The sequence below is a fragment of the Lemur catta genome, chromosome 8 (genome assembly GCF_020740605.2).
Source record: "Lemur catta isolate mLemCat1 chromosome 8, mLemCat1.pri, whole genome shotgun sequence".
Classification (NCBI taxonomy): domain Eukaryota; kingdom Metazoa; phylum Chordata; class Mammalia; order Primates; family Lemuridae; genus Lemur; species Lemur catta.
In genome coordinates, this window is record NC_059135.1 from 61,361,346 (window position 1) to 62,426,739 (window position 1,065,394).

General features: G+C 35.9%; 6 protein-coding genes, 1 long non-coding RNA gene, 1 other non-coding gene and 2 pseudogenes across 11 annotated transcripts; 6 read left to right on the forward strand and 4 right to left on the reverse strand.

The window, feature by feature from the left end:
• Nucleotides 1–8,639: 8,639 nt before the first annotated feature.
• On the reverse strand, nt 8,640–27,496 carry LOC123644129 (annotated as a pseudogene).
• A 10,126-nt stretch (nt 27,497–37,622) lies between these two features.
• On the reverse strand, nt 37,623–37,761 carry LOC123644296. Its single transcript, XR_006737103.1, has one exon. It is a non-coding gene; the product is annotated as a U4 spliceosomal RNA (small nuclear RNA).
• Nucleotides 37,762–246,981: 209,220 nt separating this feature from the next.
• On the forward strand, nt 246,982–698,478 carry KCNH7 (potassium voltage-gated channel subfamily H member 7). The gene is made up of 16 exons (XM_045560346.1): nt 246,982–247,305; nt 249,014–249,244; nt 545,022–545,177; nt 568,971–569,399; nt 573,910–573,930; nt 581,946–582,160; nt 622,460–622,885; nt 632,701–633,100; nt 645,658–645,857; nt 665,952–666,204; nt 669,290–669,495; nt 671,418–671,517; nt 681,019–681,270; nt 686,026–686,194; nt 694,966–695,158; nt 697,790–698,478. Exons 1-16 carry the CDS (start codon nt 247,230–247,232, stop codon nt 698,054–698,056), a joined length of 3,594 nt encoding a protein of 1,197 aa, XP_045416302.1. The 5' UTR covers nt 246,982–247,229; the 3' UTR covers nt 698,057–698,478.
• Nucleotides 698,479–708,288: 9,810 nt separating this feature from the next.
• Nucleotides 708,289–734,379, reverse strand: GCA (grancalcin). 2 transcript variants are annotated; one of them, XM_045558613.1, is made up of 8 exons: nt 734,196–734,379; nt 728,993–729,166; nt 716,861–716,930; nt 713,815–713,858; nt 713,398–713,545; nt 710,758–710,871; nt 710,365–710,423; nt 708,289–709,693 (listed from the first exon to the last, which is right to left on the reverse strand). In XM_045558613.1, exons 1-8 carry the CDS (start codon nt 734,220–734,222, stop codon nt 709,676–709,678), a joined length of 654 nt encoding a protein of 217 aa, XP_045414569.1. In that variant the 5' UTR covers nt 734,223–734,379; the 3' UTR covers nt 708,289–709,675. The 2 variants fall into 2 exon arrangements, with proteins under 2 accessions (XP_045414569.1, XP_045414568.1); XM_045558612.1 differs by having other exon boundaries at nt 708,289–709,702; nt 734,196–734,378.
• Nucleotides 734,380–746,923: 12,544 nt separating this feature from the next.
• On the forward strand, nt 746,924–796,315 carry IFIH1 (interferon induced with helicase C domain 1). Of its 2 annotated transcripts, none has more exons than XM_045558610.1 (16): nt 746,924–747,691; nt 754,879–755,047; nt 758,618–758,764; nt 771,240–771,344; nt 776,577–776,797; nt 782,631–782,841; nt 783,689–783,906; nt 785,094–785,210; nt 786,830–786,953; nt 787,467–787,745; nt 788,251–788,510; nt 790,099–790,248; nt 791,635–791,796; nt 794,913–795,103; nt 795,622–795,712; nt 795,813–796,315. In XM_045558610.1, exons 1-16 carry the CDS (start codon nt 747,239–747,241, stop codon nt 795,990–795,992), a joined length of 3,078 nt encoding a protein of 1,025 aa, XP_045414566.1. In that variant the 5' UTR covers nt 746,924–747,238; the 3' UTR covers nt 795,993–796,315. The 2 variants fall into 2 exon arrangements, with proteins under 2 accessions (XP_045414566.1, XP_045414567.1); XM_045558611.1 differs by lacking the exon at nt 746,924–747,691 and adding an exon at nt 749,287–749,327.
• A 27,125-nt stretch (nt 796,316–823,440) lies between these two features.
• Nucleotides 823,441–891,392, forward strand: LOC123643399 (fibroblast activation protein alpha). The gene is made up of 25 exons (XM_045558913.1): nt 823,441–823,534; nt 823,864–823,948; nt 839,808–839,902; nt 840,834–840,908; nt 841,719–841,771; nt 844,781–844,853; nt 845,532–845,652; nt 846,550–846,704; nt 848,736–848,839; nt 850,665–850,800; nt 854,372–854,416; nt 859,676–859,780; nt 859,879–859,949; nt 862,167–862,220; nt 863,884–864,008; nt 867,974–868,021; nt 872,919–873,017; nt 873,488–873,557; nt 874,289–874,483; nt 879,231–879,285; nt 887,095–887,194; nt 888,260–888,324; nt 888,831–888,903; nt 889,166–889,239; nt 890,993–891,392. Exons 1-25 carry the CDS (start codon nt 823,529–823,531, stop codon nt 891,092–891,094), a joined length of 2,184 nt encoding a protein of 727 aa, XP_045414869.1. The 5' UTR covers nt 823,441–823,528; the 3' UTR covers nt 891,095–891,392.
• Nucleotides 891,393–912,320: 20,928 nt separating this feature from the next.
• On the forward strand, nt 912,321–918,931 carry GCG (glucagon). The gene is made up of 5 exons (XM_045559042.1): nt 912,321–912,423; nt 914,316–914,477; nt 916,135–916,272; nt 917,630–917,773; nt 918,446–918,931. The coding sequence occupies exons 1-5, from the start codon at nt 912,332–912,334 to the stop codon at nt 918,450–918,452; spliced, it is 543 nt and encodes a 180-aa protein (XP_045414998.1). The 5' UTR covers nt 912,321–912,331; the 3' UTR covers nt 918,453–918,931.
• A 16,080-nt stretch (nt 918,932–935,011) lies between these two features.
• LOC123643484 lies at nt 935,012–944,479 on the reverse strand. Of its 2 annotated transcripts, none has more exons than XR_006736807.1 (3): nt 944,391–944,479; nt 938,467–940,641; nt 935,012–935,895 (listed from the first exon to the last, which is right to left on the reverse strand). It is a non-coding gene; the product is annotated as an uncharacterized LOC123643484 (long non-coding RNA). The 2 variants fall into 2 exon arrangements; XR_006736806.1 differs by lacking the exon at nt 935,012–935,895 and having other exon boundaries at nt 936,836–939,168; nt 940,021–940,641.
• A 12,858-nt stretch (nt 944,480–957,337) lies between these two features.
• On the forward strand, nt 957,338–957,766 carry LOC123643487 (annotated as a pseudogene).
• Nucleotides 957,767–980,715: 22,949 nt separating this feature from the next.
• On the forward strand, nt 980,716–1,061,305 carry DPP4 (dipeptidyl peptidase 4). Its single transcript, XM_045560163.1, has 26 exons — nt 980,716–980,956; nt 981,422–981,509; nt 1,006,288–1,006,383; nt 1,006,795–1,006,886; nt 1,008,197–1,008,277; nt 1,014,698–1,014,750; nt 1,014,862–1,014,934; nt 1,015,702–1,015,822; nt 1,018,808–1,018,968; nt 1,020,510–1,020,622; nt 1,028,324–1,028,459; nt 1,030,519–1,030,563; nt 1,032,659–1,032,766; nt 1,033,046–1,033,113; nt 1,034,080–1,034,133; nt 1,034,499–1,034,620; nt 1,036,205–1,036,252; nt 1,036,494–1,036,592; nt 1,038,875–1,038,944; nt 1,041,420–1,041,614; nt 1,044,063–1,044,117; nt 1,044,712–1,044,811; nt 1,047,529–1,047,593; nt 1,057,824–1,057,896; nt 1,058,162–1,058,235; nt 1,060,188–1,061,305. Exons 1-26 carry the CDS (start codon nt 980,951–980,953, stop codon nt 1,060,287–1,060,289), a joined length of 2,298 nt encoding a protein of 765 aa, XP_045416119.1. The 5' UTR covers nt 980,716–980,950; the 3' UTR covers nt 1,060,290–1,061,305.
• Nucleotides 1,061,306–1,065,394: the final 4,089 nt, after the last annotated feature.

A 1,065,394-nucleotide genomic window follows, 5' to 3' on the forward strand; every position in this document is an offset into this window, starting at 1 on the left:
TCTGAGTAGCTTCTGTTCTCTGTGTAGCACCTGCTCTGCTATCGGTTTCTAAAAACTATGTCCGCATATATGTGGCGGAAACTTTCCTCTTTGGGGTGTCTCATATCTGTATTGGAGGTGGGATTTAGTTCCGGAAACCTGGGTGCCAGTATTTCCTAACCAGTCACATCCCCCAATATGGTTCTCAGATAGACAGCTCAGCACTCAGCCCTGTTTCTGCCTTCATGACTGTCCCCAATACCTCAGTCATCACCTACTCATGCTGCCAGGATTTATGTTGGGGCATCTGGTAGGGACAATCTGTACTCCCTAACTCTTCTCCCATTCTATACTTTGCACGTCAGGGCTACTTCAGTTAGAAAAAGTATGCTCTATGTCCCTAAAAGTGCCTCCTTCGGAGACCACTCTGGAAATGTTTGATTCGTATGCAAATCTGTCACTCCCTCCCTCTCTGAAGTCGATTCATTCTCTCTCTCTCTTTCTCTCTCTGTCTCTCTCTTTCCCCAGCTTAGGTGTCTGCACAGTCCCACACAAGCCAAACCAGGCTCGCAGGGTCAAGTTGTCCTTTCATAGTGGGAAAAAGCTGATGAAAATCCTTCAAACAGAGGTGTTAAGAGCTTAATGATGAACCCTCCCTTGAGTATCTTCATTTTGAAAGAGATTGCCTAGAGAGGTTATTGATTTACACAGAGAAATGGATTTCTAATCCTGGAATTTCATCAGAAGAAGGAAAAGAAATTTACTTGGGTGGGGATAGAGTTTTTTTGTTTTGTTTTTGTGTTTTAGTAACTTTAGAAATTAAACAGAAGCAGCCATCTAATTGGTCCTCTGATGAAGTGGCCCAGATTATGGCAGTGCATTTAACTCAGATGTAGTGATAACCTTTGATAGAGAAAAGGAAGGAGAAGAGAAAGGGGAGAGGGAGAAGGAAAACTAGAGATGGACAGTGAGTATCACTTATGGCAACATAAAGGGAACAGAGAATTCCACAATGCCTACCTTTGTGAGGAACTGTGATTCTAGGCAATATTTGGATTAAATCAGCATAGTTCTTTAACTGTGGGGTTTGGTAACTGAACTAGATTAAAATTAATACACGTTAGTGGCACAAAATAAAAATAAAAAAGAAGTTATCTAAACTGCAGAATTAATCTACTCAACTATAGCATCCTTCCCTCGAATGTATTAGTACTTCCGTGGATCTTGAGATTTTTAAACATTCCATCTGCTAGAGATTATGACTCAAAACAAAACAAAACAAAAACCAGAACAGACGAGGGCAAGATGAAATCACTGTAATAGGATATCAAAGACGACTTTAAAAAATAGCCACCTCATATGCAGATGAGCAAGTACAAGATGAATAAACTAGCAATAATATCAATGATATTTATCTAAAATAATGATAGGGATGATCACACAGCACTACTCTAAATTCTCACCTCATTTTATAAGATAGATCAATTAACATTTTAGAGAAGAGAAAAAGGAAGCATAGAAAGTTGATGGACCTACTCAGGGCTCTACAATTAGCAAGTGGCAAAGCCAGAAATAAGCAAAGCAGTTCTGTGGATTTCCTTTAGTGTGCTCTGAGGCTGCATATTAGCATTTCAATGGAAAGGAGCTTTCCCTGAGTTTTTGAATTGTCTTTAATCCAGTCCCTTTGTTTTAGTGCTGGGGTAGTTCCTGCTGATGTAGCCCCAACAATAGCCTATCCTCACAATATTGGCAAATCCTGCAAAACAATACTTCAAAGGGACTAAGGAACAGTTGCTTTGGGGAGTCAAACTAAAGAAAGCTGATTACTTAAACAAACAAATAAATTTTATTTTTGAATTTTGGAAGAGACACTAATGATAAGTTTGCCTCTCACTCTCACTTTACAGATGAGGAAACTACGGCCCAAAGGCATTAGCTAATTTGTTCAAGGTAACACGGTAGTATGAAAAGGGACAATTTTTTGAAAAGTAGCTTTAAGTGGTGGTAACAGTTGTGTGATTCAGTGATTTGTGGTATAGTAAACTAAATCTGGTAACTGAGATGGCTCATTTAAAACAGACATTTTGCCACTTTTTTATTTTTTGTTAACTTTCACCGTTTTGATCAACTTTAGCTTCTTGCCTAGTGGCTCCAGAATCATCATTTTCCTTAGATGAGAATAAACACTGGACTTTTAGGTAGCTGTTCCCTCTTTCCCCGTACTCTTTCCTGTCTTCACTGTGATCCTTCACTGAAGAATAGATGCCTTTTACAAGTTTGTTGTGTAGGGATAAATTGTTATTCTCTTCTTTATTTTGTTTTTCAAAGGTGTTTCATTTCTAAGACCAAAAAAGAAATTATAGATTGAAATACTTAGTTAATAAATTTTGACTTCCTTTCCTACAATCAAGCCCAAAGTTCAAGAATTATTTACTGAGTTTTACTCATTATTTTTATATGACATTATGTATATATAAAAGATATAGAGACATATAATTGACAGACTTGTATGCCTGCAAATGTGTATGTATTTGCATACATATATGTGTGTGTGTGTGTGTATATACACACACACACACACATATATAAATATATATAATTTTCCCCTTCCTCCTGGTATCTCGCCGAGGCCTAATGCTATCTGCTAAGCATTAAAAAGTCTAGATTTTGAATTCAAACGTTTGCTCCAACTAACTTTGTACAATTTATTTGTCCTTTTGACTCTCTTATTTTTTCTTATGTATATTAGTAATACTAGTATTTATTTTTTCAGAATTCTTTAAAGGATAACAGATATATGTGATTATGTAAAGAGTCATAATATCTGGCATACAGTAAATGATCCATAAAGAGTATTTCTATAATTTTTGCCTGGCCTATAGTAGGTGGTTAATAAATACTTTTACTAGTGTTATTAGTTATTATCTACATCTCAGACTGGTCCCAATGTCTCTCACTACCATAGCAACAATGCTTTATAATCACCACTATACCACTCCATTTTTAAAATACAAAAATAGGCAACTTGTAATATACTTGTGAGGATTATGCAAGATGAGCCGTATATAACTGTCACATAAGGTGCTCAATAAATGCTAGATATTGTTATGGTTTGGGTTGTCAATACAATTGTTGTACAAGGCTTGCTCTGAATATATTTTCCCCAGATGCTTTAGCTTCTTAATTAAGCTAATCAGCTTAGTTCTTCATTTCTAAAAAAGAAAAATATAAAACCACTAATGATATGGAAATCTTAGTCCTGTCTATACTGTTCTTGTGGGTTTTGCCAGGTCATTTACCATCTATAAGACTCAGTTTCTCACTCATAGACTGAAATGTCTAAATGAGATCTCGAATGTACCTTTCATCAACTTTATGCAGAAGTCATTTTCTCAAATCCCTTGTGTGACTGAAAGCCATAGGACAATCACTATTTGCCACAAAAGCATGTGACCACTGCTTTCATTTCAGTCTAGTGTGAAATAATTCAATCAGGTTTCTTGTAAAAGAGTCACATCCCACTTGAAAGCCAAAGACTAAATATCTCTACTTTAAATACAGTTTTTTTTAACTTACTATATTTTCTCTATTTCCTAATTTGGCCTCCTGGCACAACATCAAGATAAAGGGCAGCGCATATATTACTAAGACAGTGACGATCTCAGTGTAAGTCATTTGTTTTGTTAATGTCATTGCAAATTTTTTACAGTGTCAACCTAGACCTTAGGATATGTGAAACCACAGAGAATCATAGTCGTAATCTGATGAGGCTTAATGAAATATATTATAGTTTTGTCAGAAAAATCTATTTGTTGAGTAAAAGCCATGGTCAAGTGCTTGTTTTAATACATGGTGTATAGTGACATCTATAGGAGAGTGTGTGTAATGAATGAAATTCAGTTAAAATCAGGATTCTATGGGTGTGGTAAGCTTTTAGTGTGAGGAAAATATACTAGAAACAAGAAAATATGAATTCAGTCTTAACACTTAAGGTGGGCAGGGTCTCCTTTAAGAATTAAAGATACCCAGAATATAGACATAAAATAAATAGCTTCAAATGGTTGAGAAAATTGAAGAGGAAATAGAGCAATTTCCATGGTAACAATATAATGGGAATTTATTTTAAAAGGAAGAGAAAGGTGAAAAACAGAAATACAAAGAGGTTGCCCAAAAAGGAAAATACCCTTGCCAAGAAAATAATAGGGTAGAAACGGCTCTTTAGTTGAAATATCTGAGAAAAATATTGTTTCATTCTCTAAAACAACAACAATAATAAAACGATTGTGGTTATAATTACAGTTATGTTTTGTGCTATGCCACAGAATTTATATTCCCCAACTAAAAGCATTATGTCACAGATATATCTGAAAAAATAGTGCCATATAGCATGGAAAGAAGAGCTCTGGACTGCTGGTCAGGAGTGTGATTCCAGATCCCAGGGCTGCTGTACCCTCTCTGGACTGTAGTTATTCTATCCACAAAATGAGAAGGGATAACAAGGCAATTTCAAAGGCCAAATCTAGCTCTAAATTTTCCAAATATAACTTTAAAGTAGTAATGATTTTTCCTTTTTAATGATTCTATGATTAGTGGTTAACTTGATGTGCAACCTTGTAAATGCACTTAACCTCTCTGTGCCATGGTTTCCTCACTTGTAATTGCAAGTGTGTGGACTAAATGACCTCTAAATTGTCATCTCTAAAACATGATTATTCACAAACACTGTACCATATTCCCATGCCTAGTTTGGGCCCTAAATAAATTAAAATTCTACCTTTAGGTAGAATTAAGAGAATCAGTGAAATACCAAGCACATAAATAAAAGGACCACTTATATTAAATATGGATATACATCTGTGGGGATGAGAGGAAACTTCCCCGTCACTCTGGAATGTTTGCTGAAAAGGTCAACTCACAATAAAGCAGATTAATAAGAGAAAGAGGTTTATTTACTGTGCACATGGGGAGAATGACACAGTGAGTACCCAATATTGCAGTGGGGTCCAGAAATTTATACACTCTCATTTTAGAGGGGAGGGGGAGATGAGGAATATAGGTAATTCTGTTTAGGGGCAATAAATGATTACTGTGGAGGATGAATGGATGGGGGAAACAGATTGACTTGTAAATGATTCTCTTTGCAAATTAAATTAACCTGAGAGACAGGTATTATATTTAAAATGATTTAGGCCAGTTCTGGTTGGATTCTTGGTCTTCTTTCCTATAATATACTGAGATAACAGGGAAGAGAAGGGAAGTCAATCATTCTTTTGATGGGTCTGTTTGGTTTTATGGGGATAGATGGAAAGCCCCTTCCAAGGCCAGTTGATCTCTAAGGGCTTTTAATTCAAAACATTCTTTATAACAAGGAGTCATATTTTGGGGGGAAATTTCCTGAGGTCCTTCATCTCCAAACATTTATATGAGCTTCAAGAGAATATATGAATTCTTAAAAATCTATGCACGCAAACCACCTCTCCTGTTGTTTGGTTGGTAATTGAGGCCAGCAACAGAAAATGTGGTATGCTTCCCAATGGCTTATCCCCTACCCAACCTCACTCCTTTGGCATTAAATAGAAAGGGTAAATAAGCACCACATGTACTCACCAGCAAATTGGTTTCCCTGATCATCACCTAAGTGCACATTTGGGAATAACACCAATTGGGTATCAGACAGAGGTGGGGGTGGGGGGAGGGGATGGGTGTATACCTACATGATGAGTGCGATGTGCAGTGTGGAGAATGGACATGCTTGAAGCTCAGACTCGGGGGGGATGGGGGGGCATGGGCAATATATATATATAACCTGAACTTTTGTACCCCAATAATAAGCTGAAATTAAAAAAAAATAAGTAAAGAAAGAAAGGGTAATGTAAAATTTTTAGTTAAATTCCCTATTTTGATTAAAGGGATTAAGGAATTGCCTAAGATTCTGAAACATGATTAAATACTTATACTTTTTCTGAAAAGAGACTCTTTAGTATAGCAAATATATACTAGCAAGTATATATGTGCCAAAAATAATGTCAAAATTTCAGACACAGTGTCTCATTTAATCTTTATAACCCAATGAAAGTTTTATAACCTTTTTATAAATTAAGAAAATAAAGCCACGAATGCTTAACATATTAAGCTTAAAACTGAATTAAAGTGTCATAAACCCATATTCATTCAGTTTCTCATTTTATGTATATGTGTGTGTGTATGTATGAGTATATATGCCACTCACATATATGCACACAAACAGGTCAACTTTAATTGATTCCTATCATAATTGTTAAAGGTTTAGTCTTTCTTCCCTTATTTGTATTATGAGCTAATAGTCAATGACATGTTCACAATTTCTATGTAAGAAGGGTGTAGTTAAGTTTAGGGTTAACTAATATTTCATTTTCTATTTCACTCATGTTATTTCAAAGCAAATTCTTACCATCACATCATTTCATCTGTACTTATTTCAGAATGTGTCACTAAAATATAAGGAATTTTGTACAATGTTATAACAATACATTTATCACACATATCCCAAAATAATAATTTCATATCAAATATTCAGTCATGGTATTTTGAAATGGAATTGAAATTAGAAAATATTTTGAAGTAAATTAAATTAAGAATATGACATGTCAAAACTTCTAAGAGGCAGCTAAAATAGCCATTAGGGGTAAAGTCAATGCATTTCAACATATTATCAAAATAAAGGGGAAAAATTATATGAGCATCTCCACAGATGCAGAGAATATTTAGTAATATTTGACACCTATTTACAATAAAAGTTTTTAGCAGGCAAGCAATGCAAAGAAATTTCTTAATCTGATAAAAAGTTTTTTTAAAAAGCTAGAGCTTTTAAAAGTATTATAATTAACAATTAAAATTATAATTAAAATATTATAATTAATGATGAATTATTAAAAATTTTTCCCTAGAGATCTAGAATAAGAGGATACATGCTATCACTGCTTACAAAATCATTGTGCTAGAATCTGAGCAATTAAAGAAGTCAAAAAAAAAAGAAAAGAAAAGAAATCAAGAACAAAAACATTAATTTGCAAACCAAGAAATAAAGTTGTCAGTTTTGCAGATGGCATGATTATATATGTAGAAAATCCAGACTCCATGGCAATGTAGGTAGATGTAGCAAAGTATCTGGATATAAGATAAATATACAAAAATTAATTGCATTTCTAAATACCAGCAATAAACAGATGGAAATGAAAATGTTTAGATAATATCAAAAAAACCAAAATAATGAAAAATTTAAAGTGTTAAATTTAATTAAAGCAAGACATGTATATCAAAAACTACAAATATTATTGAGAGAAATTAAAGAAGTTCTATATAAATGGAGAGATATATGATGCTCATGGATAGAACTCTCAATATCATCAATATGTCAATTCTTGATCCATGAATTAAAAGTATTTTCAATTAAAAACACAGAATTATGTGTCTCTGTGTGTGTAAAATTGACAAGCTGCTTCTACATTTATATGAAAATTCAAAAGGCAATTAGAAAATAAAGAGCTGAAGAGCATATCCTATCAGATATTGACGTAAGCCTTCTTTATAAAAGTATAATAGTTAAAACATTGTAAAATTGGTGCAAAGATTGATAAATGATCAATAGAAAAATAGAGTAGAGAGGCCAGGAGCAGTGGCTCACGCCTGTAATCCTAGCACTCTGGGAGGCCGAGGCGGGTGGATCGCTCGAGGTCAGGAGTTCGAGACCAGCCTGAGCAACAGCAAGACCCTGTCTGAAATTATCTGGTCAACTAAAATATATATAGAAAAAAAATTAGCTGGGCATGGTGGTGCGTGCCTGTAGACCCAGCTACTCGGGAGGCTGAGGCAGGAGGATCACTTAAGCCCAGGAGTTTGAGGTTGCTGTGAGCTAGGCTGACACTATGGCACTCACTCTAGCCAGGGCAACAAAGTGACACTGTCTAAAAAAAAAAAAAAAAGAAAAGAAAAACAGAGTAGAGAAACACATTTATGATTTTAAAAAAGGAATTTGCAGAGCAGTGGAGTGAAAGGAATAAAAATATTTTACCCAAAAATATATTTCGTTGACATAGTTAACGAAATGAGATGCTATCAGATGGCCAGCAAACAGAAATGACCCTGTTAATCTGCCTTTTGTGGGGGAAATTTGCATCTATAGAGAATTTGTATTAATACAGCCAGGCTTTCCCTTGTAAAGATTAACTGAGTCTGACACCTACAAGATCTGAAAGAAACATTTACCATCTATATTCTCTCTGAGGGTTGCTACCTGTGAGATTTCATCTACATCAGAAGACCACATTTGCTAGCCAGGCCTCCTGGTCTCCCACTCAGTCACCAACATGAATGAATATCCTGTCTTGCCACCAAAACCTGATTTACCACCATAAACTGTTTTTGGCCATGTTCTGAGCTTGAATTTTTTCAGTAACCTGAAGATGGTATATAAGTTTCTGTACTCAAATGGAGGAGGAGGTTGAGTTTTCAATCTGAAGGTTCCTGTGTATACGCATTACATAAATTTATTTGCCTTTTCTCCTATTGATCAATCTGCCTAATGTCAGTGATTTTCAGTGAAACTTCAAAAAAACCTTTTTTTTTTTTTTTTTTTTTTTGAGGCAAAACTCTGTAAATTTATTTCGGCGGGGCAAGCACTATCAGGACCCTTCATTACCAGAGTCGTCCTTGTCATCCCCAATTCAGCTGTCTGCCTCCTCCCCATCGCCATCCTTGTAGTAGTCATTGTAGAAGAGGTCCGAACCCTCATCAGGCCCGGGCACCTTGGTCTTCACGCAGTACTTGGCCAGCGTGGTGGGCAGCTTTCCACCATGGCGCTCCGTGTCCACCTCGGTCCTCAGGACCTGCTTCCGGATGAGGTCTGCGTACTTCCGGTCCTTCCCTTTGCTCCTTTCCACTTCCTGTACATCACCTAGGCGTCCTCATTGACAGGCGAGAGGGCGTTGGGCTTGTTCAGGAGGGAGATCCCACTCTGGAGGTCACCGACCGGGGTATGGAGGATGGAGATGCACATGAACCCTGTCTCGTAGATATTAGGGTGCCACATCTTGGTCAGGAACCAAAAGACTGGCAGGGAGTAAGGGTAGTCGATGGGGAACTTGAGGCGTGCCTTGAAGTAGCCGCCCTCCTAGTAGGTGTCGGGGACCCGAAGATGACCACCTCCCAGTTGTACAGGTCGCCCTCGTCCGCCAGCGTCACCCGGAAGCCCTCACCTGCTCCTCCTGCAGCCCCTTGAGCTCGAGCAGCAGCACCTTCTGCGAGCTTTGGCCCCTACAGAGGAGTAGTCTTTTCAAAATAAATTGTGCTGGGAAATTGAATATTCATTAAGAAAGAAAAGTAAATGTCGGCAACTACCTTGAAATGTACTGTATGGACCCAGACCCTTGGACCCCTAAAGCTTCCCTGAAAAATCATTGACATGAGGAGATAAATAATGATTTTTATCATCTGCTCAACCAGATTGTACAGAGTAAGAGGCCAGAAGCCTGGCTGGTAAGAAATTCTTACCATTTTCTAGCAGATCAGGTTCTTTAGTTCTCTTCGCTGCCTCTTTTTTTTTTTCAGCTTGTTATGGGGATACAAAAGTTTAGGTTATGTATATTGCCCATGCCCTTCCATAGAGCAAAGTGGATTTGTCAACCCTGCCAACTATGCCAAACTGCAGTGAACAAGGACCTTTACCCTCTAAAGGTTCACTGAAAAATCATTGTCAAGAGACAGATCGATTGATAGGAGAAAAGGATATATAAATTTATTTAATATGTATACACAGGAGCCTTCAGAATGAAGAGTCAACCTCTCAGGAAGGTACAGAAGTTTATTAAAAATGGTGGCTTGGATTGTAGCAAAACAGGTTTTAGTGATGAGACAGGTTATGGGAGGGACAAAGAAAAAGGCTTGGTTAGCAAAGGTGATCTTGTTACATAGATGAAACCTCATAGATAACAACCCTCAGAGAGAATAGATGACAATTTTTTCTTTTCAGACCTTTAAATGTGTTAGTATCTCAGTTAATCTTTCCTAAATCAGACAAGGAAAGGCCTGGCTGTATCAATGCAAAGTCTCTACAGATGCAAATCTCCCCCAACAAAAGACAGTTTTGCAGTGTTACTTCTGTCTGCTGGACCTGTGGTAGCCATCTCAAAATATGTAAAAGAAATATATTTTGGAGTAGAATATTCTGAATTCCTTCATAGGGACCAAGGTCGCTTGGCCCCTAAAGTACATGCACACACACAAATTCCAGATGAATAATAGATCTAATTTTGAAGGGTGAGAAATATAAAGCTTTTTGAAGAACCCAGGTTTACATATAACAGAAATGTTTACATATGTCCACTAAAAGAAAAGCACATTTGTACCAGTCCAATAAATAATAGCTTAAACCAGGAAGAAATCTAGTTGTCCATTCATGGTAAAATGCATAAATATATTGTGGCATATGTATAAAATGAAATACTCTACTGCAATGAGAATGACCAAACCAAAACTATAATCAACAATATGAATGAATATCATAAATATAAAGTTCAGCAAAGAATGCATGTTGTGTGGTTCCACGTATGTAAAGTTCACAAGTAGACAAAACTTACCTGCAGTGTTAGAAGTTAGGATAGTGGCTACTTTTGGGGGTATAATGATTAGAAGGAGTTGCAAAGGGATTTTGGTGTGCTGATAATGCACTATTTCTTCATCTGGATTCTGGGTACATAGGTATGTTGACTTTCTTAAAGTCTATAAAGCTATAAAACTGTGACTTTTATACTTTTCTGTCTGTATTTTTCTCCAGTAAGATTATATTAAAAGTCTAGGAAGAAAATTGTAAGAGAAATATTACAATATCCCACAACTAAAGGATATGTGTTTCTGAGATAAATGGGACCACAAATGATCCAGGTCAATGAAGAAAAATAGAAGCACATTAAGGCATATCACCACAAAATTTAGAACAAAAGAGAACAAAAATCAAAATCTATCTAGAAAAAAAGATTACATAAAACAATCATAAAACATGTGGCATAGAACATCTCAAGAGCAGCACAGAAAATCTATGAAATAATAGACCAATGTCTTTAAAATATTAAGGGTTAATGATCCTGAGCTTACCCTTTTGTACCTAGCCAAATTATCAAATCAACATTAGGATAAATTCTGAGATAAAGTGAGATCAGGAAAACCCTCAAAATTTTTCCTTTTGATATGCCTTTACTTAGAAGTTACTAGAGCCTATGATCTATAAAATTAAGGAAATAAACTATATATTGCAAATTTTAAATTTTAAATTGCAAAGCAGGTCACAATAATGTCTTCCATCTCACATACTCTCTGCAATGTGAATTTACCACACCTTCACCAAGAGTCACAGTCTATTTCTATGCCCACTTCAATTTGGCAAGCTCTGTGACTGGTTTGACTAACAGAATATTGTACAAGGGAAGCATGCCAGCTCCATGAATAACCCTTAACGGGTAAGGCAGCTGCCACGTCAGAAACCAGCTGTCATGTAAGAAGCACTGACACTACTATGCCATGAGGAGACTGAAACATAGGGAAAGACAGGGAAGAATAGGAAACTTTGTGAAATGTAGAAAAGGCCAAGAATAATAATATATGTGAGTGAACAATCCATTTTGAAAGTAGAACCTTAAGCCCAAGCCATTCCAGATGTCCCTGGGTGCATCACAGACAAATCCCTTAGCCAAGCCCTTCACTAATTCCTGATCTTCAAAAAATAGAATATTTGTTTTAAGCTACTGTTTTAGGAATGGTTTCTTGTAGAGCAATAGATAATCAGATCACTAAGAAAATAAAATGGAAATCTGAAACCCAGTGCAAAAGAAAGGAGAGTGGAAAGGTCACTTTCCAGGAAGATGGTAAAGAGGGGACTTGGAAGAAAGCTGTTCAAAGGGCATCTAACTCTAGAGAGGAAGACTCCAAAAAGAAAATAAAACTAATAGAAAAATGACTATATTTGTATGCATTCAGATGAGACTTTCTGTGCTTTCTGAGAGAATTTCAGGAACATAGAAAAATAAACACAAAAACAAACAAATGTTGAATATAGAATAAATACAGTGTGAAAAAGGGAATGTAACAACAGGTAGCTTCATCCATTAGACATCAATTATGTCATTATTAAAAGGTAGATGATACTATATAATGCAAATTGGAAATTTTAGGAGACAACATAGAAATTTAGGAAGGAAATTTATGTGTTTATATGTTTGGTGGGGGATAGGTCTTAGAGTTTTTGTAGGAGAGCTAAATTCTCATATTCCTATAAGGAGTACCAAAATAAGATGGTTATATAGAATTCTGAGGGTAAATACCAGGAGAAATAGCTGACATAGTTCAAACTTTTTGCCTCATGATAGTGGAAGTTAGAGATGAAGAGGAATCAGGAAAGAAATTAATCTTTTTTTATTAAAGATTAAGTTCATTAAACAAGTACATGTATACCTTTGATAAATTTGCTTATTCTGAAATTAAGGAAAAGATGTGTCAAGCAAATAACCACCAAAAGAAAACAACATTCTGATAAGGAACAAAGAAGCATATTATGTCAGTACAAGAAAAAAAATAAGTGAACAACATATAAAAATTATGAATATAGGTATAAATAATATCTTACCCTCAAAATATATAAAGCAAAATCTGATAGAACATCTGGCAGAAACACAGAAATCAACAAATACAATAGGGGATTTTAATATGCTCCATCTCATGCTAAGGTTGATGAAATAGAAAAAAAAGCAAAGGTATGGAAGACATGAAAAGCACTTGAGCATAATAAGTTTAAGTTAACATCTGTAGAAAATCATTACATCAGACTATATATATATATATATATATACACATATATATATTTGGATCATACACAAAATATTGAAAAAAATGAATTTTATCCTAAACATTAAATTTGAAAGGATATCATGGAGGCTCACAAAACAAGACAAGGGAAGGCCTGACAATTTCAACTGGGAAAGATACAAAGAGCCACTTTTAGATTTAGAGAGTTTATTACTTACATAGATAATAAAAAAGAAGAATAAGCCACAGGTGCCAGCTTCTTTGGTCCCTGTTCAACACACTAAAAAGGATGATACTGAAACAAAAGGGGATGAATGACTCCAATGTGAGTATGGCATATCATTTTGCTAAGGAGCCAAATCTAGACTGCAGGTAATTAGTTTTATATTCTGTTGTTCTGTGCTGAAGGAGATGGGCAGAGAGCATCATAACCCATCAGACCCAGGAGATGATGAGCAACTGTCTCACAATAGCCTTTCAGGGCAGATAAAGAACTAAGTGGAAGGTGGCCTTATAGCTGCTCCTTCAAGGCCTCCTACACTCCCATATCCTGAGACAGCATAAGGTGTGCTGCCAGGACTCAGATAAACTGCATTTCAAGCTCTGCATTTCAAATGAATACATTCAAAGTCACCAGGTGGTATGGATGAACCATACTCTGACAGCTATGTTCTCTGTGAAATACAGCTAGAGTCAAAAGCAATACAAAATATCACATATTTGGAAACTTAAAAAATATATCCTTAGAATGAGAAATAAGTCATGAGGGAAATAATGACTTAGAGCTCAGTGCCAAATATCTGGATTGTATGTAAAGCAGTATTTTTAAACAGCAAAGATAAAGCCTCAAATATATCAGAAAACAAGAAAGAATAAAAATATAAATAAATGTTTAACTCTGAAAGATGAAAAAGGAGGAAGAAAAATCCAAAGAAATAAAAAAGAAAAAAATATTTCTATACATAACCATTTGTATCTACATTGTTAAACTGATGTCTCCAAAATGAACCCATTACTAGATAATCCACTTGTGCTAATCTGTAAACAATGAGAAATCTGGTTCCCACCATTTACTACCTATTCACTAAATTGTTCAATTTCAGTATCCTTATATAGCAGTATCAGAATTATTAACCTGTACCCCCATGGGAAACACTTTTACAACTAGAGTGTAGTACTAATGTGCAGTACCTTTTGCTTTTAGTCTTATAGACTCCAATCATGTCTGCATATCTATGTTTATAAATATGTATATATGTATAGGTTGGTACACAGACATATAATTCTTTGCTCTGTCAGCTGAGATGGCCTAGAAGAAATGACACCCCAGTAGCAACAGACACACCTAGAGCCCAAATCTTGTTTTTTATCATAATACCATTCTCCAATAAAAGAAACTAAAGCTCCTTGGGGAAATGGTTGAATATAGGACAAGGGTGGAACATACATAAGATGATCCTGGAGCATCTTATAGTATCAGAAAGTTTAAAAAGTGCTAAAAACAAAAATAAACAACAACAACAACAAACTTTCACATTGACGAGGGTATGTCAAATAGGCACAGGAGCCAACCGGAAAAAAAATTGTCCAATGGGTAAAGCTAAAATAATTTTGGACAACAAAATAAGTAAAATAGATTATGACCCAAAGTGTAAAATAAATATTCATGATTCAATATTGATATAAATAAATGATTGAATAAATAAATAAATAAATAAGGCAGACAAGACAGATGTCCTATAAAGAATAATTCCAAATAAATTGTGTAACTACTTCACACTAAAGGAAGTGGAACATAAATCCTTACTTCCTAAGTTGGTCTGCATATCATGACTTCCTTTCAAAGAGTCCATGGCAAATGGGAAAGAGTTACTTTACTGTAAAGAAACCTGACAAACAGTAGTTCAGCCAGGTGATCAAGCTCAATATCAATAGTCGTTGATCATGTTGAAAGTATGTATGTGCTCTTGATATAATGTGATAAAAGTGGCACTTAACTTCTATGATCTTCTTCTCTAAAGCTCATATTCCAGTTTAATCAAGAGAAAAAATAAAATTCTAGTAGAGAATATTCTGTGATATACCCTTCAAGATTATCATAAACAAGGAAATCCTGAGAAACTGTCATAGCCAAAAGGAAACTCAGACATGACAAATAAATATAATGTGGTATCCCAGAAAAGAAATAGGACATTAGGTATAAACTAAGGACCTCAATAAACTATAGACTTTAGTTAATATAAAAAAAGAAAGGCTATGACAAGAAAAGAAAATTAGACCCACAGAAAAGAAGACTAATGTGATTAATTTGTGCCCATCTAATAGTCCAGGACAGTCCCTCCATCTCAAAGTCCTTATACTTAATCACATCTACAAATTACGTTTTGTCATATAATGGAACAAATTCACAGGTTCCAGGGATTAGTATAGGAGCATCTTTGGGTGAGGGGAGTTATTCTTTCTACAACAAAGATAAAAAGAAAATTTCAATACATAAAAATACCTTATATTTATGAGTGGAACATTTTAATATTTCCCCTGAATTAATCTATATAAATGGAAGGCAATCTCAATAAAAGTTTTGTTGGATTTTGTAAGAACTCAATAAACTGATTCTAAGATACATATAGAAATATAAATGACTAAGAGTAGCTAAAAGAATTTTGAAAAAGAAGAGTGAAATGAAAGTAATTGTACTTCATAGTGAATGAATATAAAGCTTATATAAATAAATGCAATGTTGCTCTTGGGGAAAAGCTGAAAAATGACCAATGGAATAGAAAAGAAATTTCATGAGTAGACCCATATAGATGACAAAAAATGCCATACGAGAGATATGGCATCACAAACAACTGAAGCAAGGATATTAATAGATTTTCTTATGCATAATGATAGAAAATTTTCTTACTACGTGGAGAAAAGTAGTTTGGAATGCCTAATTTACACCATTGAAAAAACTCCAAATTTGTTAAGATTTAAATTTAGAAGGTAAACTCTAAAACTATTAAAATCATATTTGGAATAATCTTCTAATTATGTAGAAGATTAGGATGTCTCAAATAATACCTGAAAATAGAAAACAGAATGGGAAGAGTTATGGATTTGACTACATTAAAAATAATCATGTTTTTTAAATACAAACACACAGAGATTTAGAGATGTTTGAAATACTCCAAATCAGCAGAGTATTAATATTTGGCATATGTAAACAAATTGTCAGATCAACTAGAAAATTACGGGGTTCTCAGAAAAAATTAAGCAAGAGAGAGAAATAGTAATTTGCAGAAGTGAAGCCTGGGTGGTTAACAGATATTTGAAGAGATGCTTAGGCTCATTATTAATCCAAGAAAACAAGAATACTACTTTCTTTTTGGAAAAAAATCAGAATATAAGCACCATGAGGATAGCAATCAGATCTTGGCACATACTATGTATCTATTAGTAATATATGTTAGTTAATTTGTGAGAGAGAGAGAGAAAGAGACAAATTAACTAACATATATTACTAATAGATACATAGTATGTGCCAAGATCTGATTGCTATCCTCATGGTGCTTATATTCTGTTAGGAATACCTAGACCTATAAGATCATGGAATAAACATATTAGAGTGGAGGGTGGGATAGGGATTAAAGGAAAAAGTTAATCAAATTAAATAAAACATAGGTTTGCATGGACATAAATGATAGTGTACCATAAACTATCCCTCTAACAAATAGGATGAATCCTACCATTGTGAGTCTGGGTTTGCAATTTATAATGCATCATGAGACTTAAACACAATTTTAGATATCAGGAAATAAGGGCAACCCAGAAACATTTTTTTCAGTCACTACACTGAGGCAACATCCATTAAAAGCAGAAAAATAAAACAAAATCTGGTTGCTGCCAAGTAACAGAAATTTAGAAGGTGTCTGCCAGCTCTGATTTTTCTTAACAGCACAGGAATCCCAGGAGAAGCTACTCAAGACAACATCTCTGACACATTTATAGCCAAAAGATTCCCCTCAATGAAATCAAATGCCTTCTAAATTTATATAGAAAAATTCCAAGTTTTGTCAGCAGAGATATGTTTTTGCCCCCCAAATCAAACATTTCCTATGCTTGATATGCAGAAAAATATAAATATTGTCAATAGCTCAAAGTGTCCTACTCCTCCCAGGATGCACACACAAAGAACACTGGAGATAAGACCCCTCCCACTCAGCAGAATCTGAAGTAGTCAGATTTGCAGACCAAGGAATTCAGTTTTGTTCAAGACAGTGACTAAATAAATGGATGCACCTGAAAATTTGCTGGTCCTATCAGATGCCTTAAAATTCTTGTATTCTAGTATGTAATTTATGTTCTAATCTCCTTACTGATGTGAATTTCTTTTCTAGAGGCCCCTGTCTTTATTCTCATTTTGTAAACAGTAATTTTATTACAGTTTTTTGTATTGGAATGATGAACTGTTAATTAAGAGTTTAACAATAATACCTTTTAGTATATCCAGTCAAGAAAACACAGAAGAAGAATAGATGTAACCTGGAGATTACAGATTCTGGGAAATGTTACTCCTTCATTTGTCAAGTCTTTGGGTTGTGTCTTTGACTTGAATACCTTTGAAGCTGTTTAAGTAGTCAGAGTTGTAAGCTGTTTAGGTAGAAACATACTTGGAATATTGTAAATGTAGGTAAGTGAGTATGTATGCCAGGGCAAAGAAAAAAAAAGGATATAATATATTAGAAATTCCAAACATATCTCCCACCAATCACCCATGGGTAGAAATTGGGTGTTAGTATTCAGAGTGGCCTCCCTAAAACTGAGTGTGAGAAATTTTCTTTGCAAAGGTGATGTGCACATAAGATAACATGATTGGCAGGTAATCTGATTGGCCTAGGTTAGTTCCAATACCAATTCTAATCCAATAAACTGAATCAATAAGGTTTTCTTTGTGTTTTTTGTTTTTTTTTTAAGAAATGTAACATGTTGTGATTTAATCAATTGGTTATAAGATCTGAACTGTTTATTTTCTGAACCCTTTATTTTAGCTAACTTTGGTGGTTTTTAATTTCTTATAATCAAATAAACACTTATTTAAGAAAATCAGGACTGGAAAATGTGTCACTGAGTACTATTGTCAGAATCTCCTTACTTGCTTCCTGTCAAGTTCAAGGTGCTATAAAGACTTTTGTTGGCCGGGCGCGGTGGCTCACGCCTGTAATCCTAGCCCTGGGAGGCGGAGGTGGGTGGATCGCTCAAGGTCAGGAGTTCGAGACCAGCCTGAGTGAGACCCCGTCTCTACTAAAAATAGAAATAAAAATTATCTGGACAACTAAAAAAATATATATGAAAAAAAAAAAAATTAGCCGGGCATGGTGGCACATGCCTGTAGTCCCAGCTACTCGGGAGGCTGAGGCAGTAGGATCACTTAAGCCCAGGAGTTTGAGGTTGCTGTGAGCTAGGCTGATGCCACGGCACTCACTCTAGCCTGGGCAACAGAGTGAGACTCTGTCTCAAAAAAAAGACTTTTGTTGTTGTTGTTAGCTAACTACCCCTCTTATTCCTCAAACCATTGGCAATGCTATTTATTATACTGTGTTATACCTTACATTTTTACAAATACTGAAAGTACAAAGATTATACATTCTGGCAAATGTTTAAAAGAAACCCAGCTTAAATAATTTTATTCTTTTTAGTAAAGGCAGTTAATAAAATGAATAATTAATGACCACTAAATACATATTCCCTTGAGAAAATGTTCACTTACATCAATTCACATATTAGAAAACTATCTTTTTCAAACCACATGAGATATTTTTGAACAAATAAAATATGAAGATGAGTGTTCCTTTGAAATACTTCAGTGAAACATTTCAAAATAGTTACAGAATTTATCAGATAAAAATAGGTTGTTGATTAAAACAGTGGTGAATAAACATTAGAATTTGAGTTGTGGAGTGAGGAACTGGGAGGGAAACATATACAGTCACAAGTTGCATAAAGACATTTTGTTCAGTGATGGACCCCATGTGTGATGGTGGCCCCACAAGATTATCATGGAGCTGGAAAATTCCTATCATTTAGTGAGGTTGCCCTCGCAATGTTGTAACACAATACATTACTTACTGGTTTGTGTTGATGCTGGTGTAAATAAATCTACTGTGTTGCCTGCCAGTTGTGTAAAAGTATAGCACATGCAATTATGTACAGTACATATGACATGATAATGATAATAAACAATTTTGTTACCCACTTATGTATATACTACACATATTTTTATGGTTATTTTAGCATGTAGTTCTTGAATTTATAAACAAAAAAAAAAGTTAGCTGTAAAACAGCCTCAGGCAGGCTTTTCAGGAGGTATTCCAGAAAAAGGCATTGTTATCACAGGAGGTAACAGCTTCATGTGTGTTATTGGCCCTGTAGACCTTCGAGTGGAACAAGATGGAGAGGTGGAAGACAGCGCTATTAATGTTCTTGACCCTGTGTAGGCCTAAGCTAATGTATGTGTTTGTGTCTCACTTAAAATAAAAAAGTTTAAAAAGTAAAAAAAAAAAAATAAGACATTTAAAAAATAGAAAAAATGTATGAAATGAAGATATAAAGAAAGAAAATATTTTTGTACAGATGTACAATGTTGTTTGTGTTTTAAGCTAAGAGTTACTATGGAAGTTTAAAAAGTTAAAAAGCTTATAAAGTTAAAAAGTTACAGTAGACTAAGTTTATTATTAAAGAAAGAAAAAAATTAATAAATTTAGTGTAGCCTAAATGTACAGTGTATAAAACTTCTACAGTAGTGTAGAGTAATGCTTTAGGCCTTCATATTTAGTCACCACTCACTCACTGGCTCACTCAGAGTAGCTTCCAGTCCTGCAAACTCCATTCATAAGTGCCCTTTATAGGTGTACCATTTTTTTTTTACCTTTTATTTTTACTGTACCTTTTCCATGTTTAGATATGTTTAGATACACAAATACTTGCCATTGTGTTACTATTGTCTATTGTATTCAGTATGGTAGTGTGCTGTACAGATTTGTAGCCTAGGAAAAATAGGCTACATACCATATAGCCTATGTGTGTAGTAAGCTCTACCATTTCGGTTTGTGAAATACACTCTGTGATGTTCTCACAATGATGAAATCACCTAAGTATGAGTTTCCCAGGCTGTAGTCATGTTGCTATACAATGCATAATTGCAGTTGCTTCAAATATTTCTTCTACTCCTTTCTCTTTTTCTTCTCTTTCTGGTATTTCAATACGTGCATTTCTAACACTTTCTTTTTAGTTGTCCCCCAGTTCTTGTATATCCTGTTCCAATTTTTTTCATTATTTTTTTCTTTTTGTTTTTTAGTTTTGGAAGTTCTATTATCATATCTTCGAGCTCAGAGATTCTCTTTTCAGCCTTGTCCAGTCTACTGATGATCCCGTCAAAAGCATTCTTCATTTCTGTTACAGTGTTTTTGATCTCTAGTATTTATTTTTGATTCTTTCTTAGAATTTTGATCTCTCTGCTTATGTTACTCATCCGTTCTTGCAGGCTGTCTACTTATTCCATCATAGCCTTTAGCATATTAGTCATAATTGCTTTAAATTCACAGTATGATAATTCCAACATCCCTGCCCTATATGGGCCTGGTTCTGTTGCTTGCTCTACTTCTTCAAACTGTGTTTTTTTGTCTTTAAGTATGCCTTGTGATTTTTTGTCAAAAGGCAGATATGCTGTGTTCGGTAAAAGGAACCGTGGTACAAAGACCTTTAGTGATGTAGTGGTCAGTTGTGGGAGGAGGGGAAGCATTCCATAGTCCTGTGGTTCAGTCTCAGTCTTTTAGTGAGCCTGTGCCCCTTGGCTATGAATTTCACAAGCGCTCTACCCCCAGTAGGTAGTACAGAATGGCTGCTGGGGGCTGGATCTGGGTATTTGTCCTTCCCTATGTTGCTTAGGTTCTGGCAAAGCCCCAGTAGGCCAGGCTCTGGTAAAATAGTCTCACCTGAGGGCAGGCCTTATCAAGAAGAACAGAATGCTCTGAAGTATTTCAAAGTGGTTGATTTCCCCCTCCTCCTCCTAGAAGCCCAAGGGGATTTTTCTCTAATCTTCACAGTGAGACCCTGGTAGAGATCCCGGAGTTAAAACTCAGAAAAGTACACTCTCCCCTTCCTCCCCTGATGGGGTCCTTCTGGAGCTTTTATCTCTCAGGCTTTCCACATTAGGTCTCCGGGCAACTTATCAATTACAGTTTAGGTTTTTCTAGCCCAGTACTTGTTCCAACAGAGGTTTCTGTTTGTGGCCGTTATGTTGTGATTCTCTGTATGTGCCTGTCTTTCTCTCCAAGGAGGCAGTGGTTTGCTCCATGATCAGATTTTTTCTGATGGATTTAAAAAGTGTTGTTGATTTTTTCTTTTTTCTTTTTTTTTCGTTTGTTCAGCTTTTTACTTATTAGGATGGAGTGGTGACTTGTAGGCTTTTGACATGCCAGAATGGAACCTGGAAGTCCTAAATCTATAAGCTTGTTTTTTAGACTTAATTTTGTAATAGGATTTTACTAGTCTTATAAAATTAGTTGGAAATTCTAGCATCTTTTTTCACCTTCTTTTTGCTGGAACAAGTCTATAAGGAGTAATAACTAGTAATTATTCATTCTTTAAATGTTTAGTAAAGAGTACTTGTAAACTAGTCTGAACCTGGGGGTTATATGCTTAATGTAAATATTGCTGCAGGTTATATTTCCACATTAATTAAATTATTTGAGTTTTTTAGTTTTCTGTATTAAGCCATAATAAATCTTTTTCAGTACCTCTCTGTGCCTCTCTCTGTCTCTGTTTCTGTCTCTCTTTCTCTCTCTCACACACACACACAAATGCAGCATAACCTCTGGGGTTTTGTGCATGCTGTTTCTCCTTTTGGAATACTCTTCTCTCCATCTGTTTGCCAGTGAACTTACTATCCTTTAGTTTTCTTTGGTAACTTTTGTCTGCAGTCAACGACTTCCACCAGGTGGCGGTAGTCATATGTTATAGAGAACCATGCCTTCCAGAAAGCCTTCCTTGACCTAAGTCAGATCAGATTTGTATGTTACATGAGTACATAAAATCCTCTATCTCTTCTCTCATGGCTCTTGTCACACCATATTTTCATTTCCTGTAGACTCATCAGTATGTTTCACTAGTGTTCATAATCTCCTTGAAGGCGAGAATTTTATCACTTCTTGATTCCTCACAGATCGACATACATTAAGTACTTAAAATATTTGTTAAATAAAATATTCTACGGCACAAGGTTATGATGTTAAACAACAAGTGGTTAGTTTTTCCACATCTTTGCTTGATACTGACATTTGTTAAATTTTATTGTTCGATATACACTTTAAAGCAGATAACCACTACCATCTGGTGGCAATTACATGAATTACAATCAACAGCTTCAGACAAAGTGAATGTGTTCTTTTAAACCAGTAGTTCTCAGTTTAGGGAATGGGAAACCAAACTAGCGGGGAGGTGGATAGCAAGTAATATACTTGTCAAATACTTAAAAAGTCAAATTAACACACTATTTTAAAAACATGAGTGAATTCAGTGGTAAATGAATAATCACATATTTTACTTGCAATCTAATAATTCAAATATTCTTTGAAGATATTTTAATAGGTGACAAATACATTTATTATTGCTATATTTTCCTACTGAATTGATTTTTATCATTATTAAATGCCCCGTTTTATCTCTAGTAATTCTCCTTGCCTTAAGTTATACTTTGATTATAATTAATATAGTTACACTACTTCCTTTTGATTATTATTTACATGGTATATCCTTTTCTATCCTTTCAATCTCAGGATAAAGATCTGTATCCTTATATTTAAAATTGTGACTATCATGCTACTTGCTCCCCTGGCTCTGTACTATGTGTCAGGCGGTCCTCTTGAACTGGTCACACTTATCTTCTCTGAGGGCATTCAAGACTATTACTTTGTAATGTCAATGGGCCCACAAAGGTGTCTTTTGCCTTCATCGATGGGTGATATCATGTCTTCTGGTTTAATCTTAAGCTCTGACAGTCAAGGGTGGGTATTCATTGTGCAAACAGAATATCCTTTTTGTTCTGCATATGGACTCTTTCCGATTTTCCCTGCTTGTGGCCATGTGGGAAGGCAACAGTGTGGCCAGCACTGAGAGACGACATATTCTAGGAGTGCAGTGCTTGTAGCCTACTGTGTTATAGAGAAGATGTACTGGAAGATGTATAGTTTATGCAATAGAGTCCCAAAAGGAAATTTAACATGACCAGAAAATAAATTATTAATCATATTTTCCTGAATATCTTAGAAAATTGTCAATGATGTTCAGTTACATTTTTAGAAAGCCATTGAAAACTAGTATACATGTGCAGCATAATGAGTGATGCAGTTTTATAAGTAACAATGTAACCAGCATTAAGTCAATAATATTAAGATTGCAGAGGCAAGATATTGTTTCAGTACAAACAGGTTCCCCAAAGCCACAACATTGTGATTAACAATAAGATTGCCCACTTTCTTTTCTGAAAGTAGGAAATATGTATTTAGCCTAGAACAGTCATTTGATAATATATAGTACACTCCCAAAAATTATTCATGAACCTAAACAGAGGGAGATGGTGCTTGAACATTACAAAGAATCCTTGTGTGTACTGGCTGGACCATAAATAAATAGATAAGTGCCTCATTTCTGTACACTATTAAAAATAACCTTTGTAATAAATCACTGTACCTTTCATAAAACCATAAATATTATAATACATTTTTAAATCATATAGCAGACATAAAAAGGGCCCTGCATAAAATATTTGCCTGCTGCCCTGCTCAACTTAGAAGAGGCCCTGTTTGTAAGCATCTCTAATTAGACAGTAGGGGACTTGTTCAGGACACGGATCATACAGGGAAAATATCTCTAACTGATCAAGATATAATTAAATAGAACAAATTGTAAATTTCTCTGAGAGTGATGGCAGTGATGAATACACACCCTGATGATGCCCATAAATTAATGGAAAGTACAACTTAGAATTTCAGCAAAAGGATACCTTGAGCACAGACCTCTGATTTGTACACCCTCTGAGGTTTTTTCTAGAGTAATGCAATATGACATTCTAGAAAAGGAGAAACTATGGGGATGAAAAATGATTCAGAAATTATAGTGCCAATCTACTCTATTGGAAGAAGATATTCAGGTGATTACTATAATTAAATGACAATTGAAACAGAACAAAGATTTCAAAGTAGGTGGTAACCAATAGGAGAGAAAAATAATAAGAAACAGAATAACTATGAAAAGCAGCAATATATACCATAAAAGCCTAGCAATTCTGTGGTTTGGGTGTGGGGACCAAATGTTCATCCCAACAACCTAACAGTTCATAAAGGGATTACTGGGTTCCAACTGGAACATGGTTGGTAGTGACAGACATGCCCGGGGACACTGAGAAAGCAATGCAACCTAAACGTCTTTCCCTTTGTATTTTAGTGAAGTCACTCCATAACCGTATACAGTAAAAGGGTGGAAGTAGTGAGATGAGGATTAAGAAAGACAAGACTGATTTGAATTTATATATGTGTGTATATATAAAATTATAGTCATTAGATATAATGCCTTCTTTTAACAAAGCATTTACCATCCTTACAATGAAAAAAGGATCAATTAACTAGCAACCACGTCTAAGTCTTGAGAATAACTTCTCTTTATGAGCCTATTTTCGTCCGTCTCTCCCTGTTTCGCCAGGGCAGCACTGAAGGCTTAGGGGTGAGGAACCTGCGTCCTCAAGGCCACATGTGGCCCTCCAGATCCCCAAGTGTGGCCCCTTGACAGAATCCAAATTTCACAGAACAAATCCTTCTAATAAAGGGATTGGTCAAAAGCCTGCACTCAAGGATCCAGAAGGCCACATGTGGCCCTGAGGCTGTAGGAACACAAGCACATATTTTGGCACTTAGTAATCCAAACTTTAATTTTAAAATTTATTGTTAGAGAATACTGTGTTTCCCAATAGTAGCAGACAGATGATATGTTAGCTCTTCAAATAGCATAACTATTGAAATATGATTACCAACTTTGTGCTTTAAAATGGCATGATCTTTTCTACAGCCCAAAACTACATAGTTAAAAATATTTTCTTTCCCTAAGGCATTATTGTAAGTTACATTGTATGATTGATATATATAAAATATGTACATGTAATATACTGTCATATTGTAAAATGCTTGCAAATGGGTAAAATATGACTAACTCCCCCTTCCCTTTATTTTACTATTTGATCATTATCTAGTGGTCTCAGGGCCTCATTGGGTTAAAATTATACAAGAATTTGAACTTTATTTTTCTGCTCTCAGAGTCACATGATTAATAAGCATGAATCTTATTTATCATTTCAGATATTTTCCCTAATAAATTGTTCTCCTCTTGACATTTCATCGAAAGCTACTATTTCTATCTCTTCTATCATCCTATTATTTTCCTATATGCCATCTTCTTCATTTAAAAAAGAGGTAAGATTTATTTGGAATTATTAAAAAAGTCAATCATGATTATGGAAAACCGGTGAGGTCATAAATGAAAATTTCTCCAAGAAACATATGTTTGACCTAGTTCGAAAGTTTGCTCTATAAAGAAATGTGCACACATTCTTGTGCTCTGTTAACTTTGCATTGCTATAAAAAGTTAAACTAACGAAATCCCAGCAGAATATGTACATTGTGGCAGTTGCTAACGTAGCCCCTTTAAAAACCTCTAAATAGAAGGAAAAAAAGGTTAAAAATATATTTTTTGAGGGCAGATAAGTTAGGGCCCTCCCAAGGCTTTCTAAAAGTATTTTTGTGGCAGCAATAGATGACTGTAAGGAACATATCTTGGATCTAAACCAAGACTGATTCGTAGGTAAATAATTAATTGACCAGTATAAATGAAATTAAAACAACACAGAATAAGCTCTTCTGAAGTTCTTGTTAGGTGTCCATAAAGAAGAGTAGCCTCAAGGAGAACTAAAAATGAGGAAATTAAACTATATTGTCATATTCATCCCTTAGGGTGAATTCACTGTTGAGACAGAAAGAGGCTGGGAATAATTTGCTCACTATACAATTTTTCTTTTCTTTTGTTTTTTTTGAGACAGAGTCTCACTCTGTTGCCTGGGCTAGAGTGCCATGGCGTCAGCCTAGCTCACAGCAACCTCAGACTCCTGGGCTTAAGCGATCCTCCTGCCTCAGCCTCCCCAGTAGCTGGGACTACAGGCATGTGCCACCATGCCCAGCTAATTTTTTTTCTATATATATTTTTAGTTGGCCAGATAATTTCTATTTTTCAGTAGAGATGGGATCTCACTATTGCTCAGGCTGGTCTCGAACTCCTGACCTCGAGCGATCCACCCGTCTCGGCCTCCCAGAGTGCTAAGATTACAGGCATGAGCCACCGCGCCCGGCCTACAATTTTTCTTACTCAAACTTTATCTTTCCTCTGGTGTGACCTTTGAAGCTATAGATTTGTTATAGAATAGCCTGAAATGCACAGAGGACAAATTTCAGAACAAGATTAAATTGCTCTTTATTTGAGAAGTATAAAGTATCTCAATATATATTAATTTAAAGAGGCAGCCACTGGATGTCATTGTAATGCCACGGAAATAAGTTTCATAAATAAAACATTTATTCTATAAATTTGATAGCATTAAGAACAGTTCAGTCTTTATTATCTGAAACATTATCAAACATATGCTTTCAAGATTTGTTTTGTTTAGTGGTGACAGTGATGACATATTCACTAAAGAATTTAAATACCTTATTATTATTATTATTTGAGACAAGGTCTTGCTCTGTTGCCTGGGCTAGAGTTCAGTGGTGTCATCATAGCTCACGGCAACCACAAACTCCTGGGCTTAGGCAATCCTCCTGTCTCAGCCTCCTGAGTAGCTGAGACTGTAGGCATGTGCCACCACACCCAGATAATTTTTCTATAATATTTTTTGTAGAGTTGCGTTCTCGCCATGTTGCTCAAGCTGGTCTCGAACTCCTGGCCTCAAGCGATCCTCCCACTCAGCCTCTTGGTCTCCCAAAGTGCTGGGATTATAGGCTTAGGGGTGGGGCATGAGCCACTATGCCTGGTCTAAATATCTTATTTAATTTGCACTGTTTCTATTTTATTAATCAACTAAGTAGAGTGAAAAATATTTTATGACCTTTCCATTACTATAATTAGGTTATTTAAGTAAAGTTAGTTTGTTTCACTAACTAGTAAGTAAGCATTTTATTAACTAAGACAGTAGTTCTCAGTAAAACCAGAGAAATAATGAGGATCTGGAGTCCAGCCCATGGGATACTTTCACTTTTCTTGGGGCTACTGGAGATAAACGATTGATGAGGACTGCAGGCATGCTGGACACTCATCGAGGCATTGAGATACTGTATCTGCTAATGAAGTTTATTCCTTATACTCCTGTAGAGCCCCTCGTTTAGAGTAGCAGTTGCTCAGAAAAGCTTCCTGTGAGTTTCCACAGTTTGGGCACAAATTTAACAAATCAAATGGAATTCGTCTCTTTTCTATCCAGTTCAAAATTTTGTCTCTGACAAAAGCACCAATGAAAGGAAGGTTTGGGTGAGGTCATCTTTGTTCTATTTGAGGTCAGACCAGAAAGCTTAGGTATTTAGGAAGGTGACTTACCTCTGTCTCTGGCATCCATATCTCCTTTTTGGAACCCATAATAAATCTATTATTTATTTATCCAAACAAATTTACAAAAATAAATTCAATGAAACCAATGTTCTGCCAAGATTCTCTGTAAACGAATGGGCTCCATGGTCAAAATTTAAAAATCAAGCATATTACTTGAAGCTTTTGGGACTTTACAATGAGCTTCATAATATCAAAGTCTCTGAGAAGTCCTGCTGTAAAGTACACTATCTGTATATGTTCAATATCCATTTGTTGCATTTTATTTTCTATTGTAATTCATCAGTTCTAACATATCATCTATTATGACATATCTTTATTACTAGATTTTCTAGAAAAAACACTATATTAAATATATACCCACAATTATTAACCACCATAATATTTAATTATTTCTAGACTTAAATAGCACTTTCTTCTTCAGTAGAAATATCAAAGTTATAGTCTAGACCTTCACATTCTGACATAAAGATGCTTTTGAATCACTCAGGGTGGGGGAGTTGTAAGGTTTTTTTTCCTGCAACATGATGTCCTTTTATCATGTTCAATTTTGATGTACCTTTTCAAAGACTGATTTTTGAGGGGGTCATTTTGGGTATTTTCTTTCTACCAAGCTGAATTCTGCAAGCTTTGGTGAATGCTTGTTATTTTAATCTTAGCATAAAGCACCAGAAAAAAATACAAATCACTATAGACTTCATACTTTTTCCTTAGATAACTGGTTCTCAAATTTTAGCATGGATCAGATACACCTGGAGGCCTTGTCAAAATACAGAGTGATGGGCTTCATCGTCAGAGTTTCTGATTCAGAAAGTCTGGGATGTATCTCACGACTGTGTATTTCTGTCAAGTTCTCAGGTGATGCTAATGCTGTGTTTTAGGGACCATGCTTTGAGAACCACTGCCTTACATCTTCTCTAAATGATTTGTTCAACCACTGCCTTAGATAGTCTCCAAATGATTTGTTCAAGCATCTGAAAGTGGTTAGCTGTACAATCAGGAATAATAACCATGTCATAGCACTTTCTGCTTAGTTTATTTTCGGCTGATCAAATAAATTAATGGTCCATAGAACCCATTAACAATGTATGGATTTGTTGTAACTAGAAATCTTTTGCATGAATATTTGAGAAAAATTTTACTGTCCAAAAGTCTTATATTCACTTTTGCTGCAAGCATAATTACATATTTGGAAAAGATATTACATACATTCTTAAGGGACTTGTGTTTTAAAATGATACAAGATGACAAGGCAGCAGGAGTATTAATAAATGGGATCCAGTGAAGCACCTCATTTCAGGACTGGTACTTTGAAATTAAATATCTTTAATAGCTTTAGAATTGGTGGTTTAATTTTGGGGTATATTTGAGACAATATTTCCCTATTTCTTATTTGGTTAAATTTGAAGTTTATTTTTTTCTTCATTGAATGTCTTCATTGAATCACTGAAAGTCATGCAACATCTCCTGAAAGTCAAACTTTGAAAGATGAAAATTTGCTACCTGATTGATATTCCTTTGTGATGCACAGCATAGATCATGATTTCTTTTAGCTTTGAGAATTCCATTATCTACTTTATAGAAATTTGGCAATGTCTACTGTCTTTAATTGCATTGCCTAGTACGTGACAAGCAAATATTTTGGATATGTCTCAATGAGAAAATGAAACACATTTTTATCCATAAGTATCTTGAATCTTGAAGTTCTGAAAATCTCTTGGTTGTTTCTTCAGAGGGAAAATGTAGAAATATAGTCTTTTTGTCCGGGGATGAGTGTTTAAATCCATAACTGCACTTCAATGTTATTTTTGTTTTATAACTTAATTATAATGAAAACTTTAAAAGGACATTTTAAGTGACTTTTAGGCATATGAATATTAATGTAAACTTCATGTGATTTTACCAGTGCTAATAGCTCAGATTAGGTGGCAATCTCTTCTGATTCCTTTTATGCACATCTGACACTACAGGCACAGGAATGGCAAAACACTCTCATCTGTCAAGAGACTGGCTGAGAAGATGTGAGAACATGTACATACATGTATCAGAAATACGGAAAATGTGGTGTTTAAAAAACAGAAATAGTGATCAAATTGATGTAAGTCATTCTTAAAATTTCAGTAATTGTTAAGTAGGTGTTTGTATACTCTGTTGCTTTTTTGCTTTGTCTTCAGAGAACAGAGATTACAGTACAGTTTTGACTGTTGCCAGAACTGTTTAGTGGAGAGCTTCTGTGTAAGTGTAAAGTATTTTCATATCTTTACCTAATCTGAGTTTAAAATTATCCATGGAAATTTGTTTTAAGAAATAAAAATGATAGTAAAACAATTCAGAGCCTAGGTAACATGTCATATTACATACACAATGTAATGCATTTATAATCATTAATTTTTATACAGACAAATAAATGATATAAAGGTTGTACTTAAGGACAAGAAAAAACTTTAGAATCATTGCATAGAATATACAATAAATTGAACAAAGAGATATAAATAAACTTGAAGCTTAGTAACAGAAGGAACTGTTGAGATCATCTGGTCTAAACTATTCTGCAAAAGAGAAATGTCAGATCCAGAGAGATTACCTAATTTTTCCAAAAGATGGTTAAGTGGTCATGGATCATAAAGATCGTACAGATGGTGACAAAATAGGACTAGAACAAAAGACTTTGATATGGTAAGGCCAACAACATTTTCTTCTCGTAGTTGCCCACAGATTCCAAATATTATATATTCTTTCCCCAAGGCCTTTTCTCCATAGCCCCCTTTTCTTCTGTTCTCTTCTGCATAATACCCCTTCCATGAATTATCTCCTTTTTTCCCCTTCACACTTCATGTTCCTCAAGGAGGGGAGACAATTCCATGGGCAAGGCGTGGTAAGGTGGGAAGCGGTAATGCTTACGAAATGAGTGAGGAAGAAGATAGTGCTCTTGGGGAGTGACACTGGGAGGGGAATCGTGGGAATGTAATTTGACGATGCTGGACTGATGTGTTCACACTTCTCTGTAAAGAGTCAGAAGTCATCCAGTTCCTCAAGGAAGTATCTCAAACGACTTCGCACTTTCACATCTTATTCATCTCGTGTGTGCGTGTGTGTGTGTGTATGCATGTGTGTGTAGGGGTGCTTTGTTCTTCCCTCAACCTGCAATACCCTAAATTCCTTAGAGTTGTGGAAGAACCTGGGGTCACAGAGCATGGCATGGAACATAGAGCAGGGATTCTATAAATTACCTGTTGATTGGTTGATTTATAATTTTACGTATGTATATTCTCAGATTTGGAGTACAGGTTCATACTAATTAATTGTCTTAAAGAAAAAAGGATTCCACTCATTATTTCACTTATTCAGCAAACATTGAGTGCTTCTTATGTGCCAGGCCGTACTGTGCTGGCCTCTGAAGTTGCAAAGATTTTACTGCCTCTACTACATCCTCCATCACCACCACTGATGAAGATATTGCTGCTGCTCCTGATGATAATAATAAGGATGAAGATGATGATTGCTAGCATTTATTTAGTGCTTACTTTCTCAGGTATTGCACTAAGTGCTTTACTCACATGATCCTTAAACAAATATAGGAAGTAGGCTCCTATTATAATCTTCATTTCATAATTGAGGAAACTAAAGCATATTGTCCAGTGTCACACTGCTAATAGCTGATGAAGATAGGGTTAGGTGACACAGTTGGGTTTAAGTGAGTCATCCAGGGTCTGGATCCCAAGCAATTGAGCTCTAGAGCACTTATGCCAGAGCCCTTATCTAGAAAGAGCACCTCTGCCCTCCGAGAGCTCACAATCTAGAGGAGAAGCAGGATACATGATTGAATCTGGTAAGCGCCCGTCGCGATTTGCAAACTAAGTTCAATGAATGCGTAGAGCTGTCCCTGGAAAAGTTACGGAGGCATCACAGGCAGGTGAAGTTTGATGTCTACCAGGAGTTCTTAGCATATTTTTCATTCAATCTCCTTGGTAGTCTGACAGCCATTTTACAGAGAACATTTTTAAATTCATAAAATGAAATATATAGAAATACAATCTGTAGGGAAATATAGTCATCTAAAAAATAAATAAAATTTTCATCTACAAATATATGTGTTTCTTCATTAATGCATTAAGTAACAAGATCTAGTGGTGGCTCTAATAATTATCCTAACTCAAAGAAGTAAACAACCTAAATGTTTTTGAGGTATCTGTAAAAATTGAAACCCGTTATAAAAATATCTGTGATTTCTGTTGGTGTTGAACTTAGAGGTTCTGTTAATGATACCTACAAGGTTCGCAGCCTACACTGAATTTTAAAAGATATGTTAAATTTCAGTTAAGGGATAGTAAAAGTAAAGATATAACTTTACTCTCACTCACACTCACAATACATTGAATTCTATTCATGGTCTATCTAAGGTCCATGGAACTCAAGTTAAGACTCCCTGGAATAACGAAGGGCCATTTATCATAGGAACAAAGAAGGCATAACCTGCTATGCTGATTTGGAAAATGCTATATTAAGAGTTATAGTGAATTTACTTACAGTCAAAAGTCCTTCCCCAAAGCATAAGCAACAGATTATTATTTTCACACCATGGGCTGTAAGAATGGCCTTCTGAGAGGCACCATTAATTAAGACTCTGAACAGTAGGCAGATTTGCTGTCTAAAACTTTGTTCCTCTTTCACTGCAGCCAGCTTAGAATTCACATGCTCTTTTCAGCACTATCCTGCAAATTTCAGTGTCTTAGTAGTTTTATTTTTAAGGCAAACATTCGATCCCCATGAAACATAGTTTCTACTTAAGTAGCATCTGCAACATGGGAAAGAAGACACGCTATGTGCTAATAAAAGTAATCCCCAATCACACTGGGACCAGCTTTCTGACCGCAGACTGAGTGAAGGGATTGAGTGAATGTCAATTTGGGACTTAGGAGGCATCTTGGAAGGGCTGATAGAAGACAAAACAGAGGAGTGGGGGTCCTTGGTCACTCTTTAATGGCAAGGTGGCCACTGGAATGTCCCGGACATCACTGAACCTGAATGTGCACATACTCGCTTTCCATCCTCCTCCTGCTGCCAGGTTTTGGTGTTTGCTGGGATGTTTCCCACAGCACACCCAAAGGCTCCACGTAGTTCATTAAAGCTTCTCACCTCTTCCTTGCTCACCCTCATCTTTGGAGGTGTAAATTAGAGAGGCAGATGTACAATCTGGGAAGTTTTCCAGCTATGTATTTAGAACGTGAAGTGTTCAGCACTGTGGGCGTTGAGCAGAGTTTTTCAGTCTGTCACACAGCCAGACTCAACGCGAAGGAAACCCCCCAAATGGCCCCTGAATGCTTGGTTCTAGAAGAAAATAGCAACCCTCATCAGGACAGGCCATGGTTTGTATATTATTTTTATTGTATAATGAATGACTTTAGAACACAGTGGGAGAAAAAGAGGATTCTTATTGAAATCTGAGAAGCCCTGAATTATCTGGCTAAATTATATCTATCAGGAGAAGGATTTAAAGGGTTCCTTTATTGTACAACAAGGAAAATATTAGACACCAGAAGGCTGAAATGGCATAAGAGCATACTTACTTGTATTTGAAAAGTACTTTCCAGTTTGAAAAGTGCTTTCATATATTTTTTTTCTCATATTCTTACAAAATCTTACACTGTGGATTTGAGGTTTCCACAGTTTCATAGAAAACCAGAAAACCAGACTCAGGTTAAATAGTTCAGCTAATGACATGAAGATATGTTATGGAAGAATTCTGTCTCAATGTCTTCATTCATGAAACTATTAAAAAACCACCATTTGTTAGGAGAACAAGAAGGGAAATAATATAGAACTCTGCGATCACCTACTTTTCTCCACAATTTCCTAAATACCTAGTGTGGAAAGGAGTCATATGAGAAACAAAAATAGTCAAATATGAGTGGAGGTTGAGGGCAGCCTCAGCAAGACCCTGGAGGGCTGGGAAAAATGCTCCTATGAGTGGTTTTAGTGCATAGAGATCTGTTTCCATCTGACACTTTTTCTGTGTAATTCAGTTGCTCTAGTCTAAATTTATCTGGTCTTCTTTTACACTAAATTGTAAAGGTTCAGCCTCCATTGATGGGGAAAAATGCTCTCTCTCTCTTTTTTGTCCTTCAGGTGGGCAATTCTGGGATGAATTCTGCATTACTTTCCAGAGGCTCCCAATAGTACTGATGGCCAGTTGCCTACTGTAGTGACCATCTCAAGAAAGTACCCTTTTGATGACATTCCCTTCTTCCTTTTTCATTTTTTCTCACCTCTTCCTTTTTCTCCCTGGGGTCACTTCCAAAGTAAATCAGGTGGGTGTATACAGGCTCTTGTTTCAAGCTCTGCTTTCTATTTTTGTTTTTACTTTTCTCTTCTTTTAGCTACTTATCAGTCAACTTGATCAAGCTCTGCCTTCTAGGAGAAGCCAAGGTTAAAACACAGGGAACTATAGTATAGCCTTTGGTTTTAAGTAACCTAAATTTCTCTATCAGTTCTATGTTAGAAAAGAATTCTCTTACTGTGTACTATAAACTCCAAACACTAATGGTTGAACCAAAACACCTACGAAAGAAAGTGAATACCATATGCTTCCAACTTTGAAGAAAGCCAGAATCAATGGAGCTGGTTTCAACTGTTCACAAAGTTTCAAGATCGTATTCAAGTGTTATGTTCTTTCCATTTCCCATAATTAGAGCTCTGAGCAGGGAAAAAAAAAAAAAATGGAAACACCTTCTGCCCTGCAACTTTTCCCAGCACAGATTCAGCCTTAAGGCAGATTCCCTTTCAATTTTTTAGGCCCCCAACTGAGGACTCTACTAATGTGCTCTGTTCTATTTTTATCATAAAATTCAGCTTGCCTTTCTTAGCATGATGCATTCCAAGTGAATGTAGTTGGAATTCCCAGTCTCCTTTGACTTTTCTCAGGCAGCAGAACACATGCAGCATTGTTCCCAACAGCCACATTACCACCATTCTGCATTAGTCAAAAAGCAATGCCTTTTGCCTGCTCTGCTGGCACGTTGTGTACTGGATTTGGGAATGATGGCCACAGTGCTTCCTATGAACTGAACAATTCTGACTTATGTTAATTTAAGAAAAATATAAATTCCCAAAGTCCTCATTCTGTATTTAAATAACTAGCACTTATTTTCCCCCAAATATAGAAATGAGTCATATGATCACCTTGCATTATGATATTACTCACAAAAATTTGGAAAGCCGATCATTTAGCTGCTGTCTTCACTCATGTGCTCCAGAGGAAATCACTGGGGCAAAATTTTGGTTTTAAACAAGATCCTGATCTGTGGAAACAGAATAAAAGGTCTGGCTGTTGTATTTTTTTGTCCATTGTTATAATATAAAGATGCTTTATTTAAATTTTTTTAACTCAGCATGAAGACATTTCATTTTAATGCCACAGTTGGACTCGGGAACAAAAATAAACATCTGACAAAAATGGTGTGCTACTGCAAAGTCACAGTATTTCATACCTTTTAAAAATCAGACGAGAATTAAATAATTATTTTTAGGTGATGGTAACATGTCAGAAGTAAACAAAACCACTCCTCATCTTATTTTTTAACATGTGGAATGACAGCTTTTGTGGGTTACATTTAGGTCAAGTATAATCATAAATACTATTTCCCTTTAAACAAAAATGTTTTTGAAAAAAATTTTGCTATTTTTGAAAGCAACCACTAGATGGTATACAAATACTCTTTCTTCAATTCTGGCTCTACTGTTTTTAGATTTTTAGAATATGAGGTGTAACTTGTGTGTGGATGTTCTGATTTGACATTATTCTTGTCTTTGCAATGAGGGATAGGAAGAAGGAATGTTGCTTACATTAGGTATTTTTAATTAATTATCATCAGCTCTGCAGGACCAGTTTTATTCCCCTACATATGATGATGATATGTTGACCTTTTAAACTCTAATTTTTTCATACTATCTCCCTAGTATACTCAAGAATCAATTTGTAAACAATGAGATTTAAAGATTGGATGCAATTAGCAAATGTACTTCATACCTAGGAGTTCTTTGGACTTAAATAACTAAATATATTCTACATTAAAGATTTTTTAAAAATTACTTAGAGGTTTAGAAAATGACATAATTACCAAACATAAATACCACTCTTGGTCTGCACAAAGAAAAAATAAATGCTTTTTATATAAATTATCTAATATTTTAATAGCTAAAAATAATTCCCAATTTAGCCTATCAAAATATCTTTCAAAATATGTGAAAATGCTCTAACTGAAATTTTAATTTATTTTCCCCTAACTCATGAATGAACTTAATGAGCCAAGTTTTAATCAATTTTTATACTGCTACAACAGAATACCAGAGACTGAGTAATTTACAATGAGCAGAAATGTATTTGGCTCACAATTACAGATGATGGGAAGTGCAAGTTTGAGGGGCTGGCATCTGGTGAGGGCCTTGTTGCAAGGACATAACATGGCAGAAGGCATCACATAAGCAAGAGGGAGCATGGGAGAGAGGCCTCAACTCACTTTTATAACAAATCCACTCTTATAATAGCAAACTCACTCCCTCAATAACGACACTAATTCATTCATGAGAGCAGAGCCCTCATGACTTAATCATCTCTTAAAAGTGCTACCTCTCAACACTGCTGCCTTAGGGATTAAATTTGCAACATATGAGCTTTGGGGGACACATTTAAACCATGGCAAGCTACTATTCCCCATGAGGTGATGCCGTCCATCATTGCACAGTAGTTTCCCTTTATCCACGGGGAATGTGTTCCAAGATCCCCAGTGGGAAGCTGAAAGCATGGATAGTACTAAATCTTATAGATTCTATTTGTTTAATCTGATAACTGAGATGGCTAATAAGTGACTAACAGGTTGGTGGTGTATACAGTGAAGATGTGCCAGATATGCCGGACAAAGGGAGGATTCATGTCCTGGATCGGATGGAGCAGGATGGTGCGAAATTTCATCACACTACTTAAAATGGTGTGTAATTTAAAACTTATGAATTGTTCACTTCTAGAATTTTCCATTCATTATTTTCAGACCTCAGTTGACTGCAGGTAACTGAAAGGGTGGAAAACAAAACTGCAGATAACGGGGGACTAGTACATAACAAATCTATGGTGAAGTCTTTCCAAAACCAGCTACCATCTGAAGTATCACTCCTCTATCTCCCAGTATTAGATAGCACATTCACCATCCCTGCTTCATTATTCTTGCTGTAAAGCAGGAAATGTTCTGGGCAGAAGTCACCTACCAGTGGTCCCAGTCCCTGGCCTCCAGGTGGTAGCAGTGGTGCTCCTGCCATTCTTCTGGATGAAGGATTAATGAAAGATCAACAGATTAGAGAGGAAAGTGAAAATAAGGTGTATGGCTGTAAGAATCCCTGACTCTCAAGTGTTTATACTTAAAACTAACAATCTCCTTGAATATGCAGCAGTCCTGTGCATTAGTACAATTTCGGAGATAAAAAACCACTGTATATAGTTACATTATTTAGCTGTTTATGTAGTCACATATGCCTACACATCTACACTCAACTATAACTATATACAAAACTATATGCATATAACTATATATATATATGCACACTATATATGTAAAAAGTCACTTACATGCATAATCACATAAATAGTAAGGAACTGCCTTATATTTCATATTATCTGAATTTTCTTGATTGCCCATTCTCAGGTAATTGAGACTTCATCATCAGCCTGAACTTCATGTTCATGTATTTGATTCATCTTTTTACCATATTTTTTCTAAATCCTTAGCCTTCCAATCTCATACTCGCTTTCTCTATTCGTGTTCTGGGCTACAAATAATCTCAGAGGGAGATAGCCCTACAGATCTCTCACAGTACCGAGACCAAGTCAGTACTCCTACTTGCTCATTTATTCCTGAAGCCCTGAAACTAATTCTATCCTTAATCTAATCTCCAGGTTTACTTATTCCACACACACACCATTTGTGGAAGAGCTCACCTTGGGTTTCATTGGAAGGATGTAGTTTCTTGGGTCTAGTCTCCTTAACTGCCTTAATTTCTTATTTTCTAAAAAATAATTGCAAGGGAAGGTGCACTGATTTTTGTAATCCATGATCAAGTTACCTTTTATTATTATTATTATTATTCAGTCTCCATAGAGTGTCAAAAATTGCCAGTGCTGACTGTATTGCAAGTTATCAGGGTCGGGTACTGGGAAAAGTTTTCAATTAGCAATAATCACACTTCAGATAAACCTCATTGGCAATGACACTGCCACAGGACAAAGTTACGCTACCTTTGATCCTGTCATTTCCTGATACCTGAGGACTTTGCTTCTGTACCCAACTCTAAGCTGTTTATCTTGAGTCACTCCTTCTTCTACTTTAATACATCATATTTTTTTTCTTGTCTTAAAAAACAAACAAAAAACAACCTCTAATGAATCCTTTCTTTGCTGCTTCACAGCAAAAGTTATCAACTTGTATCTTTTATTTCATGGAAAACATGTTAATAGTCCAGCTTTTTCATTCTACTCTTCGTCAACTGTAACCTCTGCAATTTTACATCTGACTCCACTCTTCTGAAAAACGCTTGTTTAAAATTTCCAACATTCCATTTATTGCCACCTCTGATAACACTTTTTATTTGCCTGGACCTGTGAACTATATTTTGGTTTGTTGATGAAACTTGCCTTTGTGAACCCCTTTTATGGTGTGGACCCTGTGGATCACTTCCTTGATGCTCCTCCAATCATTCTGATATCATATCCGTTTATTTTAGATCTCTTGTGCTTTCTCTTGCTTCCTAATTATAAAGATTTCTCAGGTCTCATTGCATTCCTGATCCTTTGCTCTTCTATTTACTCTCTACTTATTTACTTATTCATTCACCCATTCCTTTTTACAGCTATCGTATCAGTCTATCTATATCGAAATATGCCATATCTTCTTGGCTTTACAAGGAAAAGATCACTATAGAAGAGCTGATTGACAAATGTGGAAAGAATGCTAAGGTTAGGAAATCATCATTTTGCAACCATATAATCACAGTAAAGGTTAGTTCAGGCAAGAATGATCAACAGACACTAAATCTAGAAGGAAATTTTGACAAGGTACAATACATTTGCACATATTGGCTAACAGTTGCAAAGGAAATTACAGAAACTGTTGAGTAGAGAAATTAAACATCACTTTGAATGAGTGCTAAAATTAACAACAAAAAATGAGAAACAGGTGGACATTGCCTGCCTCCAGATATTATGCCCTGATACAATACCACTTAAGTATTTGTGCTTCAGCTGCCTAATCAATGAATTGAAAATGTGTCTTGTGAATTCAAGGACACAGCTCTATACATGAATCATAGAGAGTGTTCAATAAATGTTAATTTCTCCTTTCAAAGTATTCTCCAATTTGTTTTCATACAACATTTCTTACCTTTTATCCCCTTGTTTTTCAGTATGCTTTCTTCAACTAAGTCACGTGTTTGTTTCCTTTCCTTAACTAGATTGGCAGCTAGCATTTAGTGTTGTGTCCTACACAGAGTAGATGCTGATGTATATTTGTTGTTGCTATTGGTTTTGATTATCGTACAGAATGTTTCTTCTGACCAATTAGAGGAGAAAGGACTCTTCTAACTTATACTGTCTGTTGCTATAGATACCACATTTTCCTCTAGGTTTTCATTTCCTTATTTCTCTCTATGCCAGCAGATTATTTTCATCATATCTCTTTTTAACTTGATTTAGCAAATTACACAAATAACAGGCAAAAAATATAATAATATAATATAAAAACAATCTAAATTCAAAGCTTATAAATAATTACTTTTATAATAAAGTTTACTTTCCAAAACTAGTATTGTAAGATTACATTTTAAAGTAAAGCTCTTATCCAATTGTAGCTAAAGAAACAAATTAAGACTGTGTATGTGATGCAATGTAATTAAATAGTTTAAAACTTCATCTATTACATTAAAATTGTACTGATAAGTTATGTTTATTGATTACACTGAGAAATATAAGGTAATTATGTATTTTAAACTAAAATTATTTTCCAATTGGGTATAAGAAATAATTAAGTTATTAAGATCGAGTGCATGATTCATTTTAATTACGCTTCCTCGGAACTTCATCCTTTGAATTAAAATTCATTTGTTGAATTTAGATTTTTAATTCAGGGACCAACAAAAAATATGGATTTCATTTTTGTTATTAACTATATTTAACATAGAATTTAGGCTCATTAGAGCATATTATAATTGGTCTATATTACAGCATGAAATGAGGAAAATGAATATTGACTCAATACAAATAAAGTGGATGAGTCAGACTCAATTTAATATTTTGAGTAATTTTCACAATCATTGCCTAGTAGTTTAGCAATCTTTTTTATAGTTATTTAATTTTGTAGCTCAGATTAAAATATTTTTAAGCTTTTGTTTTAGACAAACTTAGAGAACATACTAGGTAACAAATGTTTTATAAATAAACTACTTATTCTTTAATTTTAAAATCAAATGCTTGTAATAGAACCTTAATTCTTTGCATATACAAAATCAAAGCAATCACCTCATTTGGAATAAAAAAATTAGCAAAGAAATAAGCTTTCTCACATTATAATCTATAACACTTTTGTAGCTTGTTTCTAAACACAAGGTAGTGTTGAATTCTTGAGATAAAAAGCATTGAATAACCAATAGAACAATTTTATTTTTTCTTTCTTTGATAATATTTAATGACACAATGAGGTAAGAGAACAATTCGGGAAATGATATAACATTATTCTTTGTCTAACTTATTTGTAGGTAATTTTCAATACCTATCAAATAATGATTCAAAAGAAGTGAAACGTATATAAATAGTACATTCACCAAGACTGGAGAATAAAGATAGTATTTTGTTCTAAAATCTCAATCAATAATATTAATAACCTCTATTTATCAAATTTTAGTATATGAACAGCACCTTATGTACATTAATTTTCACCTTAATTGTATTAACTCTATTTGAAAAATATTTAATAAGAAAAATAGACCTGTACTACCTTGTTACAAGAAAATCTTTAGACAAATTAAATATAGCAGAGTTCATTTGAACACAATATGATTTATGAATTGGACATCACTTAGAACAAGGAGAGGTTCAGAAAGCTCTACCCAGCAATGTGGTCAGACAATATTTAGAGACAGAAAAAGCAAGTGACGTGCAGAAACAGCTTGATTGGTTACAGCTCTGCATTTGCCATAAATGGTCACGGTCTGATCAGTTGGCAACCTGTGATTGGTTGAAGCTCAGCTGCTGTGATTGGCTGATACTTAGCTACTTGTTACAAGAATATATTCTTAAATTAGCTTGTAGTTTGTTTACATATTAAGTTAGGTTGCATTTACTATGAGAGAATTCAAAGTATGAAGGGAGCTTTAGTCAAAATTTAATTTAATCTAACAACCTCTACTTGACAAGTAAGAAAATACAGACTTCCAGAGGGTAAGTAATGTGGCTAAGGTTATAATGCAAGTACAGGAGGAATTAGAATTCAAGAATAGGTCAGTCTAGGTTTAGAGTCTGCACTTTTCGACACAATACATACTGTCCTCATGGGCATGCTTATATTTTAAGCATGAAGATTTATCAAGTTTTAGTTTCTACTGTTTTTGTTTGATCATGGCTATACTCTACTTTCATCTTACTGGAAAACTGATCAAAAAATGTGACTTTTCACATCATGTATCATCTTATAACTTTCATTGCATAGAAAAAAACTATTTGGATGCCAAGCTCTAAAATGCCTGCCATCACTTCATTTTGATCTTCATTCTTCTAGTTTTAAAGTGGGGACAGTAATGTCTACCATCAAAGAATTGTAAAGAGTTTAATGGCATAAGGCACTATAAGAGTTACGTGTAAGAAATTACAATGTGTGTTCTATAAATGTAAGCATTACTTTTACCTTTCTCTATGTGTTTTATGAGTGTTCACTGTAATGACATAGTTATGATTTGAAAAAGGAGCTTCAATTTTTGGCTAACTAATGCCACAAATAAGTTCATAGGTATGGTGGACTAAAAACTATATTTTCCTTAAAGTGCGGGGTAGATATGAGTAATTAAAGGAATTTCAACCGGTGTTCTGATATACTAGCTGGTTTAGGTATTCTGGAGAAACCTAATATTGTATAAAATATTTGAGTAGAATCTATGCATGTGTGTGTGTATGTCTTTTATTTTGAAAGTTAAAAATACACATATAAAACACATGTGTGTACATGTATATTAAATGAACTGACTGTGTGCCCATTTGTCATAATAAATAAAAACCTGAGAGGTAATTCAACCATATAAACTTTTTTCTTGATGTGTGTGTGTTTGTGTTTGTGTGTGTGTAGCCACTCTGTCCACATAGAAATGGCCTTTTTAGATAAGAATACAACTCATACTTTAACATTCTTTCAACAGAGTACCAATTCTACTATCTGCACATCTGGCATCTAAAGCATACATCTCTCTCTCTCTAATTACATGGAATAATGGCATTTCAGACATTTGTACAGAATTCAATCCTGGATTGATTGTAATTTAATACTTGCCAAATGTTCACTTGAGATAGCTAATATTTAAGAGGTGATACAGAGATTCATTAAGTATCCATTCTTCTGAATTCCCTAACATCCTCAGTTTCTCTATCCTGAGACCATAAAAGGAAATAATACTGGGTTTTCTTAACTTCTCATGAAAGACTTTCAAAGTCAGGAAATAGGGCCACACCTCATATACAGCCACTTTCAGATGATCTTTCCTCTTCTTTCGTTAAAAACAATTTTCCACTCTGACCTGTAAAGAGCATAATAGTCATCCCTCCTGTGCTCATAACAACAACAAAGAAAAAAAGCTGAAAAATTGAAAATAAATAGCTCTTCTTAGATCTCTCAGAGAATTGAGATTACCAGGCAAATCGCTACCTACAAATGGGAGAGACAGGTGTACACAGAAAATCACAGTTTACCAGAAAGCAGAAGTTGCTGGAGCCAGTGATTGGTAGGAATACTTAAACAGTAGTTGGCAAAATGCTAGAGGCTGATGTGGACTAGCTTCAGGGTTAAAACTCCTGGGGGCCCATAAGGAGGCCCCCATATTTTCATTGTTTTTATTTCCAGGAACACCACCAGGTTTTCATGGTGAAGATCTGGTGGGGGGGGACTGTTCCCCCAACCTCCCAAAATAGAGATTTAGTTATAAGATTCTAGAATGCTTTCCTTCCCCACTACCTCACACACTGTCTGGGCTCTACTATAATAGCAGTGGATTACATCTGAAAGAGTTTAAGACACAGACTCTTTTTAAGAAGGAGTTTATAGGGAAACCAAATTATAGCAACATAAACAAAAAATAAGGACACTAGAAGAAATTGAAACCTCTGACACCTACAGCCACACAAACATAAAACAGTCCAGATAAACATAAAACTACTCACTAAAAGTCTATTCATCTCAGTTCCTATTACCCGATATATTTATCCAGCATTTAATAAAAAATTACCAGGCATGTCAATGGGTGAGGAAAAGCACAATCTTAAGAAATAAAGCAATATCAGACCCAGACTGAGACATGGCAGAGATTTTTGTCATTATCAGAATAGAAATTTAAAGTTACTATGATTAATATGCTAAGGGCTTTAATGGAAAAATGACATACATGCAAAATTGTCACACTTCTGGTCTCTACCTGCAACAGAAGGCTTAGCATTGCCCAGAAATCTTTTCGTGATTCCCTACTTTGCTACCTTTTTCCACTCTTCAGATATGCCATTTTACTGTCTTCAAATATCAGGCACTGTATCTTTCCCTCATTTTCAGAATTAACACTAGGACTTCACTAAAAAAACAAAATAAAACAAAACAAAACAAAACAAAAAAACAAAAACAAAAAACACAGAAGCCATCACACAATCACTTGACTTCCTATCAGGAAACTCTTCAGAATATGGACCCTAGAGTCAGACCTACATTCAAATCTCAGCTCTACTATTTAGTATATGATCTTAAACAGGGAAATTAACCTTTCAGAATGAGTCTTAGCTTTTACATGACGATAAAAATAAAAATTTTTCTTAATTGAATTGTGAGGATTAAATGAAATAATGCATTTTAAGTATTCAGAATAATGCCAGGTTCATAGTAGGTGCTCATTAAATAATATAAACTAAAATTGTTGTGATTATTACTGTTGTTTCTGCCACCCATTTTTACAAACTCAACTTTTTCAGTATTATTCATTCTTTCCCTTTAAATTGGAAAAGGCATCCTTCTTGTCCATTGTGGAAAGCTCATTCTGTCACTTACATTCTGGATTCTATCCCCTCCTGCATTTCAGGTGCTCTTTTGTAGTTTCAGTTGCTTTTCAATCCCACTGTCCTGTATCTTTCTTACTTATTTCTTCTTATCTCTTTCTCATCATCATTTTAAATGTACTTAATTCTATCCTGTCTTAAAGACAAAGGAAATTAATTCCATTTTCACTAATGGCTTATCTCAGACTAACTCGCCTAGGGACAACAATTATAATTTTTGGAAACATACAAAAAATAACTGTGTGATATGGCCCTGAAAAATGAAAAAAATATCAGGGAGAACTGGAAAGCATGCAATCCTCAAAAGAAGAAAAGCACACTGAACGAGACCCACATTTATAGGGCTTTTCTTTTGAAGGCACTCCATGAGTGGCTAGGACGGAAATAGAAATCTGAAGTCATGTGCTTAAGAAGTGAAAGGTTAGAGGGCAGTGCTGCAAAGGTGGTTGAAAATTAAGAGTGGAAATTTTCAAAAGGAAGGAGCCACAAAATGGGAAGCCCCAATATGTGCGTAAGCTCCTTTGAGAAATGGATTATTTTAGAACTGCACAAAGCTCAAGTGAAAAAAATATAAAAACAAAACAGGTAGGAGATAAAAAGAGCCATATAGAGAGTTCACCTGTTGCCCATTTCAGGGAAGAAAGAATTGAAAGCCTGACAAGGCAGAGTCACTTGACAAACACCTCAGACTTGAAATTCCGGAAAAGTCACTGTTTAGGAGCAGCGGTTACATTTCTGGACTAATATATTCTCCCTAGGACAGAAGACAAAAACAAAATAGATCTGCTCCTGCAAAGCTTAAAATCAAGCCTGCAAGTTCCCTGTCTGGTGACTGCTGAGTAGCTTCTATTGAATCAACTCTTTTGAAGATAACAATAAAGTCTACATAAAAAGCCAAAAACAGAAAACCAAACAAACAAAAAACCTACCTGACAGCACTGAGTTATTAACAGCAGACAGAACAGTGGTGGGAAGATTTCCTGTTTTTCACAGCTTTACTCCTGAATAAAGGTTAGACTTGACACCCCAGGGGCAGCTGAACATGGATAAAAAAATCTTTAGTCTTACAGGTGGAAAGAAATAGAAGGGAAAGATAAGGACAATCAGAACAACTGAGGTGAGACAGTGGCAGCCCCAAGTTATATCTGACCTCTGATCAGATCTCTGCCTGGTCACTGAATGACACTGATAGGCGAGACTGCAAATAGCTCAGCTATAACAAAAGGAACTGCATGTGGGTTTCAGTTGTCACCCATGTTAGAGAAGACAGAGCTGGGAATTTTAGCCCAGCCAAATTCTACTAACAATTTCTGGTATATGGAAAAAATAAGAACGTGAACAGATTAAAACCAGTTCTGTCCTTGCATAAATAAGATATAGATTCTCCTACAGCAGTAAGTGCTACCTAGTTAAGAATAAGCAGTTTATGCTAACTTATTACAAGCCAAGTTATTATTAAAATTAATTATTAAATTAAAAAATCAATATTGTGAAGAGAATAGAGAAGTATCCAGAATCTCTACAATATATAGTTTTCTGTGCCCAGGATATAATCCAGAATTACTAGCCATGCTGGTAAGTATAGAAATGTGACCCATACTCAAGAGAAAAGCAATACATGGAGACCAAACTCAAGATGACTTAGCTGTTAAAATTATCAGATAAGGATTTTAAATTGCTTACTATAAGTAACCTAAAAGAAATAAATCATGCTTGTAAAAGATAAATAGGAACTATCACCAGAGATATGAAAATTATAAAAAATTACAACTCAATAATATAAGAAATATTTCAGTAAAAAATAGCAAAAGCTTTAAATAGTAAGTTTATGCAAGAAGATGTAGAAATGGCAAATAATCATACTAAAGGATGCTCAATATTATTAGCTATGCTTAATGCAATTTTAAACTACATTGATAATTAATTCACACCCACTGTAACGGCTAAAATAAAGCCAAATATTGAAGAGGATTTGAAACAAGTAGAACATCCATATACAGTAAAATGTTACATTTTAAAAAAAATTTAGCATTATCTTATAAATATATCTCTAACCTTTGACCTAGTAACTACTCTTGTTGATATTTCTCTTACCCAAGAGAAAAGATTGGTACAAGAATGTTTATATAGCAAGTTTTTTCACCATAGTGAACAAATATTGAAGTCAATCTAAGTATCTAGCAATAAGAGAATGGATAAAAAAATGTGATGAGTAAAATACCATCCACAATGAAAAAGCACAAAGTACTAATAAACTCAATAATCTGGGCAATTCTGAAAAGAATTTTGCTAAGTGAAAGTAGCCAAATGTAAAGGCCTACATAATATATAATTCTATTTATGTGAAGTCAAGGACAAACAAAACTAAACCATGGTGAAATCAGAAGAGCAGTTACCTTTGAGACATAGGGTTTGTCTAGAAATGGGCATGAAGAAACTTAATGGGGTGATGAAAAAATTCTATCTCAGTTGTCGTGGTGGTTACGTGGGTATGTAACTTTGTCATATCTCTTCAAACTCTACACTTAAAATTTATTCTTAAAATTTGCATCAGAATTATACCATAATTTAAACAAATAAAAAAATCTTCATCCTCACATGAATAATGGCTAGCATGCTGTCTGCAATCTTTTCTCTATCATTGTCACAGTCAATGTACAACTTATGGAAATCACCCTGTTCTCTTTGCCTGCACTGCCACCACATATATCCAAGCTATAATTTTCTCTCACATAGCTTATTGAATTATCTTTTAATTAAGATCTCTGCCTGCAATTTAACTGAGGTGATCTTTTAAAAATGCAAAACTGATTACATCACATTAGAGCTTAAAATTCTCCAGTGGATATTGATTGATCTTAAGATAAATCTCAAACCCCTTTCTGTTTTTTTACAAGGGGCTCTGTGGCCTGGGCTCTGCATACTACTTTAGTCTCATCTTTCACAATGTGTTTACCAGAATATTTGGTCCCAGACATTAGAAATGCTTTTAGTTTAATTTCAAACCTTTTTTTTTTTAACTTCTAGTTCTTCATATATTCTTATCCTTTGACATGAAACAATTCTATTTTCCTCTTACTTGACTAATTTCTATTCAATCATCTGGTCTCAATTTAATTAACCTTTTGTTCTAGGAAGCTGTTCCTAACAAAGTATTCTGTTAAGGACATAAATGTTCCCGTAATACCTGCTTTTCTAATACTGTATTTAATTATTTGCTTATTTATCCATATTTCTTACTAGACTCTAAACATCTAATTTGGAGGATCATGCCTGTCATATTATAATTACATTCACAGCACCAACAATAATTTCTGGCCCATAGAAGAACTTCAATAAATATATGACTATTACTCAGCGATTGACTAATTGAATGAATAAATGAAGGATGAATGAAATAAAGAATCAGAGAATGCAATATTTTTGGCCTTTTAGAAAAAGAGGTGCTATAAAAAATAGACAGTTAGAGAACAGTTGGATAGTGCCAGGCGCACTGTCTGGAGAATGGACATGCTTGAGGCTCTGACTCAGGGGGATGGGTGGGACATGGACAATGTATATAACCTGAGCTTTTGTACCCCCATGAAGAGCTGAAATAAAAAAAAAAACTGTATTAAGCCTTAGTTTTTCACATAATATTGTTCTTCTAACAGTTCATGTTATGATAAAATGAAGAATAAACTTCAACTTTGATGAAGTTGAAAAAAAAATTGTAGTCAAAAGATTCATCCATAAAAATCTCAGTGCTGCTTGAGTTTGCCACCATTTGTGTCAGTTGTTTTTAAAAATCTCTGACTGCTATAAAACAAGATGGTCTTAACAATTTCTACCAACAATTTTTGGTATATTGAACAAATGAGATTCGGGCAGGTTAGAACTAGTTCTGTTCTTGCATAAATAGGATATAGATTCTCCCATAACAATAACTACTAAGTAGTTAGGAATAAAAATAAACAGTTAATAAGTCAACTTCGCGAGGGAAACTCCAAGGAACCAACATAGTTAAAATCCTCTCATAAATCATGTCAATTTCAAATTAGAACAAAATTTCCAGTAAGAAATGTGGGATGTATTCCATATCAGCTCTCAGGTATCACAAGAAATCACAAAAATCTAATGATGATAATGTAAATTATATCTACTAATTTTAGTGCTCTAATCTCTCTATTTGTTCAATCCTCAGTCTTTCCTCAGTTAATGCCTCATAAACCTATCAGATATAAAAACATTTGAGTGATAAATAAAACTTTTAAATAATAAAATAATGATTTTTTTTCCATCTGAAATGTTTTTAGTTTATTTTCTTTATTTTTTATATCTCTGGCTTCATTTTTTAATTTAATTTTAATTTTTATTATTTCAAAATATCCTGGGGATATGAATGTTTTTGATTACATGGATCATTTTTGTTATGCTTGAGTCAGGGTTATAAGCATTCCCATCAGCCATATAGTGTTTGTTGTACCTGTTAGGTAGGTTTTCATCCATATGCTCCTTCCTTTCCCTCCCTGTTTGATTTCCACTGAGTTTTACTTTCCTCTGTGTACATATATACTCATTGGTTAGTTCCAATTTAATAGCAAGTGTATGTGGTGTTTGTTTTCCCATTCTTTAGATATTTCACTTAGGCTAATGGTATCCAGTTCCATCCAAATTGTTACAAAAGGACTTAATTCATCCTTTTTAATGACTGAGTAGTATTCCATAGTACACGTATTCCACATTTTGTTAATCCACTCATGAATTGATGGGCACTTTTGTTGATTCCATATCTTTGCAATTGTGAATTGTACTGCAATAAACATTTAAGTTCAGGTATCTTTTTGATAAAATGAATTTTTTTCCTTTGGGTAGACACCCAGTAGTGGGATTGCTGGATTGAATGGTAGGTCTACTTTTAGTTCTTTAAGGAATCTCCATACTGTTTTCCATAGAGGTTTCACTAATTTGCAGTTCTACCAAAAAGTTTGTAAGTGTTTATTTCTCTCTGCATCAATGCCAGCATCTATTGTTTTTGGGCTTTTTAATAAAAGCCATTCTAACTGGGGTGAAGCATCATCCCATTATGGTATTTATTTGCATTTCCCTGATGATTAGTGATGCTGAGCATTTTTTCATATGTTTCTTGGCCATTTGTCTATCTTCTTTTGAAAAGCTGCTGTTGATGTCTTTTACCCATTTTTTAATGGAGTTGTTTGTTTTTTCTTGCTAATTTGCTTGAGTTTTTTGTAGATTCCAGTTATTAGCCCTTTATTAGAAGTATAGCTTGCAAATATTTTCTTCCATTCTATAGATTGTCTATTTGCTCTGTTAATTATTTCTTTAGCTGTGCAGAAGCTTTTTAATTTAATCAAGTCTCATTTATTTATTTTTGTTGTTGCTGTGTTGCCATTGTGGTCTTCTTCATAAACTCTTTGCCTAGGCCAGTATCTAGAAGAGTTTTTCCAACATTTTCTTTCTAACTCCAGGAGCATGAAAAATCAGAGCAAAGGGACATCCCAAATAGGGAACACCAGCTCTCTGGCAATAAATACCACCCAAAATGAAAATATTGAAATGACAAATAAAGAATTCCAAATATGGATTGCAAGGAAGTTCAGTGAAATTCAAGAAGAAATGGAAAACTAACTCAAAGAAAGCAGAAAAACATTTGAGGAAATGGATGAAAAATTCATTAAGAGATGTCCAATATATTAAAGAAACCAAGTAGGTCTTCTGGAAATAAAAAAATAATTTAAGGAAATATAAAACACAGTGGAAAGTTTTAAGAATAGACTAGACCAGGCAGAAGAAAGAATCTCAGAGCTTGAAGACAACTCTATCAAATTAAATGAGTCAGTCAAAAATAAAGAACAGAGAATTAAGAGGAATGAACAAAGCCTACAAGAAATATGGGATTATGTAAAATAGCTAAATATAAGAATCACAGACATCCTTGAGAGTGAAGAAGAAAATGTACAAGTGCTGGAAAACCTACTCGAAGGAAACTTCTCCAGTCTTGCCAGAGACTTAGACATCCAGGTATAAGAAACTCAAAAAACACCTGGGAGATTCATTGCAAAGAGGCAATCACCAAGACACATAGTCATCAGACTGGCCAAAGCCAATCAGAAGTAGGAACTCCTGTGAACCATGAAGTGAAAACATCAAGTAACTTACAAAGGAAAACCCATCAGATTAACTACAGACTTGTTAACAGAGACCTAACAAGCCAGAAGGGATTGTGGCCCCATCTTCAGTCTTCTTAAACAGAACAACTGCCAGCCTAGAAATCTAGACCCTGCAAAACTAAGTTTCATATATGAAAAAGAAATGAATATTTTTCCAGATGAGCAAACACTGAGGGAATTTGTCAAGACCAAACATGAGCTGCAAGAAATACTCAGAACTGCATTATACATGGACCAACACAATAGACACCCACCAGTGTAAAACCATCCAAAAGCTAAAGCTAAGAGCTCATATAAAACAATAGTACAAGAGGTAAAATAACGTAATAAGGTACTACCCAACAGGATGAACCAAACAGCATCCCCCATGTCAATTCTATCAATCAATGTGAATGGTCTGAATGCCCCACTCAGGAGACATAGGTTGGCAGAATGGAGAAAAAAATACAACCCAAATGTCTGCTGTCATCAGGAAATACATCTAACCCACAAGGAATCATGTAGACTCAAGGTGAAGGGATAGAAAAAAATAAATGTTCCATGCAAATGGAGACTAAAATAAAGCAGGTATAGCCATTCTCATATCAGATAAAATTGACTTTAAATCAACAGTAGAAAGAAAGATGGTCATTATATAAAGGTAAAGGGAGCAATTCAACAAGAAGACATAATAATACTAAATATTTAGGTACCTAGCAAATGCATGTCCAGATTCATAAAGCAAACCATACTAGAGCTAAACAAAGAGATAAACATCAGCGTCTTAATTTCTTGGGACTTCAGTGCTCCACTGGACGATAATCCAAGAAGAAAAGAAATAAACACTGGACTTATATTGGACTCTAGAACAAATGGGCCTAACAGACATTTTATCTATAAAGTACTTAATATACATTCTATTCATCAGCACACAGAACATTCTCCAAGATTGATCATGTCTTAGGTCACAAAACATGTCTCAACAAATTCAAAAAAATTGACATCATACCATGTACCTTTTCAGACCACAGTGGAATAACACTAGAAATCAACCCCAAGAAAACACTCAGTTGTACACAGAATCATGGAAATTAAACAACCTGTGACCAAACAATTATTGGGTCAATAATGAAATTAAGATGGAAATCAAGGGATTCTTCAAACTGAATGACAAACGGGACACAAGCTGTCAAAAACTATGGGATCCAGCAAAAGCAGTCCTAATGGTAAAATTCATAGCCTTAAATGCCTACATCAAAAAGACAGAAAGATCACATATCAACAATCTAATGACATGTCTCAAGGAACTAGAAAAGGAAGAACAAACCAAACCCAAAGCTAGCAAAAGAAAACAAATAACAAAGATCAGAACAGAACTAAATGAAATGGGAAATAAGCAACAACAACAAAAAATACAAAGGTTCAATGAAACAAAAGTTGGTTCTTTGAAAAGATAAACAAAATTGATAGAGCTCTTGCTTAGATTAACCAGGAATAGAAGAAAAAGGACCCAAATAATCTCAATCAGAAATTAAAAAGAAGATATTATAATTGATACCACAGAAATACAAAATATCATCTGCGAACACTATGAAAATCTCTATGGACTTAACCTTGAAAATGTAGAGAAAATAGACAAATTTCTGGAAACACACAACCTCTCAAAACTCAATTGGGAAGAATAGAACTCCTGAACAGAACAATAATGAGCAATAAGATTGAAGCAGTAATAAAAAAACCTTCCAACAAAAAAATACCCCATACCTGATTAATTCACAGCCTAATTTTACCAGACCTACAAAGAACTGGTACCCATACTATAGAAATTATTCTATAACATCAAGAAGGATGGAATACTCCCCAACTCATTCTATGAAGCCAATATCACCCTTGATATCAAAGCTAGGAAAGGACACAAGAAGAAAAAAAACTACAGACCAATATCCCTTATGAATAAAGATGCAAAAATCCTTGGTAAAATACTAGCAAACAGAATTCATCAGCACATCAAAAAAATAAGCCACCATGACCAATCGGCTTTGTCCTGGGGATGCAAGTGTGGTTTCATATATGAAAATCTATAAATGTGATTCACCACATAAACAGAGGCAAAAACAAAGACCATATGATCATATCAATAGATTTAGAAAAAGCCTTCAACAAAACTCAGAACCTTTTCCTGATAAAAAGCTCTCAATAAAGTGGACACAGAAGGAACATACCTCAAAATAATAAAAGCTATGTATGACAAACCTATAGCCCATGCCATACTGAATGGGAAAAAGTTGAAAGCACTCCCACTAAGAACTAGAACTTAAGACAAGGGTGCCCACTGTCATCACTTCTATTAAACATAGTGCTAGAAGTTCTAGCCATAGCACAGGCAAAAGAAAGAAATAAAAAGGAGGTGAAACTATCACTTGCTGCTTATGATATTATCTTATATCTAGAAAACCCCAATGACTCCACCAAGAGACTCCTGGAATTGGTAAATAAATTCAACAGTCTCAGGTTATAAAATCAATGTACAAAAATCAGTAGCATTCCTATACACCAATAACAGGCAAGCTGAGAGTCAAATCAAACACTCAACACCATTCACAATAGCGGCAAAGACAATAAAATACTTAGGAATATACTTAACCAAAGAGTTGAAAGATCTCTACAAAGAGAAGTATGAAACACTGAGGAAAGCAATCACAGATGACACAAATAAATCATACTCATGGAGTGGTAGAATCAAAATTGTTAAAATGTCCAGACTACCCACGGTGATTTGCAGATTCAATGAAATCCCTATCAAAATATGTACGTCATATTCCACAGATCTAGAAAAAATAATCCTACTCTTCGTTTGGAACTAGAAAAGAGCCAGAATAGGCAAAGCAATCTTAAGCAAAAAGAACAAATCTGGAGGCATCATATTACCAGACTTGAAACTATACTATAGGCAATAGTAACCAAAACAGCATGGTATTTGCACAAAAATAGAGACATAGACCAATGGAACAGAACAAAGAACCCAGATATAAAGCCATCCACACACAGCCACCTAATCTTTGATAAAGCAGACAACAATGTACACTGGGAAAAAGAAGCCCTATTTAATAAGTGGTGCGGGAAGAATTGTATAGCCACATGCAGAAGAAAAAATGGGAGATGGGTATCACTCAGTCTTTTATTTGCAAGTCCCATTTATATAACACCACTTTGAAATAAACTATTCTTTTTAAACATCTATCTCTGAAAATATGACATTAGCCTTTCAAATGCTAAAAAATGTGAAGCATTTTATTTATTACTATTAATAATAAATAAAATTATTGATTATTATGGCAGTGTCCTTCCATGTGACTTTTTTGAGTTGACTGAGTCCTAAGGAAATTTGCTGCTTGAGTGTCTATTTGGCTTCTTCCTCTTTTATACTACAATGGCAACATTACTTTGATTCTTAGATGTCCTGTGCAGAAACTGAAGCCGTTTCTGAAGAGCTCTTGCCTTGTTAATAAAGCTGAAGGAATATTATTGTAGAGAGAGCTCCTTGAAAAACTTATATGTGATTCTTGTTACTAGGAAACTATATTCCTAGATTTAAAATCTCTTTTATACTGCCACAGCTCAATATAGATACAGATATGTTATATATACATATGTATGTGCATATCCAAAACTTTGCACATACATAAAACCAAGTTAAAATAGAAAATAGCTTCACAGAGATACAATTTCTACAAATCCAGTTGTACTGAAAAGCAGGTCACTTTTGATATGTCATACAAGCATATCATTAATCTCAGGTCTTTTATTACTCATCTTAGAGATATACAGAATGGAGACTTAAAATATAAAACAAGCTAAAATTGAAATTTTCCCAGTTTCAAGCTTTTCTGTATTGAAAATATGTGTGGGGGGTAGTGAAGGGAGGCATATGGTTAAATTGTCAGGGCTGAATTTAGACATATTACAGGATTTATAAATATACTTTCTCTTAAGAGAGTAAGAAAGACATATGTATATCAATGTAGTTAGTTTCTTTGGACTTAAAGAGCATTAGAGACCATCTAGTTAAATTATTTTTCTGTTACTACATTTTTTTCATAAAATTATAAAAAGCTGCCCTTTGCAAATTGGTGTAGTAAAAAAAGTACATTTACTTAAGCACTATTGTTCAAAAATGTGTACTGGTGGGCCTTTCTCAAAGATTAAGGCTGAGAATACAGTAATATCAAAAGGATGATCATTTTGACCCAGTGGCCAGAATGACCACTAAACTTCTTGGGACAGAAGGAAAGCTCCACTAATGGGAGCAATCTTACAGAGCAGAATGACTACTGGCTCCACTGCATTTGAAAGAAGTATCCTAGACTGGAGCCAATGTTCAATCTCTGAAGATTTAGTATGTCAGACTGAACATACTCTCTCCGCCCTGAAGGTGATTGAGAGACTTTATCATAGCAGCTTTTTAAGTCATGAGGGTTCCACAGGCTATTCTATACTTCTCTGTTCCTTCCACCCTGCCAACATACACGTTCTTAACCAGAAATCACAAAACTTGGGTAGCTGACCTAGAAAAGTTAGTTCTACAAAAGTCAATATGTTTGAATGTTTTCGTCCCTCCAAAATTCATGTTGAAATCCTAATTCCAAGGTAATGGTATTAGGAGGTGAGGCCCTTTGAGAGGTGATTAGGTCATGAAGACAAAGCCTTCATGGATAGGATTAGTGCTTTTATAAAAGTGGCCCCAGAGAGCTGCCTTGCTCATTTCACCATGTAAGGAAACAGTAAGAAGTCACCATCTATGACAAAGTAGGGCCTCACTAGACATGGAACCTGATGGTGCCATGATCTTAGACTTCCCAACTTCCAGAAGTCTAAGAAATAAATTTCCGTTCTTGAGAAGCTACCCAGTGTATAGTACTTTGGTATAGCACCTCAAATGGACTAAAACAGTAGTTGACACAGGCTGGTAAGCAAAATATAACCTGCTGTGGAATGCAGAAATTTGTGTCCATTGTCAAAGTATTTCTGTGGCCTTGTAATGGAGTCAAAGGAAAAAAGTTTTAGTGAAGAAGAGAACTGAAATTATGAAATCAGGAAGTATGGGTAGTTGAGGGAGGTCAGATAGTATAAAGAAAAGAAGCGTAAGGAGCAAAGCTGCTTGAGGGATGGCCAGAAATCACAGAATCGTGACTTTTCCAATTTGGAAAATATTTAATTAATTACAGCTCTCAGATTTCACAGATGTGTACATTGTAGATCAAAGATTGATTACTTAAGTTCCTAAGACGTAATTAATGGCAGAACCACAATAGTGTTTTTAACTCTCTTGATTTCTATTCCAGGTTTTTTCCCATTATGTCGCACTGTATTCATAAATGTGTTCCTGCAGGCCCTTACACAATTGCATTATTATTTCTACCATTACTGGGATGAAAAATAACCCTCTTTGATTGAGGTTCTAGGCATTTACAGATAGAAGCACTTAGATCCAGAGATAAAGGCCTTTCCTTAAGATTATGCAGGGACTTGGAGGGATCCTAACAGAAACTCTGGCCATAAAATTATGGAGTTAAACATACATGAAAAAATATATAATTTTGGTTAAAAATAATAATGACAAGCTAAGTAATTTAACACTTGAAAAACATTAAATCATTTAATATAATTCACTTGCTCATTTTTCTTTTCAGGTTTAAGAAGTAAATTAAAGGAATTGAGACATTGACAAAATGACAAGAGCAAATTTAAATCAACTTCCAAAACTTAGACATTTTTAAGGTATTTCTTGAAACTTTTTAAACATTAGTCATTTGATTGGACTAAATATTCCAAAACCAACTGCAATGATAAACCTATATGGGACATTTATATCTAAATCTATATTTATATTTTTATACATATCCAGGACTCCATATTCCAGGACTCCTGTAGATACCAAAATCCATGAATGCTTAAGTTCCATATATAAAATACTGTGGTATTTGCCTATAACCTACACACATCCTCCCATATACTTTAAATCATCTCTAGATTACTTATAATACTTAATACAATGTAAATGTGAGGTAAATAGTTGTACTGTATTTTTTATTTGTATTCCTTTTTATTGGTGTATTGTTATTTTTTATTGTTTTTTGAATACTTTTTCTCCATGTTTGGTTGAATCCACAGATGCAGAACCCGAGAATATGGAGAGCCAACTGTATAGTCTCTTGATTTTAAAATAAATCTCTATTTCCATCTATCTACCATTATATGTATTTCTTAATAATGTCCACTGACAGGACCCAGAATTCCAGTTGCTGTAGAGTGCTCATATCTTTTATTTTTTTTAGTATTAAACCTCACTAAAAATAACTAGGGCTTCCCAGAGAAATGACTAGAGGGGGAACAAGGAAAGTACAAGTTAAGAACACGCCGGACAGAAGGTAAAACAGTACTCCAAAACAGACAAAGATATCAAAAGACCCAGGAGCCAGCTTAAAAGGGTGGTCACCGGCCAAATTTGGTACAATTTGAGTATCAAAATGAATAATAACATGTACGAGTTTATAACCTATTGAATAAAAAAGAATCCATTTTATATAGATACATTTTTAAAAGTTAAGGAGGTAGAAAAGAGAAAGTTTTTTTTTAGAATATCAATCTGTAAATATATAATAGGACTGATAGAATTACAACATCATCATCATAGTAATAATTGATTCAAGCAATAATCACCAATGGATGGTGAAACTATTGCATGAAATATTGTTGTGGAACAAGATTTCACACAGTCTCAAACTGTTGCTCCACAGATTACTTACGAATTTCAAAGAGGAAAACATACTTTAAGAATGATGAAATCTGGCAGATGCCACATTGATCAAGGAATACAGTTTGGCATCGCCAAAAGTTGGACACACTGACTTCTGAGCCTCCCAATGTGATATACTAAAGAGGAGGCAATATCACTTGTCCAGTTTTGCTGCCAAAAATGTTAACCTGAATCTAATCAGAAGAAAATAATCAGACAATTAAAATCAAAACACATTTTGCAAAACAATTAATTGCCACAGGATGTTAAAAATGCCAACTTTATGAAAGATTACAAAAATGGGTGGATAAATGGTCTAGATTATACGCAACCACAAAGCTATAACAACTAAATGCCATTTGTGATCCTTAATTGGATCACAGATTCAAAAAAAAAAAAAGGTATTATTAGAAAAATAGGGATAATTTAAATATGGAGTTCTTTTCAACTTCAGCCAAATGAAATTTCTATAAATTGAAATTAATTTAAATGAACTATTTAAGAACTTAAATAACTCAGGAAAAGGGGTCTACTTTGGCATTATTGACAGAGCACATTTTATGTGAAATGCATGAAAACATTATTAGTGATTTTGCTGAAATGAAAATATAAAATAGAATGTATATATGATAACTTATAATGATAATAAAACACCCACTTTGGAAAGCACAAAGAATACAGAGAATAAAATGAAAACTACCATAAATCTCTTTCTCATGAAAACTATTCTTAATATTATTTCAGTGTATATTGTTTCAATCTTTTTACTATGTTTACTCCCTTAACACAATGCCATTTCACAATATTCTTGAATATTGTGCTATAAACTTGCTTTTGCAGGTACAGTAGTGTCCTATGATATGGATCTAAATCTGTATGGTTTTAATTATACAGATTATATAGATTGTTTGACAGCAATGTTCTAAGCTTAAATTCACTTTTGCAGGAGATACAATGTTTTTTCCAGGTTTTGGTGCATGTGTTTATAAATGAAAGGGAGCTGTAGTTAGGGAAAATAACTTAAAAGCTAAGAAATGTCTATTTATGAAATAAATCCAATAGCCATATCACACTAACAATTTTGCATTTGACTTGCTTGGTTTTCTGTGTGCAATATTAAGAGGCTGGTGCTCATTAGCTAAAGAGATCCAGCATCAAGTGGAAATGCTGCTTGACATGATAATGTCCATGCTGGGCTTTGCTTCTATCTGTGCTTCTTATATTAAAAGAAATGGGGAAAGTTCTTAATCTAGATGGTTGGAGACAGCTTAGGGACTGCGCAAGAACAGGGTTAACTGGCAAAGACAAGGTCTCAGGCTCAGGTTTCGGCTGGACTCCTGCACAAAACATCCCCCTCACCCCTGAGCTGGCTCTGACAGGTCCCTCTCTCATCTCTGGTATCTTTCCACCACAGCATGTTTCCTAGCTTCTGAAATGAGGTTCTATCTCCTTATACCTCATTTACAGAGTGCTCATGCACTCCCCACTCCTCATGCTGAACTACTTCATACTGTAGATGATTTTTTATTTCCCCAGAGACTAGATAAGCAGCATTTCTTTGATATCATGTATGCAAACTTATGCACTAATCAATCCCACTCCAGATCTATAATTCCTCCTAAAAAGACCAAAAAACAACCTCTTCAAAATACTCAATAGGTACTTTAAAGTAAGAGTTTACCTCCAATATACACTCAACACATTTACTTCAAAAATATTTTGACATTAAACCCATCTCTTTCTGTATATGTGTGTAAACAACATACTCTTCTAGCATATTACAGGAAACTCAAAGCAGGGATCTATTTTTGTTCAAGAAGCCTGAGCAAGGCAGAATTCAAGCATTAATATATATATATTTTTAAATTTTAATTTAATTAACTGTGAGAGAAGCATAAAGTAACTCTATTGTCCCTGTATTTTCCTCAGGCATATGCACCATGCCCCTCTAGCATAAGGAAAATCAGTTGTGTCCAATAAGTTGGCTGCATTATTACTGCATCACCTTTGGCTGCTACAAGAGGTCCACTGCAGTGATGGCGGGCTGTCTGCCAAAGGGCAGTCTCTCCTTTTCCTTAGCTTTTCTCATTCCCTCATTATCTGCTTGTGAAATTGTCACATATATTTTTATAAGAAGACTTTCTTCATGAGAACCTAATTCATTCAATATTATATCTAGCCTGAAATTCTGCACATCACATGCTTCTGTGTATTTCAAGAAACTTTATTTTTAGCTTGTCCTTTTTTGTACCCCGTCAGCATTTATGGTTTTTCCTTCCTCTGTAGCAAGGAGGTTAGAAAAGGCTAATGGATAAAAAGGAAGAGCCGTTTAGACAGAAGAGTCTCATGAATTTTGGGGATGACTGTTTCTTCTGCTATGGCAAATATTTATATAGCAGACCGTAAACAAGCATGGTTCAGTTGGTGTTATTTCCATTGGCACCAAAGGTCAACACTTCCTTTAATAGATTCTGTTTAAATATATGTCTATGCTCATGATGCTCTGATGCTAACTGCTGTCTCTTCATGATCCAAATGATCCAACATCAAAGTAGTTTTGATAATCTGAAAAATGTCCTGCCAGACTCTAATCATAATTCAGTCCATGAAATTGGCAGACTGTCCTGATTTTTGACTCTCCAATTTTTGTTTTTGTCTACCACTCTCACTCCTTGAAAACAGTTTGTCATATTGATCTACATACCCCAGGAATATGAATTACTTCTAAAACTTTTTAGAGTGGGATGATGAAAAATAGCATTGTCACAACTTTTTGAAATTGATTTGATTTGAACCTATTTTTTAAGTTTAGGAAGAAGCCAATTCCTCACATTCCATTTTTTTTTCTCATTTCTTCCTTAGTGTAAAGGACAAACCCTGAAGTCACAGATTACTAACTTTGGGATGAGAATATTTGAGATATTCACTACCACTGCTATTTGATGAAAAATCATTAAGAGGAAATGGGCAGCTATGCTCATTGGTTTCGCAACTCCAGCCAACCACAAATCATAGCAAGGAACCAAATGTTTACGTCTAAAAATAATTTTCTTCTCACAACCTGAATTATTACACCAAGAAAATCAAAAGTAGCTAAACACCCTCTACCTTTGTTGTCTACAGCTATACTATTCATGTAGTAGAATTTTCCACCAAAATAAATGCTGTGGAATTCTGAGAACCAGTGAGTTCCAAGCATGGAATAATCTTTCCTCTTTAGTAGTTGTTGAAACCGCCAATAGGGAAAGCTCTGGAGCTACAGCCAATGAAAACCAAAGCAGATTATTTCCTTCAGCACACAGGACAGAGTCAAAATGCTGATCTCACCAAGCCAACATAAAAGCTATCAATAAAGAGATAGTGAATCTCCTACTGTGGGTGAGCTCCTTTCTCTTATGCTCTCTCTTTCCAGTCATCTCTGATAAAATTGTGTATTTCTTCCATTATTTTGGTGTTTACCCTTAGCGTTTTAACAGGTACATTGAATTAAGTTTAAAGTTAATTATTATTTCTACCCTACTCACTCAACAACACAAGAAACATAGAATTATTTAATCTGAACATTCTTTTCTGTCTTAATATAGTACTTTTTTTCTGGTATTTAAGTTTATTTTTTTCCTCCCTCTATTTTTAACACCACAAATAAATCATTGTTATTTTTATAGAGTCAATTACAATAGATTTACCCATGTTTACTAATATTTTTATGCACTCTTCTGTCTTGCATCTCAAACTTCCCTTCTCAATGTATTTCTCAATATATTTTTTCTTTTTCTTAAAGTATGTCTTTTACACATTTTCTTTAGCATGGTTCTATTGAAGATAAACTTTTAATTTTATCTAATGATGTCTTTATTTTATTCTCCTTTTAAATTTAAGTTCAGGTAGGTTCACAGTGCTAAGTTACAGTTATTTTCTTTTAGAAAATTGAAGAGGTTGTTCCACTGTTGTGTGGCTTGTATTATTGTTGTTGAGAATTTGTCTGTTAAGTCTAAAGGCTGATTGTTTGCAGGCAATTTGTCTCTTTTCTCTTTGATAACTTTTAAAATATTCTCGTTGTCCTTGGAGTGATAAAATTTCACCATAAATTGTCCAGTTTCATTCTGCATATGACCATCCAATTTTCCCAATACCATTTATTGAAGAGGGTGTGCTTTCCCCAATGTATGTTCTTATTGGCTATATCAAAGATCAGTTGGCTGTAAATATGTGGCTTTATAGCCGGGTTCTGTATTTTGTTCCATTGATCTATGTGTCTATTTTTATACCAGTACCATGCTATTTGGTTACTATTACCTTGTAATATTATTTGAAATCAGGTAATGTGATTCCTCCAGCTTTGTTCTTTTTGCACAGGGTTGCTTTGGCTATTTAGGCTTTTTTGGTTTCCTAATTAATCTTATGATTGGTTTTTAAAATTCTGTGAAAAATGACATTGATATTTTGATAGGAATTGCATTGGGTCTATAGATTGCTTTGGGCTCTATGGTCATTTTAACAATATTGATTCTTCCAACCTATGAGCATCGGATGTTTTTCTATTTGTTTGTTTCATCTGCAATTTCTTTGACAGTGTTTTGTAGTTGTCCTTGTAGAGATATTTCACCTCCTTAGTTAAATGTATTAATAGGGTTTATTTATGGTTAGCTGTTATAAATGAGATTGTCTTATTGATTTGGTTCTCAGCTAGATTGTTATCGATGTATAAAAATGCTACTGATTTTGTGGATTGGTTTTGTATCATGTAACTTTACTGAATTCATTTATCAAATCTAAGAGTTTTTTAGTGGAATCTACATTTTTCTAGATATAAGATAAAATCATCAGCAAACATGGATAATTTGATTTTCTCTTTTCCAATTTAGATGCCTTTTATATTTTTCTATTGTTTGATTGCTTTGGCTAGGACTTCCAATACCATGTTGTATAGGAATAGTGAAAGTGGGCATCCTTGTCTTATGCCAGTTCTTGGAGGAAAAACTCAATTTTTCATCATTAAGTATAATGTAGATGTGGGTTTATCATGTACAGCTTTTATGGTTTTGAGATATGTTCCTTTTATGCCTAGTTTGTTTAGGGTTTTATCTTAAAAGGATGCTGAATTTTATCAAATGCATTTTCTGCATGTATTGAAATGATCATACAGTTTTTGTCCTTCATTCTGTTTATGTGATGTATCACATTTATTGATTTGCATATGTTGAACCATCCCTGTATGCCTGGTATAAAGCCCATTTGATCATAGTATATTATCTTTTTGACATGAAATATTCTATTCTTTTTCTTGTTTAATATTATTAAAACATTATATGGTAATAGAATTATTTGATCTTGCTACCCTTGTCATGTTACTCTCTATATATTGACTAAAGACCAACATTTATAAATTCTGAATGTCTCTGCTAAGATTTCTTTGCAAAATTTGAGCCATACAGAATATTTCTAGTCATTATCATCATTTAAATAAAAGATCTACTAAAAATAGTTTTCAAAATGATTGGAAGAGTGGAATGAAAATAACTTGTCATTAATAAGAGCAGGAAATCTCCGTGGTGATAATGTCTATAAAAAGTTTAATATGTTGACAAAGATATAAGAATATAAATCATATGAAACCTATAGTTCTCTAAGGAAACCTACCTAAAACCATCCTCTGGTGTTTTCCAAAGGCAAGTTATCTCATATTTCCCTATTATTAGCGGCTCATTATGGTCATGCCACATACAACTAAGTTATTCTATCTGGGCCTCAGTTTCAATATCTATAAAATAAATAAAATGAAGATAATATTTATATGTTGTTATAAATATTGTATATCATAATGGATGTACAGTTCTTGGTACTGATTCATAGTGAGAAATATCTCACTTTTTGAAGATGACTTTACACTGCAAACAAATCTAAGCTTTGATATAAAATTATTTTAGCACTAGTGAAAACACGTTATTTCATCGTGCTCAGAAATGGTATTTTAAATTTCAAAACTATAAGAAAAGAAAGTTGTTTTTTCTTGTTTGGAAATGACAAAATTCTTATCATCTACTAAGATTCTTATATCTTATTTGGTTTGTTTTAAGCAGTGATCTGAGGATATGTTAGTAAAATATAGCCAAATTTTTACCATGCTAATATTTTGAGATAACATTGTAAGATCTGTAAAATTCCCTTGTAAGGTATTACATGAGCTTAGTTTATGTTGACTGTTCCATACTACTATTTTTCAAATTGGTTATTTTACATTAAGAGCATCACATATAAAAGGAACAGTCCCTACAAATATAAATAAAGGAAAATGTGATAAATTTGAAATGAAAATATGTTGAGACGGCATTGAAAAGAGATGAGATGACTAATGAATAAAATAGTACATATCATCTGGTGACAGGGGATATCATAAATGTACACGTGGCAATTCATGCTTGTTTCAGATTTGTCAAATGCCATGAATTCATCTTAAAATGTTAAAATACTTATCAACACTTATAAATTGCTTTTAGATTTTGCAAATGTTAATCTTCTTATATATCATTTGCTTTAAACTTCTTTTCAAGATACCATTAAGTGTTCCTGAGATAATTTTAAAGAATCCATCGAAAATTTCCAAGAATTGGTTCTTTTAAACCAATTAAAAGAAAACACATGCACACACCACCACCGCCATCACCACCACCAGCACCACCAACAACAAAACAACAAATTTGAATATTATCCTTTGCTAATGTCAGGAATTTGTTTGGGAACCCTGTAGTCATCATATTGCAAAGACCCTAAACTGTGAGAAAAAGGTTTTTTATTACTAACTCTTATGTTATTTCTGGTCCTCAGTTACTTCCAAATACTCTTGAACAAATATTGCTAAGGAGACAGGGAAACTAAAGCATATCCAATATTATTGGGTTGTATTTTCAAACTGACAGGGATGAGAATATTTGCACATAATCATAGGAACAAAAAATTTTCCAGGGAATGCTGTTGGCAGTAGAGTCTGGGATTAAATATTTAACACATTGGAGGCAGCCAAGTCCATGTATTTTGTCCTGTCTGCAGAAACAAAGTAGACGTGTACATAAGAACATAGGATCCATGAGCAGAAAATCAGAGTTTTCCTGCTTTATTAATGTGCAAGAGAATTGGATGGAAATTTTGAATACATTGTCTTTGACAGCTACTAAGAAATCATGTACAACATGAAGGAAGGAACAGCTTGCCAAGTCTATGTTGTTGGCCTAGACTTGAGATCAGGGAATTATTATTCATTACGGCTGTGAAACCTATGAGATCTAGGGATGAAGAGGACCTGAAACAACATCAGCCTTACCATGGAATCCCAGAACCAGGGAAAATTAGTCCAAGATGCCATGGATCACTTGCACTCTCTCATCATAAAATGTGTGTGTGTGTATATGTGTGTGTGTGTGTGTATGTGTGTGTGTAAGATATATATATACACACATAATATGTTTTTAAAACACAGCTTACATACAAAAAGTAGAAGGCTATTCAGAATCAAAATAATTTTAAAGGAGAATAGGATAGGGGAATTGCTCAGAAATTAGGTTGGTTGCCTATGAAAAGAAAATTGCAACTTTATTACTAGTGCTTTCTACATCTACTAAAAGAAGGAGAACACACCATTACATAATGTTTAATCTCATGATTAGAAGCCTTGTACTTGATTTAATGCTTTCATCTAACTCATCTCGCAGAAGATAGAAAATGAAGACAGAAAGGATAAATTAAACATTTGAATTCCCATCTACTCAAGTAGACCTCATGGTGTCACAACCTATGCATATATTCCAGAGTTGCATGTACTTTCAGGACTCTTTTGATTATAAAATGGGGTATAATAGAGTCACTTCACCACAAATTAGTCATATGAACACTTCTGGAGATTTTTTTTAAACCTTTTCCTTTATGAGAAGCAATGAAGACCTAGATCTTACATAATTATTAATAACATGAAAAGTTAACCTTACTACCATAGATTTCTTTGTTCCTTATTTGTTAACATGCATTTTGTTCTTGGGTGCTGCAGGGCAAATAAAAAAACTGATGATTATTTGTGGTGCAGTAAAACTATTAATAGAAGAGCAACAGAATCTAGAAATTTTTTGAAAAGGCTGAGTGCAACAATAACTGTATCTTTAATGCCCTACCTGCAGGCCTAAACTCCGAAAATAAATCTTTGGTGGTGTTCTCAGACTATACTTTAATCTATTTCTTTTTAATCAGATTAAGGAGGATCTACAATCTTGCCTTCGTGTTTCAGATTTATTGGAAAAAAATTTAAAAATATATAAAAGAACAGCTTTTAGTTAAATTCTGCCAAATCTGAGTTGTTTTAACTGTCAAAAGGCAGAATTACTACAAATTTAGTTATAGATCTATTTGGCTTTTATTTATAATTTATGAATCAGGGAAGCCTCCATTCTACAAAACAGATCGAGAGCTTCCACTGTGCAATAGCAGAACAGTGGGTTTTATAAGGTGGGAGCAAGAAAACAGAAAAATAGAAAAAAAAAACCTGATTAGTTAACATCAGGTTACGTCGTTATAAGGGTTGAAGCTGAGGGGACTGTCCTTTTTATGCTGACTCAAGTAGATGAAAATCTCCTGTTTCCAAGAAAAAGTGGTCCGTTTGGGGGTCTACTTTCTTTCCTAAAGTATTAATTTGATTATATAGCCTTTAGCAAGAGTAATTCCATTTTGGATTGGACTGGATTGTTGGGGCCTTATGCAGGAAATTGGTCAAAACAATGGCCTCCTATAATTTTTGTTTAACAATTTCCCCCTTTTGGTCAGGCTTTCACCGAAGTGAGAAAGTGACCAAAACTTAGGACATTAGCACTATTCTCAGTTACCATAATTTTGGGTTTCTGACCTCAACATGTTATTCATAGCTTATGGTGTCTTCATGATCATGCATCTGTTTGAGTTTTTATTATTCCAGCTGAAGAGAGACTATTTGACATTTGATGGATGTCTTCATGGAAACATTTAAAACTTTTGAGAAAAATGTAGCATATTAGGGAAACTACTACTACGATTATCAGTAGGATACTACCAAGAATTTGAAGTATGTTCCTTAGTCAGTGTTTCCAGGAACCAAACCAATTGAAATTAAATAGATCAAAGAATAAGCTAGATTAAGACTCTACCTGTTTTAACCCAGTAGCTTGTTTGTTAATTTTTGTACTTGAATTTCTATAATACTTGAAATACATGCACTGTATTCATGTGCAGCATTGACACTGCTCAGACTCCTTCCTGTTCACCTAGTAGGCAGCAATTCTATTATCCAGCATCCCATGGTTGCGTTAAATTAAAACAAGAAGAGAAAAGAAGTGAGTCTAAAAGTTTAACTCTATAAAAGGGGACAACTAGTCTAATTTGAACAGTCTTTAGATATGTTGCTAAAGTTAAACACTAGGTGGACTAAAGGATCCCTTAGGTCACATAAAGATCCAACACTGTCAAGTTACCTGCAGAGGCTACTGATTGTGAAATTCTAATTACAACATTATTCTGCCAAGCAAAAGAGGTAGGCATAAGCAAGGAAAAATATAGAGGAGTAAGAGTCTCATTTTGATGCGGAGTCCTGTTCTGACATCTTGGGAAAAGTTTCCCATGGCATGAAATCATCAACTTCTCGTCAACTTCTGGTTTGCAGCTTGAATGCCTCTGGTAATGGCATTTGGCATTTTGGTGAACTCTCTAAGTAGCCTATATAGTAGGCATGAGGCTTGTCTCTTGAAATTTACATTGAGCTGTCTAGCTCCAGCTTATAAGGCTTCAGGAACAGAAAAATTTTTGTTGTAGGAAATTGGATTTGAGAAACCTAAAAGAGTTCAGGGTCCAATCTAGTCTATAGGTAGATTTTTAAAGCTCAAAAACAATGAATAGGCAACAATCTATTAACAGGTGTACTATTGTTTTTCTTTTGAAATCTAATTTTTCTCTCTACAATCACTCTCATTTCTTCCAAAGATAATCAAAGTAAGACTAATTTGTTTGCAAAGTAAGTTTCGTCTCATCAAACTCGGCCTGATTATATAAGTGCAGCAAGAATAGCAAATGATGAGTCTCTTCTAAAGTTTGCTTTGCTGGAACTTTCAATAAGGAATCTCAGATTAGACTTTTAAAATCTCCCAAGACTAGAAAGCCAAAACAAGGTAGGCTTCGGACTTTGGCTGCAGTACCTGTAGATGCATTCTATGCACATTCTCAAATATGACATCCCAATCAAAGCCTTGCTAATATAACCAATATTTCCAATTCTATTCTGTTATAAAGAGAGCAGATTCTTATTGAACTTAGGCAAATAACTATATTACCATTAAAATTAGAATACTCATGAATAGTTTGTAAATTCTGGAGGGATCAGGTCACAAAAAAAGTAAATGTTTCAATTTTTCTTTGCAAAAGTGAAGATGTGAATATCCTATTTACATTCAGTTAATTTACTAGTTCTCAAAACTTATGTTTGAACTACTCATGGAAAGCAAGGATAGCCATCATCTTAAAATTATTTTTTGACAAATAAGGCAAGTATCAAAAATATTACAGAAGCAAAGTTTAACTTAACTAAAAAGTTAAACACAAGGTTTCTCTCTTGTTTTTACTTCCATAACTGACATATATCAAACATTTTATGTATTTTATTGTGAATTCTGCTCTTAGGTTGGGTTTACAGTGTTAGGTTCTTATATATCTAGGTGATAACAAGCTTGTTCACCTAGTAAATCTAGGTTTAAAAAAATATGTTTCTATTATAATTAATGCTGATAATTATGATGTTTCTCTTTGGATTTTACCAACAATTTTTAAACTAGCTTTATTTATCCAAGATTATCTCAGATCATATGAAGTAAAAGGCATTTAAGTTAGTTTCTATTTGTCTGAGAAAATACTTGATTTATTTAAGCACTATTTTCCCTTCTAAGCTGATTGAATAGAGTTCTTTATAAAGTTTGGCAACATAATCTGAGGTAGAAAAATATCACATACATAACATGCAGACATATTTAGATATACATAAATATACAGACAAGAGCAGATCTTACTCTCATTAAGATTTCCTATTTGCTAATTTTCAAGTAGATTCTCTCCCCCTTTCAGATTATTAATCTTTCAATTATCTGTACCATTGTCTTAAGCAATTGTTAGCTAGGCAACCCTAAGTTTGTACTCCCAAAGGGATGACTCTTAGGTGAAAAATTTACATCTCAAAGTCACGGAAAAAGAATGTCAATTTTTTTCTAAGAAAGAGCTTATGTCTAGAGTCCCCAATCCCTGAGCCATGGAGTGGGTCCAGGCCTATTAAAAACAGGACCTCACAGCAGAGGTGAGTGGCTGATGAGGGAGTGAAGCTTTATCTGTATTTACAGCTGCTCTCCATTGCTTGAATCACCACATAAACTCTGCCTCCTGTAAGATCAGCCCCTGCATTAGATTCTCATAGGAGCGAGAACCCTACTATAAACTGTGCATGCGAGGGATCTAGATTGTGCTCCTTATGGGAATCTAATGCCCAGTGATCTGAGGTAGAGCTGAGGTGGTGATACTAGAGTGGCTGCAAATACAGATTCTTATTAGTAGAGAGATTTGACTGCACAATAAATGAATGAATCATCCTGAAACCATCCCCCCACCCCCGTTTATGGGAAAATTGCCCTCCATGAAACCGGTCTCTGCTGCCAAAAAAGTTGGGGACCACCAGCTTAGGTCATATTGCATATCATTAGAAGTAAAGTTTATAGAAGCTGTGGACTAAATATTAATTATGAATGTCTCCAAAGCTCATCTAGGTGGACAGAACATTAATTTCTGCTAAAAATGGATTCGATGAATTTTTCCCTAATTTGTTCTTGGGGTTTCTGACTGGAGAGTGGCTATAAACTCTAGCCCTGTCCTGATGGGCCTATACTATCTCAGAGATCTCTGACCAGCAAGAAAATTAGGTTCAGCTGTGTCCAGTGAGACACAAAGGAGGTTTCAAAATGGATGCCAACGCAATAAAAAAATCATAGGAATTCACTGCAGGAGGATTTTATAAGGAAGTACACAGATGAGCCAAAAGACAATTCAGAAGTCTTTTCGAAATAACCAGTTGCATACCACAAAGTCATATTTTGGAGGCAAAGTTAGCTAAATAGGTGACTCTTCAACTTAGTCTTGTTTCTTATCTGGATTATTGAGTTCAGGGAGGAGCCCGTTAACAAATAGAGCTGACAAAGCATTTTCTGTGCCTGGACTCAGCAGGGATAGCTCTGAAAAAGAAGCAAATCTGCTTGACCCGAGGGCCTAAATTTTAAAAACACTTTATCTAGATTTCTTTTTACCTTTAGGGCAAATAGTAACTAAGTGAAAAAGTTAGTGATTTAATTTTTTTAATCAGTCAGTGACTTAAGCGCTACATGTTTCTTTTGTACAGAGTCTTTTATAAGAAGCAACACAATTTTGGGAGAAACCTTTTTAGAAGCTTCTGTACATCAGTAGGCACTTCTGGGTGGGTCTAATTTGGGAGTCCTCATTTTTAAATGCACTTCTTGAAGTGTAGTGTTGTTCATCTGGAATGTTCCACATGATTGCCATTGTCATTCTAAATTATCTTTAGTAAGATTTCACCATTTTTGTAAGTATTTGCAGCTTTCAGGGCCTAATATTTATACACGTAAAAGGCAAAGTGGACACACCCAGAGAAGATGGAGTACCCAGTTCTTTTATGTTGAATCTTGGGGCCCTCAGACACCAGATAAAAACCTAAGAGGGAAACACCACAGGGCTGGGTCATGTAATACTGTCAAATGTACCTGCTTGCCTGGACATTTCTTGAGGCTGGTGGGCACTACCCTGTTCTGTGTCTAGATTGTCCTTTCACGGTCATGCTATTTTTTAATGGTGGGTTGTTCTAATAGCTCTAAAATGCCCAAACTGCATTCAACAGTCAAATTGTGCCTTTGGCTCTGCGATCTCCTTGATCAACTTAGCCAATGATTTCCCCCTAACTAAGCATGAAAGAACAGAGAGGATAAATCTCAAATTCCCTCAAATTCTGAAGGCATGAACGCCCCCTGCAGTAATATCCACTGACTGTAACCACTGTCAGTTACCTTTAAAACTGCAGCTCTTGCTAGTGACTTGTCATCCACTACAAACCAAAAGGTCATATGCTCTCTCCTAGCACAAACTAACCCTCGGTACCTATTCTAAGGTCATTGATATGTCATAATAATTTCTAATCCTAATGTCTCAAAAATGGGTCATTTATGTCAAGGCACACCAAGCCCACAGTGAAGTTGTTAGCCTTCCTCCTCAAAGCAATAAACATACATGTAATGGACTGAGGTGATAAGGTAACACCTGCTGTGTCCTGGTGCCACCTGAGACCTGAAATGCACTGATGGAAAGTAAAAGGTGGCTCAGATGATGAGAATAGACCCATCTGTGGAGGATCATAAAAGCAGAAAGGACCCAGTCTTGTTCAAGATGCCTTTGGAAGCTCTGCCTGCCAGAACTCTGAGGCATTCTCCTGTCTTGGCAACCTGAGCCTCTGCCCTTCAGAGGCAGCGACCTCCCACCCAGGCCTGTTTGACTCATCTGTCCGTGCATTGGGCTCCCAAGCCATTGCTGTGGTTCATTACACACTCCTCCCCCTTTTTTACTGTCTGTGAGTTGAATATTAATTGCATGATTGGTGGTGTGTGAAGGACTTTCAATAAACCATGAATCTGACCACATATAATTGGCTATTGAGTCATTGTGAAACCTCAGGGCTTAGATCAGTTAGCACACCTAGGTGCACCAAATTAATATATTGATTTGCCTAGCCAGGAACATTGATGTGCTGTCTCAGAGCTCAAACTAACCCTGGATTTCAAAGCCAAGACACTGATCTGGGGGCTCAATGCAAAAAGAGCAGATTCCCAAGAGCAGTTCCCAAGAGGAACTTACAACCCTCAGGGCTCTGTGAGGAAGCCAGGGGACCTCTACTGCGTTCTTCATGGGGTCTTGGGAATTGTCAGCAGTGTCCTTGTGTAGATCACCAGAATCTGTCAAAAGACAACATATAACAAATTTATTTATACATCTAATTGGCTTTTATTCATGATTCATGAATCAGGGAAGCCTCCATTCCACAAAATAGAATGAGACCTCCTACGGGGCAATAGCAGAACAATGGAGTTAACTGAAAACAAAAAAATAACAAGGTTAATAATTTGGAAAGGAAAATTTTATTTCTCACAAAAGATTTGTACCCCGTGGTGGCCATTCTGGGAGGCTGGAAAGCAAGACTCCTGGCCATAATCCAGGAACGTGTGCTTCGAGGGAAGGACAAAGGGGACAGGATTTTATACTGAGTGGGTGGCTAAATATACATATTTAACAAGCTATAGGTGAAGTCATGAATATTTATGGAAAGAGAACTGTGTGCCTGCTCAGTGGGGCTTTCTGTCCTTTTACGGGGTCCATGTTTAAAAATGGCAGTCCTCTATGTCTAAAAGGTGAAGTAAGGAAATGAAAACCCTCTCTGCACATGTTTTGTGGACTGTTAAAACCACTTCATGGTTGGTATCTCTTATGGAGAAAGAATGCTGGTCTGGATCTTAGGAAATAAAGCTTGATGGCTGTTAGCTAGGGAGGAGTAAAATGATGCATGTTTGATCTCCTATCCCCTCATGGCTGGGAACTCAGTTTTAAGGTTTATCTGGGGTCCCCTTGGCTGAGAGGGGTCTGTTCAGTCAGTGGAGGGCTTAGGATATTATTTTTAGTTCACAGTGGTTTTATAAGGTGGGAACAAATAATCCAGAACAATAGCAAAAAACCTGATTGGTTAGCATCAGGTTACTTTCTCAGAAATAGTAAAGCATGGAAGACTTCTTTATGCTGACTCAAGTAGACTGGAATCTCCTGTTTTCAAGAAAAACTAGTCTGTTTTGGGATCTATCTGCTTCCATAAAGTTTCAGTTTGCTTATGTGGCATTTAGCACTAGTATCTCCATCTTGGTTTGGTCTGGTCTACTGGGCCTAGTGCAGGAGTTTAGCCCAAAGCAATGGCCGTCCATTGTGTAACACAACATTAACACTTTTTGAATTGTATAAATATATATTTTAAGTTAGTTGAGCACTAGTGAATAAAATGAGGCAGAAAGTTCTTATATTTTACCTCCAACACTCTTTAAAGGAAACTGTGGTTTAAGAACCTTCTCCCAGTTATTTTTATTCCTCACATGTGCTGTACCTTTCAAAGAACAGACAATATTCAAGCTAACTGGTAGACATTTGCAGACTAGTTGCTCTGCTGATTAAGGGTCTTTAAAGCCTCCCAATAATGTGAACCAATACCAAAGAATGAAACTGGAGGACCAGAGAAAAGGGACATGAGTTTATTCAGGAAACTTACATGCCAGGGCTTTGGTAGCAACAGGCTGGGCAATTCTCTGCCCCACACCCAGAAACAGCAAGTAATTATGTGGGCAAGCACAAACAAAGAAACATTAACTTGGGGATATGGTGTGCATCACCAGGTATGGTAGGGCAGTCTTCCATAAAGGTTGGCATGGTCTCAGTGGAGCTCCAGCAGGGGTGGGGGTGACCAGTCCCCTGCAGCTTTCTTTGTTTTAACTCTTTTGGCCTCCCTGAGTGGTATTTGGGCCAGGATCTCCAATTACTCCACACTGCTTGAAGAAAGATTTACACCAATGAGTCAAGTCAAGGTAATTAAAAAATATATGCAATCAGTGCTAGCTCATGTAATATACATGCAAGATGGAGGAAAAGAAAAAGATTTTTGTAGTTTAGAAAAGGAGAGAGGTGAGCTCCATTATGATGGCACATATGAAATGTTAATTCAAGGATAGATGGGAAAAGGAGTTACAGTCAGGGAAATAGAGATAACCAGACATTTGGTAGATATTAATATTTACTAGGAGACCAGCTTCATTTGGTTGATACTAGTATCCTTATTTAAAGGTTGAGAAAATGGAGGCACAGAGAATTTAAGGAATTTGCCTAAAATTGCATATCTAATAAGTGGTATTGCCTGAATTTCAAATGCTGTCACATGCTGCTTTGCCAGCGAAGACCCAGAGGTTTGCTTTGGGGAGGATACGGATAAATGTGGACAGGAGGGTCAGGGCCTCTTTCCAAAGCTCAAGCCTCCAACTCATTCCTGTTTCTCAGTAGGCTTTCCTTCTGGCTTCCTTTATTTCCATTTTTCAATATTTTTTCCTTTCTATTTATTTTTCATTCTAGAGTTTTCCAAAAATAAGATTCTCATCCTTAACTTGATTTCAGAGTTCTCTGGCCACTTCCTGGGAAACACAGAAATATAATTTTTTCCACTACTGAGCTTTTTGTATCTATCTTTATTCAAAGATTTTTCTCTGAGAATCACCACAAAGAGCAACTAAAGAGCTGCAGACAAAGCTTGACTGGCTAATTAGCATTTCAAAGGAATCTGATGGGAGGTTTTTTCCCAAGTTCATGGCTCACCTGTTTTCAGTTTGTAACCATAGCAGTTCATACACATTTGAGAAGGATAGAAATGCTCACTTTCCATAGGCCCCCACATCATTCAGTCTCACTCTAGCTCTTCCCTTGAAGCACCTCTCCCTTACTTTCCTACTCTTTAAAATTTCAGGCTGTCTCTTTCAATCCCTCTTGATATACATCTCTTGCCTTTTTACATTTTATCCTATTTCTCCCTCCACCCTGAAAAAAAATGTAATGGCTATAGATATTTTTAGTGTTATTAAAAATACTTATTCCATTCGTTGAAAAAATATTAAATGATCTCTATTTTAAAATTTTAAACATGGTTTTGTTTACTCTTTTCCCTCTCAAAAGGTATCATTCACCTAGGTGGATTTACTCTGGAACTCCATTTGTTCAGTCTCATTTCCTTTATTTTCAATATTTCAATTCCCTACAAAGAAAAAAAATCTTGCTTGCCTCTCTCCCTTCTTTATGAGCTATATTTGGGAATTTTTGTACAAATAAATGCATGAGTGCAAAAAAAGTAAAACCTTTAGGGGGAAGGGTACTACTTTGTTGATTCTGAACTTCTACTCCTATTTCAAAAGTTTAGAAAACACTATTTTGTCTACATATTTTCTATCAAATAATTATTTGTCCTTCAGTTTTCCCCATGTATAAGTCAATGATTCCATGTCACACTGTACACACACTAAAAATGTGGTCACATAATTTGTGATGTAATCACGAGTAATAGGTAAAGAAAGAACATAATTAATTCATTGTAAGACTTCTCAGAGCCTTTAATCTAGTAATATGCATTGTGAATTCTCTTTTTATTTCTTTTTCTTTTTCTCATAGCATCTCATGATGGAATTACTGTTTCACAAACATACTTTGGGAAATATGACTGTATTTTCATACATTTGTGTGTATGTGACATAAACATACCTTTGTGTATATGCGATATAAAAATATTTATCTTTATAAACTGTAGTTATTGTTTTCTTTGACTGTATAATAAAAAGATTCAATTAAAGCTCCGTCAGAAAAAAAATACTAAATTCAAACAAAGAAGTGCATTATTGATATTCTGGTGTGACCTAGAAGTACCTTGGAGAATTTATTCTAGGTTTCATGCTCCCTTGGTTCCCATGTTAAGAGTTAAAATATAGATTTGAGTTATAAACAGAGCTGACACACTAACAAAAATAGAACCTAAAATGGTTCATACCTATTTTTCCAAGACACCTTGAAAGGAAATTTTACTTGGTAAAGATATCAAGTCTTCAGTGTAGAAATTAAAAGCAGAAACATTGATCTATTAATAATTTGTACATTTGACTCTCAAAGTTTGGTAGTTATGTTTAAGCCACCTGATGTCTTTTTCCCAAAATGGAATTAAAATCTGACAACCATGTGTTCTCAGTTTAAACACAGATATACAAAGGCATACAAAAGATTATAACAAGATTGCTTTCCTGCCTTCTGCTAAGTCTGCCTCAATAGGAAACTAAATTTTTTGAATCTGGAAAAGTAAATTGAAAAGCCAGAAAAAATATGTTGAAAATAATATTTTTTTAATCCATAACTTCCTGATGACAAAATAGTATGTACTTTTAGGCATTTTGTTTGGGTAGATAATTAGTTTTACTCATGCTTTAAAGGAAATTATGGTTCCCAGCTAGACTCAGGTTGGGTATTTGCTGAGGGTTAAATAGATTTTGAATAAATGTGTCATATTCAAAATTGGTCATCTTTCAAATCAATGTAAGCTTCCCCTTGATAGGGGGTTCATTGTTGTGCAGCTTCGAATTGTCAGTCTACATTAAAAGCGACCCTTGCCAAAACTGATTAAGGTATCTTAATCTTCAGAAAGAAACATTAAGCATAGTAGATGTTAGGATGCTGACCTAATTGTTTGAAACCTCAACACCACCAGTGACAGAGATGGTAATCAAAATTCCACTGGAACTTGTTTCAATCTTTTCTTGAAGACCTGTGAATGAAAAGTTGAATGTTTGGCATATAATTTGAAAACTAAGTCAGAGTTACAGTGACTATCTTAGAGCTAGAGCAAAGGGTAGGGAAGTTCCTTAACATTGTTTTATCATTCGATACTAATACTTTGAATTTTTATTTTATTTTCATGTTATATTTTATTTTATTTTTTTAGAGACAAGGTCTCGCTCTGTTGCCCAGACTGGAGTGTAGTGGTGTGATCATAGCTCACTGCAGCCTCAAACTCCTCTCGAGTAGCTGGGACTAGAGGTACATGCCACCATGTCCAGTTAATTTTTCTTATTTTTTTTTTTAGGGACGTGGTCTCACTATATTGCCTTGGGCTGGTCTGGAACTCCTGGCCTCAAGTGATCCTTCCACCTCAGCCTCCCAAAGTGCTGGGATTAAAGGTGTAAATCACCATGCCTGGCTCCCCTAACACTTTGGGTTTACATCACAGTTCTATGTCTATAGACTCCAATGTGTTTCAAATGCTTTATTTTCTTTCCTCCCTCTTCTTCACGAAGTCATTTCAATACATGCATTATTACTTCTATTGCAATAGGAGTCAATTGCACCAGGCAGGTTAGAGAGAAGCTGGCTCTGTGCCAGTCTAAATTCAGCAAGAAGATCCTCCTGTGCACAGACATTTGGTCTACATAATTGCCAGAGAGTCTCTGGCTTTGTTATAGAAGCTTGTGAAAACAAGTGTCACCCTCCACCACAGTAATGGTCAAGACCCTAGAGCATCTCTAGATTTTGTGTTTAACTGAAGCTCTTCCCAGCAAAGCACCTGCTCTTTTGACATGCAAAATTCCAGCTATATCCATGCACAGTAATCAGGCTTCAGTGGAGAGACAGAGGCAGCGTGAGTTTGGTACAGAACCTAAAAAGTGGTGCAGAATATAAAGCCTGGTATTCCTACTGGAACCAGAAATAAGGGATTCCTTTGACAATAGTAACTCAGAATAGCTGCTTAACTATGTCTTGAACACGTGCTTTAAGTTTGCCTTCAAGTGGAAGAAATACATGATACTAAGTATCAAATGATAATGAGACAGTATTTTATAGAGAATAATATGAGGAATATACCATAAGAGTCTGATTTAGAGATTATGAATCAGGAGACTGCAAAATGAAATCCCACAAATAGAATTACTTATTCAGCCAGCTTGTCTTGTTTTAATTTGAGTGAGCTTCTAACATTTAAAAAATAGGAGTGTTTCACTCAAAGATCCACTTCCTGCCATCTCTTAAAAATCAGAAGACCTGGAAATAGTAGGCCCACATTCCTTAATGTCAAAAACAAGCTGAAGCTTACATCAGTGTAATCTCTACACCTTTTTGCATGTCACTTGGACATCTGAGTTTGCAAGTCCCACTCTAAGGGATACTTAAGATATAAAAACTACCCTGGTGTCACTTGGAGATTCTCCAAGGGGTTTATAACAACTTCTAGGAGCTGGCATCTAGACACATCAGTTTTTAGATCATTGTAACTTATCACTTTGTGTTTCATGAGCCCACAAATAGGTGCCAAAAGAAAACTAACCTAACATCAGCACATAAGTATTTCAAAGCGCATACACAGGAATGACAGAGCCCTTGTGAATCCCGCCCTCCTTACCATAATACTTAATTGCCATATACATTCATCTGATCAGACTTTCTGAAAAGCCTCAAATTTCAAGGAAGGCATCTGAGTTTATTGTACAGTGTAATGATCTGTATTACAGTTTGTCTCCTCAAACAGACAAGAATTTTTTTTTTGCTAAGATCTTAAATCATAAAGAATTTAAACCAATAACTACTTTCAATGCCATAGGAGCACTTAATATGTAGCAATTATACCTAATCAATTTATATAACACTTTACATTTAACACACTCTCCAATGTATTAACTCCTTCATTCCCTATAACATCTCTGAAAAGTAGGTAAAGCAGATATTGTTCTTTTTAATAGTTTCTGAAAATAAAAATGACTTTTCTCTAAGAACAAATAATTTGAGAAGCCATGAGAACCCTGGTATTTTTCCACAAATAACAACATTTTGGAGTATGTTCTTGAATCTAGGTTATAACAATTGAGTAAATGTTATAAAGAGGTACAGTTGTTAACAATGTAAGTTCTGAAATGAACATATCTGAATTGTTGCTTAATAGCTCTGAGGCCATGGGAAATCTAATAATTTTTTAATTTTTTTCTCATTTTTTAAAACAGACATAATTATAGTCACCTTATAGTATTTCTATGAAAATAAATGAGATGCCTGTTAAGCACTTTTAACAGTGGCTGGCACAGAATAGAAATACAATAACTAATACTTAATAGAATTACATTAAGATTCATAGGAAAAGAGGTATTTGAATTTACTTACCTGGCTAAAAGAGTTATTTGGCCTATTTTAATGTACTTTCCTCTTTATGAATTTAATAGTTTATAAGGAAAAAATGGACAATGCAGAATTTAAGTTGATAAATTAGATAATTGAATGTATTTGTGAAGAGACTCCCAAAAGATGCCAGAATGATACTTGAAAAAATTGCTGTGGGTTCTATTCTACTTTTGTGATGAAAATTTTTTTAAAAAGCATTTTATTTTATGGTTATTTATTGACAGGATATTTTTAATAGTTGAAATGCTCTCAAGCACAGCAGTTCATTTCACGTTTCACATTTGCATTGACAACTGGAAACATTCTAAACTGATGCTTTCTCCATTACAATTGTGAATTATTTTGCAAGCTGTTGGACAGTTGCAATCTTCCTTCTAGTTTGTGGCAAAGTTGATTTTTCTCCCCCCATTCTTCAGAGTTGCTATGATTCTCTTACTGGGTAATGAGAAACAGGTGTACATGAGTTAAATCTCATTAAAATGAAAAGCAACCAAGGCTCATATTTCTCTGTATACCATGTAGCAGATGTAGTGCTCTCACATTCAAATAAGTATGAATGCTTAATTTGTTGCCTGATGATTGTTAATTAGAAATAAAACCTAACAACAACAAATTATAATACTACTGATTTTTATTCTATGAACTATACCCTTACAAGCACAACTAAACTGTATATCCTTCATATTGCATCATTCACACAGTTCCCACGTTACAATGGTAGCAATGCAGGTGCCTGTAAATCACTTTTCATAGTGCTCGTTGAATATTTTTTTTACTATTTTTAACATTCTAGGATTTCATGCAAAATTCTGTTTCATATTCAATTATTCAAAACATCTGGATCAAATTGATAGTAACTTTGAGTCTTGGCTTAATTAAAGTATGGAGGGTTTAGGTAATCCCATCTAGTTTGGAAGGTTTTTATTTGTTGGTTTGCTTACAGTATATTTGTGTGGTTCTTTCTCAAAAAAATTTTAAAATATTTCAGAACTTTATAAATTTTAGGAATTATTTATATAGGTGAAGCCAAAATATTCTTTTTTCTTTAAAAGGCTTGCCTTAGGGAAGAAATGGAATTTTATTTGAACCTGTAGACTCTTTTGAATTTGGAGAATATAATTACACAGCAAAAGGAAAGGAAAACTATGATATTCTCCTCCAGTGACAGTACTAATATTTTTAATTGCCCTTTTAACTTAGCTTAATACTTTATTCTTCATTGCATCTTGCTTTTCATATGGCAAAATTTTATATAAAATTATAATTGCTATATTTATAAATTTTATTGACTCTATCAAATTGTTTTGCAGTTACTAATGACATATGAAAATTAGTTGCATAAATACATACTTTGGTCTCATGGATGTATAATATGTGTTGCAATATTGTTAATATTTTGTACTAAATGTAAGTCCCTTAGTCAATATATTTTTCTATAAAAATATTTTCCATATTAAGCAAGTTCTCAAAATCTTTAATCTTACTCAAGCAATTTTATGTCATTTTTCATAAGTCACAAGGCATTCATGCATATGACAAAAATATGTATACTTTTATAAAAGTATTTATGTAATGATTCACCATTAAATTATTACCTATTATGATGTACTTCGGGTTTGTTTATAGACATATTTTTTTTTACTACAAAGATAGTAAAAAAGAGAATTAAAAAACTAAAGGTAGTATAGAGAAATACTAGTAGACAGAAATGAAAATTAGCCAGAAATGAAAGAAATACATAATAGATCCTTATTAATTAACTCCCTATATGAAAGCATAATGTAAGTTGCTGAAGGAAAAAACAAACCTTTTCAAATATTAGGTTCACACAAATTTTATTTAGAAATATGCTTCATTAACTATATTACTTACAGTAGTACCTCATTATTTATAAAATAAAGTACAAGTAAAAACTATTGAAATACAAATAACTGAACTATTATAAGCTGACACATATTTTTTTGGTCAGCTATTTTTTTGGTCATTTGGTTTTTTAGAAGTTGCATATAATTAATGATCCTAATATTCACTTAAAATCTATTTTTAAAAGAAATAGTGTACAGTTCTTCACTCAAATGGTAAGAAATTTACCTGTGCTCACTATGGACAAAGAGAACCCACAAAGTGTTTAGCATTTCTTTTTCAGAAGGTCTGTAGAGTAAACTATTAAATTGTTTCTCTTAAAAATACACTTTTTTTCTAATCCCCAAATTTAAGTCTGTTAACTGTTACATGTAGAATCTAAGAGGAAAGCATAGCAATATATAAATTCTTATCCTATCTCAAAACCTTAGGCTGTGCAGACACTTATTTCTCTCTGGTAACTCATTATTGCCTATGCCTTTTACAGTCCTTACTTAAAAGAAGAAAATGTATTTTGTTGAATAAGTCAGATAGTCATACATCTTCCTTGAATTTAATGAAATAATTTGAACCATAGAAATTCACTATTGTGATGTCTTAAATTATACTGGTAAAGTTAAATTGATTATTTATATTTATGTGCTGCAACAAGCTAACTACTTCACACAAATGTGTAATCATTATTACTATCATCATGATTGCTAATAATTATAAAGCATTTTCTATGTGTCAACCATTGTGCCTTACATACATTATCTCATTTAATCCTCAATCACTATCATATTTCATCAAATTCATGATGCCATCAATTGTAAGATGCACCATCACATTTTGTGCCACTAAAAGAAATGCTTCCGATTAAACTATATTCCAATGCTGTAATGCCAAAATTTCATAGGCTATAAAATACATCTTGATTTTAGTGATATTGAATTGTGAAAAAAATGTGCATTTAACAATCAATCTGATACAACTACTCCACAAAACCAAAGATGCCTTCATAATTATTTCATAAGTTTTAATTGTCTAGTGTGGGAGGATGGAAATTGCTAAATGCATACACACATATGCATACACTGCAGGGCATTTATGAAATGACTTGCCGTACTTTGGTCTAGTTACATTTCCAGTTAGCTGGTAAATTGATTATTTTGTTTATCATGACATTATAGGCATCTGTTATTTTACCACTCGTTATATATTCTTTTTTCTTCTATTAACAGCACCCTTATTTTGCTTTGGAAGATCCAAGCTGGGGTCATTGGATACACTCACCTTGGAATTGGGAGGATGAACAATGACAGAAAGACCTTTCATTGCCCCAGGAGAGATTGTCAGTTCCTTCCTCCCAGATCTTGAGAGCTGCCTTGGACCAGGCAGTTCCAAGCTCAATGATTCAGTGATTTGATTTCTTCTTAAATTCTGTGAGCCACCTTACTCCCATCCAAACAATTGCCTGCTTCACTTACTTGCAGCTAATGGTCCCTGAATGACACCTACCATGACAGCCAAATGACCTTTGATATAACGTGATTCAGTGGTCATTTAGACAGTACAGCACTAGGGAAAGCATTCAGATGAAAATAGCACATCTAGTTTACCTGGATATTTGTAAACATGAATCTATCAGTTTGTTTTAATTTTCAATTAATTTTGTTAACCAATTAAAATTAAAATTTTTATATTTTTGAATATTTTGTTGATAGTTTTGAGAAGCTTTTAGCAGCAAATACATCATTTGGGAGCTTGTCAGAAATGATGGCTTTACCTCAGATCTACTGGCTCAGAATCTGCATTTTTAAAAGGTCCCCATTTTCAAACATTAGAACTTGAGAAGCACTGCTTTAAGCCTCATTCTGAATTGAATACATAAAACAGAACTCTGATAACACAAATAGAGGCCTTTCTCAAGGCTATTACAACCATTACAGTGAGAGATATCCATGATTATTGTAAAGTGTACTTGGAAAACCTACAACTTTTGAAAGTGGCTAATAAATATTCAATTAAAAATGTCTTATCTGAACACTATTCTTTAATCATAAAATCCACTTACTCTTAAACTCATGAATAATGTATATTATATAATTATAAATTTGAAAATTTGACTATTTTTAATTAGTTTCTTTTAAAATTCCGACATGAATATTTATTCTCATTGTAAAATCCTCCAATGATAAAAATAAATGTAGCAAAAAGCTGTAGATCCTTTACACACTGCCTACCCCAATGATTCCTTATTCCTCCTTAGAGTTAATTTGTTATATACCCTTTCAGATATTTTTCTCTGTGTGTGTGTTTGTATGTAGTTATAGATGTGGATAGATTAATGTTCTAAATATAAATTCAGACATAGAGATAGGAACAAATATAAACAATATATATTAATCTTTGAAATGGGTCACCTACTGTGTTGTGGAGACAAAAATGTCTTCTCTACTTTTTCATTCCTGAACTTCTCATATATACTTATTTTTCCCAATAATAGAAAGCTTATTTTCACAAATTCAAGGCAAACTCAGTCTATTCAGTCATTTCTCAGTTGACTCAGAGATACTTTTAAGTTCCAAGGGCTTTCATAAACATCCTGACATCAGCAGGAGGACTTTGGTCCTTAGTCATCACCTCTGCATATAAAATCTGCTAAGACAATCCTGGTCCCAGTAAGTATCATGTCATACTCAGGGCTTCTGGCTTTCATTGTTATTTGCAATCAATCCACTCTCAGCCACATGGGAACATGATTGTTCACTCCTGTTTCTCCATTGGGATCCATGGGAACTCAGTTTGCGACAGGTCCTTTTGCTTAGGCACCCCCAGGTAGCCTACTCTCCTGTGCCATGGGAATGTGGAGAACTTGGAGGATACTTGCTTCCCATCAGGTCCCTAGGCATGAAGTGGGACATAGGCCTTCCTGCTGCCATGTCTCTAAATTTATCTAGGAGTTCCATTGATCACCTCTGCTTCAGCACAAGGGGCAAGCATAGAGTCCTTTCTTACCAGATCTTATCAGTTTTTAACATTCTGAATACTTTCTTCATTGTGGCAAATCTTATCTTTTTTTTTAGTTGTTTCATCTATAGTTGTTTCATCTCAGTCCCAATAATCATCTACCTTTTTTTTCTTATGATAATATACAGTTTTGCTTCCACTATTTAGTATATGGGCCTCTCTAGTTTTCTGTAAGATAGCACTTTATCAATATAAGAAAGTTTCTTTCTAGTTCTGACTTTCCATCCTTTAAAAACATCTCAAATTCCTTATGCTGATTTTCTACTTGGAAAAATTTAATTATTTACAGTTTCCCTAACATTGAGTTATCTTTGCATTCTTAGGATAAATCTTACTTGGCTATAACACAATCTGTTGGATTCAGTTTATAATATTTTATCTAAGATCTTTACATTCATGTTTATAAGCAAAATTCATGGTTATAAGTAATTTTCATTCTTTTTTATTATTTACATTTTAATTTTAGCTCGATGTTATTATCAATATCCTTTATATTAATATAAGAATATGTGTCACTACTAAAGGACTAATGCACAGTTGTTTTATGGGGTATTTTAATTAACCAAATAATTTGTCATGTAATACAATGTATTAATCTTCTTTCTGGGGGCCTTTCAAGCTACCAAATTCTTGTGGTTCTCCTTTGCTTTGCTTTTCACTACAATCAGGTTATCTTAGCATATTTTCACCTTATACTTGAACTCTACATTGTTTTACTAACAGATATCCCACCAATGTCACTAATTTCTAAAACATTTTACATATGATTATTCAAGCAAGCTTCCCAAATCTCATCACTGCCACATTTTCTTTCCTTTTCAAAACCTCCATACCAATACTCATTTGTGAATATTGTGTCTTAATCAGGTAGACATTGAGTAAATTTATTTTCTGATGTTGATAATTATAATGAAATATTCTAAAACCAATCATGATTTAGACATACTTTAATCTTTAATTCTGAATATACTTTAGAATATGTTAGAACAATGTAAGAATCTTTACTAAATAATTCATCTTTATACGGTTACTGTAAAAATGGGGTGGGAGGAATTTTGTGGTTTGAGATTTTAGATAAAATAAAGATTTATCTCAGAGTTTCAGAAAAAATTGACTATCATATATAAAGCAACAATATGTTTTTCACTCTACATGAACATATGCAGTATTTGCATTAAAGAGTTTTAAAAAGCAAATATTGTCAGTTGTAATTTATAAAAGAGAATGTGTATGTTTGTCATTCATCAAAAATTTGGAGTGTTTTACTTTATATGTCATCCTGAGAAAAATGAATCTTGGCTAAATATAGAGCTGAAGTTACTTTGATTCTTCTGAGTCTCTTCTGTCTTTTCAGAATGCACAGCTTTCATTCATCTTGGGAAAAGATACTTGTGATCACACACACATACACACACAGAAATGATAATATGTGTAGTCACATAAATTAATAAATATACATATAAATTAATATATGTGTACATGTGCATTAATATGACAGGGAATTAAATGTATTAAGTTAAAGTCAAATAACAGAAACCATGCAAATGCAAAAAGTGATGGAACCACAAGGGCAAGTCAAATTTCCAAAATATATATTGGACAATGCAACTTGAAGTATAAAATGGCACTCATTTCCTGTATCAGAAAAATACACACGAAGCTCCATGGTTGGATCTTTTTTGGTTTATAGACTACATTTTTATTTATATACTCAAATTAGCTAAGTTTAGTAATTTTTCTCTATCACCAGCTGTAAACCAACACTCTTAAAATAAAAATAAGCTTTTCACTGTAAACTGTTTAATATTCATTTTTAAGTTTAGTTTTATCATATTATTCATATTTAAGTTGATTGCTTATAGGCCATAACTATATACCCAATCCCACTCTCTCCTTTTTGCCCTTGATCTGTGTATTAATTTCAAGAATTGGCATACAATCCCAGGTTGTGGATGAACTGCTAAAGTTAGAATTCTATACAGATTGTTAGAATAGGTGCTTGAAATAAAAATTAGGTGGTATTATAGAAATAAAATATAGTCCCCACAGACATGCATCTGTAGAATGAAATTCATACCCTATATAATCATACAATTTGTTGCTGTATTGAAAAGGAAAATACAAAAGAAAGAACATTCCAGGCAAGAAGAGCAGTGTAAGGAAAGGCAAAGAGATTGAATTTATTATGTTCATATTTTGCCCAGAGACTGGCATGACCCCTGATATGAAGTAACTGCAAAATAAATATTTATTACATGTGCCAAATTAGAGCTGACACCCATAGGTGATCTTGCTTTTCTGTATAACAAGCCTGTATCACCAAGTCCAGTGTACGTAAAAACACTCAGGAGACCCAACTGTTGAATTTCCAAATATTTTTTCATAAATTCCCACTGGTATTTCCTGCCCTAGACTTAAAATATAAAAGTTTCAAATGAACTAGTTTGCAGTCCCACCAACATTGTATACTAGTACAACCTCTGTGTAAAGTAATATGGAGATACCTCAAACAGATACAAGTAAAACTACCATTTGATCCAGCAAATCCATTACTGGGAGTCTACCCAAAGGAACAAAAGACATTCTATAAAAAAGACATCTGCACTAGAATGTTTATAGCAGCACAATTCACAATTGCAAAGATGTGGAAACAACCCAAGTGCCCATCAATACATGAATGGATTAAGAAAATGTGGTACATGTATACCATAGACTTCTACTCAGCCACAAAAAATAATGGTGATCTAGCACCTCTTATATCATCCTCAATAGAGCTGGAGCCCGTTCTACTAAGTGAAGTATCACAAGAATGGAAAAACAAGCACCACATGTACTCACTATCAAATTGATATTAACTGATCAACACTTAAGTGCACATATAGTAATAACATTCATTGGGTGTCGGGCAGATGTGGGGAGAAGAGGGATGGATATATACACACCTAATGGGTGAGGTGTGCACCATCTGGGGGATGGACACACTTGAAGCTCTGCCTTGGGTGGGACAAAGGCAATATATCTAACCCAAACATTTGTACCCCCATAATATGCTAAACTAAAAAATTAATTAATTAATTAATTAAATTTTAAAAAAGTTTCAAATGAAATTCTTTTCTTTTATTTAACGTGACCCGAATTAATTGTCATTTCTGACTCTTCCTACATCCCTTTATTTATAGCATATTATACTTCTAATATCTTGGTTGAGTTATATCTGAAACCTCTGGACTCTTTTAATCCAACTGTGCCTCTATATCCATAGTCATCTATCAAGAACAGGCCTTTTATTAGCTTGTAGTCACATAATTATGGTTCCATTCAGCAGATTTTCTTGTTCTCAGGCTCTTTCCCATCTGGTACATCTACAGTATTTCTGCTGTACTGTGCACATAGTTCTCCAGAACATTGTTAATAACTTAAATCTAGTCAAGATTTAATAGATAGATTTAACATTGTATACTCTCCAATATCTTATACTTCCTATAATATTATTTTAGTTTAAAAAATTTCTAGGCTGGGCGCGGTGGCTCATGCCTGTAATCCTAGCACTCTGTGAGGCTGAGGCGGGAGGATCCCTCGAGGTCAGGAGTTCGAGACCAGCCTGAGCAAGAGCGAGACCCCGTCTCTACTAAAAATAGAAAGAAATTATCTGGACAACAAAAAATATATATAGAAAAAAAATTAGCCAGGCATGGTGGCACATGCCTGTAGTCCCAGCTACTCGGGAGGCTGAGGAAGAAGGATTGCTTAAGCGCAGGAGTTTGAGGTTGCTGTGAGCTAGGCTGACACCATGGCACTCTAGACCGGGCAACAGAGTGAGACTCTGTCTCAAAAAAAAAAAAAAAAAAATTCTAACCCCAAAATATTCAATAGTTATAAATCTAGAAAAAATATATGAGTAGGATTATTTGAGCAAAACTACAAAACTCTAATAAAAGAAATCAAAGAAGAACTAAATAAATGGAGAAATATTCCCTGATCATGAATAGGAAGACAACATTGTCAGTTCTTTCCAATTTGATCTATAGATTCAAAGAAATGCCAAACAAAATCCCAGCAAGTTATTTTGTGGACATAGATAAGCTGATTTTAAATTATTTGGAGAGTAAAAAGAGCCAGAATAGCTAACACAATATTAAAGGACAAGAACAAAGTTGGAGGACTAACACTACCTGTCTTTAAGACTTATAAAACTACAATATTAAAGTCACTGTGGTATCAGCAAAAGAATAAACTAATAGATTAGTGGAACAAAATAGAGATCCCACAAACAGATCCACATAAATAGAGTTAATTGATCTTTTACAAAGAAGCAAATCAAGACAATAGAGAAAAGATACTCTTCAAATGGTGTTGGAACTACTAGACATTCATATGCAAAAATGGAACCTAGACATAGAATTAACTTACATCTTTCACAAAAATTTACTCAGAGTGGATTACAGACAAAAATGTAAAACACAAAACTAAAAAACACCTAAAAGGTAACATAGGAGAAAATCTAAATAACCTTTTAGATATAACACCAAAAACATGCTCCACGAAGAAAAAATTGATAAACTAGACTTTATTAGCATTAAAAATTTCTGCTCTGCTAAAATCAATGTCAAGAAAATAGAAAGGCAAGCCAGAGACTGAGTGGAATATTTGCAAAAAATGTATTTGACAAAGGACTTTATCCAAAATATTTAAAGAACTCTTAAAAGTCAATAACAAGAACACAAACAATGCAATTTAAAAATGGGCTGAAGACCTTAACAGGCACTTCACCAAAAAAGATATACAGATGGCAAATAAGCATATAAAAAGATGCTCCACATTGTATGTCATCAGGCAATGCAAATTAAAATACAATGAGATACCACTACACATCTGTTAAAATGGCCAAAATTCAGCACTGACTACTCCAAATGCCTGTGAGGATGTGGAGCAACAGGAGTCTCATTTGTTGCTGGTGGGAATCCAAAACAGGATAGCCACTTTGGAAGACAGTTTGTCAGTTTCTCATAAAACTAAACATGCTGTTACCATATGATCCAGCAATCATGCTCCTTGTTATCTACCCAGAGGAGCTGAAAACTTATGTTCACACAAAAAGCTGCACATGAATATTTATAGCAACTTTATCCATAAATGTCAAAACTTGATAATAACCAGGACATTCTTTAGTAGGTGAATAGATAAAAAACTGGGGTATATCTGGACAATGGACTATTATTCAATGCTAAAAAGCAATAAGTTATCAATCCATAAAAAGACATGAAGGAATCTTAAATGCATATTACTGAATGAAGCCAATGTGAAAAGGCTATATACTCTGTGATTCGAACTATGTGACATTCTGGAAAAGGCAAAACTATGGCGACAGTAGAAAGAGCAATGTTTGTCAGACGACGAATAGGTGGAGCACAGAGGAATTTTAGGGCAGTGAATCTATTCAGTGTGCTACTATAATTGTGGATATATGTCATTATAAATTTATTCAAACCCATATAATGTATACGAAGAGTGGACCCTAAGGTAAACTTTGCACTCTGGGTGATAATGATGATAATGTGCCAATGTAGGTTCATCAGTTGTAATAAATGTGCTACTCTGGTGGGGGATGTTGATAATTGGAAAGGTTATGCATACGTAGGAGCAGGGGATAAATGGGAAATCTCTTTACCTTTCACTTAATTTTGCTGTGAACCTAAGACTGCTCTATATAATAAAGTCTGCTTAAAAAAAGATAAGAACTAATTACATATTTTCTATTATTATTATTCAAAGAAAATATGAAAAGTGTCATTGAAAAATGTTTCTAGCTGAAATATGTGCTTTTCTCTATTTTTTACACTTAGCACATATTGAACACTACCTCTTTGCCTTTATAAAAATATATATTGGGATTTTTCTTTCTATATTTGAGCTTTACCCACCTTTTAAAAAGTTATTATTAATAGTTTGTATTAGTGACTGAAATCTAGTTAGCTCTATGGCCTCATAATAATCTTGTAAAAGCAAATAGCCTTTTTCAGCACATGATTATGTGTCCTAATTAATTAACTCAGTAATTATTTTTATGGTAGTCAGGATAACTTTGACCTCTACATTTCACTTCTTATTACTATGGCTTTCAAAAATATAGTAGATACATTTTTAATTCTTATGACATTATGGTAAGGAAATATACCAGGTATCACTTCCATCTTAAATGAAGAAAAGCAAAGTTGGGCAATTTATCAAAAGCCATTTAATTAATGCCATATTCAAAAAGAATATATAGTTTACTCTGAACATTTGTTGGCCAAACTTCTGTTTCTCAACTACAACAATATCACACCACATGAATAGAAAATTAATCATAAATTCAGACTATAGAGGATTTAAATCTTAAAATAACCCAAGTGGAATTCTAAGTAGCATCTGTTCCCACCCACCTCCTCTTCTGGTTTTCTTTCCCCAAAGTGCAAGGAAGTGGTGATTGAGGACATTCAGCAATGTTCTAAACCTCTAAACTCAAGGTTTAAATTGAATTTGTGATCTGAACTACATTGACTATAGGGAATCAACTGTATAAAAATTCCTTAAATAAAAATAGATCTCATGCTAAGTTTTAAAATGTGGAATACAAAAGGCAGCAATAATTTCTTAAACGGCAACCTTTGTAATAAGGTTTTACTGAACATGCCTTTGTATATTTTTATTTTAGTCACAAATATGGTTGGTTTGCCACATGATCTGCTTGCTTTTGTTTTCCATTGCAGGGGCTTTTTAAATTTGCGTATTGCACAGGATAATGATCTGAACTCATCCATATTTAGCACCGCATCACCTACAAAATGGTAACTACCAAAGCCTTCAGCTGATAATATAACATACAATTTCCACTTCCTTTTGATATTTATCACCATTTTTCACTAGTGATCAAGGTCTCTCATAGATGTTAGAAAGTACCTACAAACGTGGGAACCATGGGCAGTGCTGCAACCGATGAAAACTGGTCTCCATGCTCAGTCCACTGTGCTCAGCTCTCCCCAGAACAGCTCCCTGGCAAGCAAAGGAAGCAGGTTTCATGGATGAGTTTATTAGGGTTTAACAGATGTAGAAAGTGGAAGGTGATGTTCTTTTTATTTCTTCCTTGGTAAGAACAAACTTACAAGGTCTATGCTTCAATGCCACAGATAACATTCTTAGTCCTTGGTAATTCCTCAGGGGTTTATAAATATGTTCATGTAAACTAAAGAGAGGGATGTTGCCTTCTGTGGCCAGCATCGTGTTCTGCTAGACAGGAATATAGACTGGGGTCCAAATCTAGACTGTTGACCGTAGAACCATTTCCCTTGCTTATCTTTCTCCCACTTATTCCTTGTTTCCACCACTATTTCTATTATCATTTTCCCAGAAGTTTTAAAAAGCAACAGGATCCTTCCCAGTAGGAGCTAATATGATGGGCATTTCTCTAGTTGGGGCATATTGAAATTAAACTTGGCACTTGGCACGAAGGGTTTTCATCTTAGACATAGCTTCTGGGTTGCCTCAAGAGCTGAAAGTTTCTAATTCTTTCTGCTCATTTTATCTCTAATTGCAATTGTTTCTACTCTACTCAACACCTTTTAACAGATACTTCAGGTCATTTATTTTTTGGCTTACTAGGCAGAAAGCGTCCAAGCTTTTCTCCTACTTTATCATATTCTTCTATGAGAAACATAACAGAATCATGAGTCAGTTCTAATAAACACCTTATAGTGCAAGATTCAGATTATTTATTGCACTTCCCCCCTACAAAACTGTGTGTATGCATGTGTGTGTGTGTGTGTGTGTGTGTGTGTGTGTATTCCACGCAGGATGTTTTAACCAAAAACTAAAACTTGACAAGGTATGATGGCAAATATCCAGGATGAAGCCATTAGAAGTGAACATGTACTACAACATGTAACTACTAATTCCAGTGTCCTGAGGGAACGTGTTCGTCTTCATGGTTACACAACAGTAGAAAAAGAATCAAAATTAATTCATTGGGTTAAGAAATAGACCACTAAGAAATTGGAGTAAAAATTATTATAAAAAGACGTCAGATTTAGAAGCATTTTTCACGTTCATCTATTGTACTTACTTAATACTTACACTATTCTTTTGTCATGATCCATATTCATAACAGCAGTCCTTGTTTTTTAAAAAAGCATGAATGCTTCAGGAAAATTCTCTCAGCTTTAAACTTTAGATTCTAAAAATGGAAAAGTTTCTCAAGATATTTTTGGTGTTATTGACCACAGTCAGATGGAAATGACCTACAAAAATACTCTTTTTTTTTCCATTTCTTCCATTAGCTGTATCTAAAAGAAGAACTGTGCAAACAAAATAAAAGTTAGTACAGCTTATGTCCCAACCACAGCTAATATTTATTGAGTAATTACAATGTATTAGACACTATTCCAAGAATTTTATGCTTATTAATTTCATAATCCCCACAATAACTCTAGTAGGTTATTTCAATTCTCCAAATTATTTACATTGGTCACAGATCATATAAACCCTTGTTCAACCCAAACCAATTCACTTTTCCAGTAGCAAAAGTCCTCTATGCCTTAAGTCTTAAAGTGTTATAATAATTAAATTATAAACAAAATTTAAAGCAAGTCAGTTAATGACATTAAATGAATTAGATAAACACCAAAAACATTTATGTTAAAATGGGAATATCAAGTGAAAATTTGGCATAGTAAATTGAGATGATAATATTATGACATTACAAATTGTTTTCAGTAGTGCTTCTTTTAGAATTTCCCTGAAGATCAGTAACCAATGGAATCTTTATTGCTCACCGGTATGAGGATATCTTAATCCATAAACTGATTATTTTGTTATTTAGTCCAATAACAGTGCTTTTAAATAGAGACCAAACTTACTTAAGAAATTGACAATTAGACTTTATTACTTTGGGCACAATTTGAATCCATCCTTACTTTATGATTCTACTGCTACTTTCTCACTGTGAGTCACTTTATCAACCTGAACAATTATTGGTGCATCTCTCATTCCACTCTTTTAATCCAACAGTAGAGCTTCCATTCATCTTGTATAACTGCCATTTTCTTGCTTTAAATCTTCCCTGAGCAATTGTCTATGTGTGGAGGATAATGGCGGTCACCTGAATCTGAATCTGTCCACACAACCTTCTAAAAAACTACAATATCAACCATGACTATAAATAAAATTACAATTGGCCATGCTGTAGGCATTATTAGAGGACAAAGAATGCCATGAACTTCTAACTACTTGTAAGTAAAGAGATAAAAAACAAATTCCAAAAAAGCTCTCACTCTCATGGCTGGTAAAAGAATTCACACCTAACAGGTACAATGCACACTATCTGGAGGATGGGCACTTACAACTTTGACTCAAATGGTACAAAAAAAATTTATGTAGCCAAAATGTCTGTACCCTGTAATATTCTGGAAAAAAAAAAAAAAAAGAACTATCCCTGGAGCCAGGGTTAACTCCAGCTCTATCTCATAACTGTGGACAAGTCATTTAATCTGTTTATGCTTCAGTTTTCTCATCTATAAACAGAGATAATAGTAAAAAAAAAAAGTCTCTAGGCCTGCAGGGTAAGTGAGGGGAAACTGAAAAGCTTCTGTGAAACTGAAGACTGGAATATAATATGTATATAAAAGACAAAATCACTTTAAGAAAAAGAAATTACAATAGGGAGTACCAACATACTAAACAGAATTCAACGAAACAGTAGTTCTGAGGATCAACTGCTAGAATGGGGCTTGAAAGTAAGCAGACCTAGAGGTATGAGCCTTTGGGAAGCATTGCTTCTGGAGGGAGAACTTGATATGTAGATTATCAAATAGAGATGAGGTAGCAGTGAAAAGAAAAAAGGAAAAGGAAGAATTAAAACTGAAGGATCCCACAGAAACAAAAGACAAACATGACACACCATCTCTCCTTTCCTCCTACCACCATCACTGCCATCGCCAACATAGTCAACTTTTAAAGATGCATTTATTATACTGATAGAAGTGGGCAGAATTCTTGAGCTCAGAAAATTCTCATCAAAAGGCTAAGGATAAAAAAAAAACTATTCAACACAAAAGTACTTCACAACATAAATGTAAGAAATGTAATAAGAGTCTATCAAATTCAGAAAACAAGTTGAAGAAAAAGTCAAAATCCATTAGGAAATAAAGAAATTAGAAGATGGTTTAGAAAGCATAGATTAGAATAAAACTATAATAATGGACATTGAGGAAAACTAGGAAAACAAGAAAGAGTAAATTTGGGATTTTTTAAAAAGAATATAATTTTTAGGAAGAAAGTGGATGAAATGAAAGACAGGAAAAAAATCTGCTCTTTCTGTAATTAGAGTTTCAAGAAAAGAAAATCAAACAGAATAGAAATAATACTCAAAAGTGTAAGCCAAGAAAACTATCTGGAAATAAAAGATGACTTACATCTACATTCTAAGAGGGCCTAACTTTTACCTGAGAAAATGACCCATAAGAAATGACTGAGAAATATTTTAGTAAAACCATATATTTTCAGGGAAAAAACCACCAGTTTCTCTAAACAAGACAATCAAATTACCTATAAAGGGAAGAATATTAGTCTTATATTAGCCTTCTTAAGAACAACATACAATACAAAGTAACAGTAGAACAGCACTTTCAAAATATTTAACAAATGAAAAGTTAGTCATGGTTTTTATATTCAGAGAAGCTGTCTTTAAAGCGTCAAGACTATAGAAAAATAGTTTCAACTGTGCAAGAACCTCTGGAATATTGTATACATGAGTCATTCATGAGGAATCTACTAGAAGAGGAGATTAAGCAACCAAGACATATTGAGGAATCCAAGGTAAGTGGATTGTGATTATTTAATATATTTAATTGTAAATCAGAGACTAAAACAAGGGTAGGAAAATGTGTAAGAGAATAGTGTATAAATGTTATATGTCTTGAAAATGTAGAAATAATTTAATTAAAAATGGGAGGAGAAGACAGTGAGAAGGGGAAATTTGAAAAAGGTAATTATTGTATATGTTAGTGTACATGCACACCATTTGAAACTGACACACTAAATAGCACAAGGTTATTTAAGAAAAAGGAAAATTAAGGCCACTATAACAGGCATAAATAAAAAGGTAATTACTAGAACAAAGTAGAATCCTGAAAACCCAATGAAATAACAAAAAATACATTTATTATAAATAGAATGTGATACACATATCAATTATAGCATGAAATATGTCAGAGCTTAAACTAAATACAACTTATAATATTAAAATTAAATGATCAAGGATGTCCTCTTTCACCAGTCTTATACCACATATACTGGAAGTCTTCGCTAGTACAACAAGACAAGAAAAAAGAAACAAAGGGCATACAGAATGGATGGAAGAAAATAAAACTGCTTTTATTTGCAGACATAATGATTATCTACATAGAAATTACCAATGAATGTTTTTTTTTAAAAAAACCTACTGCAGCCAATAAATGAGTATAGTGGGTAGCAAGATACAGGTCATATGTAAAAGTCAATAGCTTTCCTATGAGCCATTAATGAAGAATTGGAATTAAAAAAGAATACCATTTACAATACCATCACAAAATCAAACACTGAAGCATAAATCTAACAAAATATGTTCAGAATTTATATAGGAAAACTGTAAAACACTGCTGAAAGGAATTAAAGATAATATAGATGAATGGAGAGATATTGCATGTTCACCAATTAGAAGATGAAATATAGTAGAGATGTCAGTTCTTCCCAACTTAATCTATAGATTCAATGCAATCCCAATCTAAATTCCAGCAAGTTGTTTTGTCAATAGTGATAAACTTGATTCTAAAGTTTATATGGAAAGGCAAAAATCATGCAGTCCTATTTGACATAACATGCTTTGTTTATCACTTACCGTGCTTCCTTTATAAAGATTATTTTTATTCTAAATTCCAGACTTTTATACTGGGGAAAAATGTGTCATTAACATCTGCAAAAGTTGAATGGTTATTGAAAACTTACCTTGGAAATCAAGCTCAAGTATATGCCCATGGGATGTATTTCTGCCACTCTTAAGGAGATTAGCAGTTAGTTGTTTATTTGGGTTGCTCCAGGATTCTATTTTAAACTTTTTACCATTGTGTACCCTGAAGGATTACACATGCCTGGTAGCAAGCATGCTGAGTGTGTACAATTTGATTCACTTCATTGCTCAGATGTTAATACACATCATGGGAATATACAAATTGAAAAGCACAATTCTCTTCTTGTTGAATGTAAGGGATTTTTCAATATTGATGATTCTTTTCACTCAGGATTCTGTTCCTGCTGCAATCTTTGAGACAGCTGATCAGTGGCTGAGTGCCATTTGAAAATAATGATCCCCAAGGAAGGTACACCACTGTGTTTTCTTTTCATAGCACAGGAAACATCTGAAAAGCCTGCATCTACTCCATTTGACTAATTGTATCAGGAACGGCCTATTTAGAAAATACAGACTACAAATTTAGAGAGAAAAAAGGCAGGCTTCCTATATTATAGATGTTTCCAAAGTCATAATAGATCTCTATAAAACAAAATTGGAAAGTTAAATACCATGATGGGACTGAATGATTAAATGAGAGTTTGTTAGAACAAAACCAAAACTCAAGCAATTCACTGGCTTAGTCTGGTAACACAGTCTGCAAAATCAGAGGATTGAAATTCTGTCCTTACCCAATCTTGCACATGTGTCCATTGACCAGAATTTAGTGACCCTATAACCAATCTTTATAGATCCTAGCAGAGAGGATCTTAAGTTTTGATTTATGGTAGATCATAATCACCTGCAGAACTTGTTAAATTCATAGTTGCCCAAACAACTTACTATACTGGGATTTCCAGGGATTGGTCACATATTTTTAACTGGCTCCTCAGGTAATTGTGATGCCCACCAATATCATGAACCACTGTCTTACCATAGTAGACTCCCTAATAAGGAGCATGGAAGAAACTTGCTATTGATTATTCATTATCAGTGTCCAATATGTAAAGGACCTTATTTCCTTGCTGCAACTATGCATCTCTGCTATCATTTTCTTGGTATTTCACTTCACATTAGTATATCTATTCTGTAGTGGTAAGAGGGTGGAAAGAGAGATAAAAATTTGTCAGTTTTACTTCTCAAAGGTTTTGGTAAAAGATTCAGTAAAAAAAAAAAGATGAACATAAATTTTAAGATTCTGTTTCAGTTTCTGATTTCATTAGATCCTCCACTTTATAAGTGTGAATGCAGAATCTGGAGCTGGACTGTCCATGATGAATTGCAGCCCCTGTGCAATTGAGTGACAAGAGATGCAAGCCCTGTATTAGAGCAGCAACCTCATAGCCCACAATGAAAAAGCCCAAGCTCATCAATGTGGAATTTACAACCAGGAGAGTTCAACTCCGTCACAGGATCCATCATAGTAGAGAGAGAAGAAAACATCCTGCATTTGTTTTAACAAGAGCTTCACAAAATTCAGTGTGTAAGCTTCATTGGGGGAACTTGTAAACTCAGATTCCATGCAATTGATTCTGTAGATGTAAGGACCTGCTCAGGAATCTACAGTTTAACTAGTGCCCCGTGATTTTAGTGTAGTTAGCCTTTCCAAATCCTGCACTGTGTTAGCTATAGCAGAAAGGTTTTTGTTAGTTACATGAAAAAAGCCATGACACTTAAATAAATAAAAATAATTTTAAATATGGTTAGCTTCTGTGGAATTCATCAAATAATGTAAGAATCATATTTAGTTCTTATTTTATACAAGGTAGAGGTATATTACGAAGTGGTTCAGACAATGAACTCTGAATTCTTTCTGTGCCATTGGATAACTGAGCATATTTTGGAAAGGTATTTAAATGTTTTACATCTCAATTTCCTCCTTTTTTTTTAAGAATGAGAATAATCAAAGTAGTTGTAGAGCAGCTGTAAGGATAAAACGATATAATGCATATTAAGTGTTTAGTATTATGTCCTGCTTTTAGGGAAAGTTAAAGATTAGCGATTGTGATGATCATTTAACTTAAAATTTTGAAGAACAGACAATTGGACAAAAAATAACCATAATAAAAAGGGGATAGAAAAAAGGCAAAACATTTATAGATATCTATGTTATGACAATAATAATGTTTTGAGCAAGGTATAAAATGCCAATTTCATAGCACAAGTAGAGATGAAGTTCTGTGGCACTTCAGAGACAGAAATACCATCTGCTGTTGTGGGGTAGAGCTCTGGGAAGGCACTGTGGATGAAGTGATATTTGATTTGGCTCTTGAAGGATCAGTAAACTATGAACATACGGACAAGGGCATTCCTGAAAAAGGAAACCTTGAACAAGGGTTTGGAAGCATCAAAGCACAGAGTGTGTATGAGTGAGAGAGTTGTGTTTTGCTTTATCAGGGGAGTAGTAAGAAATAAAATTGAAATGTTACATGAGTCTGAAAAAGCTAGCAAATGAAGGCTTTTGCTTATTTGGTGACATTTTCCACACAGGTGCATCTAACACGAACAGAGCAGCAGACACTTTTATTTCTAGCTTGAGAAGCAGTCCCAGAGGTGGTAACTGGGATGTCAATATCACTACCTTTTCAAAACTCAGTGAGTCAATTGGGGTTGAGAAAAGAGGTCTCTGTTAGTCACAGATAAATATTCAACTGAGCCTATCACATGAACCTGACAAGAGGGGAGGCGCCTGCAGTATTGAACAGATGCAGCCTTTTCACAGTAGTTAGAACCGAAGAGAACGAACACAACAGCCTTCTGTAGTAAGTGTCACAGTGTCAGTAAGAGTACCTGAGTCCCATCGTGGCTCTAGTATTAACTCCTTCTCTGTTTGGGGGTAGATTCTAAAGCACCAAGGCAACTTTCCTTCAGGCTTGTGACTCCCGACTAAATTGAGAGAAAAGTCATTAGACTGAATATAGCTCAAATCCTCACATTAGGACAGCAATTAAGAGGTACTGCTATTAGCAAAGAAATATTAAATTAATACTATGTATTTAGATTTAAAGTAAAAAATATGTTACATACCGTCTTAAATCCAGAAGTGCTGAAGAAATTGAAACTGAGTTTTTTGAACTTTGCAAAGAAGTGATAATATATGAAACCCGTGGAATATCAAGTTTCTAAGTACTTAGAATAAATATTTTCTTATTACATAATGTGCTTGTTATTTTTTTCTTCAAGGAAATTATGTAATAAAAAGATCATAGAGCAGAGTTCAGATGTCATATAAATATCCCAGAGACTGTTGGCTATATTCTTTTCTACATTAAAAACTCATATACTTGGGGAGGTAGACAAGATGGCGGACCAGAGACACCAGCTGCCTGATCATCTCAGAAAGAAGGAAAAGTTTTAGATGAAAAAGAAAAAAAAAAAAAAACAAATAAACAAACATAGATTGAGTGTAATTCTGAGGGAAAAGTGCCAGAACCTACCAGAGATTCCATGGGAAGAAGTTGTGGAGCAGAACAAGAAAAAGCAAGATAATAGCAGAGATCAAACCCTATAGGCTTGGAGTCCAGGGGAAAGGGTAGGTGGAGTAGTTTTTTCCTCCTTCCCTCACACCTCTGGCAGTCAGCAGACTCCCAAGCTGCTGGAGAGCCTTTCTACCCTCATGAACCCAAAAGCTGCTGCAGGAGCTTCCTGAGAACAAAGCACCAGACTGCCAGCCCCTTTGGGGGTTGCTTCCTGTCACCATAGACCCCAGCTGAGATGGCAGGCACTGTCCTGCTTCCCCACCCGCATGCACCTTTGACTTCTCAATGGGACTTCAGCTTCTCAGTTTTCATCTTGCTCATTTCCACACAAACATTTCCCAACTCCGGACCAGACTGCAGGAGCCACAGAAGTTGGGTGGGTCCAGGGGGATGTATTAAGTAGCTGGGAGGCTTAAATACTTCGAAATGCTTTGTAATGCTTTGAAAATTATTATTTATTTTCTAGAATATTAATGAATATATACTTCTTTATTTGAAAACATTTTATATACCAAAGTGATTCCAAATTTTCTTATCTTGATAAATAAATCTGCCTGTAGAAATGTGCACCTCTTTAAAATAAGCTTTGGAAAATCCCAACCTCTTTTTTTTAAAGTAATATCTACTGCTAGTCTGAGAGTAAAACATCATAAATTTGTCTTGCTTAAAAATTTACATGCTTTGGGACTCTGACTGAACAAACTGATATTATTATTATTCTTTATTCCTCTCAGAACTCAATCCTCAGAATTTGTCGGCAGAGCCTGTAGGTTAATTAGTAATCATGTACCACCTTTTGCCATATCATTGTTTTACTCTGTATCTATACATGCTCCATTTATCAAAAAATATTTAGATTGTCCATGAAAATAATTTATCAGGTATAGATCAGTTCAGTTCAACAAAGATTTAGTAAATACTGTGTGTCAAAAATGTTTACTTGAATTTTTGTTAATAGGTAGCATTCAAGAGTTTTAAGAAGAAAAATTTATATGTATGCTGTGTGGGAGATGAATTTGAGGCACTGATCCTCATTTGGGAGGCGATGCCATGGTTCAAGTTGGAAATGTCCAGTATTCACTTAGGCTGTGAGAGAGGTGAAAAATCAAGTAGAAAAGAATTCAAGAAATAGTAAACATTACATTGCCTCTCTCTGATGATTACTTGCATGTACGGGATGAAGAAAAACAAGGGAAAGAAGAGAGTTGAGAGGGTAATTCTCAGGTTTTTAGCCTGAGATTGGAATGGTTAATGCCATTACCAGATAAGATACAAAATACAGGAGAAATTAGGGATTGGAGGCAGAGGAATAGGATGAGTTAAGCTTTGGGAATGTTAATTTGAAGGTTCTTCAAGGCATGCAGTTAGAGGCAGCTACGTAGCAGAGATATGAAAGTCTGAAGCTCAAAGAAATTTCTGGGCTGGACATAGAAATTTAGTCAGGATTGACAAATGTAGTAGAGTGGATGAAATCACATTAGGAAAGAATCAAGAAGAAGAAGAAAAGTAGTTTGAGGGAAAAACCATGGAAAGAATATTAATGAATAGAATTAAAAAGTATTAAAAAGGAAACTGAATGGGGAAGGTCAGCAAGGTAGAAGAAGGACCAAAAATGTGATTTTTACCTAAACTGAAGCTAAGGAATTTTATGAATAACCAACCTAAGTGTTCACCTACAATGTCAATTCCACGAGAGCAAGGTGCTTGCCTGACTTGTTCACTGCTATCCTCAGCACTGGAAGCAATGTCTGGACCTTAATGGACACTGAATAAACTTTCAATGCACAAATCAAATAGTGATGTGAAATGCACCATGGAGTTTTATTCAAATAAACACTAAAAATAATAGCATTTATGACATAAGCGAGGACACTGGCAAAAGCAATTTCAATGAAATGGTGGGAGCAGAAGTCAAACTGTAAGGGAAAGTTAAGTATTATTAACACAAACAGTGACAGTGACAGATGACTTTTTAAACATTTGTATTTAAAGGAAAGGTAAGAGGATGGCAGTTCTTAAGGTGAGAAAAACAAAGCCCCGGGAGACATAAGGTTATCAAAAGGGAAAAAATCCTCTAAATCTCAGCACCCAAAGGATTGGAACCAAGTCATCCTAAGGTGGAGTACAGCAAGAAGAGTTCCGTCACCAGATTGTAATTTCTTGATAACAAAGAGAACGTCTCATCCTCTTGTCTTCTTACTATAGGTCCTCACATAAAGTAGGTGCTCCAATTGTGTGTGCTTGCTGAATCAATTACATCTAAACTAACTTTCCTTCAAAGTGAAACCTGTTCTGTCCTTCCCCTCCCATTTGTCCCCTTTGGGGCTGGGCCCACACTCAAAGGAAGAACGACTGGAAATAGTCAGAAAGTGTGTTAATGTCATGGGCAGATAGGGGATCAATTATTCTCTAGTCCTGGGATCTCTGAGGAAATAGTGTGAAACCATTGCTCCCAATTAAGAGATTAATTTTCACTCATCTAGAGATCAGATTTGTTATACAGCACTTGAACTTTTTATCAGATTCAAAGGGTTTGACTCTGATAATAAAACTTTGATATTGGCAAATACATATTTTAGAGCTGAAGTATTTGTTAGCCCCAATAAAAGTTTGTTCCTGTGGATACAATAAAATGACTTGCATATGCTTGCCTGTATACTGAAAAATGCTAATATTATTTTACACCTAGAATGTTTTGTTTGTTTCCTTTCTCCTTCCTTCCTTCCTTTGCTCTGTCCTTCTTTCTCTTATTAATAGAATAGATATATGTGGAAGCAGGATGCATTTGATTTAGGTGATGATGTTCCTATTTTGTTTCATGTTTCCCTTTTACCTTTACACAGCTAGTTTACAGTGTTTGGATACATTCTTCAGTATCTGTAGTGCTTTGCCAAAAACCTAGTTGTAGGTAGACTGTTATATAAGTTATTGCTGCGATGCAGACTGTGAGCATTTGGAGCTCTGTCATTGACAGTTGCAGATATTGGGAGCTGTTTTATCTAGATTTACAGGATGTCTCAGAGGATCTTTAATCTGATGTAATTGTGCCAAAATAACCTGGTGCCATGCATGTACAATATGCCTGTGCTAAAAATTTCCACAAAAAATTTGGATGAGTAACCTCACAGGCTAAGTAACTGGAATCTGTTATTTTAAAAACAGAACTAATGTGATGGTGTTTGTTGTTTTCAAATAGCAAAGAGTATATTATCACTAAATATGCTCAATTGCTCAACGTGCCCTGCATAATCACATATTATGCTAGGTGTCCTATAGAAAATATCAATTTAACATATAACTTAGTGTGCTTGATTATTTTTCTCTATGGTCATTAGAGACCCTATTGCCTATTTGAAAGTTCATTTGTGATGGGAAACGACTTGAACTGTCTCCTAAGACTATTTTATGATACAATCAGCTTTACTTTTTTTCCCTTTTAAAAAAAATTTCTAATTACTATGGGTACATAATCAGTGTATGTATTTTGGAGGTATTTGTGATATTTTGATACAGGCATGTAATGTACAATGATCTATCAGGGTAATTGGGGTATCCAGCACCTCAAGCATTTATCATTTCTTTGTGTTAGGAATATTCTAATTCCATTCCGTTAGCTATTTTAAATGATGACAATAAATTATTATTGACTATAGTTATGCTGTTGTGTCATCAAATATTAGATCTTGTTCATTCTATCTAACTGTATTTTTCCACTCATTAACCATCCAAATTTCCCCCCCACACCCAATTCCCTGCTAGCCTTCCCTGCATCTGGTAACCATCATTTTACTCTCTATCTGGATGTATTCAATTGTTTTAATTTTTAGCTCTCACATATGAGTGAGTACATGTGAAATTTGTCTTTCTGTGCTTTTAGAATTGGCTATAAAGACCAAATAATTAGCTAGAAAAGGGTGAAAAAGGATAAGACCTAACTTGTATTAATGTTTCTCAAGAACTTTCATGTGCCTAAAAGACACCTGGGAGGCATAATAAAATTGCAGTTTTGTGGCCTCTGTCTCAGACCTACTGAAAAAGAATCTCTGGGTGTGGAGGCCTAACTAGGGAATTTTAATACTGATGCTTGATGAATTTTAGGCCAGTCATTCTAGACCATATGTCTGTACATACTGTATCTAGATAAAATTTTAGAAATTTCTTGGGTTCAATATCAGATTGAAAAAAAAAAAACCTCTTAGTTGGTTTTCAGATTTTCTTTCAGCTTCTTCATATTAGAAGGTGTGGCTGTGAATAGATAATCATGGTTCTGGAAACCTAGGGAGAGGGAAGGTCAAGAGAAGAGAAAGTGCCAAGACCCCTTTGCTCTTTGCGTAGGACATGGTGATACAGCCCTACTCATCAAGCAAAGCACCCATCTGAGGCAACTGACCAGTGAATTAAGGGGAATTAGGTCATTCCCTGAGCAGGTGAATTTGCTATCTGAATTATCTGGGGAACTGACCTGATTTTCTGCTTTGTCTTGTCAATAGAGACTTGGCCTAAATTTAACCACCCTGCATGTAAACTAAGCATGATTAGTGGTCAGACAAACCCAAATGGTCTAGGGTGCTCTTACAACATTTGCATTACTCTTTCAATAGCCTCAACACCATATTAAATTGAATTTTGATTATTATTTAGATATTATGAAGTTTTTTTATATAGGTTATATCATTTGAGCCTCTAAAATGGACAGGATTTTAGTCCCATCTTACAGCTAAGAAAACTGAAAACCCAGAAAAATCTAACAGCTTGTTGTTTTGGAAAATCCAGGTTCCCTGATGTATTGTTAAGAGTTTTATCCTTGATTGTGCTTTGATTTCACTTTTTATTTAAAATATTAATAAATAATTGTCATTGTTTTTTAATATGAATCCTGAACCTTAGGATATTTTTAGTTGCAAGGTCATAAAAAGCACCTCAATCTAAACTAAACAGTAAAGGCAATTTATTGGCTGTTGCTCATATAGCTAGCTAGTAGTATAATTAGCAATGCTGGTATAACTAGTGTTGTAAGCAAATGCTGCTGTAACTAGTATTGCTTCAAGTGAGGATTGATCTTGGCACTCAAGAAAGGACCCGGTATTTTCCTCCCTATTTCTTTACCTAACTTAGCATTGTTGACTCCATTCTCCATTTCCTTCTAGTCCTGCAGGAAAGAGAAAGATTTTTGCTCTTCTCCCTGCCAATAACTGGATTAAAACCTCATTAGCCTGATTTGAATCATATGCACAGTTCTAAGGGCAGAATTGATGCTGTGATAATTGGTTTAAGTCAAGCAGGGTTCACACTTGAAGGTGAGGTACTAAAAAACCCAGTGTCAAGGAAAAAGAAGCTTCATGGGGATCAGAATAATTTGGCTTGTCAGAATTCTGATTTCAAAGTCCCAATATTCTTTACTATTGATTGGAAAACTATTTGCCTGGTCAGTAGAAGTTTTGTGATAATGAAGCCAAATAATTGGGTACCAAACTAGTCAGACTAGCTTTAAAGGGGAAAAAAATCTCAGTGCCGTTGTACTCCTAATTCTAGCCAGCATTCTGGAAAAGCTTTATTTTTGATAATGAAGCGTACTTGGACAGACAGCATACATGATTTAGTACAATCTGCTTTTCCATTTCTATATGAAATAGCCTAGAGTCCATGCTGTATTAGTAAATCTTAAGGCAGTGATCCTTTGAGGATATGGGGGCCCCTTCTGTGGCTTTATTTCAGCCCTGCCCTCCAAAGCTTTACTGGGATGAAGAAAGCCTCTGAAATAGCATTGGCACTGATTACTATCAGTAGAAGAAAAATATGGAAGAAGAAGACAAATTAGGAGAGGAATTTTACAGTTCTCTCTTAGAAATCTATACCAAAAGAACTCTCTAAAGTTTAGCAAGATTAGGTTATCTTGAGAGAAACCTTTCCAATTTTAGGAACAGCATGACTTTATACAGAAAAAGTAAGCATTAAAACACTGTCATTCAATGAACAAGTATGTCTTAAACAACTCCTCTGTGCAAAAGATTTAGTTAAGCATCTTGTTCTATCTCTGTAGAGGATAGATTTTGTTTGTCGGTTTTCTGTTTTGTTTGTTATATTTGAGGATTGACTAGATGCTAATCCCCAACTTTTCTCGTAAGGATATTGATTCACCTTCTGAAAATCACAGCTGTCTAACTCAGTTCATGTGATTGGGCCATATTGACCATACTGCAATTCTAAGGAGGAGCATATTATCACTGCTTGGCCAAGAATAGAATTCTTTTCCCCGTCCGCAGTAATTGGTTCATAGATTTACCCAAGCTAGATCCATGGCAGTTGCTTCAGGAAATTTTGCTGAAACTATTAAGAAAGAGAACTGTTACTAATTTTTACATGAACTACTGAGATATTGGAATCAAATTTCTGTGGGCTACTGGTGGGTAGAGTACCTGCTCACAAATAAAACCAGAATGGAAGAGAGCAGAGTTGGGAGTTGCAGATGGAGATCTAGCCTTGGTTATAATATTTAAGTACCTCCTATCATCAATGTCTGAAACTATACTGTATACTTTTCAGTTAGATGAGTCAATATATTCTCTTTGTTGCTTAAACCAGTTTGATTCGTGTTTCTTATACAACTAAAAGTAGGAATTAACATAGTTGCCAATGCTAACATGTTTATAAAGGTAAACCTTTATTTTAAACTGTCAAATAATTAAAAAATTAGAAATATATATAATGTAAAGATAATGTACACTAGACAATGTGTTGAATAGGAACAGTTTGTATAAGTAATTGAAATTTGTTAAGGGGCAAACCCAATTTATATGCAAAGTTTGCACAGTAGGTACCATAGTGGTCTGACAGTTCAGCCTTTTAAGAGAAAGAGTAACGCACAAAGAACATCTCTGCAAATTTATGTTGTTTTTACATAAAATGTGCCTAGTTCTCAAAAGAGCCTAATCTGGGGTCAGGAAATCTTAGAAAGAAATGACCTCAGGCATACTGAGAATTTAATTTTACCCTAAGGGAATAAATAGGGAATTTGGAAGTTGTAGATTTTTGGTCTAGCATGTTCGTTAGGTGACTTTCTGTTCGTAACATTTGGAAAGTGCAAACCACAGAACAACGGGATGTTTTAATAACTCCTGAAATAAATGACATGGTATGAAACCATAAGAAGGTGCCAAATCGTGCACTCTTAGTGTGGGTCCAAATAGGACAAATGAGTCCTTCTTTCTTATGGAAGTAAAATTTACATAACATAAACATTTTTTAATTCCCTCATGTACCTTTTGATGAGTCATGATAAATGTATACCTTATAGTAACCACCACATCAATAAACATATAGACAATTCCATCACCTGGAAAATACTCTGGTATAAGATTCTAGTCAACCAACATCTCCTATAGACAACCTCCATCTGATTTTTTTTTTATGACTGCAGATTATTTGCCTTTTCTTGAACATCGTATGAATGGAATCATAGAGTGTTTATTCTCTTGTGCCTGGTTTCATTTGCTCAACATAGCATTTAAGAGATATATCTGTGTTGTGGTATGTATTACTCATTCACTTATAAATTTTTTAAACTTTTATATTTTATTGGGACATAATTTATGTAAAAAATATTTAATAATTTTGTGCATAATTCAATGAGTTTTAACAAATGTATACTGTCATGTAACTACCCCCAAAACTATGATATAGGAAACTGTATTTTCATCACTTCAAACATTTTCCACATGCCTCTTGTGGTTAACACCTCTTCCTATTCCTCTCCCCAACCCGTCCCTATCAACATTGATCTGCTTTCTGTCACTATAGCTTTGTCTGTTCTATGATATTATACAAATGGAGTCACAGATTGTGTGGTGTTTGTGGCTAGCTTCTTTTATTTACTATAATGCTTTTACAAATCATTCATTTTGAAATGGAGTAGTTTGTTTTTCATTGTTGAGTATTATTCATTGTATTTCAGTATATAGCTATACCATGATTTATTTATCCATGGGCCAATTAATGGCTATTTTAGGTTTCTTCTGGTTTAGGACTATTAGTAAGGTTCTACTATTACTATAGGAAGGTTCTATAAACACTTAAGTACAAGTCTTTTATGGATATTTTCATTATTCTACTTACAAAATTAGGTAGGAATTGTTTTGCTGAACTGTATGGTAAGTGTGTATTTAGTTTTACAAGGAAATACCAAGATGTTTTCCAATATAGCTGTACCATTTTTGTATTGCCACCGGCAATATATGAGTTCCAGTTGCTCTGTATTGTCACTAGTACCTGCAACTGTCAGTTGTGTTTATGTATGTGTGTGTGTGTGTGTGTGTGTGTGTGTTTTATTTGTTTGGTCCATTTGTTTGTTTTCTTTTAGCTATTAATAACTATGATGTTCTATCTCATGTTTTTAATTTGTGTTTCCCTATTGACCTGTTGTTGAACATCTTTTCATCTGATTACTACCTGTTCGGTAAAGTATCTGTTAAAAGTTTTGCCTATTCATATGTTTTAGGTTAATTTATCTTCTTCGTATATTATAAATACAAGTCATTTATGAGATATATGTTTTGCAAATATTTTCTCCAAGTCTGTGGATTGCTGTTTCATTTTCTTAACAATATATTTTGAAGAACAAAATATTTTAATTTTGATGAAGCCAAATTTATCATTTTTTATGGTTTATGATTTTATACCCTATGTAAGAAATATATGCCTAACCCAATTTTCTTCTATGCTTATATTTTTCTAAAAGTATTATTTTTTAACTCTTACATTTAGGTTTATTATTCATTTTTATTCAAAATTTATGATGTAGAGTAAGATATGAGGGTTTTTTTTTTTACATATAGTTACTCAATTGTTCTAGGATCATTTGTTGAAAAGACTACTGTATTAGTTTCTTTTTGTTGCTGCAAAAAAATTACCAGAAATTTAGTACTTATAATAATACAAATTTATTATCTTACAGTTCAGGAAGTTAGAAGTCTAAAATGAGTGTCACTGAACTACAGTCAAGATGTTGGCAAGGCTTGTTCTTTCTGGAGTTTCTAGGAGAGAATCATTTCCTTGCCTTTTCTAGCTTCTAGAAGTCGCCTGCATTCCTTGGCTCATGACCTCTTCCTCTATCTTTAAATCCAGCAGAATAATATTGTCACTAATCCTTCACTGACGGAGTCCATCATCACATTGCCTTCTCCTATTGTGAACCTCCTGCCTCCCTCTTATAAGGACCCTTGTCATTACATTGGACCCACCTAGATAATAACATTGGGCCTACCCATTAAATCAAGTTCCTTACTTTAATAATGTCAACACAGTCCCTTTTGCATATAAGGTAACTTCTTCACAGGTTTAGAGGATTAGGATATGGATATTTTTGGTGGGGGCAGGGAGGATATGGATTATTCAGCCTACCACAATAGTAGTTTCACCTATTGAGTTACTTTTTTTTTTAAATCATTTGACCATATATGTATGGGTTTGTTTCTGAATTCTCTATTCTGAGCCATTGACCTATATTCCAGTCTTAAACCAATACCACACTGTCTTGATTACTGAATCCACGAAGTGTGAGTCCTCCAACTTAGTTCTACTTTTTCAAACATGTTTTGGCTATTTTAGATCCTCTGCAATCACATAAAATTTTTAAAGAAGATTTACAATATCTACATCAAAACCTGCATGTCAATTTGAGGAGAATTAATAGCTTAGCAATAGTAGATTTTTTGATTAATGAAAATGGTATATAAATCTTTTATTTAGGATGTCTATATATTGTTTATTCATACATTTCTTAGAATTTTCTATATAGACTGTCCTTGAATAAAGAAAGTTTAACTTCTTTTTTTCTAATCTGGATCCCTTTTATCATATTCTTTGACTTATTGCACTGGCTAGACTTTCTAGAATTATGTTCAATAAGGATGGTGATATACTTTCCTTTCCAATCTTAAGAGATTTTATTGTAAAGTACCATGCTAAATACAGGTTATACATAAATTTCTTTATCAAGTTTAAGAAGTTCCTTTCTCTTGTTTGTTTGCTGAGAGTTTTTATCATGAACACATATTGAATTTTTATATGACTTTTCTGCATCTACTAATATGATCACGTCTTTCTTTGTCTGCTGAGGTAAAATACATTGATTGGTTCTCAGATTTAAAATTCATTTTGCACTTCTAGAATTAACTCTACTAGGTCATGTTGTATTATCTCTTTTATATATTGATGTAATCAATGTTCTAACATTTTGTGAAAATATTTCAAGTTTATGCTTAAAAGGTACATTGGGTTGTAGTTTTATTTTCTTGTAATATCTTTGTCCAATTTTGAAATTAGGGTAATGATGGTCCTATAAAATGAGCTGGGAAATATTCTTTTCTATTTTCTGAAATAGCTAGTATAAAATTGGTGTTATTTATTCTTTAAAAGATTGATAAAATTTATTATCTGGGCCTGGAGATTTCTTTCTTGAAAGTTTATAATTATGAATTAAATTTCATTTAAAGATAAAAGGCTACTCAAGGTTTCTATTTCTTTTTTATTTTGTTGTGGCAATTTATACCTTTCAAAGAGTTTGTGCACTTTATGTGTATAATCAAACTTATTGGCATAACATTGTGCATAAAATCCTTTATTATCATATAATGTCTGTGGTGATGTCCCTAATTTCATATTGATAATTTATAGTTCCTTTCTTATAATGAGCCCAGCCAGATGTTTATCAATTTATTGATCACTTCAAAGAACCAGCTTTTGAATTTAACGATTTTTCTTGATTTTTTTGGCTTCTACCTCATTTTATATTTCATTACTTTCTATTTATATAATTATTTCCTTTCTTTTACTTACTTTGTATTTAGCTTTTTCACCCCTAATTCCTTAAGTTGAAAGTTTAAATCACTGCTTTGTGACTTTTCTTCTTTCCTAAAGTGATCATTTAACTTAATGCTATAAAATTCTCTGCAAGCAATGCTTTAACTGTGCATCTCAAATTTTGACACGTGATATTTTCCTTTTCATTCACTTCAAAACACTTTATAATTTTCCTTGGGATTTATTTTTCAACTATGGGTTTTTTCAAAGTGTATTGTTTAATTTCCAAATATTTGGGAATTTTCTACCTAGATGTCTTTCTTTTATTTTTATTTATTTTTTTTTTATTTCAGCTCATCATGGGGGTACATAAGTTCAGGTCATATACATTGTCCATGTCCCACCCATCCTCCCGAGTCAGAGTCCCAAGCGCTTCCGTTCTCATTCTCCAGACAGTGCACCTGGCATTCATCATGTAGTCCTACCTCCATCCCCTCTCCCCCCCCACCTCCCCGGGTCTGCACCTTCAAGCATGACCATTCCCCAGAGGGTGTGCAACGCACTCGTCATGTAGGCATACACACATCCCCTCCCCCCACCCCCCCATCCCAGTCTGATATCCAATTGGTATCCTTCCCTGATGTACATTTAGGTGATGATCAGGGAAACTAGTTTTCTGGTGGGTACATGTGATGCTTGTTTTTCCATTCTTTGGATACTTCACTTAATATGATGGGTTCCAGCTCTCTCCAGGAGAACCAAAGAGATGTTGTATCATTGTTATTTCTTATAGCTGAGTAGTACTCCATGGTATACATATACCACAGTTTACTAATCCATTCATGGATTGATGGGCACTTGGGTTGTTTCCACATCTTTGCGATTGTGAATTGTGCTGCTATAAACATTTGGGTACAGGTGTCTTTGTTAAAGAATGACTTTTGTTCTTCTGGGTATATGCCCAATAATGGGATTGCTGGATCAAATGGTAGGTCTACTTGAATCTGTTTAAGGTATCTCCATATTGCTTTCCATAGAGGTTGCACTAGTTTGCATTCCCACCAGCAGTGTATGAGTGTTCCTGTCTCTCCACATCCATGCCAACATGTGTTGTTTTGGGATTTTTTGATAAAGGCCATTCTCACCGGAGTTAAGTGGTATCTCATTGTGGTTTTGATTTGCATTTCCCTGATGATTAGGGATGTTGAACATTTTTTGATACATTTTTTGGCCATTCTTATTTCTTCTTTTGAAAAATTTCTATTCATGTCCTTTGCCCATTTTTTGATAGGATTGTTTGATTTTTTCTTGCTGATTTTCCTGAGTTCTAAATAGATTCTTGTTATCAGTCTTTTATCCGATGTGTAGTATGCGAAAATTTTTTCCCATTCTGTAGGCTGTCTGTTTATTTTCATGACTGTTTCTTTGGCTGTGCAGAAGCTTTTTAATTTAATCAGGTCCCATTCGTTTATTTTTGTTGTTGCTGCGATTGCCTTAGGGGTTTTCTTCATAAATTCTTTGCCTAGACCAATGTCTGTAAGAGTCTTTCCTACATTTTCTTCTAGAATTCTAATCATTTCCCATTTAAGGTTTAAATCTGTTATCCACCATGATTTGATTTTTGTGAGAGGTGAAATCTGTGGGTCCTGTTTCAGTCTTCTACATGTGGCTATCCAGTTTTCCCAGCACCATTTATTGAATAGGGACTCTTGTCCCCAGAGTATTTTTTTGTCTATTTTGTCAAAGATTAGATGGTTATATGAGGATGGTTTTATATTTGGGTTTTCTGTTCTGTTCCACTGGTCTGTGTCCCTGCCCTTGTGCCAATACCAAGCAGTTTTAAGAACCACAGCTTTGTAGTATAGTTTGAAGTCTGGCAAATCAATACCTCCCATTTTGTTTTTATTGCTTAAGATTGCTTTTGCTATACGGGGTCTTCTCTGATTCCATACAAAGTGTATAATATTTTTTCTAAATCTGTGAAAAATGATGTTGGTAATTTAATAGGAATTGCATTGAATCTATAGATTACTTTGGGTAGTATAGACATTTTAACGATGTTAATTCTTCCAATCCATGAGCATGGTATGGATTTCCACTTATTTACATGTTCTGCAATTTCCTTCCTTAGCGTTTCATAGTTCTCTTTATAGAGGTCCTTTACCTCTTTAGTTAAATATATTCCTAGATATTTTATTTTCTTTGTTGCTATTTTGAAAGGTATTGAGTCCTTAATTTGGTTCTCCGATTGAATGGTATTGGCATATATGAATGCCTCTGATTTGTGTGTATTGACTTTGTAACCTGAGACATTACTGAATTCGTTAATTAATTCCAGGAGTCTCTTGGTTGAGTCCTTGGGGTTTTCCAGATACAACATCATGTCATCAGCGAAGAGTGAGAGTTTGATCTCTTCTGTCCCTATTTGGACACCTTTGATTCTGCTCTCTTGTCTGATAGCTCTCGCAAGGACTTCCAATACTATGTTGAAAAGTAATGGGGACAGTGGGCAGCCTTGTCTGGTTCCAGTTCTGAGTGGGAATGCTTTCAATTTTTCCCCATTCAGTATGATGTTGGCTGTGGGTTTGTCATATATGGCTTGTATTATTTTTAGGTAGGTTCCATTTATGCCTATGTTGTTAAGTGTTTTTATCATAAAAAGGTGTTGAATTTTGTCAAATGCTTTTTCTGCATCTATTGAGAGGATCATATGTTCTTTATTTTTGCTTCTATTTACATGGTTAATTACATTTATAGATTTTCATATGTTGAACCACCCCTGCATCTCTGGGATGAAGCCTACTTGGTCGTGATGAATTATTTTTTTAATCAGCACTTGGATACGATTTGCTAGGATTTTATTGAGAATTTTTGCATCCACGTTCATGAGAGAAATTGGTCTGTAGTTTTCTTTTTTTGTTGCATCCTTTCCTGGTTTTGGTATCAATGTTATATTGGCTTGGTAGAATGTGTTGGGGAGAATTCCATCCTTCTCAATATTGAAGAATAGTTTATGTAGGATGGGCACCAGTTCATCTTTGTATGTATGGTAAAATTCAGGTGTGAACCCATCTGGACCAGGGCTTTTCTTTTGGGGAAGGTTTTTTTATTGCTGTTTCAATTTCAGTTCTTGATATTGGTCTATTCAGGAATTCTATTTCTTCCTGATTGAGCTTGGGAAGGCTGTGTGTTTCTAAAAATTTGTCCATTTCCTCCTCATTTTCCAATTTGTGTGCATAAAGATTTTTGTAATATTCATAGATAATGTCATGTATCTCTGTGGCTTCGGTTGTGATTTCTCCTTTCATGTTCCTGATGGAAGTTATTAAAGATTTTTCTTTTCTGCTCTTGGTTAGTCTAGCCAGTAGTGTGTCTATTTTATTTATCTTTTCAAAGAACCAACTTTTTGTTTTATTAATTTCCCTTATAGTATTTTTGTTGTCTTTTTCATTTAATTCTGATTTGATCTTAATAATTTCTTGCCTTCTGCTGGGTTTGGGGTCAGTCTGTTCTTCTTTCTCCAGCTCTTTGAGTCTATTCATTAAGTTGTCTATTTGTAAGTTGTCTGTCTTTTTGAAATAGGCATTTATGGAAATGAATTTTCCTCTCAGGACTGCTTTAGCTGCATCCCATAGATTTTGATAAGTTGTGTCACCTTTGTCATTTAATTCAAAGAATGTTTTGATTTCTGACTTAATTTCTTCCTTTACAAAATTGTTATTCAGGAGAAGGTTGTTTAGCTTCCATGACTTTGAGTAGGAATGAGAGTTCCTGTTAGAGTTCATTATTATTTTTATTCCATTGTGATCTGAGAAGATGCAGGGTATGATTTCTATTTTTTTAATTTTTTTAAGACTTGCTTTATGACCTAGGATATGGTCAATCTTAGAGAATGTCCCGTGAGCTGATGAGAAGAATGTATATTCAGTGGATTTCAGGTAGAATGTCCTGTAGATGTCAGTCAGGCCCATTTGTTCTAGCATTCTGTTTAAGTCTGCTATGTCTTTGCTTATTTTCTGCTTGGAGGATGTGTCCTGTGCTGTCAGTGGGGTGTTAAAGTCTCCAACTATTAAAGTGTTGTTGTCTACCATTTGGTTTAGATCGAGTAGGGTTTGCTTTATGAATCTGGGTGCACCTAGATTGGGTGCATATATATTAAGTATGGTTATGTCTTCTTGTTGAATTGTGCCTTTCACCAGTATGTAGTAACCGTCTTTGTCTTTTATTACTTTTCTTGGTTTAAAGACTAAGTTATTGGAAATTAAAACTGCCACACCAGCTTTCTTTTGTCTACCATTTGCTTGAAATATCAATTTCCATCCTTTTATTTTCAGTCTAAATGCATCTTTTCCGGTTAAGTGAGTTTTCTGAAGGCAGCAGATACTTGGTTTGTGTTTTTTTATCCATTGGCCCAGTCTATGTCTCTTGAGTGGGGAATTCAGGCCATTGACATTTAGTGAGAGAACTGATAATTGGGACAGATTTCTGCTTATCTTATTGGGTAGAACTTCATTGCTATGTTTTCTCTCTTGAGCCATTGTGGTGGCTAGAATTTGATCTTTAGCTCTTGGGTGGTTTTACATTCATGGGTCTTTGTTGTGATGATCCGTGTGTAACTCTCTTTTGAGTACTTCTTGGAGGGGTGGTCTTGTCTTGGTGAATTCCCTCAGTCCTTGTTTATCTGAGAATGTCTTAATTTCTCCTTCATATAGAAAGCTTAGCTTAGCTGGGTACAAGATTCTAGGCTGGGCATTATTCTGTTTCAGAAGAGTGAGAATGGGGCCCCAACTTCTTCTTGCTTGTAAAGTTTCAGTTGAGAAATCTGGCGTAATTCTAATGGGTCTCCCTTTGTATGTTACTCGTTTTTTTCTCCTTACAGCTCGAAGAAGTGTCTCTTTAGTGGATATTTTGGTCAGTCTGATGACTACGTGGCGTGGTGTTTTCCCATTTGCTATGAATCTACCAGGGGTTCTTTGAGCTTCTTGAACCTGTATATCTAAAGTTTTAGCAAGGCCTGGGAAATTTTCTTCTATTATGTCTTCAAATAGTTTATCCAGCCCTTGCTTATTATCTTCTTCACCTTCAGGGATGCCTATAACTCTCACATTAGGTTTCTTCACATAATCCCACATTTCTTGAAGACTCTGTTCTTTTTTCTTATTTCTTTGCTCTATCTCTGTGACTGTCTTATTTAATTGGAAAGAGTTATCTTCAATCTCTGAGATTCTGTCTTCTATTTGATCTACCCTGTTCTTGAGACTTTCCACTGTGTTTTGTAGCTCCCTGAATAAATCCCTCATTTCTAGGAGTTCAGTTTGGTTTTTCTTCAATATTTCTATTTCTTTAGTGAATTTTTCTTCCAAATCCTGGAATTTTTTTGTGGTTTCTTTGCGTTGGATATCAATTTTTTCTTGTATATCATTCAGCTTATTTATAACCCAAGACTGAAATTCTTCTGGTAACATGTTGGTATTCTGAAACTGGCTTGTGCCAATTGGAGGAGAGTTGGTATTTCTCTTTGGGGGTGAGGTTTTCGTTTGGTTTTTTGTGCTCCCCATATTTTTCCGCTGAGCCCTTCCCATCTGGCTCTATCGTTAGATCTTTTCTCACAGCTTTAGTCTAGTTAACAGCACGTCTTGTACTCTGTTCTTAGGCTGTGAAACAGTCTAGGTATGTTGCTTCCTTTGTCTAGAGGGGGAGACTGTTGTGTGTTGTTTAGAGTTTTTTTCTATCTCAGTTGGGGGACTGCTTCTGATGGGTCCACCCCCAGAGGGTTGGCTTGACCTAAGACCAGTTTGGCAAGTTAAATCATTGTGTTGTGGACTTTCAGTTAGTAGGCAGGATTCACACTATTTGCAGGCAGAAAGCTTCTTCTCTCTCTCTTTTTCTTTTTTTTTTCCCCCTGTCTTTTGGTTCTTCCTCTGGATGTGTGGTTTCTGTCTCTTTCCGCAGGAAAGACACTGGCTAGGCCGAGGAGGCAGTGCCCTCACTCCCTCAGTGCCCCAGCTGCTGCAGCTCCCACGGGCAAAGGTCTACATTGTCCCAGTGTTCCCAAGGTCCGGGCTCCACACTCTTGCGTCTGGGGAAGCACTCAGTGTTCACACCTGGGAAGGGGACCTGGAGAGGGTCTAGGGATCAGGGGATGGAGCCTCCTGGGGAGCCGCCTGGCACCCTATGGCTCTGCAGCAGTTAGACCTTGGCCCGCACAATTGCTGCTGCCCACCCGCAGATCACTGGCACTGGGGGGCAATTTTCAGGGTCCGATAGGAATCAGAGCTGGGGGTCTGGAGTGCTCAGGAGTATACAGTAGCTCCTGGGCTGGAGGGCCACTGAAAAGGAGAAAAGAAAAAGAAAGGAAAAAAAAAAAAAGAGAAACAATATGAATAACAAGAAGAAGAAAGAGAAAACAAGAAAGAAAAGAGAAAGAAAGAAAGAAAGAAAGAAAGAAAGAAAGAAAGAAAGAAAGAAAGAAAGAAAGAAAGAAAGAAAGAGAGAGATTAAAAAAAAAAATCCCGCTTTAATATTTCACGCTCGCGGCCCCTTGCCTCGGTGCAGGTCCGCGTCTGTCCCTTTAAGAGATAGGGCACCGCAGAGACCCGCCACAGACCAAGGTCCTTTCCGCTTAGCTGTGGGAACCGAGATGGCGACCGCGCTCTGGGGAGAGTGTTCAGAGCTCGGCAGGCACCAGGGCCCACAGCGGCTCCCCGGCCGGAAAGCCGCCGTAGGGGAAGAAAAGAGCAAAAAAGTCCCGCTTTAATATTTCACTCTCGCGGCCCCTCGCCTCGGTGCAGGTCCGCGTCTGTCCCTTTAAGAGATAGGTCACCAAGGAGACCCGCCCGAGTCCAAGCTCTCTCCCGCCTATGTCACCTGTCCTCGGAGCTCCACGTCCCCCGCGGTGATTCTGCACCAATTTCAGTCAGATCCCTGACCGAGTGGATGTGGAGGTCAGTGGGGAGATCAAGCCGCTCTGCTGTGGGGCTGCACCCGCCCCACTCGCCGGTGAGGCAGGTACGGCCGTCCCGCACTCCGCTGTCTGTTCTCCGTCCCGCACTCTCCAAATTATCTCGGTCTGACTTCCCACTCGCCTCTGTTTTTTCTTGTTCCCTGTGTCCCACGGTGATTCTCCGTGGGTTCACCCCACCATTCCTGTGGAGGAGCAATCCTCTAGCGTTGTGGCAGGTCGAGATCCATGCCTTCCTTTCCGGGAGCACAAATCCAGGAGGTCACCTCCACTCCGCCATCTTGCCCCTCCTAGATGTCTTTCTTTTATTTAATTTCTTTTTGTTTTGAAAAATGTAGCTGTTTTTTAATAAGAAAATGTTATTAATTTATTTATTTTATTTCAGAATATTATGGGGGTACAAATGTTTTGGTTACATGAATTGTTTTCGTACAGCTTAAGTCACAGTTTTAAGTTTGCCTATCACCCAGATAGTGTACATTGTACCCATTAGGTATGATTTCACCCATCCCTTCTTCCCCACTCCCACCTGCTTGATTACCATTGAGTTTTACTGCCATCTGTGCACGTGAGTGCTGATCAGTTTAATAGTGAGTACATGTGGTGTTTCTTTTTCCATTCTTGCAATACTTCACTTAGGAAAATGGTCTCCAGTTCCATCCAGCTTGTTACAAAAGGTAACAAAGTTTACTAATCTACTCATGAATTGATGGGCACTTGGGTTGATTCCACATCTTTGTGATTGTCAATTATGCTACAATAAACATTTGAGTGCAAGTGTCTTTTTGATAAAATGGTTTTTTTTTCCTTTGGGTAAATACCCAGTAGTGGGACTGCTGGATCAAATAAATGGTAGTTCTACCTTTAGTTCTTTGGGGAATCTCCATACTATTTACCATAGGGGTTGTACTAGTTTCCAGTCCCACTAACAGTGTATAAGTGTTCCTTTCTCTCTTCATCCAGGCCAGTATCTGTTGTTTTGGGACTTTTTGATAAAAGCCATTCTCACTGGAATTAGGTGAGATCTCATTGTGGTTTTGATTTGCATTCCCTGATAATTAGAGACTGAGCATTTTTTTCATATGTTTATTGTCCATCAGTCTATCTTCTTTTGAAAGCTTCTGTTCATGTCTTTTGCCTACTTTTTAATTAGGCTTATTTCATTTTATTCTTGCTAATTTGCCTGAGTCCTTTGTAGGTTCTAGTTATTAGCCCTTTATTGGATATATAGCATGCAAATATTTTCTCCCATTCTGTAGGTTGTCTATTCACTTTATTGTTTGTTTAATTGCCTGTGTAGAAGCTTTCTGTTTTGTTCAGATAACACACTTTGTATGCATTCAACCTTCTTAAATTTGTTTTTATTTGGTATGGCTCAGAACATAGTCTACCTTGATGAATGTTATATACACAGTTTAAAAGAATGCTTATTCACCTATCATGGAATAAAGTGTTCTAAAATGTCAATTTGGCAATGTTGATAGTGTTGTTTAATTCATCTTTTATTTGTTCTTTCAGTAATTGAAAAAATGATATTGAAATCTCCAACTGTGTTAATTATACAGTAATCAATTTGTTGTTCAACTGTTACAAGGGCTTACACATCTCAAACAGTTTATAATTCAAAAGATAACTTTGTTATTGACGGTGTGAAACCATTCATTACCAGCCTGCCTAAAAGCAAATAACCTAAGTACCAGTAATCTCAAAGTTTCTTCATAGTGAGGGTCTTTTAGAGTATGCTGGTTTTGCAGGCATATTCTAGCTATTTGATCATTGTTACTCCCATTTACAGAAACCAGGTGCAAATTATGAATCAAATTATTATTTCTCAACAGTGCTGTCAGGCTATTAATCTTGGTCTGAAACAATTCACAGACAGAACCATGGTTGCATAATGTCATTTATCTTTGACTAATAGATTCCACGGTAATGACCAATGGTCTATAGCTCCCAAGATGAGCATAAGTTCAATCCAGACCAGCTGAAATGAACCTAAAGTTTGTGTACCACCCATGTAACCTTTGATCAAAGCCCTCTAACAATGAATCATTCCTCCTTTGGATGGTACAGATGGTACAGTTACATCTGTACTGTTAAAACAGTGATATCGTATACAAATTGATAGGCAAATATTTATATGAAACATTTCTAATTACCAGTGAGGTTAAGGCATTGATTGAAAAAGACAACTACACTAGCACATAATCCTTGTGAAAATTTTATCAGGTTTTTGTACCAACTTAACAATTGTTTTACAAAATTTGCCTACTCTAATTCAACTGTAAGTGTATTTATTATAATAAATAATTAACTCATTATTAATGAAATCTAAGTTCTCTTTTGGCCCATAATTTCTCATTGAGATTACCTCCTAAGGAATTTTTTTTTTTAATAGAGTATTGCTCTGTTACCCTGACTAAATTTCAGTGGCATCATTGTAGCTCACTGCAACCTTAAACTCCTGGGCTCAAGCAATCCTCCTGCGTGAGCCCCCTGAGTGGCTGGGACTATAGGCGCCCACCACCACACTTGGCTGATTTTTCTATTTTTTTTTTGTAGAGAGAAGATCATGCTCTTTCCCAGGCTGGTCTCAAACTCCCTCTTCAGCCTCCCAGAGTGCTAGGATTACAGGCATGAGCCACCACACCTGACTCTCTTAAACAAATTGTAAGTCAGTTTCCCAGTATGTTTGATCAACTTTGTCTGCATTATCATCTCATTTCCATTTATCAAATTGACTTTACCAATGATCCCAATATTGTATCAAATTGCAGTATTATTATGAATATTAAAAATATAATTATAAAATAAATTAGAAATTTCAGATCTTGGTGGTTATTAGTCCTACCAATTTTTGTTTGTCTGAACATGTCAATATTTCACTTTTGATTCTGAAAGACAGTTTTACACTTGATCTTAGCCAAAAGACCGAGAAGCAATGAAAGACAGTTTTATTGGATATAGAAATGTAGAAATCTGGGCTGACAGTTTGTGTTGTTATTGTTTTAATTAACATTTATTTTGAGATAATTGTACATATAAATGTAGTCATAAGGAATAAGATCCTGTATACACTTTACCCACTTTTCCTCAAAGTTAAAATTTTGAAAACTTATCTATAGTACAAAATCACAACCAAGATACTAACACAGATACAGTCAGAAACAGAACATATTCATCACCACAGGAATCCCTCCCTCATGTTGCCATTTTATAGCCAAATTTCTGTAAATCTGTCACTTCGCGAATGTTATAAAATGGAATCATACAGTATGCACCTTTTGAGATTCTTTTCTTCACTCAGCATAATTCTCTGGGGTTTCACCCAGGTTGTTTTATGTATCAATACAAGTTGAATATCCCTTCTGTGAAATGCTTGGGACCAGAAATGTTTTGGATTCAGATTTTTTTCAGATTCTGGAATATTTGCAAATACATAATGAGATATCTCGGGGATGGTACCCAAGCTTAAACATGAAATTCACTCACATTCCATATACACCTTATAAATATAGACTGAAAGTAATTTTATACAGTATTTTTAATAATTTTGTGCATTAAACAAAGTTTTGACTGTGTTTTGACCGTGACCAATCACATGATATCAGGTGTAGAATTTTCTACTTGTGGCATCATGTGGGTGCTCAAAAGTTTTGAAATTTGGAGCATTTCAGAGTTTGAATTGTTAGATTAGGGATGCTCAACCTGTAGTTTGTTCATTTTTATTGTTGAGTAGTATTCCATGCTATGGATATACTGTTTCCTGTTTTTGGCTATTATGAATAAAGCTGTTATAAACATTCATATACATGAGATTCCATTCCTTATTCATGGGATATTCCTGGGATAAATTCCCAGAACTATAATTGCTGCATCTATAATAGTTGCATGTTTAGTTTTTTAAAAAAACTATCAAACTATTTTCCAGAATGGCTGTACAATTTTCCATTCCCCATAGCAATGTACAAATGACCCAGTATCTCCTCTTCCTTGCCCACATTTGGTAATTATTTTAGCCATTCTGATAGGGGTACAGGTATATTTCATGGTTTCATTTCTTTAATAGTTAATAATGTTGAACACATTTCAATTTGCTTATTTGCCATCTGTACATCTCCTTTTATTGAAATGTCTCCTAATTGTCTTTTACTCAGGTTTTAAATGGATGGTTGAGGTTTTTTAAAATTGTTTTTATTTCTTTTCTTTTTCTTACTTTTGAATTTTGAGTGCTCATTGTATATTCCAGATACCAGTCCATTGTTCGGATATCATGTTTCTAAATTCTTAAACTTCCATTTGTTTATATTTTTATATTACCCATTTCTCTGCTGATATCCTTCATAAAGCCATTCGTTTTGATAATATTTTTCTTTGACCCTTGAATATGTCTTTTAGTAGATGCTACAAAGTGCTTATCTGGAAATTCCCATAACTGGTTGTCTTAGAATCTTTTTTTAATTATTCGTTTTTCTCTTAAGTATGAATCCCTTTTGCCTCAATTTCTTCTTATATTTAGTAACTTTTATTGTGCGCTGGACAAGGTGGATGACACATTGTAGAAATTCTGGATTCCAGTCACTTCCTCTGAGGAGTATTGATTTTTGATTTTCAGACAGTTAAATTATTGGTTGTTAACTTTGGTCTATGGGAGCTTGGTTTTACAGTTTATTAGGAGAGATCTGATCTGCTCAGCTAATTCAGTCTTCTGCTTGATGTTTTAGGCTATTATCATTAGAGTCTTCTCCACGCACAGCACAGTTTAGGGAACAGCCAATGATTCGAGGGTGATTTCACACAGATTTTGGGGTTATCCCTTCTGCATCCTCTTACTTTGCAGGATTTTTGCCCTCAATTTTCAGTAACTCTGACTGAGACACCAGCCTTTTGCTTGAGTTACAGTCATCCCATACTATGTAGACCTGAGTGTGATTTAGTAGAAATGTAAAACTCACTTTTAAGATTTAATGCCTCTTAATTTTATGCCTGTATTTATTTGGCCTTGCAGGCCTTCGAATAGCTACTTTTAAAAATATTTTGTTCAAATTTATCATTGTTATCCAGGGGAGGGTTATGTTATACCAATAAACACTACTCTGCCATACCCAAACCACAATTCTCTTAATATATATTTGTGATCAAGGGAAAATTACCAATTAAACAGAGATAAGAAGACAGAAGCAAACATATATGATAGTTATTTGCTGATCTCTTAGATGGTATATGTAAAGTGCCTTCCAATAGGTTTTGGAATTTCAGCAATCTGGTTTTGTTTTTACTTGAATAAATGTTAGAAATATCAAATAGTTCAAATCAAATATAAAATAAATTGATAAACAACAGAAGTCAAAGAAATATAGAGTTTTGTTTTATAATATCATGCTAAAAATTAATTGCTAGACTAAGTCTCACATAAAGTTTGCAAATTCTACTACTATATGGAGTCATTTGAGTTACTGTGTCTAAGATTTCAAAGGAGTAATAAATAATAGAAAACTTAAATGTTTTTTATCAGATCCTGTGAAAAATATGATTTTTCTCCTTATGACTGATAGAATTATTAAATCAATAATAAAATGTCTGTCAGTGATCACTGGGTGCAGATGCATTGCAAGCTATATGAGAATGTGTTTGGGGATATTCATGAGAAACTATTGGTACTGACAGATGTCATTTTCTGTGCTTTTTAAAAATTATCCTTAAACTACGCATAGTTCTTGCAAATAGCTTTAACTGTCAGAGAGTAGAGTAATCAGCAGTTCACCTTGACTAAGGAGGCTCAATTTCCTAAATCCAAATTTGTACTCATAGGATTTCAGGGCAATTTTCTGTTACTTCAATATATGATTTTAGAAACCAAAATTAAGTCCTCCTTATAGATATCCCTATAATTTTTTTTCTAAAGAAATGAATTAAATAGAAATACATTTATGTTCAAAGAATGAAATAATGATCATTTCAGACTAAACGTTGAATATTCTAACTAGGTCCACATTGTGGCCTCTCTTTTCTATTTCCTAAGCTTAGGACTTTCTTCTTAAGCTGTCCCTTTCTTATTGTGCTTATAAATGAATGGAAAGGCTGCCTCTGGAAGGATTAAATAAGAATTTTCTGGGAAAATAATTTTATACAATTAAGCACTTCTTTTATAGATAAACATTAAGCATTTTGTGTACAATGATAGTTTTTAAGCTTTTAGATCATATTAGGTAAATTTGCATTCATATTTTATTTTTTCAACCTTATCTTGTTTACCAAATAGACCACAAATATGCAATTCAAGTTTGAAGTGCATACGATCTAAAAGAAAAAAAATCAAAGTTATTTATTGGTTGTACATTAAGTTTTATATTTTTCCCTTTTTCTTTTATATGTATTTTTATAGCAGTTTTCAATTTTTTAGATTCTTATCTGAAGTATTTAGATACTATTTAAAAGTCATCCTTGCAGATTCTAACCACTGGCCTAAACATAATACATTTAAAATACTAACAACTACCTCAAAATGGTACTGGATAAGAGCTTTTCAGCATTGCCCAATTTGATCAGAGATTTGCACATTATCTCTCTACATGGCTCATTATGCCATTTCTCCTTGTGAAGATGAGAATGAGTGCTGATTAATATTTATTTTACATATAATGTACATACATGTGTGCATATTTTTCTTATGTATTTATCATATGTTCCTGACCTTTCTCTTTTTTCCCTCTCTTTCTCTCTTACTGTCTCCTCTTTCTCCTTCTCCTCTCTTTCTCCCTCTCCTCTCCTCCCCTCCAATCTCTCAGCCTATTATTTCAATTTCACAAATATTTATTTTGTTAATGGTTTTCTTTTTAATTTATCACACTCTCTGGGTAGGTTTTCAGCATTTTCCTTCTGTTGATAGGTATAAGTTTTATTTTCTAATCCTGTTCAGTGAAATATTTCTCCCTGTTTGTCAATCAGGTAGAATATATTGCACTTTCTGGTATTCTTTTACACTTATTGGTGTGAGAAACAGAGAGAGAACACATGCATCGAGTAAATAAAAGTGTATATAATCCAATGATGGGCTCTTTTTGGGGAATTGTTATGTTATCTCTTATCTTTCTTAATATTTATTCTGCTCACTGCTGCTTCTTCTAAAATATATTTACAATTCATAATTTGGATCCTGTTGAATTCTTGTTGTATGTTGAAGTCGGTATTGTTATGTTTTGGTTCTTATATTCTGCTATGAATGTGAGTGACTCAGTAATTCTGTTTCTTTATTTTGGAATAGTTTAGCACATGAACTATATTTTATCTAAGACAACTAAAAATAATTGTGCTAAAATAGAAATTACGTTAATAAAACTAAGGAACAGCAAAATTTGATTGAATATGTCTTAAATATATTACCTATTCCTGTTGCCTGTCTCATAGCAGTCGCTTTGCAACATGAGAAATTTTAATCTATGGCTTCCTTGGATTTAGGATGGTGAAGTTTATTCACTTCATAGTTATTGAGCACAGACAGGTGCATGCTATTTACTGTAATCTACTTGCCAAAGTGCGGCTTGCCAGAGTCAGAGCCACATCCATTATCTTGTCCAAATCCTCTAAATTTGTTGAAACATTCAAGAGGCTATATGTTAGAGGAAATGTCAACAATGGTTCATTTTTTCAAAATGCACTAGATGTTTGGCATGGTGGTGTATACTCTTACAATTAGATTTCAGCTCTTGATTACAGGCCAAATTGACTCTGTTGGCATTGCTTCCTGACTGTGCTACATTGAATAGGATGTCAAGGGTCTATTCCCTCTCAAGAAGAGAGATGGATTAGTGGTCAAGGAACTAGGAATGACAGCACTTTTCCTGTACATTTTCCAACATTATTGTAGACCAAAGCACTATTGATTTACACAATATGTTTGCTTTTCTTACAGTATGAGGCTGTGAGCCCATGATTGTAGTTACACCTTCAAATAAATTATTCTTGGGTGGTATATGGCCATCTTATAAAGAAGAGACTGGAACAATGAGGTAAAAGATATAAAACAGTCTTAAATAAAGTAAAAGTTCTTAGTGTGTAAGGCAAAGGCTGACCTGGCAGGTACATTAATAAAGGGTATTCCATAGCTGGAAGTTATCAAAAGAAAATAATTTTGAAATGTATTTTCTTGACAGATGTTAAAAATGATTGTTATTTAGTATTGCTAAATAATGATTAAGGAAGAAATGCTGAAATACTTATAAATTCAAATTTAAAAAATAGGAAAGACAGAAAGAGATCAAGGTGTCTGTCAAACATTGACTTGGAAATTATTGTCAACCCTACCAAATGATCATTCATTCAGCTTCTGTTTGGCTGCCTGCAAGGACAAGAAACTCATTATCTCATGAGCAAGTCTATACTTCTATACTCTTGTTACATAATTTTAATTGTCATTTAAAAAAAATTAACTAATACACTTTTCTATGAAATTTCAACATGTCAGTAGACTTAGGAGAATTAAATGCAAAGGACAGGCTAAAAATTATATAAGTCAAGGGTCTATTCCCTTTCATAAGAGATATTTTAGTATCTGCTTTTGTTGAATTTTAAAATTCTTCTCTGTATCTAGCTGCATGAAGACATCTATATGAAAAAAATGAAAAAGAAAATAAACAATTTAAGACTGAATTTCCTATTTCATTCAGGTTGGACTTAGTTTAAATTTAGGTAAAGATATACATGTTCCTTTTATTTTAATATTACTTACTGCTGAAAATTTTCATAATTTCCCATTCCTTTACTAAGTATAAGTATACTATCAATGTTCTTGCTAATCAATAGCTCTTAATTATATTATCAATCTTAAAATCTACATTGAGGCCTTATTTTTTAGGATGTTTGTACAGCTAATCTAACTTAGCTTAGCTATTAAACACTCTCTGCTGACTGGTCCAAGTTTTTCTACCTTTCTTGACGGATAACGAAATGACTTTGTGATGGTGGGTCAAGTGGTATGCAGGGGTAGATTAGACTGTGCTGCCCCCTTTCCTCATCACCTGCTTCCGTCCACCATTCCCTAGTACTTGTTTTTCCGCAGAACATTCCAGAGGTATTCTTTTTCTTTAATTTTTAAATTGGCAAATAATAATTGTACATATTCATGGGGTAAATAGTGGATGTTTTCGTACATTTAATGTATAGAGATAAGATCAGGGTAATTAGTATATCCGTCATCTAAAATATTTATCATTTCTTTCATCAAGAACATTCAGTATCCTCCTTCTAGCTCTTCGAAGTTACATATGACTGTCAACAATAGTCATCCTACAGTGGTATAGAACACTAGAACTTTTTTTCCCCATCTAGCTTCTTGTTTGGATTTCCAAATGTCTTCTATAAATAGCACTATTTTTTCCTGCCCAATTCTGAAAAATTAAATGCTAAAATCGAAGAACGATAACATAGGAACAAAAGTATTGCCTTTGATACTGGTAATGAACAGATGACTGCATGGTGTTAGGTTTGTTCACTTGGCAGATTGATATGGTCACCTCTCCTACCCTGCAGGTTGCTGGTGACCCTAGATCATCAGGCCAGGCCACCATCCCAAGAGGCAACACGCCTGGAGTGGTCATGAAATAAGTGTCTCTGCAGCAGACAGCTTGCTCTCAAGAGAAGGAAGGCAGAGGTGAGGTGAGTACGCCTGGTTAATTACCCCAAGTTTGCCAATCAGAAAAATCATCTCAACTTTCCAATGACCAAGATGGGTGAACAGTATGCTGAGAAAAAAACTTCTCCTCACGGAAGCCAGGAATAGGGAAATAAAAGTACCCTCCACTAACATGGTCTATGAAAACAAATGGGGAACAGGGAACAGGGGGTCTCTCCCTACTGTTCACAGAAGCTACAGAATGCTGTTTACTTCTAAAAGGCTACTTTTCCAAAGGGACATAAGATAAGCTTAGGAAATATTAGTTGATAATATTTTTTACTCTATTTTCACTAGTTTCTTCTCCAATTTGTAAATTTTGTCTTTTAGGGGCAGGCTTAAACACCCAAAACTCCTCAGTAAGGACCTGGCATGGCCAGCTGTGTTCTAACACCTAAGCCTCTACAGTTGTTTATTAACAGTTAATTCCTCTTTTTATTATTTCATAGTAAGCCCACATTTTAAAATATCTAGTTATTTCTAATGAGGTAATTCATATAATGGCCACCTTAGAATCATAGAAACTTAGAGTAAGACAGGTTCTTACTAAATATCTAATCCTGTGCTCACATTTTTAACATAAAGAAACTGAAGTTAAGAGACACAGACTCATATGAGGTCACAAAATTAAGGCAAAATGCTTTTTAAAAGAAAACAACCATTTCCTGATTATAAAATGCATTAAGTGACTAGAGTATACATACTTCAGATATGTATCTCTGTATGTACATATATGTATATCTCAATTAATATCTCAATTAAGATTTACAGCTCTTTGTGGTATAATTTTATTTATAAGGAACTGAGGTTCAAAGGAATTATGAACCTTGCCCAAGATTCAAACTTAAAAATTAGCATATTTCTAACTTGAATTTATCTGACCCCAGAGATCTACGTTCTTTATAGAAAACTTGGAAAATATGAAACTGAAAAAAAGACCGTGAGATAGTACAAAATTCCAAGACCTAGAAATATCTATCACCAACAATTTGGAATGTTATCACAATAATTTTTTTGTATTTTACATGTTGATGTATATAATTTACATAATTGAAATTAGTATTTTAGTATAATTTTTTTGCTTTTTTATTAAGACAAAATTCACTCTTTTAAAATATAAAATTTAGTGGGTTTTGGTATATTTACAAAGTTGTGTAACCACCACCATTGCCTAACTCCATCCACAACATTTTCATCATCCAAAAGGAAACTGTATAACCATTAGTAGTCACTCTCCATTCTCCCTTTCCACCAGCTCCTAACAACAACTAATTTATTTTCTGTCTCTGGGTTTGCCTATTCATTAATATAAATGGAATCATGTGATATGTAGCCTTTTGTGTCTGGCTTCTTTCACTTAGTGTAGTGTTTTCAAGAATCATCCATATGGTAAGTTGTATTAGTGCTTCTATTTTATGGCTGAGTGATACTTCATTGTATGGCTATATCACATTTGCTTATCCATTCATCAGTTGATGGGCATTTGGGTTGTTCCCACTTTTTGGTTGTTAAGAGTAATGCTATTAACATTCATGAAGAAGTTTTTGTGTAGCTGTATGTCTTCAATTCTGCTTTATATACCTGAAAGTGGAATTGTGGGGTCACATGGTAAATTTATGACTTTTTGAAGAACTTCCAAACTGTTCTGAATTAGTTGTAACATTTCTCATCCATTAACAATGCAAAAGGCTTTCAATTTCTCTATATCCTTGTCAATACTTATTGTCTTTTTTATATTAAAATATATTTTTATGTCTTATTTTTTACATATTAAATTCTGTCTTTAAATACCTTATAAACAGATTACCTTATAATTATAAAATTTTTTATATTCCTTTACTGCAATGTTTTTAAACATTTGTTCACTAACACTTAGATTTTTGCCATTTTGAGCTAGTCAGTGTAATACTTCAGGAAGCATATTTTACATAAAATGTCTGTATTTTTAATTATCTCATGGATGGATCCTTAGAAATTAGACTGATTTAAGAGTATGAACATTGTACATATTCTTTATAAATGTTCCAAAATAGTTCTGAAATTTTTAAAAATATGGACAGCAGTGTGTAAGAATGAATGTCTTCCAAATTTCTGACCAACTCTGAATAGTAAGTTTTATTGAAATGATGAGAAGTACATTTTTATTACTATTGAAGTTGAACATTTTCCCTACCATCTACTGGCCATTCACATTTTCTTTTCTGTAATTTTTTTTGCTTACACATATTGCCTTTCTTCTCTGATTATTTGCTTACTACACGTAGGTTTTATTTCGATGTGCGGTATGTATTCAAATCTGTTTGAAATCTTTAACACTCTTTCTTCAAAAGTGAGGCAATGAGCCCTTTATAATATGACCTGGCTTTATTTCATTCCCCTTAGGACTTGTTAACACCAGTAACATCTTGTTGGCTTCAGATCAAGTTTTTGTTTCCTGATTTACCTCATTAATATCTGACTGTTAATTGGGCCTGTTTCTTTGGTTCCTAAATGCAAAATTTATCTTTAAAATCTTCCTAGTTTACCTTCTGTGCCATATACTCAATTGCAAGTCAGCCCTGGCCCAGTACAGTTTATTCCTTTGATTGAATTCTTTTTCCAAATACCCAATTACCTAAATATTACTTTTTCCCATTTTATAAGTGCCTCTGTGTTTGTGTGTTTGTGTGTGTGGGGAGGGGGTTGGACCATACATGTTGTTTTGCTATATGTTTTCCAATGATTAACTGATATATCACAGTCATGATTACTATAACTTTTTACTGTGCTTTTAACAAATCTAGGTGAGTGCTCCTTCATTACATTACATTAGAAACATTTCTCAGCTATTCATAATAGCTTACTTTTCTTCAATATTTTAATTTTTTGTACATAATATAAAAATTAAAATAGCTTTACAAGGTACCTAAGAGAAAAAACAGTTTTTACCACCAGGTCCATCCTCATTCCTTCTACCAAAAAGAATCCATCTTCAATTCCTTTAGTATTTTTATGTATTTATTTTCACATCTTTAACTGTGCTTACACTGCAGCTTCTTGACATTTTGGTTTTGGCATTATTTACAGTGTATTCACTATATAAATAAGGTTCCTTTGTCCCCTCCCTAATAAACACATTCTCCTTCCCCTTCTTATTCTCACATTCCCTTAAGACAATGAAGCCATAATTATTAGTTAGAACAATATTTAGAAGCTATATTATGTGAACATTCTTCATGGCTGAGCCTTCATATTTCTTTTTCTGTATAAGTGTTTTCCCTTAAATTTACCACTCTGTTTTCACTTGTTTAAATTGATTTTTCACTTAGTTAAAATACTCTCACCATTTTCAAATATATCTTATTTTTATTTCAATTTTGTGCTCTTGGAGATACCTCTCTGGAGCCTCCTGCCCTGCTCCAGTATGCACTGGATGCTCTTTAAGTCTACCTTGCAGCTGTCTGCTTAGGATCTGCCTGCCTCACCACCCTTCTGCTGCCCTTAATCTCTTTCCTGTGTGGGATTTTCTGTTTCTTGGTTCTGATCTCTTCCACCTTCTAAATGTTTCAAAAAGATGAAGCACCTCTTACAACCAGAATAAGAGCACAGAAACTAAATTTTGTGCCTCTTGCATGTCAAAAATATGTTTATTGTCTCCCCACACTTAAATAACACATTTACCAGGTGAAGGATTCTGGAATCAAATTTTTTCTAAAAATTTTGAACATATGTATACATTAAACTCTTCTACATTCTGCTGTTAAGAAGTCTGGCGTCATTCTAATCCTGATACCTCATATTTAATTTTTCCCCCTTCTCATTCAGAAGCTTTTTAGGATCTTTCATTTCACAGATTAGTTCTTTATCAGATGTGTAGTTTGCAAATATTTTCCTTCTTCCTTCTCTATTGTGTTTTATAAACACACCAGAGATGGCCCTTTCCTACATTTATATTGCTTAGTAGTCCACTTCCTTTTGGTGTTATGTTGGTGGCCTTAGGATTGAACGTTCACGGGTTGTTGCCAAGTCATTAAGTTCCTTTACATCAATACAATCTGCTAAAAAAACTTAGCAGTTTTCTATAATATTTATTTACTGGGTTAATAACTACCACCAAGATCTTGACTACACTGAATTCCATGTTCTTACCACCCCTAACATTTTGTTTAATGGACTCTGCCTTGAATCCAGTAAATAACAGCCATTAATCAGATTTTCTTCTTAATCTAATTTGTTCATTCTCTTTGGTGGAGAATACCTAATGAGAGAACCCTATAATAGGCTTGAGTCTCACTTTCAACAATTATATCTTCTACAAAATCATTTACTTCCTAATTCTCTGAAGGCACTAACTGCAACTGGAGGATAGAGAAATAGGTTTTATAAGCCCTGAGAAGCACAACACGAAGGGACTCTCTAATTAGGAGGCCTGTTACAGACAAAGCTTCTTTCTCAAGACTGTAATTTTTCTTTTCTCCTTTCAGATCAACCTTCTTTAGGTCAAATTTCTCTCTCTTATATAGTCCCTTGCAAAAAGCCACATGATAAAATCAACTGAAATAAACATTTTGAGATATTCATATTACCTTTTCTAATTCTAGTTTTTTTTTTTTTTTTTTTGAGACAGAGTCTCGCTGTGTTGCCCAGGCTAGAGTGAGTGCCGTGGCATCAGCCTACCTCACAGTAACCTCAAACTCCTGGGCTTAAGCCATCCTACTGCCTCAGCCTCCCCAGTAGCTGGGACTACAGGTATGCGCCACCATGCCCGGCTAATGTTTTTCTGTATATATATTTTAGTTGGCCAGATAATTTCTTTCTACTTTTTAATAGAGACAGGGTCTCACTCTTGCTGAGGCTGGTCTTGAACTCCTGACCTCGAGTGATCCACCCCCCTTGGCCTCCCAGAGTACTAGGATTACAGGCGTGAGCCACCTTGCCCAGCCGTTCTTTTCCTAATTCTATATCTCTCTGGTAGGAGACCTGTTATGCCGGGAGTAAATCAGAAGTGGCAGTGGGTGGGGATAGGCAATGACTGTTGATTAACCAGACAGCAAAGTCTACTCCATACAGGGCTTAATAAAAGTTTATTGCATTACTTTGCTTGGGTTCATAGTTGCTTCTGACAGCTTTTAACACAAAAAAAATTTTTTATTATTTTGGAAATCTTTCTTTACATGTGTTTTTCTCCCTGATGCTAAATACCCCTGCATTTGTCTACCTAGATTACCATACCATATACCACACACAGGGTGACGGAAACAACAGAAGTTTATTTTCTCACAGTTCAGGAGGCTAGAGTCCAAGATCAAGGTACCAGCAGGGTTGGTTTCTGGTGAAACAGACCACCTGCTGACGACCTGGCTTCTTGCTGTGTCCCTACTAGCTTGCAGGTGGCTGTCTTCTTGCGATGTCCTCACATGACATTTTCTCTATGTGCACAGAGAGAGAGATAGAGAGGGAGAGAAATATCTCCGGTGTCTTTTCCTTCCTCTTCTTCTAAGGACACTAGTCTTGTTTGATTGGTGCCTCAACCTTATGAACTCATGTAATGTTATCTACCTTCTTTAAGGCCCTGTCTCAAAATATAGTCACATTGGGGGGTTAAGACTTTGACATATATATTTTGGGGGACACAGTTCAGCCCATAATATTCTGCCTTCTGGCCCTCTAAAATTTATGTCCTTCTCACATGCAAAATGCATTCACTGCATCCCAACAGCCCCCAAAGTCTTAACCCATTCCAGTATCAATCCTAAGTCCAAAGTCTCATCTAAATACCATCATGAACCTGTGAAACCAAACAAGATGTGTGCTTCCAAAATACAATGGTAGGACAGGCATAGTATAAGCATCCCTGTTCCAAAAGGGAGAAATCAGAAGGCAAGAAGAGGTGATGGGTACAAAGGAAGTCCAAAACCCAGCAAGAAAAAAATGTTTTACATCTGAAGGCTTGAGAATAATCCTCTGTGGTTGAATGCTCTGCCCTCTGGGCCTACTGGGTGGCAATATCACCCCCACAGCCCTAGAGGGCAGCCCACTCACCCTTTAGCTCGGTGGGTCAGCCCTAGCCCTGAAGCACTGGGTGGCAGCATCGGGGCCCATTGAAACCCAGGAGGAAGCAACCTTGCCCTCTGTGCCTATGCTGGGAGGGGCAGGCCTGACAGCTCCGGATCATTCTTCTCTTCTCTTGAAGAATTATGTTGGATAGTTCTATTGTCTATTTCTTTTTACTTAACAATTCCTTCAATTTATCTCTCTCCTCTTATATTTTACTATAAGCAGTAAGAGAAACCAGGCCACCACCTCAACATTTTGCTTAGAAATCTCCTCTGATAAATATCCAATGTCATCGCTCATAGGTTCTACCTTCCAGAAAGCCCTAGGACATTATTCAGTGAAGATTTTTACCACTATATAAGACAAATCACCCTTCCTCCAGTTTCCAATAACAACTTCTGAGACCGTACTGAAAGCACCTTTAATATTCATATTTCTACCAGCATTCTACTTGTGATAATATATGATAAGACTGCAGTCCCCAACCTCCAGGCCTTGGACCGGTATTGGTCTGTGGCCTGTTAGGAACCAGGCCACATAGCAGGAGGTGAGAGGGAGGTGAGCAAGCGAAGCTTCATCTGTATTGACAGCTGCCTCCCATCACTCACATCACCGCCTGAGCTCCGCCTCCTCTCCGACCAGCATGGGCATTAGATTCTGCATTATGGTGAGTTGTATAATTAGTTCAGTGTATATTATGATGTAATAATAACAGAAAAAACAGTGCACAATAAATTGTAACGCACTTGAATCATCCCCAAACCATCCCCCTGACTAGTTTGTGGAAAAACTGTCTTCCATGAAACCAGTCCCTGGTGCCAAAAGGCTGGGCACCGCTGCTCTAAGATGATCGAAGCTTTCTCTACAGCTCTCCTCTTTTCTTCCTGAGCCTTCACCAGAACCCCCTTTAACATCTGTAATTCTACCAACTGTCCCTTCAAGGCAATCTAGGCTTTTTCTAGTGTACGGCTAGAAACTCTTTCAGGCTATACCCATCACCCAATTAGTTCCAAAGCCACTTCCACATTTTGAGGTATTTGTTACAGCAACATTCCATTTCTTGTACGAAAATCTGTATTCATCCACTTAGGCTTCCATGACAAAATACTGCAGACTGCGTGGCTTAAACAACAGAAATTTATCTTTTAACAGCTCTGGAGGCTAGAAGTCAAAATCAAGGTACCAGTAGTGTTGGTTCTTGGTGATGTTTCCTTTCCTGTCTCATAGACAGCCACCTTCTCTGTATCCTCACATGGCCTTTCCTCTATGTATGCAGTATGCATGGGGTGGGGAGAGAGAGAAAGAGGAAGAGAGATAAAGAGAGAGAGAGAAATCAAGATCTGGTGTCTTTTCATGTTCTTATAAGGAGACTGACCAGTCCTATTGGATTAGGGCCCCACTCTTATGACTACATTTAACTTTACCTCCTTAAGGGCCCTATCTCCAAATAAAGTCACACTGGGGGATGGGGGAACAGGGTTTTAAAATATGAATTTTGAAGGGACACAATTCCATCTATAACAAAACCTTTTAAGCAAAATTCTAGTAGTAACCATATTCCTTTTTTTTTTTTGAAGTATCAGCTGCTCTCATTGTGAAAGGTACATTACCACCTACAGGTCAATGCCATTGCTCACTAGTATTGATTAAATGGGAAATCCTTTATGTTGAAGCAGAAAAATTTATTAGGTTAAGTAAAATGAATATAGACTATATTTCGTTAGAGGGCTAGAAATGTATTATCACATGATTATTGCACTTGAATCTGTACATTGGGTTTTCGAAGTAGAATATGCTAAATTGGTAGACTGAGAAAAAAGGGTAAAAAGAGGTCTTAATAAAATATAGGAAAACATGAGAGAGTTGAAGACACTGAAAATTCTGCATTATTGTAACCATGAAAATGAAGTATTCTAGGGAATATTACTAAGTCTGACCAACTGAGGCAGAGGTCTCGATTACAAATGGACCAGTCTGGCCCATCCCTGGTTGCTTCAGTGAGTGGACATCTTTGTCAAGGTAAGTCATATGTATGAAGTGTGTAATGCATTCCAGGCACTAAGGATGCGGCAGTGAATATGACAAACAAGTGGTGCAGATGTAGGTGATGCCATACCCCATATAACCTCAGCCTCTGGCCCTGGAAGACAATTTTTATGCAGGCCGACAGCTTTCTACTTAAGTATTTTTGCTTCTCTGTCTAAATTTTAGGCCTTCTCTATGACTCAGGAAATTGTTCATCTCACAGAATAGGCAGCCAGAAGTGCTGGAAATTTAGCATTCTCAGGAGGGATCCCTTCAACGGGAAAATTCTGAGATACAGCCAGTTCTGCTATAATGCTTGTTTTGAAAATCTGAATTAGTTTCAACATACCAGATATGTTGAGAAAATTTGAGTATAACCTGAATTTTGTGTTTGCTCATGCATGATTTCTTCCATAAGAAACATTAAATAAGGGATTAGAAAACTGTGGCTCACTGACTTGTAAATAAGGTTTTACTGGCGCACAGACATTTCCATTTTTTACCTCTTTTCTGTGACTGTGACAGAGTCTTATGTCTTGCAATACTGAAAATAATTACTATTAGATCTTTTAAAGAAAAGTGTGATAATCCCTGATCTAGATTAATAAAGAAAATAGCCTATAACTGAATAAAGCCACATGAAATACAAAAAAAAAAAAACCAAACCCTGCACATGTGTACACATCTCCAAACATCTACTAGTGACCTCAGGGCACTGTGCATGTTCTGAGCCACACTCAGCTAAACCCGGTGTTAGAACTGTCTATCAGCTTTCACCTGACTCTTCTTCCACTGCTTTGCAATAACTCACAAAGCATAACCCTTCCATCATGCCCTTCCACAAGAAAATGGCACACTTTCTTCCAGGTAAAGCACCATATTTACTGTAGATTTTATGTATTTCTAAACCATTTATCATACATGAAATAGTGCTATCATTTCTAAGGATTCTATCTTTTTTATGTGTGACTCATATTGCTTTTGAGTGTGTTCTGCCCCAACTCCATTTTTTCCCATAAGCCCTGTGGGTTTTAACTGAATGATTTTGTATAGCAGTGATTTTTTTTTTTTGGAACATATATACCATGCTATAGCAGAACTGACTGTGTTTTCTATACTCCACTTCTCAGACATTCCCCAGAGGAATTGAGCCCCACTTGGCCAATCAATAACTTCCTTATTAACAGACCGGTTCCTAGAATCATCTCTCACATAAACTACTTACTTCCCATTCCTTGTCTCAGGTTCTTATTTTGGGGGGAAACTGAGACAATACATTTCTGTCCTCATGGGGCATACGTCTTAATTTAGGAGAAAAATCACGGTCAACTAAATTAATGAGCAAGCATAACAAACAAGTAAGATAAATACAGATTGTGATAAGTTTTATGTAGGAAACAACCAGGGAGATGAGAGGAAGTAAAATTGGGGGAGACCACTTTAGAAAGAATTCAGAAAAGGCCTTTGTAGGGAGTGACATTTGAATTGAGAAATAGAGGCTGACAGTGAGGCAGCTGGGGAAAATTGCTAATGATGCTTTAATAAGAAAAGTAGAATCAAGTCATTGGGTGGAAAAGGCCCAGAGTGGTAAATAATGGTGTTATAGCAATACCTGAGGATGGCTGGGCACTGTAAGGCATAATTTCTCCCACTGGTATGGCAGCAATCAGTATAAATACACTAAGGCTTAATATAGCCATATTGTACTCACTACATGGAAGGGACCACAGTCTGGAAGACTGAAGTTGATTCTTAGCATCTGTGAGTTGGCATAGGTGGGTAGAGATGGCAGCAACTACTATAATAGTGGGATTTTTAGAAAAGGATAAGAAATAACAAGTAGGATAAGAGATCAACAAACATGGCATAAAAATATAATACATGATACAGGTAAAGCATCTAAAATGACCCTGGGAATCTTTAAGTCCCGAGTAGTAGGCCCTCAAGGATTAGTGGTGGTGATGACTTTGACATTGACATGGCAGTCACAGCAGAGAACGGTGATAATCATGGCACTGAGTGATTATCAATCCTCAGTGAAGAAACAATGAAATATAATCTCAACCATTAGGATTCTGGCCAATTTAGAAGTGACACACAATCTTAACATTCTTCATAGGACTGGCTTCTAAAACTTAAGCTAACATAGAGGGAAGAAAAGAACAGCGGGAAGAAGGGAGAGGTGGAGAAAAATGGCATTGCTGAGGGTCCACATACCATCACTCATAGGCACCTTTTATAGGTCATCTTACTTACCCCCACAGTAACCATATGGAATAGTTACTGTTTCCTGAATTTATGGGCAAGGTAACTGAATCTTGGAAAGTTTCTACAATTCTCCCCAGTTCATACAGCTCATTCAAACCAAAGCCTCTCTGGTTTCATGCTAACAGAGAAAAAAATAAGTTACTATTATAGGCTGAGCGGGACAATTTTAAAGAGAAGAAAAAAGTGGAAAAAATGAGTGCCTTGAGATTAAGACTTCATTTAGAAAAGGTTGGAAATGAGAAAAGACAGGAAAGGCTGAAGTGAGACATGAGGTCTCCTCACTCTGTTGTGTTGTCTTTCACAATGGGTTCATTTTGGTGGATCGTGTCACCTCTACTAAGATACACAGTCCTGGGCTTACTGTCAGTAATTAAACATTTGTGCTGGCTTTGAAGAATTTTATGAACACAGAAGGGAAGCCAAACTAATTTAATTGTTTTGCTAATTGCTCATTAGCCTCAATATAATAGCAGGTGTTTCCATTTGTGAAATTAGGAGGAGGGCCAGTATATCATTTGTAAGAAATCCTGCACTAAAAATTTGAGAAGTGACAACTATGTCAGTTGATGAAGTGTCTATACAATAAAGCAGCTGTTTTGAAATTCTTTTAAGTTTCAAAAGAGCATTATGCAATGCCATTATCTTCCTTTTCATTCTTCAGGAGAGTACACTGATATATATTCTTTTTTTTTTTTTGCTTTTTGCACATTTAAGAATGAGGCTGCTAATGGTCTAATGGGGATTACTTAATATAAAAGAGTATGGAACTAAATAACAGAAAACTCATCACTAGCAGTGGACTTCTCCCCCATGCTCCACCTTTATTTCTTCTTTTTAACTTTTCTTTAATTATTTTTCCTTGAATTTGAGTCTCCATTCTCTTTTACATTCTTGTTTTTATTTATATTATACTATACTCTTTTAGTATACTTTTAGCTTAGTCTTAAAGTTAAATTTTCTGTGACAATAGGGACCGTCTGTATCAAAAATGCCATTTAAAATTTTTATGTTCTGCTTGAAAGACAAAGTCCTGTTACTGACAGAATGTCCTATTGGTTGAGCAGTTTAATCAAGATTTCAAGAACTTGGCCGGGCGTGGTGGCTCACGCCTGTAATCCTAGCACTCTGGGAGCCCGAGGTGGGTGGATCGTTTGAGGTCAGGAGTTCGAGACCAGCCTGAGCAAGACCCCGTCTCTACTAAAAATAGAAATATATTATCTGGACAACTAAAAATATATATAGAAAAAATTAGCCGGGCATGGTGGCGCATGCCTGTAGTCCCAGCTACTTGGGAGGCTGAGGCAGTAGGATCACTTAAGCCCAGGAGTTTGAGGTTGCTGTGAGCGAGGCTGACGCCATGGCACTCACTCTAGCCCAGACAACAAAGTGAGACTCTGTCTCAAAAAAAAAAAAAAAAAAAAAAAAAAGATTTCAAGAACTTTAGGGAAAATACTATAAATATACACTGTGTTATAATATTATTTTTTGCCCATATCCTGGTTGTCAGTATGAAGGAAGTGACAATGTTAATCTTTATCTGAACCATGTGCTCCTAAAAGACAGTTAAGAAATCCACCTACCATTTTGGTTTCTGAAATACCCTCACCATTTTGTGTTTCAAGAAATAGCTAACATAACCACAAAGGACCTTCTTGCTCTTTCATATTCCAAAAAAAGACTCTCTTTCACCCCCACCCTTCCTCAATGACTCAGATCTGACTCATCTCTGCCCTTCATGACTCCCACAAGACTTGATGGTGATTTTCTTATTTACCTGACTCTGTATAACCATTCTTTATTAACGAACATTTTCCCTATTGCAATAGCCTGAATAAAATCATCTCCTTAATTGCCCAGTGACTTTTTTGTTTCACAGGGGATTGAATGACTTGGAAGAGATACTTGAATTTATACTTGACAAAGGCTTTCATCACACTTATATTACTTCGTCCTTCAGGTAGGCAGGTGGCTGAAGAACACAGCACATACCAACTAACTGGTTTCACAGACAAGCTTGGCACAAGTGTGCCTACCTAGAGCAGAGAAGACTATGTTGAAATTCATCACCACTAAGTGTTATGAGTTGAATATAACAAGATGATCTAACTTCAAAATATCTTATCCCTTCCTTACTGTTATACACTCACAAACCCATCATAAAACTTCCAAAGGTTTTAGTTCAGTGCTACACGGTGAATGCTCTATAAATGTTAGTGATTTTTACCGTGGGTGTTAACCAAGTGCTCAGGATTATTCCAGTAAATTAAACATTCATTTCTCTGGATAGTGGCCTTCCACATCTGAGATGTTCAGTAGTAAATACAAGTCCTTTTGAAATGGGTGACATTTGAACCTACTATTGGAAAAGTTGTAGATTAGTATGAATTACATTAACCAGAGAAGCCAAAGCATTCTCTTTTGTAATGAGTGGCCAAGAGAGGAGAAAGCCAAATAAACAATTTATCTATTAATAATTTGGCCTTATACTGCTCACTCAAGGTCATTGCCAAATCCTAGAGTTTCATTTTATTATTGACAAGATCACAATTTTATATTTTATGCTCAGATGTGCCAAGAAAAACGTCTTACTTTTTTCCCATAATTTATTTTACCTTCCTTAAAAGCATCCACCACTACATTCTATCTATTATTTTGAAACTAATTCAACACTTCCATCCATTCCAGAAATAAATAAGTCTAGATAAATATAGTTCAGTCTGGGAAACTCAATCCAATATGATCTTTCATTCAGGTCAAAACAAATTTTGAAGATAAGCCCCCCCCTTCCCCTTCCTACTCCTTTCCTAGATAGATTCTAGATAAAATAAAAGCTAGGGCTTATATGACTTACATCTGAGGGAAGTGAAGGAAGGCAGACCCTTTGACTCATGTAGTGACTTTGGATGCTCTGTGGCCAATGCTGTGGTGTGGTTAGTTTGGGCTACTCTCTAGCCTGGTGATTGCTCAGGTGAGATTGGCCCCATTCAGCCATTAAACTCTTGTAAGGGACTCTAGTCCTTCATCAGAAAGTGCTCTTACTTGGTGGCTACTTTGTCTTGATCCAGGCCTCTGCAGATTCACCAGCTTTCTCAGTTTCTCTGTGGCTTATCAAGCAAGGCACATAGAAACACCTGGATCCCCAGTGCTTTCTACAGGGCTTGGGAACAAGAAGCATTTCAAAATATGTTTCTAGGCACCTTCTTTTGTCATGTTATGCAATACTGCCACATCTTGAGAGATGTGACTATACCTAGAGCTATATGTAGAGGTTTGTGGCATTCATAGGAAAACATGCCACCTGTGTCAATGCACTGTGGTCCTGCATCCATTGAGGGTGTTTTTCCAGCTCTGTTCTTCACATCTTTCATTTCCTACCTTGACAGACCGAAAGTAAGGGGCATGTGTGCCCCATTTTCCTACACTCTCCACATGTCTGTCTGCTTTATTGTCACCATACGCTAGGGCCACCACAGGTGAAATTTCTTTGTTATTTACCATCCCATTCAAGGCAGAGACCACCTAACATCCACCTTCATATCCCACTTTCCACCAGAACGGTGCATCCTAAGGACTTCAAGAGACCCTGCTGGCCAGAAAAAATGGGTATCTCCATGGTAACCAGCATGAGCAAAAAACCAGTGGGGCTGCCCCAAATGCACTGTATATACAAGACTCCTGGTATTTTATATGGCTCTCTGGAATAGAAAAAACACCAAAAATAAATGAGCTCTTGTTACCCAGCAGGACAACTGAGTGAGGGCTCTTCATTAACCCGCACTGAATTTAATTAGATTAAAAGAAAGTAAAGAAGTAAGACATGTCTCACAAACTTTAATTTGTGGACACCTCACATCTGCTACATAATGTTTTTCTTTTCTCAGCATAAGTTCAAAATTTCTGATGATTTGTTTAACATTCACAAGCACTAATGGTATGAATTTAGAAATTGATAGTTTTCATCTAAAACAGATCTTTTCCTTTTCAAAGTGCAATTTGAATAGATTTAAACCTTGCATGCCTTACATGGATTGTAATAGCTATTTTATTCCTCTGAAGGAAATTGAATTTTTGCAGTTTATTATACTCAAAATACCTTTGAGTTTCCCCGTCATCCCGTGGTATGACAAATATAGCATATTTGCTGTACCTATATTTTTAACAGCTGTGGCTTTTAAGAATGTGAGTATTTTAGAGATAAGATATACTCATCCCACACATTAATGCTTTATGCTGTGCAAATATCTAAATCAATAAACATTTTAGAAGAAACAAATCAATACTGCCCAAACTCTAAGCAAGCAGAAAATGTCCTTGTACTTCAGATAAGTGCTGAAGATCTGTGAGGTGACCCATAACTGGACCGATCTTATTTTTGGCTTTCTGATACTGCTCGATTGACCATGGTATTTGGCCAGAATCCCCCTTGGTAGTAACCCATGCATCCAGGATTAGAATCCATTTTCAATAGTGTGTTTACTGTGTGATGCCTAAGGGACATCTGGGGTTATCTGCTTAGGGTTATGAGAAAACGACCATAAAGATAAAATGTTAAGGGTAATTTGTAGATTGATGATTCATTATTTTATTTACCAGGGCCATTCTCAAAAGAAAAGATGAGATTTAACCTAACCCTGGAAACAAAAGGAAACCTCCAAAATAATTGGGTTCGAATTTCTCAGCAGCAGACCAGATGAGGGTCCACCCCTTGGACATTAACTGAACTCAATTCTATTAAAAGAAAATAAGTGAATGAAACATTTATCGCAAACCTATTCAAAATGCTAAAGTAACTATGCTATAACTGGATAGGTAAAGCAGTAGAGATTTATTCTTATTAAGTATGACCCCCAATTATATTTCATCAAATATTAATCCTAATTTTTAGATTTTTCTCTACTTTAGAATCAACTGTTTGTTTTTAAAGTTAGCCATCCCTAGCTTCCCAAGCCAGTGTTGCTGCTTGTGTCCTTTTCAGTTATAATTAGGATCAGCTGGGTTTCACATGTATTCTTCCTCATGATCTGGTATGAATTGAATTATCCACCCTTCCTCCCAAATTCTATGTTGAAGCCATACCGCCAATGTGACTGTATTTGGAGATAGGGCTTCTAGGAGGTAATTAAGATTAAATGAGGTCATAAGGGTAAGATCCTAGACCAACAGGACTGGTGGCCTTATAAGAGAGGAGGAGAAAAAGATCTTGAACCCAGGAGAGGCTATGTGAGCACACAGTGAGAAGGTGGCCATCAGCAAGCCAGGAAGAGGTCCCTACCAGAACTCAAACATTTGGGCACACTGATCTTGGGCTTCTTAGCCTAAAGAACTGTGAGAAAACAAATAAGTAAATTTCCGTTTTTTAAGCCACCCAGTCTATGATATTTTATTACAGCAGCCCAAGCTGAGGAAGATACTGCCATTATGCAAACAGCTCTATCTTTTACTAGTTGTGGCTAATTACTCCTGGAAAATATGAAAATGACTATTCTGCTGACCACTGGTCACAAGGAATCCAAAGAGTCATGGTGGCAGCTATAGCTTATAGTTTAATGTATCCTCTGCTGTGTGCCAAGAGTACTCCGTTTTTAGAGACTGTGTTTTCTAACCTTGCAAACCAAAGTTGCAGGGATAAAAAGCACAATTTCCAAACTAGATGTTTGGGAGTAATGGTAAGAGGGTCCACTCCTGCTATCACTCCTCAGTTATCACATCAAAGTATTTGTCCTTTTGGGAACACAGCATTACACAGAGGTCTCTGATTTAGTGCATATACTGAAACCCGAATGATGACACCACATCCTTGCAGAGTATTGCTTCTAATCAGGCATTTTAGCTCTGTCTTTAGTAGGTCACCCCAATATTATAGGAGACCAGCTGCTTCTGGGTGTTGCAGATGTGATATAACTAGTGGATCATCTTGTTATGGGCCCACTCTTGCATATTCTTTGCTGTGACGTGGATCCTTCAGTTGGATGTTACATTGTGTAGAATTTAATGCCTATGGATCAGGTATTCTCTAAGCTCATGGATAGCTACAATAGCTAAGGTTCTGTAGCTAGGAAAGGCAAATCCATATCTGGATGAGGATAAAGCATTGATACTTCCAGAACAGAAGGGGACCAGTTAACTTTACACCAAAGGGCCAGTTGGTCATTTTGAGGAATAGTGTCATATTGGTGCATCATTGTTGGTCTTTTCTGCTGATATGTTGGACATTCAGGTGCAGCAGCAGCTAGATTGGCTTTGGCAAGCAGAGCCATGAGTAAACTATACCTATGCCACAATGGCTAGTCTGTTCATTTGTGTATTATGCCAACTGGGGAATGATCAATGATGAACCCCAGCTAATTTTGACTAGTCAAGTCATTTTGTCTTCAAGATAGTTCAGTGTCTCTTATTTGGTAGATGTTGCTGGTGTATGTTACTGTATGATACAAAAATATTCACATTTTTTTCCCCACTCTCAATTGCCCACCCACATACCTCTACTGCAGTACAGACCTCTTTGTCTGAGATCTTCCAGTTTTATTTCTTCCAAGATCCTGACTTGATGGCAAGGGCACTGGGCACACAATATCTTGGGTGACTTCTTCTTCCATTCGAAATGGATAATCAATTAGATTCCTCTCAGCTACACCCTTTAGAAAGATTTTCCCTCTCCAGTGCTTTTCAAAGCCATTCTTAAAAGTGGCTGTAACTGCACCACTGTTCATTTCAAGCTTCCACCATATGCCATGCTGAATCATTAGGAAACTAAGCATGACCTCTTTCCTACTCTTTCAGCCTACATTTGAGAGGCCTCCCCCTGTCCCCATAAGACCATAGGAGTGAGCTGGGGGGTGGATTCTTGTGCACCTGGGTGGGCGATATGGGTGGTTGGGCTATCTGCTCCTGCAGCTTACTTGTGCACTCTGGTCCTCCTCAAGTTCAATACCAGATGTTCCATTATCATCTGATTGACTGTTACTGGGCCTACCTTTATGAGTTGATGAGTCCAATAGAATCCATCTCATAAGAGGCAGTTCTAGGCACACAGTCATTTGGCACACAGTCAATGGTCAAGCATTTCCTTTCTTAACAGGGTACAGTAACATGCCAGGAACTTTTTCTTTAAAAATGCACTATTTTCCACTATGCATGGCATGGCTTTGCCCCAGAGTGTCAAAAGTCTGCATTGTGAGTAACTTGGGGTTGTCATAGACTCCATACTGAATCTTTTCGCACTGCTTTTAGGGTCTGCCAGATATTATGGCCCAAATGATAATCTGTACTTTCTGTGGTGCCATTTCCTACTTGGGAACCCATCAAGGTTAGCCATCTTCAGTATCACACAGTATGTAGGCTAGAGCAGTAGTCCCAGGGTTGAAACACATTGACTCTGGACTTGGAGAGATCTAGCAGGTTCTATACTTCCTTATCTGTAATAAAGGATGTAAAATGCAGCAATTTGTCTTTTACTTTCAAATAAATAACTTGACAGTCTCTTGATCATGTATCTTCTAACATTTTTACTCACATGGAAAGTCTATGAATCTCTCAGTCTTTATAGAGCTTAATCCCTACTCATTCAGTACACGCATCTTACCAAGCCCTCCAATGTGCTAATCTCTGCATGTTCATTCTGCCTCAATCACCATGATGTCAACAATGAAATGACCATGTCAGTGATTATCAATAATATATCATGTTCTGAAGAATGTCTGAAAGGTACAGATCTTTTCAGACTATACTATGAAAGATAGCCAGAGAGTTCATGTAACCCAGGGGCAAAACTGTAAAATGAATATTTTTGTCCATTACATGGAAATTCAAACTATTTCTTGTCCTATTTTCTGACTGCAGGTTTGACATATATGAAAGGAGAGAAAGAATATTAGACAAATGGATTGGGAGAGCTTCAGACTGCAGTGCAATTGAAAATCTAGGCTAAGATAATGTGGAGTCTTCAGAAAAGGTTTTTCTGGTGGAGTTCCATGTCAGGCAGAAATGGCCTGGCTCTGATACTTTTGTCATCACTCATTGCTGTAAGCAGCCTCAGGGAAGGATAGCCATGGTGTGGCTGTCATAGAGGATCAAAAGTGCATTGGAAACTCAGTTAACTATGCCCTCTGCAGCAAATTTTGTTGAAGAGAAATTCAAATAGTGCAAACCCATAATCACCACAAACAGGGAAAAATAGTGTCTGTAATCTCTGTTCTCTCTATAAAGATTGTTAATTTTAAATTGGTTTCACTCACTGCATCAGACTATCCCCTCAAATGGAAAAACAAACAAACTACTTCTGAAAGATGCTTATCCTGATCTCACTAAATAAATGTTGACCAAATACATAAAAATATCAATTGAAAGGGATATAAAATTATTATTCTTCCCTGGGTATTTGCAATATAACCTGTGAATATTTATCTTCTATCACACCCTCTCCCTCTTCAGTCTCTCCCTATCACATCTTGCTTTTGTGCTCATGTATCTTGGTTGTTGGGTATATGATATTTAAGTTACTGCATGCAGGGTTTAAATCATTTTCTTTTTTCAATTACTGATACATCTTTCACCCATTAGGTATAAGTTGTGGGCTTGTATCTGATTTCCAATCATTTATAAATATACCTTTTTAGCATGCAGGCTGACAAAATAGCTACCAAACTGGAGATGTGCCATCCTAAAAAGATTCATCGTTTTGGCAGACTTATAAAGATTTTGTGCTCCAAAGCAAAAAATGTCACCAACTGCCTGGATGTGCTTTGGCACCTTAATGTATATATTTCCCCACATCAAAAATATTTGTAATAGTATACGATATTATTCTTGGAAGGTTTATGAGAACAAGACATATTTTGTTCTGTTTGCTTTTTCAATTTGAATGCATTCTGTGCTAATGGCCTATTAGATACAGGATGCAAATCCTTCTTAAATATGTGGTTGTTTGCTTTGATGGAGCAGAGTCTGTATAGTTATTGTTTTGATCAAGCATTTTTTGTCTGTGTTCAAACTATCTCTCACATCTATTGGCTTTACTCTAATTTAAGCATCTGTCTACAGGGTTCTTCACTGTTTATTGTTTCCTCCGTATATAGTTTCACCCATCTGTGAAAATCCTAATTTTTCTTTTGCTGCTTTTTCCCTAAGATAAATTTTCTCTTTCTTGTGTAATATTGTAAAAATGATCTAAATAGATACTTTGTTTAAGATATATAGGTGATAAGGTATATCAAGCTTTCTTTGTTATTATACAAATTGAATTAGCAATACTAACATGTATACATATTATGATTTATTATTTACAACATATTTTGTATGTAATATAGTATTTTAATATAACTTACTCTGAATATCTATTGAGTAATATAAAATGTTTTGTTTGGCAATGAATGATACTCTCTTAAGAACCACTTAGACTCCTTAAGAAATCTAGAAGTACTGTTGAATTTAAATTGAAGTACCATGGCTGGAAACTATTTCCTGTATTATGTGTGGGAGGGAAAGATTTGTCCTATTTAAAACGAAGAGCAAATATATTGCCTGAGGAAAGAGTTGTCTATAGATAAAATGTCCACTCTTTTCTCTCACATTTACTCTTCATCACAATCCATTCTGGGTTTTTCCTCTACTATTCAAATTAATTGCCTTTGTCAAAATCACAGATGTTTCCAACATCTAATGGACATTTAGTAGGTCTTATTTCACTCATTGGACTTAGGTTGCCACAGTTGAACACTCCTCTTTTGTGAATCACTTTTCTATCTTGGCTTCTGTGATATTACATTTAATTGTTGTTTTTTCTTTCTTATTTCCCTAGCCACTGTACATTCTGGTTCATCAGGACATGCTGCAATTTTCTGTGATGCCTAATTTGGTCTTGCCTACTTTGGCAACTATATTGGCCAGCTATTTCTGTGTAATAAACAACTACAAAATCACAGTGGCATCCAATAATAATCATTTGTTTCTTACACGTCTGTGGGTTGGCTGGAGTTGCTCTGCTGATCTTGGCTGAGCTTGTTCATGTATCCATGGACTAGGATTTGGTTGAACCCCAGCAGACTCAGCTGCGCAGCTTTGCTTCAAACTGAAGGTCTGCCAGTCAGCCATGTGGCTGTGTTTCATGAGTCTCTCATCCTTCCTGGACTAGTAGGTTAGGCACAGCTTGTCCTTTTTGTCCCATTGCCCATCTGCCATCACCATGAGGAGATCAGAGGAGCCACTCCAGCCAACCCATAGATATGTAAGAAACAAATGCTTATTATTATATACCACTGAGATTTTGCAGTTGTTTAGTTCCACAAACAGACTTTTTCCCCATATCATAATCTTTGTGCATAATATTCCCTCCTTTTGGAATAGTCTTCCTTCTGATATTTGCCTAACTGACGCTTATGCAACATTCATTTCTTCAGAAATATATTTTCCAACCAGTATAGAAAAATTTGACATCTCATTTCATGCAACCCATCACAGTATCCTATTGTTTTCTCACAGCAATGTATGGTATTCTATATATTATTTTATTTGTTGGATGTTTCTCCCTTCAGAATGCAAGCTTTGTGAGAGCAGACAGTATGTTTGCTATGTTCACCATTACATTCGCAGCACCTAGCATGAGGTCTTGCATATGGTATTTAATCAACAACTATTTGTTGAATGAATAACATGAAAAAAAAGAGTAAGCTATTTGTTTTTCATTTAAAAATTATAGGAAATAAGTAGAGTCAAAAGCATTATATTGATGTCATTATGCCCTAGAAATTTATTTGTTGTGATTGAAAGGGGGAGACCAGGACAATAGTTTTTAAAAATAGTGAAGTATCATTGTTTTTTTTCTTTTCATTTAATGCAGTTTTGATTTTAATTCAGACAGCCTGTTATTGTTAGAAAAAGTTCATCTCTAACCTACAGTGCAGTAGCATAGCATCAAGACAGTAAAAAGACCAGTTAGAACATTATTGCAATGGTGCAAATGAGATGGTGACTTGAGTATAACAGAAAAACAGAAACAGAAGATTTGGGAGTTCCATCTTCTGAAATATTTCAGTGGAGATATCTAGTAGGCCATTAGAAATTTAGGCTAGAGAAAGTAATTTGTTAAAATGCTAACAATAGTAATTATAGCCATGGGAACGGGTAATATTATCTCTAAGGAATAAGTAAGGAATCAGAATCAAAGAAGTCCTAGAACTTTGCCCTGAAGAGCTCCAACATTAAAGCTTGGCTAAAGGAGATGAAGCCAGACGAAAATGAGAAGGGACAATTAGAGATATGTGAGACGAATGCCATGCCATCACAAATCACAGTGGAATAAAATGTTTTCTGCAGAAGAAAAGAGTAAACTCTGCTGATTGCTGTTGAAAGGTTAAACAAGATGTAAGAGCTATAGTATCCATTGCAGATGGACATATAGGAGACCTATTTTACATTATCAAGAGCAATTCAGAGGGATTCTAGGGGTGGAAGCAAGATTGGGGTAGACTATAGATTAAATAAAGGCAAGGAATAAAGTCAGCAGATGTAGATTACTCTCAGAAATTTTTCTAGGAAGAGGAAGAAGTATAAATATGAAAATATTATGCCACATAAGTCTTATCTTTCTCCTGGAATATAATTTTTTTCTTTTATTGCATGAGATAGTCAAACATCTAATTACGAAATAGCTAGCCCTTGGGCTTGAATCTTAGCTCCACAAATTACTAATTATTTTATTTAACCTCTAAGCCTCATTTTCTCACATGTAAAAATTGGGATAATATTATATTATCTAATTTACTGGTGTCCATTGTGTCAAAAAAATGATTCATGAGAATACGACTGGCATAGAGGAGATGCTTAGTAAGTATTTGATTCTGAAAGGGTAAGCATTAGAAATATTTTAGAAACAAAACACACTTTGTCAAACTGAGGTTCTTTTAAGATACTCTGAAAACTAATTCCTTCTTTTGTCTCTAACTTTGGTGCTTAGCTTTTACACATTTTTTTCTCTTTTCTGATAGTATCTTCATTTTCTACTCTTTTTTCCTCCCTCAATTACTGTTCATGCTATCAGGGTCTGGAAACACTGTATGCTCTTTGTTCTCCTTTTAACTTTCTGATTGCCTGAATTTTTTCCCCTGGTCCACCTCAGCACGCCATTCTTGACAAATAACATCTTTATTCTTAGTTGCAATTATACGATGATGTGGATGACTTCTTAAACTACAGTTCCTCCCATGGCACCTCAATCTCTCTGGCAGGTATTTACTTTTGTCCTTGGTACTCTACTTCCTGGGGGCCTGTTAATGTAAACAACTGAACAAAATTGTTTAGTAGCTTACTTTTACAGAGCACTTAACTCTATACTAGATAAATGGTGAAACCACTATTCTCTGCAGGTCCATAGATCTTTGGTGCAATTCTAAAATGCAAAAGTTCTAAAAACCAAACATTTTTGTATCCCATTTTCTATCAATAGAAACTCGACCCTAACATGATTTACTCCAGGAGCTTAAGATGGTGGTGATATCAAAGGAAAACTTTTGTTTGGACAGGGAGACTCAAGCATGTTTGTGGACCGCAGGGAAGGTGCTCCTAGAGAAAAAGAAAATATGTTATTTTGACACATATTTATTTAACGATATTTTTTCTACTGGCACTGTGTTAGCCTCTGAGTATACAACAATAAACTCAACACAGTCCCTCACCTCATGGAACCTATGCTATGTGGAGGAATGACACTTTTATAGAACAAGATTTTAGAGGAAGCCAGAGGAGATAGTATCCAAACAGTGAGATGCAAAGTGGGGTCCACATGTATTGGAATGCTCATTATCTGGTTCATTTGCATGGTAACACTGGGGAATCACTGATCTAGAGTGCACACAGAGGGATCAGCTTTGCTGGGTAGGAAGAAACAAATGGGAAAAAAACATTACAGTTCTGAGGTATAGTGAAATGAAGACAAGGTAGGTTACAAGCAGGAGAATTTAACTTTTCATTAAAATGGGAGTGAGATTACCTGCTGAGCATACAACACATGCTTTGGATCCCTTTGCAGTTATGTCTCTTACTATGTCCCTGCACAATGTGTAGCCAGTGTCTCCCAAACATAACAAACACCTTCCTGTCTCCTAGCCTTTTTCATTTATCTGAAGTGTCTTCCCACTTCTCTAAAGGTATCAAAGTCTCCCCTTCCTACAAGCCCACCTAGAGTCAGTGTAGACTATTCCTAGAATTGCCTTTCCCGTGAATTTCTGTTGCAGCCTATAGCAGTACAGGCATAACATACTCCTAACAACACAGACTCTGGAGCCTGATGCCTGGGCTTATACCAGCTCTACAACTTAATATGTGATTTTTGGAAAAATTACTTAGGCTTTTTGAACTTCAGTTTTTTCAGTGTAAATTGAAGATGCTAGTAGTATCTACCTCATCGGTACACCTGGCACATGGCAAGCATTCTTTAAATGTTAGCATTTATTTTTTTCATTACCTACTTCACGCTTGCACTCTGCATCTGCTACCTATATAGTTATTTTTTATATCTATATCTATGTATACACACATATAGATATGTATACCTGTATACATACATTATGCATATATGCACACACTAGTTCTCTTGGCACTTAGCAAAAGCTGAATCTTAATCTTTCAACTCTGTTTATCCCCAGACTGAGCTGGGGACTTAAAAAATGTATTGTATAAATGCTGATGCAATGGTTTTACATTTTATACTTTCTGTTTTGAATACTGGGCCAAGCCACCTCTATTAATATATCTTACACAATATCTCAAAAACTATGCTCCACATTATTGCTTTGATGGGTTCATTATTAGCCTCAGAGAAAATCGTGGTGTGATAAGGAGAAAACCGACCCTGACTTTGAATACCTCTATTTCAGGGTTTGTCAAGCTCAGTACTACACACATTTTGAGCTGGAAAAGTATTTCTTTGGGGGGTTTTCCTGTATATTGCAGGATATTTAGTAGTAACCCTGATTTCTACATACCAAAGGCCAGTAGTATCCATTTCCCAGTTGTGAAAATCAAAAATGTCTCTCCTGGACATTATCAAATACTCTCTGGAAGGCAGAATTATCCCTCGTTGAAACCACTGATGTAACTACTGATTCATTTATAATCAAGCTTTGTCCTCTTTTAGCTACATTCCACCTTGGGTAGGTAACTTCACTCCTCTAAGCCTCAGATACCTCATTTATAACATGTGTATAATAATAGCTACCACACAGGAATGTTATGAAGTCTAAATGAGATATTGTATTACAATGTCTGGCACAGAATAAATCAATGATACAATTTGTTAATCTAAATTTCAGAAGTCTCTATTGCTTATCCGGTCAGAACAAGAGAAAGTGTTAAAATGCACCCAAAGGATGGAAAAAGATCATGCCCATTTCTAGCTCTCTTACTTCTCTCCTACCCTAGCATCAGTTTCCACTTGATTTGACCCATGTTTGCTGCAGAGCTAAAATTGGCACTGTTTTAAGTAACCTTCATGCACCACCTGTCTCTTCTGGCAACCCAAATTTAAAGAGCGACAAGTCAGAATTGGAAGGGAAAACAAAACACAACCACCAAAACACACCAGCAGCTGGTAGTAGGATGAGATTTTGTAGTTAAAGAGAAGTGAATTATTTGTCTCTACAGAATACAACATATTCCTTTAAAATCACTGGGGGTCTAAGTGAAGTCATAAATCTCTGAGCTGACACTAAAATATTTGTCTATTTACTGCAGTTAGCCTTAAACTCCCAAAGATTTCTTGTAAAATGTACAATATACTGCTTTTTAACATTTCTTACCTCTCTCCTTTCCTTCCTCCCTCTTTTCCTCTCTCCCTCCCTCCCAGCTTTCTGCTTGGCTGACTTTCTGACTTCCTTCCTTCGTTCCTTCCTTCCATCCTCTCCAGAGTCAGCAAATATATATTGATTACATTAAGTCGTTCCAGATGGTAAACTTGATCAACATGGATAAACAGTGTGTTACCACAGGCCTACCCAACTCTAGGAGGCAATTTATCTCACCAGTAAATAATGACCTTCACACTAAATGTGTTATGGACACGTTGTTACAGACATAAAATGTGTGTTTTATAGTTACCTCATAACTAGTTATTATTATCATTCACTTTAGAATTGGTACTCAATCATAAACTGACATATAAAATAATCTGAATCTATTTTGTTTTGCTTTGTGTCCCCTACACCTGCTATTCTTCTTTTTTTTTTTTTTTTTTTTTGAGACAGAGTCTCGCTTTGTTGCCCGGGCTAGAGTGCCATGGCATCAGCCTAGCTCACAGCAACCTCAAACTCCTGGGCTTAAGCGATCCTACTGCCTCAGCCTTTCGAGTAGCTGGGACTACAGGCATGTGCCACCATGCCCGGCTAATTTTTTGTAAATGTATTTTTAGTTGGCCAGATAATTTCTTTCTATTTTTAGTAGAGATGGGGTCTCGCTCTTGCTCAGGCTGGTCTCGAACTCCTGACCTCGAGCGATCCACCCGCCTTGGCCTCCCAGAGTGCTAGGATTACAGGCGTGAGCCACCGCGCCCGGCCTTCACCTGCTATTCTTGACTTGAAAAGAATTCAGAGGGGAGAAAGAGATTGATTTCCTTATTGTTCATAGATTGTCACCAGGACCCTACCCTTACACATATGCACATATATACACAAACACACACAAACAAACATACATAATCCCCCCACCTCACCCAGACACTAGAGTGCCAGATAAAGATTTGTAAAAACTGGCTTTTAATTTTTTTTGCTATTTGTTAAAATAGGTTTTTATTGCTTTGATGGAAAAACCTTACTTACCTGAAAAAGCACAGTGTGTGTGTGTGTGTGTGTGTGTGACTCAAAAAGAGTGATCTAATTACTTGTAATAATTGTTCTTTCTTCTAACTACTGACTTTTATTTAACAGTAACCTTATAAATGCTTCCCTGATATTGCTCTGAAATTTGAATTTCTTTGACCTTTTATGTGAGCAACAAAAGATGAACTATTTTGCTTGATTTTCCTCCCTTATCTCTATTTGTATGAAATTAAAATGAAAACTTGCTCAGAATGTTTATCATAGACTTAATAATAAAAAAATAGGAATGCATTTATCCTTTCCTATGACTGTTCCATAGTGAAAATATATCAATCTATACCCTCATTTAATTACGATTATTGAAACTACTTCAAGACCTAAGTATACTTCAATTATCTTATACACGCAAACACACACACAAAACATGATGAAAACTCTAACTTAATGAATTATACATTCTTTGCATTCTGTATCTATATCTGTATATATTTGTATTTGCAATTTGTAATTTTTACATTTTGTATATTTTTAAAGTAGTTTTCACATGATTTGAATCTCAAAACATTTTTGCACTGCTCAATAAAGACAAAACCTAAACACAGTTTGGTTAAATAACTTATCTGAGGTCACATAATTAGGCAGTGTCCAATCTGTAACTAGACTCTGAGGCTTCTGATTTCTAACCTGGCGAGCTTTCCACTACATCTATCGCTGAGTGGGGTGCTGTGATTCTCCTGAAGGAAGGACTCATGAGGTTGGCTTGATTAAACCCAGTTAGGTCTATTACAAATAACTGATAATATAACCCTGACATAGAACACTAGTAACTTAAATTTCATTTTATGCATAACTTTTCTATATCTTTTCAAGCAACACAGACAAGCAAATTTTCCTTTACTATCTGAATACTATTTGGGGGATTTTAAATGTTTTGCCTCTCTATTCACTTCACCATGCCAACCCCCACCTCTTCCACACACATTCTTCCCTCCACAGCTACTTGACTTTTTCTAGGAAGCTTTCCCAGTTTAGAGTGTGTGTATGTGTGTATGTGTGTGCACTCACAGCTGTCTGCATGCACATGTGGTTTTTTTTTTGTTTGTTTATCATTATGTACTCCATCCCAGATTCTGTTTTGAGTGGAGTACTTCATAAATTGTTATTGTTAATGTTCTCATTATAGCTCTTTACAAATAAAATGTGGCATCCAAGGATGACTGCCACAAAACAGGTAGACACGGTGGCTAATTATTCATCTTTGCATTTCTAATCTTCCTCAAGGAAAAGTGAAAAAGGTGTGTGAGTTTAGAAAACATAGACAAGGTGAACACGAAACGCTTGCTATTCTGAGACAGATGTCAGTGCCTCAACTCAACTCAGGAATAGCTATAAAATATTCAAAAACCTATTGTGCTGGGAGAGTAGAACTAACATGCCTATGCATAACAGCTTGCACAAAGGTGCTCCATATACAAATCGACTATTGTTTCTTTACAGTAGATATAAGCTTGTGTAATTGGAAACAGGAGCCAGAAATCCAGACTTGGTCTTGAAAACTGAAAGGAGAAAAAACCTAAAAATTAAGATTACAAAATATTTTCCTTCTACTTCACTTAGATCAAACTATAGAATTTTCATAACATTGAACAAACTCTAAACTCAATAGAAAATATCGCTTAGCATTTCTAACTGTTGAAAACAAAGCTGCATTATTTGTGTTCTTGGGCTGCTCCTTCACCCCTTTGTTCCTAGTTGGTTTTGGTTATAGAGGCCACACATCACTGGAGTTCAGAGAAGAATGATTGGCATCCAAATTTCTTTGAATCATATTATTTCAGATCAGTGTTTTTTAACTGTGATATAAACTTGCCAGGGATTTTAGTTTTAGTAAGTCATCACAAATTACATTTAGTTTTAGTGACATGGCTAATATTTTAATAAAAGTAACATCCTGTAAAATTCCTGGAGAACTTGTTGGCTATATGAAGGAAATATATTAAATTTATTTCTTGGTCCGTAATGTGGTAAGTATGACAGTAGTGAGCTGCAAAATCTTTCCTAATCTTTCAGTAAAACACAAATACTCTGTAAATAATGCTATTGGACAACCCCAACTGGGAATATCTAGTGTCCATAAAAGCTTTCCAAGATAGTTCTTTGGTGATTTGTTTTTTGCTTTTATCTGATTTACTTGTTAATGACTTGAATTCAAGGAAGAAAATGAAAAATTGGCCAAAGACATCACAACTTACTCTTTGTAAACAAAACCAGTATGTCACCTAATTTCAAGCAATATAAAGTAGCACTTCTATTTAAAGCATAGCAAGTATGAGCAAGGTAATGATCTGATCTTTTAGCTAAAGTCTTGGAATGGACTATGTGAAGCAAAGGAGAAATAGGGAAATTATACTATATTGCAATAAAATACCTTATTTTTTATTTTTAAGTTTCCTGCTTCCTATAAGAGTTAAAATAGCATCAAGGATTGTCGTAATCATAGGAGACGAGTAGATCAGCCTGCTCCCCAACAATGCCCCAAGTGATGAACAACCTAAACTGATGAGTCAAATCAACAAATACGTAGGGAACATCTAATTTGTGCTAGTCTCTTGGTGGGATCTCACAGCCAGAGTGGCTGTTGGCTCAAGGACATTATAAGATGTAAAAGATGCGTGAAGCACAGGAAGGAATTGCCTTAAATGTAGTAGGGAAAATTTTGAGTATTGACATTGTCTTCACCCAGCCTGGATTACTGAAAGCAGTAAGCTATAAACTCTTCTGATCTACATAAGCTATACTGACTACAAAACTCATGAAGCATCCTTGTAAAGTATCTTTTTAAGGAACTAGGGAATTCCTAGTTCTTGTTGGGGAGTTATATCTGCTTGGTCATTTGCATCTTTATTTCATATGTTAATTGCACTATTTGTTTGTACTCTGGTAGCAAACCAAAGTGGAAGAAATTAGCTGGGTAAAGTGGCTCAAGCCTGTAATCTTAGTACTTTGGAAGGCCACAACAAGAGAATGGCTTAAGCTCTGGAGTTGGAGACCAGCCTGGACAACATAGTGAGACCCCATCTCTAAAAAAGAAAAAAATTAGCTGGGCACAGTGGTGTGTGCCTGTAGTCCCAGCTATTAGGGAGGCTGAGGTGGAAGGATTGCTTGAGCACAGGAGTTTGAGGTTGCCATGAGCTATGATCAGGGCACTGCACTGTAACCTGGGCAATAGAGAGAAATCCTGTTTCAAAAACGAACCAACCAACAAACAAAAACACCCCACAAGGTGGAAGAAATTTACGCCAAGTAAGATTCCTCCTTTTAACAGATATTCTGAATGGAATAGATTTTGTGTGAAACTTGACTTTGGCTCACCTTTTGCTAGGTGCTCCTGAATATTCAAGAACATGGATATTCTAAGTGTGAATAACTTAATATTTTATATTTGCTATTCAATTTAAATTCAAAGAGTTTATTTCAGTCAATTAAAAGAATCAGTGAATTTTTTCCCATTGAATTAACTGACTCCAATTGACTGTGCAATTAATTACATGTGAATGTCAAATATAGGAGCCCTATATATACACAGGTTGAGCATCCCTAATCTGACAATCCAAAATCTGAAATCTTCCAAAGTCCTAAACTTTTTGAGCACCAGCATGGCACAAGTAGAAAATTCCACACCTGATCTAACATAAGGGGTTGGAGTCAAAACTTTGTTTCATGTACAAAATTATAAAAAATACTGTATACTCTATAAAAAATACTGTATAGGCTATGTCTACAAGGTATATATGAAAAATAAATGAGTTTTGTTTCCAGATTTGGGTCCCATCCCCAGGATATCTCTTTATGTATAAGCAAATACTCCAAAACCTAAAAAATCTGAAATCCAAAATACTCTGGTCCCTAGCATTCTAGATAAGGGATACGCAACCTGCATAGATTCCTCAGCTTTCCCTTTAAATTCTATATGATTTCTTCTTTAAGATCACCTAGAATCAAAATGCCATAGAAAATGAAGCTCTTCTGGTCCATACTTTTTTCTATTTTAAATGGTATACTGTGTAAATAGAAGCTTTTTATATGGACATGATTTTTTTTAACTCTAGTTGTTGTATATTTGATCTTTACATACAAATTATATTTTTAAAAAAGAAAGTGAATATACTACATGCATAGCTGTTAAGGGAGGTAATCACCAACACCTCATCTGTTGCCATCTAATCTGGCATGGAATAGTCAAATTATTTGCCCAAGATAACAAAGAGGCCATTAATCAAGGTTAGATTGCAACCAAAAATTCTCTCAAAGTATTCTTCTCTGCCTATATATTCCTTCAGTTAAGTAGTAAGAATACAATACATTCACCATCATATATGAAAAAATTTTGAAACCCAAAAATTGAAACCTAAACTTGACAAAGACAGAGAATGCCACAGCTGAAACATAGTCACGGCCAAGGCTAATAACATACCTTTCATCAAGATAAATTATAGTATACAGAGATATATTTATTAATTAAAATAAGTATTTATATCTGGTTAGGTAAGGTACTTCCTACGCATTCAAGATAGGGAAATGCCAAAAAGAGTCAAATTTAGTCTTAGCCACTGTAAAGAGTTCCCAAGAAAATTTAAAATCCTAAAAAGAAATTCAGAAATTTAGAAAGTCTATAATATTGTTTGAATACTTAAAGGAATATTTACAGCTGACTTTCCATCAAATCTATCCCCAAAGTTCTGGAGATATACTGGGGGCAACTGTTTTATGTAAGCAGGTATCTTGTTTGTTAAATATCTACCTTCAATTCACCTGAGGCCACTGTTAACCTATCTGGTATATTTGTGCAGATATATCTGGGCAATCAGTTAGGAAAAGGCTTCCCTTTTGGCAGATACACTCCCATGGGCATGAATCTCAGTAAGGAGAACACTGGCTGGATTTGAGTCCTTACTCAGAACCCCAGCTGGCATTTTGTGCAGTGTCCAGTCAGCGTGATAGCCCCGAGTTCACCCGCTGTGATTATTGTCTACATTCTCTCTGTTTAATAAAACCTCTTCTTCAGTTTAGTAATTTTACCCTCTCGTAAGATACCTGTTGACCAATGGATGCTTTAGCCATAAGATTTAAAATTTTGCAGCCAAGATTCTTGCTTTAAATATCTTGGATTCATCAAGAAAACAAAGTAGCAAAAAGATAAGACTAAACTCCATAAGAGATAACTTTACAAAATGTGCAAATTTTAAAGAGAAGAAAAAGGCAGAAATCATAAGACCAAACAATTGAGACTGTTAAGTGTTTTAGATTAAATTCCTCCCCATGAGGGCACTATGAAATATTTATACTTTAATGTCCCAAAGTAGTTTCATCTAATCTGCCGAGTCACAGCTACAGCATAATAATATGTCCCAGGGTCAGGTAGTGTACTGAAATCAGCAGGATAGACCCAGTTTCCATTGCTAATCTATGTTTTACAGGCTGTAATGGGAAGATTGTAACTTAAGAAACTCCCTCAACTTTCAGCCACAGAATTTCTTTAGAAATGTTGAAGAATTTTCTGTTTAGATTTCTGAAAATTTCTTAATTGATATTATAAGAGCCAATACTTGCAGAATTGTTACACACACAGACCAAAGTATTAAGCAATTATTAACAATTTTGAAGAATTATTAACAGTTAAAGCTATAATTGCTTTAAAAATTTACATATGATTAATACCTAGTGATGGAACAGTTTCTTAAGATGGAGAGATGGTAGAGTAAATTAATCTTAATTGGTTTATCTGTTACTCAGAATAACACCATGATAAATAATTATCACCTAAACCCAATTGGTTGTACCATTTTCTTTCAAGTGATATTTGTGACATATTATCAGCGTATACAACTTAAAAGCTTACATATGTTTTTCCCATCCATGTAATCTAATCAAAGGTGTAAACGCTGGATCTATGCCAGTACAAATCTTCCTTGTTACATGGTCGCAGCCACATGGTCCATCTGGAGTTGCTGGTCTGCTTGATATCACATGACAGATCCTACCGGTATGGAAGATGAAAGGATGTTCAGGACACGTGTCTGGGGATGACAGTTTTCTTTGTGATGAACCACAGAGTCACAGCTTGTTAAATAAGCCTGTGACAGTGATAAAAGACAAAGCCATCAGTTTGTAGCAGAATATGGCCTATCGGCCCATGACAAACCAGGCTATCTCTTCTCACACATGCTGACATCTCATAAAGCACTACCACAAGTGGTGGCCAGAAATAGTGTCTGAAGACGGCCCCACAAGAGTGTAATAGCTTGCTGCTTATCTTTGAGCAAATGAATGGAAAAAACCTGGAGTGCACAATGCAGTTCTCTCAGCCTCATAGATAAAAGTGACTTCCTACTTCGGACATTTTATACGATGGGCCTATTCCACATAAAATTAAAATCCTGAGCACTGACATAAAGATGACTATGAGGTCCTTGCTTTCAAAGGTATGCCAATTTAGCACTCCTCGTATTGTTTCATAAGTCCATTGTTCTACTTTACAAGGCTGCTTCTGTTTATTCAGAGACAATATGTCTATGAACCAAATAATATGAAAGCAGTAATAACAACTATCACTTAATCAATGCTTACAGTGTGACCAGCATAGTGCCAATTACATAATATATGTTATCTAAATTAATCCTCATAACACATATATCATCAAACATAACTAGATGTATCATTTCCTTTCAAGCAGTGGCATTACTATACTCATTTTGCAGATGTGGAAGCTAAGACCCAGAGAAATAATTTGCCCAAGCCACTCAATAGATGAATTGAAGGTTGGGATATGACTCCTAATTTGCCACCTCTATTCTTTCACGATAGTAACAAATATAGTGGGGAATAGTATAAAAATGGATGGATGAAAAACATCTATGATCTTGGACACCTATTTTGAGATCACACCTAAATTTATCAATGACTTAAACCAGGGCTGAAATTAAAATTGTTAGGTCCAGTTATATTAGTATGTCAGTACACGATATTCTTCCAGATGTTTTGCTGATGTGAGGTTATTCACGGAAGAGAAGTACATGGTTTTTTTATAACACTTTTTTCCTTTGCTTTTTTTCCCCTCCCGTTTTCTTAATTGCTCTCTGGCCATCTTACTTTCCAAGACCCCGTCTCTTTTCATATGATTTACTCATACCTTAGACTGTCCGTAGTTCCTTTGAATTTTGGTGCCTTTTCTTCTGGATGAGTCATTTTATATACACATGCACACTCATTCTAGCCTTAGGTTCTATTTAATCACAACATGTTTTCTCATAGTTCCATAATTGCTTTGTGAATGTAAATGTTGGCTCTCTATTCTTCCCAACAAATTTCTTGAGAATGTAAATGGGTCAAACACTTCTCTGTATTTATATCAGACTTTGTAAAATCCTGGACAACTAGAAGAAGCTCAGTGAATGCTTATCCAATTGAAGTGCTTTTTTTCTGCTAATGGTTTCAAAGACCAAAAAGGGACTAAGGGACTAACCTCCTAATGTTAAGGAACAATAATACCTGCCAAATCCAAATTCTGAATAAGCTTCTCAGTAGCAATAGAATCTTTCTTTGAAAAAAAAAAAAAGTGACTTTTTCTAGTTCACCAAAATTGAAAAAAAAAAAATCCTTTCAATCCAGTGGTTTTCCTTGTCCTAAAGGGACTGGCTAAACTGTATCGCTATTTTGGTTTTAATGGCCACCTTAATTTTAAGTGCTAATGATAGGCTTTAATAGAATTTATGGACATATTAGAGTACAAAGATTAGTACTAACAGATATTTTTAATTAAAAATTATAAAATAAGATTTGAAACTGAAATTGAACTTCAATGTCATAATTAACTTCACTGGCTCACAATTCTGACTTCACATTTGAATCCACTGAGATACACACACACACACACACACACACACACACACACACACAGGTGCCATCTGCAAGAATTCTTAAGGTGAAATTTAATATACTAAGGCATCAAACATTATTCTCAGATGATTCTGATGTGCATCCAGGACAAGGCAGTGATCTAGTTTAATCACTGATTGGTTCTAGAATCCCTTCTTTAATATCTCTTCCCAGAATCATGCAACCTATTTCTTTAATACCTTCAAAGACAGAGCAGCCTCAGTGTCCTTAATGACGCTAATGAACTGAGACACCTGAAGTCACTTGCAAAATGCATTATTTAAAATCAGGAAGAGCAACTCACTTCTGATGATAACATACAAGGTTATTGAATTCCGAAATTAGTGTACTTTACAATTCAAAATTATAAAACATATACCATAAAATCTGACTTTTAAACTAATGTCTTTCCCATTAAAGGCTTTGTGTTGTTGGTGAGAAAAGTGGGGAAATCAAGTGGAAAATAGTTGAGAAGAGGCAGGAGATTCTCAAGCAGAAAGTAACAGAAAAAGGAAAATGAGAGATTAAAACAAAAGGATAATCAATAATTACCTAGAACAGTATTCAGGAAGTATGGCCATAACCTTTGCTTAATTTTCAGACATCAGCTTCAAATCACAATAATGGAGATTGGATTATACATGTATAGATGCTTGTGTTGTTATCATTCAAGGAGATTGGCAAGCTTCATAGGAGAATATCAAAACCCACTAGCAGATGAAATCAAATAATATTTATGGAACCTCTATTATATGAAAGACATTATAAAAATAAGGGCTTGAAAAAAGACAGCAAAACTAGCCAGTACATGGAAGACCTGACAAAATCAGTCAGTTTTGAAAGAGGCCAGAAGCAGCCAGTAGATGGAGAGAGAGGTAGAAAACTATAAATGTCCAAGGAGAATGATGAGAGCAATGAACTATGGTTCTCAGTGGGATATAAGCTTGGCTTCCTACAATAGCAGAAGAACACAGTTATTAGAAAAAAATTGCACTATTAGGAAGACATCTTTCTAAATGAATTGATAATATTGAACTAATGATGGTGGCTTCTATCTTTTCCCAGACTTAGAACCATATCATTACCCCTCAAGTTGAAGTTTAAAGAAAGGATGGGGTGGATGATAATGCAAGTAAGATATATGAATTTCAGAGATTTTGAAGTTTAAAAGGACATAAGGCCAAGAAGATCATTGCAGACACTGTGCTAGATAGAAGATGTTAAGGTATTTCATTCCATATAAGAAACATATAAGGATAAGAAATAAAATAAATTTCAAATATAATAGTAGAAGAGGTGTCATGAGATTCTAGAAGATCAATTAAACAGTGATGAGTTGTTTGGATAATAATGGCTTTAAGAGTCCCAAGAAAGGACAGATCCCTTCAATCTGAAGAGCTAGGGAAATCTGAAGGACAAGAACCTTGTGAATGGGTGTAAGTAGAAGGTAACATTCCAGGGGAGCAACATTCTGTCATTAAATGCTTAATGGCAGGATAGTAAGATAGTTTCAATTAATAATTTGTTTTTTAAGAGTAGAATTTTGGCAAGGATAGGTGGTTTAAGTATTTGAACACACTCCTAGTAATTTGGGTTTCATTTTATGAATAAAGGGGACCCATTGAAGGTTTTTACAGAGGGTAGTTATTTGTGATCAAAACAGCATTTGAAAGAAAATTGACTTATAGTTCAATTGGAAAGGAGAGAAATTGAAGGCCTGAAGACTCGTTGTTAAGTCAACACAGCAGAGCAGACAAAAGGATAAGGTCTGAATATGAGTTATGGCAGGGGAGACAGAAAGAAAAGGTCTGATGCAATAGTTTTTCTAAAGAAAGAACTGAGAAAATGTGGCGACTACTTATTAACTTTAGCACTTCAATCATTCAAGTGTAATCAGAAGTCTCAGATGAGCTGATTTGGTGAAACATTAGCTCAGTTGAAATGTGTGACAATTTACTACTTAAAGGGTCACAAAAGTTAAACCCAAAAAGCTTCTTATTTGGATAAAATTATTCAAACACCATTTGGAAACAGCATTTCACTCTTATACTGCCTACCAAAGTTTAGCCAGTCCCCTCAATTAGGCCTTTTCATCTGTGGAATTCATCCAAGCCAACAATGTTCCTTGGCCTCTGATGTCCTTTTCAAATCACATCTGACAGGGAAAGAACCCTCTGTCCAAACTGAAGACAGAAAATAACATTAAACTCTATAGCAATGCAGATTCATTATCATTTAAAAGGATTTTGGAAACACAGAGGTTATGAATTTGACTATATAAAAGCTCCATTTAGCTCGTTGGTGCTTGAGGTGATGGTGCACAGAGAGATCAGCTTTAAAGGTGGCAAAAACAATAACAACAAAAAACTTCAATAACAACAAGAAATTTCAGAAGTTCTTAAAACATTATGAAAATCTAAAGAACAAAACGATTATACATCTGGATTTTCCATATAACTGAATATTTTCTATGTAAATTCTGTATATAGATAATACTTGAATAATCCAACTTTATCACCTAAAGTGCATGAAATTTGGAGGGGTCTATTTCTTAAGTAAGTCCTGAAATTCTACTGTCACATAATGTTGCAGAGCCTTTATTTTTGTCTTTCTCATTCTACATTCTTTGAAAAGCCCCATGTATACAAGGTAATGCACTTAACTCTCTTATTTTTTGTCAGTGATACACTCTGTAATTTGTTCTATGCAAAACATTATAGGATTATAGAGGCATATCCAGCACATCCTGAGAGGATAATACTTCACAGAATTATGACATCTTAAATTTGGAAAAGACTTCAGAAATTACATAGCCACCCTCCCACTCAAGATAGAAATATCTTCTCTGACAAGGATATCCCTGACATAAATTATCACCCAGACTCTGTTTGAATGCTTTGCAAGTATTTCATTCTATAGCTTCTACTACAAAAAAAAATCTTCTATGTACTTCTCCAAGGCATTTGTAAAATTATTGATCAAAACAAAGCCAAATGCTAACTCTGCAGCACTAGAGTCCTATTAAAAACATCACTATTCCATGTTTTTTATATTTAACCTCATCTCACCATCTTGTCCAAAATGATATAAGAAATTATAAGACTTAAGTCATTAGATACTTTAGAAGCAAACTCATTTCCAAAGAAAAGTCTAGGCATTCCATCTAGGGCATTCTCATCTAGCAGAGGAAATCCAATTAAAAGGGCATGACTTGCTCTTTGTGACTCCATGGTGCCTTCTGATCATCAACACTTTATTTTCAAAGTGCTTACAAATGATCTATTCAATAATTTATTCTGGAATTCTTTCAGGGCTTAATGTGAAATTCACCAAAATGTTTATTTATAATACACTGTATTGATTTATCCAGTTTGACAAATACTCATTAAGTAACTACTGTATACCAGGATGGGCCTACATTGTAGTGCTTTGATGGTACATATGTTCTTTACATTCCAGGAGCTTAATACTCTAGTGGGGAAAAGAAAAAGAAGACAATTTAAATACACTGTTGTAACAGAGAAGAAAGGGGAAATAGGGGGACGTTGGCAGCACCTTGGAGAGGCGTTTAGTGAAGTTAAGCTTTCTAGAAGATTTCAGATTTCAGCTGAGACATGATCAATAGGTAGAAGTTAAGTGAAAGCAGGGATAATTAATGTGAAGGAATCAGTACGTCTGGAGGTCCCCATGATGCACCTTTATTCAGTAAATAAGATCAAAATATATAAAGGAGAATATATAAATCTAGACTAATTATAGAAAAAAGAAAAAAATTATAAACATGGAGAGTCAGAAGAGAATAAGATCAAGATCAAATGGAGAAATTCACCATAAACAACCGAAGAGATACCACTTTTATTTTAAAAGGAAAAAAGAAGGGAAAGATGAGTGTATATGCAGGGAAGTCTGTAAGTTTGGTGGTAGCTATAGGAAATGACAATGCTTATCTGATCTCTTCTACTACCTCTATCAGGCCATCAGCTGAGATGGAGACAAATATTTAAATCAAATGTTTGAAAGAATCAAATCCTTGCGATGGGGAGGGATGGAGGCTGGAATATCTTACTTTCCAATTTATTGGAAATGTTGAGAAATATTAAATTATTGACAAATGATAAAAGTATTATCTAGTGGCATGGAGGACTCATTTGGAGATGGTAATTCTAAAGATATAATTTGTGCTGTTTTGTGAAATTTATTGATAAAAATATTCAAGATACATTGGCTAAAATGGACAGAAGGTGAGGGTTATTGGAGTCGAGTTAAAAATATTAAGAGGCTAAGCAATTAGATGAGTGGTCTTTATGGAGGCAGATATCCTCAAGGATGACAGAAGGATTGGAGTGAAAAAGAAGACAGCCAGGCACTAAAATCTCCAGTGAATGAGGACAACCTACACAACAGGGCTGTGCATGACAGCAATGAGGAAGACTGGAGGCTGAAATGGCTTGATATTATTTACCTCAAAAATCAATTGTTACATGGAAATAGGAAAATAGGACTGGAATCATCACTGAAGATCCTAGGAGGAGGAGATCTTGAGATCCATTAGACAGGGGAGAAATAGCAGCCTCCTCTAGAAGTGTCTGCAGACGGGCAGAGGTGGCTGATTGCATTTTATCCTATTTCAAAAACTAGAACAGTTGCAACTCCAATCTATGGTACCTCTGTGATTGAACAAAGATGAATGACAAGGAATTTTCAAGGTGGCTAAGATGTTCAGGATCCACATAACTGTGATTGCTAAACCATTATAGTGACTGCCTAACTGCCACTGGTAGGTTTTGTTCCATGTCAGATTAAAGAATGTTCCTCTTCTCATAAAGTACAAGTCAGACTAGAAAAGTATAATACTCACTGAGAAATCATTTTCTCCTCACTACTGGTTCCAACACAACAACCCCCTGTACAGTCACCAAGTCTCTGTCATGTACCTTCAGGCCTCTTAAAAATAATAGTCACTTTCATTCATTGAGTGTTTACTATGTATAGCCACTTGATATTCATCCACCCTGTGATGTGGAAAGTAAGTTCCTACACAGCAAAGGAGATACCAACAGGGTAAATAGATAACCTACAGAATGAGATAAAATATTCTCAAACTATATATCTGCTAAAAGACTAATATCCACAATCTACAAAGAACTCAAAAAATCAACAAGAAGAAAACAAACCACCCCATTAAAAAGTGGGCAAAAGACATGAATGGAAGTTTTCCAAAAGAAGATAGACAAATAGATTTTGTTTACTGTTATTAAAATGTTATCATGAAAGCAGAACTTAGAGAAAGTAGGCAAGCTGGCCAGGTTCACAGAGCTGTCTGGCTCCAAAGCTCATCCACTTCTGTGACCATAAGCATTTCCACTTGTGTGTCATTTCCACAATTACCACTTATTTCCTGCCCAGTAACATTTTCCCTTGCTGTAGATATCAGCATCATATGATCAAATGTACAATATACTCGTGGAATCACCCCCCTTGGATCTTAAACTTAATGCTCTGTATATTCAATCTGTCTTTTCTCTATATAGATTTGGTTATCATTTCCCATATGCCTATATCTTAAATGTCCACTGATTCATTGTCTCCTATATTTCTCTACATGTGACTTCTGGCTTTTATCGTTTCCTTCGTTACCCTAGATGTAACATTTGTGGAGTTCTCTAGACCTTTTCCTTAGGCACTATACTAAGTGAAATAATATAGAGCAGAAATATATCTTCACCACTCCCCAAAAAAACTAGAAGCCTAGCAGAAGGTCAAACAGGTCTTCTCAAAGGTACTCTGATCTGGAGTCTTATAAGACAGCTGGACTTTTTATAAATTGTATGGGATGGGAAAATGAGCCAACTGCCATTTAAATGTCTTTAAATACTAAAACTCTATGATTCTGTGATCTAAACTCAGGGAAAACACAGTTTTGTTCATCAAGTTGCTCCAGATTATTGTGAGATTCTTGAATTGTAATCTCTAAGATATACTTTAGAATGCAGACATTTGGATTTATAGTGTCAGAGAATTTACAATCACTTGAGGCTAATTGTATTTTGCAAGACTGCAGAGAGTCATAGAAAAGTTACTGCAGATGGAAAGTAAAAGAAAATTTTCTTTGGACATTAAGTAAAACATTTACATGCTCACAAAAGAAGAAAATTTTCTGCAACCCAAAGGGACAACATACCTAAATTTTTTCTTTCTTTCTTTCTTTCATCTTGTAATTATTTTTACATGATTACCATTGACAAGGAAGTTAGTAAAGTACAAAAAAGAATCACGGAAGAATGCAGCTATAAAGATTTTTTCCCCCATAGGAAAGAAAAGATGCATATGTGAATAATTATGATTTGTTAAAAATATTATAAAAGCCTTAGGAAGCTCAGCTTAAATTAAGCTACAATATCTAATGCTGTCTACGGGGATTATAATTACTATTCTCAATTTTTCTTATACTGGTGGATAAGGGAAACTGGTAGCAATTCTTCTGAGATAGGCTGGTTGTGAACAGTTAGAAGAAGGGAAGTAGAAGAATGTGTACCAAACTTTCTGGGGATGGGAGACATGTACAATTTTTAAAAGCTTCCACGAGATTAGAATGTATTAGCCCCTACTCATGCTACTCATGCACAAATGTGCATTTTTCGGGGATTTCTTGACTAAATAAACAAAAGCTATACTGATATACTTTGCGGTTTGGAAAGAATATCTGGTAGTTAAGAGATCATTGTTGGGTTTAGTGGTTCAATAAGATTTAGAGTTTACTGAATATTATTTCTTTACTGAATCTTCAAACTAGAAAACACATTTAATTAATAATACTTTAATGATTATTTTTAGAACAAAAAATTTTGTTCCAATTTACTATTGTTGCAAATATTTCTAAAGTTCAGGTTTGATTCTGAGTAGAACAAGAAAAGTGATTTGAATTTCATATTAAAAATGTGCAATGAGTTCATATACATGTAAACTAAAGAAATCGCTAACAGAAAATAACTAAACCTAACCAGGTGATTATTTTGAGCTTCATGAAAAAACAACAAAAATCTTAGTTCCAAAGTGCTGAGGCCATAGATTTAAAAGAGGAAAAGTATATCTACCACATATACTACCATATAACCTTATCAATGTATTTTAATCAAATTGAAGAATAGAACGCTAATGAAATGTTTGACTTGAGTTAGGGGTGAACTGTCCAATAAAAATACTGTTGTAGCAGAAGCAGGAGGGTATGGCACAGACGAGGTTTAGCATTGGAGTTCCAAATATCAAGTATATAACAGAAGGGTCCTGTGTTCTAAAATGGTGCTATGCTGCAAATACAAATATTTAGGGTTAGATGGCCAAGAATTTCTATACTTGGTGTGACTGAATGTAAATATAAAGAAATATGCAGATAGATTCTCAGTGTCCATTCCCCTCAAGGTGACAAGACAAGGCAAATTCACAATTTCCAATGTAGTTATCAACTAACAAAAATGACACTGCTTGCTTACGTATTTTTTTCCATTTTGTCTTTTTCCTTCTTTCTTTTGCTTTCTTTTATCCCTTAGTCCAATACTGTCAATCATATTTAGTTTGTACCATATAGTTTTGACAAAAAGACAAGAACAAAAGAAACATTAAATCCATAAAAATATATAAATATATACATATGAAAAAGAAAATGTCAGAAATAAATTCAGATGATGAATTATGAAATGAAAAATATCATACTTAGAAAGTATAATGATATGTATTCCATTTACAAAACCAGTTTTAATAAAATATAATTCATAATGGAATAAACATATTAACACTATAGATTTATAGTAAAATAAAACGTAAAATACGACAAATTTTACTAAGGCACATAAAATAAAACTTGAATACATTGAGGTTATTGAATTGGAAATTTTATAATTATAAAAATGTTAATAACCCACAAATTAAAAGTGGAATAAATTATTGAATTTCAATTAAAATATTAGTTATGATATTTTGCATATGTAAAAGGACAAATTTTCCCTCTGTTCTTTTTTCTTTTTCAAAATACTCTTGGGTATTCTTGTTTGAACATTTTATTAAATTATTTTTAGAATTATTTCATCAAATAAGCAAATGCCAATTTATTTGGTACAAAATTACACAAAGGTCATATAGAATGTGAATAAAAATAAAAATGGCCAATGGATGGATGTATGAAAAGTATGGAACTACTGTAATAAAAATGCAAATAAAAATATCTTTTTCCTCTTCACATTAGCATTTTAAAAAGTTATGATGTCCTTTGTTAGTGAGGCTATGAGGAAATTGATACAATTCCACTGATACAAACATATGGTTATAAATAACCAAACCTAATTAGAAGAATAAGTTCTGTTGTTTTACTGCATAGTAAGGAGACTATAATCAACAATAAGATATTATATATCTCAAAATAGCTAGAAGAGAGGATTTTGAATGCTTCCACCACAAAGAAATGATAAATATTTGAGATGAATATGCTAATTACCCTGCTTTGATCATTACATATGTATACATGTGATCAAAACATCATATGTAACCAATAAGTGTGTGTACAATTATGTGTCAATTAAAAATAGTAAATAAATAAATAGCAAAATTCTTAATCTTTAATATAGTGACTACCTACTTCTTTCTTTATACCATTAATTCTACTTACAGGAATTTATCTGAAAGAAATAATTAAACCTAACCTAAAGGTATATTTATAAACATATTGTTTGGAGGGAGGGTAGCATTTCACACAGAATAGCCCATCAATAAACATTTTAATTGACTAATAAATGTTCATGACAAATTGGATTGTTACAGGTAACTAATTATGATATAGCCTTAGAAGGGAATACACTACGGCTTCACTTATTGGTGTAGAGAGAGGGTCCTAATATATTGATAAATGAAATAAGATAAGGAAGAGTAAAAGAAAGCAGCCATCAGTATTTAACATTTATGACCACTAGTGCAATGGAGAGAGGGCACTGAGGAGGCAATATAGTATGGTGGAGTCAGCCACGCCTGAGTCCAATGGCAGTTCTGCCATCCCAGGCTGTGTGATCCAGTGCAAGTTACTTAACCCACCAGTGTCTGTTTTCTCACCCTTGAAATGGTATTAAAATGCATACCACTCAAAATTGTCATGAGACCAACCGTGATGATGTATGTAATGAAGGTAACTTATTATGTACATAGAAATTAGTAATTAATAAGGGTAGTTATAAGAAAAAAGTATATAAACATATTATGCATATATGAAAATTAGGCATTTCTGTATGTATGTGCCTTTAGACTGTCTCAACAGAATATAGTTTTTTTAATTTTTTATTCAAATACATTTTTTAAAATTGCAACTTGTTTATTATTTTCTATAAATAAGACTGGTGGAAATGACCCTGTGTTCTAGGTACATTTATCTTGTATCATGTAGGTAGAAACCTTAATGAATAATAGTCTGGTAAACAACAAAATTCTTAAATATTTAATTTTCTCTGCAGCCTCCCCAAGCACCCTTTCCCTATGGGCACGCACATGGCCACACACAAGCATACAGTGTTGGGAGACCCAATTATATTTAGCCTTGTGTTCCACAATTATTTACTTTTTCATAAGCAGTTCCTCCAAATTATCAAACATACCCTCACAATTGCATTCATTCCTAACACATCAAATTCACGAACTTCTTTGGAGCTGAAAAAATGTGGAATATAACTCAAGACTGACTGCCTCAGGACAGGTGTATTGTTGTCGGCTCTTCTATTGCATTTCTTTGTGTTCTTGGCAGAGCTGCCTGCCTAATATAGTAGCCTGGGGACTGTTAGGTTATTTCAACACAAACCTCATTTTAGTATCTTACAAACTACACTAATACCAAAGTCACACACAGCAGTGACACAAGTTAATTATACTGTTCTCAAGAGTGTCAAACGTAGGGTAATGTGGGAGGAAGGCTACTTGAAGGAGAACTCTATTTAAACTCTCAAAAAGCAGCCAAAAGTAGGTTGAATACCCTTGTTCTCACTACCCAAAGAAGGTATCAACTTATCTATGAACTCTACTATTTTAAAGTCTTCCTGCAGCTTGCTGTATTTTAATCTAGAAATGATACAATCCAGGTGTGAGTACTATATCTCCTTGACAATTGCCTCAAATAAAGAATACGGGTATAATTTTTTTAAGATACAAATAGAAAAAAAAAAGCAAAAGTGATTTTGAGTTTTCACAAAATGTTCTCTGATTTCTTAATAGTCAACCTAGGCTATTTCTTAGAAAATTTAGTAGATGTAAAATTTGTAAGTCTGGACCTTCAAGCCACATTATTTGGGCTGAGTAAGTCTTTCCTAATTACTTTACTCTTTTCTAGACTGAAATGTAGGCATTGCGCTGCTCTATTTCCAGTGCAAGGGTGGAGTTCCTTTGGGTTTTGGTTTTTTTAGTTGGAAAGTCAGCAACATGGCCGAGGCATTCTTGCCCTGGCTTTTGCATTGTCCCAGTGACATTGAAAACCCTCTTAGCTCTTGAAACTCCAGAATACAAGACTAATGACCTGTGGAATTGAACGGGATTGGTGAGAAAAACCACAGCAAGATATGCCAGGATGTATAGTATACTTTTGTAACCCTGTGTCATGTGAAGTGGTAAGAAATAAAGGTCATTTTGCATTTTAATGTAACTTCTCTTGAAGAGAGTGCATGCTGTCCCAGCTTTAAACACCAGAGTTAGAAGTCTTCAGTGACCCTGGGAAGAGTAAATGTCTCACTTAGAGACATAAAATAAAATATTAGAATGGCATTATTTTCACATTTCATGTTTGGAAAATGACTTGTCATGCTTTATATGAGATGTTTCTCATTGTAATTGTGGGGTATATTCATTTCTTACAGATTTGTGAGTGACAGACAAAATCCCACTATAAAAAGGGCTACAGTAAAGCTAGGATCCTCTGCATTCTAAACTGAGGTTATACGATAACTGAGGCATAATAACAAGCAGCAACTTGTTTATGTACAAACATTCATACTTAAAATTAGAGGTAGGCTGTTCCCTGAATTGCAGTAGATATGGATCTGCTTCGAAGATATTGATGACCTAGAGTTACTCTTCCAGTTTCATCTCACCCTTATAATTGAAAAGTGATTTTAAAAGACTTTAATAGCATAGGTTGCATAGATCAAAAGCTAATAATGTTTGAAAGTAGTAGCTCTTTGACTACTTGGGAAAATATATTTTATAGATCTCCCCGGTGCTTTCCTATCTGTGCAAATTGAGGATACAATGAAAAAAGAAAAACGTAAGTCAGTTGCCTCTGATAGCAACATCACATTTATCTCACTGAATCTGACTGTTAAGTTGTTCAGCTGAGTATTCTGCTTCTGGCTATACTTAAAATCCCTCAAGCTTCTGGGTTGAGTGAAAAAACTCACTATACTACTAATCAATTTTATCTTTTCAGTTTAGGTTACAATATCTTTCTGGGCCCCAAAGACAATTAGCTAGTCCCCTAAAGATCACAACTGAAATACACAGTTACTAATGTTAATAAAATGATGACTCTTATTTTGAAAAATAGCTTATAAATAGTATTGATGATATTCTAGCAATGGTATTTGAAAATCTAGCCACAATGCCTTGATATTAAATTCTGTATATTCAGTAGTGTACATTTATCAATACACCACCACATGATTTATTCATACCACTCACTCAGTGTCCTCCAGCATTGATCTCAAGGCTGTTTTTTAGCTCTGTAATGAAAACTCTAGAGCTTAAAATCCTGATCAAATGTCATCACTACACAGAATCAGAAATATGGCCCATGAGTGTTATAACAGGCAGGAGAAACTTTTTTTGGCTTGCATCATAAAATCTTGCCCAGAGCTAATATTAAGAAAAGGATAAAAATGACTCAGTGAGACAGGAGCTTTGCTGTCATTCTCCCCTCATTGGTACAGATTAGAATTATCTATCTGAACCATGTGCTCCAAATGTGAAATAAAAATGCCTTTAACCTAATGACAGGCTATTTAACCAGGATATGACTTTTGGAAATACACTTATGATGAAAAGTGGTTTTTTTTTTAAAAAAAAAAAATCCTGTTTAAAATAACGTTAATTTAAGATCAGAAATAGATTTGGGACAACAGAAGTGAAACTTCCTTCAAATGTTCTGTTACCCATTAGTAAGTCCTTAGAAAAGAGTTAGCTCTAGATTGGATAAGTAATGTTGCCACTTCTAACATGCTAAGCTTTGAGGCATGACTGTGATAGTTTCATAAACTAAAATGAAAAAAAAGTCTTACAAGGACATCCCTGAAGTATTTCTGTTTAAACTTTTTTGGAGAATATCTTATGAACACAACTCATCTTCTCAGGCTTCTGGCTATATGGTGGAATTGGCTGGGGACAGGGGAATCCCATACTTTGCTTTTGAAAGATGGAAAAATACCTAGTTTCCTATTTTCCTTGACTTGAATAAAAATTTCCATCATATATTTTAAAGTGCTAAAGGTTGCCGATAAACTCAGTCATCTCGTTACTATTAATTTACACATTTGTATTTATAATATACACACTTTTATATGAGCATCTAAAGTATCAAGCATGAGAACAAGTAAAATTCTACAGGCTGAAAAGAAATTATTGAAGTTGACCCAAGAAAAATGGACTATAGATATATAATAAATATTCACAAAACTGAAAGGATACCTTCTAGCAATGAAATGTAGTCTCTGAGTTTAATTAATTTCTAAGGTGTTACAATCTGTTCATTGAGGATAGTAAACACAGTTTGGTAATCTTGAACTCTATTTCGTTGGTTAACATGATGTTTGGAACCAGAACCCAGGTAATGGTATCAGCCAAGGTTAAACCAGGGAAGCAAAATCAGTAGAAGATATAAATTAAGAAATTTATTGCAAGCAACTGGCTTACAGCATTTTACGGACTGGCTAAGAATGTTGGAAGTTTGTAGGGTAGGGCATCAGGAAGGGCAGGCTGGGACTCCCAAGCACAGGGTGAAGCTGCTGCCCACAGAGAGTCTCCTTCTTTAGTGAAGATTCAGCTCTGCTTTTAACCTCATAACTGAGTGAGTTGAGCTCACCTGGATTGTCTAAAATAATCTCCATTTTTAGACATCATCTGTAGAGGAGGCCGCATGTATTTATTTCCAGCAAAAGCTCACAGTACCACCCCCACCCCATCCATCTGTTTCTTGCAGTAGCATCTTTGCCTCCTTCCCCAACTTCTCACCCCTGAACCAATAGCCAGTCCCACTACAGAAGGGGATGGGGGAAGTCTGGAGGTATGGCTGCAAGGAGCAAGGAGTGTTAGAAACTATGGTTGTTTTTTTTCCACCCCTTGCTCTCCCCCATGACCCCTGCCCTCACCCACAACCCCTGCCACTCTTCCTTAGTTCCTGCCTGCTCAGTCTCTGTACTTTACTTATTAAGATCTAGATTTTGGAACTTCCAGCCTTTCCCTGTGGCTTGCCTCTTCCCACATTGTCTAACTTCCAATTGTCTTTTAAAGCTTAATTCAAGTGCTACCTCCTCTGGGAAGGCCTCCTGCCACCCTAGGCTGTGTTAAAACCCTCTTGTCTCGGCCAAGCATGGTAGCTCATGCCTGTAATTTGAGCACTCTGGGAGGCTGAGGCTGGAGGATCATTTGAGTTCAGGAGTTCGAGACTAGCCTGAGCAAGAGCAAGATCCCCATCTCTACTAAAAAAATAGAAAGAAATTAGCTGGACAACTAAAAATATATACGTATATATATAAAATTAGCCGGGCATGGTGGCACACACCTGTAGTCCCAGCTACTCAGGAGGCTGAGGCAGGAGGATTGCTTGAGCCCAGGAGTTTCAAGTTGCTGTTAGCGAGGCTGATGCCACGGCACTGTAGCCCGGGCAATAGAGTGAGACTCTGTCTCAAAAAAAAAAAGTCTCTCATCTCATTCTTATAGTGGTTAGTACTTCCATCTTTCGAAGGGCTTATGTTATTTAGTCAGTGTCTGTTTTTATGGTAATCTTTCCTCACCATTTGCTAAGGGTAGAAATAAAATCTGTGATTTCTGTATATTTTAGGCCTTTTAGTTTTTTTTTCCCCCTTTTTATTTTGGGTGGAGAATAAACAAGCTGCTGAACATCCTACACTGTGAAGGACAGTCCCCCACAACAAAGAATTATCTGGCCCAAAATGTCAATAAGGCCCTGGGGTAGACCATGCAGGGAAAACATATGTTCTCTTTCCCCTACTGTTAAAAGCTGGTACCTCTGGTTATTTGCATCAGTGAAGGCTCACAATTGCTTGCCTTTCTTAGGATATCATAGCTGGGAAGAACTCCGGAAACCACTAGCCTAACCCCATCACCAAAAAATGATGGGAAACCGTGAGGCTCAGACAATAAAGTGACTTTCCTGAAGTCATACAAGTTAGCAGACTAGAACTGGGTTCTGGATCCCTGCTATAGACTGAGTGTTTGTATTCCCACCAAATTCATGTGTTGAAACCTAATCTCCAAATGTGGTGGTATGTGGAGGTGGGAGCTTTGGAAGGTGATTAAGTCATGAAGCCAGTCATGAAGGATCGTAAGGGCTAGTACCTTATAATAAAGGAGGCCCGAGGGAGCTCATTCCACCCTGTGATGAGACAGCAAGAAGGCATTATGAAATAGCGAGTCCTCAGCATACACTTAATCTGCTAGCATCTTGGTCTCGGACTTTCCATCCTCCAGACGAGTGAGAAATAAATTTCTGTTGTTGATGAGCCACCTAGTCTATAGTGTTCTGTTATAGCAGCCAGAAAAGAGTAAGACAACCCCCAAGCCCACTACACCACACCATGTCTCTCTGCTATACCACATCCTTCAAAAACAACCCTATTTTCAGCCAAAGAAATTGCTTGTGCTACAAGTTACAAAATAAAGCTTCTATTGGAAAATAAAATAAAATAATCTCCATTACTTCAAGTCAACTGATTATGGATTTTAATTACATTTACAAAATATCTTCACACCAACAACATGATTAGTGTTTTATTGAATAGCTGGGCACTACAGCCTAAAATTGACACATTGAAAAGACCATTGCAGTAACATATATATGTTGTGAATTTAAGTATTGTTTGATTTCCCCAAATCCCAAAGAACACTGAAGATTACTCAATTGAAATTCGAGTGCTGCTCTCTTGAAAAAGCAGAGAATCAAATTAAGTTAGAGAAAGTTCAAATCTTTCTTGCTACAAATTTTTCTTTCAAGTTTTATAAATACATAAAATTGTGAAAAGAAAGTATTTCTGCCTAAAATATTTTCTATAACACAATGCCATAGAACATGCATTTTCACTGTTCCTTTTACAACAAAAATTTAAAATTAGAAAGGCTAATTTTATAGACACACTAAATGTACTTGTCAATGGTGAACAGCATTAACATTGATATATTGGAATGTATTGATACATTAATAGAGATTTAGAGAAAAATCTTTCATCAGTATTGTGAAAATATTGAGCTATGGAAAGAAAGAAGATTGCAGTTATAGAAGATACACCATGGGATATTTACAATAGTTTAGGACAAATGGTAAAATTTTAATTATTGTTTTTTTTGGCTTTGTGACTGGCATTGTTTAAAATTATGTGGTTTGTTCTAGCTGACAGCATAACAAGAAAGACAAAGTTCATGATAAAAATTTTTTAATTTTGTTTTTAAATTTATATAAGTAAAATTAAACTTATTTTCTTCCAAAATTATGACATTTAACACATATATAGATTCATGTAATCACTACTGCAATCAGAATATACACTTCTACTCCTCAAAAAGCTCTCGTGGACTGCGTATTTGTAATTAAACCCTCTCTTTATGCGTAATCTATGCAACTATAGATTTGTTCTCCATCCCTATAATTTTGTGAGGTTCTTTTAAGAATTTCATATTATTGGAAACTTTTGAGACTGTCTTTTTTCATTCAGCATGATGTTTTTAACATAAACTCACATTAGTGTGTCAACAGTTCCTTTTTATTGCTGAGAGTATTTAATTACATCAATGCACAATGGTTTGCTTATCCATTTGCCAAGGAAGGACATTTAGATTGCTTAGAGGTTCTGGCAATTATAAATTGAGATGCTATAAACATTTATGTGCATACATTTGTATGAAATTTGAAATATTAAATTTGTTTAAATTTCTGTATGATGAATGCCTAGAAGGAAGATTGCTGGGTCAAATGTTAAAGGTACATTTAACTTTGCAAGAACCTGCCAAACTATTGTACAGAGTGATATGATCATTTTGCATTTCTGTGGGCAATGCATGAGAGTTCCGGTTGCTCCACATCCTGGCCAACCATTGGTTTTGTTAGGTTTTCTTTGTGCTGTTACTGTCATTGTCTATTTTAGCCATTCTTAGAGCTTTGTAAAGTCTTACAAAGCTCTGTGGCTTTGATTTGCGTTCCTCAAATGGCTAATGATGTTAAGTGCATTTTTGTATGTTTATTTGCCACCTGTGTATCTTCTCTGGTGACTTTTTTGTTCAAATATCTTGCCTATTTTTAGTTGGGTTAGTTGTTTCATTATTGCTAAATTTTAAGAGTTCTTATGATTTGCAATATCTTCTCCCAGTCTGTGATTTCTCTTATTTTACTAATAGTTTCTTTCACATGACAAAAGGGATTTTAAAAATATTTATGACATCCAAATTTGCCAGTGTTTTCTTGTATCAGTCATGTTTTTGATGCCATATCTCAGAACTTTTTCCCTAAAACATAGTCATGAAGATTTTCTTCAATATTTTCTTCTAGACACTTTATAGTTTTTATATTTATATTTAGTTCTACATCCATTTTCAATTAATTTTTTTATAAAGTGTGAGGCTGAGATTTTTTTTTAAAAAATGGATATCCAACTGTTTCAACACTTTGTTTATAAAATTATTCTTGCTCTATTGAGTTATCTGTGTGTCTTTGTCAAAATTAATTCATCATATTTTGTGAGTCTATTTCTGGAAATTCTATTAAGTTTCTTTAATCTGTATCTATTCATTTGCCCATACAACAGTGTCCTGATTACTATTAAACCAGTATGATTTCTGCAAATATATTTTTCCCCAAAATTGTTTGGCTATTTAGCTATTTTGATATTTTAGATAAATTTTGGAACCTTTTTTTCTCTGTAAAAAAAAATCTGGTTTGATTTTTGTGGTGATACAGATGAATTTGGAGAGAGTTGACATCTTCAATATATTGAGTCTTCCAATCTGTCTGCATTATATATATTGTCTTTAAATTCTTTAAACTCTTCCATCAGTATTTTGTAATTTTCAGCATACAGATCCTGTTTTAAAAGATGGATACTGACTTAATGTTTTTTGGAGTTATAAATTTTTTTAAGTTAGTTTCTAATTGTTTATTACTAGTAAATAGAAATATGATTGAGTTTTGTATGCTAACCTTGTATTCTATAACTTACTGAGGTCATTTATTAGTTCTAGTAGTCCTTTTTTTTTGTAAATTCCTATTCTACACAGATGATCCTTCTCTGCAAATAGAAACAATTTGATTCTTTCTTGCCAGTGAACTGTTTTTATTTACTTTTTCTTGCCCTTCCTACAATGTCTAGAATATCCAGTACAATGCTGTGTAGGAGTGGTTAGAGCGTATGTCCTTGCCTTGTTCTTGATCTTATGGGGAAAGTATTCAATCTCCCTGATACTCCCTTTGTGGGGTTTGTATAAATAATTGTTATAAGTTAAAAGATGTTCATTGCTATTCTTAGTTGGCTGAGAGTTTGATCCTGAATGGAGGCTGAATTTTGTCAAAAATTTTTGCATCAATTGATAATATCGTCTGCTTTTTATTCTTTGATTTTTAATTCATGTTTGAATATTAAACCAGCCCTGCATTCCTAGGATAACTTCACTCGATGTGGTTTATTATTCTTTCTCTTTAAAACCCCTGTGACACTTTGACCTCATAGTATCCCTGCTTCCCAACACCCTCTTTAGAAAGCCAGGGTTTTATTTTGCTCACTCTTTTGCACATTTGCAATGACTGTGACTACCTTTGAGAGCAAGTCATGAGAGGATGGAGAGAAGGAAAAAAAAATGAAGATTTCTTTCCACACTCTTGGTACCAAAGTTCGTCTGCATAGAGAGATGGGTTCACCTCCCTTAGAGTTTTAGGTGCCATTCCAGCTGTTGATGCCAGTGCTGCCCTCACTGCTGTGTTAATACCTGTGTCTGGAACAAGAGAGAATAGATAAAACAATAATAAAAAGTATTTCTTTATCTCTCTCTAATGCATCAGGACTTTCTTTCCCACTCGTCAGATGAGAAACAGAGGCTCTCCTGTAGTGCTTTTTCTGTCTGCACCTACTGAGCAGTTAGGGTCTCAAACTTCTTTTGAGAGCAGCCTGGGAACTACCAGAAGAAAAATAAAATTGATGGTACAACAAATTTTGGCTTTCTTCCCCAATCCACCTGCTCCCATTTATTTTCTAGAGTCCTCAGAGATCCTCTCCATGCCTTCTACCCAGATTTTAGGTATATTCAATGGGCATATGCTTCCTCCATCTTACCCAAAACTGGAATTGAAACAGGTTTTTTAGGTAAACATAATAAATGAAATACCCTTCATGTCTTGGATAGAATGTACTTACTGCCAATGTTTTAACTTAAAATACATTTGATCTTACATAGTTAAGATGGTAATTCATTTGTATAGTTGAACTATATATTTTTTTAATTTTTAAACTTCAGTCTTCAGAAATTAGAGTAGAAAAAAAGCATATCATAAATTTTTAAATAAAAATTCAGAGCCCCCATAGATTAGATTACAGATATAACAAAAGGCTGACTACTTTGTGGTTTAAGAGTTTGAAAATAATGGCATTTTCTGAATTATCATTAATAAGACATTTATTATTGGGAACAGCTTTTTGAGTCTGTCATTAGATGAATCATGTATCCTCGCATCACTATTATCCACATTTGGTTAACATGACTTCTTCTTAGAAGGGTTGGAGCTTTTGCACTGTCATCATCCAAGTGCTGTATGAGGAGTAGTGGGTGATTGTAGGAAAAAAAGCAGTATGTTTGGTGTGTGAGCAAACACACAGACTTGAATTTTCAACTTGAAAGGAGTTATTGCTCAAGTGGCACCTTTTAGCTAAAACTATTAGATGCTTGTTTTGACTATTACCTCTGTGTAATAGTCAAACTCTGAGTAAAGAAAAAAGAAAAGTTAGTTATCTGTAAATTTGAGGATTTCCAGGTTTATGGAAACTAAAGACCACCTAAAGAATTATTTGTTATGCTTTTGCCTAAGTTGTCCAGAATCTACAAAATGCCTTGTCAGGATTTCCTGGAGGTCGGTCAGCACAAAGAGCTTGGGATAGAAAAGCCTGAGCACTTGGGTTCTAGAACTAGTTTTCCCTAAAGCAATGCCTTACCTTGATATAGTGGGTCAGTTTTCTAACACTTGAACCCCATTGTCTCATTTGAGCTGCCCTACCCTGCTGTTTTATTTTCCAGGTTTTAGGAATAAGAAACAAAGACTCAAACAGTTAAGATCCTCTACTCTGTTCATCTAAGATTCTTTTCACTTGAATGCCACTAGTCTGCTGTGTTGCCAGGAGACCCAGTTTCTTGATCTGTAAAATTAAAGATTTTTTGCTCAATTTTTTCCAAGGTCTTTTCAAATATGATTGAGTCACATTTATACATTTTAGACACCTATCAACCATAAGTTATGTTATATGCGATTTTTCTGGAAAATATATTATTTTTTATAGTCCTTTAATCTACAACTGTTTTGGCTTGTATAACCGAAATATGTATCATTTCTCACTCTACCATGTAAGTACTGGCTGTGGATAATAGCAGCATGTATCTTAGTATAGTTAATAGCATGTGATTTCTCATTGTGTTTACAGAAATATTAACTTAATTGTGATCTATTTTAAAGGCTATTAATTTTTGTGGATTCTAACAATTCACCCACCTTCTCTCAATCTAATTTGTCACACTGATATAAACATCCAATAGAAAAGCAAATGACATGAATAGACAATTCATTCAAGAGGAAATGCAATTAGATAAGATAGATTATAGAGAGATAGCCTCACTAGTAGCCAAGTAAATGGCAATATAAATGTTGAGATCCCATTTTGCACACATCAGACTGGAGACATTATAAGATTAATAACATATAATGGTGGTAAATAGGAAACTTCATATATGGGACTACATAAGTGGAGATTTATTAAGCCCTTTATAAAGTGTCTGGCATATAGTAAGAACTTAGAAATGCTTGTTAAAAATCAAACAATTAATTAAACTGCTAGCACAAGTGTGAATTGATTCAAATCTTATAGAAACTTGTATGGAAATATCTTTAACATTAAAATGCACTTAACTTTTGAATAAGCGTTACTACTTTTGGCTAATATCTTACAGAAACAAAAGCGCCAATATTTAAGAACATATGTAGAAGAATATTTATTGCAGTGAAAATACTAAAAATAAACTGAACACTGAATAATTTTATCAGTCAGAGTCCCAAGGAAACAGGCAAGTCATGATAGCTTGAAGAAGGTTTATCCACAAAGAGAGTACTTCAAAAGTATGGTCAGTATGTACAGAAACCACAAGAACTATTTGAATAACCAAATTTTAGTAGCAATAGAGTTGTTACCCTCTTTAGGTCCAAAGAGCAGAATCTGTGACCAAAGCTCAGAAGGTGAAAGGAAAGCAAAGGAGACCTCCTTAAGAGGAAAAGGGGCCTTCAGTTGAGGGACGCAGTCAAGGTAGCAGAAAAAATGTTTACATTGCTGCCTTGATTGAAATTTCCCCAGAAAAGGCAAGGCAGGGCAGGGTGAACAGTTTAGGATTAACTAATTTGAATAATTTTGGTGGGCTTTGACCATGGGGTGGTCTCAAGTTGCTTGGTACCTGGCCCTGAATAATTAAGGTAGAGAAATATTGTGTCCTGAGGTGTACGGACCAGAGAGTAGTTATTACTCTAAATGGCCAGTTTGTATGTCAAAGACATGCTCCTGGCTGGGATCTTTGTTATCTTTAAAAGTTGGCTAGCCCCTGTGGGAGTTTCTCCCCAGCCAGAAAGGTTTTTTAAGACTTCAAAGCATCATAATATGCAGAAAATAAATATTTATAGTACAAAAAATACACATATATGTATTAATATATAGCATTTCTACAAAAATGATATTAAGAAGTGTAGTTTCCACATGAAACTGAAAACACTGGCTATGTGAGGTTGGTATATATGGTGTGGAGAATGGAAGGTATAGGGTTAGAGAACAGAGGAGGTTGTACATTAATCCATGTACATCTGCATTGCTGAATTTGTACTGAGCACATTTACTTGCTATGTAAGAATCCAACAGAGTTTAAATGTCATGAGAAAAACAGAAGAAAAAAGAAACTTTAATACATCAATTGAGTCTATGGGCTAAAATATAATAAAAGTATTCTTCAGGTCTCCCAGCATCTCTTCTTTCCGACGAGCACAGAGAAAGACCCAATGCCCTTCATGAAAAATTGGGTGGCTTTTGGTGAGTGAAAGGTGATTTTTCTAGAGTTTTTTGTCTGCCTAGTTTTTTCTGAAGTGCTTCATGAATACCACTCTACCTTGGGGAAAAGAATGTAATAAATGTTCAGGAGACATCCTAAGCACTGCTTCTTAGGTGAGTGATTCTAGAGAATCTAAATTGATTAAAACACACACACACACACACACACACACACATACACACACACACACACACACACACACATACTGTTTCACTTCCCCACATAATCTGCTCCTGAGATCATCTCAAATTTCCATAAGTCATTAACCATTCTAGAAAATGTTGACTGTTATGTGACAAACATTGCAATTTTCATGAAACAAAAAGATTGTTGAAAGATAAGTAAATGAATGGAAGATAATAGCTGCAACATATTATAATAACTTTTAAAACACTTTAAAGTAACTAATTTGATTAAACCATTAAGATTGAAGTAAAGTTTAGAGTATTTTCATATGCTCTCAGCAGAGTTTAACTGTTATCTTATAAAGATGAATTTTCCATGTAGACAGAAATTCCTGAGGACTTCAATATTTGGAGACTAATTTTTCCCTTTAGGTCACCAACTCAGAATATGCGGTCAATAGTTTTTCAAAACTCATCTTGAAATACTAGAGTACCTAGACATACTAGGAATTCACTTGTGTTGCTTCCATTTTAATGAGAAATATTGAGAAAGTGTTTGTAACACTAAAGAAGTAATGGATTGAAAACCAAACTTCTCCTTAAGGATTTCAAGGTTCAACTATAATTTAAAGTGAAAAGGGGAAAGAAGGGAAAGATGACCTTTGTTTACCTGTCCTTGAATAGCTTCCCAATTCTCAACCACATGCATTCATTACAGTCATGTGTCGCTTAATGACAGGGATATGTTCTAAGATATACAACATTAGGTGAATTCCTTGTTGTGTGATCAGAGTGTACTTACATAAACCTACATGGTATAGCTACTGCATACCTAGGTTATATGGTGTAGCCTATTGCTCCTGGGCTACAAACCTGTACGGCATGTTATTGTACTGAGTACCACAGGCAATTATAACACAATGGCAAGTATTTGTGTAATTAAAAAGTACAGTAAAAATATGGTACAAAAAAAATGGTGTAGGTGATAGGAACTTTTTAGCCATTATAATCTTATGGGATCATCACCATATATATGGCCTATCATTGACCAAAACATCATTATGCAGTGCATGACTGTAGTTGCTTACTCTCTGTGTAGTCCTACTTCTGGATAAACATTAATAATAGTAAATACATTCCCTTTCATCCATAGTGCCCAAGTTTCCACCTAGATTGCATTAATATTCAATGTCTAAGTGATTCTTGCGAGTAAACCATTGAGAAGATATGGATTTTATTTCTTTTCTTACATAAATAACATTTGTAGTTTGAAGATCAAACAAATTGTATTTGTTTTGAAGGGCTTACAGCTAATTTTAAACTGCCAGGTATGTGAAAAAGAGTGTTTTTTTTTTTTTAATTTTAGTGCTTCTGCATAGTCCTTTGTAATACTTTAGAATGGTAACATATAAAGATTTTGATAGTGTTAAATGCACTTTGCATGTTCATGGTAGGTGATTGGTAACATAGATTTACTGGCTGAGATGGCTGCAATATAAAGACAGTTGTTCATAATTCACATAAACTAACTTTGTTTTGGAATATGAGTGGGGAAAAAAAAGAGTGTGCAGATGAATGAAACTGCAGAAAAAGAAGATGCCACTTCTATGTTTTTCTCACAGCTGGAATTTAAATGCAGCAAAGCATACTGGGATCTGACCTACTTTTGAGATAGGGAAACATAATAATCATTTGTAGGCAACTCCGACCTGAGAGAATACAATGAGGCCCTTAGCTCAGCAGAAACTTATCTCAAAGCCAAAAAGTTACCTTTAAGTCTGGAACATTACTTAAATGTTAATCTTGTAACATTTCCAATTTCCTCTGTTCAATTGGGATTCCCTAAATATTTGGGAATTTTTTATTGTTGAGTTTGTATAACTCTTCTCCCATTTTTAATAGATGTTTGTGTTTATAACACATTTTCCATTTTTAAAGTATTTCCAAAAGTCACTGACATTCAGATATTACTTTTCACAAAGCAACTTGTAGATCTTGTTTGAAAAATACATGCCAGACTTGGACTTGCTACAGATAACACACCACGCTTTTCACAGCTGTTTCATCAGCCTTACCTAGGATCACTTTCAAAATTTCAGGGCAAGACAGGAGTTCCACAACTAAATGCCTGGCACACAGCCAGTCTCACACCACTGAGTCAATATGCCACACAGACAGTGAGTCAAAGCTGCATTTTGTTCTTGGGTCTATAAGACACCAAACAATGGTGTTCTCTTGGTTCTCTCTCTCCCCACTGCCTGTCTTTTTCTCTATTTCTCACTCACTTTAAAATAAATACGGATGCTTTTTAACTTTATGAGCACAGGGTTTATTGGGTAGAATACTAAGAGAGCCAAGCCTTGTGTGTGAGCTGTGTAAGGAGGAATGTCAGTCACACTTGGATCTTTTAGGCATGGCTACAAATGTGGAAAACATCGACCATCATTAGTGTCAACTTCAGATGTGAAAGGTGGCAATTATATATCTGCTTTTAAAAAGGAAAAACTCATGTGTGGCAAGAAATTTGCAAAAGGATATTAAAATATGACTTTCGTTTTAATGGAATTGGGAGTTTAAGACATGTTATTAGTACCTAAACAGTAGACTTATGTGTGTTAGCCTGAGGAGCAATTGCATTGGGTTTAAATTATCATCTAAAATGAATGATCTACCAGGTGGAAATTACATCTTTGACATTGAAGAATTATAACTCGAACTAAATAGCTCATTATTAGTGAAATCTAAATGGTGTTTTAAATTGTAAATTAAACATAGCAAGCTAAACATCAGTAATATTGAAATAACTAATCTAATAATTGCTTACTCTGTTTTAATCCATCCTTATAATTCTGAGTAGCTGAAAGTGTTAGTATAGGAGGATATTTCTAAAAGTATATGGAAGTTTTCACAACAAAGAACAAACGGGTGATTATTTCTGAAAAACCTATATAAAGCGAGTCAAAATTTGAGAATTGTAATATCTCCCTATATCTCCAATCACCAATATTTGAGCACTAGGAGGCTCCCATTCTAGTAGGAAACAGAGCAAAAGGTAAAAACAGAACAACAGAGAGCTAAGTGCATAAGTAACCAGTGAAGAAAAGCAAAAGCTATTTTGTGATGCCGGGGAAGGCAGAACAAATCGCCACCAAATATGACAAAAAGACTTACTGGTTAATACCACAGGTAGGATGCTAACAAAAGAGTCTTTACCTGAATAAGAATTTTTCAGCTGGTTTCTAAGTACCTCTTGCTCTCAGTCTATTTTCTTCTTTATTCCTACAGTGTTTCTAGCAAAGAGGCTATACCAGGCAACAATTTTAACAGTGTCATGTCACACAGCATGGTTTCAGGTTGGAACCTACTGAAAATACTTATTGACTAATGCTAAATTTTTACTGGCAGCCCATGACTTAATAATGACCTATTTATAAAAATGTCTGTTCTTGTCCCTGCTGCCTCTCAACATCGCTGATTTTCCCTCAATGTCACCAGCTGTCCTCCACTTCTCCCATGCTGTGTTAGCTATTGAAGAAAAACAAAATTTTCTACCCATTAGGGAGCCTATGGATTCAAAAATGAAGAAATACACAAATAGGTGAAAGAATATATTTATATAAATATATATATATATAATATATTTTAGGGAAAATAAAGTTCCATACTCTTAGACTGGGCTGATATACCCACGCAGTGATCACTGCCAAAGCTAACTTCTTCATGTGCTTGCTGGCTGAATTTTTCACTTAGCTTCACATTGGGTCAAGAGGTCAAAGGCCTCTTGTTGGGTTTTAAGAATTAGCAGAAGTATATAGTATCTGTTGAGTGACTGTTAAGTAACAAGCATTTTAATAGACATTTATTCTCACAACTACCCTGTGAGCTATAATATTAATAATCAAATTTTAGATATGAGGGAGCAAAAGCTCAGGAAAAGGTTAAGTAATTTACTAAGACCAGAGTGAGGGAGCCAAAACTCAGACAGGAGCTGAGCCCCAGAGAGTGTCTCCACTGTTGCTTCTTCCATTCCACATTGCCTTCTGCACTGTCGGCAGTGTGTCATATCGTAATGTGCTTTAACTCAATGTAGAGCCATTCATTCATGCAAAATTCACAAACAGTTGTGGAGCACTGTGCGGGGTACTGTGGTACATCCTGAATCCCTGCTGAGATCTGGTGCACTGAGGAATTGGAGTTGGATAGGGGGGTGGGTCAAGGAGCTGCCTGTTGACTGTTTAATATAAGCATGGATGGGCAATACCCAGGGAGGATCCCCCTGGGCAGCTTTATACACTCCATGTGTTCAACTACCTATTAAAAGCTACTATAAGTTAGAAACTACCACTCATTATAGGTAGACCAAATTTCTCTTCCAAGCTTCAAGCCTATGTATTTAATTGCTTACTGAACATGACCACTTAGGTATACTACACAAAAACTGATAACTTTTCTAAACACCTATCAAATCCATTCAGTTTTCTCCATATTCATAGCCACTATTCCATCCCAAGCCACTCATCCTCCAAGAGACGGTCATTATTAACCAAATAATGTATCTTGTAAGACATACACAATGTATACATTTGCTATATATGCATTATATTTATTTGCAACACGTACTTTGTATATATTTACACATGTGAGATCATGTTATGCTTACTTTTCTGAAGCTTGCTTTTTCACTTAATACCTTGTAAACAGTCTTTTTAACTATTACAAAGTATTATGCATTGTGCATGTGCCATTATTTATTTAAATTATTGAAGTAAGAGACATGTGTGGTCAAAAATGCATGTAGAAATCTATGAAATATTGAGTAAAATCTACCTTTCTCCATCATCTCCTTTCCATTCTTCTGTTGCAATCACTGCTAAAAGTTCATTATATTAGTCACATTGAATTTAACATAACAACTTTAAATCCTGTGCTATAGCTCTCTTTTTTGATTTGTCAACATTAAACAGTAACTATTTACTTCCTCCAATAAAGTTTAAAAATTAACTGTAGTTAGACTATCTTCCATTCCCCTGCCACAAATTAGATATTTCCTTACTGATTTACCTTTAGGTTTTCATGCAGTAATTTTAACTTTAAACTATATTTTTAAGCTTTTATTTCTTATTTTATCAACTTTTAACAGTATCTACTGATTCTCCCCTTTGAAAGATGAGGTACTGATTAACCCACTGAACATTTCCTTCATCTTATTTTATCCCCAGTTCATGGTCTCAACTTCTGTCATCTATGTCATGATTGTTGCATCATCAAGATTAATAATATTGACCAGTACATTCAGTTCCATTGCTATATTCAAGTATACTATCCTTTATTTCTTGGTTTCTTCTCAAAGCTGAGAACCAATAGACAACATTTCTTATATCCACATTTAAATACTCTTATTTAGTGTAGAACCAAATAAAATATGTGGACCATAAAAAGAGCAGCAATTAAATCCTATGTAACTGAAGCTTCTAAATGGCAAAGGCTAATGACTTTTCTGTTATTTAATTTCCAATGTCCTTCATTTCTTCTGGGACATTTTCAAATATCTGTTTGTTTGTTTGTTTGTTTAATATCGTATGTAATGCATTCATGGATCACCTGGAAATCTGCAGCTGAAGAAGTTGGGATTTTTACTTGTTGCAGGGGGGAACTGTGGCACAGCATCTTAGTAAAAGGGTTCTAGAATTAACCGACTATAGGATTTGGGATTGTGTTACTTTTGGGGAAGTTTAAGTAAATAGGGATTTGCTTTGGATTGTATGCTCTTGGAAAGTGAAGTGATCCTATGATTGAGTGTCTTAGTAAATCTTATCTAGAAGGAGAGAACATTAGATGGAGATTAAAGCTATAATTGATCAGGAAGGAGCAGTCACTCTTTTTAGGCAGGATGGAAGAGAGAGGTCATTTTTGTGTTTTGAAAAATATTCATGATTTGTTTGTGCTCAGACATGATTACATAGTGGTTTTGATTTATCATGTTTCATCATAGTCACAGAGTGGCCTTGTCTGATGCTGATGTTCTGTGAAATTGTTTGTGTTCAACAAGAAAAATGAAGGCCTATCTGTGAGTGCCAGGACAGCTGGTAGTACCACCAAGACTTAACTAATACCAGGCCACTAGTTCCAGAATGTCAGAGGCTACTGTCTACCTATCATCTATCAGTCATCTGTCTATATATTCAGTTGACCCTTAGACAATAGGGGTTTGAACTGTGTGTATCCACTTATGTGTGGATTTTCTTCCACTTCTGCCACCCCTGAGACAGGAAGACCAACCCTTCCCCTTCTTCCTTTTCCTCAGCCTACTAAACATGAAGACGAGGAGGATGAAGACCCTGATGATAGTGCACTTCCATTTAATGAACAGTAAATAAATTTTCTCTTCCTTATGATTTTCTTAATAACATTTTCTTTTCTATAGCTTACTTTATTATAAGAATATAGTATATAATACGTATATAGTATATAATACATATATAGTATATGTGTTATTCGACCATTTACGTTATCAGTGAGGGTTCCAGTCAACAGTAGGTTATTAGTAGTTAAGTTTTGGGAGTCAAAGCTGTATGTGGATTTTCAACTGCATGGGGGGTTGGTGCCCCTAACCCCTGTGTTGTTCAAGGTTCAACTGTATACACATTAAACTGTATAGTTAATGTGTATAAAATATTACATATGTACACATATAAGTATGTAGATACATATATAATCTTACATATCCATATTATTCTTACACATATACATATATGTGTATATGCATAGTTTTTGTAATATGTGTGTGCATATATATGTATACTAATATACATACATATACATATATATATAAAAATACTAGTAGATTCTAACTGGGGGTGATTTTAACTCGCCTCCCACACCAAATAGGGATAGTGCTAAATATCCTATAATGCACTTGATAAATCTTCACAACAAAAAATTATCTGGCTCAAAATATCAATAGTGCCCAAACTGAAAAACTCTAATACATACATGTGTATGTGTGCATGTCCATATCAAATCATATTCTTGCATATATTTTTACATATATACATATATATGTATATGTGCATACATTATTAATGGTATACCAGTAGTGGTATACCCAAAGGAAAAGAAGTGATTATATCAAAAATACACCTGTACCCAAATGTTTTTTGCAGTACAATTCATAATTGCAAAGATATGGAATCAGCCTAAGTCCCCATCAATTGATGAGTGGATAAAGAAAATATGGTGTGTGTGTGTGTGTATATATATATGTACACACATACACACATGCACACACACACACACAACATGGAGTATTACTCAGCCATAAAAAGGAATAGAATAATGTCATGTGCAGCAACTTGGATGGAACTGGAGAAGATTATCCTAAATGAAATATCTCAGGAATAGAAAAACAAATATCACATAGTCTCACTAATAAATGGGAGCCAAGCAATGGGTACATATGGTTATAAAGTGATGTAAAGGACATTGGAAACTAAGGGGGTCAAAGGGTAGGAGGGGAGTGAGGGATAAAAACTTACGCATTGGGTACAATGTACACTATTTTGATGATGGGCACTCTAAAAGCCCTGACTTTAGCATTATACAATTCATCCATGTAACAAGAACACTTGTACCCTTAGTATTTTGCAATAAAATTTATAAATTATAAAAAAGTATTGTAGGTTTAGAATTGGAAAATATTACTCCATTATCTTCTATTATTCAGTGTTGCTGATGTAAAGTCTAAGGTAAACATGATTTTTATTTCTTGATATATAAGGTTTTTTTTTTTTTTACTTTCCCTCTTTCTCTCTCTGGAATCTTTGAGGATTTATCTAGGTGTGTGTCTTTTTGTAATTTTTTCCATTAATTCCATGGGCCCTTTCAACATAAACGTTTACACTATTCTTCAGTTTAGAAAATTTTCTATTAATTCTCAAATGTTTCTCTTCTCCATTAATCCTCTTCTCTATGTGTTCTAAGTTTATCCTCCACATATTGTTACTTTTCTCATAGACTTTCTTCCACTTTATCTTTTTATTGTATAGTCTAGGAAACTTCTTTTATTCCAGAACATACATTTGGTCTTCAGCCATGTTTATGTTATCAATCAGAAAATTCATTATTTTTGTTCTCAAAATTTGTATTTCAATTTTCAAGAACTTTTTATTGTTCTTTAATTTCTTTTATTATGACAGCTTGTTTTATTTTAAAATGCAATATCATTTGAAAATCTCTGAAGATATTACTTATATATTTTAATTGCCTTTTTTTCTTCTAATTATTTGTTTCTTCAGCAGTTTTATTCTTGCCATCACCCTTGATCCTGATTGTCCTCAACTCTCTGATTAATCTTGATTGCCCATTCATGATTAATTGATTGATTAAATTGATTAATATAGGCAGGCAGCCTGGAGACACACAAAGTTGCCAAAATAAGAATGACACTCTGGAGATGAAGTGGAGTAAGTTATTTCCCTCAGGGGCAGATTGGACTTTCTACTTTCCCCAACTTATCTCTCCAAAGCCCCAGTGTGCTTCTCTCCTAGGACCTCCCTAGACAGATCAGAAATTTTAATTTGTTCCAGCGTTTTATCCTGAGGGCAAAATCTTTTTGCATCAGTCACTCTGTTTTGCTGAGGAAGAAAGGAAGAATTTACTCTCTCAGCTATTTTGTCTCAATTATTTAATGACTTTTTCTGATGGCCCCAAGGCCCACTTCTGTTCTTTGAATTTATTGGCTTTTATTTGGCACTCCTTTACGAATCATTTGTGCAAAGCACTCACAAGTGTATCTTGGGCTGCTGTCTCAAGGGCCTCTCTGGATATTTGAGCAGGTTAAACACTGCACAAGTCTGTGCAAATTGAGCCCCCTAGAGTTGTTCAGTGCACAGCTTGAAAAGTACGGCTCTGGTATTTCATCTGCTCTGACTTCCCTGCCAGTCTCTATCTAGCTTGTAAAGTATCTATAAATTTTTGATTTTGTGGTTTCTCAATTATCTCATTGTTTCATTCTCTTACAAATATTATATTAAGTATTTCAGTATGACATTGGAAGCAAAAATAAAACCAAGTATTAGTAGCCCTATGACTTGAACTAGAAACCACGTACCATATTTAGTTATTTTATTTCTCCTGGATACTATCTAACATTAGATTATATCCCATACATATTATCATTCCAAAATCCATAGAAGGGAAGAAATAATCAAGTTTATCATAAAGGGTATCCATAATTTTTTCAATAGTATTTTGGAAAACTATGACTTACTCAGAGTAACACAGAAATCACTGAGAAATTTCTTGGAGACCATGTCTTTATCAATCTCTGATACTTCAGACATAGAGACATTTTAAATAAAGGTGTATGTATATCAGTCAGAGTCATGAGAATGGAAATTATTTTTTAAACAAGTAATATTTATGAATATGTTTACAAATTTCAGGTAAGATAAGACATTTGATGCAATGATTAGAAAATGATTAGTCTTGAAATTTCTAGTACAAGAAGAAATTTCTAATATAAGAAGAAAGATACTTATGCTATATAAGTACCTAGTATAAGATAGAAAGGAAGGAATAAAAGACTTATTATTGACTGTCTCTTCCTTTCCTATTAATCAATTTATATTAATCAATTTAATCAATCAATTAATCATGAATGGGCAATCAAGATTAACCAGGGAGTTGAGGACAATCAGGATCAAGGGTGATGGCAAGAATAAAACTGCTGAAGAAACAAATAATTAGAAGAAAAAAAGGCAATTAAAATATATAAGTAATATCTTCAGAGATTTTCAAATGATATTGCATTTTAAAATAAAACAAGCTGTCATAATAAAAGAAATTAAAGAACAATAAAAAGTTCTTGAAAATTAAAATACAAATTTTGAGAACAAAAATAATGAATTTTCTGATTTTCCATTGGTTGGAATAGGAAATGGGAAGTTGTGACTTTACCTTAATCTGTGTCAACCAAGGAAGGATAAGCAATGTGTCACACGAACAATACAATATTCTGTGAGATGTCCAGACTGCCTGGATTTCTTCAAACTGTGTTATGACAGAGCTCACAATAGCTACCAGAGCCCTCAAGCAAAACCATAAATATATTCTGCTGTCTGTTCCTTTTTTCTGATAAAGATACAAAGGAAAACATTCACCAGATCAAATCAATGGCCACTTACCAAGTTCCTGAGGCCATGTTAATCTATTCTAGCAAATACACCACATCTGGCACCACAGCAATAATTGGGGCTACTGTTTTCTTGAGTTTACAATAATCTACTTTATTCTCCAATATTTTTCTGTTCTGTTTTATTTTGTTTTGTTTATCTGGGAAAAGACTTGTGTATTAAACAGAGATATTATATCACTAGTCCCACATCTTTTAGGTTTTTAAGGGTGATGGTAATTTCTGTCACTCCCTAGAAATGAAATACTGTCTTTCATATACTCTCTTGGCTAGGGGTGTAGATAGAGAAGTTTCAGAGATTTCCACTTGGCTTTAATAGCCCCTACACCATAGGCCAAGAACCCACTGTATGGGATGGTGCCAACTGGCAAATATAACCATTATACATTTGGGGACTCTAGAAATGACTTCTGGGCAATTCTGTAAATCTGGTGGACCTGCTGTGAACTATGTCTGGGCCAGAATTCCATTTATTATTAATATAGATTCTCATATAATTCCACCATAATGGGGGAGCATAATATTCTTCAGGCTTCAGGGTATCCTATCATCTCAGCTTTGTGCCCAACACCCCTTGAAATATTTGGCTCTTCCTCTTTCCCTACCCTAGTTTCCTTGGTAAATGCCTGAAGGTCTCCTAGGGAAAGGATTTAGTAGTTAATCATAGCCATGTACAATTGCTGTGGCTTTGTAGGGCCCTTTCTCCTGGTGACCCAGACTCTTCTTCAGTCAATGGATTTGAGGTTAAAAATCTGGCTCTGAGATGAAAGCAAAGGCATCTAGGCTTTCTATCAGTATATGTGCCCTAACTCTCAGCCCTCTAATATTTATTCTTGATTTTATAGATTGAGTAATATACTTTATAGTTACCTATCTATTATTGCACTTGGGATGCTATATTCTAGTAACCATCTCCCTAGCTCCTATTGGGCTTCCTTGATCTCTTGACTTGACTCCAGCCTTAATGTTCACTATGGAGAATGCAACCATCTGCCTTCTGACAGTTAAGTGAAATGTTGCTGTCTGTCCTCTATCACGTTGGGTCTTGTTATCCCCATTGCGGTTAGTGATCTTAGTTCTGTGTTGGTATTTCTCACTCACTTGGCCTGGAGATGAGAGCAACAGATAAACTTCTCAGTGATACCAGGTCCAGTCTTGCCAGCATATTAATTATTGTTTTAGTAAATCCTATATCCCACTACCCTCTCCTGGAACAAAATAATCTAATGGGTTTTATGACCTTATATAATATATCCCATTTAAGATACCCATAATTCTGAGACTTTCATCTCTTCTTCCACCTTCTGCTATGGCAATTCCAATGTTGCCACCTCACTCATAATAAGTGGCACGCTGTTAGGTTCCATGCTAGCTGTGTGTTCACATCACCTTCCAGGGTTCTTACCAGAGTGATTAATCCTGTATCCTTGAAGAGTACTATCCAAATTTATGTTCCATTTTCCTCCTTAGGCCAGCATCCTCAGAAACCAGTCCCAGGCATACTCTCCCACCCCATACTAATACATGTTTGTAAGGTCCTAGTGTTCCTTTGCAGTATAATACCTTTTATTCCTAAGTAGGCCTAGCACATGCCCACCTGGGTTGTACATTTTTTCCTAAATTATTTTCCTGGTATCCAGGACATGGGGAAGGGGACTGTGTCAAAACTGAAGGAGGAATATCAGTTATCTTTTAGGAAAGAGGCCTTTACATTTTGTTTAGACAAGGTATTGCTAACGCTTAGTAAGATTAATTTGGCCGCTTCTACAAGCTGAGATGGTTCAAGGGGATTTGGTGATTCAAGACTTTTAGATGTATTATCCCAGATATCCCCATTGTAGGTGTCAGTGTCTCTTTCTTTCCCAACAAAGACTATACCTTGGCATGGCACATCAGTCTTGGTTGGGAATTTAATCTTATTTTGGAGCTTGGCTGTTCTTATAATTCATTTCTAGGTCTTGTCCTTAGCTTTCTTTGCCCTCCTGCTGTAGAAGATGAGAGCCTCTTTATATGCTACCAAGGGGGATCCCTGGCTTTCATACTTAGCTTTTATTGATGATTAATCACTCTTAGCTTATAATCTTTTACCAGAAAGTTGACAGAACTTAGCAATAGCAGCCCAATTCCAAAGTCCTTGAGGTCACTGTTTCCCCCATAATTCTCAAATGGCTAATGCATTGTACCATGCATTTTACAGTATGCCATTCCATTTCGCTATTGATACACATTTTAATAATTGTGTAGCTACAATATGATCCAAGGCCATCTGTGCTCACCTACTACGAATTATGAGATCCTCAATTCCATCTCCAGCCATGGGTAGGTGATCCAACTTCAAAACCTCATTCCGTGTCTGGTTTCTCTGACCCTGCCAGTGAAGCAGGTAGTTATCCTTGGGAAGCAAACTCTGAAGTAGAGATTAGAGTATTGGAGGAACTTTATTAAGAAATGCCCTTGGGATCAACACTTGCAGAGGGAGAGACAGGAAAGGTAACATAATTAGGCACAGGGAGACCTTGACCTGGGATAAAGTCTCAACAAATGCCTAAGCTGGTACCAGGGGAAGTCCTGGAAATGTAATGGTCCACCAGAGTTGTATCAAGTTGGGACAAAGGAATCTTTTTACCCCCTTGTTGATATGCAAGTCTTTATATGCAAGCTCCTCCTAGAAGGAAGCTTGAAGTTGAATGAAGCAATATTCTTCAGCCAAGGCAACTCTCAAAAAGAACTGACATCTGAAGGCATAACCCAACAGCTGAGGAATAAATCCTTCTTTCTGAAGGATGATCTGAATGACACATCATAGTACCCACCATATGATGTGATAAATTTCAGCTGAAGAGACATCATTTAAACTGAGGATGGAAACAAAAAAAAAGTGATAAAATAATGTAAATAGTTCTTATCATTGTTTTTAAAATGTGACTGGAAGAGGAAAATCATTTAAATAAGAAAGACACTCATCTGTTATTCACCCATTTCTTGAAATACAACTTATTGAGCAAAAATCTTATATTTTAGGTACTGTTGGGATTTAAATATGAATAAGATAAAGTCCTACTTTCATGAAGATTATATTTTATAGGAAGGAACAGATATTAAACATATAAACAAATAAATGTATAAAGTAATTTCAAATAATTTAGTAATAAACCTATTTCATTTGGATAATTTAATATATTTTATTGAGAACCAGTTCTATGCATATATTAAGGACCGTATAAAACACAGAAAATAGTACATTTGTCCTTATCCTCAATTAATTTACAATCTTAATGGAGCAATCAAAAAGGTAAATAGGAAATATCCAAACTGCAAATGAGTGTGGGATTAAGATTCAAGTAAATAAACCAAATCATAACTGCTATGTGTTGTCTGTAAAAGTGCAATCACAGATCCACTTGTGGACCACCTGTGGTTCTTGTTAAAAATGCAAATTCTGTGGGCTCACTTCTGATTTACTGAATGAGAATATCTAGAATGGAGCCTGGAAATGTGCATTTTACAAGCATAACAGGTAATTTTGATATAATGTTATGTTTGAGAAGCATGTGTGAAAATGGGAAATCAGAGGGGATTAAAGTAATTATTGATTGGCAGAATGCAAGAGAGATCCAAGGAGCCATAAGCATTGAGAAAAACTATGAAGGTTGATGGAATTTAGATCAGTGAAGAGGGCAAAATGTGTTTCAGATGTGGGAATTGAATCCTAGGGATGAATAAATGAGCAAGGGATATTTAAGAGATATTGAATAGATCAGATAGACTATAATGATATACAAATTAAAGAACAGTAGGAAATGAAGTTATAAATGGAGTTTGTATTAGATAGTAGAGAACTTTGAATTCCAGACTTAGGAATTTTTTACTTTATTCTGAAAGCAATGGGAAGTTATTTATTTACACCAAGGGAATGTGTTGATACAAGCAAAGTACTGAGAACCTGGTTAATGATATCTCATTGTGTTGTGTAGGATAACTTGAAATGAAGAGATATCATAAACAGGAATTTCAGTAAAGAGACCATTGAGATAATCCAAGTATGATATGCATAGCCTACATTTAATTTGAAAGTAGAAGAGGTAGATGGATGTAATTAAGGTTACAGAAACAATACTTCATACATGTTTTCATTTGCTTTTTTAAAAAAATGAAAGTTGATATTTACTAATATTTGTTATTCTGAAGTGTGCACTGAAGCTTAGATAAGATGAACAACTCATTTGACAAATGATAAATGGTAATACATATCATGTGCCTTGTTTAGTCACTGATGTGGGACCCATGTTCAATGAATGCCGGTCCCAATACCAACTATTCTCATATGACACAAATCTGTGCTGTCTTTTTTAAAATTTTATTTCAAAATATTAAGGGGCACAAATGTTTTTGTTACACGGATTCCTTTTGTAATGCTTAGGTTTGGGCTTTTAGACGCCCATCACCCAAATAGTGTTCATTCTACCCAATAGGTATGTTTTTACACCTCTCCTCCTACCCCTCCCCACTTCTTGATTTCCTATGATCTTTACATCTCTCTGTGCCTGTGTGTGCCCATCGATTAGCTCCCAATTATTAGAGAGTATATGGGATGTTTGTTTTTCCATTTGTGAAATACTTCATTTAGGATAATGGTCTCCCATTCCATCCAAGTTGCTGAGGAAGACGTGATTTCATTCCTTATTATGGCTAAGTAGTACTCCATGGTATACACATACCATATTTTTGTAATCTACTCATGAGTTGATGGCCATGTAGGCTGATTCCACATCTTTGCAATTGTGAATTGTGCTGCAATAAATATTCAAGTTCAGGTGTCTTTTTGATTAAGTGGCTTCTTTTCCTTTTGGTAGATACCCAGTAGTGGGATTGCTGGGTCAAATGGTAAGCCTACACTTATTTTTTTGAGGAATCTCTGTACTGTTTTCCACAGAGGTTGTACTAATTTACAGTCCCACCGATGGTGTATAGGTTTCCTTTCTCTCTGTATCCATGCCAGCATCCTTTGTCTTTTGACTTTTTAATAATGGCCATTCTGAGTAGAATAAGGTGGTATCTCATTGTGGCTTTCATTTGCATTTCCCTGATTATTAGTGATGTTGACCATTTCTTCATATGATTTTTGGCCATTTGTCTATGTTCTTTTGAAAGACTTCTGTTCATGTCTTTTGCCCACTTTTTAATGGGGTTGTTCATTCTTTTCTTGCTGACAAATCTGTGCTGCCTTGAAAAGTTAATTGACTAGAGTTAGTAGTTCTGTGTTTATGTACTGGCAAGATTTTGAAGTTAGTTGACTAGAGTCAGGAGTTCTGTTCTCAAGTGCTGGCAAAAATTTGCTCTTTCCTAGGCTTTTGCTGTTTCATCTGGAGTATACAGAGAGTTATACAAGCTGTCTCTATGGTCTTTCTTCAGTTCTGAAACACTGTGACTCTAAGAAATGATAAGTTACTAGGCATTAGAATAGATATCCTATATATGGATATGTACTATATGCCATAAAAGTATTACTAGTAGCAATTTTTGAGTCTCTTCTAGGCAGAGATAGAAATCTCTATCTTGAGTCTCTTCTTGTCACATAAAGTATTTTTTTAAAATTAACTTATTTGTACTATTTTCAATATACAATATGCACTTGCATTTAAAGGAAAGATTCTTATTTAAAATTTAAATGAGAACCAAGTCTCAGTGTTCTATGAAAGAAAATAAACAGTATGGTATAACACAGATTAGAACTGGGCATCTGCCTACACTTATAGAAATACTTGTGGAAATCATATTTAAAATCCTGTTTCTAAGAATAAAAGACAAAAGTATGAAAATGAACCTACATGGCAGAGAAACTGTAGATCACCCATCTTTTCATATTGAGTTTAAAGAACAAGAAACATGATTGTGAAATGTCTTTTTTGTTATCTGTAAACTGGCTTGGGTCAGACGTACCTTATTAGAAATTGTACACTGCAAAGACATGAACAAGTGTTTTTAAGTTTGGAAAAAATTACTTTCCTCATCTTTAATTTAAAATAAAGACAACTTGCTTTCTGTGAATAAATATTTCCAGAGAGAAAAAAGATGGGGAGGTCTGGGGAGAATGCATGCCTGGTGATTTATCTTTAAGCAATCATTTCTAATCAAGCACATTTTTTTAACTAGTGTTTGTAGACAGTAACAAAAGAGTAACTTAAAAATAAGTCTTGTTTATTAATAGCACCCATGATAACTATGAAAAGTTTTGATGTCAACAAGGATTTATTTAAAAATAGATTTGTTTTTTACTTACAGATATGCTGGTTTATGTACAATTTTAATAGATTAAATTTTAATAGATTAAAATTGTAATTCATATTTTTAAAAAGTGATTATTATTTTTATGGAAATAGTCACCTAAGGATAATTTTAATAGCAAATTTCTCAGGTATATTACAATGAGATTCAGTTTCCCACAATGTGTTTTTTATTTATTTTTAAGGTGTACATTTGTTGAATTATATATGTGGATATATTGATTCCTTTGTGTTGAATCTTGAGTATTTTAATTGGCTGCCTGGAATTTATGAAAGTTGATTAGGCCTGATCTTGTGTACCACTGTGTGATATAAGCCCTACCAGAATAAAAAATGTGCGTATGGCTTTTTTTAATTTACCATTTTTATGTTATAACACAATTTGTCTTATTTCAGATCTGTTTTAAGATTTTTAGAATAAATGTTTGTTATTTTCACGTTTTTTTCCAAAATGTCTTTTGCATCTTGAAGTGCTTAAATAATATCATAACCTTAAGATGTAATCAATATGAAAAAAGAAAAAGCATATAGGATATGTAATGTTGTAGTCAGATCTGTCTTTCAAACTCTCTCTCACAGAACTAATTGGCAGAGACAGTGATGAGGGAAGGGCCAGGTCTGCCATGTTGTCACACGTGGGCATTGGCTGGGAGGCACCAACGGGGGTTAGAGAACTGCAAAGAGATGACAGAGCCATTCCAGGGCATCCAGGGGGAGCCAAAAGAAGCATCCAGGCTTAGGAAGCAGGATTTAGGTGAGGAGGCCTTCAGTTCCCCCTGGGATATCTTAAAGATATCATCATAAAGCCCTCATCCCTGGGAGATTTAGATTTTTCAGACCTTGAAATTTATAGGTTTCCCACACTTTTCCCTCCAAATCGGCTTAGGAAGAATTGCTCTCCATCGACATCACTTTTGAAAAGAGAAAAGGAAAAATTTTCCAAGAGGGATTTTAATAACAAGTGAACCAGGTTTTGAGTTTAAAAGGCATATGACAGAATTAAATATTCCCATTAACTTCATAACTATGAAAAGCAATTCTGTAACAAAGAGTGCAAGATGTCAGAGGATTTGTGGAATAATTTCAAATTTTCAGACCATGCTTGCTTATTTTTTTTAAGTAATGTTCATTTCCAAATGAATATTAAAGACGATGGGGGAAGGGGAGCAGAAAGCTGTCTCTATTCTGTACTTGTCTTTATCAGTTCAAGCCAAGAAACCATGGAAAGTGACAGGAAACAGCAGGAAATCTGGGTCAGACATAAATGCATGATGATAAATACCTGAACATGTTTGAATAGTGACATTCAGCATACATATTGGGGAAAAGTTGCTGAATTATCAACTTGCTTTTGTGGAAGCTTTAATTGGTCTCCATTTGAGAGCCTAATTTTATAAATGCTATGCTGCAAATTCAAAGGGTTATTTTACTGTATTGACTCCATTGAGAAATAAGCCCAATGATAGGCAAAATGAATAGAAAAACAGATATTCACAGCCACTTATTAATATAACTTTGGTTAATTCTGTTTTCTTTCTTCAGTTTCCAGCCCAGGGTTGTTCACTGTAACTTGAATTTCACATTTCTTGGTTATATTTTGTTGAGTTTTACCTATGTTCAATTCAGAAGTTCTCCCAGCTTAGCAAGTAAGTGTTATGTAAATATGTACAGCCTCTAACAGAGACCCTTGAGGCATGACTGGCAGATTGGCTTAAAACCCGTAAAGTGAAACTGGAATTCCATGTTCTAATTGCTGAGGCAGGTAAAACAAAGTATATTTCGTTTGTGGATACAAAATCCATTGGTTTCAGCCTCCTGTTTCTGATGAAACAACCAGGTTGTGTTGCATGTAAGACAGTCAACAAATTGCCACTCCTTAATTAGACTGAGGGTTAACTAGGCTGGCTGCTCCCTGGCCAGCCCGTAACTCCACTGACCCCAACCAATCTCCACAAACCTGGAAGGAGAGGAAGGATGCAGCTGTGCAATATGTCATCACTGCTAGAAAAACCAGTCAAAGCACAGGACCAGCTGATGGTGGCCTGGCAGTGACACCTTTTCATTTGCAGTGTCGTATATTTATCCATTACAATGATTTGTATGACTTCTTGGATCTTGTATTTGAATGTTAAACTGAGTCTGCAAATACAACAAAGAAAGAACGGCAGTAGGCCAACTAATCAAAATGTATGATTCTCTAAATCTGGCTTTTAAGAAAAAGGCATATTATCAATTTTGATGTTTTTGGTTTTTGGTTTTTGGTTTTTTAGTTTTTTAGATAAAACCCTTCTGGATAGGGATCATGTGTTAGGTTTAATAAATCATTTACATTAGTCTCACAATTATCCTACCAGCACGAGAAAGGCAAAGTCAGATTTTGGGTATAATTTTGAAAGAGCTAAATTTACCTCCTGGACTTTCTCTTCCCTATCAGCTTCCCTCCTACATCATCTGGAATACAGTCCTCAGATTCTAGTTGCTGAATCCTGGAGACCCACATGAGCCATTCATTGAAGTTTAAGCCTTTGTAGCATCCTGTTTTTGTTCTCCTTCCCACCCCTTCCTAACTATGCCCTTTAACTGGGATCCTCATCAAAATATAATTTCCAGGAGAGGAGGGACCTCATATGTCTTGCTTACAATTTTATTTTCTTTCTGGAATCTGTAAGTAGATCAATATATCTTTTGGATAAATAACTGATCCATTCATTGCAACTAACATGAGCTAGTCATTAGAATAAACACTCCTGATTCAGATCATTTCAAGCAACATCTCAAATTTGACTACAAAAAGGATTGCATTATCTTGAACTGTCTCTGGACAAAAGTCAGCTGAGGCATTGCCTGAAACCTGAAGTGGGAATTGAAGTAGCATTTCCAGGTTTGCTTGACATTTTTTGTCAAACAACATATTTTGATGTCATTTACTACAAGACACTGGAACCTAGCTTTGAGTTTTCATCTTTCTCATTTATCCAGAACTATTAATATTTATTTATATACTTCCATGGGTAGCCTATTTTATTATATTATTAAGCTTTTCAAACAGTAGGACTAAGATATATAAAGTACATACACTTCCTTTAACACTTAAGGCATTTCACTCACAACTAAAGGTCTGTAATTTGGGATCTGAAACAGTTTTCAAGAAATTAGTAATTTCTGCTTCCTGCCTGTGGACTATTAAATGCCTAACCCAACCAGCATGAATGATTTGAAAAATAGTTTCAAAATATTACCATGATACAGTCGCTCCCCTGTATGTACTTAAACACTGGTAAAAATGGGGGAGAGATATTTATAAATAATCAAGGGTTTTACTACTGTGAAATATCTCCAATTTCTTCCTTTTCACTTTGATTATTTATAAAATGCATTTTTTGTCATTGTGTGGCAGATAGTAGATCTAATGGCTTGAAAATTAGTTTGTAATTAATAGGAATATCAGAAAAGTCCTTCGTGATGTGTTTTTACAGTGAAATAAATGCATGCTTCATGAGATTTGGTGATCAATTAAATGTAGGAGAGAGAAGCTGTGGAATGGGAGAGTATATTTGTTTCCTAGGCCTGCTGTAATGAAATTCCACAAACTGGAGGCCTTAAAACAATAGAAGTTTATTCTCTGACGGTTTTGGTGGGTACAAGCCTGAAATCAAGCTGTCAGCAGGGCCATCCTCCCTCTCTCCTGTGCGACCGGATAGAAGCCTTCTTTGCCTCTTCGTGGCTTCTGGTGGTGGCCATTAATTCCTGGCATTCCTTGTCTTGCAGCTGTAGCTCTGCTGTCTCTGTCTCTGACATTACACAGCATTTTCCCTGTGTCTCTGTCTAAATTTCCCTCTTCTTATGAGGACATCAGTCATATTGGATTAGAGCCCATTCTGATGACTTCATCTTAATTTGATTACATCTGCAAAGACTCTATTTCCAAATAAGATCATATTTTGAGGTACTGGGAGTTAGGATTTCAACATATCTTTTGGGGGAACATAATTCAACCCTAACAAGGGGTTCAAGATAGCTTTAAAATATCCATCTTGGACTGACTATTGGCATGCTGGTTAGGCCACTAATGAATACTGAGACTGGAGGAAGAAGACGGATGAGAGAAAGTTTGGGAAAAAAAATAGTTTATGGGTGCTATTCTCAGCTATATTAATTGTGCTTGCCCAAGGAAACCACATAGAACAAAAGAGGCTGTCAGTACCTTGTGGGCCAACAACATTTTAATGAGCAAGAGGAGATAGAAAAAGAAGCCAAGCAAGAAAGGGCAGGATCTTGGAAGAATAATTAGGGACAGGTGTAACAAATTAAAGGAGAATAGAATTTCAAAAAGAAGAGTAATCAATAGTGCTGCGTTGTTTTTTTCTACCTGGAAGGAAATCTTAATACTCAAAACAGTTTTGTTCCTTACATATAATAGAGCAGAAATTGATATGCATTTCAATTAAAAGAAAACAAACAATGAAAAACACTTCATATATGCTGAAGCCACAGGTGACATTAATTCAACATTGAGCTGAGTAAATTCCTAATTTTACCATCACCATACTTGTTCCCTTGATAGTTCCATGGAAGGTGGTCAGAACACAAATAATGAAGCCAGGTGTGTTTGTGATTGTGGGAGCTGCTGAGTGATGGCTCAGAAACAACCTGGTCAAGCCTGGACATGGACAAATTAGCCCTCGGCCAGAGCCCACGCGGTGGCCCTCACCTGCCATGATGAGTGTTTGCAGATCAGATTAGAAGAACAGAGACCAGATAATTATATTCATGAGACGAGTTGGTCCTGTAATCGTTAAGGAAGTTGCTAACAAGTCCTAAGATTGTAATTACAATCTAGAAATTTCTGGGTTTTGATCCTTTAATGAGTTACATTTAGAAGGCCAAAGTCATTACTTTGTTAAGAACAAAGGCCATTCAGTAATGCTCCCACTACTCCTGCCACTTTACAAATTAAATCTGGACTGTTTTTGCTTTTTGTCTTAAATTATTAATAGGCAAGGCTTTGTAACTCACCATGTGGTTTCCATTTGAATTGAGGCAGTGGAGTATGGTGCAAAACATGCTGGACTGGGAGCTGAAATTCCTGGGTTACAGTTCTGACTTTGCTAGTAACTTCCTACATAAATGTAAGTGGCTTGGAGTATACTTTTAAATAAAAAATTAAATGATTGTATTAGTCTGCTTGGACTGCCATAACAAAATACCACAGACTGGGTGGATTAAACAACAGAAATTTATTTTCTCACAGTTTGAGGCTAGAAGTAGAGATCCGGGTGCCAATAGGGTCTGTTTTTGGAGAGAGCTTTCTTCCTGGCTTGTAAGTAGCTGCCTTCTCACTGTGTCCTTACATAGTGGAGAGAGGAGTGAGCAAGCTTTCTGGTGTCTCTTCTTACAAGAGCACTAATCCCATTATGAGGGCCCCACTCTCATGACCTCTTCTAAACCTAGTGACCTTCCAAAGACCCCATCTCCAAATACCATCACATCAGGGTTTAGGGTTTCAACATACAAATTTTGGGGGACACAATTCAGTCCACAGCAAGGATATAAACCTGTAAGAAGAAGAATTACTCTTATGCTGAGATAGAACATATTTTCAAACTATTAAGGGAAATAATGTCAACCTTTCTGCCTAACAGGGACTGATTATTTGCAGACAGATGTGATATACTTTTACATTTACATGAGCTATTATAGCAATTTTGAGACTACTTCTAGACAAAGAAGTGAAAGATAATATTTTGCATTGACTTAGTGACTTTTAAATCTAAGAACCTGAAATCATTTTAGAAACTTAATGGGAAGTTATGGCCAGCAGAGCAAGTTTTAAATGGTTTGTTAAGAAAGGCATTATACCTTACTCACTTGTCACAGTAAGCAAAATGAAAACATAAAATTTCCCAGTTCCGTTTTGGTAGTAGGAGTAAAAAAAAAAAAAAAAAGAAATTCAAAAATCTTGTCAATTAATAAATTAATGCAGACTCAGTTGTACAAGCTAGAAGGAACAAAATATTTATTTGAATCAAAAAGAAAATAAATTTAGTAGTAAATTTAATATTATACCCAATCAAGAGTTAATATCAAGAGGTTGTTTCCACCAAAGCAATCATGGAGTTTTAAACAATGCTAATTAAAATAATTCATTTATTCAATTCAAAATGATTTATTGATATCTTCTATAGGTCAAGTTCTGTTCTGGGTGCTGGGCATAAGAAAGTGAATAAGCAAAATACGTCTCTGCTCTCATAAACATCATTACATTGAGTGAGATACGATATGAATAAATGACATGTACAAATAAGTGATACCACATATTTCAGAGAATTACATATACTTTGAAAGAAACATACTACAGCAATGTAGTAAAGAATGATTGGTGATGTGGGTGAAATGGTTTCATCACAGGTGTAACACTTCTGCAGAAATCCAAATTCTGATAATGAACCAAGGTAGTAGGAAAAACTATGTTCCCCCCCAAAAGATGTCTGTGGACTAATCCCTGAAACCTGTAAATATGTTACCATACATGGCAAAAGGGACTTTGCCAATGTGATAAAAATGAAAAATGTTGTATCATTTATTTGCTGGAATGTAATTTTTATGAGAGCAGAGATCCTGAATATTTGGATGGGCCCAATATAATCAGATGAATTCTTAAAAGTGGAAGAGGAAGGCTAAGAGTGGGTCAAAGAAATGAGACATGACCAAGAATCAACCTGTCGTTCATGACTTTGAAAATGCAAGATCAGGAGCTGAGCAATGCAGTAGTCCCTCAGTGCTGAGAATTTCCCTCAGCTCACAGCCAGCAAGGAGATAGGCCCTCAGCTGAACAGCTGAATTTTGTCAATAACCCTGCCAATGCCTTGATTTTAGTCAGGTGAGACCTATACCAGACTTCTGACCTAAGAACTATAAGATAACAAGTTCATGTTGTTTTAAGTCACTATGTCCATGATGATTTGTTATGGCAATGATAAAAAAATTAAATTAGATGGAAGAATATTCTGGAATACTCTGCTTGGGCAGAGGGACAGCAAATAAAGAGGCTCCAGAGTAGGAATGAGTTTACTGTACTTGACAATGAGAGACACAAACAAAGTGAAGTATAACTGATGTATGCTGAGTGAGGGCAAGTGTGATGAGAGAAGAAATTGAGGAGGTAGGTGGAACAGGATTCAAGGGCTTCATTCTCTCTGGTAGAGTGCTTGATTTGTTCTAAATGAAATTCAAAGACAACAGAAGGCTTTAAATCAGAGTATGACATAATTTAATTTTTTAAAATATTACTCTGGCTGCTTTGTAGTAAATGGAGTGTAGGAAGCAAGAGAGGAAGTACAAAGGATCAGTAGGCATCGATGCATTAATCTACGTAAGACACGATGGCGTATTGGGTGTAATAGACATAGAAAACACAGATGGATTTAGGATATATTTGGAGGTAGTCAGCAACATGAGCTAGTGGTTTGGAGGCAGGAAGTCAGTGAAGGAAAAAAATCAAGAATAACTCATGATTTTGCTTTAAGGAATTTGCTGGTTGGTAGAGCTATTTCTTTATATGGAGGAATTTAGGGAAGAAAATATAATCCCCACTGACAATTGATAGTAATCAGTCAAGAAGGTGGAATCTCAGGCATAAATTTACCAAAGGTAATCTGGGAATATTTTCATTTTTTATTTGTTCCTCAGGGAATATGGGAGTCTCTCCTATCACTCTCTCCAGCACCTTGGTGAAGCTTTAGAAGAACATTTATTCAAGTGTGAGCTCCATATCACTCAACTTAATCCCTTCAGGCATCCCTGACAATATGGCAACAAGAGCCCATATGTAGCCCATATGCTGTGAGTACTTTTTGCCCCTCGCAGCTGTGGAATTTGTTTTCCTCAGAGATGTGGTATACCAGTAGGTTTTCTTTCCCGGGATCTTAACTTTAGACATCCTATTGTTAGGATGAAAACCAAACTGTCCTAGGTTTATTTCCCTAATATAAAAAGTAATAAAAATAGAGAATATTTCTTCAAAAAGTATGACTTAGCATGTATTTTATGCAGGCACTCTTGTGAAAACTTGAACAAAATCTTTGAAAAAATTTAATTACCGAAACTTTTGCTTCTCACCATGATGAAGAAATTGGTACCAGACTTACCCTCCTGCCCAATACAAACCTGAACAAAATATGAGTCCACTGTTTGAGGCACTGAATATCAATGAGTGCAGTACTATGAGCCTTCAGAGAGGGGAAACATACAAATTGGGGCCCAAGTTCTTCTCACTTTCTTCCTGGAAGAACTTTCTGAACCACAGCACAGAGAAGATGAGCCCAAGAAGAACACAGAGGTCCTAGTACATTGAGGAGCAAAAGATCTGAGTTTGAACTCACTAAAGTATCTAGAATTTGTGGAATGGGACAATGGAAAGGAAGGAGCAGTGCAGGATGGGTGCAGAAGCCTGCTGATGGTTCTCCTGTGATCCTAGATGAGAGCTGGCTTGTGCATGAGCAGAACAAAACTCCATTCAGCTTAACAGAGAGCAGATGGTGTGCAAATGAAATCTGAATGTAACTATCAGAGAACACACAGGGCTGAGACTGCTGAAATTCTGGCTCAGTCAAAGTGAAGAGACCTCACTGAATACCTTGGGCATTCTAGCAGAAAGGCTAGACTTTAGGAGTAAGGACCCCATCATAGAGGAAAGGTAATAGCCCAGGACTAAGAACAAAACTGAAATAGCCCTAAAACAAAAAGAAAAGGAAATGTGACGGTTTCAAGAGAACTTCCCATAAGTTATTTATATGCCAGAGCAAAACACCACAACTTCTCTAGGAAAACAATACAACAAAAGGCAGTGTAGCAACACTATTCAAACTACCTACAATATACAACATACAATCTCAAGTATTAAATTTTTTTAAATACTAGACATGGAAAGAAAGAGGAAAATGTGACAATTAAGGGAAAAAAAGATCAATAAAAACTAGGAGATGACATACACACACATACATATTAAACTTCAGACAAGAACTTCATAGTGTGTTCAAGGACTTAAAGAAAAAAGCTAAATCAAGAGAAAAAATAAATACTCTTAGCAGATAAGTGGAAATTATAGGGAAAAAAGAGGAAATTCTATAAGTGAAAACTATAATATTGGAAAAGAAAAATCCAGCGGATGGACTAACAAGCATATTGAATAGTGTAGGGAAAAAAAAAGGGTGAACTTGAAGACAAACCATTATTTAAAATGAAGAACAGACAGAAAGACGATTTCACCTCTGAAACGGCAGCCGTGAGCTCCATGGACTCACTGTCCACCTGAACAACCTTAACAGGGGAAAATTATTTTTTAAAAAAGTCATTTTTTTAAAGTCTCTGAAAATTGTCATAAGGGCATATGGAAAATGAAGACATATTTATTCAAGAAAATCTACTAAGTCTTGGGAAAACAGTGCGTCTTCAGAATTTGAGCCACAACTTGCATCCTCTCTAACCCCACCTTAGTGTGACAGAAGTTCCATTATGTGCAAGTGTTGCCAAGAAGGTGGGGTGAGGTCTCCCCCTTCTCCCAGCTTCTAAATAGGGGATAACTTATCTCTCCAGGAGGGACACCCCATTTCTCATCCCTTGCCTCCAGCTTTGTGTTGCAGAGGCTAAATTCCTAAGTGTGGACAGGAAGCTGGGATTCTCTTCCTCCAAACAGCCTCCTGTCATGAGGTGGTGTGACAGGCTAAGGATCCTGGCACCCAGTCACCCTCACCTGGCTTGCTCACAGGGTGGGGGTCCCATGTTGGGAGAGGCAAGCCAGGTAAACCAGAGGCTCTCACCCCAGCCTGGTATCCTCCTTATAAACCAGGGCTGTCATTTCTGGAGAAGTGGACCAGAATCCCCACACCCACTACAGAGATTTTGCCTGGAGGAAGAGACAGGCCATAAAAACAGGGTACTCAACAGCTCTCCCCAAAGAAACTGAATTTATTTGAAACAGCATGTGGAAAATTTCAAACCCAAGGACACCCTTGAAGATAATGGAGATTTTAGTAGTAAGCAATTAAAAGGAGGCTAGTAGCTCCATAACAGCTCATCTATAGGCTAGCTAGTATACCAGGAAAAGGGACAGTCAAGAAGAGCCCTACTAGGGTAAGAAAAAATCCTCAATGACTGGCTTCAAAAACTATTCCTGCCAGCTTGGTGGCTCACACCTGTAATCCTAGCACTCTGAGAAGCCAAAGTGGGAGGATCACTTGAAATCATGAGTTCCAGACAAGCCTGAGCAAGAGCGAGACCCTGTCTCTACAGAAAATAGAAAAAATTAGCCAGGCCTGGTGGCAAGTGCCTGTGGTCCCAGCGCCTCAGAAGCCTGAGGCAGGAGGATTGCTTGAGCTCAGGAATTTGAGGTTGCTGTGAGCTATGATGACACCACTGCACTCTACCCAGGGTGACAGAGTGAGACCCTGTCTCAAAAAAAAAATAAAATAAAATAAAACCAAAAAACCAAAAGCAAAAAACTACTGCAAAGGGACCTGGATTTAATTGGATCAGACTGTGGAGCAGTTTGTGCCCACAGGCATTATTTAAAACAGTAGAACAATCACCTGACAATTAGTGGAGCCTAATAGCTAGCATAACACCAACAGAGGTAGACAGCTTAACAGAAAAATTAGGAAAAGAGAGCTGTAAAACCACTGTCAGCCCAGGATAACTATACAGTAAAAATGTGTGCTGATTGTCCTTTATTGTCTAACCAAATTTTAAAACCAATTGTACAAAGCAAGACGTGTATAATTGAATTCTTGGGCCTAAAACATTTAGAAATATAATATCTTTGACAATAAATGCACAGGGTGGAGATGGGGAGCAAATGAAAAGACATCAGAAAGTAACTTGAATCCACAGGAACAAACTAGGAGAATCAGAAATGTTAAATAAGAATATAAAATATAACAAACTCTATGATGTATACCTGATCTCCTTTTATATCTCATCTTCTTTAAAAGATATATAATTACATAAAGTACCAATTATAATGATGCATTGTAGTGGTTGTAACATATATAGATAGTATGTATGACAATAATAGCACCAAATGAAGAAGAGGGAATAGAGCTATACAGGAGTAACAGTTCTATATCTCACTGGAAATAAGTTATTATAAATCTGAAGTAAATTCTAATAAGTTATAATATATATGGTAAGCCCTAAGAAAATAATGTTTTAAATAGAGTATAAAAGTAATTAAAGGAATTAAAATGTTACACTAGGAAATATTCACTTAATGCAAAAGAAAATAGTAAAATAAGAACAGAAGAACAAAGAGACATGAGACATCTAGAAATCAAAATTAAAATGGCAGATATAAATCCAACTATATGAATAATAATTTTAAATGTGAAGGGAATAAATCCTTTCAAAATGCAAAGATTGACAGACTAGACTAATAAAAAATATCATACTATATAGTACCAAAGCAATCACATTTTAGATTAAAAGATATAAATATATGGAAAGTAAAAGAATACAAAAAGTTATATCATGCAAACAGCAACCATAAGATAGCTGAAATGACTATACTAATATCAGACAAAATAGACTTTAAAATAAAGAATGTTACTAGGTAAAAGGAGAATAAAGATAAAGGGTCAGTCCATTAGAAATATATAACAATTATAAATATATATGCTCCCCATAACTGAGCTTCAAAATACATAAAGCAAAAACTGACAGAATTAAAGGGAAAAATTGACATTTTAACACTACATTTTTAATAATGGATAGAACAACTAAGCAGAAGATAAATAGGGAAATATAAGACTTTATTTTTGTGCTCTTTAACTAAAAGTAAAGAAAATGTTAACTGAATAATCCGTATCTTGAATCAAATTATTCAAGTTTCAAAGTTAATAAAGCCTGGATAAATGTGGGTTTTTTGCAGGTGGTTCTAAAACTAAGGTACTTTTCTTCCTCTCGTAGTTGCATTTTACAGTTTAAAGGCTTTTTTAATGGCCATAAAATATTTCAATTGCCTTGATGTTTGAAGAAATGTATGCTTTTGCCTGTATTGTCCTTGACCTTTAAAAAATAACAATAACAACAGAATGAGTTGTACAGCCATATACTGACCACACAAATAATTGATATTACTTTGAGGCAGTTTAATTAAATGAAGACTATGGTAATTTTCTCCCCTAATTATAATTCTATTATATGTTTCTATAGCATAGCTGTTTAGGAATGTAGTGAAAAGTATATACTCTTTTAGTAAAAATAAAATACACACACATATATACACACAAACACAAAATCCTCATATAATTTCTGAGTGAGCAACAAAGCACTGAAGCCTAGCTTTTGACTTCAGGTTAAAAATCTAAAAGCTAACACCACATGAAAATGAAACAGCTCTTGTGCATGATGTGAATTTCTCTGCATACGAGGTCAGCTTTATAACTGAAGCCAAGTGCTTCCAGTTTTTAGAAATTATAAATAATAGGTGACTTTTAAAGACAGATTTGGTTTTCTTTCAAAATGATATCTTTATCTTTACAAAGAAATTTGGCAAAATTTCATTAAGTAGAAATAAAGGGGGAATTGAAGTTTTTCACCTTGACCTGTCAAGGCCAGTTACTACTAATCAGACACATTTGTTGCAAAAATAAAATAAAATAAAATAAACCTTCTTGTTAAAAAAATTGTTATAATTTGTTCCCAGTTATTGGAGATACACACACACACACACACACACACACACACACACACACACACAAATATACATAAAACCATGCAGTTGGGTAGAGGAATAAATGCTGATCAAAACTAGAATGATTTTCAAACATGTAGAGTTTGAAACATATTAACAGCAATAGGGATTGAAGAAGCATGAGGAGAGCCTAAAATGGGGAGATTTGGCCTCATCTGACAAGACATAAAAGTCTTTCTTTTACAAAGAAAAGTAGTGATTGAGCTGAGATATGAAGAACAAACAGAAGTTACATAGGTGAATGGGAAGAAAAAACATATTCCACAAGAATATGTTTAAATTCTCATATGAACGTGTTCCATGGCTAGAATTATGGAATTGAAATATTTTCTACATTCTCTCTCTCTCTCTCTCTCTTCACACACACATACACATACACACACGCATCAGGAGGCATAAATAAACCTTATTTTATTTCTGTATCTGTAGGTTTATCATTATTCCTGTTTGTTCAGGACAGTCCTGGTGACAGTCAGGCTATGCTATGAATTAGTGCCCTCACATTCTCAAAAGTGTCCATGTTTAGACAATAAATGGCATGAATTGCCTATATGTCTTTCTGAGTATCTGGGGATGTTTCCAAGTCTGCATCTTTGATCTTTAAAGTTCTTTTTAGCTATGAGTACCATTGCAATAGTTTTGATAGTCATGAATATCTGGCTATTTCTGTTTTAATTTCAATAACGGTCTATTCCTTTGAACACTGTATATGCTACCATTGCAAATATGTTCAAACATGTTCATTGATAATGATTTTACTGTCTAACTAGAAGTAATGTATCCTGTCATGCTTTTGTATGTGTTCATACATGTATTTCTGCACATTATTATATATACAATGTATCAATTGGTATTTTCTGTATTATCTGAGCATCCTCATATTAACAATCTAGTCCTTGATGATTAATTCAGTAATATACTCAGTCTTTTTTTTTTTTCTTTTTGCCATTTCATACTAAAATGTGAGAAATTACATGGTAACCTTATGTGTTGTCCCACTGCCACCTGGTGGCAAAAGTATAGAAAAGGCAGCAAAGCAAAGGGATGACTGATCAGGTGAAAGTCATTTCCCATAGCATAAAAATCACATCTTCTCAAACTTTTTTCAAAGACCCCTAATAGGAGCATTTTCCACACCTAAGACTTGGCTCTTTCAACAAATCGCACAGGAATCCACAAGAAACTGTCAGGAATAAAATTGTCAATGATTAATCAATATGTCTTTTTTAAAGAAAATATGAAAATAGCAAGATGCTAAAAAGACCACTTTAATTATTGAAGTATAACTTTGGAACACTTTAAGTAATTTTAAAATTTCAGGTAGAAACTTTCTCAAAAGCTTTTATTTTTGTGTGACTTTACTCTTTTCAGTTACAGGAAATCAAGTATCCTAATATTTTAAAACATACTGTAATAAATAGATTTTTGAAATCAAGTAGATATGGTTCATGACCTCCTTTGTGATTTAAGTTATTTCAAACTAAAATCCCCAAGACTAAAATCTCTATTTTTAGCTTATGTGTCTGGTCTTTATTTCTAGCTGCTCTATTTATATTATTCTTTACCTCATGATATAAAAAGATAGGTATTGCCTGGTATTTTTCAAAGTCTAGAAATTTCATTGTATCCTCCAAAACAATATGATTTAAGAAAATGATAATACTGAATATCACTTTGGCTCTTGCTGTCCAAATTTTCCTTATTCATTATGCATTTAGTGAATGAATCTCACGGAGTAACAGTGTTGACTTCTGTCGTCTACTTTTTCTATTTGAGGAAGTTCTCATTTCAGGCTTCTGCGTATGTCAAAGTTGTGCGTATGTATCTCTATAACATAGATATCCTATTCAAGTTATTCATATATACTATAATGTATTTCTATCTTGGAATTAATTGAGTCTATGTGCATATATTTAGTATTAAATTTGTACTTTACATTTTTACTAAGTTTCTTCATATGTTCTACTGCATCTGGCTGTCACATCTATTGTGAGAGAAAGGGGGAGGAAAATAGGGCAAATTATCCCTATTTCAAGAATAAGAAAATAAAAACATAAATTGGCTGAAGGAGTAACTGAACCTAGGAATTCTGATTCCAACACCAGAGCTTGTTTTACTGTATCACAAAAAAATGATGGAACAATTCTTCCTTGCTTTTTGAGAGTCCACTAAAATCTAACACCCTGAGAGGAATTTGGTGTGCTTCTGAACAGACGCCCCCAAGGAAATGTGATAGAGCCAAGGAGCTTCACCTTGGGTTTTACTAGATGTGTGGCATGACTTCTGCTGAAAAATTAGAATTATAACACACTCCTCTTCAGTTTCATAAGAAGATTAGAGTTAATTTATGCAAAGCTCCTAACATGATTCCTGGTATATAGTATATATAAAAATAGCTATTAGCATTAAGAAGAAAATATGAAGCTAACAAGATTCTTAGGGATCATTAGACTTAGGCTGAAGACATGTCCTTGCTGATAAACTGAACTGACAATGTATTACCTGAAAGGTACTGCCAGATATCACTACCCCATAGTTCTGTTTGGTGCCTAGCAATGACAATTGTGCTGCCATATTCACACCTAATGGGAAGAATGTATAAATGTTGTCAATGTTTGCAAATCTAGTTCACTTATTTAGAGGAACATATAATTACAGTTAGTTTGGTCCCATCTAGCCCGTCCATAAGGACCTATCTTATTCCTAGCACTGTTCAAGAGAGGTTTATTAAGCAAACAAGCAAATAAAACCCATAACTGTACCAAACTGAATATATCCAGCTAATACAGAGAGAAGAAATTATACAACAAATAAAAATTCAGCCTTATGTGACCATTCCTGGATGTGGGGTGTATGTATTTTAATAAAATGAAGCATAAATGCCATGATCACATAAACAAAATCAAACTATGTAACTTATATCTCTGTAGGCAAGTAAAGCGAGTGGGTTTTGGCCAGGACTCAGAAGTGAGAAGACACTGCTAAGTGCCAAGAGATTCTGACCACTTCAGTATCTAAGAAAAGAATGTTAGAGAGGATAATAAACAGCCTAGAGAGAAACAGTAAGCGTCACCTAGTAACCATTTTACAGTAGCACAATGAGGTCAAAGTCTCCTCAAGATAGCAGTGCCTTATGCAAAAATATGGAAAAGAGTCCTATGGAAGAAAAGACAGCTATGCTGGGGGTCCAATGTTTTAGAAGGAGGGTTTCAGAGTGAAAAGGGAACATTTACACCATAGATGTAAGATAATCTGATAAAAATAAGTAAAATTACTTTTGAAAATCTAGACGAGGTCAGGCATTGCGGCTCTTGCCTGTAATCCTAGCACTCTGGGAGGCCGGGAGGACTGCTTGAGCTCAGGAGTTTGACACCAGCCTGAGCAAGATCGAGACCCTGTCTCTACTAAAAATAGAAAAATTAGCTAGGCATGCTGGTGCACCCCTGAAGTCCCAGCTACTCAGGAGGCTGAGGCAGGAGGATCACTTGATCCCAGGAGTTAGAGGTTGCAGTGGGCTATGATGATGTCACTGCACTCTACCCAGGGAAATAGAGCAAGACTCTGTCTCAAAAAAAAAAAAAAAAAAAATCCAGAAAAGGATTAATGTAATGAAAATAAACTTTATATATTTTTCACATTGAGAGCAGTAAACCAGTACACTTTGTATTTCTATGCAAATACTAAAATGTTACATATTTTGTTCAGTATATTTATAACTCTCATAAACAGATACAACTATCTTTAAGCAAATAAGTTGTATAATAGAATTTAACAAAACACAGATTTGGAGATAATTGTTTTCTTCTTAAAATAAATCACTGAGTATTTCCTTTACAAAGTTCCACTTATGCATTTAAGTTATGAAATAGTTTTCAAAAGATGTTGATTAACAAACCACTGGGGTTATGGCATACAGTGAAAGGTCTACACTAGTCTCAGGCATGAAAGGTATAATAAAATAAAACTGCACTCTCATATCGTGGTCATAAGTATCACAGAAATTCAAGCATTGTGTTGGATGGTCTACAAGTTAGAGAACGAAATCGACTTTCTAAAAAAGCATATAATGTATCTCCAGGCTAATAGAAAAATGAATAAAGTGAAAAGATCCATTGTTTAGGAATCTGAGTCATTAAATGCTGCATTGTCAAACTATGACTCTTCCATGATTCCATAATACAGAGATGTGAGTACTCAATTCTTACTCAAAATTGATCTTCAGAAAAACTGAACCACCAGAAGATTGAATAGAGATCTCTATAGCCCAGTGGGAGTGAACAAAACACTCAGACAGAAAATGAACAAATCTGCAAGAGAAGAGGGGACCTAATTGTAGCACCTCAGAAATACATGGAGAATGACACGATATACAACTAAAAATTAACTCATAAAATATTTATGTTTTCAATGAATAGTTAATATTTTTAGGAAAAAAAGTGTATGTGTGTGTTTCTCTTACAACTGTGATTTTCTGCCTAGGGTTCACATTATAATCACCTGGATCATCTGAGAAGCTTTTTAAAAAGCAAGATACTTGTGCCTCACTTTAAAAACAATTAATTTGAATCTTTGGAGGTAGAACCTGGACTGTTTTTTAAAGTTCTCCAGATGATAAGATGGTACAGCCACAAGTAACAAGATAGATATCCACAATAATTGACACTAATTCAGTCCATATGTGCCAGGAACTATTTAAATGATTGACTCATATTCTCACATTTAATCCTCATAACAATGCCATGGGGGTGGTACGGTTTATTCTCATTTACAAATGAACAAACCGATACTTTAGTTAAGTAACTTGCTAAAGTTATGGGACTGAAAAGGAGAAAAGAAAAGAAATTATCTGATTTTAGGAACTTCTTTTATTACTGAATCCACCAATTCATTCAATTATTCCAAGTTCATAATCCATGTATTGAGTGCTTATATGTAATAGAATTTTGAAATATAGATAAATAGGATATGGCCCATGTCCTCTGGGAGTTCACTCTTAGAATATTCCTAGTTTTATGACCAGAAAAGTAGCTGTGATTACCAGTGTCCCTATGCCTCTCTTGTATATTTTTCCCGTCTGTATTTAGCAGCTATTCAGATTGGAATTTTACAGCAGCTGTACAAAGGAATTTTAAACTGATACATGTATCACATTCTCTACTTGGACCTTGTAATTCTAAAACTCTGGTAAGCTATTGGCTGGCTAATAGTTAATACAAAGTTGGGTTTTAATGAATTAAATTGCCCTTTCAAAAAGGTATATTTGGCATCTGTCTCAGTTGGATATATTTGCTAACATTCAGATTCACCGTACCTAGTGCAATTACTATCTATCACATAATAGATAATGAATAACTTTATTTAATTGAAGTAAACTAAATTGAATTGGAATTATACCTCACTATATCAATCTGAGTTATTGAAAGTATTCATAGTTTTTAGATTTATTTTTCTTTCACAGGTTTAAACATTTCCCTTTCAGACTTCTGCTGACGGTGCTAGACTACTAGACCAAGGCATTCTGATGGGAGAAGGCTTTGTTTAGATAAATGACATATTTCTTTAGTGTCTTCTGCTACGATCTATTTACTCTCCTAATTTGATCCATATTTGTGTGTTCACTGGGATTGGAGGCTTATAAGAGTGCCATGTACCCTACTGAGTCACTCATTAAATATTAAGCAGATATTAATGGAATTAAACATTAAACTGATTCCAGAAAATTAAAATAAGCAAAGTCATCATTCGGTGGTCTAGGTTTTGTACTTTAAAGTTTATATATACAATTACGGGAAAGACTGTGGGCAATAGAAGCTTTTAACTTCGGGAGAGAAAAAGTTGTAGTCAAGTCTCTGATGTGAGAGTACAGACATTTCCCCACAGAAATGTACACTAACTCTTGGGATTCAAATGCCAAATTTTGAGTTCTGTCGAGAACTATCACTGAAGCCTTCCCTCCAACCAGACAAAAACTGAAAGAGAATAATATCCCTTTCATAAACCAGTACTTTTCATGTTCTCTTCCCTAGAATCCAGGGGAGAAAAGGAGGCTGAAAATGAAACCTAACCTTTTATATTGGCATAAAAATGACTGCTTCAGTTTTTACATAGCAAGGTGTGAGTGAAGGGTAAAAAAAAAAGTTAATCTAATCCATTCTTACTTGTAGAGACTTTATTTGAGCAGCTAGCATCATCGTTGAAAAGCTGTCAGAACTCTCAGATCTGATAGCAAAGGCTGGCCACAAGCCTTATCGGGCAATAAACCGACCAGCACCTTCCATTTTAATTAAGTCACCATGCCAGGAAAGAAGGCTCCGGGGGAAAGCAGGCTTTAGAGGTGCCATGTGTTCATGGAGTTGCTTTATATTCACAGAACCATTTGAAATAATTGCAGCTGGGGTGGACATTTAACTGATCAATTAAAAGAGTTTTATCACTTGACTCCTGCCAAACATTTGACACAACTACAAAATGATCTTTGAATTATGCAGACCTTTATGGCTGCTCATTCTCCTGGGAGATAAGACTTTCTTCCAGAATTGCTACCTCTCCTGAATTGAGGCCAGCTCTTCCTCTTTTGGTTTCCTGTCACAAGTAATAAATGAAAAATAAACCATTCCATTCTTTTTGCGAAAACACCAAGGACTCAGAGGTAATGCTTTTACCCTAACTCCAAAGAGGCCGAGGGAGGCCAATCACAGCTGTTGAAGGCAAGCTGGACTGTGTCGCTGCAGGGAATAAGATCTGCCTGAAACTCACCATCTGCACCTTCATAGCACCAGTTGCTATCAAATTACATTTCCCATAAAGAAATTAAAGAAAAATCAAATCACACACCATATGTAGATCCATCTCCCCTGGTATTATTTACATTTGCCTTTGACATTGTGACTATTATGAGAAAGGACACCTGTGACCTGCTTTACTAAGTTATGGGGAGATGAGGAGCCCTATGCCAGTAATGCTACCTTACATATTATGTTAATATCTTACTAGTTACCTGAGGAATAGGGGACCGTGGGTTCATTGAGCCATTTCTCCTCATTCTGGAGTGCAGAAGAAGGTTTGTTTTAAAAAAAGAAAGAAAACAGAAAAGAAAGAAAAACACACACACAAATTTGAAGTCTTATCACAAATATTCTCTTCTGATCCAAAAGTTGGTTCTATGGATAAAGGACAAAACGGGGAAGTAATAGCTGTTATTAATAGTATGCCCCTGAAAGCGTTCAGAAAATGTCTTTCTTAGCTACAAGGCTGTGGTTTATAGCACAATAAGGAGAGGTGGGAGAGGAAAGGGTATAAATGGAGAGAATGCTTAAAATCAGAACTAATCTCTTCAATGTTTCTCTGTGCATCTGGCTTATAGATATTTAATCTCCCTCAGCACATTGGCTCTTTCCCCTAGGTATATTTACATGCTATAATTCCTTCCATCTTACAAAAAACTATCAGGTCACCTCAGTCCTCTGCTCAGCTATTGTATTATATCTTTCTCTTCCCTTCATCATTACGGCTTTGAAAATCTCCACTTCCTTATTTTCCATTAGTGCTTCAGTTCACTGCAACCTTCCTCTTTTATCTTCTTATTGCATTAAACTGGGACATCCCTAATTCAACACACACACTTTAGTCATAATGCTCTAACTCCCTGACCCACTAACATTTTACTACTCCTTTCTTGTATAGATTCTAGCCATACTCATTACCCCTTTATTATTCTTTCCTGTTTTCTTTCAACCTCTGTGGTCTCCTCATCTCACTGCCTCAAATCTGTCCTCTTTTCTCATCCCCACTGTAGCAACCCCAGTGCAGGACCTTCTATTACTTTGAAATTCTCCTTATTAGTATCCTTTTACTGGTTTGCTGAACTTCCTGTCCTTTCTTCTTGTTCCCTCTCCTCTAGTTGTGTAACAACACTCATTTCTTCTCCCTTACCTCACCCAAATCTAGCAATGGTCATTAGGATAAAACTCAAAATTCTTATCAGATCCTGCTTGTGTGCTGGCACTGAACTCCCAGCTTTCCCTGGCACTCATCCACAGGTAAGAAGCCATACAAATCGATCACTATTTACCTGACTGCTTCATTCTCCTGATCATGTCTTAAATATTCTAGTGCATGTTTTCATAAAGCCTTTTTTCCACTTTTCACCTGGCTAACTCCTACTCACATTTCATGAAATGTTTGACATCTTATCCTTCTGGAAAATCAACCCAAACACCATATGCAGATATCCTAATTCCCCTCTTCATTGTTGTCATTGTACCCTGTACATGCCTCTGTAGTTACCTGTCATACTCTTTCAATTATCTTGTCACTAGATTCATCTCCCTCTAGTAATGGACTATGTTTTTTATTGATATATTTTCCAGTATTGAGAACACTGCCAGATATTTATTCATTCCATAAATAGTTATAAGAATGCAAGGAAAGAAGGGAGAAAGAAAAGAAAGTAAAAAGGAAGACAGGAAGGCAGGCAGGAAGGAAGGAAGGAAGGAAGGAAGGAAAAGAGATATGTGTTACTATACCAGATCAGCATCCATCCGTCCATCTACCCATCCATCCATCTGTCCATCCATCCATCCTTATAATAGTAGTTTTCTTAGAAACTATCCTCTCCCATTCAGTCCATGTGATTCAGGTGAAGTTAATTTCACACTTGGCTTCAAGGAGGCCATATGGATTTTGAAAATATAAGTATTAACTTTGCCTGCCAATTCTGAATGTGGAAACTTTGAAAGCTCAAATATTTTAGAGATAGAAAATATTTTATGTATGTTTTCCAAAAATATATCAGATTAGAAGTTAAATTCACCTTTATTGTACACATTAACAATGCTACGATGTCTACTAACTATCCAGCAGATGTTATATCTCAGAAGTCTAACCTATGAATGAAGGCATTAATTAATTTCAATGATGTATAAACTCATTTACCCATGCAAATGAGTCCTTGGATTCAACTTTACATACTGCTTGTAAAAACTTGAACTTTTGTCTAGAACATCTTTATGCACATCCTGTATGTTGATATTCTTTTGTTGCTTATGGCACAGTAGCTACTTTTGACTCATCACTTTTCTTTTCCTTTCAATCAGTCATAAAATCCTTCCTCTGAGATGTCTATTAGATATGAAATCTGAATGTCTATTGGCATTGCCAATGGCATTTTAAAACTTATAGATGCTTCAGTACCACTCCCTAAGACTCTGATTTAATTATTATGTGGTACAGCCTGAACACTGGCAATTTTTAGAGCTTCTCAGTTGATTAAAATTCACAGCAGAGTTTGAGAATCACTTCTTTAAACAGTAGTAAAGACAGACACTTTTCCTGCTGTTTGCCACAAACCAGGGAGCTGGCATCTGGAAGGCGTGAGCAAACTGTAGCTCACCAGGTGGCCTGGGCACTAACCAAAATGATTAGGTTATTCATCTTCTTCTCTTTTGATATTCTCTCTCAGTCATTCATTGGCCATTCTGAAATAGAAGATGGATTTACTATTTAATTTAAAAAAAAAAAACTGTGTATGAACCCTTGAGCTAACAGTTGATAAAAGGAGATTATCAGAATGACCTGGCATCAGAATGCATTCCTCTGGCACTTGTAGCTGCCTTGACTCTCAACCCATTGACTGTCTTACCTTTAGCATTGACCTTTGTCACCACCACCACAATTTTTTTTTCTGACTGCACTGAAGGCAGATAGGAAAACAAATTTTCAAAATTACTATCTTTATGTACTTTAGAAATTGACTTTTAACAAGTTATAGTATGAAATAAAGCCAAAAAGAACAAGAGAAAAATACTCTCTTTTTAAAGGCACTAGATATTCTTAATATCTGTTTTCCATGAGAAAATCAGTTATCAAACCACTGCTTCATATTTTTTAAAACTCAACTTGCTAAAAAAATGCACAGCTTGTAATAATTAAAAATGCAATTTTTATGCCCAGAAGTTGGTTTTAAAATATGGATGATCCCCAGTTTAAGATAGTCCAACTTATAATTTTTCAGCTTTACAATGGAGCAAAAGCAATATGCATTCAGTAGAAATCCGACTTTGAATACCCACACAACCATTCTGTTTTTCAGTACAGAATTCAATAAATTACATCAGATATTCAGCACCTTATTATAAAATAAGCTTTCTGTTAGATGATTTTGCCCAATTGCAGGCTAATATAAGTGTCCTGAGCACATTTAAGGTTGGCTAGTCTAAGCTATAATGTTTAGTAAGTTAAGTATATTTAAATGCATTTTTGACTTATGATCTTTTCAGTATATGATGACTTTATCAGGATGTAATGTCATTGTAAGTCAAAGGGCTTCTATACAAAGAAAGTATGTTATTGTTTGCCCCAAGTGTATATCGTGATCTAGAATTTAAAATTGCATATACCCAATTGCTGATGTCAAACAGGTTTTGAAGTGGTTCAGCCTTAATAATAGAAAGTGGAATTTGAAAATTGAAAACAAGCATTTTTATTTGAAAAGGTCAGGAGTGGCATCCCTTTAACTTAGTTGTAAACATGTACTTATCTTTTTTTATTGAGAAATCCTTATAGAACATGCATTAAATGATTTTGTATAGTCCCATGATTTATAATAAGGAAACATCAACATCCATGTTCATACCATCACAGGTCAAAAAAGTAGAACATTGTCAGAACCCAGAGCCACCTCCTGTCACTTCTCATCCCTTCCCATCTCTCCTGCAAAAGGTATACACCATGCCGAATTTTATCTTATAGTAAATATTCATTTACTTTCTCTTATAGAATAACTAATTAATTATGTATTCATAAATGCCAGAATTGATTCTGTATGACTCATTATATACACATATATATTTATAATTTATATAAAAATATGAAAAATTTTTATAAATAAAACTATAAAATATGTGTTTTGGGGGGTCTAGTCTCTTTCAATCCACATTATGTTTGTGAGATTCATTCATATGATTTCCTATAGTTCTAGTTCATTTACTATTGATAATACATATTATCTCATTTTGTTAACATGCCAGAATTTATTTAACTATTTTGCCCTTAATATATATTTGGAGTGTTTTAATTTGAGAATATGATGCACAAGACTCCTATAAACATTCTTGTACATGTCTTTTAGAGCAAGCAATGCAAGTTGGTGTGATGGTTGAGGGAACTAATGTGGAGGAGGCTACAGAGATGACCAATGGTGAGATAGCTAACAAGAGTGAATGTGAGTGTACTTCCATGCAAATAAATTCCACCACTGCAGAATACTCCAGCTCTCAGCAAACTTCCATCTTAGTTTAGTCCCGTGCATTATCTCTTTAAAGAACATGATTTTTAGGGGGCTGGCAAAATTAAGTATTCTATCATTCGACTTTAATGCTCAACATAGTCACTTTAGGTATTTCCATGATAGACCAAAGGCTCTAACAGAGATTATAAAGTTTGTAAAGTTTTTCAAATGTTAAATATGAGAATTGCATTAATTTAGTTTCCATTTCAAAGTACTAATCTTTGGTGTTATAATGAGTATCTGTGAGCTCCCTTTATCAAACCCAATTAACTCTCCATTTCCCTTTAAGTTTCCCAAAACCGTGTTCCTCAAGATATCCAAGGTCAGTAGATACTTATTATTCAAAATGTTCAACATTCAGAATTAAAAGATACCTAAGGACTTAGAATGAATCTTAATGGACAGGATCATAGACACGGACACTCATTATCTTTTAATTTCAGACAGTCACCCTATTATCGTACATCAACTATGTATACAACACTATGTCAGGGACTGTGGCAGGGGGAGAAATATAGGAAATAGAAAATGTCCTTAAGAAGTTTCTAATCCAATTCTAAAAGAAATATGGGTAAAAGAGAACTGTAACTCAAAGCAAAATGAAATTCTGAGACACCTACACATTGGAATTTAGGAAGATACCAATTGTATATAAACAAGAAATGCTTCAGGGGAAGTAACAAATATTTGAGGTGATCCCTGCAAAATGAGGTTTTGTTTGTTTTTATTTCTTTTTCTAAGATGAGAGAGGATAACATTTCAGGAAGAGAAATAGGACAACAGAAGAGCAGATATTAGAAAGTACAAAAGCCTTTGGTCACTCAAGTTTTTTGTGTGGACAAATAAACCTTTGGTTTTGCCCATTAGTAAGAGACTGTGAGGAAGATTTCCAAGACCACTTTCTCTCTAATACACCTGAAGATATTTATATCATTTGCAATCAGAATAATTACATTTGGTTGCATTTCTCAAAAGCAGATCATAGGTTAAAAGATCAGTGATTTGAAATAACTAAGTGTAATTGATAAAAGGGTCTGAAGAATTATGAAACAGCATCTATTTAACAAATTATAAAATCTTTGCCCCTCTCTACTGATCAAAATTCTATTAATTCTTCAAGTACTTACTTCCTTATCCTTAGCCTACAACTTCTCTCTTCTTATTTTGTTTTTCTACAGTCATTTGTATGTGTTTCTGGGACAAATAACCATGTAATGTATTAATTTTTAAATTTAACACCCCCCAAGTATCAGTTTCTCTTGAAATAGTAAATTATGTATCAAACAATAAAAATTACATTACAAATTGCATTTGCCTTTTCCCCTTAAATGCCCAAAAGCATAAAGTGAATTTAATGATCCTATATAGTAACTGTGTTAAGCTAAATAAAGTCTATTTGTTTCTCCTTTCATTTAGATGTATGCTTGTAAACTGTAAAGATGTTAAGATATGTACTTACATGTAGCATATATTTAACACAATTAGTCTAATGGAGTCTTCAAATGTTTCAGAAACTATAAATAACAAATTGCTTAAAATTTCATTTATATTTTGAAATATACTGCTGCATGTCAAATGACCTAATGTAAGAATGTCCCCATGAATAATCTGTGCACATTTATGAACTATTCTTTTCCAAATAATGTAGTTAAGAGTTTTGACTCCACTAAATAAATTATAAAAACAAAGAGGTAGAAGCACAGAAAACTATTTGTTAGAACACACAGCTTTATAAAAATTGTAACTTAAACTAAAATTATAGTGATACGCAACCCAGTTATTCTCTTCCAACAACCTGCCATAGGGATATGAAAATGTTTTATAACTTTAATTGGATCTTTATTCACTGAAAAAAGTAATGGCTCTTAAAGCTACACAGCTTAACAACAAAACGGGTTTATGTACAATTACAGATGGTCAAAACATTTGCACCGGTAGCTATGTTGTATTCTTCTTTTCCCAAATTATAGTTATGTTTTCTGAATAAAGAATCATGAACTATATACAATCATGTTCAGTTCATGGAATGATTGAAAAAGCAGCAAAAATATTGTTCATATCAACTGAGCCACCATGTGGTGGACTCTTGGCTGATTAACTTTTGACATTAAGTTTGGGTGAGAATAATAGTAGGAAATCATTATGCTACCCTGGTGTGACATAGAAAGAATGAAAGACAGTGAAACTATTTGGAGATCATAATCTAGGTGAGAGGTAGTCTTGTTTGTGTGGGAGGGGGGATGGGTAACATGACTGGAGGGACCTGGGAAAGGTAGAATTTCTTCTAAATGATTTCCTACTATATCCCTCAAATTTTGCTATTAGCAATTATGTTTTTGATTTAAATATTGAAAATTTAGTAGTTCGAATATTAGGTCACTAAACATCTTACACAAGTGTTTCTGTCAAAGTTTTTTGGGGAGAATTACATGAGAAAGAGTATAGCATGAGGATTTTTCACAGCCTGAGTGGATATATATTTTCTTGAGACTTTTGCATTTGACAGAAAGGAAAAAGACTGTGTGGTAGGATTTCATATATCAAATAAAACTTGCCAAAGTATCTCTGTAGTCTCTTTCCAGCTGAGGGTGGCCCTGATGCATAGTTCTCATCAAGGAGTCAGAAGGGAATGTTTCCTGAGAATATGAAGATTTTCCTGACTTAAAAACAGGAGATAGATTCAGTTGGTATATCCATTTCTGCACTTTTGTCTCTTTCTGTTATCGTCTTAACTCATTTTGCCCAGAATACTGATTAGAAGCCTGACGGTGCAGTGGCTATTTTGCAGCTAGGATGAAATAAACATGAGAAAAATAGTAAACGAGAAGATGGAACAACTCTGCATCTCTAATAGCATATGCTTGAGCTGTCCTGCCCAGGACTGAGAGAGACGTTTTTATGGCATAAGACTGACAGACTTCTGAGTCAAGCATGTTAGTATAGAGTTTTCTGTTGCTTGCAGCCAAGTACAATCCTAACAGATACACTTCCAGTCACACCATGGAAGGAACTGCCTCCTCCACCACTTACTAATCTTGTTTTAATGCCAAAGCCAACGAGATAAACTGATTTTCCACAGAATGCCAATGTTACGTTGCTTAATACAGACGCTGATGTTGAAAGTCCTTGTTAAAGGTGCCAGATTCTAGAAGTATCCTGAGTGATTATTACAGAAACTCAACATAGAAAATGCCACACATGAAAAAAATAACGTCCAAGGTGGTTTCTTTCATGGACTATTTGAACAATTGTTTACAGCAAAGGATTCCTATCTGTATACTGTCTCCTTTCTCCTGGTCTTATTTTTGGCATGTTTCATAATGTAGTGTCCGCCAGGATTAGGTAGAAGAAATCCTGTTTTGGCCCATAATGGTGCATGACAAAATATCATGAAACAAAAATGAAAAGAATTGAAAGAGGAATTTCTGACCTGAATTCATTTTTTAGATTATACTTGATAGCAAAATGAAAAATGACAGTAAAAAATGATCTGCCAGGGAAAATGATCCAGTATTATTTGCTGCTATGTGACATGCCATGAAATAGTAATTCAGATAAAAAATGGTAAGAAATTAAATCTTCAAAAATGTAGTAGGAAGAATCTATGTAGTTGATGAGAATTATTTCCAATGCTTAATTCTATCCTGTGCTAACAATGTTAATGACTAATTCAATGGAGGGAAGACACCACAGTTTTGTTATTTAGATTAACTCTCTTTATAAAATACATTAACAGTATTCAACAAAAGAATTTAATGCACAAGGCTTGAAATAAAATATTACTGTGATACAGTTTCATAATCATATTTTGTCCAAGAAGAGACAGAATATTCAGTTAGGACAAATTAGAGAAAGAGAAATGGAAATTTATCTTTGAAAAGATTAAATATGTCCACATTGAGCAAAAGCATCTCAAAGAATTTCAAGATCCGAAGTGCTGTAAACCATTGCTAAAATGTGCTTGAATATGCAGTATGGCTTAGATATGCAGTGTTGGTTAAAAAGAAACATTCAAATTAGTTATCAAATTTAGAAATTTAACAGATTTGGAAGAGGGAGTATGTTTTAGCAGTTAGGAAGGGCATGAGATTCATGTATTAGTTACAAGGCTGGAAAATGAACTGAACTGAACTCATTTTGTGACCTAAAGCAAATCTCCTCTCAATCTCAATTTTCTTAGCTATAAAACTGAGCTGAGAGAGACAACAGTCCTTGTTCCTCCACCTGTCTCACTCCCTAAGCAGGAAGTGCCCTTTAAAGTCAGTGCAGAGAAGGTTGAAAAGGAAAAGCCACTAAAAACAAATATTGATGCATAGTCAGTTTCATGCTTAAGTCCTGGGTTTTGCTTTTACCATAAATAACCACCACTTGTAAGTATGATTATCTTTGATTTACGGTCAAGCACAAGCTATTTAATTGCAAATATATATTTCCATTTAGCAATTTCAAGATGGAATTGATTTTATATTGCCAATAAGCATGTTACTTCATATGCATATTTGTACTTCCTTATAATGTCATTAAAGTGGATATCTGTTAGTCATATATTATGTCTAGACACCTTTATAGTACCAAGCATATGCTATGATTATAATCAACCTGAATGAAACATGTCTATGTTTATTTAGAAATAGACTTTTAATGGTACTTGAAAATTAGATAGTTCTTTCATGTTATGTGGGATGGGAGTGTTGGTGTGGATTTTGAGTGGTGCTGTTTTAAGTGGGTATTGGATTGTGTAGAGCAGGGATGGTCATGTTCCAGAAAGGCTGTGGTGGGCTCATGGTTGTTATAATTCCTTCCTTCCTTTCACTTTCCTTCTTTTCCTCTTTCCTTCTTTCCAATATCCCTTCTTTTCTGTCCTTCTTTTACTCTTTCTTTACCTTTTCTTTCTTCTTCTCTCACTCCATTTCTCCCCACCTCTGTTCCTCCTTCCCTTCCTTCTTTCTTCCCTTGATTTCTTTACCCCTTCTTTTCTTTTTCTTTTTTTCTCATCTTTTCATCTTCTCTCTCTTCCATCCCCATTTTCTCCTGTCTTTCCTACTCTCCCCTCATCTGTCCTGATTCCCTTCCAATCATCCATTGTGCTTATTTTTCTTTCTTCCTTTCATCCACCTTGCCTCCCTTCCATCCATTCATTCATATGAATGGGTATGCTTTCCTGTAAGCTTTCCTTCTTTCTTATAAGGAAAGCTGGTTGGACACCACTATATGCCAGATGGTAAGCCTAATATTAGAAATATTGGAATAAATAGTGCTTGGTCTCCAAGGAACTGGATGTGTATCTAAAAGGAAGAAAGAGAAACCTAAAACCTGTGAGAAAAATCATACAGAGGACTATGGATAAAGAGGTATGAATTGGAATAATGAGGCTTGTGCACAATTTCCATTTCTGTCCTCTATCCTAACTTTCTGAGATCATTTCAGGTATCTAGGGCTGCCAATAAGCCTCTCTCCCTCTGTGATACACTGTGCTAGATTATATCACAACTAAGAATTGCTCTGTCTCTCTGCAGATCTCAATTTTTTCTTTCAAGAATAGTCCATGACATTGTCATAAGAATATTCATCCTGAAGAGACCTTGGATTGGTCGAGAACCAGAGATTACCTGCCTGGGTTTTTCAAATCCTACGCTTTCTCAAGAAAAGCCAGTCTTCAGGACTGGCCCTTGACTTGGCTCCTGTGAATTGATCTCTGAGTCTTTGAAACATCTTGCCTGACAGGAGTGTTCTTGTGTGCCTGAGGCTGTGAGCAATGCTGGATCAGATTGACATCTGGGGTGCTGGAGCCTGAGTAGCTGAGGTCAGTCACACTGGCACTGCATACTTCCCTTATTGATCCCCAATAAAAACCTTAGTCACCAAGTCTTGGGTAAGATTCCCTGGTTGGCAACACTTCACAGATGTTATCATATATCATTTCTGGGAAAATTAAACCTGTCTCCTGTTCCTTCATAGGAGACCACATCTAGCTTGCACTTGGTTCACCCATGTGCCTTTTCCCTTGGCTTATTTTAATCTGTATTCTTTCACTATAATAAACTGTAACAATGAGTATAATAACATAATGAGTCCTGTAAATCCTTCTGGTGATCAACAAGCCTGCGGGTGATCTTGGGGACCCCTAGCACACCAAGAGATACCTGTCCTTTTTACTGTACTTTCTACAGACCACACATTGTACTATAGTTATGAACGTAGTATCATTGGGAGAAACTGGGTGAAGGTCTGAGATCACTATGCATTGTTTCTCACAACTGCATGTGGACCTACAATGATGCTGTTTAGAAATAAAGTGTTTTTAAACAGCTCTTTTGATTGTATCTTTAAAATGGATACATTTTGCTTTCCATCAATTATACTTCAAAAAAGTTGATTTTAAATTTTATGGGTTTCAGAACAAATCTCCTAAGGCAGAACTATGAAAATATGTTACTATTTTTAGTAAGAAGCAAAATTCTAAGTTGCATTACTGTAAGACCCTAGTCCTTGACTTTCATATAGTAGCCCAAAGCATTTATGTATCCCTTAATGATAAAAAGTTTTATTACTAAATAAACTTTTTATGCTTTTACACTTAGGTTGAATGTTTTCCCAAAAGACTCTTCAATCTCTCTCACAATAGACTTTCATAAGTCAGCCCCATAATTTTGTCAGAAGTACTCAAACATGCTGTAAAACCAGTTGGATAGAAACTATTATAGAATGCCTTCTTCAAAATAAAAGGCACATTTCATAACCCTTACTCAACCAACTCAAAACATATTTGTTAAGTGTTTATTTAATGCTAACATTATGCTAGGAATTGCTGAAATTATCAAATTATTATAAAACAAGGTCCATACTTTTATGTACCTTATCATAGCTCTGCTACAAGCTAGCTATGTTATGTCGGTTAAGTTTCTTAACATTTTAAACTTTATTCTTTGCATCTGTAAAATATTAATACAAAAAATAAAACTACATACCTCATAAGTTGTAAAAATTAAATGAGTTTCAAAGTATTATATAGCAATGCAAATAAAGTGCCCTAATGGATGGCAAAGAGTAAATACACCTAGGGATTCATGAGTGGCTGAGTTAAACAATGACTAGAGTAGCCTGGGAAGTATAAACATGGTGGGATTTGAGTTACATGTGGAGAAATGAGGTGGAAGTAGAGGATATATAACAAGGGAAGATGTTTGGCTTTGGACCACAAATGACAGTGAAACTGAAGGGTTGTAGTGGGAGATGAAGATGGATAGATGAGGGTACAATTGTAGAGACTTTGAATACTAAATAGAAATTAGATTTTTATTCAAGAAGTAATAAAAACTATTAAAAGTTTCCAATATGAGCACAATTAAAATGTGATGTTTTTAAGAGTATGAATGTGTTAGGACATGGACATCGTAGGGGAAAAAAAGAATGTGAATGTGATATTACTCAGTAAGATGGTTTAGAGTGATAATATTCAGAGAACAGGGAAAGAATTTAGGAGACTACTTTGATGATCCAGAAATGAGATGATAAAAGTCTGAAACCTTAAAATTTGGACCCAAGAAGTAGAATGAAGATAAACTAAATATACTATTTTAGTATAATAATTTAACCTATGGCAACATTATGATGTGCGTGCTTTTTTCTTTAATAAAGAGAATGTATATTGATTTAATGGTTAATTAGTAAGCTATAACTCTTGTACATGTTGTTATTTCCCTTTAACTTTTAGTGTTTTCTTTTCAGGAGGTGAGTAACTCATTATTAGTGACAATATACCAAATACCAATATACGAATATACCAAACTATTAATTTTTTACTAAATTTGTTACACAATTATCTTCAGACTACTCATTAACTCATCCAACAAAAAATTGAATCTATACACTACATACTGTATTAGGTTTCGTAAATACACAAACTTTTATTTATAAGATGAAATTTATGAATTTTAACTCTTCAGTATAGCTCCTGTTTTCAGTTTCATTTCTACAACTGTACAAACATAACCACCACAATTCTGACATAAAACACTTCCATCGTCCCCCAAATTTCCCTCTGTCCTCTCTGCATTAAGGGTTGGAGAGCCTGTGGTCTCAAGGCCACATGTGGCCCTCCAGATCCCCAAGTGTGGCCCCTCAACTGAATCCAAACTTCACAGAACATATCTCTTTATTAAAAGGATTCCTTGCCAAGGAATCTTATTTAAATGAAATCACACAGTTGAACTCTTTTGTGACTAACTTCTTTCATTTAGCATAATGACTTTAGAGATTCACACATATTGTCAAATGTATCAGTATAGTTTGTTCCATTTCATTCCTGTGTAGTATTCAATTGTGTGAATAAACCACAATTCTTTTATTCATTCACTAGTTGTTGAACATTTAGGCAATTTCCAATTTGGGGCTATTATGAATAAAGCTTCTATAAATGTTAAAATACAAGTCTTTGTGTAGATATATACTGGGTCATATGATAAAATATTTAATATAAGCTTAACTTTACAAGTGTTTATAAGAAACTTTATAATTTTTCAGTAGTGGCTATACCATTTTTATAGCTACCAGCAATGTATGAGAATTTTAGTTGTTCCACATCCCCATCAATACTTGGTATTGTCAAACATAGTTTTAAAAATTTTAGCCATTCTTTTGGGGGTGAAATGATAATGATTTGTGGTTTTGATTTGTGCTTTGTTAATGGCTAAAAATGTTGACCATATTTTCAAGTACTTATTGCCATCCTTATATATTCTTCGTTATTCGGCTTTATTGAGATAAAGGAATTGTATATATTTAAGGAACTGTATATATTTAAGGTGTACAACTTCATGCTTTGATATATATACATATTATAAAATGATCACCATAATCAAACTAGTTGACATAGCCATCACTTCACATAGTTCCTTCCTTCCTTCCTTCCTTCCTTCCTTCCTTCCTTCCTTCCTTTTTCTTCTTTCCTTCCTTCCTTCCTTCTTTCCTTTCCCTTCCCTTCCCTTCCTTCCTTCTTTCCTTTCCCTTCCCTTCCCTTCTTTTCCCCTTCCTTTCTCTTTCTTTTTCTTTCTCTCTCTTTCTCTTTTTCTTTATTTCTTTCTTCTTTCCTTGCTTCCTTCCTGCCTGACTTCTTTCTCTCTTTCTCTCTCTCTTTCTTTCTTCTTTTTATGAGAACTCTGAAGATATACTCTTATAGTAAATCTTCTTTAATATAGTGTCCATTCAAATATATTGCCCATTTTAATTAATTTTTGTTGTCTCATTACTGACTTTTAAGAAGGCTTTATATTCTGGATATATAAAGGTTCTTTGCTGAATATATAATTTACAAATAGTTTTCCCCAATATTTGGCAATTGTTTTGGTTATTTTAGCTTTTATGAGTTTCATATAAATTTTAAGATTGGCTTAATAAATCTGTTTGGATTTTTACTGTGATTACATTGAACACATAGATTAATTTAAGGACAGCTTAACGTTACAAAAACACTAAGTCTTTTTATCTATAAGTATTGTATATCTTGCCATTTATTTGTGTCTTTAATTTATTTTCTGCACTGTTTAGTAATATTTGGTGTATATATTTTATTTATAATTTTTAAATGTATCCCTATGCATTCTATAATTTTAAGGTATTTTAAATTGTGTTGTATTTAAAATTATATTTCCAAATATTCATTGCTAGCATATAAAAATGCAATTTATTTTTAAAATTCTTCTTATATATTGTAAACTTGATAAACTCAATTATTAGTTATAAAGTGTTTTTGTGAATTCATTAGGAGTTTATGTCAAAAAATTATTTAGTCTGTTAATAAGGATAGCTGTACTTCTTAATTTTCAATCTGTAACCCCTTTATTTACTTTCCTACCTTATTGCACTACCCACAACCTCCAATGGAATGTTAAATAAAAGTTGTGTGTGAAGATTTTTGCCTTGTTCCTGATCTTAGAGGGGAAACAATTCAGTTTTTTACTCTGAAATATGATTTCAAAAGAGGGTTTTCATAGGTGCCCTTTGTCATATTGAGGAAATTCCCTTATATTCCTAGCTTAACTAACTAAAAGTTTTTTAAATGATGAATTAATATTCGAATTAATATTCAATATTATCATTTTCCTATAACTATTAAGATTATATATATTATATAAGAAGATTATATATATATGAGATTATATATGTATAGATAGGTAGATAGATATTTTTCTGTCAGTATGGTGAATTATGTTGATTTTTAAATGTTAAACCATCTTTACACTCCTGAGACAAACTCCATTCAGTTTTCTAAATGTTTTAGGGAGGGTGGGAAATGCATATATGTTCATAAAAATATTGGTTGCAGTATCTAATTGCTGTTCTTGTGATTTGGGTATTTTCCTCTTCTTCTTTCTGTAAAAAAATATTTGGAATTGGTAATATTTGATACTTAAATGTTTGGTAAAATTCACCAGTGGAGCCTTCTGTAACTGGGATTTATTTTAAGGAAAGTTTTAACTACAAATTTTATTTTTTAGATAATTACAGGGCTATTCAAATCACGTATTTCTTCTTGAGTGAACTTTCTTAATTTACATTTTTCATGGATGTGTGTACTTCATCTAATTTGGCAAATTTATTGGCAGAAAGCTTTTTCATAAATTTTAAAGTTATTTTTTAAATGACTATAGAATATGAAACATTGATGCCTTTTTTATTCCTGATATTAGTAATTTGTTTCCCCTCTTTTCCCCACTGATCCATCTGACTAGAGGTTTATAAATTGTGTTGATCTTTTCAACAAGAAAGTCACAGTTTTTATTGATTTTCTCTATAGATTTTTGTTGTCTATTTTATTAGGTTATTAAGTATGAAATGTCTTATTTCCTAAAGTACTAAATTTGAAAGTTGATATTTCTGACATTTCACTCTGACACCTGTTTTATTTTTACGGTGAAGGTATATCCTCAGTATTTCAAATGCACATTTTGGCTTGTGATTATCTTTCAAATTTTTTTTAGAACAATTTTTGTGAAACCATGGATAAGTAAAAACGTGTTATTTTCGAATATGAGTTCCCTTGTAGAACCAATGCAGTACAGACATCTTGAAATATCAATGAAATATTTGGGAAGGCTGTGGCTAATGAACACACAGTACATCAATCATTTGAGAAATTCCGTTCTGGTGAGTTTAATCTTGAAAATGAGCCCCATGGGTAACCTGAGACCAAGGTGGATAATGAAGAGCTGAAAGCTGTAGTGGAAACAAATCCATCTCAACCTAAGTGTGAATTAGCAGCAAGGTTTGACGTTACTATTCCACCAATACTGGACAATTTGAAACAAATAGGCAAAGTAAAGAAGCTGGATAGATGGGTTCCTCATGAATTAAATGAGCATCACAAGAGAAATCATCTCTAAGTTTGCCTTTCTTTGCTGTCACAAGATAAAGGCAAACCATTTCTACACCATATCATTATGTGTGATGAAAAATGGATTCTTTTTGACAATCACTAGCATGGGGCACAATGGTTGGACAAAGATAAAGTGCCAAACCACAGTCCAAAACTGAATAGTCATCCAAAAAAGCTAATGGTGTCTGGTGGTCTAGCACTGGTATTATCCACTACAGCTTCATGAAACCTGGTCAGTCGATTACAGCAGATGTCTACTGCAACCAACTGGATGAAATTATCAGGATGTTTGTGATTAAGCTGCTGAAATTGGTAAATAGAGACAGGCCAATCCTCTTGCAAGACCACATGTCACAAAAACACTGTTGCTCAAACTACAGAGTCTGGACTTGGAAATTCTCTGTCATTTACCATGTTCACCAGACATTGCACCAGCTGACTACCGCTTCTTCCAGGCTTTGGACCACTTCTTGCAAGGAAAAATTTTCAGTTCTCAACAAGGTGTGGAAAAATGCCTTTCTCAATTTCATTGCAACTTGTTCTCCAGACTCTCTTCACTGCTGGCATAAACTAGCTACCATTAAGATGGCAAAACTGTGTCAATAATTTAGGGGCATACTTTGATTGATTGTATTGCTTCTTGTTTGAGATATAATAAACTAAACTTTTGATTCAAAATCGGACATTTTTTAAAAAATAAGCTTTTAAATCTATAAATTTCCCTTTTTGCCCTGCTTTATTTCCATCTCACAAATTCTGATATGTCAGATTTTTCTTTCCCATTGTTTTAAGTACTTTCTAATTTAGCTTGTAATTTCCACCAGAAATATATGTGTGTGTACATATACAGAGATAAATTTATTTATAAAAACATATAAAAATCGATTGCAAGTAGAGAAATTGGCTTACATGATTGTGATGGCTGGCTAAGTAATTTCTACATTGCATAGCATGCAGTCAAGAAGAACAGGCTGTAATCCTTGGGTGCAAGCTGAAGCTGTAGTTCATGGACTAAATTTATTAATGTTTATTTTTTCTGGGAAGCCTAATTTTGCTTTTAGAGACTTTCAACTGATTGAATCAGGTTCATTCTTATTATATAGTATGATCTTCCTTATTTCAAGCAAACTGACTGTAGACTTTAATTACATCTACAAATATCTTCACAGCAACACCTCAATTAGTGTTGTATTAAATAACTTGAAACTATAGCCTAGCCAATATGATACATAAACTGGCTGCCTTAGTTCATTTGTGCTACTATAACACAATACCATCTGCAAGGGGCTAGCTATTTAATAGTTCCCTCCAGCCCTTTTATCAGGTTCTAATCAAATCCATATGGGCATCGCCCTCTTGGTTTAATCATCCTGAAAGGCACCTCTTAATACTATTGCATTGGGAATTTAGTTTCAACATGAATTTTGGAGGAGACACAAGCATTCAAACCATAGCACTAACCATTACCTCAACCCAGTGGTTATACAGAAGTATGTTCTTAAATTTCTCAATATTTGGGGATTTTTATATATCTTCCTTTTTGCTTTCTAATTTAATTCAATTTAGCCACAGAATATGCTTTGTACGATTTAAATATTTTTACATTTATACAGCCTATCTTGTTGATCACTTATCTTGGTAATTGTTCCATGAACACTTAAAACAAATGTGATTTCTGTTATTCTGATATCTGGTGGAGTGTTCTATAAATGTCAAATAGCTTTAATTTGATGTTCAAGTTACTATATCTTTAGCAAAATTTGGTTTATTTGTTCTATTTTTATTGGCACAGAAGTGTTAACTTTTCTAACTACAATGATGGATTTGTCTATTTCTCCTTGCCCTTATAAAATTTTTCTTTAAACATTTTTAAATGATATTTTTAGTAAGGTATAATGTACATAACCATAAAATTTATTAAAGTTGTTCAGTTCAGCGGGTTTTATAAGTATAGTCATGTGTCACTTAAAAATGGGGATACATTCTGAAATATGCATCATTAGGTGATTTTGTCATTCTGTAGACATCCTAGAATGTACTTACACAAACCTTAGGTGGTAACTACACACCCACGCTATATGGTATAGCCTATTTCTCCTAGGCTACAAATTTGTACATCATACAGGTTCTTACATTTACCATCACAGTCTCAATGTTGATTCTCCTTGTAGTATATATTGGTATCCCATTTTTATGGTCTAATAATATTCATCATATGTATATATAACTTCTATTAGTTGTTGATTCATGTGTTAAAACTCCATTATAAGTTAATACACATTTAAGGTTGTTATGTACTCTTACAGGATTAATGTTTCTGTTATTATGAAATGTCCCTCATTATTTTTGATAATTGTTCTTTTTCTGAAATCCACTCTGTTTAATATTAATATGGTACCTCCAGTTTTTTTTTCATATAGAATTTTCATGTTATAATTTTTTACATCATTTCATTTTAAGCCTATTTATTTCTTTTTAATTTAAGTGGACGTCTTGTAGACAGCATATAGTGGGTCTTGATTTTAGGCTGACATACTCAAACTTTTAAATGGGATATTTAGATTAGTTACATTTAATATGCTGATTCTCTTTCAATATAATTAGGATTGGATTAAATCTATTACATACCTATCTTTGTCCCATCTGTTCTTGATTCCTTTTCACTTCTTTTGCATTTTTTTTTGGATTTTTTATGGTACTATTTTATCTCCACTATTGGCCCATTAGTTTTATATCTTTATTGGTTTTACAGTGATTTCCCTAGGTTTACAAAATATATCTTTAGCTTGTTACAATGTAAGTTCAAATAGTATACTGTTTCACATGTATTATAAGAAATTTACAAGAGCATATTTTCATTTCCTTCTCTATATTGCTGTAAACCTCATAATTTATTGTTATCAGTTTTATCTTAAACATTCATATATCTTTTAAAGTACCTTTTAAAATTTAGGGAGAATTTTTTTGTTTTGCCTACAGTTTACCAATTCTTGTGATCTTCATTAGTTTGTGTCAATCCAATTTTCCTTTTGATATGGTTTTCTTTTTTCTAGAAGGTATTACTTTAACACTAATTTTATCACAGGTCTGCTGGTATTGAATTCTCTTGGCTCTCTTTTGTCTCAAAAAGTCTTTATTTTACCTTAATTTATAAAATATAATTTTGGCTGTTTAGTGAATTCTAGATTGACAGCTGACAGCTGTTTGTTTTGTTTTTGTTTTGTATTAAGTATTTCATGAGTGTGCTGAACTGTATTGTTACTAGGATGGATTCTAATGAAAATTCTCCATTGTATGGAACGTGTCTCTTTTTTTTTCTCATTGATTTCAAGATTTTTTATGTTGGACTACTGGGGGAAAATGGCAGATCAGTGGTGACCTCCTGGCTCTCTGCTCCCAGAGTAGGAGGTGAAGAACACTGCCAGCTACACACCAGTGGATTGCTCTCACACAAGGACAGCATTGTGAATCTACAGAGAAGCAGCCTGGGACAAGCAGCACTGGAATAAAAAAGAGGTGAGTTGGAGAATCAATCACAAAGTCTGGAGAGTGCGGGATATACCATGGGGAATAGAGTGTTGGGGCAGCCATGCCTGTTGGCTGGCCAGGGCAGTGTGATCTGACCCACAGGTGGACAACTCTTCCTCCACGGACCTCCACATCCACTCAGGCAGGGAAGCACCTGAAGTCAGTGCAAAGTTGTGGCACGGGGTGACAGGCTGTGTGGAGAAGAGACAATAGCGGGAAACATTTTGAACTTCCCGGTGCTTTGTCCATACTGGGCGGGGGGAGGGACTTGTCTGAGTGGACACTTCCTAGGTCCTTAGGAGGGAGCTTGGAGACAAGCGCCTCGCCTCTGGCAGTCAGCCAGCAGGACCAGAACATAGGAGGTGAACGCTGAAAGGGAGGTTGTGCCCCTGGAAACCACCAAAGATTATGCTGGCTCATTGTCCTAGAAGACATACTAGGCCACAAGTCAGATCTCAACAAATTCAAAAAAATAGAAATTACACTATGTATCTTCTCAGATCACCATGGTATAAAATTAGAGTTCACTTCCAACAGAAATATTCACCACTTCACAAAGTCACAGAAATTAAACAATCTATTGTTGAATAACTATTGGGTAAAGGAGAAAATACAGAGGGAAATCAAAAGATTTTTCAAACTAAATGATAACAGGGATACAAGTTATCAATACGGCAAAAACATTCCTGAGAGGAAAACTGATAGTATTAAATGGTCACATCCAAAAAACAGAAAGCTCAAAAATCAACAAACTAATAAACAGTCTCAAGGAACTGGAAAAGGAAGATCAAATCAATTTCAAACCTAGCTGAAGAAAAGAAATATCTAAGATCATTGCTGAACTAAGTGAAATTGAGAATAAAAAAACTATACAGAAAATCAACAAAACCAAAAGCCGGCTTTTTGAAAAGATAAACAAAATTGACAGCACTTTTGCTAGATTGACAAGAACTCAAAGGGAAAGGACCCTAATAAACTCAATTAGAAATGAAAAAGGAGAGGTCACAACAGACACCATGGAAATACAAAATATTATCTTTGAATACTATACAAACCTATATGCCCAAAAACTACATAATGTGGAGGAAATGGACAAATTCCTGGAAACATTACAACCTCCCTAAGTTCAACTAGGAGGAAATAGAATTCCTGAACAGACCAATATCAAGCACAGAAATTGGAGCAGCAATTAAAACCCTTTCAAAAAGGAAAAGTCCCAGATCAGATGGGTTTACTCCCGAGTTTTACCAAACATACAAAGAAGAACTCATACCTATACTACAGAAATTATTCCACAGCATCCTATGAAGCCAATATCACCTTGATACCAAAGCCAGGAAAGGACACAACAAAAAAAGAAAACTACAGACCAATATACTTCATGAATATAGATATAAAAATCCTCAACAACATTTTAGCAAATCGAATCCAATAGCATATCAAAAAAATAATTCACTGTGACCAGGTGGGCTTTATCCCAGAGATGCAAGACTGGTTCAACATATGCAAATCTATAAATGCAATACACCACATAAATAAAAGCAAGAACAAAGACCATATGATTCTCTCAATAGATGCAGAGAAAGCATTTGACAAAGTCCAGCACATCTTTATGATAAAAAACTCTTAACAAAATAGGCATAGATGGGACATACCTTAAAATTATTAAGGCTATATATGATAAACCCACAGCCAATATCATACTGAATGGGAAAAAATTGAAACCATTCCCACTTAGAACTAGAATCAGACAAAGTTGCCCACTATCTCCATTTCTATTCAACATAGTGCTGGAAGTCCTTGCAATAGAAATAAGACAAGAGAGGGGAATTAAGGGCATTCAAATGTGGGCAGAAGAGATCAAACTCTCACTCTTTGCTGATGATATGATATTATATCTAGAAATCCCCAAGGATTCAACCAAGAGACTCCTGGAATTGATAAATGAGTTAAGTCTCGGGATAAAAAATCAATGCACAAAAATCAGAGGCATTGATATACACCAATGACAGTCAAGCTGAAAATCAAATAAAAAACTCAGCACCTTTTACAGTAGCCTCAAAGAAAATTAAATATCTAGGAACATATTTAATGAAAGAAGTCAGAGACATATACAGGAAGCACTATGAAACACTAAGAAAAGAAATTGTAGAAGATGTAAACAGATGGAAAAATTTGCTCATGGATTGGAAGAATGAACATTATTAAAATGTCCACACTACCCAAAGTGATCTACACAATTAATGCAATCCCTATGAAAGTACCATCATCATTCTTTACAGATTTGGAAAAAATAATTCTATGCTTTGTATGAAACTAGAGAAGACCTTGTATAGCCAAAGCAATCTTAAGCAAAAGGAATAAATTGGGAGGTATCAGTCTACCAGACTTCAAGCTTTGCTACAAGGCTATAGTCACTAAAACAGCATGGTACTGGCACAAGAACAGAGATATAGACATTTAGAATAGGACTGAGAACCCAGAGATGAAACCATCCACATATTGTCATCTAATCTTTGACAAAGCAGACAGAAGTATACACTGGGGAAAAGAATCTCTTTTCAATAAATGGTGCTGGGAAAACTGTATAACTACATGCAGAAGATTGAAACAGGATCCCCACCTCTCACCTCTTACAAAAATCAATTCATGATGGATAACAGACAAATCTAAGGCATGAAACCTTAAGAATCCTAGAAGAAAATGTAGGGAAGACTCTTTCAGACATTGGCCTAAGCAAAGAACTTATGAGGAAGACTCCCAAAGCAATCACAGCAGCAACAAAAATAAATAAATGGGACCTGATCAAATTAAAAAGCTTCTGCACAGCCAAGGAAACTATCATTAGAGTGAATAGACAGCCTACAGAATGGGAGAAAATATTTGCTTTCTACATATTCGTTAAAGGGCTCATAACAAGAATCTACGTAAAACTCAAAAAAATCAACAAGAAAAAATCAACAAACCCCATCAATGGGGCAAAGGACATGAACAGAAACTTTTCAAAAGAAGACAGAATAATGGCCAGCAAACATATAAAAAATGCTTAACATCTTTAATCATTAGGAAAATGCAATTCAAAACCACAATGAGATATCACCTAACCCCAGTGAGAATAGCCTTTATGAAAAAATCCCAAAACAACAAATGGTGGTGATGATGTGGAGAGACAGGAACACTCTTACTTTACTGGTGGGACTGCAAATTAGTACAACCTCTGTGGAAAAGAATTTGGAGATACCTCAAATAGCTAAAAATAGAAACACCATTTGATCCACCAATAGCACTATTAGATATCTACCCAAAGGAATAAAAGACATTCTGTAATAAAGACATCTGCACTCAAATGTTTATGGCAGCACAATTCACTATTGCAAGGATGTGGAAACAACCCAAGTGCCTGTCAATCCATGAGTGGATTAATAAAATATGGTATGTGTATACAAGGGAATACCACTCAATTACAAAAAAACAATGGTGATCTAGAACCTCTTGTATTTTCCTGGATAGAGCTTGAGCCCATCTTCCGAAGTTAGGTATCACAAGAATGGAAGAATAAGCACCACAAGTACTCGCCATCAAATTGGCACTAACTGATCAACACTAAGGTGCTCACAGGGTAGTAATATTCACTGGGAATTGGGGGGATGGAGTGGGTAAACTCACAACTAATGGATGTGGTGAGCATTGTATAGGGGAAAGGGCATGCCTCTAATCCTGGCTTGGGTGAGGCAAAGTCATAGCATGTAACCAAAATGTTTGTACCCCCATATTATCCTGAAATTAAAAAAAAGATTTTTATATTGATTATAAGTTATCATTAATTGGATTATGATGTGTCTTGGTGTATTTTTCTTTATTTTTCTTCTGTTTGGGCTTTCTTCAACTTGGTGGAGCTCTGAATTCAAATATTTTATTATATTTAGAAAATATTTAGGATTATTTCCTTTTTTTCCCTTGAAAACCCAGTTATATGTTTGTTAGACCACTTGATATTGTCCTACAGGTCAAAAATGCTATTCTTCTTTTATTGACCAGTCTTGTGGTTTGTTTTGAAGAATTTCTATTGCTATGTCCCCAATTTTACTGATTGATTTTGGTAGTGTCTCATGACCCTTAATCTCATCCAGTGTATTTTTTTTTCTTTCTGGATTTTATATTTATAATATCTGCATGTTTTATTTGGATTTTCTTAATCTTCTATTTTTTTCTTCATCACATTTATGTTTTCCTCTACCTTTTTGTACATATGCAGTATATTCATAGTAACTTTGTAATGCCTCTGTCTGCTAGTTCTAAATAATCTATGTCCTTTGAGGCCTATTTCTATGGATTGATTTTTCTTATGGTTATGGATTGTGCTTTCCTGCCTTTTTGTATGCCTGATAGTGTTTGGTTGAATGCTGAAAATTGTTAATTATGTGTCATGTAGTACTTGATTTGTGGCATTTCTTTATATATTGTTGGCCTTTTTCTGCCACAAAATTAGCATATCAGCATAATGCTTTCGAGATTTGCTTCTAAGCTTGGTAGAGCAGCCTGTACTTAAGGTATGATTTCACCCTTTTATTAATGCAATGTGTTTCTGAAGACCCTAACCAGTGCTCTATGTATTAGTAGGTTTTTCACTCTAGGGGGTGGGAATAGGAACTATTTCCAGTTTTGTGTGAGCTTTGCTAATTGTTCTGGCAAATCTTTTCCTTAGTTTCTTCTCCTGGTCTTGGGTGATTTCTTCACACACTTGCTCAAATCAATAGTGAGACAGACTTGAGCTGACCCCTGTGAAGATACCTGGACCCCTCTTTCTGTGCAGGTTCCTCTTCTTCAGGATTTTATCTCCTTAATGCAGTCCATTGTGCTCTGTTTGGTTTCTCACTCAATGCACTGTGGTTTAAAAGTTCTTTTTTAGCCAGTAATCTGGGGTGATCCTAGGGTACATCTTGTTTTTACCCATTTTTCAGGAAATAGTATGCTGCTACTCTAGTAATCTATGTTAGTAACAATATAATTTGGCAACACTCATGAAATAATTACAAAAAAAGGCAATTCAGTGTCTTAGCACCATTGTTTTCTATATTTTGTCCAATCACACAGTTGTTAAAAATGAGAAGTTAAACCTTGATCACATTACTTTCTTATGAACATATGTGGAAGCCCAAATTTTGTCTTTCATATTATTTAAGTTTGGGTAAAAGCTGATTCCTTGTTTATAGATTTGCTTAAAAACTAAATATAGACTTCCTATAATAGAATAAAACCTGTCATCAAGTAGAAATAATTTAATGATCACATTTTTAAAAATTACTAAAGTAACGCCAGAAATGAAAAATATATATATGTATATATATATATATAAAATACAAATATATATATATACACACACATATATACATCTACAAAGTGTGAATATCAACAAAGTTGATGTAACAACAAAGTTGTATTTAATGAATACAACAAATTAATAAATTTGAATAATTACAAGTAGATATGCCAACTAAAACAAGTTTAAGATGTACTGATACTAAAGAAGTTCCATATATTCTCTTAACTTTCAAAAAAGCTATATTTAACCATTTGTTTATTTTGACCAATGTGCTAAATGACTTACTAAATTTAGTAAATAAATCACCTTGTGAAATACTCTTACCAATGCATTCTATCAGTTTTTTACCTAGAATATCTGTATAATTTTTTATTTTAACAAACTTAAATTTATAGGTGTATTTTTCATAAATTAGGATAATTTAGGTTAGTTAGGTCACTAGCTATCTCATATGTCAATAATTAATGAATATATTAACAATACACATATGAACAGATTATTTTCTACAGGAATAGGCATATTTTAGGGAAGGGACTGCCAATACCTAATTTCTCACAGAGAAGACTTTATTCTTTTAGTAAGATTCACATATTATCACTAATATGAACTAAATATTAACTACTTGGACAAAAATTTACATGTGCAGTATGTTATCACCAAGGTATCTGAGGTGGAGTGAATAATAATCATTGTATTAAAACTGACATATCAAGTATATTATCAGAAAGGTGTCTAAATTTTCTGAATGAATATTTAATTTTCTAATGAGATATAGTTATGTTAATATATTAGAAGCAGCCACTGGTATTATTACAAATCACTTGGTTTAGCATGATTCACCTATTCCATTCTATACCTTACTTTTCATGCCACACACACACACACACACACACACTCATACACCATTAGCATAACATTAATTTAAATTAGTTAAATCATAGATGTTGATGTTGATATTATTAATTTACTGATTTTTAAAATTTAGAGTACGTATGTTATAAGACAGGTGTTATTTAAATAGCATATATAAGATTTTGTGCTAAGCACTATGTATTCATTTTCCTACTTATTCTTCACACAAAACCTAAAGTTGGGGATTGTTATATTTATTTTGGAAATAAAGCTATGAACAACATAGCTTAACTATTTTCATTATTTTCTTCTACAGATGGAAATTTCAGGTTAGAACACAGTTTCTTCCCTACACTTTCCACTATTCCATGCTGCACAGAAATACTGTTGTTTTAATAGATGACCTCAAAATTTCTGCCTCTTGTGAGATTCTAGAGCTACATATGATAATACAAGCCAGAATTTGCCTAACTTGTAACTGTATAGTCAGATGTTCCTTCAGTTAAATGTGACCCAGTTAGTAGGATAATACCCAGGATCCCCATAGAAGACTACATTAAAATAGCCATTAAAATGCTGCATTGTGGTCATCAGATCATTAAGCTAGTTTTGCTTAATTGAGAAAAACCTTACATTAATTTTATTGATATATATTCCACATTATTTAAAAAATGTGAAACAACACACATTATTTTATCTTCAAAAGTCTCTATATGAATGCCACTTAAATATCCCATAATGATGTTTACTACTGTTTTCTTAAAGATTCTAACAATAATATATGATGCTTGAATGATTTCTAATGTGGGTTTCTTAAGCAGAGTTCCATTAATTCTGTGAGCTTGTATGCAGCATTATATGTGTGTAAAATAATTCATTGGCTATTTATTATGTGGTAGATATTGTTTAAAATATTTTACATATGTAAATACTAAATAACTTAATTTCAGGTAATATGTATAATTGGGTAATTTTAAGAATATATTAATCTATTCTGTATTCTTGCCCATAAGTAGATTGTATTGAGTATTAAGCTAAACACTTGATACGATTTCAACAGTTGAACTTATGGGCTTCATCAATATTTGGACTTCCCAAAAATTTCTAAAATACTAACAACTTATAAAACTTGGTCTTGACACAAAAGATGAAGTTAGCTTTTGTAGAGGGTGGGGATAGGGAGAAGCATAATTTTCCAGCCAGAAAGCAGCCATCATTACAATCCTCTGGTTTGATTCTATTATTGGCTGAATATAGATTAATATACTTGTCTCCACTGTTCCAATGTATAATGCATGAACACGATTACTGGGGTAATTTAGAAACAGGATGCCTTTAATCTTCTGCTCAGATCAATCAATTACAATACATAGGTTATAAAATGTTCTGTGATTTTACACTGAATCCTTAATAGAACTAATCTTAGAGCTAAATGAAGTTGGAAAAAATGTGAAGCCCACAGAGCTTACTCATATGTAACACAGACAATGGAATTTTAGCCATCATATGTTTAATTAACCAACCCAAACAAACAGAGACCACTCTGAAAGTTGTAGAGAAAGAAAGAATACTTCAGGGAGCAAGAAGCCACTTTTCCTCTTGAAGAAGGAAAGTGGAATTCAAGGGTTTCCAGACTCAATAGTGTGTGAAAGTTGGTATCAGACTCATAGAGACATTAGGCACAGTTCCCTTCTGCATATCAATACATCTTGTCATAAGACAGATAAACTTTGTGTTTCAAGCTGTATTCAGAAATGCCTATTACCTTAAGGCAATATTCATTCACTGTTTATATGTGATTTTTTAAGAAGTATTAGCAATATGACCCTGCCATAACTTACTGTTGTATTATTATGCTGTGAAATCTTAATTACAATGAAACTTTATACATGAAACCTTAATTAAAACCCACATAATATGCAGTTTGTTCAGTTTTCTCTGGAGTTTTTGATGCACTTGGGAAGAAAGGTGAACTTGAGTTTCGTTTAGAAGAAAAGTGGTTTGGAAATGGGGTGCAAGTAGCACTCTGTGTTTCTGTATGTATTCTGTGCAGAAGAGTCGTGTATGTGGACATATTAGGACCATTTGTCTGAGTTTGCAGTTCTATTGTCTGTGGTTGGTTACAGGCAGAGAGCAGTTGCTAACGGCAGTCTGAGTCAGAACCATGGATAGCTCCACACGTTCAGCACCTGGGAGAGGAACTCTGTCGTCTTGCAAGCCAAGCTGCAGCTAGCGAATAGAATGACAGAATGATCTACTTATAAAGAAAAAAAAAAAAGGAGAAAATTAAGCCGTACATTGGAGAATTGTGCCTTTTTATATTCTGACAGAGGCAACAGTACAGATTCAGGGAAGCTCAAGCTGCCGTAACTGCCTAGACGTTGTCATAGGTTGCTTCTTTTTAAAGTAAAGCTAATTGACTGTAAAATTCAACATTCCTAGGCAACGTCTTCCTTTTGATTCATTTTCATTACTCTGATATCAAAGAGTAAGAATTGCTTAGGTTCTTGTTTGGATTTTTGGGTTTGTTTGTTTGCAGTTTTTGGAACAGAAAATAAAAGTTGTATGTTTATTTCCTTATTATTTATTATAATCCACCTGATTTACCTTCCTAAACTAATCAATCCTGCTTCTCAGCCTTTCTCAGTTCCATCCTCATTATTTCACTCCATATTTGAGACTGTAACTGAGAAAATATGAACCCTGCTGACTCAAGGCACAAGCGAAGCAGGATACAGGGCTGCAAGAACCCCCAAACTATATCAAGCAATGACATGTTTTGATAGGGGTTTCTGGACCTTTATTGCCAGCTGGAAAGGAGAGATTTGTTCCTGCTCTACTTTTGTAAGTTGAAGTGGTGGCAAATTCCATTTAGAGAAAGAGGCGTGGAGAGGGGCTATTAGGTAAAAAGGGGAGAAGACATAAAGGAAAGGAAGCAAGAAAAACCAGAAAAACAACTTTGAAAACACGCTTTCCTGGCACGGCTTGTCATTTGTTTTCCTAAGTCTCCAGGAAGACTATTTGGACAGAAGTCTGTGTATACCCTGGGATTCCCACGTTGGCAGCCTCTGAGAAACAAAAAAGAGGACCCTTGAACCCTTCCCTACCCTAAACAAGATGATTTGCTATAAATGGTAAAGGAGAGCAGAATGATGTGGCCGGTGCGTTCAGGAATGAGTGGCATGGGAGGTCACACCAAGGCTGGTAACTCTTAGCTCCACCCACCTTTTGTTCCTTCCCCCTGGCGCCCGGCCTCGCCCATTTCAAACTCTTTCCTTGTTTTGTACCAGTCACTCGCACAGTCCTTGGCCTTCTCATCTTTGGCTTTCTCATTTTTTTCTCGCAGCCTCCAGCACCTGGAGACCCCATCACCCCCCAACACTGCAACCCCCCCAGGGGCTCGAGCAGTGGATCTGGGCATGCTCGGCGGCGCGGGCAGCTTCGCTCGCCCAGGCGCGCCTCGGCGCTGGGCAGGGACCCGCGTGCCAGTTCAGCTCGGGCTTCAGCGCCCACCCTCGCCGAGCCCCGGGATCCAGGCTGCGCTCTGAGGCTAAACCTACCCCCTCTTAAGTGGCTCGTCCTCGACCTTCGACCTCTTGAGCGCCAACAGGGCTTACAAATATTCCTTATGGAAGGGAGTGTTTCCCACCTGTCTTTTCTTTGCAGCTGAGGGTGCTTTAGCTACTGCGGCATGAGGAGCTCGGGGATGGAGCCCTGTGGCCGGTGGCCATGGAGATCATTTTCCCAGAGTAGCTGTTTGTCACTGAGTTTTGGAGATTTCTTGGCTGGCTTCCGCTAAAGCACGCTTGAGTAATCCGAGCTGTGGCGGCGCCCAAGCTCTCGGGATAAAGGGAGTGTGTGTGTGTGTGTGTGTGTGTGTGTGTGTGTGTGTGTGTGTAGGGGGATAGGGCGGGGATAGAAACGTCAACCCCCCCCCCCCCCCAGCCTCCTTTTCTTTCTCCCCTTCCTGCAAAAGCCGCAGAAGTCTTCCATCCCCCCTCAGCCGTCCTCCCGGTTCTGGGCAACCGCCAGGTTAAGCCCATTTGCGCTGGGAAGTCGGCGCTGTGTGGGAGAAGAGAAACAGATCGATTGCCCTTGTGACTCCCCGCCCCCTCCCCACCCCACCCCTCCGCTCCCTCCCTCCCCCGCCACCGCCCCTCACCCCGCCTCCTTCCCGCTCCCCACCCCCAAACCCTTGCACACGCGGCAGTCCGGTGCGAGGCCCCCTCCGGAAGGTGAGGGGAACGGACTGGACTCCGGTGGGGAAAGCGGGTGTCTAGAAGTGGCGCTAATGGGAGGAGGATTCTGGTTTCCAGAGAGGATGCTCTGCCACCGAGGGCGGCCCGCGCGCCGGCCTGGGCTCTAGCGGCGGAGAGATCCCGGGAGAACTCCGGCGCTCGGGGGAGCGCTCCTCAGAAGACCGGGGTCACCATGCCTGTGCGCCGGGGGCATGTGGCACCACAGAATACATTTTTGGGGACCATCATACGGAAATTTGAAGGGCAGAGTAAGTTCATTTGTGCTTTTCTCTCTCCCTCGCTTTCGGCTTTGACTGAGCACTTGGCGTCCGCCGCGTACGAGCTGAGGAGACCGGCAACTCCGGGCTCCGCCAAGTTAAGGCGCGGGGAAACCGAGCCGGGGGTTCCAGCGGCCGCGGGAGTGTTCTCCCGCTGATATTAATTTTGATTTACATTTTAGATTACGGTCTCCATTATAGGAGGCAATTTGATCCTCCTCTCCTACTGCTCCATTATCTGCCTTGCTACTTAATTGTCCTACTATTCTACTATCTTAAAGGGAACGTGCTAGTATAACACGGGTTTGTATTTTGAGGCTGTTTGACTGTAGACTTTTTGAAAGTCGGGAGCAGAGCAGACCATACTATTCGAACAAGAGAATGTAAATGGTAGTAGCGATGTAAATGGCTATGCAAACTATACTTTACCATGTTTATATTGCAGGGCTGTGGTATGACAGAGATGCTTGCTCGCTGTTAGTTTATAGAAGCCAAACTTTGTATTGAATCAACGCAAATATATCCCAGGCAGGATAATTTGGGAATGGAGGTATCTCATCTGTGCTGGTTCCCAATGCAAATCGCTCATTATTCAAAGGAATATTTCTGTCCCTTTATTATCCCTTAAATTTTCCATCTAGAAATTTAAAAATTGAAGTGTAATAAGTAAATCCCACAAACACTGAATGCAGAGAAATTTAATGGTCTAATGTGGACTAACTACGGGGAATGAATTGTTGTTAAATAAATATATTAATTTAAAATCATATACTTGGTAATTAATATTTTACCTTTTCCTAAAAGTGTGTTAACACATTTATGTCATATATTTTGCCGTTACTTCAGCACTGCATTGAGTGATGTGAGGATCTGGTACCTTGTGTACAAAATAAACTTGTATACCCTGCTTCATATTCTATCTGGAAGGAGTAAATATGGTCTGTGATCAAAATTAATAAGCTCTTTGTATTAAAATTCCTACTCCTATACAAAAATTTAAGGTTCTCCCACAGTAAAAATGAAAAGGTGTTAACATGATATTTACTGTGTGTGAATGTGTAACAATTTTTTTCTTTTGGAAAATATATATTATGAAAAGGTGAACCTTTGCATTGTTGATCTCCCAATAAATGTGAAGCAGTTTCATTGCTAAAGCTAGTTGCCTTTTTTTTTTAACAGGATGTGTGTAATATGCCTTAGAGGGATAGAAAACAGCCTAAGAATAATAACTACTTTGAGAAAGTTGTGTTCTAAGGGCCAAGGTTGAAGTGAGAAATCTGACAACTACAGGATGTTTCACTGTTTCGTTTTGAAATTATTTACCTTACAATTAAGTAGCATTCTGGAAATATCAGTGGGCCAGCTGCTTATCTGAGTGTCCGCTAGGACCCCTGGGAGTTGCAGGGATTGAGAACTAGACTATTTGGGAAATTATATTCTTGCAATTTGAAGAGCGGTTCCTCAATACTTTTTCATTAAAATTACTGAGGATCGTTAAGCTCACATTTAAAGTTTGTGGGTGTGAGGGTGTGTGTGTGTGTGTGTGTGTGTGGTTTTTTTTTTTCTTGTAAAAGCCACAGCAATTAGTAATTTGGGGAAGCACCTACATTTCATACTTCTTATGCAACAAATTGCTTCAGAGTTAGTGAGAATATTGTGGAAGCTTTTTAAAAGATGCTTTACTATCTTCTTATTACAGATAAAAAATTTATCATTGCAAATGCCAGAGTGCAGAACTGTGCCATCATCTATTGCAATGATGGGTTCTGTGAGATGACTGGTTTCTCCAGGCCAGATGTCATGCAGAAGCCATGCACCTGCGACTTTCTCCATGGGCCTGAGACCAAGAGACATGATATTGCCCAAATCGCCCAGGCATTGCTGGGGTCAGAGGAGAGAAAAGTGGAGGTCACCTACTACCACAAAAATGGTAAAGTTTATCTATTTTAGGATTCCTTATATTTGATTCCATTGAAAAGAAATTTTGATTATTAAAAGTTCATATGCAGAGAAGCCCCAAATATTCAATTTTAGAAATATGCTTTGCTTTTAGTTTTTCAGTACCCAAGAAATATGGACATCTTATTTGTGTTGTAGTAGAAGCAATTTCTTCTTTGAATAAGGGCACTCTTTTTGAACTCTTCAAAAGTGCTGTAACTCAATGCCACAGAGGACAAAATGCTACAAGTCAGTCTTACACACTCTCCTCTCTAAGGAATAATATAAAGACTAATAATTTACTACTTGTGTTGATTGTTAGGAGAGAAATACAGAGTTTCATTTGCTTGAAATTGAAAACACAAAGCAAAGTCTTGTTGAAAACTTTATATCGGAAACTAAAACTATTATGGGTGTTTCTTGGCTCCTTAGTTTTATTTGACAGGTGACACCTCTTGTTTCATTTGCCCATTTTTATACAAGATTAAGGGTAATAAATAGGAACTTTTAAATTTTGTCCAGTTAAACTATGTATGTTCAGATAACAACGATTGTTCATGTGTTCAAGATTTGTCCTAAAATAAGAAACGTAGAAAAGGAACAATGATACTGTGGAGTTATTAGTATTCATTTTTACAGCTGTAACAAAACTGGCATCTTAAATGTAAGGTCATACCTCAACTTCAAGGGCACACCTTCTTCTTTTAAGCTTGTTAGGATAATAGACTTATGATAATTATGTAAAAAATATACATTTAATGGACATGCATGCCTTAAATATACGACCTATATGTATATGAATCCATGTGTACAAATTCTCAGATATGCCCATTTTAAGGTGTATACATTCTCACACGTGCGTACTTAATATTTGACAATTTAGTGCATAAAGATAAAATTATTTTTAAAATATGCATATTATAATTAATTTTGTTGATATTACATCAGCATGTATTTCTTTTTATTCCATTAACAGAAATTAGTGAGGCAGAGAGGTACCTGTTCAGAATTTTAGAAAACTCTTAAGTTTTTGGTAAAATGTATGATGTGTTACAGCCTATATAATATAATGACTCATCATTTGGTAAACTACAGAGGAAAAAAACAGCAGAGAAAAGGTTTAACTCTTACTCTTATTGTCTTATAATTAAATGTTTCATGATAAAAATGTACAATTCATAATTACTGGATTTTCCTTAACATGGAACTTGAGTGAGTGTGCACAACAAAGCATTGCTGGAGAAACAGGTTTGTATAATTTAGTATTAATCTGGAATGAAAGAAATTGTATGATTATCAAACAGCACACGGATTGTTTTTAAAGTTCTTCCTATTTTTCCCTTACTTTCCAATCAGTAGTGTTGGCATACTAGAAATAGCCTAATTGCTCTGCTGTCTTGAAAACATTTATTGGACTGAGGCTCTCGATACCAAAATGCAGCTTATCTCTTTTGTGTATCTGATGCCAACAATCTGGACTTTTGGAACAATTTGAATGTCTGACATTTTTTCTTATCTGAATATTTATTATAATGTCAACACAGTCTATATTATGGTTACTTCAGGAAATGTTGGTCCGTCTTTGTTCATTATGTTTTCTAGAACATTTCAGATTATTTTCAACTTACAGAATTTAAGTATAAATTTAATTTGGACTGCCTAAATTACTTAGATACTAAGTATATTTTTCAGAGTGTTTTCAAATAGAAGTTGTTATCTATTACACTGCAAGTAGAGTGGTGATGTTTTGAAACTTGTACAATATGAGTGTGTAAAATGATCATAAAACACCTTAAAAAAGCGATTTAATATGGAATCACAAATGTGATTGTTAAACTTTCTGTAGCGAAGATAGGTGTTGCACATTGACTAATGCAAATCTTTCTATCTGAGTGATATGCTTGCTGATATGAATCAAAAGTCCACTGTTTTCAGAAAAAAAATCTTTATTTGCAAGCTTGTTTAGGTATAGAAATATTAACCTTTGGTGGCAATATTGTTTCTGCTAACTTCATTTTCAGATGTGATTTCAGTGTTCAAAGACTTAGGTATCTTTAGAGTTAACAACAAATTCTGCCTATTTTGCTTTAATTTACATGGGGAATATGAGGTGATGGGCCAAGCTTTTTTTTTTTTTTTTTCCCAAAGGAAAAAAAATAAGTTTGAATGACCTTTTTAGATTGTAAAGACACAGTCATACTTGTTTGCTTTGACAGTAATAAACTTTGTTTTTGCTGCTAGTTCAGATACCTTCAATGGAATCTTCAGAGGGCCTTGGTTTTATTCATATGGCAACTGCAAATCCATCAGAGCTTATGAAGTTCAAAAGCTTTGATAGTCTTGCCTCTTAAAGACCTACCAGCCGTCTACATGTATAAAAGCAGGAAGGGTGAAAAATCACAACATTTTTATAGGTTTACTTCTCAAAGTTTCCTTAATTCTTTATTACTGAGCTCGAATTTCTTGATTTCTTAATTGGATACAGTAAGTGCCTCCTTTACTTATTCTTTTTTTTGACATTTCACAGGAATATGAAGAGTGATCTAATAAGCACAAGGAGCAAATTTACAAAAAGTTGAGATATTCTGTTTCCATTTTTTCCATTTGCTTATACTGGAGTAGCAAATATGTTATCAAGGCATTATTTCTGAAAGCTTGTTCTCCAGAGTGGCCCAGGGGCTATGTAAGCGATCTTAGCCCATGGTCTGTGCAATGAGTTCACAATGATGCAGTGAATGGTGAGCTGCACGGTCACCCCTAGGAAGCAACACTTCCTACCATGCTCTTTTATGTGATTGTGCTAGGTGCAACTAGACTTGCTGTTTACCAGAATATTAATTTTTAAAAAACTAGTTATTTGCAGTAGGAATATTTGACAGCCCTTCCTTTGAGAATTCTATTTTACAGTTTAAGTCATTATTGCATAAATCATTCTTGGCAGCTGTGAAATATTGCTTGAGGTGATAAAGCTGTAAATCTTTTGACATAAAACTCTAATTATACAAAACTATAATTATGCTGAGGCTTATATAAGGATGGGCATATATTTGATAGCATAATACATTCACTTTAAAAACACCTTTTTAGCAATTTATTGAGACATAGCAAAACCAATTTGGTTATTAACTGGCTCATAGTTTTTCGATGGTGGAAATAGAAAGAAAACAGAAAAAAAAACAAAAAACAGTTTAGTTGGCCTTCCCTAAGTTTGTTGTTCATCTGGTTTGGAGTATGTCATGGAATGGAGCTAGCTAGTTGAAGTGTTAAACCCTTTCAGGCATATTTAGATATATGAATTTGACCTTAAATTATCAAACAACTTTAAAGATTTGGAAAATCAAAGTAAATTTCTCCAAGAGAAATAAAGGTCTTTTTTTAGTAGGAAAGCAGGACTTAAAATATATTATTTTTAGAGGTCAGAGCATTCCTGTATTTTTGCCATCATGCTTTCAGACTCAGTACAATGGCAGTTTTGTTAACAAATTAGAAATGTTTAGGGCTATTTTTCTTATCTTCCTGTTGCTTTTAAAGAAATGAAGAATGAGAGGGGGCTGAGGGAAGTCCTTACCTAATCCAGACAGTGCAAAGTTTCAGAAGCAGTGTTTGATTCAACTAAATCAAAAGAGGCCTTGGTCTGATAACAGTGAGTCTACCATGTCTGAGAATTATGCAGTAAGACCTTCTAGAAATGGCTGTGTTTTGGGAGTAAAGGTGAAGATGCATATTGAATGCCACCTCTCTCTAATGTGATGTATTAGGCACTAGAAAAACAATAGGAAGAGATGCAAAGGAGGATACAACCTGATTGCTGCTTTCAGGACATTTGTACAATAGTGTGACTAATGTTCATGTCTATCTTCTAAACCTCAGATGTTTTCATAAAATTGTTTTTAAAAGAAAAAGAATATATGGACTATGAAAAGAAGAAGCTTTTACATATATAGGGAACCTATAAAATTTAGTGTTAATTACTCCTACTCCTCTATTCTCCAACCTTAAAATAAACTTGCTTATGTGTATTTCCTGTCACCTGTTGTCATGTATACACAATAATAACTTGTTAAAGAAGCAATGCTGTTTGGTTAAAATTTTAATAGTAAAAACATAAGTCTCATAATAGCTTTATATGTTATATGACATGTAAAATATTCAGCGTTCCTAATTCTTGGATTATGTAGTAGAGAGGTACAGATGGTAGTTTTTTAGACAAGGACAGAAATATATTTTATGTGTATGTAATTCAAGCAATAAGAAAGATTTCCAGGGAGTATCTTGTCTAGAATTTGCTTGGGTGTTCATTTTATCTTTCTGTTTATACATTTTTATGTTCTGTTCGGTAGGATATTGTATTAAGAACAACAGTAATCTGAAAATTCATTTTTTTCCACATACCTAAGTTTTATAACATCTCATGGACTTTGGATATTATATAGAATTCAAATTTGATCAATTCTAATTGAAAATAAGCATTCTCAAGAAACACTCCTCCCCACAATTTAAAAACTTTATTTCGATATTGTTTGAAGTAAACCCAAAATGTCCTAAAACTGTGGATGAGCTCTATTTATCAGGTTTTTTTTTTCACTACCCACCAACACCATACCTCCATGAACCCCTGGTGCTGACAAGAAGCCATGTTGTCGGCCAGCTTGAGAGATGACTTCCCAATTATTTTCACATCCAAGGGGCTTGAGAACAGGTCAGTTTAGGACTATAATCATAGGATAGGCTTAGTGGGAGGAATTTGCTTCTGCTGGCATCCTTCTGGTATCTACTTGGAGAATAACATCCACTTTGTTTGGTATTTGGGGTTTTATTTTTGTTTTTGTTTGTTTGTTTGCTATAATAGTCACTGAATCCATTGCAGGCAGCCAGCCTGACAGGAGAGTACTGAGATAGTTGAGTCACAGGGAAGTAGCAGTTGGAGTATGAAGTACTGAGGCATCAGCATTTACGTGGCCACCTAAACTAGAAAGTTTGGTGTCATTTTCTATTTTTCTCTCTTCCTCTCTTCCCTAAACTCAATTGGTCACCAAATCCTTTCAATCTTTACATCTGAAATATTTCTCAATCCTACCCCCACTTCTGCACCCCCTTTGAAGTGCTCTGATTAAAGTCTGCCAGATCCTTTTTTCTGAAATATTGAAGTCTCCAGTTTCAACTTCTTCTCCAGTCCATTTTCCACGGTGCTATCAGAGAGCTATTTCTGAAACATGAATCTCTTACATTGCTGACTTAGTAGAGCCAAGAATCATTGTATAATAAGTACCTTTTATGTATTAAAATGAGTACAATAATTTCATAAAACATACATTCTTATTATCCCCATTTTATGAAAAGAAAACTGAGACCAGAGAGACTGAGTAATTTGCCAGATCTCACGTAGCTTATACATGGAATCTGAGCCTAACAACTTTACCTTACAGATGCTTAATGTACCTATGTCATACCTCAGCTCAAAACCTATTGTCACTTGTAAAGCTGTCAGGATAAAATTTTGGACTCTTCTGTAGGATATTGGGTGGCCTTCTGAATTGAATTGACTTGGTTTGCCAGTAGGGTATTATCTTAGTCTCTTCCTGCTGCTATAATAAAATACCTTAGACTGAGTAATTTATAAACAATAGGAATTTATTTCCCACCATTCTGGAGGCTGGGAAGTCCAAGATCAAGGCGCTAGCAGATTCAGTGTCTGGGGAAGGCTTGCTTTCTGCTTTCAGGATGGCACCTTGTTGTGTCCTCCTGTGGAGGAGCAGGAGGGCAAAAAGGGGTAGGCAGTACTCTGAAACCTCTTTTATAAGGGTATTTATCCCATTCATGAGAGCGGAGCATTCATGACTCAATCACTTCCCAAAAGGACTCACTTTTTAGTACTATCACCTTGGAATTTAGTTCCAAAATATGAATTTTGAGGGGGGGGGACATATATTCAAATTATAGCAGGTATGTTTAGAGGAACCAAGCTGGAATCCCAGATATGACAATGGCTGGATGAGCTTGCCCAGATTTACACCTTCTTGATGTTTCAATTTCCTTTTATGATATCTATTTGGAGAATAACATATACTTTGTTAGGCTGATTGAATGTGTTACGTATCATTGTGTCTCATATGGTTACCTGCCTATAATGTATTCAAAAAAATCAGTTAGTTGAATTGCTAACGCCATTTCTCCTACAAATCTTATGTTCCAGTCATACTTGAGTGCTCAGAGTTTCTCAAAGAAGCCATGCATTTTTATTCTACTAAGGCTTTGTTTATACTTTAAAAGTTTTCCTTTGCCTATAATAAATAGTACAAAGACTGTGTGAATGGAATGCCCTTCCCTCAGCTTCTCACCCCAAAGAAACCATCATCATCCTTCCAAAGATGGATCAAAAACTTGTCTATGAAGTCCTTCCTGATGTCCCACTGTCTGCACCTCTCTGTCCCTACAGCACTTGGTTCTGGACTACAAGGTAGCATCTGGAGTGCACTACATATTATTACATGTTTTGTAGTTAATTTTATCTATTTTTAGCTAGTGCAAAGAAAATACCAAGTCTCATTAATTTCTGTGTCCACAATACATGGAAGAGTGCCAAATGGGTGCATAATTAGTATTCACTTAAGGAATGAAGAGAAGATGAGAAATGGTACCATAGATTTGAGGAAACCAGAAACATATTAAGATTATGAGATCTGGGGAAAAGTGAGTAATAGCAAAATAGTGACGTTTTGTTTTTTTGAATTTTGTTAAGAACACTCCTAAAATATTCTTAATAACAATTTTTACCTTAATTTTATAAATGGCCATATTTCTTTGTTTAATAATCTAAGATATTAAATCACCATAATAACCTATAACTGTACAAATATCTAGAAAAATACTTAATGAAGAATTACAGAGAAGCTACTAACAAGGAATTATTAACCAGTTACTCAAGTGTCACTCACTGATCGCCCCATAAATGACTCACCAGTGTCTCCAATAATTTGTAATGGCCAAAAGCAAAATTCTCTTGTGTTCTTTTCTAACTCGATTTTATTGCTGTGTTTGACACAGTTACTCTACTGACTGCATAAGTTACATGGTGTTGGAATTTGTTATCTGATGCATCGTATTGTCTTTTAGTGTTTTCTTGAAAATTCTTAATCAACATTGAAGCTTGATCTCAGGGTTACACAATAATGGCAGTGTAAAATCTAAAATCATAAAGTTAATTTATTCATAATAATAAAAATAGTAATTATTAATTATTATAATTTTCAAGCAAATGTTTCCTCTCTCTTTTCTATGAGGTCTGCATTTAGCAATAGTACTGAGCTACCAAGAAGCAATAGAATCAGGCAGCCTTCAGACATTAATTACATTAGTGAGGGAATGTGTCCTATTACTGAATAATTAAAAATGTTAAATTCCCACTTGTCGCAGGTGGGTTATTAGAAAACAAGGGTGCCAGGATCCTATTGCTTGGACTGAACATTCCATAAGATGCTCCCCTTCCTCCTTTATGTGAAATATCTGATTAAGAGAAGCAAAGTACTCTTTTTGTGACAGCTCAAATCCTGGCTGAGGCAGCCCCTTGGCCCTGTGACCTTTTCCCAGTTCAAGCAGGTCTGCTTGTTTGCAAACTCACCCTTTATATGGTTCCCACTGTTTTGTAGAATGTCTCACACTACTTTTTACGCAGAAAATGGGTAAAAACAGCTGTGACTGGTGTTTGGTGGGCAGGGATTCAAGGGAGGAGTGAGACAGGACTGTGGGTATGTTTCTGCCCTTAGTTGGCTCAGTTTGTAAAAGGATCTCAAATTAGACTGCGCCAAGTGGGACGTGCTAGGCTCCCTGAGCCACCAGGTTTTTACCTGCATTTTCTCTCTGGGAGGATGACCATTTAGAATACTTTGTTACAGCAGGTGGACTCTCACTACTGCAAGTTTTGTTTCCTTTCTCTGTTTCTGTTTGTTTCCTTCTTCCCTTAGGATCATTAGGAGTATTTTTATTTCTCATTCTTTGTTTTGATAGGACATTAATTCTTCCCCATTGTTTGAAATATTGGTTTTGAGAAACATATGATAGCTGTACAGGTTCAAGATAACTTAGAATGTCTGTTGCCCATCATGCAGCCCATTGTCCTCAAGCCTCAAAACCCTTCTTAATTTTAGTCAGTGAAATCTGTATCAGTGACCAAAGATGATGGATGTAATGACAAAAATTAAAGTACATAAAATTAGTGGTGGTTTCATAACAAGCAACAAAGAACAAATAACATGCAAAATCTAGGACAAACTAAATAAGGTATTGATACACAAATAAAAACTTACGTGTGTTAGAAAGATCACCTATTTAAATCACAATCTTAAGGTATTTGCATGCTAATAAGATCATATCAATCTGACATAATTAATGTTAGAGCTATACAACATTGTATGTTATATGAATATTTTTTAAGTTTCTGTGTCACTTTTAGCTAAATTAGTTAAAATTTCTTTTGGTTTTGCTAAAACATCCTATAAATATCATATGTTTTCTTTAATAATATCAGTCAGTTGATTTTTAACTATACATTTATTCAGATGTTTATACTCAGTGAATGTGCTCGTCAGATTTTAATTCTCTTGGTTGTAGTCCATGGACAATAACCCTCTACCCAATATAGATCGTCTCCCAAAGGAATAATGTTGAATTCCAATTTAGTGACTGGTTCTTTATGTAAATTGCTTTATCTGATTTTCATGTCAGCTTTGGTAGCAGATATTATCCCATTTTACAGATTAGTTAAATTGAGGTTCTGAGAAGTTATATAAAGTACTAATGATCACAGAGTAAGGTGGAATTGAGGTTTAAATCTATATTTGTGAATATTTACCCACTCTACTATGTTGCCTCCAAATGATACACCTTTTAAATCTTACCTTCTCCATATATATGTGCTAATTCTAGTTCTTAATTGTAGATTCTATTAATTTTACAAGGTCTAAGTCTGATTATTTTAATTCACATCAAAAGGTGAATGTAGCAAGGTTTACCCTACATATTTTGAATTTTAGACAATACTTTATCAATCAAAATGAATATCAAGCAAGGTGTTAGATTTTAGTAGAGTGAGAATAGTTAGTATATGCCTGTAATCTATATAATTATTAGTGATACTCTCTTTCACTCTTTAAAGTGTCCCAGTTTTGTACTATAAATTTTATGGTTAAGTTAGATTTAGGGGACATTTTTTGTTAAGGGCTCCTCAGCTACTAATTGTTTAGTCTTTACCCAGGAAGTAAGGAAGAAAATGTATACAGTAGTGTGACTCACTAGTGGGGAGTTGTATAGTGTCCTCTTCCTCTCTCCTTCCCACAACAAAGTTTTATTTTCTGGAAAGATTATGTGATTCATAAAATTCACCACTAGTATTTAAAAGAGATATAATAAATTTCCTTGTGTGGAGAGTCTCTGGTTTGTTTAAAACATCTCCAATTTTATCTTGGGCCCAAGTCAGACTCAGTTCCTGCTACATGCCTTCTGTCTTGTGTCTCTGAGATCCTCCCAAAGGCCCCCATTCTCAGGACTCTTCCCTTTGTCCACTGGGTTCCTTCTTCCTGGGACAGCCTTTGTGTCCCCTCCCTGCACCCTTCATCTATATTCTTACACTTTTAAGCAAATTTCTGTAAAGCTTCAATCTCAGCTCCTTTTCAAGGCCTACCCTAAATCCCTTAAATAACCTTTTCCACACTTCCTAACATTTTCTTCCTTGTCTTTATTGGAACATTTATGAAATTGTGTTATAGCAATTTGTTTCTATGTCTGTCTCTTCCACTCAACATTCAATATTTGAAGGAACACATTAAAGCACTTGTTAAAAAATTAGAAGGAATGGCAGAAGAGCAAAAAAAAACCAGTAATATGCTGATTTACAGATGAAAATGTCTGGCAGGTGGCAGGGTCTAGAAAAGTGTCATTCATTCATTCATTCAAAATCTTGTGCCAGTCATTTTGCTAGCTAGGAGAGTGATAAAAACTAACAACTTACATTGTTTATTAACTGAGAAAAAATAGCTCGCTGCCATACGGTTTATATATTATAAAGCAGTTTATTCTAATAGTAACCTGTAACTCTTTCTAAAAAGACATGAGCACTAATCATTCTTTTTAGTTAGCCTGGAAGGAGAAAAGTGAATGGTCAGAAGAGTCCAGATAGATCCCTGATGCCTCTACAGTCAGTTGATTCTGATAGGGTGTGCACAGGTTTAATAATGGAAGAATTTGTCTATGTGTTCTTTTAATATTATAATGCATGCAAGTTTGCAAACCATCCCAGTCCTCCCAGGATCTCTTTAGTCAGTTACATATAATAAAATACATATGATACACATGATATGATAAAATAGTTATAAAACCATGCAATTATTCTGATATTTTTTTCTGCTGTCTTCCTCCACACATACTTACACTGGTTTCCCAACACACTTAATTCATTTTCCCAAACCATGGGTTGTGGATTTCCCAAACCCTGGCCTGTACAGTATCAGAAGACACTTCATCAGTCACATGCTGATACAGGATTTCACCACGTCAGCAAGGACTTCATATCTCTACTTTCCCTCTGTCTCTGTCAAAGATATTCAACCCCACTATTGAAAATTAGAAAATACAGAAAGGAGATAGAAAAGAAAATACCTATAATCTTAAAACTAAGAGATATCCACTGTTCAAATGATGGCGTGCATTCCATCTATAATTTTTCTACACAATCACACTCATGTGTGCATGCATGCAAGAATGCAGACTTTTTTTTTTAATAAGACCAGGCCAGTACTATATATACCAAACTGTAGCTTATTTTCCTCACTTAGAAATTTATCCTGAACAAGCATATGTTTTAATGACTACATGATATTTTTACATGGACAGAACATAACTTATATTAATATCTATAGAATATAACCAATAATATCTTCTTATTGAACACTCTACTGTTTCCAACTTTTAACAACTCTAAAAACACACCAAGAATCTGTCCATCCAGCTTGACCACTTGTACTATTTTTTTCCTTAGTATATACTCCTAGAAGTATAGTTACTGGATAAAATAGTATGTGTATCTTAAAAAGCTTTTGATACCTCAAGTCAAATTATACTCCAAAAGACAATGTACTTACTTGCACACTTCAAATGTATAATAAAATTTGGCATTCTTTTAAATGTTTATTGACCCAATAAGAATAGTATCTTATTTTCTGATCACTAAATTTAACCCAAAATCTTTATTAAAAGCACAGGTAGAAAATATTTGAGGCAATTTATTTTACTAATTACAAAAACTAATGCTGAGTATTTCAAAACCTAGGGGATGATGAGAATCTTGAATAGCTGATGGTCTTGGCAGGACACCTCACCAAGGTCACTCTTCCAAAAACTGCTGTTCACATTCACATTTTCATTTTAGTAATTTGGTGGCAGTTTTCCAAGCCCACAGTGAAGAAATTGGTAAAAATTACTTATTATTTAAATAACTCACTATTCAAAAGCATTCTTTGAACTTTTTCTCCTTTTTGTATGGAATAAGTTGGATTTTAAATTATTTTTAATATTTCTTATTACATATATAAACTATGATGAAAATCATGATTAGTGATGTTTTTATTCATTAGTTTTCATCTGAATGTATAAATTTTAATGGTTTTGCTCAGTTGCAAAGTGATGACCATGAAAGGTAGCAAAATTATTATAAATAAACGTTCTGCTAAGATGTCATGTAACAGAAGTGAAATTCACCTACACAATATAAATAGGATCAAATGCTCAATATTACATATGAGGAAATATATAAACAAAGGAAAAGTAACACAGTATTAGCTAAACTGCTAACTTTATCCCAATATAATACTATTGAAACAACTGCAGGGAAAAGATCATTCTCTTCCCAGGCTGCCTTACTTAACCAAGACATGCAGAGCTCAGGTAATCTGATCTTTCTAGCTGTGACTCAATTCTCCGGTTTTCCCTCCAGGTGTTCTTTATAATGAATGTCACTGAACCAAAGCTCAGTAGGATTTATGGATTCCCAGATTGCTGTTCTCAGAATTTGTTCACAAATGAAGGACTACACAAAAATACCACTAATGATACACAACCTCAACTGTCTTATTAGCCAGCATCTATTCACTTCTCATTCTAAAATTGCAGGACTTGTTTCTTTGCAGTTCATGTTTCTAGAGTGAACAGAAGGTGTCCTACTGAAATTTCATACCCAGCAGCACTCATTATTTTAAATATATTCACAGCAATGTGTGCATAGTGTGAGTTACACAACATTTTGTCATAATTACTGGTTCCTTTAAGGATGCCAATAACTTCATGATGAATTTCCTTCTGAAGAATAATTCATTTCAAAGAGTTGTTATTACTTTTGGTTATCAATCTACTTTTTTTTGGAAATGTGAGGAATGCATAAGAGTTTTATGGTATCATTCTTGATTTTTCTTCAATATTAGAAAATTACATGTTTGTAGCGCTACAACAATCTCAAATATAGAAAAACAGACAAAAGTATTTTCATAGGTACTTCTTATATGGCAATTGAAAAATCGCTGGTAACATTTAAACATTTTTTCCAGAAGAAAAGACTTAGAGATTTTAGTTAGATTTTATAATTTTAATTGTTTTCCTTATTTTTATTTCAGCATCTTATGGAGGTACAAATGTTTAAGTTACATATATTGCTTTTGAGCCACCCGAGTCAGAGCTTCAAACATGCATCCACCAGACAGTGTGCACCACACCCATTAGGTGTGGATATATCCATCCTCTCCCCACCAACTGCCCGACACCCATGAATATTACTACTATATGTGCACATAAGTGTTGATCAGTTAATATCAATTTGATGGTGAGTACGTGTGGTGCTTGTTTTTCCATTCTTGTGGTGCTTCACTTAGTAGAATGGGCTCCAGCTCTATCCAGGATAATACAAGAGGTGCTAGATCACCCTTGTTTTTTGTGGCTGGGTAGAATTTTTAAATTAAAGCATAAAGAATGAAGATGAAGTCCGTTCTCCTAACTGCTTTAGTTACATGATGGAATACCTGGAAAAGACAGACAAAAGAAATCGCAGACATTTTATTTACATTCCAATAGAAATTTTGTATGCTCACTTCTGTTAAAGATTCCAAGAAACATGGACCATATAAAAGACCAGAAACTTTTTTTAGGTACTGACTTTATTATACTATAAAGTAAAATGACGACCACATTGTACTATAACAATGCACAACATTATAGCCCTGCCTGCTCCCAATCCCATTGTTCCAGAAATGGAATGAATAATCACCCTATCCCCACACTCAGGTTAACCATAACTCAGTTGAAAAATAAGATCCTGGAGTTTTGTTATTTTTGTCGATTTTAGTTTTTTTATGTATATTTATGCACACTAGCATCTTGCTAATGAGTCCAAAGATTAAGCTAGCTAAATTATGTCTCTGTGGCAACTTACATGCAATTCTATAATTGGGAATGATTAAATAATAGAGCCCATCTGAGCACTTTAAATAATATTAGTAATAACTGTCACTTATTGAGTACTTACAATGTGCCTGTATGCTTCCGAAATCTTCATTTTTTTCAATTCTTACAACATCTGAAGAAATAGACATTTCATTGTTCCCATTTTATAGATTGAAAAGATGAAGTTCAGTGACTTCCTCAAGGATACACAAGTAGTATGTTAACAGCTACCACCTAAGCACAGATTGTCTTCTTTCAGAGCCTCTGAGCTCAGAATCTACTGTACCACCCACCTCAGCCCACTCCCGTTCATGAAGGTACCCTAACATACTCAGTACACACGCATGTGGAGTCAAGTCCCATCTGGATGGAAAAGTGTGAATTGTTTCTGGATTTTAGGCATTTCAATGTTTTAAATTTGGAGGCTTCTAATTTTCTTTCCTTAAATGCAACTAGACAAACAACTACTTCCTGTTGTACAGTACAGGGGGTTTGTGCCTTTAACACCTCCATCCTGTTTTCCTTTGGAGGTAACAGGTATTAAGAACCCTGTGTTTTGCATGCACACTAAGGTTTGAGACCTACTGCTATATGAGGATCTGATCACATGTGGCCCCTGAAGGATTTTAGAAATAATTTAAATTCACCTGTTTCCCACAATGCCTTACATAGAGTAGCTGCTCAACAAATCGTTTCTTTAAATAAATGAGTGAATTAAAACATTAGGCTAACTCTCTTAACTAAGCTAGCGTTTGATCTGTCAGTTATTTCTTTGGTAAAGTGGAAGTAGTTTCCTGCCTATTTGAAAGAGATCCTAAGGGGGTTTAGACTGTGGATGCTGGAGTCAGGTTGCCCAGGGCCAAATCCCAAACGCCACACTGTGTGATCTTCCAAAGTTACCTTACTGCCCTGTCCTCAGTTTCTTCTTCAGTGAAATGGCAACTATGATTATAATAGAACCTATCTTATAGGGTTTTGAAATAACTAAATGTGTTTATATTTATAAAAGCACTTACAACAGCTCTTGGTACCTAGAAAGCATAATATAAGTTTTAAACAAAGTAATATGAAAAGAAAAAAATATGGGAAAAGGAATTGTATTAAAAATACATATTAAGTTGATGTGACCACTGAGTATTGTGCTCTAATGGAAATTTGCAACAACATGTGTGGCTGAATAAAACTTGTGAAACAAATTTTGACCTCAGTAAGTAGAAGGAGAAATCAGCAGCAGTTCTTGAAAATTAAAATGTAAAATTCCAGGGACTTTATCTTGGAGATTATGACCTCAATCAAATTCTCAACAATTTAATTTATTTTTAGTTTTGAATGCTGAATTTTAGGTGTGGTTACCCTGAAAATGTCAGCAGTTTGGGAAACTTGGACTCTTACAATTTCTCTGGACACAGCTGTCTTTCAGCTATATTACAACCAATTCTGGTAATGATATTCCAGACACCAGATTGTTTGAAAACAAAAGTTCCTCAGTTCACACAGTGAACATGTAAGCTCAGTCCATCTCTCCTCCTCCCAGGATTTAGTGAGAATCAAGATAAATTTTATTGAAAGCAAAGTTGTGGAAATAATTGAAACCTATCTACTTGAAGAAAATATGTATATGGAAATATCCAAATATAGGCACCATAGCTAAGATGACCATATCATTTAACATCCATAGTAGGATTCTTTTTATTTTATTTTATTTTTTTGAGTTTTAAGAGTTCTTTGTATTATACAAATGTTTTCTCCCAGTCAAGAGCTTGTTTTTTCATACTCTTAGCAATGTCTTTCCTGGGGTGGAGGTTTTTAATTTTAATGAATTTCAATTAATTTTTTTCATGGCTCATGGTTTTGGCATTGTATCTAAAAACTCATCACCAAACCAATGATTACTTACATTTTCTTCTATACCCAAACTTATGATGGTTCAACTTACAATTTTTCTGACTTTCTGATGGTGTGAAAACAATACACATTCAGTAGAAACCATACTTTGAGTACCTATACGACTATTCTGGTTTTCATTTTTAGTGTAGTTCTCAGGAAATTACATGATATATTCAACACTTTGTTATAAAATAGGCTTTGTGTTAGATAATTTAGTGCAACTGTAGGCTAATATAAGTGTTCTAAATACATTTAAGGTAGGCTAGGCTAAACTATGATATTCAGTAGAATAGGTGTGTTACATGCATTTTTGACTTGCGATATTTTTAACTTATAATGGGCTTACAGGAACACAATCCCATTGTACTTCAAGGAATATCTGTATTTTCTTTCAGAAATTTTATAATTTTGTGTTTTACATTTAGTTCTAAGATCTATTTTGATGTAATTTTTAAAGCATAAGGTCTGTAAAACTTTTCAACAAATGGTGCTGTAACAAGTAGACATCCACATGCCCAAAATAAATTTTGATACAAAGTAGAATTCTTTTTAAAGTGAATGGAGGAAGTTATTCAAGATTGTCCCAGGCGAACTGGATGTATGGACACTCTAAATACAACCTATATCTGGCATTGTGTATCAGATTTTTCAAAATGTATATCATTTTATAGTACAGACTTTTCATGAATACTTTTTAGACTTTCCAAACTGGTAAGTTTAAAAATGTAGCCACTCATTCTTGTCATGCCTAAAATGCTTACTGTGTAGTCAAAGACAATATCTTGCAATCTGGAGAAATGAGTCAGAATTCCTCTAAAGAATACTTTGCACCTGCTGACCTCTTTGAAATAAGACTGCAAATGAATTCCTCTGTAAATACCATGTTGAAGGTTCTTAGTAAAAGGAATTAACCTTAACCATTTTGTGAGTCTTGAGAACAGCAATGGACTAAAGGTAAAATGATTGAGTTCATTGTTGAATGCTAACAATCCTTTACAGGATATCTTTGACTTTCAAAAGGATCTTTATCTTGGAATCCATTAAAGTATGGATGTGCATAGGGTATGTGAACAGCCTTTTTTTGCCTGTGGCTTCTCCATCAGGCCTTAGTTGAATGTGTTGGTCTGTTTGTAATCCTGTGATAAAATTAGCCTTGCATTGTGTATAAAATTTGTTATCTAAAAGATGAATATTAAGTAGAGGAACAGCCCAGAAAAGTTGGGATCAATAGCATTAAAGCAAAGAGTTATCAATATTCTAATAAAAGTAATAAAAATTAATTTAGATTTGCCATATAAAGTAAATTTATTAGTTCTCATGAGTTTAGAGATTGATCTCTTCAAATTTCAAGAAGAATGTGCAGATATCAAAAAATCAAAATGAAGAAATAAGAAATTATGTTTTAGAGGAAAGTTAAATGAAAGTGGTACAGCTGGTATTCTCATATTGTTTGTATTTTTGCAGATCCAATATAAATATAAAGGAAATCATTTTTGTCTGTGAAAACTGGGTTTGTTAACAAAATTAACTTTTGCAATGTTACAATCCAAAAAGGAAAAAAAAAAAAAAACCTTAGAACTACAGTAATTATAAGTCTCCTCCATCCCTTCCAGATTCAGCTAATTTTCTTTTGTATTACCCTTGCTTGTTGAGGTCATTATACATGATGAAATATTACCAGAAGAATGTTTGCAAAATAAATGGAGGTATAAGAAATTATACCCTCCCCACTTACCTGCCTGTTTTCCTGTTGATTTATAGTGTTGCTTTCATTTTGTATTTCCTAAGTAAAAGTATATAGAATAAAGATATACCTGAATAAACACACGGAAGAATTTATAGGATGTGTGGGGATGCAAATTGCATTACTGGGGGCAGTCATATTTTCAGATGAAAAATGTTTGTTTCTTTTTAATGAACTAAGATAAGGGAGAAAAAAACCCAAAAAGCAACAAAAAGGCTTCCAGTTGGCATTATTTTAATTTAGTCTTTGTGAAAAGTTAGTCATAAAAAAAGAGCAGCTCATGAAAGTCTTAGTTTAGGGTCCATTGTTTCTTGTCCACCCAAATATCCCAAAGAAAAAATCCTGCATTTTCCCTCAACTCCTTATTCCAGGGAAACATTGTCCTGCCTTCAAACAAAGCATAACAAGCCAGAGATCGTAGAAATCCCTGGCAACTCAAAAGCAACATTTACTACTGTCTTTCAAGTGGCAAACAAGTTAGCATGATTCTTGCTAAATTACAGGAAAGAATGATCCATATACCTAACTTTGCTATTATTACTTTAATTAAAATTATTATTAATTAATTAATAATAGTAATAAATTACTATCTATTAATAGAAAAATAGACATATAGAAGAGTTGCAAATATCTTACAATAAAGGCTCCTACAACCTTCACATACATTCAGCTATTGTTCACAGGTGGCTGCATTGGCTTTATCTCTTTTAACATTTGTCCATATAATATATATATATATGCATTGTTATTTTGTATGTACTTATTTATTTTGCTGAGATGTTTGAATTAATTTGTAGAGATGGTGACCCTCTATCCTTAACTACTTCAATATTTTATCTCCTAATAATAAGGAAATTCTTTTATGTCACTACAGCTTAATTATCAAATTCAGGAAATTTTACATAGATATAATACTATTATCTAATTTATTCTAACTTCAAATTTTGCCAGTTGTCTTTATATTGTCCTTTAGATCATTTGTTTTTAGCAATTTAGGATTTAAAGCAGTATCATGCGTTGCAGTTTGTTGTTATATCTCTTCAGTCTCCTTTAATCTGGATCACTTCAATCTTTCTTGTTTTTTGTGACATTAATATTCTTTAAGATTACAGGCTCATTGTTTTGTAGAATGATCAATTTGGATTTGTTTTATGAATCTTCATGATTTGATTTAAGTTGTAGATTTTTGTAATGTTTACTATGTAAGTGATGTTTGTCCTACTTCAAGCATTACTAGAAGCACCTGATGTCAGTTTGTCCTATAATTGGTGATGCTAACTTTGGTCACTTGTCATGCCATTTTTTATGTGTTTTGACAAAAAAATTGGAAAATGGATTCTAAAAATATCCTTTAAATAGCACCAATAGAATAAATTTAACAAAAATGTGAAATACTTCTATAATAAAATAATCATAAATATGGCTAAGAGAAGTTAAAGAGCAAACAAGCAATAAGAGAGATATTCCATACTCATGAATCAGAAGTCTCAGTATTTTAAAGATGTCTAGTCTTTTCAAATTGATCTGCATCATAACCAAAATTACAGCAGACTTAAATTACCAAGGTGATCAAAAAATTTGAATGAAAATGCAAAGAATTAGAATAGGCCAATGATGGAAAAGAACAAAGTTTGATGACCCAAACCACATGATTTTAAGAATTAGTATAAAACCACAGTAATCATGACATTGTGGTATCAGCATCAGTATAGATAAATAGATCAATGGAAAAGAATAGTGCATAAATAGGTCCTCACATATACAGTTAATTGCTTTTTGATAACAGCACCAAGGAAATTCAATAGAGAAAAGCAAGCTTTTCTAGCAAATGGGCTAGATTAACCAGGAAAATATATGGAAAAAAATGAATCTTAACCCCTACATTATACTATGTATAAAATTAATTTGATTTTGGTTATAAACCTAAACATAAAAGCTAAAATTATAAACTTTCTAGAAGTAAACAGAAAAATACCTTTATAACTGTGAGTGGGTAAAGATTTCTAAGAAAGAATACAAAGGGCGCTAACCATAAGAATAAAAAATAATGAATTGGACATCATCAAACTTAAAAACTTATGCACTTCAAAAGATATGATTAGGAAATGAAAACTGACACAGACTGAGAGAAAACATTCAAAACATTTACTTGACAAAAGAAGTGTATTCTATGCATGTGTGCATATATATATATATATAAAATATAGCTATATACTTATATATAGATATATATTTATATATGTGTGTCTGTCCACAATCAGTAATGAAAAGATAAACATCCCAAATAAAAAACATGTGAGAGACTTGTATAGACACTTCACACAAGAAAGATACACAATGGCCAATAAGCACAAGAAAATGGAAATGTAATTTAAAACCAAAATAAGATGCCATCAACACTCACTGGAATAGATATAATTGAAAGAGCTGAGAACACTAAATGCTGGTAGGGATGTGGAGCAACTGAACTCTCATACATTGCCAGTGGGATTACAACATAGTATAGACACTTGAAAAACTGTTTAGTGTTTCATTATAAAGTTGAATGTGCACATACCTTATGATCCAGCAATTCCTCTTTTAGGTCTTTACCTAAGAAAAAAGAAAATATATGTCCACAAAATGATTTGTATGAAATATTTATAGCAGTTTTATTTATAATAGCCCAAATCTGGAAATAACCCAAAAGTCTATAAATAGGGGACTATATAAATAAATTGTGATATAGCCATAACAATGGTAAACCCAATCATCAATAGACAATAATAAACTGATTCCCAAAAACATGTTGAGCAAAAAAAGCTGAAAAAAAGAATACGCATTGCATAGCTCCAATTATATATAGCTCAAGATTAGGAAAAACCAAACTATGGTGATAGAAATCAACCAGTGGTTGCCTATAGTACACGGGAATTAAGAATTGACTGGAAAGGGAACACACTATAATTTTAAGGAGTGCTGGGCATATTCTTTATATTTATTGGGATGTTGATTATTTCAATCTGTGCATTGGTCCAAACTCAACAAATTGAAAAAATTTTCATTTCACTGTACATAAATTTCCCTCAATTTAATAAAGTCACTGTTTACTTTCAGAGTCAGACTATGTCTTCTATGACCACACAGTCATGACACAGACTTCAGTAAGACTTAAATAAATGCATTGAGGGAAATATATTTTTAAAATTCTAGGCAATTACTTTCATGTACAGGGAAATTAGCTTATATTTATATTCTTTTAGTTGAATATTTATTACAGCAGTAAAAGTCACAGTTCATAACTCATTTTATATCTGTATTTAACTTTTCAAATTTGAAAGACTCTAGAAATATCCCAATATATCAATCAGGATTTATTTTCATGATATAGGAAATCGGAGTTACACATATTGATTAGCAACTAGTTTTTTTATTTTCTCTAGTACCCTTCCAGATTTAATGATGGCTCAAAGAAACTAAATCTATTATTTTAATATGTGCCGGCCTATTTACTTTCCACTCTTACTCGTTGTAAGAGTGGTGAATCATAATTTTTAATCCAATATTTCAAACCCTTAAAACTATATCTAAACCAATTGCATTTAATTCTTTCCTACATTAGTAAATGATATCTTGGTTTTGTTTGAGGGCATTATTTTTATTAAGTGGCAAATGAATCTTCAGTAATCTGTGAGCACTTCAGGGTAGGGTACTTTCTATTGATTTCTGCTTGTAGTTTTCAAGATTATATTATGAGAAACGGCAGAAATGACCATTTTAATGAAAGTCAATTTTTCTTTAATGCAGATCTAAAGAGTTCTACTAAACCAAAATGTGGTTTATGGAAAAAGGAAACCAGAATGTTAGGAATGTAGGAAAGATTTCTCAGTAAGTTTTTTTTTTAATCTGGAGAATAATGTTGTGAGGAAATCTAATTGTATAATCCAAACAATACATGTGTGCTACTCATGCAGTCAGATCCATCTCCTCTTCACCACAATCCTGAAATCTAGAATGGCAGAACTTTCTTTGAAGACTGATAAGAAAACATGTTTAAATGTATAAATTGGTATTAATATGGCTGTCTCCAAGAGCCGTTATTGGTTGGCTTTATAAATACATTGTAAAAGAAAAGTTGATCTGTGGCTGCTAGAGTTGAGGCAAGTATATCTGAGATGCAAACGACATTTTATTGACTTCTGACATAAAGGGCACCAGCCCTTGGTGCCTGCTTTGCTTTCCAGTATGCATAACCCATCAGGACATATTGACTCAAGTTTTGTGCTTCTCATTTTCTTTTATTCTTCTGTGTGATTAATAGCTTCAGAATCAATCCAAACCACATCTAAAATCTAGTGCACATATATTTGCATTACTTCATAACATTTTTTAAATGATAGAATGTCTGCTAACACTTACCATAATGAAAGCTGGAACTGCATCTTAATTATTTTATTATGTGATAAAGCTATTGAACACATTTATATCTTTCATGGGAAAAATCATGTGTTTCGTTTTTTAATATTATCATTCTGATGACTTCTGTCCATTTGGAATCTTTAAAGCTTTACTAGTTTCAACAGAAAGCTTAATTTTGATAATTCTCTTCCTGTTTATAAACCGAACCAGAATGTTTGGTTAGAATAAGTTGGAGGGTAGGATATATTTTCTTCTTGAATTGTAGTGAACATTGGATTAGAGTCCACGGTCTTTGAATTTGAAATATTTGAAGAGGTTATTTATTCTGTAAAAAAATGTGGCTTTCATAGTATAAAGACAAAATTCAAATTTGCTGCTCAATTATTAGAGGAGGCAAAACACAGAAGCAGAAATGCAGAGGCAGAAAAAGAAAAGGAGAGAAGATTCAAATATAAGAAAAGAAGACTGTGAAGTGCAAAGAAGTAGATATCTGGGCCTGTAGTGGAGACGGAGTAGGTAGGAAAACTACTTCAAGGCTTGAGGGGAATAATAGAAAGAAGAAAATATAAAACAATAATAATAATAATAATACTGGTGCTTCATCCCTTCAAAAGAAAACATGCCAATGAAATTTCTGGCAAACATAAGTTCAAGAGGGTTATCTGAGACAAGACATCCTGATCCTAGAAGGATGAATTCTTCAGTGTGAAGAATATTTATTCCTCAGATCTGTTTACTGTTCTATTTGGAGCTGAGGCGAGAGTGATGAATAATGGATAGCAGGGCACTCTAATAGCCTGTTACAAAGGCAGAAGCACTGGAATTCATTACATCTTATTGTGGGAGAACCATATATTGACAGTTGCACAGATGAAAGAGCTCCCACTCTATAGATAACAGGTCTTTGTTCCAAACAACAGATTTACTTTTCCATGAGTAGAAGCTAATACTTGAAGCCAATTTTGCCTTCCACACCTTGTCTCTTTGATGAAGTAACTAGATTAAGCCTCATGGAAAACAAGATAATAATGATAATGGCATTTCCACCCTTGAGTCAATTTAAAACAATATTATCTAGAGATGAAATGCTACAGAATCACAAAATTTTAAGACGATAAGCGACTGGGATCATCTTTTATGCTTTCTGGGATGTGTGCCAATGGTTTCTGGCCCAGAGTAGCTGCCCCTCTAATGCTACCTAACTAGCCAACTTCCTGCCTGCCTGCCTCTTTTTCTTCCCTCCCTAACTCTTTTCCTTCCTTCTTTCCTTCTATAGCCTTTATTTTATAAATGTAGAAACTGAGGCCAAGTAATTGCCCAAGGTCACTTGGAATCAGAACCAGAACCCACATCTTCTAGGTTTTTGTGTTTCAAATTCTACTTTTTTAAAATCAAGAATGTATTCATGGAATGATTCACAATTTTTTTTTTTTTTTTTTTACTATAGCCAAATTGTTACAGATCACTAAGTTTGTCTCAGTGTTGGCTATTCAAAGGAAAGAGGTTGGGCATTTTTGTGAACCATTGTATCGTGTCTGCTTAGAGTTTTCTTAATAAGTGAGGTTCAGAAATTAGTGAGCAGTCTTGAAAGAGAGTGATGATATTACTAATAAGACAATTCACTAAAACTCTGATTTCTTCCAGTTCTAAATGATGCTAGGGTGTGGTTTATTAAATATTTCTGTCATATTGGGTGTGTAAAAAAATGTAAAAGTGAATACAAATATTAAAATCAAATTTTCCTCATGACAGACTGAAGAGAAATCAAAGTGAATTGCTAAATTCTTAAAGCTGTGAGCAGTGGTTGATGGTGGATAGGAAATAATTAAATCCTTCAGTGCTTTCGTAGCTTTTCCCACCAACAATTGGGAGAGAATGAATGATGGACGTTAAGTGCTGATCTAAAGGTTTTAGAAGTTTCACCAAGTTTTAATGAGCCTCACCAATCACCGCTGATAGCAGCCTGATATTTTACAGCCCCTCTAATAAAATTTTCTTTCCTAGTGTTCAGTGACATGGCCATTGTGTACATAAAAGCGGAGCAATGCACCTGATTGAGGAAGACTGTTCTGGCAGAGCAGAAGAGTGCAAACTTGGCTTTAATTTTTATCTATGATTGTCTTTCTTTCAATTGAAGGTTAGCATGGGTCAATTATTCCTGGGCCTGCTTGGGTTCTAGAAACAAAGGCAATCTAATGTTAAATACATGCACCATCATATTTCCTGACTTACCCTGTCACCTTCAGCGTTTCAATCCTGTGTCCATAGTCTTTGTCCTGTCTGAATGTGCAAAGAAATTTTCTAAATTTCAGAGGAAGGATAAAGAGGAGACCTATTATCTTCTCACTGGTTACTCTCTGATTTCTCTTTTGTCTTCTCCATATAAAAATTCTTAGGCAGTTTCTTCCTATATTTTCTCTGCATTTCTTTACCACTCTCTCCATCCTCAAGTCCCAGAGATCTTTGAATTCTGGCCATCCTAGCAAAACTGCATGCTCAAAGGTTACCCAAGGATGTCTTTCCCACAAAGTCATCCAGCCCTTCCTCAAAATATATTCTGGTCAACTCCCCCTTCTTGGCTTTCTCAATATTGCAATGTTCTTCCCCTCCGATTGCTTTTTTGATACTCATCTCCTACTGTCTTTGGATCTTAATTTTTTTTATTATTATTGATTTCTCACCTGTAGTTTGACTTCTCAAACCTTACCTGCAGAACTGTTTCTTCAACCCTACTCAAGTACCACATTTCATAATACCTAATGGTTATTTCAACTTCACTGCAAGATTAAATTGGCCAAAGCCCTATTTATCTTCTCCTTAAGGTAATCTTCACCTTAAACTGATCTCTGAAAAGCACCATTCCCTTGGTATACAGGATCATGATCATCATGTTCTTTCTGATCTGTTCCTTGCTTTTTTTTTTTATTTAGTCAACAGTCATCCTGAAAGTTTGTGCTCTGAAATGCCCGTCTCTCCTTTCCCATTCCTTCCATCCACAGCCCTAGGTCTTGATTCCCATCACTTCATTACGTTACTGCAGCAGGCTAGATTACTGCACTAGATTACTAGATCCCCAGATTACTGCAACAGGCTCCTTGTTGGCCTTGCTCAAACAGTCTCTTCATCCCTCCAATCATCCTGTATTTCACTGCCAGTCTAATCTCACTTTGGCCTTGTTTTCACTGTGTCCCTTTTTCTCAAAATATTTAAGAGCCTCCTATTTCTTTCTGTCTCCTGTCTCCGTGAAGTTTCCAGATCTCCCACAAACTATCTCCATCATGCATCCTGATATTTCTCAAATGTTTTAAACTATGACCAGAAAAAAAAATTTTATATTGTAGTTTAGCACGTGTGTGCATCCACACACACACTGTGCATACACTCGCATAATTGAAACAAGTTTTCTAAAACAATATTTACACATACTATCTGCAATTTACTGTCATTTTTCTATTCTATCATATTATATTCCCCTTAAAAGAAGAGATTCATGAGGCCCCAAATTGACTTTCTGTTATGATCCCATAGTTTGAAGTGGCCCAGCTTATCTGATTTTTCATCTCTTTATATGTGCCACCCCCTCCATTCTGTCCAGAAGAGTCTATCTCTTGTATTTATATCAGCACGCATATGCCGTTCTGCGAATTTTCAGTCATGTGTTCCTAGTTCAAGTCTCTTCTAGTCATGAAGGATTCCCTGCCAGCTTTAGCTCTTAAAAATCCCCAATCCCTCCAATAAGACATTTCTAAATTGTCCCACACAAGATGACTCATAATCCTCTGCTGACTTTGTAGTGGTTTTATGATAGTAAATTTTATCTTTTTTATCTAGTTTCTCATTAAGAATAGCACTATGTTGCCTATAGCACTTGAAATGGTCAAAACAAAGATACTATGTTCTTTTTAATTAATAGAGTAATAAGATTGTAATTAATTCATTTTTTAAACTGGTGAATTTATGTGATGATATGAAAAGAGCTTAGTTTTTGAGGCCTACATACAAACCCTAACTTACTATTTGCTAGTCATATGATTGTGGGCAAAATCCTTAACATCTCTTCTTTAGTGGCAAAATAGGAACCCTAGAACCTGCATCAGAAAATTGCTAAAAGGATCAAACCAGATGGCTTATAAAATACCCCGGTATCTATTAGGTTATTAAATATGAAATGTCTGATTTCCTTAAGTACTAAGTTTGACAGTTGCTATCTCTTACATTTCACTCTGACACTTCTTGTTTTATTTTTATTGTGAAAGTATGTCCTCATTTTTTCAAATGCGTGGTTTGGCTTGTGATTTATCTCTCAAAAAAAATTTTAGAGCAATTTTTGTGAAACCATGGATAAATAAAAAATTTGTATTATTTTCAAATATGAGTTCCATTGTGGAACTGACACAGCACAGACAGCTAGAAATACCAGCAAAGTGTTAAGGAAGGATCTGGCTAATAAACGCAGAGTACATTGATGGTTTGAAAAGTTCTGTTCTAGTGATTTTAATCTTGAAAATGAGCCCTGTGGGTGACCTGAGACCAAGGTGGATAATGATGAACTGAAAGCTAGAATGGAAGCAAATCTATCTCAACCTCTGAGTGAATTAGCAGCAAGGTTTGACGTTACTATTCCAAGAATGTTGGACCATTTGAAACAAATGGGCAAGGTAAAGAAGCTGGATGGTTGGGTACCACATGAATTAAACAAAGGTCAGAAGAAAAACTGCCTCAAAGCTTGCCTTTCTTTGCTGTCACGACATAAAGGTGAACAATTTCTACGCCATATAGTTATGTGTGATGAAAAATGGATTCATTTTGACAATCACAAGTATTCAGTGCAATGGTTGGATAAAGATGAAGTGCTGAAACATAGTCCAAAACTGAATATGTATTAAAAAAAAGAAAAAAACTAATGATGTCAGTTTGGTGGTCCAGCGCTGGTACACAGCTTCATGAAACCTGGTCAACCGACTACAGTGGATGTCTACTGCAACCAGTTGGATGAAATGATGAGGATGCTTGTGATTAAGCCATGGAGATTGTTCAGGGCAATCCTTCTGCAAGACAGTACTCAACCATATGTTGCATAAACAATGCTGCTCAAACTATAGAGGCTGGACTTGGAAACTCTCTGTCATCCACTGTATTCACCAGACTTTGCACCAACTGATGACCACTTCTTCCAGGTTTTGGATCACTTCTTGCAAGGAAAAATATTCAATTCTCAACAAGCTGTGGAAAATGACTTTTGTGATTTCATTGCCACTCGCTCTCCAGGCTTCTTTGCTGTTGGCATAAACAAGCTACCATTAAGATGGCAAAACTGTGTTGATAGTTTAGGTGCATACTTTGATTAATTGGATCGCTTCTTGTTTGGGATATAATAAACTACACTTTTCATTCAAAATTGGACATTTCATATTTAATGACCTTAATCTTTGACACCCGATGAATGTTTGTTAAATATGTTGTCCCTGGCACATAAACTTTTTATAATTTTGTTTGGTTTTCTATTTGTTCATAGTATTTTCAAATACAATCCTTTCCCCAGTCCTCATTACATTTTTCAGATGATGCCAATTACCTGCTAGACACATTTTTGAAAAAATTATGTTTGAAATAAAGTCTAATGAAGAATAAATGGGAACGCATGCATACTTTTGGGTTCCTGCCTCCTTTTGTAGTACTCAGTATCAGATTCCAATATTCTAGAGAGCAAAGAGATAAAAAACATCATAGTCATTATCTGTATTATATTTGGTTTGTAGAAGAGTCATTCATCATAAGATTTGCTGCCACCAAGTCTGAAGGTTCATTATACCAAATTAAGTTGGTTACAAAATATGTTACTTAAAAGTACAGAAAATTTTCTGAAATAAAAAAGGAAATGTTTTGAACTAACTCCTCATAGAGGGGATGGGGTTGGCCCTTATCAAACTAGTTTTTTTTTCTTACAAATTATAATGTGCTATTTTTTTTTAATTTGTGAAGAGAAGGTTTTGTATTTTAAGATAAACTAGGACACTAAGTTTTAGAAGCACATATTGCATCAGATTTTAGACTAAATTTAAATTCATTTTCAATGTTCTTCGCTGTGATATATGCAGATTAAAAGGAAAGTGACACACATAAAATCATGTCTGTTAAGCATTTTAAATTTAAAAACTAGTTTTTTACTCACCAAATTTCCGAAGAGGGATACTTTCTGGCATAAATTATCTAGCATCAGTTAGATGGCATAAGGTAATGGGGACAGAGAAGAGCAAACATGAACATAAATATGACTTTCCTGTTAATATTAGCTGACCTCTACCCTCAAGCCAAATGCACTAGAAAATGTTTCTCATTCCTATTTCCTTTGGCTTCTTATATATGTGGTGCATATAATGATGTGATGACAAATTGCTGACATGCTTTGTGATGACACCCGGCCCATATCTTCATTTACTTACCCACTCTTCTCTCCACTTCAGAGGTGTGTCCCCAGCATAATCAACTTACTTTGTATGTCAAAAACATAACCTCTGTTGGTATCAATTTATTTCATTAAAAAATTAATACCATATTATAGATGGATTATATATGCTATTGGATTATAAATGTATGTTATATTAAGAATGGGTGAGAATGTAGATCTACAAAAGAATTCTGTAATCTATATCAATCAAAAATTAGAAAAAAAATTATAGAGTCAAATAAATGAGTTAATGTTATTCTTAGTTTCAGAATACATCTGCTCCCCTTATTAATAGGGGAAATTTGAAAAATTATATTTTCTTTACATATTTACTACCCTCAGATTATCTAAAAATGTTTATATGACATGAAAATTTAGAACTGGACCATCCTTATCCTTAACAAAAATACTTTTATAAAGCTTTAAGTCTTACAAGATTCAATGGTCTATTATGCCCCCCAAAATATTTCTAGCAAAATTTATATCTGATATACAAGTCTGACATTTGTTTCTTCTTAAAATGAACAATGATAGTTAATATGTGCATCAAAAGTACTGAACAAAGCTTTACCTCTGTGAGGTTAAGTTACATATCAATAAAACTTTGATCTTGTTCTAGGAAGAGGCAGAACAAGAATTTCTAAAATGTCATTCCAATATTTCTTAGTGTTGCAAGTCAAAGGAAAAGCATCTTCTGAAAAATCTAATTGTTAATAAATTTATATCACAAGAAACAAGAAGCTAAAGAATGTTAACAGATTTGTGACTTAAGCTGACATAAAGTTTTAAATTCTTTATTCAGATTGCCTCAAGAAAAAGGTAGAGGCAGTTGCTAGGTAAATTTTTTTTCTTTAACTTTCTCTCTTCTATAATGTATGATTTTATAATGATTTAATTTCATGTCACTATATGTATTTAATTTTATGTAGTCAATGACAATAATCATCTTAAATTAAACCACCTCTCGGTTGATGGATTTTGAAAATGACTACCTAAATCTTGACTCAGTATTATTCTGTACGTAGAATTCAATTGTCAATAGGTTAGAAAAATCTATCAGTAGTTACTGGCTGATCACTAGTGTGTACAGAGCATTCCTTACCCTCCAAGGGCTGAGCCTTGCAGAGCAGCACTGGACTGTCCAAGTTAGGGCTAACATCATGACTTATCCCAGCCAAAATTCAGCTGCCAGCTGCCTTTGTTTCACCACCTGGAACACTGTTGTTTTCTATTGTGTAGCTGCTTATCCTTAGGGAGGGAAAAACTAATTCCAAAATTTCTTTATGAAAAATACAATTAGGATTTTAAAAATTTTATGTGTATGTGTCTATGTATGTTTATATAATATATACACACACATATAAGTATACACATGCATATGTGCATGTATGTGTATGCATGTGTGTGTATAAGGGAGCATTCCAAAATGGAAGTTAGCTGGAAACATAGAATATCAGAACAGTGAGTCACATTTTCAAAATCTGTTAAAATTTGTACCTCATTGTTAGATTTCTTCTTGACCCAGTCTTAACATGTGACTGACAGTTTCTAAATTGAAAGATTAAAAAAAAATTAATAAAAAGTAAAACAAAATTCAAGGAGATTATATAGTATATTGTAAAAAATAAGAATCTTTCCTATGTCCCTTTGAAAGCCAGTTCTACACCCCAGCAATTAACTCCTTTTGACCAACTCCTGGTGAATTCCCTCCATGCTAAAAGCTCCGTGGGGTACAGTCTGTCATCATAGATTCAGAGCCTCACACAGTGCCTGGCAATATATAGTCAGTCCTTTGTGTCCCCAGGTTCTCCATCCATAGATTCAACCAACACGGATTGAAAATATTAAAAAATTAAATAAGATAAAAATTAGTACAAATAAAATATACTGTATAACAGCTATTTACATAGCATTTACATTGTAGTCGGTTTTACAAGTAATCTAGAGATTATTCAAAGTATACAGGGAAATATGCACAGATAACATGCAAACACCATGCCATTTTATAGAAGGAACTTGATTATCCATGGATTTCAGTATCTGCAGAGGTCCTGGAACTAGTCCTTGCGCTAGGCATTCACTGAATATTTATTGAAAATAAAAAAATAACAGATGAATGGATGAAAAGAATATAAATAGTACAAAGTTTCAAGGTTCATAGTATATACACTATTGAAAAATCACCTTTCTACTTCATGTCTTGTTTATTTTTAAGCTTGCAGAGGGATGTTAGACTTTAAGCTTTTCAAATACAAATAAGCTACAAACTTGTTTCAGAATCTCCACTTCCTATTAAAATTAACCCTAGAGGTAAATATTTTTAGAGGTATCTTGTTTTGTTGAACATTTTTTTCTTTTTGCATGAGAGCCGTCTGGTATTCATCCACTGCATTTCTATATTGTAGTTTCTATTTCTATTACTATAGTTCCTATTTTAATGGTTTCCTACATATTTAAAATACATAGATTATGTAGTAATCTATATAATAGTCAATACCAGCTAGTTTATGTTGTACTTTTAGTTTAAGAGTTAATCTAATTTCTAATTATCATTTTTAAATTCCCTGTTTGGACCTTGTTTCTTTAAAAAAAATGCCCCTTATTCGCACAACTTCAGTTTTACTAAAACCACAAATTCCATTCATACTTCCTGTACTGCTAGTGGTGTGAATGCCTTGTAGAATACCGAGTTATCATTGCTTGATTAGGACACCTTTTATCGTCTCAGACTACTAATATTTCTTCCACTGCTGACTGTGGAAGAGAATACCCTAAAGCACAATGCAATTGTAACACTGATTTGCAGAACTTGAGGGCTAGAAGGCCAAATCATTTCCTTTTTATTAACTGTAATGAAGGCTAGTGGTAATTTCCTGCTCTCTACCCATGAATTACAAAGATAAGAAAAATCTATGAACTGTAGTAACAATTTGTGTCAGCTACGATTCAAAGCATTTACTGTTTTCTTGTACCACAGAACAGAGCACATAGTAAACACTCAATAAATTGTGTTTTACAAACGGCATTTTATTATCTTTATCCAAAAGCCCCCTTATTCAGGATTATATATGTAGAGACAGCAGTTATTCCCAAAATTGATTTAACTAAACTTAAAGTTAGTTTAGAATGATTTTTTTTATATCTGTATAGTTCTTTGAGGCAGTGAATTAGAAAATTTTATGTTTGTGAATTTAGGTATACTTAACTTTCTGCTTATTGACTACCCATTCTTACATTCATAGAAATAGTACAATTCTAATTTTACTAATGGTGTCAGATATACTTTTAATTTCAAAATGATGTTAAATTACTTTGATTTTAAAATATTTTGGAGGAAAATACCTTGATGTTTTTTGAGATAATTGGAAACACCTAGGCATGTCATGTTGATCAGAGTTAGGGTATAGAAAGTGTCGTTGTCCATGGGTCCTGCAAGTGAAAAATGCAAACTCAAGAAAGGGAGCACCAGTGATCTCAAGTGAAGTTTCAACCAAACTCTAAGCTTCAGGAAATTCCCCTGTTCCTTTATTACTCTAAATATTGTACTCTGAGTTATATAGCAAAGTAAAAACTTCTTTGCAGTCACTGAGATTTCAAAGTGGTTCTCTGATTAGAACAAAATATATGCCAGTAATTTTGGCTGCCAGATTGTTGCCCTATGAATAATGGTCTTTGCAAAGTGAAATATTATCTCATAGTACAGTAGAAAGAGTTTAGGCTTCTCCACAGGCAAAAATGGATCATTTATGAGCTGTGTGATCTTGGAGAGATTACAAGAATGTCACTCTGCTCATATGTAAAACAGTGATCTCCTCTATGAATGGAGAATTAAATCCCATAGTACCATATAATTAAGATATTTCACAGAAGCAGATTGGTAAAAATGCCTGTAAGTTTATTGTAAACACTGTTAGTGTGTCAATGGCAGCTAATCCAGAATTATTTTTAAATTCATAACTTTTCTTTTTGTCTATTTCTAAAATTAGTTTAATTAAGGTAAATTTCTCATTTATAGAAATTGGCCTAAACTGCAATGCATTTTAAATAATTCAAATATTCCTTCTGAAGGAGTCTATAGAGAAGTTTAGAATATATATTTATATTTGTAAATAAATTGGCTACCTTACTAATAATGTTTGAATAGTAAGAATTATTCATATTAGAGTTAGGATAGCATTTAGTTCTCAAAATAGAAATCTTTGGCAAATTAATAAATATAATGAAATAGTAATTTCTATGGGATCATTAAATTTTCTACTTTCAGCTGTGCTTTGTTATTTGAACAAAAGACATTTTCAGTGAGGATGAAGTCTTTCCTCTTCTGTCTTGGTGACATCGCTAAGTTTTGCTTCTCTTTAAACTGTCTAGTTCTTCCTCTGATGCATTCAGTGGAACTTGAGATATTTTGGAGGCTTAAGAATTTCCCTGATATAATCACCTGTGCCTAGGCCTTGCTAGGTCTCCTACCAAAGGAAAAAGATTCTTGCTATGGTTAAAGGCATAAAATTGGGCTGTCCTATATGGTGGCCCATATGTAGCCATGAGACACTTGAAATGAATATCAGAATAGTGTGACTGAAAGAATAAATTTTTTATTTTCTGTTATCCTAATTACAATAAATTTAAATTAAAAACATGAAGCAGTGTAAAATATTTTCTGTTAAACTATTGTTTTTGTTAGACACTTTAAACTGCTAAAAATTAGGCTTCTGAATTAAGATGCACTTTAGGTATACAATGGACACTATATTTCAAAGATTTAGTACGAAACTGTATAATACTTCATTAACAATTTTTTGTATTGTTACATGTTGCAATCCTATTCTTTTGGATATATTGGATTAAATAAAATATATTGTTACAATTTATTTCATCTGTTTTTATTTTTTTGCCATAGCTTCCAGAAAATTAAATTTACACTTGTGGGATACATTTCCATTTTAATGGATAATGCTCATATAGAGAGATGGCTGAGGGAAAATTATTCAGCTCTGAGTTAAGATACTCCACTGAGTATTAATTGTAAGCTTCCAGATAAGTCAAGTCAGCCTTACAATATGACCTAGGAGAGCAAGAGTAGTTTGTGGCAGAAGGGAACAAAAGTTGTCTGCTCTTAAAGATTCTAATACAAAAACTGCTATGGAGTTTAATCCTAGAAACTAGTGTATAAAACTGTCTTTCAGCTAGAGTGCTACCAACAGCTTTACCTAATCAATGATAGCTTAGGTTTTCCCAATCTACTTGAGTATTGGGAAACTTTGATGATATTTTCTCTTTCATTCTTTGGAAAAGAAATGAGAAAGTTATTAAAATAATAGAGTAGTTCTCAAAGTAGTCCAGAACCAACAGCATTAGCATCACATGCCAAACTTAATACAAATGCGAATTCTCTAATCCCATACCAGATAAACTGAATCAAAAATTCTGAGGACAGTATTCAGACAGAAATCAGTGGTTTAAGACCCCCAGGTGATTCTGAAGCACACTAAAGTTTATGAACCACTGTACTGGAGAATATAACATTCTTGCTAAATGATGAATAAAATTTGCTGTAATTAATAGGCTGAGATTTCAGTAAGTTAGCAGGTATTTGGTGAATAACTAACTATAGGGCCATAATGAATTACTGAGGCTGTAAGGAACTCGTTAATGCACAAGCAGGTCTCCCTCTTCCAACAACATCCTGTATTAAATCATTAGTTCAGGAAGAAATCCAGATAAGGATTTTCCTTGTTTGGGATTTAATTATTATTAATTGACTTCTTAATGGAGTTTATTGCTTAGCATTCTCAAACAACTTCTGTTTTATTGTGATACAAGAAAGTCTAATCTGCCACTGTGCTTTTACTGTTCAGAATGTGCACGGAAGAATTGCTGAATGGGATAATGTATTAGCTTAAAGGCATCCCACTATGCTTCCTCCATTTGTGATGAAAAATGATTGTGTTGCCTTTTGAGAAATGTCAAATGATTATGTAACATTTTATGGTGCTGAATTATTTTGGATATGACATTCTTGGTAAGGAAAAGAAGTGGTGCTTCAAGAAATTACTTCAGAATCCCACTGATTTTTTTTATTCCAGATTTTGCTTGTGTAAATTAAAAATGAAAATAGAATTGCATTGTTGAGAATTGCTATTCCTGCTGTTAATTTCAGCAGCCTAAATATTTGTTTAAATATTTAAGGTAAGAAGGGAAATATTTAAGTTAAAAAATTTTTCATATTTTAAATTCCCACTGATAACCTTTTCTCCTTTATTATTTATTTTTGTAGAATGGTTTTATTCTACTTTATAAGATATGCGCTTGTTTTCTAAACATTTCTACCCCCTTTGACTTAGTTCCAAATACGTCAAAATAATTTTTTTCTTCTCTTAGAATGGATAACCCTTTTCTCTATCCTTACATAAATGTAAACATGGATTTAAAAGAAATAAAACATGAATTTTCCATTAAAATGTGAAATAAAAAGTCAATATATGCATGTAGAATTTGAGTAGATTTTCCCTTTTTTACAAGGAGAGAAAAGCTAGCAAGACATCTCTGTGAAGTGCTGTCACCTTGAAGTCTATCTTTCCAAACACTACTTCTTAACACACAACAAAAAAATTAAAATAAACAGGGCAAGCCTATAGGAACACAGGATTACTTTTGGTACTTTAAAGGTAGGATTTCTCAAAGAGTTTTCAACATCATAAGGGCATCAAATGCCTAGCACAGTGGCATTTACCATTCATGTCAATATTGAAGATTATTGTATTTTATAATCTAAAGCACAAGGAATAATAAAAGCCATAGAGTATTTTCTCTTCATTAGTGTTAACAAATGGTATTCTTGTTCGTGTGCATAACTGATGCCTTCTTGAAACTTAGCAATTTATGTGGTAATTTGAGCGAATAATGCACTGTTCTATTATGATTGGGTGGTAAAGAAATAATATTCTTTACTATGACAAATGCGCTAAACACTTCAAAGGGACTTAATGGAGTATTTGGAATTAGCACTTAAGGCATGCTGAGGTTAAACTCTTTTAATCAAAGTTTTTAAGGTGGAGATGATGAGTGAAAAAACAAACAAATAAGTGGTAAGTATGCTCAATAAAAATTTAAAAATACTGATGTTGTACATCACTTTCAGTAAAATGACTTGGCAAAAAGCTCTTGAAAAGCTATTTACTTTCATTTTCTACATTGCTGCACCCAGTCATTTTTCTAAACTGGTTTAAGTGCTCTCACCATCAGTCCTTCTCTCTGTTTTGGAAGGCTCAGTTGATGCCCTCAGGATCTGCCAGTGGGATAGCCATTGTTTGTTGTGGTGGCAAGTTGATAAGAAATCTATTTTTCTTATAAAATATAAAGTATGTATATTTATATTTTCTTGTATTCATAGGCTTTGAATTGTCCCCCTGCATCCATTCTGAGTAGCTATTCATTGTGTGTGTGTGTGTGTGTGTGTATGAAACAACATACTTTATAGGGCAAAGCCCCCTCTCTCACACATGCATAATTGGTGATGCCTTGGACTTTCTAAGGCTTTGAAATAAGAACCAGGCACGCAAATTGTTTCACCAAAAATGAAAATGTCCTTTTGCATGACAGCAGTTTGTCCCAGTGGCACCTGTGTTTTGCTATGATTCGCAAATTGGTTGAAATTTGGCCCTTGGTGTCCTTTTAGCCTAAAATGTCCTAGGGTTAAAAAAAAGGGAGGTTGATCACTTATATCTTCTTAAATCTGATTTTCAATAAATTCTAATTTTGAGTCTATTTTTTGAACAAAACAATTTGATAAAATAAGGAGGATTACTTATAACTACAATGACACACGAAACAGTCTTCTAAAAACTTAAAGTCTGACTTATAATGATTGATAATATCAATGTTTACCTCACCTTTAAAGAACATTAATTTATTAATTGTTACCTATGCTCCATGTTATTCTGTGATGAATATATAACTGCTTTAGCAAAGATACATGTAATTCAACAGTAAAATATTTTTCCAAAAACTTAAACAGGAAGAAGTATAAATTAAATAGAAAATTCAGGGAGAAAAAAATTAAACACAATATATAGACCATTCAGACCCCACAATTGCTATATTTAAATATTGAATTTGGCTCTGAATTTCTTGACAGCTTAAGGAAAATGTAGAAAGAGCCAGTTAAAGAGGAGAAAACGTCTGTTTCTAAGAGGAAGCAAAGCTTTCCCTAGTACTTGAAAAACAAAAGATATTTCTCAAGTGTGACTTCACACAGAGGGTTTTTGGTGATAGAATTATAACTGACTCTGTTCAAACAGCAGCCCTGGCAAGTGGGGTCATTTCGTACAGAATCCATCAATGAAAACCAACAACAAAGCATTAAAAGTCAACTCACTGTTATATTTTGAAGATGAAACTGAGAATTTTTAGCAAGAACATCTTTCCAAATATCTTCTCCTATTCCCATTTCTTTTGGTTGTATTTTTACTGAATTGGAGAGAGTTGATTCTTTTTATTTTCATTTTATTTTTTTTATTTTGGCATATTATGGGGGGACAAATGATTAGGTTACATATGTTGCCTTTGCCCTGCCCAAGTCAGAGCGTCAATATTTTTTATCTATCCAGTTTGAGATACAGAAATCCTCCGCTGATGATTAGGGACCAGGTATTTTTTTTTCAAAGCAAACCAAAAATATATCAGTATTAATCCCAAATGACCATTCAGAGTTTGTCTAGGAGTGTTGCACAGTAAGCAATAGATCCGAAATATGTGCTGTGTTAAATGAAACAGGATATCTGGTCTATCACAATTTTATAATTACTATTTATTTTGTGTCTTCCTTCTTGAATTAGGAACTCCTTACAGGTGGGACCACTCTTCCTTCATAGTGTAGTACCTAGTATATATCACACAATTGATAAAGAAAAAAAAATAATGTCAAAATTTTGTTATAGCTCTTCTATTAACACATTCTATGGAACATTTTTCTATTTCTGAATCTTAAAGAGGACATAATTTTATTTTTGAGACAGGGTCTCACTCTCTCATCCAGGCTGGAATGCAGTGGCATCATCACAGCTCACTGCAACCTCAAACTCCTGGGCTCAAGCTATCCTCCTGTCTCAGCCTCCTGAGCAGCTGGTATTACAGGCTCACACCACCATACCTTGCTAATTTTTAAAATTTTTGTTTGTAAAGACAGGGTCTAGCTATGTTTCCCAGGCTGATTTCAAACTCCTGGCCTCAACTGATCCCCCAGCCTTGGCCTGCCAAAGTACTGGGTTTACAGGCCTGAGCCACTGTCCCTGGCCCAAAAGGACATACCTTTAATGCAATGTTTTAAAAACATTTTGAAAGATTGATTTATTTATACCGCTTATTTCTTTTTACAGAAGTGACAGAATTAAACACAGATATAAGACATTCAATATATATTGCTGGCCATTATTTATATATATTTTGGTTTGAGCCAAAATGTCATCAATAATGCATTTGAACTAGGTTTGTCACCAATATTCCTGGACTAGGAAAACATCAAAATTCTTAGAAAATGATTCCTAGAAGTTTGTTCAAGATTCTATCATACAATATGGTAAAATGTGTAATGAAGATTTTGAAATATCTGTGTATAATTTTCTAAAATTCATGTGTGTCTCTTAAGAATGCTACCATATCATAATGCAGACCAGGGCTTTGGAAAAAAATTTGTTTGAATTTTTTTAGAAATTATTAGCTCCAGCAATTTTCTAGGACAGCAAATTCACAAGGAAAAAAATTTTAAGTTTTAAAAAGCCTTAGGACCAATTACTTTTATTTTCTTTCTAAAATACTCTGTTTCTAGGAAGGAGATTTCCACTAATGAAAATGGGAAAGTGCTATAAACTATCTATACCTATACATAGTATATATGGGACACAGGAGGACATACCTTTTAACCTTTGTTTTTCATTTACTGAAAGCAGATATATTTATATTTCTTTAAAGATGGCCTGAACTCACATTACAAATACTATTATTGTTCTTGTCATTATCTACACTTTTCTTAATTTTATCAAGTGTGAAAGAAAGATCAGAAATAGTCTTTCTTTTAATTTAGAAATGGGCCACTATAAACAGCAAATGCAACAATTCAAAATTCGAGTTTCTTAATGTTATGCATTTGATTAATTTGCATGATCAGTGCTATATTCCTCTAAACTTTGCTGAATCTTCAGAAACGTGACTTGGCCTATACCTGCATTTATGAGCCTTGGTGTAGTCAGGCCTGCCTAGGGCAGAATGGAGAACTTGGCTTCTGGTGCTCAGAGCTCTCCTAAGGGCAGCCAGCAGATTAGTGCTGCCCACCATGCTATAGATGGCGTTTGAAGATCTACATAGACAACCTCATTTCTATACCTTTAGCATTTATGTCACAGAGTAGGGGTTTGCAAACCATGGCTCATGAGCCAAAAATAGTACAACAATTCCTTTATTGTGGTTATACGTTGTTTTTAGAATGTTAAAATTTGCGTTCTCCCATAGCCGTAGGTCCAACTAGTCCTAATTTTCACATCTAGACCATTATACTCATTTATAATAACAACTTGGCCCCTGAATATATGTGAGTTTTTCAACTCTATGACAACTCTTGTTTTCTACCAAGTAATGTTAGATTTCTCTGTTCAAATAAGTAATGTTGATGTCTTAATAGCTACTAATGAACAGATCAATTCTCTTAGGTAATGTGTCTTTCAGCAAGAAACACAAATTAATCCTGAGATACTGAATAGATTACTGTTTTTGATCAAACATTGTTAGCTTGAAAGAACATCGTGTTGAGAAGATTTCTGATATCATACCCATGTTTGGAGCAAAGGATTGCAGTCATTGCTGGCCACAGGCTATGAGAGATTAGAGTTTGTCAAACTTCTGCAGTCCCAATAGCTGAGGATTTTGATATTATGCCTTATAACAGACTGAGTTATGTACTTGTCACATTGCCCTACCATCCTTCAACTAGATTGTAGTCCTAGGTGGACCTGTATCTTAAATATCTGTGTATCCTCGTGACACTTATCTCAGAGCTTTATGTGACTACCTACATAATTGGAATGAAGTTAAATCCAGTCAAAAGAGGAGATTTTTCTCAGCCCTTCTGTCCTGTTGCAACATTACACACGAAAGGATTCAGAATTTAAAATTAAAGCAAGATTGAATAAAAACAGGTTATTTTTAAAAGACCCAAGTAATGGCTATCAAACAAACATGAACACAGCATGTTTTGTTGAAGCTACAGCTCTCTTACATATATCCTGTAGTTGCTAGTGCATAGGAGCTGTGATTTATTAAATGTTTACATATGCACCACGCTAAGCATAATACAGATGATGTTATGCAAAGCTGCTGTTGCTAAGGAACCACAGATAGTACCTGTCCTCTGAAATATTTTCCTGATAAGAACTGTATAATAATATAATATATTCTGCATTATCTAAGACAAAGTGGGTAGTGCATGACCTCAGAACAATTATATCATCTGGATTACATGAGCAGAGAATCTCTAAACTTGCTATTGTTAATTAAATACTTGAGCCCACTAAGCTTACCTGAGGTAGACAGTTCAGCATCTAACTGGATAGAATCTTACAGTCCTCATAGACATTGACTCCTTCAGTTTCAATGGGAAGTTCTCCTTATAAACAGTGTTGGCTTGCAGTCCTTTAGGTGCTGGGTTTTGCCACATTTAATCCTGTCAAGAAACCCTTCAGGTTCAGATTGTTACGCACATTTCACAGATAAGAAAAATAAGGTTTAGAAAAATGAAGTAAATTTCCTAATGCCATGCAGCTGTTCAATGGTAGATATGAGATTCAGACCCGGGCCTCTCCAATCCCAGTGCCCTTGCTCTTTTTTGGGGAGTCATTCATGGTATATAAAAATGATGTTTCATTTAAGCATGACATAGATATTATTGGTATGAAACAAATTTATTCTAGAATTTCAACCTCCTTGTTTATTTGTTCCTTGGGCCTGATTTTACTTGTCTTCAGATTTATATTTTAAGGTGGCATCTTTCTCTGTGCTCTTCTTTGTTCACTTTTTCTACTCTTCTTCCCTTCACTTCATAAGAGTAGAATACATCTGCCTGTGATTCTGTGTCCAGAGAAAGTCCATGATCCTGTGTTCTTACATTTGCTCATAGGAAGGACACACGATACTTTCCTCTCTGACTGTAGGAATGGGACCAGTCAGAGCAAGGTGTTGACAATTATCTTAAATTATTTATGGAATCCTACATATGTACACTGCTATGTTGGGTGTAGCTCAAGATAAGATGAAGAGAGATGGTCTCTGATTTCCAGAGAAGGTTTCATGATGCATTCTCAGTATGACCAGAGGAACCCTCAGTGTCAGAATCTGAACGTAGGCAAGGACCTCCTTCACAGCTTCCTTGACATTTTTCTCATTTGCTAGACTTGGAATTTTAGATTTTCAGAACTAATGGTCAGTGAATATCAAAGTGTGGGTCCTGAGTATGGTACTGAAGAGCTGCTAGGAGCCAAAAGGAGGAACCCTCAGGACAGACTTTGTCCTACTACAACCAGAGTAGCTCTATCCAAATTGGATGTCCCTTTAAAACGGGGTATCACTAAAATGAAAAAGAAATTGGAACACCATCAGTGTAGTCTAGATTCCTCATTTGTTGCTGCCCTCTCCTTCCTTACCCTTCTTTCTACCCTTTCACCATCAAACTCTTCTGAAAGTATAGTTTTAAATAATTTTATTCCAGTTTATCTACTGAATTTCGTAATGATAAAAAAGATTTTAACAGCAAGAAATTGCATTTGCTAATTACTGAATCATATAACAATAACATTAAATTATTGAAAATATGCAAGGCAAACCTTAATATATAACTAATTAATGAGTCCCTTTGTATCTATGAAATGAGTTCACTAAGAATATAGATTTTGCAGTGACTTATTCATTTTAATGATATAAAAACTAAAGCAGGTTCTTAATTACTGACCAACTGGCAAGATAGTTAAGTGTGCAATGAATAGCTAAAAAGAAAGAAATATATAGTGTAATTTCACTAGCTCTGATATGTATTTTACTCAATGTCATATATCAGAACTTTTAAAATTATTAAAATTGAAGGATGTCAAGAAATAAAATTAATGTTTCTATACATATTAATAAGGTCATTTTTCTATGTTAAATTCTTCTAGGACCTAAACCATATTATAGGATGAAGTTTGCCCTTTTTGGGAGACATTATCATATATTAATAATAGGAACACATAAATGATACAATAAAAATTGGTTTAGTAAGCCTAATTAGTGTATAGAAATGCAACTGATTTGGGTATGTTGATTTTTTTTTATTCTGAAATTTTGCTAAATTTGTTTATTAGTTTTAACTGATTTTTTATGGAATTTTTTAGGATGTTCTTTACATAAGATTGTGTCATCTACAAATAGAGATGATTGAACTTCTTCCCTTTTGATTTGAATGTGTCTTATTTCTTTTTCTTGCCTAATATTTCTGGCTAAGACTTCCAGGACTAATGCTGAATAGAATGGGTGAGAGTGGACATCTTTGTCTTGTTCCTGGTTTTAGAGAAAAAGCTTTCAGCATTTCATCAATGAATATGATGTCAGGTGTGTATTTGTCAAATATGGCCTTTGTTATGTTATCAATCTTTCTATACTTAATTTGTTGAGAATTCTTATCATGAAAGGATGTTGAATTGTGTCAAATGCTTTTTATCCATTATTGAAATGATAGTATGATTCTTACCCTTTATTTTGTTAATATGGTGTATCGTATTTTTTGATTTATATATTTTGAGCCATCCTTGCATCTCAGGGATAAATCTCACTTGTCTATGATGTATGATCCTCTTAATGTGCTGCTCAACTCAGTTTGCTGGTATTTTGTTGAGAATTTTTGCATCTGTGTTCATCAGAGATATTGGCTTATAATTTTCTTTATTAATATGTATAGTGTCCTTGTATGGCTTTAACATCAAGGTAGTGGTGACCTTGTAAAATGACTTTGGAAATATTCCCTTTACTTTACCTTTTTTGAAAGAGTTTGAAAGGATTTGTATTAATTCTCCAAGTGTTTTATAGAATTCACCAGTGAAGCTGTTAATTCCTGGGTTTTTCTCTGATGGAAGATTTTGGTTTACCACTTCAATCTCCTTCCTTTGTTATTGGTCTGTTTAGATTTTCTATTTTTTCATGATTCAATCTTGTTTGATGTATCTTTCTAGGAATTTATTGATTTCTTCTATGTTATACAAGTTGTTGGTATGTAATTACGTATAATAATCTCCTATGATCCTTTGTATTGTTGTGATATCAGTAGTAATGCCTCCTCTTTCTTTTCTCATTTTATTTATTTGAGTCTTCTCTCTTTTTTAAAAAAGTTAATCTAGTTAACTGTTCTTTTAGCCAATTTTAAGTACATAATATAGTGTTAACAATTGTACCATGCTGTACATTAGATATAGATTATATTAAATCTATATGGTTTGTGAATTTTGTTTATCTTTTTGAAAAACCAACCGCTAGTTCATTGATCTTTTTTATTGCCTTTATAGTCTCTATTTCATTTATTTCTGCTCTAACATTTTTTTATTTCATTTCTTCTGTTAATATTGGGCTTATTTTGTTCTTTTTCTAGTTCCTTGAGGTGTAAAGTTAGGTTGTTTATTTGAGATATTTCTCTTTTCTTAATGTAGGTGTTCATCACTATAAACTTCCCTCGTAGAACTGGTTTTGCTACATCTCATAAATTTTGGAATGTTGTATTTCCATATTTGTTTCTTTCAAGATTTTTTAAATTTATCTTGTGATTTCTTCTTTGACCCTTTGGCTGTTCAGGAATGTGTTGTTTAATTTTCACATATTTGTGAATTTTCCAATTTTCTTCTGGTTAATTGATTTCTAATTTCATACCATTCTGGTGTGGAAAGAAACTTGATATGATTTCAATCTTTTTTAATTTGTTAAGACTTGTTTTATGCCCTAATAATATAATATGTCCTGGAGAATGTTCCATGTGTGCTTGAGAAGAATTTGTCTTCTGGTGTGGTTGGATGGAATGTTCCATATATGACTGTTAGGTCTATTTGGTCTATAGAGTAGTTCAAGTCTAATGCTTCCTTATTATTATTATTTTTTTTTGTCTGGATGGTCTGTCCATTGTTGAAAGTATGCTATTGAAGTTTTCTGCTATCATTGTATTGTCTATTTTTCCCTTTGGTTCTGTTAATATTTGCTTTATATACTTAGGTGCTCCAATGTTGAGTTCGTATATATTTACATTATTACATCCCCTTGATGAATTGACCCCTTTATCATTATATCATTACCGTCTTCGTCTCTTATGAGAGTTTAGACTAAAGTATATATATGTATATTTTTTTTGAGACAGAGTCTCGCTCTGTTGCCCGGGCTAGAGTGAGTGCCGTGGCGTCAGCCTAGCTCACAGCAACCTCAAACTCCTGGGCTTAAGCAATCCTTCTGCCTCAGCCTCCCGAGTAGCTGGGACTACAGGCATGTGCCACCATGCCCGTCTAATTTTTTCTATATATATTTTTAGTTGTCCAGATAATTTATTTCTATTTTTTTAGTAGAGACGGGGTCTCGCTCAGGCTGGTCTCGAACTCCTGACCTCCAGCGATCCACTCGCCTCGGCCTCCCATAGGGCTAGGATTACAGGCGTGAGCCACAGCGCCCGGCTAGACTAAAGTGTATTTTGTCTAAGTATAGCCACCCCTGTCCTCTTTTTGGTCAGTATTTGCATAGAGTATTCTTTTCCATCTCTTTACTTTCAACCTATACGTGTCCTTAAAACAAAAGTGAGTCTATTATAGGCAGCAAATAGTCGAGTCTTTTTTTTTTTCCCAATCCGTACAGCCACTCTATGTCTTTTGATTGGAAAGTTTAATTCATTTACATTTAAAGTAATTATCGATAGGTAGGAATTTATTATTGCCATTTTGTTAGTTATATTTTGACTGTGTTATAGTTCCTTTGTTCCTTCCTATCTCTTGTGCTGTCTTCCTTTGTGATTTGTTGATTTTGTTTGTAATGGTATGCTTTTATTCTTTTCACTTTAGCTTTTGTTAATCTACTGCAGGTTTTTTTCTTTATGGTTATCATGAATCTTACATAAAACATCTTATAGTTATAATAGTCTATATTAAGCTGATGTCAACTTAACTTTAATCACATATATAAACCCTACACTTTAACTTCTCCTTCCCTCACATTTTATGTTATGATGTCACAATTTACATTGTTTTATAATGTGTATCCATTAAAAATAACTATGGTGGGCATAGTTATTTTTAATACTCTTATCCTTTAACTTTTATAGTAGAGTTAAAAGTAATCTACGTAACACCATTACAGTATTAGAGTATGCTGAATTTGACTATATTCTTACCATTACAGTGAATTGAATACTTTAATATGTTTTCATATTGTTAGCCTGCTTTTATTTCAACTTGAAGAACTCCCTTTAGCATTTCTTGTAAGGCAATTCTCATGGTGATGAACTACCTCAGCTTTTTTATGTTTGGGAAAGTATTCCTCTTTCATTTCTGAGGGACACTTTTGCAGTACTGGTTGCAGTTTGGAGAATGTCCTTGGTTGGCAATTTTCTTATTTCAGCATCTGACTATACTTTCCTTTTCTGTCCTGCAGTTTTCTGCTGTGAAATCTGCTGATAGTCTTATTAAGACTTGTATTTGATAGGTTGCTTTTCTCTTGCTACTTTAAAAATTCTCTCTTTATCTTTGATTTTTGGGAATTTGATTTTAATATGTCTTGTTGAAGATCTCTTTATGTTTGATCTATTTGGATTTTTTGAAATTCAAAATGTGAATGTTCATCTCCCTCTCCAGATCTGGAAAATTTTCTGTCATTATTTCTTTAAGTAAGCAATTCTACCTGCACCCTCCCCCCGCTACCCCCAACTGCCCTTTCTCTTTCTCTGCTCCTTCTTGGACTTACATAATGCATAAATTGGTTCACTTGATGATATCCCATTTCTTCTCTCTTTTTTCTTTCTTTTTTTTTTTTTTATTTCTTTTCCTCAGATGAGGTCATTTCAAATGACCTGGCTTTGCCTTGCTAATTCTTTCTTCTGCTTGATCAAGTATGATTTTGAAGCTCTCTGTGGAATTTGTCAGCCAACTATTGTGTTTTTCAGCTCCAGAATTTCTGTTTGGTTCTTTTATATGGTTTCTATCTCTTTGATAAACTTCTAATTTTGTTCATGTATTTTTTAATGACTTTTTTTTAGTTGGCAGTGTTCTGTTGTAGCTTATTGATCTTCTTTAAGATAATTATAGATACTTCTCAACTTATGATGGGGTTATGTCCCAATAAATATATCATAAATTAAAAATATCTTAAAGTTGCAAATGTATTTAATATCCTGATATATCCATTATAAAGCCAAAAAATCATAAATTGAACCATCATAAGTCTAGACATGCCTCAACTTACTATGTGGTTACCTCCTCATAAACCCATCATAACATTGAAAAATCATAAGTCAAACAATCATAAGTCAAGGACCATTTATATTTTGAATTTTTTATCATGCAGTTTGTAGATCTCCATTTTTTCAGGATATATTACCAGTGCTTTAATTTGTTTCTTTGGTGGTATCTTTATTTCCTGATTATAAGTGTCCCTTTTGTTTTTGCCTTAGTATCCGAGCATTTGAAGATTTAGGCACTGCTTCCAGTCTTTACAGATTGTCTTCAGCAGAGAAAGCCCTTCAATAGTCAGACTTTCTAGAGATTCTGGGTAGGCCAGCTATATGGTCTGCAAGTGAGCTTCTGGTGGAGTCCTTGGGTGGGCTGACCTGGTGCCTGAGTCAGTGGGAAAGTGGGCCTGGAGTCTTGGTCCACTGGAATAGTCCTGGAGCTTAGGTCCTTATGAGTGGACCTGGAGCCTGGGTCTGTGGATGCCAGCCTGACACTAGGATCCACTAAGGTGGGCCTGGCAACTGGGTCCACAACATCTGACTTGATGTTGGCTGGGCCTTGAGTCTGAATCTGTGGGGGTTAGGCTGGTGCTGGGGTGGGCCTAGTACATGGATCCATGTGATAATCTTGGTCCTGAGTCTGTGAGTGCCAACCTAGCACTGCAGTTTGCTGTAGTAGTCTTGGTAGCTAAACCCAGAGGAATGGGCCCAGTATCCATAATCATGGGTTGGGACCCAGGTCCAGAATCCATGAGTACCAACCTGGAGCCTAAATCCATAAATGTGTGCCTGGTGCCTGGGACCACAGGGGCCATCTGCCCCGGGGGTGGGCCTGGATCTCGGAGCTACAGGGGCCAGCCTAGAGCCTGGGGCCACTGTGACTGGCTTTGCATTGAGGTGCGCCTAGAGCCTGAGTCCCTGGTGCCAACCTAGAGCCTGGGGCCATAAGATCTGGCTTGGCACCAAGTTGGCCCTGAAGCATGAGTCTGAGAGGAAGGCCTGGGTCCTGGGTCTGTGGGAACTGGCCTGGAGTCTGAGTCCATGGATGCCAGTCAACATCCTGGGGCCATACAAGCCAGCTTGGCATTAAGACAGTCTTGGTGCCTAGGTCCACAATGCCCAGCCTGACATCAGGGTTCACTGGGGTGGGCCTGGTGCTTGGGTGCAATGTGAAGTCATTGCTCACTTCATTGTCCATTCTCCAGGAAGAGGGTATCTCTCTCCATGTTGGACTGTTCGGGTTTGGTGGGGGATTCATGCAGGTAATATAAAACTGTCCTTCCTATCCTCTTCAATGAATCTTTTCTTATTACTTTGCTTCACTGAAGTGCTGTAATCCTTCATTTAGATTTCTTAGATTTTATAAAGTTACTTTCACAAATAACTTCAAAAAGTCCTATATGATTGTTCAAATTGATATTTTTGTGAAGGGTAACTCCTATTCTGACATCTTGCTAATGGCATGCCGCTTCTTATTTATTTATTTATTTTTAAATCATGCAGCTTAAAATGTTGAGCATCTGGATATTTCCCAAAATTAATATATGTCATGTTTGATAAATTTAAGTGTGCTTATCCTGGACAGTAGCTTATATTTTAGGCTGTTTTCTTAAATTGGAAACATAATTCAAAAAAACTTTCTTTTAAATACACTTAAACTTCTCAAAACATTTACAAAGATATTATACCAACATTTATTGAAACATGATCTATACCATCATGTGAATTTTTAAATTTGTTTTGGTTTTTAATAGAAGCACAAGTTCTAAAAGCCACACTTTCAGGTCCTGTTTCTGGCTTTGTGACTTATTCATTGTGTGGCCTTGGACAAGTGACTTACCTCTGTGCCTGTTGTCTTGTCTATAGAATGGCGGTAACAGTGCCTCCATAATGGAGTTGTAGAAAGGAGAAGTTGATATTTGTCAAGCTCATAGAATCATGCCTGGCACATAATAAGTGTTCCATGAATGTTGGCTCATATTACTAGTTTTACCCCAGGTTGTCAGAACCATGAAAAGAGGACTTTATTAAATAATTGAAAAAATAATAGTCCAATATGAGTGGTGTAGCCACAACTTAGTGCCCATCCTCAGAAGGTTCTAAGTAACACTGGTCTGAGGCTATTTCTCAAGAAAATTATCCCCAAGAAATCTAAAACAACCCAAAACAGCCAATAAGCAAAAGCAATAAAACAAAAATCCACCCTACACACACACACACACAGACACACACACACACAAATCCACATGTACCCTGAATAAGGAGTAGTAATGGTAACCAGAGGAAAATAAAATCTAAAACACCTCAGAAAGCCTTCTTTTGTAATTCATTTACTTGAATATTTAAAGCAAGTTAGATTTGAGTGACTACAAAAAAAAGTCTAATGAACTAAGTCAGGACATCTAAATAATAGTAAATTATTATAAATCAGTAAAGTCAGTGAAATGTTGAAAAACTTCTAATGTAAAATAAATGGTCATGATATACTAAACACCCACATGCTATGCAAGAGCTATAATGATGGAATAGAAAGAAGTGAATAGAAAAGTAAGTACTTTATTAAAGGGTTATATTTAAGACCATCAATCCTAAGAACAGACATTGCTAACTGATGTGTTTAGCTAGATGTGATTCATAGCAGTCAAAAAGACTGATGTCTCTTGATTTATCCTCTTTCATGATAAGCTAATATTTTCTTTCAAAAGTGAAATCTATGTATACATAACAGCATTTTAAGTAGATTTAAAAATTAGAAAATAGTACAGACCTATCTTTGAATAGCAGGGCCCGTCTTTACTGGGCCCATACCAACTGTTACTGGTAGATTGAGGGTTCCAGTTGTCAGAGGTTTAAGAAATTATGGGTCTCTCCAAGTAACTTCACCACCTCTCCCCTTCCCTCATCCCCTACCCCAACCCTTCATGGGCTGGACATAATTGTTGTGGAGATTAACTAGTAGTTAAAAGTTATTATTACTCTCACTTGTCCAGACCTAACTCTATCCTAAATATTATTAAAAACTTCTGAAATATTACTGTGGCTAACATGGAATAATTTTGTCAAAGATTCCTTTTACCTTTAAATATTTGCTGAAATTATCCAAAATGACAGTGTATCCAAAGTAGCACTCCCTTCTGAGATCTTTAGACAGGAAGGGAATCTAACACTTATTTGATATCTTACTGCATTTGATCTTTACTGGAATCTTACAGGTAAAATAAATCTTGCTATATTTGTGCAGGAGGACAATGAAACTCAGAGTAATTTGCCCAAATTTGCCAAGTTTGCAAGTGGTGGAGCTCAAATCTGGAGTTCTCTGGCTTAAGCCCTTTCCACTACTTCATGAAATTAGGAAGACAATTTAAATAAAATTTAACATGAAGCCACTTAATACGGAGTTGATTCTTTAGTGCTCATGTCAGTGGCTATATAATTGGCGATAGGTGATTCAGAATATTTCTGGTAAGGGTTAAGTGAGAATTAAATAAAATATTGGGGTCAGTATTATTATTTCCATACCTAACATTTCAGAAGTTAAAGGAAGGAACACTAGCTGGTAGTCAATATGCCAAGGTCAACACTGTACCTCTGCTATTCACTGGCTCCAAGGAGGTGGGAAAATTGTTTAAACTTTTGGAGACTCCATCTTCTATAAAACCAGCCCACAGGATGGTCAGGAGGATTAAATAAAACAATGTAACAGGGAATCACTAACATATATGAGCTCAATAAATCATTGCTGACTTTGGAAGAATAGTATTGAGTAATATAAGTCTTTTTGTTGATAATCTTTATTTTGCTGAAGACTTCCACCACTCTTCTATAGATACTGTGTATTTCACAAAATCCAAATTCTAGATTATAAAAAATACTGTAAATCCAGATTAGAAGGGAGTTTTCCTTAAATAAAAATCACATGAATTCCTCACAACTTGTTTTATTCAAAGAGTATTGAAATATCTTTTATTCGGCCCTACCAGTTATTAGCTCTCTGAACTGCAAATAGAATGCCCTCAATATATTTAGAAAGGGGAAACCCCGAAGTCAGGAATTACGGATAAATAAAGCAAGCATTTATTTACATTTCAAGTTAAAACATGCATAAATATTATCTTTAATGTGGGTTTATTTGTTCAAAGCTGGGATAATCAAGTATGGAGACCATGCAGAGTTTTAATGGCAACATCCTTTCATATTCATCATCTTAGAGATGTCATCTTTAGAAGATACTGCTAAAAGAACTGACAAAATAAATTTATGAAAGAATATTGATTCAGTCTAGTCTCACATTGTCTTTCCTTCAGAGAGTATTCACTGAGGCATCAGATGGGCAAATATATCTCTGTCAACATCTGCTCTCATTTTCCAAATTGACAGCATTCGAAAGCAGAAATTGGGATTAAACGTTATTCTTAAATCTTGGATCAAGCTATGAAACCACATTCCGTCTGCTACAGAACAGCCTTCCTGAAAACATCTCAAAACATTGTTGGCCTGAGCCAAATAGGTCCTACAAAGGACTGTAGTTTTGTTTTCTAATTTTCCAAATTTGCAAATATTTGCCAAGTTTATCAAATGTTGAAGCAACTGAATGTTTTTTTCTACAAATGGACTGTTTCAGGCAGGGCCAGGCAGGGCAGAGTCACTAATGAGTGTCATGGGATAAGGAATTTATTATAGAAATTAGATCTTACACAATTATGGAAGGAGCCATGAAAGTGAAGTTTGGAAATAATAGTTGAATTATCAGAGAAGCAATCTAAGAAATCAAGCATTTCCGATTACCAGGCGTGTCTGCCAAGGAAAGCTCACATGGAGTCTATAGGAAACCATTGCTTCTGATATGTTATTACCTTTGTGGCTCCACAGTGAAGCACTTGGTGGTACGGAAACTTTGCTGAGTTTTAATGGCAACATCCTTTTGTATTCATCATCTTAGAGATGTCATCTTTAGAAGACACTGCTAAAAGGATTGGCAAAATAATTTTATGAAGGACTATTGATTCAGTCTAGTCTCACGTTGTCTTTCCTTCAGAGAGTGTTTGCTGAGGCACCAGATGGACAAATATATCCTGTCCACTGCTGGATAATAGGAGGATGCTGGATGCATAGCAGAGAACAGTTAGGAAAAGCTAGAACCCACCGACTATCTCTGAACCTGTCCTTCACAGCGTCTGACTGTGATGACCCTTAGAGACTAATGCCTACTTAACTGCCCCACTTTTACCACCAAAATTTCACATATGCTCCTCTTTTGGCCAACTTTTTCTGACAAAAATATGAGGAAGGAGATTTGGGGAAACATAATTCCAGCTTAACCAGATACACAGTGCAGATGACCACACACTCCATTCATTATACATACTATCGATGCCCGTTCCATTGATGGCCTTGGTGAGGGTCTGTCTGTCTCCTTTCAAAGCCATTTAACTTTATCCTATTGTCAGAATGATGCAATGGAGACATACTCAGAATAATTGCTTTTCTTGCTACATGGATGTTTTCTCTCCTTCATTAAATCTCTTCAGGTGGCCCTGTTTTTTACCCTCATTGCAAAGCCAAAGTCCTTAGAATGATCTAAGATGTTTTGAAGATCAGACCCTTTATTTTGTCTCTGGTCTTTTCTGCCAGGCTTCCCTCTCTCCCTCTTTCAGCTCCAACCACACTGGCTCCCTCATTTTTCCTTGGAAATGTCAGACATGCTCTGCCTTAGTGCCTGTTCACTTGCTGTTCCTGGAATGCCTTCCTACAAAACAGGCACATGACTCATTCCATCATCTCTTTCTGGTCTTTCTTCAAATGTCAACTTCTCAGAAAACCCTTTCATGACTATTTTACTTAAAACTGTGCCCCTGACTCCCTTTTCACCTTCCTGATTTATTTTTTCTCCATTGTCCATCTTGTTATCTACTTATTATGTATCCCACATATACATATGTTGTGTGCTGTCTTTTCTAACACATTAGAAGGTAAGCCCAGTAAGGGCAGAAAGTTTCATATGTTTTGTTGATTGCTGTGCCTGACACATGATGGGTAGGCCTGCTGATGGTAATCTCACAAGTATTTGTTGAATATATTCAATGAATTGGTGTCACAAACTGTTTGGTCTATCCATAAGGACTGTGCGTGGACTTTGCATTATAAGTACAAGGACTAATTTTAAATGCCATTTTTCAAAATTAATAATACTAGAAAAACCTAAATTCCAGTCAGTTTTTCACTCTGATTTTCATCTCACTGATGATGAGACCAGCAATGTGAGGAATATTTGCTGAATTTATCTAGTTATATAATTTCTATCTTTCAGGGTATTGAAACAGTCAGTCACAAAAAGGAAATTTTCACAGCCATATTAAGAAATTTGTTCTTCTTGTGAAGCTTGGCATAGGTTACTTTCCTTACTGATCCTCCTGAAATCTTAAGACATGAGTTTAGACATTTAGGAGAAGGATAATCCAAAACCAATATCTAGATTTCTTACATTTCACTGTGTAGACCCTAATCTTTATGGACTCCATGCTCAGAAAGTACTTTAGAAAAATACAAATAATGAAATCTTGAAACATCTTTACTTATTTATTATACCACTGCTCTCTTCCCTTATATTCCTACTTTCATTTTTCTCCCACTTTCAATGTAATTTTTATCTTCTTCATTTTCTTCCACCAAGTTGAATTGTTCCTATTTTCCTAGGACATTAAAATATGCATAAATAATATGGAGAGCTAATAAACAGGGATTTAGCTAATAAACATAGGTATTTAATAAACATGAATTAATATTAATAACCAAAATTCTGTCTCTGGCCTTATCACTTATGGCAGCCTGACATAGCAAAATATTTTTATTTCTCCTAGCCTCATATATTAATCTAAATAATGATAATTAGTAATAATAAATTCTGTCAAATAAGGCTTTCTGAAGATTAGATGATCTAATACACATAAAATATTTAGCACAATGCTGAAGACCTCATGCATATTAAATCCACGTTATTATATTATCAATATCATTATTTAGAAAGGTAAATATATACCTTGTATATAATACCTCATTTCTCTAGTTCTCAGTTTCCTCAAGAATATAATGAGACATTTAAACTATATATCTTTAATCTCTATTTCAGCTATAAAATTCTGAGTCTATAGATTGTGTGTGTAGACGGCCATGTTTGGATATATGAATATATGATATAATCTCCATTGAGTTATCCCTTATATTAATTAATCAGTGACACTAATTGAATATAGGACATCATCTTACCAGTTTATTACAGTCGTCATACAGCTATTCCAACCTTAAAAGGAAACAAATCATGTTATTTCTAAGCAGTGAACTTTTCAAATTTGAGTATTTGTAAGATTTTTCATTTAATAACTAATTGAAATAATATCTACTGTAAGAAATCCCATATTTACAAATACATTCTATCCCAAATGTTTCAAGTTAATTAATTGTATGAAACTCTAAAACCTTTTACACATAGGTAACTTTACATAAGGTTAGAAATGGGGTCTATGTTTCTCCATGCTTGATTAAAAAATTTTAGTTTAATTAAGAAACATAAGAAGGTAAATAAAAGTGGTTTTGCAGAGTCTGAAAGTTATGTTTGGACATCGTCACAAAACTTAGGGCACTGATTTGTTATCTTTATTTCACCTCAAAATGTTAATATTTTCTGTCCTAGATAATGATTCTGCAACTACCCTAGCACTGACACAGTGTTATTCTGTGCATCTCTTTTTTTATGATAGCAAAAGATTAGGAAATAGAAAGCCTAAAAATCCTGCATTACAGAACTTGTTGCATATATGACATCACACCCATACAGTGAAATACAGTGAAGTATCTAAAATGAATGAGGCAGCTATTTGTGTACTTATCTGAAAACATTACTAAGATATATTATCAAGAAAATGAAACAAGATGCAGAAAGATCTGAATAATAAGCTACAATTTTTTTAAGGAAAATAATATTTCTATCATAGGTCTGTGGATTACTACTAACTATTGTTAACTTTAAGGAAGGCCATTAGTTTTCTGGAAACAAGAAAGGGAGACAGAGAGAATTAGTTTTGCTGTTTCATAGCAAACAAACTCATAATAAAATCATTTAACGTTATGTTTTCCACCTCTTTGGATACAGTTGTACCATTAGCGCTCTTTATGTACCAATTGATCATGCATCAGAAGGTTTTTATTTAAACTCAAAATTTCAACAGAATGAAGGAGAAAAATGGATGTGTACCTTGAGGAAATCAAGGCAATTGAGAAAGGAGAAGAAGAAGATTTACAAGAATATCTGAGTACATGTGAGAAAGAGAATATTGAAAGCAAGATTAAGGAAAACAAAATTTCTCTGAGAAGGAAGGGACCCTAAGAGAGCATCATTGGCTGAGACTGTCTACCACCAGGTGGCATTATCAACGCAAGACAGTTCGGATGCTATTAGAAGTGGGTTAGTGGAGGGTGGGTAAAAATAAAATGGCTTTTGGATTAAGAAGTAGAAAGCAGTGTGTGAGCAACTATTCAGAATTTATTATACCAAGAAGTACACATTACAGCTCAGTCTTACATCGATAGTGTTGGGGGAAAAATTACCATATTCTGTGTGTGTGTATATGACTTTTTGAAGGCTTGCTTAAATACTGTTGTTTTCCTTAACGTTGAAATTCACTTTATGACTCTTTAAAAAAATATTTTTATCCATAAATTTTGTCAGCAAAATAAAACAAAGTAAGTTGCATATTTAAAAAGTTGATATAAGTAATGAAGATGACAATAGTTTTCGAGTTTCACTACAATTTGGTGTGAATGACTTACGAAACTGAACCGCCCCCCCCCCAAGAAAGAGAAAAAATAATCAGGTTCTCTCCACTAAAGTGTGCAGGCTCAATGAGTCAAAACTAAACCAAACAGTAAATGCACATAACCCCATGGATAAATTTACTATAGTAGACATGGGTCAGTTCTATCTCAGAATATCATGTTAGGTAGTGATGTCTGATAGAGCATAGACTAATTTGAAATGTGAATATCTAAAAAAGTTTTACAATGAGGTGTATGTGAATTGTGTCCATTTACTCTCTATAAACTCCTTTTACGTGATTTAGTAATTTTGAAAGAAATATTTTAAATCATGTTATAAAATATATATTTTGATATTTATTGCATGTAGGGAAGAATCTTATGAAATTATTTATTCAATAATATTTCCTGGTTTCTGCCCTGTTCCAGCTTCTGTATGTGCACTGATAATAATAGGATGAAGAAATATACACAGCCCTGTCCCTCATAGTGTAGAATGATGAAAGAGTAAAGGATTTGGATTTAGAACTGACTGCTAACCCAAGATGCTGCTTGTTGCTTGTGTTACTCCACAATTTAATTAAATTTTAAATTCTCCATTTACTCAAAAAATATTTCTGGAGTATCTCCTGTGCGTCCACTACAGTTTAAGATCCTGGACAAACAGGAGTGAATCAAACAGGTAAAAATCCTTGACCTTAAGAAACTTAAATATCAGTTTCTTTATCAGACAAATAACATAATGCCAATTTTGTTGCAATAAAGACTGAATGAACAATTGTACATATAGAGTACTGAGATCAGTTCTAGAAAACAAATTGGACCCCAATAAAGAGAAATTCCCATTTCCTTTGATTTAAGGCTCTTTAGATAAATTTTTCTTCAAAGCCTCCCTTTATGGGAAGGGGAGAATCTGTCTTTACCCTCTTTGTATTCCAAATAGGAACTCAATCAGAGTTTATTGAAGTATTATTTGGAGAAGTGGTAAGAAATAAAACTGGAAAGTTAGACAAGGGACAGACTTGTCCAACAAGCTAAAGGGTCTGAATTCTGTTCTGTAAGCAGTGAGGAACCACTGAAGGCTTTTAATCCAAATGTGACAAATTCTGATTTACAATTTAGTAAAACAAGTATGGCAGCAGTTAAAATTGAGGAAGAAAACAGGGAGTCAAAGAAGTTAGGCTTCTGAGGTGGCAGGGAAAGACCAACTCATGAATGGAATAATTTATGTATCTGAAGTTCTGGGTGTAGATGATTTTGCTCAGGGAGATCTTGTATGGTGAGAAGAGTTGTAAGCTCATGGTAGAACCCTAGGGAATATCAAAATGTTGATACAATTCAATTACATAAATATTTATTGAGCTCCTTCTGTGTGCCACATACTGTTCTAAGTGTTGGAGAAATAGTGGTGAATGGTTGGTTGAAGTTCACATTCTAATAGAGGGATATAATAAAGATAGAAACATAAAAACCATAAAAAAATCAGTTAGTTACAAGTCTTATGCAGAAAGTTAAAATAGGTTGATATGACAAAGATTAATTGTAGGGCACACTTTGATTAGGTGATCACAGAAGCCTCTCAGGGAGGTGATGGGCGAGATCTATATGACAAGAAGGAGCTAGGCCTTAGAAAATCAAGATAAAGCCCACCTTGGGCAGAAGGATATATAGGAGTAAGCAGAGCAAAGAGTACTGGCCAAAGGCACTGAGAAAGAGCAGTCAGAGTGATAGAAGGTAAAAGAGAAAGTATCACTGTCCAAGAGGAGAGAGGAAAGAGTTCAAAGAAAGAGTGTTCGCCATTGTCAAATCAGAAAAATCAAAAGAAAAAAAAAAGCCCGTAAACTACCAATTAGATTTGTTAATTGATGGGTATTTAGTAAGAGGAAAGGGGGAGCTAACATTTATTATCACCAGCAAATATTTGTTGCTGTGTTCTTTTACATTTTATGCAATTGCTCATTTCAATATTCACAATAGCAGTAATATTGCTATACTCATTTTACAGAGGAAGAGACCTAGAATCAGAAATGTTGATGCAGAGGCCAAGGTCAGCCGGTATATGAACCCAGTTCTATCTAACTGCAAAATTCTGTGACTACAACATGAATGGTGGCAAAACAAATAAGATAGCAGAGTGTGGTTTGTAAGAGTGTAGATAAGGACAGAGAGAAAACAAACATTTTGTGTACACAATTCTTTCAAGAAATTTGACCATGAAAGAAAAGCTATGGCATAGGGGCAGTAGGCTTTTTGATTTGCTGGATTAAATTCATTTTCAAGTAATGCAGAGAGAGAAAAAGTAAGCTATTGAGGTCCTTGAGGAACAAGTGAAAGTTTTATTTTTAGTTTACCCTATACTGGGAGTTGACAAACTGTAGCCTGCAGGCCAAATCCATCCCACTTCCTATTTTTCTAAGTTTTATTGAAACATAACCACAGTCATTCATTGACATGTTGCCTATGCTGTTTTTGCACTACATTAATGGACTTGAGTAGTTGCAACAGAGACTGTAGGGCCTACACAACCTAAGATATTTCCTTTCTGGCCCTTTACAGAGAAAATTTGTCTACGCCTATCTTACAGGAAAAAAATAGAGTTGCTGAACGTTGTTAGTTAGCAAAACGAAATGGATTATGTAGGGCATATAAAATGGCATGTGTATAAACAAGATCAATGTGGTTGTGCATGCAGGATGAATTTATAGCAAAATATGCTACTATTCCAGGAAAGAAGCAATGGGAATCTTGCCAAGGTCAGAACAGCCAGGAAAGTCTAGATATGGAATTAGGGACTGAGGGGATGTGGGAACATCAAAGACTGGTCCAGGGAGCCTGGGTGAACAAGTGCAGAAATACGGAAGTCAGGACAGGAAGGTGGTTTAGGGGAAGATGGAGAATTTTATTTTAGAAATGTGTAATGCATTAAATGTGGCATAGTGGAAAGAATGTTGACTTCAGATTTAAGAGACCCGGTTTGAGTTCCCACTCCCCTATTTGTACACAAACGCTACTGGGAAAATGAAAACATTTTCCAGCCTCTGTTTTCTTATCTGTAAAATAGGATAATGATATTTGCCCTTGAAGGTTTTGATAAGGTCAAAATCACAGGCGATGTGCGTTGTGCTTGGGACATATTAGTTGTAATAATTATAAGCTATTGTTATTGTCCATTAAGTTGTTATATATCAAAATGCTGTAGAAATTAGGCCATCATTACAAGTATTACATTACAAGTATATTCAATTTTCATTTGGATCAAAAGTGAACCTTTAGCTTGACTTTGGCCTATTTCTTATTATTCAATAACCTTTTTTTATACTTCCTTAATAGACAATTTGTCATGCACATGCCCAAGTAGGAAACTTTCTAGCATAACATCAATTTCCTTGGCACTGAAGAATAAATTAAAATGATTCATTAGCATTACAGAATTATTTGTTGTAGTTAGCATAATTTTAATGGAACTATAGGATGTGATCAGATTATTCTCTTCTGAAAAATTAATATTCCAACTTCACATTTATTTTTATTCTTAATAAATACTTCTACTTTACCATTTGTCTTTCTAGAGCTATCCCTGGGCATAATTAGATTGGCAAAGCTACCTATCTAGTCACTGAAGAATTCCTTGAGACAATTTTTTCCTCTCTCTGCTATTCTAATCCTTGGTGATGATTCTACATGATTTTTGCACATTGCTCACAAATAAAATGCCAAAATCAAAATTAAATAAAACAAAACAACTCTTTTTTAATGTAGATGTCAATAAAGAGGTCTTATGTATACACAAATAGCCATAATGTACAGTTTAAAGACTTTTTAGATTTTACACACAAACACACACACACACACACACACACACACACACATACCCCCAACCCATGTAGTTAATCTTAGCTGTTGAACTTTTAGGAGGTCAAAAAAATGCCTTTTCTTTTCTACCTGATTTGGGTACTAATTGAGAATTAGATGCAGTGGTCAGATAGCTGGGTCGATTTTAATAAAATCTCGGTTTAGCCTGTTTGCCTTAGATGCAAGTAAGTGGGCCTTATAATACTTCTCACTAAATTGAACCTCAAGCATGCCACTTAGGAGGAATGAAAGGCTAAGAGTGCTAGTCTAGCAAAAGTCCACATGGAAATCTTAAAAGTAGGGAGTGAATGTTTTCCATAACATCAGTTCATTCTTAAAAATCATTCTTATAGCTGAACATATGTGTGTAGAATTTCAGTAGGCTAAATGCCCCCAGGCTATTCTGAAGCAAAGGAATGAATCTTTATCCCAATCCATTTTGATATCAAGTTTTCCTCAAAATATTATTTTTTAGCCTTCCTTTATGGTTTCTACTTTGACATATATCTCCTTATGCTTCAGGTTCTTTCAATTGTCTTGAATTCTTATGTTTTACCACATCACCAGCATTGGTATTTATTTTATTGCTAATCTTTTATTCCTCATGCAAACATGATTCAGCTTATAACATGATTTCACCTTGACGGGTACTCTGGTGGTTCACTGAGCATTCGTAGTCTTGCAGTGTATGTACATTGCTGTCATTAATATATTTTGATTTATCTTTTTAAGAAATTGGCAGTGGGTTTAAGCTTACTGCTGAATTTTTTGTTAATTTAACATCTTTCTTAGTACACACATCAGGTTTATATTTAATAATTCATTTACATAACATATGCCCCAAAGGGTCACTATGTAGGCCAAAGTTAGTCTTTTTTTAAAACAAATAATGATAGCTAGTCTTAGAAATAATGTAAAATCTGCTTCAACTTAATATTACATTCAATATGATAATGCAATCTCTCTTAATTCATATCATTAGTCTACCTTGTTTGACACAAGGGACCAAATAAAGTAACTAATACTCTCTTCCCTATGGCACCTTGTCATAAATTTGAGCAAACATGTATTTTAACTCCAGTTGAAATCTTGGCTGTTACTGGCTATCAGACCATTGGTAAGTTGTGTCACTTTTCTGTCTATCCATTTTTTTCTTTATAAAGTGAAGATGATACAAATCTTACAAGGTTGTTAGGAGAATAAAATGAGATACTGTAATCCAGTTAATTTATGTAAAGTGTTTAGCATAGGGCTTAGCTTATATAAGAATATGCTCTACATGTATCAGTCTCCTCACCTTCAATATTTTCTCTCACATTTTTACTGCCACTGAGTACAGTAGGTTCTCTGTATCCATGTTTTCTGCATCCATGGATTTAACCAATCACAAATAGAAAGTACTGAAAAAACAGGATGGTTGTGTCTGTACTGAACATGTACACACCTTTTTTTCTTGTCATTCCCTAAACAATACAGTATAACAACTATTTACATAACATTTGCATTATGTTAGGTATTATAAGTAATCTAAAGATGATTTAAAGCAGCTGTCCTGAAACCTTTAGGTACCAAGGACCAGATTCATGGAAGACAATTTTTCCACGGAAGGGGTCGGGGGTGATATGTGGAGCTCGGGCGGTGATGGGAGTGACAAGGAGTGGCTGTAAATACAGATGAAGCTTCCCTAGCTCCCCTCCTGCTGTGTGCCCCACCCCCTTTCCTAAGTTTCCTGGAAGACACCTCTTCCGCAGACAGGGGGCTGGTGGAGCTCTGCTGCCCAGTTCGCATTCCAGGGGTTGGAGGCTGCAGATTTAAAGTATACAGGAGGTTATGTGTAGGTTACATACACATACTACGCCACTTTTTATAAGGGACTTGAGTTTCTGTGGATTTTGGTATATAAGGGGTCCTGCAACAAATTCCCTACAGATACCAAGGGACAACTATACTATATTGGTGATACTTGTTAAGTAAACACCGGAATGATCCTAAAGATTCCAGGAAACCCTTTTAGGAGTTTTGGAACACTCCTCTGGGAGTTTCTCTTGATGATAAATCACTCAGCCTGTATGTAGTGGTCTGAGATGGTAAGTGGGCACTTAAATCCAAGTAATAACTCCAGCAACAGAGGATTGAGAACAGGGAAAGAGAAAAGAGGGAATAATAGTCATTAGAGAGTTTATATAAAACTTTTTGTAGACTAGCTGGTCCCATGACTAATCTCTTCCCAAGCCAGGAAGTTACTTCATGTTCATCTGCTCTGTATTGCTTTGGTTAAAGCTCTTTGGGGAATGAGAAATAGAAATACACCTTAGTATATCAGGTTAAAATGGGAGTGGGAGGATAGCAGATATTATAAAGGTATGAGAGTAAATCCCATTGGCATCCAAGATTATGAAATGAAGCACAGTCAGACCCCAATGAAAGGGAAATTAGGAAGTGCTGGACTGAGCTACTCTGTATTTCAGAGGCTGTATGTTCTCAAGTTCCTTCTCTTTTTTCTTGTTCCTTCTCTTTCTTTCCTTTCACTCACCTTCCTCTTTCTCTCTCTTCTGCCCCTCCTTCCCCTTTCTCTCTGTCTCCACCAGCATTTTCTGTCTTGTACTTGGCCCAAAATGCAGTCTTTGAATCAATATATCATTTCAGCTCAACACCCAAGGATAACCAGCTTGGTCCTGCACTATTTTAATTTCACTTCCCAGAGAGAGACAGATTTGGCCCAGATCATTTGTATTAGCCAATGGATTTGCCTCCCTGGACTTGGAGAGGAGTACATGGGTTTGTGTGCACGTAAGACCTATATGAAGCCTCCCTTCCAGGGGCTACAGGTAGAACAGGTTCCTAGGAGGGGATCAGTTATATTCCCACCACCTTGCACAGGATCTGGAATGTAATATGTGCTCAAGAAATATCTGCTAAATAAATGAGATAACATTAAATTCATAGCTTAATTTAGTAAATTTATAGTTTATTTACAGCTTTACTAGCTTTACTAATAATTGAAAATCAATATGTGTTAAGTGTTTATCATGAGCTAAAAATCGTTTGATGTACATTCCACGTGTTTCATTATGTAATCCTCATAATAGTCTTGTAAGACAATCAGGCACAGAAAGGATAAATAATTTGTCCAAGTTTACAGAGCTAGTAAAGAGCAGAGCCAAGATGTGTCCCTAGAGACACTAGGACTCTAGCATCCACATTCCTGACTCCCATGCTAAATCCTCTCTCATCGTGCACTTTATTTCAGACAATATAAAGCAAGTCTGTATTCACTTATACCACTACTGGTATTTTAGCACTTTGCAGTAGTTATTAAAAAAATAAGAGAATTGAGTTTTATAGCAGCAACTTGATGGACACTAAGGAATTAGAGTTCCCTGGCACACAATGCAAATGGATGCCTAAAGAGTATCATCACCTTGGTCCTAAAAATCTATTTTCCTTCTCCCTTTTCTTTCCTCTCTCTGGTTATATATCTCTACATTCTTTCCTTGTTTTTTTTTATCTTAGCTATCTTTTACTTTGACTACCAATTTTATCCATATCCATTTGACTCTTAAATGTGATGACTACTTTTTACAGGAGCCCTTTATACTAATTTCTATTCTATAGTCTCAAACCACAAGCTATCAATTCCTCCTAAAGGATAACAAAGGGAAGCATGGTAGACCATAAGATAAAAGCCTTTTGTGCAGCTAAGTCTCAGTGGCAATATAATTTCCCAAACTCAACCATGTATGCAAAATACAAAGACAATAAAATGAAATGAAATGAAAAATATAACATAGTTCAAATTAATATTAGACTCACTATTAATAAAAAAGAGTAATACAGTCATATATTTTTTAATAAATCAGTAAATTTGTTAAAAAATGATAATACTCCCTGAGAGATGAAGTAAGAGAGTAGTGTATTTCTAGCAGACAATATGGTAATATACATTAAAGGCTTTAAAATGTTCATTCAGTCCTCTTTCAAAAATTATATTCTCAGAAAATTATTTCAAAAGCTGGTGTAGATTTATGGACAATGCTGCTCATCACTGTTCTACTTATACTAATTAAAGTCTTGTAATCATTTAAATGCTCAACAATGAAGAAAGATTGAATTATAAATTGGACATATAAAATATTATACTACTATTAAAATGTTTACAGAAAATTAATATCATTGTTAAATGCCCTTGAAGCAATGCTTATGAATTTATTCAAAGATATAGAGAAGTATAGACATACACACATTCATAAACAAGAGGAGACTCAAAAGGAATACACCAAAATACAGGTAGTCATTATTTCAGGGTGGTAAAATTATCCATGACTTTTTACTTTTTTATTTATACTTTTTCTTTTATATATATTTTGGCATTGACAATTTTCTATGACGAAAAGTTTGTTTTGAGGGCAATATTCTTCCATTGAGTTTATAGTTAAAGGAGTTTCCTTACTGCCCTACTTTTCACCACATGCATGCCAACTCATGTTGGGAACAGGCCTGCTCTTGGTACGTTTGGCCCCAAATCTTATGGCTATACATTAAAAGAAACCTGAGGTTACCCACCCTACATATAGGATAAAAGTTGTAAAAGAGTAGCAAGTACAACCATTCTGATAATCTCTCTCCCAGAATGAAATTGTCTGGGTAGGCAGCTCTAAGATTAATGGTTCTATCCAATTCCAATTCCTTCTCTCTGTCCCTTCCTTATGGAGGATATAAGATCTCTCCACTTCTGCTCTGTATTTTGCTGGTCATTATAAAAGCAAGTGATAAAATCAGTGAGATAATAAAAAGAGAAGACAAGTTTAAATAATACATATTTAAAAGATACAAGGTTAAAAGGAAAATGAATGTAAAATAAGAAAATATTTTAAATAATGATTTAAAATGAAGAAATTGAAACAAGTATAAAAGGTTTCTCTTCTTTATCTGAAAGGCTATACATTAATTTTTCTTAGATTTATATTTCACGATGTATTCCTTGAACTGACTCTCAAAAAAAGGAAATCTGTAAACCATGACATAGGAGCTATGAAGTTCCATTAAAATAGCACTTCAAATTACTTTTTTTTAAAAAAGATTTTATAATGAGAAAAAAGTGCTTAAAATCTTAAAGTTTGAGTGTTGACAATAAATTATCAGTTTGTGAAAGCAGTGATAAAAATATTTTTGTGTTTGCATTTTTAAAAGAAAGTTAATCACTTTTATTATATCTTTTTATTATTATTAAAAACAGAATTGATAATAATAAGGTTGTAAACATTAATGAAGTACTGATACTCCTCAGAATTGGTTTATCCTAAATATTGTTTTGTGATAACACTGGTTAGGGTAAACTAAAGTTTAATTCTAGCTACAAAATGAAAGGTTTTTTCATAGGTATAAAAAAGTTGATTTCTATGATTTTTTTTTACTTTAGTAGGTTTTTATTTGTTTTTGTTTCTTGGTGTGCTTTTTGTTTCATTTTGTTTGTGAGTCATAAGATAACATGATTCTTATTTCCTTTTCCTTCATTGTCATTTACCAACACCTTTACTTCAAGTTGGTAAGATATAAGTTCCTTAAAACATTATTACTCCATATAAAGATATATTGGAATTATTTAGGATGATACTTTTTTGTGACTACAATACCCAAAGGGCTTTTAGTTTGATGTTGATTGAACTATATCTAGTCTGTAATCTTCTTTATTATATATGTTAGTATTTTGACAACTAGAAATTGTCAAGCAGATAAAACTTGCCCTTGTCAGTTACTTCCAACAAGGCCCAAAGAAAACAGTACCAACAGTGTCCACCCAAAGTTTATTTAGAAATCTTAATATGAGAGGAATTATTGTTCACCAAGTTTATGCATTTCTAGAAGCCTAAAAACTCTTTGTCTTTACATCCATATGCCTATTGTTAATGAATGCATATTGAATTAATAAAATTCCCAGAAAACATCTATGAATTTTTATCATTTTTTTGTTCTTTTAGTTCCACTGTTTAGAATTTTTTTTTTACCCTTGTAGATATCTTTATTATGAATACAGTTGGAAACTGGGTTGATATGGGCAGCTATTTGTGTACTCTACATTTTCAAATGCTTTCTATTTTAAAATTATTTATTTATTTATTTATTTTTGAATTTCAGAATATTACAGGGGTACAAACACTTTGGTTACAGATACTGCCTTTGTACTGCCCAAGTCAGGACTACAAGCATGCCCATCCCCTAGACAGTGCACACTGCACTCATTAGGTGTGAATTTTTCCAACCCCTCCAGCCCTCTCCCACCTGCCCGACATCTGATGAGTGTTACTTCCATATGTGCATGTTAAGTATTGGTCAATTAGTACCAATTTAGTGATGAGTACACGTACACGTGGTGCTTGTTTTTCCAGTCTTGTGATATTTTACTACAAAGAATGGGCTCCAGCTCCATCCAGGATAATACAAGAGGTATTAATTCTCTTGGCATTTATAAATGAATTCAGCTAAGTCTCAGGATACAAAATCAGTGCACACAAATCAGTAGCTTTCAAATATGCCAATAACAGTCAAGCTGAGAATCAAATCAAAGATACAACACCTTTCATTATAGCATCAAAGAAAATTAAATATTTAGGAATAAATTTAACAAAGGAAGTGAGAGACCTATACAGGGAGAACTATAAAACACTGAGAAAAGAAATTGCAGAGGATGTAATCAGATGGAAAACTCTACCATGCTCATGGATTGGCAGAATCAATATTTTTAAAATGTCTATACTACCTAAAGTGATCTACAGATTCAAGGCAATCCCCATTAAAATACCAACATCATTCTTCGCAGATCTAGAAAAATAATTCTACACTTCGTATGGAACTCTGTATAGTCAAAACAATCTTAAGCAAAGAGAACAAATTGGGAGGCATCAATCTTCCAGACTTCAGGCTATGCTACAAGGCTATAATAACTAAAACAGCATAGTACTGGCACAAGAACAGAGACATAGACCAATGGAACAGGACTGAGAACCCAGATATAAAACCATCCTCATATTGTCATCTGATCTTTGCCAAAGCAGACAAAAACATACACTAGGGAAAAGAATCCATATTCACTAAATGGTGCTAGGAAAATTGTGTAGCCACACGTTTAGAAATTAATTTCATAAATTTGTGAGTATTTTAATCTCAGAAATTCCTAGTTTAGGAAATGAAAAATATTGATTTTAGACACATTTTTATTTATAGCAAAACCTATTTTCTCCTTTCAAGGACTCTCTTCCTTTGATATTGGATAACAGAGTGTGTCTATCATTTGACTGTTGCAAATTATCAACTAGTTTAGGGAAATATAGCCATGCTTTGCTCTAGGAAGAATTCTGATATGGTAGGAAAATTAAACAAGTATGATTATGTAAAATGTATATAAAAGGTCACTGTAATGATGGGGATGAAATAATCCAACTGAAGTGAAGCTTCATAACAGTTGGTTATATAAGAAAAGACAGGTGAAAAGCTTCAGGGGGAGGGGTTAGGTTAGCCATATGTAGGGATCAACGTTTCCTGTTTACAGGAGAAGTAGAAACTGGTGCTTTTTGCTTTTCTTCTCTGAGTTATATCTGTCTCTTTCCTCTACTGTATAAGCTTCTCAAAGACAGAGATGATATATTACTCACATTGGTACACACTAAATGAATATTTAATGCAATGAATTAGTTGAAGTGGAGGAGACAGAGGAGGCAGAATGCCTGAGATACAAAAGCTAAAGTTATATTTAGTTTACTTATAGTCCTAATTGACCTCCACTATTGATTCCATGTGATCAAATGGGGCTTTCAGCATCTTACGTTTAAAATCAATCAATGTGTCCCTACTAAATCTGAGCTGGCTGCTCAGATTGACTTTAACACTTGTGTCCAGTGGAAAGGGAGAGAAAATGGAAACATAATAAATACTCCAAGAGGAGAAAATACACAATACTTAATGAGTTGGCGCAAAAAAGGATAAAGGATTAGAAAAATATTTTATTTTTATGAAGCCAAAGAGGTGCGATAATTGATGTTAATGGATAAGTTGGAAATAAAAAGCTATAACAAGGCAGTGAAGTGAATACAAGGGGAAGGACATAGTGTGTTGTACAAGAACAGCATCTTAGTCAGAAAATCTGAGTTTAAGTTCAGACTTCCCTCAGGTTACTAGCTAAGAGACCTTTGCAACCCTCAGTTTTCTCATATCTAGTTTTCTCATTTCTAAAATGAAGAAAATATTAATATTTAACTTATAGAGTTATTGCCATGGGGTTTGAATGTCATAATATATGTTGTCCTTTTTACTGATTGTTTAGATAAAATAATCTGAAATCCATTTACTAACTCAAATAAAATAGGGATATATTTAAAGGCTACAGGGAAATTCCTTAATGACTAATAAAAAGAATATAGCCTACCTCATAAAATATTGGAAAGTCACCATTACTCTATTCCCTTTAACTCCCTCTCTCTGTCCCTGGGAGCTCACAGTCCGTCATCAACTCATTTCTCTGAATGACTGTGCCATTCTTACGATGTTTTTAGCCTAAAGTAACTGAAAGCCTGATTACAAGAGGCCTATACAACAAGGGATTCATCATCTTATATAACAAATATTTGGAGGTAGAACGGATCCAGGGGTGGTAATTCAACAGCTCAAGTATGACATGATGGTCCCAGGTTCTTCTTATCTTTATGCTTTTCTACCTTAGCCTGTAGGCTTACCTATTAAGCCGGCCACTTCAACAGCCCTCAGATAAAATACCTCAGTCTCAGGCATCTGCTGTCTTCAGGAAGAAAAAGGGGTGATGTTTTTTCTTGCACATTTCTTTTAAAGAGCAAAGACTACTAATTTGGTATACCCAGCAATAATTTTCTTTGTGAACTATATAGCATTATACCAGTAATTTAAAGCTATTGATGAAATACTCAAATAGAGGTATTCTGAAGATACAAAAGTATGAGATCAGATGAAATGTTAGAAAAAATCGAGTTTCACCTGAGACTTACTTTATTGATATATCAGAAGTTATAGGCAATCACCTATACATTGTTTACATTTGTAGAAATTCTATTCATTTAAAATGCTTTACATATTAAAGTTTATTATACTAGTTGCCATCATAAATACTAAGTTGAATAAGTAATATATTCAAAAATCTAGTAAAGGCAATCAGAAATATACAAAAACAACAATGATACAAAGCCATGTAAATTCCAGAGGAAAGACGAACAAGATCTACCTCAATACAGAGGGAGAGAATTGAGGAAAATTTCATAAAGGAAGTGGCATTTGATCTCTTGAAGTTGGATTGAGGAAGGCAACACCAGGAAGGGAAACAGTAAGCATTAACTCACTTGTTTATACATGTATATACATGAATAATGTAGTCAACTTGTATAAACATGAATAATAGGGAATCATAAGAAATTTCATTTTATAACAGCAATGAAAATAACAATAACGTGTAGACTGGATTTTGATCATAAAATGCCCTGAGGGTCAGGCTAAGAAGTTTTAACAGTTCAGTTGAAAGACAGAAACCACCAAATATTTGAGGAAGCCAGTAATGTACTATAGGAAAAAGAACTGGTGTGCAGAATGTTGGGGAAATTGGAGATTGGGAGACTTTGCAATAGTGTGAGTAAGAATTCATAATTTCCACTATAGTTGAATGGGAATGGAAATGAGAATTCAAATCTATGAGACTGTCCCAAGTTGTAAAGGTATAAAGCTTAACAGTCACCTGGATGTGAGGAAAAGGTAACTCTGAGATTGTCGGACCTTGGTAACTGGAAGATAGGTAATGCCTTTATCACAAATGACAGTGAGGAGAAATTTGTTTGAAAGATGTGATAAATTGTTCAGATTTGGATCCAATGCATTTGAGATAAGAAATAGGACTTCAGTTGCAAATATTGGAAAATTTAGGTTTGGAGCTTGTAAAAAAATGCAAGACTATATTTAAGGATATAGATGTCATAACCATATTAATAATACACAAGAACATAAGAGGAGGAGAAGAGGTGAAATACGATTCATTAGGCAAAAAATAAAAGTGATTACTTTTCCATAATTTATATATATTATTATAACAGAATCATATGATATTTGCAGTTTCAGCATGAATTTCTTATCTTAATCGATTCTCTCAAAACTATATCCAAAAGATGTTGGTATCATTGTCTTATAGTTTGTGTAACCGATGCTCACATTTGCCCTGAAACATGCAGTCAGAAAGCAGAAAAATTGAAACACTTAGACTCTAAATTTCACCTTTTGTAATTTATAATTAACTGACATTAGTACAAAACCTTTTGACTTGAAAACATCATCATTTAAATAAATAGAATAAATATGAATAAATATGAAATTCAAATGTAATGTTTAGAAACTCTATATTTTATTAAATAATCTAAACATTTTTACCATTTTTGAATCAATCAAAATTTTTCATTCAGAGTTTAGGAATTAAAGGCATAAGTGGATTGTTGTGAGAATTCTCAGGCAAATACTATTTTATATATAACCAAATTGCCATGAACTGAGTCTTAAGATGTAGCACCTGTGAATAGCTGTAGTTGCCAAATTAAACCAACAAATTGTTTCAGGGATTATGAAAAAGTCAAAGATTAAAAAGCCCTGGTTGAAAAATAATGAATAAATTTTGATTTAAAAATGAAAGCATCACTTCACTTTCATATTGCACTTTTTCTAAATCCCAAAGGGTTAAAGACATGATAACAAACCTATGTTCAATATTAATTTGTTTATAAGGAAAGTTGTGCCTTCTGCTTTGCTTATTTGCATCCTCAGTTTGTATATTTACAAAATTTGACTATTTAGCCTGCAGATGCCATTTTTAATGCTTTACTTAAATATTTTTAACCCCTAAAGTTTCTATTTTATTCCATGTTACTTACATTAATATAGAGATGCACATATATGCATAAACATTTATACATGTATTTTATTACATAAAGTACATATATGTGCATATTATATATATATATATATATATACACACACACACACGCATAAGCTACAGTATATGAAATATAATTGGTAGGGCATCTGTTCCTTAAAATAGAATTATATTTTTCTCTGCCTTTTCCTTGGAGATGGCTTTTCTTTAGTAAGGTCTATAGAAGGCTGTAATATGCTGGTTGCAATAGCAGTATGTAGGCAACAGGACTGTTAACTCAGTGAATATTATTAATTGATGAATATTCATTAAACTTGTTTGTATGGAGCAATTCAACTTGGTAATGGTTGCAGCCAGAAAAAGCTCTAATTAGAGGAATTAATTAGCACTTGGAAAGGTATATAGAGATTTGTGGGCATTTAGAAGGGCATTTTTCTTGTTGTGAAAAATACCTTCTAGGGAGCTTGCAATACAGTTTGCATTCATACCAGGTAGAAATAAAATGGAGTGTTTCAAGTCTTAAGGGCACAAGAGAGTCAAGGTCTGCTGTTGAAGTTTGCACATGATATCATGCAGATCACAACACACCCAGGTCTTTTCTTGTTGGAATTCACCACCATTTAAAAGCTCTTGTTACCCACCAACATTCAAAAGCCAGATAATATAAAGCTAGTATAAAGTTAAATCCAGTTAAACAAGAAAAATCTGATTATGGAAACTATTTTTCATGGCCAGAGTGGTGCTTCTTTCCCTCAGTTACTTCCATAATATCCCTGCCACCAGAAACCAAAAGGAAGCAGCTGTTCTGAATATGTACAAACAAAAGAAGCTGTTACTATGGCAACCATAGAACCCTGTGGAAAAGCTCTCCCTTTAACACTAGCCAACCTCTCCTCTTTACCCCTCCCTCTTATTCTTTTGTGTGCCAGCACAGACTGCCCTTGGACAAAAATGATACTTGGAGATTTGATTACACATGGGGAACCAGAGTGAACTCTGCAACCTACATTCCCACTTTGCAAGAGCTGGAAGAGTTGCTTCTGGCCAAAGCTTATGAAAAGGCTGCAGAACCTGACTACACTTACTGAGCACCTGTTACTTGATTCCCTAAATTTTTTTATCCTCCTTTAAAAAATACTACCGGCTTCTCTCATTCCTTACTTGATGAAGTAATGATGTCTCTTACACCTCTGCCTTTCTTTTGATTTTTCCTCTCTAGCCCATATCCATTTCCATGAGCCAAACGTGGCATAGCTGAATGAAGTCTGTAGGCTTTGCGGATTGCAGAGTTGTTGAATTGGATGAAAGGGCAGTTTTGACTTCAGAGGTAAATGGGTGATGCTTAGATGCTGAGTGCTCTCGGGTTTTTTCTCCATATGGTAGAACATGCAGGCATAGTTTATCAAAATTAAACCCAGCTTTAGAAAACTTGTCCCAAATGATTCAAATTTCAGTTGTTTTATTTCTATTTTAGTCTCCCTCCACAGTTGGGCTTTGATTAATCTATCAACAATGTATTTCATTTACTTTTATATGTCTTTTAGTAGTTAACCTTCAGTTTACTAATGCTTGTACTCCCATGTTAGTCTTTAAATGAATAATTTAGGTACTTAAATTAGTTTTTAAGTCAATAATTTAAAACTTGGAACATATTTTGATGTAACCGAAAACCTGATTACCAAGCGTGCCAGACAGACTTGAAATGTTAACAAAAAGGGTTCCATTTCCATGTATTAGACCTTCCTTTTACTCATAACCAGGTCTTTCACAAATTCACAAGCCCTTGCCCTTGCTTGTATTTGGATTTTTGTTTTGTTTACTTTTACTTAAACTTTTCTTCCATGACAAAGTACATGTGCAAAGTGGACTTTCCCTATCAATAAGGGGCACGGGTAATTTCAGGCTTTCTAATCTTTTATGTCATAAACACACACACCTCCATAGAAATACTTTTAAAATAAAAAAAAAGATGCAGGAAAGCAAACAAATATTAAATTTTTTTAATAGTCAAAGTGGAAAAAGGGAGAAAAGAATATGAAAAGCAGAACATTTGATATAAAAGAAAAAATGGACAACTTTGTTATCAGGGTGAAGTAAGACTCATTCATTTATTCTATTTTTCATTACATATTCATTTTTATTATGTATTGAACCAGCTCCATGAAAAAGAGTGATATGACCACTTCACATTAGTGGTCATAGCCTCTATAGAATTCAGTAAATATTTTAGATACCTTTACAAATACCTATTGTTAGGAGAAGAGTGTGATTATCAACAAAGTAGAATATATGTGCCTCTAGTCGCTATGAAGATAACCCTCGAGCACATAGAGCAAAGGAGCTAGCATATATTAAAAACCCCACAGACTTGAAAGAATTGAAATTTATCAAGAAGAACTGTGGTAGACAGCACAATTCAAAGTGTGCACACTCATCTTTGTCAATCAGAGTCCTCACTCGTCAGCATAATATCAGAAGTAAGCTGATGGTTATTTAACATTTAGTTAAGAAGTCACATCAGTATGTATTTTTTTTTTTGAACTTGTACATACATATACCAGGCTTTAAGCAAGTATCATCTATTAATGCAGTTTTCACATTTGTATCTTAATGTTATTTTCCTTTTCCTATACCCTGAATTTAGGTTTGTTCAGGCTTTCAAAATTCTCTTCTTCCACTTTGTGCTCTGAAAAGTAAATTTATTGTTGAATGTTGGCATTAGTAGCAGCCAGAACTTTTATTTTGTGTGCTCCTGTATTCTTTTCCTCCTTCCTTACCATTTTCCTAGTTATATCCAATAAAATAAAGTCAGCATAAATATTCATGTCAGAGTTGTGACATTTTAATATTTTTTGAATTTGTTTTTATAGCTCTGGTGTTTATATGGTTATATATGTCTAACAATTTAAAAATATAACAGCTTTAAAAATTATGTTAGCTAACCAAAATATGTTGGCTGAGCTCTCTTTGCCTATTTAAAGTAAATTTATTTTGGCTAGAGTAAACTTATGTATAACGCTTCATAACACGCTAACATATCATGAATTTGGGAAAATAAATTTAAAGCTGAAACTGCATCTGCTTAAAGATATTTATGTTTGCATTGGCTATTTTTACAAATTTCTTTAGTTTTTAAAAAAATAACTCATGAATTGATTTTTTAGTCATCTATATCTAAGCCTACATTGCTTATTCCCTGTTAGTTTTGATCTGGCTTTTGTATTTGTACTAATCTGTGGGAATGGTTATTTATGCTTGCACATATGGTCTACTGGAAAAATAAGTCTATTCTGTACATTGTTTTAAAAAGCATTTATGTATCATTTTGCATTTCAAGAAATTTCTAATAATATCTTAGAATAATCTTGCTGATTTATACTAGATTTGATCAATTTTACCATTTATATAATGGGGAAAATATAACATACTGTCTAATTATAAAATATTATAAGGAGGCTATATGGAGAAGGAAAGTTTCCTTGGAAATGATTTCCTTCTGAATATTTATATAAAATACTGCTACCTTGTGCTTTGAATTTTTGTGATCATATGAGCCATAAAATCAAAGCATCACTGGTTTTTGTAGCTGTTCATATTTTTCTTTTGTAAAATGAAACTTTCAGAGACATCACACTGATTATTGATTTTCCTGTTCCTAACTCACAGCACTCTGACTTGAAAACTTAAGGAATCTTACAATTATAGTAATTATTATTGGAAAATATCCATTTCTTATGTGAAAAATATAAGCAAGGGAAAAGCTAAGTATTTGGAAAGAAAGAAATTCTAGAGAAAAAGTTTACAAATACTGTCTACTAGTGTAAAATCTTTTCTTCAGGCAGAGAAAAAAAAAAAATCTCACAAACATTCCACACACGTAACACACATACATACCCCTATAGCATCTTTATTAAATTCCTCTCATTGTTCCATTATAATCCTTGTCACATTGTTTATACAGAGGCAAAAAAGCTAGATTTTTATCTCCAGAGACTACTCTAGTAGTTGACACACAGTAGGCACCAAATAAATATATAATGAATGAATGAACCAGTAAGTACAAGTAGTATAAAAACACTCCTACTGCAAATGCTTTCCTTCCAGGTTAATTTTCCACCAGGTGCTCTGTGTAAGGTAAAATTACTAGCCCTCTGACTGCCCCTGCTCATTTATCTTTGTTAATCTAATTCCTAATACCTCATTTCTCTCCCCTCTAATTCAGTTGAATATTTACTGTCTGCTGATGCATCAAGCTCTGATCATGCTATTTTACACCAATTTTGGAACTTTTCTTATCCTTTTAAGTTTCAACATAGTGATGAAAAACAGAAAGAGGCACACTGTGTAACTTTCAATGAATCATTTGCAGTTTTAGACATTAAAAGTCAAGAGTATATGCGTGCTATTTGCAATTAAATTATATCTACTGAGTGTATCAGAAGTGGGAAGCAAAATGGCATAATAGTACTTTATATAAGAACAGATAGAATGCAGGACTTTTTGGTTCAAAAACGTCATAAATTGAATGATTTAAAAATGATTCAGAAGTAATATTTTTAGTGTTTGTTGAATACTCAGAATGGTGCTCAGCGAACCATGGTTCCTCACTAAAAGGAGCATGCATTCTTTTATGAAAGTCAATTTGAACAATTCAGGCAAAGTTATAGAAATTTAAAGAAATGAGTCAGTTGGATGGAATCTTGGGACATGGTTGCTAAACTACTCATGGAAAGGTGGATAAAAATTGAAAAGAAGAAAGAATCATAGTAGCAGTGATGGATCTCATCATCTCTATTCCATCCATCATGTAACAAAATGCCTTCAAGAAGTCATGGTGAACCTGTTATTTTAGTTGCTGAATGTCCTTCTTTCCTCTCAGTCAAGTTAAAAAAAACTGCTGAAATAATGGTTTCTTAAATACATAGAATATATCAATTGCTTATTTTGGACAAAACACAGGATAACATTCATACTTCCTATGTTTACCTATACCTTTACAGTTTTCTAAGCACATTCATATTACTCATAATATTATGTCTCACAACATTTTTATAGGGTGGACAGACCAGGAGATAATACAATCATTGTATAACAATCAACATAAGGCATAGTGATGCTATGACTAAAATTCAACTCTCGTGACTTCAGAAAGCTTTCTTTAGACTTTTCCTTAACGGCACTCAAATTTTCAAAACACTAACACCTGAGACATTTAGAACAGGTTCTAAATAAGTGATGTGTGCAATACTGCTAGTGTTGAAAGGAGTCCCCCCCACCACCAATTTATACTATAGGGTGGTCTTTCTCAGTTCCTCATCTGGTGATTAGATCAGGGTGGGTTTAAAAACCATTCCCTTTCTCCCCACTCCTCCTAAAAGCATAACTTCTCTCCACACCTCCTTCATCCACCCTACTCCTTCCCCTCCAAAAATATCTTCATTAGCTAAAGGTATTTGCCACTCAGATATTTTAACAAGGACCCATTTATGTATGTAAGTTATTTCTGGATCCATTTGGAAGGAATTGTACATTGTATAGAAAAATAAACAAAAAACATCCATGGAAAAGAGAAAAGAAAAGCTCTAGCCAGGGAAAATAAAATGAGTAGTTGGAGAAAAGCAATGGAGAGAAAGATAGGGCCTAGAGAAGACAGAGGGAAGCAGAAAGAAAGGGAGCCTTTCTGCCCTTGAGAGGCAGAGAGAGAAACACTGAATTTTGGCTTCTCAATTCCTCTGCCTCTACGTGAGAGACTCACTTTACTATCTTTCCCTTCCTTGGACCTTCAGCAACTCAACTCAGTAAGTTTATGGGAGGAAAAAAAAAGGTGAGACTTATTGGGAGAATGGGAGATGCTGTCAGAATTAAAGAAATGTTTGAACAATCAAACTCTAGGAAAGGCACAGGTATAGACATAACTTAAAAGGAACTTGATCCAGACTGAAATGCCACCATCCACTCTCGTCCCGTCCCTCATCTGTATTTCTCCTTGTGCAATGCCCCTCACATTCTCAGGCATGTTTCCTCCCACTGTTAGAAATTAGTGGTTAAACATTTCCAGATTGAAATCAGACTGCCTGACTTCAGGTAACAGTTCTATCATTTATTTGTACTAACACTGGGGCAATGACTCTAACCTGTAGTTTCTTTACCTGTAACATGCGGAGAAAAATGATAGTTATTGTAAAATGTTTAAAGTGCTTAGTAGAATGTCTGAACCCAGCAAATGTGTTGTTATTTTTTGAAACAACTTGAGAAAGCCTCCAATTATCCAATCATTGTGTTCAGACTGCAAGGAAACAGGGACTTTGGAACTGTAAGTTTGAAGTCAGAGAGAGAAGGACATTTCCAGGGGAAGAGGTGGAAAGGTTGCTGAGCAGACCGAGCAATAGATGCCCACCACAGAGATCCATGATATCTATCTATGCCCACAATTGAACCCTTCACTTAAGCTCACTTGAGTAGGTTTCTAGTCAAATCCTTGATATAGATATTGGGATAACTGTAGGTATAAATGTATCTGAAGAAAAAAATGCAGACATTCAACAAATATCATAGGGTCAAAAGATAATTGTATTGTCCATTTTTACAGAATAATAAAAACAAGCTTAGTTTTGCTGTACTGTATCAATCTGATTCTTATGTAGAAAACTTTTACTAGGCATTCATAAACTTAGAAAATTCTACATGTAAATAATGTACTGTTCATAAGAGAAAGAATAATGCTCTGTGCTGATCTTTCTAATGAAGTTTTGTTAGAATGCATATCTACAGACATTTGAAATGTGCTGTTCAAAAGACTGTATTTAGGTATTCAATAAAGCATATATTTAAAAAGGAAAATCCTTGTTGAGCAGATGCTACAACGAAATAAAATATTGAAGCTGAGCTTAATTGTATGCATACCAGACACTAAACATTTCTGGTGTAATTAGGTTTTAAAAACAAAAGATTCACTATTTTTGATCACATTAAGACTACCACTATATGACTCAGAAGATACTATTAATATTTGGAAGAGTAATGAGGAGGGGATCATTAATGTCACTTTACCTCAAATCAAAATTTGTAATAATTTGCACTTTTAAAGATAACTAAATGATTATACTTTTCAAACCTATGAGTCACAGACCTTAAGGCGATGCAGAATTATTGCCCCGTTCCCATAAATCTGTCGGGTAGGCAATCTTGTTCTAGGTTCTGAGTGTCCTCTTGGCGGAAGAGTGACCAGACACACTGAAAGCAAGGTAAGCACGAAAATGAGGTTTATTGAGAAAGAGTAAGATAGGTTTATAGAGGAAGAGCAAAATATGTTCCCCACAGAGTACAAACATGCCCCATGGTAAGGAGAGGCTGTGGTTATGGTGTGGGGTCTTGTTTTACACTGTCTGGATTGGGCCCTCCTCTCAGTTCAAACAGTCCCATTGAACTACTTTGATGGACAGTTAAGGACATGATAATTAACCTTAGGTTACTCTAGGTCACTTTCCAGGTCCTATTGTGCCTGGGCCACCTAGCCAGGGGCTGGGGAATTCCCTGCATTCTTTTGCAGGTTAGTAGCTGGGTTTGCCTAATTGCTCACGGCAGGATCAAAGTGGGGTGGCACCAAGGCAGGGCACCCACCTTTGTCCCTAGAAAGATAAAGTCGTTCACTATCTACTTAACAAATCCACAAGAGAAATAAACATTTATCTGAAGATTGAATAAATAACATGTCTTGCACACATACTGAATTTCTTCAAATATAAGAAGTTGAGTTTGATAAAAATCTGAATTAATTAAAAATATTTACTGAATAACACTTTGGGGTAACTAATTTCTTTTTTAACCAATGTATAGCAGAACAAAGTATTATGTGTGAACTTGAGAATTTTTTTTTTTAATTATGCAAGGTGGTTCTTAAACTGGAAAATGTTTGAAGCCTCGGCTTTAGATTGCCTCTGGTGTGTCATGTTTCTAAACTATATCAGAGTGTTGTTGAAGATAAGTCAATACTCTATCTAGCTATCATAAACTATACTAATTTTAGCATTAACAAATTATCTGCTACATACTGCACAATTGGTTAACATAGTGAAAATACTAAGGCATTTTCCACTTAAGCTACTTTATTATCTCTCATTTTCAGTAAACATACAATTATACATACAAAGTTACCACATATGATTCTTTAAGACTTTGCATTTTGAATGTTGTAATAGGTGGGACTCCGAAGTCTAGTTTGGCAATACTAGTAGCAAAATTGAGAATGATTAGTGGAAACAAATACCTATTATCATCTAGAAAGTAATTACTGATAAATTTGTAACAACTTTAAATTGTTTCCAAATTCTCTAGTTTTAAAAATTCTAAAATCTTTACTTCTCTGCCCCTTTTCTTGTCTTTCCTTGCATCTTCCTTTCTTTTTCCCTTTCCTCCCCCTCTCTCCCTCCCTTCATTTTAGTCCTTAATCCAATCAAACCTGGCTTGCAACTTCATTCCAACCACTGTCAGTGATAAATCCAAGAGCAGTCATTTTAACATGCCTTTACTCTTCTTGAGCTTTAGCAGGCCCACAACTTATATAGTTCAAGAAATTGGGCTGAGAAGCCTTGATTGGTTAATCCGTTGTGGTCGCCACTGAAAATCTACCTTGACTTGTCCTGGGGGTCTACTTGAAAGATGATCTTTTTCTATCAAGTTCGTTCCCTCAGTGCCAGGCTGGGCTGTTCTCCTCAGACTCCAATGGAGTGGGACTCCAATGTAGCTCCAATGCAGCTCCCCCTCCTCAGGGGATGTGCCATTTCCTAGGTCCCGTGTGTGAGACAAGGGTGTATGTCTCCACCATTAACAGAAAGGACAATCCAGTTTACTTCTCTGGCTATGGCCACTTATCTTCAAATCCATGAATTCCAAAGTCTTTATTCTTATTATGTAGAATACAGTTTAATATACCCTTCAGGGATCTAAATTTTCAAAAACAAAGAACTGTTACTCCTAAAGGGAAAAAGAAGTCTAGACCCAATCCCTAGCTACCCTATCTGGGAAGGAGTGGAAAGTACCTTTCCTTTCTTGAGGAGGCAAAAATTCCTCAGGTCATTTTTTAACAAGGAATTTTTAATGGACAACCTAATATTTGAAAATTCTTTGTTTCCTCCAATAATTATTCATTTTTCCTTCAGATTCCCTTGGCCTTAAAATGCATTTGTAATGGTACCCTTAAATTCCCTCCTGTGCATAGCAAATCATGAGAGTTCAATGCTTAGCTGAAAGGCAATAGAGTTTTATTGCTATTTGCTTTCAATTTTTATGGAAACTTTTGTTAATTGACTCACATTTGAAGTATGCAAGGTAAACATATAAGGAGTTAATGGTAAAGCCTTTGGTATAGGAAATAATTCCTGCTAAATTTAATGCTTTATCAGAATTGCTTGATTACATATTGGTTTCTAAAGCATTAACACAACTATGGATATATATTTTTAAAAAAGCAAGTAAAATAAAGTTACTTTTTAAAGCTGTAGAGTTTCTCCAACATTTTTGACCTTCTGTTTATATCAGAAACAAATGATTTTCCCCTTTGACTAAATAATACATCCTCCAATGACTATAACCTGGCTGCTTATACTGGATCTTGCCCAAACATTATGTCTATGCAGGACCTCAGGGAACTGTCACCCCCTCTAGGGAACTTTCTCTGACTTTCCTCTTAGTTCAAGGCCTATGTCCTATGTTTCCTAGAACAAACTCATTAAACATCCATTTTTTTCATTCAAAAAATATTTATTAAGTTCTTACTATGTTTCAGGCAAATAGATCCTGTTGTGATAGGTTATTTTTCCCGTTCTCCTGGTGTTAGACCAGATCTGCGTTTAAAATCTCCAGTTTTACTCATTGTACTGACTGTCTTTGGTTCTGCCCAAATACAGTGAGCATACTGAGAAAAAGGAGTATTACAGTAGTCGTGCATGGCAGGCCCTCGTGTGGATGGAATGGCTGCTCACATGAAAGTGTGGCACTCAATGGTAGGGTGTCTGATAAGCATTAAATTATTGGAGAAACTCAATAACTGGGCCATAATTGTCTCAAGAAGCAGGATTTTCAGCTTTTATTTACTTGTTCTAGATATGCATGCCTGGTTACTACCTTGTGATAAATCTAGGGTCTGATATCATGTGCTCCCGGGATGCAGGGGGGAAAATCCTTTCTCACCATTCTCTATAGCATGATTGTGAGCCCTGAAGAAATAACTATGTCTGCACTGAATTTCCTTTATTTTGCTTATAAATTTTGGTAATTGAGATATCTTATGGTCAGAAATTTCTAAGGATATACATTTTTTGTGGGGGTGGGGTGTGTGGGGAGAAGTGGCTAACTCTATAATCATTTTAGGGAGATTTTATTTTGTTTAGTATTTCTCACCAGATTTAAATGTTAGCAATAAAGCTACATCATTTCATTGGGAGTCTGATTAAGACTGTACTTTTGAAAAGGGAAAAATGCATTAAATAGACTAATTGAGGAACCTGAAGGGTAGTCATTAAAATCAGCTGCCTTTTCAATACATGTTGAGAGATTTGTCTGGGAGCTTTTCTTTCAAATGATACTATTTCAATCATGCCTAACATTTAAATCTCTAAACACTGATATTCCCATTTTAATTTTAGCTGGCACCAGAAGGCAATGGTAAAACAGCAGATGATTACCTCAATAATTTATTCCACATTTTCTAACAGCTTTACAGATTCAAATAAAAAATAATAATCTAAAAATGAAAAATACACACTAAAATTAAACATAGAAAAAATATTCTTAAACCAAGAGATTTTTTTTTTTCCCTTATAACTTCCCAAATGGTGGAAAGTAAATTCCACAGTGAAATGTAAACAGGACCTAATTTTACCACTGGTTATGTTTGATGACTACTAACATGGGCTTTAAAAAAATAGATGTTGATTTAGGCCCTATTAATTTAAATTTTGTGATTATTTAGCTAAAAGATTAGTTGATGTTTGTCTTTGAATTTACATTATCTAAAAGCAAATCTTTAGAAGTACCCTGTGTGTGAGTTAAACTGTTCTTTAAAGCAGGTCTTCTAAACATCTCAATTTATTAGTTTAGTAAACAGTTCAACTGAAAGCAACAAAGATGAAATTTTCCTCAACTGTAATAGAAAGGAGACTGAATTGGGAGAAATGTCACTTCAACAGCAAGCATTAATTGAGAGGCTAATATATGTCAGGATTTTTCCTAGTTCTGAGCATAGCACCAAACAAAAGGGCAAGGCCATTGCATTTATGGAATTTACATTCAAACCTATGACATTAACTATAACTGAAATTTTGGTAAATCATTCAGCCTCTTTTAGTTGTTTCTATAAGTAAGATTGACCTCCTATTTAGTTCATACTGTTGAAATACTGATTTACTTTGAAAGAAATACATAAAATTTTGTCAGTCTCTTGAAGCTTCCTGAATAATAAAGCTAATGCTTCTTTTCATGTTTATTTTATAACTCATTTATGGTAGTTAACTTATGAAAACTCAAAATAGAATTCCTTATTTTGGTCAACATAATTAGAATAGAACAATATCCCTTAAAATAAAATGTGAAACATTGAAGTAACAAATATTACTTGCTTGTTTTTATTTCTCTTCACTTAGTATTTTGATAATACTAAGATTTCAGTTTACCTAATTCAACCACAATAAAGCAGATAAAATAAGACTACTGCTCTGGTTATATCATAGATCACTTCTAGATTTCTTCCACATTTTAATTTAGATGTATCAAAGATATGCCAATGATTTTCATTTTTCAAAATACATATTGACTACAGCTTATGGTTAGAATTTTCCATGTCATAACATACATAGTATAGCTAAATGTTTTCATAAGTCAATAATGAAATGATAATATCTGTCTCAATATGTCCGTATTGGATTGAAATTTTTGTCATTATGTCTTAAGGTAGGCAGACTGTATTTCCTCCTATTTGTGTTTTGCTGGGAACTATTCAATGTGACCATTATCATTTTTTATTTTTTTTACTTTTTTTATTTCAAAATATTAAGGGGACACAAGTGTTTTTGTTACATGGACGAATTGAGTAATGCTTAAGTCAGGACTTTTAGTGTGCCTGTCTCCAGAGTAGTGTACACTGAGCCTGATAGGTAAGTTTTTACCCCTTACCTAAGAAGGGGGATGGAAGCATCCTCCCCCTTCTTAGTTTTCAGTGTCCTTCATACCACTGTATGACAGTGTATACCCATCGTTTATCTCCCATTTATTACTGAGAACATGTGGTGTTTTTCCATTCTTGGGATACTTCACTTAGGATAATGTTCTCTAGTTCCATCCAAGTTGCTGCAAAAGGCATTTTATTCCTTTTTATGGCCAAGTAGTACTTCATGGCATGTATTAGATATACCACATTTTCTTTATCCACTCATCTATTCATGGGCACTGAGGTTGATTCCATATGTTTGCAATTGTGAATTGTGCTGCAATACACATTCAGGCACAGGTGTCTTTTTGATATAATGACATATTTTCCTTTGGGTAGATACCTAGTAGTGGGATTCATGATCAAATGGTAGGTCTACCTTTAGTTCTTTGAGGAATCTCCATGCTGTTTTCCATAGACGTTGTACCAATTTAAAGTCCTACCAACGGCATATGAGCATTCCTTTTTCACTGTATCCATGCCAACAGCTATTATGCTTTGATTTGTTAATAATGGCCATTCTGATAGGGTTAGGATGATATCTTATTGTGATTTTATTGCATTTCTCTGATGATTAGTGATGTTGAGCATTTTTTTCATGTGTTTGTTGGCCATTTGTCTAACTTCTTTTGAAAAGACTCTGTTCATGCCTTTTGCTCACTTTTTAATGGGATTTTTTTCTTGCTGATTTGTTTTTTCTTGATGAGTTCTTTGTAGATTCTGGATATTAGTCCTTTATTGGATGTATGGGTTACAAATATTTTCTCTCCCCTTCTGTAGGTTGTCTATTTACTCTGTTGATTATTTCCCTTTCCATGCAGAAAGGGAAATAATCCTTTTTCCCTTTTTAACTTAATTAAGTCTCATTCGTTTATTTTAGTTGCTGCTGTATTTGCCATTTGGTTCTTAGTTACAAATTCTTTGCCTAAGCCAATGTCTAGAAGAGTTTTTCCTACATTTTCTTTTAGAATTTTTATGGTTTCAGGTCTTACATTTAAGTCTTAAATTCATCTTGAGTTAATTTTTGTATATGGCAAGAGATAGGGAACCTGTTTTATTCTTCTGCATGCAGCTATCCAGTTTTCCCAGCACCATTTATTGTATAGAGCATCCTTTCCCCAGTGTATGTTTTTGTGTGCTTTGTCGAAAATCAGTTGCTCATAGCTATATAGTTTTATTTCTGAGTTCTGTATTCTGTTTTAAATTAAAATCTAATTCATAGTGTTACACAAGGTTCTAACTAAATCTTCCTGAGAGAAATTGGATAACTCAAAAAGCTACAATAAATAAAGCAAATTAGTAAACTTTTGGGTTTTGTTTGTTGTATTATGTAATAAATATATATTTTGACATCAACTGTATAGGAAATATCCTCTGGTCAAAAGAAAAAATACAGATTCTTTTGGGAAAATTGTTAATTTTTGTTTCTATTTTTCTATAGAAAAATTGTTAGAGAACATTAAACATAAATAAACAGGAAGAATTCTATAAAAAGTAAGAGAAATTGCATTTCTGAAAAGACAGTTATTGTGGCAGTTATTGAATATGGAGCACAGTAGTAAATTTCCAGCCCTATAAAGATCTAGTGACCAGGCAACTCATATGTTTATTTTGGGCTATAATTAATCCCTTACAAAATGATCTACCAAAACTGCTTTCCAAACAATGTCCAAAAGTTTGCTAAGTGCTGAATTCAATGGCTTCCTCTTTCATAGCCTCATTTTTTCTTTGCATTTTATTCCTTTGGATTTGAAGACATTAATTTCTTTTTATTTGCTATTCTAAATATCTCTTCTTAGTCATCTTTTCTAGCTGTCTTTACTGTATCCATCCCTCCAATCTCATAATCTCTTAAATGTCAATATAAATTCCCCAAGCTTCTGTCCCTGGACTTGCTCCTGTGGTGGCGTTTCAACAGTTGCATTTGTTTCTGTAATTTATAAGTTATAGACCCAGCCCTGTCTTTTACCTGTTACCTAGACATCTCCACATGGAAATTCTAATAGTTTTTAAATCTCTCTTCATGTTGAAAAGTGCACTAAATATTTTAACTATTTTCCCTCAAGCCTTTTATTTGCTCATCCATTAATTTCATTTTTGCTAGAAATCTTAACTTTTTAAATAATTTCTGTACCTTCCCCATCCCCTATGAAATCAGTTTCCAAAATTATTGATTCATTCATTCTCTGTGATGTCTTTCTTTTTCCTTCCCTTTCTGTTTTCCTGTTCTCATTTCTACTACTCTTGTATAGCCTAGGACTGCTATCTTTTGGTCTACTGCAACAATCTCCTTTCTCCCTTCTCTATTTTCAGTTACTTCCTTCTCAAATTCTTTATTTATTTTTATGACGTCATTATGCTAGTTTGGTATTATGCACTCTGGGAAATGAAAGGCTATTTCTAAGGATATTATAATGGAAATGAAAAACATCATTGTCATTTAATAAACTATCATTATCATTCTCTTATATTTGGATAGTGTTTTATCCTATTCAAAATGCTTTTATATTCATCACTAAAATGACAACTATATGAGTTTGTTAAGCTTTTAAGAGGAAGAGAAACTGAAAAGAGAAGGTAAACAGGAAGGAGCAATAATTGTTGAACCCAAAATCATTCATCTAGGAAATCTTACTAGCAAAGAAGTGTGAGAAGCTTGTTCCAAACTAATTTAAAAATGATAAAATGAAATAGTCCCATCTGTAGTGGTTCCTCTAGGAAGCCAGCTGAGATAGCATAGAATTAGTGTTCTCAGTTTCAACAGAACTGACTCCAACTAACATAAATGAGAAGAAAGTTGAAAGAATATTAGACATTCACCAACTCAACTTGGGGTTGGATTCAGTTTAGCATCACTGTTTGGGTAGAATAGAACACCCAATGTTTTAAATCTCTTTGCTGTCTGCTCATAATCTCTGCTCATGATTCAGATTCTAGGGAGGAGGCATCTGAATGGCCTGGTTTAAGTGATAATTCCTAATCTTCATGAACTTCTGTGAAATTACAAGGTATATTTCAAATACAGAAAATAACTATGACAGAAAACTGTTGAAAGAAATTGAAATTGTATGTGAGCATTTTTCATATCTAACCAGGCCAAATTAAACAAACAAACAAACAAAAAGTAGTATTAGGAACATTTGGGATGACACAGGAGAATAGATTTTAGAACATCCCCAACAAATATTATCCATTCTCACAATGAGCAAAGAAAAAAGAGAGAAACAAAGATCAGAACCAAATTATAAGCACTGAAAATTTAGGGGTACCCCTTAATGGCTAAATGTATTCTTGATGAAGTGCAAAAGTTTTCTTTAGAAATCATACTGTGATGGACCATTATTAGTCAGGGATTCTTAATCTTCTCTTTTGCCATGTGCCTCTTTGACATTCTGGTGAAGGCTTTAAAGCCCAACTTGGAATAATTTTTCAAATTCAGAATATAAAATTCATAGGAAATGAATGTTTTTTAAATAGTTTTTAAAAAAGAAATTAAATTTGTGATATATAAATGTGTGCTTCTTCAATAGCACATCAGATAAGAAGACCTAAAGTAATGATTTCAAAGAAGTGACAAGGGTAAATAATGTTTGGGGCATCTACAACATTGTAGTTGATATGAAACTATCTTTATTTTCTACCAGCAATAAAGTGGTAGAAATTTTAATACCACCATGATGATAATTTTCCCCTCTGAGTTAATAGACTTCCTGAACTGCAGTTAAAAATCTCTGACCTAGGATAATTTCAAAGTATGATTCTGCCTAAACTCAGAAAAGTTATTTAGGTAATTTTTGCTTATTTATTTGAACCTTATGTTTTCACCTGAAAAGTCACTTTTATTTAAAATTAATAAGCAGAAATCATTAGACAAAATAGGGAGGACATTAGCTGACTTGTTTTTTAAAAGATGCAAGCTACATACTAGAAAGCAAGTACATACTTGAAAAAAACAAACAAATTCTATTTTCTTCTTAAAAATGCTTCTCTGTGTTTTCCGTGATCCTGGATAAATATTGATTGGTTGGTTCTTAGAGAGATTTGGCATTTTATTTTAGCATTAAATAATGTTGTTTCTTTCTGCTGAAAATTCAGTGGATTATAGAGGTACTTTCTTTTCAACATTTTGAGGTGATATTTTATATAATAAATTATTTGCTCAATCAGCCTTCCTCTTAAGTAAATATAACCATCAGTTAAGTAGAACAGTAAGATTTACTGAGTTATAGAAAATATAAATTATGGCATAAAAGAAACTAAAAGAGAAAAGCTAGAGTGGAATTTAATATAAATAGAACAATGTAAATTATTGATAGTAAATTAGTTCTCTATTTTGTTTTACTTCTTTTATACAATATTCTTCTGGTAGAACAATATATAATAGTATGATACTATGGTGGAAAGTAACTCTGCTATATAAAGCACAGCATGAATTTCCATTTTTATTTTAATTCATTCTTTGGAAACTATGAATGCCTTTCTCTTAAGAGAAAGTTTAAATATATTCCATGGGATAAGAAACCTGAGACATCCAGAAATCTGATGGGCCTGAGTATTATATTAATGGACTATTCCCAGATCATACTATTCTTGTAGAAGAGTGTTGGGGGTAGAATCATAGGCTCAGGTTATTGTTGTCTTTGTTTTTAACTTGGCCTAGAAGTTGAATATAGGGAAACTAAGTCTTAGCAAGTTCAGAGAAAAAACAAACTAAGCCAGTTAAATTTAAAAAACGAACAATTGAGAATACATATTTATTATAACATGAGAAAAAGAGGTATCGATTTTCAGTGAGATTTTTTTCATATTTAGCATGTTTTCCGTATAAATATTGAGAGGCATAATTTTTTTCCCTCTTATTCCCATGTGTGAGAACTTGAACAAAAATAATTGCAAGGTGACACATTCTTCCCTATACCACAAAAATCTGAGTCAAACAAAACTTAAATACTGATGAACATTACATAAATCAAACTGTCTTACGGTGTTAAATATATCTATTAACCTGCCCTTTAACTTTTATAAATGGCTTAATGTATTTCTTGTACACCTCTAAATTATCTCTCATAGAGGTATATCATGTAAGTTCATTCATTAAATATAACCTTAACTTGGGAAATGTTTTATGAATTATATTAATTTTCTTTATGGGTTATGTTAATTATCTGAATTCTATAATCATTGTATTCATTGTAACATGAAGCTTATCCAAACTTAATAATATTTTTTTAAGTCTATCCAGACTTTCTAAGTCTTATATTTCTTTTATTATACTGTAATGCTAAAATTTATCCGATATATTTTTTTCTCACATTGTTTTTTTACTCTGTGAGATTCAAAGTTAAGTCCCAGGACATTCTCTGCGCTTTCTGTATTTGCATCCAGAATGCAGCAAAGCTGTTGTTCTCTCTCCTTGTGTTCCAGCCATTGCCACCCTCTTGATGTTGCACCACCTTAAAGCTTATTCCCCTGCGTGTTCTGTTGACTCTTGGGCTTTGCAAAGGCTGATCTTCTGTTATTAATGATTTTAAAGTTTTTATCCTTATCTCCTCCATGTTAATGGGTTGAATCCAGAGTTGTCATTCCTTTTAATTAATCTTATTAACCTTCCTAGGCTCACATAAATCCCCAGTGTAAGTTTCATATTTGAAATTAGAGAAGCCCTATTTTGAAGGTCTTTCCAGGTCATTGGTAGAAAAAATTAAGTTTACTCATTAAAAAGATTTACTCATTCCTATGACAGAATTTATTTCTTTGTACCTTTCATGCTTTATCCAACTCTAAGCAGGAATGTTCTACTCCCTTCATTCAATCCTTATTATCATCTTTAAATGCTAATCGCTTCTATGCTCTGCATTCTTTTAGCACCCACTACATTCTAGTAATTTGCCTTTTGAGATATATTGCTTTTTGGTATTTTCTGACATGTTTGGTCTATATGTGTACTTCCTGTCCAACTATAATTCAAGTGTCTTGGAGATTGGCTAACCTAACAATTGGCTAACTCCTTCAAGCTCAAATGTCAGCTTCTTAACCGGGCTTACTATATAAAATTACTATTTGCTACTCCCACACATACTTGGCATCCCCGCATTCCTGGACCTTTTAGTCTGCTGAATGTTTTACATATTACTTCTACAACATATATTATATAATTTACTTTTATATCATTTTTATTTTATTGTTTGTAGTTTATGTTGCTTACTAAAATGTAAACCCCACGAGACAGAGATTTTTGTTTATTTCTGTCACTAATATATACTATGAACCTAGAATAGTACCTAATATACAGTGTGTGCTCCAGAAATAGTTGTTGAATGAATAATACCTGTCTTCTGCTTTGTGTCACATTCTCATGCTCCTTAACACTTAGTGCAGTGCATTTCAGAAAAGATGATCAACAATCCTAATTAGGTAGATCTCCAGTCAAAAGAGAATGAAAGAAAAGAAATGAAGGAGGGAAAGAAGGAAGGAAGGAAGGGAGGAAGGGAGGAAGGGAGGAAAGGGAGGGAAGGGAAAGATTAAGGAGATGTCTGTGTTAGGTTTGGCTTTGTTAAGTATTGCTTTGTTAGTGTCTCTCCTTTGGTCATGGTCATATCCCCACTATCTTTAGGAGTCATTTAAAAGGTAGGCAGAAGAAAACAGCCATTATAAACTAATATCAGAAGATTTATTATACTTTGTCTGGCAAACTTAAATTTTGGAAGAAAAACATAGAACTATGAGGAAGGAAGAGAATGTCTGTTTAGCCAGCTGGATCAGCTGAATCAATGAGACTACTACATTTAAATAATCTTTATGCATGAAGAGTCTTCTATTTTCATTTCATCTTTAGTGCCTTGGCATAAGTATTTAATATTCCACATATGCATAAAAAAGTTCATTAAACAGCTTGACTAGGCACTGAAAAATGAAGAATTAAATAAATCTGTGGAAGGGCATAAAAACCTAGGATGTCTCCTCTCAGAGAAAGGACTATTGTACTAGCTGAAAAATGTGTGAAACATGAAATGTTCAACCTGGATATCACTGGGTAGCATATAAAATTTAGAAACTACAGTGATGACACTTAAGACACATTTTATAGAAGCTATAGCAAAACCCTGTGGTATGAAGCATCTTCCATTGAATTCTGAGCATCTTGTAGGATTTCCCTGAAGGCTATGAAATAAAGGCATTTACATTTCTCTTGTGCAAGTCTACACAGGCCATGTTTAGTGTCTTATAAAGACTTTGCAAAGTAAAATGTTTTTTTATTGATCTCCAAAGATTATCATTTCAAGGTTCACTCGTTGCCTAGACTTTGACTCTGAGGCAACCACTTGAATCGCACTTTCTCTAAATTGTAGAGGGGCTGTCAAGAAAGGTAAGAAAAAAAAGCAGCATGAGTATTTGTTCTTAGTGAAGGTAGACACACTATATAAATTACTCCATCTTTTTTCTGGGCCACTGTAGGCAGTACTGTAAGTAGTTTTTATGAGACATTAGGTCATGATACAAAGCTTTGCTCCTTTCAAAGATGAGTTATACAAATATTGAGTCCATATGAATATCAAGACTCCCTTTCTACAACTGAAGTCATAAACCTCAAACTACCTGGTTGATTTTGGTAGCTTTCCATCATCCTAGTGTGCTCCATTTTCTGAAAAGCCTTTAAATTCAGTTTAACTGGTAGAGTGATTTCAATTAGCAACCCAGTCTACCTTTTTGAACTAGTCTATCAGGTAGGATATTGAGTTCAATTCTGCCCACACATTTGCTGTCACTCCACAAAATCCCAGCTGTTCAACTTACACCCAACTAGAATCTACAAACAACACTTTTAAAACACATCAACAAGAAGCAATAAAAACATATCCAGTTTGTTCTCAGTCCCAAAAGTATAGAATATGTACTTACCGTTCAAAACTCTTGGGACTAATACCCAGGAACTAAGATACCGGCCTTTGTCCTTCTCAGTGCTGATGCATCAAATTCTTGATGGTTTCTTTTATTATTTTTAACTCTCACTGTTGTTAAACCCTCAAAGTCTAACCCCCATTTAGATACAGTTTCTTTTTAAGATTCACAGTTTTCTTACTCGTTTAATTGCTGTTTATACCAGATGGCTTTTTTTTTTTTGCTATCATATTTTTAAGACTTTTTTCTTATCACATTATCCAATTCTTCCTCCATTCAATGTAATACTCAGTCCGTTGCAATCTGGAGTTAAAGATTAAATCTCTAAAAACAAATGCATTAAGTTTATTTTTATAGGCAGCTTTTGTATTTTTATCTAACAAAGTGATTAAGAATTTTTGTACTTTTTTTCTTCTTTGCTATTAATACATTGGCTCCATTCTCACTTCCACCTGGGCAAAAAAACCTAGATTTTTAATTATCTGTAGTTGATGACAGGATTATTTAAAACTTCATGGTAATCCAAGAGAGATGAAAAAAATCTTTGCTTTTTTTTCTCCTTTTTTATTTTATCCTAACTATGTTGAGGGGCTTCATTGACAATTTAAGTTTTAAATGTTGAAAATGTTGTCATTTAAATTTCCTCTGCTAATTACCTATGATATCTCCATAAATTGTCTTTGCAGAAATAAAAATGAGCAAATATGATTTACTATTAATAATAGTTTGATCCATTTTTACTGTATGTATATATTGGCATTTTATCTGATTTTGATTTCCATACCTGCTTAGGTTTATAGCAAGTTCCATTAAAGTTTCAGGATCTTGGTGATTTCATGAAATTAGAGTTTTGAACAAATCTGGGATGAATTTCAAGTTTAATTTATTATTTCAGGCAAAAACCATATAAAGTTTGGCAGTGTGAGATGAGTTTTGAGCTTGAATTTTCTGTTTCATTTAAGTCCAGATCTCAAAGAAAACCTCCAGGGATAAAAACCCACAGGAACTAACACTGAATTCACTATAAATATTTTAAAGATAAAAATACCTTCTGACCTCTAACTCAAATTCTTTTTTATATATTAACATTTATAACATTACTGTCCAAATAAGTCATCTTTTTATAGGATAAGATGACAAATTACTATTTGAAGATCATAAATTTTGTGTAGCATTATTAAGAATGATTCTACAGAAATGCACAGTGAGTTTTGCAATTATTAAACCCATTTTCCAGCAGTGTTAGTTTCTGTATTTATATTGAAGTTCCAGCTTAAAAATAAAACCAACATACCAAAAGAAAAGGAAGTTAAAGGAAAATAATTGTTATGTACTTGCTTTTTAAAGATAATCAGATATAGGAACTAGAACAATAACATTTTACCTTAGATTTATAATACAGTAAGTTTATGAGATTCATTTTGCAAATTCTTTGTACCCCAGAATAATAATCTTTATAAAGTTACATTCCAAGTATTAATGTGTTAGCTGAGATGGGAAATAGCAGACTTTGGCTTCTTAAAAAAACACACACACAACACACTTAAATACTCCTTAAAGACTTTTTTTTCCTATACATATACTTGAAAAAAGCAGAAATTATTTTTTCAAGAGGAAAAAATCTGATAGAGAATCATAGAGCTGTTTTCCCTAATACATGCTTAGAATAAAAATATGTACTGCCTATTTTTTTTAGTTTTAGTAGTCTTGAATTATGATTAAACAAAAACACTTCAGAAGTAGGAAATGGTATACTTCCATATAGTTTTTATGCTACTATATTTAATATCAAGTTAGTCCTCTTAGAAAATATCTTCTGTGGAGAATATCAATTTCTCAAGGAATATTCGCTTAAAGAAAAGCATTAGATGTCATGCTGACTATTTCTTGTTTAGAGAAAGTTTTTATTGAAATTACCTGGTAGGAATTTTATTTTCAAACTAAAGGAAAATCTAGATCAGAAAGCTTAACCTATATTACTTCCTAGATACCCACCTGAAGTTCTCAGTCACTTATTTACTCTAAATTATGAGTTCTTTAGTTAAAAAAAAAGCCTTTAAGTAGAGACATGCTCATTTTGTCAAGCTGCAGTTATTAAAGGTAGATCAAATACAGTGGATGAGTCCAGAGAAGTAAGCCTCTTTAAGGTAAATGAAGCTTAAAGCAAAATATTGTTTCATATTTCATGACTGTTGACAAGAGCTCTCTGTATGCTATCTCTGTCTATAATGGCCTGAAGCTCTGCTAGTCAAATTCACATAAAGTCAAGAAGGCATACAAGGATATTCTCAAATTTTAGTTTTAATGCCTTCCAGGGACAAAGCATTGTTGAGAATTTTGGCTACCTGAATGTCCAAAAGTAGATAGGTAAAAACCAATGGGCAGCAGCTCTAATTACTCTTGCAAAGTGTCTGGTTGCTTGTGTGTGGGAACCAGCCAGACAGGTAAGCAGGGTCTGAATATCAGTAGAACTGACACACCAATCTTGTTTGTGGAATCACAGGTTAGAGTGGTGGTTAAAAGTTCTGTAAGTTAGAATAAAAGTATATGTGTAGAACTAAATAGTCAGGACAGAGCTAATGAGATATGTGGTAATGAGAGCTAAGAGGAATTGGGAATATCTACCTGGTAGGGAACCTTGTTTGCCTGGGGAGAACTTAATTACAATAAATATAAGGGGAAAAAAAAAACAAAACATAACCAGAACCATGAAGGAGAAAAAAGACTACTGTTTAATCTTAAAAGGTTTTATTGGCAGCAGTTATAGAGCTTGGAGAAACTATCAAAAATTTACATTTGCTTAATACAATAAAAATGCTATCAAGGTTTCCTTGACAATTAGTATTTGGAGACTATTTATAATGCATTTACCAAGGTAGACCTTTATGGCCTTTTAAATCCTCTGTGATTTGGGATATAAGTAGTCAGGCATGTTTATCAGATTTTCTGCAATCTGACAAATAGATATGTTTATAAGGATGACTTCTTTCCTCTTTCTTTCTTAATTACTCTACCTCCCTAATGATTTCTGGGTCATCAACCTTTTCAGGGTATGGTGAATCCAAGCATTATATGGAATTGAAAGTAGAAAATGGGTTCTCCCTCTTACATCTGTAAAATATCTTGAAATACATTCATTTCACCAGAACTTAAATTAATGTGAATTTTAGTACATAATTTTGTGAAGGTGGATCTTCCTTTTTACCTACTAGTACAATATATGAAGAAATATTATAAAATGTTATTTCTCTTTAGATGAATTTCTTGATAATGTGTCATAATTCTTGTCCTGTGATTAAAGTTTTTATTAATGACCCAGGAACTGGCATTCTAGAGTGGCATAATTTAAATTCTAAGAACTTTTTTACAGTCAGCCTTTCCTATTTTTATTTTTGTTGTCATTTTTGAGAGTTTGCTCTAGACTACTGAAATTCTGGCTTCCAGTAATACACATTGATTTACAGGGCCACTGCATTAACACCTTGTACATACCTCTAATTTTTAATAACAGAAATAAGATGGATCCAATATTCCACATTTTGCAAGCCTGTATGCTAATTCTAGTTCTTAACCAAGTTTTTATTTATGTTAGTAAGTTAGTGTTCTGTCATTTTCTCATTTTTCCTGTGATAACATTCCATGCTATTCGATATCAATATGAATTTGAAAATAGCCTCTGGTTTGCCTTCCTTTTTAAATCTTAAATGCTTTTTTTTAACTTTTTTCCATTTATTTCCTCTTTTTCCTTAATGATGTTATCCCTTAGAAGTTGCTCTCTCCAGAACTTCTATTAAATTAATAATTTATTAATTTTTTTTTTAAATACATGCACAAGGTACAAAATTCAAAATGCTAAAAATGGTATACAAAAAGGCTTTCACCTCTGGCCATCCAATTTCACTTGTCAGAAGTTACCATGGTAACCAGTTACAGCAAGAGATGCAGATGGTAGCCTCTATCATATAGAGTTATGTAGCAACTAACAGGGAGGGGAGTAGGTTGAGAGGGGCAGTCAACGAAATAGGAAGAAGCAGTAACTAGCAAGACCATCACAGAAGGAAAGCTGGGCCCCAAATATGGCAGACAACTAGGGTATCTGCTGGATCCCCAGAGTTTGTCAGATTACCTAAGGCAAAGAATAACATTCCAATTCATGTAACACTTGAAAGTATTACTTCTGAGACATTTCTTATTCTCTTGTACTTTGTAACCTGATAAAAAGAACTCCCACTACCTGAGGTAATTGGAGCATGTCTCTAATTTGTGTTGCAAGAGCCATTAACATATGTCACAAACGAGATATGTGTCTTTGCTAAACTTCAATCGTGTCATCAATCGTAGAGAAGTCTCTTCATCTCTCTGTTCTTCTCTTCTGGTAGTAGCAAGAGAATACAAGAATGCAGAGTAAAAGGAATAAAGCCTAAAATGAAAACATCTGTACTGTTTTAATCATGTACTTAGTTGAATTGGAGATAATTTGCCTAAAATGTTATGTTTTCTCTGAATAAATATTTTTAAAACTTTTAGTTCTCAAGAGAAAAAAGGAAAGAAGAAAAAGTAAAGCATTCCATTTTTATCAAGGAATGAAATATGAAAAGTATAATGTGCAAAACAGCAGATTGAAATCAGAATGGATTAAATATGCCAAATATAATTTTTTCAACAATAGATTCAAGTTAACATTTAACTTCTAAAAACAAGAAAACTTAGGCTGGGCATGGCGGCTCATGCCTGTAATCCCAGCAGTTTGGGAGGCCAAGACGGGAAGATTGCTTGAGACCAACAGTTTGAGACCAGCCTGGGCAATGCTTCTACCAAAAAAAAAAAAAGCTGGCCGTTGTAGCAGGCACCTGTAGTCCTAGCTACTCGGGAGCTCGAGGCAGGAGGATCGCTTGAGCCCAGGAGTTGGAAGCTGCAGTGGAGCTATGATCATGTTACTGTACTGCAGCCTGGGAGACAGAGAGAGATCCTATCTCAAAAATAAATAAATAAATAAATAAGATTAATTTTCCATTTTATAGTTAATAAACAAAAGGAAAAATATAGAAATGAAGTGAGGGAAGCCCATTTTATAACCACTTCATTAACAAATACAGAATCAAAGAAAAAATATATAAATGAATTAAAAGATAAATTAAACAAATTCCTACTGTTATTCTTTCCACATTCCTTGCTCTGGATCATTTTCAAATCACCTGGATGTCAACTATCCATGCCATGCCTAGTTCTGTGTTCTTTCATTCCTTTAAACTGTGTCTCTGGTAGAATCAACAAGACAAATATCTGGAGAGGTGGCTTTCAGACTCAGAACTTTTAATGTCTAATTTGGACTTAAAACCATCTCCTGTTCTTAAAGACAGCATTTAGAATTCTCCGTGCAATCTTTTAAACACTGATTATCCCATATCAAGTGATAAAATAAATATATTTTCAAAACAAAGCATGAAGATAAATCCAGCCATTCTTTGCATTCATAAATCTATTCACAAGCAACATGACTGCTTCCAAGAAAATAAATTGTATTATCTGCAAGAAAATAAGACTTTTTAACATTTAAAAAGTTTTAGCATCTTATACATATCTCACATCGCTCCATAGAAATGAAAGGATACTTTGTAAAGGGTTCTAATAATGTACGAAAGTGTCTTGAGATATAAAAAGTGTTTTATAAAGCTCTACATAAGTGTAAAATATCATTATTTTTGTGTTTTAAACTGCATTACTCATATTTCTTAAAAGGAACACATTAGATATCATAAAAGTTGAGATTTTCATACTTAATACTTGAAACTTAAAACCTGAAATCAATTACCAGACTGTTGACTAAAGTGGAATTACAAAAACTATGGGCATGTTAAAAAAACAGTGTTGCTAGACGGATAAAATGTATAATATATAGCACAGTATATAACATATAACATCTAATATACAATAAAGTATTTGGTGTGTAACATTGTAAAATATAATATAAATATATGATAATTTTATTTAATATATAATATAAAATATACATAACTAATACAAAAATGTTTTTGCTTTTTTTTATTTTTAACTTGATATGAGAATAATATATGTCAATATGTATAATCTACATATCACTATGCCATGGTATAAAACTAAACACCCCTTTCCATATTTGCTTGAATTTTAACTTGAGAAGACCAGGTTAACTTATATCTGGATATGCATAACCAATTAGTCAGTCATCATATATTTCTGAATGTAGAGTGAAATTCATGTGCAAGATTTTGAATTAAGATTCACAGAGAACTCCAAAAGAATAATAAGAAAAAATCCAAGTCCTGGGTGATGACAAAACCCCACATATAGAAAATACCAAATTTAGAAAGTCCAGAAAAGTGCTTTACAAGTACAGGCCGACCATTAGAGCTATAGCATTTCTGCTGACTTGACAGAACATGAAAAAATAACAGGAAGAGGAAGAGAGGTTGCAGATGAGGGACTAGAGCAAAGTCATGAAGGCAGAGACAGCAGAAAGTTTGAGAGGCTGCATTAGAGGGCATCCCCTAATGTAGAGCCAGAAGGTCACTGCTGAAGATCTGGCTGGGAATTGTAATAATTAAAAAGATTGGGAACTGCCATGAGATTGAAAGGCTAAAGACACCAGTCTTAGGATTAAAATTTGATCTCTGTTGAGGCATCATCAAAGTTGTTGAGCAAGATATGAATGTAATAAGGCTTTCTGCATTGTGTGCCTTCCTCTTTAATTGCATATACTCATGAAGCTCACTTGCAGACCCAAACTCACTTCCCTCCAGTCGCAGAGGCAGGTCAGCCTAACCAACTGCTCCATCAGGTGTTGGTTGGAGGCAGAGGAGCTATCAAGCTTTTCAGTGCTTGTTGTGCCTGGGAGAAGCCCATGGCTAACTTTGGCTTTACACTCACCATGCTTTCTAACTCCTATACAGTATCTGCTTATTAGCTGTCTAATGCCTCAGGTTCCCCTAAGATGGGGACATTGCTCCAAGTCTAGTTGTATTAAGTCTTTGCCCGCTTTGAGCATTTGGATCTTACTTTCTCTTCACTACTCCCCACTCCCAACACATACATACTTGCTATTCAACTCCTGGCTAGGGTCCTGACACAGAGGATAGATTTTCCTGAGCAACGATGACTTGACATTCTCATCCTTCATTGAATCATCACTGCTTTCATGCACCACCCACTGAACTGGAACCACTCCAGGTACTGACATGCCCCAACTTGTTTGGCACTCCTGGCATAGTGGCCCCTTGGGACTCTGGTCTTTGAACTATTTTGCTTTCCTGGATTAGTTTTTGCAATCCAGTTAATTTTCCTCATGTGTGCAGTGCTTTAATGAAGAAGCACCTCTTGGACATACTCAACATCCAGGTGTACTCATCCATGCACTGCCACCCTAATATCCATATTTCATAGCTGTGTTTTTTCTCATTAGGTCTGAATGATCATATCTTTCAATGTGGCTATTGACTTCATATTCCTCATAGTAGGATCAGATAGGAGGAATAGCCTGGGACCTGGGACTCTGACCACTCCTTGGAGCCAGACCAAGCTACATGGAAAAATTTGGGGAAGGCTCTCCCAATGGTCGGGCTTTACATGGGACCATGGCCATGCCTAGGGTGCCCTCACTGCTAGTCCCAGCCTCTGAAGGAGACTTAGAAAATTCTTAGGGTGTTCACCTGATGACTGTGCCCTATGTGGGACAGTGGGGTAACATATCCCAATGGCCAGCAACAGCCCAGGATGGCTCCCACTGGGGCAGCTCTAGAACCAGTTAACAGAGATTTAAACTAGCAGGTAGAAAAAACATGGTGCCCCAAGTGACAAGACAAAAACAGAGAGCATTTAGGTGGAGTGGCAGGGGTGGATGGCAATGAATTAGTTCAAGACAATATTAAGGTGATAAAGTATCTAAGGATCCATGGGGAAAACATTCAGAAATGGCAACAGACAATTAGCATTTGTGTGTTGTGTGTACTCATGTAAACACACATGTATACACACATATCAGCAGAGTGTGATCAATAGCTTGGCTACTAGCCTTTAAGTTTAAAATTTTAAAAAGAAACTTATCATAAAAAGATTCTATCTCTCATTGTAGCAAGAAAGAAGTAGAACTTCCCTTTCTTTATAACTATTTTCAAAAGCCAAGCCATATCTTCCTGTCCTCAACCCGCTCTACCTCACAACAAGAGAGTACGGTTCTGGTGGAGGAAGCAAAATGTTTTTGGACCCAGTAAAGTTGCAGGGTGTGTTTGTGCTTTATTTTGAGTATAATTATTTTGGTGGCCCCAAACTAATTCCATGTTTTCCAAAAGACTACATTTTTCATGTAAAAAACTTTAAGGCAATTTTCTTCTAAAAAAAATGATTTCAAAGTTCCACCTCCCTGGGCATTCTACTTTTCTATAAATCTATAGAAAAGTAGAAATGGGTTTCATGCTTCACTGGGAAGTTGTACACATGGTCCTCTTAAAGGCAAGTAAAAGATCAAATTCTAGGTCTTCTCTGAGCCTCTTTTTCCTCAAGTTAGAGTTTGGTGTGTCTTCTTTTCAGAACTATAGTAATTTTGTTTGGTTGGTTTTGTTTTTTTTAGATGTCTGGATCAATTAATATAACTGGGTCATGAAAAGGATATACCTCCTCAGCAAAGCTACTTTAGTTTCTGAATCCTCAAAAGAAAAGCATGAGTCTTTTTTTTTAATGTATTTAATTGATAGTCATTTTGAGGAACCATAATAAAGATAATTAAGGCATGGGGAAATAAAAGAACTCCTACAAAGTCTTATAGGCATGGCCCTTACCCTAGGCTCATTTTCTTTATGAAGCCCCAACACCTCTGGCTGTCATTCTTTAAATTTTGAATGTACTTCCTGAAGCTCCCCACCTTCCTCTGGTTAACCATGACTGTCCAACACCTGTTTCTCCTTCTATGACTTTGGCTACCTCAAAAATTATAGCAATTTCTATTATTGGAGAACATTACATCACATATGATGGATGAGCTGTGTAGATGTCCACTGGCCACCAACGAATCACTTACCTTCTGGGTAACTTCTAATCAGCAACATCATTCTTAATCTATAACCTCTCACCTTTGCTCCATAAGGGCAAGTCACAGTCATGTTGATTCATTTCTTCTTTTTTTTTTTTTTTAGGGATTTTGCAAATATATTTAAAATCCCAAGTCAGATGGTTCTTTTTTTTTAATTTCAGCATATTATGGGGGTACAAAAGTTTAGGTTATGTATATTGCCCATGCCCTCCCATCTCCCCCTCTCGAGTCAGAGCTTCAAGCGTGTCCATTCCCCAGAAGGTCCGCATCACACTCATTATGTAGGTATACACCCATCCCTTCCCCCCCCCACATCTGCCCAACACCCAATGATTCATTTCTTATACAGAGTACTCTTCCTTAAAAGCCTCTAATTTGATGTAAATCATACCTGGTAGGGATCACAAAGAAAGAGGCATCAAAATCCATAACTTCTCAGATTTTCAGAGTTCACCTGTAATGGACAAAAAGCTTAGAGTTCTTAAAATTAATACATGTAAAAACATAACTTGAATTTCAGTTATTTTTCTATAACTGGAATTAATTTTGAATGTGGGATTACATTCTACTCAGAAAGCAACTCATTGCATTCAAGGTTTTCATGGTCCAGCCAGGATTTTTGGTCAATGTGGGGTTCTTTCCTTTCTTTTTAGGGCTGTGCCAATGGACTCAGGGAGGAAAACCTGTCCTGAGTCTTCACTCCCTGCCCAGGCTGGCATTAGCTAACAGGTAGAGTTTGCACTAGTTTATGTATTGGTTTATTTATTATATTATTATTATTGTTATTATTATTTGTCATCAACATCAATTCCAACACTCATTACCCAAAATGTCCTTTCTTTCCATGGTCAAGTCATTGGCCCATGCAAGTCACTCAGCATCCGCTTATCCTGACCATGAGGCCCTTCAGGTCCACTGGCCTTCTTTAGGCTGACAGAGTCCTTCTTAAGGATGATACTGTAGGCTATGAAATGACTGGCGGGTGCTCTATCAGACATATCATAGCCATTTCTTGCTATTTCACACCACGTGAAACTTACTATCAGGCTTGTCATCTCAATCCTGCAATCCCAGGGATTGAGGCACAGGTTCTGTTGGCTTTTAGGTCCCCAAATACTAGGCTTAGATGCAAGGCAATGTAAGGAACAGGGTCCAAAGTCCTTTTTAGAGACTGCCATCAACACCTAAATAAATCTGTGACTTTGTGACTCCTTTAACACCACTCCCTCCAGTCTGTATTTTTATTTAACAGTTTTAAAAGGATTGGTAAGGAAAATCAGTTAATCATATGTTTTTCTATGACTGTGCATTGTGATATAAATGTTATGCGTTGAGTCCTACTGAGCTCTGGCTTTTGATATTTAAAGTTATGGTTTTTAAATTTAACAAGAAAATTGCTCTTAAATGATCTATGCCATGAGTTTGTGAAGTCCATTCTGAATCACAAAACACTCAATTTCTGTTGAAACAATCTGCCCTGGAGGCAAGGAGTGCCACATATCAAGCTTTCACCAGGGGAAGAGTTTTCATGTTTTTTCCTAGGGGAAAAAAACAACACATGTTTGTTTATTTGTCTTAAAATGCATCCCATCATACATGGGCAGGAACATTTGCAATAATAAGAAAAAGTGAGGATGAATTCCATGTTGCCTTAATGATTCCAGATAAAAACATTACATAGAATCAACATCTATGATCACCATTATTTCTCATTTTGTTGTAAAAATTTAAAAAGGTCATAATCTAAAAATAAAGAACAGGCTTTTAAATTATTAAACTTTCTTTAGGGATAATATGGAGCATTATTTTAAAAAAAAAGAGCAATCATATTTTTCTATTCTTCTCATTTCTCTATGTCCTGGGAGGGAAAGAAATTAAATTTTATCATAGAATGTCACAGATTCATAAAGGAATTGCTGTCTCTATTAAAAAATGTTGCCATATTATTACATAGAGCCTTTGAATAAGACTTTCTAGAATCCACACTTTAACAATGACATGAGTTTAGTAAGAAAAAGAGTATAATCTTTGGACTAAAATACATGTGTGTGTGCCTGTGGGCATGTGTGTGTGTGTGTGTGTGTGTGTATGTATATATATATTTGAATACAGGCACTGCCAATTATCTAAATTTCCACACCTCAATTTACTTATTTGAAAACTGGGAAGAGCAGTAACTCTACATTTAAGTAATGCTGAATGTTTTAAATGAGATAAAATGTGAAAAAAGCCTGGCACATGATGGGACTTCAATTGCTATTAATTTACATCCATTTCACTCTATATGGTAAAACTAAGGAGGAAGTATTTATGCCATTTTACATAACAACTGGATATTTCTAACTTGCTTTATGCACTCCCCTTTCTAAAAAAAGAAAAAAGAAAATCAGATTTAGATCACTGGATCAAATGCCCCTTCTTTTTAGGCAGGCAGAAGATTGCTGGTGATGTTTGGCAAAATAAAATGGCTAGAAGAAATAAAAGGGTAGCTTAGGCTAAGTTCTGCTGTGATGGGGAATGACATCAACGTTTCAGAGGCTCAGGAAAAATCATGTTCCTGCTACAATCATGCTCCTGCTACACACACGTCATGTGTTTGTTTTGGCTCTGTTCCATATCATCTTCATTCTGGGAGGAGACTACAGAATGAGCCCCCATGTGGGGAAATCCTGATCTCTTGGCTGAGGGAAGACTACAGAAGGCAAAGCCACATGATGGCATTTAAACCTTCTGCTTGGCAGTGGTGTATGTCCCAATTCATTGGCCAAAGCAAGTTCTGTGGCCAAGCCTGATGTCAATGGGTTGGGGAGAAATAATCCTGCAATAGGGAGGCGTAACAAATATTTTGAACAATAATGTTGTCTAAGTGGGCATAAGTAATGAGTTTACAGAAGACAATATATAGACAATAGAGAAGGTGAGAATGACTGGCAGCTAACTACTCAGCTCTAGTTTATTTGCTTCCATACAGGATTGGTTGGAAAATCTGTTGCCAAATCTGTTTTTTCTAAAGAAGCTAGGGTCCGATGACTATGTTGGTTCATAGCTCCCATAGCCAAGCCTGGCCCCTGGATAGGACCTGCTCTCCAGAGCTCTAATACCATATGTAGTGTAAAAATATACCAGGCCTGAAAGGAATGGACTCCCACTGTTGCTAAATATGCCAAATTTCCAAGACAAACTGAGGGGCTGGAACTTTATATAAAATATTTGTATTTCCCAATATCATCAATGAATTCAAGTATTTTAAAGCAGAGTACCCAACTAAAAAAGTTTTGGGGCAAAATCTGGCTCACTGACTACAGTTTCTGAATCATGATGTTGGTGTGGATAGATTTCTGCACTTTCCTGAATCAGCAGCTTCTGAGGAGTAATCCCTGACTGTCGTGGGCATAATAAAGGTATCAGATACCTCTACAGACTTCTTTCCCATATCTCATCAAGCCTTACAGTAATCCCTTGAGGTGGATATTAACAATTATAATTTTACTGTTACAAATGAGAATATTGAGTTTCAAAGAAGCAAAGTGACTTGTTGAGGGAAATACACCTTACCATCAGAAATGTGGACTGTCAGATTCCCAATTGTATTTTCCTTCCATGGTCCCTTGCATTCAGCTTAGTTCTATCTACCAGATCCCTAATAGATGACTTTAAAAGCATTCACTTTTTATCTTTAACCAGTAACTGAATAAATGTGAAGCACTCCTTACCCACATGAACACGTTAACTCTAAGGGAATATACCCTTTGAAGAAAGATATAAAAAGAATAGAATATGTGTTTATATTGGGCACCTGCTTAACTCACTTTGTTTCCTTTTTTCTGTATAAAACCTTTGATTTCAAAGGTCCTAGATCACTGGTGGCATCCCCTGCTACAGCCTGCATCAGAGGCTGTCACATCATCAGTCCACTGTCCCTTTCACTTCTACTATCAGCTCAGGAGAACGGCTTGCTGCAGAAAAGGGAGAAGAAAATCTCCATCCTCCTCACACCTAGTCCCTATATATGGCCCTGGAATATGCCGATTCCCGGTGCATCTTGCTCCCAACACCACTGCAGCAGCAGCGGTGTCCCCAGGGCTGCAGAGGACAGCGAGCCATGCCCAGCCAGCCCTCTTCGCATCTGCCTGCTTTCTGCAGCTGCTTACCTTTAGCTTCCTTGTCATTTAGCAGAAAACGCAAGTGCCTTAACTCTGCCAACTTTATCTGCCAGCTGTCAGCAGTTAACCACACAGGCTTCTTCTTTTTATATTTATATTCTTGAAATCATTAAATATTTCAAACAAAGACAGTAAGACAATTGAAATCCCTGTACCCACCATCCAGCTTTACTAAATTTAACTTTTTTTGCACCTTATTTGAGAAGTCCTTTTTGTTCTGAGGAAATAAAGTTTTTTCTCTTACACTTTATTATAAGTTCTTTTTATTTTAGTTTATTTGTAATTATTATGGGTACATAAGAGTTATATATATTTATAGGGCACATGTGATGTTTTGATACAGGCATACAATGTGAATTAATCAAATCAGGGTAATTGGGGTATCCATCACCTCAGGCATTTATCATTGCTTTGTGTTAGGAATATTCCAATTCTACTCATTTAGTTATTTTAAAGTATGCCCTAACTTATTACTGATTATAGTCACTTTGCTATGCTATCAAATACTGTTCATCTAACTATCTAACTATATTTTTGCAACTCTGTGGAAAGTAATTTGGAGATACCTCAAAGAGCTCCAAGTAGAACTACCATTTGATCCAGCAATCCCATTACTGGGCATCTACCCAAAGGAAAAAAAAAAGACATTGTATAAAAAAGACATCTGCTCTAGAATGTTTATAGCAACACAATTTATAATTGCAAAGATGTGGAAAAAACCCAGGTGCCCATCAATACATGAGTGGATTAATAAAATATGGTACATATGTATACCATGGAATACTACTCAGCCACAAAAAAAAACAGTGGTAATCTAGCATCTCTTACATTATCCTGGATAGAGCTGGAGCCCATCCTACTAAGTGAAGTATCACAAGAATGGAAAAACAAGCACCACACGTACTCACCATCAAATTGGTATTAACTGATCAACACTTATGGGCACATATAGTAGTAACATTCATCAGATGTCGGGCAGGTAGGAGGGGGGAGGAGAAGATGGGTATATACACACCTAATGGGTGTGGTGTGCACCGTCTGGGGGATGGACACTCCTGAAGCTCTGACTTGGGTGGGACAAAGGCAATATATGTAACCTAAATATTTGTACCCCCGTATATGCTGAAATTAAAAAAATAAAACTTGTTGCTACTGTTCAACATAACCAACTCATTATTTTGAAAACTGGCAAATATAAGGAAATACTCCAACATTTGACTTATTTGGTATTATGAATATATGATTAACAAAACCCAAACTGTAGAAAACTCTACAGAAAAAAATGGCCCAGTTTTTTTTAAAAAAGTACAAAAAGAAAGAAAAATGGAGGCCAAGTGTATACATTAAAATTAATGATTAAAAGGTATAGATTAAAACCTATAGATCAAGAGAGACAAGACAGATATGTATCTACTAAATGCAATGAGTGGAATAATGTCCCAATGAAAACAAATTTTTTAAAAATCTGGGAAATTAGTATATTCATTGGACATTTAATGATATTAAGAAATATTACTAATTTTTAAAAGCATGATAATAGCATTGGTTATGTTTGTTTTGAAAGAACATATTCTTTTAGAATTGCACGCTAAAATATAAGCAGATGAAATGATATGTTATCTGAAATTTGCTACACAATAATCTGATGCTTGGGGGATGTGGATAAGGGTGTAAATCAAACATTACTCATGAGTTGATAATTATGTAAGCTGAGTGTTAGGCACATGAGGTATTTTTACTCTATTATCTCTAATTATGAATCTATTAGAAATTTTCTATGATTAAAAAAGTTTTAAAATGTCCCTCTGGGCAGAAATCACTTGTGCTTTATATACACAGTGTGAAAGAAAACACACAAGACCTAACGGTGATTAAAGAAACAAAACAAAACAAAAAAGCTCACTTTAATCCTTTTGGTGGTCTTGTTCATGAATAACTTCGTGCTTTTGTTATTCCAGCATAGTGAGATGAGATGAAGTAGGACAAGGTAATTAAACATCAGATGATATAGGGTAGCTTTTGTAGGAAAGACTGCATGAAAGGTGTATAAACATATTCTGAATGTATGTTCCAGAATGTTTATGGTTGCCCAAGGATTAAGGGCTTTTGATTATAATCATGTATTTTAAAAGAGAAATAATGCCCTAAAGAATATTCATTATAAAAATTCAAACAAAGACGATAATAAATGTTTCTTCTCTAAATTTAAACGCAATTTTTAAAAAAGGTTTAGGAAGACTTTTATATCAGTGTGGCTTAATATTTACTGTTTATTAAACTATTGAAAAAGGAAGCTATAATCAATGTTAATGTATAGAAGCAAATATTACTAATAACAAACTTGTTTGCATTATTTAAGTTCAAAGTTGTAACTAAAGATTATCATATTATCAAAAACATTTGAAATAATCTTCTTCTAATCTAAATACAATTGAATTGAGAAAACAACAGTTACAGCTAAAATTAGGTTTATGAGCTCTTTTTTTCAAATTACAGAAATGTTCGTCAGCAAGCTGTTGGCTGATGTGACCTTAGCTTTTCAGAAGACATTCCAAAAATAAAACACGCTTTCAGTGAGTCATGAAAAAAAAAGTATTTTTCAGGAGTATTTCATGGGATTTAAGAAAGTAACCCTTTCCTTTGATGCAGTTAGTTGCTACAATATCTATTTGACTAAAAAGTAGAGCTCCCTTATCTGTGGTTTTGCTTTCAATGGTTTCAGTTACACATGGTTAACTGTAGTCTGAAAATAGATGAGTACGTTACAATACAATATTTTGAGAGAAAGAGAGATTGTATTCACATATTTTATTACAGTATATTGTTACAGTTGTTCTATTTATTATAATTGTCATTAATCTCTTGCTGTGCCTAATTTATAAAGTAAACTTTGTCACAGGTATATATGCATAGGGAGAAACATTGTACATATAGAGTTTAGTGCATCCATGGTTTCAGGTATCTGCTAGAGGTCTGAAAATATATCCCCCATGGATAAGAGGGGACTATTGTGTTTATTTTTAATGTTATAATGTTTTAATGGCACATGAATACACACAAAGTAGATTTAATTATTTTAACAGGTCTAGAAAATTAACTATTTTTCTTGACTAGAAAAATATTAGACAGGATGAATTTATCATGCTTCATTATTACCTAATACTCCAAAGTTGTTGATTTGCTCTAACTCATTTCCCAAGTCCATCACTTAGATATTAGAAAAGTTTTTCAACCAAATCATTACCAAATATATCTTCCTAGGAAAACATGACAAGAACATATATTTGAAATTGTGTGAATTGTTTATGATTATAGCTTTCATGGTTCTAACCCCAGAAGTAACGTATTAAGGTACTTTTATGTGCTCTATACCATTTTTAAGGACTCCTTCACCACCAGTGGGTCACAAGACAGTCTCTGACATTATCTTTTCATATCTATACTTTTACTGTAACTATACTAGTATATCTATCTTTTAAATATATAGAGAGTTCACTCCTGGATTTGAAGGGAAGAAAAGAAATGAAGATATAATTTTTTTGAAAAGGTGATTAAAATTAGTATGATTATGTAGAAAAAGCAATATAATTAACAATCAGAATTTGTATAATAGATTAGAAAAGCTGCTAAAGTTAAATTTAACAAAAATAACATAATAACCCCCCATCCAAGAGGGACACATTCCAAGGTTCATCCATTTTGTGACATATGGCAAGAATTTCTTCTTTTTCTGGCTGAATAATATTTCTTTGTATTTATATACCATATTTTCTTTATTCATTCATCTGTCAACGTGCATCCCTCCAATTGGCAATTTACATGCACAACTCCAGAGAAGAAGCATGCACAGAGAAAGTTTGAGAGGCCCCAGAATTTCTGGCTGATCTGCCTAGTGAGGGGTTTCCCTGTAAGAGACCATACAGATTGGAAGAGGTCGGTGTTTTTTCTAACATGTAACAACATAAAGAGTTAAGGAAAATGAAGAAACAGGGAAATTATGGTCCAAACAGAGAAACAAGATAAATCTCTAAAAACTAACCCTAATGAAATGGAGATATATGATTTACCTGGCTGAGAATTCAAAATAACTGTTATAAAGATGCTCAATGGGGTTAGCAGAGCGCTGAGATTAGCAAGAACAAAGTGAGAATTTTCACAGCAGTGGAATATATAAAAATACACCAAAGAGAATTTTTGGATCTGAAAAATAAAATAATTGAACTGGAAAGTTCACTACAGGGATTCAATAGCAGACTAGATCAAACAGAGGAAGTCAGAAAATCTGAAGACAGAACTTCCTAAATCTGAAGAAAGAAATAGACATCCAGATCCAGGAAGTTCAGTGGATCCCATATAAGATAAACCCCAAAAAAGTCCACACTGAGACACATTATTATTAAATTGTTAAAAGACAAAGGGGTTAATTTTGAAAGCTGCAATAGAAAAAATGACTTGTCACATACAAAGAAATCCTCATAAGACCAATATGGGTTTCTCAGCAGTATCTCTTACCTTTTCTTTTAAATCTACTATTTCTTCATTATTTCTTCTTCTGCCTTCTATTGTAATATAGCGATTTGATCTTCCTGTTTAGTAATTTATTATTTGGCTTTATCCATCCTTCACTTTTCAGCTACTATGCATTAATATGCATTTTCATTCATTACATTTTTTATACCTTAAGTTATTGTTAGATCTTTTTAATGACATTGTTCCACTTTATCATTGTATCTTTATTAAACTATTGGACTATGTTGAATATGCTTACTTTAATGTCTTCGATACTCTTTTCCAGTAATTCTGCTCTATTTAGTAAATGGTGTTTATGTACTTATTTTGGTCTACGTGCTCATGTTCCCTTTTTGGTATCAGCTATTACACTGACAATATGAACTGCTGAAAGGTTGAATGCTGACCTTCATCATAAAAAAGAATGGTATGAGTGGAAGAAATTTATAAACAGCAAAAATTAAAGAAAGTGTTCACTATTAACCATTTACCTTTTACTGTAAAGATTTTAATGTGATTACATTTACTTTTTCTTATATTTTAATTATAAATAATTACTTTGTAGGATATAAAATTATTCTGCCAGCAATTTTATTTCATTGAGACATCAAACATTGCTATGAATTTCTTTTTTAAATAATGAGATAATTATTTGAAAATTCTTAATTCTTCCTCTTTATAATAATTGAATTTTTTTAACTTCTACAAATGAGACCCTTAGGCCTTCAAGTGTTTTTAAATTTAGTGTAAAAAAATTCTTTTCAGAACATTTGAAGCACAAAATAGTGAAAGCGTATTATTACATATTATTGTATTTAACCAGTAAGATAAAATGGCTAAGGCAACCAAAAAGGTAATCCAAGAATAACCATGCGTGATTCATGCTATTTTTTCTCACCTTCCCTATAGTGCTTTGACATCAAGTATTAAGTTATTAAGTATGAAATGTCTGATTTCCTTAAGTACTAAGTTTGACAGTTGATATCTCTGACATTTTACTTTGACATTTCTTGTTTTATTTTTATTGTGAAGGTACATCCTCAGTTTTGCAAACACACATTTTGGCTTGTGATTATCTTCCAAAAAAATTTTTATAGCACTTTTTATGAAACCATGGGTAAGTCAAAAATTTGTGTTACTTTCGAATATGAGTTCTGTCGTGGAGCCAATGCAGCACAGACAGCTTGAAATATCAACGAAGTGTTTGGGAAGGATGTGGCTAATGAATGCACAATACATTGATGGTTTGAGAAGTCCCATTCTGGTAATTTCAATCTTGAAAATAGTATAGGATAACTGAGGAGAGGGAGTGACCTGAGGGAGAAGAAAAACTGTAATATGACTGGGAAAAAAAAAATCTTAGCGTCTGTATTTTTTAGTGTGTTGAATTTATGCAAACATCGGGGTAAATAGGAAAAGGTAGTGTCTTCTTTTCTGATTTCAGATACCTTTCCCCACATGTAGTGGTGTGCTGGCACCAGCTTGACTGATTTATAAGAACTTTTAAATCTTTAGGATTTTTGTGAGTCAGTTGTTAAAAATCATTTAAAACTATTGTTAAAATGAAAGGCATTTTAAATGCCAGCCAGTGTTAAAAATTAACTTACATAAACTTATAATTATATTAAAAGCAAAGTTAATAAATCCTCAAAACTCATCACTTCCTAATTAGCTTACTTCATCTTACAATTATCTATGTTCTTGAGGTTGTTTGCATCTATTGTCTGAGTGGGGAAATCCCGCATCATGGTGTGCTACTGGGCTTCTCATCCCAATAAATTCTGCAGCACCCTGCTGGTAGCTTGACACAGGTCACGGTATGAGTATTTACACCTCAGAAATAAGCAAGGACTACAACTTAGGACTCGATTTACTATGTTTGGTAGGTTGTCTAAATTTAAGAAAATGGTAGAGAAAATGTTAATAATGCAGATTATACACAAAATGTACAGAGCCTGTACCGATTATGTTGAAATAAGCACAAAAATTGAGGAAGTAGTCTTCTAGTATTCACAAACTATTACCCGATTCCATAAAGGAGTCACTCATGTCAAAGACAAACAAGTGAAGCTCCTACACATATCACAGTTGCTTCACTTTCCCTTACTCAGTAACTTAAATGAAAATATCAACCAACATTTCTGTGAGAACTATACTCATTTATCAGTTGCAACCATGTGTAGGCTGTGGATACCAGGATTCAGGATAATTCAACTAAAGCGTTCTGTGAGAATTAATTGACTGTGTGCAAATACTTTACAGCAAAGTATTGTATACTTTGTTATTATTTTTAAATTATGTACTATATGGCCTTTATATCAGTAAAAATCATAGTAAACTTATATAGATACAGGTACCTTTTAATACAGGTGGTTGTTATGAGTGGTGTGCTCTGAGCACACATTATGATTACCCACATGGATTCAATCTCAGATAACTCCAAACACTTAGCTTCTCACACTATGGTTTATCCTTTGGTTCATCCTTTCTTTCTTCTTTCTTTTTTTTCTCTCTTTTTAAAAATTGAACATTACAGTATTTTTAAGTACAGGAAAGAAGGCGTGTAAAGAATTTGTGATTTTAGTTGGTCCCTTGTACTTGACAGAAAAAGAAGTCTGCAACTCAAACTTTCTTCCATGGGGCTATATAAAGACTGCCATTTCAGCAAACAATTGCTGAAGAAATGCAAATCCAATTGGACCCAGTGTGAAATGTGCAAGTGAAAATACTTGATTCCTGAACTTTCCGATAAAACATGTCTCAAGGTAGCAATGCAGGCCATATATTTGTGACCATTCTCTCAACGTTTGTAACAGAAACTTTGATTGAAATTGGGGACTTTATTATTTTCTTGGCCATAACTAACAGCTCCCAGTATTTTAAACATGGTTAAGCGTATCCTCAAATGAAGAATGTATTATAAGTAAACTTTCTGGGAGCCACTCAAAGAAAGATTGTTAACACAAGGGAGGGGGTATGGTAAGGCTGCATGGCAAATTCAGGTAGATCTTTCCTGGTTTGGGAGTTTTCTGTTTGTTTGTTTTTTCCTGAACCTAAAGATGTTGATAGAAAATAGCTAACAATTTGAACTAGTGAGTAAGGTTGAAGTCGTGGTTTTTTTTTAATTTAGTATCTAGCCCACATATTCCTATTTAAAAACGAGGTTGTAAAAATTAGGGTTTTCACTCCATCTGTTTAAACTGGCATTTGCCTAGTCAGTGAGTTCTTTTTTAATACCATAAAATATTCCTGCTAACACATGACAAAACCTTTATTCCTAAAAAATTAGAGCTTTTGGAGGAAGATTTGAAAAGAAAGAATACATCGGTTCACCTCAGAACAAATCATCACGTAGTTTCTTTTTGGTACTTAGCAGTTTGACATTTCTACCTTTTAGAATACTAGTTAGGATTTATAATATCTTATTCATTAAGGAGAAACAAACAACCCTGAAGCTTACACATTCAACATGTATGGAATGAGATTAAACTATGCTAATCTTACCATGTTTTATGCAGATTTATCACATTTTCCTAAAAAGAATGGAGCAAGTATATTTACTTTATAATAAGGCTCTTTGAAGTAGCAAGTTCCTACTAATGCGCTGAATAAAAGCATAGCTAGGATAGAAGGGATTATAGTAATTAGTCCTGTATTTACATTGACACAAATATAAACTGAGCTGTAGAATAATCAGGTATCTTGTCTTGAGTTCTATAGCTAGCATATACCCATTTGGGGACAAGAATTTGTGTCTCCTAACTACCTTTCTCTCGGAGGGTAAAATGATCACTGGATTGGAAGATAGGTAGGAGATCTTGGTTCTAAATTATTTTTTGCATTTAATGTTTTATAACTCTCTGACTCTTAAAATTGGGTTGCTATACAACATAGCAAAAATATATTCACTGAGAAAATTGAAGTTTATTCACCTACCTAGTTAATACAAGTTTATAAACTAAAAAGATATCCATATGCAGAATCAGAGATGTATTTGACCATAAAGGATACGTGAAGACTGGAGAGAAAATGTTTTATTCTAGATCAAGTCTGTATATGTTAACTGTAAAAATGGATTGATAAGTTTTTAAACATAAGTAAAATATATCATAATATAAACATCAAAATGAATGTTGTGACATTTAATATCATGGTTCCTGTTATACTATGACACTCAAAATGAGTCTCACAGCCCATTTTAAAAACTTCTTCCAGAGACACTTTATTAGCACTCAGTGAAAAGGAGAGTCTCATTATGTTTCAGCCCCATGCCTTTTTTGATGAAAAATTTATAACGTCTGCTTTGTTCCTCCCATGTTCCCCACAGTGGGCTTTAAATGACTTCTGGCTATTGCCAAAACCAAGTGCACTGTCAAATAGATAAAACATATCCATTATTGAATATATATTAATGTTAAATTTGTACATGCTCTGAAGATAATTATAAAGAGTGTTGCAAGAAACATGTTTGGACAGTGATGGTCATTGAAGTTAGTGCACTGACTGCCAATAGGTTAATTTTGAGATGGAAACACTACTTGGAAGTTACAGCCTGATATGTTAAAAAGTCACATTGCTTCGTAGGCACACTATAAACTTAGTTAAATGTGGCATGGGATTTTAAAATCAAATATCAGCATCCAGAGTTTCTAGAGCTTCTCCTAGATGTCAGCTAAGGGATTTCATTCTTTAGGGATCATTTTTATAATTGTTGTCCTTTCCAGATACTGAATTCTTTTCTGTAAGCAGCTAGTATCTTATTCATCCATTCATTCAAGTGTTAGGAATGCAGCCAGGAACAAAACAGCTGCTCACTTTCCAGTGGAGGAAACTGACAATAAACACCTGGATGAATAATATAAGGTCAGGTAGTGAGAAGAGCTATGAGGAAAAATTAAGTAAGATATGGATGTGTTGGGGAATGCCAATTTAATCAGTGTCATGAGAAATTCCTCTTTGAAAAGCTGACAAATGATTGTGTATCAAATTCCTATAGTGGAAATGTTTTCCTACCAGGGAGAACAATGCAAAGATCTTGAGGACTTTGTGGAACAACAAGTTGCCAGTGAGGCTGAAGAGAAAGGAGCAGGGCTGGTGGTAAGAGAGGTGGACTCTTCCTCGTAATGGTGTATAGGAAAGTAATTAATGGCACAGTCTCTGGAGTCAGATTATCTGGTTCTACATAGTAACTTCATCCATTATTATTTGTGTGCAATTTACCTAACCTCTCTATGTCTTGGATCCCCAACTGCCAAATGGGGATAACAGTAGCACCGTCTCATCCCTGTGGCAATGAAATAACATAACATGTACAGCACTTTCTAGTGCTATCAGTGGTGAAATACTAGCTGAAGAAAGAGAATGGAGACATGAAGTTGTATTTAAAAAAAAAATTAGGTATCTTTACACATATTAAAAGGGGAAAGCTTGACAAAATTTAACCTCTTTGCTCTATCTAATTGTTAGAGGTTTCCATACAGTTATTTCTTTCAACACCTTTCTGCAGTGGTTGCCATTTACTGACATTCAAGTTTAGCTGCTCTCCATTAAAGCAGCATTTTTTTCTTCCCAAGATCATAAAAACACAACCTTGATAACTTTTTTATGCATATTTTTCAGAATCACAAAAGTGCCATGTGTTTGTTAAAGAAATTCTTTAAAAAAATCAGAAATAGGCCGGGCATGGTGGCTCACGCCTGTAATCCTAGCCCTCTGGGAGGCTGAGGCGGGTGGATCGCTCAAGGTCAGGAGTTCGAGACCAGCCTGAGCGAGACCCCGTCTCTACTAAAAATAGGAATAAATTATCTGGACAACTAAAAATATATATAGAAAAAATTAGCCAGGCATGGTGGCTCATGCCTGTAGTCCCAGCTACTCGGGAGGCTGAGGCAGTAGGATCGCTTAAGCCCAGGAGTTTGAGGTTGCTGTGAGCTAGGCTGACGCCACGGCACTCACTCTAGCCCGGGCAACAAAGTGAGACTCTGTCTCAAAAAAAAAAAAAAAAAAAAAAACAGAAACATAAATATAAGAAAATAATATACATTGTGGTGGTAATGGTGGTAATCATAGAATCTCTTTCCAGGTCATTACATATTAGTTAATTGAACCATTTCCAGTGATTCAATATTGTGGGAAACGTTTGATCATATTTTATGACTTATTTTTATATTGAATTTTCTAGTTCATCTGAATTTTATTTTGCTGCATGGTAAAATGGGAATCTAACTTTGATTTTTCCTGCAAAGGCAAACATTATCATATCACTAAACTGAAGTATAATCTCCCACAAAAGCTAAACATATAAAAAGTGCTTGGATCTGTTTTTGTACTTTTATTCTGTTTTGTTGAACTATCTTTCCTTGAGCCAGCAGGGCATTATTTTCATACTTTCACATTAAAATTAAATATGTTGCATATATAATAATGATACTATAAACATTAAATATCTTGTAGAGAAATTTACTATGCATTGCTGCTTCTTAACACAATTTTCTTATTTATTCTTACTCTATTATTCTTCCAGGTACAGCTTATATAATTTTATCAAGCTACAAAAAGTATTTTGGGGGATAGTTATTGGAGTGTGTTAAATTTGTAGATACATTTGAGGAAACATCTTTACTTTATAAATCTTCTCATCTGGGAATATGTCATGCCTCTCTCTGTGAGTGTGTGTGTGTGTGTGTGTGTGTGTGTGTGTGTGTGTTCTTTACCAAAAACTTAGTCATTTATAAAACTAATTTAAAGGGATTTCATTATTCTTAACCTTTCTTCCTCCACTTTAACATCATTAACTGTTAAGGAAATGAAAATTAAAACCAAAATGAAATATCATAAAACACATATCAAAATGACCAAATTTTGTTCAAAAAAAGTAATATCACCAAATGTCGACAAGGATGCACAGTAGCTTTATTGTTCATACATTCCTGGTGTGACTGTAAATGGTGCAGCCACTCTGGTACACACTTTACCAGTTTCTTTAAAAAACCAAACATGCAACTGCCACATAACTCAGCAACTGTACTACTGGGCATTTATTCCAAAGAAATAAAGACTTAATCTTCATACAAAACCCAGCTAGGAATTTCATAACAGCTTTATTCAATAGCCAAAAACTGAAAACAACCCATAATGTCCTTCAACAGATCCATAAACAAATTGTGGTACATTCATGATATAAAATACTACTCAAGAACAAAAAGGATGAAACTATTCTTTTGCAAGTTGGTTGAAGGTCTAGAAAACTATGTTGAGTTAAAAAAAAAACAAACAAAACTCAATCCCAAAAGGTTACACACCATATGAATTCATTTGTATAACATTCTTGAAATGACAAAACTATAGAAATGGAGAACAAATTAGTGTTTTCCAGGTATTAAGAAAGTGGGTGCGGGTAGGAGAGAAGCAAGTGTGGCTGTAGAGAATAGCATACAAGAATCTGTGGTGATGGCAATGTTCTCTGTCTTGATGTATCAATGTCAATATCCTGGGTGTGATATTGTACTTTAGTTTCACAAGTTGTTGCCTTTGGGGGAAATTGGGTAAAGGTACACAAAGTCTCCGTATTATTTCTTACAACTTCATGTGAAACTGTTAATACAATGATCTCAAGTATAAAGTTTAATTAAAAATAAAAATAAGTGGAAATTGTAAAAAGTATTTTTAGGGCCAGGAGCAGTGGCTCATGCCTGTAATCCTAGCACTCTGGGAGTCCAAGGCAGGAGGATTGCTTGAGGCCAGGAGTTCAAGACCAGCCTGAACAAGAGCAAGACCCCATCTCTACAAAAAATAGAAAAATTAGCTAGATGTGATGGTTCATGCCTGTAGTCACAACTACTCTGGAGACTGAGGCAGGACAATCCCTTGAGTCCAGGAGTTGGAGGTTACAGTGAGCTCTGATGATGCCACTGCACTCTAGCCTGGGCGACAGAGCAAGACCCTATCTCAAAAAAAAAAAAAAAAAAAGAGTTTTTTAGAATTAATTTTGATTAAATGATGTCAAATTTATAGATTAATTTGGAGTGACTGACATTTTTGCAGTATAAATCTTTTCTTCTGGGAGCATATCTTCTGCATGTGTGCGTATGCATGTATGTGTGATTGGGGGGTTTCTTTAATAAATTTTTTAAAGAAATTTCATTAATCCTCACTTTTCTTCTGCTATACTTCTTATCCCAAAAGTTTCAAAGTAGAATAACCACTTAGATAAGATAGGTCTAAAATAGTGGATTTCCATATTTTCAGTCCTTTTCTATGATATTATCTCATCTACTATGAAAATAAATCTCCTCAAAGTTCTGATTGGCCACAGCCCTTATTGATGCAAAGCTCTGATAGTTCATGGTTTCTGGTCAGCACACAAAGCAAATCCCAGCCAAAAATTAATGGCCTAATTTATTTGAAGTCCACTCAAGTGATTGATATTTATTCTATAAAAATATGTTTTCTCAAAAATAAAAAAAAGCAATGAGTTAGGTTTGGTATTTTAAAAACTTTACTCTTTGTATTCTGTGACTTTCAAACAGATGACATCTTCTTTGAGTCTTAGTAATCTTCTCTATAAAATGGAGGATAATTTCTATGTGTTCTTTCATCTCTAAACTTCCTAGATTGCTGAGTGTTTTACATTTCTATAATATGATGTTAAAACTCTAACTAGCCAATATAGTACAGTAATTACATGCTACAGTAAAGTATTTTATATTATTATTTATTTGGGGCTTCTCAATAAATGAAGAAATCCTAAGTTTACATAGAAGAAAGAGCACAAGTTTTGCAGCAGGCTAGTATTCAAATTGTAGCTCCACCATTTGCTGGTAGGTACCACTCTTTAAAAGTCACTGGACCTTTCTAACCCTCAGGTTTCTCATCCAAAAATGGGAATTCTGGGGTTATAGATATGTCTTTATGTGTGGAACATGCCAGATTTTCATTAACTGTTAATTAGTATTTGATAATGATGATGTTTATTCTTCAGAATAAACTAGTTACTATTCCAAAAGAAAAGGCAAGTCATGTGTAGTTTATTTGTAATCCCTAAATTACCTTATAAAATGTATGCCCTGGGACTTTCTAAAGCACCTATGTGATCTCACATAGAATTATAAAACTATTTCCGACTTCAGATCCCAAATGAGACCACATTAGCACTTGATATGTATTATTTTCACATAGAAGTAATCTGAGTCATTTCAGATAACTTTCTATACCCTATAGTCCATGTAAAAGATATTACTAATCCTTTGGTGAGAGGCAGTTCTCAGTCTAAAAAGATATGTGTGTACTTGTTCAATGCTACTTGGAGACTTTAATTCCTTCTACAATGCAATTTATAGGAAGTGTTTGCCTAAAATAATACTTAAGATAGAATTTTGTAACATACTACTTTCGAGCAGAAAAGATATAACAAGATTTATGATAAAACTTAAATCTCTGCAATCTAAGTAGAACTTATTTCAAAGGCCACAAAGCTTGAACAAAATCTGATCTCACAATATTTAAAATTCATTCATGACTCTGCTAACACAATCCCATTGACTCCTTAGGAAAAGAATTGAATTAGACTGTTATCTATTATTTTAAAACATTTATAGATAAATAAGTCTATATAATGTGCTTTTAAAAATATTTATTAACCCATTAAATGTATGCATGGATTGCTGTCTCTGTAAAGGAAATATTCTTAGACCTCCTTAGATTGCTTCTTTGTACATTCTTCTAAATAGCATGCTTGCCTCTTATATCTTCTTAGTTTCTGTGTTTTTTTGAATTTAGGTTAGCAACTAGAGAACTTAAACTCTGGTCCTAGCTATGCCAAGTGCTACTTGTATGGCTTAGGAAAATTCACAAATTTAGGTTCTAAAAGAATTATTTTCAGAAATTCTTCTTAACTTCAGAATTTTAAAATTTTTCACAAATTCTTTTCAGAATGTAGCTAAGTATGATTCTTTGTAAAACAAAGACAAAAATACTTACACTATTATATCATGTATTTATTACAATAATAATGTTACATAATAAACAGCCACAAAGTTACATACATTTATGTAAGTTACATACATTTATAATTATTTATATAGCTCACCAACATGCAAGAGTCAGCTGACCTTGAAAGAGCTTACTCATATATCTGAGATCAGCTGTGGATTGGCAGAGTGGTTCTGATCTGGGCTGAGCTTCCTCACATGCCTATGGTTGCTTGACTGTTGACGGACCTATTACAGCTTTGGGTGGAGTTTTTGAGGTTCTCAGCTCTCTTCTATGTTTTCTATCCTTCAGCAGGCCACCTCCAGCATGTTCTCCCGGTAACAGTAAGAAATAAGCACGAAGTGGAAACATTCAATTGTTTTTCAAGTCTCTACTATGTCACAACTACTGACATACCATTGACCAAAGCAAATCACATGGCTTGACTCAGAATAGGGGGCAGGAGAATTTCATCCAACCTCTTGCTCAAAGGAGCAGCAACATCTTGGCAAAGGGAATAGATATAGAGAAATCTGAAGAACTGGGGCCATTATGTGATCAATCTCCCATACCAGCTTATTACATAGGGTTGTTGTGAAGGTGAAATATTAATAATATACTTGAAAGCCCTCAATGTATTATAATATGCTTTACAAATTTGGCTATTGTAGACATTCTCATTGTCATCATGACACTTTATATCATGTGAAAATGATATGAAATCCAAGTTTCAATGTTCATAAAGAAAGTTTTATTGGAACACAGCCATCCTCAGCTTAACATTGTCTAGAGTTGCTTTTGTACTAGTGGCAGAGTTGAGTAGATACAACAGAAATCAAGTGGATTGAGATGCCTAAAATATATACCATCTGGCTGTTCACAGAAAAGGTTTTCTGACCCCTTGTTTTAGAATATTTACATGGATCTTCTTAGGTTTTAAAAAGACATTTCTCTCCAGGTGTGGAGGCTCACACCTGCAATCCTAGCACTCTGGGAGGTGCAGGTGGGAGGATGGCTTGAGCTCAGGAGTTTGAGACTAGCCTGATCAAGAGTGAGACCCCATCTCTACGAAAAATAGAAAAATTAGCTGGACATCATGATGTGCCTGTGACATGCACCTGTCATCCCAGCTACTCAGGAGGCTGAGGCAGGAGGATCCCTTGAGCCCAGGAGCTTGAGGCTGCAGTGGGCTATGACAATGCCATTGTACTCTACCCAGGATGAAAGAGTGAGACTCTGCCGAGAAGAAGGAAGGAAGGAAGGAAGAAAGTAGGGAAGGAAGGAAGGAAGGAAAAAAAAAGACATTTCTCAAAAGGTCTAGCCTGGTTATTGGGTCACTTCTCTCAGATCCTTTGTGAATATTTGAAAGCATGAGGAATGATATTATATATGACTTTTGACTATAAGTACTATTAATGTACCTGCTTTGTCAGCTTAATTCCCATCTCATTCTTCTCCCTCACTTCTCTTTGGCTTTATTTAGTCTTTGAAACTCACACTAGCTGGCTATCTTTCTACAGTGTCCTTATATATAGCTCAGGTTTGGACAGATAACTGACACAAGGTTCAGTGACTAGTTGTTCTCTGCAAAGTTCCGCTAGAGGAAAAGTCCAGTTCTGCAAACTTCTGTCAATCCTCCCACCTATCAGAGATAAGAACTGTAACCCCCAAACTGGACACTGCTGGCCCTGTGCTAACTCTTTAGGTTCAAACCAGACCTAAACCCAGGGCAATAAGTGGATAACTAGTAAAAGGAGTAGCCTGACATGGAACGCAGATATTCTGACTGTAAATATTAGAATAATGCTATATTATACCATGGATATGGCTCATTAGGTTAGATTAGCTCACATTGGCAATGTCATCCTTAAGAAATTAAATATATAATTTTTCATTAAAATAAATATGTCAATTAAAACCCTGCATTCAAGTATAACATTATGCCTGAATATACTGCCTTTCAGTTTTTAACTGCTCTCAGTTATCATGTATTTGATTTTATGAATAGTCATTAAACTAGCGTGAGCGATTTTATATCATTCTGCTTTTATCCTCACACTTGATTATAAAGTTCCTTTTTAACTCACTCCCATTTATTATCTTAGAATTAGCTCTTTCACAATGCTAACATACAGTTCTTTATATTCAGTGCAGTTTGGGATCAAAATACTATCAATTTTGATCACAGCTACCAGCCACAAGACACATGCTCTGCCTATCAGGGATTTTCTGGCTCAGACGGCAGTTTTCTTAGCACTTCCTTGTCTCAGAGTTTGCCTTCCAGATCACTCTCTCTTTCTGTCTCAATAGGTGAAACAAGAAATTTCTACTCCTTTCTTCTCTCTCTCCTTTTTCTTAACAAGTCAATCCATTTTTTTTAATTTCAAAATATTAAGGGGGTACACATGAAGGAGGTACAAATGTTTTTGTTACATGGATACCTTGTGTAAGCTTTCCTTCCTTCTCTTGCACAGAATACCTTATCTATGGCTACTTTCTCCTATCATAAGGAATTGTCATTCTAATATCCTGAATCAGTTCTTTGAATTCTATACAAATCTTTTCTTCCACATGACTGAAAAAGAGCATGAGTACAACCAGGCAGTCATATCTTCCAACAGGAGCATTCAACTGGCATTTCACAATCAAATGTAAATTATTTTCCCCCTTTGCTTTAAATAAAATACCTTCCTACCTACCTATGCCTAGTAAAGTTCAGTGAACTGCTCTGACAAGTGATGCTTAAAAAGTGAAAGCTGAAATTACCTTCTATACTTTTAAGATGGTCATCTAAATCATTTGTGCTGAAAACTGATAGCAAACAAGTTGCTAGAATGGCAGTATTTAAGGCATTTGTGCACTATGAAATGGCAATATGTATATTCTAGAAAGTATAAATCAACTTATTTCAAGAACATTTTGAGAAAGTTTTGTTTATTTAATCTTCACTCTCCTTTGTTTTAAAATCACTCTGAGAGCTGTCTATTTCAAACTCATTATTTTAAGCCATTCTCAGTTTAGATGAGTAACTGTCTCAGTCACTGTCCCCTCATGTGGCAGGAAGGCAGTTTCTTATTCAGGAAAAGCTACAGGGAGAGTAGTAAGTGGAGGGGGCTGAAGAGTAGGACCCCTGTAGAGTCCTCTGCCAGGTCCAGAGAACTCCTTTGTCCATTGGGGTGAAGATGGGCTTTGGAGACTGATAATGAAGTAAAACAGAGATATCCTCACAAAGAACACCAGCAGGTGCACTAAGAACTGCAGAGAAGAGTGTGCAGCCCAGGAGCATTTTTCTGTGATTCTCAAAAATCTGCTTTTGTTCGGCTGACATTAAAATTCTTTGCTTTGTTTTTTAATTCTAAAGATGCCAAGAATTCACTGGCTAAAAAATATGATGGGAACAGCCACACTGCAGTCAAAAATTTAGACCCTTTAAGTGCCCTGTAAAGAGTCTTGTACATGAAGGCAAAGCATACTTTGATCAAAGCACTCAGGTCCCATTGTGGAGCTTTGAAGAGAAAATGCAACATCCTAAATGCACGACAATGAAAAAGAGACAAAGACAGATGCAAAGACAGGGTTAGGAAAACACCTTCATTTTGTAGTCTCCTCTTTCTTTACCTTTTCATATTACCATCTTTAGCAATTTTTTGTTTGTCCATTTCCTTTCTTTCCTTTTTTCTTTCTTTTACCTATTCTGAATGTAATAGCTATTGTAAACCTGCTTCAGTGCAGGAACTGAGGTTTTTGCTGCATCCTCCTCCTTTTATAGGAACAAGAAAACATTTACCATGTGAAGAATTCAGAAGTTACTCTGGCTGTCTGACTTCTAAGCGCAGAACACATTTTACCGTTTCCAACTTCTGAGTTATGTTAACTGTTGAAGAGAGTCATGGCTTTTGGGCATTAGAAAAAGGTCCTGCGAGGTTGCATAGGCACACAATAGCTCAGAAGTTATTCTTATAATGAAAAGAATATGAACTAAATTCCCTTTGAAATCTGTTACTTAAAAGGCAGGATGTAGGTGGAGGTGGGGCACTGTTTTGTGACTTGTGTTGAGCAACACATGTTGCAAAAACCTTTTAAATGTATAACCTGTTTCCCAAAGGACCAGCTGTTTCTCCCATTTATACTTCATCAAGGTGTTGCTACTCAGAAACTATTTTCAAGTGCCTTCCTGGCAAAGCCAGAGACTAATAGATTAATGGTGGCAATAGCAGTCTCCATGAAAGAGTTCTAAAAATATAGTACCTTTCAAAATCTCTGCTGATGCAGAAGACCTGGCGGTGACATCTGGATTATTGCTCTAGGAATATTTTCAGCCCAGAGGGCATGCACTGAATAAAACAGGGGCAAGAATATCATGTAATCTACATTTCCCCTTAATAACTCCTGTCTTTGCCTCATGGTTTTCACATATCATTTCAAAGCCTTCCCTGTTATTTATAGATAAGGATTTTTTTCAGCCACGTGAAAATATATTACAAAAAGTATAATGGTTATTTTTAACATCTTACATGTAAGTTTTTTCTGTGGTTATTGAACTGAAGTAACACTAAAGAGGGTCATCATATGAATCCAAAGCAAAAATTGGAAAATGGTGATTTGAAGGCCATGAGAGATGTGTTCTGTTTGACCTATAATATTTTAGAAGCATTTGAACCAACTTTTAAAATCTATAAATTTCACATGAAGATGTCAGGGTGTCCAGCTTCTGAAAACCTGGAAGATCTGATTATACTAGGCTTACATTCACAAATAACAAAAATCAGCCAAAGCTAAGTAACAGCAGTTCCTGAAAGGCAGCTCTGGCCAATGTTTGTCAGCATCCCTGACCCCCATGGTGTCCTTACAGAGTGCATGCGTTAGGTGCCTGCTCTCTTCCCACTGCACTCATGCATGCCACCTGCCTTGAAGGCTTTTGCACCTTTGATCCTTGTTCCAACAAAACACTAAAATTGAAATGTCTTCTCAGAAATATTAAAGGGTAATATAGATAACTTGATTGCACTTTCTGAGAGAGAGAGAGAGAGAGTGTGTGTGTGTGTGTAAACATTGGTTTATGATAACTCGTTTTGCAATTTTACTGCATAGCACACTCAGCTTCTCCATAGGACCAGTACCAAGGAACTAACAATAGGCTTGAGGCATCAGCAAATCAGTGGAAACAAAAATAGAACATTCTGAATTTATCCAGAATCTTGGTCAAAAACATCTAGAAATAAGCTCGCCTAATTTTATCATACATGCATGTTTTGTAGTTTACAGCTTAGTATTGTTTTTGTTTCAAATTACTGTGGCCGTCCACATACTCATTTTATTGCTTCAGAATCTATAAGGGACTTATCTGGCTAATTCTGAGCAACTGGCTTTCAAAGGCCCTCTTGAGTCTTGGAGATAATTTGGAGTGTCAAATTTATTTCACATGACTACAGAGCAAAGCTATTTTAACATTTGACCATCTCGGCTCACATGATTGGCAAATTCTTGGCTGTCATCCTGGAAACTAATGTGTTTCCACATGTTCTTTCCTTTCTTTTTTTCTCATTATCTTGCTTAATGATCATGCATGTGCACAAGGGTGAGTTCCCTTCAATAAACACTCTCACCCCTTTGCTATCCACTGTGGAATGATCAAGCTGCATGCTTTCATAATTTCAGTAGCAATGCACATTTTAGGGCACATAGTACATACAAGGCAGTCTGCAATGCTACAGACAAACATTCAGAGAGGAAAGTTATCTCTAAGAGTTGGGGAAGACAGAGAAGCATTCAGGAAAGGCTTGAGTAGGGCACTAGCAGAGGAATGATGGAGAGCAGGACAGGAGAAAGGTATTATCTGAACTCATACAATAAGCAAAACAAAGGCTTAAACAAAGGATGTGTCTTGGGCTTTTGGGAGAAGTATGAACAGATCTGTCAGGCTGGAGTAAAGTTTTTCAAGAGAAGCTGGAGACAGAATGTGGTAGATAAGAAATAGCTATGGAAGGCTCAGGCCGCCTTCTACAAGAGCAGTTCATAACCTCTGCCTTAGTGAACCCTGCTACAAATGGTCACCCATCTTATTTCTCAGTTGTTTTTAGGGGATGGAGAAAATACTAATGCCCACTGGATTGATAGGTTTGGTTTTCAGTGTTTTTCTTAGACAATCATCAACGACAAGGAATCTGTATCCGCTTCTGGATCCAGAGATTCTCAATATTTCACCATCACCTTCTTCTTTTTCTTCTCCTCCTTCTTCCTCCTCCTCCTCCTCCTCCTTTCCCTTCTTCTTCAAGCCAACACTTGTATAGTGCTTACTCTGAGCTAAACACTATTTTTGATACTTTATCTTTTATTTATGTCAGTTTTTAATCACTTTTCAAATATTTTTCCTCCAGGACTAGAATGAACTTCATTTAATCATCACAATAAACCTATGAGACATGTGCTAATACCATCCCTATTTTACATATGATAAATCTTTAATAACAAGCTTCACCATACTGCTGCTCCACTACTCTCTATCACATCATCTAACCTTGATTCTTCGTCTGCATGACTCTGTAAATATTAGCAACAACCAACTAAGAGCAACCATTTATTGAGTGCCTACGATGTGCTTCCATACTATGTGTTGAAACCAATATTAGATGATTCCAAAGATACAGTCACTTTTTCTACTTCATAGCTGTCCCACCTGCCACTCTGATATTCTCTGTCCCTAGACCTAGGTGACACCCACAGTGTTCTTTCTCTGGTCTTTTGCAAGGATGACAGGGAGTGTATATAAGGTGGATTCCTCTATAGGTGCATACTACATACTTACAGTTAAATTCTCACTACCCATAACCATTCTATTCATCTCCGGCAGTTCTCTTGGGCACTCTATTGAATAACTATTCCAATCCTTTATTCTCCCAGAAGCCCCCAGTTCCTCCCCCTAGCTCCCTGAATTCTTGGATCCCAAGTCTAGTAAATGGACTTGGACAAGATGAGCTTCCTCAGCTTCACTCTTCTCACAGTTCAAAGTTTCTCTTTATTCTAACTTATCTCTCTTCCTCCTTTGATCCTGTCTTGAAGGATGACACGTTCCCCTAGAAAGGAAGCTAATTGCTATACTTATGCCTCTAGGCCTGTGTTCTTTAGTTCTTTCAAGACTTTGATCCTCAGTGCTTTCATTTTTCTTCATTGTTTTTCCTTTCTCTAGGCCCTATCTCATATTCCCTGGCCTACAAATATGTTTAAACCTATCTAACTTTAAGTACACCATGACTTTCTCTGGATGCTGTTAATATAATACCTTAGCTACTAACTCAAGTTTTTAATTCCTTTGTCCTAAGATCCCTCACCTTAACCTAGTCAATACTTCATATATTTATTCAACAATATGTTGCTGAGTGCCTACTATGTGCTAAGAACTATTCCAAGCTCTGGTAAATCAGTAGTAAACAAAATAAAAATCTTTGCCCCTGGGGGTCTTGCATGGTGGGAGAGAGACAAATAATATATTAAATAAATAGGATATTATACTATGTTTGAAAGTTAATAAGAGTTAAGAAGAAAAATAAGGCAGGCAAGGGAAATGAGAAGTGGTTGGGGAGATTGTAATTTTAAAGAGGGCAAAGAGGAAAGGTATCACTGAGAAATAACATTTGAAGAAAGTTTAGATGAAAATGAAGGAGTGAGTCTCATGGATATTTGGGCAGAGAAGAAATCAAAGGCAAAGACATTGAGACTAAAGAGAACCTAGTTGTTCAAGAAACCACCAGGAGCTCAGTCTGGCCAGAGCAGAGTAAATGGGGGAGAGTAGTAGTAGCAGATGGTGTCAGATGTGTTAGATCACGTCCCTTTTCTGCTTCCACTGTATCCAGCCCTACCCTTACCTCTTTTGAGTACTCATTACACATTTCCTTATGTCACAGCTATTCATACACATGCACTACATACATCCTTTCCTTGAATATCATCTTCTTTACAGTAGGGTTTAAGCTTTTTTGTGGTTGTATCACTCGCCAACACCACCTTTCTTCTTTTGACAACAAATACTTGTGCTTGATCAATGTCTTTTTAATGAAATTAAATGACATAAATGATGACATTAAAAATGAAGCATTCCTTTTATAACATATTTAAAATTATTTCAGTTAATTTTTTGTCAGATGACAGTTAATTGCTGGCTACATAGTTTATGATAAAGACTATCTACATTATATCTTCCAGTTTTAAGTAGAATGATATCTAAATTTGATCATTACCAACTGATGCCAATGCTTTTTCCCTTAAAGTTTAATGATCATAGGTTTTTTTTCCTACACTTTTTAAAAAAAATTTGTGAATTCTGTTTGCTTGCTGAAATCTAAAGGAGTATCAAATGTTCCTGAATAGAACCTCAAATTCATAGACAATATTTAAGCAAAAACCTAAACAAAAATGGAATCAGTTAGATGTTTTATAATCACATAAATTTATATTGTCTTCCTTTGATTTCCAAATGCAAGGAGAAGAAATGACATTTTTTGAATGTGAAACCTCTTGGGGGAAAAAATAGACTGTCAAAAGTGTGTTAATAAGTTGTGTCCTTGGGCTTCAGCGAATGCATATTCTAGCGTGCTGTTAGGGAACACCATGAAACTGGAGATGTCTCTTGGCATTCAGAAATAGAAAGCTACCCACTCCAACTGTGCTCATTAAAGGTCTCAGTAACACACATTGTAAGAAATAAAGTGTTGGTTTAAATGACCAGACCAACCTCTAACTGTGGCTATTGCCTTTTTAAGTATGAAAGGCAATTTTAAGCAGTTTTTATTTCCTATGTGGACAAGCATTATTCCAAGCCTTTTCCCTCCTATAGGCAGCTGCGTTTCAGAGGTGGGTGACATGATTTCCCTGGGGGTGAAGGCAATTAAAGGCAAATTGTTTATCAAAAGCTCTGTAAGGTTCTGACAGAAAAACATGTTACAGATATACCAGAGAGTACACTTTGGAGGGAGAGTTTGAATACTCTTGACTATGTCATACGGTAGGATGATTAAGGGTAATAACATTATATAGTAAGGCATATCTGACTTCCTACAGAGCTCTTCCATATAGTAGGTGTGACCTTCTCAGGTTACCTAACACCTGTGAACTTCAGTCTTTTTGTCTGTAAAATAGGGATAACAGGAGTGCCTACCAAAGGGTTTTTATGACAATAAATTAATGCACATAAAGTACATAGCAGACATGGCATACATGAAAACTGTCCTTGTCATCATCAGCAACATCATCATCATTCATACCATCATCATGATCATCTAGTCAATGATTACAGCCATTTTTATGGAGATTATAGTTTTATCCTAGTTTTTATTTCTGGAAATTTTCTTAATTTCTTAAGGTTTCTGTAGGTTAAAAAGGGGAACGTTCAATGTGTTTCCAAGGTTTGCTAGGTTGGCTAAGCCATCCTAAGTACAACAAAGCACCATGGTCTCCTGCAAGGCTCCCTAAGTCCTCCTGTCTTTGTGTAATGGAGCACAAAAGATTTTACATTTAGCAGAGCACTCTTCTGTGACTCAAAAGTGTACCTCTGTGGGCATGCACAGCAGAAGCTCATCTGAAATATCAGGAACTTTGAAATGTGAAGTCTGACTTTTAAATCAAGTACATTTGTGTAGAGTGTGTTTTCTTTCCAACATTCTAATTTTATTGCATCATGAATACTCCAGCTGGGAGCTCTGGCTGACAGTTGGTTCAGAGTGTTTTAACTTAATTTTTAATGCATTTTAAGGTCTTTTCCCATTTGGTTCCCAAAATTCATTGATAAGAAAAATATTTTGCAGACTTAATTACTAAATATCAACTTTTTGCTGGATCCTCTCAGCAAGGTTTTAAGTGGGCAATGGCTAATTTAAAATCGAAAACTACTAGAGTTGGGCCATGCCAGTCATTCACAACATGGCATAGTCCATTTCATCAGCCCAAAGATAACAATGGGTGTCATTAATTAGACACATCCATGAAGACCAGTTTAGCACATTTTCACAATTTACACTGTGACAAACTTACATCAGAGGAGACACAAAAGAGCTATGTCCAGACATAATTTTCTAATGAAACAGAAGGCTTGAAGCCACGTTACAATTTCAATACTCTGAAAAAGTAAATGTTATGTAATGCTATGGTTTTCCTGTAAGCTCAAGATCTGTAAATCATGTATGTTTGAGCACGACATGATAATAAAATTGCCATTACACCTTACAGTTGAACAAGTTTGCTACTTTTTAAATATGCCATTACACACCTAATTTCACTTAACCAAAAAGTATCTCTAGTTTCTAGATTAAGAAATAAGCTAAAGAATGTGCCGATGGTTCCCATACAACCTTGTGACAGAATATGCAATGTGTCTGCAGGAAAATTCTATAACACGTACATCATTCTTTAGCTATTAGATTAATTTGGGATAATTTTTCTGATTGTTATGAAATAGTTTTTATTAATATTTTTCTACTAGTATGAGTCAATGATTTTCATATAGCTGGAGTTTTTAAAAAGAATGCCTAAGATTATAGAAATAAATTATGATTTACAAAAGTGTCCCCAATCCATAATGACAAACTCTTTAAAAGCACTAAGAAATTTAACTCATTTATTTTATGTTTTAGCCATCTTAATTTTATCAAAACGTACAGTTCAAACATATGAGACTCTTTCTTGAAATTCTCCTGAATTTCTTCTTCCTTATCTCCAACTCTATTTCAGATCAGAATTTGATGAAGAGGGTAAAGGAAAAAATATTCATGTAAGTTTCTGATATCTTTGCATACTCTGCCTGGCCATAAAGCCCTTTGCCTTTAATTGCTAGGGATTCCAAGTGGGGGTCAGGATTTTGAAGACAGCTGGCTAACACTCAAGCTCCACTCTGCAGGGAATCTGGGAAAGGAGATTGAAAGAAATTGGCTCTCCCATTGCCCAGTAGGGCCCTTTTCCTGTCTTCTGGAGCTGAAAAAAGATCCTCTAACTGGATAAGGCTGTGAATTTTTGAATCACATATTTTAAAATAATAACATTTTGAAAAGACAAAAGCTTCTGAAATGTTGACCCTTGATTTTACCTTGAACCAAAGCATACAACTCATAAAATACAGGCTATAATTTCTTCACAACCAAATGTTGCATTTCAAGTCAGTTTAAACTCATGGGAGAAAAAATAACATCCATAATGTGTTTTCCTGAGATTTCAATAATTGAATTGCTTCTCTAATTGACTTTTGTTGTTGTTAAACATATTAAAATAAGAATAATGTTTTGCCATTATTTTGCATCTTATAATTTTCAAATCTATCAACATCTGCCCACCTTGGAAACAGGTACATTTCTCCAGGGAAACTAAAATATAGGGAATATTTTGTATTTAGTCAAGGCCAAACATAATTTCAGTGGCTGGGGAGGCATAACAGGATATCTAAACCTGCATTTCTACTCTGGGAAATATTACCCCAACCTTTTATGAAAAGCTCACGTATAGTTATTTGCTAATATTGTAGTTTTCACTGTAATCCTTTAAAATATATTTGAATAGCAGAAATCGCAGTATTACTGTAAACTAACATTTTGTACCTTTATATTTCCCATGTTAATAAAACACTTTCTATTATTCTTCTCCTACTCTTTTCTAAGAAACCCACATACAATTTTGAACAGTTGGCAGGTAGATTGCTTGATCAAAGAAATTTCTACTGTTTCTGTCATTTTGTTAAGGTCATATATGGTGTGTTAGAAGTGCTAGAAGATCTAGCTGTAAGATAATTGAGTCAGTACTTTAGGGGGCTTCTGTTATTCTTCTGGTATCATGATGACTATGGTGACTGGTAATGCCTGTCTAGAAAAAGTCAATCTTAGGTTCTAGGCCAGATCGTGAAGTACTTAAATTTAAGTTTTATACTTCTCTATTTCTTTAATCAGTTTTAAAATACCTTCTCCTGAAAAGGAGATTAGCTATCATGTAGATATTTTATATAATGTTTAACAATCTCAGTGTTGAAATACAGATGTCATTTGAAATTGGCATTATATTGCCCTTCAAGCATTTATTATTAAATAATGATAGTGATATTATACCTTCATCAAACCATTTCTTCCTCTGACATTTCATATTTCTGACAATTGTATTATCTAAAGTATAGTTGCTAAAATCCGTGGACTGATATGACTCTATCCCTTTGAGGAAGTAATATGAAAAGGTTAAGAGTTCAGACATTGGCATTATTATGCTGGTTGAATTTGAATCCTAGGTCTAGTTCTTATGGTTCACTGCTTATTTGACCTTGGATATATTACTTAAGATCACTATAATTTAGGTGTGTCAAATATAAAGTAGATATATTAATGGTAGGCACTTCATGGGTTATTGGGGGGATCAAATGAGATATTTTAGAATGCATAGTGTATCTATTATTAACTATTATTATTATTTACCTCAAACTACTATATACAGTTAAATATCAAAACTGCCCATTTTTCTAATGTATGTCACAGTCAGCATTAAAAAAATTATTCACACAACCCTGATGATAATCTAGGTCCTTACTACCTTACTGAACTACTACTATACTACCATTCTTTATACAAGCATTTATTGAGTTCCTACCAAGATCTAGTGCATTTGGAGAGTCCTATATTTCCAAAGATAAATCAAACACTCTCCCTCAATAAATTTTCAGCCTGATTAGAAAGAGAAAAAATATACAGAGATTTATAATTACTATGACCACAGAGGATTAAAAAAGAGTACCTGGAGGAGGTAAATTCAAAGTGAGAGTTTAGAGGACAAATAGAAACTAACCTGATTATGTTCTGTAAATGACCTGACATCATAAAAATTCTAGAAGAAAACTTAGGAAAATCTCTATGGACATTGGCCTAAGCAAATAATTTATGACTAAAACCCCCAAAAGCAAATATACCAAAAACAAAAATAAATAAATGGAGCTTAATTAAACCAAATTAAATTTTTGCACAGCAAAAGAAATAACCAGCAGAGTGGATAGACAACCTACAAAATGAGAGAAAATATTTGCAAGCTATACATCTGACAAAGGACTAATATACAGATTCTACAAGAAACACAAATCAGCAAGAAAAAAACAAATAACCTCATTAAAAACTGGGCAGAAGATATGAACAGACATTTTTCAAAGAAGATACACAAATGGCCAACAATCATATGAAAAAATGCCCAACAGCACTAACCATCAGGGAAATGCAAATTAAAACCATAATGAGATATTACCTTACCTCTGTCAGATTGGCCATTTTTAAAAAGTCAAAAAGCACTGTTGGCACAGATGCAGTGGAAAGCAAACACTTATGCACTATTGGTGGGAATGAAAATTAGTACAACCTCTATGGAAAACAGTATGGAGATTCCCCAAAGAATTAAAAATAGACCTATCATTCAATTCAGCAATCCCACTACTTGGTATCTACCCAAAAGAAAAGAAGTCATTATATCAAAAAGACACATGCACTCGTATGTTTATAGCAGTATAATTCACGATTGTAAAGATATGGAATTAACCTAAACACCCGTCAACTGATGAGTGGATAATAAAATGTGGGGTGTGTGTATGTATGTATATGCCATGGAATACTACTCAGCCATAAAAAGGAATGGAATAATGCCTTTCTCAGCAACTTGAATGGAACTAGAAGCCATAATCCTAAGTGAAGGATCTCAGAAACAGAAAAACAAATACTGCATGTACTCACTTATAAGTGGGAGCTAAATAATGGGTATGCATGGTCATGCAGAGTGGTAAAATGGACTTTGGAGACTCAGAGGAAGGAGGGTAGAATGGGGTTGAGGGATCAAAAATTATCTGTCGGATACAATGTATACTATGTGGATGACAGGTACTCTACAAGCCCTGACTTCACCACTATACAATTCATCCATGATTCAAAAAACCACGTGTACCCCCTAAATCTATAGCGATAAAGAAAAAAATTTAAGTAAATAAATAAAAAAGAAACTAACCTGATAAAAACAAGAGTTAGTATTTTAATCAGGTACTCCAGGCATAGAGATCAGCTTGTGCCAAGGACCAGTACTAAGAGAGAGAGGAGAATTAGACACACATTCTTTTAAATGCATGCATAATTATTTTACTGTGAATTTGACTTCTTTTCCTTAAAATATTGGAACACATGTCTTGAGTTCTTTCCTGTCATATCTACAGTGCACTATTTGACAGATCATCATGGGATAATTGTTGCAATTATTTTAAAAATATTTTTAAGCAATTTAAGCAAATGATGAGTAATATCATTTGAGGCACAGTATTTCATTGATTGTATTAAAGTGATAAAGCATTATATTCCAGATGGGAACCGGATGTCTCTACCTGACGGTGTGTCATTTATTTGACAGAACAAATTGATATTATGCAACTTATTTTACCACTGTGGCTAATCTATGCATAATATGAGGTAATAGAGACATATTTTCAATATTCTGGCACAAAGGAAGGAGATATTGAAAAGAGATCTAACTTTGATTTATAAAGAGAATATTGTGCTCATCACAATCAGTAATAACAATGACAATATAGTGAATATTGTTTATGATTCAAGTTGACTGATATTTCTCACTATTCTTGCTTTACTTTACAAATGACCTAACTTTTTGAAAATAATATTTTTATCCAGCAATGTCCTGTAGAAAATTGAAATTGGTTGAACTATACAATGCTGATAAGCACCGAGACATAATTTTTAATTTTATTTCAAATGTTTATGAAGTTAAACTCTAACCCTTAAGCCTCATTTTAAATTGTCTAGTTCCTGGCTTTTCGAGATGTTTTGAGGGGTTATGAGATTATTATTTTGAAGACAATGTGTTACATGCCCTGAAATAACCATTTCTAGGGAATCTAGCACAAGCTGGTCTCTTCTGTCAACTCCATTACTTTCTGGACACTTGGGGCTGAAAATAGTAAGTAAAATTATTTTAAAAAGATGAAAATACTGTATAAATGGATTTGAGCTGGAGTAAAGTTTTGGAAATGGTCTGTAAGCATTTAATGAGGATTTCTAAGATATAAAATAGACTTATAAATTATAAATATATTTTTTAAATATCATAATTCTCCAGGTAACTCCAATGATACACTACTAGCAAAATTTTTATTATGCATGTTCTACAGTAAAAAAAACATTTCATTGATTTACACTAGATAAACTATAAATAAAAACTGAACCACAGGAAAGAGAATGTCCTAATTATTTATATCTGACAATATCCAAAATAACTTTCTTTTTCTTCTCCCCAGTGGCTTCTTTAAAACCATTATGTTTGACAGTGTTCTTAGTAACAATCCATTGACTGTACTATAATAGTTCTGAAGAGGCTAGGAGTACAATATGATTGTCATTCCTTATTAACTGAGCATCTGATTATGTGAAAAGCCATTTGTCCAGTTAGTTATGAAACCAGTGCCCTGGCACACAGGGCAAACACAAGAATGATTCCATTTCTAAAGAACAACACCAAAACCTTAAAGAGAGCAACCAATATTTAACTATTTTAATAAGCCAAAACTCTGATTTTAAAGACACCAAAACAGATTTGTTGTATCGTGTTCATCCAGCAAAAAAAAAATCTAACTGAATGAGCAACAATCTTCCAATTTGTTAAAAGCTTTTGACAGACTCAAAAAGGAAACAGATTCTTAAATGTTAAGAAAAAAACTGAGAGCAACAGTTTTTAAACCTCTGACACAATCACTAAGAAACAGATTCTGTTAGCTTCAAAGAAGTTGGAAATGATCTTTATTTTTCAAATATGCTGACAGTCATAAAGTAATGGATTTTTTAAAAGAAGAGAATTCTCACAAACATTTACATTTTTACATGTAGAATTCTGGAGTGGTTGTCTAGTAGAGCAAGGGATGGCAGTCCCGTCATATTTAATTCAGCCCTTTTTCTTTTCCCATGCCCATCAAAAAGATGTATTTCAAATCATGATCCTTACAAAGTGGAAACGTTCCCACTAAAAATAAAATAATTTTTTTTTTTAAAAAAAAAAAAAGAAGGAAAAGCAGAGAAGCTGGCCCAGGGAATCGCTCTGACTTTCTACTCATGAGTTGGGTCAGCTTGCAGCATGAGCAAGGATTCAGAATAGCATTTCATGGTTCCACAGCAAAATTGTAAATGAATGAAAAGTGTTTGCTTTGGATCTTTTCCTACAGTGATATTCAAAATGTCTCGTCTTCCCTTCCCCTTGGCTGGAGCTCCAGAAGATGGGGTGCACGTTGTGCCTCTGTCCCTCCACACTCACAGCCTCTGACCTCACAGCACTCACTCCAGCTACAGGACAGTCAGTCTCAGCTTCTGATACAGCTCTTATTTTTTGCATGGATTTGTATATTAATTCGAAACTCTCAAAAATGTTTTTGAAAAGGAAAGAAAAATGTGGAGATTTATCGAATTTGGGTTTCTTTCCATTGCTCCTGGAATCATACTACAGAGGTCGGTGCCAACTTGAAAGACTGGTCATAGTGATAAGGTATCACAGTTGCTTTTAATGAAAAAAAAACATATATTGTTTCTCTTTTCTTGATTTTCTAGGTCATGTTGTTTGCTTTCCTTTCTTTCCCCTATTACTTATTTACTTCAGAAAATGGGCAGTGTGGAGGTTAGGAGGGCATAGTCTTAAAGATGAATGTACCCTTTCTGTGCTGTTCAAAGGATAATCTCTTATTTTCTTGAGAACATTATGAGAAAAGAAGTTGTGTTCACCAGGAGCAGGAAAGGCTGTCTCTTAAGTTGTTAGAGGTGATTATTGACTATTCATTTATCAGTTAGCCTTTACTAAGTTAAAAGCAAATAAAAGATGCTATCAAATTTCAAGCAGATGACAAATGTAGCAAGTTTTTAAAAATATAAATGTTTCAAAAGAGTTTGAATCTGTAATAAAGAAAAGAACTCATTACTTAGGGATGTAGGTTATAAATTACGCATATCTAATACATTTCTACTGTATCTTTTTTGAGCAAAATAAATTTATTGAGGCATGAGGCTAGGAAGATGTTTAAAACTGCAAACATACACAATAGAATACCATTCAGCCATTAAAAGAAGAAAATCCTGTCATTTGTGACGACATGAATGAAACCGAAGATTATGTTAAGTGAAATAAACCAGGCACAGGAAGTCAAATACCACATGATCTCATTTATATGTGGAATCTAAAAGAGTTGAACTCATAAAAGCAGAGAGTAGAATGGTGATTACCAGGGGCTGAGGAGGGGGGACTGACTGGGGAGATGTTGGTCAAAGGATACAAAATTTCAGTTAGGAGGAACAAGTTCAAGAGATCTGTTGTACAACATGGTGACAGAGTTAATAATAATGTATTGTATTCTTGAAAACTGCTGAGAGAATAAATTTGAAGTTTTCTCACCACAAAAAACAGCAACCATGTGAAGTAATAAATATGCTAATGAATTATATTTTGCCATTCCACAATGTATAGTATGTATACATATTTCCAAATATCATGTTCATGATAAATATATACAATTTTTGTCAATTTAAAAAAACTGCAAATATGCCTGACCAAAGAGAATATTTTCCTATATAATAATTATTTCAGAATTAAATATACTCTGACATAAAATATAACTTGATAATATAATACTTAACAGGTAATTGAGGGTAATTATCACTTAGGAAGTATCTAAAATGTACCAAATATTTCAGATGCATTTCCTCATTTAACCTCCATGGCAGTAATGTGATGTTTATCTTATAGTGTCCATTTTATAGATGAAGAAATTGAGGCTCATGGGGATAAAGTAATTTTTTCTCTAAGTAAATGCAGAGCCTAGAAATGAATTACAGACCTGTCTGGCTTGAGGCTAGTACACTAATATTCAATTCTCTGAGTTTTGCTCAAACACAGTTGATTCTTAGCTGTCTCTAATTTGTAGCTACTATCAAAGGAATGGGAGTCATGTGAAGTACAGAAGTTTTTTTTTGTTTTTTGAAAATATGGCATAGTAATAAGCCTGAGAAAAATTTATGCAATGAAAGTAAAAAAAAAAAAAAAAGAGGTAGATTATGGTTATCTTACAAAACAAAAAGTTATATCCACTGACACAGAGAAAAGAGTCCCAGGCAGAAGGGATAATTGAAAAGGAGATCTAGTGCTTACAAGTTGTCATGGCTTTCAATCCATAATCTTATGTGCTAGGGTGCGTATCATTTCCAGCCAGAGGCATTAATTTAACACTCTCTCGTTGGCATCTGTAGTATTCCACTAATATGTATGAATGTTATCTTCTTGCAGAAATTAAATGTTTTATGGACCTAATGTAAAAACAGGATTGTAGGCACAGGGGTTGAGGGGAGGGAATTAGAGAAGATAGGAGCTAGTGTCTGCAAATTTTAGTTCACCAGGACCAAGTATATGAGCTCTGAATCTCATTTGTATGCACTCTAAAAACTATGAGAGTAATGGATGGCATTAATTTTAGGAATCCTGAAATCTCATAAACTCTTTGCAATCTACCTTGGGAAACTTAATATTCTTATTTCTCAGAAATTGAGACAAATAATATGAAGTTATTTTCCTCAGATTGGAAAGTCAGAGACAAGAGATTAAAACTGGAAACTATAGGAATATGAGATGAGGCAATTTAGATAAACTAAAATAAGTTGTTGACTCATTAAATCATTTCAGCAATAGAGAAATGGCTACTATTATTTTTATTTTGTAACATTTTATTATGAAATAAAGCATATTTATAGAAAATTACACAAAACAAATGTATAGCATTATGAGTTATTAGAAGACATATTCTATTTCTAGACCTAGGTTAGGAAATACAACTTTATCACCTGCCCCAGGTGCTCTTTCCATATGCTTGTACCAATATCAACCCCCTCCCTTCCCTGACCTCATTGTAATCATTACCATGACTTTAATATCACAAATTACCATAATTTATTTTTAGATTTATCATCCAACTGTGTATACTTAGACGCCATAGTTTATTTATTCTTGCTCATTCTTTTCAACTTAAAGTGTGTTTAAATCTCTTTCAATCTGTAGGTTCTTTCTCAATCCTTGATTTTTCTTATAGTTTATTTGTACAAGTACTCAGGACATTTGACCTATAGAGTTCCCACAATCTACATTTCGCTGACTGCACCTCTGGGGTCAATGCAACATGATTCTTTGTCCTCTGTATTTCCTGCAAGTTGGCCAATAAATTCGTAGACTGAATCGGCTTCATCCTTTGGCAAGATTTTGTTTCTTTCCTCAGGAGGTACATATGTCTAGTTGCCTCTCTTTTGTGACATTAACATTCATTTATGCTCAATACTTAGATCCATTAATTTATTGGTCATTAATTCCAGCATTTCTTTTTCATTTATTAATTGAAATAGTTTTATAAAGAGACTCCCCCCATACAGTTAGCCAGTTAGCCAGTGATACAGTTCATATAGAAAAGTTTAAATAAATTGAAAGAATCAAAACTAAATGCTTATTTCTTTCTACTTATTTACCAGTTTTCATGATAAAATGAATTGGTTTCCTATCATCCTTCAAAGACAAATTGGATTTTTAAAATATAATAATGAGCTCATAAATTTAAACATGAGAAGGGCTTCAATCATTTGCAATTATTCTCTTTGCAGCTCAAGTAGTCCCATTTTGGCACAGGAAACATCTTTACTTTGGCTCCGGAGTCCTTTTAACATAATCTAACTAGTTGTTGCTAGCTTCTTCAATATCTGATATGACAAGATTTCCCAGGCTCATTTATACTATCCCTGCCCCAGACCTGGAATCAGTCTTTTCTTGAAGAAGCCTTAGTTTCTTTTCATGGGAAAGGGTATTTTAAGGCCACAACTTCAGTGCAAGGGACACTCATTGCCAGTGCATTGGTCATTGTCTCCGGACTTCTTCAACAAACAGCACTAAGAAACACGTCTGTAAAAATGAAATCTTCATGCATTTCTACTGATACTTCCAATTCATATTAGGACTCCAGGATTTACCATCATTATTATTATTATTATTTAAGCTCTTCTTTATCTTCCACAGCAAAAATTCTAGCCCTGAAGGACCCAGAGGATGATAGAATTACAATCTGCAATTATTTATTTACTTTATACCACATTACACATGTATCAGACTCAGAATAACAACTCCTTATTCTACTTATAATATAATTGCTAGAAATGTTTATAAAACATTTTTCAGATATGATCTCTCTAGTCCCCCCAGTTTTCAGGAATAGCATATCTCCTTTATCTAAGCGTATTGCCTTTGTTGTCCTTTCTAACTTTCATTTAGTCTTAGTTCTGTAAGTAAGCATATGTTTAATGATCACCACTGCACTTAACTCGACACCTTCTCTAGTCATTTGACTTGTTTGCTAGATTCCTTAAGAAGAGCTTATGTGAACAATATTCCTTTAAATGAAGTTAGCCCTTCTGAATTCTTAGGAAGAGGTAGGGTTTGGGGTACCTTTTCGAACTACTTAAGCTCTTTTTTGTTGTTTTCTTAGGGAATCCAAAATATAAGGTGGCTTGCTTTCCAGGATTTCATGAAATTGTTCCCTTACTCCACTTTTATGCAGACCTCCTCTCTCCTTAATCTCTGTTGTCAATATCCAGTTGGATTTGACTCTCTTTCAATAGTTTTTCCTTAGTGCAGAGCCCTGACATGTCAGTTTTAAAAGCTATTCAGCCTAGACCGCTGCTGCCTCTTGTGCTCTGAAAACATACTTGTCTTGGATCTTCCGGACTACTGATTATTATACTTGTCAACACACTCCCAGTTTCAGCAGCTGTTCTCAAGCTGGTCCACTGTGCCCCCCTAGTGAAAAGCTCTGGACTATTTTGAGAGTCTCAGGACCATCAGATGCCCCGTGACTTCCCTCTGCTTTCTCCTAAAGAGACTGAAATAACCCTGACAGTGGTTTGTGCTCAGAATCTTGCATTTTGGGGTTCATGGAACTATCTTGTTACCTACATTTGCTGCAAATGTTGTCCATAGGTTTTTGATTTTGCTGTCTTATTAATCTGGCTATTTTCATGGGATTCAGAGACATTTGAAAACTATGCTGCATCCATTGCCATCCTTCCCAAATCCAATAACTGGTTATTATTGACTAGAGAAATAACAATACTCCAGTTAATAGCAAAAAGAAAATCAGTAGACTTACATAGATAACCCAGCCGAAGGATGCCCAAATTTCTTCCCTAGGAAAAACATGAGATTTTACTCCTTCAAATATCTTTAGTATCCAAAAAGACTGGAAAGTAAAGATAGCAAGATTTAGTAAAACTCTTCTCCACTAATTAAGAAAATAATGACTTTAATAATTACAAGTTTCTTTTAACTCTGAATTAGCTGAGAGTTGTGGTCCAGGAAATTTCCTGGCCGGTAGGAATGCTTCCGTGTCCTATCTCCTCTTAATAATTTTGCCAAAGCGTGTCCTCCATTCCTGGGGAAACAGATTCCTGAAAAGAGCATGAACCAATGATAGAGATTTGTCTCTAGTTATTCTCAGAGAGTATAACATCACACCATATTCCTGAATGAGGGGCTTAAAGAAACATAAGAGGCCAGACTCTCATGTGAGGATCACACACACATACACATGGACTCACACCCACACATACACACTCCTCCTCAGTGGGTTCTCTGGGTGTTTAATAAAACTGCAAAGGTATGTGAATGCCTACTGCCTCTCTGCCAGAGTAAAATAACCCTATTTAAAACTGAGCTCTTATGGTAGAGGAACAAATCTGAGTTCTGAGTTAATGTATTAATGATCTATTGTAGCTATCTTTCTCAATGATATCAGATGCCTTTTCTCTATTAGTTGTAAAATCCCAGCCTCCAAACTACAGAAAGAAGTTCATTATTTCCCAAGTTCTGAAGTGCTAATGAGAGTTCTTCATAATACTTATACTCTGTAAATTACTGAATGATAAGAGAGTTAAAACTGTGGTGATTAATTATAGTTCTTCAAGTATGTTTTCAGAATGAGAATATATATTATTAAAATATGCAGATACTTGCTAATAGCTAGACTTTAGACTTATATAACACTTTTCTGTAAAGGACTTTTAGAACACTATCTTATTAGTCCTTATAGGCTTTATTTCATTAAATTATAAAATCATTGAACCATTCAAAATTATAACAACAACAATAGAATACTGTTTCTTCTACCCATAATATCTTAATTAACTCCTTATTATCTGTCATCTCCTCTGAGATAGCAGTCAGTCTTCCTTTTTTCTATACTTGTTAAGATGGGAAAGGTATAAAATTTGTATTCAGCTTATATTGCCATGTATTTTTCAGAGAAGTGGAAATTGTCCCCATTCTTTCCAGTCATGAAATAAGATATGCTGTCTTCTTTTGTAAGGTTTTTGTGTCATATTTTATCACCCACATGTTCACTGGCTCATGTGCCTTGGCCAACTTTCTTCCTAAGAGATCTACTGCCAGTACATCCTGAAAAGTACAGTCATCCACCACCTCCATCCGTGGTTTCGCTCTTCAACTATTCTGATTTGCAGCTGGATGTACGTGCTCATGCTGTAACACACTGCACATTGAAAACGACCTTCCACTGATAGGATGCTGTTTGAATATGGACTAATTCTTCCATGTTAACTTACTTGTCTTTAATACTTCCTGAATGTATGACATTCTTCTTTTTTTTTCTTTTATTTATTCAGGATATTATGAGGGTACAAACATTTTGGTTACATGTAATGCGTTTGACCCTCCCAAACCAGGGCTACCAGCATGTCCCGCCCCAATACAGTGAATTCTGCTTCCATTAATTGTGGGTTTACTCCCCCCAGACCCTCCAGCTGGCACCCAATGAGTGTTACTACCATGTGAACAACTTAGTGTTGATCGGTTAGTACCGATTTGATGGCGAGTACATGTGGTGCATGTTTTTCCATCCTTGTGATACTTCACTTCAAAGGATGGGCTCAATCTCTATCCAGGATAATATAAGAGGTGCTAGATCACCATTGTTTTTTGTAGTTGAGTAGTATTCCATGGCATACATATACCATCTTTTATTAACTCACTCATGTATTGACGGGCACTTGGGTTGTTTCCACATCTTTGTGATTATGACATTCTTCTGATGTGTGATAAAAACTAGTCTGGAGAAAACACAAATCTCATGCTATGGGTGAAAACTATTGAATTAACCTTATTCACTGTATTCATCTTGAAAATTTAGCCACTTTCTTTTTTTAAAAATACTTATTATCTTCCAGGCCATTTCTAGGTACATGGGTGTGGGCTGTGGTCGTTTGTGTGTGTGTACGTGTGTGTGTGTGTGTGTGTGTGTGTGTGTGTGTGTGTGACTGTGAGTGTGTGGTCAAGTTACACAAGAGCTCCTTTAAAATGAAGAATCAGTTTTAAGACAATGAACTCAATGAAGTGTTTTTCAATGAGCCATTTTAACAAGTAAAAGGCCCCTGTCAAACAAGTTCGTAGAGATAAACTATATAGAGAATCCATTCCTCCAAAAATATCCTTTGCCCATTTATTTATTCAGCATACTTATGTGGACTATTCAGCATTCTTATCTATGTAGATATAATCCAAATCTGATCATTTACCTTTTGACAAGCTAAATAATTGACCATGCAGTTTTTCCTTCATTTACTTATTTAGTTCTTTCTTCTGGATTATTTAAAAGTTTTCATTGAAATGCCAGCACTCTCTTCTTCATGTCTGTCTTTCTCTTTCACACTTTCTCTTGCTGAATAACTCACAGTATACTGGCCATCTTATGGTGTTTACTTTTATTGGATTACATTTACTTTAAAGTGGCTTCTAAGGTCTCCCACATGGCCACCCAATTCTATCTTTTTTTTTAATTTATTTCAGCATATTATGCAGGTACAAATGTTTAGGTTACGTATATTGCCTTTGCCCCACCTGAGTCAGAGCTTCAAGTGTGTCCATCCCTGAGACGGTGCATACCACACCCACTAGGTGTGTATATGCCCATCCCCTTCTCCCCCCTCCCATCTGCCTGACACCTGATGAATGTTATTACTCTATGTGCACTCAAGTGTTGATCAGTTAATACCAATTTGATGGTGAGTACATGTGGTGCTTGTTTTTCCATTCTTGGGATACTTCACTTAGTAGAATGAGCTCCAGCTCTATCCAGAATAATGCAAGAGGTGCTAGATCACCATCGTTTTTTGTGGCTGAGCAGAACTCCATGGTATACATATACCATATTTTCTTAATCCACACATGTATTGATGGGCACTTGGGTTGTTTCCACATCTTTGCAATTGTGAATTGTGCTGCTATAAACATTCTAGTGCAGATGTCTATTTTATAGAATGTCTTTTTTTTCCTTTGGGTAGATGCCCAGTAATGGCATTGCTGGATCAAATGGTAGTTCTACTTGTAGCTCTTTGAGGTGTCTCCATATTACTTTCACAGAGGTTGCACTAGTTTGCAGTCCCACCAGCAGTGTATTTGTGTGTTCCTATCTCTCTGCATCCACGCCAACATTTATTGTTTTGCTATTTTTTGATAAAAGCCATTCTCACTGGAGATAAGTGATATCTTATTGTGGTTTTAATTTGCATTTTCCTGATGATTAGAGATGTTGAGCATTTTTTCATACGTGTGTTATCCATTAAGCCCCCCAATTCTTGAACACCAATATTTGTTTTCTTTTCCAATGATTGAAAATAAAGCACAAATGTGAACTTTTCTCAACCTTATCAGCTCACTTTAAGCACTGCTTTTGTGCTGTGCAGTATTGTGCCAGCATATACTACAAATATCAATAAAGGAAAAAATCAGATTGTCTAGACTCCCTTGTACCTACTGGATTTGTCAGTAGAAAAATATAACACAGACTTGCTGTCACACAGACTTTTCAAATTTAGTATACTATCTTTTTATTAAAGTACTCAAACACTTTAACTGACATTTCAGACACAGAAATGTGTATGTGTGTGTATGTGCACATGTGAATGTGTGTTTATACCACAAGATTTTGTTTAGAGAAGTCTGACATGGATTCTCAGATCTACAATTCATTGATTAAGAAATCTAATGTTGTTTGCATAAACATGAATTTCCCTTAGACAATACCAGTATCATGGTCTTAATTATAAGTAGATGCAGACTATCATATTTGCAGAACTAAACACAATTGATCCTGTCATGGTTCCAATAGGTCAGCAGCCATAGAAATCATAGGGAAAAAAATGTGAGTTTTTTCTTCAAGCTATCAAGTCTATTATCAGATCTTAGCCTCAGGGATATTGGTATTTGATGTCTTCCTCAAAGTCCAGATTGTTTCACAATCTTTCAGATGACTGGTAGCCTCATTTTAAAATTAATTTGTAGAAAAAGTAATAGAATGACCATATTTGACTTGAAAAAATCTGATATTATCCACCAAATTAATAGGTATTTTTGGAGGCACTTATCAAATTATACAGGTAGTCTTGGTTTGCTATTCAGTTTAGGAGTAGGTTAAAGAAATGTAGGATCAAGGAATAGTTTTTAGCCTTATTGCAATGGAATTTTAAAATGTGCCTCAAACATATATTGAAAATACACCCTCCAAGCCTGTTGTTTGCATGTGTAGCTATGACCTAACTAATCATATTACTTATGAACTTACAATAATGGACTGACTACAGTTATAAAAGAGTTATATAAAATATTTATTTTCCCATAATTCATAATTTTTAAGAGTTTGCTACTGTAAACATTTCCATGAAAGAATGGAGTTTGTGGGAATCACTCTTAGCCCACCTGCTAAACAATGTCTCTTTGATCAGTTCTCATATTGAATTTATAGGTAAAACTTCACTTAAATAAAGTTCTCCACAGGTTAGAAAAAAAGTTTAACTATTGGCCTAGAGCAATAACAAACAACATATAAAACTTAAAAAAAAAATAAGATGGAGGCTAGGAAGTTAAATTATAACAATGGTCCTAGAAAAATAAAATCATTCAAAACAATCCAGAGGAAACCGCCACTCTACCTTCTCTATAAATTTGACATATCAGCATGCTTTCTATTATAGATAAGATGTATTCATTTAATCCCAAATTTAATCTTTAGAGAGATTTAATATCTGTTTGGTGGTGGTGGTGGTGAATTTAATAGTCCATCTCTATTATTCATGGGTAGAAATAACCCTACTGAGTGAAATCTGTGGCCAGAAAGTGGGAAAATCCCCCTGTATCTTTGTTAGCAATGAGAAATAGGAGAAAAGATAATTGGAATTGACCTGTTGTCTACCTAACAGAAATGCAAACAACCAACTAGGAAATTCTAGCAAATGAGACAGTGCTGAAGAGGAAATATGCAATAGGCTTCCTCTACAGAAATCAAAAGTGTACTTCTTGTGTAAGTTTTCTCTCTCTAAATAATGGTGTGGTTAGCATGCCAATTCTTTGAGAAGATAATATTTACCAAGTTCTATTGTATAACATTGCTTTCCTTCCACCTCTTCCTCCTCGTTGAATTCCTAAGATGCTTATAGAAGTCAAAGTTCCTTCATAGAGCCATTACTCATGAATAAGGTAGCAACATTAGCTTCCTTATACTCCTTATCTTCCCCATCCTCCTCAGGTATTTTTTATCTAAAAGCCATGCTGAAATATTTATGCATTTCCTCTATAAAACAGGAGTTCTAGAAATCATTTAGTTTTAGATTAAATAGTGCATCTACAATCCTAGAAAAATACATGATGGATAAAACCAGTGTTTCCTTTACTTGAATCAATAAGGCCCTAAAATACACTGAATACATTTTAACAGGAAACCATCTAAGCAGATTTAACTGACCCTTGCATGTCATGGTTCTTGAATTGAATTTACTTATACTAAGCATTATGTTTGTTTATTCAGTAGAAAATATGTTTTTAACATTCCTGTGCTACTAAGAGAAAAGCACAAATAACCATAATAATTAAATTTAATACAACAATTAAGTATTTTCTTCAGTGTTTAGTATTGCAAGAATATAATAATAGATACTATTTATTGAAAATGAACTTTGTGCCAGACACTGACTTGGGTAACTGGGGAACATTACTGTCTTTCTGTAATACTAAGATTTATAACTCTGGCAAGATAGGAGGAAATATGCTCCTTTGGTAAGTAAGAATACGAGGCTCAAAAAATACCCAACTAATAAGAAACAGAAAAGTGATTCAATCCACATGATTCTTACCTCATATGTTGGCTCTTTGAACTGTAACAGTTTATAAAACTTTAGGAGATAAGACACATACGCACCCACCTGTTCAATGACAGTGAACCATAACATTTCATTAAAAAGCAGTGTACTATAAATAATTTGCAGTCCCACTAATAGTGTATAAACATTCCTTTCTCTCTGTGTCCACACCAGCATCTATTGATTTTTGACTTTTTAATGATGACCATTCTGACAGGAGTAAGGTGTTATCTCATTGTGGTTCTAATTTGCATTTCCTTGATGATTAGTGATGTTGAGTATTTCTTTATTTGTTTGTTGGCCATTTGTTTATCTTCTTTTAGAAACTTGTTTATGGTTTTTGTCCACTTTTTAGTGGGGTTGTTTGTTTTATTCTTGCTGATTTATTTGAGTTCTTTGTAGATTCTGGATATTAGCCTTTTGTGAGATATACAGTTTGTGAATATTTTTCCCATTCTGTAGGTTGTCTATTTATTCTGTTGATTATTTCCTTTGCTGTGCAGAAGGTTTTTAATTTGATCAAGTCACAGTTATTTACTGTTGTTGTTGATATATTTGCCTTTGGGTTCTTAATCATAAAGTCTTTGCCTAGGCCAATGTCTAAAAAGTTTTTCCTACATTTTCTTCTAGCATTTTCATGGTTTCATGCTTGAGACATAAGTCTTTTATCCATCTTTAATTAATTTTTGTATATGGTGAGAGATAGGGGTCCTGTTCCATTCTTCTGCATGTGGCTATCCAGTTTCCCAGCACCATTTATTGAACAGAGTTTTCTTCCCCCAGTGTATGCTGTGGTCTGCTTTGTCAAATATCAGCTGGTTGTAGGTAGATGGTTTTCTGTCTGGGTTCTCTATTCTGTTCCATTGATCTATGTCTCTACTTTTGTACCACTACCATGCTGTTTTGGTTACCCTAGCCTTGTAATATAATTTAAAGTCTGGTAATGTGATGGCTTCAGGTTTGTTCTTTTTGCTTGAGATTGCTTTGGCTATTCAGGCTCTTTTTTGGTTCCAAATGAAGCATAGAATTGTTTTTTATAGATCTGTGAAATATGACATTGGTCTTTTGATGGGGATCACATTGAATCTGTAGATCACTTTGGACAGTATGAACATTTTAACAATGTTGATTCTACCCATCCATGAGCATGTGGTATATTTCCATTTGCTTGTGTCATCTGTGATTTCTTTCCTCAGTGTTCCATAGTTCTCCTTGTAGAGATCTTTCTCCTCCTTGGTTAAGTATATTCCTAAATATTTTATTTTCTTTGTAGCTGTCGTGACTGGTATTGAGTCTTTGATTTGACTCTCAGCTTATTATTAGTATATAGAAGTGTTATTGATTTGTGTACATTGATTTTGTAACATGAGACCTTGCTGAATTTATTTATCAATTCCAGGAGTTTTTTGGTGGCGTTGTTGCGGTTTTCTAGATACAGAATCATATCATCAGCAAAAAGTGATGGTTTGACCTCTTCTTTCATGATTTGCGTACACTTTCTTTCTTTCTTTTGCCTAATTGCTCTGGCTAGGACTTTCAGTACTATGTTGAATAGAAGTGATGATAGTGGAGACCCTTGTCTTGTTCCAGTTCTTAGGGGGAATGGTTTCAACTTTTCCCCATGATGTTGGCTGCAGGTTTGTCATTTATGGATTTTATAATTTTACAGTATTCCTTCTATGCCTAGTTTGTTGATGGTTTTTATCATGAAAGGGTGCTGGATTCTTTTGGATGTTTTTTTCTGCATCTATTGAGATGATCATATGGTCTTTGTTTTTCCCCCTGTTTATGTGGTGAGTCACGTTTAGTACAACCTCTATAGAAAACAGTGTGGAGATTGCTTAAAGAAATAGCTGTAGACTTACCATTGAACCCAACAATTGCACTATACTGAGTATCTATCCAAAGGAAAATAAGTCATTTTGTGAAAAGGACACTTGCACTTGAATGTTTATTGCAGCACAATTCACAACTGCAAAGATGTGTCAACCTAAGTGCTGATCAATTCATGCGTGGGTTAAGAAAATGTGATACAAACACACACACACACACACACACACACACACACACACACACACACACACACACCATAGAGTACTACTTACCCATGAAAAGAAATGAAAAAAATGTTTTTTACAGCAACTTGGATGAAACTGGAGACAATTATCCTAAGTGAAGTATCTTAGGAATGGAAAAACAAATACCACATGTACTACCTAATAATTTGAAATTAATTGATAGGCACAGGGAGATGTAAAAGTCATTAGAATTCAAGAAGTGGGAAGGAGTAAAAACCTACCTATTGGGTACGAACACTACTGGGTGATGGGCACACTAAAAGCACTGGCTTAAGCATTTTAAAAGATATCCTTGTAACAAAAACATTTGTACCCACTTAATAGTCTGAATTTTTTTAAAAAAGCAGTGTACACAGCAGAGATCAAAAAAAGAAAAAGGGTGGAGAGAAGAGAGATTAGTACTTCAAGCAATAATGACATAGAAGCAGAAAATTATATTAAAAATACCTATACCATAACGATTTCTATGCAGACTTGAGTGTAGGAGTCATTGAGCGGTTTGAATCTGGGATAAAGTTCAGTGTGAAGTCCAGGTGCATAGAATTATAAACACACCTTGGCAGCAGATTTCAAAATTATGATTTCTGATTAGACAAAAAGAGACTATTGTATTCTCATGTACCAGCCATATGATTGTAAATCTTAGACTTTTATGTTCCCTATTTTTTGAAGGTATGAATCTCTATATGCAGCCTCCAGTACCCAACTGGGAGTGACACAGGAGCATTCTAGACCTGATGCACAACTGTGTAATTTGGAGGAAATGTCAGTAGAACTTTATTAGTGAAAAACTGGCATCCATGAATCTGTCTCCCAAACCCAAGTTTGACAAAAGCAAATGAACATATGTTCAGGAATAAATATAACAGGAAACAGTTCGTGTTTACTCCTCAGGTGACTCCATCCACATGTTTGAAATTCTTAATAGCAAAAGGATTAATTAAACTGGATTATTTGATATATCACAAATCCATTAGAAAAAATGTGAATTGACTTTAAATGGAATGTCTTAAATAGAGTTAGCCCGATATTCTTATGTATGTAATGAAAATAGCTTGATTGGAACTGTAATCTTCCTAATTGCTTAGCTTTTATTTCATTCTCAAAACTTTAATAGTGGTCTTATATATTATAAATTATCACTGGTAAATTTGCTTTTTAATTGTTCCCTCATGCAGTGAAATATGCTTTAATTAAAGATTTTTTTGATGAAATGCTTGCTAAAAGTAACTTGGGATTGTGCATACACATAGTTTTTATTTATGAGAAAGGCTCCTGGGCCATTTTACTAGAAACTCATCTTTTGAATGTTCTCTTGTAAGACAAAATTAGTCTAGTGATGTTCACACAGGAAAAAGCTATAACTTAAAATATTCTTTATCTTGACCCATGGCTTACCTCTCAAAATAGTCTTTACTAGTGGTGTGCTGGTAAATATTTGGTAAGCAGTTTCCTAGTGGGTAGGGGGATCTCAGATTTGCAGCATTTGCCAATTTTTGTGGTATAAATATTAATATTTTCAACATAGCTGATCTCAAGCTACCAATGTCACATTGAGTGAAAAGCTGGGAAAAAATGCACAGTCATACATCTTATTTTCTGTTAAGGTATTTTTATAGTACAGGTTCAGTAGGCAAAAATAACCTGAAGAGCATACCTAAAAAAAAAAGTGTCATAAAATAATCAGGAAGTGTATATTTTGCATATTTGCTACCTTTGTTTTTAATATAATCTATTTAATCATAAATGTCTATAATTTAATTATCATTAATAATTATGTTTAACCACTATCTCACCAAAGTCTTGAAAATTCATTCTTCATAGCTGGTATGAACTAGTGTAAACTAGTATAGGCCAGGTCCACCAGACCATTGGTACAGAGCACACTTCCTCCACTACTGCATGATAATGCAAAACATCAACATTTTGGAAATGAGAGAGTGGGGCATGAACATGATACTCTCTAGAATATGATCCAAGTTGATCAGTCAGGGTCAATTTCAAGGACAAGGTTGTTACCAACCATATTCTTCTTAATGGACATTTTCATTGAGGAAAGATAGCCAGACACTAGCTTTTTGGTTTCTTGCTGCTCATGATGCTCTTGATAAATCTAGAGAGGGAACCTGAAGAAAGATAGCAGCCACAACTACTCTTTGATAGAAATACTCTCTTCTAAAAATAACACTATGCCATACTGAACATGGGCTTTACTGGGGATCCAGAGTGTTTAGATGAATAGAATATTGTTCATCTCCAATGAAGCAGTTGTTGAAATCTCATCTGGAGCAGCTTGCATGCCAGGCAGACTGGTGACCCTCAGTAATTTTTTGGCTTATGTAGGTTTGTCTGTGAAACTAGTTCAGGCTCAAAAGGCATAGGCACATTTAAAAAATGGAATAATATAGAACATAAGGAATTGCAGAAGTTATTAAGAAAACATTTCAAAGAAGACAAGTAGAGAACACTTCTCTTAAAGCATGCAACTTTGTTCAGATATTTAGGTGAGCCCCTGCCAGACCTAAGGTCTCCGTAAAGCCTGGACTTATTTGCATCTTTTGTGGACTGAGATTTTTCAAAACATGTTTCACGTTTTCTCACTGGGTTCCTCTCATGACCAAACCATGACACGCATTTATAGCATTACTAGCCAAGGTTGGTAATATTATCTCTGGCAATAAATAGAATATACTTTGCACTCACTAACCTTGGCTAATAAAAATTATTTTTCTTGGTTTAGGATATGATATTAGCAAAAACTCAGGATTAAAAATGAATTGGTATACTCACCTCTGCTCGGCAGAAAAGTTAACCACTTTGGATATTTATCTTTTTAACACTTATCTAAAGAAGAAAGCTTTTGAAATTAGGAGATTGCTGTTAAGGAATTAGTGTTTAAATCCTCTGCTATAAGAGAGGAGTATATAGGGTGATAGTAAAATCCTATAAGATAACTTCTATGCCCATCAGATGCTAAAGCCATTGCCTTACCATACACTAAAACTTTTCCCCGTAGCAGATAAATGCACTTTCCTGCTTTATGTCTCACCCAGTCTCCTTGACCTGGGTGACTTATTCCATTAAAACTATTAAATAGCTTATGGTCTGGACAGTAACATTAAAGAACAACTGTTAACCTAAAGTTGTTTTGTTCAGCTGTGGTTAGATTATCATTTATATGATTAGGAAAGAAAAGGACCAAGATTAGTTGAGCTGACTTCTCATTTTAGCATGAGACATTTATTTTATTGCTTTGTTCTGCTTTGTTCTGTCTTCCCCCAGTGGATGAGTGACAATCAATCACTACTAGGGATTGGGCAAATTGATTTTTTTCATGTCCTGTCTAATTTCCCTTTTCACTGGTTTTGAGTTTTGTTCCTTTCTTTCTGTTCCGTGGGCCAGGCCCTGGCACAGTCCTTCCTGAATAACTCTGTTGGCTTCTCACATGCATCCCTTACTTCCTGCTATGGCCTCATTTACTTTTGCTAATACATCTGAAATATCCTCTCATAACAGGCCTATCTATCACTGCCCTCAAACATAAAATTTCCATTCAATGTTTATTTCTTTGCTTCCATTTTCTTGCTAATATACGTTTCCACCTAGAAAAATCTATCTAGCCCCAGCGCGGTGGCTCACGCCTGTAATCCTAGCACTCTGGGAGGCTGAGATGGGTGGATCCTTTGAGCTCAGGAGTTTCAGACCAGCCTGAGAAAGAGTGAGACCCCATCTCGACTAAAAATGGGAAGAAATTATATGGACAACTAAAAATATATATATAAAAATTAGCCGGGCATGGTGGTGCATGCTTGTAGTTCCAGCTACTTGGGAAGCTGGGGCAGGAGAATAGCTTGATCCCAGGAGTTTGAGGTTGCTGTGAGCTAGGCTGACTCCACAGCACTCTAGCCCAGGGAAACAGAGTGAGACTCTGTTTTTCCCAAAAAAAAAAAAAAAAAAAAAAATCTATCTACTAGTCTCCTAGTACCACCTCAGTTCCAACTTCATCACAGAGCCATTCCCAATAATCCTAGTATTTCTGTCTGAGCACCCATAACAAGTCATCTTCTTGTTATAATATTTATCACTAGAACATATCCAATTGGGCTTTTGTTGCATAACATCTTACACTATGCCAATTTTCTAATTGTACTGTTTCCTAAGTAAGATGCTAAGTTCCCTGAAGATATAGTCTAATAATATATTTTTATGTTGATTTCACTGACTAACAATTTTCTAAGCACCCAGCTGGTACAAAAAAATTATCCGTTGACACTGGGAAAAGCTATGATTGAATTAGAGAAATATAATGTCTAAATTAATTTAGACATGTAGGAAAACTCTTTCTATTTTAGGGAATTAGACAGTTTCCTAATGTAACCCCATGTCTTTTATTAGAAATGTCTGCTCTTTGTCTCACATTTGTGAATTCAGAGTAGTTTTCTTAAAAGCTTCAGTTGCTCTCAATGAGAACCTTGAGGACAAATTATGACGTTAGAATATGTAATTTTAAAATGAAATAAAATCAGAGAAGTATTTGCAAAGAGCAAGTTGTTGAAATAGTATTTTTGAAGAGATTGGTTGAATGTTTAAGAATCAGCAGAAAGATACTAGACTGGAAACTGGAGAACAAAATTCAAAAGTGGATTCTGCCATTTGCTATTTAGATGACTTTGGATGAACCAGCTAATTTCTCTATCTCAATGTCTGCATCTCAAAAATAAGGCAATTGTGTGTGATGAATCCAAAGGTTATTTTCATCTCTAAAATACCATGATTTCTATGTAAGAAATTTTTCTAAATGAGGAATTTTTGACTTAGAGGTCTAAAGATTTAAGTTAATTTCAAGAATATCTGCACTCTCTGAATACTAAATGAGAGACGTACATTTAATAAACTTGATGTTCTGATTTTCTACACAAAGAGAGATATCAATCTCAGCATACTAAAATATAATGTCTCTCAGTAAATAAATAGACATCATCACCTTGTCATGCCCTGCAATAGAGAGTTCTGGTTCATTTAGCAGGAAAACCACTTCTGCATTATGCTTTCTGCTACCAACAGTACTTAAAGTTTTAACTGAGTGCTTCAACAATTTCTATTGCAGCATCATCTTCTGTGCCTAATTTTTGATACATGCCCTTGAGAAGAAATACAAAGAAATCTATACTTTCATATATTTAGCAATCCAAATTCAGGGTGAGATGCTATGTAAGAAAGTCTTCCTTAAGTTGTATTGATTGAGAAATCATTTATTGTCTGAGTTTTTCCTGAATGTACATTCAGGAAATGATAGTTCTCTGTGGTTATATTTAAATGTTGTGATATTGATCATCACAGATACAGACAGGTCTGTATCTAATTTTTAAACTTAGTTTCAAGGTCTGTAGTTTACAATTTACTGTTTTCCCTCTGATTACAAAAGCAATTAATGTCTCTTTATTTAAAATTATAAGGTATAGAAAGTATAAAGAAGAAAGTAAAATTATGTATAACCCTGCCACATGGAATAACCATGAATAACATTTTGTTAGACATTTCTTTCAGTATTTTACATTATAATTCCTGTGTCTTTTGAAAAACAAATAAATGTCACTTTACCAACACACGGCTGTTGCCACAAGTTCGAAATATAGATTATCTAAACCATTACCATGTTATACTAAATGTAAGTGCTACTTTGTTGCAAAGTTTCCCAAATTTTTATAGCATCTCTCTCTCTCTCTCTCTCTCTCTCTCTCTCTCTCTCTGTTTCTCTCTCTCTCTCTCTCTCTCTCTCTCTCTCTCTCCCTCTCTCTGTCAACAGCTAGACTTATTAATAAATCAGTTCTTATAATTGACAAGCAGTGGATAATAACAGCAAGGCTTTACAATCCTGGCTTTGAATGATAGGTTTCCACTGGCTATGCATACCACATGAGTATATTATCATTCCTGACTCTTGTTGCTTAGAATAGTACCTGGCACCTATGAGTGTTCATATAAAATTTTTTTCAATGAATGGAAACATACTGAATTTGAAGGAAGGGAGGTCTAGCTATTTCATTCTGGCTTCATGAAATCCCTGTGCACTATTGTAGGTACTGTATTCTAATATCTGACCCATCATCCAGCAGGGTCACAATAGTTTTATGACTTTACCTTTGTGAACAAATCATGTGGCAAATTCATTACAACCAATCCCTAAAAGCAGAAAATTACTTTTGAAAAAATACGGAAAAAAATTAATTTCCTGTAACAGTAAGCAAATGATAAGTGCAAAACAGCTAAGATTTTCAGAATTTTCTTTACCTCTTGTGCCTTTTGTTTTTTAATTCACTATCTCTCAAATGCACTAAAGCAAGTTATTACAAATAGTGCAAGAACTCCTTTTAAAGTAAAAAAAAAAAAGATCACAAACCCCATCTTGACTTGAACTATCTTGATGTTATTCCAACGTGTATATGCTTAAAATTAGTTGCAAGCTATTACGATTTTGGCACACATATAATTATAAAATCTTAATTTACATCTACACCAAACAAACCATAAAACCAGTAACATTTCAACTAGCAACACTAATGGGGTGAGGTGAGGTGATTTTTTTTTTTGGTCCAAATTCAACCAATATGAAGAGCATAAATACGGTGTCAAATGCTAAGGCATGAGTTTTCAGGTAGGATTGAAGGGGAAGTCTGCACCTTGCATCTTTTCTCTTAAATTATTTGTTGAAATACATGTAAATTACACAAGTCATAAGTATATGGATTTCTGAATTATCTCAAAATGAACACCCCACACAATGATTACTCAGATCAAAAAATATAATATCACCATAAACCTTACATCTCCCTTGTGCCCCATTGTAGACACTACCTCCATGCTCCCATCTAAACGTCACCTAGAAATAGTGTGGGTTCATAGTACTCCATCACCCATCACTACTCAGCTTCTACTTCTTTTTGAACTACGATGAAACCTTTGTTTTAATAGCACCCTATGACATCATTTGGCTATTTATTAATATTTTGACATCAATTTATTATGTATTGCTAAGCCCGCATTTTTCCCACCAATTATGGTAGCTAACATTCATTTTGTGCCTCCTATGTGCTAGACACTGTTCTAAGTGCTTAACATGGAATAAAATTATTTAATCTTCAAAATAAACCTACAAAGCAGACATTCTTATTATTCACTTTTTGCACATTGGGAAACTACAGCATGGAGAGGTTATGCCATCTGCCCAAGTCATACAGCATGTAAATTGTGGTTCCAGGATTCAAATCCAAATGGATAGGCTCCAGTGTCTATGCCCTTAATTACCTACACTGCTATACATTGTATTATCCTGGATAGAGCTGGAACCCATTCTACTAAGTGAAATATCACAAGAATGGAAAAACAAGCACCACAGGTACTTACCATCAAATTTGTTTTAACTGATCAACACTTAAGTGCACGTATAGTAATAACATTCACTGGGTGTTAGGCAGATGGGAGGTATGGGGGTATTATAGTCATTTAAAAGTAAGTAAATGAAGGCTTAGAAAGTTTAATAACCAAGAGCCAAACAGCTAATAAGTGAACCAAACCCAGGACTCTGATTCCATAGCTCAGGCTCTTAACCACTATTCCACACCGTTTTTCCTGGATACCCATACCAGATTTGAGATCCGGGCATTCAGAACTTTACCTTCATAGAAGGATCATGATCTTAGTGACAGTTATTTGTATATCTGTTGGTATCATGGCAGTCTCCCACTACATTGTAAGCTTCCTGAGGCTAGAACACAGACGTGTCTTACTCACTGTTGTAATCCCCAGTTACTGGAGCTCAATAAATATCTAATGAATGGATCATGAGATAGACTCGGGACTGGTTATTTATATATTTACAAATTTCATAGGCATCCATTGGGTGCTATGGGAAAAAAAAAAAACATACAAAGACTTTAGCTTCTCTTAGATATTATATATATGTAAATATAAATCCTTTCATTTCTCCCCAAGTCCTACTCACTCACTCCTGCCCAGCAACTGTCTTCTCTTTCTGCTTTCTCACATCTCAGACTGTGTTGCTCCTCCTCATGTCCTCCCTGCTTTCTCTTCCTCCTCAAGGCTTCCAGACTGCTTTGACTTGAATGGGAATATTATTAAAGGGAAGGGTGGCCCACTATGTGTTCATCACCCAGCCTTACACTTTTCTCTGGGAGTAATTATGGTGCAATTCTACTGAAACTTCCCTCCTTTTCCATTTTGATAGAAGTGAATCAGCACAAAATATTTAGACTGTAATATTTAATACCATAGCCATTAAAATTGTATACTGCCAATTAGCTACCTGTTGCCTTTCTTTATCTAGGAAGATGCTATATTCTTTATTGACTTCGTTGCTAAAGTAAGTTTAAATTTGGCATATTTTCTACTTTTGTCAAACAAAACTAATTTTCTATAGTCTTAAATTACATAAATTCCAATGAAATCACAAACTTTAAATGTTCTCCAATTAGTTTTGAAAAGGTTTTTTCCAAAGCAAATTAAATCAAATTCATAAAGATATTTCAGAAGGCCAAATAAAACTGAGAAATGTGGAGCATAGAAATAAATTAGGCATAATACTTTAGTTGACACAAACCTGAACCCGGCCTTGGTTTTCACTCTGAAAAAAACATAATTAAAAACAACACTGTGAAGTATTTTTTACATGACTTTTGGAGTACTGAATGGATAAGAAATAATGATATAAAGGAAAATTAGAATGTGAGACTCATAACATAAAAGCAAGAAAATGCATAGTTTGATGTTGTTATGCTGTATTTAACTCTCTAAATTGTGCCTATATTTCAAATGACTGCTCAGAGTGCTTCAGTAATTAGCACATCAGGGATGCATTAATACAGAATGATGTTCTTAACTCTAGGTGTCTTTTAAGCTTTAATAATCTCCCTTCCCCAAAGCATAACATGAAAATAATTTGAATTAAAACAATATATCTCAATCATCTACCAAAGCACTGTAATATATTAATATTAAATATGCACAAGCATATTAGCCTGCACATGCAGATATGAAAATAGCAGAATTTTATTAACAATTGTTGAACAGTTTACTGGGATGAGTGAAGGTATGACTACATGATAACGATTTTTTCTACTCTGAGAACTATACAAGCAAGACTGCTATTTTGGGAAAGTGTTGTTTGCCAATCCTGTTGCACAGAGCTCTTCTTTTCCCTTTATATCTAAAGGGCTTATTAACAACTTAGCTAAAAAGAGTCACTCTTTTTCTGAAATCTTGCACTCCAGTATAATATATATGCTGCTGTTTCCAATTTCACACCCGTGACCTGTTATTTCAAATTTTGCCTCAGCATATGTTCACATGTCCATGTTGGAATACAAAACTCCTGGACTCAAATATCCTGCAAAGACATCTAGTGACTATTGTATCCACTTCAAATTCTTTGGTCAATTTTAATGTGAATGTGTAACTACCATGTTCATTAAATATCAAGGTTATAGACTTTTCTCACTCTACATTTGGATAAATATTTTATGTAAGAAAATATTACTCCCATTCCCTAAATATGCTTAATACCTGCTAGGAAAATACAACCCATCACAAGAACTTTGAAAGAGTTCCTTGGCTATGACCAATAGGAAATTAGGTCACCCAACTTGTTTAGACACCAATTTTGGAGATATGTCTCCAAAATCTGTTAACCTTAAGGGTTAAAAAAGTTTCTTACTCTCAGAGGCTCTAAAACAAAATTCGCACAGACAAAGCTCCACAGATACTCATTTAAGTTTGATATATTATGTAATATTGCCAACAAAGCCATGATCCTCAGGCTGCCAGGCTTCCCAGATCATTCTGAGGTTATTGGTAAACTTCATACATCGCTCCTTCTCCCCAATGTGTGTGGAATTGCCATAGGAGATTTTCATTAGACCCAGGAGATTTTAATTTTGATGAAATATTTTTATTTGTTGACAAAAATCTTTGACTATCATTTGTTCCTTTGGTTGGTTGGATTTTGAGCTCCATCTTGTTCAGGGATATCATCTCCTGAGTGATGTTCTCAATACTTCAAACTCTAGTCAACTAAATATAATTGAAATAAGAGTAGCTATCATTTATTGAGCTGCTACAACATGCCATATTGTCTCCTGGGGATTTTATGTACATAGTCTCTTACTTTCACAAAAGGAAATTTGTTAAGAAAATGCTATAGAAAACTCACAGCCTTCATTTGATCTAGCAAACTGGAGTCTTCCAAAATGTTATATACATATATATATATATATATATATATATATATATATATATACACACATACACATAAATACATATACATATATATACACACAATATATATACATGTATATAATATAATATAATATGTGTATCATATTAATTAATTAATAATAAAATGCTTTACCCCATTTAACACTTGCAAATTTACAAAGATCCTTTCATTTACAGTGTCTTATTTTATCCTCATAATAACTTGATAAGAATCCAATAGAAAAAATGGGCAGGAAAACTTAAACAGAAACTTTAAAGGAAGAATATCCAAATGGTCAATAAATGATGAGATACTTATCAGGAAAAAGCAAATTAAAACCATAAAGTGATACTACTACACACCTACCAGAATAGCTAAAATACCAAACATTAGTGGGAATGTGAAGCAACTAGAACTCCCACAAACTACTGATATGCCTATAAATTGATAAAGCTAGGTTGGAAAGATGTTTAACAGAATCTACTAAGCTAATAACATTTGTACCCTATGACTCAGTAATCCCACTGAAATATATTTGCCAAAAGAAATGTACAAGTACATTTACACAAACATTATTCATAATGACCCTGAGTTGGAAACTGCACATAAGCTCAAGAAGAGTAGAATGAATTAACATGTTGTGGTATACTGTGGAATATTACACAGCAATAAGAATAAACAAATCGGCCGGGCATGGTGACTCACTCCTGTAATCCCAGCACTCTGGGAGGCCGAGGTGGGAGGATCGCTTGAGGTCAGGAGTTTGAGACCAGCCTGAGCAATAGCCAGACTCCGTCTCTACTAAAAATACAAAGAAATGATGTGAACAGCTAAAAATATATATATAAAAAAAATTAGCCGGTCATGATGGCACATGCCTGTAGTCCTAGCTACTCAGGAGGCTGAGGCAGAAGGATTGCTTGAGCCCAGGAGTTTGAGGTTGCTGTGAGCTAGGCTGATGCCAGGGCACTCTAGCCCGGGCAATAGAGTGAGACTCTGTCTCAAAAAAAATAAAATAAAATAAAAATAAAAAAATAAACAAATCACAACTCCATGTAGCAACATGAATGGCTCTCAAATACAATGTTGAAGGAAAGAAGTAGGCACAAAAGAGTATCTGGGTGGGAGCTGTCTTGAAAGGGGTATGAAGGATGCTTCTGTAGTGTTGGTGATATCCTGTTTCTTAACTTGGGTGGTGGTAAAATGGATATGTTCATTTTGTAAAAATTCATCAGGTTGTGCACTGTAGTTTGCTGCCCCTTCTGTGTGATATCCTTTAACAAAATGTTAAAAAAAAAAGTAATGTGATAATCTTGGATAAATGACTATGAATTAATGAACTAATTGACCAAACAATTAAACAAATATTTTCAGGGTATGCATTCCCAGTTTTCTATATTTTCTGCTGGTTAATCTGTGAAAAGTCACTAGCAGCATGAATTTGCAATGATTTTAGTTATTTAAACTAATATTTTTACATTCAGTCAGCCAAGTTGCTTGACACAATTAAACAAATTAAGGGATTATTGATATTAATCAAGATAAAATTATTATTATTTTGTGCTGCAGAGTAATATTTTAGAAAATTTTCTACATTTAGATAAGGATAAATTCCCTATCCTCAAGCAATGTTGGTAATTTTCTTTTCATAAATGATATCCTTGCAAACTCCCTAGGCATGAGAAATGTTTCCCAGGAAGAATTAAGCCCATAAAACAAGAAAGTGAGTATGATTCTCTCACAAAAATGTAGCTTTATGTAGTAGTACAGAATTGGGAAAGGTTTTCTGTGAGGCTATATTGGGAGATGTCATTTTTATTTCAAATTTTAAACCCATGATAGTAGTAACCACTGGAGCTCTCCAAGGTACTCTATTTGCACCATTTATTAAGAGTTCTAAATATTTTTAAAAATTACCTCAAGATCTCCAGAGTGTGTTAGGTGTGGCAGTTGTGTATCTCCTCAACATAGAAATAAAAATTGCAAGTGCCTTGCTTGCTAGTGAAAGTTCAATTGGTTCTTTCTTTTTTCTTTTTTATCTTTCTATTTTGTTCCTCTTCATATACTGTTGATTCAACTATGTCAACGTAAGCAGAGGAACTAAAGTATTTGGCATTTCTGTTGGCTTGCTTCCTAAGTCCTGAGCCCCAAATTCTCAGAAATTTATAATCATTTCAGATAAGAACAAAAAATATACCTATTTTATTGTAACACTGCTGTCTATTTAAACCCAACAGAGATTCGGAGTTTCCCTAATAGTTTATGATATCTACTATTGTTATCTCCAAAACCTTAAGAATCTTTTCTAGATATTAACATGCTTTCCTGCAAGTGGAGTTGAGCCTTGGAGGTAAATCTTCCTGCCCGAATGGAAGACAGCCCTTTAGCAGAATTACTACAGTAAGATTCTCAGGCAGAGACTTTGTTTGCTTTTAAGCATACAAGCTAACTTACAATTTGAAGAGGGCAAGTTTAGAAAAGGACATGAGAGTTAAATGCAAAATTAAGCATTGCTTTCTTATGTGTCCATCTTTGTCCATTCAGTCTTTCATATTTCTCATTTTGAAGTTCTATTATCCATATATTTAATATAGATTCAATAATAATTGAATCCTGGTAGTAAAAATACATAAGACAACTTCATATAATATTAATTAATATATACTATTAATTTTAAGACTTTACATACCACCTTCATGTTTTTTGCCATATAAAACTTTGTTTATTTTTTATTATTTTAATAAAATAATTAACAGATGTAAAATAATATTTTAACTTCTGAATTACGGATCATAATAAAATAAACACCCAGGTATCCACTACTCATCTTCAGAAGTAGAACATTTGAAGTCCACTTAAGAGTATCCTCTCTTTCTTACCAGTAGTGTGTCTGTGTTTATCATTCTTTTCATTTTCTTTAAAATTATAAGATACCAGTAAACCATATATTGTTATATTTTAAATGTTTTTGAATTTCATATCAGTGGAAATATACTGCATCTTACTTTTTACCTGCTTATTTTTCACTCAAATTACGATTGTTAGATTTATCTTATATTGATGCATGTATGAATAGTACATTCATTTTTAAGTGAAATATCTTTGTATGAATATACTACCATTTATTTATCCAACATTCTCTTAAATATAAATTTATTTTTCTGTTTTAATTTTGCTGTTGCAAATAATTATGAATGTTTTAATTTTATTAGAAAATTAACTAATGACCAAGAAATATATGAAAAAATGCTCAACATCTCTAATCATCAGGTAAATGCAAATCAAAACCACAATGAAATATCACTTATCTCCAGTGAGAATGGCCTTTAACAAAAAGTTGCAAACCAATAAATGTTGGCATGGATATGGAGAGATAGGAATACTCATACCCTGTTAGTGGGATTGCAAACTAGTACAACCTCTGTGGAAAGTAATTTGGAGATACCTCAAAGAGCTACAAGTAGAACTACCATTTAATCCAGAAATCCCATTACTGGGCATCTACCCAAAGGAACAAAAGACATTGTATAAAAAAGACATCTGCACTAGAATGTTTATAGCAGCACAATTCACAATTGCAAAGATGTGGAAGCAACTCAGGTGCCCATAAATATGTGAGTGGATTAATACGTTGTGGTATGTGTATACCATGGAGTCCTACACAGCCACAAAAATCAATGGTGATCTAGCACCTCTTGTATTATCGTGCATAGAGCTGGAACCCATTCTACTAAGTGAAGTATACCAAGAATGGGAAAACAAGCACCACATGTACTCACCAACAAATTGGTATCAACTTATCGACACTTAAGTGCATATAGAGTAATAACATTCATCAGGTGTCAGGCAGGTGGGGAGCAGGGAAGGGGAGATGGGTATATTTACACCTAATGGGTGTGGTGTGCACCATCTGGGGGATGGACACGCTTGAAGCTCTGACTCGGGGGGGGCAAAGGCAATATATGTAATCTAAATGTTTGTACCCCCATAATATGCTGAAAATCAAAAAAAACTTAAAAAAGAAAATTAAAAATTACTTTTCCAAGTACTCATATCAATTTACTTTCTTCAGGAGTCTGTAGGCTTCCTGTAGATTCATATATTATCAATTCTTGGGGCTGACTTCTTAATTTTTGATCTACTTAATGAATGTAAAAAACTAACTCATCTGTAGCTTTGATTTGCACTTCATCAATTACTAATCGCATTGGACATCTCTTAATATTTTAATATATCTTATATATATTATATATTATAACAACATACTGAGTATCCTGTTCTATGAAATATTTGCTCATTTTTACCTATTTTTACTAGGCTGTTTATTGCAGTCTTATTTATTTGAAGGAGTCCGTTATATATTCTACAGTCTGATACTTTGTTAATTATTTGTTGGAAATATCTCTTCCCAATTTGTAGCTTGTCTTTTTAATTTTTTTTATTTCACCTTTTGATGAACAGGAGGCCTGTGTTATGATGTAATCATGTTGATCAATATTTTCTTTTATGATCAATGCCTTGGAATACTTAGTTAATAAATCTTTCCTTATCGCAAGGTCCATAAAGATATTTTTCAAATTATCTTCTAAAAGTTTTATAGCTTACCTTTCATATGTGACTTTAATCTACCTAAAATTGATTTTTGAGTATACTTTGCAATATATATATATACACGTATTATGCACTGATCTGTTGAGCCTTCTCTGTTCTTTAGGAATTTTTTTTAGATATGGAAACATTTCTGTAATTTCTATTTTGTTGAATTGTTCTATTTGTTTATATCCCTGCCTGTCATATAGTGTTTAAATAAATAGTGATATCTATTGGATAGATCCCCCAGATTTATTCTTTTTTTCCATCAGTGTTCAAGCCATTCTTAGGCTTTTGCATTTCTATAAAAATTTAGAATCAGCTTTTTAAATTACATAAAGAATCCTTATGATTTTCACGGCACTTACATGGATTCTGTGTTTAAATTTAGGGGAGAAGTAGCAACCTGAAGATATTGACTTTCGCTATCCAAGAACATGTATGTTTTTCTATCTATTTAGGTTCCTAAATGCCTTTCATAAAAGTTTAAAAATTTTCTCCATAAAGGTTACACATATCCCTTATTAGATTATATCTTAATAGTTTTGTCATTGTTAGTTTTGCTACGTTTCCTAACATCTTTTTTCTGATGTATATAAATGCAGTTGATTTTTATACTAGTTTGTATTCAGCAAACCTGCTAAACTCTTATTAATTATAAAAATGTATCAGAATATTCTTTGGATTTTCTTTGGACACAAGTCTGTCATTTGCAAATTCTTCCTTTCCAATTCTTTTATGTTTATTTTTTTTTCTTTGCTTTATCGTGTAGGCTAGGTAATGTTTTCTAGAACTAGTGATTGTGGACATGATTTACTTGTTTCCAGTTTTTAAGATAAAATTTGCAATATTTTATCACTTAAACAATGTGTTAAGAATTTCAGGTAAGGATTTTTTGTTGCTTTGGTTTGGTATTTTTGCAGATAACATTAAGGAATTTTCTTCATTTTCTAAGTTGCCAAGACCTTTTTTAAAAAATTATAGGTAGATGTTGAATTTTACTGTATTTTTTCCTGTATTGGAGATTATCACAGGGTTTTACTTCTTTAATCTGTTTTGCTGCAGTAACCAAGAATCCCAATGTCTTGGTGGCTTACAACAAAAACACTAATTTATTCCTCATGTTACATGACTGCTGTGTGTCAAATATATATTGATTGAGTTCCAAATTTCTTCGCTTTCCAGGGGCCATAGTGAATGAGCAACCCCTCACCGGAACATGCTATTCTCATGGCAGACAGCAAAATGTACAAGGGAGAAAACCAAATCATATAATTGGACACAGTGTGTCATATGTCTTCACATTCTATCAGCCAAATCAAATCATATGGCTAAATCTCAGACCCTGAGATGAGACATCATCACAGGGTAGGGAAGGAACAAATTATTGAGAATAGACAATATAATCTATTACATGGTGGATTATATTAATTGATTTCTTAATCTTAAACTAACATTTCATTTCTGGGATAAATCTAACTGATAATGTTGCTTCATTTTTTCATGCATAGGTAGATTTGATTTGCTATATTTCATATAAAATCATTATATATATAGCCATGAATGATATTGATCTCTAATTTTCCTTTTGACTACTGTCTTTGTCTCATTTTGGCATCATTATTGTGGCCAGAAAAACAAGTTTTGGGGTAATCCTTTTGTAAAATACTGTGATAAAATTTGTCAAATATTGCAATTATCATTTCTTTTATATTTTGGTAGAATTGTTTGTAAAACATTTTGATTACATCTGGAAATATTATAAAGTATTGATACAACCTTTTAATTATTATAATCCTGTCTTTTCTCCACTTATGGTTAAGTCAATATGGGTAAACTGTATTTTGCTAGGACTTAATTCAACGTATCTAAATTTGAATTTTAGTCTCAAAATGTTGTTTGTTTTATCTCTTATTATTTAGACTATCACATCAGTCAGATTTTGTCCTGTTTTTCATTCTTACTTTTTTTATTGGTGTGTTCTTTTATTCTTGAAACATCTTACTAGAATTTGTCAATTTTATTATATTGTTTTAAAGAATCTTTGGGTTTGCTGTTTCTAAGTATCATATCTTTATATTCTATTTAATAATTCATCACATGAATGGTAAGGGAAATTTAAAGATAATAAAAATAAAAGACTTAGATTTAGAACCATGTCCAATACACAGTAATCACTATGTGAGTGTCCGTTAATGCTATTATTTCTATTTTTCCTTTCTTTTCATTTCATTGGCGTCTGTCATGATTTCATAAATTCTTATGTTGGATGCTGAGTTTATTCATCTTTTTTTAAAATAAAAGTACTTAGATTATTATTCTCCCTCTAAATACTACTTTAGCTGTATCTCACACACTTTTAATTATTTTTGTTATTGACCATTTCCAAGTATTTTTTAAGTTCCATTATTTTTTCTTCTTTGAGACATGAATTACATTTACAAACATGTTTCTAAAATTTTCAAATATATGATCATCTTCAAGTTATTTCTTTACTAGTGATTGTTAAGGGAAGCATATTGTGATCAGAAAATATGTGCAAAATCTCAACTTTTTGAATTTTCCAAGACTCCTTTTATGCCTAATATTTAGTCACTTTTTGTAAATATTTTACATGTGCTTGAAAGGAATATGGGCAATGTTTTATATATTTCATTAAATCAAGCTTATTTGTATTGGCCAAATGTTTTTTCTCAGTATTTTTGTCTACTTAATGTATTAATATTGTGCATTAAAATATCTCACAGTGATAAGAATTGATCAAATTTTTTCTTGTAGTTTTGTCAATCTTTGCTTTATGTTTATTGAAATATATGTTAGCTATATGTGATTGGTTACATATAATTTTTTTTCTTATAGTTTAGTAAATTTGTTTTATGTTCGGCATGTCATTGTTTATTATACATGTATGTTTATAATTGTCTAGTGAATTAAAATTTTAATTATGTTGTTTGAACTTTTTTATCTTTAACATTTCTAATATCTTTAGATATGGTTTTGTGTCTTAAGCCTATATTGTTTGCAATAATATAGCTATATCAGCTTTATTTTGGTGGGATCTACTTGGTCTATCCTTTTTTATCCTTGTAATATCATTTGTACTTTCATTTGTATGTCAGTCTGACAATCTTTGTCTTTAGGCTAAGTTTATCACAATTACTGTTATATTTAATTTATTTCTTTCACCCTATTTTGTGCTTTTGATTTTTTTCCACCTTTTTGGAGGTTTTTCCCCTCTTTGCTTGTGTTTTTAAAATTAGTTCTTTTTTTATCTTAGATCAATTTTTTTACATTAATGTTTAGATTGTCAGAACTAATCATTTATGGGTTATTCCAGAAAATGTAACATGTACCTTTATTTGACAAAATATGAATGTAATCACTGTATCTGCTACTTCCTAAGCAGTAATAAGGTATTGGAAAGGTAATTACCTCCCAATTTATCTGCTATCCTTTTCCAGTCATTTAGTTCTATTATTTACCCCTGAATTATTGTTTATGCAGTCAATGTTTATGACTGTATACTTTTCCTAATCATTCTTTCTTGCAATGTAGTCATTCTTTCTGGGGTCAATTACCTTCTTTCTTAAGCACATACTTTAGACATTATTTTAGTAAAGGATTTCTCAACCTCAGCACTATCAACATTTGGAACCAGACAATTCTTTGTGACAGGGGTTATCCTGTACAATATAGAATGTTTAGCAGCATCCCTGATCCCTACCCACTAGCAAATAACACCTTCCAGTTATTATGATCAGAAATGTTCCAGACTTTACCAAATATTCTTATATTCTCCAGGTAAGGAGTATCAATAAGAGTACCAAAATTACTCTTGTTTGAGACCTACTTCTTTAAAAGTATCTTTTCTGTTTAACTCTAAGATTTTATTTTTCTGAAAGTATTTTGCCTTTGCTGTTTAAAGAACCAATTTCTTGCATATTTGCTAGGTATACAATCCTAGGCTGAGAGTTGTTTTCTCTCAGTAATTTGAAGATTCATCCAACTGATTTTGGGCTTCTATTGTTGCTTTTGAAATTATTGTCATTCCTCTGAAGATAATATTTCTTGGCTGTCTTGCCTTTCGTATCCTCCAGTTTGTCAATGATGCGTCTAAGTGTGGGTTTCTTTTTATTTGCCCTACATTAGATTCATTTTGATTTTTGAGTTTAAATAGTCATGTCTTTCAATGCTTCCAAGAAATAGCCAGCATTTTATTTATTTTCTACTCATTTTTCTCTATTATCTACTGGATATCTAACTGAACATATATCACAGGTTCTCACTCTATCCTCTATAATTCTTAACCTCTTTTTCAGACTTTAAATCTCTCTATCTGGGCTGCTTTTAAGTTACGTTTTTTATGCCTACCTTTTACTTTTAAAAATTTTTCTTTAGCTGCCTTAGCTGCTATTTAACACATCTAGTAAGTTTTTAATTTCAAGTATTACATTTTTAATTTCCATAAGACTGATTTTTTTCCCAAATTTGTCAGCCATTTTTAACATTTCTGGATCTTTATATATACTTTTGATGCTTTCTTTCATTTTTAAGGAAACTATTTATACTTGTTTTATAGTTTTTGTCATATAATTTCAATATCTAATACATTTGTTTTCTTTTTTCTTTCTTTTTTTTTTTTTAGACAAAGTCTCACTCTGTTGCCTGGGCTCTAGTGCCGTAGCATCAGCCTAGCTCACAGCAACCTCAAACTCCTGGGCTCAAGCTATCCTCCTGCCTCAGCCTTCCGAGTAGCTGGGACTACAGGCATGCGCCACCATGCCCAGCTAATTTTTCTATATACATTTTTAGCTGTCCAAATAATTTCTTTCTATTTTTAGTAGAGACGGGGTCTTGCTCTTGCTCAGGCTGGTCTCGAACTCCTGACCTTGGGCTATCCACCCGCCTCGGCCTCCCAGAGTGCTAGTGTTACAGGCGTGAGCCACCACGCCTAGCCAATATCTAATACATTTGAAATTGTAAACCTTCTGATTTTTTTTTTCCCTACTGCCTCTCAATCATGATGCCTTATGTTTGTGTGTGTTTGTTTTCTGATTTCATTGTGTGCTTATAGGCAATGGAACTTTATCTGGGAAAGCATTATGGGACCCTGGTGGAAGATGTGTTTTCTTTTCCAAAGAGAAGTAGCTCCTGCATCAAGTCCTGGAGAAAGCTACAAGCTGTAGGTCACTTTAGTTCTGTACTTGTGGTTTTGCAGATGACTCAGATAACTATTAATTCAGGCCACAACCCTGTATCAAGGATGGCTTATCATGTTTAATCCTCAAAGAAAGTCTTCCCTCCCCCTCACCTTGTAAAAAGCTTACAGAAAAAATATTTACTGTATACTTTTGTTGAGTGGGATTTTCTAGGATTATAGTCTTTTGAGGTTCTACATTCCATCTTGTCATATTTTCAAAGTTTAGTAAGCCCTAGAATTTGTCTCTTATTAATCACACACTGAGCAAATGTTAAAACTTACGCCCACCATGACCATGGATTGGTAGATGCCCTCAGGACAGCTGTCAACTTCACATAATAGTTAACCTCCTGAAATTTTGCTTTCCTTTATTTTGGCCTCCTGGTATTTTTCCTACTTTCTTGACAGCTTGGCAATAAAATTAAACATTTTTAAAATAATTTAATAAAGAGTTTTAGTTGTTTTGAATAGCAAACATTAATCAGAGCATTTTTCTGACAGACTGCTGAAAATGGAAAACAATTTGATTTGCCTTTGAAATACTAGTTTATAAATAAGCTGTTTCTATAAATAAACTCGAGCCTAAGATTTCTACTTTAATCATGCAATACATATTTATTCAACATCTATAATATTCTACTCACTGTTTGAAGAACTCAAGGTGTAATGTGACGGGACAGAATCCATGCCTTCAATGAACTTAGTAAATTCTAGTGGGAGGAAAAAGGCAATAAACATAAATACATAAAAAGCATAATTATGGACATCAGTGAGTGCTATAAGGGAAATAAAGTAGGATGATGTGGTAGCATTATTTGTGACAAGGGGTCTGATTTATCCAGGAATTGGGACCAGTAAACCTGAAGAAGTAAAATGTTAATTGAGGACTGAATGATGAGAACTAGATACTCACTCAAAGGAGAAGGGTGTTTAAATCAGAATAGCAATTACAAAAGTTCTAAGATCCAAATTAGTTTGAATGTTTGAGTAAAAAAAGATAGTCAGCATAACTAATTTTAGAAGATGAAGAGAGTAGAGAAATACACATTCAGAGATGAAAGCACAGGACATATAATAAAACATATAGGTCATAGTGAAGGATTTGTGTGAATGAACGAAACTGGTTTCATTTGCCCATGCCCAACAGAAAGCCAAACATGAAAACACTGTTTTTTTTTTTTTTTTTGCAGCAATAAAGATTTATTGTCAGTGGCCAAAACAAGGAGACAGGAGTGGGTCTCAAACTATCTCCCTGAGCTGGGGTTGGGGCATGTTCTACAGTCAGATAGTAATGAGGCATGATCTGATAGGATCTTATGATGGGGTGATACCAGGAAGTATACTCGAACTGGGTCCTGCCATGGGCTGATGCCAGGGCTCAATCTGCTTAGATCTTGGATTCCACCATGCAGTGTCTGTTTCTTATTTCAGTCCCCACTCCTTGGTCCAAACACTTAGGTTCCACCCATGACTGAATGCTTCATGATCAGGTTATGTGACTTCAACCTGGTGGTCCAGGCAAATGAGAAAACAACTTAGAACTTTGTTACATAACAGTTAAACCAGATTGTTCTGATGTAGTTACATTTAGATATTTTACGAAGTGAAATGTAGAACCAGTAGAGAGCTTTATACATGAAAATGATATGATTTGAATTACACTTCTGAAAGATCCACCTGACTGAGGCATAAAGAATGAACTATAGGATGCAAGAACAGAGATAGATTGGTAAGAATATTGTTTTTGTCATCCACTCAAGTCACAAAAAAGCTTGCATTAGGATTGGAGAAGAGGTGGTAGTAAGAAGGGTTGGCTTACAAGATAAATGTGGAAGTATAATTGATAGATTAAATATATAGAAAAGGAGGAACATAGGCTGCCTCCAAGGATAGTATTTACTGAAATAAGAAAAGTTTATAGCTAAGCATATATTGTTTTAGAACACAAGCTAATTTGTTAATGTTTTAATTTTGGACTGCCTATTGGATATCCCATTAGATATTTATTAAAAATAAAAGATGTTTATTAAAAAATAAAATTAAATAAAGAGGTAGTTGCATAGTCTGGAACTAGGGGAAAGTCTAAAATGGAGATAAAATTTGAGAGTCATCAAAGTTTTATATGTTTCAAGCCATTGAAATGAATGAAATTTCTTACAGAGAATGAGCATAGGGAGGGAAAGAGAACTAAGGACAAAAAGCAGGAGGAACTCAGTAATTATGGATCTGGTAGAGAACATACTAGCAAAAGAAAACGAAGAAAGCCAGATGGGAATGGTATTTTTAATATAAGTGTTCATAAAGTTACAGTATGTCCAGTCAATTTACTTGTCTAATTGCTCTAGCAGCTTTTAGCTGTGGTGGTGTAGGTGTAGAGTAAGCTGGTTATTGGATTAATCAGAGTTCAGGTTTTATCAGGTAAGTTTGGCATGGATAGAAAGGTGTTAGGTAGTCATGATATTTGCAGAGGAGTGATTATAGTACTAGATCATGGATGGAATTAAGTCGAGATAAGGAAGCAATTGAAGGAAGTAAGGTTACTGATTGGGAGACTTACTGTGCTGAGAGAATTATTGGATTGGATGTGCTAGAGAAAAAGAGCTGGAATGAGATGAGATGATTGTCAGTGAGGGAATATCAAAGCTCATATAGTAAAGGAGGCACAGCTATTGCAGTGATGACAAGATCTAGGGTATAGTTCTAAAAATAAGAATGGAGTAGCTAAGGTTTGGGAAGCAAATAGAGAAGTAAGAAATGATAATATTCAACAAAAAGTCAGAGGACATGGTTGGCAATAACTGAAGATCAAAGTTGAAAAAAATGTCATTGTTGTTAAGAACTAAAGGAACTAAAAGGCCAGATTTAGGATGGACAGTAGAAATCTCCAAGAACACTGGAGAAGAAGTCAGGGCCTAGTGGCTGACATCATCAGTAAATTATACAAAGTGATCAGAAAGTTTGTAGATGGGAGAAAAAGAGAAGATGGTAAAGCTTTATAATGTGCTTTAAAGGAGTTGAGGTTTCTGAAGGAGACAGGAGTAGAGAAAGAAAAGAGCAATAACGAGCAAAGAGGATGCCTATTAAAGTTCCAGGCCCTAAAAGCACATGAGGTATGGGAGGAAAAGAAAAAAGTAAACAGGGTTCTATTTGAACATAGCAGGGAAGAAATATTCCTACGGGAGAGAAAGAGTAAGGACTTAAAGGAAATGATAGAAGAGTTTGAAAATGAAGGGATGTGTCCTTCAGATGCAATGAGAATTCTCAAAGGTATCGTGGAATGGTTTATGGAACAGTAATGGAGAGAAGGGTGAGGAATGGGGTTTATTAGGAATTCTACAGAGCATTTGGAAGATTTGGAAGATGATTATATCTAAGATGTGAGAGAATCTGAGGAGGTTGACCTTCTAATGCTACTGGAGGTGAATGGAAGTATAAGGCTAAAAATCAGAGCATACAGAAGTGATTGAAAACCAAGGGACAACTGGCTTTCACATTTGGCTTAAGTCCAGTTGCCTCCTAGAGCACAAGGTAGTAGAAGATCTCAACTCCTAAACTCTTCCTAAGCAATAATTTCCATTAAAGAAAATGTTTGATGTGGCAATTCTAGTTATTTCTTTAATCTACGCTAAAATTAAAAATAAAAATGTTTTTATACACCTTCGATATACCATTAGTGTTATATGTGTACCATGCTGTGAGAAATACTGATTTCAATATACTCTGTCACATTCATGAAAACTTTGAGGTAGCAAATTTGATGAGATTAAGAGAGAATAAAGAAGCTAGTTAGAGTTGATGAGAAAAAAAATGCAAAGAAGTAAGAGGACTGCCTGCATATTATACTTGAATTGAATTGAATTAGAATTTTAAAAATCAATCAGGAGAGAGGATCCAAGTAGCAAATCACTTGATTCTTAAATCATTGTGGGGGAGGGAGGGAATGGGTGTATACATACATAATGAGTGCGATGCACACCATCTAGGGGATGAACACTCTTGAAGCTCTGATTCAGAGGGGGAGGAGGGGCAAGGGCAATATACGTAATGTAAACTTTTGTTCCCCCATACTATGCTGAAATTAAAAAAAAAATTTAAAAAGATCTTTTTAGTAACAACCCAAAAATGAGTTGCTTGGATAAGACAGCAGGTTAAAGACAGGCTCCCTTTTCCTAGTTTGCAGCAGTTTCAATGAGCGTTTAAAATATTTTTCTTTTCTTTCATCAATGTTATAGAGAGATATTAGAAAAAAGACTCCATTTTAAAAAATAAAAAATTCAGTTTTTCCAATGATTTCATTTTTTTGGTGCCAAACATAACTCTTTTATCAAAAGGCATGAATAATAAAATATAAGTGGGCTGTATTCAATATTTTATGTTCTTCTTGTTATAGCCTAAGTAGGTTTAAAAATTCACAATTATAGTTCTTTGAGGAATTTCCATACTGTTTTTCATAGAGGTTGTACTAATTTGTGGTCCCACCAACAGTGTATAAGCATTCCTTTCTCTCTGCATCCATGCCAGCATCTACTGCTTTTTGGACTTTTTAGTAAAAGCCATTCTGACTTGGGTAAGGTGATATCTCATTGTGGTTTTGATTTGCATTTCTCTGATGATTAGTGACATTGAGCATTTTTTCATATGTTTATTGGTCATTTATCTATCTTTTTTTGAAAAGCTTCTGTTCATAGTGTCTGCCCACTTTTTAATGTGATTGTTTGATTTTTTTGTTGCTGATTTGCTTGAGTTCTTTTAGACTTTGGTTATTAGTCCTTTTTCAGATATATTGCTTGTGAATATTTTCTCCCATTCTGTAGGCTATCAATTTGCTCTGTTAATTATTTGCTTGACTGTGCAGAAGCTTTTTTAATTTAATAAAGTCCCATTTATATATTTTTGTTGTTGCCATGATTCTCATTGGGGGAAATGCCCATCAATTCACCAGTGGATTAACAAAATGTGATTTATGTATACCATGGAATACTACTCAGCCATGAAGAAGGATGACTTAATGCCTTTTGCAACAATTTGGATGGAACCAGAGACCTTTATCCTAAGTGAAGTACCTAGAGAATGGAAAAACAAATACCACATGTACTCGCTATTAAATTTGAACTAACTGATGAGCACATGTACATAAAAGGAAGTAAAACTCAAGTGAAATCAGGTAGAGGGTAGGACAGAGGAGGGGATTGTGAAAACCTACCTAATGGATACAATGAACAGTATCTGGGTGACAGGCATGCTTTTAACCCTGACTCGAGCACTACAAAAGCAATCCATATAACCAAAAGCATTTGTACTTAATACTTTGAAATAAATTTTTTAAAGTTCTCAACTGTAGATAAACTATTATTTGTAGATAATCAAAAATACTTGTAACTTTGGATTTATTCAATATATCTATAATAGAAATGAGGATTTTGTTTGATTTTTACATTGAATAGTGATAAGAAAATGAAAGAACACAAATTATAATTTAGCATGACTTGAGTAATGTAAGAGTTTTTTCAAGGCTCTTTCAAATCAGTTACTACATAATTTATGGAAAGAAATAAAGAATTTAGGAGATTGGAATACATATAAAAATTGGGAGCAAAACCCAAAGGCCTTTTCCATTGTTCAGAATGCTTTTTCAGAAATAGAAGTACTTTTGAAGGTAATCATGGCTGATAAAAAATGTGAGTTGAGAATGACCTGAAAAAAAAGAAGTGGAAAAGCGTCAGGAGGATTAATTGGGCAACTTATTTATTTTCTGTCTATAACCAAGAGAGATATTCAAAATATTTCACACCTGCAAATCTTAACTAGTCATAGCTGGAGCCTTGATGTGACTGATATGCTTTAACCTCACAATTATGCATGTCCTTTGGGAGGTGACGGGAAGCCATAAGAAGAACATTGGGGGAACTTATTTCTGAACATTTTCTGACTGATGAATTCTGTTTTCAATATTTAACCACCAGCTTATGTATTCTACTGCATACTGGCTGGAAAACAATATTGCTTATCGCTACCTAAGGATGCTGTATACTGTATGTGGAATAGCTAATAGCCTACACAAACTCCAATTTATTACCTGTAGTCTCTGATATTTCAATTGTTCTGTGTGTCCTTTTTCTCACAAAGCATCATGAGGTAGTGTACTGCATTGAGAACAGGGCGCATTTAGAATTAGATTTGAAATCAGATTCCAATTTCATGATAAACTAATTATATATCTTTTGGCAAGTTATTTAACTTCCTTACCATTCAATTTCATCTTCTGTGAAATGCAGCTTGTGAGTTTTACAGATGAAGAAGAGAATATATCCAGCATAGTATCTGGTATATGACAGTTATCCAATAAACCCAGTAACTGTTGCTACTGCTTTGAGAATTGGAAGGAGACTGCTAAAACAGGCGTTCTTCACCTGGAATTTTATCATGTCCAAGAATCCCCTAAAATTGCAAGTAAAGCAGGTTATATGTGCACATAGCACTCCTCTAGAGAAAAATTCAATAGCATTTGTAAGATTTTTAAGGGGTTTTTTGAATTTAAAACAGGAAGAAAAAGTAAAGAAAAGTTGGCAGAGAGGAGGGGGACTGACAGGGAAAGAGAAAAATGAAGAACTAAGAGAAAAGATGACAACTAAATGGGGACTCATGACTTTAAACAAAGGAACCAATGTGGACAATCTGTAGAGACAGGAAGCCATAGTATTAACACAGTCTTGAAAAGAAGGTAGAGTTGGCAGAAATGAGTAGCTGAGGTCAGATAGAATTAATAATGCTGAATAGAGAATATTGCAGATTTGTAATGGGGTCATCAGCAGGGCGGTGATTCTTAACAATTCTTTGAAAGCTATTATGTTTTAAATTGCTCTGTTTTATCTTTCCTTTGTATTCAAAACCATTTACATAGCTCAATTTAATGTAATATATGTTTTACATTGATATTTCTATCCAATTTTAAGACTTCCAAGCCATCTCATCACTTTATATTATCATATTGTCTGATAGTACTTATTCTCAATAGCTGATATTAGAGTTTGATGAAGCTTATTCAGAAAGCGCTTCCCTACACAGGTTAAATGTTTAGATTTGCATTTCAATTTCTACTTGCTCTGACAGCTGATCATTTGATTCTCTTGAACATTTTCAGAGGGGACAAAAAGTTAATGATGGTTTTCTGGAAGAGCAAACTAATCAGCTCTCTATTAAAAAGGAGAATTTAGTGATAATAAAAATTATGTGTTACTCTGAGAGGAAAGTGAAAAAAGAGAAATTCAACTTGAATTTATTGTCATTAGCAAATCACGAAGAATTATCATCAAAACATATCCTAGAACAAGACTAAATGTGAAAAGGAAACTGAAATGTTGTTGAAACTATAACAAGAAAAACTTCTGCAAATGTAAATTTTTTCTCAAACATATAAAATGAAAATATATGAATCTTGGAATCAGTATTAGAGAGATGTTTTCTGAAAATGCATATTCAGCAAACAGTTGCTGTGTGTCTATTCTATGCCAAGCACAGAATCTATAGAAATCATATTTTGGTCTCACAATAGCTCATTTGTTAATTTTACAGGTGAGTAAATGGTAGCTCCAAAGGTTATGACTTCCCCAAGACTGTACAACCATAATAACTATTATTTACTGAGTGCCTATAATGTGCTCACGCTTTTCATCCACTGTCTTTCATCCTAATAACCACTATGTAAGAGAAGTCTTACTGTTATATCCTTATTTACAAGTGGAAACTAAGGCCAAGACAAGTTGAATAACTTCCTTATATAGATATAAAGTATCAGGGAACTAAGAAAAACCCATGTCTGTTGACCGCAAATTCAATGCTTTTTACACTGTGTCACATTTATTCATTTACTTGTTCTCAGAACAAATATTTTTTGTGTACCTAACACTTGCCAGGCATTTTGTTAAAATCCTGGTGAACAAAACATTCATTGTCTTCGTTTTAATGGAGCTTATGGACTTTTAGGGGAAACAGACTTGAAACAAGCAAGCAAACAAGAGGTATAAAGAAAAGAGGACATTTTATTCAGAGTAAGGAAAGGAGGATGGTCAGAGAGGACCTCTGAAGGAACTAGCTGTGAAGAGAGAAAGTATGCTGCAGTCAGAAGAAGATGTGAAAAGGCTCTGAGATAGGAAAGAGACTAGATTTGTTAACTCCAAATGAACAAAATAATCAAAGACTTTTTTTTGCACATAGCATAAAAATGTGCTTTATTTACATAGAGATCCTATAAATTGATTGACTTGTGGTTCAGGTTGTCTTCATTGTGCTTTGCCTTAAACAAGTTTGCTTGAATATATGTATATATTCCACAATAGTGTGTGTAGGAGGGTGTTCAATGAATATATTTTTCTCAGTTATTAATAATTACATGAAAAATCAGAACTTTAATGCAGTGTAATGTTCTTTAAAAATGAAAAAGGTATCATACAACAATAATATAAAAGTTTGAAATTGCTACTTTCCTAGAAACAAAATCATTTAGCATCAGGACCTGCTATAAATCTGCAGACACCAAAAGAGAGATGATGCAATCGTTCTTTGAAAACATCTGTCAGTGTCATTGGATCGCTCTTGCTTCTCATTTCCTTTCTAAATCTGGAGTATCTCCTTCTTAGTATTATACAACCTCTATTCCATAAATTTTATGAGATTTTCATTACTCAAAATAGCTTCTTACAGAGACATTTTGAGCTATTACAATTCACAGCTCCCTCACTATACCACAGAGATTGAGCCTCCAAGATATCCACAGTTGACAACTCCTAGCTTACACAGAAATTCATTATTTAGATGTATGGACATGTTTAGACTCTTGGATAAACAATCTTCTATTATATACAGTGACTTTTTATGTTCATAAATATAAATAACATTGTTAGAAAAAATTAAAGATTCCCAACCATATTTGTTTCTTGTTAAAGATATCATACCCAGTTTCTATTTAACATCTGTTTTGTCTTTTATAAACAGACATTTTGGACATTGAAAGGTCATATGAACACTCTATGCCCACAAATTTTATAACCTACATTAAATAGACCAATTTTTTTGAAAGACATAGTATGTCCAAACTCATACAAGATGATATATTTATATCTATTAAATAAATTTTTATCAATAATTAATAACCTTCCAAAGTAGAAAAACTGGTCTAGATGAATTCACTTGTGAATTCTACCAAAAATTTAAGGAAGAAATTATATCAATTCTGTACCATCTTTTTCAGAAGATAGTAGTAGAGGGACTACTTTCTATCTCATTCTATGAAGCCAGCATGATCAAAATACTAAAACCAGACAAAGACAGTACAAGAAAAGAAAACTACAGGCCAATATCTTTCATAAACATAGATGCAAAATAACTCAACAAAATATTATTAAATTAAATCCAACAATGCAATGCATACAAAGAATTATATACTACTAATAAGTGGGCTCTATTCCAGTATGCAAGGATAGTTCAACACTTGAAAATCAATTAATGAAATCCATCATATCAACAACCTAAAGAAGAAAAACTATAGGATCAAATCAATAGATACAGAGAAAGCATTTGTAAAACTCCAACACCTATTTATGATAAAATAACTCTCATCAAACTAGGAACAGAGGCTAACATTCACAACTTGATGAAGATCATCTATAAAAAATCTACAGCTAACATAATATTTAATTGTAAGAAACTAGTAGATTTCCCCTCTAAAATCAGAAACAAGGCAAGGATCTCTCCTCTCACCATTCCTTTTGAACACCTCTCATCATTCCTTTTCAACTTGTAATGGTAATCCTAGCTAATACGACGAGACAAGAAAAGGAAATTAAAGCTATAAACCTGGGAAAGAAGAAATAAAACTGTCTTTGCAGATGACATGATTGTCTGTGTATAGCATTCAAAAGAATTGACTAAAAAAAACCTCCTGAATCTAATAAACAATTATAGCAAGGTTGTAAAATACAAGGTTAATATACAAAAGTTAATCACTCTCGTATATACCAGGAATAAACAACTGGAATTTTAAATTCAAAACACAACCCTGTTTACATTAGCACCTCCCAAAATGAAATACTTGATTACAAATCTAATAAAATATGTACAAGATCTATATAAGGAAAACTGCCAAACTCTAATGAACGAAATCAAAGAAGAGCTACATAAATGGAGAGATAGCCCATATTCATAGAGAGAAAGGCTTTACAACTTGATGTGTAGAAACAATACAATCCCAATCCAAATCCTAGAAAGTTATTTTGTAGTTATTAACAAACTGATTCTAAAGTTTATGTGAAGAGGTGAAAGACTGAGAATATCCAGCATAATATTCATGGAGAAGAACAAATTTGGAAGACTGACACAACCCAACTTTAAGACTTACTATAAAGCTACAGTAATCAAGACAATGTGGCATTGGCAAAAGAATAAACAAACAGATCAATGGAACAAAATAGAGAGCCTAGAATTAGAGCTGTGCAAATATAGTCAACTATTCTTTGACAAAGGAGCAAAGGCAATACAATGGAGAAAAGATTGTCTTTTCAACAAATGGCGCTGGAACAACTGGACATCCACATCCAAAAGTCTGAATCTGTGCCAGTAGGGTGAGTGTCTGGTGAGGGCCTTCATCCTGGTTTATGGTTGGCCATTTTGCTGTGTGTTCACATGGTAGAAGGAGTGAGCGACCTCTCCAGGGTCTTTTTTCTAAGGGACACTGATCTCATTCATGAGGGTTCCACCCTTTTTACCTCATTACCTAGCATTTGGCCCCACCCCCAAATGCTATAGCATTACAGGTTAGGATTTCAGCATATGAATTTTTGTAGGGGGCAGGAGGCACAAACTTTCAGTCTATAGTTCCAGGAACATTTAGATTTTCTCCTATGTTGTCTTCTATGAGTTTTATAGCTTTGCATTTTACATTTAGGTTTATGATCAGCTTGGAGTTAACTTTTATGAAGATCATAGATCTAAATGAGAATGAAAAATAGTACAACTACTTTGGAAGACAGTTTGGCACTTTTTTATATACTCTTACATACAATCCAGCAATCATACTTTTTGGTATTTACCCAAATGAGTTAAAAACTTATGTTCACACACAAACCTGCACACAGATGTTTATAGCAGCTCTATTCATAATTGTCAAAACTTGAAGCAAGCAAGATATTTTTCGGTAGGTAAATGAAGAAACTTAGGTACCTCCATGCAATGCAATATTATTCAGCACTAAAAAGAAATGAGCTTTCAAACCATGAAAAGATATCGTTTAAGAGGAAACTTAAACACACATTGCTAAGTGAAAAAGCTAGTCTGAAAAGGCTACATACTATAAAATTCAAACTATATGACATTCTGGAAAAGGAAAAACTATGCAGACAGTAAAAGATCAGTTGTTGCAATGGCTCAGGGGGAGAGGGAAGATAAATGGGCAGAGGATATAAGATGTTTAGCACAATGAAATTATTCTGTGTGAAACTATACTAGTGGACAAATGTCATTATATATATTTTCAAAACCCATAGAGTGTACAAAACTAATAATGAATCCTAATAGTAAACTTTGGATGATAATGATGTATCAATGTAGGTTCATCAGTTGTAATTATTGTGACACTCTGGTGTGGGATGTTGATAGTGAGGGAGGCTTTGTGTGAGGGAAGGGAGTATATGGGAACTCTGTAAATTCTGCTCAATTTTGTTATGAATCTAAAACTGCTCTAAATAATAAAGTCTGTTAAAAATGGCAGTTTCACATAATCCAATTTTCTGGCAGCAATCTGCTAGAGCTGCTTCGTACCTTTAGAGAGGACACATGCTCTCCAAATTGTCATGGTCCTTACCTAGCTCATTTCTCATTCCTTAACTGTAGTCATCTGAATTTGAAACCCTTAAGTTTGATGATTAATCATCTCTAATATTCAGTATTTCTTCTAAACTAAATCTAGCCAAACCAATCACTACATTTTTCCTTTGTATTTTTTTACTCTATCTTTTGATGCTCCAAAATAAATATCCCACAAACTTCATCAGTGATGCAGTATGTTCACTTACTAGTTTTCTACTATATCATCAAATATATTGACCAAAATGTAGTATCTCAGTAACAGGCCCTGGACACAGTCTTGCAGAAATCGACAGAATAGGTGATTTGTTGCTCTTATGCTTATCTTTCCTTCCTCATTATTATCACTAAAGGGAAGTATTGCCTTTTCACCCTTCCATGTATTCCCTATATTCTTTCAGTTTATGATTTCTTTTCTCACAAAAATGATGGATAAGAAGGGAAGAGGAATCCAAGCAGGAAGAGCAACAGAGAACTTAATTCAAGAGACACAGCTCTAGACCTTCACCCCTCATATATCGAGTATGTCAGATACACACACACACATACGCACATGATTTTATGGGTCTGTATAGACCATTTTATGGTCTATATAGATTTTTTATAGAATGTCTATTAAAATATTGACACTAAGGTTGCACAGAAATAAGTCAGTGGATTTATTGTTTGTGTTTCTGCTTCTCTAGAGGAATTTGTTAGAAACCAAACAAGTATCATTTTAGACTTCGTAGGCTGTATTTACAAAAGGCTAAATGATCCACACAGATCTTTCAAACTTCAAAAAATAACATTTAATACATTTGACATTCATATTTTATAAAATTGGTATACAATATAATAGATGACTCTCTGAAGAGCTTGCCACAGAGGGTTATCATTTTAAGTGATTGTAGATGTACATAGTTGTATCTTTTACTATTTATTATATTGTTATTTATGCCAGATAGCTGATGAGGGAGTTGTTCCTATGAGAGATGTATATTAGAGGTGCTATTGAGTTTACATAGAATATCTAAAAAAATAATCACAATAACCCTACGAACTAGATATCGTCATCTTCATTTTGCAGATAAAGCTTTAGATTTTCTAAGGTTTCACAGCAAATAAATGGCAGAGCTATGATTATAACCTCAGTCTGTATAACTTTAAATCTTGGTGCTTTAAAATACTAAAATTCTATCATTATCTCTGAAAATATTTATTTCTTCATTATTTTGAAAAGACCAATAATAAACTTTATTTAATCAATTTATTATCTTAATTGACAAATAATTGTGTACATTTATTATATACAAAATATTTGGAAATATGTATACGTTGTTGAATGGCTAACTAAAGCTAATTAACATATGCATTCCCTCATATACTTATCACATTTTCTGGTGAGAACACTTAGAATCTACTCTCTTAGCAATTTTCAAGAGTATAATAACTTTGTTATTAACTGTAGCCATCATTTTGTACAATATATCTCTTGAATTTATTCCTCCTGTCTTGCTGGAATTTTGTATCCTTTGACCAACATCTAATCCTCCCCATCATTTCTCCCTAACCCCTTGTAACCACCATTCTACTCTCTTCTTCTATGAGTTCAACTTTCTTATAGTCCACATAAGTAAGATCATGCAGTATTTGTTTCTCTGTGCCTGGCTTATTTTATTTAACATAATGTCTTCCAGCTTTATCCATTTGTGGCAAATGACAGGATTTCTTTCCTTTTAAGGCGGAACAGTATTCCATTGTGTATATATACCATATTTTCTTTATCCATTCATCTGTTGATTCTCTTCCTTGGCTATTGTAAATAGTGCTCAGTAAACAAGAGAGTGCAGATATCTCTTTGACATACTGATTTTATTTCCTTTGGATGTATACCTAGTAGTGGAATTGCTAGATCATATGTTAATTCTGTTTGTAATTTTTTGAGGAGCCCCCATACTGTTTTTCATAATCATTGTACTAATTTACATTCCTAACTGTGTACAAATGTTCCCTTTTCTCCACATCCCCATCAATGCTCATTACCTTTCATCTTTTTGATAATAGCTGTTTTAACACATATGAAGTGATATCTCATTGTGGCTTTAATTTGCATTTTCCAATAATGTTGAGCATTTTTTCATATACCTGTTGGCCATTTGTATGTCTTCTTTTGAGTAATTTGTAGTCAGATTCTTTGCCCATTTTTTAATCAGGTTATTTGTTTTCTTGCTATTGAATTGAATTCCTTATATATTTTTAATAGTAAACCCTTATCAGATATATGGTTTGCAAATATTTTCTCCCATTCTATAGATTGTCTCTTCACTCTATTAATTTTTTCCTTTTCTGTATGTAAGCTTTTTAGTTTGACATAATCCCATTTCTCTTTTTTTTTTGCTTTTGTTGTCTGTGTTTTTGAGGTCATTTCCAAAAAATCATCCCTCAATCCAGGGTGATGGAGCTTTTCCCCTATGTTTTTTTCCAGTAGTTTTACAGTCAAGTGTTACATTTAGGTCTCTAATTCATTTTCAATTGATTTTTATATGGTATGAGATAAGGGTTTAATTTCATTCTTCTGCATGTGGATAGCCAGTTGTGCCAAACCATTTATTAAGGAGACTGTTCTTTCACCATTGTGTATTCTTTGTCAAAAATCAATTGACCATATACGTGTGGATTTATTTATGAGCTCTCTATTTTGTTCCATTGGTCTATGTATCTGTTTTTATGTTAGTGCCATGCTGTTTTGATTACTATAGCTTTGTAGTATATTTTAAAGTCAGGTAATGTGATGCTTCCAGCTTTGTTCTTTTTACTCAACATTGCTTTGGCTATTTGGAGTCTTTGTGGTTCCATACAAATTTTAGGATTATTTCTTCCACTTGTGAAAAATGTAATCGGAATTTTGAGAGGAATTACATTAACTCGGTAGGTTTCTTTGGGTAGCATGAACATTTTAACATTAATTTTTCCAGTTAATGAGCATGGGACATCTTCCCATTTATTTGCATCATCTTTATTTCATCAATATTTTATGTACTTCAAGATACAGATCTTTTATATCCTTGGTTAAATTTATTCCTAAGTATTTTATATTTTTGTAGCTATTATAAATGAGATTGTTTTCTTGATTTCTTGTGTGGGTATTTGGCTGTTAATGAATAGAATTGCTATTGATTTTTGTATACAGATTTTTGTATCGTACAACTTTACTGAATTCATTTATTAGTTCTACCAGTTTTTTTGGTGGACTTTTAGGGTTTTCTATATATAAGATCCTGTCATCTAAAAACAAGACAATTTAATTTCTTTCTTTCCAAGTTGGATTTCTTTCATTTCTTTCTCTTGCCTAAATGCTCTGGCTAGGATTTCTAATACTATATTGAATAGGAGTGTCCATCAGTATAATATATACATAAATATAATAAACAACAGGCATATGTAGTTAGGTTACATAGTTTTTCTAGGTTCAACATCCTGCTTTCTAAACCAAGAGCTCTCGACATTGCACTTGCTTGAATTCTGCTAAAACAAAGTTAAAATATGTGAAGGTCAGGCTTGTCTTTTAAGCCTCAGTTTCTCTAAGTGAAATGGAATCATAACAATTCATTTTGTGAAGATTAGACAAGAAAACATAAAGTCTTTGGTGTAAAGGAATCACTCAGTAGTATCTGCAGCTATATTAATTTCAAAAACACAATGAATGGTGCTACCTAGATCCAGATTCCTTGACATCTATCTTTCTTCAAACAGTCTATATATTTTATGAGACTTTGCAAACATTTAAAAACAACTTTTGAGAAATACTTATTGTTATGAAAGTATTGAAATTGGAACTAGTATTTATAAAGTACCTAACATGCACTAGATCCTTTATAATGTATTTTATTCAAAATATTTCATGTAATCTTCACAGCAATCTTGCTGAATGATCTTATTATGATTTCCATTTTCAGGATGGGAAGTTAAAGGATTAGATAGTTTAGATTTTCCCAAGAATACTTTGCTGGTGTATTTTGAACCCACCAATATATGTTATATCTCAGCTCTTTCTACCATACCACAAGGTTAGATTTTACTGCTTTTGAGTTTTCCTAATAAAAATAGGATATAACTATAAAGTGCTTAGGAAACAAAACATTGTCTTTTGCTTAAGATTTTGTTTTTAAAAACCCATGCACTAAGATATTTCTCTCTTACATTTCATATGTATTCATATTTCAGAATTGATTTGGGCATACAGAAAAAGACTTCTTAGTAGTTTAAAAAATGATCAATATGCATTCAGACAATGCTATTCCTACAAGAAAGTTTCGAAAACTTAGCAGTACTTCTTCACTATGAAAGCATGCATTTCCTTCAATACAATAATTATTTATATTTTAAAATATGCAATCTCTGAATGCTATTCATGGTATGGATCTTCTCAGAATTTGGGGGATAGAGCATGGCTTTAGTTATTCCTACTTGTATAACTGTACCTATTTGCTAACTGACAGAGTCTCAGTGAGTCCAAAGGCTTCTCTGTTTATCTATTCAGTCATTAGTTGAATACTGATGGAGTGCCTCCTACGTACCGGGTATTCTGCTGGGAGAATGAGTACAATAGCATACATGGCCCTTGCTCTGGTGGAGATAAATATATAGTACAGGAGACAGACGTCACATAAATAGTCACACTGATAAGATGAAAATTGGCATCTGAGATAGGTTTCATGAAGGAGAATTACTCAGTGCTGTGAGAGTACCTGACAGGAGAATTTAATCCTGTCAGAAAGGTCAAAAATGGCTTCACTGAAGAGATGACATTTGAACCTAGGTTTGAAGAATGAATAGGAGTTGACCAAATGAAGAGGAAGAAAAAATTCTCCTCATAGTAGTAGGATATGCCAAAGCTACTTATTAGCTTCTTTCATACTGAATAGATATCATATATTTTGAAACATAGCCCTCAAAAATATTCCAGAACAACTGGATTCTGAATTGTGAAAAAGATCCACTAGAGAATTCTAAATGAACTTCTAAAATTATATTTTACAAAGCTTTTGTATCCTCACACACAAAGAAAAGATTTTCTGACCTTATGATCCTAGAAACAATTATGAAGCATTTCCATTGACATATCAGGTAACTATACTGCATTATTTTTGATTGTGGAGAAATGTGCATGAGATTCAGCCATGTGGAATTCTCTAAACATCTCACAAATTACTACCATGTGATAGGAATTGTGCTAGGCTTTAGAGACCAAAGAAATCTAAGATAACACCCTTGTGCTCTGAGAACCCACAAGGAAACTAAAGACCTACAATAGCAAATGAGCTAAATATCAAATAATATGCCAAAGGTCAAACTCTTTAGCTTAAGTGCAGTAAAAACATGAAGGTGGGAGCGATTATTTTTTTCTTTACTCTTTACTGCATTGTTTGGCTTTACCTAAAGGCCCAATATATTAGGAATATATTAACTATCTTTAAACGTGCTGTCAAATAACCCAGTGTCATTTCAATAAATAAATATTGATGTTTAATTGTATATATGAATGCAAAGGTAGCTCTGTTTAATTATGTTCTGTTGCTGACCTAACAAAGAAAGATAGCAGAATTCCTTTTAACTTAAAGTAAATGTTCTGAGTTAAAAATAACCTCTGAAAATTCCACCTTCTCTCTCCCTCTCTCTCTTTTCTCTCTCTCTCTCTGTCTCTTCTGGTACAAGTATATGATGGCAACAGATCATCACAGAAGGCTTTCAGTGCAGAAATGTAAGGTCAAGAACCATTTTTTTCAGGATCTGTTCTCAGGTTCTGCCATTGTCTTATTGAGTTCTCATAAGAAATCTCTAAGACTCAGTACCCGAAACAGGAAAATGCAAGCTGTACTATTATGCACCAGCAATGTGACTTCTCAGGAGACAGTTAATATTTAAATGACTTCAAAATAATAAGTGAATATAAAAAATTCATTGAAAGCAAAATAGTACTAGACAATTGTTATTACAAAACTAAAAGTAAAAATCATTTTCAAATTTTCTGGCATAGTTTTACTCTCTAATAATTTCCCATTGTATAGATTTGAGCTTTTCTCAAAACAAAAAGCCTGTGACATAATTATTCAGATACAATCTTTAGGAAATCTTCAACATACAAAAAAAGGCTTGGTGCTTGTTATTTCAAAATCCACTCATGCATAACAAAGAACATGCTTTTCCTCTGAGAAGGCTTTGTCTTGAATAGGTTAAGGGAAGAAAATACCCAGGTGAATTTATTTAATAATTGATGGTGGAAATAGAGTCTTAATGAAATTTCCACCTTCTAAAACTTGAACTCTGTATTTATTACTTTTATTATTACCTAATACTGATGTGTGCTGTTACCTGATATAACCTAAGTCTTAATAACAATATAAAGTATCCGCTATGAAAAATGCTGTTAAGCACTATTCTCTGTCCATTAATCTCAAATAAAACCATATAAGCAGTAATGAAAAGAAAATTCTCATAATAAAATCATGTATTCTTGCTCAACACATTTTAATTTAAATGTGTATTTGTTTTCAGCTTCAGAGACTGGACGCCGTTAATACTGATAGTATTTCATTGAAAGAGTGGCTTTTGTAGATGTTTTATAGTTATCTAAATTCAAAACTATTACCTTGAAAGTGGTTAAATGTGTACTTTCATTAAATCACATTCACAAAATAATCAACACAGAATCATAACATTTAGAAAGGATTCACAAATATTAGGGCCACTCCCCTTCCAACTCTTTTTTATTTTACAGATTTGAAGATACTCAAGCCCAAGAAGTGGAATTCAATTACCCAATGTTCTATTAATAGAACCACTAAATCAGAGGCTATAAAAAATTATTAATGTCTTTAGCAGCCCATCATCCCAACGAAGTAGCAACTTAACACAGATGATAGGTGGTCATCTGGCATCTGCTGGAACCCTACCGATGACAGGGAGCCCAAATGGCCTTCAAATTGTCCATTTCATTTCTAGACAAAGCTATTTGTAACTTCACTTTTGGTCTTTATTCTGCCCTCTAGAATTGCACTAATTCTTTTCTCTTTTCCATAACTCTCTTTTGACTCCGATTACAGCTTTCATGGTCCCTTGAGAATTTTCTCTACTGAATTCTTGATTCTTTCATCCTTTCTCTCATATGAACTTCCCTCAAACTTTAAATCTCATTGCTTCTTGCTTTGCAGATTCTATTTCATCACTTTTCTTTCCAAAATGCTATATCAAGAATGGAAGACTATAATAATCTGACTTTGATCACATCAGCTACTACAGAACCCAGAGGTCCTATGACCATTATTTGGCCACAAAATTTCTGGAAATGCAGAATAAAACTGTGCTATCTTCCTTTAGCATTATCATTGTAGCTTGTCTTAAACAGAGGTACTCTAAAGAGTGATTATTAATAATATCCACATTACAAACACATTTTGTAAAATTCATTTATTGCTAGAAAGGATACATTTTGGAAAAATAAACAATTAACTACTTTAAGCATTGTAGTATTATAATACAATTGAAAACATTCTATAGCAATGTCTAAAATAGTAATTATATAATTTCCTCAGTTCAGGAAACATAGTCTTTCTAAGGGCCAGATTATTGGAGATCTCTTTCTAATAAGGAGGTCAGCTAATGCTGGAGGCATCTCAAAGGCTGTTAAGCATTCACTAACATTGTGTGAAACTAGGGCCACTAGAAGGAAACCATACATTTCTAAATAAAATGCCAATATTTGTTAGCAGATTATTTAGAATGAGTACTCTTTTCTCATTAGGGAACTTTTGGTTAATACTAATAGGTAAAATTAATTGAGTGCTTACTTTATACAAGCACCATGCTAAGTCCTCTGTAGTATTGCATCTTCTATTTTTTATAAAGTTTTGAATTATATACTATTATTATACCCATTTTACAGATAAGGAGAACAAAGTTTATACAGAATATTTTGTCGAAAGTCACACTTCTAATTATTGACAAAGAGAGGACTTGAACTAGGCTATGTCTGATACCTAAGTTCTTGACTACTTTGCCATCCATCCTTCCATTACTTAGTTATTTAATTAATAAAAATAAACTTGGTACTAGTGTTGACAAGGCTCAAAGATATTAATATGGCTATCAAATGCTGGGTCTTAAATAATATTCAATGACTGAATTTCTTTTGACATTGCCATGAAAAAGAGACATTGGAGTTGTAAGCTACAGGTCACATTTAGCTCTATTTGGGCTACATATTTCAGAATTGCAGAGAAACCAGCATATAGTTTGGTCTCTCTGTATCTCTTCTCCTTAAGTTAAAGTATCTCAAACTTTCTTACAGAAATACTCCTAATGGCAAAGGAGAGTGAAATGTATCCTTGCAATGTAATAAAAATTTTCTTGCACAATCTATACCTTTCTTGGGAGTTTTGTTTATTAACTTTAAAATTAACTAAAATTTTGTACCTTACTTCATAATACATAATTATTTTTTTTCTTCGGTGTTTTTTCCCAAAACTTTTTAAAAACAAAAATGAAGCTTTGGACAGAAACACTATGTCATTTTTTTAATGCCCTGGTTGCCTTCATGTACCCGTGGGGCACACACACCACATTTGAGAATAAGAGTGATAAGAAGTTCATTCAAAATTCATTAAATAATTTTTCATTCTTTCATTCATTTAAAACATACTTAAGTATGTATTTTATACAAAGATGGTATAGATAGGCTACATAGACAAATAATACGTAACATCTGCCCATGAAAACCTAAAAAATCATAGTAGGGGAGTCAGCCTAGCAAATAACTCTAATACTTATTGACCCTCTTGTAGTAAATACTTTTGCAGCAAGTCTTAACAGTTATTAAGAAAATAGTAAAACAGTTTATCTGGCTTTGTATTTGAAGCCCATATGGCTTATCTCCCAGAAGTGAATCAATATTGGTGACACCAATGCAAATGCCCATTTCTCAATTACTTTCTTATTTAGATTCTCTTCTATTTTTGCTTTGATCATATCTCCTATAAGCAACTTTATAGGAGAGTAAATTTCACAAACAGCAGGTCAGGTAAAACCTGTCTGTCATTACGGCATTGCATGTATTTATTTGAAGTGTTTGACTCTAATCTTCAACATGTTTTAGTTGTAATATTATTTTCCATATTACAGCCTTCTTTCCTGATAACAATGTATTGATTGTTGATATCCACTACTTTTATTTAATCAATATTAAAGAGTTTCACTCTTCTCATACTCAACCAGCCTACTCCTTTTTCAGTGTTCTCATCATCTTCACCATCCCAACAGAGAATTTTAGTATTATTGTCTATATGGATTCCTTTTAATATATTGTTAGCATTTCTTCTGTGGTTTCTCAGAATTCCTTTACATAGGTCAGCTATTTTTACACTTTTAGTGCTTTTAAATATAGGATTTACATATTCCCAAAAGTACACAAAATCATTAAACATTCATGAATGCAGATATTTTATACACTATTAAATGCCAAATATATAAAACATATTAATAGTTTGTGCTGAAATTCTAGGCCTAGTTTGAACAAAACTGAGTAATTAAAAGTCAGATATGCATATAGATTTTATGAACACTCACTACCTGTCATCTACAAATATTAACATAAATAAACTAATAGTTATGGTATTCATGTAGTTCCTATATGTTTAATTATTCATTGTCAAGAATGACACGTGGAAACAATGTTCAACCAAAACTTAGAGAAGCACATTTGAGCATTTTGTATGTAGACCTAAGTAAAGTGAAGTGAGTGCTTAAAAAGATTATAAGCAATCTACTGAAGACTTAAAAGAAGATTCCTTTTTTCCTCCCCTGGAAGAATTTAGGAAGGCTTTATGGAGGAGGTGGTATTTAAAATGGACTTAAAGCAAGGGTGAGCAAATTTATTTTTGTGAGAGGCCAGATAGTAAATATTTAAGGATCTATGGGCTAAGAGGCAAAATTAAGAATATTATGTAGGCACTTATACTATATGACCATTTAAAATGCAAATATTTAAAACCATAAAAGCCTTCCTTAGCTTCTGAGCTAGACAAAAAAAAAAAAAACAGCCCAAATGCTGGATTTAGCTGTAGGCTGGTTTGTTGACCTCTGACTTAAAGTAAGACATGGGGAAAAAGAATGTTCTGATAGGAGAAAAAGGACGAGCAAAAGCACAGAGCTGCATCTCCATGGAGTGTGAATAGGCGTGGGAGGAAGTAGACAGCGATAAAACTAGAAACATGTTATAGGGTAGATCACAGAGGCTTAATGTGATGTGGCAAAGTTTAGTTAATGGAAAACACGGCAGGTTTATAATAGGTAATTTATTAGTTTCATGTATTGATCACTTAGTATGAACCAAGATTATGCTGTCTTAGCCTTCACTTCCTGCTTGCAGGGAATCTAAAATCAACCCAAAATGAAAGCTTAGGGTCTTCTCCGGCCTTCTCTGAGCGTGTGTCCAGCCCTGGGAATATCATGGCCTTCATAATTCCCTGCTGTGCACAGGAGCTTTTCCCAGCCTTTACTCCCGCATGTATCTCCTTCCCCAGCCTCTTCCTTCCCAGAATTTCCCATCTCTGCTTGTCCTGACTTTTATCCCTTGCCACAGGTGGCTGCAGCTAGTATATTTGCTTTGAGATGCTTCTGACAAACACAGGCTGAGGAAGCCACTTCAGTAAGGAGAAACAAAGGCCAGCCTATCTGTGAGTCTGTGTTTTCACCTGTCTGGTGGTGAGGTGAAAACACAGAATCACAATTAAACACACCATTAAACAGACAATCACAATGAATTCAAGTAATTAGTTGAGTATCAATTAATTCACAATTAATTCTTTGTTTTTTTTTAATTTTTTGTTTATTTCAGCATATTACGGGGCTACAAATTTTTAGGTTATGCATATTGCCTTTGCCCCACCCAAGTCAGAGCTTCAAGCATGTCCATCCCCCAGACAGTGTGCACTGCACCCATTAGCTGTATATATACCCATCCTCTCCTCCCCCCTCCCATCTGCCTGACACCAATGAATGTTATTACCATATGTGCTCTTAAGTGTTGATCAGTTAATACCAACTTGATGGTGAGTACATGTGGAGCTTATTTTTCCATTCTTGGGATACTTCACATAGTCGAATGGGTTCCAGTTCTATACAGGATAATACAAGAGGTGCTAGATCACCATTGTTTCTTATAGATGAATAGTATTCCATGGCATACATATATCACATTTTATTAATCCACTCATGTATTGATGGGCACTTGGGTTGTTTCCACATCTTTGCAATTGTGAATTGTGCTGCTATAAACATTCGAGTGTAGATGTCCTTTTTATAGAATGTCTTTTGTTCCTTTGGGTAGATGCCCAGTAATGGGATTTCTGGATCAAATGGTAGTTCTACTTGTAGCTCTTTGAAGTATATTACTTTCCACAGCAGTTGTACTAGTTTGCAGTCCCACCAGCAATGTACGAGTGTTCCTATCTCTCCACATACACGCCAACATTTATTGTTTGGGAACTTTCTGATAAAGGCCATTCTCGCTGGAGATAAGTGACATCTCATTGTGGTTTTGATTTGCATTTCCCTGATGATTAGAGATGTTGAGTGTTTTTCCATAGGTTTGTTGGCCATTAGTCTGTCTTCTTTTGAAAAGTTTCTGTTCATGTCCTTCGGCCACTTTTTGATAGGGTTGTTTGATTTTTTTCTTGCTGATTTTCCTGAGTTCTATAGAAATTCTAGTTATCAGCCCTTTACTGGATGTGTAACATGCTAATATTTTCTCCCATTCTGTAGGTTGTCCATTTGCTCTCGTGATAGTTTCCTTGGCTGTGCAGAAGCTTTTCAATCTAATCAGGTCCCATTTATTTATTTTTGTTGTTGCTGTGATTGCCTTTGGGGTCTTCTTCATAATTTTTTTCCGTAGGCCAATGTCTATAAGAGCTTTTCCAACATTTTCTTCTAGAATTCAGATAGTTTCACACCTTAGGTTTAAGTCTGTTAACCACTGTGAGCTGATTTTTGTGAGAGGTGAAAAGTGCAGATCCTGTTTCAGTCTTCTCCATGTGGCTATCCAATTTTCCCAGCACCATTTATTAAATAAGAATTCTTTTCCCTGGTGTATGTGTTTGTCTGCTTTGTCAAAGATTAGATGGCTAATGAGGATGGTTTTCTATCTGGGTTCTCAGTTCTGTTCCATTGGTCTCCATTCTTGTGCCAGTACCATGATGTTTTAGTTGCTATAGTCTTGTAGTATAACTTGAGGTCTGGAATGTGATGCCTCCAGATTTGTTCTTTTTGCTTAAGATTGATTTGGCTATTTGGGTTCCTTTCTGGTTCCACATGATGCATAGAATTATTTTTTCTAGATCTGTGAAATATGACATTGGTATTTTGATGGGAATTGCATTGAATCTGTAAATTACTTTGAGCAGTATGAACATTTTAACATTATTGATTCTTCCATTCCATAAGTGTGAGATGTTTTCCCATTTGTTTGTGTCATCGGTAATTTCTCTCATCAGTGTTTTATAGTTTTCCTTGTAGAGATCTTTCACCTCTTTGGTTAAGTGTATTTCTAGGTATGTTTTGCTTTTTGTTTTTTGTTTTTTTTTTTACAGTTGTTATAAATGGGTATTGAGTTTTTGATTTGATTCTCAGGTTGGCTGTTATGAGTTTATAGAAATGCCACTGATTTGTGTATATTAATTTTATAACCTGAAACTTTATTAAATTTATGTAAACATCAGTTCTAGGAGTCTTTGGGAGAGGTCTTTAGAGTTTTCTAGACATAAGATCTTATAGTCAGCAAACAGAAATATTTTCACCTTCTCTGTTCCAATTTGGATGCCCTTTATTTCTTTCTCTTGACTGATTGCTCTGGATAGGCTCATGTCATTAGACTAAGACCATTGAATAAACTCCTTTTCTTGAGATAAACTGTTCCATAAAACATAACATAATCACAGGAGGTATATGTCATCATATTCTAGGTCTTGGAAATGAGAGCAAACATTATTCAGAGGAGTGGCCATTCTATAGTGTGGAGAAGGGACAAACGGAGAATAGAAATAGCAAAGCAGTAAAAGCATAGGAAAAGATGTGGGAGAGAGAAAAACATAGGTTACTTTGTTAAGGCTCTATGAAATGCGTTATATTCTAAATAAATTCATCCTTCTCTGTGATAATGTGAAGCAGATACAATTTTGTTGAATTTTAATAAGACCTTTTATTCTTTCCTAAATAGACATTCTCATTTCCATCTATAAGGATATAACATGAATAAGTATGTTTCCAAATATGGAGAGCTTGTTGGAACTCTCCTCTTATTTTTTATGGCTCAAAACTCCAAAACATGGCATGTTTAGCTGTAAGCATTGAGCTGACAAAACTAATTCTCGTCTACTTTGAGCACATAGAATGAATATTTTTTTATTAAGCCCCTAAAGGTTTTATGATGTTTAGAAGCCACTCTTTTATGTCTTTCTAGTTTTAGATGGGCAAATAACTGTCACTGGCTTATCAACCTCGGTAAAAAAATGATGATGATTCATATAGGCTGAGAGGTATGTCGCACAAGGAGTTCAAATTCTCTCACTGAGCAGCAGTGTAAGTGTAAAAACTTTCCAGGAAAACATACACTCTCTAAGTGTTACCAGAAACTCTCTATGTGACTTCATTTGGGAGAGAAGACAGAGAATTGGAAGAAATTGATACTGTTGTACATTCTGCTTATGCTCAATGCATAATGAAAAATAATGAATCATCTTATCCTCTTTTGCAAGGGAAGTCAATCTCTAGGAAAGTAGGTGATAAACGTACATGGTGTACAGCCTCAGAATATATAGATATAGTTTTCCAGGATTTCACAAATCTGAAAAGAACAATGTCCTCTTTAGTTTTAACAGTTATAGAGATGATATAGAGATGAGAGACTTCAACACAGATTAAATTTGTAAATGACCTGAGAACAGAGTTGTAACTCTGTTCCATGGTAACTTTTTCCTTAAAAATTACATATTATAGTAATGCTTCAATCAACATAAACTCAATCAAGCAGAAGCAAAAGGAAATAATGTCACAGGGATCTTTTTAAATATAAATTTTCTCAAACATACATTAATTTTTGCTAAAACACAGTAAAAAAGTTTTGTTAACTGTAGAGCAACACTAGTTAAATATAAGTAAGCAAAATGGTAATGATTTTTAAAAATTTACACACACACATGTGTGTGTGTGTGTATATATATATTTATATCAACTAAGTTGTATTTATAGAATCGCTATTTTCTAGGGTCAAATAACCCAGGTCAAATAGACATTCTGTATATTTAGCACTATTTGAGATTTACTCAAGCAATACATTGAGTGTAGTCTTCATTTGTTATAAGGATGTTTAAAGGTTTTCAGAGAAGATAAATTAAAATCATGAAAGAAAAATAGGACCTAAGAGGAAAGCAATTAATGTCATTTTGTTTGGAAAAGAAAAGGCAAAGAACTTCCTTCCTCCTAGGTATCTGATACATTAGTACAAAAAAAGTGCTTATTCTAAATTGTAACTGCTTAAGTATAACTAAGAGGTTATTAAAATGAATGGTTATTATCTTTTATTACAGGGATATTGGCAGGTTAAATTTTACATTTGTGCTTTGGATAAATGCTAACATTGGTCAGAATTCAAATCATTGAAGTACCTTTTTGGTTATATTCTGCATAGGCTGGCTTTGCTCACCATATTGATCAGAAGGAATTCTAGACATATTGTGACAGAAACCAGGGGAACTTTTTAGCTGATAAAAAAATGAATAGATTCAATTTATAAAGCCACTGGGTCTTGTTCTGGAATCATTAATCACTGTTAACTATTTTATTTATGTGTATAACTTTACTGAACAAAAAACTTTAATGTACTAAAAGGACACATCACTACCAATTTCCTCTCATTTAAATGACTTCTTACTTGCTAATTTCCTTTCAGAGCAAAAGGCTGTTTGTTGATACTGAGTGAGTCATTGTAAATAGCACAAATGCTGTGCAGTCCTTTTCTCAAGTTTATTTTTCCCAAAGTTGTCAAAAAGGACTTCCTTGATCCCTGGACAGATGATGGGGGAGAAAGATAATCAGACAAGAAAGAAAACATAGAATATATAGTAAGTAGAAAAAAAGTGGTATGGTGGTGACTACAAGTCCATAAACTGAGGAACCATACTATCTGCCAGCTGAAGAGCTAGCTAGAACTTTCCATTATAATGTTCCTTTAATCCTCTGAGAGTCAGAGTCACTATTTTTAAAGGTCTATACAAATCTCACCTAGTAATATATAATCTGCTTTCTTAATGATTTTTCGTTCAATAATTAAATCTATTTCACTTTTTCCATAATGTAAATATAATTTCATTCCAACTATAAAATTTCACATATACTTTCCCTGGTATTTATACCTTAATCTAATATGTAATTAGGATAAAACAGTATATTCTGGGAGGTTTTTTTTTTTTGCAAATAAACTCTGATAAATTGCTCAGCATGCCATCTAAACCAAAATCAATAGTCTGAATGATCATCAATTAGGGATAGTTTGAGCTAGCCTGCAGCTCTGATTGATTCAACAAGTTTGAAAGGTGAGCTGGCTTAGCATTATTTGATAAAAATAACCATAAAACACTGGAAGGCAGTTCTTAGAGTCATTAAAATATTTCAAAGGAAGAAATTCTAGTAAATCAGAGTTTCTGTAAGTAATAGCTTGGGCTGTGTACGGTTTCAAGTTTTAATTGCATAAATATTTCTATTTTATCTCCATTGCACTCCATAAAGTAATTTCAAAATTTTCAACCCATATGCATTCTTTCATCTTACACTTCCCCAAATGCCCATAATTTGACCAATATGTTTTGCCTTGTCAAACTGCTTCATTGTAAAAGTAAACACAGATTGAAATCTCTGGTATATTACTTAGTGCTTTTCTGGTTACTTAGTGCTATCTCCAGCCTCCTGGTTATCTACCCTCCATTCTAAAAGAATAGCAAGAACACAGCTGCATGCTGATGTGGATTTTAAGTCAGGCAAGTGTCACTGCAGCCCTAAAGCACATCTGTGGCTTTCAGCAGATGTGTACAGGTGTTTCTGCTGCCAGGTGCAATCTTGTTCCTAGGAGTCACCACAGTGTGACACAAATAAAAGAAGCATTATAGCAGCAAAAATGGTCCTGCATAAATCATTCAAATATTAACAACAGTAGATTCCTTTATGGGCCTATAATGTATGCTATGCTTTTTCCTGAGAAAGTACTGTAAATAACTAAATTGAGAATTTCTCAAATAAGTAACTTAGAAATACGTGCTGTATGCCTACTGCACATAAGACATTGTGATAGGGTCATGAAGGATACACAGACAAGATTCAGAGACAAGAATTAACCTTAAGGACTATATAATTTATTTGTTAAGTTTTTTAAAAAATCATGTGCTAATGAAAATTAAGTAGAATAAAAATTAAATGACAAGACGATAATGTAAAAGGTACTGTGTTTTAGCTCAGTGCTTTACAAACAGGGAATAATCAATACATATTATTGCAATGATTACTATTCTAGCTGAGTTGTACATGAAAATAAGTACCTTAAGAGTCCAGACAGGAGCCATCACTGTGAAGTATCCAAGAAGCCTGCATAGAATTGTTGTGGTAAGAAAAAAAGTAAGGATTGAGATAGTAAATTTAACCAAGGCAAAAACTCCGATACTCTATACATATCTATTTGGAATTTATTGGGTTGAGGAATCTTGGGTTGAGAGATGTCCTCTGAGTGGCCACCTCACTATTCTTCTTTATGAACAAATAAGAGAAAATAACCATTTGGGCTTCACTGAAACTGTAAAATGGTTAAGAAAGGCTTTCTAATTATTAAACTTACCTAAATGCCCCAGACTTTCTGATATTTTTCTGTCACATTTTAAATTAAGCTTTTTATTCTGAGATAACTGTAAGAAATAATATAGAGAGATTCCATGTACCCTTTACCGAGTTTCCCCCAATGGTAACATTTTGCAAAACTATGGTACAGGATAGCAGCAAGGATATTTTCATTGATACAGTCAAGATAAAAAATATTTCCATTACAAATAGGTTGCCCTTATAATCACTGGCCAACCCTTTCCTTAATTCCTGACCTCTAACCTCTCCACTTCTATAATTTTGTCACTTCAAGAATGTTATATAAAAGGAATCATACAGTATGAAATCTTTTGGTATTGGCTTTTTTCACTCAGCATAACTCCCTGGACATTTATCCAGGTGTTTGCATGTACCAACAGTTAGTTTTATTGTTGAGTAGTATTCCACAGTATAGATGTACCACAGTTTGTTTAACCATTCATCTGTTGAAGGGTATCTCTGTTATTCGTGGGTTTTGGTTATTATAAATAAAACTGCTATAAACATTCATGTATAGGTTTTATGTGAACATATGTTCCAGGAGTGTAATTGCTGAGTCATATGATGGTTGTATGTTTTAAGAAACTGCCAAACTGCTTTCCACAGTGGCTGTCTCATTTTACATTCCCACTAGCAATGTGGGGATTTAGTTTCTCTAAATCCTCACCAGCATTTGGTTTTGTCAATATTTTTTATTTTAGCCATTTTGATAGATATCTTATTGTGGTTTTAATTTGCATTTCCCTAATGGCTATTGAGGTCAAACATCTTTTCATGTGATTATTTGCCATCTTTATATTCTCTTCAGTGGAACATCTATTTTTATCTATTGTCCAACTGGGTTGTTTGTTTCTTTCTTCTACTGGTGAGCTTTGTATGTATTCTAGATACTAGTTCTTTGTCAGATGTGTCATTGCAAATATTTTTCTCTCGCACTGTATCTTGTCTTTTTTGTCTTCTTAACATAATTGTTTATAGAACAAATATTTTTTATTTTGATGAAGTTCAAATTATCAGTTTTGTTATTTTATGTATCATGCTTTTGGTGTCAAGTTTAAGAACTATTGCCTACTCTAGATCCTGAAGATTTTCTCTTATGTTTTTTTCTAAGTGTTTTGTAGATTTACATTTTGCCTTTAAGCCTGTGATATATTTTGAGTTAATTTTTGCATAACGTTTGAGACTTGGGTCAAGTTTTTTTTTTTTTTTTTTTTGCCTATGGATAGGATGCCCAATTGCTCCAGCTCCATTCTTGAAAATATTAACTTTCCTCCACTGAATTTCTTTTGTACACTTGTAAAAAATCAGTCGAGCATGTTTATGGAGATTTCTTTCTGGGTTCTCTGTTCTGTTCCATTGATCTATGCATCTATGCTTCCACTAGTACCACACCATCTTGATCACTGTATCTATGTAATAAGTCTTGAAATCATATAGGCTGATTCTTTCTATTTTATTCTTCTTTTCAAAATTGTTCTAAAACTATTCTACTTCTTTTTCCTTTCTATATAAATTTTCAAATAATCTTATCTATATCTATGTGAAAAAAGATCTTGCTGGGATCTTGATAAGAATTTTATTAAACCTATATACCAATTTGAGGAGAATTGAAATGTTTACTATAGAGTCTTCCAATCCGTGAACATGGTATGTCTCTTCATTTATTTAAATCTTTTGTTTCTTTCATCAACATTGTATAGTTTCCAGTAAAATGTTTTATATAGGTTTGTTAGATTTATACCTAAGTATTTCATTTTGGGGGGTGATTAGAAATGGAATTGCATTTTTAATTTTGGTTCATTGTTAGTATATAGAAATATAATTGATTTTTGTATATTTATCTTAATCCAGTGAGGTTACTGAACTCACTTATTAGTTTAGGACCTTTTTTATCAGATTCCTTAAGATTTTCTATGTAGTCAATCCTATGTTCTACAAATAGGGACAGTTTTACTTTGTCTTTTCTAATCTGGATGCTTGTATGTCCTTTTCTTGCCATATTATACTAGCTAGAATTTCTAGCAATGTGTGGAATAAGAGTTATGAGAATGGAATCTTTGACTTGTTCTTGATCTTGGGGGGAAAGCATTTAGTCCTTCAGACTCTCTGATATTTAAATTTAGCATTATGATTATCTATTACATCACTTTTTGATATATTATTTTTCCATGACAAGTCAAGACTATACTGAAAGACCTTGTAATGTAATGGTTGCATGCATGGGCTTTGGAGTTAGTCGGAACTAGATGTAATTTTTCACTCTATCCGTTCCTAGCAGTGTTATTAATACCTTGGGCAAGTTTCTTAACCCCTCTAAACCACAGTTTCTTTATCTGCAAAATGGTACAATATATTCATTCACTTAATGAATTTAAATTCAATATTTTTAAAGAATTGGTAATAAAAGTGCCACTTATAGAACTGTGAGAATTGTACAAAATGCAAGCAAAATAATTAGCACATGATAAGAATTTAAATTTTAGCTATTATCACTATTACTGTAAGTAGATGAGATAGTGTCAAACAAAAGATTCTCCTGCAAGAATGCATTTAGATCAGTTGTTCTCATTGGAAGTGAGAATGATCTTGCCTCAACCCCAAGGGACATTTGGCAACATCTAGAGACATTTTTGTCTACCACCACTAGTGGTGGAGGGAGTTGTGCTGTTGGTGTCTGGTAGGTAGAGGCCAAGGATGCTGCTAGGCATCTTACAATGCACAGGATAGCCTCATTTATAACAAGGAATTATTAATAATGCCCAAATGTTATGTGTCAAGTTTGAAAAAAAACTGATTTATTAGTAGATGGACAGATGTCTGTTTGTGAATATGTTAAAAATAGCTCATAGTTTACCAGTGAATTTCCATCTTCCTTTTAACTTTTGGCTTTAACCTACCTTCCCCATGATCTCTTCTTTGATTAGTCTGGCCAAATTTAGAACTGCCCATAGTTTGGCATCCTTTCAATTATATGTTAATTTATATTTATAAATCTGAATTGGGTTGCCAGCAAGAGAATAAACATTTGCACACAAAAACTACGTATTCTTTGGGAATAACTTCATTTTGCTAGTACACATTGCTGATAGTCATCAAATACATTTATTCAGTCTTCTTCTGACTTTGAATTTTTTTGGTCTTAGGTGCTGATTACTTTTAAAATTCATGCTTTTTGTTATGACTATTTTAGCAACTTCTCAGAGTTAATGATGTGACACCTGATTTATCAATAATATTTGATAGGAATGCTAGAAAATTGCTCTTTTGCTTTCAAAATACAGAAACCTATTTTGTTATAAGCTTAAGCCATTAATATTTTCTGTTAAAAGTACCTACCCCAAACAAAATGCATATAAAGTGATCTCATCTTGATATTCAAATCAACATTTGAAAAATGGACTTAAAGTCAGTAGAGAAAAGTCAACTGATGATTAAGTATCAATTCTTTCCCAAAGGTACCAACTTAATGCAGAATCTGAATTTATGTACTTCCAGTGACTGTTTTGGCTTCCTGTGAGGTTTGTCTCTGACTATAGGCACTTTTATAGCAAAATCCCTGGTATTTGAAGGTAAAGCTAGAAACGTTCAAGAGCTACATCCAGATCACGTTGGACCTATCACCTCATTACCTCAATATCAGTAACAAACTATGGAGGACTGTATCTTCAAGTATCATACCTATAGCTAGAGAATGCTTCTTTTTGAATAATAAAACTTGAGTGATGCATCGTATTCAAAAATTGCTCCTCTGCAGGCTTGCTATTGGGTCTGCATTGCTTTCCATCATAGTAATCCCTTTGAGTTAAAATGCTGAGTTTATCACATGGTGCTATCAAAAGATAATGCACATATGAACACTAAGAGAGGTAACACACTAGAACTTTTCATTAACTCACGTGTAAACCAGCATATTATTGTCTGGGTCTAAAGGGCCCAATAAATCATAACCATCTCTTCTCTGCCTCCTCAAGATCAAACAGAGATTAACACATTGATTTTACTTTTTGTTTTATTTTTGAAAAGTAATAATTGTATATATTTATGATGGATGTACAATATGATGTTTTGATATATATATAAATCATGGAATGACTAAATCAAGCTAATTACCATATGTATTACCTCACATACTTATATTTTTTTATGGTAAGAATACTTAAAAATCTACTCTCAGCATTTTCAAATATGCAATATCTTGTTACTAACTATAACTATAGTGACCATGATGTAAAATAGGTCTTTTAAACTTATTCCATCTTTATAGTTAAAATTTTGTATCCTTTGACCAACATGCCAGTTGATAACACATCAGCTTTCTAACTAGTGAAATGGATTAGAGAACAAGGTTTGGATGTTTGGCCACTTAGAAATACTGGAGTTGTTTCTTCCACTAATGCAAGATGATTCAAGGGATAATTTGCCAAGTGGACACCTACCTAGCAAGCTGCAAGGGAAATCACTGCCTCATTCCACAGGCCTTGCCCAAGGAGAGATGAGAACCAGATCACATAAGGAAGAATTAAGTGGCAAAGAGAGAGGCTAGAAATGTGGGCAGTCTGCGCATGAAAACAAGAGGATGGAATCCCTGTAACTATTAACATGAAAAATGGCACTATCAACTTTCAGAGAGAAGAACAGGAGGTGTAAGGAAGGTGCATTTTGATGTAGGAGAAGTTATGGGGTCTTCTGAGGAGTAAAGAAGGAAGAAAATCCCAATGTTAAGTCTTCTTGATTGAGTCCCTAATGAATTCTCTAAAAAGAGACCCTTCCTGTAAGATTCCATGGTTAAAACAAACAGAAGGGGTATGGAGGATAAGCAGCCAGATGGTCCTAGGTTGGGTGGAGAAGAAGATTGAAGAAAGCTGAAGGGCTGAGAGTAAAATTGCAGATGACAAAACAAGCTCTGTTACTCAGTAATATGTATCAGGCTGACCTTTCAAAGCAAAATTTAAGACTTGAGCCATTGGAGGAAAATAGAATGAATAGCTTTGTTTTCTACCCTCAAGGAAATTATAGGCTAATCCACCAAGATTAGTTGTTTCCATCTATGTCAATGGAATATACTGCTCCCATTTGTGTGAAAAAAAAAAAAAAAACTTAAACAGCAACTATGGCCAGTTTATTAAAAAATGGACTTGTGATATGACATGTAATATGTGATGACCACGTCATGTCAATGAACTTTCATGTTCAGTCTTTTGTTTGGAATTAAAATGCTGGTGCTTTGAATCATTCAGGCCTGGAAACAAAAGAGAAAATTTTTATCTAGACAGTGAAAAAAAAAAAGAGAGCATGAGAAACTAGCCAAGGCTGATTTTGCATGGATTAGGAAACACAATGAGGGTCCAACAACTAGCAGGAAGTGATAATCAACATGGCATTGGCTGTCTGGCTGACAGCACTTGGCAGCAGCTGCAATGAGTGTCTTACAGACAGAATGATCCAGGTAAAAGCTGGACAACATTCAGTGACAAATCTTTTCTTAGAAGAAGATGAATGTTTTAGATACACTTATTTTTTTTTCAGTTTCTATTTTTCACTGAGATTCTAATTTGCCCCTTACTTGATAGTGCTAATTTTAGTCTATCTTCATGAAATAATGCCACCACATAAAATCCTCTTGTTGCCAAATAGAAAAAAAATATGCTGAATAAATACTACTGAACATCAACTTGAGAAGGAGACACTTTATGCATGGATTCTAAAATACCTGAAACCAACTAGGTGCAAAAAAGGAAGCTCTAATGGACATGGCTCTTCCAGGAAAGGTGAAGTGAGTTTTTGTTGTATTTTGTAAAGTGAGAAATGGAATTATTCTTATTAGCTGCTGGTAAAGAGAGAGGCCACATAGGGAGAATATTTGATAGCTTTTTCTGTCAGCAAGATGTTTCCAAAAACCCCTCTAGCTTGTGCATGAAAATTCATAGGGAATTGAGCTCTCTTATATGAAAAACCAACAGCGTTTTCCAGTAGCTTCTCTTAAGTAAGAAATTTCAAATGCTTAATAGCAAAGAACTGGACTGTTTTATTAGTAGTTTTGTCAGTGGTCATTTTGTGCAAGATAAATTGGGGAAAATTCTAGGTCAAGATTTCCTTTTTCCATTAGGTAACAAACACAAAGAAGAGGTGAATAGATCACTCCAGACATAGTTACTTTCCAAAAAGAATTAGCAAAAATTATGATTCAGATATGTGCTATTAAAGCAGCAGTTCTGAGCATGTTTGGGTGATTGTAAAATCAGCACTAAGATTTGCAAAACTTTAAAGGTAAAAGTCAGGACTAAACTCATAGATTCTTGGGTTAGTAAATAATTCAGAGCACCTCAGATCAATCTGAAATAAGTAATGATTATATAATCTGGAATAGGCAATAATTATGCAGGGAAAGACACCAGAAAAAGTACAGTAATTTCTTGGGGACCTATGAGTATCATTATTATTATTATTGTTATTTGTCTGCCACTGGATTTTTAAAATCGTAAGGAAAGAAACTGTCTTACCTATTTTTGTGTCCCAGCATCTATCTCATATCCTAGTATACATTAAATATTTGCTGAAGAAATGAAATTACAAAGTAACTTCAGAATATGACCTCTGCGTCTGGTGTGCTAAATCAGTACTGTTCAACAGAGATTTCTGTGACAATAGAACTTTTTTGCACTGTCCAATATGGTAGAGTTATTAAGCAGTTGCAATATGACTGGTACAACTGAGGAACTACATTATTAATTAGAGTTAATTTTAATTAATTTGAACATGAAATTAAGTAGCCACATGTTAGATAGTGTGGTGCTATATTTTACAATAGTAAAGGGAACAGAAGGTGCTGGTTTTCTAATCATCTATTTTACTACTATTTGACTATTGATTATTGTCTATCTCCCCTCCCAATTTATCATCTTTCATTGAGTAAGAAACCCAAAGAAAAGATTCTTATATTACAATTTAGTGAAAAGTGACTGGTTTTTTCCTTAGTGACGACTTTCAATGACTTTCCTTGTTGACTTATGCATCTCATAGTTAATTGATTCTGTGTCTATAGCTGAGCAAAATTGAGGACTACTAAGCACACAGACCTGTAGGAATCCTGAGTCTGTCAAGCACCTGTGCAGCAACTGTGGGGACATTCCTTATGCCTCCTGAGCCTCAGTCCTATCATCAGCAAAAGGGGGACTATAATATCACCAAGAGGTTGGTGGGAAGATTAATGGAATTATTCTTAAATCTTATTGTAAGGCCAAGTACATAAAAGATAGTAAATTGTAGCTGTTACTACTGTAGTTGTTGTTAAAGGTAAGATAATGTGCCATAAATATATTGAAAGATGTAGTAGTTACCAATAATTTTTCTGTCCCTTGTCCATATGTCCCTTGTCAATATGTCATGCTAGCTCCTAATATAAAGATGTCGTGCCCTTTTACCAAACCCTGCATGCTTTTGAGGTCCCTGTCTTACATACACAGGGTAAGAAATGTGTCTTACCTATATTTTCATACTCCTAGCATAGAACTTAGTAGTTAATAGTGCTTTAAAATGATTATTGAATTTGAATGATATGAAAACACAGTCTTTACTGGTGCTGCTAAAGGAAAACAATACTCTTCTAGTACACAGCAACCTGCAATAACTACAAATAGAAGATATGATAAATAGAAAACATCCCGTCAACTGTAGTAGCATTCATCTCCCACACAACTCAGTTATCACACACATAGATAAATAATAAATAATCTAGGAAAATATTTTACAATAAATTGGAAGGATCTATGCAAACAAATTGTCAAATTTATATAAACCTATATACATTATCAAATATATACAAAGAAGATTTGAGTTATTGCAATGCCTTATTGCTGGATGAAAAGATTAAATGTTAGAAGTAAAATCCTTTTCAAAATCAATGATTTGTGGAGAATTTCCAAGAATATTTTGAAAAAATTAGAATAATTAGATTACCCTATCACCTATTGAAACAAAGTACAGAGCTTCCAAAAGTAAACCAACATAATATAGATATAAGAATAGACACATAATAAATGAAATCAAATGAACGCATTCAAAATGGCCCCTAGTAAAACTAAGAGTTTAACATAGAATAAAAAGGGTCACCTGCATGAAAAAAAAAATCAGTTGGGCATCTCAACTCATATTGTATATCAAAAATGAATTCTAGATGGATTAAAGGATTATATGAACTGACACCAAGAAACAAGATGAAAATATTGCTCATTTGGTATACAGAATACATAGTAAATATTGAGGAAAGTAAATTGCATAGCTAACAACTAATAGTTATAAGTCTATAGAATTTTTCAACTTTTTATCATCATAAATATAGGAATAAAATTATAAACCATAAACTGTGAAAAACATTCCAAAAGCACAATCACATTCATAGTACACTGCAATTAGGAATTCTTCACCTAAAAACCTTGGTTTAAATGCTGCATGGGGCACATATAACTATGCAAACTTAGGCTGATTATTTCAACCAAATTCATTTTTCTTATATTTAAAATGAAAATTTGAAATAATGTATACCTCACAGGGTTACATGACAAATTTGAAAATGTTTAAAACATAAGTGCATTACCTAAATATAGTAAAATGCTCAATAAATAGTAGCTTAAAAATAAAAAGGGGATAATATTCTTACTATACTTCTATAGATTATAAATATTAATCTTAATTTCTTTCTGACATGAAATTTGCAAATATTTTTCCAACATAGTTACTCTGACTTTTATTTCTCCTATCTTTTGTAAGATAGAAGTGTTGTTTTTTTTTTATTTAGCCAAATCCACCAGATTTTTCCTCTATGATTTCTGGGTTTTCCATTGTATTTAGAAAGTCTTTCCCTCCTTTTCAATTTCCTCCCTCTGATGATAAATATTCTCCTGTATTCCTGTATTTTTAACTACTATTTGGATTTTAATCCATATAAAACTTATTTGCTAGCATAGGGCATTAGATGATCTATTTTTATTCGATTTTAAATGGTTAGCTGATTATTGCAAACACTGTTATTGAATAGTCCCTTTCTGCAGATTTTTAAATGCCATTTAAGATATATTAATATTTATTCATAGGTCTTTTGCCGGAATCTGTTGTTTTTCTTTGATCTGTTACGGATGACTCAGCCAGTCTCCCTGTTTTAATTACTATACATTTATATTTTTATCTTTCCTGGGACATTGTTCTTTATTGACAGTTTACTTCTATTGTTGAATATTTTCTTTCCCATATGAATTTTAGAATCAACTTATCATTTTCTATAAAAGTAATATTGTGACTTTGATAATCATTTTTTAATTTTATAGATTAATTTGAAGAAAATTAACATCCTAAAAAAATGAGGTACTTAAATCCTGGAATTTGATAGACTTCTCATTATTAAGTTATTTTTAGCACACACATTCAATAAACTTGTAGTTTTCTTCCTATGTACAGGCATCACATATTCCATTCTAAATCAATTCTGAAGTATTTTATGCTGTGTTGTTGGTATTACAAATGATATTCTTTTCCCATTAAGTTTTCTAATTGGATATTCCTGCTTTGTAGAAAAGCTATTGAGTTTGGTGAATTTACCATCTTGCTGAGTAATTTTATTATTGTTAATAGTTTTCAGTTGATTCATATGGATTTGTCTATTAGATCATCTTATCATCTTCAAATATGAATTCCTTTGTTCTTTCCTCTCTAATATTTATACTTTCATTTACTTATTTTGCTTTTTTTTTAAATGGATAAGGCCTACATATGATGTTGAATAGTAGTTTTGTCCCTCATATTTATTGTGAGAATGTTTCCAGTATTTAACCATTAAGCATGATTTTCGTTTTTTAATTTTTGTATGGGTTTCTGCTAGATAATCTTCATCAGATTTTTGGAGTTTTTTCCTCCCCTCTTCCAAACTCCACACCCTGGAGCCATTCAACTGGATAAAAGGACATTAGAATTTTTGCCTGGGAGACAGATGCCTAAAAAATGGATGGAGCAGGGTAGTAGAAAATAGAGAGAAAAACTCTGTTCAGTGTTTTATCAAAAAAGGACAACAAAACTTAACTCTTAATTTGTTATTTTAATTAATTAATGACATTTTAAAGCAGAATTCCTCACTATGCCTTAATTTCATTTTTATCTTGTCAAACTACATTTACATTCTTCTTAATCCTCTGTTAGTTTTTCTACTCTCTCTGCCTTCAAATTATTTCTTCTCAATGAGATATTAATTCTATTCTTTCTGTGATTCATTGTGATGTAGTGTTATTTCTTACAGCTACTTTTGAAAATTTTTTTCCCTAATCTTTCAGATAGTTTTTAGGTATTATAGCTACATTCACCAACTCATAAAACTGAAATGAACTCATGTGATTCTATGATTTTAAAAATAACCTTTTTTTCTTTACAGATTTTTCTGTAAAGAATTCAATATGATTTTTAAAAATCTTATAAATTAAAATTAAGAAATAATATTTTATGAATTTATTTCACCTTTACACTTAAGTGTTAGAAAAAGTCTATCCATTGATAAGAAACGGTTCAGACACAGTTTTTTCTCCAAATTTTTATGAAAAGCATTTGGGGGGCATTTGTAGACCACACCATATCTTAATTACATCTGTTACACACAATCATCACAGAGAGACATTGTTCGACAGAAAGATGCTTAGAGACAGGGAAAAATGCAAGTTTCCTCAATATACAGAAATAAAAATGTAATATAAATGCAGAGTCAATAATACAGTGTCACTTACAATAAGGATAGAGGGCAAGCTTCTCATCCTACAAGTCCCCACTAGGTGAAAGGGCAGTAGAAACCTGTCACAGCATAGTAAGTGGCAGCTTGCAAAGTTCAATTGCCTACAATGCAGTTGTGGTAGATAAATGAAATACCAGGACAAACCTGCTCAGCTTGCCAGCCTGGTGTTCTTGAAATCCAGCTATGAAACCTCACTTTGTCCAGGTCCAGCAGCAGTTGTCACTACCTGGTAGTGGTCATTCATTCTGGAGGGATGGGAATGGTTCTAGGTCCTGTGGCAGACAGGGATCTTCAGAACCACAGCAGCCATGCCAAGATGCTCCCAGCTACCTGGAACCTGATCTGGGAGATTAAGCTGGCAGAATACCAAGACAGAGTTGCTTATAGGCTCCCCACCTAACTTTTATCATCTCCCTTCAAGAATAGTAAAACTTTAATCCCACCTCCACTCATGATGGGAGACCTTATTTTTGAAAGGTCATTTTCCCATGGGTGCTATATTCCCTGGCTGACCCAACCCTTAAACCTGCTTAGGGTCTATTAACTACACTAATACTGCCAATCTATGTTTAATCATTCCTTTTACTTTGACAATATCTATCAATCTTCTCAAAAAAGGATAGTATGCATTGAGTATTTTTGTCTAATTTTCTTAATCCATTGCCTAAAATCCTAATTGCTAAAAATCCTACTTGCTAAAGCCAGTATGTTTACCTTTAGTTATGAAGACATTGAATTTTCTTCATTTTTCTTGCATTTTTGTTTTTTCATACCTCTTTTTAATGTCTTTTGCGATTCTTCTTCCTCCCTCATCTTGTAGTTGTAGATAATCCTGAAGGTTAAGTACTTAGCATAGTTCTGTCCTCTAACTACATATATATTCCTAGATAATCTTATCTAACTCCACGCCTTCACCTGTCATAACAGTGAAAGTAATTCCCACAATTGCATCTTGAACCTTTCTGCTCCCCTAAGCTCTAGATGCACAAATCCTATGGATATTGCTTACCTACTCCATAGAGATTTCAATTAAGTGTTTGCAAAACTTAATTCAGTTTTACACATATCTGAATTGTTAAGGTCATTTTGAATTATTTTCATGTCACATGATGATCTTTCCAGGCCCTGAGTCTTATAGTTTCTTGAATGCCTTAGTTCCATTGACCTTCATATTCACTTCATTTGGTAATTCACTCCATGTTCAAAGCTTAGATGTTGTCAGCACTTGGACATTTTCTGTCTTTAGAAACTGAAAAGACAATGTATTTTACTTCAGTCAGTAAGATCTGTCCAATTCAAAATTCTTCATTCACTTCCAAGTTATAAGTTATCCTTTCTTGGGTAAATTCAGATTCCAGTATTGTTATCTTTGTCATTGTTCATAATTCAATGTCCTGTCTCTAAGGATTCACTCCAAAGCGTGGTGTGCTGGTAAATGTTTAATAACCAGCTCTGTGGAAAATACAATCCCTGATATGTGACATTTGCTGATTTCTGTGATGTAAATACTCCCTCCATGACCAATGTCAAGCTACTGGCATGACATCACTGAATGTGGTGTTGGGAATATCTGTGCGCAATCAGCTCACAAGAGATTGTGTGAGCCAAGGTGACTCCAGCACCCCACTCATTGCTTCTAAGCATCCTTTCCCTCTTCCTCCTGGCTCATGACAGATTCTAAACCCCATCAGGCCCTCCATATACATTTCATCTGACAGCAAGGCCAGGGGGAGGAAATGGAGTCCACTGGTAAGTGGAGCACAGAAACTGCAAGTTGGTTACTTCTCTGCCAGTGTCCTCAGCCAGTGACTTCCAGCCACTCGCTCTGTTATGTTATTCTCTGCATTTCCACCAAAACATGTCACTCACAGTCTCTTGCATCAGCAATTCAGTGGAAGCATCACTACTTGAGAACAGTCTCCAGACCCCCTGCATGAGGGTGTTTTTCTTATTTAGCAGCCCACCAGTGAGACGGGCAAGTCAGCCTTGGCCTAGCATTACCTTCTGTAGGCCCATGGGGGAAACATCACCATACCACCACACAGTTCTCAGCTTTACCCCTGTGTGTGTGGGGGGGGGGTGGCATTTATTGACTCTTGCCTTGCCCCAGTCCTCCATGCTGAACTGCCATATTCCTGCAGCCTTCATCCCTTGCCTCAAGAGTGATGGTAATCCTATACTTTCTGCTATTCAGAAGACTTGAAGTCCAAAGCATGTATCCCTGTGTTCAGAAATACCTACAAACTGTTGTGAGGGAGGATTCTCTCTAGGAATAAAAATTCCTCATAAGGAGAGAAGCACATTCTTCATCCCACATAGAGGAAGGAGAGTGTATGGAAAGGATGGGACACAGCACCAGAAACTAAAGAATCACAAAAACTCTCTGGCCCCGAAGACCCTCTCCTAGTGTCTGGTTGATACTAATCTCTTCCTAGAGTAAGGGAAGGGTGAAAAACTTACTCTTCCGTGGCATCACTAATCTAATTTCCTTGTTCCATGTAATCCTGGTAGGGCATATTTCAAAACAGGAGAATAATTTTCTTTCTTTACTATCATGCTATTTCAAAAACCTTTATTTTACAATGCATTGTATGCCAATTGAAAGAAAACAATGTATTTTCTCTTAATACCAATACTCTCAGGAAAAGATGATAGATAGACACATATATACACATTCCTCTATAACAATTCAAAATTTTCTTGATTTTATGGCTATAACTCATTATTCTTTATTTTATACAATTTGATACTTTATGTAGGAACAGCAAAGACAGTATACAAACACAGTATGTAAATTCCTTAAATTGTATAGTCAATAAATCAGTCATTCTTTTGACTAACAATTTCTAAGTGCCTGTTCAGTACAAGTCACTGCTACGCTATGAGGCTAAAGAGGAAATAAAGATATACTTCCTGCTGTTAAGGCTCTTACTCACCAGGAAAATGTAAATGTTGACTATGTCAATCACTCAATTAGGCAAGTCTGTCCTGGCAATCCAGGTAGTGACAGATGTCATGGCCAGATTACTCCAGAATCCAGGTCAACCACTGAGCCACCACAAGTTTCTAGTGGTCAAAAGTCAAATATGTTAAAATTTCATTATGTAAATGATGGGATATGAAAATCAGTGGTAGTCTCATTTCCTTTAGTTTTTACTTCATTCAAAAATATTTGGCTCTGAATTTTAAATAATTCCTATTGATTATGAACTATATGCTGTCTTAGTATTTATTATTCATAATCCAATTAAAGTTTTTTCAGTGATCTCAAATATTTTGCTTGATTATGTGTTTAGGAACACAGTTTATTTAAGGAAATACATATTAATTTTGCCTCAGTGCGCATGGATTCAACTTTTTCATATATTTAATTATGATATTTAAGTTAAATGTTCACCTAAGTCAGACATGCTATTTTATTCACAGTCTTACTCTCTTTGTTATACCAATTTATAATATAGAGAGATGGAGAAATCAGTGGCCAATCACAGACCTCTACAGTAACTGCAGCTAGCCCTGGGTAAATCTAGCATGCAGTGCACTCTCAATGTTCTTAGATGCTAGAGACATGAAATCCTTCATGCTGAGTGCCTCTGGAAGAATGTATGAGGATAGACTGCAGTTCCCCCATAGGTGTAATCCATACGGCTGAGAAGCTGCTCTCAAGACTATAAGGGAATTCACTCACTAATTAACAAATATTTTTATTTGAGTGCATTCTATAAGCAAGATCTTTCAAATTGCCACCATGTAGGAACTCAGGGACAACGTATTTTTAAAATTCTTGTCTCTGATTGGTACCACATAGAGTAAGGAAGACAACTCGCTCCTGGGGTTTTGGAGAAATAATCCAGCATAACCACTGAAGTTCCATTCATTTATATCCCCTCTATTTCCTGTGTTGATAATTATCATTTCAACTAATTACCTTTAATATTTACACCCCTCACTGTTATACAGGCTGGGTTATTCTCATAGTTTTAAAAAATCCTGCATTACAGAAATCTTTATTAATGTTCCCAAAATTTGTGTAGTTGAACTTGTCCATGCAGCGATAGCACCTATTCCTAATCAGAGTGCTGCTGGCTTACAATTCAGGTAAATTGGCTCAAATACTATGACTGAATGATGTCACAGCATCCATTGCTCATCAAACTTTACTTAGATTACTCTATATCAGACATGTCACTCACTTATTTTTGCAGATAAAAGAAACTCTGTGTCCTCAATTACAGGAAATAAGGCAGTTTACTTCTTGACATTCAGAATTCCAGTTTTCTTCCATCGTGTTAGATACTCCTTTTTCTACAAAACAGTGGCATCTCCATTTTCAAAAATTTGTTTTATGATTATTAGTAGTATTATAATTATTTTATAAAACTTTAGACATGTGTTACATGGGCTATAAAATGTTATGTTTACATAAGGCCTTCATCTAAACATGCCAAAAGTTTCTGTGGGTACCCTGTGTCTCTAAATATTTATTAACCTAATTAACAAATGGCCTGTTTGCTGACATTTTTGCTCAATCATTTTTCCCACAGTTAGCCCTTTGTATTGGAGTGCAATTAAAACTGCACACCATAAAAATAGTATATACTTATTCAAAATTGAGCTAAATAATCACATATTAATATAAACAAAATTTCCCCACAACCACAATACTCCACAGTTAACAACAATGATACCCAAAGTTGAAGTACAATATAACTAGGTTGCCTCTGAGTCCTCTCTCTGTGGCAGGATCACATTCAAATGAATTCGACTTGATCAGCAAGATTGTATATATATGATTGTATATAGATTTTAATTTCAAATATGTACTGGGATTCCCACAGCAAGATTTCTTACAAGTTTCTTTCCCCCAGGTGACCAAAGACACTCATCTTCTCTCACCTTACACACAACTCGGTCTGTGTCTTTTTGTTTCAGCTCCTCCCCTACTTTTCTGGATTATTTCTATAATTTTATTATAGTTTTTTCTCTTTCTAATATAAATTATCCAATGTAATCCCCACCCCTGCAACTCTTTCTACCTATTATCCTAAATGCACAACAGAATACTAAAAAGCTAGTAACATCGAGACCAGCCTGAGCAAGAGTGAGACCCTGTCTCTACTAAAAAAATAGAAAGAAATTAGCTGGACAACTAAAAATATATAGAAAAAATTAGCCGGGCATGGTGGTGCATGCCTGTAGTCCCAGCTACTCAGGAGGCTGAGGCAGGAGGATTACTTGAGCCCAGGAGTTTGAGGTTGCTGTGAGCTAGGCTGATGCCATAGCACTCTAGCCCAGGCAAGAGTGAGACTCTGTCTCAGGAAAAAAAAAAAAAAAAAAAAGGCTGATAACAAAACCCTATAAGGGGGTGGTGGGGTTGTGAAGATCCTTACCTTAATCTTTTTCATTTTGGTTACTCAATTTTACTTTTTCAATCCTGTAATAACAATAAAGGATCTTTTGCTTTAAAAGGGGATTTTGCCGCCTGAATCTCGATTCTGCCTAAGGCAGCTGTACCTCTAAAATTCATCTCCCACTGCTGCTTTCACCCCTGCTAGCTCCTGCTTACCTAAAGTGAAGAAATAATAATAGAATAATGGGCAACATTTGTTGGAGACTTATCACATGCTGGGTAAAGTTCTAAGTGCTTTATCTGCATTAACTCATTTAATCTTCACACAACTCTGTGAGGCGAGTACTTTTTTTTTCCACTTCTTTCATAGATGAAAAATCAAAGGTCCCAAGGGTCCAAACCTATTACCCCAAGTCATGAGACTAGTAGCAGAACCATGATTTGAATCCCAGGAGTTAGAGTTAAGTCTACATATTTAACCACCATGCTACTTAAAACTATCTGAAACTTCCTTTGATGGGATGATAGAAATTATTACACAACTGACAATGGAATTAGAAATTAGGAGAAAACTTTAGAAACTGGTAAAACATGCAATTTTAACCTTATGAATTGGTTATTTCTGATATTTTCCACTTAATTTTTTTTTTACCAAGGTTAACCAAGGCTAAGAACAAGGAAAGAGAAACCACAGATAAGAGAGGACTACTATACTGCATCTCAAAGATTCCTCAATTTATTAGGTCAAAAGATAATGAATGATACTGGCTAACACATTGTGTAAGCTAGGTGAATTCACTGTTCAAATAATTTTATAAACATTAACTCATTTAATATTTATCTTAATCCCACAAGGCAGTATTGTCCACATTTTATAGGAAACTGAGATATAGAGAGGTTGTATAACTTGTGCAAGGTGAAATGAGTAATTCACAGAGCTGGGATTTGAACTCAAGTAGTCTAGCTCTGGAATCCATGTTCTTAATCTTTGCACTAACCCACATTAAGAGGAACTTGAATTACATCATTGTTTTTCAATGTGTGTCCACAATATTAGCAGGTCACATATGAAAAGCAATTCTACAGTCAAACCAGTTTTTTTTGTTGAATTATAAGATTCTTTAATAAGGAAATATGTAATATAAATCTTACTCAGGTATGAATTAATACCATTAGGTTAAGCCATATGAAATTGCTAATATTCAAACATTTTAGATTTAAAACAAAGGACAACAAAAGACAGGTTATAATATATAGTATCTCTAGGCAAATGGTTCAGTGAAATGCAAACATTTCAGAAAATTCTTAATAAAGTAAAACTGTGAGTAATTGACAAATATTTGCTTCTCAGAAAACTTAGAAGTATGGGAAGACATCTTCAGCTTTTCTAGGTTAATGTTATGGAAAACCACCATGCCCTACTGGAATCACCACGTATGAAAACCAGAATACAGAGCTAGATAATCTATGAAATTTTTAAAAACCACCTTGTGACTTATAATGTGAAAGATGTTTTTGAGCACAAAAACTCTATCAAAACATATTGTTTTCTAACCATCTCAGCCACAAATAATGCAGGAATTTTTCTGAAGTCAAAATTAACTTACTCTTTTTCATCTTTGGACTAATTGGGATCATAGAATAAGAATATGAATTATTCCCCTAGTGCCTTGTTGTTTTAAAGAATAGAAATCTATAGAACAACAGCAACAAAAGTCCGTGAAACAAAACATCTAAAAGGCAAAGCCAGGACTCAAAGGACAAATTCTATACCAGTATTCCTTATTTATTTCCTAGTCAAATCCCCTAATAGCTTTTGATTCTCTGGACATCTATAATCAGGACTTTTTATTCTTAGGAGATTTACTACCAGGTTTTATGACCAGTTATAACTGGCCTCTCAGTGGCACATACATACATATAAATTAGAAAATTTAGCATTGCATTCCAGGAGTCTAGGCATTAAGAGACAAAATTTTGGAACTAGGAAAAAACTCAGAGCTCAATTCCTTCTTTCATCCTATCCCGTAAAAAGGACACAATTGAAACCAAGGGAGGCACTAAGTTTTCTTTGGTACATAGCTCTTTAACTAAAACTATTGTGTTAAAAGGAAACTAATTTAAGTTCATTTGACATCTGCCAGCCTTGAAGGACCTGTTTAATGACACTTGCTGTTTGTTTCCAATAAAAGAGTGAACAAAATAGTTACATTAGACACAAAGAAACTAATCTCTTCCACATATCCCATTGTGATCAGGTGGCTAATATGCTTTCCCTTTCCCCTCACTGGCTCCCACAAGCAAAGCCTGAATATCATCAGATGAAGGGGTGGTACTGACCCAGTTTTGATACTCCCTCCCATGATGTTTTATATGAATGCAGAGCTGATCACACTTATTAGCAAGGCACAACTCCTAAGAGCAGCCAACACAGGAGTACTGTATATTTGATAACTATCCATGAGAATGGCAGTTAATTTTTAGGAGTTTAATTTAAGCCTTTCTGCAGTTTCTAAAAGTAAGTGAGAGAATGAATAGAACAGAATGTTCTTATTTTGCAAAAATAGAATAGCAAACGCTGTATCAAGAGAGAAATTAGACTGAATAGTCTTTAAAAAGACACACATGTGAAGTGGCAAAAGGAAAATTTCCCTTAATAGCAATTTTTTTTTTTTTTGGTATTTTGGTTACTTTTCTCATAGGAGAAATATTTGCATGATGTATGTAACTAATAATGATACAGAGAATAAGGCAAATTGATTCTTTAACAAATGTAACTAAATAAACGACTTCAATTTTGCTAAAACAAAAGTCAATGGCTACTTTGTATACTGAACCACCTCTGATGTAAAACAAAGTTTAACATAAAATTTCAGCCTCTGGAGCAATTTAACCAGCTAATAATATTTAATCTTTTTGCTTTTCCATACCTATACACACTGACACAGCATAAGTGCTAAATACATACTTATTGAGTTTATTTGAAGACTGTGACTAAAATATATATGTAGATAATAATCTTGTGTATTTTTTATCCAGCCACAGAGCAAATTAGTATATAATCAATTGTCAAGAAAAATGTATCAAGGATAAATTATTTACAAAACCCAGGAGAAATATATGTAGTCTGACATCTGTTAAAAGGTTCCAGCACTCTTCCTCATCCCCATGTTGGAATACAAAGTGTGTGAAGTTGTTCAGTGTGGCAGAGCAAAGGAGAATTCTCAGTTGAGAAGCCTGGCAGTGTGTTCGTGCTCTTCACTAGGCTAGAAGATTTTTGCCAGCAGTGGCACACCTTTAGTATCCCCCATGCTGTGGATCATTCTTACATATTCTCTGATTTTAAAGATGATTATACCCAGGTTTTGAAACAGAGGAAAAACAAGAAATCACAAAATTGAATTATAGAATTGCCTCTATACAAGCCACAAGGTTCAAAACTAGCAATGTCCTTTGGAGGCAACGAAAGTTGCTTAACCAAAAGAATATATACACACACTTTTTAAAAAGGTGCGAAATGGAGGAAAACATGGGAGAGGGTAATTTGGTGGAGGCATTTGTAAGTGAGGGAAAGAGTTTTGGGACATTTATATTTGAAGTAACCATAAGTCCCCATTTACTGGGGTAGTCCCAGCTTATGCCTTTTGTCCCTAGCAGCATAATAATAACAGAATTTCTGTTTCTCAAATATGTCCCAGTTAGGATAATCCGTCATGCTTATGCTGGGTATTAGAGATTTCCTGTATTATTTAGCCAAGGAATTATGTGACAGAGGGTCTGCAGTAGGAAGATTATTCTATGATTTCTTGGTACCTGAAAAAGAGGATGCAAGAGAAACCATTAAGGAAGCTTTACCATTTGTATAGACCTGAATTGACTGTGACTCAGTGATTAGAAGACAAATAATGAGAAGAATCCATAAGGCCTCATAAAGGAATAATGAATTTTTAAATGATTTAAAATAAAGTATGAGGGATAAAGGATCTCAAAAGCGGATATTAGTTTTAAATTTGGGGGACTTTGTCCAGGCACAGTGGATCACATGCCTATAATCCCAGCACTTTGGGAGACTGAGGTGGGAGGATCACTTGAGGCCAACAGTTTGAGACCAGCCTGGGCAATATAGCAAGACTCCTTTTCTAAAAAAAAAAAAAATTAGCCAGGTGGTGTGCGACTGTAGTTTCAGCTACTGGGGAGGCTGAGGTGGGAGAATCACTTGAACTCAGGAGTTTGAGGTTATAGTGAGCTATGATCATGCCACCACACTCTAGCCTGGGCAACAGAGTGAGAAACTGTCTCTAAAATTAATTAATTGATTAATTAATTTGCAGGACTTTGGAAATGGCATTGTCAGTAACAGGGATGAAATATTGGAAGAAAAATATTTTTTTTAAAAATGAGAAGTCCACCATCTAAAATATTGTCAGGCAAGCCAAAGAAGTTATGAGATGCTCTAATGCTCAACAAGTAAAGGTCTAATGAAACAGGAAATCCACAGTTGAAATCACAGCATGTAGGTGATTTTGCATGGATCTTAAAATTTCTAGACCAAATTGACTTTTAATTTCAGATCTTTAAGATCATGACATTCAATATCTTCACTGCAGAATTAAAGATATACATATTCTCTCTCTCTCTCGTACATATGTGTTTGTGTGTGTGTTTGTGTGTGTGTGTGTGTGTGTGTGTGTGTGTGTGTGTGTGTAGCCATGCATCTCCTAGTCCCATATTTTGGACTTAGTTCTCTGTTATAATTCAGCAGTTTCCTTAGAACAAATGTGATAAAATCCCAAAAGTTTAAAGTTTACTAAGTGTTATACATAATCTAGATATTTATGCAAATTCCTTATACCCTTTAAAAATAAGGGATAAAAATAAATAAAAGTTAAATAATAAGTAATAACAAATTAGATTTCCAAGATTTATGCTCTGGAACAATGTCTGTGGGACAAGATCACTTTGATTACTGTGAAGCAATTTCCAGGATCCGGAGATTAATTTGCAATCATCAACAAAATATTTGTCAGCAAATACTTAAGGCAATGGAGAAGGATTTCACCAATGATAGGGATACATATTGGCTTATCTATAAAAAGGATCCGTTTGTGAGAAGGTTATAATTGCCTTCTGTTTTGTTTCCAGGTTGTCTTGTCACAGAAGAAATGATTAATAGATCAGCTGTCATGTGACATTGATTTTGGAAGGTTTTCTAGAGGGAGACCAAGGAAAAGGAATTGGTTTTTTGGAAGAATTGAGCCTTGGACTAAGGGCTAATTCTGCCTGTTCCATCTTAGGGAAAATTATTTAAAAAAAAAAAAAGATAACTACTTCTCAATGAACTTTCCAATATTACCTTTGGTCTTTTGTCCTGACTTCCCATGGGATATACCCAGTTAATGAAATTTTGATATTTTCTAACCTTGTACTCACTCTCTTAATAATATTTTTTCAGGCCTTTTTTATTTCTTTGGTACATATCTTAAAGTGAAGTATATCATATTTCTTAAAATGGGTAACTTTTTCTTAATTAATAACTTTATACTTTCCATGGTTAGTGACTGAATAGCCTAGCACAGCTCTGATACACAATAATTGATGAAGAGTAATTGAATGAATGAATAAATGAATGGATAGACAGATGAGTTGAACATTCAACAGAAGCTATCCAAGATAATTTCCTTAAGGACAGCAACTTTTTGCTTTTCATGTCTTTGTCCCTAACAGAGCCTAGAAGAGTGATTTACCCATGCCAGAATTTTAACAAATGTTTCCTGAAAGAATGAATTAAACATTCATGAATAAATACATTACTAAGCCATGGCAACACTGCTTGGTCTAATATCTTCTAATCTAGATAATCTACCCTTTTGCATCCCCATTTAATTACCAGTATGATACTGTGTCTTAAAATTGGTTTGTTGTGTTGGATAGTTTTCCACACCTCTAGTGCCTATGGAAGAGAATCAGAGACATTTATTAAGCTAATTTAGTTAGTTTGAGGAAGGAGTCACGTGCTCCATCAATCCATTAACATCCGCAATCATAAACCTATAAATTTGTACAGACCACAGGTAACAAAACACAAGATACAAAAGAATTTTTAAACCAAATATGGCAGTTTAAAAAGATTAGAATTTAAAAATTAAGATAGATTATTTCATTTTGCCAAAATAAAATTAGATGTAGTTTTATTTTCAAAGCAGTACTTAATGTTTTTTTAAACTAGTGATTCCTTTGTAAACATTTAAATTAAAATCTATGTAAGCATGTTTGTGTAATGTACAACACTACAGACATAGATGGGATTATAGAACTACTGAACTTTTCTCTTTAGAATGAATCTCTATAGTTTTAAGCAGAGAAGTAAATGGCAGTTTGAGGGGGAAAATCAGGGTACTTTTCTAAGTAGAAATAAATTTTTCATTGTAATATAAACTCTACAAAGGCTTTCTATCATTATGCATTTTCCCTATGTTAAAGAGAAATCCCAGGACAGAGGTAAACTCTAATGACTTTTATAGAATTCACAATTCTAACCTACTTTTTTATACTGCTGCCCAACTCAAGTTTCAAACTGGTGTAAAGAGGGTGAGGATGAGGCCAATGACAAATCCTATATAAGGACAAAGAGTCTAAGACAGTTGATGTAAGAAAACTACAAGGAAATTTAAACATCATGCTGACCTACTCATTTTACAGATGAGGAAACCAAGACACAAGGAAGTTAAAAGTGTTACTTGGCCAAAGCCATATAACTAGTTAGTGACACATTAAGAAAAAAATGCAACTTTTCTAAAGTCCAGCTTGTCTACAATACCAGCTATGACATGTTAGTTGTTTGATCTATTTTTTACTTAAAATATTTAGTATTCCCAAGTCTTATCTCTCCCCAAAGCCAAGTGTCTACATGAGAAAGACGATGTCATCCACTGCATTTTCAACCTTTATAAAAACTAGCATAGAAGGAACATAATGTTCAATATATATGAGTTGGATGGAATTGAACTTCACTATTTTATCCCATGAGTTAGAAATTGAACTTTGGAAATAGAGATCAGACTAATGTGGAAAAATGCAGTGATAGGACATGCCTGTCATAACCTATACATAATCAGAATCTTTGGCATTTTCAAAGAAATATACCTGATTTCCACTCCAGCAAAACTTAAGATTGGAAGGCAGTTTAGAAAACCATAGTATTAGAAACTCATCTCAGCAATTTTCCTATCTCCAATTTAGTCACTTCTAGTTTAGTGTGAAATATAACATCATTTTGTTAATTACTTGAAAACTAACTTATAAGCAATCCAGGAGAAAAGTTGTACTTTGCTTGCCAGTGTATTTAAAGTATGGGTCACTAGTACATTTTTGCATGTGTATTCGTAATTATAATTACATTCATAAACACTCTCCCAGAGCTAGGACTTTTTGCTGATCACAATCTTAAAAAGAAAAAAATATACAGTAGAGCAATCGGAGAGGTTAATAACCTTATTGTTTTACTATCTTAACAATAAATAAAATGACTCTAAATTACTCTGCATTGAGAGAGTGTTGCATAAATGATAAGTAATTATAATTAAAAGTATAATAGATACTACTTTCTCTGTGTGTAGAGTGTAATATGATTCTTAAGGTAGGACTTTGCATTGGTACCTAGAATTTGAGAACCTTAATAAATTTTTTAAACCTCAGGAGAATCTAACAAAGAATGCACAAGTCACTCTGACCACTGAGGCAAATCCTAGCTAGATTTAAATTGTTAATTAAATCCCTTGAGTGATATATTCTTAACGTCTTTTCCTTCAGGTAAATAGTCAGTAGAGTACAGAAATGGCTTGTTTGTTTACAATTATTAATAATATATTTGTAGACAATGTTTGAAATGCTGAATAAGAAAATTAAAAGCACATAGTAGTTAATCTTGGTTCACAATGTGGAAGGCACAGCCATTTTCCATGATTATTAGAATCCATGTGTGAAATCTCCTCTGATTGTCTATAAGCTCCCTGAATACTAGTGCCTAGAAAAGACTTGCTTCATACAGAGGAGGACTCAGGGAGAGGAGCCTGAGTGAACAAAAACCACAGGTGGTGGTATACTTATGCTAGCTTGAGATATTAACAACACACAATCTGAAGTTCAATAAAGAGTGTAAAATAAAATTCAACTGTGTTAGAAAATGGCAGATATGAATGCTATAATTCTAAACTTTCAAATATTTTGTGAATTTACCTTTTTTTCCTTTTAAATTATGAAATGTTTTAAATGTACAAAAAAAAAGATAATGAACTTAATGAACACACTTGAACCTGCTACTCAGTTAAAGAAGTGTAACAATGCAAATACAGTTCAAGAGCCCTATCCAATAGAATTTTCTACTCTTCCCACAACTTAGAAGTAGTAACTATCCTAAATTTGGTGCTTATTACTCTTATTTTGTTTTATACTTCAAATATGTGTATTCCTTTAAAAAAAAGCATCATTTTGTGTTATTAAATACTATCATATGGCATGTATTTTTCTGAAAATTGCTTTTTCTGCTCAATATTATGTTTTTAATATTTATCAGCTTTGATGTATGTAGTTTTAGTTCATTCATTCATATCACTAAATATTATCAGATGTATGAATATTCCACAATTTATTTAGCCATCCATCAGTTGAGAGGCTTTTAGCTAGTTTGTTGTTTTGTTTGCTATTATAAACAGTGCTATTATGATTATTCTGGCATCTTCTTGTGCATATGTTTAAGACTTTCTATAGAGCAATGCCACTCAAAGTGTGGTTCATAGACCAATGTCAATCCATGAATTGTTAGTTATCTATGTTGAAGTAAGTATAATTACCAAGATTAAGCATAAAACTTTTCTAGCAATTTGACATTGCTGCAACATCCATACATGTGATATTTATTTTGCGAAATTATGGTTTTGGAGTGGATTAGACATTTTGAAAGTTTTTGAAACCATAGATCGCTTAAGAAGCACTGCTCTAGCCTATATACCTTGGAAAAGAATTGTTTTATCATGAGGTATGGACAACTTAATATTTAAGAGGTTGCCAATTATTCTGCAAAATGGTGGTGCAGATTTAGATTCCCACTAGAAATAGATGAGTGTAGGTTTCTTTGTATTCTATTTACTTGGCTTTATCTATGCTTATTTTTTAAAAAACAAACAAATTTTCTCATGGAGGAAGTTTCTGTTTCACTTTCCCTGTACAATAGAATTAAATACTCCATTTCTGTTCTGTTATCAGTCCTTCAAAAGTTTTGCATGCATCCTTATCTAAATCACCCTCTCCCCTCTTATATGTTGTTATCCAGTAGATTTGTTCTATCTCATTTTTTGTCCTTAAAATTTATAGTTATTATTGTTTTATACAAGGCATGATTTTTTTTTTTTGACAGAATCTTGCTCTGCTACCCAGGCTGGAGTGCAGTGGAATCATCATAGCTCACAGCAACCTCACACTCCTAGGCTCAAGCGATCCTCCTGCCTCAGCCTCTTGAGTGGCTGGGACCACAGGCATGCATCACCTAAATTTTAACCAGTTTGTTGTTTCAATACCTTTGGAGCAGTACCTTCAGAGAAAATCTAGGTTGATGCTGGACATGGTGGCTTATGCCTATAATCCTAGCTACCTGGGGTGTGGGAGGATCACTTGCTGCCAGGAGTTTGAAACCAACCTGGGCAACATAGGGAGACCTTGTCTTGGGAAAAAAAAAAATAGGTTGAAACATAGAACAGTTTATTTTTGAAAGACAGTCATAATTTTAAACAGGACTTATAGAAAGAAAAATGACAAAATTTAAAATCCAGTGGAAAGCTTAAATAATAGGTCACAACAACAGGCTTCTGGAATAATTTTGTTCTTAGTAACTAAAAAGTTTTATGTACTTTAGAGGATTTTCATTCACTGAGGGTTTGTTAAGGCAAATTCTTAGTGTTGTTGTGATTAAAATATATATTCTTCCCTTGAATAAAATTCTATGTGACCGTATTTTCTTTTCACATATTGAAGAATTATTCTATAGTCTTCGAATTTCTATTGATGCTATTGAGATGTCTACAGTCACTCTAATCATAGTCCTTTGGAAAAAAGCTTCCTTTCTCTATGACTGCTTTTGAAATATTCTTTTTGTACTTAGTGTTCTGCAGTCTCACTATGACATGATATGTCTGGCTGTGGATTCCTTTTTTATTTAACTGATTGAGTTTTATTAGCCTCCCTTAATATGAGCATCCATGCTTCTGAATTCTGGAAAATATCTGGGGTTATTTCCTTTCTTACCTTTTTCTCATTATATAGAATCGTTTTCACTGGAAGCTTAATCAGATACATGTTAAATCTCAGTCTGTCCTTCAAGTCCCTTAAACTCTGTTGTATGTTTCATTTTGTGCCCCTGTACTAAATTCAGGGTAATTATTTAAACACATATTATTTATTAGTTATTCCTTCATCTGGAGTTTGGTGCAGCCTGTTATTTAAGATTACCATTGGATTTTCAATTTTAATTGTTATTACTTTTTATTTCTACACATGCTTTTTACAATTATGACATTTCAAAACATATTTTTTTTTCATATTTCAACCTACTTGTCTCTAAACATCTCAAATGTATGTATATACATTATATATTCAGTAACTAAATTATTTGGTATTCTTGTGGATCTAATTTTAATTAAGCACTTTGTTGATTCCTCTTTATGTATTTTATAATTGTGGGCTTTGAATTCTTGTTTGGCAGGGCTTTCTCTCTGGGAATCCTGAGAAGTGTCCTTTCCTTTTGCCAGATGTTCCTGTACAATATCAATTACTTGTGATAATTTACTATTTGGGGCCTCCTAGACCACCTAGAGAGGGCAAATTTAAGTTTTAAACTCATGTGAGTATAGGCTAATGGTTATAAATTTCTAGAGGAGACATTTTGCCTGCTTAAGCCCAGGTCAAGATAGCTGAGTTTGCTAGTTTGTTCAAGTTTGCCTTTCACCAAGGATCTAATCTTTTATAGATCCTGACTTTATATGGTGCCTTCTGATGTAAACTTGTATAATCATTAATAATCAACCCTATTAGTTACAAAGATTGGCAAACCTATGCAAAGCATCCCTGATGTCTACATCACCTTGGGCTGTGTAACTTTTTAATTTGATTCCTGCTTATTTTTCATGCATTTTTAGAAGCTCATTTCTGAGTCTAAAAGGAATATCTGCTATATTTTATCCAATGTTTCTAGGTCTTTTGTATTCATATGGTTTTTCAAATTATTTGATATGCCATAATGCTGAAAATAGAAGTAAAATGCTATCCTTTGTATTAGTCATACTTTGTGTGATCCTGACTCCACAACTCTGTTTCAAACATCCACCCTTCCTGCAATGACGTTCTCTATTTTCCTAAGCCCTATCCATAAATTAAGATTCAATTCAATTTCTGCCTCTTTCATGAAGCATCCCCTGACTATCCCACCCCAATGAACTGCACACTTGGGATCAGAGTCAGACATCAGTTCAGCAGTAATATCATCTAGATTTCTACTGGGGTGTAAGTGTCTCAGGAGGAAATGGTGCTACTTTTCCTCAATATATCTGGTACATTGCCATGAGGCAAAGTTGCAGGTTTAACTTACAGTGTGCTCAAATGTACACAAGAAACCTAAAACAAAACAAAACAATAAAACCCTCTTTTCCCCCATTGCTAAAGCTGTCTTCCCCCTAGCCTCACGAGCTTCTTAGTCTTAGAACAGTAATTTAATGCCTAATGCATTCAATGCTTTTTTAGATCTGCTGCCTTAATTAGTCCCTTTAAATAATGTTCACTCTGTTCAGGAAAACATCTCTTAATATTTCATATTTCTTAGCTCATTATCCCTCTCTCAGTTCATCCTTGGAATGTCATCTGAGTATCAGAGAGCAGAGTGTGTCTCACACAAACTTGTATCAGAGGGCAAAAGTCAAAGTCACAAAGCGTGATGCTATCTGGCTACTTATGTCACGGAATAAGATCTCTTGTTTACTTCATTGTAGCTTGTCCTGCTAGAACTCTTAGATAATGAATAAGGCCTGCGTAACTCAAGATCTTGTCTCTTTTAACTCTGGTTAGGGAACACTGTGTCATTGCTATAATCGCCATTTGCCCCTCTGCCTCGCAGTCTATCCCAACAACACCCCAGCAGGCCCCATGGTGGGCCCCCTGCCTCTCAAATTTGTAACCATGCCAAGTGTGACTGAAAATGGCTTAGAAAAGTTAAACCTCGTGGTCTTCCTCTGCCTGATTTTTTTCAGTGCCTACAAGTTCAGTCTCATATGCTGCACCTTCAATTGGTGAGGGATAGTGTGGTTTCTTCTCAGTGTCCCTCCAGGGAGCAGGATATGGAGTCCTCCTTGCCTCATTTAACTGACACATCTTCCCATTTTGGCCAATAATTGTGTCTTCACTGAGCCTGGTTTTCAAACCTATTGTCTCACAAAATGGTTCTTTTTGGGGTGTCATTTAATATGTTCTTTAATAAGTCCTGACTTTCACCACATTCTTCTCTTCCCACCTTGGGGAAAGCAGGGTAAATGTTCCCATACTCAGAAAGGCAAGAGAGAGAACAAATTACTAATTTTCAGAATATTAACCCCATTATGATTTCAGTACCTTATCAAAGGCAAGATAAATGAAGATAAAAATAGCTAAGTCATCAGTCCTATGGCTATCCTCCTATTAAGGAGATTATAACTTTGCTTACATAATGTAGGCAGAAAACTAGGGCTAGGAAATTGGAAGATATTGTAATAAATTATGGGTCACGTATAAGTTAATAAAATTACAGAATCTTTGTTCCGGTAATACATGTATAAAAACAATTCTCTAACAACTTTTGTCTTTTATCTTCTGGCTCAGTGGCAGAACAGCACAATAGCATGTAGTGAATTAGGATGATCTCCCTGAGTCCTAGGCTTTGGGAGAACAGGACTCCACAGAGGCAAACTTTCTTGCAGATGGTGTGGAGAGCCAGACCTAGGTGGAGAAAAGAACTCATTTAGCTGTTCCCTAAAGGAACTGTGGTATATAACATAAAATCGTAAGTGCCTCTCCAGGCAATCAGTGGAGGCTTGCTTGCCTGGGCTCTCAGGTTATGTTCCTATAATGTACTTTTCAAACAGTTAAGAATAATGCCCCAGTATGACATTGAACAAATATGCCACCGTCTCTTGACCTTATTTCCAACTTTTGGATGATGCGTGACTGTTTCCCTTTTCCAGCTCATTCTGAGGTTTAGTTTAACCCATCTTTGTGAGAGAAAGAGACACACAGTAAGTATATCTTCCCTGAGCTCCCCATTCGCCCAACAAGTGCTTAAAGTCTAAACCCTCCTAGGGATGGCCCACTTTTGGCCTGAATTAGACTGAGATAGATCTGGATTCAGACTCTTCCAAGCCATAAATTCCTGGCAGGTTTGTCCCAGGCCCAGAGCAGCCCCCTTAGTCTCACAGCACTGGAAGACCCTTCCCCTCCTCTTATTCGAATTCTTGACTCTTCCAGAGTTACCGTTAGTGTCAGAATCTCTTTGGGGGGCCTGTCCAATCCCTAGTTACCCCTCCCTTTCTTCTACTTGCTGCCAAATCTCAGGAGGAAAAGCAGCAAGAAGTTTGCCTTAACTTCATTTGTGCATTCTTAGCACTTTCTCCCTTAACTAACTCATCTTGCCTCTGGGCCAAAATACCTAAAATACCTTCACAGAAAATCCGGGGGAAATATCAATGAAAAGATTGGACTAAGTGATCTCTAAGGACCCTTCCAGAGATGAGTTCTGTGACTTCATATGAGGACAACAATGTAAAGGAAAAATCCAATATAGTCCATAAAAAAAATCCTATAAGTATTGAAAATCCTTAATGCATGAAATGCTGAATAGTGGCAGGCTCAAAAAAATGAAAGATGTGCTCCCTAGCCTCAATGACCCTATCACCTCATTATTAAGTATAGAAGACCTACATGCAGGAAAAGTTACATAGTATTTGAGAAAGCCATTCATTTCTTCATTCATTCATTTATTCACAAATGATAAAGGAGCCTCATGGGGCTTTACTTACAGATGAAGTAAACAATGACAAGGGGCCATATGGGGAAGTAGAGGATGCTTTGGGTTTATGCAGGAAGAGTACCTAACCACCTTCCACAGGGGAAGGCAGAAATGTCTTTGTGGAAAACACAATGTCTCATCTGACTCTTAAAAATTGTTTGTTCATATGTGTGTGGGTTGTGTATGTTTGGTAGAGCCATGATCAAATTGAGTGAGAAGAGGATAATGGTCTGAGCAAATGGAATAGCACTTGTAAAAGTCCAGAAGTTAGAGTAAGGGCACCTCCTTCTCAAGCTACTAGTCGTATTTCAGTCTGGCTGGAGAACATCTAAATAACAATATAAAACAACACAGTCACGTACAGTTCAGGAGATGCCATAGAAAATACTAAATGAATTGCCAGTGGTTTGAGGTAAATAAAATGCTATGGCTTCAGAGGTTGAATAGCAGGAGTTACTTGAAATTAGCTACCCTAACACATGCAGAGAGGATACCATAAGTTATTCCTAGCACAGCTAACAGCATGATCAAAGGAAGAGTCAGAAGAATGCATGGAATTTTCAGTGGGCTATAGGTGGGCTCATTTGACAAAAGTCAGGATCTGAATAGAGAGTCACTGGACAAAATTTTTCACCTTCAAATATACTTTTCTCCTATTGCTTAATAAAAAGAAGAATTTTGGTAGCTCACAAAATGACCCCCACTTGCCCACTAGGAGGAAGGGGAAAATTGCACTAAATTAGAAAATCAGAGAAACAATTTCTGAGTGCAGAACTGTGCCCACACATACCCAGCTATGGTTCAGACTAGAGGTGCCTGGATGACAACTCAGAGTTTGGCGTTGTCTGTGCTGGTGGTATAAACTAACACTACTGAAAACAAATTTTGTTTGGAGTTGAAAGTACCGGATTATGTTGCTGTTTGTCTCTCTTCACATAATCATCCTATCAACCCCTCACGCAGAATCTCTCCCTGGTCAAACAGCCTTTCACTGGATGAACTATGTGTTGTGGTGCCCCGTGTGTAGATATGGTCAACACATGGAAGTCAATTTCCATATTCAGAAGATGACTCCTTTGTAAATATCCTAGTCCAAACTCCACATACTAGATATGGGACCTGACATAATGTAATGATGCTGTCTAGGAACTATAATAAAATTATGGAATGTTTGTTAGGTTTAGAAATATCTAAAAGAATAAGTCAGATTTAGTAAATTAAGAAATCTTATAAGGTAGCAGTGTTCATATTGTTGTAACTCTGTAACTATATTCATCTTCAAATTGGCTGAATCAGTTAGATTAAGAAAAGCCCAAAGTGTTATTTTTTGTAAAATCTAGTACTTTAAAATTGTATATTTTTATTCAAAGATACCTAAAGGTAGAATATTAACTATTATATGTTCAGAAAGTAATTCGTGTAAACTATAATGTTTTTAGAATGTTCGTTCAACTTAAGTATCTGATTAATGGTATTGAAATATTGTCAATGAAGATAATTATTTTACATAGCTTAAATTATTATTCATTAATTTCTTTGTGATACAAATGAAACATTAGGTAATAACTCATAATTTCTTATTTTCCCAAACATGTTTTTAATCTCTGAAAATTTAGCAACGATGCAGTCAATAAGCCATTTTTCAATTAAATTTCAAAAACATTTATTTTCATAATTATAAAATGAGTGTGTGTTCATTGGCATCTAAAGACATGAAGAAAACAAAATTCTTAATCTTACCACCAACAAATAATCACTGTTCATAGTTTGATACACTAATTTCTAGTCTTATTTTTAATCCTTCTGTATTTTAAAAGTTGATGTCACTATATATACTTGTTCTATCATCCTTTTTTATACCTTATCCTTTTTTTTAAACATAATTTCAGGTCAATATGTACTCTTGAAAAACAATTTTAGTAGTAATGTGACACTTCAAACTATGAATATATCAAAATTTATTTAGTCACTCTAATCACTATAAATTTTAGGCTATTTCCAGCTTTTATCCTATTAAAAATAGCATTTTGATGGATATTTTTGTTTAAGGTTCTGATTATTTTATTAAAATAGATTTCTAGGAGAATTATCAAAATGTATAACTTTTAAAATGATCTTACCACATTTCTTCGCAGGATGATTTTTTCATTTGTTTGCTTTTGAACCAAGTTAGGCTAAGACGTATGAGCCAGAAATCCTCAGCCACATTATGTATTTATCTTTCTTATCATGGTAGGCAGAAATGATCATCTGCTCAAATTCGCATTGATATGATTAATAGTGAAGTGGAGAATTTTTCACCTATATAAGCTGTGTAGCTTCTATTAACTGTTCTTATCCTTATTTTAGTCTCTTTCCAATTCATTGAATAGAATTTAGGATTTAAAGCACTCATTTAAAAAGATGAATTGAATAAAATAATTTTTAAAATGATAATAGTAAATGTCACCTTGTAACTGAATGAATACTTAAAAATTAATCAACTGTTCATTTACTGTTAGTTAACTCAATGAGAATTTTAATTTACACAATAATTTTTAACTCAATTCAGCTTTTTTTGTTGGTTGGTTTCTTTGTTTTAAGCTTGAGTTTTAATTTTGAGTTCCTAAGTCAGGCTTCTCACTGAAGATATGTACATTTTCACAGTTCTCTTTCCTTATTCATACTCTTTCTCTCTCCCAGGCTACATGCTCAAACATATAACTTAGCAGTAGCTAAAAAAATGTGGAAAAAGAAATTGTAGACCAGAGAATTTAATCTTTACTAATAGACTTTAAAGGGAGATTTATTTATACATAAAAGGATCTTCTTCAACTAAGTTGCCAGCCATTGTTTATAAAATCTTTCCAGAACAAATATAATCTTTCTAGTACAACTAAAATGAAGCAAATACATGTATTACTTATATATATGTATGTGTGTATTTTATATATAATATACTATGTATAAGTAATTTATTATGTACATAATAAATAACATATATATGTGCACATGGACTTTACTAAGAAGGCATGCAATATATCCACCCAATATGCTAACAAAGAAGTACAAAAAGTCTTGGTAAATTAGAGTAAACTTTAAATAATTATCTTGAATCCTAGTTTGTCTAAGCCGTAAATGGAAACTCAGATTTTGTGACTTAAGAAGTTGTGGAAATTTTTTTGCTGACTTCATCAGGGGTCTATTTCAATACCAAGGAAAGGAAATTATCAAGCTTGGTAATAGAGATGGTGCAGGCTTTCAAGGGGAAAGGGTCAACACTGAAAAATGAAACTTTAAGCAGGCAGAATGTCTTCTTATATTTAGAATATTTTCCATCAGAGAAATGATAGTTTTGAAATCCACATTAAAGCAGAATTTTAGCGCTCACATCTATCACCTTCCAGGCATCTCAGAATCAAAACAAGAAAAATCCTTCAGAAGAGTGGAGGCTTTACTCTTTCCTGACAATTTGAAAAATAAAAATGCATTCTGCATTCCTTTCCCAAAGTTTTTAGTTGTAACTCTCTAAGTGTCTGTTTACTACTGGCCACTGGACCATTATAAGTCTGATAGCTGCTAAAACAAGAATCCTAATCAGATTTAACAAATCTTCTCGGAAATGATTTGTCTTGTCATAGCTACAGAGAAAGCTAAATTGAAAAGCAAAATTAATCTGCCTCTTTAAAGGTGAACTCTAGCCTAGAATGTAGTCTCTGACAGTAATTAATGCTGTTTTAGCTTTCTTTTCCATGCTCAGCTCAAGGTACCTAGCAGGAATTTAGGTATGTAGAAAACCTGTGTTGAGCTTCATTCGTTTCAGCCACACAAGATGAGGAAAGATTGGCATGTTTGCACACTTTCAATCTCTCCCATAAAAGCTTCTGATAGGCATTTCCACTTCACAATTCTTATTTAAGTTTTATGTAAGAGCAGATATTTTTCTATTTTCCATTGTGAACAAAAAGAATTGATCATGAATAACCTCTATATTTTATAATCTCATTGATGAGATTTTTAAGACCCATTTATGAAAGAATTCATAAGTACTTGAATTAATTTCCCCTTTGTACTACTATTTTTGAATACAGATAGACAAAAGGAAATATTTAGCTGTTCAACAGTACTCAATTCTGTATACTACTCCTGAAGCTCAATTCTTAATATCAAAATTAGCAAGAGGATTTTCTTTCTTCTTTTGGACATAGATTTTTCTTGTTTTGCAGGTCAATGTGGTTGTTCTTTCCCTTTTTTCTAAGATAAGAAAATCTCAGATAAGACCTTCGCATAAAAACAAAGGAGCAGGGGATGGATATGAGAGGTTTACAGAAAGTGAAATCAAAAGGTCAAAAAGATTTGAGGTGAGGTGAAAGTGAGGGAGAGGAATGCCTACAGATTAGCTCCCCTATTTCTTGCTTTAGTCACTGGGTAGCTAAGGACATTTCCATCAAGATAGGAAAAACAGAAAGTGTAAGAGATTTAGAGGGGAAAACAAAGAGCTCAGTTTTGGATATACTGTTTGTGAACTAGGTATGGAATAGGCATTCTGATATGCGAGTGGAAATTTGAGAAAGAAATCAGATCTTAAGAAATTGACTTGGGAATCCTTAATACCTAAGAGGTCATTGAAAGCATAGGATTCAGTGAGATCAGCTAATAGAATGGCAATGATCTATTAATCTATGCCCACTCTCCAAATGGAAAACTATTACATTTTTCTTTGTTTTAGGACCACTGAACAATCCACTACTGAACCAAAGAGTAGATTTTTCTAGAATATACATACTACTCCTTATGATCTTTTTCATCACAGAAACAACATAACCATGTGTAAGCAACATAAATTTATTAAATTCTTAAAGAACTAATAAGGCCAACAGCCACACCTAAAGCTAGTGTGTGTTTTCTTCCTGAAACAATCCAGTTTAGAAAAGAATCCCTAATATAAAGTAGAACTTTCTCTAGCTAATTTAGTAAACCCTCCCTTTTTTAATGTGTTTGCTACTAACATATTTTCATGTCAGTAAAAGAAGAATTAAGACATCAAGTTTCCTTGATCATTTAAATTGCAGAACTTTATAGATTGAGATTTTATTTTTAAGGTGTGCATTTAAACATTATTAGATGTTTGATTACCTCCCATCTATGAGAAATGAAAGCAATAATGCAAATATTCTTATGTATTTTTAAAATACATAACCAGTATAGATTATTAAAGAGATAATAAGTGTGCCTATGAATTTTGGTACCAAATCTTTCCATTCTAGGATGAGAATAGACTGAGGAAAGAATTCAAGTGCATATCACGTAGATAGTAGGAAACAAGTGATCTACAGTAGATAGAATATATTCTAAAGGTGATAGTTTACTTTTTTCTCAAATGGAAGTGTGTGTAAAAATACCTCTGGATTTTTAAACATCTTGATTCTGTTATCTTTCTTGAAGATAACAAGAATAGTGTTTTCACAACTACTTTTTGTACCTTTCATTAAAACTTGGAAAATATACAACAGAAAGAAACACTTGACCATACAATAAAAGTACAATATTTACATAGAAATAAAAAATAAACTTTAAAAAATAAAGGTATAAGAACAAAATGAGAATTTGGGAGCATAATCTATGCCCCCACAGAAAATAGATTTTTTAAAATAAGAAGAAATAATAATGGGAGGCTGAGGCAGGAGGATCACTTGAAGTCAGGAGTTCGAAACCAGCCTGAGAAAGTGTGAAACACCCATCTCTACTAAAATTAGAAAAAATTAGCTGGGCATGGGAGGGTGCACCTGTCTTCCCAGCTACTCAGGAGGCTGAGGCAGTAGTATCACTAGAGCCCAGGAGTCTGAGGATGCAGGGAGCTATGATGATGCCACTCCACTCTAGCTACGGCAACAGAGCAAGACTTTGTCTCCAAAAAAGAAAAAGAAATAGTAAAAACCACCATGTTCTATTTTATTACATCATAATTTACCTTCTCGCAATCTGTATAGCCCAAGGTCATACTATAATTTGACCATGTCTATCTTCCAATTTATTTGTGTTCTTGAGTACTAGAACTCAGCACAAATGAAAAATAGCAAGACACTTCACTGCAAAACTCACACAGTTGACACCAAAACTCAATCTCAAACTCTACTTGTTTGGTTCTTAGAATATCTCCTGAGAAGGATGATACACTAGTCCAACCCTGCAGGGTCCCTAATATGGTTCCAAACTAAACTCAGTGCTATTCTGCAGGAACACTACAAAAAAGAAGACCCAGCTTCTTCTTCTCCTTGCCTTTCAATGTTTTAATTCTGACAAGATGACTTAAGATCTTCATTTTATGACATTTCATTGAGCTTTTGATACTTTCAGCTTTTACCTTCCTTGTTTATTTACCCTTTTCTGTCCTTCTTACTCATTCATTGATATAAAGTAATAATATAATGTGAAATGGTCATAGGAGTTATAAAGAAAACAATTCAGAATAATGGGTTAATTCATATTGGAATATTTTAGATGAAGTGGTCAGGGAGGCTCTTTTTTTGAAAAACGAAATGTGAACAGAGATGTGAATAAAGTGAAGAAGCGATTCCAGGAAAGATCGAGGCAGAGGAAATAGAGAACAAAGGCCCGACGATGGCAGCAGTGTGGTTGACATGTTTAGGAACAGAGGAGGCTGCGCTTCAGTGAGTGAGGAGGAGAATAGAAAATAAAGTTTAAAAAGTACCCAGAGGTCAGGTCATTTAGGGTTTTGTAGGCTGTGAGAACTTGATATTTAGCACTTTCCTCAGATCTGTAACCCTGGTGCAATTTCAAACAAGGATTGGGTTTTCCCACCAGTTACCTTGCCTCGGGCTTCCTTGGGTCAATGTGTTAAACAGCCTTCAAATTCGTCAGGGCTGTGGAGCTCTTGCCTTCTCTTCTGTCAGGGTTTGGCTCTCCCTCAGGAGATTCCTGTTGCAGTTTCTTTCTAAGCCTCTTCGGTATTATCTCTAACTAAATGTACTGAGCCTTGTTCCTCACACCCCTGGAAAGAGGCAGTAAAACAATGAAATTGTGTTTTTTTCAAAAATATTGTGATAGATCCTCCCATGTGTGCCCTCCCCCACCCTCACTCCACCCTTTCCTCTGCTACAACCCTCACGTCCACAGGGACACCTCTGAGTCTCATGCCAGCGAGACTCAGGAGCAGTAAACATTTTTATGTCTGGTTTATAATATTTTGCAATTAAATGTTTTTTTAACTCACAACTCAACTATTCTCACTTTTCTTTTTAAAATTGACATTAATCCATTTGTCAGAGAACATGAATTTAACAATAGCTACAAGTTGTTCATTCCTTATAAAGGCTAATGAGGTGCATGTCATGAAAAGGTTATTAGGAAAAATAAAGTGTAGTCCATGTTTAACACATGAAAGGGAGCATCCAAACCCAAGTGTTTATAATATTTAATGTAACTACATAAGATAAAGTTATAAAATTTTTAACTTTGAGCACCTATGGCTGAGTACATCATTTCATACACAGATAATTGTATGAATTATTAACCTTCAAAAAAGACAAGTTAGAATTAACTTTACCATTGATGGTCCAAGCAAAATGTTAGAGATTAAGTTTATAATTTGTTAAGGAACGTGACATTTAAGCACAAATAGAATACTGGCAAGATGATTAAAGGTCATTTGTACCCTGATTTAGAAATTATATCTGAGAAATGTTAAAAACACCAAAGTAAGCAAAAAAAGAGAAAGATTAAAAAAAAACAATTGGGGACTCAGAACAGATGCAATATACTCAAATGATTATTTGGCAAAAGAAATTAGAGGTGGATGCCCAGAATCTCAAAGGATGAATTCAAAGCCTCATCTTAAATAAAGGAATCTCCAATCAACTGATAGCATTTGCCCTGTTATCTGTAAACCACTGGCTACCAGCAGGTCATAGATTTTTACTAGAACATGTTGAGCAAAAGTATTCTTCTCCAACTAGCTAGTGGAACAGAACTCCAACTAGATACCGTTATCCCAGGAGTATCGATATTAATGAGTGGCCCTTTTTTTCCATTTCCATTCAGCTAAGTTCTTATTGAATCTTAGAGCAAAAGAGGACTTTTAAAATAATCTAGTTCAGGGATAATAAATTGTATATGCATTTCCCTCTTTTCTCCCCATGGAAGAGATGCTTACTCCATGGAATGTTCTTTTCTATGAAGCATAGAATCCATCTCATAATTTTCAATAGAGTATTTGAGGCAACCACTTTCATTCAGTTGGTACTGCAAACACAAATCATGTGTCATACCTAGTCTAGTCCAGATTTTCATTTAATGGTAAAGGAAAAAGGGACCCAGAACTATTTGCAACTAGATTAAAGATTCCATCTAGAATCTTGAAATGGAGCACTTCTTTACTGGAAATGTTTAATCTTCTTTGCCCCATATTCCAAGTTCCTGAACCCAAACATGGAAATAGAGCTGTTCAGTACAGAGCTGACTTTGAAAGGCTCACTTCTTTAGCATTTTTACTATACATAAAAGTATCAGAGCATCTACATGCTTGTCACTGAAACCTATTCTTTTCATGTGGACAAAGTAGTTTTCTGGCAATGCCAAGCAACTTGCTTCTGTCTTGAAAATCACAAGTACAGTAAAACTGTGGCAGAGGAAAAATCGTCCACCCCCAAATTATCTGGTTTGCTCATGAGTGAAAGTCAAGGTAGCGTGCCATAATTTGTAAAGTGCCCTAAGGGAAGATACCAGCTCTAGCTGTGATCACCTTCCTAGATCTGTTTGGTCTTATTTAACTCAGGGAGCTTTCTATTTATCTTTCTCTAAGTCCGAGTGTGAAGAATGAGGCAATCACCAGAATTTAAAAATAACAATGTAGAACCATTGCCCCTAAGCTCCTAACAGGTGATGTTCTGCAGAGATCAGTCCTGGGTGCATTTAACATCTCTGTATGTGATTGATTACGAGCTGAAGAGAGTGGGCATTAAGTTTGCCAAGTACATCACATCATCAGGATGGGTGAGCACCTTGGAAGACAGGATTAGAATTAAAAATGACCTTGACTGTTTGAAAAATGATTACAAGCAAATGAAATTGAGTTCCCTACAATCAACTGTGCAGCAACATACTAAAGAAATCTGCAACTGCACAAATTCAAGTTTGAAATAGATGAGTTGCACAGCATACTTGTTGCTACCTTATGAGTCATAAGCTATACTTTGGTCGACGTGGTTTTATTTATTAGAAAGTTAGCATAATTCTATATTATACACTTAAAAGTAGAGCAATGTATATTTCATAAACTGTATAATGTAATAGTTTATTAAATATAGTATATAATTTTGTTAATGAACAAATGAAAAACTAGATTAATCATCAAGTAGTATTTCCAATTTATTTATGAGAATAGATGAATAAGAAAGGCTTGGAAAGACAGGAAAAAATTAGAAACCCAGAATAGATGGAAATAATAAATAATTACAAAGGTAGAAAGTAGAAAAAGTTAGTAAATGTTAATAAAAGTATTTGGAAAATTTGGAAGTATGAAGCTGTTCATTGTCCAAAGAAGAATGAAGAGGCCGGGTGCGGTGGCTCACGCCTGTAATCCTAGCACTCTGGGAGGCCGAGGCAGGTGGATCGCTGGAGGTCAGGAGTTCGAGACCAGTCTGAGCAAGAGCGAGACCCCATCTCTATTAAAAATAGAAAGAAATTATTTGGACAGCTAAAAATCTATATAGAAAAATTGGGTATGGTGGTGCATGCCTGTAGTCCCAGCTACTCGGTAGGCTGAGGCAGGAGGATCAGTTGAGACCAGAAGTTGGAGGCTGCAGTGATCTGTGATCGCACCACTGCACTCCAGCCTAGACAATAGAGGAGACCCTGTCTAAAAAAAAAATAAAGAAAGAAAAAAGAATAGTATTACTACCAGAAGAGAGACGGTCATAGACGGCAGAAGACTCCCTGCACAAAATAATGCTACCAAAGCAATGTCATATTCCTACCTTCATCCTTCATAAATAGGATTAGCCAGCCAACTGCAAGACAGGAAAGATAACACTAGAATGAAGATCTGTAACATCTGATGGAAGTGGGTAATATCTGAGTGCTTATCAATGGATCTATTGAGTTAATAAATTTATAAATTGTTCTGTTTTTGACAGTAATTTGATTCAGCTATCTTTTCTTAGTTATAAGATTGAATCTTTGATATATAATATTATAGACTGAGTAGCCATTGTTTGAAATGCCTAGGATATGAAATTCAGATTTTTTTAAATTTTGGAATATTTGCATCATATACTTAACAGTTGAACATCCCTAATCTGAAAATTGGAAATCCAAAATCCTCCAATGAGCATTTTCTTTGAGTATCATGTCAGTGCTCAAAAAGTTTTGAATTTCAGATTTTGGATTTTTGGATTAGGGATACTCAACCTGTAGAAACAAAAACAAAAAGAGAAATCTTCATTTTTATTTAGAAATGAACTTTCAAAATACAAAATGTCAATAGGCACATAACAACTATTATTGTTATTAGTTATCAAGGCTAAAGATTTGGCCTGAAAGCAGGAAATGAGAGATGGAAAACCATGTCATCATTTATAAGAAGTAGTAATTCATATCCCTGCCCAAACTATTCCAACTTAACCACAGAACAATACTGAAGATGACATTTCATAATTATATATGATAGCTTTTCTGGAAGCAAAAAAAAATTTTGCTTCCTACCAGTGTTGAATTGCATCACATTCTTCCTAAGATTAGACTAGGACTAGACTAAGATTGACTATGCTTACTGTGAACATTTGTAAATGTTTAATATCCCTACTGTCCAAGTGAGCCATCCCTTTTACAATACAGAACGCCTGTCAATTCTGTCGGCCTACATTATTATCCCCATTATGCAGATGAGGAAAAGTAGAGCTATTTGATTGAAGCAAAGCAAATTCTTAAATAGAATTTTTATTACTTATGCCAGAGATCAGGAAATTAAGGCCCATGGGCCATATTTAGCCTGAAGGCCTGCAGAGCTGGGACTAAGAATGTTATTAACATTTTTGAAGCATTGCCAAAATTTAAAAAAAATTATTATGGAGTGACAGAGACCTTGTGTGGCCCACAAGACCTAAAACATTTACTCCTTGTCCCTTTACAAGGATTTTAGTGGTATAGTTCCTTTAAAATGTAACTTAGGTGGTTAATTATTAGTAAATTAAATGATTTGGATAAAAATGGATAGTATCTATCTATCTTAACCTAGAAAATAGAAATAGGATGCAGACATTCTTACTCCATTTATGAAGCACTGTGTTATGCTTCTGATGTAGATTAGTTGATAAATGTCAAAAATACACCAATATTTTGATATCAAGGAGAAAGAAACATTTCTATTTGTAAACATGGCCAGCTCAACAGAAACTAAGTAAATTGACAGGGAAAACCTTTGCCAGTATGATCAATAAACAGGAGTCATAAAATAAAAACGTTATATATTTATTTTAACATCATTATAGTAACACAGATATGCAAATAAAGTAACATTAAACTATCCAGTAAGTAAGCAAAGGTTTTGAGGGCCACTGCAGGGAGAGATTGTAAATATTAGTTCCAGACAAGTTTTGCTGTTTTCATCTGATTCCTTTGTGCCAGATCACCTAAGTCCTGACACCTGCTCATGCTGCTACATTTCTAAGCCTGCCCATTGCCTATAGCCAAGAGTCCATTTTCTCAAAGCTCTCCAGATTTTGTGGTAAGAATAGTAGTATGGAAGTCCTGATAAAACACATGCTCATTGTTTTTTCTTCCTCCCCCACACACGTCTGGGAACTATATTTACTAGCCTGGACCCTCCAGTACTTAACAATGTCCTCCCTGGCTCTGATGACCTCCACCCCTTTCCTTGAGATGTACTTACAATCGCATCAGCCTCTTTGCCTTAATATAACTCTAGTGCTGACTGCAGATTGTGGGTGAAACCTTTGTCTATCAGGAGACTAGGAATAGATCAGGAAACTCAGCACAACTCTGAATTAAGTAACCTTTCAGCTGTGGGAGACTTGAATCACCCCACAAACCTAGCAAACTATTCTTAACTGTTCCTTTGTCAGTATTTTTGTTAAATGGAAAAAAGATTGCCTCCCCACCCCTTCCTTTTTTTTTTTTTTTTGTCAATTTAGTAGGAGGAAAAATTAAAAGTGGATTGAAATTCCATTGATTTTGCATGAGACTTTCACCATTACTTCAATATTCACAAGTCTTAAAACAAGTTTCTTAGAAAGTTATTAATATTAACTGGCTGCCTTAAGACACTGGAAGTGTAATCTATGAGAGGAAGAAAAAGGAGTGCTAACAAGAACAGGTGGCTTGACTTTTAATTGAGTAGAAAAAAGCTATCAACAATATGGGTTAAGTTTCAAAAACAAAAATAAAAATTCCTTGCTACTTATAAAATGTGAAGAAAATGTTCCAATTGTAATTTTAATTTTAATGGTAAAAAAATATTCTATAGACTTTTTGTGGCAGTCAAATACCTACAGCTACACATTTCTGAGGTAGTGACATGATGAAACTATGTGACCTAAGTCACCTGATGACTCACCGAGAGTTAGTTGCTCAGCCCCTAATAGCAGCTGCACTTTAGTTGCACCACTGTGAGATAACATGCTATTTCTTTTTGTGCCTTGCATGGTGTTTTTGTTTTCTTTTTGTGTCTTCCACAAAATATGTAGCTATTTAATTCTGGGGAAAAAAATTACTTTTATAAAGCTGGAATTCTGAAACAGGAACAGTTAGAAGGGACTAGAAGATAGTAATTTTTAAAAAGTAAATAATTATTGAGCTCTTGTATGCTTGTAATATGCTGGGCACAGTTAGAGACAAATGTGAAGGAAGATGCCTGCCCTGCTGAAATTACATTTTAATGTGAAAAGGCAGACAAAAATAAAGAAAAATTAAAAATAGTGAAAGAATGCATAATTTCAGATAATGTGGTATAGACAATAAATTAGGTGGTATATAAAGAAAATAACCTAGTTGAGACAGGTGAACTTGTTGGTCAAGGAAGATCTAAGAAGATGATGTTTAGCTGAACCCTGAAAGTAGAGAGAAAGACAGCTAATGAAGAACTGGGGAAATGCCGTCATAAAAAAGGGACTGGCAAGTGCCCAAGGGCAGGAGTTGGGGTTGGGCACATTCCAGGAACAGAAAATTTATTGTGGCTGAAACAGTGAGTGGTATGAGATGATATCAAATGGTAGGCAAGGACCAGACCATGGCGCATACAGGTTATGATCAGGAGTTTGAATTTTATTCTTCTTTTATTGTGAAGTCATTGGAGGGCTTTAATGGTGTGCTCTGATTTACGTATTTAAAAATTACTCTATCAGATGTGCATGGAAATAGATTAAAAGAAGAGAAGAATACATGTGGGGACTATTACAGTCATCCAGGCTACAGATGATAGTCACTGGGGTAATGGAGCAGAAATGGAGATCAATGGAATTTGGTATCTGTTTTAAAGCTCTAACCTTGAAGAACTGCTGCTGATAGATTGAACAGGGTACTTTGTGCTGATAATTTAGGAAAAGAATAACATATAATTCTAAAGTATTTGTCTTGAGCACAAGGAAGACTAGAGAACATGGTCTTACATTTGTTTTCCTTTGCTACTATCCTGTATCTAGGTCCCCTGTGATATGCTGTTGTGTCACCTTCCAGTCCAGGTCAAGTTAGGCACAATTCAACATGATCCCCATCACTCTAGTCTCTCTCCTTTGTTAGAGCTGAAATGGCTCTAACAAACGAGTGAATCTCAATGGCTTTTTCTGTTTTTGTCTCCACTTTGAGTTTTTAAAATATTTGCTCTAGCTCTTTCCCATTTGCAGAGATAGCACTTGCCAGAACTTCAGGAGGGGTGGCTCTCCTCCCACTCAAATGCACTAGGATAAACGCCTTAGTACAATATGTCTTCTTTCCTGCCATACTGTGGTTGGGAACTTTCTAAACCTCTTTGATTTAGGTGAGACAAAACTATCCTCAAATATATTTCTACATAAAGACTCCAAAAGCCATTTTTTCCAAGTTGCTTCTATTTCTATAATTGAGTATCTTCTTTCCCTCCTCTGCTCCCAACTTCCACCCAGAGCTGCTCACGTAATGCCTATCTAAGGATTTGTCATTTAACAAATGCCTTCTGCATTGAATGAAACTAATCTAGCTTTCCACATCACATACATGGTTTTCTTTGTTTGGGATTTTATTTTCCTCCATTCATTCCTCAGTGTGTTGGTTCTTATCTTCATACACAAAGACTTTAACAAGAACATACTACCTGTTTAAGAGAACATGTGTGCCCATGAATATACCAGAGCTAAATAATAGAGGTGGTAGCAATAATGGCACTTTTAAAATCATCATTACTTGTCACCTTTTGTATTAAAAGCTGCCAAATATAAAATATGAAAATTTTGTCTTCTTATATTTCACCCATAGTTTTGTTTTAAAACATATTTTATCAGTGGAATCCTTCCTCAGACAGAATCCAAGGTGGAATCCCAATCCCCAATATATAAAACACATAAGGGAAGAGCTGCTCTGATGGGGAAGGGGGAGAGCTACGCTTTCAACCCCTCTGTGCACCTGATATTATGCATGAGATATTTATTCATATGAAATATTGTGCCCAACAAAATGCACTTTGAAAATCTGAGTTAAAAAATTCTTCCAGGTCTGTTTCTTTAAAACACCAGGTTTGGGAGTTTTCTATTTGTTCTATTTATTATGCTATAATTTACTAATCTTGATAATGAATCTGTCTCTTTCTCACACACACACACACACACACACACACACACACACACACACCTCTTAATCCTACAATCATAATAATGTATCTAAGCTACCAAGAAAAATGTTTCATTCTCTGCCTCTTGTTAAACATTGAAGCAATCATCTTCTTCAGAAGTAGAGTTTCGTTCAATAAATAGCGAGGCCAGCTCTCTGGACCTTTCACACTACTCTCCTGACTCACGCAGTTTATGAACACCACTGGGAGTTGTTTGACCCAGAAAGCTCCAGGGTGCCACGACCACATTGCCGTTCTCTCCTCAGAATTCTTATTACATTTTTTCTACATCAGCCTTACAGGGTAAGCAGGAATGAAATCTGTCGTACAGATTTAAAAGTGAAGAATTAAGACTAAATTTAGGGAGCCAAATTAACTGTCCAGATTATCTACTCATGAAAATGTGATTGGGGTGAGGCAGAGTGAAAAAGCAAATGGCCCATCTCATGACTCCTGGTTAGCCAAACTCTACCCTTGATGATAGCAGTCCAGATGTAGAGTTATAGCAGCCATTGATCACATGGAGGGAGAAGTAGGAGGGTAGACAGGTTAGCTGACAATCAGCATTATTAGAGAAATGAATCTAGAATACACCAAATAAATACTGGATTAACAGAGCCAACTTTAATTAATTTCAACAAGAAATTTATAAACTTATTATACACATCTTAATCTGACAAACACTCAACTTTTGTTTTTGAGGGGTATATAAGAAAAGGCCATAAGAATAGTAATATATTAGTCAACTAATTAATAGTAACAAATTAATAAGCATGTAGATCTTCTTTACATTAAATCTGATAATAAAGCTGCTAGGATCTATATCAAATCAAGATAATTTATTAGACAAAGATAGCATCAAAATTTGAGGTGTTTCTTAATCTTTTTCTTAACTTTTCTTCCAAGTTTCATAATGTGGGCAATATTCAGAGGTGGGAATGTCAGGAATTGAGTTGTCAATGTCCTTGACTCTTTTCGTATGGTACATATGCAAAATTGTTTTAGTTGTCTACATCCCATGGTTTTTTAACAACTAGTTCAGTGCAAGAGCAGTAGGAGGAAGAAGGCATGGACTGCCAGTGTCACCATTGTTGCTATTCAATAGTGTGACTGACTTTCTTTTCTTGGCAGCAATTATAAATGTAAAGCTGTTTCCTGGGAAATGCCCTTTTTGGTATATGCAGTAGAACTTGTATCTATCTCAGTTCTGTTATCCTATATTCTTATATATACTGACTCATTATGTGTTCTTAGGGTGTGAGAAAACATAAAGACAGAGCTAAATAAGTTTGGTATCTTCTGGATACAAAGGCAAAGCAAATGAAAGATGACATACATTGTGGTAAGAAGTAAATGTTTGACTACTCCATAGATAGAATCACTCACTACAGTGCAAAAAGGGATATATATGCCTTTTTATTTGCTACCTATTATTGCACATGCTACTGTCTTTTCTTGACAAAAGTGGGAAAAGGAAACTACATAAGCTAAAATAGACTCATAAGAACACAGAATTTGGATGACATGGGGTGTGTGTATGTAACTAAACATAAAAGTATTTTTGCTGCTGCTTCTACTATCTCATATTTTTTAAAAATTTTAAATGCTATGAGGACAAAGGCTTCACAATGACATTTATATTAAAAACAATTTCAGCAATTTCTGTAATATGGACTCTGTATTAATTCCTCCACAGTAATTTTGTGAAAGATCTAGGAAGTTATTGTGAGTGCACGTCACGGAGCCTAGAGGAGGGAAATACATATTGTAAAGGAAACCTTATTACACTGTATTCTAAAAGTTTTGTTTGGGTCCAACATCCCCATGAAAATTTCTCAGAAAAATATCTGGACCTTAAACTATCTACCCAACTAAAAGGTGTAGCCAAAGTGTTTGATGATGCCTATACAAATTTTCCAAATGGGATTGGCAGATCACTCATAAATATGAAGTAAACAACATAATAAACAAGCAGAAAATTAAATGCATAAATTATAGGGAAAAATTGCCGTGACAGGATTTGTGTATGTGAATTCTTTTAATACTAAGTGAGAGCTTTGCTTACAAGTTAACATTTAAGTGGTAGAATTAGAGATGGAAGGACAAGAAGCTATTCATTCTGTGGTGAAAAATATATGTGTGCAGTTTATGAATCAGGGCTTAAATTGGACATAGAGTCTTGACTAAATTTTGATGATGATGATGGAAGTATGCAAAAAGACATATAGCACAGATAACTTTGCATGTAAAGTTGATGTAAATGTTTCTTATTTTCATTTTAAAATTTCAAAAGATTTTTATGACATGATGAAAATTATTTGTGCTAAGAAATCCATATATATTATACCATTTATAATTTCATATTAAACTTACAGCTTTTGTTATGTATTGATTCCAAAGCCTAGCATTCTATTTCTAGGAGAAAAATGGAAACAGAAAAGAAACCATTATCATTACATCAGTTATTTTACTGCATCCGTTCGTTATTTAGGCATTTTGAACTATCTTCAATTTAGTGGCTTAAAGGAAAAATGACTTATTTGCTCATGATTCTGCATTTTGAGCTTAAGCTCCACTGGGTAACGCTTTGGGCTGGACTCTGCTGGCATCACTCATAGGGCTGCATTCATCAGATACATTGACCTGAAATGGGATGCCTAAGATGGCCTCACTAACAGGTCCGAGGGCTCAGTTGGGATGGCTGAAAGGGCCAAGCAAACCAGCCCATCCTCTCCACGTGGTCCATTATCCTAGGCTTCTTCAGAGTCTGCTGCTCTCAAAGTTTTCGTCTTTTTGTTCAAAAAGGACAAAATAGAAGCTATAAACATTTTGTCTTATCTCAAAAGTTGCACAGTGTAAATTCCAAGGGTAGCCCAGATTTAAGGGGAATGGGGTGGAAAAGAGACTCCACTCCTTGAAGGGCAGAGCAGTGATGGCACATTGCAAAGGGGTGAGCATATAAGGACAGGAGGAATTTATGGTCATATTTTGTAATCTACCATAATCATCAAATTAAAAGAGGATTACTATTTTGATGAATTAATAGTAATCCAATCATAAATATGTAGCAATAAAATCTGAAATTTCAATTTTTTTTAAAAAAGAAAGCTTTTAGTATGTGAAAATCCATTTTAGGTTTTGATAAACGTTTTAAAATACTGTGAGATTCTAGACGAATCATTTTGTGGCTTTATGAATTCACACATTTGTTGTATTTCTCTATAATATATAGAATTATTTATTTTAAATAAGTGTAGGTAAGATTTGTCAACATCATCAACTCCAACATAATTCTAATTTGCCTTAATACTACTCTAACAGTGTTGATAAAAATTCTTGCTGTAAGTTTGAGTCAATGAAATATAGTACAGAAAACTGGGCATTATTTAATCCTTTATCTGTCTTTTATAAATTTAATCATTTATCAAATTGTGTCTGCTTATATTAGACAGAAATTATCACTTAGTTATATAGTAAAAGAGATTGTAGAAATGCTTTATCAATCATTAGCAAAAGACTAATCTAAATTTTATTTCCTTCCAAAATCTCTTTATTATTAAAATAAAAATCTATACACAATTAGATGTATCCCAGTTTGGAAAAAATGGGTCTTTAGATATACTACATTTTAAAAAGTTGTAGATATTTTTATTTTATTATATTTTATTCAACAGGGACAGTTACTCAACTATTGCTTTATGAAAAGAAATTTGCTAATTGTGAGACAGGAGGAGGAAGACTGTGAGGGATAAAAAGATGAATAAACTGAGATTACCACTACCAGTGGAAAGGTACAAGAACACAAAAAGCACAAAGATGTTAAGAAAATAGAGTGAGACTCTGTCTCAAAAAAAAAAAAAAAAAAAGAAAGAAAAAAGAAAGAAAATAGAAAACAAGAAACATATAGGCTTCAAAGTGGTCATATTTATGTTTGTAAATTGTTCATTTTTAAATCACCTGGTTGGGGAGAGCAAGGTATGGAGGAGAAAGAGCAAGGGGAGAGCCCACACCTAGCAGTTCCAGCCACATCATCTGGTGACCCAGAGCACAGGCTAGCTGGAAAACCAGTTCTCTGCTCTTGCCCAGCAGTGTGGTGGTTGATTAGTATTCAGATGCATTCTGACAGCACATTTCTTTACAGAGCACTTTCATAAGCATTCATATTCTCAGTAAGTTCTACAAAATTTGGTAAGATAGGTAGATCTCTTGCTTTACAGATAAAACAACTGGAGATGAATTAGGAAAAGTGACTTGCCCAGAGCTAAACAAAAAATTAAAATAAGACAAAATTAGGGCAAAACCTAGGTCTCATGCTCATCCCATGACTTCTTTCTTTCTACATGGAGCAAGTTAGAAGTATAATTAAGGTAAAAGCTTAATGTTGCAAGAGCAGTGACTCTGAGCTGTAATATTGTATAACCGTGAGATCCAGATTCCCTATTTATAATAGGTTTTCAGTGAGGTAATTTATGTAAAGACCAAAAGATGTGTTAGCTTGAGGTAGCTTCTCAAATACCTTCACCCCACCTTCCATAGCTTTAGGATTTAGATCTCAAGGCCAATATCCACTGCTTTGTAACAAAGTCCTTTCAGTATTTCAAGAGCTAAACCACTTTAGACATTATCTGGGATCCACTTTCTTGGCTTGTAAGTGTATTAGATATTGGTTCATTTCTCAAACTAGGGTCTAAGGCTCCTGGAAGTTCAAAGACATATTCTTGGGGATTAGAGAATGCTTTACAAGAGCCATTTTAACCATAGTGAGACTGCTAATAGAAAATACAATGGAAATGGACATAACACACATATGGTGTTTCCATCCATGAAAATCAAAAGATTTCACATTTAGCTATGTGAAAGGATATTTTATAGAATGTATTATAAAATTAAATCATCTCACACCATATGGCAATAGAGGCCTATTGACCTGTATCCACAATCTAAATGTAGTAAATATTTTCTAAATGCAGTAAGCATTTAAGTAAGCACAATTATAATTGCAGTATGTGAATCTGGCCAAGATGGCAGACTAGAAGCAAACTATGCTTGCCACTGTCAAGGAGAGGATTGAAAGTTGCAAGTAAATGCCCACTTACAGATAGACTTTCTTGAAGAGAGCATTGTAAATCATCAGAGAAGTGAGGGAGACAAAGTGAAGGATATGGGGTGATCTACTTGGCAAGATCACAAGTTTCCTGGGGGAGACGTCCATACATGAGGAAGGGTCAGAAGAAAGAACTCTGGGGCTCTGTGCTCCTCCTGCAGACACTGTGACCCAAGATATGAAGGGGATCCCATCACCACCACCTCAGGCATCCATACTGATCAAGGAGTTGCTTGGAGACTGTGCTGTAACATTGCACCAGAGAGCAGGCATAGCAGGGACACATGGCTTCTGCTTCCAGGCCACTACAACTAATACCATTCTGAGCTCTTTAGTCCAGAATGTCCAGTCTACACAAGAATCAGCTTTGCTGCAACCACCTCCACATCACCCCTGCCAGACCAGAGAAGGAGCAGCAAGAGCAGATACTTTCATGCTCCCCGAGACTAGGAGCTGAGTTCCCCCCGCTCCCGGGGAGTATTCGAACAGAGCCAGCCTAAGTGGGACCTGCATGGGGAGAGAGACTCAGCTGCCCAGCAGCCCAGCCCCAGGATCTTGCATGCCACCTAGCAGTCCTACTCCCATATCCCTGCTCTCTGCCCAGCACTATGTCCATGGTCCAGTGCTCCACCATGGACCTACTAGCCACAGCTTCACCCCTCCATATGCTGCCATTGCACCTAGACCTGAATGGAGTGAATGACTGAACCCCTGACATCTGTGGTCACAACCTAGTTAGCCCTGCACAGGTGCCACTGCCACCACTGTAGGGAGACACAGGCAGAGCAATCTCTCACAATGCCCACCTCTGTGGAGAAGAATTCACCCAGTTCCCTCCTGAGCTTCCAGCAGCAGACTGGGAACCAACCCACCACTCTGCATGAAGATCCCCCAGCACTGGCTTGAACTGTGATAACCACATTGGAATGGGACAACACAGAACAGCTGCATTGCAGGCTCTCAGTGCATCTGCCCTTCTCCTTCTGGGTCAATCTTCTAGTGTAAGATGCCATCTGGGGACCTCTCCTTATCAAGTAGGAGAGTTCCGAGCAAAGGATAACAGGTGTATCACAAACCTATCTGTCTGAGCTGAAAGAATAGATTTCAGATGAGAAGAAACCAGCAAAGGAACTCTGGCAACATTTAAAAATAAGCTGGTTTGACACTCCCAAAGGAATACAAAAGATCCACAGCAATGGACCCCAATCAAATGGAAATTGTTGAAATGTCAAAAATTTAGAAAATGGAATTCAGAATGTAGATGGCAAATAAAATGAATGGAATTGATGATTAAGTTTAAAACCAACACAAAGAAGCAAAAAAATATTTCAGGACATAATTTGAAAAAATGAAAAAGTCACAAAAGAGTTAGACAACAAAGAAAAGATATAACAGAACTTAAAGAAATGAAAGAGTCATTTAGGAAATTTCAAAATATAGCAGAAAGCTTCGACAACAGACTACATAAATCAGAGAAAAAAGTTTCAGAGTTTGAATACCAGGCATTTAAACTAACCCAGTCAGTCAAAGATGCAGAAAAAAGAATAAAGAAGAATGAATAATCACTCAGAGAAATATTGGACTATGTAAAATGAGACAATATAGGAATTATAGGTATCCCTGAGGGAGAAGAAAAATCAAAAAGCATGGAAAACCTACTTGAGGGAATTATCGAGGAAAACTTACCTCGTATTACCAGAGATTCAAATATCCAGATACAAGATGGTCATTGAGCACTAGGAAGACTCATAGCAAGTAGGACATCTCTAAGACACATAGTCATCAACCTGGCCAAAGTCAAAGTGAAGGAGAAAATTCTACAAGCTGCAAGGTGAAAGCAACAACTAACCTACAAAGCAAAATCCAGTAGGCTAACAGCAGACTTTTGAGCACAGACCTTACAAGCCAGAAGGGACTAGGGCCCCATCTTAAGTCTTTTTAAAGAGAACAGCCAACCAAGAATTTGGAATCTTGCAAAATTAAGTTTCACAAATTATGGAAAAATAAAGGCTTTCCCAAACAAGCAAACACTAAAGGAATTTGTCACTACTAGACCTGCCCTACAGGAAATGCTCAAAAATGCACTATACATGAAATAGAACAATATATACCAACCAGTGTAAAAACACATGAAAGTTAAAGCTCACAGCTCTTATAAAACAGTAGCAAAAGAGGGAAAACAAAATAACAAGGTATCAACATGATGAATAGAACAGTATCCCACATATCAATAATAACACTAAATGTGAATGGTCTTAATGCTTCAATTAAGACACGGGCTGGCTGAATGGAGGAAAAAACACAACTCAATTATATGATGTCTCCAAGAAACCCACCTAACTCACAAGGACTTGCACAGACTTAATGTAAAGAAATGGGAAAAAATACTGCCTGCAAATGAAAACCAAAAGTGAGCAGGTGTAGCCATTTTCATTATCAGATGAAACAGAATTTAAATCAATAATGGTAAAAAAAAAAAAGACAAAAGTGGTCATTATGTAACAATAAATGGAGAAAATCAGCAAGAAAACATAATAATCCTAAATATATATGTACCTGACACAGTTCCCAGATTCATAAAACAAATTGTACCTGATCTCAACAAAGAAATAAATAGAAGCATCACAATTGCCAGAGACAACAAACACCCCACTAACAAATCAGGACAGCTCATCAAAGCAGAAGATCAACAAAGAAACACTGGGATTAAATGGGACTCTAGAATAAATGAACCTAACAGACATTTACAAAACATTCTATGCAAAAATTACAGAATATACATTTTTCTCATCAGCACATGAGACATTTTCCAAGATTCATCATACCTTAGGCCACAAAGAAAAGTCTCAGCAAATTTAGAAAAAACAAAATTATATCATGTATCTTCTTAGACCATAATGGGATAAAACCAGAAGTCAGTTCCAAGAGAAACTCTCAAATCTACACAAAGTTATGGAAATTAAACAGCCTGCTATAGGATGATATTTTAGTCAATGATGAAATTAAGATGGAAATCAAAAGATTCCTTGAAGTGAATGACAAAATGGACACAAGCTTTCAAAATCTATGGGGTACAGGAAAAGCAGTGCTAAAGGTAAAATTCGTAGCTTTAAATGCTTACATCAAAAAGACAGAAAGATCACAAATTAACAACCGAATGTCACATCTCAAAGAAGCAGAAAAAGAATACCAAACCAAACTTAAACCCAGTAGAAGAAAATAAATAAAAAAGGTCAGAAAAGAACTAAATGAAATGGAAACAAACAAACAAAAAAACAAAACAAAGGATCAATGAAACAAAAAGTTGGTTCTTTGAATATATAAACAAAATCAATAGTCCACTAGTCAGATTAACCAGAAATAGAAGAGGAAGAACCCAAACTAAATGAGAAATAAAAAAGGGAAAAGTAAAACTGATAATACAGAAATACAAAATATCATCTGTGAATACTATGAAAACCTCTGTGCATACAAACTAGAAAACCTAGAGGAAATGGATAAATTTCTGCAAAAACACAGACTCCCAAGCCTGAATCAGGAAGACATAGAAATCCTGAACAGACCAATAACAAGCAGGGAGATCAAAGCAGTAATATGAAATTCTCAACATAAAAAAGCCCTGGACCAGAAAGATTCACAGCCAAATTCTACCAGACCTACAAAGTAGAACTGGCACTTATCTTACAGAAATTATTCCATAATATCAAGAAGGAGGGAATCCTCCTTAACTCATTTTACAAAGCCAGCATCACCTTGATACTGCAGCCAGAAAAGGACACAACAAACAAAGAAAACCACAGACCAATATCCCTTATGAACATAGATGCAAAAATCCTCAACAAAATACTAGCAAGCCAAATTTAACAGTACATCAAAAATAAATAATTCACCATGATGAAATGGGTTTCATCCCAGGGTTGAAAGGATGGCTCAACATGCACAAATCAATTAATGTGATTCACCACATAAACAGAAAGGAAAAACAAAGACCTTCTATGATCATCTCAATTGATGCAGGAAAAACATTCAATAAAATCCAACACCCTTTCATAACAACCCTCAACAAATGAGGTATAGAAGAAACATACCTCAAAATTATAAAAGGCATATATGACAAACCCACAGCCAACAGCATACTGAATGAGGAAAAGTTGAAAGTATTCCCCCTAAGACTGGAACAATACAAGGTCACCACTTCTATTTGTCATAGTACTCGAAGTCCTAGCCAGGCAAGAGAAAGAAATAAAGGGTATCTAAGTCAGGCAAGAGGAGGTCAAACTATCCCTGTTGGCCAAAAATACAATCTTATGTCTAGAAAACACTAAAGATGCCACCAAAAGACTCCTAGAATTGATAAATAAATTCAGTAAAGTCTCAGGTTGTAAAATCTATGTACACAAATCAGTGGCATTTCTATATACTAATAACAATCAAGCTGAGAGTCAAATCAAGAAATCAATACCATTTCCAGTATCTACAAACAAAATAAAATGCTTGGTAATATACTCAACCAAAGAGGTGAAAGATCTCTACATGAGAACTACAGAACACTGATGAAAGAAATCATAGGTGACAAAAACAGATGGAAAAACATCACATGCTCATTGGTTGGTAGAATCAACATTGTTTAAATGTTCTTACTGCCCAAAGTGATTTACAGATTGAATGCAATTCCCATCAAAATACTAAAGTCATGTTTCACAGATCTAGAATAAAAATAATCCTAAGCTTCATTTATAACCACAAAAGAGCCCAAATAGCCAAAGCAATCTTAAGCAAACAAACATAAAACAAATCTGGAGGCATCACATTACCTGGATTTCAAATTATACTACAAGTTAATAGTAACTAAAACAACATGGTACTGGAATAAATATAGAGACATAGACCAAAGCAACAGAATAGAGAACCCAGAAATAAAACCATCTACCTACAACCAACTGATCTTTGACAAAGCAGACAACAACATACACTTGGGAAGGAAAGCCCTATTAAATAAATGGTGCTCAGAAAATTGGACATAGAATAATGAAACAGGATCCTTCTCTCTCACCATATACAAAAGTTAATTCAAGATGTATTAAAGGCTTAAATGTAAGGCATGAAACCATAAAAATTCTAGAAGAAATCATAGGAAAAACTCTTCTAGACATAAGCCAAAGCAAAGAATTTATGACTGAGACCCCAAAGACAAATACAACAAAAACAAAATTAATGAGACTTAATTAAATTAAAAGCCTTCTGCACAGCAAAGGAAATATCAATAGAATAAATATGCAATGTACAGAATCAGAAAAAATATTTGCAAACTATACCTCTGACAAAGGACTAATATCCAGGATCTACAAAAACTCAAATAAATCCATGGGGTGGGGGAGAAACAACCCCATTAAAATTTGACAAAAAACATGAAAAGAATTTTTTCAAAAGAAGATAGACAAATGGCCAACAAACAGATTTAAAAAATGTTCAACATCACTAATCATCAGGGAAATGCAAATTAAAACCACAGTGAGAAACTACCATACCCCTGTTAGAATGGCCATTACTAAAAAGTCAAAAAACAGTAGATGCTGCCATGGATGCAGAGAAAAAGGAACACTTATACACTGTTGTTGGGACTGCATATTAGTACAACCTCTATAGGAGATGGTATGGAGATTCCTCAAAGAAATAATGGTAGACCTACCATTTGATCCAGCAATCCTACTGCTGGCTATCTACCCAAAGGAAAAGACATCATTTTATCAAAAAAAACCACCTACACCCAAATGTTTACCACAGCACAATTCACAATTGCAAAGATGTGCAATCAACCTATGTGCCCATCAATTCATAAGTAGATAAGGAAAATGTGACACACACACACACACACACACACACACTATAGAGTACTACTTAGTGCTACTAAAAAGGAATGAAATAATGTCTTTTGCAGCAACTTGGATGGAACTGGAGACCATTATCCTAAGTGAGGTATTTCAGGAATCAAAAAACAAACACCACATGTTGTCACTAATAAGTGAAAGCTAAACAGTGGGTATTCACAGGCACAAAGGGATGTAAAGGACATTGGAAATCAAGAGGGGAGGTGGTTGGCAAGGGAGTGAGTGCTAACAATTTTCCTATCAGGTACAGTGAACACTATTCTGATGACTGGCACACTAAAAGCATTATACATTGCTGACTTCAGCATTATAAAATGTATCCATGTAATAAAAACATTTGTATCCTCTTAATATTTTTAAATAAAAAAGAAATTATAAATGCAGTAATTCTAAATGCAAAACTTGACCTTTATAGATATGACTATTTATAGTTTTTATTTATCTTTTATTGTGAAATTTATATATTCATATATTTTCATACAAAAATATTAATGTATTTGATTATTAGATACTTCCCTTTCTAAAATCTGAAAGACTTTGAATCCTGCAATAGATCTTGCACCAGTGGTTTTAGATGGGTTAGTGACCCAAATGGGTGTCATTACTGCAAAAGAATCTGCATCAGTGGTCAGTGTGCTATGCTTTGTTCTTTTGATGACAGCTTTATGAAGACATCAGTGTCCTATTCTTATCCCTGAAGTTTATTTCAGCTAGACAACACCAATCATCATATTAAATTACTGTTATTCATTTTAATTGTGTTGTTTTTGTTGTATTAAATTTGTAAATGCATTTGGATTATAAATGTGTAACAACTGTGCATGTTTGAAATTAATTTTGGATTTTATGTGTTCCTATATTTTACATACTACTACAGTAGGAATATTTTAGGTCAACAGTGGAAGGTTCATGAGCTTTTTTTCTTTGCTTGTTTAAAAATAGTTGCATTACTCATAGTTGGGAAAGTTTGTTTAACACGATGCTGAATAACTAGAACAAGGTAACAAGGTGATAGTTTAGAGTGACTTTCAATCTCTGGAAGCTTTGTTACACTGACAAAAGTACTCTGTGGAAAATGTAGTTGTGACTTAAAATATGACTGTGTTATTCTGCAGGAAGCACAATTTTTACTACTTGTACATGCTCGTGAATATATGTCTAAATTTTCCACATGATTCACAGAAATCATGATGAAAATCTCTGTCTCTTACTATAGGAAATATGTATCTTCTTTTTGTAACAAATGTCCAGCCTCTTTGCTACTAACCATCTGGTCACCTACCTGAAGCATCTGTAGATTCTGGTAAATAAAAATTTCCCTAAATATATTGTAACCAGTTACAAACAGTTTACAGCTATTAGTCAAGCAGCCTTGTTTAAATAGTTGGGGTGTTTTAAAACTTTAAAAATACAACCAGGGATGCAGTTTTGAAATTTAGCATTTACCATAGAAGGTGTCTCCATTGTTTAGGCTAAAAATAGATTTGAAATGTCTCACTCTTACTAAGCCACTAAAATATAACATTTGAAATGCTACTCAGTATGGGAAGATTTATGAGCAAGAAATTATATCAAACTCTCACTGGGTTGTTACTGATTTTACTTTCTAGATACAGGTGTCACCTAATAGCCAAGTCAATGATCATAGAACAATCTCATTCAATGCCTTTGAGATCTAAGGAAGAAAGTGAGGTTTGAGAATGTTCCTAGGTTGTAGAAGATCACACAGCTAATTAGGGTCAGAGTCAAGTCTCTTCCTTCCAGTCCAATTGTTAAGAACAGATTTGTTATCTTGAAATACTGTACTCTAAACCTAGGAGGAAGTGACCTTATCTGCCTCAAAGTTTGCAAATCAATTATCTCACAGTGCCAAGGCAGCAGACAAGCCCAGGAATAAACCGCGTGACTCAGCCAGACCCCCTTCAGCAGGGCTGGCTTCAAAGCTGAGTCACGAAAAATTATATTGCAGAGTAAAGGTGCTATGTGTTCCTGGCCTTTGTCCCACAAGTAAAAGGGCAGAAAGTCTCAACCAAGTTATAAAATAGAGGTGTTTCTCTAAGGAAACTTTTTGCCAGTTCTACAGTGGTTGTTTTGTGTTTTATCTTTGCTACTCCTTGCTACCAAAGGATTAAATGTTAGATAAGAGTATCACACCTTATAAGAGAAAATGGGATAATGCCTCCTGGATTTATTTATATTTTAATAAAGGACTCCAGAAGACCTTCATCAATCCTAAGAAAGAATGGCAGGTTGTGGCTAACGTTTTGGGGCAGCAAATCTCAGCCTAACATCCCCCCAAACCAAACCATGTGGACAGCTAAATCAAAATAGAGTCTTATATCTTATTCCAGAAGGGATAATCTTGACCTCTTATAATTACCTTTCTTCAAATCTCCAACTGCAAAGGGAAGTATTGTGCAGCCATGCTTATCCAGCCCTTTCTAAACTGCCCTTCAGTTTATCCAGCCCATTTTGCTTTGCACACTGGCTCGTAGTTGGAGATCTCCCCAGTGCTTCCTGCAGACACTACTTATCATCTTCAAATGAGGAGCCTGAGGGGGAGTGAGAGAGATTCCAGCTCAGCACTTTATCCTTTGACCATGAATATCTCATCACTGTTTTTCATTTCTTTGAGTGGGTGGGTCCCTTTGTAGCAAAAGGGTTTGAGGCATCTCTGGATTACTGAAGTTTTCTTAGTTGTAAATCAAAGTTCCAATTGATTAAGATATATGATATTACATTGTTATTTTGCTCCTGGCATTTGGTATTATATTTTTCCCAGTAAGTATAAATATTACTTAACAAAATAAATATTAATTTTCAGTCTGGTGACCTAACAATATAATATTATTTAAAATAAAGTTTTTATCTTGGGAAAACATCTGCATTTAAAGACACTTTTTGAGAACACCCTAAAAGAGGTGCAGTCAAACAAGAAAATTTTCCATAGTTAGAAAGGACGAGCAGGGAATATGACCTGCAATGCCTCTTCTTGTAATAAGGGAAAAAATAAGCTCTCACTTACAAAAGAATGTGCCCCAAATACTTCAGTAATGGATATAAGAAAACAATGACTCTATTTTTGCTCAGCTGTTATAGTAGTGATTGTTGTATTGTTCAGTCATTCATATTATTTCATGCAGTTCTGAAAATAGTTATCCATTATTGTTTGATTTATTAAATTCTCTTCTATCACTTATAAATACAAAAGTGCAATCATTAGCAAAGTAAGTTGTGCAGTATGCTAATTTGAATAAAATAACCCAGTTTTTAAAGTTTGAGTTCATTTGCCTATTGACTTGAATCTGTCACGAATAAAGACAGAAACCACAATTATGTGAAATCAAAATGGAAATTCTTATGCTTGGAAATCAGGAAGATATCCAGGGATTGATCAAATTTCACTTGCCTGAAGCCTGCCACCATTAGCCAACATGGCCACCACCATTCTTTAAAACTTGGGAAAATCATGTTGCTGTATATACTTTCTCTCCCTGAGTTTTAATTACAGTGAAGCAATATCAATAAACACTCCATGACTCTCATTGTATATAGGTAATATAAAAAAAATCCACCATTTTTTAAAATGCTGTGTTCATTTCACTCTCTCCTTTCTCTGTAAGAATATCACCCAGACCTCTTGAGACCATTTCTATACAGGAATCTTGGAAGTTTCTGCCTACATGCTTCTCTGTTCCCACAGAAATGCTCTGCTGAGGCTGTGCCCTCTGCTTTCTACCCCAAACCCAACAATCGTCTCAGTCTCCCTGGTTCTGCTCTGCTAAAACAGGTTCTCCAATGGCATCTCTTATGGTGGGATTGCTGGATTTCTTCCACTACCTAGTCCTCTTTCTCTTAACCTAAGTCATTCATTGCTTTTGCAGGATATTCATGATATTCAGAGAGAACCTCCTTTCTACAGAAATATATGAAAATCTTGTAATTTTAAAATGTTGAGTTGCATCAAATAAAACTGAAGTAAATTAAATTAAACTGAATGCAATAGAATGGACTGGACTGTGATAAGATGAAATGGAATAGGGTAACTTAGCACTGAACCCCTTTTCTTTGAAGCCTCCCTTGTTCATACTCTTATAGTGAGCCCAAGTTTCACTTTTGGGGTGATAGTTTCTTCTACATTTTGGCTTTTATTTACACTCATTTTTATTTAAAGAATCAATCAGAAATATATCTTCCTGAAAGACAGGAAGTGGATCTTACTCATTCCTTGTCACTTTGTAGGCACTCAGTAAATGTTTTTTTGTCTGAGAACCAATTTATGCCATTTCTAAGTGATGGACGTTGACTGGGAACCATAAATAACATAAACAAGTTAGCACTGCCAGAGGTTAAGAGAAAGACCTTCCTGACTTTGAGCTATGATGCCTATGGCACAAGCTGGGAAAGGTCATAGAGTTGCATTCTATGGATATTTGCAAGAGAAGGTGGAGAACTACTATAGGAAGTGGCAACAGTTCTTCAGAGAGTCTTATTATTTCAATCCAAGAAAACAAGTTTTACTTTTCCACTAAGAGCCATCTTAAAATCATTATCAGAATATTTCACAAATAAGAAATCATTGTTTTTACTTATATCTTTTTTTCCCACAGTTCCAGTTGCCAGCCTTTCTGAAGAAAAGTGATTTATATTTTTGATTACTCTATTCTCTGTATGCCTGTCTTGGCTAGGGTTCTTCATTAAACTGACTACTTCTGTTGCCATTGTAAGATATACAGACTTTCAGGAAGGCTTGTTACATTTCAGATGTGCCCACCCTGTTGGATAAATGTTACTTTCATCTCTCCCCCTTTGTCACTACTGCAAGGGCAGTTTATCTGCTAACAACCCCAAGCTTGCTCCCCAACTGTTTCACTGCACCAAGGACAAGAAACCCTGTAGGCTTCTGTGCTGTCACTAGTATGTCAGATACTAGGGAGATTAGAGAGTCTCCAAGTTGCTCACTGAAAATGGAGAAAAGAGAAGTTTCATGTTGACATAGCAGAGGGTTAGGAAGGACATTACCTCCTTGGAAATATGATTGCAGTAGTTCTTTCCATAAACTTCCGTCAGCCAAGAAATGCTGCATCTCCCTCTATAGGAACTAAAGTTAAATAAACCTGCATTTAAACCAATGCTCCTTTTCTATTTCCCAGGAGGAGCTCAAGCCTACAAGGGAGCCAAGGAACCAGTTTAAAGTAATCTTGATTCTGGGGAGAGATGAGCTTCATGTTCAAAAGCAGTGAAGTCTGCCAGCCTCATTCCCTCCTCAGTCAGCACAAATAAGAAATTCCTTGCCTTGCCGTTCAAATTATTTATATGACTCTTAAGGATTCACAAAGCCCTCATAAACATCTTAAATGAGAAAAAAAAAAACCTGAAATATATTTTTATTCATTCTCAGCCTGGATTTCTCTAATAAATAGAATTATTTTATTACCCAATCAATCCAAGTGTAGGTGTTTCAGTAGACAGATAGATATTACCTTGCCATATATAAAAACCTCATAAACCTAAATGAAAACTAATTTTTTGTTTTTAGTAGAACTGAAAATAATAATAATAATGGTAATAATAATAATTTGATAGGATTTTCCTCATAGGAAGCCCATTTGTTTTCACAATGATAATAAAGGATGCTTATCAAGGGAAATAGGTCCCATTTCCACACTCAGGAATTACTTTTTTCTATCTGTCAATGAATAAAGCCCAACCTTCAGTTCCCACGCCATGAACTAGCATGATCTCTCCGGTGCCACCTTCAGGTCAGCCCTAGGCAAAACACTGAAGTAGGCAAGGTATCCCAATTTCTTTTTTCACTGTCATCTAACTTTCAGCTTTAGCTTCCTAAGGTCCTAGGTGCAGGGCACTATCCTTGTTTGCCCTACTTGGGCACTGACCGTTAGTGGGGGGCACTAACCCCAACCCCTGACAACAGTGGGCTCAAACCTGGAGATCAGAAGCACTGACTCTGTCACCAACTGGTTTGTCATACATTAGATGTGTCATTGACCTCTCTCTATGAAGCCGGAACAAGAATATCTACTTTACTGGGACATGGTAAGGGCTGGCAATATATATGTGGCAATTCTTTTGAAAGCTTAAAGCACAAAAGAAATATAGATATTTAAAAACCCTGAATTAATTTATGTTAAATGCCTGGCTCAATAGATATCCATTTGCTAAAAAAAAAAAAAAGTGTTTTTTTTTTTTTTTAATAAGTGATACTTTCCCCTTCCCCCTTTGCTATTGCCTCAGTGTTGAAGGACCCCCTGCCCTGCCTTCCAAAAATCTCAGATGCACACACACAACACACACGTACAAACACAAACTCCCTAGACTTGCAAAATCAGTATCTTCTCATACCTTTCTATCATAATATTCATTGCCTTTTACTTGTAATTACTTGTTTATTGCCTTCCTTACTTGATGTTAAGCTCTATGAGGTCAAGAACTGTGTCTATTTTGCTTACTTTTGTCTTGCCAGGACCTGACATTTTGAAGACACTCACTGAATGAGTGAATCAATAAATGAATGAACACACACAGGCACACACACATCACTCCAAAGCCCTCTCCCACATCCTTCATTCATGAAATTCTTCTATCTAGAGACAAATTATTTCACTCTGATTTGCAGATAATGAATATTCCCAGGGCATGTTTGCTTAACAACTGAATTTCACAGTAAGATTTAAACAATTAAAATCAGATGCCTTATGAGAATCAATTCTAATAAGGAGAGATCAAAAGAGGGAAAAGGCCTGGGAGAAAAAGGGTACAAACTGAGCCCTGGGCAAGACAATAAAAACCATGCTCATCTTGACAATTTGGCTTAAGTCTACCCTACCCCCATTTTAAGTGTCTGCCTTTTGTTCTAGTCTGCTACCTGTCTTGATTCCACTCAGTGTTGGTGGAGAATCTAAGTCAGCACCAAATAAATAAGCGAAAGGAACTAGAGAAGAGACTATCCAAAGAGTGCCATGCCTTGCAGATGCAGTAGAATCATTTTGTGTGGAAAATATCCCAAATCACTACTGGCATATTTGACTCATGTATGCATTGTAGCACTGGGGCTGTCTCAATAGTCCTTGGGACCTAAGCCTAGCGGATTTTGGAATTAGGCAGACTTGGAATCACATCTCAGCTTGGCCACTTAGGAGCTCTTTGACCTTGGGCAGGTAACTTAATCGCGTTAAGCTCTATTTCTTCAACTGTAAAATGGAAATAGCAATGCCTATGTGGAAAGTGTCTGACATGGGTAAATATAAGTATATACATTTTTTTTCATTTATTTAATGTGAAACTTGTGGAAAATTATAGCAAACAACAGTCTTTTAAATAAAAGTGCTCTAAATCAATGAGGATTAGACAAGTCCACTCTATGGAGAAAAAATAAAGTTACTTTATGTTGACATAGAATTTTGCACTTCATAAATTACTTTCTCTTGAATCTTCTTCATCTAACTTGGTGTGACTCTGTAAGGAAAGGAACAGGTTGTATTCTCTCAGTTATACAGAAGTAATTGAAATGAGGTTATGTGCCTTGGCTAAAGTTGCAGGAAAAATCACAAGATGGGGAAGCTGAGTCCAGAGCCCAGAACCCAGAATTCAAGGCTTTTGATTCAAGACTCCCATGGTTTTCCCCATTCTAGGCCAGACTCAAGAATAAGAGTTTCTAGAGTAGCAGACTGTGAAACCTCTTCATGTTCCTCAATATATGACTCCCCTGCTTTCTTCCCTTCCCTATGAAAAAATAAAAAGATGTTAATGCTTTGATGTGTCCTTAAGTGAGGGAAAGTGAGAACAGAAAGTGCAGGAAGAGTTTATAATAAATTATTCCAGTTGAAAGAGATTCTGTTCTTCCTAGTTCTACCAGATCCAATTAAAAACTTACCTTTCCTTTCTCTTTTCACCTCTTATCTCTTCAACTCTTTCTCTTATCTTTCTCTTATTTACTATACACTTTTGGTCATCATTATAGTCCCTGCTAGCTCTAAAAATCTATTTTTCACCACTTTTGTTCTTTGTACCCTCTTGTAAACAAGAAAAAACAAACAAAAATCAAAAACAAAACTCAAAATAGAAATATTGTGGTTGTGGTAGACTTTTGGGGGAAGGAGGGGTGGGGAGGCACATTATTGAGGAAAAATAGATTTAAGTGAGAGAAAATGTTAAGACTAGATAAAAGGAAGAAGTGGCTGATTTCATTAATTATCCCAGGTTTTCCGCCTTTAAAGAAAAATTTCCATTAAAGAATATGTTCCATTCCAAGTATTTCTCTGACTTCTTAAAACTTGGCTTGTTAGAATTGGAAGACGTTTCATCTCCTTTCTTCTCACTATCCCCAAACACCGATTTTTACAGATGAGAAAATGAAAGCTGGAAAGTCTATATGACAGGCAATGTTGCAAAGAAGTCAAGGGAGCAGCAATTATTCTTGTCTTTTGCATCAAGAATTCCTAATCCTTAGCCTTCCATGGTGTTAGAGAAAAAAGTTTAACAGACCAAATGTTAGTAGTCACAGGGAAAATTCCATGAGAGAATTTGAATTCTTCGCATCAATTAAAATAAATACCAGTTACTTGGTGTGCAGCCATGATCTCTCTTTATGGAAAGAATGGATGTTGCTATTAAAAAAATGCACTTTTGCCAAATTCAGACTCCTTTCAAAACTCATGGGTTCAATTTTAAATCAAACTGAAACTATATGGTTCCCAAAGTTGTTTATGCATGGCAAAACCCCATTTCCTTCAAGTGAGTCAGCTATCTGAAAGATCATTCATGTTTCAAGCACTGCAAAATAATTGGTTTAAATTAATTTTACAGTTATATGATGAACATAGAAATTAAATTGCAAAATATCTCTGTGAGCTAATCTTGAATTTTTTTTTAACTAAAGCACTGAATTGGTTTGTTTAAGGGTGTTTTTAAAATTTGTATGAGTATAGTTATTTCTTATGTTTCAACTAACATAAACATAATCTCCTTAGTTCCAAGGTGAAATATAGTACTTCCAGTTAATCCACAAATAGATGCTCTTGATTAAAAAAGGCATACAAAATATTTGGAAGTACCACTGGGATATAGCCAGGCAATGCAGTTACATGCAGAAGAATTGAGCAAATAATAGTGGCCAGAATCTGAAATTTTATTTATTCCTTAAGAAAGTCAGTCTCTATGGTATAAAAAGCAGCTGTTGGTGCTGGTAGAAATATAACATGGTAGAATACAACATATAGGTACGTGATGGTAGGCAAAAATCTGCTGTCCAGGACAGCATTTGGAACCAGGAGCTCCAGCAGAGATTAAGAAGGTGACTCAACTGGCAGCAAAGCACAGTGTCAAGAATTCTTGGCAGGCAGGTGGACAATGAGCCTCGGGCAAATCTGTGTACAAGTAACACATTAGGTAGAGTCAGATTGAATTCCCTCGTGGGGGACTATCCTAAAGGAGCAAAGACTAAAGCAAGTTACAAGGCTGGGCTTCAGACAAGAAAGCAGAAGTAGGGAAAATATAGGAAAGGAACCAGAATTGAGGAATGACGCAGAAGGCCAGTTATTCTGCTTGACCTACAAGGTCAAGGGCAAACTAGCAGCAGATGTGATTTGATCCTGTGTCCCCAAATAGAAGGCTTTAGACGCTCTAAACCCTCCCATGTGGGGTCGGATTCCCAGTTCTGGATCCTGGCTCGGCAGGCCTGCCAAGTGACTTAACTAGAGCCTTTGGGGGGGGGGGTGGCTATGCAGAGGCAAAGCCTGGTAAGAGCTCTGTAATTTTTCCACAATTACTAAAACATTGAGGGAATAAAAGCCTCAAATACCCAACACTGTCACTAGTATTTGATACTATACGCCAAGGATGGCTCAGAGGATATTTACCATTCTCATCTACCTGAGCATTTAGTATTCTACCTGAGATTTATGTGATCATGAGAAAAAACAGTTAATGTTTTGCTTTTGTAAACCCAACCTGATAATACTATGTGAAGGAAAGAATGTGGAACTGAGTCTCCAAAGGCAGCCTTTTAGTCGTGGAGCTGCTGTGACTGGCTTTGGCTTTTCTGCCACCACCTCCAAGCTTTGCTCTTGCCAGGTGCACGTGGCAGGATGAGCTCACAGGTTCCTTAGAGCCACGGCTTTCTCCATTTCTCCATTTCTATCCAAAACTCCAAGGGATAAAGACTACTGAAGTATCTAAGGATTGTTCTTATAGAAAGTTCATATGGCATTCATAGCATTGCATGCTTAAATGAAATCCAAAAAGAGCACTTTGCTGTAAGTGACTTCAGAACGTCATTAGCATCTATTAAGTAAATAGCTTACATTTCAAGTACATTTATACAACTGTATTAAGAAATCATTATAAAGGAACTATTACAGTTCTATTGAGCACACTCTCTAACAGGTATATGACTGAGGTTTTGTTCCTTAAATTTTTTTTACAAAGAAGAAGAAATTAAGACTTTTTAATCAAGCTAAGTTAAAAAGAGACCATTAAAGCCTAAAATAATGAGTTGAGACAGGCTCTGTCAACCTGAAGAATGGCTAATGAAAAGTCAAAATATACAGCTCAGGCTCTCTCAAGCAGTCACATTTGCATTCTGTTAAACATCCATGTTTATTAACCTTTAGGGTACACTGTATGCCTTGTACTGTCCAATGAAAAATACAAATATCCATGTCATAGAGATGCAAAATACACCTATGTTGTCCAGATTTGTTCAATGGCTATTCAGTGAATTCTGTGATTTAAGTTAATTAAATACCAATATTTAATACAAATTTCAAAGTCTTAAAAAATTTACTAAGAGTAAAAGATTTGATGATAATTTGGATAAGTAAAAAAATTACGGTTCACAAATGGCTTATTCTGCTCTTTTTATAACATATTCATGATTTGTATAGCAACCTGTCTTCAGAGGCATTTTTTCCTAGTGACTCTATATCTCAATTATACACTTGCATATGTATTAAACTATGATCCAAATATTTCTTTGCATTTTCCAGAAAAGTTGAATATTAGAAGCTCCCTGCCAATTAAATGTATAACAATATTTCCATAAAACAAACATACTTTATTGAACATAATAACATGTTGGACAATTTTTCCAAAGCAGAACCTAGAATAATTTTGCTAATCATAATTTAGATTTGCAATGTAAGCATAAAATAAAAAGTGGCAGAAATACTTGTATCTACCTGGTGAACTGAAGAAAATAATAATATTCTCTACAGATATATTAAAATAATAAATATTTTATAATGATCTGTGAACATGTTACTAATAAATGACTTTTTTTGGAAGTTCCCAAGCAATGTAATTGTGTAGCTTTGTATTTTCTAAGGTATTTCAGCTTAAATATTTATGCCTGATCTTAATTATGTTATTAGTAGTACTTTTACTATATTGAAACTTTTATTTGTTCTGTTCTTACATTATTTCTTCAGAAAGTATTTAATAGTTTCTCTTTTACCAGGCCTTGAAAGCCTAAATGTTGCCACAATAATGAAGAATGAGCTACTATTCTTACCCTTGAGGGTCTCACACCCAATTATGGCTTGATTTCACAATTCCTCCATCTCCTATCACAACCTCCATTTTGACCTTCCTATATATGACCCTATTTAATCTATTGAAGTTAATTTGCCTAAAGTTTTTTCCCTTCCATTTCACATTTCTTTCTTTCTTCTTTTTTTCTTCCTTTCCTTTTCTTGCCTTTCCTTTCCTTTTTCTTTTTTTCTTCTTTTCTTTTGTTTTACATTTCTTAAAGGAATTAGTTTCTGAGTATATTCAAATCAAGTCTGAAAATTATTAGGCTATATTTGTGATTCATGACAATTTTTCTCAGAACTTAAAGTCATGGCTTCTTTATAATTATTTATGTCATGTACTTATATATGTGCAATATCTGAGAAAAATATAAATATTGTCTATAAAGCCAAAAAATATTTTTTTTAAAGTTAAATATCTCTTATGTTGTTTGAGCTCTATTTACATTTAACTTCTACTTACAACAATTTTCATTTAAAAAATGCCTTAAAATTTTGCATTTTTCTTGTTAGACCTCCAGCTAGACTTCTTTCTTTTGTATGTTTCTTATATGTCTTTAGATTTCCTTTTTATTTCTATTCTGTATCATAGCTCTAACTTCATCCATTTATTCATAGATAACTAAAACTTTGATTCTGCTGGTCATGCAACCTGACAGTAAATTTTTAACAAACAAAAATGCTTATTAAAATATCATTAAACTTTGCCTCATTATAATATTTCTATATTATTTAATTAACTAGAAATGGAAATTATAGTAGTAGTCACATATCACTTAACTATGGGGAGATGTCCTGAGAAATATATCATTAGGCAATTTTTGTCCTTGTGAGAACAAGTGTACTTACATAAACCTAGATAGCCTACTGTACACATCTGGACTATATAATAGAACTCCTAGGCTACAAACCTGTGTAGCATGTACTGTACTGAATACTGCTGGCAATTGTAATACAATGGTAAGTATTTGTGTACCTAAACATAGAAAAGGGACAGTAAAAATATAGTATTACAATATGGGACCCCTGTTGCATGTATGGTCCACATAGACTGAAACATTATTATGTGATGCATGGCTGTATTTAATTTAACATCTTTAAGGTCTTAAAATAAATGCATTAGTGTTTCATACTTACATTTTCATTGTCCAATTTTTCATTGTTTCATTTTTTATTCAAAAATTATTTATTGAGCACTTACTGTATGCCTGACACTATTCTAGCCAGTGAATAAAAGTAAAAAATACCCTTATAAAGCTTACATTCTAGAGACAGGAGATCAATAATATAAATAAATATATGGGACTTATAATGTATATGATTTATAGCATTTTGTGCCATAATCACTTAGATGCTCCATTTAAGCCATACTTGTTTTTTGTTTTGTTTTTCTTTTTGTTTTTTTTTGTTTTTGTTGTGGAGGGAAAAAAAAAAAAACAACAAATGAACTAAAAACTACTTGCCCTCATGAAGCTCACTTCCTAGTGAGGATCCAGGCAATTAACATGTGTGATAGTGGGAACATCTGCTATGCTCACTTTTACTCAAGTCTAGCCCTCAATGTTATATGAATGCCTACATTGCTTACCCTCACCTAATGGCTTTGGACTATTACTCTGAAAGGCAGGCAGGAAGAAAAGAGAGTAAGAAGAAGGTGTCTCCTTTGTTCCTAGCCCTTTGTAAATTACAATTTTTATTAGAAAGTGATGATTTGCACTGCCAAATGTAAAGAGTTCTTTTAGAGTATTGTACTAGCTGAGTGATAATTTTATAATTATCATCTTCTTCCTCCTAAGGAATGGCCACATTTACATTTATTCTAATGTTGACTTTGGAGGACACTCACTGTATATTTGATATCTTCTTAATTTTTCAATTATCTTCTTTTCTCCTGTATGTTGAGTTCATGCCATATACAGGTATACTAATAGTCCTGCCTTTCCTCAGTGAAAAATTACACTATTGGCATGTCATCAATAGACTTTACCCATTGAATGCCTGAATCCTCCCACACCCACCCAGCTAGTCAAATCCTAATCTTCTTTCAGGACTAGGCTCCCCGGACACTCAACCATCTAGGTGGAATGGTTTTGCTTTTCCCTTGGGTACTCCTGTGTTCAGTATATAATTCTCTCTAGCTGCTGAAACAAAAATATTATACTCTACTCTATATATGTGTTTCCAGATCTTGATCTCTCCCTGACCGTTGCTTTTGGCCAACAGAATGGAAGCCCTTCAATGGCTGTTATTCTGTCTTACTTGTCTTTGTAGCTTCAAGCAAAAAGTACCTGGTCCTTACTAGATACTTAATAAATTTGATCCTTATTAGGTCTTTAATAAGTGTTTTCTGCTTAAATGAATAATGGATCAATGAATAAATGTTTACATGAGGTGATAAATTGAGAGTCCTTTTTTTTTTTTTTTTTGCCTTGCACTTAATGATCATATTTTCAAGGGAACTCTTTCAATTTAGACAGTTAATTTGTGACCACAGGATAGGTCATATGGAACTGAGTCTGTGAGCTGAGACTCAGTCTATCCTTGTTGTAAATAAATAATCTAAAAACAGCTACAAAGCATTTATTGAGCACCAATAAGTTTCAAAATATTATGCTACCCCTAAATAAAGCTGGACTAGGACAAAGTGACCATGCTTTATACAAAAACAGATTTCAGAAAAGACATTAAACCAGATTTCTGTCTATGAGGCTGCTAAATTCCATGAAAGATGGTGAAAAGGAAAATCACAGAACAACAAATAACAGATACCTTTTGAGGAGGACAGGTTGGTGCCAGTAGATTCCCCAAAAGTCTGTAGCCTCTTGGGTTGATGTCTCTGAAAGACTTTTAGTCCTTCACTATGAGCATTAATGTGGCAGGGCAGGGTTCCAAGAGAGATGAAAGTGACTTGTAAATATCCTAAGACATTAAGTGTCTAAGATACAAAGTACTTTATACTCATTATTTTATTTATCCCCACAAAAACCCTTTATCATTATTTGTTTTAGAGATGAAGAAACAGAGAGACAAAAGGCTCAGTAATTTGTCCAAGGTCACATACCTCAAAATAAAGAAGTTAATATATGAATGCAAGAAGACTTTCACCAAGGTGTTAGTACATTCCTAATCAGTATCCTGCTCCCAAACTTAAAATAGATCATGAAAACTCTCCCAATGGTGACATTTTATAAGTACAGTTTCGCCTTCTTGGTAATGATTTGGGGAGACCAAGAACTGACTTCAGATTTGCAACATCCTAGTATATGTTTAATCATGGAAACGAGTCTCCATTCTATAGCCTCAGGATAATAAATAAACCACCATTCAAGAAATGACTATTTAATGGGACATGTTGAGATCTTTCGTACAGCAACATCATGCTAACTTTTTCCTTTTCATCTTGTTTTACCATTGAGTAAAAATCATCCTTTGGTACTTCTTATCAAGAATATTTTTGCATGCTACTAATTTTAACAATATTTGTGTGTAAAATATATGTTCCGGTGGGGGTATATACTAAATAATTAGAATTTATTTAAATAGCCTATGTTACCTAACTTATGTAAATGGAGATATTTCCTAGGACTAGTTAGTTCTTTTCCTCAAAATAATTTATTTGCACGTTACTTAAACAAATGATGATCAGAAATATTTTATGTTACTTTAGTGTAAACATTGTATAGAAAATAACTAATGGAGTGGAAAAAAGGATACCATGACAGCTGAAGGAGGTTGAAAATCATTGCTCATTTTTAAGGACAATATTCAGATACGGTGGCAGGCATTTTGCCAGCCAAGCAGATGGACATATGGAAGCCCTTACTTGTTGTTAGGAAATATAAATAGTGAGGGCACAATTCCAACCTGAGGACATCAAAACAAATTACTTTGGAGGTTAAGGGGATATACCATTACTAATCCACCTCTGAGCTAAATTAGCCTTCAAAAATAAAAATGGCCCCCAATAACATGTCTAGCCTAACACTAGAATTATTTTAACCGAGTGGGGTTTTGGAGGAACTATAGAAAGCTATTATGATTTTCCAAGCTCACGAAATGTGGAGTAAGCAGTTTGATGCAGAAGAAGATATATTGATCTGGGGATGCTAAAAGTGAACACAACAGGGGCCTACCCTTTAATGAACCTCAGAAGTAGAATCATGTAGTAATTTTACAGATGCAAAAAATATTATGTTGTATTTCCTTAATCCTAAACCAATAATCCTTCTCATCCTTGATATTACAAAGAATTAGTGGTCAAGGTCATGCATAAAATACACTGTAATATGTAATAAATGAAAATAACCTGTATAAATGTCTCTTTGCATTTACCATAAAGAATCTTCCCAAGGTTTTCCAAGAAAGAAAAGCAGAATAGATCAATTGTATAAGCAATTTTAAGGGTTAGTGAATTTTCTTTCACCTCTCTGGACCTCAATTTCCTCAGGGGTACATGGCCTGCTTCATGTTGGCAGAGCTACGAAAATACATTGAGAAGAATTCTGCAAATGCAACATTCTCTTTCAATGCCTGCTCTAACTCTTTTAACTGGGATTCAGCACCTGTGAAATCTCTGCCTGGTTCCTTAACCTTGGTCAAGTCATTTAAACTCTCTGGGTCGTATCTGTAAATCAAGTAGAAGAAATATAGGTCCTAACCATGCTGCCTGGTGTTTCTAGCAACAGAGATTTTTTTTTTATAAAATAATAATGGAGGGATGGGAATAGGGATGGAAAACCAGGATCAAAGGAGCAATGTATTCAGTGACTTTTAAAACAATGAATTATATGTGGTAATAACTTAAAGTAAATTATATGTGGGGAGAAGTATATAGAAGAAAAAACACATATGTTTTAAGTTTTAAAAGAAAATAATTTTTAATTATACCAGTTTATTGCTATTACAGAATGAATGCCTAATGAAAAGTTTATTCTAGATAATAACCTTTAAGCCTCTGATAAGAATAGCAGTGAGTTTTACTGGGAAAATATATTTCTTACACAATCCCACAATAAATCATTGCTACACATACCAGGTGCAAGAGAATGGCAAAGAGGAAAAAAAAGAACTAGAAATTAATGTTTTTTTGTAAGTTAGCAGATTGTCAGATTCAGACACTGTCCATAACCATAAGCAGACAATGCCATAAAGTCACTTCTTAATATCTAATAGGATTTCATTTCAGAACACTAATTATATGCTTTCACCCAATAGCCAATATGCTGTTAGATTTTTTTGCCACACTTCTGTAAACTTTGAACTCACTTTTCACTTTTTTTTTAAGAGTAATAGGTAAGCAGTCATATATGGCAATTCAAGATGACAACACAAAAAATTGAATCTTTGCAAAGGCATTCTTTATCTGATAGACTTACACCCTTTCACCCTACATTTATTATTAGCTAGAAAAAGCATATTCACCTCATGTTCTAAGTCATGCAAATAAAACCACTACTGAGAAGGGTGTGTGTGTGTAAATTCCCATATTATCAAGAAATACAATATAAGATGGAGTAGTTACAATGCAACAGCCTGCATATGGTAAAACTGTTATCAGTTGCTGCCTACTAAATGGTATCATCTATGTGTCTAGCACTTTTGTATAAGTCATTTTATGATTTCATGCTGAAAACAACCTGTAATGGAGTTAGTATTAACTAAGCGCTCAGGTGAAGAAAGCAGGTTTCCGCAGTAAGTGGCAGAGCTCAAACTCAAGCCCTTGGTAGTTGTCCCTGCCTGGGAGGTGCTTATCACTGCACATTTAAACTCAGTGAATATGCCATCTTTCATGTAACAGCAGTCACTTAAATTATAAGTGTCAAAAATAGTTACCCTATGAAAAGTGACCTTGTGTTTCTGAGTCAGCTAAAAGACAGTTTGAAGAAAGATGAAAACCTTAACCCTCATCCTCCAAACCTTGGCAAAAGTGGTAGGCTCTCCACCAGGGCAAGCATTCCTCTCTGCTGTCACGGCCACACTGGGCTATGTGGCTGAAGTGTGGATACCCAACTCAAAAGATGCATTGTAGGAGAACTGAGTGTATGCTAGAACATTTAAATCAGACCTTGCTAAAGGCCCAGAAACAGCAACATGGGCAAGACAAACAAAGTAACATAGATATCGAAGAGCTGGTTTGCAAGATTCCATCCCATTTTGGCTTAACTTAGTATGCTGCTTCCCTTTGGTGGAAGCCACCCTTCTCCCGCCTCCTGTCAACACCCTTCACTTCCTCAAAGCCCAGGCACAAGTGAGCAGGACCCAGAGAAAGACAAGTCCATCTCCCATATTCGAACATCTGAGCTAAGGATCTACCACATTTGCCTGGGTTGCTAACAGCAAAATTACCTACTCTCTTATCGTCCACTTTCATTATAGGAGCCTGGACTCAGCCCAAAGCCACTGTCCAAATGGTTCAGAACACTACACAGGATGCCACTCCCCATATTAGAGATGTGTACAGTGTTCACACCGTGGTATACATACATATAGAAGGAGCTGTCAAGCCCACACCTTTACAACTAAAGCTTGTCTCAATTACCTAACTTTTTAATTATATATGAGCAATATTTTAATAAGATTATTTGTATTATAAATCACTCATAAGTTGTAATTAAAATTGGATTAGAATTTTGTATATTGCAAGGCAAAGGAAAAGTTTGCATTTTCACTTAAAAATTTTAAAAAACTGTTTTAAAGAAAATGAATTGCTGATTCTTTTCAGCAACAATGGCAGCTACTACTCCTGCTTCATAGCAAAAGCAACAGCCACAGCAAAATAAATAAATAAAAATAAAGGAAAGTGTTTAAAGGAAAAGAAAAAGGGAAGCATACACATTATATATCATGAATGTTCAATAGAAATTATACGCACAATATGTCTTGCTAGAATATAAATAAAAATTACAAATCGCAGAGAAATCTACTGAGCAAAACTTTTTATACTATAAAATCCAACAGTCAGTGAAAACAACATTCCCAAATTGTAAAAAAAAAAGTTATTTCATTTCTATATTTTAGTATGAAGCTGTCATACTACCTTAGTTCCATATAAGAATTATTCCGTTTTAATGGCAGACACCCTTGCAGACACTAACATAATGTAAAAATGGCCCTAACACTTCTCAAGAAGAGTGAATTATAGAATGAGCCATTGCCTAAAGAGTCACCTTTTAAAGAATTTGCTTACAACCCCGTTCATCTTCTATAACTCTGCAATATTTTTAAATCATACGTATTTGTAGGAATACAATTATTTCTATTTTGAATATACAGCTCATGAAAGCACATTAGTTTTATCCTTCAACTTCAGCGTCTGAAGAATGATATAGACATTAAAACTATAGGTTCTAAAAATGACCTAATTCTTTTTCATACTTGACTGGCTTTACTGGTTCAAAGACATAAAACGTTTAACCTTGAATACTGCAGAATATCCTTTTATATACAAAGGGTACACAGAGCTGCATTCTTTTCTGTCCCTCTCTCCTCTTTTTAACCCTGGTTGCTGGCTACCCAACTACCTGCTCTAATGTCCAGCTATCCTCAGCTTGGCTAAATGGGCTCTTCCCTTTCAGCCCATGGCCTCTCCTCTTCCCTGAATTCTCCTTGACTCCAGAATGGTGTGCTACCTTTGTTCCTTGTTCTGATGTTAAAATTAGAAGTTAGAATTAGAAGTTTACTTGCAGGAAGGTAAAAAGGGCTTTTCAGCACAGGCATCTTAGACCAGAACCACACATTCATAAGAAAGTTTGAAATGGCAGAGAAATGCTTCAGAAATGCAACTTCCTAACACAGAGAAACACTTGGTTCCCTGATTCATAAATTTTGCAGCAATGCAATTTAACATTTACTTCATTGAATTCTGGGAACATGATGTTCTGGCTAGTTGCTATGCAAGAATGATTCTTATAGTTGACATCTTCACTACTTTTTGGAGTTTACTCCCAAAGAGAGACAACTTCATCACAGATAAACATGTAGGTCAAGTTTATATGTCAGCAAATAAATATTTTAAAAACTATAACGAATGCCCATAGTGGGTGTTATTTCTAAAAATGACAACAAGTTCTACCTGTTTTGTTAACCGATAAATTTCTGTGATACAGCTATATATTGTAAATTGTGTCCACATAATTCAGAACTCCATCTATTAAATATCATATGTGACAAACACACTTCCGGCACACAGCCACACCCTCCCCCTGCTCAGTGTCTACATAGACACAACCATAGCTCAGCTTTATGGTCCATGCAGACACATTTTTGTGAGCTACCTTACTCCATCGATATAAGATATAATCATCATTTCATTGGTCTCATTTGTTTTCTTGTCACATTCTATATTCACACCTACAGTTTCAATTTTAAAGAGGTTACAATGAAGACTGATAATGGCAATGACATAAAAGAACCAGTTGGGCAACTTGGAGATAATATTATAAAACAGTTGCATGTTGTGAAGTCATAGAAATGGTAAACTAAGAGGGAGAGTAGCTTTTAAATGTGTGTGTGTGTGTGTATTCTTGTTTTAAGCTTTCCAAAGTAAAATATTATTTGCAAATAATAATTTTGGTACTAGGATTAATAGTAGATATTGAGAGCATTTTAAACAGTTTCTGGCATAATTCAGAACCTTTATCACTAATCCTCCATTGATCACAGCTGACTCTCACACTGTTTTTTCTCCACATGATTCATTAGAATTTTTTGATAAGAGCTCTTTGGACATTGCCTTGTAATTAAGAGCTCTTTAGAAATCGCCTGTTATACTGGAGTCTAGTTCTTTAAACTCTCTGCCCTCAGCTTCTATTATATATCTGTTAATTGAGGAGTCTAAGTTTCATGAATTCTGCCAAAAAAAAATTGTAGGAAGTTTTACCAATTACACTGAAAAGTAGAAGCTAGATAGGACTGACTCCATACTTTTTCTACTGCACCATATTCTCTTTTTAACACCTTAACTGCCATGTAAGTTGTATTTAACTCACACTAGTTTTGACTGTGGGGTCTTGTGAAGCAAAACCTGGGCAAAACCCTGTGGCTGGTTTGTGAAAATCTTACTTGTTGATGTTCTTATTGTTACAGTTAATATTGACAATTTAATTCTAAAAACGTGGATTAAATGAATAGAAGTCAATGACAAATTTTTCATTAAATTAGAAAGGATTGTTTTGTTTTCAAAGTTTTTATTCTATTTTCATAATAAAACACCATGGGTCCAAGGAAAAAAAAATTTTTCTTCTAGTGTGGCAGTCGATGTGTTAATGTAATGATAATAGTGATAATTTCATCATAAGAGTATGAAATAACTCCTATCAAACACTCCCTTAGACTTTATTATACTTTCTCATTTAATCTTCCCAATAATTGTACAAGATAGGTACCTTTATTATCATCCTCATTTTATTTTTAATCCAGGTTAAAAAGTCAAGTAATTTGCCCCAAATCACACAGCCAGCCTTTGCTCTTACCCACTGCTATGTCTCATTCTTTCTTCACCTGTTTTTCAGTTTGGCAACAAAAGCCTACCATGGTGATGCAGAGGGCAGGGTCTTGAAGACAGAAGACCTGTATTTCAATCCCCAGACTAGCTATGTGACCTTAAGGATGCCACTTAACTGACTTATCCCTCAGTTTCCTGATCTATAAAATAAGTTTTATGCAGGTTCAAATCAGGTAATATATTTGAAAGGGCTTTATAAATCACAGGATACACAGATATATGATATTACCACAATGATATACAAAGGATTATCATCCCTCTTTTGTATATTAACTTTGAAGATTAACAGCAATTATTGGAAAACTTCTCTTGTAATTAAACCAGAAATTTCTCTCTGTGGACTAACTCTTTACTGCCATCTTTTAGCTCCACTCTGTACACCTCCATTCCTCAATCACCAGCAATCAAAAGAAAGAGAAAAGAAACAGATAAAAAAAGAGACTGTCAGAAATGTAAAATGACATCAGTGTTATTTATAATAATCACTGTCACTTGGGAAGAGATCACCTCTGTTAACCAGGCCCCTTCAGAAATTTAATCTTTCCCAGTTAAGACATATTGAATAGTTACTTTTTAAAATCAACTATAGTTTGCAATGGCCAGGTGAAAATCGCTCTTTGATCAACTCCAGCAGGTTGTATTTTCTAAAGACAGCTGTAGCAATATCTCCTCCCATCTCCCATCTCTTGCCACTGCTCCATCAAGAGATGAAATCTGTTTCTGTGCACCCTAAATATGAGTGGAGGTTGTGGACTCTTTGACCAATAGAATATGGAAGAAGTGATGCTGTGCTTTTTCTGGGTTTAGCCCTTAACTGGCCCAACAGCTTCTACTTGCTGCCTCTTGAAAAGCTTGCAATTGAACACCCAGTTTTTGGATGCTTCTTCTAGAAAATTAGGCATCATTCCCTGAGAAGCCCAAGCCACGTGGAAAAGGCTGAAATAAGCATTCCAGACAGTAGCACTAGCTGAGCTTCTAATCATCAGCCAGCCACAACTGCCAGGCATATGAGTGCACCATCTTGGATGTCCCACCCAGTGCAGCTTTTGTCTGATTGCAGCTACAACCAAAATCTAACTGCAAAAACATGGAAGAAACTAAGCTAGAGCTACTCAGCTCAGAACTTAGCCTACAAAAACATTTGAGATAATAATAATTAATTGTTTTGAGCCACTAAGTATTGGGGTGGTTTCTTACATAGCAATAGATAATCAGAACACCAGCTGATCTGCTGCATGACTTTCCAAATGCCATTGTCCTTTGTTGTTTCCTGTGACTCCATTAACACAATTTGACTAAAACCAACATTATTTTTAAATAAAATCCTTTAGTAGTTTCACCACATTGATGCTATGTGTTTTTAAAGATCTATAAACTAATTTTAAAATGAAGATATTTTTTTCCATGTGTTTTGTAACTTACTAGGGAAATCAATTCTTAGGAAAAGATGGCATTTGCATGTGAAGACTAAAAATATAAATTTTTATTCAATTATTTGTGTGAGGATTTTGGGATCCAATTTGAATTTATTTCAAAAAGTAATGGGTTGTAAAGACTCAGATTATCAAATATCAGTTCTCTTACATTCAAATAATCATGTCAGGTAAATTGTAGCCAGGTATTTGCAACTGATTTCCTCTTTTGTGAGGATCATTTTTTTCCCAAATGAAAAACACATTTCTTCTTTTTTATAATTATAAAAGTAATACACACTAATTATTGAAAATTCCAGCATAGACTGAACAAAGTAGAGGTAAGAGTCCTCTAACTAGTCACATCCAAAGCTGGTGCTAAATAACCAAAAGTCATTGGCAAGTTATTTTATCTCCCTATAATGCTGTTTCATCTATAAAATGAAGATAATAATAATAGTTTATAAGCTTGCTGTGGGATTATACAAAAGACAAACCACAAAGCATTTAGAACAAAGCCTGGAATATAATAAGTATTCAATAAATTTTAGTTTTAATTAGTAAAAGTTTGATGTATAAGCATGTTTCCTTCCAGATTCTATTCTAAGGATTCATAATTACATGTATGCATCTTTAATGAAAATGTGTAGCATTATAAATGCTACTTTTCAAGCCAGTTTTTGAACTCTGTACTATATAATGTGGACATAGTTTCATAACAATATATAGAAATATATCACATTCATTTTTTATTGTGTTCTAATTTATTAATGGTAAATATATATGAAAAATATCTAGGGTTCTATCTGATTTTTTAAAACAATTTTAAGTAGTATGTAAAATACTACAATGAACATCCTTATTTTGAAAATTATCTTACACACAGGATCTTATAAATAGGAAAATGGGAAAAATGATCCTGCTAAAATGTATGGAGACTTTTGCTCATATAGATCAGAACATCTGTGCTTATCATCATATAGGAAGTACTCTATTGACTCTAAATCTTTATAGACAATAAGAGGCTGCTAATCTACATACAGATAACAAATACTGATCAAACTAATAAAAAGACTACAAGAAGTAGAAAAACCTAAAAATCCCATAATATTATCAGGATTAAGTCTCTTAAACAATTGAGTTCAAAATTCTGAGTGTCTACATTGAGATTAAACTTAGCATGTTTTTTTATTTTAATTTTATTATGTCAGTTAAAATTTTAATCAAAAACTAAGTATTAAATTCCAAATACACATGCATATTTGAAGACAGATTTAGGTAAAAGATATCCAATCATAGGTACTAAGCAACAGTGAAATGGAGGGACATTGGCACACTAACTTTGAGTTGACTTAAAGGATAAAATGTCAAAGAGAGTAAGATTTACTTAATCTGGGTAACCCCAAGTAAATTCCACACAGCAGGACCACCCTGCCTATCCTGTCTCTTCTTCAATCCCAGAAGGCAGGATTTTTGAATACTAGCAGTGTGAAAGCCAAAGGGGTTTGTCTTGATGAGAGAGAAGGGAAGGATTTGCCTCTAAGAGTCTCATTAGACCCTGGTCTCAATTTGCCCCTAAATACATATAAAACCCTTGCAAAAATATCAAGCTTACCATGAAAACACAACTCCAAAATAAGTGTCCCAGCCCTGACCTTTCAACCAGGCTGCCACACTTAAGCTCCTCCATCTGCAATTCTGGAGCCCCACTGATGACTACTATTAAATAGATCCTTTGACAATTTTTGCACAATAGATATTTTACATGAAGTCATTTGGGTGTACATATAAAATGTCTTAACAGAAGCTTTTTAATTCTCGATGTTATATGAGGTATTCTCTTTCTAGATGTGTTACAGACAAAGATATATAAATACAATATATTCCATGTTGTAGGCTCAATTATAACCCTGGAAAGAAGTCCATGCCCTAAACCTCAGCACCTGTGAATATGTATCCTTACATGGAAAAAGGGACTCTGCAGATGTCTAGCTTTTAACTGGTTAAAAAATAAGACGAAACTTTCTGGAGCAAATTTTTACCGTTATTAACTGAAAAAAAAATGGCTAGGCTAGAGTTCATGGAGAGTTCATGGTTTATATATTTGGAAGTTTTATGATTCCTCATACTGAGCCCCAGAACAAAACAGCATTACCTACCTAGTTCGAGACATGCAGAGGAGAAAAGCTGCTCTCTTTGGTCTGGCTTATTCTAAAGAGGTAAAAAGGAGAAACTGAGTCAAGAATTCCCAATATATTGTCTTGATTTTACCAACCAAATGAAACACACTTTCTCCCCAGGGGCATAGTGGCCAAAAGCATGGAGAGAGGTCAGAAGTGTTATACTTACCTAACTCCCAGACGCGAAAGGAAACATTAGAAAAGGGAAAGGAAAGGATTTCTCCAATAATGGGCTTCTGAGATTGTTGCCAATGGACCTTCTATTCAGTCCTTTTATTCTTTATTTTTTATGAACTCAATATTTAATTGTCAAGATAAAGGACATATTTGTAAGATGTGCTTCCTAAGAAAGTTTGACCTGTTGCTCATTTTAGCTGCTCATGTGGGGACCTTGTCTATAACTTATGTATTTCCTAATGTCTAGTTAAGAAGGGTTACATCTTCACATTACCCTGGGAGACAATTAATTACATTTTTTTTCCAGACCTTTCATTTCTAGTTAGTTTCCAACACTCTTCCTGAAAAATGCTCAGAATTTTTTTTTTGGTCTTTTCAACAGTAGCATGTAAAGCTAACGTCTACAGGGAACAATGAAAATGACCCCTGTATCTCTGTAATGAATCATAACTCCTAGTTGAGACCCATCCATCATCTTGCAAAGATCATCTGGATTAATTCTTCCTAAAATGCCTTGCCTACTGCTCACACTGAAACTTCTACCATTTCATACAATGTGATTTAATCTCCATGCACTATATCACCACAGATCAGATTTCTACTATATGCACAAGCTTCCTCTAATCTTACTGTTCAATTCCCTGAACTTTTGCAAAAAGTTCAGATAAGACAAACTGCAGAAGTAGTTTTTGTTATATATTAGTTTCCTACTGGTGAATGATAAGATTCCACAAATTAGCAGCTTTAGATGATTCCCATTCATTGGCTCACAGTTCTGTAAGTCAGAAGGCTGGGCAGAGTGTGGCTAGGTTCTCCGCTTAGGGTCTTACAAGGCTGAAATCAAGCTATCACCCTAGGGCTGTAGTTCTCATCTGGGCTCAGGTACTCTTCCCACACACCCTGGTTAATGGCAGAATTCATTTCCTGTGGTTGTGGGACTCTGTCCCCACTTTCCTACAGCTCTCTGTTCAGCACCGCATTCAGCTCCCGGCAGCTTTCCATCTTACCAGCCGTTCAAACATGGCTGTTTGCTTTCTTCCAGGCCAGCAAGAACACATTTGACTTTCTCTCCTGTGACCAGCCAGAGAAAACGCACTGCTTTTAAGTCTCATGTGATTACATTAAGCACACCTAGATAATCTTCCTTTTTTAAAGTCAACTGTGCCACGTAACTTAAACTAACTGTGGAAGTCTAAGTCCATCATTTTCACAGTCACTGGAATTATGCAGAGTGTGTACACCAGGGGGAAGAAATCCTGGGGACTGTTGTGCAATTCTGCCTAGCAAAACTGTTAATGATCTCTAGCCAGAAAAATGCCCAATTATTCCAATACTTTTTTTTTAATTTTTGAATTGCCCCCTTATCTTTGTAAAACACTATCCAGATTGAACTGTCATTCAATTTTTAAAGCTTTCTAAAACTTCTGATAAACATCTTTTAAAATTTTTCAGAAAGTCTAAATGAATTAGTGAATAAATAGGGAACTAACAACCAGACAGACCTGGGCAAGTGTCTGATTTCCACCTAATAGCCATTAGACTTTAGCCAGTTAGCAAGGTAGTTATGGACCTGTTTTATTTAGTCTGTTTACTCTGTAAAATAGAGACAATAATTCATACTCCTAGAAAATATTTAATGAGTGTATTAAAATTCTTACCACAATGTCCCAGAGTGGTTAGCTAACAATTTTTGTCCTGTGTTTTTATTTCTCTTTTCTTTTCATTTTGGTTCTGCTTGGCATTTATTTAAAAGCAAAAATCTCCAATAGATAAAACAGGCTAGATTTGCCTTATAGAAAAATGTTACTCTTCCACCAACAAGAATTTTCCATTATTCTCAATGAGCTTTAGTATCCTAACAATTTATTACCAATGCCAACAGCTTGCCTGGTATGGAAGAACTGCTGTAATCTCTTCTCTCTCAAATGCTTATTATGGGAATCACATGCACCCAAGCATTAATCATTAAAATAATAAATTACATACCTGGGGCACCAGCACCATACCTTGAGTACTTTAAATATTGATTATGGGAAGTGATTTATTTATATTGTTTTTGTCCAGTACATTAAATACATTCTACTTATATAACTTCATTCTAAAATTCTCCCATATCTAATAGAATAAATTTTAGCTAAGTTTCCTTTTCTACCATGAGCATATCTTCAGTGATCAAATTTGTTTACTAGTTCACCTCTTTTGTTTTTTTTTTTAATCTTCCAATAACTCATCATTTTAATTAATGGCTAAGAAATTCTTTTCCAATGCCCTTCAAATTATTTTTGTTTTAAATTTTACTTTACACTTAATCTTCAACTCTTTCTAAGTTCCCTTATTCTTTTTCACAATTTCTTCATTTTGAAAAACGCCTTAATGTTTTATCTGTTTTTTCATTCATGTGTATGATTTTGCCACTTCATCATGAATGATTTGTGGCCAAGTTATTTTCTTGGAAATACATTGTGATGCTTTTAAATTACTTTGAGGTTTCCATGGGGTAATAATGAGTGATTTTTTTAAAATATGTTTTAAATCTTCTATCAGTTTTTGCTGCTTCTTTGTTTTATTTTCCATCATTAGCACTCCCCTTCCAATGAATATTTTTTAGTTCCCCTCACTTTCACTAAAATGTTGAATTTGATCATGGCAAATTATCCATTTAGTAGTTTATCATTCTTCTTGACCACTGCACAAAACTAAATCTATTATATTTCATCCCCCTTGAATTTCTAAAGGAATTAAATCTTGGAAAGTCATTTATCTTATACAAATATCTGACACCCACATTTTGTCCTGATTAAGATTCCTGCCAATCTATCTGGGGACAAATGTAGTGCCATATTATTATTATCTAGTTCTTTTTGCTTTGTCTAATATAACCAGGTGATTCTCAATATCTTAGTATTTGGCTACATTTTTATTCTTTAAATACAAAATATCTACTTACCAAAATTCCATTTACTTCCCTTGTCTAGTAATACTTTTATCCTGTGTGATTTAGGATCTAAACAATTTGGAACACTCAAATTGGGTAATGTGAGGAGAGTTAATGAAAATACTATTAATATTTACAAAAATTCAGATAGAGTTTAAGAGAAGCAACAAGGAATGGTGCTGTGTCCCAGGAGCAGTGACAATGGAGAGCCATTCCAAGGGACAAGTAGAAGGAATGATTATCACTGGGACCCTGAGACACAGCTTTGTGCTGAGGATAATAGAAACTGTGAACTTTAGTGAAAGATGCAACCAACCCACAGCAATCCCACAGGATTGGAGATGGGGGAATAAATATCCCAACATCACTCTCCTCCCTCCCTCCAATTTCTTGCTAGAAATCTCCACTGGCTGAAACCCAACTGCCAGTCAGAAAATAAGGAAATCCTTGCAGCATCTTCTCTCTATTCCGAGCAAGAGTAGAAGGATGGAGAGTGAAGATGGAAAGGCAAACTGAAGCAACCCAGCAGAAATACATTGGTATTTATACCACCATCTCAAATCCTTCCTAAAGAGGTTGCAGCTTAGGAGCAACACGTGCCACCACTGTTCAATTATTTCTCCTGAAGCCAGGCTCCGAAACACCATTCAATGCCCCTGTATTTTGCCAAGCATTCCATACCACCTTGGCTTCTGAAATTCGTTTGGAAATCTCTATGCATTTCCCATTAAGATGCAACTTGATTCACCTCTCTGGGAAGCCTTCCATAAAATCCATATGGAGACTCTGAAATACTTATTGTTTCTCAGGTGCAGTTCTTAGAAACAGCAGCATCTTAAAAAATATCAATGAAATCAAGTCAGTGTCTTCCTGTCAACTGAAATGTTGGTGCAGGGCCATCTTACTATGTTTTCTCAGTGATGTTGTTACTAGACGGCCAAATGTTGGCTCCTTCCTTATTTACATTAGCATTGATGCTATAATATTATCTGTTTTCTCTGTCGCTAGCAATTTACAATGATGATAAGGAAAAGGAATCTATGAAATTAATTATTTTCATCTGAAGAGTTTTAATCTAGGAAATTAATTCTTCTCATCTTAAAAGTTTCAATCTCTTCTCAAATATAATTTATGATAGGTCAGCTTTGCTAGTGGTTTTATAATGTAATCTCATTTTTTTCAATTCTTCCTTACTATTTGAGGGATTATAAAAGTCACTACTGACATCAGAAAGTCTCTCCCAGTGGCTTACTATAGTGCCTGAAATTTCCATCTTTAGAGTAACTTCTGTGATATAGGACTTTATCTCCAGAAAGTTCTTATTTAAGTGGACTTAGCTTACCTAAGAGAGGTAACATGTTGACACATTCACTGATGAGCTTCAAAGTCATCAGACAAAAATAAGGAGCCACTGGTGTTTTGATGAAAGTTCCTGTTTAGAGAAGCTAAAGGCTTAAATTTCAGCTGATGGAATTAACCACAGCTTTTATATCCAACATATTTCTAGTTATGGGTAAAAGCAGAGGAGCATAGAGATTACTTATAAAAATTCTCATACCCAAAGCTGAGATTTATTCTCTTATCTGAAAATTAAGCTGCATGTATCTCTGAAGTCAGGAAGTATTTAAGCACGACTCTTAGATAAATATTTGGACTGGCAAATTTTTACAAGGGATGACACTCAGGAAAAGTTCAGAACTAGAGGCAAGGTCTAGGGAGGCAACTGTATCTACAAGCTAATAGGACCAGAAATATGGTCGGCAGTCAGATGTTCACAAGGGAAATGGGTATACCACAAGCATATTTTGCCCCTCTCTTCAATAAAAAACAAAAGATTGGGAACTCTCTTTCAGTCAAGGACTTACTGACTCCAGAACTCAAAATTATTCTTTGATGTTTTCTTTATGATAATGACAACTCACACTTTTTCAGTATACAAGGTACTGTTTTAAGCATTTTATAGATACTGGCTCATTGAATCCTCTCAATAACTCCACGAACTGGGTAACATTATCATCTCCATTTTACACATGGGGAAAATCTGAGTCTCAGAGCAGTTAAGTAACTTGTCCTAAGATCAAACACTGGGAAGTGGCAGACCTAGAAATCAGCCCCTGACAATCGGATGCAGAGGCTTCAGGCTTAACCATGACACACACAGCCTCTCATGGACACAGGGAATACATCCTGCCACTCAGATGAATGTATGCTGCTGTGTGAACAAATCGTCTTTCTCTGTGGTCCCACTGTATAGACTGTCACTACCCTGTTGCTTAGAAAAGGCATTAGGCTAGGTCATGAATCCTGATACGGATAGGACACAAAAGCAACAATAAATGTGGTCTGTGGGAATTTGAAATGAAACATCTCTCCTTCTTGCTGTGCAGCCACCTTTGGAAAACTACATCCAGGACAAGACAAGGCATCGCAAAGCAATCCCTGCCATCAGGCATCTGCGGCAGGCCCATGCCTCTGGCAGCCTTAGGGAACAGGGAGCATCTGCAGTAGCCATATGCCCCAAGGCCTGGTGTCACAGCCTGGGAGAAGCGTGTTCACCACTAAAGCTGGACCATGCTAAATATGAGACCACCAATAGGAAGAAAAAGCCCTATTGTTACTAGTTTTCCAGGACATCCTTTCTGCTCCCTCTGCTATTCTGTAAAAATAGTGTTGGTGTTAAAAAAAAAAATCCCAAGTTACAATGGTCAAATATAACAGGAATTTTTGTGAAAGGAAGGGAAAGGCTAAGCTACCTAGAGAAATACCTTCACTCTCACCTTTTATTGCTTCTATCACTTGTGTCCCTGACACACCTAAAGGGCCTAATATACACCTCAATAAGGGCTTTATACCCATTGCAGAGGACTCAAAGAAGAGGTCTGAGCCATTTTCAATAATTTGTTATTGTTTTAAAATGTGCCTTTTTCTACCTTGGATGAAGTAGAGAATCCTGAATATGTGTGTGGATGTTGAGCTATGGAAGGACATAGATGGAGCTCTATGTGACCACCTATAAATAGGTACAAACAAACGCCTCACTAGGTTGTGTGAAGACCTTGACATGCATTAGACCATCTAGATCAGAGTCCTGACTCTCCTACAGACGAGCTGTGTGACTTGGGGGAAGTCACTTATTCTTTCCCTGTCTCAAGACCCACTTACATAAAGTGAGGATATTTAGTGTACATACTTCCTTAAGGTTCTCATGAGGATCACACGCAAAGGACTGTAACGCTTGTAAAGGCTCAGCATAATAATTGGCACAGAACAATTGTTTAATAAAAGTTAGCTATGATCAAAATCAGAAGTATGAGGCCTGGGGACAATGAAATTGGTTGTCTTGGAAGGGGCCACACACCACTCACTTTGCCGTGGAGTCACCATATTTCTTCACTGCTCACACTTTCCCTCAGCCCGCGGTGCCGCTCCTCCCACTTTCTGTCTGTCACCATCATTGAGGACCTAGCTTACATGATGCTTCCTTCATGGAATCTTCCAAATCCCTGAGAGGAATTACTTGTCCTCTCACCAGACCCTCCATCACACTCCCATGAGTGGATTCTTTTTGTTTGGTTGTTTTTGTTTGTTTGCTTGTTTTCATTTTTTAATAAAACATCCCTGTTTTTAGTCATGTTTGTAACTCCTACAATTTCTGGTACAGTACCTTGTACACAGTAGGTGCCAACACATTCTTCTTAAATTGCATTAATTTAAGATATATTTTAATCATTCTAAGATATGAAATAGATTCACATCATTTGTAACTTTCGTCCCTGCTCCAAAGTAGCAGACATAGTGAGAGCAAAATGTATGGTTGCTTTCAACAATCACACAGACATCATGAACAAAGCACGCCATGCATGTAGCCGTGTACTGCCTCAGTGAGCCATGGCATCCGCACAGTAGGGGCCGGGTCCCAGGATTCTCATTGTGTGTTGACCTTGACAATGGTGTGCACATACCATGGCAACGTGCAAATTTGCTCGTATTCTGAGTCAGCTCAATCAGTTCAGTGTTAATGCAATTTGACTGAACAAATGGCAGTTTAGCGTGGGCGGTCGGGGGGAGCCTGCTTTAAGTATATTTGAGGCTTGGGAACATTAATATATCTTGTGAAAAAAAATTTGAACCAAATAAACAAATATTTTCTTGAGTATCAAAAAATGCAAAGTATTAAAAATTGTCACAAACTTCCTGATCATAAATGTAGACCTGGTTTGCCTGGAGACTGAGTGCAGCATTGTGAATCAGTCTTAACTTGTTCTAACACTCAAATTTCCTACTACACTAACTCAATCCACAAAGTTCCAAAATTAAACAGAAACCTGAGCTGAGAAGTGGGTAATCCTCGTAGTGCATCTGAAGAGATTGCAGCTGATTTATGAGTCAGACAATGTGTAAGAGTTTTTCTTCCTAATTTCAATCACCAGATAATTTATCCATGGTTTATCTATTTTAAAAAAGAGCTGAACTTGCTTTTCCCAAGAATCAAGTTTATAAGTATGAAGAGAACCTAACACCTGAGTGGAAATGTTAACATAGAATATATCAATGGAAAGGAGTGATAGTCAACAAATAATTATAAATTCACATATACCCATAGTTTGAAAAGGAACAATTCCTGAGGAAACACTGTCAAAAATATTTCTTTGAATATGCCACAGTTTTCTTATAAAATTTCTGGTGTAGAATATTAATGGATTATTGAATTACAGCTTTTATGTTATAAGCCCTAATCTCTGTCAAGTAGTATGAATTGGTCCTAGGATATGAAAAACTACCATATTTTATTTAGCAATAACTTTTTAACTTAGAACAAGTTTATGAGAAAATCATTGCTGCAAGATATGTGATCAACATCACCTAAGAACACATTTAGAAATAACATTAATCGGGTGTCAGGCAGATGTGGGGGGTGGGGTGGGTGTATACATACATAATGAGTGTGATGTGCATTGTCTGGGGGATGGACACGCTTGAAGCTCTGACTGGGGGACAGGGGGATTGGGGGCACCAAGGGCAATAAACGTAACCTAAACTTATGTACCCCCATAATATGCTGAAATAATTAAAAAAAAAAGATACCTGATCAAATAGGACAATGCTGTTTTCATTGGATTTTTGAAAGCTCAGACCAGAACCAATACCAAGCAAAATATACTGAATAGGTGACAGTGACCTTTGGCATTCCCTTTCCTTTCCTGGCTCAGCCCTTTGTTCCCTGTGGTTTGTCCCTTTCCAATAAGCACCTAGGTGACCTATGATATTTACTTTCCTCCCTCTCAGAAGGGTGTCTTTGAAACAGGGAGGAAGCACAACACAAGTCAATGTTTCTCAAAGACATTCCAAGGAGCTAGATGTTATCACAAATTTCTTTAAAATAGGACTTCAGATTCAAGTAAATTTGGAAAATGCTACATAAAACAAAGTAAATTTGGTTGTTTTTGCAGAATTTCTCAAAATCTCTATTACACTAATGTGCACTGAGCATCTCTTTTAGGAGGACATTTCCTAAATTGGATTAATTACAGCAAGCCCTTTCCAGTAATATCTATTAACAACTCACTCTTTGGGAAATCCTAATGCAAGGGAAAGAGTGAGTGCTGGACAGGTCTGAGTTCCAACCCTGCTTCTGCTACTTACTTGAGAAGCTTCTCTGAGACAAAGTTTTCTCATGGGAAACACATACCACATAAAAGACATTCTGAAAATAGGAGCTGTGATTTAATTATTTAATTATGTAGTTGTTAATGCTTGTAGTGATAATGATATGTAGGGACCCGAGGAGCAGAATAGAGCACCCCTATTCTTTGAAATATCAGCTTAGAAAGCCCTAAACTAATTTTTTTTAAGGAGAATAGATGAGAAATGGTCATGAGCCAGTATAGGACAGAATAGATTAAAAAGAAATGTGGATCGGGGCACAGGCTGGGCAAGTAAATGATGTCTTTGTGCCTCCCAGTTGGCAGGAGAAGGGAATTCTGCCTGAGCCAGGAGTGTTGCAGAAATGGGCAAGATTGAGAGAAAGTGGTGGGAAGAGTTTTAATTTTCAGGCCATAGCTCGTAAAACATAAAAATCTCTTAGAATACACCTGATTCAAAAATCATGGAATTTAGAATCTTGGCATGATGAAAGATTTGGAACCCAAACATTCTGTCCTAATCACAGAAGGGACATGAAGTGCCCCAAAACCAGGAGAGAGGAGAAACTATATGTATGGCTCACTTTACATCTACATGATGGGGATGATAATGGTACCATCATCATTAAGTTTCTATGAGAACGTACATGATACTATAGTAAGTCATGTAAAGCCCTCAAAACAGTAGCTGGCACCTAATAAACATTAGCTATTGGCGTTATCTTTCTTCCTAAAATGTGCTTTCAAATCCTGATCATGGAACCTAGAGCAAGTCCAGAAATACTGATTGTTTCACACATTTTTACTGCATACCAAATTCTACTGCCTATGAAGCTTGCCCAGTGGAGCCGAGTTCTGGTGTCATGAAAGATACCTGGTATACAGTGTGCTTTTTAAAGGCAATGGGACAATCCGCAGGGACAGGAGAAACGTAAGAAATAAACCAAGGGTCCCCTTCTCACTGAAAAGTTAAGGAGACATATTTTAGACTTTACATGATAAAAGGGCCTTCCTTTTGCTAAATCCCCACCCCCACTCAAATTGCTCCTTGATGTACCTTCTCTCTCAAGCTCCTTAAGAGCTGAAGGATTCGATTGCATCATTGAATCTTTGGAGGAAGTTTATCCACTATTTCAAGTTGAGAAACTGATTTTTCCCATTCTAGTTAATAATAATAATACTCATTTATTGCTCACATCCAATATGCCAAGTTCTTTGCTAAGTACTTTACATGTATTATCTTATTTCACCTTCCCAACTACACTAGGAGGTAAGGGACTCTCTCTTTCCTCATTTTACAGATGAGGAATCTGAGTTTTGGGGAGATTAAGTAACCTGCCCAGGGTCATTCATTGAATAATGGTAGAGCCACATGTGTCCGATTCTAGGGGCTACACAGAGCTACACATCCAAGAAACGTACTGCTCAATGGCACCGCCTTACCATTTTCTGAATGTTTAAAATCATTTCAAGTAAGAAGTAATTAAAAAGAAATCATTCATGCTATTGGCATCTCAGACAGTGCCAACACTACCACACAGCAGAACATAAACATGACAATTAGGTTTGTCTAAATTAGATTATTTCCTCATTTTTTTTTCAAATGACAGGCAAATATATATTAAGATAATCTCTCCTGGAAATTCTGAAAACATAATTCTAGTCCCATGTTACTCCATCAACTATATTAATAATTTAAATATGTTCATGTTTGTTATAATTTAATTATGTTGGTGATTATATATTAAATTTGTATATATCGGTGATTTCTATGCTAAGGATGTTTCTTTTGTATTATCAGATCCACTGCCAGCTTTTTGCCAGCTCAGTCCTTTTGTTTCTAATGCTCGTATAAAGCATTTTTATTAGTTCACATGAGTTCTTCCTATTTGTTTTCAGTAGGCTACTTTAGTCTTAACCAGGTGACTGGAAAAAATGAGAGCAATGGGCGAGCCTTCTATTATTGATGGCCACACGCCTCCCACAAGCATCAAGTTGGACCCACTCTATCAGGCTAACCAGACTATACATGAACATTGAAACTGGCTACTCCATTTGTTCTTGTTGATATGATTTTGTGTAAGAATTATTAGATACTCTTTCTAATTGTGCCTCTGTCTCTTCAATCAGATAAATAGCTCCTTTATCTTTTGAACTTACTTCTCTTAAGACATCACTATCACCTAACATAGTCCATGTGTCAATATCCTGTACACTAAAATACTTCTTCTGAATATATGCCCATACTTAGAACAGTTCTCTACATCCCCAACACAAAAAGACTGAATTCGAAGGGCAGAGAAGACCATCAGGGCATGACCTCCTACTGCTCTAGCCTCATCCATCACTCCCCACCTAATACTATACATTCTAGTATATTATTAGTCTGTTGAAACCAAGTTGCTTAACAAACTAACACAGATATTTCATGTGTCCATGTCTTTACTTCAGCCAAGAACATGCTTTGAAAATATGTGCCAGGACCTATCCCTTCCCGGCAGAATCCATCCAGTGGCTTCCCGTTGTCAGCCCAAGTCGTTACAAACCATAAGGCACTACTTCCTATGCCACCTTCCCTGCCTGTCCCCCGCTTTGTTACCTCTCCAACCTGGATCTCAATCCACTTTCCCCTCAGCTTAGTGTGTTGCAGTCACACTGGTCACCTACTTTAGTATGCTTCAGCCTCAAGGGCCTGTCATAGTCTGTGGGGTTGCCTTAACTAAATACCACACGTTCTGTGGCTTAAACAGAAGAAATTTGTGTTCTCACAGTTGGAGTCTGGAAGTCCAAGGCCAAGGTGCCAGCTGGGATGGTATCTGGGGAGACCTCTCTTCCTAGTTTTCAGATGGTTGCCTTCTTGCTGTGTCCTCACATGGCCTTTCCTGTGTGCATTTACACTCCTGTGTTTCTTCTTCTTCTTGAGAGGACAAAGTCCTATTGGATTAAAGTCCCACCCTTATGAGCTCATTTAGCCTTATTTACTTCCTTAAAGGCCCTATCTTCAAATACAGTCACATCAGAAGTTAGGGTTTCAACATGAATTCTGGGGGAACATAGTTCAGTCCGTAATGGGACCTTTCGTGTGTTGTTATCCCTTTTCCCAGATATCCTCATGACTCACTGCTCATTTTCCTCGATTCTTTGCTAATGTGAGACCTCTTCAGCAAGGCCTTTCCCATTCTACCAAAAGTTACAAACTTTCCCCTCACTATCCCCTTCTTTATTTTCTTGATGACATTCTGTGATGCTACCAGCATTTAATCTACTATGCATTTTATTTATTTGTTTTGTCTCTCCCACCTCCACTGGATTGTAAACTACAGGATGCCAAGGATTTGAGTCTGTTTTGTTCCCTGCTAAAGCCCTAGAGCCTGGCATATAGTGGGTTCATAGTCATCAGTTGTTAAAGTGAAATTGGTTTGAATTGTGCATGTGTTTCTTCTCCATGTAACTTCCTTCTTCTCCAAATTTACTCCAATTTAGCCTTAAAAACTTAGGTGCAACATTTCCTGGCCTTTTACAGAACTAACTCTCTGGGCATATCCCATTTCTATACCTACCACATTATATTAAAATATTCCCTCCCCTTGAGCTACCATTTATTGAGCACCTACTATGAGTTAGGCACTATACTCTGGAGGTATCTTCTCATTTACCCCTTGAACTTTAACATATAAATACTATTGTCTACAGAGAAAGAAGTCAGAACACAAAGAAGCTAAATAACTTGTTAATTTTAGAAACAAGTTCTCTCTCTGACTCTAAAGGACATCTTTTTAATACTGCAGGCTCTTGCCCACCATAGTCACAAATGCTGCTCTTGCCTGGCTCCTGGGTCACCTCCTATGGACAGATATCTATGAACTATCTCACTGTCAGGGAGAAGTAAAAAGAGTTATTAGTTATTAAGCAAATATTTACTGAGCCCCCATCATGTGTTGAGGCCAATGTGCAAGGACTGATAACATCTTGTCTTTGGGGAGCTTATGCTGTAACATGGAATATTTTCACTGTTCTATTATTCTGGAAACCTTGTGATGAATCTGGAAATGGGTTATGAGTGAGGATTGAGTCTCTATTTTGTTTACTATTCTTGTTAGGAGTATGATAGTATTTGTTAAAAAAATAAACAAAGGATAAATGATGTCAGACAAACTCTCCAATCATAGAAATTTCTTGAATCCTGTTCCAGGACTCCATCGTGATCCTCTCCTCTTCTTTAGATCACAACTTGTCCAATGGTGATATTGACATCAGTAGGCAGTTGTGTTGTATGGTGTGAATTGAAAGATATCTGGAATGTTTTATCTACACAACCAAAAGATTTCTTCTTCATAGAGGTTACATTGGCGTTCATCAGGTTCATTGGGTTCATAGAGGTTACACTGGAGTTCATCTTGGGTTAATTGTTATTTTTCACTGACCCCTTAGAAAAATTCTCCTGGGAGAAGTAATCAATTATGTCATTAACAGTTCTATAAAAAAATTTCTATTTCTCGTGACCCTCCTCCTTGATGGGAGGGAGTTCATACTATTTCACCATGGAGACCTAGAGAGAGCAGTAGAAGATGGAAGAGGCTGTGAAAGAAAGAAATAAAAAGAAGCATTAGATACAGAAAAGCCAAGTATAAATTTTGCTTGCTTCTCACTTGTGCCTTGGCCTGGGTTACTTTCTCCTTCTGTGGTGAAACAATCCCCTTTGTTTTTCTAACAAGCGTTTCAATTCAAGATGAACAATGCTGCCTCTTTGATGAGGCCTTTATGGCCTGAGGTTGCTGGGTTTTGTTTTTCTTCTAGGGCAGGTCTCTATTGATATTTTTTCATCTTCAAAGTGCCTCCCAGTCTACTAGAAAGAAAGGAATAAAAACTCCCAGGTATTCACCAAACCCATCAGTTCAGAGAAGAATGATCTCCCCTTGGTGCTCCAAAATATGAATAAACAGTGGAGCTGGTGATTCCAAGAATGGTGAAGGATTGCACAGATTGGCTTGAGAGATAACGTGCCCTTCCAGAGACCCTCCAACAATAGGCCAAAATTATGGCTCACCTTATGAGTTTTGCTCTATGCCTGGTACTGGTCTGAGAGCTTTATGTGCCAATGAGTTCTCTTGAACAGTGTGAAACTTGTGCTGTGATCAAAGTGCAGCTTACTTTTGCTTTTCACCATCCCATGAACTTTGTTCACTGGGAGTAATTGACCACTGGTTTTGGGAGGTGATTTGCTGGATCTTCCTTTGTTGGGTCACTCTCAGATAATAAAGCCTTCTATTCACTTTCTGTTGTAAAAAACAGTATAATTTCTAAAGTTATAGTTCCCAGCCTGCTTCAGGTCAGACTGCAATGGGAAGTGAACCTCAACTTTCTTCCCTTCACCTTCTCCCCATTCATTCCACTCTCTGGTTGTGATTTGTTCTCCTCCAGGTGGAAGGTGGCAGGGAGGGAAGGTACGGAGCAGGCCAGTTCTTACCTGGCTGGCCTGCTTGCCCTCTCTGGGTAAAGTAGTGCAGAACTGATGCTGTCTCTCTGGGCACTTGGGAGGGCTCTTCAGAGTGCCTGCCTGGACCTTGCTCCTTGCAGGTTACTTCCTGTGATGCTTCCCCTCCATCCCGGCCTCCTGGCTCATTCCCTCCTTGGCCCCATCATCACGTGGCTTACCGCCTGACTCTTCCTCTGGAGTCCCCTCACCTATCCCAAGAGGACCCTATGATGGCTCTTGATCAGACACTCGGGTCAGAAGGGTGACCTCACAGTCCTTCCACTGACACTGGCACACAGGCCTGTCCCAATCACGATGACTCCCTGGCTTTGCAGAAGTAGAAAGGTCATCCCTTCTCTGCCCTTTATATCTGCAGGGTTGAGGTCCCACGATGGCCATCCATTCATCCACATTAGCTTTTAGATACCCATCCTCTGTGTCTCCCAGCTGCAAAAAGCACACTTCAAAGGTCTTGGGGTGGACCTTTAAAGTCCCCTCATTAGGCCTGGCCTTGGATGGTGGCAGCTCCTAAAGGTGGAAAGAAGGGAAACCCACAATAGTCTGCCAGTCCTCTCCAAATAAATCACTTCCCCAGTCCCCTCACACCACCCTCCTCTGCGCTAGCTGGCTATTTTACATTCTTGACATAAAGGTTCTGTAGCTTTCCTTTGTAAATTTACATGTAGGGGAGTGAAAGAGAGTCATTCTCACTTTAGTTTCCTGATGTCTATCATATTACCATTTCATATCCGTGAAAATAGTGACTGGGAGAATCCTAATCTAATACCCTGGTACATAGGTATTAACTCATTTGATTTCCAAAAAATTCTGTGAAACAGAGATTATCCCCAGTGTACAGATGAGTAAATTGAGGTACCATTATCTTTAGTAAATTGCCAGAGATTTATTCAGCAGGTAAAGGATGAAGACAAGATCCAGATTCAGGCAATCTGATTGGAGAGCTGGTACTCTCAAGCAATAGGCTATATGCACTATTTCATACTATGATACTATGTACATGGAAAATCAATTAACACTGAAGTGAGTTGCATTTGGCCAAGAGAACAAATATTGGAAAATTACTATGTCTTGGAATAGAGTTAGACTTTTCTTGAGCCTTACTAACTAGCGAGACTTTATGCAACCAAAATTTAGAATGAAATTATTCAGAAAAAAACTCAATCTATTTGTACATATTAATAAATATACTACAGTATGTCTAATTTAAAAAAGCAAAATCCCATTAAAATTTTTCCTGCTACCACCCCGCTTTCAGTAAATCTAATTCAGTAAAACTCCTCCAAAGAATTTTCTGTAATTATGTTCACTTCCTCTACTCTCATTCACTCTTGAATGTATTCCAAACAGTTTTATAGCCACTAATCTAACAAAATTTCTCCTGAAGAAGTAACTGTAACTCCATGATCTTTTCTCAGTCCCCATGGTGACTGTCAACAATATTCACACAGTTGACCATACCCTCCTTTGAAGCACTTCCTTCTCTTAGCCCCCAGAATACCACAATCTTGATATTTCTTTCACCTCACTGTCTGTTCCTACCCAATCTTTGCCAGTTCTTCTTCATCATCCCTTCTCTGAGGCTGCAGTGTCTCTGGACTCAGGCCCCAGACTGTTCTATCTACATTTATTCCCTAGGTGACTTCATCCAGTCTTTAAATATAATTCATTCCCTAACAATTTCCAAATTCATATCCCTGGCTTGGACCAATCCCTGAACTGACTTGCAGCCTCCTGTATCTAACTGCCTTCTCCACATCTCCATTTAATATCTAATAAGCAATTTCAAAGTTATCATACTCAAAACCTATGGACTTACACAATCTCCAAAGCTACCCACTCCCACAGGCTTTCCTATTTTAATAAATGGTGTCTCCATTTTTCCAGTTCTTCAATTACCAAATTTGGAGTCACCTGGAACCTCTCTCCTTCTGTCCTAGCCCATCCAATATGTCAGCAAATCCTATAAGCTTTACCTGAAAAACATCCCAAGCAGAACCCTTCTTACCACCTTCAGCAATACCCACTTAGTTCAAACCACACTCATTGAAATGTTTTCCTAACTGGCCTGTCTGCTTCCATCCTGGCCTCCCCTGCAAGCTATTCTCCACAATCACATGAAAATTACATGAAAGGGATAGTTTTAAGTCAGATCATGCCAACCCTCTACATAAAACTCTCCAATCCTTTCCTGTCTAACTCAGAGAAAAGTTTCAGATCCATGCCTTGGCCTCCTCTGTGGTGTGGCCCCTGGCTTCTCCTTTGACCTTCCCTACTCTCCTTGCCTTGTTCTATCCCACAACCATCACACTGCTAAATTACAGTGGCTTCTACCCTGTTCCTGGAAGACACAGTATGCCCTGTGCACACAAACCACAGGCAGTGGAATAAAACACATGTAAAGCACTTCAAAGGGGGAGTCCTGGCATTTTTTTTTTCTGAGACAGGGTCTCACCCTGTCACCCCTTGGCATGTTATTTTAAAATGCAGCTAGCTGTATGCCACCAATTTATTAATAAAGGAATGATGTTCATAATTAATCAGATTACCTTGAGTTTGCTTGCTCTATGGCTATGAGCACTGTTCCTCCTAAACAGCCTTTCCCACTTTAGGAATGTTTTCATTCAGAAGACAAAACATGAACATGAACCTGAGTCTAACTAATATTAGTATAACTGCATGTATAATTTTATAAATAATGGATTTTATTATAAATAAGTGGCTTCTTAACCAACACTGTTAATTTTATTTGAATACAAGATTCATTTTAACAAGGTCATTTGAATGAAAGACTAATTTTAAAAAGATTCGAACTTTTTTTTAGATTTAATTCTCTTATTTCTACAGTATTAAATATGTCTATTTTTTCTTCATTGCTAGGTTAATATTTGCTAGATTATGTTTCCATCACTCTTACTCCTAATGTTACATTCAAAAAAAATATGTAGGACCACATTAACTTTTTAGGATAATGTCACTTTACAAAAGTAGTACTTTGACAGAACTTGGAGTTTGTATAATTATGCAAGCTAAAACATTTTTGCTCTATAAAATGTATTCTATTCTTCTCCTCTTCTAAATTCCATGTATCTCCTTTCATAGTCTTCCTTTCACAAGGCTATGCAAGATTGATGGAGATATTAAATCACAAAACCAAAGAGAAAAGCATGTAAATATGAGTCTTCAGTTGACTTCAGAGAAGATATATTGCTTAATAGAAACTTGCAGGAAGCAATGATAGTGGGTAATAAATACCAGGTTAATTACACTTATTTAATATGCTGTGGAGCCAATGCATATATATATAGTGTTTTTTCTAAAACACTATAATTTTATGATGTTTTGTACTAGACAGTAAATGTACAAGCATTTATTTTGAAAGAAATGATTTTGCCCCTTACTACTGAAATCAAAATTACTCTATTCTATTACAAAACTGTTAGATCTTTATCCCTACATCTTTTATTGATTGATTTATCAAAACCTCATGTTTTCTGTTTTGTTTCACAATCAACAGTATATTCCAAATGTTGAAAGATTTGAAACTGCTAAATAACAAATCTGCAAATTCACAATGATATTCTAAATGATCCAGGAAATGTCGTTTTAAGTGGTAAAATCAATATGTATTTTGGTTCATTAGGAAAGTAAGTACATAATGGCTATTTCTAGCATCTCCTCAGACTGTCTGTTTAACCAGTGTGTATTGTGATGCCTGGCCTGAAGCTCTGCTATTTTTAGGTCTAATGGAAGAGTCTTAAATTGTTTATTTTCTGTTTACTAAAGTCATCCCGTTTGTTACCATGGAAACTATTACAAGTGCTCTAGCTATTTCATTAAATGAATTGAAGATATAGCTGAAAAATGAAGGTGCGGCATGCCTTAACTAAAACACATTTTCTAACATCTATACACCATTGCCATATTCATAGAAAATGTGAAATTAGGTAGTTTGAGAAAGAGAAATTGTAAAGTCAAATCTCTTGTTTCATTGTCTTCTATTCTAACCTCAGAGATTTGTTTTTCTAGACGAAATGATCATCTCTGATTCTACTAAAATTATGCATCAAAAATTACCTGTATATATACAAGTTTTTCTGATAAAACTAATACTAAAAACATTTACCATAAATAAAGAAGATGTAGCGAACGACTGAAGATAAAGCATGCCATTCCTAAAGGATATTTTCCAACATCTATAAAACCATTGCCACATTTATAGAAAATGTGAAATTAGTTGTAAATAAAATCCTCCACATTTCAAATTTGAGAGGCTATTCACATTTGAAAATCTGAATTATAACTATTAATATCGCATAGGTATCCCCAACTTACAAAGAGTCTGTGTTCTAAGATTGTATTTGTAAATCAATTTTTTGGAAATTAGAGCATATATACTCATAGAAATAATTTCATGAGTCATTAGATGTCTAGCCCCACCCTCAAAAGGCTTTTCCTGTGTTCTGGTAGCTTGAAGTCCTCAAGCTATAGCAATATCAATAATTGCCTTTGTTCTCAGCTCTGGCAGCAGTAACCAACATTCAGGGATCAGAAGAAAGGAAAGAGTTTTCTCATACTTGTTTTTAATATTTAGAGCTTACATAAGACACCATTTTGAAATATCAGTATCCACTGACCTTTGCAGGACTCCCAACTACATTCTTCAGCTGTTGCCATTGTCCCTGGTCCCAGTCTCCAAGTATCCTGGCACTTGCTCACATCTCCTTTTGACGTTTCATGCCAGCCCAACCTTGCTCCCAACCTGCTCTTGCCTATATATTGAACCATCACTCTCCTCGAGATTCGAGATGGTCTCAGCTACTTGTGAGAAAAGAAAGCAAAATAGACACTGTTTTCTGAATGATTAAGAATGCTTTCTGAAAGCATTTTAAAAATCCAGTACTTTATTTGTAACTCAGACAAATCCTTACACTGTGAGATTTCCATTACCCTGACTAAAGAAAATATTAATATTTAGAGGGTAAAGATTTGAGCAAGCTGCTTTGAGGGAATACTAGAAGTCAGCTCCAAGGAGTCAGTTAGAAGTCAGTTGACTTAAAAGAAGTCAACTTCTCAACTCTGTGCTCTAAATCTTGGATCTTTGGGTTTCTGTTGGAGGATGGATAGTGGTGGTTGATTATAAACTGAGTCTTCCCTTTGTCCATTTCCTTTCCAGATAATTATAATAAAGTATATCTTATTAGCAGTGTAATTTTGCTTCTAGAAGAATATCATGATCTTAGTTGAAGATATCAAATTAACACAATAAAATAGACAAAATTTTGTTCTTATTTTCTAACAGATTAAAAATCAAATAAAACCATTATAATTTGAGCAGTGTGCATTTTTATAAAAAAGGAAAGAATTTTTGGAACATATGTAAGATAGAGGCAATAATTTACTATTTTATATCAAAGAAATAAGAGAAAAAGGGCATAATTTGCTTATTGCTAAAATCAAGATCACACAAAATGAGGTATCTTCATTGTTTATACAGATGTATTTTAATAGATTTAGATTTAACCAAAATATATAAGGAAAGTCTAAGAATTATGTTTCCAGAAAGTTAAAGAATATATATTTTTAAAAATATTAACTATTACAAGGGTGGGCGTAAAAGCAAATGAGATTTGATATTTCTGTTTTTGTACAATGTAATAGTACCTGAATTTTCCTCTAAAGTCCTTCTGGCAAAACCTATGCACAGCTTATGTATGCAATTAACTGTGAATTAAAAAATCAAATTATTTTTATTGCATTTCCATGACCATTTAAGATAGAAAATTCTGTACAAAGTGTATTTCAATTTTAACATTACTGGTATTTCAAAATAAAGGTATATTTTTGACTAATATTCATTTTTCATCTCTTTAGGGTCCACTTTCATTTGTAACACTCACATAATTCCAGTGAAAAACCAAGAAGGCGTGGCCATGATGTTCATCATTAATTTTGAATATGTGACAGATGATAAAAATGCTGCCTCCCCAGAGAGGGTAAACCCAATATTACCAGTCAAAACTGTAAACCGTAAGTAAAAGGCAACATGTGTATAATGCTCTTGATGGTCTGTTACTGTAGTAATTTTAATACATTCTTCATTTTGATTCAGTTCTCAAAATATCTTTACATTTGAAGTCAAATAGTTTTATATAAGTAAGCCATAGCTGACGTCACCCTTTGGCACATTACAGAATTTATTGGCTGCTTTAGAAGCCATTTGACTTGGATATACCACAATTTATTCAACCAGTCTCCTACTGATGGACATTTATGTAGTTTCCAAACTTTGGCTATCACACATAATGCCAGAATGAATTGTGCATATGTATTTTCATATGTGTATATGAATATTCTTGGACAAGTTATCTTACATAGTCCAATAAGTGGGATTCCTGGGTCTAAGGGTAAATGCATATATAATCTTTTCAGATACTGACAAATTCCCTTCCATATGATTTGAACCATTTGACACTTCCAACAGCAATATATTAGCCCTTTTCCCCAAAGCCATGCCACAGAGTGAATCAAAGTCTTCTTGATTTTTGTCATGACAGGTGAGAACTATAATACCTCAAGTAGTTTTAGTTTATATTTCTCTTATTATGAGTGAAGTTCATATATTTAAACAGTATGGACATTTATTATTTTGTGAACTGTCCATTTCTCATATACATTTTCTATTGTATTTTTCTTTATATTATCAATTTGTAAAATAAATTGCAAATAGCTTCCCCAGAAAATAATTTGCCTTTTAGTTTTTCGTGATTTTTTTGTTATGCAGAGGGGTTTTTTTTTTTTTTGTAATGTGGCTACATTTATCAACCTTTTTCTTTGTTTCTTCTGAGTTTTTAGTCATAATTAGGAAAGCTTTCACCACTCCAAGGTTGAAAATAAATTCACTTTTTTTCCCCTAGAACTCATATAATTCCATATTTTAAGATCTGTGTTCCATTTAAGTTTATGTTGGCATATAGTATAAGGTATACAGTTAATTTGCCTTTTTTGTCAATGGCTTTCATTATTCTAACATCATTTATTAAAAAGTCAATCTTTTCACCAGTAATTTAAGATGCCACCTTTATTACATACTCAACTTCCTTATATGTTTGAGTCAATTTCTGTACTTTCTGTTCTGTGATCTATTTATCCTTCACAATCATACTGTTTTACATATACAATTAATATATGACATAGTATGCTCCCTTTTGATTGACAATAATTTTCTTGATTAATTTTCCATATGAACTCTAGAAACAACTTTTCTAGATCCATAATAGATCCTTTTAATATTTTTATTGGATTCATATTACTTGTATAGATTAACTTGAGGGAATACATACCTTTATGATGTTCAGTCATTCTATCCAAGAAGATAGTATATATTTTCATTTTTTAAGTCCAATTTTAGTGTCTTTCTGGAGTATTTTAAAATTTTCCTCACTCGTTCACTTTGATCCTTGACATTTAACTTTTTGTTGTTGCTGCTATTATGTATGGGATCCTCTCTTTTGTTCTATCTTCTTATAAAGGCAACTATTTTTTTCTGAATATGTTCATTTTATATCCAACCATCTTAATGAATTGTCTTAGCTTTCAGTGTTTTGCACATTGACTCCCATGAGTTTTTCAAGTATTCTATCATATAAAATAGAGATTGTTTTACATTTTCCTTTCTAATTTCTCTATGTTTAATAGTTTCTCCTCTCTGAATGTGCCAGCTAGGCTTGGTGCAGTGGCTCATGCCTGTAATCCTAGCACTCCGGGAGGCCAAGGTGGGAGGATTATTTGAGCTCAGGAGTTCGAGACCAGCCTAAACAAGAGTGAGACCCCTGTCTCTAATAAAAAACAGAAAAATTAGCTGGGTGTAATGTGCCTGTAGGCCCAGCTACTCGAGAGGCTGAGGCAGAAGGATTGCTTGAGCCCAGGAGTTTGAGGTTGCTGTGAGCTAGGCTCATGCCACAACACTCTAGCCGGGGCAACAGAGTGAGACTGTGTCTCAAAAAAAAAAGAGACTGTGTCTCAAAAAAAAAAAGCATCTGTAGCACTGAGTATGCCTATTTTTTTCTTATTTTTATGGTAAATTTTATAAATGGAGTTACTAACATGGAACCATTCTTGTATCTCTGGAAGAAGGCACATTTGGAAACAATGCATTTCATTTTGAAAAATGCTGTTGGTTTCTCTTAACTAATATTAATTTAGCATTTTGCATCAGTATTCTTTCGGGAGATTGGTTTGTAATTTTTGCCCATATATGTGCAATTTTCTCAGATGTTGTTATCGATGTTATAATTACATCAAAAATAATTTGGAGTTTCTTCTCTGTTTTGTATGCTATGGAGCCATTTAAATAGTTTGGGGATTATCTAGACTTCAAAAGTTAGTTGTGATTCTCCTGTGACATCATCTAGGTCATTATTTGTAGCACTTATTTGTGCAGTAGCTCTTTGACAAATTTCTTTTTCTTCCTTAGAAATTGGTCTACTCAAATTATCAATCTTAACTAGTGTCTGTTTTGCTAAATTTTATTCCCCAGAAATTATTTATTTCATGTAGATTTTTAAAATTCATTTTAGTAGAATTGTGAAAAGTAGGTTTTTAGGATATTTTAAAAATTTCCTCTGTTCCTATAATTATTTAATTCTTGAAAATTTTCATTTCTTTTATTTTTTTCTCCATTTAATTCTTTTATTTTTAAATTTAAGAATATTATGTGGGTATAAACATCTTTTTTTCTTTTTGAGACAGAGTCTCACTTTGTTGCCTGGGCTAGATTGAGTGCCGTGGCGTCAGCCTAGCTCACAGCAACCTCAAACTCCCGGGCTTAAGCGATCCTACTGCCTCAGCCTCCCGAGTAGCTGGGACTACAGGCATGCGCCATCATGCCCAGCTAATTTTTTTTTTTATATATATGTTTTTAGTTGGCCAGATAATTTCTTTCTATTTTTTTTTTTTTTTAGTAGAGACGGGGTCTCGCTCAGGCTGGTCTCGAACTCCTGATCTGGAGCGATCCACCCGCCTTGGCCTCCCAGAGGGCTAGGATTACAGGCGTGAGCCACCGCGCCCACCCTAAACATCTTAATTAATAATTTTATTTCCAAAAACTAACTTTTTATTGGTTTATTACTTCTATTAGTTTTTAAACTCACAAAATTTTACTTTTATCTTTATTAATTCAGTTTTTACAAGCCTACTTTCTTATCTTGTTATTTCATTGGTTTATTTTCATTCTTTAAATTTTTTGATACATGATTTTAAGGCTACATATTTTTCTCTAAGCACTACGTAAGCTATATTCTATGAATTCAGATATGTAATGTTTTCATTATCTTTTTTCCTAGAAAATATACACATTTTTTTTCTAGTTTTTAATTCAAGAGTTGTTTGATATAGAGAGTTTTAAAATTTCCAGTACAAAGGTATTTTTAAAAAGTATTATTACTTTGTTAAAAACTTCTGCTTCTATTATCTTCCAGTCATAATATGCCATTTGTATATCACCTTTGTCTAAGATTTGCCTTGGTTTATTATTTGATCAATGTTCATGAATGTTTCATGTGAATGTGAAAAGAAGATGATATTAGAGAATATTAGGGTATAAAAGTTTATATCTACTTTTTAAAACTCTACCTCATTATTATGTTGTCTTCTATATCCTTACTTATTTTCTGTCCTCCAGATATGTCTTGATTTTTTAAAAAGTGTATGAAAGTCTTCTATTATTAGGATATTTCTATTTCTCCTTATATCTCTTGTAATTTCTATATTATGAATATTGCTGCAGTTATTTATTTCATAGATGTTCATGTTTCACAGATATTGATGCAAGTAATTTTATATTGTACCTGTAAGTTAGCCTTGAGCATTATAAGGTATCTTAATTTTTATTTAATAATTACCATCCAAATTCTACTGCATCTTAAATTACAACACTAGAGTCTTTTCTTTTTTCCATTTTCTTGCTGTATTTTAAAGCCACCTTTTAGTCTTTGTTTTAATTGTGTTTCTTTTATATAGTGTGAAGTTTTCATATAGAGTGAGTTTTTTCTTTGTTGCTTATAAGAAAGTAATACTTTTATTGATAACTATAGTAGACATTTATTAATACTGATGTTTCTTAGTGCTAAAATATTCTATGTTAAATATACTCTCAAAGTGTTTCATTATGTTTTCTTTGCTGTTTTTTTACTTGTTCTATTTTCTTTTTGCTTTTTCTTTGGTATTTGGGGACATTTGTATTGTTTTCTAGTGGTTACCCTTATAAGAAAATTTTATATCTTGACCTTAAATCCTCCCTCTTTTTCTCAATGTATTTTAATCCCTTACTTTGAGCAAGAATAAAATTAGCTTATAATTTTTTCCTTTCCTTCCCCCCGTGTAGTTTTAGTCAATAATATTTTATTTCTTAGTGTTTATCTTTGTGATCATAAGTACCCTTATTCCTCTGCCATTCAATCTATCAGTTTAAAGATATCATTTGACTCCCATCTATTACCAATAAGTCACTCATTGAGCTTATTTATATTTTTTCTCCTTCTCCCTTCATTTGGTTGTGGTATTTCTAGATTTTAAAGTATCGAATATGTATATACCTCTCATTTTTGTTTTAGTATTAAATTTCTAGTGGAATGTATTCAATGCTTATACCCATCTTTTGTCAATGTTTCCCCAAACTTCTTAAATAAACTTTATCCTTTCCAGGAAAGGTTTTTGAGTAAAATATTTTCACAATTTTTTCATGTTCTACACTATTTTTCTTTCATCATGACGTTTGAAGGACAGCCTAGGGAGACAGAACGTAGTATTTGGCCCACATCTTATTGCTTTGGAAATCTGTGGAGATTGTTCTTTTCTTTCCTTGCATCAACTGTTGCTGACAAGGAGTCTGATGCCAACCTGTCTGATTGTCCTTTGTAAGTGATTTTGGTATCCAGGGTCTTATGTACTTTTTAAGCCTCTTCTATTGTCTCTCCAGTAACTGGTGCTCTGACCATTCATATCACAGATTTCTTAGTGTAGGGCCTTCTTCTGAGGAACTCATTTGGTGTGTTGTCCCATCATTCCAAGGAGACTTCTATACTTCTCTTTTTTCATTTAGCCTCTGTTTGACTTTCTATTGCAGTGTGCTCTCCTGAGCCAATTTTGCTGGTCTTAGATGTTTATTTCCCCACCTACATGAAAATTAAAGTTTGCAAGGTCTCTTTCTCTAGTTACTCTGTGGGCATGGTTTATGGGTACTTCTATTTGCCTAGTCCCCCTTATTGATCTCTGTGGGTTTAGGAGGCTCCACGAGGAAAATGGAATTTAGATATCTGTCATTATGCATGGGAAGCTGAAAGCCTTATCACAAAACTTTAATTTTTGAAAAAAATTCTTATATTGTATATAGATTCAGATATCAAAACATATAAAGGAAAAACCGTGTTCCCAAAGGCCTGTTTTGCAAACCTAAGTATAATACTAAATCAGCTGATAGTATTAATTACTTCCTTAGATTATATCTAAATGATAGTATAATGTTCTATTATAGCAATCTTGGGACAAATACGTTAATGTAATATGATTCCAATATTCTGAATGTTTTACCCTGAACAATATCACACTTAGAGAAAACTCTATCAGAATCATCAATCTTCCAGGTGACATACTTGGAAACAAAATTGAACTACTGTAAAAAACTATTCTTATCTCAAAATCTTGTTCCTTGAAGTTGATGATGATTTCAATTTTGTTATATTTTCCACTAAAAAATTCAGTCATTATTGAATGACTCCTAGGAGTACACTTTATTTAGCTAATGTCAGCCTCAATTTCTGTTATGAATATCAATAAGGTAATTTGTTTGGGGGGGAATGCCTAATTTAGTTTCTTTGTTGTGTTCTCAAATTCTTCGTTATTTCAATAGAATATTTGTCTTTCACAGTCCATCAAATTGGATGGAACTGAAAAAGGAGGAGTGTATCAGCATCATGGCAGAGAAGGGGAATTTTTTTTAAAATACTGTGTTAATTTAAAACTGAAATGCAAATGGAGAATGGAAACCTTGGTTTCCCGAATAAAAGATAATCTATACAGTGGCTCCCAGGATATAATACACAATCTATGCAACTTTATGTTGTGATTAAAATAGCATTTCATGTGCAAGCCATAACAAATGCAGTAGAGATTCTGCTCCTTATTTTGTGAACATGAGTGGTTTCCCTACACTGCAGCTGTCACTCATACAGAGAATCACTGGAAAGAGTACAACTATGCAGACAAAATTGTTCCCAGAGCATTACAAAGCCCATTATTTACAACCTGCATATTGGTTTTGATTACACCCTTCTGTCATTATATGGTCTAGATTTCCCTTTATTTGGTGTCAGTTCTTGAAGAATTGATTGTTAAATCAAGCAGGAAAGTTAGAGAGATCAATTATGCTCGGTAGCTTCTGCTACCATCCAATTTCTACTTCATATTATTTCTCATCTTTTGAAAACCCTTGCTGATTTTTTTTTCTTAAAGTAAAATTTTACTACCAGTGTAAAACAATTATATGGGCTATTCCAAACGTTGTTCTAGAGGTAACCAATAAAAATTAAATTAAAAAGGAAGAAAGAAAGAAAAAAAATCAAATTCTGATACACTTCTTTTAGCAGACACGTCTTAACCTTCCAAATAGTAATATCATTACTTCGAGAACTACAGTCCAAGTTCAAGCTTTTGTATCACTTAAAATAGAAGTACGGTTACAAAGAAGTTTTTGATGTTATTCATAAAAGCAAATTTTAAACTGGCATTTTTCTTTAATCAATTCTTAATCTTTTATCTAAAGTGTTTGTAATTATGTAAATGCGTGTGTGTGTGTGTGTGTGTGCATGTCCCAGAGTGGTAGAATTTAAGTGAAAATCATAAGGAAAACATTATTATTTGTTTGACAAGATGTGAGTTTCTGTAAATTTAACTTCCTCTCCTGAAATGTACACAAAATAAAGGAAAAAATGTGAAGTGACAACACAAGAAGCATGGGTTAAAAAAAGTGAAGTATTAGACTGAGAAGATTAAAGAAAAGAAAAAGAGCTAAATACACAAGAGAAAAGATGGATTATAAAAAGGGATTATGATATATTGGGCTGAGTAAATTCTGGAAACCCAGAGACTTGTTGTGTATTGAATGAAGTGGTGAATCATTTCTCAATACAAATATCTAGTTTCATTCAGGGTCGGGAACTCTACACAAAAAAAGTGAGCAGCTTTCTCTGGGAAGACCTAATTCTTCACAAATTTATTTTCTGTAGAAGATATAGAACCAGCCACAAATAGATGACTTATGTCCCCTAGAATGAAGCAAATACAGAACAAAGTGTTATTTCAATAGGTCTAACTATCAAATTGATAAATACTGCACAATTGAGCCAATTAATTGCTACATAATAAACATAAATATCAGATAAAAGATACAGCTTAACTTTTTTTCTTATTGATGGCTTCTATAAAAATTCTGCAATCTAAAAAATAGAAATGATACAGAATGAAAGAGAAAATTGTATTTTTTCTACCAACTATAGGGGGCCACATCTAAAGGAGCTAATAGCAATAGAAAAAATATGTGTTCTCTTTTCTTCTGTTCTACTATTTGATTCTAGGAAATATTTGTAAAGGATGGAAGGCAAATTATGTATTCTTGTTTACATTTATTAGTTGTTAATTGTCTCAAGTATAAGAGGTTTTCACTTTTACTGTTTTAAATATGTTTTAAGTTTCATTTTAAATTATTGCAAAGTATATTTGAATTTCACATTTCTTCTGTTGTATAGCATAAATCTAGTATCACACTCTGGTTCACACATGCATACACACACACATTTTAACTCTAAACATTTCTTTCTTTTTTTCTTTTTTTTCTTTACAAAACATCAGAGAGACTCTAAACATTTCTTGAGGGGGTTAGGAGAATCTAAAGTAAGCCAAAATCTTGATATAACAATAGACATCCAAACAGAAAATGAATGCATTCTGTTTTTATCTTGTTTTAAAACCAAAGTCAGTTTGAGCCACTATGAAAGTTGACTTTAAACTTATATCTCCAAATACATTTTAACTAATAACATTTTCAATCCTCCTATCAATTTCAAATACTTTTATTTAAATTTAGTAATTTAATAAATTACTAAACAATTTATGTTTAGTAATAAATAATTTACTGGTGCTATCACTGTCAAAAATCAATGAAATATTTATAAAATTTAGGTATTTCCTACTAGGAAATAGGCCTGAGTTAAGTTTTCTTTATTCTCAGAAATAAAATGAATTTTACCCAGTTAATAAATGATTATACTGCATATCAAAACTACATATCAGGTACATTTCTGCCCCAAATTCTTCAGCCTTTTCTCTTAGCAGGAATTGCAAACCTTCACCAGGCTTCTCATGACTCTGCCCTCAAATCCATTCCCTTGTTCCCCCACAGACAACCTCACCTCCTAAGCCTCAGAGCAGGGAGGGAGGGCCTTGGGCAGGAGAAATTCTTTAATCAGCCCACCCTGGACAAACACATCTCACCGGCTGGTGGAGCTCAAATCCTAACTGAAGCTCACATCTCCCCTTGCGGCCCCTGCCCTCCTCCATTCCTTCAGAGTCTGTCTTCACCAACGGCCCCTCTCTCACCAGGGCTTTCTACTGGCTCCCTTCTCTGTCGCTCATACTGATGCTGCTGAGAAAAAACAGCCTACACTGCAGTAGACACATTTTTTTTATATCACCTCATATTTCTTAAAGTTTTCATTAGTAGAATCGGTTGCCAACATTTAAAAAATGGAAAATGACACATAAAAATTAAGATATCTGGCTTATTTTTTAAAAATATGAGTATCCAGTTACACATCTCACATAGTCCCAATGAGCTGGAACAGAATCTTGGCCACCCCCTTAGACGGGGTATGCACGTTCCAATTTGCTGTGTTCCTCACCTCTCTTTTTTGTGTACACCTGGCTTTCTTCATGGTTCTTGTCTCTTCCTACAGGCATCTGGATTTTCCACACACTCACTTGTTTCCACTACTTCCTTCATTCCTTAGCCCCTTAAAATGAACTGTCTACGACGTGCTCTCTACAACGCTAGGTTGAATATACCTTGTTAAGTCAGGTCCGTTCTCTCCCTTCTTGTGTATTTCAATCTCTGTAACAGCTATTTCAGTACAATTTGCTTGTTCCTCTTACTCTTAAACACTGTTTATTTCTCCCCGGGAGCTGCTGTTAGTATTCCTCTCTTCTTAGTCATCTTCTCTAAATGCTCTGATAAAGCCAACTCATCCATTATCTGCAGGGTAGAGACCCTCTCACAGATCAGTATCTCCAGCCCATACCTTTCTTCAGACTTTTCCCATTACTTACAACCTCATAAATCCAGCTGTCCACTGAACATCTCCTTTAGAAGATTTTAGTATTTCTGAAAGATTTAGCATTTCAAGCTAGCAGTTATCTTCCCATCTCCAACTACTGTCCATCCTATCTCACCAAAAACTCTTCCTTTTATTTGTCATGAATGGGGTCATCATCCAAGCCACCCAAGCCAGAAACCTGGGCATCATGCTAAACTTCTCCTGTTCTCTCATCCTCTCTTCTCCCAACCAAAGGGTTGTCAAAGTCTATCAATCACCTCTTAAATATTTTTGCCACCTATGTCACTGTATTCCCCTACTCAGAGCCTCAACACGTCTTTCTTGGACTGATGTAATAATCTCATAATTGATACTCCTCCTTTCAACTTGTTTTCCTCAGGATTGCATGCCATACTACTGTACATCAGATCCTAATACTCCACTGTATATCCTTTACAATGGTTCTCTATTGCCTAAATAGATAAAACTCCAATGCCCCGTACATGCATAACACAAAAGACCTACCATGGCATGGCTGCTGATACTTCTTCAGCCATATCTCCAATCATATCCCGCAATTCAGCAGGGCTTCCTTGAAACCACCATTTATTTTATGCCACCTTATTTGTGTAACATGGTGTCCCCTCTGCTAAAATGCTTTAATTCCTCTAGCATACCCATTCCAAAGGACTCCTCACCTGTGGAACATTCTTAACTCACCCAGGCAGATAGATATAAATGACATCATGGTACCTCAGACCTGTCTCTACCACCACATTGGTCACACCTGTTTGACTAGGAAACAAGTAACATACATGAATGAAAATGGGCAGAAATAAAAATACAGAGAGAGGTGAGGGCTGTGGAAAACTGGAGAACACCTACTGTACTTGAAGTGACCAGTAACTCTTCAGCTTTACTTCATAGCAGGGGCATTGTATTTTCTTTCATGTATTTCTAATATTTTCCAAATAGTAAGTATCTAATATATATTTGTAGAATACATAAATAAGTTCTTTTCCTATTGAATAATTGTTATTTTTTCCTACTGAATGAGCATTACTCAGATCACGTAAGTCAGTGATTAAGTGTGAGACCATCAGCTTGCAACATGTTTGAAATCCAAGTCCTACACCAGAACAACTAATTCAGAAACACAGAAATTCAGCAATCTGTTTTAACAAACTTCTGATGGCCACAAAAGTTTGAAGCCCATGGTCTAAATTAATTAATGTTTAGATAAAAGTATAAAAATAAGCTTTAAGTGAAAAAATGTAAAAAATATAATAAAACAAATTCAAATTTCTATAGTATCTTATTCTCACAGCAATTTTCAGAGCGAACTTTTTCATTTAATCTTATAAAGGTACTGTAAAGGAGATTCCACTATCTCTGAAAAGATTAAAATTACACTGTCCAAATCAAAGAGAATTTTCCTTTTAGGATTAGTAATATAAAAATTTTAATCATTTTAAAAGCTTCAACTGAAGCTAAGTCTAAATGCACAAAATGTAGTTGATAATATGGGCAATTATCTAGCTAACTTATGCAGCTAAAAATATATTTATATGCTTTGGGCTCAATACTCTGGATAATTGACACATTAAATTACATTTACCTCAAGAGATACATTACTCTTGCAAATTTGTATGTATGTTTTAGACCTCAAACTAAGAAACAAAGAAATTTTCTGTATAGCTGGTTTATTAAAGGGCTTTCACCATGTTTATACTATTCTGCATGGGAGCTGAAAGTCATTCTTTATTCAGAGATTAAGAGCTGTCATAGCAATATATTTTCCCACTCAGTGAGCATTACTATGGAAACAATCTATTATTCAGATGAATTTAATTGAAGGTTTTACAATGGAACTAATGTTTACTCTTATCATGTGTTTGGAAGTTTCCTCTTTATAAAGATTAAATTTGATATAGAAAAAGGAACCATGATGATGTTGCAAAAAGAAATCTGGGTAAAGGTAAGTCATAGTTGTAATAAAGTTTATGTCATGTTTTCACCCTAGGATTTGGACAAAGTATGTATTTCTAGGATCAAGAAAATTGCTAGTAGTTGAAAAAAATTATGCATTATCTCTTCATTAACAATGATTGTCAATGAATGCTCAAATTGGCATATCCAACCCGGAGAGCCCTCGATTTGAAAGATTCTGTAACCTAACAAAATACAAATCAGGGACAGTCTCTATTCATACAGCATTTGGGTAACTAGTGTCTGTCCCATTTGTGTTTGGAACACTCCATCAACAGAGTCCCAGTCAATGTGATGACTATATGATCATCCAGGATCAGTCTAGGTTAAGACATTAACACTTCCATGGGACTTTCGTTGGAGTCTTCAACTTGACATTTGGAAAAGGAAGAAATCTACCAAAGAGAAACAAAATTCATGCATTGATTGAGTAGTTACTTTAAGCACAAAGAAACCTAATTAGGTCTATACAATGTTGTCATATTTGCTTTAAATCCCAATCCCTCCTCAGTGAGGGACTTTAACCCTGAGTGGCTAAAAGGACTTTGTCCTGTCTTCTGTCTTATCTTCTTTATTCAAAAGCATGTTTTCTGCTTCTTTGCTCTCATGGTGACTGGCCAGGTCATGAGCAGTGTGGCTCAGATATCATCAACATTTGTGAGTGTGTCCGCAGAAGTTCTCTGGTGCAGCATCTCCAGTGATTGTTCTCAGGTTTTGCTGCCCCACTGACATCCCCCTTCCCTCCACCTACTGTCTCACGTTACCTCAAGATTCCAGATTTGGTCCTACACTTACTGCTTTATTGTAAGATCTTGCTTTTTCTCTGGTATTCGTTGCCCTAGGAAATGTCACAGGATTCTTGGTCTTTCAAGGCATTACTGATCACATCTACTCCTTTAAGGCGCCCCATGTTTAGCTTCAGGTTTACTAGGTCAGTGGGTCTCCTGGTGATCTTCTGTTACCACTAACACCAGGACTGCACTGGCTACACTGGCTGGTCACCCACTCATCAGGGTAGCCACTTGGTTAGTACTGAGTTCACACTGAACCTTACTTTTTCCTGGTCTAGATGCTAACTACAGCCTTTTTTGACAATATCCTCAGTTGTTCTAGCAGCTTATAGGCAGCATCATATACCTGCTTATATATGTAGGAATAGGCAAGACTCATGTCCTTCCACAGTGCCTCTATGAAAATTTTCTCCCTAAAAAGACAAGGGAGATGTGTTAATCATCTTCCGTATTTTTCCCATCAAACTTGGTCTGTTGCTCTCTCTGACTCAGGAATTAAAGTCATGTTTGTCTGCACATCAATGGTTATCTGGCTGGAGAAAATTCTGACACTGATTTTAAGGCTGACAGTTTAAGTATCAGACTTGTAAGTACTCTGACTTTAGAAAGGTACATTGATAATAATTCGCACATCTTTATTTTGTGTAATAATAGCTGATAGTAGACTTAACTGAGGTCATAATTTTTTCATAACAAAAGGTGTCTATTTCTCCCTATCTGTACTCGGCACTGTGGCACTGAGCCCAGACACCTTCCTCTGGACTGGGACAGCCCAGCTGCTGGAAACATCTACTGCTGAGGATACACAGCTCTGCCCCTCCCTGGATATTGTTGTCACGGGCAAGGAACTTCCTTACCCAAGGTTACGGCCTTTCTCATGGGGTGGCTGTAGCCGGTGACTGGCTGATACAGAGATCAAAATGCCAGATACCCTGGCTTGAACTTGGCAAAACTGTAAAGGGCTAGCCCAGCTCCAGAGCTCCCAGGAGGATCGGTTGAAGCTTCAGCTGCATTTGAATAGCAGTTTAACTTCCTCTTCCCAATCTTGCCTTTTTGTAGTTCTGTCTTCTGCAAGTCCTCCCCATTAAACCTTTGAGAGCACATGAGTCTTTCCTACTCCTACATATGTAAGGTGTATGACGCTGCCTATGAGCTGCTAGAACAACACAGGATATTATCAACAAAGGCTGTAGTTAGCATCTAGCCTGGGAAAAAGGAACATTAAATATGAACTCAGTACTAAGTAGCTATCCTGATGAGTGGGTGATAGGCCAGTGTAGCCAGTGCATTCGTGCTATTAGCGCTAACAGAGGATTACCAGGGGGTCCACTGATCTAGTAAACCTGAAGCTAAATATAAAGCCTTTTAAAAGACTAGATGTTATCACCAGTGTCTTGAAAGACTCTAGCTGTATCTCCGGAGAATGTTTTGCATTAAACCTTTTGCACAGTCTGCTTTCTGGGGTCCAATCTAAGATATTCTCCGACCTGCCCCTCAATCCTTTGTGAGGACAAATATCTCTACTTCTGGCCTCCAGAACACCTTCCACTCCACTTCTCTACACACACACACACACACACACACACACACACCCCACACACACATCCTCTCCTTACCTCAATACAGCTTCTGGGCCGGGCGCGGTGGCTCACGCCTGTAATCCTAGCTCTGGGAGGCCGAGGCGGGTGGATCGCTCGAGGTCAGGAGTTCGAGACCAGCCTGAGCAAGAGTGAGACCCCGTCTCTACTAAAAATAGAAAGAAATTATCTGGCCAACTAAAAATATATATACAAAAAAAATTAGCCGGGCATGGTGGCTCATGCCTGTAGTCCCAGCTACTAGGGAGGCTGAGGCAGTAGGATCACTTAAGCCCAGGAGTCTGAGGTTGCTGTGAGCTAGGCTGATGCCACGGCACTCACTCTAGCCCGGGCAACAAAGTGACACTCTGTCTCAAAAAAAAAAAAAAAAAAAAAAAAAAATACAGCTTCTGGTTTACATGCTTGAACTTAAGCTTCTCTCTACTTTTCAGTTCATGGTTCAACTAAGCAGAACCAAGCAAGAGTAAAATACTTCCAATTTATATTTAATTGGGTTTTAGTAGTACATTTATTAGATAATCAAATTTCTAAGAATTTTTAGAAACGTCGAGAAATTGAACCAAGGAAATGATGAAAATTTGCAGTTGTAAGGAAATTCAATGATCAGAAATAAATGGAGAATTTTGCAGAGGTTTTTGTTTTTCTGCAAGGAATATTATTGTTTATAATATTCCTAGAAGATTCTTAAGTCGGAAGAATTGTTTGGGGTCAAAAATTGGCACAATATTTTTCTTCCAAACTCTGGTAGATGAGAATCAGTCTCATAGGAGAGAAGGAGAAAAAGTGAGAGAGACAGAGAGAGAGAGTAATAATAGTACAGATTGATGAAGCCTTCTCAAATTGGAAAAGTTTAGTAAAACCATTTTCTAAAGCTCCATTACCATTGGAGATAGGTTAGAAATGTAGCTATGATCATTATAATTTTGTCAGAAATGTGATTAGCACAAATATGTAAGCACAGAAACTAAAGACTTAAGGTAATATCAAGAATTGACGAATCCCAGGGGATCCTAGGGGAGATCCATGTGGAAGGGCTTTGGTTGTGGGAGGGGGAATTAGTTATTTGACCTCTAAAATCATAAGCAAGGCCAGGCTCGGTGGCTCACGCCTGTAATCCTGGTATTCCAGGAGGCCGAGGTGGGAGGATCCCTTGAGGTTAGGAGTTCCAGACCAGCCTGAGCAAGAGCAAGACCCTATCTCTCCTAAAAATAGAAAAAAACTAGCTGGGCAACTAAAAATGGAAACAAAAAATTACTAGGCATGGTGGTGACCACCTGTAGTCCTGGCTACCTGGGAGGCTGAAGCAGGAGGATCGTTTGAGCTCAGAAGTTTGAGGTTACTGTGAGCTAGGTTGATGCCACGGCACTCTAGCCCAGGCAACAGAGCAAGACTCTGTCTCAAGAAAAAAATAAAATAAAATAAAATAAAATCATGAGCAAAATTGTGTGTATGCATTCATCTACATTTATTTAGAGGAGAGAATCAGGATTTTCATTAGGTTCTCGTGGATATTTATGACCCAAGAAATCACCATACCTTGGATAAATTAAATCAAGGAAATTAAATCAGCGAAACTGCTGTTTTATTCTTATTTTATACTGATTTCCTATTTGACTTTGGCCACATGTTTAACATCTTTGCATGTATAGATTGGAGTGATAACCTAGGCTTTTCAAAGAGAAAGATGATGGGAATATCTATGTTTTCTTGGTGTAGAACTAAAAAGCTCTTGGTTAAATATGGCACAGGACACATGAGGATGCAATTTCTAAATTTATATTCAGTAGCCTCACAAAAGTGACATGTCCTGAGAAATACATTACAGTATTAGTGATTTATAAGTTCATGTATGTTAGCAAATATATACCTTCTTGGATGAAAATGATGTATTTAAACAAAATTATATTAGTGTAAGTAGTTTATCAGTTTTTTTAATTCTTTCTGAGAATATGTAAAATGTATGAAAAACCTTATTCTGTTTCTCTCATTTCAGATTTATGTGTATTTTAGTAGATAGGCCAAATAGTATCTATTTTAATTACTCAATTAAAACAAATATAATAAAATCTGAAGATTTAACCCAAAAGGATTTTTTCAGTGTTAAGATCCATAGCAGGATTACACTCATCTATGTTTTATACTTCGTGCCTGAAAGTGCTAGCATTGAGAAAAATTCTCAATGTGTATTCTTTCCGGATGAACTACAGTTAGACAACTAAATCTGTAATGCAATATAACATGGTCATATTAACCTAGTGATGCAGAAAAGACCATCTGTACCACATTGGATATGACTGAACTATAGGAGCAAGCTAAATGCCTTGTGTGGTCATTAATTTAAGAAAGCCAGTGAATTGTTTTTAAAGAGGGAGGGTAAAGTAAATGATGAAGAATGAATAAAAGTTGGCATTGACCTTCAATGCATTGTAATAAGCTTGCACAATTGATTTGTAAATTGCTTTAAAACTCGATTTCATGTCATTAAAAACTAATCAAATGACTTTGATGCAGTTCACTGATTTTTAAGTTGGCAATTTGCTTGAACATATAAAAGTCATTAGTAGAAATATGTAAGAATGCTTGCAAAACAGTTATGATGCATTGTTACTTAGTCTCATTTGTCTAGATTGGTTACTTTCATCTTTGTTTTATCAATCCAGAGTTTAATGTTGAATGTCCTTGGGGTTTGCCTGTGCATTGTCATGTCTTATACAAGAGAGATAAATAATATTTCAATTATTAATATATTTAACACTTTTAATTGCTAGACCACAAATGGAAGTTTACAAGAATAAATTAGTATGCTTAATTCTAAAATTTTCTGTAACAGATATTTTACATAAACTTCATAACTGAGCTGTATCAGGTATATGTATAGGGCATGATATAAAGTCCACCATTTCCATGAGCTATTGAGCTCTACTTAATCAATCATTTTTGGTAAATATGGGCCAATAAAATTCCAGGAGGTTAAGATTCTCTAATTATGATGACCAGAGCAATTAAATATTCTAGTTTATCTACAGTCAAAATTGACCACATTGTCAGTTTAGTTTAAAATTCAGCTATAATGCTCAGGCCTCTATCAGGGGTAGGGCCCAATAGTGAACAAAATAGACAGGGGCCTTACTCATATGAGGCCTACAGTTCAGTGGTGGAAAGAAATGTTAATCATAAAATCAATAAATGTATAATTATTAATGGTGGAGAAAGCTATGAAGAGGGTGCTAAACTGGTTAAGTAAGAAGAAAAAGCTTCCCTAAGGAAATAACTCTGGAGCTAAATCCTAAAGGATGAGCTCAGTAGGCAGAGTAAAAAGGGTCAAACAGAAGATAGCCCTGAATCTGAATTCCTGCTCCAGAGGAATTAAAAGTCCATATGTCCTGGATTCTAGAGAGCAAGGAAGAGAGATGATGCTGCAGAATAGAGATAGTTTTTGCTTCATCCCCAAAGAGGAAGTTTCTGGGAGCAGAGGAAGGTGGGGGAAGTGTAGAATAAATAACAGTCGGCCGGGCGCGGTGGCTCATGCCTGTAATCCTAGCACTCTGGGAGGCCGAGGTGGGTGGATCGCTCAAGGTCGGGAGTTCAAGACCAGCCTGAGCAAGAGCAAGACCCTGTCTCTACTGAAAATAGAAAGAAATTATCTGGCCAACTAAAAATATATATATAAAAAAAAAAATTAGCCGGGCATGGTGGCTCATGCCTGTAGTCCCAGCTACCCGGGAGGCTGAGACAGTAGGATTGCTTAAGCCCAGGAGTTTGAGGTTGCTGTGAGCTAGGCTGACGCCACGGCACTCACTGTAGCCAGGGCAACAAAGTGGCACTCTGTCGCAAAAAAACAAACAAACAAAAAAACAATAGTCTACATAACCAGATATGAATTTTTATTTATTTATTTTTCTTCTTTTTTTATTTCAGCACATTATGGGGGTACAAAAGTTTAGGTTACGTATATTGCCCTTGCCACCCCTTACCCCCTAAGGCAGAGCTTCAAGCATGTGCATCCCCCCTAGACAGTGGACATCACACTCATTATGTATATATACACCCATCCCTTCCCCCCCCCATCTGCCCGACACTTGATTAATGTTATTCCTCTATGTGCTCTTAGGTGTTGATCAGTGAAAACAGTTTGATAGTGAGTACATGTGGTGCTTATTTTTCCATTCTTGGGATACTTCACTTAGTAGAATGGGTTCCAGTTCTATCCAGGAAAATACAAGAGGTGCTATATCACCATTGTTTCTTATAGTGAGTAGTGCTCCATGGTATACATATACCACATTTTATTAATCCACTCATGTATTGATGGGCACTTGGGTTGTTTCCAAATCTTTGCAATTGTGAATTGTGCTGCTATAAACATTTGAGTGCAGATGTCTTTTTTATCGAATGTCTTTTGTTCTTTTGGGTAGATGCCCAATAATGGGATTGCTGGATCAAATGGTAGGTCTACTTGTATCTGTTTAAGGTATCTCCATATGGCTTTCCACAGAGGTTGCACTAGTTTGCAGTGTCACCAACAGTGTGTGAGTGTTCTTATCTCTTTGCATCCATGCTAGCATTTATTGTTTTGAGACTTATTTATAAAGGCCATTCTCACTGGAGACAAGTGATATTTCATTGTGGTTTTGATTTGCATTTCCCTGATGATTAGAGATGTTGAGCATTTTTTCATATGGTTGTTGGCCATTGTTCTCTCTTCTTTTGAAAAGTTTCTGTTCATATACTTTGCCCACTTTTTGATAGGGTTGTTTGATTTTTTCTTGCTGATTTTCCTGAGTTCTAAATGCATTCTAGTTATCAGCCCTTTATTGGATGTGTAGCATGCAAAAATTTTTTCCCATTTTGTAGGTTGTCTGTTTGCTCTCGTGACAGCTTATTTGGCTGTGCAGAAGCTTTTCAATCTAATCAGGTCCCATTTATTTATTTTTGTTGTTGCTGTGATTGCCTTTGGGGTCTTCTTCATAATTTTTTTCCGTAGGCCAATGTCTATAAGAGTTTTTCCCACATTTTCTTCTAGAATTCTAATAGTTTCACACCTTAGGTTTAAGTCTGTTCTCCATCGTGATTTGATTTTTGTGAGAGGTGAAATGTGTGGGTCCTGTTTCAGTCTTCCACATGTGGCTATCCAGTTTTCCCAGCACCATTTATTGAATAAGGATTCTTTTCCCCAGTGTATGTTTTTGTCTGCTTTGTCAAAGATTAGATGGCTATATGACGATGGTTTTATATCTGGATTCTCAGTTCTGTTCCACTGGTCTGTGTCCCTGTTCTTATACCAATACCAAGCTGATTTAATAACCACAGCCTTGTAGTATAGTTTGAAGTTTGGTAAATTAATACCTCCCATTTTGTTCTTATTGCCTAAAATTGCTTTTGCTAAACAGGGTCTTCTCTGGTTCCATACAAAGCGTAAAATTATTTTTTCTATATCGGTGAATTTTTAAAAGATAAAAATTATTTTTTAAGGATGGACAATAATGGTGCAACTGTAAAAAGTGACTAGTATTCTACTACAAGAAATCAGGTGAACCAGTATAGTAACTTGTACAAAAGAGTAATAAAGATGAGAGAAATGAAAACATTAAAAAGATATTCAAGAGGTGAGTGAATACAACTTGGGGATTGATATTGATGGGATGTAGGAGAGGAGTGTAAGAGAGAGAAAAGTGTCTAGAATGGCCCTCAAATCTCAGTCTTACACAACTGGATGTATTGTGATGGCATTCACTGAAAAACATGGATTGGGCTTGGAGGAATAGGTCATGAGATTGGGTTTGCTGTGGTATTTTGAGGTGTCCTTAAGACTTCCAAGTACAGATGTTGATGAATCCAGTAGATATACAGGTTTGAAACTCAGAGATGATAGGTCTTGACTGGAGATATAAATTTACAAGTCATTGGAGTAAAGAAAAAATTGAATATATGTATGAGATGAAACCATCCACTGGAATAATTTACTCAAAATAGAGAAAATTTCACGAGTTTTGAGAGTATTTTTTCATGTTTTAGAACCATCTTCAATGTATTGAGGAAAAGTTCATAGTAAATATATTAAAAATAATGGTACCTATGACATTTAAAGAATATAAGAAGATAGATAACATTGTAGCCCAAAGACAAGCTGACTCACTAAGGATGATGTAGATTTAAACTACTACACTGGCAATAGAAAAGACAAACTGCATTTTCTTGTAAACAATACTTAGAGAAGCTTTCAATTACAGAATATTGTTTGGATGCTTTCATCTTTTCATTTTCTCTGAGAGGAGGCAGTTTTACTTACTTTATTAGGTTTTTTAGTTCATAAAAAATGCATGCTTGATGTAAAAAACAATAGAGATATATAAAAAAGAATGCAGTACTCTATACCTCCCTACTTCCAAATCCACCAGCTGAGTTCATCAACATTAAAAGTTTGGACTGTGTTCTTCCACATCTCTCTCTCTGCTGCCATACAACTTATATGAACAAATATAGGGTTTTATTGTTATAATCCACCATGACCAAGTGGGCTTCATCCCAGGGATTCAAGGATGGTTCAACATACATAAATCAATAGATGTGATTCAGCACATAAACAGAAGCAAAAACAGACATCATATGATCATCTCAATAGATGCAGAAAAAGCATTTGACAAAATTCAGCACCCTTTTTATGATTAAAACTCTCAACAAACTAGGCATAGAAGCAATGTATCTTAAAATTATAAAAGCCATATATGACAAACCCACAGCCAGCCTCACACTGAGTGTGGAAAAATTGAAAGCATTCCCACTAAGAACCAGAATAAGACAAGGATGCCCACTGTCACCACTTCTATTCAACATAATGCTGGAAGTGCTAGCCAGAGCAATCAGGCAAGAGGAAGAAATTAAGCATATCCAAATAAGGGAAGAGGAGGTCAAACTATCACTTTTTGCAGATGATATGATATTATATCTAGAAAACCCGAAAGATTCCACCAAGAGACTCCTGGAAGATAAATGAATTCAGCAAAGTCTCAGGTTACAAACTCAATGTACACAAATCAGTGGCATTCCTATACACCAACAGCAGTCAAGCTGGGAGTCAAATCAAAGACTCAATTCCATTCACAATTGTTACAAAGAAAATAAAATGCCCAAGAATATACTTCACCAAGAAGGTGAAAGATCTCTACAAAAAAACTATGAAATATTGAGTACAGAAATAAAAGATGACACAAACAAATGGAAAAACATATCATGCTCATGGATTGGTAGAATCAACTTTGTCAAAATGCCTATACTATACAAGTGATTTGCAGATTCAATGCAATCCCCATAAAAATACCAATATTCCACAGATCTAGAAAAAAATAATTCTACACTTAGTGTGGAACCAGAAAACAGCCCAAATGCCAAAGCAATCTTAAACAAAAGGAACAAATGAGAGGGCATCACATTACCAGATTTCAAACTATACTACAAAAGAGCATGGTACTGGCACAAAATTAGAGACATACACCAATGGAACATAACAGAAAAGCCATATATAAAACCATCCACATACAGCCAACTGGTCTTTGACAAAGCAGACCACAATATACACTGGGGAAAAGAATCCCTATTAAAGAAATGGTGCTGGGAAAATTGGATAACCACATACAGAATAATGAAACAGGATCCATATCTCTCACCACTCACAAAAATTAATTAATTCAAGATAGATAAAGGACTTACATGGAAGACATGAAACCATAAGAATTCTAGAAGAAAATGTTGGAAAATCTCTCCTAAATATTGCCCAACACAAAGAATTCATGCAGAAAATCCCAATGGTAATCACAGCAACAACAAAAATAAATAAATTGTACTTGATTAAATTAAAAAGATTCTTCCCAGCTAAGGAAATAATTAACAGAGCAAATAGATAACCTACAGAATGGCAGAAAATATTTTAAGCTATACATCTGATAAAGGACTAATAACCAGAATCTACAAAGAACTCAAGCAAATCAGCAAAAAAAAAAAAAAAAAAAAAAATCAAACAACCTCATTATAAAGTGGGCAAAAGACATGAAGAGAAGCTTCTCAAAGGAAGATAGACAAATGGCCAATAAATGTATGAAAAAATGCTCAACATCACTAATCATCAGGGAAATGCAAATTAAAACCACAATGAGATATCATCTTACTTTGGTTGGAATGGCCTTTATTAAAAAGTCCAAAAACAATAGATGTTGGCATGGATGCAGAGAGAAAGGAACACTTATACGCTGTTGGTGGGACTGCAAATTAGTACAACCTCTATGGAAAACTGTATGGAGATACCTCAAAGAACTAAAAGTTGACCTACCGTTTAATCCAACAATCCCACTTCTGGGCATTTACTGAAAGGAAGAGAAATCATTTTATCAAAAAGACGCCTACACGCAAATGTTTATTGCAGCACAATTCATAATTGCAAAGACTTGGAATCAACCCAAATGCCCCCCAATGCATGAGTGGATTAACAAAATGCAGTATATATATACCATGGAATACTACTCGGCCATGTAGAAGAATGACTTAATGCCTTTTGCAACAATTTGGATAGAACTGGAGACCATTATGCTAAGCGAGGTATCTAAAAAAATGGAAAAACAAACACCACATGTACTCACTATTAAATTGGAACTAACTGGTAAGCACACATGTGGATAGCAGGAAGTAAATCTCAAAGGAAATCAAGTAGAGGGGAGGTAGGTGGAAGGGTTGAGCAAAAACCTACCTAATGCATACAGTGAACACTGTCTAGGTGACCGGCACACTTTTGCACACTTTTGACCCTGACATTATAAAAGTGATCCATGAAGCCAAAAACATTTGTGCACCCATAATACTTTGAAATAAAATAAATAAATAAATTGTTTAAAATAAAGTTAAAAAGAGAAAATAATATAAGCACATGGAATTGAAACTTGTTACTTACTATTATGTTTGTACAACCTCTTAAAGAATTAACATATTTAGTTTTTAAAAGAATATCATAAGATTTCAAAGTATAAAAATACCATAATTTGTTCAACCATTCTCCTCTAATGGATATTCAGATTGTTTCTAGTTTTTATGCCTTTGCAATATCTTATATGTGCATTGCTGATTCAAATGAAAAGTATATATTTTTTCATTTTAATAGATATTGTCAGATGACTTTCCAAAGAGTTTGTAGCACTGTGCAATCCCACCAACAATGTGTCAGAATGCCCACCAGTATTCTTTGCTAGTACTAGATGTTTTCCTTTTTTTTATTTACTGCTAAATTGAAAAATGGAAGAGTAATATCCTCTTCCTTTAATATGCCTTTTTTACTACTAGTGAGTTTATTTAGCTAATATTCGAATGTTTAATTTTTTAATGTTTACATTTAGTAGCTAATATTTTAATTTTTAATATCTACCCTTTAATGTTTATATTTAGTTGCCATCCTATGCATTATCCACTCTGAGATATATATAACATTTTATGCCATACTCTCAGATTTTAGAACAATGTCAACAAAACAAAAAAAGGACAAAGAAATTTTTATGTTTACAGTTCATCTCTCTTTGAAATCAAACGCATTTAATAATTCCAGATGGAATGAGGAACTGCTTGTACACAGCTGACCTCACATCACTTCCTTCCATTATACTCCTAATACATTAACTCCCCCTGGCCCTCCCCACATGCACATACACTGTACTCATTCTGTTCCTTCCAGATGATGCTCTGTCCCTTATTTTCTTACCTAAAGTGTGTTCAGCCTTTACATTCCCTAGAAAAGTGGATGTATTGTGGATACATCTGTTTATTAAAACTGGAAGTCTCCTGTCATCTAAATAATGCTTTCATGTCACTGAAGTATATCTAATCATTACAATTATTTTACTATTTTCTTACTACTTATATGATATGTCATACTGGCCTCACAGTTTTTTACAATATCCCTCATTCCAACTCCAGCTGACTTAATTAAGTATTGATTAATAATTCTCTTTACATGTTGCTTAAATATGAGTCAACAATGTTTGTTTTTGTTATGGGATATATCTTTTGTCTTATAATAATGCTCTTTTCTGTTTCCATTTGTAGGGAAACTTTTTGGTTTCAAGTTCCCTGCTCTGAGAGTTCTCACATACAGAAAGCAGTCCTTACCACAAGAAGACCCTGATATGGTAGTAATTGATTCATCTAAACACAGTGATGATTCAGTAGCCATGAAGCACTTTAAGTCTCCTACAAAAGAAAGCTGCAGTCCCTCTGAAGCAGATGATACAAAAGCTTTGATACAGCCCAGCAAATGTTCTCCCTTGGTGAATATATCTGGACCTCTTGATCATTCCTCCCCCAAAAGGCAATGGGACCGACTCTATCCTGACAGACTGCAGTCAGGTTCCCAGCTGACCCATTCCAGATCAAAGGAAAGCATTTGTAGTATACGGAGAGCATCTTCAGTTCATGATATAGAAGGATTCAATGTGCACCCCAAGAACATATTTAGAGACCGGCATGCCAGTGAAGGTATGTTTGATTTTTTTTAATAGAAACATAAATTAATGGGTAATAAAAAGTTATTTCCATAGTTTTTAATCTCAACATTAATTCTTATGCCTTGGGGAAAGAAATGTGATTAAAGGCTATTAAAAATGTGAATTCTACATTCAGACTTGTTACTGATTTCCTCTTTGAACTCTAGTGAGTAATTTAGTTTCTTCTGGCTTCTTTATCTGTGTTTCTGAAATAGTATGATAACCATTATCTGCCTATTTCATGGAGTGTTAATTAATTAATGTTTATTACTAGATGTGCTTAGGTGATGAACACTATTATCTCAAGCATAATAAATTTTGCTGCATTTAACAAGTGATCACGCCCTAGGAAGGAAGAATCATGTGCCAACACAGGACTATTTCATTGACCAACTCCTTCCAAAGGGAGGGGTGTACGAAATGTGATGTACGGAGTCATCAGAAAGCTATAAGCTGACAGGGTTGCAGAATAGGTAAAAGGAAGGGGAAAATTTAGGAGGAAAAAACTCCTGAAAGTTCTGATCACAATCAAAACTAACTCGAAAAGCAAAGTTAAAATTCATTTATTTCTCCCTGGCTGCTTCTATTCACATACTTATATGAGTCAGTAAATGAAAGTAGAGATGCTTAAAAAGTAATGACAGAAGTAATTAATCATTGACACAATAACAGATAGCATTATTTACTATGTTTGAGGCGGTGTAAGTGCTTGACACACATAAATTCTCATTTCATTCTCATAACAACTCTGTAAATTAGGAACCGTTTATAAGCTCCATTTTCTAGATAAGGAAACTGAGGTTTAGATATGTTAAATAAATAACTAGCCCAAGGTTACAGATCTAGTTAGTGTCAGAGCCTGGCTTCAATCCAAGGACTGCCTGTCTCCAGAGTCCACAGTCAAATCCATACAATGGCTTTTCTCTCTCACTCCTGCTCCTCCATGAAACCTTGCCATAGGAGGGGACTGTGGAGTCCCTGAACTTTCCCCAGGGAGTCTGAGAGTCAGACTACCCTACATGGGTACATCGGTCCCACTTTTCTGACTCCTACAATTTGGGTTCTTGAGAGGCCTGCTGTCCATGCTCAGGCTAGTTTTCATTTTAAAACATAAATCCTTAGTATGGGTACTAGGAACTTTGTCAGCTGATCACAAGTTATCTTTCAAGCCTCATTTCTAGCCCTAGCAAAACTCCTTCCCCTGTAATACACATACTCTATTCTATACTTGCACAAATATGATTTGCCTTTTCCTAAAATGTGTCATATGTTTTCTTGCTTCGTTACTTTGTTCTGCCTGGAATACTCTTCCCCACTTTGTCCCTCCTCATGCTACTACTCAGCTGCAGGGATCCATTTTCCCCTTCCCAAACCAGAAGAATTAAATGATTCCAAACCTGAGGGTGCAAAGCAATGTTTACATATAGTATAGCATTTATTATAGTCTATATTTCATGTGTATTATATGTCTGTCATTCTTGTTAGATATGTAAGCAAATGATTATGTTGTTGTGCACTCCCCTAGCACAATAGCTCTTATGGAGAGGAGTTCAGACAGCTTTTAGGAGGTCCTCAGTATCCAGCACAATTGTCTACTTCATGGCAGATACTTGACAAATATTGGTGTGACATTGAGAAGATTGTGCTCATAAATTACATTCCAAAATCACACACATCAGGGAATAATGAGTTATTCTCAATTTAAACCAAAGTATAGTATTAAGACTGAATCATGTGAAGGATATTTATCTAAAGGTCACAATGAAGTAGAGAAGGCAGAATAGGTGAAAGAGTTGGCAGGAAAAAATTCAAGGAAAAAATAAATCAATATCTCAGAAACAGATACAAGGGCAATTAGCACATCCATTTTAATCTGTGGGCCAGAGAAGGTCAAAAAGAAAATAAAATCAAGGCCAATTCCCAAGCCAAATACTTATCTAAGGCTCTATACCATTTAGTAATGGAAGAATCAATATTTCCTGACAAAATAAAACCTCTATAATTTGATCTTTGATCAGTGGGTACTATGGATGGACAGCAACAATAAATCCAATATGGTAATTCAAATGAACCACATATGTTTTAGTTAGTCCAGTTAGTGTAGTCATTTTTAGCAACTCTTCAGAGACTGACTTTTCAGAGATTGCCCTTTCAGAGATTCCCTAGAGAGAACCTGAGTTCCACAATAATGGCAGTATAATAACACTCAGAAACAATAAATTTGAAAATCAAAGTGATACATAATCAGTGCATTGTACAGACTTAGCCTGTGTTTTGACAGTGATGCTTAGATCAGATTTCATGATTTAACTTCATTGTTTTCAATTTATGTGCTCTCCATTTAGTATACAGTTACTGATACAATTATGGGAAAGAATGATTTAATATTTTTGGATTTCTCATACAGGTACTATACATAACCCTCCATGCTAAAATAATCCTCAATTTTTCTCCCCCACCCAAACTCAGCCAGTTTTAGAAAAGTATGACTTTCTTGCAGATGCTACAGTCAACGTGTGACTATAGATTGATAAATTCAGAGGGTATTTTGTACTTCAGCTTTAGAGCAATTTTAGCTACAAAATCACTGATTAGCATAGAAGAAACCACACTTCCTAAAACTACATAATTTGGTATATTTTAGAAAAGGAGCCATTGATAAAGGAAGATGGAAAACTTTTAAAACAAATTTTAGTTTTATGAATTCATATAACTCGTTGACAGGTTAAATTCCTCATGCACTAGATTTTTAATTCAGATCATTATCTCCTCATTCAAACAGAGGAACTTCCTATTGGTGCATAATATTTTACATCATCTTCCCATTTAATCTTCATCATCATCAAGGACCTTAGAACTGTACTTTTCAAACCATTCTGTGACCAGAATTCTTTTCTAATCTGTCACTGACCAATATATTTGTAAATGCAATAAAAATGCCCTATTAGAAAAATGAAATTTTAAAAAATAGATATACAAAATATGAACCCCAACTGTTTTATTATTAGATTGAACAGACCTACAATTGCTCTATCAAACTTCCACAAAAGATTCTAAATACTTTCTCTGATTTCTGCACTTACATTGTCATGGAAGAATAACAAGCAGATCCCAGCTAGTACCAGTGCACAAGCCACACACTCTGCCTTAGACTGTCAAAGCAGCATTAACTGTACAGCGTAACTTTTTGTTAGTTTTTGGAATTTGTAAATCTTTACATATAATTTTTATGTTTGGTGAATAGAGTTATAATTTATAACTAGCAAGCAGTTGATACTTTACTTGGAATCTATTTAAGTTGAGATAAATATTTCATATATGTAACAAGTTTTTGGACCCAGCTTCTGATGGAGACCTTAATTCTGTGTAATCAAGAACTCTTGCACTATCCTTCTTTGCTTTTTGTGATTCTCTCAAAGAGGGAAGAGAGTTGTTGGCAAGGCCACAATTTTATTTGTGTATCTCTGTCCAAGGCAATGTCTCCTGTAGCAAATCAGTATACCACTCTATTGGAATTACTTCAATTGTAAGCTTTGAAGCAATTATGATATATCCCAAGATTTTAAATGTGCACAGTGTTAGCACAGATGTCAACAACATATTGAACATATTTTACAAATCTTGGATAAATTGGTTTTGATACGACCGTGACATTTATTTTAAGATTGTATGTTTCAAAGCTAGTAATGTATATTTTGTTAGTAATAAGTATACAGCATTTATATTGCTAACCTCAAATTTGAAAACACTCCACTCTAAGATTTGAAAATAGCCATTTTGTTAAAAACCAATGTCCTAAATATCCTAGGCATTACACTGAGTACATTGTGACAGCATAAATTACAAATGTTCACCTTCTCTTTAAACAGTCAAATCTTTCACTGATTTATTGCAATTATTTTTGCCTAAGAATGACTACTTGAGTTATATTTGCTATTTTCAAAATATATATTGAACAACATTGGGAGGTGGGTAGTTAATAAAATTGTGATTACTAATGCAAGTTAGTTTATTAAGGTAAACTGTTATCTTAGAAACATTTTCCTTATTAACATACTAAATTAAATTATACTTAAAAATTACTTAACATACAAAATTCTGTATAATCTTTCTTTGAGTATATTCTAAGTGGTGTTCAGGAGACCCTAAAATTGGCTTCTGACAAGGTTAAAAATTTTGTCACAACCGCTGGCAGCTGGGGATGTCTTTCTCTATCTAAACTGTCATAGTTATAAAATCTGTACCTTGGAATCTATTTAAATTGAGATAAGTGTTTCACATATTTAAATAAGAATGTCTATTATGGCAGATATCATTTTGGTATATGCATTTTACTTGGTTGAATAGTACACAATGTTAATCTCAATCTAAGATAAATTTTCCATCATTACATCCTATTTTCTCTGATTGTTTTTACAGAGGTAATTCAATGTATACATAATATAATTTTAGTCTTCTTTTTATATTTTTCTCTCTTTTTTATCCTTATATGCTCAAAACAGACAATGGTCGCAATGTCAAAGGTAATGTACGAACTCAAATTTCACCATCTGATGCTCCAAGTGCCCCTTTACTTGGCATGTGAACTTGCCTGCTGTATGCCCTGTTCAATGCAACATCTTCATGCTGCCCTTAGCTAGTCCAGGTGCCTGGTGGAGACATCATGGCTTGATTTTGCTGGAGACATTGCTACTTTCACAGCTGCATCACCAAAATGATTATAAACTCCTTTTTCCTGCAAGAAGTGTAAGCCTAGGTTGACAATGAACACTTCCTAAATATCTACGTCATTTGGAAAGAAACAAATATCAAGCTAAATATATTCCACTGTGAAAGAGGCACATAAGCCTATTTCAGAAAAAAAAAAAAATTTTGAGTACAAGATTAAATAAAATAAGCAAAGTACTACATTACAGCATCACTTCACTTGTTCCTCTTTTGTTTCCTTAAAACTAGTTTCACGTTCCTGGATGGCAGGGGGTATGGTTTTAAGCTTACTGTAGTAGTAAACTGTACTTGCATGATAGTCATTTTCTATTTTTCTATATTATATTTCAATCATTTTAATTGTGTTCTATATTATTCTGAAATCACTGGCATGACCTACAGCTACCATAGAGTAATGTCTAACTGGGCAATACTCCGAATGAATTTGGATTGGGCTAAAAATTGGAAATTCACTTCTGTTTTCTACTATATCATACTAGATACAAGGATTACAAAATATAGTAATCATATTATTCTCATCAAATTGAAAACCATTGGGCTTGGTCTTTTCACATAGGCCATGCATGCTGCTGTGGGTGTGCAAATGGTGACAGTGACTCATTTTGTGCATGTGTGTTGCATGAACACGTCTCCACCAGTAACCATCAGTACTTAGAATTCACTGTTTTGGCCTCTTCTGTATGTCACTGGTACTCTGACTGCTGTGTAGTTTTGTATATTGATTTCTCAATTGCTACTAATTAATTCAGAGCTGGCGATGGTTATGAATTTATAGTACTAGAAACCAAAGATGTTTTCTTGTCAGCAGCCCAGGGTAATTTGAAAATGAAGGAAATTATGGCAGTTTCCCCCTAACCTCACACCAACACCCTGATGTTTTATCTGTTAAGCATTTCAAAAAAGGTCTGTGCAGGTAACCCCCATTATTATTATTATTTTTGGTTTTTTGCCCGTCCACTGTGAGTTCTAAAAGGGAGTAAATTAGTGTCAGCTGTGGGTGGTGGTTTGCATTGACATAATTCAGAATGTAACCTCAAGGAACAGGATACAGATGGCTCTTGCCAACTGGCTTTAGGATTTAACAATTAGCAGTAAATTAGTAGACATTAATTTCCAGTGATTTTTTTTCCAAGGAGAAATTAATTTTTTTCAATAAATAGAAAATTGGGCTTGCCTATCTTTCAAACTAGTAGTTCACATATTTGTCAAACTATAGTAATTTTATTTTAGTCTCATAAACTAATCCATGTAATCTCCAACACCTTTTTCTCAACCCCCTCATTTTTTAATAGCAAAAGTCTTTAAATAAAAATGTTCTCTTTCTTATATAGATCTCAGATTACACATCAATTTTATAATCACAAATCAAAGTATATAATAACATCATCAAAGTCAGAAGTTGGAATTAAGAATCTCTAAAACATTGTAGAAAGTTTTCACATCTCAGTATTTATGAAGTTATATCTCCAAATTGGAGAAAATATTTGCAAACTTAATAAAGTTTCATGTAAATATGCACTCCAAAGTTTTGGGATTTTCTTTTTCAGGCTCTGGTTTTGAAAACTATTAAACAAAGTTTAAGTATCTGCCTCTTTAAGATTTTCACAGAGCAATTAATATGCTAAATAACAAAAGACAACACATTAAGTGTACTTTAAAAATATTTTTGACTTTGCTTCTAAACCAGATTTCACAAAAGATTAAAAAATAAAAGATTTCTATACTGCTTTGTGTGCAAATGCATAATTATAGTTAATTATTTCAATACCTAACTCAACCAAAAAATCATTTCTTTACCAAAATAAGATGAATAATTTAGGAATGCCTTTGGAAGGTCTTCAAGAGCATCTGCTTTATTATCTTCAGGTGAGGCGGTGGCATAACTCTCTTGCACAGGTGGTACAGGCATCTTTATCTCCAGAGGGGACTGTTCTTTAACTTTCTCAGGAAGTCTATTTTAGTGCCTGTTACACAAAGAGCTAACCTAAACCCTTCTTGCTGAAATGTAATTTTCTTTCCCTTCATCTATCTCCAGTGGACAGAGATATTAGCTGGCTACTGCTAATCTTGATGTAATATCACAGTAAAAAGACAGTAAATTGGTACTCAATGTTTTCTTTCAAACTAAATAATTTCCACTTAATCTTTGTAGGATCAATTTTGCTTCCCTTTAATAAATTTCCTTAGTACGCTCTTAAAATAACACTTCAGAGTTCCTTTTATAAAGTATAACCCATCATCAAAGAGAGGAAAAGTTATTTAGAATAAATAGTATATTCTGTATATACATATGTATGCATTGTAATTTTTAACAATTTCTCTAATATGTGGGGGAGATCTAATCCTACCTCAATTACTCATAAACTCATTTTCACCTCAAACTTAGTTGTTTCTCTGCCTATTCTGCTTTCCAAGTTATCAATAAAAAGTTGCCCCACTTACTCCACTTAGTAAATAAGTTATTAATACAATGTTGTCACCTCCTTATAATCTCAAGTAACTCTGCAGCCCTCTGACATTGGGATGTTCATTTTTCAACTAGTCTAAGAATTTGCCATATGAGTTAGAAACAAAACTATTCTCAAGATTTGTTGCAGCTTTCACCTCCTCTCTAGTCATGAAAACTGTTAGACTAATAAAGGAAATAAATTGATCTGATACAACTTGTTTCTTATAAGCTACACTGGCCATTACCCAGTATCTTGTGGTCTTACAAAGATTTGAAAATTGATTTTCAATGGTGACAATTTTTCACTGTAAATTATGTCATGTACTGAAATAGTGTGGATATTGAATACAAATATGATTACTTCTGATATTTGTAAATGTTAAACTGGCTGCTTTATGCTTATTGATGATGTTCTTTTACAAAGTTTAATTACTAAACACTACATTTTCATTTTCCTTAATGTTAAAGCACTTCAGCAATTTGAGTTTTATTCAACTTTCTCCAAATAAACTCAGTCTCCTAAGAAATAATACACAAAGACCTAATGATTGAAAAACAACCTTAGTCCTTTTGATTTCCTTCTTTCCTATTTCATTTGGCTCTCAAAAACAGTGATTTTTTTTAAAAAAAGCATTATTTTAAAAAATTCTATGATATGTTCTTAGCTGAATTTCCAGCACCAACTAAAAAAGGATATATTCTCCTTTAGCTTCTCATAACTCATGTTAAATTTAAATAGCCTCATCATATAAAATTTAAATATCTTTAATCTAAAATTCTTCCCAGTTGTTGCTTTAGCCTCTAGCCTGATGTCTAAATGTAGGGTATGCATTTGTAGCTGGAAACTGGCCTACTTTCTATGTAATCAGACTCTTGTAATATATTAAAGCTTAGCCCAGCTGTTGGTTTAGTCTACTTGGTCACCTGTTTTCCATCTTCTCCTAATATATTGAACATTTTAATCTGGTCATCCATCTTGCAAATACTTTTCTAAAGAGCATTGAGTCCTCCTATATACTTTTCAGTTTTACATTCCTTTCTATTGAATCTATTTTTCCCTTTATTTCCACCTGTTCATTTTCTTTAAATTCATTTACTTTGTTTTCCAGGTTATTCTTCTTTCTTTCATTAGAATCCTTAATCCCATCTGTTCATGACCACTCTCAGTGAGGCTGCCTTTCACCTTTAAAGCCTCAACCCACGCCTCTCTGAATATAGACCTAGGAGGTAGGAAACCCTGTGTTCTGATTTCTAGTCTTTGATTCTTATTTCCTTTTGACCTCATAGTCTGTCTGCTTGGGTTTGCAGTTGGTGAAATAAGGTATTGTTAATATCTACATTAGTTAAAATGATGGCAGTTTTTTCATTAGAATTTAGAAGGGTTTAGAGGAACCTAAGCCAATACTGATAATCTTGCAGACTCTAAAAGACTTCTGCATGTATACATATGCTTTAAAATCAGTAGAAAGAAGCATAATGATCTTTGTTATATTGGATGAAATAAATTGTAAATGCCTTATCTAAGTAGCATGCTTAATTTATTTTAAGTAATATTTTAAGTTTTGCTGAATTCATTAAATGTATAGATTTAAAAGAAAATCTAGATTAACTCTTTAAGACTAAAAGCCTAAAAAGAAAACAGAGTAGAGTAAGTGTTTAGATTTTTCCACCAGAAAATAAGAGAAGCTAAATTAGAGACTGCAATAAAGTTGCAAATTCTGGGGCCAAATCTGAGTGTACCATTTTATCAAACAGTTTCTCAACCATATCAGATGTCATATCACTTCTTTCAACAAATATTTTGTTATACTCATTTTACTATCCTAAAATTAAATTCAGAGATTATTTTACTATTTTAAAATATCAACATGATTCCCTAACTGTACTATAAAGGAGAAATAAAGGGAAAGCAGTTTATAATAAAATGATATTCATATCAATATGTTTGTGTTCAAATATAACTACACTAGAAGATATAATGCAATAATCAGACATATTTGGGTTTAAAACATTAAGGACATGAGAAAACATTTTATACAGGTCCCAGATAAAATAACAGAGCAGTAGTATGGATGGACAACAAAATAAAAACCACCACTAGGGTCAATAATAATAGATCAGACTTATTTATACATGGATATTAAAAATGAGAAATAGCCAAAATTAAATTATGTATAATACTTCAAGTAAAACTTAGAAAATGAGAAAGTATAATATTCTCACAAATGAGCTGGCCCTTGCTTTTAACTGTAGTGTCAAAACAATATACTTTGTGAAAAAAAATTAAAAAAAATAAAAGAATAGAATAAAATAATACTCTATGTGATAAAATGCAATGGTAATGAATTGCACAGAAGAAAGAAATCCCACCAGATGTCAGAAATCCCACCATATTCATCCTCTAATACTTAAAAGAGGCCTTGCAAACCATATGCCTTGTTAAGTAATGGTAGCTAGAAGATGAATTGCAAAAGGAATGACAAGACATTATAGAGAAGTGATAGCAGATCTCTAGAGAATTATTAGAATGATATTGAAAACCAACAGGCAACCCCAAGACAAGTAAATAATTTCAAGTGTTTAGTTTTTAATTCATAAATTCCTTTTCATTGTACCACACATCATTTTACGTATATAGGAGGATAATGATATGAAATATTTTTGAAAGAATTTTTATTAATGATTTTAATGTGATTCCGATAATTCTCTGCAAATTTAATAACATTTGGCCTCAACACTGATAAAGAAGACTCAAATCTCTTAGCTTACATACTGCACCTGACAGCTACAAACAAATACAGATTGTAACCTGAACTCTGAAATTTTGTATTGGCCACTCAAATGCTATAAAGAGTGTAGCTCTAAGTGACATAATTTTCCAAAATGGTGACGAACTTTTGATAAAATTCTGAACAAAATGATGTATAATCTTCCCTGTACATGGTAGTTGTAGCTCTGGAAATCTCAAGGTATATTAAAATCATGTAAAAAGCACATTGTGCTGTTTATCTGTGAAACAGGTTCAAGTTTCAGATCATTATAAACAGGCTTTTTACCTACGTAGATGCCATTGGGACACATGGGGCAATTTTTCAAGGTGAGAAAATTGTGACATTCAAATGCCCCCGTCATTGTGGCAACCAAAAATGTCCCCACAATATCCCCTAGGGGGAAGCACTGCCATAGTTGAGACTGTGTGCTTGTAAGTGTAGCCAGTTCAGTGGAGTTAATTGGAACTGGTCACAAGGACAGCTAAAGTACATTGACAGTGTCTTTCTAAGTCTGTTAACATCATAAATGATCTATGTTTTTCCCCAAGATTTTAAACAAGTCCTTTGACAATTTGCTACAGAAATCCAACATAAAGAAGGATGATATAGAAAGGGGATTCAAAGATGGGCTTAAGGGTTTTAAATATAGTTAAACTATATACCTGAGCTCCACTACCTATAATCTCTTGCCAGTATCCATGTATGCAGTTAAATTACCTAAGAAGTGAAAATACGACATTAGAGTTGGGGGGAAGGCACTACCTAAGAAGTCTGAGGTCCTAGCATAATTTACAAATTTTAAATATTAAGATATAGGCCTGGAATGTGACCCTAGAATGCTTCAAAAAGAGAAAACTATCTGAAGGCTAGATTAATTTGGTGTCACTTTGGCTCTTCTTTCTATACTTGTATAAATAGAAAAGAGTGAGGATTATATGCAAATGAGAACATAAATGAAAATAAATACCCAGAGAGCTCAATGACCTTTTTCATCTAGATAGACTTGGTTATCATCATGATACGACTCAGGGAATGAACAGAAAAGCAACTCAGGAAACAAAATATTTGTTAAAGACATGAAATTTTTCTTAAAATTACTTTAAACCTTTATAATAAACAAAGGTAAACTTTTATAGATAAATATAGTGTGATTTTTCTGTAGGGAAATACAGTAGCAATGCACAAAATGATGAGTATTATTTTCTTAGCATCATCTTTGACCTGAGTTGATTGATTGTGTGGTCCAAAATATACAATCTATATGTCTAATAGGTCTAATTTTAAAGTATTTATACCTTTCTTGGTGCTTAAAGTACATTTTGATACCTAAAATGTATTAATTTCATTTTGAACAGGGAAAAAAATAACATAAGGCAAAATGTGCTAACAGTTTCATTCATGCAATGTATACGTTTTAACCATTTTCTAGGGCACAAAGACACTGACTGTATAATAATAGCAGACTCAAAATTTTTATAAAATTCTTCCTGACATTAATTTTTAAGAGCTAAATCATGGTGGAAGTAATATCACTCATTTCACAAGAAACTCCTTGAAACATTTTCTGACTCTTCATAAGCAACGGACAATGGGCTCATCTCAAAAGATGTAGCTAATCAGTCTACTCACCCTCAAGAAGAGAACCAAAAGTCTGGCCACCTTACCAAATAATCTATGTAGGAAAGGAATGCAAGAGGTGACCAGATTCTACCAACCCCAGACATGTCCTATTATTAATACCTACCTGTGGTCACTTCTATTGTAAATTATCTTTGCCAGAGCATTCGTCTTGTATGGTTTTATAGTAGCTTTTCTTTTTCTCAGAAAGTGGTCAGTCTTAAATCTAAATAAAATAAGAAAAGAAAAGAAAGGAAAGGAAAGATTTAAAACTACACACAGGGTTCTAGAGTTTTTAATAGAATAAACACACACACACACACACACACACACACACACACACACACACACACACACACACACACATACATACATACACGCAATGGCCTTTTGCCCTTCTCAGCTTTATCTGTAATTCCTTCATTTGAGCTTCACTCTTCTAAAAGCTCTGTGGAACATCTCACACAGGTAGTGGAAGCATATGAAGAACCTAGCTGGCTTGTCACTTCTCAGTGACACAAAGAGGGAAGTAACACAAATTGGAGCCGGGTAAACAACCCATTTAGGAGTTTCATGGCCAAAATGATTTTAACCATAGGTAAGTCCTTCCTTGGATAATTTCCACATTATAAAATTAAATTCATGAGAAAGTTTGAAGATAGAATTTGACCAATAACAGAGAGTAGAGTTTTGACTTTTATCCCAGCCTTTAATAAATGAAGTCAATTAACAACTAAAGCTGCCCTTTTCTCTCTGGGTGCACAGCTAGGACCCAGTCTGATTGGATACTCACATGCCACTCAGTGTGGCAGAAAGTGACCATAAGCCCTGTGTTCAGTTATCAGCTGGTTGCATTTAGTCACATCTGAATCAGGGTCACATTGGTCATGGATCATTAGCAGGGCATTCAGAACCATCTCTTTCTTCTATTTCTTCTTATATTACTCTTACAAATACTTTCCAATTTTTTTAGGGCCTTTTAATCATATCAAGTCAAGCCTCCTGGGATCTACGTCAGATTCAAACCTCAACAAATACAGCACCATTAACAAGATTCCACAGCTCACTCTGAATTTTTCAGATGTCAAAACTGAGAAAAAGAACACATCTCCTCCTTCTTCAGATAAAACTATTATTGCACCCAAGGTTAAAGATCGAACACACAATGTGACAGAAAAAGTTACCCAGGTAGGACACAATTTTCCTATCAATTTCAACTGTTTTTGAGGTTGTTTTCTGCACCATAAAACACATCCTTTTTCTTTTAAATTACCATCAAATAGAGTAAGCACTTATTTGTGCTCCTATTTGTCTTGAGATGTTGAGTGACTCTCTAATGTAACAGATTCATAAAGCTATACACTGTGATTTTATCTATTACAAGACTAAGCAAAAACGGGCTAATGTGGTATTGTTGTTCCTGTTGTTGTAGAGATTATTAACCTGCTGTTCATCATGTTTGGACACTTATTGTTTTGCTGCCAACTTTCACATTATTAAAGCATGTCTTTTTTTAATGTAATGGATGTGTCTATTGAAGCTTTAGGGAGTAATTGGGATTTACTTTTAACCGTGGTCTCCCTTTTTGCACTCGCTCTACTAAATAGAGTCATATCTAAGTCAGTTGACTTGGGGAAAAGAGCTGCTGAGATGATGAAAAGTCAGAATGAAACAATACATTTTATAGGAACAATATCTTATTGTTTTCAGATAAATACTGCAACTTGAACTAGAGTAAAAAGTTACTGTATAGCAGGAGTCCTGCTTCAAAGAGTAGATAAAAATGATTTTTACTTATTATATCAAAATACCAACTAAGCAGTACCTAGCTTTTGCTTACAATGCACTTACGTTGCTGGGAATTCATGACTCTAAAATTTGTCAAGTAAGCAGTTCTTTTACAAACAATTGACTTAGTATATTTGCTTAGCAAATCTTTGTATAAACTGTCCAAAATATAAAGGCAAACTTGACCCCAATTTCTATCCTAAGCATTGAAGATTTTAAATTAATAAAGTTTTTCTGTAATTATAATCACTACAAACAACACAGTAGTACTGTTTTTTAAAGAACCTCTTACATGTGAACTGAAACAGCTAGGAAAAGACCATGAATAAGTTATAAACAGAACTGTGCAGTCTATATTTATTTGAGATGAGAAATTGTACATGCCGTTCTTGAGAGCATCCTTTCTATACAGTTTAATATTGATGTTGTAATGACGCTTTCTACTCTTTGCATTTCATTTTTCTTACCTTATATTTAGTAAAATGGGTATAATATTGGTAAATGAAGAGTCGACTGGTATGCATGTTGTATTAACACCATTTTGAGAGCCTTGAATTTTACTGGCAATAGTTTTTACCTTAAAAATCTGTTATTTAGAGATACTAACCACTATGTGAATATATAGAAATTAAGAGACTGAAGAAGGAGCAGAAGAGAAATTAGAAATATTAGTGTCAGGGCCCCTGCAAGTAGCATAAGTGAGTGAAGGTGACAAAGTAGCACAGTGGGAGCAGTGGGGACTGTAGCAAACTGCAGGGTGCAGGAGGCCCCTCTAAGAGCAGACAGCTCCCACTCAGCTCCAGCCAACTACGGTCAGGCAGCTATGCTTGACCAATGAATATTTCCAACCTTCCACTTTTAGAAAAGGAACTGGAAATCCAAAATTCAAGATAAACTCTTCATTTGTAAAAGTTGACAGGCTAAAAAATGCTTTTGAACTCTTTTTTAGACTGAACAAAACACACATTAAGGCCTGTGAGCAGCCAAGAGTGATTTGGGCAAAGCTTTTATGTGCTTGGGCGACCAGAGGGGCCACCCTGTCCTGCCACATTCAGCACAGCCACTGTGCCAGGAGAGAGCAATACCTATGCAGATCTGAGATGTCACCTGCTCTGGGGGCTTTCTCAGCCTAGCGGCACAGGAGACACATATTAAACAGCCATAATGAAATGCATGTTAATAAAGAATATAATAGAAGCACAGGTTAGGGAGAAAGTAATTATGCTTTAAGGGGAGAGTTTTCAGAAAAGAAAAAGAGATAGCATAAGACACTTAAGTTGGATCCAGAAGCTCATTTGTCAAACTCATTAGTAAGTAATATTTAAAAACATAAATGAGAGTCAAACTGGCTTGTGTTTTAATTCTGGCTAGGTCATTTATTGTATGCCATGGAGACAAGTGGCACTTATTTTGTGATACTGAGGCAAGTGTCACTTCAGGTATGCAGGTATGGCAAAATTTATTTCTCTGAGTTGATGTAAGAACTACATAGAATAGAAACACGTTCAGCACAGTGCTGAGTACATAACAAGCAATGCCAGCCATTATTATGTTCATTAATGATCCTGTATGACATCCTCACCATCTCTGCAGGATCACTCTACCCCTGTATCCGCAGGGCCTAGAGGAACAGCCAGCAAAACGGAGTCCATTAAGTGTTTGCTGAATGAATGAATGAATGGAGGAATTGGCCAAGGAAAGGGATAAGAATTCCAAGTAGAGAAACCACAAGAACAAAGTTATGGAGCCACAAAAGTGCATATGTCTTCTTAGAACAAGTGGAATGGGCCAGTGATAGGCTAGGCTGGAAACTTTCCCCTCTAGAGGATTATTTACTACCTTTTCATATAAATGCCCTGGGGTCCAAGTAAAATGCAACAGCTTCCATCAAAACCTTCTCATTCTTTTAAGATCTTACACTTTATCTTTGAAAGCCCTGTGACTTTTATATTGAGCTCCCTAATATTATAATATTTGTTTTAACATTTGAAAAAATGTTTTAAACTAGTGCTATAGACTGAATGGTTGTGTCCTCACCAAAGTTTATATGTTGAACCCTAATCGAGAATGTGATGGTACTTGGAGGTGAGGTCTTTGGGAAATGATTAGGTCATAAGGGTGGTGCTCTCATGAACTGGGTTAGTACCCTTGTAAAACAGACTCCAGAGAGCTCCACGGCCCCCTTCTGCATGTGAAGACACAGCAAAAAGACGGTTTTCTATGAATAAGGAAACAGGCCCTCACCAGGCACCAAACCTGCCGGCAACTCTGTCTTGGACTTCCCAGCCGCCAGAACTGTGAACAATAAATTTTGGTCATTTATTTATAAGCTACCCAGTTGATGGCATTTTTATTACAGTAGCCCAAATGGACTGACATAGCTACTAAATACTTTTATCAGGTGTTACAAGATTACAACTAGACTGTATTTTTATAAAGGATCCCTTTTTTATGCAATGTGAAAAATACAGTAAATGGAAGGAAATTATAAACACAAGTAATTATGGTCCTGGCTAGAAATGAGGAGGGACTGGATAAAGGCTGAGACCAGAAACTGGAAAAAAAAAAAGAAAGAAAAGGGTAAGTAGGAACACTCTACCTTTTTTAGTGTCCCCTTTAGCTCTTAATAACAAACCTTCCAATTGTCTGCATGTCAAACTAAACAATGTAGAGATCAAATTTTGAGAAATTCCTCCTGCAGACATAGCCTCTGGAAATTTCATTTAAGTACTTGAAAGCAGGGCTCTCCTATGACTCTTTTTTCATTTCGTATTCGTGAAGTTTCCTTATCACAGCTATCTCTGAAATTTCCGTATTCACTGCCTATAACATCGGTCGTCCTCGCATCACTAAAAACAACCTGGTAATAACCCAAATACTTCTGTCTTCTCTATACTCCCTTTGTAGGCCTGTGTAGAGATTCGCTTTTATTTATTTTATTCACATAATAGGTTTGCATGCTAATCCTTTCTTCAAAAGAAGTCAAGGTTTTGTTCACAGATCATTCAACAACATATTTTAAACACCCTTCAGTGCACAAACGATAGAACAGACATCAAGAGAGAAAGGCCTAAAGGAAAGGAACAATTAATCTTTGCTCATGTTGTTCTGTCTCAGCATTTGGATCTTATCTCTATTACACACTGAATTAGAATTGGCCAATTAGTCATTTGCCTCCCCAGCTAGAGTGAGCTTCTTTGTAGTAGGGACTATGTTGTTATTCATTCATGCATGTATTTGTTTATTCATTCAACAATCATTTATTGAGATCTAGTCTGTACAGTTCTAGATACTGGAAATTCAGAGTTAAAAGGCAAATTCTCTACCTTTGAGAAGTGAAGGAGACAGACAGGTAGGGTACATAAGCATTACAATGCAGTGTGAAGGGTAAAAGCAGGGTGCACAGGATGCCAGGAAAGGAAACCTAACCTATGTTGAGAGTTTAAGGTAGTAGTTGGGGAATATAAACTCTTAGTTGAATTTTGAAGCTTGAGACACTTCCAGGGTTAGAAATAAGAATCTGGAATGGGGAACTATAGGTACCAACGAATGGATGAAGTATGAGGTGTTTGTATCACTAATACCTGGCATAATACATGATACAGAGTGGGAATTTTAAAAGATTCACACGTGAAAAACTGAGGGTATTGAATGAAATTAAGGAAGAGTAAATTTGTAGTCAAAAATCCCCAAAGTGAATGCCTGCTTTATAGATTCTTCCCTTACATAAGATTCCAATGTTTGCTATTATTCTGGGTCTATAGACATCTTGTATTTGTCTTAATAGGCCAAATTTCTGGGATGCAACAGTCCTTTATGCCATATTCCATCTGACCTTCTCTATTCATTTGGGGGATATACAAAATAATTCTCAGAAGGGTGTGTGTGTGTGTGTGTGTGTGTGTGTGTGTGTGTGTGTGTGTGTGTTTCCTTAATTGTAATCTAACTTTTGTAAGCTAATGTGCAGTAATGTACATCTCAGGGAGGCAATGCCTGGCTGGTCATTTCTACTAAATTGTAGTGCAATGACAGAGAGTAAACAATAAACTGTAAGAAAAAGTGGGGAGAACAAAAATAAGGTCTGCTTTACCAAGCAGTTGAAGTTCTCAGTTGAGGATCAAATGCCTGGTTATATGAGTCTTCTTTTAAATAAAAGTAAAACAAATGTTTACGCCCTTGTATGATTTCATTACTCCTTAGGCTAGTTCTAGTTCATGTTATGCTAATTTTTAGGATGAAATGTATCATTTTGTTGTCATGTTCAGCTTTGACAAATTTGTATTGGATCACTCTCCCTAGATAAGCATAAGAGTATCAGAAGAGTTTTAAGAAGATGGCTCTGTGGATTCCAAATCTTTATTGGCTAGTCATGTGTGACTGCATCAGTCAGTGCTGTAACAGAATCCAAGTAACGGAAGCTCAACTAGAACCACCTTAAGCAAAAAATGAAAGAAGAAAGGGCAGTTTATTCGGTCACATTACTAAAAAGTACAATGGCAGATCTGTTTGGGGGCAGACTGCATTCATTTTTTGGTACAAATGATGACATTCTTTCTCTCTCTTTCTCTCAGCCATGCTTTCTCTTGTATTGACTTCACTCCTCACCTAATAGAAGCAAGTTCCTCAGACTCCCCTGTCTCAACTAATGCACACAGTGATCTGGTGAGAAGGGCCTTCTCTCTTCCAGTGTCCATATCATTCTCAGAGAAAGAGGATTCTGATTGACCAACTTGGGTTCCATGCTCATCCTGGTGATGGAAGGAATGTTGCCCCTTCACTGACAACCACATTAGAAAAATGGAGTGGAAGAAGGGAGGCTTTAAAGAAAATGAAACAAACAACAGTGGCCCATTGCAAAGATGAAGATAGGAATTCAGATTAACAGCATCAAGCACACACACAGAGAACACACACCACGCACACACACACACACACACACACAAACACACTGAATACACAATATGTGCTGGTAGGTTCTAGAGACATAGCAGTATAAAACCAGTATCAATACATAAGGCACTATAATATAAATTACTGAGAGAACCACTATATGACAGTATATGATAATACCATTTGCAAGTACTAATGTAATAAATGCTACAAAATATGATTAATATGAAAGTAAAGGTAGTTTACTTTCCTTTTAAACTCAGTATTTGTTAAATTATTACCAAATATGTAGTTCTACAAATTGGCCTTTATTATTTAAGAGGAATGTCTCATGAATTCAATGGAAACCCACACTGAGATTGTCAGAAAATAAGATGCATGAAGGAATCTAAATGAACCAAAAGGGTTTAATCTGGAGAACATAAGATAAGAAAGAGGTTTACTATTAGTCCACAAGTATAATTTTCCTATAGTTTTACTAGGGAGAATACTCACGAAAAATAGTTTAGGTGTAATCACAAAGAGAATTAGTCACAAGAAAAAATTTCTGAACATCTAAAAGGTTATGCAATCTATGTATACATCTATGTAGAACTCTAATGCCAAAGTAGATTCCCAATATTTAGGATTCATGTAAGTATATTTTTGAAATGAAAATAGAGTTATGGTAAATTTAATAATTTCTGACTTTAAGCATTTACCATGTGCCAGGATTTGTGCTAAGTGGAATCAATTTCAATCTACATGATAGCCCAGAAGCTGGTACTATTATTATCATCCCCTCTTCATAGAGGAGGAACTCAGCAAGAGAAAACACACAGTAAATGGTGGAAGTAGCCTTCACACCGAGCTCATCAGACTCCCAAAGGGAAATTCTCAGTTTCTAAAATATATTCTCATTATGATTCTGTTCTGTTTCCCTGTTTGTCTCTAAATCTCCTCAGCATATGCATGGCCGTCGGACATACTTGTATCGTTTGGCTGTATCACCAAACGTCATAATCTGAGTGTTTAGTAGTAGCTAATCAGAGAAGTGAGGCTACAGAAATGGGAAACAAAATGTGGTAGATTTTCCCCAAAGCTCCTCAAACTCTTCAAAAAGCCTCCCAAAGGCATCCTTGACAGGGAAGCTTCATCTCTGGTATTATCTGCTATTTAAGTTTATATCTCATCTACCTTATGCTAATTTTAAAACAGAATAGTGGGATTTTAGTTTTTGTTGGTGGTGTGCCACTCGGTTGCAGGAAAAACAAAATTACACTGATATTACTGACATAAAGAAGAGTTCAAAGATTATGGCCTTTTACATTCTATTGAACTTCGTTCATTGTAAATATGGTCATTATCTCTTCATTGTGATTCAATGACACGACACAATTTACATTTATTTTTGACAGAAATCCAAAACAAGTATTTGTAATTTAGTACTTCTTTAGGGGTGAACATGGATTTGTAATGGAGACATTTTAATGGAGAAATAATATTGATTTCATCTTATTAAGCTAATGTTTAAAATTATTTATCATCTCTGGCTTCATAGTACAAAATTTCTTATATGTTCTGTAGTTTTGTTCAAACTGAATAAGTTTAGTCCTAAACTTTCAATGATAGGATTAAAAGTGACTTTTCTTCAATGCCAGAATTAAATAAGACTTTCTTACTTAGAAAGTCTTCCAGACACAATTACAAACTAAAAGTGATTTTATAATAGCAATATTTTTTGATAATAATATAACTTAAAAATTACACTTAACTAAAAAGGCTAATTTTCACCAGTTATTTTTATAAAGACTTGTTGATTCTTCACCCTTGAAATTACAAAAAACAAAATTCACAATATTTCTATGGTATATTAATATATTTTCCTAAACTTCATTTTATATGTAAACTAATTTAAACATCACGCAAACCTCAATAAAACTGTACAGTTCATCTTGAATTGCCAGAAATAGTAATAATCACAAAATTCCAAATTAAATTTGAAATGCAATGCAGGAATACAAAATTGGCTCTGAATACTTTCAATTTAGTATGACATTAGTTTGGCATCCATTATCTTGTTGTTATTTATAGAATGCCATCAAACTTGGTTTGGCAAAACAGAAATTTCCATCCAATGTTTTCTCCATATTCTGGGTTTAGTCTATAAACCATGTCTATACATGCAAATTGAAATGAAAAACAATATATCTGAATGCTGAAATAGGAATAAGGTACATTCATTGGGATAATTATGGGTTCAATTTTGTGAGTGCTTACTAAATGTAAGTCAGTGCTAGGTACTATGGCTGATACAAAAATATATAAATCAAGGTCGTTGCCTTCAAGGGGCCTTGATTAAATACAATGCTTTGAGCTTTGAGATCCTGGATTATGTTTTCTCTTCTTCTCTGGTCAAATAAATATATTTTATAATCAAATCAGTGATGAGGAAAAGATAAAAAGTAACTGTGAACATTTTGGTCACAATTGACTACTATAAGCATGTTTTGTGCTATATACCTATTAAATATAAAAGGGAAATGTGGAATTTTTTAAAAAGCAACAAATTAATTTTCTGTTTTCACTAAATGATATATGCATATTAATGCTTATCACCATTCCAACTAAAATAAAATTTCATTTATTTTAAAATTATCTTAATTAGTTAAAAAGTCATATTTCATATTCTAGATGATTAAGGCATAACATATCTAGACAAAACCCTGGTAGCTTTTAAGTCATAGCTTATAGGGGAAGCATTAATATATAATTACTTTTAGAAAGCACCTGTTTGGTTTTGTATGTTTATCACACGTTTTAAGATGAAGGGAAGAAAAAAAATATTTACTCCTTTAAAAGTTTTGTCAGCCAGAGAAATCAGGTTGAAAATAGATGTTTAAAGTAAGGAAATAAAATGTGAAAGTGGTCAGAAGAGACAGGCAAAAATAATTTCACTTAGAGTACATAGCAATAGCCTGGTTGCTATGACATCTGAGCACGTGAAGATTGTGGATACCTGTTGCCAAGAAGGTTTAGTTCTTTCTCCCCTGGTTGGTTTGAGCCTTGAGAGAAAAGTCAGACCCAGGGACAGAAAGTAATCACAGAAAGGAAGAGAGTTCCTTTGCTCATTTGCCCTCATGGCCTAGGGACGGAGACAAACACATAGTTCAAGGTGAGTTGCCTAATGAGAATAGGCTGAAGCAGGAAATATTTCATGTTTCACAGGATGAGAATCAGGCAAAGGATTTTTATCACACAGAGAAATTCTGTAGCAGACATGACATTTTTTACATACCCAAACAGCCTGAGGCCTTGTAATGTTCAGTGACTGTGAACTATCCCTTGACTTAGGAAGCGAATTCAACCATGGGATCTTATTTAGAAAGAAATCCCAAATAAAAAAGTGAAATAAAATTAAATAAAAGGTCTCATTGGCTACCTGGGTGGTAAGATTGTGGGTAATATATTTTCCCCTCTAGCTCCACTTCTCTATATTTTGCAGATCTCATTTACAATGGAAAAATATACAGTTAGATAATGAACCCTCTAAAACTCAATTGTTTCTAAAGAGTTCATTAAAAAGCAGTTAATCTTCACAGAATTTTAAAATTCAAAGGAACCTTAGATATCATCTTCCCCAGGGTTTCTCAAAATTTCCTGATCAATAGAATCCTCGGTGACACACACACACTCTCTCCCCCACCTTCCCCCCCAAAATTCAGTAAGTTTCAGTGGAGCCTGAGGTTCCTGGATTTTTAACAATCTCCATCTCATTTGTGGCCTCTGCTGCCACATTATTAAGATTAGAGAACTTGGGAAGCAGGGACATAGTCCAGTCCTTTCATTCTACAGTTAAAGAAACTGAAAAGAGAATACAGTATAAACCTGGGTTTTATATTTTTTTGATTGTTATTACAAGTTGTATCTCTTTCTGTAGATTTCTTAATGAATTAACTGGTTCAGTTATACATTCTTGTGATGTTTTAACTGCAACATTTTTGTTACAAATGAAGAGATGTTAATTCTTATTTAAGCAATCATATTGGAGAAACAAGCTTACTCTCAGGGTGTAGCTACTGACTCCAGGGGGCAGCTACTGTCAGATTGCATTACTGCACAAACCCTCTAACAAATAACCTCCATTGAAGAGAACTTGCCTAGGCCACAGTGCTCTAAATCTGTGATCCCCAACCCTAGGGCCAGGGACTGATACCAGTCCACATCTATGGACTGTTAGGAGATCAAGCTGTAGAGCTCTGCTACCCCTGCCCCCCTTTCCTGTGTTTGGAAAAATTGTCTTTCATTAAACTTAGGAAAGTAGGGGGTGGTGGTGCACAGCAAGAAGTGAGCAGCAAGTGAGCAAGTGAAGCTTCATCTGTATTTACTGCTGCTCCCCATTACTGGCATCACCACCTGAGCTCCACCTCCCCACCCCTGCTCACCCTGTCCCCACTCCTCGTGGAAAAATTTTCTTCCATGAAACTGAAACCGGTCCCTGGTGCCAAAAAGGTTGGGGACTGCTGCTCTAAAGTATCTTTTGCAGAACACTAGTCTCACAAGGTTTTCCTAGAAGAAAAGTTTTCTTATTCAAATAGTATCCCTTCCAGAAACTAACATGGAGATTGAGCACATTAACGGTTCTAAGAAGTCTTGGATTAAATAAATCTATAAAACTTTATCCAATAGTTCTCGAACTTTTTTGATGACAGAACCCATTTTTAACTGTCCATTTGTTTGTTTATATAAAACACCTATTGATATCCTGAGGAATTCATGTGGGGGGGCGGGTATTCTTTAGGCAATACTGACCTAAACAAAATGCTTTTTCATAGATAACTGTGAGAACTATATGTTCAACTCAAACATGAATGTGTTAGAAGTGTTAAAACTCTTTAAAAGAAAGAAGTTTTGGATAGGCACAGGGTAATAGCAACCGGATGGGGAATGGTATAACAGGAATACATTTTTCCTCCTTGTTTTAATGAAGCCCACTTGGGTTTCTTTTCCAACCACGTACCAAATATAGAACTTAGCTTAGAGGAACTGAAGAAAATACCATCTATATTTCCCTTTCTGTTTTAAATATATCGATTACAAGTACACCTGTGTTTTGAAGCCTACTGCTTTAGAATCACTTAGGAAGGGGAAAATGTGGGATGCAGGGTAATGGAGAAAAGAATTAAAGAGTCTGAATTTCCCTTCTGAAAGGACTATAGTTAAAGCTGAATTTCTGCTGCATTTTAATGGCCAAAGAGTTGAGAATGGAGAACCATTCTTTTTTGTCCCCTTGTCCCAGTGATCTGATGTTGGTGGTACTAAGGATGTCACTTTAATGGCCGGGGCAGAGGTGAAGTGGCCTGTGGTGTAAGGAGAACCAGCTCACATACCCACCTTATTTCCATTATTTCCACACTTCCCTGGCTCCTCTCCTTCCTGTTGGTCTCCCAGTTCTTTTCTGATGTGGCAGAAAAAAATGACAAAATGGTCTGCAGCCAGGTCTGCTTCTTTATTCCTATTGATCCTTCTCACATTTGAAGTGAACAGTCAGGCTGACAAATTCCAACAGTATTACCAGAAACATAGTCTTAATTTTCAGGTCATGGCAATAAACCTCAGTGACATTGAGTGATCTGAGTCAAAAGAAAAAAAAAAGAATGTAATAGAGAGAAATATTCTACTGTTCTTTCTTGGTTGACTGGCAGCTGTCGGTTCAGCTGTACAATCCTGTTTCATGGTGATAAGCTGTCATTTGTAAATTATGCCCATAGCTAAATCCATTATTCATGGATTTGTACTGGAAAATAGTGATTTCAGGACCTTAAATTCTTCTACCTGCAGGCACCTGAATTACTTCTAAATTGATTACTATATTACCTCTCATACCCTCTCTCTCTCCTTTTTTTTACCATCCTCAGATCCTACCAACCCACTTTGTGTTTTCAGTAAAAACTTCTCCTCTCCTCTTCCTGTATTTCCCTCTGTAGAAATTAATGAATAATTCCTGAGGAGCAGAGAGCTTTCTTTAATTCTAGTAAAGGGATAATGCAAGTAAGAGAGTTCAGCAGAAAAGTTACCCAAAGAAAAAGTATTTTCCAAATAACAAGTATTACTTCTTTCCACTCTACAAAATCTATTACTTGAAAGCCAGTAAAAACTAAAGCATAAACCTACTGAGTATTAAAAAGAGAGATATCACTATCATATTTTTATATTTAGATATCTATAATGAATTAAAATAACCCCTAGGCTTGGACATCTGATTAGTTATTTTAAGATTTTGAACATATTTCTTGCACAGATTCCCCCAAATTTGTCTGCATTTTGAATCCAAACTACTCCTTTAGATCACTAAGGTAGAAAATAGAAAAAATTAGCTCAAAAAGAAGTTGATCAAATCTCATCTATGAGGTAGTTTTGTTCCATTCTAAATCTTTAAATTTTTGTTTGTTTTTTTAAGATCAAGAGAAACAACAGAGACACAGGTTCCTTAGATCGTATTTCCTTTCCATATATCTTAGTCCATTTGATGTTACTATAAAGCCTGGCTAATTTATAATGAAAAAAAGGACGTTTTGGCTCATGATTTCGATATCTGGAAAAGTTCAAGACTGGGCATCTTCATCGGCAAGGGATGGAAGGCAAAAGGGAGCCAGCATGTTCAGAGATCACAATGGTGAGAAAGGCAGCAAGAGAGCGGGGAGGCACCAGGCTGTTTTTAACAACTAGCTCTCGTGAGAACTACTAGAGTGGGAACTGATTGCTATGAGGATAACATCAAGCCATTCATGAAGGATCTGCCCCCATGACCAAAACACCTCTTATTAGCCCACACCGCCAACATTGAGAATCAAATTTCAACATGAGTTTTGGCGTACAAACATCCAAACTATAGCACCATGCAATGATCTTCCCTATCATATCTAACTGCCCCCCCCAAAAAAGAATTATGTGTGGATATTTTAGGATTCATGCTAACAGTTGTGGTCTCTTTGGTTTATTTACCATGTTATTACTGTAGAAACTTTGGAGGAAAACTATGAAGTTGTCTTTACAAAATATGAGATTGTCTTAATGCAATTGTTTAAATAGTTTTGAAACTTGTGCTTTTTAGCATAGTAGGTGTCAATAGGAGAAGGGGGCTCAAAGAGACAGAGCATTGAGACCTTTACACTGTCCCAGATTCAGCAGGTCCAGCTTCATTCTAAGTGATTTTATATTTTGGCTTTCTCATAAGACTGTATGTGTGTGTGAATGTGTGTGTGTTGAAGGACTTGATTTATTTAGTCAGACACCCTAAATAAATTTAGTCTAGTTCTGTTATTTATTCCTTGCTTCCCTTTACCAAAACTGCTTAGACTTTTTCATTGATTCTAGTCATAAATCTTATATTTATGGTGAATTTTGAGTTAAGTGAATTTTACAGAGTCCCACAAGTTGTTAACTGCACAGCCAAGACTAGAACCCTAATTTCTGAACTCTAAGTCCAGTGCTCTTTCCACTTGGCACTTCTGTTTGAGAACAAGGCCATTTTAATTCCTGTATCCTCTCTTTGTCACCTAAGCTGATACATTGCCAGAATTCCAACAGCCTCCTACCGGACTCCTTCTAGTCCTCATCCTCTTCTCTACAGGATAAATGCCTCAAGAAGTACAAACAGAGTGAGTTTCCATAACTAGTTAAAATCAAGTAGTCAAACAGGGTACTTTTGGGAAGATGAACCTTCTACTATTTGACTCAAGAATAAGACAGAAAATTAACATTGTAGAAAAGCAAACTTAAGTTTTTTAAACACAGTAACTAAAATTTAGATACTTATTACTCATTTGTTCTGAGAATATTCTCAGAAAAAAGAATCTGATGCTACTTTTGTGCCAACAGGTTCAAATGTAGAATTGATATTAATTGTCAAAAGAGATACAATATTCAAGAATATAAAAAAGGAAACAAAGAAAACAGTGAACTTCTGTTCCTTAGGGAATTATTTTTATCATTGAAAAATAGGATTCCTAAAAATGTTGCCAAGAATGGTACTTCCACATTGCAGCATCTTTCTTTAATTCTGTGTGATTAAAATTCATATAAAAAGACCATACAGCAAAATATAGAAATACATGCCCCACAGATGGAGGAAATAGCCTGGAACTTTGTTTAGCTAGTATGGCCCCTTGGCAACAGTATCTTGAAGAGGTTATAATGTCAAATGTTGAAATAATTGGTTTAAGGTAAAATTTTAAAAACATTTCCTATACATTATTTTAATATACACACCTCTGTTTCCTACTCATATGGAATATTAAATTAGCTATTTGAAAATTTATGAAATTCAAGAAAGAAATTTCAGAACATATTAAGATCAAGAATATACTTTGCTATTTATTCTGCATTCTACTTGTATTTTCTTAGCTTATGGAGAGTTAATTCCTTATCCTTGGCCACCCTCAGCCCTTGAGAATAAATCTAAAACACAATACTGGTAAATAATAGTTCTAGTAATATTCAGTTACAACAGGTGAAAAGTAACTTGCTAATAGCTGCCATATAATTATATTCAGTTGACATTTGACATTCAGTTTGTGTTCCAGAAAACATCCAGAATAGATTTGGTTGGTAGTGAAACTTTTTCTTCTTTCTTTCCTTCTTTCTTTCTTTCTCTTTTTTATTTATTTTTTTTTTTGTGGTAGCTATCCAATAGAGGAAGGAAAGATTCTTGATTAATCTATAAATATTAAGAGAACCTACTTCTGCAGAATTTTCAATTTCCCAAGTTTCTATAGCTGTAGGAAGCAGCAGACATCAACAATATCATTCTCTTTTCTTGCTTTGACTTAATGCTTAACCTGAGTGACTTGCTGCACACCTTGATTCTGGTTCAATCAGCAAACTTAATGTAGCTGCTTAAAAGTACTGCATTGTTTGCAACAGTTATTCCTGCGTCTTAGAGAGAAAACTTTTTTACTTTAATAGGTTAATTCCTTTGTTGCACTATCACCCACATGAACCACTATAATATATCCTTTGGAATCATTTCTTCCCATCTTCATGGGAAATAAACACACACACACAGTACAAAGATATTTGAATATTTCCTCACCCCATTGTGCTCTTACACTACTCATGCTTTCTGCTTTCCCTATCACTGTGTTCTCACTCCTCATCAGCATATAACATCTGCTCTAGTCAGTCTTCTAGAAGCTCCCCCTGTCTTGTTCATGCCAAGACCTGCAAGTTTGCTTGCAGTGATTCCTAGACTAGCAATATTGCCATGCTATCCTTCTTTATATATCAAATCCTTCCCATTTCTTAGAGCCACATCACCTCCAGGTAAATTTATCAGCCTTCCCAGATTGCACTAACTTCTCTCATCCTTAAACTGTAAGGACACTTAGTCTATTTTTATACAACTAAAAATTGATTTTTATACTGCTTTGCATCTCTTGGTAGATGGCTAGATGATGATGATAGATAAATAGATACTCATGTATATTTGTATCTGTATAATGAATTTCTTTCATTTTCTTAACTATGGCTTGGAAGATAGAATCATAGCATCTTTTTAAAATATGGCTCTAAGTAACTAACACAGTGCTCACTCATCAACTGGTAATCAGGTTAAATAAAATGCACATTTTCCTTAGTGCATATAGTACATTCTTGGTATTCACAATAGAGGGTTCAACTTCTGATAATATTTCTTTGTTAAGAGGGAATAAAGACCTCATGTATCCATTCATATGACATTTATTGAATTCCTACTAAGTTCCAGTCAGGTCAAATAAGACAAATTAATTCTATGTACTTCTTTTATATACTCTGTTTTTGCCCTTTCCTTTTTACTTATGAAAGGGGCAGGAAATGATGGGGAGAAACTGTTCTGGATAGAACATCCTGGATAGGCCCAGCCTGGACTGAATTGTAAGAGGTTGAGACTCTGTGATTCCATTAACTTCTACAAGAGAAAATAAGAGAATATCGCCTGTATTCAAATTCTAGCCTCCCCCACCCCCGCCCCGTTCTTGGCTGCATTGTTTATCCTTCTTTGTCTTAGATTCCTAATTTGTAAAGTAGGCATAATGTCTTCCTTTTTGTAAACACTCCATAAATGTTTAGTTTCGGTTCCAAGCCAAAAACTCCAAATAATTCTCTTATTCTCCAGATACTTATGGAACCCCTGTTCCGAACAGGGTATTGTCTTAGAAGTTCTGGTTACAGTGGTGACACATCACTGCCATCTAGTTGGGCAGATAGAAAGAATAGACCATATTATCAAAGTGTGACAAAGTTTATACTATAACAGAAAAGGGCATATAAGCCAGTCTGGAGGAGTCAGAGGAAGGGATGGCTACATTGAAACATGAAGGACGTGAGAAATTAGAGGAGTTAGCCACGTAGAGACCAGAGGGGGCAGTGAGGGTGTAAGGCAGATGCAGATACTAGCATGGAGATTTTCAAGGGAGTGAGCAGAGAGGCAAAGTCCCAGAGGTGGCCGTAGGAAGACGAGCATGGGCCAGCTTCCCCTTCTGAACTACCTTCCTTTATCCTACCTCCTTTTCCTGACCCCTTACACTTAGTAACTCTAGAAGCTAGGCCAATCTTGCAGGTTGGTTTTCCACCCCAAAATGTTCCCTTCATGTTATGGATGACTATCTGATAGACTACCCCTATGTTCTACAGTAATATGCAAAACTATAAATAGAGTTTTTGTAAAAATTAAACCCTTCAGTTCTTCCTATTGTAATAAAATCTGTGTTTTCTGAATGCTGCTAATTTGATTAGAGTATCTCATGTAAAAAGCTGCGTGAGAAACAGTTTTGTTCTCACTGGGATATATTTGCATCTTGAAGGAGAAACTCATTAAAACTCAAATGAATCTTTTATTAACAGAAACATGCAGGAGGGAGGTAAAGGGATGGCAGGAGAAAGGAAAGATGTGTTTTAGAAGCAGACCTTCTGGTTCAATTTGCATCCTCCCAAATTCCCTGCCACCACACCTTCCTCAGGTACCACCCAACTTTAATGCATAATCATTTTCCTATCTTCACCTTCAGAAAGACTTAGAGGTTCATTAAAACAGCCTTCTGCTGACAAAGGAGAATTAGTTGTGATTCAAAATGAATTTATGAATGTAGGGCCCCCTGTGTTTACTGCAGAATGAACTATTTGCAGTTTGGTCAGGAACACTATGAATAATGAATACACCATAGGTGTCTGTTTAAAATAGTAGTATTTCATTAACCCTTAGATTTAAAAAAAAACAGTAGAATTCTTATATTAACTAATTTGAACTTCATTTTTTTATAGCTTAATCTAGTGCTTTCCTTCAGCTAGAGATTTTCTTTCCTCTCCTGATGTCTTAAAATAGGTTCATTAAACTCTTAAGAAATGATGTTCTCCTTGGGAAAATCATCCTTCACAGAGTATCAGGTTACATTTGCAATACCTTCAAATAAAATCTAAGATGACGTTGTCAAGAAGTAGAAATTAAAATAAATTCCATCTATTATCTTGAGGATCAGCCTGCACTTATTTCCCTTCTAAGAAAGACTAAAAGTCAGGGATTAATGAACTAAAAAAGGGTATTAGGAGGGGCTCTTGGCAATGCCTCCTCAAAGGCATCCCCAGGTAGGTAAAAATGTTATTTTATTCAGTTCTTGACATCTGATTCCACTGTATATTCTAGTCATAAATCATCACAACACACACACTAATTCCTTAATGTTTGCATCTTGAGTTTAATTTTGCTGCCTCTATCTTAGGAACTGTCATCTATTGCATTTCTTCAAATAAATGCTCCTAGACTGCATATATCTTATGGGTATACATATAAATTTCATTTCTAATCTGTGGAAGTTAAACAAGGAACAAAATATGTATCTTGATTTATGCTTAAATTGTCAAAGCTAACTGCTCATTCAGTTGAGTTTTTTGAGTTGTGTTTTGGATACTGATCATTTGCTCTCATCAATAAATACATAGGTTTTCTTGGAATCTATAAGAATATATAACGTTCATAAGCCATCTGTTTCACCAGAAATACAAACTGGTATTCCTATAACATAAAATAAAACCTTTGATCAATACGTAAGTGTATCCTTTAGTAACAAATAATTAGCCTTAGTTTTAAAAAATAAATAATTTATATTCAATTTATCAATAAGTACAAGATATAAATTCAAGATATTGAATTGCTTTTTAGATAATTTAAAAGAAGCCTCTGAGATCATCATTTTCCCCATTCCTGTTACCTGGCTCCATTCTATTAGAAGTAGAATTTTCCAATAATTGAGTCATTCCCACTGACCTAAATTTAGAGTGCTGTACTGTCCCTCTCTCCCCTCCGTCATGATTTCTGTGAACAGACCTGAAGCTTTTAAAATAAAAATTCCCCATGTTTTATTTGTGTCTGTTCTGCTTCCTTCTCAAAAGCACCAGGAAAGCCCTGGGAGTCACAATGATTAAGGACCTGTTCTAGAGTTTAACCTGCTCTCTAAAATGGGATGCATTCCAGAACATAAAAGAAACTGTGAAGTAGGTCAGGAGCTTTAACTGCCTGAGGGCCTACCTTACACAGAAGGCAAGCAGGTGGTATGAAATTAAATTAGCACCAGAAACTTCAATGAATCATGATTCTGTGCCTTCATGTTGAACTGGAAGGTGGAAAAATAAGAATATATCACATAAGGCCTTCAAAACTTCATTCACTCAGAATATGTGATCTTGAATTTGCATCAGTTCAGATGAAGACTTGGTTTGAAATAGTTTTGTGTGTTTCCTGAAGTGGGTTGAGGTGGAACGGAAGGGAGAATTTGCAAAATGAATAAGGGAAATATTTAGGCTATTAAATATTTAGATTAAAGACCAACAAAATACTTTCTAGGAGTACTTTAGAAGAGGCAATGTGCTAATTACAATTCATTCTTATTGCACTTAAAACATTTTATGCCAAACAAGTTGATTAAATCTACAAGACGCTCACCACTGAAATAATACATGATGCTCCCTGACCTTAAGCAGGTCACAGACACTGGCTAGATGCTCCACTGGCAAACTTCCACCTCTAACAGTCTGTAGTACTACAAAGAACAATTAAGTAGGAAGGGTTGGAGTATTTGGAACTGACAGTGGGAGACGGATATAGCTTCTTGCAGGAAAAACCTACATCAAGGAAAATGGTGGGAGCCTCAAGGTAGTTAATCCAGGGTATGGAGACCTTTCCAAGGCCCTACCAGTGCCTAGTGTCACCTCTACATGCCCCCATCCTACCTCACCCACTTCAGCTCAGATACCATTTCCTCAAAGATGCTTTCTTTAACCTCAGTTAACCTCACCCAGTTTTACACCCTCATACTGCCTTCCTTTTTCTTCTGTTATACATATTACTTCTTTTATTATACTTATTATATTATTACTTCATATTACATATTCATGATGAAATATTAACATTTACTTGTGTAGTTATTTGTGTCATGCCCATATTCCCCTGATAGTATGTAAGCTCCATGAGGACAGGGACTGTGGCTTTTTTGTTTCTCACAGTTTTCCCTGTGTCTGTTACACTGCACCTGCTCCATAAGAGTCAGGTGGGTGGATGGATACATGGCTGGATGGTTGGCTATATAGGAAAATTAGGTGTATCTTTGAAGAGGCAAGGTAGACTGAGAATTCTACCATGTCCCCTCCTACCTCGATTATGGTATTTAGCTTTTAAGAAGGGAATAGCATTTCATCCAGTAAAAGAAGACTGAAAATAAGAAAGCATTAGAACAAAATATTTTTTGTAGAGTTCATAATATTTTTGCTTCTTATGTACATCAGTATTATTCCCTGTGAAGACAGAAATGACAGCCTGCTTTTTTTAGGGCCTGCCTGCTGAGAAAAAAAAAGTAAAACTTCCAACATTTAAAATCCCTTCTTCTCTGTTCTATCTCTGAAGCCTACAGGAAAGACCCTGTTGACTTTTTTCTCAAGCCACCCTGCCAAGGGAGATAGAATTGGAAAGGGTGCCAAAGGGAGAGGCGGCTGGCGCAGCTGCCAGGCAGCTTTGTGCTCCACAAGCCCTGGATCTTGGCTTGGCCTCTTGCACCCCGACGCCTTGACTCTGCAAGGCATGGCGGGCACTGCACACTTGTGGCGCATGCGCACAGCGCCTTAGCCGCTTCCGGGGTGAGTCCTTGCTAGTAGGTAGAGATACCACGCAAGTACAATCTGCAGAATGGCAAGGATAAAACTAAGACCCTACACTTTCAAGATACTGCCTTTAATTGTTCCTTAGTGCTAGGCAAGAATATTATACTTCTCTTTAATTCTTGTTCCTCTTCCTGCAGTTAGGCAACTTCTCCTTAAAAATCAGTTTAAATAAGTGCTTCTGAATGATAAGGTTTACATGCGTAGCCTAAGCTTTAGATGTCCTCTTTCCTAATTTCTGAGGTAACTGAAACATAAATAGATCCGATACCCCGGGCTTCAGCTTCTGCTCCTGACAAGTGCACATTTTTATTGCTATAACATAAAATCTTTATTGCAAATGTACAACTTAATTGTATGCATAACCACTTTTAACACCAGAGAAGCTATGTTTCTACTAGAGGTAACAACAGGATCTTATTTTTTGAAGGCTCAAATTTGCAAATATTCCCTGGAAAGGTATTCTTTCTTCAATTCATAAGGAAATGACAATGATGTCTTCTTCCATTATTAGTTATGAAAGATGAGACAGGGGTTAACCTCTGTTTTATTGATTTATCTCAACTTTAGTTGTATTTAAAAATATTTTAAAGTTTACTTAATAAAGTATACTAATGAACCCATAATATTAAAGATACAGAGAAAATGATATGTAGCTTAGTAAAATGGAAATAATTTGAAATGAACTGGTAAGAAAACTCATTAGTTTAAGAGCAATAACTTTTATTTTAAATACATATTACATTAAAATATAAAATCTTCTCTAAGAATCATGTCGTTTCAGCATCTGTCTTCATAATAAGTTAAATGATAGTTTCAAGATAATGAGTTTTTCTGAATTACTGAATGTATTAAGGTGCTCTGAGGTATTCTTATCCAATAGTAATACCAGGCAGATGTTAATATTTTGATATAGCCTGTAGTTCAATGAATATGTCTTGGAAGATTAACACTAGAAGTTTACTCTATGTATAAAGTCTCAGTGTAAATTTGACCAGAAAGTTTAAGGACATTATTTCAGTAAGTTTCACTAACAAAGCTGAGGATTGATAAAATGAATTTCATTAATGGGCACCAGACGCCTTTAATGAGATGCCAGACTTCAGGAGGCCCCATCTGAGTCTAAATGTGAAGGACAAGTCTTGACAATTTGCTTTGCAGAGGGCACAGAGGGGACCCCACAAAAGGGTCTCCTCCAGTTGGAGTTTTCTGGGTTAATGTATTCTGGGTTGAATTATCTCGCCCATTGATTGCTGCCCTGGGAATTTCAGTGTTCATAAAAACTAACAAACGTCCACCAGACAAGCACCAGCAATGCCCAGCTGGCGCTTTGTCTCCCATGGGAAATTTTCTCAGTTAGAGCCTGGTAATTGTTTAGTGCAGCTGCTGCAGTTTCAAGGGTGCCAGCTCATCTGAGCCAACTGTATGCACACAGCTCATGACTCACAAGGCTGAGAAAGTACACATCACAGGTGGGTGGGGGCCTTCAAGGACTCCATTTTAAATTTGCCCTCGTCTTTGTCAACTATTTGGGGGATAATACACAGTGAAAGGCGGTTATTTAAAGGGTATAAATATCCTATAAATTCATGAAATTCAGTGGTAGGCGTGCATAATAATCTCATCTTTATCAAAAACCATTTGCTGTATGTAACTCAACAGTCACTTGGCCATACTGTATATGCTACAATAACAACTATATTGTAAGACTTGTGGTTTCTTACATACACCCAAATATGGGGCAAAGAGCTGGCATAATAACCAGAGTGAGGGACAATCTGGGCGGAGACTGGGAATGCAAGCACTGCTGTCTGGCCTCGTGCCATGCTAGCTGGCGTAGGGTTCACTAGCAGATCTTCCAAAACTATTCTAGAAATACCAAAAATATATTTTGTGAAAAAACAGACTATTATTATGAGGCAATTTCAAGTCATTAGGGCTTTATTGTCAATCAGAGATAGTAATATTCTCCTGGAAAAATTCTCCTAAAAAGTATTCGGTACACAAATGGCCTCATTAAACAGTGTCAACCTGCCACATCTATGCCACATGTCTCCAGGGGCTTGTAGTACATATGATGATAGGGTGTGAGTTCTTGACATATTAGTTATCTATTGCTGAGTAACAAATGAACCTAAATCTTCATGTCTGAAAACAACAAGCATTTATTATCTCATAGTTTCTGTGGGTGGACAATCAAGGAGAGGCTTAGCTAGGTGGTTCTGGCACCCGGTCTCTCCCAAGACTGAAATACGGTTTCGGTCAGTCATGGTGGCAGTCACCTCACGGCTCACCTAGGAAGGGCTCTGCTCCCAAGCTTGCCCACCAGGCTGTTGGCTGGCTTCACAGGATCACTTTCTGAGCTTACTCATATGAGCTTTCCAGCGGGGTGTCTCACACCATGGCAGTTGGCTTTCTCCAGAGCAGCAGGCCAAGATTGAGACAGTTCACATAGTTAGAAGCCATGGTCTTTTTATGACTACATTGGGAGTGGCATTTTGTCACTTCTGGTATATCCATCAGAAGCAAGTCACTGAGTTCAGCCTCCGCTCAAGAGGAAGGGATGGCATAAAGACATGAATACCAGCAGGTAGAAATCATTGAAGACATAGAGACAGTCTACCACATGGACAGACCATCTTAATTCAAGGCCTCAGCATTTTTCTCTAGAATTATAACACCACCTCTAATTAGTTTCAGAACCTTCAATTTTGATCCACTCCAATCAAACTATCTTTGCTATGGCAAAGAGGTCTTTAAAAACTGCATATCTGATCATGTCATTTAACTGCTAACAACTACCCTCAGGAGAACTTCTAATCTTCTTCTTAACGATTCTTTATATACATTGCATAAAGACAGTACTAAATTATCTTTAAGGTCTTAAGCTCTAAAGCCAAGCTGCCCGGGTTCTAATCCTGGCTCTACAGTTTTTTAGTTTTATGCCCCTGGGCAAGTGTGTTAACCTCATGGGGCATCAGTTTCTTCCTTCAAACCTGAAACAGTAATAATACCTACTTTATAAGATTATTTGTGATAATTTAATGAGATAATCCTTGTGCAGCTCTTGGCATAGGATCTAGTATTAATAAATAGAAAGACTTCAATAAGAGTAGATTGTTATTAAAACTTCCCCATTTTATCTGGAGCCATTTCATACCATATTGTGCAACCACAGTGACCTACAGTGCTGAGCCAGTTTTGACATCTTACAAGGCTATTTCCCTTGCCTTTCCCTCATATGTCTTTATCTGAAGAACTCCCATTTATTCTTAAAAATTCAATTCAGGAAATTAAGTTTTCCTCCAGGAAACACACATATGCACACAATTCTGGACTAGGGAGCCCTTCTCCACTCCCTCAGTTCCCATGCCTAACTCCGCCATGGTGTTCACCACACTGTGTTGTCAGTCTTCTTATTTCTCTATGGCCCCCATTAAAATGTAAGCTCTTTGAAAGAAGAGTGTGTCTTTATTTCTATAGCCCTAGAGCCTAGCTCAGTGCCTGGCATATAGTATGTCCTCAATAAATGGGAGTTGAGTGATTTAATAAATGCATGACCTGAGAGATTTCTGATGCAGTCTCCTTCTCCATTTCTCAATCCTACTTCTGAAACCCACTTATTCATCCCTTTACCCCAGGTCCTGGTTCCATAAAGATATTTCAACTTGGCTTTGAAGAGATGGCTGTCCAAGCTAGAGTTGTTTACATCAAAGAGTGTGCTTCTCTCCACTTGTAGTTCTTAAGACACAATTTAGATAAAGGTCAATGTTTCTTTCACTGACTTCCTGTTATTTGGTGTTTTGAAGTCTGCAAATTCATAACTGCTTCACTTCACAAGCCAAACTCTGCAGACAGGCATTTAAAACTCCACACAATCTGCTCCCCACAGACCTTTTCACCCACACCATTTCCAAGCCTCCTTCTTTTGCCAACTCTCACACACATGCACACACAAACATACACACATACTAAACACGCACAAGCATATGTGCACATACAAATGCATACATACACAAACATGCAAATATATACAGGAGGCTAATGGCATTGAATTCACTTTAGATGCTTGTTAAAATTCAGATTCCTGGGCCTCACCTATACTCAGAGGGCAAAGGGCAAGAAACCAGCCTTTTGACAAGCTTTCTGGGTAGTCCTTATGCATAAAAAGGCTTTAGGACCCTAGCCCTCATCCCACCAAATGGTTCCTCCAACATGTCTCCAAGCTTTGCTGGTGTTGGGTCCTCTTTCTAAAAAACATCTTATTTTCAACTGAAAAACAAAAACAAAAAGCACCTACCCTTTAAGATTCACTCAACTAGTACTCTTGTCAAGCAACCCTCCATGACCCACAGAAGTCAATTAATCCTGCTTACCTGGCTCTTACCACGTAATGAATATTTTGGGTTTGCGAGCTCACTACCCAGGTCAGCTCAAGAGCACCTTGGGTACACACTTGGCCACACTTCTGAGACAGGGTCAAAAGCATAGTTGTTGCTCAGTCAGTATTCCCTGAAGTTTTAGCTATTACACTAAAATAAATAAGCTTTTGCAGCCGGGAGCGGTAGTGCATGCCTGCAATCCTAGCACTTTGGGAAGCTGTGGCGGGAGGATCACTTGAGGCCAGGAGTTTGAAACCAGCCTAAACAACATAGTGAGGCCCCCTCTCTACAAAAAAAAATTTAAAAATCAGCTGGATGTGGTGGTGCATGTCTATTGAACCCAGGAGTCTGAGGTTGCAGTGAGCTATGATGACACCATTGTACTCTGTCCTGGGAAAAACAGTAAGACCCTGTCTCAAGGAGCAAAAAATAGGCTTTTGTTAAAAAATATGTTGGCTTGTATGAGTTGATAAGACTTTACTTTTTCAGTATTACAGACGATTTCATAGCAGTATTTAGCCATCATGTGCTACCTTAACTTTTCAAATAAATAAAATAAAGAATAAATAGCTTGCCCCAGACATAGAAATAGGAGAAGAAAATTAAATCCTTCTGCCAAGATGTTTTGTTGATAACCTTGCATTACTTGTGGTTACCACCTAGAAACTATTAATAGATCATGTGCAAATTTCATTTGTATTGGCTTGAAAACTTTATATTTCTTAGTACAAAGGCCTAAGGTCAGATCATGTTGGGATTTTTATTTATATTTTAGTGTCCCAATTATTTTAATGCTGCAATATTGCTGTTCAATTTGTCTGCTCTAACTGGAACTTGAAGTGTGTCATGTGGCCAATAATCAGACTCCTCCAAGTTAAGATAAACAGATATCAAACACATTAAAGTGGAACCACTGCCAAGCCCACCACTGCTGGGGTGACTACTCCCAAATGGAGAGGACCAAGGGGAGTGAGCATCAAAAACCTGAGCAGCTGACAAGATTCAGGGCTGTGGTATGAATGTTTGTGTCCCTGCTAAATTCATATGATAGAACCTACTCACCAATATGATTAGGAGGTGGTACCTTTGGGAGGCAATTAAGTCATGAGGGCAAGAGCCATCAGGAATGGGATTAGTGCCCTTATAAAAGGGGGCCCAGAGATATGCCTTGCCCCTTCCACCACCTAAGGACACAGCAAGCAAGTGCCATCTATGAACCAGAGCACAGGCCCTCACCAGACACTTAATCTGCTGATGTCTTGATCTTGGATTTCCCAGCCTCCAGAACTGTGAGAAATAAATTGCTATTTTTTTATAAGCCACCCGGTCTATGGCATTTTGTTATAGCAGCCCAAAAGGAGTAAGACAGGCAGCTCCTGGCATGTAAATGTACAATTTCATCAGCTGATTGAGCATAGTGGACTACATTTAGAATTCAGTTGACATATTGATTTTGCAACCTTTGGTAAAAGAATTACTTCAGCTTCGCAGTGACAAGATAACTTCTGCTGACTAAATTCTTTCCTAAAGACAGGCAATCCACACAGCTTTCCAGGTCTCAGTCAGTGTGGAATCCTTTAGGCTGTGTGGTTTTTCTTTTAATATCCTGTGAATTCCCAGAACAAAGTTTTCCATTGCCATAGGAAGGAACTAAAATACATCCTGAAGTCAAACTTCTGTTATTTGGAAATGACATACTTTTTCTCAAGAGCAGTCTTCCACTCTTTGTCTCAAGAGCAGATATAAGCAAAGTTTAACTAAAATGATACATCTCTTCATTTGTGATTCCTTCTTCCTTAATTATTCACTATTATTATATTTGATACTTAATATATTTAAATCACCTCTCTTCATTCCATAGCAATTTATTTATAATGTTAACATCTAGTTAAATTGTTCTAAAGTTTACTGGAAATTAGATAAGTTTGAGTATTTTAGCTGAATACTGTCACTGAAAATCTATTACTTGTCCTGAAATGAAATGAGGAACCAAACTGGTTATTAGTGAAGTGACACTACACAAGATGTCAGCCTGAGCTGGCACTTGCTTTACTAGAGAATTAATCATTCTGAATCTACAACAAATATTACGTATCACAGAAATGTGTTTTTGGTATCTTCTAAGTTATTTTTCATGATACAATATTGCCAGGCAAGGGTTCCTTAGCACATTTAACATACAGAGTCTCTCTTTTGCCACTTTCAGACTCTAGCCAGCATACCAACATTAATATATGTATTAAATTTGGCATACTTATTTGAAACAAGGTTATATGATTATTTCCTAATACTGAATTAAAAGTGGCAAGGAGGCCGGGCACGGTGGCTCACGCCTGTAATCCTAGCACTCTGGGAGGCCCAGGCGGGTGGATCACTCGAGGTCAGGAGTTCGAGACCAGCCTGAGCAAGAGTGAGACCCCGTCTCTACTAAAAATAGAAAGAAATTATCTGGCCAACTAAAATATATACAGAAAAAATTAGCCGGGCATGGTGGCACATGCCTGTAGTCCCAGCTACTCAGGAGGCTGAGGCAGTAGGATTGCTGAAGCCCAGGAGTTTGAGGTTGCTGTGAGCTAGGCTGACGCCACGGCACTCACTCTAGCCAGGGCAAAAAAGTGACACTCTGTCTCAAAAAATAAAAATTAAAAAATAAAAGTGTCAAGGAAGTAGATGCAGTCAATCAGACAAAGAGAGGTAAGGTAAGGCAGTACACTAACAAGATGAAAAATTTGATTTCATGCAACACTAGGTAAATTCTGACTATCTTCAGAGGTTGAGTTTAGTTCAAAGGAACACTCTGTAAAATGAAATACTGATGATGGATTTGAAAAGTAATTAATGATGGCCAGTCTATCATTTGAAAAAATAGATGGCTCCTTTGGATCTATAGCTACTTAAAAATTCATAGAGAAAAAGATGAAACTGGGATAAAGGAATACATGACTACACTAAAGGATGCACATTGACATGATAGTGGATTTTTTTGTAAATGTGTAATATTAATATACACAGTAAACTATAGCCAGCTCCTGCCTATACTCCCAACAAGTATACAATGCACACCATTACTCAGCACGGCTCACTGAATTAACCCTGCACAGAACAATATCTTTGTAAGCAAAGTGATTGATCTGGGGCAGCTTTTACTGTAGCGCAATTGGATTAAACATAAAATACACTCAGACAAAAATTTTTGTATTCAGAGGCCTGCCACTATTAAGTCCTGCACTGCCACAACAATTGCCTGTCTAATGAATGTATAGGACACATGTTTATGCTTTAAGAATATATATTATATATTCAAAATCTGAGTAAATTTAAACTACTCTAATAAGAAATTTCATCTCACCATAGAGCTTGAATTCAATATCACCAACACTGTTTAACTACTCTTGACTAGTGCAAAAATTTAAGGTACACAAAGTGCAATAACCCTCAGCAATTCAAAGTATGTTAAAGTTGGAACAGATATTAGAGATCACTTAGTTCATACCTCTTATTTTATAATTGAGATAATTTGTTTCACAATTCTTTCATACCCTAATCTTCAGAGCAGTGCTTGCTTTCTGGTGACATTGGTAATACTGTCCATAACCAAATGAGAAAGATGAAACAATATAATAAGGTTTACATAAAGCTGAGTTTACTTATTTAAAATGATTGTCCTTTATTCTGAGTTTGCCCTTACTGATTTTTAATCTTAACATCTTTTATGAAATAGTCATGATAGAGAAAGATATTTGCTTTTCCTAACCTTCATAGTTGATTAAATAAAATATGAAATATCCATTTCTTTTTTAATGTTATGAGACTGTGACATCCAAGAGTTGGGGAACCACCATTTAAGATGGATGCAAATGTAGAATGGAGCCTATTCTATATTCTACATATAAGAGGCTTAAACAAATTTCTCAATGAGACAAAATTAGTAAGAATTCTTTATGAAATGAGTTATGTTAGAGGACATTGCTCCAGTTTACCATGTAAAAATTGATAAAAGCTCTCAAAGGAAATAATACATGTCTTTTGTTACTCATATGTAACTGACAACTGGCATATTTTATCTAACAGATTTAAATGCTGCAAGAATAAAGAAATCAAGGAGATTTGAGCATAGACATGATTATGTTATTACACATTTATTAGGCTAAAGGTTACAGAGAAAGTGATACTTGTCATCAGGAGGCATAAAGTGTCTTGATTTCCATTTTGTTCTTTGTCACTTGCATAATACTTTTTGTTTCAGTTAGGAATTATTGGATTCATGCCTCTCCCTGGGAGGCATGGATAGGCATCAAAAATGTTAGTAGTTTTTTCTAAAAATGTCAAAACTAAAAAAATTTCTTGTGAGATATAAAGTATAATATCAGCCAAAATGGAATCAAGGACAATTTAGAATCAAGAAAAATTACCTCCTAGGAATTTATTCCTTTGAGAGGGTGCACAAAAATGGAACCTAATGAATGAATCTTTAGTGCAAAATTATGCTTCTACATCAAGTCTTCCAAATAAGCAAGAATGCCATATTTATTTTTTTTCATGTATTTCAGATGATTCGTGGTACTTATTGGTTTAAAGTTATTTAAAAGATAAAAGGTGATTTTCTTGAATGAACTATATCAGGATTCCTCTGCATGACTTTGAGAGAGATTAGCTACTAAATGACTTTGATTGATGGCTGGTTAACAAAAAAAGAAAGTTATTTCATTGATACATCTAGCCAACATTTAAATATAACTCTTTGTTGACTATGATAGTATCAGTCTCAGATTCAATTCCAAGATTCATGATAGCTTTCAGTAAAATACTTGCTTTGTTTTCTGTCTAGGAAAAACAAATAATATATCATAATTAAAATTTAATATTTTTCAAATTTTCTCATATAGATTTATTCTGTAATTTTGTGAAAATGTAATACCTTTTTAACTTTTTTATTGTTGTTTTGTTTTTTGTTATTATTTTAACATGGAAGGGATATTTGGATTTTTATAATAGTAATCGAGTTGCCTGTTCAATATTTAGGGAGTACTGTATTTCTGAGTCCTAGCAAGACATTTTTCAAAGAGTCTTTCAAATGGTAAACAACAGAAAGTAATTTCTCACATAACCAACCTCATTCTCCTTAAATATTTTTGATCATGTGCATCACATGTTAGTCATCTAATGGAAAATATATGTTGAGTATTTGTGTTTACTGTGTTGAGTATTTGGATATGGGCAGTAATGGATGTAGGGTAGTTTGAAGTGCAGAAAATATAGCCAATGTGGTTAAGCCCATCAGGCAGTTTAGAACCTAGTAAACAACTCTATAACTTAATTCAAAATTTCTCTTTGCAGAAGTTTGAATTCTGTTAAAACTTTTTATGATGGAAGGAAGAAAGGAAGAGAGGGAGGGAGGGAAGGAAGGAAAGAGGGAGGAAGAAACAAAGTAAAACAGTTAGATGCTTTAACATCTGTTTCTGCGAAACCCACTTTGTTTTACTTCTTATGGTTGTGTTGAGTTGGCCTAAAGATATTCTGGCACTTTCTATCCCTTGCTCTCCTGGGTCCCTAATGAAGTTTGTCAGATCTCCAAAAAGAACAAGTCCAGGAGGCAAATGACAGCTTTCCAAGAACCTGTTACTAAAGTAAATGACTTGAGTAGATTCCTGCAGTTAGAATCCGGTTTTACAGATTTTTAACTAACTCTTAACCATCAGACGTGGCCCAAACGAATAAGACTCATCAACTACAAATTTGATAGGGATGTCACATTTGCTAAGGCTATTGAGTAAATCTACTCAGTCCCTGATGGGAAGATTTAGTAGAAATGAGAAACTGCTCTTAATCTTTTTTTTAATTTAATTTTATTTTTAATTGACAAATAAAAATATACATTTATGAGGTATATATGATGTTTCAATACATGTATACATCGTGGAATAAAACAAATCAGGCTAATTCACATATCCATCATGAAGCCAAATTATTAAAAAGCAAAACACAAGTCTGAGAATTAGCAGACCACATACCTCGTTAATACACAGAAAATCTCTGTTAATAATGGAGAATCATCTACCCATGCTTCAGGCAAGTTGCCATCCTTGACTTCATGGTGACTTTGAGCACATTTCCTATTAGTGCCACTTCCATTGCTTTATGCTTCATCTTCTCTTATTTTCCTACTTTTACTCAATAGCTTCGCGCTCTCTCTCTCTCTCTCTCTCTCTCTCTCTCTCTCTCTCTCTCTCTCTCTCTCTCTCTCTGAAGGCTCTAGGGCAAAATACATACCATGCCATTCTCTTAGCTTCTGATATTGTTGGAAATCTTGGTGTTCTTTGGCTTATAGACACATCACTCCAATCTCTACCTCCATTGTCACTTGCCATTCTTGCTGTGTATCTGTCTCTGTATCTCTTCTTTTCTTATAAGGACACCAGACACACTGGATTAGAGCCCACCCAAATCCAGTATGACCTCATCTTAACTAGACTACATCGGCAAAGACCCTATTTCTTAAGGTCACATGCACAGATCCCAGGGATTAGGACTTGAGCATATTTTGTGGGGGGACACAATTCAACCTTCAACAAGTGTACATATTGTAAAATTGTGGCATTTATATGGGACAATGCCCATAAAGCCTTTGGTAAATAATAGGCATTCAATAAAATTAGCTAATATTATGGTTGATAATGCTATAGTTGGCTCTGAGACATCAGGTAAATGATTCAGCCTCTCTGAGCCAGTTTCTTCATTCATGAAAATGGAGCTATAATGTGTATCTCAAAAAGCTGTTGGGAGAATTGAGTACCATAATTTAATACTGGGCTTGGTGACTAATATGAAAGACACTTGGTGTTAATGATCCTCTTTATCCTAAAAGAGAAGGCATTGATGAGGTGGGCAGGCACTCTCTTGGCAGTCATAGTGTCGTCTATCTACCATATTTCAAGGAGAATAAGAGCCAGAACCAGAGTAAACTGACAGAGGACACCAAGGAGGGCAGCTCAGCACCTTTCCCAGGCCTCAGTGGTGGCTGCTGTGGCAGTGAACTTGGTCTTCTCCTGCCCAAGGAAGGAGGTGTTAGAGAAAGCACATCATTCCCCCAAGGAACCTCTCTTTGGTTTGGCAGCTGTGATTTTGAGGACACTCTCTTGGACAAAAAGAGCCTGGCTAAGCAGAGAGCATGAGCATATCTGTTTCTTTGTACTTCTTTACCGCCATTCACCCCACCCTTGCAAAGGATGCCAAACTGATGGATGAGCTGGTTCACATGATTTTGCTGAGCTTAGCTGTGGCTTTATTAATCTTTCACACATTGACATGCTATCCGTTGCTAGTTGCTAACAGTATTTCTTAATCTGGTGACCCAGGTTTCCTCTATCCCATAGGACATAAAGACCTGAAGCCTTAGAAGCATCTGACTTCATGAGGTGGAAGGAAAAAGAGAGAGCAAGGAAAGACACACCTGCTTATTGGAAGCTTTGGCCAGGAAGTGCTACTTCTCAGACACATGGCCACACATAGTTGCACATGGGGCTAAGATGGTTCTTGACTAGGCAGACACATTCTAGCAACAACTCTACCTCATGAAAAGGAGAACAAGAAATTTTGGTGCACAATAGCTGTCTCCTTCCTAATCTTTTGTCTCATGAATGTTCTTTCTGTTTCTATTGCCTCTTTCTCTTTAGGCTACAAAGATGCCCATGCAAGAACAATTTTAAATGCTTACTATATCCCCCCTCTTTACACTGTTTTGGAAAATTAATTCTCTTTCAGCCACATCAGCCACTGCCTCTGCAGGATAAAATCTCTAGCTCCAGCCCCTCTGGAGGTCTATCCCAGACCCTCTAATTACCTGCCAAATACCTCCTGCTATTGGCACTACCACCTCTACCTCACACTGTCCTGGCCAAACCTTTATTTTCCAGTCCCATCTCTAAGCCTGTTCTTCAGTCGCCTGTGCTTTGGATAAACCTTTTGCAAAAGCCTTACTCATGAACCGGTGCTAAGTGTTTCTTCTTTTGAATTCTATTTTTTTTCTGAATTAGATCAACTTTAAAACAAAGATAAAGAAAATGGAGAGAATAGTGTATGTGTAGTTTCCATGAGAAAGGTGAGAAGAGACAAAGAAGCAAACATTAGGCCAGAAAGCATCTGGAATCAGCTACAAGGTGGTGGCACCAACCCCTCAGGTCAGCCTGACGTACGGGCTGCAGGGACACAACCAACAGCTACTGTCAAGCTGGCCATTGGCTTGGAGGTTACGAGGTTGTGATCCTGGAAGAATCTATATTTTTAATATGCATATATTTGAAGTAATTCATAAATATTATAAGTGTTTAAGATATCATCCAACCTATTTTCTCTCATATTCTGAGAATCACATATATTTTAAGAAGCAGATATTTTTCATATTAGCATATTAGCATATACAAAATAAAATAGTAAACCTTACATTTAGCTGAACCTGAACCTAAATGACTCCAGTTTTTACAAAATCATACAATCATCCCAATTCAATCCCATACACACACACACACACACACACACACACACACACACACATGCACACAGAACCAAATACTCACGTAAGCCTTAGAAAATTATTTGAATACAGAATGCTGCAGTGATTCTACTACCTAATTTTAACATTTCATTCAATAAAAAAATAAGTTGCTATGTGACAGCTCTGATTTATTGTGTGATTCTTTTTCATCTTTTAGTTTGAATATCTAGGTAATCATCAGTGAGGATGCTTGTTTCAGTGATAATTATCAGGTTTGGCTGTATTTCTCAAATCATGTGCTTAAAGCCCGGGCAGTTTAAATCTTTCCTGATGCTATATAATCTATCTGATTCATTGTGTTACTGAGTACACTTTCCGATAGATGAAAATACAGCTAGCCTATTAGTTAAGAGCAAGTCCCAAGTAAAGGATAAATAACAGATGAGCAGTCTCTACCAACACCTCAGCATGGCGTTTAACAGCTGCCAAAAGTACTGTATAATCTTTTGGAAGGCTTAATCGTTCCCTATTGCACTTTTCAGAAGAGAAGAGTAGTTATTAATCCTGGTGTTCGCACAAAATTTTCACAGTAGATCTTCATTGAATAAATAGTGCTGTTTCACATAAAGATTTCAGTTTTATATAACACTTAACTATTAGAGGTTAAACAAATAGCAATGTGCTAGCAAGAAGAAAAATTGTATTTGGTAAAGAAAACCATATTTTAGGCTGTAATAAGCTGTACATTTAATTAGCGGTTTGGGGAAAGAGAAAATAGACATGTCTTTCTGGAGACCATGGAGTTTCCCTTTTTTATACAGTGAGGGATTTTTTTCCCCTTTTTTCTTTCTGTCTTAAAAGAAAATCCTTATCATAGTTCAATTAATCATGTTTTATCTTTCTAAAGTATGTTATTTCTCAAATGTGTGGGAGAAGTTGGCTCTTTTAAGGAAATGTAAGACTGTATAGCAGCTTTTTCTTTTTGGTCTTTGACCCCTTAGACTCCTATTCATGTTGTTAAAACATTTACCCAGCTAACATTTTATTTCCAACAAGGATGGTTCCAAAGCACTGGTATGATTAGTTTTAACTTCTTTGTGACTTAAAACTTATACATGTGTCCTATTTCCAAAAAGATATGAGTTCACATTATAAAAGATATATTGCATTTAGGCCATTAAAATGGAAATAGAACAATTCAAACAATGTAATGGGAAATATAAATAATAATAGTGCAATTTTAAACTTAGTTTTCTGCAAGAAAAAAGGCTCTAATTACTAAAATAACTTATTGTCATGTTTGTAAACAAAAAAAGATGAAATATTTTGATTCCACAAGAGAGATCACTTTCTAGAAATGAATTCTAAAAGGAATATATAATTCCAATATTTACAAAAATGACATTAAACAATTTAAACATTGCATTTAGTGATAGTTGTGTAGGGAAAAATGATAAAGTATACTCTTAATATATTCAAGACAGAATGAAAGCTTGAAGGTTTAATATGAAACTCTAACAAAGGAAAAGTATTTCAGGAAGAGGCCTAATGTGATGAGGCTCTGAAATGTGGCTATATTTTAATCTAACTTGATGAGGCAATGTTGCTAAGAATACTCAGAGGAATGGACGTCTGCAGTTAGCATGCCCAACTATCTTCTTGCAACGTGACTTGTCACAGCCACCAATCTAATGGAAACTTAATGTTAGGGTTCAGGGCTTGGAAAAGTTGGGCTTGTGTGCAGTCTGTGTGACTATTTATGTATATATATATACTAAGAGCAAAGTAAATATTTTGTGTAAACAGGAACCCAAACATGCCTAATAAGGAGCCAACCCAATTCCAATGGGGTAAGCTCTTTTTTTCCATCAAGAAAGTCCATCCGCAAATATCTTAGACATTTCTGGATGAGACTCTAGAATTCTTTTTTTAAACTGTAATATGGAAAGTTTTAAACATATTATAAAAATAGAATAATATCTACCCATCACCCAGTTTCAATGAAAATCAATATACAACCAGCAATTAGATCTTCTCTCTCCTCTCCCTCCCCACACTCGGGACTGTTTTGATGCAAAGCCCAAATATTATAACATTCAATCCATAAATATTTCACTCTGTACTCTGAAAAAGTAAGAACTATTGAAAAAAAAACACATAACTACAATATCATTATCACACCTAACAAGAAGTCAGCTGTGATAGTTTGTCTCCAAAATGACCATAATTGATTCTTTCCCTTTGACATGCATCTCATTCCCCTGTCAAAAGGTAGAGACTATGCCTCTACTTTTATGGCTCTGCACTGGTCTGCTTCTGCTTTGGCCAGTAGAATATGGCAGAAGTGATGCAGTAGTAGTTCCAGACCTTGACTTGAAGAGGACTGGAAATTTCCACTTCTTTGGGGAGTATTAGCCCTCTACATAAGACATCTTGCTACCCTGCTGAAGAAACCATAGGAGAAACCATACCTATCTATCTATTTACATATATAGAGAGAAAGAGTGACCCAGCCATTCTAGAATCTTGGGTGAGCCCAGCCTTCTAACAATCCTTACTAAGGTACCAGACATGTGAATGAAACCTTCTTGGATTCTCCATACAAGCTCAGCCACCAATTGAATATCACTGAATGACCCAGTGACATAGTATGAAATAGAAGAATTGCCTAACAAGACTTGCCTAAATTTATGATCCACAGACTCATGAATTATAAAATGATGACTCTTTTAAGTCACTAAATTTTGGCTTAGTTTGTTACAAGGAATAGATAACTAAAACAATTCCTTAATATTATCAATGTCCAGCCAATGTTTAACTTTCTCCAATCAGTTTATAAATATTATGGTTTATAGTTGGTTTGTTTGAACCAGGATTTAAACAAGTAACCCTAGAACTCTAAACAATAATAAAAATATTTATGTGCATGTTAACATATCCCATTTTATCAGCTAATTTTATAGAATTTATCTGATGTGATCTGGTAATTCTGTACAGATTTGGGCTTTGAGCGAAGATTAGTATCCCCATCATGCAGATTTAAAAAACTGACATCCAGAGATATTAAATAACTTGCCAGAAATATCACATCTGGAATTCAAACATGGATCTTCAAATTTAAAGTCTAGGGCTATTTCCCTTATTTCAAACACTACTGAGCCTTCAGAGATTTATAGTACCTGATTGGATCTAATAAGATTTATTATTGGAACTGCAAAGAAACAAATATTTCTCCACTTCTCATCCTTATCCCTTGCGATGTATTTATTTCTCAAGTGTGTTCCCTCCTCTCCATCTCTGCCACCTGGTCCTTGGTGTGGGCTTTCATTATCTCTCTCCTAGAGCACCAAAGTCCTAAATGATCTCTAAGTCTCTGGTGCTGATCCTCTTCTATTTCTCCTCCCTTCCATTGCCACATGAATCCATCTAAAACCAAACTTGGCCACCTTGACTTCCCTGCCTAGTAACATTTAACAATTCTTAAACTCATATCTATTGAAAGGAATATTCTCAAAGGGCTATAAGTTCTCTTGGAAAATCTTTAAAATTCCTATATCTCAGTGAGAACTGAAAACAATATAAGAATCTTTTGAGTTATTAAGATGATCACCTAATAAAAAAGTACTGCCACCTACCTGACTTCAGTACCCATGACTGCATTTAGAGTTACAGTAACACCTGATGATGCTAAAGCATGCTGTATAAATAAAAGTTTTTGAAGTTGTTTGGCTAGTAAAAGTAATGAGATAATTGAGTGATCATATGATACATGCATGGTCATGGAAAAATCAAAAGAACTTGTACCATAATGTTGGGTACTATACCAATTGCCATAAATGCATTGTCAAAACACATTCTATTGTTGTACATTCCAAATTGCAATGGTTCTGTTTCAATAGGTATATTGGAATATAACAAGTGAACTGCCTTTCTAAACCCAGTTCCAGAGATAATTTGATTAATCACTTAATGTAGAACTCAATAAGGTCCAAAAGCTAAACTTAAACTACTTTTATAGAGTTAGCAAGTAACACTGTTTAAATTGGCTTTCAAAGACTAATAGAAACAGAGTTTGCACTAAGGATTAGGCCATATGATCCTGACATAGCAATTAAATCTTTGAAGTGTGTAATACTACTTCTACAACATATTTTTTCAAAGAAGGCATTGAGGTTAGAATAAAGAAAAATATTTTACCTATTAAATTAAACCATACAAAATAGCCAAAGTTCAATCATTATTGATCTACAGAAATGTCAAATATTGAATTAGTGATGATAGTTTGAATTCACTGATTTCATAAAGATTTCATTCTTCATTTGTTTTCATTTTTTGTCATTGTATTAGTTTTCTAGGTCTGCCAAATTAAAGTACCACAAACTGGGTAGCTTAAAATAACAGAAATTTATTCTCTCACAATTCTGGGGGCTAGAAGTCCAAAATCAAGGTGTTGGCAAGGTTGGTTCCTTCTAGAGGCTCTAAGGGAAGACCTACCCCATGCCTCTCTGCTAGGTGCTGGTGGCTGCTGGCAATCTTTGACATTCCTTGGCTGGAAGCTGTGTCTGCCTCAATTGTCATGTGCCGTTCTCCCTGTGTGTCTTTGTGTCTCTGTGTCCAAATTTCTCTATTCTGTTAGGGACACAAGTTGTTCAATTAAGGCCCACCCTAAACAACTATGGCCTCATCTTAACTTGACTACATCTCCAAAGACCCTATATCCAAATAGGGTCACAGTCATAGGTTCTGGCAATTAGGACTTCAACATGTCCTTTTAGGGTACACAATTTAACCCCACAACAGTCATATTGAGAGGTATAAGCACAAGAAGTTTTAACCTAGTTTTATTTTTTAACATATTTGCCTAATATCATAAACATGAATAATATGAATCATCATTGGGGTTCTCTAATAATTGTCTTTTCCTTTAAAAGGAATCTGTATATGATTCATGTGTGAGAAGCCTTGGCCTAAAGTACAAAACCTGAGATCCCTCTCGCGTCACATTAGACATTCAGCAGCCTGAGACTGGCCTTCCGCACTGCCACCCTCCACCACGACACCTTGGTTCTCTGGCATTTCATTCCTCAACAAAATATAAGCCTCCTTACAATTCCTCAACACACATTACTTTATGCTTCCTGACCCTTGTTCATTCTGTGCCCTCTGCCTGGAATCTTCTTCCCTTTCCAGCTTTCGTATCCCCCAGCTGTGTCCTCTTCTAACTCCTACACGAAGTCTCAGTTCAGCTGCCATCTTTTCCTGAAAGTCCTCTATGAAGACCACCTTCCCATCAGAGTCACGACCAACCCCACGCACTGAGTGAAGTGCACTCCAGGAGGGCTCCCATTTTCCTGCACATCTGTCTCCCAATAGACCATAAACTCCATGATGTCAGGGACAATGTCTTCCCCATATTTTAATCTCCAGCTCTTAACACAGTGGTCATCTAAATGTTAAGTGAGTGTCTGCATAGATGGGATAGAAAGAGGTCCAGCCACAATTTTCACTTCTCAGGGGAAGTTCTGAGGTGCTGTTTGCATTCTAATTTAACACTCCTGCTGAAAGGTATTCCAGTGCCCCGTGTGGGAGGTTGGCATCAGAGGCTTGTCACTTAAGCAGTGAGCAAGCACAGACAAATATCCCTGTCTTTATCCCTGACTTATTTGTCCTTTTTGATGACTATACACCCTTTTTATGAGAGAAATTTGTAGATTTAGGGATTTGGAAAGATCTCAGTAGCTCAAAAATTCTAGTTTTGTTTTGCTGCAGTATCCTGGGTGCATAGAGTGATCTAAAGGAAGAGGGGACTGGAAAGATAGAATAGGTTCACACTTTAAATGACTCTGAAAGCCAAAATAAAGTCTTGAATTTTACTTTCTATATACTGAGTAGTCCCTGGTTTTTGAGAAAGGAACATTAGACAGTGACATGTTAAGAGATGATCCATTTCTTCCAGACCAAAATGTCATACATTGGGTTTCTATGCTAAGCATAATGGAATCAGAGCTCTATTAATCTGCACTTGTCAAATTTCAGGTAATCTAAATATTATTCCCATTTGGATTTTGGAAGTCACGTACTTATATATGTATATATCTTGAATTTTTCATATTTCACAAATAATAAAATCACTTTATTTTCCAGATTTCTTTTTTGCTAATAATTAGCTGCTGTCATTTCTCATAATAGTTTAAAATAAAACCCTGTTTCATCTGTAAGCTGGTTGGCTCCAATTTACTCTGGGCTGATTAAATTGTCAGGTCAGATTCTTTATTATTTTTTCAAAGCCAGTTAAATCAGTTTAGCAGTTATCTAAAAGCAGTGTTGCCTATTTTAACTGAATTCTTTTGTTATATTTAAAAGTTATGTGTATCTCATTTGGAGTTATTTAAATTCCCAACTTCCTTTTAAAATAGAAGCGGTAACTCATTATATGGGGATAAAAAGGTATGCGATATGATAAATAAATATAAGATTTAAAATTGAATTTGCCTGAGATAATTCATTATTATAGTTAAGTTAAAACCAGCATGGATAGAATTACCAAAAACAGAAACAACACTCTCTGGGGCATTACCTGAGATCTATGCTGCAAATCTAATGAGATGTTAGCTGTGTTTAGAAGAATCTGGTCTAAGAAAATACATTTGATGAAACTAACTTTGAAATGGAGCCATTGTATATGTGTGGGGTATTTATAGTATAAGATTATAACCCACATTTCCTTAAAAAAAGTAGCTCTCTATGCACCATTTGTGGAGACATTACAAAATGTAAGTTCTTTAAAACCCATGTATTAAGACTAATTACATTTACTGTGTAGCTAGGTAACCTTTTGTTTTGATTTTTGTTTTTGTAATTTGGTCTGAAATCACAAAATCATGGACTTTTCTACTTGGTAGAGATAGAAGTCAGGTTTAGCTCTCATTTTTTCAGATAAACTAAGACTTTATAAGGAGAACTCTTTTAGTTTACCCAATGCTTTATTAAGTAGAATAAATCTTGGAGTTTAACTACTACTTGGTTGTTAAGACTTGCAACATTTCCAGATCAATATTCTGAACATCTCCTTGCAGCATTTTCTTTTCACAATTTTCTAAATGTGATGAAAGACTTTAAATGAAAGTCTGTTTGTCCCAGAATATAAAATACTTTCTCAACCATTTAGGGAAAAGCCTTCTTTGTGTTATTTTAATCAAGTTTGCCTTTTTTCCCCCTAATGTTGAAAATAGATGGCAGGTGGGAAAATTCTGCTTAATTAAAGATTTGAATAAGCTTGGTTTAATTTATCAAGGTTTAATTATTAATTAAATATATGTAAATTAAATATGACCATGGATCCAAGTAGATTGCTTCTATTCACTACAGTTAGTCCTTTCCTAGATTTGAAAACTGAATTACTCATATATCAAAACTGATTTTATGATTTTCTAAAAATAGCTGTGTATCTTTATTTCTGAGAAGTACTCTGTTCCAAAGGCAACAGTAACCATTCCTCAGTATCTCAGTGACATTATTTATTATTTTTCATTGAAAATTATATTTATCAAAAAATACCAGTGTGGTTTTCTTGAACCAAATATACTGCATTGTGGCAGTTTATACAGGTTCATTTAAATGTATTAACATATGTGTTTTTCATTCATACTTCAAAATTACATGAATCTTTTCCAATAGATTTTATTGTAATTACTGTACCATAATATTTGCAAAGGTTTGTCAGGTTAATGATGGCATTTTTATGTAATGTGTGATTTTCTTTTCTATATTCAGGTTCTCTCTTTAGGAGCAGATGTCCTGCCAGAATATAAACTGCAGACACCGCGCATCAACAAGTTTACGATACTGCACTACAGCCCTTTCAAGGCAGTCTGGGATTGGCTTATTCTGCTGTTGGTCATATACACTGCTATATTCACGCCCTACTCTGCAGCCTTTCTTCTCAATGACAGAGAAGAACAGAAAAGACGAGAATGTGGCTATTCTTGTAGCCCTTTGAATGTGGTAGACTTGATTGTGGATATTATGTTTATCATAGATATTCTCATAAACTTCAGAACAACATATGTAAATCAGAATGAAGAAGTGGTAAGTGATCCCGCCAAAATAGCAATACACTACTTCAAAGGCTGGTTCCTGATTGACATGGTTGCAGCAATTCCTTTTGACTTGCTGATTTTTGGATCAGGTTCTGATGAGGTAAGAGCTGCTTAACAATCTTATTTTCTGAAAGATTGCAATTATAAAAGTGAATCTATTTTAACTGCGAAAAGAAAAGTGGTTGCTTTGCAAGCTTCCTGTATCTCACAGATAAAATTCATTTTCAATTGGAAATGCTATAAATTAAATGGAACTACTTTGCCATGGCAAATCAAATTCTATTTTTGCTAGGAGATGCAAGAGACTCTCCATCCTTTAACCAACAAATTAAACTTTGAAACAAGAGATATATAGCACACAGCATATTCCTGGCATGTAAAATCTCCACATACTAACTTCACAGGTGTAAAACTGTCGCAACTTAAGTATGTCTCTTTTTTCCCTAACTCATTATTGTGGTTTGAAAGAGCAGAGAGTTGATTTTTGTTCAAATTCTGTGAAGAGGGCACTTTCTGAAATATCTTGCTCAGAAACTCTTTCTGTTAAATAAAATGCAGATTAGAATGTACTTCTTGTATGTCCCAATACCATATACAGTTGGAAACTAAGGAAATATGACAAGTGTATGTACAGTGAATTTTCTAGATAGAGTCCATAACTTTAATCAGATTCTCAAAGGGTTCTTTGATTCAAAAGAAGTTAAGTTCTCCTACAGGCCCCTCCACTTAATTGCCACTAATTGTTATTGCATATAAGTTTCCTGGATTCTATGATGGAAAGATTTACAGAAGGCATGAAAGTAGTTTGAAGGAGTAGGTTGAGAAAGATAAATTCAATGTGCTGAATTTTTTAAATTCAGTGTCGTCTTCTCCCTAAGAACACCTCACCGTCTTTTTTTTTTTTCGCCAAGAGGAAACTGACTCATAACAATCTCTTCTGCAGCTGGCTACTTTCTAGCCAATGAAGGCTTCAGAAAAAGATAATTCTCGTCTGCCAAGGGGAGCCAACAGGTTTAGAAGTAAACTCTCTCCTAGAGAACATGCTGATCAAACTGTGGGTCAGTTACGAGCAGGGCAATGGGACAAGACATTCTTCTCGGTTTCTGCAAACCTTAAACAAAGTCTCAAGCCTGATTTTCCTCATCTGTAAAAGGATGATGATAATAACACCCTCCCCTCTTAATTTTTTTTATTTTTTAAATTTGAGACTCTAATGAGATAATACATGTGAAACTCCTATCAAATACTAAAAAAGAAAAATCAGCTGCTGTTAAACTAGTTGAACTTTTAATGTTAGATACTTTTTGGATTTTAACTGAAAAATAAGAAAGTGAAATGCTTCTTTATTGATATTTATCTTTAAGTTTCTTACAATGAGTAATTCAGGTTATTACATGAAATAAACCCATATTGATAAACAATAGAATAAAAACTCGCTCTTTCAAAAGTTAATATATATTCACCAACAGCAAAAGCTAGTGCTTTTATACTAGAGTTGGAATGAAAGAAAGTTTATGTCTTTTAAATTTTAAATTCTTAATTTCAAAATACTCTCTAAAATTCTGAATATAACATAAGCATTGCCCCCAAATTCAAATCTAATACTGCTGCCAATGTAGCTCTTAAAACTAGGAGTAACCACAAGAAATAATCTATTTCACTCTTCTGCCTAGGAAGTTAAGGTATTAATACTATTATTCCCATTTTACAGATGAGGCCGCTGAAACCCAGAATTGTTAAGTGTTGCACTCAGGCCTACTTTCTGCACAACTCCTATTTAGTAATATTAACATAACACTTTATGTATTCATCAAATATTTATTGAGTACCCTTCAAAGTGCCAGGCACTCTCCTAGGTTTGGAGATTCAGAAGCAAATCTGACAAAATTTCTGTTCTCCAGGAACTTACATTCCAGGATTGAGGAACAGGAGGTAGGGGATAGCAGAGAGTGGAAGACAGACAAAACAAAAAATAAATGAGCAAGATGATTTCAGGAAACAGTAGATGCTGTGATGATGACAAAGCAGGTGGATGTGACTGAGAATGACTTGGATGGGTGGCTACTTTGGATTGGAGGTTAGGAAAGGCCAATGAGGAGTTGCCGTTGGAGTTGAGACTTAACCGGAGGGATCCAGCCACATGAAACTGCAGTGCAGAGAATTTCAAGCAGAAGGAAACACTAGTGAAAATGGCCCAATTGGGGAACAAGTTTGCCATGTTAGGGGAACAAAAAGGCAGCCAGTGGCAGCCAAGATGAACCACAGTAAGAAGTGGAGTGCTAAGATGAGAGAGAGGACAGGGACCAAAGCACACAGAGTCATGGGATTTCTTATTTATTCTGGCTGCAAAGGGAGTCTTTGGAATGGGAATGACATTCTGATAGACATTTTGAAAGATTGCATAGGCTGTCTGCAGACTGGACAGTCAGGCTACAAGCAGGAGAACCAGTTTAGAGCCCATGCTGTACTTCAGGGAGGACAACACAACAGCTTGGACAGCATGGTTGCAGCAGAGATGAAAAGTAGAGAAATTTGGGATATATTTTGGAGATGAGCTGTCAGGGCTTGTTGGTAGATTAAATATTGTATGGAAGACTATAGGGAAAAGTAGAATTAAGGTTGGTTCAAAAATTTTCTGTTGTTTGTTTATTCTTGTTGGAACTTTTTGGTAGGGAGAAATGCAAGGGGCATTGCTTAAGCAACTTTTGTAGATAGTCATGCATTTATCCAGATAGGAAAAGCCTGGGGAGAAAAAGATGTGTTGTAGGAGAGAAATTCCTGTTTTGGCCATGTTAAGTGTGAGATTCCTATTAGTCACTCAGGTGCAGGTGGCATGTAGGCAAGTCCAGCACCCCATGAGTAACTAGAAAGGTATAGATGTGAGTAGAAGAAAGAGAAATGAGGTTAGTTAAATTAAAAATTAGATAAGATTATATCAAAGGTTGGTTTGGATCAGTATTTCTACATCAGGGCCACACAACAACATCTGTGTGGACCTTTTAAAAGAGTCTAGGGTTTCATATTTGGTAGGTCTGCAGTAAAGCTTTAAAACTTGCATTTTTTTTAAGTGGCAGGAATGATTTTGCTGTTTAGATATACAAGATCCTGTGGCCATTTCTTTTTCTTTTTCTTTTTTTTTTTTTTTTGAGACAGAGTCTCACTTTGTTGCCCGGGCTAGAGTGAGTGCCGTGGCGTCAGCCTAGCTCACAGCAACCTCAAACTCCTGGACTTAAGCGATCCTACTGCCTCAGCCTCCCAAGTAGCTGGGACTACAGGCATGCACCACCATGGCCGGCTAATTTTTTTCTCTATATAATTTTAGTTGTCCAGATAATTTTTATTTCTATTTTTAGTAGAGACAGGGTCTCGCTCAGGCTGGTCTCGAACTCCTGACCTCGATCGATCCACCCACCTCGGCCTCCCAGAGTGCTAGGATTACAGGCGTGAGCCACCGTGCTCGGCCAAGATCCTGTGGCCATTTCTGGGACAAAGAAGTCCAGGGAAGGAGTTTCATGTGCTCATAGGCAAATGTTTCTACTAAATAAATGCATAAATACATAAATAAACAAATTAGGGAGTGATTTTCAACTAAGTATAAAAACAGTCATTAAATTGCTTAATTTTAACTGAATGATTAAAATGTTTCCTTTATTCATCACAGCATCAAGGATTAACTTAGAAAAAGTAATTTTGTCAATGTCAATTAAACATTCATGTCTTCCCTGTCAATTTCCCTAAATGTTAAGCTACTGTAACACTTTTATTTACATTTAACTCTAGAGAAAAAAATGGAATTTTGTATCTATATTATTTTATCTATAAAACATATATGTTAACAAATGCTAAGAGGCTATCTTGGCATATACATTTTTACTAAAGCAGACATAGCATAACTGCTAATATTTTTCTAAATATCCATTTCATTTTTAGCTTAAGTAAATGCAAATCACCTAGTAATGACAGAAGCTCTTCTATAGTGTTAAAAGCATGCTGAAGAAAATGAATACGGGCATTGTAATGGGGCTTGCCTATGTCATTAATATCTTCCTAATGATAATGCTATCCAGAGAGACAAGAAAAAGAGTCTCTATTTCCTAATTTTTCATCATCAAACATCATGCCACCCATTGCAAATTACCTGAATATCACTGAAGTAAAGGAACAATATTATTGGCTCAGTCTCCAGGAAGTCAACTCTATCTGCCTCAAATTTTCCCATAGTTAGATTATCCGTGGCAAATTTCAGTTTCAGAGACATGAACAGTTAGAATCTAGAAAGCTCTGCTTAGTTACATGCTTCATTAACCTCTTCCTCCCCTGAAAATTAGAATTCTTATGATTAATTATTGGCTGTATTGACCTTCTTGTTTCACACTTTACTGTTATTTTTCCCAAATCTTGAGTGTAAGCAAGACAAGCCTTTGAAACCTAAGTAACTACAGTGCTCTTTCTGGGAAAATCCCAATAGAAAAGAGAAATTTCTGTCTTACATTAGTATGTTTATTTCATTAGTCTGATAAATGAATTGTGGAAAAGATATGAGGAAAGCTTTAGCAGGCGTATGTATAGAAGCACTGATCATCTTGTCAGCTATTCTTTCTGAACCTGATCTTTACAATAGATGTCATTAGTTTGTTGGAAGGGAATTTCTAAAACAGACACACTCATGTTCAACTTTAAATAAAGACATATTTGCATATACATGTCTATACATAAAGTAGCTAAGTCTTTCTCTTTAGATAGTCCTTGAGAGTTAAGCCAGACGTGTCCATTGACTTGTATAATATATGGAGCTGTTGGTCATGCCTCCAAATGTCTGTGGTATGACATCTGAGAGATACAGGATCCCCAGTGGAATAAATTAATTTGAGTTATCATTTATTCATCATTTATATGTGATTCATTGACTATATTTTGCTATAGATGGCATAAAGTATAATTTTGGATAAAATATTTCTCAGAAAAAGTCAAATTCCTATTTTAAAAATGTAACATCAATAGTCATTTATTTGCTGTAACATTTACCTACTACTATTTAAAATCATTTAATGACCAGTTTTCCATGTCACTATAAAAAAAGATAAAGTGAGTTCAAATTGAGAAAAATAAAGTGGTAATTATAAAACTAAAAGAAAATAAAAGTGTCTCAATAGTAAAGGTTGTTAAATATTTGAGTGAGTTTTCCAGTGAGCTTTTAAAATCTCCTCTTTAAAAGCCATACTTTGTGAGATTTGGTATTAATAAAGAAATGACAAACTAGATAATTTCTAAAGTTTCTAGACACATTCAAAATATAGATCTTTGATTGTATTGGTGTCCTTAGAAATATTGAAACAGTGTGAGTCACACTGAACAAAATTATAGTTTCAATGTTATTGAGTTTTATTTGGGAAGTAATTCATTGAATGATATATACAAATATCAGAGCTAAGAGAGAATTAGCTGAAATGAAATCTAAAGCAAAACATGAATGTAGAGTCATGAAATTTATTACTTGCTAAGTGTTAGTATTTCCTTACTTGTAACCAAACATTTCTTGACAAACAGTATAGAATGATGGATTAACTAGAAAGCTTCAATGACAATTCATTCTATCGACACTGTAAATGAAACCAAAAATCACATACTTACATTTCCTCATTTATAGAAGAATAATTGTATCAGTTACCTATAAGCAAATGTTTTAGAGAGTAAGCCTCTAAAATAAGGTATTTTAAATGTAAGATTCTTAAAAATCCTTATGAAGAATAAAGTAGAATTATTTTTTAAATTTTTTAAAAAATTATTGAACATGAGATTTTTCTCTTATTAGTGGGGCTTTCTCAGTTTAACTGTAGACAAATTTATTCTTGAGTAGAGGTTTATTTACTTATAAGAAATTATTTATTTTAATTTCAGGCCTTCAAAAAGGATTTCACTATCTAGCAAAAAAAAAAAATCACATAGTCTTGAGTCTGGTTCTAATATCTGACAGATTTACAAGACTTCAATTGTTTAGAATATATATATTTTTAAATAAAGTTTAGTTTAAAAAGTCATGTACTTAATAAAGGAAATTATTCTATCTCAATATAAGAAGGTAGAATATAAGAAGGTAGACATCTTCTACCTCAATGTAAGAAGGTATCTAGGACTTTAATAAACTATGAATGTGGATACATTTTTAAAATTTTGAAATTGGATGAAATTCATCAGCCACCCAGACATATGAATAGTTGAATTTCTGGAAGAAGAGTCATTTGACATAAAAAAACAATATTGACAAGATACATTAAAAATAAAAATCTTAAATAAATAGATTTTCTTTACTGTGACATTTTGCCAAAAAGAGTTTGACATATCATTCAATGACAATAAATGAGTTTGAGTTCTGAGTGGCATGGGGGCTGACAATAAATGAGTTTGAGTTCTGAGTGGCATGGGGGCTGGTGAGACAGAGACTTAACTTGTGGAGTCCATTATGTCCCCTCTGTTATAGTTCATGGACGGGACTAGAAAATAAAGTGGCTTGTTTCAGTCTACTTCAAAATGATTTACCTCTTTTTATATCTCATTTATTATCATTATGTGCTTATATTTTATAACAATAATCACACTTTACCATCTAGTGAGCTTTTCTACTTTTTTTAGTTTCTACCAAGGGTAATAGTAAGAACACAATATGTTTTCTAATACCAGGAAAAGCTCAAGAAATAATATCTCAGAGAAAACTCTTTACTATTTTTTAAAATTGTCATAAATATGTTTGTGGATAGCTTTATTTATGACATTTTCAAAAACTGAAAAAAGATTTCTATAATATGTCTGGATATTACATAAAATTAGATGTGTGTAAGATAATAATGCATTCTCCAAACAATTCTACTCAGTCAAATTCTGATGTTACCATGTTATTATAAGGTAGTTCTTGGTCCCATTTTTCACTTGCAGGTGATACAAAGATAGCCCATTGAACTAGGGGACTAATAGTCCCTAACAAATCAAGAAGAGAAGATAGATAATTCTTTAGTCTACTCTCTCTCAAATTTTGGTGCAATCACTTCTCCCTATTCTGTAATCTGGGGAAATATACCTTAAGTCTTTAAAGAGACATTTAAGTGATAAAAAGATAAGAGTTATAACAATCCTAAACATCATCTACAAGAGATGCTGTACATACTATAGCTAATGAAGAATACTCAGGTATGTTAGCAGCAAATTGATAACAACAGAAATATGGTCATGGCATTTGTTATACTGCTAAACTAGCATATGCAGTTATTCTTGGGTACCTGTTAGGGAAGCACAAGAGAATGGCTTTGATTGTTAAAGTCAATCTTCGCTCATCCTTATGCAGTTGAGAGATACAATTGCTTAGCAATTTCTCCCCCTTTTCTCTTGCCCCCTTCTCTCATTACTTCTACAATTATTTTGTATGAATAATGTTAGTTGGGTAAACCTTATTTTTCAGAAAAGATGTCACTTGTGTGTTATTGTGTAAGTTATATGGATTTATCTGCTTAGAGAATTGTCATAGAAGTTGGATTTTCATTTTGATAGAATCTCAGAAGAAACATCAGAGATTTCTTTGGAAGGAGGGCAAAAAGGGGTGTCACATGCACAGCAGATTTCATTGCTTTTCTTGTCATAATGTCATTTTTGCTCTATCATCTTTACAACCAGTAGTCATTAGTATTTGTTATTATAACATGTTATAAAAATGGCACATTTGTTTTGAAGCTTTTCACTTCATTTAATCAACTTCCTGGAGACTTTCATTGTATTTCATTTATTTTGAGATTCAAGAAGAAATTTTGTTCCAAAAACAAGATTTGATAATAATCCTCAGATATTTCTGATTTCTCAGCACAAGTAAACAGGTAGCAGACTTAGGAGGAAAAGTAAACACAGGAAACTTAGAATGTAGAAGTGGTGAAACGTTGAACCCAGGTGACTCGTGTTATCAGAGTCTGAGCAGTGAGTGCACATAGATGAAGTTCTTGGCTTTGAAAGTCCCTGCCATTTCCTGAGGGGGGCTGCAAGGCCAGTGTTGAAAGGCTTCTACTTGTGATTCCAGGTATCTCAGTATTGCATTTCACTACATAAAGTTCCTGCCATTTTGACGGAAACAAAAATGTAAAGGATATTTAAATAGGAACATGAAGAGCTACCATTTATTGGGTATTATCCACAACCCTGTAAGGTACACATTATTATTATTCCTATTTACAGACGAAGGATCTGAAGCTTGAAATTAAATGAATAATTCATCCAAGGTGATACACTGGTATGGAGGCAGAATTCAAAGATAAGGTTGCCTATTCCAAAGTCCTAGGATGTAGCTGCAAAGCTAAAATACTGATAATACAAATATTGGAAAGTTTGCTGTTCTCCCAAGAAATCACCTAATGTTAACTTAAATCCTCCATATATTCATTGAGAAGAGAAATACTTTTAAACCTGTGAAGAAGAGCAAACACTATCTCCTTCATTGCACTCTGAAAAATAACTCAGCTTTGGAAACAGAGAAGACTCACCTCTCTACACATTCCAAAATAAGCAAAGATGAAGTCCAGTTATGATAAGTACATTTCTACATAAGCTCCCCTCTCCTCTAAAGGGTTCCAGTACTCACAGAAAAGAATTCAGGAGATGCTAAGGGGTCCCCCTTCCCTTGTGACTACTATAGCATAAGAAAAAAAAAAGGAGCTAGAGGATACTTATTATAACATTTTAATGAAGAGTTTTGTTATATATTTAGTGCTTTTTTCATCAAGTCAATGTTAATATATAGTGTAATAGTTATTTCATGTGCTGTTTCTTCAATTAAGATATAAATGTTCTTAACACAGTTGGATGTACTTTGTGAAATAAACACCAACAATGAACAGATAAAATTACTCAATAATTGATTGGTAAACACCATGTAACTATGGAATAATTATATGCCCTGTGAATTATATAGTACTTATGGTTGACATTATTTAGGAAACTTAAGAAATGAACTTATAATTTGTACTTATCAGATTTCAAGTCCAAACAACCAGTTAAGTATCCTGTTATTATATAGAAGTATCCTATCATTAGATACCTGGTCAGTAATAATCATGCAATTAGTTACACATATCATACCCAAAAGCAAAATGCAATTATAATATCATTGGGGCATCAAGAAACAATTTATCAATTTAGCACATTTTGGAAGAAAAAAAGAAAAGATGCATTTAAATATAGTGCCTCATTCATGCATGCAATCATCCAATAAGTGTTCCCACAGTTATAGGAAGAAACAGCTTGACTGGCTCGGTGTCATTATTTAGGTTTTTCTCAACTCAAATATCAGCTACTTAGCAAGGGCTTTCTTGGCCTTCCTTTCTAAAGTGATTTCTATTCCAACCCCTGCTCCAAATATTCTCTATCATATTACTCTGTTTAAAATCATCATCACACTTTTCTCTCTGAAATTATTTTATTATTTATTTTTAAAATATTTCTCTCTCCCCAGTAGACAGCAGATCTTGTTTTATTTTCATCAAAGAAGACATTTTGTTAAATAACTGTCATTCTCTATTAGAAAAGTGACCTTGTGTGTTTGTTCAACACTATAATCCCAGTTGCAGCACTCAGTAGGCAAACGGTACCACATTGGAATGTTTGTTAGTGAATGAATGAATTACTGAGTACATGGTATTGACAAGGCATGGGTCTTGCATACCAAGACTCTGAATTAATATGCCATGTACTTTCAAAGTTATTCCCAAAGCAGGCATACATTTTTTTTTAAAAAAAAGAACTAACTTTAACACTTAATTCAAATATACAGTTATCCTCAATGGCACCATATTGTTTTATCCTGTTTCTACCGACTTTGCTTCATGTGAACATACTTTGAATTGTTTGCCAGCAGTTTCTGACCATGTACATTTATTTCTACAGACAACAACATTAATTGGTCTTCTGAAGACTGCCCGACTCCTTCGTCTTGTGCGAGTGGCCAGGAAACTGGATCGATATTCAGAATATGGCGCTGCTGTTCTAATGCTCTTAATGTGCATATTTGCCCTGATTGCTCACTGGCTGGCTTGCATTTGGTATGCGATCGGGAACGTAGAAAGGCCTTATCTGACTGACAAAATCGGATGGTTGGATTCCTTAGGACAACAAATTGGGAAACGGTACAATGACAGTGACTCAAGCTCTGGACCATCCATTAAAGATAAATACGTTACAGCACTTTATTTCACCTTCAGCAGCTTAACCAGTGTAGGATTTGGGAATGTGTCTCCCAACACCAATTCGGAGAAAATCTTTTCAATTTGTGTCATGTTGATTGGCTGTAAGTAAATTTCTCTTCTGTTATCTATTATGATAAAATAATACCATGAAATTAATTTCTCTAAAACATTCAGAGTAAGGCAAAGAAAAATTACAGAAAACTATGGCGATAATGGGCTTACATGTATGGGTACTATATTCTACCAACCTGATTCTGTCTGAAGTGGAGACACTGAAAGTTCTTTCAAACTTTAGGAATCGATGGGCATAAAATTGGAGTAACATGGGTCTTGGGATTCCAGAATGGAAACTTGCAGTTCACTGTTACTGCTATAAAAGGAGTACCTGTAATTTATTACCAATGGTTATTTTCTATTTCAAGATGAGGCTAGATTAGAATGGGAAATATTAGCTTACATTACATACCATAGATATAGATATATAGATGGGTAGATAGAGATATTAATAGAAACATATATATCATATATATCACCATGCCAATTATAGCATAAGCTAATCTTTTATGTGTATGTGTGTATATACACAATGCACACACATACTTATACATAATATACATGTGTTCTTCCATGTCATTGACTAAAAATTTCTTTTCCTATGACAAGACCTAAATGATTGCCCTTTACCCTACAATGGGCTAATGTCATGAGCATCATTTACAATGAATATTCTTTGGGATGAAAAAAAGAATCTGTGTTAAAAGATGTGTGTTAAAAGATGTTATAATGTTAATATTTTTTTTTAAGAAATCACACTGTAGAAACACTGAAGGTAACCTTACTGATACTAGGCAGCAATTGGCAAAAACATGATGGATTTTTAAAGATTCCAAAAGAATATTATCCTTAGATTGCATAGAAAGTTGAAAATCCAGCTTGATAGTTGATTTTTAAATGTCAACATATTGACTAATGAAATGTACTTAAATGAGCCCTATTTATGAAACTTAAATAGATTCACCCAGTTTGTTGTCTACTTTATATAAAACATACTTTTCGTATGTATATATGTTTTAGTGTTTTTATTTTAGTAACACTTGCATAAAAAATAACATTATATTTAAATGATTCTTAACATTCTACTAAAATTCAGTCCAAGTCTTAACTACAAACACAGAAGTAGTATTGTACCCAGAAGGAAATGAAAGTGGAACCTACTAGAAAAAATACAAATTGCATTCCAGAGACACTGAATCTCTCAGAGCAAACACAATTCCAACCATTTTGTGATTACAACTACTCTACTAGTAAATACTTTATAGTGGTCATCAACTTTAGTGGCATAGTAGCAAGCAAGGAAAAGGAAAAAAATCTTCTTAATTAACCAATTACATAGGAAGAAGATTACCTTTTTAAGAAACAGAACCTGTATTTTGAAACTTGGAATTTTTAAGAAAGAGTTTTAAAAATGCACTGAAGTTTAGCCAGTTCACCACTGACTATAGTAATACATACCATTAGTGAGGATTAAGTGAAATACATAGTACTATTTATCCTGTGAATTATTTTAAATTGAAGAAAACTCAGTTCTGGTTTTTTTGTTTTTGTTTTTGTTTTTTGTTTGTTTTGGAGATGGAGTCTTGTCCTGTCACCCCGGCTAGAGTGCAGTGGCATCATCATAGCTCACTGCAACCTCAAATTCCTAGTCTCAAGCGATCCTCCTGCCTAAGCCTCCCAAGTAGCTGGGACTACAGGTGCACACCACAATACCCAGTTAATTTTTCTGTTTTTCGTAGAGACAAGGTCTCACTCTTGCTCGGACTGGTCTCGAACTCCTGGTCTCCAGCGACCCTCCCACCTTGGCCTTCCAGAATGCTAGGATTATAGGCATGAGCCACTGCACATGGCCAGAAAGCTCAGTTCTTTACTTGCTCTACACCTAACCTCTAAATCAGGGAATTACTGGCAGTTTTCTTCTTTCCTTCCTTTGGTTCTTTTTTAAATATAGTGCTAGACTATTTCTATTGATTCTTTAAGAATATATGTTTTCTGCAGATGAATTTCATCTCTTAAGAAAACAAACTAGTCAAATTGGGTATAATAAGATATACCTACATTCCACATAACATCATTTATTTGAATAAAAGACTTGGTTCTATAAGTCTTAATCAAAATGGGATTATATAAAGCTTAATATCACACAGGAAAAAGTTTATAGGTATTCCTGGAGAACTGTATCATAATCTATTATGCCATAAATAAAGGAAAAGGGTAAAATAGAGACTTGAAACTTAGCAATAATAAGAATGCCCCTGAAAGTTGCTTAGCCATTTGATGTATATGGGGTACATGTGCATGATATTTCCAGGTACAGGCAACTATATTAGAAAATGATTTGGGTATCTGTTTGCTGTATTTATAAACTAAGCACATATACCACAGACCTATGAGTAGCCTGATTTCAATCTAAAAATAAAACAGCTAAAAATATGTAAAATATCATATATATGCTAATTATAACTACAGTGATTGAACTTTCTCATCATCCTTGAGCTTCTTTAAATCTAATCTTTATTCTAAAAGAAAAATTTTAAGTGAAGTTGTAGAAAACAAGGCAATCAACTATCCGTCCATCTTACAGCAATATAATTCAAGAGAACTAAAAATAAAACCTTAAAAAGTATAATCTAACAAAATGCAAATAACTCAAATGCCTATAGATACATTTTTAAAGCTATAATTTACAAAGACAGTTTTTGTACTGCTGACTGTATACAGAGAACAGTGATCAGAGAATTAATTTTATTTATCTATTTATTTTTAGAGAATTCATTTCAAAAGTGTGCATAATTCAAAATGAAAAACTAAGGGAAAGTTATACAGTCATTAAATAATTATAAACATAAGTTATGTTCATATATTTATATCTATGTTTTCTGATATAAACATAATTCTACATCTTTATTCAAACAGTATAAATGTAATGTATATATTTAATTTAAAAAACACAGAACCCAATAAAACAAAGGCAAATGTATTCCATTTCTGACTTGCTTGAGAAACATCTTGGGAGAATTCCTTATTTTTATGGTATGTAAAAAACAGTTACTGGAGTTCTGCCTCCAGACATGATGGAGTTACTAAAACTTTACCTTCCTTCTATTAAAAACAAATAAAACAAACAGAAAACTGAACAAAATATATAAAGCAATTATTTTCAGACACTGGAAAATAAATAGGGGAACCTTGATCCCTGAAAGAAGGAAAACAAAAAGGTGGGGCGTGGTGCCTGTAATCCTAGCACTCTGAGAGGCCGAGGCAGGATTGCTTGAGCTCAAGAATTCAAGACCAGGCTGAGCAAGAGCAAGACCCCTGTCCCTACTAAAAGACTAGAAAGATTAGCCTGGTGCAGTGGCACATGCCTGTAGTCCCAGCTACTTGGGAGGCTGAGGCAGCAGGATCGCTTGAGCCTAGGAGTTTGAGGTTGCAGTGAGCAAGGTGACACCACTGTACTCTAGCCAGGGTGACAGAGCGAGATCCTGTCTCAGGAAAAAAAAAAAAAAAAGGATGGGCCCCATGTTATTGTTGACTTTCTGCTTGGAGACACTTTCTGGACCACAGCGACCAGTGAAGGGAAAAAATAACCTACACAGACCACAGTAGTCTTGCTGAGTTAAAAAAATTAAAAAAAAAAAAAAAAAAGGTGGTCATGGAGGCTAAGGTGCTGGAATTTTCAAGACAGACAACAGAGAAAAAGCAGCTTTGACAAAGAAAAACTCCAGAAACCTACATAGGTATATCCCTTTGAGTCTACTGATGAAAACTAAGTAAGTCACAAATGGGTGAAGTGAAACTCCTCAAGGCCTGGCAAAGAAATACCAGAAGTCCTGTAACCTGAACAATTTCCAGGTCTCACACAGGAATGGGAGATTTTCAAATTCCAACCAGCAGAGAGGAAAGCTCTTATAAGACATTCAGAGTATTCATTAGAAATAAATCTCAGAAAAATTGTGCCATATAGTACTAGAACTAATATTCCCCTCACAAAGCTTAAAAGCAAGCCTCAAAAGGTACAAGCTGATTTGCAAATGGTTACCTGCCTATAAGAACAACATCTAACATTTTTTTAAAGACAAAAAGAAAACAAAAATTATAGCAGTGGACAATGTTAACTGTAAAATGCCCAGCATCCATTAAGAATTAATAGATACGGTAAGAAACAGGAAAATATGACCCATAAGCAGGAGAACAACCAAACCAAATGGAACCAGAATTGACAGAGATGGTGGGACTAACAGACAATACCAAGCACTTGAATACGTATGTATATGGAGTCCAAAAACTGGTGGAGGCAAGCAGGAAGAAAAATCAGAAGAATAATGGCTGAAAATCTTCCAAAATTGTTGAAAACTATAAACCACAAATACAAGAAGTACAGTGAATTCCAAATAGGTTAAACATGAGCAAAACACACCAGGGCACATCATAATCAAATTACTGAAAACTAGTGATAAAGATAAATTCTCAAAAGCCACTAGTGGAAAAAGGACACATTATGTGCAAAAGAAAAACATAAAGTTGATAGAGTTCTTATTAGAAACAATGAAAGCCAGAAGACAATAGAACAAAACTCTTAAATTGCTGAAAGAAAAAAATCTTTCAAAGTAGAAATCTATGTTTAATTAAACTATCCTTCAATACTGACAAAACCTGACATAATTCATCATAAGCAGTATATAAGTAATGATAAAGTTATTCAGGTAGTAGGAAAATGACGCCAGATGAAAATTTGGATCAATGCAAAGGAATGAAGAATGAGAAATGATAAATATGTGAGTAAATTTAAAAGACTTTTTCTTTATTTTTAAATGTCTTCAAAAAATAAATTTTTGATTTTGTATATTTTTGAATGCTTAAAGCAAAAATAATTTCAACTAATATGCAGGTTTTATACCATATGTAGATGGAGGAAGTATGATAATGAAAGCACAGAAAAGTGGGAGAGGGAAATGGAAGTATTTTGTTATAAGATTCCCTCATCATGCATGAAGTGGTATTATATTATTTAAGATAGATAGTGATAAATTAAAAATGCATATTGTAAATCCTACAAGTATAGCTAAGAAGCCACTAGGGAAGACAAAGAGAAAAATAAAAAATAATAAATCCAAAAGATAGGAGGAAATAAGGGGAAAAAAGAACGTGTAGAAAATAAATAGCAAGATGGTAGATTTAAACCCAACCACATCAATAATTACATTAAATGTACTAGGTTATTAAGTATGAAGTGTTCAATTTCCTTAAGTACTAATGTTGACAGTTTTTATCTCTGACATTTCACTTTGACACTTCTTGTTTTATTTTCATTGTGAAGGTACATCCTTAGTCTTTCAAACGCACGTTTTGGCTTGTGATTATCTTTCAAATTTTTTTAGAGCTATTTTCGTTAAACCAAGGACAAGTCAAAAATTCATGTTATTTTTGAATATGAGTTCTGTTGTGAAACCAATGCAGCACAGACAGCTCGAAATATCAAGGAAGTGTTTGGGAAGGATGTGGCTAATGAACACACAGTACGTCAATGGTTTGAGAAGTTCTGTTCCGGTGATTTTAATCTTGAAACTGAGCCACATGGGTGACCTGAGACCAAGGTGGATAATGATGAACTGAAAGCTGTAGTGGAAGCGAATCCATTTCAACCTACGTGTGAATCAGCAGTAAGGTTTAATGTCACTATTCCAACAATACTGGACCATTTGAAACAAATGGGCAATGTAAATAAAGAAGCTGGATAGATGGATTCCACATGAATTAAACAAGTGTCAGAAGAGAAATCGTCTCTAAGCTTGCCTTTCTTTGCTGTCATGACATAAAGTTGAACCATTTTGATATTGTATTTGTTATGTATGATGAAAAATGTATTCTTTTTGACAATCGCAAGCATTTGGCACAATGGTTGGATAAAGAGGAAGTGCTGAAACACAATCCAAAATGGAATAGTCATCCAAAAAAGCTAATGGTGTCTCTTTGGTAGTCCAGTGCTGGTATTATCCACCACAGCTTCATGAAACCTGGTCAATTGATTACAGCGGATGTCTACTGCAACCAATTGGATAAAATAATAAGGATGCTTGCGATTAAGCAGCTGAGACTGGTCAATAGAGACAGGCCAATCCTCTTGCAAAGCACAAACCACGCTGCTCAAACTACAGCAGCTGAACTTGGAAACTGTCATCCACCATATTCACCAGACCTTGCACCAACTAACTACCACTTCTTCCAGGCTTTGGACCACTTCTTGCAAGGAAAAATATTCAATTCTCAACAAGCTGTGGAAAATGCCTTTCACAATTTCATCACCACTTGTTCTCCAGGCTTCTTTGCTGCTGGCATAAACAAGCTACTGTTAAGATGGCAAAACTGTGTCGATAGTACTGCTTCTTGTTTGATATATAATAAACTACACTTTTGATTCAAAATTGGACATTTCATACTTAATGACCTAAATAAATAGGAATAATAATAATAAATAATCTAAACATTCTCATTGACATGCAGACATTGTCAAACAGTATTTTTAAAAGCAAGGCTCAGTCATATTCTACCTAAAGAAAACAAACTTAAAATATAAAGACACAAGAAAAAGATTTAAAAAAATGTTCACACAAACTCTAATCATGAGAAAATTTGAGGAGCAGTATTAATTACAGACAAAGTAGACTTTAGGACACAAAATATTACCAGAGATAAAGTAGAAAAACACAATAGTCCTAAATGTGTATGCACTCAATTACAGAACTTTATATGATACAAAAACTGACATAACTAAAAGGAGAAATAGACAAATCCACAATTATAGTTTGCATTTCAACATTCCTCTCTCAATGTTTTATAGAATAAATAGACAAAAATATCAATAGAGATATAGAAGACTTGAACAATGCTAAAAGCTAAACTTGACATATTGACAATTGCACATTCTTTTCTAATGTATATGAAACAGTCACCAAGATAGACCATTTGCTGGGCCACAAAACAAGTCTCAATAAATTTTAAAGTATTAAAATGATACAGAATATTTCCCTGATCACAGAGAAACCAGAAATCAGTAACAAAAGAAGGTAGAAGAGAAGAGGGAGACAAGAAAGATTGACAGATATTTTAAAAAGTCCCCCAACATTTGGAAATTAACACACTTCCAAATAACTCATAGTTCAAAGAAGAAATCACATGGAAAATTAGGAAATATTTTTAACTTAATGAAAATAAAATACATCAAAATGTGTAGTGGGCATCTTTAGGAATTTTTAGAGACACATTTATAGCTTTAGGTGTTTTTATTAAAAAGTATGTTAGATCTAAAATCAAACATTTAAGCTTCTATTTTAAGAAGCTAGTCAAAAAACAAGGAAATTAAACCTAATATAACTAAAAGAAAAGGAATAATAGATATAAGAGCAGAATAAATAAATAAATAAATAAAATAGAAAACAATAGAGGAAGTTAATGGAAATAAATTCTGGCTCTTTAAGAGATCAATAAAATTGATAAACCACCAACTAGACTAAAAGAAAGAGAGAAAGAAAGAGAGAGATGACATAACTTACCAATGTCCTACATGACAGAAAAGATATTGCTACAAATCCTACGGACTTTATTAAAAGGATAATAAAAGAACATCATGAAGAACAATGAACTTTACAATATACATGAAATGGACAAATTTTTTAAATGATACAAATTCCCAAAACTGAAACAAACTAAAAATAATCCTGAGCCAAAAATAAAAATTGATAAATTAGGTTTCATTAAAATTAATAACTTCTGCTCTTCAAAGAACACCATTAAGAAAAGCAATGGGCAAATGATAAACTGGAAGAAAATATTCTCAATATTTAGATCTGAAAAAGGACCTACATCCAGAATATATCATTAATTCTTACTACTCCATAATAAGAAGACAACTCAATTTAAAAATGAGCAAAATATTTGAACAGACACTTCACAAAAGAAGATAAATTAATGACCATTGTACATGAAAAGATGTTATTATTCATCAGGCAAATGCAAATTAAAACCCTAATGAGATATTATACACACTACAATGGTTAAAATTAAAGACTGACAAAATCAAATGTTGGAGAGAATATGGAACAACTGGTATGTTCATACATTGCTGGTGAGAATGTAAAATGATACGACTTCAGAAAACAGTTTGGCAGTTTCTTATAAAGTTAAACATACCACCCAACTCAGCAATTCCACTCTTAGGTGTTTAAAAGGGAAATGAAAATATGAAAATATATGCCCACACAAAGACTCGTATACAAATATTCATGGCAGTTTTATTTATAATAGCCAAAAACTAGAAACAGCAAGGTTTCCATCAATAGGAGAAGAGAAAAACAAACTGTGGTATAGCCATACGATGCAAATCAAGTCAGCAATTAAAAAAAAAACCAAATTACTGATACACACAACAGAATGATCCCAAAAACATTATGCTGAGCAAAGGAAGTCAGACACAAATGAATATGTACATTATGATTCCATTTCTATGAAACCCTAGAAAATGCAAACTAATCTGTAATGACATAAAGGAGCTCAGTGGTTTGTCTAAGATCTGAAGTGAGTGGCACAGGCAATTGGGGGACACAAGGAAACTTTTGGGGTGATGGAAATGCTCTGTATCTTGATCGTGTTTACAGGGGTGTATACATTTGTCAAAACTAATTGAACTGTACACTTGTATGCATTTTATCATATTCAAATTATACATCAATAAAATTTATTTTTAACTACTATTTTTTAAAAATTTTATGTAATAAAAAAGCAAGTGTATTTGTTCTGTCAACGTCTTTCAGCTAATACCCTCCAACAAACCAAAGTTATTAGTATGGTTAGCCTATCAGATTTTGGGTGTGGTATGCTGAAGGAAGTTTTAAGACACTTCTGTTTTATTTCTATAATACCTAACCTAAAGTCAACTATTTTGATGAAATAAGAACTCCTATGTTACTAATATAAAGCTCATAAAATATTGAGTTGAGGAGAGATCCCTATATATGCAGAGTCTATCAATTTGCTTTTGAATGATATTATTGCCAGTTGTGCATTAACTAAATAATGTGTACATTATATAATTGGTTTTGGGGGTTTTTTGGTTTTTTTTGAGACAGAGTCTCACTTTGTTGCCCAGGCTAGAGTGAGTGCTGTGGTGTCAGCCTAGCTCACAGCAACCTCAAACTCCTGGGGGGTTTAAGCGATCCTACTGCCTCAGCCTCCCGAGTAGCTGGGACTACAGGCATGCGCCACTATGCCCGGCTAATTTTTTCTATATATATTTTTAGTTGGCCAGATAATTTCTTTCTATTTTTTTTTTAGTAGAGACGGGGTTTCGCTCAGGCTGGTCTCGAACTCCTGACCTTGAGCGATCCACCCACCTCTGCCTCCCAGAGGGCTAGGATTACAGGCGTGAGCCACCGCGCCCAGCCAGTATATAATTGTTTTATTCTTCTCATAAGCTTATAGCATTTAGCTCCATTTGCTACCTGAAAAATAGAAAAACATAATATTTTCATTATAATTTTAAAAGTCATAAACATACAATTTCCTAAGAGAAATATTTCAATTGGTCATTCATGTGTTCAGCTATGTACTTATAATCTAGATTTTTCCATCTTGACAGTGAGTAGGAAATTCCTGTTTATGACCTAAACTAACTTTTTAGTTCATTTTGGTAGAAATATAGAGATAAGACCACAGTATTTTTTAAAAATGAAATGAGAATTTTTTTCCTGACCTTTTCCCTTCATGTAATTAATTATGTGGTTTAGGTTAAATTGCCAGCACTGATTATGTGCCCTCTGATTGAATCTACTTGCTGAGCACTTGATAGGTACTTTGCAAACATAGCACACGTAAGTATTTCCAACACTACATTTAGAATGAGTAAAAGATATTTCTCACATGACTCCTTGGATCACAGGAATCAGTTTCTGGTGAATATCGCTAACTCTCACTTAATGAATTATTCATTTAATCAAATTAGGAACAATTTAGGCCTGCCTTCTCTTCCCATGGAGGATACAACCTAAACAGCCAGTCTACCTCATGGAGAATTAATGTGTCTTAAACATGCCAATCCAGCCTCACTACAAATCTCCTGTATGTGTCTGGATGTCCAGAGAAGCAGGGCCAATAGATAGATGGAGAGATGATTAGATAGATACATACATACATATATACATACATAGATGATATAGATATATATATAGATAGATAGATAGATAGATATAGGCATAGATATAGACTTAAAGAGATTTATTATAAGAAAGTGGCTCACATGGCTATGAAGGCTGAAAAGTCTTCAGATCCGTAGTTAACTGGAGACTCAGGAAAGCCAATGGTATGATTTCAGCATGAGCCTGAGTCTAAGTCCAAAGGCAGGAGAACAGGGATGTCCCAGCTCAAAGACAGGCAATGAGAGCAAATTCTCCCTTATTCCACCTTTTTGTTCTATTCAGGCCTTCGATGGGTGGGATATGGTCCGTCCACAGTGGGGAGTACAATCTGCTTTACTTGTTTAATGATGCAAATGTTAATCTCATCCACAGACACACCCAAAGTGACGTTTTACCAAATACCCAGGCGTCCTGTGGCCCAGTCAAGTTGACATAAAATTAAACATCACAGTCCTGCAACTTTCATCCCCTCAAATAGATAAAAACGGGGCTACTTCTTTCCCTAGGACATGCTCTTACCTGGGACATCTACAGTAGACAATGACCATGATAACCAAGCATGATGAGATAAGCAAACACGATAAGATAGAAAAGAAAGCAAATGCCTGGGAAAACATTATTAGTTTAAACAAAGCCTGAATCTGGCCAAAACCAACTTTTAAAATGATTAAGTGGTTTATGAAGGCAAGTGTTTGCAAAATGTGTTTGGAAAAAACACATGTTGGTTGAATATAATATAATCAAACACTTCAACATTTTTGTTATTGTTGTTGCTTTTCCCACCCGCTGGGTATATTGCTGTTCCACGGCTTTACCTACCACCTCATCTCTCAGTCTCTGACATGCCCAAAATCAACATAGGGGCCATGTGTCATGATGTGACTTTCAGTACAGAGCATGGCGTTTCTCAGAATTACTAAAAACTGAATACAAATAAAAAAAAAAGAATAGAGACCAGGCGCGGTGGCTCACGCCTGTAATCCTAGCACTCTGGGAGGCTCAGTCGGGTGAATCGTTTGAGCTCAGGAGTTCGAGACCAGCTCTGAGCGAGAGCAAGACCCCGTCTCAACTAAAAATAGAAAGAAATTAGCTGGACAACTAAAAACATATAGAAAAAATTAGCTGGACATGGTGGTGCATGCCTGTAGTCCCAGCTACCCGGGAGCCTGAGGAAGAAGGATGGCTTGAGCCCAGGAGTTTGAGGTTGCTGTGAGCTAGGCTGACGCCACAGCACTCTAGCCCAGGGCAAAAGAGCGAGACTCTGTCTCAAAAAAAAAAAAATTAAAGAAGAATAGAGAAAGAGTTTAAAGAGTTTAAGTCATAAAGATTTAGTGAAGAAGAACTAATATGGATAATCTACCTAAGTACTGGATATATAATATAGCAAGGGATGCCATAGCAGCTTCTACCCATAGATGAAAGAACGAAAATATATTTGTTTCTCCCCAACAAATAAAACTATGTGCGTTTTCTAAGCTAGAGATATGTTTCTTATGCAAAGATACTATTAAAATGAATTTAAATAGATTAAAAATTGTATACTAAGGCTGCACATGGTGGCTCATGCCTACAATCCTAGCACACTGGGAGGCTGAGGCAGGAGGATCACTTGAGCTCAGGAATTTGAGATCAGCCTCAGCAAGAGCAAGACCATGTCTCTAATAAAAATAGAAAAATTAGCCGGGTGTCGTGGCACACACGGGTAGTCCCAGCTACTGAGGAGGCTGAGGTAAGAGGATGGCTTGAGCCCAGGAGTTACAGGTTGCAGTGAGCTATGATGACGCCACTGCACTCTACCCAGGGTGACAGAGAGGGACTCTGTCTCAAAAAAAAAAATTGTACCCTAATTAACACTCTAAGGAAACTCTGGGTTTTTTAAAAGAACTAGTTATTTTCTTAGCAAATCCAATGTATTCAAAATGATCTTAAAATTTATAATAGATTTTTACTACTACAAGGTTAGATTTGAGACTGAGAGCCAGAGATAAGTCAAAATTTAAAAATTAATGTTTAAATTCCAACTCAAAAAGTGGTTTTAAAGTCCTTAAAAGATGTTTCTGCCTCATGAGATTTTTTTTTGAGAAAGCATGTTTATGACATGCCTTCTTATGACAAATAAAATAGTTTATTCCAAATGCACTTTTGTCTCTAGTCAATGCTCTCAGTCACAAGCTGATATTAGAAACAATCTGAATTTTGACTTTAATTTAGAATCCATAATGCATTTGAATAATTTCCCTTTCCTGTCTAAATTTTAAATCTTAAAGCATTATTTGTTTAACTTCTGTCTTCCCTGTGAGCCCGTGGTTAATCCTCACAATTGGCTGAGATAATCAAAATCTTGCTTGCTATTCTGACAATATATAACATGCCCACGTACAGTGTCCCCCCATAACTTTGTTTTTTATCCAATCCAGCACTAATGTATGCAAGCATTTTTGGGAATGTATCTGCAATTATCCAAAGACTATACTCGGGAACTGCCAGGTACCACATGCAGATGCTGCGAGTAAAAGAGTTCATTCGCTTTCACCAAATCCCCAACCCTCTGAGGCAACGTCTCGAAGAGTATTTCCAGCATGCGTGGACTTACACCAATGGCATTGACATGAACATGGTATGTATTTGTTTTCCAAAACAGAAGCACCACAGGCATTACAGCTATAGCCAAAATGAAAAAGCCAGTCTCGCCAGCTTTGAACCCCTTGCTTTTGTTTTCTTCTCTCAGATGTGTATTTTCTCCCCTGGAGATAGTCTCTCATTCTCAATTCATGGCATTGCATGGTGCTATATCTAGTTATCCTGTGTGGCAAAGGCATTATAACATGATGCAAACTGATATAACTGTGTGTGGTAGAGTTCCCACTTCTGGTTAGAAAGAGCACTGCTTTAGCCGGGACTTGGGCTTTCACTGCATGATCTAGTTGCCGGCACCCGAAAGAATAGTTGGACCCATGTGCAGTAAGATTTGGCAAGTGAACAGTAACAATTATGATGCCCCCAAACAGAGATCCAAGGTTAACACACTTTAAAAAATGGGAAACTGAAAGTTTGTAGGCGAGGTTAGGGAGCTTATACATGTCATAAGCATTTTATGATAGGAAGATTCACACTGCTTTTAAGAACTTACTTTTTATATTTTAAACAATTTACTATGTGCCCTTTTACTGTACCAGGTTTAATGCATCTTTCCTTTCAAGGAGGAAATATGGATTCCTTTTAAGCAAATTTGACACCAAGAATCACTTGTCATAACTCCCCTTTTATATCATTGCTCAAAAATCAACACAATAATAACACTAATGTGGTCCAAGGAGCCCAAATTTTTGATTATTAGAATTGCCCACTTCTTTCACTTGGCTACAGAGACTGATTGTTAAATAAATTATATAACAAATCCAAATTTCATGACATATCATAGAGCAACAGAAAAAAGATTAAAAATATGACTAATCCTCCACTGGGCAAGGACCCTGTTTCTAAGAAATCTTCAATACATAAAATCACTCACATTTAATTATGTCAATTGCATAAACAATTTTTATGTAAGTCAGCCTATATAATTTATAATAGATTGATATTTTTTGTTTTATAAGTAATATTCTAACAGAAAGCAAGTTTCCAAATTAGCACTAATGGTGCAGAAAGCATTGCAGTATTACTCAATTTGAAAGACATATTTATATATGGATAAGTTTATCATAGCTGTGTGTGATTTATTTGACTGAGAAGTAAGGGCATGCCTTATAAAAATTTTAATTTGAAGAGCTAATTATCTAATTAGTACATGTCATATAAAACTGTAGCTAAACTCCATGAGTTATTTCAAATCATCCTAAAATTCCTTGTGAAAAAATTCATTTGATAAATTGATCTCCCCAAGGGAACACTTTAATGTCACAAGAAAGAGCACCTACATATTGATCACTTTTATACATTTCCACCACTATTATTGTTTAACAAAGGTATCAGTGTTCAAGAAGTATTGGGGAATACTGATGGGTTGGCTGAAGCAGCGTCAAGAATTTTTAATCAAAACATGTGTCACTCAATTTTGTTGTTCCATACTGCCAGATTATTTCAATACCAGTAGTAAAACAATTATTTTACCTCCCCTCTCCATATAACTCTAGTTTTGTGACCATTTTTTGTGATAAAGTCTATTTTGTGACAACTATTTACCTTTCATTGTTTGACTCTATTACCTTTGAATTTGGTTTATATACCACTTGCCGATTTACAATGTACTTATGAAAGATTTATCTCTTTCCTGTCTGCTTCACACCTTAATAAATGGAATCACAACACCCACCGGTAAGAACAGGAGGTATTTATATCCAATTTAATTCTCGTGTAAATTGTTGAGAACACCCTTGTTATCTGTCAGGTTTAGAGCTTGTTAAATGATTTCCAATGTTAGTTCTGATCTTTTTTGCATGACGTAGCAGAGGAGATACAAAGCAACAAACTGGGGAAGATAACCTGGAAGAGGCCAAGTAGAGAATAGAAATCCTTAATTTTAACAACAACTTGACCTCTGATAATATTTATATACAGTTTCCCACTCTCCACAAAAATTCACTTCTCTGTCCCTATCCCAACTCTGGTAAAGTTTATGGGTATACGGTTTGCATTAGATAATTGTCATAAAGAAAATGTCATTCTTTTTCATCATTTTCCATTTTCATGATGTAGGTGCTTTCCTTTCCTCTCATCTGCATGCCTGTATGACACGATCCTGGAGTGTGTGAGCTCTAAACCATGTGCCGCTCAGTCTTGCATGTGGTTTTGAGAGCTTGACTTTGCACGACGTTGTTTGTCTACATTTCTCATTTTGTGACTGCAAAGTGAGTAAAAAAAATCAAAGTGCGAGATAACTCTGAAAACTCAGCAAAAGGAAGATGCTTATTTATTAAGCACTATATACAGAATACAGTTCATTAGAGAAAAGAAATTGTACTCTTAGACTATTGAGGAGTTAAAAAAAATAAAAGTGGATTTTTACCTCCAAAACCACATTGTTAAAATCCCTGTGTCTTATCAGTTTATTGTCAATTAAATCATAATTTATTAACGTTTAAAATTATTTAAATTTATGTATTGTGATACATAAAAGTACATCAAACTGTTATATTTTGCATCAGCATTCCATATTATTTCATTTAAGAATAACCTTAAATATAATTTCTCATGAAACATTTCAGGTCATTTTTACTGTTCAACCTTATCCAAATGAAGTACAAGATTTTCAATGACACTGTATTGATTGACCTAAAATTATTTTTTATGCCCCAAAACATTTGATTATTTGATAGATCACAAAAAGTAAGAAAGATGTGACCTAAAAAGTATGGCCATATTCCTTATTTCCTACATCTTTTGCATTTTGTGAAAAAGCTATTGCCAAATATTCCAGAATTTAAAGCATTCTGGGAACAATTATGGACTCCCTTTCAACTGAACCAAATGGTTCTGAGTACAAAAGGAAAAGGACCAGGATATAGAAACTAGTGAAAGGAACACGTTCTGTTGAGAGTTATTTCAAACTTAGAAATAGTAAAAATTATCTCAAAGATTTGCACAGGTTAATTCTGGAAAACCTTTTCTCTTCTACCTCCAAAAGTTTGACTAGGTAGGAGTGAAGACTCAGATTAGCACTCTCAGCATCTTAATGAATTTCTCCAAAAAAAAAAACCACCCTCTGACCTGGTCTGAAACTTGCCAAGGTTAACTAACGCTGTGTTAGTTATAATACTACCAAAATGATGAGAATCATTTTCCATGTCAGTGTAGAATAATCAAGTGGCCTCACATAAGAGGCACATAAGAGCCTGGCTTGAATGAAGAAGGGCCCTGGTAACAATGGTCCACAGATCATTTTGGATGGAGGGAAATAAACCATTTAGGACAGAAATCACTCCATGTTTTGATATTATACTGGCATGGAAGAAAATTCTGTGTGAACATTTAATGGAGATGTATTCCTTACTTAAAAATGCCAGCCTCCAACTCCACTAAGTAATGCCTGAATCATAGGGGAAAAATGCGCAATAGGGATTCAGAAGACCCAAGAACTGGCTCTCAATCTGTTGCTTATCTTGGACAAGTCACTTAACCTCACTGCAATTTAATTAAACTTGTCATTTTCCAATATTTTCAAATTACCAGAACTCAAATATGCTAAATGTTTAAAATAATTATTATGGGAGATTTTCTACGCGAGGATGGAAATTCTAAGCTATCTGCTGCCCACCTCCTCACCCCCTTGGTGGGCCTCTGAGTCTCCTTTACGGAACATCTGCTTCTGCACGGACTGTTATTCAAAAACCACTGGACTGGGTGGCTGGTAGAATTGTTGATGGCAGAGAACCAAAGGAGACCATTTCAGGTAAAGACAAGAATGAGAGCAGAGGCACATACCCAGGAGAGTACACACAGAATTAGACAGATAATCCAGACACTAATTTAGGAAGAAAAGGGAACAATGGAGTATTTTTTTAGCCTAGGGCATTAACAGAGGAAATTTAGAGAGATAAACGTAGAAAGTAGCTGACATGAAAGCCTTGGAAGAGGTATTCATTCTTCAGCAAGTTGGAAAAGTAAGTTTTCCTTAAAGAAAGGCAGGAAAGAAAAGAGAAAGGGTGAAGGCATTGGCTTTGTGCGGCCAAGGAGAAAACTAGACAGCACCTGCACTACATGGTCCAGTCTCCAGGTAGAGCAGGGACTAGATTAATTCTTGAGAAAGGAGGAGGCATAGGATAGGAGTGAAGCCCAAGAGGAAGAGAATTCTTGGGCATTTCAATCAAGAGTCAGCTTGGTAGGCTAAAAGTACTTAGAATCACAGTGAGATTCTGAGTGACACAGCATGCTCTTGTAGTGGACCCATGAACAAAAGCAGTCAAACTGGAAAAGAGAATAATAAAGAATGGTAGCCTGCAAGCCCAACCACTTGGGATTCTTAGGTGGGAGGATCACTTGAGGCCAGGAGTTCAAGATTAGCCTAGGCAACATAGCAAGACCTCGTCTCTAAAAAAAAATTTTTTTTAATTAACCAGACATGGTGGCATGTGCTGTAGTCCCAGCTTCTCAGGAGGCTGAGGTGGGAGGATCACTTGAGCCCCAGAGTTTGAGGTTACCGTGAGCTATGACCACACCACTGCACTCTACCCTGGGCAACAAAGCGAGACCCCATCTCTAAAAAAAAATTCTAAGAAAGAACAGTACACTGTTTAATAGAAATTCTTATTTCTTGGGGTTGATGTGCTAAGGAGTATCTTAATGAAAATTTAATTTCCTTCACTTTCACAACTCTTTCTAATTTCTCTGTTACCTGTCAGAATAGCTTCTACTAACACCAACTTTGTCTCTGCATCCACAGTCTAACTCTACCCCATCAAACACTTTGTTATGCCCATTCTCTATGCTTACTTAAATAACTTCATCTGTGCCGGACTTTCATATTCAGATAGATCATGAAGTATTTTAATACATCATAGTAAAATATAATGGTGAGCACTTTGAGTTATGTTCAATTCAGCAACTCAGATAAAAACTATCCTGTGACAACAAACTCCATCAGAAATATAAAAGTAAAATTTACAAAATAGCATGACTGGACTTCACCATATTGTTTTTAATCCCTTTATCATTTCCTAATGATCCTTCATCTACTGAAGTTGATAAATATGGTTAGTGAAAAACCTTGACCAATCAGCATGTCATAGAAGCTATATCAAAAGTCTTAGAAATACAGTGCTCTCATATCTGGCTAATCCTGCACACATTTAAAAGGGGCATGGATATTGGAAAAACCCTGCATTTAAATGATAATGACCCAGAGGACTGGTGAAACATTTTGGTTTTCTGTAAATAAATACCTAGCTACCATTTAGGAGTTGAATTAAAATAACAGTTTTGCACCAAGCACTTGAAAGGATGTTTTCATCTGCATGTTGATAAGTTGACAGGAATTGCCTGGCTCTGCAGAAACTGGGTAGGTAGTAAAATTTCATACTGGCAAGAAGTCTACTAACACAAAGACTTGTCATGATCACCTACTGCAGCCAGTCCCTGAGAAATAGATTACTTAAGAAAGGACAAAATTCACCTGCCCTTCCTAAGTCTACTTACCCTGAACTTCTCCAAAATACCACAGAGAACAATAAATACCATCTGACGCCCCCTGACATGAACAATATCAAGCTTAAGAGAGGCATCTGGTATTTTCAGGTCACAAATGGTACGTGCTCATCCTTTCACAAGTGATGATGGTCACTTCATCCTGGTCTCCAACCATCATCAAGAAGAACTTATTTACAGCTGGCATCATGCTGCTTCTATGCAAAGTGAGTTCTTCAATGGTGGGATCTGACTTAAAGCCCTTTCAGAACCAAGAGAAATAATGACAGCATGCCCTGGGGCCCTGCATAAGACAAACAGGCCTCAAAAACACCACGCTGAGGTGGTGAACACACTTCTATGCTTCAGTTTCTCCACTTATTAATAATGTTTCTCTTTCAGTAGTAGGAAGGTGGAAATCACGTCTCAAATTGTTTTTTAACTCGTTAAAATAATGTTCCTATTTGAACAGCACTCTAGAGTGCAATTTCTCATGCTGAAGGGTCTGATGTGTTTCAAAATACTTTCCTTGGAGTGGCAGAAGCACAGGAATAATTCTAACGCAATTCAGTTCAGGTCACTTCGTAATCAACACAGGTTAAGCCAATCATAAAAAATAGAGATCACCAAAGCTCAGTTATAAAATATTCTTTGGAAATATGATTTTAAGTCCTTTTTAATTCAAATACTGGAATAACTTGAAATTGCTTGAACATAATGAAATCAAACCATTCACAATTTCTCCCCAAATAAAAGTCCCATATTTTCTTCAGTAGAAAACATAACCAATGGACAGGGAATTTGTATTAAAAATGGATGCGTAAATGTTCCACCCAATATGTCAGATTTCTTAACCTTTGTTTTTTAAAGGTGAAAATAAGCAGAAGTAGTTCATCCAACCCAAAATATCATATAGCCTTAAAGCAGCAATAGTTCAAGAAATTTAGATATATTTTAATTGTTTTTTTAGTTGAGACATATTGCTATCCATGTGGATGAGTGTGGATGAAAAAATAAGTAATCATTATATCTTCTGTGCCAGATATACCTAAAGAATCTCTTTTACTTTGTATCCTGGGCTCCTATTGGCTAGGTAAGCCACCCCCAGCAGAACGCCACACTCACCTAGGGACCATTTGATAAGAACCTTCTGTATAGAGGGGTCCATCACCTCTGATTATGTATTTTTTTGATACTCCAGAGCTATGCTAAATCATTTCCATATATGCTGTAGTTCATTCTGCCTATTCTACTGGTAATCTTAGGTCAATATGCTCTGCCACCCACACAGAGCTAAAACATGGCTGTGGTTAGGAACAACTACCATAATGGAAAGGTAAGCCAGGCTTATGCCACATAGGTATAAGTATTTCATTTGAATCGTAGAGGTAAATCTCCAGCCATTATGTAGTTCTGTATTGTAAGTTTCAAGATGTGGATGCTAGGAAAATGTGGTCTTAGCAATGTTTTCCAAGATGGGGGCTTTAGCCCAGACTCTAACTCTAATTTTATCTGCTTTATCTGTAAGCTATTCTTAATATTTAACAACAGGTAATACCAGTGCTGAGATCACAGCATTATAATAAAGTAATTCCCTTTGACTAGATATCTGAAGAACAAAGGGGAGTAAGGTGCCAGAAAAACTGCTACATGTTGCAAATTTTTATAAGCAGGACTGCTAAAAGGAAATGCATACAGGGTGGCCTAGAGTAAAGTAAGCAGAGATGGAGACATTCTTGAAATTAAGGCAGATTGGAGGTGTGTGAATAATAGAATCAAGAAAAGAAAAGCAGGGGACACCTTCTCCCATACCCAGTGAGAAAAGGATCATGGTTACAGATCATTTGTATCCTATCATTCTTTAACATGAGAATAACATTTAATGAAATTTTAAGTCAGTACCTTGCTTTATTCCCTTTTTATTTCATTCTCACCCATTAAGACACACAGAATTGAGACCTATAAATGTTTCTTAATATATTTCTTATTAAACATTAATAAATAGTTCCCATGAGATTATGTCATTTATACAGGCAATTCTTTTTTTTTTTTTTTTTTTTTGAGACAGAGTCTCACTTTGTTGCCCGGGCTAGAGTGAGTGCCGTGGCGTCAGCCTAGCTCACAGCAACCTCAGACTCCTGGGCTTAAGCGATCCTACTGCCTCAGCCTCCCGAGTAGCTGGGACTACAGGCATGAGCAACCATGCCCGGCTAATTTTTTTGTATATATATATTTTTTTTTTTTAGTTGGCCAGATAATTTCTTTCTATTTTTAGTAGAGACGGGGTCTCACTCTTGCTCAGGCTGGTCTCGAACTCCTGACCTCGAGCGATCCACCCGCCTCGGCCTCCCAGAGCTAGGATTACAGGCGTGAGCCACCGCGCCCGGCCCAAGGCAATTCTTAAAGAGGAAAAAAGATGATTTGACCAATCACTGAAGGAAAGTTGAAGGACCTAACCTTTTCAGATTTAAATAATAGAATCATTGTAAATTATCAAGCAGTATATAAAAATTTCTTTAAAAGTAATTAAAAATTACCTTATGTCTTTTCACTCAGAAATAACCCCCAGATACAATAACGTCTTGGTAACCATACTCATTGAATATCACATATTTTTTCTCACTTTACAGAGTTGTCATAGCCTGGCAAGAATATTTTTCAGTTGGGAACCATCCTCTCTAACGGTGCACATATCATAGATATGTCAACCTAAAGAAAGAGACGAGGCAAAATTAATGCAGGGAGTTTATTGGGACAAGGTTGAGGACTGCAGCCGGGGAAACACTGGGGAGTGCTCCGAAGAACACAGGACAGACTCAAGGATTTTTTTTAAAAAAAGGGCGAGGAGAAGTTTACAGAAATAACAGTGATTAGCTGTACATTGTTGAACTGTAGAGCATGAGTTACAGCATCCAGTGTATGACATTGTCAGGTTAATTTACAGCTATTGGTGGTGCCAGTCTAGAGTCCATCTAGCAGCAATTACTTAGCTCAAGGGTAGGGGAGCTAGCTGTGACTGCCCTCCCATTTCACTGCCTTTCTGATGAATTAAAGGGGTGCACATTCCTCAGATAAAAAGTTTCTTTTCTTTCTCATACGCACAACTATTACCTAAATAAAATCATAATATCTGTGCTTTTTATGACAGGGGCTTTTTTAGTGCAACATTTTTAAGATTTTTATGCTTCAATTAACTTCTCCATTCCCACTCTCTCTCCCTCACAGCAGTACTTTACTCGTCCCATTGTCTGTTACCCATGTGTATAAACTGCCACAGCTTTCTCTATGCTAACGTAATTATACGTACATTTGTATGTATGTACACACACACACACAAATATACACCCCATACACATATAGCTGCAAAATTTAATTTATAAAAATAATATGAAATTGTATTTAATAGATGTTTCTCACTTAATATCTTGTGAAAATACTTCCAAGTTGGCTGACACAACTCTAACTCATTCCTTTTAATGGCATATAACATGCTATAGTATTAGTAAGTAATTATATACTATATATAATAGTATATATTAATAACTACCTACTATATTTATGATAATGGACTATTCTCTCATTGATGAGCTTTCATTTTATTTCTAATTTCAAGCCACTTCAAACAATACTGCAATAAACCTCCTTACATATATTTCTGTTACTGATACTTTTATTTTTGTGGATAAATTTCCAGGTAAGAGATTTATGAGTTAAAGATTGTGTGTACTTTAAATTCTAATAGCTATTGTACAATTACATTCCAAAAATTGTTTAATAATTTACAATTCTCCCGACAATGTTGTTACTTCATCCCCTTCCCTTTACTAGCAGTGGGTGTTATGGTTCTATTTAATTTTGGCCAGTTTAATGGATATGTGAGAGTTTATTGTTACTCTAATGACATTTTCTTAGCAACTTTTGAATTTAAGGATCCTTTTCATTCACATATATAGTGTCATTTGGGTTTTTTCTTCAATGAATTGCCTATTCGTAGCATTTTTGCATATTTTCAGTTATCTTTTTATTATCATTTTATAGGAACTCTTTCTAAATTATAGATAGTAATGTTTTATGTGCCACCTAAATTTCAATTTGTTCCTAATATCTTTGTAATGTGTTGGTTTTGTTTAAAAGATCTTTTGGATCCAATAGGCTTTTTTTTTTTCTTTTTTTAGTATGGTCTAATTGGTCAACTTTTATTATATAGTTCAGAAATCCTTTCCTCTTTTAAAAAGGCCCTACTAAACCTTTGGCTTACATAAGTAGCTTCCTAGATTTTCTTATAACTTTTGTTAAATGATTAGAAGAAAAATTCCATAATCTGTTTGAAATCTATTTTTGTAAATTATTTTCTTCACAAGTAGAAAACAGTACTGGTAGAATTTATTAAATAAGCCATTCTTCTTTCATTTAATTAAAAATACCACCTAATTTACCCATTGACTCATCAGATATAATTGGGATACATATCTAGACTCTCAGATCTGCTCTGTCTGTTCATCCTATGCTAATATCAGAATGGTTTGTGTTTGGTTGCATCATGTCATGTTTTAACAACTGGTAAAGTAGGTCAACCCTTACTAATCTTATTGTTCTTCTTTCTCTTGGCTACTTGAGAGCATTTATTCTTCCATATAAAAAATATGACTATTTTTATTCAATTACAACATACTCCATGTTGAGCTTTGGGGATAACACAAAGATCAGATTGTCAAATCTGGCTCACAAGAATGAGAATTCATAACCGCTATCAAGATTTACTAATAAATTTCAAGGATATGATTAATCATGAGGCATAACCATGGAGATCCTTCCTTGCCATATTAGTGGTAGTATGAGTTCTGGCTCAGATTTAATTAAGAAGGTCTCTAAACAATACATATGATGATATAACACTTAAGCAGAAACTCTTTTGATCATTAAACATATATTGTGGATTTTACATTGCTTACAAGACATGTTCCAGAAAGTCATGGCCTATAAATCTGTTGATGAAAGATTTATTTGCCTTAACAATTTAGACTAGAAACTTCCCACTAAAAACACTCCATAGATACGAACTACCCAAATAACAAATGCCCTTAGTGTGTTTGCCAGTAGCAGGTCACTAGTGTTTGCCATTAGCTGGTCACTTTCTTTGCTGGTGTTCCTCAGGAAAGACAGAGAATGGCTTATAAGCCTGCTCTAGCCTTTTTCTTTCTGTAAATTTTAAATTAATTTAGGTATAATTACATTAACTTTGGAATTTCAGTATTAAGTTCTCATCCTTGCTGCACATTAAAATTATCTAAAATATTTTAAGCAAATTTATGTGCTTAAGCCCACCCTACAATAGTTAAATCAGAATCACTTATAGTGAAGTCTGAGTGTCAGTATTTTTATGTCTATTCTAATATGTAGCCAGGGTTAAGAACCACCGATTTATATTTTAAAAAATAAGGTCCCCTTCAATAAGATTCATAATTTTTTTCTTAGAAATTTTTACTTTTATTGTTAAATTTATTCATTAATTTTATATAGCATAGTCAAATGAAGTATATTGTACATTTCCATTTTTACCTACTTAATAGATAATATGGAATAAAACTATTTGTCTCCTATCTAGCCACTTTAACAAATTCTGATAGAACTTTATCTTTATTTTGGTTCAATTTGGTTTGTTTTGTTTTGTTTGGTGAGGGAGAGGGTTCCCTTGAGGATTTACTGTTGGGTGTTCTAAGTATATAATCATATCAGCAGCAAAAAGAAAAAGTCATTTCCTTTTTTTCTAATGGCAACTATTTATTTTTTTTAAGCTCACTAAAATCTCTAAAATAATTCCGAACAATAATAGGTGATTTTAATGAAAATGATTCCACCATTAAGACTAATACTTTTAAAATATCCTTGGATTCCTGAAATAAATTCTTCTTGGTCTTACATGTTTTTTGATATGTTGTTGATTTTATTGGTTAGTCAATTGTTTAGAATTTCACATCTATTTTATAATGATATTGGTCTATGGTTACATGCTCTTTAAATGTTTAAAAGAAGTCAGTCATAAAACCATCTGATCCTGATAGTTTTAATAGTAGGCTTTAAATAGCATTCCTAATCTACTATGGTAATTATTTATTTTATTTCTTTCTTGTTCAATATTGGTAATTTCTATTTTGTCAGGAATTCATCCATTTTATCTAGGCTTTCAAAGTTGTTACAAAATTGCATGTAGGTTTCTCTTACAAGACATTTAATATTTTCTGTATCAGCACATACGTCTGCTTTCTTATTCCTAAATTTGTATATTTTTGCCCCCTCTGTCTTCTTTCCTTCAGCAGACCTTTGAAAGACTTACATGTTTTATTCAATCTTTTTCAAGGAGTTAGCTCTTGGATTGATTTATGCTTGTTACTATTCTTTTCATTTTCAGCATTTGCCTTCATTAATTCCCTCTCCTATTTTTTGGATAATTCTACTATTCTTAATATTTGTATTAAGGTATTTTGTTGTTTGAGTCTTTCTTTTTAATAATGAAGGCATTAAGAATATACTTTTTCTTTGAATGCAAGTTTTTCCGTATTTCCATGGGTTTTGATATGAAATATTCTCATTTTATCACATTGTAAATTGTTTCTTCTTTTATCCAAAAGTTATCATAGAGTATGGTTTTTAACTTCTAAGTATTTCTGATTTTATGATAACTTTTTAATTTTTTTCTTATATTTTTGTATTATAGTCAGAGTTCATGGACTAAAATTTCCAATTCTCAGAGAGGGAGGCAGGAGGATCATCTGAGCCCAGGAGCTTGAGGTTGCCGTGAGCTATGATGACGTCACTGCACTCTAGCCCAGGTGACAGAGTGAGACCCTGTCAAAAAAAAAAAAATTTTTTTTTCTAATTCCCAGATATGTAAGACTCCACTCCTAATTCAGCAATCTGGTTGCATTTTATTTTAATGACTCATCTTTACAAAAGTTTTCAAAGCATTCAGCTTTGTTTTTATACTATGAATAGGAAGAATACCACTCTCTTTTACACAAAATTTCTTTCCTTTATGTACTATATGTGATTGAATTATGTAATTCCACTAACAAGTACAGAAGGAATAAATAGGTTTTGGAACATACACAGCTAGTTTATGACTCAATTGGCAGAAGCAGAAATGTGCAGATACAATAGTACCTAGAATGTTCATCGTGCCAGGTAACAGTCAATACATTTTACAGGAGAGGAATTTGTTAGATGGAGAAAGAGAATTTCTACTGTTTTAAAAACTTCTACTATTTTACAAAAATTGGGTAATTATTAATATAGCCATCACTTTACCTAGAAAACAATTGCATTGTTGTCAGCCTTAAAATTTCTGAGGAACAAATACCCAACTGGTGAAAAATAAAAAGGCCATCTATGCTAGATTTATATCCTGTATTACTTTTCTACAAAATCAATAAATGAAATGAAGGGGAAACATTTTGTATCTCACTATACTGTCAGCAACTTTAGAAATCCAATCTGATGGACAGCTATGGCAATTAAAAATAGTTGGAGGAACCCTAGACTAAGTTTAGAGTCTCAGTTCTTCCTCAAATAAAGGTCCTTAATGCACTGTCTCACCTTTCATATTTGAAAAATGGGGTGATCACCACTCTGTATTCCTCCCATAATGTTGACAATTCAATCAAACAATTTGATTCTAAAATATGACACATAATAAATGTTTCTGAAACCATCAAATTTGATTCAAGTTCAAGATGGTGTTTTAAGCACAAGGTGGTATTTTAAATCATTCTTTTCATTACCTGGCAGACTGTATCTCCCTTTACCTTACTTTGTAAGCAAGCTCAGGTCATCTACAATCAACCCATCTGGGAAGAATACTTGCGAAGCATCGTTCATCCCTTCCCCCCACTGCCTCTCTCAAATAATTGAGTAAGAAGAAGGAGGGAAGTTCCTGAAAATAGATGAAGATGCTTCCTGTTGCCCTTAGAAACCCTAATGGGTTCCAAGGTTTCCCCTGAGACCTCATTTCTGAAATCCTGAGTCACCGTTTTTCAGTCAATCTCTTGCAGAATTAGCAGAAGGACTCCAGAGCCCGGCAAAAGGCATGTGTGTAAAAGCAATAAATCCCCTCTGCCCACACATCCACACTCTAACCCAGCCTTGGCCCTGACTTAATTTGGATCAGAACAAAGTTTAAATGTCCTTCTGAAAGCAAAGAAATATCTCACAGTTATGCTGTTAACTAGAGTTGCAGGAGAGAGAAAGGGAAAATGTAGGAAGGCTTCTGTTTTAATTTTCAAGGAAGCTTTACTGGTACCAAAACTGGTTCAGGATTGACAACAGTGTTATCGTGCCTATGTGTGACAAGCTTTTGCTCTGCCTATATTTTTTCCAAAGTGATATGAATCACATGCTAAATGTTGAAAAGTTATATGCAGAAAATTATTCTCCCAATGCTTATAAATATTCCCACAGTCATGGATTCCATAATGCTCTGCTTTGCCAGCAATCTGGCCAGATCTGGTGGCCTTACATAATAAAATCATTTCTTATTTTATCAGCCACATGAAGGTAAAATAAGAAAGTAGATGACAAAGCAATCTGGGCTTCAAACAAGGGCAATATATATTTGTATGGTTAAAACAGCTAAAAGAGTCCACTTATCATGATCAGTGGTTAAAATGGAGTATTATGTAATCACCAAAGAAACAAGAAATGTATGTTTCCTATTTCTTAATGTCTGAACCATAGAAGTAATACAATCTGAAATGACCTATTAATTATAGAACCCATTAATTTAGGACATTAGCTTCTAGAAACAACAAAAAGTAAGGTTTAGTATCTTACAAATGCTAAAGATTTGTCAAAAGTGGAATAGCGACATTGAAAACAATAATTCTATCAGAACCAGGAAATGCTATAAAATATTAAAACTGTACTCTAGAGCAGAGACTTAAGATGTAAAATATTACTTATCTATTTGATGATGATGCTTGAGGTTTAGTATTTCATAGGGAGTATTAATTTGTGTTTTAATTAATCCTAATTTGTCAAGATTTAAGTATATTTAATGATCCAATTTTCCTAGAAAATTTCCTAATGTCAGTTATCACAGCCACCAAAGTTGTCCGTATGATTAATCTGTTATTTAGAGAAGCCATTTGCCACACTCAGACTGTCTTTCTAAATGTTCCTTATTCCGCTTGCCTTTGAGAATGTTCCCCTGTGAAATAAATCAGAAACCATTCATTACAGCATAGATCAACCTTCCAATACTATCTGGATATGATGTGAGCTATCTATTAGAGAATACATTTTGATTATTTTCAGAAGCAAATACAGGGGTTAAAACCCTATTAAAGGAGTCTGGGGAGAGTTTTTGTTAAAAAAAAAAAAACAAAAACACACACAACTCAATTATTGACTTTCTTTCAAACAGAATCTGGGAACTGTACCCATCATGTGAAAGTGTTTTACAAGTTAGGCTAAGAAATAAGAAATAGCAAACATTGTATCTTGTGTTTTAAATTTGAGGAGTCATAGTTTATTGTCAATTACATTGTGAATATTTAATTTATATTTAGTAGTAGCCAGGTAAAATTTGATTAAGGAAATAAATACCTCTCTTTTCTCCTTGAAAGGTGATAGAATAGTGACATATCAGAAAAAGGAAAAAAACTTCATTAATTAGGGTATTTCTCTGCTCAGACACTACTGACTAAAGCCCAGGACACATTTCTTTAATTATAATCTGTCACAGGCCTGGGCCAAACTGCTTTTTCATTTGTGCCACAATACATAAAATAGATACTATAATTGTTTTACTAGTATAAATCTGTAAGCTTAAATTTAAGAATTTACTTAAAAAGTTAATGAGATTATTGTTACTTTGATGAGAACTTAAATCAGAAGTTTCAGGTTTATATTAACTTCAGCATCCATTCGTTTCTAAATTTTGCATTGATTCCTCAATCAGTACAGAGGAAATCTGAACTTACACACTACCTAATTACAAATATTAACAATGTTGTGATCTAATGTACCATTAAGTGTGTGTCAGCAAATACACATTTTAGGAAAGTTTAACATAGATTCTGAATTAATGTCTGATTATGTCTGATAGATGTTTATTATATAATTGTTTTTATATTTGCTCTCTGTTTTGGGTGATTTATTTAATGAGCTTTGCTTTGATTTAATAATGCCATCATGTTTCGTTGTTGGGTTGTTTGTGTTTGAATGTCTTTAAATTATGGGTCCTCTAGTACTAAACTATAGGGTTGATTTCTTTTAACAATCACAGAATGCATTTCATACTCACTTAAAAAATTCTCATTTGTAATTTATAATTTGATTTTGAAAATCCCAAAAAGTTTTACTCACATAAATTCAGGTAAAAGGAAGTTAATCTTGTGTTTATAAAATATTTAAGTAAAATTATATTCTAACAAAGACAAAGGATTTTTACTGGCCTTGAAAAAAATTTCTGGAATTCAAGAAGTTTTAAAAATCTATTCCCATGCCAACCAGTATAAGAAAAATGGAATTAGAACTTTTTACTTGCCTTAAATTAATTAATTGTTATCTTAAGGATTGATTTCAATAACCATTAGCATTATAAATGTCCAAATTTGGCTTGAAAAGTAGAGTGTAGGAAATTCTGATTATCCCTATAATTTTTTTTTTAATTTGGGCATTTAGAGAAAGGCTTGAAGGCCAAGTATATTCTCAGAGCATCTTTTATGCATCATTATGCCCTCATGTTTATCACAGTGCCTGGCATATAACACATACCTAATAAATATTTGCTAAAATAATGAGAACTGCTGTACTAAGCTGCAGACCACGAAGCTGATTCTGAGTGATGCTTCTGGGTATTTAAAATTAGACTGACTCAATAAAACAATGGCTCCAGATGCACAATGGAAGGTGATATGCACCTTTACAGCTTCAGGACTTGACAGAAAAAAAGGTTGTATCCAGTGTGGCGGAAATGAATGTAACAATCACCAAACCAGCTTGTGTCTTGGTTTGTATTTGTGCCCTTGGCACAGCCAGATCTGCTAGGTCAGGTAAAATGGCAATATCTGAGTGGAAAATGAGGAGGTTCTATTTCAGGGAGTTTATCAGGTGAACCAGACCTGGAAAAAAAAAATAAGTACAATGAGTAGAAAGCAAAGAAGGCAACATAGCTGGGACTAATGAAGTGGGTGCCCTGGATAAATATCTGCTTAAACCTACCTCTTATTTCCACTTTTTTCTATATACTTCTACCCGTATTCCATTACTGCTCCCTCTCTTTTAACTTTCCATTTTAAAGTCCCTTTGCTTAGGCACAACCCAGATTCCAAAGCTGCTGACTTATTTGGGACATCCAAATTATTAAGTTAGTAAGAGATTCAACAACAGAATCTTAACTTTTACTGAGTTTTACTTGAGTAATCTATGTGGCTGACCTAAGAAAGTTAAGAAGGCACTAACACCACTCAAGAATTCTTTAATCTACACAAGGTCATGCCAAGATCCTTCCCATGTGAAAACAAAGGCTCTATGGTACCTCCAACTTTATGTTAGCCTTTGCAATGGGTGTCACTTCTAGTAGAATGAACACTGGGGACTGAGGACATTTCACAAGGAAAAACTTTCCTAACTGCTCTTAAAGTTTTGTGGGTGATTCCAAAACTACTGGAATTCTGAGAACACATCTGTAAATTGATTTTAGTAACTGCCTACTTTCAAAAAGGATTTGAGGCAACTCACAGTGAAAAGTACATTAATAAGGCAGAGCGTTTAACCAGCCAGAAACAGGAAATAAGTTAAAGATAGATGCAGGGAAAAAGAATTTTTAAACTGATGATAAAATGACACATAAACATTTAAACTCTGCTGAGGCAATAGAACACAAAACTTAGTGGAGAATTTCCTATCAGGCAGACCAAAGAGAAAACACAATAGTTTTTCGTCTTTCTCTTTGTAACTGAAGAGAACATACCAATTCTTCAGGAACAATAAACATGTGTGACCGAAAAACAAAGGAAGTCAGAAGTAAATTGTCTATTGAGCATCTTTTGTGCATGAAATGGCTTACATACATCATCATATTTAATTGTGGCCACTACTCTGTGAAGCAGATGTTATTAATTTAATAATGCAAAGGAAAGAACTGAATCTCAGAGAAGTTAAGTAACTTGACCAAAGTCACAAGAAGTAAATGATGGAGCTAGTACTTCGGTTCATGCCTGTCTAATTCCATAGCTCATATAACACACTCAGAGAAATGGAAAAGCTCATCTCTATCTTACAACTCAAAGCATGTGCAATTCTTTGTCCCATAACCAGGCTTTACTCAGGGACACTTCAAGGAAAATGCCAGAAATATCAGCTACAAGCTCAGTATTCTCATTCCAACTACTATAATAGTAGCAATATCTCCCTTATTTATGTGAAATATAAAATGCCCTCTTGTACCTTAGTATAGCTGTGTCCTAAGAGAAAGATTGACATATCTAATTTGTTACTTGGTATAATGCTCTATATATCTTTATGTGTATGGGGTCACTTAAGAGTTATGCTGAGACCACAACAGTGGGCTTCACAGAGAAGTAAATCATAAGCAGAGGTCAGTAAACTGGGGTATTTTATCCTATGTAGCCCCCCAAATAAAGTGGCTACCATTTAAGAAAATTGTATCCAAACTTAGCTCAGCTCCAGTCTGGCATTACTTGCCAAAGATTTCAATGTAATGGGTTAGACAGTGGAAGGGACCAGTGACCCAGAGAGTTGGTTTCATGAGAGGAGTTGAGTTGATATGGGGTCTCAACAAAGAGTAGGAAAGATCCTTTAGCTCCCAGAAACAGAAATGGGCAAAGACCGTAAGTTATCATGTTGGAGAGGTCTTCAGTCCCAGCAGAGAACCTGGCAGGAGTGCAGTCATGTAGACCAAGCTCAAAAGTTGCAGTTAGGGGGAGAGATTGCAGATGAGTGCCCAGGAACTCCTATCAGAGGAAGGTTCGTTTCTTTTGAACCTGAGCCAGGTGATACAGAATCTTCAGGATGAAAGTCTGAGTTCCTACAGCAGCATGGGGCTGCATGAGTAGTTTCTGACAATTGGCACACTGTTTATTGGCAATTTATTGAAATTATGGCTGATTTAAATATTGTGAAGGCTCTCATCTTATGGTAAAGAAATACAAATGGGTGAAGTGACTTGCCCAAGAGTCAACCTGTGGCAAATTCATGACCAGAATTCAATTTCATGGATTTTCTTCTAAAGCCCTCTCTACTGTTTCTGTGGGTGACTGTATACAGTGAAGAAAACAAGGGGGAAAAATTGTGGCTGCTGTGCTTTGGGTCTCTTATTGATCTTATCATATTACATCACAGTTAGCCTCACCAACTGCATCACACAGTTGTCCTAGACAGCAGCAAGATCCTTGTGGCCGCTTGATATTTAAAAGAGTAATAATTGTAACTTTACTCCAACATGATTTAATTTGATGTTTCTCTATGAGCCAAATACATTCAAATTGCTTTGCAAACAATTCATGAGTACTTTTAGCTATATTGGACAGCATACCAAGGTTGATCCAAAGAATATAAAATCCCCAAATTGCATTATTGCACTATAAATTGCACTATATAATGTTCCTTCCCTCCATCCCAAAGCATATTTAAATGAGCCTATTTATACTGGCAGGGCAAAGTGTCAATATAAAAATTTAAAATCTATAGACAACACCCAAAATAGCAAGATCCAGAGAGGCAAGAGTTGAGTGCCTTTGATCCATTGTACAGTGAGAATTTTATATAAAAATAGCATAAAATTTTATTCAATTCAAATTGAGTTGCAGTTGTCACAAGCTATTGTTTAATCTGTTTGACAAGTTTTAAATTAGCCCCTGAATAGGTTGTCAACACAGTAGCTCTTTAGAAGCTTCTGTATGCACTATAAACTCTGGCTCTATTTCCATTTCTGAATATTGAACTATACTTTTAAAGCATGTTTGCTGTTCTCCTTTCCCTCCTCTATTGTCAGTACTTATCAAAATATTTAGTATTAATAATGTATGTATGAACCATAAATATTCCAAACACCATTAACTAAGAGCACTCTTTGGCATGACATTTACAAATACCATGGCTATTTCAGGATCAACGTTTTTACTAATTATAACTAAGATGTATACCAGAGATGGCAATCTAAATTGACTGGAGATTCCTTCAAAAGGTTGATTGTCTTTCTAGTTGTACCGCCTTTCATTAGTTATGTCTTATTAATTGTCACATTGCATTATATCCATGCATAGTATGATACCACATAACATAATGCAGGGAAAGAGAAGCAGTGTGAAAAGTAGGCATGACGTTTTAATGAGGCAGCATTTGTGTTGAGTCTGAATGCCTGCAGTTCATCCAGAGAACAAGCATTTGAGTTAAAAATTCTGACATGTTTAGCAAACCAAGTATTCATTATAGCAGGCGAGGTAGAAGCATTGTAGGAACTCCTGTATGACAATGACTACACCTGCGGTGCTGTGAGCAAGAAATAGACTGTATTTCAGGTTGAGGTCCCCCGTGCACTGGTAGTATGAAACTCTTTATTTTTTTCCTTCAGGTCCTAAAGGGTTTCCCAGAATGCTTACAAGCTGACATTTGTCTACATCTCAACCAGACTTTGCTGCAAAACTGCAAAGCCTTTCGGGGGGCAAGTAAAGGTTGCCTTAGAGCTTTGGCAATGAAGTTCAAGACCACCCATGCACCTCCAGGAGACACCCTCGTTCACTGTGGGGATGTCCTCACTGCTCTTTATTTCTTATCCAGAGGCTCCATTGAAATTCTCAAAGATGACATTGTGGTGGCTATTCTGGGTGAGTGTTTTAGAACGGAATGATGACAGATTCGGCTATTATTAGACATTGCAGTGCACACTTTCAAATGATAGGAAAAAAGATCTATTTATTTATAAGGACTGCTTAAGACTGGTGGGTAATTTGAAAGCTTTATTTAAAATTAGATTCAAATCAAATTAACCTTGCAAAACTATGGGGTTTTTTTTTTATTATTTATTTTTTTGAGGTAGGATTTTGCTCTGTCTCCCAGGCTGCAGTGGCCTCACTATAGCTCACTGCAAAAAAATATGTTTTCTTGACTGTCTCACTTTTTCTCTGACATGTAAATGTTTCCATGATTCTCTTCTGTTCTTAGCTACTTAGACATTTAAAGCCAAATATATGGGAATAGTCAGCATTTTCTGTTTTCATGTTAGAAGCTCTTAGCTTTGTGTTTGATCACTTAACGCCTTAAAATAAAATATCTGTGCTGTAGGCATACTTGCTAGCATGTTTGTGTTTAGATGAATTTTATTTATTCACTGTGCACTCTCACCTGCTATATCCCATTAAATGGAATTATATGAGTCCTTGCTTAGGTAGTATAGACCTATGAATATAACAACCAGGGATAGGGGTAAATTAGTAATAAATTTATCTGGTTTGGGTATGAGAGAAACCCCATGTTTAATCTGATCTTTTAAAAATAAATGTAGGCCATGTGAACTTGTAGGATTTCTTTGGAATATTAGGACAGTGGAGAAGAACCAGGGAACAGAGAGAAAAGCGATCAGTTCTTCTCCTCTCCCACCACCTAGCTGATAGGTTTAAGCCTTACTCTCCTCATGGTAACACCTACCCCCCAAAATCTGTGAAATTTTTCACTTCTTTTCCCTGTGGGTTAAATCCAACTCCACTTAAATAATGGGCTTGTAATTCAATGGTTTTGTGTGACTGGACTTTTGATGTTCATATATACGACCATCAGCTCCGAAAGGACAGGGCTGTTGTCTTTCTTGCTGCTCTGTGGAACCAGCGTATGGCACAGCACAGAACCCAAATACCTGAATGAAAGTGCTTGAGTGATTTCCTATATATTTTGATAATTTTATTATGAGTATAATTTCTTTAAAAATTCCCCAAATTGACCAAGGTATATAATTTGGTTTTCAGCTCAATAAGCAAAGAATAAACACATATTCTAAATCCCTTCAAGACCACACAACCAAGTTAGGTTTTCACTAGATTTGGCCTTAGCAGTTTGCCCTAGTATGCAGCCGGAGAAGGAACATGCTTGGCTGCATTCCTGACCTTCCAATCAGCCAATCCTAGCTTCCACAAGAAAGGTAATAAGTTGTGTTGCTTTATCAAATAATAATTTTAGAATGTTGCTAAGCTGTACACACGGACTAGATTACTCCTTGCTCATTTACAGGCATGTAAGCTAATTAAAATACAAAGCCCATGCTTAATTTAATTCAGAGGTTTTTCTTTTAAAAATACATATATTGAACCTTCAAAACTATAAAGAATTTCAAGAGATTCTCCTTTGCTCTCTCTATATCTATGTATGTCAGCACCTAAATCACAAATTATGATTATTTGTTCTATTTTTGAAAGACTGGTAAGTATTTATTTAAACTATAATAAATGTATCCTCTCCAATGTCAATTTTTCTTATATAGTTAAGATATAGTATTTTTCTCTCTATTAAACCCTTATTTAAAACAGAAATATTACAGCATTTATTTTACTAATTAAAACTTTATTTTTTAAAATACATGAAGTTGTTTACCAAAAACTAAAATAACATGGCCAGGGAATTTTTTCTGAATTGGAAAAGAAGCATCTGGACGGTTATAAGAAAGCAGTATTTTACACTGCCATTGACAATCTTTAAAAGTTATATCGTCAAGTAATCCATCAGTATTTATCAGGTACATATACCACAGGTACAATTTTGAAGTGCTCTGATGGTCAGAAACAGAAAAATCTAAGTGGCCATGGACATTCAGGGAAAATATTCAGTGGGAGGAGGTTAGATATGCAGTTTCAGGTGTGTGAGGGCTTGGACTCTGGAGTCAGAGTGCATGGGATTTAATCCTGGCTATTCTCTCCCTCCCTCCACTTCACCCAACTAAGAAGGCAACCTTGGGCTAATCAGTTTACCTCTTTAATCTTCTTTCTGTATTCATAAAATTGGGGTAATATTTAGTAATTCCTTCATGAAGTTATTTTGGGGATAAAATGATGCACCTAAGCATTTGACACAGTGCCTGGCCCCTGTTAACCCTCAATAATACTTGGTGGTGTTGCTGTCATTCTTATCCTGGTCATTGAACAAGACCTTGAAAAGCAGGTGGCATGTGGCTAGGCAGAGGCGATGGGAGGGCCCATCAGAAGGCAGACATTGAAGGAATTCCAGGTTTTGCAGGAGAGCAAGAGAACAAACTTTCAGAACTTAGGCCATAGAACAAAAAGCATGACTACATTATGTAGAGAAAATGTAACTATATTTATTAAACAATTGGACAAATTCATTAAGGGCAAATTCAAAACTGGTTATTAAAGGACACGGGAGTGTTTAAATTGCTCCACCAATCCTCTAAGTGTTAAAAGATCTCGACCATAACCCCTTGCCAGGCATCACCTCCCAAGACCATCCTGAAACAGAAAGATCACGAATCTGACTCACTGTGGCCTTTCCCATATTCTTGGACTGACAAAATCAGAGCACACCTACCCGAAAGTGCCTTTAAAATACTCAGTGGCAAGACCTTTCGCTAGCAAAGTGAGGCATATCAGATTGAAGACGTGTTTGCTACAGTCTAGATGCTTAGCCAAATAACCAAAACAAACACACACAAAAAATGGAAGGGATTACACCAGGACCAGTGACCCTTAGAGTCAAAATTCCATTCAGCAGGTGTGGGCTGGGGGAGTCAGCCTAGGTGCTGGAACTTTGCTGCCCCAGTGTCTGTTGGCTGTGGGCTCTTACATATGAAGTCTTTGGTTCAGGGATTGGTCAGTTGGTCAGTGGTCCTTTTAGAAGGAAAACATTAAGTTTGGATTCTATTTCCCTCTCCTTTCTTTCCTTTTTTTTTCTTTTCTTTTTCTTCTTTAGGAAAAAATGATATATTTGGAGAAATGGTTCATCTTTATGCCAAACCTGGAAAGTCTAATGCAGACGTAAGAGCTCTCACATACTGTGACTTGCATAAGATTCAGAGAGAAGACTTGTTAGAGGTTTTGGATATGTATCCTGAGTTTTCTGATCACTTTCTAACAAACCTAGAGTTGACTTTCAACCTAAGGCATGAGAGTGCAAAGGTATATGTTAACCATTTGCTTATTTTTGTATTTCTGACATATTGTTTTACTCTTAGATTATACATATACTTCTGAAAAAAAAATTGCAGCAAAACTTTACCAATTCTGTATATTTAAAAAAGGCCATTGAAAGTTTTAAATTATAGGAAAGAAATTCAGCTTAATTACTTTTCAAACATATTCAAATATGTTGAATAATTTTAAGTAGGTCAATTGAGTTCGACTCTGTAAGGAACCCTTAGGTGACGTAAACTAGAATGAATATTGAGAGTGTGGCCCTATGCCCCTCACTCTCTTCCATTGTGAAAATGTGTCCTTGTGACTTAGACTATTCTATGGATAGAGAATTTATGTTGTAGCCCAAAATTTACTACTAGGTTATTTCTTCTCCATCCCTTCCCCTGCCAAACCCCAAATCCTGCAACTCTACTCTAATTCTAAATACTTTTTTATCAGAAATCAAATATTAGGTGTTTGATGCTTGCTAGCGTATTTATATGCTAACTAATATATTCTTTGGAAAAAAGATCCTCAAGTCAACAGTTAGGTAAAAGGTGGTAGATTTAATACTCCCTGGAGTTATAGTCACTCCCAGGCACTGTGAGAGACTTAAACAGAAAGGGAGACCTTCAAGGTGACCAGGATGCCATTTAAGATCCTGACGCATCAGTTCAGATAAGTGCTTCTTTACAAAACATTGGAAAGTTTAAAAATATTTAGGTGGTAACAAGCTCCAGCTATATAGAGCATATTTTTTATAATGGGTTTAACTCAGTAATTTAGCACAATCGCAGTTTTATGTCACCAACCTCATTCTGATTTTGCTTTGAAAAACAACAAATATCTACCTCAGGTAATTTCCTTACATAAAAGTTTAGTATACACCCAAATAAATAAGACAGGAGCTTCTATTTTTATTTATTAGTATAAGATTGATAATATTGTACAAAGTGAACCAGAGAGGAAAGAAGGGGGAGCTGGAAACAAAATACCTAAAGGGTCCAAAGCATAATGTTTATTGAATTCAACCTTTTATTTATTGTTGTGAAATTCAACTTCGTGATCATTATCGCATCATTTAAGCATCATACCTAATTATAATTAGCTTATACATTTTTCTCTGTAGTAATACAGAGTCTACCAAGTTTTTAATATTACTACAGTTGACCCTCGAACGATGTGCAGGTTAGGGGCACTGACGCCTGTGCAGCTGAAAATGTGCATGTAATTTTTGATTCCCCAAAACTTAACTACTATTAGCCTACTGTTGACTGGCAGCCTTACTGATACCATAAACAGTTGGCTAAACAGGTATTTTGTATGTTATACATATTATATTCTGTATTCTTACAATAAAGTAACATAGAGAAATGAAAATGTTATTAAGAAAATCTAAGAAAGAGAAACAATATTAACCATTCATCGAGTGGAAGTTGATCATCATAAAGGTCTTCTTCCTCACATTGAGCAGGCCAAGGAGAAGGAAGAGTTGGGCTGGTCTTGCTGTCCTAGGGGTGGCAGAGGCGGAAGAAAATTTGCAAGTAAGTGGACCCACCAAACTTGTGTTGTTCAAGGGTCAACTGTATTATTTTTATTTTAACTTTACCAAGCTACATAAAACACATTCCACTCAAAGGAATATTTTGTCTCTAAATGCTGACATCAGCCTCAAACATTTTTAATAAATAATTTCTACAACTATGGTTTCCCCATCAGATGGTGAAACTACTAGAATTATTCTATCAGACTGTTTTATAATTTAGAGACAACCATTAAGCAAAGTATTGTAGCTATTAACCTGCAATCTAATAATTAAGTCTCAGGGTGGTTGAAATGGTATGAAATAGTAAATAGTTTACTGATAGCACATTATGTTCAAATTGGGTAATCTTCCATTTTATCTTCATGTTCCATTAACAAAGGCTGATCTCTTACTACGATCACAATCCACAAATGATTCCGAAGGAGACAACTGTAAACTACGAAGAAGAAGATTGTCATTTGAAAGTGAAGGAGACAGAGGTAATTCTTTCCATTTCTAGAGTTTAAATGTAGAGCATGTGGTTATTAGCTCTTCTAACTTAAAAGATCATTATACTTCTGATTTCAATAGTAAATTTCATTCAGGCTCTAGAAGGGCAAATCTTTTATTTTTTCCAGTAGCTAATAATCTGGTTTCTGGTTTCTGATTGAAAGCCCTTAACTATGTCACTCAGCAAAGCCATCTGATATCTCCAGGGACATCACAGATAAAGAAACAGAGTGTATTGGTTAGAAAAAAAAAGGAGGCCAATTAATAACAGTTGACTGACTATACCTGACCTTTCTAAGCAAAGTGTTCTGAAAGGAGGTCTCTCATTTCCAGCCAAGAGCTCGGTCCTCCTATGTGGCTGACAGGCACATATGACTGGCATGGATGAAGGCCACATTTGTTAGTCCTCGTCATTCTCAAACTCTGTGGGCACTTGCCACTTCTTATCCTCTCTGAGTTTTTCTGCCTCTCTGACTGTTCTTTATGTTTTACTCATATATTCAACAAATATCGATTTGACATTTCACATTTTCAAAGAGCTACTCAATATTCTAAGAAGTAAACTGTGCAAAACATCCCTCATCTTCCCTAGGGAAGGAAATGGACACACCCTCAAACAGCAGGTGCTGTAACAGGAATAAGCTTACCTCAGTGGGAAACCAGGTGACCGTGCATTTAATGGTGCTAAGGCGGATGGGAGAAGGCCTTCCTGAGGAAGCCCCCACACTTGCCCCAGGCTGATCCAACATTCCAGTCTTCTCATTCTTCAGCCTCGCAGCAACATCTTTCACATGAACCAACTCCCCTCTTTTTCTTGAATATTATTTTCTTGGCATCTGTGACACTTCGCTCTTCCTGTTTTTCTCCTACTCCCACTAATTCCCTGAAGAGAATTTCAGGATCATTATCTTCTTCACTAGTTTTAGTTGTTAGAGTTTCTCAAGGCATCTTCCTAGGTCCTCTTTTCTTCTCATTCTACATCATACTCTTTCCCTGGGTGGTCTCACTTATGCCCATCATCTAATTATATCCTCACATAGGAGTTATACTTATCTACATCTTAATCCCACCCCACCTGAGCTTCAATCTTACATATCCAACTGCCTATTAAACCATCTACTTAAAACCTCAGAGGCGGCTCAAACTCAACACTTCTGAAATTGAACTCATGATGCTCCCTGGAAACCTGCTTCCCCTTTAGTTTCCACACCTTTCCAAACTGTGCCACCAACTAATCAATTGCACAAACCAGGTATACAGAAACCAACCTTCTCACAACCTCCCCAGCAACTCTGGCAACAAGTCTTGATGTTGCCACCTCCAATCGATCTCCATTTAGTCTTCAAATTAGGCCTCCTTTTGGTTCACTGTTTTCTCAACCTCCTTAGCTGCAATTCTGCAACACGCTACCATAATATGCCACTTGGAATATTGAAACAGCCTCCCAACTCACCTTCCCACATACAGCTTGCCCCTCTCTCATCTATTCCACACTGGACCACTGGTGATTTTTTTTTCCTTAATGCAGTTACCCACATATTCAAAGCCCTCTCTAAGGATTTCCCATTCCCCAAATCTTTAATAGGGTGGATCTATGCCTACCTCTTTATTCTTAACCTCATACCATCTTTCCTTTAACTAGCCCCTTGAGCTCCTCTCCTTCCCCTATCAGTTCATCTCCTCTGTAGCATTTCCTTCAGTTGCACTTCTAGGTTTATTTGCATCATTATTTAATGAATGTCATCTGCCTCCAGATCATAAACTCTATGGAGGTGGGAAATATTTGGTTTCCTGCTGCTTTAGTACTTGCTGCATAGCAGATGCTCAACAAATATCTGTAGAAAGAATGAATGAAATAGGATTTGAGCATCTTCCTTTTGGTTCTCTTCTTCTTTTTGCCTTCTTAATTCAAGTTCTTTTCTTGACTCGTTTCTCTTTTCCATGAATCCTCTCCCTAGAGGAAATCATCTACTAGCTCTAGCTTGCTCTACATTCAAGTGATCCAAACTGCCTGCTTTTCCATGTAAATGGTTTCTGTGTTTTGGCTTATATCATTCCCTTAATTAGAATTTGCCTCTCTGTCCTCAGACACACACATACACGTGCACAAGGGCACACACAACCATGCCACACCACTGTTGCATCCACTAAAATTACATTTGTTTATCAAGGTCATTCTGTAATGATATATTCAATGTAAACTGTTTCTTGATCTCAAATATAAATGTTCTTTCTCCTATGAATTATTGAAACACCTTTCATGATATTGTCAAAATCTGCCCTGTACAATGGTTACTGGTATGTTTTTCCTTTTTCTCTGCCAAACTATAGATTCCTTTAACAAAGAATGTTTGATAAATATTTGTTGAATTGGGCTCATCATTGAATTCTTGGGACAATTGCAGAATAAACTGCTCATAGATAATTGATAAATTTTTTTCTACAATGTCCTTCATTATTCTCTTGGAGACTTTTTCTAAAATCAGAACCACTACTATTAAGCCATTCTTCTACAGAGTTAATCTAAGTCCCTAATCCTGAAGTTAATCTCTTAGTTTTATCTCACTGGAAATAAAGAATAGGTTAACAATGCTGTCCTCCATACAGTTAAAGATTTATTAAATCTTTCAATCTTACTCAGTTTCTTCTTTCTCAAGATAAATAATCTAATGTTTTTATCTCCTGATAAGGCCCTGAGAACATGTCACAATTTATATTGTGTTCATGCAACTAGACATTTCTTTTGATTTTGAAAACTTTTCCTTTAATCACAGATTTAGTCTAAAAGAACAATTTTATATAAAGTGTAGATGTTAAAAGATTTGCCTGCCTGTAGCTTTCTGAAGTTTCCCGGTATGCCAGTGAGTTACTGTGAGTTGGTCAATGTGAAAACACAATTAACTCCAGTTAGCCAGAGCCTAAGAGGCCATTCCAAAGTCTTCAGGATTCCAGCATGTGTCAGGCAAGTGCAACATTTGCTGAAAGCAATTCAGTCCCTGTCAGTCCAATCTAATGTTCTTAAGCTGACCATCCATTCTATAGTTCTTGACGTAGAATCAACATCTAGGGGAAAAACACATATGTGTAAAAAAACAGAATTTTCAAGGGATCATTGATGCTAAATATGTGGATACATAAACTGAAATCTTCCTGCAAAATATGCTAATTATTTTAGCGTTAGTTTATTGCTCATGTGAAAGGAAATCTTGAAGGCAGACATCCACAAGTGCTGATGTCTGTGAATCAGACAACAGAGGCATCGGGAACCAGAGGGAAGACCACGTGCTTGGGCACTGGAGGCAGACAGAGGTTGAGTCCTGCAGCACCACTCACCGCCTACTCAACAGGACACTGGAACTTTCTGGGCTTCAGTCATCAGTTGCCCAACACCCCCTTTCCAATCATGCCTACCACATGGTGCTAAAGAGCTCACATTCAAAAAGATATATTTTAAAAAGAAGGGATCTGTAGAGATTCTGGCAAGATGACTTGAACAAAATAGATATTTAACATAATGAATTTGTTGATGAAGGTGGTTTGTTTTCATGATCTTCACATTTTCTTTCTTTTTTTTTTTTTTTTGAGGAAAAAACCCCATTTCCCTAGAGGAGAGAGTTGTGAGTGCAGGTACAAATTTGAGGACACTTTGTATATTTTGAAGGCATCTTCAAGTAGTTCTCTTTCCTTCCCAAAATTCTGGTACGGTGGTGCTCAGGACCTCCTGATATGACAAGGACCGTCATAGGAAGAGGTGCCACAGGTCCTGAGCTGAAAGCATTTAATAAAATGTTGTTGTGACAGAAAGTGAAAAATAATAATGATACTTCAATGACCTATTCAGTGGCCATGAGCATTGTTAAGATGGCTGGGCATAAGAGAAAGAAATGAGGAAAATTCTAGAAAATAGTCCCTATTCAAGTGGTCTTCAAAGTTAGATTGTACGTACTTCAGTGTGTGCCAAAATGGTCCATTGGGTCATAGTAATAATAATCCTTTTAAAACCGTATGTTGTGTATATTTTATAGTATATGGAATATATTAGTAAAATGACATATATAATGACACAAGAGACATATGTATGTATATATATTCTGTATATTATAAAATATGCAGATATGTGTGTATATATCTATACATGCCTTCATACACATATACACACATGTGTATTGTTACTGATAGAGCTTGTATGATCAAATACTTGGAGTATTCTGCTCAACTCTTTCTGTGACAGAAAATACAGTATCAAAGTAGCTGGTAATGGCTGATTAGGGGGCCAGTGACTTTCTGGCACCGAATAATCCAATGAGGGCAGCAACGTAACAGACCCAAACCAATCACCCATTCATTTGGTGCCCATTGTCACTAAGAACCCACTGTACGCTAAGTGCTCCTAGGGATTTTTTAATCTTTATTTCCACTTTATTTCATCTTAAAAAGTTTATCTCTACTTTTTAGAGAAAATTCTTCATTAGTTAATGAGAAGACAAATAGAAATTCCTTATAAATTGTAGTTACTGTTTACATACGTATCCTCTTCAATTTTTGTAACATTTTCCAGATAATTTGTCAGGAAGGATAAAGATTTCTATAAAATTCTACAAAAGTTAGCTTACTTTTTTGGTACCAAGTAGTGAGAAGAAAAAAAGACTTTGGAAAAGGCAACTTTTTACTCTAACTGGTTTTAGTGCTTGGAAGCTCCTCAAACATTGTGAAAATCGTGAAGTAGAGTTTCTGCTGATGTTATATGTTTTAAGAGAAATTCCATTAGTATATATCTGGTAATTTTTTTTTAACTACAAGACAGAGGTCACCTGATTGCTGCATTAACATACAGGAAACATGGGACAGCAAGTACAAAAGTCTCCCAAAAGAACAGATTTGGACGATTCCTTTGCCTCTTATTCCTAATTAGACCTCTGCATAAGTATCTGAACTCCCTCTTCCAACGATCCCTTCTCTACACTTTTCCCCACTTCTTTTTCCAAAAATATAAAATTCAAGACCAAAGTAGTCAAGTGGCCTCAATTAAATAGCACTTGGAAAATTTACTGGGTCAAAAAGAAAATAGATGTTCTTAGCAAAAGTTAAAGAATGCTCAGCTTGTCTTTCCTAATCTAGAAATATTTTTACTCTCTTGATTTCCAAAGCCTAGAAAACAATTCTCAGAGCTCAGAAAACCCTACTACCACTGGTAAAAGATTATCACAGTAAAGAAACTGCCAAGCCTGGAAAGCAAAAAAAGAAAAGAAAACAAAAACAAACACAAGAGAAAAATAATTAAAACTCTTAAAGATGTGCCTGTACCAGCTAAAGGGATAGACATCAAGAAAGAATGTTCTGCATCTTATTTCCACTGGGCTAAGATGAGTCTGTCCATACAAGAACCATCTGACAAACAACAGATTCTGACAAACTGGAGTCTGTTCTAAAGAGATATATACATCCTAGGGTAGGGAAGAGAAACTGAAAGTTACTCATTTCCCTATCCATATAATTTTTATTAAAATGAGCACTTCAATATATTAGTATATTCAACTGGAAAAATCTGATGTTCCAGAAAATAGAGCAGAAATCTCTTGAGCTCATTATACTTTGCATTTCAAAGGATAGCAGTAAACATCATCTCTTTGTAATACTGGTTTAATGATTGTGCATTGCCTTCTGAAAGTCAGTCAGTTTTGAAAGTGTTTCCTCAAAATAAAATAACTTCTATGAAAATTATTGAAGGCTAAAATATATACACTGACAAACTTTTATAAAATAAGAATTCTAACTTTATTAAATTAATCCTTGAAATATGTTGGTATTATATTTTGGTATCTCTTTAGAAGATCTTCTCCAATAACAAATAATGATCAGATTTTTCTTGTCCATTTTAATGATGTATAAATGCATCCATCTTTTTATTTTTTTCAGCTTTATTGAACTATAATTGAATCAAGCTAATTAACATACCCCATCATCTCACATAGTTAACTTTGTGTGCGTGTGTGTGTGTGTGTGTGTGTGTGTTTGTAGAGAACACTTAAGATTTGCTCTCTTAACAATTTTCAAGTATGTAATACATTAACTATAGTCACCATGATGTACAATGAAACTCCAGAATTTATTCACTCTGCATATCTGAAACTTTGTATTCTTTGACCAATACTTTTCCCCTAATTCATCTTTTCATTATTTTAATTTTTAAAGGCATTTAATCTTGTTTTTGTATAGAAAAATAATCACTTACTCCCCATTTAATATCCCTTGAAGCAATAGTGGGCCTAAGGTAACTTGATCTCAAATGAAGAAATTTATTTTACACTCCAATTTTCCACGGCATCAGGCTGGAAATTACTCAGCTTATCTCTAAATTGTCTCCAGTGGGAAATCTAAACTTCAAATGCTGAAAGAGCACCTTTAAATGCCTCTCTTTGGCCAAAGGTTATGTCTCCCTGTTGGGTCAGACAAATAAAAATGATAATTAATCTGAAAGGTAGACTCCATGGAGGATGAAGTGAACACAGATGTTTGTTCCAGGTTTTTTGAAGTGAAAGGACTTTATATTATCATTCCTAAGTTGAATGGGTCAGCTACGCCATCAGGACACTTTTATTCTATGGTCTTGAGTTCTTTCTGAACCCAGAGAGAGATGCCCACATGACAAATCACAAATGCTTTAGAATTGTATCCTGTGAGAAAAAGGGAGGAGATGAACTGCATCCTCTAGAAACAAGAGAGGAAGAAAACAGCTTTCAGTTTTCTGAATCAGAAAGTAAATTTGCAGTTTAATTAAACAGGCAAAAATTCTTCTTTGTAAAATGATGATAACAGAAGTGGTTATGCAATCTCACTTCTAGCAAAGGGAAAAATGTAAAACTCCCTCAGATTACTGCCCTCAGAATCTTATTTCTACATAGAATATAAATAGCACCTAATACTATTTAATGTCTACCAGATAATTCAGTTAAACTGGGAAAAGGCAGAAATGGAACAGTCCATCAAAATTTAGAAGTACCTGGAGGCTAATTATAATGCATTTCAGCTGCCCAATTGCATGTACGTATTACATCAGCACACCAGCCAATTTCCAGTCAAAGCCCGAACACTTTCCATTTGTAATCCACAAATAGATGGTCATTTCAACTTTCATTTTGTATGGCAGAGAGATGAAGCTTTAATTTCTCTAGTATGGAATATAAAAATGTTGTTTCACGAGGGCTGCATCAAAGCAGCCGTTCATGTGGCCAGGTGATAGTCTGGTGGCAACAAACACAGAAATAAAGGTTGGGTTTTTCTCCTTCCAAATGGGAAAAATTTAAAGATATCAAACTTTTTCTTCTTCTTTTACCTGATTCTGCCTTTACTTGGAATTTTTTCTGAAGGATTTAGGTCTTACAAATATGGAGTAATTTGCTTCATTTTACTATAGAACTAAATAATAGTAATTCTTCATTCAACAAATTTTGGAATATATGTCCTGAACTGAAATCAACAAGTTATAATTCAACTTCACCATATATGTTAAGTGATGAATCTTATTCCTAAGCATCCAAAAATCAAGCCATAAGTTAGTATAAACCAAGACTGGACCCTGAATCAGTAGGTGGAACAGAACATTCTACCATGTATAAGGATTTAAAAATCTACAGAGAATCCCCAAGACCTCTCAAGCCAAAGAGACCAAATGGTTTATTAATTTGTGATAACCTCCATTACAAATGTCCATGTTAGCATTATCCATGCTTAGATTGGCAGCGTATGTATTAATGGTTAATTCAGTTTACATTTGATTCTGCTGGGAAAGGCTCCATGAAAGTGTTTAGAAGGAAAGCATATTTGGGAACATGAGAATCCTGAGCTGATTCAGATCCCGCTGGTGCCCAAGTTAGGAACTACAAAAAGGTTTACTAAGGAGGAACAAACTGATGCAATTCACTAAGCAAGTATGATGATAATTTGGAAAAGGGAAGCCATTTTTTTTCACATTTACTAGCCTAAATTTTGTAACTATTATTTTTTCAGGAATAAAATGATATGTTCAAAAGGTAGAAAACATTTATCAAATTTTCAGAGGGCTTTGGGGAAGGGTAGAAGATAAAGACAGAGCATGGAGGAAGATGAGAATGAAGTTTGGAGGTTTAAGGAGGGCTGTGCCAATGACACTGAAAAGAAAAGGGGTTTTGTGTGAAGAACTGATCTAAATATTTATAACCAATTAGATTAGCAATTGAGTGGAGACATATAAGTAACACTGAGTAATCAATAATGTCTATAATGCTGGCGATTGGAAAGTTCTGTGGTTTTCTTAATAATGATGAAATAACTGAGCCAATGTGAAATCTTAAAGAAAATAAATCAAGCAATCTACTTTTGCTAGATTTAACTTTAATTGACAGAACATAAACTCCTCAATAACAATTTCACATAAAGCTGATTTTTAAACTTTATCCATTTTTACCTTGGGCTGCTTTCTGGCTTCCCATATTTTAAATTATGATTTTAAAAAAATAAAGGGAAAAATCTTTGTTGAAGTTATATGCCATATGGGAATTTTTGAAAACAGTTGGAAGTTTCTCTGGAATGGCCTTTAATCGGTTCGTTTGGCCTTCTATAAATAAACAAGTAAGCACACCCAGGCGTAGAGGAGATGGGGACACTGTCTTCACCATTTCTCCAGAAAATGATATACCTTCTGGAGTTTTGCTGGTTAGTTATTAGCAAGAACCAGATGGAGAATTATACTGTCTCCCCAGGACACTAATAGAAACAAGTTCTGGGATTTGTCTCTTTGAGTTTTTCCTACTGAAATATGTTCTAACACAACCTTCAGGGCTGAAATTATCCTGACATTTCAGTATGAAACAGCCAATATGCACTACCAGCTTTAATGTAATTAGGTAAAACCTACCTTAATTACTGTATTTAAGCTTTTTTTTTTTTTTTGGTAATATGCTACACAACCAAACTGCCTGGAATGTCAAGGCCGTTACATGCATTGTGGGTTGTAATTCAGCCTGCCAGCCTGCACAACAAGGAGGCTTCCGATTTTGACCTTTGCAATGTGTGAAAGGCTGCAACAGATGATAGGGCATGGAGATTAAAAACAAACAAATAACAAGCTGCACGGTGGTGGTATTTTAAAATTGGGACACATTTTTCCTTGTCTTTTTAATTTCTCTAAAGAGACAGTGCACCAGATTCTAAGAATATAAATGACTGTTGAGCACATATAAATAAGTTTAAGTTATCCTACAGTTTTTCTCTGAGATGTTATTAATTGTAAATATTCTTTTCATTTTGAAACGAATAATTTATTACATTGAGATAATCTAATAATTCTTGAATTAAAAAAATAAAGCCTCCAGGTAGCCACATTTTCAATAGCAAAAAGGTAGTTAGTTTATACATAGCTACAGTATGATATGCACACAGTAGTGTGATGTGCACACAGTCTCACATTTGATTATCCACTATAAAATAACTTTTTTTGATAGATTTTGGCAAAGAAAACAGTACAAATGATCCTGAAGACTCCACGGATACCATAAGACATTATCAGAGTTCCAAAAAACACTTTGAAGAGAAAAAAAGCAGATCATCATCTTTCATCTCCTCCATTGATGATGAACAGAAGCCGCTGTTCTCAGGAATAGTGGATTCTTCTCCTGGAATAAGGAAAGCATCTGGGCTCAACTTTGAAGGCACTGTGCCCAACTCAGGAAGAATTCACATAGATAAAAGAAGTCACTCTTGCAAAGGTAATCAAGAGGCAGGAATCAGGTCATCTCTCTTCAGCACTAATTATAAAATGGTGACTTTTCACAAATTAAAAACTGTAGTTATACGTGTTAATCTACTCTTTTTCCATTTCATGAAATGTTTGCAAAGAGTTCAGATCTCAGATCATCTATGAAGTGTTTGTACTATTATGGAACAAGCAATAATTATTCCCAAACAATAATAGAGTGAGAGGTTTTTGTGGCCAACCAGAGTTAACGCAATGCCAGGTACAAAACTGTGGAAAAGTCTATAGTGACTCAGAGGGGAAAGAGGAACAATGAGTATTTTAAGAGAGCTAACCAACTGATTCTTTATATGCATCTACAGTGTTCTAGTACGAAATGCCAATGCAATCACACTACAATATATGCCAAAGAGAATTTAATTTTACTGGGAATATGAGAAAAAGTAGAGAAATGCCCTGAAATAAAGTACGCTCTTGCTCTAACTCATTTGTTTAACATCCCTAACAAAAGGAACACCAAAATGTATGGGTTTTTTTGTAGAAAATATTCATGAGCTGGACAATAATGCTTAATTAATATATACAGATGTGATGCTAAAGGATAGAAAACTCAGGAAAACTTGAAGAACTGTTACACAGAAGAACAATTGTTGTAGCATCTATAGATCTAGCTGTAAAACAGTACCAATAACAGGTGTGTTTCAGATTACTGGGGATCCAAGCCCAGCTCTGTTACTGCTGCCTTTATGTTTTTGGGTAAGTGACTTAACCAAACCCACTAAGATTCAATTTGTGCATCTTTAAAATAGGAATAATATTGTCTAACCAACTAGTTGGTTGTGGTTATTAAACAAGATAATGTGTAAATTACTTTCTTAGAAATAAAATCCCCAACTTTGTTTAATATTTTCTCACAGGTTTTATTTTCCAACCCTTTAATCATTTAATATATCCCTGGATATATAAAAATGTAAAGATTAAGAAGGCATAGCAAAACATCAAAAGAATATAGCAAAAATGAAGGAAAAATAGATGCTCTTGGCCTAGCAGGATAGTAAAATTATGGCACAGAGTAAGTTCATGTTACTTATCATCATCACCATTATTCCTAAGGATCATATCCAACAACAAAAGCTATATTGGATCTAAGATGCTTAGGCTTTATATTTTTCCAGAGTTGCTTTCCCTATCATGTAAAATCAGCTTTTTTTGTAATCCCACAATGAAGTAAGCTAAGAATATATGCAAGTGTTCTCCGGACAATCTAAAATCTTGATGAGGTGAATGAAAATAGTACCTCATTTATCACAATGGAAGAATGGAATATTAAATGTGATTACCAAATGTCCCATTTTAGTTATTTATGAAAATGGATTCTGGGAAATGCTAAAAATAGAAACAGGTTGTATCATGGACATCAGAAGTTCTGAAGAGCTTGCTGAACCATGTTTACTATCTCCAAAAGTCAGTGTAATGTGGGCCTGATTTAAAAAAAGAGTGTTGTTGTTTTCCTCTTGAGTCTTAGAATCTCAAGTGACAAGTTATTAAAAATGTATTTTGGAAATTTTATTTGACTTTATAATCACTCTCACTAACAATGAATTTTCATGTCCTTCATCATACTTTTTTCTTTGTCACTTCTTCCAATTATTTTTAATTAGCTATTCCACATATACAATAAAAACTAGTATTCTAACAATTTTAATATCTCTAAATTTTATTTTTAAAAAGGCACAAGGCAATCCTATATAAACAATAAAAAATTATCTTGAAAATGTGTAGCTAAATATGCATGTCAGTTGAATAAACCTAATTGATGTCAATCAATGGGACACATAATAACCTGGTTAATTAATATCATTAACCAAAGAGAATTCCAAAACTTCATGGACTGCAAATATCATTCTCTTTTTAAAGGTGAAGTACTGTGTAATGTTCAAGAACATGCTGCTGTTTGAACTATTAAATCCCTACAAATTTTAGTTTCATCATCAATAGGAAATGTCACTCACTCATATTCCTGGGATTTTGCATGCTGAATCCAACAAAGGAACACACTTAGGTGTAGCTTAAAAAACAAAACAAAACAAAGCAGAAAACCACACAAATTAAATGGACTCTGATCCTACTTTGATTGAGGTCAAAAGCTGACTCTAGCAAAATTGTGTACTCGGAGCAATGTGAAAGCTTATTTTCTGTTCATCCGTTTCCAGAAATGTGTCTTGCAACTATAGCAACATTTTCCAAGGCAACCAAGTGCAGATTCTTTCTGAACTATATTTAGAAAGTGTCTACAAGGATGTTCATTTGATTAAGACCACTAACCAGGATTTCCCCCTTTGAACTCCTCATTTTCTAAATTGCTGTTAAAACAAGCTAATCACATATCTCCAGATTTTAATAAAAGACTAAATTATAATCATAGAAGCCACTGTCTTCTATGTATACATTTTATTCATTTCTGCTAAGATAATCCTTTTTTTCTTGAGCTCTGAAGAAAAAAATATAATCCTCCATAATGTATTGCATGTGATTCACCATTGTCACTTAAAAATCAACTTATTATATATGATTTGGAAATGAGAGAATGTTTAAACACAAGCAGAAATTCTATAAGCTTTCTTGGCACAAAACTCATGAACACAATATATAACTTCAACCCTATTAGTTCTCTTTATCTTCTCGAAAGGAAGTTTCCTACATTAACTGGCTAGCAGGAGACTAGACAGGAACATGCGTCAGCATCACCAAACCATGTATTTACATATTCTGAACATTTGTGTGGCATTGCTGGCCCAAAGTTGAAGACCTGATTTACTAAGATATTATGTTATGGTTCTGTATTTTAAATAGGTTGAAGTGTCTGTGAATAATAAATCATACTTCTCAGTGAAAATTTGCTGATAAATTACTTAAAACTCCAGCAATATTGTTTTTATTTGTTCCTTTACATCCGGTCATGTTTGGTGAAATCTCAAAAGAAATGATAAACTGTCACTTTAAAAAAATGAAACAAAACACCAGGATCCCATGGAGTAAGGAAGCCATAAGCAAGAAAAGCCTTTCTGAAATTCACAGCAAGCTCTCTGAGATCTGTTAGCTGTTCCCACAGAATAAGGAACACTGATCTTGTATTTTTCTAATGTTGTCTTGTAATATACTAATTCCTTTGTTACAGCCTCACCCTACTTAGGCAGAAATTTTAGACACATCGTTAGAGAAATTTCTGTGTATTTAATGGTAATAGATATTGAATAAGAGAAAAACCATGAAGAAAGAATATAGAAGTTTTCTCTTCTACTTGGAAAAAGGGGATGCATCTGAGCCACCTGATTATACTTTTGTAGAAACCATAAGAAAGGAAGGAACTTTGAAAAGTCCTGTGGTTGGTCCTGTTCTCTGTTTCTAAAATCATAGCTAATCCTGCCCAATTCAGTTACATTCTATGCAATTTTCTAAAATAGCCAAGGATGTAAATTCCATAACTTTACATAATAACTTTTCTCAGTGTTTAATCATAGCTACTTGTCAAGTTTTTTTTAAAAAGTCTATCAAACCAAAAATCACTTTCCATAATTCAAATCTATTTCCATGTGAAAATGCAGACCAGCTTCAGACAGTTGCCCTCCTACCAGCCCTCCCAGTGAGGAAAAAACGTTTCTTCTTCTTTATCTCTGAAATAAACTCCCAACTCCAGTGGTATTTTTTCATAAGTTTTATTTTCCAACCCTTTAATCATTTTGTAGAGGTTAAGAAAGCATAGGAAAAGCATCAGAAGTATTTGACAAAAATGACAAGGAAAGTAGGATATATTTGTCCCCAAATATTGACAGCTGGAAAATATAGTTTATAGGAAAAACAGTAAATTAAAAGAAGCTCAAAAAATGAATCTCTGTATGAAAAATGACCACAATCCTGCTAGACTTAATTCTTCAAGTTCAGGGCCTATGTCTCCTTCATTTTTAATTCCTCTGTATTTAGCAGCATGTCTGGCACAGAAGAGACACTTAGAACCTTTGAAAAGTAGACTTGAACAGATAAGCAATTTGTTTTAAAATGTAGTAACACAAAAATATTCAAAATAAAAAGAGCCACAAAAAATATTCGAAAGCAATGTGTTATTGTATTAAAGGACACCACAGAAGGGGCTAGAAGGAAGAGTAAAAGCTTGACCATAGCTTAAGACTAGAGGACTTTTAAGACTCTTTCCATCTTTAATGGTGTATAGCTTCTTGGCTCTACTCTGAGCTGGGTCAGCCTAACCCAAGCCCCCTGAAGATCAGCATTTCCCTCAAGGCTCCCCCCTTGGGCCCACTCTGAGTCACCAAGCATGCAAATTATCCTGAGGGAAAGAGCCCTAGAAATCTTAAACGCTAGGCTAGGTAAAGCAGTACAAACAGAAAGTACTGTTGTCTCCCAAATATAAAAACTGGAAGTCCCTGCTTTCTCATTCGTTTTGGTTAGGCCCTCCATATCTTCTCTTCGGACAAACAAAAAGACAACCCAATCCTAATCAAAACTCATGCCCTGCTAAATGTTTTCATTTGTATAGAAATGGCCATGGGAGTTCAGGGGGCTTGGTGAGATCATTTGGGTGAGATCTGCCACCAATTGGTGGGGGACTCTGGATATGTACCTGACTCTTTTGATTCTCTGTCTCTCCCTCAATACTCAGAGATCTCTTCCAGCCTGTCACGTGGCTATCTGTGTGTTATCGTTACACACGGGCACCCAGGGAAGTTGACATCCACCTTGCTATTTCCCACAGATATCACTGACATGCGAAGCTGGGAACGAGAAAATGCCCAGACTCAGCCTGAAGAGTCCAGTCCTTCAGCACTTCCGCGAGCTGCCTGGGGCGTCTCTGAAACCGAAAGTGACCTCACCTATGGGGAAGTGGAGCAAAGATTAGATTTGCTTCAAGAACAACTTAACAGGTATATGCAGTGGTGGGGCAAAAAAGAGAACATAACCCAAGCCCTTGGATGGGTCCAGCCTTACTCCTTATAAATGGCAAATCCTCTTGCCATAAACCCATGTTTTCCTTATGTATTACTTTTTTAAAATAAGACTAGGGCCAGATGCAGTGGATCACACCTGTAATCCCAGCACTTTGGGAGGCTGAGGCAGGAGGAGTGCTTGAGGCCAGGAGTTCAAGACCAGCCTGAGCAACACAGTAAGATGCCGTCTCCAAAAAAAAAATGAAAACAGCCAGGTGTGATGGTGCACCTCTAGTCCTAGCTATGCAGGAAGATCCCTTGAGCCCAGGAGTTTGAGGTTACAGTTAGCTATGATAGCGACACTGAACTCCAACCGAGTGACAGTGAGACCTTGTCTCTAAAAAAAATAAGAATACATAAAATAAGACTAGAAGTTGACAATTATTAATTTGTGTTGCAAGGTGCATTTATTTTGAACACTTCATACTTCTGGCAGCATAAATTCTATTTTTTCTTTACTTGTAGTACAATAAGTATTTCACTAGCACTGGCTACCTTAGAAAATGCCTTTTCCTCCCCTCAAATTAATTCATATTTAACTTGTTAAATAACACCCTTCCTCTTTTAATCCTCCTTTTACACTTTTTGGGTGTTCCTAGTAATTTAGTTGTGTGTTATGGCATTTTAAAAATACCAACAAAGTGATTTAAATGTTTATTCAGTCAACTTGTCAAAAATGTAATTGTATCAAAATTTACAGAGTTAAATCCCAGATCCTCTTCATTTTTCCTTCACCTTTGACTTACACCATTTAATATGAAGAACAAATTTTGGTTTTAGGGAGGAGGTAACCTTTTCACCTGAGTCTGCATGGTTTCTTTAAAATTCTATGGGTCAAAAAGATTCAGAAAAAAATATACGAATTCGTATGATATAGCTGCTTTAGTTGTGTTTCGTTTGGGAATTTGCCTTGATTCAATAGCATTCTTCAAGTACACCACCAAGCGTGGTATCCCTGGCATCACAGACAGAAAGCTGTACAACTAAATGAAAATACTCAAATCACAAAACCTATGAAATCAATTTAAAACACACAATGAGAAAAGAGGGAAACCAGATGGATTAATTAACACATTTCAAATAAGCGCAAGCATAGTATTAACAAAAGGACCACGTTACCTGAATCCTGACTTACACAATGCTCGTACATCTGCTGCAGCAGCCTTCCCTCCCTTTAGTGTGGCTAGGAGGACCAGAGTTGGGATTTGCACAAATCAGTCCACAGACAAAAAAAAAAATCTCCTGCGCCAATGGCACACACTTGCTCCATCACAGAGATGCAAGGCCTAGTACACGGGGCCACAGCAGTCACTCTCCAATTAGCCTGCTCAATAGCCATGCTTCTTTTCTGCCTTTTGTAGGTAGAGCACATGGGCAGCCAGATTGAGACAGTACTGGGTGTCACCAATGGGTGACCAAATTTGAGAGTGACAGTTATCCATCCAGAGATGACATGAGAGCAATTAGTTCTTTCCATCTTTTCTTGTGTATAAGCAACACTCTCATTTGTTACATCATATTTTTATTCCATCTTTGGTATGCCTGTCTCGTTACTAGCATGCTGTCTGTATTTAATATATCTTATGAATTCTGCACATTTCCAGCAAGATACTGGCTTACTCAGCTATACTTAACACGTCTATGAGTTTTGCCTATACCACATTAACTACTGGTTACTATCTGTGCTTAATGTTTCTTGTGCTTTTTGTCCATGCCATTTTTTATTGTTATTGAAAAAATGAGTAAATGAAAGGACAAGTGACAGGGGCAGTGATGATTCCTTTAGCACAGTACTAGCACCATACTTGTAATCGGTTAGCCCAGGTAAGTCTTAACTCCGCTACTTAATAACTTACAGGATTACTGGGTCCAGCCATTTAAACTTCCCTAGCCTCAGTTTCCTGCTTTGTCTCATCCCTACATGCAATGCTGTTGTAAGGACTGAAACAATATACATGGAGACTATATATGCTTTACAAATGGAAGATGTACTTGTAGCTAGGTAAAATTTGATTAACAATGAACTTCGCTTCTATTATTGGTGTTCATTTGAGTGTATTCTCCTACTTTACATATATTTCCTGGTTTGGACCTTTCTTCAGGACTAAAATTGAGATTTTAGTGTACCCTTGTTGTTTCAATATGTCCAGGGGCTGAAAGTATAAACTTTTAAGGCACATTCATCTAGGACCCATTTGCCTTGCAACTACACAGAAGTAATAATAATTGTTATTGCTATTTTATTACATTAGTACATTATAATTACTATCATATAAAACTTTTCCATAGCATAGGTGCAATTAAATCTCTTTTGACATGTTCCCACATCTGCATATGCTTTCTGAAAATGTTTTGAATTGCTGTGAACGTTGTCAAAATCAAAATGGAATCATTAATGTTAGAGTAATCCTGACAAATAGAGCTGGGGAAGTCTATGAAGAGAGGGGTTCTCATGCTTATATGCCCCCCCACCAAAGTATCACAAATACTCTGCAAAAACCACAACCTTGCACAAAGACCATTGCAACCTTACACAAAAAAATACTTCTGCAAGGACATCTGCCCAGCAACTGCCTCAGACCTCAGACTGGCATCACCCTTGTTATCGATCTTTGTAGCCAAGAATAATCATTTCAAAACAATTGTGTAATACTCCTCATTTTTCCTTTTAAACCCTTTTCCTTCGTTTACCTCACTGAACGTAAACATGATTTACTATGGCACAGTATTCCCCTTGCAATGCCCTATTCCTGAATAAACATCACCTTCTTTTAGAGAGCCTCTCTCTGTTTGTTACTCAGGTTGACACTACCACCAATACTACTTCTCCTTTGACTATATTTTTCTAATTACCTCTGATATTTTCACATTTTATTGCTTAACTCAGCTTTGCTTTTTTTTTTTAAATCCAAAATGACATTTTTACCATAATCCCATCTCCAGCAACCTCTTTCCTTCACTTTACACTAGAAGATAAAAGTATGGAAAATAAGTTTGAAGACAGCAGCTCAACTCAGACTTACATGTTGCAGAGTGAGAATCCTGGGATACTTTCTAGAGTTGAGTCTACCCTGTTTGGCTTTGGCATTTGTGAGTTCCTACTCCACTTGTCAAATACACATACTAAGTACACAATGCAATAAAAACAGATATAAATGGTCTCTCTTGAATGGTCCTTGCTGCTGTTGCTTTTCTGCTTTAATGGCCAACTAAATTATACGTAGGGTTAAAGGTTTACGTAAGAAATGTTTTTACATATTTATATATTATTCCTGCAGATAGACTATTTAAGGAAATCATTAGCACTTGATCCTACAGCAATGCTTCTTAAGCTTTAATGTGCATTTGAATCACTGGGGATCTTGTTAAAATGTAGATTCTAAGTCAGTAGATCTGGAGTTGGCTGAAATTCCACATTGTAACAAGCTCCCAGTAATACTCAATGTTGCTGGTCTGAGGACCACACTTTGAATAGGAAGTTCCTGGGAAATGTAAAAACTGTTAGTATTGACTGTTTTTGTTGCAGAACACTCAGAGCAATTTATCTGTATGTCTCTAGGATGGCATTGAGCACTTGCTTCTCCTAGTATTATAGTTATTTATGCACTTCCTATATTTTCCATTCCTAAGTGGTCAGCTCCCATCAGCACTATGAGATCAGATTCTGTATCTATTCATCATCCTGTTCTTCCCTCAACTTTCTACCTAACACTGTGCCTGGTACATTATGGGTCCTTGAATGTGAATGAAAGTATTCATCTTACACAGCTTTATAGCTAAGTTGACAAAAAAAATTCTAAAACTGTGTTATTTCCTATTTTAAAGACCAAGATGATTTTTTTTTAATTTTCTACAATTCCTCTTGAGTAGGTTATTTAATCTCAGTAGAATAGTGCATTCTAATTAAGCCAATAGACCCCAGTCATAAAACATGAAAATACAACTCTATGCGTAGTAAAGAAGCTTCTCACTAAAGCCCCACTTTGTTGAACTACTCATGATATCAAACCACTGATTAACAAAACAAAATTAAGTATTCAAAACTACTGCAGGAAGGGAGACTGCCATCTGGACATAGTCTAGTGATGTCTCAGAAGGGGAAGTGAAAAGTAGAATATTTATAGGATTTTGGAGTCTGGGCTTTTCAAGGTGGGGAGCGGATTGGAATTGGGCAAAGTTCATGACATAGTACTTCAGGCTTGACACAGTGAATTCTGAATCTTGAAGCAAGTTTTGATAGATAAATTAAGTTTGATTAAGAAGTTATTTGTTCAGATGAGCAGAATGCTGTCTTCAATGAGTTGATTTGTAGAAATTTCCTGAAGTAGTAAAGTTATTTATTGGTTGTCTTATCTTTCCCAGGCAAAGTTTTCCTGGAACAAACAACTAAGTCGTGGTGACAGAGGTGGGCTGTGCTCTTACCTAAGTTCTATTGATAGGAACAGTCTCTGTTCCCACCCTGCACCAGCCGCTTCCCCTGCATATGAAGTTGGTGTGTCCCTGAGTCCCACTCATGGCACCACGTTGCAATTACTGGACATACGGATGCTGAAGCCTCAGCTTCCAATAGATTTTTCCCTAATAGACACCATTCAGACAGGTAGAATCCATGATAGAGAGATCCTGTCTCTCAGAGACAGCTACTATTTGACAAAGGTTTTATAGGACTCAAAAACATCATAATTTTTGACTCTCTACTGGGTCTTGACTTCCCTGTTGATGTAGCTTTTATTCCGGTACTTTACATTCAATGTAATAAGCATCATATAAGCCACTCACAGCTAAATGCTGCTAAAGATAGTATAAATTTGTACAGAAATATTTATGATGAAGTCTGAATGTAAAGTTTTCTTTGGGAGCTTGAAGGAAAAAGTAATTCTGAATGGGTTAAATACGGGAAGATTTTTGGATGCTGTTGAAATTTAAGCTGGGCCTTGAAGAGTGAAAGGAAAAAACTGATGAGTAACAATAAAACAATGGATCTCCTCAGTTTAGTTCAGGAGTGGGAACCTTTTCATGTTGGGTGGCCACGTTAATTTAGCTGTAATCAAATAAGGCCACATTCATGAAACTTCAATTAGATATACTTAAAAATGTATATTATTTTATAAAAAAATCTAACTCCTGTGTACTTAATAATTTCAAAAAATGAAAACTACTTGTTAATTTTAAAGTTAACTACACTTTTAATGACTTTGTTGTGTCTGCTTTTTGTTGGAAAGCAGTTGAATATTTGGTTGCAACATGGAGGTCTGCATTTTCAGTTGATCCTCAAGATGGGTATCAGTCATTTGTGACCTTAAGGGCATCTTGATTTGGGTTAGGAAGGAGAATGTAGACCCACAGCAATAAGTGGCTGAAAAGCAAGAAAGCATTTTTCCAGCATGTTGCTGAAGGCATGGGTATTATACTGCATTTTTCCATATTCCAGTTGGATCTTTCTTAGCGTCAAACAATAACTTTAAAATGTCATCTACTGAGAGCTCAATCAATTCCCTCTGTAGTTCTTTAGGTGCCTTGGTGATACCAACTAGGTGAGGCTGAAATGCTAATTTGAGTGTGATGTCGTGATTCTCAAAGTCAGTGAAACTTTCGTTGTGTTCTCCAATTAATAGGTCTTTAATAGTTGCATATTCTTCAGATGATTCCCATATATCATCCTGCTCATCAGTGACCTTTGCTAACTGGGGAAAATGTTCATCCAAAATTTCCTTTTGAAGAAGAAATGTTTTGGGGAATAAAAAGATAGCTTTTTTCAAAATGCTTGGATTTTTTGCCACATATCATATATGGACTTAGTTTTACCTTGCAAAGAAATATTCAAGTTGTTTTGATTTGACATGATATCACACAGAAATGTTGCATTTCTCTAGAAATCTTGTAATTCACATTGCTGATTCTGTTCTTCATAAAATTTAACTATCTGTTCTCTCAGAGATAAAATTTTGGCTAACACCTGTCCCTGCAATAGCCAATGCAGGTTAGAATGACATGGTAAATCCACACTGAATACCTCATCTTTCAACTTTAGCATGTTAGGAAACTGAGGATGCTAAGTTGTATTTGCAAGAATGTAGTTAACAATGCTTACAACTTGTTGCAAAGGGCCACTTAAAATAGCTTTAGCACACAGATTTTGCTGATTCAAGATACAATGAAGGTGCGCTTTCTGCACATACACTCACTAAATTTACCAAATTCGGTCCAACTTCATGATTATCTTGAAAGTTGTTGAAGATATCTACACCTTGTGTTCTGTTCACAAGAGTGCCCACGCAGAATAACTCTCTATAGCAAAGAAAATCTTCTATTATGACCTGAATGAAGTATAAAACCTGTGCTGAGTGAGTAGTAGCAGTTGATTTATCCAAAATGATTAAATAATATATATTTTCCTTTTGAAGTATTGCGTGAATTTGTTCTGTTAAGCTGAAGGCTAATTCATGCTGCCAATCAGTTATGGTTCTCCTGGAAAGAAGCAGTTTTTTGTACTTCGAAACGTTATCAGGGTCTAAGCATCCTACAACTTGGACGATGCATTCTTTCACAATTTCTGCATCACCGAATGGCTTCCCTTTTTACTCCTGAGTATATAAGCTACTTAATAAGTTGCTTCAGTGGCATTATTTCCAGGTCTTACTGCTGCTTGAAAGAATTATCTTTAATTTTGCTGATAATTTTTAATTTCTGCAATCTAACCATTTCCACCTCTCCCTCTAATTTGAAATATTTGTGGTCCTTATGAGTGTTATAATGGTGATGAGCACTGAATTTCTTTAATGTTGATATTGCAGTATCACAAAGCAAGCAAACCATCTTATCTTTAGCTAAAACAAGATAATATTGCAATTCCTAATCCTCATGACAAAAATCTGGTTTCTTCCTTCAGTGTTCTCTTGGTCTTCTTTGACATAAAAACACTGTCAAGCTGTGCAACTATTCACAACTTTCACTTCAAACAGAAACACAGTGCACCATCGTCAAAAGCTGATAACAGACTGGTGAACTCGACCCCCATAAACTCTCCCCAGCCAGACTTGTGTGGGAGTAGTGCCAGTCAGGTGGGGGAAGTTGGAACTAAATCATGAGCATTAGCAGCCGTCAGTTTAGCCCTTATGGCTTACTAATGTTCTAATTGTGCCGGTCAATCTGGGAGGATTATTTTGTTGAAATTTATTTTATTCTTTGGTATTTTAAATATGTTCATTTAAAAATAAAATAATAATATAAAAGATGAACAAAAATGTATTAATAAAAATAAAAGGATTTGTTCTATAAAATTTGGATTCAGTCAAAAGGCTGCACGTAAGGACCTAGGAGGCCACATGTGGCCTTAAGGCCGCAGGTTCCCCACCCCTGGTTCAGCTGGTACCATAAAAATTACATCAGACCTTAAGGTAATAAGAAGATAAATAAACCAGTTGATAACTCAATTTTCCCTTTTCAGTGTGCGTTTTTGATATTTGCAAAAATGACATTTTCAAAGCCATGTAAAATTTATAGCTATTGTTTTAGAAAACACTAAGTTATAGGGCTATATTTACTAACCACAGCAAGTCTGTAGAAATAATGTGTTGTGATTCTTAAAAGGAAGATTTGGAGTGTTAATATCAAAACCTAAAAAGGACAAAATAGTCTTTTCTCATGTTTTCCAGGTTTATTATGTTTTCTATCAAATCAAAGGCTAATTTCTCTCCACTTTGAATTCTGCAAATATAGCATTTATTTAATTGGGCAAAATTAGTTCTATGATTTTAACATTTTTGGTAAGATTTACTTTTTCTTTGCATTTTTTTATTCAGAGGCAAAACAGTAAGCACAAATAATTGAAGAGTTAGAAGAATTTTCTAAAGAGGCATATGGTCCAAATTTTCTGTTCTTATGTCCACAAAATTCCCTCCGTATATAATGCTGTTGTTAACACATGCAAAGGAAGGGACTCTGACCAATAGTATTTTGCTATTTTCCCATACATTTTAATTTAAAATGAGAATGAGATTAATAGGCCAGTTGGCTACTTATGAGTTTGGGGGGGAAAATGGTCAGACTGGTATTTTGTGGGCCAGATGGGTCATAGAAGCAAGTAAACTTTTAAGTTTGGTCTGTGTCTTAAATACCAAAAGGCCCTGGCCCTGACCTGTAAGTGAGAAAGGAATTTAGCTTTTACCAGCATTAATCATTAAAGAAAGAATACAATGAATAATATACAATACTTTAATATTGAATAGGAAAGAGACAGAGTAAAATAATAGTAATATAAACTTACAACACATAAGAACTTACCCTGAGATGCTACAACTATGAAAGAACTATGCTACCAATCATTTTATAAAGAGTAAATAAAGTGTTTGCAAGAAACTGAGTAAAAACTAATTAAAAAAGAAAGACAATTACTGATTAACAATAGATTTTCAGTGTGTTTTATATTTTGAAATCAATAAAGGCTAATAAAATGAAGTCTATTCCATTCATCTGCTTTTCTGTTCATTCCTAATACGAGCAGAAAAGCAAAGGCCTTTATCAGAATCATTCGTAAGACACAGAACGTGAGTATCGGTCAGGAAAGGATCTCTGTGCTCCCTCTCCTGTCCTTCTTGTTTAAAGCAGGGCAATAATTCTGCTGCTTGTAGTGCTGAAATTTTCCCAGATGCACTTGCTATCTTGGACTATTTTAGGACTGTCTTTCCCTACCTCTGTCTGTTCTGCAGACTTGAATCCCAAATGACAGCTGACATCCAGACCATCTTACAGTTGCTGCAGAAACAAACCACAGTGGTCCCCCCAGCTTACAGCATGGTAACTGCAGGAGCGGAGTATCAGAGGCCCATCCTGCGCCTGATGAGAACCAGTCGTCCTGTAGCATCTATCAAGACTGACCGAAGTTTCAGCCCTTCCTCACAAGTGAGTGCAGATACTTTACAACCAAGAGTGTCTCCCAAAGTGTGTTTCCAGGGACCACCTGAATCAGAATCACCTGGAGTGCTGCGGAAAATACACATTTCTGTTTCTATCTCTGTCTCTACTTAATTAAAATTTCTGGAAATGGGCCCTGTATTCTGCATTTTAAACAAGCTCTCCACTGATTCTTATGCTCATCTAAAGTTTGAGAACAATGAATGTACAAGAATGATTTTAAACACTAGCATTTTTTTTTAAAAAAAAAGCTTTTTTCCAGAATCAACCTACTTAAATTTATATGCAATAGAACTTTGAAATCTAAGGAATAATCCTGGGCCCAAAAAGTGCTTCAGAGAAAAATCTGTAATTTGCTGCAGTGGCAAAATCTGGGCGAGGTCTCAGGAAGGAAGGGGAGGAGAAATAGCACCTGGCCAGGTTAGACTTGAGATTCAAATGCCACCGGACCAGTAATCTCTTCTGTGTTCCACCCATCACCAGAGATCTGTGATTTTTTTTTTAACTTGCATGATAAACATGATAAGAGAAGGAACTTAAAGTGTCTCCTTTATTCTGCCCCTGAAGCCCTCTAAAAGGGACGTTTAGAATTATGTGACTATGAGTAGCCTAGCTTTCTTAGAACTCTATTTTGGGAATTAGTCTGAATTACTTAAATATTATGGCCAAATTGGACCGATGAACAATGATTTCAAAAAGGATTTCTAGAACAGTCTTGTAAAACTTTTTTAAGATATTTTGGAGTTTAGTGCAAAATGCTCTGGGAAATGAAACTATTAGGTCATTAAAAATGAAATGTCCGATTTCGAATCAAAAGTTTAGTTTATTATATCTCAAACAAGAAGCAGTACAATTAATCAAAGTATGTGCCTAAACTATCGACACAGTTTTGCCATCTTAACGGTAGCTTGTTTGTGTCGGCAGCGAAGAAGCCTGGAGAGCCAGTGGTGATGAAATCGCGAAAGACATTTTCCACAGCTTGTTGAGAACTGAATATTTTTCCTTGCAAGAAGTGGTCCAAAGCCTGGAAGAAGTGGTCGTCAGTTGGTGCAAGGTCTGGTGAACATGGTGGATGACAGAGAGTTTCCAAGTCCAGCCTCTGTAGCTTGAGCAGCAGCAGCAGCATTGTTTGTGCAACATGTGGTCACCATTGTCTTGCAAGAGAATTGGCCCGTCTCTATTGACCAATCTCGGCTGCTTAATCACAAGCATCCTCATCATTTTGTCCAATTGGTTGCAACAGACATCTGCTGTAATTGATGGACCAGGTTTCATGAAGCTGTAGTGGATAATACCAGCGCTGGACCACCAAACAGACACCATTAGCTTTCTTTGATGAATATTCAGCTTTGGACTGTTTTCTGACACTTCATTTTTGTCCAACCCCTATGTGGCTTGCAATTCTCAAAAAGAATCCATTTTTCATCACACATAACAATACAGTGTAGAAATGGTTCACCTTTATGTCATGACAGCAAAGAAAGGCAAGCTTCCAGATGATTTCTCTTCTGACACTTGTTTAATTCATGTGGTACCCATCTATCCAGCTTCTTTACCTTTCCCGTTTGTTTCAAATGGTCCAATGTTGTTGGAATAGTAATGTCAATCCTTGCTGCTAATTCATGCATAGGTTGAGATAGATTCCCTTCCACTACAGCTTTCAGCTCATCATTATCCACCTTGGTCTCAGGTCGCCCACATGGCTCATTTTCAAGATTAAAATCACCAGAACAGAACTTCTGAAACCATCAGTGTACTATGCATTCATTAGCCACATCCTTCCCAAACTCTTCCTTGATATTCTGAGCTTTCTACTCAGCATTGGTTTCATAATGGAACTCATATTTGAAAATAACATGAATTTTTGACTCATTCATGGTTTCACAAAAATTGCTCTAAAAAAAATTTAAAGATAATCACAAGCCAAACCATGCCTTTGAAAGAATGAGGTTGTACCTTCAGAATAAAAATAAAACAAGAAGTGTCAAAGTGAAATGTCAGAGATATCAATGTCAAATTTAGTACTTAAGGAAATCGGACATGTCATACTTAATAACCTAATACATTAGTAACAGGAGGTAATATGCCAGAAGGAAAATAATACGATCTTTGTAAAATTTAAAAGTAGAAATTATCTTTAGCCAGTTTTGAATGGCTTGGAAACATGTAAAACAAAATATTTTGTTCTTTGTTTTCAGTGGATTTAAATAATATTATCTGACTAGGAAAAGGTGATTATACATCCTTTCTTTTTTCTTTTCTTTCCTCCTTATACCCCTTACTCATCAAGCAATCACATTTCTCATCCCAGTTTTATCTTGAAATCCAAATTAAAACTTATCTGGAAAACTCAACGTGAAATAATAATCTGATCTTAAAAAGCAGGCTTCAGGGTAAAATAAAAGTTCTTGGAATGGTTATTTAGGATTATCTAAACAGATAACTGATCTGATAATTGATCTCCAATGTCTTCACTCATCTTAGGAGGGAAATGTTGGCCAATACCCCTAATAAAATACAGATTAAGGGGGAAAGAAAACACATTCAGATTTCATGAGTGTAATTTTCAATGACTATCACTATGAATTATAAAAAACTGTTTTCTTTTCTTTCTATTAGTGTCCTGAATTTCTAGACCTTGAAAAATCTAAACTTAAATCCAAAGAATCCCTCTCAAGTGGGGTGCACCTGAACACAGCTTCGGAAGACAACTTGACTTCACTTTTAAAACAAGACAGTGATCTCTCTTTAGAGCTTCACCCTCGGCAAAGAAAAACTTATCTTCATCCAATTAGGCACCCTTCTTTGCCAGAGTCATCCCTAAGCACTGTAGGAATCTTGGGTCTTCATAGGCATGTTTCTGATCCTGGTCTTCCCGGGAAATAATCATTTTGTACTATTTACTCCACATACAATGTAAGTGCTTTTAATGGCTGTTTTCCTTTTTGTATTTAAATCCTCTCTACTTGACTCAGGGGCTCACAAGGTACCATTATATGCAAAAGTACTGTATATTTTCCTAAATTGAAGCTTGTAAGGTAATATTGAGCAGTTAGGATGTAAATATACATGAGAACTTTTGGTTCCAAATGTTAAAACTGCCAGCATCTCAAGGCACCTTATTTTTTATTTTTATTTTTTAAATCATGTGCATGTTAGGAAACTCCAATTTCTCTTGCATGGAGACTCCTATTTATTGCTTTTCCTAAACCAGTACTTTGTTATGAAAATGCCTTCCAAGCAAATAAGAAACCAAGGGATAAAACTGTTCATGAAGGCAACTCTGATTCAGATGATCCTCAACTCATGGAAGTTCAAAAGGGATAAAGGGAACTTAGTCACTTTTGAGAACAGATATCCTTCTGTACCGAGATGTTTATAGTTAATTACATTCCTTCCTCCACATTGAAAAAAACCCACAAAGTTTAAGAGTTATAAATTTCAGACAGTATAGGAAGCCATCTCCAAATACATGAATACAGGCTGACATTAACAAGAAGAAAAGGTCTCTCTATATAAAATTCTGTCACTAATTACATTCATAAATCATCTAGAATATTTCCCACTGGCACATTTCCTTGAAGGCTTAAAAAAACATTTCTCTAATTTTGCTTTTTTTCTGGGGAGAGCAGGGGGATGGTCTCCTTAAGAACTGATAAAGTTGAACTGATTTCCACAGCTTTCTTCTGGTTCATATTTTAGAGCAATCCTGACTTTGATCAAAATAGTGGACACACAGTTTTCAAAAAACGTGCTATTTCAGTGGATTTGTGTAGCAAAGCTAGCTTCCATTAAGTATATGTTGTTCTATGATTTCCTAATCCCTACTGTAGAAAAACAATATGCCTACAGAGGAAATACACAAACCAGCAGCGAAATTTCAGTTTTGTTTATATTCAAACAATTTTGCTAATCAAAGATTAAGTGCAAATCTATTACATATCAATTCGATGGATATATATTTACTCCAGAATACAATGTACTATATCTTCCAATTAAAATATCTTCAACTGTTAGGTGTGGGAGTTTTTTTGGGGGGAAGATATATGTCTTATAAAATTAAGGTGAAGAAAAAAATTACAAGTTAAGATTTTGATTAGTCAAGTTTTAGTTAAGAAATCTTATTTTTACAATTTTAAAATTATTATGGACTGATCCATTATATCTTTTCCTCCAAACAAAAATGTTAAAATTTGTTGAAAGTTTCTTAATCCTTTACTAATTCGTACATTCACATATAGCTTTAAAGAAACATTTTATCTGTGCACATTATTAAATGGGTTCCATTCGTCAGGATAGAAATACAGTCTATTGCTTTACCCTTTACCTTTGAAACTAATTTATTAGTCAGCTTCAGATGCAAGCAATTTATTTAAATTTACAAAAACTATTGAACTCTTTAAGATGTGATTAAAGTGACCTTAAATTTCTCCCTATAAATTTTTAAGTAATCACATAAATTGATAATCTATCTGGGAGGCAGTCTGTAAACATTGACATGTTCTTATTCCTGCTTAATTTTTGAAAAAACAGAACATGACTGCTCAAGTACCAGTCAATTCAACGAAAGCGTAATAATTAAAACCAGTTTCCAAAACCATTTAGTGTTATACAGATATAAACGTAGGAGCTGATACTTTCACTTTCTCATTCAACAAACATTTCATGGGTGCCTAGCAGGGGAGAGAGTCCCATAAATGGCTAACTCTAATTCAGAGGACTATTTAGGGATTTTTATTTCCATATTGGGACACATTTTTGCAGCTGCAACAAATTTCATAAGGATTGCCAGCCTAAATTCCAGGAACATTCAGAATGAATTCACCAGAGACTGCTGATTTGTAGGGAGAGAGGATTTGGCAGGTGAGGAATTGAGATCTGATTGTTTGATTAGTGAATGCCTCAGCTGCAACATTTGGTATGACATATATAAAATTCAGCCTTCCACATAAAGCTTCTATTTATGCTTAATAAAAACTGAGCATGGAGGAATGAAAAGATAGGGAATGGTGTGCAAGCATCCAGTTTGTATAAATTCTGGCACAACACAAACCTTTTTTCTTCTTAATTTCTTGACACAAAATAATTGCTTGATATTAAAATCTTAATTCTCAGAGAATTGGACAGGATTAGGAAGGTTCCTTCCTACAGGATATTAGCTTTAAAAGAGTCTGAGCAATATAAAGATGCAGTTAGGCATAAATGTCAGAAGACTCAATAGTTAAACTGACTTATAGATGACCAAAGCAATTATCATTATGTACAAAATTCATCCCCCTGCTCCAGCCAAAGATCTAATGCCTAAATGCACCATCACCTTCCCCACTGGCTGTAGCAAAAACAGTCTGGCCCCTCCATCTAGGGAGCCTGTTGAAGGCCACTTCTAACTGCTGCAGCCAATCATAATTGCAGTGTAGCAAAAGCTTTCCTTCTAGGTAATTAGAAGCACTAACATAACACCTTTTGCTTTCCTCCTAAAAACAATGTTACCTGGTCCCCTGGTCTAAATAAAATGTCATCGAAAATCTAAAGTTTGTTTGGATTAGATGATCTCCTGCTGTTATTAATTGCTGGGCAAAGAGCTAAAACTTAAGAAGCATTTTACCCTGTAGGAGAGTCCCATTCTTTAATTAGGTGAGAAAACCAGAAATAAAAAATGCTGAAGCAATGTTCTTGCAGGGTTTTTAAATTAATAATCACTCATTCAACACACATGGGAAGGCAGAGGGCAGCTCTAGGACAACAGAATTTCTTAAGTCCATTATAGTATGTTGGTCATCAGAGCTGAACTTTCCTACTCTTCTAGTCAGGAGATATGGAAACTAGGTCAGGGCAAAGTGGCATTTGGAGTCAGGTTGCTTGTAAGGGCCTTTTCAAGGCTGATCTTTAGCAATGGTTTCAAAATGCCTAGGAGAACAATGTCCTTATCCAAATCCCATCATATATTATCTAAGGATAAAATTTATTGTCTTATCAGCATGTCTGAAATTATTATTTAACAACAGTATCTTTCCTCTGAATATTTTTCATTTTTTTTAAAAAAGGGATTCAGTAAATCAACCAATTATTAGAAATGAATCACAACATTGACTAATTTTTAACTAAGTATAGTAGAGTCTTTAAATTGCTTATCCGTGGTTAAAACGAAAAGCAGATCTATATGTAAGTAGATTTCTCATTACAAGTCAAAATTTTTATAAATTACCAAAAAATCAAATGTTACTAGATTTCTAATCATATTTTTATGTGTCCATACCTTGTGAGTTCAAAGAGCCATTTGGAAGATTGGTTGATGTAGAACAGTGGTCCTCAAAGTGTAGTGCTCAAGCTAACAGTACCACCATCACCTGGGAACTTGTTAGAAGTGCAAATTCTTGGGCCCCACCCCAGATCTACTAACTCAGAAACTTTGGGGTGGGGACCCAGCCATCACCTTTTAACAAGCCCTCCTTCTCGTGATCCTTATGTACACTAAAAATTTGAGAATCACCATAGAAGAATAAGCATAGCTTTTACAGTCAGAACAACTTGGGTTCCAACATGAGATGAGTTCTTTCATATTAATAGCTTTGTGACCCTGAGCAAATTAATTAACCTCTCCGAGATTCTTTTTCCTGAATCTGTAAAAATGAGATAATGATACCTGACTCACAGAAGCTTGAGGAGGAAATGAGATAAAATATAGTAAAGTGCCTGGTATACTGTAGGTGCTCAAAAAATGCTAGATTCTTTGGTTCTCATCCAGGAACAGGACATTAAAAACAATCAGAAAAACAAATGATTTCCCACAATTTAGCTTTTGCACAATGTGCTATGTCTCCGAACTTAATAGCTGTTATTAAGACTAAAGTTTTTGATTCAGAAAAACCTAAGTGTAGCTGCTGTTTTATCTCTCTTAATTGTATTTTGCACTATTTGGTTTATAGCTTTAAAGTAATACTATTCACAATGATAACCGTGAGAGTATGAATCTCTTTAGACAAACGTATCTACTCAAAATTGATGTTAAATGCCAAGCATGTAAACGTGATCTGTCAAATTCAGTACTACTGGAATGTATTCTATAAAGGCTGGCTCACTGTGGAAGGCACTCTTTAGATCCGTGATATAGTCCCCAAATGGGTATTTGGAAATACATTTACAAAATACAATTTTGAAAGTAAATTCACTTTCTATTTTTACAGAAAATAGAATTTTGCAATTGTAGAGGTTCAGTTCAGGCCCCTAGGCCGCTCCCTCATTGCACAGATACATTATACAGGTCTTATTTAGCTTTTGTGTGGAATGGTGGAAATGGCAAGGGACTCAACATGGTAAATCTAAATTGAAATCCTATCTTCTCCATTTACTCTTGGGATAAACCCTCGGTGAGCCCCAGCATCCAAAACTATAAAAATGGAGGTAACATCTAACGTATCTTGAAGGGTTGCGTTGAGGATCCTCTGAAAGATAAATCAAGTATGTGGAATTGCTTTGTAAACCATAAAGCACAAACTGTAAGATCATTGTGTAACTTGTACATCATCACAAAGATAGTGGTGTTATGGTGGTAGTGCAGTAGCACCATTGCTGTTTCCTCTACTCAACCCTCACCACATTAACACTCTGTAACAAAAATCTATAAAGTGATTTTCACATACCTCCCAAAGATCTAGTTGCTCAGAACAGGAGAATGCCACTGTTACAGGAGCTTCCTCTGCTGTAGCATCCTGATATTTCTCAAATATTGCCTTTGTCCAACATTCATAAAATTACACATTTGCATTTCAGTTGTTTCCTAGGTATGCAATAGCTTCCCCCTCTCTCCCTCACCCAACTATTCTCATTCAAAGCTATTTTCTTGTGGTTCTACTTAACTTATAATGAAGTGATGTTAAACTTTTACAAACTAAAAGATTGTGTCTTAAGTGCAAGGTATTAGGTATTGTGATTGATCAGTGCCCAAGCTTAGAATATTTCATCATATGCTCTTGTGGTACAAATACAATTTGCTTTAATATCAAATACAGAAAATTCACAGGAAGACATGAGTTATTAATAACTGAAAACATGGAAAGAAATTACCACAAGGCTTATTTATATAAACTATTAAGTGGAGGTTGAGAGAGATGACTAACAAGAAGTTATTTGAAATGAATGTTATTACCATGAATAGAATAAAACATCCATAGAAATGAAACGATAAGAACACAGAACCATACAATCAATTGACCAATTTCATTGCTCTGCCAATTGTAACCAAAGTTTTCAATAAGAATAGGAAGAATTAATACAGAAATGCTACCAAGAAAATATTATTTATTATGAGAAGTGGCAGCATTAACATGGGTATTCTTGAAAAACTGTTAAAAATCAGATAAATTTCTAAATTGTAGTCATGACATCTGTAACTTCCATTAGTTAATTTGTATTTTAAAAGATGTGAAATAATTTAGTACACCTGTGGTTCTAAGCACTATGTTTAACCTATATTCTTTGTACTTCCTGTTGTTTATTTTTATGTTTTTATATTGAAAATAATCACAACTGTTAGCATTTAAACTATATTATTTTTGTACTGACATATGTTAAGTGTTTGAGTATGTAAGAAAATTCCACACCATTTTCATCATCCTTATTTAGGAGTAAAATTCAAGGATCTGTAATCTTATAATTAACTCCTCCATGTAGTCTCCTCAAATGCCATTATAATCATAATAGCATTGAAATGATATGGCACCCTTCCTCCAAATGTTAAAGAAATAAGATAAAAATATTGAGGAATCCCTAGTTTTTTATCTTCTAGGCACCTGCATATTTCAATTAAAGGGACATTACCTCTTTTTTGCTGAAATTTGCATTTTATAATTTTGATGGAAAATGTATTGTATCAGAATGTCTGCCAGTTAAAGAATAATATATTTTTTAAAAGAACGTGTGTAATCACTTGAAAATGTCAGTCATCTGATATAAGCTCATTCACATCTGGCTAAGTAGTACCTTGGAATGCTTTAAACAAAATGAAACAATCTACCAAAACACATACTAACTACTTCCTAGTCTTTATGCACATAATGTAGCATGAAATCATGATGCTTTTGAAATATTCTGTGCAGAAATATTTATTTTTTACCAAATATTTTCTTCAAACATTGGTATGTGGTATTGACAGTGTAATCTACTTGCACAACTAGTTTTGCAATAACCTACAGATAACTGTAAATAAGAAAAAATGTAAATTTCATGTAAAAATGGTTGCAAACTTTTGGTAGCTCAAAGAAGTGTACAAGTTGTATTGAAAATATAGTATATATACATAATTTAAGAATGAAGCATATAATTTCTGATCTATTTATACATGAAAAAATCCAAGAATTTATAAAAGAAATTATTTTGGGGAAAAAGAAAGTAAATCTCATTAGCTAGCTATGATACTTTTACTAGAGAAGCCAACTATTTCCAACATTTTACTAGGTACAGTACTAGGTATAGGCATGGTGGTGCTGATGTATTTCATGAAATCACATAATTGTAACAGTGCTACAGTTTTACTGAGTTCCATCAGGACACTAGTAAGCCTGACTGAGTGGTAAAAAGCATTAAAGAAACATAAAAACTGTTCATTTATTATTGCCTGTCAAGACCACAATAGTAATTGACTAAAACATTTATTGCTTATTTAAAATTTCTGATGGCTAAACAGGCTTTAAGTTATGTGTGAAATAACTTTTTTAATAAACTATGCTTGATTCTTTTTATTAAGAATGAACATATCCAGATACTACTTTCTTTTGACTAAGTTTCATACTTTCTTAAGTTTCTACCCAGTTGCTTCTTTGTTATTTAAGAAAAAAAAAAAATCAAACAACCTTCAAAGAAAATTTTTAAACAAAATTTGTTGATTGTAATGGGCCATGTACTAAACTAAGGACTGTTTATAGTCTGTTTAGGGGCTTAGACTCCCCATTCTTCATTTTTAAGATTTAAAAAACCAAGAGAACATTTCTCCATGTGATAAATGAAAAACTAAACCAAATACACATAACAGAAAACACTGTATCAATAACTATAAGTGAGGCCAATCAGAAAATGAGAATCTTAAGTATGAAAAGGCTAAATATTTTTAAATTTGCCATTAGATAAATTATTATCTCTTGCCATAAGATAAATTTGAGGATTCTACATTTAGGTATCTATGGGAAATTAAATATGCATCTAAAAGCTCAGCAAATCCTAAAATCATTTTAAAATGGCCTATAACTTGAAAAAAAACATGAATCTTTGATTAGTATGTTTTTGAAACACTCATACTAGCACTATTCAGGTTATCCTTTGAAATTTCAGTAATCATAGCAAAATAAAATGTAAGTAACATAGTCAGCTAAAATGCAAATGACTGTATGCATGTACCATACATATTTACGTTTTTATGGTGAAGGGAAAAGGTTGGAATCGCCCCACAATGTATCAGAATTAGGAACTAATCATTCCTGGCATACATGTCTTTGAACATAGCTATTAAATGATGATCTAGGCCAATTCTCACTTACTGTAGACTTTCTAAATTGCCACCATCTCTGATGTTACAGCAGGGGTACACCAGAAAACACAATAGCACACAGGCAAAAACCCTCCTCATTCTCTAACTGCATAGCACATCATCGTCATGCAGAAGTGTTGCCAATGTCTAGTTGCTATATATTCAGATATGGAGAAGCACACCTGAGTTTTGAATGCTACCAAAATAATACATAAAGCTGCATATTACCAAGCTACTTGGATAGAAGAAATATTAAATATGTAAGACTCTTTCTTTATATGCCTAAAAAATACATATTTTTAAAAACAACTAGAAAGCGACATGGTAGGAAATGATTAAAAGCACAGATTTCCCAGCACTCAAATAATGAGCAGTTAGTGAGTCAGACAGAAATATTTCACAAGTTTCTCAATGCTTTGCTGGAAAGTAGTCTTATGGTCAGTATTCTAAATTACAGGAACAATTTAATTTATGGACGTATGTGACATTATGACCTTATTCTAGACTACAAATCACCTGGACAGTATTCATTTAAAATCCTGTCTACATTCATCAATATAATAACAGAAGTTCTAAATATTTTTTATTGGTATCATCTAATACTATGTATAAACTCTAGACATACTCTTAGATGATACCTTAGCATTATGTATTTATTTGAAAGTGCTTAATTCATGATGTAAATGACTAAGACAAAAAATCGGGATCTTTTCATATAAGTATCAAAGTTATAAAACACTCATGGCCACATTTAAAGTTTAAGGGAAAGAATATGCTAACCTTAAAGAAGTCTTGGATTTTACTCATCAGATTTAATTTACCAGATATTTACAAATTTATTCCTATTAATTTCCTAGAAAACTGCTATAAAGAAGTATTTGAAAACATATCATTTATAAATTTGTCAAATATAAAAGAACAAAGAAAAGCACATTTCTGACAAATAGTATTTGTTTATCCAGTTTAGTAATGCCATAGGTTACAAGTGAACTTGATTTGTATATTTTACTTAAACAAATAAACACAAATTGATTTTTTTGTTATTTTTTAATTGCACAGATTTTAAACTAAATTAATAAATCCTGTTTTCTTTCAGGGTAAATGCCTTTTGTGGAAACAAACATATAAGTTGATTACATTTTTTTTTCCTGGATGCATGGTTAAATAGATAAAACGAGCAATCCTTAAAATTACATTTAAGGTGGACCAAATTAAGATTCCCATAGTATTGATTGCTTTTGCCTTGACATAATTTAAAATGTGTAAACTGCCACTCAAAATAGAAGTGCAATACCTGAAATTTAATCATTTGACAGTCTTTTAGATATAGGTGAATTACTGCACTGTTATTTGAACTGAAGCATCTCACAATATGTATGTAACAAATTTTGTATGATACAAAACTTTACAGCAAGCTATTTGAATGTTTATTAAAAAAATTCTCAAAACGACATGGAAACATGTTTACTGTATAAATAAAAGCACTTATACATTAAGAGTGTACATTAGTAAATAATTTACATTGTAAGAAAACCAGGGTGTGAGTTATTCAGTACAAACTACCACACTATATTCACATTGCAGTCATGTGCATCATAAAACTATGTAATCTTTACTTTAGTAACAAATGTCTGTTTATATCAGTTATTTCTAAAGCATCAAAAAAACAAATTGTTTCAGTATTAAAATCCTGACAAAATATTCTCTATGCCTAATAGTTTTATAAGGTAGTCTAATGTAACCTGCCAAAGAACTGCTTGACAATTAAGTTGAATCCACATGGAATGCTAGTTTTGCTAGAAAAAGGGGTCTGTGGTCAAAAAGTTTGGAAAGCATTAGGTCAAATAAAATTAAACATGATTTTATGAACCTTGGGCTTTCACATGCTAACATACATTATCAAGTTCACCGAGGAAGGTGAGAATGTCTAAATTTGTTTGACCATGGAAACTCTGTCATAGGCCTCCTTGGAACATCTTCAACACATTAACTGCCATGTGAGTTGTGTTTAACTCATACTAGTTTTGAGCCTAGAGGCTCGGGAAGTATATATAACTCACACGTCTCTTTACCTTGGGAGCATGTAAGTCATACACAGAAAACAATAAAAAATAACAAATTTTTCCATTGAATTAGAAACAATCGTTTTGTTTTCAAAGTTTTTATTCAAAAATATTTTCACTGTGGCCCCAAGGAAAAAAATATTTTTTTCTAGTGTGGCAGTCAATGTGTTAAAAAAGAATGAATTAGAGGAGTGTGAAAAGAGTTCTAATACAAAGTGTCATCTGGCAGAAACTTGTATGAATCATATCACATGTAATTTTTAAAGTTTTACTTCAACTGTGAGGCTCCAAGTAAGGGAGATTATCACAGTTGACTTCAGAATAGTTCAGTGGCTTGACCATCTGTAATCTGGATGTTAAATCCCAGGTTGCTGAGTCACATTATCACCATTATTCGACGAATGACACACAATGGGTTTGCATTTGCTTTTCCCTACAACACTTCTAATTAGAATTCTGGTTTTTTAAATAGCTCAGTGTCTTCTCATATTATCAAATATATATTCATGAAAAAGAAACCCAGCCAGAAGACAAAATTATATGGATTATTTATTCACACATTCTTACAAAACTGACCAAGTAAATTTGACAGCAAACTATTTAAAATTATCAGTGTTAAAATGACTGTATATTTCTTCCTTTCTAGGATTTTTAAAAGTGAAAGTTGATTTAAAATTCTGTAAGTTTACTAATTTGGTCACTAGTCATATTAAAATTATGTCATTCACTTTTAGGCTGGAAGATATTCAGTTAAAGTGTAAGAAAAACTTGGGGTATTTTCCAAGAAAGAAGCTAAATTAATTATAACATCTTATTCCAGGGATCTTAAATGCTAAGGACCTGATGATTCGACTTAGCATCTTTCCATGGTGATATTAATACCACTCAGACATGTTGCTGTGCTGCCCCCATGCTCAATATCCCACATAATACAGACTCACTCGAAATACTTATTGCTTTACTAATGCCGAAACCACCAGCTAGCAGTTAATAATTCAAATGTAAAATTTCTGAACATTTAAGTAGAGTGGTTACTTAAAATTACTTCATTTTTTAACTTTGCAAACACTTAACATTACATATAAATACCGTAAAAATAACAAATTTAAATGTTGACATTTCATTAAAAATGTGTCATTTCCAAAAAATTTAGACTTAGAGAAAGATGCCATTTTAACCATATCTTCACTAATGAAAGAGAGTACAGACAGAAAAGCTATGTTTATTAAAAGATTTTTTTTCAGCAAAGACAATAAAACATATTGAAGAAAAATATATACTACAAAAAATAAATAAGAAAAAACAATGCCTCCTGCAGTCTTATTTCCCTACAGATTCAACTTAGGATAAATTTTTAGGACCTATAATTTTCTTCTTCACAGGCAAAGTCCAATAAGTTTCTGTTCTCTGATTCTGTGATCAAGGAATAAACCATATTACAAACATGGCACAAAATCCAGGCTTTCCCTTCTAGTTGACCCTCAAACACCAACAACTACAAACAAAATTTAAAAGTATAATTTATAACCTTCAGGTAAGTATAAATTAGTTTGATCTAGGCTTTCATCATTTGGCTTCTTATGCAATCTGTCTTTTAAATACATTCCTCTAGATGTATATTGTTAAAAATTAAGGCTAAGAAGTATTTATATCAATTATTCATATATCAGTATTTTACGACAATATGCAGATATTTGTAAAATGAACAACTTTTCCAAAAGCAGTAATATTCCAAATTAAAAAAAAAAAACTCTTTTATTGCTTTGAACTATGTGCCAAAATAAAAGCACACAGAATGGGAAGAGATGTAACAGGTAGGAAGAACATGGAAAAGCCGCAGAAGTTTTAATTTAAAATAGTCCAGTTCACTTCTTCCAAACAAAAGAATTCACAGTATTTCTTCGGCTTTCGAATTCTAGACATTCAAATTGCCATAGTGCCCTGCAAAAACTAATACATAGGTAAAATTATCATCCAGCAAAAATAAAATGGTTTTTAATTGTTTTTAATTCATTGTATTCCATAAAAACATTTTCATAAGATGGGAAACTTTAAGAATGTCCAAGGCTTATAATTCAGGCCAATACATACTATTAGGGTAATGTTGATCTCAGTTACAGAACTTTCATCAATAAATATAACAAAAACAAACCTTGAAACATTACAGTATATGTAAAATATAACTTTCCTATGGTTTCAAGTGAAAAAAAAAAACTGGAATCAGGTTAATAGCAACCATTTGAAATGATAAATGAACAGCTTTATAATCTGCCATAGAGTAAAATTTTCTCTCTCTCTTAGAAAAAAGTACCACAAGTAAACTACTCTTTATCAAAATAATGATAGTTTTGGCTCTTAGAAATGATTTGAAAGATGAACTCACAAAAAACCTGTAATAAAATTTAGAAGTATATTTAGATTTAATATACAGTCAAATTGGCTTGGTATTTGTACCAATACTGAATCTTATATTTGCATTAAGATGAAAAACACAGAAAAAGAATATGACCTATGAAATAAATTATTTACAGTATTGGTACCTAAGATCACTTAAATTTTTTTGATAACTAAGAACACATCTAAATATCAAAAACGTGAAGCAGAATACTCACATCATCATATATGAAATTCACAAACCCTTGCTGCAAGTGGTCTCTTCTCTTAAAGAAATCTTTAAACAAAGAAATTATTTTTATTATAATTTAAAATATATAGTCTCAAATATTTGGTGTCCCCAGGTATAAAAACATGAATAATTTCATATTCAATTAAGTCTTAAGTGATTTAATATCCCAGTAACTGAAATATGAAGAAAACGTGCCAAAACTGAGATATAATAATTTTTCACTATTTATATTCCTAAATGTTTAAAGCCTTAAAATTAATTAGATTTAATAATGAATAAAGGGAAGAAAAACACATTATAAATTTGCTAAAGAAAATGAAAGGCACTTTTCAAGAAAAATAGCTACATAATACTGTACTCAGTTTTAAATAGTCAATACCTGTCAATGCTCGAAGCTTTACACAGCAAGCAACGTAATCATCAAAGAAGATTCTGCCATTCTTGCTATAACGTTTAACAATAGCAGTTAATGTTTGAGGACTCAATCTATAACCTAAAAAAAGAGATTGATAAATTAAAACTTCTGAAACTAAATACCATAGGAACACTGCAAGATTGCTTTCTCATTGATGAAGTTGTAAAATAAACCTCAAAATATATTTGATAAAAATATATATTAGAAACAAAACACATTAATATTGAAATTTATCAGACAAAGGTTTCAATTATTAACACTGTTAAGTGGTACATAAATATCACAATTCTAGCTTTGTAATAGTCAAAGCCAAAGAAAAGAAAATATCTTCTTGTGAATTTATCATCTATTGTGATTGTAAAATAATACCTAGGGTATTTCATAAGTTTTAATGCTTCAATACTTTAATTCTTTAACTTTTTTATACTTCTTAAAGAATAGCAAAGCAAAGATTATTAGTGATTTGCTATCATTCAAATCCTATATTTCCTACTGAATATATTACCTGAAAGTGTCTTTTACAGCTACAGAAAATGTGAGGATTAACGTGGTTACTCAAAAGAGGAAGAAATAGAAAAATGTTATTCTCTTTTGTCCTATATTCTGTTTCTTCACACACTGTAATTATAACCACAGCCTCCTTACTATTTCACTAATTTCCTTGGTTCTTTGTTCTAGTCCTGTCCTCTCGAAAATTTTTTGATTGTGTACTTCTATCAGTAATAAGTTTTGATCATCCACTTCAAATATGTATGTTTTAAGTTAGTTTTAAATTCTATACATGTTTTACTATTTAATTACTTACATTTTAAAATACACATAAAATCTGAAATTAAGAAGAATTAAGAGATTAAAATGAATAGAAATATAAATTAATATATTCTATTTGCTGTACCCTTATGGATGGCCCTATGCAATTAATGAGATGTGTACACTTTACTATGGAGAAAACTGGCCTAGTATTATTGTCTATATATTACCGGATTCACAAATTTGGACAAATAACACTAATCCATTCAAAGGTGAAAACAATAAAAATAAATGCGATAAGAGAAAATTGTACGTGTAGCTATAATATAATTGTAACTCAGGAAACTTGCTAAAAGTAAATGAAATAAAGGTATAAATTGAGAGAAGTAGTAAAACATGCAAACTAATGTAATTTATATGCAAATATATTTTGAGCTTCCTATTAGAGAGTTATGCTCCAGATGTAGTATTAATAAAATTCCAAAGATCGACCCATAGTATTCTCAAAAATTTGAATATTTGTAAATATATAAAGATCTTAAGTATGAATAATCTGGAATGCCTCTTTTTTACATTCAGCTGCCCATTTGAACTCTCTTCGGAGGTTTTCTTCTTTGCAAAAAACTTTATTAATTTTCCAACATTAGGCTGAATTAAAGACCAAGTTTAATCCATTAGGTATTAAGGTTCTGTAATTGAACTATACATGTTCACATGGCCAAGACTATTCCTAACTACTAAACTGTGTATAAAACAAAACAAAAAAAGGTCACTAGTTTAACTTCTTTAAATTGTAATTTGAGATAAGCCCACTGGAATTGAGTTCAGATTTAAACTTTCAAAAAATTAATTTTTGTACAAATGTATTTTGTTTAGAAATCAATGTAACTAAAATCACAAGGGTAAAAACAATTAAGAAAGCTACTTAAAAGTACATTAACTGTAAGCAAATTAAACACCATTGTATATTTTCACTTTTTGAAAGAAAGTACACTAAGAACTTTAGCTTATCAAAGTCATGATGATAAAGTTAAATTCTTTTAAAATATTCTAAAACGCAGGGCCAGGCATGGTGGCTCACACCTGTAATCCTGGCACTCTCAGAAGGCGAAGTTGGGGGATCACTTGAGCTCATGGGTTAGAGACCAGCCTGAGAAAGAGCAAGACCCCATCTCTACTAAAAAATAAGAAAAAATTAGCCAGGTGTGGTGGCCAGCGCCTGTAGTCCCTGCTACTCAGGAGGCTGAGGCAGGAGGATCACTTGAATCCAGGACTTTGAGGTTGCTGTGAGCTAGGCTGACGCCATGGCACTCTAGCCCAGGCAACACAGCAAGACTCTGTCTCAAAAAAAATAAAATAAAATAAATTTTAAAAATAAAATATTCTAAAATGCAAACTTTCCATTGTGAGATATTTTTGTACCTACTATGTGTTCTGTACTATATAAGAAAAAAAGAAAAACCAAAAATATGGCTTTTTTTTACTGCTGATAAGCTGAACTATTATATAGAGACTCATGACTGATTAAAATAATCCTTTGCTTCCAAATTAGAGATCCTGCCAAGTTATGAAAAAATACAATAGAAGTGGTGAGTACTAACTATTAGAGAAATAAATATAAATATATGGAACAGAAGAAAATCAGAATGCATACATGTATGAAAGATCATCTTTTGAAAAAATTATAACTAAAATAGTTTTGTTAAGGTCTTTGATAACCTTGAAGCCAAACTAAGGAAGTGCTGGTGAAAAAATATATCCCTTTATTACTTAATAAGTTGAACCAACTAAGATTAATCTAATCAAAGAACAAAGACGACCATTATAGATTCTAAAGAATTTTAATATTCTTACCCATAACAGCAATGGCTTGACTCAATTCATGACGCTCTACTGTGCCACTTCGGTCTTGATCAATAGTCATGAAGTTTTGCTTCCAGGCACTAAGAGCTGCCCAGAGCTCTTTGAATTCATTAAATCCCATTTTTCCTGTGTAATCTCTCTGATAGTTTTATTAACAAAAATAAATTTTGATACCTGAAAGATCTGACTCAAAACTCCCAATCACTGACTAAAAATTTTTGTAGTTAGTCAAATTCAGCATATGAATAGATTTCTGTGTAAAAATAAGAAAGTCTGAAATTCAAACAGGATCTTAAAGTACTTTTAAATACTCTAGTTTCCTATGGTCATTTAAAACTAACAACTGGCTTAATATTCAGAAAGCAATTACTCTATGTTTTAGTATTTTCTATTTTTACTCAAGGATACATCCAACATGGCAATCATAATTCTGCAGGTTTCCAAACTGAAGGCTGTAAAACATATTCAGTATTTAAATTGCAGTCTGCCCAACTTTATCTATGTGAAATTATGATAGTATCTATTTTTAAAACAAAACATTTAAAAACTCCCCAAAATACACAAATCACCACAATCAACAAATTTTTATTGAATGTTAAGCACCCATTGTTAAAAAAAAATGACTAAAAGAAATTACTGACTTCAATCTATTCATATCTAGTAAGGGGATTAAAGTAATTAAACAAGCAGTTATAGGCTAGGCATGGTGGCTTAGGCCTGTAATCCTGGCACTTTGGGAGGCCGAGGCAGGAGGATCGCTTGAGGCTAAGAGTTTGAAACTAGCCTAGGCAACAAAGAAAGACTTCATCTCTACAAAAAAATTAAAAAATTAGCTAGGCATGGTGTAGCACACCTGTAGTCCTAACTACTCAGGAGGCTGAGTTTGTACTTGCTATGAGTCAGGCAGTGTGTTACATAATTTCACAAAAACATTCCAAACATATAATAGTCTCGATTTTATAAATGAAGAAACCGAGGCCCAGACAGTTAGTTTTCCAAGTTTATACAGCCAATTATTAAGTAAAACCATTAAGATTAGAGCCCAATGCTCCTTTGTAAAAAAAACTATCAGGGTCAGGGGTTACATGAGAAATTTATGAAATGGTATTTTATCTTTTTAACAAGTAAATAATATGTTTTGCTTAAAGTTATCTTGGCATACCTTCATAACGTGGGAGAATCTGAACTGATGGTAACAAATGGCAAAAATTGAATAAGCAAATAAGCAGATCTTCAATCTCAGAACAGGATTGCATATGTATAGATGAAATATTTTTGATGTGAGTAGAGAGATACACTTTTCAGGAAAGTTAACAGATTTTGACTTCCTCCCCACAGCCTATTAGAATGACCAGCAAACTGATTTTTAAGGCATAAACCTTTAGAGAAATAGAGAATGAGAGAGAAAACAAATGAACAAAATTTTGCAAGTTGAAAAGTTAAGTAACCTAGACCTGAAAAAAATGGATTCCCGAACTTGTAATCAGAAAAGCAGAGAAGCAATCTAGTTATCTTGTAAAAGACTCTAAATGCCTAAGAATCGGCAGGACTTCTGAAAATGGGTATAAAAGTGGAGATAAAAACAGAAAGATTGGCTGGCTGTCTATTTAAGGAGCATTTAAAGACCCAAATTCCCTCCCTGCCTGAATTCAGTTTGGTGGCTGCCATACCTACTTTCCCCAGCACCCCCAGCAGCAGTCTGGAATTTTACTCTCTAGAGAGGTCTGTGAACTGTAGGATACCAGGCACAGTCGAGATAAGGCTATCTATTAACAACAAGGCAATTAAATGGCAATTTATAAAAGACTTGAGAACCCGCAGGGTCCATTTCTCTTCCTTTCTAGGCAGAAGATCAACTGAAAAATCAGTCTACAAGGAAATCCCCAAATATACTGACACCCAGAGTTCCACAACAAAACTGCCCTGGCCAAACCATCACACTCTGAACCCTACGATCAACACCTAACCATGATTTCAGAGCTTCTAATCAGTATTTTAGTTAAATATGAGCAACAAAAAATCATCAGACAACTGAGAAAAGCACCTAACATGAAAGACAATCAAAACAAACAAAATGGGGAGAAAAACCAGTATAGAGAAAACTAATATTATACAGAAAGAAAAAACTTAAAAAATATATATTAATAGTCTCAGAGAGATAAGCAGAGACATCAAATCCATGAAAATGGAATAGAAGCTCCTGGATTTTAGAAACATGATCATGGAAATGAAAGACCCAATATAATGGAGTCAAGGAAATTTCCCTAAAAGTACAGAAAAAAAAGAGATAAAAAGGACAGAAAGGAAAAAACCTAGTGTGAATAAAAGGCATTTCAGAAAAAGAAAATAGAGAAAACATCACTGAAGAAAATTATCCAGACCTAAAGCAAAGGACTTTCCAGACTGAGCCCACTGAGTTCCCCACAGAACACAACCAGGCACTTCACTGTGAAATTTCAAAATACTAAGGAAAAAGATCTCACAAGTTTCCAGAGACAAAAAACAAATCACAGACAGGCAGGAAACAGAAAGATAAAGCAATGAGGGAAGCTAGAAACAATGGAGCAATCCCTTTAAAATTCCATGTAAAAATTATTTGTAACCTAGAATTCTAGACCTGGCCAAATCAACTGTGAAGGTAGAATAAAAACATTTTCAGACACAGCATAAGGTCTCAAAAATTTACCTACCATGACTTTGTTTATTAAGAAATCGAATGATATAGTTCATTAAAGTAAGAAAATGAATTTTAAAAAAGAGGACAACCAGAGATGGAGTAAAAGGGGGGAGATCCAACCCAAGAGAGGGGAAAGACAGCTCCAGAATGATGGTGAAGGAATGCCAGTATGTGAGCTATGCACAGAAACCAGAACACATCAGAAAGCTCTGGGATGATGAGAAAAGAATACTTGACAATTATTAATTTCAGGAAAAGCAAAAGGTTAAATAAAAAGTAAAGGTAATCATACATTATCACAAGACCAGCTATGAACAGCATTTAGACTGATTCACCTAACCAAAACTACTATGTAACTACACTGGAAGGATGGGAGGGTGGGAAGCGTTTCTGTGTAGAGTGCATGGACAGGGGTGAGTTTAAGGTCGAAAGTTAAATCCTAAGCTGCCGTAGCAGGAAATCAACTGATAGTCATTCAAACTGAACATTAATAGTGATAAAAACATGCCATCTTGAAATCTGGAAGAAAATTTCAAAAGAATCAGCTAAAAAGAGGTAAAAAATGATCTCCTCTATGGTTTGTGCTGGGGAGACAGCAATGACAATGAACAGTTATTTTCATAATAAGTTTTGCAGAATTATTTGACTCTTTAAACTATGTGCATGTATAACTGTGATACATTTTTTTAATATTTTAAGGATGGGGACAAAAAGGTTAGAAAATGAATTTCCTACTCCAATTTCAACAAAAGGCAAAAGAAAAAAAAAAAATCTCACGAGAATAAGTTTCGCTGATTCCAGACTGCGTCAAACATCTCTGAAGTTCTTCAGCATCCACTTCACCATCCTGTTTAAAAATAATTTTAACCTGATTATAATGTTCAGTTATATAAAAGCATATTAAAATGTTAATTGACTATTCTAGGCCAATCAAGAAATATGCATTCTTTAAAACATTACTCTGTAATCAACTACAAAATTCTAGAGATAACTTATTGACAACAAAGACATATTACCAAACATCATACAACATAAATAATTTCTTCTACTTCTGAAAAATAGCACAATCATCCTGTTCTATAATAGTTCAAAGTAATATCTTCTAAGAGTCACTGTAGCTCTACTTAAAATAGAAAAATGCCTAAAATGTGTTCAGAAAAGTCTCAAAAACTTCCCCATTCATGCCAGTTTCAGAGATTATTTATAAGAATACTGAAGCTTTAACTAGAAGGGGAAGATATCTTCTCCCCCCACCGTTTACAGCAATATTTTAGAATACCCCTGTATTTTGTTGCTACTCTTCTAATTATTGCCCAAACATTCTTGTTTGAACTTAATATGGAAATAAAATTTTTTTAATGCAAACAAGAAATCAAAACGGAAATGAATATTTTCATTTCGGTAGCACATACCGTTTTCTACAAAAACACAAAGTAATTCACTTGGAAACACCACATTCATGGCACAAATACGAAACAGCAGCTATGAGGAAGTGTCAAGGAGGCAAATTTAAAACATACTCTTCGTAAGAAACCCAAGAAACAAAAACTTGTACAAACTACTTCAATAAACATTATAAATACTCTATTTTAATGGATCTTTGGCAAGGAACCCCTTAGAAAAATTGCAGTGGTTCTAACAGAAATTGAAAAAAATACTGAGAAGCATTCTTCTCAATGGATGATCCATATAGTATCCCCTACCCAAAAGTGCCTAAGTGCTCCTTTCTCTGTCACATATATTTTTGACACCTTGCTTACTAAATTTTAAATTCTGTAGTTAGAAAATTATACTTTAAAAAAAATAGCCATATTTTTAAATTGGGGGGATAGGTTAGAATTTTTTTTCTCAAATTACAGAGACATTAGAGGGATTTTTTAGCATGTTTTATTTAACCAACAATTACCTACCTCCCTATTATAAGTCCTAAAGCAAGTGTTTCAAACCATTATTATATATCAGGACTTGTTTAAAAACTATGAATACACTTCTAACAAGTCCCAAGCAGAAATCAATAGTAAACCACCTTATCACTAAGTCTGATAGCTGCCACAATCAATATCCACCTCAGTGAAATGATGAACACAAATGTCAGATGTTGTCAGACTAGATTTTAAAAGATAATCTTTTACAAATTATTAAAATAAAAGCAAAGATATGAAATGGTTTTTTTCTCTTTTTAATTTAAAAAATACCTTCTAGTACACTGAGGGTAACATGTTTATACGTGTTTTTTCTTTAACTCTTAAGTGGGAAAATGGTATTCTATCTGAAAATTAAATTAATAAGAATTACTAAGCTTCATCTTTTTATTCTCATTTATAAAAATAATGCACTGTGTAGACAATAACCTCTAACTTAAAACTTTCTAGAAAAGAGAAATTTGAATTTACTAAAACTAGACCAATCCCATTAAAATGAAGGGAAATCAGTCGTGCATGGGCTGATATTTTCTGCTTAAGTATAAGCTTATTCTGTAACATTTCACACAAAAATACACTTAGCCCACAGAGAACATTTCTCTAAATTTTGTACTTCCAGAAAGACACTGAAGAAACCTTGAAGGATACAAAGACTCTTGTAGAGAAAGTACAAAGTTTATAGAGAAACCAAACTGAAAAAATTGCTGGCTCAAAAGATACACAGAAAAAGTCATTATAAATTTCAGATAAAGACTTTAAGAATTATTCTAGCGTCTTCACTAACTCTTTTCGAGTGGAATGGAAACTAAGAAACACATCTTACATTTTCTCTCCCACAAAACAGAACTTTAAATTCCATGTGTCAAATTTCTATCTCCTCATTTATCTGCAATGGCCCATGCCTCCTTTACCGCTGCTCTGCATGGATACAAAGTGGATGACAGTTTGCTTATATCTCTTGCACTTCAGAAGTAAATGTGGATTCTTCCTATGAAAAACTAAGTTTATTATTTTATCAGAGTTGAGAATTAAATGCTATAAAACTATAAAACTCAGGAAATTTTTCATGAAACTCTACAAAAGGCCCCAGAGCAGTTTAAGTGCTGATCTTTTATAAATCCTTCATCTTTTGAAACTTTTATGATAGATATGTCAAGTCATGGAAACATAAAATCTTCTCCCTCAAGTTACCATACTAAATACTTGGATTTACCTTCTAAAAACAAGCAGACTAAAATATGATAAAACTGGTCCATATTTTAATATACTACAAATATAAAATGGTCACATAAGCTGAATGGGCTTCATAGACTTAAGTAGGGTTGACACCATGGTGAGGCAAATGAGGTTGAGTGGTGCGAGCACAGGGTCACATTCTTTCTTTATGTAAAAATTGAATATACTGGTCATCACGGATTTTTTGGTTGGTATTAATTTTGATTTTTCAAAATATGACATTAAAGCATTATTTATCTCAGTGATTACTGAGTTTTTAAAAATTATCTTAAATTTTGCATCCAAGGCAAGTCCCTCTCCATTTGTCTTACTCCAGCCTGACCTTAAGTCACTTAGCAATATGACAGTACTTACAGGTTATGCTAAGAGTTTAGGTTAGTGGATCTTCAATGGCAACTAAGAAGGAAAATAACTATAAAAGAAAGACATATGTATTTCTCTAAATATATCTGAAGCCCATTTTGTTTTATAAAAACCATTTCTATTTTTATTAAATAAAAATATATGAAGCTAAATTATATGTATGAAATTCCAACACTACAGTGCATTTGGGTACATTATGTAAAAGCAAAAACTAGGAAGTAGAGGGAGAGCAGATCTGCAATAGGAGCAAGAATTTGCTTTTGAGGACTTCACATGACATTGGGATGTGTTTCATTGCTTGAATCCAGGAAGTAGAATGGGGCTCTGTACTTACGAAAGCAAGCAAAATCAAACCAAATGAAACTAACAAAATACACTGCTAACTTCTGCCTGAAGATATCACTTCTGAGAAGCAAAGCTTAGAAAGCAGAACTAGAATGTTAAACCAAGTTGCTCCTGACTTGCTGACGGGATCTGCAGTATCGACACTAGGCAGACCCTGAGCTATCATGAACTGTATCCTGAACACAATCCAGGTGGGAACAACCACAAAACCACTAGTTAGTGAAAGGGGACTTGGGGAGACGGAGAGATGACATGGAAGGGAACAGAAAGAGGGAAGGAGCAAATAAACAAAAACTCCACTTGAAATAACTTTATAAACCAAAATTCCAAAATATATGGAGAAATCTAAAAGAAATCAGCCAACAAAATAAACAATTTTAGAACAAATTCATGTAAGAAAAAATTACTTTTATAGAGCAGTCATTAAAACAAATATGTTAAGAAAATGGAGAGTGATAAATGAACAAATAACATCCACTCAGGAAGAATAAGAAATTCAGTGATTTAGGCCGGGTGCGGTGGCTCACGCCTGTAATCCTAGCACTCTGGGAGGCCGAGGCGAGTGGATTGCTTGAGGTCAGGAGTTCGAGACCAGCCTCAGCAAGAGCGAGACCCCATCTCTACTAAAAATAGAAAGAAATTATCTGGCCAACTAAAATATATATATAGAAAAAATTAGCCGGGCATGGTGGTGCATGCCTGTAGTCCCAGCTACTCGGGAGGCTGAGGCAGGAGGATTGCTTGAGCCCAGGAGTTTGAGGTTGCTGTGAGCTAGGCTGACACCACGGCACTCACTCTAGCCCAGGCAACAGAGCAAGACTCTGTCTCAAAAAAAAAAAAAAAAAGAAAGAAATTCAGTGATTTAATATTTCTTGAACAGCCTTCTACATGCAAACACAATTCGTTAGATGCACTAGGTATCAAACAGTGTCCAAAACAAAATCCTTGCCTTTACAGAGCTTCCATTTTAATAGTGGAAGAGTGATAAAGAAAAAATTACATCAGATGGTAGTAAGTTGCTAAGGAAAAAAATAACAGCAGGGTAAAGGTGATAAAGTGTGTGAGCATGAGTGCTGTGGAGGAGCATGAAGAGGCAAGTGCTATTTTATAGAGACGTGAAGGAAAGCCTCACTGATGAGATAAAGTTGAGAAAGATCTGAAGAAAGTGAAGGAGCAAGCTATGCTGATATGTGAGGGAAGAATGTTCTAGACTTCATCTGTTCTATACATTAACCATGTAGTCCATGGAACACTTGAAATGTAGCTAGTCCAAATTAAGATGTTCTGTAAGAATAAAATATACATTAGATTTCAACTATTTAGTAACAAAAAAGTAAAATATAATTAATAATTTTATGTTGATTACATATTGAATAAAATGTTAGTATTTTTTATATATTGGGTTAAATAAAATATATTACTAAAATTAATTTCACCTATTTCTTTTTATTTTTTAAAATATGCTACTTGAGACTTTAAAAATATATGTGTATATTCCTGCAGATACAGGATTGGAAAAAAAAAGAATAAAAAAAAGTATTTTTTTGAAAAAATAGAAATAAAAAAAGTTTAAAAATAAAAAGACAAAAAAATAAAATAAATATATATATGTGGTTTGCATTTGTGGCTTGCATTATATTTATTTTGGACAGGACTGTTCTAGGCAAAGAGAACAAATACAAAGTCCAGAAGATACTCTTGCTAATGTTATTATATAATCTTCACCTATTCACTTTTAGCACTTCTTTCTATCTATTGTTATCATTTCCTACATGTCTTATCTCCCTGACTAGGCAGATATCTTCTAAGTTAGTGTCTGAGTTTCATTCATCTTTGCATTTCCAGGCCCAAAGCACCGTATTTACTACAAAGAAATTAGTTGTTCGGCTAACATTTCTGACTGTGGCCATGTTCACTTACTACTTCAGAAGGTTGAATGTACTCACCATCAAATTGGTTTCACTGATCATCACCTAAGAGCACATTTAGGAATAACACTGATTGGGTGTCGGGCAGATGTGGGGGTGGAGGGGATGGGTGTATACATATATAATGAGTGCGATGTGCACTGTCTAGGGGATGGACGCGTTTGAAGCTCTGACTGGGGGTGAGGGGCAAGGGCAATATACATAACCTAAACTTTTGTATCCCCACAATATGCTGAAATAAGAATTTAAAAAAATATTAGAATTTCTCACAGAAGTGTAGATTACATTTAAAAATCTAAAATCTAATATAATTAATGAAACTATTTTATAGATGCTTTGTACAGAATTTTTGGAGTTAGGAAAGCAGACACAACAGCTTTCCTAGAAGTTATTCATTGATGTTGGAAAGCATTCTCCTAGCACACTACTTCATAAATGTTAGGAAAACACGTTATCTTAATTGACTGATAAATATGCAATGTCTTCCTAAACCATATGGAGAAAATCCAAGTGACCTTTTTGGATTTCTTTACCTACAGTTGAAGTTAATGATCAGATAAACTATATAGTTGACTACCCTCAACTAAATTAGGTAGCATTAGTAGTAGAAAACTGCATTTTCTTTTTTTTTCTTTTTTTCTTTTTTTTTTTAAGACAGAGTCTCACTGTCATCCTGGGTAGAGTGCAGTGGTGTCATCATAGCTCACTGTAACCTCAAACTCCTGGGCTCAAGTGATCTTCCTGCCTCAGCCTCCCAGCCTCCCAAATAGCTGGGACTATAGGTGCGCACCACCACACCCGGCTAAATTTTTCTATTTTTGGTATAGACAGAGTCTCACTCTTCCCCAGGCTGGTATTGAACTCCTGACCTCAAGTGATCCTCCTGCCTCGGCATCCCAGAGTGCTTAGGATTACCGATGTGAGCCACTGTGTCTGGCCTGCATTGTCTAATTAAATAATAAGAGCCTCAGGTAAATAATAAAAAATCAGTTGCTATTGGTTAGGCTGATAGGCCTGATATGATAACCAAGTTCAAGTCCTATTTGTTCAGTTACTCAATCTGAGTTTCCATTTATTTCTCTATAATACAAAAGTATTATCATTCCTTCCCCACAGAGTTGCCGTATAGAAAAGTGGAAGCAGTGTAAACACGTTAAAATCCTTGGTATTAGCTGGGCGCAGTGGCTCACATCTGTAATCCTAGCACTCTGAAAGGCCAAGGTGGGAGGATCACTTGAGCTCAGGAGTTCGAGACCAGCCTGAGCAAGTGTGAGACCCCATCGCTACTAAAAATACAAAAAATTAGCTGGGCATCCTGGCACACACCTATAGTCCCAACTACTTCGGAGGCTTAGACAGGAGGATCGCTTGAGCCCAGGAGTTTGAGGTTACAGTGAGCTATGATGACGCCACTGCACTCTAGCCAGGGTGATGTAGCGAGGCTGTCTCAAAAAAAAAAAAAAAATTGGTATTATTGAGATGCATGTGTGTAGGGGGTTTGTATAAAGGCAAAAAAACAGAATTTACCCAAATCAGCTAATGACTACATCACTACTGTTTAGAAAACTTCATCCTATAAATATGAGCACTGCAGAAATTTTTAACTGGACATTTCTTACAGAGCATCATTGATTATGAGGCCCACCATAAAAGAATACAGATGCAGATGTGAGTTCAGTAGTTCGGTTCTAGATCCAGAATGTACAAGTCTAATATTACAACCTGATGCCTCAAAGCTAGGTAGAACTCAACATATAAAAGAATGTAGGCTAAATATTTAGACTAAAAATTGAAAATGGTATAGTCAAAACACTTATTGAATGACTAATATATTCTTAATACCTATCTGACATGTAATAGAGTGTATGACAGGGGAGTTTATTCAAGAGCACAAGACTGGGAAATTTAAGTGAACTATCAAATAGTACAAACAGAGCAAATTTATTGCTGACAATTATAATGCTGAAATAGTTCAGATGTAAAAAAAGTCTTCAAACATATATGGCCATTTCTTATGTTTTAAATTGTAATTTTATAAAATGGATTTATTGTAAAGGCAAATAGAGATAACCAACTTATTCCCAGTATTATACCATTTAACAGTTCCTTACAATAAGAATGGCATAATAAATGTAACAGGATTGCATTTAGCTGCAAAAAACCAGGAAATAATATTAAAGAGGCTTAAACTAATAAGGGTTTATTGTTTTATACAAGAAGTCTAGGACTAGACAGAACAGGGCTGTATGACAACTTAAAGATGTCATCAATCTCTACATTTTTCTACATTCCCCATCCATAGGCCTTTATCTCAAGCTTACTGCCTCAAAGTCACAAGATGGCTGCTGAACCTCCACACCTCAAGTTTCCTTTCCAGGCAGGAAGAATGAAAGAGCTAAAGCTTGTTCCCAGCAACGCTTTTCATATTTGGAAAAGAAAGGCATCCTAAACAAAGTGCGTGTAGATGTCAATGGCTGATCCTATGGCACATGGCTACCTTTAGTAGCTACGAACGTTGTCTGGAATGGTGAGTATTATGGTTTTCCAGCATTTACCACAGAAGGGAAAAAAGGAGGCTGTAAATGGAATTAGGGTAGTCAAAACAGAATGCTGCCATATATAAGAATCCAATGTATGTCCTGTATTCCTAATAAACACTCAGCTGGATGAATAATGAATGAAACACATTATCAATGTTTGATGAAATTCTACCTACTTCAAAATCCTTCTTGACCATTATAAAAGAGATGTGGACTATAAGTAAAACTCAAGAGTAAATTTCTGTCTCTGCCCATTACTCTGATATTTGAACCTCCATTTTCTACCCTTTTCTTTACCTTTTCCTGATCTGTTTTACCAGCAAGTCTCTCCCAGAACCATCCACAAACTACAAATCTCCTTTTAAATACTCTGCCCCAACTTCCTCAAGGTGACTTACATGCAGATCTCTTGTTTCTGAATCCTCTCTGGCCCACAGTTTCCATGCACCAACCCACTGTATTCTGTAGATATAGAAAAGCTTTCATTTTCCCCTTATACTGTTAACTATATAAATGAAATATATCAAGAACAAAATATACACCTTAGGAAGACAGTGCTCCCAAATTTCTCATTAATACCCACAACTACGTTAGTTCATTAGTCTTCTAAGAAATTTTGAGTGAAAAAAACACAGATATAACAGGTGCTACAATACATACTAAAGTGGTAATAAAAGACACACTCATTTATTTTGACAGTAGGAGAAAAACTCTAATACACCTTCTTTTTAATTCTCTAATGTATCTGGAATTAATGATGATGAATGGAATGGGAGGAGGTTCTAAATTTATTTTTAGAGTCTTGATACTTCTGGTTCCAAAATGGTGGTGTAGATGCAAGCTGGCTTCACTTCGCCTGACAAGAGAAAATAAACACAAAAACAAATATACAGTGCCAAGATTATCACCAGTAATATCCCGTAACTCAAATATGAGAATGAGTCAGTTCCCAAGGCCACAGAGATGAGAAAAAATTCCTGGAAAATGGCAAGAGAATTGGATTTCTATGTCCATAACACCCCTCCCCCTTATCTGCCCAGCACCAAGCCTGGGGAAAATTTCCCTGGACACTCAGTTTCTACACTGGAAAAAGGGAGATCGAGGTGGACAAACATCTTTTCCATCATCTTGGGACCCCTGGCAAGGAACTTGTCCATGCATCAACCCAGGGAAGCATTTGTGAGTACCCGAAGGGAGAAACATCCCTGAGGACAGCTAGAGACAAAGATGGGAGGTGGGACTAACATCACCAGCCCTGGAAACTCTGCTCTATAACTCAGCCAAAGGAGATGTCAAATCAGAGTGGCTGTTCAACAGCACTATGCTGTAAAAGATACGTCCCACAGGACCCCTGGGCATGAACCCCTGGCCAGGCTTTCCCAACTGCTGGGATATGCCCTTTGGGATCTCTCCCACTGGGACAGGCTGTGTCCCAGTAAAGGTTAATGGACACCCCAATCATTTACAAGAGCTAGGCAGACCTGGGTTTAAGGCGCCATCTAGTGGCAAAAAGGAAGCAATGACCTAGCAGAAGAAAAAAATAAGTTCAACAGGTAAATTACAAAGAATCTCTAGGCAAACATACCCAATAAAAACCAAAACAAGGCAGGAATAAATAACTAATCCTTCAATGCAAAGACATAGACGTAATTCACCAGAAAAAAGAGCGAACAGGGAACCATGAGCTCCCCAAACAAAGCAAGAAACTAGTGTGTGACCCTAGCAAGACAGTCTTATATGTGAGCTCTCTGATGAAGAATTCAAAATATCAGTTTTAAGAAAACTTGGTGATTTCTAAAATAACCCAAGTAAGTAAATCTGAAAATTATTAGAGAAATTTAACAATGAGATTGAAATAATAAAAAAACACAAAAATTGCATAAACAAGAACTATTATTTCCTGAACTGAACAATTCATTAGAGAATTTTAACAACAGAATGGATCAAGCAGAGGAAAGAATCAGTGAGCTCAAAGACAATGTATTTGAAATTGCACAGAGGAGAAAAAAGAATAAAAAGAAACAATCTCCTATAAGATATAGAAAATAACTTCAAAAGACCAAATCTAAGACTTACTGGTGTTCAAGAGAAAGCTGAGCAAAAGCATGCGGTATAAAGCTTATTCAAAGAAATAATAATAAAAAAATTGTCAAAACTTGAAAAAGATAAATATCCAGGTACAGGAAGATCAATAAACACCAAACAGGCCAGGAAGGGTAAGGGGGAGGAAAGCATGAAGAGAGGTTGATTAATGGGTACAAATATACACTTAGGAGAAATAAGACTTGGTATTCAATAGATCAGTAGGGTGACTATAGTTAATATTAATCCATTGTTCATCTCAAAATAGCTAGAATGGAATAATCTGAATGTTCCTAGTGTAAAGAAAAGATAAATATTTAAGGTAATGGATATCCCAATTACTCTGATTTGATTATATGCATAGATCAAATTATCACAAACCAAAATATGTACATCAACTATTATATATCAATAAAAAATTAAAGAATAAATATATTTTTAAATAAATTGTTAATCAGTTATTTCAGGATAGTTAATTTAAGAATTCATTCTTTCCCCATTGATAAATGAAATGCTATCTTCAACAAATCCTGATTCAGGGGTAAGTTTCTGGGCTTCCTGCTCTTCTGTATTTTATTGGGTGTCCAAAAAGTCACCATACATAGGGAAAATGGGAAACTGTAGCTAAATGTACCTTTATTTACAAAATATTCATTACAAAATTTTTCCTCCATACATTTTTTCTTCCTTTTTTGTCCCCATACAAAGAAAAACTTTTATAAAACTTTGTAATGAATATTTTGTAAATAAGGTATATTTAGATGCAATTTCCCATTTTCCCTATGTATGGCGACTTCTGGGACACCTGTATATTTATTTTTCATTAGGATCATACTGTTTTTATTATTATTCACTTATATTTTATTATGATTTAATTTTTATTCTCAATGACACAATCTACCAGATAAACTTTGGAATCACTTCAGAGAGTGCCAAAAAATAAACCTCTAGGAATGTGATTCATATAATACATTTTTTATTAATTTGGAAGAAATTGACACTTATTGTATTCTTTTGGATCTCAAATATTTACTCACTACTTCTTTTATGTTAAATACAACTAATAACTCACACAAATGGGTATAATACGTACTCTACTTCCTTAATTTCACTTGCAATTTCACATAAAATAATGTTTATAAAATTGCATTAAAAAGAGTAAAATTGTGGCATAGTGTTACAGATATGTAGGAGCAAAAGAAAAAACTTCACCTGACCACAGTAATCACATATCATCACTAACAATACACCCACAGAATTCACGTACCTGAATTGGTAAGCTCATACTTTCCTGTTGGTCACAATAAAGTCAGCCTTTTAAATATTTGTTCAAATTTATCAGAAACGAATAACATGCTAATATATACTGTGCCATTAATATAATGTTTCCTTTAATTTTTAATTAAAAATAGAAAAATAAATCCCAACATGATTATTTTGATAATCTGTTTAGAAAATTCACCAACCATATAAAATCAAAATTACTATAAATGACATAACTTCATCTGTGGAAAAAAATATAATCTCTCAACTTAAATTTATGATTTTTTGAAATGATTTCCTATCATACTGTTTAACATAATTAGGGGTTTTAACTGAAACTTTTTTTTAATGTGATTGATGCCCAAGTTAAAATTATTGTTCCTTGGAATACTAATTTTTCAAAAAATCTCTTACCTTCCCTCATATTTCCAATACTCATCAAGGGCATTCAGACTAAATATACTTAGCTTTGCATTAACAATTACTCAAGGAGAGTATGATGCTTCTAAATGTCAAACACAGTGAAGGAAACGAAAAGATTTAAGTGATAGGAAAAAAGGTGATTCAAAAGAATACTATAAGTTTTGGTGGAGTATTTAATTACTAGTAAAAGGAGTACTTTATAGAATAAAGTCAGCAAGGGAAGCACACTAGCTTAGAAAGAATCAGATTTTCCCATTATAAAAAAATCGGTTTCCTCTTTTCGTCAAATCAACAATGTGTCATCAGACATAATACTAACAGACCTTGTTTTTTTTTTTAGAGACAGGGTCACACTCTGTTGCCTGGGCGAGAGTACAATGGCATCACAGTTCACTGCAAATTCAAACTCCTAGGCTCAAGTGATCATCCTGCCACAGCCTCCCAAGTAACTGGGACTACAGGCATGTGCCACCATGCCCAGCTAATTTTTCTATTTTTTATAGAGATGGGGTCTCACTATGTTGCTCAGGCTGGTCTTGAACTGGCCTCAAGCCATCTTCTCATGTTGACCTCCTCTCAAAGTGCTAGGATTAGAGATGTGAGCCATCGCACTTGGCCTAACAGACTTTTAAAAATGAAATAATTATGACTAGCCTCATTTTTGATCTCTGGAAGAAATTAGTTTGAGTTTAAAATATAAATTTTATGCACATTTAAAATGATACACTAAGTAAAATAATTGACATTTCTTTTAAATAACAGTAATTTTTTAAAATTACTATTTGTACAATAAATTAAGCATCTCACCTGTCCAGCAACAGCAGTGAAGTAAGTCCATATGGGGTCAGCATCTGAGGAATAACTGGCTGAATATGTGGGGTACCCAGAGTACCCACCAGAGAGCATGTCTGGAACTGTTCCTGGCATTGGCTGTCCCATTTGCATCGGCATTCCTGGCATCTGACTGCTAAAATTTCCAAACTATAAGAGTGAAAAAGGAGAAAGTTAATAATATAAATATTACTTATTATCACTAAAGCTGGTTTAAAAGAAAATATTACTAGAAGTCCATTAAAAAGTAAAAAATAAAAATAGTTACTAAGAGCTTTCAAACTTAACTATTACAAAAGCTTTAACTACAAAACACTAGATGACTTACAATAAGACATAACTAAATTCATTAACATGTTATCCAGCATTAAAAGAAAAATCTCTAGCCTCTAAGAACTTAAATCTAAGAGAAAAACATGAGGCACAATTTTAAGAAGTGTTTACCATCATCATCACTGAAATAAATAAAAAGTAAGAAATACAAGATTTCACCTGTACTAAAATGAAGAAGTATACCTAAAGACACAAACCTAGAAGAATACATGATAAATACAGTAACACTATGACCTAGTCATGGGAACGTATTTAGAGCTGAAACACCCTCTCCACCAGAAAAGATTTATTTTTTAAAAAGCAAGATGACAATTAAAAGATCAATATAGTGATAATTCCAACCACAGTCCTCTTCAAAACTAGTAAGAATAATAAGAATACCAATAATTATAATTAGTAGCTAATATTTATTGAGGGCTTTTATATCCCACCCACTATTCTAAATACTGTCTATTATATTATTTGATTTTCCAGCAACTCTAGGTATCAACAACTTCTAACAACTGAGGTATCAAAGTATTACCTCTTTTTTGCAGTTGAGGACCTGAAACTTCAAGACATTTCCTGAATTGGTCAAGGTCAAGTAGTTAGTAGGAAGTAGACCATGTATTCAAATACAGTCTGACCCCAAAGGCTTTACATCTATTTATTTCCTGCTATGGCTATGGTTTCTCTCTTCTTTTCTTTTCACTTTGAGACTTGGTACCCATTTTTAGTATTACTATAACACCTTAGAATGGTATTTTACTCAGCAATTTTAAGAGTCTGGAGGCGGAAGAGGTATCAATAGTGTTCATTATTCCATTTTGAACAAAAACCTTCTTGATCTGAATCCTTGAAGAACGAGCAGAGATTGCCAGGAGGAGAAAGAGATTGCCAGAAAGAGAAACAATTACAAGAATGTAACATAAGAGTCTACAAGCAGTTTGAATAGCTGCAGCACAGGATGTGGTAAGGACAAAGCAAAGAAGAAATATTGAGCTCTAGGAAATACATTCAAGGAGGTGATCAAAAACTAGATTATGAAGCAATGAGGTATGAGAAAGGAAACAGTAAACATTAAAACTGAATATATTAGATTAAAAATCAAAAATAATTCTTGAAAAAAGAATAGAGACTGACCAGCAAAGCATATGTCAATTTCAGAAATAAAAAAAGAAAAAGGGTATATAACCACAAATAGAAGTTGGAAGAAATATACATCTATTTATATTTAATATTCTATAAACAAGTATATATTATATTATATACAAATAAATGCAATGAAAACCTTTATACCAATACATTTGAAGTGGGATAGATGAATATAAATGAAATGGAATTTATAAAATTATTTAATATATAAATTACAAAAACTGGCTGAAGGGAAAAAATGAACCCTATTTCTAATAATGGCAAGCTAGGATAATTTGTCTGCCCTAACACTGAAAATAAGTTCCATAAAATAAAATTTTTATATCACCTTAAGAGCACTAACAGGAAAAAACTTCCAGGCCATTATCTGGGGATGTCTAAACCCAGAGGTAAAAGGATTAGTAAAATTCCCAAGGCAGTTTTGCTCTGAGAGCATGTAGCAGTAACAAATACCTGGGCTTTGGTTCCTAGGCCTGCAAAGGCATGGAGAACAATCAAGGCCTAGGATGTATCCAAGAATTTAAATTTAAGGCTTACTGGAGACCTTCTTCACCTTAAGCTTCAAAGAAAACTGAAAAACCTTTTTATGAAAAGAGAGGACAAACTAAATATAAACACATTAGTGAAAAGCTAATATAGAGATGGTGCCAAAAGACTGGCTGTGGATCCTCTACTGTAGCGTCTCCATTTGTGCCATGAAGGATAAGCACAACTTGTTTTTTTATGAAAGTCAGGCAAGCAGCATTATATGAAGAATCTGTCCCTAGGAATAACCTTCAACGTTATCTTCCCTTCCTGATTTGCAGAATTAACTTTCCCAAATGCAACAATCTGAGATTAAAGATGGTTGCAAATTCTTTACCACCCATCCCATCCAAAAGCAGAGACTACTTCTCCACTCTCTTGAATCTGGGAGGGGCACGTTTCAGCTTTATCATGTCGGTTCCAGGCTTAAGATTTTATGAGGACTGGCGGTATTCTCTCTCTTAGAACATGGCCACCATGCTATGAAGCTGAAGTGCCATATGGAACAGCCCATGTGGAGGAGAAATGGGGCCCTGGACAACAAGTTTAAGTTTAAAAACAGTTTATATAAATTCAAATTTCAAGTTGTTTTCTTGAGAGTTTCAAAGGAGTTAAAAGTGATCATTAGATCAACACATCATTGTTATTACTTGGTAATCTGATAAGGAAGGCTTGAACAAAGTGTCAGGTATGTCATTTTCTTGCTGGTTTGCATGTTTTTCAATCTTTGGTATTATCCTTGATCCTCAGTTTTCTTCCCAGAAATTTTCAAACTACTTATTCTTTTTGTGCGAGTTATTTTAGTTAAAACTAGATCATATAATCTATAACCTTGGAGAACCCTGCACATATAAACTGTAATAAGTCACAATAGGCTGAAATGAAACAAGTGAGAGGCCAAGGTATAGAACTGCACCTCATCCCTCAGGATACCACCAGGACCACATGTTGGTATTCTTCAAAGGTTTTGCTTCCCTCTTTTTAAAAGAATTTTGAAAAAGTATATACCTTTTCCCATATTTTATGTTGATATATAAAGTTTTTATTGTAAGTTTAAATAGTTATAAAGAATGCAATGCCTAACATATTGTAAAATTGACGTTTACAAAGAAAGTTTTGCAAAGAAAGTATCCTTTGTCATCTACATACAATAACAATCTGATACTTGCTCCTTTCCAGTTTTAAAAAGACATGAAAAGGCTCTTCTGTAAAATTTACAAATTTTACTATTTGAACTTATTTCTTATTCTATTTCTTCCATGAATATCTTATCCCTGTAAGATTTTTATGCGTAAAATGTATTTTTATGCTTAAAAATACTGATGACCTTAATATATAATATGTACAATAAAAATATGTACATAAATTAAAATTTTAGGTTTTATTTTCTGTACCCAAAATGAGAAACAAAGAAAAAAAACTTCCTTTAGATTGAGTTATAATTTTTATTTATATATAATTAGTAAAAAAAGAATAACATAATTTAGGTAAACATTAAACAAGAAAGTAAACATTTGTTGGAAATGCATCCTCTAAAGAGATGAATCATGTACTTAATTAGATAAAAATATACTATCAAAAGAAATGTCTAGTAGCTAACGTTTTATATTTTGACAGAAGAATGTAAGAAACTATAAGATGCAGATTGACTATAATGAATGTGATTTATAAAAGTTTTAACTATGTCATTAATATACTACCAGTAAAGAAATCATGTAAGTTTTATCCCTAAATTTTATCCAATGTATCTTATAATATATCCATTACATTTTTAAAAAATCAGTGTCTCTAATCTATATTGCTTCAGCTATTTGAGGGTACTTTTCTTTCCAGCTACTAATGATGAGCAGGAGATCAGCTGAAAAGAGATCAGTTGCTTATGTTTACAAAAATGGAAAAGGGTATTTAAATGTTCAAGACACATACAAATATTTTATTTATTCTCTTGTGGAACTCTCCATCAAATATAAGCAGGCTTTGACAAAAGTGGGGATAAGGAAGTAACAAATTCTTTGATTGAATGAAAATGTCTCACCACCCCACTCTACCATATATACGAATTCAGAGCATCCCAAAAGCAGTAAAAACAGCACATTTCTAAAGCAAGCTTCAACCAAATGAAAATATGTAAAAGGTAGGGAAATTTTTAATGCCCCATGGGTTTACGCTATCTTGACTAATCTTTGAAAGAGGCTTTACCTTCCTTAGGTACCTTAAACTTTCTTCGTAAACTTAAGAACTGATGTGGAGTAGAATTATAAAGTGGCAGTGCCAGAGGAAATTCAGGCAAGTTTTCAAGCAAATCAATTTTCATTACGTTAAAAAAATAAAAAATCCCACGTAGTCCCAGGGGTAGGAGTAACTCGTTTGAAGACCACAATATGCCAATGTCAAGTTCTATGTTAAAATTAGTAAAGCACATTTCCCTTTTGGGGTAAAAACAAATAGAAATAAAAATACAAAATATGTTATCTTCTACCTACACACCAATGGATCATCCTGCACTCCCACTTTGTTAACACAAAGTCTGCTCACCCTCCTTTGGAAATCACTGACATCAACACTAAAGGTCTGGATCCCTTTCTAAAAAGAAGGGGCTAGCCACCAGGATACTACTTTTACAACTTCCAACTCTCAAAGGTGATGCAGGATAAATAGTTAAGAGTAACCTTCCTCGCATGAAAAAAAAAATCTAGAAAAACCGATTGTCTTTGGAATAACAGTGAAGATTAGGAGACAGAGTATACCTTAATTTATTCATTAGCAACTTAAAAAAAAAAAAAACAAGAAGTGGTAAAAAAAAAAAAAATTTCACAGAGGATCTCTACCTAAACTGACTCGGGTGGGGGTGGACCACAAAAGATTACTGCAACAAGAATTAGGACAGTTTGTTTCTCCATTCCAGGAAATAAATTTCTAAACACACATCACTCCCTCGGCTCCACAAGGACGATGCTTAGCGCCGTCCTCAAGGACCGAAACACCTGCGGTTCCACGTTCAGCCCAGGCTCAAGGGCGCTCGACCCGGGCCCCGGCTCCAAACACCCCGCGGAGCGCGAGCGCCGCCGGGCACCAGGCTCCGACTGCGAAAGCAGGAGCCGAGGGCGGACCCGGTACGTTGGCACCGCCCCCAAGGGGCGCCACACCCAGGTAGGGCCAGGGCCACGGGGATGCAGCCAGGACTCACCCCTCCTCCATATCCCGGGTAGGCCATGACGAGCGGAGTGAGCGTCACCCTTCAAGTCCGCGTCCGCCCTGCAGGGAGAAAAGCACAGGCGCTGATGCAGGTGAAGCCGAAAGACGCACTGACAGCGCGGTGCGCTCCTCGGAGCCCGCCCCCTCGCACAGCCCAGCCCCGCCCTGCCGGGGTCTGACTGGCTGGGTCCCGCCCTGCGGAGTCCGTACTGCTGGGCCCTCCCCTTCCCGGAGTCTAGCCCACCCTTCTCGGCTCTGATTGGCTACCGCACATCCCACCTTGTCCTTGCTCGGCTCTTATTGGCTCGCTAAAGTTCTCGCGCGCTCTGCTTCTAAGCCCCGAAGAGGCCTTTTCCGCTGTTACTTCCCACGCGGTCAGGAAAGGTTCTCCTAGTCATGAGCTAATTCAAGTTTTGTGTCTTCCTAAAAATCCCAGATCGGCAAGTCTTTGACGACTTTTAACTACTCCACTGTTTTCAAAACACATCTATTAAATTCCAAAGTTTGCAGAGTTACATTTATTTTTGTGTAGTGTTGATGTCACGTCAAAACTTTGAAACCATGACCCCACCTGTGCCCCAAGGAGAGTGCTTCTGTGCTAAAACACACTGGACGCCAATTTTTATGCAAAGGTTATTTGTAGTCTGTTTGGTACATAAATGGTAACCTGAATTGTCAGGTTTAGCAAATAAAAATACAGGATGTCTAGTTAAATTTTATTTTCAAATAAACGGTATTTTTAATGTACAGGTATGGCCCAAATATTGCACAGGATATGCACCTATACTAAGAAATGATTTGCTGTTTACAAGTTGATAATATAGAAGGCATGCTTCATATTATCTCGCAACCTTACCAGTGACAGCCTTTCAGCAGACTCCTAAGAGGTGCCTCCTACTTACAGATACCGAGAGGAACAGCTTGGTTTTTATCATTTGGTGAAAAGTTAAATGTTCAATTACTTTGGCTTATTAAGTAATAGCAATAGACAAGTCTCTTTTTCTCTGAAACTCAAGTGAATTTTGTAGCTCCAGCTTTAAAAGGACAGGACAGTTCTCGCTTCATCTTAAAAACAAAAACAAAAAGACCAGGATGATGTTATTTTGAGTTATCTTTGAAGTACACAAGGGCTAACATGTTTCTTAAAAATAAGACTGTCAAAAAGTTTTAACTATTAGCAAAGGAAATCAACCTTGCAGAACTATGTGGCTATTGCTCAGCTACACTACACAGCGGGAACATGTTGGACCTTGTGAAACTTAATTTTACCAGGAAGGGGCAGAGAAGGGAAGCTAATGTAGAAACTACTCTTGAGAAAGTGTCCATTAGTTCCTCTAACACAATGAGAAATACATTAACCAATAAGGTTAAATTATTGGCATAAATAAATAAATAGAGGGGAATGGTAAAACCTTGATAAGAGGGAAGAACATATAGCTTATTAAGGCATCAAGTGATAAATCATTAGATAGCAGAACAAATTGTTTCATTCCAACTGAATACATATTCAAAGAAATGCTTAGAAAAGATTGAGTGTTTACATTTACAAGGTTAATCTAACTCTATGGTCAAAATTTTGTGCATCTTCTTTTCATCAATATAGCCTTATTGGTATATTGCATTTGTGTATGTTGGGAGTCAAGTCTCCATGGGTCTGTTGCATTTCTGCACATCTAATTTCAAAGATAATATTACCCTCCAGGGCAAAGTTTGGGTAGGTTTTCTAGCAGCCCTTTTAAAAGACAGGACTTTCCTAAGTGTGGAGTTCCTCTCATCTGATAACAAACTCACTGCATGTGCAGCACCAACCCGGCAGCTCTACTTTACCCTGTGGGACTCTGAAGGGAGGGGAATCTATCTGTGGGCATATGAAGTTCATGTTGCCTATTGTGTTTTGAGTAATAAAGTCCTTTGTCTCTGATCCAGAAATCTCATGCCTTCTGCTAACTTCTATGGAACTGTAACAGGCTACTTGTTAGCTTGCAAGTAGAGTAAAATATCAGATCCTTCACAGTTCCTGACAATATATCTCTTTCTTAGAAAAAGGGCTACCCAGGAAAGTTCGCACCATGAAGATACACAGAGGACCTTGAACAACACAGTCTGCAGCATCTCTCTCCCTAAAGCTAGTATTTCAAATTATGAGTTTTCTAGTATAAAAAATTCAAATGAAATGATGGGGAATTTTTTTAATAATAACAATGATAATTTGCCTCCATGATTCAGTCAATATTCTATGAACAATAGCATTTGATAAAAATATAATATATAAAAACAATTATAAGTCATACATTTTTCTTTTAATTAAATACCTCATTATTCTATAAAAATAGCTATATAGAGAGTAAATACTGTGGAGAAGGAACTATGTGTTGTGCAGTGTTATTCCCCAAAACAATCCTATTGGGTATATATATATTATTATTATTCCATTTTAGAAATGTGAAAAGTGAGGTGTAGAATTGTATTTCATTTACCCACAGTTGCATAATTAGCAGCTAATTGTTTTTAACTTTATTAATACTGATTTCATTCATTCATACACACAAACTATGACCTCAAGAGAATAGGTTAGTTGGTTCTAGTCAATATTGTCCATGCTAACTCTTGAAGAAATTGTGGAATAAATATTTTAGGGATTGCAATTGACTTCAAGTTCATTTGTTGGCAGTGTGACACTGGCAAGCATAATACATCTTTAAATCTTGGTTTTCCAATGCAAAATGAGGATATTCCTTATTACAAGATCAATTAGTCCTCTTTATGTTGTAACAGAAAATCTAACTCAATATATTAAACAAGAGAATTTATTGACTTATGTGACTAAAGTCCAGGACTGGCTTCCCATTAGGTTTCATCTGGCATATCAATAGTTTCTCTCAGGATTCATATTTCTCCAGCTGATCAATCCCACCTAAAGATGGTTTGAGAATGGATACAGGAGTGATTTCTCCAGGAGAAAATCTGGGAGCAGTTTTATCAAAAATAAAATGAATGAATACTGAGCATAGAAAACATCAGGCCCATTCATATACTCATAGAGTTGTGAAGATTAAATGTAGCAATATATAGAAAGCTCCAGAAAATATTTTCCTTTTAGCTCTTATTCACTAAATATTTGTGGAGTCCTCCTATGTGCCAGGTTCCATCGTATCACTAGGGACATAAGAAGATTCAAAAAGAATGAAGGCACACTGCCTGTCCTTGTGGAGCTCACAGCCTACTAGGAATTACAGATAAGTCAAAATGCAGTTGCAACAAAGTAAGATGAGCGCTCTGGCTAGAGGTAAGCTCAGGATGCCATGGAACCACATAAGGAAGGTGCAGAGAAGTGTAAGTGTAAGGTAGGCATAGTCATGACATCTATCCCTACAAATGCCCTCAATACATGTCACCCTGTTCCTTACGTACAGATGTTTACATTCTTATCCTCTGATTATGTCACAATAGTTCCCTAGGCTTTGAGCAGCTCAACTTAAAATGACTTTTTTGGCCGGGCACAGTGGCTCGCACCTGTAATTCAAGCACTCTGTGAGGACGAGGTGGGAGGATAGCTTGAGCTCAGGAGTTCGAGAGCAACCTCAGCAAGAGCAAGACCCCATCTCTACTAAAAATAGAAAAAAATAGCTGGGCATCCTGGCATGTGCCTGTAATCCCAGCTACTCGGGAGGTTGAGGCAGGAGGATTGCCTGAGCCCAGGAGTTTGAGGTTGCTGTGAGCTAGCTGACACCAAGCCATGGCACTCACCCAGGGAACAGAGTGAGACTCTGTCTCAATCAGTCAAATAAATAAATACTTTTTTTTCAAGGTTAGGCAGAGCATTAGCAGTACAGGTAATGAAGTAAAAAGTTACCTTCTCTGCCTTCATAGCCAAGGTTTTTATCTTCCCACTGGGAAACATAGATTACCTCTCTTTTCTATTAACTGTCCAAAAAATCTGTAATTGTACATAGTTACAATTTCGTTTAATTGATGTCAGCTTAATCCATTCCCATGCAGTTAAAGTTTGTTAGTTAAAACCCCACAAGGTGGCGGCAGAGGAAACATCAGCTATGAGTATTAATACAGAGAAGCCTCAGGAAGGAAGCGAGGGAAGCCTTTCCCACTCACTACCTTTCTGAAAAGGTATGGATATGACAATATCTAGGTCCTTTTCTAAAATAAGTTTCTGGTTTTCTCTACAGCTCCTTGTGAGTGTTCCACAAATATTAAATGTTAATTATTATTCTTAATTCCTAATGAACAGCATGCAGTACATTTATCAGAACATAAACAGTCTGTTTCCAAAATGAATAAAGCATTTCTGAAATGTCTATCAGATATCACTCGTAGTCTATGCATGCAGCCTTATTTACTTTTTCTGTCTATTAAAAATGATAAATCCTTCATCTTGAAATATTTTTAAACAGATCATTTGGAGTAATAAATTATTTGGACCACTCTATAATTAAATAGAGAAAAATCTCTCATATAGTATAAATATGTCCCTCTTGAGGTTTTAACTGCATCTAAGGGAGAAAGAATGAATGAAATTAAATCACCTGTGCTAAATTCTAAAATTTTGAACACATTCTAAGGATTAAGAAAGACCGTGCAAGCTCCCCTAAGCTGCTAAATCTATATACTTTCAACACAAATACTTAAATAGACAGGCAAATGTAACACACACACACACACACACACACACACACACGATTAATTAGAAATTCAGAGGAGAAAAAATGAATTCTTTTAGAAATAATCAGAAAATATATTTTATAATGCAGTATAATTTTATTTTATAAAACATGGTATAATTTGTGACCTCAGTAAAAAGGCATATCATGTTTTCATTCATTTACTGACTTTATTCATCCATTCTTTCATTTATAACAGTAGCAGCATAATATAATTGAAGCCCCTATCCCTCCCTCAACAAAATGGTATACAGGTTGCAGAGCTTGCTCAACTTTTCTAATATTTGATTCTATGAGAAATTGATGGTACAGGCAGCGGCTTAGCATGAACTCATATTGCTACTTGTTGGGTGTATATAAACACAAGGTAGTATAAGAAGGTAATAATACAATATTTCTATTTTTGCAATAATTCTTTATTCATCATGTTTTAATCTCCCAGCACAGAGATTTTCAGATATCTTTCCAAAAATACATAACCCCAAAGTATAAAACCAAAAAAAGATCTGCTCTCTGGAGTAGGGATAGGGCCTAGAGCTTCACCCACTGAGCCTCTCTCCATTCACTAAGTCACATAAAGTCCTCTTAGTTTAAATAGTAGTCACCCAAGACATGATAAACTTGCAATAAAAGTGGCTGTGCATTATTTTGGTGTGGAAGTTGAATTTCCTGATAATCTTCCTGACTTCCCTCTTTATGGTTGGTAAAAACATAAGAAACTCCAGTTACCACAAGCAAGACAGTTTTTGTTTTGTTTTGTTTTGTTTTTTAATGATATAGGAGTTCCTCCTTCAGTCCCTCATTCTCTTTGCTGAAAACTGTAGGTTGGAGAATGCCAAGGGCCTAGGTAACAGTTAGGCAAGAGGTAAGCCAATATTATTTAAAGTAACTCTGAATCAGATTGCCGGCACTTGCTACTTTTTCTCCAGTTTACAGACTTAAGGTGGCCTTTTCAGTTTAATTCATATGTGATCCAATTTTTCCAAATATTAGCTAGATATTTATGCTCTGAACTGTCCAAGGTACTACTGCCATGAAGTTATGTATTTATATAATACATAATAGGTTTTATGCATTCCAAGCAAATAACTGACAATGCTCAATGGATTTGGCAGACAAATGTTCCAAGCTACAGTATGCCCCTTAATAAATTGTTGAAAATATGTGTACCTTTATATCATAGTTTTAGCCAAACTGAATTATTATGAATGATTCAGGAATATGTCTACAAAGCATAATCCAGTTTGCAAATTCTCTTGTTTAGGCCAGGAAACTATATACAAGCAGTCCCAGGTTATGGACGAGATAAGTTACTGAGAACATCTTTAGGTCAGATTTGTATGTAACTCAGATCCCTGATGAACAGTGCATATACTATAATAATAATAGTAATAATAACAATACTATAATGGCTCATCTGTGATAATAATAACATAGTGTAATACTGTAATAATAAAAATAATACCCCTGTACTGTGATAATAAGTTACAGAAACTATTGTGCTCTTTCTTTTAATTCAAACAGAATACAAAAACAAACGCATACAAAAAGTTGAGAAAGGAGATAGGAGAAATTTCAAAAAAGAATATTAAAGGTTAACACTCACCTAATGTTGCATCAATGTCTTGCCCACTGGAAGGGGCATTTTTTTTTTTTTTTTGAGACAGAGTCTCACTCTGTTGCCCGGGCTAGAGTGCCGTGGCATCAGCCTAGCTCACAGCAACCTCAAACTCCTGGGCTCAAGTAATCCTCCTGCCTCAGCCTCCCAAGTAGCTGGGACTACAGGCATGCGCCACCATGCCCGGCTAATTTTTTCTATATATAATTTGGCCGTCCAAATCATTTCTTTTTATTTTTTAGTAGAGATGGGGTCTCATTCTTGCTCAGGCTGGTCTCGAACTCCTGACCTTGAGCAATCCTCCCACCTTGGCCTCCCAGAGTGCTAGGATTACAGGCGTGAGCCACCGCGCCCAGCCCGGAAGGGGCATTTTGGAGGCATGAAGGTAACCTGGCACTAATCAGAAGATGATGGTGGAGATGGTGCTGGAGAGGATCGAGTGGGAGCTGGAGAATCAGGATTTGATTCTGTCGCTGGAGGAAGGGAGCTCACCACTGAAGCTGGCTTCTTGAAAAAGGTATCTAGGGTTGTCTGCTCAGCCTTTTTCTCTTTTTGTCATAAATGGCCTTGTAGCAGCTGATGTCCTCACTAACTGCACAGCAAACCTTTGTAAACCCCTCAATGTTAAGATCTTGCTGCCCAAGCTTAGCAAATCCTGCCTCAGTGAGACGGAAGGCTTCAGCTAATCCTTTCGTTGTAAATTTTCTTGGCTCTGGATGTTCTGATATTTCATGTTCTTGTGTTTCTATCAGCTACTCCTCTATCTATGAGACTAGCCACCAGCATAAAGATGCTGGGCCAACGTACCACTTACACAGTGTGAGTTTGCTCACATGTGCAGAAGAAATTAGTTCCCGAATTATAAATTTAATTATTGAATTATAAATTATCCCTATGGGGAGCTTCAGGAGCCTGTTCATAAGTACTGAATGCCATTATGTTGGGTCATCTGTAACCCAGGGGGCTACCTGTATACAGTTTGTTTCTGTTAGTATGCTATAACAAAATACCTGAAACTGGGTAATTTATTAAGAGCAGAAATTTTATTTCCTCACTGTTCTGAAAGATGAGAAGTCCAAGATCAAGGCACTGGCAGGTTCGGCATCTAGCCAGGGCCCCAGTCTCTGCTTCCAAGATGGCGCCTTGAATGCTGTGTCCTCACATTGTGCGGGGACAGAAGGGCAAAAGGGGCTGAACTCACTCCCTCAAGCCCTCTTAAAAAGGCACTAATCCTACCCATGAGGACAGAGCCCTCATGGCTTAATCACTTCCTAAAGGCCCCACCTCTTAGCACTGTTGAATTGGGGATTAAGTTTTAACATAAATTTTGGAGGGGAAACAAACATCCAAACCATAGTACAGTTGATACTCATTATTCATGGATTTCATATTTGTGAATTCAGTGACTTGCTAACATTTGTAACCCCAAAATAATCAATGCTTGTGGCACTTTCACAGTCATTTGCAAACATGCACAGAACAGTGAAATACTTGAGTCACCGGACACACATATTCCTAGCCAAGGTCAAACAAGACAATGTTCTGCCATCTTGTTTCAGCTCTCAAACTGTTAATAGGAACAAGTGTCCCTTTGTAGTATATTTAGTGCCACATTTTTTTACAGGTTTGTGCTTTTTATTGGTGATTAAAATGGCCCCCAAGCATAGTGCTGCAGGAAGGCTGTGTCTTACAGAGAAAATAAGTTTATTAAATAAGCTTTGTTTAGGTACGAGTTATAGTGTTATTGGTTATGAATTCAATGTTAATGAATCAACAATGTATATTAAATAGGATGTCTTTAAACATAAATACACACAAAACAAGGCTTTGTATTGATCAGTTGATGGAAACATAACAGAGACTGGAAGGCTAACCCTGTATTTCCTCTAGGGGCAATGGCTCGGTCTTCATTAATTCAGTGCTCATGACAATTTTATAGAAGATAATTACCACAAAAAATGAAAAATCAACTATGTCCTCAGTTGGCCCTAGGCTAGCAGAGGCCCTAATCCCTAGTTCTAACCTCAGGCTCAAGAGTAGAATCACAAGCAGAATTGAAAGGAAGAATAACTGACATTAACATTCCAGCCATGGAGACTGAGGCACTGGATAATTTTGTATATCTTTCTATGTGAGTCTAATCTGCAAATAGACTTGAGAACAACTTCCAAGGTGGTCACCTGGCTAATTTTACCACCGCAAAAAGGGTGCTTTGGTACTTCCTATTGGGGATCTTCTACAAGATCAGTGTGTGTATTCAGGTAGGTAAAGCAATTGGAAAACAAGTTTTCTAGCATTCTTTGGGTCATCCTTTTATTGTAATATTCAAATAAAATGTGAGCTCCTGTAGCATTGCCTTATTATTATAAATCAGAATTTTTTGATCTCTATCATTAAAAATATTTGAACATGGACCCCAATAAATATATATGTATTTATTTAGAAAGTTTTTACATGTACAACTATATCATAAAATACAACAAAAACTAAAAAGGAATCAGATGAATTAAGATTTTTAAGTGTAATTTATAAAATCTGATAATTAATAATAAAAATATTTTCTAGTTAACAATCCTTCATTGTTTTTATTATCTTAGTTTAACCCTTTGTGATCTAGCAATTCAAAAGTTTCATTCAATTTATCTCAATTTTTGATTCCAATAACTCATTTTATAGCTCTCCTACTTCTACTTCAAGACTTTGTCAGTTATAATTTGAGCAGAGGTGAAATAAAAATATTTAACAATTTCTGTGGGATGGGTAATAAGTGATTATAACACTCCTCAATCAGAGTGGACACAGGCTGGGACATCTAACCCCAACAAGTCTACCAACTAAACATCAACCATGATTGTAAGGTAAAAACAATGGCAGTCTAATTACATGTGACTATAGTTTGCTTTTAAGCATTTATTTTTAAATAAGGTAAAAGAAGCATGATCTATGACTTTAAGGTAAAGGTACTGTTTTAACAAAAACTTATCAAGTAAGTGTTTTTGAAACAACTTATGCTATTGAAGAAGCATTTGAAAAATGAATGTTTGGAAAATTATCCATTGACGTGTGATTTTTTTGTTGTTATGTGGAAAAACTTTTATATGTGCACACTTAAAACCAGAACTTTAATTGAATTGGTGGAAGGGACTGGGAAATAGGTATCAAGATCTAATAAACTTAGCCAGAATTTCTTTTTCTAGTTTGGGCCTACTAATGTTTTCGAGATATATAGCTATGACACTATCCTTTTAATAAACTTTCCTGCTAAATCAGCATACCAGTTTCTTATGAAAAGGAATCCTCATTAAAGGCTCAGTTAAAAGGCTATTATATAGTGTTTATATACACAACTAAATTATTTCCTTTACAAATTGTGCAGTCTTTGAGGACTGGCACCGTCTCTTATTGTTTGCACAAGTATACTGGGTTGCTGTCACTTATTAGGCATGTGAACATGCCAGGCTGGTGCTAGGGCTTTATAGGCCATCTTTTGAACAACCTTATGACATGGCACTGGGATCATTCTCATTTAAAACTGATGTTATTTGAGGTGATTTCCCTAATCACACAGTAATTAAGAGAGAGTGCTGAGATGTAAATCCAGACAGCCTGAGCTCAGAGTCTCTGTGCTTAACACACTCTATGCTGCTAGGTTAAGAGCATCTAACACTTTAAATGACACAGAGTAGGCTCTTTATTGATGAAATTTGGTAAACAAATGAATGAACAGAACAATTCTAGAATTTTCTCATTAAACTAAATATATGGGCATTTTCTTTGAAAAAGACATTACTGCTATGTGTGGCCATTAAATTTTAATGGCAGCTATGATTGTACTACTTCTTAAATGTAGAAAACTCAAATGAAAAGTTGCATTTGGAAAAGACACAGTTCAGTAGGATCTCCTATTTCAAAGAAGAAAGGAAACAGAAACTTTCATTTAAGAAACAATAAGGAAGATGAAAATGAAACCTATTAGAAGAGACTTGACAGAAGAAAACAACTATCCAAATGAAAGGCAGAAAATAAACCAAATCATAATGCAAAAAATATAAATGAAGAAAAATGGATATATTTTGAGAGATTGTGGCTTGACTTTTGTTTTCTCATCCTTATTTTCTCCAGAAGGGGTCCTATCAAGACTATGGGAGATTCCTAAAAAAGAAGTTTCTTTCTATTTTCCCTCAGGCACTTCCACTCATGCTCAATCCTTAGTACCCAGACCTCATCCACCAGAGTGACTTTTACTTGAGAAAATAATATAAATTTTTGTTGATGTGTATTATGTGATGCTAATAGTGAGGGTTAGATGAAGGTGACTACTTGGAAAATCAATATGTAATGTACATTATTATCTAGATTTACCATGGTCTTCATAACATTTTTCACCTGGCACATTGGATGTTTTTTTACTTATTTGTCTTCCCACTCCCGAAAGAATGTGAGCTCTGTAAAAGTAGGAACTTTGTTAATTTTATTAATTGTACCTAGAACAGTGCTGGTCATATAATAGATACTTAATAAATATTTTTTAAATAACCAAATGGATGAATGATATAATTTGACTGCCAAACATTTAACCATCTTTGGTCAAATAGTAAACATTTGGCCCTTTCTCTTCCAGGACAGCAAGTACATAGTGTTAAGAAAATTACATTAAGTGTTTTGATTGGTTGGTTGGCTTGTGCTTTAACATATTGAATATAACCCACAGGCACCTGGGAGCTAGGCATATGTTTATGTAATAGCTCTAAAAGATATCCCCATAGACCTAATACCTAAAATTAATAATTTGAATACTTTTGTAGAAACATCTAATTTGATTCTCTTCTATCTGGGTACAAGGTCAACTCCCCCAATTAAGTAAAAAAAAATTAGTTGTATTCTATGAAGAAACAGAAGAACAGTATAAATCAGGTCTACCTGCAAGGCCAAGGCTCCATTTACTTCAACAATTTTCAACGTGTAATTGACACTAATGTCAAATTAGCTGCTAGAGAGCAACTCAAAACTCCTAGTAGAGAAATCACTAAGGGCCTACTGGTTGTGAGTATTGGACTGGTTACTGTTTAAATATGACCCTTCTTCAAGCAGCTTACAATCCTTTGGGGTAGAAAAAGGAACTATATAATATAATTAGAGAATAAAATAAGACACCATGCCATAAAGTGCTCATTTGGATATTTTGTATTCCCCCAGTAAAGACTCACCAAGACTCTATACCTCTATTACCAGTCCAAAGCACCACCAGGTTTCCCTGGCCTACACAGACTTGATTGACTATGCTTTGCTACCAGATTACTTTTCCTAAATATGTCTTTCTGATAGCCTGAATGATCCCTCCATCCTTCATATAATTCTGGACCCTGAGGTTCCAATTAGGATGCATATATACTACCATCCACAGTCACCAATGACTGCAGAATGCCTTTTTAGCGAGTAGCAACCCTAAAGACTCACATTTATGTGGCTTCTGTGCTGAAATGAAGCTGCCATTTTTCAGCATGAATGTTTTTTTTCCTCTCATGACATAGACAAATGTTGATGTTTACTACAAGTTGGTACATTAGTTGCTAATTAAGTTCCTAGCTGCTTCAGCCAAAACTTGCTGTATTGAATCCAAGAAAAGAATGGCAGCTATGTCAAAAATAAGTTGTTGGAGATTTTGTTTTGTTTTGTTTTGTTTTATTAAAGGAAAGTTGTATATTAAAGAATATAGGGAACTTACATACTGGGAGACAGGAAACCTTCAGTCTTGGCTTCTCCCTGAGCTGCGCTGGTGATTAAAATCCCTCTGAATCTGTCACCAGGTTCTGGTCAAAGTTATGTAAATACTAGCAATCTAAGCATGAGGCAATAAAGTTAACATTACTCACTTTTTCATACCCAAGCCCAAATTCCCAGATGAACAGTTTCGTTCCTGGGAACCCCCAGGAGGTCAGGTTAATTTTAGGAAGGGTTTAGAGGTGACTTCCTCCTGGGGTCCTCCATATCCCTGGAGAGACGTCTCCTTAGCTTCATCTCTCCACCTGTCCCTTGCAGTCTCAGCACCCTGGCTGGGCCAGACCTGCCTGCACTTACCAGAGGAGGGTAACTCCTTCCTTTTCACTTCTGCATGGAAAGTCCCAAATCACATGCTTTCATGCCCTGCGCATCGTAGCTGACAGTGAGTCTGATTGTTGAGGCCGAGCCCCACTGGGAAGACAAAATACCCGCGGGAGGAGCACTGCCAGAGCGTTACTGTCGTACTGGGTGCCAGAGAGAATTCCCTTTCCTTTTCGGTTTCCCACGGTGCGCTTAACCAAAGGCCTCTCCTGGCCGCCCCGACCAAAGGGTGGCTCCTCCCCTTGTAAACACACTCCCCTCCCGGCAGATTAGGCTCGGAAAGTCCTGAGGAGAGAATCGAAACAGAAACTAGAGTCAGGCAAACTATAAAAACTGCCAGGCAGCAAGCTGGACTCAGAGCTCCCACCCGAGAGTCAGCGGTGTAACCCGGACCCGCCGCTGAGCGCAGACTCCAAAGGGGCGCGCCCGGCAGCCCGCACCTGCCCACCTGCCCAGGTGCGAGCGCCCGCAGCTCTGGCCCGAGAGCCCTGCGGGGAACCTTGTCGCCGTCGGGCACAGCGCGGCAGACCCGGCTCCCCGAGTAACAGCGGACGGTGGCACAGACATCTCACCCGTCCAGCGGAGAAAGCAACCTGCCCGTCTCCCTCGGAGAATCCTCTCCTCCTCTGAGAACGAACGATGTCGAATGACTATTCTACAGACGGTAGCTTCCGCTACCTCATCTCGTGTTTCAGGGCCAGGGTGAAAATGTATATCCAGGTGGAGCCTGTGCTGGACTACTTGACCTTTCTGCCTGCAGACGTGAAGGAGCAGATTCAGAGGACAGTCGCCAACTCCGGGAACATGCACGCAGCTGAACTGCTTCTGAGCACCTTGGAGAAGGGGGCCTGGCCCCTGGGCTGGGCTCAGGAATTTGTGGAAGCCCTCCGGAGAGCCGGCAGCCCCTTAGCTGCCCGGTACATGAACCCCCAGCTCACTGACTTGCCGTCTCCATCGTGTGAGAACGCTCACGATGAGTGTCTCCAACTGCTGAACCTCCTTCAGCCTACCCTGGTGGACAAGCTTCTGGTTAGAGACGTCCTGGATAAATGCATAGAGGAGAAACTGCTGACAATTGAAGACAGAAATCGGGTAGGTGTCAGTTCACACGGAGCTGGGCTTTTAGGCACATTTTGTAATGCGAAGTTGCTTGTAGGTTTGCCCCATTCTAAATGTTCTTTGACATCTTTAGGCAAATCTGGTTCCCTCATTCTTTGAGAAGAGAATATCTAGCACTTCAAAACATAATTTTGGAAATTTTTACACAAAAGAGCTAATTTTATAATCCTTTCACTGAAATAAACTAAAGCGGGGTTAACTTTAGAATAGTAATGTAGACTAACATATAACGTTTATTGAACACTTACTATGTGCAATTAATATCATTTTCTAAATATATTATTACAGTTCATCTCGGAAATAACCCACTGAGGGTTATTCTAATGTTATTAACTGCATTTTACAAATAAGAAAACTGAGACAGCTTAAGTAGTTTGCTCAAGGTCTCCCAGGAAGAACAGTAGCAGAGCTAAGAATTTAGATCTTGACGGGTGTTGAATTTTATTTCTTATTTAATGTAGTTCCATGGGACAGGAGACAGCAAACTATGGGCCATGGGCTAAATCCAGCATGCTATGGGTGTTTGCAGGCCCACAAACTCAGAATGGTCATTAGAGTCAGTGTTCATAAAGAAAGTTTTATTGGAACATAGTCATACTCATTTGTTTACATAATGTCTATGGCTGCTTTTTTGCTCCAAGGCCAGTTGGACAGAGATCATATGGCCTGCAAAGCCTAAAATATTTATTATTTTGCCCCTTAGAGAAAAAGTATTCCAATCTCTGCCTTACAGTATACATTATGCCATTTAATCTTTGTCCAAATGGGGAAATTACAATAATTAACACACACACACAGTTTTTTCTTTAATCAAATGTCAGGATTTTCTGGGAATCAAAATTTAGAGAAAATTCATTGAAAAAATATGTTGCTAGTTGCAATTTTTCATATTAGTGAAGGAATAGTGGATTTTTCTTAAGATGGCATTTTGACAGGGTGAATTTTACGGGTAAATTTTACAGATGACCTTACACTTAGTGTAATGTTAATTGTTTTTCAATGAGTGAATATATACTGTGAAGTATATGAATGCTGACCTATCTGAATCTGACTTATTCAGGTTGCAAGTCAAAAGTCTTGTTTTGAAAGACATGTAGGTAAATAAACCTATGGCTAAAAGTGGAAGGCTTTGTCTATGTACCATGCTATGATTTTGACATTTTCTTTCTCTCTTTCTTTTTGATGCATCAGTTGTTTATATCTTCACTACAAAGTCCTGGGCATTTGATTGATTGGCTATAGCCAATGCAACTTGATCTTTAGTGACTCAAGTTAATGGTCTTTTGTAGACTTAACAGCCACAGGGTCTGTCCAAAGACCCAAACATGCATCTAATTTTGATGGCCAGTTTTCCCAACAAGTAAATTACTTTACACTGTTGTCTGTAATGTTTATGTCGTTTTGTGTATTGAGAACCAGCTAGAACGCATTCTAGTAGTCCAGCTGGATATGACAAATGTGTACATCACTGTGGCAGAATCTTAATTTGGAAGAAAGTATGCAGCCTTCAAGCCAGCTGGAGATGGAAGATGGCATTTCCAGCCACAGTAGCTGTTAGGAAGTCCAGAAGCAACAGAGTCCAGTAACACCACAAAGCTGTTTATGTTTGGTGGGTATGATGTCCCGATTGCCAGCGAAACAGCACTTCTCCTTATTTACTCTAAATACTTCTGCCTATCAGCATCACTTTTGTCTTGCCTGGATTGAATTTCCGCCAGCTAGATTTTATCCAAGTTCTTGATTCTGGCAAGCTTGGAGGCAGCTAGCAGTAATGCAAGGGATTTGACACAAAGAAGATATAGAGTAAAGGGACTTTTGTGTGCTGGTAGCAGTTAAGGCCAAAGCAACCCCAATTCTCCCTCAGATTCACATTTCAAAGAAGGCCCTGAAAGACTGAGGAGCTATATATTTGCGACTCTCTAAGGAGCAATAGTGCCTCTGTGAGGGTCTGGAATATTTTCCATTTGCATCATTTTACATATATTATCAGTTGCACAAACAAGCTATGGCAGATAATGGAAAGGAAGCACTATGTTTGGAAGAATCTATATTGATGTGGTGGTCATTGGTGAAATGTTTATCTTATTATAGCAGCAAAGCATGATGGGAAAATCATAGGACTTAGAAGGGAAACACATGGATTTGAGGTCTGTCTTTGCTCTTTATTCTATGTGTTACTTTGGGCCAAGTTATTTAAGCTCCATGATAAGTTCACCCATGAAAATGAACATCATAATAATTTCTCTTCTCATGGTATTTTAGTCAACATCAAATGAAAAGTAGTGTTTATGAAAAAGATCATACATAATAAAGAGCCATTTTGATATGATGATAATGCTGATTTTTATTATCATTCATCTGGTTACATTTCCTTGTAAATTTAAAGTTTCAGAGAATCTTCCATGTTGAAATTGAGATCTGCTTCTTAAAGTCTCCGGATTAAACTAATTTGAAGGAAAATCTATCTTTAGCATCTTTAAGCTCCCAGAACTTAGCCAGGATTAGGTATAAGGTTGGTGCTTTAATAAGTATTGATTACTTGATTGACTGGTTGATTTGGAATTTATTTCCAAATAGTTGCCTGGAACAGGAGTTAAAAACATATGAGGTATTGAATTACCTTGCCAAGCATTGGCGAAAGAATGGATGATAAGCATAAGATCTCCAAATTCACTTTTTTGACAGTTTAAAATAATATTTAACTAAGTAATCAGGAGTTCTAAAGAATGATCTTTCTTTTCTCCCCGCCCCAGTGGACATTTTCTACTTTGTCTGTTGTTTTAATTTAAGATTCCCACTTTCATATCCCAGTCCTTGTCCTTGATTACAACAGGGCTTCTGAAAATGATTTTAGACTTAGTTTTGTGTCCAGCGAGTACCTAAAGAACTTATTTAATGGATTAATGTATTCATTCATTCGGTTTGAATTTATTGAGTGGCATCTTTGTGCCAGAATCCAGGCTAGTAGTGAAAAGTTAAGAGCCAACCACAGACACTGTCTGTGCTTTCATGGAGCTTGTGTTACAGTGTTAATCAGTATTCATTCTTCCAACAAATAGTTTAAAAATGTCTACAGTAGGCACTCTTCTAAATATTAGAGACTCAGCAATAAATAAGAGTCATTTTATAGAGCATTGTAATAAAATGATCTGTAACAGTGAGGGAATGACTCTGTACTGCCCTGCATCTCTTTTAGGATGCTTAGTGAAAACTTAGCACATCCATCAACTTAGATAGTCATGACCTCTGGAACAGAAATGATCATCCAAACATTTCCATGATATCTTAAAATCAATTTGAACAGCTGAAGAGAGGTGCATGTTTCGGCCCTGAACAGTTCAAAGCATTAAAAACCTATAATCCTGGAGACCCCATACACCTTTCATTTACATAGGAGAACCAGAGATACCATGACTAGTCCAGTTAGAAACTTGAGTCTAGTTCTCCAGACATGAAGTTGAGTACCCAAGTTAGTCTCAAAATCACACTGTATTGTCTGGAAAATTAGGAAGGATAATAGGAAGGATAAGAATTTTGTTAGCAAGTGTATATATATATACACATATATATATACACACACACATGTATATGAATAATAAATTAGCTATGTCAGTGTGACAAATATTCATTTGGTTAAGACATTAACATTTTTGTGGCGAACTAGTTTTTAAAAATTCTTTGTTTTTAACATATGAGTTTTGCTTCTTAATTTACTGTTATCTGAGAGTTGAACTCTGCTGAATTCAAAAATCATTGTTATATTTAAATAGCTATATAAGATTATTATAAAGGAAAGAAAGCTTTTTTATTAAACTGTACAATTGTGTTGTTAAACCAGTGCTTTATGGAAATATCATTGGTTTCTCCACTGATTTCTATTGGAAAGAAAAAATATATCAAAGAATTTGAAATATGAAAGCATATTATCGAAAAATTCATTTTATTTTATATTCCATGAATTAGTTAATAATATACCCAGACTTCATAGTCATGAAAACATCCATCCATTTTTTAGCTTCATAGTCAGAGAAAACTTCCAGGGTGGGAATCATTTTATGTCTTGTTGCTGTCTCAAGTCTAAATCTTCACCTCCTAGGAATTTCTATAATTGCATTTATATTCTGGAATCTAATAATCTTTACAATGTTTAAGGAGAGCAGATTAAGTTAAAAACATTTACATAATTGCTTCAAAGGGAATTGATGGACTTTCTAGCACCAAAACTAGGAAGATTTCTTAAAAGTTCAGAATCTTAATGAAGCTGCTAAAATTGCATAGATATTATATGTAATTCCACTTTTAAATAATAAGAATACTTGTAGGAAATAATGGCAACATGATCCTCAAATGCCTGGACTCTACAATGGCAAAGAAAACTTAACAAATGTGATTCCACAGTAAAAATCAACTTAATAGACTCGTAGTTGAAGAAAATTTAATAGATAGAATATGCTTTGGGATTTTTAGTAAAAGTATTCATTACAGTGCCTCACTCATTCTTATTAGAGAAATATTTTCTGATTACTTCTGTCAGATATATTCAAAGCTGTTTATTAAAGGAAGTGGTGAAAAACAATGAGAACAATTGAGTTAAAAGAACGTGCTGAAACCAGTCTTATTTACATTTATAGAAATTACTTCTTAAAATAGCAGATGATAATAAAGATATTATAAACACCAGATAAGACAAAGATTTCCATTAGTATATTAATAAGTTAGAGAAAAAGTAGAAAATGAGCAAGAATCTTTTTAGAAAATACTGTGGGGGAGATGGGCTGAAATCACCTAAAACGTATTAAGTTCAAAGAGTCATTTTAACCACTTCTTGCCAGAAATGAACTTAAGATTGGAAAAATTATTAGCTATAATTATAGCTCAGGAAGGCAGGATTCAGCCTTCAAAGCAAATGCCTGGGATCAAATCCCCCCTCTGCTACTTAGAACTACTTTTGTGACCTTAGGGAAGTCATTAAACATCTTTGTGCTTTAGATTTCTGATCTCTAAAATGGGTTAATATTGATACCTACTTCTGGGGTACTGGGTTAATATATGCAAAGCCCTTAGAACAGCATTATTAACAATTAGCTACTAAGACTAAAATATCCTTTGAGCAGAGATCATACTGTATAGCCTTCTCTACTAAGTAGTGTCTGCTGGTGAGATATTTGTAAAGACGATTTTTCCCAGTCATCCATAATAATAGCTAACACTGAGTTTGTGCCAGACGTTGTTGCAAAAATACTAACAAATTCCTGATGTTAAAATGTTACAGAATATATTTATAGGACTAGAAAATACATAAATTTTGTAGGAAAGAACTAATCTACACTAAACAATACAAATTACACATGTGGAAGATTGCAAATGTTGAGAAGGACCTTTGATAATGTCTAAGTAAGTATTTCTCATCTAGAATGCTGACAGAATCACATGAGATGCTTTAAAAAATTGTTTTTTAATTTCTTGGTTCTCCTCGTAGACTAAATAAATTGGAATCTTTGGCGGCAGATCCCAGACATCAGTATTTTCTAAAACTCCATAGATGATTCTAATGTGCAGCTAGGACAAAGAAACCCTGAAATTTCTTTTCAGTTGCCTCATTTTCCACATGTTGAAACTGAGGCTCAAAGAGATGAAGTGGCTTGCCCAATGCCACAGAAAGCTAATGATATCCTGCCTAATTTCTGTCTGGTCTAAATGTGGCTTATGTTAGTCTTTTCTCCAGACACTTGTATTATGACCTGGGGAGATGCACTGTGATAATGATTACACAAATGATTCACATTTAAAAAGATTTACTAGATTAATATAAATGAGAAATTAAATAAAGGCTAAAGATTGTAATGAAAAGATATAGAAATAATTCTGCCTCATACTTTAAGAAAAGAATAGGTATAAAAATAAATTTCGCACAATATTAAATACAAATTTGAGGAAAATTTACTATAGCAATAATAAATAGTGCGAATATTAAATAGGCAAGACTGTAAATCTGTGGTAGTAATTACTTACTTTGTAATGATATATTATAATGAAGAAAGAAGAGTCATATAAGAAATGTTTGACTTCCCATTTATAAACTCCATGGATTGAAAGCAAGCTCTAGATATACAGAAAGAAATTAGTGAAAAAAGACATAACATAGCTGCAGATTAAAGGTACTTTCTCCTGCACCCCTTATTCAAAATGGCTGAGATAAAATTTATTTCTGAGGTGTCAGATTTGAATAACTCAATGGCTTTTTAGAACATCCTGGAAGGATGGTTCAACATATGCAAATCAATAAATGTGATTCACCACAGAAACAGAAGCAAAAACAAAGACCATACTATCATCTCAATAGATGCAGAAAAAAGCATTCAATAAAATCCAACACCCTTTCATGATAAAAACCCTCAACAAACTAGGCATAAGAGGAAAATACCTCAAAATTATAAAAGCCGTGTATGACAGATTCACAGCCGACATCATACTGAATGGGGAAAAGTTGAAAGCATTCCCTCTAAGAACTGGAACAAGACAAGGGTGCCCACTGTCACCAGTTCTATTGAACATAGTACTAGAAGTCCTAGCCAGACCAATCAGGCAAGAGGAAGAAATAACTGGCATCCTAATTGGGAAAGAGGTTGTTAAAATATCCCTGTTTGCCATGATATGACCCTGTATAAAAAACCCTAAAGACTCTACTGAAAGACTCCTAGAATTGATAGGTAAATTCAACAAAGTCTGAGGTTACAAAATCAATGTACATAAATCAGTAGCATTTCTATATACTAATAGACAGTCAAGCTGAGAGTCAAATCAAGACTCAATACCATTCACAATAGCTACAAAGAAAATAAAATATACTTAACCAAGGAGGTGAAAGATCTCTATAAGCAGAACTACAAAACAGTGATGAAAAAAACCACAGATAACACAAACGAAAAAACGCTTTTAAAATGTTGAAAAGGGTGCTGGCCCAGAGATTTTTTTTTTTTTTTTTTGCCCCGTAGCATCCAGAATTGCTACAAGTAGCATTGTTATTTCCCTTAGTATTCAAATATAAGACTTTATTAATACTTATGCTTAATTGCTCAATTTTCCTGAAAGATAATTACTGTTTAAATGTATTCACAAGATGTTTGATCTTATTTAATTCTACTTTTCTCTTAAAATAGATTGATGCTGCAGAAAACAATGGAAATGAATCAGGTGTAAGAGAGCTACTTAGAAGGATCGTACAGAAAGAAAACTGGTTTTCTACATTTCTGAATGTTCTTCGTCAAACGGGAAACCATAAACTTGTCCAAGAATTGACAGGCACTGATTGCTCAGAAAGCAATGCAGGTATTTCTAATTTTACTAAGAAAGATTCTGCACATTTTGCCTAGTGATTGAGAGTTTAATAAAACCTGTAGACAAAATATCAAATGCCAGAATTTTTACAATCAAAAGTTTAAGGGTGGAAAGGATTTGATAATCTATTTTATCCTCTTTACAAATGAGGAAACTGATGCTTGGGAAAAGATTAACTTCTCAAAGACCACAAAACTCAGCAAGCTGGACTAGAATATTAGCAATTGACTCCTAGTCCAGCTAACACTCTCCACTATCTATCTATCTTATTTTGGAAACAAGATGATTGCTTGAAATTTTTATCAAGATTATTTAACATTGAATAGACACAAATAAATTTGAAGGAAATATTTTAATGGTATTACAACTCTGCTGCATGTTCTGAACATTTTAATAAATTTTTAAGTAATTTATTAAGCATTTGATAAAAGGACAGTAATTGCCAACATAGCTCAACATTACTTAATAGGAGTTTTAAAAATTATTCAGTAATAGTAGTAAAATAATATAGCTATTTCACATAGGTTATTTATAAATCTAATCTGCCACCTTATTTTTCTTTTTATAGCAAGTATCCTATGTTTTCAAAAATATCATATGTAAAACAAATTGATAGTTAACTGTTAATAAATAATAATCATTATGATCATTGTAATTTTGTTCTGTTGACCCAAATTGGCCAATGCAAATTTTGGTACTAGAAAGTGTGGTGCTGCTGTAACAAATACCTAAACATGTGGAAATGACTTTTAGAACTGGGTAATGGATAGGGCCTGGAAGAGTTTTGAGGTGAATGATAGAGATATGAATGTTAAGTGTGATTCTGGTGAGGTCGCAGAAGGAAATGAGGAAAAAGTTGTTGAAAACTGGAAGAAAGGTGATTCTTGTTACAAAATGGCAAAGAACTTGATGGTGGACCTTGCAAGTGATGAAAATGGATATTTGGCCGAGGAGATTTCTAAGTAAAATGTTGAAGGAGCAGCTAGCTTGGTTTCTTTTGACTGCTTATAATAAAATACAAAAGAAGAGAAACGAATTAAATAAGGAATTATTAAATTAAAAGGAAACAGGACTTGACAATTTGGAAAATTCTCAACCTGTTCATATTGCAAAAAATGAGAAAGTGCTTTAAAAGAACGCTACGGGTGTGGCTGAACAACCATTTGATCATGGGTGCAATTCATGGATTTAATCTGCCATTTCAGCAGAAGCCAGGAATAGAAATAGTATTATATCAACAAACACACTTCTAGTTTAAACTTAAGGGGACAGAGAAAGCAGGACAGAATGAAAAAAGGCTGTCAAACTTCTGGGATTCTACAGCAACCATAGAGCTACTTGGCTGTGAATGTGTGATATTCTTCAAAGAAAGAAAGGAATTACCCAAAGGCAATTCAGAGATTAAGTCTTCCACTCTCATCACAGGCCCTGGGGCAAGGCTGTTTCCTCTTTGGTTTCAAAGTGTAGGGATACCCCTCTGGGTTTGGTGGGGCAAGATGACCTTCCTAGTGCCTCAGAGGTGAGGCTACCCTCACAGAGCTGTGTGGGCAGGGCCCTGAGAGGGAGCAGAAGGAGTGAGGCTGTGCTGCAGAGCCCTGGAGGTGAACCCGCCACCCCAGTGGGCCTGGAAGCCAGAGCATCAAGCTAAAGAGCATTGTTCTCAAGCCTTATGATCTGATGGAATTTGCTTTACTAGGTTTTACACTTGCTTGGGACCCATCACCCCTTCCTTCTTTCTTATTAATATGTCTCCCTTTTGGAATGGGAGGTCCATCCTATGCCTGTCCCATCATGGTATTTTGGAAGCACATAACTTGTCTGGTTTAACAGGTTCACAGTTGGTGGAGAATTTGCCTCAGTATGAATCGCAAATTGTGTCTCTTTCACACGTGATTTAGAAAATAATTAGATGAGACTTTTGACTTTAGAGTTGACACTGTAATGAGTTAAGATATTTGGGCTGATGAGATGCAATGAATGTATTTTGCATGCAATAAGAACATGAATGGAGCGGGCAATAGTGAAATGCTGTGGATGCAGTTATGTCCACCCAAAATTTGTATGTTGGAGCCCTATATGACTCCATCTGGAGATAGTGTTGTTAGGTGGTAATTAAGATTAAATGAAGTCATAAGGGTGAAACCTTAATCCTATAGAATTGTGACCTTATAAGAAGAGGACTCAGGAAAGAAACATCTCTCCCTGTCTCTCTTGATCATGTGAGGACACAGGGAGAAGGCGGCCATCTGTAAACTAAGGAAAGAGCCCTCATCAGACATTGGCTCTGCTGGCCCCTTGATCTTGGACTTCCAGTGTCCAGAACTTTGAGAAAAGAAATTTCCATTGTTTAAGCAACCCAGTCTATGGCAGCATGAGCAGGCTAATACAGGAACCCAGGCTCTGGATTCTGGTGCTCATCGATTCATGGCTCCTTCCCTGATGTGTAACCTTTGGCCAGGTACTTTCTCTCCTTTGCCTCAGTTTACTTCTCTGTAAAATGGGGATAATAATATTACTCATTGCCTAGATTTTTTTTGAGTATTAAACAATTCAATATATGTAAAGTGCTTTTAAGTTAAGCACACAAAAAAGTTAACTATTATAATAATTAATCCCAAACATACTTAGTATCTAGCTATAAACATTGTCAAGTTGGCTTCTTGTTCAAAGCCACAACAGTTTTCTTCAGGAAATTTTCCATATAAAGTTGGACACATTTTCCCCTTATTTTTTAAGGTGGGGTAATCTGAAATGATATTTTAGAAAATTTTCTTTATGACATCAGTCTTCTCTGACAGATTGTAGCTTCAAAAGGACAGAGAGTCTTGTTTTTCTTTATAATCCACAGAGGCCCTTAATAAAACACCCAACACATGTTGGTTGAAGGAAGAAAAGTTGGAAGGGAGAAATGGAGGAAAGGAGAAAGGAAAAATACAGAATATTTTATTGAATTAAAAAAAATCCCCAGAAATTCAGAATACATGAATTTAGGCTGACATTAAAGCAGATGTACATCTCGTGCAGAACACACAGTGAGGGAACAAAATGGCAAGAGCACAAGCTAAAGAAAACTACCGAATTTGCATTTTCATTAATTCAGCCTTAAATGTAACTTTGTATCACTGAATAATTGGCTTACTTCCTAAAGGTGATGGTCAGACAGGAAATCACTTTTCTTATGATTAGTATAACACTTATTATATCATCTTTTTAGATAAAATTTGACCATTACAAAGAATTACTCATGTCCATATTAAAAATGAAAATACTGTGCCATAACGAAAAACATCAAAATGTCAAAGTATTGAAGTATCTTTAAGCAAATCTCCCGTAGGGGCCCCCACTTTGTTTGCAAAATAATAATAGTAGCTATTTATATCATACAAAAACTTGCATTGAAATATAATTTAATTCTGTTCAGAATTTCAAAGTATTTAAGTATATCTAGATAACCTCCATTGGAGACACCCATTTTGTTTTCAAAATAACAATAACAGTTATGTATACTGTATAAAAACTTGTATTGCACTATTGTTTACATTTGAATACTTTTATTCACAGAGATTGAGAATTTATCACAAGAAGGTGGTCCTGAAGTTGAAGAGCCACTTCTTTTAGCCACAGATCAGCCAAGTCCAGAGAAAGCAGACTGGGGCATGGAGAATAATTCATCAGAATCATCTTTTGCAGATTCTTCTGTAATTTCAGGTACTTGAAACACATACATACTTTCATACGCTAACTACTACTTCCAAAAAATGAATTGGTACACTGATGACATATAAAGTTCTATTAATCAGAAGGAGGAAATTTAGGCATTAGTGCTTATGAACATTTTTATTAAAATAACATTTTTAGAGGAGATTCAATCAAAATAATTCCTCTTTGGCTAAAATTTTTTTTAAATGAATCCAATATTAATGTGTTATAAATCTGAACATATTTGCTTCTAATTTCACTTTACAAGTAACCCATGGTCATTATAATGTGGTATCTTAAGTGTACCCGATATTTCATGCTTTTCAAAGTACTTTCAAATGCATCAGTCAGTTTGATTCATCCAAAACCCTGAAGATTAAATAGCGCCATTACCTTTTTCCCTGTTTTACAGACTGGGATGTCTCAGAGAGGTTCAGCTGGGTTTGAAGACCAAAACTAAGTCTGTAAAAAGGAAGATGAACAGATGCTAAAGTAGGGTTGGGTTGAATTGCAGTAACTAATTGGTGTGAGGACTAAATACCATTCTGTCCCCCTTCTTGATGCTGAAGTAGCCCTAGAAGAATGGAATTAATTTAACTTTTTTTCCCTTTCTAATTTGCCTGTGATGGGAGAATTTTTCTCCTTCTCTTCCCTCCATTCTGTTTTCACAAGAAATAGTTGCTTTAAGTCTGTGGTGTGCTAGTAAATGTAGCAAGTATCTCTCTGGGGCAAAGAAAAGAGCCATGATATGTAGTATGTGCCCACCACTGTGGTGTAAATATCCCACGGCTTACTTCAAGCCTCCAACATATGGTCACTGGACCCAACGTTGGGAAAAGATGTGCAGAAGTGATGAGTTTTGAGTATTTATTGTCTTTGTTGTAATATAATTTGTTTAACTGTAAGTTTATATAACTTAATTTTTTTAAATGGCTGTGCATAACAACTGGCTTACAAGATTCCTGAAAATTTACCAATTGGCTCTTGTGTACCCATATAGACTAAATCTAGCATATCGCTGCAAAGTTTATTATATTCTACTTAGAATATAATAGCTGCATTGCAGGAAATTCGGAAAACGTAGAAACACACAAAGAAGTCATTCATATTCCCACAGTATAGATATTACACTTAACATTTGGTTATCTGTCCTTCCAGGTGTTTTATATACCTGGATGTGTATCTATAATGGCATTTCTCCTGTGTTCATTAGATATTCTTCTACAGCATGATTTTTAATGACTGAATAATAGTTTCACCATTTGCATGCAATATAATTAATTAACCAATCATCAAACATTTAGGATGTTTCCAAATTGCTACTGCTATCATGAATAATGCCTTAATAGCTCACTTTGTACTTATGTTGAAGTTTGCTTCTTAAAAACATATTACATACATAATTGGAATTTCTGGGTCAAATGATTTATACAGTTTTAACACATTTGATACTTAATGTCAAATTTCACTCCAGGAACTTATACCAATTTACATGTTCTCTAGCAGTATGGGAGAGTGCCTGTTTCCCTGAATTCTTTCTTGCAAGAGTAGATAATATCATCATTTTCAATCTTTGCCAATTTGGTTGCTATTAAAAATGGTATTTTGTTAATTGAATTTTCTAATTTCCATTGAAAAAAATTTTTGTAAGTTTATTCTCTTTGTGTTGTTAATTAACAGAACATTTTTCTATTCATTTTTCTATTAAGGTATTTATCTTCTTGCTAGTTTGTATGAACTATCTAAGTTTATAGGATATCAATCCTTTGTCATAAGTAATACCAATATTTTTTATGATTTGCTTGCTTTATAGCCTGTTTGTGTGTGTGTGTATGTGTGTTTTAATGCAATGCTTCGGAGGCTTTAATGTTCAAGTGAATTACCAGGATGAGGGAGTCTCACTGATATGCAGATTATGATTAAATAGGTCCTGAGAGAGGCCTGAGATTCCACCCTTCTCACAAGCTCAGGTGATGCTCCTGCTGCTGTCCTGGACCACATTTTAAGTCCAAGGTTTTAACGTAGAGAATAGCAAAGGTTTCAAACCTGAATTCTAGAGGATTTCCTTTTTATTTGAGCAGCTGCACTTTTTTTCAGAAATCATGATTCTATGCAAATGCCAAAATCCACTATCTAAATGCAGAATTTTCATGTTTTAATAAACCTCCTTTATAGGCTACCTGACATCTCTATGAGTCACCAGCTATTTTTTTTAAAATCCATACTAAAAAGAATTAAAGACAGAGCTGAAATTGGGAGAGGATCTTACATCTTAAATGAGGGTTTTTCATCAAAAGTTACCAGACTGATGCATCTCATCAGCTTGTAGTTAATCTACTCTGAGTTTCAAAGTGAGCAAAATTAAAGACAAAAGTTTTAAAATTTTTTCTATTTTTACTTCTTAGTATAAAACTTAAAGATGCATCTTGTGAAAAAATCTGCGTCTTAATAATGGCTTTAGGAGACAGAAAGCTTTTGTTTATTTTTTCCTCTTGGCTTCCCTCCCTCCCTATCTCTCTTCTTCCCTTCCTAACTTCCCTCCCTCTCTTCCTTTCACTTTTTTCATTTAACTAATATTTATCAAACTCCTGTCATGTGCCAGGCACCTTGTTCAGTACTGTGAAGACACGAATGTAACAGAAATGGCTTTGACCCCTTGGAGCTTTCCACTATGGTGTGTCAGCAGAACTGTAGTAACCACACAGCTACGCTTGCAGTAAGTGCCATGAAAGAAAGATACAGAGTATTAAAATATACGGTAGTCTGAGAACATGTAAAAGTATAGTAAGCTGTATAGTAAGCTGAGGACCCCACCCAATCCACAAACATGTTAACAGTCTTCTAGTCTGTAGGATTCTTATGATGTCTGGATTTCTCAGGTGGATTTCACAGCAGGTTAGTCTAATCTGTTCTGACCCTTTCCAGGGTACTAACAAAGGGTAACTTTTTTTGGAAATGCAGTGCCTTTGCTTTAGGCCTTTGCTTTAGACACTGCTGCGGATAGAGGCTATGGATCATTCCAAGTGTCTGTTCATTTTCTTATCTTTCTTAAGAACTAAGAATTATTGACATACATAATTTGTAAAGTGCCATTAGCCCAGAGAAATTATTCGAGTTCTTTTTTTTTTTTTTTTTTTTTTTTGAGACAGAGTCTCACTTTGTTGCCCGGGCTAGAGTGAGTGCCGTGGCGTCAGCCTAGCTCACAGCAACCTCAAACTCCTGGGCTCAAGCAATCCTACTGCCTCAGCCTCCCGGGTAGCTGGGACTACAGGCATGCGCCACCATGCCCGGCTAATTTTTTTTTTCTATATATATTTTTAGTTGTCCAGATAATTTATTTCTATTTTTTTAGTAGAGACGAGGTCTCGCTCAGGCTGGTCTTGAACTCCTGACCTCGAGCAATCCACCCGCCTCGGCCTCCCAGAGGGCTAGGATTACAGGCATGAGCCACCGCGCCCGGCCTCGAGTTCTTTTGATTAAAGGTTTTGTTGCAAATTTTACTATAGAAGGATTTTGCCTACATAGGCATTTTTTGACAGAATAAACAATCAAAATAAATGTGAAGGAGGTATTCCATAGTCTCTAATATGCATTTTTGTATGATTTTGTTTTGTGTATGTTTTTGATGTTGATAATGTGTAATCGTTATTTTGAATTCCATTATATTGGATTAAGATTTCAAATAGATGCCAAAGTAGTACTGCAAGAAACTTGTTACTTAAGATGCACACATTCTGTAAATATGAATTTTTTGTGTGTGTAGAAAGAAAAACTGGGACAAATTATTTCTAATTTTAAATTAAGACTTTTATAATTATTCTAGACCAGTTTCTAAAATGTTTTTTCAGTGCATAGTAGTCTCGGTACCTACAAATGCTGTTAATTATTTATGGCTTTAATGCAACAATTCTTTATATGTATTTTTAGCACCTTTCACTCCTTAATACACCTGATGGGTAAGACATCTACCATTAGGAACAGTGGCCCACCCTGAAACTAATTTAAAACACATCTCTTTTTCACCCTAGGGGTGATAGATTAGAATTCTCCAGTGGATAGTTCTGGAGAGTGGTTTTGTAATGGCTGCACATTGGGTTGCTATTTCTTCATCCTTCATCCTAGCACCTCTGTTGATAGTCAACTGCTTCCCATTAAAAAAGTGGCTGGTAGTTAAAAATTAAAATATGCCAAAAATTTGTTATTATTTTAATTTGCCTTCTTCCAAGTTTACCAATTTCTAAACAACATTGGGACAGTTCCCAGACTATTAACAGGAATTGAATGCTGGATGTTATACTTCTACTTTCCGAAGTCACTGGTCGTCTAGACCCTACTTCCCCAGGAAAGAACAGAGGGATGCAAAGCCTGCATTCATTTTCTTCTAGTAAAAATATTTTAATTATAGAAAATAAAAAATTGCCTGGATTATTTGAATTTTATAAGCTTATAGTAAAATTGGATGTACAAACATTTTTTAATTGTCTGCTACTGTTGCTTTGTCAAAACAAGTGAGTAATTATTTCACATTAAGCTTTTTTATTATACTGTTTTAGGAATTAATGCTCTATAATAAAATAAAAGAAAATAAATTAGATTTAAAAGTAAGTAAACTTCATTGTATTTAAAATAAACTTACTTTTATGCAGAATGGAACAAAAAATCCTCCCAAACTTCTTTTTATCCTTCTGTTAATATCTCCCTGCTGTGAAACTAGAAAATGCAAATACCTCAAGTTGGCCAGCAGAGGGCGCCTTTACATTTATAAAGCGAGTGGAATTTCAGTGTTCTAGTGTGAAAGATTATAATGTAACTGTAGAGTGTGCCATGTGTGAATATACAGTGCGCATGACTATGAATGCATGTGTATATTTTGATTTATATATTCGTTCACGTGAAGATTTTAAAATTCCACCCCAGCTAATGAGCTTACCAACCTGCTTGTTTTCAGACTTTAATACCTTCTTTTTCATATTCCCCCATATGTTCCACTCCTTAGGTTTATCCGGTGACATTATGCTTTGGAATATATTGTGGATATATTTTGCATAGATCATGTTCTGTAGGAGGGGTTTAAAAATTGACCTTTATAAAACAGCCTCCTTCTCCCTGGCCCAATCTGTTATAGCACTTTTTTTGTTGTTGTTTTGTTTTGCCTTTTTATAGACCAAAGTCCAATCTTAGATTTGGTCTATACTAATTTCTGTAAAACTGCCACAAAATTTATCCTTGCACTTGAGGACCAGAATAATGTTCTATAGCACTAACCTCTAGAAATCTAGAGATTTTTTAGAATCTCTAGAAATAAATACCATAGCATTTGAGACCTAGGTGGAAAAGATAATTGATACAGCAGTGTACAATAATACTGTGTCAGAATCACCCACACTGTTTCAGGACTGGTTTGAATTAAAATAGCTCTCCTTTACTTCTATATTTTTCTAAATTCAATTAATTATTGAGAACTAGTACTACTGAGGCAATCCAAAAGGCAGATTAATTTGAGCTAGGGTGAGGGGCTGGGGAGGGGGAGAGAGAGAGAAAGAGAGAGAGTTATGCCGATGCTGATCCTGGTGCTTGTTAAGAATTATATAGGTTTGTATTTTCTTTGAAACCCACCATGAGCTATCTGGGTCAATTATATGACTTGCAATTGCGTAATAGTTGTAGGAGGATTGCTGTTCATACTTCAGGAATGAGGACATAGATATTGTGACAGAAAGAAACCTCCCTAGGGTGCACTTAATAAATGCGTGCTGGATTTATTTTCATGACATTCATTTATGGCTGCAAACCTAAAGCTTTTTTAGCAGTTTAACAAAAGCAATGATTTTCATTTTAATTTGATTATCAGACCTTACTTTCACTACTTTAGGATGTGAATGGGGACTAGAAGCCAGAGTAGTAGGAAGAGGGGGGTGAATTGGTCAGGTAATATGGAATTAATTGGGGGAACCAAGCACTGAAGCATTGTGCTCACCCTCAAAAGGGTTATAATCTAATTCAAGAAAATGAGTTACATGCCCCCGAGTAGAAACAGTAGTCTTTCCATAGCAAAAGACACACATGATCTACACATTAAAGGATGAAGAGACAAGACTAGTGAAAGAAGGAAGACTGATGAGAGAAAGCTGATTGGAGGAGGAATTTGAGACATTTCATCCCAGCCCTAAAGGTCCTATGCTGGATCTGTAAACAGAGGTGGCAGGCCACATTTCAGGCTGCATGAACATCAAGAGCAAGAGCACAAGTGCAGGAAAGCTCAAAATGTTTTTAGGGGAACAGTTTGGTGAGGGGGAACATTGGCAGAGAAGGGTGGTGGGACATAAGACTTCTAAGATCAATGATAGTTAATGGGTTTCTCTAACTGTGATTTTTACAAATGCTTTTCCTAATGCAAAAATAAAAAACTTTTGAAAGTGTATCACTCATCATTTGGATAATTATGAAATAGCAGCACAATGAATGTATGATCATCTCAGATGATGTTTGTAGGAAAGTCCTTAGTTAGAGAAATATATCTAGTGGGGTACTGGGACTGGCTCATATTGGCCTACAATAACCACGTATGCACATCTTTTCCCAGCTCCACTCAGTGACATCATGCTGGTAGCTTGAAAGTGGCCATGTTGGGAATATTTACACCATGGAAATAGGCAAACATTTTTAAATCATATCTCCCACCCCTACTCCAAAGGTATAATTATTGAACAGGACACCCTTCAGTGTATCTTCCCTGTACTTTCTTTGTGTGTGCTTAAGTCTGCTTAACTGCCATAGCCTTTCCTAAAAAGTGCTTACCGGCTAGAGAAGTTTCCAACTCATCTTCTACCTTGCCATCCCTAAGCCTTGTTATGTGAAGCCTTGCTTCCCATGTGGCCATCTGGCTTATTACACATGACAGACTCTACTCCAGGCCTTTCTGACTCTATTACTGACTGGCAGAGAGTGAATGGGTCATTCTGGTGGGTGTGGTTATTCTCACAACTCTGTACTTAAATAACTGTCTTTCTGTATTAGAACCCAAGTCCAAGGGCTAACGGGCATAGATGATACAATTTAAGCCAGCATCGTCACACATAATTCAAATTTAATTCTGGCTAAAATATTTCAGCAGTAGCAACTCTGTAAGCAGGAGTAGAGGAGCTCCATGGATAGCCATGTGGGCCTGTGGCTCTAGGAGAGTGATTTTTGTCTTTGGGGAACTCATTTCCTAGAAGCTTGGATCCAGGAGAGAATATGCAAGGTGGGTGGAGGTGGCTTCTCTCCATTCTGCGGGAACACATGTTCCCTGGCACAGAGAGCAAAATCTGACAGACCAAAATGTGAGCGCGCATGTGTGTGTGTGCGTGTGTGTGTGTATGTGTGTAGATCCATATACATAGAGCTGAAAATAAAAGTAATCTATTTCCTCTCAGAAAAAGATTGTTATTTCAAAAGGAAAGGAAATATGTATTATTAGTAGTGTGAAAGTAAACCCACTTGAGAAGTCCACGCAGTCTTTGTGTGTGTGCCCAGACGTGCGCATGTGTTTCAAGCTTTCAGGGTGGCTTTGGACACCCCAGGCTATGAGCCTTTTGAAACTGCAGGGAAGGTGGGGTTAGCTAAAGAGGTGAAGCTAAAATGCATCACAAGGTCAGAACTAGAATAAACATAAAATTCCCATGAAAAGTGAAATTAGAATATCTGAAGACCTTGTAAACACTAACTCTCCAGAGAACAGGAGCAGTTGGTGCTGTTCTTCTTTCTCAATATGCACAGAGGCCCTTTCCTCTTGCATTGTGTCCTGCCATGATGCAAAACCAGTTTTCGGGAAAGAGAATGTATGACCAGACTTAGGCAAGGGGTAAGAAAGGAGAGATATTCTGTGGGGCGAGAAATACATCTAGGCTGAAAATAGGAGGGACACTACCTGGTCGAAACAGAAGTAAGAACCAATTTGTATTTTACCTGGAGAAGCTTAGCTCTTTGAATAAACAATACCTGTCTACTTGTCCACTACTTGTTATAATAACATTTTCCAGCAGAGGGCAGACTTTACATTGAAATAGACTCTAAAAAGGCTTTCAACCAAAGGGGTTTTTGTTTGAATTTTTTTAAAACTTCAATATTTTTGGTTTCTAAATGATTTAAAAATATTTTAAAGTATTTAAGGTCTAGAGTATGTTAAATATGAAATTCTTGGATTCCGGTTAATATATCTGCCTTATTAGCAAAATACTCAAGATGTGATTGCAAAATGAGGCAGTTTTTTTCCATGGCCTATGGACTGGTCTTAGACACTTCCTGGCATTGTAAGCAAAGCTGTTCTTTTTTGTGTTGTTTACAAAATTATTACAGAAAATCCTGTTTCTTAACTGGATGGTTATAATTTCCTTTCATTCCAATAGCGTTTGATATGAATAACTGCTTTTCGCTAACAGTTAGGAATTACCACCATTTTCTAAATCTGTTCCATAGCTAGCTTTGATATTTTCCCTAGAGGAAATGACACCTATATAAAAGTTAACTAAACTTATTATACAATATAACTCCAATATTCAAAGCTGCTTCAAGCAGCAATTTCATGAGAATTTATGATTTGTTTCTCTCCAAGATTCATTTCCTTGATCTAATAGAATCATTCTCACAATAAATGGGAAACTACTGCCTATATTTTTTTTAAAAAAGAGGTTAAGTCACTTGTTAGCAGTGGCTGAGTTCAGATCTGGAGACCAATCTGTTGGGCTCCAAAACACAAGTTCTTTTCATGGCAACACCCGCCTCCATTTGACTCTATTTTACATGATCTACTTTAAAATCATAAACACATGACTTTATTCATCAGGACTTAAGCCCAGATTGACATACTTTAAAAATACAAAGAACAAAACAAGATAATCCTAAATAAACCATTTGCAGGAATTGTTGGCATTTAAACTCAATAGGTTAGTTTAATTTTGGTATCACATAAGCACTTCCTTGATCTTGATTTTTTTTTGTGGGGGGAGTGTATGTGTGTGTTTGTAATGTGCTTTTTAAAGTTAATGCAGGAGGAAAATCACTGAGAAGGCATTCTCAGTGTTATGAGAAATACTACCTATTTTCTTTTATTATTAAATTTATTTCCTTTAGTACTTGTACTTCTATGAAAGAAAAAAAATATCAAAATGCATAAGAATTTGCTGCCTAGGAAACAAAATTATTTTTGTGTGGAGAAACTGGAGATTTATATACCCTTAAAATGACAAAGAAATAGAGCTCTATAAATTCACTTTCATTTTAATAATAATCTCTACCAGAATTATTGCAATTAATTTTGTACAATAAGGAGAGAAGTGTTCCCTTTTTATTCGTGTGCAGAAAAAAGTTTAAAAATAAGTGTGGATGCTTAAATGTAAAGTTAATAAAAATCTATCAATGAAATCAGAAGTGTTAGCAAAGTAATATCTCTCTAACTTCTTTTCTTGGAGAGGTAAGTTCTGTTTCAAGATTGAAAGAAAATTTGACATTACAATGAAAATGTCTGCTGTTATTTAAAAAAACCCACAGCTTTCATTTCACCTAACACTAGGGATACAGGATTGCTTGTTTATAAAACGTCATACAAATTATCAGCCATGCTTGGTGTTGGGTAAAAAGCACTGGCACACTGAACTTGGATAAGAAATGGGAGCTCTGTCCCATTCGAGCTGTGTGATCTGGATAAATCATTTAATCTCTCTGAGCCTTGGTTTCTCGATTATAAAACTGAGGCAAGAACGAGTGTCTACCACATAGGATACTGAGAGCCTATAAAGTAATTTACATTACATCTGTGAAAACTGAGCTCAGTGTCTTCCTGACACATTGCAGATTTGTTTGTTAGATTAAAATAATCTAGATGTGAACTTAATTAACAATACCTTATTTTGTGTAGCAACTTTAAAAAATATTCATATATTATTTTTGCACATTGCACAAATAGCTCCCCTAAAACTTAAGTATGTCGGAACAAAGCTTGGGGAAAATCTTGACTTTACTCATGCAGGAAGCTGGTGTAAGATTATGGCTTAACTGGTAGTGATTAGAAAATGAAGTGAAAATCAAATATTAATGTAATTTTCATTTCTATTACACTTAGTGGAAAACTTAATGAGACAGTGTTAGATTTTAGGTATTTGTCAGTATTTTTCAGTAATTTTGCTGTTTTCTTCAGTTCTCAATACTACATTTAAAACAACAAATGAAAAGTCTGTCAGAATTCACTTTTGTGCCTCAAAAATCTTGGCCTATATTTCTAGATCTAGAATTATCCTTGCAATGACATTTTCCTCATCTCATTTTACACCTTGCCTTTTCCTTACAAATCATATTCTCTTTTCATCAGTACATCTGCCCAAAATGCTCCTCTACTTGACAGTTCTATCCCACACTCGCCTCTGAGCTTCTAACAAGACATACCTTTGGGAATTGCAAAGTGCCATATTTAAAATCTCCCAGTGAGATATACAGGTTTTCCTGTGTGATCATTAGGGACTCCTCAAATCTGAGTTTTAGAGCTAATCTATGACAACTGATAAGCACAGTATTTTCACATTAGTATATTTATGTTGTGCTAATATACTTAAACATTATGTATGTCCACTGAGAATTTTTCTATAAATTTCTCATCTGCTTTCTTTTAACTTTTAAGAAAGATGTTTTGCATACTTGATTGGCATCGGCTGTAATTCCATTATGTCTCCCCAGCTAACTAGGTTTATCTGAATCGAAAGGCACATGTCATAAGTAGATTCTCAATGGAATACTAGTCAGCACTAAAAAGGAACAAATTACTGATAAACACAACAACATGGACGAGTCTCAAACATCTTAAGCTGTTTAAAAAGCCAGACAGAAAGGTTCAATATTGCAGGAATTCATTTATATGACATTCTGGAAAAAAGGCAAAACTACGGGACATAAACCAGATCACTGGTTGCCAGGGATGGCAGGAGGGATTGACTACAAAGGGGCTTGGGGGACTTTTGAAGTGATGGAAATATCTTAATTGTGGTGGTGGTTACAAATCTGTGTACATTTGTTAAACTCATCAAACTATATACCTAAAAAGAGTGACTTTGGAGTATATACATACCTCAATACATGTGACTTGAAAATTAACCGGTTAAGGAGAAAGAAGATATTTGTAATTTTGAGGAGTTGTATATCATCTCTTTAAAGAGCGGTTTCATTAAAATATACTATGTGTCTACTTTTCATCCACTTCTATTCCCAGCCCTAAATATATGACACTAAGACCACTTTTATCAGGACTGTGCTCTAATCAACTGAGCTAACCGGCTACCTGCTCTCAGACTAGTTTTACATAGCTAAAGGCTACTTTCATATAATTTATTAGTACATTGAGGAGCTTTAATATGAAATAATAATTAAATAACAAGTATAAATATTAGGAAATATTATTAATCATAAGAAGAACATTATTAAGCGAAACTCCTTCCCTAATAATATACCAACGACTTGATTTTTATTTCATTTTCTAATCTACCAATTAAGCTACTGTGCCAAGAGCTTATTGTATCTAATATTACTGAATGGTGATCAAATCCTGTAAGGTAAACAGCATTAACTCCATTTTACATAAGGGGGACTTAGGATCAGAACAAAGTAATAGCAAATTTCACAAGACCTTTCGATTCCAAAGCCAGCAGTAGTAAACACCATTCGTTTTTACGGGTTTAATGATAGTTCTGGTCCTTGAGGATGAAATTGGAAACAAACGGTAAGGAAGGAATTCTTCCTTTGAGGGAAAAAAGGTTTTCAAAAAGAATAGATACGGAGTGCTGAAAACAGAAAGTCAGGATTAATAAATGAAGGGTGTGCACTTGCCATTCATACTAACCATAACTCTTTGACAGAAGCTTAGTTTAATTATAGTAAAGAAAAACATTTATTTCCAACCTTACATACGCTTCTAGTACAACTGTGATGCCAAGCTTTAGTGATACTCTTTTGAGCAAGTTCTTTTAGAGATTTTAAATTTATGTTTATCAGTGAACTCTTATTTTCGTAACTGATCAGTAGATCCATGTACTGCATTAATTTTTTATACTTTATTAATTCCCTATCATTTTACGTGAAAATGGCTCAATAGTTTCTATACAATACTTGCTGTTTAAAGACATTATCAAACCCAGGTATTCTTTTTTTGAGCAAAATTTCCATGTAGAGGGATGACAAAAGTCATAAATCCTTGGGAATTTGCATTAGCTCTCGTTTTGGACATAGAGTACTTTAAGTAGGTAATATGTATTTGATTCCCTACCCAGCAGCTGCTCATCCATGGTGGATTTTTTTTTTAATGTAGCCTGCCAGACACTCTTACCTTTTATTCATAATTGTCTGGGTGTGCCTTCCCCACTTGCATTGAACTGTATGTACTGTGTGCTGTAGAGGTGTGCAGTTAAAATACGTTTATTCTCAGAAATATTTTAAAAATATTTTAAAATGTTTTCCTTTGCAGAATCAGACACAAGTTTGGCAGAAGGAAGTGTCAGCTGCTTAGATGAAAGTCTTGGACATAACAGCAACATGGGCAGTGATTCAGGCACCATGGGAAGTGATTCAGGTACTGCCTAACTGTTGTGTAAACCTTAAAAAGTGTGAAATAAGACGCCATATAGTGGGAAGCATGGGGGCTGTTCGTACCCTCCCTAATGTATTTATGCAATTAAAGCAATTCTTTTCTATAGTGAAGTCGTTTTGGAACTTTGCCATTCATTTTCTTAAAAGTACAACTTACAAAGTCTTAGAACTAAACTCTCTAATTTTGATCCAGTGCATATATCTTTTTGGTCTGGCATATGCCACATTCCATAGAGTCATGTCATTTTATTTTATTTATGAAATCTGTTTCAATTAATTTGACTGCATTACAATTCTGTATCCAATTTGGTACATTGATTTATTCCCAAACCTTAGTTTTTTAATGAAAACATATTTTAAATTAAAAAAATAATATTATCAATAAAAGGAGGGTAACTCTGTAGATAACTGCAGATAAAAGAGTCCCCCTTAAAACGAAGAACTAGAAATGACACATACAGTTAAAAGAGTTCCAATCTGTATAAATATCCCTTGAATTGAAGTAGAGTTTGCAAAATATTTTGGTCACTAAATGAAAACCTTACTAAGTGTTTCTAAAATTGCTTTCCATATTAGTTGTATATTCCACCAGCAATAAATGAGTGTGCCTGTTCCCAATCCCCCAGACTTTCATTAATACTTCCTGTCATCAGATTTCCTAATGTGTCAGTCTCATAGATTTCAAATTGTTTCTTTCTGTTTCTGAATGTGTATTTTCATGATTACTACTAAGCTATAAAATGTTAACATCCTTAAGTATGGGTGATGAGTTATTGGATGTCTATTATACACCTTTCTATATTTGTCCATATGTTTGAAATGTTTCATAATTAAAACTAACAAATTACAAACATAAAGAAAATGCTTTGCAATGTGGCCAGCTAAGCAGCAGTGGAGAACTGACAAAGTAAGAAACAAATTACTGTATTCTTCGTTTGAGATTGAGTTGTTTCCACTTAGAAAGTATCGTGAAATTCAGATTATCCTGCATTGTCAGAAGAATTATAAAAACTTAGATCTATAATAGGCCTAAAAGGATAAAATAGTTTATATGAAGATGATCATCTGTCCTAAAAGCTTTCCAAATTGGATTGTACCGCCTCTTTTATTTATATATCCTTTTCTCACAATCACACTCCTAAATCCCTTAGAACAAATTAGTTTGAAGAAACCCAATACACCAAATGTCAGTCATAACTTTAATCTTAATTTAAAAGGGTTAATTAATTTTCTGTTCAATTCAGTCAGTGCTTATTAAGTTCGGCCTTGTGCTTACTTCTGTGGATTGTATTTCTTTTTTTCTATCCTTGTCATAAAATTGTTAAATTTAATAATTAACATTTCTATAACATGCTATTGATGTTAGAACTCAAAATATACTCTAGCTAATATTTAACATCTTTATGGGTTGTTTTAAGGTTGTGGACATCATCCTAATTTTAATTTGTCTAAGTAAGGGTTTTTCAACAATAGTCATTCATTCAATAAATATTTAATGTGTATCCTCTATGTACAGGGCATTTTGCCTATTTAGAGCTGTTAGCAAATGTATTTGCTGATTTTTAGTCCTCAATGTGGCATGAAAGACACGATAAATCTGAACGCAACCTACTTTTGAAAAGCAAATACATTTTCAAAGGCAAATACATTTTTTGAAGACAAACACATTTTCAAGAGATACCCCTTGAGTTCTAGATGGGTTAGTACTTAGGAACAAAGAATTACTTTGCATAGTGGGTAGTTAAATTCTAAATGATAAAATTATGAAAATTTTTACCCTCAGGTGCATGGTATAAGCTGAAATAGAAATCAATTTTTTAAAAGTTTAGATAAATTGATGAACCGTTATACACATATTGAGGCACTGAAAAGTATTCCAGTATTTGCCATTATATTTTTAACCTTTGAGGTTGACATCATCAAAAGGTACCTTATTCTGTATGTCCTTTGTCCTCCTTTGAAGGTCATATTTTGGGCTATGAGGGTCATGGGTGTGACCCAATACACTCACACTATGTTCCCTTGTGGAAGAGTTACATAAAACATAATTACTGATACTTTTAAAGTATACATATTTTAATTATATTATGAAAGGCTTTTTTGTTCTGTTTCCCATTTTCAGAGAGATATACTGCTTCTCAAAAAGTGACAATGTTTTTGGCAATAACACTTTGGCCTCATATGTAGAAAGTGTTTCCTTACTATTTCGAGGTAATGCCTATTAATATTTGTCCAGCTGGAATGGTGTATTTTTCTGTGGTTACATACTATAGGTAAAAGAATACTTTGTCGATTTCAAACACATGCAGTGACAGACCTTTTCTCTCCAAGAATAACTCAGCTGTCAAAATCAATGTGAGAATGAAATTTGCCACATGGTGTAGTTCCAATAGAATATTATTATTTAAACCTTATTTGATTTCCTTTTTCGACCATTTATATGGTATAATATAATTTTAAGATCTTCAATCAATATTTGTTGTAGAGGGAGGGCACAATGTTATTCAAAGCATGTGCATATTTTAAATGCCATCTTCATTTAATTGATTACACTTTTGAGAGAGAGCCCAAAACAAACAAACAACAAACAAACAAAAACCCAAACACTTCTTTTATAAAGGAAATTGGCTCCTGGCTCATTGATACCAGCCCAGTTCTCTCCTTCTGGTGACAGAGAAGAGAAAACTCTCTTTTCATTGCTTCTGTGGATAAATTCTTCCATCCCTATGTCAGAGGATGTGATAAGGCAAGAATCAGGCTGAATATTTAGCACTCACCCAGCTTTTTTTCTTTGGATGCTATTCTCACATTAAATCCAACTCTAATTTTTTCCATATCCACTCTGTGCTTTTCTCTTTTAAACATAGGGCCACCCATCAAATCTCCTAGTCTTGACTCAAAAATGTGGAAGATTATTGAGCCATTTATCTATCTAGCCAGATATTTTTAGTGACAGAAGTATAGTGCCCTGCACTGTGAAGTCCTTGAGGACAATGTATTCTTGGAAGTGCATGGCATATAATAGATGCCCAGTCAATACTGACTGCAGAATTCATATATGACCACTTAAGTATCACTAAAACCTCAGGACTTTGGTTCTGTAGTAAAATTTTGATCACAATAGCCCTTTTCACATTCTAACTCTTCTTAAATTTATTAGTATGATAAATATTCAATATGCATGAGTGATATCGATTTTTTACTCATTTGGTTCTAGATTTCTGGGAAAGAGACTTAGGAAATTGCTATTTGTTTCTCTTTTTAAATATTTGTTGCCCAAGGATACAGTAGTAATTATGGAAAACAAAAAGGAAGAATGATTATTAAAAAGTACATGCAACTATTATGAGTGAAGTAGCATTTTATTCTTATTTTTAAAATCTATGGAAAAATGTACATAGAGTGAAATTAAACAAAGAGAATTTATCAATATTTTTTAACAAACTTCCTAGTTCAAATAACAATTTAGCAAAAGTAAATGCCTGGATCTTCGTTTAGACACTACTTAAAATATATCTTCCTTTGCAAATATTCTGGCTCTTTTGGAAAAGTTAGATGATAAATGCTCTTAATATAGGTAAAATATTAAGATTTTGATAATCTATAAAGCCATTTAATAGATAATGTTCTTAAATCTGAACCTTATATAAATGTAATAGAAGACGAATTATTAAAATACTGTAGAGTTCAAAATAAGCATGGAAAGAAAACTGGCGAATGTATATTTTAGATGCTGGTGACTTTGAATGAGATTTTCATGAAAATCATACTAAATGAATCAGCAGATGATCCAATGACAGCTTAAATGTATTGCATCTGTCTTTACTCATCCATACAGATGGCAAATTTCCTGCCAGGTTAGTAGATGATTCTAAGTGGTATTTGGTGTGAATTTTCCTACCTGTCCAGATAGTACTATCATAACAGGTTAAAACCCAGTTAAATAGAATTATCCAGTCACTGAAAAGGAGCCATCAGCAAGTTTTTTGAAGGTAATGGGATTATGTTAGTTCAGTTTTATTGCAATCATTGATAAGAGAAAGAACACTATTTCATGTGCGATGAAATACTGATAAGTACTGTCATTTCATTTTTTCTTGTGATTGTATAAAGCATAAGATGGGCTTTTAAATAGGTATAATATTTATTTCACTTCATTTCGCATTATAAGCTATGCAGTTTTAGATCTTTTTCCCCTGGCTGATATGGATAGATATGGTCATTTCCTAAATATAATATATATCTAAACCAAGATATATTCTAATATTCATATAAATAACATATATTAGTACCTACTTTATCAGTATTTTAAATTTAAAAATCTATGTTAATTGGAAATATATTTAATGTATTGTGTTTTGGGTTTCAGGAAAAATATGAATCTGTAGAGACATACATATAAAAAAGTAATGATCACAATTCAAAACTAAATAGCAAAATTAGTCACAATTTAGTTTAAGCCATTAAAAGTATTTTCCACCTTTTAATGAAAATCTCCCACTTAAAGGCTACCATGGGAAGAGTTTTTCCTCTACTCCCTAAATATCATTTCTGTAAAACCTGGTTGCCTCAGATGGGGAAAAGGACCTGAGAGAGAAAGATAGATACATAGATAGATTTATTTTATGTATACGTGTGTGTGTGTGTGCGCGCATGCGTGTGTTTTTTCCAAGCGAAGGAAAGTAGTACCAGATGTAATACCTTCTTTGTAATAAAAAAATAATAACAAGGGAGAATACAGAACAAGGAGGACAACTGATTCCTACTTTCCCAGTTCCCCTTGATTTTGTAGGTGAAAGGGCTCAGAGAATCAAGTAGGGCGTGATGGCTCAAGAAAGAAACGGGAAGTCTAATGCATTGACAACTCTCAGTACCAGTCGGGCATGCACCACAGCCCTTTCTGTAAGTCCCGTTGGCTTTGCCCACTCTGTGAAAACCTTCCCCCATGTTTCCCCCTCCCAATTCTCCATCCTGCCCATTCACTGCCTCTGCACCCTCACCTCCCAGGCCACTGCCATGATACAGAGCTTGGGTTGGATCCTGCACACCCAGAGCACTGACACTCATCGGTACAGAAAATAGAGCATGGATTGGTTTGGACCACACATGAAAAGGAATTTAAACCACAAGAGGTCTATGTTCAGTTTCAGCCTTCCTACCCTTAGTTATTTCATTGCCCCTTTTCTTATTTTTCTTCTTTTTTAATTTCCTTCAGATGAAGAGAATGTGGCAGCAAGAGCATCCCCTGAGCCAGAACTCCAGCTCAGGCCTTACCAAATGGAAGTTGCCCAACCAGCCTTGGAAGGGAAGAATATCATCATATGCCTTCCTACAGGGAGTGGGAAAACCAGAGTGGCCGTTTACATTGCCAAGGATCATTTGGACAAGAAGAAAAAAGCGTCTGAGCCTGGAAAAGTTATAGTTCTTGTCAATAAGGTATTCAGACAGTATATAATATAACATTATTTGCTCATTTTCATTTTATTATTTTTAAGCTTTTATATTATGAAATTTGTAGCAATGAATCACACAGATTTAGTTTAATTAGAAGTAATGTCAAAATAAGCCATTTATTTTATTTGTAACCTTTATTTTTCTAGGCACATGTAATGTCTAAGTGATTAGCCTTAAAATAGAATTTTTTCCGTAAAACTGGAACATTAAATCAAATAGCTATAACTTACGGTATAAAGGTCATATTTATCCACATATACTGTAAAGTTAACTGATACTAATTTATCATTGCATGTGAACATGACTGACTCAAAATATTAATATCACTGGAAGCTAGGATCAAACATTGTTTTTTAAAGTCTTTTACTGACAAGTGCTCTTTATCTAGAATATATACAATGTGGTTTAAAGATAAAGAGAAAATTAAGTTGAATATATATAATATGTTATATTCATATTATATTAGATGCAACTGAGGTTTTTTCTTTGATAATTTGCATTTTAGGGTATCTAAAGGCCATCTTTATAAATAGGAATGTTTCCTTCACTGTAAAACAAAATCTAGTTATTTGAGCTTTATTCAGATGAATGAAAGTAGTAGTAGTAGTGTCATTAATTTTTACCATTTTATGAAATAATTTTACCATTTCCATGACCAGAAAGTCTTTTTCCCATTCTCATTCTATTCCCTTACATCAATATGCTGTAAAACTTTCCATATTTTTTTGGATTTCTATTATGCTAAAAGTTTTAGTTACACCCTGATTTTCAGTACTAAAGGAACATACTCAGAATCCATGATTTGAATGATTTTCATCATATAGTTTCAAAAGCATTTTGTATGTATCTGCTAAGTCTAAAGAACTCTCCTTCATGCCTGTATGCCCATTATTAAAACACTTTTATTTATTTTGTTAGTAATGGTGATACATTAGAATTTATTTGTCCATAGCCTTTCATGTATTCCTTTTATAAAGCATACTGCATTTTAGAATAAGGTAGGTTTGACTCACATCTCTACCTACCAACAGTTTGAAACTAGACAAATTAGTAACTTCTTTAACTTCAGTTTCCTCATCTGTAAAATGAACAAAAATGACTACCCTCTTCTGAAGCTTAAATTAAATTACATATGGCCTAGTAATGATTCTTTCTGCTGCTCGTAAACATTAGCTCTTTTTCTCATGCCTTCCGCTTAACCTTTATAACTAATGAAACTGAATAACTTAACCAAAGAACAGGATCTTAAGTGTCAGGCCCAGAGAAAAAAACAAAGTTAATTGGATTCAAAGCTACTTAAACTGATGCTTTTGAAACCATTTGAACATTATGCTATTTCCTCAAACTCAGCTCACTATGCATCCTTCCCAAAGGCCTCTCCTTCCCCATTTATTTGGTTCTTTGTTAGTTATACCACCTCCTCCAAAGCATGTAGCCTCAAAACCTAGGAGCTATTTTTGTTTCATCTACTTCTTTTGTATCACAGGGTCATAGACTATTAGAGTTGAAACGAGGCTTTGAGATTCAGCTTTCTTCCTTTGCGGAGTGGTTCTCTCACTTCTGCTGGGTAACTTCTAATATCAAGGAGTCCCCCTTCTAACAAGACAGCCCCAGGCATTCTTTGAACAATAGACAGTGTTAGAAAGCCCTAGATACAGGCATCCAAATCTGTTTCCCTGAAATCCACACTCAGGGGTTAGAGTTCTTTCCTCTGTAATTACACAGAGTAAGTGCTAATTCTCTTGCCTTAGGACAGCCCTTCACATAGAGAAGGCAACGTCATGTGGCTCCTAAATTGATTTTCTTTTTGTCCCCTCAGATAAATGTCCACAGTTCCTTTAACTGTTCTTCGTATAACATGGTTTCCAGACCTTTCAGCATTCTTAGTGCTTTTACTCTTCCAGACATTTATCTAGGGCCCTCTGAAAATGCAGCATCCAGAGCTGGACAGAATCCTATAGATAAGATCTTACCCGTGCAGCGTGTAGGACAGATGAGATGTGCTGCTCACTCAGCTCATGACCAGGTTTGCCTTTGGCATCCACAGACTTATCTGGACCTTGCCATAAACCTAAAATTCTCAGTTCCTTTTTATTTGAAAATCTATTAAAATAGAACTCTCTTAACTTACTTTTGTGCAGTTCATTTTCGAGCCTAAATGCAAATACTTAGGCTTATCTCTTCACATGTTCATGTTGATTGTTGTTTCAGGTCTCATGTTTTTGTATGTGTCCAGTGCACCTTCCTGTCTATATTATTTCTTTCTCCTCTCAATGCTGTATTCCAGTCAAGAATCTTTCATCCCGTTGGATCTAGGTGATTCTTATGAATGCACATTTATGGCCATGTTTACATATTAATTTATCCTCATTAATCTTTAACATTTGTGGCATTGTTGTGTGGACAGTGGAGGACTTGACTCTGATTCCTGATCTGCTTCCCCATGGTTTTTCTCTCAGAATTACTAAAAATCCTTCCACTAGTTCTTCCATCTGTGTCATAATTGTTTGCTATCCCATTTTATTTTTTGAATTTTAAAGCAATTTCAGCTTTAATTCTTTTTGATTGAGCGAGGAAGTCTCTGGCCCAGTAAGTCTACATAACCTGCATACTGTATTTGGCCCAATAGCACCAGGTCTTGTAACCCTTGATCTAGAAAAGGGAAATCCTGTTTCCTAACACTATTTACTTTCATCTCCTTTCCTCCGCCCTCTCCAAAGTTATAGCCTTCAAATGCAGGGAGAAATGAAAACACCACCTGTGTTCCCAGACTTTCCATTTCCTATCTAGGGCTTCAACATCATGAGAGATAAATCCCAGGTTCCCTCAGATGCTGTAATGCAGCCCCATATGATTCAGCAGGAGTGGGTAGCAGTTGGGTTTGATTGGTCTTGGCAGGCACTCTGTCACATCTCAGGAAAAGGCTCCAAGAGGACCACACACCTCCCAATTAGCCATGTCAGACTTGCATCTGGCTTTCCTGTGTCCTGCAGTAGGAAATCAACGCCACCCAGAGTGACAAGTATCAGGATTTCCAACACCTGCTATCTCCTGTGACAACTTTTTGTTCTGTAGATCGGAGGATGCTGTTTCTTTGGAAGGTTCTGACTCACCTTTTATGGCCAGAATTTTGTGTTGCCATATTACCCCATGGTACAGAGATTCTTAATTAAATCATTCAGCACCAGTGTATTTAAAGACAAATGAAATGTAGATCTTATCCTCAAGGAATCTACAGTCTAGAAGGGAGATGGGAGAGATGTATGTTGATAATATAATAATTAATATTTTATTGTACTTTATAAAGCACTCTCAGGTACATTGTCTCATTAAATGCACACAGCCATTCTGTGAGGTATTATTATTCTCATTTTACCATCAGAAAACTGAGGCTCCAAGACTTTAACTGGCCTGTCAGGAGTCAGTCACTCAGCCAAGAAACAGCAGAGATAAGACTTGAACTTTTGTCTCGTGAAGTCAACAGTCTTCCCTTTCCACAATACTCTACTTTTAGAATAAAAGGACAGATGAAACATCAGGGAAGTTTGCTGAGTACTAGCAATATGTCAGCTTCTACTTCATTTAATTTTCACAACCCTGTAATAGGTTGACATTATCCTCATTTTATTAATCTGGAAATTGAGATGATTGAGATGATTCACATCTTGTCCGAGGAACACAACAAGCAAGTGGCTGAAGTAGCTGTTTTCAGGGCTGACTTTCTTTCTTCTGGATCGTGTTATCTCTTCCCACTAAATTTAATTTCTATTCTCTTCGGCATCTTTCCTTCTGACTTCCATCTCAAATTATTCCCTCTGTCCTGCACAAGTGGAATGGAAAGAATACTTCCAGTGAAATGAATCAGGAACAGATTTGTGGAAGGAAGAGAGAGAACTGTGGCTCTCAAATGTCAAAGCCTTAACTGTCACATGGGAGGCTTCATTAAAGTGAAGGTTTCAAGGCTCTGCCCCAGAGATGGTCCCTAGATTTCACAGTTCTTGAGTAGGGCTCAGGAGTCTCAATTTTCCAGATCTCTCAAGTGATTTTGTGACAGGTAGACCAGAGAGACTTGACTTTGGAAAAACAAAAACAAAACACTAAATGAAAGTTTCTCTTTTTATTCTCTCCACCCTTTCCACCCTGTAGTAATGTTCTTTCACTCACCACCCTTGATTATTGATTTTAAGTCCACTTTGCATCCTTGGAATTCACGTATTCCATTTTACCTCCTCCCTCCCTCTCCACTCCCCAGACATCCACTCTCAGAAGCTTCCATCATTTCTGCTAAATAATAATACAGAGCAGTGTTCTTCCTAAGCTGTTCCCCTCAGCCAGGGGGATCAACTATCACTTATTTAACACATAAGTGGGGCTCCCATCAAGTAAAAAAATGAATGACGCATACCTTACAGACCAGTGGAGAGATAACCACTGATTGCATTTCAGGTAGTCATATAATGAAGAATATAACGTACATTTTTTAAGGTTTGCCCTTGAAACTCTTCCTGCCAACTCTCTATTTGCCACACTGTGCACCCCTGGGCTTCCATTGTATAAACCTTCCTAGGAGATGGCTTCAAAATGGCCTGGCTATTATTCAGAATAATCCAGGAGTTATTCTGAGTGACTAGTAATGTGGAGCATAGAGGTGTCAATGCAGCCACCTTTAACAGACATTAAAACATACCGAGTCTGCTGAAAAGAACCAAAAGTGTCCACTTCTTTTGCCAAGTCTATTTGCTCTTTTGTTCTCACTCAGCTGCCAAAGCTATTCTGATAGTCCATTCCTCCACATCTGTTTGCCCAGTCAGTGCTGTAACTCCTCTATCGAGGTTCCCTGCTTCTTCCTATCCTGGGGGCTTGTTGTTTCTGGCCTGATCCCAAAACAAACGGAAATAAATCACCTCTACAATTCAACGTGTAGGGATCCTGTGAGCTGTTACACTAAACATAAAACACGCTGCTTAGTGTTCACTGCCCGTTATAGCCTGGCCCTGCTCTACGAATTAAAAATAAGTTTCTTATCTAATCTAGCTTGAACTTCTCTCTTCGCTGACCTATGGCTTACTAGATTCAAATTCCTTCTAAATTCTTTATTTTTGAATGGTCATTTGCGTATTCCTCTTCTCTGTCACTTTGTATGTATTTCTAGGGGAGCATTATTACATTGTGCTATATTAATTTGTTTTGCTTTGTTTAGTCTTGGTCTGTGTGCTCAGCTAGGCTGAGTTCCTCAAAGTCCTCAACCCTATCTTAAACATCTTTATGTCCCAGACACATATCTAAACCTAACAAGTATGCAATAAATGCCTATTGACAGACGAATGGAAGGAATGATGGATAGGTTGTTATGTCTAATTAACTGATAATGTAAACATCTCTTTTTTTTTTTGAGACAGAGTCTCACTTTGTTGCCTGGGCTAGAGTGAGTGCCGTGGCATCAGCCTAGCTCACAGCAACCTCAAACTCCTGGGCTTAAGCGATCCTCCTGCCTCAGCCTCCCGAGTAGCTGGGACTACAGGCATGCGCCACCATGCCCAGCTAATTTTTTCTATATATATTTTTAGCTGTCCAAATCATTCTTTCTATTTTTGGTAGAGACGGGGTCTCGCTCTTGCTCAGGCTAGTCTTGAACTCCTGACCTCGAGCAATCCACCCACCTCGGCCTCCCAGAGTGCTAGGATTACAGGCGTGAGCCACCGTGCCCGGCCCTAAACTTCTCTTTTAATGCTTGCCACATAGTAGGCCATTGATCAATACTCCTTTGACTTTGACTGTGCTTTTTCCCTTTTTTTAAATCTTCACATTTTTTAAGGTACCGTTAGTTGAACAGCTGTTTCGCAAAGAGTTCAAACCATTTTTGAAGAAATGGTATCGTATTACTGGACTAAGTGGTGATACTCAACTGAAAATATCATTTCCAGAAGTTGTCCAATCCTATGATGTTATTATCAGTACAGCTCAAATCCTTGAAAACTCCCTTTTAAACTGGGAAAGTGGAGAAGATGCTGGTGTCCCGTTGTCAGGTTGGTTGAAGTGTTTATTTTTAGAAAGAGAAGTAGTAGTAATATTAATGATAGTGACTAAGGCTGTATTTGTTAAATAATTTTTTAAATGTTGATAAAAATTAACCCTGGTATAGATTATCTTTGATTGTTTAAGGTTTCATTAAAACACTTCTACTTCCCGGAGAAAAAAAAAAGTTTTTAATTAGATCATTTTATTCTGCATAAGAATACCATTATTAAATCAAGCACTCACTGGACTTTCCCTTTACTTCTGACAAGTTCTTTTTATTTGTTAGCAGATCCTGTTAGGTCTGCCTTCTTCTTCATGGAATAAAAATCCAATCCTTTCTATTCTGTGTGGGATAGGATGAGAAAGGAGAAGAAAGGAAGGAAGAGAAGTAGAAATAATTTATAATAATTTAATGCAATGTTAAAACAAGGCAAAATTATCCCTTTTTAAACAGTGTGGTTTTCATTTGATATAATAAAAATAAAATTCACACACCTAAAATGAAATATTTTCTTAAAGAGCAAAAGTGTAATACTGACAGTTGTTTTGGAATAAGCCAGGGTATGAATTCCATCCCTAACACTTCCTAGCTCTATAAATTTTCTGAATCTCATCTGTTAAATAAGGGTAATATCTAACAGGGAGAGTTTCGTGATTAATATACATGAATTTCTTTCTGTGTGTACAGATTCCTACCATAGTTAGTTCTCCCTCCCGAGAAGGGAAAGAGGGCTGCTCCTGAGTCCTGCCCAAGCAAAGGCATCCCCAGAGCAGCTCAGTTCACTAGCATGAAGCTGCTTCTCTCACTGTAGTTTGCTGCTATAGACAAATGAACTATCTGCATTTTCTTTTAAGACTTTTCCCTCATTATCATTGACGAATGTCATCACACCAACAAAGAAGCAGTCTACAACAACATTATGAGGCGTTACTTGAAACAGAAGTTGAAAAACAATAGGCTCAAGAAAGAAAACAAACCAGTGGTTCCCCTTCCTCAGATACTGGGACTAACAGCTTCACCTGGTGTTGGAGGGGCCACAAAGCAAGCCAAAGCCGAAGAACACATTCTAAAAGTAAGTCACTGACTTTATGTGTAACCGGTAAAAGCACAGCTAAAACAAATGCCAGTGCTTCTTGGGCCTTCTCAATAAGGTTGAGTTCAAGTGCCATGACCATCAATTAAGTGAAATCTATTTGCTTTACTGCAGTGACTATACACAGTCTTCTACAACAGTGATATGCCTTAATAAATAGCAAAACAATATCATAAAAATTACGGAAGAACATAATTCATGGGAAATTGAGACAAATAGGATGCCTTCTTGGAACATCTACTCCTATAATTAAACTTAATGATCTATTTGATATAGAAATATGTATAAACTCTGAAAGTTTCTAGTTTTCACATATGTGAAGTCTTACACCATGACTTTCAAAACTGTGTATTGTCTATGTCTTGTCATATGTGATTCTGGGAACCTGGGTAATTCACATTAAATGGGAAATAGAGATATGAGGATGTTTAATTGAAGATAAACTTGTCAGCTGCCACAAAATGGTAATACCACGTAAAGTGTTATAGTTGATCTCAAGTGTTAGATGAATCGGAGTAGCCCAAGAAGTATGTTGCCACAAAGGCAATTGCATTTGAATTTTAAGTCCCTTACTTTAAGTTGAATTCAGTAAAAAATCATGTAGAGTAGACACAAAATTCAGAGGTTTAATTATTGGCTCCAAAATATAATTTATTACTGGGATTAAAGAATAACTCCAATCTCATAATCCAGGTACATGGGCTAAGGTTGCTCCCAGCTTTGCACTGCCCTTTTCATGTGTAGGGGAGGGAGGTAACATGATCCATGGATGTCCAGATGACCTTTAATATGCGTCGTGTAATATGGTTATCTCAAAACCATTCTCTGTCAATCTCTATAAGGTCCATGTGATTTTTTTCCAGCTGGAAAGTGGAATTTAAAGAATTAAAATAAATACACTTCTTTTCTGAAATTATCCCCAACTTGATTTAGAAGCTCCTTTTTACTATATCAGGACAAATGTTATTGATTATTGGCTAATGAGTTCCATTGTAAAACAATACTAAAATGCTATATTTAGCAAGTAATGCTACATATTACTTTCATGAAATTTTGTGCTACAAATTAAATGCTACTTATTTCTTACATGAAAAAGAGAGTTCTACAATGAATGAATTGAAAGGGAAAAGTAATTATCTGGATATTGGAAAATGTGTCTTTTCCAGATTTGTGCCAATCTTGATGCATCTACTATTAAAACCGTGAAAGAAAATCTTGATCAACTCAAAGACCATATAAAGGAGCCATGCAAGAAGTTTGCGATCGCAGATGACACCAGAGAAGTATGTGCTTAACGTTTCATATGTATTAATATTTTATTGGCAATACCATACTCAATTGAAAGATGGTAAAGGCTATTTTATACTGGCCATCTGAATAATATTATTTTAAAATTTGGGCAAACAAGTTACAGGGTTTTTTTTTAATATTAGGCAGCAAAGCACTACAGTGAATTCTCTCCTCATTCTTCATTTAGTTTTCTAACTTATAAGAAGAATAGCTCTGTAATTGTTTGGCTATATATGAACCATTGAGGAGTGAGGGTGATGGGGGTGCTAGGGTTGTATAGCTAAACTAGAGAGATTATGACAGTTCGTTATATCCTTTTTAAATTTCTTGGTGAATTCCAGGATTGGTTTTCTGACATTCCACAGAGTGATTTTATTACTATCAAATTACCGTTGGCAGTGATAATGGGAATTCTACCTAATTTGCATATTTGCATATTTACTTTCTTAGGAAAACACTGACATGGTAAAAAAGTGAAATATTTACTTTAATGATATTTTTCTGATGAATATTTTCACTGATTATAAAAATCAACTGAGAGTCAATTTGGACATAGCCAGTAAAGTATGTCAATATGTTTGTAAAATTTAGAAAGCGTAGTAAATTTTAGCCACATGTACTTAATAATGCCATTGAAAATAAGGTTGCTGGGATTAAATGATATGAGATATCCACAGTAGATAATACAGTGTTTGAAATGTAGTAGGCACTAAACCAATGTTAGTGAACAACCTCCCATAGATCTTTTTTCTTTGAAATTCTAAAAAAGACTACTAGCTTTTTGTAGTCTGCACTAGCACATTTGAATATGCCTATTTACTTTCACTTTTTTGTTACTTACTCAGTTTTATCTGGTAAGTTTGAATGCGTATTTCTACTCATAATTGTTAAAAAAAAACTGTGTCTCAGGTTATTTTTAAAAAAAGAATTTGACTTCTTTTGAGCTTAACTTTTTGACATACTTTTTATTGAAGTATAACACGTACAGAAAAGTGCAAATTCATGAATGTATTGATTGCTGAATTTTCATAAACTTAATGCACCTGTGTAACCAAAACCCAGATGAAGAGACAGAACATTACCAGGATCCCCCAAACACCTAATTCCCCCTTCCAGTTAGCATGCCCCGCGGGGAACTACTATCCTGACTTCTAAAATCCAAAATGAGTTTTGACTGATTTTGGACCTTGTATGAATGGAATCATATGACATGCACTCTTTTGTGTCTGGCTTTTTTCACACTACTTCAACTTTTTATTTTGGTAGAAATAATATTGAAACCAGTTAATCAAAGGGGAATGTTTCTTAATTTAAATTGTATGCCTTCTAAATAATTGACATTAATTCGATATTTTTTAAATTACTCTTAACATTTAAAGTTTATAGCATTCATTAACTTTACTTTGGGTACTTTGGTACTGTTGGTGTGGTTGTGGTAAAAGAGAAGCTGACCAAAATAAATGTACAAAGAAGTGATCAGACATTAACTGAACTTTATCTAGACAAAGATTCTGGATCAAATTTATTATAAGATGGAAATTGTTTTAACAAAGGTAATGTTATTTCTTTAACAATATAAATATGTAAGAATAAGTGTATACTTTGTTTTTAGGATCCATTTAAAGAGAAACTTCTAGAAATCATGACAAGTATTCAGACTTATTGCCAAATGAATCCAATGTCGGATTTTGGAACTCAATCCTACGAACAATGGGTCATCCAGATGGAAAAAAAAGGTAATTTGGGTTTTAACCTAACAGTTTATCCACAATTTCAGAAGACTATATCACATATTCCCAAGGAAACTGAAAGCAAATGTACTATCAAATAGAATTTCTGTGTTCCTGTTATGACAAGCATAAACATGCTCTTAATTCTTTATCTAAAGAAAGAGATTCCAATTCATACAATTTTTTCTTTATCTCCGGAGTCTTTCATTTATTGTATATTTAAAGTATTAAGATAAATATTAACAGCTCTGTCTCCAAAGCCAAACTCAACTAATATATTTCCATGCCATTCCTCCGTGCATCAGGCACATGTTCTTGCTGAGGCAGGGCTCATGTAGCAAGTCTAGGAGTGGGAACACTTGCCCCCTTGTAGAGCTCATGGCACATTTTGAACCTTAATTTGCCCATTTCAGAACCAAGGCGAAGCCGACTTTGAAGTCAGTATCGTAAATATGCTCTAGTCCACAACACAAGTTTTGTACGCTCATTATTTTACTAACATAATATATTTTTTCATAGCTGCAAGAGAAGGAAACCGCAAAGACCGTGTTTGTGCGGAACATTTGAGGAAGTACAATGAGGCCCTACAAATTAACGATACAATCCGAATGATTGATGCATACAATCACCTTGAAACTTTCTATAATGATGTAAAAGAAAAGAAGCTTGCAGTCCAAGAAGATGAGAGTGATGAGAGTAGTGACGATGATGTTTGTGATGGTGTTGAAGATGGGAATGATTTAAAGAAACCTTTGAAACTTGATGAGACAGATAGATTTCTCATGGCTTTATTTTTTGGTAAGATTCAAAGTAACATGAGTTGATGTCATGCATTTACCTTTTTGACATGAACTAACTGCTTCTCATAAGCTCTCCATAAGGAGAAATATCACTTTGAAAGAAAAAATCCCACACAGATTGGGGCTACTTCTAATTGATCTGACCAGATTAGCTGTGAGTTGTATGATCACAACAATCATTTGGTCATTCAGTTTTATTGTCAAGACAATTGCAATGAATTTATTTATTAAACCATCCTGATTATTAGATATAACACAAGTTAACTGTAGATGAGCCACATCTCAGTACGTCATTACATAAAGTCTTCTAGTGTAACTATTTGTATATTTTACTAACTTAGACTAATTATTTCTTTTCAAATATTTTTTAAACATTAATCTTTTTGTTTGATGTAAAAATTATATACATTTTTGGTGTACAAAATCATGTTTTGATACATGCATACATTGTAGAATGGCTGAATCAAGCTAATTAAGAGATCCACTATAATTATTTCTTAAAGAAAACAAAAGAATGTTGAAAAAGCTGGCTAAAAACCCAGAACATGAAAATGAAAAGTTGACCAAATTAAGAAACACCATAATGGAACAATATACGAGGACTGAGGGATCAGCACGAGGAATAATCTTCACCAAAACACGACAGAGTGCATTTGCCCTTTCCCAGTGGATTACTGAAAATGAAAAATTTGCAGAAGTGGGAGTCAAAGCCCACCATCTAATTGGAGCAGGACACAGCAGTGAGTTCAAGCCTATGACACAGGTATTAACAACCTTTTGGACTTTTCTTATGCTGTTACTACTCTTCTCAAATTGTTTTTAGTCTTTTTCATCAATTCTCTCACCATCCACAAATACATTTACAGACTAAAACACTTGTTTTTGAAATAAAATTTGTGTTTAATAGCAATCTAATCTGTGGTATTTGATTTAGGAGTCATTGTTTTTTCCCTCATATGTGGAAGAACTTTCTGAGTTGAGTAACAATGAAAATGAGCAACAGTAAAAATGAGCAACATTTAAACTTAATAACAAAGTAGAGAAATTGTTGCAATATAATGTAAAGTGGGAAAATCAAGCCCCCACAGAAATGTGTGCATTATAATTAGAACTATGCAAAATATGTTTGCATCGAATGAGACCTGGAAGGAAAAATTAAAGAATTTGATGTGTTAGAGATTTTGGATTCTGAGAGGTTTTCTGTTCTTTTTAAAGTTTTTTGTTTTGTTTTGTTGTCATTATACTACTTATTGTTTAGGAGAGAAAAAAGGCATTTGTAGACATTACAAGTGTGCATGGAATAATGATGTATTGTTAGAATAAAATATTCTTCTGAAGGCTTGGGTCATATTGACCCGGAATCTTGCTGGACTAGGGGATACTTCAGTGCTGTTATGGTCATCATCATTTGGGCTAATGGAGCAAATGAAATCTGTTTTAGTGCTTGCTGAAAAAAAAAAAAATTCTTGAAATTGTTCACTGTAACTGTCATTATGCCTTCTACATTCAGTCATCTTAGAGTTGCCACTAAAACTAATGCCAGAGAAAGCTCTGTTTTCCTTGGGTAACAAGTTTGCTTCCTTTTTTTGATGAGAGCTGGTTTACTTAATATGTTTCCCTTTTTGCCTTAGCTTCCAGGAAGCTTGCAGACAAAACTGAAATTTGGTCTCACAGCCTCTGTGTTAATCCTTACAAGTGATACATCCACACTCTTTCATTTTGGAGGCTGTTTTTCACTTTCTATTATATTAGCTTTAATGTTATGACCACTGTCCTCCATCTTCCAGCTCCCCTCCCAGGAGGTAGCCAAGGTTTTTAGTTTCTCACATGTGCTTTCAGGAATATTCCATACTTTCCTTGCTCGAATGACTCTTAAAGTGATCTAATGCATTATACAGTGTGCATTTGCTCTGTGACTCAGAACTTAACAATCTATAAAAGCATCACTGCATCTTATTCTCTGAATATTAAAAATTCTGAAGTTAATGTAGTGAAAAGAAAAGCCCATTTTAGCATCCCCTTGCGGTATCCTCTTCTCAACTGACAGCTCTTCATTTCCTCTCCCCAAGTCACCCGTCAATTTATTTCCTTGGCATAATGATAGTCTTCCCACCTCCAGACTGGAAGATGGAAATATTTTTGTTATTGTGTAGTAATCCCAGATTGGAAATCAAATGTTGTCTCACCATTATGTCTTTGTTCAATGCCAAAAACAGATGGCAGCAAATCCATGTATGATCTAATCCTTTGATTTACACTGACCAGTTGCAATTTATTATTTCTTCTCCTAATTAGAAGATTTTAATGTGTTTAGCATCACAAAATTTAATTTATTAAAAATGTTTCTACAGAATGAACAAAAAGAAGTCATTAGTAAATTTCGCACTGGAAAAATAAATCTGCTTATCGCTACCACAGTGGCAGAGGAAGGGCTGGATATCAAAGAGTGTAATGTTGTTATCCGTTATGGTCTCGTCACGAACGAAATAGCCATGGTCCAGGTACATTCAAATAACCTCTACCTAATGTGTTAGTTTTTATTTCTGTGTTACTATTTTAATTGCTTTCTTTAGTTTTAAAAATATATCTCTTCTCCTGCTAAAAGAGCAATTTTAAAGAGCTCCCTTTGATATTGCTGTTATTTGTATGACAACCAGATACCTGTTGTATTTTTAAACAACAGCTCTTCCTTGGTTGTTATTCCTGCGTCCTAAGGCTTTCTAGGACCATGACATTAGCTCCATTTAAGAGTCAAAAGAGACCTCCTCATTCCTAGGATGTCCCTGAGCCCCTGGCTGGACCAAACTGTCCCACAAATGGCTGACAAAGTAACATGCCCCAACCTTAGGGAGCCCTACTGTTTCTGCATTTTCCTCCTTTATTCTTTCAACTTGTCTGTCTGTTTAAAATGTTTCGGAATACAATGTTGGGTGAGGGTGGACTTAGAAATGCAAAAGTAAAAAAAGAGTGACATGTCCCAGTTTCCATTCAAATTTCACCTTTTCTCTTACCCACCTATGTTAATGGTATTATTGTATAATAACTTTCTGTCATGTATGTATAGAAGTTATGCTGATTAATAGATACAATCTTCTTCCTATAAAATTAACTAAAAGTTTTTTTTAACACATTAAATTGTATCCTGGAATGGAAGGCAAGTTGTAGAAGACTAAGATAACCAGACAGCCATCAAATTAGGAAGTAATTTTATTTCAGGAGTTGATGTGTAAGTCAGTGGTCTATTACTTAGAATGCATTTTTCCTTGAGAGTAGTATTGCTATTGATAGTTAGGCTCCTGAACCCGGCCAAAAAAATTTATATTACTCAAAATGTACCTGAACATCACTTTATTAAGAGGCCCATAGAAAATTATCACAATGTTGAACATGTTTTCATGGAAAAGTATACTGAAAATCCAATGTGGGATGCCAGAAACAGACCTGCCCTCCTCCAACCCTGATGTCAAGATCAGAGACATCCTCCTCCCCGTTCATCCCTCCTACCCTCCTACCAGACAGGAGGGCTGCCCCGGTCCAAGTCATTGATCATGGTCCTCGCAGTTTGAGACAGAAGCTCTGGGGACAAAACGGCTGCACAGGGTGGTGTTATATTATTGAGGCCTTTGGAGGCTGGTGTGGGGCCATAACCGCTATCAATCTAATACATTGCTTCTGTATTAAAGCACATTTTAAGTTTCAAAGATCTGACTTACAAAGAATAGATAATAACTAACTTTACTGAGAATAGAGAGCTTATTTGAAGGCTGGCATGCTCAACAACCAATATTATTCCATGATGAGCAATGAATATTGTTCCAGGCCCAAAGCAGGAGAATTTGTAGCAAGTCATAACCTTTCATATACTTGATCTCTTTTTACATTCTTAGGCCCGCGGTCGAGCCAGAGCTGATGAGAGCACCTATGTTGTGCTTGCTCACAGTGGTTCAGGAGTTATTGAACGTGAGACAGTTAATCATTTCCGAGAGAAGATGATGTATAAAGCTATAGACCGTGTTCAAAATATGAAACCAGAAGAGTATGCTCATAAGGTATTGTTTCCGGCCACCTCTGAGTTTGGTTTTCCTTTAAAAATGGCTGCATGTGGTTGTCATTGGTATCACTATGGCTGTCTGCAGACAGAAATTGTGCTGAATTGTAAGTTCCAGTTTCATGAGCTGTGCTTAGTCCACATTCATATACAAAGAATCAAAATCCATGGTGGGCAAGAAATTGTCAGGGAGCCATGGCTAGTTCCAGGGAAACCAACCATAAACTTTGATAATATAGATTTAGGCTGCCTTGATCCAGAAAGATGAGCCTAACTTACTCATTCAACACAACATGATAATTTTGCTTTGATCCAATCCATTTGTACAGGCACAGTTTTTTAAATTCCAGACGTATTTATGAAATACCTACTGTGTGCCAGGCAATGTTATGGGAACAGCCAACATGGTGACAAATAACACAGATAACACTCCTGCTGCATGAAGTTTATATTCTAGTGTGTGTCTGGGGAGGTTTGGAGAAGAGAAATGACGAACAAAAATAAAGAAGCAAGAAGTGCATCATATAGAGATAAATGCTATAGGATGATAGGAAACAAGTCACTAGATGGGTACTTTAGATTGGTTGGTTGAGGAAGGTCTCTTAAAGGGAGTGACACTGAGGCTGAATGTGAATCATAAGAAAATGCATAATATGTCATCTAGCTACATCTCAGTTTACTAAAACAGAGTTATTTGAGTTGTGTGAAGGAAGGCAGTGAAGGAAGAATGTATTTCTACAGTATTTCAGGAAATCCCCCATACCACTGAATTAAAGACTTTAACTACTATAATAGCAAACAATCCATTTAGAAGAAAATTCACACCCTTGCATATGGGTGTGAATGTTAGTTTCTTAACATTGGAATTGGCTCTGCCCTAAATAGAGTTTCACGAAAGGGAGGCTTTCAAATTGGTGTGCATTGCTATTACCAACTCCAAGGTTTCCTGGCCAGGTTTCTACACCAACTTTTATTTTAAAACCCCTTTAAATATAAGGCAAAGCAAACATTTTGGAGTATCAAATTAAACTTTTGTCACCAAATAGTGCCACTGGAAAGTTACTGCCTCACATTTAATATCCTAAGAGAATGAATCAAGTAGATGTTTACAAAGACTGATGTTTTAAGACTAGTTGTCTTGGCTAAACTCTGAGTCAATCTCTGGAGTTTATGGGTCAAATTTTTCCAGAAAATCTTTAGAATAAGACGGTTTTTTTCAGGGCCCCAGAATGGACTATCTTTTTAGGTCTCCTTTGGCTAAAAGATCTGTCCTCCTAAAAGTACTCCAGGTAGATGAACTCAGAGCAGAAATGGCAATGAGATGGGATACATGCCACCAGTAATCTGTTCAAAGCCCCTAGCAAACACTGCTGCTAGGTCACAGCTACTAGGAGATGTCTCCATTCTTCTGATTTGAGAACCTTCTCAACACAGTCTTCAGGTAGACACTAACAAATGGTGAGAATTGACACATAAGAGAAAATCTTTTTTCCATGTCATTTACAGAGTTTGTACATAACTGAGAGATTCTTAAAAATCAAATCAGAATTCAAGGAGCAAGTTGAGGATCTTAAACATTTTCCCTAACATTGATTCAACAAGTTTTTCTACATTATTACATTTTATATGGACTTAGGTTGATTGTAGCTGTGCCTCCCATATGTTTATTATGATTTTTTTTTGCCTGTCCCTCTAATTATTTCACATTCCTTTACTATTTTAGAGCTATTGTTTTAGCTTCTGATGTCCTGATTACATATCTATACAATGACTGGTTTTATTTTGTTTCTGTCTCACGCACAGATATTTTTTTTTCTTGTTTTTTAGTGGATGGAGGCAAAACAGACTCATAGGTATTTATTAATTGCCTGCATGTATGTGATCCCATGATAGATCACCTACAGCTCACAGAACTGTAAACTTCTTATAAGAACAACCTGATTAAACTTTTAGGGAAAAGAATATTTCAATTTATTGTTTTGTTATAATTGACATAGGAAATTAATCTTTGTACTTGTCTGATTAATTTATTATATAGCCTCCAAGTTGGTTTGCAAGATTTTGTTCTCTTTTCTATGCGATATGTGGCTGCCTCAAACAGAGGCCTAAAAGGTAGAGTCTGGAGCCAAGGAGATGGGCCATTCATCTTTGTTCATCAGCACTGATGATTTACTTTTACTGAAAATTTCCCTTCTGTCTTAAGAAAATAGTGGCTTCCTTTGTAATTTAATATAAATATGTCAGTTTGGAGGTAAATTATTTAAGAACCAGGTTTTTCTACTGTGAAGTTTTGTTGGTGTGAGTACCAGTTAATCCCTATTTCAGGTTTCATCTTTCTCTTAACTAGCTTGTTTCTGGTATGAAATAAGTGGTGCTGCTAGTCACAGAGCCTCGAATACAAGGGTTTACAGGCACGTTCTGTCACATAAGGAATCTGGGCAGTGTAGGCTCCATGATGTCATGAGGAACCCAGGCCTAGTCTCTCTGTCTCTTCTCTGCACGTATAGCAGTAGGCTTTCATTCTTAAGGTCAAAGATGGCCTTTAGAGTTTCAGCTGCCACATCCTTCCGCAGGAAGTAAGAAGACAGAAAGGGCAAAAGGTACACATGCCAGCTATCTAATTTTAAGGAGACTTTCTGGAAATTCCACTCAACACCTTCTTACATTTCATTGGCTGATGGTGAAGGGTCTGAAAATTATAACATATGAGTAAAGGCTAAAGGGTACTTACCATGATTTAGAGAAGACTATGGGTAATAACAGCATTCAGTTTTTTAAAGAGCTATGTGGAAGAAAGTTTAAACCTATTTCATGTGACAGAATTGAAACTAGTGCGTGTGCTAGAGGGAGAGATATTTTTTGTTGAATATTGCTAAGGACTTTCTCAAAATAGAACTTTTCTAAATTGGATGGGCTGGTTTTTGAACACTAAGGGTTCTACATTTCCATGATTACAGGAGACGATTATAAATTCTCTGGGAACCATTGCCTCATTTTTATTTCCTAGGCCATGAGCAAAGTGTGTATTTTCACAACTATCTAAGATTTCCAAATTTCAGGAGACTTACTTCAATGAAACTGTGAAAAAACCCATAAATTGTTCCTTTCTCTATGCAGATTTGCGAATTACAGATGCAAAGTATAATGGAACAGAAAATGAAAACCAAGAGAAGTATCGCGAAGCATTACCAGGAAAACCCATCGCTAATAACTTTCCTTTGCAAAAACTGTAGTGTGCCAGCCTGTTCTGGGGAAGATATCCACATAATTGAGAAGATGCATCATGTCAATATGACACCAGAATTCAAGTGAGTCCAGAAAGACCCATTTTTAAGTATCTCTACAAAAGATGTAGCAGGATGTAGTGTAAATGTTCTTCCAAAATAGTACAAATAAGGTTTTTTTCCCACAATTTCTCCTCCTTTAATCCTCCAATTATATTCTCATAGCAAATGTCTATTTTTTAAATAAACTATGCTGGGTTAGGAAAGGAGGAAGTATAAGAACCAAAGCCATTTTGGTCTAATGCACATTTAATTTGTGCATGTTCATATTTGATTCTCAAATTTTTGAACAAGTAAAATCAAGTAAAAATAACCAGCAGACTTGAAAGAAGTCACAAAAGGCAACAGGCCCCTTAAGAGGTGTGTGTAGAAAGGGAACATCCACCTGATATGCCATGATGACCTTGGGAAGGCAGAGGGAGGGAAGGAATGAGGTGTGGGATAATACATGCATGGGGATAAACTCAGGGCCAACAGCCATGGGCTGCATGTTGGTATTTTGCCAATTCTCAGTAACGTTTCTTCCTCCTCGATAATTTTAGGGAACTCTACGTTATGAGAGAAAACAAAGCACTGAAAAAGAAGTTTTCCGACTATCAAACAAATGGTGAGATTATCTGCAAATGTGGCCAAGTGAGTAAACTGCTGTGGCTCCCATTTTACTTGGGTTAAAAGGAATGTTTAATTGAATGTGCATTTAATTTTTCCTCTTGCTCTCTCTTTTGTTTTCCAGGCTTGGGGAACAATGATGGTACACAAAGGCTTAGATTTGCCTTGTCTCCAAATAAGACATTTTGTAGTGGTTTTCAAAAATGATTCAACAAAGAAGCAATACAAAAAGTGGGTTGAATTGCCTATCACGTTTCCTGCTCTTGATTACCCAGAATGTTGTTTGTTTAGTGATGAGGATTAGCATCTGATTCAAGATTCTTTTAAAATATTATCAATTTAACATTTAACATGATTTTGATTAATGTTTTTATTGTGCTGCAGAACTGATGGGAAAATTAATAAAATCATTGCCTGACTCTGTATTGAGCCTTTATAGGAACACAATATATTATGCTTTCAATTATCCATCTTTGGTGGTCAGGGGTAAGGAAAATCTACCATTGATGCTCATTAGCACGGAACATTATAGTCCTGTGGAAAGAATGCTGGAATATAAATAAGAATCCAAGGTACCAGTCGCAGTTCTGTCCTAATTTTCGGAATAAAATTAGGCAAATCAGTTCATCCTTCTGAACCAGTCTCCTTATTTGTGAAATGTTTACAATATTATCTGCCTTTGCTTTTTATTAATTTTCTATTTCTGCATAAAAAATTGCCACATATTTAGTGGCTTAAAACAATACCCATTTATTATAACACATGTCCTATAGGTCAGAAGTCTGGGCCGGGTCCTCTGCTCAGGGTCTCCCAAAGCTAAAATCAAGATGTCAGCCAGACTATGTTCTCATCTGGAGCCACTGGGGGAAGAATCCACTTCCAGGATCATTCAGATTGTTGGCAGGGTTTGTCTTCTTGCAGCTGTCTGAATGGGATGCCTGTTTTCCTGCTGGCTGTGCCCTGGAGATTGTTCTCAGCTCTTGCAATAACCTTACCACAGGGCCTGCTCAAGGCCCTTTCCCAGCACAGATAGTTAATTCTTCAAGGCCAGCAGGAGAATCTCTCTCTCAAGTCTGCTCAGATGAAGTCTTATATAGCTTAATTATAATCACAGAAGTGGCTGTCCCATCATATCCATGGGTCCTGCCCACACTCAGGGTGAGGGGATTGATTATTCAAGGAATCATGCCAGCAGGTGGGAATCTTAGGGGCATCTTAGAATTCTGCCTCCCACATCACTTGCCCAGACTGTGATGAAATGACATATGTATCCATAGGAAAGCACTTTAAAAAACATGAAGCACCATAAAAGACATGGTATAATTGAAAAGTGGCCTCGAGTAGTTTAAGGCTTTCTGCTTCCTCAGCCTTCTCTTCCATGAACATAACACTATGCAGGAAAACTACCTAATGACAGAGTGGTGGATAAATCCAGGCTAGATATTAATGCCTCCAAGATTACCTGTGTCCCTGGAGAGCAGCTCACCTTCCAATCCAGGGTTCACACAGGATTTCGCACAGAGCAGAGGCTACGGGGTGTTACTAGAGACTAAAGAGAAAATGGCTGCCTCTGCCCCTTCCCAGACCCAGGCAGAAGTGGCACCTCTCTGTGGCATTTTCGATGTTTCTGAAAGAAGTACTATCATCTGGAGATGAACACAGGCCAGAAGTCTGCACTACAGAGCATTCTCCCAGTAGAAAAGCAGCCTCTTTTGACACAGAAGAGCCACATGATTGAGATAAAAACCACAATTGACCATTTTAACCAACATTGACCAAGTCTCGCAGATGGTTTGCTCAGTGGAAACAGTTACCTTCTGTGACTAGGGAGAAACAAAATGTTGGAGGGTATGAAAAGGAAATTCTTCTGTGGCTTTGATGGGTTAATTGAATTCACATTACAGTAATTTTGAACCTTTACTTGATAAGACCTAAGCAAAGATGAATACTAACCAATCAGATCTCTTGGGTATGTAAGAAGACAAAAGAAGATGGTGGTTTTCTTAAAATACTTTTTAAAACTCCATCTGACTCCATTTAAAGTATTGCTGTCTTCTAGAATGTTTTGGAAACTATGCAAGAAACCAAATGCATAAAATAGCTAAATGTACTACTGTAACATATGTAGACTGTTTTTGAGGTGTCAACAAATATCAGGTTTTTTCATCTATGTTTTCCAGTAACTTTTTTCAATTAAAAAAGTGTTATTTCTACTTTAAAGTTTTAAAATACATGTTTCAAATAGTATAAAACTTAAATGTGATGGTACCTGAAAACTTGAACTATGATGCATATATTTCATTCAAAAAACGACTGTGATTATCGTTAACATTTCAAGTGATTGTTACTGAGCAGTTTAATGCTCATATTTTAGGGTCCCTTACAGAATATGCTCATAACACGTAGACATCAACCTGGGAGTTAGAGGGGCCGAGTTTGAGTGTCCATAAGACCTTCAGTTGGTTGGGTGACTTTGAGCAACCTCTGGTTCCTCCCTTGGAAAATGAGAGGTTGGATTAAATGATATCAAAGGCCCCTTACAACTATGGCATTCTCATAGTCCAGGCTTCTGGCTCCCGGGCTGCTTTCATTTTAAGACCTTGTCCAATGACTTGTGGTAATAGCAGCCGCGGGCTAAATATCTGCTGAATACATTACACGTTTGAATGTAGCTCATGTCTGTTAAAGGGCATTGTAGGGATCTCACAGAACAGGTACACTGGCTAGAGTCATGTTTCTTGAGGAAGATCCAAAAGGCCCATAGATGTCAGGATATTTCAGAACAAGCATTTCTGAGCCAACAGACCAAGGAAGACCTTGTGGATAAGAAATGTGAAGCATAAACCCAAAAGGCTGAGATCATTTCAGACCATATGAAATTAAATACAGTAATTTAGAGTATGTGCAATTGTCTTAAACGTAAGGCACTGACCGAGGCAACACTACCATGGATGAGAAATGGTTTCCCAATGGATGATTAGTGCATGTCACAAGTAACAGTTGAAAGTGAAACGTGCTATAAGGTGAATAATTTCCTCTCTGCAATTGAATAGTCCCTACAGCACAGTGTCATGCTTTAGAGAAATCAAAGTTTTTGGTGTTGTTTTCAATTCAGTTGAACACAAAGCCAAGGAGGATTGGCATTTCTCTTTGCCATTGTTGCTTTTAAGATGTAAAAGACTTGCCAGGGGAGGTGGCTCATGCCAGTAATCTCAGTACTTTGGGAGGCTGAGGCAGCAGGATCCCTTGAGCCCAGGAGTTAGAGGCTGTGGTGAGCTATGATAGCACCAAAGCATTCCAGCCTGGGCAACAGAGTGAGACCCTTCTCTAAAAAAAAGAAAAGAAAAGAAAAGAAAATATGTAAGAGACTTGACTCAAACACACATAAGTGCTGATGGGGAAGAATAATGGAGAGGGATAAAATATTAGCATTGTCCAACTCCAAAGTAAATTGCTTATTGGGGTATTATTGACATATTCTACCAAATGCTCTTGCTACAGTCTTTTCTAGTTACTCTGGTCCTTTCTCAAATGTGTGCCTCTGCGCATGGTTAGAAGTCATCCTTTGCCAGCTCTCCAGCAGATATCCTGTATGCTCATTAGTGACAAAATCCAAACGTCACTTTCCCGAATTGAACGCAGTTCACATTTCAAAACTGGAATGGAAAAAACATGTAAGAAAACTATTGTTCATTCACCCTGAGTCTAATAAAATGCTCACTTCCACAATTTCGTTAACAATTATATGAGTCATAACAATAAAGTAAAAACAAGAAAATTATTTTATTTCCTCCTAAGAGTTATGAAGTTAATTTGAAATGACTGTAAACTTTTTCTGCATTCTTCAGTTTCCGCAGTTCTATTTAATTAGACTTACTATTAATAGATGTATGATTTTATATCTTTATTTTTATAGGGATAGTGTGGAATGAGACATACTTGAATTTGGATCCTTACTAGTTTTGTAACTTGGGCAGGCCACTTAATCTAAGAGCATAGGGAATTAATGCCAACCTTGAGGGACTATCATAAAAACCTGGATGTTGTATGGACCATACCTAGCAGTTGGCACATTGTAGGGGTTAATGTATAGAATATAGTAGCAGGAGTTGCCAGAAGAGCAGCAGCAGTTGTAGTAGCCACAGCTGTAAGTATAGCATAATAATGGTGAATTTTGGATCTATGTTTAAGGTGTAAGTAGAATATATACAAGATTGAAGTTCTCCCTCCTCCACCAATGGTTAGCCTAAAGGGCTTACCCCAAGAAGTAAGTAGCACCTATAATGAAATATGATTGCTATGAATATACTATTCAGTATAGCTAGGGGAAGAATTTAATGTCCAGATCTTCTCTGGGCATAACAAAAAGATAGATATCAACATCATAAATATAAATACTTATTCATTAAGTAGCTATAGTACTTAATGAAGTCTATTATAAAGATACAATTTTAATAAGATCCTGTGTTCATCTTCAAGAAAATATGATAATGCTGTTGTACTGACCCAATCATCAACTGCGTGACAGAAAGAGAATGAAAAATTGGGTTGTAGCATGTTAATGGTAATTTTTGTCCTCCACAAATAATGGTTGTCTTTTATTTGTTTCTAAATCCCTAAACTTTTTCTCAGGTTGTAGATTATAAAATATGAAAACCATAATAGAAAGCCTTGCAGATACTCTTAATAATTTTTAGAAATTTTTCACACAGAGTATTACCAAGTTCCTTTTTATATGAAATTAATCATTCCATAAGCATCTCATTTGAAGAAGAAATGTGGACAGTGGTGAGCCCCATATATTAGTTTATAATTTTAAACTCCAAGTTAAAGCGCAGATCCTAGGGCATGCTATGGGAAAAAGACAACTGTTTTTAGAAAGTAATATTTAACCATGCAGTTGTTAGAGTACATTTGGGCCACTACTTAAGTTGAATATATTTGATGAGGTATATCAATTTTTATATATACTAATTTCAAAATGGACATTATTTTGACACTTAAGAAGAAAATTTTAAGTCATTAAGTTACATATATAAACAATAATGAACCGAAGATTAACATTTTTTCAACTTAAATGTCTCTTTCAAACCCTGTCTTCTGCTGTCAGTTGTGCAGTTACATGACTTATTGTATGCACGTGGGTCAACGGACTGCTGCATGATTAGTGCTTTCATTTTGAACCTCTGGACAGGCCATTTTGATCTCATAATTCATCAAGCTGTGAGGACTTGTATAATACTCAAACAACCAAAACAACCAATTTAGAATTATCATGGACTTGTTTGCCAACTGGAAATTAACATAAATTCAGTGCTGCATAAAGGTTTATACACACTAAATTTACCCTCGTCCTTAGCATTTGATTTTGGTTTGTATTTTCATGACTTTACTTTGCACAATTCATGCTCAATAACCTGCTGAGTTTAAAATTACAACTTAATATAACGTTCACAGGATTTATCTCATTTGACAAGTGAATGCCAAATCTTTCTCTAAAACATTAATTTTTTGTGTGTTTAATTCCACTAACTAGTTTTTTTCTATTGAGAGCCACTAACCTCATAGGGAAAAATCAGTTAAGATTCCCTAAATTTTGTAATAAATATTTAGCTCAGTGTTTTATTTTTATCAATTGTTCATTCTGAGATAAAATGCAAAACAAATAACTATAGTAAACATCAGAGAAGTTGCCTTCTATGTAAAATGTTATGTTCTATGCAAGAGAGGAAGCAGAGGAAATGAAGGTAGAATGGGAATAAATAGAAACAAAGTCAAATAGAAGCAAAAGGATACAAATATACCCACACTAAAACATCTAGACAAAGAAATAAGAAGGGAAGAAAGAAAGTAAATTTTATTGAAGGCAATACATCTAAATAATGACCAATTTGTTTTATTCATTCATCAAATATTTTTAAGTTCCTACTATTTGTAAGGAACTATTAGGCACAGAGAATAGTGAATAAAATAAGGATCTTGCTCACATGGCTTTCCATTAGCCAGAAATTAGGCATATTCTGAAGTGTCAATAATATATTGACGACCACTGTCTTTAAAGCCGTAGGAGAGGAGATGGAGAGATTACTTTCAACAGGGAAGGAAGAAAGATCACATTGGATTTTGGAATGTCTAGAAGATTTTTCAAAGTCTTTTTGGGGGTTATCACACCTTGGGGGCTGTAGGGTCAAGGATGGATATTATGGAGATAAGAAAAAAGGAAAACACATGACAGCTCATAAAAAATAATTTCACTATCAAATATTGTTATGATAACCTCCATTTGGAAAAGCAAAAGTCATTCTGATTACCTGCAAAATAAAAGGTTTTTTTTTGATTTTTTTAAAGTGTATAATTTGAAATAATTTTGTCAATGTCAGCAATGTATAGATAAAAGACATTACTAAAATTAAGTTACCAAGTAATTATATAGTAGCTAAACTACTATTAATAAGATTCAACGCTCTGTAAATGGTTGAGGAGGAAATAACTGATAAAAGAGGATGGTAACTTCTGATGTAACAGTCATGGGAGAATCAGGATTATCTGAATGGAGCTAGGGGGTGGGAGGAAAACTGAGATGCCTGTGCCCTGATCACATCCACCCTGTTAAAAAGATGCTCTGAGACACTCCTTATTTTCCCAACATTCTCCTAGACAAAGGGCTCAGAAACAGGCCCATTGGAGTCATCCTCTGGCCCAGGCAAGATCATTGCTTCATAACCACCCTGAGAAAAAGAATGCCCATAGTTTGCTCTAGATCCAGGGTGGCAGATGTAGCAATGGGTAGTTGGTTCTTTGTACACCTTTGTTCACAACATCCAATGGTTAGTATCCAATGATACTTTAAAAAATCTTTTTAACGTGCCTTATAATGAGTGCTAAACTCAATTAACTGTGTAATTAGGCTAGGGAAAAGTGATCTCCTAAGCTAGCCTAGTAGATATGCTTCAACAAAGAGTGAACAGAGAGGTGAGGAAATGGATTTAATAAGCATAGATGACCTTCGAAGGGGCGTTGCAGAAAAGGGGAGAGAGATGGGGAGAAAATTTTGCAAGGGAACCTAAAGTTTCAAGTCTGTTCACAGGCCTAGAAGTAAGTCAAAAAACAAGGAGACATATGGAGATAACATTCACTGGAAATCAAGCAGCTGGGAGGGAGGAGAAGGGGAAGGGTAAATTCACAGCTAACGGGTACAATGCACACCATCTGGGGGATGTGCACACTTAAAACTGACTCGAACGGTACAAAAGCAATTCATATAGCCAAAACATTTGTACCACCAATATATTCTGAAATTAAAAAAGAAGAAACTAGGAGAGATTCAAAATACAAAAGGGAGAGAGGAGGGTACAAGTGTTGGGGCAAGATGCCTGGGGACACAGAAGAGGATGAAACCAAGAACACAGAAATAGATAAAGGTTCAACAGAAGGGTATCTGCTGCTGCTGCTACTTCTGAAGCAGGAGAGAAGTAAAGATGAATGAATGATATTAGCGTAAATAAATTCTCCTGGCATCAAGCACTAGGCTATCTGCTAAGAAGTGGGCTTTAGATTTGTGGATGGGTATGGGGACATAAGGAAAGTAGTAAAGATTTTTAAACCTGCTTTGCTGAATGCAAAATGATTACTCAGAAACTGATAAGAAGATTGGCATGCAGTATTATTAGACCTGGCTGAAATGGAAATAATAAATGTGGAGCCAATGATTTAATAAATATTTAAGCACAAGATATTAGATTAAGTTCTATAAGATTTATATAGCCGAAAAGCTTTAAAGTATTATGGCCAGTGTAACCCAAATGAAGGTGGTCCGCTTCGTGGCCTCTATTAGCATGGGGTTGTGTTCAGAAGAAAATCAACATCTAAACTAATTAAAAACTAGTTTAAATGTTTATTTCTGGCATGTAAAAGAAAAAAATTACAAAGGGAAATTACATATTATACAATTATTTTAAATCTTTTTAACTCATTGGTTCCCAAGAAACCATTCAATATAGTGAGATACCACCTCTCTTACTCATAACTCCTCAAAATTACCTCCCTAAAATCATCCTGTATTGCTCTTTGTCTCCCTGGCCCCTTCTCTGAGTCTCTTCCTTTTGCAACGTAAATCGACATGGTTTTACGACGTTTATTTTTTTTGCCTCTCTCTGTTCATTATCCCAGGCTTGATGGATGCCTGAACCACAAATCGTTTTCTACCTTAGAAGTGGGAATTGGAGGAGGAAGAAACTTCTGTGAATATTCATATTAATATTTTTAGTCCCTAGAATATCAGAAAACAACAATGCCAGTTATCAATTTATTGTCTTATCTCCAAATTCAACCTTTTTGTTTGCTCTCTAAAAATGCATCTGGGCCCTTGAAATATTTTCACTTTGCCCTCTGGCATGACTTTAAGCTTTGCAAGTAGCAGGTGTTGGAGAGACATTGCAGGAAGAAATGGTTTTGCTTCTTGGTTCTTGTGTGAGTGCTTAGCCAGCTTCTGCAGTGTGGGTGGCTTCTCTAGCATCCAGTTCCTGCAGTCTGTGTGGTTTTCTGCAGAAGCAAGTTCTTACAGTGCACTGAAGCCAGCAGTATTTGGTGGCTGGTAACTTTGCTGGCCCCTTCTCAGGCAGTTTTATGTAGAGGGTCTCAAGTGAGACACCTCTTGTGAACAGCTTTTCCTGGCACCCTGAAGGGCACGTTTCCAGCAAGTTCCAGTGGCACCACAACAACTTCTCCACTGTTCAGTGACCCACACCCACAATCACCTTCTCCAATAAAGTCTGGATCTCAGCCTTCCTTGCTCTCTCTCGGCCCCAGGGGTAGTGGCTGCTTCATATACCTGCTGTTTCTATATTCTTTAGAGTTCTTTTTACCCCTTATTAGCTAGTCATCTGTTACTTCAGTACTGTTATAGTTAATAATTATTTATATTAAACTGAACCTGTGTTCAGATTACTATGTGTTTCTCCCTCCAGACTGGACTCAATCTGATACAATACTAACTAAAGAAGTATGAAAATTAGTTCATACAAAGTTATAATTTTCAAATATCCAATTATCTTATTTATGAGCATATTTCACAAAGGAAATGACTCAAACACATCTGACCAATTCTCTAACCAAATAATGTAGAAACAGGACAGAATGTGTTTTATAAGTAGATGCTTTCATTTTTTTTTCAGTCCAAATGACCAGTTTTGTAATAACAGTAACTGAATCAAAAATTCCTATCATATGAAAGATCATGTTGCTACTGAACTTCTATACGTAGGCCTACCACTTCCACTGCTCCTGTGTGTTCTAAACATCTGCATCACCACTGATAAAGTTAAATAAAGCTATAGAGAACATTGAACTCTCAAAACATGATTAATGGAAAGGGAACATTTTATTGAACATACCATATGTGCTAGGTACTATCATTAGTGTTGTACACAAATTATTTATTTAAAGATTCTTGATTTTTACACCAAGACATATTAATGTTCCCTTTAGAATCCCAAAGCAAACAAGACTCTCTTCTGTTATAAAGAATCACTGTGTTCTGGTTCTGAGCACAGAAATCCCCTAGAGCTGCAGTCCCCAACCCACAGGCTGATACTCAGTGGCCTGTTAGGAAAACAAGGCTTTGTTTGTATCACCGCCTGAGCTCCGCCTACCCCTGCTTTCCCCAACCCTCTTCCTCTCCCCCTGCACCCATCCATGGAGAAATTGTCTTCCATGAAACTGGTCCCTGGTGCCAAAAAGGTTGGTGACTGCTGCCTAGGCGAGGACTGACTTGGCCAAAATAGCCAATTCTTAAAAATATGGCATTTTTCTTTCATAAAATCTGCATATTTACATGCAATAAATAAGGCCTAAGTAAAAAGCTGTAGCTTACAAAAAAACAGAAAGAATTTTTTTTAAAAAAGAAACTACCAGAACCAATGTTTGTAAATGAAATTGTTTTTCCCTTTTGGGAGGCTATATTCTAATTCTACTTATACTGTATTTCCCTAGAAAGTCTTGGAATCTCTTCAATTGTAAGACTTTCAGAGAATACTAGGATTGATATATAGAATATAGAGATAAGTAGATAAATAATAGATTGATTGATAGATGGATGATAGAGAGATAAGTGTAAAGCTAGATAGCTAGAGATAATGATATATATCACTAGAGTGACCCTAGATATTAATAACAGCTTATCACCATTTATCCACTGGGTGTGGCTCTAGATGACATTGACCTGTTTTCAAAGCCAAAAGAGTTAATGTTTGTTAGACTATTCCAAGAAAAAAATGTGTATTGCACTCTCTAAGTCATTTCACAAGAAACATTCAAAAAAGTTTTGAGTAACAACAGCAAAATTAGACTATGTGTAATTTCTACTATACTTTTTAAAAAATATCAATCACTAACATGAATTTACAATTGCTATATGGACATGTCACTTCGTGTGTCCATCACAAACTGACTCCATATTGTTGTTATTATTATTACTCTTCAACATAACCTCTCTGTCCCTATCAAGTTAGATTTTTTACCATTTCATTCTATGCATAATTTCTGCCAATCCAAAATCATGCAGTATTTCACAGTAAAGTCTCACCACCTCCAAGAAGTCTTCTCTGATTAAACCCCTATGTTAATTTTCTCTTCTTTTTTTTTTTTTTTTTGGCTTCCCTCACACATCATGTTTTTAATGTGTACACACTGGCAAAAATTTTTTACCTATTACCTTAGAATTATTTTTTGGTTGTTTTAGGTATGTTTAATTTATGTCTCTAATAGATCTATCATTTCATCTATTCACCTCTTCAACATTCATCTATTTCATATACTCATTCTCCAATGGATCTACTCAACATTTATTTATTCATCAATAGATAACACAGGAAACACACATGGCGTAATAGAGAATAAAAGGGGTAAGGAAGAATTCTTAATAGAGGTGACATTTCGAAGTGACCTCAAAAATAAGAAGATGACCACCTTAAAGATTGGAGGGAAAAGCCTTTCCAGACAAAAACAACAACATTGGCTGAGTCCCAAATGAGGAAGCTTCGTCTACTCAAGGAACTGAGAAAAGGCCAGTGTGGCTGAAGTGTGATGAGTTAGGAGAATGACCTAAAATGAGGTTGGAAAGGAGGGTGGGGCCAGGTTATACACTGTCTGGAGTTGGATTTCAGTCTGAGGGTAATCAGAAGCCATTGGTGATTCTCATCAGGGGATGACAAGAATTGATTTACTCTCCAGCTACTCTGATGAATAGGTTGGAAGGGACAAAATAGAAGCAGAGAGAGCAGTTAGATGGCACCAGGCAAGTATGTTGGTATGGATTAGGGTGATGGAAATGGAATGAACTGGAAAGGGACATGCTTGTGGCACATTTGTTGATAGTCTGGATATGGGGGAATCAAGGAAAAGGGGAAATTGAGGATGAGTCTGATAAAAGGATGGATCTATCTTTTGTATCTCAGGGAATTTAATATACACAATTAAGTTACATTCAGTGCTTGTTAAGGAAGCCAAGTGAGGACATCAAGGGAATGAGAACAATGCTCGTCCAAACAAAGCAGAGAATGGAACATGATGTTCTGGTGGACAGAGCAAGGATTACAGTCACATTAGTGACCATCTTTGTGACCACAGAAAATCATTTAACCTCTTAAGTCTGTTTCCTTCTCTGTGGGGCAGCACAGCAACATCAGGGGTTTGGGCCCTGGAATCAGACTGCCTAGGTTTTATTCTGTCTCTTTTGCTTATTCTCTTAGACAATTTGCTTATGTTTACTAATCTATAAAATGTGAATAATAATAATAATATGTCCCTCTTGTGTTTATATAGTACAGGTTAAATGAGATATTATGGATAATGCATGGTACATAGTAAACATTCAATAAATGTGTATTGCTAGCTTGTGTGAAATGGGTTGTTGAGAGGATTAAATGAGAAGATGTGTCTATAGCAGAGAAAAACATTACTGTATGACTTGCAGAAAACTGTGTTTGTTGTAGAAACACACACACATACACACACACAAACACACACAGAGAGAGAGAAACTGCTTTGTTTTAGAAACTTCCTAATGGGTGTATTTATTTTTTAAGATGAGGTTTTCCTATGACTCTATTGGAAATGAATCAAAGAAATAGCTAAACTGTTTTGCATAAAACACGATAGTTAGAAGGAGTCAGAGGGGAGGGAAGAAGAAAGAGGGAGTCCCTGGAACAAAGCAGGAGGATACAGCCCAACTAAAAGAGATGACTAGTGGAAATTCCACCGTCATTGCCCCAAAGCACTAGTAAATCTGCTACTTACTTACTTGGGTCGTTGTTATTTGACATTAGCAGAGAGGGCTGTCTGGCAGGGCAATATGGAAACAATGAAGGAAGAGTGCACACACAAGGAAAAATGGATACAGAGAATTCTGAATACCAAATGTTAAACACATTTTTATAGTTACTGGTGCAGGGAAATCATTCAATAAATATTAATTTTCTTTTCTGATTTGAGGTATGAGATGTAATCTCTGACCTTGGGGATTTAGCAAATTGGTTGAGAGTTTAAAGATTATGGGTATAAAATTATGAGGAAAAAACAAGCATACAACAATAGCATGATATACAAACTATAGATGTTATAGAGCTCAGAAAAGTCAGGGATCAATTTTCAAAAGCTCTAGATCATTTGAGAAAAGCTCTAGATTATTTCAGAAAATTAGAATGAATAAGGAATTGAGATAATGTCTTACATATATTAGGTGTTCAATCCATATTTATTTAAAATAATTTAAAGATAGAAAAGAGTAAGAAGTGTGTTCCAAATGGAGGTAACGAGGAAGAAGGAAGAAGAAAGGCTAACATATTTTGCATGTCTATTGGAATGCCATCCTGTGTCTGGGCTCGATTAGTACCCAATATGAAGTCATTCTAGTTTCTTGAGCAGGGAAATGACATGTTTTAGAAAAGATGACCTACATGGAGTTAATAGGCTAAATCAAAGATGGAAGAGGAAAAAATTGGAAGGAAAAAGATCAAGGAAAAAGTTGGTTGCAGTCATTCTGGCTGAGGTTAATGAAAATCTGGATTTGGTCATTGGCAGTGGGAATGGGAATGGGAGGAATGAGTAGTTCTGAATGATGTTAAAATAAAATCATGAGCTGAGGAAAATATGGCTAGCATGAAATGGATGACCATAAATAAACACAAAAGTATAGCACAGTTGGTAATAGAAATAAATACAAGTAATTTCTTTGCATTACCTTATTTTTACTCTAAATATGACTCATATTTCTGTTTGGTCACCATCTAGTGCCACATGTTATCATACTCCTGGCATATGGAATAATTATTTCCTTATACCCAACAACTTGCTCACGGCCCTTCAACTGTTTTCTTGTCTATCCACACTGAGCAATGGCAGATACAATTCTCTTGTCCTGAAGAAAAGGTTTATAATGAGTCCAGAATCTCTTTTGATTGTGAATAAAACAAATCTTGGTACTTCCCAGGGACTGTGGTTTCCTAGAAAGGTGACACAATGAATCTTGAGTACTTCCTATATCTATTTTCATTCTACCAATGAGGGTAAACTAGTCATATGACCCAGATGCTATCATGTTCTCTGCTGTGGACTGAATTTCACCACCCACCCCCAATTCACATATTGAAGTCCTAATCCCCACTGTGATAGTATTTGGAGACAGGGCCTTTGGGAGGTAATTAGATTTAGATGAGGTCATGAGGGTGGGACCCTTATGATGGGATTAGTGCCTTTGTAAAAGGAGACACCAGAGAGCTCCCCCTTCATCCCCTCTGCTCCATGAGGACACAGTGGAAGGTGGCCTTCTGCAAGCCCAGAAGAGAGCCCTCACCAGAACCTTATCATGCTGGCACCCTGATCTCAGACTTCCAGCCTCCAGAACTGTAGGGAGAAAATAAATTTCTGTTGTTTATGCCACCTAGTCCATGGTATTTGTCAGGGCAGCCTAAGCTGACTAACATGGTCTGTCTCTCAAGAGCTAAGTGAAGAGCTTTTGGGTTACCAATCTAGAAATGCCAGGGAAATGAGTTTCTGAGAATGAGGAGGAGAGAGAGGGTTTCTGCAGTCCTCATTCTGTGGCCTTTTCTAGTGCTACTCTGCTTTAGGCTGTGGCCTGAGATAATGACATCTTTGTCAGACTTTTAGATTACTGTAGACCAGCCTTGTCCAAAAAAACTACAGTGGGATACACATAGCTAATTTAAAATTTTCTAATAGCCACACTTTAAGAAGTTAAAAGAAATTGGTAAAATTAAATTTAATAACCTATTTAACTCAATATAGTCAAAATATTATATAGACATGTTATCAATGTAAAAATTAACATTAAGATATTTCATATTTTTTCCTACTAAGTCTTCAAAAATTGGTGTGTATTGTATATTTTTAGCACATCTCAATTTGGACATGCCACATTTCAAGTGCTCAATAGACACATGTGGCTAGTGCCCACTATACTGGATAGTACAGTTCTGGATATTTTACTTTTTAAAGAAAGACAGATAGAATTCAGCTGAAACATGAAGTCCAAATTTTCTTCTTGGGGTTATTACCTAACTTTGAATTCTCTTATTTTTCTCCTAATTCTTTGAAGTCTTCTTATCTTTCTGGTTGCACACATTTTTATATCTGATAAAATAATTAATTGTGAGACTACATAATGGACATTGTGGTTCTGCTGTGGTTTGAATGTATTAATATGTATCCCCCAAATATTCATATGTTGACACCTAAGACCCAATGTGATAATATTAAGAAGGGCATTTAGGAGGTCATTAGCACCCTTACACAAGGGCTTAAGGGAATGAGCTCAGGCCCCTTTGCCCTGCTGCCTTCTGCCATGTAAGGATGAGAAGGCTGTCACCAGACACTCAATGCCAGCACCTTGATCTTGGGGACTTCCCAGCCTCCAGAACTATGAGAAATAAATTTTTGTTGTTTATAATTTACCCTGTCTCAGGTATTTTCTTATAGCAGCAGGGATGGGCTGACAGGTTCTCTGTCAAGGGACAAGGCGCCCAGCCCCCTGGGTGTGTGAATATGGCTGCTGTCTCACCCCCTCTTGATGGGTATTGTCCTAGGCTGTGGGAACCGCCTCCCCTCAGGCTATGCCCTCCTAAGGGTGGTCCCCATTACTCCATTTGGGACATCTGTAAAGGGACATTCTAGCTCCTGAGGCCTCTTGGCTGAGGCCTCCTTTGTGAGTGTCCTGCAGTTCAGTGTGTCCCTTTGCCCCATCTTGCCTTCTTCACTTCCCTACAGGTGAGTCTCCTGAGAGGACTCCCCCCACCCAAACAATAAATAAACCAACTCTGCTTGCATCTCTCCACTCAGAGTCTGTGTCCCGGGAGCCCAGATTAAGACAGAATATAAAGTAGTCTCTCTTTTACCAAAGCAAGATCAGAAGCAGCGTTCAAGCTGAGAGGGGAAAAGCAGAACCAGGCTTTGATTCATTTTTGTGTCTTATAATTACACCTCCCCACATGTGAGCAAGGCCAGAGCCCTCTCTGATCCTCCTCTCTTCACGTCTGTTCAACTCCCACCATCTTTCTTTTCCTATATTGTATCTTTTCCAAAGGCCAAAGTGACCACTGAGTAAAGGGTACAGGCACAACTGAGATTCGGAAACAGCATTGTGGTGAAGCTTGAGAAACTTATCCCCACATGAAAAAGATATCAACAGCTCAATATTGCAGCCCATACGTTTATTGACACCGACTTTACTGTCTTTCCTTAACCTTTCCTGGCTCCCCAGGGCCTGTCCGTGTGGGTGGAGATGCTGAGCAGTTCTGCAGTTAACATGGTAAGCGTCATCGCTCTATGCAGTCATTGCCTTCTGCTTCTTGCTTCTTCCTTCTTCCTCAGGGAGGTTGGACCTTTCTAGCCTTCATATTTATATCCCCGTGCTGGTGTCTGTATGTCTCTGCCTTCCCAGAACACTCTCTTCACTACTCAGCACCTGCAAGCCTCAGATCAGTCATCTGGTTCAGCCCTTTCAACCTTTAAAAGATGGAGAATAGGGAGATTAAGATCCGCTTTGTCTTAAAACTTGGTGCCACACTAAGACCTGTTAGCAGTAGTGGCAGTCACATAATAGGACAAAGAGTTAATGCCTGAGCAGATTGTGTGGTTCCAGAGTCCACCTTCTCCTGCTTTTCCTTTCTCCTGCCTACTGCTTCCTCCCTCCGTCTTCACGACTCCCTCCCCCTGCAGCTTCCATCAGTCTGCGTCTGGAGGAGGCAGCATGAAAGGGAGGACTTGCTGCATCACGGTTTGTGCCAGCGGGAGGAGAAGCCCAATCCCTCTGCAGCCTGATGGTCCAGATGGCCCCACAGGCTTTTCAGAGCACAGGGGCCCCCATGCGTCCCTCAGCATTGCCACGAAAATCGATGTTAGATCAAGTCGTCCACCGAGAGCATGGGAAATCGCTTGTCGATAAAAGTCTTACATTTTTGGCACGTGAACCCCACAAACCTTTTTCTAGATGTTTCGCATTTCTAGAATTTAATTGAATGATTGTCTTATTCTAATTCTCACATTCTGATACCATTATATATTTTTGTAAAAACTACAAATTGCTAGAAAAATTATCAGAGGGGAACACGGTATTGATTAGATTACGTATTTGTTCAAATTTCACTCATTAAAATGCTGAAAGGGAGTAGACACGGAGTTCAACTAATTCTCACTTTACTAATCCATAAAACAGATACTTCTCATAAATAGCTGGTAATCTGTCCTCAGTTCTCAGGAAAAAATAACTGAATAGCTGCAGCAAAGTCTCCTATTACTAATTCTCCATGTTATAATTAAAAAACCAAACAAACTGCAATTCCTCTTTAAAGGCACCCTGAAGCAGAGTGTAAGATTGAATGACCATTTTTAGATAATAATGGTTAACATCTGATTGTTTAACTAAAAAAGAGTTTGACCCTTTCATGGCCACACCTGGAAGTGCTCCTTTTTGTATTCTCTAGTTTGTGCCCAAAGAGGGTAGCAGAAGAGCTCCACATCGTATATCTCCTCTTTCATTCCTTCATTCATTCAGGCCTCAACATTTACTAAATGCCTACTTTATGCGGAGCCTTGTTCCTAAGCTCTTGAGATATATGAGTGAAGCTGCCCTAAAGGAGCTTCATGTGGGAAAACAGGCAATAAGTAATAAAAATAATAAATAAATAAATAAACATTATAGGATGTTGGAAAGTGATAAGTTCTCTTTTTTTTTAGTAAAAAAAGATTTTTCAAGAGTTCAGGTGGGTTTTTTTTCTTTTTTTAGACAGAGTCTCGCTCTGTTGCCTGGGATTAGAGTGCCGTGGCATCAGCCTAGCTCATAGTAACTTCGAACTCCTGGGCTTAAGCGATCCTCCTGCCTCAGCCTCCTGAATAGCTGGGACTACAGGTGCCACCACACCTAGCTAATTTTTCAATTAGAGATGGTGGGTCTTGCTCTTTCTCAGGCTGCTTTCAAACTCCTGAGGTCAAGCAATCCTCCCACCTCGGCCTCCCAGAGTGCTAGGATTACAGGCATGAGCCACTGCTCCTGGCTGGAAAGTGGTAAGTTCTATGGGGGAAAAAAAAAGATGAGAAAAACTAGAAGCCAAGGGGAGTTGATTTTAAATGGGTAATCAGGCTGCACTAAGAAGGCAACATTTGAGCAAGTACGTAAGCCCATTTTGATAATGTCTTTATTATTTTCTCATTCATCAGTCTTATGTTCCTGTCATTCTCATTATTTTTCCTGAGGCCTTCTGCCAGACACATAAGAAAAATTATGTGTAGGCTTAAGATTATAGAGACCTCAGGTCAGAGACAGTTGATTTTTTTTTTATGCTAAGGTATGATTTACCTCTTGAGAACCTGAGAAGCCTGGCCTTACTCGTGGTAACAGCAGGTGGATACTGAAATGATGTGATGTAAGATGTGCTACAAAAAGTCCTGTCTCTTCCTTTCCCAGTCCCTTAACTGACTTAAAATCCACTTCCTGAAACAGTTACATAATCTTCCTATCAGTCAGCCAGGCTGCCTGAATTCACCACTGTTAAGATATTCATTATTTTAGACTAAAACATGGCATTTCTTTAGCCATGCTCTTTTAAAATTCAAACTTGCTATGAGAATAAGACTCAAGAAAAAACATGCAAGTTCATGTAGGAAAAAGGCTTGTATCTGTGGCCTAGAACGGCAGGTGTATGGACAGAGGACCCCAGGCTGACACTGGTTACCAGGGGCCAAACTGGAGGACAGGGAGTGCAGGGAGGCCAGGAAGGAGAGCAGGCAGGGATCAGAAGGTCCTACACTTGGCCTGGTACACTTTGCACAAAAAACACACAGGAATATTTGTCACTTCCACAAGGAAAGATGCTTTCTTATAATTTTCTTGATCAACTGGCCTTCTGATATAATTTATTTTCTCGCTGGGAGACCATATTTTCAGCCTCTGATGGAATAACAGCCCAAGGATGGGGTGTGGTAGGAGAGGAGCAGCCTGCCTTGGCAGAAAGGAGTATTTTATCACTAAAATTGTTTAGAATTGCTGGGCATGGTGATAATAAAGAACAGACCAACTTTTAGTGGGATTTACTATTGTTTGTAAATATGCTCTAGACCATGCACTCCTTTTCTTGTCTGTTTCCAGGGCAGAGCATGCCCACCAAGCCCCACCTTGGTACCCTCTTGGTACCCATGGCTGTGAGGCATGTACTTCCAGAGTCTCTACTCTGAATACACCTACATAAACATTTCCTTCCTCCCTTCCACAAAAATGAGATCATATTATGCATACTACACAATAGATTTAGACATTTTCCATGTCAACAAATTTAGACCTAAATCATTCATTTTCATATGTTACCTAATTTATTTGTCCAATTTTTTTCTGTATGGACTCAAATAGCTTTCATTTCTGGATATTGCAATCCAAGTTTCAACAAACATTCTTGTAAATGCATCTTTGTACACTTATCCAATGTTATCCTTAAAGGACATTCCTAGAATTAGAATTGCTATACCAAAGAGTATGCATAGCTTTGAGATTTACTCCTAAACTGCCCTGCAGAAAATTTTCAGTCTTTCCTCTACCACCGGCTGATTATGAGAGTACCAGTTTCTCTGCAGCCTTGCTGCCACTGCGGATCTCTAGTCTTTTTAATTTCTGCTAATCCAACAAATAAAACTATTGTATTTTAATATTTTATGTTGCATTTTTTTTATTTTTGGTAATATTGAGCATTTTTATGTTTATATTTGTACATTTTGTGAATGTGTAGGTTTGCCTGGGTGAACTGCCTGCTTTTGTCCCTTATCCATTTTTTTTTATTATTATACTGTGGAGTAAATGTTCCAAAAGAGGGAGAAAAGATCATGCACAAATTTTCACCCATAGTATGAGACTATTTAGGAGTAGACCTAATATCCATCACATGAATTTGTAGACTCAGTTTTTGAACTGCTGAAGTTACATGAAAAATTATATCGTGTCTGAATTTCTACCAATGTACATATTCTCCTCCTACAATGGCTTCTCAATATTATTTGGAGATGATACAGCAGGGACTGCTATGTGTACCTCCAATTCTTATTCTGTTCTTCACAGGGGAGATGTCTCAACTTTCTGCTTTGGGAGAAGAGGGCATGAGCTTTCCTGCCTTCTTTCTACCCCTCTTCACTGCCTTTCACTTCCCAACTTTTGTTAGATGTACCTTTATGTTTATGCTTGTCAAGACTGATAATTTTCCTGACTATAAACATGTCTTCTGTAATTTGTCCTTAGTGAATTGTAAAAATTTAAAACCAATAAACGGTTTAAATTATTACGACTGCTTAAGCATTGCTCTTCAGCTAAGTAGTCTGGTAGGATAATAAACTCACAAACATTTCAGTGATGCCAATTCTCATGCTGCTCAGCGGAGAATGTTAAGATTCTACTTTTACATTCTGTCGAGTACCTCTGAGCATATTGTGAGTAAGGGGACTCTTGGTTACAAATGGTCTGAAAAACAACCCAGATTTTGAAAAAATATTACTTCCTCAAAAGAATAGATCTGACTTCAGAAGTGGCTGGAGATAGGAACTCACACAATGTTGCCAGTAACTGGTTTCTTCATTTGCTTCTCTCTGAGTGAGAACTCTAGTACTTTACCTCCTCATTTTGCTGAAATAATACCCTTAACTTCCTTCCTACAAAAGAATGCTTGGAATATAAACACTCTAAATTATCACATATCAGAAAATACCCTTAAATTCTGTCCTCATATTGACAGTATTTGGGCTAGGTAGATCCTAGTGTGATTAGTGTTTCTTTTCAGAACTTTGAAAACACTGTTCTGTTGTTTTGCCGCATCTAATGAGTGATGGCAAGTTTGTTGTTAGTCTGATTCTTGCTTGTTTTGCAGGGGACTTGTTTTTCTCTCAGGAAGAATACAGAATTTTCTCTTTATAACTGATATTCTGCAACTTCACAATTATGTGACTAAGTGTGAATATTTTCTCATATTTTGTACTGGGCATTTTGTGTGCCCTGAAGATGTATTTTCTGTTATTGTTTTGAGAAATTCTCTTGCATTCATTGTACAACAGCCTTTTACAACCTCAGCTTTTCTTTGACCTTTCTTCCTCAAACTTCCTGTGTTTATATTCTATGTCTTTTAACTTTTCTATTAACATTATCCATCTTTGTCTTTATGTTCTGAGAGACTTCCTCCATTTTATTTACCAAAACCTGAATTAATTCAAAAAATTTTTGGCAATCATATTTTAGTTAGGATTCTCCAGAGAAACAGAACCAATAGTATATAGATTAGATAGATAGATAGATAGATAGATAGATAGATAGATAGATAGATAGATAGATAAAAGGAGATTTATCTTGGGAATTAGCTTATGCAACTATGGAGGCTGAAAGAGGGGAAGGGCGCTGGTTTAAATCCTGGAATCAGCAGGTCCAAGAACCAGGATCCTGGGGCAGGACGAGACAGAAGTTCCAGTTCAGGAAGAGAGAGACAATTTATCCTTCCTTTGCCTTCTGATCTATTCAGACCCTCAACAGATTAATGATGCCCACCCACATTTGTGAGGACTGATATCCTTTTCTCAGTCCATTGATGTGAATGCTAACTCTTCCAGTAACACCATAACAGATACATCCAGAGATAATGTTTTACCCACTATCTGGGCATCCCTTAACCTATTCAAGTTGACCCATAAACTTACTCATCACAGAAAGTTTTTTTGAATGTTACTTTTTCATAACCTGGTGTCTAAATTCTGACAGTATCTTGTGGAATCTCACTGAAAATGTCAATTCAAGCTTTTAAAAACGTCTTCTCTTTTCAGAATTGTCTGTAAGGTCACTTTATCTGTTTCCCTTGAGTGTCTCTTTTTTTTTTTCCTATACATTTATCTCAGTTTTTAAAATTTTTTCGTTCATGTTTTAGAGTCTTGATTCTTCTTAGTTTTTTAAAAAGATTATTATTCTTGCCTACAGATTCTTGTTTTTTATAGCAGATACAGAATGAAGTAAGAGTGGAGAGACTCTGGCATGCATCTGTTGGGTTTAAGGATAAAAGGTCATCCGGTAGCTGTTGGCCAAAGTAAGATTATTAAAAAAAAAAAAAACAAAAAAAGGATAAAAGGTCAGGAAGGCATTAAGCTGCAGGGTTAGATTGACTCTGGTGCACTGATTCTCATACTCTCCAGTATCAGCTTAATATCTCTTAAGATTAAATCTCCTATTTTTTATCTGAGATAAATGCCCAGCTACAGATTATATTGCACCCAGAGGTAAAGAGTCCATGTATGGATTTCCAATTTGTCCTCTTTTTTCAGCCCCATCTCTCTCTCCTACCCTTAGTGGTAAATTCTATCTCCACTATGAAACTGTTTCGTGCTTCTGCCAGGCAAAGTTGTTCCTTTCTGAGAGTATCCTAGGCAGCTGCTGTTTCTGTACTGCTTTATCCACTGAGGATACTGTCTCCATTCTCTTCATTGCTGTATGTCTGTATCCTTTTCCTCCTTTACAGTCAGTTTAGTGGAGTTTCAGAAGGCAAAGAGATCAATGTACATGTTCAGGTTGCCACCTTGAACTGGAAATCTCTTCAACTCTTTTTTTATTGTTATTGTTTTTAAGAGAGAGGGTCTTGCTCTGTCACCCAAGCTGGAATGCAATGGCACCATGATAGCTCACTGTAACCTGGAACTCCTGGGCTCAAGTGATCCTTCTGCCTCAGCCTCCTGAGTAGCTAGGACTACTGGTGCATGCCACCATGCTTGGCTAATTTTTATAAATTTTTTAGAGACAGGGTCTTACTATGTTGCGCAGGCTGGTCTCCAGCTCTTGGCCTCAAGAGATCCTCCCACCTCAGCCTCCCGAGTAGCTGGGATTATAGACCTCTCCAATTCTTTTATAAAGAATGTGACTCAGGGTATTAATATTTTTCTCCTGCTCCCAATTATTGCCATAATTTGGGGTAAATTAAGTTCTCAGGTGACTATCCCAAACAATAATACCTTAGCCTCTCACTGTTTTGCCATCTCTATCTCTGGGGACCTTCACTTCTCTCCTCTATGTCAGCCACTCACTTCTGTAACGATACCCTAGGCCTTGACCTTGAATTGAAATCTTAAACTGAAGCCTGTTGCTATCTGGTAAAAACTTCTTTACTTCCCACTCTATTATTCAGTTACTACCAGGACACATATTTTTGGACTCATCAAGATATCCAGTTTATTAGCCCATTTATTTTTTCCTTCTGTCTTCACTTTCTCCTAGTTTCAGCTTAGATTGTACATCCCAATCACTGTATCCATAGATACCCTCCTGTCAGATACCCCAACATGGATTAATCAAATTGTGTTATAATGTATGACTATCTGAGTTTATGCCCTATCTCCACCACCTGTAAGTTGTGTGACTTTGGGGAAGTTACTTAAATTTTCTGTGCGTCCATGTTTTCATCTGTAAAATGAAGATAATAACAGTACTAATGTTTGGAGAATGAAAGGAGATAATATATGCAAAGTGCTTATAAAAATGTCAGGCTCAATAAAAGTGTTCAAAAAAGATTAACTAGCAGTAGTAAAATGCTCTAACCTAAAAATGCTAGTGAAATAGAAATGTGCTTTAATAATTTGTGTTAAAGTATATAAAGTGCTTACGCATTCCATTTAAACAATTTAATCAGTCTTCCTGTTGATTAACCACTTCTAAAGAGATGTAATATTTACATTTTTAAATGACATCAAAACACTGATTCTGAGTTTTTGTGTCCTCAGCACCCAAAGAAATGGGTTGTTTTGAGTGCAAGTGTCTTTTTTACAAAATGTCTTTTTTTTTCCTTTGAATAAATACCTAGTAGCGGGATTGCTGGATCAAATGGTAGGTCTACTTTTAGTTCTTTGAGGTATCTCTATACTACTTTCTGTAGAGGTTGTACCAGTTTGCAGTCCCACCGACAGTGTATAACACATGTACTCCGTACTAAATTGGAACTAATCAATCAACACTTATGTGTACATAGAGAAGCAAAATTCAAGGGAAATCAAATAGGTGGGAGGGGAAGGAGGGGATGGGTAAATTCACACCTAATGTGTACAATGCACACTAACTGACAGAAGGGCACACTTACAACTTCTACTCAAACTATACAAAAGTAAATTAGGTAACCAAAACGTATGAACCCCCATAAAATTTTGAAATTAAAAAAAAATTTAAAAGCCCTCAAAATTAAAAAAAAAAAAAAAGAAATGGGTTGTTTCTCTGCTCTGTCTCTTTTCTAATCCAACCTTGGTAGTTAACACTCTGGGCCTCCAAGGAGAACTTGCCCTAATTACAATAGGGTGATGAACCACTGACATCTAATTATGACATTTATGAAGGTAGTGGGTACCAATTACAAACTAGGAGGAGTGTTGCTTTATATTCTTCCTTATGCAACAATTGTGATTTTAGAAATTAGATTAGATTCAAAATGTAGTTTAAACTGTATCATTCCTCCTTGATGCTATTATGCCTCTTCTTCCAGATCTATAACTATGGGACACTCATTATGAACTTTGAAGACCTCAGGACTCCTCCTAGTTTGGATCTCAAAAGTCTCTTTTATGATGGGGATTTTGATGAATCCCTTAATTTAAATAAGTGCCTGGAGGAAGCTCTTTTAACCCTAGGCATTATGTAAATATTTCTCTGATTATTGGATCACAATTCTAACAAAATCCTTACCAAATTGATATTTTGGATATAGTCTTTGCAGAGTGAGATTGTGTTCTTTTGAGATATGTGTAACAATGTACTCTGAGGATGTGAGGATCATGCATATTTTAGGTCTAATGATTCTACTACCATACCCTGAAGCTGTCTTCTAATAGAAAATCAGTGAGATGTCTATTAAATTTTAAAAAAATATTGATTACTTTGAAATCAACTTCAGGAAATATCACAGAGAAGCAGTGCAATATAGTAATACTGGATCCTGTTAGAATCTTGCGCAAGTTATCTAAGTTTTGGTATGGATTAAATGAAATAATGTATTTAAAGCACTTTGTATGTAACTGAACAAGAAATGTTTATTGAATCTGAGGAATCAAATGGGCAGGCTTTTAGGAAGTATTAGGTGCAAGTTTTAGGGAAATGATTCATATTTTAAAGAGTATAAAATCAAGGCTTACATTGGCTTCACTCATGCCCTCATACCCCTTACTTATAACGTGTCCTTAAATAATTTTGTCATAGCTTTAGATTAATAAATGCATCCCTTTTTCTTTATCTCCCCTCCCTAAAATAAAAAGATATCCTTATTTATGCCCTCAGCATGGTCTTACTTTCATACTCTAGAAATATATAGCTGACTGTATTTCTGGGAAAACATATATCAAAATCATTTTTTGCAGATATACATTTACTATTACTAAATAGTTCTAGTAAGCTCTCTTAATAACCTAAGCATTTATGTTAATAACTCACTTACTCAGTGGGGCTTACGAGAACATAGTCACATTCCAAAGTAAGTCTTATGGAGTCCCTCTCTGAATGAGCTCAGCTGATGTGCCTCTACTATCCTAATTCTTGGCCTTAAATTTTTACATGCCAAAGCCATCCTTTCTGGTTTTGTGGCATTTTTAATAGAGCTGCTTTCTGAGAAAAGTTTTCATTTCCTGACAAAGTTTAGACTTGAATTAAGGATTATACACATGTGGTATGTGTCCTTCCTGGCCGTCCTCCCAGGTCCATGCAGAAATCACCAACCAATGAGGACACTCTTTCTACTAAACACAAACCCAGCTTCAGGCTCATCCTCAGCTAGCGGTTAAGGAAGCAAAAAGAAACAAATATGTAAGAAATTACCTGGCATACTTGTACAAGACTGTAAGCTCCTTGAGGATACAGGCTGTGTCTGATTTATTTTTGTTTTCCCAACAAAAATGTTGACTAGATGTTAACTAACCGTATAAGATAAGAACCAGTTTCTTTAATGTTTAAAAAAAGTTAGCAAAAGCATTTTCATTTTGACTCCAAAAGAAGAAGCCAGTAAAGATGTTATAATATTTTAAAATATCCAAATTTTATGAGAATCCTTGTCTGGATGAAAATCAGGAAACATACACATTATCCCAAAGGAATGGACATGCATAACTCTGTTATAAAAAGTACCTCTCTAAACCATGAAATCAGATGGAAAAACTCTTGACATTGTTATTTCTGTAGTCAGTCTCATTTTTCTTAAAACAATTCAAACCAGTAAGAATTTTCCAGAAGTTACAGTTTGACTCACCCAACCTTCCACAGAAAAAAACAAACAAAATTTAAATAAACATCTTTCACTCTAATAATTTTTCCCCCTTACTAACAATTTTGACTTAAAGGTGTCCTCCTAAAGTACCCCAGTTTCTCCACAGAGCCTGTCCAAAGAGTCTCTTGTGGACAACCCTACTCAGGGGTAGAAGTCTAAGTGGTACTCAGATAGTCACATGTCAATGCATTTTTAATTGCTAAAGCTAATAAGTATGCATTTTAGTTATACCCTAATCATTTATTACAGTTTTTCCCCAGAATAGAAAGTCTTGGAAATCACCCACTGAAAGTACTTGTGGACTTTGGGGCTTTGGCAGGCTGGGACAGAACTTCTGAGAACACATTAAATAAATATTCCAAAGAAGGCAACCAATCTGAGAGAACCCATGCAGAACTACAGTTCGTTTGGGACCTGGCTGGGGGCTTTCATCTTGGATTTGAGGATTTTACAGTCACATGGAGATATCTACAAGCATATAACATACCTTGGATATTACTCTTAAAGACTACTTCAGTTTGTAAAGAGGTGGCCCCACCAACTATAAAGGAGGGGTGCTCATCCAGAAGCTGCCATGGATACATTTCTCTGCCAGTAAGTGCTTAATGACTCATTTTCCTCAACAGAGTTTTCATAAGGCTGGAATTCAGGGAGGGCTGTCTGGAGAATGTCTGAAAGGAAGTTCACAAGCCACTGTCCTGCTCTTTGCTGGAGAAAGCATCCCATGACAGCCAGACCAGTTGACTAAAGCAAACAGCAAAAGATTTCCGTAACATTTCCTCATAACGTTTCATGTATAATCCAAGAAAGGTCGCTATGAAATTTGTTTTAATCAGGTTGCAAAAATTATAAACTTCCAAAGAAGAAAAATATTAGTGGAAAAATTAAAGACACAGTAGTTTAACAACTGTGTTTATGTAGAGCCACAGAATCCATCCAAGTGAATTGCATTGAAACAGCCAGAATACTCCAAGAAACTGTTGTGTGTGCATGTGTGTGAGTGTGTGTGTTTTAATTCAGTCAACCAATTTATTAATCTGTCAAGATGACCAATTGCTTTGGAATTATGTCGATTTGGCCAAAATGAAATTGTACATAAGACTTACTTCTCTTTTCAGATGGTTTTTTAATTTATTTTAAAGTTTTTATAATTACTAAATGTTCTCCTCTCTCAGAAGATATTCTGAGAGGAAAGCAAAAATATCACTCTTGCAAAGCCATTTCCATTCTTCCAAAGGTCTACTGGTAAATTATTCTTACTGATCTTTCCATCTTTCTAGCCTGTGCATACACACCTAACCCATACTAAATTTCACCAGATGGCATTTTATTTCTTTAAAGTAAAGCAGCCGTGGGTTTAGACAGTTGAATTTTTAAACTTCTGTATTTACTGAAAGTGCATATGGTGCTATATGGACAAAGAAATTGTGCTGAAAGAAAAACATTTCTGTCTGCAATACCTCATAATCTCCCAGAGCAAGAAAAAAAGTGCAGTTCTATGGTGTATTTCTCACAAAATCTTATGTGATTTCAGTGTTCTTCCTCTGTTAAAAATTAGATATATGTATAATGTATATACCTGAAAGTTTCATTATTTTAAATTAATCTTTTGGTTACAAATAGGAAGGTTATACAAGACCCAATGACTTGCCAAAGCGATCCAGGAGTGATTTCTAGAAGAAAATGAAACATGAACCTAACTTGTAAAAAAAATAAATAAATAAAAACCTCTGTATGTCAACGTAAGCAGATGTTGGTGTAGAATTTACAAGGATGAGAAGGCTATAAAACCTCCCTTGAGCCATTCACAGTTCATTTGAGGGCCAAGAAACGCCCCCAAAATCTGTTTCTAATTTTATAGAAATCTTTTGAAATTTGGCACGGTATTCAAAAGTCCGTGGAAAGGAAAAAAGCCTTGTCCTGGCTTCAGCTTCCAACTAAGAAGGCAGACTTGCTTATTTTCAACGGTTTTCACAGATCCAGTGACCCACGCTCTGGAGTCAGAATTAGCTAACTTTCAAAAACATCTGGAAAAATGAAGGTTAGTATATGCAGCCTCAGGTACTGCTAAAGAATAAGGGTTGGCTGGATTTAATGTGATCAGAGTTTTCTATTGTTTAGAAGTGAGGATTTGTATACAAGCATTTACTTCCTGGAGTGGGTTGGGATTAGGAAATTGCTCTAAATACACTATAGAAACATTTGTCCCTGCAGAGCTGGAAAAATTCCAGCAATTATAGCCAGATCAGTGAAAGACAACCAAAAGCTTTGTGGGGAAGGAGAAATAGGATTTAGGTGTAAACAAAATCTTGCTATTTTTACTATTTAGCACGAAATGTGTATGTGCCTAACTTTCTTTATTTTATGTAGACATGGCTAAAAATCGTATTTGGAGTTGCCACTTCTGCTGTGCTTGCTTTATTGGTGATGTGCATTGTCTTACGTCCTTCAAGAGGTAAGTACTTTCTCTGATTTGCTCTATATGCCTAGAATAGCTTGGAAAATGCACTAATGCGTGATCACAAGTGGTTGAACATTTCATAAGTGCTAATGTTCCAAAGTAAGTCTGTTATTTCTAAGAAGACATATAAGCTCACAGATATGTTGTTGTGCAAGACCAGAAATACTGAGGAATTTAAGGCATGGGTAGGAAGAGATTTACAGTGTTATTTCAGCAATAGAAAAACCTAAGGACTATTCTGCATCACCCCCACAACCCCCCAAAATATATGCTAAATACAAGCTTTGACAGGCCTTTAGAGATAGTATTTTTAACTAACATTGTTTTTCATTGTTAGGTTTGTCTCGTGGAAAGTAAAAATGAGTAAGAATGGAAAAGTTAAAACAGAACCTATGGAGTTATTTTTTTTAATTACTGAATAGTTTTTTCAAAAATTTAGGGAAGAAATTGAGAATGGAGATCTCAGGAACATCTGTACAGGAAAAGTAAAACTATTGTTCTAGATGTAGTAGCATTGAGCAATCAAATTAGAAGACTAAATATTGTTAAGCAGGCATTATGATCAGTGATACATTGGATTCTCTTACAAACAGGCTTAGATGGACATTGATCTCATTTTGCTGAAAATTAGAAGATACCCTGAGCTGATATTGGGACTAGTTTGAATGTAAATTAAGACTCTGCTGATAGATAATCTAATGATATTAAGGGAAGTTTTTTATAAAAATATTTATGGAGAGAAGCTCAAGCTTGTAAAACAGAAAAAAGAAAAACAATAACAGATCTTGTGTCTTAGGGTCTAGGGACTGGGGAAAAATTTGTACCAACACATTCTGAAAGTTTATGATAACTAATTGGGAAATATCTTTGGTTAAAATTAACTCATAGTAAAGAAATATTGATGACACACTTCAGCTAAAGAATGTATGAGTCCTGAATGACTGTTGCTTTAAAAAAACTGAAACATAGAAAAACACTTTGAAAAATTGAAAATGATCACCAGATTCTCCCAAAATTATATAAAATGAATAGATTAACCAGTAAGATAAAAGCAATGTTCTTACATCTTTAGGGTTAATTTTCTGTCTTTATTCCTGCTCTATACCAGCACAAGATTGTTCCTGGGCTATTGAGATATATGTAGTGTATATGTCCATATCTTTCACAGATTTTAAAATTGTCTTCGACCAGTCTCTCAGTGGTTTTGGGGCCACATTTCCCTCATACTAGCAGTTAGCAGGTGGCAGATTAGGTCCTATTAACCCTTTGAACACTAAGCCGTTAAAAATTATCTCCTGATTTTTAAAGAAACTCAACCGTATGTGAAATTGACACTCTGCTCTCTCAGAAATAAAGTGTGTATATTTTATGGGGAACCTGCCTCCAGGTCCACAAGAAAGAAGTGGATTGCACTTTGGAATTTGAGCTATAATAAGAAATATACCGTATTTATACTTTTACAAATAGTATATAAGTATACACACACACACACACACACACACACACATTTGTATAATTGCATATAATCCCAATTCTTACCTTCTTTCCAAGTTTAGTTTATAACATACACATAAATATATGTTATAAACAAGGTACCATGTAAAAGTCCTATAACATAGTTTTCTGTTTTCAACCAACATGACAATTCTCAGAGTAAAGTTATTTCCTGATAGGGTGAAATTAAACTTGAGATAAAATTTTAGTACTCATTTAGAAACAGAAAAATCACAAATAAGATGAGAACTGGTTGCTTTGTGGGTTTTTTTGTTCTTGTTTTTGGTTTGTTTTTTTGCCTATTAAACCATTCTCTTTCTTTACTAAATGCGCTGAAGAACTTCTTGGAATGTCACTTAAATAGCTTGTAAATGGCACTAGTCATTCCCCTATTTTCATGAGCACAACCAGGGCAAGAAGCCCTAGTTTTCTTGAGTCAGTGCCACAGGCGGCCCTGAGGTTAGGTGCGGTGCTGCCTCCTTCAGACCTTCCTCCTTTCTTCTCACACCCAAGTCTTCAATCACCTTCAGTCTGCAGAGTCAGGTCCAGTCTTCACTCACATGTGCTCAGCGCCTATGAAAATAGGATTCAAGGTGGCAAGGCAGGAAGGGGAAGGAGGAAAGGGAAAAAAGAACAGAGAATTCAAAGCCAAGTGAACTCCTACTTAGCCTGCTGCTTGCACTTCATCAGAAATCCCATTACCTCACCTTGGCCTTAGGTGCCCTCGTATTCTCAGCCCAGCATTTTATGCCTCAGTGTAAGAACAGACTTCTTTTGAGAAACTTAAAGTCACACTTAAGAAACATTCTTTCATTATTTCTATATTAATGTTTAAATCCCACTACCTTCCTGCCCATAATCGTGCTAGCTGCTGGGCTACCAAGGTGCAGCAGTCAGGATTTCCCTCTGGACGGCTGAGGAATAAGGATCCTGTGCTTTGTGCACCCAAAGATGCGTGGTCATCACCACTGATACCAGAGAAGAATTTATGCCATCTCCCACTGAGTCTTAGTAAAAGAAAAAAGGAGGAGGGCTTCTCCAGGAAGGGAGAGGGCCCCAGGAGAACCAGCCTCAGGATTAAAAGGGCTTTGGAGGAATTAAGCAGAATCTTAGGAACAAATATGAATGTGTAGAAATAAAATGAGAAAGATCCATTTAGCTCACTTACATAATAGTAAATATAAGGAACAACTTTGAAACTTCTAAAATATACCATTTTTATTTTTGCCAATATGGGAAGCACACAAGGGTTTCTACCCTTGGTCCCAGGCTGTTCTTCTTGGCTTCAGCCTGCACCCCTTCAATGACCCCTTTTCCTCTCTCCTAACTCCATTCACTTTTCCTCTCTCGAGGTTCTTCTTCCCAAGCATCACCCCTCTTCCTGTGTGGACATGCCACAAGGGTGACAGTGAAAACTAAGCTCCCCAGTTTCCTCTCATTTTTGTTGACTCCAAAGACACAGATCTCCTTGTTTCAAGAGACTGACAGAGGTGACAAAGACAAAAAACTAGAATTAGAAAGTTACAGAGGCTCCAGATTTTTGCAAGTAAATTCCATATGGCCTTGCTTCATGCTTTATGGTTTCTGAATTCCCGGACCTTTGTAAAAGGAATTATGGGAGCTATCCTACCTCCCCTTGGATTCTATTAACTATAGAGTTCCCCACATGGTGATGAACAAACTCTCAATAAATGTTAGCTATTATTTTTCTAAAATTTCTAACACGTAGAAGACACTTAACAAATGGTGGCTAGCATTTGTGTTCTCCATCTTAACATACGTGTACTTATACACTCAAAGATGGAGACTAGGCCCTTCTGTGTGATGTATTACAATTTTTTAAATGTTCGTCTTAATTCTGAAAGTAGAGAGTCTTTATCCCTGAGTGTCATCCTTGTTCCTATCCCCCACTTCCTTGGACCAAAGACAACCAATATTTCAGAAACTCCTGTGTGTGAGGCACACATAAGGAACACTGGCAGCTCTAGGGCAAAAGCAAGATGGAAGAAAAGAAAAAGGATAAAGGAGGTTGAAGAGGGGATGGGGATTAAACAGAGAGGGATTACACAGTGTGAAGAAATCCCACGTTCCCCTGGGTGGTGCCTCGGTGCTTCTCAGTGAAAGGAGAGCCATTGGTGGTCTAGCCCCAGACCTCCCTGAAGTCCTCTGTCTACTTTAGATACTTTTCCTTCTACTGCTGTTTTTATTGTTGATTTTGGCCTGCAGTGTTTTGTACAAATTTATATTAATTCCCAATTTTAAAACATAAGATTTCACATAAAAAAGTTAGATTTTTGGCTTCTCTTTAAATGTTTAGATAGTTGTTACAGCAGCACCCCACTTCTCAGTACCAACATTTGTATTAGTCTGCTCAGTCACCAGCACAGAATACCACAAACTCATTGACTTAAACAGCAGAAATTCATTTTCTCACTGTTCTGGAGGCTGGAAGTCCTAGATCAAGGTGTCAGCAGATTTGGCTTCTCCAAAGGCTTTCCTCCCTCTTCCTGATCTTTTCTACAAGTGCATCCCTGGCATTGCTTCCTCTTCTCATACGAACACCAGTCCTATGGGATTAGGACCCCACCCTTATGACATCATTTAACTTTAGTTACTTCCTTAAAGGCTGTCTCTAAGCACAGTCATAGTGGGGGCTAGGACTTCAATTTATGAATTTTGGAGGCACACAATTCAGTCTATAACAAGCATGGCCAATGAAAGCTTCTCTGAGATGATATTTGAGCTGAGATCTTAAGGACAAAAAAAAAAAAAACCACACACACACACAAGATGGGGGACAGCCCTCAATGTAGAGGAAGTAGCAGGTGCAAAGACACTGAAACAGGAAAGTGTTTGGGAAATTTAAGGAATCAAAAGGAAACTGATAAAGCTGTGATGTTAAAATCACTTAAATAAATTAACAAGGAAAATCTGTGTATACATATGTAATTGTGATTATACATAGACACATATATACACATATGTAAAATTTGTAGTGATTATTTATTTAGCTAAGTTCTACCTTATATAAGGCATTTAAAAAGACATCTAAAGTCATAGACAATTTAGACAGAAGAGAGATCAATAATTTGTAAGAAGAAATATTTAAAATGCTGATATTTTAGGCAGAATCATTGTTGTTGTTACTATTATCATTATCATTATATTACTACTGTTAATATAACCTCAACAATCACCTTTACGAAAATAAGATATATGTGATATGAAATCATCTTCAAAGGAGATGTAAATATGTTTTGAAGGTTTAAAACTTTTCCCAGTATCAACATTCAGTCTGTAAAATAAACTCTCCCAAACATCTTAAGACTTTTAAGCTGCTTTTTTCACTGTTCTCATGGAAGAAATATGGGGAAGTCTAAAATCTTGAGGAAAAGATTCAGAAAGTTCATGGAAATGAAACAGCTTTTGAGTTGCGTAAATAAATCAAGTTTGCAGATTATATTTCTCTAATGTACATTTGGATTTTGAAATCACAGAAGATGAAGCTTGGCAAATTCTCTGTGAGTTCTGCCAAATCCTAAATAATTTAAAAAATAATCCAAGTCTTTAGAGAGGTGAGGAACCTGCATCCTTGGGGCCACATGTGACCTTCTGGATCCTTGAGTGCGGCCTTTTGACTGAATTCAAATTTTACAGAACAAATCCCTGGGGTGGTGGGGGAGTTTACGTGTCTCGGATTTCCAAAGCAAATTGTGTTACAACTTACACAAGAACATCCAGTCATAGAGATACCTTGAGAAAAACATGTTCCAAAGCTCAAATCAGGGATGTAAAATCGGCATGAAAAGCTTTTAAGAACCAGAGACTGAGCCTTAAAATATAACAATAACGAATGCAGTAGGCACATAATGAAATGATCTTTTCATAGAAGAGTTAATCAAATGCTAATCGGTCTTTTTAAAATTTATTTTGCATTATATACAGAGCAAAGAACTCATTTTTTATTTCCAGTGTCCTTGTAAATTGACTAAAATTACCACGTAAACCCAAAATAACTTACAATATTTATTAACCTTTATTATTATTACTAATAACAAAAAGAATAGTATGGTTTAGTATCTAAATTAAATACTTTTCATACAGGTTATGATTTTATATTTAGTGGAAAAACTGATGTGTTAGAACTCGTTAAGTGAATAGGATATAGCAACTGTATGTCAAAAAAATCAGATCACTTAGATGGAATGGAAAAATTGCTAGAAAGATACTAACTACCAAAACTTCCTCAAGAAGAAACAGCAAATCTGAACAGAACTATACACCTAAAGAGATCGAATTAGTCATTTAAAAACTCCCCATTAAAAAAAAAACCTAGGCCCACATGGCTTCACTGATAAATTCTACCAAACACTTAAAGAAGAACTATCAATCTTTCACAAACTTTTTCAAAATAAAAATGCAAGAGAACACTTCCCAACTCATTCTATAAGGTTAGTATTGCCCTGATGCCAAAATGAGACAAAGATGTCACAAGAAGAAAAAATTGTAAACCAAAATCTCTTATGAATATAGATGCAAAAATTTTCAACAAAATACTAGCAAACCAAATCCATCAATATATAAAAAGGATTTTATATATATATATCTCCCATGACCAAGTGGGATTTATCTGAAGAATACAAGGTTGGTTTAACATTTGAAAATCAATTAACATAATAAAACTTATTAATAGAGAAATGGAGAGAAACCTCATAATCATTAAAATTATTACAGAAAGAGGATTTGACAAAATCCAGCACCCTTCTGTAATAAAAACACTCAACAGAGTAGAAGTAGGAGGAACTTCCCCAACCTGATAAAAGGCGTCTACAAGCAAACAAACAAACCAATCGCACTTAATGGTTAAATAATTGGTGCTTTCCCTCTAAGATCAGTAACAGGACAAGATGTCTTCTCTGATCACTTTTATTCAGCATTTTATGGGTGGTTCTGACCAGGGCAATGAGACAAGAAAAAATAATAAATAGTATCCAGATTGGAAAGGAAAAGGTAGAACTATCTCTATTTGCAGATGACATAATCTTGTTTATAGAAAATCCTAAGGAATTATACTAAAAAACTATTAGAGCTAATAAGCACCTTCAGCAAAGTTGCGGGATACAAGATCAAGATATAAAAATCAATGGCATTTCTATACATTTGCAATGAACAATCCAAAAAAAATATTTAAATAAATGGAAAAACATCACATTTATGGATTTAAATAAATGGAAAACATCACATCAGTATTTTTCAGATGACAATGCTCCCCAAATTTGTCATCAGATTAAATGCAATCTCTATCCAAATCCCAAATAACTTTTTTTTTCTGATCCTAAAATCTATGTGGAAATATAAGGGACCCAGACTAGCTAAAACAATCTTGAAAAAGAATAACAAACTGGAGGAATCATACTTCCTGATTTCAAAACTTACTACAAAAACAGTGTGGTACTATAGTTAACAATAATTTATTGTATGTTTTAAAATAACTAAAAGAGTAGAATTGGAACGCTCCTAACACAAAGAAATGATAAATGCATAAAGTGATGAATGTCCCAATTACCCTGATTTGGTCATCATACAATGTATGCCTGTATCAAAACATCACATGTACTCTATAAATATGTAAAACTATTAATACTATGTACCCATAGTTAAAAATTTTTAAAAATTCAAAAAAAAAAAAAAAGAAAAAGAAAAAAACCACAACAGACAATATGGTACTGCTATAAGGATAGATGTATCAGTCAATGGAATAGATTGAGAGTCCAGAAATAAAGCCTTATGTTTATGGTTAATTGGTTTTTGGTAAGAATCCCATGGCAATTCAATGGGGAAAATCTTTTCAACAATGCTACTGGACAACTGGATATCCACGTGCAAAAGAATGATGATGGACTCCCTTCCTCACACTATATACAAAATCAAAATCGATCAAAGACTGAAATACAAGAGCTAAAACTATAAAACTCTTAAAACATAGGGATAAATCTTCAGTCATTGGATTAGGCAAAGGTTTCTAAAATATGACAAAAAGAGTAAGCAACAAATGAAAAAAATACATAAATTGGACTTCATCGAAATTTAACATTTGGGGATTGTTAAGGATTCCATTTAAAAAGTAAAAAGACTACCCACAAAATGGGAGTAAATATTTACAAATCATATATATGATGAGGAATGGCATCCAGAATATATGAAGACATCTTACAACTCAATAATAAAAAGGTAAATAACACAATTAAAAAATGGACAAAGGGTAGACATTTTGTCAAGGAAAATATACAAATGACTAATAAGCACATGAATCATGCTCAGCATCATTAGTCATTAGGAAAATGCAGATCAAAATCACAATGAAACACTAGGGATGAATCTGCAAGGGAGCATAGGCACTCATTACAGCCTACATAGTGTGAAATGGCTTGCCCTTGGGGGTGCAATAGAAATGGAGAAAAGCAGACAGAGTGTAGAGAGAGTTAGTGGATAGAGTTGTCAGGCCTGGGTGTTGGGCAAAGGAGATAAGGGAAGAGGGAAGTCAAGTAGTACTCCCAGGAATTTGTATTGAGGAAACACATGGATGGTAGGTAATGACATTTACTTGGAGAAATCTGGAGGAGGAGTATGAAATTTTCTTCTCTTAGCTTTGGACATATTGATTTTGAAATGCTTCTGAGATATGCAAGTGGGGATGTTAAAGAGGAATTTTAATATACAGGTCTGGAGTTCAGAGAAGAAATCCTTTGGAGGTCAGGTGTGGCAGTGGGAATAGGGGAGACACAGCCCAGGGATATGTGATAGAAACCCTGGGAGAACGAAATGACCTAAGAAAGTGGCATTTCTTCAAGCCCCAGGCAGTAGCAATAACAGCCACACCAAAATTTAAATGGAGATTAGAGGAAGATGAGCTGGCAAAGGAGACTGAGTGGACTTTCAAAAATAAGCAAGGTTTGCTTTCATCTTCAGAGTCACCAAAATGTCATTTGCCATTCATGTTCTTATGCATTATGTGGATCATATCCTATGATCTTTGAAAGCTTTAGCTATTCTGAGAAATAAGTGAGGCCTAGTTGAAATAATATAACACAACAATAAAACAACACACAAATGGGCTGTTTAAAGAAGGTTGACATTTCCCTTGAGTAACTCATGTTGTTTAGTATTGTTTATTAAGAGAACCATAGAAAATTTTTTTTAGAGCTGAGAGCTACTACATTCTTCCACTAGACAGTAAGAGCTTTATAGCTAGCAACCTCTTTGCTTTGATAAAGCTCAAATTGCCTCACTTTCTCTTAACCTAGGTTTTGGGGTACAATTATTCTACCCCCTTGTGTGTTGCTTGATTCTTGTGTTGTTTTTATGTTTGTTGTATTTTGTTGTTTTATTACATGCATGCTCTCACTTTAATTATATAGTATAGTGGTAAAGTAATCAGCTCCAAAATCAGACAGAGCTGTACTGAAACCCCAGCTTTGCTATGTATTAGGCAAACTAGTTTACCTCTCTAGTTTTCATTTCCTGATCTGCAAAATGGTATTCATAATAGTACTTTTTGTGGAGGGTTGCTGTGAGGATTTAACAGGTCCATGCACGTAGAGTGTTTAGCACTTACAAGAATTTAAGTAAAATATAACACTTTCTAGTATAAAGCTAGCTCAGATCCATTTTTTTCAAAGTTGTCAGTCTTTACCCAAATTTGATCATGTTAGCTTGTAAGTAGTTTATTTCCTGCCCTATTATTTCCTGTCCTTGCCCCTGTGGTGCTCACCCCAGAAACAAACATGACCTGCAAGAAGCCATGTTTGGAAATGATGCCTTCTCATAGATAGTATCTCTGTAGAAACAGCAGAAAGATGGGGTGTGGTGGGCCTCGGATCCCATGTCGCTTTCCTTTGAGTGGCCTCATAAGCATCAATTCCAAATCAAATGCAAAAATGAGAACAAAAGGACCTGCCAGCCATTGTGTGCCTACTTAATGAAACATATTTTGTCAATTGGTTTATGATGAATATGAGATCTAACATCAGATGTTTCTGTTCTGACACTAACTTCTAAATTTTCAGGACTAGACCATTAAATGGCAGAAACAGAAACAGAATCCTAATAAAGAATAAGTTTTAAGAAAGAATTAGGAGACTAGTGAATCATTACTTGCTTGTGAATCATTTCTGTGAATTGTAATTTCTTGGATTCGTAATTGAAATAATTTTCAGCTTTGCTTTAATATGTTGAAAATGCAAATAATTAAAGCATAGTTAATTAGAGTGTTTAAGCAGTATGTGAGTAACTATGCCAAAGATGGGCCAAATCAAATTTAAGGGCACTGTAAGGAATTAAGTATTAATCAAGTAAGTGTCAGTTATATATAGCGGAGCGATATGCTTTCAGAATTAATTTTTACTTCTGTTCAACTGTTAGAGTTTAAAAGTTATAGCTGCCAAATCTAATCTTCCAAAATCATCAAATCATATTTAGATATTAAAACATTATTTGAAAAGGGACATAAAAACATTTATTCATCTAATAATTATTAATGAATATTTTCAGGTGATGGAAACTTATTTAGTGTGTGTGTTGCTGTGGAGCTGTATTTTATAATGATTCACACAAATGCACATTCAAAACACTAGAAAACAATGATTCTAGTGCTTTCTCTGTAATCTCACTTAAATCTAATCTGGAGCAGAATCAGTCCCCTAGTCTTTTCTCCAGTTTTCCAGGATCAGCAAAGGGAATATACCTAAAGAAGAGCCATTTGGGGACAATGAGCATTAAAGGAGAGACTATTAACATTCTTTGAAAACCAAGATCAACACTTAGTTGTGTGGATCTGTTCTCCGTGCAGTGTGGACTGCTATGCAGGTCAGCCTCATCCGCCCAGCAGGAGTTTGTTGTCAAGAAGGGATTCTATTGACAAGCATAGGAGTACATTGAACGGAGTGGATTCAGTGAAATCATTAAATTGGAATTCCGGACATTTGCAAAAGAATCTTCTGGGGGGTTGGTAAAAACTAAAACTACTAAGACCCCGTCCCCAGAGATTGTGATTTAGTAGATTTGAGATAAATTACTAAGAATCTGTTTTTTAAACAAGCATTCCAAGTGGCTCCAAAGACTAAATTTTGATATAAATATTTAAATGAAGGCATATCTAGGAAAAAGAGTGTATAGATGAAATTTACAACAGGGACTAGAGGGCAGAAAGTAAGGGAGAGAATTATCAAAAACAAGTGAACACAAAATCTGTCAAGTTCACTTATTTTTTCATCTAACAAATATTTACTGTGCTCCCACTCTATGTCAAGCACTGTCCTAGCTGCCAGGCACATAAAAGTAGAAAAAATCAAACACAGCCTCTACCTTCATGGATAGAGACCTATGCCTTACAAAATTGTTTTCCACATAAATAGAGATTTTAAAAATTCATATTTAATAAATTTAGATTAATGTTGAGAAAGCAAAAAGCCACGGATATTTTCATAGTGCCCAGTGGAAGGTCATGTCTGTTGGTGATTGATATGGTGGTCAAAATTGATTGTGTAGCAAAACATTATTATATTTATGATCTTTCTACATGTACAAAGAATCAGAGCTTGTATTAAAAATTCTTAGTAGATTTTATGCCTTATTTCCACTCTAACATGACCTAATGCAACATCTCAGTGTAGAAACATTGCTCCACTGTGTTTATGAACATGTGGTCATTTTTCAATAGGAAGAGAAGAATGCCTAATTTAAATTTCTCCCATTATATTGGGAACGAATTCAACTGTGTTCAGCCTGACACCAACATAATTACATTGTCCAAGCCCTGGCTACATCACATGTGAGATAGTTTACGATAACATGAGGTTAGGAGTAATCATCCTACCCCAATGTGCACCATTAACCCTATTCCTGTATAAATGTAGCTGGCTCATCAAGATATGCTTTTCATACATCCATTCATCACTTCTTGGGTGGTGGTGAGGATTATTCTCATTATGGCAATTAGTAGTACATTAATACATGTTTAAAATTGCTTTACAGATATTTTGAGTCATAATAGGACATATGCTAAGCTCTCTGTGTAGATTGTTGGCATTTATAGCTACTATGCACCCATATAAAATAAATGACTTACCAGGAAGTAATAGAAAATATACTATTAAGTAGAACCTTCTTGTATAATATAAATTAGGGGTTTAAAAGAATAAATAACTAATCCTTACAATCTTTTGGAGAAATCTGATAAGGATCAGGATGCTTTTTAGTGACATGGAAAGGAAAATGAGTAGATATTTAAAAAATAATTTGAAACTTGTTTTTATATAAATTTTATTTATCAATATGTACAGTATTAGTACTAGTTGTGTTTATTAACAGAATTATAACAGTTCAATTATTAAGCTGCACAATAGACAAAATGTTCTTAGCATAACTGATGAATTTCATTAAGCTAGAATAAAAGTAAACCTTAATTGTATATACTAATAGCCTAATCTGAAACTGCACTTTTCAAACTGTGGTTTTAGTAGGTATTCAAAACCAAAAGTCCCAATGGTCAAATTTGTTTGGGAAACACTGATCTAAAATATTTGTTTGAAAAATACTGATGAGTTATGCTAATACTAAAAGGTAACATTGATTGCCCGCTTACCATGTGCCAAGCATAGAACTAAATGTTTTACTTGAATTACCTCACTTGAGCTAACCATCTATAAAAATGAAGATTAATTTTAGCTATGTATGTCCTAAGCATAACTGCAAGTACTAAAAATTATATGCAAAAATACTTAAATAGGAAAAACAATTATATAAATCATTAGCCATAACAAAAATCATTCTTTATACTCAAAAAAGACACCACCAAGGTTATATTCATTTATTGAATTAATAACAACAAAAATTTTTTTTAAAAAAACAATTATCTAGTTATTTTGGCATTCACAGTAAATGGATTTACTATACTTAAAAATTTTCCATCTGGATATTCAGGATTATGTAGATATAAATTAAATGTATCTCAAATAGAAAATAATTTCCACTACAAATAGTGTTATGATTTTCCCTTGATTACAGTAGAAACAGATTGTAATTTGCTCTTAGGAGAGCTAAATAAAATTGAACTAAATGCACTACTTGGCAATTATTACAATACCATTATAGTAAATGGTCTTTTATTCATTGAATAGGAATTTACAAAATCAGTAGTATGAATTCTGCACAAGACCATTCCATTAAACAGAAGTTTCATTATAAATAATTGTATATCGTATGCAACCTTACTTAGGATGCAACCAGATTATAGGAAGATCATTGTTTAAAAAAAACAGAATAACTTAATGTTATTAAGTATTCAGTGTCTAGATGCAAAGGGGCTTACCAGCCACTTGCATTCTGATAGCTACCAGAGTGAGTTTTTGCTAAATTAAGAAAATAAACCCATAGTCTTAATCAAATGTGTGGAGCATACATGCATCAGTGTGAATCAGTTAAAATAGCAGAAGATGCTATTACCCAGTTGATCATTTTGCTCTTACTACATACATGGCAGTACATTCATGTAACTACAAGGTTAATAGAACAGGTTGAGTTTCAAATGTTAAAATCTAGTATGGCATAGCTTAGAGGATTGTCAGCATCTTCTAGTCTAGTCCCTTATATTATAAGTGAGCAAGCTGGGGTGCCAGAAATCTACTCACCAAAGCCATGGAGGAAATTAAAAGAAGGGCACAAATCTCAGCCAGCCAGCCAGCTAGGCTTCATTTCAAGCATCCATTCATTCAAGTATTTATTAAATGCCAGTGTGTGCTAGCCACTGGGGATGTGATGGTGAGCAAAACAAGACATGCATGGTCTTTGGCCTTATAGTAACTGTTTTAATTATACAGTGGAAGGTGGAAAACCATTAATAAGATAATTACTCAAATACACACATGATTACAACCCAGAGCAAGTGCTCTAAAAGAAGGAAATATAGTCTGTGGGAATGTGTAACAAGGGAACCTGATCTTAACCAAGTTAACCAGGGGACAGGAAGGGCTTCCCAGAGGAAGTTGCCCTTCAATTGAGCACTGAAGGCTTAGAAATTATGAGACAGAGAGAGAGGGTGGGAAGAGCTGCAGAAGCCCTACAGAAAGAATATGTGAGGAACAGAAAGCCAAGTATGTTTGGACACTAGAAAGTAATGAGAGAGGGGCAGGGAGGTCTGGTGGGGTAGATTGTCCCAGGGTAGCCAGCGCCTGTTGTCCAAATCACCATTTTTGGTCTTTATCTGAAGAGTCATAGAAAGCTATGGAAGAGTTTTAGCACAAAGATAAAGTTACAGCTCTCATCTTTGACAGTTTCATTTTACCTAAATGCTATTCAAGGTGCAGAGTATTTCTGTAAGTTTTGGTTCTGTGAAGTGGTGACCTGGAGAAGGGGTAGGGTGGGACAGAGAGAGAATGGTCCTAAGTGTATAAACGGGGATTGGCAGTTGATTGGTTTATTGTCTGCCTGGTGTATCTGACTGTTTCGGAGCTCTATAACGAGTTTGTTCTGAGAATTAGGGTCGTGTTTGGTTAACACAATTGTTTTGAAATATTCAAATATAGATGAAATTTATTTGGTGTTTGTGAGCTAGATTAAGCTAGCTTTTCTATGGACAACCTTTACTCTTGCGATTTCCAAGGTAATTTGTATAGATCATGTGGTTTTCTTTTCTTTTGGTCGGCTTTCTCATTCTAAAAATCCACAGTCAGAATAAGAAAATTACCTACATTCTTTACTGCCTCTGTTGAGATTTCTGAAGTTTAGGATTCCGCCTGATCTCACCCAGCCAACTGGGGTTCTAAAATACATCCTTGATCAATCGGTGGAAATTCAAGCCAAGCCTGTGTGAGGAAATACAATGAACTGCTTAAGAGGCTGAGTTTATAATCAAATCCACATGGTTCATAATCCCAGCTCTGCAAGGCCTAGAGTTATTGGAACCTCATCTCATCTTCCTCCTCAAAAACCCCTGACAACTCTTCACTGCCTGAAGAATAATGTCCCAGGTGCTCTGTAAGGCCCTTTGCTGCAGCTTTCACCTTCCTTTACATTTTCCCACCAGTTTTCACTTCCAGGCAATCAAACTACCTCCCTAAAGCCTTGGTTACCCTGTCTATAATAAAGAAAATCCTACTAATAATGATAATTATTAAAATAGGATTTAAGCAAGCACTTAGCCAACGGCAGACTTTATCATTATGTGAGAAAGAACAGATTAAGGCTAGGCATAGAATTTATTTGAGTTATTAACCTTCTTTTTAATAAGAATGTGTTTCCTTTTCCCCCCAAAGTCCACAACTCTGAAGGAAGTACTACAAGAGCACTCACACTGAAAGATATTTTAAATGGGACATTTTCTTATAAAACATTTTTTCCAAACTGGATTTCAGGTAAATGGATTGTTTCTCTATCTTTTGGGGGTTTTAAAAATGTATTTTGTTTTGTCTTGATTTTGGTGCCAGTGCATCTCTATGGTAACTGAAACCATATCAGTTGAAATGGACAAAAAGAACAATTATCTGAATAACCCAGGTGGCTACCAAAGCAGTTTTGACAAGACCATTCAAACTGGATTTGCCCAATAGGATGAGGCCAATAGGAGATTAAACAGAAAAGGAAAAGTTAAAAATGCATTGTTGAATAATTTGAGTGTCTGGTATAGCTTTTGAGAATGGGAGATATGCACCTATTTAGGAGAGGTTATGAGAATTTTACCAAAAGAGAAATTCCACTCTTAATCTGGATAATCTGGAAAACAGAAAAAATCCCATTCTGACAACAAACCCTTTAAGGGCTATTAAATTGTTATTTGCATATGCTTTTTAAAATAGGATGTTATCAAATAAGTCGAATCAAATAGATGGTGAGATCAACTAAATAGTTTATGACATTATAGTTGTATATTTAAGTGTCACTAAAAGATTGAATATTTTTATTTTTTTGTTTAGAAAATAAAATTCATATAAAGTATGTTTTACACTAAATCAAACACAACACAAATGCAACTTATTTTTATCATTGCTAAAGAAATGTACTATTTTAAACTAGCTTATCCTCTTTGTAACTCAGAGAAAACAAAATTTTATTCCTAAGCACCCCGAATCAGTTTAGAATAGGGCTGCTGCTAGCAAATGCAGCATCTTTGTGTGAAGCAGAGAAAAGCATACTTTTCTCCCTTCCACAGTCAACTTATTATTTTAAATCTGAAAAAGCAATATATACTGCACAGGTAGGAAAAACAAAGTAGGTCTTTGAAATAAGAGAGGGGTTTTTGTTGTTGTTAGAAATATATTTTCTGTTAAAAGATCATTTCAAGTTTCATTTTCTTTCTTGCTTAAAGGACAAGAATATCTTCGTCAATCTGCAGATAATAATGTAGTATTTTATAATATTGAAACAGGAGAATCATATACCATTTTGAGTAATAGCACCCTGGTATGTACCCAACATCATTTTCCTCCTCAGAAACCTTTGCCAGCTCCTCACTGACCAAGGACAGAATTCAAAGCCTTAGCACCTGATCTGGACTTCCCAGCCCCCTTTCCCACAAGAGTCCTCCAATTCTCTCTTCTAGTCACACTAGGCTATTGTTCTTGCCTTCTTGTGAATCACCTGGGGGCATATTTTTTCCTCTGTAGAAATAGTATGTCATAAAATACTTAAGAACTCAGTCCTCAGTCTCAGGCAAACTGAGGTTCAAATCCTGGCTTTGTCACTTACTAGTCTTGGAATCTTGGGTCTACATTATATCCACCTCACTATGCCTCAGTTTCTTCCTCTGTAAAGTGGGAACAATAATACATCTTTGGGTTAATATGAGAATTAAATGAAATAACATTTGAAAGTTCTTAGGACAATGCCTGACAGAATAAATGCTCAATAAGTGGTAGCTATGATAGATGGGCACATGCTGTTCTGTTCTCCTGGGCTCTTAATCCTCCTACTTTCCCCACCCTTAAAAGCCTACTAATCTTTTAAAACCAAGTTCAGATATAGTAACAGTCTCCTCCTCTGTGCAACCAATGATCCCCTCATCTGGATTCAATCATTTCTTCCTTAATGATTTTGCAATTCTGTATTGAATCTCTTTTTTAGAGCTTTCTAATTTGTCATATGTTATTCCATTAAAAGTTTAACATCATAAGGTTCTTGAAATCACATGTGATATCTTCTCTGTTGCATCCTCCCCCCATAGTGTCTAGTAAATTTCTTTGTATACAGCAGGTACTGCATAAAATTGTTTCAATTTCATTGAAAGAATATGTATGCAGGAATGTATCAGTGATATAGCATTCTTTTAGAATTACAAATTTACATGGCTCTTTGTTATTTTTCTGTATTCTAATCGACTTCTTCATAATTTCAGAAAAGTATAAATGCTTCAAATTACGGCTTATCACCTGATCGGCAATTTGCATACCTAGAAAGTGATTATTCAAAGGTATCAACTATTTAATTTGGGTATATCTGATTGTATCTCCTACCAATCCACAAGTTAGTTTAAAAAGTAAGAGAAACCAAGAGTCTGTCTTTATATCTAAATGTTCAGGCCTTGGTCACTAACAATCTTCAGAAAGACACGTTTCAACCCGACGGAGCTTCTCTGTCAAGAGTTTGAAAACCCTTTAAGAAACAGAATCCAAAATAATACTTGCCTCATTCACTAACCACAGCACAAACATGCCTACCAAGAAAAAGAATAGCTTTGTTCAGGAGGAATTATAAGCTAAATATCTCCTATTCATTTTCAAAATTTCTATTATTTAAAAACTACACTCAAAGAAAGGCAATCATTTTGTAACAAAACCATATGTTATATGAAATTTTCTTTACTTAATTTTAAAGGATATCATTATAATGAATTACCCAAGCACAGAATAATTCTTACAGGCTGTGGAAATCATAGTGGTTTTACTCCAATACAGGTAAAACATGAAGGGAAAATTCCTAGGATACAGTGTGTCAAAGATAAGCTTTTTGTGTTAGGAAATGTCTTTGGATATGCTTTTTATGGAGTGAGGGTTGAATCATTGCTGAGATTAGTTCTGGAACTTGGACAAACGGCACAAAAGTCCACAGTAAAACTCTTTAAATGAAGACTCGTTTGGAATTGAAACATATTCTTCCTAGTGCCTTGTAAAAGTAGTCCTTTTATAATTCTGAACTTCGAATTGGATGATATATGATTATACATTATTGATGTAAGCTTTTTTTAAACTGTAATTTGTCTTGCCTCTCTTCTTTCTGACAGCTTTGGAGATACTCTTACACGGCAACGTATCACATCTATGACCTTAGGAATGGGTAAAACATCACCTCTATTCATTAATACTGCTTAAATCTAATACCCAGCCTTTTTCATTCCAAGCTCTGATTTGAGGTTAAGACTACATTATCTTTCTACTGATCTTAGTTTCTCTTAAATTTAGATAATAGATGTATTTTCAGACAGGTGCCGTTTTCTTTATGTGTGTGTTTTAACTATTTGAAATAGTTACCATTTAAAAGAAAAAAAAAAAGAATGTTCGGGTAGGCAAAGGATTGAGGGAGAGAGTTTCTGGCAGAAGGAAGAGTATGTAAGGTCCAAAGGGGAGGGAGAGCATGGAGTGTTCAGGAAACTCAAATTAGATCAGTTTAGTTGAAATTGGAGGAACCTGCTGACTAGTGGGAGGTGGTGTAAGGTTGGGAAGCAGTTGAAGCAGGAAGCATAGGCCAAATAATGATCAGGAAACCATTAAAAAGAGTTTAGATCTCTTTCTGATGACAATAGTGAATCACTCAAGGGTTTTAAATGGGAAATGACATGATCAGATTTGCACCTTAGAAAAATCACTCTGACTGAGTGTGGACAATGAATTGGTTTAGTTACTCATCTTAATGTGATATCCTCTTTGCTGTTATACAAGGGGAAAATAATCACATGGCTTGAAGAGGTATTGAAAAAAATCTTCTAGTCTATTTCCCCTTTTGTCTAGCAAGAACAAAAAAATTCAAAACAATTATCTATCCACTTGTTTTAAGTGTTTAGAAAAGAATAACTCTGATCTCCTTAAATGGTTGAATTAAAAAACAAGAAGTGAATCTAAATCCATTGAATACATTCTGAGTCCTTTTCTTCTCTGTATCCACACTATCTCCAGATTCAAGAAGTATTTATTGAGCACTTGCTATGTGAAACACATATGTTTGCAGGGGGATACAAGTGAGCTCGAGGTGCCAACCCTACTCTCAAGAAACTTTTAGACTAGTGAGGTGGGAGGGAATCTCTGTCTTTCAGTACAATTTCTTAAGGCTTTAATCATGTCCTTGTTTTTCTTTTAATCATGTTGAAATTCTCTATTTTGAGGTTCCCCAAATTGAACAGCATTCCAAAAGAAGATGACAATGCTAATATTTTAATCATGGTTTGTAAAGGCTTTAGAACCTAGAATCACATTACATTTTCATTTTTTCTGCATTATATTGAATCAAGCCACTGTTTTGGAGGGGTTGTTTTGTTTTCTGTACAACTATCTAATTTTCCAGATTTTTTTTTTTTTTGGTCAGGTAAATACAGTATGATTTAGGAAGTGAGGGATGACAAATTTGTTGAGATTCAAGGCATGACTTAATACCACTATTTCTAAGTCTTTTATATGCCTTGGAAGACTGTGAATATCTAGCACAGAGAAAAAAAAGACAGTTCTAGTTTCAAGCTAGGTAAGGAACACTGAGATGACAGTCTTTGTAAAGCATCCTCCTCTTCCTTCTCTCATACCTTTAGTGACTCAGAAAACAGAAGTGGCAGCTGTGGTGGCTTGCCAGTCCTGAAGAGACATGGACAGAGATTTTCAGTTTAACACTGTCTACATGATTGCATAGATAATTCTACCGCATATAGAAAACTAAGATAGTGTTACAATGTCAAAGGTAATATGAACACTGGCTTGAGACAGAGTTGTGAACCAGGTGAAGAATGCCTTCTTTCTTGGTCGTTCTCTTGACTGTGGCCTCACATCTGTTTCAATGTTTCCTACCTGCCAGGGGCCTGGTGCTCATACACTGCCCTCTGGAGGCCAGGATTCCCACTGCACCACCAATGGTCACCTCCAGGGGCATCATTCTTTCTCTAATCAAAACGGTGCCATGTTCCTTCATTGCTGGCTAGGCCTTATGCTGCATGACCTAATAAGTTAATTCAAGGTAATGCATGTTGCAGGTCTTCACAGATGTCCAAGTGTTAAAAGAATGGGCAAGGTTGAAATGTCAGGCACATGTCAGGTCCAGGTTGGAGAGATTTTTTTTGAGAGGGTAGGTGAGAGTCTTTCTTGAGGCTTTTCGAAGTATTGAAGGTAGGTCTCATTTTACTTTTCATTAAAAACAGTCTTGATGAAACTATTAATACAATCTTCAAGAAGATAAAAGTCAAAACTTAAACATGGTATCCTATGACTTCTAACACTTATAAAAATCTGTATGCATTCTTGTTGAAGAGGCAGAAAAGCACCACAGTGCAAGTCACTCAACTGAGTACTTGCAGAGCAGAGTGACTCTAATCATTAAAGTGAGATTTTTGGCCAATAGAATATTTGAAATTTCCCCATGGGTGGAGGACTTTGCAAGCTTAAGGCATACTGCCCAGTATACGATCCGTTTTTCAGTTTAGCTTGAGATCAGATGTTCCTTTCCTTTTCTGATTTCAAGTCAGATCCCTGGGGAGATTGTCAAATGGCATCTTATTTTCAAAAATTTGAAATGCATATGCGTTCACAGAGATGGGGATTGTGAATGAGAATGTAGAAGAGCACATATTAAACTTCAGCACAATTATAGAATTTCAGAGCTGGAAGGCAATTCAGTGACCATCTCAGTCTGGTGTGTGCAAATTTTACAGTCCCGGGGGTTTAAAAGATCTGAGTTTAATTCGGGGTCTGCCAAGAACTAGCAATGTTACCTTAAAAAGTCTTATCATCTCTTTACACTTCATATTTATTTTCTGAAAATGAGAGGGTTCTATTAGATAATCTCCAGAGCTGTTCCCACTTTCACAATCTATATGTGTTTTATCCATGCATCTCACTATAACGGTCAGAAAACTGAGACCCAGAAAAGTTAAGTGACTTTTAAGTAACTAGGGAAAGAATGGCAACTGCCACCATGTCTCAAGTTCTGTTTCTATATTCTTCCCATTAGGTTTGTAAATGCAGAGGGGATGATCCTTAATTTTTATTGTTTGTATAATTTGTCTGTTTGTACAGACTTTTTTTTTTAATTTTTTGCATTGAATGGCAAGGTTTGTTGTTTTTCTTTCTTTCGTTCTTTCTTTCCTTCTAGAGAATTTGTAAGAGGAAATGAGCTTCCTCGTCCAATTCAGTATTTATGCTGGTCGCCTGTTGGGAGTAAATTAGTAAGTGTTTAAATTTTTGAAGTGTTTAATCATGTAAATAAAAGAGGAGCCATTTGATTTTGGCCTTTGTTAAATTTCCCTGCCTGAAAGAAAAAAAAATACATTCATGACTATTTTAGTGGTTAAAAATGGGAAGAGTTTTGATAAATTGAAACCCATCTGAGAATTCCGCAAAATCTCAAGCTCATGGATAGACTTCTTTAAATATCGCAGTCAAAAACTTTATCCTTATACTCAGCCAGAATGCGTTGTGCCAGAAAGCTCAGGAAAAATATGGTTTTCACAAGTTTCCCAGACTAGCTTCAGACAACATGAAATTTTGTCCAAGCTCTTATTTAAGGACTCTAAATAAAGATTAGATCTGGCTAGCTATTAATATTCAGAGATTTATTCAACTTTCTGTCAATATACATAACTATTTAGAGTTAATAAAACAGCTAAAAAATAGTAGACTTTATCTTCATTTGATATAGACTTTAAAAATCATAATTGATGTTAATGTGGGTTGGCTGTGTTTTTTGACCTATTAAAATGATATTTTAGCTGTGAATCTTTTTTGTATCTCGATTACCACTCTTTTCAAAGGTATTAATTAGGTGAATGATTTTTCAAAAATACAGCCTTAATTGTATTTATTGTGAAATTTCCCCTTATTGACTAACTTACCACCACTTCTAGGCATATGTCTATCAAAACAATATCTATTTCAAACAAAGACCAGGAGATCCACCTTTTCAAATAACATACAACGGAAGAGAAAATAAAATATTTAATGGAATCCCAGACTGGGTTTATGAAGGTAAGCTGTGTTCTTTTTCTACTGCTGCTGTTTTAGGCTTTTAATTTAAAATAATTTCATACATTTAATAAGGTTTAGATGAGTAGTATCTTATTTCAATGAATGGGAGCATTTGTGAAAGCTGTTGTTAGGTTATGAACAGGACGTACATGTTATCAGATGACTGGTAGAATTTATTTTCATAAACATTACTATGAAGTGATAGTAATGATTTGTATTCCAAAAAGTATTAATATATAGTCCTTAGGTGCTATGTTAGTACATTTTCTCCTGTTTGCTTTATCTTTAGAAAGAAATCTTTTTTTCAAAACTGAACTGTTTATGTTATAAACGGTTTATGTTTTGGGAAAATATTTTTAGTTTTTGATACTCTCTTGATTTTGTCCTTATTCTAGTTCATGTAGAATCCAAGACTTAACTGGACTTTAAAAAGACTTCTAGTCTCTGTATTTATAAAAACTATATATGTAAAACTGAACTAACTCTGTTTTGTCTTGTTTTTAATATCCCCCAGAGAGAAATTCAACTTTCAATGTTTATGTCACTCTGTAGTACAATTACAGTTCTCTCTGTTTTGGCTGGTTTAGGTGACTATAAAAAATGAGAAGCTGCCCTGAAGAGAAAGATTAATTATTGCTGACATGTTTATTATTGATTTAAAAAATCAAATTTCTGATTAATGTCAATTTCTCATAAAACTAATTGATGTTTGCTATGAGGTATAAGGTTAAACTATTCCTTTTAACTCAGATTACTTATTTTTTAATAACCAAAGTATGGCATATGTCACATCCACACTAAAAAAAATTATTTCAGTCAATAGCTATTTAAAAGTATTTAGAATGATTTTAAAAGGAAGATGCAATTTTAATTAACATGCTAGTATTTATTTTTCAGAGGGAATGCTTGCCACAAAATATGCTCTCTGGTGGTCTCCTAATGGAAGATTTTTGGCATATGTGGAATTTAATGATACAGGCATACCAGTTATTGCCTATTCATATTTTGGTGATGACCAGTATCCTAGAACAATAAATATTCCATACCCAAAGGTATGTTGAATACTTTTAGCAGATACTTTCATTTCCTTGTTGTCAAAATGAGCAACCATTATCGTGAACGGAGGTGGGATCAACAAGTTTGGAGGCTTCTTATCCTTGTGCATTGTAAGGCAAACATTGTACTGTGCTTTATTATTTATGTGGACATCTGTTGCTTTGGACATCTGGTTATGCTGGATGAAGTAGTCTTGCAAAATCCATTGCAGAATCTTTGAAAAACATATGGTCCAGATCATGGAGGAAAAACAAGCTTAACTTAATTTTAATTTTTTTCATATTTCATGCTCCAAATTCAGGGTAAAGTTCTGTTTTGCAATTCCCTCTTGAATTCTCATGTAAATGCAAACTAGAACGGAAAATACAAATGTTGAATTTGATGTTCCTGTCAGGTAGAAGCAGGCACAAGTTATGGTCTTTTTTGGATATACAAAGTAGGTTACATTTGTGAGCCTCAGTTTCTTCCTTGAGGGAATTAGACATGGTGTGTGCCCAGAGTTTCTTGCATATTTAACATTCTAGAGTTCTTATCATACATCCTTTTTATTCTGTCTCACGTCTGGAGAGAGGAGACCTGGATGTGAAGGAGGAGAATGGCCAGGTCCCAGTGAAAAAGCATTGCATCCTAATTCCAATTTAGACAAGAAATCTGAAAAAAGTGGAATCAAAGCATAAATTCACCCTTTGAACAAGGAATCAGATGTGACTTTGGAATGCAGTTTTTTGTCCTTTAGTCCTTATTGTTTTCACTTGCCAAGGAGAACACTGCCATAATGGTTACAGTGGGTCCCTGTGTGTGACAAGATGGAAGTATGTGTCATACACACGAGTGGATTCTGAAGCAAGGCAGAGTGGCTATAGATAGAGAAATAGAATTGCAGAGAGTCTACATTTATGTAAAGTCCTTTGAGAAAAGGTGACGGATAGGAAATGACTGTGTAGATAGGACGCCCGTCAAGGGCTGTGTGAAAAGTCTGGAAGCTGAGATGTTTGGAATTGAGAGGCCTGGTACTTGGGACCCATTGTGTAAAAGAATTTGGATCTTTGGGAGGGTCTGTGGAAGCAGGAAGAGATAAGGAAACCCAGAACCAAAAGTGACTGACACTGACTGGGAAACTGGGACCCAAATTCTCATGTTTCTTTGAGGATTAAAGTTACTGAAACATCTGGCATTGGATAGAGAGGTAGAACAATTGCAAAGCTAAACCTGGGGTGAAACAGGGAAGTCCTAAGAGAGACTAAACAATTCTTTGGATGAACTCAAACAGCAATGAGTCATTGAAGACTGTGTGTCTAAATTTTGTGGATTTAAATTTTATTACAACTGTTAAGATTCTCATTTTCTACAGTAAAATAAGAGAGGAACTCTAAGAAACTGTTTAGGCATGAGCTACACTATCATATAAATTTTCAGCATACAGTAGCACAGAATACACAAAACAAGAAAAGTGTAAAGCCCATGGACACTTTATTTGGAGGTGAAATATTCCTGATCTTTTGTGGATGGTAGCAGTAGTAATACAAGCAGCTAAGAGACTGACATTTGGTGATTATCCTAGACCAAATCATATGGCAAAAGCAAAAAATATCCTTCATTTATTTATTTTTTTCCATTCTCCTCCCAAACCAATCCCCCTCTGTGCTCCCCTTAGTACACAGAGATATGATGATTATTATATAATTATCTTAATAATGAAAATGAGAGAGCTCTGTCTTAGAAATCAAAAAAGAGAATATGGATCACAGAACTGCATTTTCATACTCAAAATATTTTTCCCTATAAATCAAAGCCTTCTCATTAGGCATTTAAAATATATATTTTCACTCTGGTTGCCACAACATTTGTAACTGCCTTGAAAGTAAAATTGAAATGAAGTTCTGGTCATGTTATAAATAGAATGTCTTCAACAGTAATATATTTAATATTATTAGCTTATAAAAATATATCTAAATTTCTAAAGTGTCTTTAAAACCTTGGTGATAATTAAAATTTTATGAGCTTCTATATCTCCATTTTCTTGGCAGGCTGGGGCTAAGAATCCTGTTGTTCGGGTATTTATTATCGATACCACTTACCCTGGGCACGTAGGTCCCACGGAAGTTCCAGTTCCAGCAATGATAGCTTCAAGGTAATTCATCTCAGATCCCTTCCAGCTTTTAAACTAAATTTTAACATTGAAATTTCTTAATCAGGGCTAATACTTTTTTCTAGTGAGTTTATGATGTGCATGCTATAAGCAAAAAGAAATAAGTAAATAAAAGTAGCATGCAAAGCTAAATACATACAAAATTAAAAATAACAAATAAGTTCTTTCAGTTGGCTTTTTAAAATTAGCTCTTTTACACATGCAAAGGTGATCACCAGGATCAGTCTAAGTGAAACGTTCCTCAGATGTACAGCTGTGAACTTGGGGGCTCACAGGCAAATCGTAAAAGTCATGTATGTCCTCCACCTTGCTGCATTCAAGTCTGGCCTGCTTTCTCTCAGTCTAGGCTTTGTGGATCACATGTGCATGATAAATAAGAGAAGAGAAGCTAACCCTCTCTCAACGTTAGCGTTTTTCACTAGGAAGCAGTCTGTTCTCAACTGTTTGGTTGAAGAGTTGTCTGTTTGTGGATTAACTACCGGCAGACAGGGATGTGACGCATTCTCACTCCCCCACCATGGGGTCCCATGTAGACCTTGTCTGATTAGCCCTGACCGCAGCAACCTTCCCGCCCCCTAATCAGTCCTCTGTGGTCTTCTGGTTGAAGTGGATACGGGGAAGGAGTCCCCGCGCCCTGACCACTTCCCAGCACCCAGCGGGCCAAGGCTTGGGTCTTCTCCCCCTGCCTCCTGAAGGAGAATCAGCCAGGGCCAAAAGATTGATCACCAATAGGGAAAACAACGCCATCGGAGGCCTCAGAGGTCACTGCTGGGCCTTGCCAAGTGAGCCCACTCTTAGATAAACAAAATTGACTTTAAATTTTTGAAATATCTCCAATTCCCCACCCCAATCTACTTGATGAAAACTTGACTGATACATCATTTTTTTTTAAGTGTCATTCTCCTTAGGGGGCAATGGAATGGTGGAAAGAGCACAGTATAAGGAGTGAAGAGGCTCATTTGAACATCTGTGCAATATTAACAATATAATAGGAACAGCTAACACATATTGAACACATTATGTAGTAGGCGCTTTAAGCACTCTCAGCCAATTTTCACAGCAACCTTTAAAATTGGTGATATTATTATTCCCATATCAAAATGAAATAGTTAAGCAACTAGTAGGACATAAAGCCAGAATATGAGCATGAGACCCCTTCCAGCTCTGTGGTTTCTTTTACACTGATGTCCAGAATTTTGTGATTCATTTTACATTGATGTTCTCTGTCTGCAATGGCTAAGTAATCATTGCTGGCATTCATTGGCATCTAGTATGTGCCAAACATTTGGGTTACTTCATATACTTCACAAGTGATTACTACACTAACCTGAATTTCAATACCTGACCTACAACTCAGCTAAAACTCAGCTTCCAACACCAACTCACCTGGTGACAAAGGTGGTCTTTTCACCACACCTGGTTCTTTCTCAACTAATTAAAAAGTGAAAAGTTGAGTTTACTTGTGCAAAATACCCAGTTTAATGCTTCTGTCCCCCCCCCCCACTCATTGACCAGTAGCTTTGACCTTATGTCTTAAATTCTTCTCTAAGATTTAAAACTCCAAAAATGGGGGGAAATTTTAAGTATGAAATAATTTCATTAGATGAAAGTACTCTAACAGATATTTTTTAAAAAGTCAACATATATATTTGTCCTTTCTCTCCAGTGAAAAGAAAGTTTTGTCTTCTTTACCTATGGAATAAGTATTCCATAATAATAAATTATATCTCTTAGAAAACAAAAATTAAGAAATTATTTGAATGTGAAATTGGCTTATGGTTGTAACTGTGTTTTGATTTATTTGCAGTGATTATTATTTCAGTTGGCTCACGTGGGTCACTGATGACCGAATATGTTTGCAGTGGCTGAAAAGAGTCCAGAATGTTTCAGTCTTGTCTATATGTGATTTCAGGGAAGACTGGCAGGCATGGGATTGTCCAAAGGTAGGATACATTAAAGCCATACATGTGTATTTCTGAAGATGAATACACAATAGCGGGGACTCATGTATAGCTATTAATAACATTTTATATTTTAAAGCCAGAACTACTGCATTCAACTCCTGATTGCTTTGCAAAAAAGCACTGTGTATTCACAGGTCCATTACTTTATTAAATAAGATACCTCTTATTTTTTGAATGACTTAAGCCTTGAAATTGAATAGCAAAAAAGACTAAATGAGACAATGTGACATTGGAAAAATCAGGTACCTGTCTCTCAATTAGGATGGTAATCCATTCTTTTGAGATTATAATGAGATTGGCAGTAAAAAAAAAGAAAAGGAAGAGCAAAATAATGAAGACGAAAACATAGGATGGGCCTACAAGGGAAATAGATTTGTTCCATAAAAAAGAACCAGAGAAAAAAATACAAAGATGTTCTATTCAGTGTCAAAAATAAAAAATAAAAATCCCAAAGGAAATGGATATTATTTCTAAAAAGCCACATATTCCCATTTTAAAATCAAAAGTGAATAACTGAAAACATGACATGAAATATTAGATCAAATTGTCCTGTTACCTGGTTATCTTAGGAGAGTGCCCCATTGTGTGTTAATGGTTTTGGGGGGTGGGGAGAACGTCCTCTTGAAAACTAGGCACAGATTTATTGTTGAGTTTCAATTGTTTCTATTGCTCAAATCCAAACATAATCTGTTGAATTAATGAGTCAGAAAAATTACTTCACTAATCTAAAAGCTTTAAAATAAGCCTGTTCTTAATTACTTGTATTAGAAACTAAGACATACAAAATGTTTTCTTTAAATAGGAAATTTGATGGGTACATTTCATGAGACTTCTAATTATGCAGGAATGTTTCATTAAACCAAATATAGAATAAACCTATTTTATAAAGTAAAAAGAAAAGCAGAGCAATCAAAGTAAATCACTAAATTCCATCTAGAAATTAGGACATTATGTTTTGCAAGGAAAAAGTCATATGAATCTGTTTGGAAATATATCAGGACTATAATAGTCAACATTACTCAGGCTAAAAATATTTTTTTAAATCACTACTGTGTCTGTGAGAGGCTTGACTAATTTTGATGGAATATGCTAGAAGCTTATTTTTATCTTATATATATTTTGATATACAAACCAGAAGGATTTTGGCTTTAATGCAGTATCATAGGCAAAGAAAGGACAGACTAATTTTGATTATCCTAGTTAATTAGAAACTATTGGTCTGATTAGTCATCTTTGGTTGACTATATCTTTAATGTTTTTATTGAATCTAGGTATTAGGAACTATTGCTTTAATTTTATTAGTTTGAAAACTATGAGATGTGTCATTTAGACACCATTTTTAGCTCTTAAAACTAGGAATTTAAAATCTGTGATTGCTTTGGAATCTGAAATTCTAATTTATCAAAATCTGAGACAACTTTAATCCAAACTGACAGAACATTTAAGATGCTCATTCAATGAGGTGTGGAAGTCCCTGGAATATAAACTTTAGTTTTACAGCCAGAAAATGGTGATTAAATTTAGAATATCATGTTTGAATAACCTTAGGATTTCTAAACACCTCTGTTTCAATATAGTCTGATAAATACATAGGACACATTTTCAGATTTGAGAACGACTGTGGAATTTTCCAGCAAAACGTCACGACTAATGTGTGCGTGTGTGTGCAAATACAATTTAAAAACAAATAATGTTTAAAGATTAAGTGACCTAGCAATATTTTATTCATGTTGAGAATCATACTCAAAACAAAGAGGCCAAGGAAACTGGCAATAGTTACTTATAGTTACATTAGTGAGATTTAGTAAGAAATTCATAGTTAGGGGAAGAAACATCTTTCATATTATTCTTCCTCCTCTGAACAGGAGATTAAAGTTAATTTTATCTTTATGCCTAAAAGTAATAACCAAAAAAGGTTCACTACTTTTTCAGCCTTGTCTTACTTGTTCTCTCTGAGGCATTGTCCTATCCCTATAGGAGAAAATTCAAACTATGTTCTTAACATTTGTTATTCCCCTCCCTTCTAGGACAGTACATCCTCTCATGGCTCTCCTTCTACTTCATTGACTGTTCTTTTCCTTTCCAGCTCTTCTTCTGACTTCTCTAGAACTCTTATTATTCTCCAAGTTTATATATTGGCAAGGTAGGCTTACTGCTATAACAACAAAAAAAACCTCCGATAATTCAGTGAATTAATACAGTAGAAATTTATTGCGCATTCATGTAACCGTCCGATAGTGAGTCCAGGTAAGTGGAGGATGGTGAGGGGTGGGAGATGGGGTACTCTGCTCCATACAGTCATTCAGAAACCCAGGTGGTAGCATTTCTGCTAACTTTCATCCAGGGGCTTCCAACACTATTCCAAGGTTATTCAACTTGAGCATCAAAATTCAGCCGAGAGGTGGAGAAAAGTACGGAGGAGGATAATGTATGAAAGGCTTTTAGGGACTAGGCTTAGAAGTATCATAGGTCATTTCTGCTCACACACCACTGGCTAGAACTCATCAAATGACCGCATCCAACTGAAAGAGAGGCTGACAAAGGCAGCCCAGCTGTGACCCTGGCAAAAGAGGAAACGATCTGCTGATTATCCTGCTGTCTCTGTCTCAACTCTCTACCTGCTCTCTTTGGGTGATTTTTATCTATATCAGAGCTTTCTGCTACCACTTGCCAGTAACTCTCAAATTTATTTCTGAGGATTTGAACTTTTGAATATCTGTGACTACATCTTCTCTGTTCCATCCTCACTACCACTACCTTGATTCAGATCTTTACCATTCTTTCCCCCAACATCACAATAGCCTTTTATTAATAATTGGTCTCCCTGCCTCCTTCCATCTCACCCACTTCTAATTTGTTCTGTGTATCGTGCTCACAATTATATTTTCTAAATTGTTTATTTGCAATCCTTCAGAGTATCTTGTGGATAAATATGCAACCTCCCTTGCCTTCTGACTCTTCCCCGTAGTCACCGTACACTTGGCCACACTGAACCCTCTGTGGTTTACTAAGCCGGTCTGTTCTCTATGCTATTTGTTCTGCCTTGAAGGTTCTTTTTCTAATTATTTGTCTAGAAATGTCTATTCATCCTTTTAGGTTTGCTAAATATGTGTTCAATAAATGATTGACTATATTTTGCTAAAATATAAATCTAAATAAGATTCCGTACAAATTTTAAAATTTCTGGCTACTTCATAAGACTGAGAAAAGAAAGAATTTAACCTAACCTCCACTGTGACAGTTCCTTTTATCTACACCACACCAAGTGCTTGGGTTATGCTGAGCTTCACAGATATCATGATAATTCCATGTCACTGCTAACCAGAATTATTAAAGATGCTACAATAAGATCCAACACTTAGATAACCCATGTGTATGCAATAGCACTCTTATATAAGATTTTTAATATATTCCTCTTAAACTCAAGTTTGAAGTTAGATGACTAGTATTAGTACATTCTGACCAGGAAGCTTAACTGCAAATGTCCAGGTTATATTTAGGTAAAAATATCCTCTTAACACTATGTTTAATGTGATCTTTTGTCTTTTAGACCCAGGAGCATGTTGAAGAAAGCAGAACTGGATGGGCTGGTGGAGTATGATTTTGCTATCTTTTACTTATTTTTTAATAAAACTTGTTAGATTCTCAGTTAACAAAGGACTATTTGCAATGTACCAAACCTGGTGCTACTTGTTTTCATAGAAAAAATATCAAGGTGAAAAACACAAAGGTAGTCATCTCTTCAGTGATTTTTTACCAGTCAGTTTCAATGTCTATATTTTTATAGAATTCTCTTGAGAACAAATCATATCCCTCATGTCCCAACCTTAACTTTATCAACTGACTCCTTGATATCTGTAACTAATATTACTTCTTAAACAAATATAATAATTATTTTTCAAAAGAGAACATAATCCCCAATCGCTAAAATGCTCTTAATAATTATTAGCCATCTGAATCTAGGAAAAATAAATACATTGGGTATTCTTGTAATTTAAGGACAATCTACCTCATATTAAATTTCATATAAACTGTACTGAATTTCATATATGTATATTCATTCCAGTATTTAAGTAATGATTTGATATTAAATAGGAAAATATGTATTTTGTTACAGTTTGTGATCATTTGTATCTGGAAGTTTTGGATAGGTTTATTCAGTGATTTATGAGGATTTTTAGTATAAAAATCATGTTTGAGGGGAATATCAATTGTATTTTATATCCTATATGAAGAACACAAAATAGAACAGAATAAGTGAATGTTTTGTGGATGCTGCCACTTACCACAAATATATGATTGAATTCAATTAGCATTTGAGGGGAGGGGCTACTTCTCTGAGATTTCATCACATTATACAAAGAAAAAGGAGAGGAAAAGAAAATGTCTCTCAAAGACACTACCTTGAGTATCTGTACACATTTATTCTGAAAATGCTGCAGTGTTCAAAACACTCTGAAACATGTTAGAAAATGCATCTTTTGAAAGCTCCTATTTATAAATGTCTTGAAGTCAAGTGCATCTTAAGTTTTGAACTCTGTATTGCACTGACCTTGTGTTCTCAGCAAATGTGAGTTGGATAAATAAATGAATGAATAAATGAATGAATAAATTGCCTTATAAAGCTGTAGAAGATTTTTTTAAAAAATATCCTCACTGAGGGCACATATGTGCCCTTAGAGAGAAGAGGAGATCCCTACATTAAATCAAAAGTTATGCCATACTAAATCTAGAGAACTAATGAATTAGTTATCTGGGATATGTGATTTTGTGCCAGATCATTTTAATATCTGTAGTTTTAGAATTATATTGAAAACTATTTATTTTTCTTATGTACTAATTTCAGTCTCTTAAAATTTATCCAATAATCGATAAACCTTCTAAATTCCAAAATAGGAATTATCAAAACTTCTTTGCAATGACAGCTTTCAAGAGTAAGCTCACAATCTCCCAAGGTGCTTGCTTTGAAGGGGTCATTAATTAGATTTTGTAAGTTCTGAAATGCCTTTTGAAAAAGTCAGGCCACAGCTTTATTCAGCCATAACCTATATGTCATGATATAGCTTCTTTTGACCTACAATCAGTGTAATGACTTAATGAAATTAACCAGAAAAAAACCCTAGAACTGTGTATGTATTTCAGACATTTGTTCAAATAATATTGATGGGATCTTTAGATAAAGTACACAGGCTAGTCATATTATTATCAGTTTAAAAAGCAATTTTGGAGAAGTGATTCCTTTCTAATTTATCAGAGATTTAAACTGAAAAAGACTTTTGGAAATCACCCATGAATTAGAAAATGAGATTAAATGATTCGCTAAAAGTAATTGATCTCTTAGTTGTAGGCGCACAATTAGCAAATAGGTTTCTTGAAAATTTTACTTTCCACTTTCCTTCCTCCAGCACTGAAACATTCAGTATCTTAATTTGGGATAAATAACTTACCTTTTTCTTTGGTATTCCATCAGAAAAATAACAACAAATTCGCTTTTAAAATGTTGCTTTTTTGCCCTGTAGAGAACAGACAAAAAAGGAGGACTTAATCAAAGAATTTAATTTAATTCCTTAAATTTGGAGAACAAACACTGCAAGCATAATGCTTTGGCTTCAAAGTCACACTTAAATTATTTTAAAATAATTAAACCATACTCTACACTTTCTTTAGGTTGTCGGCAAAATCTCTTAATTAAGAAAAATGAATTTTCCACTTGATAATTGAAAACGTGTGCTTTTGACTGAGTGTGGACTTAGTTTAGGCATCAACGTTAGGTCATTTAACCACTATGGCAAGATACTAGATGGAAGTAAATAAACTTACCTTCCAAGTAAAATATTTTAAATGGCTTTGGACTTCATATACAGATGAGTAATCTATCAGAAAATCTAAGCATGATAAAAAAGACATAGGAGCCTTGTTAAAACTCAGCACAACCTAGTATGTGTACTTAGCTAGGGTCCAGGTGTGACTTGCTGTAAGAAGCACTTAACTCAGAATGCATTATGGCCTAACTTCGGCAAAATGAATGCGGAAATATTTCACACCCTCTTTACCTCACCCAAGTTACCTGTTCATCTAAAGCAGCTGTCTTCAATGTGTGCACTGAAAGGAGAAAAGATAACAGTCTTTGCTTAGCAGAAATACTCTTCCTGTTTGCCTGATTCTAATATCTTACAACATAACACTCTGCCCTATCACTTTTTTTTATTTTCAATGAAAATGAAATTTTAAGTTTTAATCTAGAACAAAACCCTTTTAAAAGTCCCTTAACTAACTGACTGCAGGTTTGCAGAGGATTTATTTTTATTGTGGTATCTTAAAAAGATTGTGACCCAAGTTTTATTTTAGTGATTAAATCAACATAGAACCAATTTTTCTCTTTTACACTGAGGAGTAAGACAGTGACATCGTAAAGAGGTTACTACTAAGTACATATGCTATCATTCAGCTAAGAGGGTAAACTTTCATTTTAAAATAAAAGAATGGTTTTTCCAAAGATCTATACTCATGTGGAAATTCCATTCACAGAATTGCTAATCAGAGTTTCCTATTCCTGAGCCTCTTGGTTATTAATTTCACTTAGAGGCATTAGTCTCAATATGCAAAATCCTACCAAGGTTGGTCTTATTAATGAAACTAATGAAGAAATTGTGTAAGGAGATAGCAGTTTCTCGTTATTTCATTTTCCATTTTGTTAAAGATTTGTTAAAAGAAAAACTTCATATGAATTAAATTTAGCAGAGTTGATTTGAGCAAAGACAATTCATCAATCAGGCGTCACACAGAACCAGAAGGGGTTCAGAGCTCTGCCCAGCAACGTGAGCAGCAAGCTTTAACAGGCCAAACACAGAAGCAAAGTAGGGAAACCACCTGATTGGCTACAGCGAGGAGTCAGCCTTATTTGGTCATGGGGTAATGATGTATTTGCCTTGTTTGGGCCTGGTGTGATAAGTTGGCAGCCAGCGATTGGCTGAAACTCAGCTGTTTGTTTTATTCCTAGTTAGGTTGCTGTTTATTATGGTACTAGGTCAGGCTGTGATTCATTATGTAGGAACTCAAAGTATAGACACAGCCTCAGGCTAATGATCTCCTACTTATTTAACAGATTTATTGATTCTAGGCCAATGTGATAAGACTTAGGACACGGTATTAGTTTCCCAGAGCTGCTGTAATAAGTTACTGCAGACTTGGTGGCTTAAAACATCAGAAATTTATTCTCTCTGCATTCTGAAGACCAGTAGTCTGAAATGGTGTCAGCAGACCGTGCTCCCTCTGAATGCTCCAGAGGAGAATCTTTCCCTGCCTCTTCCAGCTGCTGATGGCTTCTGGAATTCCTTGGCGTTCCTTAGTTTACAGCTGTTTCACTCTACTCCCTGCTTCTGCTTTCACAGTTTTCTTCCCTGTGTCTCACAGTGTCTCTTTGTGTCCTCTGCTCTTCTTATAAGACACCAGCCGTTGGATTTAGGACCCACCCTAATCCCATAGGTCTCAATTTTTGCCCTGATTATATCTACAAAGACCCTATTTCTCAATAGGGTTACATTCTGCCGCACCAGGTGAAACTGAATTTGGGGGAAACCTCTGTTCAGCCTACTACACACACCACATGAAATATGTTGCATTTTAGTGTCACACAATCATAATTATTTTGTGAGAAATAATGATCAATTTTATCAAAAAGTCATCACGTATCCGATCACACCCGGGGCCCTCATTAAAGGCGCCTGCAGTGACTTCCCCGTTCTCTTCTTGCTCCAAAATGGATCTCAGATTAGTTCTCAGAAGGATACATGTCTGTAGATAAAGGATTCTGGCAGCTTTTTGTTGTTGTGTCTTTACTCAGTTCTAAAAGAGCTGAACATCTTGCTTCACTGTCATATGGAAGGACACCAACCAAAGAGAGCTGGTTTTAAATTATTTGTGGGAGTATCTGTTCTGCATGATGTAGAATAGCTCTTTCCTCATGTAATTCTTTTACCAATTTGCCATCATTTTATTTCACCAAACAATGACCAGAGGGGTAAAAAAAAAAAAAAAGATGGCAAATGTAAAACCTGTCAATTTATATTTATATTTTTAATAGGAGAAACATGAAATTATTGGCTAAAATTTGACAGAAGGACATTTGCAGAATTTCTGTTATCTGTACCATTTAGAATGTTCAGATGTGGCTTGTTCTGTTTCAAGGCACCCTAGAGTGTCTGGCACTTCTTAGGTAATTAAGTGGTTCCCAGCAGGTGTGCCATGGAGTCCCCTGGAAGAGGTCAAACTAGAGCAATGAGACAAGTCCGCCTCCTGAGCTCAAGGAGTAAAACCCTCCCATCATGGGCAACAATTTTCTCTCAAGTCCAGAAGCCCCTCCCCACCATTAAAAATTGTGGTTAGCAGGCCGTGATATTTTAATCTTTAAAGTGTCTTCATTGAATCATTGGCATTAGGTGCTTATATCAGACACATCAAGAATTAAAAGGTCTATAAGCCTTACCAAGAGTCACATTTTGGTCAAATATCTCATTTTAAGGTTTGGTTTGGTTAAATACCAATATCCATTTGTTATTCTTTTAACTCTGTTTCAAACCACATAACCTCAGAACATAGAAATTTAATCAAATTAAACATTGTAAATCCAGGGATGTGCAGTCGCAACCAGGCAGTCGTCGGAATATGAAAGTACCTGTCAGAACGACTAGAAAAGCTGTTCATCTGAAAGCATGGAATTTCAGATGTGAGTGACGGAAGACAGGGGAGGAAGGCATTCTGACTCCTAGACACATGACCACACATTGCTTTAAAAAAGAATCTATGGTTTTAGTTCAGTTTGTCTTTGAACATAACCTCTGTTCATTTTTTTCAGTTCTTTGTTTCAACACCAGTTTTCAGCTATGATGCCATTTCATACTACAAAATATTTAGCGACAAGGATGGCTACAAACATATTCACTATATCAAAGACACTGTGGTACGTTCCTTCCAAGATTTATCTCCTCAAAGATCATTCACTTGAGGTTGCTCAAATAACGCTCAGCTTCACACAACATAATGTTTGTCTTTTTATAGGAAAATGCTATTCAAATTACAAGTGGCAAGTGGGAGGCCATAAATATATTCAGAGTAACACAGGATTCACTGTAAGTATTGCACGAAGCACGATGCACCATTCAGGTTTTAATTGGCACCGATGGACGTACAAATGATACTGTACCAGCTCTTTTAGTGAAGAGTATTCTTGTTACTGTATAGTTTAGTTCTGACAGTTGTGAGTTCATTTAAGATTGCATGTTCTTTAAGAACTAGTCAACATGATTTCCTTTTGGGAAAAAAGTCTTTAGTAGGTAGTCATTTCTATTCTGATACTTGGTAGGTAATTATATAAAAAGGATAAAAATTTAAAAAGAATAACTAGTTCTAAAGGCAAATTTCACTCTTTCACACTTGAAGCAATGAGCAAGCTTAAAATTCCATGGAGGGCAGCCCATAGATACGGAGACTCTTCTGTAGTGATTCACTGTTATGTAAGTTTAAGATTATTATTAACATTTATAACAGCTATCATTTATAGAGCAATTAGTGCATCCCAGATATTGTAAAGTAGAAATGATCATTCCAAGTTTACAAATGAGAAAACCAATACTCATAAAATTTAATTAACATGGCCAAAGGCTACAGAGTAGCAGACTAGGATTCAAAGCAAAAGCACATTAAATCTAAGGCTCTTATTGTTAACCTCAACGTGGGACTTCTTTCTTCCAGTTCTTTCAGTCACTTCTAATATAGTCTACATCCAGGGATCCTCTCTTAGTGCTCACAATCTGCCTCCCATTACCTGGAATTCTAGGAGCAATAGGAGGGGGCCATTAGTCCAGGATCACTGAATGAAAACCTCTTTGTAACCTACTGCTAGTCTATGGAATTCTTTGAATGGAAGGCAAAGGAGCTTGGACATTATATGGAGTAGCCATTAAAATTGCCAAAGTAAGAGAGTGACAAGGTAAAAGAAAAAAAAAAAAGGTGGGAAATTAATTTCAATATGCTGAAGAAGTGGGGAAAACTGAAGGGTAGGAGACCGGGCTCTGGTCTTAATAGCAGCCTGAACTAGAATAGTGGCAATGAATTGGAGACTCTGGGGACAAAACTGTGCCTCCTTCTTTGATTGCATCCTTAGCACTTAGCACAGTGCCTGACATAAAGGAGCAGTTTAATACACACTCGCTAGATGAAAGAGAGGAAGGGCAGACAGTAAAGACAGGCGGAGGCTGAATGGGACTGGCCAATTACTTGCTGGCTGTGGAAGGAAAGAGGGAAAGTGGACTCTGCTGCAAGGGTTAGAAGCAAGACTATTGGGGAACCTTCCCCATAGCAAGAAAGCAGCAGGGAGCTCTTGGGGAAAGATACTGAGTAGTTTATTCACAGGATATTTGGGATGATGTATATGGGAAAGGCAAGTGATGACTAGAGTCATGTGAAGTTAGTAAAGACATGTAGAAAGAGACTAGTTTAGGGCATAAATCTGATGCCAGGTATGAGTTGTATTCTGTTGCCTTTTCCTTTCTCTGGGAACTAATAAGATTTTCGTGATACTGAGGACATAGAAGTAACTGGACCTCTGAACCATCCTGAAAATTAAACCAAACTTTGGTTATTCCAAACTTTTCACGCTCTGTTATGCTCTTCCTGAAAAAAAAAAAAAAAAAGCCAGTTTGTGATATTCAGATGAACACAGAGGAGTGAAAATCACCTCACTAAACTGGATTTCCCACTAAACAGGATTTCCCGCTTCATGACTATATTAAGACAGGTTGGAACTGGCACCTGGATATTTAAGTAACAAGTATGCTAGCTTGTGATTTGTTTTGTGTCTGGGTAAATTAACATCCCCTTAGTATGGTATCCATTGTGGATGAATTTCCCTGATTTGTAGCAAATGTAACTACCATCAAGACTTCTATAAAATAAATTCAAAGTGTGTTCAGAATCATAGGCAAAAGTAAATAATATAGGACATAGAAACTGGTAAAATATTATTAATCATGGAAAAGGAAAAGTGTGATATTAAGCAAATATCCTAGTTTATTTTGCATGACTCATGATTAATGAGGAAGAATATAATATGCCTATAAATAAAAAGAGTACTCAGCATAATTTAATCTTCATCTATGATTTGGAAGTCAGAGTATGCACCCCAAATTCAGTTATAAACAGCAGTTATTTGTGTATATAAGTGCCAATTAATACATAGTTTCATGAGATGAATGTATGCCTATATTGTTTACTATATTAGTATTAGTACTAACAATTCTATTATCATTTAATCATCAATACTCACTAATTTCTGAATGTATTTTCAGGTTTTATTCTAGCAATGAATTTGAAGGTTACCCTGGAAGAAGAAATATCTACAGGTAATTTATGTCAATTCATTCTGGTATTTATATATTAATATATTGATATTTGAATAAAAATAAGTCAGAGGCCCTAGGAGATGTGGAATATTTTTTTAAAGTGTGAAATACAATAAAAATCATTTATGAATTAAGATAAAACATTTGGAGAATGTTGTAAACTACATCAGTGTAATAAACACACACTCTCAAAATGTTAGCCAACTCAAAATGTTTGTTTTCAAAAGGAAAAAACAAGAAATTCTAATGCTCATATAAATACTAAATACTATTTTGGTACTAAATACTTCAACTAAATTTAGAGGTAGTTGAGAACATTTATTTATTTAACACACGTTTATTGAGTACCTATTATATACCAGGCATTGTTTTTATTCCCATAATGAGTGATTTCTTTCACTAAGGAGCACTTTGGCATAACCCTTCTCTGTTCCCATGTTAGTGTTTAAGTTCAGTCCAGGTGACTGAAATGGTGCCCTCAGCCCCCGCTTCTGTATGTGGAATAAAAATAGTTACTATGTGTTGGTGGTCTACTCTATGGCAGGCACATTTTTGTCTGATTTGCATATGCCATTTCATTAAATTCCCATAGCTCTATGAAACAGGTAATGTTGTTGGAGCCAGGATTTGTAGCTGGGCATGCTGCCCTCTGAGCCCTTACTGTTTGCTGTCTCCCTAACAATTCCAAGATCACACCAAAATAGGAATATAAGTACTAACCATTAAAGAGGAAATAAGAAATTTCCCTCTGTCATAGTCCTCTGTTCCCCCCTGGATCATGATGTTACCTTATCTCTTAGAGAGAATCTCTCTGCGGAACCAGCAATGTCTCTGGCCACCTTCTGCCACACCCAGGATGGGGTGAGGAGCAGCAGCAGGAGGGTCTCAGAGGTGGCCCTGGTAACCCTGACAGCCACAACAGGGTTCCAACCCGACCCTCACCCTGGCATAACACCATCTAGTCTCCCCCAAATGGGATTCTGATTCTGAGGGTTTGGGGATAAGGTCCACGAGTGTACACATTAAAGCTAAATCACCCCATTCAGGAACCACGCTGAGGGTTCTGCTGAGGCGCATGTGAGACCAGTGTGGTAGGTGCAGACTGGCAGGTAGAGTATGTGCAGAGAGCATTCCCAGGCTGAGTTTCCATGAGCCTAAATATCCTGCTGAAAGGAGCAAAAGGCCAAGGAGTCACCTAGAACCGTGGTTTCTTACTTCCAATTTGCTTGTTGTTAACTTCCCCTTCCAGATATATAAAATGAACAGGGACCCCCTTCTTGGTAATACTTGCCAGATTGTCCCTGTGTGTTTTGACATGGAGTGGGAAAAGGAAAATGATGAGCTGTGCATTCCCAACCACTTTGTAAAGTGTAAGAGATTAATGGTTATGGAAAGTGAGTGTCTCACTCCCATTATTTCTTCCACCCCAGGAAAACCACAGAAAGCTTTTCCCTGAAGGTTTGCGCCTATTGAGGCAAAGATGGATCAAAAATCAAGCTACATCAAAATACTGTGATTCCCCTTTACTTTAAATGATATTGGCAACAGAAAAATAGAGTGGGTTTGATGTCAATATGTAAATTAGTCACTTTACATGGAGTAGTACATTTTGATAAATACAATCTCAAAATTTCAGTTTAGTTTTATTTTCATTTCCCTCTAGAATTAGCATTGGAAGCTATCCTCCAAGCAAGAAGTGTGTTACTTGCCATCTAAGGAAAGAAAGGTGCCAATATTACACAGCAAGTTTCAGCGACTACGCCAAGTACTATGCTCTTGTCTGCTACGGTAGGTAACGGACCTAACAGAAACGTTACCATCCCCACTGTCATTCTTGTCATCCTCGTCACCACCAGCTGATCAATTCTATAGTTTATAGTTATAGTTATTCGGCACTTGTTATATGTAAAGATCTTATCTAGTGCTTATGGAAAAAAAAGAAAGATAGGAAAGTATCATTATCCCCATTTTTTGCAGTTGAGGAAACTGAGAGTAAATTGCCAATCATCGGTGCTACTGATAAGCTTCAGCCAGGATTGAAGCAAGGATCTGTTGCCTCTAAATCCCATGCTCTTAACCACCACGTTCCATAGCACTATGACGTTGCCTGCAGACGCAATCTACCAGCTGTCCACAGCTAGCAATGTCATAAAAAGATGTGTTCTCTGATAAAATGGTTGCTGGACTTTGGGCCCATCTGCCCGGAGAAATTTCAAACTCCTACAGCCAGGGGAAATGGCCTAGAAACCTGAGGTCCCTACCTTGCAGGTCAGTCAGTCTTCAAAGTGTAGTTTCAATGGGGATAGAAAACGAACCTTTATCATACAGTATGTCCTTTCTAAATTTAGAAAACATTGTAAGTAATTCATTCAAATTTAAAAAATCATAGGTAATAAAATATACAAAACATTTCCTGGTTGTTTAGGCCATGTGTACATTTGCTGAATAATTTCTATTCATATAATTTTATTTTATACATATTTTATCTATATCTTGAACATGTGGCAAGCAATAAAAGAGGTTAGGTTAACAGATCAGTATGGATCAATGAAATGTATTAGAGTCCTAGTAGCCATTATGGAGATTTGGAAAACTGACTTGGCAAACCTCTAATTCTCTAATCTCTGTCTCCTCCACAATTTGGGGCCAGGGGCTAGAGCACTTAGCTAGATGTACTACAAAATGCATGCTATCACCCTGTTTTGGGTATCAACTCCCCATGTGGAGATGGATGACTTCTTGAACAAATGGAATCTTTGACAGCTTGAGATCCCTAGTCAGTTGCAGAGGCCCAGGGGTTCCTGTAAAATGAACCAGAATAAAGGCCACCCTGACATGCCACTTCCCTCAATCCAGCCACCTGGCCCCAGAACCTGAGCCACAGCTCATTTGACTATGTGGACATGAATAAGCATTTTAACCCAAGTGCTCCCTTTAAGATGGCACAAGATGTCAGTTTGAAATAACACTTTCATAAAATGTTTGGTCAGTGGCATCTCTGAAATGTCAAGAGATTGTTGTTCATGACCATATGTACTGATTGTGGTTACTGGCATTTAAAGGTATACATTAAATGTCCCTCTCAAATTATATGCAACATTTTTCAACCCCAGCTATGTATTTATGCAACATATATTGAAAGCTTACATGCCAGGCACATAGTATCATTCAACTAACAGTACTGATTCATCTCAGTACTGAGATTTATCTGTTTTTCTCCCTGGGAGGCAGGGGCTGCTTTCTTTTAATCTTTGTGTTCATAAGACCAAAAAGAATGTCTAATATAGTATGGGCATTTAATGTTTGTGGAATAAACGTAGGTGTTAGGGAATATCAAAGCATTACTTTTCTCTTGCAAAGTCTACCAAAAAATTTGTTTTATGCTGATGTATCTACAGATAAAGGCATTAGTGACACTTCACTTACATACATGCATTTATACATATATGCATTCTGCATTTGTATAATGTTTTCACGATTTTGGAAAGCAATATGCCACATTTTATATCACTTTGTCTTGCTAATCTTGAGCCTAAGTGCCCACTGAAGAGAGAAGGAATCCAAGACTAAGCTCTCATCAAAAGTTGGTGGAAGAGTCCTTTCTAGAACTTGAATCGCCTGACTTTTCCACCACTCACTCTTCCTTGGCAGTATGGTAATTTCCCATTTAGCAAAAAATATACTGTGTGGGAAGCATCACATCGTCTGGTGTTTTTGAAGCTCCAGTAAAATGAGTCACTGCGCCATCATAGGAAAAACCTTGAAATCTTTCCCTTTAGGACTAAGAGTAAAGCCTCATTATGTAACTTCAAACTCTCCCGAGGGACAGTGAGTAAGTCTTAGATGACAGGATTAAAACAGGTAAAATCATATTGATGAAGCTGATGGAAAAAAAGCAACACAATGTGGGTTTCTGGACAAGTGATGCTCAGGCCGCTATGACCACAGCCTCGGACCCCTGTGTCAAGAACAGTTGGTCATTAGTTTGTCTCATCATTTAGGTAAAAAAAAAAAAAAAAAAAACCATGAGTTTTCATTACTGGAACTGCACACCCTTGAAAATTTCACAGGGTGGATGTTGATTTATTAGAGTCTAGAAATTTAGATTCAGGTCTCATTTCTTTGCATTCTGGCCAAACACGTAATATGAGTCCTTGTCCCTTTTGCTAACTTTGAAGAAAAACTGACCAAAATGAAAAGCTCTGCAATTGCATTCTATAAAATTCTGAGATTTCACAAAGAACTTTTTTGGTTTGTTTTGGTTTGGTTTTGAGGGAGGCTAATGAATAGTATGCCTTTTTCCCATTCCAGAATTAGACTAAAGAGTCAGGCATGAAATCGAAATATTATTATTACCTATAAAGGCTAGTTGGAAAATGTGGCTAAGGTGTGTGGCTTCCCAATATTACATCCCAAAATTACAATTAGTCACACAAATGCGGGTACAACAGGACAGCCACAGGCTTCCTGCATGGAGCCTGGCACCGTCACAGCTACGGCACTGAGGAACAGATCAAAAGCATGGTCTCCACAGGCAGAAAGATGCCAGGAGCAAGACAGAAGGAGCTACTCATACCCAAATCTCAGAACTTAGCAAAGTCATTCCACCTCTGTTTTGCATGAGGCCAAAGGGCTAGTTTTATGGTGTTCCTTCCACTTAGAAGGAAGCAGGCACATATGGGGGTGGCAAATGTACATCTACCCCCAACCTCTACGTTTGTTGCTTTTAACCCATTGACTGCCTGAGCAAATTTATCCTTTGAAAGTATATTTCCAGGTATTATTTAATTCTGTAGTTTAAGTAAGGAAGAATCAGTGTTTATTTGTAGATCTTGTTAAAATGGCCAGTTTCTGCACAGAGAAGCTGGATTCTATGTTGGAATACGTAGTGGGCACTGGCGTGCCAGCCAGAACCCACATCTTCAGGACTGACTCACTCATTTCTCCAGCTGCTGAGCGTGCTGGTGGCTGACAGCTCACAGCTGAGCCCCCTCTCTGGAGCTTGCTCTCCCCCGGCCACATCCAACGACTGCTCCGTGCTGGGAGGTAGAAACCTGGCTTGTTGCCCCATTATAGACAACTCAGCAGGCCATCTAGGGGTCTCTGTGATAGCTCTGAAGCCCACCTGCCCTGCTCTTCCTCCCCTTCCCCCACAGGTGTGCATCCCAATACCACCCCCCAACCCCCAATAAAATTTAAACCTCTTTCCAGGTCTGTTTCCCAGGGAATGTGACCTGCCACAGCATATTTAAAAGGAAACATATTCCATATAAATTTCTGCATGTATTAATTACACCAAAAAAAAAAAAAAGGATGCTAGATTTACCCATCAAAATAAAGTGAACATTAAACCAAGAAACCAGATTGAAAATACAATGTGGGTACTGGTGAAGGTTATTTGACAATAAAGACACAGCCCAAACTGGACCCATACAGCATATCTTCCCAGAAGGCAATTTGTCACTGCAGCTTCTGGGGTGCATTTGTATAATTAGGTATTAACTGTTCGGGATTACTCTTGGAAAACTGCACAGGCAACGCTTCTGTCACATCTTTTCTTTGACTGGGCTCTGGTCTCACGTGTTGCTTAAATGTGACTTAAAAGGTGATGTTTTCATGGGGAAAAAAATAGCTGCAGAATTAAAAGATGCACTTGAGCTTGACACTAATCATAAATACTTCCAGCAGTCCTTGTTGAAAACTAAGAGTTATTTTAACACTAAGCCATGCTTTTGTTTCCATCCTGCACGCAGGTCCAGGCCTCCCCATTTCTACCCTTCATGATGGCCACACCGATCAAGGTACTCTCTCTTGCATGCTGTTGTCTTGTCCAAAGACATCCTGAATTCTCTGTGATACTCCACTAGAGATACTCCACTAAGATACTCCACTGACAAGGGGGACCACAGGGGAATCCTGTTATCACACAACTTATTATTGCATAGATTTGGGTATTATTTGGGCCAAACCTGATTATATGAAATTTAATGATTATTTGCAGTGAGAACCTGACATAACACAGATGAGTTATATCGGAGGGTTTAATTCTATGTTCCCCAATCAGCCTTATAAAAAGCACAGAAGGTTAGAATTGGAAAGAAACTTAGCATACAACATTCTCAGTAAAATCTCCCTCCCCAAATAGAATTCCTGATTTTTGGGGGGACAGGGAGTGTGTTGTTTTTGTGTGTTTTTTTGTTTTTGTTTTGTTTTGTTTTATTTTGTAACGTCCGGAACTGGAGACAAATTCTAGGTAGAACTTCAGAGCAGAGAGTGACTCTCATGCCAGCATTTTTTGTTTTAACAGCTCCATCACATTGTTGCCACATATGAGAGCCCTGAAATTTGGAGGCTCTTTCCATTTTCAACTGCTATCAAGACAGTCCTCCTCTATCCTGTATTTGTGATATTGGTTCAAAATAGTTCACAGCTCAGAGATGACCGTTTTTGCTCTCAACGAACTTATCCAAGTGTATAATTGCTCTGATACTTTTCCTGCTGTTTCTCCATTATCTTTTGATTTACTATTAAACAACATTATAGGGCTGGAGTTGTTGGAGAGCAGGGATGACGAGGCAGATGCCACTTCTTTCAGCACTCAGGCCTGCTATTGCCCATGGACAGCTTTGGTGACAAGTCAGGAGGCTGCCTCCGGATTAGTTTGGCGGTCAGCTCGATGGTTCAAATCTAGGTGAAAATAAAGTAATGAGAAAAAAAACCGTCAATTCAGGAGCTCTGGACAGGACAAGCATTGCAATAATGGCACAGTGAATTTAGTTTCATTTTAAAGTTTTTTTTAACCTTGTATCTAATAATGAAATACATTTAAGAATAACAGTGTTATACTTCTTAATTTGGTTCGTCTCAATTTGTAGTGAGAGAAAACTTAGAGCAATACTCCTAAAAGCCTGTAAGGTTTTGTTTTAATGGAAATCAGCATAGATGTATAATTCCCATTTTATCATGACTGCATGATCTTTTACTATAACATGGATTTCTACTTTCTTGATAATCATGGTAGATTCCCGGCATATACCAATGTTTGTATTGCCTTTGAAGCTTTATTGCCTCATTCAATACTTACAAAATAGGTACAGTGTTCACATCACTCTCATATATGTCATATATGTCATATGTAATTATATATTTTCTAACTCAAAAAAATATATAATTCAAATTCTTTCAAAGCACAGTTCCATGAAGAAATTCTGATATGTTTATTAGAAATATAGACTTTTAGGCCTCCCCCAGAGATTCCAATTCAGTAGCTCTTGGGTTATGCTGGATTTTTAATAAATGTCCAGTTGCCATTTTAGAGCAGATGATGTGTCTCCTATTTACTTGTAGTTTTTTCATCCATTTTACATTGCATTTGGTGCCAGCAATCTTCATTCAATGAATATTTACTGAGCAACTACCACATTAAGCCAGACACTGTGCCAGGTGCGAGATCTATAAAATGAATAGATGCTGGATTAGACATTACCCCTGTCCTCAAGGAGATGACAGATCAGTGGGGAGAGCAAAAGTGTGAATGGGCAGTTACAGTAGAGTGGGGTAAAGTTCTAAGATAGGGGAAATACAGAAAGCATGGAAGCTTGTAGGGCGAGCACCTCATCTGGGTTTAGGGGTTAGGAAATGTTTCCTGATGATAGCTACATCAAACCTCCTGAGACTCATGAATATGAAGGAAGGATTGACACTGTTTGCATCGCTGGCTTGATATTAAAGCTTTTCACCGAAAAAGAGGACCCACTGTGGAGAGCAGGTTTGGGAGGAGATGATGAATTTTGTTTTACATGTTGAGCTTGAAGTACTGATGGGCTATCCAAGTGGAGGTGTTCTGTGGTAACAGAATCTTGGACTCGGATGTCAGAGGATCAGATTGGACTGATGATAATGATCAAGAAGCTATTAATTTATGGAACACATGGTTACTAAGGCCTTGGATGTGGATGAGATCAGCAGAGTGGGAAAAATAAGGGTAGATAGAGTTAGTGGAGAAACAGCCTAGAACAAAACTGTTGGACACCAACACTTGAGAAATGGAAAGAGAAAAATGCACCTGTGAAGGAGACTGAGAGGGAAGTAAAGGAAGGGGACAACCTTGAGAGTATGGTGCCATGGAAGGCAGGGGAGGAGAAAATCTCAAGAAGGAGGAAGTTCTCAGCTGTGTCAAATGATGCAGAGAGTGAAGCAAGACCTGCTTTAGATTAATGGATGTAGCAAGAAGAAGATTGGCATTACCTTGGTCAGTTTCAGTGGAGCAGTGGAGGTGGAAGCCAGACTGAAGTAAGGTTAGTCCTGCATAAATAAATAAAAAGAGACTGTATTTCCAGGTCTGAAGTGTGATGAGAGGAGGGGAGAGATGGCATGACGGCTGTAAAGGATTGATGGAGGTTTAATTTTGTTCCTGAACGATGATAAACATTTGAGTATGATTAAATGCTAATGGAAGAAATTAGGAGAAAAAGGGAGTTGAGGACATAGAGGCAGGAAGCACCTAAGAAGTTGGGAGAGAATGGAGTCCAGAGACAGGTGAGGGTATTCATCTCTTGCATTGTGATGGAGAGAATGAAGAAATGATTGGTGTAATTGCATGACAGTTTGTAGACATTGTGGAAGACAGTGCAATGGCTTCATTTTCCCTGAAAATAGGGGTAAGGTCATTTGGAAATACCAGATAGTACTTGAACCAGGTATTATGGAAACCCAGAAGGGCTGGCACTTGATATCCAGGGCCCAACTGGGCTTAGTTGCTTTGGGCACAGCAAGTGCTCATTAAAGTTAACCAGTTGATTGGATGGTCTCATTTATCAGCTTTTCCACAGATTCTCCTCATTTAATTAATAAGCAATATGGCATTTTAATGTGATTTAAACAAAAATAAAAGATAAGATTCATTATTCTTACAACTCGACTTCATCATAATGAAGAATCTACAAATATATACAGAGCACATGCTACATGCCAGGTGCTAGGTACTGAGTGTTCCAGGCTCTGAGTATACAGTGATGAGTGAAAGAAAGTAAAAGGTACAGTCTGGACTATATCACCCCTTGCTTTCAATTACTCTCCCCACAGTTCTGTGAAATTCCATTTGTGCTCCAAGAGGTGGAAAAATTGTCCACTCCCTATCCATTAAAATGCAACTCTGGATTGTAGAAAAATTAGTAAACTTTTGAATTAAATTTGGAATTCCATTAAGTCATGAATTGGAAACGTTCAACAGCTAGGAATAGAAAGGAGGAAGAGTCAAAGTCATAACAACGTAACAACACCTGGATATTGTCTCCAACTGTCAGTACCTGTAGTAGCGTAATAAAAATAGTAATCAATCAATCAATCAATCAGACATTATGTGTACTTGCTCCACACAGCATTCCCTTTATCCATGCCAGCTCCACGTACAGGATCCACACAAGGAGAATGAAGAGTTGGCTCTACTGTACTTAGAATTGTATATTCATTTTACTTTTCTGGTTTTAACTTTTAAGGTGTCACAAGTATCTCTTTCCTGATAGATTACCCAAAGTTAATGTGAAATTCATTATGTATCTTATACAAATCATACCCAAAACATCTATACTTGTGCTAAGATTAAATATAACATGTTGGAGCAAAATGCCATGAGGATATGAAAACTGAGAGTTACAAGAGAAGTGGTTTGGCAAACTTAGTATAGTTACAAGTACTCCTCCAGTTCCCCATCTCCAGCGACCACTTTTTCAAAAAGGCATAAAAACAAGAAGCCCATGGGACGTCTTTTGTAGCAATAGCTATATCTCACAAGGCATCCAGACACTCTTTTAAAATATAAAGCTACAAACTCCTCATATTATATGAAAGACTAACTTTTCTCTGGTGTCAATCCCAGTTCAAAAGAAAACCTATAAAAAGCCCTCTATTGCTAGAAACCCATTTGCATGTATCACCAATCTACAGATTCAGGAGATCAATAGATTTGTTCAGTTTCAAAGATTAAAGTGTGAAAAATAGCTGAACTCAAGTATAAACAGCAGTTTAAAAGAATTTTTAAAGGTGTAAGACAGAAAGAGAGCATAGTATGTACACATATTGTTGTTTTACTAAGATGTATAACAACACTGAAACGAAGGATTTGAAGGAATAGTATACACAGTAATTCAGTTACCAAAAAAAGAGGGACTGCCCTATATTAACCAAGTACAACAGTAAAAACGTAAGAAAGAGAGAAATATTAAAAATCATAAAAATAATATTTGACTTCACACATTGAAAATTAAAAAAAAAGTTTTGCAACTACACAATTATTTTAAATTTGAGACCTCAGCAATCTAGATTTTATTTCTACTACTTTTTTTTTTAACAGATGATAAAAGAAATATCACCTACTCAGTCAGAACACGACTTTAAGTTGAAAAACAAACAGGAGGAGATAGGAAAACGTGATTGAATACATCTTGTTGCTTCTGTGATTCGGCTCAAAATGCATTTTGATGCCTTAAGGATCAGCTTAGGAGACAGTGATTAAAACGTGATGTCCTTATAAACTCCTCTGCTCTAACAGCTGGACTACAAATATTTGTCAAAATGAAACTTCTTAAGCAAGTCTTACACAGCTTCAGTGTTATCCATATGAAAGCCAAAGGAATTTTAAGAAAGGAATTTTTTAATGGAAATACAATTAATTTAAAATGAGCATTTTATTTTTTTAAGAAATCAAAATCCTGGAAGACAACAAGGAATTGGAAAATGCTCTGAAAAATATCCAGATGCCTAAAGAGGAGATTAAGAAACTTGAAGTGGATGAAATTAGTAAGATCTTCTAAAAACTCATTTACAGAAATGAAGCTGAATACTTTTCTTACTTTAAAAAAATGTATAGGGTAAATGTTACAGTCCAGACCCTCTAGTATATTACAGGATCTTATTTAAAACAATCTTACTGTAATAATATTTAGTTTTACTGAATACATTTAGTATGTTTGTGAATATAGCTGATCTTATACTTTTCCATAGCTCCCTTTCAGCACTGACATTTTAAAAAAAGAGCTTATCTAATTTTAATTTTAGAATGTGTGCTTCTAGAACAAACAGTAATTCAAGATTTCTAGTCATTTATAAACATAAAATACTTAATAAAAATCAATTTTAAGGATATTCTCAATCCTTAACAATTTAGCAGTTATAAATTGATTTTATGGTATATATTGTTATTAAAGAAAATAAATGATGCCATGAGTATTGTGCAATGAAAATTTTCTCCTTTTTTTTTGTTTTCAAAGCTTTATGGTACAAGATGATTCTTCCTCCTCAATTTGACAGATCAAAGAAGTATCCCTTGCTAATTCAAGTGTATGTAATATTTTCTTTGGTGTAAAAACTATTTACTGAAAATATGTTGGATGAAATACACATTTATGAAATAGAATGAACCATTCTCCTTGGTAACAGTTCCTATTGATGCTGTTTTTATATATTCCTACTAATCAGAGTAAATAAAATATGGCTATTTAAAATGGATTGAGGAAGTTTTGAGATTTTAGATGGACTTGCTTGCATTTGCTGTGTTGAATTTCCTTTGTATGGCAAATTGCCGAATGTGTCAGAATACCTTTGAGATAGAGAAATTGCAGCCAAAAAAATATTGTAAATCATCTTAACGTCTTATGTAATTGAGTTAGAAATGTAATAAAGGAATAGAATACATTTAGTGGAATCACACCCAAAATCAGTGCTGACCTACACACAATTTGCTTAAAACACCATGCATTTTTTTTAGTATATCTTATGTCTGCTTTTAGCAAGTGGCAGGTGGCAGAAATGACGAAAAACCCACACATATTCCTTGAAATGCCAACCCTAGATGTATCCGTTTTGGGGAATAGGAGAGGCTGTGTCCCAAAACAACTTCCTTGTAGCAAACCTCTGGGAAAAGCCTGGTCTCCTTTTGGTTTTGAGCCAGTTCTAACGCCATTGTTATTTTATCACATAATTGTACTGGGGATTACTAGAGGCCATGCTTGTCCGGAAAGGGAAGTTGAGTTTTATAAAGGAATCAGAGATTTTTTTTTTTCTTCCTTTAGGTATGGTGGTCCCTGCAGTCAGAGTGTAAGGTCTGTATTTTCTGTTAATTGGATATCTTATCTTGCAAGTAAGGAAGGCATGGTCATTGCCTTGGTGGATGGTCGAGGAACAGCTTTCCAAGGTGACAAACTCCTATATGCAGTGTATCGAAAGCTGGGTGTTTATGAAGTTGAAGACCAGATTACAGCTGTCAGGTGAGCACCTTCTCATTCAAGCAGATGTCAACACGCAACAAATGTCATGCAATCACTATTGCATTTCTCCATTTTTTTAATGACTTAATTCTTTTTGTCTCTTTCTTCCCTTGGTCTAAAACTACCATTAATCTTAAAGGCACATTTTTGCCAAATATGAAAAAATTATTCATGGAAGAGGGCTAATAAGTGCAGAAAAATGATTCCTAATGCCAAAAAACAAATACCCTCTTTCGATGTGTTGTCAGTCATTCAAATATCCTTTCATTTATTACCATAGCTCTCAAGTGGCAGAAAATTTGTGTAACTCTAGTGATGACCTTCAGGAAACTAAATACTTGAATTTGCTCAAGAATTGTAAATTTATGCCATACATTTAGACATGGTTCAAGAGTTCATTAGTACTACTTACTTTTAGGTGTTGGACATTTCATTTGTGGTTAAACTAGCTGTCAGGTGGCTATTGGTAGCATACAAGTGTTTGCCTATTTTCATTCAACAAAAACATACTCATTTAACATAACAGAAATTATATTATGAAAACATTTAGAGGAAAGACAGATTCATAATCTGATTTTTTCAACCACAATTTATGGTTCAATCATCTTTTCCTGAAACAAAAAGAATATTGTCACCAAAATTGTCGCTTCTTTAGAAACACTGCAGGATTCATCTGGCAATGTCTCTAGTTGTTTGGTTTCTGTTATTATGGTATGAGTAGATGAAGTTAGAGAACAGTAGTTTATAAATCTAAAATCGAACAGGCTAATTGCACTCTCAGTCATGGACTTATAGGAATGTATGACAGCTAAAGGTGGAGCCCTGTTTCACGGGAAAAGAGAAATACGGAAAATTCATTAGTACACTTCTTTTATCACTTTAATGTCATTAATAGTTACTGATTTCAATGCAACATACACAACACCGATTGCATTTAACAGCTAGGAGCCAGGCCTAGACAACACTTTTCTATATTGTTGTGTCTAATCAAGGCAGAATAGTTTAAACTCACAAGTAATTATTTTTAAAAATAGAAAGGTAATCATAACCCATGTATTTTCAAATGTTTCTTCCATTGTATGAACACTCATATACACACACACAAAACATTCAATTAAAAGCAAAGTCTATTTGAGTAAAATATGACAGATTAGTAGGTCGTTAACACTAAAATCTGTAGCCATTGCTCACTCCTAACTTCTAGCAGGTTGGCTCACTCTGTCTTAGTGATCCAGATTTTTGGCCTTTCCACTGTTAACATGTTTGGGGGAGATAGTTCAAAGAAAAATTCCACTGAGGCATCAGTTTCTCATATAAACACTACAGCGTGCTTAAATGAGAATATTATCACAATTGTCAGAATTATAGCCTTAATTCCTTAAGGGACTTTTTTTTTTTTTTTTTGGCACTATGGCTCACATCTGTTTGCATTTAAGCCACACAATAAACATCAAGGACATGTAATCCTGGGACTACATGATAACAAAGATGAAAATTATGTTTCATTTATAATTCAGTTAGGTCTTTTCCAAAGCTGGTAGAGCTAAAAAGTGGTTTCTTTCAGCATTAGTTAAAAAAAAAAAATCATGATCATGATCATGATTATGATCACAACCCACCAATAACACCAAAATTCATCATTATACTTTTGTGCATTTATTTACCACCACAAATGCAGCATTTAAACTTTAGAAGAAGAAATAGCTTTTAAAGGAGTTCCTTGGATGAAATGAAATTTTAAACCTGAGCAGTGATATTTAACATATAGGACACAAAGCCATAAATTCTACCTTCTACTGATTTTCACAGTAATACCATTTTCTTTGGCATTTAGAATTGAAGATGGACTAGAGGTGGTAATTGGATACCTTTACTTTCTCTGAGCCATTTTTATGGTGGAATCTGAAGAAAGTCTTCCTGCTATAGGACAGACATACATACGTTCACTCATTTTCTCAGCCATTCAGCAACATATCAAATATTAATACATGCCATTGCAGTGCATTCTGTATAAAATTGTGCAATTTACAATCTCTGCTTTCAATGCACTTACAATCTGGTAAAATGGGATAAACCGCCTGCGCTCTGACAACATTGCTATTAGGCAGAACTTTTGTTAAACACCCCGGTGAACGCGGGGCGGCTGCATGGCCCATGCAAAGCATATAAGCAACAGTGGAGATGGCAGCCAGGGCTGGCCGTGGATTTGCTTGAAATCGTTATTATGCAAGTATGAAAAGGAAGTCTTGGAACCCAATGCTTTGAGAAAACAGAAGCTAAAAAGGATAGACTTATAATGATAATCCTGGGAATGATTCAACCACACATCTCCCAAAAAAGTGTTTTAGAAATCAGATACTGAATGCCTGACCTGGGAAACTGTGATTATAATCCCTCTATTGTAGCCCTCAAAACTCCCCCCAGAGAATGAAATTTGTCCCTTTGAATGTCTTATAAAATGCAATCTGGCTAAATTTTCTATATGCCAAAAGAAAATCATATGTATATATTCAGAAACAACAGTAAATACTAGTTAAGGCCAATAAATAGATTTAAACAAGGAAAAGCAGGGGAAAAAAAAAAGAAGTCACGCAACCTTGTAACTTTTGTCTATACAAAAGAGAATGCTTTGAAGGAGATGCATGTGCAGTCACAAACGTAAGCGAAACCGAGACCTGCTTTCTTCAGGTTTCTCTGCAAATGGTACATATGTGAGACCCATAAAACTTTGGTGATTGCAAGGGCAACTCTGTTCATTTAGGGTTTACTTGGCATTATTGACATCCCACAATTTTGAAATTTTACATAGCTTCAGGGTTAGTGGTGGGGAAAGAATATATGAGAAGAAATATTCTATCATGCTGTTGTAGATGGCATCAATAAGAACATTTCCAAAACAGGATAATAATTATCACTAGGATTCTAACTTGACCTTGGCCTAGGGGCATTTTTATGAGACAAAAGTTATAAAGTACAACCCTGCCTCCAAAATTAGAAAACAGCCTTTTCATTTGTTACTAACATTTTGTTGATTTAACCATATTATCAACAATATTTCTGATAACCCTCCTGGAAGCTCTTCAGAATTTGAAGGTGAACTTTATAGAGCCTTGTTGATCTCGTAGTGCTCAGATTATCTAGCTAACCTTTAACCTAGTCCTGCCACATTAAGTGTTAATGTTTCATTTCCATGTTAACTATTGCACTATCATTTCCTGTAAATGTCATGGTTTCGGAATAAACCTAGGAAGAAAGCTGTTAAGAATTTCCTGTTCTCATGTATCACCTGTTATTTGCTTTTTACTCCAGATGCAAGGCAGTATGATTGCTAGCTTTCTGGGAGATCATAAAATCACCACTGATTTTATGGCTCAGAACTGTCTTCAAGCACTAGCAGCAAGATTATCTTTTTTTTTTTTCTGTATAACAAGAAAGTGAGCCTTCTCTTCTTTCATTTGGTTTTTGAAGTTTGTGCAAGAATTGCAGAAGTGCCACAATTTGCTGCACACTTTCTCTGCTCTACCATGAGCAGCATCCACACAGGTAGCAAGTCTCCATTTGCTACTGCATTTCTTCCCTGTAGACTCCTCAGTGTCCTTCAGAATCAGTGTCGGGTAAGCTGTGACTAACGGGGCCTCTTCCCATCTGTTTGTCCCGGGCATTTGCCCAACTCCTCTATGCATCGGAAACGTGCATGTTGAATCAATGCAAGGAGTGAAATGGTTGCTGTGAAATCCCTTTAAGAAACTACATTATTCAACTAATGAAAATCACTCAGTCCTACTTCCAGAGAAGAGCGATGAGAAAGGGCATTAACAGTAACTGAATGGAACAATAGTAGTATTCTTCTGGGGCTACGCATCTCGCTTTGGTCTTCTCCTGTCGCTGTCTCGTACAGTGGCTTCTGCAATGGCTCATCCAGTTTGCTTCTTTCAACCCCTGCTTCTATTTCTCTGAGATCTTATCAAACCATTCTCCAAATAAATCACTATTGCTCTAGAACACCAACCATCAGGGGAACATGGTACAAATTAGGTTGAAACACTCTTGTTTTGTATTGACTTTGAGGATTTCCCATGATTTTTTAAAGGCCATCCTTCAGCAGAACCCCTTGCTACTAAGGAAAAATTTATTTCCAAAATAGTTTTCAAATAGAGGATCTTCTGTAGTGGAGCTGAAACAGATCGTTTCTATGTCCTAAAAGATACATGTCCTAAAAGTTCATGCCCGTACCATGATGAATTGAGGGTGCCTAAGTAGGAAATGGAGGAGGGAGGTATATTTTTTTCTACAGTGTGACTGAAAATGAAATGGTGATTAACAATTAAGCAAACAAGATGATAAGAAATTAATCAAATTTAAAACAGCAATGACAAAATCCTCCTTTCCAAAAGCTGGGGATTTGGAAATTTGGTCCAACTCATTGGTATTGCTGTTTCTTGTGTTCCTGTCTCTTGATGTCTCTGAGCCTCAGGTAACTCACCCACACAGTTAGGGAACTAGGCCTTGCAGCTCTGAGAGTACTGATCAATAACTACAATGGAATCTGAGAGGATTCTCTTATCCTTTTGCAGAAAACGTGATAACATTATTTTAATTATTTGTAAATGCAGCCTTATTATGCATGTGTTTAAACAAAGAAAATGTAACATTTCTATTAAACCTTTGAATTAAATATGCTTGTGTAATGAAGTAAATGTCATGTGTACACACTTAAAATTCTAAAAATTTGTTTCTTTTACTTTAGAAAATTCATAGAAATGGGTTTCATTGATGAAAAAAGAATAGCCATATGGGGCTGGGTGAGTTGTTTTATGTTTTATGCCTGCTATTCGGTTCAGCAATCATCATTTTCTAAAGTGTTCGTTTATAAGGTTTCTCATGAAATGTTAATGTTGCAACATAATTTAATCTGTCAGTGGAAACAATTTGGATAATCTGGGCTTCAAAGTGGTGGTTTTAAGTGTTTGTTTCTTTTATTCAATCTTTTATTTTCTTCCCTGCAGAGCAAATTAACTCATAATTGAAAAATTTTTACTTATTTCTTTGGTACTAGATTATAGTATACTGAACTGAATCATATTCATCAGAGGTTTAATTTACTTTGTTATTTCAGAGTTAAATATGTATCTTTTATTTGATACTTGTATTTTATGAAAATTTGAGCTAAAGTTTGAAATTATAGGAACTTTTAGAATATAAATTTCTTAGTGCCTAGCCTAGCAGAGTCATAGCTTGGCTGTTCGAGATTATATATATATATATGTATATATATATACACACACACACACACACACACACACTTTTTTTTTTCTTTTTGGCAAATTATGTTATTAGACCTAATGTTAATTTGTGCTAACTGGAGAGAAGTATTATTTAGTTTCCTAATTATAGGTCATAGAGATAATTTTCCATTTCTAAGGAACTGTGCAGGTTGTGAAAACACACATTAAAAGGAAGTGGCGAAACTTATCAGTTATGGGCAATGAAGTCACTGGAAAGTTTAGAGAAATATTGGAAAGAGTTTAGATTTGCCCATTATAAATTATCATAATTACCCTTCAAAGAAGATTTCTTGTTTCATTTTTTGGTCTGAATTTGTACATTTGCAAGTCAATTTGCAGCCATTTGCGCTTGGGTTGTTTTTCTTGGCTGTTTTCTATGAGAGCGGCCTGCACAAAATGAAGGGAATAAAACCCAATATTGAAGGGAATCTGCAGGATTCAGCTCAACTCTCAGCTCAGTGACCAGATGAAGAGCTGTTATGAATTCTAAGAAAGTTGTTACTTTAAGCCATTTGGTCCTTCTTAAAACTATCAAATGTTAAATATCTAAACAGAATGGAATTCAAATGAGTAGAAATAAATATTTTATAGTGAAATATTTCATATAAGACCTTTCCTACCATCCATTTTTATGAAATTTCCTAAAGCAAATCCTTGAAAAATTCTAATTTCAAGCTGAACACTTGCATGGAATCGTTAACATTTCTCTTGGAGTTAGACTTTGCTTTTACTGCAGGCTTCGAAATAACCATAAAGTAGAACTTTTTATTTCATTTATAGAACATTCTAGGTATTAGTTTAGTAGAGAACCATCTATGTGGGATGATTTAAAGAACCCACTCATCACCCAAAAATACATCCCTATCAGCCTGAAATTCTTCAATAAGGGATTCTCGCCACATCTCATTGTGCAAATGCCACAGAAATAGTATATTAGGACCCCCCCTTACTGCCTACTTTCCAACGTGGCAGTGATCATGAGCACATTCGAGAGAAGACAGTAGTAAGTGGACTGCCCAGGGACACAACACCTGAGCAGACCCACATCTGCAGGAGGAACCAGCAGATGGAAAAAGACCGTAAGACTATACTGTTTTTGTCAGTTCATCAGGTTTAAGACTGGTCCACATTTATTAATCTCTCTGTCTGATCACTGACTCATTCATTCTTTCATCCATATAGTAAATTTTCAATTAGGTCTTTTACTGGGCTCTTTAGGGGATGCCAAATGAGTTAAGTTATAGGCCTGACCCTCTTGTGGGGGAAACAAACAACAAAAAAGGCAGGAGCTCAGCAATATTCCAAGTGTTAAGAGAGATGTAACTTATGTACAGTACAGAGGAAGAAGAGTGGTTAATTGTGGCTGTGGAAGGTAGGGGAGGATTCAGAAATGGGCTAGCCTTTGAGACCAGTGAAGACAGCTGAGTAATGGGGCATTCAAAGCAGAGTGAAAACCACATCACACACCTCCTGAGTTAACAAAGAGCATGGTATGTGTGAGCTGGTCAGGAATGCCTGAAACTTGAAAAGTCTTAAGTATCATGAGGAAAGTATAGGGAATGAGTCTGGGTAAGCAGATAGCCAGATAACAGAGAGCCTTTTAAGTCACATAAAGGAGAGGGGGGTCTGTGCATGGTTCTGTGACACCTTTCTCTTCATTCTTCTCTGTCTCTATGATCATTATGTTTCATTAATGCTTTACATTATTGGTGTTTTTCTGGGTCTAGCCTTGACCCTCACTACTCTTCATTTCTTTGGGCAAACGCTCATGGTTTCAAGGTTGACTATGACTTCCAGACCCCTGCCACCAGCACCCGCCTCTTCTGAGCACCCATGACTACTGGTCATCTCTCCCAAATGTCTTACCTGGGCCTCAAGCTTACCTTACCCCAAGTATCTTGTTAAAGTCTATTTTAAAACAAGCCTGCATCTTCATTACAGGCCTCACCACATGCCTAGTTGGCCAAATGAGAAAGTTGAGAGCCATTTTCAATCTCTCCCTTTACCTGACTCCAACATTCTGTTGGTCAGTAAGTTCTGTCAATTCTAGCTTTAAACATCTAAGTCTGTTCTCACCATCCCCTCTCACATTACCCTAGTTTGAGTTTCTTCATGTGTAATTTAGATCAGAACTTCCCAAACTTTGGCTTGCATAAATTTCACCTGGAGGGCTTGTTAAGACACAGCTTCCAGGGCCCTACCACCAGAGATTCTGATTCAGTGCTCATGGGTAGGGCCCAGGAGTTTGCATTTCTAACAAGATCCCAGGTAATGCTGATGCGGTTGGACTATGCACCATAGGTTGGGTAGCACCAGTTTAAACTATTCTAAATTCTAATTGCTTTTTAACTGTTCTCCATGCTTTGGCCTCACATGTTCCAATGTTGCTAAAGTTATCATTCCAAAACAATATTTACCATGTTGCTTTTCTGCTCGTTTATTTCATAGGGCTCCACGTTGCCCACAACATAAAGCCCAAATACATTTCCTTGCGTGTAAGGCCCTTGGCCTTCTGATTCCAGCTTACTTCTCCGGGCTCATCTCTCTCCACTCCTCCCTGCACCTTGTGAGCAATTTCAATTATACCAGTGCTTCCTAGTTCCCATGATTTTGTACATGCTGTTCCCTGCACATGCAATGTCCATTCTCTCCTTCCATTTCCCTGCCTCTTCTTCACTCCAAAATGGAAAACTCATAGTTGTTCTTTAAGACCCAACTCAGATATGACTTTCTTTGTGTTCCATTATCTCTTTGTATTTCTCACGATAGGAACTACCATGTTTTATCTTGTCTGTCTATATTGGTTTCTCCCATAAGAATGTAAGCTCATATAGAGAATGGACTGTGTCTTATTTTAGTTTTGTTTCTCAAATATTTAGCACAATATTTGACCATGTCGATGCTGTTTAAACTGAATTTAATTCTATAAGTTAATGTCACCCCAAATATATCCCTCTAGGAACAGTAGATTTTTCAGGAAAAGGTTCTGTGGTCTAATAATTTGGCAAATCATGAATGCTATATATTATTGTATACAGGCTCTATGAGGACTAGTAAAGAAACCTGTTAAATTTTGTTTAACACGGTACTACCAAATAGTATTTGATCCCACAACTCTTTATTCCTCCCCATCCCAAAACACACATTAAGGATATTTAACATGGGCACGTCTCGGAGAAGTGCTCTTGAAGTTAATGGGGAGTGGTATTGGTGTTTTAGAAAGATAATCTTGATTGCAAAGTGGAGAATGGCCCAGGGTGAGGGAAGAGGATGGCTGAAAGGGCTAGGAGAGCAGTGGTACTGGGGACAAGTGTCAAAGGCCCAAATTTAGGCAGTGAAGTAGCAGTTGGGAAGAGGTCATAGCTCTGCATTCTCTTTTGCAGTATAATAAGCAGGGCCCTTTGAGAAATTGGAAATGAGGAAGAGAAAGACATTGAGAATTACTATAATATTTTGCTATTATTGTGTTTCATCAGGGAAGAAAGTATCCGTATCTATGAATTACTAGGTACTTTTGTGGTCTGAGAAATATATCGTACCTAACCAGACAAAAGTTGTTTGAAGTTAATTGGTCAATAAGCTGCAAATTCCACATTTTCCTCCATTATCCAGTTCACAAAGTGGAGAGAAAGCATTTTTATCTTCCCTTTGCATTTTTCTGGCTCACATAAACCAAAACCCAGTAGCCCTCATTTTAGCTGCTTGATAAATATCCACTGTGGGCCCAGTACAGTGCCTACGAAGTATCTGGTTATGACAGTGGTTCTTAACCAGGGTGATTGTGCCCCTCAGGGGACATTTTGCAACATCTGGAGACATTTTTAATTGTCACACTGGGGGAGTGCTACTGGTATCTAGTGGGTAAAGGCCAGGGATGCCGTTAAACATCACACAATGCACAGGGCAGCCCCCCACAACAAAGAATTATCCAGCCCCAAATCTCAATAGTGTCAGGGCTACAAAACACTGGTATGCAATAAACACTGAAGCAATTATTCTGACAATTGAAGAGCAGCAAGAGTTTTGCCTAAATTATTAGAATAACAGCCTCATTTCTGGGCTTCGCTTTGTTAATATAGGCCTAGCCAGGTGGTGTTGAATAAGCATTAGTTCATGATTTAATCTTAGTTCCTTTCTCTTCCAGTGACTAATTATAAGCAATTTGAATTGCTATGTGTGATCAACGATGTAAAAGTAGGACAAATGCACCTCTAATGAGACTATATTAGACTCTGAACTTAAAGTTCTCCCAAAAGAGGTTGCCCTAGCGTAGGGATATAGAGGAAATGGCATGGGTTGCTGAGTCAGGTGTCCTGGGTTTGAGTCCCAGCTCTGCTGCTTACTGACTCCAGAGCCACTGTGAGTTTACTCTCAGCCTCAGTTTTCTTGTTGCGAAATTCAGCAAGAATTTCCTCACGAAGATACTGTGAGGATTAGATGAGTTTAATAGCAAAGTTATATATTCAACAAATATTCACGCTATTCCTACTGTATGTCAGATCAAATTCTCAGTGCTGGGAATACATTCATTGATAAGATAGCCAAAAGTCTCTACCTTTATGGAGTTGGGAATGGTTGGGGTGAAAGATAATAAGCAAGAGAAATGAATAGAATACATAGAATATTAAATGATGTTAAGCACTGTGGAGAAAGACAAAACAAAACAAGAAAGGGGGGTGGTGTAGGGTTGGTACCATTTTAAATTAGAAGGATGAGGATGTCTCATTTGAGGTGACATTTGACATTTGAAGAGAGAGGGAAGTAAAACATGCCAATTTTCATGGAAAGAGCATTCCAACAAAAGGTCACAGCATTTGCAAATATCCTGAGGCTAGATCCGGTGTGGAGAGTTCAAAGAACATCAAGAGAGCCAATGAGCAAGAGGGGAGAAAAAAAGGCGGGGAGATGTGAGGTGGGAGAAGGAGAATAGATTGTGTGGGATCACAAAGACCATTGCAATAACATTGGCCATACAAATGTTAGCCACTGATTATTATCGCCTACAGGTGAAATAGTCCAATGTGCATTGTGGCTCAAGTAAGAGTGTTCCATAAACCCTCCTTCAAAATTCTGTGCCCTTCTAAGAATGTTTTTTAAGATATCCTTCATTTAAACAAAATGGCAAGGCATCTAAGTGCAAAGGACAAAATTCTAGAATTCTCGTGGCCAATCTGCTCTGTAGGTTCTTTTCTTGTAGCAGCCACCCACTCTGCCTGGGAGCCCCACTCATGGGGGAGCAGGAAAAAGTCAACTCGGGTTTTCTTTTTTCCCCCACTTCATTTCTACAATAGGAATAGCTTTTCCAAGCTGCCTGAGAATTTAAAGTACACCTTTTTTTCTTTTCTTTTTTTTTCTTTTTTTTGTGCTGCTAACACAGTAGCTTTTGCTCTAACAGATTCCTGGAGAAAATTTGTATTCATTCTGAAAGCAGGAAAATTTTATTTAAATAAAACACTATCAACTAATCACTGAGTAAATACAGATTAATAATTCCTAAGATTTTGAATTTTTAATTCAAATGCTCTTGAATGTTTAAAAACCTTTTTACGATGTGCAAAGTCTCACTTCATGCTATTTCCTGCTCTGGGATAAGAGGAGAAGAAACGCCCAGTATTTTTATCTGTAGCGAACACACTTTTCAATAAAACCATAAACAATAATAATTTTTCTAAAGGTCTTCGGCTTACCCTGCTCTCATTCGAACTTAAAATTAAGAGGGAAGGGAAGCCCTTCCATTTCAATAAGAGTTGTTGCTAACCTACTAATCAAAACAAAATCATTTTTATATTATAAGTGAAAGTTTGAACCAGATAGAAAATTTCCACTTACTAAAATGATTTTCAAACCCAAATGTTTCTTTTGCTTTTAAAATATATGTTTCCCCTATTAAAACAAGGTTTAGTTCTTCTCCCTGTATAATAAAAAGAGGCCATGGCATAATTGGAGCAGCCTCTTTTATTTTGTGTTTTGTAGCTAATGGTTCTCTGTAAAATTCCCGAGAGCTGGAAACATAAAACCATAAGCTAGTACAAAAATTTCTTATTTAACTGTTGGATTCAGCAAGATAATTTAGCTTGTTCTCCCATGCCATGTATTTCATGGATTAAGAATAAGACCCTTGCCACTGACCAATTGCCATCTGTCTATCTGTCTGTCTATCTCTTTCTCTCTCTCTTGCGCTCACTCTCACTCCTCCTTCTTCTCTGAAGGGTGACTTTTCTGCTGTAAAGAGTGATATGATCTGTCCTGACCTCGGGAAAGTGAATCCCAGAAATTCGTGGTAATAAGGTCCTATAAATAAGGTGTGGCTTTCGTTGGAGAGTCACTCTATCCCCTTATGATTTTAGTGACGTCCCTGCATCAGGGCAAGAATAAACACTGAGAATCACTTCCCAATCTAGTGCACACATTTTTTTTTTCTTTTGGTCCATGTCCCAGAAGACTGCTTAGTCCTCGTTCCCAGGAGAAGCACCTCTCTCACAGCCTGTTTGTACAGAGCAAATTTGCATTTCAGGAGGAGATGTAGCCTCATTGTGATACTTTGTTTGTTTCTTCGTATGTAGAAAAAGGTTCAAATTTCCAAGTGACATCGGCAGAGATCTCTTTCTGTTAACAGGATCTCATTTCTGAATCACCTCTTGATTCCTCGGAGAAGGAAATTGATGAGAGTTAAACCTACCCCTGACTCTGCAGTTTGTGTCCTCTTTTGTATTTCTTTGCTTTTCCAATGACTTTTCCGCCTTTGAACTGCTATGTCAAAAATCCTAAAAACAGAATATGTACCACTGCATCATACACAAACTCTGGCCATATCTTAAATTATCCAAAAGATTCTTATGTCCTTCCTTTGGTGTTCCATTACGAAAATAAATAAGTAAATACATAGATATACTTTCTGCCTCACAGCACTTTTGCAAACTGTGAATAAGTATCTTATATTTACATTTTGGTAATAATTTCCTTTTTCTGTGCATCTCTTTCAAGTAAAATCTTTTTTGTTCCAGCAAGGTCCTAGTTGGAAAGATAGGGGGAAAAAAAAGAAATTTTTTGTAGAAAAATTGCAGTTATATCTCTCTCTTAAACTGCTCCTACCATGTTTTAGGAGAGTCTATTCTGAGCAGCACACCAAGTATTTCTAATTTATTAGGGATGAAATCACTGTTACGTGTGGCGGAGCTTGCTGCCGAGAGTGTAAAATAGACATTTAATCCACCCTTCGCCGTATCCCCCAGCTTCCTTCGGTCCTGATTGTAGAGTTGCTATAAACATATGGAGGAAAGCTTATGAAAGGAAATCTGGGACTGACTCATAACAATGTCTCTACAGTCCTATGGAGGTTATGTTTCTTCACTGGCCCTTGCATCCGGAACTGGTCTTTTCAAATGTGGGATAGCTGTGGCTCCAGTCTCCAGCTGGGAATATTACGGTATGGAAACATTTCATAAATGTTGCCTTGAAAACATTTAACACGTAATTACTCTATATCTGAGGTTGCTAGGAAAATGAATTACGCAGTAAAATTCACCCCAGCATCACTGGGGAAAGTATAATCTATAAAGAAGGTTGTTTATATGATTCATTATAATCATATTATAACAATCAAAGAAATCTCATGAGTGAGGAAGGGCTCTTCCATAATCCAATATACCTGATTTCCTTCCAGAAACCTTGAGCCCCTGCTGAACTAAATCTTTAAAATCAGAGCTAACTCTGTTTTTGCAGGCACAGTTACAGCATAACTGTCTTTTAATCACCTTTTACACAAAGGCAGGCCAGGGGCCCACCAATTCACCTCCACACCACAGTTTGCAGCTGCTAGCTCCATTGTTCCAGAAATCAGAGAAACAGAAAAATATATTTGAGAAGTACCCCGCCTGTGTGTGCCTATTTTTATGATTAACATCAATGCGGGATGATTATTTGGAAGTAACTCTAATAATTTTACAAAAATTAGCTTTTATCAGATCCTCTTCCCTGTGTTGGGGTAGAAATGAGACAATTGTGACTTACAGGGAATCCTTATTCACACACAAAAAAAATGTGTGTGGGGGGGAGGGGTGGGAGAGTGGATTTGGGGGACATATTTTGACCCTAGATGATGTAAAACACCAGTAAAAGTACTAGAGGTAGCTGGTTTTGTGATTTCTTTTAGAATAGATTGAGGTCATTCTACAGGTCATTTTTCCCTCTTTATTCCCCCCAGTAGGGTAGAAGTGATAAAGATTAAGATCAGCCCTAGAAAGGAATTGTTTAGGTGCTCCTGTCTCCATAATCTCTTCCTCCACTAATTCTTTAGCCCTATGCTATGGAGGCAAATTGCAGAGACAACACACATTCTTTGAGGCCAACCATTTTAGCAAAGTGAAGCAAGACTTTACCTCAAGAGCTCCACATGAGAGAATCGAGGCACAGTTACTAAACAAGGAGGTCTTATCGGTTAATGAAAGGACATGGATCACACTCAAACAACATATTCTTATCTATTTTATAGCATCTATCTACACGGAGAGATTCATGGGTCTCCCAACAAAGGACGACAATCTTGAGCACTATAAGGTAAGCGTTTCCCATTTTATTGAGGTCATTCATTTATTTTAAAGGTGCTAAATAATTTTAAAGCAGTAATTCAGAGTTGACAGCTTTAATTCTGGGTCCCCAAGCAAGTATGATGATCTTTTGTTAAGTGCAAAGCACATCAGTAGAGAGGATTTTACTCCTTTTGGATTCTATTCTTTCTTTCTCCATCCTCCCTTCCCTAACCTCCCTTTTTCTGATCTTTCTCCCCACCCCCCAGCCCCTACACAGCTTGAGCGGGCATCATTTATGCCTAAGGTCTCACTCATATGTAACATATGACACATAAACTTTCAGTTTTTCAAACTAAGAATCAGATGGAAGTAATGCAAATGATGATGAAAATGTGTTGCTCTGACTCTTAAATATTTATCAACCAAAGCAATACATAATTTCAGTATTGGTGCTAAGTCCATTGCACAATGATTTAGCTAGTTTTCTATTAGAACTTGCAGCAACTAAAATGTTAATTTTTTTCTCTTTTCCAGAATTCAACTGTGATGGCAAGAGCAGAATATTTCAGAAATGTAGACTATCTTCTCATCCACGGAACAGCAGATGGTGAGGTTTAAGCAAGACTCTTACACATAAAAATACTGAGCCAGCATCACTTTGTTTAAGAAACATTAAGCATCCTCCTATGCCTATGCTCAGGGTCAGTACCTAAGAGTCAGGGACATTTCCATATCTGAGTGTGATTACTCACTGCTGACAATGTCAAATGCATGACTAGATAATTGTTGGTGTTCATTTCCAGGCAGTACATTGTCACTCTATGCTTTCTGGTATTTAGCAGCACTTTAACTCTCTCTCTTTGTTGCAGATAATGTGCACTTTCAAAACTCAGCACAGATTGCTAAAGCTCTGGTTAATGCACAAGTGGATTTCCAGGCAATGGTATATAATTTTGTTTTACTCATGTTCATGGCCTTAGAACCCCAAGCTAAAAGGAGGGTTTTATTTTTTATTTATTTTTTTAATTACTTTGGTAAAACCTGACAATGAAGCTGCAGAGTACAGTAGGCAGAACATTAGCAAATGAATCTTGGATCTTTTTATTAACTCCCTGAAAGACCCCAGGCAAGCCAGATCACCTCTTGGGTTCCCAGTTGAGTCATATAAAGTAAAGGAGTTCACAAGATTAAATGATCTTCTAGCTCAAACATCCAATAGTTCTGCAACTGTTTGAACGTAAGTGTAGCTACATGCTTACAGTCCCTGCAAAACCTGGGAGTCCCAAAGCAGCTAGAAGATTCTGTTTGTTTAGTAAGAAGCAATTGCAGAATGTTATCAGAAACTTCAAAGGCTCCATGAAGTCATGCAGCTCCACCCAGGGTTAGAGAACCTTTCCTTCCATGTGTCCTTAGCACCTGGCACATGCCTGGCCCATCACAGATGCTCGGATTTGTGCTGAGTGAGTGAATGAATGAGCTAAATGTAAAACCCAGGTTGCATGAAGAATGGAAAATGGAAACAGGGAAGAAGATACAGTGAAAGCCAAGCCAAGGGGGGGGGCATCCTTTGTAACTACCTTTTCCCTCACCAATTCTCCCTCAATTGCTTATATTGAACAAAAACCCAGAAAACGAGACCCCCATTTTTTGGAAATATTTTTAAAAATAATTTTCAGGCTGGGAAGGGAAGGGGGAAGTGGGAGATGAAATTGGTTATGGGGAGTAAAAATACAGTTAGATAGAAGGAATGAGTTTTAGTATTTGATAGTACCTCAGGGAAATTATAGTTAACAATAATTTATTGTATATCTCAAAATAGCTATAAGAGAAGAATTGTAATGTTCTCAGCACCAAGAAAAGATAAATGTTTGAGATGATGTATATCCCAATTACCCTGATTTGATCATTTACGAATTGTATTCAAATATCAAAATGTCACATGTTCCCCAAAAATATGTACAACTGTTATATATCAATTTTAAAAATTACAAAGGTGAGGTGAAATTTTCCTGATTGTTTTCATTGTGACTTCCAAAGGAAATTCAACTTAGTAAATACATATCATTACATCATGACCACTGACACCTTTATTCAGTGAAAACAATCTTACTGGCATCTCTCCAACAACAAAACTTAAAATTATAAGTTTTATCTATTCCCTCCTTTTTTACAATGCTATTTTTAACTCCTATATAGGATATTTACGGTTATATGTGGATACATTATATTGTAGATTTTCTGCAACAGAGAGAAATTAGATTCACAGGCTAAAAGCCTGATGGATTTTTTTGAGCTACAAGGAGTCTTAGGGAAAATCAAATCTAACCCCTTTGTTCTCCAAATGAAGAACCCAAGCTCCAGAGAAGCAAAGTAACAGACCCAAAGCACCAATTCCGGCACCCAGGCCTTCTGACCCTGACCCTTCAGGATGCTGGCAGCTGTGAAAGCTTAGCCACTGAGATCTAAAATATAAGTTAAGGAATATGAAACAGTAGTGGAATGTAAGAAAAGCTCTTTAATTCTTCCTGCTCTAAATATTTACATGTAAGCTGTTTTACTTCTTCATGTGTTCTTTGGTAAAAATTTCCCCATAATATTAGAAAATGTATCAGGTCCTGAGAGCACAGAAAAAGTCAAGGTAGATGCATGTTGTGGCTGCAGGAATAAAACAGGCTTCTTCTCTCTTTGTGTTTCAGTGGTACTCCGACCAGAACCACGGCTTGGCCGGCCTGTCCACGAACCACTTGTACACTCACATGACCCACTTCCTGAAGCAATGTTTTTCTTTGTCAGACTAAAAATGACGCAGTTGCAAGCCTGTATCACAATCTGAAACCTTCATATACATGTCTCAGACCGTTTGCTTGTTTTACTTTTTATGTTGTAAAGTGCTGGTGTAAACAAACAAATGAATGTTGTTCTAAAGGCTGGTAAAAAACAAAGAGGACTCAGAAATTCAAGTTAAATATTGTTTACATTTTCTGGTACTCTGTGACAGATGAGCAAAGGGAGCCATGCATTGTGCTTTGGACACAGATGGTGTTTTATCACCTGTTCGTTTGAGGAAAGGAAATAAAGTCAGGAATTTAAGTGCTATTACGTTGTCTGTGTTCGTTGATTTCAAGTTCCAGGTTCTATCACAGAAAGAAGTGCTTGTGCAAGGCAAGTAAGTGAATAATATTAGAGTGGTCACGGAGGAGAAGAATCCAGAAGCAGTTTCGGATTTTTGTAATGAAAACTCCAGATGCTGGAACAAACAGCTCAGAGTAGGCAAAAGCATTGTTCAGAGAACGCAATGAATCATGTTTGAGATGTTTGCACTCTATGCTGTCCCTCCAAGAAATGTTTATTACATTTCTCCCAGAAGATTTCTTCAACATTGCCAGAAGCATTTGATAAGGATAAAGTCAGACTTTCGAATTCAAGGCTCCTTTTGAGAAATGCTTCAAATTTGGAAATGTTTCTATTTTGAATCCCTTTTTAGAATTAGTAACGGTAAGTACTTTCAGATTGCCAACCCATAACCTAACTAAACAAGACAATACAAAAATAAATAAAATGGACATCAGTAGCTAGAGAGGAAAATCTTAAATCTATGAGATCTTTCTGGGGTTTTAGTTCTACATTGTAAAGTTCATTTTGGAAAAAAAAATTCTATAAAGCCTCAATCCCAAAAGCAATATTCTGCCAGTAACTGTCAATTAAAAACTATGGGTGGCCCTGCCACCTCTGCGATTGCCATAGAATTAACATGATCCATATCAGATCACCAGAAGATATTTCTTGAATGAATGTTGGAAGTATCCACCATGCCACTGTCTCTGAGACCTTTCATTGATATGTTTCCCAGCCCTGGACTGCCTGGATGATTTCTCCCCATCCCTAGCTAGATTTTTCTTTCCAGTTGCAGGTGGAATACATTCATGCCTTCTCTCATGTTCTATGGCCAGAAGAACCAATGGGCATGGACCATTAGAGCAAGAAGGGCTTCAAAGATCATAGATCAGGAGTTTTCGGACTTTTCTCAGTCCAGCACTCTTGCCACTTCTGCTTTCTGAAACCATGCCTCCCACTCAGGCCACGCAGCCCTACCTCCCACGTCAGGAAGGGGTGCTCTGTGGTGGTCAGGGATGCAGGACAACACCTTCCCAGACTCAGGACTGGCTACAGCTGTTCTTGTCCACCTCCATGCAATGGCTGATGCACTGAGGGTGAAAGGATGCTACCACCTTCTATCTCTGTTCTGCACAGAGCAGCCTCTGAAGCAAGCCCAGGGAGATTTCCTCGTAGTTGTCTCATTATCCACTCTCTCCAACCAGGGAAAAGAGAATAAGTCATTTCCTAATACTTTATCTGGGGAGATCACAAAGTCATTACAAAGACGAAGAAGAACAAAAATCTTCTTCCTCCAACTTGTTTCCTGCCTTTGTGGAATTTGCAAAGCTGGATTCTAACATCCATGCACAGTAAGTGGTCTCCACCTCAGGCCTTTGTTCCCACTGCCACAGAGGCAACTTCTAAGAGACAAATCTAATCATGTCACTTTCCCACTTAGAAAACTCCAGTGATTCTCCATTGTCTACAAAATAATTTCCAAACTTAGCTGTGTGTCACATAGAGCCCTTGACAATCTGTCCCCATGCAGATTTTCCAAACCCTTCTCCTGACACCAGCCTCCATAGATCCTTTATTTCCTCAAATCTGTCTCTCCATATCTCTACATGCTGTGAAATCTTAGCAGTGCTGCCCAAGGGGTAGGTAGCCAAGAACCACATGTGGTTATTTAAATTTAAATGAGTTAAAATTAGATAAAATTACAATTCAGCTCTTCAGACACCCTAGCTATATTTTACTGCTCAGTGGCCACATGTGGCTAGAGGCTACCATGTAGGGCAGTAGAGGTAGAACATTTCCATCCTCAGAGAAAGTGTTATCGGACCATAACACCCTAGAGAAATCTTCATAGCCTATGACTTAAAACATGGCATATCACAGAAACTCACGAATTGTTGATTGAATGAATGTCTTGGTGTTCATGGAAGATTTAGGTTTTCTACATCACTGTTGATGAAACCTTCTCTGACTCCCTCAGGTAGAATCACCCAGGTCCTCCTCAACACTCTCACCATGTGTTCATTTATTTATTCATTCATTCAACAAACATTTATTGAGTCTGATTGTTTACCAGACACTGTGCAAGACCTTGAGGATGCAGTGGAGAGAGCAAGACAGCAATCTGAGCGGCAATTTTTCAAAATGTTCATATTTTATCCAGCTTTGCTAGATTCTCCTTTTGGCTTGGGAGATAAAAGGTGCATAAAGGACAGAGAGATTGTATGGAGAAGATACCAAACCAAAAGGGATGCTTAAAAAACACCTTGCTTTTTCTATTTGTAAGAAGCTGGATTGCAATAATTGTCTTTTACCATGTTTTATTCTTAGATATGAGATTTGGGGAGGAGGGTGACCAAGACTCTCACTGAAGATGCAAAGCATAATCATCCTTCACAGATCACAAACTTGAGATTTTCATTCACTCATTGAATCAGTGGCAATTGCAAGCCAGTGTTTTAGGTACTATAGGTGACCAAAAAAAATTCTAGCATGTATAAGAAGGAAACCATAAAACAATTCATCTCTAAAGATAATCTCAAATTGTGGTCCCACAATGCTGACCTTAGAGCTATTTTAAAAAGTTTCAAAATTCTAAGTGACCATTTAATATTCCTTAAAGTGAATGAGAAAAAAGCAGCAACCAAATGAGTATTTGGTTAAATTTAACACAAATGAGAGGACTTTTATTGGGGTTTTAAATTTTTTAAAAAATATACTTCCATTTATAAAATGTATTATTTATTTTCTTCAAAAAACATTTATTGAATACCTATGCTGTGCATGGTAGTATTCTGGGTACTGCAGGGGTTACAAAGATGAATATATGTGACAATTTCTCCATTTCTAGACTGTTTCAGTAAAGGCGACTTAACGAATCTGATTTTCCCAACATTTGAGCATTTTTCAGAAACTGACAGATCTTTATGCAAATGTTGTTGCCAAGCTGTTTGTAATGGTGAAATTATACTTTGACAGTAACTCTTTAAAATATATTAAACCCAGCTAAGGTTTTTTTGGAAATGTTGCCAATTAAGTGACTTTAATGAGCTTCTTGATGGTAATGTAATTAAAATTCAGATGTTCTAATTGTAAAAAAAAATAGTTCTGGGAAAGTTAACAGTAAAATAAGCAAATGTAAAATGAATTAGGGCTAATTTAAATGGTGATAATGTGGTCTTCTGAGAAGATTCTACCAAAACAATGCTTTCAATTATGCTGTTTGTAAAGAAGAAACAAGGCACCTAACAGAGATTTTGAATTTATCCAATAAAGCAGATATTTTGAGTTTATCCAATAAAACAGATTGAAAAATTCTGAACGCAGTAAATCATTCTCAGCCTGTGAAGAAGAACTGCTAAAACGCTTGCTTGGCATTATGGACAGGTACCTTGGCAATTGGAAGTGGAAATAATTTTTAATTCAGGGAGAAATAAATGATTGGACCTTACCAAGCTATTCATGGGGAAAACGATCTGGCTTCTAGCAAAAGCCTCTAATGACCACCTGCTCTGATTACTGGCATGTGATACTAACATGCTGGTCACAAACACTTCTCTTTGACACACAGGTAATATTTTGGCAAGCTAGAGCGGTATGATTTTATTCCATTGGCTTCTAATTAATTTTCCATTTTTTACTTATTTAAAAATTGCTTTGACAGTATATATTTTAACAAATAGTCACTGGTACAGCATTCTCTGCTTCACTCTGTGGTTACAGACAGTCTGTATCCTGTGAATAAGAGAGAGGTACAATCAAGGCAAGGTCATGTCACAACGGCTTAACAACTTATCTTCCTTCTTTTTTAATTACTGTTCCTTGACAAGCAAAGACAGGAGCATCTTTGCTAGCCATTAATTGTTGGGGGCAGGAATTTTTCTCATTGCTACAGAAGGTAAATTTTTGAAAAAAAGTCTTAAAAAAATATTTAATAGAATATAAAAAATAATTTGCATGTTAAAAAACTATCCATTCACACAATTTAGTTTATTATTGAAACATCCTTTCAGATATTCATGGACATAATAGAAAATTTTAGATGTCATAAAATTTCCTTACATATTGCTTTGGCACTGAGCTAAATTTCCAACTTTTGAGAAATGATAATTAAAAAGTGATGATGCTTTAATAAGCACAAGTTCTTTGTATACCTACAAGAAACAATGCTGCTCTCTCATTTCCTTCAGGAGATTAAAGCAATACTTTGCAATATTGCAAATTTCTGCCTTTCAAATGAAATACAACATAGCTCACGTGTCAATCTTTTAAATAGAACATGGACAGTAGAGAGCATTTTAGAGGCAGCACTGTAGTGGGTAAGGGCATAGAGGCTAAACCAGACTACCTGTTTTGAATGCTGGCTCAGTAATAGCTGGGGAACTTTGATCAATTTTCCTAAGTTCTCTCTGCTTCAGTTTCCTTATATGTGAAATGAAGATAATATTTCCTGCCCTATGCAGTTGATTATAGATTTAAAATAGTTATCATTTGTAGAGCTAACAGTGTCTGGCATATAGTATGTATTTTGTAGGTGTTTGTTAGATAGATACATAAACAACTTTTTAATGGTCATTTTCAAAACATTAATTCTCAAGAAATTAATAGTTTGAGTCAGAAGCCAATAGTTTCTTTCTTGTATCAGTGAATTTAGTGTAAGTGTCAGAATCCTCCATGTCTACCTATTTCTAAAGCAAGGTGGCCTTTTAGGAATAACCAATATGGAAGTCATGAGTATCCAAGGAAGCTCATCTACCTTGGTACTTACCTTGAGTTGCTCATCCTTGCATCTCAGCACCTAAGGAGTCTGTTGTGTGAGAGCCGTGACTGAAACACCTTTGGGGAAGACAAGTTGCAAGGGCAATGTGTAGTTTAGGGGTACGGACAGGGCCTTCCTCTCTGCCTCTCTCTCCACCACTCTCCTATTGCCCACCAAACTCTGGCCTCCTCTGTGGTTCTTGTGCAGACCAAGCTTATTTCTGTTTTAGGGCCTAGAACGTCTTTTCATTTGTCAGCGTCCTTCTTATCTAGGTCTCAGCCCAGGTGTCACTGCCTTAGAAGGAATGTCCCTGATCACTGGATTTAATGTTGCTTCTACCACAGCCAGAGACTTCCAACCACATTATATCATCTTGTGTTCTTGATAGCACTTGGGAGCATCAGAAATTATTTCATTGTTGTATGTCTTTGTTATCTCTTTCACCCATTCAAATACAAGCTCCCTATGAGCAGAGAGTTTGTCTGTTTTTTTACTTCTCTGCCTCCAGGTCCCAGACAGTACCTGGAATTCGGTATTAAACAGAAGGAGCTCAAGAAATATTTGCTGAATGTATCTACAGCTTTTTTGGATAGAAGAGCCCACAGAACTAGAATCCTTATGTGCAATCTTACAGTGGAAACATATCCATCCTTTCTAGAACTTAGTATGCAATAGGAACTTGCTACTGTCCCCCTCAAAGCAAAATCCCTGGGCAACAGGCAGCTTGGTCAGGAGAGTAGGGTTAGAGAGGACATGAATTTTAGCCAGAGATCTAAAAGAAGTTGGTCTTTGAAACAAAAATAATTTGGATTAGGAAATGGAAACACAGCCTACTGCACTGTCCTAACTTAGATACTCGCTGCCTCTAGATGAATCACCACCGGGACACTGCAGACTGAGGAAGTTTGGCACAGAATGTTCAGGCTGCAAAGACTCAAATAAATCTCTGAATGTTATTGATTACTTTAGCATCTTTTATTTAAAAAAAAAAAACTAGTTTTTAAAAATATTTTACTTAATATTTTTCAAGTACTAATGGTTTCTTTTACATTCTAAAACAAGGATACTCATGCATTATACTGTTTCTATCTCCTGATCAGGTCATCATTTTAACCCTTTGAAGTTTGGTGGGTTGGTTGTTTTAAAATCGTATTGTAAGCTTGGAGTTAGGAAAAATAAGTCAGGGAAGTACACTTTGTAAAAGTTGTGCATTTTAGATCATATTTTTCTTGTTAACCATTAAACATGGGTGAGTTAAACTTTCTAGGATCCCACTGATGCAACTGAATGTGGCCTGTGTACCTGCAAAACTGCCAAACAGAATCAAGAGAACTGAGTTCTGATGCTTACAGTTTGGGTGAGCTCTTTCTCCTACTGAGATTCAATTACTCCCTTTGTGCCACAGCTTCCAGGCTAGATCCCATGGCTTTCAAACCACACTTTGCAAGACCTAGGAATTCTTCTGTGTCCCTTTAGGGGGTAGTGCAAGGCAATTCCTAAGCCCTAAATCATTCTTTCAAAATCTGAGGCTTGTGTATTAGATACAAAGGAGTTAATCCCATGTGTTAATTTACTCCTCTCTCCTCTGGATCTCAGCATCTTCTGGGATTGCAGAGGTTACACTGTTCTCTCTCAATATGGAGCTCACGTGGGTCTCTTTTGAGGCTCTATTTATAGGGATAGGATGGGAAACGCTTGGTTGGATAACAGCCATAGATCCCTAGAAACACCGAGGTTGAAGGGTTCTCCCCGACGCAGGCAGTAGAAGTGAGGCCAGGGACCCACCCTGGCACCTGGCTTGACGCTGGTGCGATAATATTCTCAAGGGGTTTGCCATTACCATCACCATCCACTCACTGTCTTCCTTGATGAGACTGATTTTATATGAGTTAAATTGATAGTTGCAAATCTTGTGTTGGATAAATGTAACAGATGCCTTGGAGTAAAGCTCCCAATTTCCAGCAACTGCTGAGGCCAGGCAGGCAATCAGAACGAACGAAGAAACACAAGAAGGGGTCAGCAAGGTCTCTGCTAAGCTAAGGTGGGACTCTGGTGAGCTCGTGAGCACATCTAAAGGGATAACAACTCTGAGTTGAAACTGTTACCATGAAAAAATATAGGCTTATTGTTGCCAGACCTTCTGACTTTTGTCAAGAGAAACCAGAAAACTAGATTTTTAAATGTAAACTGTCTCTCAAGTTTAAATCCTTGACAACTAACTTGTGAGCACAGAAAACTCATCTGCGTGCCAGATTTGGCCTGTGGGTATCAACTTCTATTTTAAGTAATAATTTGGTTGCTTTCTTTTAGATGTGAACTGTATACCAAGTTCCCTGGTATACAGTTAAATTCCATTTAATTTTCAAAATTCTGGGGTGAGTGCAGTGGCTCACACCTGTAACCCTAGCACTCTGGGAACCCAAGGTGGGAGGATTGCTTGAGGTCAGGAGTTTGAGACCAGCCTGAGCAAGAGCAAGATCCCATCTCTACAAAAAATACAAAAATTAGCTGGGTGTGGTGGCGCATGCCTGTAGTCCCAGCTACATAAGAGGCTGAGGCAGGAGGATCACTTGAGCCCAGGAGTTTGAGGTCTCAGTGAGCTACAATTACACCACTGCAGTCCACCTGGGGCAACAAAGGGAGACTCCGCCTCAAAAACACACAAAAAAAAAAACAACCAAAAAAAACCCTATGTATATTAGAAATTAAAATATATGTGTTTTTGATTAGGAAAATAAGGCTCAAGTTATGGAACTCACCTAAGTTCCATAGGTCTACTGAACCATGGTCCTACCACCATTATGCCTCGCGTCAGGTATTCCAGAGGAAGATATGGAATGCCTTTTTAGATAGCTTTGTTACCTGTTACTGGCATTAATCAAATGTTCAATATAGAGTATAAATAACTGCAAGCCTAGTAGCAGGCCCTTATCAGCCATTATTAGCATTGAAGTACTATTAATAAAGTAGCCATTAAGTGACTGATAGATAAACATTTGTAGGTTGGTTTCAAAAATGAAGTTTTGTGCCTCTTATAACATAGCAACTTCTACAGGGTCTATATCTTGTTTCAGGCCTCAGCAAAACTGAGTGTATGAAAAGGCAAGCCATCCAGTATGTAAATCCGGTTCGTGACTGGACTCAAAACGCCGTTAGCGTTCCAATCTTCCTATCACCTCTCCTCCACTCGTCAGTGCTTCTTCTTCATGTCTTCGCTCTAATGTTACCCCTGCACTGCGTCTTCCCACGCTTGCTCTCCTGCCAACTCCCACACCACGGCCATGGAACTGCAGAGGGGGCAGGGAGGGGGTGAAGCCTTCATGATATCACACAGGAACGGTCCCCAAATTGACATCTAGTGCGTCATGCCAGCAGCACCCAGGCTGCCAAAGCAAAGGTTCCAGAAATAAAGAACAATGAATGTGTAAACCTGAGGTTTTATCCCTCCAGATCAGGTTTTGAGAAAAACAAAAAAGTAAAATTTAGAAGATTCCATGTAAAATAAGTCTTTAACATCTTCTCCTGTTTTTCGTTAGTGACAATCAATTTGTGCTTTTAAAAAGTCACCTCTAGGTTGCAAAAGCACTTCCAACATATCCGGAGTGCTTACGTTATTTACTTTTTCAAGTTACAGTATCAGGAGTCATAAAATATTGTTTACATAATCTTCTTTAGTGAAAAAGCCTTGTCCAGTGAAACCTGCTATAGGAAATCCCAGTATCAGTTACTTGATGTACACTTAGAGTCTTTTGTGTGGTAATTCCTCTTAACAAAAACTAAGAATCTCTATCACAGTGTTAAAAATTTTATAATAAACCTTATAAATAGCAACTCAATGTTCACATTACTCTTTTGTCATATTTCCCAGAAAATAAATAAAATGGAAACTATTAATGTAATTGTTAAGATGTATAATTTATTAAAATGTGTCATTTTTATCATTGAAATTTGATTCATTTTTGGAAAAGAACTTCATATATATTATATACACATTTTGTATATATGTGTTGTAGCTATAGCTATATGTATGTACATATTTACATGTATATAAAAAACTTTATTTGTAGGTATGGTATCCAGAATATATAAAGAATTCTTACAATGTAACAACAGAAAGACAAGCACCACAATTAAAAAGTGGGCAAAAGACTTGAATAGACATTCCTCCAAAGAAGATATACAAATGGCCAACAAGCATATGAAAAGATGCTCAACATGCTTAGTCTTCAGGGTAATACAAATCAAAACCACAATGAAATATCACTTTATGCCTACAAAGATGGCTACAATAATTTTTAAAAAACAAACAAAATAAATGTTGGTAAGGATGTGGAGAATTTAGAACCCTTGTACATTGCAAGTGGGAATGTAAAATGGTTCATCTACTGTGGAAAACAGTTGAGCAGCTCCTTAAAAACTTAAGCACAGAATTACCATATAACCCACCAATTCTGCTCCTACACATATGCTCAAAAAAATTGAAAACAGGAACTGAAATAAATACATGTGCAGACATGTTCATAGAAGCATTATTCACCATAGCCAAAGGGTAGAAAAACCCCAACTGTCCATCACTGGGTGAATGGATGAACAAATCGTGTTATATACACACAGTGGAATACCATTCAGCCATAAAAAGTAAGGAAGTGTTGATGCATACCATAGTATGCATCTAATCCATGCTGAGTGAAAGAGGCCAGACACAACAGGCTATTGGATGATCTCATTTGTGTGTAATGTTCAGAATTGGTAAATTTATAGAGACATAATGCAGTTTGGTGGTTCCCACAGGATGCAGGGCAGGGAAAATGAAGAGAAACTGCTTATTGAATATGGGTATTTATTCTGGAGTAATGGAACTGTTTTGGTACCTAACGGGGTGATGCTTGCATCACATTGTGAATGACCTAAATGCCACCGAATTGTTCACTTTCAAAGGGTTGATTTTGTTATGTAAATTTCACCTCAATAATTTTTTTAAAAATTTTGTTTTTAAAAAAACAAAATTTATTTGTAGTAATTTTCAGTATAAGTAATCTATAATAATTATTGCATCATTTCTAGATTAGTAGACTCAAGCTTTTGATATAAGGAAATAGTATATTCCAGGAAACCAGGCTCTTGGGTGCTTTAGAAATATCTGTTTTGATCCATTTTCATTGCCAATAAGAGGAATATTTTCATTCTCAATTAGAGAAAAAAGTAAAATTTAAGTTATACTTATTTTAACCAGTTGCCACTCACATCACCACACCATTGTACAAAGCAGAGAGGAAACCCATAGGACTCACCCCCTCATCACTCCAGATCGCTATCATATGCCCCACAAGCACTCAAAATGCTTAAACAGTTCAAATCTAAGAAAATCATTTTTCTGACTCCCACATTCTGGTCTTCCAGCTTCCTGCTCAACTGCCCTCAGCAGAGCAGCTCTTCCAAAGAGACTTTTTTAAACATCCAGCCTCATCTTGCGTCCTTCTTACTGACAGCCCAGTTCAGCCCAGACAAAAGTATAAGGATGGACCCGTCTCCTTACACAGACCTGCCCCGCCACTGGGCTCTCAATCCTATGCTCTTCTAATGCCCTCAGTGAAATCTGTAGCCGTTGAAAAGGGCGAAAAGTCAATCGTGTGATACATCCAAAACTCATGGATCTGATTCTTAAAAAACGGAATTTCCACTGTTGCTTTGGAAAGCAGTTGGCAGTTCCTCAAAAAGTTAAACATAGAGTTATCATACAAGCCAGCAATTCTACTCCTAGGTATTTACACAAGAGAGTTAAAAACACAGTCCAGACAAAAATTTGTACATGACTGTTCATAGCAGCATTATTCATAATAGCCAAAAAGTGGAACAACCTAGATGTCCCGCAACTGATGAATGAGTAAACAAAATGTGGTAAATACATATAATGGAATAATTTTCAGCCATAGAAAGGAATGAAATACTGATTCCTGCTACAACATGGATGAATCTTCAAAATATTATGCTAAGTAAAAGACGTCAGACATAAAAGGCTACATATTGAGTGATTCCTTTTATGTGAAATGTACAGAACAGGCAAATATATAGAGAGAAAGTAGATTACTGGTTGTCAAGAGCTCGGAAAGAGTGGAAGGGGAGTGACTGCTAATAGGTAGGTTGTTTTCTTTGGAGGTGATGAAAAAGTTCTGGTATTAGATAGTGGTAATGGTTATACAATGTTCTGAATGTACTAAAAACCACTGAATCATACACATAAAAAAAAAAAAACAAACACTAAACTAAGAAATACTCCAATTGCCAATTGTTTAGTATTTAGATGTCTTGCTATCTTAGCTATCTGGTGGCTGTGAATGGATCCAGACAGCAGTCAAAGCAGATTCTGAGGAGCTTAGGGGATTTTGCATAAACTAGCAGACTACTTTGCCAAGCCTTGCTCTAGAAAGGCAGTGTGGTCTTATATTCAGATCCAGATGTGACTTTAAGCAACTTGGTTGCCTGTTATGAGCCCATATCTTGTTATTTGTAAAATGAAGACAAAAATAAATATTTAGCTTGCTGTGTATTGTGAAGATTAGACAGTAAAATACTCAGAGAGCTTTGCCTTTAGTAAAATGGCAGCTATTTTTTTTTCCTTAGGGGGCTTGCTTCTCATCCCTGAGTTGTAAAAAATTGTGGAAATTCTTTTCTATTCCACTCAAATTATCATTATTTTTAAAATCTGTTGCCTACAATCAAGTCTCTATTTGAATTACAGGTGAAAAATTTAAAAACAAAACAAAACAAAAAAATGTAAGCAACTAATCAGCTGGTTGGTGTTACATACTAATCACCCAGGTGCTTAGTCAGCTGTAGCTTGTAATTTATAATTTTTACTTGATTCTTTGCATCAATGCCAACTGTTCTTAAACAATACATTTACACTTATTTAGGACAAGTGTCCATAAAAACATTAGATTTAAATTTTGATGCTTGATGAGTCAAACCAATTTTTAAGACATTCATTGGATTATCTTTTTTTTTTCTATTCATATGCTTAGTATTTGTGGGGAAGGGGTACAGAAAAAGGTGTAAATCCATGGTCATGACTTCTACAGTTTGGTTGATCAGTGTTTATGGAGGAAGATGCTGGTGATCATGGACCAGATATATGACAGAGAGAGAAGGAAGGGAGGGAGGGAGAATATTTTTCTTCAGCCTTAGAAAGGGCTCACAGTTAAAAATTTACTGTACTCTATAGAGAGAAAGGGATTTTTATTATAATGGAAGTGAAAAGTCAGTTTTCATGTCCTCTGACAACATGGTAACAAAGCAGTGATTTGGTTTTCAGCAAAAGTCAGCATTAGAACACAGTACAGAGGACGTCTGGCCATAGAAATGTTTCTGACTGCAGCAATAAATTGTTTTGGTAATTTATTCCAAAATGAAAATGTAGAAATTCATTCTCTAGGCTTGAAGAATAAAATAGCCAAACAATGGATTGTAATAAATTAAATAAAGCTTTCCTTAAAAGTAGGATAGTAGTCTAGACAGCTTTATAAATTACTCTCCCCTCTACTGATATCATTTCAATATCATCAAAAAACTGAGCGTATCTTTACAATATATCTGATAAAATATGAATTGGCAACACTGAACAAGTTTCAGACAGGGGGCAAGTCTGATTACAAGGCATAATGAATAGGAAAAGTGTTTATCTCTCCGTTTTGCATTTTCTGCATTTTTTTTAGTGTACAGATTTCAAATTTTAAATTTCCTAATGGCTAAAGTTACTTCCTTTTACAGAAGACTTTAAAAATTGCAATGTTTTAATTGGTTCACATTAAAGACTCTTAGAAGCTTGAAGAAAAAAAGTCTTTCCAGATGAGCAAGAGGTTGGATAAGTGTAATGACATATGGTTTGATTTTTATAGCTACAATATGCAAAAAATAGTAGCATAACACATGTATTCAATGATATATATGTATTTATACATATAAATATATATTCTGCTTGTAAATTATGAGATAAGATTCTTTTGTACAAATATGATTTTGTTTTCTTTCTCTTTCTTTTTCCCTTTAGAAATAAAAATAACAACTGAAACTTAGAACAATTTTAAACATCTCATTATACCAGGGATCTTGCAAAAGATAAAATCAACGAATGCAAAGCCATGATGCCACACGGTCTCCTGCACAGACTTGTGAGCAGGCTGTCTACAGGGTCTTGGAGCCTCAGGGCAGGAAGACTGTCCATTGACCTTCTCATGGAATCTTCCCTCTACCCCAGCAGGCTTCCTCAGAATTGTTCCAGATGGATGGGTCAGGAACTGATTTTTAAATATCTCTCAGGAAGGGTATTTCTCACATCCTCTGGCAAACTCAGAACTTCCCTGGAAGTTCTTCCTTTATTGCCCTTGGATTCCCCCAAGCCCATTAAGTCACTCATAGACATGTGAAGGGCACTGGATTATTATATTCTATGTACTCACTCAACTTTTAAATTTTCAAAGGCTGCTGTTAAGTGACCTTCTACCATTTTCAAAGATAAAAAAAAATCTCAATTATTCAATAACTTTTCCCTAAAATGCTATACATAATTTTTTTTCATAAACATTATTATTATTTTATCTTTTGAAGGCTCATCACTTATTTTCAGAAGACCCTTGTTATGGAGAAGAGTGTGCTAACCTAGAAAGAGCACAGTATATTAAGATTAACTCTGAGATTGAAAATGGACCTCAAACCCCTCAGGAAAGCTTGACTGGTCACTACTGAAGTTTTATCTAACAGAGCTAAAGTGTAACCTAGGGACAGGTATTGAATAATATTGAGAAGAAGGCAGCTGCGATCTTGATTCCATTACCTTTAAATGGCAGCTCCGTCTCTCTGCCTTCATTTCCACTGCCTTGGGCTGTGCTGTCATTTTACCTCTCGGCTTCATTGCCACCAGGTGTCTCTGAACTTCACTTACTTTACCGAGCTAATACGAGTAACTGAAAGGTCCAACTCATAAGCCTCCCGAGTGACAACTGATTCATTAGTGCTGCTGCCCCATCCCTGCGATCATTTTATGATCATTTCATTTCAACTTTTTAGTGTGGAAAATTTCAAACATACATAAAATGAGCAGAACCGCACAATAAACCCTGTTTATCCATCAGCCAACTTCAACGATCATCAGAATTCTGCTATGCTTGTATCATCTGTACCTCCACCCACACCTCAGGCTTTTTTTTTAACTGTTCATTTGTTCCTTTTAGGTAAAATTTACATAAATTAAAAATCACAAATCCTAGCTGTACTATTTTGACAATTGGATAAACCTGGTAACGCATACCCTTATCACAATATAGAATATTTCCATCTCCCCAGAGAGTTCCCCCTCCCCAGCAAATCTCTCCCATCCTCTTCCAAGAAACAACCACAGTTCTGATTTTTTTTAACCTTAATTTTGCCTGTTCTTGAACTTCTATAAACGGATTCACACAGTATATGGTTTTTTGTGTCCATCTTCTTGTACGCAGCATAATGTCTGTGAGATTCATGCACATTGCTGCCTGTATCGGTTGTTGGCTCATTTTTGTTGTTGTTAAGTAGTATTCCATGGTATGAATTCTATATCACAATCTGTTTATTCTTTCTCTTATTGATGGATAAGGTGGTTCGGTGGTTTCCAGTTTTAACTATTGTAAATAAAGCTTCTTTGAACATTTTTGAACAAGTCTTTTTGTGGACATACGTGTTCATTTCTCTTGAATAAAATACCCAGGAGTAGATTGCTAGGTCAAAGGGTAGTTGTAAATTTAACTCTAAAGTTTAACCTTTTTCCAAAGTAGTGGTACTGTTACTCCTTTTTAAATTGCATATTTTGTTTTTGAGTATGTAATTTAATCAAAAGTTTAAAAAATCTAAACCACACAACATTTTATATATATTAATATATATACACAGAGAGAGAGGAGCAAAAAAGAGAGAGAGAGAGAAGTATTCCTACCCCACTACTCTACACTGCCTACTACAGGTAAGAGCTTTCATTGGTTTCTTGTGTATTCTTCCAATTTTAAAATGCACTTATGGATAAATAAACATATATTTCCTCCCTCCCACTTCTAACACAAAAGGTAGCCTACTATATACCTATTCTGCACCTTCCTTTTTTCAACTAACAACATATCTTGAAGTCTTTCCATATTGGTAAATAAATAGCTTCCTCATTCTTTTTCTAAACGATGCTCGATTGATGGCCCCTTGGCTTAGGTCCAACCTGTTACTATTATACACAACCTTGTATATACATCATTATGTATATATAACATATATATATATATATATGTATGTAGAAATCCATGTGGGATAAATTTTCAGAATAGTGCATTAGCCTTACTAGGCCAAGAGTTATAGGTATTTGTAATTTTGATAAATACTACCAAATTGCCTTCCAAAGGGGTCATAATCCTTTGTACCCCCGTGAGTAATGCAAGTCTGTGGGCAAATCACAGTGCACTGTGAACCTGGATTTTTGCCATTCTCAAATATTCCAACCGCAGTATTCTGAACAGCTACAGAAAATAAGCATACAGTAACCCCACACACTGGGAGGTCCTAAGCAGGACCAGCTACATAATTTGTGGGGCCAAAATGTGGAGCCTTGTTTAAAAATTATTAAGATTTTCAAGATAGTAAAAGCAGAACATTAAGACAAGCATGCAGCCCCGTGCCACTGCACAGGTTGTGAGCCCACGGAAATAATCCTTAGTACTAAGCATCATAAAGAAGTCATAATGACACTAGTCACATAAATACAGGGCTACCTCTTTCCCTGCCTCATGTCTAAATAACCAAATAATGCAATGATGGGAGTTAAAGGCCAAGTCTAGAGGCTGGTGTTGAAACAGTCATTGGAGGAAGATCTGCAAGTCCGAATTGCACTTGATGTTTGACTTAATTTCTGACGATACAAAAAGAAGAAGCCTGATTTACCTCTCCTAGAAAGGAGAGCAGTTCCCTATACAGTGGGATTCCTAATGCTCCTGCAGCCTCAGAATGCTTATCATCATGGTATTAAGGGCCCCCAAGAATCAGTGTTGGTGGGCTGGAGGTGAAGTTAGAGAAAATTTCTCGAAAGAATTTGAGATAGTCACTTCTAAAATAATAGAAAGCAAGTTGGGTGGACGGGAAGAAAAAGATTTAGTAGTGAAATATTGGGAGAGGGTACTTACTGCCAGTGCTGTGTTATGGGCTTTGTATACATTATCTGCAGAGTTCCCTTCTTAGGGCTGCTCCACAGTGTCTGAAAAGGAAGGAGAGACAGAGACAGAGACAGACAGACAGACAGAAACAGCTGGACAAAGAGACAACAGGAAAAAATAAAACTGAATCTTCCAGAACAATTAATAAAAATAGGGCTAACAAACTTACAAAGATTATCGCCAGAGAGAAAGACAATTTAATCATATATTAAACCAATCTACATTTTCAAGCCATTATTGCATTTATGTGTCATTCTACTGACCCAAGGCTTGACACCTTTCTCTGCTCTTTTACCCCCTCTGCTGGTAGTGCCAAGAAGCAGTCCTCAGATCAAAATACCAGCAGTAGCAGCAAGGTGATAAAGTAAGATGGATATTTTACACAGCTGTGCTTGTCAAACTTTAATATGTCCATGAATTGTTAAAATACAAGATGAGCATTATATTCTGCATTTCTAGCAAGCTCCCAGGTGATGCTTGTCCTTGGACCACACTTTGAATAGCAAAGCTTTATACCATCAATAATCACCAGCACAAGAACCCGTCAGTGACATCTACCAACTTGACATGGAACTGATCTCTATGGCCTTTAAGTAGCTCTACATCCATCAGTTGGTCTGATGCACAAATTGAACAGTTAAGTTCATTTGGAATATTTCTCCAGTTGCCTCAATGATTTACCTCCATACAAGTCATCAATTATATCACGAATTTGATTATATTGGAATATTGGAATCTAGTTAGAAAGTGTTGTGACGATTTTGTCATATGGAATAAGATTTTAATTTTCAAAGAGACATTTACTCACCCTCTCATTTTACAAATCAGGAGGCAGAGGCACAAGGAGAGTATGCGACTTGCCCAAGGTCATGTGTTTTGTTGGTAGCAGCAAAACTAAAATCTAATGATGCTGACACTAGTGCTCATACTGTCTGCCCAGATTATTTCCCACTTCTCTATTTCTCTAAAGTGACCAAAATCATATCTGCGGAATCTTATAGATTAGTAAAGGCCTATGTGGCAGGTCGCAAAAATCAGGAAATATGATAGTGTCAGTCTCATCTCAACAGTTTTATTCACATGTCATTCCTTTGTAACTTAGTACCCCAGTCTCTTAACAGTAAAATTAGACTTTAAATATACATTAGAAGAACAAAGAAATCCTAGACTCCACCTTATTAGCTTCACCTATCTTTTATGTTTAATCTTCATTATGCTTCATCCTTTCTACCTGAATCCAATTTATTAAAACAGGACACATTAATTCTTAATGACCTTCTTAAATTTCCCACAAAAATAACACAAATTAGTTCCATGTAGTGGGAATTAATGAGAGGATTTTTAATAAGTATGTGTTGAATGAATTATTTGCTATTTGGGTAGATGAATGAACGAATTGATTATTATATTCAGGTAAATTCATCCTGGCTAAGTAGCACACCAAAGGACTAGGAAGAACCTCAGATGAGGCCCTGCACAAAATGGGCTGGCCATGGGCTCTGTAATTTCAAGGTCTTTTGTCTTCAACATTGAAATTTAGAGAATTTAGAGAACTTAAGTGGTTTTCATGCCTGAATGAGAGTGGAAGATGAATTTCCAAAATGCTGTTTCCATTCCTAACCAAAAAAGAAAAAAAAAAGAAAAACAAGGCACAAAAGTAAATAAAAAGTTTCCTGGTCTCTGAGGTCTCGCCCAACATACGCGTAGAATGCAGATGAGCAAAGTGAGTAGGCGAGGGAAATCATTTGTAATAAAAACTCATTATTTACAGATGAGAAATTTATATTGTCAGCATAATATCTGTGAGGCTAAACAGAGCTGGAGAGTATATAAAGCAGTGCACTCTGGAGCAGAAGTGCAGAGCTCAGGACATCAAGCACGTCCCAGGTCCCCGGAAAGGGCTCGCTCTCTCTCCGTCTGCTCTGGCCAGTCCGCCCTATCCGAAGGTAAGATTAATATCGGATGATTGTAAAATTTTAAATCCTGTTTTGGGGACAGTACTTCTAAGGGAGAAAAGTATTATGAATTAAAGTGTTATTCTTTCATCTTATACTTTATTGCTAATAATATGCAGGGAGGAATTGAGATGAAAAAAGTTGTAGCAAATACATTTACATGTATTTTAACATAGTGACGCTCCAGAGTGAGTCGGAGAAATAATTTGATATAAAGAAATAAATTAGAAAAACAAAGATTCAAATCAATGCCCTTGTTAACAAGACTTAACTGTTATGAGAACTGCATTTTAAAATAAGTGGTAATGTTTTGAAAAATTGTTTTTCCTTGGATTTGATAGACGTGTATTCTACTTTGAACAGAAGGCACCTTTTAAATTCTGCAGAAATGTGTCCATTAGAGAGACTGTAACAGCAATTGCTCTTTAGCAATTAAAACCTCTGGTTTTCCAAAAGAGCAGATTCAATATCATCTTTCAAATATTCAAATTTCTTATGAAAAGCCTATCAGAAAATCAAAGTCCATGAAATCAGCTTTTTGTAAATAAGACAGCACACTTGGCGCAGAGAACAAGTGTCATCTATTACTGGGGATTTCTTTGGCTGGATCTAAGCAAAGCCATAGACTAATTATTTATTGTGTATTGAGGACCAATAGTAATAAAATCTAAAATAGCTACACTCTGGAATAAAATTTTAGTACAACTTTTTAGAAAGAAAGAATCAAATGTTCTAAAGTACCCAGTTAAGCTCCTAAAAACAGGGGAAAAATTTACAAAGATCCTCAATAGAGTAAATGATTAAGTGGCTTATTTTTTCCGCGCAAGCTAAGGACCTATTAGATGAAATGAGCTAACCAGATTAAAAAGTATTTATGCGTCCTATAATGCCAATGTATTTAGGGATACAATATAATGTCTTCTTTCCTAGGTCTAAGATTACTCTTTCTAAAAGACTTCCTCCATTTTATTGTTATTGTATTTTCCTTTTAAATTCGAGCAGAAATTTGTGGTTCTTACAAAACTGCAGACCTCCTTAGACTACCTCAAGAGGGGAAAAGTAATTGGAAGTTATTTTCTTACTGAACAAGATTTTAATACTAAAATAACAAACATTTCCTTTCTCAGCACTGGTATTCAAACAATTAAATAACTCTATCCTTAACTTTTTTCATGATTCCATAGACTTCCCCAAAATGAATACATGAGATTTTAAAGGTCAGTCTTTTCTTTCAGTAGAATTCATTTGATTGCTTGTACTAGACATCAAACGCTTATTTCTTTATGTTTGTTTGTTCTTTCATCAGCTCCCAAAGTGGCAGAATCACACCTGCTCTGAATCTGCCTCAATGGAACATAACAGGAGATACTGGAAAACCTTTAGGGATTTTGGGTGGAAGGAAGGAATTACTTAGGACTGAATTGAGAGTTTTCACTTTTTTACAAGAAACTTTCCAATAGTGGCATAATCTTAAATACAAGTGCTTGCTTTAATTTTTAAATATTCCTGAAAGCATGGATATTATAATTGAGAGTTATAATCAGAAACACTACCTAAATATATGGCAAGGTTTCCAAAGTTTGCCAACTGTCTAAACTGAAGCATAGCAAAATGCCAAATTAGTAATTTAATGTTGATGAATGAAGAAAAGTGAATATATAATTCCTATTATGCTGCTTTATCTAATTGGTCACCTAATCTACAAAAATTTGAAGAAAAAAATTGCTGCAGGTATTATATTCTCTATGGTTTAGTGCCAGAGATAGATAGTAAATATGGCTAGGATGTTAAAGAAAAGATTGATAGATTAAAATGATAATATTTGTAAAATCCTTATTCCAAACCAAATGTCATTTGCTAAAAATACTCATCCAAATTATTTATGGATAAGCATAATCAAATTGAAATGCCCACTTCTCAAAACAAAAAACAAAAAACAAAACCACTGTTGGGTTTGAAAGTAGCAGAGAGAAGCCCATGACAATACTGTACCTGAGGTTTCCAATTAGAAAATAGAAGAGCTGCTCTGTGGGGACATTCTGCCCCCACAATCATTTGGTCCCAGTCCCCATTCATACTGCATTGTCAAGTCCTTGGCATCCTATGACTTCATAAGGCATCTGCTTGTGATACAAGAACAAGCAATCAGGTATATTCTACAACCAGGTCTATGGTGTCACTTGCAGTGAATGACATGCCCTGGACTAAGTCCAATTTTAAACCAACCTGGGGACTTCCAAGACTTCAGAAGCAAGTGCTAATTTTCTTTTTGATAGTGATCTCTTAGTTTCTTAGTTGTGATTGTTCACGTTGCCAGAAGCATTAGTTCTTGTTGCAAATTGCTTGTCTTTAAAATGATTTTTTCCCTTTAATTTAGAACAGGTCAAAGCACCCTAAAATACCTCAAATCTGTTGGCCGCTTTATAATTACAAAGTCTAGACCAAGTTACACTATTTAAAATATAAATGAATAATACATCTGAACCGACAGCTGGTATGCCAAGTTGTAGCCTGAGGCTGCTTTAAGATGGTTGAAATGCAGTATAATGTAAATGCTTGGAAGTGAAGGACTATTAATTGAAAGCCAGACTGATAGTGAAGGGGGTGGCATGATGGATAAAGTGCCATTCAGGCTAACCATATGTAGCATATCATCTACAGTGGGTATTTTAAATGTTTATCGTGGACATTTTTAATTTCCAGTCTGGAAATGAGCCTTCTAATCATTAACAGAAGTGTCCTACATTAATGAAAAAGCTTAATGGTGGAATACCTCTTTTGTATACTTTCTTGCCTCCAAAAAATCTGGGGAAAGAATATAATCCACTATTTGAAATTCAGCTGGAAATATAATCAGAATAAAATTGATAACTAGCTTTTTCTTTCGATTTATGATATTTACTTAGTCAAAACAGAACTAATTTAGCCTGACATGTTTAAATATGGTTGTCTGTTTCCCCACACCCCCACTCTGCGTTCTGACAGGCAGCAAAAATGAAAAGCATTTACTTTGTGGCTGGATTATTTGTGATGCTGGTACAAGGCACCTGGCAACGTTCCCTTCAAAACACAGAGGAGAAATCCAGGTATTGAATCTCTAGATTTGAGCTAACACAGCATTATGGTTAGTATAAAGCCTGTGAAAACTATGATTAGTGAATAGGGTCTTAGTAATTTAAAGTAAATACTCTGCACAATTTTTAAATGTTTAAAGTTGCATTGTGATAAAGGCAGACTTTTCTGGAGTATAGATTAGAGTGTGTTTTCTCATAACCAAAGGGGCAGGAAATATTGAAAAACATGGGGAATTATAGTTCTTTGATTTCTTCAGAGGATCCTGTTTACCCATTCATTACTCACACACTACATAGTAGGTTATTTTAATTATTCACACTAACTCTTTTTTCTTTTTTCTTCCTTTTTAAAATAACATGTTTCTTGCTAATTGTAAAAGTCATACATGTTCATGATGGAAAATATTAAAAATATGCAAAAAATGTTAAGTACTCAGAATTCCACTGTTCAAAGAAAATTGTTCAAAATAAAAAGTTGGTGTATTACTTTCCTGTATTTTATATATACTGTACATAAATATCCCTCAGATCATTATATTGCCTCATGATTTTTCTTTTAACACTGTACTATTAGCTTTTTATTATATCATTGCAAATTTCTGTTTAATGCAAATGTAATGTAAGGCTGTATACTATTTCATCTCATAAATGTATAATATTTATTTAACTATTCTTCTTCTATTGGACACTAAGAGGTCTTCAAATTTCACCACAAAGAATGCTGCAAATAACATTTTACATATACACTTTTCCCTACATTTCTTACTATTTTTTGCAGATAGATTTCTAGTTGTAGAAATTCTGTCGAAGGGTTTGAATGAGTTTAAACCTTTTATAATATCTTGCCAACTTGCTTTCCAGAAAATTCATACACATGCACACTGCCATCAGCAGTATAGAAATGCTCCTCACAATCTCCTCCCCAGTATTTAATCTTTGCTGATTTGACAGGTAAAAATAGTATTTCGTTTCTAAGTACTAATCACATTGACTATTTTCCCATATATTTACCATGCCAACCAACTGTTGATTACTGGCATATGGATTATTCACTATACCATTTCAAATTAGCAAGTATCCTCTTTCTTGTGTTTTTTTGAACTTTCAGTTGTCTTTCTTCCACTATTAGCTACCATGTAACTAGGTAAACGCTCTGTTTTTATACTAATACATGTGAAACAGAATTGAGTACATAAATCTGCTTCCCAAACAAATGATTTGAGATTCTTTATTCTTTTAAAATATTCAGATCACTGCTCTCTTCTATCATTATTAGCATAATTATGAGTAGATTAATTAGTTAAAAGAGATTTATTTAATCCTATTTCAGAAAAAAAAATAAGTCAGTTGAGAAACTCATTACTAGAATTTGGAATAAGAATGTCTTTGGCCGGGCGCGGTGGCTCACGCTTGTAATCCTAGCACTTGGGAGGCCGAGGCAGGTGGATTGTTTGAGCTCAGGAGTTTGAGACCAGCCTGAGCAAGAGCGAGACCCCCGTCTCTACTAAAAATAGAAAGAAATTATATGGACAACTAAATATATATAGAAAAAATTAGCTGGGCATGGTGGCGCATGCCTGTAGTCCCAGCTACCCGGGAGGCTGAGGCAGTAGGATCCCTTGAGCCCAGGAGTTTGAAGTTGCTGTGAGCTAGGCTCACGCCATGGCACTCACTCTAGCCCAGGCAACAGAGCGAGACTGTCTCAAAACAAACAAACAAAAAAAGAATGTCTTCAACTATGTTAAAACTATGAGATTCCCATGACAAGCTAAGTAAGATCTCTCTAAACTACCTACTGAAATATTACTGCTTCCTCTGGTCCTATGTTTCGTAGTTAAGATGCTTCTCAAGTGAGTTCACCCTCAAGGGGAGATTTATGGTGCACCAATCCCTGTTCTTCACAGATCATTCTCAGCTTCCCAGACAGACCCGCTTGATGAGCCTGATCCGATGAATGAAGACAAGCGCCATTCGCAGGGCACATTTACCAGTGACTATAGCAAGTACCTGGACTCCAGGCGTGCCCAAGATTTCGTGCAGTGGTTGATGAATACCAAGAGGAACAGGTAAGAGTCTAAACCTGGTCCAAAACTTGCACATACATATACTAAATATGTGTACAATTTCTCCTGACTTTCTTAAGTCATCATACGCACCAAATAGTGCCCATAAACACTTTCAATTTTGATGATTGTCAAGGTTGAAGATGCTATACTTTGTATTATGCCTCTGAATGTCTCACCCCTCACCCCTCCAAACCTCTTATGCACCCTACAATGTGACATAGACTTTAAATTATCTTCCCAACTGCAGTCTTAGCAATATTTACTTTCTTACCCATTTTCTCTTAAAATTGAAAACTGACTTTTGTAGACCTGCAGAGTTAAGAATCTAATTTCTACGAAAAAAATAGAGCAAATATAACATTCCTTTATGGGGTTCAAACCCATGACTACGATCACATTAAATTATCCCCTAGCCAAGGGTAAGGAATGGAAACAGATGCATTCCTTTTCTTGTAGAATAAAATCTAAGATATGCATTTAAAATTACAGCCTAGCTGCACAGCATAAAGAGAGACGGCAGCAAATAAGAACACAAGCCTATCGTAAGGCATACATTTTAATGCTGGATTTTCTTTGACGAGTGTTGGGGTTTTTGCTGCATCTAGGCTACTGGAGGAAATTATCCGCAAGGGTTTCACAGAGATGGTGGAATTTCACAATTTTTTTGGAGGGTGGCCCACAAGGGGAAGGAAGTTGTGCATACAAAGTAGCTGAAAGAATCTGAAAATCAGGAAAAGGACATAGATTTGTCTGGAGAAAATGGAGAAAGGAGCGGGAGTGAGAGAGCGAGCGCGAGCGCTCGAGCAAGCAGGAGGAATAGGAGAAACAGAGTTGGTAACCAAAGTTTCTTGAAGCGGAGGGTACAGCTGCAGGAAGATGGCTGTCACGGTCGGAGCCGAACTTGGGAGAGGTCCCTGCCAAGGACTACAGTGAAATGCGAGAAATCGCAAATTTATAAAAATGAAAACAACTGTCCTCATCTTCTAGAATGGGAATGCCACAACTTGGTAAATTAATGTAAAGCAATCCTCACTCTTAGGCAGCGTCTGCTAAGTGTTTCAGATGAAATCTTGCAGGGGTAATAGTAACACATCCCGGGCAGACTGAGCGCGGCTGACAGCTCACCTCCACAGAGCGCTCTGCTCGCGCTCGATGCTGACATGGGCTCAGCTCCTGTGCTTTCCTCTTTGCTAGCAGAACACATTTTCTTGAATCTATTATCATGTGGCCCTTTTGATGACATTTTGAGATAGTCCTTTGCTTTCCCTTGAATCAATTAACTAACTCTGACCCCATATTTACTAATAACAAACAGCTGCCTTGCTGGCTAGCATAGCACAGTAGATAGCTCTACCCATCAAGACTACAGTAAAAGAGATGCAGCTTTAGTAACCAATGGCAGAGATACTCAGGGAAGGTGGAAATGGGAATGCCAGGAAAGGGGGAGAAGTTAGCCTTCCTTCACTGTAATTAGCCCTCTCCCACCAACCTGCAATCCAGACAAGCAATGTAGCTTCAAGACGAATCCCCTAGCCACTCCTAAACTTCCTACGCCCTTTCTACATAGAATCCCAATCCCAAAGTTGCCACTACTTAAAGGTGAGAACCATATTGCCAAAGAGACAGATCTTCAAATTAACTTTCACATTTCTTTCAGGAATAACATTGCCAAACGTCATGATGAATTTGAGAGACATGCTGAAGGGACCTTTACCAGTGATGTAAGTTCTTATTTGGAAGGCCAGGCTGCCAAGGAATTCATTGCTTGGCTGGTGAAAGGCCGAGGAAGGCGAGAGTAAGTCTGTACATTCTTATTTGACATTTTTTTTTTTTCCTTGATGCAGAAAATTTAAGACTCCAGTCTTTCTGGGTCTAGAATACAGAAGCAATTAGTATAGTCTTACAAAGTAAGGAAATTACTCCTATTGGTGAAAAACAGTATAAAATAAAGTCTAGTCCACATTATTTTTGGTAGGGAGTATTAAAATAGAGATCCAGGTTACATTTTTATTTCTTATTACAGTTGTGTTATAACTAGGTATGAATTTCTTGTCCAAGCCAGGACACCTCTGAAAGTAAATGCTTTTGATAACTACACTGAGACAAGTTTAAGCTAGGACTTGCCCAGGAAAGCTGTAGATAAGGAAAAAAGAAGAAATAATGCAAAAACTTTAAATATTTAAGTATTTAAATAAAACTTTTAGTATTTAAAGTTTGACTTTAAATATTTACATATGTGATCAACATATACTTATGTATCAACAAACAGATAAAAATGTGATGAAGACTGCAAGGAACCATATATAAGATATTAATAAAACAATAAAGTACAGATATGCAGAAATATTCATGTATTTAACAACAACTTTTTATGGGGCTATCATATAGATACCCATTAAATAATCAAAGTTGAAAATGAGACTGTTAGTTACTTGCTTGGATTTTAACACAACCAGACAGATCCCTGAACCATCTCATTTTCTTGTGACCATTTTGATTGGCATTTGAAATATGGGAGCCAAGAAATTTATGTTCAACTTTCATTTTTAAAATAGATTTACAACCAGCGTATTGAGACTTAACAAGATCTCAAGATGAAAGGGAACTAGTATTATGGCTGATTTTTAAAACATTAACAATCTAACTTACAAAACCAATGGTAAAATAATTGCTTACACTTGAGGATATTTTATAGTATTTTAAAGGGATACCAAAAGGTCTGCTATGGAAAACAAGTAAAATAAAGTCTAATATATACCAAGTTTTAATCCCTTAATACTACATTTTACAAGGCTGTTCTGACAATCTCTTGTTTTATGGGATATAACATATTTTGTTGAATTACGGACAACTTAGTCTCAACAATAGCTTCTGTGTTGCCAATATACTAAAATCTTTGAAGCAACCTGAAATATTAAAAAGGGCATAAAGTTACACAGGCTTGGTTTCAGATCATAGCTCTGCTACTTTATATTTTTCCAACAGTCACCTGTTCACCTGGGTTTTTGAGGCGTTTCATAGCAGGCCCTCTATAAACAGAATTCTTTACTGTTTTCCCAATGACACTTGTGCATGTTACCAATGCTAGGCAATTCATAAGCATTTACTGAAAATGTCTAATAAAACACTAATTTTAATTCTCATTTTCTTAGTTTCCCAGAGGAAGTCACCATTGTTGAAGAACTTGGCCGCAGACATGCTGATGGTTCTTTCTCTGATGAGATGAACACAGTTCTTGATAATCTCGCCACCAGGGATTTCATCAACTGGTTGATCAAGAATAAAATCACTGACAGGTGACTGCTTTTCAGTTAATTCTGAAGACCATGAAAACTTTTATAAATATTGTTTATCATACTGCTCTCCATGTGGGGGAGAGAGTCTTTCCCTTGCATTATGTAATAAAAATTATGCATGTTTAAATTATGTGAGAATACATTATTATATTTGTTTTTTATCATGACAGTTTTTATCCATTTACTTATTTATTCCAAAAATGTTTACTATCTATAAGAGAGAAGTCACTAGGAACACAAGTATGAATGAAAAATGGAGGTGTTAAATTATTCACACATTAATGTCACATTAAAAATTGCTATGTGTGCTGAAATTTTAGCACAAAGGTGAAAGGTGAAAGGCAGTATATATAGTATTATGTACTTAATAAGCATAGTAGTAAAAATTGAACACCAATTTTTGAATACCAAAATAATCACTTATCTTGATGTTATTTTAATTGTTTTTATAATTATTCATAAATCTTTATTTTTTTCATAGGCAGACTTTAGGATAAATAATCTTTACATGAAAATATTTAAAGAGTCCAAAGATGGAGGGATTTACAGATGAAGGGATTGATAAATAATTTTTATCAAAATAAATCATTGAAAATTTTCCTGTATAAGTTAACTATATCATCTGGTTATTATAGTTATGTTAAATCATTGTCTTTTGTTTTTTATCTCTAGGAAATAAGTACATCACTGTTCAAGACCATCTTCACAACATCGCCTGCCAGCCACTTGGGATGTTTGAAATTTTAAGTTCTGTAAATTTGAGAGGTGTATTCTGAAGCCATCTCATTTTGCATGCCAATAAATAAATTATCTTTTAGCATTGTGTAGCCAAAAGATTGTAAATGGAATAAACTATTATCAAAATATTGCTAAAATATCAGCTTTAAAATATAAAAGTGCTGGATTCTCTTATTTTCTTCTTATTTTGGATGAAGCACCCCAACCTGTTCACTGTTAGCAATGAAATTATTTTTCTAGGATATAATTTGTAAATGTAAATTATTCCAATCACAACATATCTGCATTACCATAATAGGAGAAGGGAAGAACTGGTAACCACAGTGGTAAAACTGGAAAGAGGATTTTCTTCTTGAAACCTTTGTCATAAAACACTGCTTTCAATTTATCAAAGACACACTTAAATAAAATTTTCAAGCTCTTTACCATTGTCTGTTTTCTCTCTATAGGCTCCCCTTCCTCATGCCCCTACTCCTCCCCCAAACCCCTCCTTCCTAAGCCAGTAGCCCACAAGTCAAATGTGGTGCCTAGGCATGACTTCATGTTTTGAATGGCTGCACAGTATTTTAAAATTTTGAGCCAACATTGAAAAATCAGAATCTTTCATATAAAACTTTTGATTTCTGGCTTCTCTTGAAAACGTAGGTCATCAGGCAATATTAGACCCAAAAAGCAAATCTGTCGTGGAGCTAAGTAACGGCTGCCTCTTGCTAAAGGGCCAAGTGCTCCCCAGCTCCCCAGAGTGCCCCCAACACACACCCATGTGTGCTTACAAACCCCACTCACATAATTTGCACATGTAGGCACTTACCTCTGGCCCACGTTACTTACACACCACACCTTACTGGCACCTCGTCTCCCTATCCTGCAGTGGCCAGCATCTTGGGCCAGTCTGATGCTGATTGCCAAGCCTGAGATTTTTCTTTGCTGTATACAGCTTTGCCAACTCTATTTCTCAATCTCTATGGTGGTCCTATAAGGTAGACTTACCCACCAATAAAATTCCCAAGTTTGCAAATTACTTATATGCTTTGATCAGCAGTAGTGAATTCGAAGTAATACCTCTAGTAATCACTCTCACCCATTTCCATAATGACAGATGAGCTTTTCCAGAGATGGCTGGAAATTTTAAGACTAGAATTGTCTTAGTAAGGCTACTGCTAGCTGTAAGATCCTGACCAGTCATTTAAGCTCTCTAGGACTAAGTTGCTTATTTGAAAAAAATAAGGTTAAAATTGTCCAATCACCATCCTATCTTACAGAAGTCTTTGTTTATAATTGTATTTGCCTTATTATAAGGTTTCGGTAAAAATAGGATCCTGAGATACTCATCCTAAAATGGTTGTCATGGAGGGGCTCAGGGCAGAAATTACCTTTGTATGTATCAAAATTATGTCTGTCAGCTTCTCCAGAACTAAAATCGTCATATCTTCCTCCAAAGCATCTCAGTGAAGGAGGCTCATGGGATACCCATAGCAAACACGACTGCATGTGACACAAGTATGTTCTCGAAGTAGGGTTTTGTTCATTTCCTTATTGTTTAGGTAAAGGTTGGCTATGTTGACTGTTAAAGCATTCAACAGGTAAGAGCAAAGTAAAATATTTTTCACAGTTCTAACCTTGAGAACATCTCAGTTCACACTCCAATTAAGCAGCAGCCTTCAAAATCACAAGATGTGCTCATACAAAAGAGAGGAGGTCATCAGCTAAGAAAACTGGCACCTAGCTGGGGTGAACGGAAGAGGGGAACATAAGACAGTGAATGTGAGTCAAGCCCAAAAGAGTGCCAAAGATCAAAATCAGAAAAGATGAATCTGCCCTTAATTTCAAGAGGCAAGCTAAGGGATGCCATTGGGAAAGAAAGCTAAGCAAGTGAGTGAGGAGTCATGTACGTATAGAAATGATGTTAAATACCATTTAAAATAGATAAAAGTAAAACACCCAACAAAGAAATTATTAAAGAATATTTAGCATAGGACTTGTATAGAATTTTATATCTTTAACTATAGAACTAACTTAAATAATGGAGAGAAAAGAGTCAGATTGAATGAATATACAGTGTTTTGTTAATATAAAATACTATATACATACCCCTATTTCTACTAAACAGTATTACAGAGCTGAGACTAATACAAGTCATATTAATTAATGTAAATGAATTTATCTCACTCATTAAAAGAAAAAATTATTAGAATAACCAACAATGCAAAATTCAACTGTATGCTGTATCCAAAAGACACACTTAAAAACATTAAAAATAAAGGCAAAATTAAACTAGGGAAATGTAAATATAAAAGAAAGCAGGCATTGCACTCTTTTTATCAGAAAAGGTAAAATCAAGAAAAAAATTAAGGAAAGAAAAGAAGGACACTTTAAAATTCTAAGTGTTATGATTAATAATGAAGATATATAACAATTATTAATATCTATGTACCTAATAGCACATCAACCACTTTCATAAAGCAGAACTCATGAAATTCAAGAAGAAATAGTCAGATACACACTAATAATAGGAGATCTTAACACTACTCTCTTAGTCCAAGACAGAGCCGGTGAAGCAAAAATTAAGATGCAGAAGACCTAAACAACATAATCAATAAGGCAGATCTTATAAATTTAAGTTGAACCATTACTTCTGGTGAAAGAAGATACATACTCTTCAAGAGCACATGGAACATAAACAAAAATCTTACTAGACAACAAAGAAAACCTCGCACAGTGTTCTCTGACCACAGTGCAATAAAACCAGAAATGAATATGAAAATCATTTTTAAAAGTCTTTTTTTCACCTATACATTAAAATACATGATATTAAACAACTTTTGAGTCAAAGGGACATTCCAATACAAAGTTTCCAGAGTTTATAGAAAATAACAATAAAGAAACTGTTACAGCAGGGCTGCAGTGGAAATTTTTACTATGAAATATTTGGACCATACAAAAAAATTTTAAGTGAAAGTAAGTAGATTAAATATGTAATTCAAAAAGCTAGGAAAAGACTAAAAGTAAATAGAAATAAAAGGTAAAAAAGGATGATTTAATTTAAAAAGCAGGAAGTTAATGAGATAGAAAATGCATAAATCGTTGAATTTAGGGTTAAATAAAATTGCTGGTTCTTTGGGGAGAAAATTCAGCAAACTAGACAAATGACTGAAAATCCTACTTTTTTATAAAGGGAGAAAGTGCAAATACCAAAATAAGAAGTAACAAAGGAGAAATAATTAACTAAGTAAAGGGATCTTGTAAAAATTACAGGACTAATATAAAAAACTCTAAGCTAACACATTTAAATACTTAGTTTAAAAATCTTCATGAGATAATATGATTTACCAAAATTTTCCCCCATATAGAAAAATAATCCAAAGAGATCATTTTCCATTAAAAAATACAGAAAGATCTCATTATAAAAAAGCATTCAGATTAAATGGTTTCACAGTGGATTTCTACTTAACATTGAAATAACAGATAATTCAATGATCTTTAAGGTATTTCAGAATGCTGAAAGAACAAAAACTTCTAAATTCTTTTTCTGAAATAAAGTATAACATTGATACCAAAATATGAAAATAAATTATGCAAAATTTTACACATGAATGTCACTTGTGAACATAGAGGCAAATATCTTAAAATATTAACAAAGAAAATCACACTGTACATTAAAAATAATATATAATGACCAAAAAGGATTATGCTATGGATGCAAAGTGATTCAATACTAGAAAATCGTTTAATATAATTCATCATAGTAATAGGCATGTCAAAAACTGTATCATCTTCATAGAAGCCAAAAAGGTACTCGACAATATTAAATTCTCATCCATGACAAAATAATAATTGATAAATAATTTTTAATATGATGAAACATATACTTCAGTCTAAAAATGCAGTTTACTTAATTGGAAATATTGGAGGAATTCACATTAGGGCCAGAAACAAAGAAAATACACTCCTTATTTTGGCTACTAATGTTTTAAAGGTGTTAAGAAATACAATTAAACAAGAGAAAGGGCACAAACAGTAAGGATATAATAAAATTCTATTTAAGGATGATATGTTTGTATATCTGAAAAACTCAAAAAACTATAGAAAATTACTACAAACAATAAGATAATTCAGTATATTAGGTTATAAAATAAATATATAACATCAGTAGCCTTCAGAAAGAAAATAAATGAAAAGAAACATAAAACAAATACAGTCAATGCTCATTAATTCATGGTATTTATGTTCTGTGAAGTTACCATGAACACTGAATTAGTGAATACTGAACTATTACTCCCAGGGAGCAGACAGATTTAAGTTCCTGCAAGCCTCAGGTAACATTGAAACACCATTTGCCTTGTATAGGTTTCTTTGCTGATGTCCTTATGAAACAAGCCAGTCTCATCAGCACTGAAAACCTCTTCCACATAACCTTTTCCTTCATAACACCTAACAGGTATTTTAAAATTTTTTCTGCAGCCTCCTCATCTACAGAATCTGCCTTGATGACCTACAAATTTAACATTTTTCTGCCATATCACTTTTTAAAATATGCAAACCAGACTGCGCTAGCTGAGAAAGGTTTAATATTTTCTTGTACTTGGGTTACGTTTCTGTATAGTTTTTTAACTTTCAGTCTCCCACTATGCTTTTTTTAAAATTAGTAGTCACCTCATGAATCCACAAGTTCAGGTACTTCTTGCACTTATGAACACTAGGCAGCACTTCAACACTATACTTGGGAACCATTTTAAACAGAGATATCACCTACAAAAAGGAGAAAAATGTGAAAGAGGTGGTACTGAATAGACCTCAAAAACGACATTTGTTTACAGTATGAGAACTGAAACAAGGCAGAGTGTCACCTTTTTTAACCTCAGCTGGGAACATGTGCACTGGATGACTCAAATTTTTCGCCACTCTGCATCTCTCCATGAATAACCATGAAAGTGCTGTACTGATTTGAGGTTACAAATAAATTTTAGTAAGTAGGTGAATCTGCAAATATGAAATCTGTGAACTATAAGGATTGACTGTAGTTCAAGAAATCAGAGTAAGATGGTATATACAATTCAAAATATACTAAAACCAAATATATTTATAAAAAACTAAATATATTTTAGTTTTACACTAAATATAAGTGAACTAAATATTCTAATTGAAGTCTAAGGTCATCCAATTGTATTAAAAAATTCAACCGGGCTGGGCACAGTGGCTCATGCCTATAATCCCAGCCCTTTGGAGGCTGAGGCAAGAGAATTGCTTGAGCCACCAAACTCAGCTAATTTTTCTATTTTTTGTAGAAATGAGGTCTCACTCTTGCTCAGGCTGGTCTCTAACTCATGGCTTCAAGCAATACTTCCAGCCTTGCCCTCTCAAAGTGCTAGGATAACAGGCATGAGTTACTACACCCAGCCCAGATTCAGTTTCTCTCTCAGATCAGGAACTACTGATGGATACACTTGGAAGCAGAGAGCCCAAAATAGAGTCTTGGCTGGAGTTTTACATTTTGCTGGTCATGTAGTCATATTCCAACTAAATAACCAATTTCAACAGCAGAACTGAAACCAGGTAGAAAATATCACTCTCATGGATGCTAATAATCGATCTTAACAAGGCAGAACAGGCCAAGCATGGTAGCTCATGCCTGTAATCTCAGCACTTTGGAAAGCTGAGGTGGGATGATCTCTTGAGGCCAGGAGTTAGAAACCAGAGTGGGCAACATAGAAAGACCCTGTCTCTACAAAAAAATAAAAAATGTTTGCCAAGTGTGGTTATGCATGCCTGTAATCCCAGCTACTCAGGAAGCTGAGGTGGGAGGATCCCTTGAGCCCAGGAGTTTGAGGCTAAAGCGAGCTATAATTGTGCCACTGCACTCCAGTCTGGCAGCCTGGGTGACAGAGTGAGACCCTATCTCTGCAAAAAAAAGAAAAAGGAAAAGAAGAATATATTATATAAAATTGTATGCCTGATAAATTTGTCAATTAGATGAAATGGACAAAATCCTTTTAAAAATGCTACTAACATAGATGCAAGAAATAGAAAAATCTTTACAGTCCTTTGTCTATTATGGAAATTGGATCTGCTATTTTAAAAATCTTGACAAAAAAGAGTTCCAGGCGGGGCGCGGTGGCTCACGCCTTAATCTTAGCACTCTGGGAGGCCGAGGCAGGTGGATCATTTGAGCTCAGGAGTTCGAGGCCAGCCTGAGCAAGAGCAAGACCTCCGTCTCTACTAAAAAAATAGAAAGCAATTAGCTGGACAACTAAAAATATATAAGAAAAATTAGCCAGGCATGGTGACGCATGCCTGTAGTCCCAGCTACTTTGGAGGCTGAGGCAGGAGGATTGCTTGAGCCCAGGAGTTTGAGGTTGCTGTGAGCGAGGCTGATGGCACGGCACTCTAGCCCAGGCAACAGAGTGAGACTCTGACTTTAAAAAAAAAAAAAAAAGAGTTCCAGGACCAGCTAGCTTTATAGGATAATTCTTCTAAACATTTTAAAAATAAAAAATACCAATATTACATAAATTCTACAAGATAAAGCAAAAAAAAAAAAAAGGAATATTTCTCAGCTCATTTTATGAAACGAGGATAACCTTGATACAAAAATCTGACAAAGATTTTATAAGAAAGGAAACAGACCAATCTGACTCATGAACATAGATAACAAATTCTATACAAATATCAATGAATCAAAGCCAACAATATATACAAGGAATACAGCATAGACAAACAAGATGTTTTCCAGGAATTCTGGGGTGATTTATCACTTGCCAAACCACTGATGTAATTCACATTAATAGAAATAAAAAGGAGAAAATTTATATGATTGTCTCAGTAAAGTAGCAAACACATTTGTTGAAATTCAAAACCCATTTATGATTTTTAAAACTCTCAGAAGAAAATAATAAAGGTAAAAACAGAAATAAGGTAGAAAACAAAACAATAGTACTAATAAGCTGGGCACGGTGGTGGCACCTGTAGTCCCAGCTACTCAGGAGGCTGAGGCAGGAGGATCAGTTGAGCCCAGGAGTTTGAGGTTACAGTGAGCGTCACACCACTGCACTCTAACAGGGCAAGAGCCTGTTTCAAAAAAAGGGAAAAAAAACATAGTACTAATAAATCAAAATTATGGTTTTCTGAAAAAACAACAAAATAGAAAATAACAAGTCAACCTAAGCAAGGTAAAAGGCAACAACAATATATAAAATAAAATGATTTGGGAAACAACCATTGAAACAGAAGAAATTAAAACAAATAAAGATTATCGAAAATATTGAATGAATATATTTAAAAATCTAGAAAAAATGGGTAAAATTTTTAACAAAGTGTATTTCTTAAAAATTGACACCAGTAGAGAGGAGAAGCTTAAATTTACATAGACAAAATGGAGAAAAGTCTTAAAAGAATTATCTCACAAAAAGGCAGCATGTCCTGATGGTTTCCCATGTAACTTCTACCAAACTTCTGAAGAGTGGATAATTATGACACTATGTAAATTGTTCCAGAGGTTAGAAAAAAATAATGTCTTAACTCTTTTTTATAAACCGAGTATAACATTGATACCTAAACTTGATGAAGATAGTAGGAAAGAAAGAAAATTATGGACTAATTTTATTTATGAATATTGGTTTTAAAATCCTGAAAGAATCAGAAAATAGAATTTGAAAGCACATTCAAAATATTAATACATGATTATCAAATTTAATTTATTCCAAAATTGTCAAGGGTGTTTCAATATGAGAAAATCTATTAATGTAATTTACCATATTAGATTTAAAGTGAAAATTTTTTTATCATTAACTTTACACGTCACATGTATTTTTGACAAAAATCAACATTCATTCCTTATAACAAACAGTCAGTAAAATAGAATTAATGCATTATATATTTATATCAAATCTGCAGAACGCAGCAGACTATATGGTCAAAAGAATGTGCAATAATTGGAAGTCTCATATACTCCTGATGATGGTATAAAATTGTACAACCGCTTAGGAAAATTGTTTGGAAATTTCTCATAAAGTTAAACACATACCTACCCTATATGTATCAACTAAGAGAAACAGAAATATATAAACAACATAAATTACCATCCGTAAGATACTTGTTGAATGAATCAAGCTATATTGACAAAATGGAGAACTGCATAGCCACTAAATGATTTGAACAACGATCTTCTTTCATAATAGCCAAAAAACTAGAAACAGCCCAAATGTCCACCAACAGAAGAATAGGTAGAAAATGTATATATTCATAAAATAGAATATTACAGAGCAATAAGACACGTGGAACAACACAGATAAATCTCACAAATAACATGTTGCAGAAAAGAAGCCAGAAAAAAATAGAACATACTGCAATGATTACATATGTATATAAAATTTAAGAACAGTACAAACTAAGCAATGTGGTAGAATGGCTTAGTGATCTCCTCTGGGAGAGGGAGGTGTGGAATTTGAGTAGGAATGGGAATAAGAGAGCTTCCTGGAGTGATAGAAATGTTCTATTTCTTGATTGGGGTGTGGGTTACATGGGTATATACATTTATCAAAAGTCATCAAAATGGGCCAGGTGCAGTGGCTCATGTCTGTAATCCCAGCACTTTGGGAGGCAGAGGCAGGAGGATCACTTGAGGCCAGGAGTTTGAGATCAGCTTGGGAAATACAGCGAAAATCCTGTCTCTACAAAAAAATAAAATAATTGGTCAGGTGTGGTAGCACACGTGTGTCATCCTGGCTACTCTAGGAGGGCTGAGCAGGAGGATCAATTGAGCCCGGGAGTTGGAGGCTGCAGTGAGTTGTGATCGCACCACTGCACTCCAACGTGGGCTACAGAGTGAGACCTTATCTCAAAAAAAAAAAGAAAAAAAGTTATCAAAATGAACACTAAAGATCAGTGCATGTCACTGTATATAAACTATGTCTTGATAAAGAAATTTAAATATGTAAAACCTATATGAATAGAACAAAATAAAATTACATTGAGATATTATTTCTAATTCAAAAGCTTAACAACTGCTGGACCTAGAATGTGAACAGCATACAAGTTTTCATTGCACTATTCTTTCAACTTTTTGGTAAGTTTAGATTTTTTTCTATATAATTTTTTAAATGTTCATTACCATTGATGATTGCTGAGATATCAACACATTGCTCTAAACAAATGATAGGTATAGGAACAGAAGCAAGTATTTATTATACCTTTTCTGCACCAATTGTTATTCAGGGTAACTAAATAGTTGGTGAGAGAAAATTTTTATAGAATTCCAGCTAAATAATAAAAATGAAATTATAGAATTAGAAAAATGATCATTTTTTAATCTTTAATAAAATAATGGATCCAAATGATTATCATCAAAAGATACTAAAATAATTAGGTGAAAAATTAATGAGGAACTAGGTTGCATGCATCAGACTAACATATGGACCTGCTAATCATCATGTGAGGCAGTAGAACACGCCACCCGACCCGAGCCCTGCCTAAAAAACTGAACCTGAATTTCATGCAACCTCTTAACCTAAATACCAGTTAATAAGGAATATGGGGGGAGCTGTGGACCAATTGCAAAATGTACAATATTCTATAGGACAAATTATCCAGTTTCTCTATCAGATAATTTTTTTACAAAAGGAAGGGATCGGTTACAGCATAAGAGACAGTAAAAATATAACAACCAAAGGCAATAATTGTGGACCTCATTTGGATCCTGTTTCAAACTACAGAAAGATTCTATTTTGATAAAATTGGAGATATTTGAAAATAATTTGGGCGTTAAATAATATTAAGGGATAATAGTTCATTTTTAAGGGTGTAATAATGGCCTTTATAGATATAGATGTAATTTAGAGATGTATATTAAGAATTTATGGGTGAAATGATATGGGATTTGCTTTCAAGTACTCCAGTCCCTTCCCCTCCAGAAAAGAAAAAAAAAAAATCAGGAAAGAGGAATAAATGAAACAATGCTAGAAAAATGTCCATAATCATTGAAGTTGGGTGAGGAGTGGATGGGAGTGGATGACGTTATTGTTGTAGAAGCTCAAACTCAGGCTCGTGCACTAGATGCTCAGCTAAAGCCAAACACCATGACACTGTTGCTTGGAGACAGAGAAAGGTTTATTCGATTTGGCCAAAGTTGGGAAGACAGGAGAGCAAAACCTCTCAGATCCATCCTCCCAAAGAAATGAAGCAGTGAGCTTTTATCTGGCTAGGGATTATGGGATGGGGGGAGGATTTCAGGGAACTGAAGGGGGAAGTCTGTCTTGCTTTTAGTCTCAGATAACACCTTGAGTAACCAGACCCCTGGACATCAGGAGCAAGTCACAACTTTCTCAACAGCATTCACTGCTTCTGCAAAACAAACTCATAGATTTTCCTTGGGACCCTGGAGTTATCTCCTCTTGCTTGACAAAGAAGCAGTGTATCAGCAGTGAATAATCACTGTGAAAATAGGGGTGCTGAGCAGGCAAGCACGGGCCTAGCTGAATTTTACATTATTTCAGTCATTTAAAAATGCTGCACTCAAATCTCAAGGATCTCTAGCTACACTATTCTCTCTACTTTTGCTTGTGTTTGGGAAAAAAAATTTTAAGAAACAGGGTCTCACTCTGTTGCCCAGGCTGGAGTGCAGTGCCAGCTTTTTGTTGTTGTTGTTAGGAGTTGAGGTCTTGCTATGTTTCCCAGGCTGATCTTGAACTCCTGGCCTCAAGCAATCCTCCCACCTCTGCCTCCCAAAGTGCTGGGATTATAGGTGTGAGCCAGCACACCTAGCCTGAAAATTTTCTTAATAAAAAAGAAAACCAAAAGGGCAAAAGATAATAGTGGTTTGGCCAAACATGTGGCCATCTGAGACCAATGGGCAAATCCGAAATACACTCTGGAGGGAGAACTAACAGAACTAGTTGGATGTGGGAGATGAGCAGTGGGCAGCGGCAACGGCTGGTAAATGTTTATAGCCGGGTCTCCTGGCAGGGTGGGGGGAGACCCCTGATTTGTAGCACTTGCCAGTTCTCATGATGTAACTACTCCCACCATGGCAGATCTCAAACTGAACACGGATTTCAGAAGTGATGTGCACAATCACCTTTCCCCAGGATGCGAGCCTGCACCAACACACCACAGGCAGGAAAAGCGATGGATCAAGGATTACGCCTATGTTTTTGACTTCAGCAATTGGGTGGAGTAGCTGCGATACTACATTAGGTAAGTGAGAGCCATTGCAATTGGGCATTAAAAGTAAATGTACACAACAGTGAAAGAACACAGATGTCAGAAGAGTGGGTCTCCTCTGGTTGGGAGTCAGGAGGAGAAGCGGATACTGTGTATCGTGCTCCAATTGCTACGGCATTTGAAATTTTATATTTTCAGGTTGGAGGTGAGTATATGGGTGTTCATTTAATCATTCTTCATATCTTTGGATGTCTTAACTGTGTCATAATAAATTATAAATGAAAAAAGATACAGAAAGAGATGAAGGCTAACCTGTTCCAAGTTTATAAAAAAATAGCTATAAAGACAAAATAATAATGAGTAATAATAATAATCCATTATTTTGTAGCCATAGGTGGTGATTGCTCTCATCACCATAAACACTCTCATGGCATAATATATAATAGCTTACATAGACTACGTTTCATCTACTGGTGTCCAATACCATAGTATTCTGGGAGGTGAGCACACTAGTCCACATATATTTTAAAGCTATCACTGTGATCCTTATATTTTAGCCCATATCTTTAGTCTCATTTCAATTTCTCTTGCCAGTTTTTTTTTTTTTTAATTCTTCTTTTGGCCATCCCATTGCTCTAGATGTCTTTTGCTTTAGAGACAAATATCTATGTCTTCTCTTCCATCTGAACAGCCCCTCTCTTTTCTTCCTTCTTCTTTTACCTGGAATGAAGTATTCATTTCATAAAACAACTTAAAGATTGGAGGGAAGTAGCAGTTTGGGGAATGTTTCAGTAATTTGGTTGCAAAAAATGATGAAGACTTGAATTAAGAAACTGAGAGTCTGGCCGGGCGCGGTGGCTCATGCCTGTAATCCTAGCACTCTGGGAGGCCGAGGCAGGTGGATCGCTCGAGGTCAGGAGTTCGAGACCAGCCTCAGCAAGAGTGAGATCCCGTCTCTACTAAAAATAGAAAGAAATTATCTGGCCAACTAAAATATATATACAGAAAAAATTAGCCGGGCATGGTGGCGCATGCCTGTAGTCCCAGCTAGTCGGGAGGCTGAGGCAGGAGGATTGCTTAAGCCCAGGAGTTTGAGGTTGCTGTGAGCTAGGCTGATGCCACGGCACTCACTCTAGCCCGGGCAACACAGCGAGACTCTGTCTCAAAAGGAAAAAAAAAAAAAAACACAAAAGAAAAAGAAACTGAGAGTGAGCAGGAAGGAAGAAATAGGCGAAATATTAAAGAGATGGCACGGATAAAAGAGGCAGTATAGCATTACATCCTAGAGCTCTGGTTTGACATCTAACTGGTAAATACTGGACAAGGAGCAGGTTTGAGAGTCTGGAGGGGAAACAGGAGGTTTGGTTTGGGACATACGAATGATATCTACTCCCATTCCCACCCCACAAGAGCCTGCCCGAGTGTTTGTAGGACAAGTTTTATTGTCTCACTAGGGATGATGGAACAGATTGAATTATAGTGAATTAAGAAGAGACAAGGACATGAGGGGTGCAGATGACAGGGTAGACCACTGTGGTCTTTCAAGGTTTTCTGGGAAGAAAAGGAGTGAGGGCCTCTATAAGGTTTCTTTACTTTTCTTTTCTTTTCTTTTTTTTTTTTTTTGAGACAGAGTCTCACTCTGTTGCCTGGGCTAGAGTGAGTGCTGTGGCATCAGCCTAGCTCACAGCAACTTCAAACTCCTGGGCTCAAGCGATCCTCCTGCCTCAGCCTCCCGAGTAGCTGGGACTACAGGCATGTGTCACCATGCCCGGCTAATTTTTTCCATATATATATTTTTAGATGTCCATATAATTTCTTTCTATTTTTAGTAGAGACGGGGTCTCGCTCTTGCTCAGGCTGGTCTCGAACTCCTGAGCTCAAACAATCTGCCTGCCTCGGCCTCCCAGAGTGCTAGGATTACAGGCATGAGCCACTGCACCTGGCCAAGGTTTCTATATAAGAGAGACATAGAAGCAGTAGTCTGGTTGGAAGAGGGGTGGAGCTTGAAGCTATGTCTGCACAATGTTTCATATGAAATTGAGAAAATTTATTAATTGTTCAGTAAAAAGGGGGAGGGGGAAGACTGATTAACAGAATCAAGGAACGGTTGTTGGTTGATTAAATATTTGTTGGTTGGTTTAAGATGAGATGACTTGAGAACAAACACGTACATCCTCCCAGCCTTGGCAGACCACATGGGAAGCATAGTTGGGAAAGATTAGCACTAAAAATAAAATTGCACTCTCCTCTCTTCCAAACAGAGAGAACTGAGAGAAGGAAGAGGGTCACAGAAGTAAAATAGCATCTCTCTTTGTCTCACATGTCAAATTACGTGAGTAACAAAACTTGACTGAAGAACAACACTATGTCAGAAACTTTCATAGGGTAGAAGAAAAATTTAAATCATACTTTGCTGAAAACTAATTCAGAAGTTTTGCTCTTTGGAAATGATATTTCTCCAGGGAAATTATAGGGTCCTGACAAGTCAGAGAGAACTTTTGTTTTCCCCCACTGTTTTTGAGTGATCCCCTTCACTTCTCCAACTATTATAATTTTGTTTTTGATGTTTGAAATCATTTCCATCTGACATCTGGAACAAATACATGGCATTTCTAGGAAACCAGTTTTTTTTTTCCAAGTAAGTTAAATTTATAGTAACACATCTTTCTTGCAAATTCGTGATGCTTCAAATTCTTCACAATTTTGTACTCACACTAGGGCAATTGGGCATGGTACAGTGGCAGGTCACAGAGCTAGAGTAGAGAGAAGGGATTCTAAGTCAGGCAGCCTGGGACTGCCAGCTCTGCCAGCAGCTAGCTCTGCTGCTTCCTTGCTCCAAGCCCCAGTAAAATGTGAATAATAAACCCTGTCTCATGGTTTTGTTGGGGCACTTCAGTGAGACAGCATATTCTAAGCTGATGGTGCAATATCTAGCACATAGAGCCCTTTCAATACACAGAATTCTCTAGTAAATAAGTTCCTTTTAAACAACTGATAAGGAGTTCAGGTTATCAACAGTTTAGTAAATTCCCACTGATTTTGCTATGGCTTTGGATGACAACACAATACCAAGAAACCTTTATAAATCCAAAAATGGACTGTTAAATAAAACCATGAAGTTCAAGACAAACACAGATATTTTCATTTATAAACTGTATTTGTTTCCTATTGCTGCTGTAAGGAATTACTGCAAACTTAGTTGCTTAAAATAACACAAATGAATTATAGATTTATATTAATAGTTTTGCAGGTCAGAAGTCCCAATTGTGTTTCAATGGGCTGAAATCAAGGTGTCGGCAAGGCTGTGTTCTCCATGGGAGTCCCAGGGAAGGATTCATTCCCTTGCTTCCTCCAGCTTCTAGAGGCTGCACTGCTTGGCTCATAGCCCCTTCCTCCATCCTCAAAGCCCATCACTTCAATCTCTGCTCCTGTCTTTTCTCAGACCCTGGTCCTCCAGCCTGCATTTTATAAGGACCCTTGTGATTACATTGGGCCCCCTGGATAGTCCAGGATAACCTCCCCATCTCAAAATCCTTAATCACATCTTCAAAATTCCTTTTGCCAGGTAAGGTAACATATTCACAGCTCTAGGGATCAAGGCATGGACATCTCTGGGAGTTGGGGGGATTATTTATTCAGTCTATCAAAAACCCGGGGCCAGTTACACAGATATGAATGGCATGTAGAAAGTAGCAGTTCGACAATAAAAGGCTTGAGATTAACTGGGAAACATAATCTATACCAGAAACAAAAAGGAAATGCCGTGATTTAAACAGCAAATATGATACTAGAATAAGATAAGAAGCAAGCTTTGCTATTTATTTACAGCTGATTAGGACTGAAGGAGAAATGCGATTACTGGTTTTATATAGTGAGCTGTGGGATAGACTCTAAGGTGAAAAAAATATAAAATACAAAAATAATTGAAGGGGAAAAATACGTCCTCTGAAAAATAAAGGAATTGTAACTGTGTAGTTTGGGAGGGGGGGAAATAGCATAAATCTTAATAATTAATTGCAAGGGTATGGGGTGTGGGCCAGAGATAATTAGCAGGGAAGGTTAATCATGTTCTCTCCATGTTCACAGAGAGCTGAAAAAAAGAGGAAATGAGCCAAATTGCAGTGAGGACCTGGGCTTTTAAAAAAGGAAGTTCTTGACCATGAAGATCAGACTACCAAGGGAAGCTGTGTAATCTCCATCCTTAAAGAGCTTTAAAAATAGTATAAACAGCCATCTGCACAAGATGATTTATGCATTGACCTTCAGGAGGCGGGCCCAGATCATCTCATGAAGTCCCTTCCAAGTGTGGGATTCTATGATTTAATCAGTATGTGATTTTTCTCAGCTCTACATTTTGTGAGATAACCAGCAGATGGAAGCCACAAATTCCCCAACATCATACCAAAATCATGGTTCCTCACACTGGTAGGGCCCAGTCAAGCTTGCCAAATTGGCATCCGTTGTAAAAATCATTGAAGGACCCACCTCAAACATTTATTTATCTCCTTGTGGGTGTCTGGACCACCCATGTCCACAAAATATAGATAATCCTTATATCGATTCATGTGCATTTAGCTTTGATTTAGCTTAAGAGAAAGTTGCATACATTAAAAGTATTTGTCTGGTTGTGAAACCTGAGACAGCAGCTCTCGAAAATGTTATTAGAGATTTACAGACCCCAGTCTAAGCAGAAACAAGACGGATTGGACACTTTGCTGCGAAAAGGTTTACAGCTTACTCGGGCCTTAGCGTGTCTCACTGAGATAACAGACATGGTTCTCTGTATATATTCATTTGTTCGTTGAACAAATGTTTGAGTCAGGATTGTATTCTAGGTTAGGTACAAAGCACTGGGGAGATGACAGTGAGGCAAATACTGCCCTTTTCTTACAAAGCTCAGAGTCCCCTCCAAATAAACAGGCCATTTTGATGCCACCATGATAAAAATTGTAATGGGGTTAGGGACAAGGTGCTGTAGGATAATATAGGAGGAGCAACCAGCCTGGTCTTAGGGTACCTGGGAGGATGTCCGTGGGAAGTGATGCCTAAGCTGGGATCTGCGGGGTGACTAGGAGCTTCTCCAGGAGGAGGAGTGGTGGAAAAGTATTTCTTGGGGAGGGAAGGGCCTGGCCGAGGGGCTGGCAGAATGCCAGGGTATGGGAGACCAGAGGCATTGGAGACGGCTGGAGCCGGGAAAGCGGAGAGAGGAGGCGTGGGAGAAAGGAGAGCATGAGGGAAAGTCAGAGATGAGACTTCAGAGGTCAGGTGAGGCCTCCTAGGCCATGCTAAAGAATTTAGACTTGATGTGAAGGTAATGGACAGCCATTAAACCACAGAGATTATGTTTGTGCTTTCAAGAGATTTATTAGTACACTTTTGACATCAAAGGACCGGAAAAACATTTCCATTCGCTTCAGCAAAAGGAAGGGCTTATCAGAAGAATATTGGGAACCCGAGGAGTAACGAGGCAGCAGAGCGAGGGAGGGGTCATCCTGGCAGTTCCAGTCTCCTCCCTGTCCTGCTCTTTGCGCCTTCGTCCCCTCCACTGGCTGTTTCTGTTTCTCCAGCTTACACGAATGGTCCCTCAAAGCTCCTGAATTTGAGGCTCTCAGTCTTGACAACCCAGGGACAAACTGGCTCACGTCACTTGCTTCCAAGTCCAAGATCCCAGTGAAGGGAACTTACAGGCCCCGCTTTGGGCCCAGCAGCCCATCTCTGGCCCCCGGAGGAGCCGTGGCCAGGGAGCAGAGCGCACCGCAGCAGGGCAGGGCCGCCGCCGGATGGGGAGCAGGGCGGGGAAGGAAGGGTGCTCTGCAATTAGCCCGTGTGTCCCTGCAGCGACCCAGACGGGTTGGTGGGAAGACGGCGGCTGACAGCCCGCGTGGAGATGCCTGCCTGCGCGGAGCTTGTGCCCGGGGTCAGGGAGGAGGGCTGCAGGCCCCACGGCACAGCCCGGGACAAGCTCTGGACCCCCATTAGGCTCCACAGTGCAGAGGACGGTTTCTCTGAGGGTGTGTGTTCTTTATTCAAAACTTCAACTGCTGGCAGGTTCTCCTTCCATATATGAATTTCCAATCAGCACGCTTTTACTCAAATTGTTCTTTTGTTTCATTGTGTTACTAAAAAAAAGTCTGACAGGTTGGCATGCTTGTTTATGTGAATGTCTCCGGAACTGTAATTCTTGTACGTTCACTTAAGATCACTGCATAAGCTACCATTTATAATATTCTCTGAAACAGTGAAATCATCTTGTCAGTATTAACAAATCTTTTTTAAAATTAGTGCTGAGGTGTGATGTGCAAACCTTTTTACTGAATATTCTACCTCCCTTTAAGTCTCCATCCTGTTTTACTTTCTGCCATTAGACGCTACATTGAACGAAAACTGTATGTAGTTACCCATTTAACCACTAGATGGCACCATACATCTTTTCTTCTAATTTTAATCTCACTAACTTTAGAAATGGGATTTGCGTTTTTGTTTTTGTTTTTCTTTATTGTTTTCCCAAGAGCTAATGATATCTGCACGATTTATTGAATATTAATTAATGTCACTATGTATTTGTGATGCTGCCTTTAATCATATACTAAATTTTTATATATGCCAGACAGTATTTCCAAGGAATTGGATTCCTCCTTTATGACAAAACCATGCTGTTTTAATTACATTTGTTTTACAATACATTTTAATACCTGCTGTCACCACCATTCATCTTCATCAATTATGCCTTAATTTTCAAAATCTGTCTTATCCATTAATTTGTCCAAATGAAATTTAGGCTCATTTAATCATGTTTAAAAAAAAAAACTACTGGCACTTTTATTAGAATTGCCAATAAATTTAACAATAGCAATAACAATAAATTTGTAGGTTAATTTGAAAGGAAGTTCCATCTTTGCAGTATGTATTTCCTTCAGTGAAATGAATACTTTTCAACCAGTGATGTAGACAAGTACATATGCACAGTTCTTGGCATTTGTGTGCATGCGTGTGTGCGTGTGTGTACAGAATAAAGTAGTAGAGAGAGATAGAGAGGCACAGTCAAACATTCATTACAAAAGAGGAAAAATGAGGGGAAAACTCTTCATATCTAACTATAGCAAATTGGCTAAATACATTATTATATAATCCAAATGGAATATTTTTTTCCATTAAATATAATGATTTCAAATGATAGTCAAATGAGAAAATACTTAAATGATTAAATAAATATAGGTATAAAATTATATTTACAACATAATAACTCTCCACCTCCAACACCATAACTCTCCACCTCCACTTCTGATGTGTCCAACCTCTCAGTCTTTCCCTGCAAACAAGTCTTCACCTTACAGTAAGTGACAAAAATCAAAGGTTCTTAAACTTTCTGATCACTGGGCCTCTATACTCTCTTAAAAATTGACCATCCACAAACAGCTTTTGTTTATGCAGGTTATATCTGTTAATATTTAACATATTCAAAATTAAAACAAAGTTCTAAATATTTATTTAATTCATTCAAGTTAAAAGAATGGTCCCATTGCAGGCCAACATAAATAGTGATTTTTATGAAACAGACTGCATTTATTTTTCAAAACCAAAAAAAAAAAAAAAAAAGAAAAATGTCATTGTTTTACATTTTTGGAAATCTCTTTAATTTCTAGCTTAACAGAAGACAGTTGGATTCCCATGTCTCCTTCTGCACTCAACCTTTGCACTATCATGTTAGGTAGAATCCAGAAAACTCCACTGTACACTCACAAAAGAGCAAAACCACAAATGAAATCTTAGTATTATTAATATTATAAGAATAGCTATGACCTGAAAAAGGTTTGGGGGAACCCCAGGGGCTCCCAGACCACACTTTGATATTAATTACTTAGCTGGATTAAACTAACTGAATTATCATCATTCCAAATTATTTCCATTTCTCTTTCTTTTGTAGTACTCATGAACTCAACTAACACTGAAAAACAATAAGAATAAGAACACCAGCATAAAACAGTGCTCCCTCATTATCCACTTGCCTACGTGAAACAATCGGAACATTTTAAGCTGGGTCTGTAAGCGTTCGGGAGGTGACTGGGTTTGTTCAAGTCACCCATATCCCCAGCCCACCACTACTTGGTTACTCCTTGTTATTCTTTGAAGATAATGAGCCCAAGATTCACTCTTTCTAATTCTATTCCTCTCCTAGTTCTTGATGAGTTCAATTTCCCTACAGATGTTGTTTTCAATGTCTGTTTTCTCAATTCCTTGGCCTCCCCTCTTCCAGTGATCTTGTCTTCCTCTTGGCCACTTATTCCCATGGATATACCCTTAAATTTTTATCATTAACTGCACAACCTCCATAATCTCAATTTTAAACAGTTTAACTTTTCCAGCCAATAACTACTATTTTTTCAGCTCACTTCCTGTACTCCAATTCCAACAGTCCTTCCACCCCATAAACACCTCCAGTCTATTGATCCTGCAAATTTTTCCTGGTTTTCCTTGCAGCTTCTCTCACTTCCTCTATTATCCAGCTTAAATTTCATGGCCATTCATGATAATCACTCTCTTAAATTTATCCCAATTCAATTTCTTTGCCTTGCTCTTGTTTCATCAAACTCTCTTGGATAAAGTCCAAACTTGGTTAAATTCGACATTCTGCCGACTCTGTGCCTACACCCACACAGATGAACATATCTAGAGAAAAGTCCCCTGATAAATATCAATGTAGATTCATGATCATTAATATTGTGAGGGTTATTAACACTGCCTAGCAATTATATTTCCCCAGATCATTTGCTATTCCACTCACCTAGGTGACTATTTCTTACCTTCTCTCCCTCAAATTGCAACACCTCCTCCTCCATCCTCGTTCTCATCTGGCGACTTGCCTCCTGTATAACTAAGAAGACTGAAGCAATTAGAAGAGCCCATCCATGGCTTCTCCACACCCCGCACCTGTGCACATGCACCCTGCCTCTCTTCTTGCACTGTGGTTGAACCACCCACGTTCCTGAGGGCCCACACCTCCATTACTGCACTAGATCCCACCTGCTCTAACCTACTCAATTCGTCGTTCCAGTAATTTTCCTCTCTCCTATTTCATCAACTGGCTCCTCTCTTTTTTTATTTCTTTATTCTCTGGCAAAAACTCTTTGCATCCTATTTGTTTCTCCAGCTATTCCCATATTTCTCCTTAGCTTAAGAAAAAAATTAAAAAACACGACAAAAACAAAACAAAAAAAAAACTCTTTGGAAGAGCTGTTTATTCTTGACTGTCTCTAATTTAGCTCTTCCTGCTCTCTGTTGAACCTACTCTAATCAAAATTTTGTTCTCACTTTTTTCCCTGAAATTTGCTCTTATCAAGCTCGCCGGTAACTTCCACATTGCTAAATCTAGGCATCAATTCTCAGGCCTCATCTTCCTTGAACTATTAGTAGCATTTGACAGAGTTGTTCACACCTGGTGGCTTCTTAAAACACTCTTTTTCCCTGGCTCCCACATTGCTCTCCTGGTGTTCGCTGTGTGATAGCTATGAGAGAGGAAAAGAGAAGAGTTGGTTGAACTGGAATTGTGCAGGTCTCTGTAGTCATGGGGAGATTAGGTCACAGAGAAAAGTGGACAGACAAGTCTCAGGAGGCTTATCTGGGATTAAAAGAGAGTGATGAATTGACCCTTGCATGATGCAACAGGAAGACACTGACGCTGGTAGGCAGATGGACATTGGCATTCGGCACATCAGGTCCTGAAGATCAGGCCTGGGCAGAAGGCCAAGGATGCAGGAAATGACGGAGCAGGGTGAAGATAAGGATGACAATGTCAGAAACCCCAACTCCAGCTTGCTAACCAGATTGCACTGGTGGTATGACCACGCATGTATTTATTACCTGACTTTTACAAAGTGCTTTATTTCTTCACAGTATCCTGTACAGCTATTTTTATCCCAATTGTATGGATAAAGAAACTGAGGCTCATAGAGATTCAAACAATTGTCTAAGATTACACGGAGAGTTTTAACAGAGTTGAGACTAGAACCCAGATCCAAGAAAACCAAGACGCTGTGCCCAGGCAGCAGCAGTGGCCACACTGGCCCAGAGAGACCAGGGAATCGACATCAGAGCTCGAGCCTGGGGCCCGGTGTGGGAGGTGCCGGGCTGGGCAGGAATAAGCAGCAGCAATGACAAGCCAGTGCTGTAGAAGGGGCACAACATGGGGGCCAGCACTGCAGCAGGAGCAAATGAAATGAGTGAGCACAGGTGGAGGGAGCCGGTGGTGGGTTCACCTGACAGAGACATAGTGTGGAGGTAGAGGAAGCTGGGTGAATTCTGACAATCGTCCCAGAGAATAAATGAACCCAGTTCTCTGTGGGAGATCTGACATTTACCTCTTGGACTCCTTTGGTCTCCAGCCTAGGGAAGAGGCAACTCTGACATTTAATTGCCGTTGGAGGCTGAGTCAGAGGTGAGAAGGGTGGATTTTTTTTCCCTATGTCAACTAGATCATTATCTGAAGGATTTAAAAAACAGTCCATGGAAAGTGCATAATCCCTAAGAAGCAAAGGAATCAACAAATTATTTCTTTGACATGCCATTTGTCACTTCTTGTTGGAGCAGGATATTTGAAATTTCAAGCGTAACAGGTACATGGAATAAACATGTCCCATAACAGCACCTGCTTCACATGTGTTCAGTGGAGTTAACTTTCCCTTGCCCCTGGCTGAACATTCAGTGGATCCCAGGACTTTTGTAGATACTCTCGGGTGTCTATGTCAGGACAAGGACATCCTACAGTCCCTTTAGCAACAAATAAGGGTGGAATTCAGTAATCAGAATATCTTACATGGCCAGAAACCGGAACTAATTCAGCACCAAACCTTCTCTTGTCCCGTGCTCAGGCTGCTCCGTGGTGGGCGGCTCATTCTCTGTGTCCCCACCTTGCGCTCTCCCTTCTGCCTCCCGGTGCCCTGCCCACAGCTTGCTAGCCAGTTTCTGGGTTGGTCCCAGAGCTAGGAGAAGAGAGACACGGTAAGCGGCTAGGAAATCATCCTTCTTGAACTGGCTTTGGGCTTCCTGGGCCTGGCAAATGTTTGCCAGTGAGTCTTTCTCTCACGGGCACTTGCATGGGTGTCCTGTAGGCTCTCTGCTGGGCCCCTCCCCTGCAGTCCTGTCCTAGCAGATGCATCCTATTAAGGATGATCAAAGGTAGGGTGATCAACCATTCCAGTTTGTCCAGAAATATCCCCATTTTAGCAGTGAAAGTCCCACATTCTATGAAACCTTTCGCTTCTGGGCAAATCAGAATGGCTGATCATCAACTCCTACTCAGGGATTCCCTGTGAGTTTTTCTGTGGCCCTTAATTATCTAGTATTAACTCCAACTTCTGGCTGCTGGCCCTTCACCTTTCTAGTGCCCTATTAGGCAAATCCATGAAAAATCCACACTGAGTCACTCGACTAAGCACCCCTCATATCTGGTGCATAGAAAATGTTCCTTTGCCCTTTGAAACCTGGAGGTGTAAACTCTGCAGCCTGCCTGTGGTCACCTCCACACGCACAGGGAAAGCAGCTCCCTGGCCTCCTTCCCTCTTTCCTGGAGAGAATCACGATCATCGTGGGCCCATTTCAAAGGATTTCTTCCCACCACCTCTGAGAAGGTTCAGCAGCAGCCAAGGGGCCTCAAGGTGTCCAGTCTGGGCTTCTTGGGAAGATGCATATTCCTCATGGATGCAGCCCAGTTCTGCTGTAACCCTCATGGTGTGTCTGGTGAGCCCACAAATTACCCTGGCCATGGAGTCACCTACCTTGGTCTGTCTTTGCTGTGATAATAAATACCTTACTGATTAATTCATCTTTTTAAAAAAAATAATAATGATAATAAAATAAAATTTAATGTAAATAAAATAATAAATAATACATTCTAATAAAGTAATATTTTAAATAAAAAATAAGGATAGCACTTTATCCTCTTGGACCTTTTAAGGTGTAAGTTGAGCACTGGTTCTCTGAGAATAGTAGCTGCAAGGAAGATGGTTCAAAACTCCCCAGATGGATTCATGGAAGTTTCCCTTACTAAACTCGTGATAAACTAGGGTGGAGCAACTGATCTGTCCAAAGAAACAATTTCAAAATTCTGTTCCACATCAACCCTTTCCATTCTGAAAGTGGTTGAGGGGATTCAAGCCATGCATGGAATGTAAATTTTGCATACTATGATCTGGATATGGACTATCACATCAATTCTATCTCAGTGCCTCAGTCTCTAACTTTAATTTTAACACTCCATTACACAAGACACAAAATAAAAACTAACCCAGTAGGTGGCACCTGCAGAAATGTATGCAGAGCATGTGTGGCAGATTTTATTTTCCAAAAATGGCCATAGCAATGTTTATGTTCCCACGTACTCTCCCAGTATCTTGACATCCTTCCATCAAGCTGTGGGGTCTATTCTCTTTCATTTGAATATGGGACACCTCAGTGACTTGCTTCTAACAAACACAGTGTAGTGAAAGTGATGCTGCCTGCCTTCCTAGATGAGGTAAAAAAAAGGCAATATAGCTTCTGCTTAGATCTCTCTCTCTCTCTCTTTCAGTCAGGACTACCTACATATTTGTGGGACCGAGTACAAAATGAAAATGAACATCCCCTTATTCAACATTAAGACATTCAAGACAAGCACAGAGCCTTTTATATGTGAGCCCTGTATAACTGTATAGGTCACAAACCCATGAAGCCAGCCCTGCTTACCCTTGAAAACCAGCCCCATGTTGAGAGGAAGCCCAGGCCAAATGGAGAAGGCATGTGTAATATTCCAGCTGACACCTGCTTAGTCAGCTTGGGCTGCTATTAAAACATACCATCAACTGGGTGTCTCAAACAACAAAAATGTATTTCTCACAGTTGTAGGTGCTGAAAGTCCAAGATCAGGATGCCAGCAAGGTCAGGTTCTGGTCAGGGCCCTCTTCCTGGTTTACAACCAGCCCTCTTTTTGCTGTGTCCTCACCTGACAGAGAGAGGCTGAGCTAGCTCTCTGACCACTTCTTATGAGGGCACTAATCCCATTTATGAGTGCCCCACCCTCACAACCTAAATTGCTCCCAAAGGCCTCACCTCCAAATACCATCCCACTGGGGATTAGATTTCAACATATGAATTTGTGGGGGGCACAAACATTCAGTCCACATCAACAGCCCTAGGAATACCCTCAGCCAACAGCCAGCATCACCTACTAGACATGTGACTGAGCGAGAATTCAGAGGATTCCAGGCCCTAGCCTTAGGGTCTTCTGGAGGCTCCTGATCTCATAGAAACAAACTGCCCTCACTGCGCCCTGTCCAAAGAATCCATGAGCATAATGAAAGGTTGTTTTGCACCCCTATGTTTTGGGGTTATTTGTTACACAGCCAAGTAACTAGAGCAGCATGACTTACAGATATGACTTAAAGATATGCAGCCCAGTAACACCTGCTTTCTCTCTGCTATAGGAGCATCTACCCATCAGCATGTCCTCCAATACCAGCTGAGTCCCCCTCAGTGTTGCTCCAACCCCCACAGCACTCTAGCAACAGATCCCCAAACCTCTCCCCTTGCAGCCTCTGCTGCCTTTGACATCTTCACCAGCATCAAACTTTCACTGTGTCCATGCTAAGGCTCCGCACGCAGCTCCCTTCACAGGGCTTCAGCCTCCGAACTTGAGGACCATAGAGGCCACCCAGCCCGGATACCACAGACAGCCCCTTAGATACATTCACCAACAAGTCCCCCAGTTTCAGATTTAGGGTTACCCTCTAGCAATCACATCCACTAAATTGGCCTGGTGGAATAGATTCAGAATTTATGTATCATTTACATCAGCGTTCCTATGAAAACAAGAATCTGAGACGAAACTTCAGTTTTAAAACCCAACCCTTTCATTAGTTAAGAACCACAATCCAGTCTGAGATCTCATACAATCCCTTTGACTGAAATAGCTATTGGAAGTCAATGACTCTGTCCTTTCTGCCTGCTTATTTGAGTGCCTTGGGAAGCTGTATCTCTTGGAATTTAAAACACTCAACCCAAAGCAATTTAGTATGTCAGAGCACTCTAGAAAAGAAGTACAAAAATAAAAACTCTAACTAGAAGGTTAGACATTTTTTAGGTTTTACAAATTATGAAACCATGACCACTAAAAGAAACTCATCCATTATACAAAATGATGTTATGAGTTATTTTGAAAAATATAGGAATGTTCTCAAAGTAAATGATGTTTTTACCATAGTAAATTTATTCCATGCAACAACTTACTGAATTATCTGTTCTGCTCTTGTTAGTTCCCAAATTCAGCTGTTCCTAAGTGAAGATGTCTTTTTTCTCTGACTTTTCCTTTTAGTCATATATTAGTGCATGTACCATTTCAAAGCCACATAAATATTAACTCACATAATATATATTTTTTAGAACCTGAGTATTCTCAAATCTTAAAAATATTTCTTACATTTCTCTTTGTTATCCAGTTGACAAACAAACTTAAATTCAGATTTCTATCAAACTTGTTTTCCAAATCCAAACTATAATCATTTGGAACACACCAAGCATAATAAACATTAAAATAAAAAATTAAAATAAAATGGCATTGTACCCCTAAGGGGTTATCTTGAATTATTAAAAACAAATCTGTACAGGTTTTATTTTTCTGTTTTCTTTTTTCTTTTTCCTGAACCATGTCCAAATTAAATCAAGCATGATCTTAAAAAAAGGTTATCAAAATACTCACAGTTCAGGTTCCCTAAAGGACCATTCATATTGCTATAGTAGTGTAAAGTAGTAATCGCAGTAAGTTATGAGGAAATGTGAATTCCTAGCTGGAAAATCCAAAAACAGGATGTTAGAGAACAATGGAAAGCTGCCCTGCCTAGTGGTGTATCTACAGTCAGAAAAATTAGCCAATCAAATTCTATTATGAAATAAAGGGAAACAAATATCATTTTTTAAGCACCTTAGAATGTTTTCACAGTATTTTGCTCCAAGAAGACACTCAATTATGTTTGTTCCATAAAATAATATAGCTTATCTCACTTTTTTCTTCTCAACAACTTTGCAAGATGAGTAATACTGTCACCATTACTCAAGAGAAGTCCTGAAGCTATACAGCTACCATCTTCCAGTATAATGCATCTGACCCTGCATTCATTCATTCATTCGTTTGTTCATGTATTTATTCATTCATTCGTGAACTCTTCCAAGCCAAACTTGTGATTAATGCATTCAAGAACAGGAGGAAGTAGTCCAGTGGGGAACAGAGACACAAACTAAAACACTGCATTGCAAAGTAAAGGATATGATAGAGATAAACTGCTCTGGGGTCAGGCAGGGCTCCCTGGAGCAGCTGATTCTTAGCTGAATTCTTAAAGTAGAGAAAAACTGTTGAAGCTCTTCAATTCATTTTGTCTAAATCAGCATTTCTCAAACTACACTCGGAGGAGCACTAATATGTAGTTTTAATAACAATCAATATTCTATGGATGATGGAATATCCCATTTAACAGCAGTTGCTCTGGGGTTTGACCTAAGACTCCATTCATCATAAATTATTCAAGTTGGCCAACTGTTTCACCAATAAGCCTGCTGAGTGTGACCGTTCAAAAGTTGCTTGTCATGATCAGGCTCATCTATGCAGTAAGACTCCATGGGTGGACTGACAGCTGAATACTCTGACTTGTAGGACTAAGGGACAAGACTCTGGAGCAGGGGGGACAACTGCGAAACATTGCATCACACCACAAATCTCATCGTTGCTGTAGCTAACACCTTGGGTGGCTTTTCTTAGTTGTTTAAAGAGAAATTGGACATTCTTCGGATAAATTTAGTGGGTGAGATAAAGAAAGAATTCATTTAAAAAACAAACTGGAAGTGATAATAAGCTGGATTGCTCACTATTTAAGTAAAAAGCCAAAATCAGCTTATCAAAGGGACTTTTGAAGTTGTACAAGGCAAAATCATCTCTGCTCCTGGGTGAGACCAAGTAGCGCGTCTCAAGGAAAGCCACTCCGTTCCCACAGTTTCTGGGAGAACAGAGAAGAGAGTCCATGGGTTGTCTGTTTAAAGTGGATAATCTGAGCAGAGAAATGTTGAAAGCTGAAATCACAATTAGGTCAGTGAGAAAAAAGTGTAAAATGAGAAGGAGGCTCTCCAGGTGTCTCCCACTGTACACAGCAAGTGGCCAGGCCTTGCAACACCCCGAGAACAGAGCTCCCCTTTGTGAATTAGAAATTTGGCAGCAGCCTATACAGGCCCACCTTGTCCCGTGTGTTTCATGTCGTTTTTATAGAAGTCTCAAACTGGTGCTTGTAATTTCTACTAAAATTTTCCCTCGGGATAAAATTTGCAGTCGTGAGAATCGTTTGTGAGAGTTCTGATGTTTGTTTATGCTTGCCATGTTTTTAAAGGTTTGGAGCAAGACAGCACAAGTTGGGAGTGAAAGGGGTGCCCTCTACAACATGACAGGGCCCATCTCAGGGCCTGCTCTAACATCTAAGGGGCTTTGATATTAAATTGCGTAGAATGCTCCTCATTTTAGATGAGACTTCATATGTACAGAACATCTCCTTGGAAGTTGTGCAGCTTGACTGTGTTAACACTGAGGCTTCTGCGACAAGGAGTCTGAGCAACAAGGGTTAACAACTGTGGTTGAGCCTTGGCTCTGTGCTGCTCTCTTCACCTTACTCACTGCCTACCTCAGCAGAGAAGCCAAGGGACTGTCTGATTCTGAAATACCAAAACCCCGGTGGCCATGCCTGAAAATGCATCCCTACAGCACTGCAGGAGCACACACCTCTGTGCCTCAGTGGTGTCCCCGTCAGAAGAAAAGTCCCAGTTCTTTTCTACAAGTCACACGAAGGCTAAGGTCTTTTCTCTTATTCTGCTGAACTCCACATTTGGTGTACTCTGTGCTTTGGTTACAAAGGAAAGGAAGGAGGGGGAGAAAATAAGGAACAGAGAAAACAACACTCTGCTTTTATTGTGATGGCTATGATGCTTTCTTCCTGGGAGAAAGTACAAACTGCGTGAGTCTCCTTGTTCTTCCTTTGTCTACCTTTATCCTCCTTCACCTTTGTTTGCTTGGCTCTTTTTCTAAAACTCACCTTTTGCCGCAAGAGGGTAAACAATATGATTGGGAAAAGAATGTTCTTGTCTTATTACTTCAGGTTCCAGAAACCACGGTAAAAACATACTTTTTCCCGTATTCAACTTCCCCACATAAGCACCTGCTGGAGAAGCACTGGCTCCAGGCCACCTCAGCAGTCACACGTCACCTGTCCTCCCCGTTCTGTGCGGGAAGCATGAGCAAGACACAACACCGATTCCGCAATCTTGTGTGTATGCTCACGTTTATTTTTAATTCTGGAGTTTCAAAGTAAAACCAAATTGCACGTATTAAAAAAGAAGTTTCACAAACCAAATAACAAATGACTTTGAAAAGAAAATTTTCAGCCATTATGACATTTGGCTTTCCTCTGTTTTACAAATACCAGCTCACTTAGTCAGTACAATGGAAAATGAGACCAAAAAATAATAAGCAAAATAAAAAGTGAATCATTTTCTTAGCATTCTAATTATAAGGAAATTTCACAATTAGACATACACACACACACACACACACACACACACGTGTGTGAAGTAATCTTATAAGCTTATTTACTAACTCAACAAATATTTTTTCAAGCATTTACAATATACCAAGTATGCCAGGCTCATGATAGGTTCTAAAGATATTGAAGTGAATATAACAGTGTTTTGATTATCTATTTCTGTATAACAAACAACCCCAGAACTTAATGTCTTAAAACTACAATTCATTAAGTTCTCTATGAGTTCAGTGAGTTGACTGAACTCAGCTGGGCAATTTTCATTTGGGGTCACTCATGTAGCTACAATCAGATAGTGATGAGGACTGGAGTCATATGAAGGCTTGACTGTCCTGGACATCCAAGTTGCCTTGTTTGCTCACACCTGCAATGACTAGGAACAGCTGGGGCTCCCCAGATGAACTTACAGCCAGGCAGCTCTTCAGGTAGTCATATGTCTTCCAAATTTCTCTAAAGCACAAAGAGAGGAAGACAGAAGCTGCAAGGCGTCTTACTACCTAGCCCCAGAAGTCATGTGGCCTCACCTCCACTGAATCCTATTGTCTATGCAGGACAAGCCCAAATTCATTGTGCGAGAGGATGACTGAGGGCCATAAATGCAGGGTTGGTATGGTTTGTTGCGGGGCCATCTTTAGAGACTAATCAGGACAAACAAGCAGGGTCTCTAACCTTAAGAAGCTTATAGTAGTTACATAAACACTGGACTAAGAGTTGTAGTCCTGACTACTGGTTTTAGCTTTGCCATGTGATTGTCAAAGTGATTTTACTTTTAAAAACCAAATAACAAAAAATTTAACAAATCACTATTGAAGAAGATTTTTTTAATGAAGTATTATGCAGCAATTAAAAACTAAGCTTTCACTCTTTAGCTACTTCACTTAGGAAAATGGTCTCCAGTTCCATCCAAGTTGCTGCAAAAGGCATTATTTTGTTCTTTTCTATGGCTGAGTAGTATTCCATGGTGTATATGTATTGTGCGTGTGTGTGTGTATATATATGTATATACACATATATGCCATATTTTCTTTATCTGCTCATTAGTTGATGGGCACTTAGGTTGATCTCATATCTTTGCAATTGTGAATTGTACTGCAATAAATATTTGAGTGCAAGTGTCTTTTTTATAAAATGACTTCTTTTCCTTCGCGTAGATACCCAGCTGTGAGATTGCTGGATTGAATGGTAAGTCTACTTTTAGTTCTTCAAGGAATCTTCATACTGTTTTCCATGGAGGTTATACTATTTCTCTTGCCACCAACAGTGTGTAAGCATTCCCTTTTCTAACATCCACACCATCATCTAGTGCTTTTTGACTTTTTAATAATGGCCATTCTGACATGAGTAAGGCAGTATCTTATTGTGATTTTCATTTGCATTTCCCTGACCATTAGTGATGCTGAGAATTTTTTCATACGTTTGTTGGCCTTTTGTGTATCTTCTTTTGAAAAATGTCTGTTCATGTCTTTCACCTACTTTTTAATGGGATCATTTCTTTTTTTCTTTCTGATCTGTTTAGGTTCCTTGTAGATTCTGGATATTCGTCCTTTGTTGGAAGCATAGTTTGTGCATATCATCTCCCATTCTGTAGGTTGACTATTTACTCTGTTGATTATTTCTTTTGCTGTGCAGAAACTTTTAGCTTAATTAAATCCTATTTACTTATTTTTGGTTTTGCTTTACTTGCTTTTGGGATCTTAGTCATAAATTCTGTGCCTAGGCCAATGTCCAGAAGGATTTTTCCTAAGTTTTCTTCTAGAATTTTTATGATGTCAGTTTTACATTTAAGTCTTTAATCCATCTTGAGTTAATTTTTATGTGTGGTGAGAGATAGGGATCCACTTTCATTCTTCTGCATGTGGCTATCAAATTTTCTCAGCACCATTTATTGAATAGGTCATTCTTTCTCCAATATATATTTTTCTCTGAGTTGTCAAATATCAGTTGGTTGTAAGTGTTTGGCTTTATTTCTGTGTTCTCTGTTATGTTCTATGTGTCTACCTTTATACCATTACCATGCTGTTTTAATTACTATAACCTTGTATTATAGTGTAATTTGAAGTTAGGTAATGTGATGCCTCCAGTTTTGTTTTCTTTTTGCTTATGATTGCTTTGACTATTCAGGCTCTTTTTTGATCCCATATGAAATTTAGGTTTGTTTTTTCTAATTCTGTGAAAAATGACATTCATATTTTGATGGCACTTTAAATACAATGGACATTTTAATAATATTGATTCTTTCAATCTATGAGCATGGGGAATTTTTCCATTTGTGTCATCAATGATTTCTTTCATCATGTTTTGTAGTTCTCCTTGTGGAGAGCTTTCACCTCCTTGGTTAAGTATATTCCTAGGTATTCTATTTTCTTTGCAGCTAATCTAAATTATATTGAGTTCTTGATTTGAATCTTAGTTTTGCTGTTATTAATGTATAGAAATGCTATTGATTTGTGTACATTAATTTTGTAACCTGAGACTTTACTGAATTTATTTATCAATTTTAGGAGTCTTTTGGAATAATCTTTAGGGTTTTACAGATATAAGATCATATTATCAGCAAACAGGGATATTTTGACCTCCCCTTTTCCAATTTGGATGTCCTTTATTGCTTTATCTTGCCTGACATAGTACTTCCAGAACTATGTTGAACAGAAGTGGTAAAAGTTGGCATTTTTGTGTTATTCCAGTTCTTAGGAGGAATACTTTCAACTTTACCCCATTCTGGATAATTTTAGATGTGGGTTTGCCATATATAGCTTTTATTATTTTCAGTATGTTCCTTCTATGCCTAGTTTGTTAAGGGTTTTTATCATGAATGAGTGCTGGATTTTCTTGAATGCTTTTTCTTCATCTATTGAGCTGATTATATGATTTTTGTTTTTAATTCTGCTTATGTGGTGACTCACATTTATTGATTTGCATGTATTGAACCATCCTTGCATGCCTGGAATGAAACCTGCTTGTTCATGGTGAATTATTTTTTTGATGTGCTGTTAGATTCTGTTTGCTAGTATTTTATTGAGGATTTTTGCATCTATGTTTGTGAAGGATTTTGGTCTTTAGTTTTGTTGTTGTTGTTGTTGTTGTTGTGTCCTTTCCTGGCTTTGGTATCAGGGTGATACTAGTAGAATGAGTTAGGGAGTATTCTAGTAGTTGTTGTTTTATGAATCTGGGGGCTCCAAAGTTAGGTGTATATATATTTAGGAGTGTCAAATCTTCTTGTTGAATTGATCCCCTTATCATTATGCAATCACTATCTTTGCCTATTTTACTGTTGTTGATTTAAAGTCTATTTTATCTGATATAAGAATAGCTATATCTTGCTACTTTTGGTTTCTATTAGCATGGAATATTTTTCTCCTCCCCTTTACCTTGAATTTATGTGACTCTATATGAGTTAAATGGGTTTCCTGGAGATAGCAGATATATGGATTTTGTTTTTTTATCCATTCTGTCAATCTATATTTTTTAAGTGGGGCATTTAGATGATTTAAATTAAATTTTAATATTGATAAGTGAGATACTGTTCCAGTCATCATATTGATTGTTGCCTTTGCTTTATATTCTCTCCTGTCTTACTCTTCATGGGAGCTGTGTGTTTTTACTTTCGAGTGTTTTTACAGTGATGAGTATTGACCATTCTTTTTCATGTTTAGAGCATTTTTGAGCTTTTCTTGCAGGGCAGGTTTAGTGGTGACAAATTCTTTCAGTATTTGCTTGTTGTGGTAAGATTTTATTTCTCCTTCATTTATGAAACTTAGTTTTTCAGGATGCAAAATTCTTGGGTGACACTTATTCTCTTTAAGTAGACTAAAAATGGGACCCAATCCCTTCTGGCTTGTGAGGTTTCTGTTGAGAAGTCTGCTGTTAGTCTGATGGGTTTTTCTTTGTAGACTATGTGCCTTGGTAATGTCCTATTTGGAATGAATCTTCCAGGAGTTTGTTGACTTTCTTGTCTCTGGACGTCTAAATCTCTAACAAGACCAGGGAAGTTTTCTTCCATTATTACCACAAAGAGGTTTTCCATGCTTTTTGCTTTTTCTTCTGCTGCTTCAGAGATACCTATGATTCTTATGTTTGGGTGTTTTACATAATCCCATATTTCTCAGAGACTTTGTTCATTTCTCTTGAATCTTTTTTCTTTATTTTTGACTGAGTTAATTCAAAAGCCTTGTCTTCAAGCTCTGAAATTATTTCTTCTGCTTGACTTAGTCTGTTGTTAAGATTTTTCACTATATTTTGAAATTCCCTAAATCTATAATCTCCAACCCCCTGGCTGTGAACTGATACCAGTCTGTGGCCTGTTAGGAAGGAGGCCACACAGCAGGAGGTGAGCAGCAGGCAAGTAGGTGAAGTTTCATCTGTATTTTCCACCTCTCCCCATCACTTGCATCACTGCATGAGCTCTGCCTCCTGTCAGATCAACAGTGGCTTAGATTCTCATAGGAGTGCGAACCCTACTGTAAACTGTGCATGTGAGGGATCTATATTGCATGCTCCTTATGAAAATCTAATGCCTGATGATCTGAGGTGGAGCTGAGGCGGTAATGCTAGCATTGGGAAGTGGCTGCAAATACAGATTATCATTAGCAGAGAGGTTTGATTGCACAATAACTGTAATGCACTTGAATCATCCCAAAACCATCCCCCCAGCCCCCATCTGTGGAAAAATTGTCTTCTATGAAACTGGCCCCTGGTGCCAAAAAGGTCAGGGACCACTGCCCTAAATAATTCTTTCATTTGCAGAATTTCTGTTATGTTGTTTTTAAAAATATCTATCACTTTAGTGAATTTTTCATTCATGTCCTGAATTATTTTTTTGGTTTCTTTGTGTTGGTTTTCAACTTTCTCATCAATCCCATTGAACTTGCTTGAGATCCATATTTTGAATCCCACATCTGACATTTCAAAAATTTCCTTTTGGTTGGAGTCCGTTGCTGGAGAGCTAGCACGATTCTTTGGGGGTGTCAAATGTGCCTGTTTTTCATATTGCCAGAGTTCTTATGCTGGTTCCTTCTCATCTGGAACCTCTTCCCTCAGATCAAAACATATAGCTTTGGCTGGGCACGGTGGCTCTTGCCTGTAATCCTAGCACTCTGAGAGGCTGAGGCTGGAGGATTGCTCGAGGTTAGGAGTTCAAGACCAGCCTAAGCAAGAGTGAGACCCCGTCTCTACTAAAAAATAGAAAGAAATTACCTGGACAACTAAAAATATATAGAAAAAATTATCCAGGCATAGTGGCACGTGCCTGTAGTCCCAGCTACTTGGGAGGCTGAAGCAGGAGGATTGCTTAAGCCCAAGAGTTTAAGGTTGCTGTGAGCTAGGCTGACACCATGGCATTCTAGCCTGGGCAACAGAGCAAGACTCTGTCTCCAAAAAAAACAAAAAACCATATAGCTTTGCAGTTCACTTGTTTTCCTCTGCTAGGAACTCTGCTGCTCAGTATATATATAGAGAGGTACACAGCCTTTTGGTTCATGCAGGTAGGTACCCACTGTGATGCTGCTGGCAATTTGGATCAGTTAGACCTCAGATCCCTGGCAGAATTTCAGGTGCCAGCAGTGGCGGACTACGTTAAGTAATCCCTAGATCTGAGGTCTTTGGATGGTGTGCTTGAGCCCTGGGGGGACCAGACTGAGATCAGGCTGGCCAACTTGCCCTCAATCCTCCCTGAGTTCAGGTGCTGACTGTGATAGTGAGAGTTAGGGTGATCTCTTGCTCCAGAAGAATATTCAGGCAGAAGAAGGGCAGATGGACTGTGAGCCTGAGACAGGAGGGCAGGGCCTCTCTTGATAAGATTAGTAGAAGCAGGAACTATGGGACACACAAGCTGCTCATTCCTCCCTCTCTCAGCAGCATCAGAGGTCTCTGTCCAGGGGCACAAAAGTGCCCAGGTTTCTAGCTCCCACCCTGATCCCTGATCCAGCTGAAGCAAGGTGTCAGAGGCACCTCAACTCACTGTTTGAAGGGCTATCAGACTGGCTGTGGACTGTGGCTGAAATGTTCCAGGAGTGGAGGTGTGGTTGTGTCAGGGACTTGCCTCCAAGGTGGTGGGCTCCTCCCTAAACAGACAGCCAGCTTGGAGAGAGAACTGCTACACTGCCCTCCGTCAAGGGAGGTGGTAGCTTTTGTGCTTGGGGCACACAAAAGCACTTGCCGCTTTTTAGAGGGAAAGGAGTGAGCCACAAGCTTTATGGAATCCTGTGTGTGACAGGTGCTCTGTTAGAGGCAGGGCAGCCACTCCCAAGTGCCCAGACTTAATCATCCCCTGTGGAACTCTTGCCAGGCTCAATCAGAAATACCCATGGCTACCTCAGCAGCAGTGGGTGGGAGAGGGGAGGAGGAGATGGCCCTGAATGTTGGGGACCTAGTGTTCTGGTCCCCTTTATCTGAAGGGGCCCTCTGGCATCCTGCCTTCTTCTCTTGGCTGGAAGCTACCTACCATGAATGCTCTAGCTCCAGGAGACTCACAGTTTCCCTGGGACAGGACCCACTGGACCCCAAGGCGGCTGTGACAGGGGCTGAGATTCCCAGGTCAGGACAGCAGCAAAAACACTGCCTGTCTGTGAAGGGAGGGAAATGAGCTGCACCCTCTGTACAGAACCTGGGCACAGTGAGCAGAGTATTATTGTGAGTCTATCCTGCCTGCAAGCCTAGAACTGGCCATCCCATACCTCACCCACACCAAAAGCTCATATGTGGGAGCAGAGGTGGCTATGTCCACACCATTGGCTGGTTGGAGGAGGGGAGGTCCCCATCTTCACATCCTTTCCTGGACTTCCAAGCTTTAAACTCCCAAAGTGGTTCTTTTGGCCTGTGACCTGAGAGGGTGGCGTCTCTTCCAGGAAAACAGTAAGATGTGAGCAGGAGTGCTATTTGCTCACAACTTGGTTCCTTCCACTGCAGCTTGTAGCAGTGTGGTGGGAATTTCCCTAGGTGTGTAGGAGGGCTTGGCTCCCTTGTCTCTCCTCAGCAGGGCAGGGCTGTATCAGCCCAAACTCAGCCTGAGGGTGGGGTGCTGCCCAGCTTTCGACTTCCAAATTAACACCTTGGGCCTGTAACCAGAGAGGGTGGGGCCCTTTCCAGGCAAATAGCATATGCAAGATGCAAGGGAGTGTACCATCCACTCACAACTCAGTCCCACATCAGCCTGTAGCAAGGCAGTAGGAATTGTCCTAGGTATCTATAGAAGAGCTTTGCCTCCCCTGTCCCTCCTCAGGTGGGCAGGGCTGCATCGGCCCAAATTCAGCCCAAGGGCCGGGCACTGCCCAGCTTTGAATTCCCAAAATGATGCCCTAGGCCAGGGACCAGAGAGGATAGGGCCTTTCTTAGGCAGGCCACACTGGCAGGAAACTGGGAAGTGCATTTTGCTCAAGTCTTGGTCCTATAGCCGTTAGCACTGTCCTAGATGCGTGCTGGAAAGCCTGGTTTGTCTGCCTCTCCCCAGCCAGGTGGAGGCTGCAGCCACATCAAGCCAAAACTTAGCCCAATCATGGGGCACAGCCCAGTATCAAAACCTCAAAATGGTGCCTTGGACCTGCCACTGGAAAGGCTGGGGCCCCACCAAGGCAAGCAGCATGGGCAAGAAACTGTGGAAAATGCATCTCATTCTCAAAAGCAGCCCACAGTAGTACTGTGGAGATCTTCCCAGGGGTGTGTGGGGGCACCTGGGCTCCTCTATACATCCTGGGAGCCACAGGCATGTCCGTTGTTCCCCAGTTTCTAGCCTTTCAGATGGTGCCCAGCTCAATCTGCTCTAGGCTTGGATGCTTGTGTGATTCCGCGTGAGTTCCCTTTCTGGAATAATGTCTCTGTGCAATCTTCAAGCAGGTCCCTTTGTTAGGCCCAAGACCTGTGTGGATCAGAGGTTTCTCTGTAGCCAAGATTGTAAAAGCTCATCTAGGAGAGTGGAACCCTGGGGGCTTCTCTCTTACTGTTTCACCACACCCAGAGTTTCTCCCAGTTGTTAGCCAGCCCCTGGCCAGGCAAGTTGCCCTGAACCCTCTCCTCATCCACTTTTGCCGATTCCTGTTGCTTCCCTGGTGAATCCTCACATTCTCTCCTAGGTGATCTGTTTGAAATGTGAGAATCTGTTTACCATTCTGATTCCTCTCCATGGACGAGGCACATACTAGCTGTGTCTAGTCAGCCATCTCGATCCTATCTCTAACATTTTCATTTTATATTAATTATCTGTTGCTATCTGGGTAACAAATCACCCCAAAATTTAGTGGCTTATGACAGTAATAAAAATATATCATCTCACACAGTTTCTGTGGATCAGGAATTTAGGAATGACTTAGCTGGAAATTTTTGGCTCAGATCTCTCATCGGATTGCAGTCAAGTTGTCAGCAGAGGCTGCAAATCATCCAAAGGCTTGATTGGGGATGGAGGGTCTGCCCCTAAGGTAGTTCACTCACTTAGTTAATGGGGTGGGCTGAATTAATGGCCCCCAAATATGTCCATGTCCTAATCCCCAAAATTTGTTAATATATTATCTTACATGGCAAAGGGGACTTTGCAGATGTGATATAGTAGGACCTAGAGATGGGAGATCGTCCTGGATTAGCCATGTGGGCCCACTACAATCACAGGGGGCCATTTAAGAGGGAAGCAAGAGGATTAGGGTGAGTTGTACAAGATGTGAAGACAGAGCAAGAGGTTGGAGGGATGTAAGGAAGGGCTCATGAGCCAAGGAAAGCAGGTGGTATCAAGAAGCTGGAAAAGGAGAGGAGACAAATTATCCCCTCCAAGCCTCTGGAAGAAACCAACCCTGCCAACACCTTGACCTACTTGATGAGGCTGATTTTGATCTCCAAAACTGTAAAACAATAAATTTGTGTTGCTTTAAGCCACTGAGTGTGTGGTAATTTGTTACAGGAGCAATAGGAAACTAACATAGTTGGTGAGTTGGTGCTGGCTGTGGGCAAGTGGCCTCAGTTTCTTGCCACATGGACGTATCCATAGGGCTTCTTGAATGTCCTCATGGCACAGCAACTGATTTCCCCAGAACAAATGATCCAAAAGAGAGCAAAGTGGAAGCTACAATGTCCTTCATGACTTAAACCTAAATATAACGTTTGATCGTTTCTGCAACATCCTACTGGTCACCCAGGTAAGCCCTGTTCAATGTGGGAAGGGACTACATGGGGCATGCCTTTGAGGAGGCAAGAATCATTAGGGTCCACCTTGCAGACAGCTACCATACATATCATGTATTTTAAATGATATTGAAGTTCAAATTTACAGTACACATTTATACCTTATAGAGCAGTCATCTTGTCTTGTTTCAATGCCACTAAAGAGCAAATCTGCCAGAAATGGACAGATGTCCAATATAGGTGCAGACAGAGATTGAGGCCTTTAGGTTATAGGAGCCTGAGGCTAGAATTGCTGACATCCTTTCTCTCCCCACTGCTGGCCTTGGGTTGAGGCAATGCTCCTGGGCACCTACAATATTAATTCCCTCTCGAAGCTCCATGGACCCTATCATAGTTTGGGTCTCTGAAAAGAGAGCCTGAAATAATGGCTTGCATGCAGACAAGTAGTTATTTGGGAAGTGAGGGTAGCATTCAAGAATTAGGACCTGGGAGAGTGAAGCAAAAAGAAGGAAAAGCGAATAAAAGGAAGTGTTTACAAATTGCCTGCCATTATGGGTGACCAGTGTTCAATCCAACAGGGCTTTCTTCGAACTCTTCTGAAACGCATCTTAGAATGCTAACACGTGATGAAAAGGACAAGCATTGATTAATCAGTCCCCAACTCCCTGGACAGAGATGGCTCTTTGGGCATTCGTTTTCCCCACACCTCCAGGTTGTGCATGCATGAGTCCCAGGCTGGTCCTCACAGGAACCCAAAGTCATGGCACCCAAGAAGGCTTGGGGCCGGAAGCAAGAGGTACACTGTGGAATCTTGAGGAAAGCTGCTGTCAGTTTGCACCTGTGGGAAGCTGATAAATCTGTGTGGAACTGGTCACCAATAGTGGCTGAAGAAATTGACTAAGAGGAACTGCAGCCAGTGCTGGAGCTGCCCAGTTGCCACGGGACCCGGGCTGCTGGGGTCCGAACGGGGGTCGCCATGACCCGCTTCATCCTCATCCAGAACTGGGCTGGCAAGACATGCCTGGCCAAGTGGTACATGCAGTTTGATGACAACGAGAAACAGAAGCTGATCGAGGAGGTGCAGGCCGTGGTCACCGTCTGAGATGCTAAACATACCAACTTCGTGGAGTTCCGGAACTTTAAGATCATTTACCGACGCTACGCAGGCCTCTGCTTATGCATCAGCGTCGATGTCAAGGACAACAACCTGGCCTACCTGGAGGCCATCCACAATTTCGTGGAATTCTTAAACGAGTATTTCCACAATGTCTGTGAGCTGGACCCGGTGTTCAACTTCCACAAGGTTTACACGGTCGTGGACGAGATGTTCCTAGCTGGTGAGATCTGCGAGACCAGCCAGACGAAGGTGTTGAAACAGCTGCTGATGCTGCAATCCCTGGAGTGAGGGCAGGCGAGTCCCTCTGGCCCCAGGCCCCTCCCAGCCTCACCTGCTCGCTTCCCCTGTCCTGGCTTGCCGCCCACCCCAGCAGCCCCCTCCCTCAGCAGCCCAGGAGGGAGGGACCCAGCTGGGCCTGGGCCTCAAGGGAGGAGACTGCATCCCACTGCCTCTGGGACCCAGCTGTGGGTGGAGGCCACGGTGCATGTCCCTAGTACCTGTGCCGTTGTCATGTGATGCGGTGAGTGCATGTGTGTAGAGCCTCCAATAAATCTGTGGTCCTGCCTGGCAAAAAAAAGAAATGGGCTAAGAGGATTTGGAGTGATTTGCAAGTGGTGTCCTGACAATGTTGGCCATTTGTCAGGATAAGTGTTCTGCAACTGGCTGGGGAAGTAGATAGATAGATGTCCCGATGGCAGAGTGCCACCTTGGTCATGTGATCGTGCAATATGGTTGGCAGAGTAACAGTGCTATGTGATCTCATTGCACTCTCTCTTCCCTGGGAAAGGAGAAAGCAATCATTTGGCCAATTCTTAAGTCCTAAATGATGCACTTGATGCCAAACAGTGAGCCCTCTAAAATGCAAGTTACTTACCCTATATAACATGTAAATGTGTAATTACCACCACATTTGTGCTCAGCTTTTGGACTCAGAGACTAGTTTTGAAGCTTAAGGAAAATATCCTTGTTATTGTTCTGTTAATAAACATCAGCATCTGGATTATTTAGATGACCACCATATAACCAAAAAAAGATGCTTTTTAAGTATCCCATATCCATGTTTGTGTTTAACAAGATTAATTATCACAGCCTATGGTAGTTTTAAAAAGTGGTTAAAATTTCAACACATTTCTCATCAAGAAATAAAGAAATGAGATCCACATGCCCTCCCCTTGAATCTTAGTGGTGTTGCAGCTCTCTGTAACCAACAAAATACAGTGGAAGGGACATCCCATGACTTCTGAAGCTAGATCAGAAAACGTGAGGCTCACTTTGTGAGCCAGGGCATGTGGGAGCTCCGAGACACCCTGTAAGAAGTCTGGCTTCCCTAAGGGTGCCATGCTGAGGAAACTGATGCTGCATGGAGAGGCATGTGTAGAGACCTCAGTGACAGCCCCAGCTGAGGTCCCTGCCAACAGTCAACATCAAAGCATTCATCTTCCCAGCAGAGCCCCAGACATCATGGAGAAAAGACAAGCCATCCCCACTGTGCTCAGTCTGAATTCCTGACTCACAGAATTCATAAGCATAATAAAATTGTTGCTTAAGCAGCTAAATTTTGAGGGAGACTTAATATATTAAATCAAGGTCAAATGACATCACAACATGTTGTATAGATAAAAGACACCCACCCACCCGCCCCCACACACAAAAACTAGAGCAGCAAAAAGAAGTGGAAAAAGTGAATCACCCTAAAACACAAGGTAATCTAGGCACATTGAACTCCTTTATGAATAATGAACTTAAAAATGTTTTCATGAACTTATTTCAGCAAAAAATCTTTTGTATTACATTAATATTAATTTAGATTTAGAGGTCATATGGTTTTTTTCTATTTATTATGTAAATTAATTTTGGTTCTTTAGTTATATAAAAATTATAAGCAAAAGGAATTTATAAATAGCTAAAACTGATACATATAGAGTGCACATTATAATAAAAATGGTCTGAAATGTCCTCAAAAGTATTTCCATTAGAAGGTTGAACATAATGATTAGATTTGAGAAATATTGCTTTTACTATTATCAGTTACCTTCTGCTTACAAACCCACCAAAACACCCTATTGCCTGTATTGTACCCAAATTCTTTGGATTAAGTCCAAACACTTCTGCAGGAAGCTCCTTCACTATCTGCACCCAAAATCATCCTAGTTTATTCCTTCCTTTCATCCACTTGTCCTGTGCTCAAATCACCCTGAACTTCTCCCCTGGAACTCCTATTTCTCCAAAAAGATCCAGCTCAAGTGCCACTTTCTCTATGAAGTCTTTTAAGAATTCCCACAGGATTCAGCGTTCCCACAATGTATCAGTCGGGCCTTGAGCAAAACAGATGGTACATTCAAATGGGTAATAAATATGAGGACATTACTGGAAAGGAACTGTGGGTTTTGATGAACAGATATAGGTTGTAGAAAGAGCTGGGGCACTCAATACCTGCTCCCCCATACTTCTCCCTTCCTGTGATTTGCTGCCAGGGTTCCCATTGGCTGAACCCAACCAGAAGCCAAAGGGCAAAGAAACTATGTGGCTACTTTTATGTGTCAACTTGACTGGGCTAAGGGAGGCCCACATAGCTGGTAAAACATTATTTCTGAGTGTGTCTGTGAGAGTGTTTCTGGAAGAAATTAGTATTTGAATTAGTAAACTGATTAAAGAAGGTCACCCTCCCCGATGCAGGTGGGCATCACTCAGTCTGTTGAGGGCCTCCATAGAACAAAAAGGCAGAGGAAAGAAGAATTTGTCCTCTGCTGAGCTGAGACATCCATCTTCTCCTGCCCTTGACCTAGCACTCCTGTTTCTTAAGCCTTCAGAACTTGGACTGCTTCTTACACCATTGGCTCCCCTAGTTCTCAGACCTTTCAGCTTGAGACTGGAACTACACTCTAGGCTTTCCTGGGCCTCCAGTGGGCAGATGGAAGATCAAGAGATCTCTCAGCCTCCATAATTGTGTGCCAATCCCTCATAATCTCTTTCCACACATACATACAGTGAACCCTTGAACAATATAGGCTTAAACTGCATGGGTCCACTTACACATGGATTTTTTCAATAAAAGTTACACTGAGTATGCCTGCCTCTCCTTCCACTTCCTCCGTCTCTTCTGTCTCTGCCACCCCTGAGACAGCAAGACCAACCCCTTCTCTTCCTCCTCCTTCTCAGCCTCCTCAACATAAAGACAAGAATGATGACCTCTGTGATGATCCACTTCCACTTAATGAATAGTAAATATATTTTTTCTTCCTTATATATTTCTTAGCAACATTTTCTTTTACCTAGTTTACTTTATAGTAAGAATACAGTATGTAATACATATAACATACAAAATATATGATAATCGACTGTTTATATTATTGGTAAGGCTTCCAGTCAACAGTAGGCTATTAGTAGTTAAGTTTTTGGGGAGCCAAAAGTTATACATGAATTTTGGACTGCACGGGGGGGTGGGGTGGGGGATGGGGGGGGTGTCAGTGCCCCAACCTCCATGTTGTTCAAAGGTCAACTGTGTGTGTCCTGTTGGTTCTGTTTCTCCAGAGAACTCTAATACAGGGATCCACTGATACAGTCCAGATAGATCAGTTTCCCCAAGGAAAAGAGCCCAGGTGAAAAGGATGGAGAGTAGATACAAGGCTGTGAGAAAGCAAAAGATATCCAGACTTTTAATTTATACTTCAATGACATTCTATTGCTATGATCTGTTTTCATGAGTTTTTCCAACTAGACTATGTCTGACCCTGTCATTGTTATCCTCCATATTCTCTACGCTTGGCAAAGGGTTTGGACTCTTTGTACTTATTTTAAATATTTCTTAAATTAAGATCCCTTAATAAGTGTTTATTGAATTAATGAATTAATAAGACAATGACATGGATATACCAAGAGGATAATTAGTATTCTATGAATGTTTCTCAATTTTTACTCTTACAAATTTTCTTTACAGTTTAGCTATTTGTATTGTATTTTTGTTTATTTGAGTCTTGTTAATAAGACATTCATTATTTAGGCCAGTCATAATTTTATCCCATAACAAAGTTTGTTTTAGTCTGTTGTATTTTTGTGTACACAATTGTGGGGCAATTTAATTTATAAAATAGGACACGTTTATGGCACGTGGTTTAAAATTTTCCCTTCAGTTTTGTACTGATTTCCTAAATTCTTTACACTATTTGTATGGATCTTGTCAATCAAATTTATTCTGTATAAGAGATTAATAGAGAAATGCTACATTATAAGCCTTCCAGTTTCATTGAATGATTTTTAGTATTCTGTAACACTTTTTTGTAATTAAGATTTAAATACCCAATCCCTCAAGACTTGCCATACAGAGAGCTGTCAATCAAGGAATTGGCAGGCTCTATGAACTGCATGATGAAGTCTTTATCCCTACTCTCTGATGCCTTCAAGACCAGCTTTTGCGAGCTGATCCTTCATTTCACATGTCTTAGAACTCACTCACACTTCTTATGCTTGGAAATGTAACACACAAAGTGACAACGTAATCCACAGCTAATAAGTTAGCGGCTATAAAAATGAACATCCACATTAACTTGCCAAGCATGGAGAATGGAGGTGTTACACTGTACTCGTGTATATATGTCTGCCAGGGCAATAGTACATATGCCTTTGGAGATGCTTCTAAGTTATGCAGAGAAGCCGACAATAATTTTTGAACTTTGTTGTCAGGATCCAATTTCATTTAAGAGCCAGACCAACAGCATCAAAACACTTGGCCATGATTAGCCACAATCCAGCCGGCAAGAAAAACATGCAAAACTATCCCTTGGTTTGTAAATTTTGTGAAAATAAGGCTATCTCATTACACTGTGTTGTGTCCTAGTTCAGGGTATATACTTTTACTGGAAAAATAATAGCAATGAAAGAGTTAGATCTTCTTTCTTCATGTCTCTTAACTCATTACACAGTGAAGTAAAACAAATAGTTACTATCATTATTTAAAGAAAAAATTTGGTCTAAAATTGATGTCATTAGTTACCAAGTATAAAAATACAACTCTATTTTGTAATTTCCATTCAAAATGTAAAATATTCAGTTTATATCAGTTACAAGCAATTATATTTGGAATAAGGTATTATAAAATTTAATAGCAGCCTAAAACTTGAACCCTGCACCATAAAACTGGGCTCTTCCCACTGAAATCTAATTTTAAGTTTACTTACCCTATTCAATAGGATAGAATATTTGACACACAATGCTTTAAACATTTATAAAGTATTGATCTATACACATTCTTTTAATGTATTATATTGGTAAATATTGTTTTTAATAAATATAAATGCTCCTACCCTCTTCTCAATATGATTTTACAAAATTGTATAAGCTTGTGATCACATACATGAGGGAGGAGCATCTCAAGTTCATTGACGAGGTGAGCAAAGATTTAAGTGGAAGCAGAACTGCTGAGTTCCTGTTTTAGTAGGTATTTAGCGTTGCAAATTTTAGTATTCACAAGAACCCTATCAGGAAGACATCTCTTATCCCTTTACCAATTCATATGTTGAGACTCAGGAAAGTTGGATAAATTACCCAAATTGACAGGGCTGGTAAATTATAAAGCCGGGACATAAATCCAGATCTAATTAAAAAGCATGTCCTGGGCTCACACCTCTAATCCTAACACTCTGGGAGGCTAAGGCGGAAGGATTGCTTGAGCTCAGACATTTGAGACCAACCTGAACAAGAGTGAGACCCCATCTCTACTAAATATAGAAAAAATTAGCCAGGCATGGTGGCGGGTGCCTGTAGTCCCAGCTACTTGGGAGGCTGAAGCAGGAGGATTGCTCAAGCCCAGGAGTTTGAGGTTGCTGTGAGCTAGGCTGATGCCACAGCACTCCAGCCCAGGCAATAGGAGCTCTGCCCCAAACACTGTCGTGTATCACTACATCTGTCTGTCTTCATGTCTGTATGTATGTGTGTATTCATTCATTCATTCAACAAGCATGCATTCAGTGTCTCCTCTGAGCCAGGCACTATGGTAGGTCCTGGGAATACAATGCTGAACAAGATAGACAAGGAGCCCTGCCCTCAAGGTACTCACAGACTACAGAGGATTGCAGAAAAACCCAAAGACAACGATAATAGAGTGTGGTCACTGCCAAAATGGGAGGAGGGGAAAGGTGCCAGGGAAATTGATTTTTGGAATCTGGGAAGGTGGGGCCGGGCACAGTGGCTCATGCCTGTAATCCTAGCACTCTGGGAGGCCGAGGCAAGGAGGATCGCTTGAGCTCAGGAGGAGTTCGAGACCAGCCTGAGCAAGAGTGAGACCCCATCTCTACTAAAAATAGAAAAGTTAGCTGGACATCATGGTGCGTGCCTGCAGGTCCCGCTACTCAGGAGGGTGGGGCAGTAGGATTGCTTGAGCCCAGGAGTTTGAGGTTGCTGTGAGCTAGGCTGAAGCCATGGCACTCTAGCCTGGGCAACAGAGTGAGACTCTGTCTCAAAAAAAAAGAATCTGGGAAGGCCACTTGGAGGAAATAGCATCTAAGCAAAGGCTTCAGAAGCAAATATGGGTTATCCAGGTGCAGGAAATTGGGGGCTCTGCCGCGGAGAGGGTTTCTGGAAGAGGGTCCTGAGTGAGCAAGGGCCTTGAATGCAGGACAGAGCAGCACTGAGAAGGTGGCAGGGATGGCGGAGAGAGGAGGTGATGTTTCAGAGGAATCTACAGACATGTTTAAGGGATTGGAAAGAATAGGATCACATCTATACGTGAGGACAAGCTCTCTGAGCAGAGGACAGGTTGGGGATGAGGTGGGCCAGGCGCGAGTCGGGAGGTCAGCTAAGAGAAGTGATGGTAGCCTGCAATCCTAAGTGGTGCTTAAGGACTGGGAAGTGAGAAGGCCAAGTTTGGGGACAGGAGATGCGGGAGGGAAAGCACACTGTAGGCTACCAGGAAGGTTTGTTAAGTTTCTCGGGAATACTGAGAGGAAAACACCGCAACAATCAATACAGGTCAAATCCCATGGCACAAAACTTCATGGGGAAATAATTCTAAATGACCACTCCCCAGTGATGAAAATGAAGATTTATCATGAGTGCCAAAGTAGAGCTCTTCCTTTGACAAAACTCCAGCATCCAGACAGAAAATCTCCAGTCATGAAGTAATCAAGAATTTTAAGGTATTTATCTCTGAAGAGGTGGGGGGGTCTTCATCTGACATCCTGGGATGGACAGGGGAGAAGTCATTCTTTTCTCTCTTGTCAAGATGCTGTCATTCTACAATTCTGTGTTTCCTTGCTTTCCACAGAATCAGATTTGCTTCATGATTAGTGAGGATGTTGGGACCAAAAAATAAATGGAGGAGGGGTTACTTTTGGACATTAGCCAGGTTTTTTCAACCCAAAAATATTTCATATATTTCTTGGAATTCTCATTATAACAGTTAATTAAAATTATCAATCATATTTCATTAATTTTATATGTTAGTACTTTTTAATCATGTACAAGATAGTTTAAAAAATTTTAAGTATTTGTTGTTGAAATACTATAATGCACTAAATGTTTATATCCCTCCAAAATTCATATGTTGAGACTCTAATCCCAATGTGATGGTGTTTGGAAATGGGACTTTTGGAAGGTAAATAGGTCATGAAGGAGGAACCCTCATGAGTAGGATTAGTGTCCTTCTAAGAAGAGGTCAGAGAACTCACTCACTCTCTTCCTGCCATGTGAGGATACAAGGAGAAGCCAGCAGTCTGCAGCTCTGAAGAGGACCTTCAGCAGAGCCTAAGCATTCTGGCACCCTGATCTCAGACTTCCAGCTTCCAAAACTAAAAGACATGTCTGTGCTCATAAGCCACCCAGTCTATGATGCTTGGTTATAGCAGCCTGAACTAGACAAACATATGGTCTTCAGCGAGATGAAGGAAGATTTCCCAAAGCTCCTCAACACAATTCGCCTCTGACTCAGAGAACACAATAAAGAGTTGTTTCATAAAATGTTATTGACTTTGGGGTTTATGGTGAACTAGTATATTTTTATAATTATGAAATATAAGGCTTATCTTTAATTACTGGGTGGAAAATAATGTTATTGTGTCTCCTTTAATCAATGGCTCATCATGACATTTTAGAGCTGTATTTAAAACACTTTTGAACTTATCTTAAGTGTATTATGCCAATATTCCAATGTCAATTTTATATTTGACATAGTATAGAATGTATTGTTTTATGAATAAACCCTAGATGTATTAGGCTGTACTACATTAACTTTTCATTCTTGGTCAGGTGCAGTGGTTCATGCCTGTAATCCTAGTACTCTGGGAGACTGAAGTGGGAGGATGGCTTGAGCTCAGGAGTTTGAGACCAGCCTGAGCAAGAGTGAGACCCTGTGTCTACTAAAAAATAGAAAAAATTAGCCGGGCATGGCGGTGCATGCCTGTAGTCCCAGCTACTCAGGAGGCTGAAGAAGGACGACCACTTGAGCCCAGGAGTTTGAGGTTGCTATGAACTAGACTGACACCATGGCACTCCAGCCCAAGTGACAGCGCAAGACTTGAAAAAAAAAAAAAATAAAATAAAATAAAAAATAAATTTTCATTCTTATAAGTCCAAATGGTTAAAGATTAGCACTTTCATATGTTTCAAATCTAATCTTTACATATTTTCTTCCCTTTTCTATTATCAAGAGGGATTAGCTGTGGCCACTCAATCACTAAGTAAAATGCTTAAAGCAAGTATTACATCCGTATAATATATATCCCATTAAATACTTGTTAAAAGTAGTTTATCAGTCTGTAAGAATTAACTTCACACAGGGGCAGCTGGGTAGTTTGAGAGGTCCACAAATATGATAGTGTCTACATTTGAGTTAAGTTTATGATTTTTCACTAGAATAATAAAGACTGGTCTGCTCTACAGTAAATTCTGTGTTTGAAAAAAACCCCAAAGGGCAATTGCTGAACACAAATGATCTATTTACTAATCAATGACTTTAACAATAACAGAGAGGAGAAAGCTACTGAAAACTGTACACTAGCAATGCCTTCAATAGAGTATAGAAAGAAACCAGGCTCTTCCTGAGAAAACAGGAAGATTCACGGACTTTAATCTGAGAACCTACTTTGTCCAGATGGTTGAGATGCAGGCACGCTGGACCCTTGTGCTTCTGAGATCCAGGAAGAAGGTTAGATCTGCTGAGGGCAGAGGTCTCTGGGGGGTTGAGGGATGCCACATTTTGCCATTAATAGCTAGAATACCAGGTGTTCCATACAATCATCGGGTAGAGACACTTGCCATTTATACCTTTTATGAATTATATTTATGTGAAACTCTACACTTGTTTAGCAGTACAAGTAGCCTGAATTTCTAGATTTGTTCTAGCCATATGTACATTCTCAGTACTTAAAAACCCTGAGAAAGAAAAATGAAGTTTATAAATACAAATTAGAAGTGATCGTCCTTGGCCATAAAGGACTTCTTGGACAGAAAAGATGAATATACGTGAAAGAATTAGAGAACACATCTTCTTACACAATTCTTCCTCCCTAAGGGCATTCCTTATGACAATACACTTATATAGCACCTCCTTCCCGATAGCCCAAACACCGTCTGTGGAACAAACTGTTGAATAAATACTTTTCACAATTCCCTTTTAACAAGTAAGTCCGTCTGGAAAACCAGTTCAGGTCCTCCATTTTAATCAAAAGCTTATCTGATTTGGGGATCTACCTTAATCTATTTTTCTATGGTAGGGCAATAGCTGAGAAATTAATAAAATAAAGCTAATGAAAACTAATACTAATGACAACTCCATTCCCATTCACTGACCCTACCACCACGTGCCCTCTAGTTAGTGTCTTAGATATTACCTCTGTAATCCTTAGAATACTGCTTGCCTGGTGCTACTCAAAGAAGACATTTGCTACCGAGAGAGGCATAGCCTGAATAAGCAACTTGCCAAGGTGACAGGGCAGTGGGAACCTCAAGTCCATTCTCTATCTACTGCACCAATTCGTTTCTCAAACGTTGATCACCAGGGAAGCTAGAGACTGGAACATGAGAATGTTTCTTTGCTTGTTTGCATGACCATGAAAAAGTCTGACCCACCTTTCCTACCGAAAGTTTTCAAAGTTTCTAGAGAAATCTACAAAAATCTACTGGGAATTCTAAGTGCTGATTTAGAAAAGAAAAACACACAGTACAACTACCTCCCAGATTTACCATTATTACTAGTGCACTTCTTCCCCTCTGCTGGGTCACGTGGAACTGATGATGTTCTCTTAGAATGTTTTCCTGAAGCTCAGGCTGTCTCATCCCCAGTGAAATTGTGCTCTTCCCCCTGCCTCAGATCCTCAAAGGGCCTCTAGGTCTGTCACACATCCCTCTCCTCTGTGAGCCTGTGAACATCTGCTCACCATCCTTCAAACCAAAGCCCATTTGTGCCAGCCCCTCAGGCCACTGGAACATTGACCCCCTCCCCATCTTTTCCTCTCCAAACTTGATTGCAAATATATTTTTAGCTCTGTGGATCATATTTTTCAACACTTCAGTCATTTGGGGGGCTCTGTTTATTTTCCTCCTATTTCTCCATGTTGTGTAATATTCCTTTGAGTTATCTTTGTCCAAGGAACTCCAAGAACTTGATGATTCAGCCCTCCACCCACACACCCGCGGGAGACGAAGGCCCTCTTCCCTGCTTTTCTGAGGTACAAAACTGTTTGGCTCAGGTACAGCTCTGTTTTTCCAGCTGTAAAGCAGCAGTTGACCAGATTTATTTCTTCATACTGAAAACTGACATGCAGCAAAGTGTGTTACAGAGTGGTAGGGTGAACGCAAGGTCTTAGAAAAACAAAATGGAATCTTGCAACTCAGTGAATGGCTGTGAACCTATGCAAAGAGACAGGCCTAACAATTTTATCAGTTGCCAGGTGCCAGGTTAGCTGCTGGGAATAAACGTAATAAAGCCTAATCCTTGCCCTTCAGGAAGGAGAGGCACAAATGAGTCAAAATGTATTCATTCAGTGAGTCTGTAAACACTTAATAAGCAACTATTATGTGCTAGACGTTATTCTAGGCCTTGGGAGTACATCAGCGACCAGCACAGACAAAATACTTGGAGATTATTGGATTATAGTAGATAATTATATGGGTTCTGGAGTCAGGCCTCCTGGGCTCAAATGCTGGATGTATAATACTGGGAAGAATCTTTAGCTCTCTGTGCCTCAATTTCCTCATCTGCAAAGCAGGGATGACAATGGCATCTACTGCATAGGGTTGTTATGAGGATTAAATGAGCTAACACAACCATAAGAGCTTAGAACAATGTCCAGCACATAGCATGAGGTCCATGAATCTTAGCTCTTATCACCTTAGATTATTACATTGCAGAGTGATGAGTGATTTGTTAAAAAGAAGTGAAGCACGGGCTCTCTGGGGCCGCAGAGGCCAAACGCCTTGCTTGGTAGGACAGGTGGGGGCCAGGCTTCGGAGAGGAAATGGCACCAGAGTCCTGACTAGGACCTAACCAAATGAAAAACAAAGAGAATGAAATTCCCGGCAGAGGGGAACATTGTGTTTGAAGGTTCAGAAGCAAAGGAGAGATTGCATTTCAATTCTTAGAAATGCATATAGCTTAGTGCAGGAGGTGGGAGGTTGGGGAGGAGCTGGGGGGGGTGGAGGGCTAAGCAGAGACCAGAGCAGAATAAGGGATTTGGACTTGATCCTGTGGCAAGGGCAGCCACTAGTTTTAAGCAGGAAAGTAACAGTGGCTGCCTTGGAGGGGCCGGTCCGAAGGGCTTGACCATGACCTGGACTAGAAGAGAGGAAAGAAAACCTAAGCAAAGAAGGAGGGTGGGCAAAGCATGGAGGAATGTGGACAAAGAAAGAGAGATTAAAGAGGTTTGAGTGTGGGATGAGGAGAGAGCAGGGCCCGAGGAGGACTCCCAGCTTTCTGGCTGGGGCCATGTGGTGTGGCAGGCAAAGCCTTGCACTGAGGGCGAGCGTGGGGGGAAAGGATCACATCTGGAGAGGGGGAGGTCGTGCTGCTAACTGTTAACATTAACTCCCTCTGGCTAAATTGCATCAGATAGGCTTCTGAGTTATCCAGGTGGGCACCTCCCAGAGGCTCAGAGTCCAGAAAAGAGATCCGAGAAATCATCTGCAGAGATAAACATCTGAAGGCTTGGGAGTAGCTGAGATGACTCAGTTATTATCTCATTAAATTTCCAAAACCGTGGGAAGCAGGTTTTTAAAAAGAGCCAAGGGCATGTAATAATTGGACGGCAGACCCAGGCTTGTGTGACAGCACAGGCTTCACTCTCTCCTTTCCTTCCCGCTGCCTTCCAGGTGGCTGCGGGGAGTGGCTACAAGGAGCAGTTGTCTCTATGTTGCCTGCTTTGGCACGTTGCTAAGTTTACTCCAGCCTAGCACTGGTGAAGTTTCCAGAAACACAAACATTAATAAAGCCTGGCTGCCCCACTCAATGCAAAGTAAGGGAGACAGGAAATCAACAGATCGTTTTAATAAAATATGCCCAGGACAGCAAAGGAGGAATGCGCAGGGTGTGTTTGGCACAACGTTTTTAAAATCAGGAAGGGCCTCCCAGTCTTAAAAGTCCTGATAAAGTGCGTATGTCCTATCAACCTCCACTCAAGTCTGTTTATCAGAATAGATGAAGTTTTTCTTTTAAAATACATTTTATTGTGTATGTTTAAAGTATATAATATGATGTTATAAGATATATACATACAGTAAAATGGTTACTATAGTGGAACAAATTAACATTATCAGTCATCTTACATAGTTACCAATTTTACCCCGGTGGCAAAAGCAGCTTTAATCTACTCATTAAGCAAAAATCATGAATACAATACACTATCATTAACTATAGTTCTCACGTTACATATTAGAGCTGTTGACTTGTTCATGCTACATATCTGCTACTTTGTTCCCTTTGACCTACATCTCCCTGTTCCCTCCCCCGCCCACCACCCTGACTCTGGCAACTACTGTTTTATTCTCTACCGCTAAATATTGCATGACCTCATAGATATGTGGAATCTGAAAAAATAAAATAAAATGAGGTTAAAATCGATGGCATTTGATAGTGGAGAAAGGGAGGAAGAGGTGGGCTTTGCCTGATGGGACTGGTTGGAAGGAAATATTACAGAAGGGGGTACTTAACATAGAAGAGACATTGAAAAAGAGATGGCATTCAGAATGAGGGCAAAAAAAAATCTTATTTTTCTCATATAGGAAACATATATATTTTATATGAATGTATATTATTACAAACAGAAATACAATGTATCTGTGGTATTAAAATTTCATGGGAGGTGGTTAGAAAAAAACAGTCTTAAAACGGCTCAGGGCAGGAAGGGTAGGGCAGAGAAAAAAGAAAAAAAAATTGTAAGAAACATGCTATAGAACCTATGTAAATACTTTTACCTAAAACCATGTTTTTCAGGCAGGGAGCCAAACAGCATCTGAACATCTATCTCTGTTGGATTGCATTTGCCTTGTAGTTTCTGGCTCTCCAAAACATCTTTTCAGTTAGTTGAGTTTCTGTTTGAAGTACTACAACTATTGTCCTTGTTTCTCTCAAAGAATGAGAACTATCACCAGTATGGCAGCCTTTGCACATACCCATCACAAAGGCTATCATGTGGTATCTCTAAGAAGACCCAACTTCCCATGTAGTCATTGTTTTCCATACTATATCTCCTTAATGAAGAGCAACTCAAGCAGCAGAAATCAGATGCCAGTTCAAAAAGAATGTGATACAAGTAGTCAAGTCATATTCCACCATCTTGCCAAGAAAAAGGGGAATCCTAGATGAATAATTTTAAGTTGTATGTTTAATTCACTAAAATTACACTATAAACTTTAGATTACTCTGGATAAAAAAAGGGAGAAAACCGTACATTTAAAAATGGTTAAGGGCCGGGCGAGGTGGCTCATGCCTGTAATCCCAGCACTCTGGGAGGCCGAGGTGGGAGGATCGCTCGAGGTCAGGAGTTTGAGATCAGCCTGAGCAAGAGCGAGACCCCGTTCCTACTAAAAATAGAAATAAATTATGTGGACAACTAAAAATATATATAGAAAAAATAGCCGGGCATGGTGGCGCATGCCTGTAGTCTCAGCCACTCGGGAGGCTGAGACAGGAGGATCGCTTGAGCCCAGGAGTTTGAGGTTGCTGTGAGCTAGGCTGATGCCATGGCACTGCAGCCTGGGTAACAGAGTGAGACTCTGTCTCAAATAAATAAATAAATAATAATAAAAAGAGAATAGGTGGTCCTTCACTTGGCATATTAGATGTTTCTTTTTAGTTTAGTTTGGCCCTGCCCCCAGACCTTGCAATTTCTTTCCCTAAATTATAGCCAAACAGTCCAGCCCTACCACTCTACCCCTAACCCCAGTCCCTGTCTCATAAACACGCACTACTGAAGGGGTGAAGGATGTGTGCACCAGCAAAAGGAAAAATAACCACTGTTTCCACTGGCTTCAGCTGTGCTCTTGGAGTCTGTCGTGCTGTTGGCACAATCTGGATATCCCATGGATTCCTAACCGCTGCTGGTGTTCCTATTGCTAATGGACATATAATTGCTGCTTTATTACAGGCTATTCACCTTCCTACTGAAATTATCGTTGTTCACTGTCTGGCCCACACTAAGGAGACTGATAGTCTGTCTTTAGGGAGTGATAGAGCAGGTAAGGCTGCTGAGTACACAGCCAAATACAGACCCATTTATTCTCTTTTCCCCAAATTATAAACTTGCCTTTATCCCTGGCTGACATTATTGCTCATCAGGCAAATGCCCCTAAATCTGAAAAGGATAAATGGATACAAAAAGGTGCCAAACAATTATTAGATGGAATATATATGGGGTTGAAGGGAATTCCTTGCCCCTTTTCTTTTAGCCTTTTGGCTTGAACTTACTTCCTATCAGATGGGTCATATGTGCAGATAGGAGATAGTTATGGAACTAAGAGATAATTAGTTTTGCCCTGGGATAAACAAAATTTCTGACCAAATCCTTTCCCAGTGCACTATTTGTAAATATCACCAAATCACTGGAGGAAACCAACATTCCTCAGGAAGCCCTCCAAGGCCCACACTGCCCCTGCAGCATTCCGGATAGATGTCATAGATTTCTCTCCAGCTTTCGGCTTTTCTACTGTTTGGTTACCATCTGCACGTTAGTGAATGGACCGAATGCTATCCGACCAGACATGCTGACACCACAACAGTGGTGAAGAAATTCATAACTGAGATTATGCCTCACTTTGGCATGCCTTTATGGATTGCATCAGACCAAGGAACTCATTTTACAGCAAAGATAAACCACTTGCTTGCAAAACCTCTGGGAGACTCATTAAAATTTCATACCCCATGCCATCTGCAATCCTCTGGGCAAGTGGAATGTAAAAATCTAGACATTAAACAGACTTTGGGAAAAGTCTGTGAAGAAACTGGATCTAAATGGCCAGAAGTATTACCTTTGACCCTTACAAAAATTCAAAATACTCCAAATAGAAGACATGAATTAACTAACCCCTTTTGAAATAGTGTTCAGTCACTCTATGGCTGCTGGTATATCTAAACCTTCCATTCTTGGGTTGAATGAACATTATGGAGATTTAAGTGAAAAATTTGATGCCATGAGTAGCTATATGTAGACACTAACTTAATATTCTTGGACAATATCACCAATAAGTGAAAAGGGCATGCATGGCCTCCTCTGCCAAGTGACAAGCCTTGTCATTCTTCTTGAACAGGAGATCATGTGTACATCAAGGTTTTTAGAAGAAAGCACACACTGTTGCCTCGCTGGGAAGACCCGTATAAAGTACTGTTGACCACTTCACTGCCATCAAAGTAAAAGAAAACTCCTCCTGGATCCACATAAGTCATACCAAGCTAGATCCTGATCAGCACTCCCAAGATAGTTGGAAAATCACCCTACAAGTAACTGTAAAGACCCCAGAGCAGAGGGTATTTCTTTGAAGTAAACAGCTTTTCCCAAGATCACAGATCAAGAAATTCTACTTTCACCTGTTTTCTCCTCCTTTTAGGTCTCCCTAGGAATCTTCCTTTAAAAAAAAAAAAAAAAAAAAAACCATTTTTATTAACAAAGCTTTTCCTGGTCTGTTGACAGCCCATTAAAAAGCTGATGGGATACCATCTCAATTTACCCTATTCTCCCTCTAATCCTCCATTATGGGCCTTTTCTCCAACTGTGTCTTGCTCTTACTAACTTTTACTGTTTTCCAACAGGTCAGACACAGACTTGGCACCCCTTTGTACCAGTGTTCCAAACCTTGGCTGTGATAACTAATCTATCTAATTTTTGGTTATGTCAACATCTAGATTATGTGAAAGAGCCTTTACTTATTTTTGTTCCTGCCAATTGAGTATCTGGTGGATACAGTCCAGAGAATGTATATGAAGCTATGGCATCCACCAATGAGAAGACAACTCACACTATTTCTCCTTCTGATGAGTCAATTGGACACATGGGAATCTTTATGAGAGCTAAAGAATTGTCCTTTGCTTGGGTAAAGTCATTAGAAAGGAATTTTGCCCTCTGCATTGAAGGCAGGGATGATTCTAGACTTTTCTTAGGTAACACACCAATGAGGCATTGCAATTAAGCCCTGTGGTTTGATTCCACCAATGGTGTCCTTAAGCCTCTCACAAAGTCCATAAGCAGTCCTGACCCTGACTCACATGGCACAAACACTTGCCAGATCGTTAGATGTTACAAAGGGCTCCCAAGTCTGCCCTGTGTAGAGTGGAAAGCTCACTTGATTCCCTCATTAGGTGAGCAGACTCCAAAGATTGCATACAGATAGACCAAAATTTTGGACTAACTTGGCCAGGTGACAAAATTAAGCCCTATAGCTGCCAAAACCAAACTAAAGGCATCCTATATCAGATATTACCTACAGACTGACAGGAACACAGGAAGGACGGAGATCCACAAATGTCAATATGACAGAAAACAAGTCACAACAAACCCCAATTGGTGTGGGGGGGAGTCACAAATTCTACTCTAACCTTGTTTGTGAACAGCACTGGTCTGTTTATCTTGTGTGGTGATAAGGTGTATGAAGGACCCCCTCCTAGATGGTGAGGGCGATGTGGACTCACACTCTTGGCACCTTCTGTCACCAGGTACTCCCTCTTAAGTGCTAGCCAAATCACAGACTTGGGCTTTTTTTGTTCATAAGGTAGTACCACACAAACACACTAGATGTGATATTTAAAACCTACTTTTATATCACAATTTTAAATTCTTTTCAATGTTGAAAGCTTATTCCCCAAACCTTGGAGCTTATGAGACTAAAAAGGCAATCCTAAGTCTTTCAAGAAGAGCTCAATATTGCTATTCAAGCACTGAAAACACACCAGTCGGAAGCTGACGGTTTAGCCTCTGTTGTACTTCAGAACCGCTGCATCCTGGCTGCACCTACAGCCCAGCAGGGAGGAGCCCAAGAGATCACTGGGGACAATGTCGCTGGATGTAAATCATCGGGGACAAATAGAGTCTAATCTTCACCTTTTAAAAGACAAGATAAACGTTCTTCATCAAATAGATGAAGCTAAATCATTTTATTGGGCAGACCTATTATTCCCAGGAATAGGAGGCTAGTTTAATGGACAGTGGGAAACTGTGCTTGGATTTGTTCTTTTCTGTTTATTCATTCTCATCCGGTCTATGTTCTCTCCCTTTGCAGATCCCTTGTGACACGGCTACTAATCTGCCTTTTCTCTCAACAGCCACCAACTCAGCTTTTAAAGTTTGAAACTTCTAGTGAAGTTTCATACCAGGGAAATGACGAAGTGAAGGACGTGCCATCCCGAAATATGCCAAATTGGTATGTTGATGATTTCAAGTCGAAAACACTGGAGAACTTGTAGTTTTAGAAAGGGCTAGGTGACCTGTCTCCTCCTGCATGCAGCAAGCCACAAAGATTCCCCGTATCAGGGCAATAAAATAGCCCCTGTCACCGGAAACTAGAAAATGGGGGCTGCAATGGACCTGAATAAACATACTTAACAAAGTAACCTTTATCTTCCATGCCCCCTCCGTAGATCTCCTAGTGATTCCCCTAGAAATTTGCTGCCCCAGCTAGATCCCCTTTGTCCTGCCATTTCTTCTCAAATTTATCATTGTTTATTTAAAAAGTATAAAAGCATCTTGCTTTGGCCACATTTTTGGACTTCACTCTCTTGCAAAGATCCCCATGTACATGTAAAACTGATAAAGTCTGTATGCTTTTCTCTTGTTAATCTGTCTAGTGTCAATTTGCCTTCTAGGTCCAGCCAAAGAGCTAGCTAAGAGCTAAAGAGGGGTTAGAGGCGATCACTGGCTCCCCTCCGCTGTCACCACCATGTCTACCCCATGTTTACAGTGTGGAAAACAATAAGGAGGAGGTTTCATTATAGCTACAGCCACTTTGTGACAATCAAGCTCTAAGGATTTTAAACACATTTGCTCATAAAGTTATATATTTATTTCCTAAGTCAAGGGCTAATATAAACAAATTCTCCAGATTAGGGGAAAAACAAAACAAAACTGTGAAATATCCAAAGGACACCATCAAAAGAGGAGCACAAAGTTAGGGTTAGGGTTAGGGTTAGGGTTAGGGTTAGGGTTAGGGTTAGGGTTTTAAAGCAAAGCCTTACTCTCTTTGCCAATTTATTAGTTTTAATAGATTATCTCCAAACTTTGGGGGCCATCTTGGAGGCTGGCTGCAATAGCCAGTGACTATTCAGTACTTGAAAAGCAGCAGCTGTCTTGCTCCTGGGCTCTGGTAGAGACTGAATGCGTGACCACAGAGCACCAAGTGTAGTAGTTTGCATGGGCAGCTGAAACAAAGCACCACAAACTGGGTGGCTTAAACAACAGAAATTTATTGTCTCTCAGTTCTGGAGGCTACTAGTTCAAAATCAAAGGGTCAGTAGAGTTGGTTCCTTCTGAGAGCTATGAGAGAAAGATCTGTCACAAGCCTCTCTCCTTGGCTTGTATATGGCCATTTTTTCCTGTGTCTCTTTACATCATCTTTCCTCCATGTGTGTATCTTTCTCTGTCCCAATTTGTTGAGGGTTAGGGTGGAGACACGAGAACCCCAGAAGTGGGACAGAACTTGGACAAAGAACAACCCGTGGACCTGTCAGTTCACTGAGCAAAAGCTGCTCGACCTTGAGGGGGACATTCCACCAATCAGGGATGTCTGCAAACAAACCCCGTCTTGAAGCCTGAGGGGTACAGCCTGGATGTCTGCAAATGGACCAGACTGGGCTTGTAATCCGAAGGCAGAGAGAATGATCAAAGGATGTCAGCCCCGCAGATAGGAGCACTTTGCTATTCTAACCCCGAGGCAATGTTCCTATCTCTTTCCTGAGTTTATGTCTCAGTAAACAAGGAACTAGATAAAGTAGGAAAAAGTACCTGGTCTCTTTGTTCCCATTTGGATTGTGTGCTTTACTGCTGGCTCACGATTTTATCTTTAATTTGTGTATACTTAACTAGTTTATTGTTACTTTGGGAGACCTTGAAACTTAAACTCATGATATGTACATGTAAATCAGTGATTGATAATAATTGTTTGCTGAAATAATTTTGATGCGGGACTCCACTCGTGGCCTCCTGGCTCACGGGGATGCTGGAAGACCCCTTATTTCCCATCACTTTAATCTATATTTAGTCTCTGTCTCCTTTATTTCCAATCTTTTACAACGTTCCTGCCTGGGACCCAATTTGTTGGGAGAGTTGCTGTGCACTCCTGGCACCAATTTCCCCTTTTTATAAGGACATGAGTCACATTGCATTTGGGCCCACCCCAGAGGCCTCATTTTAACTTGATTACCTTCATAAAGACCTCATCTCCACATACAGTCACCTTTTAAAGACCTGGCAGTTAGGGTTCCAATATATCTTTTGGGGGGGACACAATTCAACCCATAACATCAAATAACTCCACAACCTAGCTACTCATAATGAACTAGGTGTTACCTGATCCACCAGATGATGAAGTTGGGCATGTGCAGGAGCATTCTATTAAGTGAAACTGGTATATATATGCTATAGGAGATAAACCCAGCAGGTCCACAAGGCACAAGAAATTCACAGACACAGAGAACTTAGACCAAATGTTGCCTTCTCCCACTGCTTCAGCATCTCTCCTTCAACACATACCCATAGCTCTGTCAGATTTCAGCGTGAAAATGGTCGGTTCTCAGTGAGCTCATGGCCGAAGAATGACCAGACACACCAAAGTAAGGCAGCACGAAAATGAGGTTTATTGGGGAGACAAAGATAGGATTATAGCACAAGAGCAAGATATAGGTTTACAGAGCATGACACATATGCCACAGACAACAGCCAGACCTGTTGTCACAGCAAAGGGAGAATAAAAGGAAGGGCACAAAAAGGGACTTGGTTATGGTCTACATCTTGTTTTATAGTGCCCAGATTGGGACCTCTCTAGTGGCTCAGATTTCACCATGGAACCACTTTGATTGGACAGTTGGGAGCTGCATAATTACACATAAGGGTTGCTCTTGGTCAATTTCCAGACTCTATGGTACCTATGATGCTTGGCCTGTGGGCTAGAGAGTCCTCTGCATTCTTTTGCAGCTGGAGCTCTAAGTTACTTATGATTGGCAGGTTCGTAGGGTATTTCCTCCTCCCTCAGGTATGGAGAGGATTAGGGTGGGTTAGGACGTGTGGGGGCCTGGGGCTCACTCTTGTTTTTCTTCCCAGGTGGGGCAATTGCCCCAAGGCAACAACACTGACTTTTGTCCCTAGGAGACTCAGAATCCCTCACTATGGACCCAACAGCTCTGTGGGGAGTTTCCTACAAGCAGGCAACAGAAGAGGGAGAAGAGTCGGCCTTATGCAAAGTGAGCTGGCACTAATAATTAGTAGATGGCTCTGCATTGAACACCCCCTCAGGGATGCCCTGCAATACAGGAGAAAGGGAAATCTTATTGATGGACAGAACTTTGGGCAGTACATCTGCTTTTCCATTTTGCATGGAAAGACATGGCCTGATATAAGAGCTACACTGACTCATAAGTGGTGGCTAATATGTTGGCCAGCTGGTTCCATAAAGACTTGGAAAAAACACAATTGAAAGACTGACAACAAAGAGGTCAAGGTGGGGGAGGCATGTGAAAGAGTCTCTTGAAGTGGGCACGGAGTGTGAAGATATTTGTGTCTTATGGAATGCCCTCCAGAGAACGAGATGATTTGTCCTGTGGATGTCAGCCAATCTCCCGCCAGCTTCCCTGGGGCTTGCCAAATGCACAGAGCCTGGCGCAGGTATGGAGGTTAAGCACAGTCTCAACCACATGGATTTCCTTCACCAAGGCCGACATGGCTACCACCATTGCTGAGCGCCCAAACTGCCAAGAGCAGAGGATAACGCTGAGCGCCAACATGACACCACTCCCTGTAGTCCTTACTGGACTCTTCATAAAACGAGCTCATAGGTTCCAGGAACTGCTGACTCACTTTCTTCAACAGTTAAAAGAGGGAGGAGGAGATGGATTTGAGAGATGCTTAGCAAAGGCAGAACCGAAAGAAATTGGTGGCCAAGTGAATGTAGCAGGAGAGTGGAGAAGAAAAACTACGATGATTGAGTTTTTAGTTTTTGTGAGTGGGGGGGTGGATGAAGATCCACTTTTAATGAAGACAGAGATTATCTGAGATGAGTGGGGTGAGGCTACTGGAAAAAGTAACGAGTTCAATTTGAGCCTCTGGAGTTGGCAGTGAGTGAGGACATTTATGTACTATAAGCAACTAGTGGGCAAGGGGGAAAAGAGTTCAAAGGCAAAGTCTGGATTGGAAATTAGGGATGAAACAAACTTATTTATAATCATGTGTTGTTAATCCCCCTTAGGACTCAGCATTTTTAATCTTTTACCTCTTTGGACAGAGAGGCTTTGCTTTTCAGCTGCAGCCAACAAGCTGAAGAGGACTTACAGAGGGTGGGAGTTCTTATCCTCAAGACAGGAAGTAGTCATGGGGAGACCCTAAAGGCAATGTTTACCTGTGCATTTTACACTGACAGTGCCACGGGTCTGGACCTCAACTCTCTTGTCCCACTATCTCCAGCAACTAGAAGAGAATCTGGCAACTTGTAAACTCTCAAAAATCTGTGGAGGAGTGGAATCAATGGGAGGACGTGGGAAAGAATGAATGAATGAACAACCCGACAGGGCATAATGGAGAGAGATGGGAGAGAGAAGCCATACGTGACCTATTTCTCTTCTCCAAAACTCTTTACAAGACTGAAAGATGAAAGGCCATGTGGAGTAGTGATTAAGAACATGAACTCTGAATTCGGGCTCCACAACTTCCAAGCTGAAGGACTTAGCCAAGTTACTTAACCTCTCTGTGCGCAGGCTTCCTCCCTGTAAAACAAACACAGAAAATGCTTAAAGCAGCACCTGGGAAAAAGTCAAGCTCCACATAAGTGTCAGTACTATTATTTTTGGCATCTTGATGAAAAGGTAAGCCTGCAAGACAAACTGGAAATTCCCTGCAGAGGTGAATCCAGACAATCAGCCTCTCAGTGCCATTCAAAAGTGAACAATACTAGCTCTCTGGGAGGCCGAGGCAGTGGGGGTGGAGGGGAAGGGGACGGGGATCGCTTGAGGCCATGAGTTCCAGACCAGTCAGAGCAAGAGCAAGACCCTCTCTACTAAAAATAGAAAAAATTAGGCGGGCTTGGTGGAGCGCGCCTACATGTAGTTCCCAGCTACTCTGGAGGCTGAAGCAGGAGGATGGCTTGAGCCCAGGAGTTTGAGGTTGCAGTGAGCTATGATGACATCACTGCACTCTAGCCGGGGCGACAGAGGCAGACTCTGTCTCAAAAAAAAAAAAGTGAACAATCATCTTTTCTTTCTTTTTCAGACAGCCTTAGACACTCCACTCTCCCCACCCCCAACATACCTTTCACTGGCAAGAGACAGAGGCCTCGGTTTTAGTTCGAGATGCCAGCAGTGAGCTGTGTGAATCTGCCGGGCCCCATGCCCTCTCTGGACCTCGGTTCCCTTTCCTGTCCACCCGAGGTTGCAGGAGTTGAGCGCCAACTTCCCTTTCAGCTAAGATGCACCACTGCCCCCGCTTCGCTCGCCTCGGGTCTGTGCCTCCGGCGCCCGGCGCTCCCCATCCCCACCCCCGGCTGGGCCCCGGGGCTCCCCGTACCCTGCGCGCCGCGCACCGCCCGGGGGGGAGGCGCCTCTCGGGCGCCCCCGGCCAGGATGCCCGGGCCCTCGTGCCGGGCGCGCCTTCTCCCGCGCCGCCCGCCCCGAAGCCAGCCGGCGGAGGAGCCTTTCCACCGAGCGGGCTGGGCGCTCACTAATGTTTAACTTGGGGCCGCAACTTGCGAGCGCCGAGTGACTCCGCGTCCCGGAGCAGCGAGCCGGACGCCGGGCTCCGCGACTCTCGGTGACTTCTGCCTGCGCTCCTGCTCGGAAAGCTCCATTCCGAGGAGACGCCTGCAATGAAGGTGAGTGAGTAGCCCCAGGGTTGTAGGTGCCCTCAAGCCAGACTCTGTCCCAAACTTCCCTAAAGCTCGCGGAACCCGACCAGGGACTCCTATTAGGCGGGAGCCCCAAGCCACCCTCTGACAGGTGAAAGGACGTCCCAGGGCTCTGGACGGGTGGGGTTTCGGCTAGAACCCAGGCACCGAGCCTTGGAAGTTCCAGAGAGACACCCACAAAACGCACGCCCGAACCCGAACCAGGGTAGACAAGCAAACACGAACGTGCGCGCGGGCCGCGAGTTCAAGGGCAGCCGCCTTAGCAAACTATGACTGGCTCGCTGCAAACCCTCCCAGTCCGCTGTCTCCTTCTTCCAACACGCTCGCATCTGCAAATCCCGCTACCTCTGGTGCAGCCCAGGCCCCGACCCTCTTACCCAGACTGGGGTCAAACACTTCCCTCTAACTGGATATGATCTGACGGCCTTGCAGACACCGTGGAAGGTTCTCCTGGGACTGCTGGGTGCTGCTGCGCTTGTCACCGTCATCACCGTGCCCGTGGTTCTGCTGAACAAAGGCAGTAAGTTTGAAACATTTGAAAAAGATAAGACAGTTGGAGATCAGCGTTAGGCGCCTTCTTGTCACATTAAAGGAAACAAGGGATTTTGCCGGGGCTTGGACTTGAGTGTCTGGGTGAAGCTGAGGTTTCCCTGGAGTTGTTGCTGCTTCTAGTGGTGGTGGCTAGCTTCATTTCTCTGGGTCTCCAGTATTTAGGCGGCAAGCCTTGCTGCTGCCATGTATTTAATGTAACAAATACATACTTCCTGAAATTAGGGGGAAATCAAGGGAGTTTTTTAAAAATTAAATTTAAATATCATTTTTAAAAAGAATTGTGGCCGGGAACTTCAAAGGAAAAAAAGGAGTGTTTAAAGATCCCAAGCACAACAGTATGGATGTCTTAATTGGAAAGGAAAAATGAGAAAGAAAGCCCCAAAATACAGTTTTGAGAAAAGACAACGTGCAGGGAAACCAGGTTGTTTTCCTTCGGGGATGGTGGAAATTCATCAATTAGAAGGTGAGGATGCAGAGAAGTAATTATTCGATCAATTTAGGAAGATTGCTGAGCTACATTTAAAGCTGTTGTGCATGATAATATTCAGAAGGGGCTAGAATCATTGATGCTTTGGTGTATTCTTTCATTTAAACCCACTTTCATGCCTTTTTAGCTTGTCTGAATGTTCCAGTTTCACTTTAATATGAAACACTCAGATATACACTATTAGATGCAAGAACGTGAGAAGAACTACTCTGGGACTCCTCTGGTACTTTCCTTTTAAACACTTACTTTCATTTCAACATTACACACTCTGGATTAGTCAGCCAGCTGAAGCATTCTCTCTGGATGGTTCTGTCAATCCGGAAATTTATAGTCAGTGCTTACATACTGGGGGTGGGGGGACTGGGGTCTTATCCAGATTTCAAGGTGACAGATCAGAATTATTAATTCATAGAGCTGTCAAAATCATTTTTGCCCTGCAATTTCTGGGTCAGTGCAAAAGTGCCACAGGTTCAGTAACTGATGGGTTAACCTGTGGCTAATGACATTTAATTAAGTTCAAGAAACCAGTGGTTGCTACCATTTTAGACTGTTAAATGACAGACACCAGTCCACTTACTCTTCCTCATGGATTGTTAAAATACAATCATTTTCATAAAGCAGTACTTTGTTGATCACACACAAAAAGCCTTGTGGGAAAAGGATGGGCCATTCATATAATTAATAGATATTTATAGGGCTTATGCTCCAGGCACTGCTGCAAATATAAAGATTAAAGTTTATAAACATAAAAATGGAGACCCTGACACGCTTGAAGCTCTGATTTGGGGGGAGGGGGGCTAGGGCAATATACATAACCTAAGCTTTTGTACCCCCATAATATGCTGAAATAAAAAAAATAAAAAAAAGAAAAGAGAAAGTTACTGTGAAACAGCCTGAGGCAGATCCTTCAGAAGGTATTCCAGAAGAAGGCATTGGTATTACAGGAGATGACAAGTCCCCATGTGTTATTGCCCCTGAAGACCTTCCAGATGTGGAGGTGGAAGACAGTGATATTGACGATCATGATCCCGTGTAGGTCTAGGTTACTGTGTTTATTTGTGTCTTGGTTTTTAACAAAACAATTTAAAAAGTAAAAACAAAAAATTTTAAGAATAGGAAAAAAAAAATAGAGTCCTTGACATCAAGAAGTCTCTATCTAGTGGGAATATGCAAAAAATATGATTTGTTATATATATGCATATATATATATAAATTGAAGTAACTGGGATAGCGTGTTTGTCTCCAAAATGTCACTTAGCCATCACAGAGCAACTGGAAGGATGGGTAAAACTGCAGTTTTCAGAACTTCCCTTAAGGAAAGTTGGAAGTATTATATATGGTAGTTTAATAAGCCACTTGAGATGGGCAGTGAAATGGCCTGAGGGCCTGGGTCATGCAGGTGCCTTCCTTGCAGCTTGCTGGAGTTGACTAAGGGGATTTTGTTTTGCTGGGTCGGTTGTATGGGTAGGGGAGGGGCTGTCTTGCCATTCCCCCTAAACAGCACCTAATCTGTTCTGCAAATGAAATTTGAACAAATTTCAAGAATGTTCTCTTGAGAGACTCAGGTGTCTCCATCTAGCTACTCTTATAATTGAAAAAGATAATTAGAGATGCTTGAGCACATTCCCAGGGAGATTAGAAGAAGCACTTCTGGGAAAGCCAGGGAAATTGCCTACAAGTTTCTTTTGTGGGGAAGCTTGACCATTTAACCCCAGCTTCAGGAGATAAGGTTTTCCATAAAATGTGTGTCAACGCAGAGACACACATCATATCCTCTATTCAGGGAGTACAAAAGGATCCAGGGCTGAGAGGAGGGTGGGCAACAGGCAGAGGCGTTTATTCTAACCTGAGGGTGATGCAGAACTACTGTGGAACTGCTGGACTTGACAGTGGGAAGGTGGGCTGAAACGGAGTAGCACTGGAGGGGAAGCAAGGGGAACAGCCTCTGAGGGTGCAGATCAGAATTTGGAGGCCAGAGCTACTGCTAGACCTTAGTAACTGGCTACACTAATGGTCGTAAGGGAGAGGCCGGCCAGGTGGAGATGTGGTTTTATTTACACTTACCACTCTAGTTATTTTTCTTTTTGTATTTCTTAATGTGCATGTGTGTATGTTTAAGGGGAAAGGGAAGTCATCTTGTTTCAGCTCCTGCCTTGTACAGAACAGAGATGAAAGCTCAGGAATGCAGGGTTTTCACTAAGTCAGCAATACCTTTCCTGGGCGTGCCATGATAAGGGACAACAGTATGACAAGAATTAAAAAAAATCATCACCCAAGAAATGCCTTACGTGTTGTCAATCAAGGCTTAGTATCAAACAAATACAGGGAAGTTAGAAGGGAAGGGAGTGGAGAGGGAGGAAAGGGAAAGGGAAAGGGGGAGGTGGAGGGAAAGGGGAAGGAAATAAAAGGAAAGGAAAGGAGAGGAGATTTGATAGAAAAACAAAACAAAACAAATACCTAGATTATCTGGAAAGCAAAGAACTAAACAGCCAAAAAAAGGAAGGAGGAAGAAATGAGCAAACCCAAGTTAATCCCCTGAGAGTTTGGTTAGAGAAGGTCAAGTGCTGCCATATGAAATGCTGACTTTAGCAAAACTAGACACACCCAGAACAGGAGAGGAGCAAGGGGGGTTGGGGGGGTGGGGAGAGAGAGACAGAAAGAGAGAGAGAGAGGCTGAAAACTATTATCATCTTTTTTAGAATAAAAATTCCTTCAGGTCGGAGATTGTTTATTTCACCAAGCAAAATTAAAAGTTCTCCCTCTTCTTTATATGTAATAAATAATCGTATTTTGTTTTAATTTTTTTTCCAACTATCCTATTATAGAAGGATATTTAAACATTGTTTCCTGGAGAGTTAGTAGTAAAATATATAAAAATACTTGTCTGGAACTATAGAAATCTTCATGACTTAGTGGTAATAAAACCTTCTCACTCAGTATTCATGATTCGTTTATTTCCCCTTTTAAATTATGTTATAGGCTGAGATTTGAAATAGTTGGTTATTTGTCAAATGGTTTTATTATTATTGAATTTTATCATGGGATAGAATTATATCTCTCTTTCTTTTTTTCTTTTCACTGCTTTAGCAGTAAATTTCCTCAATACCTTCTTTCAGTACCTAAGACATCTGACTGCTCACCCACCCATCAGTAATAAAAGAAAACCCAAATGTGAAGGAGACAAGAACAATCAAGGAGAGAAACGATAACATCTGTGAAGTTTGTCTGAGGAAGTGCAGGATCTATTTCAAGTTGAGAAGCACAGAAATGAGTCTGAATGAAAGCTTTGTATATTTCAGGGGACAGTTTCTAAACAGTGTGATCTGTAAAAGCTCCAGTTGACTCCTGCTAGCTCAGTTAACTATTGTCAGCCTTTGTGGAGTGCTCATGAGGTCAGGGGGTTGGTCTTTTTCAGGCCAGCTATTTTGGCTTTTGGTTCCCTAGCTATAGCATGTGCCTTAACTGTCTCTATCTTAGAAATCTCTGCCTTTCTTCTCAAAAGGGATCAGAGAGAGAAAGGAAAGACTGCCCAACTGATGGTCAGAGGAAGATGATATGAAAGACTGACTGGAGCTGTATGAGGAATTACCCCAGAAATCAAACAATAAATATTTGTTATCTCATAGTTTCTGTGGATCAGGAATTTGAGAGTGGCTTAGCTGAGTGGTTCTGGCTCAGGGTCTCATATGGTTGTAATCAAGATGTCATCTGAGGCCGGGCACGGTGGCTCACGCCTGTAATCCTAGCACTCTGGGAGGCCGAGGCAGGAGGATCTTTTGAGCTCAGGAGTTCGAGACCAACCTGAGCAAGAGAGAGACCTGTCTCTACCAAAAAAATAGAAAGAAATTATCTGGACAACTAAAAATATATAGAAAAAATTAGCCAGGCATGCTGGCACATGCCTGTAGTCCCAGCTACTAGGGAGGCTGAGGCAGAAGGATTGCTTGAGCCCAGGAATTTGAGGTTGCTGTGAGCTAGGCTGATGCCACAGCACTCTAGCCCGGGCAACAGAGTGAGACTCTGTCCCAAAAAAAAAAAAAAAAAGATGTCATCTGAAAGCTTGACTGGGGCTGGAGGATCCACTTTTAAGCTTGCTCACATGGCTATTAGTTAGAGGCCTCAGTTCCCCACCATGTGGACTTCTTAGGGTAACATAGTAGCTGCCTTCCCTTAGAATGAAGGATCTAAGAGAGGAACAAAGCAGAAAGTTGCAGTGCCTTTTATAGCCCAACCTCAGAAGTGGCAGCTGTACTATCACTTCTGCTGTGTACTATTGGTCACACAGACCAACCCTGATACAGTGTGGAAGGGCACTACACATGAGCATAAATACCAGGAGGTGGAGATTATTGGGAACGATCTTGGAGGCTGGCTACCATAGAAGTTAAGGAAGTTACTCAAAGTTTCAGAGTTGGGATTCACACTCAGGCAATGTGACTGTAGAGCTAATACCTGGTACTATGAAACTCCATATCTTTCTGTTAGCTTGTGATCAAGTATAAAATCAAGTTGGCCTTATTAGCATAATTGCTACAACTTCTCATTGACATAGCTATGTTATAATTTCATGACTGCTAATCCCTGTATGCTAAGTGTTCTGAGGAAAACAGCCTACTGCTGATGCCTTCACTCATATATAAAGCTGTATATAGACAGCAACTTCCAGCCCAGAACGGACATCCCAAGCTTTTGACTGGTTTTATGTAATAGTAGTCATAGTAATAATAGGTCCATATTTACTTACTTGCACTAAATTAAACTTGCTTTGTTTCTGATACAAGTTATTTTATTTGATTTTCACAGAGCAATTCAGGTCAGAGAGATGTACTAATATCTTGACTTTTTACCCTTTAAGAAACTTAGGCATAGAAAGTTTTAGGTGTTTGCAAGTAAGTACTGGACCTTGGGAATCCAAATCCTTTGACTTCTAGCCTTCCCTGGGTTTACTTGTTCTCATAAGTAGTTGATTTAAAGAAATGCCTTGGTAGGAGTTTTTCTATGTTAATGTTTAATCATTGGTTTATGGCTGGATGTTAATGCTTTCATCACTGTAAATCAATATCTTGTAAATATTTTTACCTTTAGTCTTCACAGCTCCATTATGATCTCCAAATGAGGGTGTGTCTCTCATTTGGATAGTAACCTGAAACCACAAAATTAGAACTTCTGAGTTAGCTGTTTTATTGTTTGCCAAGGGTTGTATTTTCAGTTTTATATTGTACTTCAAAATTATAACTTCTAGGAAGCTTTTTGAAACTTAAATATAAACTATTTGCTTTCTTTAACTGAGTACATTAATGCACACTCTTTTTTTTTTTTTTTTTTTTAAGAGATGGGTTTCACTCTTGCTCAGACTGGTCTTGAATTCCTGAGCTCAAGCAATCCTCCTGCCTCGGCCTCCCAGAGTGCTAGATCACAGGCGTGAGCCACTGCGCCTAGCTCTAATGTACACTTTTTAAAAATTTAGTTTTTGGCTCATTGGGAAAGCAAATAGACCTATGAGCTTAGGTCACATAATTCAACATCTAAGTACCAAAAAGAAGAGTAATTCAAGGAGGTGCTAAAGCCATCAGGGATTTTGTTCCTGGTACTCTAGGAGCTGTAGCAGGTCAGGATATCTAACTTAGGAACAGAGAGTAGGAGGGGTGAGTATCAACTGGGTTCTATTATCTACCTCTTCCCTAACTTCTGCACACTGGGTCCCCCAAAACTTAGCTATGTGGCTCCTGTAGCCCTAATATCATTTCTGTGGGGCTAGAACTTTCTTTTCTTGTTTTCCTCAGTTGTTTTAAAGCCCACTCTGCTCAAACTCAGGTTCATGAGTTTCATGGATGACTTTTATTTCTCTGTTCTATTCCTTTCTTCTTTGATTTCAGGCAGAAAACTCTTTTTGGAATGAGATTTAATGCATCTTCAGGGGTAAGGTCCTGAAACAATATTTGCAAATTCAACATTTACTGAATGCTTACTGCACGTCAGGTGTTATTTTAGGTACCAGGAACATGAACTGCTTAGTTGGTTGTTTGCCCCCTTCGAAACTTATGTTGAAATTTGGTCCCCAGTGTTGGAGATGGGGCCCAATGGGAGGTGTTTGGATCATGGGAACAGACCCCTAATGAATAGATTAATCTCCTTTCTTAGAGGTGAGTGAGTTCTCCCTCTGTTAGTTCCCATGAGAGCTGGTTGTTAAAAAGAGCCTGGCACTCGCCCCCTCTCACTTGCTTCCTCTCTTGCCATGTGATTTCTGCAGACACCGGCGGTTCCCTTTTACCTTCTGCTATGGGTGGAAGCAGCTGTAGGCCCACCAGATGCCGATGTCCAATCGTGACCTTTTCAGTCACCAGAATCATGAGCCAAATAAGCCTTTATTCTTTATAAATTACCAGCGTCAGGTATTCCTTTAAAGCAATGGACCAAGACATGGCCCTGAGCAGTATAGATGAGGACCCTGCTCCCCTGCACCTTGACAATCCATGGGGCAGGCAGATTATGGGAAAGTGCAGAAATAAGTTTAGATGATGATAAATGCTATGACGAAAATAAAGTGGGCAAGAGAGGACTGAGGGACACAGAGAGCGGTTTCTCTTTTTAATTTTTTTTTAAATCTTCTCAGATCAAGAAAGTAAAGAAATTTCTCTCTTATTCTAAGTATGATTTTGAGCCACTGGAGGGTTTCAACAGGAGCATGAGTGTGGCATGAGTTTATTTACATTTCAAAAGTGTATCTCTGACTCCTGCGTGGACAATGGTTAGGGGTGGAAGTGGTTTGTCCAGGTGAGAGATCATGGCAGCTTGGACATTGGTGGTAGCACTGGAGATGGACATAAGTTAAAAAAATGCAGAGTGTGTTTTTGAGGTAAGACCTAATTTATGGGCATATGAAGAGTGAGGGAAGGAGAGGGATAAGGATGACTCCTTGGACAGCTGGCTGGATAGCCAAAGTGAAGAATTTCTTCTTGTCCCATGGCTGTTCCCTTTTTTCAAGAGCTAATCTGCAGAGGTTCCTCTGGCTTAACTCTCTCTTCCTACTGGATCATCCTTCCTCTTTCCAAAGCCAGGCTTGTAAGGGCCTCGTACATCATATTCACCCAGCACGGACTTATCAACAGAAGGTAATTCCGCAACTCAGCATATATTCATTGAGCATTTTCTACATACCACTTTGTTGGTCCCTGGGAATATAAAGATGACAGGTATGGCCCTTGTCCTCAAATAATTCATAATATTAGAGGAAACATAAATATTAACTATAATCAAAAGAGCTAAGTGCCCTTCTAGTGCTCTGGTAGTACTAATGAGCAAAGGATAAATGCTGCCCCAGGAAGTCTGTACGTAACCAAGCATAAAGGGCCAATAATTAATAGGCCTCAGTACAATCCTTCCAATCCTCCAGCCACTGGACTGTCTCCCAGGCGTGCAGTTCACCTCCGTGTCAGTCCTCACCAATTTACAGCCCCCTGATTCTGTATGAGGATTGAATACAATAGAATGTTTTTGGCTTTAGGCTGGGTGCAGTGGTTCACGCTTGTAATCTCAACACTTTCGGACTCTAAGGTGGGAGGACATTGAGGCCAGGAGTTTGAGACCAGCCTGGGCAGCATAGTGAGACCCCTCATCTCTACAAATAATAAAAGAATTAGCCAGGCATAGCAGTGCACACCTGTAATCCCAGCTACTTAGGAGGCTGAGGCAGGAGGATCACTTGAGCCCAGGAGTTTGAGAGGTTGCAGTGAGCTATAATCATGCCACTGCACTCCAGCCTGGGTGACAGAGTGAGACCCCATCTCTGAAACAAAAAAAAAGAAAAAAGAATGTTTATGGCTTCAAGTAACAGAATACCTGACCAAAAGTTGTTTAAACTATAACTTTTTTTTGTATTATTATTAGCATGTTATACATTATTGGAAGAAAATGCAGAAATGCAGAAGCAAAGCATTTCTTAAGTTTGTAAGTTTGATAAGGCAGTGGTCCGACAACATCTTCAAGAACCCAGGGCCTTTACATCTTTCAGCTCTGCCATGCTCAGACTGTTCACTTTTGTCCTCAAGCGTGTCCTCTCGTGGTTGAGCACGGCTGCTGTAGCTCAGCACAGCACTCGCTCATTCGGCTCTTTCACAGGAAAAGACAATGCTCTTCCTTATTTTCCTCAGGGAAGGAAAACCACTTCCAGAAGTCCTCTGACCTCAGGCAGGCTTTCAGGTCTTAGTGGGTCACTTGTCTGCGTCTAAACTAATCACTGGCAAGAAGAATGAATTGCCATGATTGGACTAATCAAGGCTCACCTTTCTGGAGCTGAAGAGGAACTTCTTAGGCTGGGCGTGGTGGCTCACACCTGTAATCCTAGCCCTCTGGGAGGCTGAGGCGGGTGGATCGCTCGAGGTCAGGAGTTCGAGACCAGCCTGAGCAACAGCGAGACCCCGTCTCTACTAAAAATAGAAAGAAATTATCTGGCCAACTAAAATACATATAGAAAAAATTAGCCGGGCATGGTGGCGCATGCCTGTAGTCCCAGATACTCGGAAGGCTGAGGCAGTAGGATCGCTTAAGCCCAGTAGTTTGAGGTTGCTGTGAGCTAGGCTGATGCCACAGCACTCACTCTAGCCCAGGCAACAGAGCGAGACTCTGTCTCAAAAAATAAAAAAAAATAAAAAAAAAAAATGAAGAGGAACTTCTTTTTTTTTTTTTTTAATTTCAGCATATTATGGGGTTACAAAAGTTTAGGTTATGTATATTGCCCTTGCCCCTTCCCCACCCCCGAATCAGAGCTTCAAGCATGTCCATCCCCTAGATGGTGCAGGAACTTCCTTCCTTTGCACATGGAAGGGGAAGGGCACACACTTAAGTTGAAATGGGAATTCCAAAAGACAGAACTGGGGGGTCTATGTAGGTATATCATATAATATATTTTGTTATTGCTCTTTCAATTACATTAGGAAAATTTGGTTTTCCTACAAAAGAGCACAGACATCAAGCCAGCTCCCATCTCCAAAGCATCTGATGCTACAACTCCCCCCTTCACTTCTCAATTTCTTTTCTAACCACCTAGGTTTATTGCAAGGCAGTGTGTTTTGCTGCTGCCCTTTTGATCAATAGGGGATTGTGACCCCAGCACTTGCTTCCTCTTGGCATCCAAAGTGATCAAGAGTAGGGAAGAATTGAAGTTGCAATGTTTAAGGTACAAATATGAGACAATATGGCAAGTCAGCAATATCTGATGGGAATTACTCTCTATTTTCTCACTAAAAGGCATGTAAACTAACCACATTTTATCCCATTCATAATGACAAAAAGTGGCAGAAACAGTCAATCAAAAATAAAACGGACAAAGTTCTTAAAAAAAAAACGGTAAAAAGTAGATCTGCAAAAGTTAACCGACGAAAGTAGGACTTGAAATAATCAATGGCCATAAAAACAGAATAAATAAGTAAATGAATAAACAAAAGCAAGCAAAACGTCACAATGTCTAGAAGCTCCATTTAATTTGACATGGACAAGAAGAATCTATTAATAACTAAAGACTCAAATCTTTGTTGTCAAATTTCCAGGGGGAAAAATTACTCTTCATGGTAACAATTTCCTAAAAATGAGAAGGGTTTGACTGTATGGGAGAGAATCCAGAATCCAGCATGAAGGGGCCCCTCAGTCCTGCCTGGCAAGCCACCCCATTTTTCCTGTCTTCTCACTGGCCTGCACTCCTGGGGACCTACTCCAGGTATTGCCTCTCCTTGGCCCTCCAGCAGCCCTTCCTGTGCACATTCGCAGCTGAGCACCAGGCTTCTTGTTTTAATGAGAAAACTGAAACCATGAGAAGAGAACTTCACTTCTCACTAGCCCACCTGTGCACTCAGCTGCATCGGCCCCTCCCAGGGGACAGATGAACCCTTGGCTGCTGTCCCTGCTGGGTGATCCGTTTCTGCACCGCCTCCCATCCCCTTCTGCTTACCCCAGCGCAAGGTTCCAGCTGTTCCCCTGCTTGCGTCAACATCATCTTTTCCATCTTTATTTGATCATAAACATGCTGTAATCTCTTACATTCTTTTAAAAAAAAAAGAATAAAAGAAAACATCTCCACCCACATCCCTGCCAACCTGCCACTCCTTTTCTCTGCTCTCTTTACTCCAGAACTCCTCAGAGAGTTCTCTGTTACTGCTGCTGGCAGCCCCTCTCCCTTCTTTTCTCTCTTAAACCCACTGGAGGAAGGGTTATCCCCACCACACCTCTAAAACTGCTCTGTTTTGGTTGAAGCCTCTAACCTCCTCCTTGGTGTTCCCAAATCTGGAGCTAGGCTCTCAACTCCATGTCTCACATGCCCATCAATCAATCGGGCATCCTTCTCTGCCTCCTCTCGGGCTCATCTCTCTCCTAGTTGTTCTTCTGCCTCGCCTGGGCTGTTTGCCAACCTCCTCGGAGCTCCTCCTTGTGTCTCCGACTACTATCTACTCTGGGGCTCCATCCTAATACCTCTTCCTTCTTTAGATTAGACGATCTCATCCACTCCCATGGCCTTAAATACCATCTATAATCTGGCAGCTCTCAATTTTTATCTCTAGGCCAGACCTCCCTCCTGAATACATGTATCCAGCTGCTTACTGGACATCTCCATTTGGATGTGATAGAGGCATCTTAGAATGACATCTCCCAAAACTCTTTGTCCCCTAAAGCCTAGTTCTCCGTGAGTACATCTTGTTTCAGCAAATAGCAATTCCATTTTTGCAGTTGCTGAGGCCAACATCCACGTGATCCTGCCACCTGTAGCTTCACATTCTTTCAGAGTTTGAGAGTACCCAACACTTCTGCTAGTACCCTGGTCCAAGACACCATCATCTTTCACATAAGTTATTACAAAAATCTCCATACTTGTTTTCTTACCTCCCTATAGTGTATTCTTAACACAGCAGGCAAGGGGATTGTGGTAGGCAGAATTCTAAGATGATTCCCAAGATTTCCACCCCACCGTACCTATGAGATTGTGGATATGGTTAGGGTTTGTTATACAGCACAGTTGACTTTAAGAAAAGGAGATTACCTGCTTGGGCCTGACTGAATTGCAAGAGCCCTTTAAAAGCAGAGTTCCTCTGGCTGGTCACAGGACAGGCAGTCAGGCATCTCAGGCACAAGAAAGTTTTGACATGCTACTGCTGCTGACTTGGAAGATGGAGGGGCCGTGTGGCCAGGAGTTGGTAGTCTCCAGGAGGCAAGAGCAGCCCCTGGCTTGCACTCAACAAGTGAATGGGAACTTCAGTCTCACAACCTCGAGGAACCAAATTCTGCTTACAACCTGTGTGAGCCTGGAAGCAGATTTTTTTTTCCTAGAGCCTCCAGCTGACAACTCAGTTCAGCCAAAACCTTGATTACTTGAAGAGAGCACCCAACCATGCTCTGAGCTGATACATGGGTGTTGTGTTAAGACACTGAATTTGCGGTGATTTGTTGCATAGCAATACAAAGCTAATACAGTGATCATATTTAAACATAAGTCAAATTATGTCCTCCTCTGCTCAGACCCATTCAGTGGCTTCCCGTCTCTCTCAGTAAAAACCACACACACTCACAATGGCCGACAAGGCCCTGAGATCTGAGTGCCACCACATGTCTGAGCTCTTCTCCTCTTCCTCCCTCGTCATTCACCTGCACCTGCCACAGAGGCTTTGTGCTGGCAGATCGTCTGCTGGGAACACTCTTCCCTGGGGCTGTGCATTGCTCACTCCCTCCCCTCCTCCAGGTCTCTGCTCAAATGTCACCTTATCAGCTGGGCTTCCTGACCAGCCTATTGAAAACAGCAACATCCCCAAACCTGACATTCCTCTTCCTTCCTTGCTCTATTTCCTCTGTGGCACTCATACCACCTAATATATAGCATTTGCTACTGTGTGTTCATATGTATCCCCCAATTAGAATGTAAGCTTCATGAGGGCAGGAGTTTTTCATGTTTTATTCACTGTTATATCTCTAGTGCCTACAACATTGAGTAATACAGTGGTTGCTAAATAAATATCTAGTGAATTAAAGAAATTATCTTACAGCTCTGGCAAGAAAAATATTCCTGATGAACACTTTTTAATGTGGCTGTAATTCTCATTAAAATGCTTATGTTCATAAATATAGGGTCAAATCATCCAATACTATAATAGATGACATGCACCTACTATTTGTATAGTGCTAGCAGTTTTTGATAAAGACATAATACATGCCTTCTCTTGTTTTATTTATAGTCTAGTTAAGAAAAGACCGATCAGGTTAAGTACCCAAATGATATAAAATGACTCGATTAATTGGCAAAATACATGGTACAGGAAATAAGCATTTTAATAAGCGAAGGAGGGAGAAAAGAGAACGGGATAGATCAAGAGGCATGAGGAAAGGCAGTGAGAAAATGGAGCCCAGAGATGCAGACTGTTTATTTGAGAAGTCTGTCAGATGGCTTGAGGAGGCAGCAGGGTCAGGTATCTCTTTAAGGTAGGTGCACCCGCAGCATGCTTAAGGACAGAGCAGCAGTGAGCAGTGAAAAGACACTGAAGACACTTGAGAGGGAAAAGATGAACTGAGAACAAAATCCCTTGAGGATGAAGAAGACAGGGCTCTGAGGCACAGAGTCGGGGAGAACTGGCAGGAAGGAAGCCCACCTCTCCCTCTGAGTTTTAAGACAAGGGTTAGACAATGGCAGCAGAGACAGATCCCCAGAAATGACAAGCATGGTAGAAAATAAGCCCTTTATGGCTTTTGTTATAAAGGAGGAATCACTGAATCTTTCTGTTGGATAATTTCATACTTTTTTGAAAATGTACACTGCAGGGCCTGAGTTATTTAGCATTGTGTAATGTTTAAAATCCAGAAAACATTTTTTTTTAAAAAAAGGAAGAAAAGAAACCTGGATTAAAACATACATAATTATTTCTTTATGAGTTTAAGGGAAAGATGATGAAGGTTATTGGATATACCACGGAAAAGAGAACAAGGATGATATAACTTTCTTTCCAGAAAGTCACAGAGTTGCCACCCTTAATACAGTCCAGAGGGAAAATTCTAGAGTTCTTAGAGAGAACTTGTATTCATTTTATTTTGGAACACTAGAAAAAATTAAGTTTCAACTAACCCAAGTCCAAATGACACTACTGACCTGCCTATTTAAATTGTTGCAAACATTGAATTCGAACACTTCTATAAAGTCTAATTTACCTCCACCAACTCATGAAAACTGCCAGCACAGCATTTACTATGTTTAATCCACTGCCCCAAAAATTCAGAGAGGCTTAGAGGAGTGGTTGTAACCACAAGCTTTGCGCCATATTGTCTGGTTCAAATGTGGCTTTGGTGCATACTAATCGTGGGACTTTACTCCAGTTACTGGCTACGCCTGTCTGTGCCTGTCTCGTTATCTGTAAAATGGAGATGAAAATCAGAGGAATAAATTAGTTAATAAATGTATTTAATGGGCTGGGCATGATGGCTCACACCTGTAATCCTAGCACTTTGTGAGGCTGAGTCAGGAGGATTGCTTGAGCCCAGTTTGAGGCTGCAGTGAGCTATGATCATACCACTGCACTCTAGCTGGGGTGACAGAGTGAGAGTCTGTCTCCAAAAAAAAAAAAAAGTATTTATTGCCTAAAACAGCCCAGTGCACTGAAGAACTCTATAAAAAAATGTGTAATCACTATTCTTTATATTTTTTTGCCTTTTTTTTTTCTTTTAACAGCCCCAGAGGCACACAGTGTAATAACATTCGCCCTGCTGAATGTTTTGTCTGGCAAATACCAGGAAAGGGAAAATTTCTGTGGCAGTTTTGTTTTCCAATGATTGTTTTTCCTTATATTGTGGATGACAAATGCTTGTCACAAACAGTAGCCTTGTTGATTACACTTATATATCTTTCTGGAAAGTTCTTCAATGAGTCATTACTAGAGCTTTCGGTTTCCCTAACTGCTGATGTTCTCTAATCGGTTTTCTTTCCAACACAACTTGATCTTTCTTAGCTTGTATTATAATAACTTCCACTGATGTCTCACTACAACTACTTCAAGTATTTGTCCAGAGAAACTAGCCCTTGGCTAAAATAGTTGCGCGTTTCATGAGCCTGTGTGTCACTTAGCCATACAGTGAAGAATTTTCCACCTTTCAAGTGCTTCTCTTCCCCGCAGTCACATCGGATTACATCACCTTGGAATACAGTCAATTTCGTGGGGCACAGCAGCTCTGTAAATATTAGTTTGGGCCATTATTGGGTCAGCCTTGTTTATTTTCAGAAGCGTCTTATCAAAGGGAAAGACTGACTATAATTAGAAAAAAAAAAGCAATTTTATTTCAAAAGGGAACAAAGCAGTCCTGCTGCCTTGTTTACTGCCGGCTTCCTGTGTGTGCGGCCTCCGGACTCTGCCGCGGCGGCAGGCAAGCCCGGAAGTGGCATCTGGGTTTACTTCCGGCAGCCCCTCCCGCCTTGCGTTTCCTCACCGGTGTCTCAAGATGAAGACGTCCACCTTGACCCGAATGTGGAGACGTGAATATTCTGTCCACTTGCACTTTTCTGCTGGGTTTATCGGAGTCTCATGCTGCTATTGTTTCAAGGCAATTGGAGTTGCAATCTCAACATCTGTCTTTCAAAACCAATCTTTGGAGCAGGTTTCTTTGTTTCTTTCTTTTTTTAATGTTGCTCACAATTTTGAGGAATGTCTAGACGAGGTTGTCAAACTGCAGGCAGGGCTGGCCATCTGTTTTTGTAAATAAAGTTTTATGGGAACACAGGCACGCCCAGTCACTTACACTTTGGCTGTGGCTGCTTTCAGGCAGCAGTGGCAGACTTGAGTTGCTGCGACAGAGACCAGAGACCATAAGGCCCACAAAGACTAAACTATTTACCATCCGGCCATTTAAGAAAAACGTTGCCAACCCCAGGTCTGGATATTGTATTCTTACAGCTTACAGAGCCTTTGTGGGTAAGATGAGTAAGTCTTTATATCAGTTAGGGTACAGTGACCAATATAGAAATCATACCAGGTTTTTCAGCAGAGGGATTTAATTTAATTTTTTTTTTTTGAGACAGAGTCTCACTCTGTTGCCCGGGCTAGAGTGCCGTGGCGTCAGCCTAGCTCACAGCAACCTAACTCCTGGGCTCAAGCCATCCTACTGCCTCAGCCTCCCGAATAGCTGGGACTACAGGCATGCACCACCATGCCCGGCTAATTTTTTCTATATATATTTTTAGTTGTCCATATAATTTCTTCCTATTTTTAGTAGAGACGGGGCCTCAGTCTTGTTCAGGCTGGTCTCAAACTCCTGAGCTCAAGCGATCCGCCCGCCTCGGCCTCCCAGAGTGCTGGATTACAGACTAGGGCCACCGCGTCTGGCCAGCAGAGGGATTTAATATGAAAACTGGTTAAGCAGATAAAGGAGCAAAAGAGGAATTGTGAGGTATCTCAGGGACAGTAACTGCAAGAAGGGGCCACCTCTAGAGCTTGGCAACAAAGAGAAAAAAGAGGGAGACTGAAGGGCTGGGCTCAGAACTCTAAGATGTGTCGGGCACTGGGCTGCTTCTTGTACCTCTGAGGGGCATGAGGAAGCAGGGTTGGGATATTGCAAAGGAAGCTAGAGGCTGGGCAGGTGCTACTGCTGGGTGCATGCTGGCAGGATCAGCAAGAGGAGGGGAGTCCCTTCTCTTCTATTGACGACCAATTTTTCGCTGTTGGCGGAACCTGATAGGAATCCTGCAGATGAAGGGATCTTGGAAATAGAGCTGTAGATCCTCTTTCCAGCATTACTGAGCAAGGAAGGGTGTATTTAGAGCTGAAAGACAGTAGGTAAATGGCTGGCACATGCTTACAGAAGTGAACTGACCTAACGGTGGCCAGTGGCAGGCTGGAACCTGAGGGTCCTGTCCCGATTCTGGCTAGACATGTCTGGCCAAGCTCACTGCGCTTCCAATACCACAGCCAGCTGGAGTTCAAATACTGATGTTTGGAGCTGTTGGTTCTTATTTTTGTATTGTCTTGCTTTTATCTTTTCATTCAACAACTATTTACTGAGTGCCAGGCACTGTTCCAGGCTGTAGTGATACAATAGTAAACAAACTCAGTGCACTCATGGAGCTTACATCCAATCAAGGAAGGCAGGCAATGAACAAAGTAAATAAGAAAAATATATAGGATGTTAGTTGGTATCACTCTAAGGAAAAAAAATAAAGGTGGAAAGGGCAGTAGAGAATGCCATGGGGGAAGGGGCTGCAGTGCTAGTCCAGGGAAGAAATGGGACATTTAAATAGAGACCTGAAGGGGGTGAGGGAGAAAACCTCGGGCGTATCTCGGGGGAAGAACATTCCAGGCAGAGGGTACAGCCAGTGCAAAGTCCCTGAGGCAGGAGTGAGCCTGGTATGTCTGAGGAACTGCTGGGCACCAGTGTGGATGGAGTAGAATGATAAGGGAAGAGGAGGAGAAGGTGAGGTTAGCGCCATGACAGACTATTCCATTAAGGTGTTTCCTTTTTTCCAAACTGTTGCTATTCTGTGAAATGTGCATTGTATTATTTGGTTGGCCTTTGAGGATGAACATGTGAAATTATGGTGATTACCTCCCTAACTGAAGTTTGGTCAAGGTAGATGTTTAGAGTACGCAGTCCCAACATAATACAGCCTCCCGGTCAAGGGCAATGCATTTATCAGATGTGCCTGTATGTTTCTCTTGTGGAGAAGGTAAATCTGCTGATTGTGATGATAATCTAATGCCTCTTGTGTATAGTAATCAGAGAAACATCACTCTCACGCAGTCTCTATTTCCATGAAGTTCAGCGTCTCCCTTCGTACTGGAAACTGCTGGCTCCCACTATGGACGCTATGGATGGTGTTAGGAATGTCTAAGGAAGAAAGCGATATTCACTGGCACTTGGCAAATGATTAGATTGCCCTTATCCCAGATGTTTTCTCAATGTAATGGTCTCATGCTGTCTTACTAGGATCATTTTTTATTATGAATATAGTGAAATTTAATTGGCTACTATTTTATTGCAGCTAAATGCTTAATCTTTACTTCTAGCTGCTTTGGGGAGAGACGCTTTTTTATGCATCTTTGACTTCTGATTGCCTAGCACACGCTTGGAACAAAATAATTAAACATAGTGCAACATGTCCACAGGGCTTCCTAAATTCTAAGTCCTGAACTAAGCATATTACACGTATTATCTCATTTAATCATTGTAAATCCCTATGGGCCAAATAACACTATTTGTCATTTTATAGATTAAAAAATTGAGGCTTTAAAAGGTTGTTTTAGTTTGTGCTGTTATAACAACATACCATAGTCTAGGTAATTTATAAACAACAGAAATTTATTTTCTCACAGTTCTGGAGGATGGGAAGTCCAATATCAATGTGCTGGCATTCAGTGTCTGATGTGACCTCACATGGCAGAAGGAAAGGAAAGGCCTAAGCTAGTTGCCTCCAGCCCTTTTTTAAGGTACTAATCCAAGCTGAGCACAGTGGTGTGTGCTTGTAGTCCCAGATACTCAGGAGGTTGAGATGGGAGGACTGCTTGAGCCCAGGAGGAAGTTTGAGGTTACAGTGAGCTATGATTGTGCCACTGCTCTCCAGTCCGGGCAACCAGAGCAAGACCCTGTCTCAAAAAAGAAGATACTAATCCATTCATGAGCATGGCGCTCTTATGACTTTATCACTTCCCCAAAGGCCCCACCTCTTAATATTGCCATGACAGTGATTAAGTTTTAACCCCTGAATTTTTGTGAACATTCAGACCATAGCATTCCACACTTGGCCCCCCAAATTCATGTCCTTCTCATATGCAAAATACATTCATTCCACCCTAAGAGCCTCAGAAGTCTTAATTGGTTCTGGCATCAACCCAAAGTCTTAAGTCCAGAGTCTCATCTAAATCAGATATGGGGGAGACTCAAGGTATGATTCACCCTGAGGCAGATTGCTCTCTAACCTATGAAATCAAACCAGTTATGTGCTTCCAAAATACTGTGGTAGAACAGGCATAAGGTAGACATTCCTATTCCAAAAGGGAGAAATGGCAAGAGGAAAGGGTTAACAGGTTCCAATAAGTCCAAACTCCAGCAAGGCAAACAACACAAAATCTTGAGTCTTGAGAATAATATTTGACTCCATGCCCCACCTCCAGACACACTGGGGTGGGCGCTGGGTTCCCAAGGCCCCAGAGGACCCCTTCCCTCCATGGCTTTGCCAGGCACAGCCCACAGTGCTGCTCTTGTGGGTTGGAGTCTCGTGTCTGTGGCTCTCTCAGGCTGGCATTACATATTGGTGGCGCTACAGTTCTGAGGTCTCAAGGGTGACCCTGCCCCCACAGTTCCACTAAATATTGCCTTACTGAGGGCATTTGGGAGTGGCCCCACCCCTGTGGCAGTTCTCTGCCTGGGCCACAAGGCTCTCTGAGGCATCCTTTGAAATCGAGGTGGAGGTAGCCATGCCTCCACGGCTCATGCACTGTGTGCTCCTGCAGAGTTAGCACCACGTGGATGCTGCAAGGGGTCATAGTTTGTACCTTCTGGAGTGGCAGTTGGGCCAGCTTGAGCCACATATGGGGCAGTCCAGGAGTGCTGAGCCAGAATGTAGGGAGAGAGACTTGAGGTGGTGCAGGGCAGTGAATGCTGAGGTCCCATGGATGCCCGAGGCCCCTCTTTTGACATAGGTCTGTCCCCTAGGCCTTGGCGCTCTGAGCCTGTGATGGGAGAAGCAGCACCAATAATCTCTGAAATGCCTTCAGCATCATTCTTCCCTTGCCTTGATGAATAGCATCTGGCTTCCTTCTATCCATAATGATCTCCTTATTAAACGGTTGCTTGGCCATATCCTTGGCATTCTCTCTGAACCCGCCTTTTCAGTCTTCACAACCTGCCAGGCTCCACATCTTTAAGGTCTACTTCCTTTTTGATTGTAAATTCTGTCTTTAATTTGTTTCTCTCCTCTCACATTTTACTGTAGGAAATCAGGAGAAGCCATGCAACACCCTGAACACTTTGCTTAGAGATTTCTTCTGCCAGACATCCTAGTTCATTGCTCTTAAATTCTGCCTTCCACAAATCAATGGACACAGTTGAGACAAGTTCATTGCTAAGCTTTTTCTAGCATGCACTTCAAAACTGTTACAGCCTCTACCCATTACCTCGTTCCACATTTCCAAAGCCACTTCCACATTTTTAAGGTATTTGTTATAGCAATATTCCATTTCTCTGGTACTGGTTTCTGCCTTAGTCCTTTTGTGGTACTACAACAAAATACCTGTGATTGGGTAATTTATAAAGAACAGAAACTTATTTCCCGCAGTTCTGGAAGCTGAGAAGTGCAAGATCAATGTGCAGGCAGGTCAATGTCTGGTGAGTTCTGCTTATGTGTGGCATCTTCTCTCTCAGCAGCATCCTCCCCTGGTAGAAGGCAGAGGGACAAAAAGGCCTAAGCCGGTTCCCTCCAGGCCTTTTATGAGGCACTAATCATTTCCCTAAAAGCCCCACCTCTTAATGCCACCACAGTGGGGATTAAGTTTCAACATGAATTTTGGAGGAGACACCATCATTCAAACCATAGCAAAGGTTCAGTAATTTTCCTAAGGCCCCAAGTCAAGAAGTATATCTGGGTTCAAATCCAGACTCTCTGATTTCAAAGCCACCAGCTACTCAACCCCTAACTGGGTATTTGTCAAATCAATGGGAATGGGTGGCAGCCTGCACATGCCACTGATAGTACAGCTACAGGAGATGGGAAGACTTTCAGTCAATTTCTTCTTCTGTCGTCTTTATTTTTCTTCCTCTGTCCCTATGTCAAGGCTGCTATTTTGCTAGAGCAAATTTTGAAGTTAACACTCATTTTATTTCTTTATATTCATCATAGATATAAGCATCAATATGGAATGTTAACTGATTACCATATGGAACACAGGAACTCTATAACCAGATATCTCTTTTGCCTGTTTTTAACAACTTTATGCATTTATGAGCTGTAAAGAGCACATTTCTTTTTATATGTATTTCATTAGCCATTTATTTACCAAAACAGTTTATCTTTGTTAAGTGGAAATATTATATATCAGAGTTTAATACCGACAAAAAATATTTATTATGAATGGATATAAAAGTATTTAAAATATCCTGTAATCACATAGTAACAATCGATCAAAGCAAGAATATCCCATGGAATAACACTACTTTTTTTATTTGGGTCTTGTCATTCTGGAATTACTTTTATTCGGAAGTGATTTTGATCCTACAGCAAGTTCATTAAGATGCCATAACACTTTTATAAAAATTAATTAATTAATTTAGTAGAGACAGGGTCTTGCTATGTTGTCCAGGCTGGTGTTGAACTCCTGGCCTCAAGAAATCCCAAAGTTTTGGGGTTACAGGAGTGAGCCATCGCCCCTGGCCCAATACGAATTTATTACTATATTGATCTGTTTTAAGTGCTGCTATTCTACCTTTTTTATCTGATAAAAATAGTATTTTCATATGGTTCAAGCTAATAGTTGCTCTAGCCAAAGAGGTAAAGTATAGAGTTGCTAACCGTTTTTAAAAAATTATTTTTAAATTAAATAAGATTTAAATCTAAGAGTTTCTGTATAAGCTGATGGGTAACATATGATTAACTGCTTTACTTGGCTGCACAGTGCTTTGAACGGATAAGTCAAATGAACGACATGAGCCAGGCCACACCAAGAAAATCACACAAGCAGCCAGAGACCGTCATCTGTTGCTGTAGCAATGCCCTGTCAGCGAGCAAGTAGACAAGGAAGAAGAAACGTGAGCGTGTCCTATAAGGGTTTGACAAAATAGATTGTAACTTGGCAGCAAACTATGAACTTGCTAAAGGTCAAAACCTGGACTTGGCACTCGTATCTCACAGAACTCGCTTATCTAGATGTTTTAAAACTGTCTTCCAATGTGCCCTGCTTATCGAATGGCAAGACAAAAAACAAGGCACATTTGTTTCTCTGCTTGCTCCAGTGTAGCTGTGTGGCTCTGGGACTGGGTAGCTAACATATGGAAACTGGATTGCAGGGTTATTGTAAAGCAGCTGAGTGAGTGAGCCCAACGCAAGTCAAGGTGGCCAGGGGCCTTGCAGGGCTGTCCTGGGCTGTAGCAAGAGTGTGGCATCAGTGTTGAGATCTGGAACATCAGCAGATGTACCCAGTTCACAGGGGGCCATCATGGGTGGAAGGGAGCCAGAAAGTGGTGGAGATGATGGGTTTAGAAAAGCTGGTGGCTCATGAGAGAATGAACCCAGCAAGGTGTGAGGAGGGCAGGAGGGGAAGTGCTCAGTGAGGAACACGTATGAGCGTGAGCAGCAGCACGCCAGGCAGCAGGTGATGTCAAAGGAATTTTGCCTCGATTATGTTAACATTCCGATATAAGTGTGTTGCGCTGAAAAACCTGGGTAAATACCTTTCAGTGAGAGAGCATTTAAATGAGATAACACTATATGTGATCTCTAATAGGTATTCAGTTAATTCCCTTCTTATAAAATCAAAAGTCAGTGACAGATATTCTATGTTGATGTGTCTGTTTTATTATATATACATATATGTATATATGTGTCTATATATATTATATTTCTATCTGTATCTGTAAGCCTGTGTAGACATCTACATCAGCAGATAATATTAGGATTGTGAATGTCTATTAACAGTCTATACCTCTAATTACATGAATTCGGGTATGTGTTTTGTGTACATTTTAGACTAATAGCTCTTGATAACTGGGTATATTCTCCTCAGTAGTGTTTTTCAAATAGTACTTTTGAACTTTGTGATATATGACAGAATGGTTGGATGAATAACCAACCATTCTCAAACAATTGAGAGCATTTTGTGAACAAATCCAGATTTGTAGTTACTATTCTCAATATGAGTTTCAAATAATATTTTCTGTAGCACAAGCTTTAACTTCTTGTTTGTAGGTTGGCAAGTTCAAGGGCTGATTTTCCTCACTTGCTATATTTCTACTAACAAACATGAATATCTTACTAACTTTCAGGAATGAAATGCAGGACTACATTGAAAAAAAATTAGAGTTTTAAAATCTCTTTAACCTATTAAAAAACTAAATTTAAGTAAAATCAATCAAAAAGTAATAAAGTGAAATGTAGCAATTTTATCCCTTGAAATGGAAGGTTTTATAGGCAGATATATTAATAATACACGTCTATTATCAGATGAGATCTGAAGAAATAAAATCTTAAGAACATTTTTTTTTTGAGACAGAGTCTCACTCTGTTGCCTGGGCTAGAGTGCCGTGGCGTCAGCTTAGCTCACAGCAACCTCAAACTCCTGGGCTCAAGCGATCCTCCTGCCTCAGCCTCCCGAGTAGCTGGGACTACAGGCATGCGCCACCATGCCCGGCTAATTTTTTCTATATATATTTTTAGTTGCCCATATAATTTCTTTCTATTTTTAGTAGAGACGGGGTCTCATTCTTCCTCAGGCTGGTCTCGAACTCCTGACCTCGAGCGATCCACTCGCCTCGGCCTCCTGGAGTGCTAGGATTACAGGCGTGAGCCACCGCACCTGGCCTTAAGAACATTTTTAAAAGAGCATTTCCTATAAGAGAATTACCTTCCCTTAGGCTGTAAAAAACTCACAAGAGAAGGTGCTACTGGCTTCTCAATCCCGAAAGTGTAAGAACTGCAGTTATAAGAATGTTAGGTAGTGGGTGATTGAGTGAATGCATGTTGTGTATATGTGGGAAAAGCAGAGAACTTGAAAGAACACTTTAAGCTCTTTGCCATCAGTAGATAGGCTTTGAGATTGGGGAAGAGGAGTCGCATTGGTTTGATTATGCTTCTAGGATGATGTCCTACATCAATCAGTAAAAGCTTTCTGTGTGTATGTGCCTACTGTGGCATTGAACTGTGCTAGGTGCTGAAGGTTAATGCAAAAAAAACAAAAACAAAACAAACAGAAAACAAGTCCTTGCCTTCAAAGAGTACGTGGCTTAGCCAAGGACACCATGCAAGTAGGCATGGAAAAATAGCTGTCAACACAGGTCATTAAATGACAAGAGCCAAATGAATACGGTGGGGGCAAAAGTCAGGGAGGGCCAAACTGAAGTCTTCATGAGAGTGGTGGGAGTCAGAGGGTGGTAGTCATGACAGCCAGGGCAGTAGGGAAGACATTGCAAAGAAGTGGCTTAGGATGGGGAGCAGAGGAGAAAAAGCCCTAGAAGATCTCCTGGGTGCAGTGGGCAGATGGTCAGACTGGATGATTAGGGAGAGAGTGGACACGAGCCTAGGAAGAGAGTCTCGTGTCAAATTGTGGAGGGCTGCCGTGAGTGGTCAGGCTAAGGACTTTGACTCTTCCTGTAGGCAATGGGAAAACACTGAAACTTTTGAGGAAGTGATCACCAGGATGAAAGTAGAGTTTTAGAAAAGTCATTCCAGCGGTGGTACAGAGGAGGAATTGGAACGGGAGAACTTGGTTGGCAGGGCTACCTGGAAAAAAGATTTCCCAGGAAGAATCAATGGGATCAGTAGATCGGAGTGGTGGGAAAACAGAGAGAGACATCAAAAATTATTTTCAGACTTTGAATTTGGGTCACCAATAGCAGAATACAGAACCACACAAATTCCACCCAGTTCTAGGAAAAGCAATGATAGAAACAGAGATCCATGAATTGGGTGATCAGCATGTCTTTAAGGTCTCTAAGGAGCAAAAAGGCTTGAAGTTGACCTCAGGGCCTCAGTAAAGGGTGTTCTAACCTTGTGCCATTCACTACAGTAGTCCCTGGCCACGTGGCCACATGTAGCTATGGACTTGCAATGTGCCTAGTCAAATTGAGATATGCTGTAAGTGTAAACTACATACCAGATTTCAAGGAGTTAGTATGAAAAAAAGAAAGTGAAAGATCTCATTAATAACATTTAAATATTGGTTTCATGTTGAAATGATAATATTTTAGATATATTAGACTAAATAAAATATGCTATTAAAATTAATTTCACCTTAATTTTTTAAAAAATATGACTACTAGAAAATGTACTCCTATTTCTATTAGACCTTGCTGATCTAGACCTCCACAGTGAAGATCACTAATGTAACACCAATATAACACAGCCAAACAGACATACTCACTTTACAGTTAAATGCATTTTTACTCCATCCATCCAGTCTGAAGTCTCTCAAAATGTGTCTTGCACTTTGTGACACATTTCTGCATTTTGTGAGCAGGGTATATTGTAGAGATCCATTTGTTTATTTTATCCAAAACTTAGGTTATTGCATCTTACTGAACATTTGGCTCTTTTTCCGACCAACAGATGATGCCGCAGCTGACAGTCGCAGCACTTACACTCTAACTGATTACTTAAAAAGTACTTTTAAACTGAAGTCATACTCCTTACGGTGGTTTTCAGGTAAGAATTTTTTTTTTATAGGGAGCAGATTTTTATGCTTAAATCCATTCTAATTAAATTGCATTGTGAGGCACTTTTATGGCTCTAAGAAGATATATTTCTTGTTTTTAAAAACTCTATGGAGAGTATTTTTTTTTTCTGCTTAAGGGTGCAAAGGGAGAGAAGACAGAGAGAAACCCAACTGTTTCTTTGACATATACTATAAAAAGTTAAAAGTGAATTGAAACCTTGACGATAAAGGAAAAATGAATGAATGCTAGCATAATATTGATCATTCATGTTTTCCGAACTTAGAAATGCTTATTTAGTCCTTGTATGAACTTAAATCTTAAATTTTATTTCATAATTGTCAGCTTATGAAGATGTTTAATAGCAACTTGAAATATTGATCTGGTTGTTTTCTCTCTTTAGATCACGAATATCTCTACAAACAAGAAAATAATATCTTGCTATTCAATGCTGAATATGGAAACAGCTCCATGTTTTTGGAGAACAGTACATTTGTATGTTTAATCACATAATTAGTTCATGCATTAAAGTCTGGGGATTTTTTTTTTTCACTGCCTTTCGAATCATGAGTACTATCGTTTCTCATCCTATTGGACTCTCTCTGCAGCATATGGCACAGTGGATCTTTCTCTCCTCCTTGAAATGCTCCCTGCCTTGGCCACTTTTTAGTCTCCTTTGATGATTCCTCCTCCTCTGCCCATATTTTTAAATGTAAGTGCTCCTCAGGCTCTGTCTTCAAATACTGGCCCATCACCTGGCTTTGCATGCTCTCCTCTGGTGACTTTCATGCACTTCCACAGCATCAGTGCTCTCCTCTCTGGCCCTGATTCTCATACACACACTTTTTATAACACTAGCCCCCTCCCCAGATCCGAACTTCAATTGCCAGTAGCCTTGGGCTCCTGCACCTGGGTGGCCTGCAGGCATTTTAAACTCAGAATTCCCAACAAAATTGCTTATCTCCCCTTCACTGTCCTAGCAAACTTAAAACATCTTATTTCTCTTCCGGAGTTCCCAATCTTGGTAAATAGTCACTTAATTCTCCTCCTAGTTACTTAAGCTAGAAACCTGGGAATCATCCTTGACATCTCTGTCAAGCCCTATAATTAGCTATTCCACAAACCTTCTGCATGTCGAGTATGTCAGAGATTTCCATTTCCACTGTGCAGTCCTAGCCTTGCAGTAGTGAGTGCTCTCACTCGTGTCCCTATCCATATTCTGTGACCTGTCCGCTGTGCTGCCCACGCCCAGGTGGATGCCACCCCTTTGCTCCTCCCTCTTGTTTCAGCTACTGTGTCACCAGAGTATCTCTGTCAAAGATAGATATGACTCTGTCACTTCCACATGCAAAAATGGGTCATAGTTCCACATCTTATATAATATTTAGGTCTCAGCTATTTTTCTAATTTGGTGTCGTCTCACCTGCCGCTGTGTCTGACACATCCTGTACTTCAGATTACACATAACCCCTAAACATTCTTTAAGCATGCATGCCCCTTCCCACACCTGGGGTCTTGCTCATGCTGTTCCCCCTGTTGAGAAGGTTCTCTCTCCTTGCCTCAGCCTCTCCCCCACAGCCATCTTTCCTCGGTTAGGATTAATCCTTCCCTTTCTGGCTCTCTGACACTGATTGCCACTCACTTTGTATCATGGTCGCTTGTGTGGGTGAACATGCCATCTCCTAGATGGGGTTCTCCCAGGGCACAAACCACGTATCCAGAACAGTCCCCTCTATGTGGTAAGTGCTCAATGGTGGCAGCTAAATTGAATTGTTCAATTTTTCTTTTTTCTTCTTGATTGACAGGATGAATTTGGATATTCTATAAATGACTATTCAGTATCTCCTGATGGACAGTTTATTCTCTTAGAATACAACTATGTAAAGGTAAAACAAATGCTTTCTTACTGTGACATTTTTTAAAGAGTCTTAGAGTATGGTACTTTACAACTGATTTCAGGTGTATGGATATTTAAGATTGACATCTAAGTAATATAATAGGCACTAAAAACTCATCAGTTCAGCATCAAAGAGTCATTCTCGTTCATAAAAGACAAGCTCAATGTTTTAAATTTAAAATAAATTCATTTTTAATGCTTTCAAATATTAAAAACATAGTTAATATTCTATTATAGATACTAATAAGTCAATGAAAATTTATAATAGGCATTTATCATATAATTTAAAAGTAAGTTAACATGTCTGACTTGTCCATCGAGTGATATAACCCCTTATTTCCTTTGTCTTAGCTTTATGTATAGTAAGACCCTCAATAAGTATTTGCTGTAAAAAGAGTCAAACTTGCCATCCTGCAGAAGACACTCTGCAAGATGGCCCACACCACCTCCTGACCTTCAGGCCCCGCCATGTACAAGCCATTCCAAGGAGGGGGACCTCAGCACTGTCACAGAGCTTCTTAGGAGAGCACTCAGCTTCCCCTAGTTGCCCTGCCCAACACCAAAGTCTCACACGTTCAGGAAAGGTTACAGCTTAATCACACATGCTCATGTTTAGTACGCAAACTGCCAGGAACTTTAACAGCAGCTTTTTGGTTACTCGTGGATTTGACAATGGTTGCCAAGTATAGGAAGTTTTGAGACATGTAGGGAAGCTTAGAAACGTATGGAAATACTCTGGATTGAAAACAAAGTACAAAGCGGGGAACTCCCACCCTGACCTTTTTTTCCCCAGGATAAACAGCATTGTGGTGCCTTATCTCGCACACCAACACTGCTGTACTCAGGCCAAGCAAACCATTCCCTACTCCATTTATCATCTTGGGATGGCAACTCTCAATGATAATATTTACCCTGGATTCCCTGTGCTGGCCTCTATTTCCTGGACAGAAGACTCTGACTGTGTTCTGCTAAACTTGTCAACTCTAAGCAAGTCAAAATCCTACGCCAACTTTAACATACCTGTTGCCCCTTAATGGATTATTGTTTGTTTAATTCAGTGCTTCTTATTGCTACCTATAGAATAAATTCACCTGAGGAACTTTTTAAAGATTCCCAGTGTCCAGGTTCAATCCCCAGATCAATAAATGGAATTCTCTGGGGTAAAGCCAGCAACCAGGGTGACAACCACAGAGTGGTCCATTTTCAAGACTAACATATGAGGGTAAGCTAGAGACAGAAAGGTAATACTAGCCCAACTTACTCTCTGGCCTGGTTCGACAGTGCCGTTTGATGTGTACTAATGGATGCATTTCACTGGGAGACCTTAGTTGGACAGCTACAATTAGTGATTTGTATTTGTTGTGTCACGAGAGCTTACTGGTGTATTTAACTACTTTTTGCTGTATTCACTCTGTCTCCTTCCCCCTGCAATCCATGCTTCAGGCAATAACCAAAGCGCTCCTTTTAAATCCTAAATTAGATTATGCCACCCCTGCACTTAAGCTCTCCGGTGGCTACCGATCACACTCAGAATCAAATGCCAGATCTAACCGTGGCATCCACGGGGCCTGTGTGATTGGAGCCTGGTCTGCTCTGCTGAACACATCTCCTGGCCCCCTCTCCTCCAGTCACCATGCTTGGCCAGTACTTCTTGGCCCACCTGCACCGTAGGATCACTTGGGAGGTTTTTAAAAACACAGACGTCTGTGGTCTACCCCAAAACACCTAACTCAGCAAAGCTATAAGGGGTGCCCAGACCCAGGTAGAGTGAAGGGCTCCTAGGTGATTCTATGATCTAGAGTTGAGATTCTTCAAGAGCACAGCTCTTTCCTTGTCTCAGGCATCACCTTCATTCCCATGTAAAGGCCACAGCACTTGTTACTGCTTCCTCCTGGAACCTTCTTCCCAACACGTGGCTTTCCCTTTTTACTAACTTGGGTCCTGGCTTTGCTGGAGCACTTTATCTAACGTTACCCTTTGCCCCCCTGTTCCACCTGCACCCCGTAAACCACTCTCTCTCACATTAGCCCATTTTAGTCTCTTCACAACATTTTGTGATATTTTTTTATTTACTTCTTTGCTCATTTATTGCCTGCCTTGTTTAGCACCAGTTTCCCCGTGTTTTCATCACTGCTGTGCTTCCAGTTCCTAGGATAGGGCCACATAGCAGATGCTCAACAAATACTCATTAAATGAATATGCGTTTTATTATAAAGCATGAAATTACAAGGTTATTGACCATAGAAAACTGTATCTTCTATTTATTTTTCTTACTTCCAAGAGTATCCAGTGGTACTTTCTGTATAGCATAAATGTTTTGGTTAACCAAATCTCAAGAAACATATCCAGAAGAAAGAAACATATACTTTTATTACATTTCCTTGGAGGTACACTGTCCAGTGTTTTTGAGATCCTATTACATGACTTCTCCATGACTGAGTTAGCACATCCAGAATGATCAATTATTACTTCTAAGTTATGGCTAAAAAGAAATAAATGGGTGAGTGAGTGAATACATGTATGAGTGAATAAGTACCATACAGTCTGGCATGGATGTTTTCCTAGCATCTCTGCCGTTTGCCTAATGCTCTGGAGATAATGATAATATTTGTATCATCTGTTCCTTGTTAACAATGTTCCAAAACCATGCTGCGCATTTCCCATGCATGCTCATGGGAACACCCTGAGATTGTTGCTATTATTATATTCATGTTCCTGAAAATGAAAATTGAAGCTTAGAAAGAAACTTGCTCACTTGACACAGTGGAGACTTGAATTCAGGTTAGAAGACTCCAAAGCTTGTGCTCTTAAACGTGACCTTTCCTGTCTTTGCACTTCGACTTCTCTTTGCTATGTTACTCTTTTACCCATTCTCTGTCATCCTCTACCACTACACTCAGCCCAAGAAACACCTTTTTCATAAGCTTCTTTCCCTCCCCAAGGCCTAATTTATGATTCCTGCCTTTCCCCACCCACCTCCATTATCTCTTGGCACATTCTGTTGTGATTCGTTTGTTGTAATTTATTTGTCTATATCCCCCATTCAGCTATGAGCTGCTCAAGTGGAGGGAGCCTGTGTTATCCAGCAGTGTCTGGTAGATGATGGCTGCCAACGTTCATAGACTAAAGAGATTGATGAGTCTGTTTCAAAAAAATAAAGTGAACATACCAAACATCTTGAGTTTCCTTTTACAAGCCATGATGGTTTGTCATCCTGAAATGACCTCAACCCTTCTTAATATTTTTAGCCTGTACCACACCTTTTGGTATTAGCAAGTGTTATGCTCAAGGTTGCCCAGAAATAAGCATGGCGTATGTCAAAATGCTGGGAGTTCACAACTCTCCCAACAAATCAGGTACCAGGCAGGAAAGTCACAAGAGATTAGAAATAAAGCAGACAGACAGAGACAAAGTATAGATTAAAGTCATGGGGAAATCAGGGGTCCTCCAGCATTCCCGTGAGCTAGGAGGCCATGAGTAGAGTCTCACATCAGCATTTATTCTTTCAGCAAACAATTATCAGCCACTGATTTACATGTACATATAATGAGTTTAAGTTTCAAGGTCTCCCAAAGTAACAATAAACTAGCTAAGTATACACAGTTAAAGATAAAATCGTGAGTCAGCAGTAAAGTGAATAATCCAAATGGGAACAAAGAGACCACATACTTCTTTCTACTTTATCTAGTTCCTCCTTTACTGAGATATGAACTCAGGACAGAGATAGGAACATTGCCTCAGGCTTAAAATAGCAAACTGCTCCTATCTGCTGGGCTGACATCCTTTGATCATTCTCTCTGCCTTTGGATTACAAGGGTCCTCAGGCTTCAAGGTGGGTTCCATTTGCAGACATCCCTGATTGGTGGAATGTCCCCCTCAAGGTCAAGCAGCTTTTGTTCAGTGAACTGACATGTCCACAGGTTGCTCTTTGGCAAAGTCCTGTCCCACTCCTGGGGTTCTCATGTCTCAACCCTAACCCTCAACACCAAAATAATCCAGGGTTCAGGAAAGGACTGTATGACTTGCAAAAGTAGAAACAAACAATAAATATTTGTTGACATGAGAGAATAGGATGATAAGAAATCCAAATACTTAAGGTTAGGCACTCTGGTTTTTTGTCTCAGCTCTGCTGTCACATAACTGGGTGTCCTTGGGCTACATATTTCATCTATCTCATCCTAATTGGTACAATTTGAATTTTTTTTTAATTTGGTTTATTTCTTGAACACCTACTATGTGGCTTGCATCAAGCCAGACTCTGGGTATCCAAAGATGAAAAAGACACAATTTCCTACCTCTAAGAGTATGATAGGGAAGACAGATATATGAATAAGTAATTTCTTTTAAAATATGTTTAATTTATATATACATCCACATTCAGACATGGTTTTTCATAAATGCAAATATGTGGTCATTTACATACTTTTAAAGTCTTATTGTTCCCCCTTTTTCACTTGGCTCCCTAGTATATGTATATACTAATGTGTATCTCTCTGTATTTCATGTTTTTCTCCTTGTTCATATAGCTCTATGGAAATATATAGGGTTCTTTTTAGTTATTGCATGGTCTATAAAAATGGAATCCTATTTTACATACTTTTCTGTAAATTGCATTTCTCACTCAATGATACCATGTGGAACTCTTTCTAAGTCATCTGGTAGAGCTCTAATTCTTTTTTTTTTTTTTAAATAATAGAACTTTATTTTTTAGAGCAGCTATAGGTTTACAAAAAATAAGCAGAGTGTTCCCATATACTCCCTCATCCTCCCTCAGTTTCTCCTGTTATTAATGTCTTGCATTAGTGTGCTACATTTGTTACCACTGAGGAGCCAATATTGATACATTATTATTAACTCAAGTCTACAGTATACATTAGGGTTCAGTTGGTGTGGGTTTTGGCAAATTTATGGCAGGTGTCTACTATTATATTGGTGGATTTTGACAAACATGGGTCTTGACAAATGTATAATGACATATATCCATCATTATGGTGTCATATAGAGTAGTTTCACTGCTGTAAAAATCCCCTGTACTCTACCTACTCATCTCTCCCTTCCCCCAAACCCCTGGCAAACACTGATCTTTTTCCCGTCTCCATAGTTTTACGTTCTCCGGAAATTCATATGGTTGGAATCATGCAGTATGTATCCTTTTCAATTGGCTTATTTCACTAAGCAATATATATTTAAGTTTCCTCTATGTCTTTTTGTGGTTTGATAGATCATTTCTTTTTTATCACTAAATAATATTCTATTGTATGCAGTAGAATACAGTAGAAACTACAGGTTTTTTTAATCCGTTCACCTATTGAAGGACATCTTAGTTGCTTCCAGGTTTTGGCAATTATGAATAAAGCTGCTGTAAACATTGTGTGTAGATTTTTGTATAGGCATAAGTTTTCAACTTGTTCAGATAAATAACAAGGGGTTTTCTCATAAATTTATTTGGCCTTGGAATTTTCTTTATGTAAACATTTTCATTTATGAATTCAGTTTGTTTATTAGATGTAAAATTATTCAGATTTTCTTTTCTCACTCTTGATAAATTGCTTTTTAAGGAATTTATTTTTTCTATTTTTTAGAATTTATTGGCAAAAAAGTTAGTAATAGTCTCTCATAATCTTTTAATGTCTGTAGAGCCTGTTGTGATGTCCCATTTTTCATTTCTGACATTGGTCATATGTACTTTTTTTCTCCCCTCACTTTTACTAGGTTAGCTATTTTACTAGTCTTTTCAAAGAACTAATTTTTGGCTTTCTTAATATTTCTCCATTATGTGTTTTCTCTATTACTGCTCTTACCTTTATTATTTCTTTTCTTCTAATTATTTTGGATTTAGCTTGATTTTCATTTCTAACTTCTTGAGATGGTTGTTTAAAATATCAATGATATATTAATATTTATTTTAATTTTAATATGTATTACTAGGTGGCTTTTAAAAAAAATCTGAAGCACTTTACATTTTCATCATCAATGAAGTTAAAAATGTCTTCACATTACCATCAGCAACAGAATCATGTATCTTTTAAATCTTTTGCCAGTAAGATGGGTGTAAAGTGAAAATTTGCATTTTTCTAAATAGGTGATCTTAACACATTATGGTAAGTGCTAGGAATAATGATTGCTCAAAAAGTGGCACTTTGCCCACTGTGGTCCTGGGAAGGCTCTTTGGAGGAGGTGATGCCAGAGCTAAGTTATAGATGAAGTCCAGAGGAATTTGTACTAGATGATCTCTGGGATACTTTCAAATTCCAAAATTCTAGGAATCTAGGTAGAGAATTATAAGATATGATAAAATTTGAGAATGATATAATCATATAATCACAGTATCTATCATCTTGAGCTCCTATAGCAAATGGCCAAATTATCAAGAATCACAGAAGCCTGAAATATCTGTTTTCTTTTATAGCAATGGAGGCATTCCTACACAGCTTCATATGACATCTATGATTTACATAAAAGGTCAGTGACTTCCCCATAAAATCTATTAGGCTTTTCCACCATAATTTTTTTTAAAGGAAACCCCACTGTGAGTTATTCTTTTGGTAATGTTGCCTTTTATCTTTTTTCTAGGCAGCTGATTACTGAAGAGAGAATTCCAAACAACACACAGTGGATCACATGGTCACCAGTGGGTCATAAACTGGTTAGTGAGTCTCTCCTGTTGTCATAAAAATATTGGCTCAAATCTTTCGTATACAGAAGCTATTATACTAACCCTGATACAAAGCAGACATCTTAGGAAGTCAGTATTGCACTGCAAAATAGAGTGTTATTGCCCAAGAAAATATTTTACTAGTCTAACAGAATAAATATAATTCCTGAAAGTATCTATAAAGAGTTGTTTATTCACTGGGAACTCTTAAGTTCTTGTTATCCGTCACACGTAGATACTTTTTGACTTACACTTGTTTTCTGCAAGTTCTGTGACCTTCTATGTCACTGTAGACATATCTTCATGTTCTGTGGTGCTAGGAGAATGTTAGAGGTTCAAAATAAGGTAAATAAGAAGATGGAATGTTTATCTGCAGTTGAACTTCTCTCTTCCAGAATTCAACTGCATCCCTCTCCTCACTCTCTCAAGAAAGAAATGCACAAGTTTATATCATCCTACAGAAGTGGCCAGTCTCCTAGGTCTTCTCATACACTTTAGCATCCAAATAGTAGTAGTTTTGAGCTTCTTATTTTTAACATATTAAGAATGTTTTTAGAATTATTTTGGGATTGTAGTCTGTATACTTGTAATTTAAGAATGGGAGGGAAGGAGTAAATGACTATTTTGCTAGAATTGAATATCTTACTATGGTAATCATTATACTTGCATAGAGAAGTGTTTTTAAAACTCCAGGATAAAATACATTGCAACATATTATTATTAATACCAATACTTCTTTCTTTTTTTTATCTTTCTAGGCTTTTGTTTGGAACAATGACATTTATGTTAAAGAGGAACCAAATTCATCAAGTCAGAGAATCACATGGACTGGGAAAGAAGATATAATATATAATGGAATAAATGACTGGGTTTATGAAGGTAGAGACTTTAAAGCTTTTTCAAATCAGAAAATCTATAAGCTTCTAAAAATAAACATTTCTTTAAAAATGGGAAAATTCAATGAGATTCGAAATAACTTGCATTTTTTCCCAAAATGTCATCAAATCTCTTTGAGAACTCATAGCACAAGACGTCTCATAGACCAAGAATTTCTTAACATTACCTACTGCTCCTCTGTCCTCATTGTCTCACAATACTCCTCTTGTCTTTGGTTTATTGCTACAAAGGGCCTTTCTGTGTGAGTACCTTTTCTGGCTTTACTGGGGCATAAAAACCTCCAGATTAACATCAGATGTTTCTCTAACCAGGCCTACATAACCCAGAAGTTACTAAGGGAAGCTAAATACTCCCACAATATTTAAAAGATGATAAGATACTGTCTACAGGTTGGATAGTAGAGGGGAATAAAATGCCTGTTTTATTGAGGATTTTATTTATCTCAATTTGGACAAGTTACAATTTCCTGTTTTTAAAGAAGAAAAAATAAAAAGGCTATGGAAAAGTGAGTAAAAAGTAAAACTAAAAAAAGTTAAAAAGGAATATTGGTTTTTTTAGGATAAAGACTTTTAGATACTATTAGGAACACATATTAAAAACTTAGAAAATATTAGAAAAACATTTTTCATGTCTATAGTTACCAAGATAAAATGCATTTTGAGGCTGTTCCAAACTGTTCACAAGATTGCCTCATACTTGTTAGAAAGACTCATTTTTCTTTCATCCTATTATTTTTTCTTCGTAGTTAAAAAAAAAAAATAGTTTGTCTTTATGACTTAATTTTGGTTCTTACCCAGTCCAAATCAAGTTCAATTAATTGATAACATTATAACAACAACAAAAACAAACAAAAAAATCACGTTAAAAGAAAGGTAGATTTCCATGGCCTATAAATAAGTGTTTGATTAAAACTCATAATGAAATTTACTAACACTAGTTACTTAGACATTCTTTAACACTTGTTGGACAGCATGGCACAGCCTCTGGGATCATCACCAAGAAGTGCCTCTTCCCTAAACTGTGACCCTCCCTCAGAAGTGTCTGGCCCTCTCTAAGATAAAAACACTGCTAACACTTTCATTTTTTCTGAAGTAGACAATAGCCAGAGGGTTCTCATTTTGTGTATTCATGACTAAGCCACTCACGTGCAGCAGAGCGGCTTCACTGCTCCAGCTTGAGTTACTGCTCTCTAAAATCTTCAGTCCCTAGAGGGAAATTATTGCATAGTCAATTATGAAAAAAAATACGTTCTGCATTCCAAATAACCACTACTTCAAAACATAGAACACTACCTGCTACCTGTACTCACAAGTAATTTTAAAAACCAAAACCTTGCTCAGATTGTATTGATTTTGTGTAATTGCAGTTGTATTGTAGACTAGAATCACTGGGTAAAAGGTGCAAGGAATGAGATGTCAACTCAGTAGATGAAGAAATTCTTAGAGGAAACGTTGACTTGGGTTCTAGTTTTTATCTTAGGCAATTCACTCAATCTAAGCCTCAGTTTCCTTCTGTGAAATGGGCTATGAATAGACTTGCCCAGAGATCTTTGTGAAGACTAAATTAGATGTGTTTTGTAAATTCTAAATTGCTTCATAAACACACGTGAATAGATCAATGGTATAGATATGAAGCAGTTAAGGGAGCTTAGACTGCCTAACCAGTTTGTGTTACTAGAAATGCTGAAACAGAGGGGGGAAGGGGCAGTATAGTGTGGAGATGAAAAGCATGAAGTCAAATTTGACACATCTGGGTTAAATTTTGATTCTACCAATCATTAGCCATGTGACCCTAGGCAATTGTTATCCTCTTTAGGCCTGCCTTATTTTGTTCATCAGTACAATGGGTTATTGTGAGGATTACCTGAGATAATAGATGTCAATTGCTTATCAATGCTTGGGACATAGTACTCATGAAATGTCTACTACTCATCACAATACTTATTACATTTTATTACTGTAATTTTTATTATTATTCTTAATATTAAAAATGAGTATTTGGAAGCAACTTGTAAAGAGGTGTCAGGCCTCAGAAAAGTGATTGGAATACATGATTCCCTAACTCTAAGATTCTAGTTTCTATGCTTTTGCTTTACATTTACACTCACATGAGACTTGTGGAATAAATAGGAGTCTGCATCCAGTCAACTTGACTCCTCCGTTCCCAGTTGGTGAAAGAGGTTTCAACATGTTAAGAGGCAGAGGTTGAATGTGTCATGAACAGACCCCGTAATAAACACAGGGAGGAGCTACCTTTGCCAAAAATTGAGAAGGAACCCAACAATCTACTAGAAAGCAAGATCTTTTCCCTCAATTTCCTCCCTCTTTGACCCTCTTTCTATACCCATCAGCATATACACCAGAGGAGGGTGTTAATCCAAGGGAGTTTTCAGCTTCTGGGCTGGGCAAGGAGATGTTTCTCAGTAGGGGTCTCATGGAGTTCCTTGCCATTCTAAATCCATCCTTCCCACGCCTTGTTTGTGCCAAGAGTAGTAAACTCTGGGCACCATATTGGTTTGGTAGCCTGGAGCTACACACCACCCACCAGTACCCTGTGGGCTCAGTACAAACTGAGCCCAGTTGGGGAGAGTATGCTGGCATGTTGACTGTTTGAAAATTAGAAAGGAGAATCAGCCTCCTGTGTGAAATTTACTTTTAGTATGTTTTGAGGCATAAATTTAGAGGATTATAAGATAAAGAAAAAAATGTAGAGCTTATATTAAATATTGCATGCTAAAATATTCTAAAATGGTCCAACGGGTTACTTATTTTTACAATCCAGATATATCTTTGAAGATTTTATTTTTATTCATTTGTATTACTCTGATTTTGGAAGCCCAGCAAACGCAAAGTGGTTCATTAGCTGAACTCTACTGTAATTACTAAAGCTAATGAGAACAATATTTTGAATGCCAAAGCCAATTTATCAGCTACTTCTTGTAACAGAACAATTTATGTCTTTTTTCAGAGGAAATCTTCAGTGCCTACTCTGCTCTGTGGTGGTCTCCAAACGGCACTTTTTTAGCATATGCCCAATTTAACGACACAGAAGTCCCACTTATTGAATACTCCTTCTACTCTGATGAGTCATTGCAGTACCCAAAGACTGTACGGGTTCCATATCCAAAGGTCTGTGCCCCTATTCGTATAGTGGTTTCGTAATTTGATGGGAAGAGAATGGTTTCATTTAATCCCTTCCTGCTAATGAAAATATTGTCAGTCTCTCTTCAACAGCTTGCTGTGATTACTCTTGCTGAAGTCAACAGCATCTGGCAATTTTAAAGTATTTTTATTATCCCAGGAAAGAGTGTGATTTAAGGTTTTGTAATTTCTCCAAAAACTTTGAGGAATGACAAGCAGAAAAAAATGGGGAAAATGCTTTTGAAAGAGAAAGGGGAACGAAAATATTTGAATGGAGGAAAAGAGAGAAGCTGTAATTGAATCAGAAGCTCATCTCATTTGTAGAAGTTGGAATGTGCCCTAGATAAAGTTGAAAAGCCTGGTTATATATCAGATCGTATTACTAATTAACAGGATACATGACTAGTTTTAGTGGTTCTGTTACATATTTGGCACTAATGTAAATTTCACAGGTCCTACATTTGGAATAATAGTGTCATGTCTTGGTTTTCAAAGCTGTTCTCCCCTCCAAGATGCATGTTTATTCAAACTGAAGAGCTTTGTTAAGCAGGGAAGCCAGGGAAGAGGGGGGTTTAGAAGGAAACTGGGGATTCTTCACTAGTACTGCAGTAATAGTGACCACAGTATAGGAAAATCAAGTAGTAAAATGTTTTTGCTGTAAGCAATTTGGAAAAAGGGATTTTTATTTTTACCAGCTCACTCAATTTGCTTTATGAAGAACTGCCATTTTAGGAAGACAGAGGAAGTTAAAAGAAAAAAAAGATCAGAGACTAAATATGGAGATGTGTTTTCAGTGGAATGTTATTTTTTGATGAGTGAAACTGGCAAAAAAAAAAAACCCATAAAATGTTCTCACTAAAAATATCATATTATTTCTAACTAATCTGTCAATTGAAGATCTATGTGTATATTTAAAAAGGTTTTATAGGTTCTGTCATAATATTGATTATAAAGTTCCAACATGGTAAACCTGAATTTGGAGTGGAAATGATGGCTTTCTAATTAGCATCATTGGCTCTTGGCACAGGTAAACTGATTTTTCTGGTGGATCGTGTCTTGAGCCCAAGGTGTTCTTCATAACTGACAGCCATCAAAGGCTTTTGGTCTTGTGGGGTCAGGGTATATTTGCTAATAATAGAATTGATTTTAAGAGATTTATCCTTGCTTACACCAAATACATAAATTATAAAGATAGAAACATTTATTACTTAAACAGAAGTGCTTTGGACCTTCAAGTTTTATATATATATATATACATATATATATATATATATCACACATATATATACACACACTGTATATATACATACACACACATACAAATATATATATTATGTTTCACTTTGAACATGAAAAGGTTGCATTTCATGATTCTCCCTTATGTTCACTTTATTTATATTAAATTGTTTGAATGCATCTTATTGTTATAATTCACAGCCATAATATAGACATTGTTGTGCAGTTTTGAATTTGTGCAATAATACTATATTTTTTTGTCAATACCAATTCTGTGGTTGTTTTTTTCCTAGGCAGGAGCTGAGAATCCAACTGTAAAGTTCTTTGTTGTAAATACAGACTCTCTCAGCTCAGCCACCAATGCAACTTCCATACAAATCACTGCTCCTGCTTCTGTGTTAATAGGGTAAGGCTCTTTTCCTGAACGCTTGGGTTGTGAACAGTTCCGCACTTTCTAGGAGCGAACTCTTCAAAAATGAATGGCAGAATCAATCTCTGCCTCCAATTGTGTCACCTCGAAGACAGTCACTCCCTCCTTCATTCAGCAGCTCTTTGTCGAGCACCTGCATCCTGTGTTCAGGCTGGGCACACCGCTGGTGATGGGGATGCACAATGGACAGAGCACCAGCGACCCTGGTGTCTTAGAAGCTGGAGCTCAAATGGGGGGAGGTGCGCAATAACCAGATAAGCAAAGGACAGTATAAAATGCCAAGTGGTGGCAAAGGTGATGAGGAAAACCCAAGCAGGGCAAAAGTGATGGGGCTGGTGGGGTAGTCAGGGGAGGCCTCTCTGACAAGATGACCTGGGAGCAGTGATAATGAAGAAAGGGAGGACTGTCCACATGGTGGCTGGGGCACAATACCGCGCAGAGGAAGAGCAAGTGCAAAGGCCCTGCAGAGGGGATGTACTTGGGACACTGGAGGAACCACAAAGAGGCCAGGGTGGCTGAAGCCTTTTGGGTGAAGAAGAGAGTGGAGAAGATAAGGTCAGGTCCCACAGAGCTTTGTAATAGAGAAATTCAGGGAAACGGTGGATTAAATTTGGGGAGCCCCCAGTTCATCTTTTGCCCCAGGATGTCACTTGCTTAAATAATTCTTAGTGATTTTAAATTCTGGCATGGAGCACCTTCAGCCCCTTGTTTATTTATCTTCCTGAAAAGAAGGCCCTATACTGGGTGCAATGTGTGGCTATCACGTAGCTCTTCATTCATTCATTCTTGTTACTTATGTTGGTTTTGTTGTTGTTTGTAGATAACAACTAGCAAGCAGTGAGCACTCACTACATGCCAGACGCAGGGCATGACTGCAGGCTTTATCTTAAGACTCTTTAAAGTAACTCCCTCTTTCCAACAACTATTACAATATACCTGTTTTACAGATAAGACAATGAGGCCTAGAGGTTAAGAAAACGTAGGAGTCTGTATTCAAACTTGACTTTCTGACTTGAAAGAAAGAGCTATTAAACACTCTTGCTGTATACCTCCCTCTGTGTGAATACAGCTGGTTCCCTCAGATTCCTGAAGGTACCATCAAAGCAGTATGGGGGTGTCCATTTTCTCTGGGCTTGCATTAACAGCATCAGGTCTGCCGTGGGCTGTGCTCTGCGTTTGGCAACTCATTGACTTGGGTAGAAATATCTATATTGACCTATTCATTCTGGGGAAAATTATTAGTAAATTAAAAAAATATATTTTCCTGTGTTTGTCCCATGGTGTAAAAATTTACCCAAAGACTTTTAAAATCTGCCCTTTAGTTCCGTCCGGGCACCTCTTCAATCAACATTGATTGAGCAGCCTCTAATTATACTCCCAAGTGTCTGCAGGAAGCCTGTGCCCTTGTAGTGCTTGTCATCAGGTAGACAGTGGAAAACATTCTGATAAATGACCCCAAGAGTGACATGATAGAGGCATAAGCAACAGGATGGAGGCATTAGAGGAGGCGATCCAGGAAAGCCTCAGGTAGACTGTGCAGACTGGGCAGGTGGGATGCAGCAGGACACGGTGGGGAGGAAGTGTGCTGGGGTGGGACACACAGAGCACGGGAACTGGCGGGGCCACCCAGGAAAGGAACAGCAGAGCCTGGCATGGCCTCTTGGTCTGGAACCAGTATCTGTCTGCAGGGAGGCTGAGACATGAGCGCCTGCTCTGAAAAACATTCTGTCTGGAACGGACTTTAGACCTCATCAAAGGTTTATAAACTTTTTAAAGACCCAGAAACCTTTGTTCAAGTGAAATATAACAGAGAAGTAAGTGCAAGGCCAGAAAACAAAGGGAAGATTACTGCTCAGGTTGGGCAAACCAAGTCTAGCCCCTCCTCTTCCCCAAGAGCCTGGAGGGGCTTCAGAACGCAGTCAGAACACTACCCTGAGGCACGGATGAGACAACTGAGGCTCAGAGAGGTAAAATCATTTGCTCAGGGTCACACAGCAAGTCATTATGAGAGCTGGGAACAGGACAGAGGCCTGGGCCTGCCAGACCAGAATATTTGAATAGTTGAGTTAAAGTGTGCTGAGCACTGCCTACAGGCTGGGACTGTGCTGGTGCTGCTCCTTGTGTCTCATTGATTCCCCACAAGCGCCCCATGGTGTCATCTTCACGGCCATTTTACAGGGGAAGAGGCGAAGTGTTTCCTACTTAGAAATCACTTCCCAAGGCACAGTGGTGAAGTGCTTGGCTTGGGAAACTTAAGCAATTCTCAGGACTTATTTTTGGCCCTATGCGAATTCAGCGTTAAGTCTTTGTTCTTTGTAGTTCTTGAAGCTGCACTCATGGTGGGGATCCTCACTCGCTGTGGATATTCTGTGTGGGATTTATGTTACCAAAGAACCTTTTTTGGAAACACCACAGGAACGTGTTGTCTAGGGAACTTAAAACATACCTCTGGTCTCCGTTAACACCAGTACGTTTGCAATTTTTCTAAAACTAGATTCTAGACCCTCTCTGGGGAAAATGTTCTAGTACATGGTGGTGCACCATTTTCTGGCTTCATGCGAAGATCTAGGAGGGTCCTGTCAGTCCAGCGAGTCCTGCCTGTTAGTAAACCGCCCAGCCCCTCGCCTGTTACCTGGTGACACGCTGGTTTCTGGAATGGGAGGCCTGGCTGGGGCCAGCACCTCTCCTCCCTCTCCTGCCCGTGCTGCCCTGGTGAACTTTCCTCCGAGGCCATGCCCTTTGCCACAGAACTTCCAACAAGTGAAATGCTACAGGATGGAGCTCGTTTGTGATTTTGCTAGGAGTGAACAGCAGTGGGTAGAGGTGGGTGGAAGCACTGCCTCTCTGAGAGTGAGAAGGGCAGCGAGGCCACCTTTCCAACTACCCAGGCTTAAATCGGAACCAGGGCAAGTTCCCTGCCACCTTCCTTGATTTAGCACTAAGGTTGATCAGATCTGTGAAGCTGTAATTTGTGTTGACTCCTCATACTGGGAATTTGAGAGCTCAAAATATTTGAGAGAAGACAGCATATAATATAAAATCATAATTCCCTGTTTTATTTAGAGCAGTGCTTTCATTGCTGACTGAAATAAGATAAGTTCTACAGGGTAAGGGCCGATCTTATAACAGTATTGCCAGTGCCTAGCAGGGTATCTGGGACATAGCAGGTGCCCCAACAATATTTGTAGGATAAACCAATAGATAAGTGGATGGTTGGATGGGTGGGTGGATGAGGTGGGTTATCCAGGGGACTTTGTGTGTGTGGAACAGGAGTTCACACAGCCAGCACCAAGGATGGCCTCCAAAATGACCTTGCATAGCAGTCCCTCTTTTCTACCTCTTCCCAGCCATCTGCAGATTCTGCAGCCTGAAGCTAAAGGACTGGAGAGGGAGGGCATGTGCTACTGAGGTGACCCCACCCGACATCTGCTGCGTGGTTCTGGGGGCTCATCACACCCAAATCATGACCTGCCCCACCCTATTCTCTCCACTTCTGAGGGACACAATTGAGAAAGACATGCTGTGTCCCTTCTGAACAGTTGATGACCCCTGTTCTATAAAGCAGGGGTATCGGGGCCTGAGACTGTCACACAGGAGATAGATAAACGAGGCTAGTGACACCTGCAAGAATGGAGGTGGACTGGGGCTCACGAGCCACTGGTGCTGCATCCCTCAGATCTGCTCCGTCTCGCCCCACCCATTCCTCTCTGCAGCGATCTGTCAGCAACCAGGAGGGCTGGCATCCCCATCAGAGTAGAGGGTGGCATGGAGCCCGCGGCCAGCCCTGGCAGTACGCCCACTTCTTCGGATGATTCACTGAATTAATCACTCCACGGTTGCAGTTGCTCTTAGTAGCATTTTTCCCTCCACTATTATATCTGTTAGTAATGGATACCTTATTTTAAGTATCTTTAATATATCAAAAGAAACATTTACACAAATTAAGGGAATTAATAGTACCCAACAGGCATTTATTAAACACCCACTGTTTACAGGGCATTGTTTTAGGACAGGCAGCCACTTTGCAAGGGGAGTCCCTGTAGCATGATTTTCAAAAGCCAGTCTCTTTCAGTGCATTCAAATATGATTTGCTTTATAAAAGTCAGTTTATACACAACTCTCTAGGAACAAATAAATTTCACTGAATGAGGAATTTTACGCTAAAAAGAAGCAAGAAGGTGAAGCTAGCTAGCAATGTTTCCCAAAGGGGTGGGTGGAGGTTCTACAGAAGCAGCGAGTACAAACAGGAAGTTCAGCTGCCAACTGCTTGATTTGAATCCTGGCTTCAATGCTGTCCACTTGGGTGATGTTGAGCAAGTTACTTAACCTCCCTGCACTTACATTTCTTTGTTTGCAAAACGTGAACTATAGCAGTACCCACCTCATAGGGGGGTCATGAGCTTTATGTCAAGCACTTGGAATAGTTTCTGGCTCACAGTAGACTCCACATGGGTGTGAACTCTTATTATGTCCAGAAATTACTCCATTGCTTTAGTATTAAAATTAGCCATATTCCCCTTGGAGTAGGCCAGTTCCAGAAGTTAGAAGAGATTGCTGGCTCAGTGTGTCTATCCTGGGACAAGCAGTGCGGGCTCACAGGAGAGTCCCTCTTCCACCCTCCCCAACCATTACTTATTTGCCTGTCTGTTTCTGCAGAGTAAAATGAGCATACAGTGTGCAAAGTGTAGATGATAATCCTGCTTGTTAGATTTTTCTAATCTGAAATGGGGACTTAAACTTTTCGGTAAAAAGTACAATTACCTGTTAGTTGAAATCTTTTTCATGACTGTTAGACATCTCAGCCTGGCATGATCTTAGCTCAGGGCTGTGATTGAACGTAAGTATGTTTATAAGAAAATTCCAAAATTACTGTCTATTCTGCTGGTGACCTGCCTTTGCTGAGCAGGCACTGGGTCCAGAGTACAAAGGGGGAGGACAAAGGCAGGACAGGGTCCAGGTTCTTTAGCCTTTGACCCAGAAATGGGCAGGGTAGACAGCTGATGCACATGAGTTTCCTGGCCAACTTCCCAAATTCCATTCCTCAATGTTCTCAAATGGAGAAAAAGTTGCTTTTATATTGCTGATTTCTGAACCTGGTGTATAATTTTTAACTTTTAGCAGGTAAAGCTGCTTAGTACTGGGTGACTTGGTACTCATGGTAAAGAGTTTTCTTCCTCCATCACCTGCCTCTTCTCCCTACCAAACACTTTTGAAAAAGGGAAGGATATTTCTAGAGCCCAGGTTACTAATCTTTGCCCATGGAACCCAGGGATACTGTTGCAGGTGAGTGGAGAGGCTTTTTCCCCCTAAGGAGTGGTACATACTTTTCATCAGATTTTCCAAAAGGTTTCTGACCTAAAAAAATAAAAACTACTGGTATAGAACAGGGTTAGCACACGAGAGCCTGTGGCCAAATCCAGCCCACTGCCTGTTTTCATATAGTCCACATGTAAGAATGATTTTTACATTTTTAAATGGTTGCAAAGAAAAAATCAAAAAAGAACAATAATATTTCATGATACATGAAAATTATATGAAATACAAATTTTAGCTTTTCAGTGGAGCACAGCCACACTCATTTAAGTATGGTCCCTGGCTGCTCTCGTGCTAGGAAGGCAGGGTTGAGCAGTGTGGCAGAGACTGTGTGGACCACAAAGCTTCAACTATTTGCTATCAGTCTCTCACCTGAAAAGGTTTTCCAATCCCCGGTCTGGAAAACTAACTTCGAAAGGCTTCATTTTCTGTGTTGTTTTTCATTCTTCCATGCTCTTTATAAGGATTTATTACTCGTCCTGGGTAAGATTTATTCGCCTTTCCATTTTCTCATTCAAGGGCTGTGCATTGCACACATGCAGAAGAGTCAGGCCAGATGAGGCACCCTGGCTCCCGGGCACGCAAAGAGGCATTCGTGCTCTCGGCCCCTGCAGCCTGGCAGTGTGTGATGAGCGCCAGAAGATGGGGGGGGATGCCCAAGGAGGGGGTTTCCAAGACATCGTGGACAGGGGACATTTAAACTAAGACCTAAAGATGTTGGTGCATGGCGTCATTCTAGACTGAGGACAAGGTTGAATAAAGAGGGGGCAGCCGGGACATCTCAGGGGGTGTTCATGAGAGCACCGGCCACCCAGACTAGATGGTGTAGGCTCCTACGAAGTGAGAAAAAGGACTGCATGGAAGGAGGCCCTATTTGTGGAAATGTGGCGCTCTGCGGCTGGGTGAAGGGGTTTGTTCTTTCAGTACCTGCACCCTACCCTGGGGACAGCATGGAGGCCCAGGCATCACTGGGCACATTAACACATTAAGTGTCCCCAGCTGTAAATGGGGGATAATAAAACCATGAGGGGTTTAAAGTGCTTTATCCAGCACCTGACACATCCTGAGTGCTCAGTAAATATTTGTCATACTACTAAGCATCTGTGAAGGGAGCGGAGACAGGAGTTGATCTGTGGATCCCACGGAACGACAGGGCTATTTAGGCCATGCAAGTCAAGGGAGGATTTTTTTCCTTTCTTCGAGGCTGCATTCCACAGAAATGTAGTGAGTGTCTGTTTTGAGCCAGGCGTTCTGCTAGTTCCTGGGGACACCCTGTGAATGTGGGTCCCAGAAGGGACAAGCCAGGGGGGGCCTGTTAGAGCATTGGGGTGTGGGGGTGGAGGGGGTGGAGGGGCGCGGACGGGGCGGGGGGAAGGTGTGGCCATCGGACAGGTGGGAGGAGAGGAATGAACAGCTGACAAAAGCAGCCAGGCCCTGGTCAGACACGGGAAAGGAGTGATTTATGAATAGTCGTCCAAAATCACCCTGGGGGAGGAGGGCGGGGGGAACAAAAAAAATAAACTATCCAGAGCAAGTAATGCTGGGGAGGCTAGCAGAAAAGTAAATTATGAATTCCATGCATTTCACTATAAATCAGAAGGTGGTTCCAAAAAATTTTAAAGGTATGTGTTGGAGGAGGATGCACTGCCAGAAATATCTCTATTTATATAAATTTATGTTAAAATACCACAGGGTTTCTCAATTTCTTCACTTGGTTCATGTTTTGACTCTTGAGAAGTGTCTTTTTAGATTATAATTCTTTGATTTTCAAAGTTGAGGAGGTGTGAGTCAATTTTTTTTTTTTTACCCATTTGAAAGTGAAGTTGAGAAAAAGGTCAGCTGTAATTTCACCCTAATAGGAAGAATTTTCTGGAGAAGCACGTCAAATTACCAGAAATACTCACATTTCAGCCCCCCAGTGTCCACGGCCTCACTGTGCTTTCCCTTAAGACAGGAGAAAGGAGACGGGGAAACATCACCCTTGACTCCCTGGCACCCGCAAAGGCTGAGTGGAGGATTGATAAAGCCTGAGCACATGGTTTGAGTCACGTATGTTAAGCCACCCTAGGGTGTTGGTGCTGCTTTTCCTGATGGATATATTTTAATTTCCACTCAAAATTAAATTATACTTTAAGCTTTAAGAAAACGTAAACTATTATGGTATTAAATGGTTTTATTAACCATTTAAAATTCTACTTCACATTAAGATGGATTTCTTTTCACTGAGTAGAATGTCTTTTTTTACCAAGGCCTGGCAATAGTCATATTAATATTCTCTCTCTCTCTCTCCTTCCTTCCTTCCTTTCTCCCTTCCTTCCTTCCTTCCTTCCTTCCTTCCTTCCTTCCTTCCTTCCTTCCTTCCAGGGATCACTACTTGTGTGATGTGACATGGGTAACACCAGAAAGGATTTCTCTGCAGTGGCTCAGGAGGATTCAGAACTATTCGGTCATGGATATTTGTGACTATGATGATTCCAATGGAAGATGGAATTGCTTAGTGGTAAGACTGAATTGCGAGGAGGGGGTTCTGCTTCTAAAGCAACATGTGATTGGAGGGCTCTATACAGTCAGGGACAGTAAAGACTGGGAATCAGGAAATTAGGTTTGAGTCTCTCTTCTTCTTGACTCTGTGACCTGAGGCAGCAAGCCTTGGCTGTCAGATACCTGCCATCCCGCGGTGCTTCTATTCCACCCTCACTCCCTACCCCCGCTGTTTTAGTTATGGACACTGTCCCTTGGGAAGGGGAGAGACAGTGACTGGAAACCCAGGAGATAGAATCCGATGTCCATATTTAGAAAATCAGAGAGGACCAGCAGCTGCAAGGTCAAGGAACTGTGTTTGCATAGAGAACATATATGGGGTGGGGAATGACTGTCTGAGTACATGTCAAAAGAAACAAATATCAAGAGGCCACAAACCCATTATCATTACTGTGACTGTCTTTAAGCAGGAAACAGCTTTAAATAAGTACCAGTCTGAGAGGTTGCCAGCACTGAGGCCAATTCAGTGTTACTCCAACTTTGAGTTGCGGGGGAGTTTCTAGCCAGGAAACCACAGGGCTAGCCAGAGTGGGGAATCGAAGTTACCGCCCCTTTGGGAGCCTGCAGTCTCAGGAGGGGTAGAGCCTGGAAGAGGTTTGCTGGTATATGCCAAGGACACCATTACAAGCCTCCTTTTCTGGTCACGGGCCCTGTGCTTACACATCTCCTCTCCCTGCTCCCATCTGGCTGGGCACAGGGCAGATTTGTGCCTCAGAGAGCTTGAGCTCCATGTATTTTCATTCGCTTATTCATTTATTTGTGCAACAAAACTTGAATGCCTAATATGTTCCAAGCTCTGTGTAAGCTATGGATATTAAAAACTGAGTTAGACAACATGCCTGTCCCCAAAATGTTTCTGTTCTAGTAGGGAATACCATTATGAAAATAAATCCTAATAGCTGCCATTTATTGAACACTTGCAGTATGTCAGGCACTGTGGATACTGAGGGTCAACGAGTTTGAGGAGTTTGTTCAGGTCATAGGACACAGCCAGAACTCAAACTGCAAAACCCAGCTCTTGGCTTCCTGCCAATCAAGTCTCCATAATGTCAGGGTTGTGCCATGAAAGGGCTTAATCAAGGCACAAAGGGAATGTAGGGCAAAAGAAGATGATCCCCTCTACTGGAGACAGGCACGTTGGCAAGGAGATGACATGGGAGCTATAGAGCAGTCTGGGACAAGTCGAGGGTGCTGGGCAGATAAATGCTAGAGGCCTCCACGAGTAGAGGGCTATGCAAGGGCAGCCCTTGGAAAGGGCTTGGGACATGCAGGGACTGTGAGTTGGGGGAAACACAGTGGGGGGACAGAGGCTAGAGGCCCAGGTGAAGGCTTGGATGCTGTTCCAGGAGTGTGGACTTACCTCATAAGAAGTGGGGAGCTGTTTGAAGGTTTTAAGTAGGAGAGTATCGTAATGAGATAGAACTGTCTGTTGCCACATGAGGTCAGCCGGGGACTAAGCAGGGTGGAGAGTAGACCAGAAGGAGAGAGTAGCAGCCAGATCTCCAACAAAGAGGTGGTGGCAGAGGACCAAGGGAAACGTGCGAGCACACAGACGAAGGCAGTGTCGGTGGAGATGGGCAGAGAAGTCAACCAACTAGGCCACAGGGGCAGAGGGAGGGGACTGGGGAAAGTGCAGGCATCTAGAATGACCCTCAGGTCTCTGGCTTGGGTGAATAGGTGCCACTAACTAGGAGAAGAATGAAGGAATAGAACAGGCAGGTGGGATGGAGGAAAGAGAAGGAAATTCTCTTCAGTTCTGTGCATGTTGGATTTAAAACATGCTTCCTGGACAGCGTGTGGGTGTGGACCCGGGGCAGAGCTCTAAGCAAGAGAGGTAAATGATCTATAATGTAATTACATGAAAAATATTAACATGAAGAAAAATATATGAATGAGTACTTTTCAAGTATTTTATTACAAGTACAATTTTGTTTATATTACCGCAACTTATGGCTAAAGAATCGATTGTATCATCTACTTCTCTTTGAAATGCTGTCATTGAATCTTTCCCTTCCTAGGCACGGCAGCACATTGAAACGAGTACTACCGGCTGGGTTGGAAGGGTAAGAGTTAAGACTTAACGGGATTTTATGGATGATGGGTCAGCTACTCAGCTATTTAATATGTAGCTACTCCCAACTTGGGCTCTGTGTGATTCGTTATTAATAGCAATATTAATTGACCTAGTTCTCAAAATGTTTAAATGCTCCCTGTAGAGATATCTTTCCATGGAGAACATATAACATAAGCAGTTGGAAAAAGTAAGGGAACACGTGGAAAATCAAGAGCAGAGCAGACAAAACAAAACACATACTCTAGGCAAGTTGTAGCTCCCAGCAAGTTAAAAAGCAGCCACTGCTGAATGTTGGCCAAGATATTGAATGTGCTTGTTGACCTCATCTTTGAAGTTATGTGTGTTAAAGGCAGAAAACACGGTTTCTGTCCCCAGCCTGCACAAATGCCTGCGGACGTGTGACTACGTCCTACAGGCACTCAGCAGCAACCCCACCAAACTCACTGTGCACCTTTCTTAGGGGGAAATCATACTCATGTGGGTTCACATTTTATCAGGCAACCAGATGCAGAGCTTTATCCAGGAAAGCATGGTGACCCTCAGAGACTCCTGCTTCTCGATCCTACCGCGTTAAGTACATAATGCGCGTAAGAACCAACCACATTGCTGCAAGACCATGGCATGAAGCGAGCTGATGAGGGAACTCCAGCCATCACGACAGCTCGCATAGAAGATGAGGAATAAATCTCACCTAATTTTTATGACCACTTCCATTAAGCCCCCTTTTCAAGGGAAACAAAGTGACTCAAAAAAAATGTAAAGATTTCACATCTCTTGGGTGGTAGAGGTAAGGCGCCCAGTCCAGGAAGACGACCTCGTCCAGCTGGGCTCGGAGCTCCGGCAGCATTCACACGTCCTTTTTCTTCAGGCATTGATTGGGCAGAGGGGAGAGGTTTGCCAACATGAAAAGTGGTTTCCTCCATGGCAAGAGACATGCTACACTTCCTCACGACTCTTTGAAAAAAATATGTTTTTTCCTCTCTGTATTTAACCAGACAGATGCCACTTTTCACACATTTCTACTAGGCACAACTCCATCCAGGGGAAACAGGGAAATGTATTAAAAAGATAAGGCTGTGAACACAGGTCTAGAGAGGGGAATGTGTTTCGGAGCTCTGTAATGAGAACACCAAGTGTACCGCACGCCTCAGCTTGCTCCATAAATGAATTTGCTTTAAATCACTAAATAGAAGAGGGAAGCATTTTTCTTCTTTCCCAAAATGGGAGCTGATGAGAGAGGAAACATCGAGGGCGAAGTGTACCAACAATTTTAAAAGACCATCTCCTACCTGCTCTCAAATGTAGCTAGGAAATCGAAATCATAAAGCAACATATTCCTTTCAGGCTGGGGTAGACGCTCTTCTACTTAAACTGCGTTATGTTCTGAGTGTTATCTTTTATTGAACTGTAAACAAATGGAAATTTTGGTCTATATTTCTATACAAAATTTTTTTTTTGTAAATTATTGACCATGCTTAACACAATGAAAAGGCTTATAATGAAAATAACTGTATAAGTGTTTCTGTATGAAATATACAACAGACATTACTTATGGTATCTGGTCCAGAAATGGTTAAATACTGCCTGACTCTGACTTTCAAAAAGAAATATGTATAAAAAAAAACAGGAAAGAAATGTCCCCAAATTCCAAACCACCTCCAACCTGAGACAGTCAAAAATAACGTCTGTTTCAAGAATGCACATTGAAGACATTGAGGAAATTTACTCATTGAAACTGAAAGGATAATGTTATTTTTCAGGCACTTAGAACCAGACGTCATAGTTATCCTCTGTAGAGAGCAGGTGCCCCAAAGAACAGTAACCACTTCTGTTTATTGGGTGTTCTCTATAAGCCTCTTTATGTGCATTCTCGTGTTTACTCCTTGCAAAATTTACCTGTGAGCTTGGTCTTTTTGTGCACATTTTATAGAAAGAGAATTTTCCTTTTCTAGTTTCATTCAGCAAGTAAATTGAAGCATGGATTTTTGAGCATAGGTGTTGGGGAGGACTTTCTAAAACTAAAGTTGGTACTGAGATGAGACTAATGTGCTTTAATGCTTTTTTTGTTATCTACTATTTTCTAGTTCAGGCCTTCAGAACCTCATTTTACCTCTGACGGTAACAGCTTCTACAAGATCATCAGCAATGAAGAGGGTTACAAACACATTTGCTATTTCCAAATAGAACAAGACGTGAGTATTCTTACATAATTTATTTCAGGTTGACCTTTTTTTTTTTTTTTTTTGAAACTAACTTGAAGTGGAAATCATTTGGTAAAGTTGATCAGTGTGTGCAAACAATCAGACTAATTCAGATTCCTCAGTGGTATATGTGGTAAGGTGGAACGGGCTGGGGAGTCCCAACAAGAAAACCCGAGGTTATTTGAATTTCTGATATAAATGATTTAATCTTCTGCTTAACTTTGATTAGAAGGAAAGTCTAATAAATCCCTTTCTTTAAACCCCTGTCAGGACTGCACATTTATTACAGCAGGAGCTTGGGAAGTCATCGGGATAGAAGCTCTTACCAGCGATTATCTGTGAGCATCCTAATAATTGATGGGATATAAACCTGCTTGTTATAATCATGCCCTCTTTGCCCAGAAGTAGGGAAAAATCTCCTACAAATGAAGAGTAGTCTCTTTGGAATGTGTTCAATACTTTTTTCTTTTTAACATACGGAAGCCTTAATGATTTTCACATATGCTTAGCAGATTTGATACCATGCCACCAAGCAGCGCTACCTCTTGCTCTTACCTGCTTTACATTACAAGAGCTGAAGCCTCTTTTACTTGAACGTCGTGGTGGAATGCTGAACTAGCAGTCGGGCATTTTGTAAAATTTCAGCTGGCACGGATTTTTTGAAAGGCTTAGAAAGGCAATTTTATCTGTCCATGTCTCGGCCTTACTCTTTGGAAAATGGAAAGCTTTGCAGAAGCTGTCAACTGCCACAAATGAGTTAGTGGAAAAGAGAGTGTTATTTTTCATTAGAATCTTGGGCACTTTTATGATCCTTATTGGTCTCACCACAGAGGAATTCTGCCACTGCCCGAAGTAGTTTTTGAAGACCCTCTTTAGAAGTGGCTCTGCCGCTCTCAGGAAGATGGGGCTCCTGCCATCTGGTAGCTTATGTTATAAGACAGAAAATGCAGAAAACGGGATTGATAAATGGTGTCTTAATTTCAGGCTAGTTGTCCAGTTACATTTTTCTTACAAAAGGCTTCTTTTGAGTTTTTACGTGTCACTTTAATTAAGGAAGAACTCTCTGGTTTCATATATTTCAGTCTGTTAAAAAAAATGTATGATTTCTCTTAATATATAGAAAATCTCTTCTGTATAGATAGATGATGGAGAAAAATGGCTTCTAGGGGGTGGTGAGGGGCAGGGAGCAATGACAGACGACCACGCACTGTGTGCACTCTGGGCTTCGTGTTGGAGTTCAATGGCATGTGTCCAACTTTTCAAGAAATCATAATTAATGTGTATTTCATTTGTTTTCCTTCTAGATACTACATTAGTAATGAATATAAAGGAATGCCAGGAGGAAGAAATCTTTATAAGTAAGAGTTCTGTCACATTGCTGACTTGAGTCTTTTTAGCTGATAAACAATTTCTGGACTTTGTTTTTTTGCCTTGTCCTAACTAATCTTAAACTGGAATTGCTCTTGAGCACTTTTATTCCTTCATAAATCACTCTGCATGCCAACAAAAGAGAATGGCTTTATTAGATGTTTTGTGATATTTCCAAACAATGGGAGGTTTGAGGTTATTTTTAATGCAATGTATGTAGTTCACATTAAAAGAAAGCATTTTGAGAATTGCTTTGGCATTCTGCTATCTTTGAAACTAGAATATGGCATTATTCAATTCCTTCCTTTCATTTATCCTTTCATCAAGCACTTAATTTCCACTGTTGGTTTTACAGAATCCAACTTAATGACTACACAAAAGTGACATGCCTGACTTGTGAGCTGGATCCAGAACGGTGTCAGTACTATTCTGTGTCATTTAGTAAGGAGGCAAAGTATTATCAGCTGAGATGTTCAGGTGAGTCTGAGCTGCCTGGGAGGGGGCAGTAGTCGCTGTGACTCCCACGTCTGTCTATCTGAAGCGGTTCCTTCCTTTCCTTTTGAACTTGAGGAGTTCTTAAAATCACTATAGTCCTCTTGTCTCCACTCACATTTAAGTGGTGAGTTTAAACTACCTTTTCTTCCCCTCCTAACTGAAAGACTTGTATAGTTTACTTTAGACTGAACATACACGTGCACGCGTGCACACACACACAGACACACAACCCTTATGCATAACAGGAGCACTTCCTCCTTAAATACACACATATTACAGGGTTTTAAATTATTATTTTATGCACTTGCCCCTTTAAATGAGACAATGTATGTATGTGGCTGGTGCCTGTCACCCAACATGCCACTGCTCTATCTTCTGTCACTATTATTTATTATGAATGAAGGACCCTGGCAGGGAGAGGCAAAGTGACTTATGCAGATCACACAGCTAGTTATAGGCACAATAGGATTCAGACACAGGCCTCTGCCTCCCAAGCCCTCCCTTTGAAACAGTGCCCTAGGTTACTCCTCAAAATGAAAGAAAGAATCTGGATATTCTAAAAAGAACTGCCAATAGCAAAAAAAAAAAAAAGGTTTTCAAACCAGTTATCTGAATCTTCTTCATTGTTATGTTCCTTTACAGTTCTTTACTATGGCTGCTTTTAGACATTGTTTTTTGGGTACATGCTTTTATACTAGGCACTGCATTAAAAGCTTTATATTCATGATCTTGTTTAATCTTTAAGAAAGCTCTATAAAGTAGAGATTATTATCTTCATTTTATATGTGAGGAAACGGAAGCATAGATATGTTGTCGTAAGTCACACAGCAAGTAAGCCAGGATTCAAACCCAGGTCTGTATAGTGCCTGCACTGTGGTTCCAATCAAGTGTAGAAATTAATATTATCATCCAAATGCATCAAAATTAAATTGCTCACAAAATAGCTTTTCTATACATTACCTTCCACTCTGCAACTACCACAGTTGGGATAAATAGTGACGATATGGGCTTGTGAGAAAAACACTTTCGCATGCCAGAAAGGAATCGCTTATCCAAGTCAGGCACCGTGCAGATGTGCCGCCTGGCTCCGGGACTCCGGAGTGGGAGCAGCAGGGGAAACCCGCCCCTCCCAGGAGGCCGGCTCCAGGGCTCCGGGCTGCCGCGGGAGGGCAGGGCCTCAGCAACCCTGTGGTCATCCGGGATCCCAGATTCAGACTTGGGGAAGGATGGCAGCTGCACTTCACCTCCCTGATGAGGATATTGGGCTCAGAGATGAGAAGGTGCCCAAGGCACCTAGCAGGGCAGACGTTCATTTCCCACTTCATTCTACTAAGCCCCGGGCCTTCCCAGTAATACTTCTTACACTCAAATTGTAATTATTTTAAGGGGGGGGGGGGAAGAAAAGCAGCTAACATTTCTTAAGCTTCTTATCCATAATGATATTAAGTATGTGTTCCATCAAAGTTAAATGGCAACAAATGATATTTTTGAAAAGACATATATCCTGTTGTTTTTTTTTTTTTAAATAGTCATCTAAAACATGTTTTTCCCTGATTATGTTAACAGGCCCTGGTCTCCCCCTCTATACCCTGCACCACAGCTCAAATGATACAGGTATTTTCTCATATTTTACCCTCTCTTTGCTTTTAGGAAGGTGCATGTGACTAGTGCAAGTGCCTAGCCTTGTGTGATTCTCCTTGGCTTTAGAGTGTCTTGACAATGTCTCGAATACAAGGCTTAGAACCTGAAGTATGTGTAGTCCCATCAGTGAATTTTGTGTTTGCTCATTACTGCGTTGCAGAAGCCAAATTCATCACACTGTAATGAATTACTGCTGTCTCCTGCATTTGTTTAGAACTGAGAGTCCTGGAAGACAACTCGGCTTTGGATAAAATGCTGCAGAATGTCCAAATGCCCTCCAAAAAACTGGACTTTATTATTTTGAATGAAACAAGTAAGTTAAATTCCTCCTGGAATAGTACTTGTCATGAAAAAACAAATAAAATATAACATATGTGATCATTTGATCTGAAAATATGCACTTTATATTATATATAAATCTAATTTAGAAGGCTATTTTTCATGAAATATTCTGTCACATTCCTTTGTCTTAAAATACAGTACCATTCTATGTAAAATTTATTCTGTCAAGAGGAAAGGTATTTGGAGAAAATACACTATTGCTAGTTCAGTTTTATCCCCTTAGGAACTCTGGCATTTTACTAGTAAGTACTAATTGTGCATTTAACTTAATGATAATCCTAACATATTTTACCTTTAACCTAAAGAGATCAAAATTATCTGAGATGATTGTATAAAAAAAATAGTGTTGGCTATAAATTAGTGTCAGTCTCTGGAGAGAAATTTTGAATTTTTCCTAAACCCTCCTCCTTCCTCTCCTCCCATAGTTAGTCTAGTCCCCGGCCTGGCAGCCTGATCACAGATTATATTCGGAGACCACTAAGAACAATGGGTTTCTTCAACTAAAAAATCTTCTTTCTTTCTTTCTTTGCTTTTATTTTTTATTTTTTCCACTAAGGGGTAACAGCTTATAGGGGAGGGAGGAACCCATTAGGATTTATTTATTTTAGATATTTTTTTTAATTTAGGAGAATATAAAATATTCAGTGCATCTAATTTTAAATGTCAGGAAGAGCACTGGAAAGAGTAGGGTACTTCTGAAAAACAGCTTAGAGCAGTGCCACTCAAACGGATTTCGCATGTGAGTCACCTGGGACCTCGTTAACGTGCACATTCTGACCCAGCAGGTCAGGGTGAGTCCTGGATTCCAAGGGTGCAGAAAGCTTCTAGGTGGTGCCAGTGCTGCTGGCCCTTGAGCCACACTTGAGTGGCAAGAGCTTAGAGTTTTCCAGAGCTAACGTTGAAAGCCTGGTGCAGAAGCCATTGAATACTGAGATGTGACTTCTATTTCAGTTGGTAAACAGTGGGGAGCTCTGAAGGTTTTAGGGTCAGGGAAGCCCCATGATGAGATGGATAACTTGATAGGGAGTCCGACTGGTTATAACCATTCAAACTGCAGAAAGGAGGGCATGAAGGGAGTCAGGGAGCAGGGAGCAGGGAAGGCAGGACTATGGGAGTAAAAGAAACCCCAAAGAAAAGAGTGTGCATCTTCAAAACAGTGCAACTAAAATGCCTTCTGATCAACTAGTGCTAAGTCAAACAAAGCAGAGATCAAATGGTGGGTTTGGCATGTTCATTAAAAACATCACGGTCACCTGATATTTTGACATTCTATTCAAATTATAATAGAGACGAATTTTTGTTCTAAACAAGCACATTTAATCAGAAGGCATAACAATAATCAACAAAATACAAATTGAAGGGAAATCTATCTATATATTTTACTCCTAAATCTTTCTTTTCTCTTTAAGTAAAATAATTGTAACAAATAAAAAAAAAAGGAAGATAAATGTTAGGAAGAAATAGCTCTAGAGATAAGGAATTTTTTTTTCTTTTGCCTACAGTTTAAATCTACTGGAACTAGAAATAATTTTATTAAAATGTGGGGAAACTTTCTTTTTTTAAGATTTATTAGCGTAACTCATCTTTAATTTAGAAGCAAAGGGAACTGACTCATTATTTAGAGACGAATTTTATTGAACTGATGTTAAATCAAGCGCAGAGAATCACACAGACCCGTGGAAGATCATACAGAATGTGCACAACAGTTTGCTCCATGTAAACCCGATTTCCTTCTGTGAAACACAGAGCTGAAAATGGGAACTCAGCTCTGCGGTCTGGGATGGCGATAAGAATTACAAAAATGTTATTAAATCAGAATTTTAAAATAGAGTTGGGGCCAACTAAAAATCCTAAACAGCTTCAAGGAAATTCAAGAAGAGGAAAACATTTTGGAGGAAAACTTAGAACATAAGCCATAAACAAACTAGATAAGTAGATCAGATGCCAAAGAACAGAATCATAAAAACAAAACATTAGAAATCCTAAGATGCACTTTTATTTTATGAGGCACCAATGTATTTAATAGATACATTAGAAACAACTTTATTGTTCTAACATTAACTAGTATTTCAACCTGAAAGATGTCTTCATATTTTAAAAATATGCTGAATGCAAGCAGATCACTTTCTTTTTCTATTCTCATTTAACATATTGTTAAATTCTAGACATGACTCATCACTGACAGAGATAAAGAACAAAATCTTGCACTAATAATTGTTCTTCACTTACTAATTAATCTTTCTGTTTGTTTAGAATTTTGGTATCAGATGATCTTGCCTCCGCATTTCGATCAATCTAAGAAATATCCTCTGCTATTGGAAGTGTAAGTATTCAAGACGAGGGAGCAATTTTGAAGTGTTGGAGTCATATATTTTTTGCCCATTGCAGCTTATTGAAAAATAGGGCCAAAATGCATCCCTTCTTTCTTCCTGAATCGCTATCTACTATTTCCTCCTTCCATTCTGTAATCATAAACCCTAGTCTGTGTTTTCTCACATCTTAATAGAGAGGGTTGATACTCCTCTTCTGTCATAATGGTATATGTTTTTTTTTTGTTTGTTTTGTTTTGTTTTTTGTTTCTCTGAATTCCAAGGGAATTCCAAAGGAATTCTCAAGTCCACATTTTCATCCTTACCTCCTGGACATTTTAACAAGCAAGAGATGGGTATTAACAGTCTTCATAGTTCCCTGCCTCCAGCTCCCATTGGCTGCCTCAGTTTCTCTTCCTTTAGTTCCTGAAATTTTGCTGCCTGTGTGGTATTTTCTGTTCCCCTTTTTGGTGAAGAGAAGTTATAGAGGAGAGTGTTCATTACGATCCAAACTTCTTCAAGTCTTAGAGAAAGTTCTGAAATCCCAAGTCTTTGAACAGTGGATGCGAACTCATGTGAACTCTAAACATGAAGCTTTGTGAAATATTTCTGACAATTATTAGGAATGCTCTATACTTCAATCCTTCTGCAATTGCCCTGGTCTCATCCGTAATGCCACAATGTCATACTCTTCCTGTCCTAGCTTGCATCATTTCCTTTATTAAAAACAAACTAACAAATGTGCTGGGTGCCTGCCATGTGCCAGGTGCTTAGCATAATTTGCCTTATTTTATTCACATAACAAACCCATGTGGTAACTTCTATTGGCCCATTATAAGGAAGAGAAACTGAAGCTTAGGAACGTAATTTTTCTGTTGTTACTGGCAAAAAAAAAAAAAGGTTGGGGGCGGGAATGGACACAGACATTAGTGTCAGACACAACTTTGTTCCATTATATTCTAAGTTCCATAAAAACTAAGCATAAAAGCACAAAGAAAGGGAAAGATAGGTATTTTAAACTTCCAGATGTGCTTTTATTTCATTAAGACTAATTTTGACTTAATAAAGTCAAATTCATTAGCAACACTAACTTGTTTTAGGTTTTAGCTCTAATACTAAAAAAGCATCCATTAGAAAAGAATGATATTTTTATCTTCTTTGAGTTCCCACTAAGTAATGATTAGGTTCCACCCCCACCCTTCATTAGGAAAGGTAAAAAAAAAAAAGGTAAATTAAGCATCTGTTTTTGTTTAGTTATTTTTCTCCTTTTTTTTGATGTCTAAATCTTTGTTTTATATTTTTAAAAAATCTTGTTTAATCTTGGAGTTAGGTAACTTCATACATACTTAATATTAAGGCAAGCTTTTAATCTACCAGAATAAATATCGTTGAGAGTCCCAAGGCATCTCACATGTTGTTAAAAAATGTTTACGCGCCCCCAAAAATGCATGAAGTCATTCTCCTGCTTAAAGTTAGAATATTGCCATATTTAGTTTAAAATTAAAATAATGCAATATTTTCTTTAAAATTAAAGTTCTTTTGACTGCCCTAAGAAGAGGGAGGAAAACATTAGCAAAGGCATTCAGTCAGGACTTGTCCAGTCCTATGGGGGGGTACAGTGATCAAATGAGTCAGAGAGATGGGGTGGGGAGGGAACAGTTATTAGAGAAAGTCTGTGACCAAGAGTCCTGTGGATGGTGCACAGATGACATAATTAAATGAAATGCAATGAGCTATAAGGTGCTTTTCGTTAATAACAAACAGAAATGAGAGGGCTTAATGGAGATTGCACACATAGCTATGTGTAGGGTAGATTGTAAACTGTGAAGATTGCAGATACAAGGCCATTAAACTTGTTATTAATAGTAAGTAGAATGCCAAACAACATACCTGTTTTCCAATACAATCTATTTCTTTCATCTTTGAAGTTTTAAATAATAGTGTTCATTTGTACTTTGGTCCATTCCACAATGATTTATGGAATCTTAGTGTGAGCAACTCTGTACTAGGTACTATGGGAAATGCAAAGCATATGATGCAGCAAAGTCCTTAAAAAAGTTACAACCTAGAAAATAAATTTGTAGTCTAGGAGTATTTGTAAGCTGACATGGAAAGATGTATTCAAAGCTGCATTTAATGTCATCATTTTTTCATAACACAATGCTCCTATCCCAACTATTAGAGAAATTATTTCTTAGATTTCCAAGATAATATGATACTGTAAAAATGTTGGCCTGTGAAATGTATATTTGTTAGCAATCTTCAAAGATAAAACTGATGCACATCTTTGAAGGAAACACCCAACCATTACAGTCGAGGTGCTAAGTTTTAGAGGACTCATTCTGTACACCCCAGGGGCTGGCACAATTTCAGGCTCATGATCGGGAAGGATGCACACTTCTTATCCTCAGGGAAGAGAAATGCAAGCACTCTTCTCTTCATTTGATTCAAGAAAACCATGAAAGCTAACAATTTGGGATTTTTCATAGATATGCAGGCCCCTGTAGTCAAAAAGCAGATGCTGTCTTCAGACTCAACTGGGCCACTTACCTTGCAAGCACAGAAAACATTATAGTAGCTAGCTTTGACGGCAGAGGAAGTGGTTACCAAGGAGATAAGATCATGCACGCAATCAACAGAAGACTGGGAACATTTGAAGTTGAAGATCAAATCGAAGCAGCCAGGTGAGTGACTAGGAGATGAATTCAAAGGTTATCTGATTTTTTTCCCCCTCAATTTATATTTTAAAATTGTAAAGTATAAAAAAGAATTGAAAGTGTCCTGGGATGAATTTGTAATCTCACATTTTTGTGGTAGGTTTTTAGTGAAGATATTATGTTTACATAAAAATATATGACATTATAGATTTATATAAAGTTCAAAAAAAAAAAAGCATTTCCTACATGCCTCTCTGTATGTGACTCTAGAAAGAAAGTTGGCATATGTGTTACAACCTTCTAAGAACAGAGACTTGAAATTCATCAAAAATGTGGACAAACTGAGTAAACATCTGACCAAACAAGCAAGCCCATCCTTTACGGTCAGGGATAAGCTGGGGAGTTTAGCGTACATTTACTTTGTAGGGGTGACAACTATGAGGTCCTTGGAGTGGCTCCTACAGTCTGGATGGGGGCGACTCTTCTATTTTGGGAAAATTGTCACACTTACAAGGGCTTCGTTAAGTATGGAATCACATCTCATTCTTGTGCTCTCCACTTATGGGAGTATAAATAGACGTGATCTGGCTTAAGAGAGATTTTTAATCATGAATAATGGTTACCCCGTAATGTGCACATACTGTGGGAAGTGTTTTACCTGCAGGCATTGTCACTGAAGCCCTAGGAGGTGGGTGTTCCTACCCCTATTTCAGGCATGGAAATGTAGGCTCTTAGGTTAGGTAACTTGCCAAGGTGAATCAGGGTTGGCATCCAGTTTCGCTCTGAAGCTTAACTTTAATTAATTTCAAGTGGTAAATGGGAAATGTTAACTTTGAGTTTCTGTAACCAACTGCAGGGGTGTCTGGAGAACCATGATAGTAGGGATGGTGGGGTGGTTTAAAATAATGTTGTGAAACCATAGATGAGAAAATGCAGAAAGATCCATGAATTATTAAATAGATGGAAAAAAATGCAAGAAAAAAGAAAAGTGATAACTAAAAAGGAGACAATTTGTTAATTATCCCTGGGTGGATGAAATTCTCTTGTACCAAAGTTAGTGATTAGCTAACAATTAAAAATAGAGATTTAGATTAGACAGAGGATAAATTTGTTTAAGAGTGAGGATTTGGTATTTTAAAAATAAATTTTTCTCTATCCAGACTGGTCCTCCGTGAGAGAGGGCATAGTTTCTAAGGCCTCTCATATCTGACCAAAGAAACCCCAAAAATTACAGAACTGAGTACCCACAATATACAAACCTGATTTAAAAAGTAATGAGATGCACTGTAACTATACAATGGAACACAATTTCAAAACTAAAAAGAACTATGCGCAACATGGATGAATCTTACAAACACACCGTTGAATGAAAGAAACCAGACACAAAAGTGTACATCTTACATGGTCCAATTTATATGAAGATCAAAATCAGGCACAAATTCACTTGATATTTTTGTGGAATCAAATAATTAAAAACATTTCATTTTGTCCTTTTGCAAAAAGGAAAACGGCCTAGAGGCTTGTGATAGTATGCACAGGTTGTGGTTTCAAGGATATGTATACTTTGTAAAAGTTTATCATTGCACATTAATAATTGGAAGCACAGTTCTGTATGTGTGCATTCTTCAATTTTACAAAGTTTACATGGAAAAGATAATGAGTTGAAAACTATTTCTCATTTTTTCTAATACTGTTTAACTTAGAGCAGCCTAGGACGTATATCAACAATTGAAAACATAAGACTCTCAGTCACATACAGGTCAATACAAGCGCCGCCTAAGCCCCCACAAAAAGTCTCATGTGCTAGATTTTTTTAAGTAAAAAAATTTCCTTTTGATGTAAGGCTACGATTAAGAAATAGGTGCATAAAACATTTTTCTCATTTCTTTACCTGGATTCCAATTCTGAACACAGCTTAGTGAGAAAAAGACTTCATAATCCGTCAAGGAAAAATTGCTTTCTATTTAATGGTGCTGAGCTAACTAATCAACACCCAGCATAAGAAGGGATTTATTTAGAGAATGGTGTTTAAGTTCTTAGGTAGGGGGCCCAGAGACATCTCTAAGCCCTGCTCAGATATTCTTCATGCCCTTATCTCTCCCTATTGCAGGGGCAGACTCTCAAACTGAAAAACATCTGGAGAGATTTAAATTCAATTATGTAAAGAAAAGTGCATCTGGGCTGCAAATTTTTATATAAAGCTGTGAAAAAAAAAACTGCCAGCGTTTGTTTTCTGTGAATCATACACACACACACAATTTTTATGGACTCCAACAAAAGTAAACCTTGTTCATCTGGATCTTAAGTTAAAATGATAGATATTTATCTCAGGTGTTTATTTGACTGCTGGCAGTAATTCATCTTAGTTTCTAATAGAATGAAATAGAGAATAAATGGCCGGCTTTCATATTTGTGCAGTGTCTTAGCTTTCTATGCACAGGGCAATCCTGATTTGTGAACTTCTATGTGTTTTAGACAATTTTCAAATATGGGATTTGTGGACAACGAACGAATTGCAATTTGGGGCTGGGTGAGTAGTTGTTCGACAGATGAATCTGTATGCATTCCTTAGTGAATATAACCCTGGGCAGGTTAATTTATGTTTTGTATGTAAATATTTGGAGGAAAGTCATGTCTATCGAGTCTTAGATCTCTGGGCGATAACCCTCCAGAGCCTCCGCTGAGCCAGGCTTTAAACACCTTTGTTTATTATGATGAGGAAAGTTCCTGAGGAAAGGAGAGCAAGAGTGGAGGAAGGAAAGAGGGAGGGAGGGACGGGACGAGAGGGAGGGGAAGGAGGGAGAGAGACTTGTTTTCATGAGTCAGTCAGTAAAGATTTTGTATTTATTGTTTTTTGTTTTTTTCTTTAGTGCTACCCAGTCACCAAGGTCAATAAATTTTCCACGCTTTTCCCCTTACATTTTACCAAGAAAAGGGATGAGGCCTCTGAAAGTGTAGTCTTCAGATACTGTCCAATTAAGGCCAATTTAAGCCTCCTATACCATGCTTTCTATCTCTAAAGAGGCACAGTATATAAAGATGTGAGAAATGTGGAAACTGCGACTCGCTTACCATATGTCCTTATTCTTTTACCTCCATAAAAATAACTGTTTCCATTCCTTAGTCATATGGAGGGTACGTAACCTCAATGGTCCTGGGATCGGGAAGTGGCGTGTTCAAGTGTGGAATAGCCGTGGCGCCTGTGTCCCGGTGGGAATACTATGGTATGTAATTGCTGTCAGGTATGAGGAAATACAGAGTGTTGACCTTAAAAATGCTAGTAACAGAGCCATTCCTTTCTGAGTTTCAGTGTTTCTACAGTGAATAATAGGCTGATTCATCTTAGAGGTTCTTTTTGGATACCTATAATAAGACAATCTCATTTATTCTGCTATTGTGCAAGGCTGAGTGGTGTTATATTTTATCACAGGTTTAGTTTCTTATCAACAAATTCTGTTTTCTAAATTTCAAAACAGCCCCAGTGCTACATTTCTGCAGATAAATTCTTCCTTGCCTTTACTCTGATTTGGGGGCTTCCCGTATTAGCAGAATAAGAGCAGTGGGTATCTCTTTCCCTTTAGTTCCATGTCAAATATAAGTAGGGATTTGGGTGGGAAGAGAGTAGGGACAGTGGAATTCCCAGGGTTGTTTTTTTTTTTCCCCTCACTCTCTCTTAGTAGGTGAAAGCTACTAAGAGCCAGAATATGCTCTTCATCGTTGAGAAAATATTATTCCTATAAGGCATCATACACCTCTAAGGCTATAATTCCTAAGGGGGAGTGAGTGAGCAGGGAAAGACTAGGCAGGAGGGAAGAGTCAGATGTGGGGAGGAAATGAATGGCTTTCCTGTGCCTCTTCTGACCCATCTCCAGCCCTCTGTGTAGTGTAAGGATAGAATCACTGATGATGCATAAGCTCATTAAATATTTTATGTCCTGATGTGTGGTAGTACCAATCCTGTGGAAAGCCCTCTTTAAAAGTCTCTCCCAATCAAGAGAAGCCAATGTAAAAAATTCACTGCTATCTGTTAAAAAAAAATCAGAGGGCATAGTTATCATTTGTTCTATATACAATGGATTTGTTTTCACATAATATTTTCTGTTTGATATTAATTGTTCTGTTGGATGGCTTGTTTTTGGAGACCTCTGGTGGTCAATAAAATAATAAAAACAATCATTGTGAATTTAAAAAATATAAAAATATGTAATGATAAGAAGAGAACTTCATTAAATATATATAGATCAACCTAATACATAGGATTTTTCTAGAGTTCTTATGTATGTACAGATTTGAACAATTTCACTCAAAGATAGGATAAAAGGAGCACATAATAGTATTTCAAGGCATATTTCTAAAAGTTTACAATTGCATTATGTAGTTATGCATAATTCTTTTAAATGTTATTTTTAAAATTTTGGATCTTCTTACCCATGTAAACCTGGTTAGCATAAATAAGAAAGGGGCATGGTGTTCTGAGACAAGCAGAATTGAAGTCTGCAGCTATTTGGGGAAAAATTTACTTTGCTTTTAAGGGCCGTTTTCCCCCCATCAAATGTACCACCTAAGTTGTTAATATTTAAATGTTAAAGTTTAAAAAGATGTGATCATATTATGAAGATCTTATTTTAAAGTAGTCTTTAAATATTACATTTTTATATTAGTATTCTCTAAATATATAAAATTACATATTGTCTGTATTGGTTTTAATCAAAATAATAAAGTATCACTGTTAACTCATTTTGGAGGAAAATATTTTGATTTTCATAGAAATAGCATGAAGAATACATGTGGAACAACACTCCTCAGTGTCGTTTTTAATTTTTTACACTAGTCATTAAAAAAAATTAGAATGTTGAATTTAGATAATGTATCCATTTACAGAATTAATGAAGTCAATATTAAAACACCTGTGCAATTACAGTGAAACTAAAGCCATTATCCTATATAGCACAATGGCAATATAATATTCTTGTATTTATTTACTGTAATCTGGTCACATAAGGGGACAACTTTCAAAACAGTTATGTCAGAATTCTTAAGTTATATTGGAATTTGGCCACAATAAATTTTCTCACTGATATTCTAGAGCATACATATACAATGTATGATTTAATTTTTTTTAATTGGGCAAAAATATGTTTAACTATCTAAAATAACCAAACCAATTATGCAACCTGTTTTTTTCCACCATATTTATAGATAAAAGAGCTTATGTCATTTCAACAGACTGATATTAATGTAATCTGTTTCACAATGCTCAACTGTTATAACACAAAAATTGAAGCCTAACCACGAAGTGAGAGAAAACAAATGTTTAACTTGCATTATGATGGAATAGCTGAGCCAATATGGGGACATACAGAAAATAAATGATAACTGAATTCTTTCTTTTCATTATAGTGAATCTCAACCTGCCAAAAAAAATAAAATATGACTAAGTAAACAACTAGTCATTGAACATTGTTAGGGGTTTCCAAAAGGAAATGGATTATTGTAAACTAGGGCATATACTTCTGTCAGCACCAAAAAAAAATGGACAATTGAGGCATTAAGTGACTTCCTAATTAAAATTCTTTGAGAAGGTCACATGATAACATAAAGACTTTTACCTCTTAGCACTTCATATTTGACTTTTCTGCAGGTGGATTATTGATTGGATTTTAGATCATCTAATTTGATCTCCCTCTGTCTCCATCATGAGGGCTGAGTGGGAATGGCTTAGGGCTGAGTATGGAAAGGTATGATTTCTGAGTGGGGTTCTGGGAATTAGCATCTCTGGCTACATTAGCAAGCCAAATAAAAATGATCTGGAGGAGATACTTCTGAGGGTAACACTATGTTTCTATACGTAAGTTAAAACATATGAAAACATGTAAAGTAACTCAATAAAAGGAAGAAAAGTTATTGTATGAATTAAGCTTTTTTCTTTTTTCCATCACAGATTCAGTGTACACAGAACGTTACATGGGTCTCCCAACTCCAGAAGACAACCTTAGCCATTACAAGGTAAGAGATAAGGAATATACCCATTTTATAACCTATTTATAAGTGGTTTAAGAACCTTTTTAAGTGTATCTATTCTAGAAAATATATTTTTTTATTTCCAACAAAATTCTTGTTAAAAAGAAATAACACAGGTGGTTTAGAGATACTCCAATAGCTTCCCCTACTATATTCTGCATAATTACAGCCTTTATCGTATGCTATATAGGTCACAATATGCATTCATTTGGAAATACAAAGCAACATCAGATAATTACTTTAATTATAAAAATTTCAGTTTAGAAAACGTCACATTCAACATATTCCTTTAGAGCCCAGAAGACTCTGTCAACCTTTAGCTATATATTAAAATTTCTTATGATATTATCATAAGTAAGATTTATATACAAGCCTCTAATTTTCTTACTCATAGCCAAATTTGCAGAGTTTTTTCATGCAAGATTTGAGTAAAGCAGGTAAGGGATAGGAACAGTCGGGCAGTACCCTGAAAAGCCGTGAACCCAAATTGCTGAATAGCATCCAACAGGCTGGTTGTCTGATAGGAGAGCTGGTGGGCAGGTTGCTCCGCAGATGCCCTGTGGCATTAAAAATAGGGTGTGGGTGGCACAGTCGTCAACACCCCCCCTGTGCTGGTGTGGATGCCATGGCAAAGCCAGGGCATTTTCTTTGGTGCCACACTCATGCAGCCAGAAGTGCTGGCATAAGTACTAGGGACTCTTCTAGCACTTTGATCCTTGCAAAACTTTCCTGTTTCTACTTGTAATGTTAGTAAAACAAACAAACAAAATCCCTGAAACTTACTGCTGAAAAGGTAAATCATCTCTGATGTTTACCTTTTCCAAAGGATGTTCAAAATTCTTCCCAGGACCGTGAATTAACGAGAAAGAAAAACAGCAAGAATAATTTAAGAACATAATTTCCCCACATCTGTGTCATGACTTCATATTAATACATTGCTCTGAGCAAGATTTGTGCATTTTTGTAAGATGTCATCATTATTACTATGGATTCTGAAGCCATCTGATCCAAACACAGTAAAACTCAAAGTTTCTAGTTTTACCTGTTACTTTCTGCTTACTTAGCAAGGGGTGTGTGTGGGTGTGCGTGTGTGCATGCGTGCGTGAGGAGTGGTGGTGGCAGTTTGTGTTAGTGCCTGCATGTGTGTTTTCGTCTCTGTTTTTCAGTCCAGATAGAAGAATAACTATACGTAGAGTGTGATGCACAAGTGATCTTCCTCTACAAAACAGTCCCCCGATCAGGTTATCTCCTTGTCTGGCGAAGGTTCCATCTGAGACGTTGGACTCAGTTCTCCCGCTCTATCTCCTCCACATCCCATAAGCTGCTTTAGACACCCCTGCCCTCCTCATAACTGTGTTGCTGCTGTCATGTAACCTATCTGCTTTTATAACAATAACCCAGTTTGTCCCCCCGTAGCTTGTCTTCCCACACTCCAGTCTATCGCGCACAAAGCTAGAAGATGAACCCCTATCCACAACCCTTTCCCGGTGGTTTCCTGTATACTCAACTAAGTCCCATCCTCACTCTTTAGCCAGGTGTTCGGCACCTTCTTACAATGGCACAATTTGTCTGGAATGCTCACTGTTCTCAGAATATTTCTGCAGCTTTCCATTTTGTGGCTTTGCCCTCTGCTCTTTGTGCCTGGAGTGTCATTTCCCCTCCGTTGCCAACCCATTAGGAAACCTGCACAGCCCTCCCACTGCAGTAGCATCCCGAGTCCCGTATTTTCCTTGTACAGCTCTTAATCCTCGTTTGATTCTGTCTTGAACTAGTAGTTATCTCGTACTGGATCTTCCCCTCTGCAGTACTGTTAGCTATTCAAGGCTTTCCTCAACATCGCATTCTGTGGATTTCCCTGTATGAGGTATAGACCTTAAATCCTTTCTTAATTTAATTTGAAAAACTTTTTGAAGGGAAACATTGCTGTACAAGTTGTACTTCTTCATCACTGCTGTCATTTTACAGCTTGAATGTTCTTGATAATGACCCAACTAGAAGACTTAAATTTGATTGCCAGAGGGTTTTCTCAGATACCCTAATCCCTGACTCTGGCACATGGTAGATGATGAGTCAAAAGTTCCTCTAGAAAATCCCATTCAAAAAAAGTCTTTCGAACCTTCTTAGAAGCACAGGGTCAAGTCCAAACCCTGACATCTGCTTCCTCAAAGAACATCAGCCAACAGGATATTTCCTCTTCAACCTGCCCTCCCTCTATAATCATACAGGGTAATTCACTTTAATCTGCCATTTCAACCTGCATCTTTCCCCAGTCTTTCCTGTCGCCTCCGCTTTCCCACACAGACCCCCTCTTCTCCAGCTCTGCCCCCCACTGCGGTGGCCATTTTCATCTCTCCCCTTAGGTGTTCGCTGCATGAGGTAGTCATGTAAATAGAAGTCACTTCCTACTGCCAATGGCAACACACGCACACTGGGTGCACAGAGTCACTCTTTCACTTCACTGCACAGATGGCACCCGAGGACTGTTTAATCCTTCCACGCCAGGAGTCGGGTTTTCTTGGCACAAAATTCATTGCTGGCAATGGACACATTAAAACTGCCAGTACCGGGGAGCTAAAGGTTCCCAATGTGTTACTCGGAGGAATTATTTGGGAGGGTGATAGTTAAGGTGGGCAGGATAAAAGTGAGGCAAAGGCATTTACGGAATTGTCTCCACCTTGGTAAAGTTGCTTCCTCTGAAACGTGGAGAACTGAATCTATGTGGAGAACTGAATCTAAGTGCCTATTTTTGGTGCACAGCAGGCTTTAGAATAAAGCTGCCCTCCTTTGTTTTTTAAATGAGCCTGTGCTTTTGTCTCTGGCAAGAATACATTCAAGGATTCTATTTTTCCTCCAAGGCCCCAGCTGCCCCTCTGGACCCCATCTTTTACTTCTCTTTCCCAGGTTGTTTTTCTTCTCTCTCTCTTTCTCTCTCTCTCTCTCTCTCCCTTCCTCCCTCCCTCCAGCTCTCTCTCCCATCCTTTTTGAAAAGACAAAGAAGACAATTCCTTAGAGGCTTTCACCACCCTGTGCATTTCAGTGGGTCAGAAAGAAATATTTTAAAAACGATTTATATTTAGTCTGGATCAGTGACTCTTTTCAGTACACTGAAGATCAGGAATGCCCAAAGTGTATAATAAATGAGGCCTTGATATTTTTGTCCGTGTTTTTCAGCTAAAGAATTATTGATACAACAGTAGCCAGAATTATAGCCTTTAGAAGAGAATACAATGTTTAATAAAACTCAAATGAGAAAATAATTCATTATTAGATCGTTGATGACCTGGATTTGAAAGAATGTCGAGAAACCCACATCATCACGAGAAGCACATCCTGTGCAGTAAAGGTCCTACTCACCACTGAGGGAAGGGAGTTAGAGGAGCCATTTGTACACATGAATGGAACAGGCAGGGGCACCGGGTGCAGTCGTTCAGCTTGTGCTGCACTCGAGCTCCTCCGGCCTGCACCCACAGAGCTGAGCCAACCAGAGGGAGTACTCTTTCCTGCTCTTTCAAAGCTGCCATACAGATGCGGGCCCCTGGCACCAAGGCTTAGACCCAACGCAGTGACACAAGCAGTGACTCCATAAGACGCTGTTTGGAGATAATCACCCACCTATTGCCCAGCAGCGAGGCAGGAGCACTTTTAAAAGATATCAGGGACTCTAAGAGGAAAGATGTTCACCTCCCTAAGATCCCAAGGAGCTCGTCCCAAAAGCTCTAAATGGGCAGCCAAAGTGGAGCGGGTGACAAATCTGAGCTAATGAGTCATGTAGCTCGGTAGAAACGTCTTTTCTGCAAGGAGTATCAGTTCCCAGCAGAAAGAGATGGTGACAGATTTGAGCAAAGAAATGAGACATCCAAGGAGACAACCCTTACAACCAGTAGCAATAAGCAAACAACTGTAGCCACCGTGAGGGGTGGGTGCCCGACTAACATGGATGAATGGTCTCTCATATGCTCAATCATAGGTCTTGTAGTCAAACCTGTAAAAAATATTAACATGTGGTAGACTTTCATTCACTCACTCAAGGTGCCTGGTGTTTTCATTGTTCAGAGGTTTATTCCTTGTCAGTGCCAAAAAACAAGATTTGGGGAGAGAAATAAATGAGAACAGGTAATAAAAGATGAACTTGAATATGACAGAGTAGCCAATACGTATGAAAAAGACTTGTGGTTTCCAAATTGTGACTGCGAATCCCCACAAATTCCATGACTTGGGAGCGTGTCAAGAAGGGAAGAGGAATGTCCAAGAAGTTACAGTTCCAACCTCCTCCCCCGCCCCTCAACCACAGAGACCCATTTCATTATTTCATTCGTTTTTTTCCTCCGTTTATTAGGTGCCTCTATGGCCAGACATTATTCTAAGCTCTTTACATGGGTTATCAGGTTTAATTCTCCCCCACGTCCTCTGAGACAAGTATCCTATCTCCATTTTACTGATACAGAAACTGAGGCACAAAAATGTTACGTAACACGCAGACACGGGGGGTTAGGAAAAGGAGAGGGCACTTACCTGCATCATGAGGGAAAGAATTGGGAAGTTGGGGGAAGAGCACAGATGCTCTCCATAGGTGACGCAGAGGGGAGCAGGCAGGTCAGCACGGTAGACAAATGAGTAGCAAGGAGAGTGGTTTTCTGGGGATTTGTGAAGCGGGTCCAATGAACCGGGGGATAGCGCAGAAGAAGGGCTGTGGGAAGAGCAGGCCAAATGGCGGCCAATAAGGCAGGACATAAGCCTGGGGAGGGAATGGATTTATGAATACACACAGAGAGAAGTACAAGATCAAGGGCAAAAGAAGTGGGGCCCAAGTCCTGGGCCTTGTTGCCAAGAGAAGAGGGCAGCCTGGAACACACAGAAGGGACTGATTTAACTTGTAGAGGAGATTTATTTTGCATTTTGCTCAAAATTTGATAGGCTTTTGGCAAGTGTATGAAACAGTCATAGATTTGGCAGTCTTCTGCTAGCAGATTTGAAATGTTCAATCCTTAAGAACTGCTGCATCGTTAGGTTATGCAAAACAGGGTGCAATTTTGTAAATATGCCATCTTGTACTGATTTGACATTTGTTCTATTATCCCAGAATATGCCAAAGGGAGAGAGACCTTCAGATTTAAGCCAAACCTTAACTTGTTTGTTGAGTGCTGATAAAATGTTGACTGCTGTGTGATCTTTAAAGAAGCCAGTGTTGCTTGGTGAGGCCTGAGGTAGAGCCCCCTGTCTGGGGTTGGTGGGAGCTCTTTCCTTGGCATCTCATGGGGACAGTTGTTTGATAGATGTAAACAAGTAAAACATCCGATATAGTGGGTTGAATTCATTTTTTTCTTAAACATTTTGTGTGGCCTCTGTTGTGGCATTAATGATGCTTCCCAAAATGGCATCAGTTAATATTATTTATGCAGCTTTGGTTGCAAGTAGGAGAATTCATAGAGCAAGCTGGTAAACCCAAGGTAATATCCTACTGAAGTGCTGGGTTGCCATCCATTAGACCCAGTGACGACTTGCTTTTTCTATAAGAGCCTAGAAATGGTGATGGGTGTTTGGCACTCATGGCAAGTGACAGTAGAATGTGATAGTAAGGGACATGGAGTTAGACAGACATGTATTCAAATTCCGTTTCCACCACTTACCAGCAGTGTGAGCTTGAGGAGGCGCCTTAACCTCTCTGAACCTCAGTTTCCTCGTCTGGATAATGGGATAATCAGACCTACCTCCCTGTGTTATTGAAATGATTCAGTGAGACACCCGTGCCTGCCTTGAAGCAAGCTTTCAAATCGTGGCAGCTGCCATCATTATTATCTTCAGGAAGCAAATTGTCCTTATGGTTCCTAGATGGCACATGGGGTCACTCAAAAATTGTTATACCTTCTGTTTCTCATAGTACTCCCCTACTCTTATGAGCTCTCTCTTTTATTTCAAAAATACAAAGATTTATTTGTTGGAAGGTAACTGAGGAACCAGCATGATCCAACGAGCAGCTACAGATGGTTCTTCTTGGGGATTGAAGGAAAAGCTCCTCACAGAGATGCTGTGGAATCGGCACTGCCACTGGACCAATCCTTCCCACTTCTCTTTGCCAGACTGTTGCTGGCAGCGGGGCTCTCCGGAAGTTTCTAGCCTCAGGAGAGTGCCAACTGCACCACCATTGCATCCTTGCCCATTTATCACTCTGAGTTTCCTTTTTAGTAGTTGGTGATAGACTATTCAGCTTCTAACTTAGTCATCCATTTCCTTTTTTATTTCTGTTTCCATGGATAGGCAAAGGGGGATTATCCTATCTTGGTGGGTTAAAATAGCATAATTAAATTTTTTCTAATCATTAATCATACCTTAAATTAATGCCTGCGTTTCTTTCACTGGCTTTGTATGTTACCTTTACAGCTTAAAGTGTGCCATACAGCGAACTGTAAAGAGTCTTAATTGGGAAGCCAGGATGCAAAGTCTAGGAGGGAGTGATCAGTGGTTCTCGAGGCAAGGTGACACAGCTGCGTTTTCCTGGGGTGGGGTGGGGTGGGGAAATGTTCTGCGCAGCCTGAGAGCCTTAAAGTGGGTGTGTGTCTCCCGGCTGCCCGTCTCCCTCTTCCAGAGAGGTCCCTCTGGAGACTTCTCCTAGTGAGCAGGGGAAGTGTGCATTTGAAATGGCACACTTATCTTGCAGTTGCAGGGGAAGCTTTTGTTTTATTTTTCTCTTGCTGCATTAAAGTATTTGTCTTTCTTTCTTTGTAGTGTAATATTGTTAATGTAAAACAATTTGCATCATGACACTTTTATCACAGTTTTCGTCTTTTTCTCAGTATGTTGCATTTCTCACCATGTCTAGTTCATCACAGCTACAGTGTGTACATCACAACATTTATCTTAGGCTCAGGGTTTTACTTGTTTATAAAAATTGTCTTCTTTCAGCCTGTATTCACTCCATTTAAGAAAAAAAAAAGGCAGCCAGAAACTGTTTTGGTCCAAACTCCAGTAGTTATCACATTCCTTGCTAACTGTCCTGCGTATTTATATGTCTCCTAACTATTACTCTATGTTTCAATGACATTTCTCAGTTTCATGGCTCGGGGAGGTTGTAAGAGCAGCTTTTGCTATTCAAGCTGCCAAGCAAGGCAGGCCCATGAGGCTTTTGGAGGTGAGGTGAGGTGACACAGTTGTATATTTGGGTCAGGTCTGGGTGTTAAAGTTGACTATCTTCCATGAGCAAAGAGCTAAATTTAATTTGGGGAGAAACAAGGAGGGAGGAAGTCAGCACAGGCTGAGAGCATGGCTAGCAGAAAGGATCACTACAGAGGACTCTAATCGGGGCACCTGCCCCTGTGATCCAGGATGTTAATGTTCACTGTCAGTATTCAAGCCTCAGCCTCTCCTGGCTCCAGCTTTGAATGCACAAAAGTGTCTTTTAGGGGATTCATTTTGACCCTTTCCTCTCTGAAGGGCAGAAAACTGCTCAGAATTCTATTGCCATTTTAGGCTATACATCACTTGTACAGTCGGAAAGTATGCCTCCCAGATCTTGCAGGGCTGTGCAGACCAATCTCTTTCCCAATTATTTCAGACTGAGAAGGCATGGAGTCTCCAGAGGGTACCAAAGTATTCCTGCTATTATTGTGTACTTCAAATTCCAGGACAGTTAATTAACGTTTTATTTCATACTGTTCCTTTGCTGAAGACCACATCATAAGCAGCTTGGAATTTTAGTAAAGACGTAGTGCAACATAGGAAATAAAAGGGGCTCTACTGTCAGATTTGGTCCCCCTCTTGCTATATTGTACCTGGTGCAGGTTACTCATCTTCTGGATCTCGATGCCTCCATCCATAAGGCAGGGTTGGTATAGACCTATTTTACATGCATGTTGTGAGAATTAGATACAAACAGTGCTTTTGTAAATCCTTCATGGTGCTTAACACAGTGACAGAGCAAATGCTCAATAGATGTTAGCTATTATTACTAATGGCGCGGGGTATTGCTTGAAAGTGGGGAAAACGTATCCCACTAAATTTCAAAACGAGACTATTTTATTCTGTCCACCCCAGCTGATAACACTTGCCTCTGCAAAACTAGGGCCAAATATGGTGGACAATACAAGTGCTTAATAAGTTCTTTTATTTATTCATTTAATTTGTAAATGCTTAGCACTGTATAAGATGCTAAGAATAATGAACAATATAGACAAATCTTTTTTCTTATGGATCTTATTGTTTAGCGGGATATATAACGAATAAATATTGATTGACTAGATAAAAAATGAATGGATAGATGAATGGTCATGTTGGGATGGATGGTTGGATTCATATATGGATGTATTTATCTGAGACATCTCACCAGATAAAGTTGCTCAAAAATAAAGTAAAATAAAAGTATAACTTTTAAGGAGTCCTCAGTGTTTATTCTGAAAGTTCATGAATGAATCTTCAATTTGGGTCAGAAATGGAATATGGTCAAGACAAGTGGGAACTAGCCTACTCAGGAGTGGAAGCCATTTGTTCTAAGTTTATCAGGACAGGGTGACCTTGGAATGTTCAGTCAACTGAAACATTTTGGGTGACTCTGTCCTGAAAATTGTAGACAGAATGTCTTTTTTCCAGAAACACTGTGTCACAGAATTCTCCTATCAGCATCATAAATTTAACCAAAACAAAAAAAAAGAAAATGCTTTGCCATGTCTCTTGGTTCCTACTTCTGTGAGGGAGTACGAAGAGTCACAGACATCCCCCCTTATCCACAGGGGATACATTCCAAGACCCCAGTGGATGCCTGAAAACAGATAGTACCGAGCCCCATGTACACTATGTTTCCTGTTTCTTCCTATACATACATACCTATAATAAAATTTAATTTAAAATTAGACATAGTAACAGATCAACAGCAATAATAAAATAGAACAATTATAACAATATACTATAATAAAAGTTATGTGAATGTGTTCTCTCTTTCTTTCAAAATATCTTCATGTACTGTACTGTAGGAAACCGCAACTGCAGAAGGTGAAACCATGGATAAAAGGGGACTACTCAATTCTTACTCCCATTTTACAGAAATCAAGGCTCAGAAAGCAGCATGTCTCCAGTTGTACAGCTCACTGATAGTGAAGCTGGAACTAGAATACTAACACTCTATCCTTAGCCTTATTCCCTTCCTGCCAGGCCGCCAGGGTTCCCATCAAAAATATCAAGCTGTTGTTAGCTACAAAGGTATCTGTAAAATGCACACCTTGGCTCTCATCGAGTGGACTTTGGCTGCGGGACCAGCCATGGAGAGGCTACTGCCCCTTGCCCAGCCCAACCCTTAATAGGACAATCAAAGCAGACTCTAGCTCCCTCCCCCCTAAAGGCACTATAGAGTCTTTGTGACATTTCTGTCTTCATCTCAACTTTGAAAATATCTCCCAATTGTCATCAGATGACTAGTTCTGTACTTTCAATGGCTTTGTCATCCAAGACCCTGATCCTTGTTCTAGGAGCCCTACCTGACTTGGGCCACAAAGCAGTCTCAAAAAGCTGACCTCCCAATTTTTTACCCTATTTCCCTGGCTGATTTGGGAATGATTTGATCCAATAGCAGCATCTCCCCCAGTATACAGAATGAGGCAGACGAACCCATTGATTTTCTAAGGCCATTCTTGATCTTTTTTACCCTTTCCCCCTCCCATATGTTACATTTGCCTAGGTTTTTAACATCTGTTCCCAAAGAGGTAATATTTGCTTTTCATTCAGAGCCTAGCAATGTGGACCAAAGTTCACATGACATATTGCAGAGTATGTTTAGTTGCAAATGCTATGTACAGGCTCTTTGAAATGTAGCATGTATGGCACCATGTGACACATGGTTGCCATGGTAATACACTTTTTGGCTGAACTACAGCAGAAGCCCATGGAACATACATTGCTAATATGAGACTCTGCCCTGTGCTAATGCATAGGACACAGCCAATCTGGGATCTGGGACTCAAGGGGCTTTGCATGCAGGCTGGGTGGCAGGTGCCCTCTTCCTGCATGTGCAGGGAAGATGTGGCATCCTCCCTTTCCAGCCCTGTCTCCCAGGCACAGGGCATGCTGTGCATTCTGCCATGCATGGAGACAGCATTTGCTTGAATATCGGTTTGCTATATTTTGTATCAAAGGGGGCCCCAGCTGAAAACATTTTATTTTGTAAACTGAAGTGAAAAATCAGTTTATGGCAGATCCTTTTTTGAATAATGACATTCTTTTTCCCAATTTCAGAATTCAACAGTCATGAGCAGAGCTGAAAATTTTAAACAAGTTGAGTACCTCCTTATTCATGGAACAGCAGATGGTGAGTTTCAGTTAATTAGACTTTTTAGTATCACAGACAGGTTTGCAATTTCACTACTGACAAAACAAAAGCATGAGGGGCAAGACTGTTACATTTACTTCAATAAAACAGTGTTGCTTTCCACAACTCACTTGTCTTGGGCTAAATGGGATGCTGAGTTCTAGAACTTCAAACAGTCCCTTTCTTCTTATGCCTTTCCCACCCTTTGGTATCAGAAAACTGGAACAGCTATTAGGTACTTTATGTTTCCTTTCTCTCCCTGCAGATAACGTTCACTTTCAGCAGTCAGCTCAGATCTCCAAAGCCTTGGTGGATGCTGGAGTGGATTTCCAGGCAATGGTATAGAAAAACTTTGTTCACGGGGAGGGAAGTTGCTGGTGGGGCGTAGTTTCCTCTTTCAGGCCTACTTCTCATAGAGTACTGGAGACAGGGACAGAATAAAAAGGAGTTTTATTTTTCCAATGTGAAGTCAGAGTAGTGCTGTCCTTGAGCCATACACAGGGTAATATTCAAGAATATTAGAGAGTTCGGGGTTGAGAAGCACAATGTGCATATCCTGTGAGTGTCAAAACACTATTCTGCTAGTCATGTGATTGCTCAGTCTCCCTATTTTGATTCAAAAAAAGTGATCACTTACTCAGTAAGTGTGTGGCAGAGTAATTCTAAAGTGAAACCAGCATGATAATAGCTCGGCTCAAATATGAAAAGCCACTTCTGTCTAGTGTGTATTACTAGCCATTCTAACAACAGTGGGGTATTAATGATCGGCACACTTTAGTTTTACAGTTGCCATGTTATCTTTGTTGAACAACCACAGGCAATAAACAATTAGGCTTGTTTTATAAAGTCAGAAATGGCTAGAGCAGTTGTTGCCTGTACAGAGGCTCTTTCAGGGTATTAAGTCAAATTCATTTTCTGCATTAGAGATTTTCAGATTAAGAAGAAAAAAAGTATGTGCACACACACGTATGTATATGTGTGTCTTCTAACACTGTAGTCCCCAAACCCTGGGCCACGGACCGGTACCAGTCCCGTCCCTGGCCTGTTAGGGACCGGGCTGCAGAGCTCCACCGGTCCCCCATCCACTCTCTGGTAACCCTGTCCATGGAAAAATTGTCTTCCATGAAACTCAGGAACCGGCCCGCACAGCAGGCGGTGAGCAGCAGGCCAGCCCGCAAAGCTTCATCGGTGTTTACAGGCTTAGAGCCGATCCCCATCACTGCATCACCGCCTGAGCTCCCCACCCTGCTACCCTCCGTCCGTGGAAAACTTTTCTTCCACGAAACCAGTCCCTGGTGCCAGAAAGGTTGGGGACTGCTGTGAGTCTAACACACATGATTTGCTCTGTGCTCAGTTCAAATGGTGCCCACGGTAAAGGAGTGGAACAGTTATTTGATTCTGAGAAAAACTGGTATATCTTTTGGGTCAGATTTTTATAAGAAGTTGAATTTTTCCACTATTTAAAGAAAAGACACATAATACTTAAGCATTTTCTAAGCATTTTTTAAAAGTTAACTTAAGTCTCCATAACATATGTTTGCCCAGAAATAAATGACTTTCCAATTATTTTAATAAAGTATGAGTTGATAAATTTTTGCCTCAGGTCATAAACTCCATCTACATAAATGTTAGACATACAAGTGAAAAAAAAAGCCAGTATAAAATCTAAGTGTGTCAAATAATACGTTTTCCATGTCACCTTTTTTGAACAACCACAGGCAGTATTACATTTGACTTTTGACTTCACTTACGTTAAGCATAAGTATGTAATTAAAATAGATTTCTCCAATTTCTTAGTAATATATACTAGGAAAAATGCTTTCTAAAAATTCAATTATTTTAATACAGTTTATCTTACTACAGTGTAAAGAAATTTGACACTTGATAACACTTAATTAAAACAAGTGGGCTTAATGGGATAAACATTCCTTCCTATGCATGGCATGTTTCTAAGTGTCCTTTGAGTCCAATGTGAAAATGGATTTGGGTGTTTTAATTAGAATTTACATATCCTTAAAGCACTACGCAGTAAGCCAAAATCACAGCGAGTTCTCTCAGCACCTGCAAAAGAGAATCAGACTTCTGTAGGACAGAACAACATGCCCTGGAAAAGCTCCGGGGGAAAATGAGACACCCACCCTGTTTGATCCTGTTTCAGTGTATAAACAGTTTCAGGAATTAAAACACTCGTTTTATACCATGTATGCTCAGGAGAGTACATTTGAATTTATTTATTTTTTTTTAAAAAAGAGAACTGACTTCCTAATTTTGCCTTTTCTTTCTCTCTCCAGTGGTATACTGATGAAGACCATGGAATCGCTAGCAGCTCAGCACACCAACATATATATACCCATATGAGCCACTTCATAAAACAATGCTTCTCTTTACCTTAGCACCTCAAAATGGCATGCCATTTAAAGCTTATTAAAAGCCATGTTTGTTCTCATTATCTCAAAACCTCACTGTCAAGATGATCTTTAAAAAAAATGTACTTAAATCAAGAAATTTAAGGTTACCTTTATTCCCCAAATCCAGACCTATAATCAAAAGTAGGAGCTCTGTCTTCACAACAGATTATTACCTTACAGAAATTTGAATTATCCAGTCTGGTTTTGTTTATCATTTAAAATCATTTCCACATCAGCTACTGAAACAACAAATATGAGTTGTTTTTATGTGAGCTTCACATAGGTTCCCTGGCAGCATTTTAATTTTTTCCAACTGGAGGAGTCCAGATTTTGTCCTCTTTAAAGGGATTGCAAGATGTGGGCAGGGACAAGATAAGAGGGAACAGGGAGAGAAGATGGCAGGTCATGGCCGGGAACCCAAGTCCAAGCATACCAATCCGACCAGGCTACTGTCAGCTCCCCTCGGAGAAGAGCTGCTCACAGCCAGACTGGCACAGTTTTCTGAGAAAGACTATTCAAACAGTCTCAGGAAATCAAATATGCAAAGCACTGACTTCTAAGTAAAACCACAGCAGTTGAATAGACTCCAAAGAAATGTAAGGGAAACTGCCAGCAATGCAGGCCCCCAGGTGCCAGTTATGGCTATAGGTGCTACAAAAACACAGCAAGGGTGATGGGAAAGCATTGTAAATGTGCTTTAAAAAAATACTGATGTTCCTAGTGAAAGAGGCAGCTTGAAGCTGAGATGTGAACACATCAGCTTGCCCTGTTAAAAGATGAAAATATTTGTATCGCAAATCCTAACTTGAAGGAGTCTTGCATCAATTTTTCATATTTCATTTCTTTAAGCATCTTAATTAAAAGAATGTTTTAACTTCCTTGGACTCATTTTTAAAAACGGAAAATAAACTAGAATGTTATGTATTATTATTCCCATTCTACATACTGTGGGTTTTCTCCTGGTCACTTAATAAATAAATGTGCCTTCATTTTTTCAGAAATCATGAGTTATGTCTTGAATCAGACCTAAACCACACTGGCATATGGACACGTTTATCCAGAAAGCTTCATGTTTATTTTGTTAGTAATCCAAGACTACCTTGCAAACATGGAAAGAGTTCAGCTTTTGTAAAGTATTAGATACACAAAAATGTGTTACACTAAGCAGTTCATGAAGTTTTTGTCTAATATAGACGTAATTTCTGTTATCAAAAACACATATAGCTTTTGAGAAATTGACTTGAAATAATTTTAGTTATTTATATAATACATAATTTATAATTTTATTCTAGGGAACTAACATGAGGCTCATATAAGAATAATTAATATCAGCAATATCATTTTGCCAGTTCTGATTCCTCAGTAGAAGTTAAAAAAAAAAGTCAAGTCAATCACTTAAGTGTTTGACCAATTATTTTTGGTTGACATCACCATAAAAGTGAAACTATGAATTTCAAATGCTGAATTTGGCCTAGCAAAGCAATGTCTAGATCACTGAAGAAACATGATTTTTGTTTCAATTATTTGCAAAACAGCCTTGTTTTTTGAAAATTGACTTTATGAATTTAAACTTAGCTTCAGACCATTTGCTAGACAAAGTTTTCCCAGACAGGGTGAGCTACAGCATAAAAATCTAAAAATGGAAGAAATGGAAAAAAATCTATCAATTCAACATGAGACTGGTGAGTCATGCATAGGCATGGACAGAGGATTGTGAAATCCATCTTCAACTATGTTTTCAGAGCATGCCATTGAGTAACTTCACCTTAATTAAATCTCAAATCCCACTCATCCATCGGAACCACAAACTGACCTTCAAACCCATAGGGACCTTGTCAAAATTGTATTTCTTAATATAGTTCAATCATTGTGAGTAGCTGAACCAATCTTTGCAGAGTTCTATATCAAGGAGCAGTAATAATATATGCTCACATCCTGGATAGAATTAATAGTCATAAAAGCAGATTAAATAGAAATTCTCCTTTTACCTTCCAGATATTGTACAATATCAGATGTTATATAATAACCGGATATTAAAAATAATAGTATCTAAGGCAGATATTGTATAATATTTGTACAACATCAAAATTATATGAATTCATTGTTTCTTTAGTTTCTAAACATGCTAAATGTTTTCTCCAGAGCCCAGCGGTAGTCCCAGTACATAATTTTCAGGCACTGGGGCTTAAAAATGGTAATGATATGAATAAAGTCAAAGCAGTTTTCATTTGACCCTCATAGGACAAGGTTTACTCTCCAATAAGAGTTTTAAATTAGCTTACTGGAAAAAGAAGACAAGGAAATTGACGGGTTTCCAGAGATAAACTTAATCTGAGGGTAAGTCTGAAACATGCAAAAACCATTCATACCACTAAGTCGTGCAGACTCATCTTGCCATTGACAGTTGCAGCCTCTGCAGGTAAATGCATAGTTATATTAATAAGTATCCTTTCATAAACATCCTGTTAAAGTACATCAGTGCCCAGGGGCACATACAGCAAAAGAAAGGAAGGAATGGTCTCTTTTTTGCACACAGGGTTTGTTGTTGAAGTTTCTATCAAGATTTTTAGAAAATCACTTTTAAAATTATTTTTGGACTCTTTTTGTTGGAAACCTTGCTAAACGTGATTACATACCTCCATGCTTTCTTAAATATCAGGCACAGAACATAATTCAATGCATCCTTGATGACTTAGAGCCCCGATCATAGAGATCAATTATCACATCAGCCTGTATGTCACTCTGGATATTCTCTGTTTCCTTTCTTATTCACAGGTGGGCACTGAGGTTACCAGTTCCACCTCTTGGCATTTGCTGCTTCTGCTCTAAATTGATGTGAGAATACCGACTTATAAGACTACTGGATGTGAACAATATTTAAGACTCAATAAACTCTAAATAAAAAAACACCAAAACACAAGTATGGCTTTTTCCATAAAGAGAATTTTGTTGGCCAACTTTGTGACAGTTATTTCAGTGGTGTCCAAGAGCCTTGTGCATACATGCTCAGTGACCTAGAGCGAGTATTCAGAATGTCTGAGGGATACAAACGGTTGAGAAAGAGGGACAAGGAAGGCTGATAGAGCATAACATCACTACCTCATAGAACAGATAAGAGCATGGTACTAACAAGAACAATGTTATGCTCAGTAGATACCTATCATCTTTCTGCATGTTATCTTTCTGTGACAATATTAACATTTAAACCCAAGAATTTTCATTAATCAAAAGAGTGAGAACTTCCTAACTACCGATCGAGAAGGGTAACTTCTCTGGTGCTTACAGGCTTTCAACTTCAGCAAACTCCATCACAGTTCTCATTCTACACAACCTTTCATCTGAACCAACTCTCCAAGTGTGTCAAATTATTTAAAAAGCATGTGTAAGCATGGTGAGAAGTGTGACCACTCAACAATCAAAACCCTTAATTGTTTTTTTAAGCTTCTTCTATCCAAAGTCATGATATCTGTGACTCATGAGCAAAAAAAAAAAGTATTTCATTGGGTTGGTTTGGTTTTCACTGTCACAGAAAAATGGGTGAGAAAGAAAATGTAACATTGAGAGGAAATATTGCTCTTCTTAACCTTATTCTGGTTCCATGAGCCAGAATGACTACCCCAGTGAGGACGGAGGCGGTCACACTGCACCTCCTCACTGCAGCCGAGGTCACACGGACCTGGGTTAAGTTCTCAGCACCCCTGCTCACTACTGGGAAGTGTTTAAAGAACATTACTTAAACTCTTTGAACTCCAGAGTCTTAGTTTGGAAACAAATATAAAAATACCTACTCGCACAATAGTTGCATTGCTGTGAAGGTTTACAGATATACAATGCCTGGCACCTTTCTTTCATATTTCCCTCTTCCTAGTCACAGCTATTTAGCTGCTCCTCCTGCCTTGGTGGCTCCAGAGGTGGCACAGGTTTTTGCCTTAGCCTTCTGTGTCCTCAGGTGCTGGGCACATAAAGGTACTCGGTAAGTATTTACTTTTGACATGTCAGTGAGAATCCTTTGTGGATCTCTAATCATTCTGAATGAACCAAGCAGCAGAATTTTCTGATATATTTTACTTATGAGTCAACAGCCTTTGCTGGCTGGGTAAACAGCAGGGCACAGAAGTGGGCTCTGGAGAGTTACAAAGGAGGGGCAAAACACCAAACATCATTCCTACCTACAAGGAGCTTATAACCAAATGGAAGAAAGAAGTCACATGAAAGAAACCTATGACTCTACACACACCAAAAGGCAAGAGTACCTACACAGAAAGCTGGGTCCACAGTAAGAACTGATGAGCTGGATAGGATACGAGGGTGGGTGGGGGGAAGGTGGTTTTTGGACTCTGATGAGGCAGCCATTGGCTGAATTCTGTACCACACTTAGATTTTTTTAGTACTCTCAGGCATATTCTGTTGATGCTATGCTTTTCACATTTTTTTCAAATACAACTATATGTACATATATGTGCATATATATATATATATATATATATAATCCCCATATTTAAAGAATGCTCTACATAAAAATAATTATAATAAAGCTATCGTGTCTAGAGGTACTTGTTAGGTGCCCAAGGAGTATGCTTGAGCCTGTCTGCTTTCTATCCTAATAGAAATTTATACGCCACTCACGGAGAGTTTGGTTTTATCATCTGAGAGTCATCCCAGGAGGGAGATCCCTAAGGAGATGATTCTACTCTTTCCCCACTATATTCTGTACTGTTCTGCCACCCTAATCTTTTCAAAAATTCATTTTTCTCCAATCATTACTCAAAGCTCTTAATGGGTAAAATTCAAATGTCCTAGTATGGAATTGAACGTCATTTATAATGTCCCTGACTTGTGTTTCTATCTTTTCCCATAATTCTTCACTATCCTCCTAATACTACACCATACTGAGCCATATATCAAATATACCAGGCTCTAGTTATGCCATACATCTTTACTTTTTCTTTTCATCTGTATGTCAATACTAACATAGGTTTGAGAATCTTTGCAGTTCTTGGAGTACCTTTCCTTCCCCATTTCTATCCTAATTCATATGCTACCTCTTCTATAACATTTTCCTTAAATTCCTCAAACTCAAGGTCCATCCT

What these genes read in the sequence shown, in the direction of transcription:
- KCNH7 (XM_045560346.1), top strand. Translation starts at nt 247,230, where the DNA reads ATGCCTGTGCGCCGGGGGCATGTGGCACCACAGAATACATTTTTGGGG. An exon ending in TTGGATCAGGTTCTGATGAG is followed by an intron (nt 622,886 to 632,700) that starts GTAAGAGCTGCT and finishes TTATTTCTACAG; the next exon opens with ACAACAACATTAATTGGTCT. An exon ending in TGAAAGTGAAGGAGACAGAG is followed by an intron (nt 671,518 to 681,018) that starts GTAATTCTTTCC and finishes ATTTTGGCAAAG; the next exon opens with AAAACAGTACAAATGATCCT.
- IFIH1 (XM_045558610.1), top strand. Translation starts at nt 747,239, where the DNA reads ATGTCGAATGACTATTCTACAGACGGTAGCTTCCGCTACCTCATCTCG. An exon ending in AGATTCTTCTGTAATTTCAG is followed by an intron (nt 758,765 to 771,239) that starts GTACTTGAAACA and finishes TTTCCTTTGCAG; the next exon opens with AATCAGACACAAGTTTGGCA. An exon ending in AGTTCAAGCCTATGACACAG is followed by an intron (nt 788,511 to 790,098) that starts GTATTAACAACC and finishes ATGTTTCTACAG; the next exon opens with AATGAACAAAAAGAAGTCAT.
- DPP4 (XM_045560163.1), top strand. An exon ending in TATTATTTTGAATGAAACAA is followed by an intron (nt 1,036,593 to 1,038,874) that starts GTAAGTTAAATT and finishes CTGTTTGTTTAG; the next exon opens with AATTTTGGTATCAGATGATC. An exon ending in GAATTGCAATTTGGGGCTGG is followed by an intron (nt 1,044,118 to 1,044,711) that starts GTGAGTAGTTGT and finishes TCCATTCCTTAG; the next exon opens with TCATATGGAGGGTACGTAAC.
- LOC123643399 (XM_045558913.1), top strand. An exon ending in GAACTGGATGGGCTGGTGGA is followed by an intron (nt 854,417 to 859,675) that starts GTATGATTTTGC and finishes CATTTTTTTCAG; the next exon opens with TTCTTTGTTTCAACACCAGT. An exon ending in GAATAGCCATATGGGGCTGG is followed by an intron (nt 879,286 to 887,094) that starts GTGAGTTGTTTT and finishes ATGTCTCTACAG; the next exon opens with TCCTATGGAGGTTATGTTTC.
- GCA (XM_045558612.1), bottom strand. Translation starts at nt 734,222, where the DNA reads ATGGCCTACCCGGGATATGGAGGAGGG. An exon ending in TTATGATTGCCATGTTGGAT is followed by an intron (nt 713,546 to 713,814) that starts GTATCCTTGAGT and finishes TAAAACTATCAG; the next exon opens with AGAGATTACACAGGAAAAAT. An exon ending in AAAGCTTCGAGCATTGACAG is followed by an intron (nt 710,424 to 710,757) that starts GTATTGACTATT and finishes CTTTGTTTAAAG; the next exon opens with ATTTCTTTAAGAGAAGAGAC.
- GCG (XM_045559042.1), top strand. Translation starts at nt 912,332, where the DNA reads ATGAAAAGCATTTACTTTGTGGCTGGATTATTTGTGATGCTGGTACAA. An exon ending in AACACAGAGGAGAAATCCAG is followed by an intron (nt 912,424 to 914,315) that starts GTATTGAATCTC and finishes TGTTCTTCACAG; the next exon opens with ATCATTCTCAGCTTCCCAGA. An exon ending in AAAGGCCGAGGAAGGCGAGA is followed by an intron (nt 916,273 to 917,629) that starts GTAAGTCTGTAC and finishes TCATTTTCTTAG; the next exon opens with TTTCCCAGAGGAAGTCACCA.